Here is a 1153433-nt window from a genome sequence, read left to right as displayed (position 1 = left end):
AATGCAAAACTATTTTCTTTTCTCTCTTCTTGTATTTTTAATAACGAAAAATGCTAATTAAAAAATTGATTGCAAAAAATATCCTCTCTGGCACTAAGAACTGCCTTTAGCTTCATTGTATTTGTAATGTGTCAGAATTTACATTTGCAATGTTCTAGAAGCCAGACTATTATATATAAAAAAATTGAATTAAATATACTCTTTTATCAAAGGTGGTATTAAGATGCACAAAAATGCTAGTCTTCTGTATATCATAAGGTGCTCCACCAAAATTTTTTGTCCCAAATTTGCAGTTTCCAACAAATATCTAAGATTTTGTTTCTTGTCATTCCAGATATGAAACCAGCATATGGAAGCAATTTCATATCAGCTATCTAGTTCAAATCTTAAGATCATATGAAATAATTGAAAGATGATATTATCTGTCTTTTATAAACAGGGAACTGAGGAACCATATGACTAAGTGCTGTGCCTCAAATCCTGCTGTTAATGAGTAAAATCCTTTCAAGGATATTAATTTCCTGTCTTCCAACGCTAAGCTCTTCTCTCTCCACCATGCTGCCAACTCAATCCTGATTTAAATACTGATCTTTCCAGTTAATTTTTCCTCCTTCATCAGCCTTCACATCATACCCCGAGAGTTTTAGTCGACAGTACATGCTTACTTAAAAAGTTAGCTTATTTTATCTTTGGAAATATTTTGTTGTCATTGTTCCATCAAAATGATCATAACCTGTGCAGAATATTGTCTACATGAACTTACTAATAAAATCCCAAAATTGAACTCACTGTTATCTCTCCAAACCCCAGCCCTAACAAACCAGTTTATTTCACTGATTATCACACTCAAGTACACTTAGTAGTAACCAAATGTGAAAGAATCATCCTAGATTCTTCTTTTTCCCCCCACCTTCTATTCCAATCACAACCACTGTTTCAATATTCTTGCTAGGTAGTTCTGGAACCAATATGCCACAGACCACATGACAGGTCTGATTTTAGTGACTCAGGCTGTTTTCTATTTTCACCTAGACCCTTGCAATGACTTCTTATGTGGTCTCCCTACTGGGTATCTCTTCTTGCTCCAATCCCATTATTGCTGGACATCTTTCTGTCCCACCATCTCAGACACCTACTCTAAAGATTTGAATGCCTCCATCAGGATCAAGTTAAACTCCACAGTCCAGTATATACAGTGATGAATCTCCTGACCTTTTCAGTCTCATCTTCTCCCATCCTTCTACAGATACCCTTCTGAATGCAGTCCAGTTGTACGATCTGGGCCCAGAATGGACTCTCCCATCTGTTGATTTATATGCATGTTCTCTCTCTTGAGAATACTGTCCTCACCCTCACATTATAGAAAGAGATGCAAAGTTGAGCCAGTAATTCCAAATAGCACAGCAGGATAATAGTTTTGAACATTAAACCTGCCACTCATCAGATTTCTTCACTACTACCCGAGAGAACCCCACTTCTGTTCACCTCCCTCTCAAACGAGTCCTGCCTGCTTTTCCTCTGTTAAGGAACAAGTTTCAGGAATGTTAACAATTGTCTGACTTAGAGGGAAGAGGTGGTGGTGCAACGAATAAGTCACTGCAGAAAAAGTAATTCATCCGAATATTGGCTTAAATTCTAACAAGAAACATCTAAACACAACCAACTCTGTGATTTAATGTTCATTAACTAATGCTTGAATTAATCTTTTCATTTAAGAGTGAGTAAATATATACTAATAATAATTATAGGGGACCCCAGGGACTCTACACAAGACAAAATGGAAAAGATACACTTGAGGCGCAGAAAACTTGCAGTTCTAAGGAAGCATGTTATCAGAACTTCTTATTATCAGAACTCTCCTGAAGGCAGACACTCTATTGAGTTTGAGAAGCAAATGCAGCATTATGTCATCAAATAAAACTGACTGTGACTCAAATGCAGACAGAGGAGATTACAGGCATAGACTTGGGTTGTATGAGTAAGCAAGTGATGTGAGGAAATTCGTACTTTAATAAAGGAATTAAAGTTAGTACAGAGTATGATGACGACTACAGAAAAATAAAAAGCAAAATGAGATACATAAACTTGAAAACATAATACAGAATCCAGCCAATCCAAATGAAAATTCCTAGAGAAAAATGAAACATTAAAATACAAGAAAAAAATCAAAGATATAATTGTAGAAAACCTTCCAAAATGAGGTGCAAGAACACAGAGTATTTGGCACTGCTGTCGCTCTCCATGCTGCAGGAAATTTTAGTGAAAAGATGCCAATTATCTCTTGATTTTAAATGACAAAGATGAAGAACAGGTATATAGGCATAAAAAATATGTTCAAAAATTCAAAAGTCTCAGATGTATGCTCAAGAACACAAAATGTCAAAACTAATGGAGAAATTAATAATTGTATATGTACTAAAACACACATTTGGAATGTATATAACATTCCTCTCCTTGGACTATACCCAAAGGACATAAAAACAGCATACTACAGGGACACAGCCACATCGATGTTTATAGCAGCACAATTCACAATAGCTAAACTGTGGAGCCAACCTAGATGCCCTTCAATGGATTAAAAAAATGTGACATATATACACAATGGAATTTTACTCAGCATTAAAAAAGAACAAAACCATGGCATTTGCAGGTAAATGGATGGCAATTGGAGAATATAATGCTGAGTGAAGTTAGCCAATCCTAAAAAAACAAATACCGAATGTTTTCTCTGATATAAGGAGGTTGACTCATAGTGGGACTGGGAGGGAGAGCATGGGAAGAATAGATGAACTCTAGATAGGGCAGAGGGGTGGGAGGGAAAGGGAGAGCAAGGATGGTGGAATGTGATGGACATCATTATGCAAAGTACATGTATGAAGACTTGAATCGGGTGTCAACATACTTTATATACAAACAGAGATACAAAAATTGTGGTATATATGTGTAATAAGAATTATAATGCAAAAAAAAAATAGTGTTCGTTACCTTAGATTAGGTAGAAGGAAGTGAAAGGAGGGGAAGACAGGGGATGTGGGGATAAGAAAGATAGTAGAATGAAACAGACATTATTTCTTTATGTATGTATGTGGATGTATGACCAATGTGATTCTACAATATGTATACTCAGAAAAATAGAAATTATATCCCATCTATGTATGATATATCAAAGTATATAAAGGCATTCTACTGTCATATATAGCTAATTAAAACAAATAAAAATTTTTTAAAAGGATGATAATCTAAGATATACAATAGGTCAATAAGATATACTGAAACACACTCCTTCAGGAAAATAAATGATACATTACAGCCATTGGAATAGTGGGCCAAGATTAAGAATTAGGTGAAAAATGACAAGTACAGATAATTTTTTAAGAAAAACAAATTTGTATCTTCCCAAAGCCTATACCCAGCTAAGATATGAACTTGTATACTATCAAAAGAATTATATATATATATATATATATATATATATATATATATATATATATGTGTGTGTGTATGTGTGTGTGTGTGTGTGTGTGTGTGTGTGTGTTTATGCTCACTCATATCTGTGTAGGAGCTAGTAGAGGACATTACTGATGGATTAAAAAAATAGAATAAAATATTTTTCCAAGTCTTATTTGAGTTCATGAAGAAAGGAATGTAAGACCTTTATAATATACATTATTATATCTGTTGGACCAAGATAATGCCCTGAAACCAGTTAAACAGAGTTATAACTAGATAACTATTGCTAATATGAATATGAATATCATTGTCATGATTAATTATTTAAAATAGGAATTCAGTGCTAGTTTAAACAACTTTATAGTGATATCCTAGGAATAAAACTCTAGATTAAATAGTTTTGACAAATTGAGACATTTTAGAAAATAATATTATTAAAAATCAATATATTCTCTCTAACCAAATATCAAAGCCAAATTAAAAACCGAATACAATATATTAAATGTTTTAAAAATCTGTAGTAATCAAAACAGTATAGAGGCATAGTATTAACCCATCTACCAACAGGCCAAATACTAGCATATATAAAAGTTCAGTCTGAGATGTAACTGTGCTTCAAATCAGTGGGAAAAGAACAAATTATCTCATAAATAGAATCATGAGAGTCCACTTATATCTGAAGGAGGGAAATTGAATTGCTATCCTCAAGCCATACCCCAGACTACATTAAAAATTAGGATATGATTTACATGAAACTAATAAATTAAAATTTTTATAAAAATTAAAAAGTAATATTTACACAGATTTAGCATAGAATATAAGCTTTGTAGGCATGCCATCAACTCTTCCAGGCAAAAAGATATTAAGGAAAATATTGATATATTTATTGTGCATATGTTCAAAATATTTTTCCTATGACCACATTAAAAATGAATGAAATATTCTAAACATAAACAACAAGTAAATGCTTTAGTTTCTTAATATATAAAAAGTTATTAGAAATAAATAAGAAGGCAAAATCACAAAAACTTTAACTTTTCAAATGACAAAAATTATTATAAGAAACAAAAATATGCAGTTCCACTACTAAATAATGAAGTACACATTTTTAAAAAAGAGAAAACAACATTTCATCTCACAAATTGGCAAAGATTACATTTATTTGTCATACCTAAGTTTAGTATAGGTGTAAAGATATAGGCTCTTTGTACACAATTAGCGGAGTTATATTTTAACTCATATTTTCTTGAGAACAAGTTTGCTCTAGTCTCACAAATATTTACCCATTTAGACCCAGAAACTTTACTCAATAGAAGTTATCATGAAGTAATCTTGGACATGTCAGGTATGTATCTATAAGTATAGCACAAAGTGATCCAGCAGTGGCCCAAAGATGTTCCTCAAACTTGAAATACCTGTGCCCTGCAGTGATACATTCTGTTAGTTGGTGCTATGACAGAATATTTGTGTACATCCAAAAATTCATTAAGTTGACGCTTAATCATCAATGTAAGGATATTTGTAGGCTGGCTTTTAGAAGGTGATTAGTTCATGAGAGGAACTCTAATAAATGGAATTAATACCCTTATAAGAAGATACATGATCTCTCTCTCTCTCTCTCTCTCTCTCTCTCTCTCTCTCTCTCTCTCTCTCTCTCCATTGCCCCCATATAAGGATACATGAGAAAATGGCTGTCTACAAACCAGAAAGTATGGGTAGAATTCCTGCCACATACTGGATCGTTGGGCTCTTTCTCTTAGACACTACAGCCTCTAGAACTGAGAGAAGTAAATATTTGTTGCTTAATCCACTCAGTCTTTGACGTTCTGTTATATCCCAAACTAAGACAATTGGAATTAAAACTGTTTTAAATAGGATATACCCTGAATGTTATCTATTAACCATTCAAAACTCTGCTTGCATAATTACCCTTGGAACATCTTCAGCCAGGGAAAATGTATATGAAGGACAATAGACACTAAAGTTCCAAATGACTATGCTAGGTAAACAAGAAAGAGGGTAGAGGATTTGTTGACTAAACAGGAAAATATAGTAGAGAGTGGTGAATGAAGGATAAACAGTCTGACAAATCTGGTACCATCTCCTCACATTTGCACAAGCAAGAAATTAACTATGTGGAACTGCTTCCCTTTCTGTCCTTAATGAAGAATCAAGAGCATGATTGTTTTGGTGTAGGGGGTATCTATCACCCACCTTGGGTTAAACTATTTATCCAAATATTCCCCAGGACAAACGACTGTGGGAGTTCAGTGTTTTTCAGAAAGTTTGAAGATTCTGTGAAGAGAACATTCATATTCTTCCACATCTGAACAACACAGACTGTAAGCTTTGAAGCATGCTTTCTCTGCAAGGTCAAGGTCTTTTCTTGAGAAGAAGTTTGCTCCAGTCTCACAAAGGTCAAGATATGGCCACAGTGACAAGGAGGAGCAGGAGGGTTTGTATTTGAATGATGTATTTAATGAGTGCCCTCCATTTTAAGAGCCTGGGAGTCAAGTACACTTGTATTGCTCAACTTCATTCAAATCAGTAAGTGCTTTGACTGTAAGTGCTTTGATTCTCCCTATCCTAGGTTCAGACCTAACAGGAGTCATTCATAATTGTAGTGGATGTGTCACTTTCCTGAGAATTCCTGTACTGGGGAAATTCCACATCTCATAAGACTTGATAAGAGACAGGATGGGTTTCTTTTAGACAAATGAACTGTCTTCCCATCCTACAGACATTATTCTGGTTCATTCTATTGATATAGGCTGTGAAGAAGAGGAAATAGTAAGCACTCTGGGCAAAATGTACCTGATTAAAATTTACTTGTGCCAGAAGATCAGAGATAAAACCACAAAAATATGGTTTCACTAACTTCTGTGAAAGATATTTCTAGGGGGACTTGGTCCTTCCACACAAAGTGAATGATAAGTTTCAATAATTTGTATCCACGGTAAAAGGGCACAACCCTTGGGCCATTTTAACTTTAGGAAAGAAAATACAACCATTCTTTTGTTGTTCTAATTAGTTATGATGATAGTAGAATGCATTTTGACACATTATACATAAATTGAGTAAAACTTCTCATTCTTCTGGTTGTACATGTTGTAAAGTTACATTGATAATGTAATCCATGCACATAGGGTAATCTTATTCAATTTGTTCTACTATCATTCCTACCCCCATACCCCCTCACCTTCGTTCACTCCCCTTTGTTTATTGCAAAGTACTTCTATCCCCTCCCTCTATTGTGAATTAGCATCCACATATCAGAGAAAGCATTCGGCCTTTGGTTCTTTGGGATTGGCTTATTATGCCCAGCATGATAGCCTAGCCTTCGGTTCCACCGTTTTACTGGCAAATGCCATAATTTAATTCTTCTTTAAGGTTGAGTAATATTCTGTTGTGTATATATACCATAATTTCTTTATCCATTCATCTTTTGAAGGGCACCTAGATTGGTTCCATAGTTTGGCTATTGTAAATTCAGCTGCTATAAACATTAATGTGGCTGCATCACTGTAGTAGGCTGATCTTAAGTCCTTTGTGTATAAGCTAAGGAGTGGGATAGCTGGGTCAAATGGTGGTTCCATTGCAAGTTTTCTGAGGAACCTCCATACTGCTTTCCAGAATGGTTGCACCAATTTGCAGTCCTACCAGCAATGTATTAGTGTACCTTTTCCCCCACATCCTAACCAACGTTTATTATTGCTTGTATTCTTGATAATTGCCGTTCTGACTGGAATGAGATGGAATCTCAGTGTAGTTTTGATTTACATTTCTCTAATTACTAGAAATGTTGAACATTTTTCATATATTTATTGATTGATTACATTTCTTATTCTGTGAAACGTCTGTTTAGTTCTTTAGCCCATTTATTGACTGTGTTATTTGTTGTTGTTTTTTCTTTTTGGTGTTAAGTTGTTTTTTTTTTGTTGTTGTTGTTGTTGTTGTTGTTTTAGTTCTGTTTATATCCTGGAGATTAATGCTCTATCCGACGTGTGTATAGTAAATATTTTCTCCCATTCTGTAGGCTCTCTCTTCATGCTATTGAATATAACCACTTTTGAGGATCTGTGTGAGTACTTACTGGATCTACTGGAGGGTGTCAGTGTCAAGTAATGGCTCAGAGGAAAAGGCTCTTCAGGTGACCATACCATGTGGGAAGCAGCTCCATTGCTTAGTCCTGAAACGCACAAATCCAACCATATTCCCATAACTAAGTTAGCAGTCAGCTCCAGCAAGAGAATCATGGCACAAACCCTTACTATTTGTGAACAAAGCTATTACTATTTTCTGAATGTTCATGCTCATTTTAAATGAACAGATCTTGGCTTGTCCCTGATACCTGTTTACAGCTAAAAATGTAACCAAGAAAACTTTATATCCTACATTTGATATACTAATCCACCTGCCTGTGAAGTCAGATGTACCCCCAAAGTGCGCCATTATCAAATGGAGATGGACATACAGAACTCGATGTGATTGGGTTCTAAAGACATCCCACATCACTATCCCTTCCTCTATTCGTGCCTGGAGACCCATGAATAAGCTGCTTGATGATCAAAGGACAAAGGGGGAGGTAGAAATCTAGGATTTCAGAAATTCTTGTGCAAAACAAAGGTACTCACAAAATTTAGCCTTCCAACCATGAAACCATGTGTTTTGGTTGTCCAGAACAGGAATGGTAAAATGGAACCATTAATTGGTAAGCTGATAATGACACGTGGCCAATTCAGTCTCTTCCTATCACTAAGAAAACAAGGGATAAAAGGGATTATGGCGTTGATTTTTCAGATTGATTCTGATTGTCAAAAGGAATTATAATTACAGCTAAACAATTAGGAACATTAAAAAAAAGTATTGATGGAACTCAAAGAATGTCCTGGGGTGTTTCCTGGTACTGACTTACTCATTGATAAAATTCATTGAGAGACTACACTATTGATGTAGAAAAGTCAGCCACAGGCTCAGATTCCTCAGGAAGGGAGCAGTGGGCCACTCCATCAAGTAAATCACCTTAAACAGATGAAATGGTGGCTAAATTAAAATAAAGATAAATGGAATGTGTAAAAGGAAAAGGCATACACTTACCAACTTCAGCCTCATAACCAGTTACAGAAAAGAGGACAAAACCAATGTTTCCTATCCTTTTCTGTGTATCTATCTTATTTCACTTCTCCTTTCCCTTTTCTCCTACAGACATGTATAGGGCACGTGGCTGCCCAGCAACTCTTCAGTTTGGCCCACAGGAAGGATCAAAATGCATTGTAAATGAACCAGAAGAAAAACAGGGTTATTAGGATGCAGTAATGAATGAGACTTTGTGTTGCTTGCTCCTTTACAGAGAGGAGGTGAAGGCATACTGGATACATGCAGGTTAGTTGCATTCAGCTGGGGGCAGGGTTAATTACTGGAAGAAGGGTTTGAGTTACTGTATGTAGCCTGTGTCATGTGGAAGTCACTAAGCATTTAGCACTCTTTTTCACTTGTCAATATCTAAACCCCTTTCTCTCAGTGAGAGATGATCTATAACCTAATAAATAAATGGAAGCTGTCAAATTCTGTTTTTTTCTTCCCCCTTGGAAGGCATGGACCTGTGACAAAGACTCTACCAGAAATACTCACCAATCTCAGATTTAGGAGACAATGTAAGAAACAGAGACTAACTCCATCACAGTGGCTGAAACAAGAAGGGTTCTGGGATAATTATGGCAAACTGTCAGCTAAACCCCTGAGGGATGGTGATGTGGGATCCATGTTTAAGAGTTTAAAGTGGGTTCATATGCCTAATCAGACAGATTCTATGGCACCATTCTGATAGTGCCACAGTTGTTGAAATTTGACAGTGCTCTGCAGTATATCATTTTTCCATTTCTCAATATCTATTTTTTTGTACTAGGAACTGAACCCAGGTGCACATAACCACAGAGTCACATCCCCAGCCCCATTTTGTATTTTATTTAAGACAGTCTCACTGGGTTTCTTAGGGCCTCAATAAATTGCTGAGGCTGGCTTTGAACTCATGATCCTCCTGCCTCAGCCTCCTGGGCTGCTGGGATTACATGTGTGCACTACAGCCTCTGGCTCAGTATGTTTGGTTTTTTTTTTTCAGGATTTATAAACTTTTTTGAGATAGTGTTAAACCTCGTATCCTTTCAACAAATCTCTTTCTTGTTTAAATAAGAAAAAGTTCCGTGACTTGTAACCAAGAATCTTGACAGTGAAGTTATTGGTGTTTATCACAGGATTATACATTATGAAGAATAATTAAAAATTGATTAAGTGTCCAAAGGATGATATTGGGGTCCACTGAATTTCACAAACTGCTAGTAATCAGGTTTAAGTGATGACATGGGATATTATATAATTAAATGTAGCATTCATGATATACTGAGAGGCAAAGCATGTCACTTGAAATAATGTTGAGTGGTGGGCCACAGGTTTGAAATTTATTCCATCTTTAGATCTTACATATCTACTATCTATCTATCCTGTATTGGTTACCTATTACTATATAATAAATTGCCACAGAATTAACAGCTCCAAATGACAAATATTTTTTCTCTCCCACTTCCTTTGAGTCAGGCGGGGATCTGGGATTAGTCTTTGGAGCTGTTTCTGGTTCACAGTCTCTTTTTTTTTTTTTTTTTTTTTATTGGTCGTTCATAACATTACATAGTTCTTAATACATCATATTACACGGTTTGATTCAAGTGGATTATGAACTCCCGCTTTTACCCCGTATACAAATTGCTGTATCACATCAGTTACCCTTCCATTGATTGACATATTGCCTTTCTAGTGTCTGATGTATTCTGCTGTCTGTCCTATTGTCTACTATCTCCCCTCCCCTTTTCTCTCTCTACCCCTTCTACTGTAAATCATGTCTTCCATTTGTATTCTCTTGACTTACCCCTCCTTACCTCTTATATGACATTTTGTATAACCCTGAGGATCGCCTTCCATTTCCATGCAATTTCCCTTCTCACTCCCTTTCCCTCCCACCTCTCATCCCTGTTTACTGTAAATATTCTTCTCAAGCTCTTCGTCCCTACCCTGTCCTTGTTTACACCCCTTATATCAAAGGAGTCATTTGGTATCTTAAGAAGTTCCAGTCAAGCCGGTGGCCAGGGATGCAGTCTCCGAAGGATCCTTTTCCAAGCTCAGGAGGATTGCATAAGGCTTCATTTCTTCACCATGTGGGCCTCTCCACAGGCCTATTCACAGCCTCAATCTCCCCAGAGGGAGGAGAGAGAACACTTAGATGGAAATGGCACCTTTTATGATCTAACATTAGAAGCAGCATCTCACCCCTAGAACCAAATCACTAAGCCCAGCCCACCTAGGAGAGGATAATTAAGCATCACCTCTGGAGTGGAGGGGTATCCAAGGATCTGTGAGCACCTCTTAAAACCCATCATCTGCACATACACATTACATATAAAATATATAAATCCATGAAATATTTCATAATGAAAACATCCAGAAAGACAAATGGCACAAAACGAGCCCATGATTATAAATGTGTGTGTGTGTATGTGTGTGTGTGTGTGGTGTGGATGCCACCTATGTCAACTCCCCTCTGACAACTTATGACAACAGAGCTGAGGCACCCAAGGTGCCCACCTCCTGGGAAGGTGAATGTCTGCGACGAGATGCTGCACAATACATTAAAACTTAAACTCTGAGAGATGGAGGGATGAGAAGGCAAAATTTGGGTTTCAGGAAGGAACAGGGGGATTGTTCAATGCACTCTAAGGTCAGAAGGAGCTTGGTAAACTAACTGGCTTGTGCCTCCCAGTTGGGAGGCCCGAAGTGGTTCTGGGTTCTCCAGGATGACGAGGGACACAGCCTGTCAGGTAGTCTCATTTCAAGACAATGCTCCAGACAGCTGCTACCAAGAGGTGAGTGGGTGGCCACAGTGAAAACAATTACTATTCCAATGTGGGGAATGTCCATAAATAGCTGGAGAGGGCAAGAATAGGAGAGAGCTGAACAGAAGGCTGGAGGCCCACAGCCAGTGAGATTTGCGAATTGATATTACTGTGACCTCATTTCTTTCTTTTTTGGTTTTTTTAAAGAGACAGGTCTTACTATGTTGCCTAGGCTGGCCCTGCATTCCTGGGCTCAGGCAATTCTCCTGACGCAGTTTCCAGAGTCACTGGGACTATAGGCACACGCCACCACACCTACCCCTAGTGTGACCTCATTGCTACCCCAAGGCTGTCTAAGAGATTCAGATAGATACCAAAAAGTTAATTTGGGTTTTGCTAATCTGTCTCATAAATTTTCTGTAATTGCTATGTAGTGTTTTATACTAATGAAAAGGCTTTTAAAACATTTGTTCAAATATGGAGATTATGAATATGGTATATGGTGATGTGAAGTATATATAAAGTTAAACATGTTTTTACTTTTTTTGTGGTGCTGGGGATTGAACTCATGGGTGTTCTAACATTAATCTGCATCCCAATACTTTTTTAAAAATTTGTTCTTATTAGTTATACATGACAGTAGAATGCATTTTGACATATTATATATCCAAGGAGTATAATTTTCCATTCTTCTGGTGGTACATTACATTGGTTTTGTATTTCTATATGCACGTAGGAAATTAATGTCTGATTCATTCTATTATCTTTCCTATTCCCATTCTTGGTCCCTTCCCTTCATTTTCCTTTGTCTAATCAAAAGTACTTCTAGTCTTCCCTACCCTACCCAAAACTGTGACTTAGCATCTGTGTATCAGAAAAAAAAAAATTTGACCTGTAGTTCTTTGGGATTGGCTTATTTCACTTCTCATGATATTCTCCAGCTCCGTTCATTTACCAGCAAATGCCATAATTTCATTTCTCTTTATGGCTGAAGAGTATTCCTTTGTGTACCACATTTTCTTTATCCATTCATCTGTTGAAGGGCATCTAGGTTGGTTCCATAGCTTAGTTATTGTGAATTGAGCTGCTGTAAACTTTGATGTAGTACCCTGATTTTTAGTGCTTTGGGTCTAGACCAAGGAGTTGGATAACTGGGTAAAACTCTGTTTTCATTCCAAGTTTTCTGAGGAATCTCCATACTGCCTTCCAGAATGGTTGCACCAATTTGCAGTCCCACCAGCAATGTATGAGTGTATCTTTTTCCCCCTCATCCTTGCCAACATTATTATTTGTATTTTTGATAATTGCCAGTCAGACTGGAATAAAATGGAATCTCAGTGTAGTTTCAATTTGCACTTCTCTAGCAGCTAGAGATGTTGAACTGTCTTATATATTAAAAAGATAGTGCACCAGGATCAAGTGGGGTTTGTTCCAGGGATGCAAGGTTGGTTCAACATATATGGAAATCAATAAATGTAACTCATCACTTCAATGGATGTAAAGACAAGAATCCTATGATTATATCAAGAGATGCATAAAAATATTTGACAAAATACAGCATTTATTCATGTTCAAAACACTAGAACAACTAGGGATAGTAAGTATGGACATACATCAACATTGTAAAAGCTATATATGCTAAGCCCAAGGCCAACATCATTCTAAATGGTGAAAAATTGGGAGCATTCCCACTGAACGCTGGAGAAGGCAGGGATGCCCTCTTTCACCACTTCTATTCAACATAGTCCTTGAAACTCTAGCCAGAGCAATTAGACAGAAAAAAGAAATTAAAGGGATACAAATAGGAAAAGAAGAAGTCAAGAATTCCTATTTGCCAGTGACATGATTCTATATACAGAAGACCCAAAAAACTCCACCAGAAAACTCTGGAGCTCATAAATGAATTCAGAAAAGTAGCAGGATATAAAATGAACACACATCAATCAATTGTGATCCTATACATAAATGACGAATCAACTGAAAGAGTAATTAGGGAAACTACCCCATTCACAATAGACTCAAAAAAATATATTTGGGAATCAGTGTAACAAAAGAGGTGAAAGAACTGTACAATGAAAACTATAGAACACTAAGGAAAGAAATTGAAGGAAATCTTGGAAGATGGAAGGATCTCCCATGTTCTTGGATAGGCAGAATTAACATTGTCAAAAGGCCATACTTCCAAGAGTGCTATACAGATTTAATGCAATTCCTATTAAAGTCCCAATGACATTTTCATAGAAATAGAAAAAGCAGTCATGAAATTCATTTGGAAAACTAAAAGACCCATCCCCTTTTTATTTCTTATTTTGAGACAAGTTCTTCCTAAGTTACCCAAGACAGCCTTGATCTTGCAATCATTCTGCCACAGCCTCCCAACTCACTAGGATTGCAGGCATGAGCCAACCACTACACTGAGCTAAATATGTTTTTATGTGCATATATGTACTTACATAGACACATAGATAGATAGAAATAACTCTCTACATATCTGTATCTATTTCTGTATTCAGGATTGGAAAACCTAGAAGAAAACATGACAAGAAATACAGGTGGTTCCTTTTCATGGAATTGCAAACAATTGTCATTGTCATCTTTGTATTTATTTCCTCTATTTTCTAAATTTCTAAAACAAGAATGTACTAGTTTTACAATTAAATAGAAAAAAATAATAATATTCTAAATAAGGGTTTTAATCAGCTTTCCATCACTGTGAAAAACATACCTGAGGACAGATTTACTTTGGCTCATGATTTTAGAGGTTTCGATCCATGGTAACTTGGTCCCATTACTTGGGGGCTGTGGTGAGGGAGAGCATCATGGTGGGGATTGCATGGCAGAGGATGATGCTCACTTCATGGCAGCATGAAGGAGGAGGGAGAGAAAGGGGACAAGGTCACAACATCCCCTTTTAGGGCAGGCCTAGGGACTCAACTTCCTCCCACTAGGTCCTGCCTCCTGAAGTTTCACCTCCTCCTTATAGCATCATCAGCTGGGACAAGGCCTTTCCCACATGAACTTGTGGGGGACATTTAAGATCCAAACCATAACAAGTTAAAGGGGAAATAAATTATGACAATTTTATATGAAATGTATTAAGCATTAATATGACATTTTCTAAACAATATAATTAAATGATTAAATGTATATGACATAACTATGATTAAAAAAGGATCAAAAAAGTTCATAATAAATGTGAAATACACACACACACACACATATATATACACACACACACACATATATATATATATATCTGAAACAGGAACTGAGTAGGAGTCTTCCTGTTGTCTTTGATTTTGGCTGAAGCCCCAAAAATTATGAACAATGGGTTATAAATAACTGTGCATTTCAAAACGTGATATTAGACCTACCTATGTGAAGAAAACAGAACTGGTCCAATAACGATCCACATCCCCACCACCCACCTCTGACCTACTCCAGTGAAGTCTAAAGTTTGAAAGTTGATTACAGAATACATTTAAGAGAAAAGAATAGTTAACCTTGAAAAGAGTCCAAACCATTTTCCCTCCCCTTCCACCTTTCCCCCAAATATTCCAAAAAGAAACATCCACAGAGGCACAAAAGACAGAGATACCAATATCACTCATGAGCCCAGCCCTGTGGAAGGGTAGGTCTGGAGCGGCCATGGAACTGAAACACACTGAACATTCTAAACAGAGCTTGATTGTGTCTCTCTTGGAACTCGGGGAGACTAGAGCCTGCTTCTCAATCAGAAACTAAAGCAGACAACAGGCTATAGGTTCATTGAATTAGCAAGGTTATCTCCAAAAGATGGAATGAAAATTTTGTTTTCATCTATCCTGAACATCTTTATCGCTTTCTGTATTTTGTAATAGTAACATTATGTATTATTTTATACATAGTATAAAAAGTTAGCTAAAATGTTCTGATGAGGAGGATTATACTGCTATACTAAATTCCACTACACTGAAAATTTCATAATGATAGGGACTATTATTATTTTATCCACCACTATGTTCCCCAAAGAGTATCTAGTGTAGAACAGGCACTCAATAAATGCATACTGAACTCTTTAGTGGGTTAACAAAATAAGAACGTTCACAATAAAGTGCAATGCAGCAAACAATCAAGAGCATGAAGAGAGATCCTACAGATGGGAGAAAATATTTGCCACCTGAACATCAGATAGAGCATTAATCTCCAAGATATTTAAAGAAATCAAAACACTTAACATGCACACACACAAACAAATAACACAATAAATAGGCAAAGGAACTGAACAGACACTTCTCAAAAGAAAAAATATGAATGGTCAACAAATATATGAAAAAATGTTTAACCTCTCTAGCAATTAGGGAAATGCAAATCAAAACTATACTGAGATTCCATCTCACTCCAGTCAGAATGGCAATTATCAAGAATACAAGCAACAATAAATGTTGGCAAGGATATGGGTGAAATGCACATTGATACATTGTCAGTGGAACTGCAAATTGTCACAACTACTCTGGAAAGCAGTATGGAGGTTCCTCAGAAAACTCGGAATGGAACCACCATATGACCCAGTTATTCCACTCCTCAGTATATATATTCAAAGTACTTAAAATCAGCATACTACATACTACAGTGTAAATTGTTTGTAGCAGCTCAATTCACAATAGCTAAGCTATGGAATCAGCCTAGGTGCCCTTGAACATATGACTAGATAAAGAAAATATGGTATATATTCACAATGGAATATCACTAAGCCATAAAAAAGAATGACTTTATGACTTTTGGCAGTAAATGGATGGAAATGGAGACTATTATGCTAAGTGAAATAAGCCAATCCCCAAAACCAAAGGCTGATATTCAGATACTAACACACAACAAGGGAGTGGAAAAGAAAAATAGAAGTTCTCTGGATTAGACAAAGGGGAATGAAGCATAGGGAGGGGGAATTGTAATAGGAAAGACAGCAGAAAGAATCAGAAATAACTTCCCTACGTTCATACATGAACACACCACCAGTGAGACTTCACATCATGTACATCCACAAGAATGGGATACTAATTAGAATAAGTCATACTCCATGTACGTATGATACATCAAAGTTCATTCCACTCTCATGTATATCTCAAAAGAATGAATTTTAAAAATGTAATGTGCAACAGGGTTTTTTTTTTCCATACTACTCAATAACCACCTGTCTGTGCCCATTAATGAGAAGCAAGGATTGTCCAAAAGAGACATCAAACACCATCCGAACCCAAAAGTACATTTGATGTAGGCCAGGGAAGTTTTCAATGCTTCCTGACAATCCTGACTACCTATAGAAGCACGGATGATTATTGAAATAGCCATTGTCCTCCATAGGAAGAACTATTCTTGCAAAGCATTAAATCTGTGTCACAAATATTTGCATCTCAATTTATTTAATTCTCTGGTTTCGTCCTGATGTTGGCTTTTAAAATTGTACTTTGCCCAGTTCCAGTGAAGTAGCTTTCTTAATCACGTTTAATCCCCACGTACGCTGACGCTGCTCTTGCACTGATCAAATGATTGCTTCACTACCCTCCCTTGTCATTCACCCACTCAGAGTGTTTCCACGCACAAGGGGATTCCAGCAGGATTCCCTTGACCGTCTCAGCACTGCTCCTGAAAGGTGCCCTGCTTATGTTAATGGTAGGACCCAGTGTCCTGGAATAGACCTCCTAGGAGGGCCCAGAGGTTGCCTTTGGAAGTTCTGACAATAAAAAAAAAAACAAGAGTTAAGGTGTTTGGCCTGCCTTGACCTTGGTTTCCTCGTGCCTTTATTCCTTTCACACTGTCAGATTTGAGGGCTTTGGGGGGTCCTCATGGACCAGCTTCCCCAGGGACAACTCCACCCACCTCCCTGCCTCTATTGGTGCTAAAGATGGGGCTCAGTCTATGCTGGTGGCGTGGAGTAGGCTCATGGTAGGGGCCTGATGCAGTCAGTCGACTACATACGCTCTATTCCCCTGAAATCCCACCTTGAACAAAATCACCCAGACATGCATTGGGCTTGCAAATTTTTTGACTTCCTTTATTTTGTTGAGTGACGCCCTTCCTTGGGGGCCTCCTACTACCTTAGAATTGTACAGTAAAAATCAAGGCTGCCTCTGCTGCTGAAGTGTGGGAAGATACTCAAATTCCAACAAGAGATTGGAAATTCAGGACTTCCTGGGCCAACAGGGTCTTCCTTACGGTCCTGTCTAACACTCCACATACTGATCTATCTCCCACAGTATTGTCAGGTCCACTGCACCCTGACAAGGCTTTTCATTGAGTCACAAAAGGGGATTTTGGTACAGTTTCATCAAGGGAGTCAACAGGAAGTCGAATCCATCAGCAGTAACTGGGGAAAACTGGGATTGTGTAAAACTGCACTTGTTTCTTCCGTTTGTTTTCTCCAACCATGAAAAAGAAATGTTTTGCCTTCCTCTAATATCAAGTGACCTAGAACAGTTTCCTTCAGGGGCTATCACAGTTCCTTTTTAAAAGTCCCTTTACCTCTCTTTGAATGTAAATTGAAAACTTCCAACAGCTTCTCTAGGTATTTTTATCTTCCTCACCTAAGTTTGTATTTTCTCTTCAGTGAAAGTCTTCACTTTCTGGGACATTAATTAATGGTGTCAAAAAAAAAAAAAAAAAAAGAAAAGAAACCCAAGAGCCATCATTCCAAACATCTGCTTCCACCAAGTGGTAAAAACAGCATGGGAATTCCAACGGCAACAAGCTAAGCTGCAGGATTCCTTGAGCAGGATCTATTGAAGCCTCTTAAACCAAACCCAATGAAAGCAAGACATCGAATAGGCAAAGAGCGAGCGAATGAATGTTCCTTAAGAAGGAGTTTTGGAGCTACTACAGTAGGAAGCATTCTAGAAATAGTTCTCTACTGATGTTTGAACTTGTTTTTTCTTCTCTAATTTCTCTACTAATTTCTTGAACCTTTTCTTCTTCTCCAATGTGCAAGTTATTTAAGATTCTCTGAAAAGAAATCAAAATACTCTGAGACCCTACCATCAGAAAAAATTGTATTTGCACTGAAACACATAGCATTGTTAGAACCTACCATGAGTTTTGAAAATACTGTCTTCCTATTAGACAAACATTTATTTTAATAAAAAGAGCTCATGATTTATACAGTTTTTATTCCTGCAAAACTATTTAACATAGGTACTTAATGCTCAATCACGCTTTCCTGAAAATGGCTACAGGGTGCTGTATTACACATGAACAAATAGAACACTTTGTGAAGGAATATCCACAAATTAGAAAGTCCATCTTGGATCTTCATAATTGTTTTTAAAATTGCATAAGGTATAATTGCTTTTATTTAAATAATACAAAAATATACAGGTCACAAAGTTAATACCACCTTTCATCTTTACCCCTTCCCTCTTCTCACTCTCTTTCACACATCTTTCTCAAAAAGGAATAAACGTAAACTTTGTCCATGCTTTAGCATATTCATGTATACACAAAAATATGAATGTTTGTAAATAAATAGATTTTTCATAAAGAAAATTGTACCATACATATTGTTCTGAAACTCTATTTTCCCTCACTTAATAATGACTTATGTATTTTCTAATTTTTTTTAACTGTGGCAGAATATCAATTACATAAAACTCACATTTAATTGTTTCATTATTAATTTAATATTTAGGTTAATCTCAGTTATTATTGATTATAAATTTTGCTTCAATAAATATCCTAGTACCTAACTCTACATTCATGTGAACAGAAGTGGAAAGAAAATTTCCTCCAAAGAGTCTTAATTAATTTATATTTCCATGAACAATACATTTAGAGTTATTATTTCCCCAGAAATTCATCAAACTTGCATATGATCAACTTTTTCTACTCTTTCCTAATTGTGGGAAGAAAAAAGTTTTCATTAGTTTTATTTCCTCCATCTTCATAGTGCAGTTAGTATCATTTCAAGAATTTTTGCATTTATTTGCATCTTGACCTTTCTCTTCATTGGTTTAATTTTCATATGACTTATTGATGGTTTTTGTATATTAAAAAATCCCTTGCTATACATACATTTATATATATATATATATATATATATATATATATATATATATGTTTTTATTCTAGTCTACTGTTTAGCTTTGGTCTTTAATCATACCCAAGTTTTATTTTTCTATTTAATTGTTTTTAATTGTTTTCTATTTAATTGTTTTCTATTTAATTGTTTTTAATTTCTAGAATGGCAATATGTAAATCAATGGAAATGTAATTGATGTAACTGATGTGAATCAGCAATCTGTATACGGGGTAAAAATGGGAGCTCATAACCCTTTTGAATCAAACTGTGAAATATATCAAAATAGATGTAATGTTTTGAACTACCAACAATTAAAAAAAAAAAAGAATCAAATCTTTTGGTTTTCCTTTTAGATTCTAGCTTCTATGCCTTATTTATGAGGGCATTCCTCAAATAAACTGAAATGTTGCATCTTTCATATGTTACATTCATATATATATATATATATATATATATATATATATATATAAACATGAATCTGTTTTTGGATTCCATTAGAGTTCAATTGCTCTATTCAATTTTTTTACGTCAGTATTATTATATATATATTTATTTATATCCATGCTACTTGCATAAATATGACTAACTATAAAAGTAATATAAATATAATATGTATATTTTATTATGTAAATACATAAATAAATTTTATATTTATATTGCCTATATTTATATGCATAAGGTAAATATTAAAATTATAATACAAATATGAAAATATGATATATTGCATAATATCAATAATAAAATATATAATTTTACCAATTATGTGTCATTTATATAATTTAAGAAATAAATTCACTTGAGCAGGATTTCTCATGCCATTTAGGGTACTTCCAGTTGTAGGGAATGTTTTTGTTTAGTGTCTGGTTATAATGTAAATATTAAAATACTTTTTCATTAATTATGATCCAAACCAGGCCTAGTGGTGCACACCTCTAATCCCAGTGACTCAGGAGGATGAGGCAGATGACTCATAAGTTCCAGGTCAGCATCAGCAATTTAGTGAGACCTCAGCAACTTAGTGAGATCCTTCTCAAAATAAAAGACAGAAGAGCCTGGAGATGTAGCCAGGGGGAATGCACTCCTGGGTTCAATTCCCAGTATCAAAAAGAAAAGAAAGAAAAAGAAAAAGAAATGATCCAGGCTTAAGGTCTTTATAAATACGCTATATATAGTTAAGAGATTCTTCCTTTATATCTATCTTTCTAAGAGATATTATCGGAAATTGGAATTTTAAGTGTCCATTGAGTTATTATTCCCTGCCCTTTAATTTATTTTAAATATGTATTGCACTAGTAACTTTCCTGATGTGCAACCCTACTTGCAGACCTAGAAAAAAAAAGAGACTTAGTTATATTGTGTGGTGATTTATACACTGCTGTTTCAATTTGTTGTTATTTAGGACTTTTGCATGTATGTCTATATATGAAAATTGACTTTAGTTACTAATTTTGGGTTATCTTTTTTGGAATAAGTAGCAGGATTTTGCCATTCTGTAGAATGAGTTGGAAAGCTCACCAGTTCCAAACCCTGGAATAGCTACATAACCTGCTAAGTACCCATTAATGGAAGATTTGGTAAAAACTTTACATTTCCCTTCTTACTTTCATAAAATTAATCAAAGTTATGAAAATAGGAATCTGATTAATACTTTAATGATGTATCAAAATATCAACATCATAGAAAGAGTTCTGATCAGTTTGCTTTGCTTTCAATGGGAAATTTATGTATGTGGATATAATTCACAAATACCTAGCCATGTTATGCTTATACAATGTCACATGGTTCCACAGCCACCTATTGCATATGTCATGAAGCACAACCAAGAATGACAACACTCCAAGTAATTATTAATAATGGTGCGAGGAAGGTATTTAACTTGGACACATTAAAATGGTAACAAAAGAAATTATAAAGTAATGGCACTGAATATTATAAGGTTTACTCTTCATTTAATTTAGGCATATAAAAACACATTATACAGTTAATTATCCCATTTCCCATCCAATCCCACCTCTCTAGAGATTGACAAAAATCCTTAATCAGGTGTGACTAAGTGTTATGTTGTTGATAAATGTCTAGGATCAATGCCATAATTAGACCTGATTAGGCATTTGTATGCAGACTCCTTGGCTGTGTGATTTCTGGAATTTATTGTTTACTCACTAGATTAGTAAAGATGACGTTCATATACAAATAACAGAAATCCAAAATAACAGTGCCTTCAACAAGCTAGAAGTTTGTTTTTCAGGCAAATATTTGGAGATACAGTAGACCAGCCCTGTTTCTCAAAGCCTTCAGGGGCAGCCATCATATATATTCTATCCAGAAAGTTAGAGGAGAAGGACAAGAAAGACCAGTGGATACATGCTAGTTGTCACATGCCAGTTGTCACATTGTAGAACCCCGCAGGTTGTCACACGCTATTTCCATTTATATCCTTTTGACCAGAATACAGTTTCATGTCACACTTCACCACCAAGGAGACTGACCAGTATATTTTTATTATTCGAGGAAATTGTGTCTTCAGCTAAAATCCCTGTCGTAATGGAAGGAAAGCAGATCAGACATTAGGAGAAAGCTAGCCATTTCGGCCATCACCATTTCACAGGGACTCCCAAGCAGCCTGCATATGCATTTCCTAACCTCTGTCTCCTTAATTCAAGCCCCTGGTGACAAATGCCATCCAGGAATAGAGACTGACCAACAAGGATGGAGAAAACTACTTAAAGAGAGAGGGTTACAGCCAGTGGGCTGGTGTGGATGAATTGATAGATAAAAAGCAGAATATTCCTTGAATGAACAGATTGTACCTTCTACATTCAATCAGCCAACGTATTCTGGACAACAATAACGTGAACTTAACTGTACGGGTTCCATGCAAGTCATAGCAAAGCTGTTTTTGGCACCTTCCAATACGGTTGGGATGAGGGCACAGACAAATAAAATGTTATGCAACTCATTCATCAAATAAGAGATGTGACGAGTCTCCATAGGATCAAGTGACACACTGCTAGTATAGAAAAAAGCAGGGATTTCTGTTTCAGATATTATGGTGGCTAGGAATTTGGAGTGTCTGATTATACTTCTGGAAACAACTAAAAATACTGGATTAAATATAAAACTGTCATGTTAAAAGTATTTATGACATGACAAAATAGTATTGTCAATCAAAAATTAAGTGGAGAAGAAACTATAAATAGCAAGCCAAAGACTAAAGCTGCTTTTATCATAGACACATTTTTTTTGAACTAATAAACTTGTATTTCATTTTCACAGCCTCCTGCAATCATATGGATTGAAAATAAAGCACAGGGTTAATTCAAGTTAGGATATCTATGAGACTCTTCCAAACCAATAATCTGGAACTCCAAGTGGCTACACACTTAGTGGAAATGAATCAGAAGTTATTTCATCCCCACCGCATGTTCTTCAGGGGCTACAAGGAAACATGCCTTAATATTAAGCAGAACTAAAGGGATACAACTTCCCAGAAGTGGTAATCAAAAACAGATTCATAGCTCAAATTCATATCACTTTGTGTAGTCAAAAAGACCTTGGACTATAAATTTAATTTCAAATGGTCCAAAATCTCAGATATCCACAAAACACAAAGAAAAATCATCTCTAGATTTTCGTAAAAATTATTCTTTGTCTTCATTTTTTTGTAGGACTTAAAATATTCCCACAAATAATTTCCCAAGGATAATGAGCAAGTCAGAATTAAAACTATGCACACACCAAATCAAGACATGATGCGAAAAGAAACATTAATAACAAATACCTAAAATAGATTGAGATTTCTGATATTAACGTTACTAGTTATATAAAATGCTTATTAAGAAGGAAAATAAAAATATCTGTGAGGAGCTAAAAATTTGCCAAGCAATTCTGAAAAGAATAAAATAAATCCTCTGAAGGAAAAATCAGGAAGTGAAAGAGGATCAGAAGAAATATGAAAAAATTTAAAAAATGGAGAGGGAGTAAAAGGAAAGTTAATAGAAATTGAGGACAGAGTTAGCAGGTATGACACATTTTTCATTAGAGCCCCAGAAGGAAAGGAAAGGGAGAATGAGACAGAGAACTATTAAGGAAAATAATAGATAAAAATATTCAAATACAAGAGACATTAGTCCTCAGCTATAAAAAGCCTGACATATTCCCATGAAGAGAAATGTGCATTATTGTTTAAGGAAAAAGAAGCATATCACCAAAGATAGAAGATATTAAAGAAATCCAGAGTAAAAGATGACCTTCAAAGTAGTAAAAGTAGCAACAGTTAGACTGACAGCTAATTTCTCAAGCCCATTCATGAAACTAAATGATAATGGAATGATAGTTTTCAGTAGCCTGAAAAATGTAACTCTCAATCTAGAATTTCATATGCACAGAAAATATATTTTGAAAGAGGGAATTAATGGCATTTTTCTTATCAATAAAAACTAAGAAATTTGCTGCTAGGAGATCTTTCCTAATAAAATTCTAGAGCATATTCTTCATGTGTAAGGAAGGTGATCTCCAAGGAATATCTGAAATGTAAGAAAGGATAAAATCAAAGAAATTAGTAAATGTGGAAATCTCAATGAATTTGTACTATGTAAAACTAGTAATGATCTTAATATATTGTGGAGTATACGATAGTATTAAGTTTTAATAATACAAGTCAAGAGAAGAGTAACTGGAACCACACAATTTATGGGTTGTGTTATTTAAGAGATGGGCTTCTTTTCTATTAGATTTCAAGGGTTAATTACATAATTTATAAGAAAATAAAACACTGAAAGAAAGGAAATATAATGTGTCTTTGGAGATACTAAAAGGGAATAATAGTAAAACCAAAAAATAATCCTAAGAAGGCAGGAGAGGAAAGACTGGCCTATTTGAAATGTCAGAAATTTCATTAACTCCAACTGCAGTAAGTGTTGCAAAAGATTGAAAAACTTAAGTTTTAAATTTCCACCTACACATTTGTTTGTAAGAGTTATAACTTAAGAGAAAAATCAGCTGAAAATAAAAGCATACAAATTTTCATAAAACACCAACCAAAACAAAGTAGGTTTATTTAATCACCTTCCCGAATATTTCCTCTGTCTCATACTCCTTCTCCTTTTCTCTTCTGGCTTTGATATAAATAAATGTATATATGATGAATAAATGAATGTATGTATATTTATGTTTATTCACATATGTATATGGAAAAACAAAACAGTAGAAACATATAAAAGATTTGACCAACAAAATGTATTTTAAATTTTGGAATTTCTTCTTTTTACCCATTTATTTCTATATTGTCTCAAAATTTTAAAGCAAGCATATTTTATTCTTAGAACTTGATCTTTTTTTTTAATTTAAAGAGTAATCACCTCTATTCTAGTACTTCTTTGTTCAAGCCAATTTTCAGCTCCTTCTCTAACTAAGCACAGAAATTTTGAACCTATTCACTCTTTACGGGTACAGGAGGAGAACCCAAGGCTCCCTATGTCAATTACAAAGGACGTTGTATTTCATATACCCCAAAGTCTCATGTTTTAAAGGTTTGGCCAAAATACAGCTGTTTTCAGAGGTGAACATTTTTGGGAAGTGATTAGATCATCAGGTCTCTGCTTTCATCACTGGATTCATTCATTCACAGCTAAAGGAGTCCTGGGAGGTAACAGAAACTATAGGTTGGTAGGGCTTGAAGGGAGGAATGAAGTCACTGTGGGAATACCCTTGGGACTGTATCTTGTTCATCTCTCCCTCCCTCCCACCTCCCTGCTGCCGTTGGCTAAGAAGTTCTCCTCTGCCACACCCTTCCACCATGATGCTCTGTCTCATATGGGGAACAAAGCAAAGGAAACAACCAATCATGAACCCTCAGAAACTGTGATTCAAAATAAACCTTTTCTCTTCCAAGTTGTTTGTGTGGAGTATTTTGGTCACAGTGACAGAAAGCTGAGCAACACAGATGCCTGACCTTATCGAAGCCAAAGGGGTGCAAGAATTGGAGAACAACTCTGAGGTTTGTGGAGTTTAGAATGAACTTGATGAAGTAAGACTTACACAGGGCAAATTTCACAAATATGTGCAACATCACTGGGGATTTCTGGAAGTCTCTGGGCAAAGGAATTCAGAATGATTAAACTTCCTGGTTTAAGCAAATATAAACTAGGATTTGTCAAGATTTGGCTAACTATGTTAATGAAGGAGCATCTGTGTTCACCAGCTGGTAGTGCCTTCACCAACTTCCCTAGAATGTATTTGGAGAAATCCCAAATGACAAAACTTAAAACTATGGAATGAGCATGTAGCTCAGACTGCTTAAGCAATTAAGGTGAAACATGTTTGATTTCACTTTATAGGGATAAAAGGTTTGCCATAGTAAATTAAAACATTTTACATTTTCTTTTTCCTTAAAATATATTACCCTTATATTCCTTCAGCTCTAAACTACAGCAATGAGTTTTATCTATGGAAAGCAAAAGCACAGATTAGGACTATTCAGATGAATAAAGTATAGCATGGACCCTCATTGGGGGGCAAGGAATGACATAGGACATTTAGAACAACACAAGTTTTCAAGTGGTTAAAGTATGTAAAAGGAAGCAGTGCTTTTTAAAGTATGTTTTAAATTTTAAAACCATGTATGAAGAATAAAGGAGCCTAATAATTGTTTAATTTCTGCACTAGATGTGGAAGATAAGCCAACTGTCTTGAACACTTAGAATAATTTCTTTTTATTGCCTAAAATGTAATGTCCTGTGCCATGACCTTAGGAAAATGCTGGGTCTCTTACTCTGGGCTTTCAGTCCTTGCAAGTGCTTTCCATGCACACTTGCAACAAGAGGAGAAGCCTTTACATTCTTTATATTCACCTTATAGATAATGAAATTCAGTCTTAGCATGTTTTCCAAATAATCCAAGGTCAAAATAGTAATGTGAGAACAGCAGTAGAGTCCAGCTCCTCTGCCTTGGAAGTCTGTGCTCCTGCTTAACAAAGTCACAACTCATAAAAGTAATTAGTAGTTAGTTTCCTACATCTGAAGCATCTGGGCTATGTAAAAATTCTACTATCTATCCTGTCATTTATGCCAGATAAGGAGCATAAATCTCACTGAAAGAACAGCAATGTTGTGAGGCAAAATAAAAACAAAAACTTTTAAAGTTAAAAAAAAAGTCTTTATCAAAGTTCTAGATTCCTTATTAGGGTTTTTTTGTTTTTGTTTTTGTTTCTGTTTATTTGCTTGTTTGAAGATCACTAGGTCATGCTGGGCACAGTGGCACAGGCCTGTAATCCCAGCAGCTCAGGAGGCTGAGGCAGGAGGATTGTGAGTTCAAAGCTAGACTCGGCAAAAGTGAGGTGCTAAGCAACTCGGTGAGATACTAAATAAAATACAAAATAGGCTGAGGATGTGGCTCAGGGTCAAGTGCCACTGAGTTCAATCCCAGATATCTCAAAAAGAGAGAGAGAGAGAGAGAGAGAGAGAGAGAGAGAGAGAGAGATTACTAGGTCATATATGTATAGCTATTTTTCTATTTTTTCTTTACACTGTCAAACACTCAAAAAAACTAACAACCTGAAAAAAATGGTCAAAAGAATGGAAAAGAAAACTAAAGAGAACTGCAAATGAAAACCCAGCAGAAAAACTGAACATTGTGTCTTATTGTCTTGAGGGGGAAGGGAAGGATTTCCAAAATGCTAATATTGGTACAGCTTTCTGACTCATCCCTTTATCCCCCACAGCACCTGGCATATTGCTTTGCATATGTACGTAATCAATATTTAAATGAATGGATGGATGCATGTGAAGCTTAGAGTTCCAAAATGCTATATTTCAATTCTCCTCCTAAAATCTAACACCATATACTCATTATATTTTTTGAGACATGATCACTTTGAAATATAAACAGGATTCAGGACTATTAAGGAAACAAAATTGCTTGATATTTTGAGGTTTAAAATTTTTTTAAAAAAGTATCTCCATGAATATGATTAAGGTGCCACATAATTTTTTATAATGCTATTCTACTAAATATTCAAAACTATCTCACAGTCTTGAAACTTCAAAAAATGATTTATTATTATTTCCTATCAAAAAATAATTTATTATCATTTCCTATCATTTTGTAGGGTGACTCAGAATGTGGGTTTTCTTATGTGATTTCAGTCCAGTAACCACTGAGTCTAGAGTCATATGAAGCCTTTGACTGGGCTGGTCATCCAAGATGGCTTATTTTCATGGCTGGTGGTTGATTGTGGCTATCAGTTAGGACTCAGCTGGGGGTGTCAAAAACATGATTTCTCCATGTGTCTTGGATTTCTCCCAGAGTGGTAGATAGATTCTTAGAGGAATCATCTCAAATACCAACAAAGAAACTATGAAACTTTTTATAACCTAGCACGGAATCTTCAGAACATCCCTTCTGACCCATTTATAAGTCATACTAATTGTTAAGGTCAACCCAGACTCAAGGATATAAAAATGACAGTCCATTTCTTGGTGCAAGGAATAGTATGTATGTGTGTGTATATAGAGAAGGAAACAATTGATGGTCACCATCACTGGAGACCACATGTGAACTGGCTACATCTGAAAAATGTGTAGTATTAAAATTCATAATGAAGCCTTTCTGGCATAATTGTGAACTAATATTTTCATGATATAAAGAATATTTGGGTGGTACACAATCATTAAACAACAACAAACTCCAACTCCATTCATTGTAATGATTTGTCAAACTCTAGGGTGGTTCAATGGTTAATAAAATTCCAAATGAGAATACTTAGCTTAATTCTGAGAAAACCTAGGAAACAATATTATCATTATCTCCTAGGACTAAATACTACTTCTTTTGATTGACAATCTTATACATTATGAAAATTCAGATATGAAAATGAAAATTCAAAGATCCATTTCTCCTTCATCTTCCTGGAAAAAAAAGTAAAGAAAGGTTTGCATTATCCTGCTAAAGTATCCAACAATTGACAATGAGGACAAAGGGCCTGATACTTTTGTATCGCCCCCAATTTGTCAAGATGTTTGTTTTACACACTAACTTAATCTTCATAAAACCCCCAAATGGTAGACATTTATTGGCTCCACTTTGCAAATGAAACCAAAGTTCTTGAAGGTTTAGAAACTTACCCAAGTTAATGGAGGAATAGTAATAGCAGGATTCTGATATTTTTTTCCTTATACTGTCTTGTCTCATGAAGCAAAATAAGTGTATGTGTGCGTGTGAGTTTATAAACACACACACATATACATATATACATTTTTATTTTTCAATAACATATAATAATATATATGAAATATATATGTAATATACATAACATATATAAGTATATTTTATATATAACCATATTATATATAGTATATATTAATATATTATATAATACTCTTTAAATCATATATATTAGTAGTATTAATATATTTTATATATGTATAAAGCATATTATATATAGTACACATACTATATATAATACGCTTTATATAATCATATATATTATACCTACAATAAAATTGCAAGTATGTGTGTGTGTCTGTATGTACAATCTTCCAAAAGGAGATAGTGCAGCAAGAATACACACCAAAATATAGGAGGAAACATTTTTTGAAAAGAAAAATGTATTCTAGTCACAGTTCACTGGTTTATCTGATATATGAAAAGTGAAAAAGCAATGTTAATATTCATATAGAAACTCTGGAAGAATTGCCTTTCCTTCAGTGATTTGGGGAATGGGAGTGATTCAATAGGTGAGAAAAGACATGAAACAGATTTCTTTATAGGCACATATTTGATGCCATGGTCAGTCATTCTGTCTTCCATCAGATACACTGAAAGAACATTACTGGTAGCACTGCATTACATTATTTGCCTTTATGAATAAGATTTGATCTAAACTGGTCATTTAATTATTTAAACAACTGAGCAGAAGAATCTGAAGTAAAATTCACATAAGTTTTTTAGCTGAGCAAATTTATAGGAATATTTTCCCTTTTCTGTTTTTTTTTTTAAAAAAAAGGTAAATTAAATTTAGAGCTCTCAACAAAAGCCTAAAAACAAAGACGACCAAAACTCCAAGTCAGAATCTGAAAGATAGATGTATTATTTAAACATTAGCACAGATGCGCTCTTGAATGTGAAGCATTAAAATTTAAGTTGTTTATCTCCCAGACAGATTTAATTTAATATCATGCAAGGCAAATAGACCTTTACTTATTCTGGTAAAGTAGTGTTGAATCAATTGTAGTTTTTTCCTATTAAAAGAGAAAAGAAAAATATAGTAACAATCATTGTATGTGTTCAGAGAACAAAGACAATTTTAAATGCTCATGAAATAGTTTTTCAAATTTTTTTGTGATTAATAACCTAAATACATGCAGGTCTCTTAGGTCTTTGCTTTGACAGACCAATATTCCGTATCATCTAGAATAGATGATGAAGGCTGACATGGCCAACAAGGTCAAATAACCCTGTTATGTTTTATGCAATCTATCTCAATAGCATTGCTGTATTTAGTAAATATTTTTAAATTCTTTTTGTAGTACCATTATTTTGGCCAATAGCTAATCGTAGTCACATTTGCAAAGCCTGACATAAATGAGAACTCATTGGATATCTTGGGAGTGAATTGAATGTCCTATCCTGTTCTACATTAGAGTCCCATGTTAAACTATATACAGAGTCTCCTACTAGTTTCTGGATGTTTTACAAATTGTATATGCCCATGTAGTTCCTACACTATATCAATACAGGAAATTTACACAAACAATTTCACTATTATGACTCACTGAATCAATCAAATCCTTAAAATCCCTCAAACTGGTTCATTTATGAACAGCACAATCTTAAAGATGATTTTAATGTTGCTATTTCCCTTAACAACTTGCATAGATGTGACATTTTACTGCAACTGCTGATAAGGTTTTTCCTGGAAAGTTGGGCATATAGATAAAAATCTCAAAGTGTGTGGAAGAATATCCTCCGCCCTCTTCCTATGTTTAAAATGCATAAGCACTATCTGATGGGCATGTTTTATGAGTACCCGTGGTTTAAGAAACTAGACTTGTCTTTCAAATAAATCTCTTATCTCAGTCCCTGTTCATGGCTCAGGTCTACTGCAAAAGCTGATGTCATAGTGTCACAATCTCTAAAACTGTAGTCATTTAAAGGTTTGTCCACACCCTCTGTGAGATAAGAGGTAGGCAGTGTTAATTTTGCGGGTAACAATCCCCAAACACTATGTTTCCAGGCAACCTCTATTAAAGTGTGATGACATTTGGTATACTCAAGCAGTCCCCCTAATCACATGTCCTGCCCCTTGTAGGGATCAACCCAAAGGCTTTTCAGAGGATGGAATCTTAACTTTCTTTCCTCTTCTTCCTAAAAAAAAAAAAAAACACATGTAGCTTAGAGAAAAAAATTGTCAATCCTAATTCCCATGGGCAATAAATACACATTCAGAAGCATTAAATAACCTTTGTTCCATATCTCCATTGACCACACTAGTAGTCAGTGGCGATCATAACATATGACAACCCAGTTACAGTAATTGTCTCATTAAATCTCACTGAGACAGATAAGACACCTTGCTCTCCAAGAACATTTCTTTCTCTCGTTTAGTCTACTTTTGCTTTCTAAAAGACATTCTGGGCTACAAGATATGGCTTATTAGACTACTAAGGTGTCAATTTATTCTTCAGTGTGGCCCACCTTCTTCACATATAAAGCAAATTATTAATGACCCTTTCTCAAAGGGTATTCATTGAGACCATATACTATTGTTCAGCGTCTGTTAAGTGGATGCCAGTGACATTGAAAACTTGAAATTTGAAGATGCTATTTGGTTTTGGCCTTGGGACTCCACTAAAGAGTTCTAGGGCACTAGAGACTGAGGAGATCTCAAATTGGAGGAAAACGTGGTTGACCTGATTGACTGTTTGGCCATTTCAAATACTCAAGGGGTGTTTCGACTGAAAACACTGTCCTTTTACAATCATAATAATGTGTCTCATCATATTATATAGGAAATTTCATGATGATGCTTTCATACACCCTAATACAGTTTTGTAAGATTAGCTACTGAGTAAGTTCTTTTCAATGAGTTGAATTACGTGGGCTACTTTAAAACGTCCCAAAGAGAGCCCCAACAAGAAGGCACCAAGCAATCTTTCTGATGTTAAACCAAAGCAATGTTTAGACATTTTGTTTTTCAAAACCAGAATAATCTCCAAAATTATATCATTAAACTTGACCAATTATGGACTTTTCCAAACATATTTGTTAGACTAAGAGAAAAAGTATTTGTGCTATTGTTGGTATGAAATTTGAACATCTATGCATTTATATCCTATTCTTCATTGGCTATAGATACACAAAATGTGCTTAAATGGAAAAGAATATAGTGATATTAGGCAACATCAAAATCCCACCTTCTCCACCGACAGTCATATTTCCTAGTATTTATTGAGACAAGACTACTTTGCAACCGAATTATGAGAAAATAAATGAAAAATCCCTAGTTAAATGCTTAACATAAATGTTTATTGATCAGTATGTAACCACATTCAAATGTGAAAGAAATATTAGCAAGAGATTCTTCATCTGACCCTGTTGATGAGGTCAAACCCTTAGAAAGCTTGTCTTAGTTTTATAAACCAAAATATTTGCATTGTGTTGTCTTTTCAAAAGGAATTTCCACCACAGAATAAGATATAGGGGGCATAAACCCTACACATTCATCCCAAAGAAATGTCTTTTGGTTTATATCAGTCTTGGAAAACATATTAAAATTTCATATTTCTTTTCTGAAACCATATTCCTACTGAATTAGTGAACTTACCATGTGTATATAAAGAAGAATTGCTTTTAAGGAGAATGAAAAATGGTTCTCTTCTATAATCAGGGACTCACCTCTGTTTCTCCCTGGCAACATCGGCCATCATGATTGCCGCTCCCTAGCAACCATGGCTATCAGATAGCTTTATTTGAAAAAAGCTTCAGAAGAGAACAGATAGTTAAAAAAAAAAGAGCTCATATAAAAATAAAAATGAAATATCCATAAGAATAGGTACAATCAATGCTTCCTTGGGATTCTAAGCAATTTTTCCTGGTATAATTTTAATAAAAATTAAAATTAAAAGCACAGATTTGTCAGAGAGCAGAACTGATATGTATTTCATCCGGTGAGTACTGCCTTCCAAATGCTATAATAAAAGAAAATAATTGATAGAATATAATGGAGCAGAAAATAGAAGAAGGAACAACTCTGTTCCATCTAGAAAGTTCTAAAAAGCAACATGCCAAATATTTCATGAGAGATTTGTGTTACTAAACACAATTTAGATACAACAATCTGTACTTTGAGTGTTTCTGCCCTGCAGCTTCTGGGCGAACTAATTTCTATATTGAGTTGGTTCTTAGCACCAAAGGTCTGACAGAACACAGGAAAGTTTAAGCAAACAGTTCACTTTATTTGAAACAGATTTATTACTGTCATCAGGAACACTGTGTCCCTCCTGGCCACATTTTATGGCCCATGCACCTGATGGGCTAGTTCCTGACAAACTCATTCCTCACTACCTGCTCAGTACCTGCTGAAGTCTTCCCCACCGGCTGCCAGACAGCCTACATCCAACACCTCTCTTCAAACCCAGGATTTTCTCAGCCCAAACACTATCAGAAATTGCCAGACTTCATTTTCAGTTTGCCAATGGAGTAACTTAAATTCACATCCAAATGAAGATAGAAAAGAAAATTACATTTTGCAAAAATGATTGATTCTAAACCAGGAAACATTTGCTATGGAAACTAAGCAGATAATATGAACTAAAGTAATAATATACTGTACCCTTAAAATCATAGCCTACACATAGAAACATGGTATCCTAGGTTAAAAAAAATTTAAAGTAAAGACTTTTTTAGTTCATTTTTAACTGATTTATTAAAAACTTATATATATTTATAGAGTATTTTATTTGCTTTTTAAATTTATTTTTAACAGATATAGAAAAATGCACATTTTATAGTTTATTTTTTTCATTTAAATTTATTTTTAACTGATACATTATTGGGCAAAATGTTTAAAATTTTATGGAGTAAAATATGTATAATTCATATATCAATTAAAAATATATTTAAATGAAAAAAATTAGTAAAAGTAAAATCTCTATAAACAATGTGTTCACAAATATGCAGCCTCCTAACCTTCTAAAATTATTTTAATGTGTCTTATGTGGGATTATCTTGAAAACCTGTGTATGCTGAGAAAGGCAAACAATTATCCTTATGTCATTGACAATGAAATTAAGACTGTGATCTGTTCAATATCGTATCCTCAATTACTGACAGACACTGAACTAGAACAAAAGTCTCCTAACATGAGCTCGACACAGAGGGAAATTCTGGGCCCTTTAAATCAGAGTGGAATAAGGCAGAAAGCTCTCTTAGTCATGCCTCAGTCTTTCCAGGTCCCTATCAGTTTCCTCTAAGGTTATGCTCGCTCCTTTCAGAGCAATGCCATTTTTTGTTTTGTTTTGTTTTGATTTTGTTTGTTTTCTTCCACCACAGAAGGAGACAAGAGAGGCTATGCTCACTTAAATATCTGACTTTGCAGTCCTACTTGCAAGGAATTGGAGAATGACATATCTGTGTTGGTCAGCTTCCCTTCACTGTAACAAATACCTGAGATAAACACTTTATAAAGACAAAAGGTTTATTTCAACGACAGCTTCAGAGGTTTTGGTCTATGATTGATTGGCCCCCTGGCTTTTGGGTCTGTAGCAAGGTAGCATATCATGACAGGAACATGTGGAGAAGCAAAGTTGCTCACCTCAAAACAGGAAGTAATTGAGAGCAAGATGGGGCTGGGGCCCCACAGTCTCCTTCAAGTGCATGTTCCCTACATCCCTACAATCTGAAGACCTCTCAGTAGACATCACCTCAGTTTTCATCACCTCCTAATAGTACCAACCTGGGGACTGCACCTTTACTACATGGGCTTTGGGGGACACTTAAAATCCAAACTAGAACAATAGCCATCAGAGATACTTGCCATGAAACGAGATACTTAACAAGGGATCAACGATTTGAGCAACACTCGTTCATCTCTACATCCTAACCTCACCCGCTGCTCTAAGCACCAGGGAAACCAAAACTAAGTGAGGAGACAACCCCTTTACACTCATGGGGCTCTTGTTCTGGGAGGAACACAGAGGTGAGTTATGTAGAATAGTAGATCATAATAAATGCCAAGAGGATGAAAACAGGGTGTGGTCAGGAGTTCAGGAAGGCTGGCGTGTGGGTGGGGTGGGGGTAAGTGGAGGGATCAGGTAGGCAGAACAACCCACAGGGCACGGTCCCTCCTCTATCTACAGAATCTCATGAGGGAAAGGGGAACAGTACAGGAGAGACAACAGAGAGGTTAGGAGCAGACAACATGCCAGAATGCACTCATCTGAGACTAACTGGACACACTCTGCATAGGCACTGAAAAGTGCAAGAAGACCTGTTCCATCTTAAAGTATGTTTGCTTCTCTGTTCAAGCACAACAACTCCTCATGTTTTCTCATACCCTTTATCACATCCTGCTTCCACCTCAAGACTCATTCTGGATGTGAGAAACTCCTTAAGATGTGTCCATGTAGGTAGCACCTGCCATGTCTCTCCTCCCCATTATACAGGGCTTGTCAACCCAGGGCTCCTGGGTTGTTGGGCTTTGGTTCCACTTGCTCTCCACCTGAGGCTCTTTATACCCCTAGTAACACTCCCTTTGAAAAAGAGCAGGAATGTTAGTAGCTTAGTGAATTTGTTCTCTCTTCTGTACTCTCCAGGATATATCAGACTCTGCCCTATGGTCTTAACATAGACTGTTGCTTCTTCCTCCTTTGGTCTCTCTCTCTCTCTCTCTCTCTCTCTCTCTCTCTCTCTCTCTCTCTCTCTCTCAAAAAAAAAAAAAAACCTTTTGTCTTTATAAATTGATTCTCTCTCTCTCTCTCTCTCTCTCTCTCTCTCTCTCTCTCTCTCTCCTCTCTAACCAATCTGCAGATTCTACTTCCCATAATAATTTACAAATCTCTGTCTTCTCTTCCAAATTTATCCAGATTGATCAGCATTGCTAAATGCTTCTACTAATGGTATTTGAAACATGATAGCTCTTGGATGCAGATTGCTTCCTTGTAGGAATTATTTCCCCATAATCAAGAATACTTTCCTCAGCCAAGCAAAAGCAGAAGGTCAGGTTCAAGGTAGCTGGCTCCTGTAGCTCAAAATTCAGCTTCTAGGAAGTTAAAATGAATACAGCCAGAGCACCTAAATATAGTTTAAGCCTCTACTATCCTTCAATTCTGCAGTCAAGCATAACACTAGATAAAAAGAGAAATTTAACTGGGGGGAAGAAAATCCCACAAGTGAGAAAAAAATACAATAAACCGCTATAGGTCTCTAATTCTTGAAAGGTTTGATTTTCAATACATGAAGAGCAAGAAAATATGTCTAAATAAGGATTCCATTTACAAACCGAATTAGAAAAAGAAAAGAAATATTCACAAAACTTATTTTAGCTGTGTTTTTCCCCCTAAATATCAAAAGTAACAAATGGCAGTTTAAACATAACAGAATTTGTAGTCTAATGATAATATAGTACTAATAAGAAAATGAAATTGAAATTAAGAAGGAAAGAAATATATAAGGCAAATCACATAATATATTGGGGAAAATTCTGCCTTCCTGGTCATCACAGCTAGGTTCTAACTCAACCATTAACTGGCTGTGTGGTGGGCAATGCTGGGCACAGCACTTCATGTCTCCTAAAGTTCTGTCAAATATAAAATCAGATTCTTGGAATAGAAGATCTCTAGTTCCATCCCGTTCTGTTGTATGCGTGGCCAGATGGTTTACATCAAATTATAGAAATGCGGCTTACAAATTGTTTTTGTACTCGTGCCCCTTTGGTCCTAAAATTCAAAGCATTTCCATTATTTGATTCTGAAGCAGATCATCATGTAAATTGAAACGCTGGTCCTGCAATGTGCAGCACGAAACGATGAATCAATAATATGTAAAATTATGATTCCGATTCAGATTATTTGAATCAAGCACATTAAATAAAATTCCAGTGTCCTAGAAAAAAATTAGTATTGTTTTCACTATAAAAAATACAACTTTTACATGTCCCAAATTATTTAAAGTTTATCTTACAAACTAGAGAGTTTCATCTTAATTTCCTGAAGAGAAAATGAAATATCTTATAACTTTTCCTATTATTATTTTTCCCCATATTCTAATAAAATCTCTAAAGGAAACAAATTCAATTTATTTTATGGCATGGTAGCAGATATAAATACAAAACTATTTAATGCTAATTTCTAATGTAAGGTTGAGTAAGTTTCAGTAGAGAGTTAAGTCATCCAAATTTATTGAGGTCACTATCAGGATCAGAGATGAACTCTTTGTATAAGGTAGAACCGCTGAATTAAAATTAGAAAAAATTAAAAATGTCAACTAGATTTTTCTCAGCCACAGTAAAATTGCCCTACGTGCACCAGTTCTTAAACTGTTTTATATAAATGATCCAAGATAAACTAGATATCTTAAAGATTGGCAAGCATTCTTTTAGTTCTTATAACTTAGTTTGCTTGCAGGCTATCTCCAGAAACCAAAGGAACTGAGCTCTTTCTTATTTTGAAAGCCAAATCATAGCAAATCTGGGACTATTCTAAATTGAGTGGTGGGCAAGGGGTGTTTTGATTTTGAACTCTTCTACCTCCTTCTAGGCAATAAAAATGGTGAGCCCAAGAATCTCTTATGGAATATTTTTGTAGCTTACTTCATCATTTATTCACAAATATTCACCATGGAGAAATTATTTTAGGCCTTTGGGTCAAAGATCCTTGCCCTTGTGCTTTTGAGAATCGTGTATTCTAATTCTGAATATAGACAGAAGACAATATGTATTACAATGAGTAAATCATGTAGTGTGTTAAAAAGTGATAAGTGCTATGTGAGAAGAAGTAGAGCAGGATAAGATGGTTAGGGAAGACCAGAATGGGAGGACCCAAGTGATGTGGGGTTTGCTCTACAGTTTTTATAGAATACCTGAAATGATGGTGGTGTCATCGACTGATCTTGGAAAGGTGAAGCAAAGAGCAGGTTGCCGGAGAGAAAGTTGGTGGGGCACATGGCCAGGGGCCTGAAGATCAGGAACTCAACCTCAGATGCACTGGGACTGATATGTTTTGTAGAAATGAGCGTTTGATGATACATTTCATTCTACATTATATTGAGATGAAAGAGAAGAATGATTTTTGTCACACACATTCAGGGGTTAGGCGAAATTTGGAAATCCCTAAAGAAAAACAAAGAAACAGATGTCCGAATGAACTTTAGCCTTCTAATGAGAAACATTCATAAATATCTTGGGTTTTGATGTGAACTAAGTTGAAATCTTTCCATCTTACATAGACATGTCCACATAAGGATAGTTGCACCACGTTTTACTCTCAGATATGTAATAACCTCCATGGGAAAGATACTTAAATCCTACAAGAGAGAAAAGTAAAATAAAATAAAATAAAATAAAATAAAATAAAATAAAATAAAATAAAATAAAATAAAATATAAACCACAAAGAGATCTCACTAAGACATCTTCTTCCCTGGGGGTGTGACTTCCCTGGGGGTGTGGACATCTAATGCAAGCTACTTTTCCCTCTCTGGTTGAACAAATTTCCATTGTCCAGAGATTCAGATTTTAAGAGAAAGAATGCTATAACCAAGAAAATGTCAGTGGTGGGTAATACCTCCAGCTGAAGGGCAAATGTTACCAAACTTAAAGTTGTGGTCAAAATAACTCATAGGGAAAGGAAAGGGGATGAAAGGGAGGACAAGAAAGGCAGGCAGGGGCTGGGGATGTGGCTCAAGCGGTAGCGTGCTTGCCTGGCATGCCTGCGGCCTGGGTTCGATCCTCAGCACCACATACAAATAAAGATGTTGTGTCCACTGAAAGCTAAAAAATAATATTAAAAAATTCTCTCTCTCTCTCTCTCTCTCTCTCTCTCTCTCTCTCTCTTTAAAAAAAAAGGGCAGGCAGGATGGGTACCATCAAAGTACAATACATGCATATATGGAAATGTCAGCCAACACATTGATTCTTACAGTTAATATGAATTAATAATAATAATAGTTTAAAAAAAGAACAAAAAAGAGAATAATAACAGCATTTACCTCCTAGGCTTACAGAGAGGATTAGCTGAGTCAATACATGGAAAGTACTTTAAAATGTTATAAAATATTATAATTCTCAATAAATGTTATTGAAAGAAGAAAAAACTCATAAGTATATCTGATTTTATAAAGTACAGATAATATCTATAGTTAAAATGGCCACATAATTTTTTAAAAAATAAATATTTTAAGTTCCATAATAAAAAAGCATGCTACATTGACATTTGGCTGGGGGAAGATCTCCCAGTTAACTGAATTGAAAACTTTTAAGAAGTCAAGAAGTGAGAGATTACTGCTCCCATCAAATACATGATGCCCTCCCTCTCAGAGTTAAAACATCTCTCCCTCTGTATTGCTTTCAGAAGTTTTAAACTCAGAGCTCTTATCTCTGTCCCAGTCTGAGTGACATACACACAAAAATCTCTATCATCCCTGAATTTCATGCTTCTGAAATATTAGAAACATATTAAACTGATTATAAAGTCACAGTGGGTTGGAAAACATATGGAAAATGTATACATACATGTATGCATTTAATTCATACATACTCTATGTATGTGTACACTCCATACATGTATACCTACATGTATAGGTACAAAATGTATTTATACACACATATATTTCTGCTCTTTAATGTCTGTTCAGTTCCTTAGCATCCTGACCTGACAAATTAGTAGAGGCTCAGCAAATGTTGCTAATCTAATGATCGATCCTAAGTGTCTCTGAAATTCAATTTAACTACCAAGACTATATTTGGGATAACTATTTCACTTTTCTTCATAGAAAAATTACCAAAATGCTTGAAGTGATGAAAGAGATTAATTTTAAAGCATTTTTCAAAAGATATTTCTAAGTCTGTTATTCAATAACCATAAATGGATTTTTAAAAGATAAAAAAAAGTAATTATAAAAGAAAATTCCTTTTGCTTCATAGCTAGAGCAGGACTGCATCAGATTATTTGGATTTGGTCAAGATGTCTCCTTGATTAACATTTTATGATTCATTTAAAATGTCATATAAATTCTAGAACATCACTGAGTAAAGCCACATTTGATGTTAGTATCTTATTATATCTGAGAAATCATAACTTGGTGTGTTTCATTTCTGTAGTGTTTAACTAATTTATATAAAAAAATTACATGCTAACTATGAGTAAAAACTTGTTATCAAAAGACTTACCATTATATTGCCTTAAACCTGTTTATTGGAATATAATGCCATTTTCTAGTTTTTAAGGGATAGACACAACTATCTTAGTTAATTACAGTTTCATTGCTAGTACCCCAGAGCAAGCACAGTTAAGTGTTCAATGTTCCAAAGTAATTGGCAAGGACTTAGAAGAACCAGGACATATAAATTTGCACTAACAACTTAAGCTAATTGGCAAAATGGAAATAAATACAAGAATTTAATGATTACCCCACAATGAAATTAAAAGAAAGGCTGACAGTAAGCAAAATACAAGAACACAGATTCAACTAAACCTGTGCAAATTATGACACTTTAATTGAGATTTCCAATTAAATAAAATGCTCAGATAGCTTCTGTTTTATCCATGTGTATGTAAGAGAGAGATATCTGTGTCAACACAGGACCTCAATAACCAACAAATTTTTCATATCTTCACTGTTTAAAAAATATATACACTCCTGAAATAGAGGAATCTATTTGTGACTGCATAAAAATGCCTCAAAACATTATATGTCCTACAAATTGGAAAAATTGTCACTGTTGCATTTATTTGAAAAGGTTCAAAGGGCTGATAGTGTAGATCAGTGGGAGAATGTTTGCCTAACTAGCACACATAGGCCCTGGGTTCAATTCCAGCATGGCAAAAACAAAAATAAATAGAAAGTTCCAATACACAGCGTATTATTTAAGTGATAATGCAATATGGATAGATATATTTTCAACTTACTTGATAATCAAACATTCACATGTCAACAAAGTTGAAAATACCATAGATCACTGGCACTATTATAAATATTATCACAAATATTATTATTATTACTATTATTATTGTTATTATGTTTTTAGCATGATTGTCTAAAACCATTAAACAGAGCATAGAACATGTGCATTCAGAACATGGGTTTTGGGGGGTTTCTTTTTTCTTGGGAAGTTCAACCACAGCAAATCATTTTTTAAAAGTTGCTGGTTAGAACTTTTAAGGTGGAGTTGAGCAATAAACCGAAACAGGTGTTTTGCAGTGAGGTGAGGACAGTGCAGTAAGGCAATTCATGTTTGCAGGATAAACACCACATCAGGATGGTAAACACAGACTGCACATTTGACAATAGATCAACGAATAGTACATGAAAAATGTGGTGAGGCCAACAGTTGCAAGTAATTCATGTACAAGGTTAATATTTTAATTGTACACTTTCCTTATTTAAATATATGTCAATTGTTTGCCCCCAGCCTCAATCCCATTTCCAACTCCTTTATTTCTCTTCATTCCCAGTGATATGCTGTTGCTAGTCAGTATAAGAGAAAATGGGATGTAACGACTTGAGCACCTGGTGGCCATTCAACCTTGTCAGCCTCATCCTCCATTCTTTCCCACCTGCTTTCCCTTTCTCTGTGTCCCTACCCAGTCATCTCACTTCCACATGCTTGTGTGACATCTCTTCCAGTATGATCATCCTTGACCAGCCCAGTCACCATCTTCTCTATGATATCCCCATTTCTCCCCCTAAAGAATGGTTCAGAGCAAAAGATATGCATGAAAAACCCCATTCTGTCACATAGTAGGGGTACAATGTTAGACAGATAAACCCTGTTTTCTCAGCACAGTGCCTGGCACAAAGTAAATATCCATAAACTACTATTACAGTTATTATCACCTGTTCTCCTAGAACACTTTGCCATAATTCTAGGATAATGCTTATCAGATTGTTTAATAATTATCCATTTTGTTCTCCTCATCTGGGTAAGTTCTGCTTGGTTTTGTTCAGTGTCTAGAATGTGATCATACATATGTGCATCATTAATGTATAGAATAGTACAGAAATAAATCGTCCAATGGACATATGCAATGCTCTTTATATTGGTGTTTTGAAATATTCTCAGTTGAAGTTTTCAAATATGGCTCTCTCCTATCCACAACCATCTGGACAAAATGGAAATAGAAGAGCGCAGCTCCATAGTAGAGTGGTTCAGAAACTAGTGGTACCAAGCACTCTGGAAATAGAGAGCAAAATGGGTATGAAAATAGGAAGGTCCAGAAGATCTGTCTTAAGAAAACTGGGTCCCACTGCATGTTGAGCCCCTCAGCCGGGGCATGTGGTAGAGTTCACATGTTAGATGGGGTCACAAACCAGAAGGACAAACAGAAAGGAACAAACCACCACAGAAAAGAATCAACTGATGCAACCAACAGCATCATTCACAGCCTAAGAGTTAAAATGCAACCAAGATTATTTTAAGTGTTGGATGAAATAAAAGAAATTATGTAAATTGTAAAGCAATAACACGACAAGCAGATATAAAAAGGAACTAAACAGAAATATGCAAGTGAAAACTAAAATGAGTGAAATAAAACATCTTAGTGAATGGATTAAAGAACAGTCTGAGCACAGGTAAGGGAAGTATTCATGAACTGTAGGAGAGATATAAAAAAGAAAATGTCCTTAAGTGTATCCGTAATCCCTGGGTATAAAGATCACTGCACAACTTCAGTACTTAGGAAGGTACTCGGCTACACAGAGATGCTGAAAATAAATTAAATATGTAATAAATTCTTTAGGCAAATTAACTTTCTTCGGCTATCATGTAATATTATAGGTCTAACACCTAAGAAGTTATTTATTACATCTTGGGTAGAATTACATGAATTGTTTCTAGTGACTAGTATTTCTATAAAACCACAATCTTAACTTTGCCTGATATTAAAAAGACAAACTTTCGAAATAGTAAATAAAACTATTTCAGAATCTAGGAAGGATATATGATTGACTTAAATTCCCCAAAAAAGTTAGACACACATGCACACACACAAGTACTGAATGTAACTGAGAAACTTTAGGCAGCCATACCAGTAATCTCTGACTTGGTGATTCACAGTTTAAATTATGAATAAAGCATGATTAAACATAAAACCAATTATTCATGCTGGATAACTTTTAAAATATATATCATACAAGAAAGATTTTAGACATAGTCATGGTTTGGACATTTAATGCCCAACAAAGGGGCTTGATCTCCAGTATAGCTCCATTGAGAGGTGGAGGGACCTTTAAAAGGTGGGACCTGGTGGGAGGTCTTTGGGTCATTAGAGAAATACCTCCAAAGGCCAGTTCCCTCTCTTTTTATTTTCTGGCTAATGATATAAGCAGTTTGCTCTTCCACATGTTCCTACCATCATGGACTGGGCTCACCAGAGGGCCAAGACAATGCAGCTGTTCCATCTTCAATTGGACCCTCCAGAACCAAGAGCCAAAATAAACATTTTAACCTTATAAGTTCATTGCCTTGGCCATTTCACATGCACAACTGACCAACACAATATACAGCTAATAAAATTTTATCAACATAAGGTGATATCCATAATTCTCTTCATTAGAAAGAGAGAGAAAGATGACCTATTGGAGGTTATTGGTCTTTAGATTTAAGAGGTGAGGGTTCCCAAATGATTTTCTGCTGAAAAACCAGGGTTGCATATACCACCTGTACCACCTGTGGGATTGTGCTGTCGGATATAATGAAGCCTATTGGAGCAACTTCAGGAAGAATGTAAACTTCAAGAGCAACTTGTTGAGAATACAGGGTGAACCAAAATGCTAAAACTGCAAAGATAGGAGCAGAAAGATCCCATCTCTACAGGGTAATAAAAGAGGATCTGGTCCTAGTTCTTTTCCCACTGGATATCCAAAATGCCTTTCATATGAATGAGAAGTCGGAAAGATCATAGATATGTTATATATCTAATTTCAGTTGTAAAAGAAGCTACTAAGGAATGCTCTCCAAGACTAAATACAATGAAATAGTGATAAGAATAACTTCTTTTAATTTTTATTTTGAATTTAGGTAACATGATGAGAATCGAGACTAATTTTATCATCTCTGCTTCCCTGGAGTAGATGGACCTTGTTTAATGTTGCCATTTTACGGGCAAAGAATCTGAGAAACCTAGTGGTTAAGGGACTTGCCTCATGTTTCCCAATGAATAGACCCAAGAGCTTCTTTAAAACTGACCATTAATGGAGTTATTTTGAAATAGCCCTTGCTCTTAGGGAGATTTGGAGTCAGAGTAGGAAAAGTTACCTTTATAAGTAGAAGGGCTTTCAATTAGAATCAGGATAGTCTCATTTTCTCTGTGTCCAGAACCAAATTCACCATCTTTCTGCCAGAGTTCTAGCTAGCTAGTTAGCTGCTCAACTCTGACCTCTCCTTCTCTCTCACTTTCAATCTAGCACAAAAGTTTGGCAACTGCCTCCACGATACCTCCTGATACTTCACCCTTGTGCCAACATCATAGCAAGGCATCCATGATCTCTTGACTGAGTTGTAGGCATCCTGGCTGTCAGACTTGCCCTCTTCCATACATTCCCTGCAGCTCATGACCAAAGTTTTTCGGTGACCTGAGCATAATGTAACTTCTGAAGTGGCTTATGAAGAAGCCTCAGTTCCTCTGTCCATTCTCATCTCCTATCTCTGGCCCCTTACTCACCTTGTGTCCAACATGGCGGATCATTGCAGTTCCTGTGTTCCACCATGCTCTTCCATTCTCCCAGGCCAGGGTCTGTTCTGTTCCTGCTGACATGAGTACTCTCCCTTTCTCCATCCTTTATACTAGCCAGCTCCTGCTCACACATCAAAGCTCATCTGAGCTGTCATTTGCTCCAGGAAATCTCGTAATATTCTGTTTGTTCTACCTAGTCAGTCTTCCCTACCTTGTAAGGGGAGGGAAATGCCTGACTTATTTACCACTAAATCCCTAGCATCCTGTAGCACCCAATAAATTTTCCTCTTTGTATATATATTTTAAAAACTTTAATGGAAACATAAAATAGTTAGAAAACATACACAAATCATAAGTAAACAGGTCAATCATTTTCACAAATTTAATATACTCAATACCCACAACTCAGATTAAGAAACAGAACTTTGCTTATGCCCAAGAAATCCCCCATTTTTATATAGTAAACTTGTATTTCTGTTTGCGTTCATTTCTAACATCATGTTAGAAAGATTCATTTGTATATTTTTGTATATGGTTATAGACCACTCATCTCATTGTATTAGTGCCCAATAAATATTTATCAAGTGAAGATAATGAATGAAACAATGACCACTAAACTCCAAAAGAGGAAATAAGTATCTATATGTCATGGAATGGAGGAGATGGACCAATTCTGATCTTCAACCCGAATCCCCTCAAGCTACAGTAGATGTAAGAAATGGCTTACCAATATGTATCCCATGACCCTCATCCATGTCAGAATAGTAAATTGAAACATCAGTGAAAATAGGGTCACACCTTTTATGTTGTTTTACTTTTAAGGTGTGTCCTCTCCATAATCAGAATCACAGAGCCAGGTGCAAAGGGCATCATTTGAATTACAGGACCATGACTGCAACACAAGCAAGCAATCCAGACGTTAAATGCTGAGCTACTTCCTGCTTTTTGTGCTTTACAGTATCCCTTTTCATATGCCAAACAATCTATGAATCCCATCTGTCAGGAATTAGGTACCTATAAGGCCAGTAAAGGAAGTAGCAAATTAGGAAGTGATTTAAAAAAAAAAAAAAAAAAGGTACAGAATATAGGAACAGAGGGAGGATGCATTGGGAGCATCAGGTGGTGATCCCAGCATTGCAGTGGTGCTCAACTCTGGCTTCAAGGGAAAAATCATTTGGAGAGCATACTGGGGGTCTGGGCTCTATCCCAAACCAATTATTTCAGAATGGTTAGGGGTTACATCAACATATTTTTAAAGCTCTCCATATTATTCTTATATGCAACCAGGTATAAGAGCCACTGGTTTAAAACAAAGACCAGGGAAAGACAATAAACAGACACACCTGAAGTTGTTCCCAAACTTTATTATGGGGAAAAGTCACCTGGAGAACTTGTTTAAATTGTGGATTCTCTGAAAACCCACCCATGCCACCCCCAGGAGAGCAGATTCAGTTGGTCTGCTTGAGCCTTGGGACTCTACATTTATCACAATCTTCCCAGTGATCCTGAGGGAAGAGAAAGCCTAGGGAAAGGATGGCTAATAAGTATGAAGAAAGAAAAGAGGTGGGACTTTCACCATGAGGATAACTCTAGCCCCGACCCAGAGCAGCACACTAAAAAATCAGTGCTAAAAGAGGTAACAGGTTTTATTTTATTTTTTTCTTAAAATGAAATTTCATATAGAATAACAGAGATAATGAGTGTTTATTAAAATTTAATTTGTCCTTAAATTTAAATCTTTCTGAAAACCATGCGATTATTACTGAATGGGCACCAATGATCTCTTCACCTTCCTTTACATGTAGCAAACCCACCATGCCAGTCTGCATCTGTTCTAAAATGCATAATATTCTAAAATGACCAGCTCTGTAGCCATGAGTATGCATCGATAGGGTGATTATCTAATACTTAATAAGCATTTTTTAAATTAACACAGAATATCTTTTAGGAAAATTAGTGGAAAGTTTTATTTGAATGGCCAAATGGGAGGATGTAGTAAATGGCTTCTGAAGTTCTTTTCACTATAAGAGATGAAGAATTCAATTTGACACTTTCAGTTCTTTTTCCCCTTAACACCTGCTAGTTCATTCAGTTATTTGCTTCCACATTCCAAGTTCCGATATAAAAAGGAATACTACAGAAAGCAACTATTGCACGAGATATTATTCAATCATATTTAAGTGAAAGGTGCAAACTGAAGAACAGTCAGGGAGTCCCAGCCATCTTAACAAGGCCTGTGTGGTGTGTGTGTGTGTATGTGTGTGTGTGTGTGTGTGTGTGTGTGTGTGTGAGAGAGAGAGAGAGAGAGAGAGAGGTGGGGTATCAGCTTGCTGTCTGAACTTCAATATTTTGCTCAACCTTTCTGGACCAAAGTTTCCTTGCCTAAAAAAAATGAAGCCACTAATGACAGCTACTATTTACTGAGCTGTGTCCCTGAACTTTTTTGTACATGCCTTTTTACAATAGCTCTGTTAGATATTACTATCCCAACTTAGAGATGAGGAAATGGAGACTCTGAGAGGAGGAACTGACACAGGTGAAGCTCTTAAGTAGCAGAACATGAAGACAGTTCCACTACCCTTGAAGCACATGTCTTGCTCACCATGGCAGTACCTGGGTCTAGCACACAACAGCTCAGTACATTACGTCACTGAATCAACCCAGCTCCAAAATCATGTTCTTCATCTATCCAATTCTTCTGTTATATATACATCAAGAAATGGACACTCAATCTACTGTCATGTATATCTAAATAAAATAAAATTAAAAAAAATGGACATTGGTGTTAGTATCCCAAAATAAATTCATAAAGCCAAGATTAGAAATTTTTGAAAAGTTCAGTATTTCATTTCTGGAGAGTGTAGGGGGAGGTGCAATGAGTTGTTAGGTGGCAGCCTGCTATGGATACAGCAAGAGTCTAGAGGAACTCCCATCTCCTTAGTTTGGGGACTTGCCTGCCAGTTACCTAATGTTGATATCCTCACGTGAGAAGTGATGTGAATCCAATGATCCCAAGAGTCATTCAAACACTAAATTTCTATTCTACGCATTTCTATTATATTTTAATAAAAAGGCAATCCACATCTCCATTTTAAATATCTCCAAACATTCCTTCACCTAGAGAAAATCTGTCTAATTTGCAGGAGAATGACTGTAAGCAGAGTTGACTGTTCAGACTTTTTACATATTATGTTTATCCAAGGATCTGCAGGCCTTCTCCACTTTATTTATCTTTAGTCTGTAGGTAATCTCTTTTTCAGATGACAGGGAGGGGCAAATCAAATATTATATTCAGAGTAAGCAAAATACTTCCATTTCACTCAATAGTCCTTGAGTTCTCTCTTTACCAAAAGCAGCCCATAGAGCATTTTGAAAACTATGCAAATAAAAGCTTTGTCAGATAACATGTTCAGGAAATGGGAAGGGCCAATGAGTCAAAATTATTACAGATTTTGACGGTTAGACTTAACAAGTATGATCATGGAGTAGCTACAAAATAATTGTTAGAAGAGTCAAACAAATAGAAATTGGAATCTGGAGATGTCCACTGACCATCTGGGAGAGGAAATAGAAACGAAGCTTAGGTCAGAGGTAACTCCTTTGCAGTCTGACTTGACATAGCAATTGATTCTCTAGCATCCATCCAGTGACCTGTTCTTTCTTGTTCTCTTTCTCCTCTTACTCTTTCAATTTACCTGCATCACACAGCTAATAAATGCACAAGGTAGTCAAAATTAATTTTAAAAAATCGGAAAAGTTCTTAGGGCAAAGTAAAGGAAAGATATACAGCCAAATGTCAAAATAAGATAACATTAAAAACTTTGGAAAAAAAATACACCAGGGTTTTTATGCCAGCTCTATTTGCCTTGTAAACTTGGGCAAGGCATTGAACCGGAGTTTAGCTTCCTCATCTGCAGTAAGTAAATGTGGATGATATGACTTCATAAACCTGCTATAATGATTTAATAGTTAATATGTGCACCAAAGGTTATGGTATCAGTTTTCTATCTGATCATCCCGACAGCAGTAGTCATGCAAGTGAACAGAGATGACGTAATCCATTCTAACCTGTGCTGGGGTAGAGTGTTTAGATTTTTACTAGTCTCCACTGCCTTGCCACCAAAGAGCACTCCTTTCTTTTTAAAAGTCACTTGATTTTGCTGCTTTTGCAGTGACCTGCTTCCGTGTTTGTCTCCTGAACTTGTTGCACAGCTCTCTGGCTCTTTGCTGACTCCTTTCTCCTTTGTCTCTTTAAGACACTTCCCAAGTTCTAGTCTTTGAGTATTGAATTTCTGTCTTAGCCGCATTCCTTCTCGTGGGTCAGCTGCCACATCTGTGCTCCTGACTCCTTCATTTCTACCTCCAGAGCTGAGTGGACCTCTGAGTGGCAAAGTAGAGCACCCAAAAACCCAGCACAGCAAAGGTTGTTACACAGTCCAGATTAGGAGGGCTGCGGATCAAAGGAGAGAGCCTTGGAGTCCATCTCAAGCACAGGCTGTCTGTGCTAAGTGACCTCTCATGTCAACTTCCCTGCCTGAGGAACTCAGCCATGGCCATCTTCTGAAAGCATTGCCTTTATTAGTTTTCTTTCCCACTTCTGGGTCTCTCCATTACCTACTGTCTCAAACATAAGCTTGTCTGCAGGGACTCATTCTGTTTTCAGTCCTGTTATTAACTACCTGTGCCCAAACCTACTCCCAGGGAGCCATTGCCTTGCCAGAAAATTGGGTGTCCTGTACATGCAAAAGTGCCTAGTACTTTGCCAGGGAAATAAAAGTGTTCAATAAAAGCCTTGTATCAATTCCACCTTAATTTTTAGAGACCAAGGGAATGGTTTTGCCAGTGTGTGATCATGTACAGGCATGTGGGTGGACGTCTGCTTTTGCCATTTCCAAGTGGCGATTCCACATATTCCCCGCTTCCCTCCCACAGAACCTCCCAGAGCTGGAGCTTACTCTTCTTTCCCTTAGAAAAGGAATACTTTTCACTTGCCTCTATACAGTCCTGAAAAATCTCTAGAATCCTTAGAGCCAAATAGGAAAACAACTATTGCTCAACTTGAGGTCAGGATGCAGGATGTTTATAGCATGTTATGTACAAATTTATGGGAAACTAGTGAGAAGAACAAGCAATATTCTAAACAGTGGCTTGCTTCTTTCTGTAGAACAGAGGGCATATTTTGTATTGCACAGCTACACCTGGGTATTTTGGTTGGAAACATGGTGAGATTTATGCTTCCCAAGGAATTACATCTCCTCAACTGCAAATCTCAAGACCTAGCACACAGAGGGTTAGCTCATTCTTTCACTCGTTCGACAAATATTTATTGAGATCATGTTATGACAGCTCTGTGCCTGATCCTTTCTGGGGTAAAGTCTTCAAAACTTCTAATCTGTTAAGGAAGAGTAACAAGTGTGTGGGGTATGCACATAATCACGTTCTGGTAAAACAGAAAATTATATGGCTTTATAGGTCTCAGGAAAGCAGGCTATGGTATGTGTTCAGAAAGATCCCCATATCTTCAAAGATATGCTGTTATTTGAACTGAAAGGGTAGGGAAGATTTTTGTTAGGTAGCAATCAGGAGAAAGTTTTATAGTCGGAGGGTTGCAGGAGCAGAGAAGGAAGGTACATTTCTACATAGAGGGCAGCAACTGACTGGTAAAATTAGGATAGGCAATATGTTTGCAGGAATAAAATAAGACAAACTTAAGAAAGAGTTGAGGGTCAAGACATGAATGGCTTTAATTTCTAAGCTAAGGCAATTAGTTTTAATTGAGTAGAAGGGCAAATCCCCTGAAGGAGTTTGAATAGCCAAGAACTGTACTGTGCTTATGAAATGAATCTCCAGATGATCTTCAAAACTTACCTATAAGTTAGTTAAGGTCTTAATTCATCTGGGCTGGAATTTTTGGCATGCTAACAAGTCTCCCATCCAAAACTATTTACCAGGGAGGCATTGAATAAGTATATAACATATAGTTTATTATGAGATACTCTGTTGTTTAACCAACCACACTGTGCTATGATTATGTCTTCACCATTTTTTTTCCTATTGTATCATAAATACCTTGATAGCAGGAGCCATATTTCACTGGCCTGTTTGCCCCTGCCTTTTAGCACAATGTTGACATGTAATATGGTCTTCATGTCATTTTATTCAGAAGATGAATGAATGAAATGATTCAGGCAGGAAGCCTGGACAGTAGGCTGGTGGAGCAAACTCATGAGCTACTACGGCAGCATTGGGAATGCACAGGAAAGATGTTGCACAAACATTAAGTCCTGGAACACTTTCCAAAATGATAGTAGAAAAGACACAATCTTGTTTCTCTATCATGAGTCACAGACCACCATACTAAATAATAACTTGTAGAAAATAGAGGCAGCATGCTGTATTCAACTACCTGTATGTGCATGCTTAGGTTCACACTGTACAAGTTTATGTGCACGTACACACACACACACACACACACACACACACACACAAACTATCCTTGATTTTTAGTTTCACAAACAATTAAGAAGCAAAATAATAACAAGGACAAGAAAAAATAGGAACCAAAAGAAGCAAAGGAAGAACAAGTTTTGTCAAAATAGATAAGACCTTAAGAAATAGTAATGAATAGCAAAGCATCATTCACATAGTCATGATGTAGCCACTGGTCTTCTCTTTCCACCACTGGAAAAGAAAAAGGTTGAATTATCATTGGCAGAAGAAAAAAAAATGTCCTTAAAGCTGCTAAAATCTAAAAATGAGCAAGAAATGCTGGTCAGGATACAGAACAACAGAAACTCTCATTCATGACTGGGGAGAATAAAAAATGGTGTAGCCATTTTGGAACTTTCTGGAAGTTTCTTACAAAATTATAAATATTCTTGCTATATGATCCAGTAATTGTATTGTTGGTATTTATTCAAATAAGTAAGAATGTATGTCCAGGCAAAAACTTGCACATAAATGTTTATAGCAGCTTTGTTCAAATTGCCAAAATTGGAAGCAACCTAGTTATCCTCCGATAGATGAATATGCTAGAGCAATATGGCAGAACATTATTGAGCAATAAAAAGAAATGAGCTATCAAACCACAAAAGGATATAAAGGAAACTTTAATGCATATTTCCATGTAGAAGAAGCCAATCTGAAAAGGCTACCTATTGTATGATTATATCCATGTGACATTTGAAAGGCAAAATTACAGGGATGGTGAACAGATCAGAAGTGGCCAGGAGTTCAGAGAGGAGAGAAGGAAAGAGGGAAAGAGAAAATAGGTAGGGACAGGGGACAGATGTTGGGGTAGTGAAACGATTCCCTCTGATACTTCAACAGTGGACACATGTCATTATACAATTGTTAACTCACATAGAATTTACACCACAAAGATGAACCCTAATGTAAACTATGGACTTTAGCTAAGGATAATGATCAATATTAGCGCTTCAACTTCATCAAATGATCTAATGCTAATTGTTACTAGTAGGAGAAATTGTATGTGTGTCTGGGCATAGGGAGGAAAGTGGTACATAGGAATTCCCCGTACTTTTTACTTGAGTTTTCTGTAAATCTAAAATTAATGTAAATTCCATTAATTTTTTTTAAATATAAGAAACAGGTAATAACTGACACTATACTATCATGTCATCCTTTGTGGAAGTATTGTCTTGAACTAATAGCAATCTCTCACTCTGAACCAACCTTGATCCAAGGAGCACTGAGGTTGCTGGAGCTCTCACTTTGCAGCTGTGATTGAGTGGGGTCAGTTCCTCCCTCGGGTGGTAATTGCTGACTTGCAGTTGCTTTCTAGTCTGGTGAAGACTTAATCAGAACACCTGGGCTATGTGGAGAAGCCGGCTCAGGATTTAAGCCAGGAGGATCATGGAGCATGCTTCCTTCGGTGTGATGCTGTTGGCTTGTTTCTTTGGATGTGGTGCTTCTGTTGGCTGATATATAGGGCGACCATGAAGATCTGTGCCCTGGTCACAGCCACCCCACCCAAGCCCTGCCCTTTGTTTCTAACTATCCCCAGATGGTCTGTCTTGTAGATACTCCCAATATTTCTTATGGGGAAACAGGAGTGAGCCTCCTGAAAAGGGTCCGCTAAAGGTGGGGATGTTAAAGGCCTATCTTCAACCTCTCCACCTCTCTTTTGTTTTTTTTAACTGTGGAACCCACAGGTTTGGGAAAATGGTCTAAAAATGGCTCTATACTGGTTTGAGATAGTGTGGTCAGAGAGAATCATTCATCATATCATTCAATCATGGTTTTTTATTCATTCTGTGGTCCAAGTAGGTGTCCCAGCCTCATTCATGAGTTCTGGGCTCTTGAGGCTGGAGGATAGCTGATACTTGAATTTCTGCATGGGGCAGTGGTGGGGGTGGGGTGGGGAGTAAAGCCAGAGAGCGTCTACTCTGCAATCTTGCTCTGTACCTGAGTTTTTCGAATGTCTTTTACAACTGACTTGGAAAATGGTGGTGTTTGTGAGACAGCTGGTAACCTTAACTTTTACCTCATTATGTTTCTGGGAGCTTTGTTTTGATTGCAGCCAATGTCCAAACTTCATTATTCTAAACCCAGCACAAATGTATGCCATGAGCACTCTGATCATTTCTTTGGGTGTAATCAGTGTCAAATGATAATAAAAGTTCAATGATAATAAACAGTCTGTTATCGAAGGAATTATAAGGAAAGGCTTCAGCCTGGGACTTTTCAAACTGTAATTTTGAAGTAGTACTTAATATAGCTGACTATCTTAGGGATGATGTTAGAAAAAGCAAACTAACTAACTTGGATAAAGGAGGTGCATCACAAAATCTCTCGTTGAAAGCTAGGAAGTCTGATTTTTTTTCTATTTTCCCTTCTTCTTGTCATTATAGATGAATGTCTTTAGCTAGTCTCTCTAGCTGCTAGTTCCCAGAAGAGAGTCCCTGATTAGCTCAGGTGTCATGCCATCAATTAACCCTTCCTAGGGCTGCGGGTTTGTGGGAATTAGGTAGCATAAGAAATGATGTGAGAACTGGAAGGAAGTGAATGGTATTTTTAGCAAATGAGTACTACTTATTTTTTTTTTATTTTTGGTATGTAGTTCTTTATATCTATTCTGTCTTTGTTCTTGAGTTTTCCTAAACCACTTTCCAGGTTAAAGCACCTATAAAATAAGATTAGCTCATCTCACTAGTAAGTGTCTTACTATCACTGTGATTATTATTTATATGTGTGTGATGGTATGCTTGTCTTGGGCGAGACTGCCCTAGACCCTGCCCTGATCTCTTGCTCTGATCTGTAGCTTGGGGGAAGTTGACCTCTGCTGAGGCATTGCCATCCCAGGGAAGCTTAGTTGGCTAATAAAGGATGCCCACAAGAGGCAGAGGGTGGGTAGCTGGGAAAAGCAGGGGGCTTCCTTTCTTGCTCACTCTGTCAGATATCATCCAAGTTGGGGCCAGCACTTGTCTGTTGTGTTATCTCCCACCACCAGGCATTATGGTTTTCTTCCCTTTGTCTTTTCAGCTTAGAGATAGTAGCTGCTTCCTGCTATTCCAGGTCACTGAATTGATCCCACTCTCTGCACCCCTTTTTATTTCTTATCTCCCACCTCAGTTATGTAACCAATTCTTGCTGTGAAATTCCCTCTGGTTTCAATGGCTACCTAACACCAGAGCCAAGCCCATTTCCATAGATATCTATGGAACACAGGTCTCCTCTGGCTCTGCCTGCTCCCTGTGGCTGAGCAGCAAGGCCAGAGATCCCACGCAGTCTCAGAGACTATCACATGGCCCTGCTCTTCCACGGATTCCAAAGGATACCTTCCACCAGGTAAGAAAACCTGCAAGGGAGACTTATCAAAAAAAATGTTACAGAGCTCAGTCAGAAGCCATACCTGACAACAGAATCCAGTCAGTAGTCTCACCAGACTGCACAGCCATAATACCACTCAATCTTAGAACACAAAGTGGCCCAGCCCAACTAGAGAACCTGACACCACAGTACACCTATCTGGTGTTGTATTAGTCAGCTCATCCATATTCCCAGGTTAGATTAAATAGTAATTTTCTATAACTACCAAAGGATATCTACAAAATCATGAAGAGGTGGCTGTCCCCTCCAAAGTGCCCTTATTCAAGCAAGGACACAGGTATCATGAAAACTCAGGGAAATACGTCATTACCAAAGAAGCTAATAAAGTTCCAGCCATGGACATAGCCTAGAAGAAATGAAGAGCTATGTAATGACCCACAAAGAATGTCAAACAAATAGAAAATTAAATGAAATTTGGAAAACAATTCATGAACAGAAGGAGAAGTTTGATCCAAACAATAGAAGAAACAATGAAAAAAAATCTACAGAGAAAGAATTCAGTAACTGAACTGAAAGAATTCAATAGACAGTTTCAACAGCAGACTTGACCAAGTGGAAGAATCAGTGAGCTCCAAGATAGCACAGTTTCAATTATCAAATCAGGGGAACAAAAAGGAAAAGAATGAAGAGGACCCCCAGGAATTACCGCACCCCATCCAGGGAACAAAGCTTCCTTTGCATAGAAGCTTGTAAAGGAAGAGAGAACCAAAGACCTAGAAAGCATATTTAAGGAAATAATGGCTGAAAGTTTCCAAGTCTGGGGAAAAACGAGAATATCCAGGTACAGGAAGCTCAAAGGTGGCCATTCTTATTGAACCCAAAAAAGAGTTCACCAAGGTACACATTCAAGGGAATTTCAATGCAACTTTCAGTGAATCTCTCAGCAAGAATGCACACTGCAGGCTGTGAGAAAGCAGGGTGTTATATCCAAAGCACTGAGGAGAAAGAGCTGCCAACCCAGAATACCTGGCAAAACTGCCTCAGAATGAGGGGGAAATAAAAACTCCAAACAGGAACTAAGGTCACAGAGGACAAAGGAAACAAACCACAAATAACAGAGTGTGAATAAAACATCCACAGAATGGGAGAAAATATCCGTAATCCCTATAAATAATAAGGAGTTAATATCCAAAATATATAAAAAAATGATTCACTATCCAGAAAAAATATAATTCAATTTTAAAATGAGCAAAATACCTGAAAAGAAAATATCAGAAGACATACATGGGGTTAATAAGCACAGGAAAAAATGCCCAGCATAACTAATTACCAGGAAAATATGAATCAAAACCACATTGCCATATCATCTTATACCTGTTAGAATGGCTACTAACAAAAAGGCATGCATTGACAAGATGCAGAAAAAAGTAACTCTTACACATTGTCCATGGGAATGTAAACTAGTACAGTCATTACGGAAAAGCATATAAAACTAAATAAAGACCCAGGAATCCCACTTCTGGGTCTATCTTCAGAGGAACTGAAATCAATATGTCTAAGTGACATCTGAACTACCATATTTATTGCATCATTATTCAGGATAGTCAGGACAGGGAAGCAATATAAGGTCTATCAATAGAAGAACAGATAAAGAGAATGAGGTAATTTACATAGTGGAACACTATGCAGCCTCAAAAAAGTGGAAATCTATCATTGTAACAAAATAGATGACTCTAGATGACACTATGTAGGTGAAATAAGCCAGGCACTGAAAGACAAATATTGCATGATCTGACTTACAAAAGGAATTTAATAAATTTTAGCTCATAGAAGCTAGAATATTAGTTACCAGAGGCCAAGAGAGTGGGGAAGAAGGGTTGATTGAAGAGTTCAAAGTTTCAGGTAGACAGAAGGAATCGGTTCTGATTGCAAAAGATGGTGATGATAGCCAGTAAATATGATTTACATATTTCAAAATAACTAAGAATAAATTTGAAATGTGTAGTTCTAAAAATTTATAGGTGACTGAGATAATGGATATGTTAATTAAATTGACTTAATCATATCACAACATATACACCACACTGTACACCACACTGTACCCCATAAAGATTTACAATTATGATCTGTCAATCTGAAATAACATTAAGAAAATTTTAAAATAAAATAAATTATTTTTAAACATATAAGTACAAGAAAAATGTTCAGCCTTATAGAAGGAAATGTATAAGACACATAAATGCAGTTTTTAAAAATTATTCATTGAAATTCCTATCTCAATCTTTTTCCAATGTGCCAGTGCTAATAAAGGCTATTGATTTATAATACAATAAGTTATTTCATGGCAGCCTATTATTCTCCACATTCCTTTATTCCATTTCCCATAAATTGTTTCCCCTTCATCAGTTCTAGAACTGAGGTGGAATACCTGAGCCCCACATTTCCTGTCATCTGGCATCAATAGAAGGCTGTATGAAATGCAGGTTTGCAATGTAGAAATCCCTGGAGACTCAAGAACTTTAGACATAAAGGATAAGATAAATGTCTTAAAGGAATTTTATTTCATTCTCTCTTGGGAAGAAATATGACCTTACTAATTGATGTACTTCTATTTTAACATCAAATATCCCCAAAGCATTTATTTGGTTAAAAATGTTCATAACCCACTTGAATCAAACTGTGAAATATGATATATCAAGAACTATGTAATGTTTTGAACGACCAACAATTAAAAAAAAGAAAAAAAATGTTCAATCAAGAGGAAACAATCCTTGGAAAGAGAAACTTGTCAAGATATTTGACCAAAGTTCAGATTTCTGTAGAATCCAAGTGATACATTGTATATATTGCATCAAGGTGTTGTATTTCATTTTTGAACAGCTACATAGGAAGCATCATTACAAATATTGAAGACAAATGCATGTGACTTTGACAAACCACACACACACATAGACCCAGTGGATATCACATATGTAGAGGAAAATTCATTATTCAAAGCTATGTTTGGGAGTCATAGACAAATTAGAATTAATTAAATCACATCAGGAAATTTTTATTTTTTCAACAAGTGTTTGTTTTGTGCAATGGTTTCCAAACCAAGCTAATCGTGGCAATTCAGTTTTTTTGGTAAGTCTGCAATGAGCATGGTTTGGGATGTATTTCTCAGTATATATCTTCCAGTTATCAGCTAATCAAGAGTAGCTTTGTTGAATCAGGAAATCCTACAGAATCATCAGAAAATATTGATGCTACAAAACTAAAACCTAAAGAGACTGTGACTCAGACAATAGCTCCATCTTTTTCCTGACTACATGGATGTTTTGAAGTGATATAACTCCTCTGTAGAGCTGTTTACAAAACACAAGTTTGTGCTTAGGTGAGATACATGGAAATCGCCTGGCTTCATTTTATAAGCTAAGGAAATAAAGTTACAGAGAATCGTGAAATGTGCAAGTGTGTCAAGTATCAAACTGAACACAACCTACTCCAGAAGTGAACTTCTTCAAATCTGCATAAGTCTGTCTCTCATCCAAAAGAAGGAATTTTCTTTATATCCAATGGAAATTACCACCTTTTGTCACACTGAAGATCTGTCATTAATGAATATACATTTAATAACGAAAATTGCCCTTTTATTTCCATGATGTATAAAATTCATAAAAGAACAATTGTTAATTTAATTACTACATTTAAGAATTACATTACTTTAAACAATTAGATTGTGTGCTTCTCTCTTTCCTCTTGTGAACAGAAGAAATGTACCCAAATTTGAGTTGTATTTTCTAGAAGACCTTAACATGCAAGTTTTGGAATTAAAGGCATCTTTTACACTATCTAAGCTGCATTTTTAACAGGAAGCTATTTTTAGAATACTGCAGCATTCTGTAGCCTGTTAGGTATTTAGATCATCCACTAGCAGATGCCATTTTAACAGTCATAATTTTATACACATTATTTCATCTGATCCTTACAATAAAACTGCTGAAGTAGGGTAATATTTTAACCTTCACGTTTTCAGATGAGCACAATGGATTTTGGAAAGCTACAGTAGCTTCTACTGAGAGACCTTTGGAAATGATTAAGATATTAAGGCCTACATCAGAATTAGGTGGTGGAGGAGGGAATGTTCAAAATTCAGATTCCTAGGCACTGCCCAACACTTCAGGATGAGATCTCTGGGAGTAAAACCCAGGAACCCAAACCATTTTCTCAGTTGCCCGACTCTGCACTTCAAGGACTGCTGTAAGGAGAGAAGAGAAAGCTTAATGACTATCCAACTCAGTTTTAAATCTCCTACCAATTAGGTTTCTTTTTATGATTTCATTTGAAGGAAAAGTAATAGTGTCTGTTGCACCTTTTTAAAAAAAAGGCACCTGCATTTTTTAGATGATCAAGTTAGTATCATAAAGGCCCAAATTCAAAGAGTTCAGTGGGACACATCCAGAGTTTGATGCCCTGGTGCCTGTAGCAGAGTTTTTTTGCAATGACATCACAGTCAGTCTTCCGGCTTTAGAAATGTGCCCAGATCAGAGCTCCTGATATGGTGGAAGATTCACAAATACTAGACTGTCGTGTTCTTCTGAATACAAAACTATAGGGTTTCCTTGGAGCTCTTTCTAACTGTGATATTAAGGTTTAACAGGCAGATTGCAGAAGAAGTAGGACCTGGTGGGTTGGGTCCCTGGTGTCCTCTGCTCCATCACTAGCTCCCCTGTCTCCCATTCCTCTAGTGTCTCCCTTACTTTCTCTGCCTTCAAGGCACAGAATTTTAGGAACAAGACTCTCCCCACTTACCTTCATCCATTTCCTACAGACTGTTTTGGACCACAGGGTCCATGAGTTCCAGCGAGAGCCAGAACTGCACCGAGGATAAACTCAGTGCTCAGGTGACCACTGCCCAGGGATCCGGGGATTCAAATCTAGTCACCTGAAAATGGTCAGGAGGAAAAAAGTCCGAAGACAAACTTTCTGAAAGTAGATAGTCAATGGAGGGACCCCTGACTTCAAAGATCATCTATCTCTAACACTCACCAGATCTATCTACCTTTCTTTACATGCATTGATCAAATAAAACAAGCATTTGACAACTGCAATTCCTTGTTTCACCTTTTTGTTTTTTAAAGGTTTTTACCTTGAATTTGTAGCTTGAATTCTCCCTGGCACATAAAAACTGTAAATGTAAACTTCGTAGATTTGGAAAAGTGCAGCAATTGTGTATGTTGAGATCTCTGCAATTAATCTGAATTACATAAACTATTATAATAACCCCAGCTAAGAAATTCATAATAAATACCTTCAGAAGTATTTATTATAATATATAAGTATTTTAAATATATAAGTATGCTGGTACATATCTGTGCTAGGGACATAGGAGTCCTGCATTCCCTCCATGAGCCCTTGAAACCTGTGCCTCCATAGCTTGTACCACATGACCTCACTGGCACCTACCTACACCTAGGTGCATCAAGGTAGGCATCCTTGCAACCTGTGGGTGGGTGTTTTCTGTTATATAGGATGAGCTGCAGATGAATACTTCTGGCATATGGAGAGGTCAGAGGAACTATAATGACTTTGTACACACTGAAGTCAGGAGGGAGAAGAATTTTTAATTAACACAATGACCTTCTACAAGGAATAACAGCCAAAACAGAGTCCTGGAGAAAAACTAAGACTCTCTGTGTGACATCAGGAAAAGAGTGATTCAAAATTCTTCTTCCCACTGGGCTTCTTCTTCCAGTCCCTGATTACCTGTATTCAGCAATTAACATGTTATTTTTTAAAATACTTCTTTTTTTAGGTGTAGATGGACACAACACAATGCCTTTATTTTTATGTGGTGCTGAGGATTGAACCCGGGTCCCACCTGTGCTAGGCAAGTGCTCTACCGCTGAACTGAACCACAATCCCAACACTAACTAACATGTTATTAATTGTACATATTAATAGGGTTCAGTGTGATATTTCCGTACATGCATATAGTATGTTCTCATCAAATCCGCCTTCCCTTTCCTCCACAAATACACCCTTCCCAATTTCAGGCCAACACCTTTTAGCTTTCACATCTGAGAAAGTATAGGAGGTTCTTGTCTTTCAGTGTCTGACTTATTTCACTTAACATAATGGCTTCCAGTTCCATCCATTTTGCTGCCAATAATAGAATTTCTTTCTTCTTTTTGGCTGAAGAATACTTCAGTGTGTATGTATGCCACATTTTTTTTAATCCTTCAATTTGTTGACAGACACCTAGGCTGATTCTGTATCTTAGCAGTTGTGACTCGTGCTACAAAATACACAGGCATGAAAGTATCTCTTTACCATTTTATTTCATTTCCTGTGGATATACACTCAGAAATGGGATAGCTGGATCATATGGCGTCTCTATTTTAGTTGTTTAGGGACCTCCACACTGTTCTCTGTAACACATGAACTAATAATATACATTCCCACCAACAATGTGTTTCTTTTTCTCCACATCTTCTCCAGCATTCATTTTTTGTTTTTGTTTCTGGTTTTGATTTTTTTTTTGGGGGGGGGGAGGGTGCTGTTATTTCTGCTATTTGTTAATAGCCCTGCTAAATGGGGTGAGAAGGTACCTCATGGTTTAGGTTTATATTTCCCTGAAGAGTGATAATAATGGATATTTTTCACATATTTGTTAATCATTTGTATTTTTTTTTCTTTTGAGAAGTGTCTATTCAGCGAATTTCCTTTTTTTTTTTTGTCATCTTTTTGTCATTGTTTGGAGCTATTTCTATTTTCTGAATGTTAACCCTTGTCAGTTGAAGAGTTGGAAAATACTAACTGCTTGTTCTGTTGTGCAGAATGCTTTAGGTGGATATGTTTTCATTTGTTAATTTGTTTATTTTCCTGTACTATAAGAAAATCATTGCCTGCACCAAGTTCTCCTAGCAGTTTCATATTTAGGTCTTTCATTAAACTTCAGCTTATTTTTTACAGAATTAGAGATAGAGAGTCAAGTTTCAGAGATGGGGGTCTAATTCAGGGATACTGAATTAGATCAAATGCTTTTTCTGCATGTTTTGAGATGATCAAGTTTTGAAGAGGTTGTTCCTTCTCCAATACATGTTTGGTGCTTTGGCAAGAATCAGTTGGTGGTAAATGCATGGACCTATTTATGGTATCTTTGTTCTGTTCCACTGGGGTGTGTGTGTGTGTGTGTGTGTGTATCTATTTTTGTGCCAATATTGTGATGTTTGGGCTACTAAATCTCTACAGTATGGTACAAAATCAGGTATTGTGATGCCTACAACTTTGTTGTTTTTCATGATTGCTTTGGCTATCTGGAATCTTTTGGGCTTCCAAATTTTATAATTATATTTCTTGTTTGTGAAAAATGTCATTAGCATTTGATGGAGACAACATTGAAACCGTAGATCACTTAGAGTAATAAGGACATTTTAACAATATTAATTCTTTAAATCCACAAATATGGGAAGTCTTTCCATCTTTTTGTGTCTTAGTCGACTTCTTTCATCAGTGTTTCACAATTTTCACTGTAGAGAAACAGTCTTTTACTTCCTGAGTTAATTTTCTTCCTTGGTATTATTTTTTGTAGCTTTTGCTTTTATGATTTCTTTCTCAGAAAACTCATTACTGGCATATAGAAAAGCTACCGATTTTTGTATATAGATTTTTGTATCCTACTACTTTACTGAAATTTTTATCGGTTCTAATAGTCTTTTTTTAGTGAAATCTTTGGATTTTTCTAAGAATAAAATCATATTTTTATGCAAACAATTAGAGTTTTAATATTTACCTTTATATTTATGCATATTTTATTACTTTCTCTTTCACATTGCTCAAGATAAAACTTCTCATATTTTGTTGAATAAGAACAGTGAGAGTGGACACCCTTGTCTTGTTCTTGATCATGCTAGAAATACCTTCAGTTTTTTCCATTCAGTATGATGTTGGCATACACAGCCTCTATGATGTTGACATATGATTCTTTCATAAACAGGCTGTTCCAGGATTTTATCATGAAGGGACACCAGATTAGATCAAATGCCTCTTCTTCATGTATTGAGATGATCATATAAATTCTATACTTCATTCTCTTGATGTAATATATTACATTTATTAATTTGTGTACATTGAAACACCCTTGTATCACTGGGATAAAATCAACTTCTTATGGTGAAAGTTCTTTTTGAAGTGTTTTGAATTCTACTTGCTAGTGTCTGTTGAGAATTTTTTGCATGATGTTATCAGGGTTGTTGGTTTATATTTCCTTTTTTTGTTATGTCCATTCTAGTTTGATGCTGAAGTTGATCTAATGGAATGAGTTGGGAAGGGTTCTCTCTCTTTCAACACTTCAGAATAGTTTGAGGAAAAAACTTGGCTTTAATCCATACATAAAAGTTTTATAAAATTCAGAAGTAAAGTCCTGCAGGGCTGGGTGCTTCTTTGTTTATAGACTTTGTATTATTGATTCAATCTTACTGTATTTTATTGGTTTTCAAGTTTTCTGTATTTTTGTGGTTCAATTTCAGTAGGTTGTATGATTCCAGAAATGTAACCATTTTTTCTTGGTTTTCCAATTTGATAGTATATAATTTTTATAATAATCCCTGAAGATCCTTTGTATTTCTGTGATGTCAGTTGTAATGTCTCTTTTTCATTCCTAATTTTATTTATTTGGATTATCTTTTTGTTTTTTCTTGATTTGTCTAGTTAAAAGATTGTCAACTTTGTTTATCTCTTTCATTAATTTTTTCTATTTTTCAAATCTCTTTTTCACTTATATCTTCTCTGATATTGTTAATTTCCTTCCTTCTGCTCATTTTGGATTCTATTTTATTCTTACTTTTCTAAGTCCTTGAGATGACCAAGAGGTTGTTTATTTCAATTCTTTCTACTTCTTTACATGTAGGCATTTATGCTATAAACTTTTCTTAGAGCTACTTTGGTATATCCCATAAATTTTGATATATTTGATATATATTATATTTCTATTTTCATGTGTTTCAATATTTTAATTCCCCTTTTGATTTCTTCAATGATTGCTCACTCAAAAATGAATCATTCAGGGCTAGGGATATAGCTCAGTTGGTAGAATGCTTGCCTTGCATGCACAAGGTCCTGGGTTCAGTCCCCAGAAACACACACACACACACACACACACACACACACACACAAATGTAATCTTTAGTCTTCATGTATTTGTATCATTTCTAGAATGTCTTTTGTTTTTGACTTCTGGTCTCATTCCATGGTTATCAGATAAGATATAGGATATGATTCAATTTTTTGAATTTGTTAAGACTTATTTTGTTACCTAAATTGTGGCTTATTCTAAAGAGAGTCATGGGGAACAGTGGGAAAAAAATGGATATTCTGCAGCTTTTGGGCATGTAATATTCTGTAAATATCTCTCAAGACCATTTGATCCAACTCTGATGTTTCTTCTTTGACTTTTTGTCTAGATGATCTGTCCCTTGTTGAAAGTGGGGTGTTTAAATCTCTCACTGTTATTATATTGGAGTATAACCTCTCCCTTTAGGTCTAAGTGTTTATTGTATAAAATTGCATGCCCAGGCCTTAGGTGCATATAGACTTACAATTGTTATACGGTTTTGTTGAATTTATTCCTTTAACATTATATAGTGACCTTTTTGTCACTTCTCACTATTTTTGTACAAGAATCTATTTCATCAGACCTACATAGAGCTATGCCTGCTTGCTTTAGATTTCCTTTGCTAGTAATATCATTTTCCATCCTTTCGCTTTCAGGCTTTGTATGTCTTTATTGCTGCAGTAAGTTTCTTGTAGGCAGTATATTGTTGGGCCTGTATTTGTTGTTGTTGTTGTTTTTGCTTGTTTTTTTAAGACCTTCAGCTGGTCTGTATCTTTTAACTATAGAATATAGTCTGTTTATATCCATTGTTATCATTTATAGGTAAGATAAGACAACTTTTGACTTTTATTCCCTTTTGCTCTGAAATTCTTTGCTCGTTTATTCCTCTCTTGTTCACCTTTGTGGTTTAATAGTTACTATATTGATAATGCTAGATCCTTTTCTGTATCTCTTTTCTGTGCCCTGTCCTCTAGTGGGATTTACAATTCCACATGCTTTTGTGATGGTGGTTATCTTTCTTTCACTTCTGGATGTAGGACTCCCTTAAGCACCTTTTATAAAGCTGGTCTGGTAGTCATCAATTCCCTCAATCTTTATATGTCTTGGAAGGACTTATTTCTACATCATGTCTGAAAGATAGTCTTGATGGTATAGTACTCTAATTTGGCAATTGCGGTGTTTCGTGATTGGAATGCATCATTTTGTTTCTTCTTGGCCTGTAGTGTTTCTGCTGAAAAATCTTCTGTTAATCTAATGGACATATTCTTAAATGTGACTTGGCACTTTCCTCTTTCAGCTTTTAGAATTTTTTTCCTTGTATCTTTTCTGGTCATGTGTATTTAAATATATGTCCATGAATGTCCATATCTTTTCCAAAATTACAAAAGTTTTCTATTATTTTATTGAATAGGTTTTTTATGCCATTACCTCTTCTCTCTTTGGCTTTCGAGTATTTGGAAAATGCAAATGTTGGTTTGTTTAGTGCTGTCCCAGTGGTCTTGAATGCTCTCTTTATTCTTCTGTTTCTTTGCTTTTGGTTTTTGTCTGACTGGGATATTTCATGAGACTTATATTTAAGTTCAGATTTTTTTTCTTTGACTTGATCTAGTCTGTTGTTGAAACTTTGATAATTTTGGTATTTGATTTATTGAGCTCTTTTTTTTCCCAAGATTTCTGTTTGGCATTTTTTTCAAAATCTCTACTTCCTTGCTGAATTTCTCATTCATATTTTTCCTTGTTTTCCTAATTTCATTCAATTGTTTATTTATATTCTCTTTGATCTCATTGAGCTTTTTTAATAATCACTCTATTAAATTCTTTATCATGTATTTCACCCATATTGATATCTTTGGGATCTGTTACACAGTTATTATGTTCTTTGGGAGATGTCATATTACCTTGTTATTTCATATTTTTCATGCTCCAGTGTTGAGATTTTCTCATCTGGTAGACCAGGTATCTCTACCACTTTTGTGCAGTAACCTTCTTAATACATGATTTTACCCTGAAGATAAATCTTGGGGTATGGGTTTGTTATGCAATCTTGAGTTCATTTCTCGCTGGTCACCATAACATTGTTTCCCCTAGAGTTTCTTTGATACTGATCAATGGTTTTGAGCACAGCACCTATCATAGTGCATTCAGAGAGACCCACCATCTCTGTGAGTCGTACCAGAGTGGAAACACCAATAGCTCAGCCAGGTGTGCTACCGACATCAGTGAGTGGGGACTGCTCACTCAGTAGCTGTTCCTACAGTGGTGGCCCTTATCAGATGATTGGCGTTTCCTCAGGCTCTGTTGAAGCCAATTCTGCTATTAGCAAGGGCCTGTGGCCCTGGCAACCCCAGCAGTGGTGAAGGGCCTGAAGCATTTGACCTCTGGCCAGTCAATGGGGCAAGTGGTAATGGGAACCATAATACCCCCCATGAACTCACTGACAGCCATGTGTGGTGAGACAAGCTGTCAGGGTAGGACTGTGGAGGGAATCTCAAAGATGAGGTGGCTTCAGAAACTATGGTGGTCCTCTCAAAGGGTGGCAGTACATGCCCAGGAGTGGGATTGTGGCACAGTTCTAGTCCCCCTTTGGTCATGTGTATCTAGGGACAGGGTGATGTCTGGAGCACAGGACTTCCTCCTCCCAACTCCTTCAACAAGAGCTGGCTCATATGAGCAGGGCAGCAGCCAGAGCCATGGGATTGTCAAGGCCCCATCAGCAGGGCCCTGTGGGTGGAACCACAGTGGAAACTGCCAGAGTCCTCTTCTTACTCTGTCAGTAACAGAGACAGAGTCAGCAAAACTGCACAGACATCCGCCTTCAGTCCTGGCACAAGCGAGTCCACAGGCAGTTGGTCACATCCTCAGTCTCAATGGTCAAATCTGATCTCCCAGTTCTTGAGGGAAATTACCCTCCACTACCCTCTGTTTCTGAATACACCCATCCCCTAAGAGCAGAACAGGCAGGAGATTTAGGTCACGGTTAAGGCAACATCCCCTAATCCAGTGCAGTAGAATGCCTGTGGGGTCCTAGAGACAGGAATAGTTTCTAACCCCTAGAGCAGTGCAAATTCAGACAATAGCTCAGTCCTCAAGGTGGCTCCTGGCTCTAGCACCCTGGGTGTTCACTGGGAGATGATATATGTTTCTATTCCAAATCAAGGATACACTGCAGATTTCAGGTTGCTTATCTCAGTGGATTGAAAGCCTGTGAGGATTGTGAAACTCTCCTGTAACTAGTATTTCCATCATCCCCACGTGTAGAGTTTGCTGGGACTCTCTCATGTCACACTTCCCCTCCAAAGGGAAGACCTCTCTCCACCCCCAGGCTGTGGAGCCAGTGTGGTGGATGCTGCGATATTTTCTCTTTTTATACTGTTGTTCTGAATCTTACCAGGCTCCTGTATCTCTCTTCCTGGTTTCTACTGTTCTCCCACAGTCCCTTACCTCCAAATGTAGGCATGCACTTTCCTCCTTTTGTAGAAGAGGATAGGATTGCCCGGCACCTTTATTCAGCCATCTTGGATCCACTCCCAAAAGTTTTTAAATTATTCACCAATTTTATGACTTTTTTTTTTACAATAAAACAATGAACTTAATTTAAACAAAATTAAGAGGCCAATTAAGCAAGTTGGGTTAAATGAAATTTTAAAGAATCAGTGTTTTCCACTAATTCTTCTGTTCTTTAACTTTTCACTAATCTGATATATTTGAAAAGAGTCTACACAAATTTTCTCAAGCTAAAATTACCTTTGGGCTTCAACCATGCATTTTTAAGCATGGATAATTTAAATATAAAAGAGATTACTTAATAAGACTTTGAACAACTGCAAGAAAAAGCTTATAATGAAAATTACTTTTTCATTCTAACATGGCATTGTATTATAATATGGAACTCTCACATACTTCAATATAACTATTTTTTCATCTGTTCCCACACAAAACAGAATCTGACTAGGAGCTATTATGAAACCCAAGTTAGCATCTAGAATGCAGCCCAGCCACTGCTTCTAATACTCTGCATGACCTGAACTAATGTTACATCCAGTCCTAAGTTTATTTCTCATAAAAACACTGAATTAGACCAAATATGTTCTTTTATATACTTTGAAATGATATTTACATTTTCTCTAAACTTTTCTGGACACTCACTTGGGAGATAGGGGTAATATAAAGCATAATGTATAAAACAACTAACCTTTGCAATGAACTCTATTCCTTTCCCATATCTTGGGAATGGAGAAAGAAGCTGTCTGGTGAACCATAGATTATTTACTGAATAAGGATTACCATGTTAAATAATCCCCTGAGGTCATTTCCTGAATAAAAATTTCATGATTATAATTCTAAATATATAAAATATGACATCATTGTCACTATCAGCTGACCCATGGTGTAGAAATTGTTGCTTCAATGCACAAATATGAGAACAAAGATTTTCTGTACCTGAAAATGGCAACCAGCATGGTTGGTGTCTCTCAAGCTTGAACTTAAACCTAAAGCAATAGCAACATGTAACTTGGAGAAGGGGATATATATATATATATATATATATATATATATATATATATATATCATAGAAGGGTAGTGATGATAAACCAGAAGTCATGGAAGGTGTAAAAAATTAATCTTTTACTTCAGGAATAAGATAGGATACAGAAACCTAAACATGAATATGGAAAAGATAATTTAAGTATGAGTCCTAATAGGTTTGGTACAACCTCCAGAAGAGTAAAAAATAAAAGTGTAAGTTTAAAGTAAGAATTAAACATAATAAATAGAAAGGTAAGAAAGAAAGCAAAAGAAAAGCAAACATAAAAATATTATAAGAGGACTGGGGTTGTGGCTCTGTGGTAGAGCGCTCACCTAGTGAAGCCCTGGGTTCAATCCTCAGCACCACATAAAAATAAATAGATAAGATAAAGGTATTGTGTCAAGCTCCAACTAAAAAATAAATATTAAAAAAATATATCATAAGAGGGCTGAGCTTGTGGCTCAGTGGCAGAGTGCTAGCCTTGCACATGTGAGGCACTGAGTTTGATCCTCAGCATCACATAAAAATAAATAAACAAAATAAAGATATTGTATCCAGTATACCTAAAAAGCTTTTTTTTAAATTATAAGATAAAACAACATATTTTATTGGTAACTACAATAAATATGAAGTATTTAGATCCACAAATCAAAAATAAGACTCTTAGATTAGACTTAAAAGGACAAGATCTGGTAATACATTGAATATTAGAGACACATTAAGAGAAAACAGATATAGAAAGGCAGACAACAATAGAATTGGGGGAAAGATATATCAAAAGATATAAAGGAAAAGCTGAAATCTAGGTTTCAGCTCCAACACGTAAAGAGCTTGAAAATAAATCAGTCCTGTTCCTGCAACAAGAAAAAGCTGAACAAATGGAAAATCAATGACTTTTAAACCCATCCGAGAACTGAGCTGAGCCAAACTGCCATTCCAAAATCTAGAAAGATAGACAAATCTGAGCCTTGCAGCCAAGATCTACACACCTGGAGCCAAAGCCACTGGTGCCACAAATTGGCAGGAACACTTGCATGCAAATTTTTGGTGAAATATTGAATTCTGAGGCTGGACTAGTTTGAGAGTGAGAAACTCCTGGGCTCACAGAGCTTTACCTCCAGGCACCTTGAGACATGTCATAGATTTTGGAATTGAATTGAGTAGTAGAAATGGAATTTAAATCATCTATAATTGATATGTTAAGAAATTTAATGAAAAAGGTAGACAGAATGCAATAACAGATGGGTAGTATTAACAGAAAGTGGTATAAATGCCAGAAATCAAATGTACTATAACAGAAATGAAGAAGGCCTTTGGTGGACCCACCAAGAGACTAGGTAAAGTCAAGGAAAGAGTCAAAGAATCAGTGAGCCTGAAGACACGTCCATAGAAACTTCACAACCTGGGCTGGGGCTGTAGCTCAGTGGTAGAATGCTCACCTTGCATGTGGAAGGCACTGGGTTCGATCCTCAGCACCACATAAAAATAAAATAAAGGTACTGTGTTCATCTACAACCAAAAAAAAAAAATTTAAAAAAAAAAGAAAATTCACAAACTGAAATGCAAAAACATTACAAGCAAAACAGAAAACATCCAATGACAACGGAACACTTTCCAAAGGAAGTCAGGTGAATTCCTAAAATTGAACATTGCCTGAGCATCCATTTTGAATATAAATTGAGTTTGCTCATACCAGAAGTAGCCACCACATTGCATTTCTCCACCTCCTCCCACTTCCTCCATGTGGTCAATCCAGACAAATGCCTGATACAGCTGCCTCTGGTGTCCTACGGTAAAGCTGTACAAAACCTATCTGGCTCACCCCATCAACACCCAACGCCCTGTGTGCACAGTGCAGATATATCACAGTGATTACATCTAGTCACAGTGTGACCTCCTAGAATCCATGTGTACTTGCTTTAAGGCCATGAATTAGACTCCCCTATGGAAATCTTGCTTTAGGTAATTCCCTTGAGCCCAGTAAAGACTTTAAGTAAAGATTTTGGCCACAGGTCCCTATCTTGTTGCCCACCAGCTGGTTGGACATGTGTATCCAGGATGCCCACCTTCACGTTGGCTCTGCAAAGCATGTTACCCTCTTGAGGATCCATGAGTAATAAACTCCTTTCTGTTTCCAAGTGTTTCCCAGTGTTTTTTCTCTGTGTGGGACTTGACCCATGCACCTACACCTAACTTCCTTCCTGGCCAGGGCTCTCCTGAAGAGTGGTGCTCTTGGTAGGAAAGACTAGACTCAGGTCAAACGGGAGCCACAAGGGCATCTGTCACTATAAACAAGTTTCCTGTGACAAGGATTCCTGGTCATGGATCAGACTTTTAGGCATTGGGTCATCAGCCAGGATATGGAAGTATACATTGAAAGGTTCATTGTGAACATCCAAGACCAAATGCCCTGGTTTCCCTTCAGGGCAGGGCTAGAGTTTATAGGTACACTCCAGAGAGGAGACCTCAAGACAAAACAAGAGAAATATACAACAACTGAATTAGATTACAGAAAGAGTTGAAGAGAAAACAGTAGAATTATTAAAAATAGTAATGACTGAGAACTCTCCAAAATAAACAGCAGACACCAAGCTCACAGTGCTAAAATTCTCAAACAACACGAAGAATAAATATATAAGTGTGAAAAGATTTTTTTCAACTAGAAGAAAACTCAGATCTAAATAAATACTTATATAAAGAGTATCAGAGAACAAATGAATCTAAAATATCTTTATGTTTCTTATATAATCTGAGAATAGTTGCTTAAAATAATAATGATAACAATGTGCTAAATTATTACAGTGTACAGATAAACAAAGTAATTGATAGCCATGTCAAAGAAATAAATAGGAATGGAAATACTTTGTTATAAAATACTTGCATGGCATGAGAAGCAAGATAATATTACTTCAAGATAGGTTTAGATTGATTTAAAATATGTATTGTAAAATTTAGGGCAATCACTACAAATTATTTTTAAAGAGTTATACTTTATACACTAAGAGAGTTGACAAATGGAATCACATGAAATGCTCAAATAAAACCAGAGAGAAAGCATAAAACATTATAATAACATAGAGCAGTTATTAATAGGGTTGATACTAACCTGAATATATTTATAACCATTTTAAATGTATATGGTCTAAACACATTAATTAAAAAACACAGACCATCAATACAGATTTTTAAAAAATAATACCTAGTTCTGGGGATATAGCTCAGTTGGTAGAGTGCTTGCCTCACAGGCACAAGGCCCTGGGTCCAATCCCCAGCATCCCCAAAATAAGATAATAATAATACCTAAGTATACATTGCTGAAAAGAAACCCACTTGAAATATAAAGACATTCATGGGCTAAAAGATGGAAAAGAAAATTATTCAAAAGAAATCTGGAGAAGATGTATTAATTTCAGAAAAAGCAGACTTCAAAACAAATTTCAAGATGAAGAACAGCGCTGAATAATGTAAAATGCCTTTCCAAAGACCTAATCCTAAATGTGTACTACCTAGAAAACATATGTAAAAATTCATAAGACAAAAACAGAAGAACTAAAAGGAGAAGTAGACCAACACAAATGTGGTAAAAGAGTTCAACACCCTCCTCTCAGTAACTGATAGATCAAGCAGGCAGAAAAATCAATGATGATAAAGTTGACCTGAACAGCACTATCAGTAGATTTAACTGACATTTGCAGATCATTCCATTGAACCCCGTCCAAGTATACATGCTTCTCAATCTCACACAGAACCCTTACCAAGATTAACCACACTCTGAACCTTAAAACATGCTTCACCAAAACTGAAACGCTAGAAATCATACAAGGTATGTTCTCAGACAGCAATGGACTAGATCAAATAAGGAAACTATTTGGAAATTAAGTGAAACAGCCCTTTAAAAAAGCACATGAGTGAAGACAATGAAATTTTATTATTTTTATTAAATTATAAGTAAAATACAACTCAGCCAAATTTGTGGGATACAGTGAAAGGAGTGCTTAGAGAGAAATTTGAGCATTAGACACAGATGCTATTAAAAATGAAGAAAGATCTAAAATCTATAAGCTAAGTTTTCACAACAGACAACTATAAAAAGAATATACAAGCAGAAGAAAAATGATTATTGAAATTGAAGCAGAAGTCTTTGAAATTCAAAGTAAGGAAATGGTGAAGAAAAATAATGAAACCAAAAGCTGGTCCTTTGAAAAAATCAATGAAATGAATAAATCCCAGACAGGACAATTAAGAAAAAGAGAGAAGACACAAATTGCCAACATCAGAAGTGGAAGAGGGGTCATTGTTACTGATACCATGGATGTTACGATGATAATAAATGAATATTATGAATAACTATGCAAAAAATGATGACTTAGATGAAATGGACCAATTCCTGCAAAGACACAAATGACCAAAACATACCCAATCCAAATAGCTCTTTATACAACAAATACACTTAGTAAGTAATTAATAATTAATACCTTCTCAAAAGAAAAAAAATGCTTGGATTAGATGATTTCATTGAATTTTACCAAGCATTTATAGACTAAATCTTAACACCAAAAAGACAAATAACCCAATCAATAAATGAGCCGAGGAACTGAACAGACACTCCTCAGAAGATTATATACAATCTATCAACAAATATATTAAAATGTTTAACATATCTAGCAATTACAGAAATGCAAATCAGAACTACTCTAAGATTTCATCTCACTCCAGTCAGAATGGCAGTTATCAAGAATATAAACAACAATAAGTGTTGGCAAGGTTGTTGGGGAAAAAGCACACTCATACATTGCTGGTGGGACTGCAGATTGGTGCAGCCAATATGGAAAGCAACATGGAGAATCCTTGGAAAACTGGGAACGATACCACTATTTGACCCAGCTACCCCATTCCTCAGTCTATACCAAAAAAATTTAAAAACAGCATACTAAAGGGACATAGCCACATCAATGTTTATAGCAGCACAATTCACAATAGCTAACTGTGAAACAGACCTAGATGGCCTTCAGTAGATGAATGAATAAAGAATATGTGGTATATATACGTAATGGAATATTATTCAGCAATAAAAGAGAATAAAATCATGGCATTTGCAGGTAAATGGATGGAGTTAGAGAATATAATGCTAAGTGAAGTTAGCCAATCCCCCAAAAAAAAACAAATTCCGAATGTTTTCTCTGATTTAAGGATGCTGATTCATATTGGGCGTGGGGGTGGGGAGTATGAAAGGATTAGATGAACTCTAGATAGGGAAAATCATATCAATACTTAACAATCACTTCCAGAAAAATAGAATCATAAGGAGTGCTCTCTAACTCACTGTGGAAAGTCAGTATCACCTACTAAACTACTAAATCTAGATATAGCCATTATAAGAAAGCAAACAACAGACCAGAATCTTTCATAAACACAAATACCTTTTAAAATATTACCAAAATTTGTACAAAAATTGTACCTCAGCCAAGTGATAATTATTCCAATTATGCAAGGCTGGTTCAATGTGTTATAAATCAATCTCTGTAATCCACTACATCAACATGTTAAAGAAAATTCATAAGATCATCTCAAATGATGCAAAAAATCATTTAATGAAATCCCTATCTATTCATAAAACACTCAGCAAACTTAAGTATAAAATAAGACTATCAATTTGAGAAAGAACATCTATAAAGACCTGCAGCTAACACTCCTCTCACTGATGAGAAACTGGATGTTTTTCACCTAAGATCAGAACCATGACAAAGATGTCCTCTCTCATCACTCTTATTCAACATTGTACAGGAAGTCCTAGCTAGTGCTATAAGACAAGAAAAGGATAACAAATGTTATACATATTGTAAAGAAAAAATAAAATTCTCACAAACAACATGATTATCTATATCAATAATCTCAAAAATTGATGCAAAAAATCCCTCCTGAAGTAATAAACTGTCTAACAACATCATAGCACACAAGTTAATACAAATGTCAATCTTCCATAAAAGCAATGAACAATTATAACTTGAAATTGAATACATCCCTCTCTCTCTCCACTTCCCTCCACCCATACTATATATATGGAGTTACAATAGTACCCAACAAATTGAAATACTTAGATCTGAATCCAACTAAATATGTACAAAAACTATATTATATGTTGAAAACTACAAAGCACTAATTTTAAAAATCAAAGATCTAAATAAATTATTTAATGCAATTTAGTGTACATAATGCAAATAAAAAGAGATTTAATGCAATCCCAATTAAAATCTCAGCAAGCTGTTTTTCAGATAATAAATAAACTGACTCTAAAGTTTATAAGGCAATACTTTCTAGCATCTAGAACTTGATTTCTAACACCATTCTCCAATTAAAGGAGCCAGAGCTACTTAGAGAAAGAATTCATTTTAGGAATAAACAAGGTAAGCCTGAAATATCTTGTAACACTAGAAAATTAGAACATGCTCAAAAAAAAAAAGAAAAAAGAAAAAAGAAAAAAGAAAAAAACTTACAATAATGGGATATGCCAAAAGGATACAAAAGCCAATCAAAAAGATTTCCAATGGCCAAATTGAAACAATTTTAGTAACAAAATTAGATTATAATTCAAAATGTAAATAACTCTTCATCCATAGTGACATAAGCATAATTTAATATATAAATGAGGTTAATAAACAAGTCTCCCATGCAGAATTTCACATCATTTATGTTGATTCTTCACCATTAAAGGAGTACAACATATCTTTCCACTCCTTAAGAGTGGATTTGCACATAAGGACTTTTTTCCAAAGAATGCAGTGTGGAAAGAGAGAGGAAAAAGTACAACCTAACAGTAAGGAATTTGACAAACAAGCCAAGGATTCTAGGTTAATATCGAGTTAACAATGATACCGACAGCAGGGTATATACACAGGGCACTTATACAAAAAAAGAAGGAGGAGAAGGAGGAGGAGGAGGAGAAATCAGTGGAGTAGAGGGAGGGGAGAGGGAGGCAAGAAGAAGTGCTGGGGATTGACTGAATTGGAGCATGTTGAGTTCCATACCTTTGTGATAATATCAGGGCAAATTTGTATGTTGTATATAACTAAAAACAATAAATAAAAAATGATAAGTCATATTGAGAGTAAGTAAAAGATGCTCAACATCACTCATCATAAGTGAAATTTAAGTCAAAATTGCAATGAGATACCAACTCACATCCATTAGGATAGCTACTATTTAAAAAAAAAAATACAGAAAACAAGTACTGGGGAGGATGCGGAAAAATGGGAAACCTTATGCCCTGTAGGTGGGAATTTAAAGTAATGCAGCGACAGTGGAAAAGAGTATGGCTGTCCTCAAAAAATTAAAATAGATTTACCTGATGTTCCAGCAATTCTACTTCTGGGTATATACTCCCAAAATTGAAAACAGAATCTGAACAGAAATTGTACACCCATATTCAATCAGTACAGTATGAAAGCAACACAAGTGTCCAGTGTCTATCTACCAATGATTAAAGAAAGAAAATGTGGAGATATATATATATATATATATATATATATATATATATATATATATATATATTTCACATATATATGAATATTATTTAGCCTTGAAAAGAAATTCTAACATAAGCTACAATGTGGATGAAACTTGAGGGCACTATACCAAGTGAACTGAATCAACTTTACAAAAAGTGCACAAAAAGACGAATACTGTATGTTTCCATTTATATGTGGAACCCAGAGTATTGAAAGTGGAATGGTGATCACCTTGGATCTGGGGAAAGAGAAAATGGCATGCTATTATTTACTAGGTACAGAGTTTCGGTTTTGCAAGATGAAAAGAATTCTGGAAATGGATGATGGTTATGGCTACACAACAAAATAAATCTACTTACTACCCCTGAATTGTGTGATTAAAATGTGGCTAAGATGATAAATTATATGTGGTTGCATGTGTTTTGCCACTATGAAAATATTTGAAATCACATAACCTAATAAATAATTCAGCACAGTTACAAGATAAACTTATAAACATGAAAATGGTTCCTCTGTCTCAAAACAAACTAGAAAATGAAACATGAAATAAGGCATTTATAATATCAATAAAAATAGTAAAATACCTAATATTTTAGGAGGAAAAAATCGAAACTCTTTTAAGTATAACTATTATGTTAAAATAAATATATCATAAAATGTAATTATAAACATACTATAAATGTATAAAATCTCTGCATAATTTACTTGAATTCAGTGTAAGGTTAATAAAATTTTAGAAGGATTTTTTGGTAACTTGCCAAACTTCATATAATATTTCTATGGAAGAATAAAGGTTCACAAATAGTTGTCAATTTTTGTTTTATATTTGTTTGATTTTTTTAATCAGTAATGATTTTAAAATATTTATTTTCATTTAAGTATTTGTTTCCATATCTTTATTAATCTAGTGAGCATGAAGCTGTAACTATGATTGATTATTACTATAACCTGAATTTTTCTGTCTTTTGAATTTGTTCATCTCTTCACATTTGTTGTATATTTAATTGTTTTCTTATCTGTTCATATTCTAGTCACTTCAACTTGTTTTTTTTAATCTTGGAATAATACAGAATTTAATGCTTTGTCATCTAAGTTACAAATGTATTTTCTTGTTCCATCATGCCTATTGATTTTTTTGATGGAATGTTATTTCATATCAGTTTTTACTCTCTATATAGCCAGTTATTTCTGTATCCAATTAAAACATCTGGATTTCTAGTTTCATGAGGAAGATCTCAAAAATAAATGCAGTGTGTTTATTCTCATAGATTTTTAGCAAAGTTTTATTTTTTATTAGTTCTAAGACATTATCTATCTGGAATTTATTTATGTATAATAGGATATAGTTAAAGTTTGCTAGTAGGTCAATTTTTGAAAAAAATTAAAAAATAAAGAGCCAGGGACTTACTCTCTCAGATAGTAAGTTATGCCACAAAGCTGTAGCAACTTAAAGCAGTGTGGCATTGGCACAAAGACAAACACATCAATGGAACAGATCAGAGAGCTCAGAATAGGCCAGCATTTACATATGACTTCCTATAGTTTAAAGATGACACCAACAATAGCTAAAAAAGGGGGAAAGGTGTCTTCTGTAGAACATCGTCTTGAAGAGATTAGTTTGCATGGAGAAGTAAAGTGGAAAACAAAGGTGCTCTGGTTTACAAGGATCCCCCAATCATCTGTGAGTTCAAGGTTTGGCTGCCAGCCTGTGATGCTGCTAGAAAGAGCTGGAAGATTTAAGAGGTGTAACCTAGCAGAAGGTCAAGTCATTAGGGATGTGCCTTTGAAGGCAATGTTGGGACCATGGCCCCTTTCTTTCTCCCTTTGTTTCCTGAAGTGAACAGTTTCATAAGCAACATGATTTATTGCTTCATCCCAAGTCCAAAGGCAATTTGACCAACCAACTATAGCCTAATCCTCTAAAGCCATCAGCCAAAATAAACTTTTTCTCCTATAAGTTGATTAACTAATGTAGTGTGTCTCAGTGACAAACCCAGTGAATGTTGACTAGCACAAAAGGTTTATTTCAAGTAAGTAAAAGGCTAGAGTATTGCAAAAGACCCAACAAGAACAATTTTAGAGAAGGGAAAGTTTATTTGTCTTTCATGGTTTCAGAGATTTTAGTCCATAGACCGACAACTCCATTGCTCTGTGCCCAAGATGAGGCAGAACAGCATGACAGAAGGCTATGGAGGAAGAAAGTAGCTCAAGGCATAGCAAACAGGAAGCAGAGAAGGAGCTCTGCTCATCAGGGACAAAATACATATCTCAAAGACACACCCCAGTGGTCTGTCTCCTCCAGCCACACCCTACCTGCCAGTTAGTGCCCACTTAATCCATGTAAGTGCATTAATGCATGGATTAGGCTAAGACTCTCATAACCCAAACACTTCAAGTCTAAACTTTCTTGCATTGTCTCACATATGAGCTTTGGGGTGTCACCTCATATCTAAACCATAACAAATAAGAAAATTAAAACTGTAAAGGAAATGGAAGAAAATGCAGGGGAATATCTTGATGATCATAAGCCTAAAAACCATATACATATAAACATGTATTTTATATATGTATATATCATATGTATTTCTATATATATCTTTATATATATATTTCCATATATGTATATGGATATAGCCATATCTACATAAAACTCTGTATCTCTGTGTGTGTGTGTCTGTGTGTAAAAAGTTGGATGATACCAAGTTTTAAAGAGAACATTGACAAGAGCTTTCAATGTAGAAGTGATGGGAATGGAAAACGGTAAGTTGTTTCTGGAAAGCAACTGAGTCTAGTTTTTGAAATTATTCATTTTTAAATCTTAATCCTACTATGGGAATATATCCCAGAAAAACTCTTAAAATTACTTCAAGAAACATGTATAAGCAGGCAATTGACTAGTGGTAGTGGGATTGGAGCTCCTTTGTGTACTTATCACTAAGGGAATAGATAAATGCAACAAGAGTGGTGCCTATTGTGGAGTGCCACAAAGCATTTAGAAACATTATACGTACATGGGTCAATATGGATAGCCCTTAAAAATATATTTTATTAAAATAATTTCTTTTACAAAAAGGTAATATGATCAGATATGTTTGCAAACTGTTTCTTTTTGCTTATAGGTACACATTTATGTATGTGTATATATGTATATACACACACGTAAGATCACATATGTTGAGATATATAAATAAGAACATGTACTGAAAATAGTAATGGGTCGCCTATGACATGAACTGAATCAGAAGAGAGATTAGAGATAATGAGTAGACATAAAGTAGAAAATAAAATAAAACAAAGGAGTGACTTTGCTTGAAATAGTGTCATGGTGTACTCTACACTGATAGGTATTAATTCATTTTCTGTGACTCAGATAAAAAAAAACCAAAACAATATAAAATAGGAAATACAGATCTAAATAAAAACAATTTTTAAGAAGAAATGAAGATCTGTAAATACCATCAGCTTTCAACTCTGAAAACTGAGACTCTGAGAGATTAGCTCCCTGCCAAGGTCATAGAGCTAATTAGTGACGACACCAAGACATAACCCAAAAATACAGACCACCCTTTACCTTTACTACCATTGCCTCCTTTACACTAACTTTCAGAAACCATAGTCAAGTTGTCAAGGAGTCTAGTATGTTATAAAATATACCTATGACATATCTTAAACCAATTTAAGATTTGCAGCATAGATTTAGGGTGGTAGATGTCTTGGGTTCTCTCTGCCCAACCTCTTTGCTTTTGGATACTTGTCCCTCCGAGTTCCTTATGTTCCTGGGGTAGGAGGGTGTTGCTAGTCCCAGGAAACACCTAACCATCATCACCATCAAGATTGATACCTGACCCAAGCTAATCCATTTTGCCCTCTCCAAGGAATTGAATCTTGAGCAAAAACTGATATGGATGATGGCCCCAGCCCACAGAGACAGCCCTGAGATCCTGCTTTGGGATGCCAGAGCAGAAGTTCCTGTATTTCTGTAAGTCTGCCAGGTCAGTTCTTTGGCCCAGCCTCCTCTCACTCAAATATTTGTGTTGATTAATCTACATTGTCTTATCTGAAATAATATGCTAATAACAGTAAAGGTTAAACATTTAATGAATAGCCCCTTGTAACGCTGCTTTGGAATGTAACCGGGCCATGAGTGAAGTCAATGTGGTTGGCCCATGTTTCTTAAAATAGATTTTTGTGAAACTATGATTTAAAAAAAAAACAAAAAGACTTTTTATACTGTAATTAACAGAAATTCAAATCCATTCCATGACCAGTCATTGCAAAAGGGACACTTCAGTATCTTAATGCTTGGAAGCATATCCATCATTAAGGAGCATGAGGAGATCTGGAATTGCCTGAACATGAAAATCTCTAACATCTTTCTTTCTCTTCTTTCTTCCTTCACAACCACCTCTCCCACCTCCCTCCCCACTGGAAGAAAATATAAATCACAGCAGACAGTGTAGAGGTGGTATGTAGACAGTGGTGCAGAATTTATTGAATGACTGTATTTTCTCAGGAAGACTTTTTAAATGCTTTCTCTTTTTTCCACTACTGAGTCACTACCCATGTGGGTTCACTATTGAAGTTAATGAAGAAGTGGGAAATATGTCTGTATACATACATATGAGATATAATAAACATAATAAATAGGAACATATATTATATATAATCTAATATACATACATGTATATGTTATAAGTATATGTGTATATATTTACATATATATAAAATGCTGCTACAGCCACAAAAAAATGTAAATTATACTAGCACAAATGCATATTCTGTTTGTTTCATAAAATGCAAAATATTTCATGTATTATCTTGCTTAGTTTATAACATTCCCCCGAGATTGATAGCTAAAGCTTCAGTACTCAGCATCTGCCCCCTGGATGTCTAGAGCATTTAGTGCCCACCTTCTTCTCCTCCAATTCTTAAGAGGCAAAAAGAAGATAAGGACTAAACTTTTTGCTTTTCACCAATGGAAGTGGACTCAAGAGGGGTCAGGATGTGTCTGCTGTCCAACTGCAATTAGGCCACACAAGTAGCTATTGTGATAGCCATAGTATCTCTCATAAAGTCACTTAAGGAAATGAGACAAGGCATTTATACCAAAAGGAATGAAAAAGAGGAAAAATGATGGTCACTCAACCTGATGTTCAACGGCCCATCCTATCATTGCTTCAGAAGACAGGGTGGCTACTGTCATGTCTATCACCATTTTCACTCCACTATCAAAGTCAAATATTGAAATATGGTTGTCCAGTTGTGGGGTGGGGTGGAGATTGTCTATATCCACTTCCGTTAACTTCATTCATCTCATATCTGGTAGCACTTGCACTTCTTTGCAATGATCCCCATTCTTCCCTATCCAAATATCTTATTTTTCACCTATGTCTTTTAGGGATAAAAGGGTATAAATGAGGTCATTTTTAAAAAGTCAACAGTTATAGATTTTTTTAAGTGTACATTTATAGCCTCCAGTTATCAAACTGCCTTCACAAACAAACTAGAAAACTCTTCTGGTAGCTAAAAGAAGATCATGTTCCTAAAGAAGTGGGTCCATTTTACTCCTTCTCTTCTCTTGTGATGGATAAGCACAGGAAGGAATGCGGGTGGCAACAGAGAAGAATGTCAGATGCAAAATGCAATTGTCCAATTGCCTTGAAAGCTAAATCAGCACTAATTTTAGGTTTGCTTTGTGCAATTAAAAGCAGGAGAAGTTGACCATGCTTTTGTCTGGTGGAAATGATGTTCAGTGTTCAGTGAGCATTAACCACAGCTTGGCAGTGACCAAGCTTTGACCAAAGCTTGGAAATACACTAAGAACTGTCACCTTATCCAAAATTTCACTTTCCATGGTTTTAGTTATCTGCATTCAACCACAACCAGAAATATGACATAGTAAATTTGAAAAATACATAAATCACAAATTTTAACTTACATATCATTGAGAGAAGCATGATGAATCTCTGGCCGTCTCACTCTGCCCTGCCTGGGACAGTATTCATACATTTGTTGCACACTGTATACACTACCTGCCCATTAGCCTTTTAGTAATTGTCTTGGTTATCAGATCAATTATGAAGGCATCACAGTGCTTGTGTTAAAATGCCTACATCACTCACTTCATCTCATCACTTAGGCATTGTATCATTTTGCATCATTACCAGCAGAAGGGTGACTATAAGACAATAAGACAGGTTGAGAGAGACTGAAAGATGACATTCACGTAACATTTATTGCAGTGCCTCAAAGTTGTTCTATTTTTTATTAGCTACTGCCCTTCACCTCTTGTTGCATGTCATTTATAAATTTAACTTTCTTAGGCATGTACATGGAAGAAAAAAAAAGTGAACATATTATTGGTACTATCTGTGATTTGGGGCATCCACTGGGAGTCTTGGAACATCCCCCACAAAAAAAAGGGGGAACAACTTTTTAAAATGTTTGAAATTACAAATTTGACCTGGCATGATATTTTCTTCCATTAAAATTTGAATTTTGCCAGGCACAGTGGCACACACCTGTAATCCCAGCAGCTTGGGGGTCTGAGGCAGGAGGATCAAGAGTTCAAAGCCAGTCTCAGTAACAGTGAGATGATCAGTAACTCAATGAGACCCTGTCTCTAAATAAAATACAAAAAAAGGGCTGGGGATGTGGCTCAGTGGTTGAGTGTCTCTGAGTTCAACCCCAAGATGCCTCCCAAAAAATTGAACTTTTTCACAAGGAGACCAGAGATCCAGATATCTATCACTCCTTCCATAAAAGTAATGCTAACACATTTTAACTATTTCTCTTAATCTTCTTTAGCAAATGACAAAGGAGCTTTTGTACCAGTTCACTTTTCACACTCTTATTAAAGAGAAATTAATGATTTAGGTGTTCCAGTGACGCAATTCTGAGCTAAAATATCACCATATGCACTTATATTGCTTCTTTGTCTTTGTACCAACAAATATCTCAGCAAGGCAAAGATAGGAAAAAATGGCTTCCCACAAAAAACAAACAAGCTGGATCTGTAAAAACCATTTTGAATGAGAAAAAATGGTCACTTGCCAAGTGCTATATGGAAGCTATCTCAGTGAATCACATGCCTATTTCTACTACAAAAACTCGTCACATGGAATAGTTTGTGCTAGGACAGGAAAGGAACCTTTCTAAATACGGATGGAGCAATGAAGAACATTTCCTTCTGGACAATGTGTCTCCAAATATATTTCTACCTGGTTTTGTCTATAGAGAAAGGAGGATGTTTTTTAACTCCACAACTAAGCAACAAATCTGCTGTGATGAGTTACATACAGCCTCATTTTTGTGGATTTGTGGATCATAAACTGAACTGAAATTAAAGAAATTTAGAACTTGCAATATTTTCATAGAAATTTGATGTCAACTACAGAAGCGTATTATTATTGCTTCACTCTAATCATTTTGGATCCCTTTGACATCCATCATCCTACCCATTTTGCTTCCAATGACCTCAGGCTGTCCACAGGGGCCTGGCCGCAGGCTACAGAAAGCACTGCTTTGTCCACATAAGAAGTTCCTGAGAAGACAGTCCCCAGCCTGTCCCCCTCCCCTTAACTCAACACAGTTCTTAGCAAATGCCTACTCAATGCTGGGCTATTACAGCCAGGTATCTAGACCAAGACCTGCAGATGTGACTAATACTCCAGACCCTGAAATAGTACCTGAAATCCCACCTTGGCTCTGGCCGCCCCCTTCCCTGCCCAGCTCCCCCACATCCCTTGCCCTCTTCTGAAAACAGTTTCTTAATAAATCACTTCAGAAATGCTCCCCTCAGCCTGGGAAAATGAACCTAAGAAAACACACTCAAAACCACTAACAAAACAAGGCAATTTGTATTGCCTATTAATCCATAATTATTAGTATATGAATATATGTACTGTTCAAAAACAGAATTTTCTCTGAATTAGCTTATATTAACCAACTATAATTCTGCCCAGTGCAGCAAGTACCTTCCTCTTATTAATTACCTCTGCTTCCAAGAGAATATAAAACCAACCATCATTATCAGTGAATATCAAATAGAAAATTAGATGATAAAATTAGTGGAGATTGAAAAACCGTATTTAGTTTTATAGAAGTTTTGGAGATTCTTTAAAGAAACAATTTCGAATTCCTTTCAAGTGACATTTTTTTTAAATGATCCATAAATTATTTCTTTTCGCCCCTTGAAAGAGATTTGGCTACTTTCAAATTAACATAGCAGTTGTTCAGCTAATGGGATTTAATTTTGAGAGAGAATGTGCTATGAAAACATTAGAGACAACTTCATAATATATCAAGAGCATTTTTTTTAAAAGAGTAGTAAATGGTTTTTGACCCACTTCCAATTCACCAAAGTTTTTCTGAATCCAGCCTAAATCCTTGCCTCAGAGATTTAATAGCTTTTACAGGGAAAATTGAATTAACTTTTGAATTTTAACTTGTAAAGGTCAAAAGAAACGTACTTCTGATGACATGGGAAATTAAGTATGTGCTATTTCATCTTGCATTGTTTAATGCATAATATATCATTTATTTGAAAATGATGACAGAAAAGAAACCTTTTCATACAGAAAAAAATGCTCATTTTTAATTGGAAAAATGCAAACATGTTCCTTCTAGATTAATCTTGTTTCTGTTCTTTGAAAACCAGAGAAATAGCCATATCTAATGTGGGTTACACTTTGAATAATAAATAAACTTAGATGCAAGCAAGAGGAAAGGGTAGACTGGAAACCCATCCATTTATTCTGCAGTCATGGAGTTTCTAATATGGACCAAACAATTACATGGTCCCTTCCCTCAGGAACTAAGTCTGGAAGTCTTTTTAGTTTTTATATCTTCTTTGACTCCCTGGCAGTATTTAACACTGATGACCCATCCATTCCTTTCAAAATTAACTTGTCTCAAGAGAATAAAGAGAATCTGAACCCCTGAAATATGGATACCACCTGGTTTCCTCTGGTTTTTCTCAGTTTCCTTTTGCTACTGTCTTTTCCTCATCTTCAAATCTTGATTTTCCCACAAGAGTCAATTCATATCTGCCCATTTGGAGGACTTTGTCTATCACCTACAAGCTCCTGATATCAGATAAGCATTTCAATCTAGACTAATCTTTTATGTGTTAGATGCATATTTTCAACTGTCAACTTGGCTGCTCCATCCACCTGGATAACTCACATAACCCAAACTCAAGGTGGCTTCCTTCCCTTCACCAAAACACAAGCCCCATAAAATACAATACCCACTAATGACAAAACTTAACTTCCTTAGATCAGTAACCTATTATCTGGACCATTTTAACAGTCTACTGGTCTCTGATCTCCCTTCCCACCTATCTGCCAAATCACAATCATGTAATACCACCACATATGAACCACATTAATCCTCACTTAAGTCCTTATAGTATTTGTTAATTGTAGTATAAAATCCAAAGTTCTAAATAAGCTATGCAATGTTCTTCCAATCTAATCTGCCTATCTTTTAAGATTTAACCTCTGTCCATCCCTATGATGCCCAATAGTTCTGTGTTATGATTGTTCTTAAAATCATGAGGCATCTTCTATGGGGTTTTTTGGTTTTGTTTTGTTTTGTTTTGGTATGGTTTTCTCTGCCTGAAATGCATTTCTACACTCCCTTGCAGCTGACTCATCCACAGGAGCAACTTGAAAATAGGTGGGTCACTTTTACTCAGTTTTGTACCTTCAGAATGTAACCCTGTGCTTGGATTCTTGTGTATATTCAATTAATATTGAACTTAAGTCCTTTATAATGTGACTCTCACTTTCCTTTTCTGTCTCATCCATAGCCTTTCACTCAATTCAACCCATTTTTTTCTTATTCAAATTATTCATCATGACGGGACACATCATGCTCCTTCATGCTTTGTCCCCTTTGTTGAATTTGATTCATCCTTTCAGAGTCAACTCCATCTAGACTAATCTACGCTCTACCTGCATATTCCCATTCACTCCATGAAGGTCGTCCATCCCTTCTCCCCGGAAACCCAGGTGGAATTTATCATCCCTCCTTCTCAGTACCTAATCATCCAGAATATAAAACCAGATTGGATCATATATGTGCATGCCTTGGCCTCTTTACTGAATCATGAGATACTGATTTTATCAGATTTCCAACAACCAACCTAATGTCAGGGATCCAGTAAGTGCCTAGATATTTTTTAATTGATTTGAATTGCAAAATAAAACAGATCCATTAAGGTATACAATTTTCGTAGCACATGGTTCATAACCATGGCTGACATCAAAATATTATGGGGAATTTTTAAACAATATGAATAACCCTGCCACATTTAATTGATCCAGGGACAGTCCAGCACCAGCATTGTCTACAAAGTTCCTTGGGTGATGAGGTGGGCCATGAATAGTGGTGGGTGGCACTGGAGGAATAAATAAGGGTCGGACTTTAGAGCTTGAATGTCAGCCCTAGGCAGTTAAGGCACTAACTTGATCTGGGGCCACGTTCCTTACCATGGATTCTCCAGTTGACCCAAGGTCTTGGAATACTTCTAATGAGTGGAAATTTTCCATAATGAAATGATAGAGTAACCTAAGGACTATTTACTCTTTAGAAGTCTCAGCTGCTTCACACTAAAACAGGTCTCCCCTATCTGCCTCCTGTGGAACTGGCTTTGGTCTCAGTGGAACATCACAAGCACCAAGATGGCTTCCCCTTTCTGCATCTTGACCCCTCTGCTGCCATACCAGTGACAGATAAGCCTCCCTTACGACTCAGTCCCTCTTCAGCTTTGGGATAATTAAAAATAATAATACTCTTTTTGTTGTTATTGTTGTAACATAATACTTTTATTTTATTTATTTTTTAATTTTCCTATGGTGCTGAGGATCGAACCCAGTGTCTCACATGTGGTAGGCGAGCGCTCTACCACTGAGCCACATCTCTAGTCCCTGGGGTAATTTTGACAAGGTCAACAAAAATTGCAACCGCTTCGGCCCAACATTAAGTAGGCTGGGTATTCACATGAGCCCAAGGCTGGTCTGAATTCCAGCACTGTTCACAGCTCCTGCTTCCATGGGAAGATAGTGATCCTGCTATTCTACCTGGCAGTGCCCTCATGGGCCTAGGAAAGTCAGACCAATCTCACGGAGCCCTGATTCTGCCCCATTCCTCCACCCCGTCCACTGCCATAGGGGCCCTGTCTGTGGTCTGTCAACATTAACCCCGTCCTTCTAGTCTAGGCTTGGCAATGTTAAGATCAGGACTCTGGAGACCACATTTTGGTTCTTCTGGCTGGTTCTGTTAGATATGTTTAATAAAAACATAAGACGGGGAATGCACAGCTGGAGGACAAAGAAAGCCTGCTCCTTCCTGCGGCCTTTCCACTCCTGATAGCATCACCCGCTGCTTCTTCACTCGGATCATGCCGGTTAATCCCACTGTTCAGCGTAATATTTTTTTTTCAATTCATTATTCTACCTGAGAAATACCACCAGCAACCAGAGTCCATTCTTTGTGAATCTGGATCACAGGCCCACAGGTCCCCTCCTCTAATAAGTGAAGACCATCACCAGCCAACCCCACTAGGTCTCATAGATCTGAGGCTCAGTCCTGTTGGTTCCTCCTGCGACCATTGAAGTTCTAATAACTCCAACTTTTCCTCAGCTCTCCCAGCCCTGAGGGGTGATAACTACTTCCAATAGTCATTCACTTGAAGACACCTGTGTTTTCTCTTTTTTGTCTTGTCAACTCTTGACTTAATAATTTAATAAATCTTAACATTAAATTCTCACTGTTAAAACAACTGATATTATTCCTCTTTTCCATGTTACCCTGATATTCTAGGCCTCACCCTCACAGCAATGTTTAACTGAATTATGTTGCACCTGCTCTGACCCTTGAAACTCTTCACTGTCCTCACTGGAAGCAGTCCCTGCAACCACAACGGGAAATGTCTGAGCTGTAATATTTCATCCACCACTGATATTGTATAGCCACAGGTTATGGATTATCTAACTTGAATTTTATTATTTAAATAATAAGGATGATGTTAGCAGTCTATTCATTTAAGAGTAATAAATATAACCAGGAGATGATTAGTGCTTATAGGATGTGAGCACAACATTTTGGATTTACCAAGTCTGTCACCCACATAAACACCTGACTTCCTTTCCCTAACTATCAATTGCACATGTGCAGTATTTCAATTAATAATTCTGTAAAATAGAGCCATAGTAACAAAAACAGCATGGTATTGGCACCAAAACAGACATGTAGACCAATGGTACAGAATAGAAGACACCTGTGAAACCATGCTATGAAAATGACTTGTTTTAACTAGTCCATCCTAGTATTAACCGCTTACTTTTTATTCTTTTACATTTTGTGTCATGTGCAATTCATTGCAGAAAAGATAGCTTATTTTAAAATGGTTCAGAGAAAACTGGAAATTCATTTGTAACAAAATGAAATTAAACCCCTATCTCTCACCTTGCACAAAAACTCAAAGTGGATCAAAGACTAGAACAGAGAACCTGCGCCTAATAGGAGCTAAAGGAGACCCAAATCTTCACCATGTCAGCTTAGGAACTGACTTCCTTAACAAAACACCTAAAACACAAGAATTAAAATCAAGAATCAATAAATAGGATGGGTTCAAACTAAAAAGCTTCTTCTAAGCAAAGGAAACAATCAATAATGTGAAGAGAGAGCCTACAGAATGGGAAAAAAATCTTTGTCACCCACATGCACCTTAGATAGAGCATTAATCTCCAGAATACATAAAGAACTCAAAAAACTTAATACCAAAAAATCAAATAATCCAATCAATAAATGGGCTAAGGAACTGAACAGACACTTCATGGAAGAAGAAATACAATTGATCAACAAATATATGAAAAAAATGTTCAATATCTCTAGCAATTAGAGAAATGCAAATCAAAACTATTTGATTTGGACTCTGGTTGCTGGTGGTATTTTTAGTCTAAAATTTCATCTAACTCCAGTCAGAATGACAATTATCAAGAATACAAGCAACAATAAATGTTGGCAAGGATGTAGGGGAAAAGGTACACTCATACATTGCTGGTGGAAATGCAGCCATTATGGAAAGCAGTATGAAGATTCCTCAGAAAACTTGGAAATGATCCACCATTTGACTCAGCTATCCCACTCCTTTGTTTATACCCACAGGAATTAAAATCAGCATATTACACTGATGCAGCTACATCAATGTTTATAGCAGCTCAGTTCACAAATAGCCAAACTATGGAACAAATAGCCAAACTAGGTGCCCTTGAAGAGATGAATGGATAAAGAAAATGCGGTACATATACGCAATGGAATATTACTCAGCCTTAAAGAAGAATGAAATGTGGCATGTGCAGGTAAATGGATGGAGCTGGAGAATATCATGTTAAGTGAAATAAATCAATCCCCCAAAACCAAAAGCCAAATGTTTCCTCTGATTTGCAGATGCTAATTCTCAATAAGTGATGAGGGTGGCTAGGAAAGAATACAATTACTTTGGATTAGGCAGAAGGGAATGAAATGGAGGGGATATGGAAGGATAGTAGAATGAATGGGACATTATTACCTTATGTATGTATATGATTACACAACCAGAGTGATTCTACAACATATACAACCATAAGAATGATAAACTATGTATGATATGTCAAAACGTATTCTACTGTCATGTATAACTAAAAAAATAAGATTTTAAAAAGATAATGGACTCTCCTTAAGTCAACTTTAGTATTTAAATTTTTCTGATAAAATTGCATTTCATCTGGGTACTAGATTTTTAAATGTGTATGTGTCAATTTATATATACATATGTCATTATTTTCATTAAATTTTTATACTTATTTGTAAAAAATATAATAATAATGCTGTAAAACAGGTACATTGCTGTGTCTTTGGTGGCAAATGAAAAAAAATGAGAGAACCAGGAAGTAATCTGTTAATATCATACAAGTTGGAATTGTTAGAATCAGGATTCTGCCTACAAAGGCCACATCTGTTTGCCAATTGACTGTGTTGGTTGCACATCTACACTTGGCTGTGAATGTGCCTCTTTATCTTAAACCTCCATACAATGTTTTTTTTTATCAACAGTTGGATGAATAATTGGTTGGTCTTATAATAACTTAATAAATTATTCTCTTTTGCCCTAATTTTTTCAAAGTAACACAATTTAAACATAATTTTAAATTTCTACCTATTGCAATTAAATTGGAATTTTTGAAGTTACAAAAGTTCATTAGCAATCATGTTTTCTGCATATATTTCCCTTTAGGAATTAAGTTGGACATGTTGGTGAGGATTCTAGACCAGTCCACAAAAATTTTGGGGTTGTTTATCATATACCCAGAAAACTGTAAGTTAGTGGTAAAGTTAGGCCCTAGCACTTTTTACTTTTTAAAAGAAAACAGGGTCTCTGTAAGTTGCTCAGGGCCTTCCTAAGCTTCCAAGGCTGGCTTTGAACTTGCGATCCTCCTGCCTCAGCCTCCAGAGTTTACAGGTATATGCCACCAAGCTCAACTTCCTTTTAATATTATAATATAAATTTGTAAAACATTCAGTATTTTTTTTAAACTATTGAACTCAAGGGGAGTGTGGGATGCCCAGGTTTGTTGTTGTTGTTATTTTGGTTTTTTTGTTTGTTTGTTTGTTTGTTTTATTTTTGTAAGGGGTCTTTTTTAAGATATAGAAAGAACATAGAGACCCCAAAGATTCCCCCAATAGGAAAATACACTCCATCATTTTCTGTCTGCTTGTCTACACACAGAGCACGTTATCCCACAGGAAAAAGGGAGCGAGGTTGGGAGTCAGGATCCTACCAGGCAAATTGAGCAAACAGCCTTCCCAGCAACAAACAAGGTAGAGAGAAGGGTCCTCAGAGTCAGGGTTAAGAGGGAAAATAGGCTCTCCTTTCAAGAGCCAGGAAGGTGACAGATGGGAGGTAGAAAGGAAATCTTTGTTACCAGAAGTCAATATGATGGGTCCAAATCAAGGAATGAGAAAAAGGACATTTTAAGGAAAAAAAAGCACCTTGGCAGTGATTCCACGGAAAATAAAAGCCATCAACAAATAAACCATAGGTCAATGTACTATTGGGGCTGCTTCTACCCGGTGCTTTCAAGAATCCCAGTTATCCTCAGCTCCTATTATTTCATTGTTTAGGTAAGATTTTAAATAGATCCTGTTTCCAGGGAGAATTGTTTCTCTCAGAGACACTTTTAGCAAAAGGCTAACCAAAAGGGAATGAATTGCAACTGTTTAATTTTGAAGAGACTTTACATTTTTAGGCTCATTCATTTATTCATTCAGTCAACAGATATTTATCATATACTGCATGTGCGGCACTGTCCTAGGTGCTGGCGGACAGAGCATTGAACAAGACAGAGACATCTTCCTTCAAAGAACTCACATTCTAGTTTTACAGTAGTTGGAGATTCATCTGCAAATAAATTAATATCAAAATGTTTCTTTTATAAAGTGACAATCTTGAGTATTTATAAATAAATAGGATTAAGTATGCAATACAGATAACTACAATATTATGTAACTTTAATAACAAAATGTAAATTAATAGATTTACCAATAAATTATCCTCTTAAAGGGATATCACACAAATGTGACTTATAGTACTTTCATTTAGCATTATGGTTGTTGACTTACACATTTGAACTACTTAAAGCTGTTGCTTGGAAGACAAAGAGAAAAGACTCAAATAGATACCAAAAATGTAAAGTATATACCATAAAAAACAGTGTTTGTTCTTCCTGCTACAGTATAAATCCACACCTGTTGGAAACAAAAGCTGAAATTAGTTTTTTTAATATCTTTTGCAATATGTAAGGAATTTCCACCCTTCAAAGAGATTCCAAATATTAAAATATTGAACATATCAAAATATTTCTTCAAGTCTGTTGGGGGTTCTTAATTCAAGCAATAAAAGCATGATGCATAGATTTCTACTAAGGGTTATAGGAATTATCCAACAATTAATTAGGTAAAAATAATACAAACCTTCAGAGTAAGGGAAATGCCATGATGTGAAAACCTGCCTCCTAAGGAATCCTGTGGATCAAACCCAGCCTTGATAAACACATGAAAAGAGGATTTGTGTATGACTTCAACTTTTAATAGATGTTTACCTCTAAAATGGTAACTCAGACCTTTATAAGCAACATTAGATCATAAAAATGTAAGAAAAACTCAAATAATGAAATACACAGTTAAAATGAAATTTAACAAACGCTGATTCTTTGTGACTTCACCAATTCAAAATCTGAGGGACACTTATGAGCACAAACCAAAGTTCACCTTTGTGGAATCTGAATTGAGAAATCTTCTACAGCGATGTTTCTCAGACTTTGCTGTACATAGGGCTCATCTGGGCATCCTGCTAAAATATGGATTCTGGTTTCATGGCCCTATGATGGATCCCAAGATCCCACATATCTACCCAGGTCCCAGGTGATACTTATGCCACTGGTCCACAAACATACTTTGACTAACAAGAGTATGAATAAATCAGCATAAGCTATATCATAAGAGGAAAGATAAACCAATCAAAACATACTTTCCCAATATCCTTGGCAGGGGGTAGGGGATATGACTACTTAAAAATGACTCTATGTTGTGATGGGAGTTCCATTTGGCAACATGTTGTAAACAGCTAATTGAACCTAATTCACATGGTTAAAATACGGGAAAAAAAGATTTCTATTTAGAAATAGTCTACCTTGCCAATTTTTCATTTTGGTTCATTCAGTCATATCACCTTCATTTTAGTTAATGAACATATATGATATAGACGACTGAAAGCAAGAGAATGATGTCGTTATCCATATTTGATTAATTCAAATATTGATTAATTCAAATATGGATAACGACATCCATATTTGAATTAATCAAAAATGGAGTTTTTTTTCCTGGGGTTCACTTTCTCAACAGGTTTGAGATCTCCTCTCTTACTCAGTCACTTATTCAGAAAGTAGAAATGCTGCTGAGAGCCTTAAGTCTTAAGGAGACTAATTCAGAACAAATTATAAAATGTCCCTCCACAACTCACCTTATCTCCGGTAAAATGAACATATAAGGTTTTTTAAGGTAAACATTATGATAATATTCACCATAAATAATAATGCATTAAAAGCTATAAAGTGGTATTTTTATGGGTCACTACCAAGGATAGCATTAGCTGAAGTTATCCAGAAGTTCTTGATGTTGATGTCACTTGGTCCCTGCATATTGCTGAGGCAAAGAATACTAAGAAATAATGGAGACAGCACTTTCTTATATCCAGGAAATGCCAAAAAAAAAAAAAAAAAGATTCTGAAGGATATGTCTTTATTCATCAGTGATGACCTGGTTTCCTATGGCTAACCAATAATATCCTCACCACAGGAAAACAGAAGTAGAGGACAGGAGGACAGAGTTGGAGATGCAGTGCCAGCAGCATAAAACAAAACAAATAAAATGTAGCAAGAGAGAGTTTCAGGGTAAAAGTGAGAGCTCAGAAAGAGGAGATGAATGCAGAAATGCATCACCAAAGCAACAGAAAAAGAAAGAACAACAAGGATACTTAGGAAAGTTGGAAGAATTTTTGAAACCAATTTTTAGCCATAAAACTGCCTGCCTGGTAATGGAGTATCTCCAAGATCCACTGAACACGGATAATACCAGTCCCATCCAAGATGGCAGAAGGATACTCAAACACAAACACATGATCCAGGTGAAAAGCGCTGTCCTCTTTCAGAGATGCAGGCTTATTTGCCATAGTCTCCTGTCATCAGACAAATAACGATTGTCTGTCCTATATCTAATTTCACATTTGCTAAACAAATTTTTCTTTACCTACAAGGGAAAGAATTTAACCAATCTAGTAAAATAAGTACTGTGACAAAGTCAATACTTATATTTCTAAATATAGATTAATAAATTGACACAGATGGAAGGAAAAAGGCCCAAGGAGAGATAGGAGAAGAAGATCAAGAACTGAGTTCTTTACCACAGTTAGAGCTATCTATTCTTCTTGGGAATTACTAGGGAATAGAAACAGAGTGTATTTCATAGACCCAACTTCACAAAGTGGGAGTTCAGTGGAATACCAGACAAACAGAGTCAGATTAGAAATGAAAAAAAAAAATTTACTGGGCACAGGTTAGAAGAATTTGAATAGGGAAAAAACAAACAAAGAAAAAATATAAAGAAATCAAAACTGAAAAAGCAAAGAGAACTGAGTCTCGAGAAAAGAAATTGTGATGTATAAAGCAAACTGTCTATATGGATTTACTTCAGAGTGTTCCTTTCATGGGATTCCACTATGATCCCCAAAACTCAGAATGGACCTAAAAGGAAATTTCCAAGTCTAAGTCATTCCCTTTGAGATCTTTTATTCCCAACCTAGGGTCTACCAAATGTCACAGGGTATGGAAACTCACTTTCTGCTGGTTGGTGATATGGGCATTTTCTTCCCTGGGTGGAGAAATAAGCAGTGAGTCTTCAGCTTCCCATCACTCACCATACCATTCAATCCTTCTGCCATCTTGAATGGTACTGGTTTTCTCTGTGTGCTGTGGAGCTGAATCCAAGCCCCAGGTCTGCGGGAAAGAACAAGAGGCCATGTAAATGTACAACAGACAGAAGAGACAATAACTCACTTAAGTTGACTTAACAATTTACAATGAGCATGGGACCCTGGTTACATTTTAATGGGGGCCAGTCCCATTAACAGAGAAAGAGAATATTCAGGGCTATTGACTTTGTTTAAGTGAGGTTCTTGTATGAAAGAGGAATAAGAAAGACTGTGCTGCCCTCAACCTCTGCTTCAATTAAATAAATCACAATTCATGACTACTCCTAATCTTTAGTAAGGGATGTTCTAGACTAATATTCCTTAAAGAAAGAGGAAAAAAAATAAAGAATTAATTCATCCCTGATCAAGTCAAAGCTGATAGATGTTCCTGAAATTTAGTAGGATTTTTTTAGTTTTAGCATTTCTTAGAGGTCAACAGGAATTCACACCTAGAGTCAATAGTTTCTACTCAGCTTCTACTCTCTCATTAAGGATGCAGTCCTCTGCTTTGACTGATCTTTGTACTTTTTGTGAGTGACTAATGTCCTGTTGGTGGTTTGAAAATATGAGCCCTGTCTTACCCTGCAAAAGACATTCTCTGGAAATGCTCTGAAATAAAATACTCATGTGTGCACAATGTTCTTACACATCTCAGTATTTATGTCTTTAATACTTACCAAGATACCTTGTGCTAAAAGCAACATTTGATCTTCCATGGCAGGCACCAATGGCAAAGTCAACAATAGGAACCACACAGAGGAGGAAAGTTGCAAAAAGAAATGAGAGCCCAGTTCCCTGGGCTTGTCCTGAGCAAAGGTGTGGAGACTGGGATGTTTTTCTTTGGGCTTTGCCCATCTTGCTTTTCCTGGGTCCTTCCTCAGCCCTCTCCCAGGACTCCCAAGTCCTCTCAAACTTCGCCCTTCTACCTGCCTCCTGGTGGCCCAGAGCACATCCACACAGTTGGAACCATTCGGTTGAGAGCTTCCTCAAGCAATGTCCTCCCTACAGGCAGAATAGGACCAGAGCAAAGCTGCAATCAACATGACTCTCCAGAAACGAATTTCCAATTAATCCTGGCCTCAACATAACCACGTGTCAGAATCAGATCAACATTCACCTGTTAGTGGCTGATGGGTGGTGATTGGAAGGGAGCTTGGCGAATGGAGTGTTAGTAATTTTGGGTTTCTTCATCCACTGTGGTTTCCATGAGGATGTTTAGTTTGTGAAAACTCCCTCGGTGCTTACAATAACGCACACTTTAGTTATCTATACTACTTCAATAAAATGCTGAAATATAGTGGCCTGAGCAAGGGCATAAAGAGATTTGAAAAGTTTCAAAATAAGGCAAAACATAATCAACATTATGTGGATATCTTTAAAAAATTAGAATACCATTTGACAGTACTATCAAACAAATGCGTTGAAAATAATTTAACTCAGTCCATTCATTCTACAAAGAATCATTTTTTTAAGAGGTGTTCATCAGCCCCAAGTGAGTTTTCAGTGTTTGGTTTCTACAAAGTGTCTGTAGAAAGAGTTAGAAACTACCTCTAGCACAGGGTTTGAAAAGAGGGCAAGCATTATCAAATCCAGATACCAAAGTTGGAGGCCTCTGGTTGTTTGGGTTATTCTCCTGCACAGTGTCTCAAACTCAGCAAGTCATCCATAGAGAGGTAAAGAAATTAAGTTTATCGGTCTAAATTAATAATGCTTTAATTTTGTATAAGTCTCTGTGGAGTTTCAGCTCTTTTTTTTTTAAGAAGGACCCTATCTAATCTAAAAAGGAAGGTTGGTCTAACTAATGCATGACAGTAACTGGGGGGTTTTATCTAGCAGAACATTGACCGTGAGCTAGAGGTTTGTATCAGTCTGACGCCCATGGCATGCAACATCAAAAACTGTGATGTCAATTTTTGTAATACATGTTGGCTTTGCCATTTGTGCCACAATAAGAACCATTCAGAGGTCTCAAGAGGAAACTGGCAACATGAAATGAGAAATCTGTTTCCAGGACTTAGCCTAAGCAAAGGTGTGAAGACAGGGATGTTATTATGGTTTGGAGGTAAGGTGTCCCCCAAAAGCTCATGTGTGAGACAATGAAAGAAAGTTCAAAGGAGAAATGATTGGGTTATGAGAGCCTTAAGCCAATCAGTGAATTGATTCCCTGATATGATTAACTGGGTGGTGACTAAATGTGGATAGGTTGTGGCTGGAGGAGGTGGGTCATTGGAGGCTGGTCGTTGGGGTATATATTTTGTATCTGGCTAGTGGAGTCTCTCTCTGCTTTCTGATCATCATGTGAGGGGCTTCCCTTTGCCACACTCTTCCACCATGATATCCTCCTCACCTCAAGCCTTGAGGAGTGGAGACCTCTGAAGCCATGAGCCCTCAAATGAACTCTTCCTCCTCTACATAGATGGTTCTGGTTGGGTCTTTTAGTTGCAGCAGTCAGAAAAGCTGACTAAAGCAGGTTTGGGGTTTTTTTTTTTTTTTTTTTTTTTTGGCTTTGCCCATCTCACTCACAAAGAATCACAATTTAACAGAGTATAGAAGTACCTACCAACAACTGTAAAGGTACAAATATTGAATGATAATTTTAAGTATTTTATTTATATATATTTTTTCAAAATTCACCATTATTCAGTTCATGCATTTTATAAAATTAAGATCTGCTATTTTCTACCACATAAAAATATTTTTATATTATTTAACTCATTTTCCTTTCCTTAATCTGCTCCAAGATGGAAATATTGTAACTTTTATATTTCATGCATGCAGACATCTCAAATATGAATTTTTCATTCAGAGAAAATACTGGTCCTTCCCCTTTGAGAGAATATCTAGGCTTCTAGTTCATGCCATTATTTGAAATGTGCCTCAAGTATTCTGTGTTGTCATCATCAGTTCCTTAGCAATCATGAAGAAAACATCTGTGGAAACTTAGTGTTCGATATTTAGATACCTATGTTTCTATTTTCTCATACTTCATTCTATGCCTGACAAGAAGAAAAACATCAACTACTCTCCCAGGGCAATCTTAGAAAAGCGCGTGAGATATCAACATCATGTGTTAGATCAATTGCTAAAATCATGCCTAGACCTAAGTCAAAGTCATTCACATCTGGAGACTAGAAAAGCAAGAAATAAAAGTATGCAATTTCAACTTCTTGAGGTTTTTTTTTTCTTTTTTTTTGGGGGGGGCGCATCTTTTTACTTTAGTTACTAAATCAGTCAGAAATTACCTCCACTCAAATATTACTTTCTTAGTCCCCATGATACACCAAAGCCAAGGCAGAGAAGCAGAGGAAAATACACAATCTGCAACATCATATCCATAAGCAAAAGAAAGAGAGAGAAAGAGAAGAAAAAGAAGACTAGCAAACTTATGAAACACATGGGGAAAAAAATATGGAGCACACTATTCACATGCAAAGTTATTTAAAGTTTAGTACCCTCCAGCTCTATCCCCGGAGTCTTTTGCCCTAACTCCTTTAGCAATCATTCTTCTGGCACCATACTGTAATTGCAAATGACGCTATAAAACATCAAAAGACATTCTGCTAAATGATATCCATTGATTTAAATTTTGAGAGAAGCCAGAAATTCTTCTAAAATGTTATAGAGTGCACAGAACAGCTGCAACCTCCTGCCTAAACCTACCTTCCAAACGAATTACTGGGTCATCATTGTTCATGTTTATACATCTTCATAGAGAAAGCATGGGGCACTTACTGCATGCCCTGAGACCCAGATTGACATGCCGTGGACAGAGATATGATGGCCAGACCCCTCTTTCAAAGGACACACTGCTTCCCCAGTTGCTCAAAATATCAGCAAATGACCTCTAGTTGCCAACTCCTTCAAGGTTTGGTTGTTTGTTTGTTTGTTTGTTTTAATTGGTTCTTTTTAGTTATTCATGAAAGTGGAATGCATTTTGATATAATTGTACAATCGTGGAATAGATCTTATTCTAATTAGGACTCCAGTACCTGTCCTTTCTCTTCCCTTCCCCCAGCCACTGCCTCCTTCCCTCTATTGATCTTTTTACCATTTATCCATCGTTATTTTTATTTTTAATTAATTTCCTGTGTATGTACACAATGGTGAGATTCACTGAGGTGTATTCATATATGTACATAAGAAATATATGTCTGATTCATTCCTCTTTTATTTTCCTGTATTCCCTTCCCTTCACTCCCCTTTTCTAATCCACTGAACTTCTATTCTTCCCCTCTCCTCTCCCTTCATTGTGGGTTAGCATCCACACATTAGAGAGAACTTTTAACTTTGGGAGGTTTGGGAGTTTGGGCTTATTTCACTTAGCATAATGGTCTCCAGGTGCATCCATGCACAGGCAAATGCCATAATTTCATTCTTTATGACTGAGTAGTATTCTATTGTGTAAATGTACTACATTTTCTTTATCCATTCATCTGTTGAAGGGCATTTAGTTTGGTTCCATAGTTTGACTATTGTTAACTGAGCTGCTATAAATGATGATGTGGCTGTGTCACTGTAATATGCTGATTTTAAGTCCTGTGAGTATAAACCAAGGAGTGGGATAGCTGTGTCAAATGGTGATTCCTTTCCAAATTTTCTGAGGAATCTCCATACTGTTTTTCAGAGTGGTTGCACCAATTTGCAATCCCACTAGTGATGTATGAGAATACCGTTGTCCCCACATCCTCACCAACATTTATTGTTACTTGTATTCTTGATAATTACCATTCTGATTGGAGTCAGATGAAATCTCAACATAATTTTAATTTGCATTTCTCTAATTACTAGAGATATTGAACTTCTTTAAAAAATTAGCTGTAGTTGAATACAATACCTTTATTTTACTTATTTGTTTTTATTTGGTGCTGCGGGTCTAACCCAATGCCTCTCATGTGCTAGGCAAGCACTCTACTGCTGAGCCACAACCCCAGCCTGATATTGAACATTTTTTTTATATATTTGTTGATCTTTAGTATTTCTTCTTTAAGAAGTGTCTGTTTAGTTTCATTTTGCTGCATATGGTTTTCCAGTTCTCCCAGCACCATTTTCTCCAATGTATGTTTTTGGTGTTAAGCTTTTTGAGTTCTTTGTATATCCTGGAAATAAATGTCCTTTCTGAGGTGCAGGTGGCAAAGATTTTCTCCCATTCTGTAAGTTCTCTCTTCACACTCTTGATTTTTTTCTTTACTGTGAAGAAGCTTTTTAGTTTGATACCATCCCATTGATTAATTTTTATTTTAAATTTTACTTTTTGTGCTTTAGGAGTCTTGTTAAGGAAGTCTGGTCCTCAGCCAATGTTTTGGAATGTTGGGCCTACATTTTCTTCTAGCAGGTGCAGGGTTTCTGGTTTAATTCCTAGGTCTTTAATCCACTTTGAGTTGAGTTTTATGCAGAGTGAGAGATAAGAGTTAAATTTCATTCTGCTACATGTGGATTTCCAGTTTCCCCAGCAACACTACATCATGTACAACCAGAGAATGAAAATCTGTGCAACTGTGTATATGTTGTGGAAAAGTTACATTTGTGGAAAAGGCTATTTTTTTTTTCCAATGTATGCTTATGGCACCTTTGTGTAGTATCAGATAACTGTATTTTCTGTGGGTTTGTCTCTGTGCCTTCTATTTCATTGGTCTTCATGCCTGTTTTGGAGCCAATACCACGCCCTTTTTGTTACTATAGTATATAGTATAGTATAGTATAGTATAGTATAGTATAGTATAGTATAGTATACTGTAGTATAACTTAAGGTCTGATATTGTGATACCTCTGAAAACTCTTTTCAGCTTAAGACACTCTTCTGAGCCAAGGCCACCTGCTTCCAGGTGTGGACCACAGCTGATGACTGATTGCAAGGACATAAGGGTCTGGCCATTTCATCCCACCATGGAACAACTCTGATTGAATATGCATACCTCATAGCTCCCGTAGGCTGTCTGGCCTGCATTGCAGTTCTCCCTCTGCCCCATCCTGCTTCCTTAAGTGCCAACTCAGAATCTAGATCCTTCTCACCAATCTCTGACTCGACATCTGCTTTTGAAGATCTCCACATAAGAAATAACCACAAAGGTTTTGTGGAGCCCCCAAGAACCACTTAGGAAAGACATAGTTTCCTTCTCAAATCCTGAGGAACTGTGCTATAGTAGCAAGTTAAAAATGCCCCTGAGATATGGAAAACAGCTTATTGAAATTAAAGATTGTGCAATTTTAAAAACTCAAAGAACTTTCTGAATATAGGTAAAAGATTTCCTTTCCTGTAAATTGTAAGACAGAAAAACGAAACACAAAAAAAGTGCAATATTGTGATAATGAGAAAGGACAGACAGCCCCACCTGTTTCCTTATGTCCCATTAACTAGACTGAGTCATTTCTGACCACATAGATGTATGTATGCATCTTCTAAGAGGATAGTATACCGTGAGTTCCTGCTTTCATTGGTTATAGGCTTAGAAACTCTGGCAGTGACTCAAGTCACCTAGAATGACAAGCTGGGAACACACCTTGGGCACCTTACCAGAGGGTAAGCCCATATATGAGCAGGCCATGAACTACAGCTATTTTTAGCACTGAGTCATCCCAATATGACAGAACCATAAAACTTTGAATTTCATAAGTGATTTTCATCTGGCAGAAATTTTTTTAAAAACAGAACAAATTTATTGTCAGGATAGAGTGGGCCACAGGATCTATTCAAAAGTTATCTGAAACTGAATCAAGAATTTGCATAGGATGGCTTGCAAAGAGCTGTGTTTTGTGGGTCATTGTAACTTGTGTTCTTATGGAAATTTGTTTTTCAGACACTGTATTTTTCTATATCTTTGGTTTAGCAGATAGGCATTTATTTTTGACAGATGATTCCAGCTTTTATAATGCAAAACATTTCTGCAAATTGTATCTTAAATGAATCTTCATAAAAACGAAGCATAAGCTTTTGCATTTGTTGGTTAGAAAATATTTAATGTCAGTGAGAAATTTCAGTAAATGAGCAGGTAAAGATGAGAAGAAATACACGTGAATGTTTATTAAGTGGTGTCAAAAAGCAAAGCAAGAAAAATAAAAACCCTTCAAAGTGTTGTTCCTTGTACTCAGCTCAAAAAAAAAAATCTAGCAAATAAGTATCAATCTAGAATCCAAATGTCCTAAGTAATTTAAACCAACCACATCCTAGTTATGACCATAAACCTAGCATCCTGGGGTTCAAGGTCCGATTCAGAAAAACTGGCATGTTTCACGTTTTACAATTCACAAGTACTCAAAGGAAGCCTGGTAAAGACCTGTGCTTCTTCAGCCTGAGGCAGTGAATATGAAACCCTTGTTAGAAAGAAGAGATTCCTGAAGGAGATGGACTATCTGGTCCTAGTCCCTAGAGCCCAGGAGAAACAGGAAGAACAAGGACAAAAAAGGAACAAAAAATCCTTTGCTGGGGCCAGAGGGGAACCAGCCAGCTTCCTAGAAAGACTCCTATAGCTAATAAAAAGGAAGATCTCACTCAAGACTGAGGGCACCAAATATAGATATGACAGTCTCCGGAAAGAGTCAATCAGAAACTTCTTATCAGGAAGTCAGAAGTTCATGGTCATAGCACACTAAGTCAGATCTCTATATAGATCTGTTATCTCTCCCTCCCTCTGTATGCATGTGCATATATGATTGTATGTATGTATATGTACATGCACATATGACTGTATATATGTATACATACATACATACATACAGTCATATACACCTACATCTATACGTACACACATGCATGCACATACACATATGCCCATAGATTCATACATAAACACATACAGATACTCCTTGACTTATAATGGGGTTATTACATCCGGATAAACCCGTCATAGTTAAAAATATCATGTTAAAATGCATCTGATACACTTAAACCTCCTGAGCGTCCCAGCTTAGCAACGGAGTGCACTGCACAGGATCAGCACGAGGGGCTGACTCAGAGCTGCAGCTCCCTGTTGCTGCCCAGCCTCGCGAGACAGTTCTGCACTGCAAGTCGCTAGCCCGGGAAAAGATCAAAATTCAAAACTTGAAGTTCAGTTTCTACTGAATGTGGATCGTTTCTGCACCACTGGAAAGTCAAAAATTGCAAGTTTAACCAGTATCATTCAGAGACCATCTGTATGTTGAACCACTTAGAACTCAAGTTCGCAGGGGAGCTCTTTGAGAATGAAGCCTTGAGGTCAAGGTCTTACCAACAATGTCTCTAATCAGAGTCTCAGCAAAGAACAATCTGGTAAAGAGTTAAGGACTCTCTGCCTTGCTTTATATTTGCTACCTGAAATCTTGCAAAGTTTTCCAAGGTTTCTAAGCACGCTTGGTATTCTTTGGGCAAGTGACAAAACAAGCAGAGACTGGCCTATCATTATGTATTTTTACTTTCTATATTTTGTTCTTGGTGGTAAAAGTAGAAAAGGATTTAGGAGATGCCATGTTAACATTTGCATTAATTCACACTTTCTTTGGAAGTTTAATCCTACCAGTCAGGAAATGCAAAATTTAAGGTTCTTCCATTTATGTAAATTTGCATGCCTTTAATTGGAAGCATTTTTAATTACCCAAGAGCAACTATTATTTTATTGTCCCATTTTTACAAAATAGCAAGTTAAGTTTCCTTTGTAGCATCTAATTGTCATGCCATTCATCAACTTTAAGCTCCAACTGGCTACATTGCCATGGTTCAATGCAGAATGTTGTTTAAAAGACTATGCATTCTGCACATCCAAAATGACACTCATGCACAATGATTTTACAAACTTACAATGCGAAATGAAGTCATAGAGCAATTGGAGAAAGCAGATCGGTAAGCCAAAAACTAAAGCTTTTATAAATGCATGAATATAGCCTCCAATTTATCCACATCCTTGGCTACTCCAGCTCTCACAGTCTCCCTTTTCCTCTGGGAAGCTCAATGATCATTATCACCTCAACCAAAGAACAGGCAAGTGAAAAAAGAAAAGGCATGAAATTTAAATCAGCTTGTTGCTCTTTAGTAGACCCTTCAAAAGATTTGTTGGAAAAAAAGTAAAAATTAATGGCTAACATGAGGTTTGGAGAATATGTTAGATTTTATTTATTCGTGTTCTTCCATGCTTGCCCACCCCATTAGCACTGATAATTGAAAGTTTACTTCATCTGTCATAGCACACTAAGCAAATGCTTGCATGTTAAGTCAAGACCACAAAAAGAAAGCAGGATTTTGAATTGCTGTAGCAGGAAAAAGTACAGAACTAAACTAAATGACTTCAAGGAGGACAAAAGCACTGGTTACCAAAAGCAGTTGCAGAATCTTTCCCTCTGAAAATGTTTCAGAAGCAAGTGAACACCTCTTTCAGCGAGAACCCGCTTAGACACAAGAGAAATTAAACTATAATTTCTTAAGGTCCTATGCTCTATAGTTTTATATTAGTTCATCATTTAAGTGTGAAAACTATGGATTATTTGAAAAATAAGGGGAATTATGGTATGGTTTCATTAACAATATACAATCCAGAAGTCCCCAGTTCTCTACAAACTGTGATAGCATGATTTGGTTGCATTTCTGTTAAAATCCAATGTACAATGCCCCTAATCTCCACATTCCTAGAATAGCAATGCTGCCCCTTCTCCATACACAAGCACAAATTATGAAAGAAACCCAGGTTTGTTTGCTCTGGTTTGTGAATCAGACACATCCGATGCAGAACACCACAACTGGTCCCTTCCAGAAAAGCTGACACATTGAACTTGGCTCCACTGGGTTCTTTTAACAGAAACTACTAGAACCTGAATATCCTGTAGAAATGACCTAATCCCCAAGGCTGTGATCACTGTTTGCATAGCCACTAAAAGTATTCTGTGAATTAACCTAGAGTTGAGAGTGGTTTCTTGAACTATAAAGAGAGGTATATCCACTCCCAACCACAAACTAAATCAACAAAAGCACTGCTGGGGCTGGGGTTGTGGCTCAGCAGTAGAGCACTCACCTAGCATGTGCAAGGCCCTGGGTTCCATCTTCAGCACCTCATAAAAATAAATAAAATAAAATAAAGGTATTGTGTTTAACTACAACTCAAAAAAAAAGTGCACTGCTTGGGTCCTAAGTATTAATTAGTTATATAGCTCGTAAGGATTTGCCTCTTGGAATGCATACTTATAGTTATAGACAGAGAACTGTGTTTCTCACCCCAGGAAAACTATGCTTCAAATCAAATTGCGTAAGAAATTAGGGCTATGCATATTGGGGTAGGAATATTGAAATTCAGTACTTACCTACTTCTCTCCAGGTCCCACATGCTATATGACCACGGGTAAACTGTTACTATGAATAGCCAGCTTTACATTTCCTGAGGGAAATTATAATGCCCCAGCTCAATATGTCTAACTAAACAAACATATATTGAATGCTGTTGCTGGTACCCATCACATGAGAACATAGGAAGTTACCTGCTGTGTCTTGCTAGAGGAAATGCAAGACACTGGGGAAACAGAAAGAAGACACCAGATTCAATCTTAGGGAATGGGGAAGGTTTGCTACAGAAATTAACATAAAAATTGAAACCTGAAAGAATATCAGGAGGTTAGCAGGTAGAATAGTGAAATGGGTATATTTTTCTAGAAAAGAAAATAGCCTTTGCAAAGAATTGCTCCTATGGAAGAACATGTCATGCTCCAGGAATTTCACATAATTTGGGATGACTGGGAAAGAAGGGTAGCAAGATACCACTAGGGAAGTAAACGGGACCCAACTCTTGAAAGACTTTGAATGCCTTGCCAAAGAATTGACACTTTGCCTGAAGGGCTATCGAAAGTCACTGACTGCTTTTAAACAGAGGAATGTTAAGATCACTTTTGTGCTTTAGAAAGATAAATCTGAAAATTGGTTGTAGAAGACTGATCCTGAAGCCTCATGTAGAGTTAAAACAAGAGATGCAGAAACAAAGTAGGTTTGGAATGGCTCAATTGCTGATATGCAACCCAGAAGTCCCCGATCAAACTGTGACCACAAAATTTGGTTGCATTTCTACCAAAATACAAGGTACAATGACCCACATCTCCACATTCCTAGAATAGTAATGGTGTCCCTTAGCCCATACATTCATACACACACATACACAGAGTTATAAAAGAATTATAAAAAAAAATAGTGAGTCCCTGAAGAAAGTAGCATTTGAGCTGAACCCTGGAATTAAAGCAAGTCTACTCAGGACTGCTGAACAACACGAATAAGGCTGAGACAGAAAATGTCGAGGACCAAATGTGGGCCTTGACAAGGAATTTGGGACACAGTGAGGCTATAAGAACAATTGAGGAAAAATCAGAGATTTCACATTGCATACTTTTATTCTGATAGCAATGAAGATTCCTTGAAGGGTCTTGATATAATCAAGATTTAGAAAGAGTGAAATAAATGTTATTTTGCATGTCTAGACTCAGCCATGAGCTTTTCCATGGCAGAGATCATCTCTCATATTTAAATTTTCAGGACTTTACACTGTATATGTTTGGTAGGTACCTAATAAACATTTACTGTGTAGACAGAAGATGGTTGGATGGACAGGTAGATGGAAGGACGACTGGATAAAACAATGAATAAACAGATGTATCAATGCCCATGAAGACATAAGAGCTTTGGTGAAATTATTTGTCTGAACAAGGAATACTTATGAAATCTATAAAACAGGCAGGAGTTAACAGAAAAGGGGAGAAAAAAATCCCTTATTCTCTCAGGAGCTCTGTATCTTGGCGCTCCATAACTGTTTTATGTGTGTCTCCCAAAAATCTGCCATATGAACTCTCCATTGAGACATTGTTTGTTTCAAGAAAATCTTGAATTTTTACAGTTGTGGATTCCCATTTACCCTGAGGAAAAACACAAGGGACTCCCCTTCCTTGGAATCAAATATGAAACCTTGGAGACAGACGTGAAAGTACAGAATATTAACCATGTACTTTTCCCCAGAAATCAACACCCCTTCTCACACCTAAAATAAAACTCTTAGAAGCAGCTCTTTAATTAGAAAGAATAAGTTGCTTCCTTGATTAATTGCACTCTGCAGGAAAAAAGACTATGTAGGAGGTACTAATTTATGGTAGCAATTTGAGGTGATTTTGTCATAAACTTTCCATGGTTTCATATTGTAGATTTTGGCAAACATAATACTTTGTCAAAAAGGGAGGGGGCTGGAGGAAGTAAAATAAATATTTAAGCCCAGAGAGATCATTCCAACAAATGTTCATTCTTAGATCATCTGTTCTTCATTTCGTGATATACGTTATAAACAAACGGCCTCACTCCAGCTCTCACATTGCGGCATACTTTAAAATTCAACAAATATGTTACGGCATATATATATATATAATGTATTGTAGTTTGCATGCACAGAGAGCACTACTAATGGTGTTGTTCACCATATATATCGGTAAGGTTAAAACTCTCACAAGGAGACTAACAGTCTTTTCACATGGGCAGATGCATAAAGAAGACTACCCTATTTTTGTAGCTCTAGAAACTATTTTAGAACAAGTCATTTCTTATGACTGTTTCTTTGCTCAATGGGTTACTGATGTCTTTGCTCTAAAAGAGCTACATGGATTTAGTCACTGCCAAGTGGGTCTTTTGGCTGCTGCTAGACCCAGAATATCTTAACAATATAGCAAGACTTTAAATTGTACTTCAGGATGTCAAATTAACATTTCTTCTTCTGGAACCTGCAGTCATCTGTTTCAGCTTTCCACACAGTGGCTGACGTTTTCCTATCTCTTGGTAGAGAGGAAACACAGTTACAGGCAAGGTTGGGAAATACTGGTCCATGGTTAAGTTTAACCATTTACAGAAAAGCAAGCAAATAAATAAAAAATGCACACACTCAGTATTTTAAGTTTTCCAAAAAGCTACTAACTACTTTTGATTGTGATAAGATCATGAGATTCACCCTCTCAAAAAATTTAAAAGTGTATGATACAGTATTGTTAACCATAGACACAACATTGTACAGCAGATCTTTAGAACTGTTTTCCATAACTGGAAATTTATACATGTTGAGTAGCAATGTTTCTCCCTACCTCCAGCCTCTGGCCCATTCTACTCTCTCATTCTATGAGTTAAACCACTTTAGATATTTTATGTAAGTAGAATTATGCAGAATTTGTCTTTTATGGCCATCTTATCTCACCAAGCATCATATCTGCAAAGTTCACACACATTAGTATGTCCTTTTTTTAAGTTCGTATAATATTCCATTGTACCACATTTATTTACTCATCCATGATCGTAAGCATCTACAGATAGGTTGTTTCCATGGCTGCCCTATTGTGAAAAATATTGCAATGAACATGGGAGCTGTTATTATCTCCTCAAGATCTCGATTTCACTTCTTTTGGATAAATATCCAGAAATTGGATTGCTGAAACATATGGTATTTCTAGTTTTAATTTTTGAAGATTCTCCATGCCTTGCAGTTGCAACACTTTATATTCCTTCCAACAATGTACAAGAGTTCCAACTGCTCTACATCCTTGCCAACACTTGTTATCTTTGACTTTTTGAAATAGCCATTCTGCAATGGAAGAGGTGGTATCTCGGGTGGATTTAATTTGAATTTCCCTGGTAATTAATGATGTTGAACATCTTTTCATAAATGGGATAACCACTTGTATGTCTTTTTGGAGAAATGTCTATTCAATTCTTTTGCCCGTTTTTAGCTAGGTTGTTTGTTCTTTTGCTATTAAGTGTGGGATTTCTAGTTTATTATAGATATTAATCTCTTATCAGACATAGGGTTTACATATTTTTCTCCAATTCTGTGGGTTGCCTTTTCACTTTCTTGATATTTCCCTTTGTTATGCAGGAAATCTTTAGTTTGATGTAGTCTCCTTGCCTATTTTTTTTTTTTTTTTTTGTTGCCTGGGCTTTGGGATCATATCTAAGAAACCATTTCCAAGACCATTATCGTGATGTTTTCCAATTTTCTTTCAACGGTTTTAGAGTTTCAGGCCTTGCATTTAAGTCTTCAATTCATTTTTAGTTGGTTTTTGTACATGGTATAAGATAAGGGCCCCCCTTGATTCTTGTACAGGTGAATATCCAGTTTTCCTAATGCTGAAGAGACTTAGGAAATTGTATATTCTTGGCATCTTTGTCAAAGATCAATAGACTCTATATGTGAGGATTTATTTCTGGATTCTTTGTTCTGTTCCATTAGTCAATGGTTTGCTAATGTTATATGGTATTTTTTTGCTAATGTTATATGGTATTAATGTTATGTGGTATTAACTATTGCTTCATAATTTATTTTGCAATTAGGAGATGTGATGCCTCCAGCTTTGTTCTTTTTTCTCAAGATTGTTTTACTTATTTGGAGTCTTTGTGGCTTCCTATGAGTTTGGATTACTTTTCTGTTTCTTAAGGGGAATCTTGCTATGCCACTGGGATTCAGGTAAGGGCTTCATTGAATTTATAGATTGCTTTGGATAGTATAGACATTTTAACACTAAATCTTCCGATTCATAGACATGGAATGTCTTTCCAGTTATCTGTATCTTCTTTAATTTCTTTCATCCATGTCATTCTTAGTGTTCACATTTTTCTTTCACCTCTTTTCGTTTGCTAGTAATATTTTATTCATTTTGATGATATTATAAATGGGAGATGTTCTTAATTTCCTTTTCAGGTCATTCTGTTGTTAATGGATAGAAATGCAATCGATTTTTGGGTGCTAGTTTTGTATCCTGCAACTTTATTGAATTTTCTAGTTAGTTCTATCATTGTTTGTCTTTGTCTTTTTATCAGTCGGTTGGTTTTTGTGGAGTCGTTAAATTTTCTGCATATAAGAGCATGAAATGTGAAAACAAAAACAATTTTACTTGTTCCTGTCCTATTTGGGTTTCTATTATGTTTACTTGCCTAATTACTATGGCCAGGACTTCCAATAGTATATTGCACAAAAGTGGTGACAAGGGACATCTTGTCTTGCTCCTGATTTGAGGAAAAGCCTTGTGTTTTTTTACATACTGGGTTTTATATAAATTGTGTGTTTTTCATATAAGGTATAAATAATGTTGAGATATTTGACTGTGGTAAGATCATGAGATCCATTTTAATGTTCATTTTTATTCCTGGTTGAATTTTTATCATAAAATGTTGAATTCTTGGCCAATGTTTTTTCTGCATGTATGAAGGTGATCATAATTTTTATCCTTTTTGATTTTTGTGTATTGAGCTATTCTTACATCCCAGAGGTATATCCCACTTAATCATGGCTTATGATACTTCAATTTTCTGTTTAATTCATTTTTGGTTGTACTTTACTGAGAATTTTTGTATCTATGCTCATAAGGCATATTGGTCCATAGTTTCTTTTCTTACTGAGTCTTTGACTTGGATATAAGGGTAATGCTGAATTCATTTCATCAGTTTGTAATTATTTACTCCTGTTCAACGTTTTGGAAGAGCTTGAGAAAGACTGGTATATATTCTTCTTTAGATGTTTGTTATAATTCACAAGAGAAGCCATCAGGTCCTGACCTTATTTTCTGGTTGGGAGGTTTTTGATTACTGATACAAACTCCTTACTAGTTACATATTTGTTCAAATGTTTATTCCTCCCTGATTGAGTCTAAGTAAGTTGTATGTTCCCAGGGTTGGTTTTTTATTTATTTATTTATTTATTTATTTATTTATTTATTTATTTATTTTGGTAGCAGGGATTGAACCCAGGGGCACTTAACCACTGAGCCACATGCCACACCCCCTTTTTTTTTTAAATTTTTACTTTTGAGACAGGGTTTTGCTGAGTTGCTTAGGGCCTCACCAAGTGGCTGAGACTGGCTTTGAACTTGCAATTCTCCTGCCTCAGCCTCCAGAGCCACTGGGATTAGAGGCGTGGGTGTGCCACAGCACCTCCCTAGGAATTTATTTATTTATAAATTATATATATTTGGCATGTAACTTTTTGTGGTAGTCTGTTATTCTTTTTAATTTTGTGCTATCTCATAAGATCTCCTCTTTCATTTCTGATTGTATTATTTGAATCTTCTTTCACTTTTTGTTAGTCTAGCTAAATGTTTGTCGATTTTTTTTATCTTTTCAGAAACAAACTCTGAATTTCACTGATTTTTTCTACTGTTTTTCTATTCTTTGTTCACTTACTCTCTGCTATAGTATTTATTATTCCTTTCTTTATTCTCCCTTTGGCCTTGGTTTGCACTTCTAGTTCTTGAGGAATAAAGTTAGGTTGTTGATTCGAGATCTCTCTTCATTTTTAATGTTTACCACTACAAACTTCCCTTTTAGTAATTGCCTTTGCTATACCCAAAAGGTTTTTGTATGCTATGTTCTCACTTTTATTTGTCTCAAGATATTTTCTCATTTTTCTTTTGATTTCTTCCTTGATGCATTGGTTGCTCAGGAGTGTGCTTTTCCATTTCCACATATTTATGAATGTTCCCATTTTTCTTCTGTCATTAATTTCTAGTTTAATTTTATCATGGTCACAAAAGATAGCTGGCTACCTCAATCTTATTGAATTTGCTGAAACTCGTTTCGTGACCTAACATTCCATATGTCCTGGAAGCATTCCACCTGTACTTGAGAAGAGTGTACACTCTGCTGCTGCTGTTGGGTGCACGTTCTGTGTATAGTTCTTGGTCCATTTTTAAAAATGTGTTCAAATTAGTTATACATGACAGTAGAATGCATTTCAACACATCATATGTAAATGGACTATAACTTCTCATTCTTCTGTTTGTACATGACGCAGAATCACACGGGTTGTGTAATCATATGTGCACATAGGGGAATAATGTCCAATTCATTCTACTCTCCTTCCTACCCCCCACACTCTCTTCCCTCCCTTTACTCCCTTCCGCCTTATCCAAAGTACCTCTATTTTCTCCTAGCCACCCCTATTATTGTGAATTAGCATCTGCATATTAGAGAAAACACTCAACCTTTGTTTTGGGGTGAAGGGCTCATTTCGCTTAGCATGATATTCTCCAGCTCCAACCATGGTCCATTTTTTACCTAGTGTTGTCTGCTGTTCCCTTGATGATTTTGTGTTTGGATATTCTAGCCACTATTGAAAGTAACATTTTGAAGTCTTTTACTATTATTGTCTTTCTATCAATTTTTCCCTCCTATTTTGTCATTGTTTGCTCTATATATTAGGTACCATGATCTGTGAGCATATTTATTTATAATTGTTAGATCTTCCTAAAGAATTGGCACTATTAACTTTATATGATATCTTTCTATCTCTTACTATATTTTTTACTTAAAGAAAATTTTTCTGGTATAAATGTAATCACTAATACCCTCCTTTTTTTGGTTATCATTTGCACATAATATCTTTTTACATCTTTTCAGTTTCCGCTAATGTATGTCTTCAAAGCTAAAATGAATGTCTTCTAGATAGTATATACTTGGAACTTGTTTTTGATATTGATGTTGTTTGGCTTTATCCATTCAGCCACTCAATGTTGTGGATTTTAATCCGTTTTTACTTAAAGTAATTATTGATAGAAAACGACCTGTTATTGTCATTTGGTTCATCTTTTTGCCTATCTAGTAACTTTTATTACTTTTCCCCTCTGGTTTTCTTCTTTTGTATTTTGCTGTTTTATTATTTGGTATAGTTTGATTCTTCTCTCTTTTTCTTTTGGCATGATCTATATGTCTTTTCTTTATGGTTACCATAGGATTTATATGGAACACCTTAAAGTAATAAAAGTCCATTTTAAACTGATAACAATTTCACTTCATGGTAAACTTTATTTTCGAGATTATATATATTGTCTTTGTTGCCCAAAATGCTATCTTCCAAGTGGTATAATGCACTGGTGATATTTCTATTAAATTTTTAATTTGGTCTAGTGATTCTTCATTTTGATGATTTCTATTGATTTTTTTTTCAGAATCTCTCTTTATTCAAGCCATCTTTCACTTTTTGCATTTTCTTTCTGATTTCACTCCTTACATCATCTTTTACCTCACTGATCAGTTAAACTATAAACTTTCTAAATTCCTTCTCTGACATTTCTTCCACCATGGAGTCGGTGGTTTCTGTGACTGGGGTATTTTGGGTTGTTTGGGATGGTTTGTTCCCTTGCCTTTTCATGTTGTTTTCATGTTGTAGGTGTCTACCCATCTAACAGTGTGGATTTGAGGCAGCAGAGTTTCTATCCTGTGGACTCTTAATGTTCTTGAAGGTTTCAGTGCCTCACAGTTTAAGTGGAGACAAACAATAACAACCAACGCAAATAGTATACAGCATTAAACAAAATGGTTCCTACTATGACATTTATGATATTAATGGTCACAATAAACAGAAATGATGTGACCCCCTACTGCCCATAGTAAAAACAGTAAGTGTGCAAAAAAGTTTGCAATTTCAAAAGGTGAACAGGGAAAGAACTGAAGAGATATAGGACGTGATGTTTATGAGAGAGGAAGAGAATAAGAGATGTAAAAACTTGAAGGAAGAGTGAAAGAAAGACCAATAGGATTTGGATGTTAGCAGAAGAAAAAAGAGAAAGAGAATCAAGGAGAGAACCAAGTGAGAGAGAGAAAAAAAGAAAAAATACAAAACACAACCAAGATAGACTCATCAAACATCCTAGCCCTAAAAAGACTGAGCCTTGAAAAATAATTGCCTTCAAAAAAATGCTAGAAATAGGCTGAGTATGGTGGCCTACATCTGTAATCCCAGCATCTGGAGAGGCTGAGGTAGGAGATGGTAAGTTCAAAGCCAGCCTTAGCAACTCAGCAAGGCCCTAAGCAAATCAGCAAGGCCTTGCCTCTAAATAAAATACAAGAACGGGCTGGGGATACAGCTCAGTGGTTGAGTGCCCCTGAGTTCAATCCCCTAGTACCCCCTCACAGGAAAAAAAATGCTAGAAATCAGAAGAAAAAAAAAAGACAAATATGTATAAGTGTCCATAAACCATTCAGCTCACAATTAAACAACAACAACAAAAAAAAACAGTTCTGAATGAAAAGTCAAATTTTTTTTTCCTTTGCAGTGGTCAAAAATTGTCAGTGAGAATATATGTTGTTGACAATCCTCCAATGTCTGTCTTTCTGTTTCTTCTTGAGGTATATAGTGTGTATAAGAACAGTGGCCGCAGACTGTCAAATCCTTCTTCTCCTTGAGTTACTCTCAAGTTGCCAGTTAGCATTCAGAAATTCTCAGCTTCCCTCTGGGCCATGTTAGGCAGAGTGCACTGAAGTGTGATTTCAGGGTGGGGTCTCTGAAATGTGAGAGATCCCAAAGGTGGAGCTCCTGGAGGTGGGTTTAGGCCCAGGTAGACTCCAGGTTCTTCCCTGAATGGCGACTGGTCTGAAGATTTTCCATCGGCCCACCTCCGTGGCCCAGCATCCCCAGTCCATGCTGGAAGTCTGCACCCCAGGAATCATCCCTGGGTTCTGCTTGTGTGGTGGAAGAGCCAGTCCTTCACACCCTCCATTACCCTTCTGCCCACCTTTCCTGGACTCTTAGGTTCAGTCCCCAAACTCAGTGTTTCCCACTCCTGCCCTTTTGAATTCCCAGCCTGGAGCCATTCACCCAGCCTGTCCTGCCGGCTGCCACTCAAGGGAGGCCAAGTGGATTTCCTTGACTCCTATTCCCATGTGTAAAACCCACTCCACATCTGATCTTCTCTTGGCCTCTTAGCCACACACTATGACGTCGTGGTGAGTTTGTCAGGATTTAGCACCCACAGGTCAATAGCATATTCAAAAACCATCCACTTTTACTTCACACTCATACAGAGGGACTTCGTGGTACTGATGTCAAAATTTATATCAGTTAAAAGTACATCAATTCACATGTTTATAGTTATGATTATTTTAATACTTTTGTCTCCTTTTATACTACAATATGACTTATTTACCATTAGCAGTACTAGATAATTTTTATTTCTGTGTTTTAACTTTACCCAATAAATTGTATGCTTTCACGAGCTTTTATATCACCATCTAGAATCTTTTTATTTCAACTTGAAGAACTCCCGTTAGCCTGTCTGGTAGAGATGACCATTGCTTTTGTTGTCTAAAAAAGTCTTTACATCTCCTTCATTTTTGAAGTTTTGCATCAGCATTTTTTTCTTTCGATAGTTGAATATACAGTCATCCTTTCTTTTATCTTCAGTTATTATATTCTTCACATCCAAGATTTCTATTTGGTCCTTTTTTGTATTTCCTCTTTATTGAAATTCTCACTTTGTTCATGCGTTGGTCTCCTGACCTTGTTGAGTGTCTTTATAACTACTGTTTGGAGTTCTTTAACAGGTAAATCATCTACCTCCATTGATTCAGAGTCAGTTTCTGGAGCCACTTCTATCAGTCCTTGTGGATTGATCTTGCAGAGGAAAACCCTCACCAATCAACCTGACCAAAGATTCTGGAAGTCTTTCAAAAATCCATGCTTGTCCAAACCCACCTTCTGTGTTCTCGGTAGCACCTAGAACGTGCCAAGTCCTGTCAGAACTCTTAGGCAAGAAAGAGGCCAGTCCATCTCTCTCAAAACTGGACACAATCCCACTTTTTCCCTTCGTAAAGAAGGGCTGGTATTGGAGGGAGGGGTCCCCTGAGCGAGGTAGAAAAGTTTTGGTGTTTCTGAGCAATGGTTAGTGGTCTCCAAGCATCTGGAGCATGCCAGGTCCCGTCAGCACTTCAGAGGAGATGAAACAGAAGCCAATGTATTGGGAAGCCCCCAGAATAGTTGGACACACAATCCAACCCTTTCCCTTCCCAAGAAAAATCTAAGAGCTTTTGGGTGTCCTTTTGTCAATATGACATCATGAGAGGACTAGGGTTACAATAAAAGCATCTCTCAAATTTTCCTACTAACTTCAATGTATCTGGTTTTGAGCTCATCTAGAGTCTACTTCTCAAATAGTTTCCAAATTTTCCATAAGAGGGATTTACCCACATATTATAGTTGAATCAATGTGTTTGTAGTGGGAAGGAGAGTCCAGGGCTCCTGACTCTGTCAAGTTACTAACATCATCCTAAAAAACTGAACTTTATACTGAAGTTATAGTCCTTCTATTTTTTACTGAAGATTCGATTTTGATAAATAATAATGGAAAATGGGAGGTATTTCATTCATGAAATTGTCTGAACATTATTCAGGAAAACCTTTGTTAGAGTTAACATAATGCCTGGTTAATAGCAAATGATTAATAAATGTTAGGTATCATTTATTTTTGCTGTTATTGCTACTTTTGTTTGTCTTGCGTTATTTTTTCTTATTGTGGTTATTATTTCTCATGTAAAAACATTGCTTCTTAATAATCTTGCTTAGAATTTTTTTAAAAAAAAAAAGTTTGCCACGTTATATTAGATTTTTATTCTTTGTTTCATTTCCACCAATCCATAAAATCTAAGTATCTGGAAATTATTATTGGAAAGAAAATAAACCTGGAGGATGCTCAGGAAATCTGTGACCAAGCATTGCCCCGCTGCTACACTGGCTATGTGGCTGTAATCATTCAAATTCTATGTGACTGAATTTATTCATTGAACTAAATCTACATAAGTCTCTTGGGTTGCCAGCATGTAGTAATTATAACATCTCATAGAGTTGTTGTGAAAAATTAAATCAATTTAAAGATAAAGTATGAAGAGCAATGGTCAGTGTATACCAAATATACACAATATAAGTATTAGCTCTTACTATTGTTTTTGATATTGATTATATATTTGAGCTACTTACATCCCTTGATTATAAAATCAACATGCTCTAGGACCTATCTTCTGATGATGGTTTTTCGTTCATGATTTTTCTCCAGGGCAGATAGATAGCCATAGTAGATTAAAAAAACTGAAAGCCATTAAAATATGGAGAGCAAAAAGTAGTTAATGGTACATACCATCTTATAAAATGGTAGATTACTTAATTTATATAACTTTTCCATAGAATCACAGTCAATTGTGACAGATCTTTTTACAAAATACTCCTAATTTCTTGCTGGCTACACATTGGAGTATATTAGTATAGAAGGTTAAAATTTCTTCATTGAAGAATAATACATTATTATCTGTGTACATGGATGTTTGCTTGAGATCCCTCCCAAATTTTTAGTTTTCTTAGGTGATAATTGAACAAGAGTATTCATTGCTTCTAAGAGTTGTCATCATGATTCTTATTACATTAGTTATCAACAAGACTAAATAAGATAGTTACTTCTTGCTTGAGGTTAATTGCTTTAGGTGTTAATTATTGACTGCCTACTAAGTGCTAATCACTCAATGGTGTTAGTCTTTACAGCACTTATGTACAATGAGGAGAAAAATAAGTAACCAAACCATTGTGAAACAGAATGTTAAAGGATAAAGACAATCCTTTTTGTCCCCCTTCCCCCAGGGCTGGGGATTGAACGCAGGGCCTGTGCATGCTAAGCAAGTGCTCTACCTCTGAACTACGTCCCTAGCTACTGGGAGAACATTCCTGAGAGCTAGGTAAACTGGGAGTTTAAGTGTGAAAGTCATCAGAATGGCCTTCTTATGGAAATAACATCTAAACTGAGACCTAAAGGATGCATTAACACAAGATAACTATTGAACTCCACTTCTCTTGCAGGTTTTCCTTCTTCATTTGGCTGCCCTGTGTCCTCATTATGTCTGTAAGCGTGAGTGTCCAGGAAGGACCTCATCTACACAAATATACGACCCTTTATTTCTCAAAAAATTCCCACACACCCTCAAAACATTAAATATCTAAAATACATTTTAAATATCAGTTTATTATAAAAACAATGCTAAAGCAAAATGGAAAATGAAGTTAAGGGCATCAACAGAAAAGGAATGAAAATATTACCTCAATATTGGGGCGGTGGGAACCAATCTCTATTTCTAAAGCAACAAAGGAAGTCTTCCCCATAAGTTGAATTAACAAAATAAAAAGGTAGAATTTGATAAATCAGGAATACCTATTTCTAATATTAATAGGTATTATTTCCTTCTTTGAGGATTGAATCCGGCCATACGTTCTAGCAGTCTTAAAAATAGTTAAAACCTTTGACCCAATAACTGCATTCTCAGGAATTTAAACTAATGAAATGACTTAAAAAAAAAAAAGAAAAAAAGAATGTTATCTGGGCAAACAGTTATGGCAAGAATGTTAATATAATTCTGACTTTAAAACACAGATGATTCAGCATTCAGAAAATCAGTAAATCATGGTATTATCTAGAGTGAAATAGAAAGTCATTTAAATGGAGATACAATAAAGTGCCTACAGATAAAAAATAGAAAAAATATGGAATTATTTAAAAAATAACAAGAATGGATTTACTAAATAAATAAAAATATTTTTGATATGTCAGGTGAAATAATTTACATGTTGAATTTTTTGGCAATTTTTGCAAACAAATGCCAGTTTTAAACATCATGGATAATTTCATATGAATGCCTAAACTTAGAACTATCAGGCACTCTGGAAATTTTTTTATAGTCTTATTTCTCCTGTTTTACTTAGTATTCCCCCTTACCACTCACAGTGTTGTTCATATTTAAAACTATAGTATGTTGTTTCTTATTTTCCTCCATATTCTTATACATACAGAGAGACATGTATAATTACACACACACACACACACACACACACACACACACTTATACAAACTCATGTATTTAGAATGTTTTATTCTTTCACCAAAATAAAATTTTAAAATCTCTGTATCTCTATATCCTTCCATTTTTCACTAAAATTGTTCCAACTAATCTATATAACTCCAATTCACCCTCATGGTTATTTACTATGGCATGATGAAGATGCATCAAAATGTTTATATCCACAACTCTATTTGTGCATTAACATTGTTGTAGATTTTAGCCTTTATAACTAATGCTGCTATAAACAACTTCTAGGTAAATATCATTAAGTATCAGAGCTTTTTATTTAATTCTTTGATATCTTTGGTCAAAACTATATGTGTTCTTACCTTTAAAAGATCTTGATATGTTGCATTACAAGCTGTTCTAATAATTCATATTCCTACAGTATGTTGCTTGTTTTTAAAATTTTTTGGCAGTTTCATATATATAAAGTGATTTCATTCTTAACATGTACTTATTTAAATGCAAATTGGAACATATTTTCCTTTGTTTATTTCCTTTGTTATTGGTCCTTTGTTTATTGCCTTTTCTGTAAATTTCCTTGTTTCCTTTTTATATACACACATATAATACACACACACATATATCATAAATTTTTGCATACAATTGGATGGATTTTTGCATAAGGATACATTTCCAAAATCAAAATTTAGAATAACCAAAACATCCCCAAATGCTCCTTTGTGCCCCTTTGCAAACAAGACACACTGCCTCTCCACCACACTCAAAGAGGGATCCACTACTCTGTCTTCTATCACCTCAAATTAACTTGGATTGTTTTCTTACTTCATGTGTATATTTTACATAGTAAGATCTTTATTGTCTACTTTTTCCCTTCAGTGGTACAGGTTGAGTCAATTTCTCCTGTATAGAGGGAACTAATACAATCTTTTCATTGCTTGCATATAAGAACATTCTACAATTTATTGTAATATTTCATTATTTTATTTGTACCTAATATAAACAAAACTAAAATTATGATTTTATGTCTTTTGATAAATAGGTACAGTAATTGCTCTTGTGGATATACCTATTTTAAAAGTGCTGAGTCATAGAATAGGCATAGAATGAGTTTGGAATGGTTCTCTACCTTTCAAATTTTTGGAGTACTTTGAGAGAATTGGCATTAGTTTTTATTTTAAAAATAAGATAGAATTCAGTCATACAGCCATTCTGTCCTGGCCTTTTCTTTGTTGAGAGAATTTTTACTATTATTTCAATCTTATTACTTGTTATTTCTATACCTTCAAGTCTCAATTTCAGTAGTTTATATATGCCCAGAAATTTAACCATTTCTTCTAGGTTATTCATGAGAGTTTCTAGTGATTCTTTATAATTCTGTGGTATCAGTTGAATACCTCCTTTTCACATCTAATTTTATTGATTAGGGTCTCCTCTTTCTTCCTAGGTAATTTAGCTAATGGATTGTCAATATCGTTGAACTTTTCAAAAAAGAAACTATTTGGGCTGGGGATGTGGCTCAAGCAGTACCGTGCTCGCCTGGCATGCATGCTGCCCGGGTTCGATCCTCAGCACCACATACAAACAAAGATATTGTGTCTGCCGAAAACTAAAAATAAATATTAAAATTCCCTTCCCCCCCCCTCTTTAAAAAAAAAAACGAACTATTTTTTCATTGATCTATATAATTTTTAGTCTCTCTTTTTTTATTTCTGATCTGATCTTTTTCTTTAATTTTACTAATTTTTGGTTTGTTTGCTCTTGCTTTTCTAGCTCTTAAAAATAGTTAAAACCTTTGGCCCAATAACTCTTCAAGTTGTATCATTAAGTTTTTCATTTAAAAACTAATTTTTTATCTGAAACGTATATATGTATTTTTTATATTATCTTGAATACTAAAAATACATTGAGAATACCTTAAAGTTAAGTACAAAACCATCTACTAAGGAAAATCACTATGAACTTCCACTCCCTTTGATTGAACCTGGGTAACAAAAGTGGGAAAAGACATGGTTTGTGATGAATCTTATAATTCAAATGTTAAATGTTTTCAAGCTTTAATAAGTATACAATAATTTCAAGTGCCAAATATCAGATAAAATTTTATATTCATGAGTTTACCTTTAGTAACCATCAAAAGGAAATTTTGTTCACTGAATCCTATCTTACGTGTGAATTGTAAAATGCATTCAGAGATTAGTTAGGAAAGAAGTGTCTATTGAATATATCATGTGAAAAAAAAATCTATTAACATCTCAAAACCACAGTTAAAAGGGAATATACCTAAAAAGTTCACTCTATTAATAAAATGTTTTGAAATAATATCATCCTAAAGATATAAATATATTTCTTGTATATACATGAAGATTTCTACATGAAAGAGAGCATTCAGCCCCAAATATGAAATGGCTAGCACTTGATAAAAACATTTTCGAATGCCAAATCAAGATGATTATGACTGTATGGAGAACTTTCCCAATAAAAAGGTAAAGTAAGGGGAAAAGTTCAGTCACCTCCTTCCATGTTGTTGGGAGTCTTCCCTGCTCCAAAGACTAACTTCCCCATTCCCCAAGAAGAGCCAGCCAATGGTGAGCCCTGCTGGCTCACATGATCCTTACCCACCAATCAGACTAGCCCTGCTGACTCACATGATCCTTACCCACCAGTCAGAAAACACCCTGTGCCAACTGTCAAACCATTAAACTGTTAAACTGTCATAACTGTCAAATCACCCCTAGCTCTATAAATATGCAGAGCTGTTCCTCAATAAAGGGGCATTTTCTCTGATAAGGAGCCTTGTTCGTTCTTTCACACGTAATGGAAGATTTGGTGAGAGTTCATGTATAAAAGCAAAAATAGTTCAAAGAAAGCCTCAATTCACTAGAATTACTGGAATCAAGTTAATTTAAAGACAGATATGATATAGTTGCAATGAAAGTTGATAGTTACAGAAGTTCAAATCATCTTAAGGTGGAGTTAAATAAAGAATTTATTTATGAAATCTTTCTATTTATTTTTTATGTAGGCATTTTTGTTACAAATTTCCTAGTACTGCTCTTATTGCATCCTATAAGTTTTGTATGTGGTATTTCTTCTTACATTTCTTTATTTCTTTTTTTCTTTTTTAGGGCTGGGGATAGAACTCAGGGTCCTGTGCATGCTAGGCAAGCACTCTACCACTGAGCTATACCTCCAGGCCCTCCTACTACATTACATTTCTTTCAAGAAATTTTTTAATTTCATTTTGGATTTCTTCAGTCACTCAGTGTTCATACAGTAACATGGCATTAAATCTTCATGAATGTGTATAGTTTCCAGAGCTTCTTTAGTTGTTAATTTCTAGTTTTATTTCACTGTAGTCAGAGAAGATAAACGGTATGATTTCAATTATTTGGAATGTGTTAGGACTTGTTTTGTAGCCTAACAAGAGTTCCATTCTATAAAATGTTCCATGTGGGGCTGGGGATGTGGCTCAAGCGGTAGCGCTCTTGCCTGGCATGCATGTGGCCCGGGTTCGATCCTCAGCACCACATACAAACAAAGATGTTGTGTCCGCCAAAAACTAAAGAAAATAAATATTTTTAAAAAATATCTCTCTCTCTCTCTCTCTCTCTCTCTCTCTCTCTCTCTCTCTCAAAAAATGTTCCATGTGATAAAGAAAATATTATATAAAATTATACATTCTGTAAGATAAATGTTCTGTAAATGTCTGTTAAGTTCATTGTTACATCTTCTTATAGAACTGATCATTTCATCATTATACTATGACCTTCTTTATCTCTTTTTACAGTTTTGGCTTTAAGAATATTTTGTCTTAAAACAATAACTACCCCTAGTCACTTTCATTTTCCATTTGCATGGAATAGTTTTTCCACCTTTCCACTTTTAGCCTGTGTTTGTCTTTACTAATAATATGCCTGCAGCATATCATTGAGTTTTTGTTTTTATACCTATTCAAATAGTCTGAATCTTTTAATTTGGGGATTTAGTTCATTCATACTCAAGATAATTTATATACATCAGGAATTTTGTCATTTTGTTCAACTTCTTTTATCTTGTTTTATATCATTTTTTAATTCTTCCTTTCTTGTTCCCTTTTGTGGTTTGGTAGTGTGTCATTTGTAAAGAAGGGGGGCAATAAAACACCCTGTCCCTGATTGTCCCTTTTGGCTCATGAAACCTAATCAAGTTAAGAGGACAGTGAGAATAAGTGTGGGACAGAGGGCTCAAATAAATACTATCTTGAAGAACAGTGGTTTTCCCTCATGTATTCTGAGAACTATGACAAGTTAGTATTATCTGTAGAAAACTGATTTTTTGCATGCATAGTAGGATAGCTGCTCTTTGGGATGCATCTCATACAGTGCAGATGACAGTACTATCTATGGAGAGGTATGTGCTCATCCAACCACCAGACCAGGGCAAAGCTTCATGAGGAAGAGGAGGTGCTACTTTCTGACAAGGCACTGGAGTCACTACATGTAGCAAAGGTGCACCTCTGCAGCCTTTCACATCTAGACCTCCCTGACAAGTATTTGTTAATAAACTTTGTATCTCATGTCCCATCTCCAGGTGTCCTCCTTTCTCTTGACAACCCATCCCACTGCCCTAGCATAACTGGACTGTAACCATTATAGCTGGCTTATTATATCAAAAAGTTTAAATTCTTTTCTATTTCTTTTTATGTATCTAATTTGCCAGTGAATTTTGGATTTTGATGTGTTATCATGATGGTACTTAACTTTCCTTTGCTTCTGGATGAAGAATTTCCTTAAGAATTTTTTGTAAAGTTCATTTAATGGTAATGAATTCCTCAATGTTTTCCTGTCTTGAAAATTATTTCTCCTTTTTGAGGGGCATATTTGCTGGAGATAGTATTGTCAGTTGATAGCAATTTTCTTTCCAAACTTGGAATATGTCATTTTTTCCCTCTACTCTTCTAAGGTTTCTTCTCAGAAATCTACTGTTTGTCTAAAGGGATTACCTTAAATATGATTATTCTTAGAGTTTTTAGGATTCTCTCTTCATTTTCTAATTTTGATAGTTTGTCTATAAGATGTTGGGGTTAGGATATTTTCTGGCAATACCTGTCTGGAGTCCAAAAGGCCTCTTATACTGGGGTGTCCATATCTTTCCCAAGATTATGGAGATTTGCAACTATAATGTCATTGAATTTTTTAATGACTTTTGTTTTAATTTCTCCTTCAAATACTTCCAAATCTGTGTTCAAAAAGTCTCAAAGTTGTTCTTTATTCATTCTTTCTTTTATTTTCTTTTTCTTATCCTCTTTGATATTTTAAATTTTTGTTTGGAATATTGCAAAAGACCTGACTCAAGTTCAGATATTCCTTCTTCCAGTTGATCTAGTTTTTGGGGGGGTGTTTCAGTGTTATTTCTTATTTGACTTATTATGCTCTTTATTTCATTTCCAAGATTTCCTTGCTGGACTTTTAATTCATATTGTGCATCGTCTTCCTAATTTTATTCAACTCTTTGCATTCTCTTGAATAACATTAAGCTTCATTAAAAATTATTCTTTTAAACTCTTTACCAAGCATTTTATCAATACCATTTCCTTTAGGATTTGTGGCTAGAGAATTATTGTGTTCATTTGGAGGTGTTATTTTTCTTGTGATCTTTCATTGGTATTTGTGCATTGGGTGAGACGGTTATCTTGACCACTTACTTTGTAGAAAGTTTTCCCTTTACGCTGTGTCTTGGGTATTTGGCATGCAGTATTCACTCTGGCTTCAGCTGGTCACCATAATGTAGTTTTAAAGCTGTCATTAGTGACCAGGGACACAGTGTGCATTATGGTGGAGTCAGAGAGACCCACTGTCTCTAGGGGTGACACAGGAATGGGGACTCTCTTACAGTTCCAGCAGGTATGGTGCACACAGCAGTGAAGTATGACTATGGTATGGCTGCTCTGAAAATGGGGTAAGTAGCATCAGTTGGAAATTTGCTCAGACACTGCTGAAGTGAGCTCTGTTGCTGGCAAGGCCTCTATCACTACTGTGATTTGAATATCAAAAATCCTCCACAAGCTCAGGTACTGAATTTTTGGTCCCCAGTGCAGCAACATTCAGAGGTGGAATTTTTAGAAATGATTGGATCGTGATTGATTAATCAATTAATCCAATGGATTACTCCATGGATGGATTCACAATTTGATGACATTATTGGGAGGTGGTAGAAACTATAGGAGGTAGGGTGTGATTGGAGGAATTAGGCCAAGAGGGCATATCCTGGAAGGGTATATCTTGTCCCCAACATCCTCAGGTTCTCCAGTGCCCCTTGCATGTTGTCTCCCCTCCCAGGTTATGAGGTGAGCAGCTTTGCTCTCTGCCATGCCTTTCTGCCATGAGGTACTGCCTCACTACAAGTCAGAAACAATGGAGCTGGAGCTCATGGACTAAAACCTCCTAGACCATGAGCCAAGATAAATATTTCCTCCTTTAATTTGTTTATCTTAGGTATCTTATTTTTATAATGATAAAAAAGTTAACTAACACAACCACTGTCAGCCCCAACAGCGGTGGAATACCTGGAGTTCCTGCCATCAGAATAGGCAGGAGCACAGGTGCCACACACAGAATAGTGCAGGCACCAGGGGGAACTTTTCCTTCTTTTATATTCTTTTCAGGTTTTGATGTTAAGATTTAGTTGGCTTCATAAAACAAGAGGTGTTCCCCTTTTCTCTGATCTCAGAAATAATTTGTGTGATATTGTTTTATTTTCTTCTTAGAAGTCTGGGAGAAATTATCAGTGAGGCCATCTCCTTCTGGAGTTTTCTCTATGGGATATGTTTGAGGACTCAATTTCTTTAACAGGTAAAATATATTCCGATTTTTTTTATTAATAATTATGTCCCCCGTCAGTTTTGGTAAGTGTGCTTTTCAAGATTTTCTTTTTCATTTTGTCTTAGGTATAAAATGTATTTTTTATTATTTTAGGACATATGGTGGTAACAGAAATGTTTTATCCGAATGGTAATTTTTTTTCTTTCTCTTATTTTTTGATCAGTCTTTCTTGGTATTGATAAAGTTTCATTAAGATGTTTAAAGATGTCACTTGTATTTTCCAAAGAAACAGAACTTTTATAAGATATATATAAAGAGTTATTATGAGGGATTGGATCGCACAATTATGAATGAGGAGAAGTACTAGGATCTGCATTTGGCAAGCTGGGGACCCAGGAGAATTTATGGTATAGTTCCTGTTGGAGTCTGAAGGCCTGAGAAACAGTAAAGATAGTGGTGTAAGTTTTGTTTCAAATTTGAATTCTAAGGCAGAAAGCTGATGTCAAGTTGAAAGATAATTATGAAAAGAAAAAAAAATGAATGCTCCTTTAGATAACATTTTTGTTCCGGCTTTCCATTGTGTGAGGCCCACCTACACTGGACAAGGAAATCTGGTTTACTCAGGCTACCAACTCAAATATTAATCCCCTACACACATATTACAGACACACCCAGAAAGATGTCTAATCATCTCAGGTCACCCCAGGGCACAATCAAGTTGACAAACACACCTCAGATAGAGCACTATCTCCAGGACATATATAGAACTTAAAAACATTAACACCAGAAAAACAAATAACCCAATCAATAAATGGGCTAAGGAACTGAACAGATACTTCACAGAAGAAGAAATACAATCGACCAACAAATATATGAAAAAATGTTCGACATCTCTAGTAGTTAGAGAAATGCAATTCAAAACTGCTCTAACATTTAATCTCACTCCAATCAGAATGGTAATGATCAAGAACACAAGTAACAATAAGTATTTGTGAGGATGTGGGGAAAAGATACACTCATACATTGCTGGTGGGACTGCAAATTGATACAACCACTCTGCAAAGCAATATGGAGATTCCTCACAAAATTTGGAATGGCACCACCATCTAACTCAACTATCCCACTCCTCAGTTTATATCCACAGAACTTAAAATCAGCCTATTACAGTGAGAGAGCCACATCAATATTTTACAGCTCAGTTCACAATAGCCAAATTATAGAACAAACCTAGATGCCTTTCAACGGGTGAATGGATAAAGAAAACGTGGTCTACATACACAATGGGATGTTATTAGTCAGCCTTAAATAAGGATGAAATTATAGTATTTGCAGGTAAATGGATGGAGCTGGAAAATATCATGCTGAGCAAAATAACCAATCCCAAAAAAATCAAAGGCTGAATGTTTTTTTCTGATAAGTGTATGCTGATTTATAGTGCAGGGCAGGGAGGGTGGCTATGGAAGAATAGAGGAATTTTGGGTTGGGCAGAGGGGAATGAGAGGAGGGAAGGGGGTATGGGAGTGGGAAGGTTGGTGGAAAGAGAGGGACATTATTACCCTATATACATGTATGATTGCACGCACGACCTCTGTGACTCTGAATCGTGTACAGCCAGAGGATTGAGACGATGTGCTCCGTTTGTGTACAATGTGTCAAAATGCTTTCTGCTGTCATGTATAACTAATTAGAACAATTTTTTTTAAAAAATAGCTTTTGACTTTGCCAATGTTCTTAACTGCAAACTTACTTTCTACTTTATGTTTGTCTTTATATTTATATATTCTTCCTTCTACTTCCTTTGTTTTTAATTTGCAGTTCTTTCTATCATCTCAAGATAAAAGCTTTGATGATAGATTCTCAAACTTTCTTATTTTCTAATGTATGCTTTTAAAGCTAAAATTTCCCCTTCGAACACTACTTTACCTGTGTTTTCTGTTTAGAAATATGTTTTCATGATTAGGCTATTTAAAATATTTTAAAAATCCAATTAGGCTTTTCTATTTGACTCAATGAGTTAATGTTTTGAAATTTGAGATTTCCAAATATCTTGAGGGTTTTTTTAGGTATATTGATCTCTTGCTTACTTCCAACCTGGTAGGAGAATATACTCTATATGCTTTCAAGTATTGACATTTTTTAAGATGTTTTCATGGTTCAAAATGTGGTCTCTGGTTCAATTTTGCAGAGCTACTTGAAAAGTACATGTATTCTTTCTTGTATCAATAAAGTAGACTTGGTGAATCATGTTGTCTAATTTTATATATCACCACAAGTTTTTTCTGCTTGTTTTATCTCCAGTCTCATTGTAGGTTGGTGAATTTTCTTCTTCATATTCTATCAGGTTTTTTTTTAATTAGAAAGTGCTATTTCTGCATACAAGTTTAATATTATACCTTCTCTTTAGTATGAAATTTAATATTATGCTTTTCATATTTTACAAACAGCATTTCATGTTATTTATTTCTTGGTTCTTTAAATTTTCACTGCACTACATTCTAATATTTAAAATTTGTGTCTTATAAATAAAGTGTTATTTCTCTTAAATGTAGTCCAATAGCCTTTGTTATTTAATTATATTTGTAGACCGCTTACATTTCATGCAACTTTTGGTTTAGTTTAATAAATCTATCATTTTGCTGTTTGTTTTTATTTTCCCCATTTGTTTTTCCTTTACTTCTCTTTTCCTGCCTCATTTTAAATAATTGATTCCTTTTTAAATATTGTATTATCTTCTTTACTAGCAATTTAGTTATAACATTTTTGTATTTTTTTCCACTGGATACCTTAGAGTTAAACTTATACATCAGCTTTTCCCAAATAATACAAGAATGTTGAAGAAATCTGACAATTTATCCTCTCCCATCTTTTGTTCTTTGGTTGTGATATATTTTATTTCTAGATATTCCATAAACCTCACAGGATACAAATTTTTTATTTTAAGATTTTTTTAATATTATATTTCATTTTCTTTTTTACCTTTACCTTTCTAAATCTCTTCATTCTGCCATATGCTTCTTTGCTTCCCTTGGGATTACTTTTATTTGACATGAATGATTCCATTTACTATTTTAAAATCTGCTTTGTAAAAAAAAAAATCTCAGTTCTTTGTAAGATAATGTTTTCATTTTTCTTAATTTAAGAAGGTTATTTTTATTAAATGTAGAATTCTCAGTGGACAGATTTTTTTTTTCTTTTACCACTTTAAAAGAATGTTATTTTATTGCTTTGTGCCTTGTACAGTTTCTGTTCAAAACCCAAATATAAGTTATGTTTTCTTCTAAGAAAATTTTCAGGGTTGGGGGTATAACTCAGTGGCAGACCTAACATGCACAAGACCCTACCTAAGTGTAATCCTAGCAACACACACAAGCAAATTTTCCCTCTCTAGCTGATTGTAAGACTATTTTAACCCATTATCTTTGGAGTCTAGCAGTGTAAACAAATATAATATGCTTTGTTATTTATTTCTTGGTTCTTGGTTCCATACCCTTATTTTGATTTCTTTTGTATTTATTCTGCTTAAGGTTGATTTAGCTCCTCTAATCTGTGAGTTGATGTCTTTCATCAAGTTTGAAAAATTCTAAATTTTTCAGTCCCAAATGTTGGTTCTGAATCATTCTTTTATTTCTCTCTTTCTCTCTTTCTTTCTTTCTATGACAATATTTACATGAATATTAGACCATTTGAATAAATCCCACGTTTCTTATTCTCTGTTCTGTTTCTTTTCATCTATTTTTTCATATTTCATTTTGACCATTCTGTTTCCAACCTGTGGTTAACCCAATAAAATGACTCCTTAATTTTAGATATCACATTTTTCAGTTCTTGAATGTTCTTCACTTCATTCTTTTCATCATCTCCATTTTACTGGTAAAATTTCTACCTTCTCATTCTTTTCTAAATTTCTATTTTTTGCTTTTCTTTTTTTTAATTTTATTTTTTAACTTTTTTTTATTTTTCACAAAATGACAATAGTGGAATGCATTACAATTATAATTATCCATTCACAATACCATTTTTTGTAATACTGTATATAAAGTATGTTCACTCCAAATTATGCCATTATACGTGAGCTCTCTTCTTCTTATTATTATTATTATTATTATTGCATTATAATTATTTTTTTAAGAGAGAGAGGAGAGAGAGAGAATTTTTTAATATTTATTTTTCATTTTTTGGTGAACACAACATCTTTTATTTATTTTTTATGTGGTGCTGAGGATCAAACCCAGCACCCCACACATGCCAGGCGAGCGCGTTACCACTTGAGCCATCCCCATCCCGCATTATAATTCTTTATACATCTTTATACCACAATTTATCATATCTCTGATTGTATATAAGGTATGTTGACACCAGATTCACATCTTCATACATGTATTTTGTATAATGATGAGGGTCTCCTTCTCAAATAGCATTTTTTCCCTTGACTGATGAGTACAGTGTCTGAATCATCATTTTCCCACCAGTTTCAACTAATATTTTTGTTATATATTAAATATTCACATATAACTTAACATATCTGGATTCCATTCTTCTATTCATATACCAGTGTATATTGCTTTGATTAAAATGACTTTATAGTATGTTCTTGTCATCTCATGAAGCCAATCCTGTATCAGTACTCTCCTTATTTGTATGATTCCTGAAAAATACTATTTATTTTTCCATAAAATTATAATATTTTAAATTTAATTCTCCAACTTTCTGGAGAATTAATGTTTATAATGTTTCTTGAAAATAGCATGTAATGATTGAACTCAATTTATACCCAGTATAATATTATTATATATTTTAATAATTTTACATTTATTTTGTTTTATTATTTTTCATTTTTATCTACTTTCTCTTCTTTTCATTTCCCCCTTGCTAATCTCAAATATTTTCATACTCTTGTATCCTATTAATAATGAACTTTCTTTTCCTTGTCCTCATTATCAGATTTATATTCTCTAATATTATGAGAAAGTAAGATACTGTTTCTTATTAAATTAATTCCTCCTCTACTACTTCTTGTGCTGTTAAGCTGAGACTCCCTCCTCAATTTCCCAGTTTGCAAAGAATTCGCATATTTTTATTTAAATTTATTTAAATAAATTTATTTAAATATAATTTAAATATTTTTAATTTAATATATAATATGTAATTTAAATATAATTTAAATATTTTAAATTTATTTAAATATAATTTAAAAATTATTTGTATTATTATTTAAATTTCCTTTCAGAATGCCAACTAATGAATCATTATCTATTTAGATATACATAGGTATTTGTCAGCTTTCTTTCATTATAACAAAATGCCTGAGAAAATAGGAGGAGGGGAAGTTATTTTGGCTCACAGTTTCAGAGATTTCAGCCCATGGTCACTTGGCTCTGTTGTTTCTGGGCCTGTGGCAAAGAAGAACATCATGGAGGAAAGCACATGGTACAGTAAACATGTTCACCGCCTGGTGGCCAGGCAGCAAGCAGGGGGTGGAAAGAGGAAAGGAACAGGGACAAGATAGACATTCCAGGACTTGCCCCTGAAGTCTTACTTCTTCCAAATAGGTCCTAACTCCTGACATTGCCACCACCTCCCAGTAGTCCATTAAGTTATAAGTTCATGAATGAAATAATCCATTTGTAAGGTTAGAGCCCTCATGATACGATCACCTCCCAATGACCGCATCTCTGAAAATTGCTGCACTGGGGACAAAACTTTCAATATATGATCTTTGGGGAAATATTTAAGAGCCAAACCGGAACATTATATATATTTATATAACAGGATTCAATGCTCACTACTATTTTCTTTCGTCATCATTATTCCATATTTGAGTCTTTTTAAAGAATTTCTTATGTCCTTAAGAGTCCTCATATACGGTATTTATGTGGAAAACTTTTTATTTGTTTGGTCATCTTCAAATATTTTTCTCTTCTCTAACAGGTGAATGATACCTAAGTTGGATACAGGACTTTGGTGTTACAACTTTTTTTAAACCATAGATTTTTATTCCACTCTCTCTTCTGCCTTCTAGTGTTACAGATAGATGACTAACAATATTCCAATTTATTTTCTCTTGTAGAAAACGTATGATTTTGTTTGAGAATTTGTAACATTTTATTAGTTAGCCTTGCATTACTGTAATGAAGTACCTAAGGCAGTTAACTTATAAAAGAGAAGTGATTTACTTAGTTCATGGTTTTGGAGGTTCCAGTCCAAAATCAGGTTCTCCCATTGATTTTTTTCCTCTCCTAAGGGAACCAGATGATAATGACAGGGGTGCATGGTTGGAAAGACCACTCACATTATGAACCAGAAGCAGACAGAGAAATATGACAGGTTGAGGTCCCAAAGGCCCTTCTGGGGCACACACCAAGACCTAAGGATGACTCTCTAGTCTATCTTTTAAAGACTCAGAGCAGTTTGCAATACTTGCCACTCAAGGGACACACCCTCTAATACATAGACTTTTGGGGAATGGTATACATATTCAAACCATCACTATTATGATTTAGATATGAAGTTTCCTCCAAAAGTTCATGTGTGAGAATGCACGGAGGTTTAGAGGTAAAAAGATTGGGTTGTGAGAGCCTTAACCCCACCCATGCGTTACTCCTCTGATAGGGATTAACTGGTTGGTAATTGTAGGCAGGTAAGGTGTAACTGGAGGAGGTGGGTCACTATAGGAGTGCCTTTGGGGTTTGTGTTTTGTCCATGGTGAAGGAGCTCTCTCTCTCTTCCTGCTTCCTGGTGCCATTTCCTGAGCTGCTTTTCTCTTCCACACCCTTCTTCCATGATATTCTGCCTCACCTTCAGCCCAGAACAATGGAGTTGATCATCTATGGACTGACACCTCTGAAACTGTAAGCCCCCAAATAAACTTTTTTTTCCTCTAACTGTTCTCAAGTCTTTTGGTGGCAGCAGGAAAAAAGAAAGTTTATTAAAATAATACCACATCTTTAAAATTAGGTTTCAGGAAGTTTATTAAAAAAATATGACTATATGTGTGTATTTTTTCTTTACAATGGCATTAATACCTCATTAAAATTTTTCTCCAAAATAGGAAAAAATTGTATTATTTATTTAATTATTGTGTGTTTATATATGTTCCATAACACTCTGAAATTCCTGTTTTCAATTAAGTCTTTTCAGGTTATGCTACAATTCTTTTGTCCTTTCTCATAAATTTCAATTCTTTGTATTTTTAAAATATTTCATACAATTAGTCTTCCAAACCATTAACTTGTATCTGACCAATGACCATCATTCATAGAGGCTCTTTATCCAGTTGAGCAAGTTATCTTCTCCTTTTTTCTTTTCATGAAAGGGTGTCAAACTTTTGTCATTTTTTTTTATCTGTTGATATTATCATATGACCTTTCCTTTTATACTCTTCTAATATTAGAAAACACATTGATTTTCAAATGTTAGATGCACTTTACCTTTCTGAGAATAAACATTTAATAATGACATATTATTCATTTTCTATACTACTGGCTGCATTTCTTAATATTTTTAAGAATTTTTGCATCTATTTTCAAGAGGGATATTTGTCTAAACTTTTCTCTCTTTATAATATCATTTCTACTTTTGGTATCAGGATAATAAGGTTCTCCTCTTAAAACAAATTGGAAATTATTCCATAGTCTCTAATTTATGAAAGAGGGTTTTTTTTGGCATTGTTATTTTTTCTTCCTGAAGTGTTTCATCAAATTAAACGGTGAAACCACCTATTTGTAAATTGAAGAAGTGGAGTGGTAATTAAATAAATTATCAAGTGAATTCAGTTGTTAAAGAGACATAAAGATGCTCAGATTTTCCATTTTGTTGACTAAAATTAGCCTAAATTTTATTATAATAATCCCACATTATCCTTTTAATGTCTACAGAATCTGTGATGGTTTCTCCTCTTGCATTCCAAATATTAGTTGTTGTATCTTCTGCCTCTTTTACTTGATCTGTTTGGCTAGTTTTTCAATTTTGTGGATTATGGATACCTAGAGTTGATGTCATTCTTTTCTTTATGATTTGTCCATTTTTTTTTCATTGTTTCCCAATCCCTTTTCCTTCTCCTGTCTGAATTATTTCTATTGCCACACATTCCAGTTCTCTGAACTTTTCTTCTATAGAGTTTACTCTGCTGTTAATTCCTTGAAGTCAGTTTTTCATTTCAGATATTGTATATTTTACTTTTCAAAGTACTACTTGTCATTTTTATACCTTCTAATTCTCTCCTCTGTGTATTCATGGTTTCCTTTAAATTTTATAGATGTTTTAATGTCTGCAACTGATATGTCTGTCCTCATTTTCAAGTTATTTTTGTATTGATTTTTCTGTTTGTTATAAGTGCATATTTTACCTTCTCATAATTAATAACTTTATTTGGTGCTAACTATTATGAAGTTTACATAGTCAAAGACTGAATTGTATTTTCTTCCTTTAAAGAGTGGTGGACTTTGTTCTGACATATACTTAAATTACTACGTCACTGACACATGTGATCCTTTGAAAGATTTTTTTTAATTACACATAACAGTACAGTGATCTTGACATTTCATACATTTGAATCAAATGGGGTATAATTTCTCATTTTTCTGATTGTACAGGTTGCAGAATCAGCTTGGTCTTACAGTCACCTATATACATACAGCCATAAGATTGTTTTAAAACTCTCTTAGGATGGATTTAGAGCAGTCTGTGTATTGGAGCTGGGTTATATGAATACTAAGACATGACTACTCTGAGACTACCACCAGGTGCCCTGAGTTTTCAGCAAGGGCACTCTGGTCTAGTTAGTCAGAACTCAAATATCTTCCCAATCTATATCAGCTCCCAAAATTACCATGGAGTCGAGTCTCATTGTAGTAATGCAACAGTTTCACGGAGACTCCTTGTGAATATCTGGAGCTCTTTTCCGCATAGGTCTCTCTTCCCTGGTATTCTGGCAAAACTTTTAGCAGCCTTGATTACTTCACATTGTGATTCCTGTTTTCTCTATACAGCGAAACGACTGAGTGATGCTTGGAAGTTCCATCCTGCACTGTGCTCTGGAATGTCTGCCAGCAACGAACCAATAGGATCACATGGCTCATCTCATTTGTTTGCCTTCCCTCTCCTGGGGTCATTGTCCTCCACTTTCCGTGGTCCACTGTCAAAATTACTAAATTATTCCTGGCTGCAAACTTTCTATTTACTGACTTATTGAGTTGGAAATTTAATGTTTGGGGCTTATGTTCTATGTTTAGATCACTTTGGGGGTATGCAGCTCAATTCTAATTTCTTCCGGTATGATGATGATTTTCTGTGCACATTCTCATCTGTTTATTTCAATAGTACACTAGGCATGCAGTCTATTTTTTTTTTTTACATAATTTTCCACAGGTTTTCAGGCCCACTAAGATGGTGGTGATAGTGGTGGTGATTTTGTGTGCTTTGGGATTTGGTTTTGTTTATGACTCTCTGAGGCTCATAGCTGTTGGATTACACTAAGAGAAAGCATTTCCCAAAAAGGAGGCAAGTGAAGCAGCATCCCTGGAGGTGGCCTCCAGACCTCTGCTGAGAAACCCACAAGAAGCCTCCTTTATGTCAGACTCACCCAAGCTCAGGGCTGGGATGACTCAACACTTCTCCTCTGGAGACCAAGGAGACCAGTCATATTCATGATATACAGGCCATAAATGTTACCTTCATCCCATAACCCTCACAGCACAACTCGGGTAGATTTTACAATCACAATCCTTACCCGAGTGCTCCCATACAGATCCTCAAATGCTCAATGAGCTCACTGGAGAAAAAAATCCCACCCTAGTGTTCTCTGCCAGTGCTCCAACAAAACCAAAGGCCTCATGAACTAGAAACCTGTAGGACTCCATGGAGACTTAACTGAGAAGATAGAGCTAAATCAAACTTGGATAAGGAAGAAAAGATAGTATTTCTTTTGCCATTATGCAACATAAATTTTAAGACATTTCCTTTGGTGCTTCCTATGTATCTCCCACTGAATATCCTTGTCAAAGAGAGAAAAGCTAAGTTCATAAAAGTAACCCCTGTCCTAGGTTAATCATTTATTCCTCATTGAAAGATATTTGCATTTCAACCACAACCTTTATAAACAGGGACTTAATCTAAATTTATTTGTATATGAGTAGAACTTTTAAATACCATGACAAGCTAGACAAGGCCACATTTTCTTTGTGAATCCAATTCACAAGGGGAATGGCTGCATCAAAAAATATGAACACCCTCAGCAGATATTACCAGTAATTTCACCAATAGCAGTGTATAAAACAGGTATTACTTCTCACCAAACCCTTGGCTGCATAAGATATTCAAAATTATGAAATTCTGGTAAGTACAAAGTATTAATTCATTTTGACTCTATTTTATTATTATTATTTTTAGTGCATGGTAGTTGCACATAGCAGTGGGGTTCACTTTGACAAATTTGTAAATGCATATGACATAGTTTTCTCCATTTCCATCCCCAGTACTACTTCTCTTCCCTTCCTTGCCCCCTCCCCAAATTCTTTTTCTCTACTCTATTGGTCTCCCTTCTATTTGTTTATTTATTTTAAATTCATGTATTAGAGTCATACATAAAATTGGAATGCTTGGTTATATATTCAGACATGCTCAAGGCATAATCTGGTCAATTTTATTTCCCAGAACTTCCCTTTGGTCTCCCCTCTTCCCTCACCCTTTGTCCACTGCTTCTACTCTACTGCTCACCCTTCTATTTTCATAATAATAGATATTCATTATATTTGCCCTTTGGGTAACAACTTCTGTAAGATGATTACTTATATTTTTTTATATCATACTAGATTTTTTCCTTACCTACTGATAAATATCCTTTGAATAGTCTGGGATGGAACTTCTTATAAAATAATGGTAATACCTTCTTCCAAATCTTTAACTTGACTTTTAGATTACAGTTTTTAAAGTCAGAATTGTCAAGTTTGTCACTCTTTCCCTTAAAGTTGGTGCCTTTTATTCTTTTCCCCCTGTTTCAAAAGGCTTTTCTTTGTCTGAAATCATGATGTAATTGTCCTGTGTTTTCTTGCAAAATGGTTTTAGTTTTGTTCTTCACATTTAAGATCTTTCCATCTGGAATTTGTTTTTGTGAGATAGAAATATAACCTAGGGGAATAATTATTATTTTCCCTAAAGCAAGCCAATTTTTACAGTTCTGTTTATTAAATATTTTCCTCCCTAATTCTCTGCTAACCAGTAATGTTGCCACTGTTTTATACCAAATCCCCCAATATGGCTCTCTTTCCCGGTTCTTTTGTCTGTTTGTTTATCCAGGAGATCAATGTTTTGTTGTAAGGGGAGTTTTGAGAAGCTCATTTATGACTGTCCTCTACCGTGGAACTATGCTCCATGTTTTATTCAGCTTCTTTGTAACTGTGACCAAAAGACCTGACAAGAACAATTGTAGAAGGAAAAGTTTATTTGAGCTCATGGTTTCAGAGGCCCTGTCCATAGATGGCCAATTCTATTGCTTTGGGCCCAAGGTGGGGCAGAACATCATGGTGGAAGGTTGTGGAGGAAGAAAGCAGCTCAGGACATTAGCAACAGGGAAGTAGAAAGAGCTCCACTCCCCAAGGACAAACTATAAGCCCCAAATCACACTACCAGTGACCTACCTCCTCCAACCAACCCTGCCTACACTTACCACCCAGTTAATCCCTATCGGTGGATTAATGCACTGACTAGGTTAGGTCTCTCATAACCCAATCATTTTACCTCTAAACTCTCTAACATTTCTCACACATGAGCTTTAGAGGGATACCACATGTCTAATGGCAAAATCATGTTGGAAACACTTAACCATCAGAGTCAAGGGGGATGTAACTGACATCATGCAACAAGACCCAAGGATTTAGTGTGCATGACACAGGGATCGCCAGTGATGGCCAATAGAACATGATGTCTGTAAAGATATAAGAACAGCAGACTAAAGTGTTGGTGATGAAAGAAGAAAGGAAGGAAGGAGGAAGGAAGGAGAGAGGAAGTGGGGGAGGAAGGAAGGAGGGAGGGAGGGAGGGAGGGAAAGAAGGAAGGAAGGGTGAGCAGAAAATTGTCACTTTCATCCAGCTCCCAAATCTACCTCTATCAACATTGTTGATTAGATCCCCTTGGAGAATGATCCTGAACAGGCCTCTATAGAAATATATATTAAATATTCTTTCTTGCTCAAAGACACCTGAAGTCATTTGCCAGGGTAAAGGCCTTTAGGGAGCAAGTAATACCCCAACGTTCCAAAGTGACACAAAATAACTCCTATCTCATACCTCCAGTCTGAATGGAGGGTTTAGGGAAACCAGGTAATCAATAGAGTCATGGTACAGGATCATCTGATTACAAAAAAGGTGGGGGTTATTTTCTAGTTCTTGGAACACAATATGATTATTTCCTCAGATTCTAAATGTAAGTGATGCACATATATGTATTAGTTTGCATTAGGGGGACTGAACCACAAAATACATTTAATAAGGATTTTCCATTCCATTCCTCAGAGTCCATTTTTCTAGACATGAATTGTATCTAGAGCTTTGTAATAAATTGTTCCGATGTTTTCTTTTTTCCTTTCATTTTGCAGATGTTAAGCACATGGAGCTCAGATGTGAATTTTCCTTCCTTTGACATACAATAATATTGAAACATTTTGATCAGAACAAAAATGTTTGTATGTTTTCGTTTCTTAACATGAGGGCATTATAAACTCTTCAGCTCTTTGAGGATCTTCTGCACAATGAAATGCTGTAGGTTTAGAGATTGCTAGTTGATTTCGACATGCAATTGAAGCTATCATGACTACTTTATTCAGACTTTGATATTTCTGCTACTGCATTTCACAATCTTTTCAAATCTCAGTGCTGAAAGATAATGAAAACCTTTTAGCAAAATATTCTTAAACTTCTCTGTGCCTAATTTCATCACAATAACCTGCTTGTTCAGTTCTATAGAACTCAGGCTTCCTGTACATCCCCGAATGCACCATTTTCATTTTCAGCAGCAATTTTATTAACCTGTCAGGCGTAGTGAAACAGACACCAGGGAACATTTGAGTATTCATAATGCTCTTTTGCAAGTATTCTCCTCTCCAGCCCACAAGCAGATGTGGCCCTACAACATCCTAGGGACTGGTCTGAAAAATTTCTCCTTAGTGAATTGGTTACCAATACTAACACTAGCATAGAAAAAATATGTTTATGTTTTCCACAATGTGTTTATCTAGTTATTTCCCATTTTCACGTTTATAAGGACAATTTATCTTCTTATCTAGGTGACACCTTTGGATTTGAGAAAATTAGAGTGGTGCATAATGAAAATGCATTCTCATAGGCCAACCACTATTAGCTAGTTATGTACAGGTTATTTGAGATGATGGCTAAGATGAAACCAAGAGTAGATTCTACTACTTCACAATTTTTCTTAGATTCATCATATTTATTAATAGCTATTAGTGTAGCAAAAAAAAAGTGTCCCAAAAAATAGAAACATCATCCCTGGGAAATCAGAGTAATATGCTGAAATAAGCACACACTTTTTTATTATCTTTGACTTCAGACTTCAACTGCTCACTTGCTAGTTTTGACCAAGAGCAAATCATTGAGTCCCAGGGTCATCATATGTAAACTGTGAATAGTTTATACATGAATCAGAAGATTGTTCTGAAAATAAAGTCATGAAATACATCTAGCACAATATCTAGTACATCATAAGAGTTTGCTGTATGTTAGTTTTTAGAAAAAAGTTCTCTTTTTGTTTATTTGTCTGTTTGCTTTGGGCCCTGGTGATTGAACCCAGGGGCACTCTACCACTAAGCTGCATCCCCAACCTTTTTATATTTTTATTTTAAGACAGAGCCTCGCCAAGTTTCTGAGGCTAGCCTCAGACTTGGGATCCTCCTGCTTCAGCCCCCCAAGGCTGAAGGCATGCACCACTGCACTTGGCAAGACAGTTTTCATAGGGGAAAACAATTGCCCAGATTCAAACGTTAGACAAGATGATTTCTCAAATTCCCTCCAGTTTTGTTTCTGATTGTCTAATTCTAAATGAGGGCAGAAGAGTCAAGGAAGCAATTCCCATGTGGCTCTCCTGCAGAAGTTCCAATAACACCAAACATCCTATCCGCACCACGCTGCCTTCACATATTGTCAGCTTCAGCTGTGAAAGTCATTTTCCCACAGAGTCCTCACTATGTCACTGGGACAAGAATAAGTTCTTAGTTAAGAAGACAAATTTTTCTGGTTGGAATTACAGTGTCTAAATTCAAATTTCACTCTTAGGATACATGCCTTTTCAAGCATAGCTAAGGAAACAAACACAGTCTGATCAAACCCGTGTAACTCCTACCCTAAGGGAGACTATTAACTTCATAAATCCCACTTTTTATATCTTCAAAGTCAAGATTAACAATAAAATTCAGCCAGACCCAGTGGTCAGTACTGGTAATCCTTGCTACTCAAGAGGCTGAGGCATGAAGATCACATGTGTGATTCAGCCTGGGAAACATAGTGAGAGCTGTCTCAAAATAGAAAATAATTAACTAAATTAAAAAAATGCACACTCATGGGAGGTACTGATGGTAAAAAATGATAAGACAATAATCTGTAGGCCTTCTCCTGATGGAAAGATTTAATTTCAGTTTCTCTTTGAAATTATAATTATTTTGTTAAATCCTATTCTGTTTTCCTTATATCATGTGTGTGGTGTGTGTTTGAAGATACAGCATTAAAAAATAAGGTTAGTATAGCCATTATATACTTTGTGAGATTTCTTGATGTTTTATTGTGTAGCTTCTTAGTGATATTAGGATATATAAGATCATTGCTTTTAGTGCTTTATTAAGTTGGTTTGATTAATCCCACCAGTACCAGCTTTGTGACCTTCACAAGTACTTACCATAGCTGGGCACCATGGTGCAGTCATCCCAGCAACTTGGGAGGCTGAGGCAGGAGGATGGCAAGTTTGAAGCCAGCCTCAGCAACTTAGCAAGCCCCTGTCTCAAAATAAAAAAGGATGGGGACATTTTTCATTGGTAAAGTACCCCTGGGTCCAATCCCCAGTACCAAAATAAAAAAAAAAAGAAAATATTTAACTTGTCCAACCCTCAATGTCCCATTGTGTACAAATCACATGAAATTCATTCCAAAAAAAAAAAAATGAAATGAGGCTTCAAAATGTGAAGTAAGTTATTTCTTGCTTCCCACTGATATTTTCCCTCTAGGTTGCTTCATCAGGAGACTCCAACAATATTTAGTAAATAATATTCTCTCATCCCCTTCATTTATAATTTTATAATTTTCTCCTCATTGCTTCCATCCCTGATACAAGCAAAAAGCAGTATCAGTGAAAGGTTAATGAAGACTATGAACTGTTGTTGCAGAGACTGAAGAGACATGAAAATTCTGAATTGCATCCTGAAATTTAATAACCATTAGTGAAATAGTTGGTGAAATGTAAATAAAAGCTGTAGCTGCAATAATGGTATCAAGGTTAATTTCTTGGTTGTGGTTGTAATGTGCTTATGTAAGATAACGTATTTGTTTTTAACAAATGCACATTAAAATATTTAGAACTAAAGCATTTTCATATGCACAGTTTACTCTCCAGTGGCTCCAAGAACGCATGTGTGTGGGTGCTTACACCTATATACGCATGTACCTGAGTATGTATGCATATTCACAGAAAGAAAGCCCAACTTACAAAGGGTCGACTTCAAATTTTTCTATAATGATGATGCAAAAACTAAACTCATGCAGTAAAAAAAAAAAAATGCGCTTCAAATTTCTAATTTTGATCTTTCCTCAGTCTAGCAATATGTGGTCATATCCCAGCCCATCAGGCCACCACCAGGGGAGACAACCAAACTCGGCAGTGCACCATGATGCTGGCAGCTTTTGGATACAGGTATTCTATAAATTAGATGAGATATTCAACACTTCATTGTGAAATGGGCTTTATGTTAGGTGATTTTGTCCAACTATAGCCTAATGTATGCATTCTGACCATATTTAAGGTAGGCTAGACTAAGGTAGGAGGTTTGATAGGTAAAGTATATTAAATGCATTTTTGATTGAAGATATTTTCTACTTATTATAGATATACTAGGACGTAAGTCCATCATTAAATTGAAGAACATCTTATAAATACACGCATACATATATTCAGAGAGACCATATTTGCAAATTCACTTTCTCACTAAAATTAATTTGTAACACAAAATCATTTCTTGTGAAACTTCTGCAGTCATCTGTAGACATGCACAGATTGCTGAAAGTGTTCCAAATATGCACAATCCCCACTGAGGTTGTACAAGCCACCCCTCTGTTTCAGTTCTCTTGATGCAAATAATGTCCTTGTCATATTATTTGGTGCCACATTTTCACATTTTTGTGCTTTTTATTGATAATTTTACTATTTAAAAGGTTCCCCAAACACAGTGCTGATGTGCTGCCCTCAGGTTACTAAGTACAGGGCTGTAATGTGACTTATGGAGAAAATAAATGTATTAGAGAGTCTTTGTCCAGGCATGAGCTACAGTGCTATTAGCCATGAGATTCAAGTTAATGCATCAAGAATCCATTTTAGCCCAGTGTGGTGGTACACACCTGTGGTCCCAGTGGCTCTGGAGGCTGAGGCAGGAGGATCTAAGTTCAAAGATAGCTTCAGCAACTTAGCAAGGAACTAAGCCACTCAGTGAAACCCTATGTCTAAATAAAATATAAAATAAAATAAAATATAAAATAATATAATAAAAATAATAAAATAAAAAGGGCTGGGGATGTGGCTCAGTAGTTGAGTGCCCCTGGGTTAAATCCCCAGTACCAGAAATAAAATTTAAACCAAAAAGAAATCTATTTTGAATAGGTGTCTTTGAACTGAGAAACACAATAAACAAAATTATGTATGGATCAATTGAGGGAAGGGTCATAACCAGAGGCTCATAGAAACCTAACTCAGTATTTCTTTTTTTTTTTAATATTTATTTTTTAGTTGTGGTTGGACACAATACCTTTACTTTATTTGTTCTTCTGATTGAGCCCAGGGCCTTGCATGTGCTAGGTGAGTGCTCTACCACTGAGCCCCAGCCCTAGCCTCCTAACCTAGTATTTCTGTTGGGCACAATGACTCTGTATATATTCTCAGCATTCAAAGTGGCATGATGGATCAAAAACCACCACAAATAATAATGCAGAATGACAAAAGATAGAGACCAAAAGGAAAGGCGAAGGAAATGTGGCAAAATGTAAATTTGGAGAACTGGAATAAAGCATGCAAGTGTTCTTTATACTATCATGGAGGATTTTCTCCAAATCTGTATTTTAAAATGAAATTTAAAGATTAAAACAAAACAAAAGATAGCTTCCTTGGTTCAGAACCTTCTTTCATGGCTGAGAACAATCTAGAGGCACTAGATTAGGGCAGGAGACGGAAAGTGTGGCATACCGAAGGCAGTCACCTGTTTACTCTGGGCAGCCTTGGGCAGCGTGAGTACAAGGGTACAGTCATGGTCCAGAAGAGAAGGGCCAGGTACCAGAAATGTGAAGAGCCCCAAACGGAGAAGAAGCACGGTCAAAAGCCTTACAGAAGTAAGTTGTGATACGAGTCTGAACAAGCTCTAAGGTATAAAACTTCAAACAACAGGAGACGACTGCAAACTCTCCTATGACATTGGGTCTCCTGAGAACTTTTAAAGAAGCAGGCAGAACAGATACTTCCTCCTCTGCATTAGTGTTCACCTTTTCTCTATGTTGGTATTCTTCCAGAGCCATTTGAAAACTTTTTTTTTTCATTATACAAAAAATGAGGTTAAAAAAAAAAACAAGTAACAACAAAAATCTTATGTTTCATCTAGGGGAAAAAATGTTTGTCTACTGAAATTGGTATATGTGTTCCTTGGATTGTGGGGTTCAGGAGTCTATTCCAGCTTGCTTGCTTGTTTAGGAAATAAGTACATTTAACAACATATCCCAGACACATTTTTAGGTGACTTTATTACTAGATTGTTACATGCATATAAGGAAGTACATGAATCACAAATATACAGTTGGCTATATTTTCACAAGGTTATCAAAAAAGAAAACATCATCAATCCTGCAGAAGTCTTTTGACTTCCTCCCAGTCACTGTTCCTCCATTACCAACATCCTCACTTTCAGATTAATTTTGTCTATTTTTGATAAACAATATTGTACAGTTTATACTCTTTCTTATCTGATTTCTTTTATTTGATATTAGCTTTATGGGAGTAATCTATGTTTTTCCACACAATAATAGTTTGTTCTTTGTCATTTCAGTATAGTGTTCTCTTATCTGAATATGCTAAAATTTATTTATTCACTTGACTGTCGAGGGTATTTGGGTCGCTTCCCATTTTGAACTACTACTAATAGTACTACTATGAACACTCATGTTTTGGTACATATCTGTACACAAGGTTTGTTCCGAGTTGTGAGATCATTGGTTGTATCAGTCAGCTTTCTGTTGCTGCAACAAAACATCTGACATAAACAAGTTATAAGGAGGAAAGGTTTATTTTACCTCATAGTTTTAGAGGTTTCAGTCCACGGTCAGTTGCCTCTATTCCTTCTGGGCCTGTGGTGAGTCACCACATCCAAGTTGGAGTGAATGACAAAGGAGATTGCTCACCTGAAGGCAACCAAGAGGCAAAGAGAAAAGGGAAGTGACTGGAGATCCCCCCTGACTTAACTTCCTCCTGTTACTTTTACCTCTTAAGGGTTCCCCCACCTCACAGTGGCTCCAGGGAATGGTAATCAAGACTTTAACACGTGGGCCTTTGGGGAACACTTATCCAAACCATAGCTTTGGGTTATTAAGTATCTATGTGTATATTAAGCGCTCAGTTTTAATCTGTCAAAGAGTTATTAAAGATGTTAAGCCAACTTAATCCTTCATCAACAGTATATGAAAATTACCCTAGGTTACTCTTATTATTGTTTTCTATTTTTATTTCATTGTACTCAGAGAACATACTCTGCAAAATCTCTTACTTTTTTGAAGGTAGATTTTTAATTGTGGCTAAGTGTATGAACAACTTTTATAAATATTTCATGGAAAGAAGAGGAAACATCTATTTGTTCATAAATATATAAAATTACCAAATTGAGATTTGAATAACTTTTGAGTGGTAGCCTATTCCTGGAAGTAAAGACAGTGTCATACAAATGTCAGTCTTCCTCAAACTAAAATACAAATATAATGCATTTCCAACTAAATTGCAATATTTTTGTAAGGTTAAAATTATGTTATAACATTTAGATACAAAATTTAAACGCCACCTGGGTGTGGCGACAGCACACCTGTTATCCCATCAGCTCGGGAGGCCGAGGCAGGAGGATCGTGAGTTCAAAGCTAACCTCAGTAAAAGCAAGGTGCAAAGCAATTCAGTGAGACCCCATCTCTAAATAAAATACAAAATAGGCCTGGCAATATTGCTCCGTGGTTGAGTGCCCCTAAGTTAAATCCCTGGTTCCCTCCCCAAAAAAATTTAGAAACAAAGACAATTTCAAAAAATGTGACAGTAACTGAAATTGAAAATAAAATAGTAAATGAATGCTTATCTTACATCTAATGAATTACCATCAAGTTCCTATAAATATTATGGGATATGTTGTCACAGGAATACTCAAATAGAAGAATATAGACTTTAGAAACCAATCTAAGTATATAAGAATCTTACATGTAAGTATGCTTTGATAGTATATTGAGTAAAATGAATTTTATTCAATGGCTATCCAGAAAAAAAAAATAATACCCTATTTGATACCATACAAATAAGTAACACATTAATTTAATAACTGTCTCAAAAAGTTAATTGATAGAGTATATAAAAGAATATTCATGTAACTTTGGGGAATGGAGAATGATTAAGAAAACATTTTGGAACTCAGAAGCCATAGAGAAAATTATCACCATATTTGACTGCATAAAAAATAAAATTTCATTTCAAAAGTCTAAGACAAACTGGGAGAAAATATTTGCAAGATCTTTGAGAAAACTGAGCACAGCTAGTGTAAAAGGGACAAAGGAAAGAGAGGACCACCCCAAAACCAGGCAAAATGAATAAAGCCTGGAATCATAGAAGGCCATATGCCATGTTTTAAGCACAAGGAAGGAAGGAAGGAAAGGAGGGAGGAAGGAAAAGAAAAAAAAAATGCAACAGAAAAAGAAAAGGGAAATTTGTTAAGACAGGAAGCTATCTAAACCAAGCTCCTTATAATAATTTAAAACAAAACTAACATTCAAATCAGCAATACCAAAGTATGGAGATCAAATCCCATACCAATTGCTACAGGAAAAGAATAAGAACAAGAATGGGGCTTCTATAGACAATAAAAACATACAAGAAAGATATATACAAAATACAGATGAAATGTGTAAAGTACTATTTCAAAATAAGCTAAAAGTCATTAAGAAAATATACAAAAGTTGAATACAATGTAATTAAAAATTATAAAAATCTAAAACTGAGGTGACAGAACTCAGAAAATAGAAATTAGAAATAAAATAATTTTAGAAATCAAGATTAACAGAAGAAACACAGGAGGAAAAAAATTGCAACAAATGAAAGACAATTAATGAAAAGGTAGAAAATTTATTTAACTAAATACAAAAAAATGAATATAATCAAATTATTTGAGTGACATAATCAAAGATAATGAAGGAAGATCTAATATATGGGTAATAGGAGTGCAAAAAAGGATATAACATAACAAAACTAAATTTTTATGAAAACTTTCCCCCAAAATAATTTTTAAAACTTTTGGAACTATCTATTGAAATAATATGATTACTTGAGAATATTCCCAAAAAATAATTTTTAAAAACTTTTGGAACTATATATTGAAATAATATGTTTAATTGAGAATAGAGCTTCAGAATAATCATCACCAAGACAGTCTTATAAAATTGATAGGTATTTAAAAATTTGTTGTTTAAGGAAGATAACACATGGATTATAAAGCAGTATGAAAGTACATTATCATCAGTCTTTCATATCAGAAGAAAATAAAACAATATATTTAATATACTCAAGGAAAGAAAGTGTGACTCAAGTATTTTTTACTCAGTATAACAGATCTTTAAGAATAAAGAACATTAGCAGTTATCAACATGCAAGAATTCAGGAAACATTGTTCACAAGAGTCCATGAATATATATGTATATAAAAGTAGCTTAAAACAACCAAAATGACCAAAGAGACATTTACTTAAGGACAAGTGGTAAAAGTAAATACATATAATACATATAAAATGAATTGTAAATAAGGATTAAAGCATATTGTAGAATCTCACATGTAGATGTACTATAACTATAGAAGAAGGGAGCATGATAGCATATAAGGCATTTTAAAATGTTTTCAGTAATTATAATTAATGGTTGCAATATCAGTATCATTATAAAACAGTTACATGTGCAAAGTGGAGAAAAATAAATAATTATGGGATGTTTTAATTATAACAATCCTATGACAGGGCAGGATTTTTGGACTGTTAAGAAGGGATATATCAGCCTAACAGGCTAGCTAAGCCAAACCTCTGTAGTCCTGAATCTGAATTAGAAATATCATTAAGAACACATAAGATATTTTTAAAAGTATATATACATACTAACTCTATACTGAAAAAGCATAAAAACAATGACCAACCCAATAGCAACAAGAATTCATACAGTCCCAGCTGTGATCTTGACATACTATTTCCCAGAAAAAATTAGGGTAAGGGCAGGTGATTACTGAAGACACAATGGATTCTGGTCTAGGAAAAGAAATGAAAAAAAAACAAATATGTAATACCTTGATATAGTAGGTGGCATAGAACCTATTAAAAATGGTTAGGGCCATAAACAAACTCAGGAACCAACTTGAAGAATAGTTCAAAACCCAAAGATGGAAATTCTGAACTTCATAGTTCCTCTTGTCTTACTACATTAGCTAGAACTTAAAGTATGATGTTGGAAAGCCGTGGTAACAAGGTTCATCCTGGCCCTACTCCTGATCTGGTATTTTCATGTCACTAATTATGTTAACGATATATTTTGTAGATGCTCTTATCAAATTGTGGAAGTTCCACTCTATTTCTTGTTTGCTGAGAGTTTTTATCATGACTGGGTTTTAGATTTTGTCAAATGCCTTTTTACCGCTACTGATAGAGGATCACATGTCTTTTCACCTTTAACTTGTTGATGTGATGGGTTATATTAATTGATTTTTTAAAAAATCTGAAGCAGATGTGTACACATGAGATAAATTCTGTTTAGTCACAACATGTTATTCTTTGTACACATAGTTGTATCCAGTTTGCTAACATTACATTGAGAATTTTTTGCATCTATGTTCATGAGAGATATTGGTCTGTAGTTTTCTGGTAATATTTTTGTATCATCTTGATATCAGACTAAGTATGGCTCATGGAATGACTTAGGAAATATCCCTTCTGCTTTTGTCTTCTGGAAGAATTTTGGCAAATATATAGTATAATTTATTCACCAAATATTGGGAAGAATTTACCAGTGAACCCATCTAATCCTAGTGCTTTCTGATGGGGTAGTGCTAGATTTGGATTTGGTCTAAGTATGTTCCTGAAGAGTTCACGTGTTGGGAGTTTGTTCAGCATAGTGACGTTAAGAGGTGGTGGGTCCATAAAGAAACTGGGCTTAGTGAGAAGTTCTGGGGTCTCATTAATGGTGCTGCCTAGGAAGGAACCGATGTAGTTCTCATGGTACACAAGTTAGCTCCTGTGACATCGAGTCAATACAAAAGAGCAAGACTTGTCCCTGCTCGCAGCCCTACCAGTCTCTGACTTCTTCACTATGTGATCTCTCCTTTTAAGTGTCCCTGCCATTTTGTCATCCACCAGAGTCGGAACACACAGGACCACCAGTCTTGGACTTTCACTCCAAAACCATGAGCTACATAAACCTCTTTTCTTCATACACTTTAAGAGTCATGTATTTTGTTGTAGCAATGGAAAATAAAGTAACATTGGAAGGCTGTCAATTATTGGTCAGAATTACAACTTTTAAAAAACTATTTGGTCACCTTCTGAGGATGTCTAGAAACCAATTGATTACATTGAAAAATTAGGCAAATATAAATAATGAAACATTATCTTGCCTTTCCAATAACTATCCCTCTGGGAAATTACATAGTAAATATGGGAGCTTTCCTCTTCTGAAATAATATAAAATGAAATTATTAATTATTAATTTTTAATTTAAAAATTAAAACTTAGAATATCCTTAATCTGAAGCCAAGTACTTTAGGCTGTGACAAACATCTCAACAGACCAGAAAACCAACGTAAACTCTGGATAAAAATAACAAGTAGCTAGTCAGGCACATGGCACATACCTATAATCAGCACTTGGGAGGCTGAGACAGGAGGATCACTTGAATCCAGGAATTGAAGACCAGCCTAGTGAACATAGGAACACCTTGTCTCTCCTAAACAGTGAGGGGAGAGAGAGAAAGAAAAAGAAATAGCTACTTAAAAAACTACTGAGTGAATGAAAGCTGGAAGTGTCTGATGAGGAATCCATAGTAAGAGAAGCAGTACAGTTAGATAAACTAGGTTCCTATTTTCATAAATTGACCTGAGAACCAGACATATCCAGCATAGCCTTATTCAGAATGGCAAAAACCTGGAAACAACCCAAATATGCATCAAGGAATTAACAAATTGTGTTAAATCCATACAACAAATACTACTTAGTAATAAAAAAAAGGAACAAACTACTTATTCTCCAAAAGTAGAGGTGAGTCTCAAAAGCATTGTACAATGAGAAAAAGTCTAGACACAAAAGACACACTACATGGGCTGGGATTGTGGCTCAGCGGTAGAGCGCTCGCTTAGCATGGGCAGGACCTGAGTTTGATCCTCAGCACCACATACAAAAAAAAGGCATTGTGTTGTGTCCATCTAGACCTAAAAAAATAAATGTGTTTTTTTTAAAAAAAGATACACTACAAGATATCATTTATTGGAAGTTCTAGAAAAGGCAAGACTAATGATAAAAAGGAAATTGGTGATTTTCATGAGTAGATACACAGAGGAATCTGAATGCAAAGAAGCCTGTGAGAACTTTTTGGGATAATGGAAAAGCTCTACATCAATGTGGCAATTTCTTCACTGAATGTATTTATCAAAATTCATACAATGCCACATTTAAATGGGTGAATTTTGTTGTGCATAAATTATACTTTAATAAGACTAATTTTAAAACAGCAAAACCCAGATTGGAAGCCTCCTGCTGAAGAAATGAAAAATCACCTGTGCTTTTGCCAAGGTTATTGGATATGAGTCTAGTCAAGTTTTTGGATCCAATTGCCAATTTGGAGGAAAAATGACTATTAAATTGTACTAGGAATATGAATTGACAAAATCCAGATTATGGAAACTCTGGAAGTTAAATGGCCAGAATTTTTCAACTTAAACTTGAAAAATGAGAAAATAAAAATAGGAAAGCTTCCTCCATGGTGTCTATAGACTTCAACTTGAGTCATAAAAAACACAAAACAATGCAAGAGGTGATTAAAAGATGCTCTTTAAATAAAAAGACAATGGAGAAACTATATTTTATATACATAATATATATGTAATATGTAGTTCTTATATATTATGTAATATTTATGACATGTTATATAGTAAGTATATTATATGTTATGTATTAAATATATCATATATGGTAAGAAACATGAACAGAACATTGAAGAATATGGTATAGCATAAAAAGACCAAATTTAAGAGTTATTGAGATAGAGGAGGGAATAGAGTTCCAAACCAAAGAAATGAACAGTCTATTCAATGAAATAATATAAGAAAATTTTCCAAGCATGAAGAATGAATTGGAAAACCAAATTCAAGGGACTTAACAGGATTCCAAAAAGCAAAATCACAACAGATCAACACCAAGGCACATTATAATGAAAATGCCTAACATACAGAATAAGGAGAGAATATTAAAAGCCTTGAGAGAAAGAAATCAGATTACATATAGGGGGAAACCAATTAGGTTATGTGCAGATTTCTCAAACCAGACCCTGAAAGCTAGAAGACCTTGGAACAACATATATCAAGCTCTGAAAGAAAACGAATGCCAACCAAGAATCTTGTATCCAGCAAAATTAAGCCTTAGATTTGATGATGAAATAGAAACCTTCCATATAAACAAAAGTCAAAAGAATTTACAGCAAGAAAACCTGCACTTCAGAACATCCTTGGCAAATATTCCCATGAAGAGGAAATGAAAAACAACAATGAAAATCAGCAAAAGGAGGTATTACAAAGGAAAAACTAATCAAAGGAGAAACCAAGTCAAGTTAAGTAACAAAAATGGGCTGGGAATACAAATCATGTCTCAATAATAACCGTAAATATTAATGGCCTAAATTCACCAATCAAAAGACATAGACTAGCAGATTTGATCAAAAAAATAGACCCAACAATATGCTGCCTCCAGGAGACTCATCTCATAGGAAAAGACATCCAAGACCAATGGTAAAAGGTTAGGAAAAATCATATCACTCACATGGACTGCAGAAGCAAGCAGGGGTTTCCATCCTCATATTAAATAAAGTAGATTTCAAGCTAAAATTAATCAAAAAGAATAAATAAGGACATTCATATTGTTCAAGGGAACCAACACCAACAAGACGTAACAATTGTAAATATATATGCCCCAAACGATGGAGCATCTATGTTCATCAAACAAATTCTTCTCAAGCTCAAGAGTCACATTGACCACAACACAATAATCTTGGGTGACTTTAACACACCTCTTTCACCACTGGATAGATCTTCCCAAACAAAAGCTGAGTAAAAAACTATAGAACTCAATAACACAATAAATAACTTAGACTTAACTGACATATATAGAATATTTCGTCTGTCAACGAGCAAAAACACTTTCTTCTCAGCTGCACATGGATCCTTATGCCACAAAGCAACTCTTATCAAATACAAAAAAGGAGAGATACTACCCTGCATTTTATCACATCATAATGGAATGAAATTAGAAATCAATGACAAAATTAAAAAAATGAGAACTACTCCAACACCTGAAGACTAAATAATATGCTACTGAATGAACAATGGGTTGCAAAAGACATCAAGGAGGAGATTAAAAGATTCTTAGAGGTAAATGAGAACACTGATAGAACATATCGAAATCTCTGGGACACTGTGAAGACAGTACTAAAAGAAAATGGAGTCCATTCCTTAAAAGAAGAAAAAGTCCACAAATAAATGACCTAACATTACATCTCCAAGCCCTAGAAAAAGAAGGCAAATCAACACCAAAAGCAGTAGAACACAGGAAATAATTAAAATCAGAGCTGAAATCAATGAAATCAAAAGAAAAGAAACAATTGAAAAAAAAATTGACAAAACAAAAAGTTGGTTCTTTGTAAAAACAAATAAAATTGACAAACCCTTAGCCATGCTAACAAAGAGAAGAAGAGAGAAAACTCAAATTACTAACATACATGATGAAAAAGGTAATATCACAACAGACACTGCAGAAATAAAGAATATAATTAGAAATTATTTTGAAAACTTGTACTCCAATAAAATAGAAAATATCGAAGGCATCGACAAATTTCTAGATTTATATGATTTGCCCAAATTGAATCAGAATGATATACACAATTTAAACAGATCAGTTTCAAGCAATGAAATAGAAGACACCATCAGAAGCCTACTAACCAAGAAAGGTCCAGGACTGGATGGATACACAGCCAAATTCTACAAGGCCTTTAAAAAACTAATACCAATACTCTTCAATTTTATTTTAGGAAATAGAAAAAGAGGGAGCACTTCCAAACTCATTCTATGAGGCCAATATCACCCTGATTCCAAAACCAGACAAAGACATATCAAAGAAAGAAAACTTCAGACCAATATTTCTAATGAATATAGATGAAAAAAATTATCAATGAAAATCTGGCATATCGAATACACAAACCTATCAAAAAGATAGTGTACCATGATCAAGTGGGATTCATCCCAGGGATTTAAAGTTGGTTCAACATATGCAAATCAATAAATGTAATTCATCACATCAATGGACTTAAAGATAAGAATCATATTATCATCTCAATAGATGAAGAAAAAGCATTTGAGAAAATACAGCACCTTTACATGTTTAAAACACTAAAAAACTAGGGATACAGGAACATATCTCAACATCACGAAAGCTATCTATGCTAAGCTCCAGGCCAACATCATTCTAAATGGAGAAGAATTGAAAGCATTCCCTCTAAAAACAGGAACAAGACAGGGATGCCCTCTTTCACCACTATCTATTTAACATAGTTCTTGAAACACTGGCCAGAGAAATTAGATGCAAGAAATTAAAGGGATATGAATAGGAAAAGGAGAACTCACTATTTGCTGATGATATGATTCTATACCTAGAAGGCCCCCAAAAAAATCCAACAGAAAACTTTTAGAACTAGTAAACGAATTCAGCAAAGTAGCAGGATATAAAATCAACACCCATAAATCAAAGGCATTTCTGTGTATCAGTGACAAATCCTCAGAAAGGGAAACAAGGAAAACTACCCCTTTTACAATAGCCTCAAAAAATAAATAGATAGATAGATAGATAGATAAAATACTTGGGAATCAACCTAACAAAAGAGGTGAAAGACCTCTGCAACAAAAACTACAGAACACTAAAGAAAGAAATCAAAGAAGAACTTGGATGGAAAGATCTATCTTGCTCTTGGATAGACAGAATTAATATTGTCAAAATGATCATACTCTCAAAAGCACTATACAGATTTCCAATCAAAATCTCAATGACATTCCTCATAGAATTAAGATGAAATTCATCTGAAAAAATAAGAGTCCCAGAATAGCTAAAGTAATCCTTAGCATGAAAAGTGAAGCAGGTGGCATCATTAAACCAGGTCTTAAACTACACTGCAGAGCAATAGAAACAAAAAAAAGCACGATATTGGCAACAACATAGACTTGTAGATCAATGGTACAGAATAGAGGACACAGAGACTAACCCACATAATTACAGTTATCTTATACTAGAAAAAAGGCACCAAAACATACATTGGATAAAAGATAGCCTCTTCAACAAATTATTCTGGGAGAACTGGAAATCCATATGCAACAAAATGAAATTAAACCCCTATCTCTCACCATACACAAAACTCAACTCAAAGTGGATCGATCCACTTTGAGTTGAGTTTTGTGTATGGCGAGAGATACACAGAGACCCGGTATCTAATAGAAGAAAAAGTGGGCCCTAATCTCCATCATGTCGGATTAGGCCCCAACTTCCTTAATAAGACTCCTATAGCACAAGAATTAAAATCAAGACTCAATAAATGGAATGGATTCAAACCAAAAAGCTTCTTCTCGGCAAAAGAAACAATCAGTGAGGTGAATAGAGAGCCTATACCTTGGGTGCAAATTTTTACCACTTGCACATCAGATACAGCACTAATCTTTAGGGTATATAAAGAACGCAAAAAGCTAAACACCAAATAAACAAATCAATAAATGTGCCAAGGAAATGAACAAACACTTCTCAGAAGATGCTATACAATCAACCAACAAATATATCGAAAAGTGTTCATCATCACTAGCAATTAGAGAAATGCAAATCAAAACTAAGATATCATCACATTCCAGTCAGAATGGCAGCTATTAAGAATACAAACAACAATAAGTGTTGGTGAGGATGTGGGGAAAAAGGCACACTCATACATGGCTGGTGGGACTGCAAAATGGTGCAGCCAATATGGAAAGCAATATGAAGATTCCTTGAAAAATTGGGAATGGAATCACCACTTGACTCAGCTATCTCTGTCCTTGGTCTATGCCCAAAAAGCTTAAAAAGAGCATACTACAGGGACACAGCCACATCAATGTTTATAGCAGAACAACTCACAATAGCTAAACTGGAACAAACCTAATCTAGATGCCCTTCAGTAGATGAATAGATAAAGAAAATGTGGTAGACATACACAATGGAAATTGTGTAATAAAAGAGATTAAAATCATGGCACTTGCAGGTAAATGGATGGAGTTAGGGAATATAATGCTAAGTGAAGTTAGCCAATCCCCCAAAAAACAAATGCCAAATGTTTTCTCTGATATAAGGAGGCTGATTCACAGTGGGGTAGGGAGGGGGAGCATAGGAGGATTAGACTAACTTTAGATAGGGCAAAGTGTGGGAGGGGAAGGGAGGAGGATAGGGGTAGAAAAGATAGTGGAATGAGATGGACATCATTACCCTAAGTACATGTATGAAGACACAAATGGTGTAAATATACCTTGTATACAACCAGAGATACGAAAACCTGTGTTCTATATGTGTAATTATGAAATATAATGCATTCTTCTGTCATACATGACAAATTACAATTAATTAATTTAAAAACTAAAGAATGCCCCATCAGCCTTACATCTTACATATGTGTTTTGACATCTGAATCCTGAGGAGAGCATAGCTAAGCTTCAAGGAAGGAACCAAACTATATTATGATTTAAAAGTTAATAGAACAGAAACTTTCTAAATAAATAATCCTTATGAAAAAGAAGTTACTGGGTGTATGGGTGTGTGTGTGTGTTTGTGTGCGTGTGTGTGTGTGTGTGTAAGAGAGAGGAGGGGGGTTTGGTGTTTACTCCAGGGTAGAGTACTTTCCTAGCATGCATGAAGCCCTGGGTTCAATTCCCAGCATCTTAACTAATTAATCAATTAATTAAATGGAGTTTATGTATAAAGAACTTAAAATCCCTATCCTCTAAAAATTGGCAGGAATAAAATGCTTTCCTCTTTAGTAAAGTACTTGTTAATAGGATTACATTTATTTTAAAGTATATTTTTCTGCTACTTTTTCCAAAAATTGAAATTCTATTCCAGAGCCCACAATAAAATAGCTTACCTCTCAACTCATGGTCAACTCATCTTAACTCAAAGCCGAGTCTGATTCTTCACATAAAGAATGATATCCACAGAAGCTACTACTTTTTCTGTGTATGATACAAGATAATATTGTTGTTAGAGAGCCCTACTGCAAAGAGTAAAACAATCAAAAATTGGTTGTATTTCCCTTTCCATCAAGAAAAACAGAATACAATAATGACATGGAAATATTTAAACTTTCTGTCAGAGAAATCTATGCTCAAAACTGTCATTTACACACAGGAATGAAGATTTCTATGAACTCTGATAATTTATATTTTTATTTCTATTTTTAAACTGGGGTTTGTGGCTATTGCCATTCGATGAAGATAACTTTTAAATCTCAGCTTTGAAAACAAGTGACATATATACTTGTTTATATGATAAAAGTGTGAAATGACATATATCAAAACTTTAGCATTTATTAACTAAGAAAGTTGGGATCAAAAGGGAGAATTTAACTTCTTTAAATTTCTTTGTATTGCCAATAATACTTTTGGTTGACTCTCACTCCTATAACTTAAAACAATCACAAAGTTTAAAAAAATGAAGAATGCTTTGAGATAAGCATTTTCTAAATTGTGTTTCCTGGAACACTAGTATCCCACAAGATGTTAATAGGTATTCCAGCTGAAATGTTCAGTAGTCAAGTAAACGAATAAAGAACATTTTAGATTTTCAAAATGCAAATTAGTATTTTAAAGGTTATAAGAATTCCCACATGTTTAACTTCACTGGGCTTTTTTTTTTTCCACCCAACTTTTTTTAAACTATGAATGCTTTCTTCACAAAATTCCTAGTAACATCTAGCAGCTATAGGGTGTTGGAGCCAGTTTGTACAGCTTGCGAGATCCAACTGTGCATGTTTCTTCCCAACTCTGCATTCAACCACATCGGGTTGGTAGCTTAAAATCAACCATGGTGCTAATAGTGCACCATGGAAATCTGCAATCACTACAAATCAGGACTCCACCTACCACGAAAGCCCGTGGTTAAATGTTTTCCAGCACACCACAGCTTAACATACTCAACATTTACCTAGGACACTGGGAAATTTTGCTTTATATTATTATTTAACAGGAATCCGAAAGTCCTGACTAATTTTAAATTTGTTATCTTCCAAACTTGAAATGCAGAAGCAAAAGAAATTTTATTACTCCCACCATATTAAAATGTATCACACTTAAATGAAGGTTAGGGAAGAGTAGAAATTGAGAGAGTAAAAGAAGTTCAAGGTACCCCTTGTTAGTATTGCTATGCACACACAGAAATCTGAGGGCTGAGAACCTTCCGGGTACTTTCAAAGCAGAAAATATATGGAACGCAGTATTATTTTTAATAATAGTGTTTTTCTGAGATACTATAAAGTTCTAATTTATTTTTTTCTCTAGCCCCAGCTTCCCCGGATCCCATATGTCAAAGTAGCTCCAATTCCCCACAGGATAGTTTATGAAAATAGTTCTAGTTTCATGTATTTTTGGCTGTGATGACCAGTGTCCTAAAGAATGTTGCCACATCCACATTGACCAGCAAGTAACTTCCTCTGTCAGGCTAGTTGGAAATGTGCTCCCAGCAGACGGCATCCTAGCTGGCACCTACAGCATCCCTTTAACCCTCTCTCAGCTACTTTTATACAGATGCCTCCGAGATGAAAACTTGGTACAGCAGCAGAATAGTGGGACAGGGGCCAGTGGTTAGAGATTTTTGAGCAGCTGGCAGACAGCAAGAGGGCAACAATAGCATTAGTAAAACTCATCCTTAAAATGGAAAATTTGTATTGGCCCTTAACCTTATAAGAGATGAGACAGGTGTTCTACAACCCAAGTCCCATCTTGCCAGGCAGGCCTGGGTTGCTGGCTGCAGCCTACCTCAAACAGAATTAGAACACACCACACAGATCAACTATGTAACCTGCATCCGTGGGAGCAAAGCGGGAAAATCTCAGCAACAGGAACACAAGCCCTGTTGCTCAGTAACACCGTGGCCATGTGCCGTCCAGTCACACCGAGCCCAGCCCATCCTGCAAGACTCCAATTCCTCGTTCATGGAGTCATGCATACCAGAGTCGCAGGCCAGCATGCCATAGGCTTGCGGTGAAAGAGGAAACTCGGATACGGAATTGGGCTGTGGGCTTTCCCTCACACACAGTGGCAGAAGCGACAGGCGCTCAAGCAGAATTGTCACCGCAGTGCGACTGCTCCATGACTGGCCAGGGTCACCTGCCACTTACTAATACATGGTCAACCACAGGGAGAAGAGACCAACACCTTGATGGCACCGCATTCACAGAGTCATACTTATCACAGTTGTAACTTATTAGACACGATACCATAGCACAGTCACATTTAATTCTGGGGAAATTCTCATAAGCTGTCGAGTTGTAATTCAATCTCCCAGCGCCCACGGGAGGAGGATGAGGGAGGACCCGGCTGCCCAGGCGATTCTCCTCCTGTCAAAGCACCTCGGACTTGTAAATGCATCCTTTGTTTCTGGAAATGATTCTGGATGTCTCCATGCTGACAGGTGAGCTTCAGACATCTTTTTAGACCTGTATGAGAAGCATGCATCAGTCTTATCCCCTAATGAGACCTTTGGGACTTGAAGATTCTCCAAGGACTTATTCTAGGGCCACTACCAAAGTAGAACTATTTTTTTTTTGAAGGTGAAGCTATTTTCTTCATATAGAAAACACTGTATACTTTCTAGAAAATGATTATATAGACCCTCTCGAAGAAAAATGTACCCCGTTATATGGTTCTGGGAGGTTATTGGAAAAAGCACATTTGGACTGATTACTATAATCAGTACTTGAAACACAAAGCTATTCACACCCAATTCCAAATAAAAAGGAATATTCTAATCTCCGTGAGATATATACATATATGTATATATATATATAATATATATATATAATATATACACACACATATATATATTTTTACACATATAAATATATTCAAATATATAATATAACATATTATATAATTATATATTTTTATTAATATATAAATATATGTTATACAATATTATATAAATATTATATGTGTGTGTGTACATATTCAAGCTTTGTGTCCCACAAAGGCCCAGGTGTAAAAGGCTTGGTCACTAACTTCTGGCTCTGTTGGAAAATAGTGGAACTATTAGGAGAAGAGAGGCTAGCAGAAGGAGGTTGAATCATTGGGGGTATGCCTTGCAGTGTGTACTAGGAGGACACCTATTCCCCTCCTCTCTTTTTGCTCCTGGACTTCACAGGTGAGCAGCTTTGCTCCACAAGGTTCTCCTGCCGTGACACCCTATCTTGCCGAAGCCCAAAGGCAGGAGGATCAACTGACCATTATCTAAAACCTCCAAAATCAGGAGCCAAAATAAACCTTTCTTCCTTTGTTGATCTCAAGTATTTCCTTAAAGTGACAGAAAGCTGATCGATGCACTTGATTTACTTGATTTTATATATTTTTACAAAATCCCAATGGGATAGTTTAGAGATAAGGATATTAAAACAGAAAAATTAAAGGACTTGCCTAGAGATGCTTCGCAAGGCATAGAGCTAAGAATGTGACACCAAATATTCACCGTTCTTATTTCTTGCTTCTTTGATTTCTTGAACTAGCACAACATAAACACTATATTCCAAACATTCTGTTGGAAATAAAGAGCAGGAAAATAAGTACCCTAGTTTGTTTCCTATAGGGTATTCTTGTTGAAAGGAAGCCCAATGAAAAACCCCTAAACTGCCTCTCAGATTCCCTTCCCTGACTATAGCTGAGAGGAAGAAGGCGGCTGCCGAGTTGTAATTGAGATGAGCTGACTTTTGTGCTGTCTCTGTGAGATCTGCCCCTGGCACTCACATTTCCTGGCCCTTAGCTTGATGAATGTTGGCACAGCACAGTGGCTATTGCCTGCAGGAGTCTTAATGAATGATTGCATTCTGATTGACTTCTAGCCCAGACAAAGTGCTGAATAGACTCAGTCTCAATACCCAGTGGTTCTTCCATTAATGACCAGATGAGTTTTATAATAGATCAAAGTTGCTAATAAATGTAAAGTTAGATTCAGTCACAAAGGTAGAGACCATTCAGTGTGACTTGTGACATGTGGATAGAAATCGAGGTAATAGGTACTAATTTGTAAGATTATATGGGTCTTAAAACAGGTAGCCCAATAAAAACAAAATGATAATGAATTTTTCTTGGTAACAATAATTTGTGTGTTACTGCTAGGAGTAAAATGTTTCCCCATATATATCTTAGGTTGGGTTGACAGAAAGCAATAGCACGTGACAATAGGATCCTAATAAAAACTCAAAGGGAGAAGAGCAGCAGGTTGTACTTTTAGAAAAATTTATGTATAATGATATTGTACAAATATTATTATGCATAAATAGTGCAGATAGAGTCTGGAAAGTGCTGGGGATTTTTTTTAAGAGAGATTTTTTTTCTGAGCATACTTAGGCAAGAAACTATTGACTTTCTGAGTCTCAATTTCTTCATATGTAGATTGGAGTTGGCTCATGCCTGTAATCACAGCAGCTCAGGAAGTCTGAGGCAGGAGGATCCCAAGTTCAAAGTCAGCCTCAGCAACTTAGAGAGGCCCCATGCAACTCAGTGAGATCCCATCTCAAAATAAAATATTAAAAAGGGCTGGGAACTGGGCATGGTGTACATGCCTGTAATCACAGTAGCTCAGGAGGCTAAGGCAGGAGGATAGACAGTTCAAAGCCAGCCTCAGCAAAAACAAGACACTAAGCAACTCAGTGAGACCCTGTCTCTAAATAAAATACAAAATAGTTCTGGGAATATTGCTTAGTGGTTGGGGCCCATAGGTTCAATTCCCAGTACCAAAAAAACAAAAACAGAAGAAGATTGGACATAATCTTTTTCAGAGCATTTTTGTGAAAGTTAAATAAGGTAAGATTGTGAAAATATTTTCTAATGTATAAAGTTCTATAAAAATACTAATATTTCTCAAAATGATACAGGAACTTGAAATTATTTGACTAGTGTTTCAATTTTTCAGTCATACTCAGTTTTGAAGGGAGGAAGAAAATACAATAATGTCTTCATTTATATATGTTAATTCTTTCATAGCAAAAAACAAAAGCATATACTTTTTATAGCATCCTATTCTAAACATTTGTTTGAAGTTCCCTCCTGGCTCTTTTCTAAATATTTTTTTTTCCTTTATGGAATAATACATCACTAATAAAAAATTAGAAAATATAAAAAAAAAATCATGAAAATTTGTAAGACCACCCAGACATACACTGTTACATTAACCACATTTGTTTTTATTCATTCTATTTAGTTATATATGAAAATAAAATCCATTTTGATATAAGTATGAATTTTATTTTTTACCACAAATTGGACTGTGCTATTTATTGAATCATGTTTAATCATTTTTATTTGCAAAAATAGACATTATTTTTCTTTTTTGTGTCTTTTTAAGTATTCTTCAAAAAATTATATATTCTCAAATATGCTATTTTAATATGTGACAAAATAATTTATCTAACCATTATTCTGCTAATGAATATTTTATTTACTTTTTAAAAATTCAAATAATTCTGCAACCAGTGAGCATAAATCCTTTTTTTCCCCCAATCTCTCTGCAAGAAGTGAAAATACTAAAGCTAATACTAAGGCTCTTAAAAATCTGACCAACCTAATTTTATCATAAATTGTATCTATTTCCACATCTAACAGCCATGAGAGGGTCCATTCCAACACATACTTGTTAATATTGGTTATTATGTTTTCAAAAGTCTTTTTGTTTACTTGACAGAAAAAGGTATCTCATTTTAATTTTATTTTCTTTTATTTCTAATTATGTTGAAAGTAAGTAATCATATTCTTAATAATTCACATATAATCGGTCTGTCATAGTAGTTAAAGTCTCTCACATTAAATTTTTCTAAAATGTCTGAATTTCAAACACTTTCACCTTCTCTAACAGTGATACTATATTATTCTGTATAAGAGGGATTCAACGTATTTTTATCTTTACTGCTGATTAGAATGACCCACTTTAGAGCATTTAATGTTGTTGTCTTAAATTCTGCTTTATCTAACATTAAAATTACTCTCTTGACTTTTTGTTTGCCTTGCATTTATTTGCCAATATTTCCAAATATTTTTATTTTAGGTGGAGAAATTACAAGTAGCACAGCACAAATGTCCATTCATTGGAGAATTTAACTCATATTCATTTTTTGATCCAGCTAATATTTGGTCATGTTTCTATATGCATTTTCTTTCTTTCTCTCTCTTTTTTTTTAATATTTGCTCACTGGATTCTCTCTTTTCCTGATGGAGGCTTGTTTTTTGTTTGCTCATTTGTTTGACTGTTTTGTTTTGGGGTTCTGGGAGGTTTTTTGATTTATTAACTCTAGTTGGAAAGAAAAAATTCTGCATTTATTCCTCAAGTAGCTAAAGTTTTCCAAAGATGATCTTCAAACTCTTCTAAACAAACCAGATGAGTTAAAGGCAAATTAGTAATTTGTTAACTGCCCTTGATGAAAAATAAAATGTTTGTGCCTTTGCTTTCAAACTCATTAATTGCTGGGTTTTAATTTAGTTTGAGATATAAACCTTTTGTTTTTCTTCCTTAATATTTTATACAATAAAATTAAAGGAAATCAAATTGTATAATCCATGTGGTACTAATAATTCAGGTTAGTGGCCTTTTGCAGCCACTATTTCCTTTGTCAATAATTCTGGTCTTTGAAGCAACTTCTGTTGTTGAAACTCAAGTTTCCACATTTTTTAATTTAAGTTGCCTAGACAGCACATTTGGAGTCCATACCTATCAAAGCCTACCTACCCTTCTGTTGCCTTTACCTGTTGATACCTTAGCTGGATAGAGAATTCTTTGAAAGTTCTGTAGTAAAAATAACAACAATGGTAAGAAGAAGCAGAGGAAGAGGAGGAAAAAAGCATAAGAAAGAGGAGTAAGAAAACAAAGAGAAGAAAGAGAGCAAGCAGAGGGAAAATAACTCACGTTTTGCTTATTGGGCTTTAGGTACTCATCTAGGTACATTAAATATATTCATTTATTTAATCTTAAGGATAACTATAGGAAGGTGCATTTATTACCTGCATTAAACTTTTGATGAGAATGAAACACAAAGGTGAGACGGAGTTTGGCCATGCTTAAATAACCGATATTCAGTGGAGCTAAGGTTTGAAATTAGGCAGTCGTTATAACTCTAGCCTCTCCATGACCTTGACTCTTAACTGCTTCCTTTGGGTTGTAGCATTTAATAGTGAAGAAATTTAAACAATCAATATCCTTTATCAGAAACTCGGAGAACCTGTGTTCAATTTTGGGAGGCTCTTTGTGTGTTTCTTGATGTTTGTGTGATGATAGATTTTTATGAATGCTGGAAGAACACATCCTGATGTAGTTCAGTTTTCATGAAGCTACAGTGTTACTCAATGTACATTCTTGCTTTGAGGCTGAGATCATCCATTTCCTAAAAGGTGTTTTCTTTTTCGCTTCAACCATCACTTTGGATTCATTCTTTCTGTTTTCTATGTATATCAGTAATATTTTAAATAGCTTGATCTCTTGATAGGTCATCCATGTCTTTCGTATTTTTCTCCTCTTCAATTCTAAATTCTGGGTGAATCAATTTACTTTACATTTTATTTCGTCAATTCAGTTTTCATCTTATTTTCTTCTAATATTCTCTCTCTCTCTCTCTCTCACACACACACACACACAAATACACATGTACACACTCCACACCAGATATATTAATAAATATGATAAATTCAATGTAGAATATATATTAACTTTACATAGGCAAATATAAAATATTACATGCATCTATATAGATATAGATATCAGTGTCGGTTTGAAATTTGACAGTGTACTGCCCGGAACATGTATTTAAGCATTTGCATTAGAAATCCATTCATCATGGAAGCCATTATCCTTCCATGACAATTAGGCAAACAGCAGAAAACAAATCAGAAAGGAAGACAGAGGATGAAAACTCAAAAGCTTGATAAATCACTGCAACAAGAGATTCTTTTCTCAATTTGCTGATGGTCTGTTCTCCAGATTAATCGTAATCCGATACCATATGTTTAGCTCAACCCCTACAGCTTTTAGTGCAGTGAGTCTCTTTCAGACTCAGGCTGCTAGGTCAGCGGCTTCAGCTGCTTTTGGCAGTGTTTGGACTTTTCACAAGAATTGTTACAGTAATTCCAAATCTAACTGAGATTCTTAGATAAACTTTTAAGCTAAGAGCCTTTATATCTTCACGGCCATATCAGCCTGCCAAAGAAGCCAATAATGTTCTTGCATATTTATTAAGATGTGTGATTAGCATCTGTAAATACTCTGATAGAGACATGTGAACAATTGTCAGTCTAGGATATTTATAATTATGTGTCCAAGTTAAATTTTTAAATATTTTTTAACCAATAATATTATTTGGATGTTTTGGATAATAGTTCAATAAAAGGGAGAAATTAAATGCTTAGAAAACTAGTATGCTCTGTACATTTTATCACAAATTGAAGTCTTTTTATAGCAATGTTATTGTTTACTTTTGGGGAAAATGGACATATTATACAGAAGAATATGAACGACAAAGTGAAAATACTGAAGGCCCTAATCTATAACAAATGTGGCCAGTTCCTTCTTAATAAACAAAAGAGTCTATAAACCTGAATAAACAAGTGAACTTCTCGAAAGGCCATCATTTAGAGTTCCCGGGAAGTCCTTGAATGTTCTCAATTTAGAAGGAAAAATGATTTCCAAATCTATTTTGATTTTTCTGTTCATTTATTTCCACGTGAGGAAACATCACTCCTTATCATTCTCTGAAATGCTTTGAACTTTGTAATTGAAATCTTTGGAAACAACAGGTGTATGCAATGACTTCAATGGTTTCAGGGACTATTTCCCTCAACCTTAGGTGAGTGGACTAACTCGGAGAGACAGATATTCTCTGGGACAGTTGTTGCCAACTCCTGGGGCTTAAAAATACTGCCTGGAGAAGTTTATTCCTTATATTATCTCTAATAATTCATTTAGGGAAAATGACCTTGTTGTGCAACTCTGTTTGGAACGGTTAATTAAAATTAATGAGGATCTTGCTGTTTCGCACTGGCTTGTTTCTTAGATCAAGCTAGTTTAATCTGGACTGGTCTGACGTCCTGCCTGGACAGGTTTGACATTCTGCCAAGAAGCCAGCAATAGGCCGTGGAAGGTTAAAATCTGAGCTGGCAAGTAGCCGAGTTCTGAAAGTTGAATTTGGGACATGAACAACAGAAAGAGGACCAAAGACCACAGGTAAAGATAGAAAACTTCTACGTTCCTAATGAAGAAAGCCATCTCCTCTGCATCAGAAAGATTTTTTTTTTTGCTTTTTTCAGTTATCAATTAAGAACTATGCATAGACATTCAGAAAATTTTCAGCAATTAGCTAGACTTGGCATTAAAATACATGCAGATGCAAGAAATACTGAAATTCTCAAAGTCAGAGACCTATATTAAATCTGCTCTCTGTTTGCCTATTCTACATCCTTAAAAATAAAAATAATAATAAACTAGACTTGTTTCCTATAAAAAGCCCCAATGTGGTGGTTTAGGAACAGGGAATATTTCATTTTTAAAACATATTTTAAGAAGTGATGATTGTTTAACGACTCACTCTGATTCCCTAAAGACCCATAAATGAAATGTAAATTATACTTGGCAGACATACATATTTCAGTCACACAGGAGGGGAAACTAGTGAAGTGAGAGGGGCTATAACAAATCAACACACATGATTCCCTTCTCCTAACCAACTGCACAAAGTAGCATTGTTCTGTTAATATTTATATAATCTGAAAATGTGAGAAATAGCAGTAATCACAATTTACAAACTATTTACCGGTCACATTTCAATAAACACATCTTGCTGCCATTATGTTGCTTTTGTTTAGTCTCTCTGACACTAGATAGTGATAAAATAAAAGGAATAATGTTAATATATCAGTTTTCCCAAAAATGGTATATAGTTTAAACAAAATTCCAATCTAAATCCACCAGCATTGTATTTTGGAATCATCAAGCAGACTCAAACACATACGAAAAGGCAAAAAGCATTAAAATAGGAAAAAATAATCTTGAAAAAAACAAGAACGAAGTTGGAGGACTACCTGATTTCCAGATTTTTCTACAAAGCTGCAATAGCCAAGACAGTGTGGTATTGCAGAAACAGGAGACATATAGATCAACAAAACAGAATGGAGTCCGTAAACAGACCCATATATATGTGATCAACTGATTTTCAATAAAAGTGTGAAGGCAATTCAATGGCAAAAGTATAGACTTTTCAAAAGATAGTGCTGCAACAATTTACCTATCCATATGATAATAAAAAGAGAATCTTGATCTTTACTTTGTACTCCACACAAAAATAACTCAAAATGGATCATATGCCTACCATAAAACATTTAAGAGAAAATTTTTGTGACCTTGAATTAGCCAAAGATTTCTTGAGAATGGCACCAAAATCACAAACCATAAAAAAAAAAACTACAGTGGCTGGGTATAGTGGCAGAGACCTGTGGTCCCTGTAACCAGGAGGCTGAGGCAGGAGGACTGCAGGTTCAGGACCAGCCTGGGCAACTTTGAGATTCTCTGTCTCAACAAAATACACACAATTTTTTTTTTTTTAAAAAAGGCTTAGATGTAGTTCAGTGGTAAAGTGCCCTGGGTTTAATCCTCAATACTGCAAAAATAAACAAATAAATGCCAGGCACAGTGGCTGACACCTATAATCCCTATATAATCCCAAGAGACTGAGACAGGAGGATCGCAAGTTCAAAGCCAGCCTCAGCAATTTAGCAAGGCCCTAAGCAACTCAGAAAGACCCTGTTTCAACATAAAATATAAAAAAAATGATTGAGGATATATAAATTAAGAACTGCTTTTAAAAGACATTATTAAGAGAATGAAAAGACTAGCCACATGTTAGGAGAAAATATTTGCAGTACACATGTAGGATTTTATGAAATCTATACATAGTATTAAAATCTCTCTCAAAAATTTATTAATAAGAAATGAAACAATCCAGTGAAACAAATGGGCAGACACTTCACCATGGATGATATACACTTGCAAGCAAGTACACAAAGAGATGTTCAAAATAGTTTATCATTCGGGAAACACATTTAAGCTACATTGAGTTACCACTAACGGCCTATTAGAATGACTAAAAAGTTTTTTTAAAAAGTGCTGGTAAGACTATGCAGCAACTGAACTCTTCTACATTAATGATGAGGATGCAAAATAGTAGATTTCACCAACATTGGGCAATTTCTTAGAAAGGTAAACCTACACTCATACCACATCAGTAATCTGACTCCCAGGCATTTATCCAGGTAACATGACAACTTATATTTAGATAAAACCTTTGTGCAAATGCTTACAGCAGCTTCCCTTGTAATAGCCAAGAGTTGGAAACAACCCAAATGTCCCTCAACTAGGGCATAGCCAATGTATGGAGCAGCCACATGATGAAATATCACTCAGTAAACGAAAGGAATGAACAATTGACACACATAACAAGTTAAGTGATTCTCAAATACATTCTGTGACAAAAAGAAGCTGGACTTGAATGGCTATGTATGGTATGATTTCATCTATATGGAATTCTTGCAAATGCAAAACAATAGAGAAACAAAACAAATCTAGTATTGGTGAGAGGCAGGGAATGGGGAAAGGGGTTGACTGCAAAGGATCTTGCGGTGTTTGGGGCCTACTAGAACTGTCCTATAGATTAGAACAGTGGTGGCAGTAATTATGTGGCTCTGTATGTTTGCCAAAACCAGTAGAATACTACATTCCAAAAAGTAAATGGGAAAGATAAATAAATAAAATGTTAGGGGCCATGTTATAAAAAGAAAGAAGACAAAAGACAAAGATTAGAGCCACTGAGGAAGAAAGAGCAAAGTGGCGTTGAGCTAGGGATGTGGGTAGCCCAGGCTAAGGTGAGAATCCTATGTTGGCCACTTAGGATCCTTGGCATTTGATATATTTGGGTTCTTGATCAAGTTGTTTAGCCTCTCAGAGCTTCCATGTTCTCTATGAAATGTGGATGTGTGACACCTACTTCCCAGGTAGCTGTGCAGCTAAATGAGAAAAAGCATGTGCTTTATCTCAGCTTAGGGTCTGACACATCATGAGTGTCCTCAGTAACTGCAACTGTAGCAGATGCCTCCAGTACCCTGTGTCAGATCCCCTTGGCTCACCTCTGATTTCAGTCACAGATGGGATGTACCAGATTTGTGTGCCTCCGACTCAGGATGCTATGACAGCCTGCCATCTCAAGCATGGGCCTCATTTTCTGCGTTCCGTCCCAGGTCCTCAGAACACTGCTGGACCAGCTGGAAGTGCAGCTGAAATGTTGGGGGGGGTAAAAGATGGAGATGGTTCTCAACGAATGGTGGCTAGCAACCAGCTTCCTGTGCTTCAGACGAAGATCCATGGAGGTTCTAACCAAACAGAGGCCCATTGGTCACGGCAGCAACTGTGAGATTGCACCTCATATTTCCCTTCTCTTCCCCCCAGTATCACACTCCCTACTCCTTGTTGGCTTCCTGAGATCATCCCTCAAAAAACTATCCTGATGTCTCATTTCAGGTTCTGCCTTCAAGAGAACCAAAACTGAGAAAATAGCAATTACTCAAAAGTTGCATTTTAAAATTTGATGCAATGATCATGAAATGCCCATTCCTTATACCCCATAACCAGGCATCGCCTCACTTAAATATTGTTGACATTGCAATTGGTCATGTGCTAAGTACCCACTGTACTTACTTTGCAGAGTAACTTACTGTGCAATCTCAAGCAGCTATGGGGCTCAGAACTTACAAATACTGATTCCATTTTGCTGCTTATGGCTCTGGGTTACAACCACGTTCCACTCTGGGCTCCTCCCCATCTATGCTACCCAACAGAAAAATCTTTGCTTTAAAATGGCCAACACTCCAATTCTTACCTCTCCAGTCACTACTCCTTCTGTTACATGCCTCGTGCCTCCCAGTTCACAATACCATCACACCCCAGAGCCACGTTGTAAGATGTGCTGGGTGAGCAATATGGACTCCCAGGCAGAGAATCACCTTCAGTGCTCAGGGGGAACTTAGTTCCATGCAGGTAGGAAAGGCTGTAAGGCTGCCTCATCCCAAGAGATTAATGCTTCGAAGTCCTCCAAATATCTCCTTTTGCTGTTTCCTTTTGCCCTGATACCCATTCATAATTGTTTGGAAAATAGCTCACAACTATTTGCAAAACTACTTATACTATCAAAGAAAACTTAACCCTAGACTGTGTAGCAAATAAGCCCCATTGTAACAAGATTTAACAAACACAAAGGCAGTCTTGAAATATTGTTGTATCCTTTAAAATGAGATTATTATCTATATATGGCACTCCACATCTGGTTATGATACCAAACTGTGCTTCTGATGGTTTTATAGCTTATACCTGTGCTGCCTAATAGGACTTTGTGAGGTGATGGAAAGGTTCTATATCTGTGATGGCTGCTGAACACTGGAAATACGGCCAGTTCAACTGAGGAAATGAACTTTTAACTTCCTTTCATTTTAATTCATTTAAATAACCACACTTGGCTGCTCTCTATAACTGTATTGAACAGGCTTAGAGTCTCATCACCAATTATCACAGAAATTAAACCTGCATCTCCTGAGAACACTCTTTTTTATGGCTTTCTGTTTTGTTATTTTGTTGGGACTGACAGAGTAGAATTTTCCTAGGAAACACTAGGAATCATACTATTATAATCCCTTTGAGTATAATTATTAGTATATAAAAATAGTTCTATGCTTTAAAGTTTATCAATACCCCAAGAGTAATAAACAAGACATATTTCCTTTTAAAATGTTGTGAGAGCTTAAAAGCTAAGACTTCTTGAACAGGAAGTTTTCCTTAAAAATGGGATATGTAATTCCACATCAGCCTCCAGACGCTCTCTGGATCCTCTTGGAAGAACAGTTTTGAGCAGGTTATTGAAGAAACCTAGGCCTCTGACACTATTTCTCTTCTCTCATTTGGGACCATAAAGAGTCCCCAAGTTGCTCCATGGTCTACTGCTTTATCTACTGCTCATGTCATCATTGAAAGCCTGAAGCCATAAATTATTTTTCCCTAGAGAATACTAAGGTCCTTCGGCCAAAATTAAGATCATCTCTATGGGTTTTGCCCATCAACAACTGGGCCATTTCTTGCTTGGACCCCACAAGGAGCCATAGTGAGGGAATTTCAAACACCAGCTAAACAAGGTCCAAGCTCTGCTTGATAAGCACAGAGAGCTTGGGTGGTGACCAAGACTCACAGATAGTGAGCTACATCATTTGGCAGTTTGGTGATTTTGTCTTTTGATTCGGATTTGGATTTGGAGTTTCCTTCTTTTGATATATTTATTTACTTATCGATTAGTCTTTAATTTTGTTTGTTTTGTTACTGTTGTTTTCTTTTCCTTTTTCATTTTTTTTGTTTTATTATTATTATTTTTATCATATATTATTATTGTATTTTGTTTTTTTGTTTCCTCAGCTAGCATCCTTAGTTGGTAATAAGGATTATCAGAATATTGGAGTTATGATAGTGCAGTAGGACTTCCCAGCCAGCTTCTCCATGAAGAGACCCTCAAAACCCATTATAGGGTCCTGAGGGACAACAGACAGGATGGATTTGCCCAGGTCAAACTAGCCAGCCATCTCTCACCAGCACAGAGGTCACTGTGAAGGTCCTGCCAAAAGCAGAACAGAATTTCGCTTGCCCTAAATTACATGTAATTACACCCAAACTAGAAATAATGGAGACCATGGGACACCCAGTGAGATTGAGCTATTTCAAATTATTGAAATCATTGAAAATATCTACCTGGTGATGGAGCATGTAAGTAGGGGACAGCTATGACACCACATCCTGCAGGTCAGGGGCATGCAGGAGGAGGGAGAGGGTTGAGGCAGGTCTCCTCTGCTGTGCCCGACTGCCGTAGAAGGGCATCATGCACAGAGATCTGAAGCTGGTGAACAATCTGGTGGATGCCAGAGGAAGCAATGAGTTCCATGACTTTGGCCTTTGGTAGATTCATGGCTGAGCAGAGAGTGGACACAACTGCAGCACTCTCCCATCCTGTGCCCAGAAATCTTCTGGTGGGAAGAACATGATGGCCCTGCAGTGGATGTCTGGAACCTGGCTGTTATTTTGTACTTCATGGTCACCAGGTGCCTCCCACTGGAAGGGAGCATCATTTTGCAGCTGAAGAAGCAGGTCCTGCAGGCAAGGGACAACATTCCCATTCACGTTTTCACCAAAGCACAAAGCCTCCTCAGATACTGACTGGGGACCCCATGCAGAAGCCCATGGTAGACCAAATCAGGGGCACCCATGACTGAGCCAGGGTGAAGAAAATTCACTGAGTCATTCTAGTGAGCTCCTCCCCAACCACCCAGCCCCCAGGATAATGACAATCAAGTTCAACATAGGTTACAACTCATACAAGACTTGGGAATCTTTGGCAACCAGAAAATTTGATGAGGCGATGGCAACCAATCTGATACCCCAGCACCAGACAACTCATGGGATGGGCTGTGTGCAGTCCAAGTGAAGCCTGTGTATCCAGAAGTTGGGACTAGCCATGCCATACAGATGTTCCCACTGTCCTTCCCCATCCACAGAGGATTACCAGTGAGCCTTCCCTTTGCACCTTCTCCTTCTTAGCCTCAGAGCATCAGTGGAGAGGTCAAGCAGTCAAGGAAGAGAGGAACCAGAAGACCCAGCTTGCCTGCCATTCCTCTCTGCAGCCTGCATGAGAAGAACCCCACTCCCAGAGCAGCCCCCCAGCATATCTCTGTGTCCCCATATCTACACTCCTAGTCCTTGGACAATCATACAGAGAGCAGCAAATCCTCCCAGGGCACATCAGAAGAAGGAAACTCCCTCTCTCCTGAGCAACCCCATGGCGGGGCTACAGCCTGAATGTCTGACAACAGCAAGGGCTACGAGGTGGGGCTAGAAGATTAACTACCTGTGTTCTGTGGATATGGTGCTGCCTGCTAGCCCCAAAGACAAACCCTTTTGTTCAGGAACACAGTGGCCATGATGAGAGGAGGGCAGAGTGCCCTGGATTCAGAAACCAAGTGGCTCCAATGAAAGGAGATACCTGAGACACACTCAGTCCATGGGCAGTCAGACCCTAACTTGTGGCATGGGCATCAGCCAGGTGTGGACCTCGTTGGGACTCTCCCCATTGATTGCCGTCAGGAGGGCATCTGGAGCCACCTGGAGACCCTCAACCCTCACCTGCGAGACACATCAGCAACTATTTTTCCTGGGACAGTTTCTTCTTCCCTGTTCTTCCCTGCCATTTCCCAATGCTTCTGGAATAGGAGTGATGGTTCTTAATAAATTTCTCTTTCTTACAAGTTTCATAATAAAATCGATGCTCCAAAGATAGATGAGAGAGAGAGAGAGAGAGAGAGAGAGAGAGAGAGAGAGAGAGAGAGACCCCTCAGGGTGAGGGTAGGAGCCCAGAAGCCACTAGCTACAGGACTCCCTCTCCTGCTCAGTGTAGATAAGAATTGGTTGCCTTGAGCCAGTGTAGACAGGGACACACATAGAGTCGGTGTAGATGGATACTTGCTCACCTTGACCTGGTGTAGACAAGACTCACTTGAAGACAGTAGCTTTAGCCAGAAGGAATCCTTCTCCCAGTCTTCAGGCTCCTTCCTGACCTCCTTCAATTTTTATGTTGATCAAAGGACACAGAATTTCAGTCAGACGGGAAGAAAAGACTCCAGGTATCTATTGTACAACAAGGTGACCATAGTTCATAACAATGGATTCTATTCTTGAAAAATTCTTAGCTGTAGATTTTAAATCTTCTCACCAACATGATAAGCATGTGCAGTAAATGCATGTTAATTAGCTCAAATTAGCCATTCCACAATGTATACATGCTTCAAAACATGTTGTACACAATAAATATATAAAATGTTTATGTCAATTAGAACAATTTTTTAAATAAAATTAGACAAATAAAGCTTAAAACAATGTTACTAATCCCCATGATCCACTAAAACTGTAATCTCAGATGTCAAGAGTCTTTGTAGCTACAATTCAGCCACCTTTATTCAGCTCCTTTTCTCTACAGTTTTGGACACCTGCCTTCTTGAACCTCTCTCCCTCCTGCAGTCCTGGGGTTTTCATTATCTTTGTTTCCCTTCCTGACCCTTCCACTTTGGTTCTTCCTGTGCCTCTTCTATTACTCTGGTTTTCTCCTTAGCCTTCCCTCTTAAAAAGAAAATCTGTCCACTTCTGTCTGCATTTTAACCTTCAGCTAAAGGGTGGTGATTCCTAAAACCTAGCCCCTCCCATACATTTCCTATCTTGTTCTAAAAGGAACATTCTACTTCCATCTCCACACAACATCTCTGGGTCCTAACTCACCATCAGCCTCCCATAAAAAGGTCCTATCCTGCGATCCTCTGGACAAAGAAAATCAGAGTCATCTTTGATTCCTCCTCCAATGGTGAATGGAGTAACCAAATCTTTATAGGAAATGAAGAAATCATCTTTCTCTTCCTACCATCACCACTTTGTTTAAATTTCCAGACAAATGCAAAGTCTCCTGGTTAGTCTCTATAGCTCTACTTTCCCTCCCTGTACTTGCTGAGTTGCCCAGGCAAGCCTCAAACTTGAAATTCTCCTGCCTCAGACTCCCAAGTTGCTGGATTGTAGTCATGCAACACTGCACCCAGCCAAAATTATTACTTTTTAATAACTCCCCTTTTCCAAAATCTTCAGTGGATCTCCTTGACTTACATAGTATTATATCCAAACTCCGCAGCTTTTCTCTCACGGGCCTTATTCTAACATTCAGCTCACCTTCTCTCCAATGACTTCCTTCCAAATGCAGACTCTATTCCTCCACCCAGAATGCACTTTTCTGCTTTTAAGTGTTGCCTACAGAGCTTCTTCCCAACTTCAGGCTAAAGAATGTCCTCCCCTCCCCATGCTGTGTGTCTATCTCTTGCCTATTTCTGGTCCTCTCTGATCAACCTTTACCGTGTGGCCCTTCAGGTGCTAATCCTATTCTGATCATTAAGCACAAACATTTTTGCCCACATCACACACTTGTCAATCATAGATAGATGACTCTTGTAATGTGAAAGCATGAGTGAGAAAGGGTCCAAATACATATAAAATACTTGAAGGGTGCCTCACCCATGCTGAAAGATCAGTCACAATCAGCTATTATTAGTATAACCATTCTTATTATTGTTACTATTAGTACTATACTAATATCCTAGCATCATTCTTGAAATTAATATATTCTCAATAAACACAAACTCTATAAAATAATTTTCATGCATGGATGCTTTGCAAAGCAATTCATAAAGGCATAGAATGAAATGAGTTATTGTGGGCTTAATGATTATGTTTGAGAATAGATTTTGCATTGAAAGTTCTTTTATGAAAATCTTTATCCAGTTTGTGTATACATCCAAATTACAGTATATTTAGTCTCTTCTCAGGGATAACAGCCCTCCTCCTACCCATCTGTCATGTCAGGTTGCACTGAGCAAATGCTAATTTACCTTTTTGATATACCATTTGACAATTTCTAGTTTCAGATATCATACGCAAGGTTGCACATCAATGAACTAAATTTGAATCCATATTGTCAAGTGCATGTTTAGAATAAAATTATGTTGCATCTTCCATAGAAAAAAACTTAAAAGTGAAGTTGTATATCAAATGAGCATATGCATGTAACTTGAATGCAGAAGATAAAAGCAAGGCATAAGAAGTCATTATTATCTTATTGGCTATGAAATTACTGAATCAACTCTGCTGATTTATGGAAGAAGATCTAAGCAGCTTCGGTTGAACTTTTGTCGTGAGGCTTCTGCATGCCCATTCCATTAATTCATTAAACAAAAAAGAGCATTCTTTTCATTCTCATCATCTCAGCTACCCATGTTAAATATGCTAAAAGCTAAACACAAGCAATAATATTCCTGTCATCTTTTTTTATCTGCCAACTCCTCAGAAATAATTAACCTATATTGAGAGAAGTAATTCTTCACTCAAAATGATTTTTTACCAATGCAAAGCAGCATGCAATAAAAATTCCTATAACCTGGCATTCGGTATAAAAATAGAAATGAACAAGCTCTAACAGCATTTTAGCTCAATACAAAAGAGAAAACGGCTTGTGTTTCATTTCATAGAATAAACACATTTTTTAGGTTTTTTTTTAAGATTTTTTTAATTTTAGAGACTAATTTCTGTTATCTGGAATACTTGGGTATTTTCAAATTGTGGAGGGGGGTACTGGGGATTGAACCCAGGGCCTTCTGCATGCTAAGTAAAGTGTTCTACCACTGAGCTACATGCCAACCCTTTTTGCTGATTGATACAGGGTCTTGCTAAGTTACTCAGGTTGCCCTCAAGCTGGCAATCCTGCCTCAGCCTCCTGAGTAACAGGGATTACGGATGCATACTACAGTGCCTGGCCAATTTTTAATATTTTGAAATCCAAAAAATATGTTTCTATCTCTGCCATCTAAAGTGAAAAATTGAGGTAAGGAGTCACAGATATGAGGAACAACTTCAACTGGTAAAAAACCCAAATGAGAATTTTTAAAAGTGCTATGTGAGAAGAGGGATTCAATTTTCTGGGCACTGAGAGGCAAAACCAAGAACATCCTCAGTCTTTCATTTATGGATTGATTGACAGGAAGACTGATGGACATAAATGGAAATAAAAACAAATATGATTAATATGAGTCCATAGGGACTGGGGTTGCAGCTCTGTGGTAAAGCACCTGCCGAGCACGTGTGAGGCATTGGGTTAGGTCCTCTGCAACACATAAAAATAAATAAATAAAATAAAGTTATTGTGCCCATCTATAACTAAAAATATTTTTTAAAAATATGAGTCTTGGGCTGGCGTTGTGGTTCAGTAGCAGCATGCTTGTCTTGCATGTGTGGGGCACTGGGTTCAATAAATAAATAAATAAATAAAGGTATTGTGTCCATCTACAACTAAAAAAAAAATGAGACCCTACAGTGTGGCAGCTCACATATAAGTCACCTTGGTTCATACATTTTCCCAGCCCCTTTAGCATTTCATGCATCAAATAGAAGCAGTTGAACATGACAATAACACAGCTCACGGCTCAGTTCCCCCAAGCAGACTATAAGGTGCTTAGTTGCAGGTTTTCCCACTTTGGTACATCTGTACAAAGCTTAGATCTGTTCTTCTGCCTACTATTGACTGCTCTTCCCTTTCTTCCTAACTCTGAAGCTTCAACCCTCTCTTACACTCACTCCTATGTAGCTTCTCTGTTTCCCCACAGGTGGAATCTGAAATTTAGTGTAGCTTTGTTTTTCTAAGACGATCACATTCATATCTGAATTAGGATTAATAATTGACTGTTATTTTCTCTTGTGCACTGGTTATAAAGTTGTATAAGTTCAAATGACCTTCCTCAGCTCTGTTTTTCCATTAAGTCATATTTTAGATACAAATTATAGCAGAAAAAAAATGTTCGTATTATACTTTAGAGTTTCTCAATAAAGTACTTCATCCTCACCCTAAAAAACAAATTGCTTATGTTGAAGCTTTAATGCATCATGGATTCTTCACCATGCATTTTCAAATCTTCCCTCTTCCCCACAGACTGATGTAGCCCTAGACTATGAAAAAAAAATCTTCAATATATATAACTAGGTTCTTCATAAATCTACTCAGGTGCCAGAGAGTGCTCATCAACCAGGTACTCATCAAAAGTTACTAATATCAAACATTATTTGATTTTAATTGGTGAAGTCACTGAAGCTTTTTATTCTACCAATAATCTGTGATTGACAGCATTCTACCTATCTAATTACAGCACTGTGACTCATCTCTTCTATTTCATTGCACAAGACTTCTTGGAAAAGAGAAAAGGTTTTGTTCACCTGTCGTCTCTCCTTTCAGTGCCTGCTCTTCATTTCCCATGTTGGTCTCCATCATGTGGACTTTAGGATGCTCGTCACCTGCCTGCTACTTGGTGACATATTTTTGCAAGTATTTCTGGCATATAACTGCACACCAAGCTTGCTCTTCTTTTCATGGAGGTTGTATACTTTAGCACTTTCCCTCCTCGATTGACCTCGTCCATCTGTCTAATATGCAATTAATTTTCTTCACTCACACACACAAAATAGGCATTAGTGGTAGTTTATAATGCATCAAGATAGTGCCTGGGACCAACTCAAGAGGTACTCCTTTAGCTGTTTTATTCTTTTTATTAAATTTGTTTCATTTTGTTCAGATTTTATATTCAAGTAGAGGATGTAAACTTGAACTCTAAAGCCAAGTTTTGGAGTTCACAGCTTCTTCCACCATTGACTATGTGGTCAGATTATTTAACCTCCTTGGACCTATTTCCTCATAGAATATGGGTATATTTAAGTAAGTAAGCCTATATATGAAATACTCATCATATCATTTAGCACATAAGAATATATAATTGTGCGATGCTATCACAGTTCCTATTATCATCTCATATTTCTGTTTTTTATGACTCTCCATTCCTTGACATGATTACACTGTATATCCGTGGGTGTTGAGACATAAATACAGTGTGCTTTCGAGTTTCACACCCCAGGACATAGCAAATCAAAGAAGACATCTTCAAACACACACATACACACACACACACACACACACACACACACACGTGCACATGCACACACAAGTGCACATGAATCAGGTAAAACTGTTTTAAAATCCTGCCAGCCACTCTACCACTGAAATATTAACCCATAGCAGTAGATGTAGTACCCTGGGATCTCGCACGGTCGGCTTACTCTTCCAGAACAACTATATAATCGTCTGTATTATGAGGAAATGTGAATTTGAACTATACTCTGTGACTGGTATGTGAAAATAAGACATGCATTAAATCATTAATACACTAAGAAAATAAATAAATGCTTCTTTTCCATCCACAGTGCAAGGAGCCAAGTGCACAAAGATAACAAAAAAGGTCACCATTCTGACTGTCCCTGAGTTTGTAAATAGAGGAAATATCTGAAGAAAACAATGTAGCTTAAGAGCTAAAAAATAAATAATGCTAAACCTGTATGGGTGTGGTGCTCACCTGAAATCCCAGCAACCCAGGAGGCTGAGGCAGGAGGATTGCAAGTTTGAAAACAGTCCTTTCAGTTTAATGAGCCCCTCAGAAACTTAGCAAGACCCCGTCTTAGAATGAAGAGGATAAAAAGGGCTAGGGATGTGGCTCAGTGGTAAAGCACTCCTGGGTTCAATCTCTGGTGCCAAATAAATGAATAATGCAATTTTTTGAAAAAATTTTTAGTTGTTCTTTTTAGATATATATGACAGTAGAGTGTATTTTGACATATTACACATACATGGAGTATAACTTATTCTAGTTAGATCTAATTAGAACATGATGTTGAGTTTCACTAGTCATGATTCATATATGAACATAGAAAAGTTATGTCCCTTTCATTCTCCAAAGATGTCTATTTTGAACTGCAGAGTCAAAGAAGGCCCTCAGAGGAAGAACAGCTGTCTCAACCAGGGAGCTAAGGGGTTGATAGGAATTAGTGAATGCCAGGTAAGACGGTTTCTAAGAAATTAACTACTGAGCCACATCCCACATCCACAGGTCCAGGCCTTCACTAAATTGCTGAGGCTGGCTTTGAACTTGTGATCCTCTTGCCACAGCTTCCTGAGCTGCTGGGATTACAGGCATGCACCACCATGCCCAGTGACCACAGGAATTTTACTGTTTTCATCTATCCCTCAGAGCAGAAGACTTGTCTGGCCAGTGCACTGTGTCTCTCCATGCCCTAGTAATGTGAATATCCAGTGAGTGGTATATAGTAGGAATCCTATAAATATTTGAATAACGAATCAATAAATTTCAGCAGCTCTGTTATTTTCCACATACAGCTTCCAACGAGGATCTCTGGTTGGATTAATCTAGCAATTAAACTTGAAGATTTGCAGCAGTGTCATTTATGCATGTCAAGGATCTACTGCAGAAATAATAGTACATGTCATCCTCGTGTTCATCTCAAAAGTTATGGCTTGCTCTGCAGTGTCATTAAGGGGCAAAGAGACAATGAACATTATCTATGTTAAGGAAAAAAAAAAAGGATACTTGTATCTCTTGTCTTTCCGTGAGCTTTATGAACCTCACAGATTAAGCTCTAAGAGTAGATGTGGTGTGGAAATAGGCGTGTTTAAATGCTTGGACACTAGTGTTCAGGGGCTCTTCTCAACTGTTATTCCATTCTATTCATAGAAAAAGTAAACAAAGGGCCCCCTACACTCCTAAATACTGGTCAGAAAAAAATGGAGTTGAGTATTGGCTTCAATAATGCAACAATTTCAGCTTTATTTCTTGTATTGAGTGCTGTGATAAGCAGTTCAAGGTTTGTACCATTGTGAGATGCCTCAGCAACTTTACCTGTGAAAATAGATGGTACAGTAGGAGTGACAATGTGATGGGCCTTGTGAAGACACAGCATATGATGGGACTAAGCATCTGGAATTAATTATACTGTTTGGGAAATGTGTGAAATTGTGGTGGAAAGCTGGAGTTTTGATGTTATATATTGTTTTTTTATGTAATATATTCTGATCTGGTCTGCAATGACCATATTTGTCCAGAGTGACAAATCAAAAATACAAAACCAACACAGAGTTAAGTAATAAGAATATCTAGGTCTTCATAGATACTGAAATGTCATGTAGAAAACAAATTGTTAGAGAAGATGAGCACACAGAAGTCAGTACCACTCATGGTGCTGTCCAAGGACATTACTCTGTGGTAAGCCATGCGGCTGTGCTTATATTAACCCCCAATAATGGACTACTTGTGGAATTTAGTATAAATGTACTACACCTTTATTTTCAATGCACAAATTTTTCTTCCTTTTTTTTTACTAAATAATTTCTCCAAAATAACTTGGGTAGAATGAATAGTGCAGATATTACTTAAAGGGACCACAGTACTTCAGGCAATTTGCATAAATATTTTGAGCACAGGAGAGTGGCTTTCAAATTTGGTGTTTTTTTTCTTTTTTTATGACCTAGGGAATATGTAATTATTTCAGAGAGTGTGAGTTAATTTTGAAATAAGATGAATTTATATTCACTTTAATATTAAAAGTTATATGTCTTCATGATCATTTAAAAATACCAAACCATGGAACAACCACCTCTAAAGAATATCAACTTTCACTGAAGCTTGACTGTTTCCTTACATTCACTCAAGACAGAACTTCTTCCAGGTTCCTGAATCCTGAAGCCTCTCTGAAGAAGCACAGTTTCAACTCAATATTTTACTAACCTAACCAACGGGAAAGTCAGACGAACTGGGTTCTAAGAATCAGAATGATACAAGCCCAGGGGGAAATTGTGAACCAACAAATTTATTTCTGTCATCTTTTTAAACTTCCCCTTTCAGAAACCTTCTCTCTCTGCCCAGACTACCACCACCCTCCATAAGAACCCCACTTATGTTCTATCCCTTCAGGCAATACGCTGGACCCTCACCTTGTCTTCTTATCCTCTTATCTTCCAAAAGCTTCACTAAATTGGAGACTTCATTTCTATGTATTCTATGTATGCCTGATAGGCTCTCTGACCCAGTAAAGGTCACAGAGTTAAAAACCCAGTTCAACCAGTTATGCACTGGGCAGTCCTGGCCAGGTTACATAAGCTCTCTGATCCTCCTCTGTGGTAACTGTGCTTTTTTAGGAAAGAAAAACAAAAGGGAAGGGAAGGGAAAAGCAGAGCACTCAGTTGTTGTTGCATTAGGAAATGTAATCAACAAATCTAAATTGCAGAGTTAATGATTAAAATACCCAAAGAATCCTTCCAGAAATATCTACGCTTTCAAAGGACCCAAGTGCAAAGGAAAAAACACAGGAGATTTTCTGCCATTGATAGAAGAATACCAAGGCTAATGACTTTTCCTGAGAACTTTTTCAACCCACATTTTAAGGACAGTGACCTACTTTGCTTGGTATATGTGGTGCATACAGAAGGTGATTAACAAATAGAAACTGCTAGGTCATCAAATAGTTTCAAATCAATTGCCGAACCGGGATTTAGTTCAGATCTAAGAATGTACTAGGTGCTTTAATATTTGACTAAATGAAATTGACCACTGACTTACATATTTTAGTGTGCAATAGCCTTCTGAGTACATTTGGGATACTTCCAATCCTGCAGTACTTTTCATTTATGCTAAAATGCACACTTTCCTTACTTTCACGTCTCTGAAATCAGGATGCCTCCTACAGTACACTGCAATTAGTTAGCCTCTTTTCCTTTCTTCATGGTAACATAATCGAAGCAATCTTAGATTCACTAAAATATAACATAAGGAATTCCAAACCATGAATATTCAGTCATTCCTGACAAAAAGTCAAACAGTAAGTACACAATTTAATGTCTCAGAGTGATCTACTTTGCTTCTTAGATGTTTAGGTCTTTTTAAAAGACACATGAACAAGGTACATATGTAAAAGAGAGTTTGCTTCAGGCTACTCAAAGCACAATATTCAAATCTACTCCAGTAGATGAAGGTAACATTAAAGCTTCAGTGAGAGTTGATATTCTTTAGAGGTGGTTGCTCCATGGTTTGGTATTTTTAAATGATCATGAAGACATATAACTTTTAATATTAAAGTGAATATAAATTCATCTTATTTCAAAATTAACTCACACTCTCTGAAATAATTACATATTCCCTAGGTCATAAAAAAAGAAAAAAAACACCAAATTTGAAAGCCACTCTCCTGTGCTCAAAATATTTATGCAAATTGCCTGAAGTACTGTGGTCCCTTTAAGTAATATCTGCACTATTCATTCTACCCAAGTTATTTTGGAGAAATTATTTAGTAAAAAAAAAGGAAGAAAAATTTGTGCATTGAAAATAAAGGTGTAGTACATTTATACTAAATTCCACAAGTAGTCCATTATTGGGGGTTAATATAAGCACAGCCGCATGGCTTACCACAGAGTAATGTCCTTGGACAGCACCATGAGTGGTACTGACTTCTGTGTGCTCATCTTCTCTAACAGACAATTTGTTTTCTACATGACATTTCAGTATCTATGAAGACCTAGATATTCTTATTACTTAACTCTGTGTTGGTTTTGTATTTTTGATTTGTCACTCTGGACAAATATGGTCATTGCAGACCAGATCAGAATATATTACATAAAAAAACAATATATAACATCAAAACTCCAGCTTTCCACCACAATTTCACACATTTCCCAAACAGTATAATTAATTCCAGATGCTCAATCCCATCATATGCTGTGTCTTCACAAGGCCCATCACATTGTCACTCCTACTGTACCATCTATTTTCACATATAAAGTTGCTGATGCATCTCACAATGGTACAGCCAGATCAAACCTTCAACTGCTTATCACAGCACTCAATACAAATGTCAAATGCAAAATAAAATCCTACACCTATTAAAACAAGGAGAAGCTGTTTGTAGTAGCACATGCCTGCAGTTCCAGCTATTCAATTTTGAGGCAAGAGAATTGCTTGGGCCCAGTATGGTACCAACCAGGGCACCACACCAAGACCCAACTCCACCCCCACCCAAAAAAAACAAACAAAAAAAGAGTATTTTCCCTCCATTTTTTTCTCCTAGAGAAGACCATAGGCAATACTTATAAAATTGATAAAAATCAATTTTAGAATGTTCATATTGTAAAAAAGCAATGAAAACAACCCAAATATCCTAGGCCTGTGATTATTTATTAGAGATACATGGTGCTTATTCACAAAGAGTTTAGAGCAGTTAAAACAAGTCCACGGCAGTTCTAGATGGGAATGGGAGGAACTGGTACAAGCCCTAAATCACCCCTTCAGTGGTTCATTGCTTTCTGGGTTCAGCATTGTGTCCGGCACTGGGGACTCTACAGGAGGGAAGGTGGACTCCCAGCTAGAGTCTGGAAAAGACAGACAAGTGAAACCATAATAGCAAAGGAGTGTGAAAAATGATGGAGAATGAGAAGATAGTGATGGACAAGGAAAAGTCCAAGGATCCCAGGAGAGGGGTGAGATGGACAAAGTCTCAGGGACAATCAAGAACATGGCAAGTTCAAAGGAACAACGAAGTTTCATATATATACACACACACACACACACACACACACACACACACACACAATATAGCAAGCGAAGAATGAAGAAGTATTTTTAAAGAAGAATAGATAAGCCAGAAAAGTTTTAAGTTTGTTTTTTAATAGACATCACATTTCAGAGCATTTGTAGATTTGTAGCAAAATTGAACAGAAATGCAGTTTCCACAGATTCCCTGCATGCACAACCCCCCCCCACTATCAACATCCCATACCAGAGGGGCCTGTTTGCTACAATTCATGAACCTACTACATTTATACATCATAAGCACCAAAATCCACCAGGGCATATTAGGTTTCCTGCTTGGTATTGTACATTCTGTGGGTTTGGACAAATGTCATGCATCCATTATTAGAGTATTTTATAGAGTATATTCACTGCCCCAAAATCCTCCATGCTCCATCTACTCTTTTCTGCCTCCACAAAACTCTGGCAACCACTGATCTTCTTACTGTTTCCAAAGTTTTGCTTTTCCTGAAGTGATCCTATAACTGGAGTCATATACTATGACGCTTTTTTAGGTTGGTGCTTTCACATAGTAATATGCTAAAACTTTGAGGATCTTTCATGCCCTTTCATGCTTGATGTCTCTTTACATTCTAAGGATGAATAATATCCTATTGTCTGAATATAGTCATGGAGAGCTTTTCCTTGATTTTATAAGAAAATCAAGCAGTTGTCTGGTCAACCTGTTGGATAATCTTAATCTGCTGACAGAATGGTTAGCACTATTGAGTTCAAAAAGACAATTAAATAAAAATTTAACATGGGTTCTCAATTTAGAGACAAAGATAATTATAAATTTGACAAGTTTAAGTGGAGAGATGGATCAGAATGCAGACTAAATAGGAAATGGGTCAGGGGCGAAGGAGTGGAAACAGTGAATATGCAAAACCCATTTGAGAAATTTGGCTCCAGAACAAAGGACAGAGGCTGGACTGTAATATGAACTTAAAAGAGATTTTTCACTTTTGTCTTTTTTGTTTTATAGATTTCTGAGGTATAATTGACAGAAAAAGTTGCATATATTTAAGGTATACAACATGATATTTTTATATACTTTATGAAATGATTGCCACCATCTAATGAACATATCACCTCATGTAGATTTTTTTAATTATGAGAACATTTCAGATCCAGTGTCTTAGCAAATTTCAAGAACATAAAACAGTATTATTAACTACAGTCACCATTCTGTGCACTAGATCTCCATAACTTATTCATCCTGTATGACTGATACCTTGTACCCTCTGTACCCCATTCCCAGATGCTGGCAGCCATCACTCTACTCTTTGCTTCTGTGAGTTCAACTTTTTTAGATCAGTTATAAGTGAGATCATGTGGTATGTGTCTTTCTGGGCCTGGCATACTTCATTTAGCCTGATGTCCTCCATGGTTTCCTATGCTATCAAAACTCACAGGATTTCCTTCTTTTTAAGGCTGAATAGTAACCCATTGTGTGTGTGTGTGTGTGTGTGTGTGTGTGTGTGTACCACATTTTCTTCACCCATTCATCTGTTGATAGATGTTCAGGTAGATTCTTATCTTGATTATTGTGAATAATGCTGCCTTGAAGAAGGGAATACAGATATCGCTCCAAGATATCAGTTTCATTTTCTTTGGATATATACCCAGAAGTGGGATTACTGGATCATATGGTACTTCTATTTTTAATATTTTGAGAAGCATCCATACTATTTTCCATAATGCCATGCTAATTTGCATTTCCACCACCAGTGTTCAAGGGTTCTCTCCCACCCCACCCCCCACACCAAATTTTTTTTTCTTTTTGATAACACTCATTCTAATAGGTATGAGGTAGGGTATGTCACTATAGTTTTGATTTATGTTTTCCCAATGAAGAGTAATGTTGAGCATCTTTTTCATATAACTATTGGCCATGTGTATTGTATGTCTTCTTTTGAGCAGTATCTATTCAGGCCTTTTCTCCATTTTTTAATCAGGTTCATTGGGTTTTCCTGCTATTGATGTATTTTAATTCTTAAGACAGTTTTCTTTAATGGAAGAGTTTAATGTGTCTAAATGATGATGGGGAGGTCTGTAGAAAGTCAGAGATGGTCCAGAGAAAGGCAGCCCTGAGGGACGTTGGCCTCCTCTTACTTTACAAGATGAGGAAGGAAGACAGGAAGGGGTGTGATTTCCCACAAGATTGTCAATTCCATGGCAAAGAGTTGTAAGTGGTATAATCACCTTGAAGAATAATTGTCTGAGCATAAAAAAGGAACATGGAGCAAGCAGAAGTTCAAGGTAAACGGTGAAAAATGGGCTTCAGGAAAGAATAGAAACGCTGACTGTGGCTGGAAAAAGAAGACAATAGGATATCACTATCTGTTCACTGAGTAGGTGTTCTTAAAGTTTTACGAGACCACTTTTACACTCATAGATATAGATACACCAATGACAGAAATATCTCAACGCCATGTTTGATGTATTATAAAGTTGCAAACATAAAGACCTCCACCTATAAAAGAATAATAACTCCTTCAAAACAGAATCCTCCTGAATAGGAAAATCAATTGGTACCACCCAACCGCTTATAAATACAGGGAATCAAGTTCAATTTACTAATCCTCTATAATCCCATTGTTTATGGTGAGATACTAGAAGCATTAGTCTGAATAATCTAAAATAGCAGATATTCTAAAATGATTTATATTGGGATTTAAAAACAGAATTAGTTACATTAAATTTAGATTCCTAATTTGCCTCACTTGGGCAGATATTAAAACTATTTTTTTTCCTGAAAAAAATACTCAAATGCATCAGAGATTAAAAGATCATTAGACTTTAGAGCAAATCCAGAGATTATCAATTAGCAACAAATGATAAAGAAAATGAAGCCTCTCCAAATTGTATTGAGGCAAACTTCTAACCAACCTTTTTTTTTTCAATTGTGAAATAATTGATAAATGATCCCTAAATTTTCAGAACCAGAGCTTTCCCATTCTCAGCCTGATCCCACTCTTGACCTGAGCCAAGTCTTGACTTAAACTCCAAGTGAATTCCTTCCAGCACTAAAGCTTACCTAAAATGCTTCTCAGTGATAAATAGTTCCAACATGTGTGAATTGGATGGAGATGCAGCCAAGACCTGTGTCCAGCTACATTGCAATTACACTCCTTTCCCATCCATCATCCACTCACTCGTTCATTTAATCAATTCATTCAATCTTGGTAATCGTTCAAGTACTGAGAGCTGAGTTAACTCCTAACATCGCACAGATCAATGACAGAGATGAACTATATAGATCACCAAGGAAAAACTGTGAAGTGTGATTCCTGATAGTCCTGTCCTATCTGGGAAAGCATTGGACTACACACCCAAGTCTAGTGTTAACTTACGAATAATTCCCAAGATGCCCCTTGAGTTAATTCCTTAAGAATAAGCAAGAGTCAGGGCTGGGGATGTGGCTCAAGTGGTAGCGCGCTTGCCTGGCATGCATGGGGCATTGGGTTCGATCCTCAGCACCACACAAAAGTAAAATAAAGATACTGTGTCCACCTAAAACTAAAAAAGAAATATGTTAAGAATAAGCAAGAGTCTACCAGATAAAGAGGGAGGGGGAATCAGGAAGGGAATAAGGACAGGGGATCAATTTGGACAAAGAGGGAGGATATGTCAAGAAAGTAGTTTCCTCTGGCTAGAGGACAAGGGTCAGCTCTTGGAGAGATGTGTAGCCAAGATAAAGATGTGGGTAGGATCCTTCATGTTTGGGGATATACTGATGGTAACTCTGGAATGACATGATGAGACTCGTGTTTTAGAAAAACTCTTCTGGATAGAGAGACGGGGTTTGAGAAAATCTTGAAACAACTAAGAAGTTTGACTGAGGCAGATGTGGTAGGAAAAGAAGAGTCCAAATCCAAAAATATTAAGGAAGCAAAAACCATAGCCTTGAGAACAAGCAATGATGACAGAAAAGAAAGAAAGAGCCCAAGCTGATTCTATAGTATTTAGTTTAGACATGGAATGAATGTGGGCATAATCTCTCACTAAATTAAAGATTATAGCAAGGAAAACAGGCTTGACTAAAAGGCAGAGAATTCAGATTTGCACAGGTTGGGTTAGGAATGTCTATGGGGAATACCTTTCTCTGGACAATCAAGAAAATGAATTAATTAAATAGGTCTCTCACTCAGAAGATGGATCAAAGCTGGAAATATACATTGAGAATCAACATAAGACAGGTAGGTATGGATGAAGGCATAGCCTCCTCCCCCCTGGGAATGGGGGCGGGTGGGTGGATGTTTGTTTGTTTGTTTATAACTTGGTTTGTTCAAAGAGCCCATTAGCCACCTGACAGGCTGCCTGAACAGGGCTTGTCCTCTGGGGCTTGCCCTCTCTTGCTTCCAGGAAACATTCCATCACCATTTGTAGAAGCCCAGGTTAGCCCATTGGAGAACCAGAGACCATGTGAGACAAAATCAAGGCATCCAGCTGAAAGGCACGAGCCTGAACCAAACTTCCCATCTGACAGAGTCAGCAGACCCTCCCACCTCACTCGAGCTGCCAGCTGACTGACTGGAGAGATGGATAAAACTGACTCAGAACTGAAGACCCTCAAAATTGGGATCGCATTAAACATTTAGTGTTTGTCACAAAGTTGTGGGATGATTTGGTACACAGCAAGGAATAGCTAGCATTACCACCTCCTAGAGCTGAATAGGAAATCACTTGATTTGTTTGAAATCGTTTCCAAATTATAACCTCTGATATTTGAAGAAAACCTCAAAACAGGCAAACTTTACGTCCCCTGTGACTTTAACCAGAAAATAAATACTTCATGTAAGCATGTGTTAGAGTACATACACATACCTAAAATCATGACAATTAAGTACCTTGAATTTTAATCATAGTTAATAGCCCGGATTAAATCTGAGTTGAGAGAAAAGCAGTTCTAACAAGTTTTCACCCTGTAGCTACACATTTTTAAACTTCATAACTATAATGAAGGCACATAGCAGGGTTGTTTTTTTTTTTAATCCAAATAGCACACCAATACTTTTTACTGAACTTTTATTTTATATTTGTTTAAAATTCAAAAGATGTTCTAAAAATGATTTAGAGAAGGATACTCCAGAATTTTCTCAAAAAAAAAAAAAAAAAACTAGGATGAAAATCTCTCATAAGAGATATTACAATTGGCACAAAAATCCAATGGGTTTCTTTTGGAATACAACCTCAAAGATAAATTCAGTTTTCTTAGGATGATTGTAGACAAAGGTTATGAATCATTCATTTTTGCATTGCCCACAATCCCTCTGGTTTAGGAGGCACTTGATATTTGTCGAATGGGTGAATGAATGAGCATCTGAGTAAGTGAATGATTAATAGGCCAATGCAATCGTTCCACGTTTTCCTGTATGTGGTGGTTGTACTTCGGGGGATGTGATTTGACCCCTGATATAACTGACTTGATATAATTAATGAGTCATTCCACAACAAGGTTCTCCTGGTAGAGAAACCATGCTAATGACTCAGGATCATCTCAGCTAGGACATCCATCTATGCAAGTATGACTTTCCAGTTTCTACCCCAATTTATAATCACCCAAAAGAATAAAATCAGTCAATCTCATTTGCACCTAACTTAAAAATTGTGTGTATACTTATAGATGAAGCTATATTTTTTTTAAAAAACTATCTTTATATTTAGAGATAATACTGGTGGCGATTGTTATCTGGGTGAACAGGTGTGGCTGAGAAAACCTTTGCCTGGCCAACTGTTCTTTCCACATTGTACACACAGAAAGACTATTCTATGGTTGGCAGCTGTAGCCCTATTTGCAGAGCCCGTAGCTATTTGTGACTGCACCATTTAAGCTCATGCTCTGTCCGTTACCATTATTCACAGACAGCTATACTTCTTCTAACCCATGCAAGTTAAACTGTTCTGCCTATTATCACTTGGAAATCCACAATTACACTGAATCATAGCAAGTTTTCCTTCGTGGGATCTTTATAGTTCTTCTGCTCACTCTGTTTTCGCCTGCCCTCTTTCAGCTCAGCAAACAGCATCTCGGTGAATATTCGACTGTCACACATTCTTCACACCTGCCCAGTCTCAAAGCCTCATGCTTCAGTACGAGTATGCACACACCAGCTAATTTAGCCTCTTGCTGCCTGTCCTGTCTGTTTAAATATCACTCAGGAAGGGGTATTAGCTTCTTAAAAAATCATTTATTCATTTACTTCCTGTATACTTATTGAAGCAGCAGGCACCATTCTAGGTGTTGGAATATAGCAATCAGCAGTCACTGCCACAATGGAGCTTCAGTGGTAGTGACGCACATTTCTCCTTTCCACTTCAGAGCACAGACTGCATCTCTGCTTTCACATCACTTAGGCCACTGTTTGCATCAAATAAGTACTTAATAAATGCTGATATTCAGGTCAGAATTCTGAAAAACCTCATTTTATGCTGGACTTCTGGCTGATTCCATTTCTACTCCAGTTTACCAGGTCTCCCGGACATCTATATTGCCCCATAGAACAAAAATCATCACAGCTCTGAAGTCAAAATAATTACCTGGTTACCTCACTTTCTTTCTGCAAGCTGGGATAGGATTTTGTTCTTCCTAGTCTGCTAACAGACCTGTGGTCCTGTTTTTACTCTGCCTAGATCTTCATTTGGTTTATTCACATTTTTCCTGAATACCCCCCCACCCCATGTTCTGAGAGCACAGTTATGGGATCATGGCATGGATTTCCGGAGGCTTCTCTGTGGGTTGATTCACTGCCTCATCCTCTCCGCACATATTTTTTCAAACACCAGTATTCATCAGCACACCCACATCAGCTGGAGGCAAGACACAGAAAAGGTAAATGGTCAACCTAGACACAGGATGTCCATTCATTTCCTACTTTCTGTGCTCTATGGGCTCAAGCATCTTAGAGGTTTCTTGGTCAGTTGGTTATTCCCAAGACTATATTTTAGGAATCCCCAAAAGAGCTATTGGTACATCCTTACTAAAAAAGTTCTTTGACAGATCCTACCTACCCAACTTCATGTTTCTTATTCAGTATAAATTCTCCCGGATAAGGACTTATTAGTTAAATTTCCTAAAGTCAGATTCAAAAAGGTTAAATATTTTATTACCCAAGTTTCATTTCCCCTTGGATTTCACAAATACCATGTAATTTCCAGCCATTACCTTCTGTATAATCTAAGGAAAAGTTGGATGGGAAAAAGAAGAAAACTCTAAGACTCATTAGTGCATAATAAATGAACTCCTGGAGAACTAAGAACCGGGGCTGTGTAAATTGCTTTGTGGCATGGTCTGGACAGCAGATTGCATGTGCAAATATTTGTTAAAAATTATTTGAGTGTGCTCTCTATTGCTCAAGGCTAAAACCATGGAACGATCAAAAGGAAGTGTATACTGTGTACCTCTCATGTTCATAGCAATCCGCTAGTGCCTATGAAAAGAAAAAGATTACCATTCCTTCCCCCAAGGATCCTTAAATTTTTAATGAAGAAAAGAGACCAATAATTAATTAAAAATATGAAATGGCCAAGAACAAAATGGAATTTCATCGTTTCAGAAAAATCACAAATATCATTTTAAAAGCCAAAACCAATGGCTTATGGAATGGCACCGCTAATTAGCACTCAAGGAACTCACAGACAAGAGTGTTCTGACTAGCCTGGGTGCTTTGCTCCAAGGTGAGCCCTTTGGGAAAAGGAACCAAATTTACATGGTCAGATCCAGGCTTAAAGCCCTATGGCTGGGTGCAAAAATATGAGTTACCAAGACAAGAGCTAATGTGAAAATGACAACTTGTAGGGGCTGAGTAGTGCTACGTGTTAGGTATAGTTTATCCCACCAAAAATTCACATGCTGGCAGCTTGGTCCTCAGTATGGAGTGTCAAGATGGCATAAGCTTTAAGATGGTCAAGATGGCGGAAGCTTTAAGAGATAGGGCCTAAGGAAGATGAGTAGGTCATAGAGTGTCCGCCAGAATGTGTGTGTGTGTGTGTGTGTGTGTGTGTGTGTTCTTAGGTTGAGTTCATGGAAACATAAATGTTTCCTATATCATTTTTTTATGTTATAGTCCATAACAATTTTTTACTTTCTCAAGGATATCTTTTAGTGAATAAATGTCTTAATTTTAATTTTAATTATTGATCTTTTGTGATGACAGTTTTTAATGTCCTATTTAAGAAATCTTCGCCTGTGTAAGAATATCTTAGTTTTAAAAATATTCTCCATGTTATTTTTCTTTTTTTTACAGTTTTTCTTTTGGTATTAACTTTTTTTATTGGTGCAGATTATTTATGCAGAATGGTTTCATTGTAGCACATTCATATATACCTAAAAATAAATTATCTCAAAGTTGTATTAAGCTTAGGATTTTGGCCCTCATATTCAAGAGTGAGGTTCTATTGAGCCTTTTTTATAACTGATTGTTAGTAATATTTCTTTCTTAAGCATCTGGAGTATTCATGAAGCCTGGATTTTTTTTCCCAAGGGTGTTTTAACTGAGGGGCTCTGTTTCTTAAATAAAACTATACAGACTTTGTTTTCTTGCATCACTTTTTATAAGTCATGGTTTTAAAGATACTTACTTATTATATCTGAATTTTCAAATTTATTGTTATAAAATCTTATCTGTTAGCATTCATATAGTTAGGAGAGAATCTTCTTCTCTTCTAAAATGAACACTTGACATCTCCAGGCTAGATAACCTTGCTATCTGCTGTGGTGTGAATATGGCTCCTGTCCCTCAAGCATCCATTCTGATCAGACTTGGGCACAATGTGGCATCATTAGGAGGTGGTGGAACTTCTGGGAGTTGGGACCTAGTAGGGGAATCCTTAGGGTCATTGAGAGCATAAGGTATCTTGCATTCAATCTCCTGGTAGTTGTTTTGCAACCATTGAGTTCTTAAGAGAGAGCTATTATAAAAGGAGCAAGCCTGGCCCCTTCCTTCCTCTCTGCTTCCTCACTTAAGATGTGACTGCCCTATTCAACACAAGTGCCTACCATTGGATTCTGCCTTTCCTCATTCACAAGGAGGTCCTCACTAAAACTACACTGATGCAAGCACCATATCCTTGAACCTTCACAGCTAAATAAACCTTCTCCTTTTATAAAGCTAGCTGCCTCAGGTATTTCATTACAGTGATGAAAATCTAACTAATACACTATCATTCAGAACCACCTGAGATTAGATATCAGTCTTCTATTTGTATAACCTAAGAAAGCAATTCCAAAGGGGATGTCTACTTCCACAGCTAGAAGCGACTAATCCCTTTTCAATGAACTTGACTCATTGGAAACACAACTTCCACTTAACTTAGTACTAATTATACAAGTTATTAACACAGGAAAAGTAACTAGAAACTCAAGAGTGAAACTCTAATATTCTTCTTAGCCTGAGTCTTGGAATCATAAATATTTTCATATAAAATATCAAATCAAAGTGAGAGAGACTAGAAATAGTAGATGAAATTAACAGAAAGAGCTTACACTCCAGAAAAAGGTGGAGATAAGAAAGTATCGAGTTTAAAGAAACATGCAGCAAAGATAAAATAGGGGTATAGGAGTTGTAGCTGAGTGGCTGAGGGCTTGCCAGCATATACAAGGCCCTGGATTCAATCCCCAGCACTGCAAAAACATATGTAAAATAATTAAAGTAAATTAGGAAAGGGGGAAGGACAATGGAAATGGTGTCAAGCATGTGAAAACAAGAAAATTTTAGAGGAGAAAGTTGGCCAGTCAAGTACAATTTGAACACTGCATACAATACAATTTATATTCAATACAATTTGAATACTTAGAAAATAAGAACTAACTAAAGCTTTGCACTTTAGGGTAACATTTAAGAGAGTAGTTCTAGGAAAACAGTAGATTCTAGAAAGGCAATGAATGGCTGTAAATGTGGGTGGTGGATTTGTCCACTCATGTCAAAGAAAGCCCATGGTGAATGGCTTTGGTACCAAGTAGTTAAGAGATTTTGAAATATTTGTGTAAAAAGAGAATATTTTATACTGCAGCCTCACCAACCAAGAAATGAAAAAAAGATAAACAATTTAAGCAGTCACTGGTGAGCCAGGTCTAACACCTAAAGATCTAGGACATCCAATTTTATATCTAAACCACAATCTCCTCCATTGTAAGGCTGATATTTAAAGTTCCACCAAATTTTATATTAAAATACTGCTTTACTTCTGGCCCCTTGCATCACTTAAAGTGTTTCACCAATCTCTATCAGGAAAGAAAAAAAAAAGACAACAGTTCCAATATTTCAGCTGTATTTACATGAAACCAAGAAGTAATGTGTACCCTGGGAAGCCAAGCGGAGTGAAGTCCTGGTACCCTCACTCTGTCTTTAAGGACAACACAAGCTTCAGGTGCTTCTGATCATGTTAAAGATGTAAAACCATCCTAATTAATCTCAGGTAGCACTTGGGTAAGTCTAAAGCACTTTGGGCAGTGAAATCATTGCCCCATCCTGCTTCAAAAAGGAAAAAAATTTCCAAAGAAGATTCCTTACTTTCTAGGAAAAGTCCTATGTCATAACAAATAAATAAGTAAATACAAGTGTGCAGTATCTTCAAAACAAAGTCCCCTTTTGTTTTGGTATAAAGAGCTTGGCACATGGAAAGCAGAGCAAGCGAGCTATCTCTACCACAAAGGTTTTCCTCAGATTATGGCAGAGGAACCTCAGTGCTTCAGAAGACTGACGGAGCCACTTGAATGCTTTCTCTTCTACACCAGAAATGGGCGACTCTTCTTCCCAGGATCGGGGCTGTCGGGGATGAGGTGGCAGAAGGAATAGACACGGGGAGTCCGCAGGACCCCTTTCCTGGGCACATGTGCTGATTCCGGGTGACCTTTCCCCATCTTCGCTGAAATAGTAGAAAATATAGTAGGACCTCTTCTCTACTCCCCTCAGTCTTGCTGAAAACAGATTCCTACAACTGAATATATGCATTAAAATGAAATAATACATACATACGGGACTTTTCCCTGTTTTCTTAACAACACAGACCAACAGCCTTGGGCCCCATGAGTGACATCATCAATGCTGTGGCACTGGCGAGCTGGAAGGGACTTTTCAAAGGTTTCAATCCAAACCCCACATTTTACTGATGAAGAAAGGGAGGCCCAGAGATGTGTAATGAATTGCCCAAGATCACACTGTTATTGGAAGATTAAACACTAAAACTCTAGTTATATTCCACAACATTAAACTTTTTTTGCCATAAAAAAAATTCTTTTTTCTTCTTTCTTCCATTACCTTTCTTTCCTACTTTTTTTTTTAAAAAAAGTTCTCTCTCCTTTCCTTCTTTCTGTCTGTCTTCCTTCCTTTTCTTCTCCTTCCTTCTTTCCTTTCGTCCAGATATTTCTGTGTGAGGATTTCTGGAAAAGTTTAGCATTTCAGTCAGTAGACTAACTCAAGAACCACCTTCACCCTGTGGGCAGACATTCTCTTATCTTTCCAGGGTCCACACAGAACGGCAAGGTAGAGAAAGTGCAAATTCGTTATTTCTTCTGGAGCAGGGCATCTGTCTTTCCTGCTCCCAAATGTCAGAACTCCTAGTTTCGTGGCATTTAGGTAACAGGCTGAACACTGTTGGTTCCCCTGGTTCTCAGACCTTCAGACTCAGACAGAAAATTAACCCACCAGTGACCCTGCTTCTCCAGTTTACTAAGAGCAGATCATGGGAGTTCTGGCTTCCATAATCACGTGTCACTTTCTATAACAAACCCTCCTGTGTGTGTGTGTAGGTGTGTGTGTGTGTGTGTCTATTGCTCCCTGGTTTTGATTCTCTGGAGAGAACCCTAATACTCTTCCTTTCTTCTCTCCTTCCTCCCTCCCTTCCTATCTTTTCTTTCTTTCCTTCCCTGAATAGCAATTGAAACCAAAGATTGGAATTACTGCACGCTCACCCACCACACCACCCGTCCCTCCAGGCACCATTCAGATCCTTTACCATTTCTTGGAGCTGAGGCTTGTCACACAGGTTCTCAGCTTATAGACATAACTTCATTATTTGTGGGTCTTTTTTCTTTTCTTTGTAATTTAAAAATAATTACTTATGTATTTTACATTTTTTTCATAACTTGGTTTATCTCTGTACTATTTTAACATAGGCTTCCTGCATTTAAAATGCACCCACTGAAACAGTGAGTGAAATTTCATGAGGCAGGTTACCAAAATTTTGCATGGGTTTCATGCATCCAGATTTCAATTAGCCTGTTCAATATAATTTTAACGAGGCCTTGACACTCACAGAATTTAAAGTTGGAAAACATACACTTGAACACTAGTGTTCCAAGCAGCTGTGGCAGAGGAGTCAAGCGGCGTGCATGCTGAGGTCATGTGGTTAATTGACATTAAAACCCTAGTCCAGGGGATGGAATACCCACCCAAGTGTTTCCCGCCATTCATGTTCACGCCCCCAGAAGCAAAGTTTGCAGATGAGCATAGCATTTGCAACCTTCAGCCCTAAGCTCCCTCAACTTTTATCTGTGAGTTTGGCTTCAGCAATTATTCTTCTTGTTTGGGAACGAGAAGAGCAGAGGATGTTTAGCTTCTGTCTTCCTTTCTTGGGTTCCATCTTTTTTTATCTTTGACCTCTTGCCTCCATCACCCCACTGAACTGGAAGACAGACCCCCAGGTTGCTGTCTGATATCATCAGAGGAGGAGGGGAGAAAAAGCAATTCCTGGGACTTGTAAAATAGGTTTCCTTCCTGACTGGCATCAGCATTGATTTTTGTAAAAGTAGCTACATCAAGAAGTCGGCTGTGCCAGTTCCTTAAGGATTTGGGCACCGTAGTGGGGAGCAGAATCTAACTTTGCCTCTTTATTTACAACACATCCTCTCCACACTGAATCCCACCCAAGTATCTTCCTTCTCCTATAATCTCATTTCAATCTTCCCCAAATGTCTTCATCTTACTTGATGAAGTACTTACAGAATAAACTCTTTAATCACTGTTAATCACTCCCTTCTTGACAGTCTCAGTCTGTTTAATTACTAAACCAACTCTTGTCTCCTGGGTTCCCCCAGTCCTTTGACTAGTCTTTCATCTGCTTTTGTAAGATTCTTTTCCTCTGACAATCGCTTATATAGGGGACACGCCTCTCTTCTTTAGGCACAAGTTCTGCTGGCCAGCACTCCAGGAAACCAGCACCTAAGTGATGCCTCACAGAACCAGATGACCAGTCCACATCTCTCACATGCGACACTGTGCCGCACTGGCCTATACAAAGCCACCGTAACATGTGGCTACTCAGATTTAAAACTTAAGTTAACACAATTTTGACATCATTGAAAACTCAATTTTAAGTTCTTATTGCCACAGGAGGCTACTGGTCACCATATCGGGCATCAGAAATAGAACATTTTCATCAGTGTTCTGTAGGACATTCTGTACAGGAAGTTCTGTTGGACAGTGCTGCTCTAGAGCCTTCCACAGATGGTATCAAAATAACTCACCAAGTCCTTAAAAATGTCTACCACTGCTCTTATGGGAGTGTCTAAATTTGCCCATACATGTTTTGTCTCCTGTCTCTACCCCTCTTGCTATTGCCCTGGGTTCCATAAACTTTGCCAACAGTACCCTAACTGATCCTCCTGGCCATAGCCCTGTCCCCTCCATTGTTCCACAATGCCGCCAAAAATCTCCTTCTACAATGCCAGTCTGGTTGGTTGAGTTCCTGCTAGAAACCTGCCCATGGTTTTCCAGTGATTAAAGAAGATGACCACATAATTTATCATCTGAACCTAGGTAATTTTGATAATTTGGTGTTATTAATAATTATACTACTTATAATAGGACTAAATTGGGACTCTCACGGGTAAACCATTCATCTTGTATGCATCCTAAATTCCTGAGGATACTTGATGAGCTCTCATCTGATCCATCCCTTACTCTGTCTGCAATGCTATAAATTTAGTTGCCACTCATCAAAGGGATGTGTTTTGCTCCTGTGTGAATTTGTTTGTTCCAATCCCTCTGCTAGGAACACCCAAATGCTCCTTGTCTTGCCTGCTAAAAATACAGAATTCTAAGAGACCTATATAAGCACCACTTGCAATTTTATTTAACACATACAGAGAGACAGATAATAATTATCAGAGAAATTTGCAAACTGTAGGAAAGTTCTAAAGAGAATAAAATTATCCATATCCTCACCATTCAGAGAAAACCAGTGAATATTTCATTGTGCATTGCTCTCTATTCATCTGTACATATATAGTTTTCTTTCCATTTTTTTTTCCTATTTTGCAACAAGCTTTTATTAATGTAATGTATAATTTGCATTTTCTCCGTCACAAAAGTGTTTCATAATGTAAGTTTTATTAACTAGATATTAATTCATTGTATGAAGACACAATTGTTAATTAACTACCCTTGTATTGGATATTTAGATTGCTTGAAATTCATAAAATAGTATAAAATATTTTATAAATTGTATTATAAATATTATAAAATTTATAAAAGGGTTAAATATGTTTTCTTGTCACAAAAGCCATTCATATTCACTTTCCGGCTTTTGAAAGAGAAATGCACAAAGAATGAAAGAGATTTACCATATCCTGATTTTTATGTTTGAAAGACAATTATCTGTTACTAAGCTTATCAAAAAATATTGCACTTCTAGAAACACAGACAAGCAAAATACTAAGAATGCAGTATTGGATAAAGGTAGATTGTTTTTCATAGCCATGAATATTTTTCCTATTAATGTTTAAAACTGCCATTAAGCTAAATTCCTCTAAATGTATACCTGTTAAGTATGTTTGTAAGAAATACTCAGATATTTAGCAGCATTCCAGAAATGCTACTTATGAGCATTAAGGTGGAATGTAACCTTTCTGAAAATTTCCCCTGCATTTTATTCAGCAATGAAATAGAGATTCGTTTTTCAAATGTTATAAAAAATTCTGACCTGGAAATTTTTGAAAATATAAATTATTTATGCCAATGGTGTAAGACTTAGGCAAGTATAATTGGACCTGAATGTGTGTGTGGTTCTAGGAAAAACAAACATGATTAATAGATCACAGGTAGAATCACTATTTGTCTTTTCAGAGAGTGAAAGGTAGACTTGTGAATAAATGAATACCAGAATATGTGCCAAAAACACCTCCATAATTTTATTACTTGCTGCTGTTCTGCTAATTTTAAAATGACTTCATTCAATCTCGTTTGGACTTTTAATATGCCATATCTTGGCAGGAGAATGTCACAAATTTATTCCACTGGTCTCTACCTACTTACCTATAGCAGAAACATTTTAATTACCTCCTTGGAAAAAAAAAGATATCAAAATATCTAGAAGAAAGAATTCCACAAGCTAGGACACACAGTGTCTAAGTTATATTAATATGCAATTGGAATTTGGAGAAGGTGGTTCAGGACTATAAAAATACCAATAATCCTACTCTGCTTCAACCCGAAACACACATGTGGTTTGTGACCCAAGAATCGTGGTTGAGGAAACACGCCTTCCAGAGGTTGGGCAGAATTTCAGCAAACTCACCCCAGTATGGAAACATAGCATCCACAAGCTGTCACAGAGAAACAAAGGGGCAGAGGAACTGAACTGGGCCCTGAGGAAGCATGCATTTCTAGCCTTTGTGGGTGGCATTTTGGTGTACCTGGGAAACATCAGGTGTAAGAGTGTACCCCACAGGCTGTGCACAGCAAAGACACCTAGGCTCTTTGGGGAAGAAGGCAAGTTGAGGTGAATGACTCCAGAACAAAGCTGAGTCCCCTTAGTGTGCTGATTATTTCAGGAGATGTCGCCTTAGGCTTTTCCAAGTGCATCAAATGAGGCCTGCATGAACATAGGTGTGAACATGGCATTGATCCTGATGTCTAAGAGATAAGCCCAAATCAGTTCTGATAAGTGACTCTGCCTCAGCATTGGATTTCAGCTGGGTCATTTCAAATGGCCAATGTTTTGGTAGCAGAGCCAAACTACAGTTTGCTATGGTAAACAGGCTGAGGTTTTCCATGGCTCACACCAAGGGAGGAGAAGTGACTACTGATAGCAGATATGAAGGCAGTTAGCAGGGCAATGAAGATCAGTCCCAGCTGCCCTGCACCAGTGAATAGGGATCTCCTGCAACACACTTTCCACCGTGAAAGTAGGGCGGCATACTGCTAACATTTTTTTTTTTAACTCCACTTATAAACATTTTTTTCTGTGCATCGTTATACACCCAAATGTATTTTTTTGTCCTTACCACCAAAAATGTTATAGATAAAACAAATATGCCTGTGTCTCAAACCACATTTTCCTTTGGCTTTCAATACGATTTTTCGAGAAGAGATCCTGTGAAGGCTATCAGCTATGTTGGTGACCATTGCAGGCAAGTAAAAGAAGGCATCATATTTAATAACAATACTTGCTGCAGGTTTTAAAACATCTTTATATATTTATTCCATGATCACCATAGCCTAGTAAGCAGGACAGGAATTATTATCATTATTGTAGCAATTAGTAAACTGTTCTGGGTTTAGAGATGTTTCCTGTGTTGTTCAAGAACCCACGACTACTGGCATGGTGGTGCACGGCTGTAATCCAGGGACTCATGGGGCTGAGGCAGGAGGATCATAAGTTCAAGGCCAGCCTTAACAGCTTAGTGAGACCCTGTCTCAAAAAAATAAAAATAAAAGGGGATGGAGATGTAACTCAGTGGTTAAGCACACCTAGGTTCAATCCCCAATACCAAAACAAAACAAAACAAAAAGATCAGTGTTCAGGTTATCTAACCTGAGTTCTGTGTTCTTTCCTCTATAGTGAAAATTGGAATACCCACTTTTTAAAAATTTCAATAGAAATATCAATAGATAGATATGCAGATGGATAGGCAGATGTCTCTCAATATATTTCTTATGTCAGTTTCTAAATACAGGAATCTAGATAAGATTTATGTAGAAATCTAGATATATATAAGATATATATATGTATATATTGTGTATCTAATCATATAATCTAAGATACATATGTATATGATTGTTTATTTGTTTGGTCAGTATTTATACACACATTTCTGGAAAGGAGAGAACTTTTCTGCATTACCTCCCTAACTCCACCCCTGTCCTGACCATGGGAGGAAACAGGAATATATCATTTCCTCTGAAATCAGGGAGGAGCTGAATGAGGACCCCTCAGCCCTGCCTTTGTGGGAAGAAACTCAGGAGGAAGTAATTCCCTCTTCAGGAAACACACCAAGCCTGAGTCATCCAACGTAAGGCAATGGCAGTGGTCTCTGCCATCTGAAGTCTCGGTACTTGGAGAAAGCGGCAGAGCAACCTACCAGTCAGGAAGTTGGGCTATTCAATGTTTTATTTAAATGACCTTTCACTTCAGGAAAGTCTGAATGTGAGACTTCCCTCCAGGCCTGCAGACCTCAGGCTGTAAGTAAACTAGAGTAAAAGAGGAGCAAAATGTCAGTAGGAGCTGAGTGAACTATGGGAAAGCTGACAATACCACAGCTGATGATTTCCCAGACAGTTAACATATCAACCATGAACACACCAAGTGAAATGGAGCAAGATGGGTGAACTGAATTTCCAAATCCTTTCGCAATAATTTTTATAAGCTGCTAAATCTTAACAAAATTTTGAATCGTGTTTATCAGTGCAACATCAACGGGGGCTTCCATTTTGTTTTACTTGGTTCTTCAATAGGTCACTTTTGCACAGTTCTGTCAACACAGAGTCAACCTTTGTCAAGAAGGGGAAGCAGTCATTTCATTTGAGAAAAGGATCTGAGAGTCCAGAACAACAAGGCTTCATTAGTACCTTTATTCTGATGGCTTCCTTTTGACACACTTTCGGGCACGTTTGGACAAGTCTAGTTAAACCAAGCCCAGTTGAAAAGACACTGAAAATTGCAAAGTGATGTTCCCTACTTGCCTGAAAAATTTTTTACCCTCTTGAAAGAATGGAAATCAAATACTATTATCTTTCACTTTGAGATTCATTTAGATTCATTTATAATAAGAACAGGAGCATCAAAGCCAGGTTGGGGTTAATAATGAATGAGAAGAAATTATGAATACTGGGTTCAAGATGTGACTGAATTTAACATGAGTAAAGCAGAGCGGTTGACAAGGAGATGAGATCAAGAATAGATTAAATACCACAAATGTCATTAGTTGGTAGCAAGGATAATAAATAGTGAAGTCTGTTGAATCACATTGTAAATGAAAAAAAAAAGAGCATATATTTGGGAGGGACCACAGATTTTAATTGTTAATTAGATTCATAAATATTACCCTTAATCAGTTCACATTTCCCAAAGTAAATAAACACTCAGAGATAATGTGTAAATCTCTGTTGACTAATAACTATGTTAGAAATATTAATCATAAAAAGTCAATTCCTGGAAATAGCATACCTGTGCCTCTCATGCTATCAATATTTTACACATCTTCATTGCAAAGATGGAAATACTCTTAATTATTTTTCACTCTAATTAGTTCCTTTATGTAATCAGAAATCCTAACTCTCGTGGAAGGGCATTAGGAATCAACCTATTGGGAATCATCATAAGGGACCTTCATTAAATTAGTCTACCTAGGGAGGAATAACCTTACTTCATTGTTTCAAGAAAATGTAGTATATCAGTCAATGTGGTGTCACTGTAACAAAATACCTGAGATAATTAACTTATAAAAGAAAAGATTTACTTAGCTCAAGGCTTGAGAAATTCCAGTCCATAATCAAGTGACCCCATAGTTTTGGGCTTGTGGTAGGGATGTCAGATGACATTGGCACTGAATATATGGGGGAGCAAAGAGAAGAAAAAGAAGCCACGATTCTATAATCCCCTTAAGGATATACTCCCAATGACATGAGGACCTCTCCTCAGCCCCCACTTCCTAAAGATGTCACCACCTCCCAGCAGGACCACCCTGGAGACCAAGCCTTTAACACATAGGCCTTTGGGAAACACTGACTATGCAAACTGTAGCAAGTTAAAAAACATCTCCATAAGAAATATCTCTGAGACCCCGAGAGACCAAATACAAGAATGAAAATGTCTGTGTTCTCTTCTTATTTTTCTTTTTCTTAAAAAAAGCATCCGGGGACTTAGCACATAACAGCAACAGGCATTTATTTTTCTCCTTCCTACAGTAGTTAACTACCAAATTCCCCCACTAGATAGTAAGACACCAAAGACAGCAAAAGTCCTTTTGAGTTTTGTTCATCAACATAGATTCAGCTTTTACAACAAGACCTGGAACATAATGAACATAATGAAATCTCAGCAAATATTTGTGGAATCAATGAGTAAATTGTGCCATGTACTTAAACTTACTTTATCTAAATGACATCTCTATACTCCTTCAGAATATCTGTGGTGAAAGAAGACTCCCAGACCAGGTGCAGCCAGGGCTGAGTTCTAATCTAGGCTAACCACAGTGAACTGAGCCTCAGATCCTTCATATATAAGATGAGACATAACCCTCACTTTGTCTGGACAAAGTGTGTGCACCTGTGTAGACAAATATACACAAAGTCCAAGAGAATATGTGCTATATATTGTATGTCCAATAGATTAAGATCATTTTTTAATTTTTTTAAAAATATTTTTTAGTTGTAGTTGGACACAATACCTTTATTTCACTTATTTATTTTTATGTGGTGCAGAGGATGGAACCCAGGGTCTTGCATGTGTGAGGTGAGCACTCTACTGCTGAGCCACAACCGCAGCCCCAGATTAGGATTATTTTTTTACCATTTATTATCTATATCATTCTACCAAAGTAAGTTTAATAGAAAATGCTAAGCCAATGATTATGGCAGGCTCTCATAAATGGGAAAAAATAGCCTATAAACAATAAGTTATTTGTTGAAGGATCAAAAAGTAGTGCTCTCCAGAACAGTGAGGTCTGTATCAAATCCTGCTGCAAGATTTGAGGGAAGGTTTCATTGGGTCAATCCTCGGTCTTCATGCACATCAATTATAGTACAATCCAACATAGCTTTCTTAGGCCCCACAAAGCTAACAGAATCTCTTGTTAATATTAATCATAGCCTGTTATTCTTTTTTTAGCTCCTCTGTTTTCAAAACAAGATAAAGAAACTTGGAAACCACATGGTAAATCTATTCTCCAAATGATTGTAGCATATTTTAATTTAGATTGTCCTGAACATCGGATGAACTGGATCATTTCTTATTTTCTTTTTAATGTATCCCTTCAACATTTTAGACTTTAATTAAGAGCTAAACAATACTGATACACTACTGCCTCACCTTATCAAAACACAAGAAAAACTCAGCCTGTGCCTGAGGCAAGGTGTGATACTGTGAGGTGGCATCCTGCCACTCTGTAGAGGCCTCGGATCACACTGTTCTTTTTTAGCAAATTAAAATTATCCCGAGTGGGTTGCAAACATCTGGAAAAGCCTTCTCCGCTCCCAGCACTGTGGTGTCTTCCTGAGTCTGCTCCCACCACACCTCTTCACTACCTTCTCCACCATCATTTCATGCCTCACTCCGGCCTCCCCGGTCACTCACATCCTGAGCCAATCTGTGTGGCTCGAGTGTCCGAACCAGCAGCATATTCACCTACCATCAGCTGGAGCACCCAGCAGTGAGACATGCAGAGCTCTGAAAAACAAAGGGATCAGGGACAGCAGAGTTCTAAGTCATGTTACACACAGGCAATGGTCTCTTCCTGACAATTAGAAGTTCCTTCATTCACATTAGGGGGTGATGAAAACACTGGTTCCTGAAATTCCTCTATATTATGGTCCAATGCTGCGAAAGTGCCCTAAAACTATAAGGGTTCTAGATCTATCAGTTGCTTTCAGCGGCATTCCAGAAGCATCTCCTTTCTTCCTTGTGATGATAGAGTTGCAAGAGAGTTGATAACTACTCCAAAATTGAGGTACATTAGTGGATTGAAGTAATTAGAATTAAGGGGTCCAAATATTTTCAATTATCAGAGAGACCCCAATAGATGAATAATGCACTGAACTGAGAATTACATGTAGATTGTTTTTAGGTCCTACATGTTGCCCTATAAACAGAAAGAGTTAACAAATTAGCAATTAATTATGTGCCATGTATTATTCTACATATGCAATTCATGCACACTATTTTTCATCTTAAAATATTATAGCAAAGTAACTATAATTATCCTTGTTTTGCTGAGGAGGACATGGATACTCTGAATGACTTAGAAGCAGGCCAAAGTTACAGACATGTTTAATTAACAGTAGCCCCAAGATTTGGAACCAGCTCTTTTCCCAAAGGCCTATCTATCCCTGATTTATCATGCTACTGCTTTCCCTTTCATGATCTCATCTGTGAATTGAATGGTCGTCACCCAATAGTTTATCTTAGCTCTAAGATGTACCAATTAACTAAAGACGATGAGTACTTAGGTCAATAATCAGCTCAGATGATTGATTAAAGTGGCTTGATATAAGTCAACCCAGATGTTTGTGAATAGATCATAAGAAACCTAAACGTCAATGCTTCTAGCCCTCGGGATAATGGGGAAGAGATGAGGCAGCTGGGGCTTCAGGCCCTGTCATGTGAATACCCTTCTATTACTCCAGCTGGCAATGCAAGTAAGACAATTTTCAGAGTGTCATGACCCAAAGTGTTTGGGAAACTATAATAAATGAACCACATGGTTAAATGTAAAGGGAAAAAAAAATGTGCTTTGTATCTTCTAACGATGAAATCTATATCATTGAGCTATGTTCTAAATCTAGAAATGACTTGGTTTCCCCAGCAGAAAAAAAATAGCATAATTTATACATCTTGCAGCTTGTACAATTGGAACAGCAAATAAATTCTAGAAGCAGACAGACTGATTGAGCCAAGAAAACTAAACACCAATTTTGGAGCATTCTTGGTATCTGTATCCATGTGAAAGTTTATTTCAGTTCATCGTCTTGCTACATGTGAAGTCTTTATTAGGTAAACCAGGACATATGTGCAAGTTTGACCTTCTATGGCTGCCCACAATGAATTGTAAATTTGGGGGTATACTATAAATTCTACCTAAAAGACACTGAGCTTTTCTGTCCCTCGATTCAGAAAATTTTAAAGTACATTACACTGTAGAAACTTGCAAGGTAGTTACCACAAGACACATATCTCTGACCTAGTTGATATTCAAAAGGTTATCAAGTCTGCACATCTGTGAAATATTAAGTTGCCTGGAAAAACTAAAAATCTGGCACTCCCTTTGGTTTTGAGATCAATTTCTACATTTTATAGCTACAAACTGCCCTTGAAGCAGGACTGTGGAAGTACGGGCTGCTTTGGTCTCTATAACACCCTTCTTTCCAAGTCGTCTTCCAGGAACGAGAAGGATGATAAGGGGCAATGATACACAAACACAGCATCCTCCGGGCAAAACCCTTCCAGTGAAATTAAATGAACCTACAGCTCCTACACGTGTCCTAAAGAAGCTCTATACTGTACTGTGTCTGCACCCCTTAGCTTCCGTGTAGGACAGGTAGAGAGGCTCCCACTGCATGCATAAGAAACAAGCCTCCGATGCTTCCCTCTTCAGCCTTTTGCCAGTCTGTCTTTGCCCTGACAGTATGACTTCATCTAAAAATTCAGGTTCACATTTGTTCACATAGGAAGGTGGACTTTTCTCCAACAGAGAATAATAAAATCATTGGTTTCAACTATGATCCCTAGAACATATTCTTCCTTAGATGCACATCATTATTTTTGCTGTCCCAGTATGACTAAAGGGGTTACAGCTGGATGCTACTATCTCTATTGTGTTTAGAAAAGGAAACCAGTAATTCATAGATAAACAAGATTTCCTTTCTTCTTAAGTCAAGCTATCATCTAATTTTGCAAGCTGTCTTAAAAAGGAAGAAGGTTGATTGGAGACCAAAGTTTACTCTCCCTTACAGCCTGTGCAGATTATAGAATGGAAATAAATTAGTTGTGTACAAATATAAAAGATATCTCTCATTCAGTTTATTTTTAAGAATCAATATTGACTTTTTCCCCAGTGCCAGGACCCAGCTCAGGATCTTGAGCATTCTAAGCAACTGCTTTAGCACTGAGCTACACTCCCCAGCACCCCCTGATTTTTTAAATGTAAAATATAATTAGCTTTAAAATAAGACCACCAAATTTACATACACACACACAAAAAAAAAAAAACCTTAACTGGGATTTTCCAGAACAGTTCAGAAAAACTATTTCCCCAACCAGTCCTAAAACTAGAATTCCTAATGAGGGCTCTTACAAAAATAACAATAATTCAAATGACAAATATTTCAATACAACAAACCTTAGCAGGGTGATGCTAGCTCAAAGAATGAGTTTTGAAGGATTCCCTCCTCTCCAATTTTTTTGAAGAATTTGAAAAGAACTGGTATGACTTTTGTAAATGTTTGATAGATTTCTGCACTGAAGCCATAAGATCTTAGGCTTTTCTTTGATGGAAGAATTTTTATTACTGGTTAATATCACTGTTCATTCTTGGCCTATTCATGTTTTCTATTTCTTTTTAATAACACGTATTTATTGTATGTATTAATATAATGCAATGTGAAATTTCCATACATGTAAACAATAGCCATTGCTAAAATCCAATTCTGCATATCCTAAGGTTCTGCACACCTTTCCTAATCCCTGGTAATCAACATTCTACTTGCAGTAGGTCAATTTCCTATAGCTTTAACATGAGAAATAACAGGGGTCTGGGTTATTTCACTTAATCCAATGTCCTCCAGTTCTATCCATTTTTCTGTAAGAAAATGAATGAAGAATGAAGATCTCATTCTTTACGATTGAATAATTTTCCAGTGTGTGTGTGTGTGTGTGTGTGTGTGTGTGTGTACACACACCACATTTTCATCATCTAGCCTTCTATTGATGGCGACCTAGTCTGATTCTATATCTCAGCTATTATGTGTAGTACTGAAATATGCATGGGAATACAGGTTTTTATTTGGTGTTCTAATTTCATTTCCTTTGTATATATCCAGAGGCGGGACTGTTGGGTCATATGGTAGATCTATTTTTAGTTTGTTGAGGAATCTCCATCATGTTTTCCATGGTAACTGTACTGCTTTACATTCCTATCAACAGTGTATAACAGCTCTCCAATACGTGTTATTTTTTATTGTGTTTTGTTTTGGTTTTAGCATTATCCATTCTAACTGGGGTGAAGTGGTATTTCATCATAATTTTGATTTATATTTTCCTGGTGGCTAATTATATTATTTTTCATCTGTTTATTGGCCATTCCTTTTTTTTTAAAGATAGAGAGAGGAGAGAGAGAGAGAGAGAGAGAGAGAGAGAGAGAGAGAGAGAGAGTATTTTTAATATTTATTTTTTACTTTTCAGTGGACACAACATCTTTGTTGGTATGTGGTGCTGAGGATGGAACCTGGGCCGCACGCATGCCAGGCGAGCGCGCTACCGCTTGAGCCACATCCCCAGCCCCATATTGGCCATTTCTATTTATTCTTTCAACAAGTGTCTATTCAGATCATTTCCCCATTTTTAATTAGATGAATTTTTTTAAAGTTTTGAGTTCTTTAGATATTCTGGATATTAACCTTCTGTTTGATGAGTGGTTGGCAAACATTTTCTCCCATTCTGTGGGCAGTCTCTTCACTCTGGTGGTTGTTTCTTTAGTGCACAGCATTTTTATTTGATGCAACCCCATTTGTCAATTTTTGCTTTTGTTTCCTGTGCATTTAGGGCCCTATCTTGAAAAACTATTGCCTGCACCAATGTCTTGAAATGTTTCCCCTACATTTATCTCTGGTGGTTCTGTAGTTTCAGGGCCTACACGTAGGAACTTACATTTTATCCACCATGAATTGATTTGTGTGCAGTCAGTCTTCTCTGTGGATATCCAGTTTTCTCCAGCACCATTTGTCCAACAAAGCTGTTTTGGCCAACTTTGTTGAGCAATAGTTGGCTGTCATGCATGGGTTTACTTCTGGGACCTCATTCTGATCCATGATCTATCTGTTTTTAGGCCAATATCATGCTGTTTTAGTTACTATGGCTCTGGAGTGTCTTGAAATCAGGTATTGGATACCTCCAGCTTTTTCTTTCTGCTTAAGATTGCATTGGCTATTCAGGGTCTTTGTATTTCTCTATGAATTTCAGGACTTTTTTTTCCTAGTTCTGTGAAGATAGTCAGTGGTTTTCTGATGATGATTGCATTGAACCTGTGGGTTGCTTTGGATAGTATGGACATTTTTACAATATTTTTTCCAATCCATGAAAATAGGGGATATTTGCATCACTTACTATCTTCTTCAATTTCTTCCACCAGTGTTTTGTAATTTTCATTGTAGAGGTCTTCAGTTTCCTTAGGCACATTTATTCCTAGCCTTTCTCTCTGTGTATGTGTATTCTTTTTCTTTTTTTGGTGGCGGGGGAGATATCTTTTGTGAATGGAATTGCTTTCATTATTTCTTTCTCAGCAAATGTGTTTCCTAGTACATAGAAAATCTACTGATTTTTACATGTTGATTTGGTATCCTGTACTTTATTAAATTCTTTTAGCAGTTCTAATAGTCCTTTGTTGGAGTCATTACGTTTTGTATGTACAGAATCATATAATACCTGAATGGAGATAATTTGACTTCCTCATCTCCTATTTTTAAGCCTTTCATTTTTGTCTCTTGCCTAACTGCTCTGCTGAAACTTCTAGTACTATAAGGAATACCAGTGCTGAGGGTGGACACCTATATCTTGTTCATGATCTTAGATGAAATGTTTTCAATTTTCCCCTGTTCACTATGATGGCTGTGGATTTTCTATATATAGCTTCTTTAATGTCTGGGTATAATCCTTCTATACCTAACTTGTTCAGGACTTTTATACTTTAGGGAGTTGAACATTATTAAATATTTTTCTACACTCATTGGCAGAATCATATAATTTTTGCTTTCTTCAAAAAAATTCATGTATTTTTTATTAATTTGCATATGTTGAAACATCCCTTGCATTGAAGGGCGAAAACAATCATGGCATTTGAACTTTTTGATATGCTTTGAGTTTGATTTGCTAGTATTTTTTTTTTTTTGAGAACTTTTGCATCTGTGTTTATCAGGGATATTGGTTTATACTTTCATTTTTTGTTGTGTTCTCATCAAGTTTCAGTTACAGGGCAATGCTGGCCTCATAGGATGAGTTTAGAAGGGTTCCTTCCTTCTCAATTCTATGAAATAGTCTGAAAGAATTGGCATTTCTTCTTTAAAAGATTAGTAAAATTCTGCAGTGAAGTCATCTGGTCCTGAGCTTTTCTTTGGTAGGAGACTTATTGATTCAATTTCATTGTTTGCAATTCATGTTTTTTATATCTACTTCGTTTAGTTTTATCAGGTTATATATGTCCAGAAATTGTTCCATTTCTTTTAGAATTTCTAACTTGTTAGAGTATAATTTTTCAGAATAATCTGCAATTATTTTGCAAATCTTTGCATTTCTGTGGTATCAATATAATGTCTCCCTTTTCCTCTCTAATTTTATTTATTTGGGTCTTCACTCTATGTTCCTTGATTAGTCTAGATATGGTTTGTTAATTTTCTTTACCTTTTCAAAGGCCCAACTCTCAGTTTCATTGACCTTTTGTTTGTTTGTTTGTTGTATGGTATGGTATGTGAGGTATCCCCCAAAAGCTCATGTGTGAGATAATGCAAGATGGTTCAGAGAAGAAATGATTGAGTGGATGTATCCTGATAGGGATTAACTGAATGGTAACTGAAAGCTGGTAGGGTGTGGGGCTGGACGAGGTGGGCACTGGAGCATGGCTTTGGGGTATATATTTTGTACCTAGAAAGAGGAGTTTCTCTCTCTGCTTCCTGATCACCATATAAGCTGCTTCGCTCTAGCACACTATTCAACCATGATGTTCTGCCTCACCTTGAGCCCAGAGGAATGGAGCCAGCCTTCTAAATCCTCTGAAACTGTAAGCCTCTAAATAAATGTTTCCTCCTCTGTGATTGTTCTGGTCAGATCTTTCAGTCACAGCAGTGAAAAAGGTGACTAAAACATTGTACTAGAGATTGAATCCAGGGCTGTTTTACCACTGAGCATTTTTTGTTTTTTATTTTAAGACAGGGTCTTGCTAAGTTGCTGAAGATCTTTCTAAGTTGCTGAGGCTGACCTCAAATCTGCAATCTTACTGCCTCAGCTTCCTAAATCATTGGGATTATAGGCATATGCCACGGTCCCTGACCTAGTCTATATTTATTTTATTTTTTCTCTGATTTTTATTATTTATTTCCTTCAACTATTTGTGGGTTTGGCTTGGTTTTGGTTCCCTCAATCCTTGAGATGCATTGTTAGATGGTTTAAATCTTTCTGAATATAAATTAACAAATATTTTAAAATATATTTTATGCTTTTTGTGAAAACATACATTGCTGTAAAATTCCTTCTTCGTACCACTTTTGAGGTTTTGGTATGTTGTATTTCTTTTTTCATTTGTTTTGAAACTTTTTAATTTTCTTTGACTTCCTTAAGGATCAACTCACTGTTCATTCAAAAGTATGTTGTTCATTTTCTGTGTATTTTTATGATTTCCGAAGTTTCCTTTTAAATTTTTTCAGTTGTAGATGGACAAAATACCTTTATTTTATTTGTTTATTTTTATGTGATGCTGGGGATCGAACCCAGTGCCTCAAGCATGCTAGGCAAGTGCTCAGCCACTAAGCCACAACCCCATTCCCTCCAAAGTTTCTTTTCTTAATTGTGGTAACTGCTACATCCCTTAGCATTTTACCTTCAGATCACAGTCTATACCACAAAATCTTTAAATTATCACAAAACATATTTAAAGACTGCCTAACACACGGTGGGCCCTTAATTGATATTGATTGGACAAATGCATAATATAAGCAAGCATATTCTTGCTGAGAGCCATAGCTAAGTAGGAATGACACATGGCAATTTCCTTGTCAGCCTACCCCATGTTGCTTAGAGGAAGGACTCTCCATTGTGGAAATGGGCTTGCCTTAGAGCCAGGTCATTTGCAGTGACATTGCATGAGAAAGGTGACCCTGCTCAAGGACCAGGGTGGATCCGGGTTTAGGGAGGATCCTGCTGGATTAGGGTGGGTCCAGGTTTAGGGAGTATCCCGCTCCTTGGGTTTAGGGGGTTCCAGGTTTAAGGTGGACCCTGCTGGGAATAGGGCGTATCCTGCTCCCTCAGGTGCCCGCCCACTCATTGAGTTCTCAGGGATTCAGAGAGTATTTTGGGATGCAGAGCCCAGTGGAGGTGTGGATTTTTCCCCAGAACTTGCGTGTAGAGTGCCGGTGACAGTTCGGGAATAAAGAATTGCTGTTTGAATCTACAAGGCTGTGAGTGGCTTGTGATTTTGTGCCCAGCCAGACTGCGGCATATTCTACTAATTTAATTTGTTGTTCCAGAGACATTTTTGTGAAACAATATTATTTTCAATCTCATAGTCTACTTGTTTCCAAATTCTACCCTTAAATTGATTTATTTAAAGGACCATCTAAGTTATTGATGTCACTCTCAGTTTCTGGGTACTTAGAAATTTTGATCTGAGATATTAAAATACTAACCTAATTTTAGAAATAATAATAACATTTCTTTTCTTAACAAATTCTAATTTTATTCTATTGTGATTAAAAAATAGAGGATAAGATCTTGATTTTTTGAATTTGTTAAACTTTGGATTGTGGCCTAATATCTAGTGTATACAAGAGAATGTCCCGTACACTGATGAAAAGAATGCATATCCTGCAACTTTTGGATGAAATATTCTGTAAATGTTTGTTAAATCCACTTGATCTATAGTATTGTTCACCTCTGAAGTTTATTTGTTTATTATTTCTTGGATGAACTGTATTTGAAATCCCCCATTGTTACTGAATTGGAACCTATCTCTCCCTGTTAGTCTAACAGTGTTTGCTTTGTAAAACTGGGTGCTCCATCATTAGATACTAATAGACATGTAATCATTATAGCTTCTTGTTGAATTAATCCCTTGGTAAGCATATTGTTATTTCGAGATTGCAATAAATCACTCAGTCAATCTTAGAGCAGAAGATGGAACCTTTATTCACCAGTTGGCAGTCGGGATCCTTCAACTGGTAGGCCAAGGGTTAGGCTGCAAGTCTACACCCTTCAACTCCATCCTAGGCTTTGAGTACACTTTTTATAGTTCAAAACCATAGTAATCATAAGTGGCTGTTGCTATGATTCACTACTTTCATAAACAAATATCATGAGATCTAAAATCATAAGCAGAAGGGGGAGTGGGTCAAAACGTCCCTAGTTGAGTACAAGTTAAAGAATAGTTACTAACATCTAGACAATCAATCTCTAACAGGATACATGGTCCAAGAAATATAGGAACCAAAGAGAGAACAATTTTACATTGTATAAGATTGCCATTTTGTGTTGCCAAACATGCTATGCTAAGCAACTATTGATGGGTACAGATGTGGGGTTTTCCCATGGGAGAAGCATTTTTTACATGACATGGAGTCTCCAGGTAAAATGGAGTCTATTTGGTCATTGCCCATCTAGCCTGGCCCATAACAATATAGTGACCTTCCTGTGTCTTCTTAAAGTTCTTGTATTAAAGTTTAGATATAAGAATAGCTACTCCTGCTTGCTTTAGATTTCCATTTACTTCTAGTATAATTTTCACCCTTTACCTTTCAGTCTGTTTGAGCATGTGTATCATTAATAGTCAAGTAAGTTTATTGTACTCAGCCTATTGTTGGATTATCTTCTCTTTTTCTTTCTTTTTTTTTTTTTTCATCCAACCAACAAGTCTGTATCTTTTAATTGGAGAATGTAGTCTGTTTACATTCAAGGTTAATGGTTGATAGGTGAGGGCATTTTGCTGATTTTTTCCCTAATTGTTTCAAATATTCTTTATTATTTTCTTTTTCTCTTGTTCATTTTGTGATTTAATATTGATAATGTTTCATTCTTTTCTATTTCTCTTTTGTATGCCCATTCTTCTAGTGGCATTTATACTTCCACAGGTTTTCACAATGGCACTTATCTTTCTTTCACTTCTGGATGTGGGATTCCTTTTAAGGCTGGTCTGGTGATTATATATCCCCTTGGTTTTTGCTTAGCTTGGAAATATTTTATTTCTGCTTCATTTCTGTAGGATATCTTTGCTGGTATAGTATTATTTATAAAAATTTTTTATTAGTGTTCTGTATTTATACGTACTATTGGGGTTTATTTTTACATAATTAGACAAGCGTGAAATATAATTTGCTCCAATTAGGTCCCCAGAACTTCCCCTTCCCTTCTCCTCTTCTCTCCCCCTGTTCCCTTTCCTCTATCTATTGGCCTTTCTTCTATTTAAATATATTTTTTTAAATCAGTGCATTATAGATATACCTAAATGTGAAATTCACTGTAGTATAATTATATACTACAGAGAATAGTAGATTTATTCCACACTTTCTTTCTTTTTCTCCTCCCCTTCAATACCCTTCCTCTACTTCATTGATCTCTTTTCTATTTTCATGGAATTTCTCCCTCCCCATTAGAATGCTTATTTGGCAATTATTTCATTTCAGGACTTATAGTACCTCATTTCCATTCCTTTTGGCCAGTAGGTTTTCTGTTATTAGTCAACAGGTACTGCTCCTAAACAAACCTTGGCAAGTTTCTTTTGCATATTTTTAAATTCTTGTTCTGTCTTTTACTCTTAACAGTTTAACTATAATATGTTGCGGTAAACATCTTTTCTAGTCACGTCTACTTGGCATTCCATATGACTCCTGTACATAGATACATCCATGTTTTCACAAGATTAGGGAAATGTGTGGGGTATAGTCTATATGGATACTCATACGATGGAACTAGTGGTCCTTATTGGTCAATGGGAGTTTCCTCGGATACTTTTGATGTTGGCTCTATTACACATAAGTCTCTGGCACAGGATGCACCAGTGGTGGTTCAGGGCTTGAAACACTTTTTCTCTGATGAAACAGAGATACTGACCCAATGCTTCAGAGGGAGAGTGGTGGCAGGAACTACAGAAGCCCTTCTGTGGCATTCACCTAACAGCAATGACTGGTCAGACAAGCTACTGGGTTGGTTGGCTGTGGGAGACAGGCAGGTCTGGTATCCATACGAATTGTGACTTTTCTCTCAACTACTATTGAGGGTGTGCCCGCTCAGGAGCAGGACCTTGGCTCCCCTACCCTTTTGTGGCAATGAGTGGGTCAATAACCAGGACTTTTCTTCTATAAATTCCTTCAGCTAAAGGTGCTGGCCTGGGAGTGACTGGGAGTGGAACAGGGTCAGAGCTGGGCAAAGTTCCTCTCCAGGACTCTTTTGCCCTTTCATCCAGGGGTAGAGAGACACCGGTGCTGAGATGTTGCTGGAGGCTCCCTCATGACACTCCCACAGACAGGTCAGCATCAGAACTACAGTGTTCTTTCCACACCTGTCAGTAGCAGGCCCCATGCATGGCACAGGAAGAAGGGGTGGTGGGAACCACATGGACAATTGCCTCCAATTCTGGCCCTGATGCAAATCTGCACATGTCCTTGGTTCAAGAGGGACGCTTCCCAATCTCCTGATTCTTAAGGTAGACTTCTCCACTTTGGTCTATGTCACAACACCCATCCCCTATAGTGCAGAACACCTAGCAGGCTTAGGTAACAGTCACCTTGTTGGCCAAGTTGGATTACAAAAGAAGCTACTCCCTTTTAAACCAGTGAAATGAAATGTCTGTTGTTTCCGAGATGGGAATATGCAGTAGTTTTTGATCCCTACAGCAGTCTAAACTCAGATAATAGCTCAATTGTCAGGATGGTTCCTCCCTATAGCACACTGAGGGTTGGCTGGAGATTATGAGCTCCTTTTCCAAAGTAGGCTACTACGAAGATTTCAGGTTACTTTTCTTTCTTTCTTTCTTTTTTTTTTTAATGTGGAGGGCTTGAACCCAGAGGCATTTAACCATTGAACCACATCCCCAGCCCTTTTTATTTTTTTATTTTGAGACAGGGTCTCACTAAGTTGTTTAGGGTCTTGCTAAGTTGCTGAGGCTGGCCTAGAACCTGCGATCCTCCAGCCTCAGCCTCCTGAGCCACTGGGATAACCATCATGCTCAGCAGGTTTCAGGTTACCTGTTAAGTGGGTTACAAGCCCATGAGGATTTTGAGACTTTCCACTGGAAAGTTTATCAGCTAGGATTGCTGATAGTTTGCTGGGACTCTCTCTTTCACCCTTATTCCTCCAAAGGAGAGACTTGCCCTACTACCACTGGGGAGCCAGGGTAGCAGATGCTGGGATATTTCTATGCTATCGTCTCAAGTGTCTGAATCTTATAAGATTCCAGTCTTTCTCTGGCTGATTTCCAGTGCTTTTCATAGTCACTCACTGCAAGATGCAGTTATGCACCTATTCCTCTGGTCCTCTGTAGAGGAGGTAAGCACGGCAGCTCCATTTAGCCATCTTAAACTTCCCCTTCTATTTCCCTTGTATTTGATAACTGTATACGCCCAGTAATTTTATTTTATTTATTTATTTATTTTATGATGTTGGGGATGGAACACAGGGCTCTGCCTATTTGAGGAAGTGCTCTACCACTGAGCTATGACATAGCTCCCTATGCCCTGTAATTTAATTAACTTCTTCTGGCTTTCCTAATTCGTTGGCATATATTTGTTCATAATAATTTCTTATGATCCTTTGTATTTCTTTGCTATCAATTAAAATGTCCTCTATTTTCATCTCTGATTTTATTTCCTTGAAAATTCTCTTTTTCCTAAGGACTCAACAATAAAAAGAAAACTACAGGCCAATATTCCTGATAAACACAGATGCAAAATCCTGAAAAGAAATATGTGTAAATCAAATTCAACAGCACATTAAAAAGGTCATTCATGGGGCTGGGGCTGGGGCTCAGCGGTAGAGTGCTCACCTAGCATGTGGGAGGCACTGAGTTTGATCCTCAGCACCTCATAAAAATAAATAAATAAAATAAAGATATTTTTTAAAAAGTCATTCACTTTGATCAATTGGAATTCACCCCCCAGTTGCAAGATTGGTTCAATGTACACATTTCAATAAGTGTGTTACATCACATTAATAAAATCAAGCACAGAAACCATATTATCATTTCAATAGACGGAAAAATCATTTGATAAAATTCAGCACCCCTTTATAATAAAAATGTTCAACATACTAGGAATATAAATATCATACCTTAACACAATAAAGGCTATATGTTACAAATCCATAGCTAATACATACTGAAGATGGAAAATTTGAAAGTTTTCCCTCCAAGATCTGGAAGGAGACAAGGATGCTGACATTCATCACTTTTATTTAACATGGTACCAGAAGTCTGGGCCATAGTAATCAGACAAGAGAAATAAATAAAGCTCATCCAACTGGAAAGGAGCAAGGCAAACAGTCCTTGTTTGCAGATGACATGACCTGGTATATAGAAAATCTTAAGACTCCACAAAAAAACCACTGGAATCAATATTTTAAAAATGATAAAGTTTCAGGATATAAGATCAACACACAAAAACTGCTATTATTTCTATATACTAATAAAAAAATCAAGAGAATAATCCCATTTATAATGCCTACAAAAATAAAATCCCTAGGAATAAATTTAACCAAAGTGGTAAAGTAAAATAATATAAATACCACAAAGCAAATAATAAAAACCACCAAAACTTGATGAAAAAAAAAGAAAAGGATATATGTTTGTGAATTGAAAAAATTGGTATTGTTAAAATGCCCACATTATCCAAAACAATCCACAGATTCAATGTAAGCCCTATCAAAAATGTCAGTGCAATTCTTCACAGAATCAGATAAAAATAATTTTTAAATTTGTATTGAACCACAAAAGAATACAAGCAGCCAAATGATCCTGGACAAAGAGAACAACCTGGAGACATCATATCACCAGACCTCAAAATATACTACAAAGCTGTGATAAAAGGCATGGCATGAGTTTAAAAATGGACAGGCAGAAAAGTGGGACAGAAGAGAGACATACATTACAGCCAAGAATACGCAATGGGGAAATGACAGTCTCTTCAATAAATGGTGCTGGGGAAGTTAGATAGCCACACGCAGAAGGTGAAACAAGATGCTCATCTCTCACCAGCTATAAATATCAAGTCAAAACGGATTAAAGATTTAAATGTAAGGCCCAAAGCTATGGAAATACTAGAAGAAAATATAGGAAAAACACTTCAGATCCTTGGTCTGGGCAATGTTTTCGTTTTGTTTGTTTGTTTATTTTTGGATATGATCCAATATGCACAGGTAACAAAAATTGACAACTGGGACTTCATCAAACTTCAAAGCTTCTGTGTAGGAAAGGAAACAACCAACAAAAGGAAAGGGAAAACCAATCCAATGGAAGGGGAAAACTGCAAATTATGTATCTGGCATGGGGTTAAAATCCAGAAGATACAAGAAACTCAACTACATAGCAGAAAACCAAATAATCCAATTTAAAAGTGGGCTAAGGATCTGAAAAATGCAAATGGCCAGCCAACATATGGAATAATGTTCAATGTCATTAGTCAGTAGGGAAATTCAAATCAAAACCAAAATGAGATACCATCTCACTCCCATGAGAGTAGCTATTATCAAAAAGATAAGAAACGAGAAATACTGACCAGAGTGTGGAGAAAGAAGAATACTTGTGCACTATTGATAGAAATGTAGTTTAGCACAGCCTTTATAGAGAATAGTGTAGAAGTTCCTTAAGATACTAAAAATGTAACAATCATCTGACCCAGCAATCCTACTTGTGTGTATACCCCTGGGAAAAATAACATCAGTGTGTCAAAGAGACATCTGCACTCCTATGTTTATTGCAGCAATACAAAAACCAGGATATGGAATCCACCTTAATGTCCACAAATTACAAATAGATAAAGAAAATGAGTTTATACATATAATACACACACACACACACACAGAGAGAGAGAGAGAGACACACACACACACAGAATACTATTCAGCCATAAAAAAAGCATGAAGTCCTGCCTTTGGTGTATAGAAAATCTGCAAACCATCTGCAAACAATGTAAATGGACATTATTGTAAATGAAATAAGCCAAGCACAAACAGAAAAGTACTTCATGATCTCATCCATAAGTGGGATCTAAAAAGTTGATCCCTCATAAGTTGAGAGCAGAATAATAGGAGAAATTAGAGAGAACAGGAGAGGAGCAGAAGGGGAGAGGGCAATCAATGAGTAAAATGAGTACAATCATATTATTTGTTAGAGGAGCAAGTTCTGGTGTTCTATGGCACAGCATGAATAGAGTTAACAACAATGCATCACATACCTCAAAATAGAAGAGATGAATTTGAGCACACTCACCATAAAATAATGACAAAAGTTTAAGGCAATGGGCATACTAATGACCCTTCATTGCCACAAACTGCTGGCGCACACCTGTAATCACAGCTACTCAGCTACTCAGGAGACTGAGGCAGCAGGATCACAAGTTTGAGGCCAGCATTGGCAAATTAGTGAGACCCTGTCTCAAAATAAAAATGCAAAGGACTAGAAATGGAGCTCAATAGTAGACTGCCCCTGCGTTCAATCCCCTGTACCAGAAGAAAAAGAAAAATTACCCTGGGTTGAACACTATCAAATGTAAACATGAACCAAAACATCAAAATGTACCTCATAAATTTTACAAATATTATGTGTCAATCAAAAATAAATTAATTAATTAATATAAAAGCCCTTTTATCCATTGGGTATTTGGGGGTTTTTTTGTTTGTTTTCTTTTTTGCAGAGAGAAAGAGAGATGTTCTGGAGCTACGGTGAACTCTGAGGCTCATTTCAATTTTTCCCTGCATGTGTCATGCTGTCACATGCCTCCCTTCTTTTCCAAGCCTGTCCCCTCTGTCCTGAGTGCCCAGCACTTCCTCCTAATGAGAAGGACAAGGTCTGATGTGACCACCTTAAGGAAACCATCTTAAGTACTGTTTAAATTCACCCATGATATTGGCAGTGATCCAAGTCCATAAGAACTGGCTAAAATGGTCCATGACATTAGGTACTAGTTAAGTTGATCCATGACATTGACCCCTACACAGGTCTAGTCTAGCTCTTCTCTAGTTGTTTGATTAGGGAAGTCCCTGTGGTTAGGCTTTTTCCTTCTGAGCAGAAGGCATGTGACACTTAGCCTGAGTTTTTGTTAGGATTAAACACAATGAATCCAACCACCTAGCACAAGATCACATTTTGTCCATGAGAAACAAATGCTTTCAGACATTTCGACGATGTGATTAAGTCACACAGCCCACGGGGAGCATGGCTAAAACTGAGCCTGCACAGTCACACTGGGCTTATGGGGAGCATTGGCCAGGCACTCCTGTGGGTGGTCACCCAAGTCCTTCACTCCCGACCTGTGGTAGGTGTCAGAGAACTGAGGCTGCAGATCAGTGAAGGGAACTTTTCCCCATGCCCTCAGTCACGCCAAGCACAACATATTTTTATCTAATTCTCACAGACATCTGGTAGAATCCCATGTTTACCTGGAATATGGAATGGATGTTTCCTTTTTTTAACTACTCATAGATCATAAATTATAAATCAATTGATATGTTACCAGGTTGATATATTTAGGAAACCCAGACACTGTTAATCATTGCTATTATTTGTTCTGAGACAAGGACAAAATTTTGGGTATCAAAAATTTCCATTGATTTGGGAAGATGAAGCAGAAGGAGCACACGTCTAAGGCCCCCCTCAGCAATTCCGTGAGATCGAGTCTTAAAATAAAGTTAGAAAAGGGCTGGGGATATAACTCAGAGGATGAATGCTTCTGGGTCAATCCCAAGCAACAAACAAAAAGAATAGCAGTAATCTCAATAATAGAAACTCCTTAAGCTTTATTTTTTTTAATTTTTTATTTTTTAGCTTTCGGCTGCTACCGCTTGAGCCACATCCCCAGCCCCACTCCTTAAGCTTTATTCATTGGTTTAAAATTTTTGATAACGTGAATGTATAGTTTAACAAAGAAAGGTCTCACAAACCCACACAGATACAGTTATCTTATCCTTGACCAAGGTACTAAAAGCATACACTGGAGAAAAGACAGCCTTTTTAAAAAATGGTGCTGGAAAAAACTGGTTATCCATATGTAGAAGAATGAGACTAAATCCTTATTCTGCATAAAAGTCAACTCAATAGGGATCAAAGACTTGGAAATTAGACCAGAAACTATGCAACTCTTGGAAGAAAATATAGGGTCAACACCTTCCTCTAGCCTTCCTATTTTGTTGTTGTTGTTATTTGGTGCTGGAGGTGGAACCCTGGGCCTCCTGCATGCTGGGTAAGTGATCTGAGCCACATCCCCAGCCCCTACAGACTTCTACACTTCTATTTCCCCTGCATTAACAACTGCAGGAAATCTCCCCTCGGTGGGCTTTAGAAATGCTGCCCTCTCAGTGATGCAACCCAGTGGCAGAGTGCTTACATAGCAGGCCAAAAGCCATGGGTTCAATCCCCAGCACCAAAAAATAAAATGAAATTAACAAAATGTGGCCCTCTTCTAATATCAGTTTTCCTTTTTGTTGCTTTTACAAAAAAATAAAAATAATAAGAGGCCTGCCCTGAGCTGTCTTGTAGGCTGACTTACTCGTACAGATGACAGCTGAGGTCTACACAGTCTGTGAAAATGAAAAGTTTCACATCTGTCTCGTCATAGCAACCAGGAGGAGAGCATGAATCCCCCCTAAGAAACAATGAGAGACATCATGAATAAAAGGATGAAGAAATTGGGTGAGGTTCATTACAAGCTCTTTAAATGTCTTTCAAGATGTCTGTGTTTGACTTTTCTCATCTGCCCCACATTCCAGGCTCCTTACAAGTGTCAAAATGAACCCCAAGCTCTTTCCTGGCAGGAGGAAGACTGACATCAAGAGAGAGTTGGTGGGAAAAAAAAAATGTGACTTTTGTCACCAGCATGATCTTCCTCATTTGTGACTCAGTGGTCCTAATTTTATCCAAAGTTGGGCAAAACTACTCTAGGGAATTTCAAAAATTTGGTGACCATTCTAGAGTCAAGTAAACATGCAAACATGTATTAGGAAATTGGTTTGTCTTAAGCTGATGGTGTAGCTCAGTGGTGAGCACTTTCCTACCATGCACAAGGCCCTGGGTTTGGTCCCCAGCACCACCAAAATAAAAATAAATAAATAAATTAATTAATTAATTAATTAATAAAAATTTAAAAACCCACACAACTGAATTGTCAGAATATAAATTAGGTAAGCAGAGTTGAAAATGTTTTCTAGCTAAGAAAGCTGATCAACATTCATACTAGCTGTATATTTTACTTACTGCTTTGAACAAGATGGATGAGATTACTTTCTGTCTTCTCTGGTACTATCAGGATTTCTACATTCAGGATTTTACTATTAAACAGATACTTTGCATAACTGCTTTTTTGTAAAATTAAATAAAATATAAATCAAATGTCATCATTTTTAAAAAATTGTCATGTTAAAACGGTTATCACAAAATTTCCCCCACATTAATCTTTTGTAGAAGACTACTGTCATATTTTTTAAAAGAAGTAAAGGGTGAAATAACACAATTTGGGGGGATTTGCTTCAAGATCATCCAGGACTCATTTAGGGAAGGGATGCTGTGGGAAATGAACCAAGAGTGACCATGGTATGTTAACTGTAAAAGCTTCACCTTTATGAGGGCTCATTATATTATCCTCTCTATGTTTGTATATGACTCAGTTATTCTTCCATGAAAAAAAGCTGAAAATAATAAGTAAAACTTCAAAATTGTACTTAAGATTCCTTACAGGAAAAAAAACCCTAGAGACCAACAATAAATATGATAGAAAGGTAGACTTATCACTTTACTAAAGAACACTGGACAAGTGTCAGGGTGATCTGGAAATTTCCAGCTATTTCTCCAGCTAAAGTGTTCTGAACCCCCAGGGAATCAGGCTCTTTTGTCCTCTCCTGTCATGATTGTGAAGGCTGATGGGTGTGTCAGTCACCCCTGAGAGTGGCACTTTGGGGAATAACATCACTGTGTCAGCTAGTGCCAACTGGTGCTCATGCTGTTTTCGTATTCTCCAAGGTCTTGTCAATCAGCAGCTGCACTTCTGAGAAGAATTTAAAACCAAACCCCAGTGGCAACTCTCCTTGCCCTGATAATCTAATAATGGGGCAGAGAAATAGCAAGAAGCAAAGAGGCAGGCTGTTCCCTTCTATTGACCTTGATGTTCTGGGTCTGAGGCTGGCCACTTGCCTCTTTTAATTTTAATCTTTTAGGATTGCTGAATGAATATAATTCATTCTAGAATTATCTATCAAATGGTGTGGAGAACTATGCCAGGTGTTCCCAGGGCTACCCAGAAGCATCAGCATTCCCTCTTCCTCTAAAGAGCCACAACCAAGTTAGAGTTAGTAGACACAAAAGTGAAATAAGTTTAAAAAGCAACGCAGTGTGGGATATACACCCACTGATTAATACAGATACCGAATACTGTAGAAGTTCAGAGTAGGGAGGAGCCCATAGTTGAGGAAGTCATTTGAAAAGTTGTACGGAGAAGATGGCAGGTTTAACCTTCTCTGAATTCAAGGACTGAGCCCCAGGCACATACTGCAGTAGAAAGAGCCAGAGTATCAAGTTAGACACATCTGCTTTCCATGTCCAGCTGTTATCTCTGAGCCCCCATTCCCCAATGTGTAAAATATGCAAGGCTGTTATAAGGATTTAAAATACATGTTAACCCTGGGGGGAGATGCCTGCAACTAAATAGGACCCAGGATAAAAAACAGTAAACAAAAATTATAGCCAGAGTATAGAGACTTTGAGTATCAGACTAAGGGATGTAGACTTAATTCTATGGATTTCCAATGGCCTTCAACAGAGACAGTCATAGCAAAAGCAATATTTGAGGAAATTATTACTGCAATTATGCAACCTGGTTGAGAGGATAGATTGATAAAGAGAAATTCATTAGGAGGCTAATGTAATAGTCTGAGCATATGGAATTAAAGGCTAAATCCAGAGTTGTGGCCAAAAATTCACCATGAGCTAATGAAAGTTTAATGGATTCTTTCAAAGTCTCATAAAGACTCCCCCCAAACCCTAACATAGTCATGTGGTTTCATCAAATTTGCAAATAATAATAATATATCAATGGGTTAAGAGCTCTGGATCTTCCCATCTCTACTTTCCTTCCATATCGCTTTCTTGTGCTCTGTAATGACAGTAAGCACTTTGTGAACCAGAAGAGGGGAATTTGAGTTGGAGAAAGATCTAGTTTGTAGTTAGTGAGGTATGCTTATGTGGTTTCCAGTCACTTTCCTGGATGGTTAAGCTATTGCTATCTTTATATATGCAGAAATGGTTTTAGAACTACTCCTTTGCCCCCGTGCCAGCTCACATGTAAATGCAAACCCACAAGTTGTACTGCAACATAACATGCCCAAGGCCCCTGGGCCCCAAAGGTAGGAGGCAATAGAAGACAAATGCTGAAATGAATGCAGCCAAAATAGATATTCTTGATAGTTTACCAAAATAGATATTCACTTCTGACAAAAATATATTTCACAATGCATCAGATACAATAAAACTGTATAGCTGCATTGTAATAGTATACATACACACTTTGTTTCTTTTTATGTTAGAATTGTAAGAAATAAAATTTTTCAGAATTCCTACATTTATAGAACACAAACCTTTTGTCCCATTGTCTAAAGGAACTTATTTGTAAAAAGATTTTACAAATAAATTTTTTTTACAGATTTAAGAACAATTTACATGACATTACCAATAATGAAATGTAACATTGAAAGAAACTTTTCTAAACTATTAATATTTTTTAAATGTCAATTCACTGAGTTAGTTAGAGAAAAGTTGAGTTGTCTTTCTATTATCATTTAAGAAAAATATTATACAAGTTTAAAGAGATAATCAACAATGATATCGTCAAAAAAGTCAGGAAAAATTGAGTTGGAGTTATATTGGATAGTGAGTTAATGAAAATGTCGTGGTACTTTTATGGATTTTTCGGTGTTCGTTTCGGTGTTTGTTAGCTAGGATTCCTTTTCCTCAGTCTAAATTAAAATTAATTTCTATACCTGATTTTGTATTTACATTTAATTTTTTTTTCTTAAAGGGGGCCCCCAAACATGGATCTACTCCCTCCCATCACGACATTGAGAATAAAACAAAAAGGACAGACACAAGAGGTTTTAAAATATCTTGGGAAATCAGAGTTGTTATATAGGAACTGTGAAGAAGGAAGAGGCCCAACATGGGAAGTGGAGGAACAAAACATTTTTCAGATATGTCTGTTGACGTGATGGAGTGCGATACCAACATCCAGTATAGTGCTAGAGCTGGAGACGGAGTTCAAGCTAAAGACAGCATCCTCCCTGGGATGCTATTGAATCATGGTTGGAAAAAGTAAAGTAGCCTCAACAGTCTTGTCTTTTCCCTCCAGGTCTCTATGTGTGCTAGAGTTTGAATATGGGCAGTGTCCTCCAGACGTCCACATGTGCAGGGCTTAGTCCTTCAAGTAGCACTAGCAGGACATACTGTGGACTTTTTAGAAGGTGGGGCCTTATGTGATATACTTAGTCCATCGGTAGAGGGTACCCCCAGAGGGATTATGGATCCCTAGCTCATCTCTCTCTCTCTCCCCCTCTTTCTCTCTCTCCTCCCCCAGTTCAAATTATGAGCATTTTACTTGGGTAAATGGCTCCCTGCCATTGCCTTCTGTACCATGAGGTGATACAGTCAACAGGTCTCTTGCCAAGCTTGTGCTACACTCTTTGAATCTGAACCTCCAAAACTGAGCTAAATGGAACTTTTCTCTTCGTAAAGTTAATTGCCTCAGGTATTTCATTGTGATAACATGAAGTTCTCTAATACAGTGTGGTATTTTCAAACTGCAAAGCCATAATTCTGGGAGCTGTTCAGAAGTATTATCTGAAAATCTTCCCTACCAAGTATATGTGAGAAATTCAGGGTCAAAGAAAATTGGACTTGTTTTCTTAACAAAATTTCTCAGATGCTTTGATATGCTAATTTGCATTATTAATCTCCCAGAGAAAGACAACTTTGTTGACCACAAATGCACTTTTCACTCCTCTTTGGGTATCAGTCTTTTGGAAAATTGTTCTAGTAACAGATTTACAGCACTAAATTCTAGTGGATAAAACAGAAATGAATAACCCGTGCCCTCAATATCCTACGACTGTCACCAGCACTTTCTTTCTTACCTGCAGTAAGGTTCCAATTTAGCTTCTTCTCTCTGACCTATTGCTTCCTCCCTTTACCTCAAGCCATTCCCCAAACTCTGGACAAAGTCATCTCTCTAATAAGCAAATCGGACTCCATTACCATCTTATTAAGACTTTATCACTTGTAGGAAAAAGTACCCGTCCTTAACATAGAGAAATGGACATTAAATTGTCCCTTCTCAAGCAGTTGCTCCCACCCATCTATATGGCTTCCATGGAAGCTGCATTATTCCTCCAGTCAGAGCTGTTTACTCTTTCCCTGGATTTTAAAATTTGGGACTGAGGGAGCCAGTGGTTATGTAACTCTTAGAAGCAGAGGTGTCTAAAGAATGAAAGATGCTCAAGTTTGAACCCTGACAAGAGCATGCGGATGGTATGACAGTTCAGATGCCTCTGTGATCCCACCCCACCCCATCCTTGAACTCTGTAGATGGTGCCACAAATTATAAAAAGCACTTTCTCCCTTGAGTTGGTTGAGATGGGCCATTGCAACTAAGAGTCCCCACAAATGCAATGAGTTTGCAACTCCTTTAATGATTCATGTCCTCTTTAACAGTCCAGACTCATCTTTGGCTACTTTCCACCTCATCTTTTACGTTCATTCAATACCACAAACAGGGTAGGCCCCCTCTCATCCTCAAACCCTTCTTTGTGCATGTACTTCTCTATTTATCTCCTGGGTCTCTGTTAAGGTGTTTTCCTCACAGAGATCCTCCTAACTTCCAAATCTGGGCCTTGTCCTGCTCTGAGGGGTTTTATCTCACTGGGTATCATGCCTTGTCTGTCTCCTCCACTGTGCATTTCTTTACCACATCCCCTTCTGCAAAGAAGGATCAATGACTCGAGACCATCATGATAAACCAAATAAGCCAAACTCAGAAGATCAGGGGTCAAATGTTTTCTCTCATATGCAGAAGCTAGAGGGTAAAAAGGAAAAGAAAATTGGGGGTGGGCTTTCTAAATATCAAAGGGAGGTCAGTAGAGGAAAGTGACCAAGGGGTGAAAGGCAGGGAAGGAGGGTGGAAGTGCTGGGGAGTAATATTGGCTAAATTACATTGTTATATTGTGTGCATGCATGAATATGTAAAAGCAAATTCCATTATTAGGGACAACTGTCATGCACCAATAAAAAAAAAATGTGTGTGTGGTAGGGGAGAAGGATCAATTACCATCTTATTGATTTTTCAGTGCTCCCTGCCTAACATATGTCAGGCACTATCTAGACTTTTGATACAGATTTGTTGAACAAATAAGTGAAATAATCTCTAGGTCAACATGTACAAGATAGCAGTAAATGAATAGTGATGTGGAACACTCAGGACTCAGGCCCATCTTACTAGTGAGCACTGTTGGAGCCTAGAAATTCCATGTGTGTTCTGCTCTGTTCCTTCAACTAGCCACCCATAACCCCCAAAGGTAACCACTATTCCATGGTTTTCTTTCTCATTGGTTTGCTTTTGTTTTAAGTCATAGCACACATGCAAGTATCCCTAAACAATAAAAATGTGTTGCTTATTTTGAAATTTATAAAGATGAAAGCATGCCGTAAGTATACTGTGAATTCAACTCTCAATAACATAGCATTTTGAAGCTTCATCCATATTGACGTGTGTAGTGGTGGTTCACTCATTTCACTGCTCTATGGTATGGCATGAAGAATCTTACCACAATTGACTTGTCAACTTCATCCCCATTTTTGCAGTCACCCAGCTCTTAGATTCTTTTCATGATCTCTATGAAAAATGTTATTTTTCGAAAATGGCACAGTTTTCCTCATACCACAGGCTCTTCCTCTATTTGACTATGACACTATCTCACCAGGAAGTGGAATTTAATTATCCTCTCCTTGAATCTGGATGAGCTTTTGACTCTTTCAACCATACAGCACAGCCGACCTGACACTGTATATCTTCTGAGCTGGGCTGAAAGTGTGCCAATGATGAAATTTCCATGCTGTTCACTGGTACACTCATGGTCAGAGCTCTGAGCCCACCATGTTAAAAGAGGAAGTACCCCAAGGCCACCATATTTTAGGGAAGCCAAAGCTACATGAGTACTCCAGTTGGCAATCCTTGTCTTCAAAATCAATGTAGCTTAGATGTCAGGAATATGAGTGAGGTACCCTGCCAATGATTGCAGACCCTATTCAGTGAGTCACTCCCAGCTTTTGACTCTCCCCAACTGAGGTCCCAGACATTTTAGAGTAAAGACTAGCTAGCCTCCATATGGATAGTCCAAGTCCCTAATCCATGGCACAATAAAATTGGTATTGTTTTAAACAATGAAGTTTGGGGGTAGTTTGCTGTACCGCTATAGTAACCAGAACAATCTTTAGCAGTTACCCTTCCTCTGGGCCCCATATCTACCTGGGAAGGCCCTTGTTTTCAAAGTGCTTCTAACTCAATCAAATAATGTCCTTTTTTTTCTGATACCCACTGTAGCTCCTTCTAACTAAATCAACTCAAAATTCTTTATTGAAATGTTTTTAAAACTCTTCATTAAAATCCTTTCTCTGTCCCCACCAATATCACAGAATTTCAGGCTTCTGCTCAAGCAGAACCACCTGTTAACCATTTGTCCTCATTACAGCATTCAGCTCCTCCAAAGACTTTTTTACCTTTGAGTACATCTGTGTAAAAAGTGTTTCTCACAGTGTGGTCCACAGACCACTTGCCTCAGAAGCATCTGTATTTAAAATACAGATTCTGGGCATCACCCAGACATACTGAATTAGATCTCTACAATGGGAGCAAGCACCCTAGGTGTACGTTAAACATTCTAGAGTTCAACAATTATGAGTCTCCTGGGAATGATGAGGAAGCTTGGGTGGCAGGGGAAGGTTGATGGAGCACTTGGTGTAAACTTGAGAAAAGAGACCTGGGAGAATTTAGACAGAAATCCTTTTCTTTTTGCCAACTAAAACAATTAAAGCCCCGGTGTTCTATGTGTTTAGGCCTGCTTCTTTTCCCAGGCACTATAAAACCATGACCCCAAAGTTATATAGCAGATGCTCACAAAGCATAGCAAATTTTTAAGTTAAAATGCTAAACAAATGAATACATGAAAGAATTTGAACTTACCGTTCCAGAGATCATTACAAAAGAGATCTGGTATCTCTAGGCTGGGAAATATTTTATAACTTTTAATGATACCTGAACTATAATGGCTACACATACAAATGGACATGACTGAATATTCTGGAACTTGCCTCCAGGAATAAGTATTTCATTAGTGCTAAAAAAAAAAAGTTATTTAAAGTTATTTAACTCCTGTGTGATAGTGCTGTCTTTGTGAACCTTCATGAATAGTCTTTCAATTCTGTTTTTCTATTTCCCAAGTTTGTTGTTTATGTGTTTGTACAGACCCTGCCTCACTTCACAAAGGATTATGAATATTTATTTGTTCCATGTATGAATAGAAACAAAACAAAGTAAGTGTTTCTGTACTTAGGACAACTAACTGTTCCCCAATATTAAGGGGACAGATGCAAAGAGCCATGTTCTCCCCACCATTTATCTGAGAAAAGTATAAAATCTAACTACAGCTTGAGTTGTCAACAAAGCTATATACTAGTGTTTGAATTTCACTTTAAGGAATGTGTGTTAGGCTGGGTGCGTGGTACACGCCTGTAATCGCAGCAGCTCCAGAGGGTGAGGCAGGAGGGTTGTGAGTTCAAAGTCAGCCTCAGCAATTTATCAAGGCCTTCAGCAATTCAGTGAGACCCTGCCTCTAAATTTTAAAAGGCCTGGGGTGGGGTGGGGGGGGGCAGGGATGTGGCTCAATGGTTAAGTGCCCTGAGTTCAATAGCATTTTTTTTTAAAGTGCTTAGCTATGTTCTTGTGAATGTTAAAGTTCCTCTTTCTCAACCACTATTTATGGTTTGGATTCTTATAAGCCATCACAAAATTTGCATGCAAAAGACAAAAAAAAAAAAAAAAAAGAAAGAGAGGGAAGGAGGGGAAGGAGAAGGGAAGAGAAAGTGAGGCGAGAGGGAGAGGGAAAATCAATGTAAAGAGAACTATTTCCTAAGTAGAGAAAAAGCTGTCTAATGTCACAAGAGGCACTAAATTCTGGATTCTCAAATCTCAGAGGTGATGCACTAGTCTGATGTGTCACACCTCAATTTGTGCCCAGTGTTGTTTTTCTCTTGTACACTCCCTCTTTATCCAGACAACTTGCAGCAATGTAAAAATTCATCGAAGGTGCAAATAAAGTAGGTTTTCACCAGGGAACCTCAAGATTATGATTCCTCCAAGTCAAGTTCTCTGTCAGAGAATTCCTCTCTTTTAATGAGACATGAAATAGTTCACTTTGCAACAGTGAGCTATAAAAACAGTAACTACAAAAGTAGCAAAAATGAATTCAATACATAACAATAAATCATCCTATATTACTTAATTCGATCCTCATAGCAACCCTACAATGTAGGAAAAAATGAAATAATCATAGTTTCTCTAGGTTTCTCACATGGACCCTTCCATTTTCCTGCAACATACTTTCCTCTGCTATCTCTTAGCTTTCTCTTACTTCTTTCAAATGTTGACTTCTGTATCATGGGATCAGAATCCTTCCTTAACTACCAGTAAAATAGGACCACACCCTCAACCCCCTCAGCTTTAATGTTCTCCAAAGTATTGTCAACTGAAAAAAGTATACTTTTTCTTTGCTTTCTCTACTTGAATGTAAGATCCACACAGGTGGGATTTTGTTTGCTACCATTTCCCCAATCCAAAGAGTACTTAGCATACAGTAGGTACTCAATAAATATTTCATAAATTTGATAAATAACAAGCCAGGAACAACAAGTTTAATGGATTTGACCAATGTGGTACATTTAATGAATCGCATATTAGGGTCTGGATCACAGGTGTTCGTTCCAAGTTCCCCTGTATTTTCAGGACCATCACAAAGAAATTGTGCTAATTTGATGTACACTATTGACTTCACTGGAATTAATTTCTGGAGCAATGCAAGATCTGGGACCCTCTTTTACCATTTCATGAGTGTTACCTGAAGCAAAACAGGAAAAAATTCAAGCAATTACATTTACTGATACTGGATGGGACAGTAGGAAATATCTATAATATGGCACAGGCTGAGAAATCTATTAATCTACATCACATTGAGAACCGATATGGATTTCCTTGGGTGTCGCTCTGATTTCCATAGCCCCTGAACATGCTCTTTGCAAACCACTCCCATGTACTTTTTGCCAATGAGCAAATGGTTATTTCTGCTACAATAATTGCATCTTGAGAGATGATGCTATTAAGATAGCAAAACCCATTGGCTACTCTCAGTGGTGGACCATTTAGCAACATGACAGGTATGTGATATCACGTGGGCACTGGAGAGGGCAACAGCCTTTACAAATGGGCCCATAATTGTTCTGCTTCAGTCTGATTATAAGTACAGCCATAAAGAAGATCTCACATAAGTTTGTATAGGCCTTTCCTTTGACTTTAAAGGATGACTAACATACATCTGATACTAAACACAATTTAATTTAATGCACTCAGATATAGTACACTGTCCATTGAGTGCTATTAGCCTATTAAGCAAATCTTACCCCTTTTAACCAACACTTTCAAACAGATCCTAGAAGTGAATGCTAAAATTATAAGAAGACTAACAGATCATTCATTGAAAGCCTGTCATTTTAAAGGTGAATTTTTTCAATGAAAATGTCTTGTCCATTATACCCAGCCAGAAAATAGGGCAGTCAGGCCTGGCGCCCCAAATGCTCTTTCTACTACACACCATAGGGTTGAATTTTTCACAGAATCTGCATTTTCCCAACAAACCATTAACTGGATGGATTTTGAAATTAAAGGCCTTAAGGTCTGACCATATTATGAAGAAATGTTGAATGCTTTGAGAAATCATTGTGAGGAATATACATTAAATGATGCTTATTAGCATTCTTTGGATAGTGGTTGATTTCTGAAAATATGAACCATTATTAATGAAAATATTTTGTTAAGCAGTATAATCAATTTCCTGACCATGTCTATAGGTATAAGTTCATTTTTCTGAAATTACAATGTTGGAAGCCAATAAAGAATCTGAAAGGCTGGAGCCTAAATATACAACTATGCCAGTTAGTGCCCATTCTGTAGTGAGTCATTCATTCCCTTTATAAGAGACTAACCATTCCCCCTGTGTGGATGTGGGAGACTTTCACTAGACATTCCCCAACCATTTCCCTTTTTCTCATGGGCACAGCTAGACTATTGTTTTCAGCCTCTATTGCCACTAGCTGCAGCTGTGTGACTGAATTCTCACCAGCATATCACCAGCAGCAGTGATATGTGCCAGAAAGCCCTATCCTATGTGATCCCCTTTTTACCTCCTTCACCTTCTAACCAAATACAGAAGATCTAAGGACATGCTCTGAGGTCCAGGATATGGCAGAGCCACAAGACAGAAAGAGCCTGGGTCCCTGAGTCACATCTGGAGGGGAGAGAGAAGCACTATGGAAATCCACCTAAAACACTGAGGAAAGATTTTTCACAAGTTGTGGTATCAGAGACAGACACTGAATTAAGGTTTAAATTGGAAGAAAAGAAAGTAAAGTGGCTTTAAACAGAAGAGGAAGCATACACAGAGCTTCAGATGTGTCATGTTTAGATGAAGTTCCAGAACGAGATGTCAAATGTAACTGGTGTACACAGAAAACAGAGGCAATGGTTTGAGTCTTAAGACAACAATTGAGATGCAGCGCAATTATGCATCATGTCCCAAGCTAAAGACTTTAGACTTTACCCTCTAAGAGTAAAGTCCAGGAAAGTTTCCATAGCTGGAGAGTGACATGAACAATACTATCCATCAGAAGGTGAACTCTGGTATCATGCAGATAATAACTTGAAAGGGAAAGCAAATATGAGAGGAGATCAGAAACTATACCATTGAGAAAATTAGGCAAGAGACAGTGCAAGTTGATCTAGGCTGTATCAGAAAAAAAAACTGATGCAAAAACAGATATAAGAAACCATTTAGAGGGGCTGGGGTTGTAGCTCAGTGGTAGAGTGCTTGCCTGGCATGTGTGCGGTACTGGGTTTGATCCTGGGCACCTCATAAAAATAAATAAATAAAATAGGGGTATTGTGTTCATCTATGACTAAAAATATATTTTTTTAAAAGAGAACACTCAGAGACCATAAAAATGTTCCAGTAGCTATCAGGTGTAAGAAATTATAGGTAACATTAATAGGGATAGGAACACAAGTAAAGATACAAGTTAAAAGTAAAGGATGATAAATTTGATTTTAAATATGTTAAATGTGAGGTCCAAACTAGAGAAGCTATCCAGTGGGCAGTTTGCATTACGTATGTAGAAATGAGGGAAAAAAACTCAAAATTGGAGTTATAAATTTGGGAGTTGGCAACACAGAGTTGATGTTTAAGCCAATGGAGTGGATAAGATCTGCCAAGAAAAGGGTATAGAGTGAAAAGAGGAGAAAGAGGAGATTTCACAAGATATTTAAGAGAATAGTCAGAACTGTATTAAAAAGCATCGGGAAAGGAAAGTATTATGAGAACCAAGAGAGGGGGAACTTTAAGACTCCTACCTACACGGAGGAGGTCAGATCAGACCCATCTGAGAAACCAAATATGCTAACTAGCCACAAAGTAGGGTTACAGAGCCTGGAACTACGTCAGACACTGTGGGCATGTTCCAAGGATTTGCCAGAGAATGCAAATCTGTCACCAGATGGGGTAAGTTCTGGCTGGCACTCAGGGAGGGAGCAAGAAGTCAAACATCAAGTAAATGCAGAACCAAGAAGTCAGAGGATTAAGACAAAAAAAAAAAAAAAAAGTCCAGGATTTTTGGCAGAGCTCCTACTTACCAAATTCTGGCCAGATGGTAGATTGAGTCAGAATAAACACAAGAGGTCGCCAATTGTTTCCAGTAAGAGGAAGCCGAAAGGGTTACTGGGGATGGGCAATTAGGTATTCAAGCAATTTTGTTCATTTTAGAAGAGGATGTCACCTTGCAATGGCTGAAAAAGAGGTTTGTTCATGAAGGCAGTAAATAATATCTTCTCCAAGATTTCTGAATATTAATGAAATGTCGTGTGAAAGTAAAGTAAAAGAAAACGTTTTTTAGGATGTTTGTAGGCTAAGGGTAATAATCTATTGAAGAAGGAGAAATAAAAGACTGAAAGAACATATTATTTAAGCAATCAAGGTAGAAGTCAGATGATATGGGACCTTAAGAAGCTAGTTGTGGAAACAATTCCTTAACTTGCTTTATTATCTTAGTTGGTGCTGCTGACACAAAATACCTGACATGGAGTAATTTATAAAAAATAGAAATTCATTTCTCACAGTTTTCGTAGCTAAGACATTCAAAATTAAAGCACCAGCAGATTCAGTGTCTGGTGAGGGCTATTCTCTGTTTCCAACATGGAATTTTCACATGGTAGAAGGCAGAAGGGAAAAAGTCCTTTAGCCCAATTCTGACATCACTAATCCCATTCAAGAGGGCTTTGCCCTAATGGTTTAATCACCTAATAAAGGTCCCACCTTTTAATGCTCTCATATTGGTTATTAAGTTTCAACATATGAAGAATTCTGGGGAATGCATTCAGACCATAGCACTTGTCTTGCCTCGTTTATTTTTGAAATAGGAGAAAAACTGAAAAATCTCAGAAGAGGTGACTTATTTTCTTAGTGAAGCCAGATTGGGTCATCCATTGGAAGAGTAGAATGTGGAAAACACAGGATTAACACAGATAGTGAAGTGTTGGAATGGTGGTTGCAGAGGAGAACTGTCCTGGGTATATGAATAAATAGATAAACACTGAAGGCCTAGCTCAGGTGGGGTGTCACAAGGAGACAGGGTGTTTTCTATAGGTGATTAGAGCCACAAAGTTAAGAACAAGGAAACAAATAACCAAAGTAAATATTTCACCTGTTGGGAACAAAGGAAAGAAAATGGTTGAATCCAAAAGTGTCAACCAGAGGGTGTTGAAAGGATGAACTGACTATTCTACCCTGAGCTGCGTCGGGCCTAAGGTCATGGTCTAGTATAGTTCCAGCCACAGTGCCTGACGCATGAAAGGTGCTCAGTAAATGTGGAATGAATGAACAAACAGATGCTTGACTTTGGGGCTGGTTATGGGGGAAATGAAGTGGGAGGTTATTAACAGGCTTGAAGTTTAGGAAGGATCAGAGATGCAGGAGTGTGTGATGAGGCAGAAGAATGAGTTTTGTGGAAATGAAAGAGTTTAAAGAAGAGAAGGAATGCAAGATGGTAAGCGGAGAGTCATTTGAAAATTCAGATTTTCAGAGGGGCAGTTTCAAGTGATTCAAAGGTCCAAAATGTGCTCCTGCAAATGGGATTAGTTAAGCGGAATGGAGGCCAATGTCAGTGTGAGGACAGGCCATTTGGTGGCTCATCAGCATATAGCATGACCTCACTTAAGATGCCAGCAGATGCTGGAGGAAAGACAGAAATCATGGGCCAAGGTCCAATGTCCTTAAAGATTAAGAAGAAATGCCCAGAGGTAACAATAACAAGAACCTGAGGGTGTCAGTGGGAGACTAGTGCTGCCCCACCTCGAATTCTCATGAGGACCAAGGGAAATGTTCATTTTTTGTTTGTTTGTTTGTTTGTCTGGAAAAAGGGGGTGCAAGTGTCCTTCAAATGAAGAGAGATTGTTAAGTGAAAACTACTTAAAATTGTCAGGGAAGTTGTGGGGAACCAGATAATGCAGAGTCCTCTTTAAGAAGCCAAAATATAGGAACAACACCCAGGGTATTGTGGGGAAGATAGTACTCCCTGGAGAAAAGCTGGGTTTCCGCTAAAGGAAAGAGCCAAGAAAAGTCATTTTAGCTACTCCTGTTATGCTAAAGCCAGAGAAGGCTATCCGTATCATCTTGAATTTCCACGGCAACCTTTCAAGGTAAGATATTATTACCTTCAGATTCCAAATGAGGAAACAGGGTCTCTGGGTAAGTAACTTCCTTTAAGTTGCAGTTATTAAACAGAGTAGTGGGGACTTGAACCCAGCTCAGGCAGTTCAAGTTGATGCCCTTGTGCTACAGGATGATACATTCAACCTTGATGCGCTCAGTGCTTTATAGGGGAAATGAAGACATAATGATTAGGGTGATATGCAAACAACGAGCCAAGTATGCAGACAAAAGGTGAAGAAAAGTAAGCTGGAAGAGGATCCCCTATTATGAGGGATGGGATTGGAAGTGGATGAGAAGAGAGCAAGTGAAACTAACCAACTTTGAGCCTAAACCAGAGCTTTAGTGTTCACTATTGTAGAGGTTAGGTCACTGGGTTTTTTTTTTATGTTTTTTTTCTTTTTAATTTACATGAACAGTCAAGCAGGCGTCTTCCATTTTAACAAACACCCTTGAGGAAATCAATTAAAAATTCCCATCTCAGAGGACTTACATATGTACAGTAACAGCTTGGGTTAATTTACTAATTCATCTAATCAGCCTGCCATATTATTAGTCAATTTCCCTAACTCTTGTTATAATTCACACATTAAAAAGGAAGTGTCTTGGAATTATCTTTCTGCAATATTTAGAGAAAACATATAGACACATTCCTTTAGATGACTGGTCAAGACTTGGAATGTATTTTATGAAGGATGATTGATTAAATTATGATGCTAAAGTATCCAGGGTGTTTGAAAACTGTTCTTCCAAGCGTTTTGAGTGTTGTTTTTATGACTTTAATTGTGCCCTTTTTTGACAAATCTTTTCTTTATATATAGCACTGATATGTATCAGTCAGGTTCCAAATGACTCATTAAAAATTCTGAGTTTGAGAATTTAGAATAAAGCAAGTTATTATTTACGATAAATGTTGTGAAGTAGGGGCAGCTTTCACAGCCAGAGATTTTGAGACATGGAAGGACTTTTATGCAACCTGCATATGACTGGGAGTTTGGGGGCACTTTCACTTCTCACTAATGGTAGTTGATGGGAAAATGTGCAGCCTACCAAAGAAAAATCCTCTAATTCTTCCCACTACCTTTCTTTTGTTATAACACCTTCTCATGCATGCGCCCTCTCTATTTCTCTCTTCTCCCTCTCCCTCTCTCTTTTCCTCACTTAGACTTTGAGAAACCCTATTTTTCTCTGTAATTCAGCACTTCTGACCATCCTTTAGAATGCAGGGAGGAATTAATTTTTTAGAATTTCCCTCTAACACAAAGAAGTCACTTATCCCAAACTCTCATTTTACTGACCAAAAAGGCAAAGCTAGAGATAGAACAGAGTTCCATATATACTACTGCTTTTTCACTACCACATCCCTGTCATCCTGTTTTCCAAATTGTCACTTCCAAAGTTCCTTCCAACTCATGATGAATTTGGGCATTTATATAGGATAGCCTAAATAAAATTATAATAATGAGAAAGATTTGGGGTGGGGTACATTACATCTCTACTTTTGTTTTTCTTTAGCTTGAATTAACATATTATTTATTTATGATATTCAACATGATGCTTTGACATATGTGTATGTTATGGAATGGCTAAATGGAGCTAATTAACATATTTGTTACCTCATATACATATCACTTTTGTGTGTGGTGAGATCATTTAAAATCTACTCTTTTAGCAGTTTTTTTTAGCAGTTTTCAAACATACCATACATTGTTATTGATTATAGTCGGCATATTGTACAATAGAGCTTGTGAATTATTCCTCTCATTTTGCAGAAACTTTTAATCCTTTGACCAACACTTTCCAAATCTTTCCTCTGACAACCAGCCCTTCACAATGACTTTCTATTCTGCTTCTTTGAGCTCACCTTTTCTAGATTTCATATGTGAGATCCCATGGTATTTGTCTCTCTGTGCCTGGCTTATTTCACTTAGCATCATGTTCCCCAGGTTCATGATTGCTGTCAAAAATGACAGGACTTCCTTTGTTTTAGAGGCTGAATGATATTCTATTGAGTATATGAATACCACATTTACTTAATTCATCACTCTGTTGATGGACATTTAGGTGGCTTCCATATCTTGGATTTTGTGACTAACCTAATGCTGCATTAAACACGGGCATGCAGATATCTCTTTGAAATACTGACTATCTTTCCTTTGGATATATACTCAGAAGTAGAGTTTCTGGATCATACAGTAATTCTATTTCTAACCTTTGAGGCTATACCAATATCTATTTCTACCAACAGTGCAGAAAATTTTCTTTTCTCTATGCCCTTACCAATGCCTATTACCTTTGATGTTTTTTTCTTTTTCTTTTCTTTTCTTTTAGGTACCAGGGATTGAACTCAGGGGCACTCCACCACTGAGCTACATCCCCAGCCCTATTTTGTATTTTATTTAGAGACAGGGTCTTGCTAAGTTGACTTTTTGTTTCATTTTTTGTTCTGATTAGTTATACCTGGCCCTGGAATGCATTTTGACACACTGTACACAAATGAAGCATAACTTCTTTTACACATCATACATGTGTATAGGGGAAGAATGTCTGTTTCATTCTACTGCCCTTTCTATCCCCACTGCCCCACCCTACCCCTCACTCCCCTTTACAATAAAGCAACAATCCAAAGTTCCTCCATTCTTCCCAACCTCCCCACTCCCCATATGGATCAGCATCTACTTATCAGAGAAAGTTTTTTGGGGATTGGTTTATTTCACTTAGCATGATATTCTGAGTTGACTTTTTGATAATAACCATTTTTATAGGTGTAAAATGGATTTAATTTGCATTTACCTAATGATTAGTGATGTTGAGTATTTTTCCAGGTATTGGTACTCCACTTGTATGTCTTCTTTTGAGAAATGTCTGTTCTGGTCTTTTGCTTATTTTTTTTAATTGGGTTATTTGTTTTCATGATATTGAGTTGTTTTAATTCCATATATATTTTGAATTTTAACCCTTTTTTATTTTTTTTATTTTTATTTATTTTTTTAAGATAGAGTGAGAGAGGAGAGAGAGAGAGAGAGAGAGAGAGAGAGAGAGAGAGAGAGAATTTTTAAATATTTTTTGTCAGTTATCGGCGGACACAACATCTTTGTTTGTATGTGGTGCTGAGGATCGAACCCGGGCCACACGCATAGCCACATCCTCAGCCCCTGAATTTTAACCCTTTTGAATATTTGTGAACCAAATATTCAAATACTTTCTATCCCTCTTCAGCTTTTCTCTGTTGATATCCTTGCTGTGCAGAAGCTTTGTATTTTGCTGTAATGCCATTTTGGGGATTTTTGTTTTGTTTTGTTTTGATTTTGATTTTGATGACCATGCTTTTGGGATCATACCCCCCAAAAAATATTTTCCCAGAACAATGTCATGAATATTTCCCCCTGTGTTTTCTTCTAGAAGGTTTACAGTTTCATTTCTTACATTAGAGTCTTTAGTACATAGTGAGTTGATTTTTCATATGGTGTGAGATAAGAGTCTAATTTCATTCTATAAATGGATAACCAGTCTCCCCAACACCATTTATTCAATAGGTTGTCTTTTCCTTGTTGGGTAATTGCCAAAATTGTTTGACAAGTGCATGGATTTGTTTCTGTTCCATTTGATACATGTCTGTTCTATGCCAGGTCCTTGCTGTTTTACTGTAGTTTTGTAATATGTTTTGAAATCAGGTAGTGTGATGCCTCCAGCTTCGTTCCTTTTGTTCAAGATTGCTTTGGCTCTTCAGGGACTTTTATGGTTCCCTACAGATGTAAGAATTGCTTTTTCTATTTCTGTGAAAATTTTCATTAGGATTTGATTGAGATTGCATTGAATCTGTTTATTGCTTTGGGTGGAATGAGTATGTTAATAAAATTAATTCTTCCAATCCATGAACACAATTTATCTTTCTATTTAATTGTGGTTCTCCAATTCATCAGTGTTTTATAGTTTGCAGCATGCTTATGTTTTACCCCCAAAGTTAAATTTATTTCTAAGTATTTTTGTAGCTATTATGAATAAGATTATTTTCTTGATTTTTTTAATAGTTTGTTATCAGTATATAGAAAAGTTACTGATTTTTTCTATGTCAATTTTATATCTGGCAACTTTACTAAATTTGTATATTCTAACAGCTTTTGGGTGGAGTCTTTATATATATGATTATGTAGTCTATAAACAGATTACATTTGAACTTCTTCCATTCAGATTTAATGCTTTAATTTCTTTCTCTTTCCTAATGATTTGCTTAAGTATAGGATTTCCAATACTATTTCAAGTGGAAGTGGTGATTGAGTATCATTCCCTCGTTGATGATCTTAGAAAAGCTTTCAGCTTCTCACCTTTGAGTATAATGATAGCTTGGGCTTATCTTATATGGCCTTTCTTGAGTACAGGTACGTTCCTTCTACATGTAACTTGTTGAGAGTCTTTATCATAAAATGGCATTGAATTTTATCATATGATTTTCTGCATCTCTCCAGATGATCATATGTGTTATGTACATTCTGCAAATGTAGTACACCATGTTTATTGATTCATGGATGTTGAATCACCTTTGCAACCCAGGAATAACCTCACCCTTTGGTGTTAGACTTTGGTTTTGGAGTGATGCTAATTTCATAAAATAAGTTTGAAAGTATTCCTTCCTCTTCGATTTTTCTGAAGAGTTTGAAAAGGATTGGTATTAGTTCTTTAAATGTTTGCCAGAATTCAGCAGTGAAGCCATCAGGTACTGGGTTTTTCTTTAATGAGAGTTTTTTATCACTGATTAAATCTCATTAATCCTTATTGGTCATTTCTCTGTCTTGATGGAGTGATCCTTGACTGATCTGAAATGCCTAGATATCAGAAAGAATTGATGACTATTTATAGCATCATGGATACATACATGGCCAATTGTGTAAACACCTGCTTAATTGTTTGGCTTTAGTGAGTATGTAGAACTGGTGAAGTTCATCTGTTTTTGGTTTTCAACTTTTGTCTACTATATGAAACATGACAATCAATCATAAACCCATTTTTATATAGTTCTACACTGAAATGTGAGTGTTTTTATACTATAAATAATTCTGAAGAGTTATGAAATGTAGTGTCTATCAATTTGATTTATATACCATCTTGTAAAGTGTTCAACATGTAGTTTAAAAATGATAGTCCTTGGGGCTGGGGATGTGGCTCAAGCGGTAGTGCGCTCGCCTGGCATGCGTGCGGCCCGGGTTCGATCCTCAGCAGCACATACCAACAAAGATGTTGTGTCCACCGAAAACTAAAAAATAAATATCAAAAAATTCTCTCTCTCTCTCTCTAAAAGAAAAAAAAAAGTGATAGTCCACAAAGAGGTGTGGTGTAATGAGTTTATGTCTTCAAGTCCTGAATTTCTTGACTTACATATCGGGTGTCAAAGAGCTAATTGAGGATAATGGAGTATTATCAAATTACTACATATTTGTATCCATTAGTTACTAATTTAGCTCATTGCAATGTCCTCTAAGTTCAGCTGGACATTTTTTCACATCTCAGCTGGGCTTCTTAGTGCATCTGTGGTCAGATGCAAATCAGTTCCCTTGATCCTGGCTGGGCTCACATACATGTAAGAGGCCTCAGTTAGAATAACTAGGCTAATCTGGCTCTGGTCATTGTGGTCTTATCCTGGAGCTATATAGCCAGGGCTTACTTAGGTGACTGAGGAAGGGGTCCCAGAGAGAAAAGCCTGCAGAGTTTCTAAAGTCCCAGGCTGGGTAGCACACATCACTTGGGACACATTCTATTGGTGTAAATGTATCTCAAAATGAGCTCCAATTAAAGGGGTAAGTAGCTAGGCCCTGTCCACCTCTCCATAAGCAGATCTGTAAGATCACATGGCTAAGAGCACCAATACAGGAAGATGTGAGGTATGGCTATCATATTTGTCTAGTCAGTGATGGCTTCAATAAGGAATTCAGTAAATGCAAATGACCCTTCCACCCCAGTATTATCTAATTAATCAGAGAGAGCAAATTAAGTAAATTCTTCACTCCTATTAAATTCTATTTCACAAAAAAAGAACACGGAATTGAAATCTTAGAAAAAAATGTACCCAGTCCTTCCAATTCCTGTATCTTAAACTCTGGACAGGTGGGCATTTCACAGTAGGCTGTGGGTTTCCTTACGCTTTCCTGAAGGCAATGTGGAGAAGTTATCAGCAGTGCTGGATTACATGCAAAGCTGGCTCTGGAAATCTCTAAGGGGTCAATCTCAATGCAACTTATTCACCTTCCTGGAAGGAGGTCTGTGCACTTTTTTTTTTTTTTTTTTTAAAGAGAGAGTGAGAGAGGGGAGAGAGAGAGAGAGAGAGAGAGAGAGAATTTTTAATATTTTATTTTTTAGTTCTCGGTGGACACAACATCTTTGTTGGTATGTGGTGCTGAGGATCGAACCCGGGCCGCACGCATGCCAGGCGAGCGCGCTACCGCTTGAGCCACATCCCCAGCCCCGAGGTCTATGCATTTTTATCAAACAGAGGTTGAAAGAAAAAAATACACCCTAAAACACTTCCTTGTAACAGGTAATGGGATCCCTGGTTCTTCAGTCTATAATTTATCCTAAATAGTGTTCAAAACCAGCGTTTCATTAAGTGCCCCACGATAAGTGATTTGTTCATATTGAGTTTTGAAATTATTTTCATTCTCATTCCTATGATGAGCAAGATAAAACTTGAAATCAATTTTTAAGAAGCCATTTCTATACCACACAGTTTTATTCATCCTATTTGTTCCTGACAGCAGTGTTGAACTGGTAATGCAACACCACAAATGTCTATTTACCTACTATTTGAAGAGTGCATTGCTATCACTTTTCGCACACACACACACACACAAATGTGAAACGTACTTTTCTAAGTAGCTTGTCTTATATGCTTCTCATTTTTTGAAATCTCACTCTATGGAGTTCTTTTGTTTCTTTGTTTCGTTGTTTTATATGCTTATTCTGTTTTTGTTTTAACATTCAGATTTAGCTCAAATGATGCTGAATTCAACAGATTTCTTTCCTAAATGTTCATATATAAGGAGATACAGTGGTATTTGTTGGACTTTTTGATGGACACTGAATTATACAGGAATGGAGAGTAGCTATTCACTAGGGCTTTAATTAGAATCTCACTCATTTATCTAGTTGTCTTAATAATTAAATGCCATTTAATTTAATATAATAAGTTTGCCAAACTGGCTGCTGATTTGTGAATTTATGAATGTATTAAACTCTTTCACCTTTAACAAAGACAGAAATAAACTGTATTTATTACATAGATAGATATTGATTACCCTTACTTGAAAATAATTTTTATGCTATAAATAGATATATCACATAAGAAAGAAACAACTAAAAAAATCAAGCATAAAACAAAACCTGGACTCATGATTTGAATATTTATATATGTAGATACCTAACAATTCAGCTTTACAAAGACAGTTTAATTTTCTGTATCTGCTTATATACAGTATATCTTAAGTGAAAAGAAATTTATTTCAAAGAAGTATTTTTCAATTAAATATAACACTTAAAATTAGTTTTTTAATAAAAGAAACTATTTTTCATCATTACAAATTATTGTGGGATGAAGCATCTCAATCAAAATGAGAACATTCTAAGTTGCTATCTCAAAATAAAATGATATAGAAAACTTTTGAGGTTAGCATAAACCACTTTCTTTTTTTTCAGACTAGACAATTGGGTCTACACAGGGAAGGGGTTTTAGAAATAATTAACAGAGGAAGAAGAAGGTCTTAGAAATGGTAATTAATGTAAACAGATATTCCAACAAAGAAAGTAATTACTTCAATTTACAAATAACAGGGTTTGCATTTTGAACTCTGGAGAGGTTATTTGGGGGGTGGGTGGGAAGGGTACTGGGGATTAAACCCAGGAGCACTCTACCACTGAGCCACATCCCCAGCCTTTTTTTTTTTTTTTTTTGTATTTTATTTAGGACAGGGCCTCACTAATTTTCTGAGGCCAGCTTTGAACTCTCTATCTTCCTGCCTCAGCCTCCCAAGCTGCTGGGATTAGAGGTGTGTACCACTACACCAGGCCTCTGGAGAGTTTTTTATACTGATTTCAGGGGAATAAGTGTGATTAAGTGTACTGATAAAATAATGCCCCACTCCAAATCTCTGCATCCATTCCTCATCATTTAATTAAAATTTCTCCTCTTATTGTCAGGATATCATCCTTTGATATGTAATTTAAAAATAATTAATACATTAATGATGGCACTATGAATGGTATTATGTAATAATAACTTCTTATTTTTATGACATGACAGTCTCTTAAAAAAACACAACTTTAAGTCTACATAAAATATGCAGATTTCTATATGCAAGAGGTAAGCCAACTAAACAATCACAATGACTTTGAACTCTTCATCCCAAAGATGCATGGGGTGCATTCTTTATAAGTTGAAATAATAAATAATAGATTGGGTCTAAAAGTAATTTGTGTTTTTGCTGAGCCATCTACTCCCAAAATATCTGGATTCTGAGTCTCTAATACATTACGCTATGAATCGTATTCCTAACTCTAACTCCTGCGTGTGGGCAAAGGCACACCTCCATAGTTTGTGTTTCCCTTAAAGTGTTTGTCTTTTCTTCCTGTCAACTAAAATAGTTATCTTTCCATTCAGAACACAGAAAAAGAAGAGGACGTTAGAGATTATGCAACATTCTGCTCCTTCCATCTCTGGTTGCCAACCACTTTCTGATTTATTAAAATATGGAGTTTCATTCAAAACAACTAATTCCTTAACTCTTATCTAAATTCTGTAAGGAAAAAAAATTATAAAGACAGGCAACTGTCTGCCCTGCCTCCTCATTCTGAGTGGGGCATTTTCTCAGCCAGCAAGCTGAGCTATAATTTGCTACAATGATAAGGCAGGCAAGCAGGCTTGCGGTTTTCTTTCTTTCTTTCTTTCTTTTTTTTCTTTTTAGTTTGCTTGATTGGAAAACTGGCAAATTTCCTTGTTTTCTGATGCCATGATGGAAATATACAGAGACACTAATCACCCTAATTATTTGTACTTAAGATTTAAGTTCTTATCTATAACACTTCAAGTAAGAATTTCAAAATAATATCAAAAAGTATTTGGAGACTCAGTGAAACCTTGATTCTGGGAGCCAATACACAGAATACAGTCACACAGCTTAAGCCTAAACCCACTGTGTGATGGTAGACAACCTCAACCACCCATTTAGCGGTGATTATGAACTAACTTTAATTGGTTTACATTTCATTTACAATTGCTTTGCAAACATATTGCCAGCCTTAGGACCCCACATCCAATACATATAGTGTTTCCTATTCTTTTTATTTTGCATGGGTATTGATTGTTTTTAAAGCCAATAAAGTACATTTTTTTTCAAGTCAATTCTATTGAAATTGTGTGCTTATAGAAAGGCTCTTAGTTCTTAAACCCATTGTAAATAAGCCCCAGTTCCATTCTCTTCACTCCCAAGCAGACCTGCTGGATGTGTATAATTGCAATGGAAAGAGGAAAATGGCTCAGGGCATAGTTTCCAAAAAGGTGTTCCTTTGTCAGATGTTAATGAATGTTATTTTTAGGGTTCCATAGTGCAGCGAGTTTGTGAAATGGAAGATTAACATTAATTAAAACAGGGTTTTTTATGGAAAGTCTTCCTAGGAAATTTAATATGCTAATGAGCAATTATAAATCTCCAAGAGAGTGATAATATATGTGGTTTCCTACCTCGCTGACCATAAAAACCATGATTTCAGAGAATGACTCACATGACTAGTGTTCTGTAGAACAATCCATGTGAAATCCTGATCTTGACCAAGACAGGAAGGAATATTAAGTCCATACATTGGGCAACATATAGAAGATGAAAGATGGTAAAAGTGATGTTTGGAATTAAAACATGGTATCCATCAAAATACCTATATTATCCTGCAGTGACAAATAACTCCAACATATTAGTAATTTGCAACTGAAAATATTCCCTTTTTGTTCATGCTTCATGGTGATCACAGGATGTCTGACTACACCGGTCCACGTTATTTTCATTCAAAGATGCAGCAGGAAGAGCTGCCACCCATCATCTGGAATGTCACAGATCACCATGGGAGTTTGGATTATTAAAAACTTTGGCCTAGAAGTGACCCCTGCTACTTGTGCTCAGATTGCATTGGCCAAAGAAAAGTAGGTGTCCATATAGTATAATGCTATCATATTTCCAGGAGGGGAACAGCAGAATATTGGCCTGAATATTCCTCATGGATACATGAGGGCTGAGGAGAGCTGCCTCCCCAAGGTCAGGCACCTTTCCACTACCCTTCAGTCATCATTGCAGGGGTAGAAAGACCAGGACTCTCAGCCCAACTCAGGACAATTCCAATGGGCAATTCCAGTATTAGAGGCTTTCAGAGGGACTGACTGAGGCTTTTGTTGACTGTGCCATGCACCAAAGTCTCTGCCCCGCATTCCTCGTACCTTTACTTCCCTTCCAGGACAGGTCCCCAAAACCAATCACTATGGAACCTCCAACTAGGTAATCTTTGTCTCAGAACCTGCTTTGAGGTACCCCAGTCTGCTATACTATATGGCATATGTCTTTGAATAATATAAAAGTATTGTTAAATATAAATATATATATATATATATATATATATATATATATATATATATATATATACAGTTTGCTTTTTTTCCTTCAGATGATGTTTGAGATTTATTTATATTAATTCACATAGCTCTAATTAGTTTATGTTAGCCAATTTTGGGGAAATGCCACAAGTTACTTAGTTACTTATCTATTCTCCTGCTAATGAGAATTTGGATTTCTCTCATTTTTTTACAATTATAATTTTGTTGAGACTCTTTCTATATATTACTTGTTTATTATGCAGGATATATATATATATATATATATATATATATATATACACACACATACATACATATATATACACACACATATATATATATGCAGTAAAATTTATATATATATATACAAATGTATATGTATTCAATAAAATAGAGTATTGCATGTTCAAGTTTATTATATGTTATAATTCCCTGAATAGTTGTAGAGTCAAGCATAAATGACTATTTATTTTTACACATTTTCTTTTCCTGTTCCTGCAAATTGCCTATTCATATCTTTGCCCACTTTTCCTATTGAATTCTTGGTCATTTTCTTATTGGGTTTAAACTGTATGCTTCAGATAGCATTCTTTGTAAGATACATATATCTGAGATATTTGAAATATCTTCTCCCAGTCTTTGACTTATCTTTTAATTTTCTTTATGATTTCTTTTTATAAAAGGGTTTTAAATTTTAATGCAAATCCATCCATCTTTTTCCCTTATGGTTTATGCATTTTCTATGTTATTTAGAAAAATCCCCTACTTCAAGCTTTGAAAATGTTCTGTATTTTTCTTCAAGGAATTACAGTTTTTTCTTTTTACATTTGAGCTGCTAGTCCACCTGGAATTTACTTCATTTTTATATATGACATAGTGGATATACTTTTTTATCATATGGCAGTCAATTGATGCAGCACCATTTTTTTCCAACCTGATATCTCCCCTAATTTATAATGTCACATTCATAGATATATACATTTATATCAGACACTATTAGTCTATTCATCTATTCCTGCACTACCATCACTCTAAATTAATTAATATGATTCTATAATAATTCTTGACGTCTGGAAAACCAAGTCTCTTTCTTTTATTCTTCTTTAAAATTACTTTGGCTATTCTCAATCTTTGGTTCCAATAAGTATTAGAGTCAACCTGTGAGCTTCCACCAAATAAAATACTCTCTTAGAATTTTGATTGGAATATCATCCCATTTTTAGAGATTAACTTGAAGGTAGTTGATATCTTTATGATATTGAACATTTCCACTTATGAAAATGGCACCTCTCTAGAGAGATTCTTTTTGACCATACCCATGCCCATGTCTCACTTTGCAGTGTCATGATATACCCAAGGGAGCATGGAAGTAAAGGAGCAGGCTATGCATATGTATTACTCCCCTGTTTTCTCTTTTCGTATAAATAGATTAAATGTGGCACAAATGTGATTTGAAATAAGTGCAGTGCTTTAAGAATGACTGATCCCACACCAAAGGAGCAAAACAGTAGCATTTGAACTGAACAGAAAGGCTGAAAAATTGAACAAAGGAGGCTCAGTTATTAGATTCAAGAGAGTTATGAAAAGGTCTTACACATTATGCAGTTGAAAACAAAGGAAAAACAAAAGATTGTCCTTCACTATTAGGAGTAATGAAGGTTGTCACACTGATATTTATTCATTCATTCAATAAATATTCATTTAGTCCCCATTATTTTCCTGGCAATGTTCTGTCATTGGGGGAAGAGTAGGAAACAAAATAAAGCCCCTGACCTTTGTGAATCCAGTTAAGGAAGGAACTTATTAAAAAATAAGTACTGAACACCCACTATATGAAAACTACCAATCAGTACTTTGGTCTCAAGCTGCTTCTGAGATGGTTACCCATCATGAAATCAACGAGAGAACAATAATCAATGTCATGTGGCATAGTACAAACTATAAATGCAACTAAAGTTCTGAGCAAAAAATAATTGATGATGAATTGAGAGTCAGAATAGTTTCCTGGAGGGAATCTGGAGTTTAAGGACACAAGCCAGATTCGTAGGTAGAGAAGAGTAGTGTGTTTGGGGTGAGAACAACACTGTCAAAGTAGACGCTGAGATGAGACTCTGTCTACTCACATAGACAGAGAGGGACTCACCGTTCCTGGAAGACAGTCATGTTGGGTAGAAGGAAACGAGGTTGGAGAAATCAAATGAAGCCCTCTGATGCAGGAGTCGGATCACCAGAAGAATTTAAATGGCTGCAGAGAACCATTCTAGTGCTCTCTTCTTCCCCTCTGCTCTTTATCCTTCTTCCACAAAGCTGGGAACTGGCCTGATTAAAGCAAAAAATGGAAGAGTTACTACCCTCCACCGACCAGGAAGGTAGTGAAATAAAGATTCTGAGAAGTGAAGATTCAAGGGATAGGAACATGCACTTTGCCCGACACAATTTGAAAGCACCCAGACATAGACAATGTGGTCGTGTTTCACGGACCATACAACCAGTGTGGAAAGGCAAATCTAATGTGTTTAAGACTGAACCAATACACACTGTGACCCCAGTGTTCACTGAGACCTCCTGCTCCTTGGCTTGAACTCCCAAATGCAGACCTGGTTAAATCTCAGAATCCTTCTCATGCTTTCTGCAAATCTCCAGTCTTTCATGGTAGCTCTGTGTATGGCACCTGCACTCCTGTGTGATGCCTCAGTCTTCCCCCTTGACAATCTCCACCCAAAACTCAATCTCTTCATCAGTTTCCATAAAATATGCATGGCCTCCAAGCATTTTATGAGTTTTGTTTTAATTTCCTGTGGAATTGGGAACATGGAAAATGATCGCAACCTTCCCCTTTCTCACTCCTTTCCTCTCCTCCCTTCCTCCAAAACTCCCTTCTAATTTCTGAGTTGCTGGTGAGAGTTTCACAGTCTGCTTTATTTTGTATATGGATCCCTTCACTTCTCCCCGACTCCTTGCCCCAAACCATCATACCCACATTAAGGTGTTATTAAATAAAAGGAAAGCTTCAGTTTCTTAATGGCAATTAAGTTTGTAGAGGAACAAACAAAAAAAGAATTCTTTCACATGGAAAATGTACAAGAGGAACAAACCAAGGCAGAAAGAATATATTTCAGGCAGTGTGGTAAAAGCTGGGGATATAAGTATATAATAGTTGAGAGAAAGAAAATATCAATCAAGAAGGATTTTAATGGAAGAGAGAGATTTTAAACTAGACCCTGAAGAGAGGCTGGAATTAGTATTACAGGGAGTGAAAGCAAAAGGTCATTCAAGGTAAGGAAATAACTTTAATAAAACCACAGAGGAAAAAAATGAATCTGGCAACTGAGAGAAGGCAACTGAGAATTTAGAAAGCAAGATAAGGCTGACTGGGTGCTGGAAATGCCAGACTGTCAGACTCAAGAGTTTGGACTTAATCCAATAAGAACCCAAAGCGGGGAACAGGGGCAGCTTTGGTGGGGGGGGGTAGGGGGCATGGGGTCTCAGAAACAAGAACCAGAGGCCAAATACCATCAGAATGTTCACTCTTTTTCTGATCTCTGCTTCTTTGTGTAGGTTGGCTTCAGTCTCTTCTCCTGAAAAATCTGCTTTGTCCACAGAGGAGCTGGGGTGATTTAGCAGATTCCTGGCTCATGATCCATGGAGAAAAGCTCTTACCTCTTGTTTCAATTCCAAAATTCTAAGAGATGCTATGGCTTGGCTTGAATCAAGTGCCCATGTCTAGAATTGTCACTGTGGTAAGGAAGGTAAGGTCATGAAAGAAGATGGCAGCTCCTAATGGACCACATAATAAATCGTGGCCATATTTGGGTAAGGAAGAAAACATGGAATTAAGAAGGCGGGTGCAGCAGTGAGGCATAGACGGGACCACTGGGGAAGAATTGTGAAAAAGCAATCAAAGTCAATGTCTAAGATCAGACCCACTAGTCTGTCTGTATTTCTTTCTTTTTTTTTTTTTTTTTTTTGGTGGTACTGGTGATTGAACCTGTGGATGCTCTACCACCAAGCAAAATTCCCAGCCTTTTTTATTTTTAATTTGAGACAGGGTCTTGCTACGTTGCTGAGGTAGGCCTCAAACCTTCACTCCTCCTGCCTCAGCCTCCCAAGCAGCTGGGATTACAGGTGTGCACCATTATACCCCACCCCACTAGTAATTCTCTTGTGAGAAAAATGCATTTCATTTTTCAGCAAGCATTGGTTGATAACCTATTCTTCAGTTTCTATTTATCTATTATATCTTCTTCCTTTTCTGACTTTTTTTAAAAGATTTTTTTTTGTTGTTGTAGTTGGACAAAATACCTTCATTTTACTTATTTATTTTTACATGGAGCTGAGGATTGGACCCAGGTCCGCATACATGTGAGGTGAGTACTCTACCATTGAGCCACAACCCCAGCCCCCACTTTTCTGCTTTTTAAAAATTTAAGTCATTAACCATTTTTTTGTGTGTGTCCTTTTAAGTGGTGACTTAAATTCTTTTTAGGAAAAATTAATATCAACTACTTACTAGCTATTATGAGTCATTTATTTTAAGAAATGGTTCCCATTTTCAAGATACTCTGAGTCTAGGAGTAAAGATATTATGTATGTAAACATCTGTTAAAACAGGGAGAAAAATGGTAAATGCTATTAAAAAGATAGAGATAAGATCCTCTGAGTTCAAAGTTTTACTATGAGAAATAGTATTATTGAACTGATATTTGAAAGTGGAGGAGAATAGGTTAACTTTAGACAGAAAGGCATGACAATGAAATACTTTCTAAAAGGAGAAGCAGGTTGACACAATAAGAGAAGCAACAAAGAGTAGAATGTGTTCAGGAAATGGTTGACATCTGACATTGTGAATCTGGGACTAAACGTGAAGTGGGCCAAGAGGAATGGAACTCTTTCCAATCTGTGCCCAGGAATTGAGCTGGCCTTAAAAAAAATACCTCTCAATGATTATAGGAAAATTTATAGGATATTGTGAGAGGATGAAGGAAGAGCAGCAGAGATGGAGAAGTAGAAGAAACTGCAATATTTAAAGGTTGAGGGAAAGGGGGAATTCGCGGGATTCTGCGGCAGATGTGCACCACATAGCAGGCACCGTCTTCACATTGAGGATTGTCCTTTTCTATTCCCAATCCTAACCCCCACAATCTACTCACTGTGGAAATATAAAGATTTTCCTGATTGCTGCTGGTTCCAAGATGGCATTTCCTCAGAATTAAGCAGACTGTCCTCCAGGGCCCCTGTTGAACATAGTGTCTGCCCAGATAGGCAACTCATTTCCTCTCTTGATGGCCCCAGGTCAATTGTTCATCCATGGTATTGGTGTTTATGGCAGAGCTATGAAGGCTTAGGGAACAGAAAGGGGCTTCCATAACAGAAAACAGCTTAAGTTGGATTTGAGATATAATGGTTTTTCAAGAATTCCATAATCCCATGACTAAGGATTTTTCAGAGACTATTTTATCTGAAATGGTGCCCAGCCTGGCTACAATCCCCTCTATATATTTCCTCTTTTTTTTCCATTAAGCATGGTCCCCCCTAATTTCCCCCCAAATCATCATACTTTATTATAAAGAGTAGTGTTTCTCAATAAAGGCTGGCAGGGTGGGAGGTCATTTGGCAATGTCTGGGGACATTTTTGGTTTTCATCCCCTTGGGGATGATTACTACCGGCATCTAGGGAGTTGAATCCAGAGATGAAGTTAGACTCCCTACAATACATACACAGGACAACTCCCACGACAAATCGATTCAAAATGTAGAGAGAGCAAAAATTGAGAAGCCATGATATAGAGAAACGAGAGCTTCATGTGTCTCCATCTGTGTATGTTCTCAACTTGTGAGGTGTTCACTCCATTAATCAAAGAGGATCCTTGTGGCAAACAAGAGTGACTACGACCCCTACATTTCCTTTAACAAGAGGTGCCCTTCTTAGGGAAAGTTGTAGTTTTAAATAGCATATTTCCTCAACACATGCAGAATAAAGTTCTCATCCATACTCAATTATACTTACTCTGCCAGGAAGATAAAGAAAGAGAAGAATGTAAATAATGTGGGTGATTCTGTCCCACGTTCCACTAGAGCATATGCCCCAGAGGAGCGTGAGAAGCGAGATGTGAATCCAATGTTCCTTCAGTTGGTCTCAGTTCCTGAATTGCTCTCATAGTATGAGCATCTCACCATGCTGAGTGTGATTCAAGTGTTTTAAGATACATTTTTTTTTTTTTTGTACAACATGGCCCCTAAACGCAAGCCAACTACTTCATCAGGTGTTTAGCTGGGAAAACAGCAATCTGTTCCAAAGCTGGAGAAAAAACTGGCTGAGTTGGAGGGTTTCACAGCCTTAAACATGATGCATAAAAATGGCCATGCATATTGTATGTTAAGGGTGAATAAAGGGATATTTTTCTAATGTACTTCTGACTTCATATGAATTTTCGCATTGCTCAATAATTTTAGAGCCAAACTCTATGTAAAAATGCAATTCCACATGACAGTGGTTAGAGGGTGGGGGAGAGGAAGAAGTCTTGGAATAGAATCTTGAGGGTATTACAGGTTAGGGTTATGAAAAGGAAGGCAAAATGAAGTAGTGGGCGAAGAAAAGCAAAGAGGACCCATTGAGCACATTGCTTGTCTCTCAATTTTCAGAAATATCTATTTGATCACTGAAAGGAAACATTTACTAATTTTTTAAGGGGAAGCTGTGTCACAGAGAGCTTAGTAGGTTGCAATATGGCCTTTTCAAACATACTACTGACTGATAGAGGATCAGGGATGGGAAACTTACTATGTAATAATACCTGTTGACTCGTTAAATTTCTTTTCTTATGTGCCTCCTGTAGAATTTTTGCAGTTAATCCTATTTGATTGCTACCGGCAAGTAATAGGCTAGCTTTTTCTTTTTCTTTTTCTTTTTTTCTCGTTTAAAAAGTCAGCAAGTATATGCCATAAATTCTAAACGATTTGTTTAAATATTAAACAGCAAGTGACAATGGCAGCTCTTGCAGGTGTGCCTTTGAAGTCTGTGTTTATATTGTATGTGCAAGTGCTCTGCGTGCATGTAAGCAGAGAGTGGTTGCTGGGTATCTCTAATATTGCTGGTGCACATTCTGCCAGTGGCCCACCTTCAATAATTTGAAATTGAGACTGTCCTTCTGATTGCTAAGATGAGATGGGAAAAGGAAAATTAACTCATAAATATTGCATGGGTCAAAAGTTTTATGTGAGATTTAGAAAGATAAATGCTATAGCAATCATTTCAGAAATTCCCATTTTAATTAAATACAATATTTTCAAAATTGTGCTATGGTGCATAGCATAGGTTTTCTAACTTGGGAACTTTCTGAATAATGCACTAAATAAAGAGGAAATTGTTCTCTACTCAATACCACTTCCAACACATAAAATTTTACAATTTTTTTTTCACTTGGGTACATATTAAGGAGATGAATACTTTCTCTGGGCTAAATTGCTACCTTTTGTTGTCACAGTTTAGTCCAATGCTTTTATAAAGTCAAATTTTTGAAAAGCAGTTAAGAATATAGAAATTTAATACTGAATTAGAAGTATTGGGATGTTAGATAGGACATAGGAATGGAAGACTCTTGCCTAATAGGTTTTAGTTGGCATACTCTATGACACTATTAAAAATAAAGTTTTATTTGGAAATTAGCAACATGCCATATTAAAGTCAGAGCTTATAAACATTTAGGATAGAATTTGAATCTGGTGCTGTGGGATTCTACAGTCCAAATCTTTTTTCTGTACAATATGCTGCTCAGCTACTTAAAACTCCACAATGAGTTTTATAATCTTGTTTCCTCATCAAAATACATTCAAACTTCATACTATTGGCTACATATATTCCTATTCTATGCTATCCAAATTAATCAGGGCAGTGCAGTAACATAAATCCCCAAACCTCATGAGTTGCACGCAGTAAAGTTTTCTTAACTCTATCATGGTCCAGTGCAATTCAAGCCCTATCCTTGGTAGCTTTCTTCTAGAAGTGACTCAGGAATCCAGTCTCCTTCCCTATTGTGATGCTACCACCCTAAACTCTAGGACTCCCAGACATATGCAACAAGGGAAAAGAGAGTTTGGATAATCCCTTAGGGGGTTTTGTGACCAGTCCTGGAAGTGGAGTGTATCACTTCCACTGATGCACCAGGATCTCGTCTAATTAGAACATAAATGCAAGGGGGACTGAGATATGTAGCCACTCTTTATGCCCGTAGAGAGGAAACTGAGATCAAATACGGTAAGCTCATGGCATTTTCTGTTCCACACCATGTGAAAGAATTTACTTGTTCAAATAGCAAAGGATCCTATAGATATGATCTTCAGGTTGACGTCAAGTGGAACACTGTGCTACAAGGGAAACACATTTTGCAACTGCCGGCTTGAGACATCAGAATAGAATATGTCTGAATGTTTGTGGGTGGAATCCAGGTAGACACCCTAAAAATCAAATAGCCCATTGTGGAAAAATATAGAAAGAGGAGAAATTATCAACCAGGTCAGATACCAAGCACATGGAGAGCAGGAAGGAATATGGGTAAGGGTATAGGTAGGCACAGATAGTTTATGTTTAAGGGTATGAAAATATCATAGCTAACATTTATTGCTTATTAGAAGCCAGCTATTATATAGATTGTTGATCTCCAAACAACCCTATGACGTGAGTCATATTGCCTCATTTTACAAATGATGAAACTGAGGCAGAGGGTTTAATAATTTATCCACAGTCACCCAGATACTCAGTGTGGCTGGGCTGGGACCCAAAAACTGGGCTAAGTCTAGCTCTAGATTCCATACTTTTAATCTTTACACCCTACTTCCTCTCAAAAAGTCAAATGTTCTGGATTTCCTCTCTCATATGGTTCCTGGTATATGGCAAAGAGGCAGCTTTCCAAAAATAAATGTGAATTGCCAGATGTCAAAGTTCCAATATACTTCCCACTTACTGATTTAACAGGTTATATGGGGACTTTGTTTCCCCCACCCCAGATTCCATCTCCTCTGTGTAAATAAATTATTTAATAGAATGAACTAAATTGATAGATACCTTCCTCTATTACCCCACTTACAAAGCCTGCCTCTGTCTCCCCAAGTCAGAAGAAAGCCAGCTTCTAATTTCCTCCAGAATAGGAAGTTCATAACTTCCTTTGTACTCTATCTCAATGTTTAGCAATCAGTAAGTCAAGTAGGTATCTGCATCTGGAATATATGGGACATCTGGAATTCTTTTTTGGAATTCCAGGAAAGCTAAGTCCTGGAGAACATGTGAACCAAAAGTGGCAGAATGTATTCCTTCTGCATACTCTCCACACTTATCTCAAAGACATATGAACCTGGATGTGGCGCTTTCTCCTATTTATCCCATAGGCAGAGTGTTTGCAGACTAGAGAAGCAACTACTAGCTTTTCTTACAAAACCTTTTTCCTTAGTCTGTTTGCCATTTGAAACTCTCTCTCAAAAACATTCAGAATAGCCTCAAAGTAAAGGTAGCATTGATAATGTTTAATGACCTGTGTAGTAGCATTGACCAGTCAGGTATGGGTATTAGCCAATCAGGATGCGCAGTGGCTGGAAGCAAGGAGTCCAGTTATTCTTCTGTGACTAACTGACCAGCAGTCCATACACCCTAACCTTGTGTTTTAGAAAAAGTGACAGGCATGTAAGGGTGACTTATGATTTCCTGCACATTCTCCCGGGTTCAAACATACAAGCAGAGGTTGTTGATACACTAGCTCTCCATGACAGGCAAACATTAAGATCTGTACTTCTTGGATTTCTATGGAATAATATTACTTGCATTTCAAGTAATGAGAATGTTGATTTATCTGGCATAGCTGAAATTCTTTTTATATTTCAATGATTATTTTTTGAGATTGGTTTGTATCTGGTATATTTCTTCTCACTTAAAAAAAATCATTAATTGAATCTAACCCATTCTGAAAATTTACCATGTGACTAGTGAAAGATCAGCTCATTCTCAGTAGAATATTTAGCTATCTGATTCCACTATCTATATTTATTACAAAAGATGGTCTCCTTGATGTAGAGAATGTAAATTCAGATCCTGGCTTCTGCATTCTAGTCCCTGAACACGACCTGCCTTTCACTGGTCATTCCTTATACCTCTTCTTAACTGTAACCTAGAACTTTGTGTCATAGTTCAAACCTTTCTGCTCAGTGGAGCTGGCCAAAGACCACTCATTGTCCTGTATTAGTTCTCTTCTTCCTTTCAGTAGTAGAATTCCAGTTTTATCAGGGCTCACGGCCATTCAAATTTACTAAAAGTTTGCTCTGGATAATGTGACGTGTGCAAATTTCCTGGTTAAGGTTTTTGTTTGTTACTGGGAACGCATCCCATGGTTCTGGTCCCTGAGCCCATGAGGACACTATTCTATGAATGGCAGAACGGCGGGAGCCTGGGTTCTTGAAGATCTCACACAACACGACCTCGTAGCCATCCTGGACCACTCATTTTTCTCACCTGTGTGTGAAATAGAATTAAATTCCTTTCCTATTTGAGCCTATGTATTGGGGGTGTGGATTCTATTTATCTGGCAATGACATTCTATACCTATTATAGATCTGAAATATCCACCAAAGGCAATGTGCTAAAGGCTAGGTCACCAACCTCTAGCCCTACTGGGAGGTGGCACAACCTTTAGGAGGTAAGGCCTGCTTTAAGGAATTGAGGTCACTGGGCTATGTCCTTGAAGGCAGAATTGGGATCCCAGCCCTCCCTCTCTGTGTTTGCTTCCTTACCACCACGAGGCAAGTAACTTTGTTCTATTATGCACTCGCCACCATGATTTTTGCTTCACCACAAATCCAAAGCAATGGGGCCAAGCAATCATGGACTGAAACCTCTGAAACCATGAGCCTAAATAAACCTTTCCTCCTTTTAAGTTTATTTTCTCAGGCATTTGTCATAGCAACAGAAATCTGACAAATTTAATATCTGACAAATCCATTGGTATATATGAAATACTTGAAAATTTTGTTTAAAGTCAACATATTGCCAAATAAAGTGAGTGGTTAAACTTGTTTAAAAAAAAAAAACTCTGTCTGATTTGGACTGAACACTTTTTTTCTAGGATGAGAATCAAAATAGTTAGCAATTCTTACAACTTATGCTGACCAATCACAATAGTTCTTGTAATGACTTAAAATTAGCATATGATATCATCTCTGCTTTTTGAACAAAAGATGACTTAAATTAATTAGGCTAAGAAGAAATAAGTTTAGAAAATGACCCAATAAGAAGTACCATTGGAAGAACTGAATTTGAATGGTTCTGTCCCAAGAATCTGTACTCCCCTAGTGGGCAGTTCTCTGTAGTTATCTTCATCCCTGAGAATCTCACAGAGTACAGGTGATTTTTAAATCCTTTTCCTAAACTGAAACCATCAACTGGATTACCTACCAGCTCTAGTCATAGTTTTGTTTTTGAAGCTGCAGGCCTGGAGCCCATCCCAAGTTTTAGATATGGAGCTGTGCATCTGTACCCATGGGTTCTGCATCTACAGATTCTATTAACTGTAGCTCAAAAGTATTTGGGGCCAAAATCTTCCATCTGTATTGAACATGTGCAGGCTTTTTTTTTTCCTTGTTATTATTCCTTAAATGATACAGTATAGCATTATTTATAAAACATTTATGTTGTATTAGATATTGTAAGTATTTTAGAGGTTATGTAAAGTAAGTAAGAGGCTGTGTGTAGATTATATTTAAATACAATGTCATTTTATCTAAGGCACTTGAGCAGTCAAGAATTTGGTATCAGAGGGGTTCCCGGAACCAGTGCCCCACCTGGATAACAAGGGACAACTGTCTTAGAACTGATTCACTTTATTCAAATGTCTGAGCAGAGAGTGATGGTAATATCCAGGACTTCTAAAACTGATCAAACTCCATAAATAAGCTCTACCCTCTATAGTTTCTGGCTCCCTTGCTCTCCAACAGTAACCTCTGCCATGACATAGGAATGTATCCCTCCCATGCAAATATGCTTCTATAGCAAATATGACAAAATGTTCACACCTGGTAACATGAGGGTGGTGACTACCTCAGAGCCTGTGGGATTCTTTTTTTTTGTATGCTTGAAATATTTTGTAAAACATTTTTGTAATGTACAAAATATTTTATGCTTAATAGTATTTATAATTAAATATAAATATAACAATATTTTAAAAGATGCAGTCAAAAATCCTAAATGATTTTTAAAAAATGCAAAAGATAAAAATAAACTCATTGACCTCTTATGATTAGTTTTTTTGTGTATGCGTGTGATGTCACCATCTACTAGGTTAGAGAAACTTAATTTCTTCATGTAAGACTCCTTTCAAAGACTGTCAATGATGTTTGTTTTTCTTTCTGAATGGGTTCCACAGACTTTTGAGGACAAATGCTCCAAAGTCTGTTAAGAAATCACATCTAGTCTTCTCATACTCCCCTTTGTAATTTGCTCACTCCAGGTCAAAATGGATTTCTAAGTAATACTGGGAATGTAGCAGTATATTTAATTTCTATTAAATTCACTTGATTAGTCATCAGATCTGTTTCTAAAATTATAAGAATTCTATTTTGATTGAATTTCATTATTCAACTTCTTATAGAAGTAGAATCCTACAATGCCAATATCATTTCTTAATGAGGGGTTAAATTCATGGTCTAAAGAGGAAGTCTGGGCCCATGAGAAAAATAAAGAAATCCTCTTCTAAATAATTGGTTAAAAATCAGGAAAGTTCAACTTCAGCACACTTTAAAAAGATTCACATTGTAAATAATTTTGTGCTGCATGTATTTTACCACAATAAAAATGTTATTAAATTTAAAAAAAATACTAGGTATAGCCACTAGGGTTTTGTCAACAGCTTATCACATTTAATTGACCTAATATTCCCTTTCGATTGGATGACAACTGAAAAAGAAGCATCAATTAAAGCCTACCTCAAAAGCCATGAGCCCATCTTTATGACATAGTCAGGACAGAGGGAGAGTAATAATCTGAACTTGATGTTAAGCAGCATATTTTTGTTTTGTTTTGTTTTGTTTTGTTTAATAATCAATCAGGTTTAAAGGAAATACATCTACTTGTTTTTAAAAAAAATAGTAAGATCCAGCTATAATTAGCACTAAGTACTTCAAAATAGATTGTGACTTAATATCAATAATTAACATAGCATGTGTATGTGTGTGTGTATATGCTTTTCACATAGAATATGTTCAGACATATTTCATTTTAAAACATAGATACTTAATATCAGAGATGTTCACATTAATAAAGTCATATAATACTGTCTGAAAACTATCAACACCTAGAGATTTGCACCTGGCAGGAGGTTTGTGTTGGAAAAATGGAAATGATATCTAACTTTAATTCTTACTAAAACTGCATGCTTATGAAAAAGAAAGTTCTACCATGCAATTAAAAATGCTCCATATTGAAAGAGCTAATGGGCTGGCAACCCCCAAAGGATTAGCAACCACAAATGCAATATAATAAAAATATCATTTGATAAGAATGCATAAATTCTCTACTGTGCCAGCTAGATGAAGTTGGAAATACTCAGCTGCCTTCTTTGGGACAGACTCAAAACTTGGATTAGGTCCTTGAAATGAGCAGATGACCTCTGAATAAGATGACTCAGTAAGCTTCTTTAATAATATACCATTACCTCTACTTGTCTTGGAACAAAAAAAAAAAATCACTCAATTTGGGTAGACTACAGGTGTAAGAGAAATTTGACACTTGCAGAGATTTAGTTTCAGTTTGCTTTGTAACACATTACCCATAGCAAATTTACCTCTATCTTTAGGAATAATGAGACATCTGTCATGAAGCTTCTTACATTTTTCTGTCTGCTGCTTCCAGTGTCATATATCTGACATGTGATAACCTCCCTTTATAAACTCTAATGTTAGGGGAAAGATTTTGTTCACTTTGGCTGCCCACATGACTATTTTTGACCTATTTGCAAATATATGACAAGGAACACGGTGCACCCTTTTATTCTGACTTTTCTGTGTCTGATACTGACCACATCTTTTAAGAATAAAATCATCTTTATTATGTGTACAAAGGCATCAGAAAATTAAAATTTAAAAATCCATTGGGCTTCATTTTACCTGGTTATTACCTGTCTCTAATGCATTAGTAACATTTTGTATCAAAATATTTTTTTCTTTTTTTTTTTAATGGCTAAACATTTAAATCCTGAAGCATTTGGGTTTTTTTGCAATCATCTTTGCTAGAATAAAAAAAATAGTGTTGATCAAAATGTTGTCTTAGTTGTTACTGACAGCTGTTAAAATGCTGCTAAAAATATAGCAGCAACTACTGAAAAACTAACTGCTCCTGTGAAGTCCTAATGAGAAATTCTAAATGAGTTTTTCATCAAGTTCAACAAAAACTTACGCTTGTTTCCCACACTTGACCCAAGGGATTGTTTCACTTTTGTGTGTGTGTGTGTGTGTGTGTGTGTGTGTGTGTGTGTGTGGTTGTTACTGCACATAATACCAGAGAAACAGCCGTGGCATATAATTCTAATGAACACACAATCATGCAGTTATTTAAGATTAGAATGGTTATTTAAAGGTGATGAATTTCCTCCACTAAACCAAGAATACATGAAAAAGGAGGGGAAATTGAAAATGTCTTTATTTTTGTTAAAATATACTGCTGTAAGATCCTCCCCCCTTTTCAACTACTGTACATTATTTCTAAATTTAGAACATCAGTGTAGGCACACTGAAATCTGATTTGCTTCTAATAATATGGCATACTAATTGTGATGCATGTGCTGTTTGGTGCTCTGCCATCTCAAAATCTGGCCACAGAAATGTATTAAGTTTGTGTATTTTCTATTTAAACTGACTATAAATGGAAGTAAGGTAGACAGATGAATAAATAGGCAAACAAATACAGAAATTAATAAATAATGGAAGTTAATAAAAATATACCTAATAGTCTAGAAAATTGAGTTCGGGCCATTTTGGATATTAAAAAAAAAAAAAAAAAACCCTGATGTTTTGTGTTTATCTTCTGGTCCACAATTTCTTATTTGCTTGTAGTGTTTATAAACTGTAACATGTGTGTTTTGCAATAAACAAAGAAGAAGTTCTATATTACATTATTCTCCTATTCATCTTCTCTGACACACCCCCCCCCTCCCTGTTTCTTTCTCTGATTCTCCCTGTCTTTCTCAACTCTTTCCAACAGCTGGTAAGAGACTGAAAAAAATCTAAGCTTTTTAGAAAGAAAAAGAAAATGCCAGTATGGTTAGGCTTATTAATGAAGTTAACTATGACTAAATGCTTTAGCCTTTAACTTTTAAAAATTATTTAATACAGTTATGTGATACCTAATGGTCTTTATTTTCTTGTCAGCAAAGATATGAAGAAGAGGTACATCATACGTTTCAGAATATGTTTAACAATTTTTTTGGTTTATGATTTTTATAACTTAAAATCTGTGTCTCTCCCCTCCCCCAATGTCAGCTGTTGAAGAAATGGGTTGAGGAACTGGGAATTAAGGGGTGGCTCTGCTAAAGCTGAAAACAAAGATTTAGGGAGGATTTTTTCCAACACAAACTTAGATATTAGGCTTTGTATCTGAAGTTACATAATAGAGGATGTGATGTCACACATGTAAATTGCAAACGCTGAGTCGTGCACTTTGCTGTGGCAAACCTCAGGGAGTTTGACACTAATGGGATGGGGGAGGGAGGTGTCCCCAGGTTCAGTGACTGTGAAAAGGAGGGTGAACGATTGTCAAAGGAGATGTCTGATGCTTCTCTAAGCTGGAAGCTGTTTGGCAGCTACATGGGAAATGGAGTTAAGGTCCTTTTCTGTGCTTGTTCTTTCTTAATTTCTAATATTTTTCAAAAGAAATTTCATTCCTTTTGCAAAGAACAAATATGCTTATCTAAAAGGTTAAAAGAACAAACACTGTTAATAAGAGAGGTTTAAAACATGCAAGTAATGACATCGCTAGGAACTCACTTTTTAAATTGATGGGACTCTTCATTAATGGGCATCGGAATGAATAGTATTCCTAACAACTTACACGCCCTGAGTTCTCTTCTTTGTTGGGGTCTCTCAGACTCAGAGGCATTACTTGTGGGATGATTCTAAGCAAAACCAGCAACACTTTCTCTTTAAAAGAAAGTACCTGGGATCTTCTTCTCAAGCTGTGCTCAGAGGGTCAACAAAGAAAATACAGAGGAATGTGGTATACCTGAGGGAAACTTAATCATTCAAATATATTGGCATATGTTTACATCTAAATACTCAGATATTTTAAAAAATAAACTTTCACCCATTAATAATTGCAAGATCCCTTCATATCTCTCCCATAGGATAAGAGAAGCTGACATACATGGCATATGACCCCCCCCCCCCCCCACACACACACACAATTAATCAATCTTAGCCTATTAAGACCAAACTATTTTTAAGGCAGGGAAAATTTAAAAAATGTGTGTGATGACCAAGGAAAAACAAAGCAATATATCTTCTAAGTTTCTAAAATTTTGCTGTTCTATCAACCCCATTTTGTACCATAGTTTGGTCAAGTTGTCAGTAACTGAGACAACTGTATTTGAGATTATTGATTAAAATAGTAGATGGGATTCCTAGGTAAAGAAATTTTATGGTAAATTATTTTGTAAAGGGGGAAGGAATTGTCAAGGCCTTATTGATCAATTTTGTAAATTGGAATATACAATTTATAGGTTACCATGAATGACAGGTTCATCTAATATTTTTATTATAAAAAATTTCAAGTTAACAAAGAAGTTGAAATGACCACCTGTATGCCCCGTACCTAGATTCTTCCATTAATACTGTACTACATACATGCTTTATTACATATCTTTCCATCCTTCTGTTATCAATCCATCAATGTCAATCCATCTTATTTTTGATGCATTTCCAAACTCAGCTCACAGATAAGAGTACTTTTAAATGATTCTTTTAAAAGATCACTTACCATATATCATGTTAATTTTGAAATACGTATTATTTAAATATTTTCTCCATTTCACCTAGGTATATCTTCACAAATATTAATGTGGAAGCCTTTCTTACAAATAAGAAGCAGGTAAAAGGTTGTTTTGCTGAAAGCCAAAATGCCACCTCTAGCCATATAAGAACCAAATAGTGTAACATTATGTGGGTGACAGAAGGAATGGGAAACTCCATACTGGGAGAGTGGGACTGTGGTTGAATGAGGCGAATGACTGTTTTGTCAGGGCAGCTCCGCTTTTAACGTGGTACTATTTGGGAAGGGATTAGCAAGTTTCACAGCTATTTAGGAACAAAACGCTAAAGAACCTAGAGAAGAGGGGCCAATGGAGGCTGCATAAAATTGTAGGAAACGGAGTGTTTAAGCTAGAAAAGGGGCGTGTGTGAGGTCACTTGCAGATACAGGACAAGCAGGTGAACCTAGTTTTAAACGACGCTCACTAGTCTTCCCCGCGCCCTGCAATCTCCCACCCGAAGGTGTGGGCAACGGCGCGGTAGACGAATCGGGCAGAAGTGCTATCTCGCATACCCGCGAGTGCCCGTGAACACGCGCGTACACACACACACGCACACATCGCTCCAGTTGAGGGGGATTAGTGTGTCTGGGGTTGGGGATGTGGGACTTTGGAGAGGCTCCGGAGTGAGGACGCTGTAGACAGACCCGCAGCGCGGCGGGCGCGGGAGAATTCCGGGATCGCAGCTCCCGGGTCCCTCCTCCGCCCCCCGCCGCGTGCCCGCGCGCAGTCCGCCGCCACCCCGCCAGGCTCCACCGCCCCCCTTTCACTTTCGCATCTGCGTAGGTGTCTGCCTGGGCGAGCGCGAGGGCGCGGGGGCGCGCGGGGCGACGCGGGGGCGCGCGGAACGCGGCGAGGGAGGGGTCCTGGCGCTCGGCCCCTTCCTGGGCTCGCTCAGCCCGGCTGCCGCCACCGGCGTCTGTTTCGCCGTCAGAGCCAGGGGACCGGCGGCGGCCGCCGCTCCTCTCTACTCTCCTACACGCCCCCGCGCGCAGACACCCGGTCGTTCCTCGGCGCCCCCCCCACGGTGGGGGTGGGGCAGAGGCACGGCGAGCCCGGGAGAGGCGGGGAGAGGAGCAGCCTCTTGGGGTGGGCAGCGGGGGAGCAGGAAAAGAAACTTTTCCCTCCTGCCCCCGGCCCGTGGTCCTCGGCCCTTGATTACCACCTTGGGTGGGAACTGCACCTGAGACCCGGCTAGAGGTTAGGGCCGGACTTTGGGGGGACGCAGAAAGGGGAGGAAGGGGTACGTGCATTTGGGTTCCCTTTTCCCTCGGCCTCCTTGCTGTCAGTGGCTGGGGTTGGGAGGGCGGCCACCGGTGCCCTCAGCCCTGTTTCCCACCAGCTGGTGGTCCGACACCGGGCTACCTCCTCCTGCTAGTGAGGGTGTGACCCAGGCAGTGGGCTGTGGCGCCGCGGGCTCCCCCTGCGGCCGCCCCCCCCCCCGTTTCTCTCTCTCACTGTCTCTCTCAATCTCTCTCTCTCTCACACACACACGCACATACACACACTCGCTCACGCTCGGCCGCCGAGCTGTCACCGGCCACCCCAGGCCCTGGGAGGGGGCGCGGAAAGCCGCGCTGCTGGGCAGCGTGCGCGGGATCATCCCGCCGGACTGGCTGACTCCCAGGGCCAACACCGTCAACGCCGGCGGACAAGCAGCCCCGGGAGAGGGGACCGCCTGAGGCCCGGCTGCCGCTGCTGGGGGCGAGCGTGTGCCCGCGGCCCCCTCTAACGCGATTTGGCGCCGCTGACTCGCCACCTCCTGCAGGGTAACCACACTATCGCTCCATTGCTCTACCCACCGTCAGTAGGGTGACTGCCGGGATTATCATCCTCTCCATCCTCACAGCCGGCCAGCTAATATTGGACTTGCTAGTGGCGGCAGCAGTGGCGGCGGCGGGAGTCTCGCTGCCCCTCTCCCTCCGCCCCAGCCTCCCCACCATGTCCTAGAAAAGGTGAGTGCAGCGACAGTCACTTTGCGCTGACGGCGGCAGAAAGGGGCCCGAAGAGTGCGGGAGCGGCCCCAGGGAAGGCAGGGTCCGTGCAGAGGGCAGAGGGCGCGGGTTGGCGCACGGAGGTGGGCTGCGGGTTGGAGGCGAGATGCCTGCTGGGCCGCCTCGGGGCAAGGGTGCTGGGCGGCCGGCGAGCGTGAGCCGCGGCTGCCCCTGCACGGTTCTAACCTAGATTTTGCAAGAAGCTGAGATCCAGGGCAAGATCAGCCCTCCCCAAAGGAGGTGAAAACTTAGTAAAAGAGACACGTCCTTTCCTTTAATAATGAATAATTCGGCAACGCTGGCTGAGCCGCCACCGCTGCTTCGCACGCCCTGGCCCTAGGTCTGGGACTCCCTTTGCTCCTGCCCGCCGCTCGCGCGCGGCCAGGACACGATCGATGCCCGACTGCCCGCCGGGCGGGGAGAGCGCGCGTGACGGCGGGCCCCGCGGGAAAGTTGGAACGCTCGGCCGGGACTCCTGGTTGCAGGAGCGCGGGGGGCAGTACTGGAGTAGGGGGTCAGGACCAGCTTGCCGGTGCCGCTGCTGTCTCCCGGAGTTCCCGACTGGCGCGGCTGAGAGTTCGAGTCTCCCCGGGTTCGGGTCCGGAATCCCGAAGCTTAACTAACTGTAAGAAGAGGAGGGGCCTTTGGGCACAGGGTGCCCTCCTTCCCTCACTGCTTTGGCCAGCGCGGAGCAAGGGTGAGGCGGGAGCTGCACAGCTGCCGCCGCCGGCCTGCGGGTCGCCAAGGGCCGGGGGACCAGATTTAGGTGTGTACGTCACTGATGCTGACTCTGGGCCAACCGGGAGCCTAAAACGGAGCCTCATACGAGGAGCCCAAAAGTCCTTAGAAATTAAAGTTAAGGAGCCCATCCTTCTGCTTAGTAACGGCAGCGTTTGGGTGGGCGGGAGGAGAATCCAGGTGGGGGCGGTTGGAGGGAAACCGAAAATTCTTGGTGCAGACTCTCGATCCTTAGAAAACAGTTTGGTTCCTTTCCTCCCTCCTGCATGTTTGTCCCGATTATATGCACCCCTTCCACCCAATATAAAGTGAATATACTCATAGTAAGCCCTATTTCATATTGAACTAGTGGAAAAATCCAATACTAAAGTGTTAAGTACAGCAACAAAATTATAAGGAAGGAGAGCGGCAGCTCTTGACCCTGGCACTTTTTTTTTTTTGGTGGGGGTGGGGTAGGGTGGGAGGAAGGCTGTGTTTAAAGGGCTTTGGCTGCACTGCAATCACCCGCTTTTCTGCACGGTTAAAACAAGGAAATTCAAATCGAGTGGGAACGTGATCCTCTTGCTCGCTGGCAGTGGAGACTGCGGCTGCTCTGCTGAGAGGTAACTCAGGAGACCGAGGAAGGGGGCGGGGAGAGGAACCTTGGGGTCTACTGAAGCCCACGCGGAGTCTTCCCCTGTGCGCAGACGCTGTGGGCGGCACTGGGGTCACGGCTGCCGCTCACCTGGCGCTGCAGGTGGAGAGCCAGAGGGGATAACACTTTGACTGCTCGCGGAAAAACCCGACTTCTTCCGCGTCACTACACTTTTCACATCTCTCCAGGTATCCTGGGGTCGGCCAGGAGGAGAGCTGGTTAGTCAAGAGCAGGTTTGGGGCGGTCAAGCGAGGGGGGTCGGGGGGCAGAGCCGGGATAGGTCTCTGGTGTCAAAATCACCGTCCGGACCCCCAAGCGCCCGCCGCCGCTGCGGCTTTAAGGAAGCTGCCGAGTCCAGGCTGTGTCGCAGCAACTTTGTATCAGTCATGTCGCCCGCCCCGTGACTGACAGCTAAGATTGTCCAATGAGAAGCCCGCCTGACCCGTGCAGCGTGGAGCCTTGCTTCCCTTCGGGCCAATGGGAAGGGCTCAGGGGGGCGGGATAGCAACCTGAACTTTATCTGGACATGTGACCCGTTTTTAAAAGGACCGGCTCTCCAGTTGGCCAACTCCCCCTCCGGGCTTATGCCCGCCCTCTCTCCCCCTTTTGCCCGCTTTGGCCCTGCCCCCTCCTCTCAGCTTCTCCGCCCGGGGTGTCATTGGGCCCGGAGACGCGAGCCAACTTCAGGCTGCTCAGAGGAAACCCGTGCAGTCACCTGGGTGCAAGAGCATTACTGCCTCGAGCTCTCCCGCTGCAGGGAGGGCGGCACTCGCTGGCCTGGATGTGGTTGGATTTAGGGGGGCTCCGCAGCAGGGGTGTCCTGGAGGTGGCAAGCGCTGCAACAGGTAGACGGCGAGAGACGGACCCTGGCCGAGGCAGGTGTGTAGGGGTGCGCAGCGGGCCGCCTCTTGCCTTGCTAGGCGTGCGGCCGCGGCGCGGGTGCGTGCACTTCGCAGGGAGAAGTGGCTGCGTAATCCGGAGGCACAGTCAGTATGGTGCTGTGTGCTTGTTGTTTTGTTTTGGTTTTCCACTTTTTCCCCCCTTTGGCCGCCAGAGGACTATTTTGGGAAAGTTTGGCCACTTTGGATAAATGCCCTCTAACGAGCAGCTTTTAACCGCCTTTGGCTGTGGGAGGTCTACCACCCTTCTGTTTCCCCAAAGATGAATTTCAGATCGTTTTCCTTGTACAAATTTTAAAGGACGTTGAAATAATATTTCTTTCCTCTATCAATTGCGGAAGCTTCCAAATCTCGGCCGGAGGTGTAGCGGAAAAAAGGGCAGTTGAAGGAGATAATAGATCCCGTATGAAAGGGGCTCTGGAAATTCGTGCATTTCCCGTTCCCTAATATTCCCCCAAACTCTTGAGGTCGGCTATGTTTTCTGTGATCCTTTGGAATTCTAAGGGCAGGGGAGAAGGTATGAATCTTCTTTTGGTGGCATCCTTGACGCGCCGAATTTTAGGTGCGTGGCTTTTCTATTGATTTTTGAAAGATCAAGTTTAAATCATAATGATTATGGCACCATCAGTTTTAATTATTTATTAGTGCACAGGAGTTAGGAAAACTTTTGCTAGCAGAGGAGTTTTTGGCACCTCCGACTTTTAAAGGCAACAAATTGCTTCCTAACATTTTGTAATGCCATTTCTCTAGGTGCTGTTATTGAGGATATTTACATAGGAACGATAACAGCATTCTCCATCTGTGAAGTTTTAATTTCATGTTTGACATGGCATTATCGCGGAAAGGCTTGAAGTTTTGAAAATAAAATCTAAAATCTAAAAGTGGAGCTTTTTACTTAAAGGGAGGCATAGTTTTGTTGGGGGATTTTGGAAAGATCAGGTGGCCCAGAGAATTAGGTGAGTGAATAGAAATCAGTTGTGCCTAATTCTAACTGGTTCTCCAGCTCTCTTAGGTGACCTTGGGCAGATGTCTTTCATTTACCTTATCTTTAAAAGAGAGGAAAGTAATAGTTCTCTAAGAGTGAATGACAAAAGATGGTTAATATATACTGAACTTCTACAGCTGTGTAACTTAATGGTGATTATGAATTTCTGAAGGCTTAGTCATTAAGTGGTATCTGATAGTGAAATAACTATAGAAAATGATGCTGTTAAAATGGGACTATGTGGGGGGATAAGAAAAGTGAAACTGTTTTGAGATAAAATACAAATTCCTAAGGATCTTTAATTATATTCCTGGGGGGGGGAACCTACTTCCTTATGGAAAAGGGTAATTTCACATGGACTATAAGACATGAAAATTTGAAGTCAGGTTTTCCTGTATAAAAATAGTGTTTAAGAGCTTTTATATGCCTTAAAATAGAACCTCCATCAGGCTTTTCCTTACAATGTAAATGTTCTTTTGTCCTGGGGGAGGCCATTTACATCAAAATTGAAGGTGTATGAGGATTTTTGCCCCCACATAATATGCATTATAAGGCATGCAAGACTTATTTTTATGCAAATTTATATCTGTGTGTTTATGTATGTATATGAATGTGTGTATGTATATTCCTCTCTGCTTCATTTTATGCTTTAGTATCAAAAACTTTCTCTTTACTTTCTGGATATTAAGTTTTGTTAGGATCATAGTCATCAGCTAGTTTTTTCAGTATTCACTAGTATGTTCAGGTTGACTGAAATTATGCCCAAGCCATGGTCATTATGTTAATTATTTTTTTTTTAAATTTCTTTAGCAGTAGATGAATACAATACCTTTTTTTTTTTTTTTTTTTTTTTTTTTTTGTGGTGCTGGGCATTGAACCCAGGGCCTTGTGCATACGAGACACTCTACCAACTGATCTATCTCTCCAGCCCCAATACCTTTGTTTTATTCATTTATTTTTATGTGGTGCTGAGGATCGAACCCAGTGCCTCACACATGCTAGGCAAGTGCTCTACCACTGAGCCATAACCCTAGCCCCTCATTATGCTAATTCTAAAAAGACAACTTAGGTTTCCAGGACAACATAGGCAATGAATTTCTAACATGATCCATTTTTATAGACAAGACCAATTAAAATAATAGGAAGAATTCAGCATGAAATATTTCAATAATTTTTTTAAAAAATGACCTCAACTGCAGTGGAAGCCACCCAGATGCTTGATCTCCTCTGTTATTTGTGTTTATTGTCAACCTTTACTCTGTTTCCTTTTTGAGAGTTATGTGAGGTTGGCAAATGAGAATACCTTAAACAAATCTAATTTAGATTTCAGCAAAGCCTTTGGCAAATTCTTAAATGATAGTCCTTTCAATAACATAGTGAAGTATAGGCTGCTTTATGATATTGCTCAGAGTGTTCAGGGCTAGTGAAACAGGACTTGGAAAGTTGTGATCAGCTGTCTGATGTTAGCTGATAAGCTGCTTCCTTATAGAGTCTGCTTTAAGATAGTCCTTGGCTCAGGGTCTCATAGAGATTCTCTTTGAATCTTCATAATAGCCTTATAGAGCTGGCATATGGCTTGTGCTTTAGAGCAGAGTGATGAAAAGCGCCCTTCAGAGTATTAGTAGGTGTTTTGTGAAGAAAGGGTGTCAGTAGCCAAATTATTTAGGGAATGCTGGATTAAAAAGTAAAGTGACTTCTGCATTGTAGAATGTCCCCAAGGTTCTAGAAATGCACATTTTACTGTACGAGAGCTCAAGAGAGCAATGAGTGACCAATCTTCCCAAAAGACAGTTGGGAGAACGAATTTTTTGGAATATCATCTGGGTGGGATCCTCCTTCAGACTCAGGGTAGGCCCCAGAGAGAGAATAAGGCTGTGGCCCTGGTAGTAGAGTGTGCCAGTGGAGGCCCTTTGGTAAGGATAACTTCTAGGCCTTTGGGTAGATGGTGATGCAGTGTACTAGGAAGTCAGTGTGAATTGGGGTGTGAAGGGAGTGAGATACACACAAAGTGTTCTGTTTTAGACGCAAATAGGCATGCAATGAATTTGAACCTAAAATATCTGTACCTTCATTCACCTTTGGTGTGGGGAAAACAATATTTTTAGATACAGGAAGCATATCATATTTAATATTTTCAACCTGTGGCTATAGCTAAATAGTTTTTCCAGTGAGTAGAAAAGTCCAGTATTACCCATTTGGGTTCCCATACACTATTTTTTATGTTCAACTTTAGTTGGTTTTTATCTACACCAGATTTTTTAGCTGAAATTACCTGATAATATCTCAACTTTTGTGATTTATTTTCTCACTGTTTGTAATTGATTTTTGATTAGGAATTCATAGAATAATGTTCTTTAAGTGAACGCATGCTACATAGTTGGTAGATTTTAATGTTCTCAAATTAAGTATTGATTATCGTATAATAGTTTAACATTTTTTATTTGTGCTTTAATATTCATCGGGGACATAGTATTGAAATTGATAGTTTGTCATCTCAGAACTTAACATCTAGTAGTAAATACAGAAAAGTCAGAGGTAATTATAATACTCGGGACAATTTGGGCATTAAATTTCATTATAGAGCCTTGTGATATCTAATGTTAACTTATTTGGTAGGGTCATTTTTCAATGGAATCTAATATGAGTTCTGTAGAAGGACTTCCTGGTCTCTATTTTTTTTTAGTAGGGAGGATGGAAGGTAAAAGAGGTGGAGCCTAAAGGAAGCTCATGTACAAAACTGCAGAAATGGCAGGATCCTTCAGTCGGAGATGATTTAGACTTAAAAGGACTGGAAAAACGCATCCAGAAAAAAATTTTGGCACATGAGTTAATTTTCTGTAAAATGTTTCTTTAAAGTGGTGATTTCAACCAGGGGTGATTTTTGTCCCCTGGGGATATTTGGTATTGTCCGGAGAAATTTTGGGTTATCAGGAATGGAAAGGGTTCATGTTCATGGCATCTAGTGGGTAGGGATTGGGGATACTGCTAAAGATGTCATAATTCATAGGACAGACGGCCACAAGAATCATCTGGTCCAAAATCTGTCAAGGCTGAGAAACCAGCTTTGCCACTTAACTGTGTGGCCAGTGCCTCAGTTTTCCCACTTGTATTATTTAGATAGTATTTTCACCCATCGTATAGGGTTGTTTGTAAGGATAAAAGAGTTAGTAAATGTAAAAGACTTTTATAATATCACATTGAATTATATAGTACACAAGAATTTTATAAACCCAGCCCATTATCTACCCAGGAACTGATACCCAGTAGAACTAATGATATGATGATATCTACAACAATCCTTGGTCTCCTTGGGCACCCAGACTATGCCTGTTCATTTACAACTACCATTTCAGTGCCTGGTCTTGGGCACAGGATATAGCAAGCACTTGGTAAATGCTGTTGAGTGAATGAATGGCTTAAAATTTTTAGGATCCCTTTAGATTTCCCTCCTTTCACTGTGGAGAATAAAAGCATCTGGCCTTAGGGAGTCTTTTTAGCAGAGAGACCACTAGGGGAAGGTTCATGCCAGAGTCCTGGCCAGTACTGAAATATAGTGAAGAACCCTGGCATTCCTGAGCTGTCATACAGCCTCTCTGATCTGAGGACAAACTCAATTGAGGTATATAAGCCTTTGCTTTTCAGAATTGACACCAAATCATCCTCATCACTAATTATCTTAAGAAAGTCTTAAAATTAAAAAAATAAATTATTTTCCTATGATAATTAAGTTGGGTAAGTTTATACTTGTTAAAGTTTATTTGTTTACAGAAAAGACTGACTAAAATAATAGAATTCAGGATAAAATATTTCAGTAATCCTATGTTTAAAAAAAATCCACCCCTGTTTGCAGTGTAAGCCCGTACTGCTAGACATCCTTCATTTTTGTATGTTTATTGCCACCTTTACTCTATTTCCTTTGTTGAGTGAATTTATTTGCATTTCCATGTTGTTTTTAACAAGGCCATGTATTAGATATGGCAGGCAACTTCCATATGATCAAAAGATTCCCAATAGCACTGGAGTCAGAAGACTGAGTTGCAAGCCCAACTTTATTCACCGTCTCTGAGTTCAGGCAGATCACCCCACCTTGATAAATTCTGTTTCTCTTTTGACTGCCTCATCACTTTCCAGGGTTATTTTAATGTTGTTTAATATTCAAGTAAGTTAAATATTCATCACAAAATCTAAAGGCAAATATTAGAGCAAATATTAAATTTAGATGCAAAGTAGTTTTATATGATCAGTTTCTTATTTTGGCTTCTGAGGAAGTTAGTCAGTATTCTGTTATGTCAGCACCCAAGAAGGTAAGTTTTAATATAATGAGAACTATTGCTTATAATAAGTAGACCGAGCATGTGTAGCATATGTAATGCAATTTTAGAATGATTGTTAGCATAATCACTTTCTAACTAATTCTGACATTTTAATATAAATTTATTTGTTAGCTATGGAGACCAAAGGCTACCACAGTCTCCCTGAAGGTCTAGATATGGAAAGGCGGTGGAGTCAAGTTTCTCAGGCTGTGGAGCGTTCTTCCCTGGGACCCACAGAGAGGACCGATGAGAGTAACTACATGGAGATTGTCAACGTAAGCTGTGTTTCCGGTGCTATTCCAAACAGCAGTACTCAAGGAAGCAGCAAAGAAAAACACGAACTACTCCCCTGCCTTCAGCAAGACAATAATCGGTCTGGGACTTTAACATCTGACATTAAAACCGAGCTGGAATCGAAGGAGCTTTCAGCCACAGTAGCCGAGTCCATGGGTTTGTACATGGATTCTGTACGAGATGCTGACTACGCCTTTGATCAGCAGAACCAACAAGGAAGCGTGAGCCCAGCCAAGATTTACCAAAATGTGGAACAGCTGGTGAAGTTTTACAAAGAGAATGGCCATCGTCCTTCCACTCTAAGTAGTGTGAGCAGGCCCTTGAGATCATTTATGTCTGACTCTGGGAGCTCCATGAACGGTGGGGTCATGCGTGCCATTGTTAAAAGCCCTATCATGTGTCATGACAAGAGCCCCTCTGTTTGCAGCCCTCTGAACATGACATCTTCAGTTTGCAGCCCTGCTGGAATCAACTCCGTGTCCTCCACCACCACCAGCTTTGGCAGTTTCTCAGTGCACAGCCCCATCACCCAAGGAACTCCTCTGACGTGCTCCCCTAACGTTGAAAACAGAAGCTCCCGGTCGCACAGCCCCGCACATGCTAGCAACGTGGGCTCTCCTCTCTCAAGTCCGTTGAGTAGCATGAAATCCCCAATTTCCAGCCCTCCCAGTCACTGCAGCGTAAAATCTCCAGTCTCCAGTCCTAATAACGCCACTCTGCGCTCCTCGGTGTCCAGCCCTGCAAATCTCAATAACTCAAGGTGCTCTGTTTCCAGCCCTTCCAACACGAATAACAGATCCACGCTTTCGAGCCCGACAGCCAGTACTGTGGGATCCATCTGCAGCCCTATAAACAATGCCTTCAGCTACCCTGCTTCTGGCACCTCTGCTGGAGCCGGTGCAACCCGGGATGTGGTTCCCAGTCCAGACACACACGAGAAAGGTGCTCACGAGGTCCCTTTTCCGAAGACCGAGGAAGTCGAGAATGCCATCTCAAATGGTGTGACTGGCCAGCTCAACATTGTCCAGTACATAAAGCCAGAACCAGATGGAGCTTTTAGCAGCTCCTGTCTAGGAGGAAATAGCAAAATCAATTCTGAGTCTCCGTTCTCAGTACCAATAAAGCAAGAATCAACCAAGCACTCATGTTCAGGCACCTCTTTCAAAGGAAACCCAACAGTAAACCCATTTCCATTTATGGATGGCTCATATTTTTCCTTTATGGATGATAAAGACTATTACTCCCTATCAGGAATTTTAGGACCACCTGTGCCCGGCTTTGATGGTAACTGTGAAGGCAGTGGATTCCCAATGGGGATTAAGCAAGAACCAGATGATGGGAGTTATTACCCAGAGGCCAGCATCCCTTCATCTGCCATTGTTGGTGTGAATTCCAGCGGACAGTCCTTTCACTACAGGATTGGTGCTCAAGGTACAATATCTTTATCACGATCTGCTAGAGACCAATCTTTCCAACACCTGAGTTCCTTTCCTCCTGTCAGTACTTTAGTGGAGTCATGGAAATCACACGGTGATCTGTCATCTAGAAGAAGTGATGGATATCCGGTCCTAGAATACATTCCAGAAAACGTGTCAAGGTAAGTGTGTTTTTTTTTCCCCCTCTCTATTTTTTTTTAAATCATGTCTCTATCAAATGTTGAAGGTTAGCTTTAGCTTTATTACATTTGAATTTATTACTGTTTTATTTTTGTTTTTACAATGGTTTTTCTAGTCCTCCCCTTTGCTTGTTGATATAATGGTATAACGTTTCTGATGTAGAGGTACCGAACATTCTTAAAATCTTCTAGAAAATATCCCTGTTGACTTTGTAGGAGCATGTATAGGTGTCCCGCCATTGTCTGTTTTAGATTTTTGGAAAACGTTCATTTTCCACACCAGTTACTATATTTACTTTAGTAGACAAATGCTAGATATATATTTTTCCCTTTAGCTGTTTTCTGGTTCACTGAAACTGCATCAAATTATTTTCTTTATGGTCTTAGTCTTTCTAAAAAATTTTTGTATCACTTTCTTGGTTGTGAAAAATGAAAACCCCAATTTGTTAGGTACAAACGTCCCTCCTTCCCACCCTTTTCTAGGTAGATTCTTCATATGAAAGTTGTGGTTTTCAATGCAAATAAATCATTTCCTTAACTGTTGAGGGTTTTTTAAAGATTCAGCACATCTAAAATTACTAGGTGGACAATCTTGCTTTCTTGGAAGTGAAATATGTCACCATAGTTTTGAATTGATATATTTATAACTCTTCAGAGCTGTAAGGAGACATACTTTATTTACTGTAAAATATCTCTTGGCTCTCTTTGTTGCAGATAGCATGTTGTATATATTTAGAAAAAACAAGGAAGAAGTTTTAGATGACTGTAAAGGGTGGTTCTGAGTTATGCAATGAATACTCACATTGGACTTTGCTTCAGTACCGTTTTTATTACATGGCTGTCATAAATGATCCCTTTGTGGAATATATAAAGAATTGGTTTTCTAGATATAGTTCATTCCTTTGGCAGCATGGACTATGTGAATATTTTTCTTTAAAAATCTATTTTGTGAAAAGTATGTCCATTCCATTAATAAGATAGAATTTAACCTGTATTCTTCCATCTTTCTCCTTTACTGGATTTCTTTCAAACCTAAATCTTTCGTTTGTGCATTCTTTTCTCATCATTGACTCAAACCTTGCTCCTCTCATTTTTATAGATGCAAGCATTCCATAAAGGGTACATTCTTATAGTTCTCCAAAGCATGAGCTCTTTAATCATGGTCTAATTCTGTCTCTTATATTCCAAACTTTAGCACGAGACCTAAGATAATGTGGCTGATATCGGAACCAAATTCAGCATGTATTTTGCTGCTTACGTTTTGTTTTATCTTCAGAGAAGGATATTTTTGCACATAGTGTGGGTATTTTTGTTTAAGTGATGGTTTCATTGAGTTAGTGGGGTAGGATATCTTGGTGGCTAAAGGCATCATTGCCCTGGTTGAAATTCCAGTTCTGCCACTCAATTGTTTGTGTCCTTGTGTATATCTCTTTACTTCTCTGTGATTTAGTTTTCTTATTTGGGATTAAACAGACCTATCTTCCAGTGAGTAAGACAATTTAAAGGAGTTAATTTATGGGAAGTTCTTTGACATCTGTTATGTTAGTATGCACTATATACATTTCAGCTGTTATTTTAAATAGTTTCATAATCTTTCCGTTTCTTTTCATTTTCATAAAATGAAGAAAAGGGAAATTTCACAAAATCTTTTAAGAAATATTTAAAGTATTCAAGTTCTGGTTAAAAGAAAATATTTTGTAAATTAGCTCTGGTATTTTTCTTTAATGGTTAGGAACCACACATGTATTAATGAAGTTCTGCTTATGCTTTTTTAGTTTCAAAGAGTATGGATTTGCTGAAAAGTTTTTCTCTAATAAGTATTAGCAGAGAAATGCAGTAGCTAAAATCATTACTTCTTACCTTTGTTGTTTATTCATTTTCTCCTATTTTAATTCTTATTTTCAAACTCGACTCATGAACCCCCTTCCGATGATTCAGTAAACCATAGCTGTAGACAGGTAGATAACAATCAGTGACCAGAAGTGTGGTCTGTCTCCTCTAGATATTCCAGAATTCTTTGAATTTGCTAATATGGTTGAAGGGCTTTGTGCTGCTTGCATGCATACTGGGTTTTATGCCAGTTAAGGTGAGTTTTTCAAAATCTTTAATGACCAAACTTTGCCTGTTATTTGAAATCTCTTGTAAATTCTTTGCAACCCTTCCAGGTAGATCATATCCAAACATATTTGTTTTGATCATTTCCAGAACAAAAAAAAATGATCAGAGGATCAGAGGATATATAGATCTTTTTCTAGATTTCAGTCCCCGTGATAGAATCATCAATTTAACCTCATTCAAGCTTTTATTCTATATCTTTTAAATCAAAATCTAACCTTTTGCCTCTTTCTTAATTTATGATGATGCCACTCCATTTCAGGTAATGTTAAATACATTAGTGTTAAAGGTCATAAAGGCTCAAGGTAGGGTGTAAATGTGTCTAGGTTTAATGGTCTTCTCGACTTTAGGTTGAACTCTAGACTGTTTTTTAATAGATCTCAAGGTGTGTTTTGGTGGCTTTCAGAAATCTTTTCAAGGAAGTTCATGAGGTCAGGAATCAGGCACTGGTAAAGACCCACTCCAAATGGAAGTAAACCAGTGGATTTGTGATAACACATGTTGATTTTCAGATTCCACATTGCAACTAACCTTTAACTCACCATCAGTTTTCACTGTAGTATCAAAGACTCCTATCTACCGTGATTGGAAAAGACCTTTAAAATATGTCTCTCCTTTTTCAGCAACATACATGCATGAGGCCAGATTTTCTCCATGTACTTGAAGCAGAGCATATCACCATAGAGTGAATGCAGAAATAGATTAAGATTCAGCTATGATCTCTTAAGTGGCTTGCAAAAAAGTATAAAACACAAAAGGAGGACTTTGTCACTAAAGTTTGTCATTTGGGGAAATAGTGCAGTTTTTCATAAACATCTGTTTATGTTGCATGACTTATTTTTAAATGTGTTAACATCCTAGTTTTAATTTCTCATTTAATTGGAACTAATTAGAAGTTAGTTTTAATTTCTAATGTGTGTAAGTATCAGTAGCTGTAACTGGCAGCCGATTCTTTGGGATCCTCAGTACTGAAGAAAGGCTTTTGAGCCCCAGAAGTTGACAGCTACTTGTCTGTTCAATGCCACAGGCCTTTTGGAGGTTAATGGAGAAAGAGGTGATTATGATATTTGTATTAGTCTTACTGGATATTCTTCTGAGGAAGGAGTGTCCTCTTCCAAGTAAGAAATGACTGTCACCTAGATTAACTTTTCAGGCTGACAGTAATGAGTAATGGCTGTGAAGGGTGTGTTGTCTTTATTTCAGTCTTGGGGCATTCTCTGAGAGCATTGACGAAAGTCATCTGTCTATTAATAATTCCCAGTGAGTGCCAAATTGTAAATTATGACAGAAATGAATGTAAAGCCCGGAGGGTGGACACTGGCCTGGGTTCTGTCATGTAGATGGGAGTTCCTTTGCCAGCTCAGGCACAAAGGAAACTGACTCCATGACCTCCTGGGTGAGTCACAGTTTCTCCCAACAGCCTCAGTTTCTTCATTTTCAACTAAGTTGAACTTGATAAAAGTACGGGTTGGCCATGGAGTTTCCTTTGAAGAATCAAAATAGAGTATCCCTTAACATATTGGCCAGTCTGGTTTCAAGTGAGACTCATAAGCTTCACTCAGTTGTTTTCAGGGTACTCTGGATAGAAAGATGTTATTGTCATGTGCCATTTTAAAGGAAAAGTGAGGAAGAGTTGTTATTTTCCTTGATATACCGAACAGTTGTTCTCTTTTTTTTTAAGAAAAATATCAGATCTTTCCTTTTATAAAACCTGACACTTACTATGAATTCTCATTCTCTTTATTTACACAATCCTTCATGGAAACAGGCTATTTCTGTTGACATAATGCTGGCTGTTTATGGTGATAACCATAGTCACTTTGATAGCATCATTACAGTGCTAACATTGACTTAGACTTCTGAATATAAAGTTCACTATTTCAAAGGGCATCATCTGATAGGCTTCAAGAGAACTAGGTTTTTATCTTAATTTGTGCTGAATTTTTTTCATAGTTTTTATTAAACAACATGCAGTTCAGTAAATAAAATAGTTTTTTTTCAGTTGTCCCTGACTTTTTTTTTGTTTTAAAGTTCACTTTTTATGATAAACCCAAAGTTTCAGAACTCAAGGAGTTTGTGGCAAACTTTGCCCTTTTAGTAAACTTTCTGAATAAACCACGGAGATACACATCTCTCCATGTAATGCAAACTGTGGAAGAATAGTTGGTTTTGTGGGAGTGTGCATGTGTGTTTGACTATTGGTGCTTACGATGATAAATAAAACCATTACAGCATTACTTAGATCATTTGGGAAGGAGGACACATAACTTTCTTATTGTTTGTCTCAGAATATTTTGATTTTGGAAATTGCTAATGTGCCTAAAATTTCTCCAGGATAGTATTTGAAACGGTCTTTAAGTGAGACTTGCTTCTCCTGATAATTCACTTACTTTCATTCACTGATGGTTTTTCTGGGAAGAATGGTGATAATTTTATTGAAATAGAAGAACATTAGAGTTTTATATTAGACAAGTCATTATGTTTATGGTTTTGTATAAGTTTTTCTTATAATATCACAAATATCTTAGATTTAAATGTCAGTATGCCCAATTTTTATCTTTAAAAATCTTAGTTTATTTAGAGCTGTTTACTTCATTCATAAGGAGTGAGAAGAGTTGAGATTAAAAACTGTAGTTTCATTTAGGATAAATTCAAATTTTTCCCCTGGAGGCAGTTTTTGTATGAGGGACGTGTTGAAACCAGGACCTGGAGATTTATCATTTATAGATTTGACGTCTTTTGCAATATTGAAATTGTGGGTGTGTCGACCTTTTCTGTCCTAAGTGTCACAGTGATAGCAGATGCTGTGTGGATCACTGTAATTTCACAGCAACACTCAGTGTTCAATGCCATTTCCCTCACCCCCAAACTACTTTTTTTCCTGGCTGTTGACTGCTGCTTTAGTTTCATGCTGCTCATTTGCTGATAAAATTTCAGGCTGTTTTTAAGTAAATTATCATTTTTCTTTCATTTGCTAAATTCAAAGAGAAAAATATTGGCTTCTTGATAATAGTTAAATATAGCTGTTAACTTGGATATCTCTGGATGGCATTCCACGATTTATTAGTGAAAGCTGAGAAAAAAGCATGTTAAGTGGATAACTGTCTTTGTATTAAGCTTTAGGGTTTCTGGTTTTAAACTTGTAAGGTATAGGCTTTGTTTTCAGTTTTAAGCAGCTTATTTTGTTCTTTATGTAGTCGAGTAATGGTGACATTAAAATATAATTACATGTGTACTTATTACTTAACTGATGCTCTAGAAACCTTGGAATTTATGATTTTGAGTGTTACAGGCAACATCAGATTTCTCTGTTGAAAGGAGGTAAACATTGTTTATATTTTATACTAGAAATAGAAAACTTTAGCTTAAGGAAGAAAAAGTAACTTGAATTCTTAAAAAGCTCCCTAGGGAGAGAATGTGAGATAATGACTGGTCATCTAGATTCATAACTTTAGCTATGACTTAATTTTTAAAAATATTTATGTTTTAGTTGTAGTTGGACACAATCTTTATTTTATTTATTTTTTATGTGGTGCTGAGGACCGAACCTAGGGCCTCACACATGCGAGGTGAGCGCTCTACTGCTGAGCCACAACCCCAGCCCATGACTTAATTTTTATTTGTCCATGGTATGCTAACTTCACCATCTGTATTAGGGGTCGTTGAGACAAATAGACAAAAATTACGGTTTCGGACAGAATGAAATGTGGTTTGTAAGGGGTGAGGTGAACTTTGGGTATACTGACAAGGAGAGATTAGATGGGCAAGTGTTGGAAAATGGAGGGAGGTGTGGTCAGAGTTGGTGTTTATACTTCATCTTGGAAAAATGTGCAAGGGAGTGGGCACTCCCTGGTGGAGGGAGCTAGGTGAGCAAAATCCTGGAGATGTGCAGAAAGCGTGCATTTCGGTCCAGTTGTGTGGCTGCTGTGAGAGGGCCGTGAGGAGAAGGAGGTTGGGAACTAGAAAGGAGTTGAACTTGAAAGTTACACTAAGATATTCATACTTAGTTGATTGTTGGGGCTGACAGGTGGTGTGAGCTGCAGGGCACTGGAGCCCTTATCTGGACACTGTTTGTCAGTTTGAAGAACGCAGAGCCTTGCTAAGAAATGATCCCAACTGTGCAGGAGGGTGGGAACTAGGCTCTTGGGAACAAGGATGTCAGGGGTAATGGAAAGAATGGGACAGATTTGAGAAATTACAGAACAGACTTTTGTAGAAGTTATTTTCTTGTATAAAAATTTTATGAAATGCCCACATGTTCTCACACAAAGCAATTGGAAGTCCATCACAAAGAACTCCTGAAATAAGGTCACTCTTATGTAACCACAAAACACCATCAAAACCAAGGAATTGACTTTCCGTTACTGGTGTCTATCCTTTACATCTCATCGTGGTTTTGCCAGGTGTCCTAATGTTTTTTACAAAGTGAGAATCCAGTTCCAAACTGTGTGTTGTGCCTAGTTTTCCTGTCTCTTTAGTCTGTTTCACTCTGGGACAGTTTCTCAGTGTTTTCTAGGTTTTGTGGCTACTTTTTTTCCCCCCCAAATTCTGCATATTAATGACATGCCATGTAATATTATGATACACATATACATTAATTAATAAGTTCAAACATATTTGTCTCCTCTAACATGAATCACTTATTTATAGCAAAAAACATTCCAAATCCTTTCAGTTAGCTTTTGAGATATGTAGTCATCTATAGTCATCTGACTATGCAATTACACACTAGAACTTCTTGCTCAGAGAATCTGCAGTGTAGTGCCTATCCTAGACTCTGCTATCTCCACTCTCAGCTTCTATGAGATTTTTTTTTTAAAGATTGCACATGTGAGATCATGTGATACTTGTCTTTCTATGCTTGGTTTATTTCACTTAACACAGTGGTTCCCTCCAGGTTGTCTCAAATGAAAGAATTTCATGCTTTTTGTAGCTGAACAGTATTCCCTCATGTCTGATTCCATTGTGTACATTTTCTTTATCCATTCCACAGTTTAGAGACACTTAGGCTGTCTCCATTTCTTGGCTTTTGTGAACAGTGCTGTAGTGAACATGGGGTGCAGTTTCTTCTTAGGCATCCTGATTTCATTTCCTTTGGATATATACCCAGGAGTGGAATTGCTGGGTCATATGGAAGTTCTGTTTTTAATATGTTGAGAAAGTTCTGTACTATTTTCTGTAATGGGGGTACTAGTTTACGTTCCCACCAGTGGTATGCAAGAGTTCCCTCTTCTCCATATCCTCACCAGGACTTGTTAATGTTCGTCTTTTCGATAATAGTATTCTTACTGGAGGCGATAACTCATTGTGGTTTTGATTTGCACTTCTCTGATGATTGGTGATGTTGAAAATTCTTTCATATACTTCTTGGTCATTTGTATTTCTTGTTTCAACAAGTGTCTAGATCTATTGCCTGCTTTTTTAATTAAGTTTTTTTTTTTTTTTTTTTTCCTGTTGAGCTTTTGGAGTTTCTTCTGTGTTCTGGATATTAACCCCTTATTAGATGTGTAGTTCTTAGTATTTTCTCCCATGGTCTCTCCACCCTGAGGATTGTTTCCTTTGCTGTACATAAGCTTTTTAGTTTGATGTAATCCCATTTATTTGTTTTCTTTTGTTTCCTGTGCTTTTGGAAAAAAAAAATCCTTTCCCATTCCAATGTCTTGAATGAAGCATTTCTCTTTATGTTGTCTTTTATTAGTTTTATTATGTCTGTTTCCTTTGGATATATGCCCAGGAGTGGAATTGCTGGGTCATATGGAAGTGACCCAGGTCTTATGTCTTTGGTCCATTTTGACTTGATTTTTGTGATGGGAAGGAGATTGGGTCTAGTTATGCTCTCCTACCCTATAGCTTCTCTTGAAGATTTAAAAGCCAGTTATTTTGTGGAAGGTCCCTCCATTGGGTTTATGGTGTGCTAACCCGTGGTTTGGTTCTGTGGTGCAGTGCACCTGAGGACCATCACAGGTGCAATGCTTCATTTTTATTGCGTCCTCCCAGGTACATGTGATTTCCATTTGTGCCATTTCTGTCCACTCAGACTCCCTCTGCTCCGTTGAGGTGCTGTGTGTCACGGTTCTCCAGGGTAAAGTAACTCTTTTTCCTTTCCCAGTCAGAAGACACTTTGTGGAGGAGTACTTTGAAACTGTACAAACATCCCATTCTTCCTCAAACTTTGTTCTTTTACTTATTTCTATCTGCGTGGCATCATTGTTGCTTGTTCTGTGCACTGGGCTGGAGCCTGTTTGTCCTCATTTTCCATGTCCAGGCTGTTCCTGATTAAACCAGGGGGAGCACATTCAAGCTGGTTTCTGTGTCCTTTTGCCTTGATTTCATTGTTCTTTGGACACTTCCTTGTTTTCCTGCTTTAGGCTCATCTTGCACTTTTCCTGACCTAGTTCTGGAATCCAGCATTTCTTCAAGGGGTGCCTCTCCTCTGCAGATGCTCTCCTCTGGTTGCAGTCCTAGGCCACATTCTGGTTCATGGATCCACATAGATCAGATGTCCAACTCACCCCACCTATTTTTTTCCTCTCCCCATGCCAGACTGTCCTTGCCCTGCTTGGGTTAAGATACCCTGCGTGAGACCACAAGAACACCTGTGTGTCTCTCCTCATTGGACGTCAGAGCCACTCTAGGGCTTGATACTTCATTGTAGGCCACCAGAGCTGCCCACTCTCTACTGCCCACGAAGGATCACTCCTTCATCTTATGTAATGACTTTAGGACCAACTTGTTAAGGAAGGGGAAGGAGAAAGCATGTGGAAAATCAGCATAAACGGCATGTCATGGATAATGGTGAGCAGTTAGGAGAAATGAAGAAGTCAAGAAGAGGTTTGCAGAGGAAGTGATGGTATCTTGGTTGCATGAGTTTTAAGTACCAGAACTACTTCTGATTGGAACCATTCTCTGTATGGGAGGCAGTGTTGGTCCGGAGGTATGGGATGCCTCCTCTTAGCAGTGGCAATTCAGGGGATTGATGTGGATGCACTTAACTAAGAATTTGGAGGAATGGAACCCCATTAAGAAGATGAGCCACACATCCCAGTAAAGGAGATGGAGAATTGTTTAGAGAATCAAGATAGCACTGAGTCATGGATGCCTCAGTGAAGCATCATGTAATCTTAGGATTTCCAAATTAGAAGGGCTCTAAGGATATCTACAGATCCAACCGACTGTGGGCACTGATCCTGGAACGAAAGCCCAGAGAAATTACACGCTTTCCTCAGTATCATACGAAGTAGTAACGACAGGGTAGAATCTTTCCACTTTTTCTTTCCGAATATGTTATCCTTCCAGTAGGATGTTGTGGTCCAAAACCTGATGATAGGGTTGGGATGACCAGGAATAAGACCTAATAGACAGGAGGGGTCTGGTGATTTTCAAGGAGGAATTCAGTAGAGCCATGGACATGGCCATCAGAGTGTGATTGGCCAAGAGGCAAGTGAGCACGGGAAAGGAAAAACTTGAGGCGTGGGGGTGCAGGGATAGACTCTGAACTGCTGTTTTGGTCATAAAGAGAAAAGAGGTGGAGGGAGGAAATGCTGGCACACAGACACGGCAGGATCAGGTAAAACATGTAGAGGGCAGTGGACTTGGGCAGACATTGAGATGGTAAATGGGGGAAGGAGAGAGAATTGATGGGGACCGTGTCCTGGGAAGGTAAGAACAGGAAGGAGCTGCAGTTAGCCTCGGTCGGATGTGCAGTTCCTCAGTTGAACCTGTGGATTTGGGCAATTTCTGGCAGCGGGGATCACCCTCTCCAAACGTGGAAACTGACCAGGAGATCCTATTGGTGATTAACCTGAGGCCACACAACTAAGGTGAATTAAGAACAGGTAGGGAAGAAAGCTGAAGGTTCTGAGAGAAATAGTCAGATCTTTTAAAAACATACATCAGATTATGTGGCTGATACAAAGCTCTCTGGTGGATCCTCATTGTGAGCAGCATAAAGTAATTTAGGGTCTGTAAGGCACTAAATCATCAGGCCCCTGACGACCGTATTTACTATGTGTCCTCCTTGCTCATTCTCCTCACTGACCTTCCTGAGGCTCAGAGGAACCAAGGCCCCCGGTTTCTGTGGGCCCCTGTATTGCCTGGTCCCTCTGCCGAGGAATCTCTTCCTCCAGGTTTTTGTTTCTGCTCCTTTCCTCCTTGCAGGATTGGCTCAGCTGTCACCCACTCGCAAGGCCTTCCCTGACCATCTTAGGTGATGTGCTGACCCTCTCCTTCCATTCTAACACACCACCTTCTGTTTTTTGTTTTTTTTTTCTTATTTCAGTTGTAGATGGTCACAATACCATTTATTTCTTTATTTTTATGTGGTGCTGATTCTCTAGAACATTTGCTGGATCGGAACGCATGTCTGGTGTGTTGTGGATGTTCATATGCACCCATGAATGAAGGAAGGCATGAGTGCGACGGCAGAGGGACTCGGGCTGGGTTTGTGTTTAGCAAGAGCAGATGAATACTGGTGATTTTGTAATGTTACTAAAACTATCATTAAATAACAGCAGGTTCTGCTGAGCTTAGCAAAAAATTGCTCTGACCTCCAACAGCACAGTTTTGGGATTTTTCATAAAATAATCAAAAATGCTGTTCTTGCTTTTTTGCATCTCAACATGATAAAGTAAATTGGTGATGGTGTACTCTAAGCTAATTAGTAACCTCTAAGTCTTCATTTTGAGGTTATTTGATTTTAATTCATGAGCAGTAAAATTCACACTTTGTTATGTGGTTCTGCATGCTTTGCCAAATGTGTGGGCATGTTGGCGCCACCCAACCAAGATGCAGAGTGGTTTCCTCACTTGCCAATGTCCCCTGTGTGGCCACCTCTTATCCAGCCCTCCCCTCACCCTAAACCTTAGTGACTATTATGTGTGTCCTATCACCTCTATTGTTTTACATTTTCTAGGTTGTTATATAAGTGGAATAATTTTTTTCATGTAGCTTTTTTGATTTCAGCCTCTTTCGTTTTGCATAATGCACTTGAGATCCATCCACGTTGCTCTATAAGGGGTTAGTTAACTTTCTTTTTATCTCTGAGTAGCATTCCATTTGTGCCTCTGCCACCTCGTGTTCTTCAGTTTACCTATAGTTGATGGACATTTAGGTTGTTTCAGTTTTGGCAATCACAAATACACTGTACAGGTTTGCTCTGCATGAACATATGCTTTAATTTTTTCTGCAGAAGATACAGGAAGTCGAATTGGCTGGATCATTTGGTAGGTGTAGGTTTTAGTTTTTAGAAACTATCAAATTGTTTCCCAAAGTAATTGTGATATTTTACATTTCTACTGGGCATATGTGAGAGTTCCAGTCTGTTCTATCCTCTCCAACACTTGGTAGAATCAGTCTTTTTAAATCAGACATTATTGTAGTTATATAGTAAATTTCATTTTGGGTTCAGCTGGCATTTCTCTGATGCCTAAATGACACCGAACATCTTTTTCACAGGCTTGTTTGCCGTCCTATATGCCTTCTTAAGTTTGCTCTTTTAGACCTTTTTATTAGGTTGCTTTCTCCTTTTCAAGTTCTTTTATTGTTTTTTTTTTTTTCTTTTTGGTAGCAGTGATTGAACCCAGGGATGCTTAACCACTGAGCCACACCCCCAGCCCTTTTTTATATTTTATTTAGAGACAAGATCTCCTTGGGTTGCTAAGTGTCTCATAAAGTTCCTGAGGCTGGCTTTGAACTGTTGATCCACCTGTCTCAGCCTCCTGAGTTGCTGGGATTGCAGGTGTGCTCCACTGCACCTGGCTTATTGGTATATTTTAATGTAAACTTTTAGGTAGAAATATCAGAACTAAGAGAGAAAGAGCTATTTAAAATTCTGTATTGACAGGGAAAAATCGTTTTCACATTCTTCAGTAGCCACGGTGTGCTTCTGTGGGTGAACAAACCCAGGGGACTCCTGTGAGCTTGTCCAGCGCTCCTCAGGGTGTGGTAGGTACGACCTGCCCACTGGAGGCGTTCTCTGTGGGCTGGGAGAGTGCAGGAAGCCACGGGGAATTCAGCTGACATCTGAGGACTGGTGCATTTGGTGGGCAGTGGGGACTGGGTTCAGGGGCCCATGACAGGACCTGGCAAGGTGTAGTTGGGTCACAGGAGGCCTGGTTGGAGGGGTTTCGTGGTAGCTGGGGAAAGTTAGATTATTGAAACCTGCATGCTGAAATCAGGTGTTGGGCACTTCAGACATGGCAGTATGTGGCGCTCTTGAAAACCTAAGAATGGCATAAAGGTTTACCTGGGCAGGGGGATGGGAGATAGTCACAGAGGGAAACAGTGGAGAGGCTGTTAGTATTGGTCATTCAGGTAGAGTAAGGGCTCCCGTGGTGGCACGGTGGTCCCGGATGGATAGTGGAGACAGTGTGGAGGAAGGACTCGCTGAGTGCCAGGTTATCTGACTGCAAACCCACTCCTTTCCCACTGTACCACCTCGCCATCTGTGTTCACAGCACCACAAAGAGCAGACGGCCAAGGAATGCAGCAAAGACAAAACGCAGAGTGTGCCAGAGACGGGGACAAACTTCAGGCAGAATTATGACACCACTGTAGAGTGAGCTCAGTGCATTTGTTGTTTCAGACGAAGGGAAAATCTCATCATTTAATACCATATTTTTTAAGACTTTTTATTAGACTACAGAAAAAAAAATAATACCCCCAGGAAATGGGAACAGGAAGAGACGGCTACTGGTTTGGCCAAGCTGGAAAACAAACTCGTGGAAGTTGATGTAAATGAATCAGGAATAGTGGCATATGGAATCCTGATATGCACCCCAGGATACCAAGGAACAGAGTCTTGGCCTGTCTGGAAGTCTGCTGTGTCCTCTCAGAACTGGGTTTGGACCAATTCACAGTGCTCTGTTCCAAAGTGGAGATGTGGTTATTTTCCTCTGTCAGGTGGTGGGCTTTGTATTCACTTAAAAAAATAAAATCTTTTCTGATCCTTTGGAGGAAAGATGCCAGGGAAAGCATCTGGGAGGGTGGAGATGGAACGGGGGCAGGTATTCTGGATCCTCACTGGGTCCGAATGGAAGTTTCTATCTAGAGAGGAAACCGAAGAATTTATGCTCATGTGACACAGAATAGTTTTCTCCTCAGTTTCTATCCTTTTCATACCTGGTGGAGATAAGTGTACATGAAAAATTTTTTTTTTCTTTTGAGACTTAAGGAAATATTTTGGGTTTTCCATATATGGTAAAAATAATTTTGTTGACACACAGATCCTACATTTTGGTATTCAGGTGAAGGAGCTTCCCCCCCCTCCTAAATATTGTTTCTCAGGTCAGTGAAGAAATTGACAGATGCCAGGGGAGGGAATGGGGGAGTTACAAACACCGCCACCTTTCCTTTATTGTGAAAACCTAAAGCTGATAGCTCCTACATTATATGACTTCTGAAGTGTTTAGACCCATGGGTACCCTCCCTGCCCCCCACCCCCGCTTTTGAGCTAATGTTCGTTTAAATAGCAAAATGATATTTATAAGAGTTTTCGAAGGATGGGATGGTTGCACATTCCTGAGAGTAGAAATAAATTAAGAGAACTCTATGAACACAGCCTAGCGTCTATGATTTCGTAACACTGCAATATGCTTTCTTAAAAATTTAATTCTTGCCAAATTTATTCGAGCAAGAATAAGCAAATTCTAGTTTTCTGAGGGTTTTTAGGGAAAGTTTTTTTTTAAAACAAGTTTAAAAAAATTAATAGGGAAAAATGAGTAGATTTCCATGACTGTCAGAGTCACTACACAATCAATCTTCCAGAGATAAAACTGATCCTGAGCATGCCAACCCAGAGTTATTTCAAGACTGCGAATTAATGAAGAATGATAAAAGTTTTCTTGTCATTCTATTCTTAGACAGCATGTTGTGATGCTTTTAATATTTCAGTTGCTTGACTTTAAAGGTGGGGGGTTGCCCCTTCCTGGGCTTTGCCCAAGAGAAGACAGACTATTTTAAGACAGAGAACTTGGATTTTTAAAAAGAGGAATGCATAGCTACATGTAACTATATGAACTACCTTTTTTTTTTTTTTTTGGTATTGGTATTGAACCCAGGAGCGCTTAACCACTGAGCCATATCCCCAGACCTTTTTATTTTTTGTTTGGAGACAGGGTTTCGCTGAGCTACTTAGGGCCTCAATAAATGGCTGAGGCTAGATTCGAATTTGTAGTCCTCCTGCCTCAGCCTCCTAAGCTGCTGAGATTACAGGTGTGTGCCACCAAACCTGGCTGAAATACCAGTTGCATTTACTAAATTTTCAAAATCTATGATAGAGAACAATAAAGGACATTTAAAGGCACTTACATCAAATAGAACTCTGGAGATGGATAGGGCCAATGGTCATATAGCAACATGAATGTACTTGCTGCTATCTAAGAAGAGTTAAAATGGTAATTTAAAAAAGTTTGGTAGTAGTAGATGGACATCATGCCTTTATTTTTTTGTATGTGGTGCTAAGGATTGAACTGAGTGCTTCACATGTGTTAGGCAAGCACTCTGCCACTGAGCTACAGCCCTAGCCTCTAAAATGGTAATTTTTATTAATTTTTATAATAATGAAAATAGCACTTGGTTTTAAAAATTGGGGTGACATTTGCACAGTAAAAGACACCAACGTATCCTGCAAGTCAGTGTGTGAGCCCATCTACATAGAGACTAAGCTTGGACTTAATCTCTAAGTGCACTGTTATACATACGCTCTCTTCAATATTGATTTCGTTCAAATGCTTGTTAAACACTGGGTTCTGTTTAAGCTTAGTCCTGGGTGGGTGGTTCGAGCAAAGAATGAGTTTCCTCATCCTTTAGGAACACCCACCCTAGATACATTCAGTATTCCACAACACAGTAGGTCGTGGTATTTACTATTCAGGAGGTAGCAAAGAACGTCTTGAGAACATGGGGCCGGAACACTTGGAAATGAAATATCAATTTCATTAGTAAAATGATAAGGTCATAAGCAAAATTAATGTGATTAGTCAGGACTCTTGGTTTGCAAACAGCACGGGAGCCATCTCTTACTAGCTTAAGCAGAACTGCCTGTTGGCTCACAGTATGGGAGGAGTTCAAGGGGTAAACCTCAGGCTTGGCTGGATCCCAGTTTCAGAAGGGGTTCTTGTAGATTTCTTCATCTATCTGTTGGATCTTTTCCCTTTTCATTCAGCTTTAGTATCAGGGACTATGGCTAATAGTACTCTTTGCTTACATTTTCATTCATTTCTGGTCCTGGTAAAAGGAACACTCTCTCCTGATAGAGTCCAATTCATTGGACTCGCTCGTGTGTCTGCCTTTGAGCAGATATGATGCGTCTGTGCATGTGCCTGTGTGCACATACATGCATGTGGGTCGTGGGTGCTTGGCCTCACCCAGCCCTGTGGAGTGAGAGCACAGTCTGATGATTCCCCAAAGAGTCCGGGGAAACGCACGGTGCCCTCTGCGTTCGTAATTTACCACCTGAACGTGCAGCCAGCTGTTCATCATTCCTGCTGTTCATCTCTTTCCTGTTGCTAATACCACAGACAAAATTAAAAGAGGTTTATTTTGGCCCATGCTTCTGGAGTTGCAAGGTCAGATTGCCACACCTGGTGGTGACCTTCTTGCTGGCAGAGTCCTAAGGAAGTCCAACAACACCTGGCAAGAGATGGGGTGCACTTGTGTACATGTCTCTCCTGATTTTTCTGCCTCCTCTCATAAAGCCACCAGGTTTCAATCCTGGTGCTCCACCCTGATGACCTTATCTAGGCCTAGTTACCTCCGAAGTCTCCGCCTCTATACACCCTAGTCGCACTGCCGCCTGCCCCCCATAAAAGCTCAAAGGGTCATTAAATTCCAATACATGAACCCTTGGAGGACACGCTCTGTAACAACTTAAACAGAAACCCTAACGGCTTATTTAAATAGAAAAGTTAGCCACATGGCTTGGTTCTCTGTGCATTACCATGAAGAACACTTTCCTATGATTGAAGTGAAATATTTAGTAATATTGCAATCTTATGGATAACAACCAAAAAAAAAAAAAGTGATTAGAAAGGGCCAACGTGACCTTTCTTAAGAGGGAGAGATCCTTTGACAATGTTTCATGGAATACATGTACAGATGCTTTAATGATAAAATTTGGTACCGACCAGAATGTGTTCCAGGAATAGTACACTGTAGATTTATCCTCATTCTCCTGATACATAGAAAATGTTGGCATTAATGTAACTCTATAAGGCTCACTGAACTGGTCCTGGGAACACGCCAGCCATCTAGAGCTCATTGTCCTGTGCCCGGGAACGCCTAGGTGTATTTTGCCTCATGTTCTCTTTGGCCTGTTCATGGAGCACCTGTGTCATTCTTGCTACAGATGATCTTTTCTGAGTACGGGTGCATTATTAACCCAGTGAGCCAATAGCTGCCCCACCAGCACAGTACGTGTTCTTAAATTTCTAATTTGGCAGCTGGCTTCAGAAGATGCATGGGCTTCTTCCTCTACCAAATACCTCATTACTCCACGGACTCCAGGCTAGGATCTCTTCCCAGTTGTTGTTAAAATGTAACTTCACAGCAGGAAGAGGACCATAGTGATCAGCTACCAATAGAGCGTTTATAGCTGAGAATGCACTTTGAATTGTTTGTCCAACAGAAGTGCCAGGTTACACATTTGTTCCCATCATCGTATACGTGGTAAATATTGATGCAGGGTGACTCTCTGGGCAAAAGAATCTCATGATGAATTGGGGAAAGCCAAGAGATCCATATGAACAGACTGTTTGAAAAAGATGTGTTCCCAGAAGCTTGTAGATGTTGGCAGGTAATGGGGTGGGCTCTCTAGGGAGGATGTGTGTGATCAGGAGGAAGGGTCCTGGCACCGTGGAAATGTGTAAGAAGTGAACGCACAGGGAACTGGAGGGAGGTGGGAAGGCTGCTGTTGCCGTCATACTTGACCGGCTTGCCGCATGACCTTGGGCATATCACTTGACCTAAAAACCAGTTTCCATGTCTGCAAACTAGTGACATCAGTAATCCTTATGTACTGTGGGTATAGGAAGTTCTTCTGAGGTAATTGGTGGAAAGAGCTGGAGAATGCTCAATGAAAGTCATACTCCTTATTGGTGATGGTCATTAATTCCAATTGGAATTGAAATACAGGAATGAGAACAGATAAGAAGCATAGTGGAGCCAGCCGCTCTGGAGGCAGAGGCAGGAGGATCGCCAGTTCAAAGCCAACCTCCGCTACTTAGCGAGGCCCTAAGCAACTTAGTGAGTCTCTGCCTCAAAAAAACGGGGTGGGGGGAGGGTTGGGGATGTGATTCAGTGGTAAAGCTCCCCTGGGTTCAATCAGGTACCCTCAGAAAAAAAACAAAACAACAACAAAACACAAGCTACAGTGGGTGAATAATTACTCATATGAGAATCTGACCTAAAAGATTCCTGGTGAAAAGCATTAGCAATGTAGTTGTAATAAATTTAACCACAAAACTAACAGGATTTTGGAGAGGGGGGGAATCTCCCAGTTCCTTGTGCCCTCATGAGGTAATTGAGAATTCTTTGAATTCCAAAAATAGAGATTTTGATGAAGATGGTTTAGATGAGTGATTTCTCAACTCGTTTTCAGAGCAACACAGAGGAAGGTTAACATTCACGGATGGCGCTTCCTCGGCAGGTAGCAGGTCTGCTTTTGCAGCGTGGTGTGGGCATGCCTGTGTAGGCAGGAGAGCAGAGAAAACCATAAGCTTTCTGTTTTTGTGATATTCGCAAAAATCAATACTTGGCATAAAAACACGACTCAGTAAGAATTGCTCGTTACGAGCTGTTGCATAGATCAGGCAGGCAGCACCCTAACGTCCTGCGGTGGTTTTAACATCCACCTCTCCTCCCACTGGGGAAAAGATTCAGAACGCAAACGAGAGTGGCTTCGTCCTAAGGAGGGAGCATCAGCCTGTTCCGTGTCCCTGTATTAAAACTCAATCATCCACAAACATCAGTCTTTTTTTAAAAAAAAAATTTTTTTTAAATGTTGATGGACCTTCATTTTCTTCATTTATTTATATGCATGCTGAGAATGGAACCCAGTGCCTCACACATGTTAGGCAAGCGCTCTACCACTGAGCCAGGACCCAGCCCCAACATCAGTCTTACTGTTAACAAATTCTGTGGCGCACAGCTCACAACTGCTCATGCCTTCTTGCATGGAACTCTGTAAGGACCTCTGGCTTAGAGGAAAGTCTGAGAAGTCAATAAAAATCAGCTTCCCTCTCTCTCCTCCTTAAAATCACTGAAGGTGTAACACTTTCCCAGCATAAGAAGTGGTGAGCAGATGAGAGCAAAATGCATAGCTGCTTTTTTCTTTGGACAACAGAAAAAGTGAAAAGAAATAGGGTTTCGGATCAGGTATGAAAAACCTGCTGACCTAGTAATTATTGTACATCCCTGGGCTGGAATTCCTGTTGGGAAGGCCCTTGAGAGGTTTTTCCCTGTGGGTTTTTAAAGGTAAGAATAATTTTCACGTTGGAGTTGTTCTCGATGTGGCTGTAACCAGAATAGAAGTATCTTAGATTATGACTTTTTCTGAAATTGAGTAATTTTGTTGTAATAAGTCAGCATATGTTGGCGTCTTGTCTAAAAGCGACACCAAGATAAAAACACATTATGTAAAACCATCTATATAGTATCAAGCCTTAACAATTCTACTATGCTTAGCATGGGATGCCAGCTTGGTACCCCGTATCATTTCCAGATGGTTTAAAGAGAACCTCCGTGGAGAGAGACTCTGGGTTGAACACATACCTGTCTGCTGCCTGGGGAAATATTTGCAAGAGCGGAGCAGTGGGAGAAAGCCCAGAGTCACTCCAAATGTACTGATTATAGAGAGGTCCGGGGTGCCTACATGCCAGACACAATTAAGACAGGGTGGGAAATGGTGAAGAGGTTAATGTCTTTGTACTAAGAGCTGATACAAGTCGGTAAGAAGACTCGCAACAGCGGGGGGAAGCAAGCAAAGGACAGTTGATGGAAGAGTAATTATGAATTAGAATTATGAAATTCTAAGCTGTTTAGTCATGCTAGTAAATAGAGAAATAGAAATAACGAAATTGACAATTAGATAACCCTTTTTAATCCTTCCGGTTTTCAGAAAGAGCAAATGGTGGGTAAGGCGTATTAAAATCATTATTCTTGGACATCAGGGGGAAGAACAGAGACACAATTTGGCAGCTGGCTTGTTTGAAAATCATCTTCAGTGCTTATAAGCTGTGTGACCTTGGGCAAGTTATTTAACCTTCCTGTGCCTAGATTTTTCTCATCTGTAAAAAGGGAATGATACACTGTTACAAACAGAATTGTGATGAGTTCATTGAGTTAATGACTATAAAGTGTTTAGAAAAGTGCTTATCTATACCCTACATAGATATGTTTACTTATTATAATTACCATTCTTTATGTACCTTGGAAGGTCCAGTTTCTAGAACTGTATTATTAGGGTTTATTTTACATGTGGACGAGGATTCATGTATAATGGTATTCATTTATGGCTTATTAAAATTTAAGTAACTTCCCTCCCCCCCATGAATTGGAGATTAGCCAAATCTTAGTGAATTTTATTTTTATTATCATATAAATGCAGCCATTTCTATGAAAAAAAATATGGGTATTCATTAAAACCTGTTTTTTTCTATTTAATGTATGATGTACAACTCTGTATTTGGATTTGTGCACATTTATGCACGTGCATGTTTCATCCTTAATGGAAAGTGTGTACATTTCCATTCTTAAGAAGGAAATATCTCCTGTTTACCTCTGAGGAATAGGATTGCTGTTTCGTTAATGTTTTTTCTTACATTTATCAAGTTTTCTGTAATGAGTATGCATTATTTCTACAGCAAAAAAAAAAAAATTGTTAAAAGAGGATCAGTATGATTTCATTGGCGGGCATTTGATAAGCCTTTCCCTTAGGGCATGGCCATTATCACAGAGGAGTCAGGGATCCTGAGCTGAGGAAATCTGTGTCCAGTTATGGACTTGACTTGATGGACATGTTTTTCTGGCTCTCCAGACCACCTCAAAGACCTGAGCATGCCCGCCTCACAACACAGCTCTGTTTCTTGTAGGTTTTTTTCCCTGTTTCTGGGTTCCTTAAGGTTGTTGCACCAATTTTTGAAGCAACTATTAAATCTGCTCAAGAGTAGATTAAATTGTTTTGTTTATAATTATCTGAATAAGCAAGCCTGATGATTAAGCAGGTTTTTTTTAGTAGTAGTACAGTTTATTTCCTAAGCCAGTAAAGTAACCTTAAGGTATTAGGAAGAATAAAAAAAAAAATTGCATTAACAATAACAACAACCCCCCCCCCCAAAAAAAAACCTGTGTCCTCATATTTACTCCTCCTTCACTTCATGATCTTTCCTCCTTCCTGCTTCTCCATTTTATCAGCCCTGACATTTAACCTCTTCAATTCCAGTGATCCCATAAGAATAGTTCTTTCAGGTACTTACATTAGATGGACAATGTGCTTTCCCTTTTTTTTTTTTTTTTAAAGTTACATTCTCTCACATGCTCATCCGTTAGCTTAATGATATGAAGAAAAGTTAATTGAGTAAATAGGAAGGGTTTTATTTATTAATTGGTATTAAGTGAATCATTGGGAATTCTGTGAAACTAAGATATTTTCCCCCCATGGGCTAATCAGTTGCACAGTATTTTAATGATATGCTTTTATGCATATGATGAAGTACTTGTTTTTAAACCAATTTTGTTAATAACCCCAATGTTGTTAATAACTTCATGGTTTGCAGTTATTCTGCTGGCTGAGTATTCTATTCACTGAGGCTCTGATGACAAAGGAAATAGTAACTTACCTGGATTTATAAATTGTCCAGGTGTTAGGGGCTAAGTAGCATTTCTAATTGTAAAAACTAAAGTTCTCATAAGGAAAACTGAGTGGAAAATAATTTACACGTAAATTTCCTTTCACAAGGTCTCATGTTTAGTCTCAGTATATGTGACAAATTACTTTGTAGAAGATCTTAATGAATTTAAGTTTGGCCAGTTGGTAACATTTTTTTTTAGTATATTTCCGAAAGTAGCATGAAATCAGAATTGTTTAAAATAAAGATGAAGGTAGATTTCAGTGATCTACTGGATGCTGCAGTCAATCAAACTATAGGAACACCAAGTCGTACAGACGTGGGTTAAGAGCCTTATTTGTCTAAATATTTTACAATTAAATTATCAGTGCAAATAATAATAGCCATATTTTGCCACCCAGGGTTGATGAAATATTTTCATTTAGTTCAGCTCTTTTTCAAAATCAGAGACAGAATATTACAGATGACGTTTCCGTCTCTTGGGATCTTGTCCACTCTCAGTTCCTGTCTTTACTGAGGCAGTCCACGTCAAGAAAGTCGTGTGTATTCTTTGTCCACATTTTTATCCTATAGACATAGATATACGTGTATATTTAACAATTTTATAGAAATGGAATACTAGCCTTGCAAAAACACCTTAACAGTTTTTGAGCTCTGTACGCAGTGATCCATTTAGATCTAGTTCATCCTAATTTAATGGCTTGATGGTATTGTATTGCTTGTCTACCTCCCTGTTAATGGACATGTAGGTTGTTTCCAGTTTTATTGCTAATAAACATAGTGCTATGAAGAGCAATTTTGTAAGTGTTGTCTTGTACACATGAGCCAAGAGTCCTCTGGGATATGTAAGTAGAAGTAGAATTTGAGGATAATGAAGGAATGTTCACATCTGGAATTTAGAAGGTTTTGCTTAATGTCCCCAGTATGTGAGTACCAGTTTACATTCTCAGGAGCACGTATGATTTCTCACAGCCTTGCTGACATGGTGCATCATGGGAAGGAAGTAATACATCATTTGTAGTTCAGATATGAATCTCCTTGTTATTAGTAAGTTTGGGTGTATTTTCATAGGCCTATCAGACTGAGTTTCCTCTTCTGAAAATTGCTATTCATACCTGTCTATCCACATTTCTTGTGTTCTGTTGATCTGTAGATTATTACAGGTTGAGTCTCCCTTATCTGAAATGCTTAGGAGCAGAAGTGGTTCAGATTTCTGATTTTGCCAGATTTTGGAATATTTGCATATTCTTAATGAGATATTTTGAGGCTGGGACCCAAGTCTAAACACCAAATTTACTAATGTTTCAAATACACTTCATAACATAGTCTGGAAGTAATTTTATACAATATTTTAAATAATTTTATGCATGAAATTAAATTTCACAGTGTGGAATTTTCCTTTCCTGGTGTCGCGTCAGCACTCAAAAAGTTCTGGATTTTGGAGCATTTTGGGGTTTTGAATTTTTGGATTAGGAATGCTCAGCCTGTAATCTGTGCTCTTCACCTTTGGTTATGTGAGCTAAAACAGGATCTCCCAGGTGATGGCCTGTTCTTGAATCTTACATCCTCTTTTTCATACAGATAAGAAAAATTTTACTTTTTTCTTCGTTTGTGCTTTATGTGCCTTGTCCAAGAAATCTGCCCCTACCAAGTTCATAAAGCTATTTTTTAATATGCTTCCAGTGGTATTCCTGTCTTTCTGTAAGTCTCAAAGCTTGTCATGGAAGAGTTGATAAAATAATTTATTTCTCAGAAATGTGGTTACTTTAGGAAATGATGCATGACTACCACCGGTCTCTAAAATAATCTCTGCAGCAATGGGTATAATTTCCTGTGATATTTAAGGGTTGGAGAACAGAAAACAGTCACACACTGTGTCTGAGAGCGAGCTGCTACCCGGCATTAGAAGCATTAAATAAACACTAGCTAGAATGCAGAAGTTGAGGTTGTGTTTATTTCTTGTTCGGTTTTGAGGTTCAAATATTTGTGAAGATATTTTGCTGGTTGTGGGAAGCTGAAATAGAGGGAACTTCTAGTTTTGATGATTACAGTTATTCAGTGTAGATTATTATCTCTCTCTTTGGCAAATAAATGGAAGTCCACACAGGCTAGGGAAGCGCAAACGGGATGCATCTGGGCTCTTGACTCTCAACACACTTTGTCCCTGAAGTGTGATCGGGACGCTTGGTAGTTCTTTTGGGCTGATCCAAAATAAGATACATAGAGTCACAGTGGTGAGGTCTGGGTCAGAGAAGGGGGGGTTTAGTGACAGATTGAAAGACAATAGAAAATAGAAGGGAAAAGTTTAGAAAATAGAAGGGAAAGAAGTTTAGTAATTCTAGAAGGTTCTGGAGGTTGAGTTTTTCAGGACACAATTGATATTGCCATTATACCGTGCTCAGATGAACCCATATTTTTTGTTACTAAACAAGGATAGAACATTTTTGGGCATCTTTCCCCATGTGTCTTGCTGCCCTGTCTTTTCAGTTTGAATTACTGGTAGACACTGCCTGCTTTTCTCACTGAAGTGCTAAATCTGAGTCCTCAAACTGTGAAACACCTAATTAAAAAACTGGTTAACAATTGTAGCTTTTTAAAAAAATATATATCCCAACACAATTCAGTCTTCTGAAATTTAACCAGTTTGAACTATACCTTTAGGAATAAGTCAGTCCCAAGGAAATGTGGCAGAGAAGGGATTCCTTACTCCCCTGACCTTGAAAGGCACCTCTCTACCCACGGCTCCCTGCCTGGAGGAAGAAAGATGGCCCATTGGGGTCTACAGGGGATGTGGACACAGCCACCAGATCAGCCTGCCCTTGAGTGCTTGCCTTGCTGCAGCCCCTCTTGGGATACCCTTTCCACGCAATAGTTGTGTTTGGTGACTCTAGTAAAGCAGAGCCGTCACACCTATCTCCTAAAGAGAAACTGATGCTTTTGAGAGGCTGAGCAGCTTGTCCCAGATCACACAGCTAGTAAACACCATGACTGGGATTTCAGTCCAGTGTTGACAGACTCTGAGACCTCTTTTCTTCTTGATATGGTCTTCCTAATTAAAATGCGCAGCAGCGAGTTTTGTAGTGTTGTGACATTGGGCTTTGGTGGAAGTGGGTTTTCTTCTTCTTCTTTTTTTTTTTAAGATTTTTTTTTCATAATACCTTTATTTATTTTTATGTAGTGCTAGAATCGAACCCAGTAGTCCCAGCCCGATTTTCTTATTCTTTAATTGCGAAGAGGCAGAGCAAGAGGAAGAAGAGTCCTGGGGTCCCTTCCTCTTAGTAGGTACCTGCAACAAAAGCAAAGGGGAATGGTTTTTCCAAGCATCCCTGAAGACTAAAGTTCACATGCTCAGTAGTTAATCTGAGAACTCTTCCTGGATGTGTATGCACGTGGTGGTCTACATAAGAGTCTTGTGATAGAGCGGTGAGGAGGACCACATTGTCCAGAAGGCTTGAGGCTGGATCTCAGTAGCATCATGTTGAGTTGATAGCAAGGAAGGAGAGAAGGACAGAAGAGTTTATAGAGCAATATGTACCACGTGCTGTCATTTATATAAAAATCTTAAAAACACCTAAAATATGTCCCTTTATTTATATCTTTGGATATAATGGAAGCAGGCAACTCTGAAACAAAGATATCAAGCAGAATTTAATTAGTGATGGCCCTGGGGAAGAAGCAGCAGGAGGGACAAAGGAGACATCAGCTTGTCTGTCTTATTTTAATCTTATATTTGAAGAAGATCTGAAATGGATTTGGGTTTTATAAAACATTAACAGCTTCTAAATCCAGGTAGAAAGTATAAGGGTATTTTGTTACATGTCATGTGCTTGCTTCTTCTTTTCTGTGTTCAAATATTTCCCCCAAATAACAGCCACATCAAAAAGTGGTTCTCGTTAGGAGGATTTGCTACTATTTGCTGGGCCCCCAGACACAAATATTTTGGAATCTAGAACCAAATAGTTTTTTTGATTCTTTGGGCCATGGAAAACAGAGGCAGCTCAGTGCAATCAGCCAAAGAAGAGAGGCATTGAGCTCTTCTTGCCACCACTGAAAATATGTGGATGAGACTTGGCAAAAAAACGGATTTAGGTCTCCTAAGCTGTGTAGGGTGACACTGTGTTGAGAGTTGGCGTCCTGAATAGTATCTGAGGCTTCCTCACGCGAGTTGGCTTGGTTTATGTCTCTAGTGGCTTTATGTGTTCTGAGTATCTGTGAATTCTGGCAGTGAGCTATAAAGCACACCTTTGTCACTTCTCTGGGCCAAATGGTGTGTGACACTATTGCGCTCTAGGGGCACATGAATTATAGCAGTACAACTGCAATTATTTTAGGTAAGAAAGAAATCTGGATGGCCAAGTACAAGTACTCATTGCTTGGAGCGATCTTCCTCTGACCTCACTGTCCAGGCTGTGATGTCCAAGTTAACTCACACATGGGTAAGAGAAATAAATTCTTTGAGATACCCGGTGCTTTGAGTTATAGTAAAAGGCCCCAGCTGGGTAGGTAGGTCACAAGACACTAGCTTGTATTTTAACTTTATTTCTGTATCTTAAACTTTGATTTAAGCTTCTGCAATTAAACCAGGATGTAGTGTTAACCGATTCCTAAATTAAGTCTCTATAAATTTGAAGCCTATAAACTATGGTTATTGCTCAATTAAAAGAGAATATGCTGTGGACTGAAGATTTGAGAGAATCTGGTTTTGTTATTTTTTAGAAGATGGTGTGGTTTCTTAGAGCCTTTTCTGCCCGTTGACTCACTGTAAGAATACATTTATACTCAAAACTTGCTCAGATGACTTAGCACTATTTCATTATTGGAAACACAGGTGACCTGATTGGGGTGGTGTAGGGTGGATGCAGCCAGCTAGTGTGAGAAAAGACAGGTTTAGAGAGTGTTTTATTACAACTTGTGTTTCATAATGGCAGGACATTCACATCTGACAGATCAGTGTTTTCTAAAACTTTTGGCATGGTTTTCGAATTTGACAATTCAAAAATTAAAAGGTACACATTGATCTTTAAAGGATTTTATGTTAGAAAATGAAGTAGTCCATAGGTATGTATGCCTGATGTCTTTATGTGATGTGTACTTAATGGTTTTTATAAAAAAAAATCATGTTTGTTGGTAGTTATTGGAATTGGTGTAGTTTTAAAAAAATAAAGTAGCTTAAAGAACTTTATAGACATTATTTACATTCATAATATCTCTCTCATATGATGGGGGAAATTCTCAAACTCTGGTAGTATAGTGGAATTTTTAATAAAGAGAAGTAAAGTATATTTTACTTAAAGTCCTAAGGAAAACTACAGATTCAAAATAATTTAGGCTGAAGTCAATAAATTACCTTTCTTGGGACATTGTACCATGAACTTATTTAAGATATGGTAGTTAAAAGGAACCCAAAGGAAAAAAAATATTTCACATGAAATTTATATATATATATGAATTTTAATAACCAATTAAAAATTTTTAGCATCCTATAATCAGTTTTCAAAATTCTAATCTAGAAATGGACTTTTTAATAATTGGGACAATTCTTTAGGTGACTAATTCTTTGGAAAATAAAAGTACATTTATAAGTTATATTTATTGTAACCTATGAAAAGCTCCATCAGAAATGATAACGGCTAGGTTTAAAAGTTTCACAAAGACAAAGTTGTGGTAAGACCATTAAGGCCTAAATCTAGTGGACGAAGACTTGGGCCTGTGTGCCTTTCAGATGGCAACGCATGGGCCATTGAAATAAGGTTCTTGATAGTTAAGGGCTCCATTTAATTTTTGCACAGAGAATACAAATGACTGATAAACATGATAAAGTGTTTTATCTAATTTAATATAAAAAATAAGACAATGAAATCTATTGCTTGCTTTCTGCATTGACAAGATTTTAGAAATAGGTTATGTCTTTTTAAAAGAGAACTGCACATACGCTTCTAATGACAGTGTAAACTGGGATATCCTTTCTGGAAAGCAGTTTGGCAATATGTTCAGAGCCTTGTTTTTTTTACCCTTTGACCTAGTATCCCCACTTCTAGGAAACTATCCTAAGGGAAAAATGAGAAATGTGGACAAACATTTACAAAAATTCATTACAGTATTAGAAAGACAGTGTAAACAACTGATAGCGAAATTATTCAACAAAACTTGGTACATTGCTATTCTTTTGAACTCTACAGATATTTTTAGTTATTTTTCCAATCAATTTCAAGATGAGAGAAAAGGCTGCTGCTTACAATATGGAGTAGAAAAGTTGGCTGTAAAACAATACACACAGCACTACCTACACACTTTCCACAGCCACATATACAAAAATAACATTCTTAGTTGTTTGCATAGGTGAATTAAATGAAATAGATTTATAGATGAAATGCAGTAATGATATTATGATATTATGGAAGACTTCATTTTTCTTAATTCTTTAATTATTTTTTATGTTCTAATATCTGTTGTTTTTATAATTAAATAGTTAAAGCAGTTGCCTATGGATAACAAAGATCGCCTGTTATTTACTTTAAAAAATGCTCTCTGGCATCTTCTTTTTTTAAATAGAAGAAAATAATCTTTGAATTATAAAGATTTTATGGATGACTTGATTTTTTTTCAGTGAGTTTAAATCATAGAGTTTGATATAAAGATGTATAGCATGACCTCTGCCTTCCAGGACTATAAAACTCACTGGGAGAGGCAAGATAAAACTACTGAAAACCCAACAAATAAGGTTTCTTGAGTTTCAGAACTACCTTTGTAGGTACATTAAAATAGAGGATGGAGCTGGGCACCGGTGGCACATGCCTGTAATCCCAGCTGCTCAGGAGGCTGAGGCAGGAGGATCAGGAGTCAGAGCCAACCTGGCAATTCAGGAAACCTTGTCTCAAAAAACAAAAAGGACAAGGGACGTGACTCAGTGGTTAAGCGCCCCCTGGTAACCCCCCCCCCCAAAAAAAAAGATGGAAATAAATACTAGTTTATATTCTTATATTATTATGCATTTGTATTGTTTATTAGCTAGCTGATAATTGGCAACTGGCAGTTATTAATAGAATTAATAATTTTGATCACTTATTCAAATTCACTGTGGTTCGGCCACATTTGTGCTCCCTTCCTCTACTTTCTGTGAATGACTTAAAACTTGAAGCATATTTACTTTGAGGTGTTGAGTCCCTGCAAGTTCAGATATGATAGCTGATAACCTTTTCACTTTTTAGCCAGGGATATTAATTTGGGCACATGTGGGTTGCCTCAAGCCTTGGCACAGGTACAGGAGGAGGTAGGTGCAGAGGGCTCCTATGGGGATGCCAGCCATGCTCCCTTTTTTTGGTGCGCCTTGTAAATTTAACCTAAAAATTGCTGCCTTTTCACTCCCAGAAAGGTTTTACTGAGGACCTGTTAGCCCGTCATTGGGACTCTCTTTACATTAACTTGCTATTATACATCGTTAGAAGAGAGCACTCCAGCATTCAGGTTAAAATTCAAGATGGGACACCATTCCAGTAGTAAATAATGAGACAAGGATATTGATCTTTTCTAGAAATGTGTGACATGTCATAGTACTACAGTAAGACTAAAATAGTTAGGAGTTTCTAACTGATATAAAAATGGAATGGTGAACTAATTTCTTTTAGGAGGATGTATTCCTAATGAAGTGGGACCTCTGATAGATTTGAGTGATTTACATTCATTTAGATTCATTATGTGCATATGCTTGCAAATCATATTCTAGAACTATGAGGAAAGCTATTTGGCATACTTGGAAGTCTAGTAAAATCCTGTCTGTCAGTGGTAATTTATGCAGACTTTAATACTGTTTTATTTGAAGAATAAGTTGTTTAATGAACGGATCAATAAAATCTTGCAAAAGTAAACCATTCAATCAAAACTAATTATATGTTTGGGAGGCATGATAAAATCGTTTTAATGTGGGAAATTATGTGAAAAGGGATACATTTTTATGACCTGGTAAGCCGCTTATGGCCACAGAACTCTGATTTAGTTGAATGAAATATAATCAAGTGAACTCTGTATGTAACAGGGCTTTTTGTTGCTATTACTGGACCACATTTCTCCTATGTTATGAATGACATCTTCTGAACAGGCCTCTGGCTCTGAGTCCTGTGCAGTAACTGGACTTGAAATTGTACCACTTGCATTTGAATTCTGGCTCTTGACAACTGTTAGTATTGTGACCTGGAGAATGTTATTTATCACTCTGTGCCTCAGTTTCTCCATTCATAACAACCTACTTAATTTATTGGGTAGTTGTCAAGATTAAATGAATAACACCCATAGAGCCTTTAGCATAACAGTTGCTACTTAGGTACATATTAATTTGATGGAAATAGTTGATATTGTTTAATTTGGACATACTTTTAATTTTTATGATGTATTCTTAGACTAAAACATGTCGCCTAATAAACTTACAACTTGATTTCATATCTCCCTGAATCTGAATCTGTTAGCTGTCTGATTTGAAAACTGTCATCTATGCCTGTTTTATGTTTTCTAGACTACACATTCTGATGGTGAAGAAATGGGGGAGGGCTTCCTTATATTTTGTATAATAAAGAATTATTTTAATCTTACTAGAATTGAATATTTGAAAAATCCCAATGTAAAAAAAATTTAGGATCCTGTCAGTCAGGATCCTTAGTTAAACCTGTTGATAGCCTCCCATGCCCTTAGAATATAAACTCCCAATTCTTTAATATGGCCCTGGTCTGGTCCTAATGAGCTCTGTCTGACCTCTTACCTTCTCACGATTTGACTTAGCCCTTTCTCTTTGCTGAATTTTTTCTAGGTTTTCCAGCAATACATGCACCCTCATCAGTGGGCAATTCTCTTTCCATGCTTCCAAGCCCCAAGTCTGTGTCTTCCCTGTTGGCCTTGTAACTCCTGCGTTCAGCCTAAACATTTCTCCTTCAAGAAGTCATTCTAAATTCTGTAACTTCACGATTTCCCTTCTCTTTATTCTTACTACCTTCCATAATTCTTACCAAAGTTTGTATCCTATTAAATTGTTAATGCTATTTTGGTATTTTGGATTAATTGTTGAACTCTTCCTCCCCAGTAGGGTGCATGCCCCATCAGGAAGGTGCTGTGGCTGATTCACTCTTCCCTTCTTACCGAGTTAGCATTCAAGACTTGGGAAGTCTCCAGGTTGGAGAGTAGGGACAAACCAGCAGGAGCTGCTCTGAGGGGCACAGAGCCTGTCTGACACACAGGTGCCACACCGCCTGCCCTTAGTGTCCAAAGCAGAGACTTCCCCTACTTCCCCTAGAGACCTTGCCTTTGTAAAGTACTTTGAAATTCTAAGGGTCTCTCAAATTTTTATTAGTACAAAGCATTCACACTTGGCTGCCAGTAGGCCAGCTCCTTAGTAGAGGTAAAAGTCAGGTAGAACTAGGTCAAGAGCTAGTCAGTGTTTTGTTGCAGTGGAATTTTTGTGAACTTGGTAACTTCCCAAAGGGAAATTCATCCCCCAGGGGAAAGTGAAGTCTTCGGGCCTTTCCCAGCGGCGTGATGTAACAAGAAGTGAGGTGGCCCTGGCAATGGACAGGTATACTCTGATCACTAACTATACTCTCCCTTTCCTAGTCTACTGGGCCATATGTAAGGCATGTGTGTTTGTGCACGTGTGTGTGTGCACATATGCTGCACATACATAGAATTGGTGAAAGTTCTGTAAGATATGCTCATCCAGGAGAGTTGGAGAGAGAAGGATGATGGTGTTACCAATACTCTTTGTAAGTCTCAGAAGAAGAGTATATCTTTCTGTAAAGAGGCATGTCAAATTGTCATGTTATCAAATTGATATGATCTTTTGTTTCCATCTACTGGATTTCCTTTAAGCAAAATAAATCTATTTTGGAGTTTGGGGTGTTATATAAACAGAAGACAACTTTAAAAGCACAACTATCTTATTAGAAATTCATCTTCAAGAATATAAAATATTTGAAACTTAACAGTTCAGTGACTTTATACACTGATGTAATTTGCAAAAAAAAAAAAAAATCCAGTTCATGAGTTTGAAACCAACAAATTACCTTCATGAGTTTAAGTTCATAAACTTAGAAGAGTCAGCTAAATATATGCTTTTATTTCTGGTTATTTTAAGTCAGTTAAATTTGATTATAATTTTTTCCTTCAGGTAACATTTCCAGAAGCAAATATTACAAATAAATTGTGAATGTAAATGAAAAACATTACATAGACTTTCATCATTGCTGGAAGTATGCCCTTAAGTGCATTTCTTCCTTTTTTATTGTTTTCTTATGCTTTGATATTATGTCTTAAAATCATTTTATCATTTTCATTCTAAAAAAATTCATCAAGATTCATGTATATTAGTATGAATTTGAATTTCTAGATGAGATGCTAGATTGTAAGTGTTAGAAAATGAGGGTTTGAAATTAACAGAGCATTATACCAGCATTAGATTTATGGGCAAGAGACCTGAAATGTTCTGTTTGTATTTTTTTGCATAGATGCTCATCCCCTTTCTGTGTGCCCTGCAACATGGCACAATAATAAAGGCTCCTGGAGTCGTGGAATGGTCTTAGGCCAGTAACAAAAATTTTGCCTCTTAAATTAGCCTCAATTAATAAATGTATTTTTTTCCTCCTTCATCAACTTAAGTCCATATGTCATAATTAAAGCTAATACAGAAGAACCTCTCTTTTAAGTTAATGCTGTTCTAAAGAAAAACATTATCTAATATGATCATCAGTGGATAATTTGTTTTGAAATACTAATATTTACAAGCTGATGTTTTCAGTTATCATAAAACAAAATCATTATCAGAGTAAGCATCAAAAACTTCTCATAATTTTTAAGTCTTGAACTTTTACATGTATGCTTATTTTCCTCTCCACATTATTTAGAACATTGAAATTTGCAAATTACTGTGATCACATCAAGTACAGCAAAAACTTTGTCTTTATAATTTTATGGCCTCATTTTCAATCAGTATCTGGCTCTGTTTAAAAATGTATCTCTGAAGCATGAGAGTAATTTGTAAAGAATGCTCAGAAATAAAGTTGAAGTAATATTATGTAGAGAGGGCAGGCTTTGAAATCTGCTGGAAGTAGATAGTTTTCTCCCTGTCATTAGAAAATAGAACATCCCCTTAAACTTCTATTTTTTCTATGGGCTTGATCACCTGCCTTTCAACACTTGACTACTTTTTAATGGAAGATTTTCTTTTGAAGCCAGCAGGGATTTAGTCTGTAATAAACATATTATTACTTAGTAAATGGAAAGTAGACCATAACAAAGTATAAAAAATTAGGGTTGGTGGAATAGAGAAAAAACTTTCTTTTCTCTTTTTAGCTTCCAATATGTGATTTGAATCTCAAATAGTAATTTATTGAAACATGCAATTGAAGCTTTGCAGGAACGAGAGAGGAAATGTAAGGATTTTATACCACAGACTTTTTCTGATTTCAGTTTTTTTTAACTAAACTTCAAGTGGGTATTCTTTTATCAGGTGATTAAAAAATAATTGTAAGTTCATTATTACAGAGTGTATTTAAAATATGTATGTTGATAGACACATTGAGGTTTACATCATGTATGTACATAGGCACACATATATGAATTTTGTAATGTACTATATGTGAAATAATATAGAATTATATGTTGAGTCAAAAGTTGTCTTTTGTTCTCCATAATCCCCACCCCTGAAAGAAAAAAAAAAAGACTAAAACAATGTGAAAAAGACACCTTCAAAACCAAGGGAGCTACTATATAGTGTATATCTTTTTGAAGATTTTTCTGTGTTATTTACCCATTGTTTGTAACTTGTCATTTTTAAATTAATAATACATTTTGGGCTTATTTCCATGTCAGGAATGTCTTTTAAATCTGTTTTGTTTTTCATTGTATGCATATATTTCACTCTTAAAATGTTTAAAGAAACAAATCTGTGGCATTTCTTCCCCCATATAGTAAATATTTATTGAATACTTATCATCTGCTGCATAGTAGAGACAATGACATGAAAATATAGCTGGCTGACCTTTAGGACTTATACTGTGCTTTTGTGCCTAATAGGCATGTTGAAAACATGTTGTTAGACAGAAATTCTTACTGGAGAGGAGCCCATAACTATCTATAGGGTCTCTATAGTAGGGTCTCTCTATCCCTCTCTAAGGTACCACATCCAGATTCTTTGTATGAATTTGTGTCTTAGAACAAAACCTGAAGCTTCATAAATACCAGTTTATTGACGTGAACATAACAAGAAATATTCTGGCACGATACTTGGCATTCATGTGTCCTTTGCTATACTGTAGATAATGTCACAGATGTTTCCTTTCTTAACTATTGGGTATACATATTATCGTTTCACCTTGATTAGTTCCTCCTCCTTCCCCTACCTCCAATCCAATAGATTGTTCTATTTCAGAACAGTCCCGCAAACTCATTTGAGTATAGAAGTTCATTGTTAAGAATTGAAAGTCCAATGGTGGAATGAGACAGACATCATTACCCTAGACATACATGATTGAACGAATGGTGCGACTCTACATCGTGTAGAACCAGAGAATTGAAAATGTGCTCTATTTGTGTAGAACGAATTGAAATGCATTCTGCTGTCATGTAAAACTAAGTAGAGCAAATTTTTAAAAATTGTTAAAAAAAAAAAAAAGAATTGAAGTCCAGAGGTTTTTGTTAGGGCTGTCAACTATCCATGTACATGTACATGATGAGCAAAAGGCTCATCATGTACATGTAACCGACCACTCCACTGGTCTAAGGTTAAAACTGGAACAGAGGCTAACACTCATGCCTTGTTTTGGAACCTACAGTCTGGGTAATTCCATACTTAGGATCATGCACTACATTTATTCAGCTGAATTTAGTTCTTTGGAGTGTTTGCCATTGCCCAGTACCATTTAGTTGCTGGCATTAGTTTAGAAACTCAGTATTATCAGGGCTGTGTCTTTGTGGTCTTCCTAGTCCTAAGAGTTAGAACGGAGAAAGAAGTATGGAGAAGAAATAGAACTTACCAGAAAGTATTAGTAGGCTTCTGCTGGCATCCTTTGACCTAAACTATGTCACATGACCACCGCTGGCACCAAGGGAAGCTGGGAAGTGTAGTTTTTTAGCATAGTGGTGGCTGAACAGACTTGAACTTCTGTTAGGAAGATGGGAGAATGGATATTCCAACAGTTTTTGCTATATACTTTGCCATCAGATAGTGAGCTCAATGTGGGAGTGAGTTCAGTAGATGCAATGAAGGAAAAATATATATTTTTCTATCTTGTTGGCTCACCTAGTGGGTATGCTGTTAGTCCCACCAGCAAATGACCACCATTTCAGTTAGAGTGCCTACTTTGTAAGGTTATTGTGAGAATTAAAGCGATATATAAAACATCTGGCCAGCATCTGGCACATAGTAAGCCCTCTGGTGTTTGATGTCGTTAGTAGTTCCGTGCTGTGGTTTGGATATATATAGTAGGAGTGTGCCCCCAAAGTCACGTATTAGAAGCTTGGTCCTCAGAGTGGTGATGTTGAGAAGCAGTGGAACGTTCAAAAGGGGGGCCCATGGCATAAGTAACTAGGTCATGGGGGCACTGCCTTCAGAAGGGACAGTGCTGGTCTCCAGGGATGACTTAGTTCTCATGAAAACAAGGTGTTATAGAAAGAATAAGCCTGGCCCCAAAATTTCTCTGGCATCCTGTCTCATCATGTAACTTCTTTCATACTGCTTCCCTACCCATTTCTTCTTCACATTGTGATGCAGCGGAGGGGTCCCTCATCAGAGACTAGATGGGCCCACCCAAGCTTAGAATTTCATTCTCTCAAATGTGAGCTAAATAAACCTCTTTTCATTGAAGGTACCCAGCTTCAGTTATTTTGTTATAACAACAGAGAATATGCTAAAAAACTCAGTAAATAATACTTAGTAAACAATAAAATATGATTTTAGAGACTCACATTAAATATATAAAATACAATTATGTATGTTCTAGTCATAAAAAATGTTACAAAATATTTACAGACTATTCAAATAACAGAGTAAAGGAACCAGAAATTATTCTCTACAGTTGCAGAAGTAGTGTTATCTTGTATCTCTATACCCAAACTGTCTATAAAATGAAAATAATTATGGTAATATGTATTAAAATTATATTATAAATATAAGATTGAATCTCCTTTATTCTCTCATGGATTAGGAATAGTATCAGAAAACAAAAAATTAGGATTAACCTTAATTTTTTTAATATTTATTTTTTAATTATAGGTAGACACAATATCTTTATTTCATTTTTATAAGGTTCTGAGGTTTGAACCCAATACCTTGTGTGTGCTAGGCCAGCAATCTGCCACTGAGCCACCACCCCAGCCCAAGCCTTAATTTTTATTGGTTAAGTTTCAGATGGAACAAATGTCTACTTCCCAGGCTGCAGGTCGTAGCATATATTACCAAAAGCTGAAGACTGTCTAGAAAATGGTCGAATTGCATTTCTGACTCAACTCCACACTTTGCTTACATACAAGATAGCCCAACCCTTGAAGGCAATTGGGTTTTGGATATTTGCCTTGAGAATGTGAAAAAAGTAGACCTGATCTTTTAGTCAAATCCCAGACTATTAGGGTGCAAGTAATTCCTTGACACTTAAAAGGATCAATTCCTGACAAATGCCAGTGTGATTATCTTTTTCATAGAACTTTTTAAGTACTATGGCTTCAAATACAAATAATTCAGATAAATTGAAAGTAGCTACATCCTCCATCACTGTTAAATCTCTAATGGATGTTTTTAAAAGACATGAGAATAGAAGAATTTATGGTTTATATTTTTTTGCTACACTGAGCTGTACCACGTTTAGTTCCTACCTGCTCTGTGCTGGCTCTCACACCTGGGTTGATTGTCTGTTGATTTGAATAAAGTAAACCAAGCAGGATTAGCAGTCAGGATAAAATGTATAGAGGAATGTTTGAAAAATATTAATATATCTGATATGATGACCTGTGATTGGTGAGTTTGTGTACACATGTATTTTGAAACTGTTGGTCAGAGATGGGAATAGTGTTTCTAAAAGACAGAAACCTTGATTATGATTTTCAAAACTCACATTAAATTCATTTCTCAGAATTTCATCTTGAAAATTTGACATGGGTAGCGCTTCCAAGAATTAAAAGCTTGCCATAATGCAGAGGTTTGTTTCATTATTATATCTAGTTTTGGAAAATTATGTTGTTACTAATTATATATAATACACAATATATTGTATAGAATCATAAAATGTGTCATTATATTACATAAACTAACATAATTTTTAGAAAACAATGTTGTATTAAAGAGTAAATGAGTGTTAATATGGTAAACCATGTCATAGTGTTCAGTGGATTACGGTGGTGTTGAGATGTATGACATGAAGCTCATACAAGTAAAGAGTACATGCAAGATTATATTATATATTATTGGGTTTTGGATATTGGCCTTGAGAACATTCTAGTTTGAACTTATATTTCCCCGTATATGGGAAATGTTTAAGATATAATATAAAGATAATCTTGCATGTACTCTGAGTACAAGCAGGTATATTGAGACAGTTACACAGGCAAGAGGGACCTGAGTTCCAAGACACTAGATGTGGTGTTGAACTGATGGGTGGGGCATATAATGGAGTCCCAGTTGGGCAGAGGGGCAAGAAATGACCCTGGAGGAATAACCAGGAAATGGTTCATACAGAGTCTTTCCTTATTGGTGCCATCCTAACTATGTGCTTACTGTCTAGAACATTTTCTAGAATGTTCTTGTTTCTTGTGGTTGCATTACCTCTTTCTCAGGCTATGACTCAACAGGTACCCCTTCCCCAGGCATACTCCCTGTCTGAGTTTCTCTCTCTTCCCCCAACCCCTCCCCCCTCCCCCTCTCCCCTCCCCACTGCTTCTCTCTCCCTCTCCTCTTTTTCCTCCCTGTTCCACTGCCTTGTGTATTTCTTTCTTGGCATATCATGATCAGTAGTTGTAAATGTCTTAACTCTTTATATTCCCACTAGGATATAAGCTCCATGAGGTATGGTATATTTGTAGAGTTATATCTCTCTTGTGCGAAGCATTCAGCAAACATTATTAAATGGATGAATCATGAATTTGAACTCTCTTCCCAGCATCTTTCCTTGTTAATTGTGTGGCCTTGGGCAAATTATTTAACTTTTTAAGTTTCTTTTTATCATCTATGAATTTGAAGTACTTATACCTTAAAATATTGTCTTGGCTTATTATAATGTGAATTAGGGTGATATTGTATGCATTTGGGATCATCACATACAAGTAAACACTACAAATGAAATGATACCTCAGTGGTTTTTACAGAAGTGGTATTTATATATACCTACTTGTTAAAGGTACAGTGATGGAAAGAATGTCCTTCTCTCAGTTCTCAACACTTATTTGATTTGCAAAAGTTAATCTAGAGTAAAAACATTCTAGTTTGAACTTATATTTCTTACAGAATTAATTGTGCAGCTTTTGTGGTCAACACCTATAAGATTCCCTAGAAAGATGACCAAGTCCTGATCCCTGGATTCTGTGACTGAGCATATTTGAAAATAGGGTCTTTTCCACCCTCTTATACCTTTATTTTATTTGTTTTATGTGGTGCTGAGGATCAGAACCAGGTCCCTCACATACGCAAGGCAAATTGCTCTACCAACTGAGCTACAACCCCAGCCCCCCAAATAGGGTCTTTACCCATGAAATTAAGAGATTTAGGATGAGATCATCCTGGATTTGGGATGGGCTGATTCCAGTGGCTTGTGTCCTTATAAAAGAAAGGAGAGGGAAATTTGAGAGACCCCCAGGGGAAGCTATGTGACAGAGGCAGAGGTCACAGCTATCTGCTCCAAGTCCAGGGAAGCCAGGAGCCAGCAGGTCCTGGAAGAGTCAAGGAGGGATCCTCCCCCAGGGCCTTGGAAGGAGTACAGCTCTTGCTGATACCTTATTGAACTTCTGGCCTCCAGAACTGTGGGAGCAAAAAAAATGTCTGTTGCATTAAGCCACTAAGTTTGTGCTAATTTAGTTAAGTCAGCTCTAGGAAAATGATGCAGAACCCCAGATATATTAGATTTAGTGAAAACCAGAGAAAAGTTTAGGTGATTATGTCCATTTTTTGCAAGTTCCAGCTGTCCCTATCATGACCCATTTACTCTCAATCTAGAGAAGAAGGTCGCACTCACATTTCTAAGAAACTTAAGGTGCTTAGGGGACTAGAAAGGAGAAAAAGGTTTTGTACGAAAATTCCCAGTGAAGTATGACAATGCTGTAAAGTAAAATGAAAAATGACATTGAGAAGGAAAGAGATTCTTTTCCTTTGCTGTTAGAGGAGTGGTAATGCATTTTGGTAAGATCCCTGGCTGAGATAGGAGGCCCTGAGCATTCTATTTACTGCAGACAGGTTATTTGGCTGGCCCAGGGCCCCAGAAGAGTCTTAGAAAGTGGAGCCAGATTTAGAACTCAGGACTTTTTGGCTCCAAAGCTTTCCTACTATTCTTGTGCCAGGCTGCCTGAAATAGGACTGTGATGGAGGACTGAGGCTCACGGAGGTCTGTGGGACACTGAGATTGATGTCCAGAGGGAGGCCAACCCGCCCTTAGGAGATGTTCAGACAGAGGTCACACACAGAGGGGCGGTCCGAGGGCTCATGCTCACTGGCCCCAGTCCCCAGTGGACCTGAGGAGGGGTGATGAGTGGAAGTACCTGTTTTGTGACATGATCGATATATATCCATGTGGCATAATGCCAAGGAAGCTGTCCAAACTTGTAAATCTCAATCGGGTTCATGCGGCAGATTTTGATGTTGGAATTTCCAGAGAACATTGGCAAAAGTTCCTTTATGCTTAGTACTTAAAGTCTTGCCTCTCTCAAAAAGAAGGGTTCCTTGATTGTTTTCAAAGGGAAGAAACAAGGAAAATGTCAACTTTGTCCTTCAGATACAGAAGGAGGGATTGGAGGGGGCCATGTTCCTTTTGTCATGTACTTACCTTGTAAAGGAAAGTTTAGAAAGTTAATGAAAAGATTCAAAATTGCTTTAGAATTATTCAACGTTTATTAGAGTATATTAAGTTTTCAGCTAATTGAGAATAAATTTTACTTTATGGAATACATTAAAATAGGCTGTTGTGTGATTTCTTTATGAATTTAAAATATCTTTTAGTGCGTACTGTATTTTCTAAGGAGGTAGTTTTATGGGAAGTTGTTTCCAGGGACTCGTACTTTTTTGTCTCTATATTATCATTTTGGCTGAAAAATATCAAATCATGCTGTAAAAGTTGTGCATGTTTTTCATGGTTTAATGAAATTGTTTTCCTCAACTCCTGTAGTTGACTATGGAAGGAAGATAAATTTTTTTTTTTTTTTGCAATTAAAAAAATTCAAGTTAGACTTCAATTACTTTTAAGTCTTTGCTAGTGAGCAGTGCTCGGTTAAGCTCGGTTATACAACGTTGAGGGTAATTTAGATGTACACAGAATGGTTGGGTATAAATTTTTCTCAAATTGTCTTGAACTTTTAATGGGTAAAATGTAGAAACTTTGCTCCAGGGGAAACATAACCATTTCAAGTTTTATTACTTGTAAGTACTAACACATGAATTTTTAGTCTCTGTTTATATATGTAATTTATTTTATGTGCTGCTTTATATTTATGTGATGTATCGTGAAATATTGCATATGATATGTTCAGTACAACTTTGGCATTGGGATTGAGAAGTTGCTTAAAATTCAAGGCTGATTTGTTTGGGACATTTGGAATAGAAAGAAATCCGTCTAAAATAAATTGCCCATACTCTTTTTTATTTTTTTTTAATAGATGATACCGACTAAAACCTTCCCTTGATGAATGAGTGGACTATGGTCTATTTTAAGCTCTCTGGGATCTTAGTTATTTTCTTAGAGAATGGCTTGTCCAAGTATCACTATCACTTCTCTCTGCTTGTAAGTGTGCTAAAGGAAGGATTAACATTTTTAATTCCTGGCGCACCTACCATGACACATGATCAATCAGTTTACTGGAATGGATGAAGCTATTAGGCTACCACAGGACGCCCTTAGGATCAACCGATATGTTTAGTGAACGTCGCCATCATAATGAACAAACCTCAGGCTGCTGCTGCTGCTTTCCATTCGGGGATTTTACTTTTGCCTTGTGCATGTTGCTCAACCTAAATACCTTCTTCCTCTGTCATGCGTTTGGAATGTTTAACTGAGTATGGTTCAGTATTATGTGCAGTGAGTGCAAACATGCTTTGATAGAGCCCGGTGATCCGTGCGTGAGCGTGTTTCCCACATCAATTCCGTATCATCTCTTGTATCCCAGGGATCTAATTTCACTTCATTTTTCTGCCATTTGCTGCATTTGCCTTTTCTTTTGAAAAACAGACCCATGAAGATTGGGATCAGCTTTGTGGCACCCTAATAGTGGTAGAGAATAAATGCCTATCTCAGAGGATTCAGGAGTAGAGCTCAAACCACCAGACTTGAGAATAAAATTTTTTGAAGTCTTCTGTTTTCTCTTAAAATTTAGGATTTATACATGGTAAGTTCATATTTATTTTAATATCTAGTTTAAACAACCATTAGAAAAACATTGTGTCTCTTTACACACACACACACACACACACACACACTGTGTTACCCAGAATTATCCTTACCCCTAAACACACATTTATTGGTTACCTATCACTTCCGAAACTCTGAGGATGAAGAAAAAGACAGGCTTATTTCTTTTTCTTTTTTTATTTTAACTTTTATCTTTAATTATACATGACAGCAGAATATAATTTTATATATCATACATACATGGAGTATAACTTCCCATTCTTATAGTTGCACATGATGTGGAGTTACGCTGGTTGTGCATTCATTTATAAACATAGGAAAGTTATCTCCAATTTATTCTTTCCTATTTCCATCCCCCCATTTCCCTTGTCTAATCTGGTGAACCTCCACCCCCACCCCTATTGTGAGTCAGTATCTGCATTTCAGAGAGAACATTTGGTTTTTGGTCTTTGGGGATTGGCTTATTTCACTTAGCATGATAGTCTCCAGTTCCACCCATTTACCAGAAAATGCCATAATTTCGTTTCTCTTTGGCTGAGTTGTATTTAATTGTGTTTATATACCTCATTTTTAAATCCATTCATCTGTTGAAGGGCACCTAGGTTGGCTCCATAGCTTAGCTATTGTGAATTGAGCTTCTATAAATATTGATGTAGCCATGAAAGACAGGCTTATTTCTAAACCACCAGATCTTGGGCTCTATTTTTGCCCCTACATTTTGCTTGCAACCTGAATAATTTCTAAGTTCACTCCTCCACATCCTTTATCATAGACAGAAACCAAATTTTATTTTCATCATTCTACCTAGGAATCTTGTTTTGTTTTTGATACAGGGGATTGAACCCAGGGGTACTTAACCTTTGAGCTGTACCCCCAGCCCTTTTTTGTATTCTTCCTTAGAGCCTTGCTGAATTGCTGAGGCTGGCTTTGAACTTACCATCCTCCTACCTTAGCCTATCGAGATGCTGGGGTTACAGGCATGGGCCAGTGCACCTGGCTTTACCTAGAAATCTTATTAGCTAGATTTCTGAGTTCTTTACATATATTTTCTGCCTTTCAGGTCATCCCAGGCAAAAAAAAAAAAAAAAAAAAAAAAAAAAAAAGTCAATTATTTCAACAAACCACTGTTGCTCCAGTCCTTAATTATCCCTTTATCAGTTTTCCCGCTTCTGTCCACCAACCACCATATTGAAACCAGGGGTTTTGAGTTTTAATTATGGCAGGGTTCTACCTTCTGTTACCAATTTCTGTATTTTTTTCTATTTCTTCTTAGTAAACCTCTCCAAGCTCAATGGCTCAGGTAACAGTTATAATTGCTGAGAATTCTGCAGCTTTGGTTGGCCTGGACTGGTCAGTTTTCTGGTCTTAGCAGGACCATGGCTTCACTGGGGTTGGAGGGTTTAAGATTGCCTCACTCGGGTGCAGGGTGAGGGGCTTGGTGCTGGGTACTTGCTGGGTGGGTCCTTCCCTCTAGGTGGTCTTTAGTTATTTAGTACCCAGGGCAGTGCAGTTTCAGTATTTTATTTTGGTAAAATACTTTACAGTGATCACAGTTACATACTTTAGGTACGGTCAGCTCCCATTGGAGATCTGTTCCACCGATCCATGTTTGAAGGCCAGTCTTTGTTTTCCCTGATCTGCCGCCTTAAGTTGGGTGGCCCAGTCACCTCTCTCTGTGTCCTGTATGTTCCTAGAGCAGTAAGCACTTTCTGGGCTTGATCCTGGGGACACCAGGAGAACATGCCCACCCCAAGCAGGGGCCACTGTGCCCACCAGTGCAGTGTGAGAATGTTGCACCGAGAAAAGTTATGGCACACCTGTTATGGTCGGGTACGCGTCCCCCGACGTCCTGTGATATGGGGTTGGCCCCCAAGGTGGGGTTGTTGGGAGTTGGTGGAACTGTCCAGAGGTGGGGCATAGTGGGATGTGTTTAGGCCATTGGGGACATGCCCTAGAAGGGGTTGCAGGACCCTGGTCTCTACCTCTTTCTCCTTTTCTCCATTTCCCAGCCTGGAGGTGAGCAGTGCTCTCTGCCACTTGCTCCAGCCATGACGTGCCGCCTCACCACGGGGCCAGCTGGCTGTGGCTGGATCCTCCAAAGCAGTTGCCCAGATGGACCTTTTCTCTTCATCAGTTGATTGTCTCCAGTATTCGTTACCGTGATGGGAAGCTGGCTGAGTGCAGCTTTGAAAATTCCCTAAGAGAGAATTCTCATTAGCTGCTCCCGAATTCAGTGGGAAAAGTGTGATTTAAGTCTTGCTTATAGCAAGCATTTCAGAAACACATTAGTTCCCTGTAGTGAATTCAGTGAAGTCTAAACCTTAAAAAGGTGTGCAGGGGGGCGGAGTAGGCATGTTATCATCTTTCCTGGTTCATAGTGTAAGGTTTTCTTAGAGAATCTGGGTTGATCATATAACCCGAAAAGAGTCATGAGATGGTTTCAGTGAAATTTCTCCTCAAGGCCTACCTCATCAGAATCCAGTTTCTGACAGTGTTTGGGAAATGTATCTCATTTGTCCTGTCAGATCTTCCGTCTATTTTGGAAGTACATTTAATATACTTGGCTGAGCAGATTCTTTCCATACCTTTGGAATAATTACCCCCACATTTCTGGTCTGGCGCTCCTTTTTAATCCATGGTGCCCCAGATGTTAGTAACCAGTTTTGTAGTTAGGAAGTTAATTATCAATTTGACAAATGCAAATTCTTTTCCCAAATAATTTTTTACTATTAATTATCATATAAAAATATCATATAAAAGTTATATAAAAATTCCCAAGGTTGCTGGGTGTGGTGGTGCACGCCTATAATCCCAGCAGCTTGGGAGGCTGAGGCAGGGGTTCAAAGCCAGCCTTAGCAAAAGTGAGGCACCAAGCAACTCAGTGAGACCCTGTCTCTAAATAAAATCCAAAATAGGGCTGGGGATGTGGCTCAGTGGTCCAGTGCCTCTGAGTTCAATCCCTGGCACAAAAAAAAAAAAAAGTCTCTCAAGGTCTCCAGTGACATTTGACCTTTTATTTAAGTACTTTGATATTACTTTTTAATATGTGCTTTGTCAACATCCTGCTAAATTTGGACCAGGGCCATAGACTTTTCTCATCTCTGGCAAGCAGAATTCTCTTGCTTGACTTGCATTGACTGTTCTTCAATGGATGGACAAGGTTAAACAAAATATTATGGCGAAACACAATACTTGTAGAAATTATACAATATGCTATTAAAAGATTTTTCTAAAATTAAGAAAACCTTGATTTTTTTTCTCTTACACATTAGAATTGCTTCCTTTATATACCTCTCAGTTGTGAATCAAATAAGAAATAGAATAGAAAACTATTTGTGTTAGTTATTTCATGCATTGTTACATGTCATCGTTTTCTGAAATAGATTTTATAATCCTTGGGATCTAATAAGAGGCTGAGACCCTGTGTGGTTTATAAATATGTGTGGGATATTATTTAGGTCTTCAGAAATAAAAGAGGAGAATCATTTCCTTATGTTATCAATTCCTCTATGGGAAAGCATATTAAAATGTAGAAAATGTAATAGTATATAATTTAGCAACATAATATACAATGTGGGTTGAGAGACAATTACAGTGTTTTATTTCCCTATATTTTCCATTTTAACTGAATGCATTTTAGCAACAATTGGTTTCTGGCTGTAACATTACTTTAGCTGTTTCATAAAGCTTTATAGCAAATTACTGTGGTGTACCAGATAAAATAAATTCCTGACTTTGCTCTTAAAAATCATATTATGAGCAGCATAATTTTTTACTCTTATTGGTAAGCATGTATTTTATAATGTTTTCTTTTGTGTGTGTGTGTGTGTGTGTATGTGTGTGTGCGCGCGTGCGCGCACGCACTGTTAAAATCTTAGTTCAGTATTGTTCATAACATTTAGTGGTTTTCTCTGTATTTAAGATGAAGAGTTTGTCTTATGCAGCCAATCAACTATGTTAGCCTGTTCAGTTCATAGTAAGCTGATATATAAAGTACTGAATTCTGGGTTCACACATCACCCAGTAAACAGCAGCTGTTTGAATAGGACCTTGTTGTGTTTTCCATCCACGCAGTGTGGGTAGTGTCCTGACTCCCTGGCCAGTCCTCCCTTGTCCTCCTTTCAGGTGATCCTAGCTCTACCCATTGGCCCTTGTGAATCCTCACCTGCCTGCATGCTCCTGAAACTTTTTGCCTAACCTTAAATCCCACTTGAGCATGGTTTTGCCTGAGAATGTTATAATTCCACCCCAATATTTCTTTATTTTCTGTATGGAAAATGCTAGAAAAGCATAAAACAAACATCCATGCCTTATTTTTACCTCTGAGGTGTCACTGTCAACATCTCGCATATCACTGCAGATTTTTGAAAGGAATATATACTTAAGGGGTCACTGCTTTTCTGATGTCTCCTTTCTAGCCCATGTTTTTTCCCCTCTAGCGAATTCCTGTATACCCACAAAAATATTAACTCCTGTGTTATAGTGATGTTCTTAAATTTGTGTATGTAAAAGGTAATTATTTTAAAAATGGAGGCAGAGTGTTATAGGTGACGTTTTGTCAATAATCTGATGTTCTTTAGATTAAATTTCATAATTCATATCATTAAATTTCAGTAATTCATTCTTGTTACTTTAGTGTTTTTGTACTTCATGCCCTGTTCTAGTCACCAGAAGAATGCCTTGTGTAAATTTGCATGAAGTAATGTACACGTAAGACTTGATGATCTCAGTTTAATCACCTCTGAAGGATAGAATATGCGAGACGTGTTTCTGTTAGTGCCAATAAAGTACTTTTGGGGGTACCATTTCAGTTTTAATTCTCTCTTGTGTGCATTCTGTTATTAAAAATTGAACTGGGATCTCTAAGAACTTTTTTCTATAATTATAAAAAGATAAAAGCCCCATTATCACTTGGCAAAAGTAATCCTAGGATATAAATGGGGAAAGGCAGGAGCAAAGGTCAGAAGACTTCTAAAACTACAGAATTCAGTGTATCTTTAAAGTAGATTTAAAAAGAGTAGTGGTGGATAAATTACCAAATTCCTAATCCTAAAAATAGTGTGTTTACATTGGAAACTTGTACCTGATAAACAGCTTCTATCTGCGCCCTATAGAATCAGGGCAAGGCACCTGCCATCTTTCTGTTCACACACAGGTAACCAAGTTCTGTCTGCCCCTTTATTTCAACCTGGAGCTCTGCTTTTTTCGAACTCTGGCCTGGCTCCTTGTTGCTGTTAGTTACAAGTTGGATTGCTTCAGAAACCAGAAGGACTAGGAGTTTGCTCTCTTTTCCTCTGAGGAAGAGCCATATGAATTGCTTTGGTTAGATGAAAGTGGAGACCTGAAATAGAAGATGGTCCTCTAAATTGAACATTGTGTCAACTGAGGCATAACATATGCCTTAAAAAATAGACCTGTCCACACACGTCTATGTGCCCAAGTTGCAAAGCTTCCTGCCTGGCTAAAAAGCCGGCATGCTGGGGTGTGTGCCTGAGTGCTGTGTCCCTTCCCAGCCTGCTCACTGTGGAGATATGTCCCCTAGTTCCAGGAGGTGAGGTTGGCTGATCTGCTGAAGAGGCAGGGGGACTGTGCTTTCTCTTCTGGGACTTCTGCAAGTCCTGTGACTGAGTCCTTGTAGTTGTGGGCCATCCCCTTCTGGTTCTTCTCAAATGTTATTACCCCTTTATGAGCATTGGGGTAACACAGTGGATAAATGATAACCACTTTTAAGAAATGAGTTGCTTTAGATCCCAACAAATGACTGACTGTTCTCCCTGACTTCTATCTAAGCGGTTTTTTCATTTTCTGTCTGGTTTTATATGTTGGAATTGGTGGTGATGGTTGATACTTTATATGATGTAGTGATACGATGTAAGTATAGTTTCTGAAGAGGGAAATTTGTGCAATTTAAAACTCGGGAGAGTGGCTATCAAAAGCCAATCCATTCTTTCAATACTTTATTTTCTTAACATGGTGAATTTTGTTTCTTGGCCTAATACTCAGAGAAAAAGTAAGGAAAACTACCGTAGCGCATGAGTCGTTTTCCAAAGGCATTTTTTTTTATTATTTTAACTCATTAGAATTTCCAAGTAAGACAAGAATATAAAAGGGAATGTGTCAAGCAGTGGAAATAAATCAGAATTCTGGGCAGCCTCGGGCATGACGCTGGACATAGAAAATGACGTCTGGGAGGTGCATTGTTGATGGCCAGGTCTTCAGTGAGGTGGTCATATTCTGACTGTGCTTCTGGCCACAAAATGTTTGATAGTAAATGGGTCTCAGTTTGCACAGCTGTGCCATCAGTGAAGTACTGCTTGCTCTAAATTTCAGAATCAGCTGTTTGGAATAAAAACACATCCTTCTGAGAAAATAACATGCCCAGTACCTATGGGGAGTGTTGCTATCACTCTTAGGGGATGGTTACTGACAAAATTCACTTCATCTTTTTCTCGGCACACAACCATTTTTTAGTGCTCTGCACATTGATATGACTATTTTTATAGTGGGACATGTCGTTACCATCACCTAGGGTCATTTCCCAGCCCACTTCCAGCAATATATCATGTAACTTCAGATCAACATTCAATCAGCAGTTGGTCTTAAAAAGCTGTCATAAAAAAATTTGAGGTTTATAATTGTGATTTTCTTTTTTCTTGTTTGTGACCATACCCATGGGCACCTGTTCTGTCACTGAGGAACAATTTCAGGTGTGTATAACAGAAAACCTCAAGTCCATGTGGCTTCCTCAAATAGGGCTCTTTTTTCTCTAGCCCAGTTGAAAGCAGCCCAGGACAAGCAGGTCGCCTTACAAGCATCATTGGGTCTGAGATATTTCTAAGTTTCTGTACAGCCTTTTGGTTGTTCAGCTACTATCCATTCTCATGCTTACTGCCTCCCCAGCAGGATTCCTGAAGAAGGCACAAGTCCTTTCAATGAAGAGCAGAAGACACAAGCCATTCAAATCTGCTTTAATCACTCTATAAAAAAGAAAAGTCAAGTCTCCTGGAAGCACTGTTTTGAAAGTTCCAACTGGTAACTTCTGTTTGTATCTCATTAACCAGAATTTAGCTCCCTTCCCCCAATCCATCCTTGCAACACAGGTTGGGATGTGCAGTTTCTTAGCAGGGAACTGCGGCTGTGCATACAACAGGAGCTGTGCCACCAAGGGAAAAAGGCAGTCTAGACGAGGTAGGCAGAAGGATCCACCACCACTCAGTGCTTGTGTGCCAGAGGTTGCCATGGTGAGGAGGTTGACAGGCGGCCCGTGAAAAGGGCATATATGGGAGAACTACATATTTTATGGCTGATTTAGGAGCAAAACAAAACTGTACTATTAGGAACAATAGGGTTCAAAGGAAGTTAACGTTCTACAGTCCTTTCTATTTAACTTGACCACAGGGAGTTCGTGAATTGCAGCAATTTGTAGCATCATAGAAATTCCACCACTGGCCCTAGCCCTGGATCTGCTGGTGTCTGACTTTCTTGTGCTCAACCAGTCTCTTCCCCTTTCTTGGGTCCTCCCTTAATCTCCAAAATGAGGGAATTGAACTAATCGCTGTGATCCCCCCAAGTAGAGGCTTTTTGATTATCTGAGTTTCTTGCCAAATGATGGACACGGTTGGACTCCAAGTCCAGCTCTCTTCCAATAGCGCCACATGCGAAGCTGGCTAAGTGTAGCATTCGTGGTCATTTTCATGAAAAATCACCGTCAGGTTACTTATTTGCCTTAGCTGTTTGTGTGGAGAGCTAAGGCAGACACTTTTTCAGGAATGTCACCTCTGTGGGACTCACCTGTGGCCACACAAAGGTGTAGGTCTTTAATTTTGGTGTCCAACTCTGATTTTCTATTTTTTTGGACTCTGATATGCTGAGCTGTGGGGAGGCAGGAGGGAAACCTTGAAGTTGATTGGAACGAAAGAGACGGGGCAGCAGAGAGAAGTAGAGTGAATGGAGGCTTATGAACACCTCTAGCATTGCTCTGTGCACATTGGCATCCACTACAGAGCTGCCCCAGCCCACCCCCCTGTGTGAGTCTCCCACAGAGTGCACTCTGCACACCCCTGTATCGGCAATAGGCAGTGACTCTTGTCTTAGTGGAAACCTGCAGCAGAGAGCGACTCAGCCGTGGTGAAGTCTCTCAGATCCTAAGTGAGCCTTTGAGGTGGGGAGAGTCCTGGACAGCGCAGGGTGTTTGTACTGCAGGTGGTGGGAGGGGTGCACCCAGCCAGGTGCAGAAGGACTCCTGTGGCATGTCTCATCAGGGATTTACTGGATTGAGGATGATGAAATAATGTGTCTGTCTCCTGCTTCCCTCTTTCCTCTCCAAATCTTTCTTTCTGGTTTTAACATATTACTCTAAGAAAATCTTTGTGTTCAGTAGAAAATGGTGGGTAGAAAATTTGGTCTCTTAAGGCATTTGCCCTTGAATAAGAAAAAGGGGAAAAAAAAAAGATTTCAGATAGAAATCTGAGCAACCTGAGGTTTCTGTATGGAATATAAGAAGAGTTGCAATGAATAATTAAACAAGTTATAGCTAATAAAATATACAGCACATTGCTTCAAACTGAAGCATTCTAATTCTGCCTTAGGGATGAGTGCTTTTCATTATTTTTTAATTGTTGCCAGGGTTGACCTTGAAGGTCTTTTCTGCCAGATAGTTTGTTATGGTAAGAATGAGATCACCATGCACTTTAGCACAAGGTACACGAGGCGAAGAGTTTCTTCCTGTTCTGTAATGGCAGTGCCATGAGTCTGTTTTCCTGGGAATTTGTTCTTTCATTTGGGTGGTGGCTTCTCTCTCTCAAATCCTGTCTCTGGCCGTCTCATGGTGGTTGTCCTGCAGGAATATCTCATCTCTGTGGTTGCGATGCCAATTTCTGAGCCTGCATCATGCTCGCATTTAAGAGACTGATGCTCTTCCTGGTCCACCGACCCTAGAGGAATGATGGGCTATTTGGGTAAAACGGACATGGGAGGATCTAGGACCTTCTTTCTCCTCTCAGGAAAGTGGCATTGTGGAAGAGGATCCTTCTGTGAGTACAGTTGTCCAGATTTTGCACCGAGGGCCTAGTTATAGAGCGTTTATTACTGTTTATTCTTCTTTTGGAGTTATGACAGAAGCTGTCATTGCAGAATGGTTACCTGATGCATGCGTATTGGTACATTTGCAGTTGATGTTGAAGAGAAGCAGGGAAATGTTTTATTAATTCACATTTCTCCACTTATATTGCCTCTTGTGAAGGACAGGTAATAGAACATTGTGGTTACAGAAGCCTAAAAAAGCAGGCAGAGGGGAAAAAAAATCTAGTTTTCACCAAAAGAACAAGAAAAACCTGTTGTATTCAATCGGGGAATTCAATTTAGCAAATATAGTTTCTTGTTTGCTTAGAATGTGTACTGAATCTTGACTTGAGTATTAAGTTCAAGACCAGGTGGTGTTGAAATACATAATGATAGTGGGTTTTATGTATACAATTTGAAAAAAAAAATCTTATTTTGTTGATTATGCCATATGGTATGTCTTTATTTCTCTCAGCGACATCAAGAAAAAAACATAGTAATACAATTCTCATGATGTTTTCTTCCTTGCAAAGAAAATCCAGTGTGCTTTGAAATAAATATGAATATTAATATTGTATGTGAGGCATATATAAGAATAAGAAGTAAAATTGCTACCAAGTATTCTCATATGCATCTTCAAAAAATTAAGATATTATTTGTACATTTTAAATATTTTTGCTGGTAGAAAATATGAATTATCATAAATGATAATTCTGTTTTGACTATGTAGAAAAATTGATGCCAGGTAGAGTTTACATAAAATGTATTGTCTTTCCGTCTGAGAAATTGCCAGTGAATCTTGGTTCTTAAGAACCATCAGCCCTCCCCTCTACTGGATTATTTTCCTAAATGTGTAGTTCCTTATTGCTGTCATTCAGTTTTAAAAGGTGTTTATTTATAGACTCTATGAAGTCATGCTGTGTCCTTGGGTTATAGTGTTAAAGTTGTAAACTTAGACCCTTTGCACTGGTAATGTTAGTTTATACTGTGGCATGGTAAATCCCATGTCAAACAGCTGTTGTTTAACATTTATGAAACTTCATAAAATTGCAGCAAAGGTGTCATGTTCGATTTCAGATACATTCAAAATAGAGAAAGCCCATAATTGTTAACCAAGGGCAACAAGGGTGAACTCATTCCAAAAGAAGCAAAGATCTGCTGGATTTCTAGGATGCTACAGACTGGAAAGTAAGGAAAAAATACTAATACAAGTTGCCTTGCTTTACATGAAGGCAAAATAGCTCTTAATACAAGAGGTTTATCTCCTCCTTAATCCCCAATGCATGATTGGTTTTCTTAGCTCAGAAAGAGAATGCTGGAAAATTATTCAAAATTGCTGCTTTAATTCCTACTCTAGCCATTTTTTTGTACAGTGAAACATGTTGTGTGATGTTTCATGCTACCCTACATTTTATCAGACATTAAAATATCAAGTTGTGAACAATTTATCTTTTGTCAGGTTAAATTTGAGATTATTCTGAGTGTTTTTACTTATTGTGTATCAGCCATTTTCATTATACTTTAGATAAATTATATTTATTTGTGGTTGCAAATTGGATTTGAAAATATTTTTCTCAGATTAAAATGAGACTTCAGCCATTTATATTTCTTAAGGATGTTGGTGAGGCAGTATACCTATTTTATTTATGTATAATCCCATTTTATTTCTAAGATCCTGATTATTTCCTCCTTTGAATATTACTTGGTGACTTTTACATGGAATAGACAATAGGAAGTTGGTAATTTACAAATGGGCTGTGTTATAAAAACTCACTCTTAATTTGATTACTGGTTTTTATATAGCATTTGTAGAAAATGTTATGAATTGGAAATACACATATGTGATGTCATGGAAATTAGACTTTGGTGCTACATGTATATAATTATTGCATCTGTGTAATCTGTGTAGTGTATAGCTTTCATGCACTCCTCACTGATTGTGCTATTTGAGGTACTGCGGATGGATGACTTTAGAGTTGGACAGACTGACGTTTTGATTTAGGCTTGCCTAGGGGTTCATTTTGTGAGCTTGGACAAGCCACTTAACTTCTGAGAGTGGATTCTTTATGCAACGAGTGCAGTGGGGTCTTACCGTGAAGATTAAAAGTGGTAATGTGAATGTGGAACAGCTGTTCCACAGTAAGTGCTTGATTAATATTAGATATTTATTAAGTGCTTGGATCATCTCCTTATTTTTATCCTTAGCACCTAGTTCAGGGCCTGGCACTTAGGAGACATAATAAATGTTGAATGATGTATGAATGAATAAATAATAACGAACTCATTTAGAGATCCTAGAATGGACTGCAACTACTTTTGTGCCTCCTGATTTGGAGACTGTGCTCTGTGACTTGACTGGTGCCTTTCTGAAGGCTTCTGTGCCAGGGGTGTAGCCTTCTGTACAACCAAATGAGAAACTTGGGTGTCATCCTTGAGTCTTCATAATCAAGCTGCTTTTACCAACCTGTGAATTTAATTGCCTGTACTGATACATGGGATTCAGTGGATGGAATGGTCAGGAACAGGTTTATGTAAAAAAAACTGTATTGAATTGAAATTAGATGGCAGTAGCGAGGGTAGGCTGAAGAAAAGAAAGTTCTAGACAGGGCCTTCTATGTACCAGTGTATAGAGAGAGGCTTGAAGTACGCTGTGTGTTTTGGAAGGTTAGTCTTTGCAACCTAGTATCTAAAATGCTCATGCAGATGTTAGTAGAGCTCACTAAATGGGTTTGTTACTTTCAGTGGAAAAGTTACAGTTTCACTTACTAAACGATAAAATGGAGCATACCCTGAACAAATTAGTGTGGTGGACTGAATGTGTTAGCTGTTGCTCCAAACAGTACTTTAGATTTTCTTTTTAAATTTTTTTAGTTGTCAATGGACCTTTATTTTATTTATTTATTTATTTATTTATTTATTTTTCCTTCCAACAAACGAGTTTTATTTATTTTTTTTTCTTTTTTTTTTTTTATTGTTGGTCGTTCAAAACATTACATAGTTCCTCATACATCATATTTCACAGTTTGATTCAAATGAGTTATGAACTCCCAATTTTATCCCGTATACAGATTGCTGTATCACATCAGTTACCCTTCCATTGATTGACATATTGCCTTTCTAGTGTCTGATGTATTCTGCTGTCTGTCCTATTCTCTACTATCCCCCCTCCCCTCCCCTCCCCTCCCCTTTTCTCTCTCTACCCCTTCTACTGTAAATCACTTCTTCCATTTGAATTATCTTGTCTTACCCCTCCTTTCCTCGTTGAACCCAGTGCCTCGAACATTGTAGGCAGGCACTCTACCACTGAGCCCCCACCTCAGCCCTAGATTTTTGATTTATTCTTTTGTTTTTTAAAAAACAGGAACATTTTGGTTGCGTTTTTCGTATTTTAAATAGTACTCTTTACACTATCTTTCGTTGTCCAAAGGCCTTCTGTGTTGTGACTGCAGTGTACACGTTGGTCATACGGGAAAGTGTACATTCTAATACTTCAATTAATAATGAAGTGTTCCTGAATATAATTTAGTTAATGTTTTATTCTAGTTTGGAAAATAGAAACATCAGAGGAGTTGGTTAAAAGTCATGAACTTTACTAAATAATGAAACATAGTGATTATTTTTTAGAATCAGTAATTTTTCTAAAAAAAATTAATAAATGGCACTTGAATAACTGGGCCAGCTCACTTTTACCTCCATTTGCAATTTGTTATAAGATATTGAACTGCTTTTTTCAATTTTTAATTCTTATCCTAATTTTTCATCAACTGATTATTTTTGGCAAAACAGGTATGCATATATATACTCACACGAATGTTTAGTGTGTTCATGTATACAACTTTATATCTGTATGTAATTTTTTAAAATTTATTTTTGATTATCCTCTGATAGTTTTCTTAATTCAAATAAGTCTGCATGTAAAACTTTTGTGAGGTATAAATATGTAAGAAAAGTTACACGAGATTTTTAAAAAGTTATTATTATGCCACTTATAAGGTGAACCAAATGGTATGAAAAGCTATTATTCTAAAAGTTCGTGCTCTGAGAAGATGCACAGCATCATTAGTCACTAGGGAAACGTACATCAAGAGCACGGTGAGGTACCACTTTGTGCCTGCAATGATACCTGTGATCGAAACTAATAATTGTGGTGTGGATATGGTGCAGTCGGACTTCTCGGGCATTGCTGGTGGGAATGTAAAATGGGCAACTGCTTTGGATAACAGGCTGACAGTTCCTTGAACTGTTAAACATAACCTTACTGTATGACTCAGCGATTCCAAGAGAACTAAAAATATATGTTCACACAAAAGCTTGTATATGAATGTTCACAGCAATTTTATACATAATAGACTAAAAAATGGCAACAACCCAGAGTCTCTCGGTTGGTAAGTGGATACACAAGAGGTGGTGTATCCACACCATAGAGTATTACTGGACCATAAAAACAAAAGAACTGATACATACTGCAACAGCAGCCTCAGCCCTGAAAACAGGATGCCAAGTGCAAGAAGCCACACACAGAAAGCCACAGATGGTCTGATTTCATTTATCAGAAAGTTTCCCACCACTTCATATAAAATGCCTACCCTACCCGACTTTGTGAATATACCACAAACCTCTGATGTGCATGCTCTAAAAGCATGCATTGCATGATACCTAAAGTATCTCTCAATGAAAAGGTCTATGTATACACATAGTACCATTGCCACCATATTTACACTAAATTACTAAATTTTAAGAAGATGCCTAACTTTTTCCTTTATGCCTTCATGAATAATATAAGAATTAGGTAAATCTCTTTTTCATGAACTTTTCAAATCATAATTTTAGTTTTCCAGATTAGGTGATAATAGAGGATTGGTCAGTGTTAGAGTGATGAGATGCAGCGTGGGCTTGGCTCACCTTGGCCTGGGTGAGGAGGAGCGAGGACAGTGGCCAGACCTACTGTCATCCTGCTGCTGTTTCTCCTTAAGGCTTGAAAAGACATTTTCTAATTATGACTTAAACCCTTGGTATCTCATCATTGTCTTTACCTCTGACATCATTAGAAAATGGAAGTTGCTTATTTAGTAGATAACATGGGAGAATATCGCACAATTTTTCCTTTTCTTTCAAAATAGGGCTGTTATCTCTTGCCAATTCTTGTTTCTGAATAGAAGTTGTAATTGTTAACAAAATGATGGTTTTTAAACTTCTTTGAAAAATTCAGCTTAGCAGACCTTCCGGACTCTTGGTGGGGGTACCCCAGGCCTCTGGCTCATCAAGGTGGGACTCTCGGGAGGGAGGCTGGGCTTGCTGGTCACATTGAGCTTACGCGGTGCAGTTACGCTCTGCCTGCTTGCACACCGGGGTTTGAATCCTTTCCTCTCTTCCTGGATTCACTGATGAATTCCTAACCATCTCAATCTGAAGATTGCTGGTATAGAAACAAATTTTTCATTTATATCCCTAAATGGAATCATTAAAGAACAATTATCTTATAATAACATTATGCATACCTAGATTTCCTGAAGAGGTAAGTTTAGGTACCCAGTTAAATGAGAAAAAAATTTAATTCTCAACGCTTTTTCAATTAGATACTTAATCTCTAGTAAGTACCGAAGTAAATATGTAATCTAGTACCCAAGTAAATATGTAATCTTCTAGCTTTAGTATTCATAGGTCATATTGTGTACTCTATTGTAACTTGTTTTGTTTGCTCATCTTTTCTGTTTTTGAGATTTTTTGCAAGTTTTCTTTCTTTTTTCTAATTAGTTATACATTGTCAATAGAATGCATTTTGACACATTGTGCACAAATTGGCCATAACTCCTCATTCCTCTGGCTGTACATGGTGCTGAGTCATCGGGTAGTGTAATCATACATGTATATAGGGTAATAATGTCTGTTTCATTCTATCATCTTTCCCATCCCCACCACCCCAGCCCTCACTCCCCTCTGCACAATCCAAAGTTTCTTTATCCCCCCAGTCCCCCATGGATCACCATTCACTTATCAGAGAAAATATTCTGCATTTAGTTTTTGGGGATTGTCTTATTTTGCTTAGCATGATGTTCTTTAGTTCCATCCATTTACTGGAAAATGCCATAATTTCATTCTACTTTAAGGCTGAGTAATATTCTGTTATGTACATATACTACAGTTTGTTTATCCATTCATCTGTGGAAGGGCATCTAGGTTAGTTCTATAGTTTAGCTATTCATGAATTGAGCTGCTATAAACATTGATGTGGCTGCATCACTGTAGTCTGCTTATTTTAAGTTTTTGGGTATAAACCGAGGAGTGGAATAGCTGGGTCAAATGGTGGTTCCATTCCAAGTTTTCCGAGGAATCTACACACTGCTTTCCATTGTTGTTGCACCAGTTTGCAGTCCCACCAGCAATGTACGATATGAGTGTACCTTTTACCCCACATCCTTGCCAACACTTCTTATTGCTTATATTCTTGATAATTGCCATTCTGACTGGAATGTTTTCTTATTGCTATCTTTCATTTTTTTTTCTTAAAAGCCCCATGGCAAACAGAATGTAGGGAAATTGAACCTTCATGGTTCATATTCACATTCCTTTAACCACCTTGCAGCCCATGTGAAGGATCTGGCATTATACAGAGTGGAAAGTTTGAGGATGTCCCTCTGGCAGGGACTTGGGTGCAAGTCCCTAAAACAGTGCTGACTTCTGTGCAGTGCTAGAGTGGTGGTCTTCATTGGACCCATTCCTTTCTCAGGTCCCGCTGCCTGTATTCCATTTGCCACCCAAAAGTGAGAAACAAAACACATCAATGAAACAGAACAAAAAGTCAATAAACCACTGTGCTGTGGAGGTGTCTGGCATCATTAGTGACTTCCTTTCCTTAGCTCCGCAAACTCTTCTGAGATGCCTTCTCATAAGCTCTCCACGTGTCTTCTACCTGGCGATGATAAACATGATTACTGTGCTGCAGGCACCCCCCCCAAACCTCCTGTTTCCCTCCTTTGCCTGCCCTTTGCTTACTTTTTCTCTCTGACAGTTTCATCAGCTGCCGGTGCCCCTTCTACCAAGGTCTGGTTCCTGTTTGTGCAGAGCACATCTGGGTTTAAATAAAACCCTTTGCCCTTTGCTGACACTCACCTTTGGAAAGAACTGCACAGCCATTGAGCATACTTGCTTATTCCCTAGGAAACCCCATCATTTGCTGCTTGGAACAGCTAATGTTCTCTTTGCCTTGTCCCCTGTCCCAGGCTAGTCAGTTCCCTTCCAGCTTGCAGGTGTGAACCCAGAATTCACCTTCCAAAAAGACCTTTCCTGAATTCTATCCAAAATCTTATTCTCCTCTTCCTGCTCCAAGATGCAGCCTCTCATTCATTCATTTTTTTTTCTCCTTAGCAGTGATTATTATCTAATGGTCTATCTCTTAATTACCCTTCTTTTGTCTTCCTGCCCCACTAGAATGAAAAGTCAATGAGAACATGGAAGGTTAAACCTGGAATATGCTGTTGTCTTTCCTATTTGTAGTTTAAATTAAAAAAAAAATCAACCCAAGTAAATATGTAATCCTGAATATACACATATAAAGAAGTAGAAGCAGCATCAGTATACTTAATGTTAATTTTTATTTGTGCAGAGTTTCAAAAGAATTATACTTTTGAGGGGAAAAGTCTTGTTGATTTTAATATGCTGGTCATAAAACTATAACATTGCCTTTTGATTTAGTTCTGGAAAAATAAACGAGGAATGTACTACATTAAAGTAGCAGTTGAATCTCTAACTTAATTTTCCTGATGTTATTCAGTCTATGTATTTGTTAAAATTCCTAATAATGTAATGGAAGGGTACGTTTCAAACCTCACCCCCAAAAAATTGTAGTTAAGGCTCTCGTTTCAGGGTTAGCATTTCCCGGAAGGCAGAATTACCTAGGTTGCTAACCATCGCATCGAACGCTTCTGAAGTTCCAAAGTTAGAACTAAACCAATGGTCAGGTTGCATTTTTTTTAATAAGTGAAATAAATGGTTATTTAAAGTGCAAGCTTCAACTCAGAGCAATAAGCTCTCTGGCCCTTTCACAGACTCCTTTGCCCATATTTTGAGAGCCATTGAGGAGACAGAGCTGTAAGAGGGAAAGGGTCCATTGCATGTGGGGCCACATTCCTTCCTTGTACAATATTTGAAACACACAAAACCAGCAGCACTACACTGAGCCCTTTGTTCTTCCTGTTGGGCAAAACACTAGATAGCTTACTGTAAATATGGCCGCCTGCCAAGCTGTGGCGCAGATTCTTTTTTTTAAATACTGTAAACTGGCACAGGCTCAAGAATTACAGTTCTTCCCTTTATTTACTTTTTCCTTCTACACTAAAGAGTTTCTTCTATCCCAAGAGAGAAAAAAAAACAGTTGTTGTGGCCTAGGGGCAAATGCCCAAAGTGTCCTTTCTTTGGGGCCCATACTCCTAACCTTGGGTCCCTTTCCATGAAATAAGCATAAAAACTCCATTCCTCTTCAGATCTGAAAGTCTTAATTCCTCTCCTGACAAATGAAGAGGACTTAAGTAGAAACACAATACTTGCTAATTCCATGCTACTTTAAAAGCAGATTTTTTTTTTTTCAGGCATTTTCCTGCTTATTTCAGAGATACTATCATGCTTCTACTTCTGGTTGTCCTGGAATACTTTTGCTTTTAGATCCCACTTTTAATGTGCCTGCTTTATTTTTGATGTTTACCGAGTTGCCTCCCTTCTGTCTGAATGTGTGTGGCTGCAACTGAATTTAAAAAGGGGCAGAGGGAAGGGTGTGGGGTTCTGCCTTTCAACTACAGGGTGTGTCTCTTTTGAATAATTTTTTTTTTAAATTTAAGAAAAAGCCTGGAAATTTGGTACTTTTAAAAGGATTACTTGCTGTGTTATTAAAATAGAGATGCCAGAAAGCCACAGCTACTTTCTTGATATTTAAGATTAAATTCTATGATTATTTTGCCTTTAAACTGTTGTCAGAATTTAAAAGATTTGCCATTTGATTAATTTTGTAGAGAAACAGATTCCTAGGCCTAAGTAGGAATTAAATGTATATTGTAATTGTTTTTTTTTAAAAAAAAATCAAGCTAAGATTATGTGTATTGTCTTTTCCTGCTTCACTGACATTAGAATTATTTTATACTCGATAGACACATGTCAACATATTTACTTTTTCATTTCACTCATTAATTTGTTTTCTTACAAAAAGGAAATGTCACTAGGCTGTAAATAAAGGATATTTGTCTTATTTTGCAGATGCAATTAAAAGTGGAAAGTCCTATTTTTATCATCAGATTTAATGTCAGTCTTTTAGGATATGTGGGGAGATTTAAGAAAGCATAGATAATTAACAAAAAATAAGATGCCTTCTTATCCCAAACTTCTCCACCACTTGCTTTATAAAAGCCTAATATATTTTCAATTTGAGGGGGATGTTCATTGTTTATTGAAAATAATTTTAAAATTTGGGTAAAATGCATTGGCTATTTATACTTTGGTTTTTGTCTTATAAAAATTAAGGTTAAATAAGACTGCAGTATCCCCTTGTATTCCAGCAATATGTACAATTATTATGTGTCATAAACAAAGAATGTGGGTGTAGAATTTTGTAGTGTTGTATAACTTAAAGGAACAGGTTGTTCTTGTGCAGGTTGAGTATTTCTAACCCCAAATCCTTGGGACCAGAAGTGTTTCTGAGGTTCTAGATTCTGGAATATTTGCACAAACGTCACCAGTGAAATATTGCTAATCTAAAACCCAAAACACTACAAAATCTGAAATTTTGGAGCATTTCTGATTTGGGGTTTTTCAGTTCGGGAAGTTCAACCTGTATCTTTTGTTCCCACAGATTGTATAGAATTCTTTTCCATTTAGGAATGACATCATTTGATGTCCTTCATAGAATGTACTTATAGATTACGTGCCAGTGGTTTACAGATTGGATTATTTGGTCATTTTTAAGTTGTTGTGGTGTAGATAAAACCTGGGTGGGGAATATCATTTCATGTATGAGAGGCAGCTGGAGAGCTTTGGGCTGTTAAGGTTGGTGCCCAGATCTTCCATTTGAATCCTTGTTCTTTTTCCTCCCAAATTTTGGTCCTAGAATAACTAGTGCAAATGTTTTAATTCTGAATTATCTAAAATGAAGAGAATTTCTGTATCATAGGTGTACTGTAAGCATTAAATTTAGATTGTGTGACTACATGTAACTTCAGCTTTTTCTAAATGGCATCTTTCAGTTTGAGTTGGCAAACCTTTGTTGAGTATGTAAGGAGCCATGCTCAGAAGAACACTTCTGTTGTTTGGACAACAAGAATTTAAGGCATGCTGGGCCACAGTTAGCTGTAAATCAAGGGAATGAGAGTGTCATGCACGTGTAACAAAGGAATTGCACCTGGTGAGATTGTGCAAGACTGACTCAAGAAGGTGGATTTGAGCTGGGCTTGTAAAATGGGTAGGATTTTACCAGTGTCAGAAGGAGCCAGAGAGAGCCAAGAGAGGCTTCCAAGCAGGAGGAAGGTGCCACCAGCCCTGAATGGTTTAATATGCTGATGGAACTTGGCTTCCCTTGGAAAGAAAGACAAATAGAATTCTTTTCAAGGAGATCAGAGTAGAACATTGCTTCACACCATAAGGAATAATGTTTAATCCCATTAGATATTGGTTCTACTTGCATAAAGTGCTGGTTGATGCTAAAGTCTAATCCAAGATGTCTACTTCCTTGGGATACTTTTCCAGATCGTAAGACAAGCATCTATATAATTATATATTAATGAAAAAAAATGTCTTTCAATTTCAAGGAGTAAGTAAATTCCTCTAGAGTGTGGGACCACTGATTTTTTTTTTTAAGTAAAGATGAAAAAGTTCTTTCAAGGACTGAACTAATGAAAGAATAGACATAAATGAGTAGAAGATTGGCATACTTAATTAGCCCCTTAAACTCACACCGTAACTTAATAACTTTTCTTTGGAATTGATCCAGTGAATGTCTGAGTTTGTTAATGACTTTGAAGAATAAAGAAGTAATCAGCATTTTCCTTTCAGATGTTTATATTTGGTAAGAAGCCATTTTTTGAGAGTATTTCATAATGTGTTATTTAAAATAAGTTGCTATGAATTAGTTTGTTTACAGGCACATTGTATTTCTGACTACCAGTAAGAAATATTTCTCATGACTCAAGTCATGTTTTGAAATGACTTGCCATTTTTTTAGTATTATTTATACATTTTGAAAGCTTTTTTAGTGTTTGGCGTCATCTGTTCATTTTAAGGGAATGCTGAAATTGTGGGTCACGTCACATTCAAGGATTTGAACAGAATCGCTGATAACAGTAGTCCGTACCAGGCCTTTTGTTTGAAGAAAGGCTGAACAAGACATGTAAATAAGAGGCGGTATAAAATATTTTTAAAACAGGAGGAGACCAGAGTTCAGAACACCATTTCTGCCATTGTCATTAAGTCGTGAGGACATTTCAGAAACTAAAACATCTTTCTTATCCGGTTCATTTATGGATGGAACTTTTTTTTTTTTAAATAAGAAAAGACAAGATGATGTTTAACATTTTATCTGATCAGAGAATAGATCTCAGTTCAGACACATGATGGTTGAAAGATCATATTTGCTAAAACATTATGCTGGTGTATTTTACTTCTGCTTTTAGGTATATTCTAAAATTGGGACCATGCGCTTTTGATGTATGAACAATGTTAATCATTATTTCTTTTATATCAAGGTGGACAACCGTAGTTGGTATAAGGTAGCTATAGATGTTTGCGGAATAAATCAATGAAAAAAAAAAAATCCAGGGCATAGGGATGATCGTTCTTGTGATTTTCATCTGTAATATCCCCCCAGGGTTCTTAAGTTGAAGGCTCAGCCTACCATACAGAAATAGTCAGAGGTGGGCCTTTTGGATTATGGGAACTCTGACCTCATCAATGGATCAGCCCACTGACAAATTCATAGCAGAATGCAGTATTGGAAGGTGATAAACTGTAGGAGGTGGATCTTGGCGTGTGCCCTTGGAGACTTTAGCTAGTCCCTAGCCCCCTGCCCATAATCTCTTCTTGGCCACCCTGAGATGAGCAGCTTTGTTCTCCACGCCCTCCGCACCAAGGTGCTGTACCTCACCATAGGCCCATGGTAAAGAGCCAGCCAGCCTTGATGGAGGCGTCTGAAACCAGGAAGCAAAATAAATCTTTTCTCCTCTAAGTTGGTTTTTCTCCAGTGGTCAGCAGTAGAAAGCTAATACAATCATTTTCATGGGAAAATGGTGAAAAGTTGTGTTTCTTCCCCTCCTTTTAATTTTGTGCTGTTATGCATTAATTTATAACCTTAAACAATGTCCCCTTTATTGTATCTAATTTTTAGTTTCTCCAACAGTAAAGTCTCTATCATCATACATATGTTTCAAGTTAATATGGATTAAGTTAGATGATTTTTTTACTCAGCTTTTCGGTGCTTTGACTAAAGATCTGACCAGCACAACTATAGGGGAGGAAAAGTTTATTTGAGGGCTCATGTTTTTATTTATTTTTTCTTTTTTTTAATTTTTTTAAAAAAAAATAAATGTCAGCAGAATGCATTACAATTCTTATTACACATATAGAGAACAATTTTTCATATCTCTGGTTGTCTATAAAGTATGTTGACACCAACTCATGTCTTCATAGATGTACTTTGGATAACGATGTCCATCACATTCCACCATCCTTGCTAACCCTCTGCCCCCTCCCTTCCCTCCCACCCCTCTGCCCTATCTAGAGTTCCTGTATTCTCCCATGCTCCCTCTCCCTATCCCACTATGAGTCAGCCTCCTTGTATCAGAGAAAACATTCAGCATTTTTTTGGGGGGGGAGATTGGCTAACTTCACTTAGCATTATCTTCTCCAGTTTTACTCAGCAATAAAAGATGATAAAATCATGGCATTTGCAGGTAAAAGGAGGGCAAATTAGTCCATCTAAGGCTGGCTCCATTCCTCAGGGCTCAAGGTGAGGCTAAACATTACAGTGAGAGAGTGTGGCGGTAGGAGGTAGCTCACATCAGGAAGCAGAGAGAGAGAATCCAGCTCCAGATACAAAATATATACCCCATAGCCACACCCCCAATTAACTACTTCCTCTAGCCACACCCACCTGCCTCTAGTTAACCATTCAGTTAATCCCATCAGGGATTAATTCACTGATTGGGTTAAGATTCTCAATTCATTTTTCTTTGAAACTTCTTGTATTATCTCACATGTGAGCTTTTGGGGAACACCTCATATCCAAACCATAACAATGATGTTTTCATTTTAACAGTTTATAGGAAAACATGGCATTTAAATTTATTTGATAGCTTCAGAATTCATGGTGCTTTTGAATATTATGTTACCTTTCAGTTACTGTAACAAAATGCCTGGGTAATCAACTTAAAAAGAAGAAAAGTTTGTTTGGGTTAGCCATTTAGAAGATTTCAGACCACGATTGATTGGGTCTGTTGCTTTTGGGCCTGTAGCAAAGTAGTATATCATGGTAGGAGCACATGTTAGAGAAAGTTCATGTTAGAACTGGGAACCAAAAAAAAAAAGAGGAAGAAGCAGGGTTTCATAGTCCCTTTCTAGGGCACATCCCTAGTGACTTAAAACCACCTACTAGGTCCCACCTCTTAAAGTTTTCAACAGCTCCCCATAGTGCCACACTGGAGACCAAGCCTTTCACACATAGGCCTTTGGGAGACCTTCTAGACATAAAGGAAAGGAAACATCTTGTCCTCCAGGTGTGTGTGTGTGTGTGTGTGTGTGTGTGTGTGTGTGTGTTTTCTCTGATGAATTTGGCATGAATTTTAAATGGACCACTTAGGTATTACATTTTTCTCTTTTATAAGACAGGATATGCTTTTAAAATTCTGAGGCTAAACAGTATTTCTGGGAGCCTCCTCGATTTGTATATTTACAGAATGGTGGTGTTATAAACTCACCAAACCAAAGGGACCTGGGCCATTTATCTAGTCCTCTCTGCAGTTAGGCCTAGAAAAATTTTTATCTAATATTACTGAAAGGAACTCTATATTCATAATTCCCCAAGTCAATGCTTACTGGCAAGATTGATTCTTCCTTGTCTTCAAGTTAACCAGACTATGGGAACATCCTCTGTTTTTTTCCTGATAATCTAAATTTGAGCTCTCCTGGTATTCATTTATTTTGATTTCTGTACTTCATATTTGGGCAAACTCCTGCTAGAACCCCTTGATTTTGAGAACATTCCATGTAATAACTTTACCCCAAACAATGTACATCTGTTTGTTTCACGTGTAGACACATTCTCTCTCTCTCTCTCTCTCTCTCTCTCTCTCTCTCTCTCTCTCTCTCTCTCTCACACACACACACACACACACACACACACACACACACAGTATTTGAAAAAATAGTTATGTGGAAAGCTAATTATATGTTTCTTTTAACCATACCATTTTCATGATTACATTCACAGGAAAAACTTTAGCAAAAAAAAAAAAAAAAAAAAAAAGAATAGCAACCTTTTCATTGCTTTAAAGTGTACATATATTTTAACCATTGAATTATGGTAGGGAAGAAGGGTGGGAGGGGAAAGGAGGGGGCAGGGGATTAGCAAGGATGGTGGAATGTGATGGACATCATTATTGGAAGTACATGTATGAAGACACAAATTGGGTGTCAACATACTTTATATACAAACAGAGATATGAAAATTTGTGGTATATATAGGTAATAGAATTGTAATGTATTCCGCTGTCATTTTTTTTTAATTAAAAAAAAAAGAAAAAGAAAAGGATTACTGTCGTTGGTTTGCAGTGAGGTTGTTCAAATGCCGATCCATAGGAAAATCAGTATTCAGTGGACAGAGAGGCTGCTTTCTGAACTCTTGGTTGGTTTCTATGCCTTTCTTGGCCTGTCTGACCTGGTCAGTCACCGGCTCTTGGGGCCTGAGGAGCAAGGGCTCTGCTTTGTTCTGTGGTCAGATTGCACGGCTGACTCTGGCCAGTTGTCTTGCACCTGTCACTGGCCATCTATCCCCGTGGGACAAATCTTACCATCCATCACCACCACTAGAAAAACACATCAAAGTGTGGGCGTGCCCGTGGATGGGCCGGCTGCAGCATCTCGGGGTGTAAGAATGTGTGTGGTTACTGGTTTAGAAAGTCACTGCTTCTAAAATGGAAGTGCCCCCCAATTCTCTGTGGTCTGTGGGGGACACAGTGACAGGAGGCATGGCTGCCAGCGAGCTCAGTGGCCCGTCCTGTTGCTGCTCTGTGGTCATCTCTGCTCTTTTCTTCTGCAAAGCTGCTGTGCTTGTTTTGTCTTGCTGTCATTAAGATCCTGCCAAGGGGACAGATAAGTGTCTCTAAATACAGATTTATTTAGTGATACCAGGTGGGCACAATCCATTTGCTGTAGAGAAAGAGGAGATGATGCTTTAAAGTGAAGAGAAACAGAGGAGGATTTAAGAGACACGGTGAGAGAAAGGAGACTTGCAGGGTTGAAGACGTGTTTAAATGCCAGTTTCCAGATCTCTCATCGGGTCACTTTCGCCAGTATTTAAAGTCCGGCTCTGATTTTTCATGCTTCAAAGTGAAGTCTAGCCTGGCAGGCAGGTGCATGCCTGTAACCCCGGGGACTCAGAGTGCTGAGGAAGGAGGGTTGAAAGTTCCAGTCCAGCCTCAGCAACTTTGGGAAGCCCTAAGCAACTTGGTGAGACTGTCTCAAAAAGAACTGGGGTCCTATCTTATGGTTAAGGGCCCTGGATTCAATCTTTGGTACACCCCCCTCCCCCCCCCCAAAAAAAAAAGGTAAAGTCTATATTTCTGATGATGCTGCAATTTGGGCTACAATCATTTTTTTACAGGCAAATGTCACAAAACGTGGGGGTGAGGGAGTGCAAATGAAACAGATTGGAAGGTGGCCTATATACATCAGTGTGAAATTGTATTCTAATTTCTTTCTAATTCGTGTTCTGGCTACTTTAAGAAACAGATTTTCTAAGGCACTCTTCACTTCATCCATTTATAGCAAACATTCTAAATCTACATAAAATCACGAATGCAGTGCCAGGTGGAACCACAGTTTAGATCCTTGCCCTTACAGTCCATTCTGGGTTATTTTTGCATGAACTGTATTAAGGGAAATAATTTTTTTTTTCTGTGCTGACAGGTGATTGCCAGATGTGACCAGCCCCACTTCTTTCTAAGAATTCTAAAGTGCAGACTGTGTTTTTGCAGGAAGTAGTTCATGGCATAAGAGCAGGTAGAGGATGGGGAGTTCTGAAGGAGCTGATTCTAACATGTGCTGCCCAGGTCAGGAAGGGACATCAGTGGGGCCAGAGAGGTACCCCATGAGGGTGTAAGGAAGTCACAGCTCCACCTGGCTGTCTTTCAGAAACTCAAACTGGACAAAGCCGGCAGGAGATTTATGAGTCGAGTTCACTCCTGTGTGGGTCTCATTCATTTCTGCCTCTTATTCGTCCTGTCTTCTCTTGTACTCACTCTCTGCTTTCCAGTGCCAGTTCACATGCCAGGCCAATCTTCATGTATTTTCCTATTGCTCTCACCTACATTTAGAATTCAGTAAGCCATTCCTGCACTGATAGACTATGTACTCAAGTAGCCAAGGTCAGGGAATGAATACAAAAATGATTGCCTTTGTGAAAGTACTGTGCGATTTTTGTTGATAATAAAACATACTGTTATATAAATGGATAAGGAGATTGTGGTATATATACACAATGGAATATTATTCGGCCATAAAGAAGAATGCCTATATCACAATGGCCAGCAAATTAATGGATCTGGAGACTATCATGCAAAGTGAAGTCAGCAATTCCCCAAAAATCACAGGTCGAATGTTTCCTCTGATAGGTGGAAGCTCACCCACAATAAAGGGGGTGGTAAGGGGAAGAATAGAAATGCAGTAGATTACACATGGGGAATGGAGGGAAGGGACAGTGGAGATAAGCAAAGAAAAGACAGTGGAATGAATCTGACATAATTTCCCATGTACATTTATATATATATAAGAACCACAGAGTGAATGGATCCCACCACCATGTATGTCCATAAGAATGGGATTCTAACTAGAATAAGATATATACCATGCTTTTATAATTATTTCAAAATGGATTCTGCTGTCATATATAACTGAAAAGAACCAATTAAAAAACTATATACACACACACAAACTATATGTTGCTAATGATAATAACAAGGATGCGGTGTTAACAACAGCAGAGATGGGGGAGCTGGACAGCATACCCACAGCTTCCTGTTCGGTTCCCTTGGCGCCCTCCTTAGAAGAGCTGTTAATTCAGTTGCACACACTTTCTTTACGGAAGCATCTCCCACCCTGAGAGCTGAGTGTTACTGGGAGGTGTCCTACCACTGTAAGCAGCTGTCAGCTGAGGCTGAAGGTATTCAAAGGCTCAGAGGTCAGAGACTAGTGAAAAGTTCAGTAAGGGAAGCCGGGCTGTGTGGGGCTGAGGTGTCTGAAAGCGAGGAGCAGAGGGGAGGGGAAGGGGACTCACCTCCCCAGAAATGGACATCCAGAGAAGCAGTGGCTCTGCGAGATGCTTGGGTAGAATCCAGAAGACTTGGTGACTGATGGGCAGTGGGGAGAGTTGTAGATAGTACAGGTCCAGGCATGTGGGTAGGTAGTGGAAGAAGACAAGGATGTGGGTGATTTTTAGAATTTCTTTTTCTTTTTTTGCAAAGGGAGACATTTTGTTTTTTAAGGTGTTTACAAGGAACCTAAGACACACAGGTTTTCAAAGAAGTGAAGTTTCAGAAGTTAACTTTTCCCTGAAATTCTGCTCTAGCTCTCTCTTCATCCTCACTAAAGTAATGCTGAACATAAATCCTTCATGATGTGAATAATGAAAGATTTGTGTAGTTCTCTACACTTAGGAGGTATATTACATTTGCCTTTGTGACTTTATGGATATTAGGTTGGGATTGTGGTTAAGCTAATGAACTGAGAACCCAAGCTGATGGTCTCATCATTCAATTCAGCAGCGTGTCTCAAATTTCAGGCTAATATCTGTTTATACATGATTGCTTAGCTAGGATTCTTTTGGTACGTTAACATTTTTCATATGAAACCCAAGCTGAATTTTAATACTTATTTTTAAGTTTGAGAATACCTTGAAAGGTTTTCAATATTTTATAATCTTCACAGACTTGGTGGCAGTGTTCCTTTAACATTGGATCTGTGCGATATGACAGAGACCAATAGAACAATTATAATATAGTAAAAGTATATCAACTCAATTATGGTAATTGAAACCACCTCTTAATTTTTATGCAGCTTTGGAAATGCATCAAGACACAATCTGTGACAGATTCATTTTATTATTACTGTTTTTTGACAGTGACTCCAATGTAAAGGTACAGGAATATTTTTGCATTTTTCAGGTGACATGAGCACTTGTTTAAATGACTAACCGAAGAAATGACAAAACATCATTTTGGGTTCATGGAGTATAACATGCATCACTGATTTTATAGAAGATTTTTTTTACTTATTAAAATATTCAAAGTATTTGCATACCCCATTGGGGGGAAAAAGTAACTATGTAAATTATCAGAGTGAAGTAGTTCATTTTTATAGATGGGGTGTTGTTGAGGTCACATTGCCAGTATAATTTAGGTATCGTTTTACTAACAAAATCCAAATATAACTAATAGAAGGTCATGTCACTGTTGGATGAAATGATATTCTAGAAAATTCATTTCTATTATGGTTGTGCGGAGACTTTTTATTCTGGATTTAAGAGAAAGAGGAAATAAAGCAGAATTTTTTGGTTTGCTAGGTCTTTACTTCTTGAGGAGGCTTGTGAACTGATGAGAAAGAATAAAGACCTTAGTTTTATACAAAACTCACAATTTTGAGTTCTTTGAGTTAGTTATTTTGAAATTTGTAGATAAATTCTAGAGCAGTGACTTTTTTTTCTTCTGGTAGATCTTCTGGAAATATTCCCCGAAGAAAAGTATATGAGGAATTAAGGAGCAGAAATTGCCTCAGAAATTCCCAGTCATCTCCATCACATAGCTGGCAGTGAATTCCTCAGCTTGCCTTCAGTGCCCAGTGTGTAGATGAGGCATGTGCGTGTTCCAGTTGTGGCAAAGCCTGCTTGGTGATAAAGACAAAGAACTCACCCACATGTGCGTTAAGGTCCCCCATGGGTGTTCCGGGAGCCTTTGGCTGTCACGCATTTTGTCTGTGTATCATCACAAGTGTTCCAATATTTATCCACCTGTAACCAAACACAGTGGGTTCCTCCCTTTGTGAGTGCAAAGCCAATGAGCACAACCAGGAAATGTTACTTGCAGCAGGCCAGGAGAGCACAGAGGCTCTTTCCCAAAGCAGTGTGTGCTGGGACCCAGGAGGGAAAGGGATTTCATCAGGAGCACTCATGCCTATGCCGATTGGAAGGACTTGCCATGGCATGTAGACATGGGCATATTCCTAAGCCAGCGCAGCTGGAGATCATGCCTCTTCATACATGGCATTGTTCAGGGACGCCCCAGGAATACCTCTGGAGCGGAGGATTTGGCATTACAAGGAGATTAAAATGAATCAAGTTTACGCAGAAGAGTGACTCAGAGATGTTGGATGGTTCAGAGCGATTCCTTGTGGTTTTCTCTGGAGGGCCTCATCAGAAACAGAAAACAGCTGGGAGGGGTATTAGTCATGTAAAGAGGCGGCAGCTTCTTGCCTGGCAAGCACAGGTGCTTGCCGTGAACAGAACCACGTCCCTGTAATTTGGGTTCAGAAACCGCTCTGTGTGTCGAGGAATGACTGGAGGTTGTGTTGAGGTCTCCCTCCCGGAGCATCGTGTTGTGCTCTGTGGAGTTGAGTAGGATCAGACTGAAGCTGGGGAACCAACAGCGCATGGAATTGTTGCAGGGAAGAGCGTGGGGTGGGGGAATCTGGGGAAAGCCACCAGCAGGCACGTCCTTCTTCATGGTTTGATGCTGTCCCTGTGAGTGGTGCACCTATGTGTTGTCGTCATCTTGGATTTGGAAACCAAAGTCAATTTATCCAATGATATATATTTTTAATGGATTAAGTTTTTAAAATTCCATATTTCCTCTAACCTTTTTAGTCATTTTAAATAAAGACTGGGAATATTTTTTATTTTAAGATTGGAGATTGGGGAATAAAAGCTTTGAATTTATTTAAACAGTTATTTCTGTGGTTTCTTTTTCTTTTTTCTTTTTTGGTTCGATTTTTTAAATTTATTACTGATATTAAGGACAACTCTTGTCATATGTTGAAATACTTAAAACTTCCTGTGGCCGCCTTATAATTGGTGGACTTTGTTGGGAGAGTTGGCAGGGCTCCCAGTGCGGTCAGTGCCTAGAATTTCCAGGAGTTCAAGAACTTAGATGGGGAAAACAATTACACTTTTATTGTCACCAGCATCTTACTGAAATTTATCATTTCCCCCAATTATGAATGTGGGCAGTAAACCGTAGTAGCGCAGAGAGAACCTGTAACTGTGCCATTGAAGGAAATCACATTTTCCTATCACATTAAAGGAGTTGTAGAAATCGCAAAATATAAAAGTTTATCACTACTTTAAAAACTATGACATTTATTAATTACAGTTGTTCTTTAACACACTCAGAAAACAGTACGTTCCTGGGTCACATTTAAAAATGATTAGATAACCATCCATGTTAGTGACTTCTCTATGATTTCTAGTTATGATGTATTTTTAAAAACAGTCTGAAAATGGGACCATGGACTCCAACAGGCTGTCAAAAAACACATGGCACAAATAAAAAGGTTAAAAAATCCTGGGTTCAGGAGTCGAGGACATGGATATTCCAGAGCTGGTTCTGCCAGAACCTCCCTCTAAGAACTTGGGCAGTTAGACCATATGGCACAGCGTGACAGATGATGATGACACCCATCAATTTATGAGATGATTATAAAGATAAAATGAGGGAATTAGCTTTGAAAATTTTTAGTAGCTACATACAGAAGATGTTATTAAATGGAATATATATATATATATATTTTTTTGGCCTTTGTAAGGACTCGGCTCATACTATTAAGGACCATGAAGACTACAAATGAGGCATCTAATATAAATTCTGCTTTCGCTCTCCAGTTTCGGAGTGTGGCTCAGTATCATTACTCTTTACAGTGAACTGCTGCGGAACATGCCAATTCCAATATAGCTCCAGAAACATTACCATTCATGGAAGCAAAGAGGATTACTTTTCCCTAAATATTTCTTGTAAAATTGATTTCTGTTATTTGCCAATCCTCTAATTCAAACTGATGGGCTTCAGTGCTTCCCAAAGCCGCGTGTCAGTCATACAGAGTGAGGGAGAAAAGCGCATGTTTTTCATTTTCAACAGACCTAGTATAGTAATGTGGTGAATCGTTTCCATTGATTGAATATTTTTAATAGGAAAGCGGACAGGAAGAACACACTGAGCATTGTATTTGGTGTTTTTCAAAAGTTTAGTGTTAATGACAGTCTCATGGAGTTCATCCCTATGGTGTCATTGGAGGGACATTAAACTGAAATCGATAGGCGATTGGCTAAATGGTCACATTTCTCAGCAGTTAACAAAACTTAGATTCAAATTCAAGATGAATTATAAGGCCATGTGATTGAATTAAAATATAATGACGGTAAACTCCATTTTGAAATGTGAGAAATCTTGTTCAGAATTTTCTTTCTCTTCCCACCACATCTGACCCTTTCTTTCATTTTCTCACTGGTGTTTGAGACTGGATGCAGTTTGGGCAGAAGAGTATTGTTATCCCATTTGAAATATAGGTGAGACTTGATGTAGGGGTCTGTGAAAAGCCTAGACTTTGGTTATTATGAGTAGTGCCATATTTTCATTTTAAAAATCTTCTCACTTCATGCCAGTGACTTTGATACCTATTCCTATTTTGAGTCTGTTAAGTGAACCGAGGGGCTGACATAGGAAGGAAGGTGTGTGGTGAGGGGTCCAATTCCTGACTCTGCAAAGCAAGACTTTGACTTGGGATAAACGTCTCTTCTTTTCAGAGCACACACAGTGGCAGCAAAGAGACCACTACCTGCAGAAAAAGACAAAGAAAAATGTCATAGGGAAAATAAGTTTGCACTTTCAGAGGGCCCCTTGTGGTTACCAGGAGCCTTGGTGTCATTTCAGGATTGTCCTCGTTGACAGGTGCTCTGGGGCCCTTGGTTAGGGCAGTGTCTTCCCTGTTTGATGCATTGAGCACCGGAAGGTGAAGCAGCGTGGTCACCTTTACAGGTGAGACTCAGTTCTGATTTAAGATGTAGCCCCCTTTCAACCATGTCTCACTGTTGGCATGTGGAGAGAGAGAAAGAGACAGGCAGACAGACAGACAGAAAGGTGTAGGGAGAATTAGAAAGATATCATGAACAGAAGTGCGGTGGTGGCTCTGGAGCAGGGCCCCGGATGCTCTTCCTTCACTCCTCAGAGACTCTTGCCCATCTTCCCTCACTCCTCTGCCTGCTTGAGCTCCTGAGATATGATACTTCCTGACAATTTATGATTATTATTTATTTAATCCCGACTTATTAATGATTATTTGGGTTAATTTTGTTAAATGGCACTTGGACCCTCCATCCTAGATGGTCCGATCCCCTACAGAGGGACCTGTGCCCGTTTTCCTGACTGCTGTGGTCTCCAGTGCACAATGCCTGCTTGAAATTTATGCAGATGAAAACAGGAATGAATATCTACAGTTCTCTAAATGAGGGAAATCATGAAAGAACCATGTGGAGGTAAAGCCTCAGAATTTCTATAAAAGGAAATTAGTACAGATAGCCTGCAGTCTTTTTTTTTTTTTAATTTTACCAGTGCATCGTAATTACACATCATTAGTTGGATTCGTTGTTACATATTCATATTTGTACAACACATAATTTGGTCAATTTCATTCCCTAGAACCTCCTCTGGCTCTTCCTGTACTCACTCTTGGGATGTGCCACCTGTCCTGAGTTTTCTAGGGAATCCGTATATTGATTTTTAAGCTAATTGTCTATTTTTATCCTTCAATTTTTGGTTCAGAAAATATAGGTACCTATACTTCACTAACCATCAAAGGTAAAGTACACCTTGTGAGAATAGGAGAAGGCAGGCCCTGAAGGTGGTAAGTGTGCCCTCTACCCTAGTCCTGAAATAGGTGGTGTGAGGAGACAATAGACCAGGGAGGTTTAACTTGTCCAAGATTCAGATGCTAAGGTATGAGAGCTGAGACTAAAATCAGAGCCCATGATTTTCCACTCATTACATTGTGTCTGAGGAAAATGGAGAAGGACAATGGAGAGGCCTCTAAGGGCATCAGCTGGTGGAGCCACTGCTGGGCAGAGGTCAACCTGGGTTCACATTCTCTGGCTTGTACCATCGATAGTTATAGCTACCCCCAGAGTCCTGTACAGTAATGATGTTCACACGATTACTGGGTCATTGACAGACCGTGGAATTATATTACACTTAGAAAAAGAAAAGAATATCACAGGAAAGAGACTGTTTTTTTGAAAGATTAAAGGTTTAACACTTCAATTCGGTTATGGAGGATTCTCCTATCTAAGCTGATCCTGGGTAACTGATGTGGCTCATCAATTTAGATACCTTTATATTCTTTTAAAGTTTTTTTTTTCTTAATTTATGTTATCTTTGAATTTTTGAAAATCTCCAAATTCTGTTGGAAGGTCATTTGTAAATAAACACTTCATTATTTTTGTTCATCAGATTTATTATTAGGTGTCGGAATACACCATGATTCATACAGTGAACGCACCAAACAACAACATTTGGTCAACAAGACCAGTCCCATGAGACTCCATTTCCTCATGTCGTTGTGGTAGTCATCTTAGACTGTGTCAGTGGACTCAGAGGCTCATGTGATGTGGAAATCACCGAGTGATGCATCTCTCAGAGCAGATCCCCATCCTAAACTATTAAACATGACTGCGTGACAATATACTAGACTGAAAGTTATGTGAAGGTAGGCTCCCCGCCTCTCATGACGATGTGAGATTGAAGATAGTAGCCCTCAGAAAATATAAGTAATTTGATTATTTCATGAAGAAAATGAGGGTTTTTTTGTATGCACTAGCCACTAATCCATTGAAACTGCAAGGAAATGATGTGCATCGCTTAACCACAAGGGTGCGCCCTGAGAACTGCGTCATTAGGTGGCTTCGTCACAGTGCATCACAGAGCGTATGGACACAAGCTAAGATGGCTGCGACATCCCTAGGTGATGCAGACCTGTGGGGCCACTGTCACATACGTGATCGGTCTCATTAACCAGAACTTGGTGGTAGGTGATTGTGTCTTGGAGGAGCTTGTAGTCTAGTGAGGGAGAAAGACATAGAGATCATTACAATTCAGGGTGTTCAGGCTGCAGGGGGCTCTTGTGGCTTTCTGAGGACACTTGTCTATGAGGGTGACAGCTGGGGCCAGAGTTATATATTCCATTGATTTCAAGCCCTAGACTTCAGGAGTCTAAACTAAAATTCACCATTGCTATTTCTTGTCTGTCTCTATTTAATATGTTATAGATGATACTAATTATATAATTATTGAAGGAGAAAACTTTCGTGATAGCTCCTATTAAAATACCTAGCACATAGCACTCAAGAGTTTTTTTTTTTTAATTCTTTTATAAACCCTGTTAAGTACTCCGTGAAATGGCAAGTTCCAGAATTTAAGAAATTGTTTCAAACAAAGATTTCGAAGTATGATTTGGTATGATTTGGTTGATAACTCAAGATATACCCTAAATGCAGACAGGAATGATTGACCCCTGAGCCACATCCCCAGCCCCATTTTGTATTTTATTTAGAGACAGGGTCTCACTGAGTTGCTTAACCACCTCCGTTTTACTAAGGCTGACTTTGAACTAGTGATCCTGCCTCAGCCTCCTGAGCCACTGGGATTACAGGTGTGTGCCACCATGCCCGGCAATTAACCTTTGTTTTGTAAGTCTGACACACACAATTTTTAAAAAGATTCTTTAGCAGGGAAGTGGGTTTATTACTGAATAATGTATAATTCTACTTATAATAGTCACTGTGATGCTATTGACCGAGTTGTTTGCTTTCCCTGTGAGTACCTTAGCTTTACAGTAAGAGCCTTTAATGCACACAACAGAGTAGGAAATTAACAAGCATACTGTCTGCAGTTACAGTGCATGAACCTTGGACCACATCACTGTGATCCAGTTTCAGTTGAAAGTTATTTTTGGTTTTGTTTAAAGAAGAAAGAACAGACTGTTATATAGGATAAAGAGTATATATACAATATTCTTATGTGTATGTATGTGTGTTTAAGTAAATTAATAGTGTCAATTAGATAATTAATTTTGTTTTTCCAAAGTTCTTTTTTTATAATGATTGATGCTAAATGAACAAAATAAGATTGAAGTGCAAGGTGGGGGAGATGAAAAATGCCTTTGCATTGACAAGACTTTACTAAGTGGCTCAGGGTATCATTTGTGTGTCTTTGCACTTGAACAGACTGCCTGAGAAAAATCCACTTTCTTCCCAGCCACTATTACTAAGAAATTCCATTCACTTTATTCTGCTGTTGTTTCTTCCCGGTTTTAAGTGAACAAAGCGAACACCAGGAACCTCCTATACCCCTGTGCCCCAGTTCACATTCACACCTGCCTGCCTCATTTTCTCATCGGGAATGCTCACCTGCCTCCAGTTTCTGTTGTTAACACAGGGTGGTCTGATTCATTGTGTGTGTCTCACAAAACTCCCCTATGCACAACACTGCCAGTTGTAAAGTTTATGTGTTCTTAACCTGGGGGTTTCTGTGAGCTTCTTAAGATCATATGTGACATTCTGGATGGATGTGTGAATGGAAGGCGATGGTACACATCTTTTCATCTGTTTCTCAAAATGGTACAGGATGCCAAAAATAAGGAAAAAGTTGTAGACAACTTTTAGATTTCCACCAGTACTTCCATATCTTCTAATTCAAAAACAACCCCTTAACTGTGATCCATGAACAGCAATGGAAGATAGAGTGATGCCTAATTTATTTGGGCACATAGAAAATTTATTGGTGTGTGTTGTTTGGCCTGTGGTTTTACTAGATATATCTGCCAGTTTTGAATGGGAAAACCAAAGGTCACTAAAGTCCTTTTGGAGGCGTACTGATCCTGTGTGTCACCCAAGTGGATATTTATCACCTATAGGTGATAAATCTTAACTTCTGTGAAGAACATGTAAGAGATATGTGGTCCGATGCATTCTAAAAGTTTTATTCCAGTTTTGAAGTAACCAAATTACTTCTTTCTTAAAATACCTCAACAAAGTGGACAAAACTAAACACATTAGATTAAATGTTGTGTGTCGTTGCTCTAAGAAAACTAGCATATGATCTTTATAGAGGATATCCAAGTTGAATGGTCCAGAAAACAAAATTGCAAAATTCCTTATGCAACTTCTGCATAAAGAAGTTGGAACGAAATTATAGATTACAGAAGCAATTCATTTATCAGTGCATTCTAGCATGAGTTCTTCTTTTTTCCAGCTCTCCTGTAGTAATAAAATGGTCCAAGGGAGTGATGTTTGAAAAATGCCTATCTCCTGTGACATAGCAAGTGACATATACATGTAGCACTTTAGAAATACTGTTTTCAGTCTTTCTCATTTTTGTGTGTGTGTGAATTGTGCTTTATAGTCTATTTTTATACAATATACTTTCTGCAAGACTATAGTTGGCTTATGGAAGAACTATTAGCAAGCTAATGTGGGGTGCTTTAAGGAAACTGCAAATTAAATATTAACTTACTAGCCAGGTACTCTTGTTGATTAGTCATAAGCATGGTGATAAGTGTCTTACAGATGGAAGCATTATTTTATTTTTTTCTTGTGATTCTAGGACCTATTGCTTTTAGAGAACCTCAGTGATTAAACAGTTTCACATAATTTAAATTTAGCAAACAAAGAACTGAGGCATGGCGTTTTAATAAGGGGTTTGTCTTGTATTGGGAACACATAGTTGGATAAATATGGTCCTTTGAAAGAGGACACTTTCACTCCTTTTTTATAATTTAAAGATATTTGTTTTTTTTTGTTGTTGTTGTTTTTTGGGGGCTGGGGAGGTGGCTCAAGCAGTAGCGTGCTTGCCTGGCATGCATATGGCCTGGGTTCGATCCTCAGCACCACATACAAAGAAAGATGTGTCTGCCGAAAAAACTAAAAAATAAATATTAAAAAATTCTCTCTCTCTCTCTCTCTCTCTCTCTCTCTCTCTCTCTCTCTAAAAAGATATTTGTTTTTTTGTTTTCTTTTAGGACTGTACTCTGTAAGTTGAGAAGTAAAATGTCTGTTCTCAACATATTTATCTCATTTTTTACTCTCCTCTGTGTAGCTTTTGTCTTTTTTCGTTTTAACATGCCAGGAGCTGAAGTAGCTTATGCCTTTTTAGCATTTCCCTTACAAATAATAATCAAAAGGGAAAAGTTATAATGGGGATTGGTGAACAGGGAAAAAGCAACATAATAAAGATGCTATCATTTAGCAGGAATAATAAATAAATGTTAATATATTTAACATAAAAAAAACTGTCTTTTGGTTTTCTTCCTAGGTTCTTTTTTGCTATCACAAAATATTCTGTATTTGGAGGAAATATGTGTTACTTAATATTAGTTACTTACCTATGACTTAGAGGAGACTTGGATTTTGTATCTGCCAGATGAAATGATACATAGAGTCTAGTCATTTAATAGGATACTAAATGTATGTTGGGAAATACAGTTATGTAAAGGAATTTGATCCTTTACAAAGGAGGAGGATGATTATGACATTAAAAAAGCATGGGTGGTTTTTCAATAGACTAAATGGGCTTGTCTTGGAGTATACTGACATTTTCAATGCAGAAATGAGTGGAGCCAAATTTTAAAGTTTGCAGTTGAAGGTTTAGCAATCATTTATGTAAGCTCATTTTAAAATAAGTGTTTTTTGATTAAAAAGTGTTTGCTAAGGATTTACTTCCACATGTGCCAGATCAGCCTTGGAACACACACACACACACACACACACACACACATACACACACACAGTGTGCACACATACACACCCTCCATTATCTACCATAGGATTATAGATTTTTAGAGTATTTTTGAATGCATAATATTTTGACTCAGTGTTAAAACTGCATTAAATTGTCATTTAAGTGTTTCAGTTTTTTTCCCCTGGAATAAGTGTTCATCTGAGGAACCTGTACTAATGTACCTTCTGGATCACAAACAAAAAGCCACCCCCCCCCAAGCCTTGTTTACTGTGTGCTTTTGTTCCTTGAGAATATACGCCTATTTGAGAAAGACTCCTTAATCATAGACTGAGTTATTTTCTCTCTGGACTTGCTAATATCCAAAGGTTTTTTTGCATTAGAGAGTTGTCAGAAATTGAAGTTTTTATTCTGGTGACAAGACTGTTTTTACATACCGACACATAAACTATGGGGACAGTGTTTTTATAAATCAGACTGTCCTTGGGATATGTGCCCATATACATAAGGCAACTTGAAGAAACCATTTCCCTGACCATTAAATATGCCATGGTTCTCCATGGGTCTCTTTGGCAAGTTTAAACTTGTACTGTATAGTTTTATTATTAACTAAGTTCCCAGTGTATTTACACATAGCTTAATGAGCTACAGCACAGGTATACACCTTTATGAACGAAACTACTGAAATATATTCCTTTTCCCTCCCTCTGCATGTCTGTTTCACAAATGTCTAGCTTCAAATGAGAAGCTGCTGTTTTTGTACCAAATTATATAATATGCATATTATGTAGAGAGAGGCATGCACATAATCGAATTAGCAAAATCATTTGTACATTGACAACAGATTTTACTTCTCATCAGTAGTTGAAGTATAATTTTACATTACCTTAAGTGAAATTTTGGCAAATATATGGAGTTCGTACTTGATTAGTACAGAGATGATGGTTTCCTTCGTTTCAGATGTGTAATGCAGAAAATGGTCTCTGATTTGTCTCTCTTCATGCTCTCAACCTGCCTAATGAGTTTTATTTTATGTGTCTGAAGTTCACCTGTGAAAATTGTGTGAGTTTCACATTCTAGATCTTGATTGATAGTGGTGCTCAGCAAACGGCAGAGAACTTGATGCGCACGGCTCATTTAATGCTCACTAGCCCAAGGTGGTGGGTCCTAGCCCTGTTCCCATTTTAAAAACAAGGAAATAACAGGCTCAGAAAGGTTAAATGATTCAGCGGAGGTCAGCTCCCAAGCCCGGATTGTGATCTCCAAAACAGAAACTTTACTTTTCCTCTTTAGATTCTGAAAAAGAAACCTCTCTATTAGAAGTGTGATTCTCGACGTTGTTTTTGAGCTTTGCTCCTGGATAACCTGCCAGTATCCGCCAGTGATCAGGGTGGACCTTCCCCGTGGAGGGAGACCAGTTTGGAGGACATTTGTCCTTGGCCAATGATGATGTGCTAATGAGGAGACGTCTGACCAGGAACTCTGCCCTCTCCCTCCCTGGGGTTGGGAGGCGTCTGGGATACAGTCTGTGCAGTGTGGCTGGCGTTTGGGCATCCTCCTCAGGTACCCCTGAGAGCAGAGGTACCCCGGTTTAGGAAGTGCAGGACCTCTTTCTTCTTGATCTTACACTTGGATTAAAATGAAACAGTCATGGATCTGGAAAAGGATCAGACTGGGAGCAGGCTAGGGTCTCCTGGGGGAAAAGAGAATATGCAAAGATCCAAAAATGTGATCAGTAAAGACACATTTTAGGATACATGCAGGGCATACAGGTGTGTTGATGCTCTTTCTTTGAAACATCCTCTAAGGTAAACCAAGATGGTGCCACATGTAGCCTGGAGGTCTACTCCCTGGCCTATGGCTTTCACTCCAGAAGCTGGTAGCCTTCACCTTGAGAATCCTGGTAGAGAGAGCCTGCCCGTGGGTGGGGAAGGGACGAGAGCAGGGAGGAGAATCCTTACTAGAGACCACTTCCCATCAAACAGAACAGCTCCTTTGAAACTCTGGAATGTTGTAGAAGCAAGTGGTCATTTAAGTTTGCTCAATTCCATTTAAAGCTATTATGTTGTGCCCTGTCCCCATTGAAACAATTCCGTGATCCTAGTTATGTGGTAGAAGTATTTATTTTTAAAAGAATAAAATAAACTTGGCATAAAATCATCAAATTACTTCATCATTTCCATTGCTAAATCAGAAGATAATGTTTTTGTTCTCATTTCATGTCTCTCCTAGTTGCAAGATGTTTAATCTTATACCTCTAAAATGAAAAAAAATATATATAGAAGAGTTTTGATCATTTACAACTGGAAGTTTCATGATATTGTTCATAAAAATCATTTACATGAAATTTGTTGTTTTTGGAGATTTATAAGCATCAGTGGCTTTGGAAACAGTCTGTTTTTATTGTAATTATTAGCTATTATTTTCTTGTGTCAGGATCTTGTTTTTTATTTTTGATTTTAGAACTGGGGATTGAATCCAGAAGTACTTAGCTACTTAGCCACATTCCTACCCCCCCTCCCTTTTTTTCTGAGACAGGGTCTTACTAAGTTGCTTGAGGCCTTGCTAAATTGCTGAGGCTGGCTTTGAACTTGTGATCCTCCTGCCTCATCCACTAGGATTACAGGCATATGCCACCATACCTGACTTGTTTTTTAGAATACCTAGCACAGGTCTGAAAAACATATGCCTTGAAAATCTGTGTGTCCTACAGAATTATGTACTTCATTTTGTAATATCATCCTTTAGAAAACGTATTTCTCTCCCCCCATTATATCTCCTTATTGGATGAGTGTCTATGTACAAGTTTTTGTAAGTTTCAAATATATTTCTGATTTGCATAGTAATTTTTCAAGCTTTGAAAATACTATTTTTAAGGGATGGTGAAAGATTTATTCATTACCCTGAATGAAATATGCTATTAAAGTAAAATCCATTGATATGCAAGGAAACATCACTAGGATGTGTTTCCTTATTTACAGTACATGGGTTGGCCTAGGGTGAAACACTGTCCTATAAAACAATAAAATCTTGGTAAACATGTGAGGTCAGTAAGAAGAATGATATTAAATTCTCTGACTCATCTATAGGGAGTTTATTCTTTTAAGTAGCAATGGTGGTCTTTTCATACAGGGATATAATTATGGGAACATTACCCATGTGTCTCAAAAGTAGTTTTCAACTTTGTGAAAGTACGCAGAGTTGTTGTAGAAAACTTGAAATTCCAAATTTTCTTTCCACTTTTCTATGTATGTCTATAGGTATTTTTAAAAGAAAAAATGGATAAATTTTGTACGGTCTTTCTGTAACAATTTGTAGTTATTGTATTTCTTGAAAATTTTCCATTATTACATATTTTAGAAAATACATGTATATATACATATATGAAACATGTATATATGATTATTTTAGTTTGCATAGATTATTGGATTTCTAAAATTAAAAATTAAAATGAATTTGCATTAATGAAAGTATAGTAGTGTTTCATTAATATATATTTGTTTAACCATAACTTTAGGTTACTTGGAGATTGTGTCTACTCATTTAGGCAGAAAACACAAGATTCTTCTACTTTTTTAAGACTGGATATATTGCCCCAAAGTAGCAGTGTACCTTTTTGTTACCTGTAATCTATGCAAATAGTATTAGAAGAGTTTATTAAAATATTAAGATCTGCTTTGTCACCTCTGAATGTTCTTATTAATTTTTATTCATTCATTGTTTGACTTTATATTTTATGTTATTTTAGAAAATGTGTTAGCTACTTTACATTTTGTAATTACATTATACAAGAATCTATTTTGGGGGGATTTTCTTGGTGAGTTTAGTGTTGAGATTATTTACATCTCCATACTTAAAAAAAAAAAAACAAGTCAGATGAATATAGTTGTTCAGCATTTCTAAAACATGTGTTAAAATATGATTTTATGAAAAATCTGTAGTTCTGTCTCTGATGGGTATCTTTGTGGAGAAAACTTGTTGCTGTTTAATCTTGAACATGATAGATTTTTTTGGAATAAAATACATAGCGATAAGTGAAACTGTATACACTTATACAGTTTCTCATCATTCTTCAACAGCGAGCTACTGCCAGTTGGAGAAAATACAGTGTGACCTTGGGGTGTGGCCCTGCTGTTCTCTCTGAGCATCAGCCCACAGTGACTCACCATGTCCTTCCCATCCCCTGGCGAACAGAACCTCTGAGACGCCAAGCACCAACCTGGCTAAACGGACAAGGGTATAGATTGCCTTGTTCCGTGTAAAGATTTATTATTTTAATTCATACAGAAAAAAAAGAAACAAATATTCTGACCTTTAAAAAAATGAGTGTAAAATAAAACAACACCCCTAAATTTCACCCTACAAATCATTTTTCTCAAGATGATTTCCAAAAACTGAGGGAGAAATACAGAAAAAATATTTGCAAATGTTTCACAGCTGGAAAGCGGGTAAGACTGTACTCTTGCAGGACGAATGTTGGGAAAATACATCCTCATTGTTTAGGAAAGGATTCCTGGTTAAAGGATGCCTGGTTCTTCAATCAGCCCTACTCCCTCTAGCAAATAAGGAAACCTGTATTTCCATTGGTTATTTTAAATCAAAGACTTCTGAAATTGTTGTTTTAAAGACTTTAGAATTCCTTGTTTTTTAACTAACTTTCATTCAGTCCTCCCTCCCTCCCTCCCTCCCTCCCTCCCTCCCTCCCTCCCTCCCTTCCTTCCTTCCTTCCTTTTTCCTTCCCCTTCCCTTGTACTTAACCATTAACCACTGAGCCACATCCTCAAGCACTTTTTATATTTTATTTAGAGAGACAGGGTCTCACTGAGTTGCTTAGGACCTTGCTAAGTTGCTGAGGCTGGCTTTGAACTTGAGATCCTCCTGCCTCAGCCTCCCAAGCCACTGGGATTATGGGTGGGCACCACAACACCTGGCCATTCATTCACTCTAAGTATCTTGAGTTTAGGGCACTGAGGAAACATATCTTATGGTGCTTGATTAGCCAAGACTGGAGAACAGAATGGAGACTGAATGTTCAGTCTTGTGAGGTTGTACTATCAACTTCAATATCTAATGTCACTTTTTAGGTAGGTTTTTCTCACCTTTTTATAACTGAGGAAACCTAGACTGAGAGTCTGTCACTGTTGGTCACTTTGCTCTTTTTCACTCATTTGCTCAGTCAGCATTTGCCAATCACCTGCCAATTATCCTGGGAAGGTGTTTGGGGGTACAAAGGGAACAAGAGGCCACCTTTGCCCTGCTCTCAATTGGCTCACAGCCTTGTTAAGGGTGATGATAAGCAGGGGGGTCAGGGTCCCAGGTAGAGGACTATGCTGCTAGAAGTAGCTGGAAGGTCATCCTCAGTAAAAGATAAAGATGTACCTCCCCAGAGAAGAGGAGGCAGAGTTGGATACAGGAAAAGACAACTCAACCTGGAGTGCAAGATTGATATTAGAACAAAAGATTGGATTGCATATGCAATACCTTTTAAGAATTAACTGAAAAACAAAAACATAAATACAGAAGACTGATTTTACTTTGGAATCAGTCATATTATTGAATACCACCTATAGCACATTAGATACTTTGACATTCATTTCTTTTTACCAAGGTGAGGGGGATGAATAAAACACAAGGCAAAACAATAGAAGACTAGGATATTTTGTGCCAACCTTAAGGCTATTGATTTAATTAATCTTAATAAACATTTATTGAACTAATAAAACTAGTTTCTTGCCCTTGAGCTCACAAGCCATTAAGGGCACCTGTGACAGGCGGCTGCTACTCAGGTTGTCTCTCCCACACTGATGAGGCTGGAGTACATTCTGGAGGTGCAATTGGAGGCTTCTAAAGGTAGAGGAGGAGCACATTTACCTGTGTGTTTTTGGTATTTTACTTAGTGAAATTGTTTAAAAATAAAAAAGAATTCTAGGGGACTGGTTAGGAGACCAATGCAGTAGTCTGAGAAAATAACATGATCTGAACCAGAGTATAATTTGGAAATTGAGTTAAGAAATTAAATCCACAACAACCTTTTGGAGATGTCTTTAGATCTTTGAGCTTTTGCCATCAGTGTATTAGTACCAGTTGTTTGAAAAATTAGAATATGTAGATACTCTTCTATCCTAATACATACTAATGAAAACTCTTATGTACTAGTTCCAATTCCAACACCTGAAGTTTCTTAGAAATTACTATTTTCAGCAATAGAAGGTCAAATATACAGATAATTTCAAAAGGGTCAGTATACAAGGAAACTAGTTATGGTGTCAGGCACACCTTTTTCTATACTTTGTGATTTCATAGCTTGGCTGGCAATCTTTTTCAACCTCAATATTCTCTCCTATAAAATGGAGATAATGTTTGATTTCCTGGCTGCAGAGTGAGTGAAGATAAGTGAGATCATATAAAGCTTCTAGCATGATACTATTTCACATTCTAAGCAATAAGTAAATATTTTGTGGTGTTATTTAGAATAAGGCGCATGTTTCAAGTAGTACAACTATTGAAATTTGGGACTGCTTGGTTTATTTTGCCATTTGGAGAATAGGACCCTTGTTTGCATATTTCCTTAATTTTATATTTATATGTCTTCTTCCTCTAAGCGTTTTCCCTCAGCTTCATAACATTACCTTGGGAGCAGTATACTGTAGTCTTATTTGATGCCAACAATACAGACCATAAACCTTTCTTTTACACTTTTCTAGGGACTCAAAGAAATTTAGCAAATAATGAAAAATTGCCTAATGGGAAATGGAAGTCATGAAATTAACTGGGATATTGCTTATCATATATTAACATCACCAAGAACAAAAAAAAAATCAATGTGTTATAAACACTGAAGAAAGTGGTCATTATGAATATTTTTGTTTTTCCAAAAGCAACCACAGAGCCTTTATAGAAGGGAGATGTTGCTCCTTTAAAAAGTTTCCTTGGCTGTCAGATGAGGAATCTTCACAGCAACTCCGATATAGCCCCCCCAAAGATGATTGACATCCCTCGTATGTCCTTCCTTTTCTGAGTACAACTTCTATCCTTCAAACAGTTTTCTAGCTAACCTTGACTACAAGGTAGAATCCCAAGCTGTCCATGGATAGGCGCATGATCCCAGACACAGGTTCTAGTACAGGAGAGATATAATGAAATCCAGAAAAGATAGAGACAGCCAAACAAAAAGATCATTGACCAAGAGGGACCCTTGTGAGATAGATGCTTTTAATATTGGATTATTTGACAAAGTATGTAGTGGAGTTTTCAACACTATGAGATGACTCAGTCTGAAACTGCTGTTTTATTCATGTCAGGTTGTGGGTTAATGGCGAAGACAGATCCCCTCCAGGACTTTTGAAGTTGTTGCCACTTCTATGAACAAATGGGTGAATTAATTTAGTACATGTTTATAGCTCTTCTGCCATCTTTCTGGGGTTATTTTCCCTGTGCTTAGTATGAATATTTGCGGCAAAAATAGAGTAACATTTAAGTTAACCTTAAGGCTTGTAAATGGTTGAAAAATCAGAAGAAAGGAGGGAAGACTTTCAAGTAGTTAAAATAGATGGAACAATGTCTGCAAACCATGCCCTTTTGATAAGGCCAATAAACAAGTATTGGATTCCTTGGATTATTGTATATTAGATGTGGCATATTAGGGGATGAGAACAGACATATTGAAAGTGGCAGGAAGGGGCATTAAAACCTTTACAAGTAAGCACAAACATGAGCACAGCAATTAGGGAGCTATCCGTTATCCAGACAAAGGACCCTATAAGCCAAACCTCATTAGCTCCTGATGGCATCTTACATTTACATCCCAGCACAAAACTTAGAGTTCATAATGCTGACCCTGGGAAGATCTAATTACATCTGTTCCATGCTACACAAGATGCTGTTCAGAGAAGAATAAAGAGATTTGTATTTGAATAGTAAAAAATAAAAGTTTGGGCCTGTACATGTATAAATTTCCTGAATTTGGAAGGTGTACTGTCATGCATTTAACTCATTTTCTGAGCACCTCCCGTGCCTCAGAAAATTTTTTCTAGGGCTGGAAATACAAAACCAGATAGAATCCCTGCCTCCGTGGGGGTGTGCAGGTGGGTCAGACATAAGTCAGTGTAAATTCCCTCCATGGTAGTCGCTTTTCTGGGAAGAACAGAATACGTAACACCAGGTTTATTGTGGATAAATCAGTGGATAAATCAGAGTGGGTACTGAGATGAGCTGTGCAGGCCCCCATTCTCTCTGAAATGTGCCAGAGGGAAGAGGAGAGAGATGCCAATCCAGAGTCTTTCATTCTTCTCATTAGAAACACCAAGAATGGGAAATAATGTAAAGGAGAGAAGTCAGGTGTGGAGGGAATTTAGAATGCTGATCAGGCACTTGGAAACTTTGTGGCCTCTTGAGAGACATTACTTTTTCCTTCTGCCTTTTTTTTTTAATCAGTCTGTAAAAAGGTTTAATGCATGATCTAACTCATCAGTACGTTGTACACATCAAATGGAGTAATCAGTGTAAAGGACTTAACGGTACGGGATTGGCACTGGTGAGCCCTATAGACCACTGCTGCTGGGCAGTATCACTATGAAACCATGGTATTTGTTCTGTGCCATAGATTTTCAGATCATTGAGGGTGGAACTTCAGTTCATTCACCACTGTATTCCAATGGGAGCACACAGTGGGCTCTCTGGAAGCATTTGTTGAGTAAATACTTCAGCAAAGTTAGGAAAACAATGTGCAGATGTTTGGCTCATAGTGGGTGCATTATGGCAGCCACCACATCTTGGAAAAACACTGATTTTATTGAATGGAGAATTGTAGGAAAATTAATAATGATATGCATAAGTTTAAAAATTTGAAGAATTTTAGAGATTATCAGAATCAGCCATTGTATAATGGCAAGTGAGCAGGACCCAGTTGAGGCAGTATGTGAAGTAGGGATGAAAAGAGATGACATCTGAAAACAACATTTTCTCTTCCTGCTCTCTGGCTTGTCTTCAGTCACTCACGACCTCTCGGGGATCTCCAGTGATTCTGGAGGAGCACTCCAGGGGTGGTGGTCAGAAGTGTGCATTAGGAGAAGGTGGAAGAACTGGATTTAAAAGGGAAGGCAGTGCAATAACAACTTGTAAATTTGTAGTAAGATACACGTAAAATGCAGGAAAATTAAATTGCAGTGGTATGATGATGGCATTACTATTTTGTAAGTCATTCATTCTCGTACCTGTGGTCTAGCTTAAACATGCTTTGCTCTCCTTTTCTTAACTTGATCTCCCAGCAGACTCTGGCCCCACTGTGCCTTTCCTGGCTCTTGGAGCCTGTGTTTCTCTTGTCTTCCGTTGGGCTGCATCGTCTGGCTTGGGCAGCTGATTCCATGTTTCAGCTCCTCCTCTTCACACCCACTGCAGACGTGTGCTGAACCCTTCAGCTCCGTCAGAGACCAGACTCTCATTACTGCTCTTTATTCTTCATGCTTCTGTTAGTCTATATCACCCTGGCCTGTTAAAAAAAAAAAAAAATTAAAATAAAAAAAAAAAAACAATGTGATCCTTATCTATAATCTTAAATTTTCTGGTAGCCGTGTTACAAAAGCAAATGAATTTTTGTTATATACTGTGTTTAACCTGATCTATCAAAAATATTACCATGTATTATCGATATAAAATAATTGATCCTACATTCCTTTTTCATATCATCTTTGAAATCTAGCATTTTTGTATAAAACTCATCTCAGTTTTCACAACCATATCTCAGTTTGCTGCATATCCACATGTGGCTAATGGATGCCATATTGGATCCTGGAAATGTGTGAACTCACAAAGACCCAACCTGTGTCTTTAGCCTATAACTTTCCCAGGGCTCTAGAGTCAGGATCCACTTGCCTGTGAGGCATTTCCCACACTGCCTGTCCAAAACTAAGTCTATCATCTTCTCTTCCCTTCTCCAGCCTGCTCTGCCTTCTGTGTCACATTCCACAAAAATACGGTCATCCCCCAAGTTTTCTACTCCAGCATCCTGTGCATTTTCTGTGACACTGATCTTTCCCTCTACTACACACTGTGTGTAACAGCCAAATGTCTTTAGATCTTTGTTCACTGTCCCCCATCATTTGCCAGTTCCTTGGGCCATGTCAAGATCATTGCCTAGCTGGACTATGATCACCTCTTGCCTGGTTTCTCTGCCTTTATTCTTGGCATGGTGCTAGTTGCCTATATTCCCACAGGGTTCTACTAGTCCCCCCACAATAGTGCCCATCTTTCAGTAGTTGCCCTTAGGAGAAACTCCATCCTTGCCTTATTGTGTCCATTAAGGTCATTTCTCTGCCTTCCTTTCCTAGGTAACACTCTTCTCTCTAAATTTCAGCCATCCCAGCATTCCTTTACCTATCATCCACACTTTCCTTGACTAGAACATTCAACTCTCTTCTCTTGTGTAACTAAATTCATTTTTTTCCCTCAGATGGATTTGGTAGAAAGTCTCTCAGGGCCCTTGACCTGGGTCTTTCTCTTCACACACAACCCTACCCATAGTTCCCACCAAGTTCATAAATCTAGGAAGACAGAACCTGGGTCTGTCCTTTGCCACGTGTATAAAGTACCTGGCCATTAGTCAATGTTTTATGTACACGTGGAAGCAAGAAAGAATGAACAAATCCAGGAAGAACATAGCGTTGAGGTTCCCAGGTTTAATTAACCTTTACTTAGTATGTGAATTACCCTTGGAACATCCCAGACTCTGCTTGAGTAATAGTGATAGAAAGCTCACTACCGGGTGTTTCTTCTTTTGAACAAATCATTATTTAAAATCCATTCATTGTATATAGAAATTATGTTTTATGTGAAGAAGTAATTTCTATACTTTAAAGCATTACCCCTCCTCCCACCCCCAAATCCCATGAGATAAAGGTTATATTATTCCTACTACTGTTTTAATTTGTCATTGTTGAATTTGGCAATTTGTTGTTTCAGTTGCATCATGAATTTTATTTTCTATTAAAAACCAATTACATATATGTATATGTCTGTATGCGTTGCTCTTTCAAATTATTGTCTAGAATACAAATAGAGCAATAAACATGTGCCAATTTATTTTTATTTTCTTACTTACAGGGGTCTGTATGTATATGTTCATAAGCATATGCATGTGTGTATATATTGTCCATTTCTCCCTGAAAAAAGAAAAGTGATCTAACTATAAAACACCCAGTGTTCTCCATTAGGTCTCATTTCTTACACATTTCTACTTTTAAATTATTTCTGAACCACAGAATCTGGCAGGTCTCATTGGAAGGCATTTGAGGATAACTATTCTATCTGGAAAGCAGTCATTTACAGTATTTGAAAGCAAAGAACAAAGAGAAGCAAATAGAGATTATTTTATTGGATGTTTAAAAGTTAGGGAAAGAACAGTTAACATGAAAAAAGGAATCCTTCATTGGAGCATACTTTGAAAATACCAAGCTTTCTCAGCCTTTAATTTTGTGCATCTGAAAACCACCTTCAATTTGTTTGTCTTTAATCCTCTGCTAGTCAGTGGAAAGTAAACAGGCAGAATTGCTAATCCTATATGGCCTTGGAATAATGTTAAAATGAACAGGTTGGTTCCATGGGTTAATCACTCTTCTTTACCTTCTGAGGGTAAGACTCAAATCCTTCAGAGAAGCCAGCGTTGATCATGTGTGCTCTTCTAGTTCTTTCTCGAGAGAATTCATATTTAATCATCTGGATTTTAGAACTTGTAAAACCTCTTAATAATGTTAAGCATGTTGAGCAGCAATAGTAATGTTGGCTTCATGCTCTTAACAGAGAAGCAGTGGGAAAATCACAGGCTTTGGAGGTGGGCAGATGTGGCCACCAATCCCAGTTGGCCACGGGCAGTGCACCAGCAACTCCTAATAGCAGCTAACATGTACTGAGTGCTGACGAGGTGCCAAGCCTTGCACTAGGTGATTTAGGTGTGTTATCTCATTTAGCTCTGAGGGCAATGGTGGTATCTCCACTTTATATATTACAGAGCTCGTGTGACTTGCCAAGTTTATGTAGCTCCCAGTGGAGTTTGAGCCGCAATCCTGGTGTCTGGATACATTCTTCCTGCCATCTGCACACATTCTTCCTGCCATCCTGACTCTCTGTTGTTTAAATTTCTTGAGTTAGTAGTGTTGTTGTTACTTATAATTCCAGGATTTTACTATATTAGGTGCAATGCTAATAATGTTTTAACTAAGTTAAATATAAAGAATGATTTGAATACTTTCAGGAAGTTAAAAAACTCTAGCCATTAATATTTCTGAATATATGAATCTGCAAATAGCCAATTTGTTAATTTTCTTTTGTTTTTTTTTCTTGCATTGCTAGGGATAGAACCCAGGGACTATGCTTGCTAAGCGTGAACACCTAAACCCCCAACCCCCATTATATTACTTCAAGATTTTCCTGGTTGGAGTAAAAATCAATCCTTAAAAAAAAATTAAAAAATAAGGAGTCTAGAACTATTCTTTGAATAAACCATGGGTCCCTTGTCCTTTCCCTAGATATAGCTGATGCCTTAGTTGGCATTTTGTAAATCATTTGCATCAGGAATTGTCAACAATTTTAGTACCGCTTATAATCCTTGAGACTCAGCAAGCAGTAATGCAACTAAATTCAGATTTTTTTTTTAGCTGAACCAGGTGCCCCTCTGCCACCTATCTTTCTATAGAACAGTCATAATTTAACCTCCCTATTATAAATATCTAGAACTCAAGAAAAAAAAATAGTACTTGCTACATTTTCTTTTTCCTTCACATTTTGTGTGGGGGTGTGTTTTGTTTTTAGTGTGTGTATGTCACAGAGTAGCTTTTGCTCCCTAATCTGACTTTAATGTTTCTCATATATCTTTTAAGTGATTTGCTGGGGGATTTTATTTCTCATTTATAGGAACATTTAGTTCTGGTTTCTAAAAGGTTAGTTTGAAATTATCTTCAATGCAGCAAGAAATCCAGGCTTCATATCAACCAATCCCACCATAGATGTTGAGGATTTAAAAACAACAAACCTAATAAAATCCTGGGGACCAAAATCACACCAGTGAAGGTGGAAGTCCTGGGGAGCAGAGTGACCAGCATCCTCTTCAAGCCCAGGAAAGTTAGAAAATGGCAAACCTCCATTCCCTGCTCCCTTGATACTTGAACCAATGACCAGCAGAGAGCTGAGTTTAGGTGGAAAAAAGGTCAAGCCTTTTCTTTTTCACAGTTCTCTTTCTCTTTTTCTTTTCTAATTTTTAATTGATTTTTAAAAAAATAAATGACCGTGGAATGCATTATAATTCTTATTATACATATACAGCACAATTTTTCATATCTCTGATTGTATATAAGTATGTTGACACCAATTCATGTCTTCATACATGTACTTTGGATAATGTTGTCCATCACATTCCACCTTCCCTGCTAATCCCCTGCTCCCTCCTTTTACCTCCCACCCCTCTTCCCTATCTAGATTTCATCTGTTCCTCCAATGCTCCCCCTCCCTATCACACTATGAATCAGTCACCTTATATCAGAGAAAATATTTGGCATTTGTTTCTTTGGGATTGGTTAAATTCACTTAGCATTATCTTCTCCAGTGCCCTCCATTTACCTGAAAACGACATGATATTATTCTCTTTTATTGCCGAGTAATATTCCACTGTGTATATATGCCATATTTTTACAGTACTCTTTCAATGGCACAAACTCTGAGGGAGGACAAGGATTAGAATAACAAGGACTAAGGGGGTTAGAGGGAGTTGTTGGGGGAAAGAAGGTACATAGGACAGCAGGGCCATCTGTTTTTGCCTGCAGCAGCCACAGTAATGAGCATGTACCTTTGTAGTTTTCAGACGAAGTTATCTTTGCTAAACTCAGGGAAAAGATGCCAAGATATTTGATATGATAATTACAAGTCAGGTGAATCCCATTCTGTATCCAGCTACCATATTTACCTCCAGAATGGGTTTTATTTTTCTTTCAAGGAATGAGCTGAAAATCTACCCTCGCCTGTGATGAACTAAAGAAAGATTACTTTATATCTGAAGTAGCTGCATTAGGAATAGATCCATTCCAGGAACTTTGAAGTTTCTCACACCCTGTAAGAGATGCCAGTCAACCTTATAGCTGAGGGAATTTACAGCAATAAAGCAGACAAAATGACGAAATAGTATTTCCGAGAAAATTTTACTGTTATTGTAGAAAGTTGGTGATATTTAGAAATAAGGTCAAGTTTTTTTCCACAGTGCTTTAATGTACAGCATGATAATTGTATGTGTTAATAATAAAGGCATAGCAGGGGATTAGAAGTTTTAGTCACTGCTAATAGCAGTTTAAAAAAAATCCCCACAGCAGGTTCAGATATGTGGGGAGGGATTACTCTGAAAGCTCAGCTTAGCTCCTAAGGGGCTTATTATGGATCAGCAAACCTGGGCCGCATCAGATACAGAATACAGGTGTATTCTCAGAGTTGTTTTACTCTGGGCCCCTTGATCCCTATCACAATACGTGAAGAGCCCTAAGAGAGAAGTTTCTACTCTGCTTTCGAGAATGTTCATTCTCCTGCTAGACAATGCTTTTAAGTAGCTGTGACACTAAAGAAACGATGTGATACGCATTGATAGGCGTGTCCTCCTTGCCCCCGCACCCACTCACTTTCTCATCTGGTTTCTTGGGTTCCTACGAATTGTCTGGATCCCTCATGGGAACTCTTGATGGTCCTCCTGTGGGTCACAGCACCAACTCTTAAGGAGAAGTTTTATTTGGTATGTGCTGTGATCTTCGCTCTTGGGCTTCTTCGAGGTGAACTTGGAGTTGTTTCAAAATGACAAAGGAAACTCCGGTTTTCCTCACCTTAATATTTTATCTGTTTGGAATTTCAATCTTTGGAGTTAAAAAAAATAAGAGTTTTAAGATGCAACAGAATTCATATGATATTAAGTAAGTGAATACATAGAAATAAGGTACTTAAAAAGTTACATAATGAAATGTTTAACTTGAAATTTTTAATAGTTCATTGCGTCTACTCTTGGAAATGGCTGTGTAGTAAAGGCTTAGAAAATAACTCATTTACAAAATTATGTATGGAAAGGTTTATTGGAAATGAGCTATCTTACACAGACAAGTAAATATCGTCTCATAGCAGATAAAATGTATAGCATCATTATTTTCTTCGTACAGTACGAGGGATCAAACCCAGGGCCTCGCGCATGCTGGGCAAAGCTCCACCACTGAGCCACACTGTAGCAGCAGCACCGGTTTGGTTCATGGCAACTCACTACAAGTCCTCTGGCTGGACGCTGAGCATGGGTGCTGCTGCAGTCCTTTCTATGCACGGAGCTGAAAGTCAACTGCTACTTCTCACTTTCTGGATGCATCCAGGAATGGAATAGCTCCTGCTCCTGTTATCTGAATGTGCCATCAGGGATGGCAGAATCAGTATTAAGATCTAGTCTATCCACCAGAAATATTCTGATCATAATTGCTGGGCAAACTGAGTGACTGATTATTGGAGTAAAATGGTTTTGATCAGTTCATTCAGACTTAAAATCCTTAACCAAAAGCATCTGTGTCTTTGTTTTCTGTATTTGCAATTCTGAACAAACTCTTCCTATCCCTACTTATAAGACCTCTTTTAGGTGTTTATGTTCCATTTTATGATTGGCTGGAGTGTTTAACCCCTTAGGAGAAAAGCACCGGCTGATTTCAGTGTCGTAAGGCACTTCAGAGATGTAGTCTCACCTACAAGAAAGCAGCTCTGGAAAGTCCTTCTTACCAAGTTTTTGCAATGGCCTAGACCCTTGCACATAATAGGTTCCCTATCAACATTTGTCGGATGAAACAAATATCTTTCGGAAACGGAAGAACGACCTTTCATGCGCCTTTCTCCCGGGCACCTACAGCCGTGATTCTTTGGTGTGTATCGTGTTTCTTATGGTATGTATTTCACTATTGAGCTGGACAGGAAAGCCACCAGAGCCCTTAAGTACCTCTCAACACACTGAGCTCTGTGGGTCGTGACCCTTCACCAAAGATCTCAGGCTCTGACATCTGACTTCTTGTACCTGTCACTCAGCCTTCCTTTTATCTTCTCCTGTAGCACTAAGTCTGTTGTCACAGGGACTGTCTTCAGACCCACTCTTCCCCCAGGCTGATTGCAAAACGTGTAAAACCAGAGTAAGGCAAGTTAGAAGGGCCAGCAGAGGCGGCCCTGCCAATCCAGTGCGTGACTGTGTGACCACAGCGTTTTCCACGCAGATGCTGTCTTGCTCGTCGGTTGGCTTCAACCATGTTGCAGATAGCCAGGGTTGGAGAATATCTCAGTTACAAACATGAGTTACGATTTTAGTTTCCAAGTACTCCTTCCTAACTTGAAAAACAAGTGGCTATGGTAAAACATATGTGAACATACATGTATGTTTTTTAATTAAAAACTTTTTTTAACAATTTTATACACTCTAAAAGGAATGTTACTGAAGGTTTTAGGTGACTGGGAACATTTATGTCGTAGCTTACAAACTGGCACCCGTGTCACAGTTGGCTCTGAATGTTTTCTTTGGCTCCTGTGTTTTTGTTTTTTATTTAATTAGTTCCTGACACTTAAAATAGAGTTATTTCTGGTTCTTTGGGGAGATGGACGTCTAGCATTACTGGATTTCAATTCCTGCTTGTCTACAGAGACGTCTCTTTCAGTGTGCACCTCTCTCCAGACCACCACATTGCCACTGTACCCTGGTGCTGCTTCCCAAGGAGACCAGGGTCTGTTCTTTTGGACAGCTGGCTTTCCCTGTCCCTTCCCTGACACTCTGCTCTTGAGTCTGAGCTACTTACTCCTTGTAAGCATTTGAATTTGACTCCTCACCAGATGCTTTAATTTACAGAGCACTGGAGAAGCTGAATTTGTCATCTAATCTTTCTTCATTAGTTGTATATTAAATACTGTAGTCCCATAAAGAGGAATAAGTTCACAGTGAACTGTATTTTATTCTAAGGTAGTTATTCAACTACAAGGACAATATCTGAAGGACGTGGCTTGTGTAGGTTACCATAGAGTTTTGCCATTCCCCATAATGAAGGGAAGCCTTCCATTTGGAGAACAAATCCTGTTCCTGGTAATAACAGTAATATAAGTGTATTTTACTCACTCTGTGCCTGTGTACTTTACATAGTAAATCCATAGTAATCCTCATAGTCCCTTAGTGAGTCAGTTTCATATAATCCCAGTGCTACTGACGGGGGGAAAGGAGGCATGTAAATTTTAGAAACCTTATATTGAATGTCAAAGCTGAAGAGAAATCCAAGATGCAGAGTTAGGTTTTCTGTCTTTGCAAAGCACTTAACCACCAAGGAATGCCACTTTTCCAAAATTACAAGGAGAACCACCACCCCACAGCCCCCCACCGCCAAAAAATAAAAATAAAAATAAAACAGAAAGCAAGTTCTCATTTTATGTATTAGGATCATTGCATTGTAAGTGTTAGCAAGAATACTATTTTTTTTTGCTGAAATGTTAGCTTAATTATGTAAATATATATATATATATATATATATATATATATATATATATATATCTGCTTGTCCAAAGGAGCATTTTAAACATGGATTTCCTTTTAGTTGCTAAAAGAAAAAATACTCAACATAAATATTTAACCAATACTGAAACCAAAGCTTTTCAGACTGAATTAAAGCCTTTAACAAAATAGATAAATTATACTTAGGATTTGCTGCTAGTGAACTTAACTTAAATAAGACCATAATAGAAAGATCTTAATATGTTTCTACTTCGTGCACGTGCTTAAAATCTGGTAACCAGTCACTAAGTTATAACTTCTGTTATCAGATAAATTCCAGGAAAATCATCAAAAAATTTGGAGAAGGTCACGTGTCCATTGGAATTGTTTTTCCATTTTAAAAATAATATAACCATAGTGTAGAGAAAAGAAAGGACCAATGTTCCCTCTTCCCAGGCTATGGAAAAAGGAGAAGCAGCAGCTATTGGCATTCTGATGCTATTTGCTCAAGGACTTTTTTTCCTGTGTGCTTTAAAACAACAATAAACATGTCATCCTACGTGCATACATTTTTGTATTTCTGCCATGGGTATTTTCCCTATGATGTTATATTTTAAAACTTCTTAGCATAATTATATTTTCATACCATTGTAATGATTAGATAATAACATAATTCTTAATTGACATACTAGAGTATATGAGATATTTGTACCTTTTTCTTCTAAATCTAAGAGGCCCTGCTCTATCAGGTTAGGGAGAAGGGCATTGCATTTCTCCACTGCAGCTTCCTCCTCCCAGGGCCTTGCAGAGATCCCAGAGTGTGTGCGTAGGTGGACAGAGGGCGCATGGAATGTCTGTCAGTGACGGGTCTTCATATGCTCAAAACTAGGATGCCATTATCCAAGCCACCATGGTCCTTCAGAGTGGGATGGCTGTGTATCTTTTAGTCCCCCACTGGGCATGAGAATCCCATCAGGACCTCCACAGTGAAGGCCCTGCTTGTGTGGACCTATCACATGGTAGTTCCTCTGGGCATGCCACAGGTGTTCACAGGCCTGCCCTGTACTTGGCTTGGAGGACGTCTTTAATGCAGCCGTCATCCTGCAGCTCTCAAATGCATGCTTTTCTTCCCCTCCCACCCTCAGGAGCCCTTGGTCTAATCTCCTTCAGGAGCACAGGCTTCCGGAAGGTGGCAGCAAGTCAGGCTGTCTGTAAGTGACATTTCCCTCTGGGTCTCTGGGACAGCATCACCTGAAGAAGAGCTGGACATACACACACACACACACACACACACACACACACACATCAATAACCCCATATGTTGTAGGATATTGCCTTGAGCATACTGGAGCAGGCCAGCCATTCCCCTCCCTCAGACCACAGATAGCCACTACATTTCCACTGTTACGAATAACACCTCAGTGAACACTTTCCTGCAGAAACCTTTGTCTTTATTTGCAGTTTCCTTGGGGTACGTTTTCAGAAGCAGCATCACAGGTTATGAAATCATTTAGTGACATTTTAGACCCATCCAAAATGTTTTTTCTAATACAGAATTTGAAAAATGGACTAGAGTATTCTATGGAGTACAGCTGTGCTGGGAGTAAAGAAGGCTTTCAAAGTTATTCCTGTTTTCAAGTGTTTTTTTTTTTTTTAACAATGAGTATTCAAGCAATTCTGATGCCTCCTTTTAAAAATCTTCCCTCTTTTCCCACCACCCTTGCTGTGTACTCCTAGCTACTCGAGAGGAGACAGTGCTCCCCTGAGAGGACGAAGCAGCTGCTCTGAGGCTCACACTGAATAGTGGCACTTCTGTGGATGGCTGCTCCTGTGGGCTTTGCCTGTTTGGGACGTAGCCCCTTCTGTTCACATGTCCACACATTTTTCTCTAGTCATTGCCACTGAAAGCTTTTATTCATTTAAACATCATTTCAGTTATTTGTGATCAAATACTTTGCAAGTGGGCATGTCTCTTAAACGTGCGTGAAATGCTGCAGTTGTTAGAATCCGCTTGCTTTCATCCAGCCACATTGAATCAGAATCACTTGGTCTGTTATCAGTTGTCACAGGTTGAGCATCTCACATCCCATTCATGTGTGGTGCCTTAACCCCTTGTACCTCAGAATGTGACCTTATTTAGAAATGGGGTTCACTGCAGATGCTAAGATGCTACTGAAGTAGACTGGTCCCCAAATCCAGTATAACTGATGCCCTTATAAAAAGGGAAAGTGAGAGATGCCCACACAGGGCAGATGACAGGTACTCAAGGAAAGATCAAGGGATGCAGCAGGAACACCACAGATGGCTGGCCCACCAGCAGAAGATCGGAGAGGGACATGGGACAGATCTGCCCTCTCAGCGTCAGTAGGAACCAACTCTGCAGTATCTTGATCTCAAGCTTCCAGCCTTTGGGACTGGTGGGACAGTCTAGCTTAAGTCACTTCAATTATGAGACTTTGAAAATGAGTACACCATTTCAAGCATCAGAGCTTCTCTCATTTTATCAATAAAGAAGTTTCTAGTGTTCTTCAGAATTTTCCTGAAGGCCTGTGTGATTTTTGCATTCATACCAATTATGATATTTCACAGCTTCTGGCTGTTACAAATCCATCTTTTATCTTTGCATATTTTCTGTTGTTTGAACTTCACAATTTCTGTTTTCTGGTTAACAAGCCATATTCTCAGTTGAAAATACTTTAAAAAGCAAAATAATTTTAAATGTATTAAAGTTGAAAGAAAGCCTGATTTTTATCCAGTTTTACCAAGCTTGTTTCAGCTAGGACCAGCCTGGGAATGACTCATTTCAGCTCCTTGGTTCCTGAGCACAAGGGCTGGTCCTGTGGGTAGGGTCCTGGGCACAGTCCCTTATAGCAGAAATGTATCTGGTTCACTCTGAAACCACTCTGACATGAATATGCTTTCCCTGGTTGAATGTCAGCTTGGATTAGGTTTAGCTATACATCGAGAAAAAATAGTGTTTAAAATCTCTCTCATGTAAAAGAGAACATAGAAAATAGCTACCTGGGGCTGCCATGTGGTTTACGGAGTCACCTGAAGCTCATGTTCCTTCCAACTTTTCATTTTCCAGCCAAATGGGAGTTTTTAAGGAGACCTTCTGGAAGTTTCATAACAGTTCTCTTTATATCTCATTGGTTGGAACTTAGTCACATGGTCATATCTAGTTGCAAAGAAGACTGGGAAATGTGGCGCTTTGGTAGGCAGCGGTGTACCCAGTTTAAAAATCAGTTCTTTTACTGAGAATGAAAACTACCCCCCAAAAAAAAAAAAATCAACCTTTTCTGGTCCCTTATGAGTGAATCAGTGATACTGGATTCATTTGATTGATTTAATAAAAACTACACCAGCTTAAAACATATGGTAAAGTAACTACATACCCCTTTGGAAAAAAATGAAAACTTTCTCTAAAACTGAATACATTGGCTATCCTCTAAGGACAATACCACCTGTATCCTGTGGCTGTCACTAACATCCCATCTCAATTATGTCTTCAGGACTCCAGTGTCCCAGTGAGCAGCAAATCTCTGATTTCAGAAGCCGACATCTCCCTAGTCTTGCTCAGATGTGTGATGCTTTGACAAAGATGTTGTGCTGTAGGCATGAACATTCTAAGGACTGTTGATAGCCATTTTGATACATGACGATTTGGCACCAATCAAAAACCCAACCATCCAACCTCTTGGAGAAAAGTATTTCTAACAAATGTTCTGTATATTCTTCTAAACTTGATATGTGGGAGGGTATGTGTATTCATATGGATACCCCCTAAATTTTAAAATCCAAAGGCATTCCCAATGGAATTCTCCCTCAAAAGTTATAATGGTTTAAATTTTAAAATATTTTAAAATTGTGCCCTCCTGAAGGATTGAATCTATTTGCCAGTGGTAGTGATCCTTATAAATATTATAATCTTGAGCACAAAAGTGAGATTCTTATCTTTATTTGCAGTTTTTTTAAAATTTTCATAATTATCTACTTGCATTGATTTTATTGAATATATCTCTTTCCTTTTCTGAGTTATATTTGGATACCGTTCCCTGTCATACAATTAAAGTGTACAATTCAGTGATTTTTAGGATCTTCATCATCTTAACATTTATTTCTTTTTATATTTTTGAGTAGATAGATTGCATTTGTACTATTTTCAAGGTCGTACCTTTTCCTAATGTTTTTACGTTGCTTTTATACCAAAGCAATGAACTTTGTCTTTATGATTGCTTGTTTCATTGACAGATGTAATAAATTGCTCCCAACCTGAAGTCTATATGTAAAGCAGTTCTAAATTTTATTCTGAAAGACTTATAAACCATCAAACTTTGTGGATTTTTGAAAAGTCAAGAATAGGTAATCTCTCCAGTCTCCTGAGGTGGAGTTATGAGGAAGAATGAATGAGTCCCAAGGTGGGAGTTGACAGTCGCTCTTATTATTCAGCAATTAAAAATGCTCTCTTGTGTGTGACAAGGTCAGATGTCCTGTAAGAGGGAGTGTTTCATCTTCCCCCACCCTGAGTTCACCTCAGACTGGATGTCACAATACGTATAAACCAGTATCCTCTGCCGCAGTGTGGCTAGCTCCACTCTTCCTGGGAAGCTACTTATCCTCTTTCCATTTCTGAAATAAAAATCTATGCATATGTATTTATGGAAAGGACAGTTTTTCCTGGGATTTCTAGAACTTTTGCCTAAGAATGGAAGAAAAACTCGCTGGTACTTTGAAGTCTTATGGCTGTCATTTATGTAACTTTCATTCCTGGAAATATCTCTGATGCATAAGTGTTATAATTACCATGTCTGTTTGGGGACGGGGAGAATTACCTTGGTCCTTAAAGGTGGCATTTACCTTTGAAAGGCACTGCCACCTCTTTCTCCTGGCCCACATGTGAATGGGCGGAGTCCTGTGAGGGTTTTCCTAAACCCTTGTTCTGCTGGTCCTTTTCATGTTGGGGACAATGTATTTTCACATTCATTTTAAATTTGTTTTTATGCCATCTGCTCCTTTTTTCTTGTCAGAAGATTTCTACATCTAACTTGTTGCTAAGAGTAAAATTATTATTATTATTATTGTCTAGAAACCATATAAATGCCAAAGGTTAAGATTAGGACTGTGTCTAATCCTGTTGGCTAATTTGAGAGAATATCTGTGTCTCATTTCTGTATTAGTTAACTTTGGAATATAAAGTCAAATACAAGAAAATAGTGGGTATTTCATGTGAGTATATGATATGACCTAAATGCTAAAGTGGTTAAAAAAAGGTGACCGATTCTTCAAACTTCATTTGTTAATACATTTTTTTTTTCCTTTATGGGACATTAACAAATATAAAAAGGATACTTTTATGTATAAGTTGGATGATCCCTGCTGGTTACACAAAGGACCTCGTTTTGGAGAATGGCACAAAATTGGAGGGCAACTTTTGTAGCCTGGTGGGACCTTTGTGAAACACTAGGTTATAAATTGATAAAAATAGAGCTTGTGACTTCATTAGGATTTTACAAGGGCCATTTGCACATCTAAGGCTATAATTCATAAAGCATGTGAGCCATAGTCCTCATATAAATTATGAGACCACATCTTGTCTAGTTTATAAATGCTTATTGAGAATGAATCTGACCTTACATGTATTGTGAGACTTTCATTAGGATTGATTAGCTAATATTTGCTGAGTTTTATGAAGACAAAAAGCGTGTAAAAGTGCTAAGAGGCGTATTGATTTTTTTTCACTCACAGGAACACCAAAATATTTTCTAGATGATGGGAGATTAACCTTAGAAACTCACAAATTTGCAACTCAATCCTCCATTTTTAAACTCACTCTCAAATTGGTATTGCAGTTGCGTTTACATTGTAGGGAACACAGCCTCCCTGGTTAGTTAGAAATGGGCAAGAAGTGATCATTAGCCATTGGTAAAGGTGGCAAGTGATCAGAGTGAAGAGCTGTAAAGCATCTGTGACAAGGGTTTCAATCTAAACTAATGTGTTAAGTAAAAATTTTCTAAGAAACATTAAAATTCATGAGAGAATCACTCACTTTTTAAAAAAAGATTTTTAAAAAAAATATTTATTTTTCAGTTGTGGTTGGACACAATACCTTTATTTTATTTATTTATTTTTATGTGGTGCTGAGGATGGAACCCAGGGCCTCACACCTGCTAGCGCTGTGCTGCTGAGCCATAGCCCCAGCCCCCACTCCCTATTTTTAATTGGACAGGTAATGCCTTCAGAATTGGTCAGAATTTAATTTCTAGCTTCCATCACCGTGGGCAACTTGCTTATAACTTTCTCAACCTCAGTTTTCCATCCAGATTTCCCTAAATGTAGAAGTCCCCCAAAATATATGCAGTTATTCTTTAGGAATAAGACTCCTCCTCCCCCTCCCCCTTAAAAGAATGTGGAGAACTCTCTTGTAATGAAAAAAAAAACAAAACTGGCAGAGGGAGGAAAGTGTTGTAAAGTTTTAGAAGAAGAACCAAAAAGTGTTGTCTCTGTAAGCAGTGTCAATGACAGAAAACCCAATTGTTCTTTGAATGACTGGTAAATGAAGATGCACCATTTCAGAACGAAGATGTTCCATTTCATGCATATAGAGTTATGAGTAGTAGGGCTGGGGTTGTGGCTCAGTGGCAGAGCACTTGCAGGTTTGATCCTCAGCACCACATATAAATAAAGAAATAAAAAAAAAGTTCCATCAACAACCAAAAAATAAACAAAATAAGCCCCAATTTGTAATTTTATTTTAAGTGCATTGAAAAGATAAAAGTCCTGATGCAAAACACACATGTATAGATATAGAGACATGCATATGTGAGTGTTCATGTATATTTTCATTTTCTGTAGTAAAGTGCTAAGATTGAATCACATTACATCAATGGGGAGGTGTAACAGAAAAGAGAGAGAGAGAGAAGGATAAATATATATGCTTTCGTGTTCCTAAAGCAGAAAGACTGTGCAGACTGCATGCCCTTGGATGCTGAGGAAAGAGCGCTGGAGCTCCTCAGTTCCCCAAGGCCCCACACCCCTGAATTCTCCCACCCAGGCCCACTTCTTTCTCATTTAAGCGACCAGTTACTAAGCCTCTGAAATTGCTTGCAATTTTGACTTCTGATGAACATTTTTCACACCAAAGATTATTTTCTAATCTTTCATAAATTTAGCTGTTTTAGATTTCTACACATGTAGTTGATACAAAGGGAGAAAATAAAAACAAATTTTGTCATCTGGAAATCTAGCAGAAGTATTTCTCAGAAAACTTGGCCTGGAACCATCATTTGACCCACTTATCCCACTCCTCAGCTTATGCCCAGAGGACTTAAAAGTCAGCATCCTACAGTGATACAGACACATCAGTGTTTATGGAAGCTCAATTCACAAGAGCAAAGCTATGGAACCAACCTAGGTGTCCTTCAGTAGATGAATAGATAATGAAAATGCAGTATATATACACAATAGAATATTACTTAGCCATAAGTAATATTGAAATTTATGGCATTTGTAGGTAAATGGATGGATGTTAGGGTCTGTAAACAAGTCAGGATGGAGCCTGGCATTTTGCCAGAGGGAGTGGTTTGTGAAGTAATGCCAGGGAGCCATTAAGTGTGGAGATTCCTTATTGGTTGACTGCTGTATCTAGTTTATGTTAATTAGATAAGCTGTGTGGAATGTATATATACCCCTCCTGTCCTACAATAAACGGCTCCCACTCCTGCTGTATCAATGTACACAAGTTGCTTGTCACCCCCACCCCCCCCCGGTTATTTTGCTGCAGCCGGACTTCGGCAGATGGAACTGGACACTATCATGCTAAGTGAAAGAGCCAGTCCCCAAAAAACCAAAGGCTGAATGTTTTCTCTGATATGCAGATGCTAACATTCAATAAGTGTGTGTTTGTGTGTGTGTGAAGGGTTCATTGGATTAGACCAAGGAGAATGAAGGGAAAGGATGGGAGATGGAATTAGGAAAGACAGTAGGATGAATTGGACATAAAATTTCCTATGTTCATACATGAATACGTGACCAATAAAATGCCACATCATGTACAACCACATGAATGGGAAGATATAATCCATGTATGTATAATATGTCAAAATATACTCTGTTGTCGTGTACATCTAAAAAGAACAAATGAAAAAAATTAAACTCTAGCACCAGTGTGGAGACTGGGTGAACCTGCATGCTTTAGGAAGGTTTGGAAATATTCATGTATTGATTAAGGATTTAGTACACTCTGAGTAACACATTGTGAGGTGATTCCATTGTGTGAACATTATAGAATACACTTACGCAACCTGAGATGGCTGTGATGCCAAGTGACAATTTATTCTTTTGGAATCACTTTCATATATTTGGTCCGTTGACTGAGGTGTCACAATGTAATCTGAGTATAATTGAGAATGCATTTGAAATCAGAAAATCTGGAGTTAGAGCCTGTACCTCACCATTTATTGGCTCTATGGCTGGGGGTCAACCTGTTGTTGGCTTCTTCCCTTTGTTAATTGAGAACTGAAGATCTGCATTCATATGCTTCTCACCACCCAGACTAAAGGATACCAGTTTAAGAATCTGAGCTGGCCCACTGGCTAACGCTTGACCAGAGAGGACAAGTAACTCGGTGACAAAGAAAAGTCTTTATTCATTTATTTGTTTATTTAATTTTATTTTTAGAGTCTCCTCATTCCCTATACACTATCTACCAATTCTGTTTCTTTGGAAGAAGGCAAAGAAAGATGCTGGGACCTGCTTCAAAGTCAGGGCTTTGGCTTCATATCCCTTCTCCCCTTAGAACATGGTACATGTCCACTTTGCAAGGAAGAGGTTATGAAGTGTTCAGGGGGGACGCAGGACTGTTTGTGCCTTGGACATGCTCCTCCTTCCCTCAACACACCTTCTCGTCCCTGCTGGTTCCTCTTCTCCACCTTCTTCTCCCTTCCTACAATGGGAAGGGAATCTCCCCTCTGCATCCTAATGCCTCTGCCCCAGGTGAGTTTTGTTGCTAGAGGAAAAGAGGGAAGCAGAGGATCCATCTCTCCTGCAGCTGCTTCACCCTTTTCCTCCGCAGTCCAGTCATTTCTACAGCAAATGCAAGCCTTGGCTCCAAGTTGCAGAGCCCTGGCAGGAAGCCAGTGTTGAAATAAATATCCTGTGTTGCTGGGCCCCACTGTTGCCTCTGGAAATGGACAAGCTGGGGCATGATATGAAGGCAAGAACGGACAACTGCAAAGACCAAAATGCCCCCACAAGAAGAGATTTTGGAAACTAGGGACAGGAAAACACTTTGCCTTAAATACGCGTGTTCCCATGCTGCTGTCTGGCTGAGCCGTGTGGCTGTGCGTGCAGGTGAGAATGTGTGTGCGTGAGAGAACAGATGCCAAGGGACAGAATACAGAGGATGGTCTCAACCCAGTTTTTTTTTAATGCTAAGATGCCCAGTGTCATCGAGGACCACCATTTGAATCTGACCTCTGTGAGGCAGCACACCTGTCAGCTACCCTCATTCCTCCACCACCTTTGGTGGACTCCTCTGGAGGCTACTGCAGAAGGGACTTTGAGGGCCCCAGCACCCTGATCTCATCAGCTTGCTGTGGACTGTGGGGAAGGAGGAGGTGTCCAGAACACTCACCATAGTGCCTTCCCAGGTGCTGCAGGCTGTGGACACATTGCTGCCATAATAATTGTCCCAAGATCCCATAGTTCTCTAAGGGACCCTTGTGGTGAATATGAGGAGTGTGGAGGTGTATCCACCATCAGGGCAGGTTTCATTTTGAGGTTGGGGCCGCACAAGGTTGAACTCCTATTTCAACCTCCCCATGTCTCAACTAAGTCACCTCCGTAGCCTTAATTTTAAAATTACCTTTTCTCCCCTTCATTGGTAGAAATTTCCAAAATTGGAAGTCTGTAACAGCACATGATATAGGTTTCTTTTTCCAGATAAATAAATGCTTTATCATACCATTAATCACGACTTAGAATTGAGTACATAAGATCTTTTTCTTTATAGTCCCATTCAACTGATTGTTGAAGATGAATGTTCAAAACCCCATCTCATCTTTTTCCAATTTAATTTCAATTTCTAACCATTATATAACTTCTACATGTGTAGAACTAAAAAAATCTAGGACAAAATTATCAAAAATAATTCTTTTTCGGTGTTGAACTTAGATGGTATGTGAAGAAGTATTTAAAGTGTTAGTTTAGATCCATTTAAGCTATATTTCTTAAGTGTATTTTAGTGGTATTCATAATATGAGCTTTTCTTCCCATTATGCTTTTCGAGTCATTTACAAAGCATTTTTAAAAGAAAAAGTCAAAACATTTATATTAATTGTAAGCATTAGAGAGTGGAATTCCTCAACACTGAGACAAGCTTAGTAGATCCCCTTAGCAGGGGAGCTGCAGTATCACAAGGTTGACTTAGTCTGATCCTGTCCTTACTGTGTACTTTAAATCTGTTTATTGCTTAAACAGTTGGTGTCAAGATCTAAAAAGAAAACAAAACAAAACAAAAACAAAAAACCTTGAGTGGTGCAGGTCTTTGAAAGATTGGTAACTTGCATTCTAAAACAGTAAAAATGATAGATAATAATAAAGCACTTCCCTGGACTGTCTCTAGCCACGTGCAAACTCCTTTTCTCTAGAGAACTCTCATCTTGGAATTCAGGGGCATCTTGAATTCAGGGGGCATCTTGAAGCGTCACATAAAGATGCTTTGAAAAAATCTACACTTTAAAAAATGAAACCTCTGTAGTGTTTATTCCATTCTGGATCCAATGATCTTTCTCGTTGAAGTTCATATTGAAGTTGAATTGTAAGTTCGAGATTAAGTATATTTTTGAAGATCAAACTTATATTTGTCCACAAAGTTGGTAACAATGGTATAACTTAATGAGCAAAATAAAAATATAAAATAAAACAAGATCTTAGATAACTTCTAGTGTAAGGATTTTCCTCTGAACATATTAAAGGTAATCATAATCATTAATAGGTATTTTATTAATTTAGTAATAGGTATTTTATTAATACCTAAGTAATATTAGTATTGATAATACCTATTTAATATCAGGTATTAATATAATGACTAATATTAATGGTAATATAAAATTGACTTATTAATACCTGTATAATAATTATAATTATATAGGTATTAATGTAATTAGTTATTAAAATATATATAATTTAATATATAATTAATGTTGATTATATGTATGTATGTAGTTTTGTTAAGTCATTGGGGAAAACCTTTACCATTTTTATACTTAACAACAGTAATAAAAAGTTTATTTTCTCCCTAGTGAGTAGATACATATTGCTTAGCTTTGTTTTGATTTTCCCTTTAATGAAGTCATGCACATGATGCATCCCGTGTGAAGCACCCCCTCTGCTGTCAGAGAATCCCCAGGGTTCCTGCAGAGCTCCTGCTTGCTGGGTGGCGTGATCTCATGTTTGCCCCACACCCACCATCTCCTCACTGATCTACACTTTCCCATGGGTTGGGGCAAACCACAGGGCAAAGTACTGGAGATACAGAGGAGAAGTTAAAGCTCCCTCTCACACAGCAGCTCCACCTTGGTAGTTACTCTGTCTACTGTATTCTTCCGCCCCTTGAACTTCTGGTGAATGACAGTGCAAGTCACAGGAAGGATATCACTGATTGGGTGAGGATACCAGAATGTCTTGTTGAGGTTACAAAGCTATTTGGTAGCAGAGCTGAGAGATCTTTGTGTGCTTGCTGCAAATCTGAATTCATTACTGTACCCCTGACCCCTGCAACACACACACACACACACACACACACACACACACACACACACAACTACATCATGATCCCAATTACATGTGGAATATAAGCAAGTAGATTATTCTTTTATTCAATTAAAGATGGCTAATCTCAGAAACATGCTCTTTTTCTCTGGTTAGTAATGGAGCATACAGAAGATAACGTGAGCGTGGCAGATGATGGTCTATGCCAGCTGGCTGTCATTCACACTGGGATTTAGATTTGTTCCTGGTAGAACCCTGTAGAGAACAATGGTGAGAAGTATGTGAAATGGAAACATGTGCAGGCATTTTTAGATTATGTAATATTTGGAAGAAACTTGAGATTGAAGAATTTTTTAAAAATGAAGTTAGGTATAATTTCGTTCTTTTTAAAGAAATTTTCTTACAGACCTATCAGGTTTTTTTCATTTTTTACTATAATACATCTTCATTTGTACATATATTTAAAATAATGCTGAAATGATTTATGATGCATTCTTCAAGGAAAATTAAAACTAAATACCTTTCTCTTTGAGATAATTTTTTTGGCGTGTTTCAGTGTTTATTGCTTTAAAGACTCGGGTTCCCTCTATACATCTTCATTATAACCACACCAGTTCTATTTTCTCTTATAGCTTGTAACCTTTTCATGAGTTGTTCAAAATAGGAACAAAGTGTACTGGTTTAGGTATGAATTTAGTTGAGATGCTGTGGTCATGAAGAAAGCTAATCAGATGACATTACTTAAAAGACATTTTGGACAACAGTGGACATTCAAGTTTGTGGTGGAATGAGCTATGATTGGGATTACTGGAATGCAATATGTATTTTTTATTTTTTTTTTATTAGAGAGAGAGGGAGAGGGAGGGGGGGGAGAGAGAGAGAGAGAGAGAATTGTAATATTTATTTTTTAGTTTTCGGTGGACACAACATCTTTGTATGTGGTGCTGAGGATGGAACCCGGGTGGCACGCATGCCAGGTGAGCGCGCTACTGCTTGAGCCACATCCCCAGCCCCATGTATTTTTTATTTGAGAAGGACTTTTATTTGGGTTGGGGGGTGCAGGGACAGAATGCTATGGTTAGAATGTGTCTCCCAAAAAGAATGTGTTAAAAACTTAATCCCCAACACAAGTGATGAGAAATGGGGTCATTGTCTTAGTTTTTATAACTGTCAAGTGTAAGAACAGTGTTTTGTTTCATTCAACTTTCTTTTATGACGCTTTTCCTAAAATGGATTGAATTTCCTGTATTATAGTAAAGAATTTATTGACCTATCAATTGGACTGTGATTTTCTTTTAAAAAATTTTAACAAAGGGCATTTGATTTTTAAATGGCATGTCAGAATCCAAAATTTGTGTTTTCACTCTAACATAATAAAGTATAATTATAAAGTATCAAATTAGAACCACATCCATAACAGATAAAAAATATATATAACTATAAGCATATCCTGGGCTAATTATAAAAAAAATTCCTAAAAAGACTGAAAAGTGAATTTCAGAAATACTTGCTGATTCTTAGTTCTCAAAGTTCTAAAAGTATCACATAATATCCTATGTCAATTTCTCTATTCTTTTCCTTTCATAGAAATGCGTAAATAAGACTATTTTTCCCAAAGTCTATAATAAATGACACTTGTATTTAATCAGTGCCTTATAGAAATTTATGTACAGTAAGTGAAAACTACTTTATATGGATTGTATTTAACTTATCCCTTGAGTAATGTATAAAGAATAAATCTATTTTTAGTATACATAATAAATATATATGCATATAAAGCATAAGCAAGCCACAATTTTTCAATCACACTACAGGCGACCATCATTACCATCATTAATATTCCAAATAATTCTTTCCAATTGTGTGTATGTGTGCATGTGTTTGTGCTGACACATTTATATTAAATATAAGTGAGATCACATTTTGTATCAGAGCTGTATTCTGCTTTTTTCATTGAGCATATCGTATTTTCAATAAGAAAAATAGTTTTAGTGCTTTACAAGACTTATAGCCTCTATCATGTTTTGTAAATGTGTTTTAGTTTTCTCTATTTGACCTTCAAGTGGATTTTTTTCTCATATAATTTCTATAATATTAATTCATCAATATTTGTCTGAATTCTTCTCTTTAAGATGAACTCCAAAATGGAGGATTGCAAGGCAAAGAGTAAGAATTTTTAAAAGTATGTATCACAAAACTGATTCCATAAATACGTGCAGTTGACATTACTGTTAGCATTGTAGAAACTGCATTTTCCCATTATTTTTACACTTCAGGCATTTTTGTCATAGAATATAGATGGAAGTATACTTGATATGCACTGTGCAACTGTAAGGTTTCTTGTAGTAATTGAATCATAAGGCTCCTTAAGGTAGGCTCTGGAATTCTTTGGTTAGAGGCTTTCTTGTAAGCTATTTTTCTAACAGAATACTGAAGTCCTTAGAAAAGGAGATGTAATTCCCATTAAGCAAAACCACAATTTATTCTGTTGTTCACAAATATTTCAGTCTTTTTAGACTATTTCTCCAATGAAGTGTTTTAGTTAATCAAAAAATCTAAATATATATATATATATATATGTATATATATATATATAATTATATAAATGCAAAATATCCTTATAACATACATCAAAAAAACTATTCAGAAGGTGGAATAGGGTCTTGTTCTCTGAGGGCATTGTTTGAAGAAATTACTTATTGGTCAGCTAGAGACTTATAGGAGACTCAGTTTTCCAGAAGAATTTTCTTCCTCAAGTTTTATTTAGAAGCTGGTAGTTGGGATGCTAAGACTCAGTGTGGTAGCTTGGAGTTGACACCACAGTTCATTTTGCATGGCAGGTGGGCAGGGGTACAGTGACAGCTTCAAACCACCAAGAGGGTTGTGGTTTGCCATGGAATGAATGTCTGAGTAACCAAGGGCTGGGTACAGTCAGCCCTGGGAAGACCCTGTTGGACTTGGTGAATAACTGGCAAATCCAACCGACTGAATAGTGAGCCCTCCATGTAGGAGGAGATGGATAGCTGGCCCAAACTATTCTGGTCCATGACATACTGCAAAAGCTGTTTTTTAAAAACAAATTCTCATAGCAACTTTGATACTGTCAAAACACTGGTTATTTAAAACTTCTATTTGCCTGGATTACAGATAATCAAGAATGTACATTAAAAGCACACAGTTGTTACTTCTTGTGTAATGTTTGCAGAATGAGTTTCCCGCATTAGGATTTTACATGATAGTGATGTTTACATCATTTCATTTTATAGAATGAAACTCTCCAAGTGTTTACCATGTTAAAGATACTTGTAATTATTGAAAGCATTTTTCTTAATTATGAGACTATTATGGTAATTTACTTTGGTATCAGAAATATGCATAAAGTTTGCAGTTATTGTGATACATGAGTTTAAATGGAAGGCTTTGGATTTTAATTCTAATTTTAATATCTTCCGAATTATTAGGAAGTCAGATATATTGACTCACTTCACGGTCAATATAGGCATTATATACTTCCAAATGGAGTTATACTTTCTAACAAATTACCAAACTTTGCGATGTATTATTGTTAATATTAGTATCATGATTGAAATTAAACATACATGTAGTTTCATGGTATTTGATTAAAATTCTGTATTAAATGCAGGCTCTAGGTACTCAGTTTTCATTACTGAGTGAATTATAAAGTATAAGTGTAAAACAAAATTTTATTCCACATAGACCATTTATTGGTAAAACACCTATAAAACGATGTGCACAGTAAGTGCACAAAACCTTTCTTATGACTTATACTGAACAGAGCTCTTAAATGCAAAGGGTTCTCGTATTTTAAGCATGGTGATGTATCTGAAAGAATGATCATGCTTTTCACAGAACTGAAAAATGGCCAGGTTTAATGCTGTGCTGAAAATAGTATCCTTGCCTTGCGGAAGCCGTTGATTTCTGCTGAAGTGTGGAAAGGTGGACACTTCATCTCTCTCATGTCACACTCGCTCTTCTCTTTCATTTCCACCTCAGACTGCAGGATCCTATTACTCTTGAAGTTTGCTCTCATCATAAAACACACCTCTTTCAAATAGAACTCGGGACACTTGCAGTTCCTGCAAAAGGGGACCCCTCCTTCACCTGCTTTCCTCCTAGGAAAGATGGCTAGATCACCTGTGTGTGTTCCATCCTCAGGAAGCGCTCAAGTTTGTGCTAGCCAGGGGGGCTCACCATAGGATTGAGGGGTCCTTAGTTTTCACTCTCAAGTTAGGAGAATTGCTTCCCCTGGGGTTGCGTTTGCCATCTATGTAAGGCTAAATCCACGAAGGCAGGAGCAGAGCCAGCTGTAGTAGGTAAGGTCAAAGCAGATTCTAAAGATAAAGTTTAAAATACAGTATTTAAAGAATACTTGGAAGCTTGTCATAGTGTAGTGAAAGAATAGACAACTCGGAGTCAAAATCTGGGACCCATTTTCCCTGCTGACCTGCATAGTCTTGGGTGTCACTCAAGCTCTATTTTTTTTTCTTTTTAAAAATAGGGCCAATAATATCTACCTGGTGGGTTTGCCCTACAGACTTTAACATTGTGCTAATTTTATTGCTAAATTTATAGTGTTTTGTTAGTTGCTTTAGTTTACATAATATTAATCAAGATTTTTTTTTCCATCAGTACACGATTTGAGGGATCATGCCCAAATGTGTCACTGTCCTCTATAAGGTAAATTTCTCACAAGTAGAACCCTTTGGGTGGCTTGAAAATAGTTTTCTATGTTAGAATTTGCACTGAGTGTAATGGACTTAAAAGAATACTCACAGGGGTCATATTTTACGTGTGTATGTTTTAGAAGACTGAAATAAATCTGCTTAATATTCGCAAGGTAAATATTTTTGGATTTTAGCCCAAGGGCATTGTAAATACCGAAATGTTTCTTTTCTCCAGTAAATTATCCATTGTGCTTTATCTCATTTTGGTATGTATGGCTTATTTCCTGAAGTTGGTAATAAAAACTTCCTGGGTCATCTAAACAAGTAATTAAAAAGACCACTTACCTCTTGCCTTTGAAAAGTGTTGATTTTATTTGTTGTGGGTTAATGATGCACTTATTGTCTATGCTCACAGCAACAGTACAAAGGTGAATTATTCTCAAAGTAAAAAAAAAAGTGTTTTTTTTTCCTCCAATAATATTTAATTATGCTACTGAGCTTTAACTAAAGACGTACATTTTTCAAAGGAAAGGCTTTTTATAAATTCACTGACATGTAAAACTAAACAGAACTCTGAAGCAGGAATGTATCAACTTAGTCTGATTATTTGTTTGGATAAATGCCAGTTCTAGCTAAGTTGAATCATCATATTATGAGACATTTATTTGAATTGATGTGGTGTTACTTAATGTGGGGAGTGTTGTATAAAATGTACATATTTTTTTTTCAAATGAGAATTCATTATACGTTTGCAGTTTCTTCTCATACGTTTGCAACTGTTTTTTTCAGAGAAATTTATCCTTTCATTCTTTTAATATTTTAGAATCTATAAACTTTATGCCAGGCACTGGACTAGGTACTGGAATATAAACAGTCCGTGCTGGTAGTGACAACTTTAGCAGCTGCCTCTGGGTAGGGAAGAAAAGCCCTGATTTTTAGTGTTTGGTGATTTCCATGGTGTAAATATTCCTACAACAATTAATTTCAAACTACTAAGGTGGGGTAACTGAATTCAAACTTGAGATGATATAACATTTCCCCCATGCTGATAAAGTAAATATAAACAATGTAAAAACAAAATAAAATAATTAGGAAATAATGAGCTTTGAGCATTTATTACATTTTCAATATAATTAACTGTAAGTTTGTAGCCTACAGTTTTTTAATGATAACTTTGGTTTAATGACCAGTATGTAAAACTTCCTACAATTTAAGAATTGGCTTCCACATGCTATTTCCAGGGCACAACTACGAGACAAACAAAATTTGAAAATAAAAGATATGTTAAATACTAATGAGTGTTACCAAAAAATAAATCAGTAATAGGAAATAAGCAATGGGGTGTGTGTATAATACATGCATGCATGTATGTGTGGATACATGTGTGCACATATGCACACGTATGTGCACATATACATGTATATACATACATGTATATGTGTATATGTGTGTGCATATACATACATGTGTGCATGTATGTGTGCATATGTGTGAACATGTGTGCCTGTGTGCATGTATGTGTGCGTAGGTGTGCCTGTGTGCATGTATGTGTGCGTAGGTGTGCGTGCGTGCATGTGTGTGTGTGTGTGCGTGTGTGTGCATGCATGTATATGTGTGTATATATGTGTGTAGTATGTATATATATATGTATATATATATGTGTGTGTGTGTGTGTGTGTATATATGCAAACACACACACACACACACACCCAATGCTTATTTCCTATTTCTGATTTAGTTTTTGGTAACACTTATTACCATTTAATGTATCTTTTACTTTTGAATTTTGTTTGCCCATAGTTGTGCACTGGAAATAGCATGTATTGGCTTATGGAAGCCAATTCTTAAATTTTGGGGAATTTTTACACAATGATAATTAATCCAAAGTGTATATGTGTGTGTTGGTTCAGCCTTGGGTGAGGGCCCACAGTGGATGGCATCATGGCAGGGGGAGGAGAGATCATATGCCCAGACAGGAAGACAGACGGCAATCTAGGAGTCAGATTTGCTCTTGATGTCAATCCTTTCTCAAGAACTAACCAGGGTCATGGGAGAACTACTTAATCCTTTCTGAGGAAGCATCACCAAAGACCTTGCAGTAGACTCAACCTCTCAAAAGTTTTACCACCTCTTATACTGCTGCTGATATGCAAAATTAGGGAATCAGACCACTTGCAAACTGTAGCAGGTGTTATCATCTAATTGTTCATTTAATACACTCAAGGAATTTTTATGGTTACTGTGTTAAGAGATAAATAAGGAAGCAAAAGATTCAGGTTCACATACCACATAGCAACTTTTAGCCATGTAGACTTGGATAACTTCTATTTCTGTTCCTATTCCAAGGTCTGTAAAACAAGGATGCTTTCCAAAGTCTATTCCTGTTCATAGAAACATTACATCTTATCAACGAGTATATCTGTACCTCTTCTTACAAGGTCCTGGATCCCTTGAGGAGGAAGCTGTGTTTTGCTTATAACTACAGAATGAACTCAGTCGGTGAATGTTTAGTAATGTGAAGCACAGAGCTTCATGAGGCAACATCACGTCTACTCTCTATTTTAGGTATTGCTTTCCCAGCACGATGCAATTACATATGGTGCTGACCGTCCCCTTTTCTGATGGCAAGTATGGATACTTTGGGGCTCATCCTGTGGTTGTTTGGAGTGGACATATTAACTTTATATGCTGGTGGACTTCAGGTAGTGCTGAGGATGTTTGGGGATGCCTACCTTCAACAATCTTTCCTACCACATTTCTAGCATCGACATGTTTGGGTTTATTATTGTTTAGAAATTTCACCTCGGTGTATAAATGCACAGATTTAATATGAGTGTTGCTAATGTGTTTGTATTTGCGGCATTCTGGAAAAACAGACTGGGCTCTTGTTTCCATACATCAACAGGTACCAGCCTCAAGCCTCAGAAACACCTGGATATGGAATGGTGTGTCTTTGGGTTCTGCTAAAGAACCCATTCTATATAAATTTCTCACTGTCTCCAGAGTTGGACAAATTGCCTTCACGCTCTCCTCTGTGACCTTGCACCTTGGCAGTGCTACCCTCTCTGGGTCCTTGGTGTCTGAATCCTAATTGATTTTCTTAGAGAGGATCTGCAGACACCCCATCCTCTATGAGGCAGAGCTCAGATTTGCACTGGTTCTTCTCCAATGCACAGGCTTATTTAAAACTGTTTCCTTCACTGATTTATGTTGCCCAGCTACCTCTGACCTTAGAACGCCCATTTATTATCTCCTTTTTTGACTTTGCTCTTGGCTGCGGGGGGGGGGGGGGAGCTTGTTCCAGTGTTTCCCAATTGCATTGCCCGCCCCCTTCCCCAATCCCTGCAAAGTAGTGCTGGCACCGTCTCTGGCATTTTGTAGGATAGACAGATGGATGTGAGACCCTGTCTTGTTCGCCTGTGTGCCAGACCTGCAGGTGGATGCGCATTAAGTACAGCTTCTTGTGATTTACATCTAAAAGGTGTTTAGTAGTTGCTTTGGGTCCTGCTTGTATCTCTCACATTCTCCAAGTCTTCTTCTGAAATTGTTGCTCACTGAAACCTCATTCGGTCCTCATGTGAGACTGTAAATTAATTTTGTTGAAAATTATAAAGTATAATACAAACACAATATAGAACAACTGATCAGCTCCTGAGCTCACCGTCTCGTTTTTACCTTATCGTATACAACACGTTTTAAATTGTAGTAAGTTTCTGAAATAACTGATTCGAGAGAGAATTCAACAGAAAACAATGTTAACTTGGAAAAATTCCTTCAAAGATAATTGTCATTTCTCTTTGCCAAATTTTATCTTTCTGCATTTTTCCTAATGTGATGTAGTATAATTGTTAACTCTCCTAGTGCTTAAATATAACTTAGTATCTTGAGATAGAAATAGAAAAAGATTAATTTAAAATCACTAAGCTGTCACTAATAAATTCATGATAGTATTCCTATTATACTATGTTAAAATATTAAGGTGTAAATTAAGAAAATAGACCCAAGTGTTATTTATGCAGCTGTCATTTGGTCTATTAACCTATTAAGGGAAATACAGTCATAAACAACTCTAATCTCTTAATGAGGAATTTATCTACTATGAAATTTCTGTCATCATTTCATTTGCCCCATAAGGTGTATGTGCTATGATCTATTTTTAAAGTTTTGTCGAGTATTTATAGGGTGAAATTATGCATTTAATTCTATAGGATGCATTTGGAAACCATCTGTTAGAACTTAGTGGAAAATAGAAACTTTCCTCATTAATGTGTTTCCCTAATTTAAACATTTAATATTATCTTTCCTAGTCTGCAACTGAGAAAATGAAAAACATTGTTGAAAACAAATCCTCTCGTGTTCCCAAAGGAAGATTCAACCCTGACCTGTTTGTGATTTGTCATATTTTAGAATTATTGTAGTAAAGAAACCAACATTTATGATTTACTAAGACAGAAAATAACTGTCCAGTTTATATTATAGTGTTTTAAACTTCAGGATAGGTTAAAAGGATAGACATGGAAAATCTATCCTCAGGTATAGGAGTGATAAATTGATTTATATATTTGAGAAACTGGAAAGATAGAGGGTAGGTTCAAAACTGAATACAACAGGGGCCCTAATTTTAGGGCAGCTTAATAAAAATGCAGATTTGCATAATAATTGATAACTGAATAATTTGATAAGGCAAAGGTGTACATCTGTGCCCTTATTCTGCTTCTTTAGATAGAACTTGATTCATTTTCATTGCTTCTTTTTGGAGGGACAAGGGAAGGTGCCAGGGATTGAACCCAGGAGCACTCAACCACTGAGCCACATGCCCAGCCTCCCCCCTTTTTTTTTTGTATTTTATTGAGAGACAGATTCTCACTTAGTTGTTTAGGGCCTTGCTAAATTGCCGAGGCTGGCTTTGAACTCATGGTCTTCTTGCCTCAGCCTCCTCAACCACTGGGATTACAGGTGTGCACGGCCACACTCAGCCTCCACTGCTTTTTGAGCACGTAGGTAAGAGAGCATAGAACAGTGACTGACATGCATCAGAGAAATAATTCAGCTTGCAAAGGCAAGTCTCGAGCTATAAAGGGCGGTGCAGACAAATACAGGGCAGAGGCAGGGTGCACAGAGTTGGCCAGATGGCTGTCATTCACTGTTTCATTTTAAAATAGAATCAACTTTTGTTCTTCTCAAAGTCCTCAGAATCCTTTCCATGGCACTCTTGCTCCTCCAAGCCTCTTTTCTAAGAACTCCTAGAGCAGCTGCTTATTTGGCCTATACAATAAAAGCAGCTGGAGCAGCCAGGACACATATTGAATCTATAACTTCCATGAGGTTTTATAAAACATCCTTGTTCCTGAGAGGATGTTCACCCGTTTCTATCTCAGTAATCCATCTTTTGGATTTCATATCCCCACACCGAGTTGATGTCTGCGAGTCCCACCTCGTCTTTGGGTCTCATCTGTTTCCGTGCATGCATCATGTGCTGTTTTGCCCAGCCAGAAATGGGATCTCACTACATTGCCCAGGCTGACCTCAAAGACCTGGGCTCAAGCAGTCTTCCTGTCTCAGCCTTCCAAGTAGCTGTAGGTGTACACTGCACCTGGCAAGAGAGGAACACGGGGACAACTGAAGACCACCCCAAAATACACCCTTTCCTGAATGTGAGGGATCTTGCAGAGAAGTTTCTCAAGGTAGGATAAATAATGGGATGCTTGAGAACTGAGCCAGTGGTCTGTCAGCTCGGTGCTGTGCTTCTGCCCTACCTGTGTGTTCAGCCCTAGAAGGTAGGAGCCCAGGAGGTGGGACTCCCAGGTCCCTTCTGGCAGGACTCTGCAGCGAAAAGCACTCACTCCACCTCTGAGAGGCTCTTTGGATGGTGGCTGCTGCCTTCTTGAAAAGAGGACTGTGTTTTATACTGAGAAGAGAGGAGGAGGAAGGTGGTTGTCTTTGTTGGTGTTCTTAAGTGTCTTCTTGGATCCAAAAGAAGTGTGGCCTGAAACAAAAGTGAGGAAGTAGTATCTGAAATAATTAGATAGAAAATGAATGATTTCGTTCTTCCCTTTTCAAAGGATATGTAGCCAAATTTTTTCGTTGTTGTTATTTTGTTTGTGCCAAAAATGCATTGCAGGGTTTTTTCCCCCATTATTTCGCACATAAGGATATTTTTAGTTTATCATTTTCATTGGCCATGCAAGAACTGCAAGAGATGGTAAATTATGTAGAACGCTCCACGTAGATTGTTTATACATTAAGGGTAAACTTTCAATGTGATAGCCTCATAATAAGAGATATTTGGAATAGCATTTGTAATTACTCTGCAACAGGATAACTAGACTTTTTGTGCCTTGTTGAACTCTGACCATCCTGATGCTGATTACCAGTGGAGGAGGAAGAGACCCTAACAGGGAGGAGTTGCCTGCGGAAAGCACTCTTTGATGATTATTCTGCTGTCTGTTCTAAGACAACCACATAGATCATTTGATCATTTTGTCATATTTCACTGCAATTTTCCACTATTGATTTTTATGTTACCCATGCCTTTGCTGGTTAAATAAAAAAAAAAAAGGAAACTTAACTCTCAGTTAATTCATTCCTGTTTAATGCCATTTCCTCATTTTTGGCTAAAAACCTAAACCTATAAGTTCTAAAAATGGGAACCAAGGTGCAACTACCTTGCCATCACCCCAGTCATCCTTCTCCCCAGCCCTCTTCCATAGGCCAACACAGTCCTGGGCTGATTTGATTTGTTTTTACCATAGGTTAGTTTTGTGAGTTCTGTAACTTCACATAGTGGGATCATAGAGTGTGTGCTCCCAGCTAAAAGGATATGTTTGGGGTTTATTCATGTTGTGCATAATTCCTTTTTCCTGCTGCGTAAGAATCCATTGCCTAGGCCACAGCTCCTCCTTTCTTGATACTCTGCTCCATTGAATGTCCTACTCCAGGTCTTCCTGTGCACAGGGCTTCCTTTCCCAAGAAGTATCTACCAGGTAGTTGTTGGGCCATGGGACTCTTACAAGGAAGTGCTGAGGCTTAGCATTTTATACTGACCACCCCCTCTCCATATTCTCCCCCACATTTTGTGTTGTACGTTTTTAGCCATTCTGGTAGGTATGTAGAGTGACTTTTAACATCTCGGTGTATTTTTAAAGAGCTCTATCATTAGTCTATGAATTATTCTGTTATTCCTGTGTGTTTTTGGTATTTCTTAAAGTTAGAACACATGGGCTTTTCCCAACTTGCACATTTTTTTAAATGAAGCTATTTTAATGATTAAAGACCAGGATGATTGAGGATAAAAAGTAATGTTGAACGTCTGAGCGATTTTGAGCCTTCCTCATATTTAATTTGGAAATTTATATTTTAACAGGTTTGTTTGTTCATTAGCTAAGTTATTTATCCATTGATTCATTCGTAAACAATTTTTATTGTTATTATCTCACAGTACTGTCCAATAGAACTCTCTGTGTTGATGAACATGTTTATTCTGAGTTATTCAACATGGTCGATACTAGCAGCATGTAGCTTTTGAACAACTGAAATGTGGCCAGTAGAACTGAGCAGCTGATTTTTAAATTTTGTTTTGTAATTAGGACTAGTAGCTATTTAATCGGATAATGTATGTCTAAATATATCCAGGTACTTTCAATTCTTCATATTGTAAAACAAAACAAAGCAAATATCTTTCTTATTTATGTGCTAGATCTCAAGCCTAACAATAATCACTCTTTAATGTTAAATATTCAATATTTAGAATTTTAAACACAGAATTTCCAGTACTTGGAAGTTATGTTTTGTGGATGCTTGGTCTGAGGCTTAGGTTGTTTGTACGGGTGGCTGTTATTTCAAACATTTATTCTATTATTCAGTTGTTGCCATTCATAAAATGAAATGGCCACCTGATTCGGCCCCCCTCTTATTTGTGGCAATAGAAAATCTTCTCATATGTTTTGCTTATGTTATGGGCACATGTGTTGTTTTAATTGGTCAGATCGTTACAGAGCAGATTGAAATCATAAAGACAGTGAATCATTAAAAACAATCCACTTTTCTTAAGAATGAAGTCATTTGGTTTCAATGATTATGTGATTATGAAAAGTATAATGTCACAAAGTGAAGGAAGAAAACAAATAAAAGATTCTAATTAGACAGTGTTCTCTTTTATTGCTGAATATAATGGGATAAAATAAGATATTACTTGTTTCTGCCTTTTCCAATTTAGAATTTTTTATAGATTTTAAGGAATAACTGTGAATATTGCTATTTTGGGGGAGGGTTGTCAATTCCCAGAAATATGGTAGCATCTTAAATGAGGATGGAATGCAGATAAGTAAGTTGACAGTAAAAAAAACAATACTCCTTTCATCCTTCAAAAAAATTTTTTAAAAATAAAGGTGTTGCTAAATGAATACAAGTTTTGATCATTGGTTTAAGGAGAATAAAAATCCAGTAAGACCTTTTGTGACCCACCTAAGTTCATCCTAGATCGATCTCCCTGGTCCTGTATTGGGACTATGTTAGACATTGCTATGACAAAATACTGGAAATAAATCAACTTAAAGAAGGAAAGTTCTATTTTGACTGACAGTTTTAGTCTGTGGTTGCTAGTTGTTGGAGTCTGTCGCAAGACAGAAGAACATCATGGTAGAGGATGTGGCAGCAGGGTACTGTTTACCTCATGGTGTCCTGGAAACAAAGAAACAAAAAAGACAGGGATAGGGTCCCACTATCCACCTCACTGTCACTCTCCCAGTGACCTAACTTCCTCCCACCGTGCCTCACCCCCTAAAGACTCTAGCATCTCCAAGTCATGCCACAGGCTGGTGCCCAAGCCTTTAGTGTATGGCCTTTGAGGAACATTTAAGATCCAGGCTACAACAGCGGCTCAGATTTCTTTTTAATTTAATTTAATTTTTGCCTCAACTTCTTTTAGGGATGTCTTTGTTTCAAACAAAGTATTAACTTGGGTAAAAATTGTTCTGTGCTTCCTTTGTTTCTGGATAAAATAGGTTTATTCTATAATAAAAAAGAACAAATTTTGTCTGGCCTATCGCGCTGCAGCCTGTGAGCACTCCCAGTACTATGGAGGTGAGGGGCTGCCGTGCGAAGGTAGGATCCTATCATCCTATCAGTGAAAATCCTTTCAGGATGCATCTATTGCAGTGGTTTTGTGCAACAGCCTCTGCTGAGCTTATGAAGGGAAGGTGAATGGTCAGTAGAGACTAGTTCTTACCTGGTTGAGCTTTAGGTTCTAATAGAGGAGAGTCCACATGTGATGGACAGATGTGCAGTGACCCAGTGGTGAGGGTGTGGGAGAGGAGAAGCTCATCCATCTTGGAGGAGCAGGGCAGGTGTGCATTGGAGCCAGCCTTGGGGCATGGTCTTTCAGGCTGAGTGGGAGTTGAGGCAGGCCGAGCTGGCAGAAGAAGACATTCAATAGGGAAGGGATGACATAGATACTGCCCAGAAACCGTAAATATAAAAAATGTCTCTGCATTTACTCTGTGGAGTTCAGGCTGCATATCGTGAATTAGGATGGATAAGGAGGGCAGTGGGTACTGCCACTGAAGCCTGATGCTGCGGCTTCTCAACCTGGGCTGTTTGTGGATTTTGGACTGTATTCAGGACAACGCTTATTTTTCATTCTTAGAAGTATTTCTCACTTAATTCTATTATTTTTTCACAATTTTATTTTGCTTTATCAATATATTCCGAGTTTCAGGAAAGATGATCTTATAATCTATCTTAAAGGAAAACTTCCATTGTGTGGAATGTCTAAACCCAGGCAAGATTTAATAATCTTCTCTTTTATAGTTTTCACTTTTTTGTGAATAATTTTAAATGTTTGGTTTTTGAATGTTTCATATCTTTGTCAACACTTAAATAATCAGAGAATGATGCTTATTTTATTATCATTTGATTAATGGTGTTAGAAAGAGACAGTCTAATATCAGTGAGGAACTATAAAAGGAATTTTTGAGCTAGAATGAAGGTACAGGCACTCTACTATTAGGTTGGGATTTAGGTTGTTCATATTTGAGGTACTTGTTGAATTACAATAGAAAATAGGATAAAGAATTGTTTTCTGAGCAAGTAGATACTCATGTGATTAAAATATTCCCTGTTGATGTACTATACCACCAAAAATAGCAATACACAGGTTGTCTATATACAGGAAAAACATATAACAATGCAAAATGTAAATGTAGAACTTATTGGTAATATAGATGGAATCACCTGAGCTTTATTTAAAATTAAGGATAGGACTTCCATATAGTACTTGTCCAAATTTGTGACATGTAACTTGGGAACTGGAATAGACTGCTGACCATACTCCTTGAACTGTGCCAAGCACTTGTCTCAGCTGATGCCCAAGATGACAGTGAAGCAAGAAGTAGTTCCATTTTACAGATGAGGAATCTGTGGCTCGGAGGTAGTAGATGTTTAACCCAGGATCACAGGGGGCTAGGTGAGACACCGTGATTTGAACCTAGCTTTGTTTGCAGAGTTGGTGCTTGTCACCACCAGTAATTTCACAGGATTGGTTTTTGAAACAGTGAACAGATACGCTAAAGGACACTCAGTAGGGCCGACTCCCTCATCGAGGGTCTGGGTGCATTGAAAGAAGGGTCTTTGAAGACCAAAGACAACCTTTAGGACTTCGAAGGCAAGGGGTACCTGTTTCCATAAAAAGGAGAGCAGGTCAGGCGCTCCCAGCAAGCCGGGGTCATGTGTGAGGAGGTCTCTGGTGGTTGGCAACTTTCATTTCTGGCAGGACTTTTGTAACCATTATCTCTAGAAGATCCAGAGTGATGACATCTAACATGTAGATCAGCAAACTGATCTCTTACTCCGTTAGAAGCCGTGAGCAAGTCTGGGTCAAGCCCTTGGCTTGTCCCCTTCTCCTGTGTTTAAAACATAGTCAACATTTAGAGCAGACCCTAAACACAGAAAGCTGTCACTAGAAGGCAAACGTCTCATAGTGAAGAGCAAGACCTGGGGGATTGTAGGATGTGATCTAAAATGACAGAATTTTAGCTGCACCTGTTGTTGTTAAGGCACCTCCAGTCAGTGATGGATTAGAGAAAGGAATAACTCTCTGGTCATGCTGGACCAATCTTGGCATCCATAGGCCTTGTCTGGGGGACAGCAATCGCTGCCTGGGTGTTCTGAACAGCTATCTCTAGAAGAATGATCCAGTAGATGAGACACCCCTTTATCCAGTGGATTCTGATGCTCAGTGTGGTCTGAAAACTACTATAACAGAATCATCTCCTTTCTCACCCCCAAGTGAGGAGTTTCCCGTTCTGAATGAATGATTGTAACTGGGTTGGCTTTTTTGGAGAACTGTTTATATCTAATTTGTTCTTCCCTGCGGACAACATTCTGATGGTTGTCTGATGTCTGTATTATATATGGATGTCCATGGCCTTGTGGTTGTTGGAAAGAAGAATAAAACTTCCCTCATTATAATTCTAAGTTTAAATTTAAAAACTCAGAAGAATGCTTGCTGTGAATTCAGATGTAGTTATTTTGAGATCTTTCAAGGTCTTCTAACCATGAAGTTAATTGTTAACTTGGTTTCATATCACGCATTCTATCAGAAGCTCTAAATCAGTATACGTTTTGGAGTTCTGTCCAGCTCTTACTTGATATCACCTCTGCAGTTCCCTTTGCCTGTTGTAGCCCTGGTAACTTGAAGGCAGTGAGCGTGCTTTGCCTTGTTTAACAGAATATACAAAATAGGTGCATTCTAAGAGCTTATCCATCAAATTCAATTTTTCTGTAGACTTTAACCTATCATATCAGAATTAATGTCTAGTTCGGTTGCCCAGTTCCTGATAATAGCCCTGAGTAGTCCAGAGACCTTTGACAGCTGTAGTAGAGAGAAAGTTAAGAACTCAGATATTTGAACTTCTTAAAAGACTTTATTAAAATTTCCTGTATCCTCATCCCTCATTCTCCCTCAAACCACAATCTTAGAGAAAACTCACACCTTGGCCACCAACCTGGGAAGGGATTGCTATGGACTGTAACCTTGGTCACACGGGGATGAGGGAACTAGCACATTTTTATAGCTAGATTGTCACATTCTGACTGTATAAATCATTGCAGCAAAATGTTATATAGAATATTAGAATTCTGTCATTTAGATCCCTTTCTGTGATGTGTGGTGTTTATCGTAATAAGGATTTTAGCAATAATTACACGAAATTTTACATTTTTCTTTTTAATATATGGTTATATAAAGCAATATATATTTAGTAGGCGTTAATACATGCCAGACGGCATTTCAGCTAAGAAAACCTGAGATAAATCTAGAACCAGAACGACAATTTCTTACAGAGAATATCAGTATGACAGGGTGATTCTGTGTGTATAAAGTGGTTGATCTTCTGCATGCTATAAATTATATCCAGAGATAGTGGTAATAAAGTATAATAAAAGTCAAAAGAGAAAAAATTGGAAAAAAAAATATAAAAGTATATTGATGATTATTAAAAGACAACTCAAAAAAAAAGAATTATATTACTTTGAGTAAATGAAAGTAGAAATGATGATGCTTTGGTAGCATTTGCTCCTTGGGAAGACAATATCTTAAAAATATTAAGGGATTTAAGTAGCTGGAGATTATTCATAGTATAGTGAGAATAAAAGATGGAAAGTAAGTAGTGCTGAGAACTGAACAAATGGTGGTGCTTGCAGACACAGACTGGACTTGAGGGACTAATGTCCCATATGATGACAATTACAGAATTAGGATCAACCAAACTAGTACATTTGAAAAATAGTGTACAAAGCAGTCCTCTGAGATAAATTTCATCTCCTAAAAAATAGGCACAGAGTCATATTTGGAAAATAGTGTATCAAAGGGGTGAATTTGAGGTATTGTCCATAATTTTTTTCCCTTCTGTAACTATAAATCCTGGACATAAAGACTTAAGTGGGAGAGTTTCCTGGAATTGCTAGAAAAAAATAACTTTAATGTCATAATCTAGTTATAGGTTGATAATTAACAAGGAGGCACTGGTAACGAAATGGAAAGAGAGAGCATGTTTACTGACTTTTGAGTGATGTGAATCATTCATTTTAAGTAATGATTGGAATAAAAATTAGATGTTAGTCCAGAAAACTGATATGTGTATCATCTTTTAATAAAAATGTTAATTTATTGATATGATTTGTAAGTGGTCAAGTGCTGAGGGCAGGATTGTGTACAAAGGTAAATGGGGAAACAGATAATATAGAGATGAAAAAATCAATGGATTGCTTATTCAGATGGGTGATTATAAATGTTAAAATGAAAGTATTTTGCATATATAGAATATAGACAATGACCATACTCTCTTCAAACTGATAAATCTCGAAATCTTCAACATAATATTTCAGTGATGTAAGTGTAAGAATAGTACCGGAAGTAATGGTAAACTGGAATCTGGTAGACAAGTATTTCAGATCTGGAATAGGTGTTTATAAGATATGTTGGTGAGTAATAATTTGCATTCAAAGACATTGGCCATTTCATGTATAAGAAATACCTCCAAAACCAGAAAGATATGTGTATGAAAATTTAGGTAATGTTTAAATTCATGTGAAAAGTTTTTATAAAGTAGTTTTTTCACTGGGCCAAATGAGAATGGTGAAAATTATTTTGCCTGATATATTAGTTACATGTTGCCACATAATGAATCAACCCGAATCATAATGTTTTGAAACAAGGTTTATTTTCTCCAGGTCAGGAAACCAAAAGCAACTCTTAGTTAGGGCCTTCGCTTTAGTGTCTGTCGAGAGCTGAATGGTGTGTCCCACCTCCCTGCCCCAAATCCATGTATTGAAGTTCTAATTCACTGTACCTCGGATTGTAGCTCTTTGTGGAGATAAGGTCCTCAAAGAAGAAATTAAGTTAAAATAAAGCATTTAGGGCCCTAATCCTATGGCAATGTTCCTGTGAGAGGAAACTTAGATAGACATGTGTGTACCCTGGGAGTGCAAAAAAGACCATGTAAAGGCACAAAAATGAGATGGTCATCTGCAAGAGAGGGAAGGAGGCCTCAAAAGAAACCAAACCTGCCAATAGCTTGACCTGGGAGTTCCAGCCTCCAACAATGTGAGAAAGAAGTCTGAGTTGCTCGTGGCCTCTGGGACTTGGTTTTGGCAACCTTAGCAGATTCACACCAGGTCTCACAGGCTGCAGACCCCTCAAAGCTCCCCGTGGATCTGCTTCCAGGTGGGCTCACCTTTTTGTGGCAGGATTCACGTCTTTGCAGGTTGTTGAGCTTTGGGCCTCAGTTCCTGGATACTGCTGGTCTTTGCCACTTGAACCACTCCTCAGGGCAGTGTGCATGAGACTCACTTCATCAGAGAAGCAAGCCAGAAAAGAAAGGAAAGGGGAGAAGAGATGGAGTCAGGAAGTCGCATTCTTTTGTGTCATCCAGTATCATTTTTGCTGTTCTGTTTGTTAGGATGGCCTTAGAGACTCACTTCTGTCACTCAAGGGAGGCCATCAATGTCTGTTGTTTGTGAGTTACCCCGTTAAGATGTTTTGTTATGGCAGCCTGAATGCACTAAGACAACATTCGTTTTCTTTATGGTTTTCAGTGAGTCATTTTAATATATTTTTTTACATGTTGTAATTGGATTATGTAATTTTTAAGTAGCATGCGGTATTTTAAAAGACCATTTATTATGAAAAAACATCAAATGTATAGAACAGTGAGAGAGGTATATAGTGCATACTCCTGGCCAGGGTTTAGTAATTATTTACTATTTGTCACGTATATATCATCTTGGATTTGGAGAGGCCTGGAAATACTAGAGACATCATGGCCATGGCTTTTTTACTTCCAAAAACTACAGTATACATTTTTAAAAATGTCTATTTTGCCAAACGACAGACTAAAAGTGATACCTGATAAAATCAGCAGTTTCATACCTGTTTCATATTTAAATTTCCTTTGGTTGTCCCAAGCATGCCTTTTTGAGACAGACTTGCTCAAACCAGGATTCAGTTAAGAATCAGTCCCTGCCCCCTTTTTTAAAATATGGTACTAGGAATTAAATCTAAGGGTGCTTTATCACTGAGTGGCACCCCCAGCATGTTCCCTCCATGTGTCTGTCTGTCTGTCTGTCTCTCTCTCTTAAACACACATACACACACACACACACACACACACACACACACACACACACACACACACGGTCTCCCTGAGTTGCCCAGGCTGACCTCAAACTTGGGGTCCTTCTGCCTCATGTCTCTTTAATTTCCTCCTACCTGACCCTCCTTTCTTTTTCCTATACCAGACCTGTTAAAGAATGGACTGTCGTCTTTTATTTGTTTTTGTTTGTTTGTTGGTGCTAGGGATTGAACCCAGGGCCTTGTACATGCTAAGCACGTGCTCTGCCACTGAGCCATACCCCAGCCAGGGATCTATTTTAAATTGGCACACTTTTCTACTCCAAACATTCCTTCAGAGCTGAAGTTATTTATTCACACCAGAATCTTGCACTGGAGGCCCAATGTATTATGTAAAAGACATGAAACAGATAAAGTAGAGACAGCTGCTCTGACTCAGGTGAGGCTAATTGACTATTTTTCCAAACTACCCCTGTCCCTACTCCCAGTCACCTTCCTGGCTGAAACTCCTGTGTTGGGCACAATTTGAAGCACCTGTTTTGTATCAACTGGGTAGAGACAGGAAGACAGGGTAGATTCAGAAAGAAAGGAGCAGACAGGGTATCTGAGAGAAGAAGTAAAGCCGCTGGACAGGATTCAAATCTTAAAACCTTTCATGTGCTCCAGAGAATTGGCTGGGGCCCAGTAACCATGTGCTCAATACTAGGGCGAGGACAGGTTGACCGAGGGGCCACTTGTTGGCATTTCTGCCATGAGACAAACTTTTCCTGACCGTTCCACCAGAAAAACAGCTCCGAGTGAGCATGGACAGTCTGATTTGTCCTCCCAGGTGCCCAGAACAATGCCCGGCACTTAGGCATGCTGAATTAATATTGACTGTTTGATTAAAAATGAATGAGATATGAGCACCTGTTTTATACCAGCTGTTTTGTGCTATTCGCATAACTAATTAGAAGATATTTATGTATTACTAGATCCTTATGAGGGTGGGTATTATTGGCATCTTATACAGAAAGAAACTAAGCTACGGAGTAGTTTGAATTTCTCTTAAATTATTCAAAACAAGATTTGGCAAACTTTAAAATTCATATTACTTGTACAGCGGTGTAACCAGGAGTAATGAGAGCCGGGTTTTAATTTCAGCTTTTCTCTGTTCTATTTATGGACTGTTTTTTATGGAAATGATTATATGGAAATCATGTTGATGTTCTGTTCTTCAGGCTCTGTATGAAAAATATAATCAATATGTTTCCATCGATTTTTATAAAGGTAAATTTGATAAAATGCAAGCAAAAATATTTTAGGAAAAAAAAACTTGAAGCTCCTCCTTAAGGTGTTATCTATGTACTGTAATGTTTAGCATGTAATTGGCACTTTCTAATTTTTTTGTCTTAGGTTAAGAACTTCTGAATGATACAGTTTCTGTGGGTTATTTTGTTCATGTGATGTTTTTGTAGAGGTGTGTAACCAAACACCAGTAAACAACTTTTCTCAGAGTTACTGTAAATAGATAATATTTACAGTATACACCTGTGTGAAATAGTTCATACTAAGACTTGGTTAAATCTAATAGTAAACTAAAATGCAAATAATATGGTACCTGATTATTTTATCACATAGTTTTCTTTTCATGCTATTCACCTTAATAGAATTTGAATTTTTTAAGTATAGTAATTTTATAGGAAACTTTGACAGTTTAAGTTGGCAATTCCAAATCAGCCCACTCATTGTGTTCACGAAAGTGTTCTTCCAAAAATAAATGAGTGGGCTGGCATTGTGTTTTAAACATCTAGCTAATTTTGGTTAATTACATAAATCTAAAAGCCATGGGCAAGGCAGCAATTCCCTCTTACTAGACGATGATCAGTGGAATTGTAAGACAGCCTGCTGAATGATGCGCATCAAGCTAATAACCTGCATGCATTGTGTCCAAAAGGACAGTGCCTGGCAGAGCATCAGATAGGAAGGCTTCCCAGGACTTTAATGAGGGGCTTGTGAAAGCTTGCAAAAGAGGGTACAAAGTTAGAAACAGTAGTAACAGCCCTGATCGGAATTCAAAAACGTTAGAAGAAGGAGGGGGGAAAAATGGTTACCATGCCGGGCTGATAATTCTGTGTTAAATAATGGAAAGCTGGATTGAGCAGCCTCATGGGCAATCCCTTCCTCACCCCTTGTCTCTAGTTTTTGTTTAAATAACATGAAAGTGCTACATTATCGGGGCGGGGGGGGGGGCTTTCGCTGAAAAATAGTTGAAATTAGTATTCTGCCACTAGCGAACAGGAAATACAGATGCAGAATAAGAATGTGGTGCAGCAGGAACGTCTGGAGCGCTTGACTGTGTCGACTCTCCCATTCAGAAGACAGTTGTGCCTCCTTTTGTCCAGGATTGAGAAGTCATCGCGGGCAGAACTATGTTAGGAGCTTTCTGCTATCATTGATTTTAATTGGTGTATTTATGTTGATGTCTGGAAAATAGGAGGTTGAATTCATTCTAATGGACTTGATTTCGATTTTGACTGGATTCAGATTTCTTTAACCCCATATTCCATCTCACATCTAAAACTGGCGAGGTATGACTGTTTAGAAAGTGTCTGTACTTGCCGGTCACATGACTGACTTCCTTATCCTGGTTGATCTGATCTGTGGTCGTCTTCTGGATTTATTCAGGATAGAGGTACCTATTTTCTTCACTGGATTCCGTGAGATGAGCTAAGAATGACTGTTCTGGCCATTTTACTTAATGAAATAACAGATTTGACTGAATTTTCCTTGTTTTTTTTCCCCCAGGGACCATATGGTCATTATGAAGATTCATGCAGTTATTTGTAGAAGTGAATCACAAGTAATTTTTATGGCTGTAGAATCTGAACAGTTGATTCATATGATCAGATTATTTGTCCTTAGGTCTGTACAACCTGATTTTTATTGACCTAGATATTCATGAACAGCTAAATAAAAGTACTACAGAAGACAGCAGATACGGACTTAAAAGCCAGTAACCCAGACAGTTTGGAGATGCTGTGCTAATGTTATCAACCGGCTTAATAATCTCGCAATATTTTAGCAGTTTAGTATGAATCAAGGAAACTCCGTTCCTTTTCCTTGTAATCTTATATGAGAGTTTGAGCTACTGGAGAAATTTAAATAGCAGATTTATTTGTGCCACATACCCAGGCTTATCCTGCAGTGTCACTGTAGATAAAGCAAACATTTTCCAGTTATTTCTATTTAATACATTGTTTCCTGACTCCTAGTCATACATTAATTACAAAACATTTGATCCATAAAATTTTACTTGATTATCTTTTAAAAACATATTGTAAAAGCATTGTTTGGGTAAAACTAACATGTACTTTTCCTTTAGAATTCATTCTCTGAAAGAATCAGGTATTTTATAGCATACCACAAGCATTAAATAGAACGTTGGCAGAAATTATACAAGAAAGCATCAAATGTCTTGAAGTAACACAGATTTGAGTGTGACTAAGTTGTTTTGTCACATCGCCACACTGAAGCGGCTGCAGTGTGTGCCTAAGGAGGGGGCTTGTTAATTTCAGAAGCTGCAGTACGCTCCCTGGCCCTATCTGTAAACCAGGTGTTTTGCTGCCACTAGAACCTAAGCAACTCCAGCCAGCTTTGTGGTTTGGGCAAGAGCCAGTTTTTCTTCCTTTTCCACAATGCCAGTTACTGATTAGAAAGCCTTGAGCATTTTTCTTAAGGTTATCCATGTCTGCAGTAAAGCTCGCAACAAGGAGAAAATAACTTCTTCCATGTGTCAGAAGACATTCTGGACCCTGGTCTCTTCTGAGACCCTTGGTTCACTCGTTCAGTATGATGCAATCCATGGCAGTTCCAGAATAGCACTCTCAAGGCTGCTGCACTCACAGTAGCAGATGCAGCCTCCAGAAGTGAACCCTGTGCTGCTGGAGTCCAGGGAGATGGAGAGAACTGCCTTCCGAGTCCTCCAAACCTGAGTCCGAGCCCACCCCTGCCAGTCCCTGCTCTGTAACCAGAAGGCAACATATTTTACTTTGCTCTTGACTTCCTCATCTACCAAATGGGGACTGCGATCTTTACTGGGAAGACTTGCTCAAGGATTAAATAACACCATACATGTGAAAACCCCAGCACTGCCATGCTTTAAGGTCAGCACATGCTAATGCCCTTCCTCTCCCCCTTGAAGGTCAGAAGGTTTGACTGTGGCCTGAAGTTACAGTGCCTTGGGCCACTGTGCCATCTGATGGCAGAAACCTTGGCTGGAGCTCTACTTGTCAGTCTGAAATAAAGCATGGCTCACAGGAAAGAAAGCTACCAGTCTTTCCCCCTTCCTTGCTGGTAAGAGGGCTATTAATAACCATGAGATTCTTGACAGTGAGGTGGACTACCAGGAATCCTCGTAATAAACAACCCGAATGTATTTTATTCACTTAGTGATTTGTTTTAAGGAAGGAAGGAAGGAAGAAATCCACTGTTCCTCTAGGTAAAAGTGAAGATTGTTGGTGTTATTGAAAGTGGACTTAGACTTGACTCTGCCTGAGCTATAAATGAACACCTAGGCATATTTCCTTCTCTGGTTTATTCATTCATGTATTCCTCTCAGCAAACTGTGTTTCGTGTAGTAATAACATGCCACATCTTTTTACTGAAGACCCAAAGAATAGGCTGGGGGATATATCCCCCAGAGCCTTTATATATATATATGGAAAGTAACCAAGAGCAACAAATCCCAGGGAGGTATAGCTATAGTGTCCTCCCCATTGCTTCACTAGGGCCCCGCCCTGCGCTGCTGCACTGTTGGTCTTTTTTACAGTCTTATTTCTCATGTGGGACAAGGTGTGAGGTGAGGGGCCAGGAAAGTATTTTCTGAAGTGAATGTAGTTGGGATGGGAAGGGTAGTCTAGGCATCACTCACACTGGTGAAGAGGAGCTGGGAAATCACCCCCAGCCTCGGTTGTCTCCTTTTTGATATGAAGGAGTTCCTGTCCTTTTATATTTCTGTCATAACTATTAAACATTGAATAATGATTTGCCAGAAGCCAATGGAATCAAATATAAATTAATGAACTAAGTTATTTATTGTCTAAGCTATGCTTATGAATTAACCAAGAATTGGATTGAATTATCATGTGCTGGATTTTATTAGATTGCATAAGTTTTAGCACTTTCCCTTCTATATCCTGAAAGTGGAGAGAGCAATTAGAAGAGCCTTCTGCCAATTGAATTACAAAATAATAATAATAATAATAATAATAATAATAGTCACACACTCGGAACCTTATGTATTAAGTGCAGTTCAACTGAAAAGCATCCATCATGTGAACCTGAGGTGGTTAACACCTTTTCAATTTGACAGTCTTTCAGGATCCTTGAAGCACTTGTCAGCAGCAGTCCCAATAGGAACATCACTGAGAGCTCTTGGGGTATCAGGGGGTTCTCTGTGGACATAGCCCTTGGCAGAGGGCAACAGGGTACATCCTACGGATTATAACCTCCTCTCATTGATCTGAAATATATTCCTTTGAGAGGCCGCCTCGGTCTCCCAGTATGGCAGCTTGTTGAATTTGTAATCTGCACGATGCTCATGTGTGTCTTGTCCTTTCAGTTCCACGTAGTGGATGAACGGTCTTACCGGACCATCCTCCTAAGCAAGGTCATTAGAATTTCCGTTGACTTTTCCTGAAGTTCCCTGCTTGACAGGCTGTTGTAAACCAGGTCCCTGGTGGTTTTCCGTGTGTGATTTTCCTTCTCTGAAAGGAAAACAACATCCTGTTGTACTTGTGACCTTCTCTGATCACTTCCTGGATACCCTTGGTATCTGCTGCTGGATTTTCCTTTCCTTTCCCTATCACCCTTCTTGTCATTTTCTGGATATCTCTTGTAAAACGAGTCCTAGGCAATATTGTGGTATTTCTGTCCCTCTGGATGGCTGTCACCACCCCCTGCCCACCCACATATACCCTGTGTTTAATTTGGGACTTTCCTCTTTGTTTCCGCGCTTCTTCTCAGCGGGGACTTTGTCACTGTCCTCTCTGTATTCTGCTGACACAACTTGCTCAATGAATGTTTGCCGAAGGAATAACGTGTTTGACCTTTCTACTTTTATCCCGATTGCATATACTCACACACTGTAAGATGTGTTTGGCTTTGCCTGTGTATTTATCTTGGACAAATTTTCTTTAGAATTTTTCTCTTCCATAAAATGTTTTTATTTTTAATTGTTGTTTAAGTCTATCATGTAGTGAACAAGCAACCTAAAAAATTCAGAATCATTATTAAAAACATTTAGGTGTTAAAATCTGACCCATACTTCAAGGTCTGCCTAAAGTGTCAGTGCCTCTAAAATAAGTGTATCTTTTCCTATTTTATTTTCAGGACATAGTTTCTGTATATTTGATAGCACTCACGAATATTAGATATGATTATCTTCATATGTGTTTGTTTCCATATTCCTTGAAATGATAGGACTCATCTTTTCATTTCCCATAATATTTAGGATCATGCCCTAAATAGTATAGATACTTGTTGACTGACTGATAGACTGAATGGAAAAGTCTAGAGAATATAGAAAACAAAAAATTCAGAGAATGTGAATATTGAGCCAGATCTCATAATACAAAAAGAAGTAGTCGAACCCCAGGGTGAACATTGGCCCTTAAATTGAGAAAGCACCTAGTACACATCTCAGAAAACACTGATTTTTTAAAAAATTTAAATACCCAATGAAAATTTGAATGTTTTACAATTTAATTTTCTTAATTCATGGAGAAAATGTAAATAAAAACATTTGTTAATGACTGAAAGTATGTGACCATATAAAGTGCTCATTTCATTATTCATACAAAACACATTATTAGACGTAGAGTGTTCTGGATGTTTAAGTGAATTGAAACCTTCCTTTCAGTTACGGTCAGCTACAGTTTCATGGTTATCTCTGCATTTGTCTGTTACTACAAGTTCTAGTTTTGAGGCAGGAATAAAAAAAATAGTTTCATCTTTCATGATTTCCCCCCACTAGGGCTAATTGGCTAGGCCCCTCTGTTATAACTGGAACAAAGGGATGTAAGAGAAAGCAAAGAGGAGGTCAAATCCATGAGATCTTGAAGTTCGAGACCTGGGCACAAGAAAAAAGTAAATGGAGGGACAGAGGCTGAGCAGATCCAGTGCTCCAGAAGGTGCCTGCCCCCATCCCAGAGCAGAGAAATAGCATGAGTCTCAGTTTCTCCTTCTGTTCTTTGTTTTCCCCAACTATCCTCCACCCCTCCTCTCAAACAAATTTTAACAATCAACAATTGGCATCAAAGGGGAATCAGTACACATATTAGTCTCCTTCTCTTTGTATGAGTTTAACAGAATACCTTGTGCAGGGGCGGGGCGGGCGTATATGGTACATGTCCACGTGTCTTAAAACAGCATCGGTTCTGTTGCTTGATGTGCTAAGCAAGGTGAAAACCCTGTGCCATTCTTGTTATTTCTGAGAACCCTGGATTATTCTTTGCCATAAATGACATTCTTTTTGGTATTGCTCATAACTTTCTTTCCAGGTTAATTTCTCTAGGTGAGCAGGTAACTATATTTATAAACTGAAAAACTGCAGAGCAAGACATTCTTACTTCTCCAGGGAAACAGGATCACATTAACACTGACGGTAGTTAGCAAAAGAACAGGTCAGAAAAAAAAAAATACGAGAATATGTTCTGCCTTAAAAAAATCTCTGAACCCTTGTTGAAAACTAGATTTATTCTCCCATAGGAGCTCAGTGGAATTCTGTTAAAGGATAAGTTTATCTACTGTTATGAAGTTTACATTTTCCTGGGGTAATTAGGTTATTTTAGGGTAAAAAGATATTTTTGTCAGATTGAATCCAGCCCAAATTACTATGCATGCAATGCTTGATTAGTTCTCATTGAATTCTTATATCTGCATCCTGCATCAGAGATACTAGGTGTATTTCGTTTTATATACATATTTGTCAACATAGGCATTACTTTTTTGTAAAGTCTCTGATTCTAGTTGATCCTGTGAACTAACTGGAAGACCTAGGGCTTGGCTCTGTTCATTTGGAATTTTTCAGTTGCTAGTTATTAATTTTTACAAGGTCTTTCCTCTTCCTATAAGCCTGGCAGAAAGAACATAATTCTTGATAGTTATAGCTCTTCCAGCAGCAGGAAAGAAAGAAATTAAAGATTGTTCTCATTTCATATCCCACTCTTCCCAAGATTCGGTCTAATTTAATGACTTCTTATTTTGCCTTGGAATAACAATTTCTGAAAATTTCCCACCAACCTGTTATTTTATAAGCCAAGGAACCAGTCTTAACTTTTAGTTTTTCTTTGAACGGTATTTGAGTTCAGAATTCAAGATTTATTTCAATACCAGAACATTAAAAAATAAAAATAAAAAGGGGATGAACCACTTAAAAAAGAATGCATTCCTGTCTCTTTTTAAGATTAGAGCTGTACAGTTATACATAGTAGTTGGGTTCCTCCCAATGAACATACATGCATTCAAATGGACTTCAGTTCATTATCCTCTCTTTCCCCTCCCTTTCTCCCTCCCCTCTCTTATTTTCCTTCCTTTTGCTCCTCTCAATTTATATTTGATTAGTTCTTTGTTATCCTAGCCTTCCCTCCCCCATTCCTTTATTTTACTCCAGCTTCTGCATATGAAAGAAAACATTTGGTTTTCCAGTTTGGCTAATTTCACTTAGCCTAATAGTCTCCATTTGCATCCATTTGCCAGTAAATGTCATAATTTCATTCTTGTTTTTATGACTGAGTACAACTCTATTGTGTGTGAGTGTGTGTGTGTGTGTACACATATATATCACAACTTTTTTTTTTTATCATTCGTCTATGGATGGACTCATTCCATAATTTGACTGCTGTGAACTGTGCTGGTATAAACATTGAAGTGGCTGTATCACTGTAGTATGCTGATTTTAGTTCTTTTGGGGAAAATTTTAAGGAAGGGGATAGCTGGGTCATATAATAGTCACACCAACAGTGTACACGTGTTCCTTTCTCATCATGCCAATACCATGCTGTTTTTGTTACTACAGCTCTGTCGTATCATTTCAGATCAGATATTGTGATGCCTCCTGCTTTGCTTTCCTTGCTTAGTATTGTTCTAACTATTCTGGGTCTCTCATTCTTCCAAATGAATTTAAGAATTATTTTTTCTAGTTCTGTGAAGAATGTCATTGGTGTTGTGATGGCAATTGCATTGAATCTGTGTATTGTCTTTGGTAGTATGGCCATTTTGACAATATTGATTCTACCTATCCAAGAACATGGGAGGTCAATCCGTCTTCTAAGGTCTTCTTCAGTTTTTTTTTCTTCAGTGTTCTATAATTTTCATTGTAGCACTCTTTTACCTCCTTGGTTAGATTAATTCCCAAATATTTGATTTTTTGAGATTATTGTGAATAGGATGGTCTTCTTGATTTTTTTTTTCCCTTGACTGAATCACTGTTGGAGTATAGAAAAGCTATTGATTTATGGGTGTTGATCTTGTGTCCTGCTACTTTGCTAAACTCATTTATAAGCACTCAAAGTCTTCTGGTGGAGTTTTTTTTTGGGGGGGGAGGGGGGAGGGTCTTCTAGATATGGAATCATTGTCAGCAAACAAGGATAGTTTGACTTCTCTTCCTGTTTGTATCCCTTTGTTTTCCTTCTCTTGCCTGATTGTTTTGAGTAATGTTTTTAGGACTATCTTGAAAAGGAGTGGTGAGAGTGGATAGTCTTGTCTTGTTCCTGATTGTAGAAGAAATGCTTTTAGTTTGTCTCCATTTAATATTATGTTGGCTTTGGGTTTGTCATAAATGGACTTTATGATGTTGAGGTAAGTTCCTTCAATTGCTAGTTTCTCCATTGTTTCTAACATGAATGGGTGTTGGATTTATCAAAGGCCTTTTCTGCCACTATTGAAGTTGATCATGTGATTTCTTTTTTTTTTGTCCTTAATTCTGTTTAAGTGGTGAATTACATTTATTGATTTGTGTGCATGGTGAACCAACCTTGCATCCCTGGAATGAAACCCACTTGAACATGGTTTATTAACTTGGTCTCTTAATGTTAGAATGACAGTAGTCTGCATAAGTTGTGTGTGTGTGTGTGTGTGTGTGTGTGTGTTGTGTGTTTAAATCAAAAGATTAGTGTGTTTCTCACCAAAATTTTTTAGAGGAGCATTTCCTAATACAGTTGTTACAGAAATGGAACTTTCTTGAGGGGTAAGGATTAGCATGTGGTAGATGAGAAAAACAGGCATTATATAAATCTTTAAAACATATAGTGCTATGTTTAAAATCATACACTTATATTTAATTTTCCCAAGTTATCATTTGGAATCAGACCAGGGTCCTGTGAACGTTTTATACATTATTTAGCAAAACTGAATGGAAGAGGTTATATTTCAAAACTTGATTCTGTAAGTCCTATGAAATAATGCTTTAAAAATGTTTTCCTAGTGGCATAATGCTATCAGTAGCATACAGGTCCATCTTGGAATGCTGGGAATATACTCTCCTTTCTTCTTGGAGATACACATTGGCTTCCTGGAGCCTCGTTCATCCTGTGTCTGAAGTTGTGGGCATTCCCTTCACCAGGTCCTCTTGCAGGAGAAGAGTCATCTCCTCTCTTGCTAGATTTTGACTTTCAGGGTTTGCTCTTGACCAGTTCTGATGACCAGTACAGCCTGGCCTTAAAGCAAGCACGGTTTCTGGCATGAGTGCTGGGGTTCAGGAGGGGAAAAAGAGCAGCCTTCCTGAGATGTGAATTATTTTAAATTTGGGCACCATTTGTAAAATTTCATTTCCTGTTATTCCTCTAAACTTTACAGTGCAAATGAAAAACAGACATAAATTTGATGTAGGCTACTTTGTTGGATATTTGGTAGTTTCATGTACTATTTAAAATTACATAATACTTTATATGCCTAGGAGGATGACTCATGATCATGAGCACCCGAGGATGCATTATTTTTTATTCAGTGATAATTCATATTGTTTTAGGTCTTAAATGTCTTCTCTGGGACTGGGGTTGTGGCTTAGAGGTAGAGCGCTTGCCTAGCATGTGGGAAGCACTGGGTTTGGTCCTCAGCACCACATAAAAATAAATAAAATAAAGGTATTGTGTCCATCTACAACTAAAAATATATATTTTAAAATGACTTCTCTGGGTCTTTGTCATCAAGCAACAACTTGAGCTTTTTTAAATTTGAAATTTAAGGTATTGATTAGGAGAATATTCTAGTCTGTAGGGATTTTTTTGGTAGCATTTACAAAAAAAAATAAGTTGATATTCATTTTCAAGTTGCTATTATATGGTTCCCTAAAATATTTTACTTCTTCACATTAATACAGAAGATATTACTTATGAATATCATTCCTTTTGTGGGTTAAAAGTTTCCTCCTAAGGATGCTGTTAAGCCATCAAACACATGGTAAATTGTTTTCATTCTTTTTGCCCACAATACTATGCAAACAAATGTAATCAGATATTTTTAAGCAGAGTAAAAGGTAGTTATGCATATTTTTGAAATTGTCCCCAAAAGAAATTTATCATGATTTTTGGTATTATAGTTTAAGATTATAAAATAACAGTGAATGATTTCATAGTATAAGGGAAAAATAGTAACACTGTTGTCTTCCCTTATACCTCTGAGAAGTGTTAACCCCACTTTTCTGTTGAACAAATGGGAAATTATGGAACATTAGTGTTCTCTGGGTCGACTGACAAGTTCTATAAAATGCAAATCCTAAAATTTACATTATTGGAGTTGTGGATATTTAAACAACAGTAAAAAATAAAAATAAAAACAGTTATGATCCAATTCATCAGAACCTGCAGTTACTAATTTGTTTGCAGCATTGCATTATTTATTAGGAAATTACTGATAAAACACACCTCACTTCCATAGTGCCCCCCACCTGCTTCCCCTTACCCATCCTAGGAAGCTTTCCGGGGTCTATCATATTAAGACTATCATGAATAGTCACAAGTCATGTAAGATTGTAAGTGAGGTTAAAAAAAAAAATCATACATTGGCTTCCCTATACTCTATATATTTGGGAATTATTTTAATGCTAGTTTTAAGAAAATGGGGCTTACGAATACTACTCAAATATGTAATTTCTTGAGCCAGATCATCCCATCTTTATTACAGCAGCATTTTCTATTAGTCATGCAAAATGTGCTAATTTAAATAAGCCTGTCTTGAAATATTATTCCATATTTGAGGGATTATAACCTGCATTAGGAGTTTATTTAGAATTACTTGATGTCTTTTGACTCTTGGAAACTCTGGAATTTTTTCTCTTGATAGTTGTATGAATAATATGTGTTGATTATATTTATTGATTTTCTTTTTTTTATTCTTTTTAGATATACATGACAGTAGAGTATATTTTGATGTATTAAACATACGTGGACCATAACTTATCCTAATTTGAATCCCATTCTTGTGGTTTTTACATGATGTGGAATTTCACAGGTTGTGTTTTCATATATGAAAATAGAAAAGTTATTATAAATATTTAATATTTTCATATATTTTTAATATATAGCTGCCATTATCTACTTCAGTGTGAATTGAATTCTAAAACTTAGCTTCTGTAATTTATATTTTGGAAATAAAAGCAGACAAAATTCTTTTAGCTTAATTTTTAGATCTTACCAGATTATTTTCTTACACTACAAGAGTATGGTGGAGATTTTTGTCACCCATAACAAATCCTTTTTCCTAACTTTAATTTCTTACAGAAATACTTGTTAGAAAAATTAATCATCCTTAATAGGATGCCCATAGCCCAAGAGTTAATAACAAGAATAAACAAATGGGACTTACTTAAACTAAAAAGTTTTTTCTCAGCAAGAGAAACAATAAGAGAGGTAAATAGAGAGCCTACATCCTGGGAACAAATTTTTACCCCTCACACTTCAGATAGAGCCCTCATATCCAGAATATATAAAGAACTCAAAAAATTAAACAATAAGATAACAAATAACCCAATCAACAAATGGGCCAAGGACCTGAACTTCTCAGAGGAGGACATACAATCAATCAACAAGTACATGAAAAAATGCTCACCATCTCTAGCAGTCAGAGAAATGCAAATCAAAACCACCCTAAGATACCATCTCACTTCAGTAAGATTGGCAGCCATTATGAAGTCAAACAACAACAAGTGCTGGCGAGGATGTGGGGAAAAGGGTACACTTGTACATTGCTGATGGGACTGCAAATTGGTGCGGCCAATTTGGAAAGCAGTATGGAGATTCCTTGGAAAGCTGGGAATGGAACCACCATTTGACCCAGCTATCGCCCTTCTCGGACTATTCCCGGAGGATCTTAAAAGAGCGTACTATAGGGATACTGCTACATCGATGTTCATAGCAGCACAATTCACAATAGCTAGACTGTGGAACCAACCTAGATGCCCTTCAATAGATGAGTGGATAAAAAAAAAAGTGGCATTTATACACAATGGAGTATTATGCAGCACTAAAAAATGACAAAATCATGGAATTTGCAGGGAAATGGATGGCATTAGAGCAGATTATGCTAAGCGAAGCTAGCCAATCCTTAAAAAACAAATGCCAAATGTCTTCTTTGATATAATGAGAGCAATTAAGAACAGAGCAGGGAGGAAGAGCATGAGGAAAAGATTAACATTAAACAGAGATGAGTGGGGGGAGAGAAAGGGAGAGAGAAGAGAAATCGTATGGAAATGGTAGGAGACCCTCAATGTTACACAAAATTACATATAAGAGGTTGTGAGGGGAAAGGGGGGGGACAAGGGAGAGAATTGAACAACAGCAGATGAGGTAGAGAGGGAAGATGGGAGGGGAGGGGAGGGGAGGGAGATAGTAGGGGATAGGAAAGGCAGCAGAATACAACAGTCACTAATATGCCATTATGTAAAAATGTGGATGTGTAACCGATGTGATTCTGCAATTTGTATTTGGGGTAAAAATGGGAGTTCATAACCCACTTGAGTCAAATGTATGAAAGATGATATGTCATGAGCTTTGTAATGTTTTGAACAACCAATAAAAAAAAAACAGATGCAGAACTGTTTAGGGCTGTACTTTCTTATGTGATAGTCACTAGCTATATGTGGCTTTTGAGCACTTGAAAGTGGTTAGTTTGAATTGAGATGTATATTGATTGTGAAATAAACAGGTGATTTAAATAACATACCACAAAAAAAAAGAAAAAGAAAAATAGTGCCAATATGCTTATTTCATGCAGAGTTGCCACGAGCCATTAATTTGTTTTAAAAACCCCATGAAAAATGAAATAAAATGAGTTATGCTGTACACTAAAAAAAATTAATCATATCTTCTAGGCAAACAAAACAATTAATTGTAGCTATACTAAATGGAAAGAAATTTGCTTATTATAGGTTATAAGTAGGACTTAGAAGATATACAGTGGACTTAGATGTATACTTCAGAATTATTTGCCCCTATCTCAAATCTGTCTGCCATTATTTTCCTCTTTCTTCCTTGGAAATGCGTGCCATTTTAAAGTTCATTTTTTGACTAAACTTGTCTACATCCACCTTACTAAAATGCCAGTAAATTATTTGCCATTTGTATCTGTTCTTAGAAGCAGTACACATAAAACATGTAACTGTATTCAGAAAGGTGATGCTACTTCGGGCTACCAGTTTTTCTAAAAGATTTATTTTTCTCCCCGTTTCTTTCTTAACTGTATGAAATGTCTTCTTTCTCCATGATCCACTTTTCTTTTCCCATTGAGCACCTTGTCTTCTCTTTGTCTGGGTGGGAGGAGGCCTGAACTCCAGGATTCTCAGTGTGAAGCCAACTTTAATGGGCCTCAAAGTTTATCTGCCCTTGACACTGTCATCTGTACCTGCCCCCAGCTTCATCCCAGCCCTTACCAGCTGCCTCATCTCTGCTCTGGGCTTGACCCTTGCCCACTGCCCAGAAGGCCTTTCATGCTACACACCTTTCCTTGATCATGACCTTGAGTATCTCCCTGCTGGCTGGCTCCAGGGGGTGACCTCGCCTTCACCTGGTGAGCCATCTCCACCTAGCATTCTTTTGGTCTGCTTCCTGCCCACATTGGTGTCCTGGCCCTGTGCTCCTTCTCAAGTGTCTGTGTTGGGTCTTCAAAGTTGTTGCCTGTCCCTGTGTCTCACGGTGCTGGGAACATAACCCAGCTCCCCTGGGCTGACTCCCTCTCCTTCTGTGGCTCTTTGAAAATTATATCATCAATTTGAGTAAACTTTACTAAAGTAAGAAAAAAAGGCCAGATGCCATCTGATCTGAATGTTATTTTACTGTATTAAAAAAAGTAAATTGGTGACCAGATACTTTAAAATCTGGTACATTTTTTTTTCCTAGGTATATTCCTTTATGGACACATTTGTATTCTCTGTAATTCAAAACATTTCCTACCATCTCTCTGTACCAAAGAGTAAACATACAACATGCATTGTTTCAAACACTAGGAATAGAATATTGCTCTAGCTTTCAAAATTGTCATTGCAAACAGGTGTTGATGACACAGTTTTACTAGAGGTGATACGGTGTCCTTGAAATGAAGCCAGAACATCTAGCAGTCCTAATTTTATGGCATTGAAATTAAACAGGGAAAGGTTCATAATTCTTTTTGAGGTAGACTTCCATTTCATAAAATGGAAGGAGAAAGTCCAGATCGACTTATATCTTTGGTGATGGGATGTCCATATGGCATCAGATGACTGTCCTGGTCTCCCTGGGCAGCAGCACATGGCAGCAAGACATTTTGAAGCAAGATAGATCTAAGGCTCCACTGCTTCTCGCCTTGTTGCCATTAAAGCCAAAGAAGTGGCCTGCCTTCTTGACTATCTTTCATCACTGTTTATGGGTACACAGAAATCTTTTCCTCTTTCCACGGACCCGGTGGAACTGCTTACTTCTGACCACTAAACAAGGTCATGTTGGCTTTGATTTCTCTGCCATTTGCCTTGTTTTCAAAAACCTTTTTCATCTTTTCTTAGATCAGTTCCAAAGACAAAGGCCTAACTTTAATTTTAAAAACTTGTGACAAAACCATCTGTAATTGCTTTTAAGAATGTTAGGGGAAAAGATAAAAGTTATTTTGGTGTAAGTGAACAATTGTCTTTTTTTAAGTATGAATTTTCTGAACCTTGGAAAATAATTGAGAATTAAAAATGTCAGCAAAATATGAATGTCTTTTATTTGAAGGACTACTGAATTTCACTAAAATCAAGACTATTTACTTAAATTAACTCCAAGGGTATTTACTTACACACACACACACACACACACACACACACACACAGGCCTAAACAATAAGTGTATATAGGTATTCAAATACTGACTCCATGTTCTTGTGAGCATGTTCTTTATTCTCCATGATTCTTATAAGAAATAAAAATTGCATTGAATTCATAACTTTCAGAATTGATTTTAGAACTTTTATTTTGATATTTCTTGCTTTGAGGAAAAGCTATTTTAAGCAGGCTTGATAAATTTTGTAAGACTGAGGAAAGTAATATAAAATTGTGATAGAAGTTAATGTCTATAACAGATTGAGCATCCTTAATAAAAAAAACTCTAAATCAGAAATGCTCCAAAATCTGAAACATTGAGTGTCACCATGATGCCCGTGGTATGCAAAACTCCATACCATGAAACTTTGTGTCATGCACAAAATTGTTTATCATTTGTGTAATGTTGCCATCAAGCTGTATTCATAAGGTATGTATGAAACATAAATTAATTTCATGTTTAGACTTAAGTTTTATCTCCAAGATACTGTGATAGTCCCAACTCTGAAACAAACCCCCAATTGAAAACTTTACTGGTCCCAAGCATTTAAGATAAAGGATACTCAACATGTGTTAATTTTTTTTTATTTTCCAGAAGGGATTTGTCTCCATTCCTTGCTTCCCTGCTATTCCCTGGTACTAGATAAAGAGTTCTAAATATCAGAATTTTAGTGTGTTTTGCTCACTGGTTTGTATCATACACCTAGAACAAAGCCTAGCATATGCTCAGTGCTTAGAAATTATCTTTTTTAAATGAAAAGAGGGAGGAGACCATTGCTTCAGCACCTGTTTATTGTCACGACACACAATTATAGGCTTAAGGGGATGTTTGAGGTAATTGTCCCTATTTCTCAATGCTAGGATAGCAACTGGATAAGGTAAGAGGTTTTAGCGAAGTAGGTAGAAAAGACATAGGCCCTGATTCGTTCTTCTTCCGTACAGGCCAATTACTGGAATATATCTTTTAATTCAAATTAAATGATTAAATGTATTTAATATTTGCTCTAATAATAACCAGATTTACCCAGATCTCTGATCATGGTGATAGATTCCCCCCCCCAATGCCAAAATATGTATGAAGATGGATAGTGTGCATGGAGGGGTTGAGAAGAGGCAGAGGAATTTGGAATATTTTTTTCCCTTTTATTTTCCCTAAAAGTAGGGTAGAGTGGAAGGTGTCTAGGGAAGAGGTAGCTAAGGCCATAAGCAGGATGGTTTATGCAGCAGCCTGTTGGTCCCCACGGAGCAGCACCCACTCAGTGGCGATAGGCTGGGTGCATGTGTGCACACAATCCTAGCAGGCAAAGATGGTCCTTCTGAAACCTTAGGCTTTAAATGTTTTTGGAAGAACAAAAATCAAACTTCAAACGCTAAGAAAAACAAAGACCCAAAGAAAGTACTTGGAATTCCTTTATTGTTCTCTTCATGCCAAGTCAGGAAATGACCAGTTTGGTTTATTAAAATCATTTTTGAAAAACTAACATTTTTCATTTGAAAACAGTGAAATTAATCAGAAAAAAAAACCCCGACACATGTAAAAATAATAACACCATAAAAATTTTAAAAATAAGAACCAAAATGGACGGAGAATGTGATTCCAAAAGAAACTCGGGCCTCTGGGAGTGGGAGAAGCAATACTTGGTTCAGCATGAGACCCTGGGAGCCGTGGACCCCCATACCCCTTGGCTACGCCACAGTAGATAATCCTTTCATTGAATTGGAAATGCTGTCCTGGCAGACCCGGATTTTAAAAACCAGAGATCAGAAGTGTGTTGAATGGAACCCTAATATCTTTCTGATCTTGCAGGTTGAACACAGTAGGAAAACGGCCATTTCATATAATTTCACAACTGGTGCTTGAGGGGGGAAGAATTTTCAAGGACAGTTCTGTAGGAAACTTATGGTAACATAGGAAACTGCTGTTGGCATGGCACAGCACCCATCTCACCAGTCCTGGTGGTGGGGACAGTGTTGGAAAGGCACCCCTGAATTCCTTTGCAGACTCAGTCATCTAAATCCTGCCACCCAGTCCCCTGTGGTTGCTCTTACTTAAAAACCTCTGCCGTTTTCTTTTGGGGGGATTCTTAAAGAAAAATCCCCAAAGGCGGCAAAAGTTGCTTTCATGTTTGACATCTGTGTGTTTCATGTTGTGTGTGTTTTCAGAGATTCCCAGGGAGCCAGTCTGTCCCCTAAGCTGCATTGTGTAGCACTCACCAAGCCATTCTTCCAGGACACCTACCAGAAGGAGCCAGGGTGAAGCCATCCTGCCTTTCAGCACAATGGGAGCAGCAGTGGTGTCAGTGTGGGCTCCCTCCCCTCAAAAACACAACAGACAGCACCCTCGGGCCTGGAGAAATTCATGACAGTGTTTTGAAAATGACTTTTTTTTTTTTAAACCTGTTATGAGCTGATCAGTGAGAGAGAGAGATTTTTTTTTGATAGATTCCTCATACTTTTCCTGAAAGATCACTTCAGAACATTAAATGAACCTGAAAGCAGTTCTGTTATTTCTCAATTATAGAATTAGCCTTTTAAAAACGTGTCCTGCCTGAGAAATTGTTTTTCAATTTTCTTCCTCTTAAGTGCTACCTATCATGATTACTCAGAAACTGTAATTTGAAGGAATGATCCAGTGAATACAGGCATTCCATAGGACTTCCAGTGTCATAGTACAATTCTAATTTAAGGAGTGGCAGTTCCGCTCAGACTCAGATATGAAGTCCATAGAACATGGTATCCTATTGGAAGAAGTATTAGGACATGTCATTAATTATCTCATAGATGTTGGAGTGATCTTCTCCAAACCTTTCACACCTAAATTCCTAAAAATAAAAAAGAAAGGATAAAGCAACTCATCATTTTTTTTTTCTTTCTATCTGATAAAAACTCAGTATAAGGGAAGTAGAGGAGAGGATGAAAGTCTCCGAGACCTCTCCGTTCAGGTCATGCACAGCAGTGATACCAGCAGCACTGAGCTGGGAGATTGCAGGGCAATACCAGTGGCAATGGAAATGATTATTTAGAATGCAGGAAGAGCCACTCAGGGAGAAAGCTGTTTGAAGTTTTGATTCATTAATTAAACTTATAAAAAGAAGCCTTATTCTCTTGCTCAAAACAACCACGATGAATCATGTTTCACATCAACTTTATAAGAATGTGGCAAATAAAAAAACGTGGAAATCGGTATCTTGATAACTGAGGTTCAACATTCATAGGGAGGCCCAAACCCCATCGCACTTCAGTGACACACTCCATCTGTATGATTGTCTAAGACTGCATCTCAGCATAAAGATAATTAGTAGGCTGGAGAAAGAGTTATGTTTTACATATACACAGACACACACAAATGTTTTCAAAAGCAAAGTCATTGAAAAACACTCAGGAAGGGATTCAGTTGTAATCTCCATAAAGCATAGTTTATAAAATACTAACCTGTAGATGAAATGACGAATTCATGATTTCTTCCAGGGATTCTGAAAAACATACAGTGTGTGTGTGTGTGTGTGTGTGTGTGTGTGTGTGTGTGTATCTGCAGTCACACATGTCAATGATTAAAATGTGGTAACAACTTTTTAGTAAATATATTTGGTGGTTGTATTAACAGCCAATGATTGGCATATACGTGCTCAACATGTGTTTCTGGAAAAGACTTGGTGTTAGAATATCGTAGAAACTCTGTGTATGCTCATGTGAAAAATTATTCTCAGTGTGGTTTTATGTCGAAGATAACACCCCTGAACATGGAAACTCTTTCATAAATAGGTGTGGAATGCTTTTCCCATCAACTGGGCTTGTGTATGCATGTCTGTCCCTCAGATTTCCTTCCCTACCTAATCCTAAGTGTTGATTTTCTGTGGGTTTCCAGCAAAGATTCTCCTTCTTCTTGACTTCAGCTTTTTCACGGGTAGGCTCATTCACTGTTCCACGAAGAAATCCCGAGGCTCTTGTCATCTCTCTGGGGATAACCTTTATGTTCCGTTCCAACCATTCTCTTACTGAATGTGTTCTGCATGCTTGCCTGATGCAGTGGTCCTGAGAGATTCATCTAGTTCAGGAGACCTTTTTGTTCTCATTGTCTACATTCGACATACCAAAAATCGGGATCAGTCAATTTGTGTCCTTTCACATGGTAGATTTGTTGTACCTGTTACTCTTCATTTTCTGTACCATGTTCTGGGTCTCCTGCCAGATGCCTCTCAGAACCCGAACTGCCTACTCTGGTGTCAGAGACCCTCCGTGATTTGGGCCATTTCCCATGCTGCTCTTGGAGCAAAGTTCATGGAGTTCTGGACCCCAGTGTGTTTTGCCGCTCTCTGGACTTGTTATTTTTCCTTGGCAAAGTTCCATTTTTACCTCTCTACCCTCTCCAAAAAAATTTAAAAAGATAAAAATCAAAGTCGACTGAACCATCACAATACTTGAATCTTTGTCTTCCAAGGTGTTAATATTCTTATGTGACTTGATTCACATGTCAGGTCATAAGCTGTGCATTCATTCTCTGATTCTTGTCTTCAGTGCATTATGAACTGTGGCTTAGAAAGATGAACCTTACTTAGCAATGAATTATCCCCCTAAACATTAATGACTCATTTATCACCAAAGAACATCTCAAAAGAAAATGCACCATAAAACCACTCCCAAATATTCCCCCCAAATAATAGGAAAATTAGAATGAGCTTCTTCAGGTTAAATATTGTGACTCAAAATATAGGCTTTTCAAAACAAAAGGAAATAAAGAGGCTTCCTTTCTTTTTTTTTAAGCATGTTTTATGTGTGGGCAAAATCAAGGATTTCAGTACCAGTAGTTAAAGGTGGATTATGTTTTTGAAATGTATTTTTAAGAATTGATTGTTCTCCAAAATCTTACGTTTCTTAGGTTTTATGTCTATTACTTCACATAAAGGTGTATGCATTTGAATTTCAGTAATGATTTATTCTACTGATCAAATTTGGCTACTCTCAGTCTAGCCCACTGCAGATACCAGAGAGGGCTGGGAATTTTTGTGTTTTTTTGCGGGGGAGGGGGTGTTATGGTGGCAGATACCAAGGATTGAACTCGGGGACACTCAATCACTGTGCCATATCCTCAGCCCTTTTTTGTATATTATTTAGAGATAGGGTCTGAGTTGCTTATTAGTGCCTTGCTGTTGCTGAGGCTGGCTTTGAACTTGCAATCCTCCTGCCTCAGCCTCTAGAGCCACAAGGATTACAGGCATGTGCTGCTGTGCCTAGTGGGGCCAGGATTCCTAGAAGAAATACTCAAATCTATATAGACCCAAATACTGCCTGTGCAGTGAATAAACAATTTGACTATTGTAGTAGTACTCTTTAAAAATATATTTCTGCCGGGCATGGTAGTACACACCTGTAATCCCAGTGGCTCAGGAGGCTGAGGCAGGAGGATTTCGAGCTCAAAGCCAGCCTCAGCGAAAGCACAGCACTAGCAACTCAGTGAGACCCTGACTCTAAATAAATATAGGGCTGGTGATGTGCTCAGTGGTCAAGTGCCCCTGAATTCAATCCCCAGTACCCCTCCCCCAAAATAAAAATATATTCCATAAAATCTGCGCTGTTGCTTACCAATGTTGTACATGCTTATACAAATTAAAAGCAGTACAGAAAAAATATTTAGAAAGGTTAAAATGACCTGTAACTCTTATCAACAGTAATACTGATTAATAGCTAGAATTTCAGTAACACCAAGTACATGTTGGGCACTGTTCTAAGCATTCTTAAACATACTGTGTCAATTGACCTGCATCAACCATGATGGAAGACAGATGAGGGAACTGTGGCACAAATGGTTAAGTGAACCTCATAGAAATTCCTCCCTTTTTTCCTGCAGGTGGACTGTCATTTAACATGATCGCCGTGACATTACTTACAAATAGTAACATACCATCCTAGGTGTAGGTTCAACAGTTATCAGGTGCAAAATAAGCCCCCGGTTCCCAGTCTGGTCATTTCCAGCTGCACCTATCAGCAGTACCACCATCCATTTTTTCTTGAATTCCTGCTACTATTACCTGCTTTTAAAAAAAAAAAAAAAATCCCTGCAGCAGCTTCTTCTCACTGTCTTTACCAGTCTCAGCCACATCCTCTCCTGCTTGGGTAACTGCAGAAGTCTCTTTAACATGTCTCTCCATTCCCAAGGTCACTCACTCTGTGAATCCCATTCTCCCTGCAGCAGCCAGGGTAAGAGTTTTAAAGGTTAAGTGGTTCGCGCTGCCCTTCCCTGGGCACACTCCCAGTTCACATCACTCCTGGTGGTCCTCATAATAGACGCTACTTTTTCTCCATGGCCTTCAGACCCTGCAGCCCTGCCTTGTTCTTGGACCTCATGTCCTGTTGCTTCTCATCTCCCTTCCTCCTGCTCTGACTGCGTTGCCATCACATGGCCCTTACTTCTCTCTCTGGGAAGTGTCCTGTTCATTCCCGTCCCAGCGCCTGTGCCTTAGCCCTTCCCTTTGGTTTGCTGTCTGCACGTGGCTGGTTGCTGGGTCATTTCAGTCTCCCCCACCTACCTGAGGGATCCTGTTCTTCAACCCCCCACCTTCTCTCAGTCCCTGTCAGTTCCTTCCTTGCACTCATGGCTGTGTGAAATTGTTTTCTTCCCACCTCCCACAGGATACTCATCTTCCATGAGGAAACAGACTTTCTCTTTCTCATTTACCTAAGTGCCTAGAACCAGGGGGCCCAGGCAGACCTTCCATAAATAGCTCAGTTCATGACTTACGGACACACCCCCGTAAGCAAGGATGGTTACTGATACGTTCTTCACAGAGTTCTCCAGATTCTCGCTCTGCTCTCGATAGCTGCATGATGGCATGGATTTCTGACACATGAAAAAATAGAGAATGTCAGCAGGGGGTGGGCAGCCATGGTAGAGCTTATATCTGATTGCATAATAGTTCAGAAGATAGATTTGTTGGATTCATAATGAGTAATTTTAAGAAATGCGATGGCCAGGCGCGGTGGCGCACACCTATAATCCTAGTGGCTCCGGAGGCTGAGGCAGGAGGATCTTGGGTTCAAATCCAGCCTCAGCAATGGTGAGGCACTTTCGTTTGCCACTCAGTGAGACCCTGTCTCTAAATAAAATACTGAATAGGGGTAGGGAAATGGCTAAGTAGCCAAGAGTCCCTGAGTTCAATTCCTGGTATCCATCCCCAACCACTGAAAAAAAAAAAAAAAAGAAATGAGGCAGTGTGACATGAGGGATTTGGGATCATTGACATCGGACCGGTCACTGCTGCTTCCTCGTGTACTTATAGCAAAATGGGAAAGATAGTTTCACGTTTCGTGATGGCCAGGACGACATAATGCATTACGGATTCTCAGCCAGTTTCTTGTTATTTTTTGATCAGTAAATTTTGGTTCCCCTGCACAATTTCTTAGTGCTGAGTACCCAACCCTTTCAGGGGAGCAGCCTTGTGTTTTTGATGGATGGCTCGTGCCACCCTCCCAGACGTCACCTGAGTCAGTATGAACCTTTGATTAATCTTTTCAGCCTCTTTACTGGGTGATGAGAACTATTATATTTGGCACCGAAAATGGTGGCGGCTTACTTGTGCTTTCCTAAGAGACACTCTCTTCATAAATGGAAAGATAATGTTCACTCATTTCTGCTTTATAATATTTTAACATTTGCATGCAATACTAAGAACTACCTTTGTCCGCTAATGATAAACTTCTTTCTGTGAACAATGTTTCTTTGATTACCAAGACCCAAAATGACCAGTTTGAGTAGTTTTTCCAGCTCATCAATATTAAAATATTTTTAGGGGGTAGAATAACATTTAATGCATACTTCTATACAGAAATTGCAGTCAACACTGGCATAACTGTGATCCTATAAGATGCGAGAAAAGATTCTAAATGCTATATAAGTAGCCAATCTAAAGAGAATAATGTTTTTACATTTTTATGCTTGGTCCAGATCAAACAGTGGTTCCTGACTATATCTTCTGTTTTATTATCTTTTTTAAAAATTATTTTTTAGTTGTTGATGGATCTTTATTTTCTTTATTCATTTATATGCAGTGCTAAAAATCGAACCCAGTGCCTCATACATTCGAGGCAAGTGCTCTACCACTGAGCCACAACCCCAGCCCCTGTTTTATTATCTTTAATTTGAGCTTTAAACTCAGTTTGGATTAAACTTTGTCACAAGAAACCATCCCATTTGTCTTTTATACCTTTTGCACCTTAAAAGGATCCTTTGCAAAGGATCTCAAGAGATCATCAATTCAACCTCTTTATTTTACAGTGAGAATTCTGACTCAAAGAAGGGAGATGATTTTGTTAAGGTCTTACCAATAATTGCTGACCTGAAACAAGAACCCAGGCCCCTTTACTGAGACTCTTCTCCATCTTTGACCCCTGCATGTCTGACCCTATGGTGTGAGCCTCACATCCTGTATGAAACTTAGTAAGTAGATTGCACTCCAAAGGTGAATTTTGACATTCAAAGCTCTCGATACCCTCTGTGTTTTGAACTGTGTCTAAGAATTGTGTTCAAGATCTGCCCCTCTATTCCTCCCTGCTTTCCTCTCTCCTGTAAAATGTATAGATGCCTTTGTCACAACTGGATGCATATGACCTCCAACCATGGGCCATCTTTCAGTTTCAGAGGTAGATGATGAGATATCAGTAGAGATTAGAATTTCCAAAACCCATCCACACTTTGTGGCCTGTCTCTTGTGTTAGGAAGGTATGTGTTGGTGAGGCAGCTGGCAAAGCTTTTGAGAATAGTCTGTGTCTCTGGTTTTCCCTCCTCTGTGCAAAGCTAGATGATCCATGTGGGAATTGAACCTATAACTTTGGCCTTATCAATATACCTTCTGTAAAATTGCCCTTGGTAAATGTATGTTCGACTGTAATGAGATGATGAGTGTGATTTCATTCATTCAATAAATAGTACCAACCTAGGGCTAGTGACCGTGGTAGCACAGAGATCCTTATGATAAGTATTTGGCCTTCAAGGGATTAGGGTAAGCACCCAGGTCACGAATGCAAGGGCAAGAGTGAGGTCTGTTCAAGGAGAGCTGAAGACTTGGGAGGAGGGGGAGTGGCCTGCTGTGGGGACATCAGGCTTTCAAGGATGGGTAGCACTTCTGCTTGCAGGAAGAGGGGAAATGCTCAGTTGTGTAAATGGTGGTTGACCAAGATCTCTGAGAAAGAATGTTGGCATGTGCTGAGCATAAGGCTAGACATGATGGAGAGACCCTGCAGGAGAAGGTCCATTAGAGGAGGAGCAACTTAGACATCCTGCTGAGGCTTTCCCTCACCCTGGCATTGAGTCAGGGCAGTTGAAGGCCTCTGAGCATGGGCACAATACAGTCAGAACTCTGCCGCATCAATTCCTTGGTCAGAATGAATTGGAGACCCAGGAGGTTAGAGACAGGGAAACACCCTTAGGGTGTAACAAAGGCCAGGACCCCTATTACCAACAGTGGAGTGCAGAGAAGGGATGGGAGTTTGCAATGAGCAGGACTTGGTAGCTGGTTATGCTGAGTAGTTGTGGAGAAGATTAGAAATCCCACTTCTCTGTGGCTTTGCATTCCATAGTTTCAGTTACTTTGGGTGTGAAAATATTGAATGAAAAACATTCTCAAAATAAACAATTCATAAGTGTTAACATGCAGTATGATGGCTTCTCAGGAAATCTGAAATGTCGTATAATGGCCTCTCAGGCAGTCTTGTTCCACCATGCCCAGGAATTGAATCATTCCTTAGTACAGTGTGTCCACAAGGTATATGATACCCATCTGTTAATCACTTAGTGAACTCACTTACCAGACTGGTTATCACAGAATCACTGTACTTATGTTCAACCCCCCCCCCTATTTTACTTAATAACAAACCTAAAGTTCTAAAATAATGATGCAAAGGAGACACCAGGGAAAAATATTTGAAAGGACAGTTGTGTGGCATGATTGTAGGGTATATGGGAGAGAACATTGTACATAGAGAATGTGAGGGTTCAGTACATGATTCATGGTTTCAGACATCCATTGGGCATCCTGGAACATATCCTTCATGGATAAGGAGGGGGCAATTATATAGGGTTTGAGACTGGGTAATTAATAGGTGGCAATACCTTTCAGAATATCAAGATCTGGGAAAAAAGAAGATAAATATGGTTTTGAATACAGTATGTTTAAGAAGCTTATAGAACATAGAGGAGAAAACATGAGATTGTAGGGAGAGGGAAAGAGTGGAATGTTTATGGTGATTTGGAACATCTTTCACCAAGAGAGCCGTTTGAATCTGAGATAGTGCGTGAGCTCATTAGGGGATAGTGTCGAAATGGGAAAAATGATGGCCAAAGTAGACCTGTGAATTTAGTGATGGACAAGATGAGGAAGAGCCTGAAAAATAGAGATGTTGGAGATGGGATAAGAAAGGATCTCGTAATATCATTGAAGAGACAAACCAAAAGGCACATCCAGGGTTGAGGTTGTGTGGCTCAGTGCTAGAGCACTTGCCTGGCATGTGTGAGGCACTGGGTTCGAATCCTCAGCACTGCATAAAAATAAATAAATAAAATAAAAAGATGCATCGACAATTAAAAAAATGCACATATAGGTGAAGTTGCCATCTTGTCATTGAAAGCTATTAGTGAATATAAGGGAAACAGAATTAATATTTGATTTGGTTTTGTAAATGTAGTTTTCCTTTGTATTTCATAATTCATCTGTTTTTTTATAAACTTCCTTCAATTTAGTTCAGCTACGTATTTGTAACTCTCCAACTGGTTACAAACAAATTGCATTTCTTTGCATGAGGACTGCAGGACTGCAGTAGACATTAGAATTCATGGCATGGGGGGTCTTGCAGAGACTGTGGTGAGGATGCCAGTTATCTGATCACTAACTCAAGTATTGATTGAGTGTACTGTTAGTCAGTGTTACTATGGCAAAATACCTGAGATAATCAACATAAAAGGAAGAAACGGTTAGTTTTGGCTCACAGTTTCAGAATTCTCTATCCAAGTGACCAGCAGGGTCAAATGGTAGAGCAGGACATCATGGCAGGCTGCATGGTGGAGAAAGCCTGTTTTCCTCATGGAAGTTGGCAAACAAAGTGAGCAAAGTGAAGAAGAGCCAGGGCCCCAATATTCCCTTAATGGACACCCCTGCAGTGACCTAACTTCTTCCTATGAGACCCCACTTCTTAAAGGTCCCACCAGCTCCCAAAATGCTGGGGACCAAGCCTTTAACACCTGGGCTTTGGGGGACTTAAGATCCAAACCATAGCAGACACCTGCCCAGTACCCAGTACTGTTTCATGCATGGGGAACAGATAAGTGCATAATGCATGGAGATTCCAGCCCATGCTGAATTTGCTTTCTTGTGTAGATAAGACAAATAATAAACTTTAGCAAATAGATATCATGTGCAATAGAGAAGAGGCGTTTCTGAACAGGTAGTCAGCAAAGGCCTGAGAACCATGTGAATGAAGGTCTGAAGGAGATGAGGGTGGGGGCCTGTGGCTGTCTGATGAAGAGGGTCAGATGTGCAAGGACCCTGACATGGGATCCTACCTGGTGTGTTCAAGGACCAACAAGGAGCTCAGTGTCACTCAATTGGAGAAGGCCAGAGAGAGGCGAGGGAAGGTGCAGAGGCCTGACTGTGCCCCTGTGGTCTGCAAGTATGAGGAAAACTCTTGAACGGACGTGAGCAAAGGAATAAAGGGATCCTTCTGTCTGCAGTGGCGGGTGAGGGAGCAAAGAGAAACAGGAAGACCAGCTAGGCAGCCTTGGCACAGTTCCAGGTCAGAGGCGTGGGCAGCTGGGACTAGCGTGGTACCAGAGGAGGTTGAGCAGAGCCGAGTGCACCACTCTGAAGTGAGGTGGACAGAATTTAGCAGACGGGTGTGTTGTGTGAGAGGAGGGGAGGATTCAGGGAGGAGTCTAGATATTTTTATTCTGATCAACTAGAAAGAAAGAAGGGTGGTATGAGCTTGCTGGGGCTGCTGTAACAAAGGGTTACACGCTGGATGGTTCAAACTACAGTGAATTTATTGTCTTGTAGTTTTGGAAGTGCTAAGTCCGAGAGGAAGGTGTTGGCAGCATTGGTTGCTTCTGAGGGCTGTGACAGAGAATCTGTTCCGTACCTCTCTCCTCCCTTCTGCTGGTTTGCCAGCAACTTTTGGCCTTACTTGGCTTCTGGATGCTTCTCCAGATCTCTGCCTTCATCTAAACTTGGCACTGTGCTGGGATCTGTGTCCCAATTGCTTCCTTTAGTAGGGTTCATCCTACTCCAACATGACCTCATCTCAACTAATGACACCTTCAGCAACCCTATTTGTAAGTAACTAGGTCACATTCTGATACAATAAGGTCACATTCTGATGCAATAAGGTCACATTCTGAGGCACTAGGGGCTGACTTTGACCTATAAATTTGGAGGGGACACAATTCCACCCACAATAGTTGCCACTAACAGAGATGATGAGGTCTGTTAGAGGGACAGGTTTGGATGCAGGGAGAAGATCAGCAAAGTTTTGGACATGTTGAGTTTGGGGTATATACCCCCAAGGGCAGAGGCCAGGTGGGTTATTGGATGAACAGGTCTGAAGTTCTGGGCAGGATTCTGAGCTGGAGATAAACATTTTCAAGTCCCCAACATATTAAAACCAAGAGACTAGATGAACTCACCAAGAAAGTTAAGTTTGAATAGCAGAAGAGAAGCGTTCCAGAGATTGACACTAAGAGGCGAATAAGTATTGGGACCAAGACCAAAGCCCACAAAAAATGTTAAATAAAAACCCCACATACGCTTGCCATTGTGAGAAAGCAATTACATTTTAATGATGATTTTACGTTACATTCTAAACATTTACAAAGTCTCGGCGCTGCTCTGTGAAGTGCGCTATGACAGCCGGAGCGTGGATTGAATTTTACCGGCTAATATGTTGAAGAAGTTACTGGTGCTGAAATGGAATGTTTTGAATGCCATAAAAAAGTCAAAGGACACTAATAAAAATAATAAAGTGCACTTTTCTCAGAAGGAGAAACAACTTTGGAGAACATTGTTTTGGTCCTTGATTTAAGAAGTCATTTGCTAGAAAGGCCGTCACGGTACAGTGCTCTGAGCGGCTGCCTAGTTTGTTCCTTCAGCTATTTCTGGGGAGAGGGTAGTTCGAACATTAAAATTGTTTTTAAATGTTGACATTAACATGATTTTACTGTTTTAGCTAATTTGGGGAGCAGAAGTCAGTGCCATTACATAGCCAGTAGGCCCCTTGGTGGTTTTCTTTTTTCCATGTGCCTGCTGTCATCCACAGAGGCACAGAGGCAGAGGCACTGACAGCCAGGTGACCAAAGTTTTCTGAACGTGTTCAGCTCGTATTTTTTGCCCATCCATTGCCCCCCACCCCCACCCCTGCTTCCTCTGCCTTCTTTCTCTGTCTGGCGACCCCCTAGGCAGACTTGAAGGCTCAGCTCAGCTGTCGCATTTGGGCAAGTATTTTCTGACTTCTGTATTCCCACCCTTCCCAATATGGAGAGCTGAACTGACACCCTGCCACCAAATGACCCTGCAGCCCAGCACTTACCATGGGAGTTTGTGCCCCCACCACCTTGGTATGTTGCACTGGTCCTATCGGTAAATATTCAATAAATGCACGCGAACTATTTAATAAATGCATGTGAACCATGAATACGAACTTTGCCGGCTCAGTGCACGTCCAAAGCGTCACCGAACTTTGATTTCTTCTTACAATACGAAATGTTTCGTCTGGAGTGTACCATTAACGAACATAGTAACGTGTCAGATATCTTGAGAAGACCCCCTTCAAGAGAATTCAAGCAGATGGCTGCTTATAGGGTTACTTTTGTCCCTAAAAAGCTGTTCCCTGGCGCCCTCTACTTTCTTCCATGGAAAGATACCTGGGATGCATGGGTTTTTAGTTTTGTAATGATTGTGCCCCTACAAATTAGTAAACAAAATGAGGTAAATGGAACATATCCAGGAGCTTGGAGGGTGAGATTGCTGGCAGTCGTGGCAAAGGAAAACAATTAACGGATTGTTTTTGGAAGGGGGTGGGTTTTTAAAAATCAGATATGATAAAGATCAATAATGAGAAATCTTCAGTGAATAGTGTGGAAAAGTATTGTAATAACTCTTTGGTGTCCAAACAGAAGGATGGCAAATACTGTCATGATGATTTGGCGCAGGAGTCTTCTCACTGACCTTGGAGTGCCAGGAAGCATGGTTTCTTTGTGTACGAGTGAGATGGGTGGAGATTTGTATATATTCCCAATAATAGGAGAGGGCAGGAAAGTGTTCACATCTGAGTATTGCTCCTGTCTCAGTGCTGGGATAAGGCTTTTCCAGGCGCCATTTTGGATGTCTCCCTCTGATGGACTTGGCCTTCATTCTGCTGAGTCACATAGCATGTGGCCCCAGCATCCTGAATCCAGGGTTGGAGCTTGGATGATTGACACATGTGGAGCTAAGCTGAGCAGCATATGAAATGTGCCGTTATGGTTTAGTTATTAAATCTTGATTTCTTTCCCCAGCTCTACTTTACGAAGTGTTTCTACTGGATCCTCAAGACCTTCCAAAATATGTTTGGTGTGTGGGGATGAGGCTTCAGGATGTCACTATGGGGTAGTGACCTGTGGCAGCTGCAAAGTCTTCTTCAAAAGAGCAGTGGAAGGTAAATGTTCATGTGGGTGTTCCTTTTTCGCATTCTTTCTCGTGTGTCATTGACCCGCACAGTTAATGTTACAGTGTTCTTGGGAAATTCTTCAAAAAATATTTTTGATGTAATCTAACCCATAATGAATAGTAATAATGTCTTATCTAAAAACTACCTGGAGATTTTCCACTGAGCAATATTTAATGGGCCCGATTCAAAATTGCAAGCAGAGATCTACCAGACAAAAAGGCTGTGTTGTTTTTGTTGTTTGTCAGAGTTTGTTTTTCAGTGAGACTTAGAAAAATAATTCTGTGTTACTGTAAACTTAATTTGCATGATCCAGAATAGCATTTTTACTAGACACACATAGAATACAGCATCTCTGCCTTTTCCAAGTTTTCCTTATACATATGTGTGTTTCTGGCCATTGAAAACGTTCAATATTGGGATCCAGTTTGTGATTTTTACAGACCAACTATTCAGACTCCCGGCCCCCAACCGAGTCCTACCATTATTCCCACTGAAGATTTCCAAACGAGTAGATTAAGTGAAAAAGTTGATTTGAGGTTTACCCAGTATATTCAGGCTGGCCTTTGCTTCTATTCCAAATAATTGTACTTCTTAAGTAGGGATAGATGTTTTTCCCTTCCCCTACCCTCACTTAGGAGTAATTAATTAATATCACTTAGGCTACAAGGCTTTATTGATGTCAAAAGCTATGAATATGTAGCAGAGGAAATATTACTGTGTCATTAATACTTAAGTTCACTTAAGAGCTCTACATGAAGACCCCATAAGGTTTATTTCTCAAGGAATTTTTCTGAAAAGTAAAGTTTTCAGAGACTCGGTCAAAAGCAACCTGAGTGTTTCACCTTTGTTTTTTCCAGAGACCACAAGGTATTGTCCTTGATTCTGGGATACAAAAGCCAACCAAATAATACTTTCTTTCTTCTTGGGATTGATTTTTCATTATTCAATTGATATTACTTTTTTTCATTGTTTACACTACTGATTATTTGATAACCCTGATACACAGCATTGAATTTGTAGTTACGACTCTAATCATTCTTTCCCAGATATGGGCTCTTGGTTACAGGTGGCAATAAATTCAACATAAACTGGCTTAAGTGCCAGTGGAAATTTGTTGGCTCAGGTACTGGAAAGGCCTAGTGCAGGCCTGGCTTCGGCAAGGCCGTAGTCTTCAGCCAGGTCATTAGAACTCAGTCCCCTTCTCTCCATTGCTTCCCTTTGTTCAGGCTCTGTCCTGGTGAGGTTCACTCATGATGCCCAGACAGCTACCGGGTCTCCATAAGTAAGAGGTTTTCTGCTTCCAGCAGTTTCTTTATAAGTCCCCCAATGGAACCACCACCTCAGGTTGAACTTGGCCCACATGTCTAATCCCTGTGGTGGGGGACACAGCGAGGGGATGGGCTAGATCTGGCTGGAGTCAGACGCCCTGAATCATCTAGACCCGAGCGGAAGGGTGTTTCCCCTAGGAAAACAATGAGTTCTGTTATCAGAAGGCTGGTTTTCCAACACCAGGAAAAGTCAGTTTCTAAAAGTACTGTTTTCTAAGGCAGGTCCCTCTTTCTCTCTTGCCTTAATTACACGATTGACTCAGTAGAAGATACATAGGTGAAATGTATTTCTGGCACCCTCCTAATCCCATCTTGTACCTTCCGATACAAGATCTCCCCTTCCTAGGGTCACTCATTAGTGAACAAATTAAGTGATATGTAAAAATAGGGAATGAATTAAAAACAAATTTTTTTTCTGTGTTTGTATAATGATGCCATAATGAACCCCAATATTATGTATAACTAAAATCAACTAATAAAAATAAATAAATTCAGCACCGTGGGGCAGGACATTCTGGAGTGGGCAGTGGGAGCCTCCACGTGGGCCAGCTGCCCCCACCTGTGGATCAGCCTCATGTCAGGGCCCACCCTGTGACTCTTGGTGGAATCTGCCCTTCTCTGCCAAAGCAAAAGGTTTTCTAGACATTTTTGCTTAGTTTTTTTTTTTTTGTTTGTTTGTTTTTTGGGGTTGTATTTTTTAGTGTTTTTTCTTTAAGTACGTGAAACAGGAATTGCTTTTGTAACTCAGAATTAAATGTGGAAAAGCCCATAGGTAGAGGCATCATTTTCCTTCTTTGGAAAGCTGTTCAATCTCTGGGAGATTTTTAAAGATTTTTGCTAATATAGTTTATTCCCTATTTATTTGGGAATTTGAGCTTCAGCATTTGTCTACGTGAAACAAGGCTACAGATTTAAAATACGAACATCATGTGAGTAAAAGTCTGCTTTGTTTTTATGTTGGTATATTTTGTGTTTGTTTACTGTTCTATCCCATGTGTGTGAGAAAGAGCATATAAATAGGGGAACAAAAAGGTTCCCTGTGTATCTTAGGTTTTGGAATTAGCATTGTGAGACTTTTAATAATACATTATGTGGCTTGAAACACTCATTTTACAAGACTACATCAGGGTGATTTTTATTCCCATTTTCCGGATGAAGACATGTAGGCTCAAGCCCAGCCAAGTAATCAATTCAGAATCATACGGCCAAATGTGGACCTATGCTGAGTCTTGTGACTCCAATCATAGACACAATCTTAGAGCCTGAGAATTCTAGGTCCTGCAGTATGGTTTTACCATCTCATTCTCGGGTCCCTGAAACTTCCATGCTGTGTTCATCTACTCATGTCTGCTGGGTCATGATAAAGGAAGCAATTTAAGCATTGTCGTTTGGTACCCTCAGTATGTGTGCACATGGGTGACTGTGTGTATAATGCCGGGTTTCTGTTCTTGAGACTAAAAGGCTCAGGGGTCACTCTAGTTAAACTGGGCTAACTGGGCTGCACGAAATAACCACACAAGAGACACGAATACCTTTTTCTTTGGGGTTGCTGTGACGGCTCCTCTGACCTTAAGGGTCCGCAGAGAGCAAGAGCACTCGCTGACCCCTTTTATTGAGGAGAAGCTATTCAAATGAGGCAAGGGGTCAGGTTTCAGGGGGCTGAGTCTATCTTCATGATGTCCACTGTCAGCAGGTTGACTGACACCTGGGTAGGCCACACCCAAGGGCACAGTAAGAGGAGGGGACACACACAAGGCACTTCCATGGGAGATTCTATCCTAAACAGGGCAAGGGGTTCTATTACAAAGGAACAGGTGAGCACAGCTTCACCCATGGGGCTGTAGCAAGACACACCCATTTCTGTGACTGAGCGCCTCAGCACCCAGCTGGGGAGTGTAACTCAGTCACCCGTAAGGTTGGCCTCCCACAGTATAACCTGACATACATGTGTATGCATGTTGGAATATTTGACTATTTGGCTTTCTGATTTCCCTGCCTTCTTAGATTATAATAGGGCATTCCCAACAGAAGTGGGTAGCGGTTGCTGAGATGAGGGAACTCGGGGTTAGAGCTAAAAGGAACTAAGAGCACTAAGGAACGATGTGGAGATGATCACCACAGAGCAGACCAGGAGGACAAAAGCAACAGCCTAATCTCTGAGTTACTGGCTTGAGACTTTATGCTCCTGAGGAAGTCACACTAAAGCTTGCTGTAATTGCATAGTGGTGACTATAAATTATTTTTAAAGTGTAAGCTATGTTCTTTGTGTTCTGTTTACTGAGATGTACGTGTGTGCTTTATTTCTTCTTACACGTTTAATATAAAGACACTTAGAACGTTCCTCCAGAGTACCTTATTGGCCAGTAATATCAGCTAATAGCCATATTACCATACTTTGTGAATGGAAGTTTATAATTTTATCTTTTTAACTTTGAATCATTCAAAGATTTTTAGGACCTTTCTGACTTGAAAAACAAAATGAGTAAGTTTTTAAATATATTTTAAAACTTTATTTCCCCCTCATGTTGGAAACTGGACTGGCTTTAGAGTCAAAAGACCTGGTTTAAATGTATTACAACACTCACTAGATGTGAGATTAAGGCAAGCTTAATCTGGGTCTCAGTTTTTTTTTATATAAATGGGAAAATTAATATTGCCCTGTCTTAACATTGTTATGAAAATATAGTGTAAGTACAGATTTTATAAATTGCAGAGTGGAATCAAAATATTAGATCATTATTACTCTCTAAGAACAAATGTAAAGTTCTCTGATAATGTCTGTGCAGAGAGACAGGGTGAATGATAGATTGCACCGCTAGGTCCTAGATTTTCATTTTTCTTTATTAGATCATCATTTTTTCCCTTGAATATGATATTTTGTCTCTAGAGCTGCCCTTTGAGATGGAAATATCCTTCTAGATTAGCAGTTCTCAATGGCGTAAGAGGGGTGATTGAGAGTTTATGGAAATTTCCTGGACTGGATTTTCCAAACTTGACTGGACTGTCAAGATTTCCTCCCATAATGGGCCTCCTTGCTGAGTGGGAGCATTCCCACCTTTGGGAGTCGCACAGTTGAGATAATACGGAGAGCTACCAACTAGACTTTTAGCTCTTGTTATAAAAGTCTTTAGGGTAAGTCAGGGTCTACTCTTTACAACCTAGGAAAATTATAGATATTAAGATCCCCACCAAATAAATATCCGAATGTATACATGAATGTACCTTTGTGGCATATGAGCAATCAAGGTTAAATGACTTGCTCCAAAAATTTACATATTACCAATGGAACTTGTCCAAGAAGTCATGTGCCTTTTGACTTCTAATCTGTAATTTCTAATTCTAGTCAAGAGTTTTTAACTGGGTCTCTTTCTAACTGTAAAATGTTGTTATTTCATCTTATCTGTGTATTTTAATGGTGATCCCTCAATGAACAGAACTGCCTAGATTCAGCATGCAATTTTACAACCTAATTTCCTTCTCAGATATACAGTATATGTCTGGAAGACATATAAGGTATCACAAATCATTGAATAGCTTTAAGGCTGTAAAAGAGGAAGAGAGTTCATTATTACGTAAAAATCAACTGGATTTTTACTTTTGTAAGCAGACCTATAAGGCTGAAGAGTCGCCATCTTGGTGAGGTCAGCCAAATCGTTTGATGCCTGTTTCTGCACTCAGACCTTTCCCTTGCAGGGGGAGACTCGTAAGTCTATTTCTTGAAATGAAATTGCTTTGAAGATATAATTGCAGATTAAACTTAGGGCTTTTAACATATGCAATATATTAAGACAACCAGACCTGTGAACAGATAGCTTATTCCTTTCGCATGTCATTCACAGCTTACAGGTCAAGAAACTTTAAATTTATCGATTGACTATTCTATAGGAAAAACATTTTTAAGGAAATGTTATGGCTGATGAATAGTTAATTTTTTTTTGCTTCTTTAAAATTAATTGAGTGAACTGAACAGGCCCAGAGTAAAGTGTATCTCACCATGTCTTAAAACCAAGTTATCTCTACCAGCACCACAAGTAAGTGTGCTCATGGGCAAGAGGGAGGAGAAGCAAAAGTGTGCGCAAGCAGGAGGAGTGTGTTGGGTGGCACAATGGACAGTTGTGTCACAACCTAGAGAAACTCCAATTAAGTGGACGCAAGCTTAATCAAGGTATAATATAACTCCTATATCTGTCCCCTTAGAACTGACAGTATAAAATTAAGCCCATGGTAAAGCAAGGAAATAATGTAACATCTACTGGTCAGATGTCTTCAGTTAATAATGTAAGATGCAAACCCTCATGTTCCCGGGAACCATGTAAAGGAAGCTAATGGTCATCCAAGTACACTGTGGAACCTGCTACTTCAGGGGCAGGAAGCTGGGGTCTGGCTTACAGTTTTCTTACATTCTACAGATGGAGTTGAAGGTTTTATTTTGATTTTTTTTCCTTTACCAGAAATTAGGAATCAGTCACCTAATTCTAATTATTTGCTGTAAGAAATTAAATAAACACCTGCCCCATATGTTTTATCTCTGATTTTTAGGAACACTCTTTTCTTCCTTATGCAAGCATGTGTTAATGGAAAATGTTTGCTAGCCATTCCGTTGGTTGCTATGGAAACACACAGAGCCATGACATTTAGGCCACCCTGGAAGGCTTCTCAAAGAATTGACCCCCACCCTGAATCTAGAAAGATGAAGACTGGCAGTGCTGAGAGGAGATAAGGATAGGTGGTCTGCACAGGGCATCAGAAACAGTTTCTTGTTGACACTGTGTAAAATTTGAGGTGTGAGCAATAAAAAGTGAAAGTAAATACACAGTTTGGGACCAGGTCCTAGACTCCAAGCAGGAGCCTGAATTCATCCTTGGGCAAAACGGAACCTCTCAGAGTTTTCACCCAGCAGAGAGGTAAGCTTTAAAGTTTGCTTTAAAGATCTGGCTGTGGTGAAGCGCGATTATGTAAGTGGAAACAGTGCTGGTAGCTGTTCTCATCCCTGAGGCAAGAGATCAGCTAGGACAGGCCTGGGCCAAGGTGTTAGGGATTGAGAATGGGAACGGGGAAGACTTCTCTGAACTCTGGCACCTCTATATTGGAGGGAAAAAACAAAATTCGAGGGTTATTCCCCAGACTGGCCCCTGACACCGTTTGCTGAGATTGGGGATGTGAGGGGGGGGCAGCTTTCGGGGCACGGGAGGAAAGGCTGTTTTTTGGGTTTGTTTTTTTAATTGAAAACTTTTTAAAATTATTCTTTTTATTTATATACCACACCAGGATATACCCTGACGTAATCACTAATGCATCAAAGAACACAACCTGCTCCACTTTAAGTCCCCAGCCCTTCTCCTTCATCTGCAATCCAGATCTTCCCTCTATTTTGATGAAATTTCCTGACCCCTTCTTCTTTCTCACTTTCTCTCCCATCCCCACAATTTTCGATTAGCTTCCTCACATCAGAGAAAACATTTGACTTTGGACTTTTTGAGACAGGCTTATTTCGTTTAGCATGGTAGTCTCCAGTTCCATCCATTTACCAGATGTCATATAGTCATTCTTCTTTATGGCTGAGTAATATTCTGTGTGTGTGTGTGTGTACACACTACATTTCATTTTATCTATTCATCTGTTTAAGTGCACCTGGTTTGTTTCCATAGCTTGGCTGCTGTGAATTGGGCTGCTATAAACATCAATGTGGCTATGTCACTGTAGTATACTGATTTTAAATCTTTTGGATGTATACCAAGGAGTGGGATAGTTGGGTCATATAGTGGTTCCATTCCTAGAGTTTTGAGGAGTCTCCTTACTGCTTTCCAGAGAGATTGCATTAATTTGCAGTCCCACCAACAAGGTACATTTATCCCCACGTCTTCAGCAACATTTATTATTTGAATTCTTGATCATTGTCATTCTGTTTTGAATGAGATGAAATCTCAATGTAGTTTTGAAATTGCATTTGCCTAATTGCAAGAGATGTTGAACATCTATTTCATATATTTGCTGAGAATTCGTATTTCTTCTTTTGAGGAGTGTCTGCCCGTTTGTTGATTGGGTTATTTGTGAGGGTTTTTTTTTTGAGTTTTTTGTATATTCTAGATATTAATGCCCTGAGGAGCAGGTGGCAAAGACTTTTTCCCATTCCATAGGCTCTCCCTTCAAGTTCTTGTTTCCTTTGCTCTGAAAAAAGCTTTATTTGATGCCATCCCACTTATAGATTTATTTTATTATTATTATTATTTTTTTTTTGGCTTTGGGAGTCTTTTTGAGAAAGTTGCTTCCTGTGCTGACGTATTGGAGAGCTGGGCCTGTGTTTTCTCCTAGTAACTGTGTAGTTTCTGATCTAATTCCTAGGTCTGTAATCCACTTTGAGTTGACTTTTTCTCAGGGTCAGATACAGGGGTCCAGCTTCATTCTTCTACATATGGATAACTAGTTTTCTCAGCACCATTTGTTAAAAAGACTGCCCTTTCTCCAACTTATGTTTTGGCATCTTTGTCTAGTATCAGATAACTATATTCACGTGGATTTTTCTCAGTGCCTTCAGTCCTGCTCCCTTGATCTCCATGCCTGTTTTGGTATTGATACCATGCTGTTTTTGTTACTGTGGGTCTGTAGTATAATTTGAGGTCCAGCATTGAGATACCTCCTGCTTCACTTTTCTCATTAAGGATTGCTTTGGCTGTTCTAGGTCTCTTATTTTTCCAACTAAATTTCAGAACTGCCTTTTCTAGTTCTGTGTAGAATGTCATTGGAATTTTTAAGGGGATTGTGTTGAGTATACCTAGCACTTTTGGTAGTATGGACATTTTGACAATATTAATTCTGCCTAGGAAAGGTCCTTTCATTCAGCAAACATTTCTCCATTTTCTGCTGTGTACCACACATCATAGTAGGCACATCTAAGGATATTTTGGACAAAGATCAAGTGAACAAAATAGACAGTGATCTCAGTCTTGATGCAGCTTACAGTTTAGTGGGGAGTGGTTAAGAGGTAATACATAATACATCAGTTGTTTTTATAATATTGGAAAAGCTGATGGGTGCTGTACAACACAAAAAGTATCAATAGGATAAAGCAGATAAGGGGTGAAGTTGGTTTAGAATGAGTTTGAGATGCCTGTGAAACCTTCAGTGGTGTTTAACAGGAAGTTGGTTGTGTGATACTGCAGCTTGGGGAGCAAGACAAGATAGAAAGTGAGTATTTTGGAGTCATCATCCATGAAAGTAGATGCAATTGCCCAAGAAATAGGCTTTTAGAGAGACAGAGGGAGCTGAGATTAGAACCTTAGAGAACATAAATCTAGGACAGTGACTATACACGTAGCATATGTGTGGAGAATTTGTCTCTCCCCCTTCCTTCTCCAGGTTGTATACAAAAGAAACTTAGTTACTTCGTGTCTGATTACTCCAGGATTTAGGGAACTTTAGACATTATTGAATCTGCAATTTTTAATTCCAGTTTTGTTTCTTTATTCATCAGTATCCTTTGATTACTATGGAGACGTAGCCAATCCAGAGGCTCCCCCCAAAACAAGGAGGGAATGTGATTCGGTAACCAGTGCAGAAGCAATGCCCAACATATTGGCAGTGCTAACGAAACCCTTGCTCGTTGTTTGATAACTGACAGATATATGGGATTCACCCCTGTTTCTGTCTCCATTGCCGTTTATTTGTTCTCTGAAGGAGAAAATGGGTGGAAGTGATGTGTTAGAAAACGACTTGACATAGGAAGGTGTGAGCCAAATGTAAGTTAGCATTATCCACAGAGAGCTGCTTGTCGCTCACCTTTTTACATCAAGGTGCACTTCTTACGGCAAATCTGAAAAATAGCAGTGGCTATTACAGGAAGTAATTTTTGAAGTTATTCCCTGTGTTTATGTGTTTGTTTACAGTGCAACTTAACCAGGGGGTGGAGGGGGGGGACAGAAAGAAAATGCCAGCCACTCACAGCTTGCCATGAGTTAATGTGAAATTTCAAACAACGTGAAGTGGGAAGGAGAGAAGATAAGAGCAAGGAAGAGAAAAATGGAGCCAGGCATGGAAATTATACTGAGAATGTATGTCCCGAGGCCTTGGTAGAGGCTGGCTGTGTATTTGGCTCAGTTTTCTAGCAGCCAGTCCAAAGCCGTGAGTCATCTGGCCCCTGGTTCTTTAAGAGCGAGTTAAGGGCATCGCTCATTTATAAGAACATCTTCTTGAGTATCTTTAACTTTGAGGTACCCACTCTTTTCTATTTGAATCGTAACCTGAGATTAAAAAGTAACTCTCCCAGGACGGTCACGTCCGTCAGCCTTTCAACACTGACCAGAATACAGGAGAAGAGGGGGACGCAAGGTTCATTTTTGCTCCTATTTCAAGGGATCCTGTCCTTGGCAGGTAGGCCCAAGGCAAAAACCTCACGGCCAGAGGGTATGGCAAGGAAAACTCCTCGGCTCATCATAGCCAGGAAGCAGAGAATGAGAAAGGGGGCTGGAGAGAAGATGGGCCCTTCCAGAGCCTGCCCCCAGGACCTGGCTCTCAAGTCCCACCTCTGGGGGCCATCCTGCCACCAGTGGATTAATCCACTTGATGAGGTCAGAGTCCTCATGACCCAAACATGGCCTATAATCCCCACCTCTGAACCTTGCCACATGGGGGACTGGACTTTCCACACATGAGTTTTGGAGGGAAATTCCAGATCCAAACCATAACAGCAGCTAAAAGAATATTTTAGTTTATATTCAAGGAGCTGTACCGGAAAAAAAAAAAAAAAAGGCTTTATTCTGTGAACCAGTTGCTCCTCTAATAGCTACTATTTATTGAGCACTTAGTAACTGCCAGACACTATGCAAGTACTTCATGTTTTCTCACTTATTTCTTACCACAGCTTGTTTTAGTTAACTTTTTGTTGTTGTGACCCAAATACCTACCAAGAATGATTACAGGAGGAAACACTTATTTGAGGCTCATGGTTGACACCATTGATCTGGGCCCATGGTGAGGCTCAGTGGAAGGGCCCGCAGAGAAAAGATGCTCAGCTGATGGCAGTCAGGAGGCAGGGGTGGGGTGGGGCTCCAGGGAAGATGCACACCCAGTGACCCACCTTCTCCAGCCATGCCCCAACTGCCTTCAGTCACCACCCAGTCGTTCACAGTAGGATGGACTGACTAGGTTACAGCTCTCATAATCCAATCATCTGGCCTCTAAATATTTCAGGAAATGTGGGGAACACCTCATATCCAAACCATAACAAGCAGTCTTTTTGGTTTTTTTTGGGGGGGTTGCTTATTTGGGGAGGCATGCTAGGGTTCTAACACAGGGCTTTGCTCATGCTAGGCAAGTGCTCTGTCATTGAGCTACATCCCCAGCCTCCACAACAGCCTTCTTAAATCAATGTTTTGTGATTTTGGAAGGGCAATACCTTTGAACTCTCTAAGCAATTGTTATGACAGGGAAAACACTGATTTTTAAATAAGGTCTGATCCTTCAGCTCTTAAATACAGTAAATATTTATTAAGCACTTGCTTTATGCTCATTATGCCAAGAACTTTGTATTCTCATTTTAATCCTTGTAATCATCCTGGGATGTAGGCAGGACCATTGAATGTCCTCCTGTCAGAGATCAGTCCACTGACGCACCTAAGAGGTAAGTAACTTGTCTGAGGTCGCCCACTTGGAAGAAAGTGGCAGAGCTGGGACTTGAACCTGGGCAGCCCATACTCTCCCACTCTGTGTACTTGACACATAGGCCATCCTGTCTCTCAAGAGTTCCATCAGATCCCAACTATTTTTACCCATCAAAAAGTAGAGGAATGGTTCTGGCTTTAGAATACTTAGGAAGAGCACATTATAATTTAATAGTTATCTTGCTATACTCTAAATAATTAACTCCTAGCCATTCCAAGTTGAAACTCTAATTTGAATTTCTGTTGCCCTAATGGGAAAGAAATTGGGTAGTCTCTATTTTTTTCTTAAGGAATGAACTTCATATTTTTTAAAAATTACCATTACCATCCTGAAGTACCTCTTTAACATCTTGATATTAATCTAAAGCTGTATTTAAAACTTTTATCTTCCTGTGTTTCATTTCCTGTGTGTGATAAAAATTACATGCAGCCTTATCAGGCCCGGAGAACCGTGGGGAGAATGGTCTTCCTTGTATGAAGCTGAGCGCTACCAACGCTTCAGCTCTTTGATATCTGCTTCATGCCTCATGGCTCAGAAACATCCCCAGGAGGTGAGGGCACAAAGCTGCTCTCAGAACTTGCTCTCGTGATGAAATTAGGATCATGTAACTTACATGATTTGATATTCTTGGGAATTATTGGACACCAAAATTAAAATTGCTAAATTGACTGTGATCAAGAACAGAGCCCTGGACAGACGGGTAGATGTTGATGTCGACGTGGAGAGGAGGCAGTGGCAGAGTGGAAACCTGGAGATGGGAGACCAGAGACATCCATTTGCGCAGAGCCAGACACCCAGACACCTGGCCTGATAGAGTAGGTCTACACCCAGGAGAGGGAAGAGGAGATGGAGCAAAGACCCTGGGATCCAGCCCCTAATTCTGGAACGAGAAATCTCAGCCCTTCTCTTCAATTCAGAAAGTCTTTTTGTAGAGTTCTTCCCAGTAGAACCATCAACCCAGTGGCTTTGCAGTTTCGTCCCTGGGTACCCTGTGGGGTCCCTTACAGTGTACTGCCTAGAAGAGGAGACAACAGGGATGACATTGTGAAGGAAGGAGAGTAAAAAGGGCATGACCGCCAACGGAATGGTTCAGTGGAGTGGGAGACCAGTTCAAGAGGTCATGAGGGAGGAATTGGCAGAACTGCATGGGAGATCGGCCCAGGAGGTCACTGGCAATCACTGAGAGATTTGGGAGAGAAACACTGAAGTCCAGGGCAGAGGAGTGGAGTTTAGTATCATCGCGGCTGTGGAGACAGTGCTCACAAGGGATGACACTGCTCAGGCGAATAGGAAATCAGAGAGAAACATATTTGAAAAAGTTTGTTCTTTCCCTGGAGATGTTCTCTTGAGAGTTTTAAAATAAAGAAATGGCAATGTGGCAGTAGATCAGCTAACGTCAGCGTCTGCCATGGCTACTTGGTGCAATGTATGGGAAGTGAGGAAATTGAAAGCCTGGCAGAGGTGTTGGGCCCTCAGCAACTGATGGGACAGGCCTGCTGAGGATGGTGACGACTGTGGGGATTGTGTCCTGCTGTTATTCCTGATATTAGAGGTACTAAGTCACCAAAGGGGGCCACAATATGAAGATACTCATGATTGAGAAGGCAAAAAAATTCTCTAGGAAATAAGAAAAGATAGCAGTTTTTACAGGCTCCCCCAATTTTTCACATAATATTTTGCTCTTAAAGAGAGTACCTAGTGCAAGAAGGTCCGTTGTTATTGTTTTAATGTCACTCCTTGGCGACTCCACTCACTGCCCATCCTGACACCTTAGACAGACCAGAGAGGCCTGATAAGGATTACTCTAGAGACACGCAGAAACAGGTAAAACACACACATGCTTTGTCCGGAGCTCTGCCCCACCGCACTCAAAGGCTCAGGGATTGCTTTCTGGGGCCAAAGAGGAGACAGAAAGCTGTGTCTTTCGGCAAGATCTCAGAAGCACCTGCAGTGATCATAAAAATATTTGGTTTGCGTTTACCTTCATTCTCTCTCTCTCACACTCGCATCTTTGCAACACCATGGACAAAAGCATGTGGAGAGAAGAACTGATTGACACCAAGGAATGAAGCCCGCAGTGTGTGGCAGAGCGATGTGGATTGTTTCCATTTTTCCCTCAAGGTGACCTTATTTGAAGCGCTTTAATAAATGCAAACTCTGGGAATTTGTGGGCTCTCTATATTGACAAAAGCATCCGCTTCCTGTGTGTGGTGTGTTGCTCATGAACGGCAGACTCTTACGTCTCGCATCTTAAGGAACCATCCCTGAGAAAGAAGGAGGAAGGTATTTCCTTCATTCAGGTAGGAGGCCCGTAGTGGCCTGCTTCTAAGATGTCTGTCCTGGTTTTGAGCTTCTAGCGCCATGAGATCACTCTCATTTGATCGTACAATACATCTTTATAAAAAATGTTTTATTTATTCTTCTAACAGTAGAAACTGGAAATAATGCAAAAGATGGACAAATACAAAGCTAGAAGGACATCACCTAGGAACAAAAATTGAAAAGTCACTCACAGTAAAGTAGCTGAGGAATTGATGTGTGACGCTTTTAGGCAGTTTGATAGAAATCCATGCTTCTGTACCCCACTGTAGATAAAGTGTACGCCCAATAAATCATTTTTATGAATTTCACTGGAATGAAAATTGTAGAATTTGGGGGAAAGAGGGGGAATAAATACTTCCTCCTTCCTTTGGATCCCTTTGTATAGATTATTTTCTTCAATTCAGAATGAAGAACCAGGACTAGAGTTTGGAGATTCATACTCCATTGTAGAAGCCTTTCAGTGGTATTTTTAGTGACAGGCCACTTGTATATTACCCAACAATTTGAATCCTTAATGTGAGTTTCTCTAGTAGGAAGCCATAAAATAAAGGTGTCAATGTAGATTCCAGTGTCACTTTTATGGAAGAATGGCACTGCCTCCTCTATTTCCTCTTCTCTAAACAACAGAAAACCTTCAAAGTGTCTGCCCTGTCCATGTCAGAGTTAGGAAGATAAAAATTAGAACAGGTCTGTTTAAAACCCTTAGGAAACAACAAAGGATTGCCTTATAGACATTCCATTTAAAAACATTTTTCCTTCTTCAGAATTGAGTCAGCATACCGTGGTTCTCAATAAAATGCAGGATATTTAAACTACTTTTGGTGCATGATATGTATTCGAAAGAGGAAAAAGTTTTTAAAAAAATGGTAGAAAAACAGAGCCAGTTTCCATGCTCTTTGTAGATCTTGAACAATTGGAAAGATCATAACTCTGTCTTCCTTTTTTTTAATCTTTACTTCACTGTCCCAAGATTTCTGAAACACTTTGTATTCTCCTACACTCCCACTCCCGTTGAACAACTTAATTGGAAAACTAGTGCAGAATTAGTCTAGGTTGATTGCTTTTTTAATCTGGCTTGTACCATAGAATTATCCCAGTAACGAGGCTGTACGATTTGATTTTGCTAGGATTACATAAGTACTAATTGTTTTTGTTTTATTTATTTATTTTTGATACCCAGGATGAACTAAAATCATATTCAAAAACAAAGAGGAATGAAAAGACTATTAATAGCCATTACATAGAAATCTTAAATAAAAATCACCCTTGTTAAAAGAGAATACTTTAAATTTTTTTTAGAAATGCCCTTGCTAAATGATATTAGATCCCCCCCCCACACACAAAAAAAAATCCTTCAACCAACCTTCCCTTTTTCTTTTTTAAATTAAATGTACTTCTGACACATCTAATTAGGATTTATTTGAAGAACTTCAGTTGCTGTAATTGGTGATACTTAAAATTCAGCATGTTTATGTTGCATCTCAGAAATAATCAAAATAGGTGACCTTTTCCTAATTTAACCAGCGTCTCAGCCATCAGAGCTGTAATAGCCACTAAGGTCAAATCTCACTGAAACATAAAAAGCCAGGTTCAGAGCATTGAGAATCAAGCCAGGAGCAGTGGCTGAGAAGACGTATGAAGAGGCAGGTACCAACAGGGCTGCAGCCAGTTTGAGATAGAGCAGCCATTGGAAATGGAAAGGGAAGCCCTCTGACCACCCACAGCACAGAGCTCCTCTCCCCTTAGTCACATCTGCTGAGTGCTCACTGTGTACCAGGCACTGAATGTGTGCTGTACTTCATTCCTATTAACAAAAAGCCAGGTGGGTCTCAGGTACCATATTTGACTTTATTTTGAGCAGTGTGCATAATTTTCTGTACTGTATTTTGAGAATTACCTGTAAAACAGAATAATCACACTGAGCTCTATGAATTAACTTTGTCTCTTTTCAATGAAGCAGTATAAATCGTTCAAAAAAATCAAATGAAACCAGGAAGGATTTGCTTTTTTTTTGCAAAATTTCTCAGTGTGGAACTCAGTTCGCCAGGCAGAAAACTGAAGTATTCAGGTATTGGTACCTATTTGCTTTATCAGAACAAGTTGTAATTTATAGTAATAATACACCAGGAAAAAATGTGAGGAAAAAAAGAACGAATTATTTTAGTAGGAAAAATTAACCGGTTGAGCCATTAATACATTTTCAATCTCTCTTTCTCCCTTCCCCCTTCTTAAAAAATACATTCTCTGTAAAACAAACCAGGACATTCTTGCATTTTAAAAATTATGTGAAAATTCAGTAAATTAATTATATTTCCTATAGTGAGAAATCTCATAAAAGTATGTTTCTTCATTTATGTAGAAAAACAGTAGGCTTTCTGTTTTGTCTTTACCGTAAATATAAGTACTAATTGTGCTTTTTTTATATAACTATCCAGTAGGACCTGAAATTACACCTCAAGGACTAGTAATAATAAAAAAGTTAATTGGTATTAATAAAAATATTGTTCTTCAAGGAGCGTACATGAAGAAACACTCATAGAAATACCATTATAAATGGTTTTAGGTAATTGAGAAATTTCCCTTTAAATTTTGAAATATTAAATTTAAATTAAATATTATTAATATATCTGATTAGGATGTCACTGAAGACCCCCAGTTGCTAACTGGACCACAAGAGGATAATGATATCAGATATTTGTCAGTATGGTACCTTTGCTAAACTTATTTTTTAGATCCTTAACTCTATCTTAAATATTTTTCAGTTACTGAAATATATTGAAGGTGAAGCATTGGTAAACTTTTCTTCGTTTTCAACTTGTAAATAGGTTTTCCTTTAAAAATTGCCTTGTGACATTCTTCAAACACACATTTAGGTGATTTGAATATTAGAGCACAAAGTCACTAAACAGAGAGGTGTAGTTAAAAAGGGACACATCCCCTCCTGTTATAGACCAGTCTTGGGTATTTTTAGCTTTTTAAAATTTTAATTAATTTATTTTAATTAGGTATATATGACAACAGAATGCGTTTTGATTCATTGTACATAATTGCAGCACAACTTTTCATTTCTCTGTACATGATTTAACGTTGCACCATGTGTGCAGTCCTACATATACCTAGGGTAATGATGTCCATCTCATGTCACCATCTATACCCATACCCCTCTCTTCCCCAGCATCTCCTTTGCTCAATCAAAATTCCTCCATTTTCCCCCATGCCCCTCCCCCATTATGGATCAGCATCCACTTATCAGAACATTTGGCCTTTGGAGTTTGGGGATTGACTTACTTCATTTAACATGATATTCTCCAGCTCCATCCATTTACCTGCAAGTGCCATAATTTTATTATCTTCTAATGCTGAGTAATATTCCATTGTGTATATATACCACAGTTTCTGTATCCATTCATCTATTGAGGGACATCTAGGTTGGTTCCACAGTTTAGTTATTGTGAATTGTGCTGCTATAAACATTGGTGTGGCTGTGTCCCTGTAATATGCTGTTTTTAAGTCCTTTGGGTAAAGGACTTATAGCGTACTATTTAGTTTATATTACACAGGTAAATCATAGGATAAATATTCTGTGCTCTACTTAAAGGTAAAGTGGGATAGCTGGGTCAAATGGTGGTTCCATTCCCAGTTTTTTAAGGAATCTCCAAACTGCTTTCCAGAGTGGTTACACCAATTTGCAGTCCCACCAGCAATGTATGAGTGTGCCCCATATCCTTCCCCCACATCCTTGCCAACACTTACTGTTGTTTTTTTTTTATTCTTGATAACTGCCTTTCTGACTGGCGTGAGATGCAATCTTAGTTTTGATTTGCTTTTCTCTCATTACTAGAGATGTTGAACAGTCTTTTATATATTTGTTGATCCAATGTATATCTTCTGAGAAGTGTCTGTTCAGCTCCTTAGCCCATTTATTGATTGGGTTGGTTGGTTGCTTTTGGTGTTAAGTTTTTTGAGTTCTTTATATATCCTGGAGATTAGTGCTCTGACATGTGCAGCAAAAAGTTGCTCCCAAAATGTAGGCTTTCTCTTCATCTCATTGATTGTTTCTTTTGCTGAGAAGAAGCTTTTTAGTTTGATTCCATCCCATTTATTGATTCTTTATTTCTTGTGCTTTAGGAGTCTTGTTAAGGAAGTCGGTGCCTAATCCAATGGGATGAAGACTTGGGCCTACTTTTTCCTCTGTTAGGCTCAGGGTCTCTGGTCTAATTCCTAGGTCCTTGATCCGCTTTGAGTTGAGTTTAGTGCATGGTGACAGATAGGGGTTTAGTTTCATTTTGCTGCATATGGATTTCCAGTTCTCCCAGCACCATTTGTTTGGAGAGGCTGTCTTTTCTCAGATACATGTTTTTGGCTCCTTTGTCTAGTATGAGATAACTGTATTTATGTGGCTTTGTCTCTGTGTCTTCTATTCTGTACCATTGATCTACATGTCTATTTTGGCGCCAATCTTATTTTTAAAATAGAAATCACCTCATATAGGCCCAAGGAAAGTGCCTTCCATTTTCTTTCATAACATTTGACCCGGAGACGTTGACCATTTTCCTATACTTAGGTTTCTAGAACATACCACATGAACCTACTCATTTACACTGAAGGAGCTACTTAAGAAGTCAAGGGGAAATTAGTTCCAGGAAATAATTTAGTTTATATTACACAGGTAAATCATAGGACAAATATTCTGTGCTCTACTTAAGGGTTCTTTTAATATCATGTAATAAAATAATTACATTGTATGTAAAGTAGGTGGTAATTCAGTTTTCTCTTGGAACATTCATAGAAGACATTGTTTCCAGACTTGGTCTAACACAGCTGAATCTTTAAAGGTGTTATTTGAGATATGCTTTTTCTTGATTTTAATATGTGAAACTAGATGTTAGCATCCCATTTTCCTCATTCAGTTTAGACGTACCCTGTTATGTAGGGAGAATCATAATCTTAGGAGACCATGTTCAAATTCTAATGTCACTATTTATAATATCCATCAGATTTAACTTTTATTAAATGCTACTGTAAGCCAAGTGCTAAAATTGGAAATTATGAGGAATTAAGTAGTATCCCAATTTCTGATGAGGAAAATAAATAAATAAACAGTTTGTACCTAGGCATATAGAGAAGACCAGAGCTAGGAATTACATGCAGGTCTTTCTGATTCCAAATTTTCTTGCTTACTTTATTTCACTGTGTGACATACTGCTGGCCAGGATATCCAGCCTCTCCCTGATTCCTACCTATAAAATTAAGCTCAGGTAATACCTGGCTTATCGTGGTGTTTCCTGATTGGAGATGATGCATGCCAAGAACCTGGCACATTATAGACATTAAATAAATGATAGCTATTCACAGTGCTCTTATTACTTGTCAAACTGGACATATACCACATAATATGCAAAGCTCCCTAAGTGGTTATTAGATGGAATAGTATATAAAATGTCAGGGGAACAATAATTTTGTATGTCAGATTCCAATAACACCCCACCCCACCCCCCTCACACTAAATATAAAATGTGTATTTGAAACCAATAGAGGCAGCTTTGATCCCTGTTGAGGGGAAAAAAAACCCCTAAAATTTGATGTAGACCTAGGGCAAGCAGCTTTCCCAATTGTTCAAATTGCTCTGTTTTATTATCAAATAGGGTGATGGATGACATTAAAAGCTATAATACTATTTTGTAGATGAGATTCACTGCATGATATTAGGTGTGGGCACAGTTCAAAAGTCTTAAACTGTAATTTCTCTAAAAGGAGCAATTTAAATTCTTACTTGAAACAAAATTTTACCAAAATTCTGCCCACACAGGCCTGAGATGGCAGTTTCGGGAGGGGGGTGGGGGGAGAGAAAAAGAAATGAAAAACTTTTAGAAGAAAAACAAGGAAACGCAATACTCATGAACATTTGGCTGTTCCTTTCCCTTCATGACCAGTTCTCAGGACGCAGATCCCATGGGCAGCCAGGAGGCCCTCTGGGCTGGCTCCTGGGAGGAACATAGGGTGTCTCACTTTCATTTCTTTAGGTACAGTCATGATAATAACTTATATTTGTGTCCTACCAGGAAACACTGCAGTTAAGCGACTTAGGCAGGATCGTACAGCTAGTAAATGACAAAACTTAGACTCAAACCTGCATCTGACTTCAAGCATTTCCGTAACCTGAAAAAGTAGCCAAAACTTTATAGCATGTTGGAACAAAGTGAAGGGAGACAGCGCCCCTTGATTACAGAGCTTACGTGGCCATTGATTGACATTGTCCAAACACTTTTTTTTTTTTTTAAACTTCAGGTGGTTTTTCCTGCAAGTACCTGGGATGCATATCCCTCTCATCCCCAAACCTGTAGCTGACTCTTTTAGAAGCCAGTATGCAAACTATGATCAAGAGGGTACTGTTGGCTCATGGCTTTTGTGCCACTGACTCTTTATACCAAGAGAGTCCATAAATGTCCCAGCTTAGGACGGTAGACACCATCTGTCAAAGTGAGTTTTGTCAGGAGGTAACTGCCCAGCTCCACCCATACCGGACTGACTCTCTCGGTACATATTAGCCAGAATTTACTGTGATATAAACTTATTCTCTTTTGTAAATGATGCTCTGTCCCTCAAACCAACCTGTCATGGTAACTTTGTACAGAGTGCACTTGTAAATGATCTAACCACAGGAAACTTTTCAGAGGCAGAAAAATCATCGCTGTAATCATACAGCACGTTTCTTCAATAAAGTGGTGCCAGCGTTGTATTTGGCCTGATGTTGAAATCAACAGATGATTTGCTTTCCATGGTTCCAAAGTGCTGTTGACTGTTTGAAAATATGAAGCTGCTCCAATGTATTCCATCTACGAATGTGTCATGGCATATTTTCTTTGATAGCAGGTAGTAGGGAGATAGTCATGAGCGTTGTTCTGAGATGTTCAAGTGTATCTCATTTAAAGAAAGTCTGTTATGCGAACATCCATATTTGTTAAAAATGAAAATTACATAAATGAGACTTCAAGTGGTATATATCACTTCTTAGTGGATATGGAAGTGCAGAGGAGCCCTCTGAAATCCAGGAAGGAAAGTGTGACCTCAAATGGGACTCGGCATATTAAGTGGACACTGGGATTCCTCTTAAAAACTGATCATTGAGGTGGTTAAATAAAGTAAAATTAACTTTGCTTTTAGTTACTTTTTGTAATAATAATTAGCATGTTATTGGTGCTTAGGAGATCCTCTTTGTCCTGGGACTGTCTTTCCCTAACCTAAAGAAGACCTTTATAGCCAGCTATTTTACTAAAATGGAAAACAAAATCTAGACATCTGTAGAAACCTGCCATCTGAAATGGTGAACTTCTCACAACCAATTAGTGTTCCTACTTTTATTAGAATTATTTATGTCTTTAGGTTACGCTTATTGAGTATGCGTAAAATTTTCGACCTGACAGAATGTTTTAGAAAATTAAATAGTCGAAGGTTAATAGTTGAAATTAAATAGTTGAAGGTGATAGCCACTCACTCCCTCCACCTCTCCTCACTCCCTCCACCTCTCCTCACTCCCTCCACCTCTCCTCACTCCCTCCATCCTCTGGTCACTCACTCCATCCTCTGGTCTGTGGAACCATTTCTCTTCACTTTGTAACAAGCTTATAAACTTCTCATCCTACAGGAGAGTTGAATGGACTGGAAACCTGCAGTGGTTACAACAGTTTTATTTAATAAACAGTCTTCTCCCCTGCTTGTGTAGGAAAGCATTTTTGTAAAACTTTTAGGAAAAAAGAAAGAGAAATGCCTATCTTTTAGTCACAGCAGAGATGATGTGATAGTTCATGTTGTGGTATTTGCTTTCCTCATCTTGGAAAGTCAGAGCCCACAGAAATGACATGAAATACATGCTGTCGACCCTTCCCATGTGCAACTCATAGTTGAGTGGATAGCAGTGCTTTTCACTAGATATATATGGTACATGTATGTCATATTAGTATTATGTATTAGAACATAATATATAACATATTAGTATTATATATGTTAGTATTATATATATTATTTCTTAGTATTATAGTTAGTATATGTTAATATTATATATTAGAATTATATATAATTATTAGTGTATATAATTATATTAGTATTATATATATGTGTATACATAATACATATGTGTGTATTATACATATATACACATACATATACATATGTGTGTTTATATATGTTTGCATGTGTATGTATGAATTCTTATATTTCATAACATTTGATGAATTTCTAGACTAAAATTTCTGAATCAACTGAGGACTCTGATATTAACAAATGTTGCAAGCTTAATTTGCAAAGATGGAAAATCACATTTCCATGAGAAGTATATTTTGAGCACCTTATTTCCTCCCCACCAGCTAGCTGCTGGGGCAGTTGTACTTTTTATTCTATATGCTAGTTGGATAAGCACATATCATTGTTACCCTTTTTTCAATTTTAACAGTGATAAGGTATGCATAACTTAATTTTACCATCAATCATTTTTAAGCTCAGTGGCTCTAAGTTCGTTCATGTTCTTATGCAACCATCACCACTGTTCATCTCCAAAACTTTTTGCATCTTGCAGAACTGAAGCTCGGTGCTAACCTAACACTTATCTCCTCATCTCTCTCCCCACCAGCCCCTGGCAACCACCATTCTCTTTGCTTCTCTGAATTTGCATCCTCTAGATACATCAAGTAGGCAGAATCAGAGTGTTTGTCCTTCTGTGACTAGCTTATTTCATGTAGCATAATGTGCCAAACAGAACTATTTTTGTGATGAATAACTCCTCAAGTCATGACTTGCCCTCGCTGTTGATAAAAAACCATCTACACTGGAGGTGTGGGTCAGCGGAAGAAATGTGACTGGGGTGCAGGGAATGGAAATGCTACACAGTATGGTCTGGAAAGATCTCACTGGTAAAATTACTTGAGATTTGGAGAATGAGAGAAAAAAAAAAAAGTTCAAAATGTGCTGTGAGCACAGTTAAAGGGCCCAGGCCAGAAAGAGGCAGTAAGACAGATGAATCACCATCGCGCCAGTGGATGGAGTGGCTGGAGAGAGGGTGCTAAAATGTGGGTGGCATTAGATTAGTGCAGGTAGGTGCATGGCATCAGATCCCATAGAACCTCAAAGACCATGGGACGATTTGTTTTCTGACTAAAGCTGGAATGATACTCATTCACCCTTTATAGCTCCAGAGAAGTAGAGCACTTCATCCTAATAGTAAATAAGAACAGTGTCCAAGGGCCCGCCCTGCTGGGCGCAGCATTTAGCAGTGTTGCCTGTCCTCCGTTTCATAGGTGAGGTGGCTAAGCCTCAAGACCTGCTTCTCCCTGTCTGGCTTCAGCAAAGATGGCAGATACGTTCCTTTGTTCCCAGACATTTAGACCAAAATAATAGGAGTGGATGGAAAAAAGTGTTGGAAAGCAGAGCCACAGGTACCATAGCAGGAATGGCTGTGTCCTGTAAAACAGCTTCAGGCTATAAGTCCGTCACCCCTGCCACTTCTGCACACCCCAACCCAGCCTTGGTCACTGTATGCTTCTCCCAGATGAAGCTGGAATCGCCCTGCAGTGGGAGTCACCCCCAGCCCCAGGTGAGGACAGCATCTATGCATTCTGATGGCCCTCTGGTGCCAGGCAGACCCAGTGCTGAGCTGTGGGTGTCGTGCCTTGCATGAGGCCTGTAGATGCCCATGTTATAAGCCGCATGGACCAAACTCAGCTTGCTATTCTGAGACCCCAGGCTGAACTGAAAGACCCATTCCACTTAATAGCATTGTGGACACGGTGACTTGGAACCCCTTGCAGTGAGGGTCGCAGTAGGGTGCAGGTGCCAGGAGAACCCGGAACCCCCCAGCAGCCTCATGTCCATGTGACTTTGCCTTTCGGGGATCCTTGGCTTCTTTCTTCACCATCATATTTGACCTCTGGAAACTACCTAACTCTCTAGCTCTCCTCTCATGCAGACCCTCTCCTTCAGCTATACTTGGCTTAAGAAAGCGCCAGTCCTCTCATCTGGCCATTTGGCTGCCTGCCCCACCCTTTGGCGTTGGCACTCAGCGTCCCTTCTATTTCATTACACTCTGATCCTCCTTCACTCCAGCTAATCCATCGTGACATTCAGTAGTGGGTGTGGAGGTGGCTGCCTCTGGGAAGCGGGTAATACCAGGAACCTGAAGTTGTCCCCAGTGCAGACTTAAGACATTCTATTAAAATTGCCTAGGTATTTCTTGGTACTGGACTGCCCAAAGCAGGGATTCTGTCTTGTTGAGTCTTTTATTCTGCGAATAACACAGCACCTAGTGCACTCAAATAACACAGTACCTAGTGCACTCCAGGCAAAAATGAATGAACGAGCCCTAAATCAAGATATCGGATCTCCTCAAAGCCATGTGTAGATGGTGGACACTTGTTAAATGTCTATCTTGTATCAGATTTTAGAGAAGATAATACTTAAAAAATTTAACAATGGGAGAAAATGGAAGCTTCTTATCTTCTGAATTGAGTCCCTGTAGTGCACTATAACTCAACATTAAATGATAAGTCTTTTGATGCAATTTATATCATCACTATTTTTAAATCATTCTCACATTTCTGCTAGCTTGCTTCAGTTCCCTTTCTGTGTTGATTTCTCTGACCTCTCTTTTGTCGGGAATAAAAATGAATTTTTTGGTTGTTGTTGCTGGTATTGGGTAGTCATAGCGATTCACTCGAATTTCTCACATTCTTAGGGATGACATTAAGAAACTAAAGTCATTTCTTTCCTTACTGGACCCAACCAATGGTAGAATTTCGATAAGGGGAAGCACGATTTGGGCTTTGGGAAACCAACAGCGAAGTTGAATTTGAGTGTCATTTCCATCGCGGGTTGCATAGAAGTTCCTCCTGAGGGCTTCTTTAGTGAGGGTGCCAGAAAATGGATACTTTTACTAATAGTTTCTAATTTTAAATAGAAATATAAAATAATAATAATAGATGTTATGAGTTAAGAAAAAGGGAATGCATTTTGCTCTGAATGCTAGTAGTTTCTCATTTGGAATCCTCTGAATGTTTCTAAATTTCTCCTCATGATATTTTACATAATAGAATAAATTGTCAGAACCAGTATTTAAGCTGGTTCCATCTTAATATTGGAGTATTTAAATGAATGTTGCTAATCATTTTGGAAGTTCATTCAGAAATAATTTGAGCATGTCTATTGCTTGTTTCTTGAGAAAGAAATTTACTGTATTACTGCTCACCTATTACAAATCATTTCAGCTTCATGACATGCTTTAATCTGCAATTTAATTTTTAAATGTAAATCATTTGGGCTTCTGTATAAAAAGCAACTAAAAAATTCCCATTTCATTTTTGGGCAGGGCTCCAACTTATAAAAGTATTGAAGTGCTGCAGAACGTAAATCCACTTAGTTGGACTAATAAGTTCATAAAATTGTGCCATACTTCATTATAATCTCTTTGCCAGAGTAGAAAATCCTTCTGGCTTATAAATTCCAGCTGTTTTTAATTTTTTAGTTTGATTTGGATTTTAAAGTTCATGGACCTAAGTGCTGCTGAGAATTTTAATTATGACATTTTTAGCAGGAAGAGACCTTAAAGGAAATTGAAACATTATTTCAACTGTTAAGAGTATCTAAGTGGTATAAATAGGTTGAGAGGTACCCCCATGTTGACTTTTTTCTTATTCAGAAGTGTAGGCTCTATTTTGTTGATGTTTTACAGTGATGATGAATTGGGACAGTGATTCTTAAATTTTCTCATTGGAAATATATCATCCTTAGAGTGGAATTTTCTCCCCCAGATTTGTGATTGGTTGTCATTATTGTCATAATTATGGTCATACTCTCATTTGATATGTTAGTGCCTATTTTATTATATTCAGTATTTCTCCATAAAGTTTGTAGTTGAAGGATACTTACTATGGATGTAAAGATGAGGATACTAATGGTACACAGGTAAAAAAATTATCACATCTCCAGGGGTGGGATTGTAAAGGAGATTACTCTCAGCTTTTCTCTTACTGGTGGCTAAAGCTTTGCAAAAGTAGGAATTTGAGAATAACTATTGAGGAATTAATTCTGGTTCCTGAGGAGTTGAAATTTATAGCAACATCCCATTAATTATAAATGGTTTTGCATTGATTTGCTTGTAACTACAGGCACTTGTGTTGAACTTTGCCTGGGGTAGTTTTAGTTTACACCTGATGTGCTGGTACAGTTTTGGTCAAGTTTGTTTGTTGGTTTGTTTTTTGCTGTGCTGGGTATCAAACTCAGAACCTAACACATGCTGGGCAAGCACACTACCACCAAGCTACACCCCCAGCTCTTTGGTGCATTTGTTTTTTTAATAGCACCTCCTGTCACACTCAAAAAATAGCTTCTGTAGTTTCTCTATGACAAATTATCAAACATGACCACAAGTGTCCATCTCTGTACACTTTCCTAAAATCTTTTAGTTCCCTCAATGCTCAAAACAGTGAAATACAAGCATCACTCCTGATTTTAAAGTCATATATATTATGGTATTCCTAAATCTTCAAACCATCATTTCCTGAGCCTTTTTTTTTTTTAAATAAAGGGAGATCAACTGCTAAGTTGTATTGAAATGGTGTGTGTCTAGATGAAGTATTCCGATGTTATCTCTTCACTCATATGGAAAAAATATAAGATTTCATTAGAAAAATGAACTGTTGAGAAAGAAAGTTCAAATTTAGAAACTTGAAAATGAATGTGCAAATGCCTACTCCTTGCGCAGACGCTGAAGTAACAGAACAATGTCTGTGGGCACAAATACCAGAAGTCATTGCAAAGTGGACGCTCACTTTATGCCAACTCTGCAAAGCTTCCTTAGAACATCTGTTGGGGCTACAACATAATCCCTTTACCTACAGGTAATTGTTTTCAGGCCTATTTTACTGTATTCATTTTTTTCTATCCCTTTAGAAATGGGAAAAATACATTATAATTCTGCTAACTCCTAGGGGAGCTGGGTTGGGGATCAGGGTCCTCCTTGGGGCTGCCCTGGTTTAGCCCTAGAAACACAGAGGGGTTGAGTCACAACTTCCTCCCATTTGCCCACTGCTGCTGCTGGTGGCCATCTGCTAGCTGAGAAGTTACGTGGAAAAGAGAAAAGCTGTATAGTACTCCTCATAGCTTGGCATGGAAGGAAAATGTCAGTAAAGATGGACGGGCGGAGAAGGGGGGCAGCTTAGTCACAAAATCTGGTTGCTGACTGGTGTTTTAGGATTTCTGCTCTTCCAGGAGAGGAAAAATAGGCATGGTTTTTAGGCATGGCAAAACTGTCATGCTGACCATTGTTTAAATGTTTGTTTCACAACACCAAAAATTTAAAATATTGCCACCCCAACAAAAGCAAAAACATCCTCTAAGTTTAAAATTAAATCGTTGTAATTAATGGTTGTAAGACTGTATAAATCTACTAAAAATTTAGTCTATGAACTGTACACAGATAGTGGATGCATTATATAGATGCAAATTATACTGCAATAAAGTAGTTATGAGTTAAAAAAAAATGCCAGATTTCAGAACAGTTGTATTATGTTATTAGGACTTTCTAAAATTCCACTGAGCCATTCTGTTAATTCTTACATTTAGCAAAATGTATTTTAATTTTATCATGGAAAATTTTTAAAACAGTATGATGAAGTCTCAAGTCGCCATCTTTCAGCATCTCCAGTTACCAGCATATTTTCTTTGGTGCTCCATTGGATTATTTGAAAACATGTCGCAGATATCCATAAATCTTCAATATGTACCTTTAAGAGAGAGGGCTGTTAGAAAAGTATAATTGTCACTTTAAAAATACAAGTTATCACTTAAAGAATAATCCTTGAAATCATTGAAAATTCCCTTAATATCATCTTGTAATTGGCTTTATATGACTATTCAAATCAGGAACGAGGCAAACTTCACAAATCTTAGCGTCTAAATGGCATATAACTAAGAAGTTAGTGGGTAATTATAAATGTGATTTATCAGCCATATCAAAGCTCTTATAAATATTTTCATAATATAATAGCATAAAATATTGGATATAGTTTAGTGCATGTACCCTGGGAAAATATTCATATTTAGCAGATCTTCCTTGTTTAAGTTTTAAAATCCCCTGATCACATGTCACCTTCCTACTGTTTAGCATAGAAAAAACTGAGTATATTGGTACAACATATTCAGTAGTCAGAAAGCTTCATGCTGGAACTCTTAACTGTATAGGACAGAAACCAAACTTGCACATGGAAATTGTTTTAGGGAGATTGCTTGTGAGTGACAGTCAACCCCATCACTATTCAGGAATATGGGCCATTTATTTCAAATTAAGGATGTATTTCAAAATAGGGATGTTATTTTATCCTTACGCCGAACACACCAGAATTTGTCAGTAGTTGTGGGAAATTTGTTTTCCAGGACAAAAGACCTAAGTTTAGCAAGTTTTAATTACTCGTGCAAAATCATTGTTAGGTTTGTTTTTTATTGGACCTAGAATCTGGGTCCTTATTTGCATTTGACAATTATGTCTCTCTTAGAAAATGGTTCTTCCACTCATCAATTTAGAGCACTGCACTTCTAACGGAATACTATTTGAGATGATTAATTTTTTGTAGAATTGGAATACTCACCACTGGGTGAAAATTACCTTAGTAAAAAGGACTAAAACACTCTTTCAATGGTACTAAGAATAAAAATCAGCTTTGTCTGCTCTTGGGCCCTTGTGACCATCGTGCACATCTGAGACTTCATTTTGAGTTCATGTTACAAGAGCTTATTTTCATGATCAATATTCGCTGAGCATTTCTTTTTCATTCTTTAGCTGATGCTACACTGTAATGCAATACTAGGAAACCACATGGTCTGTTGGATTGAGAACTAAGACTTAAAGTATAATTATATTCTCCCATTTTTCATGTGGAACTTGAGCTTGCTCTCATTTCATCTCACTGCATGATTATAACTGAGTATGCAAGCTTAAGCCCAGGAAGAATTCATTTAGAGCCAAGGCAGGGACATTGAATTAAGCAGGATATTCTATAATTTAGGATGCTTTGGTTGTACAGTTAATTAATTTTTTAAAAATACAACACAAACTGACTTCAATGACACAAAATATGACTGGCTCACATCATAGCAAATCCAGAGAGAGACAAGGGTCTAGGTTGTCTAATACAGGAGAAAAGCCATGTGAAGATTCAAGTTCTTTTCACCTCTGTTCTCCCCTCTAACGGGCTGTTTTATCCTGAGGCCGGCCTCCAGGATTAGACCCATGTGCTTTCTTATTATATACTGGAAGAGAGAAACAATTCTGTCACTAAAAAAATAAATAATAATAATAATAGAGGTTTGTTTTCCCAGAGTTCCTAACAAACCCTTAGACTTACATGGCCACTTATGAACAGTAATTGACAAATGGATTTATTGCCCTAGAGAATGAAGCATTTCCCTAAAGCACATAAGCTGAACAGGATGGGGTGGAAGGAGATAAATGTGAGTTCTCTGGGGAAGGAAGGAAGGCGGAAACAGTTGGCAGGTCAGCTACAATAATGTCCACGACAATGTCTCTTTAATTACAAAGCAGCGTATGCAAAAGTATATTTTTTTTCCAACTTTTTGAGTTGGCATCTTTGACTGAAGAACACCCTGGAGATTTCATGTTGGTGTCTTTGGGCTTTGCTGTAGCAGGTATTAGAACTGGGTGATCTGGATGTCCTAGGAGCATGTGTGGCCTGTGGTAACATGTATCTATGGACTGAGGATGGCAATAGCCTAACCATGTTTCAGCCTTTATGCTAGGAAAACCACAGACCAGATACAATTTGTTTCTTTAGAATCTGCATCTGGGAATTTCCGGTCTTAGAACTGACCACATGTGGTGGACTATGATCTCACTTGCTTTGATTGACTTTCAACAGAAAACTACAAGATGGCTTCTCTGTCTACACCTAGCTTCTTTGTCAGTAACCTTCATGGAGCCTGGGCAAGATGTCTCTCTTGATCCTCGGCTCTTTACCATCATTGTTAACCTCCTTTATGCCTCACAACTCTTTCATTGGCATCATGCAGATTTGGATGATGCCCTGGTCTTTGTCTCCTGCCAACAGTCTGACTGCAGCAAAAATATACTTTCTGATTCTTTGAACACTGCGATTGTATAGGCAGGAGTATAAGGTTACCTGAATGGTCTTCTCTTGCTTTACATATTCAAGACACTTTGAAAAGTAGATATTTGAATTTTAGTAGTTCTGAATTTTTAAAAATTACTTTCTACTTTACTGTCTTTTCAAAATTTGGATGCATGAATAATTGGGCTTTCTAAAACTTTTAAACTCTTTTTCATCAAGAAGTCATTAAGAAAACACAAAGGAAAGTCACAGACTAAAGAAAATAATTTACAGTATACATCTGACAATCTCATCACTAAGGCCTGTGGAATTTAATAGTAGTTGATCATAACTGGGTGATTATATTGTGGTCATATAAGATATTAACATTTGGAGAAGCTGAGTGAAGGATATACAGGAACTCTTCATGGACTTTTTTTTTGCAAATTTAAAAAGTTTCACTTAATCTTGATATACCTTTAAGAACTTTTTTGTTAGTCTGAAATTATTTCAAAATTTAAAGTTAAAAATATTAGCAAAAGAAAGAAACACTTAACTGAAGATACTGGTTGATATGCCCATGCAAACACAGTGTCATCATCAGTAGTGGGAGAGATACAAGCTACAAATGAAAACCTCAATAAGATACTGCTTAACACCCACAAAATTAATGATAAAGGTAGACGGCATCAAATATCAGAAAAGATAAGGGGTTGTTAGTCAGAACTCTCATGCTTTCCTGGTGGGAATGTAAGATGACACAGCCACTTGGCAGACGGTTTGTCATCTTCCCCTGAAATTCATACCCACACACACACTCCTAGGCCTACCTAGGAGTATACCTAGTACATGCCCCGTGACCCAGGAATTCTACTCCCAGGTATTTATCAAAGATGAAAACACATGTTCACACAAATCTAAGCTGTGAATGTTCATAGCAACCTTTATTGATAGTACAGGTCATCTGAATACTAATATACAGACAATTCCTGACTTACTGTTTTGTTTTTAACTTTATGGTGGTGCAAACACAATGTGCATCCAGCAAAAGTGCTACTTTGAATTTTGAGTATCGCTCTTTTCCTGGGCTGGGTGGCATGGGCACCGATGCCTCCCTCTCTTAGGATGCTGGGCGGCAGTGGTGAGCCACAGCTCCTAGTTATCCACTCAGTCACAGGGAAGCCACTAGTACTGTTCAGCGTGCTGTGTTGCCATTTAACAAATGACGCAAGATATTCAGCGCTTGATTATAAAATACTTGATGTGAGATGGTTTTGCCCAGCTGAGGCTGGCATAAGTGACCTGAGCGTGTGTTAGTTTGGCTAGGCTAAGCTAGGAGATTTGGTAGGTTAGGTATGTCAGTGTAGTTTCAACTGGTGATATTTTCAGTGTATGGTGGGTTTGCTGGGACATATGTTATTGTAAGTCATAGAGTACCTACAATGCAGTACTCCTCAGTAATGAAAAAATGAAGATAGATACAACAACATGGATAAATTTTAAGAACTTTATGTTGAGTGAAGAAAGTCAGACATAGAAAAGTGTATCTGCACAGTTCCATGTATAGAAAGTTCAAGAAAAGGCCAGACCCAGACTATGGTAATTGAGACTAGAGTAGCACTTGTCACTGGGCATGGTGGGTGGCGCATGCCTGTAATCCCAGCACCCCAAGAGGCAGGAGAATCACAAGTTCAAAGCCAGGCTCAGCAATTTAGTGAGCCCCTAAGCAACCAAATGAGACCCTGTCTCAAAATAGAAAAATTAAGAAAGAACTGGGGGTGTGACTCCATGGTTAAGTGTCCCTGGGTTCAATTCCTGGTACCCAAAAAAAAAAAAAAAAAGAGTAGTGGTTGTCCTGGGGAGTATACTCTGGTGATGGAGACTTTTTGTATTCTTCCTCACTCAAGGGACATAGATATTTATCCAAATGGAATTACACAGTAAGGTTTATTTTAGTTAAATCAAAGGCCCAGAATAGAGCAGAATGACTGGTATTGAATAAGTTCTTACTAACATTTTTAAGTGTTAATGTTCATATATGCAGAGCTATTCTGGTATAGAATATCTAAAGAAATGTTACTATGTATTATTTTCTACATATTATTACTATTTTATATTATGGATTATAGAGATTTAAAAATATCTGCTCTTAAGATAATTTCTGTATTAAGCTAGGATATTTATTAGAAGGTACTTATCAAAAGAGGAAAAATTACCCAATTAGGAATACAGCTGAATGCCAGGTGTTTGAGTTCAGTTTAAGTAAGTGTATAGGATTATAATCTTTGAGGTGTATCTGCTGTTAAGGACCTTGCCGTTCATTTCATTTTCTTTCTTTCATTTTTTTTTTCTTGTTGTTTTGGGGAGAGTGCTTTTGCTCATAAAAAAAATATATATATATATATATTTTTCCTGTGCTGTTTTAGTGACATTTTTCTGGAACTCAGTAAATTTGTTACCAGTATACAAATGATATTGAAATTTTCTTTTCAAAAGAGCTCTAATCATTTCAAAATTAGTCAAGTTTTAATATTCGCAAATTGTATGTAATTCATTAGGAGACGAGGGGAATGAATATTTTCTAAATGAGTATTTGTGTCAGTTTCAGTAGAGAAATTAAACTCCTACAGAATTCATAACATTGTGATGTATATACTTTTATAAACAAAACTCTGGAGATGAGGGAATTGACATTTTTCTGTCTCTTGAGGCGTGTTTTCTGTTGTTTCATAACGAGTTCTGTTGGCAAACACTGACTCCTACCTCCTGACGTGTAGGTGGATCGGCTTGTCTGTAGGCTCACACGGCATTTTACAGACTATTGTTTTATCCATCACTCAGCATAGAGTCCCTGTCAGATTGCCCAACCTCGAGATGCTTGCTGCCGTCCACCCAGAACCATGTAGATCTGAGAACACTCTAGAGTATTCTTTCTGCTTGGCTGAGGCCTAGAGGGTCTGGACTCCAGAGAGGACAGGAGGCCTGGAGCAGAAAGAGGGGAACAGTGCAGAGCTCCTCAGCCATGTCTCCATGGCTCCATCCAGAGACCCAAGGCTCCAGTTGGACTCCTGACCTCCTTGTCCAAGCTGTAACTCCTCGATCCTCAGTTCCTAGTGGTGAGTTTTTCTTGGTCCTCCATATTGCCTGGCTTTGGCAGAAAGAGCAAGTACTTGAACACAGTGGAGATGAGATGCCGGCGTCCCTAGGAGTTTTATCTGAATGGAACTTTCCTGAAATAAAGATTAATATTCACTAATTTCCATTTTTTTTTTATTCAGACCCTATCACATCTCTCTTGCTCCTGGAAGTTGGACACTGTTTCATTTTTTAAAATGAGGACATTCCAGTGACGGCCAGACAGTTTTCAAAGAAATGTCAGAGCGGGGGATTTTCATGGTCATTCTGTCTTACTGCCCAAACGTTTTTCCTCTGTTGAAGGCCATAAAAAGTGGAAAAATTTCAAATGATCTCCAGGCCTGACACATTACATGTTGGATTCACGAAGAGCTGAGGGAGAGGCTCCTTCCTCGCCATGCCCCCTCACTCTTTCTCATGCGACTCTTTCTCTGACACATTTATAGGACCAGCATGTATTCAGTGCTTGCTTGGAGCTCTGCTTTGTGTTAGGGCTGAGGAGACAATATAGACAAAATCATGTGCTCTGAATGTCATTAAATAGCACTCTACATTTTATTTTGACTAATATGTGTGTCTGTGTATATAGATACTCTTTCGAAAAAATCCTTAAGATTCCATTTTCCCCTTAATTATAAAATGCGTGTCTGTCTAGTTCATTTAATGTACTGTAGAACAGCCCGCTTCCTCTCAAGGTTAGGAACCTCCATGTGTCTATACCCGTGCACTTCTCTTTTTTTCCTGCACATTCTTTCTCTGGTCCATATCCTTCCCACCTAATGTTAGGCTCCTGACTCTGCTCTTCTCCCTTTTCCAGTTAGTCTCTTGCAGTCAGCACACCTTTGTGACCATCTCCCGGATCACCGTCTCCCACTCTGGCTTCATTCTTAGGTTCTGTGTGCTCACGTGCCTAGTGTCTCTTCCTGTGCCTATCTGTTGCCAAAGCCTAAAATGTAATAAGAAGAAAATGTCACTTCCGAGCCTGCCTGCACACTCGGCAGCTCTTTCCAGCTTCCAGATTACTATTAATGATAACACCCTATTTCAGGCACCAAGGTTTATGACCTTCAAGTCACTTGTGATTCCTCTCTCGCCTTTGTTCTTTAGGTGAAAGTCTCCGAGTCTTATTAACTCTTCCTACAAAATATCTGCTCTGTATTATGTTAAGTGAAATAAGCCAGACTCAAAGTCAAGCTAGAGAGAAAAAAAGGAAAAAAAAAAAAGAAAGAAAGAAAGAAAAGGGGAAAGAAATGAGTAGGGTCTTATGGAAATAGAAGGGAGAAGAGTACAGGACAGGGAGAGAGCCAGTGGGAGGTGGAAGGCAAGGAAAGGGTATTAGGGAGTGAAACTGACCACATTATGCTACCAGCATCTATGAACATGTAACAGTAAATCCCACTATTATGTATAGCCATCGTGCACCACCACCACCACCAACAACAACAAAAAGATTAAGAAGAGAATTTGGTGTCAGCAGATTGGTTCAGGAAAACTAAATAAGGATGATGACATAATTTAACCTCTGTTAAAATAAATTTCTGCTCTGCCTCCTCTTCATTTCCAATTTCCCTCCAGGTGTGGATGGCTGGCAGTCTTCCCTGTCTATCCTTCAGTGTTTCACCAGTGAGGAATTCTTTGTGCCTTCCTTTAATAAGAGCTTTTCAGAGCTCCATAAAGTCTGATTTTTGTCTGCCCTTAAATAGGCTTCCACCTTAATCAACTACCAAATACTCGCTGACAGCCTGCCAGGCACAGTGGAGGCATATCGAGGTTTGTAGGATCCCCATCCACATGCTCAGCCTTCATAGTCTTTGAACTTCTCTACAAACACCACTGTGTGTGTGTGTGGGGGGGGGGGTAGCAGTTCATGGTAGTGCCTGATGCAGCCAGGCACACCACACCTGTGGGTCTTAGGCTGCATCTTGGGTGATAAGAGTAAGGAGTTGTGTGGGCACAAAAAAGAGATGCACTAAAGACTAGAGAGAGAGAGAATCTGGATGCATAGTGTCTGTGCTGAAGGGAGGGACTATCAAGGTAGGGCAGAGTCAGCGGTAAGGTAGGAAAGCGGGGCTCAGACTAGAATACTTTTTCTCCAACTATTGAATTTCTATCCCTGTTTTATATTCGCCATAAAGTGTTCCAAAAAGGAAAAAAAAAATAGTTCACATTGTTTCATTATTTGATTGCCCATAGCATCTTTTCCTGGTAGCTTTCTCTTATACCCTCTCCCATACATTTATGCATGCAGGTCGTATTCAATCTATTCCTTCGGGTCCCGAGGGCATAAAATGTTATCTGAGATGTTTTTGTAATCCTGTAGCATCTAAGAAGCTGCTAGGCACATAGTACATGATCAATAAACAGTTGTTGAATTGAATTGCAGTGAAATAAATAGCAAATTTCTACCTTCTCTGCTCCTTCCCTGTAAACATTTCAAGTGGCAACCTATAAAGTCTTGTGAATTAAATAGGAATCTCAATAAAACAGAAGGTATAATCTGCATTTTGAATTGTGTCATTTTTATGTTTTGTTAATTTCCTAAATGCTTATCATTTATAATGAAAAAACAAAGTATCCTGGGAGTTTCCAATCACTCAGTTGTTAATAAATCAGTGTATACATTTCTAGGTACATTACTTCTTTAACTATCATCTTTTGGCAATTTCAAAAGAGAGCAGAGTTGCTATTGAAGAAAATAAGAATTTTTTCCATCTTTTTAGTAGCTGTGTATAACCAAAGTGAATTAAGTTCAGATAGTCACTCTAGGCTAATGGAAACTTTGAGCTCATTTATGAAATCAATAGAATTTGGAGTATATATCACACCATCACCTTCTTTTTCTTTTTCTTTTTTTTTTTTTGAGGGTGGGATTACCAGGGATTAAACTCAGGGGCACTTAACCACTGAGCCACATCCCCAGCCCTATTTTGTATTTTATTTAGAGACAGGGTCTCACTATGTTGCTTAGCACCTCACTTTTGCTGAGGCTGGCTTTGAACTCGCAATCTTCCTGCCTCAGCCTCCTGAGCTGCTGGGATTATAGGTGTATGCCACCATAACTGGCTCATACCATCTCCTAAGTAAGTAATCTTCTAGGGATTTTAATTGTCCATACTCTCCCTATTCCCAATAGTTGAAAATAATAGAAAAATTTTATTTTAAATGGTACTTTATGCCTCTTCATGAAATGCATTCTAATTCTAATAAGGTCTCATAATCAAGGCAATATAATGATGGTGTTCTATACAATAAATCAGCCAAAGCTGTTCTTATCAGTGGCTTTTTTTCCTTCTGTATCAATAGTAGTAGTAATAGTAATAATAATAATTATTATTATAATTATAATTATAATTATAATAATACACACTATTTACTGTTTTTCAGACATAGTGCTTTTCACATTCTTTTCACTAGTTTAATACACACACACACATACACACACACAGCCATAAGTCAGGTTGCTGTAATTATTCCACATTAGAATACTAGGACCATAGCCTTTCTTCTAAAAATTACTTCATGGTGTAATATATATATATATATATATATATATATATATATATATATATATCTTACCTTCTAATTAAATCACAATTATTAAAGGTTTTATTCATTTCTAGTGCCATTAAATTAAAAAGATATAAACTTTTATGGTTCATCTGGAACAAGCTCTTCTAATTTGCTCTGTCATTTCCTCTTTGACTTTGTATCAACAGTTTCCTTTTTCATTTATGGTATTTCATGACCTATTATGACCAGTAATTAACTGGACCTTCCTTGTCTTAGAATCAGTATGGGGACAAGGAAGGATTTTATCCTGTGAGTAGCGTGTGCACTTCTTGTGACATGGTGGTGCCACAGCTCTGGAGGTCTCATTGGAGCTGAGCTGGTGTGGTCAGCAGTCATTTTTGTAGGTTCATATAAACGAAGGCATACAGTTCACCTCTCCAACCCTCCAGTCTTCACCTGCTGACAGCAGCATTCAGGAGACAGAGGAGCAGGCCCAGGTTGCACCAGGAACATCCCAGAAGCTGTTTGATTCAAACCCACAGGAGTTTAACGTATTTCCAACATAATCCCACCAGAAATTTGGTTTCACCTTCAGATATTCTTTGTACTTACTTTCTTAGTTCCTGGCTTCTTTATTTTACTCCTCAGTACGTGATAACAAGGGCCTCAGAGCCTTTAAAACTGTTGAACTTGAAGTAAAAAAAAAAAAAAAAAAAAAAAAAATCTGAAAACCTAGGATAAAGAGGGGTCTGCTCCTGCAGTTCTCCTACATCAACACGGTTTCTCTGCCCAGGCACGCCCAGCCCCTCCTCGCAGCAGCTGTGCGACATTTTCCTATTTTTTACACCTCTAGTTGGAGTCCAGGAGGAAGTTGTCCTTTGGTTATAGGTATCCTGAATCTGCCATATGGAGCTGCTTCCTGTGGCCTCGGGAATCACAGGTCTCTCCAGTATTTCCTTAGCATCTGTTTCTTCTACCTCTGTGGTTTCTAAGCCTTTCAGTTGTACAATTCGTTCACACTCTTAAACAAAAGCTCTTCAGTTTTTTTGTTTATGTAAATTACAGCTATTGATATTTTCTTGCATTAAAAAATTAAAACAGATGTACAAAAACAGTTAATGCCTCTAAAAATACCAATAAGAAGCAATTTTGTCAACATGAATCACATTTAATAAAGAGAACTATAGAATAATAATTCCTTTCCTTTAATAAAACAACAAAAACCCATTACCTGGTAGCATAAAATAAATGTTTTATGAAAAATAACTTTTCTGAAAAAAAATTACTGAGAAGAATGGCATTGTTTCATATTTTTGCAACAAAACTAGAAGACAGCTGGATTCTTGGTGATGTTGTGGTGAAGGTATATGAAGAAAATCAGCTTCACACAGATATCGCCTAAAAGATGAGGACTGTTTTCACAGCCTTTTCGGATTATTATGGATACTTCATGTAGCCCCTGGGAAACTCCATTGTGTATGAGAATGAAAAGGGCCAATAATGTTTTCATTTTTGAAACTACTTTTGACTTCTTGGACCCTCTAAAGATGTGGAAACCTTGGACAATGTGAGCACCCTGTTCCAGCTCATCAAATGAAAATTTTCATTTAAATTTTAGGGTTTCACATAAAGTCAAAACCACTAATTTAGGAACTTGTATCCAGAATTTATAAAGAATAAGTTACTGGGCCCGGCTCGGTGGTGCATGCCTGTAATACCAGCCACTTGGGAGACAGAGGCAGGAGGATTTTGCAAGTTCAAAGCCAACTTCAGCTGTTTAGCAAGGCGCTAAGCAACTCAGACCCTGTCTCTAATAAAATACAAAACAGGGCTGAGGATGTGGCTCAGTGTTGGAGTGCCCCTGAGTTCAACCCCTGGTACCAAAAAAAAAAAAAAAAAAGAATAAGTTACTAATAGGAAAGCAAACAGTCTTTTAAAAAAAATGGATAAAAGTTTTGAATATTAATATCCCTAAGAAGATACATGAATGACTAATAATCATATGAAAAGCTGTTCAGCATTATCAGTCATTAAGGAATTGCAAATTAAAACCATAGTGAGATATAACTACACTAGGATCACTGTATTATTAACTTATAAAAACTGGCCAATATTAAGTGTTCATGAGGATGTGGAAAAATATACAATACTGGTGGAAATGTAAAATGGTGTAGCAAACTTGCAAAACAGTTTGTCAGTTTCTTAAGAAATTAAAATTGGGCTAGGGTTGTGGCTCAGTGGTAGAGCATTCGCCTAGGACATTCGAGGCCCTGGGTTTGATCCTCAGCACCACATAAAAATAAGGTATTGTGCCAACTACAACTAAAAAAATAAATATTAAAAAAAGTTAAATATAAAATAACCCAAGGACCCAGCAACTTCACTCTTGGGTATCAAGAACAATGAATAATAAAATGTAGCCCCTGGGAAACAACATTGTGTATCAGAATGAAAAACATTATTATATTTTCATATAATTTTGTTCAAATGTACCAAGCTAAAATCTTTGCCCATACAAAGATTTTTATGTGGATGTTTATTTGAGCATTATCCAGTCTAAGAAAAACATGGAAACAATCCAATGTCAATTTGTTAATGAAAACACAATATGCTATTATCCACATAATGGAATATTATGCAGCAATAAAAAGAGCCAACTCCTAGTACATGGTGAACCGTGGAGGAATCTCAAAAACATTGTGCTAAGGGGAAGAAACTAAAAGCAAAATACCACATAGTATGTGGTTCTATTTAGATGAAATTTCCAGAAAAAAAATCTAAAGAGATTGAAAGCAGATTAGTGGTTGACTGAGGGGATGGGAATGGGAATTGATATAAATGGGCATACAGAATCTTTTTGAAATAATGAAAATATTTAAAAGCTGAATTGTGATATTTCACAACTTTATAAACTGACTATAATCATTAAATAGCATGTTTAAAATGGGTAGAGAAAATCATAACCTTTGTATCTTTAGAAAATGCATACTTGATGGACTGGGGATATGACTCAGTAGGTACGGTGCTTGCCTGGCATGCATGAGGCCCAGGGTTCCAGCCCCAGCACTGCAAAAAAAAAACAAACAAAATATACGAAAAATAAGACAGAGGAAATACACCAAATGAAAACAAAAAAGAATAAAAGCCACCGTGCAAATATTGGATTCCCGTTGCCGATAACAGAATTTGTGGTTGTGTCCTACAGCCATTTAGGTCTGCTAGAACAGGAGCCCTTCTGGCTCTGCAGGGTTGGGATCATTTCTGATGAACTCTTCAGCTGTTAACTTGTTGACTCAAGGATTCTCTTTGGACCACAGTCTGAAATGAGGATTGTTTTGGTTTTTGCCATTTTTCCCCCTGATAATATAATGATGTGTTCTGGTCACTAAAATCTCATTTCCGTCTTTTTCTCATGGAGGCACCAAAAATATGAATTGTAACTGTGATGTTTTCACTTGTTTTTCTTCTTAATCTGAAGGACTGGACTCCTGGTGTTTTAAGAAGTTAAGATCCAGTATTGGTCTCTTTTTCTTTTCTATCACTCTATCGGAATTACACAGTACCCCTTAGAAAATTAAAACAAGGCAACACCACCGTTTATCTGATTGAGTAAACCTCCTTTCAAATGAAGACACGTAGCCGTAATAGGTTTGCTTGGCTTTGAGGGGTAGCCATTGTCCTTATGTTCACATGTACCGAGCTAAAAATTCTTGCTGGTGGCTACAGATGTTCATTACAAGGGCTGCAGTGCGTTATGCATAGGTTCTGTCTGCCTTTAGATATACACTTCTTCTCTGTGCCTTACTTTTCTGCTTATAGCTCTAGGCTTCTTGAGGACTTGATTTGCAGCAAGCATTCAAATCCAGTCCTAGAGTAGAAAGCACTAGACTGTCCAAGGTCATGGGTCCCAGAACCATTGATATCAGAAACAGCAGTGGGGAAAAAAGGAGGGAAAGATCCACTAGTGTCAACAGAGTCAGGGGCAAGCAGATCCGCAGGAGGAGTATGGGAATGAAAACATGGAAGGAGGCAGAAACTCCATTGATAGGAGACTTAAATAGGGACAGTTGCATCGTTTAAGTGAATTCCGATAATCTGTTGCACAAATGGCCTCTTCTTTGGGAGAAATTCAGGAAGATGTGGCTGGTCCTGTGCCCAGGTTGGAAATCTCTCAGCTGTAAACTACCAGGTGGGGACATGTGGGGCATGAGATGTTTTTCCCTTGCGTGTCCTAAGAGCTGTCTGTATTTGTGTTCTGAGATAGAAGCAGGTTCTTGGGGCAGATTGCCTTCCCCTGTGGTGTCCACTGGGTGAGATCCAGTAAGGAAAATCACCAGAGCTTCATATGGTGACTTTTCCCCCCAAAGACTTCACTCCTCCCAGAGCTGTAGGGAATCCTGACCCCAGGGAACCCACTGTAATCATGCAAGGGAAGGCCAAGTCACAAATCAAGTTGGCTTGTCTCTGCTCGACAGGTTTAAATGTGTTATTCAGAGTTTTCACATGATTTTGTTGCTGTTTCTAGCTGTCCTGTCCCTTTCTGCTCTTGCCATAGTCTAGGCATCCAGTTTCAGTTCCGTTCTTCCCCAGCCCCCTCACAGTGGTTTCCAGCAAATAATGACTTGGGTGAAACAGCTCTGGCCGCCCTCGGGGGCTTCGCTTCTTAGGGGCCTGATCTGTAATTTGGTGTCTTTAAAAAACAGAGTAGCAGGTCACAATGGCAGGGTGATCTGCATTCAAGATGAGTAGTTCTTTCTTAGTGGGACCACGTCTAATAATATCTCAGCCCACAAATTCATCAGGTCCATCAGAGGTATCAGTTGTTCCTCAGAAACACTTGTGGGAGCTGTAGTGGTAGCTCAGTGATAGAGTGCTTACCTGGAATGTATGGGGCACTGGGTTCGATCCTCAGCACCCCATAAAAATAAAGGTATGAAAAAATTTAAAAATAAAACAAAGAAACACTTGTATAAAACTTTTCTTTTAACATAAAAAAAGTGTTATGGGTTCCCCATGTTCAGCAGTTGTGATTTTGTAAATTTGGAGGCCCCAGGTATTTTGAGAAGTCTCCAGTAAGGTCCTGATACCCAGCCAGGATCGGAAGCTACTGTGTGCTTACGTGGCTGTCAGAATGTAGCGTGGCACCTAGAACCATCGGCATGGTTGAGTCCTGGTTCCTTCCCACACCGTCTGCCTTCACTTATGCAAGTTACTTGACCGCTCCAGGCAGGCCTTGGAGTTCTCGTAGGTAAAATAGAAATAAGAATATTCAGAGTCACGCCATGGTGAAACGGAACGATCGGTGGAGTGCTTAACATAGCCTTGATTTATGGTTGTTGATCAGGAAAGACTCTTTCCTTGGTTTTGGCCATTACTGTAGCTCAGGGGCCAGATCTAGCCTACTGCCAATTTACACATGGTCTCAGAACTAAGTGATTGGGGGGGGGTAAATCAAAAGGAAAGTAGTACTTTGTGATACATTAAATATACCCAAAATTCCCATTTCGGTGTCCCTATCTAAAGCTTTGTAGGACTAGAGCCATGCTCATTTATTGACGTGTCATCTGTCTGTCTTTCACATCGCAGTGGCATGGTTGAAGAGTTGTACAGAATCTCCGTGTCCTGAAAGGTGACCCCTTTCTAGAAACTTCTCAACTGTGGCTCTAGATCCTGTGTTTAATCGTGTCCTTCTCAAGAGGACCAAAGAATGAGGAAGCCTTTGGCCTTGACGTTCTCACATTTTTGATGCCCAGGGTTGTTTTCCACGTTGTATTAAAGGAAGCACAGGTTCAATGGCTGCTTCAGTCCTGACACTACCAATGTCGATCTTTGGTCACGAGTAGCATTGCCATGATGCAGGTCAATATATCCCCTCCTCCTTCTCCATGATGCTTGCCCACATCATTTGCTTCCTCATAGGGAAGGTCTGGATAGCTTCTGTGAACCTGCCCTGCACAGTCACTACCGCCTTTTAGTGGTTTGTGGGTAAACACCTCATGGGCATTTAATGCAGCTCTGTGGATTTTCCAGAGAACGGAGGTTGATTTGAATGTTTTACCCAATATTCTATGAAACACCAGAGGCACAGGACAGTGACTCCCAAGGACATAGCAGTCAAGGACATGCCCGTGTTCTGGATGCCTCCTGTTCCCTGTGCATGCTTTTGTCTCTCTGAATGCCAGTTTCTGGGTTTGTTTTTTTTTTTTTTTTTGAGTTGTTAGGCATAAAACTAAGAATTCACATACGTAAGTAAATAGAAGGCCAGATTTCTGCCCTGTAGGACTTCGTGGCTAATGTGCTCCTCGCCCCCAACCCCCATCTGCCCCATATTCGGGTACTCTTATCCTTATCAAGGTCATGAATCTGATTTCTCCAGGTTGAAATCCAGCTGGCTCAGGTGCTTTGTTTGGCCAGCACAGTTTTCTTTTTATAATTTTTAAATTAGTTGACAATATTTAAAAACCAGACTTCATATAAAATCTGGACATCCAGCCTCCTGAAGCAGTGGAAGATCTGGCAACAGGAGCCCGTGTTCAGCGTGCCAGGGACGGGCAAGTCCTGAGCGGCAACTGTAGCAGCTGCTCTTGCCTTGAGCCTGGGTGCGCAGCGCCCTCCCCCCTTCACATCTGTCCTTCCTTCGTGGCCCCGGCCTGCCTGCAATAGGGTGGGTCCCACGGTTCCCACACGCTGCTCAGAGAGCTGACAACTAGAACCCTGTCTTTTCTAACAGGTTTCTTAGTTATGGATAATTCTCACTTGTCTGTCAGAAAGGCTATATTGTCACTGAGCCAGATGCAGTCATTGTGATCTGGAAATCTTCTGATTTTGTTTACAGGATTGAAAAAACACCACACGGAGCTAGGGGTGTAGCTGGGGGGCAGAGGGCTTGCCTAGCATGCTTAATTCCCCAGCATCACAGAAAACAAAAATGAAAAACAAAATTGTGGGAGTGGGTATGGGGTAGTTATATAGTACTTTACTTTTCTGTATTTTTTTTAACTTCTTGAAAAGGAAGCAGAATAGCAACCACTTAGATAGTATGGTGGACTGAAAACTTCAGTAGTTCAAACTTCAAGGGGAGACATTTGCACCATTTCCCTTTGTCTTTTTAGAATTCAAGAACAAGGAGGCGGTGCACGTTGGAAAGGGTTCTGTAGACAGCCACAGTGGCTGCAGTAGCGTGGTATATTCATGATGTGGCTTCACTGGATGAAACAGAATCAGATTACAAAGATCTCATTTGCAAAATTTCGTAGAACCTTGCATGCCCTATTGAAGAAAATTTTATTTTAACTTTCATCAAAATTCAATTTAAACAATTTACAGTATTTTTAGGCAGAATGGCTGTCTCAAGCGTAGTGTCTTCTTAAACTATTAGATGGCATTGACTCAAAGGTTGAGTACATGTGAAAGACTTTATCCTTTGGAACTGCCGCATAATAAAGCTAAGCTTTAGTTTCATAGGGAATAAATATATTCAGTTCCGAATACTATGAATATTAAAGTGGAAAGCCCATTCTTGACTAAGTTATCATGTTACTCCAAATGTACATCAGAAATCCATCATTACTAGGCATTGGTTTCTCACCATTTGTTTGACATTCCTTAGGCTTTAGTATCATCTCTAATGATTTCTACTTTTCCTGGGGTTGGGAAATTGGATTGCCTTCACATAGATATTTTTCATATTTTTATTAATTCTCTATTCATTTATTTATGTGCCGTACTAGGGATTGAACTCGGGGGCCTTCTACCACTGAGATACAGCCCTTTTTATCTATCTATTTTGAGACAGATCACTAAATTGCCTGACTAGCCTCCTATTTGTGATCCTCCTCCCTTCCCCACCCCTGTAGGTAGAATTACAGGTATGCCTCATGGCACCCAACTATTTGTTGTTGCTGTTGTTGTTAAAATTATTTTAAAATTTCATGAGTTGGTTGAATTTTGTGTGTACGTATGTGTATGATTTGTTCAGAGCCCTAGGAGGGAGGCTGTGTGTGCTGTGGAATTGTATGGTGGCAGCCATCACCAGCCCCAGTGGCTCTGGTCTTATCAAAGGGGGAGCACTCTTGTCCTTCCTCTACCTTCTCACCTTGCGGAAATTGCATTTCTCCTTTAAGGTCCAGATGAAAGATAACCTCCTCTTAAACCTCACTGATCTCCACTTTGTCCTTTCCCATTTCTTCTTTCTCTGTGGCCTCTTAACACTTTCTAGACCTCAAAATGCACTGAACACATTTTGTCACGGGTAGTTACATGTAGTTCTGTGAACTCCTTGCAAACAAAAATTTTTTTTTCTACCAACCTTTATATGCTCAGTAAATATGAAGTGTGCCACACAGTAGGTACTCGAAGGGACAGAAGCCAATACCGTGCAGCTAGGATATACTTTGGTTCTTATCACTAATATTATCGTGAAGTTACTTTGATTAAATGAGAATCTGTTTTCTTCTTTCTGCAAACTGTGAATCAAAATGTGTTTTAATTTTCTTTCCATTCAGGTGAATCTCTCAACACTTTTAGATATTTTTCTTGTTTCTCCCCTCCCTTGACATAGGGTGACACAGTGACTGACAATTTGGGAGGGGGACAAGGTTTTAAACAGGAACATATGGCACTCTGCCCGACTGGGCTTCAGGAGGTTCAGGAGAGTCCAGGATCACAGCACAGGGTTGACATCTCTACGGAGAAGGGACAGGCACTTCTCCCCCAGACACTGGCCAATTGCTACACAAGAGGACTGTGCTCTTGGGGCAAGGGCCGCCCTGAGTTTTGAGAATAAGAATAAAACTGACTGAGCCATATCCCAGGCACAAGGAGGCTCTGTTGATGCCTAAGACGTGACTCCTACTTTGAAGATGTGCTGATAGAGGTGAGAAATGACGCACAAACACTGAACCCTCACATAGGGAAGAAAGCTCTAATTGCCAATAGGAACGTGTGCGTGCAGAACCCCCACCAGGCAGTGAGAATGATGATAGCTTATGGTCTCTGGCAAAGCTTAATTAAGGTAGTGCTGTGCCCAGCTTGTAATAGTGTTCAGCCATTGTTAGCTGGGTCCCTGAAGTTTTTATGAAGGGTGGGGATGTTTCCCAAGAGAGGAGGAAGACCAGGAGGAAGATCAGGGAAGGTTTTTTTTTTTTTTTTTTTTTTTTTTTTTAAAGAGAGAGTGAGAGAGGAGAGAGAGAGAGAATGAGAGAGAGAGAATTTTTTAATATTTATTTTTTAGTTCTCGGCGGACACAACATCTTTGTTGGTATGTGGTGCTTGGCTCAGCGGTAGCGCGCTCGCCTGGCATGCGTGTGGCCCGGGTTCGATCCTCAGGGAAGGTTTTAAGAAGAGTTAAGTCAAGCTCTTAGAGTGGTGGAGAGAGGATGTGAACGTTTCTGACCTCAGTTTCCAGAAGGGAAGGAAGAATGGGCTGGTGATAATGGCCAGAGGCTCCTTTATGTACATATTCATGCAAATTTCCATTAACTGATGGTTGATTATTATTGTGGATGATAAAACTAAGTCCATCAGAAAATGATTGGATCAGTCCGACTATATAGCAGTGCTGGTATCTGATGAATGCCATCTACCTTGTTTTGACAGATGGAATGCAGAGCTGGGAAAAACTAGGCTATTTTTGGCCTACAAGCTGTATTTTGTTTATCTCTATCCTGCTTCATAAGGCACATTATTTCATGTAACTTGATCTGAGGTGTTAACCGAGTACTTCTTTCTTTAATATGCTTCCAGAGAAGGCACAGCTGATCAAGTGTAATGATCTCCTCTCATTTTTTTTTTACTGAAAAATATTACTAATAGACTTTTTCCCAATACTTTTTTTCACGTTCATAATTGTAATAAAAATTCATACATCAGTAGCCTCCTTAAAAAAAAAAAGCTGATAGGACTGGATTGAGCAGAGGGAAAGAGTAGAGTGAACCCCTCATTTCTGCATTTTATCATCTTAACTTGGAATACATAATGAAAAATTCTACATCTTTTTTAAGATTCTAGTGCGATTACTGTTTAGCTCTCAACAGGGTTGGAGCTATTTAAAAGATGCGTGTGAATATACACAATCTTATGTTTCTCTGTTTTTATCTCCAGGATATTTCCCTGGAACTGTTTTTTTTTTAAAAGGCAATTCCCCTTATCTTTGACTGCCTTTCTCATCAAAGGCCACAGTGACTGCTTCTGAATTCCTTTAATCAATATGGAATTCTAAGACTCTGACATGGCAGAGGGACAGTGATCACAGCTTCCTCTCCCTGGCCATTAGCAGTTTGCTCTTGGTTGGGCTTGACCAGCTACAGGGTATATTTACACAGACCACAGGGCAGGACTGTATCACCTGATGATGGCCTTGTCATCCTAAGGATGACTTTTCTTCACCGTTTCCTCTTCTCAGGACCACAGAAGCAAAGGGAAGGGACCACAGAGATAATCTCATCTCTACATTTTACAGATGATCCAGCCAGTTAATAATCTACAGATTATAGAGAAATATGTGAAAATGCCCAGAGTACCAGGAACAATAATGTATTGATACATGGGGATAGGAAAGACTTCAAAAACACATTCTAATTGTATTATAATTGTTTCATCTCAGAATTTCTTCATTCACCATTCTGTGGCATGGTATTGTTCTTAGAACTAATTTTAGGACAAACGGGAATGAGTCAAAGGGGCATGGCGATTTCCAGCCACAGTGTCCAGGAGTGGTTGGCCTGGGCCCTCCAAGATGATGTAGCAAATGAAGATCCAGGTGGACAGTTGGCTTGTTGGAGTTATACTCATGGTTTGAGAAGCTTAAATAATTATTGTGAGTTGCAGGGATAAGGGGGCGGGGGGCTAGTAAGGTCAAACCAGGAGTATAAGAGGGGTACCCAGGAAAGAAGCTTGAGATGGGGGAAAGAAGCCCATCCTTACCTCAGACCACCACTTTTTTCTCCCCTTAGAAGTAGGCACAAGGAACACCGACTGACAAGTGGCAAAATTAATTACCTGGTCAAAATCCGCTAGGTTGCATCTAGTTCCAACTGGAGAGGGTATGGGAAATCCAGAGTTAATGAAGTGTCAACACCACGGCAGGCCTTTCTCTGCCCACCTCATTCTCCATTAGCAGAAAGGATCTGATCTGTAGAATCTGACCCACCAGACGCTCCTCCAGGAGGGGAGAGTGCAGAATGGAAGGACCTCCTTGGCACATACCCTCGGACTCAACAGGGACCTTGGTCCTGAGAGACTCCTGCATGGCCAGACAGCACTGCTCTCTAACAAGGGCAGATAGAGTTGGGAGAAATACTAAGCAAACTCTTCAGGCCAGCATCATGGGATGGGGGGAAAGGGATAATTGGGGCTGAAACATTCTAGAAATTTCTAACCCTAGGCAAGACCAACCCAAGACCTAAGTCTAGATAGGACCTGTCGATTGGAGACCTGGAAGAACAGAGGAATGCACAGGCTAGAAGATAAGGGCTAGAAGCAACCATCCCAGGATGATTTATCGTCTCCTAGTGAACTAAACCTCAGTGATAAACTTCTGTTTATGTGGGCCACTGAAATGCAGGGGTCTTCCTCTTTACAAACCATTGCAATGATAGTAAGGCAATCAGTTGTGGATCTATATACTTTATTAATGGTCAAAGAAAGTAACTTTTCCATGTCCTTCATGACAAACTGACATAAGGAAAAAAAATATAATTGCAAATAAACTAGCTATGATTTTTCTCTTGAATTTTCTTTCATTTAAGATAACTGTGATAATAATTGAAAGAAAGGAAATATTTCTGTGGACATGCTTTAATGGTAGTGCAAACTGGAAAAGCCTGAGATGTGAATCAGACTCAGTCATGAAGTGGTACAGTAAATGGGTGTGGACACAGTTGTTATGAGAAAATATAGCTCAGGAGGTAGGACCCCAAACCCCTGGGCTCTGCAGGATATGGAGTCTTTGAGTGCAGGAGGAGGACCACATTTAGAAGTCTCCAGAGGCAGGTGGGCTTTTAAGAAAGACCGATGTCAGAACCCCAGGTGTGGGGCTGAGGTTTGGGGGGAGTCAGAGTATTAAGAATGTTTCCAGCAAGAGTTGGTGTGCTCTGCAGACAACAAGGCAGGGGATGGGTGTGGGAGGAGGAGGCATGAGCCTTGTTAACAGAAACTGAGCCTAACATACAAGCCTCACTAGTAGAAAAAGAACTTGATGCTGAGATCCCATGTCTGGCATGGAGGGAGTAGATCCTCTTGTCCACAGTTGGGATTGGCCAGGACAGGGCTAAATGCAGCTGTACAGGAAAGGTGCCATTCCTGTGCCTGTTTTGCAGATGGAGATACTAAAGCTTGGTGAGATGGACCAGCCCCAGCTCTGGCAGTCAGTCAGAGGGGGAGCCAAGGTCCAAACAGTCTTCTCCAGAAACAGGGTTCTGCTTGTGCACTAAGGTGCTTCCCCATCTCCTGGGCCATGACCCAAGGGAAGGGGAAGTGGTTTGTTGAGCACCTGGTGCATTCCAGAAGTGGAGTTCTGCATTTTAAATATATGGTTGTATTTAATCTTTATAATCCCCTAAAACCCATGAGATATATATGGTTGTATTTAATCTTTATAATCCCCCCAAACCCATGAGACATATATGGTTGCATTTAATCTTTATAAGCTCCCCAACCCATGAGATAAGTTTTGTGACTCTCTAGATGAGAAAACCTAAGGCTAATGGTTTACTCTGCTACATAACCAATGGTGACAGTCTGAATGTCACCCACAGTGAGCCAATCACTGCATGACAAACTGCATCAGAAGCCTTTCTTGTCCTGAGTTTCAGCTATAAATAAGAAATAAGTTATTTTGTAGATGGAATTTTTTTTTTGTTTTAAGCAATATAGTCAAATGATCAAATGTGGATGGTTAAAATGAATATGTGCACAGTCTTTTTGGAAAGCAAGCACTAGATGTTTCCTGCCGTGTTAAGATTTCATTGTGACTTGCCAGGTGCCTTTTGTGAGCCTGGTCTTTTGTCAGACTGGGTTCAAATCCTACCCTCACTACTGGCCAGGTGCAGCAACACGGAAAGCTACTTATTTCTTTGGTTAGGACAAAGGATGACATTGCCTTTTGAAAGGGCTATCATAAGTATTAACTACAGTAGGAATGTCACTCCCCAGCCTCACGGCCTAGAGGATAGTTCACGCTCCACATAGATGCACCCTCTCTACAGCCATCTCCTGTGGTCTATCATATTTGTATGGCAACCCCATGCATATGATCTGGTTCCTCTCCTACTGCTTCCTTTCTGATTCTCAGCAGACTACCTGCCTTGTTTCTCAGAGGAGAGACAAGTGTACCCAGTTTCCCACATTCTTCTTCCTTCCACCCTATCTCCCGTAGTTTGGACCTGGACTGTCCCTGTTGAAGGCTCGATCCCTAGCCTGTGGTGCTATGGAGAGGTGGTAGGATTTTAAGAGGTGGCACCTGTGAGAGAGGGAATTAGGTCAGTAGGGGCATGCTCTTGAAGGAGACAGTGGAACCTTGGCCCTTTGTGACTCTCTCTTTGCTTCCTGGCTGCCATGAGGTGACAGTGGCTCTCCCATGTGCTCCCTACCAGGTACTGTGCCGCCACAGGCCCCAAGCAACAGAGGCAAGCAACCATGGAGCAGCACCCCTGAAACCGACCCAAAACAAACCTTTCCTCCTCGTAGGTTAATGATCTCAGGTATTTTGTGAAGAATGAATGTTAGTTTTTCCATTACCTTATCAGTTTCTAATCATCAACTTCAAGTGGTAAAGTAACTTTGTTCAAAGTTCTAGCATATGCTGGTTTGCCTTTTGTATCATTCCCCCCCCCCCATAAGCACAGGAACTTTGGTTTACACAAACTGAAATTATGATTCAGTTCTATTGAGAATCATCAGATAAAAAGGGAAAATTGTTGGATGTGAAAGCCAGTTAGGAGATAGCTCTGAGGCTGCCATTCTTTTCTCCAGCGTCCACATTATCTGCTCGTTTGAGAGAGTAAAGAGACCAGTGAGGCCCAGGTCAATAACTTGGAGCTATAAAATTGGAGAAGCATGGGCCATTTCCATGGAACACCAGAAATAAGTGGTTTAGGATGGGTTCAGCCTTTCTTGCTTGGATAATGAATGGATGTCAAGGCATTTAAGACACGGGAAGACGAGTTTGGAGCTAAAGAATAACCAAGAGGACGATGATTAGTTGGAAGTTACCTGCTACCTACCTTCTTTGGAAAGAATGGTTTGGCTTCTGAACTTCACCAGTCCCTTTGCCATTGTTCCATGAAATCTGCCATCAAGCTGCCAGAGTGAACTTCCTGCAACACAAATTAGACCTGAACTGACCTCAGCAGACCACGCAGCAGAGCACAGCAAGTCCTGAGTCTCAGATGCTGCTCCCTCCCCACCTCCACCCGCTGTGTTCCAGTCACACCAAACTCACCCATCCCAGAACACAGGAAGTCTCCTGAGGACGCTCATTTGTTAAATAGGCTGTTTCTTTGGTGAGAAAACTCCTCCAACACCCTTTCCACCCAACATTCTCTAAAACACACATCTGATGTTCTTTCTCCTCCTCCGTAGCCTTTTCTGACTCCTGTGGCAAAGAGAGTCCCTTCCTCTTCCGTGTTCTCGGGGCACACATACCAGGCTGTTCTTTCTTGCCCCAGGGTTTAATTTGTCGAGGAGCCTCTTTTCTCACGCTGGAGCAGGAGTCCCTCGAGGACAGGGGTCTCATCCTGTTCACCTCTCCGCCCAGTGCCGGTCACCGTCACTGGCATGTAATAGCCACCCAATAATTATCTGCTGAATTAATAAAAGGACAAGCCAACGTTTTGAATTAATAATGCTCACTCCACAAACAGAACATATTTACGGTGGCTGAAAAATGTACCCTAGAAAAGCCTTTGCAAGGATGCAGAGAAATTGATAGCAGTGGTTGCCTTGCAGAAAGGGAGCTAGGTAGTTAAGGGAGAGGAAGCTTTTTGACCACGTGGCCCACAGTGCCTCTTGAATTTCATACCGTAGGCATACATTATATTCCATACCCCACACTAGCCTAATTCAGTATGTATGTGCAAACAATCTCCTATCAACTGGTTTCATAATTTCTTTCCTAGCAAAAAATTGAGTTTGTTGGTAGAAGTTTATGATAGTTGTCCCTTGTTACCAATATCAGCTCTCATCTGGGGTTCATTTAAGTCTGGAGCTATACTGGTATTCAGAAACCAGGCTGTGTGTTAGAGGGCAAATAAGGACCCACCAAACTCTGTTAATACCTTCAAAATGTCACAAGTAGCTTGAGTCCAGAGAGGCTGAACAAGAGTCCCTTCTCTCTATCCTGGCCTCATTTCTACTTTTGAGATCTTGGGGGATTTGCTGGTTGGGCAAAATGAATGAAATTTGATTCCTCGGAACCCAGCACACAGGATTTTTCCACTCCTGCAGTACTGAGCACATGTCTGCTTCGAAATCCAGAGTTTAGAAGGTACCTTCTGATGAAGTAGGAATTCAGCAGGATGCAAGTTTGGCATCCCATGTATGATGACTTTGGAATCAGAGGGACAACCTCAATTCATGACTTTCTTTTCCCTCATCAAAGCAGGTGATCCTTTGTAAGTTAGCCTAAATATGCCTTTCACAGATTGCTTCTGCACCATTTATTCCCTCTAGGTTTAAGTGAATGTATGGACTGATGTGGACCAATAGATTAACTGCTGGGATAGAGCTCTGAGCATGAATCCCAGCTAAGCTGGTCACATGATTTAGCCTCTGAGTGGGTCTTAATTGGTCATTTTATCCCCATTTTGCCAATCTCATTAGGTTCCCCCCTTAGGATTTTTCAAATAAGGATTCAGTTGTATGATTGGTAAAGCACCTGTCACATAATAGGAATTCAACAAATGTTAGTTCCCTGCCCACTGCCCTGAATAACTTATTAGTTTATCTAGATAACAGATGTTTTTGCATCGTGAAGTACAACTATGTTAAATTCCTAGTACTAAACGTGTGTAACACGTAAGTCACACTCCCCCAAAAAAGGGTTCCTTGTTCCACGCTGCTAATTTACTTGTCTTATTGTATACCATAAGAAATGTTTCTCCCCGTTCAAATCTTATAGCACTGGGATTGTTATATGTATTTCCTTTGATTATCTTTTACTAAAATATGCTTAAAATTTAAGTCATGACTATATCAGCAGATACAGACATGTACGTATGGGTATGGATATATAATGTACAGATATGTATAGATACATAATTTTTTTTTAGTAATGACCAACAAATACCTTTCACTCCAAGAAAAATGTTTATCTAGGAATTTCGTGCTTACCTCTCCTGGAAAAAACGTCTGAAGCACCACAGGGGGTGGATAAATAAGTCCAATTGGATTTCTAAATTAAAATCTTAGTATCCTAAAAACATCACTTGAAAAGTTGGATGTTTGAAGGTGGCAAAGGCAAGCTATACTCCAGTTGATTCTTTTCGCCTGCTGGCATTTGAGAGCATGTTAATCCAGGCTCACTCATAAACCTCAGCAGCAGGAGATCATTGTTCATTGGTTTATTATGGCCAGACTGGACTGGTTTTAACTGAGCAGAGGAAGTTAATTATCAAATGTTTTAGTTGGCTCTAACAATGAATAACCAGTTCTCCTTGGACACCCTGGTACTCACTGTGCAGCACTCTAAGATAGGGGTGGGGGATGGGAACTCACCCATCAGAATCTGCAATGCGGGAATTTGCCATGGACTGCCCTGATCTGTTTCCCAGGTTGTTTGAACCAGTTCAAGAGCAGTTAAACAAGGTTATGTAAGTGACATGTGATGTAGCCCAAAATAGTGACTGCAAACACAGGCTGCTGTTGCTGGGCAGTTGTCAACTGCTTAAAAAAAAAAAAAGAAAGAAAGAAAGAATGAAAGAAAAGAAAAAAAGAAAGAAAATCCTCCAGCTGGCCGACAAATGGACCTTTAAACATGAAAATGAGATTTAAGCAAAAAGTTAATCTTAAGAGGGATTTGGGAGTTGGTGAAGTTGCCTTTAAGATGTTGAAAATGACTTAAAAAGGAAATTTACATTGCACATGAGGTCTGGTTATTGCAGAGTATCTAGCAGTAGTGAAGTGAAGAGGTATTCTGAACAAGTTTGGTTATCTTGCGACAGCACTTAGTTCTCATGTTTTAATGAACAGCACCATCAACCAAACCCTCAGACTTGCTGACTTCGGGCACATAACAAATTAGTAAGCAATATATCATTCATCTAGTCATAAATATTAAACTATTTTATAAATTACTGTCCCTTTTAATTAAACTTTCTTATAGCTTCAAGGTGTGAAAAAGAAAATTCTATTTCATATAACAAGGTTAGCATAAAATAACGTTGCACAAAAAGAAAATTCAGTGGCGGAATTTCGGATAAGATTGATTTTTGAAAGGAAAACCAAGCAGCAACAAATGGGCTTTAAAATATGTCTCGGTTGCCAGGTTTGTACCCCACCATTTGGATTTCCAGTGGCCATTTTCTTTGGGGTCCCTGCCTTTTAATGTGGACATTGGGGGAATTAAGAATCAAGATAAGTATGAAGCGGGCTGAGGAGGAACCTTAGGATCCTTGCTGCAGGATTCCTGCTCAGGAACTCAGTGTTGTGTGTGCCCCTGCTGTTGAGATCTGCATCTTAGAGACTCCGTATTGGTCTGTCTCCTAATCCTTAAGGGACCTGTTAACTGGTGCTGTATTTCTCCACCCAGATTCTGAACAGATTGAAAAAACAAAGGAGTGGCTGGAGGAAGATAAAATATCAGCCTTTTTTGGGTAAATAAGTCAAAGGCTGGGACTTGGTGGTAAGAGCGAGGAAAGACCTGCAGCCTGAGTCCCAGATAGGCCCTGGCACAGCTGGATCAGGTTGGGCCAGCTGAGGCTGAGGGTTCCCCAGAGGTTGAGCATCTCCCTGCTCCCTGGGGGAGTTCCCCCCCAAGGAGAAGACAGTGCTGGAGTGAGCAAACCAGATTTCCTCTTCTCAAACCTAGGAATCCAAGCAAAGCAAGCAGAGAGGGGAGAGAGAGGCCTGAGGTGTGGCACCTTAAAGCTTCCTTCCCTGGAAGGAAACATCAAGACTAGGGCACAAATTTTCCCATCTTTGGACTCTCCCAGCCCTGTTTCCTCGGGGAACTCAGCAAGAATCAGGCAGTGGAGCAGGGACCAGTGATGGTTCAGTGTATTCTTACTTTCTGCAATGAGGCTCCCATATGTAAAGAGCAATGTGTTTAAAAAATAAATAAACAAACAAAAAAACATAGAATTTGGAGCATTCAGTTCCGCCTGTAATCCCTTTAATCCCTGGCCTGGTTAAATGGCTGTTGATAAGATCGAGTTCAAATACCTCCTCTGTGAACTCTTCCTTAAAGGTTCTTGAGAGTGTTGGTAGGTGTTCACCAAGGTTTTAAGGCCCCTAGAACCTGATGCTTTTCATATTTAATTTTCCCGAGGACTTCAGTGACTTCCTTGATAGAAGCACACTACACTCATTGTCAGCCATGCTTATGAAGAGGAGAGAGTTTTTCCAGATGCAGGGAGAGGAGCACTGATGGAGTTGAGAGAGGTGTTTGTATTCAATCAGGACCAACCTGTGTCTGCACATGTCAGTAGAGGTACAGACACCCCAAGGACCAGGGATCTGAGTTTCTTCAAACTAAGGCCAGAAATATAGTAACAACAAAACACCAAACTAAAAGCACCAATAAAAGTAATCCAAAGGTATTGGATCATATGCCTCTGATCCAAACTGCAGTTACTTCTTCTGAAATGGTGATAAGTTTGGGTAAGCATGACTTTGAGCCATGCCCTATCTTTCTCCCCACCACATGCATCAGTGGCTCATTGCAATGTTGAACACGATGCTAAGGTCCTAGAAGGCCTTTAGACAGAAAGATGACACAGTCAGATTAGTGGTTCAGAAGATCTCTGCTTAGACTGTGGGATTGATGGATAAACCTCTGTGGAGGCCAGGTCTCCAGTAGAGTACCTCCTGAGCCACAGCCAGGTACCCACAGAAGTCAGCACCAGGAAAATTCCTTGAGTTCATTTCAACCAGAGGAGCTTTTGTTTGTTTGTTTGTTTGTTTTTGGTTTTTGTTTGTCTTTTAATGAAGACTCTGTAAGAGTTAATTTTAAAAAAAGTTTAAGACTTAGAAGGAATAGCATAGTAAAGGCCCATAGATTGTTTACATTGTAATAATAATGATAATATGGTAATATACAGGAATGCTTGATGGTAATATTGAATCCTTACTGTATGCCACCAGCTCTTTCAATTGCTTTGTGTGATTAGTCCTTTCAATAATTCATAAGGGTAGGTACATTTATAATCCCCATATAACAAAATCAGGAAACTGAGGCACAGCAATGGTAAGTAACTAGTCTGAAGTCATGCAAATAAAGCAAGGCTTCAACCTCCACAGTTCAGATTTTTACCTAAAAGAACCTGAAATGAAGAGAGAAAGTGCCAGATGACATAATAGGATTCAAGAAAAACTCAGGAGAGAGAATCATTGGGATGTTGTGACCAAATGAACATAGAGGATTGGAGGGATGGGGGTGTAAATCAAAGGTGATCCTGAGGTTTCCCAAACAACTGTCAGCAGATTTAAAATTGGGAATATAGCGGGGCTGAAAGGGGGTAAGGTTATTGAATTTGGATTGTGAACATAGGGAACTGGAGAGTTTCAAGATATTCAGTTCAAGACATTTCATGAATAGATGAACATGTAGGTCTGAAACCCTTAGGAGTGTATTAGTCAGCTTTCCATTCCTGTGACAAAATCAAATTAAAGAGGGAAATGTTTATTTTGTCTCATGGTGACAGAGGTTTCAGTTCATGGCCACTTGACCCTGTTGCTTTGGGCCTGTGGAAGTACAGTGCATCATGGTGGGAGTCCACGTCAAAGTTCTGTTCAGTGGTGATGTCCAGGAAGCAGAGAGAGAGAGAGGGAGGTTCCAGGGTCCCAGTATCCCCTTCAAGGACCTCCCCCTAGGCCCCACCTCTCAAAGGTTCCACTTCCTCCCAGTAGCACCACAGACTGGGGACCAAGCCTTTACTACACGGGCCTTTGGGGGACACTCCAGATCAGAAAACCGAGGAAAGGGCTTCATATTTGAAGCTTTAGAAGCCTCTGGACACCCTCCAGGTACCACATTATGTAGGTAACTGCTCACTCCTCGGTACTCCTGCATATTTAACTGGGGTTGCACCTCTCCCTGGGCCAGTCCTTTGGGATGGATGCTCTACACCTGTCCTCTCTGTTATTCAAATTTAAAACACTCTTTAAGGCCTACCTCAGATGTTTCCTTTCTGTGTAAAGGCTTCTTCACTCCCAACTCAGATGAATCACTTCCTTCTTTAAAGTCACACCACATCAGTACCACATGGTTTATTTTAATTGTCTCAATTTCTCCAATCTCACCCCACTCCTTAGAATATAGGGTCTTGGAGGCAATGGATTACATTTTACCTCCTATGCCCTGCTTGAAAATCTTTGTGTGGACTGGGGATATAGCTCAGTGGTTGAGCACCAACCTAGCATGCATCAGGCCCTGCTGGGTACAATCCCCAAAATTGCAAAATAAATAAATTAATAAATAACTTTGTTGAATGGAGTTAAATCATTGTCTGGAAACATACTTTAAATCCCATAACCTCTTTTTCTTCTTCCCCACATCCTTGGTCCTCAACCTGCTTGTCTGTGAATATCTGTTACTGTACCTTCTCATGTGCTGGGATTCCCTCAAAGAAATCAGTCTCCTGAACATGTTTACCTTCTAACTTTTCAGGTTTAATTTTAATAATACTGGAAAATGGGATCTCAAGATCAACAATACAAGGAACATATCACTTTTCAGAATCTTATACCACACTTCTAGTCTTGGACCTTAGTCTGGATTTCTTAGCTGAGCCACAGACAGATTGTAGAGTGTCAGCTTTTTGTCCTGTGTTTACTCTAGGGATCTATCTCAACACTCTCACTTTGTTGCCAGCTTTCAGAGAAAGTTAAGTCTTAAAGATGGGATCCAAAGTGAATAGTATTTGCCTTGTCTCAATGGGCCTTTTTGGTCTCGAGGTCTTCCTCACTCAGTGACAGGTTCTGCTCCTTCAGGAAGTTCTGGCTCACTTATATTCAATTAAGAGTTGACCATAATTTTTTCTTTGAATTTTCTTACCCGACTTATTTTAATAGAAGATGGGTGAGGACGTCACTACCACCATTTTGTATTTTTGAGTTCTTACGTCAAGCCAGACTTTGTGATTCTTGTTTTATGTTTGAATTCATTTGATTCCATGTGACATCTGACAAAGTAGACATGAGTTTTATAGACTCAGAAACATTAGCACCCTGGCTGAGAGCGAGAGCTCCCAGGGACAGGGCTGGGGATCAGAGCCCACGTGGTTCTGGTTACAAAGCTGAGGCCACCTTCCCACTGCCTTCTGCCCCTGCCTCTGATTTCCACTTCTGTGTTCCTGTGTTAACTGTGCTGGAAGGCCTACATGTCACCCCATCTGCATTTTTTCATTTGGGGCCTGCTCATGTCGCACGGAAAGTTGGTTCTTGATTTCAAAGTAATCAAAAACAATTTAAAGATGAGTTTTGTTGCCTTCCGGAACTTTTTAAAATAACGTAGTTCACTTTCAAACACTTAATAATTGTTCTGTAATTAAGAGCAGTATCAGAGTTTATAGCAATAGAACAAAAAAATCAGTATCTTAGATTTATTTTTTAGTTATGCACTCAACACTGTTTTGGTCTTTGAGTCTCTAGGGTGTTTTCCTTAAGTACCTACAAGTGCTTGGGTTTCCTATAAGTCTGTGACTTGGTATGGCCCGTGTACTATTGACCTAAGTGTCTTGGTACTCCATTCGTATTTATTCGGGCTCTGGGAGCTTCCTGTCTTCTAGAATGACTTCTCTCCAAAACCCCGCCACAGCCTCAGATGGAAATACAAGAAGCTGTGCACACAGGTGGATGAGTGCTTCAAGTTCCCTGAACCTTAGCAGACCATTCGCATTCTTAAAACAAGATGTTTTTAAATCCGGGTGACTCAGTAACAGCTACAGTGTCAGCACCTCACCATCTTCAGTAGGGAACGATGTGGACTGTAGTGGGGGGAGGATTTAGGACCCAGGACACCCAAAAAGCGCAGAATCTCAGATTGAGAAGGGTTAAGCTATTCCTGCCTTTCACAGAACCGCCGCCTGCTTCCTTGCAGATCCTCAGAGCTCTTTTTATTAATGTGATACCTGTAAAGAGGGATTCCAGAGGTTAGAATGTTGGAGATGGGGCGATTTGAACATGCAGATCTTTAGTAAGCTAGTTACTTAGGAGCCCGTAGGCCTCCGGTGAACGTGCATTACTGGAAGTTCGTGCGGCTTATGACCTACTGTATATACATGTAAATTATGCATGTTGTAGTGTATCTTAGTTGATGGGTGCAGGACTCATGCATTCATTCATTCTCTGAGCATTCATTCAGGATCAACTGTGTACTGGGCAGTATGCTCTTTGTGCCATCTCTACTTTGTAGAGTAATCCTCAGTAGTGCTTATCTTCTCTGAATACCACAGTGCCTTGGATAGGTTCTCGGCAGATTGTGTAGGAAAGTTTATTTTAAGGGGATATTTTGAAAAGGTCAAATCACATCCCATTAATTCCAGGCTATTTTTTTCTCTAAATATTGTAGAAAGGTATATATATATTTTTTCCTTTGGAGTATCTAATACAGTGCCTGCTACCAGTGAGCTAGAACTTTCTTTGTATTAGTATGAGGAGAAATAATTACAATCTGTTTGAAAATTGTGGGCCATTTGCATTTCCCCTGTAAGCTTTTAATTCATTTTCCAATTTTTATAGAGATTCTTGAGTGTGTATGTGTATTAGTGTATCAGTATGTATATAACCGATTGTAGGTTTTTAAGTGTGGGGGGTGGTCCCTGGATTACAGTTATCGTTAAATATTCCACTGTTGGTGGTGGTTGTTTTTTCCAAAAGCATTTTAGATACTGGTAGCTTCTTCACATTTCAAAAATGTCAGCTATTTATGCAAATAGCCCTCAACTTCATCTATTAAAATTAATATGTCAGAATACATAATGTAAGAGGTTTCTGCTTTTGAGCGGAACTCTTAATAGGGAGACTGAATTTCATGCTCCTCATTCCACATCGCTCTGGTAGGATTCAGTGAGGTTCCCAAGTATTTCCTGGTCTTTGCTGCTCCTTCCTGAGGTTAGATTCCCATTCCTGGCCCCCTTGTGGTTGGGAGGGATCATTGCACTGGATCTCTGTGATGATTGAAATGTGTTCAGCTGGAGCATTAGATTTCCTAAGTCATATTCAACAGACACTCTACCAGGACGCTGACGGTGTTCACTATGGTGGCTGCTCCATCATCTTGGGGCCTGGAATGAGAGGCTATGGAGCAGAATTCCCAGCTTGTCTGCAGTTGCCTGATTTGTTCATCTTTACAAAGAGAACCAACTATTCTGATTTCCATCCATTGCTTATCTTTTACTTTATCATTTATTTCTACTCTTTATTATTTCATGAATTGCTTACTTTGGGTTTATTTTCTTTCTCTCCTTCACTCACCCTACTCCTCAATGTAGAATCTTAGATCATTAATTTTGAATTTTCTAATATAAACATGTAAGGTTAAAAATTATTCTCTAAGTACTATTTGAACTGTATCTCACAGATTTAATGTGTTGAATTGTCAACATCATTTCATTTGAAATAGTCATTTCCCTTGTGATTTTTTTATTTGACCCATGGATTATTTAGAGATGTATTGCTTAATTTTCCAATATGAGAAGCTCATTTAGGTACCTTTTGTTACAGATTTCTAACTGAATTCCCTTATGATCAAAAAAACATTATGTTTGTTTCAGTCCCTTTAAAACTTGAGATTGCTTCACAGTTCAACGTATGTCCTGTCTCAAAGATCCATATGCACTTGGGAAAAAAAATGTATATTATGCAGTTATGTGACCTAAATGCTGAAAAGGTCCAATTGTTTGATAATATTTTTCAAATCTACTGTTTCTTTTCTGATTTTTTTTAATATTGCTATTATTCTTTTATTGCTGAGAGAGAGGTTTTAAATTTTCCAGTTTGATTTTGGGTTTATCTTTCTGCTGTCATTTTTGTCAATTTTTCGCCTGGTGTCTTTGGATGTCTACGTGTTTGGGATTTTTATATCTCAGTCTGATCAGTATAAAATGATATTCTTTTCTTTGGCATTATTTTTAAAGTCTTCCGTCTCTGATTTTAAATATAATCACATCAGCTCTCATGTTTGCATTGTGTGTAGATTTTCATCCTTTAACTTGTAACCCATCTGTGCTTTTTTACTTATAATGTATCTTAACATATCCTTGGGTCTTGCTTTTTAAATCTATTCTAGCATCTTTGATTTTTAAGGATTTAGACCATTTATATTTAATGGAATTATTGCTATCCTTGGGCTTTTATCTTTTACTTGGCTATTTGTTTTCATTTTGTTCTTTTATTTGTTCTTCTAGTTTTTCTTTTATGTCTTTTTGAGGTTGGATATTTTTCAGTATTTCATTTTATACATCTGTTTTCTCTTGAGCTACATTTTCTCTTACCATCTTTCTAGGGGTTGCTTCATGGCAGTGTTTTCCAAACATTAATATGCATTAGATTTATGGTTATATATAACAGAATGTTCTGAGTTAATAGGTTTGGAGAGGGGACTGTGAATTTACATTTCTCATAAGTTCTTAGGAGATTCTGATACAACTGGTTCCAGAAGCATAGTTTGAGAAATTGCTCTGGAGATCACAGAATTATACTCTTCACTTTTCATATTCTACCCTCAGTTAGTTCAGACCATTTCAGATTTAATGTAACAAACTTGCATCAGTAGAATTTCAATTACATATATAAAATATGCCCCATAATGAGAATTTGTTGTTTTTGTATGGAATAGTTATTTGAGTTTTTAAGGAATTTAGAAAAGAAGATTTCTAAAAAATCTTCCCCTATAGTTACCATTTTAAATTCTCACTTTTCTTTTCAGTATCATTTTACTTAAGCATGAAGAACTTCTGTCATTTCTTGTAACGTAGTCTTCTAATAACAAATTATCTTAACTCTAATTTATCAAAAAATTGATAAATAAGAAAGATAAAACAAATAAAATAAGAAGGTAAAATAAAAACTTTACTTTCATTTTGAGAAATATTTTGAGTAGTTGTAGAATTCTGGGTTGTCAGTATATAAAGATATTTGCATTTATTCCTTCTGGCCTCATTGTTTTGATAAAAAATTGCTTATTACTATTACCTTTGTTTCTCTTTGTACAAGGTTATTCTCCTTCTACCTCAGGCTGTTTTTAAGACTTTCTCTTTATACTTATATTTAAGAAATTTAGCTATTTTTTTTACCTCTCTCATTTATTTATATTTGTCTTTTGACAATTTTAAAAATTGAAGTAGTAATCCTGACCTATTCTCTCTCTCTTCTCCTCCTGGAATTCTAATGGCACATATATTAAATTGCTAATGTTGTCACAGAGACCACTGATACCTCAGTCATTTATTTTTTATATTTTTCCTCTTTGTGTTTCAGTTTGGCTGATTTCCATTCACATTTATTTAACTTCATTGATCCATTCATGTTCAGTGTTCGGTGTGTTAATTCTAACCAATGCATATTTTATTTTGGTACTATGCTTTTCCATTTGTCCATGTATGTTTATATTATTTTCTACAGTTCATAAATCACTACCTCACTCGTTTCTTTACCCCCTTTAGTCATCGTTTTTTATATATTCTAACACTAATTTTTAAATCCTTATCTGATAATTTCAATCTAGGTTACATGTGAATCTGTTTCTGTTACTGTTTTTTTGATTAATTTTACTCTTGACCTGGGTTCATATTTTTCTGTTTGTGTGTGTGTGTGTGTGTGTGTGTGTATTTTTTTTAATTTTCATTTATTTATTTATTTTTGGTACCAGCAGTTGAACCCAGAGACACTTAACTACAGAGACACATTCAAGCCTCCCCACTTTTTTTCATTTTTAGACAAGAGTCTCACTAAGTTAGGTAGGCCTTGGGAAGTCTGGCTTTGAACTTGAACTTGTGATCCTCCTGCCTCAGCTTCCTGAGCCACTAGGATCACAGGCTTGTGCCTCTGCACCCCACTGTTTTTGTATATTTCTGAGAATTATTGAAGTTTGGACATTCTAGAGACTCTGAATTATGTTATATTTCTCTGAGGGATATTGAGTTTTGATCTAGTAGTCAGTTAAATCCTGAACTCAATTAAATCCCAAGCTTTATGTTTGGCTTTTTTTTTTTTTTTTTTTTTTTAAATAAGTCTGTTTTGCCTTACTCATGGGATACAGCATTTCCTCCAAGGGCATGAACCTTCTAGAATTTCAGTGGAAAACCTGAAGTATTTATTGAATCTTCTTAATCTACTGGTATTTAAACTGCCCATCCTTGGGGCACAACCCCTGAAGTATCTGCTTATCTTTCTTAACCTTAAATTGTTATTTTCCCCCTGAACCCTTTGGAGTCTTGTGATCATTTCTGAAGTCTTCCAGCAGTTTCAGGGCAGTTAATGTGTACATTTTATTTCCCCCATTTCTCTCTGTTGTGGCAGTCCCAAAGTCTGTTCTCTGCCTTCTTAGGCCAATTAGAGACACTGACCCCAGGAAGAACCAGACACTCAGGGAGCCGCTGTTCCAAGGAGGCACCCTGTCCAGAGTGATCATCTTTTCAGGATTCGGTTTTCCTCCAGCTTCTGTCTGCTCTTGGTCCCTCCGGGAAGCCCTCCATCCTTTCACCCGCCTCCTTTGCTAGACGGTTTATGACGATCTGTGGGAGATTCCGCTCACACTGGACGTCACTTCAATGTGAAATCAATCTTTCTGCCTGACCACGGAGATTTCTGTTTAAGCTGGGATTATTCCCGAGTCTGCGTACGCTGACAAACCTCCCCTAGCTTGCATGGAGCCCATCTCTGAGAACTGTGGTATGGACGTTTCGTAATATCGCTGCCTTCCATCCTGCCTGCCTGCTACATAACCTGAAGCTGAACATTTCTAAAACACGGCCCTGGAATCCCCAGTGACACCCCAATGCCTGCTGACGGAAATCTCAGTTCCTTCACTTGTCACTCAAGGCCACCACTGTCTAGTGCCCTGCATTCTGGTTGTCTGTCCCAGTTAGGATTTTAGTAGAAAACCATTGATGCCACAGAGCCTTAGATGGAACTTACTCTGGATTAGCCGTCGTAACACCAGGAGAGTGCAGTGTTTAAAGAGGACTTGATAGAAATTCGTCTAGATGCCATCTCACTTTTGTTACCGGTCGTTATTTTAATGTGCATTAAGGAGCAGGACACAACACTATACCTTTGTGTCAATACTACTTAGATAATGAATATTTATGCAACTAAAAATATAAATGACAGAATTGTCTGAAGTTTATTTTGACATATCTGCGATGGTTTCTTACCATCCTCCTACGCTGTATGAAGATGAAATATTTGGAAGGAGGTTGACCTGCAGTTGTTACAGTGACGTGGAGTTTTAAGAGGTATTCATAAAAACAATGCTTACAGAACAAGCCCAGTTTCTAGAAGTCTCTGTTTTTGAATACCTGGAGAAGAACCTTCTAGAGTGTGCCTTCTTCCAGTGTGTCTACTCCTCACACATTCTTGCACACCTACACTGTGAAGGACTTCTATTTATTGCCAGTTCACGGCATTAGGAAGGCTATTTCCTTGCATCAGACCAACCCACTCTGCGGTGGTTTTGTGGCCTTCGACACACAAGAGGCTCCCCATAGATACTTGGTGAATTAAAATAAATTAAAATTACATTTGGCTGTTTCTTTGGCCTTTAAAGTTTATTCAGTTCATTGTGAGTTATGGATGAAGTCTGGGGCTTGGCATTCAGTCTTATCCTATGCAAAAAGGATGTGAAATGCTGGGTGCCGGTGGAAATTCCATGTGCTGGGCCCAGAGAACGTTCCTTTGGTTATTTTTCCCAAAGAGCACCCTCAGCCTCCTATCAGACTGCCAGTCAATTATGTTGCAATCTATTCTTTAGAAAACCCACTGGCATTAAGGTAGAGCAATATTATCAGACTTTGAATTCTGCTTCAGCTCTACCGTTTGGGGAAGTCACTATCAATTCCAGTGTGGGTTTCTCCTTGTGAAGGATAGCCGGAATCACAGAGGCCCCATCTGTGTTATAGATTCCTTGTAGCCTAATAAGTAAGATAACACTCTAGTAAGACCAGATTTTTATTTTAAAAGTACAAGCCTCTGCTCTAAGATATCATGCATCATGAAATGTCATGTTAATCGGTTACTGTCTTCATATGGATATGGATTGCCTTTGTGAAATTCTCTACACCTACTTAGATTCATTAAGAATCGTCCATTTAAAAAAAAATACATTAGGTTATTTTAAGGGTGGGGTTTAGTTTCTTCACTTGGATAGATTTTCCATCCTATTACTGTTGTTTTATGGTCATTATTATTATGAAGATTCACACTAACGTTATGTGCTCTAGATGAAATTCATCTTAATTACATTGGGCAATACACATTATTTTTAGTGGATATTTACTAGAACTAGAAATTCTCAACCCACGGTACCGGGATGAAAAGAAGGCTCTACCTTGTTGGCTGTTACAGGAACCAGCGAGATTCTGTCTCTGGTTTGCCCATTTTCGGTGACCTGTGACCTGGTCCTCTGGCTTCTTGGCTGCGTCCTCTGCACTTCACTCACTGTCCAGTCTCGCCCCTTCTCAAGACTTGAGAATAGCCGTAGGCTGATTGCCTCTCCAGCCCAGACCTCTTCCTGACTCCAGATCTGTGTTCCTCGCAGCTGAGGCCTCCAGGTGCATGCCCAGCAGGCCTCCCAGACTGGTCCCGTCCCACCAGGGGTCTTTCCCCATGAACCACAACCCCCCACCGTTTTCCCCATTTTCATATATGGAAGTTTCATTTTTCTAGTTGTTCAGCCCCAAGATCTCACGACAGTTTTCCTCTGGTCCGTCAGCAAGTCCCCAGGGCTCTGTCTTCAGAATGCATCTAGGACCTGACCACATCTCACCACAGTTACACTGACCCCCCCCCCATTTTCTTCTCTCCCCTGGATCATTATGATCACCCCTATCTCTGGTTTCCCTGCTCTGTCCTTAATCCAGGGCAGTGGGTCTTCACGGAGGCAGCCACAGTGATCTTATTCAGTGTAAACCAGGCGACTTCTCTGCTCTAAGCCTCTCATCTAGTGGCTTCCCCTTTCACCGGGAGTAACAGCCAGAGTCTCCCCGGCCCCATGATTTGGCTCATGTTGGCTCTGTGACCTCTCATCCCTGTCCTCTCCCCCCATTCTTCTCCGCTCCTTTCCTCTGGTGTCCTGGCTCTTCCTAAAACACACCGAGTACCCCTCCCCCTTGCCCTGCCCTATTTGCTTTCTCCTCTCCTGGTATATTTCTCACCCCAGTTGTCCACACAGATAGATTTCGGGAATCTTTAGACCTTCCTTTCACATAGCCATGCTGTGGAATCAACCCAAGTGCCCTTCCACAAGTGAATGGATAAAGAAAATGTGGTATGCCTGTGTGTGTGTGTGTGTGTGTGTGCTCAGGCAAAATGGAGTATTACTTAGCCATAAAGAACTATGAAATCGTGGCAGTGGCTGATAAGTGGAGGGAACTGGAGACTATAATGATAAGTGAAATAAAACAGAGCCAGAAAGTCAAAGGTCAGATATTTTCTCTGATATGCAAAAGCTAGTCCAAAAAAAAAAGGAAGGAAAAAAGAGAAGAGGTGGGGGTGGGACGGGAGGAATTCCACCAAAATGGAAGAAAGATCAGTGAAGCAGAGAAAGGGGATTGAGGGGGGAGGGAGCAGGGACAGGATGAGTGAAGAACAGTGGAGTGAATCTGACCTAACTCTCCTTTTCCTATGTGCATACACGAGTACACCACAGTGAATCACACCATTGTGTATATCCACAAGGCAATAATTTAAAAAAAGCTATAAGTGAACAGCAGAAAGATCAGTAAAAGGAAAGGAACAGGGGGAGGGAGGGAGGGAGAGGGGAAGTGTTAGGGACTGAATTAGAGAAAATTATATTCCATGCCTTTATAATTATATGGAAATGAATCCTAATGTTATGTATAATTACAACTTTTTTTTTTTTTTTTGGTACCAGGGATTGAACCCAGGGGCACTTAACCACTGAGCCATATGCCCAGCCCTTTTTTCATGTTTTATAAGAAACAGGATCTCATTGAGTTGCTTAGGGCCTCGATAAGTTGCTGAGGCTGACTTTGAACTTGAGATACTCCTGCCTCCGCCTCTCGAGCTGCTGGGATTACAGGAGTGCACCGCCACACCTGGCTACTGTCTACCCTTTTGTCGACATTTTCTCTTATTAATTTGTCTATGATCTGTCTCCCCCAAGTTGATGGAAGTTAACCACAGCAGAGGCCTTTGTCTGTCTTGTACATTGTTGAATCTCCAGGGCTTCCAGGAAAGTAAATATTTTGAAAAAAAATTAATGAATCATAGAGCTAGCTACAGTTTCATATTTGGCCAATAGATGCCACTCTTCAAGCCTATGCCGCACCTATATCTGATTCATATTCAGTTTTCAGCTGGTTTGCAGAATGAAAGAGTTAAATATTTCCATGGTGTAATTTAAACGTCTTCCCAGTGAGATTGCGTGTGTCCGTGGTGGGCAAGCATCTTAGCTGAAAGAGCTGCCGTAGGGCCAAGGCTTTCGGATCAGTGTGGGTGTGATATCTGAGGGAAATTGAGCATTGCCTGACTCCATCAGTAAAATTCAGCCAGTGGGGGAAGGTTTCTCTTGCACAAAGCCTGCCTGGAAGTACATGTAGTATTATCACGCGTGTGCCAAAATCTCAGTGGCATTAAGCTGATCATGGTATCCATAAATCGTATTTGCCTTCTACTCTTTTGATGAAGAGATTTCAAGGTAGGAAAAGTGAAATTCCACATTCTGATGCCACTCATCAGTATTTTATACTAGTCATTGTTTTTATTCTAACCATTGTTTTCTATTATTAAATCAGGGCAACACAACTATCTATGTGCTGGAAGGAATGACTGCATCATTGATAAGATTCGACGAAAGAACTGTCCTGCCTGCAGGCTTCAGAAATGTCTTCAAGCTGGGATGAACCTAGGAGGTAAGTCTTGTGGTTTTAGTTTTATAAAAGTTGTTAACGTGTAATATAACACCACTAGGATCTGTCTACTCCCAAAGTTGAAGATGGAGCTAACATGGAGCGAAGGTTTTCTAAAAATCTAATTAAAGTTCCATTTTCATGCCAAAACATTTTAGGATGGAATGAAAAGGAGACACACGGTGAAGCATAATCCTACCAAATTTTTCGAGCCTGAAATTGTTTCAAGAAGTAGGTGTTTAGCAAACACAAAAACATAAAAAGGAATAACTTCTTTAGTAAAACACCACAACCAGTGGTTTTTATTGCCATGTCTATTTAGAAATAAGACCTACACATGATAACATTAAATGGATAGTAACACCTTTCTAACTCCAAGGGTAACCTATAAGAAGGAAACACTTTAAAATGTTACAGAACCTCACCAAATCAGGGGGAGAGGGTAAAAGACTAAAAGCAAAAGCAAAAGAGTACAATGTTCATAGACAGGAAGAATCAACATTGTAAAGATATGTTTGCCCTAAACTAATTTAATAATCAATTTTTTAAGCAAAACACCAATTGCGGATTTTAAATTCCTAAAGAACAACCAGGAAAATCCTGGAAAAGATAAACAATGCAGGGAACTAGCCTTACCAGACAGGGAAATATATTAGACAGTTATAGTAATTAAAATGGTCTTTGATATAAGTTTTAAGATTAACAGAAAGAAATAGATCCAGGTAATATGGGAATTTTGTATGTGAGAAAGCCAGCATTTCAAATCAGTGAGGCAAGAATAGATTAATCAAAGTATTATGACAACTATATAATCATCCAAAATGAGAATGTTTAATCCAAACTCTTATTGTACACAAAAATAAATTCTTGCACTTTAAGATAAACTTTGAAAAAGCAACCATAGAAGTATTAAAAAAATGTATTTTTTAATGCTAAATATAAAAAACCTTTGCAAGGATAAAATAAAACCAGAAGATATAAGAGCAAAAACCTGAAAAACAGTACTATTTACAAATCTAATATTGCTGCAGTGATAAACAATAAGAAACTGGAGAAAAATACTTACAACTTATAGGCAAAGATTTAATGTCTCCTGGGGCTGGGGTTGTGGCTCAGTAGTAGAGTGCTTAAAGCACTGGGTTTGATCTCAGCATCACATAAAAATAAATAAAATAAAGATATTTATCCATCTACAACTAAAAATTATTTTTTAAAAGAGTTAATATAGAATTCCTATGGTTCCATAAAAACCCAACTCATTAGAAAAATGGGTAAATGTTATGAAGGGAACATTCACAGATGAAAGATGTTCATCTGGTCCTTGAAACACATGAAAAGATCCTAAATCTAATCATACTAAGAGAAATTTAAAATGTCATGAGATTTTTTTTTTGTTTTTACCAACTGGCAAAGGTAAAACACTTTTATGACATTATTTTATTAGAATATAGAAATAAAGTCAAGCCCAGTGGTGATCTCATGCATTTTTAGGTAGGAGTATAAAATGGTATAATCCCAATGGAGAGCAATTTAGCTATTTCAATAAAATATTAAAAGGCACATACCCTTTGACTCAACAGTTCCACTTTGGGGAATTCATCCAAGTATATTCTTGCAATGTAAGAAACATTATGTGTGTACACTATTACATTGTAGCATTGTTGATGATAAGAAATACATTAAAAATTCATCTATGCAGGACTGATTAAGTAAATTTCATGATACTCCTAACATTAATAAAAATAAAGGGAAATCTAAATATACTTACATGGACTAAGCCAAACTATTGTTTAGCAATTAAAAATCAGGTTGCAAAATAGTCATTTCATATGCTACAAGCCCCACGTCTATTTTAGAAAAAAAACATTGTATAGAACATTTCTAGAATCCTATGCAAGAAACGAGTAATGGTACTTGTCTGGTAACTAATAATTTCCACTTGTCTCCATGGAAAGGACTTGGGTAGCTGGAAGGCAAAGATGGGAAGGAGAACTGATTATCACTGTATAGCCTTCTGTGTCTCCAAATGTTGTGTTGGATTCCTGTGTTGCATACACATATTAACTTGGAAAGAAATAAAGTAACTCAAAAAAATGAATAAAGTGAGACTTTATTCTTCTTTTCTTTGAGAAGTGAATCAGCTGGGTGGATGGCTATGGGTAGAGACTGAATGTGACTGCCCATGGAACAGGGCAACTCTGTGAGGTCAAGAGGAAGTGACCTTGGCCAGGGAAGACAGCTGGTGTGAGAGCATGTCTCCAGTGTCTTTCCATCTCAGAGAAAGACCCACACTGGTTAAGAGGGCATGTTCTGGAACCAGACTGTGTAGACGTGGACCCTCGTTCTGCCATTCACTTACCTGTAACCTCAGGCAGGTTACGCCTTGCCAGTGCCTTGGTTCCCTGATCATCAACCTACAGGGATCAGCATACCTACCTCTTGGTCTGTGGAAAGGAGTAAATGAATAAATGTGCCATGAAAAGAAAGTGATCATTCAGTGCATATTACCTGGCGATGGTTTTATAGTCATCTTCCCGTTACTGTTGCAAATACCTGAGATAATCAACTTATAAAGAGGAAAGGTTTATCTACTAAATGTCAGGCTCACAGTTTTAAACATTGTCAGTTCACCATTAGTTGACTGTTGGTTTTGGGCCTGTGGCAAGGCAGTACTTTATGGTGGTTTCATATGGAGAAACTCTTCATCTCAAGGTCAAGACACCAGAGAGGCATAGGAAGGGGTTGGGCTCCCAATGTCCCCTCAAGAGCACAGCCTCTGTGACTGAAACCTTCCATTAGGCCCTTCTCTTAAAGGTTCCACCAATTCCCAGCAGTGCCAAGGGCTGGGACCAAGCCTTTAGTACATGGACCTTTGGGGACACTTACCCAAACTATAGCAGGTGTGGTGGCAGTGAAGGTGCTGGTGCTATATTTTGAATGCTGTGTGTTTAGGCTGAGGCAAGTGTTCTTTGCAGCTTCCATCTGCTCTCACACACTGTCTCATTTTACCCAGCGGCCCCCGTTTTGGTGAAGGTAAGCCTCTGGTGCACGGAGAAGTTAAGTGACTGGCCAGAGACGGCACAGGCAGGAAGATCATGAAACTTGTTCCTGAATCTGGCAGGCTCTTGGTCTGGTGTTTCAGGTGTACCACAGAGCTCTCTAGTTCTGCTATCAGAATCATCACAGGTGTGATGCAAAAGATCACCTTCCATAGCATGGGTGTGAGGATCAAGAAAGATTAGCAACACCTGAAAATCTGGATGGTACAAGGGTACTGCCGTTGGTTGTAAAGTGGACCCAATCTATTTCATGAAATCCATCCCCTGATTTTTTTTTTTTTTGTGGGGGGTCGGGCACGGGGGAAAGGTGTAGAGACTGAATCCAGGGGCACTCAACTACTGAGTCACATCCCCAGCCCAATTTTTTAATTAATTAATTAATTTTGTGACAGGGTCTTGCTAAGTTGCTCAGGGCTTTGCTAAAGTTGCTGAGACTGGCTTTGAACTTGAGATCTTCCTGCCTCAGGCTCCTGAGCTGTTGAGATTATAGGTGTGCACCACAGTGCTTGGCCTGATTTTTTTTTTTTAAGTACATACTAGGAAGACAGGTTTTAAAGAATCTGTATACTTTTTATTACCATCAATATTAATATATGCATAGTATTTTATACTTTGTAACATTTAGTTACCTACTGTAAATAGTAAGAACTCTATTTATAACTCTTCCCTCATGGGGTTGTTTAATTGAGTCATTAACCTTTAGAACAGGGTTTCTCAGCCTCTTCAACTCCCCTCTGCATGGTAGCCAATCTGTCCCATTAGTGTCCCTTGATGTCTGTCTACTTGATGCCAGTGGCAATCCATTCTCTGCTAGTAGTGACAACTAAAAACATCTTTAAAATTGCCAAATGTCCTGAGGAGGCATTGCAACCCATTGGTTAAGCTGTAATGAATGACAAGTGTTAGATATTATTTTTCTGCTGGGATATATTCCGTCAATGGAAAAATTTTGTGTCTTTTTTTCATTGCTGTCCCCAGTGACTGGAACAGTGCCTGACCCATTGGCATTCAATAGCTATTTGTTGCATCAGTGAACAAATGGCTGCTATTTTTTAGGGCTTGCTATGTTCTAAGCACTGAAAGGGTGAAGGGAACTTTCAATCCCCTGATCATTTGAGTCTATAAAACAAAATGACCACAGACAGAATAGTAGAAAAGAGCATAGAAGTTCATCAACAGGCAGATGCACAGGAGTCCCACAAAGGATGAAGCTCTGCGATGTTCACAGGGAAAGGGAAGAGGGAGGTGGAGGTAATTCCATAGGAAGTGGAATGATTCTAGGGGAGATGAAAGGGCTGAAGGACAGACAGTGGCGGAGGGTGAAGTTTATCTGGATTCTGGGTGGGTTGTGACTGTCAGTCTCCTCTATGATGTGAGTTGACTCTTCCTTGGTTGATGAAGTGCCACAGAGAAGTAGAAGGCATTTGCTCCCCTTTGGTGGATCTGGTCTTCCGGTAGATGGGGGAATTTCCAGAAAAGCCCCTTCCTGCACTTTGGGGGAGAAGGAGGAATGAGAAACAGGCAGGTAAGAGAGGGTCACAGATACCTGGCTTGTCCAGTCAAAGTACTCAGCATGTTAAACTGCTGCACTTTGGGGTATATTTTCTGAGCCCCAGCAGCACTTTGTTAAGCCTTTTATATGTGTCCTCTCATTTAAGCCTCATGCAATCACTGTTAATATGTCCATTTTATAAGTGAGATAATGGAGGTACAGAGAGGCTAAAGATCTGGCCCCTAGACCACACAGCCAGTGGGTAGCAGTTCCACTCGGATCTCTGTTCCTGGCACCACCATCTGGGGATGGAGCTGGGTGGCACGCAGGTGCTTTCCTTGTGTCTACAATTACCTGTGGGTGAGGTTTGGCACAGTCCGTGATAGAAAACTCATGTAATTTGTTGTTGGCTCCTATATACACAGGGTGGGTTTTGTGGTTTTCGGCAAAAGATTTTACTAGAGAGAGTTCACTTTGAATCTTGAGGTCATTGAAAGTAGTGAGTGAGTCAATATTGGGCAGAGTGGAAACTGATATTTGCAAAAGTTATATTTTCCTTAGGTTCAAGTTATAGCTTAAGCACTTGTGGTTCAGGGATTCAATAATTAACTTTAATTGTGCAGTTGTGGCAACGTGCTGTAATTTCTTTTTCTTTTATAATTTCTTTGAAAGGCTTGAAAGAGATTTTAAGTTTAAGTTTTCAATTTCAGGAAAAGAAACACAAGTAATTTTATTATATTTTTTTTTAAAAAAAGATAATGTGATGCTTAACCTTTAATGTAAAGTGATTTCCAAAGTTAAAAATGTGAATTAGATTTAAAACCTTTTTAGATGTGTTCTGATCTCACCCGGTTTCCCAGCAAAGCAGGGCTTGTCCAGTCTTTTTAACCAACATCTTCTTCACTCTTGGGAGATAAGACTGATGGCGACCTAGCATACCACTACCTGGAAGATCCTTCTCTAGTGAGGGGTCATGACCCTGGGAACAAAATCCAAAACACTTTAGAGTCATTTTTTTTTTCCCTGTCCCTTCTGTTGATTTGCAGGCAATTCTAACCATGTCCCCAAATTCTCCTCCGCCTCAGAAAATGGAAGGGAGGAAGAAACGAAGGCAGGCGGGCAAATGTGGAGAGTTGTATTTCTCAAAAATTAAGGCTGTGAAATGTGCCTCTCCCCCTTCCCTCCAGACCCACTCCCTCCCACCTGCCTGCAAGTACTTTTCTTTTTCTTTAAAATCCTGCTGGGCTTTAGGCTTCATGCAAAGGGAAGTACAGCAGAAGATGTGGGAATGTCAACAGAGAAATTGAAAGGAAAATAACAGCTCTTTTGGCCCCAAGCTGAGCCTGCCATTCTAGCTCTTAGCCCCTGTGAGTAGATTTGAGAGAGTCACGATGCTATCTACAGGAAAATTTGCTGCTTTCTATAGCCTGCCCCAAAGGAATGAATCACTTCACTTTTACAGGCCAGGATTCTGAAAAGAGTGATCTGTGCATGTCTTTTAGTTTCTCCTAAGATGGATGGAGCCCAGTACCACAGCTCACTGGCCCTTGGACCAAGAATGAGCCCTTCAAGGTGTTTGTAGCTTTGATTGCACTCTAGCCACAGAGCAGGAGGGTACCTTGGAGGCCTTTCTCTTCCATCCCTCCGATTTCACAGATGAGGAACTTGGAATCCATGATGATATCACTAGAGACCTGAAAAACGCAACAGAAGGATCCCAACTCTATCTTCATTCCTCTTTTCTTAACTACTCCTCAGGTTATTGTATCTTCCAGTAAATATGCTGAGAAGCCTACTTGCACATTCCTTTAATGAAGACTCTAAAATATTAAGATCTTGTTTCCTGTAGCTTTAAAACTGTAGACTTGAGAGAAAACCAACCTTGGAGAGCTAAACATAAAATTTTTTTAAATAAATAAATCTTAAAAATAGACTTCAAAGCCGCAGTGTATCTCTAAAACCAGCTCCTAATTCTGGTTCCAAATTACTTCCAACACATAATCTGCAGCTTTCCTTAGTCTCAGAAATCACTTTTGCTCAATTTGGCAGGACCTGTTCCAGGTGGCCATATCCAGTCTACCTTTCCCTGTGGTGGGAATGGTACATGTCATGTGAGGAGAGGGATCTCGGACACAAGAAGCATTAGAACCGCTGGCATCATGGTTGCCTTTGGAGGGGTGGAAAGGAAGCACCTAGATGAAAAAGGAGGGGAAACATGATGCTAAGGCCAGGAAAGTTCAGAGAAAGATACTACGTGTATGCATCACTGAAAGGGTGGAACCGAAGCCAGGGAAAATATTTAAATTAAAATCCATCTGCATAATGCAGTATTAATCGGCCAATAAAATTGGGGCTGTGAAATTTACAACCACATGGAACACTTTCCCAAAAAATAATCATGAGAAATTATTATGCAGAATTATCTGCGTTACTTATTCTGTGCTTACAACTATTTGTGAAAAAGATTTGCATAAGTCAAGAGACTGGGAGGAAATGGAATACCAAAAGGGTCTGTTAGTGTGGTAGGATTACGAATGTGCTTTTCTCCTCTCTTTCCTCGTCTATTAGTAATGTCAACATGTTTTCTAATAAAACTTAAATGGAGTTCACAGTTTTGAACCAAGAAGAAAGGAATCAAAAGACCAACTCGTGGTACTACTGAACACAAGAGGGAAAGAATTCGACATGCAGATTCCCAAGGGATTTCCTCCTGAACGGGAAGGAGGATGGGAAGAAGAGACTGGTGAATCGACTATTGTGAAATCCTTTAAAAACTAAAATGGAGAAGTGAGCTGGTAAACAAAAGACCCAGAGACAAAAGAACGACAGAATTATGACTGACCACTAAACCCAGAGAGAGAGAGAGAGAGAGAGAGCAGGAGGGAGAGGAGAGAGCTTTTCATTTGAGAAAAATTGGCTTTCCCTGGCAGCATCTTGCTGTAACTGGTTGACTTGGTCACCTACGAAAGTCACACAGTGTCAGTCTGATGAGAGAAATCACAGGATCCATGCCAGTGAGAGAGTAGCTTTAATATTTGAAATTCAATAAGGAAAACACAGTTTCTATCTTTAAGGGTCTCCTGAGGCAGTATATGCAGTAGTTGCAGAAGTTTAGAAAGCCCAAGGATGCTGAGTTTTGTAAAGAGATGCCATTCCTCAGATATTTTTTTTTTATTTCTTTTCATTCCTCTTGCTTTTAGACGATAAAAATTTCAATGGGACTTCTGAACAGTAAACTCAAGGAGGAAATAACACATTTTTTATAAATCATTGTGGAAAGTAAGTCTTGGTAATCCTTAGGTAGAAGTGAAGCCATAGAAGCTGTCGTCGTAATATAACTGATGAATTAACTGATATTTTTACCCTGCAGAAGTTGCTAGAGGAAAGTTTGGGATCGTCCTCAAAATGTAAAAGATTTTCTATCTCTCTTCAATTTTAAGACTTTTTTCTTTCAAATTTTAACTTCCATGATGATAATTTGCAAACGCTGTAGATAGTTTTATTTATTTTCTTCAGAGCTTTATTACTTTGTCGTCGTCGTCATCATCGTCATCATCATCGTCATCTTGAGTGGAGACATCTTAGAACAGCAGCAGTACAGGCATTGAATAGAGAGGTCATCCCTCTCCAGAAATACCTACATTTGTATGCACGCACTCCTTGGAGAGATGATCCAAGTAGGCTGCTTTTCTGTGAGTCTTTTAAAATATGAAACGCAGGGATGTGAGAAGTCTCTGCTTGGGCATATAGATGCCCTCTGTTAGGACTTCCATTATTCCTTTAACTCTTTCACTTGCAGTCTTTCTTGGTGGTTGCCATCCCAATCTGCTATAAGAACCCAGGGAATCTTGTCTAGGAACCCTTGTTGTCTGTCCCTGGTGGTCCCAAGAGAAGTACAACCACAGCTGTCCTCTTTCTGAGTGGCATCCTCAGATGCACAGTTCTCTGTGGTCCCGTCCCCCAGCGCCCCTCCCACCCACTAGCTGATAGCCTCGGGGACCTACGCCTGTTTTCTAACTATTTCCACAGTGGTGGGGGCAGTTTTGGCTTTGCTGTTGTTCAGGGTACCTCACATTATTGTCACCCCCTATCCTGCTACCTCAGATGATGGGTTCCATTCTGAGAATACTAAGAATTGGATAGTTAGTCCTCATAAAGTACTGGGATGTCATTCAGGATGTAAGAGGCTTTTAATTTCTAGGGCTTTTCTTTTTAATTTATCTGTTTTTTTTTTTTTTAACCCACTTCTTTCTATTGTTTCATCCCCACCCACCTCTCTCCACCTACCCTGTGGCTTCTGCTGACACATGGTTTTCACTGTGCATTTCTGCAAAATGCTTCTCTCTGCCCGTCTCGGCCAGATTGTCACCTGAGATCCTACATTCCAAATTGCCAAGAGAGGGTCCCACTTAATCAGTCGGTCACTGTGGGGACAGATTTTCTGATTGGGTTGAATCCTCCAGAGTATCCATAGAAATGGCTGCTTTGCCTCCTTGGCCTTTCCTTAAGTGGGCTGGTGGCAGCACGTGACCTTAAAGAAACCTGTGATCCAGTTCTTAGAAAGGAACTAGGAGTGTAGCAGTCAGAGGGTAATAGACAAAACAAACTGCAGTCGAATGTTAATTGTGGAAATTCCACGTAAACATAAATCGTAGCAGGTTTTCTGACACCCTCGTTTTTTTTTATTACTCATTTTAAGCTATCCATCCTTTTTTAAGAATGAAAACAACTATTGGTGTTTAATAGCAGATTGACAAATAGTAGCTTTTCATGTTTCTCAGAACAGAATCAAAGCCTTATTTTGAAATTGAAAACTTTTCAATATGGTTACTTTGAAAATACAGGAGCCAACACACACACACACACACACACACACACACACACACACACACTAAATAAATTAATAAATAATTTAGTTAAATAAAATCTTAAACTTCTTAAAAGAAATCAATTAATGTGTAAGGTGGAAGTTCTCTTATGAATCATCTGTCTTTACCTAAAGAGAAGAGAACCAGCCACTGAAAACGAATCATCCTGGGTTTGCTGTACACAGCCATCTTAGAAAGTAGCCATCAGTCACTCTAGGTGGAATGCCTGCCTGCCTGCTCTCTGAAGGAGGTGCATGTGTCATGGATCAGACTGAGTCCTCAAAGTTGTAACCATTGAATTTATTTAATATAAATTCATAGTTATGTCCACGAAGGAACATAACTTGATGTTCTTTTCATTTGAAAATCTAGTGCCTAATGATCTGCTGCGTGCAGTCTTTCCCCTTCTTCACAATGAAACGTGACTGTGGAGGGGAGGGAAAGCAGTTCATGTTACTGGGCCCCTAGTTTATGTTACTAACCCTCTTGTCTCACCTCCAGAAGGTACAGAAAACCATTCCAATAAATGTGTCCTCTGTGTCACTCTGAAGTAGTGAGTGACACTCACTACTTATTTAACATTTAATATCATTAGTTTAGGGTGATGGTTTTTCTGGACCAATGACAGGCCTTTAAAGGTTAACCCAATTTTAACAATTTAAAAATATTTTTATTGATTTGTCAAATTGTAAGATACAATAGTGGCAGGGAAACGAAATCAACAAACACCAGTAGCTTGTTTTCTGTATCCAGTGCAAACTCAGTAACAAATTTGCTGAGAAAGACATCAAGAAAGTTCCATTTACATTAGCTACCGCATGCATGTGCTCACACATACACACACACACACACACACACACACACACAGGCAAAAACTCTAGGAATAAACTTCACCAAGGAGATGAAAGTTCTCTACCATGAAAATTACAAAACACTGATGAAAGAAATTGAAGAAGACACAAAAAGGTGGAAAGATGCACCCCAGTTCACAGACTGAAAGAATCACCTGTATGAAAATGTCTGTACTGCCCAAGGTGAACTACAGACTGATGCAGTCCCTGTCAAAAGGCCGGTGACTTTCTTCACTGAACTAGAAAAAAAAAAATAATCCTAAAATTTACAAACACAGAAGTCCCTGAAGAGCAAAAGCAATCCTGAGCAAAAGGAGCCAAGTGGGAGGCGTCACAGTCCCTGACTTGCAGACATACCTCAGAGCCACAGTAAGGAAACAGCATGGTGTTGTCCTGAAAACAGACACACAGACCACGCGACAGACCACGCGACAGACATGAACCCACCCACACGCAGCCAACTGATTCTCAGCAAAGACACCAGAAACCAACCTTGGAGCAAGGAAAGTCTCCTTGATAAATGGTGCTGAGCAAAACTACATATTCATGTGCAGAAGGTTGAAACTCCACCTGTCTCTCAGGGTATCCAAAAATTAACTCAGAATGGATCCAGGACTTTAAAGACAGACCTGAAACTCCCAGAAGAAAACACAAGGGAAATACTTTAAGACGTGGATACAAGCAGTGATTCTCTGGATAGGAACCCAAAAGCATAGTCAACAAAAGCAAAAAATGACAGACGGGGTGACATCAAACAGAAAAGCTTCTGCACAGCAAAGGAAACAATCCAAAGTGTGAAGACACAACCTGGAGAGCAGGAGAAAATATTTGCCAACTCTTCACCCATCAAAGGTGTATAAAGAATTCAAAAAACCAAGTAAGGCCTGGGGATATAGCATATAGCTCAGCTGGTAGTGTGCTTGCCTCGCATGCACAAAGCCCTGGGTTCGATCCGCAGTTACACACACACACACACACACAAAAAAAAAACAAACAAACAAGAGGCACTTAAAAAGATGAGCGAATGATCGGAGTTGACCTTCTCAAAAGAGGAAATACTAATGGCATCATTAGCCAAACCTAAACTACAAGGAGATACCATCTCACTCCAGATAGAATACCTGTCGTCAAAAAAAAAAAAATAAGGCTGAGAATGTAACTCAGCGATAGAGCACTTGTCCATCATGTGCAAGGCCCTGGATTCAGTCTCCCAGCACAGCACGCATGCGCAAACACACACACACACGCAAGCATATCCTGTAAACATTCATAGAAAAGGGAACTCATGCTGTTGTTGGGAATGTAAATTAGTACAGCTATAGGGAGAACAGTATGGAGGCTCCTCAAAGAACTAAAACCAGATCTACCTGGCATGGTGTAAATCAGTGGTAAAGTGCACAGCTGGCTTGCATGAGGCTCTGGGTTTGATCACCAACACCAAAATAATTAATTAGCTAAAAAATTAAATTTTTAAAAAAAGATCTATCATGTGATTCAGCAAACCCACTTCAGGGCATATACTTTTAAAAGTGAAATTAGTGTAGCAAAGAGATACCTGCATGCCCAAGTTTATTGCAACAGTGGTCACAATAGTGGAGATAGGGAATCAGCCTAAGTGCCCATCAGCAGATGAGTGGGTAAGGAAAATGTGGTCAGTATACATAGTGGAGTATTATTCAGTCATAAAGAAGAATGAAATCCAGGCATTTTTAGCAAAATGAATGAAACCTGGAGGGCATCATGATAAGTGCAATAAACTAGACACAGAGAGATAAGATCTACTTATTGTAAAGGTCAACCTGCAAGTAGAAAAGTGGTAGCAAGAGATTGGGAATAAGTGATTGGATGTGACAGTGTTGTGCATGCTGTTTGCTTTTATGGAAATACCACACTGAATCCGTTAACTTGTACAATTAATATATTTAGATAATAATAAAAATTATAATATTACAATGATTAATAAAGGAGAGTAAAAGTTTTCTGTAATACATGTGGGACTAAAGATCAAATAATAGGATGTTTGCTGAGCACTTTAGATACTAATTAAAAAATAATGATTTACTGTTTCATAGAGAGTTTCTTAAAAGCTGAACTAACCGAGCTAATAGAAATGATTTCATTAGAATGTGCTGCTTCATTATTTTGAAAAGAAGATCTGTCAACAACAGTATAAAGGCAATTACTGATGTAGGTCATTGAAATAAGAAACTCCAAAATGCAGTTGGCCTATGTTCCTCCTTCAGTGTTTTGTACAGTGTTTATTATTTTGAGAGCATCATGATACAAAACACTTTGAAATAGTGATACAAATAAGCATTTATTCTGTTCCACCCATTCCTTTGGCAAGTATCCAGGAGCACATGCCCCCCAGGGGCCCCGCAGTCCTAGGGACGATTTCAGCATAGCTATGAGAAGGTAGTCGCTGGCCTGGATTCCCCTTGGCTCATCTGTAGAAATAAAGAGTTATCATGGGTCAGATACGCAGAGGAACTTCAGCAAAAACGCACTTAAAGAGCACCTGTAGTACAGTGGCGGAGAGCTCTGCAGTTGGTGCTTTAGAAACAGAATCAGCAACTTGACTTGTGCCTGTTGAAATAGGGGGGCAGGATCTCAGGGTGGCTTCATGTGCCTGTACCCCTCAGTACCTGGGTAGCCTCATCTCACGCATGCTTTGTGCACAGATCCCATCCAAAGGCCTGCCAGTGCCTGCAGATGCTCACAGATGCGCTGTCTAGAAAGGGGAGCTGGGCACCGTGAAGCTGGATCCTCTTCTCCATCCTCACTCTAGAAGATTCAGGTCGCATCATTAAACTTTTCCAGATAATGTTACTGGTGACACTACGGTTGGTTTCCCCATTGATTTATGGGTAAAGAAAAACCCTTCTCTAGCTAAAACATTTGATTAGAATACTCTGGAGTTGAAAAACAGATCGGAAACAAAGGGGAAATCTTCAATGAGTGGTGACTTTTTGATTCATTTACTCTGTAACTCCTCTGTCTTATTCCCTAGCAGATTTTCATATCCTATGGGGTCAGTTTTTCTCAAAATTATTTGATGTATTTTTTTTTCTTTAATAAAATCTGGCCAAACGAGGTGGCATACACCTGTAATTCCAGTGGCAGAGGAGGCTGAGGAAGGAGGATCTCAAGTTTAAGATCAGCCTTAGCAACTTAGCAAAGCTAAGGAACTTAGCAAGATCCTGTCTCTAAATAAAATACAAAAAAGACTTGGGGATGTGGCTTAGTGGTTAAGTGTCCCTGGGTTCAATCCCCAGTACCATACAGGAAAAAATAATTTAAAAATAAACAAAATCTGAAGCCTCCCCTGGAGTTATTTGAAATTCAAACTAAGAGGAATCCTATGACTGAACATAAAGCAGTGAGCACATTCCTGGTTTGTTTCAACCTACAAACACACACTCCTTTCAGTCTCTTCCCTGTCCCCTTTACAAGGTTCTGAGCCACTCCCAGGAATCGTCCTGAGTGACTAGTCCTGCCACCTGCTCCCCAGGCCCTCCCCACAGGCAGTACCTTCTCCCAGCTTCAGTGCTAGGGCAGGTTCTGCTAAGTCTGATTTGAGTGACAAGTTATCCTCGTCAGCCTTAATGGGGGCCTTTCATTTACACCAGACACATAGGAAGGCCAATAGGGAGCCAACAGGATTCCTGTGTGTATTAGTTTCCTACAGCTGCTACAACAAATGATCACTTGTTTATTGGTTTAAAAGAACACAGATGTAGTATCCCATAGCTCTACAGGTTAGAAGTCCCAAGTGGATATTGCTGGACTAAAATCAGTGTGTCAGCAAGCTGGGTTTCTTTGAGGAGGCTCTAGAAGAGAATTCGCCTGCTTGCCTATTTCAGGTTCTAGGGGCTTGACTATTTACTTCAGCCCCTGGACAGATTAAATGCATTCTTCTCCCTGTGCTGCCATGGTCACATCTCCTCCTCCCCCAGGCCCACCTCCCCATTTCTCTTATAAAGACTTTTGTGATTATGTTGGACAGGCCTAGAAAATCCAGGATCATTTCCCGATCATAAAATCCTTAATGAAATCTTCAGAGTCTCTTTGCCATCAAGATGACATTTCTCAGCTTCCAGAGATGAGGAGGTGAACATCTTTGTAATGTTGGGGACCATTATTCTGCCTGACACAATATGTAGTGACTCATCTCTAAGAGGTACATGCTGCCACACTGGGATTACTTGGCTATGTTCCTGATCCTGGGCCACTGCATCCTTGCCTTCTTCATTCCCCTCTCTGTCTTCCTCTCCAACACCAGCTCTGCTCTCCACCAAGGCACCCTAAATTCTTCCTCACAGCCTCCCCGTTGTGCCTGTGCCCACGCAGTTCTTAAACAGCCTACACCTTCTTCCCTGGTCTGGTTCACTCGGACCCCTCAAAAATCTCATGGAGTCAGAGGTCAGTCTTCACAACGGAGTGGGCCTTCTTTCCCCTCTCCGAGAGTTTTGAAGTATTGCGTATAAGTAGAGTTAATTGACACTTGTCTTATGCCTTCCTTTGATGGAGTCAGTACCTCCCCTGTCCTTCTGAAGTTTCTATCAGAGCCAGTTTATCCAACTGTGAAAATTATTTGTTTTTAAATATTTATTACCAAACACTCTCAACTTCTCCAGGACAGGATTGTTCTTTTGTCTTTACATCCAGAGCCCTTAGTACAGTCAGCACTTAATAACTACCCCTGAATAAATGAATGAAAGAATGAGAGAATGTGGGGTCAAACCTTGCCAATGTACCACAGAGCTGAGTTTTCTTTAAAAATCAAAAACAGAAAAACCTAAGTTTGTTTATGCAGTTATTAAAGGAAAAAATGGGCCTTATTTTAAAACTAGTTCCATAACAAAGATTCCAAAGATGATGTTTTTAAAAAGTTCTGGTCTGATATTACTTTTCCCATCCCTGCACCAGGGAAGTGTAGGTCTTGACCTGCCCTTGACTTCTATAGTGTAATCTGGCAACTTCTTCAATAATTCTGTGTTGCAGAAAAGGCTTAGCATCTCTATTTACCATTCCTGCTGAAGAATTTTAAAGTGATGTTTGAATTTCCTGACGTAGCTATTGAAGCATAGTTTCTGTCATCGGCCTGGAGGAATGAGACGTTAGGACAGTTGTGGATGCTGTGAAGGTGGGAATTCTAGCCTTGGCCTGATGGTTTGTGATGAAGCATTTAGTTCAAGGTGAAAGGAAGTTAGGATGAATTGACCTAGAATAAAAGAGTGTAAAGTAGCAAGGAAAAGGGGTAGCAGACACTCAAAGAAAGCCCAAGGAGTGAATGAGCCCAAGATGATTAGGTTAAGGTCAAGATCACGTTGAGAGGCTTAGTGGAGTAAACCCCAGGATTATCCACCAAATCATAGAATCCCTGGTCTCCGGAACAGTTGTCATCCAAGCCAGGGAAATATACTAATTTCAGGTGAGAGGAAAACCTGTCTTCCAGGAACTTCAAGACTGACAGATGCTCAGCCCATATCTGGGCACCAGGTGAACAGAACCAAAATCAGCAACACTGTATTCAAGATCAAGGACGCAATCCCAGTCTTCCAGCTCCACCTCTGGGATGCAGAGGAGTGCACCAGCTGAAAAGGGGGACCTTGTGATGGAGGACCTCTCTGGCATTTATCCTGGGGGGCTGGGTGGGGGACACCTGTGTGTCTAGATAACTGAAGAATGTGAAACTGCACTGGGGATGGAATGAACTCCGTACAGGTGTTACCTGGGCATTCCTTTACCTTGTAGTCATTGTTTAATTGTACATTGAAATCGGCCAGGTGCAGGGCTGTGGGAGAGGGAAAGGGATGCCACTTTCCAAGATGAGAAGTTGGCTGTAAACCCAGGGACGGGGACCCTGTTACCTCCAGGTGGGTCAGCAGGAAGTTGACCCTGGGGAGCAGGCCAGCCCCACAGCTGGGAGGAAGCTTGCATGGCAGGGAGGCTGGATTCCATCACAGGAACACATGCTCTTTTTAAGGGGTGGCTAGTAAGGAGGCCTGTTGTGTAGAGCTCAGCTTGGATTTTAGTGTGAGCAGGGATGTTGAAATCATTCAGTCATTTCTCATTTTTTATGAGTGTGGTAGCCTACAGGATATGCTCTTGTCAGTCAACACATACACCCTTGGGTGGGGCCAGGGCACTTGTCCTCACCTTGAGAATTACAAGCCCAATGCTGTGATTGCTCTAAGACTTTGAAAATCTCTCTAGGGGCTCGGTGAGTCTATCTGTGTTCTATCTGTGCTGCTTGCAAATTATGTGTGTTGTTTAAGAGTGGCACTGGTAATAAGCCTGGGACATCCAGGAAGCTGAATGTAAGTTTTACTGTATGAGTAAGGAGAGTCCGATATCTTACAACACTATGACCTCTTTAAGGAATTTGGTATAGAATTCACCTAACTATAGGCACGGGGTGGGGGCTGTGGGAATCAAGGCTCCGTCGTGGGAGGGGCTACTTCTCAGCTCCAGTTTGCCAGGGGGCAAGCAGACAGGTATTTGTCAGATTTTACGAACTTTTTTTTTTTTTGAGAAATGTCAGAGATGCAAATTTTTGTGTGAAATATGTCAAAGAGTTTGAAGATGAAAATGAATTTTTTATTATCCGTAGCTCGCTTTCCAGTTTATGACACCTGCTATTAAGGAAACTACAGGAGCATAATGAATTAGCACGCTTCTTTTCTCAATTCACATCTGATTGTTTTTGTTATCTTTCTAGCTCATTCTTCTGGTTTTCAACAACTTCCTTAGTGTAGACTGGTGGTTTGCAGCCAGGGGTGGTGTCACCTCTAGGAGGGACATTCTGCAGTCTGGAAGCATTTTGGTGGTCACAGCTAGAGCCTAGGGGGCTGCTCCTGGCATCTAGTGGGACAAGGATATCGCTCATCATTCTGCAACGCACAGGACAGTCCGTTCAACAGAGAACCACCCAGCCCAACGCGTCAATAGAGATAAAATGAGAAACTCTGGTATAGAACCGTGTTTTAATTCTCCTTCCTTTCTGCCTCCATCCCTCCCTCTGATTCTCCCTCTGTTTCTGATCTCATTCAGAATCTTTAGGGTTAGTAGTTCTTAATTTTAAAGAGCAGGAAAAATCTTGTGGGGAATTGGTTAAAATGAAGACTCCAGCCTCCACTTGTATCCTGATTGTGGACCTTGGGCAGCCTAAATTCCGCCTCTCGGGTAAGCCCCAGGGGGAGACTCTGAAGACCAGGGACCACCATTGGAGAAACAGTATGATAACCTTTCTTTTCAAGGCCTGTGGTCTTAGCATCTTCATTTTATTGGAGGCTTTATCATTTGAACTGCTCAGTTATATGCTGTTACTTTTATTAAGCCTTTAAAATACACTTAGCTAGCCAGGTGTGGTGGTGCATACCAGAAACTTGGGAGGCTGAGACAGGAAAACCACAAGTTTGAGGCCAGCCTCAGCAACTTAGCGAGGCTATAAGCAACTTATCAAGACCCTGACTCAGAATAAAAACAAAAAAGGGACAGGGGAAGTGTCAGTTGTTAAGTGCCTGTGGGTTCAATCCCTGGTACCAATAAAAAAAAAAAATGTGTATATATATATATATATATATATATATATATATATATATATACACACACACACACACACACACACACACACACACATGTATATATATATATAGATTCATATAGATCTATATAGATATGTGTATATCTGTATAGATATACATGTGTATATATGTATAAATATATGTATATATGTGTGTCATGTGATATATGTATATATGTGTGTCATGTGATATATGTATAAATATATGTATATATGTGTGTGAGTGTGTGTATATATATATATATATATATATATATATATATATATATATGTATATGCATAGCTCTTAATATTTATGCTTTGGTAAATAAAGAAATTATGTAATTGTGAACAAAGACTTAAAATTCTTTATAATAACTTTTGGTTCTTATAAATTATCCAGATAGCTGGATAGTATATCTTAGAGTTTCTTCCCAAAATTTTTAATTTATTTCTTCCATCTTTTTTTTTTAATGTGTCAGTATATTTGCCCTCCAAAAAGCTGGTTGATGATGGCTCCCAGAAAATACAATGTTAAGATTTTGTCTGTTTTTTAAGCATGTGAAAATTGGGAAATGTGAACCATATAACAACTTTTAATATAGAGAATAATTCAAGTAAATGATTTCTTGACCAAACCTATGTAATTTAAATGTAACAAAACATTGACTCCCATAGAGATCAGCTTATGCCCTGTAACATGAAGATCATATGGCAAGGCTAGTTGGGAGTACATTAGATCCGTTATCCAAATGCTGCTCTGTACTTAGGAAAACTGCATGTTTATGCCAAGGTAGTCTTAGTTGCCCTCAAGGGGTTCAACTCATGCTTACATTCCATTTGTCATTCATGGATTGATTTCAACTCTCGGGACTTTGATAGGTCTGCAGCAGTTATTCAAGATCATCTTGGTATTTACAGTTGGGACAATACATGCCAATTAGCAGGTGATTTGCCAAGCCTTGTCCTCTGGTGTATCATCACCAAAACACAGGTGTCCTTCCAAGACAGCTGACAATCATTCAAACACGGGGGGTCTGATAACCACCAAGAATCATGAGGAGCTTTGTCATCTCCACCTGCAACAACTTCTTATGGTAATTCTGGAGAAGCATTTTTTTTTTAAATTTTACAGTCTAGAATTCTGTTTGGTTTTACAGCCACATCGAATTGTGGCTGTAGTCAACACATTGAGAAAGTTAACTGGTTCTAGAGGATAAGCAAAATATCCATTCAATTCATTTGCTCTGACCTTTGCTTTGTTCAAATTGAGTAGATAGTACAGTGGTTGTCCATAGGCTTGGGAGAGGTCTTTAGCCTCCCCCTCATAACTTTCATCAATGCCTTCCAACCTACCATAAAGAAATATAAAGGGTAAATGTCTCATGAGCAAACATGTTTTCACAGTTCCTTCACCTAAATCAGATTCTGTGGCTGACCCTGCTAACAGGCCGCTGGACTTGAAAGGATGCGACCCGTTGTATACACCCCCTCTACCAGCTGGAATCTCGGGCCAGCCATTTATCTTCCTGGCGCCTTCTTCCCTTTGAGTTAAAATGAGATTAAACTGGCTGTTTTGTGAGGTCCCTTCTGGTCTTAGAAAGCTGTAATTCTGTTCAGGTGCCCACAAATTGGGTCCTGGAACCTCAAATCATCGATGGTCTTTCAGGGTAGGAAATGATCATAGCTTTTCTTTGCATTTTTTCATCCCTTCCACAAGTATAGAAAGGGCCAAGGGCAAGGACACCCCGTGCGTCCACCCGCAGAGAGTCTGCTGTGTCTCCCTGATGCTCACGGGGCCCTCTGATTAGGAAGACGGGCTGCCTTTTCTGTATTCTGTCTCTGGAGAGGGTTTCCATGAAGCTAAAGAGTAAAAGCCTCTCTTTTGAGGAGCTTTTTTTTCTTTTTTTTTTTTTTGTTTGTTTGTTTGTTTGGCTTCTCCCTTTTTCCATCTCCTTCATACTCTCCCAGAGTCGGAAGTGACAAAACTGTCTGCTTGGGTGCTGCCCAGCAAGAGAAGCCAGCAGCAGGCCCCGTGGGCATGGGTTGCTAACCCTGTCTGCTTCTGCACCCAGCACATTTCTTCTTGGGCCACAGTTAGTTGGCTCCTTTTTGTTAGCAAGGCTGGGTTGCACCTTGACTAGAGTTGTTTTTTAGGTAGACCATACCCTGATGTTTGGAGTGAAACGCAACAGTCTCTCTTTCTGTCTCTTAAAAGCCTCCACAGCGAATTGTGGCTGTAGTCAACACATTGAGAAAGTTAACTGGTTCTAGAGGATAAGCAAAATATCCATTCAGTTCATTTGCTCTGTCCTTTGCTTTGTTCAGTAAGCAGTTCTTTAATGCACACTGTGGGCCATGCAATCAAATACTTAGGCAAGTTCTAAGCATAATAATCCAGAAATCAAATAAAGGAATCTAGAGTGTCATTCTGTTGGGGATGGTCTCATGACTTGTTTTTCATGGCCAAATCTGTGAAGGAAGACTATCTAAATTTAAAAGAGACTTTCTAACCTTAATTGTGGATTCCCCCCCCCCCGCAAAAAAAAAAAAATACATTTTCTAAAGGGAAAGTTATAGCCTTATGTCATTCTTCTTCTTACGTAAGGGGATTAAAAATTATGCTGGGGATTAAAATTTGTGTTTTACATGATATGTGACTCAAAACAGCATTACTCATTTGAAAATTGTAGCATAAAATTGACTTTAATCCAAATCAGCAGTGAAAAACTGACTTTCCAGAGCCACCTGTCATACTGGAGGGGCTTGCTCTCACACCAACAAAGCCACCTGTGGAATCTGCCCACCCAAGATCCCACTGGTTCCTCTGAGCTCCATATAGAAGTGTTAAACTCATCAGGTGCCAGAAGTCTTGCTTCAGATACAGGGGAGCCATCTTTGGAACACAAGAATACTTGAAGGATGTGGCAAACAGTAGGAGAGAAGAAACAAAAACTGTTTTTAACTTTTTTATTATAAACATGGTGTTACTTTAAGAATTACCGGCAATGATTTAAAAGTGAATTGCACCCCTCCAAAAAAACCACTTGCCCAAAAGGCCCACTTATCCTTCCTGAAGTACTTACGTATACCTCCCAGAAGTCTTCCTCAGGGCAGTGCACCTCCTCAGCTTTGATGGAGAAGGACTGGCTGGTTTCCATCGAAGTTCGTGGTTTATTCTCAATGTGAAAGAAAAAGTGCACAATATAAGGAATTGCCAAAAATAGTACGCCCTTTACTGTTACATTCTCCTCAAAGTTTGTTTTCAATGAGTTCCCTTCTTGTTTATTAGTGTTTTTCTCTAGTGAATTTTTCTTTCCTTCTTTTCTTTCCTTCTTTTCTTTTTTTTCTTCTTCTTCTTTTTTTTTTTTTTTTTTTTTTTTTGGTGTTGCTAAATGATGTAAATGTGAAGAATACTTTGGAAACCCAAACGGAAAGCATATTCTTTTAAAGAAGCTTTTGTTCACCCTGCTGTGCTGAATTAGGTTTGGAGAGAGTCATCAAAGCTCTGGAATTTACACTGTGGCAGAATACCAAATGAAAAAATAGAAGTGAGCCTTGTAAACAGAGCTGGGCAGGGCAGGCCTGCATCTCCCCCTCCCTGGCACGGATGCCCAAAACCTGCCAGCACAAGACATCATCAAAGCGCCTCAGGATGCTGCAGGACCAGCCCCGGGGGCAATGGAAACCTGAGGAACAACTGCAAGAGGGTCACTTATTCAAACAAGGCCATTTGGGTTTGGCTCTGCTGGATCTGGGAGTTTCCAGACCAGTTCAGCCCGTATCCTGAAGAGAACCCGGCCTAGAAAAATAACTATTTTTTCAAGTACATGCATCATTGGCTACTATTAATTCTTAATTTAGACTCACTCTGATAATGTCAGTGGAATAAAATGTGGAATAATATTTATTTAAAGCACATAAAAGCTGTAAACATTAACATTGGTTTTTCTCTTTCCTTGGTCTGTTTAATCTGTCCCCCAACTTGAGTGGCATCCTGTTAACTGGTTAATTTGCACTTAGGCTCATCCTGTTTTATGTTGGTATTAGCCTATAACGGGAAGACTTTAAAAATTCTGTATGGCCGTAAAATGTCATTAATATTAGGGTGATAGAACTCAGAAGGAGGAACTATCTTCTGTGTGAACCACTTGTAAAACACATGACTTCTCTATCCATGCAGAGGACTGTTATTTTCTGTTTGATTACCTGACTTTGTGGCTCCTTTTCTTAGCAAACAACTTTGATGATTTTTTTTTGATTATTCAGTTATAGTCTCCACATTGGTAGTCTTGAGTAAAACTTGCCCAGTTTATTCTTCATATAAGTAATATTGAAGATTATTTTGATCTCTTTTAAATTTAGGTGATTTTTATGCTGTTAAGGTATAATCCTTGGAAAAATAATTAAAATTATAATGTTATAGCTTTGAGTAATCATTTTACAGAAAGAATATTGAACTAAGGAATATTTTTGATGAGGAGAAACATTTTTGAAGAAAACAAGTAGAAATATTTTTCAAGAAAATTAGTATTGGAGATGAAACTAGACTAGTGTCCTCAACTGTATATTTTTTCACTTCTCATAAATAGTTTTTATTTCTTACATATATAAATGATGCTGATCCTTTAAAAAAAATCAAAAATTGAATTCAGGCAACATCTTTAGTCGCCTCATATCTTTCAGGGCAAGTCCAAGTTGCAAGGGGCCTGGGTACCAAAGGCACCAAGATGTGGAATCCATTGCAGTAAAGTAGCAACAGATGCTGAGAGGGAAAGCAGGATCATCCAAACAGACTGGAAAAGCCACATCCAAGGAAGTCTGTGTGTTATATTTTGAATATTCTTTGAGCACCTATTTAAGGCATCTTCTGTTGAATTTTTTGTAAAGAAAAATACCATTATCTAGCCTAATATCCTCCTCAGACATCTGTTTAGTAAACTCTTTTTCTTCTTTTTTTGTAGTGCTATGGATTTAACCCAGGTCTCACGCATACCAAGCCCACACTCCACCACTGAGCTGTGCGCCCTCAGCCCCCAGCTCTTATATTTCTGTATGATATTTGCTTAAGGTGAATCCCTCTCCAGGTGACTTCCAGTTTGAGGAGGTCTGCACCCAGCCCGTTCTCTGGGTTTTCTACTCAGGATGGGTTCTTGCATCTGACTTGTCCTGCTCAGCCTGAACCTAGTGAGGATTATGCTAGAACTTGGGAGGGTGCAGTCAATTAAGCAGGGTGCCACAGTCTATTTCCAGGTCACTGCCTTCTGCCTCGTACCTGTACCTCATTCACCTCCGTGACCTTGTTAAAACAGTAATGTTTCTTCATAAACCATTTCTAATGAGGCTGTCTTCCTTGCATACCCAATGAGATCATGCTTCATGTAGTAAATCCTCTGCTCAGACACATGCCAACAGGGCAGCCCTTGCAGCTGTAAAATAATTCACTTTTTAACTGAGGGAGGGACCCTTGGCTGGGTGGCATGGCTATCACAGAGACAGTTTTTTGAATTTTATTCTAAGTATGTTACTTAGAGGCTTAGCATACACATATGTATCAATCCAACAGTTATTCCTAGAGAATAATTTACAAAGAAGATAATATGTATTTTCTAAAGAATGCCAATTGATTTAAAAGATATTTATATCCCAAAATCTCAATTATCAGTTGCAATGGAACTTGTAAACTTTGTTTTCAGGAAGAGATAAAGTTCTTCCTCCAGTTTATTCTAGATCTCATAAAACAGGTTGGTTTGACTTTTATCTTTTAGCTTGTTCCTCTGGTTAGAATTAAGAGCAATTGTCCTAACCAAGAGCAAAAGCAAAAAGCCTAGGTTGTCCCCAGAGCAGTAACACCCATGTCTGCAGAGGTTGACTGCACTGCCCAGGGAATTCGACAAGAAAGCCACCATACTGGTTCAGGGTGGTATATGCCACGTCTTTGAAAGACAAGCTTCTGTCAACAGAGGTGACCTAGCGTTAATCTTGCAGATAACTGAGAAAAGTTATTGTGCCTCTAGATCCCCTTCTGGCCCCCTTTAAGCTCCTGCTTAGAGGTATGCTACTGGTGTGAAGGGGCTTCTCACCCTAACTACCATAGCCACGCACTGTGCTTGTCCCTCTGCAGGTCACTACCTCATATGGTGCATATGAAGATTGAATGGGATGTATTTTAAAAGATGCTTTCTTAGTGTCTGGCATGTGGATCCTCAATTAATGATAGCTCTTTACTCTTTCCCCCACTAGGCAAATTGTACAGTCTTAGAATATGAAGAAACCCCAAAGTATACTTTAGATATGGGACTGAGCAAACACTCCTGTGCATTAATTACAGTGGTGAAACCCCTTTCTAAAAGGGTGGTGTGAAAGAGGGAGCATAGAGAACTTTAGGTGGGTTTTGTTTGTTTGTTTGTTTCTACAATGCTGGATATTCCTTCAAGAGTGTATTCTGAGATCACAGTATTTGCTCTCTGTGCATCTCTTGGAGAAATATTTCTAACTTGCCTCTTACCTGACTTATAAGTGAAAAGGATTTATTCTTGTTTTTCAGACATATAGGAATCAGACTTTCCTTTCAGATGAATGTAGGGCTTGATTGTACCTTGGTGGGTCTTACTTGCCTCCATGGTGGGGCCCCCTGGGTCTCCAGAGCTCATTCACCTTCCCACCTGAGGGCAGAACTGTACTTGGGAACAGGTGCCTGTCTGCCTAAGACTCGGAGTTTATAGAGTGTTGTGTGTTCTTGCGAGTAATACATTCCAGGCTCTCCCCATAACACATTCCAGAATGCTTGAAGGGAATTTTGCTGAGGTCGAATCTAAACCCTTTCTTCTGCCTTTTAAACCCTCTGTGTCTTATCTTGGCCTCAGTGGACACAGAAAAATGCATTGTAGCTACTCAACATGATTCAGCAAATGTCACTTCAAGTTTTCAAAACTGCTATTGGGTTTCTCACTTCCTTCAGCCTCTACTGTGGAGTCTGTCAGCTCCAGATTTTTTTTCCCCTCCTTATATTGTTTTCCTGTTTTATCCAGGGACTTGCAAGGGGGAACATTTATTGCTTTGTTGCTCCCTCTGATACCTCAGAACAGCAATGGCCGGGACCAAGTAGGAATCTTCACTCAGAATAATTGATGGTCCTCCAGACCCTGGTGCTCTATGTCCTTCCTAAGAGGTGCCACAGAGAGCGTTAGGGCTACAGGGTAGGCTCGGCCCTGCCAGTTATCCCAGTGGTGCTCGGTCTTGTCCTAATCCAAAACCAGCCACTGTTTCAGCCGAAGAAAGTTCTGGAAGCCTTCTCCGATGCCCTGAGCTGATCACAAAGAAACTACTTCCCTGACTGTTTCCTCTTCCTGTGAGGCTCTTGTTGGACTTCACCCAGTCCCCAGCCTGGCCATGCCTTGAAGACGAGCGGTCTCATCTTTAAAACCCTGGGCCAAGATGGAGCTTTCCCACATCTGTCCTCTTGGGTACATTCCCCTGAATCTGACTCCTTTAAAAGAAAAAAAGGAATGAAGGGTGGGGGGTGGGGGGAGGAAGAATAGGATTACAGAAAATACAAACGCCGTACCAATAATCGTGTTCATCATCTGTTTCACTTGGAGGTACCCACTGGAAAGCCCTGGCTTTGCCCCTTTTCTGTCCCCCTGTGTCCAGTAGGGAAGGTGGACTTCTGTCACAGAACCCTGTTCCCACTCCCGTGTATTCCCACCAGCCTCTGCTCACTTCTGGTTTCTGGCTGAGGGAGGCCCTTTTGGGTGGGTCAGTGGCTCTTGACTGTGGGTGGATCCCCCTACAGGAAGGTGGCCTGGTTCACTTCCAACTCCTGCTCTGGGCATGGTGAGAATTACACAGAGAGGGTAGGAAAGTGTGAGCCCCAAGAAGAGATGAGATCATTTCTCCCTGCCATTTCTCTCCAAATATATTGTCGGGATCCTCACCTTAAAAATTAGCAGCAGCAGCTTTATAAATTTAATGACTGTATTGATTCAGCTTCTCTGAGATTTTAATCTTGTCAGGGCTCAGATTTTTGTGAGTCAACATTGCATTGCTGGCAAAGCAGGAAACTCCCTACACTATGGATATTAGGTTTTTTGCTAAGTAATTGGTAAACGTATCCTACAACAACAGCAACAAAATTGTATTTATTATGGATATAGATAAAGATGCATATGGATAGATTTACACGTTAAAATTTAATAATATGGAGGAGATCCATTCATTTGGAAAGTCTTTTAAAGTGGCCCAAGGTTGGGTTTGTGTTTATCTTTGTAGGCTTTCAAAGCTAACAAAATTAACAATGCATGTTAATTTGTTAAGCTGAAAATACTTGGAAATACTTTTGGAAACACTCCATTTTCAACTTTATGAACCACTCTAGGAGTATTTATCAACAATTGAAATGCCACTTTGCTCTACTCAATTGAGTAGCTATTTATTTATTCATGAGTGCATCTTGCCCCTGGACCCTCACCACATTCTATTAGAGAGTCTGCCTTGAGGACCGTTTAGATGCTCCTTTTCTTATTAGTACAAATTAGGATGGTTTTTCTGTGCGACCAATTAAACCTGTAGAAAAATGACATAGAAATCTTTAGTTGCCCCCTGTGTCTCCTCTGGCAGTGGGAAGACAAAGTGAAGTCATGCAGAAACATGGTCAGGGTCATTTCGATGAAATCTAGGCCCCAGGTATGAGGTGGCAAGAAAAATCACCTGCTAAAGTGCATGGAGGAGGTGCTGTCAGTGTCCTATGGGCTGTAATTACATGTGGCCCGTGAACAGAAAAATACATGTTGTAACATAATTTTCTGATGTTTATTGCCAGGACCTTAAATTTCGAGAGATGGAAGAAAGCATTTGTAAAATGTCAGAATTCTCACTTTATTTTTTCCTAGTGAAATGGTGTGATTGGGGGAAAAAAAATCTTTATTCTTCTAGATCTCCACCTTGTATTCTACTAGTGGAGGTATTGGGGGTGGTTATCCTTCTGACCATTTCTTAGACAAATGAGTCTGTAAGTGACGGAAGCGTTAGAAAAACTCGGTGGATCTCATCATCATCTTGGGGCTGCTGTGGGCAGCCATCTTTCTGTACCATGGGTGGTTGGACTTGAGGGTCACCTCAGCCTCTGGAGGTAGTGCTAACCGAGCAAGAAATCTTGCCAAGCGTGTTTCCAGGCCTTAGTGAATCTTGAGATGCCACTGGAAATTTTTCTCAATTATTCTACAGCCCCACTGAGAGGCTCCCTGCTTGCCTTGCACGTGTTAGTAGATATAGGAAGCCGGGCCTCACCTCTGCCAGTTCCTGGGGCAGGAAATCCATGAGGAATCTATGGAAATCTGTCTCTTGGCAGTTCCAGGGAGACCTGGCTGCCAAGACACTACCATTAGTCATTAATGACTTGGCACCTGAGGGCAGTCACTAAGCACACACTAGTTATGGTGACATCCAGGTGGGACGGTGAGTTGAAGTGAAATTGGGAGACATTTATAGTCACATTTGTGTACCGTACGCACAAATACACACACACACACATAATGTAGGGCTGCTGGTGCTGTCAATTGAGAAAGAGCATAGCTCTTGGCCTCCTTGGATCATGAGGTCCCCAAGCCAAATGGCCACTAATTCTGCCTTAATGTAGTAAGGTGCTAAACAGTGATAAGACCTAAAATTATGTTCACTGATGCTTTGGATAATAGAAACAATGTTCATTAAGTATCTTCAGCTGAAAATGTAATTAGCAAACATCTTAATTATATACTTGGATTTGAAGCTTGTGCTAATCTTAAAAGTATAAAAATAATACAAATTAGAGGAAAGGATTAGAAGAAAAACTATAGAGTATAGAAGTTATAAGTGTCTGCTCTGAGCCAAGACTGGATCCAAATCCTTGCGCTGGTATTAGCCAGCTCTGCAGCCACAGAAGATTACCTCATCTCTGTGTTTCACTTGAAAAAAAAAATGGAAATAGATAATAGTGCCTGGTCTTAGGGCCATGGTAAGCGTCAGAATGCTCAAAACATATACACAGCACATGAAACTGTGCTCAGAACCTAAGTGTTCACTACATTTTAGCTTGTATTTTAGAGATGATACTTTAAGAGTATAACTCCACAAATGGATCATTAGTAGAAACTTTGAAAAGGAATAACAACTTGGAGGTTTTATCTTACAATCTCAGAAGTTGGCCTTCATGTGCCACAGGGAAGTAAATTAATTCTTCATATATGTAATAGTTTGTTAAATTAACATTTGGAGATGAAACAAACGTATTCAATAACCATTTGTTTAGTACCCATAAGCATCACAGGGAGTGATATGATGTTATTAGGAGTATGTAGACCTAATTTCCAACTTTCAAAAGTTTAAATATAATGAGACTGCCATTTCTAAAAAAGTTACTTTGACTAATATAATTATTTATATAAACTATACTCCCTGGGCTTTTAGAAAAGTCACTGGGTAAATATGGTTGGCTATAGAAGCTGCACACTAAAGGCATCGATTACCTTGAACTGTTTAAGTAAATATAGATCATTACTGGATTCCAGGTATCCCAAAAAGATATTCACAAAATTAAAGCATAAAGTTGAGTAAAACCAAAATGCTCAATGTGATATTGACAATCTGCTCAATAAGTTATGCCACAGATAGGTTATGCCTGTATAAGTGCTAGAGAAAATATTACATATTCTTCATGGAATTTCATAGCATTGACCTTAAGTCAGCCGTGAGAATAAACACAGCATTATAGACCTACGGCCTAAAACAAATAGGAATCTTATAATTAATTTGCAAGCAAATATCACTTTTAATAAATTTGAAAATATCACCCATGGCTGTTTCTAGTCAATCAAATTATGACTATCATCAAATCTTACCACGTCTTATATAAAGGATAAGACCATTTTGATGAACTAGAATATTTTTAATATTTACAAGATTGTGAGCAAGAATGAAAAGTGACAGTGAAATAGTATTTCTATATCAGTGGTTATTTCTAACACATTATTATTTGTCACAGCCAGCCATTTTCCAGACAAATGAACCAAGTCTTAGAGAAGTTCATGTGACCTAGGAACAGTATCTAATTGCCCCAAGGACCAACCCATGCTCTTGAGAATTTTTCGGAACTCTCACAGAATCTCCACTTGACTGGCATTTTGGATGATGTTGGTGCTTGATTCTTTTCTTCTCTATTTTTGGTTTTGGAGGCACTTTGCTGATTTTGTTGTTGTTTACGTTCAGCCTTTGATTCATCAGAGGCATCCTGGTTGCGCTTACTGTTTTGTTCAGGGCTGCTGGCCCACACTTTCCCTGCAGCTTCCTATTAGCATATATGAATGGGATACATCTGTTTTTCATTGAAACAGTTCTAAAAACCAGATCTGTCTGTCAAGTCTTTTATTGACAGATACAGTGGACAAAAAAAACGAGTGAAACTTTAAAATTGCTTTGTTAATTTTAAATGCCTTAGAATTCAGATATCTAATGACTGTGTAGCAAATATATCTGCTGTGAGGTGATGGCTTGTCTTCCATCTGCATTGCAGGTTTTTCTGTGACGAGTGTGATAAATATTAATGCCTGTAATCGTAAACACAAATGGTTATTTTTTAAGATTTGATTGATTGATTGATTGATTGCAGTACTGAAATCGAACTCAGGGCCTCACACATGCTACGCATGTGCTCTACCACTGATCTACATCCCCAGCCCATGAAGGGTTATTTAAAAAAAAAAAAAAATCAAGTTAATTGGTGTAGCCTAGCCCTGGTCTGTGTTTGCTTTGGATCCTATAAGTTTGTACTATCTGTTTGTATTAAGTAGCCTGGTGTTGCTAAGCATTCATTAAATTTTAGCTGTATTTATTTTTATCTTGGGACCCATTTCTATCCGCATTGCAATATGATTTTGTGACACGCACCTTGGCTCCTCCCTCACTGGGTTGAACACCTGTTGAGGACCAGGATGAGGTCTGATCATGCTGCAGTGATTAGCTGGGTTCCTATGCAGAGTGTGCAGCATCTTGCTCTAGGAGGCAAGCGGGGCAGATCTCTAGAATGAATGAAAGAAGGCAGGCATTCATTATCCTAACTTCCAAAGTGATCATAGCTGGGCTTTGTACATTTTCTATTAGAAACATATTTAAAAGGCTGTGTTCCTATTAGTGTAGCAAGAACTCTTCAGAAGAAAAGACAGGATGCCAGCAAGCTTTGACTGACATCAAGTCAGTGTTCATTGTAATTTGCCTTGGGCAGTTGTAATTTGCCCGTATCATTTATGATTTTCTTTTGCAGCCCGAAAGTCAAAGAAGTTGGGAAAGTTAAAAGGAATTCATGAGGATCAGCCTCCGCAGCAGCAGCAGCCACCGCCCCCACCCCCCCAGAGCCCCGAGGAGGGGACAACCTACATAGCTCCTGCAAAAGAGCCCTCAGTCAACACGGCACTGGTTCCCCAGCTCTCCACCATTTCCCGAGCGCTCACACCTTCCCCTGCCATGGTCCTGGAAAACATCGAGCCCGAAATCGTGTATGCGGGATACGACAGCTCAAAGCCAGACACAGCCGAGAACCTGCTCTCCACGCTCAACCGCCTGGCCGGCAAACAGATGATTCAAGTCGTGAAGTGGGCAAAGGTACTTCCAGGTAGGATTGCGTCTTCCCCGCGCAGTCCACATCCTGAGCCAACCTCCCTCTGCCGGGCCACTGGCTGACAGTGCCCTTGGAGTTAGCATCCCTTACATCCTGATTCCAGGGTTTGGCGTGGATAGCCAGTAGATGGAGTGTGGAGGAAAAATCTAGTTAAGGAGTTCATTTCTTTTTTGAAAGAAGGATCTGGATTCTGTTGTTAATAGAACAGCTACATTTCTGATGTGGACGATTAAAATGGGAAATTTCATCCAAAAAAGTATTATTAAGGTGAAAATACATTATGTTGGTGAAGTCACAATGAACCCCTGTATTACCAGCTCATAACCAGGGCTCATCTAAGCATAGGCCAGGTAAGCCAGGGCCTAGTAAGTCAATCATAAGAGTCCGTGAGCAGCCCTGCGGTCCAAAACTACCACCTTACTCCCAGCACCCTTAACGTTGTGCTTGAGAAATTTCTACTTCTTGGTCATTTTCTGTGCTGTAGAGTTTTATTAATAAGGCCCCTAGTAATGTACTGAAGCATGACTTGGACTTGTCATTGCATTATCCTGGTTCATGAATCCAGAGTAGTTTCTTAGATTACCTGTGGTTGATTAGCAGCCAGAACACCTGACATTGGGGAAGGCTCTGATGACCGGTACTTTCAGGTGGAGCTTGCCTGGGTGAAACTCTACAATGAAGAACAAGATGCAGGGCACAGAAAGGGCACCAGGGAACAAAGGAAAGCTCCTAAGGGACCGGGTGCTGAGGACAGCTGCTCCTCCGCTGAGCATTGTCTGCATCGGGTCTTACCCCAGACTATGGGAATCAAGGACTCCTGTGTGTGAAGTGCTACAGAGTTGTGAAAACTAAAATCCTTTGCCATTATTGCAGATTTGCAGGTGTCAACGGTTATTAAATCACCCTTTAGTTTGGTGTCATTAATTGTGGGTGGGATGAAGCAAGATTTACAGGTTATACAGTATCTTTTGGTCTAAGGAAGAGTTTCCACTGTCATCTACACTGAACCTCACCCAATTCTTCCGTTTTAGTTGGCCCCGGCAGTTTGCCCTTATTGAGCATCTAGGGTGAATTTACAGCAGAGCATTGAACAGGGCCAGGCCTACGGTGGGTGCTCCGTAAATGCCTGTGGAATTGATTCAAGTCTATTAGAGTAAAGGTAGCTGTTAGAGGCTGACTTAAGGAGCTTCTTCCTGGAATGTACTTAAATGCTAAGTGTATTTCTGTGATTAATTGTTCTGTTCTTCAGGATTTAAAAACTTGCCTCTTGAGGACCAAATTACCCTAATCCAGTATTCTTGGATGTGTCTATCATCATTTGCCTTGAGCTGGAGATCGTACAAACATACGAACAGCCAATTTCTCTATTTTGCGCCAGACCTAGTCTTTAATGAGTAAGTACCGATTAATTAGCCTTCATAAAACAAACTGCAGAGTTATTTGTTATGCTTTTTTTTCCCCCCATAATTTCTAAACAGATGTACATGTGTGAAAGAATCTCCTGAAATGGGCATTTTTAAAGCATTAAAAATAGATGATTTTTAAGAACCTAAAAATCACTTTCTACAGCATCACAGAGTACATACTTCAGAGTACGTATAAATCAGTATATGCAAATCCCATATAATAGTATGTGGGAATTGTCCCAAAAGAAAAATGATCCAATTGGCTCTGAAAACCCCACTGGTACAAAGCCACAATTAATAGAAAACAGTCTCTTTTGGTATCTCCTCCAGTTGGGAAGACTGTCTAATTTCTAGGAAACGTGAACGTGTGGAGTGCCAGTTTCCTCGCGCATCGTGTAATGGATCTTTTGTTAACCGTATACAGCTGCTCAATGTGTTTTCCTGACCATCGTAATTACCCTTCTTTTCGACCATAAAAGAAGCCAAACTGTTATTCTGCAGCATTTTTCATTTTATGATGTATTTTAAAAGATTGAAAGAATTTTAATAGACTTTGTTCTTTGGCTATGGATTCCTTCCTATTTTAAGTTTACATGTTCATACTGTTTGCATTCCACGTTAGCACATTTCATTTATGTTTATATTCAGCCACGCTTCTTTGTCACTGTTGGGTCAAGAAGTATTTAAAAGGGAACGTCGGAGGAGTTGGGGTTGCAACCACAGCCGTATTCTAACAGATGGCTCTCTCTAGAGACAGGAAAACAGGGCTTTCAGGAAGGAAGGGAGCAGAGAAGAAAGACGTAGAAAGGGGACATGTAGTGCCAATATACCTCAGTAATGACGTAAGACCACCACTTCACTCCTATTTGATTTCAAAGAAAAATTAGGAATTTTAGGCTCTCGAATTGGCCCTTCCTGGCAAAGAGTCGGAAGATTCATAGTTCTGCCTAACTTTTCACCCAAAGCATGAAATAAAGCCTGGCACCCTCTGGTCAGTGAACCTGCCTGTATGGCCAGTGTCTCACATGAGGGAACTCGGATGACGTGCGTCCTCTTCTGTCTGGGTTATGTCACTTGGCATGATGTTTTCAGTGGTCGCCCTTAGGTGGCAGCATGTATCCAGACGTCTTTCCTTTTGGCGGCTGAATGATATCCCATTCTCTGTATTTAGAGTGGATCCCCTCATGGTTCATGTTTTTCATTCATGTGATTTGCCTGTGGGCTACCTTTATTTGCAACTTCCAAGTCAGTGTTCATGCTGGGGAGTGATGGTGCACGCCTATAATCCCAGTGGTCCTGGAGGCTGAGGCAGGAGGCTCTCGAGTTCAGAGCCAGCCTTGCAACGGTGAGGTGCTAAGCAACTCAGTGAGACCCTGTCTCTCAATAAAATACAAAATAGGGCTGGGGATGGCTCAGTGGGCAAGTGCCCCTGAATTCAAGCCCCAGTACCCCCACCAAAAAAAAAGTCAATACTCGCACTGTGTTTTAGCCACCATTCACAGATACGTGCAGAGGGGCTAAGAGTTTGAGTCATCAGGAGTCACCTTCCAGCAGAGCTCAGACAAGGCAGCTCTTATTTGAGCTCTCACTATATACACCTCCTCCCCCTCCCCCCTCCCCGCCTCCTTTGCCTTCTATTTAGTGCCATGACTTTGGACTATTGTGCTTTTTCTTGGTGATTTCCCAGGTTTTCTTTGATTTTTTTTTTTTTTCTTTTCAGTACTGGGTGCTGTACCCAGAGCTTCATCCCCTTTCATTTTCTTATTTTAAGACTAGCATCTCACTAGATTGCCAAGGTTGACCTTGAATTTACCATCCTCCTGCCTCAGCCTCCCTAGGAGTTGGGATGAGAGGTATAAGACAACCTGTCTGGCTGATTTCCCTGTTTAAAATGACGCTGAGCACGGTGCTGAAGTGCTGTTCTGGAGCTCAAGAGGGCTGTAAAGCGTGCCTTACGGAGGAATTATGTGTGTTAGAGGAGCTTCATTCTGGCGTGAGTTGTGCCGCTGCCGGCCGGGAGTTCAGTGTTAACGAGTCGCAGCACATATTAAGCTGTCTTTGGACAGACACAGACATCCGACAAGGTTATGAACTGATCAGTCGACAAACATGTTGTGGTCAGAGGCTCAGTGGGCCCTCATCCCTCCTCCTCCCTGGGAGGAGTGATTCATTATTCACTGATTCAGCCTTTGCTTTGACTTTCTAGAACATACTAGCAAAACTGGAGGCGACTGACCAGATTTTGTTTCTCCATTCATCTGCTGGTAGACGCAAAGGTCGTGTTTACCTTTGGGTATTGTGAATGCTGCAAACATGGGTGTTCAGATAGCCCTCCGAATATCCATTCCTCCTTTGGGTTCTTCTGGATACACACCTAGGACTAGAATCGCTGCACCATGGTCATTCTGTGCCTAACTGAGGACCCGCCAAACTGTTTTCCGTGGCATTTTACATTCCAGTAGCAAAAGCACAGAGTTCCAATTTCTCCACGTCCTCTCAGCCCTTCTTTTTAATAATCATTACGTAGTTATGAAGTGGTCTCTTGTTTGGGATTTGATGTGCATTTCTCTGATGACCAATGAGGTTGGGCATCTTTCTATATTTTCTGTGAGAGGCGTCCCGTCAAGGCCCTTGCCCATTTTCAGTGGTGTTGCTTGTCTTTCTGTTGATGGTTTGCAGGAGCTCTTTATATATTCTAGAATTAAATCCTTACCAGATGTAGGATTTATGGGTAGCTTCTCTCCTCTGTGGCTTGCCTTTTCACTCTCTTGAAAGTGTCTTTTGGTGCGCAAAAGTTCTTAATTTTAATGAAGTCCAACTTTTCGATTTTTCCTTTCGTTTGTCCTATCTTTGGGTGTCATCTGCCAGTTTTTAATTGTGTACACATGGCTGAGTGGAAGAGGTCCAAAGTACATAATTGTAAGAATTATTATTATTATTTTTAACAAATGAAGCTTAAGGAAAATACTTTCAAGTTGAAGGTTTCACTGGTACTTTCTTGGGAAAGTCACAGACTCTTTCTTGGTTGCTTTTAAATTCCTAGCACCTCATATTATGCCCAAGGCATGGTCGGTCCTCCATAAATGTTTCTATTGAATAAGGAAGTTATTGAACCCATGAACCAGGTCAAAATGAAAAGGGGCTTTCTTGTTTGCATTTCTAATGGTGAGGATGAAGTTCATGATGAAGAAAGGTGGTGTGGGATGTAATGTTTTCATGAGCCGCCGCATTGCTATTTTTAAGACAGAGGCACAGAACTTCCTTGTGGATGATCTGCGTTGGCCTCAGCTTAGAAAAGTATCTGAAAATTCCAGATGATCTTATCCTTCAGCTGTGTATTAGCAATACTGGAGCCGGAGGAAAGGCAGGAAATAGGGAATAATAAAGGAAACATTTCTTCCAACTTTTTAAATTAAACAGTGGGTGAAAATATGAGTTAATACTTGAACATAGAACTTTTCTTATTATGAACTCAAAACTTTTCAAATATGTATTAAATGATTAATCATTCAATTTTACCTTGAAACAACTTATCATATATTGCTACAGATGACTGCAATTATTCAAATTTTCTATCAACTCAGTACAAATATTAAAACTCCCACTTAAGCCTGTAATGAAAGTTTAAAAAAAAATTTTTTTTTTCCTGGAGCCAAGGAAGTTTCACTGTTAGACTCTTTTAAGCCTTGGCCAACTTTTTTAAAAATTAAAAGTCTATTAAAGGCATGGGTATGCCATCTCAAGTAGTGGCCCCACTAAAAATGGGTTTGGGGTGATCTTCTACTGTCTTCAGAGTCTGAACCTTGAGTCCCAAGATTGTTGGTAGGAGCCAGAGGCCAGTGACGTCCTGGTGGCCCTTCCCCAGCCTCTTGTGTGAGTTCTGGTCGTCTCCAGGGGGGAGGTGTTCCACTCGGCTGATCAGGGAGAGAGGGGGAGTCGGCCCAGCAGTCCTGTCTTTACCCCTGTTGGTGTTCCAGCAGCACCATTAGAACCCTAGACAGCCCAGCCGTCCATTCTCTCATGCCCTCCCAGTTGCTGGACCAGAGTGCTGCTATGATCCATGTCCTCCAGGCTCTCCCTAGTCCTCTCTACCCACAGCTCAGTGCCCCTGAGGTCCCTCACACCCAGTGTTCTGAAGTTCCAGCTGTCGGCTCCAACGTGACCCCCATTTCCACCCCGTTGTTCAGCTGGGGTCCCGTGTCTTCCCAGAGCCCAGGGCAGCCTGAGTTATAAAGTAGCAAGCCCACCTCCCGTCCTTGGGGGAGGTGGCTGATGCCCCCCAAAGGCTGGATGTGCTTCTATGGTTGGGCCTTTGCTCTGGCAGGGCCAGGCAGTGGGGAAGAGCAGCAGGAGCTCCGAGGAGAGGAGCAGGGGAGAGGGAGGTGCCTGGGTCAGCCTCCACTTCAAGGCTCCTTTTCCCAGCCCACTGCCCTTTCTCCTTCTTCCAAATAAAGATTAAGTAAAAAGACTTCCGCTTGGCTGGGAACTGTTTAGTCAAGTTTCTGTCGTTTGCAGTATCTGACCCTTTTTCCTTCCCCTGCCTCTTGTCTCCTCTCCTCATCTCCCCACACCTCTTTTTGCTCCTTTGCTTACACACACACACACACACACACACACACACACACACACACACCCCTCTTTCCTTCCCATTACTAAAAAGCCTGCCACTTTGACATTTCCATTGCTTGTCTTTTAACTTCTTAGGGTTAGGGGTAGGGGTAGGGGTAGGGGTAGGGTTAGGGTTAGAATGAGGGTATAAACTTTAAATTAAAAAAAAAATTCTTTTCTGTGCCTTTTTATTGGGCCCTAGGAAAACCCAGCCAATACCAGCAGCTGGGTGTCCAGAGTCCACAGTGGCTGGTCTGATCATTTGGTTGGTTGGAAGTGGTGGCATGGTCATTCCCTGCAGGTAGCACACTGTCCTGCAGCCTCTGCTCTCCACCCTGAGCCCTCTTTGCTCTTACCTGACCTTGGAGACTGTTGAGACTCCTGAATAGAGAAAAATAATGTTCTAAGCAGAAGAAGGCACACCTTTGTCTGCAGAGTGCAGAAGCCCCATAGAATAGAACCATGTTTCTTTTGCACAAAGGTCGGGTGCAGAGACCATTTCACCACCTGATAGAGGAGGCTGAGGGAAGTACAGAAGGTCTGGGGAGGTTTTATAATCTGCAAACAAGAAATAATCATCCCAGCATATGTAGAGACAGAAGAGAGGCAGGGACTGTCCCCTAAGTGAGGCATTTCCTTCTCTCCTTCCCCTAGGATTGCTTTCCCTTTATCTTAATGATAAGAATTAGTCAGTATAAAAAGTCACTTCTGGGCATTTCAGCAGAGGAAGGAACAGAGGAGGAATTTTAAAGAAATGGATAACTTGGCTGCAATGCTACCTCTGTGTTACTGCTCCCATGAAGGAAAGTTCCTAAAATGAGTGTGCTAATGGGCCTCCCCTAAGGGCCTGGAAACGCTGAAGGAGTGTTACTTTAAGACTAGCACCGTGGGTCAGCGTCCCACCTCACTTCTTGGCCTGTCTTTACCAGCCCCATGCCCTGCCTCACTGGGCCCACCATGGGGAGAAGGGGCCCAGTGGCTGATTCAGTCCCTTCCTTCGGTGTATACTGATTGAGCGATGTCAACATACCAAGCAAGTCCTGGGCCCTGGGAGTAGGACGGTGAGAGAAAGGAAGTCCCTTCCTGGCTGGGGTCCATGCTCTAGTGGGCAGGGGGCAGGTGGGTAGGAGGGCTAGGAAAAGGAGGCAGCAACGTCAAGAGACCTGCCTGCAGTGTTGCCAGAGATAGTAGTGCAGGGACATCCCGTGTCCACCAAAAAGTGGGGTTTATACAGGAGAGATGGGTTGGCATTCCCACTGAGGGATTACTGGGGCACTTGGCAGCCACAGTGTCCTCCTTTGGGAGCTTTGACCAGGTCCTTTGTCCTTGCTGCTCTCTGGTGCAGGAGGAGGGCTCTTTCCCACCTCTGTGTCAACTCGACATCCCTTATTCCGACAGACTGCGCCTGACCACCGATCCAGGGTAGACCTGTTTTCCCAGGCCCTCCCCTTTCACCCCAAGTGAGTTCTCTTCCTAGTGCCTGCACTGGGGGGCAGCACCGTGGCCCTCTGGCCTACCTTGGAATCCCCAGCACCTAGAATACCATCTGGCTTTAGTGCACAGTGAACTCAGTAATTTTAAAATGTTCTTTTTATACCACTTCCTGCTGCCTTTCTGCATAAGCTCTGCTCCTGCCAAATTACCTTCTCCTCCAAAGGACACTTCCTGTCCGGTGACTTTCCTTACTGTTGAAGCATGATATCAAAAGTGGCTTTTTTTTCTTTTCTGTGGGTTCTGGAGATTAAACCCAGGCTTGAACATGCTGGGTAAATGCTCTACCAGTGAGATATACCCCCAGGCACAGTATTTTTTTTTATCCATCTTTTGATGGTTTTTGTGTTCTATATATGTTTATCACTCTAGATACAGTATAAATTCTAAAGAACATAAAGCATATTTTTAAAAATTATTTCCAGAGTCTCAGGGGACACTTTTTGTATAGTTGTACCTCAGCAACTATTTTTGGTTTGTTAATGAGTACTTCCTCCAGCACAAAAGTCAGAAGTTAGATTCCTGAGATGGAGTTTCCTTATCACGCTTCTGGGGCTTAACACATGGACTTAAAGAAAAGGATTTATTTTCAAGTTTTCCTTCCAGAATACTGTTATCTCTTAATATTTCTCCTGTGGTGTTTCTTGTAGTGTACTTGAGAAAATCTGTCAGGAGTTAATGAAGCTGGCTAATTGCCAGTATTGCATGAAATCAAGGCAAAACAAGTATGAGACTGCAAATGGAATGAAACATCTATACTCTCTACAACTATATTGGGATCCCACGGAATAGTGAGGATGCACTAAATACAGCCAGGCTGAACTCTGGCTAACTAGAGGGAGCTATTTTTTTCATTTTGAATAAAAGTCAAAACCAGGCTAAGGTCGTATGTGATTTGTACAGGGTATGGACCATCTAATATATTAGCATATTGCTTTTTACTTCAGCTAATGGACTCAAGGACTTTGGTCTCCTCAGGCAAAGGAATTCTCCAATGTAAAAAAAAAATCACTAGAGTAAATTTCTTTGTTGAAAATCTGATCAAGATTGGTTTTTCTACAGTGATTCTGTTGCAAGATTGGGGCAAGTGACAAGGAATGTGTCAGTAAAAACTTTGGTTCAAAGTTTAAATTATGTCTCCAAATCTGTTTTATTTCTTTTCTGATATCACAACAGTATTTAAGAGCTCAGTTACAGAAAACCTGAATGAAGCCTAATCCTTGCCTTTGTTATGAATGTGCTTGGTGATGTCACGTGACTGAGTTTATTGCTAAGCCTTCATTTCCCTTCTACAAAATGAGGATATTGGGCCACATCAGTTTGCAAACATGTTGTTCCCTTGGTACTCTTAAAATCCTTGACAATTCCAAAGAGTTTGTGTGTTTGTACATTATGTCTATTGATATTTACTCATATTAGGAATTAAAACAAACATTTTGAAAGATAAGTTGATTTATAATTCATTTTAAAATAATAACAAACCCATTGCCTATTTTATAAGTAACATTAAATAACATAAATGTTTTTAGGAAAAACCAATTTTTTTCAAAACCAAAATATTAGAAGAGTGACATTGTTTTGCCTTTTAGAAAAATCTCTTTAATCTGGCTTAAATTAAGACAGTTGCAGACTCTTATTTGCTTCTTACATTCAGTCTGTTTTAAGAAGTTGTTTTGGGCAAAACAAATGAAGAAAATCCAACCTCCCACAGATAAAGAAGGAAGGGTTGAGGGGTAGCCTGGAGTCCTCAGAACACACTCTGAGAACTGTTCAACAGATGATCTTTAAAACCCAACCCAGACTCTAATTCTGCTTCCCCTTGGGGAACCCTCACTCAAGGTCTGGGTCCCTGTTTTCTCAATCAGAAAAGATTCAATAATCCACATTTCAAGCACCAGAGATTCAACACCAAATAGAACCTGGTCCCTACTATGTGACATTGATTATGCTTGACACTTTTGTGTGGCTCATCACATTTACAATCATATTTCAAGACAGATGTTATTATCACTATTTTATAAATCATGTGGCTGCCTTCATCGAAGAGAGCTCCAGTAACTTACCCAGGATCACGTGGTCACTGAGATGGGGCTCTCCCAGGATTTCTTTCAAAGCCTATTCTGTTTTTGTTATATCATAGGAACTCCCTTTATCTGTAAAATAATGGAGATGGAAGAATATCAAAGGTCCCTTCCAACCCCCTGTGGTTCATGCTTATAGAGTTTTTCTTTACCAACATGAGGTTTAAAAAGGGTGAATTGCTTTATAAATTGATCATTCTAATCATTTCCTCTAATATGAGATTAAATCTCTTTATGATTATCACTTAGCTAAAAAAAAAAAAAGTATATGAGCAGTGACTAGCATTTTCCCTGTCAATAGTAAATGTGGAGAATATCTACAGTATGCAAAATACCGCGGTGGCGGTAGTAAGGAATCCACAGTGAAAGATGCCCTTTCCGTCTGCGAGAATCTCAACGTGGGGGGTGGTGAATTGTTGGACATATAAGACGTGTGGATGTGTGGCTAGCAGAATAACAAGACGGAGAGACAAGGCGGTTGTTCTGGACTACCTCGGTGAAGGAGCAGCACTGTCTAGCCTGAAAGGCTGAGATGCATGAGCAGCTGCCCAGGCAGGAAACGAGATGAGTGTGAAATCCAGAGTGGAGCCTGTCGAACCACAGCCCTGGGAAGCTGTGGCTCTGCCTTCCAGAACCGAGAGGGCTCTTCTCCTGCTTTCCTTTCTCCCCTGTTCTGTCCTCCCTGCCCCCTCCTTCCCTCCCTTCCTCCACTACTGACCTTTCTCCCTCTCCCCCTTCTCATCTTTCCCCGTTCTCTTTCTCCCTCTATTGCTCTGCGGCCGTTCCCTGTTACTGTCATAGATGCGGATGATACTGCCACATCTTACGTTTGTAAATCGGAATGCTACATCCCATTGTCTTAACTTTCAAATTTAGTGTGCTTTATAGAATTTTCCAGAGGGAAGAGGATTCCAGTATGATTTTTTTTTTAAAACTCCAACGTGAACTTTTCTGCTCTCTCACCCCAACTGGAAAACTTTTCCCTCAAACTCCACTATTCTTGGTCTTGGTCATGGTCTTAAAAATCATTGAAATTTATGTTCCCCAAATTACTTGATAGAATGACATTACTCCATTTTCTCTCCTTGATGGATTGTCTTAGTGCATGTGTTCTTTTATAGCAAAATCCCCAAGACGGAGGAAGTCATCAACAATACAACTGTATTATTTTGACTGAAAAATCCAACTTTAGGGTGCCAGCAGGTTGCTCTCTGCTTCCAAGATGTAGCCTGTGGCGGCCTCCTCCAGGAGGGAAAACACTGTCCTCACAGACGTGGAAAGGCCAAACTTGACCCCTCAAGCCCAATCCCATGACTCAATCACCTCGTGGAAGCCCCCCCTGTTAATACTATCCCATTGGCAATTCGGTTTCAATATATGAATTTGCAGAGGATGCCTTCCCTCTCCCCATCCCTCTCCTCTCTTGTGAGGTTGCCTAGAGAGCAGGTGCTTTGCTGGGGAAGGGAGTTCTGCCAGCTCAGGAATCACAGGGAATTCATGCTTCTAAGATCTTGACCATAACACTCAATGCTCCTAGGCAATGAACACAGGAACCCAACAAACTCCACGGCCACTGAGTGCTGATTAGCAGAGGGTCACAGAATTTCATAGTCAAGGTCAGGATCAGAACACGTCAGCTCTGTATTTCTCAACTGTCTTGATTGGTGATTTTATACAAGTAAATAAAGAAAACAAATATTCAGGCTATATGTTGAATATACGTTGTGTTCTTGCCATTCCATGGGCACGTTTGACGGAAATGGCTGTTACCACGGGGGCCGTGGCCTGATGGTGTTAGACTTGCTTCACCCAATAATGAATGATGCAGTTGTTCATCGTGTCCTGAACAAAATCTGCTTTGTGACAGATGTTTGGAATCAGTAATAAGAAAGGACACGTGGCTAATCGCTAATGAATTAATTGCGTTGAACATCATCATTTTTCCTCCTTATTCAGAGAGACAAGCTTTGAGAATGATTCAAACCAAGGAAACTCCCTTTCATCCAGATTTTGATACCCCCAAAATGTTTTTTTTAAGTCCAGTTTGATTAATGACTTTATATACTGGAACTTTGTTTTCTTTTTGCAAAAGAAGTCTTTCAGGGTGGAAGAAATCTGTGATCCTGTGGAGTGGGCACATTTGCTTTCTCCCTTCCATACCCCACCCCCAGCACAACCCTACACTCACGTCACCTCTGCAAGTGTGAGCCGCTCTTTGCCAACACCTTGGAGAGACAACTGCGCACAGCCAGGCCTTATCAGAGTAAATAGCCTTCCTTATTCTCTGCCAGGTTTGGGTTCTGGAATAATGGGATGTCTCCTCCAGAAAGAACTTGACTCCACGAGTTTCTGACAGATTTTAATTTTGCAGTGGGAGAGAGTGATTTGCCTTCACCCTTTGCCCAAACATCAGTCTAGCAGTGTTTCTAAATCGGCAGTTAACTTTGTTTGCATTCTTAATATTCAATAGTTATCATCAAGTAGGAATCCGACCTTTTTTAGGGCCTCTTTTTACAAGTAAAGAAACTATGGTCATTTATTGAATTTAGACGGTGTTTTAAGTTTATGCCCAAATGGATGAGGCAGTAATGGCTCACTGAAAATTGTCTTCTCTTTACCCTTCTGAGGTCTACAAATCATGACATTCCCAGACATTTAGTGTTGAAGACTGCAGTCTAAAAATAAGAGACTTAATAATGAAAAAGAAATCTCTCACTGGAGTGTATTGTTCTTCTGGCTCCTTTCTGTGTGTGCAGTCATCTCTTGTTATCCAGAGGGGATTGGTCCTGGGACCCCCACGGACACCCAAATCTGCAGACGTTTTTAAGTCTTTTGTATAAAATGCTGCAGAATCTGCACGTATGTCTGCGTGTCCTACCTTGTACCTTAAATCATCCCTAGATTACGTATAGTACCTAAAGCAATGTAAATGTCACGCAAGTAGCTGTTTTACTGTATTGTTTCGGGAATAATGACAAGAAAAAAAGTCACTTCAGATGTAATTTTTGTTTTCTGAAAATTTCTGATCCGTGGTTGGTTGAGTCTGTGAGTGTGTAACCCACAGAGATGGAGGGCCAATCTCATAGCCATTTCAGTAATAAGAATTAATATGGTTGGTATTCAGTACCCATAGGTTCCAAGCATGCTGCTTGGGATTTTAACTTTAATATAGCAGTTAAGAGCTCAGACTCCAGGACCAAATGGCCTCAGTTCAAATCCTAGAATATAGTTTTCAGTGAGGTTTGACCTGCTTTCCAAACAATTTCTTGGAGTAAGTAAATCACTGTAGTCTAGTTGGGAACAAGAGCCAGCTTCTCTGTCAAGGACATGTCTAAACTTCCTTACCAAAGCCTAGAATAAAAAAAAAAAAAATAATAGTTGGTTTACTAAATCTTAAACTGTCCAGTTAATTCCCACTTAGAATCCAAGAGGAATAGAGAGTCAATAGTATTTATGTATTTGCCTATACCAAAGGCCTCCCCTGCCGTTACGGAAAATAGAGAGTGAGCTCCTTTGGAATCTTCTGCAGTTTGCTGTGTTCCTTACCTTACTATAGTGTGGGTTCTCTGGTCCCCTATTTCAGGGACAGGTGCCTCATGTGATAAAATAAATTGTGTCCTGAAACGTTGCTTAGAAGTCACCTTTTCAAATGTATTTGTATTATTACTAGCCTGGGAAAATTCAGAATTCAAAGACTACCAATTAATCTCTAGTCAATTAGAAATATGTTTGCAATGCTATTTCTCACAGATAACCCCCATTTAACTTTCTCTAAAATCTGAATTTTCACAGCGTTCTCTGGCTACCTGCTTTTCTTTTTTCTACCCAAAACACACATCCTCTACCCCAAAAGGTATTGCTGACTCCACTGGGTATTTAAAATTCTGTATTACAAAGAAATGTTTTAGAAAATACTCTACGTAATATTTATGATAAATTTTTTTTCCCCCTGGACTTCTAGGATGGTTAGTAGTACATTGTGGCTTCTGCATCACCACACTCCCTCTCCAGATTGCCCCAAGTTATTTTCATCTACGCGAGATCCATTGAAGTTGGTGTAAATTGTGATGCTGGCGTCCGAGGGCAGTTCTGTGAGGACGTCTTCCTTTTGGACCATCAGTTGAGGCGACAGACAAAACATTGAATTGGCTTTTACCTGTTCCTAGAATCAGACCACGTGAAGTTAATAGAGGAGAACTGAATGCCATGGAGACTTGGGGACACTAGTCTGTCCCAGACACGAGTCCAGGAGCACAATCCACAAAGCATCTTCCCAGGGGATTCCTGGACCTGCTGGCTGAGCTCTACCCTGGCTGTAAATACATGATATAAATACTACAGAAATAAGCTAACACCTCAACCACAACCCAAAATGGCCCTCGGATAGCTCTGTCTTTTTTTTTTTTTTTTTTTTTTTATCAGTTAAAGACAAGTCTAGTAAGAACATTAAAAAAAAAGAAAATTTGAAAACAGTAAACTGGAATGATTTGAATGCCCAAATTGAGGTCATTTTTATTCTAATTAAGGTTTGAAAGAGGGGAAAAAAACCTGTTTCTGCATGCTGTTCTTTTAGGAAAATAACAAGCCTGAGACAGGGACCATCTGTTCCGCTGACCATGTAACAAGATGTTAGATTTATTCAGACATAATGATGTGGTGTGCCGTATCAGATGGAAGGTCTGGTCTTTCAGATACACTCTGATCTCAGGTTATTAACTCTCTTGTAAGACTGACAGGATGGCTGCTTACATTATGAAAATGTAACGCACACATTCCTAGAGGCAATTTATTGAAGTAAATAGCATGTTAGCAAACATGCTATTGACAGGCCTCCTCTCCAAGGGTCCAGAGACTTGAGGAAGTTCAACCCTCATTAAGAATTACTTCATTTCATTTATATCTGCAAAGGAAAAAATAACAGCTTAAAATCTGTGAAATCCATTGAATTAACCAATTTCCTGTTCCTACTAGACATCTGTTTACCACTCAGGTAATTGTGGGCCTATGTGCCTCATAAAAATGTTCATAGAAGGAGGGACACAGCACCAGGCATCATGGTGCACACCTGTCATCCCAGCAAATTAGGAGACTGAATCAGGAGGATCACAAGTTCAAGGCCAGCCTCCGCAACTTAGATCCTATCTCAAAAAATAAAAAGGACTGAGGATGTATTCAGTGGAAGAACACCCCAACTTCAATCCCCAGTACCATAAAAAAAAAAAAAAGACATAGAACACAGTGATGAGAGTTGCTTAGTGTTTAGTCCAAGGGCTAGTGTGAAAGATTTCAAAGTCGTCTTTTTGTAGTTCCCTCCTGATGAAGTGATATCTTTCACACCAAAAGCCGTTCAGTTGGTGAGTGACAGTTTAGTGCAGTATTGCTAAAGGATCTTCAGAACAAAACACCAGTGGACTTTCTGTAGACTCCATGGGTGGAAGAGATGGGAACCTCTTGTGCTTTGGCATTTATAAAATTAGCCAATATTAGAGGATCATGTTTATTAAATGTGAATTTGGGGAAGGAGAAAGGAGTAGTGAAGGTAATTCTGTTTTCTTGTCCCCTGGAGGACACTAGTCCTGCAACAGATGGGTCTTTGAGGAACTCTTTCTCAGTGACCTTTTGAAATCATGGTTTTTGAAAGAATTTCTCCCCTTCCTGCTTTCAAACAGCATTGAGTGCAGCTTAGAAATAAAATCACAGATACAATAAGACTAAGCATCTGTCAAGGCACAAAAGGACAAAAGGGAAGTTATAAAACTAGGAGAGAAGGCATATTTCAAATATTATAAGAGAAAGAAGAATGAAGTGCCCGAACCCTAAGTTACATAATTAAACACAAATTTGAGCTTCCTGGTCTCTATCAAAGTGTAGCAAGTAAGATCATGGGCTGCAAAGATTTTTTTTTTTAATTTTTAAAAGTTTTTTAGTAGTGATAAAATACATAATAAAATTGACCTTCATAACCCTTTTGAAGTACACAGTTCAGTAGTATCAAGTATGATCACATGGTCTTGCAGCCCATTTCCAGAACTTATTCAAACGAGGGGGGGGGTTGGAGATGGGAAGGACAGTAAAAGACTAGATGCCATGTGCAATTGGCACATGCACTAATTCTCTTTTGGTGATGGACATTATTACATAAATGTATGATTACACTACCAGTGTGATTAACCAGGTTCAGCCAGAGGAAGTAGAAGTTGTGCTCCATTTGTGTACAATGTGGTCAAATACATTCTACTATCATATATAACTGATTAGAACAAATTAAAAACCAATTTTTTTAATACAAAAAGAAAAAATGTAGTAAAACTGCAGTTCTGTGCACAATAACCAACAATTCCCCATTCCCACCTCTTGCCTCCCCAGTTCAGACTAACACAGAGCTCTTGAGTTCCATACCTGGCAATGTTTTGTAGTCTGGGCTTATCAGTTATCTACCTGCTTGTATCAGAATAGAACATGAACATGATTCTGGGGTTGCATTTATGAGGCAATGATTTCCCCATCAGCTGTTTGCAGATGGACCTCCAGATAGCAGAATGACTAAGCTTTTTGATTGGTTTTTATTTTAGTAATGTAAGCCAGCACCTGAATTCCAAAACAAGAGTGTTCCATTGGTCAGTAAGTTCAGTGATTGCTCTCATAATGTAAAATAGGGCAACGCTGTTGACATCTAATGAAGGCTATCTCGCATGAGTCGTGCAAATACAAAAGGTATTCAGATGGTTTAGATACCAAGTTAAAAGCAGGCAACTAGGATACAAATCATTTAATCAGGAATGTTCTGCCCACTCTGAATGTAAATGGGCCTTTTTCCAATTCCTGCTATTCTTCTGTGAACAAGCTCCATTTCTAACATTGTCTAACTTCTGAGCCTCTCAGAAGCAAGGGGGTAGAATGTTTTTGTTAACGCTGAGTATATACTTTTAGTCCAAGAGGAATCAAATTTGGAGAAGTTAGTTTATTTTAATTTAATAGTTTTAAACTATTTCCAAATGACCATATGATTTTATTTAGTGAAGTGGACGTTCTGAGATAGGACCAGATGAAGTTGTAGCTACAAATGTATTTGGTTTCCTAATTTGAGAAAATTTCAATTTTACCAAACGGTTGAAATATTTCTTTTAAAATATGTTAAAGCTGTTGTTTTTCATGGATTTTAACCTAAGCTCTTTAAAATTGGAGCTGGGTCCGTGTGCCCACTCTGATGTTTGTATTTATTTACAAATTAGAGTTTATTCTGTTCCCACAGATGGGGAGATGTTTAGAAATAGATGATACATGCAAGAATATTAGCACACATGGTCCAGAAGGAAAGAGGAAGAACTATCCGTTACTCAGCTTTGAAGTCCACCTTCACACTCTCTTGCCACCTTTATTTATTAAGTCCACTGTTCAAGGGTAACTTTTGGTCATGCATTTACTTTTGTTTTTCAGAAGCCTTGTATGAATTTGTTTCTCATTTCCAAAGTAGCCAAGTATATTTTCACAGTATTCTGTTCCAAATGAGGTAAAATTATGAAACGAATAAAAGCACACAGCAGAGTATTTCTGCAAAGTAATATTGCAACATTAATACAAGTACCAGGCCGAAAAGATCATGCTTGCTTCAGCTTCTTTGAGTGTACATTTCTGTACATTTAATTTAATTGTGCAAAAATGATGTGATGTAAAATTTGTTTTCAAGATGGCCTGTTTTCTTGAAATTTCAAGCTGTATTACATACTCAGTACTCCTCATTTAAAGAACTCAATTTCATACAATTGGTAACAGCAATGGAATTTGAAAATATGAGATCTTACCATATAATAGAGAGTTCGATTAAACAAATGAGTGAATATAATAGCAAAACCTTTGTGGGACTGAACATCTCTTTATAGTTGGATGACTGGAGCAAAGAGCAGAAAACTGGCCAGACACTGTGGTGCATGCCTACAATCCTAGCAGCTCAGGAGGCTGAAGCAGGAGGATCACAAGTTCAAATTCAGCCTCAGCAAAAGCAATGCACTAAGCAACTCAGTAAGACACTGTCTCTAAACAAAATACAAAATAGGGCTTGGGGTGTGGCTCAATCCCCAGTACCAAAAAAAAAAAAAAAAGAAAGAAAAATGCAGAAAACTATTACTTGGGCCAGCAGCATGGAGAGGTCTTGAAGTAAAATACCTGGATTTGGATACTGGCTTCCTCGGGTGCAAAATTCCCCACCATGAACATGAGGACCCCTCCTCATAGACGTTGTGAGAATCAGCAGGGGGAAATTCAGCTCCTGTGTATGTAGGCAAGCCATAAATGACAGCTTCAAAGATTGGGAGGTGACTTGGACTCAGGCTATAAGTCAACAAAGAGTTAAAAGAGATGCTGTTCTTAGTAAAGTAGCACAAAGTGCTTTCTTTAGGTGTTTTTTCACACTTGAAGGGTCTAATCTGTTTTCAGGTAGAATCTGAGTCTATCTCTTACCTTTAATCTGGTTGAATGTTTTGTGCACACACTTCGGTGGCACACACTTGAATAAGGAGGTGTTTAGTTCTCCTATTTGGCATTAGGCAAGGCACTTCCACCTCTCAACATTTGCCTTATCTCTGGCTTTTGCCTGGCTTCATCTTCCTATATATAGAAATAATAATAATAATAAAATATTATTTTCATGAAAGTCATTTTAAGAATTTGATGCTTTCTTGGCTTGTTTCTGCCAAACTATCATTGGTCCCTCAAGATGTATTTAATTCTCTCCAGTATGCTTTTTCTAAAAAGAAAACGGTAACATTCATGCAATACTTTGTAAGAACTTCCAGATAGTGGGTTCCTATATCCCTGCAAGATTAGAATTATTAGTAGTATTCCCATTTTACATAGGATAAAATCTTGGGAGTTACACCATCACAGGGCCAGCAAGCCAATGTGTGGAGAGCTGATGGTCAGTATACCAGTAGGCCCTGCTGTGGTAAAGCCAAGGATACCTTTCTGCCTCTGACCTGAGGCAGGTTAAGAAATCAAATGCATATGAGTGCAGTGTCAGATGCATGATGTGCTATGCCCCAGGGGCATCCTAATTCTGCTTTATCTCCATTGAACAGTCTATTTCTCTCTCTCAGAAACTTTTTGGGAACTTTACAAATGCTGTATCTAATTTCGGGGCCAGTTGGTAATCTTATCCTCTGTAAATACCAGTATTATCTTGCTTAATTTTTGCCATCATATGCAAATTTTCATGTTTTCAGTTCATTGTCTTCTTATCTTTGCTTTTTCCTCTTTTGCATTCATTCATGAAATACTTTTAAAGCAAAAATTGACACTTAGTGCTTGTCTGTCCTATACTTTTGGACATTTAACATAGTTGGACATAGATCCTGCCTTTAGGAAGCTTGTCGCTAGCAGTCAGAATGATGGAACTAAACTGAGCCATTTTTTTTTCCCGGTCTCAAAACACATAGAAGTTTTGCTCTGAGAATAAAAGTCTTAGGTACCTATAGACCAGCTTTAAAAAAAAAAAATATGCAAGAACAGGGAGTTCATAGCCAGCATGATTTAACACACAACTGAGGCTGTAGTTGGCCTGCACACTGTAATATGCAGATATGTGCTTTCCTGTTGGACATTACAACACAAACAGGAAATCAGAGCAAGGGCTTACATTCTGCAAGTATTGGACTTCAAACTGGGCCTCTTGCATGAACTCGGGGCTCTGCAGAGATTTCAGTGTCTACTAACAAGGACAGTAAAACTCAACCCACCAGCCAGCCCAGGGACATGGCAGGAAGCTGAAAGAAATAAGAATCAAGCCTGTACCACATCAAGTGTGAAGTCTAAATTTAAACTACAGGAGTCTTACAAAAGCCTTTCAGCTGATAAATTAGCATCAAGATTGGACCAGAACAAGTGAAATGCTCGTCTCCTCCACAAGCCCCATTACCCATGGGGTTCACCCAGGAGACAGTATATGCCCAAAGAATGCACCTTAGACATGCATATTTGCATTCCCAAAACATGAATTAAAAAATCTGAAAGGCACTATAAAATAAAACATGTTTAAAATATCTAGAGATGTGAAGGACATATAATAACCATAAGAAAGAAGACTCCTGTGGAAAATAACAAAAAAGAAAAAGAAAAAAAAAACTCGAGAAAGAACTAATAGAGCATTACTAAGCTCGTTGACATGAACAACATTGCCATTCATTAAAACAGACGTTAAACTGTGGATTAGACAAAAGAAAAAAGGTTTGATTGGAAAATCACCTAGAAAGCAGAACAGAGATCTAAGTGGACAGGAAAGATGAAAGGGAGGTCCATGTGGCAGACAGAGCGAGAAGGTCCAGCACAACAGTAGTAAGAGGATGTCAGAAAGGAAGGGTGACAAGAATGCGATGAGGGTGGCATTTGAAGAAGCAATGTCGAGGATATTTCAGAACAGAAAAGAAGAAAACAATCTAATAAAAAATTAGTCTGCATCTAAGTAAATCATAACATAACTGTAGGCATCAGATAAATAAAGGGGTTGGGGCTACCAAGGAGAAAATTCAGGTAACCTATGGGAGATGGAGTAACTGGAAATTCCCAAAACCACAGTTAAGGCCCAGGTGTAGCAGAATACTCTCTTCAAAGTAAAATTGTGGATGTGTAACCGACGTGATTCTGCAATCTGCATTTGGGGTAAAATTGGGAGTTCATAACCCACTTCAATCTAATGTATGAAATATGATATGTCAAGAGCTTTGTAATGTTGTGAACAACCAATAAAAAAAATTAAAAAAAAGAAAGAAGAAAAAAAAAGAAAATAAAAATAATACTGTGGATTAGGGGGGGAAAAAAGTACTGAGGAAGATTACCTGCCGAGCTTTTAAAAGTATTTAAATTTTTTTTGTCTGATCTTAATGTCTTCCTCCCTCTCCCCATTTCTTTCTCTAAAACTTGCCTAATATCTCCTGCATCATCTTGTAATCCCTAAATTTCAAACTTCCCATGTGTGTCTTCTAAATAGTAAAAAGATGAATTTAAAAATATTTTTAGTTTTTGAGTCTCTCACTTTTAATAGCCCAGTTTGATCTGTTTTCATTGATCATGATTATTGTTATGATGTTTCCTGCCATTTTAACATTCTCCCCATTCCTCTTTCTTTGCTTTTCTTTTTGTACTTTTATTGGGATTGACCCAGCTTTTGAACCCACCCTCCTTACCCTTCTACTAGATTTGGAAGGTATATATTCTAATTTCACACCCCAAAATAATTATTCCTAAATTGAGAATTTGCTTAAAATTGAGCTCTATATATGTACTAAGAATTGTAATGCATATATAAACAAAAAAAAAAAAGATTAAAAAGAAAGAAACACTTTGATAAGTGTCAGTAAACAAGGCATGTCCAGGTGGAAGAGGGACAAGCCAGCTTCAGTGGTGGTTTGAAAACCAGTTGAACTGTAAGTGCTTGGAGAAGAGTCCTGTGGAAGAAGGGAAGCAGTTGAGCAGGAATGAAGCATTCTTAATGGTTTCTGATGGGAAAGCTAATGACTAGCTTTAGATTTTTAACTTTAGATTTTAAAAAAGCAAAAGACTCAGATTTTTTTAGTAGTTGATAGACCTTTATTTTATTTATTTACATGTGGTTCTGAGAATCGAAGCCAGTGCCTCACTCACACCAGGCTAGTATACTACGGTTGAGCCACAACCACAGCCCCCAGACAAGATTTTTAAGGAAAAAAAGACTAAAACCAGGAGCTAGGAATGGTAGCCCACACCTGAGGTCCCGGCTCTTTGGGAGGTTGGGGCAGGAGTGTGGATTGAGCCCAGAGATTCTGGACCAGCCTGGGCTACTTAGGGAGACTCTTAAAAAAAATTAAAAATTAAAAAACAAAGATGGTGTTACCTAGATAGAAGGGGGAGTAAAACTTAAAATTAAATGAGTACAGATATGAAGAAACATCACCAAAGAAGAAACCTAAATGGTCAGTAAACATTAGAAAAAAAAATGTTGAACCTACTAGTGATAATGGAAATGAAATCAAAGCAACCATGGATTACCTTTCAACCCCTTCCCCCATCAGACGCATTGGTGGGAAGGGGAATAAAGGACCCCCCCCCCCGCCCTTCCTAGTGGGAAGGGGAGCAGCAGATGTGCACAGAACACAACCCACCTTTGTTTTCTGGCTCTGTCCTATATACGCACATGAGGATTTTCCTTGGATGTCACTTGTAACAGCCACAAGGAGGAAGGGGCTCTCGAGTGTCCCTCTATAGTGGAATGAATATGTAAGCTGTGATACATTCAAACAAAGCTTAAGGCAGCTAAAATGAATTAAGGGTTACCTGGCTCAAGTAGATAGACCTCAAAATTACACATTCAATAAAAATAAGTCACAGAAGGATGTGTGTGTCTAACTTCACATTTCCATAAAACACTGTATTGTAAGCTGCTTTTATGGACATATGCATGTGTAGTAAAATGTGCATATGTGAGAAAAGAAGATAATTTCCCCCAAATGGTTGGTTCCCTTCTTCAATGAGGAAAGGATGGGCAAGATCAGGGAGGAAGACCAAGTGGGCTGAGCTCAACTCGGCCATGTTGAATTTTTTTAAACTCTGAAGCAAACATGGCAACAATGTTAGCATTTGTTCACAGGGTCAATTCTGGGTGGTAGATCTATGGGCTTCTGCAGGTGTGTGGGGGTGGGGATATAGTCTTAATTTAAAAACAGTTTCTAAGCCAGGCATGGTGGCTGCGCCTATAATCCCAGCATTTTGGGAGACTGAGATAGAGCATTGTAAGTCCAAAGCCAGCCTCAGAAACAGCGAGGCACTAAGCAACTCAGTGAGACCCTGTTTCTAAATAAAATACAAAATAGGGCTGGGGGTGTGGCTCAGTGGTCCAGTGCCCCTGAACTTAGCCCCTGATACTGGGGAGGGGGACAGTTTCTTCTGGCTTGAGAGGAAAGAAATATGCTAATAATCCAAAGCAAAACGTGTTGTGCTCCATTATGGGTTTCTTCTAAGTGGCCTTCAGAGTTGAGCTGCAAGAGATTCCCGCCACTCTAGGGGAGCCCAGGACCAAGCGGAAAGAGCTACCGCAGTGCTGCTTCCCTGCAGACAGCGCTCGGCATCCTGCTCAGGCATCCTGCTCAGGCACCAGCTGCCCTGGCCTTGACTTTTTCCACTTCTTTGACCTGCCAAGTCCTTTCCTATGATTCCCGAAGAGTCTCCTCTTCAATTTCACAATCTTTTCCTTGTGAACCAGTAGTTAGCCCAGGGCCTTCCAGTAGGTTTTTATTCTGAAGGAAAACATCTAAAAGACAAAGTGATGCTTTACTTACTTCTCAAGGAAAGAGAAGGATGGTTTCTGTGGTCCTGTGGTGGGTGTTTCATGAAAACATTCCGATGGTGGGGGGAGGGGACCAGTGGACTGCATGTGGGACAGCATTTGTATGCCTGGTGCCAAACTCCACAGTGACTCTTCCTGGGGCTCTCACCTTTTTATATTCTGTTTGATTTCTCTTGTCAAACATGCTACTACAAATAGTTAATGAACGTATTCCATGACCCCAGTAAGGAAGTCGTCCCCATCCTCCGTTCGTAGTCTCTAGCCACATCCCCAGCCCCTCTAGCCCGGTTCTGTACACGAGTGCTGTGGACTCACAGTGAGTGCTTTGTACCTGGGGCCAAAAAGGAACAGGAGTCTAAGGTCCTCGCTCCCCATCACAGCAGCTTCTCTGCTTTCTGGATGATCTATGTCACTATAACACAAACCATCATCAGTTAGCGTTATTCTGAACATAAAGTGAAATCCTGGCACACTCTGGATCCTGTTGTCTTCCGTGCTTTTCACATCCTCACCAGGTGCTAGGAAGTGGAACAGCAGCATCGGTCTAGACGCCGTTGCCCAGTTCCTCTGAAAAGCATCTATGTGTCTTTAAAGTACACATCAGCGCCATGCTGAAGCCAAAAGGAAATTCTGACTCGGGTCTCTTAGTAAGCCGCTTCAGGCCACCAGTCTGGGTCTCCTAATGCACCTTGTGTCCTCAGACATTTGCTGCTTTTTCTTTGCAGAGAGAAGATGCATCAGTCTGCCATGTATGAACTGTGCCAGGGGATGCACCAGATCAGCCTTCAGTTCGTGCGCCTGCAGCTTACCTTTGAAGAATACACCATAATGAAAGTTTTGCTGCTACTAAGCACAGGTATAGCGATGTCCACCCTGGCACTTTTTCTGCATTGTCAGATCATCTTCCCTGTAGCAGAGTAGTCCACCTATAGTATTCACATAGTTGGTACCAATACTGATGATGATGTTGAAGAGATGTGTGGAGGGCTTTGGCCTTTGATGAACTAAGTTACTGTTGGGTGTGAACCTGTGTACATAGGAAAGAACATACCACTATTTCATTCATTCAGCCACTAAATATTTATTAAGTGTCCATTGTATGTGTGGTAGGATTGGGCGATTCGGGAAACACAGGAATGAATAACACAGCTGTCTGTCTCTACCCTCAGGGAGCTTACCTGTAAGATGCATCTAAAGGTAACTCTAACACACTGTGGCAAATGGTGATGTCCTGTGGTAGAGAAAATGGGCAGGGAAGCTCTGGGTTGCAGGGAGACAGGGCACTAAGAAAAGGAAAGAGCCTATTAAACTTTGGTGAAAGTTATGGATCTTGGAGGACTTTGTAAGGTTTCTAAATTGGGTATGAACCACATGATATTGCTGTCGGGACAGTGGGAGTGTGGACATGTGGGGACAGGAACTATATGAGCAATAGCACTAGTTTCAGGAGAGGAAGGTTTCCTTGCCTCTTAATTTTTAAATTTTTATTTTGCATACATATGTGTTCGTTTAATTTTTCAAGTTACATCAGATTATGTTGGGGTGGGGGGGGGGGTACTAGGAATAAGGTTGGGAAGGGGATTGGACCAGATCATCTGGTGCCTGTTTAGGAAATCCAAACTGCATCAGGCAAAAGTAATGCAATACCGAAGGCTCTTGAGCACCAGGGCAGCAGGACCAAAAGCTGTATTCAGGGCTTCATGACGATGTAGCTAGTGATAGAATGGATTAAAGGGGAAGGGGAGAGGCAAAGACAGCAGAGAACTTAGCCTGACTGGAAGTCAGGGGACCTGCTGGGAGGCTGTGGCCACCTAGGCCTGGCTTGATTGGTCATATGATGGACAAGAACAAGTGCATTCAGGAAACAGGGCAGAGTTGGCCTTGGAGGCTGACGAGAAGGGGGAGTGAAAGTGGTGTTGGTCAGAAGTAATACACAGGTTTAGTCACAGGAAAATGACCACTGTGACAGTAAAGCCACTCGTAGAAATACATGTTAGGACTTGGAGAAGATTTTGTAGAATGTAAAACAAGTTCTATTTTTTGATGGGTTAATTTATTGATGCCAATTCTGTATCCTAATAGAGATGGCCAGAAGATGGGGAAAATTGGGGACTGGAACTTAGAAGACAAATTTGAAATATAAATTATGCTCCTAAAAAATCATAGTTTGAAACCCAGAAGTTTCATGGGGCTGGCCATGGCATAAAGAAAAGGAAAGAGCCTATTAAGCTTTGGTAGAAGTTATGGCAGCATCTAAAGGGACAGAGACAGACTGTCACAGAGGTCGGCTACTGGGACGATACAGAACTGGACGCCATGAGCCAGCCGAGCATTCCCAGAAGGGGTATGACTAACGGTGTGGCTTGCACAGAGAAAACTGAGAACGTCTAGAGAGGCTACGGGAGTTGACCATCAGGCCTCAGACAGGTGCCAGGTGGCCAGCGACTTGCAGATTGACAGGAAGCTTTTTTAGGCTTCTGGAACCAAGTAGGAGAAGAGAAAGTCGATAGCATGAGGTGGCAGGGCAGACGGGGGACAGGATTAGCCTTGGCGAGGACATTGGGCACTTATTCCTCAGACAATGACACAAGGCCTTTTCAAACAGAGGGGAAAGAATTTGAGGAAGTTCACATGAGACCAGGCGAGGCCCCGGGGACAGTATGGACAGGACCGCTCTGAGCCAAGTGCTGTTGCCTCTGAGGTAACAGAAATGTCCTGGGTGTCAAGGGCGCTGCTGTGAGTGTCATGGCCTTCAGAGGAGACGGCATCGAGTGTGAAGCAGAAGAGACCATCCAGTTCATGCCTAGCCCTCGCTGGGGCCTGGGCACCAGGGACTTGGAGAGGGACAGTCTTTTGCAGAGTCCTCTGGAAGAAATAGGCCCAGGCAGGCTGATGGAATGGGTCAGAGGGTGCGTTATTTCCAGCAGAGAAAGACGAGGTCCCTGGGAGAGGGAGCCAGGCCAGGGCGTGGTGAGGGGTACAGGGGCCACTGGGTCACGAGCAGGCCTCTCTGCGTCCAGCACCTGACTCTGTCCAGGGGGTTTCCCCGTGGTCTCAATGCCGTGCTTGGAGTAGCTCTGGGACATTGACGGCCCTGAACTAAGATAGACAGGGGCGGAAATGTAGAAGGGAGACACCAAGGAAGAACAAGGAAATACAAATTGAATCCAGGAGTTCTAGAGACTTTCCCAGGCCAGTCTCTCTCCCAGGCCCCTCACTCCAACATTTCTTGGGAAATCTGTAAATCCACCTGTTCACTGTCCGTCAGCCCACCAATAAAGAGATAAAGCCAAGAGAGATGGTGACGTTTGGAGAAACCTATCATTTAGGGGGCCTTGGAACTCATCTACTGATCAGATCATGGAGACCACATCGGCCTGATCACCGTGAACCATTTCATGATCATCAGACTGATGGCATCCCCACATATCTTCCCATGCCCACCCCTTCCCAAGCTTCTTTTCAAAGGGACCCCCAAAACACATCTCTCTCAAGATGGCCCACATTCTCCCTTGAATGTGCCTTTCTTGCTTTCCTAAATAAATCTCTGTGCCTTTATGACAGGTGCTGACATTTTCCCATCACATATGTCATGGACCCCAGCTTCTCCCGAGTTGAGCTTCCCTTCTCTTCCTGGGAACTCCTTGGGACCCTCTTGCAGAGATACCTCTTCTCCCATGACAGCCCCATTCTAAAACTAGAGGCAGCTGAGTGTCCTGTGTGGGTCAGGAGTCAGACCCTGGGTTTGGGGCTTCATATCTGGTGGTGTTGTCCCTGCCCTCCCAGGAGCCAGGAGCTCAGGCTGATTGATGGACGGCTGAGGTGCAGGACGGCGGTGGCGAGGGAAGAGCCTGGATCAGAAGGAATCAGAATGCCACAGCAGAGGGGCAAACCCATGGCCATGGCAGGGAGGGAGCCAGCAGTTCACAGCTGTGTTTTGTTTGGCCAACACAGGTTTTTGGGGTTGCTTTTGGCCTTTTGTTTTGTTTTTGTTGAATGTGATGGCCCTGGGCAGGGCATGTTTTCTCCAGTTAGCCGCAGGCCCCACCATTCCTCATTAATTGCACCCAGCCCCGTCTCCTGCAGCCTTGGCCTGTGCAACCCCCTGTCTGCAGGGTCAACGAAGCAGAATCAGGCTCTCTGTCACCATGCCACTCTCCATCAGGATTTCCCCATTCCTAATTGATCCTTTCTGGAGCACACTTGGGAAAAATAATCTTTAAATTCAGTGAAAATGATTTCACTCCAATTGCCAAGCTATCTTTATTCGTCATTCCTGATAAAGGGGAATATATATATATTTATATGTATGTATAGATACATAACACATACCTATACAAACCCACACATATATACATACACACATATGTGTATGATAGAATTTAAGTGAAGTAGTATTTTCTGAAAATGCCTGTGCTACTAATTCTTTGTAAAATTTGACTACTCAGTCTTAATTGGTTTCTTATCCTTTTAAGTCCATTTAGTTTTGTAGCCTCTAATAGATTCTGATATCATTTTGAGGCTACCTGAATTAATTTCAGAGCTCCCAAGTAGCTCAGTACTTTCAAATCTGACTTTGTTTTAGATGCAGTAAAAGCAAAATGAAAAGGCAGGAAACATAAGAAGTTCATGAATCACACAGAACTGCTGGCTTTAGTAAGCTCATTTTGCCAGTCTGTGACAGAAGGCACCAACATCATTCTAACTGAGGAATGTTAAGTTGCACACCTCAAGTCCAGCATATCAAGGAAGGGTTTTCTATTATTATTATTTTTTGGAAATGACATCAGAAGAATCTCAAACTCTTTATGCTTGCAAAGGAAAGCCGACCAACTTGTCCCTCAGTTGTCTCTGCTCTTCTCCAGCCCGTAGGTTCTGGAGATTTTCCAGCAGCCCCGCTGCATTTAATAAGCAAATTCAGAAACTCTGGGCAGACCTCCAAAATATGAGGTTTTGCTTAAGTTCCCTTTATTTGTTGGTTTGTTTCAACTTCTAAAAAATCTGGCTGGGAAATTGGTACAATATATTTCAGTTACAGCAGTGAAATGTAAGTAATAATATTTGAAGAGATATAATTTTGAGACTTTCTGATAACACAGCTATCAGAAATATAGTTAATCTTAGCTGACGTATTAAAGAATGTTAAAATAGAGTAGGGAAATTTATTTATTTTAATGGTAGATAATTTTTAATGTATAGGGTTTCATCCATATAAAGATCCATATTCAAAAAATCAAAGGCTTTCTTTATATGATTTTATAACTTAAAAATGTTAATCTGCATGGACAGCAAAGGCTGTTATTTGCAAAGTTTCCATTACTTTTAGAAAGTTTTTAGTTAAAATTTTGGCAGAAAGTGGATCTATAGCTTTACCATTAACTTCCTGGTTGTTACCCTACTGCTTCATGGTTGTTTTATTATACTTCTAAAATAAGATTTTAATTTCAAGAAAGGAAAACCTATGTGTTACATAACGGGTGGCATTAACTCTTTATGTGAAAGTCTGATTTTTAAAACCACAGCTAATACTTCAGCAGCCTCAGGAATTTGTATCATTGCTGTTAGGGGGTGATTTTCTCCCCCTACAAAAATAGATTTAATAAACTTCAAATCAAAAGCCTCAACAATTAAACTCAGGGAGATTATTAACATAATAGCAGAAGTTAATTTGCAAGATAATTCATATCTTTATTTAGGAGAGCAGGGTTTATTTGGAAACAGTATGCCTGGCTTCCAGGGTCGCATGTAATATTCAGAAACTGTCCTTTGCCATTCTAAAGTGCTGATGACCAGAGGAAATTATTTATTCCAGTTATGGAAAATTAGCAAATAAGTAATTAGGAAGTGAAAGTAAAAGCAGTTCCAAAACTCAGGATATTAATATCACAAGATGAATTTTCAGTAGGTCTTCATCTCCTAAAAATCCTCTAGGTGATCTTATTTTTCAGAGTTAAAGCATAAACATGACCATCTGTTGGCCATCGTGAAAAGCAAACATGTAAGCAGGTTGTCAGAGGAGACACCTTTAACTAAAACTCTGCCTGACATCTCTTCCTCTTCCCTTATACCCTTTCTCCATAAAGGGAGAATCTGGGCCCTGGAAAGAATAGGACATGGGGCACTTGACATGCGTGAAGTCCTGTATCCCTAAGTCTTGTTTGGGGAAAGGGGAAAGAGAGTGCTGGAAATTGAACCCAGGGCCTTGCGAGAACCAGGTACTACCACTGAGCCCCATTCCTGGCCCCCATATAATCCTTCTAAGTGAACTTCATTTTGTTTCAATATAAAACCTAGCCGCTATGTAAAAGGAAAGAAGAAATCATAATCCTTAATTTTCTACCTCACCAAAGACAAAAGTGATCATGGTGTTAGTCTCTAAAAGTTTCAAATCTTGTCTTGAGTGTAGAGCCCTTATTGATGTTGCCTCACAAACCAGGACACAGACCCAGTGCAAGGTCACATGACAGGGCTTCCGTGGTCAGGTGGTCCTGGAGCAAAGAACGCAGAAAGTGCCTGTTGTAGGCAGCATCCTTCCCTTAGTAGAAGGCCAGTTTCTGAGAATATCTGATATTTGAACTTGAATATAAAGATGTTGCTTTCTAATGCCAGCCAGATTATGTGGGCTTTGGTTCTTCCAGTTGTGAAAAATAAAAATATGTTTTCTAGCCTCTGAGGTATTGGCAAGTTAACATTCATAGAGCACTTGATGACCAGCCATGGAGTGTTATGGTTAAGAAACAGGCATTGAAAACAGACAGACCTCAGTCTACAGTCTCCCTACTCCACCATTTATTTATTATGCATTTGAGCACATGGATCAACCCCTGGTCCAGTTTTCTCATCCACAGAACGAAAATAATATAATGGTTGTATCCTAATGTCAGTGTCAGAATTAAGTGAGCAAAGTAATAATGCATACCTGGTACATAAAAATTTTTCTTCTTTTGTGTAGGTATATGTGGAAGTGTTTACTGGTAGGTGACTACCATATTTATTCATTAATTTCAAATAATTGGGATTTCGTATCCAACCTTGTAATCAGTGTGTGAGCTTAAAATATTCAAGGCCATTTATCAGCTAAGATGCTCAAGCTGTTTTCATCCTGGCAATTTATATGTCTGTATTCCTTAACACAGTTCCAAAGGACGGCCTCAAAAGCCAGGCTGCATTTGAAGAAATGAGGGCGAATTACATCAAAGAACTGAGGAAGATGGTAACTAAGTGTCCCAACAACTCTGGGCAGAGCTGGCAGAGGTTCTACCAACTGACCAAACTTCTAGACTCCATGCATGACGTAAGTACAGCCCTCGGTTTCTCTTCAGTGAAGGAGCAACACACACACACACACACACACACACACACACACACACGGTACAAATCTGGACAGCTCAGTGTTCAGGGCTTTGAGATGAATGAGGGTAAAGTGTTCAGAGAGAGGCAGCAAGAGTTAAAATCTGGTTAAGGAAATTTTTCTTTGCATAATCTTTGGAAGAAGCCCCATTTATAACAAAGGGTATGGCTCTGTGCCCTGGACCAGGGAAGGTCCTCAGATCTGCTACAGGTGTCAGATTGAGTTTCACATTTTTTGCTTGCAATTTAGGAAATGTTTGGTTAACAAAAATGTTTGCCTTAACGTTGCATAAATAGTGTCCATCTTCTTCTATAACTGTTAATCTAATAACCCAATCTTCCAAAAACATTATTAGTGGTACGGGGCCAGTGTGGATCCTCTCAATCTTTGCCAAATTTTGAATCCTATATTCATTATTCTTCCTTGCCCTATATAAATACAGAAAATAGATGATGAGGTCGTTTCGGATTTAATCAATAAAAGATGTCGTTGGGGTGTGTGTTAGCACTTTCTATAGAATGTTGGTTTGGGTAACTTGCTTTGTGTGGCGTTGAAAAATTTGCTTTTGTTTCACTTTACAAGCAGCTTTTCTAACTCTCGCTTAAAGAACGTTGGTGTGCAGTCATGCTAAAATAGTTTTGCATATTTGTAAAATTTCCGTACTTTCTTTTAGAAAAATTATTGTCCACATTCGGCCTATATGATTTGAAAAGAAATTTTTTCAAATATTTTCTATGAAGGAAAACTTGGTGACCAAAACTCTTCTAGCGCTTCTATAGAAACAGTGAGTTTGTGTCAGTAGAATGTCACCTCTCTGTGATGCTAAAGGCATAGAGTTAATTGGAAAGGAATGTCACTTCCGGGTGTTTTACCCTGAGACTCTTGCATATCATGTACGTTGTTTGCCTGCTCTGAATTTCTCATAGGGCGAGTTGTCTCAAGGATGAATTCAGTGATCAGTACCTTTTACTACTAAAAAGGGCTTTAGAGAGTGTAGTTTAGTACAGAAAATCTTGGAAATCAGAGATGATGGTAGGTGAGGCTTTGGGGAGTGCAGCCAAGGACATTCTCCATGACTCACACCCAAGGCACAGGAAACCGTGGCCACGTCTTCTCACACATTCGGCGTTGAACAGAGCTACACATCACAGCCGATGCATTGCCTTTCATTGTGATTTTTCAAGGTGTTCCTTAGGAGAGATTCAAATGGGGCTCTGTGGGTCTTTCTTTACGCATTCTCTTATTTGGCTGGCACAAGTGCAATATCCACACTAGCATATAACCATCCTCACCACACACGATGATAAAACAATTTGCAAGTATGAGGCCTACAACAGAAGTTAAAACTTGTTTCTTCCACCCCTTTCTGAATCAGTGTGCCTTGAGCAGGACGGCACAGTGCCGGCAGTGAGAGGCCACCCACTGTGGTCCAGGCAAGACCTCTTCTGCTACTTGGTTTTCAGCACCAGCGCAATGCTTGATGCAAGTTAGGAACCCAGTGAAGAGTTGTCAAATGGCTGTGTCAAAATGTTGATTTACTGTAAAACTTTCCAAGGCAAATTAGTATCTTTTGGGTTTATAAAAATAGAAGTATAGTTGATATACAAGAACCTGAACAAATTTAAAGCACACCACTTGGTAAGATTGGACATATGTGTAGAACCATGAAATGGTCACCACTATCCAGATAGTGAGCATATCCATCACCCCAAAAGTTTCCTCCTTCCTTGGTTAGGCCCTCCTCATGCCTCCTGCTCCCAATTCCTTCCTACATTGCTTTCTAATATAGATTAGTTTCCTAGCGTTTCATATAAATGGTATCATGGAAGGGCCTTTTATCTTTTCCTGCTCGTCTTTCGCTGGGCATAATTCATCCATGCAACTGTAAACCTCAGTAGTCCGGGGGAGTTTCTGGTTTGGGATTTTTGTTGGTGGTGTTTTTGCTAAGTGTCATCCTGTTGTGTGTTTATCCTACAATTCTTTTTTTAACTACATGGACATAATACCTTTATTTCATTTATTTTTATGTGGTGCGGCAGATGGAACCCAGGGCCTCACACGTGCTGGGCAAGCGCTCCACCACTGAGCCACGACCCCAGCCTCAATTCATTTGTTCAGTCACCTGTGAGTGGACATCTTAGTTGTTTCTAGCTTGAGGCCTTCACAGATAAATCTGTGATGAACATTTATGTACAAGTCTTTGCCTAGATACAGACTCTCCTTTTTCTTAGGGGAACATCAAATCGTGGAATGCCTGGTTAGTATCGTGGGTATATACCCATTTTTAAAGAAAAGGCCGGGATGTTTTCCAAAGAGTGGATGACAGCTCACACCCTGGCTACACTTAGTGTGGCGAGTCCTTTAGGTGTGACCACTCCAGCAGAGTGCGGGGCTGCCTCCCGTGGTTTTTACATTGCATTTCCCTAGTGATTGATGATGCTGTCTTTTCATATTCTCATTTACCATCTTTATGTCTTCTTTGGTGAGGTGTCTGTTCCACTCTTTGGCTCATTTAAAAAAAAAAAAAATGACCTGAATCGACCTGAAGACCTCCCCATCTCTCAGAATTTCCACTACCTCCTGTCTGTGCCACAGGCTAGGGACCAAGCCTTTACCACAGGGTCCTGTGACAGTTGGTGTGAAAAATCAAGAAGATCCAACTATAGCAACAAAGTGCATTTGATCGTTGCTCACTTTTATGGGTTGTGTTTCAGTGCTGTATCTCATGAGTCCTGATGTAAGCCATTGTCACAGAGCTTTCCTCCCGTGTGTTCCTCTAGCATCTTTGTCACTGATACTCAGTGTCTTAGAAACCCTTCTGTCATGTTCCTCTCTGTTTTACCTGAGCATTCCACTTTGATTGGGAAGAGATCAGACATTTTGAAATTATTTGAATTCTTCACTTTTATTTTAACTAGTAAAAAAAAAAAATGTTTGATCTTAATGTAGCCTAACAGAATCCTCTTGCATACTCTCTATTTCTATTCCAGAGAGAACCCTGAAAAATGCATGGTGAGCCCAGAGGGGCCTTTCTAGTGTTCACACTTACTCAGTCTGGAGACTGCCTGCAGCTTTCTCATTAGGGTCAATTGGTGCATCAACATTTGCGCCATCTTCGTCAGAGAAGCCAAGGGCCACACCACTCACTGGCCATGATCTTAGAGCCTAGTTCTGGCCACCTAATGGGAAAGAGAGCATTTGTTTCTAAGGGTCACATAAATAAGAGCCATCCGGGGGCTGGGGATGTGGCTCAAGCGGTATCGCGCTTGCCTGGCATGCGTGCGGCCCGGGTTCGATCCTCAGCACCACATACCAACAAAGATGTTGTGTTCATCGAGAACTAAAAAATAAATATTAAAAAAAAAATTCTCTAAAAAAAAATAAATAAATAAGAGCCATCCGAATGCAGATCACAGTTCTGCTTAAAGAGCGTGTACGCCATGGGCATGGTGGTGCACACCTGCAGTTCCTTCAGCTCAGGAGGCTGAGGCAGGAAGGTCGTGAGTTCAAAGCCAGCTTCAGCAACTTAGCAAGGCCCTAAGAAACTTAGTGAGACCCTGTCCTAAAATAAAAACTAAAATGGGCTGGGGAAAAACAAACAAATAACCAAAAAAAGCAAACAAATAACAACAACAACAAAAAAAGAAAAAGAAAAAAAAAAGAGCTCATGGTATCTGGCCCCCAGAACACAGGTGTGCAGCTGTCAGGCCCCCGCAGATTTCTTCCACATGGTGCACATGTGTGTTGGCAGAACAGTGCCAAGGTGGGTGAAAGGAACATTCTCTGAAAGAACAGTTTGACAGTTCAGTGTTTCAATTGGCCAACAGCTTTAATGATCCATGAGCCCTGGGAACATCAGTCTTCCCCAAGGAAAGCAGCTGAGTTCGACCCTCCTGGGAGTGGATGGAATTCTGCTTTGTCAGTGTTTGGGTGTCAGGTGCAAAACGTACAGACTCCTTATCTACTAGACAGGATTGATAATAGTCACTTTTAGCTATTACTAGGAGTGGCAATTAATTTCCTTTGGGTGTAAGAAGCACATGTCTAATGAATTTATTACTAACTTCTGTTCATTCTTAGAGATCAAGAACTGTTTATGTCACGGTCAGTGTATAGAAGAGTAACTGCTAAAGATGATATTAATGACATCTCTTGAGGCAAACATTGTCCTTTTTCTATTAAACGGCATATGAATGCAGTTTTATTTTGGGATATACACTTGGCAAAAAAGTGCCTTATGCCTAGCAATATAGACAGCGAGACAGAGGACACAAAATAAGCCGATGACGCTGTTCCCCCCCCCCGCCCCCTTTAGTCTGGATTCCAGAGAGGCATCCGGGGCACAGGGCAGAGCAGAAGGTTCAGGAGCCCAGATCGGTCACCTGGGTGGTTGGGCCCTGAGAGCACATGGCTGGGCGCTGGTGCATTCATTCCTCCATGGATGGGCCCTGACCCTGTTCTGAAGGTGCAGCTGTGAATGGAATCCTGTCCTTAGGGACCTCACTTGTCGGGTAGAGAAGGAGGTCCTCCATGCTGTTGACAGACACATGTGTGTCTGAACTGTGAGGCCAAGTGGGCGGGGGAGACCTAAGGCAGGGCAGGCAGACAGCGGCCAGAAGCCACAGGGCAGCACACTCAGAGCTCAATAGCACACCACGAGCAGCGAGCTCTTGGACGTTCGTTCTAGGTCCACCAAACCTTGCATTGAGGGTGTGGCAGCCAGCTGCACTGGGCAGGGGCTTGGAAGACTTCCTGGGGTGTCAGAGAACTCATTTGTAGGAGAAGACACAGAACTGGGAGAATGGGTTCTCGGGGTTCCCGGGTGCTGGTGGCAGCTGGAACCTCCTAGACTCTCGGGTGTAGTGCTCCCAAGACCGCCTAGTGATGGGGGGTTGGGGGGTGTGCAGTGGTGGTTCATTTGTAGGCTGGGTCTCAAGGATCAGAAAACCAGCATCCAGGAAACACTGGAAACAGTGCACTGCCCCGAGGCCCCCAGACTCTCCACCCCAGCATCGTCTGGCACGCATCCTTTTTGTGAGCTGCAGCATTGCATCTTGAAGTCCGTCCACCTGGCTTCGCATTAAAATGAACTCGTGTTTAGCAGTTCCCCAGACAAACTCTTAGGCCCTCCTCAGCTGAAGCCGAGCCGGCTTTGGGTTGAAGGCTTTTGTGTGTACTTACGATCATGAACCTTGGGCTGGGCAGGCAGCAGTGTCACTCAGTGCTGCTCTCCGCATGACAGGAGGGAACACTGAGTATTTTCAGACCACATCACTCTGTCTGTGGCTCCATGGGGGACCCTGGACAGCTGGGTGGTGCTGCTTTAGCCAGGCCCTGGGAGCCAGGGTTTCCCTCCTCCGTGGCAGGTGGTGTGAGGAGCAGAGATCAGAAGTCTAGGGATGTAGTCAGCCCCACCGGTGCCTGCTGGGGGGACTTCATTCTTTAGGTGGAAAGGGTGTGAAGTTTCAGTGACATGATCACCAACAAAAGAGATCCCGCGGCGAGCAGTGAGACTATTAGCACATGATATTTTAAGACTCTCGTTACTCATTTAATTAGCAGGTGCTTTTGCATCCAGGCTGCGGGTACTGGCGATTTCCTCCATGATTCCACCCTAGGTGGTTTTGCGAGAAACACACAAACCTATTTTAAGCATTTCTTACCCCATTCCGAGGAATGCGAACCACAAGTTTGGCTCGTTCCACCATTTATGTGGGCAGCCACTCGCATCCACGTTGGGTCTGTCTGAGTCCTGCTCATCAGTTTCTCTTCGGGAAAACCTTCTGAGGCCAAAAGAGGAACCCACCTCAGAAGTGTGACCACCACAGACGGACAGAGAGCAGCCTGCGGTGCCGTTGTCACCATTTCTCTCAGTAAACATGGGCACGTGACCTCTGTTTTTTTTTTTTTTTTTGAGACTACAGTTTCTTCAGCTGCAAAATGGGAATAATGCCCATCTGATAGGTCATTTTGAGAAGTGAATGAAATATCTGAGACGTCTGGCAGGCAGCAGGCACTGAGCAAACGTTCACCCTCTCTTCCTGCTCCTCAGGTGACACTGAAATGAGATTGATTCTGTGTTGGTGACAAAGTGCCCATGCTGTCGGGACCACACATTCAGGCCTGTGTGTGAGACAGATCGAGATTCCATGCCACATTCTCTCTCCCTGAGCTCAGCAACTCTTTAATACAATCCTTAGCAGCATTCTACCGCCTTCTCCCTGACGAGACCATGACTAAGAGAGATTCTAAATAAAGGAAGAGTTGTTTATTCCAGAGTCAGCTAAGTGAGCCCAGCCTTATCATCTCCCAGGGCACCGGGGGAGAGGGGAGGACACAAACTTCTCCAAGCAGCCACTCTTCTTGAAATCTCTGCAGGTAAAGATTTCTAATTCAATGCATCATTGACAGGCAAGCTCCAACTCTTTGTGTATTTGGTGAAACCCGTGGAATAATTATTAGCAATGTATACTATCTCTTTTTTGGTTTCCCTAGCAAAGTAAGAGCTGTCATTTTCACATCTAAATTTCTGATTTTAAGGCGACGGTGTAAGTCCACATGCATTGCTCTGGGCCAGTTGTACCAACAAATGATGATTTTCATTTAAAACACATTTATGTTTGTAGAGCTCTTTTTAAAAATGCCTCAGATATATTTAAAATTAAAAATTGGAGAAAATGGGAAACCATAGGTCAGAACTTCCTGTTGTTGCAGTGTGATAGATAAACGTGGAGGGGATGCCCCTTGGTGCAGCGAGGATCTTCTGGGCAACCCAAGGACTGATGTATGTTGTTTGCTGGGAGCTGGATCTGGAGGCCTAACTGGAAGGTGTCACTCCCCAGAGAGTTTCCTCACAAGTTAATGAGCTATGGGAACCGTCAGTCGGTGGACTTGGTGGGTCTAAGTTCTCCTAGGGTTTGCAGTTGGTTCATTTTTTGGTAGACAACAGAACAGCTGGATGACTGTTCTTCTTTAACTGTGAAATCTTCTAATACCTAGGAAACTACATAAGAAACTATATATATATATATATTTTTAGTACCAGTTGGTTTATGCTCCTTTGTCACTGACCTGTTCTAAACAGCCTCTAAGGGAAGAGCTGCCACAGAGGCCGATGCCTCTGGGACCATGAGTCACTGGCAAGGAAGAGTCATGTACAGTAGCAACAGTCATGCCAGCACTGTACTGGTGGCCAGGATGCAATGTGCTTGGTCTGTGCCTCACAGAGCATGTAGCCTGAGGGGCAGTATTGACAGGAAGCTGGAATTTATTAAAGCCTGGTGTGAAAGGTGCTGACCTGGGCTATCAGGACCACAGTGGAGTATCTGGAAAGGGGAGTAGCTGGGTAGAGAAGGTACATGGCACCTAGTGGGGAAATGACAGCTGGCTCAGACCCAAAGGTCAAGTCAGAGTTTGCCAGACAGAGGGAAGCTACTCCAGACCAAGGGAGTTTACGTCCTAAGGCAGAGGGACGCACAGTGATTTGGAGAAATGGAGAATTTCATTGTATCTCAGAGCCTCGTGGTAGAAATGGAGATGAAGAGGAGAAAAAGGAAGACAGGGTCAGGAACCAAGTCAGGGAAGCTCCTGAAGGACTCTAAGCAGATCTATGGAGAATCTAGAGCTATCCTGTCCAGTGGGATCGCCACTGTTTACTTTCAAATTCATTAAAAATAAGTAAAACTTAAAATGGAGTCACCCAGTCTCACGAACCACATTTCAAATGCTCAGAAGCCACATGTAGCTAGTGGCCACCCTATTAGACACACATAGGGTTGTGCCAGACCCTGCTGGGCTAAAGAATCTGTCAGCAGAGGACAAGAGAAAACAAAATAACCCATTTGGAAGCTGGTAAGCAGGTCAGAGAGGGTAGGCTGAGCAAGGTGGGTGGACAGAGAGATTGAGGTGGTGGAATGGATGGTTCCTAGATGAATAAAATGTGGAGGTAGAGAGAAGAGGGAGAAGGTACCAAGATGGCCTCCAGGATTCAGAAGAAGACATCTAATGTTATGGTTTTGATACGAAGTGTCCCCAAAAGACTCCTATGTTGAAGGCTGGGTCCCCGTGTGGCAACATTCAGTGGGGGGACTTTTGGGAGGTGACTGGATCCTGAGGGCTCTGATATCCTCCGTGGGTCAATCCATTAATGGATTCATAGCTGAGTGGACTTTTGGGAGGTGGTAGAAGCCATAGGAGGTGGGGCCTAGTTGAAGGGATGGGTCCTTGGGACCATGCCTTTGTGGACTGTATCTTGTGCCCAGCTCCCTCCCTTCCTCCCCCCCCTCCCTCCCCCTCCCCCTCCCTCTCCCTCCCTCCCTCCCTCCCTCCCTCCCTCCCTCCCTCTCTCTCTTTCTCTCCCTGCCATGAGCTGAGCAGCTTCACTCTGTCACACCTTCCCACCATGACATTCTGCCTCAGCTCAGGCCTAAGGCAACAAAGCCAGCTGAACATTCACAGAAACCCTACGACCATGAGCCCAGACCCATGTTTCCTCCTCTGGGTTGTTTTCCCAGGTGTTTGTCACAGTGATGAACAGCTGACCAGTCCTCCTGGGCAGGGCGGAACCTGCACTCGGGAGGGAACACGGGGTGAATAAATTTGTGAGGGGAGGTGATGAGCTTGTTTTGGATAGATGGATTTGAGATGCCTTTAGGACGTCTCAGGGAGAACAGGTGAACACAGAGCTCTGCGCATGAAGATAGGGACGACAACCTGCTGAGGGTGGCACCACAAGGGTGTCTCTCAAACCTGGGGGTGGGCGGGACTACCTGGGCACTAGTGCAGAGCAAGAAGACGGTCTGTAGTGGAACCCACAGAAAATACAGTCAGAAGGCCCCCAAACAAGAGGTGCCTACAGAGAGTCCAAGAGCTGTGGCTAAAGTGAGGAGGCACAAAGAGGGACCTGGGAGACAAACCAGAAAGAGTGTCCACACTGCACCAGAGAGGGCCTAGAGGGGCGGGGCTGCGGGAAGTTCCATTATCACAGTCTGAAAAGCTGTTCAGTAGCCATAGCCACGAGGAGAGGGTTGAGGGCCATGAAGAACAGCAGATTGGGTTGAGTTGTGTTCAAGCTCATGAGGTTTCCGGTACCTGTATCAGAAGCCACAAAACAAATAGGACAGTAGTTACTTTAAAAAGAATGTTAAAATCATTATCCTACAAAGCTTCTTAGTAGAACTGCATGAAAAAAGAGAAAAGAAAAAGAACAATGAGTCTTTCTGATATATGATGGGACATAGGTAAATGAGCATTTTGAACATGTTGAGAGAACATGGAAAGATTTTGACTTTGTATGTTGAAGTAAGAAAAGAAATTACAACAGCTTAACAGAACTTACCTGCGGATTACCCTCCCACCATATATCCACAGGCCCCATGAGAGTAAATTTGAACCAGTGGAAGCTCTGTCGTGTACCGTGGGTTTATCTGTGTGTATCTATGAGCGTGTAAGTGCATCAGGCTCAGCGTGGCATCAAAAGCAGCTGTGAGACTGCAGAGCTGACACTGGATTCCAAGTCATAACTTCATTTAGTGAGCCCAGGCCTGTGCCCTTCCTCCTCTGTGACATTCACAGCGCACCCCGGTGACAATGACAGCTGATTTCCACTTAGTCATAGACTTCATCTCTTTTGGTCTTTCCTGCTTGGTGATAGTTTTCTATAATTGAATTAATATGAAATATGGGTCCTTTCCTTACCTCTCTGGTTAAAGGTTGATTTAAAACATATAAATATTTTCAGGGGCTAATTTTTGGAATGACATTGCTTGCCAAGGTCCACAGTCAAGTAACATTCCAAGATGCAGTTGTACTAGATTTTAGAGAAACCAGGGGGTTCAATCCTTCAATACAGGACATATATCCTTCTTTATTATTGTATTTTTAAAATATCCATCTTGAGTAACCTATCTCGACAATTCTTCATCAGCCAAAACTAAAGCACTATGTCCATTAAACACAAACTATTCTGTACCCACCCACCCCACCTCTGGCACCTACTCTTCTGTCTTCCACTTCTGCTGCTCTAGGTGCCTCATATAAATGGAATCTTTTTTGTATATCTGGCTTATTTTATCTAGTATCATACAGATTCACCCATGTTGCAGCATGTGTAAAAACGGAACACTACTCCTTTGCACATGTATGCTTCCTCTTGGCTCTTGTGAATAATGCTGCATGAACACGGGATACAAAATTCGTCCTTGAGACATTGCTTTCAGTTCTTGTGGGTATATTCTCAGAAAAGGGATTGCTAGATCATATGATAGTTGGATGCTTAATTTTTTTGAGGAATGACCAAACTGTTTACCACAGTACCTACCTGCACTGTTTCATGTTGCTGCCATGTGTGTGGACTCCAATTCTTGACACCCTCGCAGATATTTATTATTTTCTGTTTTTTACTTATTTTGTTTTCTGATGGTAACCATCTATGGTAAGGTGAAATTGCATAGTTTTCAATTTAATTTCCCTAATGATTAGTGATATTGACCATCTTTTTGTGTGTTTATTGATTATTTTTCTATCTTCAGAGAAATGTCTATCACATTCACATCTGTGGCCCACTTTTCATTTTCTTTTTCTTTTCTGGTACTGGAGATTGAACCCAGGGTCACTTAATCATTGAGCCATATCCCCAGCTTTAAAAAAAAAATTCTTACTATGAGATGGGGCCTCACTAAATTGCTGAGGGTGTCTTTGAACTTCCAATCCTCCTGCCTCAGTGTCCCAAGCCTCTGCGACTACAGGCATGGGCCACTGCACCTGGCTGTGACTCACTTTTTAATCGGTTTTTGTTTGTTTTACTTTTGACTTGTTGGAGCTCTTTATCCATCATCAGATATACAATTTTCAACTATTTTCTTGCATTCCTTATTTTTTGAATCTTTCTTCTCTTACACACTTATAATGACAACGTTCAGTGATCTGCTTCTTTTAATCCTTAACTTGCAAAATTCAAAGTTGTTTCTGATGCAATATATTTAAAGAGAGGGGGTAAAAATTTTTTTTTTTTTTTTTTTTTGTCTGGAAGTTAACTGCTCCTTTTGCTTCATTATTGATTGACATCACATGTGCCACTGTCACGGGAATGTGTTACGAAAAGAGTAACTATCTGTAGGAAGGCTGGGGGGAAACCAGAGCCCTGGTTCTGGGGGGGAATCACGCATCCCATTCCCACAGGACTGTATGAGATTTGTGCTGTCACGGGGCGATCTTTCTGGAAAAAAAAAAACAAAATTTCAGGTAGAAAAAAACCACAGAGGGCCGTGCTTCTAGAGGATCACATCTAAATCAAACCAGGAATCTCTTGCTAATCTCAAATCTACCTAGGGGAGATTTTGGGAAACTGTCTCATTCTTTAACACCTGTGTCAATAAATCCCCCCTTCTTATGCAGCCTAAATCCTCCTCCTCACAGCCTAATAATCACTGTGTAATACCTGGGCTTTCCTTAGTGCCTTCTTTCTTAAGTCTTGTCATTAAATCCTTCTAATGTCTCCAAGAGGTGAGGATGAGTAAATATTACTATTTAAATTTAATCATCCCCTGTCTTAATTCCTCTCTCTATAAGAGAATAATAGTAATATTTACTTAGGTTTTTTGTGTTTTTTTACCCATTTATAGAGAAAAGAATTAAGATAAGTGGTAAAGTGTGTTTTCCCAAGTTCATGCAGGAGGCAGCCGCAGAAGGCAGGGTTCAGGAGGGGGCAGCACTGGGGGGGATGCCACCTGTGAGTGGCAGGACCAGCCTGCACCTGACTAGCTCTGTTTCCCCAGAAGGTCAGCTGTCACTCTGGCTCTCTCCATAAAGTGGGCGTCCTCAGGGCTAGTATTGTGGGGCCCTGTGCTGCCCCAGGGGGTGCCCCAACACAGAGAGGCCCCACTGTTTGGCTGTTGCCATCTGAAATTCTCAATATACATTGAACAAGGGGGCCCCATGTTTTCATTCTGTACCAGGCTCACAAATGACACAGCCTGCCCTGAGCATGATATGAAATCTCCAAAGATCATGTTAATCAGAGGCTAGTTGGCAGGTGAAGAGCAACTCGCACTGTGTGAGGAGTGTACCGGTGTGCCCAGGGAGGAAGGCACAGGGCTATGAAAGGCACAGGGTCGAGAGGAATGTGATTATCACTGCCATCTCCGACTACACGAGTTGACTTTAAATGACTCAGATTTAAAAGGACAGGAAGATGCCAGCTGGCAAATGAAGTCGTGGTGAAAGGGGCTAGAAAGTGTGTAGCTAAATTATACCCATCAGTCCTCATTATTCTCACAGTCCAGGTTTACCAATTCTCCTACAGGATAAAATTTGTGACCCTAAAATCAGTGCTAAGGGCCCTTTGCCAGTTACTCTCAGACCTGAATAGAGCAGCAAGACATGTCCCCCTGCTCCGTGCACCTGCTCCTGGCCCAGGTTGACAAGGCGCCTCCACCATCTTGTTTCAGCTCTCTTGCTATGAATAAGAGTCTTTTTTGAGATAGTCCTTTTCTATTTTTTATCATACTATTGTGCAGCTGGGGGTTTTGTTGGGGATTTTTCTTGTTAATTTAGCCTCCATTCCCTGTCTGGAGTTCCTGAGCATAAGAAAGCTATGACATGGCTTATGAAGAAGATGTATATGAGAGCAGCTTTGTTCGGGCAGGAGTTGCAGTGCAGTAGGCCAGGAGTTCAGCCTTTGAGTCAGCAGTGCATGTTTAGTGAGGTGTCTTTAAAGAGAGGCAGGCACAGAATATGACCATGTGTTGATTATATGAAGAAAATACTCTGAACAGACATTTGTGAGAATCTAGCCTCATCTCCCTCTGAGTAGTAGTCACTCAGTATTCACTCACTCAGTGTTGGAAGTGACTTTATGGGACATAACTTCAGTGAATATTGAGACTCAACAGTGTCTACACGTAACCTACAGAAGATGTAGGCTCAAAGGGAAAGGATTCCTGAAGGACAACCAAGTGGAACACCGAAGGGAGCCGCTCTATTCCAATGTAGCCTCTGGAACCTTTAATCTGGATAATGTCTTCCTGTCTTGCTCAGTGTCCTTGGGGGGAATTTTTTAAAAACATTTCCTAAAGACTAGAAGCATACAGAATAATTGGAATGCTATGTCCAGCGACACCTTATTCCTTAATTCAGAGACCCACCCCCAACATTTTAGTGTTTCTGAAAACAGGAGACATCTTAAACTTGCCTTAAAGGTTTTCAAATAAATAAAATCTCCAAGGTGACTTCCAGTCCAGGGGTCAGCAGACTTTCTCTGTAATGGGCCAGAGAGTGAATATTTTAGGTTTTCTGGGCCAGGTGCTTTTTCTTACTGCTATCTGGCTATCCCATTGGAACATAAAAGGAGTAATGTAAATGAAGTGTGGCCAAACTTCAACATGTCACAGAGTATTGTTCTCTTTTCCCCCCAAACTTTTACAAGTACAAAAATGCAAAAACATTAGGCCAGATTTGGCCTGCCTGGCATAGGTAACCAACCTCTGATTGGTATCAGGGAGTCCAGGGAATAAAATACGCCACCTTGGTCTCAGGGGTTCCTACTTCGGGATGACCCTGGCCCATGGAGCCTGCTCCTTATTGCTTCATGTTCCCTGCTCCTTTTTTTTCAGTATGAAATAAGGATTTGACTACTTAATCCCAGACTTAACCTAATATTCAAATTGTAGCATATAAACATGAGTTGGTTTAGACTTTTAGTTTGTCGGTGTAGTGTACATTTGCAGGAAAGATCTAGGAAATATTGAAAACAAAATTAGGAAAAGTTCATACTTCTATATACAGTAACATGCCAATGCATTTCAAACACAACCCTTTCATTAGGTCTCCTTTGTTCGGCAATGTTCTAATTACCCCTTTATCTTTAAGCTCTACTTTCTTCTTTTCCATTGTGTCATTTTTCTTTGTGTTTCTCACATGTACAATAGACCTTATTCACAGGAAGGCGGAGCTGTGGTCTAGAACGAGGCTTATAAAGCAAGGAAACTTAAACAGGGTGGAAATTAAATAAATTTAAGCACACACACAAAAAAATAGAAGGCAGATGAGCCCATCTTGCTTAGCACAGTGTTCAGACAACATATTTTTGAGGATATGAATGTTCCTCACTGACCAGAGGTCAGTGGTTGCTGTTGTATTTATTACACAAGTGGTGATGAAGAACAAATTAAAACATAACTTAGATAATAGGCAGGTGCTAATGGCTAGGGACCAGGGTGGAGTGTGGGAAATGCCCCTTGGTTTTTCATGAGCCACTGGGCAGCCCCCACTTCCCATCCCAGCAGCCAGCTCATTCCTGGGCAGGCACTGGTCTGACCAGACTTCCTGTCCTGTTCCAGCCTGGACCCCGGGTTAGAGGTGCTTGCATCCTGGCCTGGGGCTCTGGCTTTGGCCACCCTCACAAGGGTCCCCTTACCTGGAATGAGTGAATAAAACTCATGTCATCAGATGGCTGACCCTGGCCTGTCTGTTGCCACAGGGACAGACTTGAATACAGGCGCCCTCTGTCCACTGTGTGCTGGCCCTGGGCAAAGGAAAGCCCTCTCCAAATATGGAATCAACAAGCAACTCCCTTTCCAGGACAGCTTTGCTGTGAATGAAACATCAGAGCCCCCAGAGTTCTCCCCCCAGGTCCCAGATGCCTCTCATGCCCAGCAGTTGGCACACTGAGCATGCTCACTGACAAACTTTGACCAGGAAATGGCTGTTGGTGCCTCCCAGTCCAAACAAGACTCTCCTAGTCTCAGCCTCTAAGAGGAACCCACCAGGAACCCTCAGCCTAGTGGCACCGCGGGGCATGGGTTTCTAGAAGGAAATCCACAAGTAACTGGTGGTATAAAACTTTGTTACAGGTTAATTGAGTATAAAAACAAATCAAATGCTATAAAGCTGGTAAGGGAGGAGCGTTTGTTGCTATGTCCCATTCTGCTGAGATGTAACTACCAGAGAAGATCAGTGCCACCCGGCCACACACACACAAGCCTACTGTACCTATGCAGGAGTCTTCCCTGCTCGCCTGCACTGGGAGGAGGCTGGCAGTTTGGGTTTTTTTTTTTTTTGTAGTTGAACACAATATCTTTATTTATTTTTATGTGGTGCTGAAGATCGAACCTAGTGCCTTACATGTGCTAGGCAAGCACTGAGCCCCAGCCCCATGCTTTTTTTTTTTAAAGTAGATTTTTAGTACGGTAGAACACGTATAGCTTGTGATTTACTGTCTTAGTTATTTTTAAAATATTTTTTTAGTTGTCAGTGTAACTTTATTTTATATACATGTGGTGCTGAGAATCGAACCCAGTGCCTCACATATGCTAGGCAAGCACTGAGCCATGGCCCCAGCCCCATCTTAATCATTTCTAAGTATACAATTCAGTGGCATTACGTACATTCACACTATCGCACAATCATCACACCTACTGATCACTTGGAAAGTCTGTACCCCATAAACTCTCCACTCCCCCTTTACTCTGTCCTGGCAAATGCTCTTCTATTTTCTGTCTTTATTAATTGATTACTGTGCATGTCTCTTAGAAATGGAATCATACAATATTTGTCCTTTTATATCTGACTCATATCACTTTAGTGTTTTTGAGGCTCATCCATATTGTAAAATGTATCAGATTTCATTTCTTTTTAAGGCTGAATAATATTCCTTTGTGTTTTTTTTTTTTTTTCATTCACTTTCAATTGGCATTTGGTTGTTTGCAAGTTTGGGCTAGTGTGCTTAACACCGCTGTGGACGCAGGCACACAAACATCTGTATGAAATATCTTTTCAAATCTTTCAATTCTTTTGGACATAGACCTGGCAGTAGAATGCTGACTTATATGATAATTCTAATTTTTTGAGACATTCTCACACTGTCTTCCACAGAACTGCATCCAAATTCCCAAAACGCACAGAGGCTCTAGTTTCTCTATATCCCTACAAAAAGTTATTTTCCTTTTTTATTTTCCTAATAGTCTCCATCCTACCAGGTGCAAAGTGCTCATTGTGCTTTGGGTGATCATTTGCATTTCTCTAATGCCAGGTGATGTTAAGCGTCTTTTCTCTCTGGCCCTTTTTATATTTTACTTGGAGAAAGGGCTGTGGAAGTCCTGGGCCCCTTTGTTGTTGTAGTTGCTTTAAAACCTCAAAGGTCCCCCCACCCCCCGTGCTCATTTCAGGCAAAATTCAGTCTGAAGTAGTGACCATTCTGGAGTCAGCGGGAATGAGGATGCTCTTGAAATCCCCTGGGGCCTGTTCAGAGACGTTGTCACCACTGAAGCCATTGTGTGACCCAAGAGCAGCACAGGCTCCATGTGTGGCAGGACGGAGACCCTCCCACAGGGCATTCTGGGAAGCTGTCACTTGTGGTGGGAGCAAGGAGGGAAGAGTGGCTCCTGGCCTGCCACAGGCGACGACTCAGTGCACAGAGTAAGGGAAAGGCAGAGGGGGGCCAGGGGCCTCGCTGTGGAGCAGGCCAAGTACCACGGCCCTCCGGTGGCTTCGCTGGACTCCCCTGCACCCTGACAGCTGCGGCCCATTGACCTGCAAGAGTCGTGCTGGGCCTCTGCTAGACTCCTGCGATCCCAACAGATGTGTTTTGTACCAAACGAGGAGCACAGGGTGTTGATTTCTAACGATGTGGGGCACTTGTTGATTATCATTGGGGTTCTTGCCGCTCCATCTAGCCTGGTACTTAGGCAACGCAGGCAGGGGTCAATACTGAGGCCGAAGACCCGCCGGGCCACTTGTTCTGCAATGAAGTCATTGGTGCTGAAGACAAATGGGGTAGAGCTTTTATCTCCTCACTGTGATCCCACTGTCTACCCTTCTTTGTGCCTCTGGTCACACTGAGCAGCCTCGGGGACTCCTAGCCCCTTGGCATGGCATGCATGCAAAGCTGTCTTAAAACCCAGCCTAAACAAGTTCAGGAAATCAGAATCCCAGAGAAAGATGGACAGAGGTTAGCTTCAGGGAGGAGCTTTGCATTATTTGTTTAGTGCCACCCACCCCAAATGAAGATGCTTATTTAAATGACTCAGGTTTTAAGCCAACCGAGGCAGGCCTCTCTCTAACCCCAGCGACTCAAGAGGCTTAGGCAGGAGGTTTACAAGTTTGAGGCCAGCCTCTAAAATTTACCAAGACCCTCAGCAACTTAGCAAAATCCTATCCCAACATCAAACATATAAACGATGGGATGTAACTCAGTGGTGGAGCAGCTCTCGGTTCTGTCCCCAGTACTTCAAGAAAGAAAAAAAGAAGAATGTTTTGTTTTGTTGTACATTGACTAAAACTAGCAACATGCTGCCCTAAAAAAGTACCTGTTAAAATAATTTATTCCCCAGCCCTAGGGCTTTGGAATAAGTCAGAGAAACCCAGGAGCAAGAACTCTGACAACGTGGAATCCATTAGCCCTGGCCAGACCCGCACAGCAGTGGCTGACCATGCACCTCTCCTTGTGAAGAACAGAGCAGTGGCCCCCACCTCCCAGGGGCTTGCAGGCCACATAAGCAGCTGCCCCATAGATATGAAATACAAAACCATAAGAAAAGTGGACAGCAGGAGCAGGCAGGGTCCCCAGGCTCTGTTGCTAATTGTCAAAGAAACCGGAAGGACAAAAGGTGTCATCTGGGAGTTCCTAGGGGAGGAAGGGCTCTGGGGGAGAAGAAGCGACTGGCAGGAAAGGACCAGCGACAGGAACGGGCTCTGAAGTCACAGCCTGGATGTGATGCTGGGCATCACGTGGGAAACCTGCAGACGCAGCTATGGCTCCCATCATTTGAAGAGTGATATTAAAAATAATAATGATAATTCCATGCCAAGTGTCCAAGGAACTCACTAGATAATCTGGAGAATGACCACTGACCATCCTGAGTAGTTTACTTGGGTGGGGGGTACCGGGGATTGAACTCAGGGCAGTCAACTACTGAGCCACATCCCCAGCCCTATTTTGTATTTTATTTAGAGCCGGGGTCTCACCGAGTTACTTAGCGCCTCACTGTTGCTGAGGCTGGATTTGAACTCACAATCCTCCTGCCTCAGGCTCCTGAGCTGCTGGGATTACAGGTGTGTGCCATCACACCTGGCCTGGGTGATTTACTTTCTTTTTTTTTAAACTACACATGACATTACAATGATCTTGGCAATTCATACATTTGAATCAATTGGGGTATAATTTCTCATTTTTCTGATTGTACAGATTGCAGAATCACATTGGTCATAGAGTCACCTATATACATACAGCAATCATAATGTCTATTCTATTCTGCTGCCCTTCCTATCCCCTCTTCCCCTCCCCTCCCTTCTCTCTACCCAATATAATGTGCCACACTTTTTCCCCCCTCACAACATCATACGTGTATTCTGTATAACAATGAGGGTCTCCTTCCATCTTCCGTGCAATTCCCCTTCTCCCTCCCACCTCTCTTCCCTGTTTAGTGGTAATCTTCTTCTCATGCTCTTCCTCCCTATCCCATTTTGAGTCATCCCCCCTTATATCAGAGAAGACATTCGGCATTTGTTTTTTAGGGATTGGCTAACTTCACTTAGCCTAATCTGCTCTAATGCCATCCATTTGCCTGCAAATGAGTGATTTACTTTTATTGGTGCCTTTGTGAGGGTCAGCTTTCCCCAAGCCTGAACTGTCCTGGTGAACTGGACTCTGGCAGTTTCAGCTTCACAGTGGGGATGGTGGCTGGGGTCCAACGAGACACTGTGCTCCTGTAGTGACAAACCAGCTCCTGGGCTGCCCAGCATCACATCCAGGCTGTGACTTCAGGCTGCCCCATCCCTGCTGACTGTCCTGGGGCAGTAGCCAATCCTGCACCCAGGGGAGAAGGGATGCCTTCTGGTAGGACATGTGCCTTGTGCTGGCCTGCATCCTTGGGTCCCACCCCCAGAGGCTGTGGCAAGGGCACATTGCTGTGTTCCTCAGTGAGTGCACGTGCGCTTGTGCAAGGCTGGCACTCAGGAGACACCATGCAAACATTTAAGGTGACCACTAGCTACTCTACTGGAACACAGCACAGAGCTTCCGAGCCGGTGTCCACTCTGACTGGTCAGTGTCTGTGCTGATCCTCTCCTTTGATATGTGATCTCTCATGCCTCGACCCCACCTTCTTGAAGTCTGACCACTACAGCTCCTCACTTCGTGCATCTGGCTTTTTCCAGTGGGAATGGCAGTCCTGCAGTGCTGCCTCACCCTGACCATCTGCCATGGGCCAGGTATCTGGGTCTTGCCCTTGAGGACCCCTGACCCACTGGCTGTGGCAGGCCAGGGTTGGAGTAGGGCCCTGGGAGGCTCTGGGGCTCAGTGAGCACTTGGTGGCGGAACCTGCAGCCTAGACTAGATTGACTCATGCTCTCCTCCCCCAGCGGCTGGGGGCCCTTGGCTTCCATTCCCACAGATAACCTCTGACCCCACCAAGCTCCGTCTTGACTCAGAGGTAAGTCCTCCTTGTGGAGGTTTTCATCCTTGACCCAGGGCAGGGTGAGCCAGGCTGCTGTGGTCCACTGAACAACCAGCCTGTGGATACCTGGGCTGCCCCAGCAATTAGGGTTAGCCTGTTCCTGAGCGAGTGGTGGTGACACCACCCACACCCACACTCACACCCACACTCACACTCACACTCTATGCTTGCAGAGTCAAATGCTCAGCCCCTGGCTGCCAGGGAGAACCTCCATGCTGGCTCTGATGCAGGGCCCACATTCCCCAACATGGCCCTTCATTCTGCAGCTGACCAAGGCATCAACAGAGGCCCTGAGTATCAGCTCATGACTGGGAATGAGCTGCCTCCTGTGTCTGTGGAACAAGGGAGAGGACAGCCAGGGTTAATATGCATGTGAGTGAGCAGTGTCTGGGACACCTGTCCCCAGGCAACCTGTCAGGAAAACAGCCCAGCCCTTACCTCTCCGTGCAGGTCTGTTTTCTCCACGTCTCCAGGCGATGCGCAGCACTGAGGACACACTTCCGCTGGTGTTACAGGTAGAGACCGAGGCACCAGAAAGGCTGAGGATCTGTCCCCATTAGTTCTGCCCCGAATTCAAGACCTGACTTACCCTGTCTCCCATCACATGGTGAATCAGCAATTGCTGTCACCCGTGTGCAAATATGAGCCCTCGCATGGCCCTGGTCCAGCCAGGCTTCTTGCTTGGATGCCACCGGGTCAGTGACAGGCCTTCCCACCACTCCTGCACCGAGTGACCTCTCTTCTCGGCACTGGCAACATCTGGCTTTCTGTGTGGATTATTTCCACTCTATAACTAAAGAGGTGCCCTGAGACCAGGCCTGTGCTGCACTCCCCAAGGTTCCCCCGCGCCGGGCACAGAGCAGGTCCTCAGTAGTGATGATGCATGAGGAGGAGTTGTGGATTAAGACCTTGGCCCTCCCCAAAGTCCCTATGACCTGAGGACACGAGGTCTTGATTTATGGATATCAACAAGGCCCAATTTAAGAAATGTGAAAGTCTAGGCCACTAGACAGAGTCATTCTTGTGGTGGTTGATGTTCCCTAGTGTTGGAAACTTTGCATTAAATTTTTAAATAAAATTTTTATTTTTAATAGACACATTGTAATATACATATTTATGGAGCACAGAGTGATGTTTCAATACCTGTATACAGTATGTTAACGATCAGATCAAGGTAATTGGCATATTTATCATCTCAGACATATATCCGAGTTGTGTTGGGAACATTCAAAAGCCTTTCACTAGCTATTTGAAAATATTCAATTAACTGTTCTCCACCGTAGTTATCCTATACTATAGAACATTAGCACAACTTCACCCCTGTACCCATGAACTGTCCTCTATCTATCCCTCTATCCCACATCTTCCGCAGACTCTGGTACCCACTATTCTATTCTCTACTTCTTTGAGATCAAACTTTTAGCTTCCGCATGTAAGTGGTAAATGCAATATTTGTCTGTGCCTGACTTATTTCACCTGTCTTCTAGTTCCATCCATATTGCTGCAAATGACAGAAATTCATTCTTTTAATGGCTGGATAATATTTCATTGTGGATATGTACATCATTTTCCTTATCCATTCATCTGTCAGTGGACACCTAGGTTGATTCCACATCTTGGCTATTGTGAACAGTGCTGCAATAAATGTGTGAGTATAGATGTCTCTGACATTCTCATTTCCATCCATTTGGATACATTCCTAGTGGTGGGATAGAAGGATCATAAGGCAAATCTATTTCTAGTTTTGAGGCCCCTGCATTCTGTTTTCCAGAATGTCTATAGTAATTCACATTCCCAGCAACAATGTATGGGTTCCCTTTTCTCCACATCCTTGTTAGCATTTTGTTTTTTGGGTTTTTCTTTTCTTTTTGCAGGGAGGGGTGGTGGTTTATAATAGCCGTTCTAACTGATGTAAGATGGCTTTTTCTGTAGTTTTTATTTGTATTTCCCTGGTCGCTAATGACTGAGCATTTTTTCATATATTTTTTAGCCATTTTCATTTTTCCTTTTCAGTAATATCTATTCAGATCATTTGCCCATTTTTAAACAGGACTACTTGTTTTTCTGTGGTTACATTTTTTAAAAATTCCTTATGTATTCTGGATATTAACCCCCAAGTGAATAGTTGGAAAATATATGTATATATTTTTTTTTTTTTTACCATTCAGTAGTTTGTCTCTTCACTCTATTTTCTCTGCTGAGCACAAAGCGGCTTCTTGTTTCCTGTGCTCTTGACAGTCCTATCCAGAAAATCATTGCCTCGTCCCATGTTGTGAAGTGCCTCTGTATTCTTCTAGTATATTAGGAGTTTTAGGTCCTATATTCATGACCCATTGACTTGTACAGGGTGAGAGGGGACAAGTTTCAGTCTTCTACATGTAGATAGTTTTCCCAGGACTGTGCATTGAAGAGTCTGTCCTTTCTCTTAAGTGTATTTTTGATGCCTTTGTTGATTAGTTATATGTGGGATTCATTTCTGGGATCTCTGTGCATCTGTTTTCATGCCTATAGCATGGTGCTTGGGGTTCTATCACTCTTTAGTATATCTTGAAATCAGATTATCATGAGGCCTCCAGCTCAGTTCTCTTTTAAGCAAAGAGTGCCTTGGCCATTTGGACTATTTTGTGCTTATATATGAATTTCAGGATTTTTTTTCTAGTTCAGAATGCCATGGTGATTTAATGGGGTTGGCATTGAATCTGGAGATTGCTTTGGGTAATATGAGCCTTTTGTCTAACCCATGAACATGACTGGTTATTCCATTTTTGTATATGTCTTCTTCAGATTCTTTCCTCAATGTTTTGTAATTTTCATTACAGAGCTCTTCCACTTCTTTGGTTAAATGTATCCCTAGGTGTTTTTTTTTTTTTTTGTTTTGTTTCTACTATGAATGGGAATGTTTTCATAATTTCTTAGCAAAATTGTTGTTGGTATATAGAAAAGCTACTCATTTTTGTATGTTGATTTTGTATCCTATTTATCAGTTCCAATAGTCTTTGGTAGGGTTTTAGGATTTTCTATATAAGGAACCACACCATCTGCAAGCAGTGACAATTTGACTTCCTCTTTCCCTCTACACTATAATGAGTGGTAAGATTGGACATGCTTTTCTTGTTCCTGATCTTAGAGGAAATTCTGCCAGCCTTTCCCCATTCAATATGTTGTTGGCTGTGGGTTTGTCACATAGTCTTTATTGTGTTGAGGTACCTAGATTGCTGGAGGGTTTTTATCATGAAGCAGTGCTAAATTTTATCAAATGCATTTTCTGCATCTGTTGAGATCATATTCTACCGATATGTGTTATGTTTGTTGATTTCCATATGTTGAACCATCCTTGCATTCCTGGGATGAAATCAAATAGATTGTGGTGAATGATCTTTCTTGTGTGCTGTTCAGTTTGATTTGCTAGTATTGGGTTGAGAAGTTTTGCATCTGTGCTCATCAGGGTTTGGGTGTACAATTTTGTTTGTATCCTTGTCTAGTTTTGGTATCGGGGTACTGCTGACCTCAGAGAATGAGTTTGCAAGTTTCAATTCTATGGAATAGGTTGAGAATAACTGGCATTAGTTCTTTAAAAGTTTGGTCAAATTCAGCAGTGAAGCCATGTGGTCCTGAGCTCTTCTGTCTTGTACTACTAATTCAGTCTCCTTACTTGATATTCTATTTTTATGTCTTCATGGTTCAATTTTGATAAGTCATATTTGTCTAGAAGTCAATTCATTTTTTTCTAGGTTTTCCAATTTGTTAATCTACAGTTTTTCCATAATAAAAATGTGATTTCAATTTTTTAAAATTTGTTTAGTTTTGTGGACTACTCTCTGGTGCATTCTACAGAAAATTCCATGCACTGATGAAAAGAATATGATTCTGTAGCTAATAGGATTTTCTATAAATATTTATTTAAATTCATTTAATCTACAATATAGTTTAACTCCGATTCTGTTGTTTTTTGTTGGGGGGGGGGTGGTCGGTATGATAAGAATGCCATGCTGAAATCTCCCACTAATACTATACTGGGGTCTACTAATGTTTATAAAATTGTATGCTCAGACATTAGGCACATTTGGACAATGCACATATTTGATGGTATCCCAGGAGTCTTGAATTTTTTTTCCCTGAATGGGATATTTCAAAAGACCTTCCTTCAAGTTCAGATATTCTTCCTTTTCACTTAACAGTCTGTTGTTGACGCTTTCAACTATGTTTTTTATTTCACAAGATTTCGATTGATTCCTTTATTTTTGTTTTTTGCTGTATGTTTTCTTTTTAATTATACATGACAGTAGCACACATGGAGGGTATCTTTATTCTAAATTAGGATCCCAGTCTTGTAGTTGTACATGACGTGGAGATTCACTGTGGCATGTTTATATATGTACATAATGGAGTGAATCTAACTTTCCTCTCCCCTCCCTGCCCTTTAATCCCCTTTGTCTAATCCACAGAACTTCTGCTCTTCCCCCCTCCCGCCTTGTTTTGTGTTAGCATCTGCATATCAGAGAACATTTCACCTTTGGTTTGGGGGGGATTGACTTATTTCACTTGATAGCCATACAAAATAGTGACTTTATGACATCTGCCAGTAAATGGATGGATCTGGAGACTGAGAATAGTTCATTGTGTATACACCACGTTATCTTTATCTATTCATCTGTTGAAGGGCACCTAAGTTGGTTCCATAGTTTTAGCTATTATGAATTGAGCTGCTATAAACATTGATGTGGCTGCATCTCTGTAGTATGCTAATTTTAAGCCCTTCTGGTATAGACGGAGTAGTGGAATAACTGGGTTAAATGGTGGTTCCACTCCAAGTTTTCTGAGGAATCTCCATACTGCTTTCCATTAAGGTTGTACCAATTTGCAGTCCCACCAGCAATGTCTGAGTGTACTCCTTTTCCCCACATCCTCAGTTAACATTGTTACTTGTATTCTTGATTGTTGCCATTGTGACTGACGTGAGATGAAATCTCAGTGTAATTTTAATTTGCATTTCTCTAATTGCTAGAAATGTTGAACATTTCTGTGAAGTGTTTGGTCAGTTCCTTTGCCCATTTATGGGTTGTGTGTGTGATTTTTGAGTTCTTTATATATCCTGGAGATGAAAGCTCTATATGAGGTGTAGGTGGCAAAGATTTTTTTTTCCCTAAAGAATTGTTTAGTTTGATACCATCCTAGTTTTGGGGGTGGAGGGGTACCAGGGATTGAGTTCAGGAGCACTTGACCACTGAGCCACATCCCTGTTTTGTATTTTATTTAGAGACAGGGTCTCACTGAGTTGCTTAGCACCTCGGTACTGCTGAGGCTGGCTTTGAACCAGCGATCTTCCTGAGTACTGGGATTACAGGCCATGTGCCACTGATCCCAGCTATCATCCCATTTGTTCTTGATTTTTCTTCTTGCGCTTTAGGAGTCTTATTGAGGAAGTCGGTTCCTAAGCCAACATGATGGCGTATTGGGCCTACATCTTCTTCTAGTACGTGCAGGGCTCTTGTGTCTTTGATCACTTCATGTTGTTCTGTGCAGGGTGAGAGAAAGGTGTTCAGTTTCATTCTGCTACAGATGGATTTCCAGTTTTCCCAGCACCATTTTTTGAAGAGACTATCTTTTTCTCCAGTGTGTGCTTCTGGCACCTTTGTCAAGTATGAGAGAACTGTATTTGTCTCTGTGTCTTCTGTTTTGTTCCACTGGTCTTCATGTCTGTTTTGATGCTAATTATCATGCTCTTTTTGTTACTATGGCTCCATAGTAAAATTGAAGGCCTGGTATTGTGATGCCTCCTGCCCCACTTGGTATTTGCTTTGGTTCTTCTGGGCCTCTTATTTTTCCAAATAAATTTCATGATTGCTTTTTCTATTTATATGTTGAATGTCATTTAAATTTTAATAGGAATTGAATTAAATCTATATGTGCTTTTGGCAGTATGGCTATTTTGACTGTATTAATTCTGCCTATCCCAAGAACATGGGATATCTTTCCATATTCTAAGGTCTTTTTTAATTTCTTTCTTTAGTGTTCTATAGTTTTCATTGTAGAGATCTTTCACCTCTTTTGTTAGATTGATTCCCAGGTATTATTTTTTTGAGGCTATTATGAATGGGATAGTTATTCCTAATTTCTCTTATAGCTGATTCATCGTTGGGGTATAGGAACAATTGATTTATGGGTATTAATTGTACATCCTGCTACTTTGCTGAATTTGTTTGAGTTGTAGAAGTTTTCTGGTATTTTTTTTTTGGGGGGGGGTCTTCTAAATATAGAATCATGTCATCAGCAAATAGGGGTAGTTTGAGTTCTTTTCCTGTTTCCTTTAATTTCTTTCGTCCGATTGCTCTGGCTAGAGTTTCAAGGACTATGTTGAATAAACAGTCAAAGAGGGCATCCCTGTTTTGTTTGTTTTACATGATGTTGGCCTTAGGTTTGACACACGCAGCTTTTACAATATTGAGGTATATTCCTACTATCCCTAGTTTTTCAAACATGAATGGATATTGTGTTTGGTTCCTTTTCAATATCTTTACTGAATTTCTTATTCATATCCTGCTATGCTGCTAATTTATCTTATTCTCTTGTATTTCACTGAGCTTTTTAATAATCACTCTTTTAAATCCATTGTCAGGTATTTCATCTGTAGTTAGGGGTGTTATGTTCTTTTGAAAGTGTCATTACTCCTATTTCTTGTGTTGTTTGCACATCCAGCAGACTAGATAGCTCTGTCACTTTGGCATCCTCCTGAAACCATGTCCTTGGGTGTCAGCTTGTTGTGGAATGTTGGCTTTGATTCCTGCTGTGCACCATAATGTAGTCACTCGGTTTTTTTGGTTGTGATTAATGATACAGTACATTCCTGGCACCTTTCGATACCCACTGTCTCTGGGGGTGACAAAACAGTGGGGACACTAGCACTTCAAGCAGGTGTGGTATAGTCAGCAGTGGGTGTCGGGGGCTATGCGGCTACCTGTACAATGGCAGTGATGGGGGGTCTCCTCAGGGGCCTCTGGTGGCCCCAGCTGTGTGCAGGGTCCTGGAGACTTGTCTTCACCAGTCAGGGGTGAGGCCCAGGGAGCAGGAGTGGCGGGAATCCACAGGACACTGTTTCACCCAGACCTGACAGCAGTGTGTAGTCACACACGGCCTCTGTGACGGCGCCCAGCCACCACCTCTCCCCCTCTGACATTTTTGGCGGTAGAGCTTCCCCTGGAGCAGAACCTTGGCCAGGGCTGGGCAGGGTGACAGCTCGAGTTGAGGAATAGCTCCAGGGCACCCCAGTTCTCCCTTGTCAGCAGGGCAACAGCAGGACCCACAGGAGCACCTACCTTTAGTCCCGGCTCTGGCCTGAGCCCACAGGTGCCTGGGCATACTGGGCCAGGCGTCCAGTCTTCTGGTTCTTGAGGGCAGCAGCCTCTGTGTCACAACACTGCCCCCTGCAGTGCAGGGCACCTGGCAGGCTGGGGTCATGCTGCTGGACCAGGTTCTCAAAGCAGTACCCTCTGAGCCAGCGCAGTGGAAGGTCTGTGGGGCTCTCACCCCAGACCAGTCCAAATTCCTATGATGGCTGTGAGATGCTTTCCCAAACCAGGGTTACAATGCTGATTTCCGGTTGCTTGTCTTGCTTTGTTGTGGTGGCACACACACCAGCCACCTTGCCAATGGGGGGGAAAAGTCCTTTACAGCCATGGAGGGACTCTGTGAATTTGATCCTAAATGCTGCAGTAAGTTTGCTGGATTCTGCGGCTGACTGAGGGGGTATCACACCCCATAGCAGGATATCCGACAGTGGAGGCACCACAGTGGGAGAGCCATACCCAGGGAAGTTCAGCTTTGATAGCCACTGGCCTTCCACATACAAAACGTAAGAAACACTTCCCCATTCTACTGAAGGGAGACCTGAGGACCAAGTCCTGGGAAGACAACCCAGAGCAGGCTTTGCAAACTGTGTCCCAGAGAAATGTCATTTGATGGTTAAGGGTGGAGAGGTTTTGTTCCAGCAGTACACTTCTTAGCAGCTTGACTAAGTGTTTCCATTTAGTTCCATGCTGGGGGAGGTTCAGAGCCATTCATTTGGGCCTTTCAGTCCTCTGAACAACTCTGAGGCTTAGGTACTGTCAGTATCCCCACCTTACAGAAAGGGAAACTGAGGCATGAATGGGGTGTGTCCAGAGGACAGTGGCTGTGCTGTTTCTGAGCCAGCATTCGATGGGGGCAGGACACTTACTGAATCTAAGGGAAACCACTTTGCAGGAAGAACACAGCCACAAACAGACGGACCATTTTTTTTTTTTTCCTGGATGAGATTTTTCTTGACTTGTATTGAAGGTCTTTACTGTCTTATTCCATCCTGGTAGTTAAAAGTTGAGGGGAAATACAGATGCAGCTTCACCAGAATCACTGCTTCAAGACTGGAGTCATTTTATGACAGGCGATGTTAATGTCATCTGCTGTGATACAGCAGGAAAGGACCAAAAGCCATTTGTCTCACAATGGTGCATGTTAGCTTCCCATTACTGTGACAAATACATGAAGATAACGGTAAAGAAAAAGGGTTGTTTTGGAGGTTTCAGTCCATGATCAATCAGCTGGTCCCTGGGCTTTAGGGCTGTGGTGAGGCAGCACATCATGGTAGGGGTGCTAGGCATAGGATGGGTCTGGTCCCGCTTTCAACCTCTGGAAATCAGCCTGAACTTACAGAGGGGCTAAGGAGCCTCAGCCCTGCCCTGAAGCTGGGGGAAGTACTGGCTTCTCCGTGGGCCACCTGGTGCTGGGGACACCACCCCAATGAAGCATTGTCCTGCTTCTCACCCTCTTGCCATTTATGGGCCCTGAGCATCCAGAGACTCAGAAATGAGGCTCTGATGAGAGCTGTTCAGTGACCCAGGCACTCCTGCCCCCATTGCCTCTGATAGTCAATGCACGACCATCACATACCTCGTCTGAGCTCACTCCACATGACAGGCACATTATGTGACAGGCGCACCCCGATCACACGACTTGGCTGAGCTGTGGCCTGGTTTCCCAGCTGGCTGCTCTCTGTTCACAGAGCGGTCACCCACGGGAGGTCCAGGGGAGGTGGGATGAGGCGCTCCCTCACGCTCCTTGTCTGTTGCAGCTGGTGAGCGATCTGCTGGAGTTTTGCTTCTACACCTTCCGCGAGTCCCAGGCCTTGAAAGTGGAGTTCCCCGCCATGCTGGTGGAGATCATCAGCGACCAGCTGCCAAAGGTGGAGTCCGGCAACGCCAAGCCCCTTTACTTTCACAGGAAGTGACAGAGACGTCTTACCAGAAGAACTTTGCCTTAAGTTTCCCCGTGTTATTCCATACCCGCGAAGGACCCACGAGATCATATTTTTAACATGTGATGGTTGATCCACTCGTTCGGCAGTTTCTCAAGCTTAAACTCATGTCCAGGGGTTGGAGCCGGGAAAGCCATTGGACCTGGGTTTGGCCAGACCTGAGCAGGCTAAGGATTCTTCCCTCTCCGCTCCCCGATGCTTAGAAACACGTTCCTGTTCCTCTGGATGAAAAGCCATATCTAGTCAATAACTCTGATTTTGATATTTTAACAGATGGAAGTTTTAACTATGCCATGTAGTTTCTGGTATCGTTCGCTTGTTTTAAAAGGGTTCAAGGACTAACGAACTTTTTAAAGCTTACCCTTGGTTTGCACATAAAACGTATAGTCAATATGGGGCATTAATATTCTTTTTGTTATTTAAAAAAAACACGCAAAAAGAAAAAACATATACAGATTCCTGTTGTGTAATAACAAAACACACTGCGTGGAACAGGCCTGCTCTGGGCGCGTTCTTCTCCATCACCGGATACACACTCTTAGCGTCCATTTATTATTTAATTAGGATGGATAAGATGTTAAAACAAATGCCTTGGTTTCGATTTCTAGTATCTATTGTGTTGGCTTTACAGATAATTTTTTGCAGTCTTTTGCTGTGCTGTACATTACTGTATGTATAAATTGTGAAGGACCTGAAAATAAGGTGTAAGGAACTTTTGTAAATGAGACACATAGAAAAAAAAACAAAAAAAAAAAAACTTTAATGGTGAATAGGATGAATGGGAAAGTATTTTTGAAAGAATTCTATTTTGCTGGAGACTATTTAAGTACTATCTTTGTCTAAACAAGGTAAAAATTTTTTTTTGTAAAGTGAAATGTTATGCATGCATAATGAACCGTTTACAGTGTATTTAAGAAAGGGAAAGCTGTGCCTTTTTAGCTTCATATCTAATTTACCATTTTACAGTCTCTGTTGTAAATAACCTCACTTAAACCTCTTGGGTTGTCTCTAAGCCTTTCTACTTTTTCTGTACTTTTTGTTCTGTTCTTGGTCTCCCGCTTGTGGTGTTGAGGAGACTTGAGCACGTTTTTCCGGTTTCTGCTTCATCCTCCTTCCATCGGGGGACAACACACTGCGGTGTCTGCAGCTCCTTGCAGGTGTCATTTGACAGCACCCCTGGGACAGAAGGTCCTGGGAGTGCTTCAGCTTTGCAAAAGCTGCCTCTTTCCCCCTTTTCCACAAGCAGCAGAATCAGCTCTCGGAGGGGGAGACTGGAAACTTGGCTCAGAGAGCACCATCCTCCCATTTCAGAAAATCCAATTTTCTCCTTTAGGGGGGAAAAAAAAGTCCATGCACTCTACGTCTGTCAAAGATCAGATAGTCACCTCTGATCCTGGAAAGGGTTCTGCACTCCTGCAACTGGTCATGGGAACACGTAGGTCATGGCAGGATGTACTGGGATGAGCTGTCTTGGCAAGGGTCATTTCAGAATGGCGTGGAGACCGGGAGATCATTAGAGGGTTTTTAGATTTTTTTAAAGGTAGGTTTTAAAAATAAATTTTATACATAAACAAACAGTTTTGGAGAAAAACACTACAGATCATATAAGCAAGACAGTGGCACTAAAATTTTTAATTCATTAATCTGTTTGGCACTGATGCAATTTATGGCTTTTCTCTTGCCCCAGATCGCAAACGTAGATCTTTGGGGAAATGATATGATTGCACTAAATACTTTGAATAGAGGCCAAATTAATCTTTTAAAAGTGGTGATGATCATCATCAGGTACTCAGTGAAATCATTATTTTCCAAAACCTAAAAGCTGTAGCTCAAGTCCAAGGCCAGGAGAAGGCAGCGTCGGATCAACACTTCTCCAGGGTTCACCATGCAGGCAACATTACCTTGTGTCTTTCCAAAGACACCTGCCTTATGCAAGGGGAAACCTGTGAAAGCTGCACTCAGAGGGAGGAGTTTTTCTTACATAATTTGCAATTTCAAGAATTTAATTTATAGGCAGATCTTTAAATAAAGCCAACTTACATGCACAGCAATATGAAAGCCACACTCTGAAGGTGATAAATACATAGCATGCAGACTGGGCGATCCGGGAAAAGAAATGGCTTACAAAAGCAGCTTCAAGTTCAGACTTCAGGAATTTGAGCTTAACCAGGTTTGGGATGAAGACGGTCTGCATCAGCTTTTTGTATTAACAAAGTTACTGGCTCTTTGTGTGTCTCCGGGTAACTTTGCTTGATGAAACAGCAAAGCCATATTCTAAATTCACTGTTGAATGCCTGTCCCAGTCCAAATTGTCTGTCTGCTCTTATTTTTGTACCATATTGCTCTTAAAAATCTTGGTTTGGTACAGTTCATAATTCACCAAAACTTCTTCATATAATTATAAAAAAACACTAAATTAGTTTAAAATGAAGCAATTTATATCTTTATGCAAAAACATATGTCTGTCTTTGCAAAGGACTGTAAGCAGATTACAATAAATCCTTTACTTTAATCACCTGTTGTTTTGGAAACAGTTCATTTGAATGTCTGTAGGTACACCTGGACGCCGGGCCTTTCCAGATCTTGATTAGATGCACTTCCACCTAGAGCCAAGTTGGAATAACAGGGGTTTTGTCCAACATTAGAAAGAGCTCGATGTTGGCCCGTACGTTAATTCTCTTCTGAGATTGGATATCTTCTTACGTCAATATGTGGTTCAGCTAAAATACCCTGTAACTGTTTAATATCTGCTACCTTGAAGCTGTGCAAACACTATATATTGCATTATCTCATTTATCTTGACAACCACAGAAAAACCTGTTCAAGATGCAGATTATGAGACTCACGTGAGTGGATGCCCCCGTCTGTGTTGGAGTGGTCTCATCCTTACCCGGTACCCTGGGCTGAAAAGAGGTCTGCTCCCCCCCGCCACCATACTTCCAGCACTCCTTATGGGCTCCTCAACCTTGATTCCACTCCTTAAAAAAGATCACCAAAAGAGCAGCACTAATTACCAGCTCATTTAAAATGGAAAAAGCTATTTACCACAAGGTAAACTCAAGTACATTTTTAATGTGTCCTTTCACTGGAGATTGTCGAAATAACTTGCTTTCAGAGAGAGAACACCACTTGGTAAACAAATTCAACTCTGCTTTAATGCAGTGGACATAATTCTGGCACATACAGTACAGCCACTGACCACAGCATAGGAAAAGAGGCACAGAAACATTGCTCATAAAACATCTATAAGTGAAGGCAATTTTATATTTGAAATCTTAAGAAATTGGATCTACTCAGAGCAGTGCCTTTCCCAAGGCCATGTTGGCTGTGGGCCTGTTGAGTGACCCCCTCCCAGGTACACCCTTGGTTAGGGTGGATGGGCTTTCTGAATTACCTTGCCTTATTCTTGGATCAAGGGTGCCTTGATTTCATACTAGGCATTTCTAAAAGCATTCTCAGGCCCAAAGAATTTAGCTCCACGTTTAGGAATCATCAGCTAAGAACTGCCTCTGCCCCAGAGGCAGCCAACTACTCTATGTCAGAGCAGAAAAACCACAGGTGTTCATACATGAGGAGTTTGCTTCTGTATGTTGAATGCCCCCCCCCCAAATAGAAAACATTGTCCCTTTATATAAAAGTCTGTGCTGACATACTTTTTGATAAACTGTACATATGTATACATATTGAAATGACTTGTAAAAGTCTCTCTGGCACTTTAATTTTAAGGCATTCAACTGGGAGTGCAGCACTTCTCTTGGAAATAAAACTGGCTTCTCAAACAGTGTTGGGTGAGAGAAGATGAAGAGCTGAACTCAACATTCAGCACGGGGCATTCACCACCATGAAGCAAAGAAGTTTGGGGCAGAACAGCAGGCAGTTAGCTACTGCTGCTTAACAAACCCCTCCACTAGATAGTTGCCTAAATCACCCACCACTGATTTCTCTCGAGTCTCTGAGTCCGCCTGGGGGAGGGGCGGGTTTTCAGATCTGTGTTGGGCTTGTCCATAGATTTAAGGTCAGCCTGCTGCTGTCTGGCCTCTGATGGTTTTGCTCCGTGTAGCCTCTTACCCTCCGGCAGGGTTCTAAGACAGATGGTGGCTTTTTGAAGGTTCTGACTGCATCAACTTTACTCTGGATCCTCTGGTCAAAAGAGCAAGTTACAAGGTAAAGCCCATAGTCAGCATGGAGAGCCCCAGGATCCGGGGAGGGATAAAGATGGGGATGGTTAAATCAACCTACCACGAGCAGTCACTCAGCTATTTTTTTGCGGGACGTGTGTTGCTAAGACTGGTTTCCAAGTGTCCCCTGGTTTAGATCTGGAGATCTTCCATGCCCCAGGCCAGCCTGACCCAGCTGGGTCAGATCATGGTCCTCTCATTCCACTGTTGCCAACCCTCCACAAAAGAAATCCAGATACCCACACAAGGCACCACGCTGTCTAGATGCGTCCCGTGTGTATTCACTGCCCCGAGTTCAAAGCTCAGGTCTCTTTTTGAGGAGTCATCAAATAATCAGGGGGAACTTCTAACAGAAAGCTTTCCCCAACATGCTCCTCTAACCAGTAGACTAAGACACTTTTAACCAGACATTACAGCATGGGGAGAATGTGCTGGCTGCCCAAATGGGGCAGCAATCAATGATCGCCCAGGCCAGTGGAGGAGAAGGTGATGACATCTGACAAGACATCTGCAGGACAAGGAGCAGGAACGCTGAGGACACTCTCCTGGAATAATGTCTTCAGAGAGGGGAGGGAGAAGGAAGCTGGGTAACTAAAGACGACTTGAGATACCAGTGAAACCATCTGGTCAAAGAAGGAATAGCCAGACTGGCTTTGAGAGACTTGGAAACAAAGCTGAGGAAATGCCCAATGCTGAAATGAATGGGGAAAAGGACAAGCCCAAGATTGTAGAGACAGAGTACCCTTAGGAAGGAGAGAGAAGTTAAACAATGTGGGGCAAAGAACAAGAGTTATTGGAGAAGCCACACTAAAAGGAAGCAGAGGTAGCTGTGTTAACTCTCCATTGCTATGACAAAATACCTGAGACATCAACAGTTGAAGACGAAAGGTGGTTTTGGCTCATGGTTTCAGTCCACAGTCAGTTGGCCCCATTGCAAGGCAGAACATGATGGCAGGAACATGTTGGAGCAAAACTGCTCACCTCACAGTGGCCAGGAAACAGAGACATGCAAAATTGGCCAGGATCCCAATAACCTAACCTCCTTTCATTAGGCTCTACCTCTTGAACATTCCACTACCAAATACCAGTAGCATGTCAGACTGGGACCCAGCCTTTAGCCTATGGGCCTTTAGGAAACATCCCAGGTCCATACTATAGCAGTGGCTAAGATGAGAAAGGAACAGACTAATCCACCACCACAGGGCCCTTCCAGCCCCACCTCTGCCATCCCTCCTGCCATGCACTCTTCAAGCTCATCATGTTCTCTAATTGTCACAGCACCCCAAGACACTGGTTGGACATCTCCATTTCACAGAAGGAAACTGAAGCATAAAGAGGCCGAGTAGCTTGGCCAAGGCCACCAGGTACACAAGAGTGGAAGCAGGATGTCAGAGTAGACTGTTTAACTCAAGTCGTATACCTGTACCCCTGTGTTAGCTTCCTGGGGCTGTTGGCCCAAAGTGCTACAAACTGGGGCTTAAGCTACAGAAATGCACCTTTTCGCAGCTCTGGAGGCCAGAAGTCTTGAGATTAAGGTGTCAGCAAGGTTGCTTCCTTCCGAGTCTCTAAAGAAAGGAACTGTTCCAGTTCTCCTCTGACACAGAGATGGCCATCTGTTCTCTTTCTTCACCTTATCTTTCTTCTATGTCTGTCTGTCCTAGTGTCCAAATTTCTCCTTGTTATAAAAATGCCAGTCCTCCCAGATTCAGGCCCAACCCTGCTGTGCTCTGTTTCACTGCTTCCCTCTGGATGTCCTATTTCCAAATGAAGCCACATTCACATGTCGGGGGGCTAGGGCTTCAACATACGAACAGGGTGGGCGCACTGCATAATGGTCATTGTCCTCTACTGTCCTAAGACAATATGGTGCAGCAGGATGGGCATTTAATTAGCTGACTGACCCCAAGCAAGCACTTCACTCCATTTTCTCATCTATAAAAAGGGTGACCTTCTGGCTCTCAGTCACTGTAAGGAGAGAAGGAGCGAGAATCCATGACTGCAAGACCGCCCCCCCGCCCCCACCATGGGCGTCCCTACTGACTCTGAAAACTCTGCTGCTGCTACAAAGGAATGAAGGGGGCTGCAGCTCCCACGGGCTCTTGGACTGTTTTCACCTGGCATCCCCTTCACGTGCAGGGACCCCCAGGAAGGCCCTCTGGGTGGTATCAGCAGTGGCAGGCCCTGCAGCCCCCTGCAAACAGGAAACAAAATCTGAGTGCTTACTTTTGCCCAAACCACCCTCTTGCCCCTCTGCACACAGGCTGGTCCAAGCAGTGACAACTGGTGCTGCTGGAGCTGAGGGCATAGGACCCAGGGCCAGAGCCCTGAGCAGGGTGGGGCTCTCACAACAGGCGGGGGGGGCCCCCTCCTGCAGAGGTTCAGGGAATCAGCCACACCCATCTAGCAAAACACACTCCGCTCCTCTTCTGGAGAAATGAAGGTGATCCACCAGTGTCAGTCAACACCCTGGTCCCTTACTAAGTATATTTTGGGTCATGCCCAGGGGAAAACTCTCTGCCCAGTGGCCTTGGCAAGTGCGGCCACACTGTGCTCATGGGTCACATTCTCACAGGGGAACACCCTTGGTTCCTCTCTGGCACTACCTTGTTCTCCCCAGTCAGCACAGGACAGGTCTGCAGCTCCTAGGGCTGTGGGGACCTTTACAGCCACACTGCCCTGAAGTCCTGTCACACTGGCATCCTGTGCAACAGAGGGTCCTCACAAAAGGATGCAAGTCACAGACATACAGTCATGAAAAGGGGACCAGAGGTCCCCCTCAGCCAAGCTCCTACTACATACTGGACACACTACTTCTGTTTGGGCATTTCACCTCCAAACTTTTGATTTTTTTATGTCTTTTTAAGACATAAGAAAATCATCAGGATGAGGTTTTTTTGGTTTTTTGGTTCAAGGTCACAGGAAGACCAAACTCAGTGGTAGCTGGTGGCTTCCTTACCCAGTGGTGGTACTTCAGCGGTGTCCCCGGCTGTGAACAATGGAAATCTTTCCAGAACAAGCAAATAAATCAACTCCTCTGCAGCACCATGTGCATCCCCTAAGGGCTGCACCGACCAGAGATGATGCCAGGAGTCCCTCCCAGAGCTGAGCTCACCTGCAGGTGTGCCCCTCCTACAGCGGCTTTGGCAAAGCAGTACACACCAGGAACCTCCTCATGGGAGTCTAGTTTCCCTTCTATACCCCTAAGCCATAGCAGGGGCAGGAAACGGCAGCCCTAAGGTTCTCCACCTCACCTCCAGGCACAGCTGGCCCAGGCACAGGCCTCAGGGCGGCTGCTGGAGGAAGGTCCTGGGGTCCTCAGCAGTCTCAGTACTTTCCAGAAGGCCTGTGATTTTGTATTTTAAATTCCAGTGCACTGAAATTGTCCTTACTTTTACTTACAACATAGGTGCTTTTCAACAAGCACATTTTGCCCCATGGACATATGATTTCTATGTTAATTGACTTGCTGTTACTGTAACAGAATACTTGAGATAATCAATTATAAGAAGAAAGGACTTAGTTAGACTCACAGTTTGAGAGGTTTCAATCCATGACCAACTGACCCTGTTGCTTTGGGCGTGTAGTAAGGCAGCACAGATGGCAGGGATGTGGGGCAGAGCAAGCGCTTCACCTCATGGCCAGGACACAAAATAGAAGAGACTGGGGTCCCACAATCCCCCTCAAGGGCACTCCGTCAATGACCTAAAACCTCCCCCTAGCCACCCACCACAGGTTCTGCCATGTTCCAATAGAACCCACAGGCTGGGGACCAAACCTCTGACACAGGCCTTTGAAGAACATTCCAGGTCCAATCTACAGCAACTCCAAACTCGATGCCCTTTACATGGTCCAAGTGAGGCGACTTTGAAGCTGTTAACCAGGGAAACAGCAAGCTCTTGAGTCACTTTATCTGAGGAAGAGGCAACAGATACATCCTTCTTTTGATAAATTCTTCCGAAATCTTAACAGGCCCAGAATCTCCCATGAGGAAGAGACAAGTCTCCCCTACCCCCACCCCCCAACCACCAGCAGCCTCTGGCCCAGGACTGGCTTCAGAATCCTGAGACCATGAAAACTGAGCTCCATCCTCCCTGAGAGACTGAGGCTGAGCCTGTGCCCAGAACTGGAAGCTGAGGGGAATGAAGCAGCATGGCAAGGTCAGGGCCAAGGCTACTCTGGAAACGGTCTGGTCTTCCTTGAAGCCCAGCTTAATCCTGATGGAGAGAACAATGCTGAGGCCCGGAGGACCGGGAGCAGGTCGGGTGGCATGGGAGAGACTTACCCAGCACGGTTGCAGCTGATGAGCCAACTTCCCCTCCTCCTGCCAGCCTCTGGGGAAAAGTCCTGTGCAGATGCTGGAGGGGGCCCCTCAGATTTCACACATCAGAGCAGACCCCTTCCCCACCCGTGGCCCCCAGGAATGTGCCCTGCTACGAACAGTCAAGGATCCCATCAAACTGACCGACTTGATTCTACAAGTCAGTTTGCGCTGGCATCAGAGGGAGGCGATTTTTTCGTCCAATATCATGAATCCTTACAGAGGAATGAACTGCATGATCTCTTCCCCACATCAGGCCAGACCAGTCAAATAGTAAATTACATTTTATTTCATTTACAGAGAGAAGTTGGGGCCAAAAGGTGACATTGTACAAATAGCACACAGGTGAGGAGCACCAGGAAAAGCCGGTTATAAATATGCCCATGTGCCCGGTGGAGGTGGAGTGAGCGCAGAGGCCCAGCGTGGTGGTCCAGGAAGGAGCTGGCTCCCAGAGAGCGTCTCCCTGCTCAATTCTCTTGCACCGCAGCAGCCTCCTCCCCACCATGGCCACCAGGGCCCAGCACAGGCCCCACAGGCCCAGCACAGTGAGGAAGGAGAGTTCCCTTTAAGATTTCAGCAGCAGGAGTGCAGGAGGAGAGATCCTTCCCGGGTCTGGTGGCGTGTTCCTAGAGGGGGCGGCCGGGGGCAGACAGCAGCCCTCCCTCTAGTTCCGTGGGCTGGATAATTAAAAACCCCAGTCAGGATGCTGGCCAAATGAATTGTCCTCTTCATCCTGATTTCTTCTGATCCACAAATCTACAGTGCCGTGCAGTGAGTTCTGGAACCTTCCCTGGCCCTGGAGTGCCGACGGTGATCTGCAATTCGCAGTGAGGATGTGGCTCCCAGCAGGTGCTCAGGTGCTGGGCACTGGGGCCCTCCAGGGCCAGGAGCTACAGCAGCTTGACGTAGTTCTGAGGAATCAGCCCCCTCTTGCCATCCAGAGTCCCTTCCAGCCAGCCAGGCTCCCTTGAAGCTTGTACTAAAAAGGAAAAGAAAGCACTTACCAACGTGCTGTGTTTGCTTGTCTCACAGACTCGACCAGGGAGGGGTCCATGGAGAATGGGGCCCCCTTCCAGAATATCTAGTCACAAATCTCCACAAGGGTTCCAGATGGGCTCTGCCATCCTGGAAGCCACCACAATCTAACCCACCTACCATCGCGGATAATAGGTCTAACTGGTCCCCCAGCCCCTTCCAACCACCGTGTGAAAGCTTCTTGGGGAACTTCCTACCTTACAGGGTGCAGCACAGCGTTCCCCTGCTTCATGTTAAAGCCAGGCTTCTTACTGGTCTGCTGCACAGGGTCTCGGCCCCCTTCTCCAGCAGCCCCTCACATTCTACCAGCCCCTCATGGATGTCAACCGATGGTCCAGAGAAATCCCAACTCGGACTCCAGGCCTTTGCCTGCACAGCGTCTTCTTCCCAGAATGCCCTTCCCCCACTTCTTCACCAGGTGATCCTCTCTTTAGAGACCTGGGCGGCTCCTCCGCGGTGGAGTCCACCTCCAACCTTCTCAGCATTTACATGCCTTACACGCATCGTCCAGGCACTGGTCTAACTTCCGTGCTGGATGGGGAGGTCCAGAGAGCAGGCCTGGGCCTTACACATCTGGGCACAGTGTCCATAAATACCCATGATGGACACATAAGGGAATGACCACGGCTGGACAGCAAAGGGCACAGGGTCAAGGCCCTCATCAGCAGAGTTTGGAAATCAAATACTGAGACATTTCTAGCCCCCAGCTCTGGCCCCCAACCATGGCCAGGAGCAGGAGAGGCATCACGGGCCTACCGAGGGGATTGGCTCACCCCAAAGACCAACTCAGGAGCCAGCTCTGAAATGAGCTTCTGATCCCAACACGAGAACCATTTTATATCAAAAACCAAGTGCCACACACACAAGCACAGCACACAACTGTAGACAACCTCCTCTTTCCTTGTTATTTATTTGAATGCTGATTGCAATTCAGCAAACTGAATTTACGGTTCACTAATATGTAGCAACTTCCAACCTGGAAGACCTAATAAAATTCTAGGGTCCTTTGCAGTGAAGTAGCCATTCAATCCTCCTCCCTTGGAAGAGACGTGTGATTCCAGCTGTCTGCATTAGACTGGCCTTGTTTTTCCTTACATTCACCATACCTATGGCTTCGAGGCCTATATGATACATACAGGCCTCCTGAATGCTCTTCTCCCCCTGCCCAAGCCTGGACAGCACCTCGAGGGTCCGCTTCAGCATTCCCTCCTGCTGGGATATCGCCAGGGCTCCAGACCAGATCAGAGACCCCAGCCATTCACCCTCCACATTCAGTGCATGAAAGAGCCGTGAACCCCTCCTACTTCAGGCCACAACACAAGAGCATACAATGTATACATAACATATCATGAGAATTCACGAGCACAGCACCTAGCACAGTGTCAGACACATAATCGTTGGTATAAAAAAAAATGAATCAACACATGACAGAGATGTGCTCTCAAGGTGATGTGGAACCTTCCTCTTGCCCTGGATGACCTCCACCCTAACACTGTTTCTCAAAGGCTTCTCACCAAACGCTCAAGCTGGCCAAGCCACCAGGGTGCAGTCACCATCAAGGAAAAGGACTTGGATCCTATGCAGAAGCATTGTCAGAGATGTGACCATGTGGCCCCAGAGTGGAAAGGGGCTCAGGGCTTCAGTGAGAGGCCTGGAGGAAACTGCAGACTAGCATGTGATGGCGAGTACCACTGGGGAATGGCTTAACCCCCAGGAGTTGATACATAACCAACCTGCGGTGCTTGTTTCTCCTCCTGAGTACGCATGTCACACGCACGCACGGAAACTAGGCTCTAATAAAGGACAAGCTGGGCGGAAGGGAAAGGTGCTCTCCCACAACGTGGGGAAAGAGGTGCTTGAGTAGGAAACCAGAGGCAGCTGGGAACTCTGCCCCAGGACAGGCCAGATACCAGTGCACACCCTCATTCACTTCTTCCCAGCCTTCACCTCCCTAGAAGGTAAAAGCCAGTAGCAAAACAAATGTCACCTAGGGAGGGGACCAAGAGCCTAAACGTGGCCAAGCCCAGATCATAGGTGGGATGGAATGGGATGGAAAAGGCTGAACCCCTGACACAAGGTGGCTCAGAGGCTGCAGGTGAAGACTGAGAATGTCTTCCTCCCTCTCTGGAAGCACTGAACCCCAAATACCCACCCCAGGCTCTTCTCTATACTTAGTTTACCAAACGGCTTCTGCCAGCAGCAATACAGTGGTTGATTTTGTCAACTTGGCTAGGCAGCAGCATCCAGATAGTCGGTCAAACATCATTCTAGATATTTCTGACTCCTGAATGGTTGCAGGACCCTGGATAATTTACCCATTCTCTTAGAGCCTCCGCGTTCATCCCTCCATGTTCAGGTAAATGATAGCTCATTAGAAAAAACTCGGGTTCTCTCATTTAGCATAATAACCTATGCATGTGACAAATGTTTAAATCATTGAAATTTCATCATAGTGTGATAAACACCAAATTAGAAACTGCACCATGCCCACAGGGAGGCTTGTGGTAGCTAAGCCCACAGTTAAAATAGTTCTATCACGTGCCCTATTCCAAATAATATACTATTTATTTTTCTTATTTGTTTAAACAGAATCACATTATACACCATATTTTACTGAATGATCACATTAACATATATTTACAAGCATTCCTAATCTTGTAAGAAAACTAGTTTAGTAATAAATGATTAAGTAATATCAGCACAATTTTTCCAATAAAAGTTTCACCTCACTTTTTTGTTAAAAAACAATTAGCATAAATTGAACATTACTACCCTAGGTGCACATATAACTACCTGACCGTTGTGATTCTCCATCATATACAATCAGAATGAGAAGTTATGCTCCATTTCTGTATGTGTCAAAGTGCATTCTACTGTCATGTATGACTAATTATAAAAAATTTAAAAAGACAATTAGTATAAAATCTGTAATGTTTATGTGATGGAATACGGTATTATCATCTGGTATTTAAGATCTTTCAAGATTCCCCGTTAGGAAGATATCTAGAAATAAAATTGCTGGGTTGTGGGGTCTATACATGATCCACTTTCCAAGATAATGCCAAACAGCTTCTTAAGGATTATTCTATTTGAGACCTTTAAAGTGTAATCACCAGCAGCTTTTAATGATTACTCTAGCCTACACCTGCTGCTCCCCAAGCAATGAAGACATCTTGTCTACATGTGAAAGCCAGCAAAGCCTGGGATCCACAGGAAACCAGCTTGCTGCTGAGCGTGGACCAGCTCCTGGTGATCCTGTGCTCAGCTAGGATTCTGGTCCTGCTGGGAAGCCCTGGGGAAGCAACCACTTCCCATCAGATTAGAGAGTCTGACAGCCCCAGGTCCAGAGAAAAGGGAAAGGCCCCTGGGGCAGTGACAGGAACAGCAGCTGCCCTGAGACCTTACAAACAGAGCCCTCCTGGTGGGTTATGGAAGTGCAGATACAAATCTTCAGCGAAGAATTTGAACTTAGCACTGGCCCAAGCGGAAGAGCAAGGCATGGTTATACAGCTACATAATTACTAAAAGACCCCTTTCCACACTCTGGGTTAGGATTCCTCACTGTTGTAAATATTCCAAACCATGTAAGTACAGACACTCTGACCTGGGTTTTGTTTTCACCAAAGGCCACTAAATGTCATAAGCTGGATTTCTTTGTTGCCTGAAGGAGTACAAAAGGGAATGCACTGCAGGAGCATGTATCCTATGACTACTGGTGGCTCCTACTGGGTAAGTGACAAAGGAAAAGGGTCTTGGATATTTGGGGAACACTGAAGTGTTGTTGGTCTGAAGAAAGGGGCTGTTCCTGGTGACATTCCAGTGGTCCAAGTTGTAAACGGTGGCCACTTTGAGCACTGGAATCTCCACAGAAGTTGTGGTCATAAGATGCACCCCTCACTCTTGCTGTGCTGGTCAGAAGGGAAGACCCCCGCGGCCACTGGAGGAAGGACTCCACCAGATGTGTTCTGAGCAAGCACATGCTTTTAGCTGGCTGCGAGGTCAACTGTACACAGAATAGGAAGGTATAAACACACAACTTCCTGTGCCCTTTAAGAACCATCCCCAGGGAAAAGCAAGTTTCACTGTGCCACTGTGAATGCCTCCCATTAAGATTCTCTGCACCACTATGAAAGAATCAAAGAGGAACCCGCAAGATGCACTGCTCACAGAAAACGAGATGCTCACATATTTGGGCGTGGAGAAGGCATCAACAAGGCATTTGGGGAGTAGAGAACCTTGGGGGAGGGACTGAAGAACTACTGACACACCCCAGGTACCCCAGCCGGCAAATCTAGCCAGAGCTGGACACCACCACTCCAGGCACCAAATCTGAGGGAGACATGACTTGGCTGAGAACGTGGCCATATCCACAGCACTTCACTGTGTGCTCAGTGGGGCATCCTGGTCACAACATGTCCCTCAAACGACTGTATCACCCAATGCCCCACCTTCTAGGAACCCAAAGGCTCTCCTGATAGAACAGCCATCAGGAAGACATCCGTGGAGACCAGATGAAGAATTTAATGCACAGAACACTTAAGGGTCACAGAGAATGAGCAAAAGCTGAAGGCTGATCTTAGACAAAACAGCTGCAGTTTATAATGTACTTTTTCCTTCAAAAACATGCTGAGGGGCTTGGGGTTGTGGCTCAGTGGTAGAGTGCCTGCCTCACATGTGTGAGGCTCTGGGTTTGATCCTCAGCACCACATAAAAATAAACAAAATTATATTAAAAAGACATGCTGAGAATGTGGTATGTATGTGTGCATTTATGTTTGCATAGACACAGACTCTTCTTTTAGGAAGTTTTGCAAGTCACTGAGGACCTTTAGAGCTAGAGATTCCAAATCTCCTAAACTGTCAGCCTTTCCACTTCCCTGTGTGCTAGCAGACCCGAATCTGGTTTAGTCATGAGATCCTCATTTACATGGCTTTGGCCCCAGAGGGTATGTCTTATGCCCAGGGAGATTCTCACTGGTCTAAGTCACTCCTAGTGATAGGTTTAAAGTGAGCATTTGACACAGTTCTGACTACTGAGATGTGAGGGAAGGTAAAGTAGGAAGAAAATTCTGGAAAAGTTTTCTCATTCTTTTTTTTTTTTAAAAAAAAGAACATAAGAATGAAACACTCTTGTCAGCTAGAATTGAGAGGGCCACAACGCCTAGAACTGTGGCAGCCACCTTGCTTCTACAAGGAAAACCAGTCCAAGGCCCACATCCACAAGTTAATAACATTTTAGAGGAGAGTTGGAAATACTTTGGTCTTTGATGACTTCTTCCAGAATATGAATTAATCAACCCTGAAACACTCTGCATGCTGACTTTCGATCCTAAAAGCTAATCCATTTGTATGACTGATTAGTCAGTTGCATCGATTATTTTTACTTGCAGCCTAAGGCATCGTTGTAAGACACACCTTCAACCAAGGAAACTATATCACAAACATTACTGTGCAAGGGATTTCAGAGAACCCTAACTGGATCCAAACACGTAAAGCAAAAATACTTCACCGTTTCTTGAATGGGTGAATTTCAATACTATCATCTCAGCTTTCCCATCTGCCATCTACTATGCCACTGTGTGACACGCCTAGAACAGGGCATCTGTGTGGCCACACTCTCCTGGCAAAACTTTATCCATGCATGGTAGGGTGATGAGAAATGATCTTGCTTCTAACCCAAGAACAAATTTTTCCACAAAGTATAACCCTGTTGTACAACAGGTGTTGATGTTCTGATGCTATCAGAGTCTCTGGCTCTCAGGAGCATGTACAAACACACATAGAAATCTATTCTAAATGAGGCAACATCCTTTCTAAAAAAATAATTGCCAGCAAATGCTGCATTACTGACGACACACCACCATAGGCACTGCGTGGATATATTGCAGAGACTCCAAACATGCTGGCTAATCAGCCCTTCCATTCCAAACATCCAAGGTTCGCCCAGCTTTCCCTGAATTCTTCTGGGGAGCTCCACCCACACACAACATCACTGTTTCCACAGCAACCAATGAATTTCATAATGAGCGGGACTAGAGAGGGTAGACATCAGGAGCCAGGGGAAAAAAATACACTGAACCATAAGAGAAATTTCTAAAATATTAAACCAAGTATAGCTGCAAAATGCTTGTGTGAAAAATATTAAACCCTCAAAAAGCTACACCCTTGTTCCGACATGCAAAGCCAATACCCATATCTAGAGATTCACATACTGTTCAAGTTGGCAAAAACGTGAAGCTTGAGGTGGTGAGGGGATTATAAATCAAAATGCTCTGCACATGAGACTCCTTTCTGAGAGCACAGATTTGGTAAACCTGAAGCATTTGGGAGGCTTGGTTAGGGAGACCGGGAAAACAAAGGAAGCAAATCAGAAGTATTAACTCCAGGTTGCACTAGCTTCTTTCCATGAGGACCAAGGACCTCAAGGAAGATCCCCACAAGGTAAAAGGACTGTGGAATAATCAAGACGAGAGCAGAAATGGGATCCAAGACCGGGAACAGGGTGCTCAGGGCCTGGGAGCCAAAGGGGTCAGCTCTCTCCTGTCCAGATCATCAAAAGATCACCACAATATACACAGAATGTACACAACTGTGAGCTCCATGTGGAGGTATCCTGGGGTGACAGAACACATCTCACCATGAACATCCTGCTAATACTTACCATCCTCAAAAATTGCTCCTATTTCAAAAGACAGTTCCGAGCTGTGTTCTGCTTCGCATGGGTACACTGCACGGGCCTTCCGACTGACAACGCTGTAGGAGGGACAGAAAAAGACTCAATGAAAATGTGGAAAACCCGTGGGGAGAGGGGCCTCGCCGTTCCTGGACCCCATTTCCTAAATCTTACTTATTCGTCACCAGTGGGGTGGCTCCTTCTGAAAAAGAAGGGTTTGGGGCTCTGAACATGAGGCAAAGCCACTGCACTTGATTTTCAAGTAAATGACAGGTTTCCAATGCAAACCTTTCCTGCAGATGCTCTCTGGGAAGCTGTCACTGAAGCACCTCACCTGACTCTCCCCCTGCCTGGTGGGATGCTGTTTCCTATTGCTGAGCAATGCCGAGACCACACAGCATGGTGGTTCCTGAGCATTAGGAAATGCACCAGCACGTGGAGCCAGAGGCCAGCAGCAAAGGGAAATAGAATGCACGTGCGTGTGCACACACACACATACACACAAAGTGGGGTCACAGTGAGCCACTGACCCCGTGTGTGTGTGTGTGGGGGGGGGGCCGCGCTACACTGGAAGGAGCTAGTCCTTCCGACTTGGGTCATCTTTATTTCGACCCCTTTCTCCAGACAGGCACACCAGGCTAGTTTTTCACCCCTCATCTGAACATCCTCTGTGCCCTTATGGGAAAGGAGGAACCAGACAGCCAGTTCCAAACTCATGCAGAAGAAAATGCCCCACCTCGCTGGAGCAGGGGAAGCCACTAATGCTAAGATACCCAGGCAGGCAGATATGCTGAAGGCCAGCTCTACTAAACGGCGTGTAAATTAATTTTTCTAGAGTCCAGTTTGCTCTCCTTTAAAACAAATAATGTGTTTTATATTCATGTACAAGAAGTTCTTCCTAAATAAATGATTTCATAAATGCACAACCAGCACCAAAAAGTCAGTAAGTTCGAGCAGGTTGCATAGAAGGCAAATTCCTCTGAAGAAAGTACCTCTGGCCCTGTGTATCCAAGAGTTTCCAACTGCATTTTCAACCAACCATGGATCAAATATCTTACTTAAACAAACTGCATCTGAACTGAATACGTACACACAATTTTCTTGTCACAATGGGTTAACAACTATTTACATAACATTTTTACTGTATTAGCTATGGCATGAGTATACAGGAGGACATGTGTAGTTTATATGCCAAGACTACATCATTGCATATAAGGAACTTGAGCCACTGGTTCAGTTTGGTATGTTCGGAGCATCCTGGAACCAGGACTCCCCAGAGGATACTGAGAGGACTGCACTTGGTATTGAACTGAGGCACAGCCTGATACAGAGTCATAAGCATTGTTCTCAAAGTTCAGGATGCTGGGGCGGGGGGGCCTGGACAAGCTGCTTTATAATTGGAGCACACAGGTCCATCAAGCACCATCTGTGTGCCACCATCATATTTTATATCACACTCCACATACCTTTCCGGCGGCTTGTCCACTATGGTAGCAGCAGGAGAGAGGGGGAAGGTTGACGTTCTGGGTGAAGGAGGTGTGATAGCCGGGTTGGAGCTTGGTGTGGTTGGAGACTGTGGGTTAAGCCACTGGACCATAGATGGCCGGGTCTGGCTCGGACTAAGGACAGATGTTTGAAGGAGAGGATTACTGGACAGAAGACGTGGAACATCAAATGCACAACAGCCCAGTCCTGGATGGCTAGGGTGCCAGCTCCAGACTAGTGGGGAACAGAGTCCACTCTGCACCCTTCTGAGACTACAGTCCAAATGATACCAACCACCCCCAAACGAGCCACAACCCCAAACTAGAGATATGGTTATTGTGTTTCTCTAGGTCTGTGGTCAACCCAATCTTGTCTAATCCAGCACCATATCAGGTCACTACTTAGAAAACCAAAGTCAAATTGCTCCAGTGATCTGGTCTTAGAGGCACAGATGTTCCAGATGTTCCTTCTCTTCCAGTGAAAAGTAGATCTTTGAAGACTTGGAACTGCACATCCCTTAACAGTTCCAAATTTCAAAAAGCTAAAGACTCCTGGCGAGAGTTTAAACAACGAACACATATTGATGGGAATTATTTCTCAAGTATCTTAGACCTGTAGCTTTGGGACTATGGTAACACAGAGAGACTTGAATGCATAGCTTCAAAAGCTGCCTATTTCCATCTGTTATTACTTTTTTTTTTTTTTTTTTTTTTTTTTGGCAGTGCTGGGAATTGAACCCATGACCTTGTACGTGGTAGGAAAGCTCCACCCAGCCCCTCATTCAGTCACTTGCAACACACAGGTGTTCACCATTCGCCAACCCTAGATGCTCTTTACCACAAACATAGCCTCTTCAGCTCAAAGCAATTTCTTGAAGCAGCTTCCTTGTCCTTCCCCATATTCTGGGCACAGTTTTGACTGCTTCTTTTATAACAGAACTGACCCCATATTCTTTCCATTTTTACTGCACCGTAGTCCCACACTGCACCTTCCTCTCCAGGAGAACGACCCTCTCACTGCCTTCATGCCATCAGAGAACAATCCATCTCAACCTTCCCAGATGCTTCTCCTGCCTTTGTGTGGAAATCAGGTCCATGACTCGTTTTGTATCCCTCACAGAGCCAGGATGAGCACCAGGCACAGGCAGCCTTCACCCGACATCTGTGCAACCAAGTGAAAAGTTCTAAAGCCCAAACTGGATTTTATAAATCAGGTGCATGAAGTACTGCACTACTGACTTGGTGGATATTTAACACACAGGTTTCCTATCCTGTGGTGGGGGGCGGTGTGGGGGGGGCGAGTGGGAGGCATTCAAAACACATTATTCTTTGAAGAACTTATTTACAATTCTTCTACCTGGTCATTGATTTGGGAGTCGTAAAACCCATTTTATCCCAAGCCAAGAAACTATAAATCTTCAAATGATATGAATCACCAGCTACAAAAGTCACTCCATTCTTAGGTGGAAATTAAACCTTTAATGTTGTCTTACTCATCAGGAAGGGAAAGAACAGAGAGGGATGAGTGATGCTCTGACAGGGAATTTAAGGCCACAGTTAGCCAAACAATCACCATTTAATCTCCCAGCAATTATTCCAGGTGCTTGGAGGGTGGTGGTGGTGAAAGATGAGATGTTGTACCACACCCCCAGCAGCTCTGCCTTGTCATAAATAGTCAAGTGATTAAATGATCGCCATCCATCTGCTTGGAGGGAGGACAGCTAAAGGGTGGAGATAAACAATGTGCCTATATTTATAAGGCTCTTCCAAAATAAAGATCATAAATTGTATAGCTATCATCTACTTAATTCTCATATCTTACTTGATAAAGAAAATCTGTTTTTCCCCCCTTTTTTTTTGGGGGGGGGCGGAGTGGGGCATTCCCCTTAATCTTTGTAAAGAATAGTAGAAAGAACAGTTGCAGAAAGTAAAAGACCTGTCCCTTAGCTTGGTTTTCTCCATTTTGTCCCAAATTAGGAACTCAGAATCAACAAAATTCACCTGTTATATCTTCGTGACATGTGCTCTGTCATGGAGAAATGACCAGTTCATCAAGATAACCTTTCAGACTTTTCACTTTGGCCTAAATTTGCCCTTGTGAGTTTTCCCATACTATCTCAGAAGCCTCAGCCAGATGCTTCTCTGGAATTCAGAATCCCACATGGGCACAAATTTGGGGAGCTGTAATATTCATATGAGGCAGCAGGACACAAGGCTGATCTATGGAGATGAGGCCAAAGCCTCAGGGAGAAGTGGAAGCCCTGTGAAAGAGGAGACCACGAAGCCAACCAAGGGCTGGGAAACAAAAACTGCTTGAGCAGACAAGACTCGTTTCACAGAAAGAGTGGGGAAGAGTGAGAAATGAGAAAAAAACTCATACCACCACGAGTCCACATCTCCGACAGCAGAGGGCAGGGGCGGCCTGGCCCAGGGGTGTCCCCCAAAGGCACACTCTAACTTTCCAAAAGCAGAAATGTGTGGATATGAGCTTTGTCATATAGCCATCTCCTCCTCCTCTGGGTAATATTTTTATAATAAGGGATCAAAACATTTTTCATAGTGAATACTGTAAAACATCGTATCTATTTTCTCAAAGAGTACTACAGAATGATATTAGTCTTAAAAGAGGTTTCTGATCTGATCTTTCCCTTCTTTGATTTACGACAATCTGAAGGAACACCAGGCACTGGGGGACAGCAGGCAGTTGTTTCCAACCTGGGTTCCCGGAAAGAACAGAGCCCTAAGGCATCAGCCACCCTCCCACCGTTACAATGGCTCTACCCACACACTGGAGGGAGACAGTCCTCCAGGGTCTCCTAGTTTTTGCACGTGTATTGAACAGGAAGCGCAACCACCATGGGTCCAGATTCTATTTTTCAGGATATCTGTGGGGCAAACAGCCTTGGAAGACAGAGGTAGTGTGTGTGTGTGAAAAAAAGAATGTTTTACCTCTCAGAAAAGATTTGGGTTTTCCAAGGGCTGGGTTCCTGACTAGAATATTCCACAGGAATGCTTGAGGACCCAGGTTGCAACCCCCTGTGGGAACTGATACAAGAGCATTTGAAGAAGTGTTTTGAGAACTGTTAATATCTCTGATCAAGAGAGTCCTTGGCTCTGGCTGGGAACCTTGTATCTTCTGCCGACATCCATGAAACCCTACCAAGTTACATGCAAACAGAGTAACATTTCATCCTCCACTGTTCTTGAAAGTATCCATTCTTGAGAGAACCGGAAAAAAAAAATGATCATTTTGAGTATTCTCTGATTCAGAGGAGAACCCGGCTGACCAAAGCTTTGTGTGAAAAATCAAAAACGAGAACAATTTATAAATCTAGTATAGACTAGAACGTGGTGAAAATAGTTGGAGTGTCCTCCACGTGGTGAAAATAGTTGAAGTGTTCTCCACCACTTTTCAAATATAAATGTTTAAAAACTTCTATGTATTTCCTTCTTTCCACTGCCCCTTTAAGGATGTCTAATGGCAAGACTGGCATGGGCACAAACCACCAGTTCTATTTAACGATGAGCTGCTGACCGATCACAAAAAGTACCTAAGTGCCACAAGTCTCTCCAAAGCCAAGTTGTGGTTTACAAAGATGGAGAAAGAAGTCAACTCTTCCTAAAAAGCTCAGAAACCACAGTCACCAAAACAGAAATGGATTAAAGAGAACTACTAAAATCCGCTTGCCATTCTTCCAATTTATACTGAAAGAATCTCCTGCAGTGGTACGACTCCATTTAAATGCCCATATTGCCACCTGCCTTTAAGGAGACCATTTCCATCTCATCAGGAAAAGGAAGCATTTCACTAGGAAAATAGAAAGATTTCAAAGTTGCTAACTTAGAAACATATTCCTGAAAACACGCATAGTGATATCCGCATGGCTTTTCCAAAGGCAGGAGGGCTGGGGCAGTGGAGGACTTGGGGAGGGCTGGGGCAGTGGAGGACTTGGGGAGGGATGGGCAGGGGACACAAGATGCATTTGCCTAAGTAAAGAGGGAATTTGGCTAGAAAAAGCAGCAATACTCGAGCTTGGGAAAGCACGGTCACATTTCAGGGAAAGACCCTATAGGTTTCGTGGTGCTGAGGAAAAACAAACATGGCATTAGGACAGTGGCTGTCTACATGTGCACTTTACAGAGTTTATTTGTATAAAATGTACAAATCAGCAGTCCAGGCTGCTGCTGATTCAAACTATGATCCAAGCTCCTCCAATAACAGACTCTGTGCTCCATGCATACTAAAACCTTTCTGGCTTCAGAAAAGCACAGACATTTCAGAAAGGTGGGAGGGGGCAAGGACCTTCACTGTTCCAACTCAGTCACCAGCTGCACTAGTCCCCAGAGAACTCCTGTGCCTAACAAACATGTCCTGCACAGCAAAGATGGGTCAGGCCTTGAGCAGTGCCAGTGACACACATCCTCATCCCAGGATCTCAGAGCACTGAGTACAATTTAAAATTCCAAGGGGGAGAGCCAAGAAAACAGTATCAAGAAACGACTGCTTATCTGAAATGACTAAATTTTCCAAATACCACGATATCAGACTAGAGCTTTATGATATCAGAATCAAAGCAGAAGTTCGCACTGGAATGAAAGATTTTTAAAACCTCATTTGCAAGGTCTCTGAGCAGGAGCGAACACATTAGTGAAATGATCTTTCATGGCAGTCTGGGAAATGTACAGCATAAGTCTAGAACAGCTGTCCTGGGCAAAAGTGTTTGAAAATGTTAATAAAGACAGAAGGAAATATTGTAGATCTGTATATTATAGAGAAATCTCTGTTCAAATAAATGCCATAGTTATTCCTTAAGCGCCAGAGAAGGAGGATTCCACAGCAAGCACAGTGTTCAGTTCCAAATGAGCACATCGCGTGGGGGCAGAGACGCAGAGAAGCCAATGCCTGTGGCAGTCACCATGATCCACAGGGTTGGACAAGAAGGCCCTCACTGCCCACTGGGAGAGTCTGACATGCGCTCATTCCATCATCACTCAGGGTTTGGGCTGGGGACACCCAGGGACTATGACAGTAGCTGCTCTCCAGGACACCCAGCCAAGTAAGTGGGGAAAGAACAATTAACAAGCACAACACAGTGTGATGATCGCCACAGGGAAACCTGGATGGGGGCCCTCAGGGAACCAGAGGAGGGAGCATCCTCCCATCACCTGGCTTTCCGGAGGTGGCAGAGTCTGCCAGAGGCTGATGTGATCCTTGCAGATATCATCCTCACCTCCCCCATCCAGGTTTGTGTGGGCCACCACTGTACGCTGTCCGGCACTGTACAGGACACAACACACGTGCACTGATCCACCAGGGATTCCATCATATCATGACACATGAGATGAATGAATCTCAGAAACGTGGGAGTGATTTGATCCAGGTCACATCAACAGCAAACCTTGTTGTGACAAACGGCACTCAAGTCCTCAGTGGCTGGAACAGAACATGAGGAGAACAGGAAGAGATATGAGTGCAGACACTCAGGAGGCAGAGCCAGGGCTAAAGGCAGGGAGGCCTACAGAGGGACAGTAACCATATGAATGACGAGCACAGGACACTTCATAGCTCTATGGAGAAACTCAGGTTCCAAAGCTGGTATTGCCACTTGCTGGCTATCTGCCCATTTGCATCTCATCATCACCATCTCCCTAGGCCTTTTTCCTTTTTTGGGGGGGTGGGGGGTGGGGTGGATTAAATAAAAGAAAGGATTTAACTTTCTTTCTAGAGGCTGTGCTAAAAAGAAAGAGAATGAGCGCCCCCCAGAGGCTGCTACACAGTGGGTGCAACTAGCCCGTGCCGGGGTCATCTGCAACTGAAACTGAAGTTTTGCCAAGTAACTTAAACTCTCCTCAAATAAAACAGAGAAGGTCATTATCCATCACCTGGGCCACTGTGAGATTTAAGTAAGATACCAGGTATAAAGCACATGACCATGATAGGAGTATAGTAAGCAGCCTATAAATGAAGTCCTCATTGCTGGCTGAATTTCTGAGTCAGACCCACCTCTGGTTCTAGCGTTACATCATCACTAAGGAACCATTTTCTTACCCAAAGATAGTCATCAACTTAGGTCAAAAAGGAGAATTTACAAAGAAACAAAGTGGATCTCACCCTTTTAAAAAGGAAAGAAAAAAAGGTTATTAAATTCAATGTGGTTCCCTGGTTTGAATTCCAGAATAGAAAAGGAGCATTAGAGGAAAAACTGGTGAAATCTATATGAAATCTGTAGTGTCACTATCAGTACTGTACCAACACTTTTTTTTTTTAATAAAAAGTACAATGATCCTAAGATATTTACAGGAGGGAAAGATAGATGGAGGGTCCATGGGAATTTGTACTATCTTCATAACTTTAAATCTAAAACTATCCCCCCCCAAAATTTTCTTAAACAATAGATAAGAAAAAAACCCAAATAAACTTTTTCATCACTGAAAAACTAAAGATCTTTTCAAATTATGATCTCACACCTGAAAGCATCCAAAACCCATAAGGTTGGTTTGATGCCAAGAAAATATGTGTGAATGTTCCATTAAAAAAAAAAATTACATGCCTGTAATCCTAGCTACTCAGTAGGCTGAGGCAGGAGGGTTGCAAGTTTGAGGGCAGCTTTGGCACCTTCATGAGACCTTGTATTAAAATAAAAATAATAGAAAGGGAGGGGGTTGTAGCTCAGTGGTAGAACACCCGAGTTCAATCCCCAGTACCAGGGGGAAGAAAATTCACCTGCAGCATCCATTGAGTCACAGGTGGTGGTTCACTGCTACTCTTGAAACCAGGTTTTAAGCTATGTGGCCTTTTCCAAACAGACTGTGGGGTTTAGATCAGAGTGAGCTGACGTCTTTTATAAAGGGCCATACAGGAAGCACTTCAGGCTTTGCTGGCCGTGGGACCGCTCTCACAACCACCCAAGTCTGTCATCATGGTAGGGTAACAACAGCCACAGACAAAACACAAATGTCTTGAGTGTGGCTGTGCTCCAATAAAACTTTATTTATAAAGACAGGTGTCATGGGCCACAGCACTGACCCATGAATTAAAAGGACTGGATGAGAATCTGTTTGGTGGGGGTGGAAGAGGTGAAGAAAACACTCCCCAAAACCCTCCTGGGTCCTCAGGGGCTCAGTGGCAGGGCCCCCTGGTGTGTACTGACAGCCCACCTGCAAGTACCCAGTGCTTTACTGGGACAAAAACATTCTTTGCTCCCCATCTCTTCTCAGGCAGGAGGGAGCTGGCCAATCCAGCCAGCCAGCTTATAAAAGTAATTATTTGTTAACCCTTGAGGAAAAACCAAAGCCACAAACAAAAACAAAAAACAGGAGGTAGGTGGTCAGGCAGGGGAGGAGGAGTGTGGAAGAAATCCCTAGTGACTTGTGCAGGGCATGGCTACAGATGAGTCCTCCACCTGTGGCATGCTGAGGCTCCCAGGTGGCTTTCCTCCATTTCATTATCTGAGGTCTTACAAAGATCACTCCCAGGGTGAGCGTTTCCAGTTTTGCCAAAGACAACTGTCTTAGAATTGTATCTCTGACCCATCTCCCCCTCAGCTAGTACTCCTTGAATCCTGTTTTCCTTCCTTCCAGGTGGACTGTTGTGGAATCAGGTAAGAGGGTTGAACTTGAAGCTAAACAGAAAAGGAACTATAGCTTCCTTTCATAAAAATTATGGGGCTTTAAAGATCCGAGGGCTGCAGTCCTGCAGGGTCACTAATTGGAGTGTTTCTACCTACACGATTCTCGTGTGGAAAAGAGGAGCAGCTAATGTGAGGGCTGAAGATACAAATGGGGCTACAGAAGGAGCCCCAAACGGCTCAGGTCAGAGACTCCTGTGGTTACTTAATGAGCTGATGGGTGGGTTACCTATTGGGACAGGGCAGTCACCCATCCTGCTCAAAATGATTCACAGACTTGGCTGGATCCCAGGGGGATCCCTGTGCCTTGGCCATATGGCACCCAAGGGTCCTTTCTCAGGGACTCACAGAGAGGCTAGGAGAGGAGGCCATGCTGAGCCCTCCAATCACAGCTAACAACATCAACGAGTAGGGCTTTTCCCAGACTTCAGAGGCAATGTCCCTGAGCCACTGTGATCATGCAGCTGATGAACCAGGAAGTTGAGGTCAAGATAAACTAAGAAGATCAAATGAGGCTCTTGGGGAAAGGAAAATCCCAACAGGTAAGCGTGCAGGGGAGCAGGGATTGGGTTTTATTACATGCAATATGTTGAAACCTCACAACAATAAGGGGGTGGGTAATATTTTTCTCTTTACGGATAATCTTGCTAAGTCTTGGTTTGCTTAAATAACCTACATAAGACCTTCAAGGATTTAAGAAGCTGGAGGAGGATGCAAAGCCTGGCCTGTTTGACTCTAAATCAACACTTTACCTGTCTCAATTGCCTCCCAACTTACACAGAAAGCTCATGAGTCCCCTGCTTTGTTTAGATATAGAGACATAGCCAAATGATTCTTGAACAGGAAATATATTTAAAAAATGGCATCAAGTTTAAAAAAATAAAAACTTTACTGGAAGAAAAACAAAAACAAAACTATAAGACTAAAGCAAAGCTAATTCTTTTTGAAGTATTAAACAATAGGTAAGCTACTATTAAATTCAAACCTGTGCATTTATTGTAGAAGGTTGATTTTTCACCATGAAACATAACAGAAAATTATATAGATAATTACTATTCTAGCTTAAAAATAAAACCTCCAAATTCCAGAATCTGTAGTTACAACCTGACAAAGGAAGACATGTTTTAGGCTATACTGAAGTGCCAAACAAGCAATACAAATACCAAAATCACCCTAGCCAGCCACAACACTTGTGTACTACAGGAGGTAAGGGCTGGGCAGTTGGAATGCCGAGGTTTCTACACAAAGCTGGAGAGAAGAATGTCAGGATGGCGCCTGGCATTTTGCAGAGGGAGTGGTTTGTGAAGTAATGCCAGCGAGCCATTAGTGTGGAGATTCCTTATTGGTTGACTGCTGTATCTAGTTTATGTTAATTAGATAAGCTGTGTGGAATGTATATAGACCCCTCCTGTCCTACAATAAACGGCTCCCACTCCTGCTGTATCAATCTACACAAGTTGCTCGTCCCCCCCCCCCTTATTTTATTGCTGCCGGACTGCGGCAGAAGAATTCAAAGAAAAGTGCAGGACCAGAAGTTGTACTCCCAAAATGGCTGCGAGCAGACATTTATGGTCAATGGCCAAGTACACAAGCCCCTGTGATTAGCATCAAGAACTTTACTGAAGCCAAAGGGAGACAATGAACATTGTATTCCTCATTAAAAGACCATGGACACAGCTCTATTGCAAATACCAAATTTCCAAGTGCCTCCGCTCTGCCAAGAGGCAAGATAACCCTCCTCCCCAATTCCCAGTCAAGGTATTAGCTGATGAAAAACCAGCTTCAAGTGCTTACTCCCCACAGATAATTATAAACCACAGACACATGGCCAATGTAGGGTCAGTCCCCCTTCAAAACAAGGGCAGCAACCAGCTGAAAGTCACGCTAGTCACACTGGGTTTCAGAATCAAAGAGGTCAGGGTTGGGAGAACACCTACAATTTGAACAACTACCCAAATCCATCTAGATAATTTCAATCTCTATGGTAAACAATTAAGAAAACCATAAGTCACTGGGGCAGAAAGGGCAGGGGTCAAACTCCACCTACACCCCGAGTAGCCTGGGTGAGTCCCCCTGTGTCCTTTGTGCCCTGGTTTCCCTATCATTAAAAATGAAGACATTTCTACCCCACAGGTTCATGAGAGCACAGCTAACACAAAGTCCAGTGGCCCACAGTACCTAATGCTCCATGGTCTTTGATTCTAAGAAATGTAAGAGGGTAACTAATCAAACCTGTCTCTAGTCTCAAACCACCAACCTCTGCTAATGCAAAAATTCTCTCTCTCATCGTCAGTCCCACAAGAGGCACAGAAAGGAGCTAATGTCTGAAAAGAATTTAAAAGGCTGCTATGGGCTCACAGCAAGGTGATATGCAACCCCTGACCACTTGTTCCCTGTTACTCCTTAGACTTCACTTTGAACTCTGAGTCCACCCTGAGGCTGTTGCTCTCTTCATTATGGAAGCAGGTGCTGGTCCTAATGCCTTCTTTACAGTACCGAGTAGCAGACAGCACATCCTTATTATCTACGGTCCTGCTACAGAGCTCAATCCACAGAACCTACCACATTCTGTAACCAAGGCCAACTTAGGGGTAAACAGAGAAAATTTGCTAGCCTTATTAGGTAACCATCTCCCCAAGAGCCAGTAAAGATGCTGGAAATTCCATGATGGGCCGTTCATTCCTTTGGTTTAAGTGTGACCCTCCCCTGATCTCTTTCTAAATTTACATACTTTCTTCCCTCTATTACAAAAGCAATATGTGTTGGTTTTAGTTGTGAGCAAGAAAACTGAGATGCAAAGAAATAAATTCCTTTTTATTCTTTAAATATGTATTTTTAGCTGTAGGTGGACATAATACTTTTATTTATCTATTTATTTATTTTTATGTGGTCCTCAGGACTGAACCCAGTGCCTCATTTATGCTAGGCAAGCACTCTACCACTGAGCCACAACGCAGCCCTCCTTTTTTTCCTTTGTGAAATAATTATCATGGGATTATGGCCAAAATATTGAGATGCTAATTTCTAGAGTGAACTGATTGCCCTGGTTCAACAGAGACCAGGAGCCCTGAAATCACAGAATGCACAGATGGGGCTGGGAAAGTGCGGCTCAGTGGTGCAGTGCCTCCAAGAGAGGGGCCCTGCTTTGGACCCCCAACGCAAACAGCAGAACATGGGAACAAAAGCACACACAGCTGGGAGGGCCTCTTGGAAGGGGAAGGGAGACAGAAATGAAGGGTGAAGAGGAAGGAAGAAAGTGAAGACTACATGACCACTGACCCATAATTTCTAAAAACGTCGCCAAAATCCTCAGAAATCTGTTCAAAAACTGTTTAAAATGATTAACTTTCTGAATTTCAGACACATCATTTATGATTTATTGTCACATTCTAAGCCACAAATCATATTTAAGGGTTACTTTGGCATCTCACTGCAAAATTCATCACCATGCTAAGAAGAAGTCTTGGAGCAATAACCAAGTAATTTGAAATGCCAAGCAGGTGCCTCTGGGAAACCTCAAAACTTTGTTTAAACACGCCCAATTTAAAGAAGCAAGTGATTTCATTGACAAGAGTAAAAATGGTAACCAGTGAGGGCACCCAAGGTATGTAGATAACATGCATGAGGCTCTCTATGGGAAGAAGAGTAAATTATCGGGCACTTTCAAATAACACAGGGTTGGGGGCACAGCTCAGTGGTAAACAATGTGCTTAGCATGCATAAGGTCCAGCAGCAAATAAATAACCACCTAAGTCAACTCTGGGTAGACATGGTCTCTGGAGCACACACTGGCTGGGGGCAATAGCTCAGAATAGATGCTCTTCAATACCTTAATATTCAGGATAAACAAAGCCAAGCCTCTCAGTGGATAGAAAGAAAAGCACTCCCTCCTGACCTGCTAGACGCAGAGTAAGATGCACCTCAGGGTACCACCTCTGCAGCTAGAAAGAGCTGTTCTAGCATGCTACCATTTTGAACATGGCAGGAAGGGAAGTATGCTTTTTCATTTGAAATCTGCAGAGGAAGCAGAGAGCAATGCCCCGTATTTCTTAAAAGAGATTTTCTTTTGTGGCAGGGAACCTAAAAGGATTACTTGTCAAGGACCTGGCTCCATCAATTACAACTGAGGAAAACCTGTTTAGAGAAAACTACTTTATTGGGAGGTGGGGGATCCTTTGGAACATTAGAAATATCTTGACCTATGATGTAATGTCCTCCAAGGAAACTGAGCTAGCAATTCTTCACTGGCAATGAAGTCACCCATCACCTTACTGAGTGTACAGGTAAGTAATAGCTCTAGATTGATTGACTGCAATGAATAATAACCCACAAGTCATAAACATCAGCAGAAACCCAAGAAATCCAATTCTGCCTATTGTTTTCCACCTGCCAGAGGCCACAGCTGTATTTACACACTACTTCTATCAGATCACAGCTACTGTAGGTTTTCCTCTGCAAATGTGCTTTCCAGTGGCGGAGGCTGTGGTATTTCTATATAACAGGGAAACAGGGGTCCTCTGTGATCCACATGTATGTGGACTCCATTCCTTAGGACCTAAGATAAGGTAAGTGTTGGTTTTCGAACATTCGGTCAACCACACTAGTTGAAAATCAAGTGGCACAGATAGTCTCCTTTTCAAAGCCCTGGACAAAGTTTTAATGGCTCCATAGCAACTTTAGAACAATCAGCATTTACTAAGAACCCATTATAGCCAAAACTGTGTATCTGGTACACCAAGATGAAAAGTGAGCAAAAGAAGAGAACCACACACAACAAAAACTAAATTTACAAGTGCTAAGGAAACAAAGAAAAATGCTGTAAAGTGAAAACAGCAAGACAAAGTCTGCAGAATTCCTGGAAAAAAAAAAATTGATCTTTCTAAGGGAAGAAAGAAGATGAGCTAGAAACCAAACATAGTGGCCGAAGAGACATGCAATGATATTCAGAAAGACATGTGCTTCCCAAAAGGGAAGCATTTTTATAAGCACATAATTAAGAAATTAGTTACCAATAACTATGTCAATATCACAAACGAAAGTTCAAAGCATATAAGTTCCAAAAATCAAATTCATACCACTGGGAATTCTATGACCAAGCTTGGGGTAAGGGAAAAATTAAATGTAAAGATACATACATGCATACCACATAAATGTCAAATACTACTAAAAGGCAAATATTAACTAATGCTCAAAGGCAGTATTTTCTTAATGCCAAATAATAAGTGTTTTAAAAAATGCATGTTCTCATGTGGAAGATAAAACCACTGATCTCAAAGAAGTAGAGGAGAAGAAGGATTAGAGACTGGATGAATTTGACATTGTGGTGCACGCCTGTTATTCCAGTGGCTTGGGAGGCCAAGGCATGAGGATTCCAAGTTCAAAGTCAGCCTCAGCAAGTTAGTGAGGCAAAAAGCAACTCAGTGAAATATATATTATATATTAAAAAGGCTGGGGATGTGGTTCAGTGGCTAAGTACCCCTGGGTTTAATCCCCGGTACCAAAAAAAGAAAAAAAACTGGGGGGAGGTGAGAGGGGTGGAGAGAGGTATTTAATGAGTGCTGGGTTACAGGTGGGCCAGAATAATAACTTCTAATGCGCTATGGCACAGGGGGGTAACTGGTCAACAACTGGTTTTATGTTTCAAAATAGCTAATACAGATGATCTGGACATATTCCCAAAACAAAGAAATGATAAATGTTTGAGATAACAGAGTACTCACTACTCTGACCTGATTGTTGTACATTATATAAATGTATTGAAATGTCACACCATATCCCACAAATATATAATTGTATCAATAAAAAATAAAAACATGAGAAAAAACAGGGAAAAGAAATCACTTATCCTAATTACAGTCATTAGAAAAGATGTCCATAATTAATACATGAACCACACAAGGAGGGAGAGACAACAGACCCCAGGCCAGGGCTCACCCATCATAACCTTAACCTGGGAAGTTGCTAGAAATACAGGCTTTAAGACCACTTCTCAGACCTACTGAATCATCAGCTCTGAGATAGAGCCCAGAGAGTTATTTTTATTTTTTTTGTGTTCTTAAAAGCAGACCCAGGGCCTCATGCACACTAAACACATGCTCTACCAGCGCGTGGATACAGATTTTAATAAGCCCTACAGATGATTCTGAGATGTGTTCAAATTTCAGGAATAGTCACACCAAAGATAAATCTGGGCTGATATTCTCCCAAGTAAATCCTTTAAAACACATGCCCGCAGCAATCTAATGCTTAAGAGAAACAGAAATGCATTTCATCCACTGCATGAGGAAAGTCAAGTTCTTGAAATAGGAGCAATTCTACATTATAACAAACCTCCCTCCCGGACCCGCTTCCACTACTTCCCGCCCCCACCCCTTTTGGCCTCTGGAAACTAGAGTGCTTTTCATGACATTTTCAAATGTGTATGAATAGGAAGCTGGGGATTTCACTCCTCATTTGATTTATGACCAAAAATATCAGGCTCTTCTTGTTTCAGGCCCGGATGTGTTGTGAATTCAACGCCATCCCATGGCTCATAATGTCTCTTTTCTGCAGAGCCACTATGGAAGAAAAATAACTGACTAAACTGTTCTCCTCTGAGATATACATTTACTGAAAGAAATAATTAGGGATCTGGTTCTCACTAAAACACACACAGGCTAAATTCTACCTCCAGTTCAGCCAGGGCTAGAGTTTCTGAGTTCCTGTGCAACTGATGTTATGGTTACTAGTAGTATTAAAGAGAAAGACTTTTTTTTTTTAATTATTTTATATGTATTTTTAGTTGTTAATGGACCTTTATTTTATTCGTTTATTTATATGTGGTGCTGAGAATCAAACCCAGTGCCTCACACATGCTAAGCAAGCACTCTACCACTGAGCCACCAAAGAGACTTTTTATAGTGGATAAAGAGTAGTAAAGGTGACAAGCAAAATTTGAGAAACACATATTTAAATCCACCATAAACAATTTATGTAAATAAACATATATGACTATCTTGGGGTGAGGAGGGACATGGTGTGCCTCTGGAGAATTTGTTTCCATACTTAGCGTTTCACTGAGATTTTAGGTAAGCTTTTCAGAGTCTTCAGGTCACCCCAAAATTTCAATATGCCAGATTTCTCCTGGTCTATCTTAATACTTAATAAGTTCATAATGATTTCATGTGAATCCAGCTGTAACTATAAAAAGCCAAGTAATGTGAGGAACAATTTCCAATCCATTTAAAGTCCCAAGAATGCCCAACTGGGGTCAGATGACATCATTATCTACGATTTATTTTAAGCAACTTTGGTTTAAAAATTTTTTAATACTCTCTGGGTGAATTATAAATATATTTTTGGTTGTGACTTGATTGACTAATCAAGTAATGTCTTGTAATTGTTAGTGAAGTTGTTTTTGTCTTCTCCGAGCATTTGTTTAAAACTGCATGCCCTTTAGAGATCCCGCCCACTCTGAATTTGTACTCACTCTGTTGTCTGAGTCAACACAGCAAGAGAAAACCTCATGTAATCAAGCAAGTCCAAGGTATTTTGTATTAGTATGATTTGTACTAATATGCCTAAGCTGATCTGCACATGTCTGGCACTAAATCAAAGAGAACAGACAGTCAGATGTCATTCATCAAGTCTCCATTATGCAAGAAGCTAAGGAGTAAAATTGGCCAGAATGCTAACACAAAGCTGTCAAAAAATCATATGCCTGAAATATTCCCTAGACAATTGTGAAAGACTATCCGTCACCATGCATATATCCTCATCTCTCTCAAAGTTTGCATAACTAGGGAGAAAACATCCCAAGAATGACAGTAACAAATTTCCTTTGTATGTCCCCAAACTGCCACAAACTGAACCTACATCAGATGTGAGGTAGCACCCATTACCCCTTCTAGACAGGGAACATGGAGAAAATATGCAGAAAAGGTTTTGATTTATGGCCCTTCTCCCTCAGGAGCACCACTGTAGAGACAAAGGGTCCTTGGATCTAGTGTCCTGGGTGCCCACTGGCCATGTAAACATCAGAAGATGGTCACGGTGTTCCTCCACTTGGCACCAAACCCAAGCACAGCAACTTACGTGGTGGATGTCCACTCCCCACAGCTCCCTCCATCTGACAGAAGGTGGTTTCTCTCTGGTCCAGGAGGCCCATGAACAGTTGCACTCGTGGGCGATGGGGAGGACAGCGAGTCCTGACTGCTGGTGGGGGTGTCCTCCTTCGGAAGATTGGGATTGTCACCTAGGGGGAAAAGAACAAGTTTCAAACAACCTCAGAAGAAAAAATAACCACTAATAATTACATGGCATTACTTGATTAGTCAATCAAATTATATTCCAAATTACATTTACAATTCAGCCTGAGAGTATTTGGGTGTCCTGTCTTTGAAGGTGTGTGGGAGGGTATGCGCACGCATGTGCATGTGTTTAACCAAAAATGCTTAAAATAAACCACAGGTTCCTGTCGTTTAGATCTGAAGTGTCCCTTAAAGTCCTGTGTGTTAAAGGCTTCGCCCCAGCCTGTGGTCCCAGGGGGAGGCAGCAGAACTTTTAGAAGGTAGGAGTTTGTGGGAGGTCTTCTGGTTTGGGGGGTGTGCCCTTGGAGGAGACAGACCCCGGCCCCCACCTCTTCCTCTCATTCCTTCCCAGCCAACAGCTTTTCTCTGCCACATGCTCCCTGTCCTCATGACCTGCCTCACCACAGGCCAAAAGCAAAGGGGTCAATGAGTCATGGAATTCTACCTCTAAAACTGTGAAGCATAAACAATCTTCTCTCTGTCAAAGCAGATTCACCTCAGGTGTTGTGACAGAAAGAATGACCAGTAAGAGAGGAAGAAGATACAATCATCAAAATGAGACCACACAGAAGACGAAAGCATTAACCACCACCAGCACGGTGACTTCCTAACCTATAAGGAGCCCAGGTGAGGTGACATCATCAAGGCAACCCAGGCAGCCAACCAGGCCACACTGTCTGACCTCTCACTGGCTAGTCCCCTGTTGGTTTTTTAAGCAGTCTCAGTCACTACTTAGCACATAATAAATTAAACAACTCTAAAAGGACCTCACCTTCTGAGCTGGTATCTTGGATTACAATCTGTAATACCCAATTTATTAAAACCCCAGACACAGGGAAACTCCCATTTCCCTGTGAGCATCAGGGAAGATGGCATATCAAGAATCAGTAAAGCAACACTTCCTAAATGAGTGGTGTGGCTTATGCTTTCACAGAGGAACGACACTTAGTGTCATGTGTAGACCTATGGCCCTGGTTAGAAAACGCAAGAGACAGAAAGCTGGGGAGCCCAATAACATCTGGTTCCCTCAAAAGATCAGCTACCATGAAATGCACCAGCACTGCACCTAGTAGAGCTTGGCTCTTCAGTCCAAGCCATAGCCCCTATTAAATTTAACTCCTCCAGGGTGCCTTACAGAGGTAGCAGTTTTGAGAACACTAACTTAGCCTCCACTGTAGAGGTTATGGGTCATAACAGTTGGTCAACAAACTGCTGTGGAAGCACACGATACATGAGGTTCCTAACTCAGCCAGCAAGAGGCTCTAGCTAAGACTTCAGACCTTCTCAGTCCAGGGTCCTTGATACTAAGTATACATGAATGCTAGGAACAGTAAAGAACTTGCTTAGATGGATTTCATTTCTAAAAATGAAGCACAAGAGAAATTCCAGGCTCTAAAGCTAGTCCCAAGATGGCTAGTCTTGAAAACTAAGTGTAGACAATGAATCTTAATGACCTCTGATCCAGCTTACAACTGAAGTGAAGAGAGAATCCTAGAAACAGAAACCTAGAAGTTTGGATGCAGGGAAGCAGGAGTCAAGAGAGACAGTGGTGATGTCTGCTGGTGGGGGTGGGTAGGTAGTCAGGAGGATAAATGTGGGTGACCTTATGCAGCAGATTCTCGTAGGGAGTTTTTGAGCTCTTTCTATTGCAAGCATGTTACAGAAGGGTGGGGGATAAAGTGATGCAAGAAACGAATGAACGATCTCTGTGGGCAGATCTTTCCCCAGGTCCAAGCCCCCCTAAAGTCTTGCTCTATCTCTGTTCACAAACATACAATCTAGAGTACTGTTTGTCTGCTCTTTGTGCAAAGTAACTTTTTCCACAGCCCTTTACCACAAACAGGTTTAGTAATTGGAGAAACTCAACCCCAATAGAAAGGCCAATTCTGAGGTAAATGAACCAAAAACCACTGATAGACCACTGCTATAATTCCTTTTGATTTATTTTCTTTGGGGGATAGAGTTCACTTCAGAACAAAGACTGCCTCTTCCCTGTGCTTGGAGAGCTCAACTCCAGCCAGTTCTTTTCTGCAAATGAGCCCCAGGCAGCAAGGACTAGAGGCTCCAGCCCTCCTGGCCTTCCCAGCATCCCTCAGACATCATGACCAACTGCGCCCTACAAAACCAAGAGGGTCTCTAATGCAACCCTCAATATGGGGCCTGCAGGATAGCTGCCAACTCAGAGCTTGCCTAGAAGCAGCAAAATATCATGGGTCCTGAAACAGAGCAGGATCCCCGCAAGAGTAAGTGGGACACACGTGTTTGCCTGGCTTCCAGAGGCAGCTTCCTGGCCCCCAGTTCCTCTGGGCAGCGTTCCCTGACTGTAAGGCAGGGCATGATGTGGCAAAAGCAGCCACGGAGAGTCTGGGATCAGTTTATTCCTTGACTCATTCCTACCAGGAGAAAGCTCTCAACAAAGAACAAGTTCAGGGAACTGGAGACCAAGGGTCTAACGTTACTTTAAAAAGATGCCAAGCTGATTCCTATAGCCTCTAATCCATTTCCCAAGCAGACTGACACAGCACAAATTGTCATTCAACATACTGAATCACATTCTACTAAAGAGTGGCAAACGGAACCTCCAAGTGAAAATAACAGGTAGAAGGGAACAGCTGTATGCACACTGATCCAAGGAAGCATACCTCACTTCCCAAGTGCACAAAAACTCCTTCCTTCACGGTTCACGAATGAGCTTATCTACTGGAGACGCTGAATTCTGGGGAGAAGCATGATATTCACAAACTTTAAAAACCTATAGCCTTTTCTGAAGATTTAGTGACCAAGAATCAGATTACCACTTTCTAATTAATGTAACAAAAAAAATTTTTTTTAAAAGCTTCTGTGTTCCACTGTCTCAGGAATGCATTTTAAATCCTATGAAACTAACTCCTAATTGAGAATTAAAATCAGATACTTTTATTTTCCACCTATCATTTCTTTTTTAAAAAATATTTTTTTAGTTGTAGATGGACACAACACCTTTATTTTTTTTTTAATTTAGTATTGATGGACCTATATTTTATTTATTTGTATGTGGTGCTGAGAACCAAACCCAGTGCCTCGCATGTGCCAGGCAAGCGCTCTGCCACTGAGCCACAACCCAGCCCCCACCTGTCACTTCTTTAGGGTGGCCACAGAACGGCTCCCCTCAGGTGTTACCCTTCCCAGGGCATCTGCAGACGGCATCTGCAGACAGCATCTGCGAGTATGAACATAGTTGCAGCATTTGAACAAAAATGGTACCAAAGGACTTCCATTATGAACAAACTAGAAGAAACAGAACTCATTTGAAAATGAGCTACCATCACAGTGAAGGACAAAATGACTTCCTCTGGGCATCTAGCTTCCTTCTCACCTTCTCCACAAACCACCTGCCAAACCACCTTGCCTGTCTCTTTTCTTCTCTGGCACAACTTAAGCTGCCGTCAATTTTCCATTTCACTCTGGCATAACAGTGTTGCAACTCCACTTAGTCCCCATTTCCGTCACACATTTTTGAGGAAGCCATGTCTGTCCTGGTAATCCCTTAAGAATACTCTGCAGTGCCAGGCACATCAGGAGACTTCAGGAAATACTGTGGACTCTGCCACAAGAAATATCATGAATATGGAAAGCCACTGCCTCTAGGAACTGAGAAGGGAAGAAAACTGAAGAACCTCAAAATATTCTCACAGAATCTGCACGCAGCTTCCAGCCCTCATCCTCCCTCTTCCAAGCCACAAGCATTTCTCGCCCTCTTTAGTCACTCAACCAGCGTTTCCTGAGCTTCTGCTTTTGTTCCAAACACACTAGAGATGCAGAGATGGAAAGGTAAACCCTCAGTTTCTACCCTAAAAGTGCTCTCAGAATATAGCACAGAGGACAGGTAGAAAGAAACAGGCCAAAAGCTGGTGTTTGCCGTCATGTGATTATCTTAAGGAGCTTGGAGACTCAGAAAAAGGAGTTCCAAATCTGACAGTGGGAGGGGTGGAAGACATGTGGGAGTCAAGCAACAGAAACAGGGAGAAATCACTGCCAGACTTTCAAGACTGAGCCTCAGTAGAGAAAAATTCAAGGTTGAAAGAAGAGAAACAGGAGAGACCATGGCAGATTTCAGAGCCACAAGCAGTTGAATTTGGCAGGGGGACAGGGTCTGAGGCAGAGAGTCAATGTATTGAGAGTGTATGAAAGTGGGGAAAGAGCTTTAGTATATAACAGCAAAGCACATGAATTTATTCTTGCAGGTGCTGAAGAGATACTGGAGGGATGAAGCAGAGAGCGATACGATCCAGAGAATGGAAACTTAAGATGACTCTCAGGTGCTCATGAAAATCATATAAAAAAAAAAAGCACAAGAAAGGTGAAGAAAAAATGACTTCACTTTCGTAACAGCTACTTGATTTCCCTGTTGATTCAAACTTCCTTTTCTCCCTGAGGTGCTGGGGATGGAACTCAGGGCCTCCCAGATGCTGGACAAGCACCCTACCACTGAGCTGCACCCTGTCCCCTGATTTGTTTATGAGCCTAAGCCCATGACCAAGTGCTTTCTTTCCAGGATAGACGAAACAATTTTCAGAGACTGGCAGAAAATTAGATCAAAAGGAGTGAATGATAACTTCTATCATTGAAGGATGCTTATGTTCTTGATTTTAATATGTGGATAAGCTCTTGAAACTTTTCTTCTTCTCCCTTGCCAGTAAATGGATGGATCTGGAGACTATCATGCTAAGTGAAATAAGTCAATCCCAGAAAACTAAAGGTGGAATGATCTCTCTGATATGTGGATGCTAACACAAAGGGGTCGGGGGGATAGAAGTTCAGTGGATTAGACAAAGGAGAATGAAGGGAAGAGAGGGGAGATGAGAACAGAAAAGACAGTAGAATGAATTAGACATCACTTTCCTATGTTCATATATGAATATACCACCAGTGAAACTCCACATCATATACAACCTCAAGAAGGGGATCCTATTAGAATAAGTTATACTTCATGTGTGAATAAAATGACAAAATATATTCTACTGTATGTATAGCTAAACAACAATTTTTAAAAAATAAATGCATATGAGAAATGAAAAAACTTCTAATGACAAACTATTCTACTCTTCTAGTTATTTCACTTCAGAATTGCTTTTGCATTGCTAGAAAGAACAGAACTTTATATTTCCCTTCCATTTCATTCATTTCTTCTTTGTCTTCTCAAATATATGATCTAATAGTTTAAAAGAAGCCGTCCCCTTTGCTCTTCCTCCACTGAGCCCAAGATGTGGGCATGGTATGAATCCACAGGTGTCCCCCATTCCTCCACAATCGCGGGAATGGACTGTCTCCATAGCAGCAGGCTACTCTATGTTCCTCATCCTTAAACACCTGGCTCATGCATTAGCAGAAGTAAGAAAGCAACAGAAAAAAGGAAAAAAAAAAAAGCATGAAGAGGAGATCGCACACAACTGCTGGATATCATTTACACAAAGCTCACAGGGATCGAACTGGCTGGAAGAAAGCTGCAGGCTGACACTGCAGGTTCCTTATCAGGCCAGAATAATCTCAGATGCTTCTAATTATCAAACAGTTAATCACTAGGATCAAAGAAAGATTACCAAGAACAAAATAGCTGCACTTATAACAACACAGTAACAGTGTTATGAGAAAGCCCCATCAAGTACTTTCCAGCTAACACAGCAATGAAAGTAGATGCCCACTCCTCCTCCTCCCATATATGCCCAGCAACCCCAAAGGATAAAATGGCATTTTAGGGGTTGGGGTTGTAGTTTAGTGGTTGAGCATTTGCCTAGCACATGTAAGGTACTGGGTTTGATCAGCAAAACCACAAAAAATAAATAAATAAATAAATAAATAAATTACTGTGTCCATCTATAACTAAAAATATATATATTTCTAAAAATGTTATTTAAAAATACAAAGATACAAGTGCCTTAAAAATTTGTTCTATATCTCTACAGTAGAAAAAAAAAGAAATAGAGAAATATTCAGTGGAAGCATACATCAAAGGCTAATGGTTCCAAGCCCCATCAAAACCAGCCAGACATTGAAATCTTGTGGGGTTCTCAATTCCTGAGATACAACAGGCCTGGGGCAGGAAGGTTAGAATCTGGCTCTTGCTAAGGAAATGCAGGCCTGGAGAAGCTCTCCACACTAAATGGAGGCCAAAAATCTGTGAGCAGGTTTCCCCTTTGCCTGGGAAATAGGATTTGGCAATTCTTCGCCTCCAAACCGTGGGATGAGAGTTACGTGACAGGCAATAAGACAACCTGGTTCCGAATCAAGCACCTGGTAAACTGTGGAAGCAACAGCTGGAGAGGGAGGAGGAGGAGCCAAACCATGCACACACAGCCCTCCTTCACCAAGGATGCACAAACCCAAACTTCTAAGAACAAAGGAAAACAAGACAGCCAGCAAACTCAACAAATAAGAAAACTTGGATATTTAGAGATGTGCAATATAGAGAATGAAACTTGTTTCTCCCAGAACAAACAAACTGAGTGTAAGAAGTATTTTAAAAATCATGACCTAGTTCACCAAAGCAATTTCGAAAAAAACTCAACCTAAAGGACTCAAGAGTGCCAAAAAGGAGAATAAAAAAAATTCTGCACATAAGACGTTACTGTGAAATTTAAGAATGTCAAATACAAAGGAAAAAAACAAAATGCATACAAATATAAAGAGCAGATCATAAAAAAGGAAAGAAAAAGAACCAGACTGACATCAGACTACTGAACAGCAACACCAAGTGCAGAACAAAATTGAAGTAATTTTTAAAGTATTAAAAAAATTTTTGAGCAGAGAACTATATATTCAAACTGTCAAACTGCCATTTAAATGTGAAGGCATAATAAAAATATTATCAGACATAAAAATCCCCAAAGGTCTGACATCCAAAGAACTATATTGGTAACACTCTTAAAGAAATTCCTCTAGATTTAAATAAAAGAAGCAACATAGGATATTCAACTAACTTGATAATGCCTATTGTGGTCTTCAAAAAGAAAATAAAGGACAAGAAAAAAAGCAAAGAAAATAACTAAAATAATTCAGAACCAAAATTCTACAAAAATACCAGGTTGGGGAGGAAGGCAGGTCAGAGGGAACTGACAGTCCATTCAACAGAGTGTCTATTTAGAGGTAGAGGGAGACATACAACAAAGTTCCAAAACTCAACAGAGAAATGAGACTGCAAGACTCAAAACAAGGACAATCACTTTAGAAAAAAAAAAAAAAAGAAAGAAAATAGAATGTATATCAGCAGAAAGAACATTTGCTTTTATAAAAAGGAAAGAAGGAGAAACAAATCAAAATGCATTAAGTGAAAAATACAAAATGCCAGAAATCCCAACATAATGATAATTACAATATATAAAAATGGATTAAACTCGCCATTTAAAGATAGTGACTCTCCCAAATGTATTTCTTTTTTTAAAAAAACGTTTAATTAGTTATCGATGGACCTTTATTTATATGTGGTGCTGAGAATCAAACCCAGTGCCTCCACACATGGTAGGCAAGCACTCCACCACTGAACCACAACCCCAGACCAACCCCAAAATGTATTTCTTCAATACAATAATATGCTGACGATAAGAAACATGCTTGACAAAGAATGTTGAACAATAGAAAATGGATATACTATGGAATCTCAACCAAAAGCAAAGTTTATAACCCTAATAAATGACATGAGGGTCATTTATGCAGGTTAAGGAATAAGATGATCAAGCAAGAAGCAGCTAATGATATAGCCTCAAGGAGTAAATTACAGACCTGCAAGGAAAAATAGAAAAATCAACCAGTGTAGTTGGCTGTTTTAACACATTGCTCTCAGAAACTAATATCAAGAAATAAAATAAAATTGTCTGTAACGAACAACACAAAGCTGATCCATTTTGTGTATACACACACACACACACCCCTCCCAATAAACATACACACACTTTTCAACAATGCACGGAATATTTTTGAAGGAAGGCTAGACAGTCTCAAATTTGAAAAGAAGACTATTTCAATTCTCTTCTCAGGCCAGACTTGCAGCCAGACTTGCAGAATAATCAGTAGCTAATAAAAAAAATATATATTTTACAATTTCTTTTTTTTTTCTATAAAGTTCTTTGTTTTACCTTTACTTATTTTTTTTAATGTGGTATTGAGGATTGAACCCAGTGCCTCACACGTGCCAGGCAAGCACTCTACCACTAAGCCACAACCCCAGCCCTATTTTACAATTTCTTACATTGAGAACCTAACTATGGATAGAAAGGAAATCATAATAAAAATTAAGAAATCTTAAAATACAAACATTTCTTAAGATTTGTATGACAGGGGAAAAAATGCCAAAGAGAACTTTACAGTTTTAAAACAAGAAAGTTTCAGAACATTTTTATGCCGTATTTAAATAGACATTCTTCCTAAATATTGATAGTCAAAGAACAGTCATCATGACTGTTTAAATATTCAAATTAAATTCAGTCAATTTGAACTCTCAATGAAATGAGAATTCACTGAAATATGGTGTCTATATTTTAGTGTACTTATTCAACAGGGATTACTTGTACACTCTAATTAATACACACAAGCTACTCCATAAAATGAAAAGCTAATATTCTTAACTATTTCTTTTATTATTTAGTAGTGCATAAAACTTTGAGAAGAATATCTCCAAGATCACTGTGGAAATTGAAGAAAAAACATGATCTGACATATGAAAACTCAATATAGAGAAGGGAATCTCAAAGAAACATCTATTTTATCTTTGACAGTGGCTTCAACCAAAATTGGGTAGACCTTCCCTGGCAGGGGATGAGCAAAGCAGCTCTGGTTAACACCCACCTCTGCCCCTGTTCCCTTGTGCCTAGATTCACCTGCCTGTCATCCTGCATTTCTTACCTTTCTCATGGGGCCACTCAGTAATCACCTATAATCCCTTGCTTAGAATGTCTCAGCCCTGCCCAGATGGCACGTTTGTTGTAATGATGCTGCACCCGAAGACTTGAAAATCTAGGCTTGAGTTCCACCTCTGGAGAGGGATCAGAAGGTGAGGAGGAAAGCTGGGTATACTGTGCACCAAGTTGTGCTGCTTGCTAAAATGTGACTAAACCTCAATGACAAACAAGGGCCAAAGCCTTGGTGGTCAACGGTCAATAGCTCAGGCAATGAAGTCCCCAGGAGAGGCTGAAACTGGGAGGGGCATATGAAATCTGCAGAAGGCAGAGGATAGTTAGATTTCTTTTGCAAACTTACATAAGCCTGCTTGAAACATAACCTTCGAACTGGGCAGGGGACGGCTGAATTGACAATGTGGCCAATATTATGACATCAACAAAAATCTCCTAATGTTTCAAGACATACAAGGTATTGAAAAAGGATAGCAGCACCTAGTGTCCGGAACAGAACTACCAACTCATTTCGTATGCATTCTGACACGATTTCTACTTTGCTAACATAAAGCCTGGGAAGCTGTATTTTATCATGTCTAAAACTATGCCTAATGCTACCCTGACCAGTATAAACCTGAACATGCCAAGTTAGGCTTTTCCCTCCCCAAACTCAAATGCTTTGGATTTGACATTGTAAATGAAATCTAACATTGAACAGCCAATGTGGAGGTGATCTGTATAAAGTTGAATCTGTCATGGAGCTATCAAGAAGCGTCAGCCAACATAATTGATGGCGTGGGGATCAATAACTGAATTTTAAAATTGATAGAGATCAAGGGACATCCCTACCATTTGTTCTTTAAAGATCCAGTGCATGAAAGAGAAGGGTTACCAAGCAGTGCTGCTTCCTAAAATGTGGCTAAACTAGGTAATGGCATCCACTCAACTCATAGGAAATAAGACATCTTAGAACTGTCAAACTGGACCAAAACAGTGACACATCTAGCATGGTATTCTGTTTTTTAACAAGGACATCCAAGGTTGTTCTATTTGTCCACAGCCTTGTTCTTCCTACCCAAGTCTGAGAAGCATATCATGACATCTTCGGATATTCCAATGGTTGCTTGCAAGTGTGAACAGTGAAACATACAAGATATCCAATTCTGAGTAAGCAACATGACCTTCAGAACAGCTTACCTTGACTTGCTATTGATCTAAAGGCAAGACTGCAGTGTCGCTCAATGTTTTCTTTTTGCATCTGGTCCAGAGCCCTAGCACCACCCTAATTATTGACTTGCAGAAACCAAGGCACCCAGATACCCACAGTTACTGGGAGAATGAAGGACACAAGCAAAGGCCACACCCACACAGCATAGAAGAACAATCTCTCTGTCCTCGCTGGGCCATCTAAGATTGACTTCCTTTAAGTAGCCCATTCCATGGCTGTTGAAAACAAGTCAGGCTTGTTTCTTCACATTTCAACCATGCTTGGCTGGACCAGAAGGCCATGGAGTCCTATGACCTTTGAAGTTGCAGTCTACAAATGGAATGACAGGTGCCCAGCAGAGCAGTGTGTGAGCAGCATGACTGAGAAGGGCCATGTCAGATCCAAAAGCCAATTAGCACCTCGCCAGCCAAAGAAAACCTAGTAGTCCTCTTCCATGTGCTAGTCGACTTAAAGTAAAATGACCTGGGAACCAAGTAAGAAAACTCTCTTTATGAAGCACTATCAATAGCGACATCAAACAGGTAAGATCTATCCAAAAAAAAAAAAAAAAAAAAAGAGTCCAAAGTCAGATGAAAAATGAAATTCAGAGATTTTTCAGGCCAGACTAGTTATTCTCATCCTCCTCAAAATCTGGGCTGGAGAATTATCTCATGTTATCTCATACATTATCTCATACATTAAATTTTCCTCAAAATGTATCTACTCACACATAAACATGCAGTTTCTTAAGTAAACAAGTTTTTAAATAAAGAGAGTTTAAGGGCGGGGTGGGGATCTAAGTTTGACTTAAAGACTGAACTTCTAAATTCGAAAGATGTTGGGTATCTTTCTTTAGAAAGTGAATCCAACCCTGAACCCAATTCATTCAAATAAGTTCTGCTTTACTGTCCATGGAGTAGCAGGTGATAAATTATGACTGAAAACAGTCTAGAAAACCCTCCTTACCTCTTACATTATGGAAAAAGGGAAGGGGATGAAGAAATTAACCCTGCCAACCGCCCATTAAGGAAGGAAGCTGACAGTCTCTCAGCAGGAGGAGGTACTCTGCAACACGGGTTATAGCTGCCAAGTGGAAGGGAGGTTCCCAAAGTCCCATTTACCCCAGTTCCCACTCTCGGTAGGGAACAAATGTCCCCATTCTCCTCTCTTCATTTTGCTCTCATGATATAAGACAAGCCAAAATGGAACCGCAGTGAAGTTAAATAACATACAGACTAGAGAGGCAGTCAGTAGATGAGAATAATTCACGTGGGTCATAGGATTTTTTTATTTGTTTTAATTAGTTACACCTGACAGTACAATGACCTTGACATATCATACATTTGAATCAGATGGGATATAATATCTCATTTTTCTGATAGGATTTCTTTATCTGAAATTGTGTGTAGGAAAAGGAAATGTGACTCTCTGGGCAACAAGCTTCTCCCACCCCCCAATGCCAAAAGCACCAAACCAAAACTACACATGGATCTGGACCCTCCCCAAAACACTGACCAAGAGAAAAGGCAACTTCTGAGCTCTAAATTAAAACATCATATGAAGTTCGGAAATGATGCAATGAAACTGTCATAAACTAATAACAATGAAGCATAAAGCCTGCCTTAAAAAAGCCACTGGACACGGCTGGGTTGTGGCTCAGTGATAGAGCACTCGCCTAGCATGTGCGAGGTCCTGGGTTCGATCCTCAGCACCACATAAAAATTAAGTAAATAAATTAAGGTATTGTGTCCAACTACAACTAAAAAATATTTAAAAGAAAAAAAAAAGCCAGTGGACAACTAAGACATGTCCAAAGTGTATGCTAGGAAAAGCTCATGAGGGAACTGGCTGTGTTATAATCAATTACATGACAAGAAACGGCAGACCCCATTATAAAGTCACACCACCCGCTGATGGGCACTGGGTTACAACTCAAGGAGGCACCTCCACTTCTTGCAGAAGTCGATGGAAAGCAGGAACAACTCAATTACAAAGCAAGAAATACCAGTTCAGTTGCAATATTAACAGAAGTCAAGGCAAATTGCCTTATTTGGTAAAGCAGAGAGCAATTTTATATCATAATCACAGTCCTGAGGCATTATTTAGAGATTGAGATGTCTGCCTACATCAACAAGCAAAACAATCTAACAACAACATACTATTTTCCTTAGGAAGATGATTCTCAATCAACCTGTCTTCCATAAACTTCTGTGGACACTTGCCACTTTGACAGCTCAGGAAATTGAGAGTACTATGCTCAGAACAAACTCTGGACAAATTCAACAATGAGGGTGGTTGGAGTCCTAGCTATTTACCTACCCTGTGCTCCTAGCTGTTCTTCTCATCTAAAGAAAGTTAAATTATTATCAACTGTCAGACTGAGATGCTAGGAAACAATAAACATGGTGTTAGGCAGGACAACAACCCAAAAGATCAAATTACATTTTCTTTGAAAGAATACCAATCTGAAAGTATAATTGAAGCTCTCCTACTTGATGTCAGGCCCTTGAGAAAATGTAAAAGCTCAAATTCTTGAGTATTTACTACATATCTGGGGGTTTGCATCCATGAACTCAGTTGTTCCTGGCAAAACACATGTCAAAGTTTTATTGCCCAAACTCCTGAGGCTTACAGGGGGATTTGCTGAGATCATAAAAGTCATCAAGAGGAGACCAGGGATTTCAATCCAGGTTAGTTTAAATCCAAACTCAACCACAAACAAGTCTACCATTCAGTAAAACTCTTTGCTGCCTAAGTATTTCCTATAACAGGGATCCTGGAATGTTAGGACAATGCTACTCTAAGAAAGAAGCCTGGGTAAAAGGTAACAGGTACATTAAGTCTAACAGGAAAGCACTAAGGGCTGGTCATTCTCAATGTGGTGCCCATACTCTCTCCAGGTCAACTCATGCCAGAAAAACACCATACCCTTTCTTTCTATGGCTCTGCTTTTTATTCCTTCTACCTCAAAATCTTAAACTCATATCCAATACACCAAGCATGAAGCACAGAGCTGAAATGAAACCTGTAACTTACATGCACATGAATGTTTGTATGTTGTCAGTCCATATTTACATGTGAGTATATGTGCAACAGTATTCACTATAGAAAATAGGAAATACAGACATATATTTTTATTTTTTTTTTTTAGAGAGAGAGAGAAAAAGAATTTTTTTAATATTTATATTTTTTAGCTTTCGGCGGACACAACATTTTTGTTTGTATGTGGTACTGAGGATCGAACCCGGGCCACAAGCATGCTAGGTGAGTGCGATACCACTTGAGCCACATCCCCAGCCCAGACATTTATTTTTAAATCAGCAGATTCTTATCCCCTAAGGAAAGCTATTGTTATAACTGGTCATTTATCCAGAGCTTTATGCTTATACATGGATTTACATAGTGTTTTCTTTAAAGATTATTTTGACAATTCTGTTCTGTACCTTTCTGTTTTCATTCAAAAGCATGCTATGTACATTACTTCTATGGGAACATTTTTATCACTATTGGGAGACTAAAAGCCTGTGTTTGGTTAGTTAGGAAACTGTTTGGCTAGGCTATTGAACTCAAGGTCCTCTTATAAGTACATATGTATAACAGAATGCACAAAATACTATACAGCTCAGAAAAAAGAAGAGGAAAGCTCTATAACCACAGGAAAAGCAACAAAAAATACATCAGATGATTCTTTTTTAAAGTAGAGATCTAGATCGTGGGTATAGAAGATGATAAGTAAGGACTTAGAGCTATATTTTCTTTCACATATACATACACATACCAAGAATTCCAGGAGGTTACATAAGAAAGTACAAGTTGAACCATGTGCAACTGCTGATACTCAATCATTTCTCATTTACACAGACAGCAGTTTCACTTGGTACAGCCTTATTAATGATGGTAGTTTTAAAATTCTGTTTGGATCTCAACAGATTTCAGAATCCATAGGCTGAACTGCATGACATTCTCAATGTTTTACTATTTTTGACCTAAAAACTGGAAAGAAAAAAACTTGACGTCATTGACATTAGATAATTTTGGACCTAAAAGATGGAGATTTTCTATGGCTTAACCTATTATTTTCAGCGGTTTTAGATCTGGTTTGCAGATGCAAGAACTGAGTCCATAAGATGGTATGGAATCTTTCCATTTTATGTCTTTCTATACTTCTTGATTTGTCAAACCCAGGAGAGTTTTATCTACTTAAAAACAAATGTGCAAAGAAAAGAGAGGTGTTGGAATGGTGGCAAGCGCCTGTGATCCCTACTCGGGCAGCTGAGGCAGATGGATCACCGGGTTCAAGGCCAGCCTCAGCAACTTAGTGAGATCTCAAGCCACTTAGTGAGACCTGTCTTAAAATAAGAAGGTTTAGGGATACAGCTCAGTGGCAGATCACCCCTGGGTTAAAAACAGACAAAAAAAAAAGTGTGTGGGTGAGTTAACAGAAAAATGCAGGATATTCAGGCCTCACATTTCTGATTGTGTTCAATTCTCAAAATGTATTAACAAGCAGCTACCTGAACCACCCTCACTACAACTAGCCCAAGACCAGATGTTGTTGACTTAGGCAGGTGTGGCATAAATCACAGTAAAAATACTTGTGTAATACTGAATATCACTGAATTAAAATGTTCATTTCCTTCCCCTCTCCATAGAAACAAGCACCTGCTTTTCTCCTGGTGGGCCCACCTCTGTAACAGTGCATTGGCCCCACCTTAAAAACCATGCTCACTGCCCACAATTCCTTCTTTCTCTCCTGCATCAAGACCTCAGTTCTGAATTCCTTACAGCAAAGCTAGTCATTTCTTTTTTTCTTTTTCTCTTTTTTTTTAGTTGTAGATGGACACAATATCTTTATCACATTCACTTATTTTTATGTGGTGCTGAAGATTGAACCAAGTGAAGTGCTTCATGCATGCAAGGCAAGGCTTTACTCCTGAGCTACAACTCAAGCTCCCCCCTTTTTAAAAAAAATCAAATTATTCCTACAATTAAATAATAAATCAACACGAGAATAAAAAAAGTGAAACTACATGGTTCAACCTGTAGTTGTTTATTTTAAAAGATGCATAGAATCTCTCTCAAAAGTTTCTAGAGACAACTAAGAATATTTGCTAACCTCACGAAGAAAAGACTCTTGACCACCCGACTTGCATTTAGCACATTAGCAGGCATGTTAAGAACCCAGATGGCCTAGGTTCCATCTTGGTTTTGCCACTGACCAGCTGTGAGATATGGAGAAGTCACTGACCTCTCTGTGCCTTGGTTTCCTCAACTATTCAACAGGGATAATAATATAGCCTACAGGAGTTTTCTGAGGATTACCTGAGCTTCATAAACATTGCTAAGAAATAATATTTGGTGATTAATAGAGTAATATACAACTGTACACTGTTCTAACTTTCTGAATTTTATATTATGTTATTGCATTAAGAGAACCAAGATAATAAATGGAGATTCAATCAGTTTCTATTGAGACCCGAAGAGACAAATAAAATCATGACCATAAATACATTTCAGACTTGAAAATGATGCTTCAAACAGGCACACAGACTACCACAGAAAGCAGAACGAGCCTTCAGAAGGAGCCTGGCTTCAAAGATGCTGCTGAAGCTGATGAAAGCCAACTAGAGACAATTCGTGATAAACACGAGGAGGAGCAGCCTCTGTGGCTGACTTCATCTTGCACGACTGCTTTTTCCCCATAGCTGGTAAGGATGCACGAAGCCAAAAGGAATCAGCCATGGGTCTGCTTTGTTGTATTAACTGTCGACAACACTCTGACATCATGGTCATTTTTATCATGGTCCATAAAAGTTTTTCACTCAGAATTGGCCACTCTGAATCAATACCTTCCCCTTCAAGATTTCTGCTCATCTTCCTGGCTACCAAGAAAATCCTTCAAATCAGTCCCTCTTGACAGCCTTAAAAAATTCTTCTTCATTCAGGATAAACAATACTTTGGTTGGTTTGAAAAGATGTTTCTTAGACAGCCCAGCTACCTCCTACGCTGCAAGAGTTTCAAAGAGGGCTATAAAGAGAGTGACAGCTGCTTGGATTCAGAAGTCGAAATTAAAATAAAAGCTATTAGAAGTGGGGAAAAAAAAAAACCCACTCCACAGGGAGACAGGCTTTAAAGAATTTTTCTCTCTTCTATAAATTCTAGTTACCTGCCATGAACTTATTTTCACCACAGACGCAGCTATGTATTTTTTAAGGCGTTAAATAAGTTTTTCTCCTCCTGAGAGAGGGGGGAATGTTCATCCCACACAGAAGCATAGTTAAGATTATACAGGAAGTCGCAAAAGAAGTTGCCTTTGCTTTGTCACTAGCATGGGGGTGCTGAGATCCAGGGGAGGCTCTGGGAGACGCCCGTGCGGGGAGGCGCGGTACATGATTTATAGACACGCCACAACTCAATTACAGCCCTGAATTTCTGGCTGCCTTTTCTAACCCATTGATCTCGTCACTGTAAAAGTGAGTTAAGAAATAATCTGTCTACATATACTGTCACGGATTCAAGTGTGGTCTTGAATTTAACTTCATAACACAATAATTCCATGTCAAGGAATCCGAACATGCTCCCCGGAGATGTCAAGAGGCCTTCACACGCAGGAAGCTATTATCCACAGCCCACCCATGAAATGTCATGCAAAAAAAAGAACGGGGAGAAGAAAGATTTCCAAGCTTAAGAAAAAGATGGGGTGATGACAATTCTGTGTCAAGCTGATCAGAAGTGTCTATGAAGAAGCGTTGATAGCTGCAGGGTAGCACGGCAAATCCAAGGCACTATGAGGTCTTCCTCACGCTTCTCCCCCTGCTTGTGTGTCCTAACATGTGGGTGAGGACAGGTGAGCCTGTGTTCAAGGAGGGACTTTCTAAAGGTATTTCCTTGGGAACTGATGTTAGAGAGCATATAGCTGCTCTGAATGTTAGCTGCCCTTCCCTGACTTCATAGAAGGAAGAGTCTCCAGGGTAGAGGCGGCCTCTGCTTTACGATGAGCCTATGGATGAATGTGGATGGAGCTGTGAAAATAAGAAAACTTAGCTCTTCCTTGTTTATGGTTATGAGGCTAACCTTTCTCTAAGATGACATTTTAATAACATTAAAATATTTATTCAATATTTCTCTTTCTACCAACTTTCCATTTACATTCTATATACCAATTCTTTTTATACTGTTTTCACTAAACCCGTTTTCCAGTAAGAAGTCCAGTAAGAACATGTATTGAATATACTAACAAAATGCACACTTTCTTCTTTTCGATGGAAAGATGGTTTCCAACTTGAAGAAAAACAAAAACTCATGGCCAAAATGAAGGCCTAAGCACAAGGAGAAAGTTCCATGTGAGCTAAACATTAGCTGATGACATCCATCCTGATTCTGCCTTCACTTCCCCGTCTAGTCAGTTAAGAAGTCCCAACAATTGGCTTGGCATCTCTCCCAGCCATCCATTTTGTTTTACCTTCCTAGGACTAATTCCACCCACACCCACCTAAGCCTAAATTAACTTGACCAGCCTTTTACCATAGCCTTCCTGATTCCTACAGGCAGGTTAAGTCAGTTTAAGTCTTCTTAAATATCAACATCAAAAAATGGTAATTTGGGGCTGGGGTTGTGGCTCAGTGGTAGAGTGCTCATCTAGTATGCATGAGGCACTGGGTTCAATCCTCAGCACTACATAAAAATAAAGAAAATAAAGTCCATCAACAACTAAAAAAATATTTTTAAAAAACAGTGGTAATTCTTCTCCCCTGCTGACAAACACTCGGTGCTTATAGCAAGGCCCCTCCTCCTTGCTATAAGGCGCTCTGGCTCTGAGAGTAATATTGAAGAGCAGTATGTGAGTGCTTACTGTGGTGCTAAACATTATCCACCATCACCTTCTCAACCCTCCTCAGTAGCAGATACTGTCATTACCTGACTGCATTAACAGACTATATTTAAAGAGCAGGACCAATGTGCCTGAGAGGAGTAAGAGTACACATTCATCAGCCCAGGCTCTCCCCGCCCATTCACTCCCTGTCACCTGCCACTAGGGAAGGTGTCAGCCCTGGCCCTTCTTGTCAGGCTACCTCCTCTCGCCCTCACCTTGCTCTTGTTCTCTACTGCCTCAGGTCTTCTTTTGGGTTAGCCCCCCCACACACACCTGGAGCCCTTTCCCAAACACCTAAATGACTCAGTTCAAGGAAACTATAAACCTGACCCTATGTACCACAGCTCTGAGCTCCCTCCTCAGAGGTCTCCTCTCTTCCGCAGCCTGCCACCAGGCACCTGCTGCCAAACTGCTTCATATTCTACTGTCTAGTGACAAACAGGATAAAAAAAAAAATTTTTTAATAAACTTTTTAAAGGCGACGTGGTGTGGCATGATGGGGATCTTATAAAAGTTCCTTAGTAGATATTCCATTTTAGTTTCCAGTACCCCAAAAAACCACTAACAAATAATAGAGGCAGAAAAACTCCAATTCTACATTCATAACGCCTTACAGTAGCATGCTTTCTATTCTCTTGTTCCTGAGTCAAAATTAAACCAGATTCTTTCAGCCTACCTAAGGTAGTAAATTTATATCATCAGCATTACTCTTGACATGTGATACTTCAATATTCAGTGATTATTCAAAGTACCAAATCAATATTATCGAGGCTAAAAGGACATCTATATGCTACTTTATTTTTTTTTTCTGCTCACCTCCTGCCCCCTGCTTTTGTACTGGGGATTGAACCCAGGGACACTTTACGGCTGAGCTACATCCCCTGGCCTATTTATTCACGTACTGGGGAGTGAACCCAGAGGTGCTTAACCACTGAGCCGTAACCCCAGCCCCCCCCCCCTTTTTTTTTTTGGAAACAGGGCCTTGCTAAGTTGCTAAGGCTGGCCTAGAACTTGTGATTCTCCTGCGGCGCTGGGACTACAGGTGTGGGCCATTGTGCCTGGCTCCTGCTCTGATTTTGGAGACTGATCCAGATCAGGATATAATCTTACTTAGAACAGAAGGAAAGGATCACACTTGGTCGTTCATCCATCTCTCTCTCAATCCTAGTGAGCATTTTCCTTTTTGCTTATGTCTCTGTACCCTCCTCATGGTATCTGCCACGCTGTAGGACTACAATAACACATGTTCAACAAAATGTGCCGCAGTTAGCACATTCCTGATCCAAATGTTAAAAGTGCCAACCCAACGGTACCCAAGAGAGACCAACACTAGAATAATATTAAATCATGCCAATTGGCTTGCAAGATAATTTTGTTTTCAGCCCATGTGAAATCAGAGTTTTTAAAGTTGCCTAAATAAGTAAACTGTTATATCATGTACAAAAGAAGATAGGCACAGAATGTCTAATTATATACAAGAAGATACATATAAAAACTAGTCCTATAAATGCCTAGTTTGGTTTAAAATTAGACCTAGTATAAAGGAAGAGAGAGAACTTAATCAAAAATTCAGATGGTAATCCTCTTCTCCACCCCTCCCCAAACCATCACTTAAAATTTTTTTCTGCTACTTAAGAAAAATAGCAAAGATCACTTTCTTCTCATATGACCTGATGGACTTCCTTGTATTTGAGGAAAATACAACAAACACAATAGTATCTTTTCATAAGAGGTAGTAAAGATGCAAATTTGGGGTAGGCCAAGGAAATAAAAATGCAGAAGGGTAAACCGAGAATGAAAAGCAAACCTTGATTTTTGAGTCATCTTCTTATCACTGAGCAACCTACCATATATTTGGCTATTTCACACCTGACTTAGACAAATCTACTCAGCTTTGACGTTCATGAAGTTATCAAATGCTCCATGAACAGAACAATATGGAGTCCACATATTAATAAAAGAAGCTCAGTATAGATTTAATAGCTGCATTCATTAAAGAAGCTAGCTAGATGCTATATCCTTTGTGGTTCATGTTAATCATCAATAAAGATCTTAAATAACTAGAATTTTAAGTTATTTTTTAAGAAGTTTAAATCATTCACAACATAAATAATGAGCATGCACAGTACGGATTAACACACCCAGACCAGTTAAAGGCCTTATCATGCTAAGCTTCTCCAGTTAAACTGGTCATCTCTCAACTCGGGGTGGGACTCAATGAAGCAGAATCAAAAATCATGTCTCACAGCAAAGGTTTTGTCTGTTCCAGGACAACACACATTCTCAGGTTCCAGGCCTGTCTTCCTGCAGCTCATGTTAACAGGCTTGCCAACTCTTCACGAATAACTTTTTGATCTACTTGACTGTTAAACTAATTCTGCATGTTTTCCAAGACTGGCTGTTTGGTACATCACTAGTTTCATACTCAATGTAGAAGAAATAACATACCACTTCACTTGACTGTCACATGTGTAACCAAATCACAGGGATGAGGATAATCTCCAGTCATGCAATTTAGTTCCTGGAAACCTGGCAGATAATCTGCCAAACTTTTAAGCAAAATCCATTTGTCATGGGTTGTACTGAATCATATGGGGGATGAGGACATAGTTGCATTTAAATTGCCTACCAAACTTACATCAAGTAGAAAAATTATCAAAATTGGCCATGTGCATACTTTCACCCAAACTAGGTATACATGGGAAGAGACTTTACTATTATCAAAAGAAAACATACCAACAATGATTACATTTTTGAAATGTTTAACTAGTGTTAAAAATTAGATTAGGGCTACTAAAAAAAATTCAGTCTCAGTAACAAGAATATGTCTTTTTTTTAAGGAGGCAGAGTTTTTAATATGCTAAATGACAGTTAATAATATGAATCATTTTTCAGTATCTTTTCCCTTTATGCTTCTTTTCAGAGAGTATATTCTCCATCTTTCTCCGTTGATCTCCCAGTATTTTTAGAGTAGGCAAAACAGTGGCAAAACACAGACCCTTACTTATTTTATCTCTGAAATACCTCTTTTTACACAACTTGAATTTCACTAAAGCTTAACCTCACGGTGGAGTGATAATTGTTTTTAGCTGCTTTAAATTATCTTATGATTTCCAAGATAAAATAAAATCACTCCATGACCAAACTCATGGATTTTCCTGATTCTGACAACTTAAAAAAAAATCAAGACTGAATTCAAGGATTAATATAAAGTTATAAAATTTTTCATAAAATACAAAACACATGATCAAACATCAAATAATTAACATAAAAACAGATTAAAGGGGCTGGGGTTGTAGCTCAGTGGTAGAGCACTTGCCTCAAAAGTGTGAGGCACTGGGTTCAATCCTCAGCACCACATAAAAATAAATAAATAAAAATAAAGATACTGTGTCCATCTATAACTTAAAAAAAACAGATTAAAGGAATTCAGTATATGATCATTTTTTCCCTTTAAAACAAATAATTTTTAAAGATTGTTACATCCAATATGGAAGCTGAGCCAAAACAGAGGGAAAAATAAACGTAAAAGAGGGGTGGGGTGGGGGTAGTTCCATGAAAACAGAAGAGAGATCAGTGGAACCCAGGAAGGGGAGAGGAAGGAGGTGGGAGGAGGGATGGGAAAAAGGTAGAATTGTGGAATGAATCTGACTGAACTTTTTCTATGTACATACATGGATATACCACAGTCAATCTCACCTTCATGTATATCCACAAGGCACTGTTTAAAAAAAAAAAAAATTTAAATAGAAGAACTATAAATTTTTAAAAAACTAAATACAGGAAAAGGAATAAGGAGAGGGAGGAAGAGGAAAGAAGTACTGCAGACTGAATTAGAGGAAATTATATTCCATGCTTGTTTAATTACGTCAAAATGAACCCTAATATTATGTATAACTAAAATGAATTTTTTAAAAATTAAAATATGGGGGGGGAATGATTGTTACAGCAGGTCTGGGAGTATAGCTCAGTGGAACAGCATTTGCTTAATACACAAGGCCCTGGCTGGATCTCTAGCACCACAAAAAAGGAAATAAAATTATCACCTAAAAACATAAAAGCTATGACTATATACCATCTTGATTTTTCCAGAAAATGTGCACTGAATACAGATTTATTTTAGCCATCAATAATTATTTAAAAAGCCAGCAACCAAAATACTAGTACCTCCCTAAATATGATTAAATATTATGATCTCATTCCTTAGAATACCCCAAAAATGTAGACATGATTTTAAGATAAATGTCTTTGGGTACCTCCTTTCATCTCCTTTATGAAATAGTCAATTCTGGCTTGCTCAAGGGTCGATGAGTCAACTTGGGTCTGATTCCATTTCTTCTGGATTTCTTTTTCCCCTCCCACCCTTTGACATTTTTGCTTATTTCTCTATTTATTAACACTTCTACCAGAGAACAGGTGAGATGCAAAAGAAGGTGCAATTCAAACCAGTCAGTTTTACTCCTTATTAGCAACTCTGTTGAGGAAGAGTGAAAAGTGAAAAAAAAAAAAAAAAAAAAGACCAAAAAAAAAAAAAAATCTGAGATCAGAAGCAAAAACTAATGTCTGAAGGGAAGTTCTGAAATTAAAAGTTGATTTTAATGATTCATATCCCTTCCTCAGAAAAATAACTATCTGGGTGTAAAACTAATATTTGTCTCATACGCACAGGCTGTAGGCCATTTAAAAGAACACCAGAAGGTCTCAGTCCCCCAGTGCTACTGTAGGGGACATTCTGGGTCTCCCTACAGATTCTTCTGAGTCATTTCCTTGCATGGATGTTTGGATATTAACTCTTTGGCTATTTGAATTTGTAGCTGCTTATGATTCACATTCTCATCATCCCCTTCTTCCCTATGAAAATCATCCCATACATCCAAACCAATATGACCTCAGTAGTTCAAAAGGCGAATAAATCAAAGATAGTTTTTAAATGTGTGGGGGAGTGGCTACTTTCAGATTCAGGAAATGGCCTCAAAGTGGTTACAGTCCCTTGACAAGAGTCAGTTTCAGGCCTACAGGTTAAAAACTCAGGCTTGGGGACCAGGATTTTCTTGTTCTCCACAGAGAGAATCACATGATTACAAAGCACCAACTGGTGGCCGCTACATGGCTCGGTCTTGTTTGGCATGGAACATGGAAAATTCGTATTTCCAGGCTCTCTTTAAAAACGGAGTGATCTGGCATGACTGAGACCATGTGGCGACATAGTAAGGATTAGCTGGGATAGGGAAGCTGGGATGGGTCCTGAGAATCACTATTTGCAAAGTCCCATTGCAGCCTAGTCCAGTTGGATCGATCTGCCACCTGCCATATGACAATTAAGAATTCTGCCTTAAGAGACAGCCAGGCAATTGGGGTACGTAAGGTACAAGAGCCATGAAACCCCAGTGCCGTGGTGGCCTGTGCCTTTAATCGAGACGCATTTAACATTAGACTCTTACCAGCTCCTCACATAAAAGATCTGCTTTAATTTTAGTTCCCCTCCCATTTGTCTCAGGGTTATGTAACCTCACAGGAGGTCACACAAGTCTCCCAAAAAAGAAATTTAAGCTGTCTTTTAAAAATAAAAAAAGAAAGAACCGTGCATAACAAAGACAAACACAGAACTGAAACTTGCATTTTTCTCCCTGACAAAACAGCTTCACCCTCCCTGTTAATCTCAAAAATTATAATCTTAAGGGAAAAATAAATGAAAACACAGAGGACAGAAAGCTGTGGCCTGCCCCGAGGACATCCGATATGCTACACTCTCAACGTGCCGCCCAGCAGAAAAATATCATGAACGTCTTACCATCTTCCAGCTCGAGGCATAGATTATAAACAGCCACGGGTCTCTTGGTCCTCTGGCCTTGCCTCTTGGACTGCCTTGGTGGAGCGTTTGGGGGTGAAGCCGACAGGCAGATGGGCTCAGGAAATGTGGTGTCAGGCGAGGTCCGAAAAATCTGCCATCAAAGCATAAAAGACATCGGTTGTTGTCCATGAACAGAAACCTGTGTATTGCTATAGCAAACCAGCATCCAACAACATTTGATTTGGAATTCAGTCACAATAGAGCAAAGCCAAAATCCATTCCTTCAAAATTTGGGGAATAGGTCAGAAACCTTTTACTTTTTTAAATAGAAGGTTTCAAAAGAAAAATTCTCATTAAATACAAACAGCAAACCATATTTCCAAATTTTCCAAATATTTCCAAATTTTCCCCTAACACTAAGCAAAACAAATTATTTTTACCAGGAATAGACAACACCATAGCTCTCCATTCCTAAAGGAAGTAGCCAGTTTACAACACTAAAAAAAATCCCATTAAATTTTCAGAGGGTTATATTTATGCCAAAATGCTGGTCTCGATTTTTTTCAAACTACACAAACAGAAACATCCGACTGCAAATATTTTTTACACGTTTAAAAATAGCCTGTGCTTATGAAATTACCTTTCTGGATTCCTATTTACATTTTTCATAAAATGTTTTGTAGATTTTATTAATTCATTTAATCCCCTCCAATTTCTCTTAATAATTTCCCCTTCCATTGATGAAACCTAGAACATAAGCACCTTGATTTATGTACAGTGTGGTTCATAGATCAGCAACAATAACATTAATTAAAATGTGCTGCTTCTTTACTTAGCAATTTTTTTTCCCTTTGGAGCAAAGTAATAAGTGCCATAAAGGAAAATCTATCACACTGAGATGATTTATGATAGACCTTGCTTGGCTTCCAACAACACTGGACACCCTTCAGCCTTCAGAAAGAAATAAAATATACCAGAGACATCCACCCAATAGACACTGCATCTGAGAACAGCTTACATTCCTCAGGTGGAATGGCAGAAAGCCATTCAGCCAGCTTATAACAAAACATAAACATAAAACTCATGATAAAAGGCACCTCACAAATAGCCCAGTGTTGTAAGGAAATAATCACTTATTCATTTAATGAAAACAGGCACATGACCTGTGATAAGAATGAAGGTATCACTTACACAGGGGCAGGATGTTTAAAAATTAATAATGATGGAGTTTTAATTGCACGATCTGAAAGTTCTCACCTAAAAACTATTATGTACCAATAAAAATAAGCAATTTTAACAGAGCATTTGCTTTATAGTACCACACTGCCCCCTCATGTGTAAATGGAATAAAAAAATGCTATAAATTACTGTGGACAAATATTTGCTAGTGAAAATCTAATTTATTGCTCCAACTGATAACCTGCTAACACCATATTTCCATGGCAGCCATGTTCCAATAGGGCACTCTGGCAAATAGCAAACGACTTATCTGCCTTAAACATCCTCTGCTGCCTACACAACTGTCCATGGCTGGATTTACAGCCATCTGCCATTGTTCGAGTTAAAGAAAGCTGAGTGGTGGGAAAGTGAGGGCAATTCAATGAGAAGAAAGTGTGAACAGTAAAGGAGAGAGATGGCTACATAATTCCTCTGAAAGAAAATGGCACCTGTGACCAAAGTCCTGGACTTATCTATGCTTGGCTTTTTACAAACATGTCAGATGCCTCTGGGAGATAATCAGAATAGGAAACCAGATAATACACAGATCCAGGACATCCAAAGCATCAATAAGCCCTAAAAAAATTAGCAGGACTTTCTGGAAGATCATGCTGAGATGGCACATGCTAACCTCTTCCTCCTCCTGCACTTTGGGATGGAAGTATCTGAGGAAAAGGTGCAGGGAGTGAGGTGTGGAGGTAGCTCCAGTCTGCAGAGCCAGTATGTGCAGGACTGTGACTAACATTCCCAGGAGACGGATCCGAGTCCTTCCTGGTTCCTCAGTCCAGAACCCAGGACAGGATCCAAACTCAGCTGGTCTCCAGAAGACTCCAGGAGCTGTTTAGTTTATACCAGGATATCTGGGAATGGGGACTAGACTTTGGGTTGTTGTGTTCTGTTTTCTTTGGTTTACATTTTAAAGCTCCCAGGTCATTCTTTTGTGTAGCCAAGGCAAAGGAACACTGATTTGAACAGTCATTTCACAGCTGTCTTGGATTGATGAAAGTCAAAATCAGAATACCAGAAAAATTATTTCAAAAAAACTGTCACTGAGCATAATCAATTTGTTGGATCATCCCACGTTGGTTAGGCATACCATAGTTTGAAGATTCTAACCACCAACCACCACCTCAATATGGTCCATATGCTATCAGCATCACAGAGAGCTACACTGTCCCCCAGATTAGTACAGGTAACTAAGTCACAGATGCTCCCTGGAGACAGTGCTGTCCTGGCTTTGAAGTGTCATCAGCTTACTCACAATTCTTAACACAGTATGTAAGTTCTCATGTGTATGAGGAAGACATCACACCTACATCTTGAGCTATGATAGGGATTAAATAAGGTAATGCTTACAAAATATTCAGTGTAGCAACCAGAATACATGGTACCTATCTATATTAGTGATATCATCACTTACAGTAAATAATAAAAAAATTCTGATCCTCATTATTCTGCTCACTACTTATATTTTTAAGGTCTTGAATATTCTCCAAATTCAATGATCTGAGCCAAAATTATTCTAAAGTGTTCTGGAAAAGAACATGAAGCAGTGAGCTAAAGGAAAGTAACAAATAGGTCACATTTCATGATCCCTAAGTCAGCTAGGACAAAAGGGGTGTTTTGTCTCTAAATTTTTAAGTTTATATATTTTTTGCACTTAATACATTTAACATTTAATAAATACCTATTGAGTGCAGACTTACTTAAAAGCACTTGGAACACTCTTAACACACTCTGAGGTTAAGTTCCATTCCCCACACTCCACATAAGAAAAGTTCAAAACTTAACCAATCAGTCCAAGGCTCTCAACTGATTCCCAAGCCCTTGATGCCAAACTATAAAAAAATTATAGTTATGACACAAAATTTAATTGTTGGTGGGGGGGGGGAATCACCAGCCGGTACTGTTTCACATCTGTTCAGAAAAAGTGACACTGGGGAATATGGTCACAAGCCCACCAGGCTGCACCAGGCTTTTCCAGATGCTCTAGGAACACACAAGCTTTCAGCATACTGTCGTCAATTCTAAAGTCTGTTTGTTTGGGTTTTTCTAAGCTATAAAGCTCCATATTCTCTTAGGAGTTTTCTCCAGCAATGATTTTAAAGGACACTCTTTTTACCTCTAGAACAAGGAGGAAACATTAAAACTATTAACTTTAAAATGTGCACCCATTTTCTGGCAATCAGATTCTAGAAGTCAGCCTTTAGCTTGCTTTATTCTACACTGTCTAGATGTATACCATCCCTAAAGTCAATAGAGTTCCCAGTTCTAGACTGCCCAGATGCAAATTCCTCTTATCACTCAGACCTCTGAGCTGCTTTCCTCTCCCCCGACTTCCTAGCATCCTGCCTCTCCCATTCCCTTTATTTGAGGGCAGATGAAAACAACTTAAGCAATACCAAGAATAAAGACATCAAATCTATGCTAAACTTTTTTTTCTTTTCAGGGTAAAATCTTCACACATCTACCTATTCACAACAGAAGAAAAACTCAAGCCAAACAACCTAATGACAAAAAACAGAACTCCACGCGTAGGTGTGTCAGGTAAGGAAGCGCCTGCTTCTTCAGGTCTCCAAAGAGTGCCAGCACAAACAGAAGTCTGGCACCGCTGCTCACAGTCTCAGAATCCTCAGATGCAACACAATGGATGTACAAGCCCATGGGACTCGGCCATATGTACACATCCCTTTGCAAACCCTTCATGCCCTGTCACCAGGGGCCCCATGTGGATACGACTACATCACTTTTGCCAGAAACACGTTGCAGATAACAGGAAATAAGGATGGTCTCCAAAAATTCTGCACTGGTACCCAACTCAAACCTGCAGAACTTGATTCAACTGAATTGCTAGTGTGGATGAGGGAAATTAAGGGCAGATAAGGACATTGCTTTTTGCAAAAATATTTCTACAAAAGAGTTCACTGGTCTTTGCTGTGATAAGAAGATTGTCAAGATGTTTGTGTACTCCTGGCATCTCTAAAAATGGTAAGTGCAAAAACTTTGGATACTTGCAATATGTCCCCTCCCCTATACCAAGTCCCTGACTTCCAAAGATTTCAACCAGATTCCCTGACTCCACCACACATGTCTCAGTCACTGGGGTACACTGCCTATAATACCACCATATTAAGCCCCATTCATCTTATGTCCTCATTGGTGATGTCCTATCTCACAGAACTATGACACCATAAGCAGACAGGGGTGGATCCAGAAGATAGCTGGTTATCAATTCAAACTCACTAAAGCAAACTTTTAACAAAAGAAAGAATGATGGAAAATCAAACATTCAATCTTATTTCTAAAAGGCATAATTACAAAGTGGTTAAATATTACTTTCAGTTTCAGAGTCTACAGTGTGTTTAGACAAATATGCATCACTTTGGGGTTGTGCAACAAAGTTGGCTCCAAGGTAACCTGAACTTGTATTGACGACCTCACTTCAGAGTTTGGGTACTACGTCAACATTACAGAGACCACTGAAAATCTGTTTCTAACTGTCCTTGAGTCAGCACTACCCCTTGACTAAATATGGGTCTATTCTGGAACATGTCACTAAAACTGATAATAGAGACTGACAGCGAAATACCAGTTGGGTTGAGGCTTGAGGCTGGAAAGATTTGCGTTGGTTCCGTTTCATTACAACTCAAAATTTCATAGCTGGAAAGTCTCATGGATATCACTTCGGCCAACCCCTTTATTTCACAGTTAAGCAAGCTGAGGCTAAAGATTTGCTCATACTCATACCACTAGACAGTGCCCGACTCGGGTCCTACCAGACCAGGGCTTCAACGTCAACCTCTTCTTGTCTTACTAGCTCAGACCCTTTCTCTCCAACAAAGCATGCTTCACGCATGTACAGCCGACCCTCTGAACCCATGGGTACCATATCCATGGATCCAATCTACTGTAGAGGGAAAATATTCAGGGAAAAAAATTGCTACTGTACTAAACATGTACATTTTTTACATTATTCCTTAAACTGTACAACTATATATTGTTTACATTATAATAGGTCTCATAAGTAAAATAGATTGTTAAAACTGTACAGGAGAATGTGTGCATATTATATGTAAATATGACACCATTTTATAAAAGGGACTTGAACATACATGGATTTGGGTACCTTGGGGGATCCTGGAACCAATCCCCCATGGATGCCAAGGGAGAATGTGCTTCGTCTTCTGAGGAGACCTTGTTCAACTGGTACAATTCCTCAAAGAGCTTTTATATGTACTTTAGGTCCCTGGGACAGGAAGTGGAGTATGTTAAGAATCCCGTTTGGATTCCTGTTGACACCTGTCAGTAGGGGCCCTTTCTGCTGTCACAGGAGATTGGAGAGGGACAGCCAGGAAGTTAGAGAAGGAAGAACAAGGGACATTCCTCTTTCTATAGTCATTCATCTCACAGACCCACGACTTGGAAAAATAACGTCAGGTTTGAAATTTACAACTTAAAAAAAATAAAAATAGGATAGAACAAAGAGCAGCGCACACTTTTTGGAATGTAAAAAGTTGGTAGAGTTCTTGTTTTCCTTTCCAATTTTTTAGGTTTAACAGACATTTTCAAACCCATGCCCAAGTCCCAGGGGAAACTTATTTCTGTAGCATTCACATAATAGTGACACTGACTTTAGTTTTTACCTTAGAGGTTTGTAAACAACTTTTATCAATCAGACTTTTTTAAATGGTACAAACTCCAGAACTACCTACTCAAAACATAGGCATTTTCAGTGACATTAGCTAGGATGCCCTGACAGTGTTTAGTAAAGACCAGAGAAGGGAATTTTAATAAATAGCCGATACTACGCTGAAAACCAAACAGCAATTTTCACAAGATAAAATTTTTCTCCCAATCTATACAAGGAAACCTCTCCAGATTAAGCCAAAGCCACATCACTCTTATACACATGGTAAGAACATACATTCCCAATTACAAAATGTTCTTTTCTGATTTGCAAATCTTTTAAGAACATTCCAGGTGCGATTTTAGCCATTTGCACCTGCAAACATTTGGGAAGCGCAGCAGACACTTTCCAAAGTCAGAAGAAGCCACTTTCCTAAACACAGCTGCATCTTTGGCTTTCATAATTCAGAAGTGTCTACAAATATCCTTCCCAGAGCAAAAAGTGAATGCCTAGCTAGAGTGCTTCCTCAGTGCGTCCTTTGCTCACTTGCAAACTAGAACTTCACATTTCAGCAGTGAAGGTCTAGGATAACATTAACAAAATATGCTCTACATCAACCATCAGGCACGCTGATGGTTGTCCTTCCTCCTTCAGTTCTGGTCACAACCTCTCTTGAGGTTCATTCTTCTTTTTCATTCTCTTTCTAGGCCTTAAGGCTCTCTTGGAAGCGACCAGGTCCTGACAGCAGCACAGATGATGAAACACAGGCAGCCTACCATTTGCAGCCCCCAAAGACCTGGGGGACCCCAAGGAGAGAAAACCCCCAATCTCCAGTCTCGTGTGAGCTCTGATAAAAAGAATCGTCTTCAAGTGTCACTTGAGAAACTTTCAACTGAATAGAAGGAAACACATTGAGAACAGACCCATCACCTCACACAACTGTCAAGGTGACCCATATTTTCCTTTAGGTATACAAGTCACGAGATTTTGGTCATTTAGATCCAGGGTGGAATAATTAGTTCCCTAGAAAGAAAAACTAAGTCATGCAACTATTAATTCTCCAAAAGGAAATGTCTGAATTTTAATCACAGTAAGGAAAACATCTGCTGAGGGCACATATAGGTATCTGTCAGAAACCTTCTCTAAATACATATGCCTGCTGCTATGGCCCACATATTTAAGATATAATACAACACTCATTTCTGCCACCAATAAAATGCCTTAAAGCAAGACCTCGTTCTGAACGTGGTCAACAGTGGTATTTTACAGGAGGTTGCACTGGTGTGGGAGTGGAATGGAATATCATAGGTCTTTTAAATTAATCTCCATGTCTACAATTTATGGGAATAATTAGACTTTTCTTTTTTAAAGTAAAACCCTATTTATATCACAAAGGTGATAACTAATATACATTACATGCCTTGTAGAAATGTTCAAAAATGCAAAAGAAGTCTTAAAAGAAGATTAAAAACCACCCACTATCCCACACAGAAATATTTTAAAATTTTGTTGGCTATTCCTCAGGGTATTTTTTTCCTTTGTGATATTTTGTCTCAAAGAATAACATGGCTAATCAATTCTGTATAACTATGTAAGGAACTCAGGCTCCTAGAGTTACCAGTGACCAATCCCTAATTATACCTGAGATGTGATTCTGCTATATACATCTATGAAGACTAAGTTTTGGGGCAAGATTTGATTTCCAAATATTTTAGGACTCAGCTAGACTTTATCATCCACTTAGGGGTTTTAAAAATATTCATGAATATATTTTAAAACTATTCCAAACAGCTCACCATTCCAATCCTTGCTCCTGCCAACCTACCTGTTTGGGAAACTCACACATCCAGGAACCAGATACCAGCCTCCCCTTTCATGTAAATGCACAACTCATTTTAAAAAGTCTCAAATATGATGCAAAGTATAAACTTTACCTAGTTCCTGAACCTCAAAAGAAATTACAGCTACTGCTTAGATTCTTGGCCTGTTCAGCACTTTGGAGCTTGCTGCTGCTCTATCATGGTAGCTGTGTTTGAAGAGCAAAAGGAAATATTTTGCTCAACGGACCTAACCTCACCCATGTCTAGGACCAGCTTTGACACAAAGATTTCAAACCTGATGAGGGGTGAACTGGAGCATTGTTAAGGTACATTCCTTTAGCTGGAAGGAAAGAGAACAGTCGGAATAAAACAGCCACAGAACCACAGAGGAGAACAAAAGTTCTTCATCTGAACTGCTGTTAACATCCTAATAATCCAGCGTCTGGCACTCACATCAATGGGTCATACATGCTTACCTTTGTCTTGGGAAGCAGTTCAACACTGTTATCATTATCAGTAGATAAGCACATTAAGATGTTCACATAATTTAAATCCCAGCTAATAATTGTAGAAGAGGCAACAATGTTCAAACTCAAGTGAGTTTGCTGAGGAGTAGAATTTTCAAGGGAAATCTGCTAATGGATCACTAATTACAAAGAGAAAATAGGTATATTTACAATCAAGAAATCTAGCACCATCTGTGGCAGTTTTGAAACATGACCACAAATTCTTTGATACTTTTTTTTTAATCTGGGGTGGCATCAAAACTTCCCCCCACACACCCCTGAATCTAAGGAGACTCATGACTGCTTCAATATCATCCCATAAGAAAGTGAAATATAGGACTTCTGGTCATAAGCCTGTAATCTCCCCTTTGTTTTCTGGGACTCACTTGAAATCCCACAGCAGCCATTTTTGTGAGGAAGCCCATACTACATGAAGATGACGTGTAAGTACCATGCTTAACCATCCCAGGGGAACCTAGTGTCTGAGTCAGCCTAGCACCAGAGGTGAGTACAGAAGTCTTCAGAGGACTCCAGTCCATAGTCATTCAAGACTTCTCAGCTTAGGCCCCAAACACACAGAGCAGGGACAAGCTCCCCTCACTTGCACTGTCTGAATCTGTCTGTACAATCATAATAACGAAGCTGGTCCTTTTACAACAGTAAATTTGGAGTCTTTAGCTACACTATGATAAATAAGCAGAAAACCACCTTCACCAAACTACCTTCACCGATAATTAAACAAGCTAGTATCAAGTGCCTCCTGCATGATGCCCAGAGAATCAACGTCATTTATATACCTCCCTAAAATACATAGTCAATCTAATCATGAATACCCAAATGAAAGATCACTTTATAAAACAATTTCCCTTTCCACTTCAAAAGTGCCAATGTCATGAAAGACAAAGACTCAGAAACTACTTGAAAGGGAAGGACACTACAGAGACATTACAATTATTAAACCCAATGCATCATCCTAGACTGGGGAGATTTTTCTATAGGATATCACTGGAGGACAGGTGAAACATGAACATGGACTCCCACAGTGAAGCTGTGTTACTCAGACATTTATGCACCTACCAACCACCTAGAGGACTTACTAAAAAGCAGATTCTGAGCTCAGGAAATAAAATCAGAATTAATAAATGTAATGGCATCAAATTAAAAAGCTTCTGCCCACAAAAAGAAACAATTAAGAGTGTGAATAAAAAGCCTATGGAGTGGGAGAAAATCTTTGGTAGCTATTCTTTCAACAGAGAAATAATACCTTAAATTATAAAGAACTAAAAATGCTTAGCACCAAAAGAATAAGTCCAATTAATAAATGGGTAAACGAACTATACAGTCATTTCTCAAAAGAAGAAATATAAAAGGAGAACAAATATATGAAAAAATATCCAACATCTTTAGCAATTAAGGAAATGCAAATCAAAACAACACAGAGATTTCACTCCATCTAGAATGGCAGGCATCAAGAATACAAATAATAATAAATGCTGGTGAGGATATGGAGAAAAATAAATACTTACACATTGAGGGTGGGATTGTAAGTTAGTACAACCACTATGGAGACCCACATGAAAGTTCCTTGAAAGACTAGGCATGGAAACATGACCCAGCCACACCACTCCTTTATTCCAACCCTAAAGAACTAAACCCAGCATACTATGATGATACGTGCAACCATGTGTTCACAGCAGCACAATTCACATAAACAAGTTATGGAATCAGCCTAGGTCTCTTTCAACAAATGAATGTACAGAACAGCAGGGGACAGGGATTGTGGGAGGAAAGGTGGGAAAGGGGAAGTATGGGATTATTAGTAAGACCAAATTATGCTAAGTGCAGATTCAAATATGCCACAATGAAGATTATATATAATAAATTCATCGACTAAAGAATGCATATTCACATTTAACACATCTGTAGCAGGGCCTAATAATCTTCTTTACTTCTAAAAAACTTCCCAGTTAATTAAATGTCAATGTGTTGGATTACAAGCCACATCTGGAGTCATGATTGATAACAATATTGCATTCACATCAAATTTCCAGAATTTGTCCTTGATTTTAGGAGACACATGCTCAAGTATTACGGCATGAAGGGTCATGATGCAAGGGAACTTAGTCTCAAGTATCTCAACAGCAAGAGCAATAAGGATTGTTCTATGTAGGGAATATAAATGTTTACTGAAGTTTTCTGTTAGCCTGAAAATTTTCCTAAGAAAAACTTGAAAAAGAAAAGGTAGAAAATTTTACTTCAATGACACAAATGAGGAAACAGATGGGTAAAGAGATTAAATAACCAGTACACGATCATATATATTACTAGTAAAGGGTTCCAAGGTCATAAAGTTAAGCAGAATGTTTGTTGCTATTAAAAATACACTGTGGCCTTGGGAGAATAACTTAACTTCTCTAAGACCTCAGTTTGCTGAGAGTTACACCAGACCAGATGGGTTGTGGCACCTCAGACATCATGCTTTTAACCCAGGTGCCACCTTCAATTGCCATACTCCTCCTCACAGGCCTTATTAGGACTTCATGCTCCCTCTACTTCCATGGCAGAATAAAAGGAGAATGGCAAACATTTATCAAAACTGTACGGTATAACTAAGACCAAACCACAGAGATCTATGAAGTTTTGAATTAGTTAACTATAGAAAATGTAATATCAAAAAATTTTGATATTACAGCTTAGGGGTAGAGTGCTTACCTACCTAGCATGTGCAAGACCCTGGGTTCAAGCTCCAGAACCACCAAAAGAAAAAAATTAAAGTTGGCAAATTAAGCACATATTCATTCTAAGAAATAGTATGCCCCCGTTTCACATACCAGAAACTTAGGGTTTACAAGAGCAGACTTGAACATTTATTATGAAAGGAATGGTGACCCCTAGAAAGGACAACCCCAAACCAGCACAGGTTCACCAGGAACATGCAAGTTAACTTCTTTTGGTACAGGGTTTCCAAGTAGGGAAACAAATCAAAATTCTGTGAATGGAGATTCCAACAAGGCTTTTAAAAGTGTCATTCATGATTATCCTTATAAATAAAAATGAAGAAATACAGCAAGGATCAGGTCATCTTAACATTTTTCATCACGGGACCTTTTTACATTGTTAAAACTTGTTGAGGACCCCAAATAATTTTTGTATATGAATTACATTTATTAACTTTAACTCTGAAACTGAAAACAAATTTTTTAAAATATTTTCATTAATTAAAAATAAAGCTATCATTAGCCAAGTGCAGTGGCACATGCCTATAATCCCAGCAGCTCAGGAGGCTGAGGCAGGAAGATTGCAAGTTCAAAGCCAGCGTCAACAATTTAGCAAGGCGCTAAGCAACTAACTCAGTGAGACCCTGTCTCTAATAAAATACAAAATAGGGTTGGGGATGTGGCTCAGTGGTCGATTGCCCCCGAGTTCAATCCTTGGACCACCCCCCCCAACAAAAAATTAAATAAATAAATAAATAAAGCTATCATTTTATTTTTTTTTTCATATTCCAGGGCTCAGATCTTACTGTCTTTCAAAATAATGTGCTATTATTGAAAAGACAGACATGAAGATGAGTGACACATAAGACTAGAAAACTATATCCACAGGTATTTGATTTTTTTATTCTAATTTGTTATGTAAAGCAGCAGAATGCATTACAATTCATATTACATATATAGAGCACAATTTTTTCATATCTCTGTATACAAAGTATATTCACACCATTTGTGTCTTCTTCATACACGTACTTAGGATATTGATGTCCACACCTCATTCTACCTTTTTTTTTTTTTTTTACCTCCTTACCCCCTCTCCTCTACCTAAGAGCCTGCCTAATCTTCCCATGCTCCCCCTCCCAATGTTAAAAACATTAACAATATTTTTTTATGAAAGATAACTATTTTCTAAAACAAGAATAATTTAGTGGGAAGAATGGCATTGTTTTTATACTTTGTGGATCTCTTTCCTGTTTGACCTACTGGAAGACAGCTGCATTCTCCCGTGTGCTTCTGCATTCAACATACCACACCATGTCCAGAAAATGCCACTCTACAACTGTAGAGCAAAACAGGCAGTTATCATAAAAATAGCATTCACCTCACAGACTCCTGCAAGGATCTCAGGGAATATCCAGTTCACACCTGTTGGATCCTGAACTTAGATGCAGATAGTATTAGCTGATTATCAAGATTAAAGATATCATCCCCAAAGGACCCTCTTCAGTAGAGAAACATCCAGATGAAGGCTTCACAATCTTGGCACTACTGACATTTAGGCCTGATATTCCATTGTAGAGTAACTGCATTGTGGGTGTTCAGCACTGTCCCTGGCCTCCAGATACCAACAGCAACCCCAGAACCAGTCCTAACAACCAAAACACGTCTCCACATCATGTTTGGTCCCCTTAGGGGCCAAACTGCTCATGGTTGAGATCCACCACCCTAAACCTTGAGAAATGTTTCTAGAAGTTCGCCTCAGGGCTCTAGTTCAGTATTTATTAGCATTGGCCTGGTTTTCATTCAGATGACATGAAGCAGGGGACACACTGAATAATTTCCTAAGCAAGAAATGTGTCCAAAAAGCTTTCAACAGACCAGAAAAAGATCCAATGGGGGAAAAATGTTTTTTAACAAGCAGCTATACAAGAACAGTATGGGAGATGTGTGCCTCAGGGGTAAAAGGAGAAAGTCAACATGGACAGGAAGCCCGGACAGGAAGCCTGGAACCAGGCCCCTGTAAGTCGTGATTGGCAGCTTGATATGGTTTTAGACAGAAATGAAACAGAGCTTAGAGGAAGAGGCTAACCATTGCTGCTCCTTCTCCACTGGACCACACTCAGGGTTACACGCAATTTTGCAACGAGGGGGACGCTGAGAAACAGAAGTGGCTTCAAAAAGTGTGCCCAGGAAGGTGGGAAGTTCAAAACTAAGTTATAAACCTCAAGGATCTAGAAAGAAATCCAGCAAGCCACAGTACTGATGGTTTCTAATTTATAAAAATGGCATCACATAGAAGAGGCATAACCTTTTATTCGAGCCCAGAGGTTAAAGCCAGAGATAATGGACTGAGAATATAAGTTATATGTCCACTGAACACAAGAGAAGGGTTGAAAAACAACAAACCAAAAATTGTTGAAATGACTTAGCCCTTGGGCAAGTTAGTTTGGGAGAGAGTAGCTTCGGGATCACCAAAGTTTTACAACTAAGGCTGGGAGCTTTCAAAGAGGTTCATATATGTGTGCAACACTTGAAAACATTGACCCATGAAATCTGAGAGCCAGAAAATACATACCTGTCCCCAAAAGATAATCTCACCAAGCTATTTAAACAAAGTGACTCACTCTTCTCACTAGGGAGCAATCCCATCAAGTGGATCAGTCACCCTTTTCAGCAATGGAGGGTAACCCTCCCCTGACCTTTGATAAATACCCTATGAATCACTGGAACCTGAGCTCCTCCTCTTCTGATTATATCCACAGATGACAGTGTCAACATGCTGCAGGGGTGACCCTGATTGTTTTAGGAAGGAATTAATTCCATCTTCATTGTCTTTTTTTTTTTTTTTCTTTTCTAATTTTCTCTTTCAAAAAAAAAAAAAAAAAAAGACCCTGTCAGATGGTCAGATGCCAACAAGTACACAAAAAGGTTTTGCGAACTGTGACCACTTCATTATGCATATTCATTATAAAATAAAGGTGGGCAGACACCCACTGCAGTAAGCTTGGCCCAGACCTGCCTCGCTGACCTGCACAGGAGCTTGGGCCCAAGGTAGGCCTAGGTCCACCCCGTCACCAGCAGATACCAGTTGTTTGGCGTAGGATTGCCTCCCGCCAGAGCTCAGGCTGGCCAGACCCGCCTCGATAACCTGCTCAGATGCCAGCACCCAGGGTAGGCCCGGGTCCATCCCACCACCAGCAGATACCCACCAGAGCTCAGGCTCGACCCAGACGCGCATGCTGACCTGTGCGGGAGCCAGGGCCAAGGGTAAGGTTTGGTTAGCCCCTACACCATCACCACCCGGGAGCCCAGGTCTAACCCACTTCCATCTTGAGACACTGTAGTCATTCCCATAGCCTTCCCCATGCAGTAGCCTCTACCTTGAGACAAAAGACAGGGCTTAGAAGCAGCTACATCTTGGAGCAGGCATCTCAAAGCCAGTGGAAGCCCCGCCCTTTAAGCCCCATCACTGAAAGATATTGGATCCACTTTGGGGCACCTCCAGTGCTATCTCAAGTTATATCCTGCTATTGCTGCCACCTCCTATAGTTGCAGTAGCATCCATCCCGGGACACAGGAAAGGGTCTGAAAGCCCAACACCAAGGTGAGGTACAGATAATCTGCACAGAAACTATAAGATTACAGGGTAGAAACTGTAATACCTCAGATCCACACTGCAAAAAAGGAAATCACATAGACAACGAATAAACAAGGGAGAAGAGTACCCTAAACAAACCAGAACATCACAATAACGGAACCCATGGGCAGCAAAGTTGATGCAATGTCAGAGAAGGAGTTCAGAATGTTCATAATTAAAATGATCTGTGAATTAAAGAATGACCTAAATGAACAAATACAGGAAAAAATTGATCACTCAAACAAAGAGATAAGAGAGCAACTACAGGCAACGATTGATGACACCAATAAACAGATAAGGGAGCAAATCCAGGCATCCATAGATCACAATAACAAAGAGATAAGGGAGCAAACACAGGTAGCAAAAGATTACTTCAAGAAAGAGATGGAGATTCTGAGAAAAAAAAACAAACAAACAATAAACCAAATACAAAACTCAATAGAAAGTATCACTAACAGACTAAATCACTTGGAAGACAGAACGCCCAATAATGAAGACAAAGTATATAATCTGGAAAAAAAAGTTGACCGCACAGTGAAGATGGTAAGGAACCATGAGCATCAAAAGACCAAATCTAAGAGTTATTGGGACAGAGAAAGGCACAGAGTTTCAAACCAAAGGAATGTACAATCTCTTCAATGAGATAATATCAGAAAAACTCCAAGCATGAAGAATGATTTGGAAAATCAAATACAAGAAGCTTATAGAACACCAAATGTACAAAATTACAACAGATCTACACCAAGGCACGTTATAATGCAAATTTGTAGCATACAGAATAAGGAGAGAATCTTAAAGGATGCAAGAGAGAGGAATCAGATCACATATAGGGGGAGATCAATTCGAATCTCGGCAGATTTTTCAACCCAGATTTTCAAAGCTAGGAGATCCTGGAACAGCATATACCAAGCTCTAAAAGAAAATGAATGCCAACCAAGAGTCTCATATCCAGCAAAATTAAGCTTTGAATTTGATGATGAAATAAAAACCTTCTATGATAAATAAAAGTTAAGAGTATTTATAGAGAGCCTGCACTATAGAAGATCCTCAGTAAAATATTTCATGAAGAGGATTTGAAAAACAACAAAGAAAATCAGCAAAAGGAGGTATTACACTTAAGGAAAAACTAATCAAAGGAGAAACCAAGTCAAGTCAAATACCAAAATAAACAAAAATAGCTGGCAATAAAAATCATGTTTCAATAATAACCCTGAATGTTAATGGCCTAAACTCACCAATCAAAAGATATAGACTGGCAGATTGGATGAAAAAAAAAAAGAAAAAGAAAAGACCCAAGAATATGCTGCATCCAAAAGACTCATCTCACAGGAAAAGACATCCACAGACTGAAGGTGAAAGGTTGGGAAAAAATCATACCACTCACATGGACTATGAAAGCAAGCAGGGGTTTCCATCCTCATATCAACTAAAGTAGACTTCAATCCAAAGTTAACCAAAAGGGATAAAGAAGGATATTTTATACTGCTTAAGGGAACAATTTATCAACAAGACATAACAATGATAAATATATATGCCCCAAACAATGGAGTGTCTACGTTCATCAATTATCATCAACAATCTCTTCTCAAATTGAAGAGTCAAATAGACCACAACACAATAATTCTGGGTGACTTTAACACACCTCTTTCACCACTGGATAGATCTTCCAAACAAACACTGAACAAAGAAACCATATAACTCAATATAAGCTAGACTTAACTGACATATATAGATATATCCTTCAATGAGCAAATTCACTGTCTTCTCAGCAGCACATGGATCCTTCTCTACAAAAGATCATATTTTATGCCACAAAACAACTCTAAACAAATATAAAAAGGTAGAGATACTACCCTGCATTCTATGAGATCATAATGGAATGAAATTAGAAATCAATGATAAAATAAAAAGTAAAAGCTATTCCAACACCCGGAGACTAAATAATATGCTACTGAATGAACAATGGGTTGCAAAACATATCAAGGAAGAGACCAAAAAATTCTTAGAGGTGAATGAAAAAAATGATATAACACATCAAAAAAATCTCTGGGGCACTATAAAGGCAGTACTAAAGCAAAAGTTCATTACATGCAGTTCATTCTTTAAAAGAAGAAAAAGGTCAACAAATGACTTAACATTACATCTCAAAGCCCTAGAAAAAGAACAAATCAACACCAAAAGCAGTGAAAAACAGGAAATAATTAAAATCAGAGTTGAAATCAATGATATTGAAACAAAAGAAAAAAAAAGGATCTTTGAAAAAAATAAATAAAATTGACAAACCTTTAGCCATACTAACGAAGAGAAGGAGAGAGAAAAAGAACATACATGATGAAAAAGGAAATATCGCTACAGAAATACAAAAGATAATTAGAAATTAGTTTGAAAACTTGTACTCCAATAAAGTAGAAAACATCAAAGGCATCAACAAATTTCTAGAGTCATTTGATTTACCCAAATTGAATAAGATAATATGCACAATTTAAACAGATCAATTTCAAGAGATGAAATAGAAGATATCATCAGAGGCCTACCAACCAAGAAAAGCCCAGGACCTAATGGATACACAGCTGGGTTCTACAAGACCTTTAAAGAAGAACTATTATCAATACTCTTCAATTTATTTCAGGAAATAGAAAAATAGGGAGCACTTCCAAACTCATTCTATGAGGCCAATATCACTCCGATTCCAAAACCAGGCAAAGACACATCAAAAAAAGAAAACTTCAGACCAATCTCTAATGATACAAAAATTCTCAATAAAATTCTGGCAAATCGAATATAAAAACATATCAAAAAGATAGTACACCACAATCAAGTGGGGTTCATCCCAGGGATGCAAGGTTGGTTCAACATATGCAAATCAATAAATATAATTCATCACATCAATAAACTTAAAAATAAGAACCATATAATCATCTCAATAGATGCAGAAAAAGCATTCAACAAAGTACAGCACCCCTTCATGTTCAAAATACTAGAAAAACTAGGGATAACAGGAAGATATCTCAAAATCGATAAAGCTATCTATGCTAAGCCCTAAGCCAACATCATTCTAAATGGAGAAAAATTGAAATCATTCCCTCTAAAAACTGGAACAAGACATGGATGCCCTCTTTCACCATTTCTATTTAACACAGTTCTTGAAACATTGGTCAGAGCAATTAGACGAAAGAAATCAAAGGGATATGGATAAAGAACTCAAATTAGCACCATTTGCCAACAATATGATTCCATACCTAGAAGACCCCCAAAATTCCAGAAAACTTCTAGAACTAGTAAGTGAATTCATTAAAGTGGCAGGATACAAAATCAACACCCATAAATTAAAAGCATTTCTATAAATCAGTGACAAATCCTCTGAAAGGGAAATGAGGAAAACTACCCTATTTACAATAGCCTCAAAAAAAAAAAAAAAAACACACACACACACACACACACACTTGGGAATCAACCTAATGAAAGAGGTAAAAAACCTCTATAGTGAAAACTAAAGAACACTAAAGAAAGAAATTAAAGAAGACCTTAGAAGATGGAAATATCTACCTTCTTCTTGGATAGGCAGAATAATATTGTTAAAATGACTATACTACCAAAAGCACTATACAGATTTCATGCAATTCCAATCAAAATCCCAATGACATTCCTCATTGAAATAGAAAAAGCAGTCATGAAATTCATCTGGAAAAATAAGAGACCCAGAATAGCTAAAGCAATCCTTAGCAAGAAAAGTGAAGTAGGTGGCATCTATACCAGACCTTAAACTATCCTACAGAGCAATAGTAACAAAAACAGCATGGTATTGGCACCAAAATTGACCTGTAAACCAATGATACAGAGTAGAGGACACAGAAACTAACCCACACAATTACAATTATATTAGAAAAGGGCATTGAAACATACATTGGAGAAAAGATAGCCTCTTCAACAAATGATGCTGGGAAAACTGGAAATTCATATACAACAAAATGAAATTAAACCCCTATCTCTCATCATGCACAAAACTCAACTCAAAGTGGATCAAGGACCTAGGAACTAAACCAGAGACCCTGCATCTAATAGAAGAAAAAGTAGGTCACAATCTCCATATTGGATTAGGCCCTACTTCCTTAATAAGACTCCTGTACCACAAGAATCAAAATCAAGAATCAATAAATGGGATGGATTCAAACTAAAAAGCTTCTTCTCAGCAAAAGAAACAATCAGTAAGGTGAATAGAGAGCCTACAGCTTGGGAGCAAATTTTTACCACACAGACATCAGATAGAGCACTAATCTCTAGGGTATATAAAGAACTCAAAAAGCTAAACATCAAAGTAACCCAGTCAATAAATGGGCCAAAGAACTGAACAGACACTTCTCAGAAGAGGATATACAATCAATCAACAAATATATGAAAAAATGTTCAACATCTCTAACAATTAGAGAAATGCAAATCAAAACTAAGATTTCATCTCACTCCAGTCAGAATGGCAGCTATTAAGAATACAAACAATAATAAGCGTTAGCAAGGATATGGGGGGGGAAGTACACTCATACATTGCTGGTGGGATTGCAAATTGGTGCAGCCAATATGGAAAGCAGTATGGAGAATCCTTGGAAAACTGGGAAATGGAACCACCATTTGACCCAGCTATCCTACTTTTTGGTCTATACCGAAAGGACTTAAAAAACAGCATACTATAGGGACACAACCACATCAATATTTAGTGCAGCACAATTCACAATAGCTAAGCTGTAGAACCAACCTAGATGCCCTTCAGTAGATAAATGGATAAAGAAAATGTGGTGCACATCCACAGTGGCATATTACTCAGCATTAAAAGAGAATAAAAGCATGACATTTGCAGGTAAATGGATGGAATTGAAGAATATAATGCCAGGTGAAGTTAGCCAATCCCCAAAAACAAAACACCGAATATTTTCTCTGATTTAAGGCTGCTGATTCATAATGAAGAGGGGAGGGGGAATGGAATGGGAGGATTAGATGAAGTCCAGATAGGGCAAAGGGGAAAACAGGAGAAAGGGGGCATGGGGGTAGGAAAGATGGTGGAATGAGATGGACTTCATTACCCTAAGTACATGTATGAAGACACAAATGGTGTGACTCTACTTTGTGTACAGCCAGAGATATGAAAAATTGTGCTCTATATGTGTAATATGAATTGTAATGCATTCTGCTGTCACATATAATAAAAAAATGAAAAAAATCAACAAAATTTAAAATAAAGGTACACTTTATCGGCCTCCTGAACACTAACCTCTGACATTTTCTACACACGTGGAAAGTTTTGTCCAAGAGTACAATCATTAGGCTTGAAGTCCACTTAGTCCCAGAGCACCTACACTCATTTTAATCTTATTTTCCTACTTCCTATTATGCGAAAATACATGAACCAAGAAAAACTACCCAGGTATAACAATTCTACTGAGTATAGGCCAGAAAGCTCTGCTGAGAAGCATGTGCACTGGGAAAGCTACAGAAGAATGGGAGGGCAGGTAGAAATCTTAGCCCAGTGGCTCAAGCTCTAAAACTGCTGCCTCTATGGTGAGAACAATGTAAGGGGATAATTAATGACCTGTCAGATCCTGGGCTGTGCTTTCAGGTCCAGAATTTTTATTGTATAAAAAGATGCAGATAACGAGGCTGTTCTCTATATACATAACCTTTAAAACTATTCTTGTGTCCCCCCAGAAGAACACTCCTCTGAAGTAAATAGGGAAATGATTCACAAAACCAAAATGCTTTTTGAAATACTGAGATGTATCTTCTTTCAATTGCTGCATGACAGATCTCTTGAATACTCAGTAGTGTCAAACTGCCAATTATGCTCATAATTTTCTGGCTTATGAATTTGGACATGGCATAGCAGGAAGGATCGGCCTTAGAGATGGTTAAGACACAGTGACAGGTGAGTTAGTTTCCTGGGCTCTCTGAGGTTTGGGATGACCAACATGGTCTTTCTTATGTCCAAAGTGTTTTCTGTGTCTGATGCACTGGATGGAAAGGTTAGAATGGGGATGGGGGGTGACAAGGCCTCTCTTCCCCCTCTTCCTCAGGGCTGGGCAGCCTCGGGGGAGCTGGACATCTGACATGGCAGTTAGTTTTCCACACAAACAATGTTTCAAAAGGAATGGAGCAGAAGCTTCCAGTCTCTTTGTGCAATAGCTAAGATCTGCCACAGTTCAGTGGTCCGAGCAGTTTCAGGGTTCACCCATGTCAACGGAAGGAGATGTAGACCCCTGCAGCTCTACGTGAGGAACGCCAGAGAACCCATGGCCATCCTAAATCTACCACAGTGAGACACGTGTATTTCTTTTTTCACTTAAGTTTATATTAATTATATGCAATATATAAATTTTGTATATAAACACACACACACACACACACACACACACCCCACTCCAGAAAATAATTTGGATATAAGCAAAGTAACCATTTTGAAAATAACTTCAAGATATAAATGCTTCTCAATAAACATAACGTTCTAAACATAAACAGACCACATACACAATACTTCTCTCATGGTTGCTTCAAGTTTTTGTCACCTAAAGACAAGACAGCCACACAAGGTCATTGTTATTTCTGAGAGGACACAGAAGAATGGAAGGAGCTCAGACTCAGGGAACGGACTGTCACCAGTTCCTGCAACTGAAACCTGGTCTCTTCAGCAATTTCCAGTTCTAGTCAACAGACTAATCAAACTGACTATTTTTATACTGAAATACAGAACTAGAATATTTGTTTATTCTGTGACATAAGCTTAAATATTTGGTGGTCACCTCTGTTTTTATAGCCAACGAAAACAACTACAAATAGGTCAACCTGATAAGCCTGCTAATGATTTTTTTTTTAATATACCTAAAGTGTCACAAAGTCCATTTACTGAAGCCTCTCCCCACAAACACGGAGAACACTATTTCTACCAGCAAACCACTGGAAATGGTTTAACTACTTTTAAGAAAATTTTTCAAAAATTGTCTGTGCATATGCCAACATGTGTGTATAATTCTATTTAGGTATTTTAACACTCAAAGGGTCATAACACAGATACAGTTGCACCCATGAATTCTTCACTGCCCATTCAAATATTAATTGAATGCCTGCTAGGGGACATATTGAGTTTAAACACTAGGAATAAATGAAGTACAAAGACCCTGGGGCAGAAATAAGTCTGGCATGTTCCAGGAATACCTAAGAGGCCAGTGTGACTGGAGTGTAATAAATGAGGGCATGAATGGAAAGTTGGAACAGTAAGTGGCCAGAGATTTTTTAATTTAATTCAGAGTGAGACCTGATGCCAGTACCTTGGAGACTGTTCAACTTCAGTGTGTTAGTTTTCTATTGCTGCATAACAAATCACCACAAACTCAGTGGCTAAAAATGACGCACTTATCGAGATGGTATTGTGGGTTTCAAGCTGTATCTAAAGCAGCTATCAATTGCCTCCCATTTCCAAAGGCCAGGAGTCCAGGCATGGCTCAGTTGGGTGCCCTGCTCATGGAGACCTCAGCTCATAAGGCATCTACCAGGCCGCCTGCTGGAGGTTGCTCTAGGGACCAATCTGCTTGCCCAAGTTCACTCAGGTTGTCAGCAGAAGGCACTTCTTTGTGCTGTGGGACTAGGGGCTGGAGGCTCCTGCAGTCCTCTGCCCCCTTGGCCTTTCACAGCATGGTACTGTCCAGGCCAGTGGGCAAACTTCACTCCAGTCTGATAAGATCAAATCTTACAGAACAAAACACAATCTCACTTGCCATGCTGTGCTGATTAGAATCAAGTAACACTCCCCATCCCTAGACAATGGCCTGGATCACTGGGGGTCACCTTGAGCATATTTGCTATATTTACCAGTCTCATTTTTTAAAATTTTTTATTGGTTTATAATAATTATATCTAACTTTAGGATTTGTTTTGAAATAATTATAAATGCATAGAGTATAATTTGCTCCAAATCCCCAGTACTTACCCTTACCTCCTACCTTCCCTGTTCCTTTTGCTTTACTCTACCACTTTTTCCATTTACATTTTTTAAATTAGTGTCTTGTGGATACATCTAATGCTGAGATTAGTTGGATAGTTAGTTCAGATTAATTCCATTTTTCTCCCCTTATCTTGTCCCTCCTCTCCCCCTTCCAAACCCCTTTCTCTACCTGATCTTTTGATGGAATCCCCTCTCCATTTCTTTCTCCCCCCCCCAATACTAAACTAGCTTCCACATATTGGATATAACATTTGACCTTTGACCTTGAGTCTCTTATCTCACTTAGCATTATAGTTTCCAGTTCCATCCATTTACCAGAATATGACATCATTTCATGGCTGAGTTAATACTCCACTGTGTACATATACCACATTTCCTTTATCTACTCATCTGTTTAAGAGCTCCAAGCTGGTTATTGTTAATTATGCTGCTATAAACACTGATGTGGCTACAACCCTATAGTATGCCGTTTTTAGATCTTTCAGATATATACCCAGGAGTGGGATAACTGGGTTATGTGGTGGTTCCATTACTAGTTTTTTGTTTCGTTGGTTTTTTTTTTTTTTTTTTTTTGAAGACTCTCCATACAGCCTTCCAGAGTGGATGCACTAACTTGCAGTCTCACCAACAATGTATGAGTGTACCTTTTTCCTCATATCCTTGCCAATACCTATTATTATTTGTTCTCTTGATAAGAGCCATTCTGACGGGGATGAGATGAAATCTCAATATGGTTTTGATTTGCATTTCCCCAATTGCTAGAGATGCTGGAAATAATTTCATGTACTTGTTGGCCATTGTGTCTATTGACTTCTTTTGCCCATTTATTAACTTTCCACTTCCGAGTTCTTCATATATTCTGGATATTAATGCTCTGAGGACCAGGTGGTGAAGATCTCCCGTTCCAATGCCCTTATCACCTTTGCTCTGGAGAAGCTCTTGAGTTTGATGGTGTCCCACCTATTGATTTTTAGTTTTACTTCTTGCACATGAGAGGTCTTATTAAGGCAGTTGGTTGCTGTGCCAATATGATGGAGTGCTGGACCTACATTTTCTTCTAGTAGCTGCAGAGTTTCTGGTCTAATTCCTAGGTCTTTAATCCAGCTCTGGTTGACTTTTGCTCAGGGTAATGGGGGTCCAGCTTCATTCTTCTACTGTGGATATCCAGTTTTCTTGGCATCATTTGTTAAAAAGACTGTCTTCTCTCCAACATTTGTTTTTGGCACATTCGTCTAGTAGCAAATAACTATTTGTGTGGGCTTCTCCGTCTTCTATCCCAGTGGTCTTCATGTCTGTTTCTATGCCAGTACCACACCTGTGTTCAACTACAGCTCTGTAGTATACGTTGAAGTCAGGTATTGGGATGCCTCTGGCCTCATTCTTTTTGCTCAGGATTACTTTGGCCATTCTAGGTCTCGTATTTATCCAAATTAATTTTAGTACTGCTTCTTCTAGTTCCGTGAAGAATGGCATTGGTATTTTAATGGGGATTGCGCTGAATCTGTATAATTGCTTTTGGCAGTATGAACATTTTGACAATATTAATTTTGCCTATCCAAGAACATGGGAGATCTTTCCATCTTCTGAGATCTTCAATTTTTTTTATTTTCTTATAGTTATTATAGAGGTCCTTCACACCTTTTTTTAATTAATCTGAATCCTAGATATTTTTTCAGGTTATTATTAATGGGGTAGTTTTCCTAATTTCTTTTTCAGCAGATTCATTATTGGGGTATAGGAAAGTGATTAATGTATGTATGTGGATCTTGTATCCCACTACTTTACTAAATTTGTTTATGAGCTCTAGAAGTCTTCTGGTAGAGTTTTTTGGGTTCTTCTAAATGTAGGATCATGTCATCAGCAAACAGGGATAATGTTATTTGGTCTTTTTAGATATTCGTAACAATGGAGTATATTTTGACGTATTACACATACATGGAGTATAACTTGTTCTAGTTAGGATCCCATTCTTAGGATTGCACATGATGTGGAGTTTCACTGGTGGTGCATTCATGGGTGAACATACGGAAGTTATGTCCGATTCATTCCACTCTTTTCTATTCCTATCTCCGCTCCCTTCCCTTCATTCCCCTTCATCTAATCCTATGAACTTCTAATCTTCTCCCCTCCCTTGCTAACAGAGGTGATTTGAGCTCTTCTTGTCCTATTTATATTCCTTTCATTTCTTTCTGTTGGCCTGATTGCTCTGGTTATATTTTCAAGGACCATGTTGAATAAGAGTGGCAAGAATGGGGATCCTTGTCTTGTTCCCATTTTTAGAGGAAATACTTTTTCTCTGTTCAGTGTGATACTGGCTTTTAGTCTGTCATATGTAGCTTTTACAATGCCGAGGTAAGTTCCTCCTATCTTTAGTGCTTCTCTGTCTCTGGTATTTTAAAGATAAATGGGTGCTATACTTAGTCAAATGCTTTTTCTCCAACTATTGAGATAATCATGATTCTTCGAGTCTATTTCTCTAGTGGATTACATTTATTGATTTCTGTATGTTGAACCAAACTTGCATCCCTGGATAAAGCCCACTTGATCATGATGTATTTTCTTATATATGTTTTTTTAATAGGTGGACACAATACCTTTATTTTATTTTTATGTGGTACTGAGGATTGAACCCAGTATCTCACACATGCTAGGCAAGTGCTCTACATCTGACCACAAGCCCAGTCCCGTGATGCATTACCTTTTTAATGTGTTTTTGTATGCAATTTGCCAATATTTTATGACGAATTTTTGCATCTATATTCATCAAGGATGTTGGCCTTGAGTTTTCCTTCCTTGATGTGTTTCTGTCTGGTTTTAGTATCAGGGTGCTACTAGTTTCATAGAATGAGTTTGGAAGGGCTCCCTCCTTTCCTATTCCATGGAATAATGTGAGGAGGATAGATTTTAGTTCTTTTTGAAGGTCTGGTAGAAGAACTTGGCTCAAACTGGTGTTGGGCTTTTTTTTTGTTTGTGTGTGTGTTTAAGGCTTTTGATAGCTTCTTCAATTTCCTCATTTGATCTTTGAGTTTTCTCTATCTTGTGGTTCAATTTGGGTAAGTCAAATGTCTCTAGGAATTAGTATCATCTAGACTTTTTCATTTATCAGTGTGTAGAAACTATTTTTAAAATAGTTTCTGATGATTCTCTGGATTTCTGAGATGTCTGTGGTGATATTTCCTTTTCCATTTTTAATTTTCTTGAGATTTCTCTTTCTTTTGGTTAGTATGGCTAAGGGTTTGTCAATTTTGTTTATTCTTTCCAAAAAAACTGTTTCATTAATTCTTTGTGGTTTTTCTTAAATTCTCAATTGATTTTGGCACTAATTTTGATAATTTTCTGTCTTCTGCTGATGTGGGTGTTAATTTGTTCTTTTTCTCTGGGACCTCGAGGTGTAATGTTAGACTACTTATTTGGTCTTTCTGTTTTTTAATGTGTGAACTCAGTGCTATAAACTTTCCTTTGAGAACTGCCTTCATACAGTCCCAGAGGTTTTGGTATACTGTATCAGAAGAGACAAAGGACAACACTTCATACTGGTTAAGGAAATAGTTCAACAAAAAGAAATGATAATTGTAAATATTTATGCCCCAAACAATGGAGCATCTATGTTAAACACAAACCCTTCTCAACATAAAGAATCAAATATAGCACAATACTTCCCATTTCAAGCCACCCCTGCCACCACTAGATAGATCATCCAGACACAAACTCGCATTCTTCTGAACTAAAAATTATTAATTAAATGGAACTAACAGACATCTATAGAGTATGTCATTCATCAATGACTGAATTCGATTTTTTTTCACAGACAAGACACAGAACATTTCCTAAAATAGACCACAGAGCAAATCTTAGAAAATCCAAAAAAAGTAGAGACAATTCCTTGCATCCTTTCAGATCATAATGGAATGAAATTAAAATATCAATGACAAGTTAAAAAAAAACAGAAACCACTCTAACACCTGGAGATTAAATAATGTACTTTTGAATGATGAACGGACAGAAGAAGAAATCAAGAGAAAAAAATTCTTATCTTTTGAATGAACTACAGAGTGTTCTTCTCAGGGTCACAATTTATTTAACTCTTATCCACACCCCACTGAAGGATATTTGTTTCTGACTTTTGCATTAAGAGACAATGTGGCAATGAAGATACTCCACATTTCCGCAAAAACATGACATTATCTGTACTGTGGAGCAGGGAGACTGTCTTCAAAGCCCAAGTTCATTTTAAAGTTTTCTTTAGCTTTTAAGTGACACATAATTGTGCATTATTTATGGGGTACAGTGTGATGTTCCAATTCATGTACACACCTTGTAATGGCCAAACAAAGATATTGAGCACATCTATCCCCTAACACTTGTACCATCCTGTGTGGTGAGAACATTCAAAATCCTCTCCAGTTATTTGGAAGTTATGATACATTAGGCACCCAACTGTGCAAAAGAATGGCGGAACTTACATCTCTGGTCTGATGGTAATTTTGTTCACATGACCAGTCCCCTCCCACCCCTCTATGGCTATCCAATTCTCCTAGTCTAATACCAGGTTTTTAAATTCCACAAATAAGCCAGAGCATGTGGTATCCAAGCATAAGAACATCAAACTTTGCTGGACGCTGCCAAACTGTCTTAGAAAAGATGCTCAATCCACTCCCCTCAGCCATAATAAAATCACTTGTTTCCACCTCTCATGTATCTCAGTGGAACTTCACCAATTTCCTCATACAGGTGTTCCGCATCTGTCGCTTTAGGCTCACACTCAGGTAATTCATCTTTTTGGAAACATTTTTAATAGAATCCACCTTCCCAGTGTATTTTCCTCTTGAATATAAGGAAGCTATCAATTTTGGTAATTACTTTTAATCTTCTATCCTAATGAATCATTTTCATGTAATAATTCTTCAATCTGTTCTCTAAGGCTGTCTATGTATATATCTTTTTATCTTCCTTTTTTATATATTTTCATTTGTTTAATGTGTAGTACTTCCAGGACAACAGTGAGTCATGTTTCCAAATTTTTAAGGGTTTCTACAGGTAAACATAATACAAAATTGAGAGTTAGATACATATTTTAAAATATCTTTAGGAATAAGCCTCAATTTCTGCCTCATGAAAGTATTATTTTAGGGAGCAATGCAAATTTTATTGAATGCTTTTAAGGATCTGCTGAAAGGCTTTCTCCTTTTACATAATATATAATATTAATATATATCCTAAAATTGAGTTGGAAAGTACCCAACTTAAATTGAATCTGTACTGTTAAGGTGCTATTTGCTGATTATTAAATATCTCTGCATAACATTCATAAACAAAAGTGATCCATGACCTGTCTTTCACAGGCTTTGGCCTCAGTGCCCTGCTGACATCATTAAAGGAATGTGAAGTTGCCCTTCACTGGACCGTGGGCCAGTTTAAACACTGAGAATTAACTGCTTAGTCCACGTTTGAAGGAATTCACCTGTGAAAATACTCGAGCCTGGGGCCTTTGGGGGAATGGATGATTGCTCATAGAGTCTTTCTTTCATAATTATTTCACTGGCTTCATTCAGATTTTCAAAGTTCTGTCCCCTCTGCTCCCACGGTTCCTCTGTTCTCCAAGTGAGTCTTCCTTTCTAGACTTCATGGTCTTGATTAGCCTGGCCCCAGCCTTATCTGTTTTTGTTTATGTAAATGGTTTTTTCTCTTTTCTAACTAATTTCTGCTTTTATATTTGTCATTGTCTTTGAATTTGGGGAGTGGATAGATGGGTGCTCATTTCATTCACTCTGGCTTAGTGACGCAGATACTTAGGGTTGTAAATTTCTCTCAGAACATCAGTTTTGCCCAGCCCTTTAAGTTTTGATATACTTGTTTCACAATAGTTTTTCTTAATTTTCTATAATTTTAAACTTTCTATTTTTTATCCCAGGTATCATTAAAGGTTTAGATTTCCAGGTGAGTGGGGATATTTTTGCTTTTACTAATGTTGTTAATTGCTAGATTCTGAGTAAGAACAAGTGATATTTTTGCTTTTTGTTATTAGGGATTTTTCTTTGTGGCCCCAAATACTCAAGACCTACAGACATAGCTCCACTGTCTTCTAAATCACTACAGAGAAATATGTGGCAACCTGATGTATCCCAGTAGATTTTTTTTTTTTTTTTGGTCAAAATTCAATAGCTGAACAACATTAACCCTTCTGTAGTAGACAGTTCTGAATGACTTAGAATGCAAAATCCAAGTTTCCTGACATTCAGTGGACTCTGAAAAGATTAAGATGTCCCTCTGATTCAGGGGGAAAAAAATAACTTTTTTTCTGTTGTACATATTTGGTTTTGTTACCTCCACAACACAACTACTGTTTTTCTTCATCTGTATCTCTTTCCCTGAATGTGACTGTTCCATCAATGACAGTAACTTGATTTTTAACTTTTGACTGCATTCATTTCCATTTTTAATTTGTTCATGTGTTTGAAATGTTGTTTTGGGCATCAGTCTGTTTCTCTAGCTCAACAAGTGCCTTGAAAAAAAAAATCCTGTTTAATCACTTTATTTTTGAATTCCCATTTAATATTTAGTTTTTCTACAGAGAAATTTTAGTAAGTTCATATCTTTTCTTCTTTGGAGCAGTATTCCTTCCAAAATAGAGTCTTGATCCACAGTTTACATTTCCCCTCCTGCTGCTATAGATTCACACGAACTGCACAATGGTATTTTTGGTTGGTTGGTTTCAATTATACTCATGTTATAAACGGGCAGCTCCGTCAACAGTTGCTGTTCGCACCACTCCACAGTGAGTGACATCTCCTTGAATCTCTTCCCATGTTTCAGAGGTCTCTTTTGTTCTATGCACTATAATCTCGCCTGCCCAGTGTCCTGCAGCCTCAGAGAATGGTCCAGCTAGGGCCTCTATAACAGAATACCACAGAAAATGGGGGCTTAAATGACAGGTCTCTGTTCTCACAGTTCTGCAGGCTGGAGATCCAAGATCAAAGTGGTGGCAAGATTGGCTTCTCCTAAGGCTTCTGATTTGCAGATGATGGCCTTCTGACGCATGTGACCTTTTCTCTGTGCGTATGGGACCCTGTTATCTCTTGTTCTTCATATAAGCATCATCCCTAGTGGATTAAGGACCCATCCTTATGACCTCATTGAACTTTAATTACCTCCTTAAAACCCAATCTTCTAATGCACATAGGGATTAGAGCCTCAATGTGTGGATCAGCCTGGACACATATCAACCCACACAGGTAGGTGCAGGACAAGGGTTTCACCCAGGTCCCCTTGCAGCCCATTCACTGCCCAGATCTCAACGGTTTTGCAAACAGGCCCATGTGTGTGATCTCTCTCTCTGGCTGGGCTACACGCAATTCCAGCAGAGGTCCTTTCCCTGACCCTTCACCAGGGAGTCTCAGTCTTGGATAACTTACCAACCTCTTCCTATCATTCTGAGGCAAAAGATGATCATTTCTGAAAACTCACATCGGAAATTACCCAGACGGGAAATGAAACCCCCACCTTTACACTGGGCTTCACTTCTATGCCCTACCTCTTGTTTGATTTAGATTTGCTTTTGATGTTTTCTCTTTGACTGCTTTTCTGTTTATTGCTGGAGATCATCAACTCTGAGGTATTTATGATAAGGTGTCCCCAAGCATGTAACACTGGCTCTGTTCTTTCTACAATGGAAAAGGAGGATGATCAGAGGATTTTGTATAGATTATGAGGCTTTATCCAAAGCTGCCCGGACCATCTCCTTCCCCCTCTCTCCAAAGGAATGATTTTTGAGGAGCTCACACATGCATCTGTCCCATGTCCCTTCTGTGAAAGGCCAAGTTGGGAGTAATTCAGAGACGGGCCATGCAAACTTTTGTTAACTTCATTCTCTGATCAGCAGCCTTTTCTTCCATTTGATCCTAGAGTGGTTTTTTTGAACCTATTTTTTATTATAAAATTTTGAGAACTTGTCTTCATCACATTAAAACATGTATTTGTGAAAATTGTTTTAGATAATGACAATAACACTTGTAAATACATAGGTAAAAATAATGTGAAAACTTGTAACTTGAAAAGCTTCACTTTACCCCCCATCCAACTGTGTAAATGGATTACATATTTTTATCAAATCATATTACGATCGCCCTAGTTTATTACACCTACGACAAGGATTCCCAGCTTTTGGAGTTACTATGTGCCCTTCAATCATATGTAAATGGTGAACATGCGCTAGTATATTTTCAGAAAGCAGACTTTTACTTTTCATCAAATTCTCAAAGAAGTGCAAAGCATAACTAGTCAAGAAACACTGACCTCAAGTAATGAGAGGCACGGCTGCCAAGAATGGGAAACAGGGAGAAGCAGAAACAACTGACAACAGTTTGAATTTGTCTGAATAATAATGCAAAAGAGTTTTCTTTAAGGTACATGGAATTCGGAGAAATACACAGCAGACTTCAAAAAAAAAATTAGACTGTGGCTGTGTCTGGGTCCTAGAAACTCAAGTCTAGTAGGAACCACAAAATAAAATGATTACACATAAGAAAATTCCCATTTGAGGACCTTTCCACATCAATCCATCAAAAGTCCGGCTGACTTGTACTTATTAGCACATTAAGCACGTATGACCTAATTCCTTCATTAAATTTTGAAAATGATGACTAATCCTCTTAGTGGTCATTTGCCCCACTTCCACCTAAATAGAAGTGACATTCCTGAGAAATTCAGTGATGGAGCCTCCCTTAGGAGGAAAATTTCAACTTTTACTTATTGCTAAGGTAGGGAAAGACAATTGCCTAAAAACAGAACAGTCTATATATAAATTCTATTTTCAACATATAAACAAAGCAGAACCGATTCAGCCACAAATTAGAACAGGAGGTGGAGACTGAGAATAATATGCTTGAGATTACAATCCAGATTTTGTATGAGTTTCTGATGTGCACTGTTTCTTTGTATGAACATATACAGAATCACTCATTCACAAAGGATTATAAATCTTCCTCATACCCTATTAATTCAACCACTTTGGAGATTTGGTCTGGCGCAGTCTGCAATCTGCAGCCTGCATACGCTTTCAGTAAATAAGAATAGCAATAATGACAATGAGCAACACTCCAGCTGCACAGTGATTAATAAGACATTTTTGTGCTCACCGCCAGGTACTGGCATGTGTGGCTCAAGCGACTATATAAAGCTCATGACTTTATGAAATCAAACACAGGGATTTCCTTTCTGACTCCCACACATTCCTATGGAGGCATACATAAGCACTTTTGTGCAATTTAAACTTGGAGCCATCCATCCAGTAATATTGACTGAAACACTATGCATCATTTAAGCTTAAAGAGAAAAAAATACAGTCATGTTTTTCTTGGGACAGTAGAAAGACCACAAAGAACTTTCTAACTGTGTGGCTCAACTGCCTAAAATCCCTTTTGCAACAAGCCAGGCTATAAATGAATAAAGCAAGCTGTGAGACCTTGGGTGAGTTAATTTCATTCAACTCTCTGAGCTTTGCTTCTTGATTCACCTATGAACTGCAGAAAAACCAATACCCCTGCAGAGTTGACTGTGTTGATTCATGGTTTGTATGAACTAGAACTTGCCAGGTATGGAACACCAGGTGCTCCATCAGTCTTCACAGCTGTGCACAACTTCTTCCCTAAATACCCTAGAATGCTTAGGGAGGGGAGTCTTGCATTTTATAATTGTATCCATTCCACCCCTCGCAGCCCTCTTTCACCACCATGGACAGAATAATTAAGTATCTTCAGAGGAAAAAACAAAGTTAACTCACAAAGGAATGTCTAGTACAAAAAACCTTCCAAGTGTACAGGATCTTAACCTGGCTCTAGATAAAGACAGCAAGTGTCTTATAGGTTCAAATTCTAATGCACAATCTTGGGGCCATGTTCCTGGGCCACCACCATTGGTTAGACCTTTCACTGAACACTGGACTCCAAAAAGATATGCTTTTTGTTTTCATTCTTTTCTACCCATATAGTAAAAGGCATATAAAAGTTTAAGAGTTGGTGTTGGGGCTCAGTGGTAGAGAGCTTGCCCAGCACGAGTAAGGCACTGAGTTCAATCCCCAGCACCACGTTTAAAAAAAAAAAAAAAAAAACTAAAGCAAAAATAAAGATATGTGTCCATCTACAACTAGAAATATTTTTAAAAAGCTTAAAGTTTGCTGAGTGGCTCAACTGCCTAAAATCCCTTTTAATAATTGTACAAAAGAAAGAAAGGATACCAACCATAAACATCAGATCATTTAACTATTACCATGAATAATTTCAGATATATCTACCAGTAAAAAGGATATAATGAGTTCCTGTGAAGACACTGTGTAATGGTTTGGATCGGAGATGCCCCCCAAAAGTTTCTGGGCTAATGCAGGAATATTTAGAGGTAAAATTATTAGCTTTGTGCGAGCTGGAACCTAATCAGTCCGCCCTAGTTTGGTAGGATTACTGGGCAGTAACTATAGGTAGGTGGGGAGTGGCTGGAGGAAGTAGGTCACCTGGGGCATGCCCTAAAAGGGTGCATCTACCCTGGTGTCCCCCACCTGCCCACTCTGCTTCCTGGTGACCATGAGTTGAGCAGCTTCCCTCTAACACACTCTTCCACCATGATGTTCTACCTCATCTCGGGCTCAGAGCAATGGAGTCAGCCAACCATGGACAAAACCTCTGAAATCGTTGGCCAAAATAAACTTTTCCTCCTCTAAGTCGTTTGTGTCAGGTATTTTGGTGACAATCATGAAAAGCTGATTAACACACAAGTGGTAACATCTACATCAATTACTAATCTATGACCAGTATCAGTTCATCTATACTTCTACACTATGAAGCAAACTCCAGGCTATGTGAAGATGTTAAGAAAGTTTTAAGTGACTTGGTACGACTCTGCTCTGGAATTCAAGATGACTGTATCTCTACAGTAACAAGTAGTACTTATTAGTGGGTGTTCTCAACTAGAGGTTTCAACGCAAAATGATTAATAGAATTGACTGCTGTCTCAGGCTCAAAAATTGTAAGGTAAATTCTTCCCCCAAACCAGTATGCATTAGGGGAAACTTTTAGTATGACTAGTTAAAATTGTAAAAATAGATTATTACACAAAAAGATCTGTAAAAGAATAACCCCAAAAAGAGCTTGTGAGAGGAAGATGGCACTCACACAGGATGCCAAGTCCACCTGCTGAATACTGGCAGAAGGCAGATCATTTTAAAAAATGTTTTTACAAAAAGACATTTTTAGAAAAATATCTGAAACAAATAGAGGAGGGAGCAAATCTGGGGTGGGGGGGGCAGTGTCAGTGTGTCACAGACACTACCAAGGAGGGGAGCTAGGTTGAGAGGCAGAGGAGATGGGGCAGAGCAGACATGGAGGCACCCTCTGGAGAAAATTTGAGTCCTAAAAAGACAGCATTCAATGGAGTTTAGGGTTAAAAAAAGAAATAAAGCTAACAAAACTGATTCCTGCCCTCAAGGTCACTCTCAAAAAGAAATCAACCAACTGGAAACTTAAAACAAGGGTACTTCTGAAGGACTTTCATCCTGTGCCAAGTTAACCCAGTGACATAAGACTGTGTGGCATGTAATTGACTTACCCTGCACTGACCACATTCTTCTAGATTCCCAGGCTCCTCTGAAGTCAATCATGTACTTTTTAATATAGATTATTATTAATATATAATATATACATACGGAACACAGTGTGATAACTGAATACATATGTACAAAGTGTAACCATCAAAGCTGGGTAATTAGCATTTCTTCTCCCTAAACATTTCTCATGTCTTTGTATTGGGAACTGATAACATGCACTTCATCTATTGAAGGAACAGATAATTCCAAAGCAAAAAAGGAAAGGCTGTGAATCCCAGTGAAGAATATTCTTGCGAAAGAATCAGGATCCCGTCCACACTGCTGCCCCACAAGTTCCTTGCCGTGGCAATTAAAAGACACCCAGTGTGAAGAGAAGAGTGAACACAGCAGGCCTCACCCTGTTGTCCTTAGGCTGACCCTTAGTTGGCATCTGGGAAACTAGATGGTCAACTCTGCCTTAAACTATTATAAAACATTCCCTAAACAGTCAAGTCTGTTTGTACCAAAAAAAAAAAAAAAAAAAATGTAGGTGTTATACCTGCTAGTCTTCTGGGAATCTTAAATTATTGGACACACTAGGCAAAAGATTCCCACATAACTACTTCCACACAAAAATACAAGGAAGGGAGTCTCTAGCAAAATCCGTTTACAGAAGCACCCACCACAAGCTTGCTGCACTTTGTACTTTCACTGCTGGGGGAAGAATATGCTCTCTGTGACCCCTCTGCAGGGAGGAAGGGCATAAGGAAGCTACACGTGGATTCTACCAGGCTCCCCCAGGGTCTTCTTGCACAATCTAGCTGGGTACCCTGTGTATTAAATCCATCTGTGAGGACAACGGTAAGCTAAGTTTACTGCATCATCCCAGCAAGTCTCTGAACACGGGTACAGTCTTAAGGACCCCCTGACACATTCAGAGATGGGTCTAGAATTATTGGGGCTTCCTCTGTAAGGCTTCCTGCACCAAGTAGCCTCTTCCCCCCCACTCTTTCAGCGACGGTGGCAACTAGAGGGTGAATGGAAGTGTAGCACAACTAAAACTGCTGACCCCCAGTGTGTGGGGGCTGACGCGGTCAACCCTTAGGCTAGCCACTGTCTGGCTAACGTTTATTTACCAAAATGTTTAGTGAGGCAGGACATTAGTGTCTGTCACTAATGCAGAAATAGATACACTAACATGGCCAGCTATCAGGTACCTCTGACTAAATGTGGCTGGGATTCAGACTGCTTTTGATCTGGGGGAAGTTCAGAAGAATTCAAATAAGATGAGCTTTGCACAGTGCAGAGCTGATCTAGACAGAGGTACACTCTTCAGTCTTCTCTCCCCCTTCCCACAGAAAGCTGCACACCAGCACATCTCAAAATGATGGGAATTGGTCCTCTCATTATTTAAGCTGCTATTCTTTAAATTCTTATTAAATTGTTTATTTCAGCACAGACTCATATCTTCCATGGTCAAAGTGAGGGATTTTGAAAGGTTTCCCTGGTAGCTGGCCTGGGGCAGGAAGGGGAAGAGTGGGGGAGAGGACAAAAGCCACATAGCCTTCTCAGGGAATAGCATGAATAGAGACAAATGGTGTCTTTCTCTCCTCCTCTCCTAGTTTCCTGGGCAGAAGCATAGGAAATAAGTCAGCAGCAACATCAACAAAGGATGAGTCTGACAATATGCTCCTAGTCCCAACTTCTCCTGGACTATACCAAAACTCTTGGTTTCCTGTGGGTCTAGGTTCTTAACCTGGATGTCCCCAGAATTCCTGAAACCGTATATACATTCCTTTTGTGCCTAAATAGACAACTTTCTGGGAACAAAACCCAAGGATTTCATTAAATTTTCAAAGTGGCTACTGATGTAATAAAGCTTCAAAACTGACAGAGAGAGGCTGTCTAGTGTAGGGATGGCCTTTCAAGGACCAGCCAGCAAGGAGATGTGGAAGAATGCAGGATGCATCAGAACACAGACTGAAGTCTTGAAAAACAATTCCCTAGTAAAAGAAATTTTACAGAAGTCAAGAGAACAGCTACTTCTAGCTTAAACTGTAGACTGAGAACATTAAAAACTGAAGCACATTAAAGAAGTTCAAGTCATAAAATTATGGGATCAGAGCCACAGGTTCTTGCTTGAGTGCCTTTAAAGGACCAATTTCTACCTCAAGCTATGTTGATCTGATACACACTCCTGATCTGTTTTCCTAAGGATCAGGTCTACAAGTTGCCTCAAGGTCATGGAGGAGATACCTGAAGTAGGAAAAGTATAAACAAAACTGAGTTAAATCAAAGTCACTGAATAATCTGTGGACCTGAGAATGCAGGTGCTTCATGCTCTGTTATCTTCTCAAATTGTGTAAAGTATGAGCTGCTTGTGACAAAAACCTTATCAAGATAATACAAGTAAAAGGATTCACTAAAAGGTATCAGCAGGAAGTAGAAATCGCTGGATCTCAAGGCTGCTTTGATCAGTAACTAAAGGTCATCAAGAGTCAAAGTAGCAGTTCTCCATCTCCTGCCTGTGCATTCCCATCTTTGGGCTGCAAGATCTTCTCTGGCCACTATCTTCCTGTTCTGTTGCACCTGACTCATGGACAGAGGTTTTTCACCACCCCCTCCCCAGGACATGGACAATCTCACAATAGCTAGCTCAGTTTCTCCACATCCTGATTCCAAACTTGTAGGAGAGAGAATCTGACTCAGCCTGATTTCTAGTTTGACTGATACTGTTTAACCCTGGTGCCACCTGCAGATCTAGTGAAGATGAGAGTAAGTCATCCAAACAGGCTAGAGAAGCCCATCTCTGCAGTGAGCAGATCTCAGACGGGCTGGGCTGTCGCCCAAAGTAAATATTTGTACCACACTATTATGAAGAACTGCAGATTGAGGAGGAACCCAGACACATAAAAATGGGAAGCAGCCGAGTTCAGAGTCTACAAAAATATCCCTCTCCCAGCTCTGCCTATGTAGAAGGAGCAGGAGATCTTTAGTGGGGAGAGCACTTTACAAGTATTCTAGTCTGGTGCAAATGGCAACATTATTACTGTAGTCTCAACAGTACACATCCTACAGATGGAGTGCAGCATCCCTAATCTGAAATCTCAACTCCAAATGCTCTTAAATGCACGAACACAACACTCAGAAAGTTTCACAACTTGAAGCATTTTGGATATGGAGATTAGGGATGTTCAACTGATGGAGTCTATGAAAATATGCCAAAATTATTTTTTTAAAAAACCCGAAATCCCAAATACTTCTGGTCCCAAGCATTTTACTCAATCAACATAGTAATATAAACTTTCATCTTTAATTCCAAAATTTTTGCTCAAAGTATGGAACTTATTCAAGATGTGCTTATAGTTCAGAGGGAAAAAAATCAGTTCTTTACATATGACTGAAGTGATATTTTGTGTTTATATTTCCCACTTATAGTGTTTGGTGTAATTTTCAAGTTATGAAAATATTTTTTGCAACATCAAAATATTCTATTTTCAGTGCTTTGGTACAATCCACAACTATTCCATATCTGCTATTTCTGAGGATTAGCTTACAGTAGTCCAGCCTATTAGTGGCAACAAAGACTAAAGGCCTTCTTCCTAAAGCCATTTAAGATGGAAGGAGGCTTAGGAACACCATCTCCAAAGCCAGACAGTTCTGGGTTTGAATCCCAGCAATGCCACCTACCAAGGGTGACACCAGGCAAATTCTCACGCTAAGCCCCAGTTTCCTCATTTGCAAAATGAGGACAATAATATCTACCCAAAGAGTTGTCAAGCAGGACATCAAATGACACCATGTACATAACAAAGAGTGAGCATTTGTAACGGTCAGCCATACTGCTACTGTATATGAGTCATAGTGATGGTGGTAAAGATGAGGAGGATGGTAACTAGAGCTTAGCAAAAGTTTTAAGAGAGGTGAAGCCAACAGGCCTGACACTGCCCAATGCCCCAGAAGAGGTAGTAGCATCTATGATGTGTGGTTCCTGTTGCATTTGAGACAGTAAACTAAAAGCCACATGAGACACGCCTTCCTTTTCTATCATATCACAGGGATGAAAATCAGTTCCAGCCCTTAGTTTTCTCAAAATGCAAATAAGTTATTACAATTGTTTAATATAAAATGTGCTTATCCACACATTTATCAGACAGCAGCAGTGCAGGGGTTAAGAAACAGGCTTTAGAACTGGAAAGACAACTTCAAATCCCAGCTGGGTCACTTTCTATGATCTGAAGTAAGTCAATCAACTTCCGTCATGTGCAAAGCATCAGTAAGGTGTGTAACTTGCCCAACTCGTCCCTGCAACCACCCTATCAGGTGGGACTTTAGTTATTATTTTATAGAAAAGGAAAGTGGAAATGAGAATAAGTAGAGCACACAAGTCATACAACCTGGTAGAGCCAAGATTCCAAGCCTAGGAATTTTCCTTCAGAGCCCACCGTGATACATTATGCCACCCTACCTGCAGCCCCCTTCAGTGAAACACCACATAAGGAGTTGACCCTAGGCCTGGCCTCTATCAATGATCATCTATCAATGTTGGCTATTGTCATTATTTCCAATTTTATCTGGAGAGAGATAAGAGAGATGGCTCTGAAAGATTTCACAAAGAAAAAAACAATGATCAGTAGGGCCATGCAAGAAACCAAGCCAATACACACCCACTTGACCTCCCCTCTAGAGGACAGTCAGCCGAGGGGCTCTCTCTCCTGTCCACATGCACACACACCACCATGCCCACCCCTCAAACTCTGGTTCTAATTTTCCCTTGCAAGTACTCTTCATGGTGCTGAAATAAAAACAACTTAAAATGAAATGAAGGTAAGGATCATAATCTTTGTGACCATTGTGGGGAGGAGGCAGGGGATTGAACTCAGCTGGTTTTGAACTTGAGATCCTCCTGTCTCAGCCTCCCAAGCTGCTGAGATTAGAGGTGTGCACCCCCACGCCTAGCTTACTGACCACTTTTGCTTCTGCAAATGCTGTTTGAAGGTCAAGTTGTAAGCACTTGATGAGGCTCTGAGGACCCATCTCTGTAACCCTGCATCTCCAGACACTTTGGCAGAGAATTTCAGATGGGCAGAACCGCAGAGGTCAGCCAGCCTCACCCCAACTCCTTGACTCATCTCTACCAAGAACACATTCCCACGATTGAAAGTATCGTGCCGTTCTTGCTTCTGAATCAAAAACTCACCTCTTGGCAAGTTCCATTCCCTTCTACTGAGTATGCTCAGTATGACAACAAACAATAAATTTGTTCAATCAAGAATGCAGTGCTCCCATTTTCTGGAGACCACCCCAGTGCTTTTTCTTCACTGGACACTCAGATGCTACAGAATGACTCTCATCTCCCCAATGTTCTTCTATCAAACCACTCTAGCCCCTTGGAAAAAAATCAATATCTACCATCTCCAGAGCTGCATAACAGTTCAAAGCTTCCTATGCCCTGGCTCACAGAAACAGAACGGGCAAGACAATGTCCTCATTATTTTCCCTTCTCTCCTTAAAGGAGGGAGAAAGGAAGTTAGAAAGTTTTGTGTTTTTAAAGCATTTTTAAAAACATTCCCAAAAATGCAAGGCCATGTTAAGAAAAAAAAAAAATACAGAGGTCATGTTTTGACACCAAGAGGCCAACATTCGTGAAAACTTGAGGCAGGGGGAGCTCTGAAAATCTGTCAAATATTGCTGTAAGATTTTAACTCTGAACAGTTGATACTTGGGCCTACATCTCTTAGAGACTTGGAAGTTTTATGATTGTTGTTAAGACACGTATTTTCTCTCATATGAAAACTTGCTGCCTAGCAACTTGGGGCCAGCAAAGCTAAATCAAGAAGCATTTCAGCATGGAGGTTTGTTTCTGTTTGTTTTTTCTTTTAAGAGATTTCTTTTTCCCATTAAATGACAAGCACACTCTATGACCGGAAGATCCCCTGGACTCGATCGAAAACAGTTTGAATACTACTCAGTCAACCTCTTTGCATTCACGAATGACGGAGTCACCTGGAGAGTTCTAGGATGTATGCTGCTTTTGTGGCAACAGGAAGGGAGCCATGGGCTGTCCTCTGTCAAAAACATTCCACATGTGGCTGCTGCTGGGACCCCAAGTTGAGACTAAAAGGGGATTCCATTCCACACTGCACTAGGAACAGGGATGCGTCCTCCTAACTTTGTTTGCAACCTTCTAAGTTTTGCCAAAGATAGGCAGACACAAATTGGAAAGTTGGTTGCAAACAAGAATAATTCAATACAGTTTAATATGCCTAACTTAATATTTTGGAGATCACCTTAGATACCTGATGAGAAACACAATCATCCCCCAGTTGTAGAAGATTGGTTCCAAGAACCCCACAGGTACCCAAATTCACAGATGCTGAAGCCCCTTATATATAAAATGTCATAGTATTTTTACAGAGTTTATGCACATCCTTCTGCAGACTTATATCCTCTCTAGACTACTTATAATACCTGATACAAAGTACATGCTACATAAATAGCTGTTATTCTATATTGTTCAGGGAATAATAAGAATGGCTGCACATGTTCAGTACAGATGCAGTTTCTTTCCCCTGGTAGTCACTTGGCTCCATAGATGTGGAACCTGTGCTTCCCCTTGTCACCTTTACTCTTCTGCTATTCTGTGACTGGAGGACATAGACTAATGGAGGACTTTGCAATACATACTGGCAACAGGGGTCATTCAAACTATTCTGAAGAAACCTCTGGAAAGGACACAGACATCAGCCTTCTCCACAAAGCATGATCATCTCAAATGACCCTCCATCTTCAAGCCACGAAAAATGTGACCCTGGGAGGATCCCCATGTCAAAAGCCAAAAGGCTTATTTTGACAAAATTAGAAGAATCCTCATCAAGAGAAAGTTTCATGTGAATAAAATGTAATTGTCTCTTGGCACCCTGTGGTCCAGAGAAACTGTAACACTCAAAGGCTAGTACTGAACAAATATCATGACCTCCTGACCGTCAGAAAAATCACAGAAAAAAATCAGGGTGAACAGAAATGCCACAGAAGGCTAAGGCTGATCCAAAGTATGCTGCTCTGCAAGTCATGCTGAAAAGCCAACTGAAACTCAATGGGATCAACACAATGTAGACTAAAATTGCATTAGCGTATAAAGTGATTTGGTTGAGAGTAACATTATATACCTTACTTTATATGAGTTGCCCATTTTTTATATTAACATAAAATAACATTAAAAGAAAACCACCCTGATATATTTTGATAGTTCTCAAAAGCTCTTCAGAATCTTCAAAGGCCCTTGGGGAGTAGGATCGAGGAGAAAGAAGAGGAAGAATCACATTATAAATCTAATATGTAACATTAAAGTATAAAACATGAGAATGAACCCACATATTTTTATGTGTGTATATGTACATATATGTGTGTGTGTGTGTGTGTGTACACGCGCACGCATGCACACACACACACAATTATATAGACTCTATGACTCCTGAGAGGGTTTGTTACCTTTTTAACTAAGTTCCTTTAAAGAGCTCCCCGTCCCCAGATGTGAGCTGCTGTATTTCACCACATAATTGATATAGATTTTATGGTAAATTGGTCTGCCAAAAAGTGGGTGCAACCATCATGTGAAGCTTTTTAATTTTAATGTGCCAGTATTACTTTAAAAATCATTTCCTACAAAACTGTCTTTGGTGCAATATTGGGGTGCACACAGTATTCACAAATATGCATTTAAGCAGCACAAAGGATTATGCAAGTGAATGAAGGTAGCCAATTCACTACAGGGTTAGCTGGAGGTGAAGCTCAGAGGCACAGCACTTGCCCAACATGCACAAGGCCCTGGATTCAGTTCTCAGCACCACGAAGAGTTTTTAAAAGCTTCTCTAGACCATGAGAGTGCCGAGTGAGCTGCACACAACTCAGGTGCAAGCACCAGGGGTCCTGCCCAGTCCTTCCTGTTCCCATCAGTTCTGACTTCTCCACCCACAGTGTTCTTGGGGTGGGGTGGGGGTTCTGGGGCATTCTTCTGTCTCTGTCATATGAGAATCATGTACTGCCGGCCATTCCTCAGCACTATAGCTGTAGGAGCTGACATCACTCTTGCTCTCAACAGATATTCCACTCCAGAGGAGCTCACACCTCCAGCTGGTCCTTACCCTCCCCTCTGGTGGGCAGAGACAAGCGTCCTTGACAACACCCCTAGCAACCCTGACACTGATGGGGTCTTCCAGCTCTTCTTTCATCACTAATACAACTTCCTGGTTTTCAAGGATATTGTTCTTATCCTAGTGTTAAAGAGCAAACTCTGAGTTAGGCCATTTCAGTTCCAACCCAAATATTCCCACTTTCTAGCTGTGTGCTCACAGGTGAACTTATCTCTCACCTGTACAAAGGAACAGCGTAAGCATTTTGCACTTATATAGGGATGCTGTCACATATTGATACAAGGGGGGGGGTTATGTCTTTAATATGCATTTTAAGTTTATTTGTACATCAACAAAAAACATCCAGCCCCTGTATGGTTGTACAAGATGGACACTCTATAGTAATCCAAAAGCATGTCATGTCGTAAGAATCCAGTACATGCTTTCTCAGGCCAACCTCATGTCCTGGGCTACATCCTATATATTACATCTTTTATCCCTAAAATTCTCTTAATAAATTTGCATCCCATATCTCCCACTGTATATTTGGCTTATGTTGCTGGTCATACAGATAAGTAAAATTTATTGTTACAATTTAAAATTCATTCCTACCACAGAACTTCTTTTTCTTCCTTTTATTAAAGGTGCACCAATATTCTTCCAGGATTAATTATTTTTTAAAATTTGTTATGTCACAGCTCTACATATTGCTGGGATCATTGCTGCACATTCCTACAGGCACACAACTTAACAATACCATTTGACCAATATCAAGCCTTAGTCCTGAATTCTTACAATACTTTCCTCAGAGAACACCCACAAATCAGTCCCTGGATACCCCTATCCTCCTGACCAGGGCGGGCCCTGACTGACTTTCCTTCTGGTGTTTCATTCTACTTCTTGCTATTGCAAACCCTGTTCTCAGATTAAGCTTCCTGAAGCAGTTTACTTGAAAACCGTGAATGGTCCTAGTACCTGTGAAATTAAAAGCAAAAGTCCTAAGTGGCATTCTCAACCTCCTCCACCGCCCGGAATCTCTCTTCAACCTCATACTGTGCCATCGCCAAGTTCCAACAAGAGCTGTGTTCCCAGAACATACGCCTCCTTGCTGGGCTTCTGACTACATGATCTCCCATACCTGAAATGTCCTCTTAACACATCTCCACCTGTTCAAACTCCACTCTAAAACCTATTCAAACCACCTACTCAGGGAAACTTTCCAGATTCCCCTTAGTTGGACATAAACTCTCCCATAAAATCCCCATCTCTCTGAGAACACCAAGTTTCTACCACAGTGTGGCTCCTTTTGGACATTTCTTCTTTCCCTTACTAGAACTCATGGTATCATTTCTCCCAAATCTCACATCACATCTGACTCACAGCAGGCATGCAGAAAGAAAGGTTCTGAATTAATGCATAACAAGTTCATTTTGCAAAACTTGTGCAAAACTCACCAACTTCAAGGCACAACACCAAATTGAGGAGCCTCGGAAAGTTTACCCTTTCCACCTGGGATACACAATTTTCTGATTTGCAAGGTTAGAAAGACCTTGATGATTTTTTTTGGCTCATAAACACTTCTTTTAAAACAACATCTTAATGTATCACATGTCCACGAAGCCAAAACATATGGTGTAAGTTTCCTATCAAGTACATATGGATTTTATTAAAAAAAAAAAAAAAAGTGGCAAAGAGACTGAGAAATGGTGATCTCCAAAGTAGATTAACTAGGGGTCTGACTAACTCTCAAATTCAGCTAGAGCTCTCCTGCTTTAATTATATTAAGTTTCCTCTTTGCTTTTGTGACTTTCCTAGAATGGATGTTTTTCACATTCCCGGGGAGGGCGAGTAAATAATGGAGGAAAAGAAAACAGCTCTCTCTCATCCTTTCTCCTGTCCAGTATCCCGTGGGTTTCTGCTCCTCTTCCATTATTACCTCTTCCTTCCTCACAAGACTATTCTTTTAGACTTGCCTATCCCCACTCTATTTACCCCCCTTGCTTCCAAACATTTACTCAGAGGAGCTCTATCCCTCCTCACTGCTTTGGAGTCAAAAGTAAGATCCTGGGGAGGTATCTGTGTGTCAGCTGTTGGGGAGACCTGTGGCTCATGTGCACATACATGTCCACAGAGTTTATAAGAACTCCTCTTCTCAGCAGAAATGTTCTTCCTCAGAGCAGAGCCTGGACTCTAATAAAGTCCAGCTGAGCAAGAACAGAGCTAGGAGTGGAACTGTACGAGGGAAAATGGGAGAGAAAAGGAGAGGGGATGGCGGAGTTCAGTTCTTAGAATTCACTAACCCACGCTGACACTCCACTCTGCCCTCCACCTCCAGTCCCTACTGTTTCCAGGCCTCAATCCACACATACCATGGAGAACCAGAAACCCAATCCTCACTGCCTCCCTTCTCAACTGGAAGCCGGTGCTGAGGTTGGTGGTGGTGTGGTCACAGCATCGGTCCAGTCTCAAAAAGCAGAAAGAAAACAAAGCCCTCTACTCAGTTCTAGAAAGTTCCATCTCAGAGCTGGGACACTTCCATCTGCTGTGACTATGCTACTTGGCTCACTGGTTCTACCCGGAAGTTCCTGTAAGATTTGCTTAAAAAAAAAAAATGGCAAAGAAGAGAGAAATGGTGATCTCCAAAGCAGATTAATTAGGGGTCTGTACCACTTACCTCCCAGCAGAAAAATCATGCATTTTTCCCTCAGCTTCAGATAAGGGAAGATAACAGGAAGCTGTAGCATGACATGGCATCCCTCTTCCCTTTTCACAGCTACGTTCCATCAAAGTTCCCTTAATTAGGATTTAACCAAATGATAGTTGAAGCTGAACATGGTTTCAAAGCTTGTAGTCGATTTTTTTTGAAAAATGAACCATAGCCATCTCCCCATGAGCTGTCTGGAGGGTGCAGTGCACACTAATGAGGTTTAATGACAGTGTGACAGGACCATAAATGGAGGCATCAATTCCCCACCACTGGTTACCAAAAATAAAGAACAAGAAAAAAAAACTACCTACACACATTAAAAAAACAAGCTACTTTGACTATACTGGTAAAGAGACTCACCAAACTGGGTTTCCACCTTAATTTTCCAGTGGAAAGCAATGTTCACACAAGCTAGAAATGCTCCAGCAAAAGCAACAAAGACCCCAGAGATGCTCCCATGCTTTGCTCAAAGGAACTACATCTGCATTTGCCTGTCTCTCCCAATCCTCCAACTCTCTCAAAATGTACTGAATGCATTATTAGCTCATGCAATAAATATTCACTGAGCCCCTGACACACACCAGGTGCTATTGTTAAGTATACAAAAAGATCTCTGCCCTCAATAATACAGCAGGGAGAAACACAATACAACTAAGAAAGCAAGTTCTATAGTTTTTGCTGTCAGTACTGGGAATTGAACTCAGGGGCACTCAACCACTGAGCCACACCCCCAGCCCTATTTTGTATTTTATTTAGAGACAGGGTCTCACTGAGTAGCTTAGTGCCTTTCCGTTGCTGAGGCTGGCTTTGAACTGCAAGTTATATAGTTTATTGGCTAGAATAAGAGTTATGGGATACCAATCCCAAAACACAGTCATCACTCCAGCTGTGACAGGCTTCCCAACAGGGGCTGTGACTTCATCTCTCCACGCTGGCACCTGTTCCGTATTTGGCATACAATACAAATCCAATTTTTTAAAATCCTCTCAATACACAAATGATTGAACAAGTTTCTTCAGAATAATTCCCTATGAGAAAAGTTACTGGAATGGTGCTGAACAGAATGAGAGAAAAAAAAATCAGAAGTTCCTAAAAGACTCTAAGCTGTTTTTAAAAATTATGTACTGCCTGTACAGAAATGACAAGCAAGACAGCTCAGGTAAGAGTATTCATTTTCAACCACAGTCTCAACCGAGAGCCAACCAATTCAACAATGCAGGTGAACCCCCCGAAATTACTAATGCAACTGACAGAATGGGGAAATGTGATGTGCTTTTATCTGGAAAGAGGGCTAGTAACTTTCATTAGCTTCTCAGAGGTCTGCCATCCCATGAAGATTAAGAAGTGCTGCCCTAAAGAATAAATGTATTTTGAAAACTACATGCATGCCCTTGGCCATAGAAAAACACACGACTCCTAATCCACAGTTAGCCTCTTCATTTCTCTTATGAGGTGGAGGCTTTAGAGAAAGGCAAATGGCAGTCCCTTTGAGCAAAGCAACAGGGGAGCATTAGGTAGTCCCTCCTCTGCATGTCCCTCACAGACTGTCTTGACTGCACTTACTGACCCTGACAAGGCCAGGCAGAGTCAGGACAGCAAGCCGCTCCTTCAGATTCTGAGTCCAAACCAAGCTCCCATGGGTCAAAACACCAGCAGATGTCACAGATGTCCCACTCAGGTCTTGCTTTAACTACTGTGAACAAAAGCCTGATGACCATGAGTGGAACCTTCCCCCATGTTCCATGTTCCCTCCTACGTTCTTATCAGATAGAGAAGACGCTTCCTCCCCAGGGCAGCCATTCCCCTTGCTCTGCTTCCCATACTTGTAAGGAAGGTGAAAATCCAACAGCACAACACGCATGGCTGATGCAGCTGTTGGAAAGTGTCCTCCAGGTGATTCCAGTGCTACTCCAGGGTTGAAAACTATGGGTCTAGAGAAGGTACCAGCAAGCGTGTTCTGTAAAGGGCCTGATAGTACATCTTTTTGCCTGCTCTGTTGTAACTATTCAATCCTGCTGATATGTCAGAGTAGCCACAGGTAATATGTAATAGAGGAGAAAATAACAGTAATCTGGGAAAGGGATCACAGGGCAACAATAACAAATAGTACTTTAAGTATTTCAAATGTCACACTATTCACAAGAGCTAAAATATGGAATCAACCCAGATGCTCTTCAATGGATCAATGCAAAAAGAAAATGTGGTATGTGTACATACATACATGTGTGTGCACACGTGCACAAAGGAATACTATTCAGTCATAAAAAGAATGAAATTCTGTCATTTGCAGCAACACGGTGGAACTGGAAGTCATTATGTGACATGGAATAAGTCACACAGAGAAAGACAAACACCACATGTGCTCACTCAGTTGTGGAACCCAATAGATCAATCCTGCAGAAGACAGAATGGATTAGTGGTCACCAGAAGCAGGGTGGGAAGGGGAAAGGAGAAAGGCAGGTGGGGGGAAATGGGGCGCCAAAACTGAAGGAGAAAAGAGGAGTTACCTCTGGTTCTTCTCTAGTACAACAAGCCGACTGCTGATTAAAACCTCCTATGATATATTTCAAAATGGCTATAGAGTTTGAAACTCCCAACACATAAAAACAACTAATGCTTGAAGAGAAGGAAATGCTAATTACCCCGATTTGATTATTATATGTTACATACATATACTGAATTACCATAATGCACCCCATAAAATGTACAAATATTGTGTCACAATTTTTTTTTAAAATCACACAGGGATATAGTGGGAGGAAGAGTGTATTCCAGAAGTTTCTGCTCACCCTGACATGAATCTCCTCATCCAAACCAAGTTCAACCCCATCCCAGAACCACAGGAATGCATGCCCAACCCCCTTCCCGCCCCTGCAGATGTACTGCCTGAGCCTAAGTGAGGGTCCACCCTTCCCTGACTCCTCTTCCTTCACTGGAGATTCACAACATCTGGTCCAACCAGGAAGGGTTTTTGCAAGGCAAGGGGACTTTTAGGAGTACAAACGGATGCTAGCCATGGCCAGTGGGTGTCAGGGGAGCCTGCTCCTCCACACTAGCTCTCAAGGATGCTCACGATCCATGTCATAGTTTAGATCTTGAATGTTGCTCAAACGCCCAAGTGTTAAAGGTTTGGCCTCAGAGTGGTGCTACTGGGAGGTGCAGAACCTTTGAGAGGCAGAGCATGCTGGGAAGAAGCAGGGTAGGGGCATGTCTTGACAGGGGACAATAGATTCCCCAGACCCTCTTTCTGTTTTCCTGGCTACCAGGAGGTGAGCAGCTCCCCCGCCACAGCCTCCCACCATGAGATCTGTGCTGCAACCATCCAGCAGCCACAGGGCCAGGCAACCAAGGACCAAAACCCCTGAAACTGTGAGCCAAAGGAAAACTTTCCTCCTTATAAGTCGATCGCCCCCAGTATTTCTCACAGTGGCGGAGGCTAACACAATCTTCCTGCTGTCTCTCCTCCTTTCAACTTTTGGTCTTTTTCGAAGCCTCAAAGGCCCTAACTTTTTTTTTTTTTTAATATTTATTTTTTAGTTTCAGGTGGATAGAATATTTTACATTTATGTGGTGCTGAGGTTCAAACCCAGGGCCTCGTGCATGCTAGGCGAGCACTCTACCACTGAGCCACAATCCCAGCCCCCAAAGGCCCTAACTTGATCAAGAATTTAGGAGTACTACGACACAAAACTTCAGTGAGAAATTCAAGAACAGGAATGAAAGCAACAGAAGATCCTCAACAGCTCACAAACACGTTGCAGATATTCAACTCCATCTGGATTGCATGTTTCTCCACTAAACAAGGAAGGCGAGAGAAGACAAGCCCAGATTTATGGAATTCCATCAGAAGATGGACACCCAGTGAGAATTTTGTAGTATTAACAAAATTAAAGAAGACAGAGACAGAGAGGGGAACTTGAAGGGGCCAGTTGTACGTGACATGGTAATAATCTCCGAACAGGAATTCTCTTAAACAATTTTACCTTTTCATGATTTTCGATCAAGATTTCCACCACAATATTCTGAAACTTCAAATCCATGATGGCAGCAACAGTCTCTTCCTGCGGCCTCATCAGAGTTGGTCCAAACACCACTCCTAAATTTGCCACGGTCATTAGATTCTGCTTGGAGTGATTTGAAACACTAATATTGAATAAAGGGAAAAAAAAGATCTGTATTTAATTACACAGCAATAACTGTAGAACATACAGCATTCTGTCACTCTATGTCTTCCTTAGAACAAGGTCTCCTGGGGCTCAAATCACCCTCAGGATCAGCTCTGAACAATGGGATCCAGGATCTGACCACACCCTACAGGCTGAGGCTCCTGCCTGCTCTTCTGCTTCTCTCTGGCTCTCCTGTAGTCACAATGGCTTTCTAAATAATTGTGTATATGCTAAGCTCATTTCCTCCAAAAATGTGGGAATCCCACTTTTGCCTACATTGGTACCTCCTTGTTTCTAGGGACTACTGGCTGCACGGCACCTTGGTGAAAATCAGCTTCATGAGCAGGCGAAGCGGGACCAGACATCCCTGCTCACTCTGGCAGCCTGGCATCATAGTGCAGTGAACAATATGGACAACTGTCCTCAGCAGTCCTCCTACTTTATTCAGGCCTCAAATCAAGGACTTCATTCTCAAATGAATGAATTCTTCTACAATAACCCTCTGTATAGTCTCACAATCAACATGTGTTCTCTCTTCCCTTAATTATGTTTATTGCTACTGATATCTGAAATAATTTTTTATTTTTATTGTTATGTTTGTCTATCCCCCTTAGAAAATTTTGTGAAGGTAGGGACTTCATCTATCTTGCTCAACTGTGTATCTATTGGCACCTAAAAAAGCCATTCAATAAATATACATTAACCAAATAAATGAGTGGCTATACATCAAGACCTCAAGTGAGCCATAATATCCTCTGGCCTTCAGTTTTATTTATGTAAAATAAAAATTCTGAAACAGTGTTCCTCGCCTTCCTCTGTAAAATTTTACAGTTATAGTGATCTGAGAGTCATCTATATTTGGGGAAAAAAGGGCTAATCCTCCACTGATTTAGTGGATTTTGCTAGCTATTTAAAGAGTGTGAAAGAAAGAATGGACCCTATGAAATGACTTCCCATTACTGGATTAAACAAACTTAAGGACATGTTCAAACTCAGCTCGGGAGGCGTGAAACCAAACTAACATTGCTAACGGATTTATAATCCCATTTCCAGAATCTGTATATGGGCAATATATAGCATTCTCCTCTTTCACTTCAAATCAAACCCCGAGTTGCTGGCAATGCTGCTAAGCAAATAATTATACAACTCCACGAAGGCATTGGATTTCACCATGCTAGTCCAAAACACACAGAGGGAGTCCAGCGCCCAGCCTGCCCTTTCCAGGTGTGGTCCCTGGTATTGTGTATACAGCCCCGGCTCCACCCGGGCCAAATCCTAGCACAGGGCCGAGCACCCACAGCCGAGCACCCACAGCCGAGCACCCACAGCCGAGCACCCACAGCCGAGCACCCACAGCCGAGCACCCACAGCCGAGCAGAGAAAACTACAAGGAGGGCAAAGAGACTTACTTTGTTAAATGCTTCACCAAAATATCCAACATCTCTTTATTTTTCTCTGGTAGTTTGTGCACCAAGAAATGGATAGCATTAACTCGAGATTCCGGGCTGCCACTTTCTTTACAAAGAAAGAAAAGAACAGTTAATGGAGTACGTGGAATCAAATACATTCCCCAAACCAATAATTCTAACAGCTCATCTGCTCACAGCCTAAAAACAGATTTTCACTCTATTTTGCCACCTTGAAGAGGAAAAAGATCTATTTCCCGCTATCGTTAATCTGCAGATGCCCTCCTCTGGATCTATTTCCCGCTATCGTTAATCTGCAGATGCCCTCCTCTGACACACACCCCGGGCCCGTCAGGCGATTTCCCTGTAGCAGCAACCAGTGCCTTTTCTGGGTTTAAGAAGAACAGGGAGCCTCTCCCACAGGCAGGCCGCACTTCCAGTCCTGGGGTGCAAGTCGAATACCAGCAACAAAGTGGTTCCGCCTTATGGGTTGAACTGCATCCCCCCCAAAGATGCTGAAGCTCTGACCCTTAACACTTCAAGCGAGCCTCTCTGAAACTGAACTTGGGACTTATTTTAATCGGGTGTTTACACAGGCATGGAAACACGTGTATGCATACAGAAGGTAAAAGTGTGGACTCACAGTGCCCTAGAGACGAGTGGCATGGTGAGCCACACACATGTCCACCCAGGGAAGCACCAGGGTGCGTGAGGAGGTGCAGGGAGAGGGGAGGTGCAGGAAAAAGCCGTGATGGAGGTTCCTGCAGGAAGGAACTCAGCCAGGCGGTGCGAGCAGGCTCAGGGCCGGCTAGTTGAGATGACTTCACTGGGCTCTGGGGCAAAGGAGCTATCCCTACTTGTCTGGCACCTGGCCCTGGGGTGATGGGGGGTGTTTATTGTTACATTTTTTTTTTCAAACCCCGATACCTTTGTGTTCTTAATTTTTCTGATAAAAATTAAATATCTTCTCTGCAAAATTTTAGACAACAGAATACTGGCTTGCACAGAGAGAACTCACTGAAGGAGGGATGGAAGGTGGAGGTTCTCATGCAAAAAGAGCGCTGGGGTTACCATCTCTAGGAAGGAGCTAGCTCTGGGACAGGTTATCTCCCAGGGCAATCTCCCATTGGGACTCCCAGGGTCACGATGCCCAGATTCCAAAATATCACAGATATAAGCCACACTTAAAATAGTGGTCTTATCTGAAAATAGTCCTTAGAGATATCAGTTAAGATGACATCATAATGGGGCAGGGCAGGGTCCCTTAACTCCATAAAACCAGAGTCCTTATAATAAAACAAAGAGGTGGGGTGGGGATGTGCCTCAGTGGTAGCCCGCTTTGCCTAGCATGTGTGAGGCACTGGGTTCAATTCTCAGCACCACGTATAAATAATTTTAAAAAGGTCCACTGACAACTAAAAATATTAAAAGAAAACACAGAAGGAAGATGGACAAGTGAGGAAGATGGTGGGGGGAGGGGAACATGACTAACAGCAGAGCCAGTGATCAGAGTCGGCCTCTTCAAGCAGAGGCACACTGAGGGTGGCCAGGAAGGATCCTCCCCTCCAAGCCCGAAAGGAGCAAATCTTGATTCAGATTTTTAGTCCCCAGTATTGCAACAGAATAAATTGCTGTTTAAGCCACTTAGCTTGTGGTACTTCAGCGACAGCAGCCCTGGGAAACCAACATATTCCCTTTACCCCTTGAACTGGAGAATTACCTGTGGCTCTGGTTAACACTGTACCCAATTAACTTTATTATGTAGCTGCTTGGGAAATTATCAAACAAATCAAGTCAAGGCTCGTTACTGAAGAATACGCTAGAGTTTTCAGGAGTGGCAAAGAGGAGATAGAAAGGAATTAGGGAATCTGTTTATTGTTACTTTTTTTTTTTTTCCAAACCCTGATACCTTTGTGCTTTTAATTTTTCTGATAAAAATTAAATATATTCTCTGTAAAATTTTAGACAACAGAAAATAAAGACAACTAAAAATCACTGAAACTCCAATATACAAGAAATAATGCAAGATCAGACTATAAAAAAAAAAAAAAAAAAAAAAACTTGTACAAATCAACCAGAAGGGAGAGGGGAAAATCCCAAAATAAAAACAAGCGAAGGACCAGAGCAGGGATTTTCAAAGATTTATATTATGATTACATATGAAAATAGACTCAACCTCTATGAGACACACAGAAATTAAATCCTCAACAAGAGACTGACACTCGCCCACCAGAAGAGCTTTGAGTACCAAGTGGGACCTGGGGCGACCCAAACTTTCATATACTTAACTAGCTGTGTCTTTGGCCCCTGGTGCTGGGGCTGGAACCCAGGGCTTGCACAGGCTAAGCCAGCTCTCCTACACTGAGCGACACACACCAGCTGTAGAGGGGAATAATTTACAACCACTCCGGAGACGTGGTTGGCAGATCTGCTAAAGCTGAACAAACATATACCCTAAGATCCAAGAATTCCACTCATAGATACAACCCGGAGACATGCACACAAGTGTTCAATAAAAGGCACACGCTAGAATATTCGTAGCCGCACTCTTTGTGATAGCCCCAAAGTGGAAATGACCCAGATGTCCATTAAAAGTAGAACTGATCGATATATTGTGCTATGTCCATACCAGGGAACGGACCAAAAATGCTCCGCTTCTTACAATGTGGATGAAGCCCACGAGATGAGTCCAAAAAGTCAGACGTATCAGAATGTGTTTCCATCAGATTTCAGCAACCCAAGGTGTCTGTAGTCAAAGGACAGCCACACCTCATAAGGTGGATAGTGACCACATGGGTAGGAGAAGGGCTTCTGAGATCCTGATCATGTTTGATTTCTTGACCTGTAAGCTGCTCACAGGGGCACCTTCCCTTGGTGAAAATTCATTAGCGGTGTGTTTCTTTGTGCATACTGATGTTATGTTTCAACAAGTCAAGTTCACTTGAATTCAAGTTCCCCATAATAGATCTCATTGTAAAATGAGCTGGTGGGTTTTAGGTCTAATCCTTTCAGAGTTTTCCTCCCTTTACTTGGAATGAAATGTTTGAACAGCCTTTTTCATTTAACAGAGCATGGATGACTTTCCATGTCATTAAACCGAGAGCCACACCGTCAATCTTATGAAATGCACATTGCTTCCAACGTTGGTAAAGTTAACTCTGCCCGGTTTACACTCCCAGTAACACAGTAACACTGCTGGAGAGTGAAGAATGGGATTTACAAGAAGACACTGAGACAGTCGTCTCTAAAAGCAAAGGAACAAAAAGGCTAAAGCTAAAAAGCATGGTTGTGATGAGGCAGAACAGGAATCATTAACTCTTATTACCTAACAACAAAAAAAAAGCTTTTACAGAGACTAAAATTATCACTGAAAACAAAAGCACAACTGTCTCTAGAGTTAGGTGATAAATTACAACCCAGTTCTAAATCTGGAGTTAAAACCAAGAAACCAACTTAAAACCTCATCAGTGTTGGAAAAAACAAAAACACAACAATTTCAATTCACAGTTTTGATCTTCAAAAAATAAAATCCAAGTATAAACTCCACAAAACAGCCAAGAATTCCAAGGGAATAAAGGAAAATCAACAAGGATAAGAATTTTGTATTTTAAAACTTAAAAATTTTTGAAAAGTTTGTATACTAAAAAGCTACTTTTAACTCAGAAGATTAAAAAACAATAAGTCTGTTTCTTGACATTAAAATCATTTTTTCCCAGTGAAAATCTAGTTTTAATATGTTAGCATTACTTACTCAAACACAAGCTGGAGAAATAGTTTTCCACCCTCTAGGGATAAGGTTCTTCATTTCTAAAAATAGAATTCCTTCTGAAAAACAGTCAAAACTTCCACTTTCTTCCTTGAGTCCCTCTCCCACTAGCCCATCCCATCTCTTCTGCAATCACACTTGAATTTTTTTCCCAAGTTTGTTTTTTCCTCTTTTTTCTTTAAAAAAAAAATTCAATAAAGCTTTTAAAATAAAACTATTTGTTCTCTATATTGTTTTATTTTGGTATTAATCAGAGCTTTGTATTAACATACATTTCTATAAGGTTTCCAAAAAATTTTCTTCTTCTTCTAATATTAGTTGTCATCAGTTGCTTATACTACATATATATTCAATTGGTACTAGTTGACAAAGAATAAAAGGCATAACTTCTTTTTTAAAAAAAATTGGTATTCCTGGTTAATCACACACCAGATTCTTGAAATATGTCAGGGAATTAGGAGTTTACTATAATAGGAAAGAAAGGCGTTTTAATTGTGAAACCACACATCAGCATCCATCACATTTTAGTGTCTATTTGCTTATGGTGCTGTGGCAATGAGACCAAAAAGAACAATCAACTTACCAGAGCTTATCAAAGACACAAGGTAGGTAAATGTTATTTTAATATTTAAACACCATACATCAATAATACTATAATTTAAGAAAAGCATTAGCAAAACCAACCCCAGCACTTTCCAAGGGACTAGTGGGCTTTAGACAACAGACATCCAGTGCTCTAATTCTTCTATGGGTTCCCCTTCTACTGTGACATAAATACACCAGACTGAGGGATGTCAACACCCCCCAAAAGTCAATTACTTTAATTTCCAGGCTTCCGAATCCTTCCCTACCTAGAGCCCACATGACCCTGTCTTACTGGTAAACCTGCATGGGGAGCAAGGATAGAAATTCTGGTTGAGCAAAAGCCTATGTACTGGATCCTACAATAGTCATGTTTCTCGTCAGAAATGGCCCTAAGAACTTTGTGATTATGATTATGCTTCCCAGCTAACTTGACTACAGTAAGAAAACGTACTGAACACAGCAACACAAGCACTCTGGTTTGAGAGACAGTTCAGAAATTATTCCTATAATCCAACATCAGGTACCCAGGCTTCAGCTGTCATTCTTTTGCTAATTAAATGTTAGGTCCAACCCAGAAGCATGGGTCCATCCATGCTTATCAAAATGACTTGTGAAGGACTCTATGCCTTCAGACCAAGAGTTACAACATTCTCAAAGGTAATAAGCATCATGCAGTAAGACATCCAGGCAGATGTCTGCTGCCTTCCAAGGGTGGACACAAGTTTTTGATTTTCTGCACTTTTGTCTTGTGAATTTCTATACCAAAACCTCAGGACAGTATCTCGCAAGATGGATGGATGTCTTTACTTCCTTTAAGCAATCTTAATGAACTCAAATACTCGTTCAACTCTTTGAATCTTTTTAAAGGAAAAAAAGTTGACTTCCAATGCATTTAATATTGAATCATGGGTTGACTTTTCTTAGAACAAGATACAAAATACTTGGCCTTTTGTGATGACGACACAGATCATAGTTTTCTATGATGACCTTGTAGATTTAACTCAGAGGTTCTCAATAGAAAACCATAAGAAAGAAAGAGATGTGAGAAAAGGAAGGGACCCAGGAGAAACCTTCAGAACTCACAGCAGGCAGGGAGAAGAGAGATCTCAACACCACAGAACAGATGGAAACCAGCTCACATGACTGAAAAGAATCAAAAATTAGTTTCCATGCTGGTGTGAGAGGCGGTAACAAAGACTGGTAATGTCGGTAATTTTAGCAATCAGCTCAGTTAACAGACATTTTAGCATAACAAGGTAAGCTATGCCATCCTTAATGGAAAATGATAGCATAACCACAATTCCAATTCTCCAACAATATTCAAAGGGGGAGACTAATTTTGGCCATCTGATTTCTGTAACTGTTTTATTCAATACTTGGAAGTACACATGCAAAAGATTAGAGATCTGCTCCTTCACTCCTAAGAGACACTGAATACAGAGGAGGGTTCTCGGAGATGAAAATAAAGCAGTGCCCTGGAAACATTGAACCCTAAAAGAAACCCATTTAGTACATGTGCTTTTTCTCACTAAATAAAGTTACTACAGGTCCTGTTCCAACCACGACTGCACTTAGGTGCAAATCCATGCCAATAACCACAGTAGCTCCAGTATGCCTTTGTGACAGTCCTGTGATTCAAATCATCATGAAGGCTCTTACAGCCTTGCCACAAATGGGAAACCAAGCAGATGGACATCTAGCAGATGATGAGGCCTTCTGCATCCACACAATTCTTCGAACCACGTAGTTCAAATATGCCTTCATCATCTTCTACCACCATGGTCCTCAATACCTTGTTAAAAAAAAAAGTTCCTCAGAGGTAGGAACTTTCTCATCTGGCAAAATCTGACATCAGAATTTCCAACACACTGCGTCAGGCTATGGGCAGGATAATACTCCTGACACTCACTTGTGGCAATTTAGACCTTTATTCCATAATCACTTTATCTTTCCCCAAATCTCAAAGGATTTGAGATGAAAGCTGGCACTCTTGTGCTTTTTCCAGTCTCTAAGGCGAACAACATGAAATGATTGTCCTCTAACTAAGTTTAATTTCTCTTTTCCTAGTTTGCCAAAAATGCCACAGGGAAGAAATCAAAATAACTAAGCATTTGCTTGAGTTTTTGCCAAGAAAATTTCCCCCTCTTCCTTGATCACACAAATTTTGGGGCGGGGGGGATCTCCTTCCATGTGAAAACAAAGCTGAATCGAACCACATTTTTGCCTTTTCCAAAAGCCTATTGCACATGTGTAGTCTAATGAAGCCTACACATTGCTTCTTTCTGCAACGTACTAGGAACCTTTGCATTGGCTGGAGCTGAGACCTCACAAGAAGATAACATTTAAAGCCATGTTCGGGCAGTGGTAACATGGGACCCAAAGGGATTGCTCTAAGTTTTTCAACAGATTAAACTATGGACAACATCCAAGGGGGAAAAAAAAATAAAAGGAAATGAAAATACAATTTCAGCTACTGTCAGTGCACCTGTGAAAACCAATACTGCAAAGTTTAGCCAGTGGAACTGGGAGTTTGAATTTTAAATAGTTTCCTATAATCTGGCAAAGTCACTTCACATGCCTCCATCTTCATTTCCTTAACTATTAAATACCTACCACCAGCACACTTCAGAAGAGGAGGATAATGAAACAGTGCCAAATATAAAAAGTGGGCTGTGTGATAACAGAAAACCAGAGAGCCCCGGGTGTCTGACTCACAAAATAAATTTGATCACAAATTAAAATTCCACCAGCTACAGACCTTTCTCATTTAACATTTTATCACATATAATTCACTCCCAAACACTGCTTGGGCTTCTGGCATTTTCTCATAATATTCTTTCTGTCTGTAATTTCCATCTAAATTTCTAAGTGATGCCATCTCCCACCCACTAATCCCTCTGACCTCCCACAGGTTAAATACTTTAATGTTTCCACAGAATTTCATGCCATTATTCTGTAATTCATGGTAGAATTACAGAATAATGGCATGTAATGGTAGAGAGAGGTAGAGGCCCTAGGACTTGCTACAGAAGTGGCTGCTGGGGTTAAGAATTCTGTCATGGCTCTATATACCCAGACTCTGCCAATATCTACCAGTGACTAACACACAATGAGCAATAATCAATGTCCATGAATGAATGAATGAATGAGTAAGATCATAGTCCTCTTTTTTACTTTCTTGCCAAAGGGGGGAGGGACAATCATTATTTAAAATGATTTTTTAGCACAGGCCTCAATAACATTAATTTTTCACGATTAGCTTCAATTTAATCAAGTTCAATTTTTTAGTCTGTAGAAACTATCAACCCCAAAACTATGTCTCTGTACCCTACAAATTACTTACTGGCTGGAACAATGAAATCTCCATGTAACTCATAGGTCATGAGCGGTTCGGGAAGACTCCTGTATGAAAAAGAGTTCATAATTACCAAACAAATCCCAACAAGTCACCTGCCAGTTTATTTTTTTATAAAAAAAGTGTTAAATCTGTTGCGCATTTCTTAGCTATCATACAAAACTTCCTTAGGGAATACCTTTACATATCAAAAAGATATATAAATCAAATGAAGCACTTTATTAACTCCTATTTGAACTATGCTATCAAAGCTTAAGCAACCGCAAATCGCTAAAAGGCCTAAGCACACAGCACTTCATCTCTAACCTTGGAAAGTATCTTTAGGAACAGCTGGTTTTATATTTGACTTCTTTTCACACACTAACATATTAAAAGTCAAACACTTTCTAACCAAATGTAAGCATATAATTTGAAAAATCATCTTTAAGACAGTAGCCAATGATACCACACACACACACACACACACATACACACACAAATACATAGAAAAGAACTGGGATGCAGGTCTGTGGTAGAGCACTTGCCTAGCATTCATGAGTCCCTGGGTTCAAAGCCCAGCACAACAACAAAAAAAAATTATTTTAAAATTACACAGAAAATATCAAACCAAATCCTCTTCTCTCTCAAGTATCTCCATTTTTTAAAAAATCAGGATTTTTGAAAAAATCACTATGCCTATGTAATAATGAAAGAGAATTATGAAATAAGGTTAGTGACTTTGTAGTTTATGCCTATAAAATTAAACTGATGACAACTTTAAAAACATACACATTTTAATTTTAAAAAAAAATTAAATGGTAGTATATTCTATCCCGTGATCAATAGAATGCTACAGTTCATTCGACCTGCTAATGTCTTAAATTTTATAATATCAACTTTATGAAAAGTCAAGGAATACTTCAACAAGTATCAATCTGCATCGTTTTTCTGCAGGGCAATCTGGCAAGACATTAAGAACTTCAGAAAGATTGAAATCCTATAACCCAAAAATTCCTATTCAAATATTTTAAAAGAAAATCAAAGATGCACAGATGCACACACACAAAAAAATTTAAACATAGGCAAAAGCCAAGAATATTGCCAGGGATAAAGTTCATTTCATATTGATAAAAGGTCAACTCATCAAGATGCTCCAACAAAGCTAAATGTTCATGGATCAAACAGCTTCAACATACATCAAGCAAAAACTGACAGAACTGCAATACAGATGACTCCACCACCACAGTCAGGGGCTCCAAAACCCCTCTGTCTCAATAAGTGCTAGAACAAGCAGACAGAAAATCAGTCAGCATACACAGCCATCACCAACCTGAAGCATCAGCACGCCCTTCACCTAAATGACACTGCACCCAAAAGAGGGACACACACACCCAGTGCACATGGATTATTCATTCGCCAAGATAAACCAAATTCTGGTCCATGAATCAATAAGTTTAAAGTGTTCAATTCAGGCAGAGCATGTTCTTTCGTGGAAATAAAAACTGAATTTACAAAATCAGTAACAAGAAGAGCTGAAAAACATCAAAGAAAGGGAGATTTGAAAGTATTTTGAACTAAATTAAAATACAGTCTATCAGAATCTTAGGGATGTCGATTAAGCTGTACTTTGGAGCACATGTATACTGTTAAACATCTACATTAGAAAAGACAACCTTAAACCAACAACTATACTTTCTACCTGAAAGCAAGGGAGGAAAAAATGAATTAAAACCAAAGTAAGAAGAATAAAAATAATATTGACCAAAAAGAAAATGAGTGAAAACCAAAAATAGAGATGTTAATCCAAAACCAGTTACTTAAGATGATCAATAAAATCGATAAATCTAACCCAAGTGACTAGGAAATAGAGAAAATATGAATAGCCAATGTCAAAAAGGAGAATGGTTAGCCTCTTCAACAAATGGTGCTGGGAAAACTGGAAATTCATAGGCAAAAAAACCGAAATGAAATTCCTATCTCTCACCATGCACAAAACTCAACTCTCAGTGGATCAAAGACCTAGGAATTAAACCACACACCCTGCATCTAACAGAAGAAAAAGTAGGCCCCAATGTCCATCATATCAGATTAGGCCCCTACTTCCTTAATAAGACTCCTATAGTGCAAGAATTCAGATCAAGAATTAATAAATGGGAGGGATTCAAACTAAAAAGCTTATTCTCAGCAAAAGAAACAATCAATGAGGTGAATAGAGGGCGTACAGGTTGGGAGTAAATTTTTACCACTTGCACATCCGCTAGATTATTCATCTCCAGGGTATATAAAGAAAGAGCTCAAAAAATCGAAACACCAAAAAAACAAATAACCCAACTAATAAATGAGCCAAGGAACTGAACAGACACTTCTCAGAAAAGGATATACAATCAATCGAAATATATGAAAAAATGTTCAACATCTTAGCAATTAGAGAAATGCAAATTAAAACTACTCAGATTTCATCTCACGCCAGTCAGAATGGCAGCTATTAAGAATACAAACCAATAAGTGTTGGCGAGGATGTGGAGGAAAAGGCACACTCACACATTGCTAGTGGGAGTGCAAAATGCTGCAGCCAATATAGAAAGCAGAATGGAGATTCCTTGGAAAACTGGGAATGGAACCACCTTTTGAACCAGCAATCCCACTCCTCAGTCTATGCCTAAAGACTTAAATATAAACAGCATTCGACAGGGACACAGCCACGTCAATGTTTATCGCAGCACAATTCACAATAGGTAAACTGTGGAACCAACATAGATGCCCTTCAGCAGATGAATGGATAAAGAAAATGTGATCTATATACACAATGGAATATTACTCAGCAATAAAAGATAATAAAATCATGGCATCTGCAGGTAAATGGATGGAGTTAGGGAATATAATGCTAAGTGAAGTTAGCCAATCCCAAAAAAAAAAAAAAATGACGAATGTTTTCTCTGATATAAGGAGGGTGATTCATAGTGGGGTTGGAAGGGGGAGCAAGGGAGGAATAGACGAACTCTAGATAGGGCAAAGGGGTGGGAGGGGAAGGGAGCAGGCATGAGGGTAGAAATGAGAGTGGAATGAGATGGGCATCGTTACCCTAAGTACATGTATAAAGACATGAGTGGTGTGAATATACTTTGTATACAACCAGAGGTATGAAAAATTGTGCTCTACATGTGTAATATGAATTGTAATGCATTCGGCTGTCATATATAACAAATTAGAATAAAAAAAGAATTCAGTGGACATTAGGGATACAAGGGGGATGACCATAAACCTGCAGTTCTATCACATTATATGACACATCAGACTACTGGTTACTATTTTAAAGGAGCTTTGAATTTAATAAAATATCCAATTTACATATGCTGTCATAGGTCTGCATTTACAAATATGCTGTTCCGCATTCATTTTCAGATTGAGAAACTGCAAACCTAATGGACTCAGATTCTTGACATTCCACATCCTTTTTCTGGGTGAAAGGGTTACTTTAACAATCAACAGCTTAAAAAAAAAATGGCTCTGTCATTTTTAAAGCAAAAAAAAAAAGAATGGTTACTGCACAATCACCAAAGGTTGTAACAATATTAAAGAGAAAACAGGGAATATTACAAATGGTTTCATGTCCATACATGCAGCAATTTACACAAAATAGACAAATGTCTGAAAAGCTGGAAACTACCAAAGCTTACTTAAGATAAAAGATAACCTTAGTAATCCTATACTTGTTAATCCTAGATCTATCAGAAAAATTGAATTTGTAGTTAAAAATCTAGTGTAAGAAAACTCGGACCCAGATGACTTTGTTGGTGAATTCGGTGAATTCTATCAAACAATTATGGAAGAAACAATTTCAGTTTTATTTATATTTTTTTCAGAAAGTATCAGTAGGTATGTATGTATGTGTGTGTATATGTATTTCCTTCCAGAAAATAGAATACTTACTCTTATTCTGTGAGGGAACATATCAAAACTGAAAACATTTGAGAAAAAATCAAAGTGATAGAGTGCCAGGGATCCCAACAGCCTGCAGCAGGACCAGGGAGATCCAGGCCAACTGATTCGCGCGGCCTGCCCTGCGGCTACAGAAGGCGTGGCGCCTCAGTGAAGCCATTAATTAGCAAGCAGGGAGGTTAGGGAAGGCCATTAGGTGGAATCCCACCAGCCAAGCCCACACGGACCCTTGGGCCGAGCTGGGATCTCAGAAGGGGAAGGAAGCGGTACAGTCCCATCCCCCACAGCGGACACTCCACCGAGGCAGTCAGCGGCCACCATCCGGGAAAGCTGAAGGATACACCGCCACTCTCCTTCAGAGTGCAACATCAAAACAGGTCGGTGTCATTCAGCTCACCCCCCAGACAGCGGGAATTCGCATAAAATCTCTCCTAGGCTTGCCGGGAGAGGGAGTATCAAGCTGAGCCTCCATAAAGACTAGGGGGAAACCAGAGACACCTGACCTCCAACCCCTCCTCCCAGTAGCAGCCAAAACGAAACCTGGCTAGCCAGCACTGGGGGAGGGGCAAGCAGAAAAAAATCAAAGTGATAGAGTGCCAGGGATCCCAGCAGCCTGCAGCAGGGCCCCGGAGATCCAGGCCAACTGATTCGCGCGGCCTGACCTGCGGCTACAGAAGGCGTGGCGCCTCAGTGAAGCCATTAATTAACAAGCAGGGAGGTTAGGGAAGGCCATTAGGTGGAATCCCGCCAGCCAAGCCCACCGCCCACGCCCGGAACAGGCCCAGCGACCTGCCAGCATGGTAGTCACGACACCCCAATTGGAATAGGGACAGAGCAGAGCCGCCTTCCACTCCCGGAACAGGCCCAGAGAGACGCCAGCGTGGTAGACACATCACCCCAATTGGAGTAGGGGCACAGCCGCCGCCCGCACCTGCAAGGGAGACTTTTCAACTATACAAGAGCAACATAAATAAATAGGGGGTAAATTTCAAAAACACAACAGTTGCACCAAGCAGAAAGAAACGCGAGCAGTATGAAAAGACAAGGAAAGAAAGGACCACAAGCAATGCAGGTCAACTCAACTTTAGAAGAGGTAATAGCTGCAACAGATGGAATATCAGATAAAGAGTTCAGGATATATATGCTTCAGATGATCTGGAGTCTCAAGAAGACATGAGACAGCAAAATCAGACAATGAAAGATCACATTGACAAACAAATCCAGGAAGTAAAAGATCAATTTCACAGGGAGATAGAGGTAATAAAAAACAAACAAATAGAAATTCTAGAAATGCAGGAAACAATAAACCAACTTAAAAACTCAATTGAGAATACTACCAGCAGAGTAGATCACTTAGAAGAGAGAACATCAGACAATGAAGACAAAGTATTTCAACTGGAAAAGAACATAGACAGCTCAGCAAGTCTGCTAAGAAACCATGAGCAGAACATCCAAGAATTATGGAACAATATCAAAAGACCAAATTTAAGAGTCATTGGGATACAGGAAGGCACAGAGCTCCATTGCAAAGGAATAAACAGTCTATTCAGTGAAACAATACGAGAAAACTTCCCAGAATTGAAGAATGAGACAGAATCCCAAATCCTAGAAGCCTACAGGACGCCGAATGTGCAAAATCATAAGAGATCCACACCTAGACACATTATAATGAAGATGTCCAACATACAGAATAAGGAGAGAATTTTAAAAGCTGCAAGAGAAAGAAAGCAGATTACATTTAGGGGTAAACCAATCAGGATAACAGCTGATCTCTCAACACAGACTCTGAAAGCTAGAAGATCCTGGAATAACATATTTCAAACACTGAAAGACAATGGGCTCCAACCAAGAATCTTGTATCCGGCGAAATTAAGCTTCAGGTTAGAAGATGAAATTAAAACCTTCCACGATAAACAAAAGTTAAAAGAATTCGCAGCTAGAAAACCATCTCTTCAAAAAATCCTTGGCAAAATATTACAGGAAGAGGAAATGGAAAATAACATTCAAAACCAACAATGGGAGGTAGGACAGTAAAGGGGGGAAAGTAGTCAAAGAGGATAACAAATCAGGTTTAGTAACATCAATAAACAAATATGGATAGAAGAACAAACCATATCTCAATAATAACCCTAAATGTTAATGGCTTAAACTCACCAATTAAGAGACACAGGCTAGTAGAATGGATCAAAAAACAAGACCCAACAATATGCTGTCTACAGGAGACGCATTTGATAGGAAAAGATATACATAGACTGAAGGTGAAAGGTTGGGAAAAATCATATCACTCATATGGACCGCGGAAACAAGCAGGAGTGTCCATACTCATATCTAATAAAATAGATTTCAAGCCAAAGCTAATCAAAAGGGATATAGAAGGTCACTTCATACTGCTCAAGGGAACCATACACCAACAAGACATAACAATCATAAATATATATGCCCCAAATAATGGTGCAGCTATGTTCATCAAGCAAACTCTTCTCAAGTTCAAGAGTCTAATAGACCACCATACAATAATCATGGGAGACTTCAACACACCTCTCTCACCACTGGACAGATCTTCCAAACAAAAGTTAAATAAGGAAACTATAGAACTCAATAACACAATTAACAACCTAGACTTAATTGACATATATAGACTATACCACCCAACATCAAGTAGCTATACTTTTTTCTCAGCAGCACATGGAACCTTCTCAAAAATAGACCATATATTATGTCACAGGGCAACTCTTAGACAATACAAAGGGGTAGAGATAATACCATGCATCTTACCTGATCATAATGGAATGAAACTGAAAATCAATGATAAAAGAAGAAAGGAAAAAGCAAGCATCACCTGGAGAATGAACAATAGGTTGCTGAGTGATCAATGGGTTTTAGAAGACATCAAGGAGGAAATTAAAAAATTCCTAGAGTTAAATGAAAACACAGACACAACATATCGGAATCTATGGGACACATTGAAAGCAGTTGTAAGAGGAAAATTCATTGCTTGGAGTTCATTCCTCAAAAAAAGAAAAAACCAACAAATAAATGATCTCATACTTCATCTCAAAATCCTAGAAAAAGAGCAAAACAACAGCAAAAGAAGTAGAAGGCAAGAAATAATTAAAATCAGAGCTGAAATTAATGAAATTGAAACAAAAGAAACAATTGAAAAAATTGACAAAACTAAAAGCTGGTTCTTTGAAAAAATAAATAAAATTGACAGACCCTTAGCCATGCTAACGAAGAGAAGAAGAGAGAGAACCCAAATTACTAGCATACGGGATGAAAAAGGCAATATCACAACAGACACTTCAGAAATACAGAAGATAATCAGAAATTACTTTGAATCCTTATACTCCAATAAAATAGAAGATAGTGAAGGCATAGATAAATTCCTTGAGTCCTATGATCTGCCCAGATTGAGCCAGGAGGATATAGACAACCTAAACAGACCAATAACAATAGAGGAAATAGAAGAAACCATCAAAAGACTACCAACTAAGAAAAGCCCAGGACCGGATGGGTATACAGCAGAGTTTTACAAAACCTTTAAAGAGGAACTAACACCAATACTTTTCAAGCTATTTCAGGAAATAGAAAAAGAGGGAGAACTTCCAAATTCATTCTACGAGGCCAACATCACCCTGATTCCGAAACCAGACAAAGACACTTCAAAGAAGGAAAACTACAGACCAATATCTCTAATGAACCTTGACGCAAAAATCCTCAATAAAATTCTGGCGAATCGGATTCAAATACATATCAAAAAAATTATACATCATGATCAAGTAGGATTCATCCCTGGGATGCAAGGCTGGTTTAATATACGGAAATCAATAAATGTTATTCACCACATCAATAGACTTAAAAATAAGAACCATATGATCATCTCAATAGATGCAGAAAAAGCATTCGACAAAGTACAGCATCCCTTTATGTTCAAAACGCTAGAAAAATTAGGGATAACAGGATCATACCTCAACAGTGTAAAAGCAATCTATGATAAGCCACAGGCCAGCATCATTCTGAATGGAGAAAAATTGAAGGCATTCCCTCTAAGATCTGGTACAAGACAGGGATGCCCTCTCTCACCACTTCTGTTCAACATAGTCCTCGAAACACTGGCCAGAGCAATTAGACAGACAAAAGAAATTAAAGGCATAAAAATAGGAAAAGAAGAACTTAAATTATCACTATTTGCAGATGATATGATTCTATACCTAGCAGACCCAAAAGGGTCTACAAAGAAGCTATTAGAACTAATAAATGAATTCAGCAAAGTGGCAGGATATAAGATCAACACGCATAAATCAAAAGCATTCCTGTATATCAGCGACAAATCCTCTGAAATGGAAACAAGGACAACTACTCCATTCACAATATCCCCCCAAAAAATAAAATACTTGGGAATCAACCTAACAAAAGAGGTGAAAGATTTATACAATGAAAATTACAGAACCCTAAAGAAAGATATAGAAGAAGACCTTAGAAGATGGAAAAATATACCCTGCTCATGGATAGGCAGAACCAACATCATCAAGATGGCGATATTACCAAAAGTTCTCTATAAGTTTAATGCAATGCCAATCAAAATCCCAATGGCATTTCTTGTAGAAATAGATAAGAGAATCATGAAATTCATATGGAATAATAAAAGACCCAGAATAGCAAAAACAATGCTAAGCAGGAAGTGTGAATCAGGCTGTATAGCGATACCAGACTTCAAACTATACTACAGAGCAATAGTAACTAAAACAGCATGGTACTGGTACCAAAACAGGCGGGTGGACCAATGGTACAGAATAGAGGACACAGTAACCAACCCACAAAACTACAACTATCTTATATTTGATAAAGGGTCTAAAAGCATGCAATGGAGGAAGGATAGCATCTTCAACAAATGGTGCTGGGAAAACTGGAAATCCATTTGCATCAAAATGAAGCTGAATCCCTATCTCTCGCCATGCACAAAAGTTAACTCAAAATGGATCAAGGAGCTTGATATTAAACCAGAGACACGGCATCTGATAGAAGAAAAAGTAGGGTATGATCTACATACTGTGGGATCGGGCTCCAAATTCCTCAATAGGACACCCATAGTGCAAAAGTTAACAACTATAATCAACAAATGGGACTTACTCAAACTAAAAAGTTTTTTCTCAGCAAAAGAAACAATAAGAGAGATAAACAGGGAGCCTACATCCTGGGAACAAATCTTTACTCCACACACTTCAGATAGAGCCCTAATAACCAGAATATACAAAGAACTCAAAAAATTAGACAATAAGATAACAAATAACCCAATCAATAAATGGGCCAAGGACCTGAACAGACACTTCTCAGAGGAGGACATACAATCAATCAATAAGTACATGAAAAAATGCTCACCATCTCTAGCAGTCAGAGAAATGCAAATCAAAACTACCCTAAGATACCATCTCACCCCAGTAAGATTGGCAGCCATTAGAAAGTCAAACAACAATAAGTGCTGGAGAGGATGCTGGGAAAAGGGCACTCTTGTTCATTGCTGGTGGGACTGCAAATTGGTGCAGCCAATTTGGAAAGCAGTATGGAGATTTCTTGGAAAGCTGGGAATGGAACCACCATTTGACCCAGCTATTCCCCTTCTCGGTCTATTCCCCAAAGACCTAATAAGAGCATGCTACAGGGACACTGCTACATCGATGTTCATAGCAGCACAATTCACGATAGCAAGATTGTGGAATCAGCCTAGATGCCCTTCAATAGATGAATGGATAAAAAAAATGTGGCATTTATACACAATGGAGTATTACTCTGCAGAAAGAAATGACAAAATCATAGAATTTGGAGGGAAATGGATGGCATTAGAGCAGATTATGCTAAGTGAAGCTAGTCAATCTTTAAAAAATAAATACCAAATGACCCCTTTGATATAAGGGGAATAAACAAGGACAGGGTAGGGACGGAAGTTTGAGAAGAAGATTTACATTAAACAGGGATGAGAGGTGGGAGGGAAAGGGAGTGAGAAGGGAAACCGCATGGAAATGGAAGGCGATCCTCAGGGTTATACAAAATGACATATAAGAGGAAAGGAGGGGTAAGACAAGATAATACAAATGGAAGAAATGATTTACAGTAGAAGGGGTAGAGAGAGAAAAGGGGAGGGGAGGGGAGGGGAGGGGGGATAGTAGAGAATAGGACAGACAGCAGAATGCATCAGACACTAGAAAGGCAATATGTCAATCAATGGAAGGGTAACTGATGTGATTCAGCAATCTGTATACGGGGTAAAATTGGGAGTTCATAACCCACTTGAATCAAACTGTGAAATATGATGTATTTAGAACTATGTAATGTTTTGAACGACCAACAATAAAAAAAAAAAAAACTTAAAAAAAAAAACTGAAAACATTTCAAGAAAATGACAGAAAAGTACCACTAACAAACAGAAGTAACTTTAAATGTTAGTAAATTAAATTCAACAAGATACATAAAAGGATAAAAGATCACAACCCAGCTGGCTTTCTCACCCTGACCTACCACTTTGAAAAAAAAAAATCAATGCAATTCACCATACCAGCAAACTAAAAAAAGAGGGGGAAAAGCCGGTATTATGATCATCACAGTAGACAACACAGTGGGGGAAAAAGCACCGTCTTTCCCACAAATCATAATGCAAACACTGAATATCCATATGCAAAAGTGAATTTGACTCCATTCCTCATATCTTTCACAAAACTTAAAATATATCATAAATCTCAGTGGAAAACCTAAAAACAATAACATTTCTTTAATATAAAAGATAGCCTTTATGACTATGTTAAGCCAAGATTTCTTGATATCACCAACAGCATAGTCCAAAAAAAGAAACAAATTGACAAACTGGACTTTATCAAAGTTAATAACTTCTCATTGAATGACACTGTTAAAAAAAAATGAAAAGACAACCTACGTAACAAAAATGTTTAACATTAATAGTCACTGGGGAAGTTCACATTAAAAGCACAATGAGCTATCACGTACCTATTAAATCAGCTAAAACTTAAAAAAAATAAAATAAAAACAACAACAACAAAAATGACCATAGCAAGATTTGACAAGGATATAGAAGCAGCAGGACTCCTGTACACTACTGTAGGTGGGAGTATAAATGAATCAAATTTGAACAAAAGTTTGTCAATTTCCCAAAAAGTTAATCATGATCTAGATATTCCACTCTGGGATTTATCCATAAGAAATGAAAGTGCAGACGGGCACAGTGGATCACACTTGTCATCCCAGTAACTTAGGAGGCTGAGGCAAGAGGATCACGAGTTCAAAGACAGCCTCGGCAATTTAGCAAGGCCCTAAACAACTTAGTGAGACCTTGTCTTTAAATAATAAAAATAGAAAGGGCTGGTGATGTGGCTCAGTGGTCAAGCACCCCTGGCTTCAATCCTTAGTACCCGCCCCCCTCCCCAAAAAAGTGCATGTCCCTCTCAAGATTTACCCATAAATGTTTTTAGCAGCTCTAGGTACAATAGTCAAACTACAAACAACTCATATATCTATCAACAGATCAAAGGATTAAAAAGAAAAAAAAATGTGGTATATCCATCCAATAGATCAGTAGTTAGCAGTCAAAAGGCATAAACTACTAGAATATACTACAACATAGGTGAATCTCTACTTCTAAGTGAAAGAATCTAGATTGTTTTCCTAAAACATATGCTATATAGCTTATTTATACATAATTATAAGAACTCCAACTTAATATATAATGAAATAAAGCAGAAAAACAGTTACCTAAAGGTCAGACCTGAGAAGGGAGGGGTACATAGAAAGGAGGCATTTCCAAAGACTGTTTATCTTGATTATGGTGACGGTTTCACAGGCGTATAAATACATCAGACTTATCGAAATGTATATTATAAATATGGAGAGCTCATTATATTTCAATTACACAATAAAGCTGTTTAGCTGATTATGTCAATTGCACTATAATAAAGGTAAAAAAAAAATGAATGCAAAAAAACTGTTACAAGTATGTTCCTTACCCACAGCTTAGGATACTTCGGTACACATACGTATACAAAATGACAACCATAAACAAATTAAAACTTCCCTTATTTCTGCTCTCCTTCCTCTTCTTCCCCTACACTCCCATTTAAAAAAGAAAAAAGAAATCAAACACATCACAGCCTAAATCCGGAGAAAGAAACACTAACTAGAAGTCAACCTTTGGGGTTTTAGTTTCTTTAAGGACAAGCAGAAAGAGCAAAGGAGGAAAATGGTTATCCAGCAGGGAAGGAAAACAGAGGGTGCATAATTGAAGAGAGGGAAGAATAAAAACACCGAGAAAAACCAGAGAGCATTTCTTCTCCAATAAATGAGTTTGTGCCTAAGCATCCTCTATAAGCTACTTATATCATTGCCATATGTCTATAGCTAGGCAATGCGGCATAAAAAATAAATACCGTTAATGTTAGGGAAGCAGTAATAAAAATGACAAGCTCCCCATACAGAATTTATTACACTGAGTCACTGCATCTCTCAGCCTCCCACCCAACATGTTTTCAAGCCACCTCTCTTTACCACCCATTGCGATCTGCCGGGAGATACAAATCATAGTATTTACCTAAGCTGGCATTTCCTTCCCCAAAAATCCCATTCCAATTTCCAGACTTAAAAGAAGTTTCTTCCAGGTAAAATCATTTTACTAGAAACATCACAAAAGAGATCATTTGTCACCCCACAATGGGAAACGGTTGTGATGAACATGCTGCAGGAACTCAAAATTATGGTCTGCATAGGTAAGAAATCATTCCAAGGGCTCGAATTCAGTTCTCCAAAGCATGGGAGTAAAATTGTTGCCTCAAGTCAGGAGAAGAAGGAAGATGCCATGTGTAAGGCCACCACCGCCATCTTTCTTTCTCCAAGACCCTGAGGGCTTTGCTTCCTATCGTAGTTTGCTTCCTCCACTTCCAGCCTCCCATCCAGTAATGGCTCAGTTATTCGCCAGGAAAAGAATTTGAGGCAAGGCAAGACTTTGGTCTTTTTGTTGTTCTTGTTTCTTGGTGAGAAAAAGCTGTATTTCAGCTCTTACTGTGAAAGACAGAGCTGAGATTCCAACCTGGCAACTGGGTGGCTCCAGACCTCATGCCCTTGACCATTGCATTACACTTCTCTGTCATGATGAGGGAAATACATTTGCTTTGGACATAACCATGTAGCCAACGTGGAATTAGGTAACAACTCAGTTTTCTTCCATTTGGTCCATCACCAGAAAAAGTGTCAATTAAATCCTAATTACTGCATTTTCAGTTGCTAAAAATAACATAGGGGAAAAGAACAGCAACCTAACTTTCGAATCTCCCAAGGCATCTGCCATCTTATGATAATCACTTCATCACATTCAGGCAGAATGTGTATATTGTTAGGAGTGAAATTATATAATAATAGCATCTCATAATTTCGTTCCGTAGGCAATGTTTGCTTCAAAGTGGAATGCAATATGATGGAGCAACATAATGAGAGAAAAAATGCAGAAAAAGCAACACAAGACCAAGGGCAATTAGGAACTAGCTTTAGAGAACATCAAGATCCAAAAGAGGGACTAGGGATGTGGTTTAGTGGTAGAGCACTCACCTAGCATGCACAAAGTTCTGGGTTCAATTCCCAGCTCAAAAAAAAAAAAAAAAAAAAATTGCACATAAAGAATAAGATCCTCTGGTTTTGAGGCTAATTTTCCACAAAGGAAAAGAACAATGTATATCAGAGGCAAAAAGCACACAATTTACTAAGAAAGAATTAAGTTTTACCCTTAGTTTTCCACCAATAACTTAGTCATCTTAATCCATTCCCTTACCATCTGTTAGAGTGGTAGAATCCTCTGCTAGTCAAGTTAACATATGCAATTTGTAATATTTTTATACCCTCATCCATTCTTTCTTTCAACCACCTAATACGGGTTTTCTCAACTCCATTATTTTGGATCAAGTAATTCTGCAGGGAAGGCTCAGCTGCCCTGTGCACTATCGGGTATTTAGCAGCCCAGCCCAGCCCTCCATTCATTAGATTACAGCAGCACCCTCTCCAGCGGTCACGAAACCAAAAATGTCTGCAGATATTTCCAAACATCACCAGGGGGGCAAAATCACCCTCGGTTCAGCGCCATTTCTCTAAATACTCAATGACAGGCATACCTCCAGTTGTTAGAAATATTGCAATGCATGGGACATATAAGACGCCAGTCTGCAGAGCGCTTACATGCTAATCCTAGAGAAGGACTGATGAGATTCATTTTAATCCTCCTCTAAACCACAGTCACTACCAGTGGCAATCTAGATGATCACTACATGGATTCAGCCTTCCTTTTGCTCCTCTATTGACTCACTGAAGAAAAAAATGTTAAGGGTAGCTAAAAACATCTGCAAAAGAAGTATCTGAAAACAGGTAATGCACACGTGAGCCCACTGAAAAATGTTAATGATGTAAAGAGAAGAACAACCAGACAACATAGGTTGCCTGATGCGATCCAACAGGAAGAATACAGCTGCACTCTGATACTCTTGAAATATATAAATAAAAACCCAATCTGAACCCAAAAAAGACTATAGATTTAACTATTTGCAGAAAATACAGCGGCTAGAGAATCATGTTAAATGACCTCATGCCATATCTAAAATGCAGAAAATTATACTTTAAAAACCGAGCCAGTTTCTTCAACAAATAAATGCCAATGGTCGAGAGGGAAAGAACTGTACAGATTAAGAGAGACTTAAAACTTATCAAGCACATAGACTGTCGATACTGTTTAAAACCTGTGGGATTTAAACCAAATACAAAAAGACTTAAAAATTTTTTTTGGTTGGGGGAGAGACTTTTCTCACTTTAGTGAAAACTGAATAAGGACTGAATACTGGAAGATATTAATTTTGTTGGATATCATAATTAGCTTCTGATTGTAAAGTCTGTCTTTTTTGAAATATATACTCAAGTATTTACAGACATAGCAATATAGTTTTTGGAAAATCTTTATAAAGAATCATCCCCAAAAAGTAGCAGGCAGGGAGATAAATGAATCATCGAGAAGAACGAGATACTAAGCTGAAGAACTGTAATAGGGCCATGAGGATTCATTACACTGATCTCTCTGGCCTTTCATATTTGAAGTTTTTCATAATTTGTTAAATGCACAATGTGTAACTTAAGTAGATTCTAATGTGCTGGTTGGAACCCAAGTAATTAAAAAAGCACCTTATAGGGCTGGGGTTGTGGCTCAGTGGTAGAGCACTTGCCTAGCACATGTGAGGCCCTGGGTTCAATCCTCAGCACGACATAAAAATAAATAAAAGTATTGTGTCCATCTACAACAAAAAAATATTTTTTTAAAAAAGCACCCTATACATGGTTCATAACAGCTGACCCTGGGAAAGCTCTGCCCTTTTGGTGGGGCGGGTCAGGAGGAGGGAGTTGTGTGCGTATAAAAATCCAAGTCCCTAACAGAACCATAACACAGGAATTAACAGTTGTGATGTTTTTCCCATTCTTCAATTTTGTACTTCCTATTTTTATTCTTCATCAAACCAAACTTTTATGCCTGAATTCCTTCCTTTTTAGAAAAAGTTTGCTACTCGTTAAAATGCTGAACTCTTTTCTTAACTCCAGTCCCATTCCATATTTCCTATAATAAATGAAAATTCTAAATTTACATTAAAATCCCAAGTAAAGTTTTCAAACAGCTTTGTAATTAACTGTTATAAAATTCTGTTGAAATATTTGAATTTTCAGAATTTTCAAGATTAGCTTAAAACAATTAAGAGAGTCAGTGAATTCAATAAGTAGTCTTCCTTACTGAATCCTCGTTGTTTCATAGTGTTTATTCCTAAAACTCACATCAACAATAGATTTCTATTTTAAGACCAAAGGCTATTCTGTTATAGCTGACTGGGCAACTGATGTCCACCTACTATCTATCTTACCTTCTGGAACATTATTAGCTCAATGCTTTCCTTTTTAATAACTATTGGTATCTATGTGCAGAGTAGGCACCTGCTTTATGTTATAGTACTCCTTGTTCACTCTTTCCTCCTATTACTGAGAGGACCTTACCTCAGATACTGTTTCAGGGCACTTGTTATTGTCTTCACTTCCCAGTCTATGGAATTCTCCAGGTCCAGCTCACTGCATGTTTTTACATCTAGGGAACAAGCAAGAAAGAAAAGTTCATTAAAACCTGGAACATGCAGAAGCCATCCTGACAGACTCACAGAAGCTTCCATTTTTAAAATGCTGAATCCATTTAATTAACAAATAATTAATCCTGTGGTTTCCCTACCAAAACAACATTACATGCAATTTCTTTATAATACTATCAGTCATGTTCTATTACTAGTCTTATATAGCACTTCAGAAAATCTGTAGTAGAGATCAAAGCAAAGGGGTAAGTTTGAGGCCAAAGTATGGAAGAATGAAGACATGGTATGGTGTTTCAACATCTCTAACTGGTATCGTTCATGTACAGCTCACAGCATCATCAACACCTCCTTCATGTTAAAGCAGCCATGGCTTAAAGCATGTGGCTTTTCCAGTTCAATGAGTGGGTTAACTCACCGCAGGTAGCACAGCTGCTATGAGATGTTATTACAGGAGGAAGAGGTGGCACCTCTTACTAACAGCAAACTTTTAGAATGGCAACAAGCTGGGGCAAAGAATAAACTTGAGCCCATGTTTCAAGATTTGTATTCATTACATTATTACTCTAAAGATTAACACAGGATCGACCAAAACAGAAATATGACGACATGCAGACTTAAAAAGTCATTGATGTTTTACCCGATTTAAACAATGCACAACGTGTACATGTATCAAAATACACTATCCTATTAATATGTCTAATTTTTATGTATCTGTCAAAAAATAAATTTGATTTGTAAAAGAAAAGCTATCTAAGAAGGGAGAGTCATTTAGGGGTCCTCTTCCACACTGACATTACAATGACACACTTATCTTGGAAAAATTGGATGATTCTGTAATACCTCTAACATTCACTCCAAATGAAATTAGTTTTCTTTGTTCTAAAAGTGTTATTGATGTGTTGCTTCCCAGTGCCCTTTTAAATAGCTACTAAGTTCTAAGGCAAAAGTGTGTGGTACCAAAAAAGAAAAAGAGTAGAAAAAGTTGATTCTGGTTGAAGTAAACAAGGCAGGAACATAGGCCAATTTTCATAAATTATTACATGTGGCAGATCACCATCACGGCAAAGTGGCTAAAAAGCCTAAGGGTTCAGTGGTGGCACCCACCCAAAGGAAGGAATGGATAAGAATGGTAGCAAGTCATCAACGGAAACTTGCCTGGCTTTCTACATTCCTATCATGTGAAGAAAAATAAATAAAAGATTCATGGAAGAGACCCTTTCTCCCTCACTCCAGAATGACGTCCCAACCAAGATTAAAACAAAACAAAACAAAACAAAAAAACACCCACTGGTTGCTTCAGGGTAATTTTTTTTTTCTTTTTCTTCCTTACATTGTATTTGTTTTATTTGTCTACATAGAGAAGAAAACATCTTGTTAATATTTTCTTTCGTAAAGCACAAAAATAGAACAGGCTGTCAAAATGTGACCAGCATGCAAAGTCACGCATGTTGCCCAAAAACTCTTAAGCTCAGACATGACAAAGAATGGATGACAACTCAATGTTGGACTCAAACTTTTTGAAAATAAAGTCAAACAGGAAGTGATGGTTGTTTCACAGCCATAACATCATACATACGAAGTCAATTACTCAAAGGTCTGGAGACTTTTTAAAGCACATTCAACATTTCTTGATTACAGCGAGTGACAGCCCTATGCAATAAACTACAACAATGGCAATTGACACTGATTACATTTTGATCAGTTCCTACAATTCAGAACTCATTTGTTACCGAGCTTGTCAGACAAGCCACAGATACATTCAAGAAATCAAATTAAGAACCCTGATTAAAGATGCAATCCTTTATAACAAGGACTAAATAATTCTGTTCTAAAGGCTTTGCCAACCAATTACTTCTGTAACTGAATATTCTGTCTCTCATTAAATCAATTATTTAAATCTCATTTTAACATACAAGTCAGATAACATTTTCAATCAACTTGCTACCAGCAAATCACCATTTTAAAATCCAAGAGGGTTCTAAAGGAAATCTTTTATTTCCAACTTTCTACCAAATTATCATTCTATATTTTGAGAATCATATTCTCTCCATGGAAAAATAAGCCACCCTTCTAAATTCATGGGATAAAAAGCAGCTGTCACATCAGAAGCTAATGACTACATAGTGTCTATGTTATTAATCTCTATTAAATTTTTCACTGTTTTCAAATAACTCAATCATCCCTAGCAGTCCTTTACAATCAGTGGGTGCACTGGGATTAGGTAGAATTTGTTATAACCTTATTTAGGATTCAAATATAAGAATATGTTTGGAGTGTTCATTCAAAATACATATTCTACCTTAAATAAGGAGGAAAATTTTGCTTCCTTTAGAACCAAAAAATAACATCTCACGAATAGTTAAAACTCCAAAATAATGAGTGTAAACGGTAGACTTTTTATTGGGGTGAATGTTTCCTACTTGCATAACCACTGGCTATTTCTTTGAAATTGGAAATGTATGGCCCAACCAAACTGCAAAGCACCATTTTATGCAAAGCTAATACTGCACTTAACAATGGCTTGGGTCCAATTTCAAAGTACTTGAAGAAGCATGATGATGGGATGAGTTCTGAAAATACACTTTATTGTAATAAACTGAAATGTTTTTCAGCTACATTAGTTCACTTTTCCTCCCAAACTATGTGACAAAGTTGTCCTGCAGACAAAGTAAATGAGGTAATATTTTTAAATCAACACTCTTCCAAATTATTTTTATTTCTTGTTTTCTATGTTTCTATGTCTAAAAATATATAAACCATCCAGGCTTTTTTTTTTTTTTTTTGCAAATTACATTTAGAAATAGTTACTGGATCCATGAGATCCCATACGTCACACTACCTCATTTCTCAGTTTCCCGTTCTTCGGCTCTGCTTTCCTTCCAAAGTGGGGGAAGAGCAGGAATACAGGACAGCTAACACACTTCAGTTCTAATCTATAACTACTGTGATTCAGCTTTTAAATTCTCATCTTCTTGACTAAAAAACCATAACTCACCCCAAACACGCCCCATGTGTTATTTCTCTCTACTTTCCTCAACTACTCTGTATCTAAACAAACTTTTACCAGATTATGTGCCCTGACTCAGAGACAGCAAAAGAAAATGGCCTGTAAACAAAAGGAAGTCCGTCCCTCAGGTGGGTATTTCCTTTTGGAAATTTAAGAAGCTTAGTCTAGGGAAAGGCTCAGAGGCTGCTGGAAATTCAGCAGAATGTTGCTTTCTATTCCAGGATGGAAGACAAAGTCTCAACACCAGGAAGGACGACAGTTACCTTCTCCTTCACCTGGCCTGGAAGAGCATAAATGATTTCTCCATTTACAGAGCTTTCTATGATCAGCTGCCATCACTCTTCATGTTGAATGGAGAAAGGAGATGAAGAGGGTGAGAAGAGGAGACAGGGGCGAGGAGGAGAGGGGAGAAGAGAAGGGGATGAACGAGGAAGGGATGATGGAGGGAGAGGAAGAGATGAGGGAGGGAGAGGAAGGGATGAGAGAGGGAGAGGAAGGGATGAGGGAGGAAGAGGGAGGGATGAGGGAAGAGGAGGGAGGGATGAGGGAAGGAGAGGAAGGGATGGAATAGGTAAAGATAATGGGGAGAAACATTTTTCTGTATTTTAGTCTTAAAGGGGGAAGAAAACACTCCACAGAAAGGAGGTAAGGAAAACGTGCAAGAGATTAAGCATAGATTATTTAGGAATCACCACAAACTTCTACATGTGAGTATTTAAAGAATACTTTAAACAGAAAATGCAAAACATTTTATATGAAAATGGCAATAAAAAATCTAAAGTAAATAGCTCTCAAGACCTAAAATGAATCAAGTAAAAGCAGCTCTCAAAAAATGAAATAGCTTGGAACTTTTTCTCAAGACACTTAGATTTTAGATTATATTTCAAAGAAAAAAAATGCATTACCAACAAAATGCTCTTTGAAAATATCCAAATTTTAAATAAAATATTGCTCTCAGGAATAATAATAAAAGATAATGACTTGCTTTAAAAAGCAAACTTAAAACTTTGGCGGGCCCACTCAATTTTTCTTCTCTTTAGGACATACAACCTTAAAACAATAGAGAAGTGGGAAAAGCTGGAGAGAAAGAACATCTATGGGAACTCATACATGACTACCAAAACTCAAATTTTGTTTTTGGCAGCAGTAGCAAATTATTTCAATTTGAAGATTTAATCAGGATGGGAAGGACACATCTTAAGGAAATCCTCAATTCAGTAGGAAATAGTGAATAAACCTATTTTGCCGAGAGCTAAAGTTTGTATTGGTAACAAACAAGAAAATGGTGCTAATGCAAATCCAAAATTTTTGACTGACAATCTTAAATTCATACTACGGATACTTTATAGATAACAAAAACAAACATATTATTCAGTCCTCAAATTAATTATTAAATGAGGAGATAACAAGTCAGTGTCTTTCTCTCATGCCAATTCTCTAATTTCCTCTTTTTACAGACTATTACTGAGAACACAGCAGCACTTCTCTTGCCAGCAATTCAAAGGAGGTTATAACATGCCCGTGTTCTGGACTTCTCTACTCTGATGCTCATGGAAAGTATGGACAGTTTTCCAGGTCATCAATGTTTGAGGTTTTAGACAGACAGTGAAAAAACACCTTGTAAGTTAAGGACCGTCTTGGAACATTTCCCACGAGCAGAGGAGACCATCACCTGGGTCCAGCTATGTTGAGTGTATAGGATTTTATGAGATTAAGAACAAATTTTGAGAGAGCTTAACACTTCATGGTGACCACAGAAACACCCTTACTCAAGCTTTCCTGGAACGTGAACAATAGGATAAAAATAATGCCAGGATCTTTATGGCCAGTTTAGCACCAAAATGTGCCTTTCGGCCCACATCTCCCATTCTGATACCAAGAGCCTTCTAGGTCTAATCATTAAAACACCGTGTTGGAAATGGGAGAAGTGTTTCTAATTTTAAAATTAAGTAAAAGCAGATGCTGCAGTGCCATTAAACTCTTCCAGCTGCTACTGAACCACTGGCAACCTGGGTCTATTTAATTTGGAGCCTGCTAATGGTAAAAAGGAAAAATCTGTCTGCCAGAATTGCACACCCAAGTCAAGCCAGAGAGGCAGAAAATGAAAACAGCTCATGAAAGCGAATGTATCCTAACAAGGCTCTCCAGCTGATGACGGGCAATTTTTCCTGTGGTTAATAGCTAAAAAAAAAGGTTGTTGCTTATGAAATCCTTAATTCAAATACAGCCAAACAAGCAGTGCTATCCATAATGTGTCAGTTGATTTTGTTCATCTTAGTTTATGCTTTCTAAAAATGAGTCTTTACTACAACACTTTAGGATGCAGACAGGTTTAAATGCATTCACAGCCTACCTGGAGGCATTGTTAATATTGATTAATTAAAGTGAGACAGCAAATAAATTAATATGTAGCAAGGTCAGAATGACAGATTGGTTTGATATCCAAGGGCCTGCAGCCAGATGAGTTGTTGCTTCTCAAGAGGCAGCCTGCTCTGAGGTGGGGAGAAGTGGAGTGCCTTACAGGTGGCACGGAACTGACAGCAGTGTGTAATGCAAAAGCGCTTTGTCATTCACATAATGTCTGGGGTAATGAAATGAATTCACTTTCTGGCTTCCTCTAGTCTGCGATGCCAAAGAACACTGTGTTATCAGCACAGATGGAGCATGCGTGGTTCTGGAGAAGAGCCTGGTGTGAACTACAAACAAGCCACTGTGAATACCAATGAATCCCTAAGAGTCAGACCCTCGCTGTCAAATGACAGTTTGGGAAGCTCCATAGAAATGTGCGAGTCCCAGTGGTCTTGTCCAACCAAATGTACTGTCAAGATTATGGACAGGCAATTTGGAAATCATGCAAATCATAGAAGCCTGACTGCTACTTCACTGAGTAGAGCAAGGGGTGAAAGATATTCATCCATGGGGCTGGGGTTGTGGCTTAGTGGTGGCGCTCTCGCCTAGTATGCATGGGGCACTGGTTCGATCCTCAATACCACATAAAAACAAAATAATATGCCCACATAAAACTAAAGATACATAAATAAATGTTTTTAAAAAAAGATTCGTCCATGAGATGCATCATCTTCTTAATAAGTAGAGGTGAAGTAGATAATCTAAGCTGATCCAAATACTAATCTACTTCTGAGTCAACCATCTCTGCTCAGGAGACCACTCATCAGTAGAAGAAAAAATGGATTCCCAAATATGCTTTATGTTACTATGAAATATTAAGTTGTGAAGTCAATGAACATTAACAAATAATGCATGGAAAAATGATTAGAAAAGAGGCATACCCATCAACATACTCAGAAGTCTCTGGACCTTTGAACTCACCCCCACAACTCTGTACAATCCTTGGTCATTTATACCTATTGGAAGAAACGAAATGTTAGCAAAATACAACAGTATCAGATTTAAAAAGCTGTCACCAAACAATTGCAGTCAGAATCTTTGCTAACTCACATTAGCAACATTCCTGTTGACTGTAAAAATAATGTTCGACAAAAATCAAGTGTTTATACCAACTTTTTTTTTAACCGGCTTTGTATTTGTGTGCTATGGTTGGAAAATAACTTAAATCAATTTTCCATGTGGACAAAAATGTAACGAGTCAATGTTAATGAAAAGTTGAGCATCATGGATACACTAAAAGGTATCCCAATGCAACTTGTAAAGATACATTAAACCTTATGTTTCTTCGGTTCACTTGTTCACATTTCTCTTAAAGTGTTAGTCTTTTAAAAATAATATAGTGATTAGGATATAAAAAGAAACAATTGTTTGGATGATTGTTGGATACCAGTCAAGACTAAAGCAGTATTTTTAAAGAAAGAGTTGTTATATGCTCTGCCCAAGTGTGTATCAACCACAAACTCGACTGCAAAATAAACCAAATCATTGCAAACTCTTCTGCAGAAACCTGAAAATCAGGGGTCCTGGAGCACAATAGATAATAAAGGCAAGAAAAGTTACATCAGACACAATTTCATATGCTGAATAAATGTCCCTTTTGGATTCTCATCTGCACAAACCAATTGTAAATGACACTTGAGAAACAATCAGGAAACTCTGAGAGGCATTCAGGTGATACAAAGAAATTTCCTTCCACTGAAAGGAATGGAAGTCATCTGTCTTAGATTTGCTGAAAGAGGAAGACGAGATGGTTGAAGCAACTGGGCAGCCTGTACATATTGCTGAATCTGGGTGATAAGAGTATGGGCGGTCATTGCACGGAATTCTCTAATTCAATGGACTTGAAAAATTATATAATAAAGCAATGACTCCCCCCAAATAGGACTACTTGTCTATACTTCCAAAGAGTTACAGCTTCAGGGCTATGTGTCTATTTTCTACGCTACAAATGTTAAAGCCAACAAGAACACGACTGGCTGACAAGGAAATGACATCTCTAATTCCCAAAGTTTCCAAAACAAAATAACTCAACAACAAAAGGCCATGAGATCTGCACAAAGGGGTCTATTTTCTTCTTACCTCCTGCACTGATGAAAAGAATACTAGACAGAGTCTAAAGCACTGGATTCAAGTCTAGGTTAGACAAGCATGAGCAAATTAGGAAACCTCTGAGACCCAAGGCCACATAGGAGATCAAGGGCAACACCCTAGGCCCTAGTATGCTGGGAGGAAAAAGATGCTAGAAACATTCTGTACATTATAATGCACTCTGACACATCCACATACACTTTTTTTTCTTGCCAGAAATCAGTTTTTTTCTCTTCCTCCATTTTGCTTTTTATTTGTCTTTACTCACTTTTAAACTTCTCAAATGTTCTATTTTGCCTTTGATTATGGGCCAAATTTGTGACTTTCACAGATTTACATGTTGAAGTCCTAACTCCCAGTATCTTAAAATGTGACTGTATACAGAAAAAAAAAAAAAAAAAAAAAAAAAAGGTCTTTAAAAGCAGTAATTCATTTAAAATGAGGTCATCTGGGTGGGCCCTAGTCCAATATGACTGGTGTCCTTGAAAGGAGAGAACATTTGGACACAGTAAAAGCTGGCGGCCTGCAAGCCAAGGACAGAAGCTTCAGAAGAAACTGACCCTGGCGATAGCTTTATAATACACCTCTAGCCCCACCAAAATTATGAAAAAGTAAATTTCTATTTTTTAAGTCACCCAGTATATGACTTTGTGTTACAGCAGCCTTGCCCTACTGATACATGCTCTCTCTCCATTCTCTCATTAGAGCTCAGAGAACCAGGAGGGCCAAGGCTAGCCCCCAGTCTACCCAGAATGCAAGAGTCCCAGCAGCAAAGAGGCTCCTTCCTAATGTGGGACAGCCACTAACTAAAACAGGAGATGGGGCAGCATGGCCCTGCCTCAAGTTGCAAAAGAGAAGAGGAAAATGCCAAGAAATAAAAATCAGAGAATTCTGAGCCTGCTCCAAGGAGAAAGACTGAGCTACTCATTCCTTCCTTCTCCTAGAAGCCAGGGGACCTGTCCAGAGTGTTTAAAATGCCAGAGGATTTTGTTCAGCACTACTCTATTAAATAAACCTACAACAACAGCTTGACCCCAGTGCCAGAAGTAAAAAGGGCAAGTCATATTCTGCAAACAAATATGCACCTCTGTGAAAAGTGCCTGAAATACATGGAAAGATGAAATAAGAATGTTATTTCAGCAATAATCATCACTCTGCTGGTAATTACTATCAGATAATTGATCAAGTTCAAATTCATCACCCTGAGAAGAGTAGAGTTAATTGCTAATGCATAATGAAAGGTGCGAAGGGGAATGAAACTTCCTCAACACAGTTTTTCCTTTTCTTAATGAAATTTAAATAAATCTCATACAAAAGCAGTTCAGAAATGGCACATGAAATACTCAAGTCTTGTGGGATTATCTCTCTTGTAACACTCCTTTGAAAGGCCCTGGACTAACAAAACGAGAAGAACTTTAATCTACAAACACATACGTGTTCATATAAAAATGTCAACTGTGTTAAGAGAATATAGACCAACATGCCAGTTCATACTAGTGGGCCTAATCACCTCCCTTCCAGCTTCTTCCCCAATTTCCCTCTTGCTCAAAGGGATCACTCTTTCTAGTCACCAAATATTAGAATTTTCAAGTTTAACATGTCACGTTCCAAATTCGACAGGTCAATGTCCACTCAGTCTTCTAACTGAAGACGAATCTCTGCCGCTTTAACACAGTCTTGAGTTCTTTGCACAGGAACACCCACATTCCAACCACCACCGTCTTTCCCCTCTATGTTCCCAGCATTCACATCACTATTACCGAAGGCCCTCACCATCCCCATTTTAAGAGTAAGCCAGCAGATGAAGCCCCTTTCCCAGCCTTGACAAGTACATGAGTATCCATAAGGGGCCCCACTCATCTACCTACGTCTATCGCACAGCAGGCTGCTGTCCCCCACAGAAAACCAAGTTCACACTATCCTTCGTGACTATATTCAGGCTGAGGTCTCTCCCCTGACAGGAACGGTATGCCCCTTGTCTACCCAAGACGACTCACCTGTCACCTATTTATTCAAATATGTGCCAGGTGCAAGAAGCTACTCAAGATTCAGCAATGAGTAAAATAAATTTCCATCCGAACCTTCAAAACCAGACCAAATCCCACCTTTTCTGACTCTAGCCCAAACTAATAGTCCCTTTCCCTAAACATAATCATAATCAATTCCTTTTATTTCAACACTTGGTCACGTTCTAAACCAAGCCCATAATCTCTTAGTCACAACTCCAAAAACCAGAATTCTCAATGCTTGACCTTGAACACATCATGTTAAGTCTTTATTTTCCCCACTTAGAGTGAATGCTCATATTCAACCATGTAAAAAATAATTTCCAGGGCTGGGGTTGTAGCTCAGTGGTAGAGCACTTGTCTAGCATACATGATGTTCAGTCCTCGGCACTGCATATAAAAATAAAGGTATAAAAAATACAATAACATAATAAAAACAGTAATTTCCACAAACTTATCTAGAGATGCACATACAGTAATTTCCACAAACTTATCTAGAGATGCACATACTATATAGACCTGTATTACCATTTTACTTAAAGAAAAAAATTACATTCTGAAACACATCCAGAATTAGAATTTTAAAACAAACAACTGTAGAACTCTATTCTATCTTCTCTCCCAATATGCATATATTACCTTGAGAAATATTAGGTCAACTTTGTGTATTTATTTATTTTGGTAAATGGCACCTTGCATTAAGTAGTTGGGCACAAAATAGGTAGGTAGTACTATGTTGATGTGACTTGAAATTAACTTAGAACTATAAATACAGACTGGACCAAAATGTATTCTAAACTAAGAAAGCTCAATATCCAAATTATTGTAACTCTGAGTGTATAAAGGCTTACCAATAGATAAATAAAATATTTTCTGGGTTTTAGCAAAAAAAATTGTAATTTGGCCCAAAAGTGTTTATAAGCCCAAAGATTTTTCTTTTAATAGATGAGACTGGTTTCAATGGGTAGTAATATACAAATTCCAATACAAAGAAGATCATCTGATGACAGATGTCCCAGGTAAAGTGGATAAGGTAAAATCCAGCATGTCTTACTTCCTATCACCAGTCTCTTCTAATCTGCCACTCTGCTACCACAGAGTGTGACCCACATCTTCTGTGAGGAGATATCAAAAAGTGGGAATGAATCAAGTTTCATCACAATATCTGCCCAGTTGTTTCCCTCTCAGAACCCAGAAGATATCACCAGAGCCATAATATATTTGGCACCCACAGGCCCTTTCAAGTGATCTGGAGAAGCAAGAGAGAAAGGAAGATGCTCTGGGACAATAAGAGTTAAGGTACAAAAAGGAGAATATGATTTGAAAGGATCAATAAACTCAAACAACAGAAGTGGAGGTAAGACTGGACAGGCTGTGTCTTAGTCTATGTTCTGCTGCTATAACAGGATGTCTTGGACTGGGTAAGAGATGACAAAAAAAAATTTCTTTAGTTTATGGTTCTAGAGTCTGGAAAGATCAAGGGGTCACATCTGGTGAGAGTCTTCTTGCTGTCATCACATGCAGGGAGAAAGGAGGATAAGTCAGCAAGTGGGGGGGACATATTCTTTAATCAGGAGCCCACTCCTATAATCATAACCCCATTCCCCAGACGACAGTGTTAATTTACTCATGAGGGCAGAGCCCTCCGTACCTAATCACCTCTCAATCCGGCTGCAGTATGGGTTAAGTTTTCTACACGGGAACTTTGGGGACACATTTAAACCACAGTAGGATACAAGTAAATGTGGTGAATAAGAAAAAAAAAACAGTTTCTAAAATAAAGGAAGCAGAGAGGTAAAGGTGATTACAAAGTGTATTTGCATGTGCACGTACACACACACACACACACACACACACAGTGAGCAGGGCAAAGAATGCAAAGCAAAAGGGGAAAACAGAAAGGAATGAAGTTAGCAGGTGAGGTAGTCCATAATATTGAATTTCCCCAGAATTATCAAGTACTAACTATATTTCAGGCACCCAGAATTAAGTGAAGACCTAGAAATTAAAATTAAGAGATCAACTTGATACCAACTAGGGCAGGAAATCTTTTTGTTCCCCCCTTCTTTTTGGTTTCAGGAGACACTTTGATAATTCTGTATTCTCTATTACCTCACACAGTGCTCAGTACGTCCTATGCATTTAACAAATAAATGGACTATATTAATGATTGAAGTGAATAATGAATTAATATGCTGATGATTAAGAAGTAAATGGAATATGGAAAGACAAGACAGGAAAGGTCTCCCATGTGTTCCTGTGTGTGTAGATAAAACTAGATGAAAGAGAAGGGCTCAACGTGGAATGTAAACACTTTTGATGGTAAAAGGCGCAAAATTATTTTAAAAGATTTTGCAGCTGCATGATTCTACAGAAATAAATGATCAAATTCCATGGGTCTATAAACATTCATTCAGCTCACATCTAGCAACCCGCAGAGCGCCTGGCATGGAATGAGGTACTTAATATTTGCAGAGTGACTGAATCGTTTATTTGCACTTGCGTGTGGTGACAACAGGGTAAAAGGTCATTAATGTTCATGTTCACATTCACAGGATTTACATCAAAAGTCTGCAACATTTCATTTTTAATGAGGCATATGTGCAAATATGTAAGCATGTGAATGTAGGAATACAAATATAGGTTTACACGACTCTCCAGCACTGCAAAGACAAATTCCCTGATGGGTTATGTAATGAGAAAATGTGCAATTTTATGCATATGTAAATTCTAATCATTATTTTAAAATGTCCTAATTTAAAATATTTACATATTTTACATAATTATAAACATTAACCAATGTTGAAAGACACTTGACAATAAAAGGAAAAGACGTGTAACACAGGAAATGATTAGAAAAACTCGTAAGAAAATCATGAAGGTGACTCAAGGAAAAGCAATGGAGAAACTCATGGGTGTCGTTTCAGGTCAGGGGTGAGTTACAGAAAAAAGGCGATGTGTTCCCATCTATATTTACAACCAATCTTCAATAACACTGTTTATGTGCCTGTGTAAGTGTAGTGAACACTTTCCAGGCTATATCCTGTCCTAGGTTACACAGAAATAAACAGATCCATACATACCCTTAAGATAGTCAGCAATCTGTAACACTTTAGATTTCTGTCGAAGATGTGTTCATATTAATTTTAAATAAACACAGACAGAAGCAAGAATCCTTTGCTCTGTTCCATCAATGGGGCATATTCACTGCCATGAATGTAAGACACTGTTATCTACTGAACTCTAAAACTCAAGAAGAATAAATTATTTTTTTAACACTTACAATGCATTAAATACCTCAAAGAGAAGGTAAGAGCAATTCCTAAACAATGAGACAGAAGATTAACTGTAGCTATGTAAAGATGAAAAGATCAAAAGGGCACTCAATAACCTTTTCACCTTTCTGGACCTTGGTCCAAACAAAAAAAATTTTTTGTAATTTTTAAAAAGCATATCCTGGATATACAAATTTGTTCACAAGTTAGGATTACTGACATTCTGAAAATTTCCAACACTACCATCCTCTAGGTGTGATTTGGCAAGTTGCTCCCTCTATGTTTCACCTTCTTCATCTGAAAAACAGGTTAAGATGGAAGGGAGGCTGTGTACAGCACTTGCCTAGCATGCGAGGCCCTGGGTTCAACCCCAGCACCATAAAAAAAAAAAAAAAGTGGAATGGGGTCATTGTGAAAATTAAAGGAGCCTATGTTTATAAAGCATGGGAACAAACCTCAGATTCAACTAATTCCTTATTAATTCAAGCACTCACTAAAAACTAACTACAGCATAACATTCAAACCTCATCTCAAAATAGCTAGGCATAATACATCTAAAACCCCCACAAGGAAGGCATGTTGTCCACACTCCACTTTCAGAAAACCAAGCATATGCCAAGAAGAGAGTCAACATTTACTTAATAAGAATGACTCATGGAAAATACAAAATTCCTGTTCACCAATAACATTTGCATTTCTTCCCATGGATGATAACCATTTGGATAGCAGATAGAAAAATATCACAGATAATCACCCAGTGTCTCATCTTCCTTGCCCCTTCCTATGGAGTTGTACTTTCCCAGCATGCTAGCTTCAGGTACACTTCTTGTGCAAACCTGTTTCTGTATCATGACGGGCAGCCTCCTGGACAGCAAGCACTTTCAGGGAAAATCAGGGTTTCATTTGTATGGTCCTTCCCCATCCAAACAAACCAGAGTCTCAAGATAGGAAAGACAGCTTGGCACAGGAGGGGCCCTCCCACGTCTGTCCATCATATCTGCTCCAGCACCCGTCCCAACTAGGTGAGAAAGATGGAAGAAGTACTAGGCAGCTATCCAGTTCCAGGTCGGAGCCGGTGCTTTTGGAAGTACTGTTAATTTCAGGACTCTAAACACACATCTAGGCTTGGCTAAGTCTCTTCCTCTCTCATCCAAGGCTCAAATACAACAGGTGGCTGCTTTATTAGTGGCTACCTTCATTTTAGGGTCAAAATGAACTGTAGGCTACCTGTGACTGACTGACCTTGCTTCCAGTCTATAGCCAACACAAGAGAAACCATTTTAGTTCCAGGCCAGACAGCTCTTAGAATGTTGCTCCTCCTACACAACCATACAAGCCATTGGCCAAGTACCTAACCAAGGACTTAAAGAAAGCTGCAGAATCACAAGGAGCTTCCTCTTGCATCAGTTAACACGTGGGGACCCAAATTCTTCCAGAGGTCTCATGTCCACCTGTCCCATGGCCTCACAGAGGTACCAGCTGTGACTCACTCCATGTCCCCTGCAGTGTTTGTTCACAGTGTGAGCCTTGGCTAAAGGACTATTTCACAAAGAATGGGAACCCAGCAACCCCATCACCACTAGGTTCATTGCTGACCAATTCTTCTCCCCCTATTTCTACTACCACAAGGTGTTTCTGACTTAGGAGATCAGGATCCCGGTCCCAGCTGTGCCAGGTCCAGCTAAGTGACCTGTCTCAGTTTACTCCAATTTGTTCCAAGCCTCAGACGCCGCTTATGACAACAAGCCCAATGAATCATGCATATTTTCTCAACTGCCTGAGTTTTCTGGAGATTGAAAGACAGTATTCCAAACACTCTGAAAACATAAGATGTTATATATTAAGGTTTTAAAGACAGAGAGATGCAGATTCCTGACATCGTTTCTGCTCCCAACAGACCTCCCAAGGTACTGCAGAGTTTCCCTGTCAAGGGAAAAATCCTTTCTGGGTTGCTGGTGCATCTTAAGAGGCCTTGGGAGAACTGGTCTGGTAAGAACTGAGGTGGAACTCTGGGATGGCTTAATTTAAATCTAGATGGGCAAATCCAGGGAATGGCACTTCCATCTTCTCTACTTCCCTTTTTTATTGTCTACAGTTTCCAACTACCTCTCTTTAAAAACCTATCCCCCCCTTTTATTCTTTTCTTCATCTCCACTTCTTCAAAAGAGAGGATATAGGAATCTCTACCTCCTCGTGGTCATTATGCTTGAGATGCATAGGCCTAAAAAACTCAGTCTAGAGTTTCAGTTGGAATCTGCAAAGTTCTAGCTCTGGGATTTGAACAAGTCGATTCACGTCCCTTAGCTTCACTGGTTGATAACGTCAGCCATCTTTCAGAGCTCTTGTGAGAAGAATATCCCAAGAGAAAACAAGTACAACCCAGCTACTACTTCACTTCTAGACTTCCCAACCACTTCTTGACTTCAAGTAGGAAAAGGTTGCTTCTCAGTCCTCCTCCTACGTGAACTTTCTGGAGTATCTGACATGCTGACATCCCTCCTTGGAGTCCTCCCTCACATGGATGTCTCCACACCCCACTCTCCAGTCTCTGCTACCACTTTGACTGTCTGGTGCCTCCATTATTCTCCCTTCTCTTGTCCCCTGAAAGCAAGGATTCACAAAGGTTCTGACCTTTGCTTCCTTATCTTCTTGCCTCACCGTCCACCTGAATGACTTTTCTGATACTTAGACATCATCACTACGCCAACAATGGCCACCATCTCTCCTCTTTCCTAAATATTTCCTGTAGATGTATCACAGGTACCTTGAATTCAGAGTATCTAAAGGCAATCTCTCTTCCTCCCCACCCGCCTGCTCTTCTTATACTCTCCCCGTTGGCTGTGGAGCCAGTTTTCAGACTTCCCTTTCCCTTACTGAGACCAACAGGTCGTCAACTCTGTTCTGCCATCTCTCTCTTCCTCGCCATCCCTTCTTCCCAATGCCAGTACTCTGTTTTAAATTTATTTTTAGCCGATACATAAAAATTTTTTTTAAAATTGTACATAAGTACATGGTACCATATGATATTCCAATACAATACACATTGTATAATGTTTAAGTCAGATTAAACATACCTGTCTCCTCAAACATTTATCATTTCTTTATGGTGAGAACATTTCAAATCTTTTCTCCTAGATTTCTGAAACACACAGCACATTACTTTTGCCTATAGTGACCCAATTCTCCAACAGCACATCAGAACTTCTTACTCCTATCTAACGGTAACTTAGTACCCAGTGACCAACCTTTGCCCATCCTTCCTTCTCTGGTAACCACCCTTCTACTCTCAACTTCTGTAAGATCAATGTTTTTAGATTCTACATGAGTGAGATCATGCTGTGCGTGTCATTTATGTGCTTGGCTTATTTTACTTAATCCTGTGATCCACAGTTCCTTTCCTGTTGCCACAAGGGACAAGTTTTCATTTGTGGTCATAGTTCAACAGTATTCCCTGTGTGAATACATACTACATTTTCTTTATCTACTCATCAGCTGGACACTTGGGGTGTTTCCATGTCTTGGCTATTGTGAATAGTGCTGCCATGAACACTGGGGTGCAAAAGCCTCTTCAACATACTAATTTCCATTGGATACACACCCTGTATCACATGGCTGGATCATATGGCAGTTCTATTTTTAATTTTTTGATGAACCTCCATACTGTCTGTACACTAGTATAAACCTCCATTATCTCTTATCTAAATTATTTCCAAAATCTTGACATCATCCTGCCTTTCTTCCTCTTCCATCCATCCCATTCTTACCAACTCTACTCCCAGTCAAGAAATCTCAACTCACTGTTGCTCAGATTGTCAATAGTTCACCCCAGTCTGCAAAACCAAGGCAAACAGTACAGCATAGCACCAGGGATCTGCCACACTCTGAATTCAACTGCTCACAGATCCTCAGATATACCACCCACTCACTTCCACCAATACCTTCAGTATGGTGTGAACACCTCCTGTTCCAATACCTCCCTCTGGAGCAAAGAACAGGTTTACTGACATCCTTGGAAAACAGTATTTCCCTCCAGAGCAGAGGGACTCCTGGCTATTATAAAAGATTATAGTTTCCTGTAACTGCCTGTCATCTGCAGGTAACATCCAACACTCTTTGCAATGGCCTTGGGAACTGAGGCTCAGGGAACCGCCACAAAATGCAGTACTCTGACTACTCAGCATGATACCCTGACTTTTGTCTCTGGATCTGGTAGTCTTGTGTCTTCTACCAGTCTCCACGACACTGTGCAGAATAACTTATAAACAAGAAAGAAGCACAAGATCTCAGACAAGAAAGTTGCGCAAAATCAGAGCATTCACAGAATGAAGCTAATTTTTAAGAATAGCAATCATATCTCCACCACCGTTCCTACAGGACACACACAAAAAATGTTGCCATAGGTCCATCTAACACACATCTAGCTGGGAATGGGTAAGGAAGAGCTAAATAACAAATGCACTGATGTAGCTCCATTTTTAGTGGCAAAATCTTACTAAACTAGAAGACTCTTGAACTCAAGGAAAAAGTTCATTTTTTTTTTTTTTTTTAAAACAAGACTCTTTCATCTTTTCACTAAAGAGATGAAAACATCAAAGGTCTAATGATGCCTCACTGCTGCCATCTGCCTCTCTGCCTCAGATCAGCTACAGCTTCAGGTACCAAATCAATTCCAGGCAAAGGGAACAATCTCCTTTTCCTTTTCTGGTTTTGTTATTGCTGTTTTGCTTTGTTTTGTTTTACTTCTGCAGAAAAGCTGGAGATAATGGGAGAGGCATGGCCTTCTTCCTGAATCCCTTCCCTTTCTTTGCTTTCTCTCGATATTTTAGTGCTCAAACATCCACAAGACACTGAGGAATAGGAGGTTAAAGGCCAAAACAGTTCATTTTGCTCTGGTTACAGAAGCCACCTAAAATTGCTAGAGAAAATGAAGTCAGATGATTTATTTCCCTATGTAAATTGCTATTAAAGAAAACCATTAAAAGTTCCTTAGTCCTCCCAGAACCTTCGATCAACAATAGGACTAATTATGACTGGCTTCAATGATTAGATTTCACTCCAAATAAGCAACTCAGTACTGAGGACTCAATATGTACCAAGTCCCAAGCAGCCCCTTTTCATTCCCATGATAACCCTGTAAAGGAGACACTGTCATCAGCCTATTCTGTAGATAATAAAATGGAGACACAAAGAGTAGAAGAAAGTAACTTTCCAGAACTTCAGGGTCAGTAAGTGGGGAAACTCAGATTGCGATCAACTTTTTTTTTTTTAATTTTTATTTTTAGTTGTAGATGGACACCTTCATTTTATTTATTTTTATATGGTGCTGAGGATTGAACCCAGTGCTTCATAAGTGCGAGGCAAGCACTCTACCACTGAGCCACAACCCTATCCCCACAATCTTTTGAGATCACGCTCTTCAACAGTATACTCAAAGTGCAGAGTATTACAATAAAATATCATGGACAGTATCAGAACTTAGACATGCAAAACCTAGTCCATCCTAGTCTGCAACAAGAAAGCTTTCCCATGTTCCCTAACACCACCTCCAGCACTCTGACAATATACCATTGCCATTCTCTTGACCCCGCCTGACCTCAGACCCCAAATATGCCCAAAAACAAGATGATTTATGTAATAACTGTATAAAGTTCTACTAATTTTCTGCACTCCTGTTCTGGGGATGTGTTAAAGATGGAAAAAAAATGTATAAAACCATAGGTAACAAAAAAAGCCAAATTGGAAATGGAACAAGGACAAGACGAAAGTTGAAAGTCATAAAGCAAACCCTGAGTCACCTGGAGGTGGGGGACCAAGCTGGGCATACCATCTCATAGGGAGTATGTACCCCTATTAATTCAACTCAGCCATTAATTAGGAAGCTAATAGCTTTTCAGAGTTTTCCTAAAGTGAGTAAGATTACTAATTGAGAAAATGAATATTCAGTCCCGATTTGCCTGGACTTAGTATTTCAATTTTGTATTTGCATTTCTGCAGACACCACAAGACTTTTCAGTTTCCTCCCACATAAGACTGTCCTGTGTTTCCACCCACACTCACCTCACACCCATTCTGATTAAAAAAAGAGACAGTGAGTGAGAAACTCTAGTTTGCTTGCTGGAACTTTTCTGAGGACAGCTGTTCTCTATTTTCTTCATTTTGCATGGAATTTGCCCTTGGCAATTCAAGATTAACGTGCAATCATGGAAAAATATGTTGCAACTTCACTTTGGGGGTCTTCTGTCCCACATGCCCCAAAGATTAATACTGAAATCCACGTTATCTTCTCCTGCCAGGACCCATCTTGAGACCCCACACCACTCCAAAGTGCTCTGGAAGCTCCTTAAGCCAACTTCATTAAGATTTTTCCAAAATCCAAAACTTTGCTTTTCAAAGGAAGAGAAATTCGCTTTTACATGTGACAAATAAGGACTGTCACATCTTATATGTGGCTTCCTACTTCTATCCCATGAATTCACAGCTTGTTAACAATGCTGAATTTGATAACTGACAGCTTGCCTAGACCGACATTTTAATGCCATATTCTAGAAAATTGAAGTGAATATTCAAATTATGCACATATGGAACATTTTTAAAGAGAAACTTTATAAACAAAGTGGCATACAAATTTAGTTTTAAGTCATAATGACTCTTTAAAAAATAGCAACTAAAAAGATGTTTTTAAGCAAAAGAATCTTACTTTATTTTTGCTTATTTTTACAGCACACACACCTCAAAATTAGGTGCCATGCATGTCCAGAAAGGGACATTATACTAGGCATGGCTCCATTTTAGGAAGGGGATTTGAGGAAATTGTACAATTATACCACAAGTTCTGAAACCATGAGTCCCTTTCATTAAGTAATGTGCTATACCTACATCTAATATATTAGCCATAATTCGGAATGATGCTCACAAATTCATGAGTTCATAAATTCATGAAGGTTTAAAAGCAAACCCTACAGGTGTTATGTAAAACTACTAATTCCAACCACACAGAGAAGAATAAGTTTTCCCAGTAATTTTACAAATTATAAATTGGTCAAATTGCCAATATAGCTTTCTAGTCAACTCTCTGAACACTTTAAGAAAAAGGAAGAAGTTACTGAGTTGCTTACTATGTGTGTGAAGCACTATGTCTACAAAGGAGTAGAGGCGTCCAAGGGTAAATAAGGCATTTTCTCCATTCTAAGCAAACAATAAAGTCCCCAAACCAAAATAAATGAAGGAAATATAATAATCAATACCAGGCAGTACAACTGCTAGATGAGAAAGAATTTGTACATTTTGAGACAAAACAACACAAAGGAAGGATGGTTGGGGAAATGAAGACACAAAGACCATCCACCATGTACAAAAACCATCTCTTTCCATTTTTACCAATCAGAGTGGAGGGCAAAGAGTGTGAAAAAATATACTAATTATTTTCTTTTTTAGAAACTAAGGGTCTGAAAGGTTAAGAATCCTTCAAAATGCATCTTATTTCACCACTTCAGAGATTAAACCTGAGAACTTTTTTATTTTTATTTTGGTAGGGGCGAGGTATGGGGTTGCTCTACCACTAGGCTACCTTCCCAGATGTGTTTTATTTTGAGATGGGCGTCTCACTAAATTGCTGATCATCTCCCTACTTTGCTGAGGCAGTTCTTGAACTTGCAATCCTCCTGCCTTAACCTCCCAAGTCACTGGGATTACAGGCATGTGCACTGCATCATGATCAAAACTTGACAACATTTTATCACCCAAAAGTGAGGTAGACCCTGCATCAGAATGATTGGAGAGCCTCCCTTCTTCCCACACTCCTTCCCTCTCTTTCTGTCTTACATAACAACTCTTAGATCCAGATACATCACATTCTTTGAAACACCTCTATTTTCTCTTCCCAAGATCCTTCCTTCTAATACTCCACATACTTGTTAACCAGGACAATTCCCCTTGTCCACAGAACTCAAGTTCAAGAGTGGGTCCTCCAAGAAGCCATGAGTCAAGATGTATCAGAGTTCCAGGAGGAGCAGAGGAGAGTGCCACATCTGTCATCATTCTCCAGAGACAAGGGCAGAGCAGTAATTTCCTCAACAGAGAGCCAAAAACCACGGTTGGGTGCCTGTTAACATTCATGTTCAGCAAAGCCAAGGCAATGGAAGAAACCATGTACAAACTTAGTATAATGGGGAATTTTCCCACAAAGGGACAAACCACCAGAGGGCAGCATATCCCCAGTACCATGCAGAGATAGGAGGATAGATTGGAGGTGACTCAGCTAGCACGAACCAGAGCTGCCATGAACCCCTCTGAATTTGCCTGGGATTTATCTACTAAGTATTTGACATTTGAATTGCTCTTGGCTTTCAACACACTAAAACAGTCTCTTTTAGCCATGTTATTTCTTCTTTTAACCTTCATTGAGGATAGAGGTTCTACTCTACGTCCATATGCACTCTCCCGTAATTCCCAAAACTACATAGATTCATTAGGTAGGCCTTCATAAACCTGATCTCCTGGGAAATTTCCCATGGCTACTTCTATTCCCCAAAAGCAGAAAATTAGAAAATTTTGCTGTCCATTTGACTTCCCTATTCTTTTTTTCGCCCCAGAAATTTCTTTTATTTATTTATTTATTTTTTTAAATTGGTTGACTTCCCTATTCTTATTTAATCCCTTTGGAAACCAGTACTATCAATTTTCATTCAACAAATCCGAATTGAGTCCAGAAATGTTCATTTTTAAAAAACATCCCATGGTGATCTTGTATGCACCATAAAATTGCCATGTACTCTATTTTCTTGATAACTTGTTTCCCAAAAACTTGAATATAAGATTCCCTACAGACCTCGGATCTTCCATGTCCAACCAATTGCTAGATATGACTAGCAGAACTTCAGCAAAACCACTCAGACACTGTCTGCTATCTACACTACTGCCAAATCCGTCATCTGGCTCACTCATAGAGCACTCTGCCCTTAGCAGTATTCTAGGCATCCCACATATGGCTACCAATCCTAGTTTCCCAGCACCCTTACCACAATTAAATACAAATACCTGCTTTTACTGTTCTTTTATGCTTCCTTTCTTATCAGATTTGGCTTGGCTTGTCTTAGGACATACTCTGCACCCACATCCTTGCGGTGGGTGGTGGGGTGTGTCTACATGCCAAAATATGTGCCTGACCTTTAAATCTAAGGAAGCCCATTCCTAAACACATTGCTCAAATAACAAAGTCTTTTTCAACCCATTAACGTGCACTCAAGATTCTCTTTATCCTGCAAACTTGTAAGTTTTATCTTATCACTTGGTATACTTCAATTGTTTCTAAATCTCTATTCTGTCTACTATTACTGGATCAAGGATTATATGTAACCAACCTTTAATATGTATCCCAAAGGCACTGAGCAAGACTGTGATTGCTCAATAAATACTGGTTAACTAACTGGAGTCAGATTAGAACTAGGACTAAACTATGATAGGTCATCTGTTACTGAGGGAAAGAAAAGAACATTGTGCTATTCTCTTCAGAATGTTTCTATTTTGTCTAGAGTTTAGGTTGGGTTATTTTTTAAAAGAAGTCAAGAGAAAAGCTTTCCATGTAATTGGACACACTCAACAGGATGATAATTGTATGTTCTATTTCCCCAATCCACAAGCCACATTTTCAGGACAGTGGTTCCCAAACTTTGCTACTATATATTAGAATTACCTTTGCTTTTCAAAGGAAGAAATTACCTAGGGAGCTTTGTAAAACTTCACTTCCCAATTCACATTCATTAGCAATTAAGTCTGATTAGAGATGAGAGCCTGACACCAGTATTTTTAACAGTACCAACTGATAAATGTGCAGCAAAGTTTGGAACTAATTGTTTTTGGAAGTCCTTCAATTCAGTATACCTATGGCACAGTTCCCTTCTGGTGGGGACAGTACATGTTATTAACAAATATTAGGTAAATGGATGAAAGTTCAATGGAAGTGACTCCCACATGCCATAACTTCATAGCAAACATCGCTATATAAATGAAGTATGAGCTATTCATTGATTCTGATATGTAACAATGAAATTTGTTGCCATCTCAAATTAGAATAACTGCTACACAGACCCAAACAGGACAAGATATGTATGTGTATATGTGTATGCTATATTAATTATATATCATATATATGTTATATATGTTGTCCAAGATATGTTAGTATGTTACAATACTGAAAACGTTCTTTTCTTAGGGGACTAAATTTTAGACATTTGCCGATGCTTTGCAACTGTTTCAGTAATACCACAAGAAAGAACAACACAATATCAAATGTCATTTTTTCAAAAGTACATTAAGTAACAGGTTAATTGCTTCAACCTAACCATATGAAATGCAAGTTTTCAGCCAATGATAGTAATCTTTAAAAACTAAAAGCAGTGATTAGAAAAAACTTGTCAAACATTTCATTAAATGCTTCTAATCATTAGGTATGTAGACACAAGAAGTACATGGCAGACATTAATGTTTTATATTAATGGGATACATATTAAAGGTTGGTTCCATATAATCCTTGATCCAATAATAGTAGACAGAGATTTAGAAACAATTGAAGTATACTTCAGTTCTCAATCTGTTTTCCAGGCTGATGGGAGGGTTGTGCTTCCCAGACCCTTTGACCCTTTAGTTGTAAGCAACTGTAACTCACTTCCAGGCCACAGTATCCACTTGCTGGTGCAAAATCCTCCAGAACTACCTCTCTCTGTCAATAAGCAGGGTCCTTGAACTTGGATGGCTGCTCCATAAGCCCAGCGATCTGAGTGATGAGCAAAGCCCTCAACTAATGCCCCATGAGTGAAAAATAAGTCTTGTGGTTTAAAGCCATGGTGACTGGGAGGTTTCTTGTTAAGGAACACAAACTAGCCTCATCCTTATAGACGAAAGCAAGACAATAATACCCATAGCATAAAAAGAATAAATAAAAACCAGGAGAGCTGATTTGGGGAAAATCACTAAGACCAACATTTCCTGAAGAATTTCAAAATTTATGATAAAAGGCTGAGAGATTCTATGATGTTCCTCAACTTTTTAAATAATATAAGACTGTGGATTCTTTTAGACTATTTTTATCACTCCACTGAAAGCAAAAGGTTTCAGTATAGGAAGACCTTTGCAAACAAAAGATTTGGGAAGAAAAACATTTTTTTTTTAATTTTTAAATGGGAAAATCTCACATAAAATGTGTAAGCCCACTCTTCGTTAAAAACAAGAGCATATTCATGACACATTTACACACAGATTCTTATATATTTGTTCCATTCACTGTACATAACACTCCACAAATCCACATCTCCCAATCAGAAAGAAAGCCTTCTAGATAGATCTTTATTTGTTCAGGCAGAAGCAAGTATCTATAAAACATACCCTTTGGGAAAAGAATTTATCAAAATTAATAAGCATGCAAATGATACAATTAAGGATCTAACATAAGGACCTCAGGAAAGAAACACGAATGCTGAGAAATATTAAAATTATAGTAATTTTTAAAGCACTAGGAAAATGACCAAATTTGTCAGTTCAACTTTAGTACAGTTTGAAATAAATGAAAATCTGATCCATCAGTCTGAATCACCACTGTAAGTGTATGGGCAAGGCGCTTTCTGTGCCTTGAGTTGTTATCACTGATGGGCAAATTTCCAAAACATAAAACGGCTCGTCTTCATTTATTATCTGACACTCTAATTTTACAGGTAGCAGTCTGGACTCATAACAAAGACCTGTTTTGACAGAAAAATGTGAAGACACTGCTTCATCCCACTAGGTCATCCAAAACAGGACTGGAATAAACAACATGTAAGAATGAATTAAATATGTCATATAAATAACTGATATCTGGCATGAGCATTCTGTATGAAGACATTTCATGCAATAACACTCAACCATGCAATGCATATTTTAAATGGACTTTTAGATTTTTACATACCTATAGCCTTTCATGAGTAAAATGATTCACATTACCTCGTGTTTCAACAGCACTGATGCACTTTCTGAGAATTGTGAAACCCATCTTATCCAACTGTGCATCTGAAAGAAAGTGATAAAATATTGAAGGCACAAGCTATTAAGAATACAAACAACAGTAAGTATTGGCAAGGATGTGGGGGAAAAGGCACATTCATACATTGCTAGTGGGACTGCAAAATGGTGCAGCCAATATGGAAAGCAGTATGGAGACTCCTTGGAAAACTGAGAATGGAACCACCATTTGACCCAGCTATCCCTCTTCTCGGTCTATACACAAAGACTTAAAAATAGCATACTACAAGGGCACAGCCACATCAATGTTTATAGCCGCAGTAGATGAATGGATAAAGAAAATGTGGTATATTTACACAATGGAATATTGTTCAGCAATAAAAGAGAATAAAATCATAGCATTTGCAGGTAAATGGATGGAGTTGGAAAATAAAATGCTAAGAGAAGTTAGAAAATCCCCCCAAACCAAATGCCAAATGTTTTCTCTGATATAAGGAGGCTGATTCATAGTAGGGTTGGGAGGGAGAGCTTGGGAAGAATAAGACAAACTCTATATAGGGCAAAGGGGTGGGAGGGAAAGGAAGGGGGTATGGGGGTAGAAATGAGGATGGACTGACATGGACATCATTACCCTAAGTACATGTAGGAAGACACAAATGATGTGAATATACTTTGCATACAACCAGAGATATGAAAAATTGTGCTCTATGTGTGTAATATGAATTGTAATGCATTCTGCTGTCATATATAACAAATTCGAAACTTGTTTTTTAAATATTGAGGGCACAAGTATTTATCATATTTCTGTTCCTTATAAAAATAGAAAAATATTTAATTGAATTCAATTTTCATTCCATTGTTTTAAAAAACCTAAAGGCCATTTATTTCCTGTGTAAATATATAAATGAAAATCTTAACTATTTTGAAGATCACTTGCTGGAACAATAGGACATCTATCACCAATTTATTTTTTTAAAAAGCTCATAATATAATGTAACTTCTTTTAAACAGTTGAAAATAAAATGAGGAAAGCTATCTAGAAAAGATGAATTTTGCCAAAAATTCTAACAGTAGCTTAGTTGAAAAAACCTATACAAATGAGGTATCTTAAGTTATTTGAGACTTAGGGGACGCAAACTACTTTTTTTTGTAAACACAGGAGGCAAAATTTTAAGAGAAGCTTTTTTAAAATACTATTTGGAAAATGAGCTTGATTTAAAAATTTGATATTTTATACCAATCTCCAAGCCTTTAAAATAATATTTTATTATTTTCATAATGGACTAAAAACAGATGGTTCATGTGGCAGAACAGATTATTTTGAAAATACAATTTTTTATCTTTTCTAATATAGATGCTTGCCTATGATTAAGCTGGTATATTTGTATAGCTTAATGAAAGCCAATTCTTGTTTCAAAAATGAAATCAAGAAAAGTGGCACCCTGAGCCTCTGCATTTAGAACCCAGGAAAGTGTAACACTAATCCCCCGCTCTCAGCAGGAATTCAAGAACAATCTATGGATGTAAACTTAAATCCATGGGGCTAAGCTTGAGGAGAATGTTAATGATGAAAACTGAGCAATGGTTTACTGTTCAGGAACCTTCTATTCACAGAGTTTCACAAAAACGCAAATATTTCTCTCCCACCACCACAAGATGTGTTTCAGCTTCTCTATAATAAGTTTAAGTTAAAAAAGGACACACAAGAAAAGAAAAAGAGGAAAAGGGAGAATAAGAAGGGAAAAGGGAAGAGGGGACGGAAGGAGGGAAAGCAGACAAAGGAAGGGATGTGGGGAGAGGGGTTGAAGGGCTTCAGTGGGTGGGCTACTTCCTAGGGTCCCCTGTCAAAGCCCTGTGCCAGGCCAGAGCAGGTATCTTCTTCAAGCATTGGCACAACTGATAACGATTATTTTGAATAAGAATCTCCAAACTGTAGACGTCTGATCAGTGTAACCTTAATTTCTCCAAATATATCAAAAGTAAACTCATAAAAAGCCCAGGACATCTGATATTCTTGTCTTATCTCAATATTTAACAGAGTTAGGCAGTACTTCATTTTCCTCTAACACATACCATGCACATGAAGACCCCTGTCCTAAAGTACGTAAGTGTGTTGAGTGTCCATTTGTTGCTGCTATTTTCTGAGGTATAATGGTAGACTATTTTTGTAGCCCACACTCAGAGGCTGTAAGGATAAATAATATTAAAGTGTGAGAGAAATGCAAAATTGCCAAAATCAAAATTGAATCATTTGTCCACTCTAACCAAAAAAAGTTAGTAATTCTTAGGCATGACTGCCTGACAGCAACTGTCACAGAAGACTGTGCCAGAACCACAGGCTTGCAGAGAGGCCACGGCAACTTAATTCAAAAAGTACTTCTACAAGCATACCTGTCTGTTCAACGTCAGGCTGGTGCCACAAGGACCACACTCCTCGTGATCAAGGACTATTGCTTCAAAATATCTGACCTAATCCTTCCTGTTTTGGCATTTAAAAATTTCTCCTTGCCTCCACTTCCTCAAAATCAGCCACAAGTTACTGTGGTGTGCACATTCTCATGTGGTACGCTGCTGTTCCCAAGTAAATATCATTACTCTTTGGAGACTAAAAATCATTACTCTGTTTTTACATTGATAGAAGGTAAGGTGAAGAGGACTGGAAACATGGACCTCAGAAACAGCTCCTAATCACATGATCTTGCAATTCAGAGAGCAGATTAGAGGATGCACACCTAAAATGCTTATGCAATTGTTTATGACTATAAGAATAAATGCCCAAGAGAACCGTAGAGAAAAACTCTCAGATGAAAAAAGATGAAAGAAGGCTCCAGCAGTCCAGAACACTTTCAGTTGGCCTCAGTGGATAAGACAGAGGGTATAGGCTAGACAGAGGGTATAGGCTAGACAGAGGATGAGCTAAAAAAGGGTCCAGAAAGAGAGCCACCCCCCACCCCAGCAACAGTAATGGCATCACTAATGAACACCGACTCATGTGAGAAAAAGGGAAAAGAACAGTCACTTTTATAAATTAGCACTTACTTCCTTCGGGTCTCGGGAGGATGGCTCTATTGAAACTGTGGAAGAGCTAGTAAAAGAGAAAGGGAAAACAATACTTTTAACAAATCAGTAAAACGTGACTCAAGCTGGCATGCTTAGGACCATGGGAAAAATACATACTCATAAATTTGATATTGGCTAATGAGATATAACATGAAATGGATTTGGTCTTCAACCACGCTTTGTGGCACAAAGATCCTGAACCCTTGGGATTTCTTAATAGGAGTGTCCCGTTACTCAGAAGGAGTCTTTTCTGATGGGACCCGAGTTTATACAAATAAGGTGACATAGGAGATGGCACCTGGATATAGCCTCAGGATGGGACTGGACAGGACATCCCAAGTGATTAAAGAGCTGGGACTTTGGTCCCCATTCATTGGTGGGGATGAGGTGGAGATTATGTAAATACTCTGTAAATACTCTGAAAAAAAAGATCTGGTAAACTTCCAGTTTAGTGAACACATCAAGGTGTTGGGAGGGTGGTGTTCCCACAGAGTCAAGGAAGCTCTGCAGATCCACCATACCCCAACCCCTTCCACCAGGCTGTTCTGGGGTTGCACCTTTTATAATACACAGTAAATATGCTGTTGTACCCTGAATATCGTTTAGCCACTCCAGTCAATCACTGAACCCAAGGAAGGGGGTCATGGGAATTCTCGATTTACAACCAGTTGGTCAGAAGTCCAAGTGGCCCAGACTCATACCTGTTATTTCAAGTCAAGAAAGATGTGTGAGACTGAGCCCTTAATTTGTGGGATCTACCAGTAACTCCAGGTTGGTAGTGTCAAAATTGAATTCATTTCTAAGACACCCATCTGGTGTCAGAGAATTGGTCCATGTAGGGAGAACACCACATATCTGGTATTCCTTGTGAGAATGTAGAAAAAGTGAGGTGCTTTATCAGTTAATGATAAAGCATTATTATTGAAGCTATTATTATGAGCTCAGATGCGATGATAAACAGAAAGGAACATCTCTCACACAGGTGTGCCAAAAGAGCAAAAATAAGAAAGGGGCTGCTGTTCTTAATGAAGTTACTGAAGTTGTATGTAAATTTGTAATTCTCAGTCTTAGAGTGACAAGTGGACAAAAAAATCTTCTGCATCCTAACCAATAAGTTGAAGTTCATTTTTTCACTATTTCTAAAATCTGGTGTTTACTTAAATTACATCCAAAATAGTAAGATGGTAATTTGGAGCAGCCTCCTAGAGTGCTGCTGGTCCATTATTTGCGAGGCATATTGCAGCTGCAAAAATAAACATATAGTACCTTATGTGTTACCCATACAAATACAGAGATGAATGTTGTCTTTCTGCAGATTTGCCTTTGTTAACTGCTCAACACAGTATATAAGTTCAAGGTTTTACTGCATTTGAAAGACTGACTTCTCACCAACTTAGCCACACAATCTTTCTGTCATTCAAGCTCACTTTTCCAAAGTGCTTCTTGAATCTGCGGACATACAGCCTCTCTCCGGTATACTGCCTTGACTAAAGATGATTAGCATAACCTGCTTTGGATCTCAGTAATCATCAACATGGTGAATAGTTAACATCCATATCAAGATTGCCATGTTCATTATTGCTCCCATTGCCTAGACTCTCTGTTAGCATGAAATAAGACATCTTCATCCTTGTACTGTATAGACCCACTTCCACTTTTCAAATCATGCTCTTTCCTTTTTTCCTAAACCCTTTGGAAATAGAAAATGCTTTCCAATACATTCACCTGGTACCTGCTTTGGCAGTTTACACAGAGCCATAATGCTTTCTGCAGAGCTTATTGGAATTGATCTATGGTGTTTCCACAGAACAACTGTCCTCAACAATTTCCCAATGCAATTCATGATCTGCCAAATTATCAACTCCAAAAGGCCAGCAATCTGCCAAAATAGCAGTAGTGCTTGAACGAAAGTGGCAACAGACTGAACCTGGGTGACTGTAGATCTGTATCACTACCTTTATTCCTCAAAGCATCATGAATAAGGCTACATAATGCTGAATCCTGTATAAATCAATAGGATAAAGCATAAATTATTAAATCAAGCAAAATGATGACAGCAGTTAATGTTGCCTCATATTATTTCAGTGGATAACAAAATGCATTGCAACCGTGCATCATGCTCACTCAGAAGACTATCTGATCCAAAAAGAAGAAATGGAGCATTTTGATGACTTCTCAAAGCCAATCAGAGTGGCAAAGTCAAGAAAAGTCAAATAAAACTGAATGACTTGTGCTTGCTGCTGCCACCCTATGCCAGACTACTAGAGGGCTGAATGTTCCCAAAGTGAATTCAAATACCAGTGTCAGCAAGGAACTTGCCACAAACACTGTAAAACAAAAAATAACATAAAAATGAACACCAGTCAAACTACAGGTTTTGAAATGAAGCTAAACCATTGTTTATTCTTACAGCTTCTTTTCCACCCAGAGCTTCCAACCACTGCTTCCTTTCCTCTTCTGAAAACGCCTGCATGGTCAAGGAAACACCAGGCCTGAAAGACACCAAGAACAATCAGGTTATCCGAGGGCACAAGACAAAACTTCCTAAAGACAGTAGAATGAATCAACATAACTCTCCTATGTTCATATATGAGTACACAACCAATATAATTCCCTATCATGAAAAACCACAAGAACGGGATTCTGATTAGAATAAGTTGTACTCTATGTACAATACGTCAAAATACACTCTACTGTCAGGAATATCTAAAAAGAATTTTTAAATAAATTTTAAAAAAAGCTGGGCACAATGGCACATGCCTATAATTTCAATGACTGGGAAGACTGAGGCAGGAGGACTGCAAGTTCAAAGCCAGCCTCAGCAACGTAAAAAGGCTCTAAGAAACTCAGTAAGACTGACTCTAAATAAAATTCCAAAAAGGGCTGGAAATGTCGCTCAGTGATTAAGTGTACCTGGGTTCAATATCCACTACCCCAAAAAAACAAAACAAAAACAAAAAACCTCTTCCTAATTTCCTAAGAGTTTACTATGAAGTTTAAATTTCTGGTGTATTTATATTAAAAAATGTCAGAAGCACTAAATACATTCATATTACTGTGAAACCATCCAACTCTAAAAATGTTTTTTATCTTGCATTTATCAATTTCTCTTGAAAATTTAAAAAGTTTTATTTTTGCATATAAAATTTTCTGTCTTAACCATTTTTACACATACAGACAAGTAGCATCAAGTACATTCACGCTGTTGTGCAACCGTGGCCACCATCCATCTCCAGAATGTTCCATCCTGTAGAACTGAAGCTCTGTACAGCCACTAAACACCAAGTCCCATTCCCCATCTTCTTGGCCCCTAGAGGCCACCATTCTACTTTCAATCTTCATGATTTAGACTACTCCAGATACCACACATAAGTAGAATCATAAAGTGTCTTTTCATAACTGGCTTCTGTCACTTAGCATCTTTAAGACTCATTGCATTGGAACATGCATCAGAATTTTTGCCCCTTTTTAAGGCTAATATTCCATTGTGTGTATATGCCACATTTTATTTCTCCAGTGTCATATCCAGGAACACTTTGGCTACTTCTACATTTTGGTTTTGTGAATAATGTTACTGTAAAAAATGGGTGCAGTTTCTTTTTGTTTGTTTTTGGTACTGGAGATTGAATCCAGGGGTATCTAACTACTGAACCACATCCCCAGCCCTTTTTTCTATTTTTACTTAGAGACAGGGTCTTGCTAAAGTTGCTGAGGCTGGCTCTGAACTTAAAATTTTCTGCTTCAGTCTCCTGAGCTGCTGGAATAACAGGTGTGTATCCCCCCTCCCTGCCCCGCCATGGCTGGCCAAACTGGAATTCAAATCTCTTTTCAAGTCGCTTCTCTAAATTCTTTTAAGTATATTCCCAGAAATGGAGTTATTGGGTGATACAATATATATATATATACATGTGTATATACAGTGATAAATAAGCATAAGAAAAATGCTTCCCATCATCATGTCATCAAGGAAATGAAAATTAAAATAAGATAACCACTACATACCAATTAGAAAGTCCAAAATTTTAAAAAGTGAAAACGTTAAATGCTGAGGAAAAGGCAGAACAACAGGAACTTTTATTTGTGGCTGGTAGGAATGCAAAATGATACTTATGCTTTGAAAGAGTCTGGTAGTTTCTTATAACAATAAACCTACTCCTATCATAGGACCCAGAAATCACATTCTTTGGTAGAGTATTTACCAAAGTCATTGAGAAAACCTGCACAAGGATGCTTCTCACAGTTTTATATATAATTGCTAAAACTTGAAAGCAACCAAGATGTCCTTCAGTAGGTCAATAAACTATAGTAGATCCAGACAATAGAACATTAATCGATGCTAAAGAAATTCACTATCACACCATGAAAAGCCATGAAGTGACCTCATGTGAAAGAGGGTAGTCTGAAATGGCTGTATGAGTCCAATAGTACGACAATTCTGGAAAACACAGAAACAGATAGTAAAAAGGTCAGTGGTTGCCAGAGGCTGGGTGGGAGAGGAGAACAGAGAAAACACTCCATGTGACATTACAGCAATAGATACATGTCATCACACATTTTTTCAAACCCATAGAATGTACAACCCTAAGAGTGACCCCTCATGTAAATTATGGACTTTGTGTGATCATGATGTGTCAAAGCAGGTCATCAACTGTAACGAATGAACTGATGTGGAGGGGGTGCCGATTATAGGGGAGGCTATGTAGCATGGAAGCAGGGGGTAAACAGGAAATCTCTACAGCCAGCCTCCTCACTAGAACTATAAAACAGGTGGAGAATGGAAACGTCAAGAGGCTACTAGGTCCGGCCACACAGAGCCTCCTTAGCTATAGCTAAGGATTTGTTTGTCCTAAGGGCCACTAAAGGTTTTTAGTAGGGAAGCATGACCATATTAAAACTGCACACAAACACTCTGGCTACTGCGTAGAGAATACATGGAACATAGTCAAGAGTAACTGCATAGATATATTAGAAAACTAGAAAGAAATAAAATAACAGAAATTAAAAAAAGATGAGCTTGAAAAATACTCCAGAAATGATTCTACATGCTGTAGGCATCAATAAGAAAGATGTCACTCCAATAAAGCTTAGTGCCAGGCGTGGTGGCACTGGACTGTAATCTCACTGACTCGGAAGGCTGAGGCAGGAGGGTCACAAATTTGAGGCCAACCTCAGCAACTTAGCAAGACCACTCAGCCTTAGTGAGACCCTGTCTCAAAAATATAAAAAGGACTGGGGATGTGATTCAGTGGTTAAGAGCCTCTGGGTTCAATCACAGTACCAATCAATCAATAAATAAAGTATAAATGCTAGATCAACTACTACATAGCATCAACTGGTAAAATAGTAAAGGTGTTCACTGAAAGACAAAAACAGTAGCAAAAAAGGACTTAAAAATTTTATACTCATAGTATCAGACAATGGGCCTAAAGAAATTCCTTGTACTCTCAAACCTGTGTTCTCCTAAAACTTTCCCTATGTGTGAGGGGATGTATCAGCTCCAGATAGGCAGTTTGATATTCTTAACCCAGTTACACACAGAGCAGCAAACAGAGATGTTGGGCAGATGGAAAAGTGACTGGTTCTAGTAACTCGGAACATAAGAAAGAAGTTTTGAATGTCAGAGTTTAAAGAGTTATGAACTAGAATTATAGATAGCACAACGGGTAGGGATTAATTGTTAAATTTCAGGCCAAAGAGCCATACTCTGTCTGCATAAATCCAAAGTGGCATACAAAGGTGAATATCAGTATAAGCCTTGCCTCCAAGCCCAGTGACTCAAACATGAGCTGCCGCGTGCTTCGTGAACTACAGCAGCAAACATAGAAACAGATTGTTCACAAGGGAAGAAAATCCTATTTGCTTACATTTTGACAAACAGTATCATAACACTTCCACTTCTGTGAACTAATTTATCATGCTACACATTCTTCAGAACGCCAGCACTTGCGACACATGGCTTGCATTAAAGAGGTCAGCTACTAGTATTACATAAGGCTGGGTTTCCATCCGACCACAACACTTGTTCACATTCCATCCTGTTTACTGAACCCTATCTCTAAAACATTAGCGTGGGAAAAGTAACACGTCATGCATTCAAACATGGCTTAGTCATTTCAAATTTCTCAAGTTTCTTTTTTCTTTTTTTAAAATCATCAATTGCTAGGATATCATGAAGCAAAATGAGACATTAGGAAGCATTGAATCCTCTCGAAACTGAAGTATTACAGGTTGGAACCCTGCCTGTTTCTAAAACTGTAGTCTTTTTGGAATATTCAGAATACTTTCATGGACTTTACCAGGTCAACATCCTTAATCTGAAAATCTGAAATTAGAAAAAGGGCTGGGGGTAGAGCACACACTTAACATGCAGGAGACCCTGGGTTTCATCCCCAGAACCACCAAAAAAAAAAAAAAAAAAAAAAAAAAAAACAGAAATTTTGAAACTATGAACATCAACAAGAGGCTGGAGTATTTCAGATCAAAGATGCTCAACCTGAAACAGGATCTCTGTTAAACTGTACTATAAAAATGCTGTAGCTCTTAAGACATGTTTTATTAATAAAATTTAATGAATAATATAAGACAATAAGGCAAATATAAGGATAAAAAAAGAACAGAAAATTTTACAACACGCGTTGGATTATTGCATATAAATAAGAAAAAGCCATTACATCTTGATTTCATGGAGAAGCCAGGATGACAAAATCAGTGACTGCAGAGTTAGATTAGAATTGGAAAAGTCTAACTTGGGGTTACTGGAGCCAGTCCTGCTGCTGTGTTGCACTGCCTAGGCCAAGCACATAGCCCTGTCTGATTCATCTGACACCTCATTTCAAACAAACTACTACCATGCACCAGGCACTAGCTCTGACTAAGTCACCATGCACAGCAAGTCAAAACTGATTCTTGGTGAATACAGAGGCAACGGTCTAATAGCATAAGTCTCAGGAAGGAAAAAAATGAACCAAGTAAAAACAAACTGCCAAGCAAGTTTGTTATCTGCGGAGTTTAGGGTTGGGATTGAAATCTGCAGAAAGAAACAGTTATGATAAACATTTTCTTTTGTTTCATTCGTTTGGGTTTTGTTTTATTTGGTATTAGGGATTGAACCCAGGGTGCTTAACCACTGAGCTACCTTCCCAGCACCCCACCCTCTTTCATATTTTATTTAGAGAGAGGGTCTCCCTGAGTTGCTTAGGGCCTCACTAAGTTGCTGAGGCTGGCTTTGAACCCATGATCCTCCTTGCCTCAGCCTCCCAAGCAGCTGAGATTACAGGCATGTGCCATCACACCTGGCTCATTTTCTTGTGGGAGATATATATAAATATATAAGTAGTTGTAGATGAACCTACGGTATCTTTATTTTTATGTGGGGCTGAGGATCAAACCCAGTGTCTCACACATGAGAGACGAGTACTCTACCACTGAGCTACAGCCCCAGCCCCCATTTTGTTGTTCTTAAATCAGCATCTCAACCTCTTTTCAGTCATTCATCAAATAGTAACAACAACAACATACAGTATATATACCAGGCACTATCTTAGGCCCTGGTATGAGAAGGAGTCTCAGCAGCTATTGTCTAGATTCTACATTTTACCCCATATCCATTATTCGTTCCAACTGCATTTTTACGATTTTGTCAACACCCATGCATGGTATGTTTCCCTTGTATTTCACTTAATAGGTCACTGAGTTTAAAATACAGAAAAAAACAGATACAAGTAGAGAGAACCATCCACAAGTATGAGGAGACATTATCATAAATAGAGAAGATGTAACAAGAGAAACAAACTAAAATGTAGCTACCAAAACTTATGACAGTAACAATCAGGAAAACTCTGATGTTTTTCTAAGAGGAATGCTGAAAAGGAAAAGACCAAACCAACATGTTACAAGTCCTGTACTAAAGGTTATCATGAAGCCAAACAGAGGACTTTGAAAGGTTAAAGAAATGTGGTAGTGGAAAGGAAATCAGTTTCTCATAAGGGCTTGGGAGGGGGCGGGGGTGGTGGTGCTAGAATCCAGGAATCATTTTCCAGAGGTGATCAAGATATCTGCCCAATTTTACTCAGAGTGAAAGTCTTTAACTTTTTTTATGTCCACCAAAAAGATGTTACAAATTGGGCAAGTGGGCCGTAAGACAGTCAGAAGCAGCATTACATGTTCCAATCAGAGTGAACTCAATTAATCATTGGAGAACTTCTGTTTCTGCTCAGAATGTAGAAAACTGCTCTCCTCGTAACTATAAGAACAAGATGGAGAAATCTATAAAAATCAGTATTCTTTAAATACAAGGAGTTGAAAATGCAAAACAACAAAAAAAAGCCCTAGTGAACCAAAATCCAGGAAGCTACAAGCCACATCTTGTAGAGAATGTGTAAACACACACACACACACACACACACACACACACACACACACACACTCATAGCTGCTTTCGTCTTAGAGCTGTAACAAAGACAAAGAGAACAGGAATTTTAATAAAAATTTTAAAGTGTAGGGCATCTCACTCCAGCAAAAATGGCAATTATCAAGAATACAAGCCTTTAGTACAGGAGTCCCCTATGTTTCTCCTTTGCTAGCAAAGCAATAAATCTTTTTCCTTTTTCTTAAAAAAAAAAAAAAAAAAAAAAAACAGCATCAATAAGTGTTGATGAGGATGTGGGGGAAAAGGTACAGTCATACATTGCTGTGGCACTGCAAGTTGGTACATCCACTCTGGAAAGAAGTATGGAGATACCTCAGAAAACTTGGAATGAAACCATCATCTGACCCAGCTATCCACTCTCTGGTCTATACCCAAAAGACTTAAAATCAGCATACTACAGTGATGTAGCCACATCAATGTTCATAACAGTTTAATTCACAATAGCTAAACTACGGAACCAACCTAGATGCCCTTCAACAGATGAATAGATAAAGAAAATGTGGTACATATACACAATGGAATATTATTCAGCCTTAAAGAAGAATGAAATTATGGCATCTGCAGGCAAACGGGTGGAACTAGAGAATATCAGGCTAAGTGAAATAAACTAATCCCCAAAAGCCAAAGGTCCAATGTTGTCTCTGATAAGCTTATGCCCATTCATACAGGGGTGGGGCCCATAGGGAAGAATGAAGAAACCTTAGATTATGTAGAGGGGAGGGGAGGGGAGGGGAGGGGAGTGAGGGGAGGGGAGTGAAGGGAGAGGGGGAGGGAAGAGGGGGGAGTGGGGGAGGGGAGAGGGGAGGGGCTGTGGGGACAGGAAGGACAGTAAAATAAGAGACATTATTACCCTTTATATGTGTATGATTACACTTCCCGTGTGACTCTGCACCACATACAGAGGAATGAGAAGTTGGGTTTCATTTGTGTACAATGTGTCAAAATGCATTCCAGTGCTAGGTATAACTAATTAGAACAAATTAAAAAAAAAAGGGAAACCAGTAGAATAGAAGAAGGGGATTAAGAGGAGGACAGGAAGGGGAAGGGGAGGTACTGAGAAATGAAAATGATCAGATTATACCATTTGTGTGCACATATGAATACATTATAACAAAGACCACAGTTATGTGTAATTATAATGTGCCAATGGAAAAAAAATACTTCACTAATTGACAAATTAAAGAAAAATAGATGATCATTTCTACAGCCATTGAAAAATATTCCATTAAAATTCAAACCTACTCACAATTTAAATTGGGAATTAACAAATTTCCATGATATTAAAAAGGCATCTACAAACCATTTTGAACTAATGTCATGTTCAACTGTGCAATAATGAGTGCTTCTCCCCTAAGATCAAGAATAAGGCAAAATATGTCATATCAACACTTCTACTCAATATTTCATGAGAGGAATTAGCCAGTGTAAGAAAGAAATAAAGCTGTCTATTCACATATGATATCACTGTGCATGTTTAAAAATCCTAAAGAAACTGCTGGAGTTAATAAGTGAACTTAGCAACATTAAGCCAACTACATTCTATATGTTAACAGTGATCAGCTGGAAAATGAAATGTTCAACAAGCGTCTTTTAAAATTGATATCTGGAAACATAAAAAAAATAGGAAAATTTACAAACAAGGCCCATAACATCTATGCTGAAAATTCTAAGACAGTTCTGAGAAAAACTAAAGCTCTGACCCAATGGAACACCATGCTCATGAATCCTACAGCTTTATACTTATTATACTGAATTGTCAGTTTAGGGCTTTTTGGTTTCTGTTTTCTGTGTTGTTTTTTTACAGGAATGAAATAATTCTAAATTTTACATGGGAACATACATAAAAGATCTACAATAACAATTTTAAAAACAACAGAGAACTTATACCAAAAGCCACAATAATCATGATAGTGTGGAATTTGCAAAAAAGATAGGCAAAGAAAACTAGATTATTTAGAAATAAACATACACTTATATAGCAAAATTATTTTTGACAATTAAAGTCTATCAATAAGTGGGACTGGAAATACTGGGTATCTATACAGAAAAACAAATCTTAATCCTCATACAGAACAACTCCCTCAAAAAAGTCTTTGTAAGTCATTAGTTCTTTTGTTAGACAACATGGGAAATATTCTTCAGAACCTTGGAGTATACATTTTTTAGAGCAAAAAACCTCTAGCAAATTGTTTTGAATTAATAAATTCCATCAAAATTAAGACCTCTTTCTCATCAAAAGACATTGTTAAGAAACAGGTAATTTAAAAAGAAAATAGGCAACCCTTAGATCAAATATTTGCAATTTAATATACCTGATGAAGGATTTATATACCAAATAATTAAAGAATTCCTAGAATTAGCAAAAAGACAATCAACACAATTTTTTTTAAATGGTACAAGATTTGACTAGCTACTTCACGAAAGAAACCATAAATGTCCAATTGCACATGCAAAAGTGTTCAACATCATTAGTTATGATTGGCTTAAATGAAAAAAAATATTAACATAATCAAACAGTAGTATTTGAAGGCAAAGTACAACTACTTTGGAAAATTGATTTCCTAAAATGTCAAATATACATATACTATCAACCCAGCAAATCCTACTTCAGGTATTTACCCAAGACACATGAGAATGTGTGTCCACAAAACACTTGCACTAAATGATTTATTCCAGTTTTATTCACAAAAATACAAACAATCCACAATGAAGTGGTCTTCAGCACACTTTTGAAAAATAAATTCATATCAATGTCAATTCAGATTTCCATTTAAATCAGAACCAATTCAAAATGAGGCTTTCAACACAACACTATGAAAAACACAAAAGCATATATACAGGAAATGATTCTAACTCTACCTACTCCATGTTTTACCAATTTTAAGTCTTTAAAAATAATTCCCTTACCTATTCTCTCAAAGCTGGAATCAGAATTTTATTTTATTTATCTATTTACTTATTTGGCAGTACAGGATAGAACCCAAGCCCTCGCATATGACTCACCATTTCTGAGAGGATAGAGCTACCAAGAGCCCTTCACGTTTGCTTTGCTTCACTGCCTACACCATACCCAAGTCAAGCTACTGGTACACTTTTTAAATTGAAATATACACCTCATACATATATTTACATGAAACATTTGTAAATTCAATTCCACAAACATTTTGGGTAATCTTTGTCTCATCCAATGCTTCAACATAGGACTCCTCAGCAGTGGCACTACTCGATGCTGGACCAGAGGGCACTTTGTCATGGGAGGCTGTCCAGTGCGTTGTAGGCTACTTAACAGCATGGTGGGCCTCTGGCCATTGGGTGTCAGGAGCAGCTGCCTACCCTCCTCCAAACCCTACACTATTATCAGAGTTAAGTGTCTCTAGATACTGCCAAATGTCCACCCCCATCACTACTGTGAGAAAGTCACCCACAGTTGAGAACTTTTGATTCGACAAATTCTCTCAACTGGTTTTCCCAAGATTTTCTGTTATTCTTATGTCCTGGGCCTGCCATCCTCCAAGTTCCTAATCTGTTACCTAATCTTCAGGAATCAGTTTAGGGACCTGGGATACAGCAAGTGGTACAGATCATGCCTGAGGCCCAGGGTCTAATTCCTAGCACTGCACAAAAAAACAAAATGAAGAAAGTTGATTTTTTTCTTCCCTCCTCTTTTTATCCTTCTTTTCATGGTGCTACTACAAATACAGAAAATAGAATTCGTTGTGACATATCCATACATTATGCACTTGACATAATTTGGTCAGTTTCCCCAGGATCTCCTCTTTTGCCCCTCCAGTACCCTTCCTCTACTCTACTGGTCCTGTTTCTATTTTCATGAGGTTCCCCTACCTTTCTTTTCCCCCTCACTAGATACCATAAATAAGAGACAACATATGACCCTTGCTTTCTGAGGCTGGCTTATTTTGCTTAACATAAATAATGCTCCCAGTTCCATCCATTTTCCTGAATATGACATAATATCGTTCTTGAAAAGAGAATTTAAAAATCACTTTCTCTAGCACTTTGCCACCCGCTCCCTAATGCTTCTCTGCTCCCATGGCACCTTGGACTTCTGAACCAACTCGCTTATCAACCTTCCTACTCTGCAGTTCCCCTAAGGTCACACCTTTTAATTATTGGTTTATTCTTGCATGCTCAGGGCCAAACACAATCAATTGTTTAGTTGCCTCAATGAGATGCACTATAAAATACATATTTTTTCTAGTTAATGTCTTACATAAACACTTGCATGATTACTCAGTCTAACTGCATGGGCTTCTGAAGCACTAGGCTCTCAACTTACTATTTTACTTCGAGAAACAGGACAGCATCACACAGATGCCAAGCACATGATTGGCACAAAAGCACTCTACAACACCTAGTACTTCAGATACAGGAGTATCTCCCCCTCCCCCTCATCATCATGAAACTCTAAATGGGTAAATTACCAAAGCAAGCATCTTGCCAGCCTTTCAAGAGAGACACCCTAGAACTAGGCAAAATCACACCACATGTAATATTTAAAATGTCAGATTAATGAGAGCAAATGGGAAGCATTTTCTTTAAGCAGAACCTAAATGTGATGTGTGGGAGAACTTCACAGAATGTTAATTATTTATCAAGCAAATGTGTGGGGGTCACAGCTCAATGTGGCATGTGGCAAGCATGCCAAAGAAGCTAAGGGCACATTACATAACAACACTGTTGGGGTGTGAAATATCACCCTCCAGGAAAGGTATCTCTCTTTACAGACTACAGTTCACCATGCCAGAACGACTATATGTTTCTATACACAAAGATACTATGTATACAAGATACTACAAAATATTTCCCCAACCTAAAATGAGGGACATGATCACTTTGCTGCCCATGGTATTTGAAATGTGGCTGGCATTAAGTGGTGGATATTTATAGTCACTTAAGACCCTTATTTTAGTGATCGCAAGAATTTATTTGTAGCAGTATTCCTTTTTTTAAGAAACTTAGTAAGTTATAATTCATACCACAAAACTGACTCACTTAAAGTGTGTGATTCAACAGCTTTTCATATATTAACAGACTTGTGTAATCATCACCAAAATCAACTACAGAATACTTGTTTCACCCCAAGAAGACACCCATATTCATTAGCCATTGCTCCCCATCCCTCTCCAAACCCCCAATGCAAGAAGCCATCAATTTACTGTCTTATTATAACAGATATGCCTGTTCTAAACATTTCATATAAATGGAATCAATATGTTTATGTTCTCAAGGATGATCACGTTATAGCACATACTACTTCTTTTTAATTGCTAAATCATTTTCATCATATGGATATTTCATAGTGATCCATTAATTAGCATACAGACATTGGGTTGTTTCCACCTTTTGGTTGTTAAGAATAATGCATCTATGACCATTTATGTACATGTGTTTTGGTATGCTTTTGTTTTTGTTTTGTTCGTAGCACTGGGGATTGAACCCAGGGCCACACATGGTAGTCAAGCACTCAAACATTGAGCTACACCCCCAGGGTCACATGTACACATTTTTGCATAGACACACATTGTCACTTCTCTCATATAGCTATCTAGTGGTCGAATTTCTGAGTCAAATAATGAAGTTATGTTTAACTTTCTGAAGAACTGCCAACCCGTTTTCCAAAGCAGGTATGCCATTTTAAATTTCCGCCTTCAGTGTATGGGGGTTATAATTTTTCCAGATCCTTGCCAACACTTGTTACCAGCTGGCTTTTTACTTTTTTGATATTAAACATCTTCCAAGTGCTTATCTGCCACTGTATATTTTCTTTGGAGAAAGGTCCACTTCACATCTTTTGCCCATTTAAAATTTTAATGTGTCTTTTTATTATTCAGTTGAGTTCTTTATATATTTGAAAATAAGTCCCTTAACAAACACGATTTTCAAGTACTTTCTCCCATTCTGTAAATTTGTGATCTACATTTTTTTTTTTACTGTGTCCTTAGCATGTGTTCTTAAATGCTGCCTTTTAGCTAAGCAAATATTCGGTTACCTTTTAGTGAAACGAGGGGAAAGCGTGAAGCACATATCCATCTAAGAATTGATAAAAAGCAATGATGGCCAGTTAGTCTCCACCCTGTTCCCTATGAGTCATGATCCCCTTTGGTCTCAGTCATAAGGATTACAACAGCACATAGATGCTAGAAATAAGGCAGATTCTCTAACCTAAGAATTAAAAGCCTCCTATGTAACTAGGTAAAACTCTATTCAAGCCAGTAGTATGAACAAAAGTCGCATCTGCAATCTCTGGAAAGTGTCCCTACAGCAAAAGATGACACTCCACAATAAATGGGAGCAGGCATCTTGAACCTGAGGTACCCGGGAAGGTGAACCATGTGCAACAGGAAGCCAAGATGTGACACTGAAAAGCTTACATCAACCCTGACCTGGCCAACTCCAGCTTCCCACACAAGTGAAAAAATAAATTCTGACATTCGTTAAACAATATTGACTTTTTCTGTTATGCGCAGCCAAACCTGATCTGAACGATGCCACAATTAAGTAAATGCTCTTAACATCTATACAGATCAGATGGAGTCCAGGCTCCACTCTGCAGCTTGTTTGTATCACCTACCATCACAATGCTACCTGACTATTCTTCTTATAATAAAAAGTAAAAACTACACTTGGCAAGAGGACACTATTTATACTAAATCTATGTCAGCAACTTTGAAACTGCTACACAATAGGATCCCAATAGGAACTCCATATAAACACATTTACAATATCCACACACACCCCCAGGCAGAATGCAAACACTGGAACTCACTGTACCAGTGTAATAGAAAAAGTACAGCTGACTGACAGTTGCTTGATTGAATCTAATCCCAGTTCTATGACTTCTAAGCAACACTTCAATTACATTTAATCCAGTACAAATTTGGTGAATGCCCACCATATATAAAGCACTATATTTGGTACTATAGTACCCAGCAATGCAACATGAGATAGGCTTTCTATTCCCATGGAATTCATATCTAATACACAAAGAATAACTTGCTTATAATTCCTAGTAGTCTACAATGGCCAGGAACCAGGAAAACAGGTAAGAGACCATCTCATTTATACTTCTAATTAATGCCTTCAAGCTCCAGAATTCAAGACCTCAATGTACATTCACCCCCTCATCCTAATCCCACTAGTTTTTGTTCCACAAGTGAGTAACACAGATAGGTGGGGGGGGCTACTGCCCACCAACAAAGGGAACCTCTTCCCCTGGCAAATACTATCCACTGGTAAGAGCTAACACAAATAGATATATTCCCGTTTAGAAATGAAAATTTAAAATAACCTGCAATTATTTTTAAAAGCTTAATTCTTAAGACTCATATGATATACTATGAACATTACAAATAATTTTCCAAGCTAAAGCTTTAGAAAAGACTAGACAAAAAAGCTTGTTTTTGTTTTGTTTTAGGTACCAGGGAATTGAACTCGGGGGCACTCAACCACTGAGCCACATCCCAGCCCTATTTTGTATTTTATTTAAAGATAGGGTCTCAGTTGCATGTTACCTTGCTTTTGTTGATGCTGGCTTTGAACTTGTGGTCCTCCTGCCTTAGTCTCCCAAGCCACTGAGATTACAGGCATGCACCACTGCACCCGGCAAAAAACATGTATTTTCATACATTGCTGATAGGACTGCAAATTGGTGCAATCACTATGGAGATTTCTTAGAAAACTTGGAATGGAACCACCATTTAACCCAACAATCCCACTCCTCAATCTATACCCGAAGGACTTAAAAACAGCATACTACAGGGACATAGCCACATCAATGTTTATAGTAGCTCAATTCACAAGAGCTAAACTGTGGAAGCAACCTAGGTGCCCTTCAACAGATGAATGGATAAAGAAACTGTGGAATGTACACACAATGGAATATTACTCAGCATTGAGAATAAAATTATCGCATTTGCAGGTAAATGGATGGAGTTGGAGATTATCATGCTAAGTGAAGTAAGCTAATCCCAAAAAACGAAAGGCCAAATGTACTGTAAGTGGATACTGATCCATAATATGGGGGTAGGGGAGATAGACTGGGCAAAGGGAAGGGAGAAGAGGAGAAGGGGTATGGGGGCAGGAGAGGTGGTGGAATGTGATGGACATTATTACCCTTGGTACTTGTACGACTGCACATATGGTGTGATGCTACATCATGTACAATCAGAAAAATGAAAAGTTGTGCTGCAATTGTATACAATGAGTCAAAATGCATGCTGCTGTCATATATACCCAATTAAAATAAATTTATAACAAAGCATACATTTTGCTTTGGACCCAAAGCTATGAAGTTAGCCAATATGTATATGTATACATATATGTATATGTATATACACATACATATTTTGATGATACACATATGTAATACTAAATTTGTATACCCCCCAAAATTCTGGGGACTAGGGGTTTAGCTCAGTGGTAGAGCACTTGCCTAATATGCATGAGGCCCTGGTTCCTTCTCCAGCACCACAAAAAAATAAAACCCCTTGGAAAATTTAGAAAAAACAAAGTCCCCCAATTCATTGACTGTTTGAAATGCCTATTAAACATCCCAGGGGAAGACTGAGTAAGCAGCTGGATATAAGAACCTGGAGTTCGGGGAATAGATAATGAATTTTGGAGTTATCACTGTGTGAATGAGGCTAAGGCACAGAAAGATAGTATCAAATGTTTTCTTTCACAGGTAGGATCTAGAATTTTTTAAAAAAAGACCTTAAAGTAGTGAAGAGACTAGTAGGAAAGTGGAAGGGGACCAGGAAGATGGGCAAGAGAGGGATAAATCAGAGTGGGTGATAGGATAAAGGATATGATCAAAACATGATATATGCATGCACAGAAATGCCACAGTCAGCCCCATTGATTTGTATAACTAATATGCATTCATTGTTAAGGTTTAGGAATGAGGCATCCTTCAAAAGCTAATGTTTGAGGCAAGAAAAACATTTTCAGATGTGAAATTATTAGATTATGAGACATATAACCTATTCAGTGGATTGGTCCATTGGGTATGGATTAACTGGGCAGTAAATGAAGGGTATGTCTAAAGGAAGTAGGTTATTGGGGTATGCCTTTGGGAGTTATATTTTGCCTTGGTGAGTGGAGTTCTCTCTGCTTCATAGCGGCCACATCCTGGACTGTTTTCCTCCGACATGCCCTTTCATCATGATGGTTTTCTGCCTTGTTTTGGACCCAGAACTATGAAGTTAGCCAAGTGGGGACTGAAACTCTGAAACAGGGAGCCAAGATAAACTGTCCTTCCTCCAAATTTCTCCACTCTGATATTTTGGTCACAGTGACCCAAAAACTAAAATATTTTTTAAAAAGTAAAAAAGAAAAAGTTAAAAAAATAAACCCATAAAAATATAATAACAACTTGAGGGACCCTTGGGGTAAGTGAAAATGTTCTGTGTCTTCACTGTAAGAATATTAATACCCTGAATATGATGTTATACTCCAGTTTTTCAAGAGGTTACCATTGGGGGAAACTGGGTAAAGGGTACCCAGGATTCATCAATTGCATGCAGATCTACAAAATTAAATAAACATGAAATAGCCTTAAAAAAATACGAGAGGCAAGATCATAAGGAAACATAAGGAGAGAAGAGTCCCAAGGACAGAGCCTAGAGAACTCCAACATCAAGAGGTCTAGGAAATGAGGACCTGGTGAAGTAATACAAAAAATGCAAAAGACATTAAGTGGGAGAAAAAACAGTGCAATATCCTTGAACTAAGTAACATGATGTATCCTGGAGGAGAATGCAATGGGCGTGCCAGATTGCTGTCAGGAAGAGCACGAGCGCAGAGAATTCACTGTTTGAAACAACAACATGGAGCCCACTGATGACCTCAGGAGAGGTGGAGGCCTGACTTGAGAGAGCTCAAAAGATAACAGGAGAAAAGCTGAGCTGCAGATACGATTGGTTTTTCAATACTTCCTGCTCCATACAGAACAAAAGAAATGGGTCCCATGAAAGGCAGGGGTAGTTCATTAATGATGGTGGTAGTAGGTTTTGCTTTTCTAAAGATGGATGAAATAGGGCTGGGGTTGTGGCTCAGTGGTAGAGGGCTTGCCTTGCACATGCAAGGCCCTGGGTTTGATCCTTAGCACCACATAAATATACGTAAAATAAAGGTATTGTGACCAACTATATAAAAATAAATCTAAAAAAAAAAAGATGAATGAAATAACAGAATTTTGTATGTTATGGGAGGCCAAACCAATGTTAACGAAAGGTGCTTGAGAAATACTGTGGGGCAACAGGAAGAGGACAGGAAGAGGGAGTGGGAAGAACAGAACAGAACAGAAGCTTGGCCTCAGGAGCACAGGCAGTTCACACAGTAAGGGACAGTAGGCAGGATGTCTGCACTGATGGTGGAGGTGGGTTACACGGCAGCAAGGGGCGCCTTAGCACTTCTCTCTTCATAAAGAAGATAGGACATAGTCTTCAGGAAAGGCAGGCAGTGCCAGACGCTCAGAGAAAGAAAAACGAAACATTGGTTCACTAGGAGAATGAAGGAACTAAGAAAACACGCACAGGGTAGCACTGAGGGCCTTCAGGCCAGTGGGCATGAATCGGAAGGGACCCAGTGAACACGGTAGAACGTGTCTTTAGAAGGAGAACAGACGAAACTGAACCTACTCAAGTTGGGGCTGTGCAACAAGTATAGCCTAGAAGGAAAGGACAGTGGAGTCGAGGGCCCCGAAAAGGGAGCAACTGGGGACTGGCTTTAAGCGTTAAACTAGTTAGGAGTCTGGAGACATGAGGGCTAAGTCATGGCAAGATCAGTTCACTTGAGGCCTTTATTGGGGAATTTAAGGGTACTTACTAGAAAAAAAGAAATCAGGGAGGGATAGAAGGTGGTGTCAGAAAAAGAAAGGCTTGTGATCAAGACTGGCAAGAGAATGTAGTCACTATAATAACAAGATTTAAGAACAAAGGATTCGTTATGGCAAGAGTGGTTGAGGTCACTGAAGGAGAGGAGTCTGGGCATCATGAAGAGGATCCTCTAAAATGATACTGAAATTATCAAGAATTTTTAGAAGGGAAGAACTGGAGATGACCATACAAGGAACTAGAGATTCCACAAGCAGTTCAAAACACAGAAAAAAAATTACAGATAGAGAGATTTGAGGAGGTAAAACCATGAGAAGGGATGAATCAATGGATGGATGGATGGATAGATAGATAAGATAGGTAAGATAGGTAAAATAGGGAAAGAAAAGACAACCATAGAAAAATAATGTTTAAGAAGCAATAATTGAAGCAGAAGACCAAGAAATGTAAAGAGAACCCCAGTATCACTGTTCTAGAAGTCAAAAAATAGATGAGTTTCAGGAGATTGAAGGTGAAGGCTAGGTCAAACACTAGGGTAGCAGTAAGAACTGCACTCCGTTCCCTACCGGGTTTCTTTTCAGTGACCCACAGCAAGCTAACTCAACATCACCAAATCCGAGTTCATTATCTTCCTTCTCCTCAATCCAGGCTTTATTCCATGTCAGTAAGTGAGCCCATCAAGTTGCTCAAGGCAGGACGCTTCCCCTCCACTCCTGCACCCAGTCACCTCTAAACCTTGCACCGACCCTGCAGCTTCTGTTCCCACGGCCACACCAACCACGACCCTCTCATCTTACCCACTTACCCAACGTTCTCCATTCTTGGCATCTCCAAACCTTTCTCTGCTTTGCCAGAGCTAGCTTTGAGAAATCCAAACATGCCACTTGCTGTCTGCTTAAAACTGCACCGATTAAGCTGGAAAGCTTCAACCTCAGGTCCTTGCCCCTTGTCAAGCCTCACCTTCTCTCCCACTCTCCGTGGCTCTGCTCCAGTGAGGCTGGGTGCCTCTGGGGACCTCACGCAGGTCTCATCCTTCTCTGTTTCAAGACTCCACATATAACTACTCCCTTGGCCTGAACTGAGTCTCATTCCTTGACTCCAAATAATCCCAAATGATCAACCGAGACACCAGATCTTCAGCATGCCTCTCTTCAAACACAGACTGGACTAGGTCCCCTGGCCAGGAGTTCCCAGAAAGGTGGTCTGGGTCTCAGTAGAAATAAATTACAAATCCACAAGACAAAGAAAACCCAGAGGGTGGGGCCCAGGGCCTCTCCCTCCATAAGGGAACTTTTTTGTTTAATATAGTCACAGCTTTTAAATATATAGTTTAATATATTTACTTTTTGTTGAGTATTTTACAATATTTATATTGTAAAATTTCATTTGAAATGACAATCTCCCTATATAGCAGTTCAAAAACTGCTAGAACAGATGACCTGTAAGTTCCTTCCTCCCCAGTTCTAAGAATCTTCTTGCAGTATTATCCTTTATTTTCGAAAATAACCACAAAGTAACCCCAACCTTCCCGAGGTACAATCAAAATAAGGATCGGGGTTGCTACAAAGCATCTGACATAATCCTGGTCTCCCAGAAGATACAGGGCTGGGCAAAAAAACCACAAGTCACATTGAGACAATGTATGAAGAACTAGGAGTACCTGCTTTCAAAACAAACCAGGTTCACCTCCTGCAGCATGCTGCCTGCTCACCTTGGCCAAGGATTCAGAAGCATCCTCATCACTGATCTGCTGAGGTCCATGTCATAGTGGCTAAGAGCTCAGCCTCTGAGGCAGTACAGAGGCTCAAAACTCGGCTCTTTCCAGGCACAGTGTCACATGCCTGTAACCCCAGCAGCTTGGGAGGCTGAGGCAGGAGGATTGTGAGTTGAAAGCCAACCTCAGCAAAAGCAAGGCACTAAGCAACTCAGTGAGATCCTGTCTCTAAATAAAATACAAAATAGGCTGAGCTCAATCCCCCATACTCTGCCCCAAAACAATTGGAGGCACAAATAGATTTTTTTAAAATGGTTAAAAAAAAAAAAAAAAAGTCAGCTCTCCCACTCAATAGCTTGACCATTCTGCCACAGTTTCTCACCAAAAAAAAAAAAAAGAAAAAAAAATGGAAACAATAATAGCCACCTGACAGAGAGATGCTCAAGATTAAATAAGACACAAGATTCATAGCACTGGCACCTAAAAGTCAGCTATAGGTATAATATGGAGTGAATCTCCCTCTGAGGTTTTTGGTTTTTGTTGGGTACTGGGGATTGAATCCAGGGGCACTTAACCATATAGCCACATCCGCAGCCCTTCGCGTTTTTTATTGTTTTGAGATAGTGTTTCATTTAAATCGCAGAGGCTAGCCTCAAATGTGCAATCCTCCTGCCTCAGCCTCCCAAGTCACTGGGATTACAGGTGTACACCACCACACCTGGCTCATTGAAGTTATTAACAAGTTCCTATTGACTTAAAACTTAAACCTCTTTTCTACAACATTCTTTTTCTTTCACAGTCTTGGCAAAAGGCTTATTTGCCTACTTGTTCTTTTTGTGGTTGTGACAAATATATCATGGTGCTTAAGGTCACATTTTTATGTGCCTGGCATTTGATTCATTTACCAGAAAGTAAAGCACAGATCTCCCTTCCCTGTACTAGACTTTTTTTTTTTTAATTCTTCTTTGGGTTTTGACTGTTGAGGTTTTTTTAATTAATCTCATTTTATAAACTTTCATTATACAAACAAGAAACATCCTTATCTAAAAACCACTCCTGCCAAAACTGGGGCTGGCAAGGAATCCCTGTCTAGTCAGAGAGTCAAACAGAAATGTTCTCTGAAGACCATGATTTTCCTTGGCCATATAGGCAGACACAGAAATCAATGCCAGAATAGCAGTGATATTGACAGGCGCACTATTTTCTTGTTTTACTTCCTCTGACAGTTTTAACCATAGCTGAAATTAATACAATAAGAAAAGCAACCAGTCTGTGAATAGATAAGGCAGGGTTTGCATGAGATCCTCCATCACACGGTATAGACACAAACTCACACAACCCAAAATGAATTTGGTTCTGCATCACCAGCTCCCTCCGCCACACTCTCCTCTCTCTCATTCTCTTTTCCTGCTATGAATTAGACTCGGATCAACAGTGAAATGCTATGACATTATTAAGTGACAAGAGAAGTTAGGATAAGTTGAAACTTCATCCAAGTCACTCCACAGCCGTACATAGTGACCGAGACTAATGGACTTACCATGAATACACAGCCCAGAAATATAACAACAGAGCACTCTTCAGGACATGAAAATCAGTTGCAATTAACCTCTGTTTTTTTAATCATACTTTTAAATTTTTTCATCACATCCACTCATTCCCCAAACTTACCGGTCAGCAGCTTCTATGTCAAAACAAAACCTTCTGTCAATGGAGTCCGTATGCCTTTTGGTGCAGTCTTTCAAAAAGAACACCTCTCCATCGCCCTGCAAATAAGCATTACATTCTCAAAACTACAGAGCAAGCATCTGCACTCCAAGCCGCCAATCCTGGGGGAGCCAAGGTTCAAAATTTTAAGTCCCTTCTCTTTACCCTGATCTCTTTCAAACAAACACAATTTAGAATCTAAACTGTTAATCATTTTTGTCATTGTCCTGTTCTTAAGGTTTTCTAGCTCTTGCCGACTACAGTAACATTTAACCAGACTGGACCGATGCCAAGTTTAAAAGGTAAATTAACATCAATTTCCAGATGCTAGGACTCTATTCTCCTCTTTTCTAAAGTGTGCAACTTTGTTTTACTTCATATCATATCATGTCATACCATATGTCTGAGTCAATATGTGACTGCCATAGTTTAGATGTGAGGTGTCCTCCAAAAGCTCATGTGAGAGACAATACAAGAAAGTTCATAGGTGAAATGATTGGGTTAAGAGCGCCTTAACCTAATCAGCACATTGATCCTGATAGGGATTAACTGGGCAGTAATTATAGGCAGGCAGGGATGGCTGGACAAGGTGGGTCAATGGAGGCATGCCTTGGCGTATATACTTCGTCTTTATTGAGAGGAGTGCGCGCTCTGCTTCCAGCTCCCATGCCCCGAGTTGCTGAAATCCACCACACTCTTCCAGCGTCATGTCCTGCTTCACCGCAGGCCCCATAGAATGGAGCTATCCTTCCTTGGACTGAGACTTCTGAAACCATGAGCCCCAAAGACACTTTTACTCCTCTAATTGTTCTTGTCAGGTCTTTCGGTCACAGCAGTGAAAAAGCTGACTATAACAGTGATCCTTTTTGACTTATAAACATTGCAACCGCACATGGAGCAACCCAAAAGTACATCAAGGGCCCTACGTCAAATATAATGACCATGGAAAGCTGAACCACTCAATCTACGCAGTTGTTTCCTGAGGCAGTCACTGAGCTTATCTTTACTTATTTTTTCTTTCTTTACTATAATGCACTATATTTCACTAACCACTGTTTAATTCAGCTTTTTTGCTACTGTGACTCAAGGACTCGATCAGCACAACTGTAGAGGAAGAAGAGTTTATTTGAGGGCTCACGATTTCAGAGGTCTTAGTCCATAAAAAGCTGGTTCTGTTTCTTGAGGCTCAAGATGAGGCTGAACATCACGGTGGAGTGTGTGGCAGAGGGAAGCTGTTGGCATGGTGACCAGGAAGCAGAAAGAGAGCATTTCTACTTTCTAGATGCAAAATGTATACTCCAAACAAGTCCCACCCCCTCCAGCCACCCCCTATCACTTCAGTTACCACTCAGTTAACCCGTATCAGGGCATTAATTCACTGATTGGGTTAAGATTCTTATAACCCAATCATTTCTCCTCTGAACCTTCTTGCATTGTCTCACACATGAGCTTTCACCTCACATCCAACCCATGACAACCACCTCTTCTAAGAACATGAGATAAAAGAAAATGGGAGACAAAAGCAATGCAGGTACTAAGTAAACAAAAACCATAAGAAGTCTGAGTACACACTTCTAGAACACTTTATAGAATGAGGATCTAGAATATTTTAAAACATTCAAACATACAATTTTAAATCAAATTCTAAAATATACTTATTATTCTTATTATGAGGGTAAAACAGAAAGATGCCACAAAGCACAAGTGCCTTAAGACTTGAATTCACTTCAACAGAAAACTCAGTCAAAGCCAACGCTCAGTCGTAACCCCATCTGCCTCCCAGAGTGACATCCTTGTGTCGTCTCCACTGCAGGACCCAGCACTGCCGTGTCTAATTCATTACTATGTCATATGTTTTTATTACAATCTTTCTTACACTTTTTTCAGACAGAAGCCAAGTATATTTAAACAGAAGTTAGCTTGGGTTCATTCTGTGTTCACCTAACCACACCCATCCACCCAGCAAGCCGTGAATTATCCTGATTGCTTAAAATGTGCGGCCAATCATGTTCACTATGAGGGAGAAGAGCTTTGTCTCCAGAGCATAGGTTAATGTTTTAAGCTGTACCTTCTGTTTACAACACAGAGATCGCCTTTCCCACATAGCAATGCCTGAGGTCTGCTTACTCTGTTCTTACTGTTGTGCTTTTCTTTACTGTTTACTTCTTTGGGAGGAGTAGTTAGCTGAATGAGAAATACCTAAATGAGAACTCTGTATGAATTCACTTCAACAGAAAACTCAGTCAAAGCCAACGCTCAGTCGTAACCCTTTATAGAAAATGAGTAAAATTCCTTATAGAAACCTCTACAGTGGTTCAGGCTCTGAACATACCATAAGTGTGCAAATCAGACCTCCTGTGAAAACACTAGGGGACCATTCAGTCACAGCAGCTTACTGTGTTTACTTTACAAAACCAGTGACATAAAAGGAATCAACAGGGTCTGTTTGTTTGTTAATTCTGACTGCAAAGACCCATGAATGCAATTGCAAAAACACAACTGTTCTCTTTGGGGGCCTATTTGGAAACAATAGAAAACAGATTTTAATCCTAAAAAAAAATAAAATTCATTTACCTGTAGTGAATAAAAACCATCAAAATGACACCCTCCCCCACAAAGAATCTCTTCCACATAGAACAAAGTAAATCCAAATACGTACAAGCTTCCCCCCAGATCTGTGCTCGAATGGGATCATGTTGAACTTCTTGGCTGCTTTCCGATACATGCAGTAGTGTTTGACCCAGCTGGAACCAAACGGAGCAGGCCCTTCAACAAAAACATAACTTCCATGTTTTTCTTCATAAATAAGCAGATATGCATAACTCTAAGCCCATTACTAAGAAGATAATCACAATAAATAGCATCCAGTACAGTTCAATAAAACGAATCAACAACACTGATTTCTAATAAAAGGAGAAAACTAGGGAAAATAAAAGGGCCCAAAGAGGTCCTTGGAGACAAGATTATAAGACATTTTCTGCAAAAACACAAGTGATTTAAAAGCATACTTTTCAAACAGTGTGGTAGAAAAAAATAAGCTATCTCACAACTGAAAAATCTCTTCATTTGAGGCTCTATTTTGAGTGTTGTAGGTATTAGGAGCTCACAAGAGTTCCATGTGATGTCTGGAATGGTTTAGGATTCGATTCTTGCTCCTCAAAATGACAGAACTGTAGAATTACAGTGCTGAGGAGAAAACACCCAGTCTAGAAATCCATCTAGTGCTCTAAACCCACTAACAGCAAGCACCCTGGCAACTGCTGCCCTTGGATAATGGCACAATCGAGGCTTTGGAAGTGAAATATGCATGGCTGGGGTGGAGCTCAGAGGTACAGAGCTTGCTTAGTATGTTTTAGGACCTGGAACTGATCCCCAGCTTTGAGGAGGGCGGGTGGGGAGTGAAATATAGAAATGAAGAGTAAGGAATTTAAGGGATTCCCAGCTCTAGTGCTCCTTCTCTTTGGAGAAGTCTGTATTGCTTTTACAATAAACCTGCTGCTAGCTTTCTTAAAAAAAAAGAAAGAAAGAAAATTAAGACTCGACAGGGGTAAGCAGACCATACATGCACCAGAACATTCTCAAAATCCCCTTAACTCTTTTAAGTCAGTATTCCCACCATTAGAGCTCCTCCTCACTGTGTCTTTGTCAGGGGTACTCAGCATCTGAAATAGCACATGCCAATAAAAGTCTAGTCATCAGGGCTGGAGGGTGCAGCCCGGGGTAGAGTATGTGCTTAGTATGCACAAGGCTCTGGGTTAAATTCCCAGCTGCAGCAACAACAAAAAGTCCAGTTATCATAAATCAAAGCTTAGGACAAAGCTGACAATTTACCAAGAACTCTAAAAAAAGAAAAAAACATTCAAACACCATAATTTCCTACACAAATGAACCTATACCTGAAAATTAAAAAAAAAAAAAAAACTGAGGAGGCTTAAAAGAAAAAGGTTCATTTAAAAGGAATGTGTTCAGGCTGGGGTCGTGGTTCAGTGACAGCTCTCGCCTAGGAGTGAGGCACTGGGTTCGATCCTTAGCACCCCATAAAATAAAGGTATCGTGTCCACTCACAACTAAGAAAAATATATTAAAAAAATAAAAGGAATACATTCAACTCTAGAGAAACCTATTTATGGTATCTTGGTGGGATGAGGCAGTTGAAAGGGTTTACCAGACCACAATAAAAATTTCATGTCAGATGATTATTGATCCAAAGATCTCAATTTGAGAACTACTGGGGTTTGTGTAATAACCAGTGTTTGTATTTTTGGAGATATTGCATGGAGAGTTCAATTAATTTAAAAAAAAAAATCTCAAAGAAGAAATGATTATGTTCTTGTCTCTTTAATATACAGACACTTAAGCTTCAAGCAAATGCCTAAGAAACAACAAGGCCAAATCTCAGATCAGAGTCTCTGCACCCAATCTCAAGGTCTTCCCTCTAATTAAGCCACCATGCCCTCCTTACCCCACCAGATCCTACTCAGCAAGCTCTGAGCATGGTGGCCAATGAGGCTCTCGCCCACCCAAGTGGCAACTTGGACGTCAGTCTCAGACTCTCAATCCAGCACTTATTAGCCCTGTGATCTGGGGAACACTGTGACCTCTGCCTCCATTACTCATTGATAAAGAGGATAGTAACACCTCATAGCATTGTTTTATGAATTAAATGAACACAGCATATACAGAGTTAAACACAGTGCCTGGGCTACAGTAAATTAGAATTTAGCCACTATCATTTGTGTTGGTTTTCTTCCAGTCTAATTTGAGCTCAATTTCTCTCAAAGTAAGTTTAGTAAGTTATGAATGTCTCAAGTTCCCTGTGATTTTCACTCGGGCATATCGTACATATAAGAATTCTAACATTCTTGTGACTCTATCCTAGATTTTAATTTAGTTATTTCAAATTCAATTTTAAAAACTGGAATTGAGATGAGAAGTGAAGACTGTGGCATTTCAGATTAAACAAGGGCAAATGGAAAAAGCATCATGATCTCCTGATGACCTAGACCATTAGCTTCAATTCCAAGCATGGAGGGCACATAACCTGTTCCCCAAGTACTGCCCACTACTAAACTGGTCAAAGTCCTGTGAATCAGGCACACTTAACAAATGAAAATTATAAATCCCTGTAAGTACAGGTAAGGATGAGAAGGGAAGACAACAGTAAATGTAGACACATTTCATATTCTCTTCCTTTCTACTAACTAGCAACAGGGTTCCATCACAGAAGAATCTAATTTGAAGAGGTTAACTGTTTAAAGAGACACCAAATTTTTAAAGCTTGAAAGAGATTTGACTTATTTAATTTTCCAAACATCACCACCAAAGGTGCTGCATATTCACAACAGCAGCAATTGCTATGGTTTGGATATGGTTTGTCCCCCAAAGATTTCTGTGCAGGAAACTTGGTCCCCAAAGCAACCATAATGAGATGATAGGCCTCTAAGGATGATTAGGTCATAAGGCTCCGTCCATGGGAGGGATTGATGTAGGACCAGGTTAGTTCTCACAGGAGTAGGTTATAAAGTGAGGTCAGTCTGGGCTCTTGGCAATCTTCTGCATGTGGCCATTTGCCTTTCTGTTTCTTTACCATCTTATGATGCAGCTTTTCAGCCACCAGAATCTTAAATCAAATAAACCTTTATAAACTATCCAGCCTCTTGTGTTTTGTTAGAGCAACATAAAATGAACTAGAAAAAGCACCAAGACTAAAAACCCTGTAAAATAAATGAGGGTGCCACATGGGAATATTTTTTATAATAACCATCTGCAGTCTTTATAACTTTAGTAAGAATAAAGTATCTGAGATGGTGTGGGTAGAAATGGTTTGAAGAAAGAGAAAGATACCCATCTGGATCTTAACATGGGGAGAGGCAAGGTTGAGGGGAAGGGGAGGGTATGTATGTATGTATGTATGTACGTATGTATGAAGTATTTTTCCCAAACAAAATATGCCCCTCAGGACAGGAGAGGGGCAAAGAAAGAAATAATTTCCCCCAAACGCCACAGTAATTATAATAAATAGTTTTAAATACAGTCTGTGGGGTCTTGGTTCTAGAATCTCCAATGTCCCCCCAATCCATACCAAAACCCTGGGATGCTCAAGTCAGTCCCTTGTATCAAATCGCATGTTATCTGCATAGAACCTATGCATATCCTCCGATATACAGCAAGTCCTCCCTAGAATACGTATGACACACTTACAACATAAATGCTAAATAAATGGTTGTTATACTGTGTAATTCAGGAAAGAATGATATAAAAAAGTATGTACATGTTCAGTACAAATGCAAGGGTCTGTTTTTGTTTTTTCAAGTACATTCAATTTGCAGTTGGAAATCCACAGAGGACCAACTGCAATTGGATTTTTAATCAACCCCCACCATTTAGTCAGGGTCTGAGGGCCTCTTACTTTTTTCCTGTACATACAGGTAGCCTTCTTCTGTAAATTGACTTGCTCGTTTGTGGTCCTTGGGATTTTGTCTGATTTTGTTCATAAGTTCTTCAACTTCGGACCTTGTTCCTTCAAACCGGTTCCGTGTCTGAAATGGACAAAAGATAAATTTCTCATGAGGTTTTTCTGCATGAATTTTAAAGTCTCTGAATAACCATAATCAAATTTGTAGAATTCCTTTTTTGCATTTGTCAAAATATCCCAATTCTTTGTTCAAAGTGGGGAAAAAACGGTGGTCAAACAGCCAACAGAGAAGCACAAGCCACAATAACCAAACAACATGCACTTCTGAAACTTTCTAACACCATAAATAATTTCACTGTCCAACATAAAATTTCCTGCTTTTAGTTCTCATGTTATTATTAAATCTTAGATTTTAAAAAACAATAGATCATAGAATTTCTACTTGGGAAGTAAGATTTTTGCAACAACCAACATGACTCAGATCGTTACGATTATCCTAGCAATCTGAGCACTAGGAAACTGGACATCTTAATTCCTTTTTGCAAATTTATAAACACAAGAGTATATTTTTCCAGGTTGTGGTAATTGCACTTGAAAATGACGTTTCTTCCCTGAAGTGAGGGAAATCTCACCTACAAATAATGTCTCTGATATCTGAAGGGACAAATCACATTTCCGAAACCCAGGAGACTCAGCATGCCAATGTCTGTCAGGCAACTATGCGGAGAACGAATATGGAAGGTGAAGTGACAAAATTACCCAGGAAATTGTGATGCGTCAGCACCACCGGGTTTCTGGACATTTCTTTCATCCAGACTCGAAAATAATTGTATTAATACTGAAAAACTGCTGATGTGAAACTGTGGAGGAGCTGAGATAGAAAATTATTATTGAAATTTCTCCCCTCCCTGCAATGAAAAGAGTTACCAAAGGTCTTAAGAGTGGAAAAATGGTAGAATAGTCCCTTTTTTCCTAGAGGGGTGGGGAGTCTGATTAATAGATTTAAAAAAAAAATAAACCTAACTTCAGAGGTTGATTTTAAACACAAAGCCTCAAAAATAAATCTTTTGTGTACTTCATGAAAGTACTCATGTGTTGCATCCGCTCCCTCTCCTTCCCATGGCTCATCTCCAGGGATCCCTGTCCCACCTTTATTCTGATCGCTCTTTCCTCCCGCCTTGTTTTGCTGAGATTCCTTCCAACCTTCATTTCTTCTCATGTGTATATTAAATAGTCATATGCACAATTAGGCAAATTATAAATTGGGGTGAAAACCACATGTGTATATTAAATACACATATGCACAAATACACACACATTCATTCTCGTTCTCTGACCCACTCATGTCAATGTTCAAATTGTCCTAAATTTGTCCAGTAGAAACTCCTTCAATCTGGCTACCATCTTCTGACACGAATTTATGTTTTTCTGACAGAAGTTTATATTTTCCTTCTCCTAGAATCAGTCATTTCTCCAGAAGTCTTGTTCGTTTCAGTGAGAGGCAGTATTCAGAAAACAAGATCTGGACACAGTGGGCCCACAGCTATGGGGCTAACGTTGCTAAATCTTCCCAGGAGACAGACCTGGGCGATACCCCTACACATATATACACTTACACAAACACAGATCAGTACTTCCACATCTATGTGAGCCAAACCCATGACTTCCTCCCAATAAATGTAATTTTACTCTAATGATTTAGGATTTTTTCTAGTCCATCCCTTTACATATTTATAAATTTCTTCTCAAACACTGAGAGACCTGACTGTCAGTATCCTAAATCTTTCTGCTCAGTTTGTTCAATTAACCTATCAGCAGAAGGAAAGCAAGCTCCCAAACACTCCGGCCACCTTCTACACGCTACGTCTACATCCTCTGGCACAATCCCCTGCTGCAAATGCCACCATGCCAGGCCTCCACCTTGCTGCCCTAATTCCTCAGGGCCTGTGTCTCACAAAAAGAAGAAAACTTCATTTTAGCTCTTTACTTAATAGACCATGTTTATTTAGGTAAATTATAAATTGGGGTGAAAAATCACATTTTTCTTTTTTTTGGTTTGGACAAAATCAATAGAATAGCTAGAACTTAACAATTCCCGATTTCTAATTCTAGGTACTTATGAAAATGCCTATATTAGGCTATGAATGTCACAACAGTTCACATTTGAGTTCTTCACACTGTGACTGGCACTACCAGAAACACTTTATGGTGCTTTAACCCGAATGACCTGGGAGGCAGGTTGCAGCCTAGCTCCATCCAATGTCACAACCATACCACTGCCAACGTCCTTTCCTTCCATGTTTCAGCAAACATTTTAAAACAAACCAGCCTTGAATGAAGCCTTATAAATTAAGCCTTTTATTATAGCGCCCATCTGGCCATAGCGGGGTTGCATCTGGGGGCCAAGGTGGAATCGAGACACATTTCACCACACCTGGAAAACTGATGGGTCAAATGAGAAGGAAGAGCTGTACACACCAAGTTGTACACAGAAATAAGACTTTAGGGTACAGGCAATGGTTCCATGTACAGATTGCCATTTTTCATGAAGCCTTCCCTTCCTGGCCCCATGACTTCATTCATGGGGCAAAAGATGGCACAGTGTAATTCAAAACATGAAGAGGATTTCATGAAACCAGTTCCACACCAGGAGCAGCCCGACAAAGCCCTACTCAAGTAACCTTCCCAAACACACACACATACTCAAGTTCTACATCATCCCTGCAAGTGCTTTATGCATAGGGAGGAGACAGGGGACAGCAGTGGAGTGGCAAATCCTGGGCAAACAGCCCATCGGGTCTAAAGACCCTAAGACACTTTACACAGAAAACCAGACAGGCTCTGATTAGGATCAGTGAGAAGTGGAAGTGAGTGTACTAGTAGTGCCTAAATCTGAGTTCTGATAAATGCGAGTCCTGTGTTACACATAGGCTGTTAAGCTCCAGCGGAACCAGAAAGTTGTTTCTCAAATCCCGTCTTTACTGATCCCGGATACACCAGGCCCGACCCATCTTCTTCCACAATGCTGAGCCTGAAACTGTGGATCCAGCACAAGTGTGCTCAAGTCCAGTGCTCGCCCTGTCCAGTGGGCAGGATAGTTTGAGAAGGGATTTCTCCTTGGGCTCCTTTTCTTTATCCTTCAAATTAGAATAAAAGAAAAATCTACAACATCTGCTTTTTATGAAGACTAAACGTGCATAGTTCAAATTAAGTCACTTAGGGCAATCACCAGCACACAGTAACAAAATTAATTTAGGCAGTACTATTTTACTATTGTTTTGTTATAATTAAGCCATGGAGGGGATCAATATTGATTTTCTAACAAAGGAAAATATTTTCTCATACTGTTAGACACTACTTAGCCATTCTTAGTATCTGTTAGACTTTTAGAGATTTTCAATGAATCCTAAAATTTCTGTTATTCCTTTCAAAGAAGAATTCTAGTCTTCCTTACCCCATAGTCTTCTGGGAATAAGAATCACAAAAGTTCAGTTACTTTTATAAAATACCCTTTAATTTGGTTGCAATTTCCATTCTTCTGAAATCTATTTTCTAAAAGCCATCTTGCTATTTTCTTGCTTTCCATTTATTACTCAAGATTACAGAAAATGGATGAAGACAGAGTCCCTCAAAAAAGTCTAACCATCTTTGAATAGAAAAAAGTGTAACCAGATAAGGGGAAAATACATTGTTCTTACTTTTAAAAAAATAAAGTTCAGCCTTTTTCTGATCATACAGTAGGTTTTGCTACTTAATTTACTAGAATAACAAAACACTGACTAAAAGTACCCAAGTTAAAACAGAGTTAATTGTAATATTTAGTTTTAAAATTTCAGGATATTTCATTGTCACAATAAACACACACACACACCACACACACACACACACACACACACACACACAAGGATTTTCTTCCAGTAACATGTAGTTTTATATAACCAGCATTTTCTCTTTATTACACAAAAAGCTGATATCATCAAGGAAAAAGATGAAGAGCCAAGAAATAAGTAAATGATAGCACCATTGAGGTGGAAGAGATAGCACAGAATGAATGACAAGTTTCAAAGATGAGGGATTTCTGAAGGGAAGAGAATTAGCTAAGAGCAAAACTCAAGAGCCAGGGGCAGCGGTGGTGTGTACCTACTGCCCCAACCACTCAGGAGGCTGAGGCAGGAGGATCACTTGAGCCCAGGAGTTCCCAGTCAGCCTGGGAGATTTGGCAAAACTCTGTCTCTTAAAGAGAAGAAAAAAAATTAAAGCCTACCTCCCAGGACTGGGTGTAGCTCAGTGGTAGAGCCAGTGCTTAGCAGGCACAAGACCTGGATTCAACCCCAGCAAGACAGAGAGAGGGAGGGAAGGGGAAAGACCCCTAGATCAGACATTCCCAATACTGAAGGCAAGTTCGAGAGAAAGAATAGCTTCTACATGAGAGAACTACACGAGTCACCTCAGAAACATCCAGAATAAAACCGAGTGAGGAGTATTTAGACAACCGAGTAAGGATTTAGGAAGTTCACTGATGACAATTCATACATTTAAACTTTTTTTAAAAAAGGTTTGTGTGTTTTAGTTTTTGTACTTTATTTTTCAGAAAATTGTTGTCTGCCCATTTCTCTACAGAAAATGAACGTAATTGCCAAAGGTGTAAGGTCTTATATACAAAGGATATTAACCAGGTCATTTTCTGAAATATTTCAAACGATAGCAGGACTTCAAGTTTTGCTTATACGTTCTCATGACCGAGTATGGTTCAATCCTATAGACATATCTAATCTCTCTCAAATTATTCTGGTGCATTTGTTGATTCTTGTTATTAACTCTTGTGCTATGGGTGTCCTATTAAGGAATTTGGAGCCTGACCCCACAATATGTAGATCGGAGCCAACTTTTTCTTCTATCAGATGCAGAGTCTCTGATTTGATATCAAGCTCCTTGATCCATTTTGAGTTAACTTTTATGCATGGCAAGAGAAAGGGATTCAGTTTCATTTTGTTGCATATGGATTTCCAGTTTTCCCAGCACCATTTGTTGATGATGTTATCCTTCCTCCATTGCATGCTTTTAGCCCCTTTATCAAATATAAGATAGTTGTAACTTTGTGGATTAGTCTCTGTGTACTCTATTCTATACCATTGGTCCATCCACCTGTTTTGGTACCAGTACCATGCTGTTTTTGTTACTATTGCTCTGTAATATAGTTTGAAATCTGGTATCGCTATACCGCCTGATTCACACTTCCTGCTTAGAATTGCTTTTGCTATTCTAGGTCTTTTATTTTTCCATATGAATTTCATGATTGCTTTATCTATTTCTACAAGAAATGCCATTGGGATTTTGATTGGCATTGCATTAAACCTATAGAGAACTTTTGGTAATATCGCCATTTTGATAATGTTAGTTCTGCCTATCCATGAACAGGGTATATTTTTCCATCTTCTAAGATCTTCTTCTACTTCTCTCTTTAGGGTTCTGTAGTTTTCATTGTATAAATCTTTCACCTCTTTTGTTAGGTTGATTCCCAAGTATTTTATTTTTTTGGAGGATACTGTGAATGGAGTGTTTTTCCTCATTTGTCGCTGATATACAGAAATGCCTTTGATTTATGTGTGTTGATTTTATATCCTGCCACTTTGCTGAATTCATTTATTAGTTCTAGTAGTTTCTTTGTAGACCCTTTTGGGTCTTCTAGGTATAGAATCATGTCATCTACAAATAGTGATAATTTAAGTTCTTCTTTTCCTATTTTTATGCCTTTAATTTCTTTCGTCTGTCTAATTGCTCTGGCCAGTGTTTCGAGAACTATATTGAATAGAAGTGGTGATAGAGGGCATCCCTGTCTTGTTCCAGATTTTAGAGGGAATGCCTTCAACTTTTGTCCACTCAGAATGATGCTGGCCTGAGGCTTAGCATAGATAGCTTTTACAATGTCAAGGTAAGTTCCTGTTATCCCTAGTTTTTCTAATGTTTTGAACATAAAGGGATGCTGTACTTTGTTGAATGCTTTTTCTGCGTCTATTGAGATGATCATATGGTTCTTATCTTTGAGTCTATTGATGTGGTGAATAACATTTATTGATTTCTGTACATTGAACCAGCCTTGCATCCCAGGGATGAATCCTACTTGATCATGGTGCACAATTTTTTTGATGTGTTTTTGAATTCGATTCGCCAGAATTTTATTGAGGATTTTTGCATCTAGGTTCATTAGAGATATTGGTCTGTAGTTTTCTTTCTTTGAGGTGTCTTTGTCTGGTTTCGGAAACAGGGTGATGTTGGCCTCATAGAATGAATTTGGAAGAGCTCCCTCTTTTTCTATTTCCTGAAATAACTTGAAAAGTATTGGTATTAATTCTTCTTTAAAGGTTCTGTAAAACTCCGCTGTATACCCACCTGGTCCTGGGATTTTCTTGGTTGGTAGTCTTTTGATGGCTTCTTCAATTTCATCCATTGATATTGGTCTGTTCAAATTTTGTGTATCCTCCTGACTCAGTCTGGGCAAATCATATGACTTAAGAAATTTATCGATGTCTTCACTATCTTCTATTTTATTGGAATATAAGTTTTCAAAATAATTTCTAATTATCTTCTGTATTTCTGTAGCATCTGTTGTGATATTGTCTTTTTCATCCCGTATGTTAGTAATTTGAGTTCTCTCTCTTCTTCTCTTCGTTAGCATGGCTAAAGGTCTATCGATCATATTTACTTTTTCAAAGAACCAATTTTTAGTTTTGTTAATTTTTTCAATAGTTTCTTTTGTTTCAATTTCATTGATTTCCGCTCTGATTTTAATTATTTCTTGCTTTCTGCTACATTTGCTGTTGTTTTGCTCTTCCTTTTCTAGGGTTTTGAGATGAAGTGTGAGCTCATTTATTTGTTGGTTTTTTCTTTTTTTGAGGAATGACCACCAGGCGATGAATTTTCCTCTTAAAACTGCTTTCATTGTGTCCCATAGATTCCGATATGTTGTGTCTGTATTTTCATTTATCTCTAAGAATTTTTTGATTTCCTCCTTTATGTCTTCTGTAACCCATTGATCATTCAGTAACATGTTGTTCATTTTCCATGTGATGTAGGATTTTTCCTTCCTTCTTTTATCATTGATTTCCAGTTTCATTCCATTATGATCAGATAAAATGCATGGTATTATCTCCACCCCTTTATATTTACGAGGGTTGCCCTATGGCATAATATATGGTCTATTTTTGAGAAGGATCCATGTGCTGCTGAGAAAAAAGTATATCCTTTTGATGTTGGTTGATATATTCTATATATTCTCAGCAAGAGAAACAATAAGAGAGGTAAATAGGGAGCCTACATCCTGGGAACAAATTTTTACTCCTCACACTTCAGATAGAGCCCTAATATCCAGAGTATACAAAGAACTCAAAAAAAATCAGACAATAAGATAACAAATAACCCAATCAACAAATGGGCCAAGGACCTGAACAGACACTTCTCAGAGGAGGACATACAATCAATCAACAAGTACATGAAAAAATGCTCACCATCTCTAGCAGTCAGAGAAATGCAAATCAAAACCACCCTAAGATACCATCTCACTCCAGTAAGATTGGCAGCCACTATGAAGTCAAACAACAACAAGTGCTGAGGAGGATGTGGAGAAAAGGGTACTCTTGTACATTGCTGGTGGGACTGCAAATTGGTGTGGCCAATTTGGAAAGCAGTTTGGAGATTCCTGGGAAAGCTGGGAATGGATCCACCATTTGACCCTGCTATTGCCCTTCTTGGACTATTCCCTGAAGACCTCAAAAGAGCATGCTACAGGGATGCTGCCACATGGATGTTCATAGCAGCACAATTCACAATAGCTAGACTGTGGAACCAACCCAGATGCCCTTCAATAGATGAATGGATAAAAAAAATGTGGCATCTATACACAATGGAGTACTATGCAGCAATAAAAAATGACAAAATCATAGAATTTGCAGGGAAATGGATGGCACTAGAGCAGGTTATGCTTAGTGAAGCTAGTCAATCCCTAAAAAACAAATACCAAATGTCTTCTTTGATATAATGAGAGCAACTATGAACAGAGCAGGGAGGAAGAGCAGGAAGAAAAGATTAACATTAAACAGAGACATGAGATGGGAGGGAAAGGGAGAGAAAAGGGAAATTGCATGGAAATGAAGGGAGACCCTCACTGCTATACAAAATTACATATAAGAGGTTGTGAGGGGAATGGGAAAATAAACAGGGAGAGAAATGAATTACAGTAGATGGGGTAGAGAGAGAAGATGGGAGGGGAGGGGAGGGGGTATAGCAGGGGATAGGAAAGGTAGCAGAATACAACAGTTACTAATAGGGCATTATGTAAAATTGTGGATGTGTAACCGACGTGATTCTGCAATCTGCATTTGGGGTAAAATTGGGAGTTCATAACCCACTTCAATCTAATGTATGAAATATGATATGTCAAGAGCTTTGTAATGTTGTGAACAACCAATAAAAAAAAATGCAAAGTGTTGACAACGGGGAACTGGAAAAAAAAAGTAATTATTCTGGTGCATGTAAAGTAACTAGATCCCCTATTCCCTATAGATACATTACGAACATACTTTCATGCATAAACAAGATAGTTTCACTGAAGGCCCCCGGTGGCTGATATGTCCCTAACATGTCACCTCAGAGCTTGGAGCAGAGCTGGCTTCCCAGGGAGGTAGGCTGTACAGCCACACAGGGCTGTGCTCAGAAAGTCTCAGGCCAGGCTTAATGTTTTGCTGTCTCTGTCTTGAAACTTCTTCATCCTTTTTTAATAAGGAGCTCAATTTTTTTCACTTTACATGTGCCCCACAAATCCTATCTACGGTCCTGTCTGAAAGTTCTCCTCCAGGTCAACCCTGAACTTGACAGATGAGGCCCAGATGGAAAAGCCAATTTCAACAAGTTACATCCCCAGTTGGTGGAAGGTGGAGCAGGGAGGGGGTATGATATCAGAATCATAATCTAATCTTCTAATGGGAAGTTGTACTCCATGTATGTATATTATGTCAAAGTACACTCTGTCGTGTATGTCTAAAGAGAATAAATTAAAAAATGTAAAAACAAGATGCATTTATATTCCGACTTTAAAAATAATGGTAATCATCTAATCTTTTAAACTAACATCTTTATAAAACTGTGTTCTGCAGTTTACTATTCTTTAGACTAAACATGTTACGGAATGATTTTGAGGTGAGTATAACTAGTCTATATAGATTTGGAATTATATTTTTAAATTGTTACATTATGGTAATATCCATATTTTATAATTCTTTTCACTGATCTTGGGACCACGGCAGCAGGAAAATATCTACAAGGATTCTAATAATTTTGACCCAGCTAAATGGCCAAACAATCTATGAATGGAAACTAAAACCAAACTTAATTTGGGGGTCCTCCACTGAAATAAAGAGCAAGTTGCTCCTGCAGAGACCAGCAGCTGAGGAGCTGCCCCTGCCACTCTGCAGTGGCCCCACAGGCCCTAAGAAAGCTACAAAGGGAGACAGCCTCCTCCACAGGCCTAAGACAGGCTAACTAAATCTACACATTGTGAGTTCTCTCTGTTGTCTCTTGTTTAAAAAGCTTATTTCACCTGCAGAGATTTCCAAGAAGAAACCTTTGAAATAGATCTTCCTTCAAAGCTGGCTTTAAATAAAACCTATCGTTCTACCAAATGGACTCCGAATATTTCTGGAGCAGCAAAGATTATAACCTACCCCACTCCCTGGGCTGGTATTGGTGCTGCTCAGTAACAAAACTGACATATCAATTATAAAAATAAGATTTTATCATCTATATTGCCAAATATGGAGAACTGTATAAAAAATGGGGGGAGGCTTTATTCTCAATTTCTAATCGTGCAATAAATAAAAGCACAAGCAGTTAATGCCTCAAAACTGACTGTCCATCTATTTTATATCTTTCAGTGTATGCTATGAGTTTGGCCCAAAGCTGTATAACACTAAATCTCTAACAAGGCTTCAATATTTGTTAAACATACCCTGACTAGCTTTTCCATGAGGACACATCTAGGATCAACCAAAATGTTGAGAGAAAAAAAACTTCTGCCACTTAAAATCATATACACTGTACTGTTTAGTAAATACATTCTCTAAAATCGCCTTATTCAAGATCTGCCAAAAAGCATCTGATTTCCAAAGAAAAACAATGCAGACTGATAGCAATTGTGTACAAGTGCACACTAGTGAACATACCTAAAATGTAGGGAAGAACTTCCACTGGAAACCTAAACCTGTCTAAGAATAAAGTCATGAAGTTTGGTTAACAGAGAAGAAATTCAATTATCATTTTAAAGCCTTTAACTAAAGTGCAGGGTCCGTTAGCAGATTCATGCACAGTGACTCAGTTAACATAACAAAACTCATTTTTAAAACTGTTCCAGAAAGTTCAGGAAGAACCACCAGGTGGCAGAATTTCCTGAGGCTCAATTAACTGAAGAGCAGTTAGTTACTTGAAAAGCTGACCACTAGGTGGCATTAGACCCCCACTTTCTCAGTCCCCACCGAGCAGCCTGATCTTAGTTTAATAAGACTTTTCCCATACGAAACACATGAAAAAATTCTTTCTCACACCAGAAAGTTTTGTTTCCTTACATTTTGAATGTTGATCTGTAATTCCATTTTGTAGTGATTGAAGTCTTTGGCAAGTTCATGGCCCTGATGATAGAAAGTAAACATTCCCTGAAAAAATGACAGCATCTAAGACAAAGGAGAAAAAGGGACATTAGCAGGGGGGAAAATCCGTCACATACACTGAAAAATCACATACACTGTCAAGTGCTTCCCTCTCCTCTCACTGCACCCCACTGATGTTATTCTAAGGAAGTCAGGAGAAGTCAAAGACATCGAAGTGCACATTATTAATTGGTCTTTATTTCTATAAAGAGGAAACATTTTCTTAAATCTCAGTGCCCCAAGACTATTTTTTTACAGCAAGCCTCATAGAACTCTAAGTCATCCACTTATCCTCATCCGTCAAGAGAATCCCAATATTCACTTGTAATTGAAACCTTAACACTGTAGTTCAACTCATCCATAAGAGTAAAATCATGGAATCAGAGAGCAGAGCTCCAGTCTCTACTGGCATCCATCCCAGGCACTGCAACCCCAGTTTTGTTGACAGGGATGTTCAGTGACTTGCCCAGGGCTGAAGAAGGGCAGTAGCAGGGTGGTAATTAAGCCCTAACGTTTTCTACCAACTCCTAACCTGCCCCTCTTAATTAGAGGGCAGCTGCTTCTGCCCCACGTCAAAATGCATCGAAAGGGAGAAGAGGAGATTTGGGGGGAGAGTGAAAGAAATTCTGAGATTAATTTTCTTCCGAACAGATTAGAAGAGAAATTTGGGGCTTTAACATCAAATGGCCATCCACAGTCGATCCCTAAGCAATCCCTTGTTATAATGACCATGGGCAAATTACTGAAACTTTCTCTGTTTCAATTTCCTTATTTGTTAAGTGGGATAACAAAAATATCTTGGAGTTACTGCATGGAATGAAGTGAACACAGTACAGTACTTAGAACAATGACTTGAACTAAGAGTGAGCACTGTAAGTGCCCAATAAATGTAGGCCATTATTATTTCATATAAAAGGAAAGCTTTAATGAGGTTTAATTTTTCTCTAGTTGTTTAATTTAGGTTATTTTTATTATTCCAACAAGTTTTTAATCAATCAGTACTTAACAGTTCTTTTGTTTCTCAAAACCATGAATGTATTAGGTAAACTGTAATAGTATTAAACTGGAACTCAAAGTTGTATAATACAAAAAGACCATTACAATTAAAATAAATATTGAGAATGGCTTCCAATGTTTCTCAGTTTTTGCTAAAACTCTCAGTATGAAATATCCTTGACATTTAATTAAGACACATACATTTACATACATGTATTTGAACATAAAAATAACTAAAGCTATTAGAAAAACATTTTTGTGATAACAAAAAATCAAGTGTTTCTTGAAACAAAATGCTAGATTCACTCCCTGGGTGCAATGACTCAACCTGTAAATCCAGCAGCTCCAGAGGCTGAGGCAGGAGGATTGTGAGTTCAAAGCTCCAGCCTCACCAACAGTGAAGCCCTAAGCAACTCAGTGAGGCCTCGTCTCTAAAGAAAATATAAAATAGGGCCGGGGATGTGGCTCAGTAGTGGATTGCCCCCAAGTTCAATCTCTGGTACTCCCCACAAAAAGAAATGCTAGATTCACTCACAAAATTTCAAATGTTCCTCAACACAGGTTGCTTTAACCATGGTGAGGAGTGTTAGAAATCGTGATAAAAAAAATAACTGTTCAATTGTTAAATGGACAGAGTTTGGATGGGTAAAGTTACTTTAAAAATGATCTTGAGTAAAGATGATCCTACAAAATCCCACTTTCACACACATTTTGATATTAATTCTTGCAGAGGGATTTTTTAAAGAGTGAAGCTCTAAGGAAAATGGCCAAAATTGCCCATGACTAAACTTCTTGAGATCATGTGCCAACAGAAATATTCATTGTGTGTTGCTGTACAAAAGAGGCTGAGGACCACTGATTTAGAGGCGATTCCCTGACTTTGTGACTGTGTCCATCCTTCTATGTATAATGTCTGCCTTCATGTTTACACACTGTAGCCTCTAGGAACCATGTTAGATCTAAGGGAAAATATGACTATTATATTACCAAAATGTATCACCAAAATAGCAAACAACTTGCTCTAATACTCACAGGCTCCACAAACTCAAACTTCTTTCTTTCTTGGATTTCCTGAAGCTTACACACATATTCAAGAGACAGTTCATAAAAGTGCTGCCGGTTTTGCTCCACTTGGAGATCTGCCTGTGTTAAAGTAATTGAGGTTAGTCAAACTGGAGAGAGAGAAGGAAACTCTATACCAGAAGTTGGCAAACGTCAGTCCACAGGCCAGATATGGCATGCTGCCTGTTTTTGTAAATAAAGTTGTATCTGAACACAGTCAGGACTGTTTAACGTGAAGTCTGAAGCTACTCTCCTGCCACAACCAGAGTATTGAGCAGCTACAGCAGAGACCTCAAGGTCCTCAAGAGTCTAAAATAGTAACCCTCAGACTCTTCAGAAAAAGTGCCCCCACCCCCACCCCCACCCTCTAGGCCATAGCTAGCTGACCCCCAAGGACTAGAGGCCCAACAGTTAGGCTTTCTTCAAACGCTCGTTCCCAACCAGAACTGCCGCCAACTCAAAAAATCACATCAACATTATTTCCATGAACAAATCTTCCAAGAATGAGGTTGGCCTGAGAGAGGAGGCTGGGGAAATTCCAGTCACTTCAGTACTAGGTGATTGAGAGCAGCAGGTGAGGAACTGGCAGCCGTGACACATCTGAGAAACTGGCTCTGGAAGGCAGGTCGGGGTCGGAAGCCCATCTAGGGGTGCTCATGCTCCTCAGCCCCCACCATGTCGGATCACCCTGTGAGTCCAGCTGGCCAGGAGACTATTCTAGCTTATCTCGCATTACTGAACTGAGACAAGAGTACAGTTCCACAGAGACCAACAGGAAAGGAATTCTCATCCCAGAAACCACTCTCACAAGGCACTGTGCAGTATTTCTCCTAACTTGCTAACTTGATTTTCAAAAGTATTGATCTAGACATTTCTCCAGAAAAAAATATTTTAAAAATGGCTAATAAGCATAGGAAAAGAGGCTCAAATAATCATCAGGGAAGTATAATGAAAGACCTCCTCACATCCATCAGGACGGCTATTATGAAATGGAGAAAAGTGAGGTGAGGTAGGGAAGATATGGAGTAAAACTCTTGCTCATCACTGGTAGGAATAAAAAACGATGCAGCCACTGTAGAAAACATCCCAAAAGCACCTCAAAAAATTAAAAATAGAATTACCATGGGATGCAGCAATTCCACTTTAAGGTATACACCTAAAAGAACTGAAAGCAGGAACTCAGACACTTGTACACCATTCATAGCAGCATTCTTTACCCTTAACAAAAGGTAGAAGCTGTCCATGGACAGATGAATGAATAGATATTCAACAGCCTGAAATTCTGACACATGATACAACATGGATAAGCCTTAAAGATACTATGCAAGCAAAATAATTCACACATAAAAAAACAAAGATTTCAAATATATGAGATACCCAAGAAAGTGCAATTCACAAAGACAAAACAGAATGGTTTGCTAAGCATAGTGGTGCACGCCTGTAATTCCAGCAGCTCCAGAGGCTAAGGCAGGAGGATCGCCAGCTGAAGGCCAGCTTGGGTGATTTAGAGACCATGACTCAAAAGAAGAAGGGCTAGGTATATAGCTCAGCAATAGAGCATCCCTGGGTTCAATTCCCAGTGGCACAAAAATAAATAATAAAGATGATTTGTTGTCAAGGCAGGAGAAGCAGGCTGTGTTTAATGGGTACCAAGTTTCATCTGTGGAAGATTGAAAGAAAAAAAGCTGGGGAGATATAGGTGGTAATTATGTAACATGAAGGAATGTAATGCCACTGATCTGCACACTTGAAAATGGTGAAAATCATGAATTTTGTTATATTTTGCAATGACAGTTGGATAAGCTTTTGAAAATAAAAGTATTTGTCGAATACTTAAATTTTTCATCAAATGCTTTATTAAAATGGTGTTTCAATGCAATAACTGTTACTAAACTAAAACAAGAGTTTCTATCTCAAAGTCCTATTTGTATGCCCCTGATCATCAGATTTTAATTTGTGAGCCATCAGCAATAAATAGCTATAACTCCCAGCAAAAACACTAATTCTTGAGACTTTAACAAAATGAAGACATGGGGAGATAAGAGTGGTTGCTTCATTATTACACCAGAGCCAAAATGACTGGTTCAGTCTGAGCTGATTCTTTCTTGTAGCTGTAGTTGCTATTATAATTACCCTCACATTTCTGGTCAACTTTTATTACCACCTGTTTAATATTCTGAATATCCAAAACTATTGTGCCATGTGCTTCACAATTATATCACCAGAATCCCTGGGATCACAGACAGCCCGTGACTTACAATACTGCCAGAGATGTCCAAGTCCTACTAGGGGCACAGAATGATTTCCTTTACCCTGACCAAGTCTACTTACTACATGGTATGATTTGAATGTGTCCCCCAAAGGTTTGCTGGAAGGTGGCCTCTAGGGTGTCCATACTGAGGTGATAAAGTCTTTAAGAGGTGAGGCCCAGTGAATGGAAATCAGGTCACGGAAGCACTATGCTTGGAGGGAATTAATGCAGGTCTCCTGGGACTGAATTCGTTCCTGGGAGACTAAGTTATAAGGGAGCCTGGCATCTCCTCTGAATCTGTCTTCCACACACACCCCCACTCTGTGATGCCATCGAACTTGAGGCCCTGTGAAGAGCCAAGCAGATGTCCACACCATGCTCTTGAACTTCCAGAACTATAAGCAAATAAAGAAGCCAGCTCAAGCAATATTTATAGCAACAAAAAAGTAATATTCTACACTTAGCAAAAGTCACTAGTTGTTAATTAATAAACAATTTCTATGTGATTATCTGAATTGTGGACATTTATACTATCAGAATGTATAAGATAGATCAGTCACATATGAAGTTATTCAAAGGAGCTACTTCTCTAGTGATATTTATATTGAAATGTTATTTTGTTGATAGGTAAAGAGAAACTTCAAAATCAAAAGAAATATTTTGTCACATAACTAACACTTGTTACAGTGTAGAAATTAGAAGTTAGGGATATTGATGGAGGTAGAAGCTCTGTTGCCTAAGAAGGTAAACAAAAGCCAAAGCAGCAGATTCAAGAGAATTACCAAAATAGCCAGCTTTCTGTATACTACAATTTTTGGTTGTTACTCTCATTTGAAACAAGAGGAGACAGTAAATTAGCCATGTTTCTATGCCTTTGTTCAATTCAATTCTCAGCAGTTAATCTCTTAAGCACCTGGAGTCACTGAGGATCAGCAACACCTTGGCTGCAGGCAAAAGTAATGAAAATTCAAACCGAACTTTGTTCCCTTTAAAAAACCTCTAATATGGCATTATGTAAAAATGTGGATGTGTAACCGATGTGATTCTACAATCTGTATTTGGGGTAAAAATGGGAGTTCCTAAGCCATTTGAATCTAATGTATGAAATATGATATGTCAAGAGCTTTGTAATGTTTTGAACAACCAATAAAAAAAAATAGGAAAAACGAAACCTGTAAATAAATAAATAAATAAAAATAAAAAAACCTCCTGACTTTCAAGAGAAGGATGTTTCAAGTGGAAGTTAGTAAATAACAGAACAAGATAGGAAAGTACACGTAACTGACATGAAACTAAAATTCTTCACCTTCAGAGTCTCTTCAAATATCTGATCTGGAACTTAGTGACTGATGAAATTGGGATTGATGAAAATCGCCAAAGCCCTAGCTCAGCGGACACACATCTTCACACTTTTCTTGCCATAAATACATAGAAATCCCTACTCCCTGACAGACACTTTTCTAGGCACAGAGGTTTTGTGCTGCATAAAACTATTTTGTTGACATCAAGGAACTTACACTCCTTGGAAGAAGCCATGTGACAAGCACATAATAGGTAAAACAGCTCTAAGCATATGGAGGGGTGTGCGCCTGTAATCCCAGTGGCTCAGGAGGCTGAGGCAGGAAGATCATGAGTTCAAAGCCAGCCTCAGCAATTTAGTGAAGCCCTAAACTTAGCAAGACCCTGTCTTAAAATTTAAAAATTACAAAGGACTGAAGATGAGGCTTGATGGTTAAGCTCCCATCTGTTCAATCCTGAGCACCAAAAAGGAAAAAAGAAGAATATGGAGGGGAAAAGGCAGAGTAAGGGAAACATTCTGAGTAGGATAGGCAGGAACAGGATTTCCTAATAAGGTAACCTGTGAATACAGCATTTGGAAGAGTAGTTGAAGAATTGAAGCACGTGGATCTGGTTTGAAAATATCCTGGGCAGGGGTCCAGGGTGGAGTTCAGTGTGCCCCTTGTGAGGGTGGAATGCATGAGGCCCTGGATTCAATTTCCAGCAAAAAAATTAAAATCATGAGGCAAAAGGAAGACCAAATGTAAAGTTCCTGAGCAAGGAATTTGCTTGGCCCCAGGGAATGGCACAAGCTGACAAACTGGATGTAGGCAGTGAGACAAAGGGTCCAGAATGACTCTCATGATTCTTCATGGGCAACATTTGGAACTGGATACCTAATCAGAAAGTGGAGATGGAAATTTACCTGGGGCATAAAAATTCTCTTCCAGATACTTGGAAATAGAGATAATGAAGAATAAAGGTTAAAACTGTTAACAGCATGTCTATAAATGCAACAGCTGTCATTGCAAAATCGACCAAGGGCTAGAGATGGGAGCATGTGTAACTCTGTGTGGTTTTCTACAAAGTGGAACAAGTAGAGAATGGAGCCATACCTGAGGTATTGTAGGGAGGATTAAGTGGTATAAAAGCTCCTTTCTGTTTCATAAACTGATCTGCGCCATCCAAATGTCAAAGGTATTAGAGATACAAAAGAAAATGTCACATGGGGATAATATCCAATCAACCACATGTGTGCCCACATACATATTGTTTGCAACCAACTATCTGAAATTCAAATACACCCTAGAATCAATGCTATTAGTGTTATTTGGATAAAATTTCACTAGGTACATGTTACAATGGCACATTCTACCCAGATTCCTTACATGTGTAAACCCAAACAAGAAAAGGAGAAGTCGTACTATGTGAAACAAGTAGGGATGTAAAACTGCAAACATTTTCCTAAAAAAGTGTACATTCTGCATTATGAACAACACGTTATGTTCTATTCAAGCCTTGAGTGAGGAAAACAAACAGCAAAGAATTTAGAAAAAAATGAGAGGTGAATTCCTTTCTCCTTGCATAAAGCTACTTCCCCCAAAAAAAGGTATATTAACACAAGTAAAAAGGATGATTTCTTTCAACCAAGCCGAACCTTCTGTATCCCAGGCATTAAATAAGATTAATACTACCTTCATGTAAAAGCAAAATTATATATGAGCCTATTAAATTCAATCCATTTATTCAAGAAATCTTGAAAGCCAATTAATAGATCCATCCCTGCACATAATATATCTGTTCTACAGTAAGGCTGGTTAAAATTATTGCTCCTATGAAAAAACAGAACCCCAAATTTTTACTACTATGAATTCACGGTTACTCAATCATGATAAGATATATTCATCATTTTGTGTCTTGTTTCACAAGTACCATTTCTTCTTAATTTGTTGCAAAACCCATTCCCCCCCCCCAAATACTTAATTCCAGATGAAGTTTTCAAAAGTAAAGCTCATTTAAAAATATATGCACTTTTTTGGGCTGGGGATGTGGCTCAAGCGGTAGCGCGCTCGCCTGGCATGCGTGCGGCCCGGGTTCGATCCTCAGCACCACATACCAACAAAGATGTTGTGTCTGCCGAGAACTAAAAAAAACAAATATTAAAAATTCTCTCTCTCTCTCTCCCCTCTCTCACTCTCTCTTTAAAAAAAAATATATATATATGCACTTTTTTAATTCTGCAAAGTAACAGGAAAAAAAAAGAATACCTCTTGTAAATGTGAGTCTTTCTTTTTGGCTGACAGATTCAAATGTTTATCAATTAGGCTATAATTCTTTTCTGTTTCTTTGTCGAACTTCTTTTTTTCTTCCTACAAATCAGAAAAAAAAGACAATTATGATTAAACAGAAAAAAAATTCATACACATCATGAATCCACTAGGATGCTCAAAATATGAAAATAAAACAAAGTCCCAGGGAACATGGAGCAATTCAAAAAACATCTGCAGCACCCAAGCCACAGCTTACAAATCAAGTCAGCAGTAGGATCAGAGATGCACTTGATTTCTTTGAAGCCTATGCTATTTTTCAACTCTTCACTTACCACTATATTAAGAATTAATGCGGTCACTCATCCCTCACAAAAAGAATACATAAGAAGAACATATAGTCTTAAAAAAAAAAAAAAGAACTTGGTCAATTTTGGCTTAGAAAAGGAATTCATTTCAAATGTAATAGTTTGGCTCTAGAATTTTTTAAAAAAATCACAATGATCACTGTTGGGAAAAAAAACATCCAAGGAAAGATCATCTTTCCTCAATGGCTGATATAACAATAAAATCCTCTGGTCAGAAATGTTGTTCCTATTCCCATACCTTACCAGTGATTTCTTAACACTGCCTAGAATATATATCAATAGATCAAAAGAGCCTAATATTGACATACTAGTGCTGAGCTAATTTGGTTAATATTACAAACATTTCTCAGGAATCTATATTTGCTTTTCTTTTGCTATAGAAGCTTTTTGAGAAAACAAGCAAAATTTTAAGTGCAGAAAAGACAAACTATGCCCCCTCTTAAGCTGCTGGCCAACTTGGGAGGTGTTTAATCAACACTTTGAGCATCAATGAGTACATATCACAGCCTCATGATAACAAAGTGTGTCTATCAAGTTGGGCACTAAAGCACAGGCCTATAATCCCAGTAGCTCAGTGGGCTGAGGCAGAAAGATCACAAGTTCAAGGCCAGCCTCAGCAACTTAATGAGACCTCAGCAATTTAGCAAGACCCCATCTCAAAATACAAAATCAAAAGGACTGGGAGTATAGGCTAGTGACAGAATGCCTCTGGGTTCAACCAGAGTTTCCATGCTTCCCCCCAAAAAAATAAATAAATGTGTTCATCAACTTCAAACTCTCCACGACTTCCTGGGAAGATACATTCCTGTCTGTTTTCCCACTTCTCTTTTCTTGAGTAAACAGTGAACTAGTCTGTCTATATCTGGTATGAGATTTCCCTCATAAATACTGTGAATTCTACTTCTTTGCATTTATCTCGCCCCACTACATGGGACCACAAAGTTGTTTTTCAAACATCCCACAGTATATCCTCACCAAGTCTTCTAAAGGCCCTAAATTAATGCCAGCATTAATGGAAAAAGAGTCTCAGGAATGGGAGTTTCTTCCCATTTCTAATCCAAGTCCAATTATCAACTTGCACCCAAAACAAAAACAAAAAAAAAAAAAAAACAACCACTCATCTGACAGCACAGAACCTAAGTTTTCTTCTCAAAAGATCAAGGAGTATTTTCTACTGACTCATTCCTGGTGATCCCATGGTCCATCTATGTGAGAGAGGAACCCAAGAAATAGGCAGTTGTAACCTCTCATGTGTGTCACACTTGTTCAAACACAGACCTGCATTCTCCTTTATGCCCTAGTTGTTGTTGTTTTTTTTTAATTTACAACTTTTTATTTCACGTCTCAAGTATCAATATGTTACAGTCAGTCTCTTCTCTGCTTGTCATTATGCTCTTCATCAACAGAAAATAAACTCTTACAAATGCGTGCTACCTCAAAATCTCCACTAGCTTAAAAGCCTAGAGTGTGAAGAGTAGATCAAGTCTCGGTGCCAAGATCTGGCCACTTTTTGCTGTGACCCTGCACTAGGATCACAGCATTCTTCAAGCATCAGCTTCTTGGGTTTAAGAAAAGAGAAATGAGAGTCACACTTCTGCTTTTTTTTTTTTTTTTTTTAAATCACAAAAGCACTACAAAACATCCATCATAGCAAGAAAGATTCAAATCCTTTACACATTCGTATTTACCAGGAATAGAGAAAACATTTTCACTCTCTTATCTGATTCAATCTGCATCACAGCAAGGGACAAAGGAAGGAGGTAAAATTGGAATTAGCAGACAAAACACCCAGCTCATGCAGCAATAGCTGGTCATGTAAATTAAGTCCTGGGTAAAGTTGGGAATGAAAAGAAAATAGTGATAACAAGCTTCCTAAATAAAGAATTTAGCCAAGAAACATTACACCCATCAATTATAATAGAAATACATGTGTTCATACGTGCTACAGTCTTATACAAATGCTGTGTTTTGCTTTAAAATCTCAAGAGGTTGAGAATTATTTCTTCCTGCATGTGTTCTGAATATGATTACAAAGAATTATTTTCATTATGATCGTCTGATTTCTTGTGCTACAATCATAAATTTAAAGGAAGCTGTAGTTTGCTGCCGCAGTCCGGCTGCAGCAGAATAAAGGGGGGCGACGAATAACTTCTGTAGATTGATGCAGCAGGAATGGGAGCCATTTATTGTAGGGCAACAGAGCTATTTATACATTTTGCACAGCTTATCTTAATTAGCATAAACTAGATACATCAATCAACCAATAAGGAATCTCCACACTTAATGGCTCACTTTTGTTACTTCTCAAACCACTCCCTCTGACATTTTGCCAGGCACCATCCAGACTTGTTTACGAACTCTAACATTTGTCTGGCAAAATACCAGGTGTTATTTTTGACTTATTTACAGACCTTAACAATTCCCCCTTTTGTTTAATTTAAATAAAGACCATAGTGGTTTTTACAGAAACACCATAAATAACCTGCTACAAACAGAAAGTGAGGATACAAAATGTAACAATACCAAGCCAACTTATGGCTCCATGCAAGAAGCCCTTGGAAAAATTATACCAGCAATGACACCGTTAGCAAAGATACCGAGTTACAATTTGTTGTACATTACAGTTTGTTGTCTCAGTCCAGGTAAAGCAGTGTCTTAATAGGTTAACTCACAGCCCCGGTAAATCACAGTCCAGATCTGCAGGCAGCTAGCTTAAATCACAGTCCAGGTAAGTTCTGCAGGCAGCTAGCTTAAATCACAGTCCAGGTAAGTTCTGCAGGCAGCTAGCTTGATCCGAAGTCTTGTCTGGTTCTCAGCTGAAGTTTCCTCCGGTTCTCTGCAACACTGGAAATTCTTCCACCCTCGTTTTCATCGGCACTGGGATGAAGGCAGGAACTCCGGATGGCTAAAGAAAATCTTGTAACATTCTACTAAGAAAACAACCTTCTGAACAATTTAGTACATTATCTCAAGGGTTTTTTACATTTGAAATAAGCCTTAATAGTGCTCATTACTCATTAGCTTCCAGGTGTGGGAGAACCATTGTAGCTTAGTTATTGGCATTGAAAATGACCAAAAATCAGGGACGCTGGTAGCATCTTCTGCCGGCTGTAGTGTCCCAGGCATCCCCGGATGGCCCTGGGGAGTGTCCCGGACTCAAACTGCTACTGGGCACAGGGAGCAAGAGCCCGGGAGACTGTGCCTCCAGGTCAGGTCTAGATTTGGGCTCCCGGCAGTGAAAGAGCCGGCTGCCGCCGATGCTTGGAAGGTACTTGCTGCACCATGACCTGCTTGCGCACATGGCAGCCGCTGCACAGATTCCGATTCACGCACCCTCCGGTAACGAAAAGTATTTAGTAATAGCCTTTTGCTGCAACTTTTTTCCTGATAATCCTTTTTTTCCTGAACTTTATTTTTCTTTTTCTTCTTGACTAGAGTTCCCGGGCTTTTATCAACACATGCCCTAATTATTCTTGGTTCTACTGGGGTGCCTTCTTCCCTTAGTAATTTACTTTTCACCCCTTCCATATTCTCATCATAAAGACAATACAATACACTTAGACAAAACAAGACACAAACATACTGTATCAATCTTCTCCATTTTCTCGAAATGGCCATTTTTCCTCTCTCTTTCCTTTCTCGCCCTATCTGCCTAGGGACGAGCGGATTGCTCCCGTCCTATCTATGGGCGGGCAGCTTTTTTTCGTCACTTACCCCCGAGTGTCCCGGGGCTCCCCGTAACGGGCCATCATCTGCCGCAGTCCGGCTGCAGCAAAATAGCTGGGGGGTGACGAATAACTTGTGTACGTTGATACAGCAGGAATGGGAGCCATTTATTGTAGGGCAACAGAGCTATTTATACATTTTGCACAGCTTATCTTAATTAGCATAAACTAGATACATCAATCAACCAATAAGGAATCTCCACACTTAATGGCTCACTTTTGTTACTTCTCAAACCACTCCCTCTGACATTTTGCCAGGCACCATCCAGACTTGTTTACGAACTCTAACATTTGTCTGGCAAAATACCAGGTGTTATTTTTGACTTATTTACAGACCTTAACAGTTTGCAGCATTCAATAAAGAATGGAGTATTTTCTTTTCAATACTGAATTATAGACATAAATATATCTATTGATTCTTAAAAAGAAATAGGTAAGTTGATAAGCCTAATTCAATAAGTTGATAAGCCTAATTCGATAAATTCCAAAGAGGATAAAATTAATCACAATGTGAAAATATTTCTTATAAAACAGACATCACAAACTCAAGTGAGTCTGGGCCAGGCAATCATATAAGACATGAAATCGACTAGAAAAGAAACACTAGGAAAAAGTAGGGCAATGGAAGCCAAGATCTGCTCCAGAGGGAAGGCTCCCATAACAGCCACCACGTGAGAATACAAGCCCACCGCACAGGCCACCTCCAAATTTTCCAGAAACAAAGCTGAAAAAGATAATGGTTTATAAGGGTGGCAACAAAGTTTTGCAAAAATTTAATGAGTAAGGTTTTGTTTACAGACTAAATATGACTCATAGGAAATTAGTGAATAATCAATTGTAATATTTTGCATGTGTTAAAAAAATGAAATACTACCAGAGTAACTGGTAGAATAAGACCTATTATGTGTGAATGGCAGAGGGAGTTTATGAATCCAAGAAGCACAATTCAAATAATCAGATCTTTCGAACACCATTGGAAATAAAATATATAAAGATGCCATCAGCAATCACTGGGTTTAAAATAAAGATTAATGAACGGTGCTCAAATAATTGCTTAACTACTGGGAAATAGAGAACCCCACCTCATATCAAAATTAATTCCAGATGGATTTAGAGAGAGTCACAAGTAAAAAATGAAGCCATAATACAGACAAAAGTTTTCATTAGATCAGCAAGTAATACCAGGACCCTCTGGGCAAAAAAGAAATAAAAGAAGCTGTAAGAACTTGTAGATATCACAGCCAGGTGCAGTGGCGCATGCCTGTAATCCCAGTGGCTCGGAAGGCTGAGGCAGGAGAATCACAGATTCAAAGCCAGCCTCAGCAACAGGAAGGCACTAAGCAACTCAGTGAGACCCTGTCTCTAAATGAAATACAAAATATGTCTGGGAATGTGGCTCAGTGGTTGAGTGCCCCTGAGTTCAATCCCTAGTACCACCCCCCCCATCCAAGAAAAAGAACTTCTAGATATCACAAAATCATCATCATCAAACTGAAGCCAGAATTGACACAGGCAGTCAGTAAAGGTAGATAAATCAGGTCAGATCAAGGAGGAAAATTTGGCTAGGAAGTGAAAGAGGAATTAAAACACTAATGCCTTCAGAGCCCTTCCTCTACTCTTAACAAGAAAACCCACCCCTGCCCCAACGTGTTGCTAAAGTAACCTGTTCCAGGGATTGTCCCTCCCTACAGGGAGTTGTTAATTATGCCCGCTTCCTGCCAGGATCACTCCACCTTGGCCCCTCCAGCCCACCTGTTTCCCACCTTTTGGCCAGCCCACCAAGAGGGCCTAGTCATATAAGCAGGAAAGAGCTCTCTTATAAGGGCAAGAAAGCAGGAGAACAAAGGAAGCCTAAGACATACAAAAAAGGTAGAATGTGCTCACCTCTTGGGATATCAGGATACCAGCTATGGCCCCCTTCCTCCCAGGAGAAGCCTACATTACCCTTTTGTAAATAAACCCTGCTTTATATGCTTGCCTCCTGCACTTCCCTAATGTCAAACTTCAACATGTGAGGAAGCAGGCCGGAGCCAGTGGTATCAAAGCTACCAAACAAGGTGGGGGGAAACTGCAACCAAAATGCCTGCAAAGAAATAAACATTCTTAACTAAACAAAGCATCCAATGGTTAGCAAAAAGCACGTGGTACTACCTCTGTGGAAAAATGGATCAAGAACACAAATCATTCATGAAAGTCTGAAGAGAACCATGAATTGCCCAGTAATTTAATGTGGTACTGGAATTTTTTGGCTTTGTTTTGAGAGGAACTACATGATTTTTGAGTTTCCTTCATTTTTAAGAAGCTAGAAATGTTAAATAATGTTTATTGTTGGACTAGTCTGGAGAAGAACCCAAGTGCTTTTTTAGATTCCAATTCCTTCTCCCTTTTTATTTAAATGAAGAACTCAGAATGCAGAGAGTAGACAAAAATCTAATCTGTTTGGCATGCTGATAAAGACCAAGCTATAAAGTAGAGAACAATTGCAGTGATGTACATCAGACCTATACTAGACATGGGAAGTATATTACCAAATTCATTGCATTATCAAAATAACCTTCCGAGATAGATGTCACTGGTCTAATTTTATATATCATGAAACTGAGGTTTGGCGGTCTTAAGTAATTTGCCCCAAATCAGCCCCAAATCCCACAGCTCACTAAGGCATGGAAAAGAGGATTCAAACCAGGAAAATAGCAACTTCCTGCAAGCCTTTTTGGTGTATTCAACCCTGAGTGGAGGGTGCATTTCAGAGGGCCTCCGCTTAGCCCTCCAATGCCACTTTCCAGGGCACATTTTATTCCCCCCCCCCATTTTTTTTTTTAATTTCACAGATTCCCATACAGCTACTACCTACTTGAAGGCCAGTCAGTATTTTTAATTCATTGTTTTGTCTGAGGGCCTCTCACACTGTGCCAACAATAGACAACAGTATGTTTCATTACTAAAATAAAAGAAATGCAATTACATCAGCATTTTTGCTTTATCAAACAACTTTATATGACAAATTATTCAGGTAGGTTTGTTATTTACCCATATTTTGCGGTCATTTATAGAACATTGGTAAATCAGTTATTAGACATTTATTTCACTAGACTTAAGTCTTGGGAAAAATACAAGAGAAATTTGGGCTAGAGTCTGGTAAAGGACTGAGGTGGTAAGTCAAACTATATGAAAACATTTTTTTCCAGTCCTGTTTAAACTTTTAGATAAAATTATATTTGCCCCTTTCCAAGAACTTTTTCACAGACTATTGTCAATGCAGTTTAATTGGGTACACTTGTATTTGCATGCTGTTGCTGCTTCTCTAAATCCACATTTGTGTTATTTGATTGGATGGATATGCTAGTTTTTTTTTAATTAATTTATTTACATGGTGCTGAGGATGGAACCCAGTACCTTACACTTGCTAGGCAAGCACTGTACCACTGAGCCTCAACCCCAGCCCTGATACGCTAGTGTTTAATTCTCTCACTTTTTTGGCTAATCAACTAATGTTTACTGAAGACTTAATATTTCCATGTTTTAATCTCATGTAGTTTTTATAATAACCTTGAGGTGTTATATTCCCATTTTGTAGAGAAGCAAACTGAGGCATGGAGAGGTTACATTAATTTCTCAAAACACGCAGCTAGTAAGCATCAAAACTGAGATATGAACCTGTATAGTGACTTTGTAGACAGTTCTTCCAAGTAGGATGCAATACCACCTCCCTGCAGAGGGCAGAGCCAAGTCCAAAGTCCAATGCAAAGTGTCTGTTAAGGTTGGAGGGATTCACCATGCCGCAGATGGGTGAGGAATAGTGACCTGGTATGTACACTGAAGGGAGAAAAATCCCCAGAGTCTCTCATGTTTCTCCATTTCTCCATGCAAAGGTATTGACAGCCTTTGATTAAGGACTATTTTTTCAAGGACGCCTGCATATTCTACAACCTTAGAAGATATAGTTAAAATCTCCCTCTCAAACAAAAAAAAGGGGGGGGGGTTACTGCAGAGTATTATAAGATAATGCCTTCAGTTATGACAAAGTTTGGCAAGTTTGCCTGCAGTCCACTGGGGATCTTCAACTGAAGATGAAACCCCTGTTTGTGTAGTATCTACCAGGACCACTCTGTATTACCACCTGGGACTCGAGGGTCAAGAGTAATGGATGTTAACAAGAATCTCAGGTGGCTTACTTTGTGCTAAGGGTAATAAAGCTCCTTGTCTTTGGGCCAGGGGTCTCGTGTCTTTTGCTTCCCACTGTAACTCTGAAGTTGTGCCCTGGTATTTCTCAGAGGTTTTACTCAATGTTTGGTTCTTTTGTTGTTTGGTATCTATACCAGTTTCCTGTGGATAAAATCAGCATCTTATGAGCAATGGCTACCAAAGCACTGGAATGCTGGTGCATAAGCGCGCCATCCTCCAGGGAGGGAAAGAGCCAGAAGAGGAGGTAAGGCAGACGTGAATCAGATAGAAAGGCTTCTGTCCTATGATGGCACAGGGACTTCTGCCCAGGGGTGAGAATCAAAAAGAACTTAAGAAAATGCAGCAGAGCCTACAAAACAGAGAGGAGCCGAAACCAGACAGACATGACTCAAGGAGGGCATATCTACACAGACACAAAGGTGGAGAATCCTCATTGGGGCTTTTGGCAAATCCCATTTACAAAAACCTCCAACATCTTGGACTGTGTTTGAACCACAGTTAAACATGTAATTGGGCTTCTGGAAATTGGACAAAGTAAGAGTCCATGGAACCAAAAGAGCTTCGATAGAAAGGCAAAGGGTATGACGTTATCAGACAGGAAAAAGAGGAGGAGGAAAGAGATAAAAATGTTCACACTGACATTTAAAAATTCGGTGTGGTCAAGTTAAGGGACTTTTTTTTTTTTTTTAATCTCCACATGAAAACTGCTATTTTAAAAAAACTCTTTAAAATGTCCCACATAAGATTAATAAAGAAATAAAAGTGAGTGCTTATCAGAATAGAATTGAATGATTAGGAAATGGATGCAGAAAATCAAACATCCAAAATTCAAGCCTCATCCTGGTAATTCTAGAGGTCAAAGAACAACCTTAGGCTAGGCTACTAATTAGATATCTACTACAGTAAGGCAGGGCAGAGGCTAGGATGAAGAAAGTTAGCAGTCTTTTAAAGATTTAACCATCTATTGAACAGACAAGGTATTTATATATTGATGTAGAGCCTAATCCACCTCTCTAATGTTTTTATGATATATGAAAAACTGCCAGTTAAAAAGGGCTTCTTGTCGGGTATGGTGGTGCACTCCTGTAATCCCAGTGGCTCGGGAGGCTGAGGCAAGAGGATCATAAGTTCAAAGCCAGCCTCAGAAATTTAGCAAGGAGATCGTATCTCAAAACATAAAAAGGGCTGGGGATGTGGCTTGGTGGTTGATTGAGTGCCTCTGGTTTCAATCTCTGGTATTCCCCTCCCCACCCAAAAAAGGCTTCTCCCTAGGACCCAAAAGGACTGGCTCCTTGCAGCCAACACACATACTATCCTGAATAAGAATGAAGAATAAATTCATCATAAACCTGAATCCAGGAGTACAATGGAAGGGGAAAGAAAAGAGACTGAGAATGTGGTAACTACAGAGTTCAAGGCATAGACTAAACTACTAAAATAATACTTCTTTAAAAAGGGAAAATTATTTTGCAAGTTGTTTTGCTAGACAATCGTATCATCAGAAGCTTGGAAAGTGCTGGGTGGGGCAAAGAATCAACAGAAGATTCTATTGAAGGTCAATAGAAGGCCAGAAATATATAAAACCCAGGAGGGTAGATAGCTAAACATATATATTATATATGTATGTGTATATATAATACATATATTCATTGGTAAGATTACACTCATTTTTCATTTGCAAGATAAGATTTTTGCCTAATCCACAAGAAATGAACATTGCATACATGCTGTACCAATCAACCAGTTAAAATAACTGATATGTTCAAGTCCAAAATAGCTTAGACGCTATTGGGGGGAAAAAAAAAAAGACATGAAATTACAAAGCAGATCCCTAGAGTCCTTCCATTTACAGATAAAGCCAATTATTTTCAGAGAGATGAAATGAGGCCCCCAATATCCTGCTGCAAAACCAGGGGCACAACCCAGATGCATACAGTTCAGCAAACATCAGAAAGATCTGGAGGTGCCCACACACACTATCCCCTACCTACACAGTATTGATTTATAGTCCTCCATTAAAAACTATAAAATAGTTTATCACTTAAAGGAAAATGGATTCTGTAAATAGCAACTAAAATGCTGGAATGCTTCGGGCCCATCTGTGTAGTTACAGCTATTGAGGCATCTGTTTATTTGTACCAAGGGATTTTAACAGTTTCTTTTAGGAAGATAAAGGAGGGGGAAAAAAAAAAAAAAAAAAAAAGAACTCACATCTCCAGACATGTGGGAAAAAAAATTTAAAAACCACCTTCCCTACCTAAAACTGATATTGTTTTTCTCTCTTCAGGCCAAGCCAAAAATGGTCCACAATACACTAATGTCACTTTTTTTCTCCTCAAGTACATACAAAACGTTCAAGAAAGACTGGTGAAAATTATTTCTCTGGGATAGCTGAAAAGCTCAGATCACAAACTTTAGAAGTTGCTAAATATATCCCAGGCTCCCTGTGGCAAGTCACTGTATTAGTCCCAGAAATCCTGGCTAAATCCCAGATCCTTGAGCAGAGAGATTACAGTTCACTCGTGTATGAATCCCCAGTACACCACTACCCAGCATGCCCTACTACAGCAACCTGGTATGTAACAGAAGCTCAACAAATTTATTCAATTTCAGGAAAGTATGTTAAATTATAAAAATAACAACAATGTCATGTTATAAAATAATTTAATATTCTTCCTAGCTTCAATGGCACCTTGGTGTAGCAGAACCTCTATACCCTTAAGCCCTATTACAAAGCTACAACCTCCCTATAATAGAGGTGTACATGGAAATAACCATACTCCCTATAGTGATAAGATCCCTCTATTCAGAGTAATGTGTTGTTTGGTTAAAGATATTTTTAAAACTCCATATGCGAAGGTGTAGCCAAAGAGGATTACTAGAGGTTTATTACCCTATCCAGGTGTTTTTGTTTTGTTTTCAATTTCATCTCCCCAAAGGGGAAAAAGCATACTTAAAACATAAAACAGATGGTTGGCTCCAGCATCTCCCAGGAAGCTGCCAAATGTGAACAAAGTATACAATGAAGTAGCAGAGCCATCTACATTTTCTGTTTACAAGTGTACTCAAGTTAGACACAAACCTTTACTGCTCCAAGTTGCTCTTTTCTGAATTTCTCCAAGGGTTTAATCAGGGTTTCAGTTACGCTTAATGCCTAGAGAACAAGAAGGATAACAAAAGAGCATAGCATTAGGTTTCCAAAAAGGAAAACATTAGTATTGCATTTCCCTCCTCCACTCCACCCAGAAATCAAATGAGCAACACATTTAACTGCTTTATCTCACCCTGCCAATCCAAGAATTAAATCACTATCCATCTTACTAAACCGCTAGAACTCATAAATATTGTCAGGGGAGAAGAACCAGGGCAGCTGGCCAGGGCCACATGCAACGCAGCCCCACGCTCCTCCATGAAGTGGCCAGAGGACCATCTTTATACAAAGGGTCTAACACATCCATTAACAGAACACTTCTGTTCGAGATATTTTTTTCTTCCTCCTCCTCAGAAATTTAAAATTCAATTACATTCCTTCATTGGTAATCAGACTACATTAAGGAAAGGGATAGAATTGTGGCTACTCTTTAAAATAAAACCAGTCTGAAGAATTCCTTCATTACTGAAGAATTCCTTGTAAGGATTTAAGGCATATTAGCACAGTGGAATTGCTGGAGGCCCAGGAAAGTCAAGGAAAACATTTGGGTGTGTTGGCAAATGTACATCAGGGAAGGCCCACAGGACAGGGGCCACCGGCCAACTCCAGCCACAACCACATTCATTCCTTATATTGGCTGATGTGGGCTTTTTGTTCTATGCCACAACACACTGAAAATACAAACCAAAGAGAATATTCACCTAAAGAGAAAAAAATAGGCTGAGCAGTGGCTCCATCAGCCTTTATTTCCAGGGAACCAGGAATATCCAGAATGTGGTTGGGAAGGAATCATCTTAAAAATACTACACAAGAATATGTCATCCCTCTTTTCTCAAGAGCCCCCCAAAAACCCAAGATTAAAAATACAGAAAAACAGGCTGGGGTTGTAGCTTAGCGGTAGAGCACTCGCCTAGCACAAGCAAGCACCTGGGTTCGATCCTCAGTACAACATAAAAACAAACAGAATAAAGGTATTGTGTCCAACTAAAAAAATATTTTTCAAAAATACAGAAAAACAAATATAAGTGACTTAGAATAGGAATGCAATTTAAAAAAAAAAAAAAAAAAGAAAGCACAGAATTGGGGATAGAACCCAGGGCCTCATGCATGCCAAGCAAGCTCTATCACCGAGCTTTACATCTCCAGCCCTTAAGGAGGATTTTTAATTTAACCAAAGGTTCCTCTGCAGTGTCTCATGCATGAGATACTGGTCTCCTGGGGGGGGGGGGGGGGGGAGGGGGCACGTAACACTGTAAGATAGGGAACACTCAGTGACTACAACCACAGTAAGAGGCCCATGGTCTGAGCTTTCTGCCCCAGGCTGGCTTACTGGGTTCCACTCAAAAGAGATAGGATGCGGGGTGCATTGGTGCACATCTGTAATCCCGGTGGCTCCGGGAAACTGAGGCAAGAGGATTGCAAGTTCAAAGGCAGCCTCTGCAAAAGTGAGGCGCTAAGTAACTCAGTGAGACCCTGACTCTAAATAAAATAGAAAATAGGGCTAGGGATGTGGCCCAGTGGTTGAGTGCCCCCAAGTTCAATTCCTGATACCAAAAAAAGTTTAAATTAAATTAACTATTTCAGGAAACGGATGTCTGCTGAGCCATCTAGTGCTAGGTGATCATGCTACAAGAATACTGATGCCTCCCCTCTTGGAACTTTTAGTAGAGGAGACCTAATGGACACATGAACACTTCAGTAGCTATATAACTGCAAATTCTACTAATGCCTCCTGGTGGGAAAGAACAGGGTACTACTGTGAGGACTTCATTAGAGGTGACATAGGAGAAACGGGCTCAGTGTGAGCTTCATCAAAGTGTGACATTTAAGTTAACAGCCCAAAGATGAGAAGGAATTAATGGTTCAAAGAACAAGGGAAACTGTCTCCAGCCAGAAAGCAGCAGAGGCAAAGGATTAAGGTGAGAAGTTGTTCAGGAATTTCAGCAAATGTCAAATGCCAGTATGCCGCAGAGTAAGGAACAATGAAGAGAAAAGCACAGAGCAGGCAACAGTGGGCAGCCAGACACAGCATGCTGGGCTCTGGGTAAAAGGCTTTTTTTTTGGGGGGGGGGGGGCAGGGGGGTTAGCGGTCACCAGGAATTGAATGAAGGCATGCTTAACCACTGAGCCACATCCCCAGCCCTATTTTAAGTTTGTTTTGGGGGGATAATGGGAATTGAACTCGGACATCGAATACTGAGCCACAACCCCAGCCCTATTTTGTGTTTTATTTAGTGACAGGGTCTCACCGAGTTGCTTAGCACCTTGTTTTTGCTGAGGCTGGCTTTTGAACTCAATCCTCCTGCCTCAACCTCCCAAGCGGCTGGGATTACTGGCATGCACCACAGCGCCCCCCAAGGGGTAAAGTTCCGAGTTAGATGGAAAGTCAATTAAGCATAGAATTGACACAATGATAATTAGATCTTTTAAAGATTACTCAAACTGTTCTTAAAAAAAAAAAAAAAAAAAAAGGATTAGAGGTGCAAGAAACCAGAAGGAAAATTCTCATTAGGAGGCCTCCAGAATGATACAGGAAAGAGATTACAATGGCTCAAATGTAGGGACAATAGAAATTTTTTTTTAAAAAGTAGATTGAGAGATATTTGCAGGTAGAATCCAAGTGATGAGTAATGAATTGGATGTGGAAAAGGCAAAGATCTCCAGAATCACTCCGATTTACATATGAGCAACTGATAACATAATACTGTTATAATTTAGATTTACACTAACCCCCAATGTAAAAGGCTTGGCTGCCAACCCAGGGCACTCCCAGAAGGTGAAGGAACCTTTCAGAGGTGGGGACTAGGAGGAGAAAGTTAGAGCACTGAAGATGGGTCCTTGAAGAGGATCCTGCAACTCCAGCCCCCTCCTGTTTTCTGTTCCTGGCCACATGAAGTATGTCTGACACATGCTCCCACCATGATGTACTACCTACGCCACTGCAGATCCAAAAGCAAGGGAGCCAACCATGAACCAAAACCTTTGACACTCAAATAAACCTTTCTTTCTCCTCCTACCCCCGCCCCCCCACACACACCAGCAGTACTGGGGATTGACTGGGGACTCTCTACCACTGAGCTGCATCTCCAGCCCTTTCTACTTTTTATATTAAGAAAGGACCTCACTAAATTACTGAGACTGGCTTCAAGCTTGTTCCCCTTCTGCCTCAGACACCCATGTAGCTGGCACTAGAAGCACATGCTACCATACCCAACCATTTCCTCCATTTGAGTAGTTTATCTCGGGTATTCTGTCACAGCAACAGAAAACAAATACTACTAGAAACAGAAATATTATGAGGAAAAGCAGCTTGGGAGAATGTACTAAGAGCTCACATTGAATGTGAGATGCCAAGAATCATCCAAAAGATGATCATCATGGTGTCAGAGGCATGGCCCACAGCCTGGAAGAGACAAGTCCAGATCAGAGGCAGAAATCTAGTAGTCACCAACAGGTGCATGGCATTTGAAATCATGGAAGTAGATGGGCAAGATGTGAGAGAAGAAAGGAAAGGTCCCAGGACCAAGCACTTACATCAGGAAAGGAAGATTAGGAAAATGACTATGGAGACTGAGAAGCAGCTACCAGGGCACAGGATGAATGAAGAAAGCTGTGGGAGCTGCAGAGAAATCAAAGGAGGAATGAGACCTCCACAAAAAGGTGAGGAACGGGCAGAGCTGCAGGGATTCATGACTAAAAGGCAAGAGCATTTGGTGGAACAGTTCTCTTTCAGAATGATGACCACGAATGACAGAACAGACGACGATTGCTGAAAAGGAAGTTGAGGTAACTACCATGGGAAGGCAGGTAATGCTAAACTTCATGCAGAGTTGCCCAGTCACAGGAATAAAGTATTTCCCTCCCTTCTAACAGGTGCCAATCCCAATGGGCTTGTAGACTTCATGAGGAAAAGCTGAGGGAGTTGCTACCACATGTTTATTTTTTCCAGAAAGTACAAGGCTGAAGGTCACTTCCAGAGAGTTTGATCATGTGAACAAACTTGGAGGGCAAGTAGAATGAAAGAAAAAAAAAATCACTATAAACAGAGAAACAGGAACATTCCTAGGCAAGGCTGAAGGCCCTGTGAGGGGTGATCAGGAATTTCCATCTGCCTCGTTCCAGGATTTTCTCTAGCAATGAAGGCAGAAGTTGGGTGGCTGGGTTCACCCTGGGTGAGAGGATTTCCAAGTGCCACATGGGTTGGTATGTGAAGTCCTGGTGAATCTCACAGATCTACAGGGAGAAGAGGCTGCTGCCCCTGGGTAAGAGAAGACATGCTGATAGGGCCTACACAGGGCCAAGTCTGACAGTTTGGAGAAGGCCAAAGGGTAGGTGACAAAACACCTGAAACAAGCAATTTAAGAGGGAGGATTTATTTTGGCTCGTGGTATCAGAGGCTTCAGTCCACACTTGCTTAGCCTGTTATCGTGGCAGGCAGCATGTGCTAGAGAAACTGTTCACCTCAGAGCAGTCAGGAAGCAAGAGAAAGATAGGAGCCAGGGTCCCATATCTCCTTTCAGAGCACACCCCCAATGACCTAAAGTCCTCTACTAGCCCCCAGCTCCTAAAGGTTCCACCACCTCCCAAGAGCACTGCAGGCTGGAGATCAAGGCTTGAACTTATGAGCCTTAAAGGACACTTGAGATCCAAATCAGAATGTGGCTAAGAGGAAAAAAAAAAAAAAAAAAAAAAGTTTCTCCATGCATACATGCAGAACAGTGATTTGAGTGTGGAATTACAGGTGGTTCCATGTTAATAAAGCCAGTGAAGAAGGGCAGGGGTTGTGGCTCAACGGTAGAGTGCTCGCCTAGTACGTGCGAGGCCCTGGGTTCGATCCTCAGCACCACATAAAAACAAATAAAGATAGTGTGTCCAATTACAACTAAAAATATTTTTAAAATAAAATAAAATAAAACCAGTGAAGAAGTCTGAGGATAAGGGGTGGCTAGAGACATCAGCAGATGCTGCTATTAGCCAGCAGAATGGAACCTAGGAAATGCTCCAAAAATGCTAGGTGTAGGCATCCATACTATGAATACATGAAATCCTTTAAAATGAGAACCTCAAAATGCCAAACTGTGGAGCAAACACTTTTCTTTGCAGAAAAGGACCAGGCCACAAAGATTTCTCAAGAACAATTTTAGATACCAAGGTTTGTCCTTCATTTGGAGAATTAATTTGATGCAATATTCACCCAGACTCCAAGAGTTAATGCTAGCACTGGAAAAGAACACAAAAGATTTGTGTCTGACCATTTGCAGGTCAATAAGCAAATTTCCAAAACAAGGATGGCACTAGTGTGACAGATAACAGTACATCCAACCTTCTAATTAAGAGAATTTTAATTAAAAATTCTTCTAAAACTCCTTATGATGCCAGGTGTGGTGGTGTACACCCAAAATCCCAGTGACTCGGGAGGCTGAGACAAGTTCAAGGCCAGCCTCGGCAACTTAGTGAGGTCCTAAGCAACTTAGACCTTGTGTCAAAACAAAAAATAAAAACGGCTTAGGATATAGCTCAGTGGTAAAACACCTCTGGGTAAAATCCCCAGCACAAAACAAAAACCAAAAAAAAAAAAAAAAGAAAAATTCATTATTATTTTTCTTCTTCAGAACAATCTGACTTGGTAACTTTGGAATGGAGCCTAAAAATTTCTACTTAAGAACAAAATAATAAGGCAGCCACTAAACATTTTAGCAAGGCACTGTTGGGCAACAAGGATTGTTTTCTTCTTTTTCTCAAAACAGGAGAATCCATGGAATTTCTCAGGGCCTTTTATAATTTCACAGAAATACTGGATAATATTTGTTAATACTAAGTGTTACTGGTATTTTCTAACGTCAAAACAACTGTATGTCCCCAGAGACCAATGAATACCAAATCTAGAACTACCCCTACTAAGCTAAAAGCAATTTATAGTGATGACAGTTTATCAAATTTCACAGAGACAGTTCAAGTAATAATGAGAAAGCTTTCAAATGCTAACTTGTAAGGAGTCAGATAAAAGAGGCAATATAGAAAAAAGTGACTTTACAACCACACTTAAGGTTATACAGCCATATTTTTTCCTATAAAATTCTCAGACTAAGAAGTCGCAAAAATCCTTTGTTGCTAATGAGCCTTGAAAAGGGTTTTGGATAATCATACTTGGAAACCAAAGGGAGCTCTGTGAACATAAAACAAGTTAATGTGTCAGTTGCTCTCTCCCTAGAGCAAGGGACAGCCAACTTTTTCTATAAAAGGCCAGGTAATGAATAATTTAGGCTTTGAAGCCATGAGGCCTCGCCACTGTAGCACAAAAGTAGCCATCGACAGTATGCAAGTGAAGGGATGCAGCTTGTTCCAATGAAACTATGTCCGAAATGGAGGCAAAGTGGATTTGTGGGCCATGGGCTGCAAAACACGGCCTGAAATCACCTTGAGTTCCTATGACAATAAATATTATCTTTTATATTCAACAGACATTTGCTCTATTGGCAGCCTACTAGGAATTTGGGGTGGGGTGGGGGGAGTAGAATGTTGAATGAGAATCCATTCAAAGATCTCTCCCACTGAAAAGAGGGCCTCCAGAATGGTGCCAGGGAACAGGCCCGCGATGAGGTCAGCGCTGAAGGGCAACTACTCAAGTGTATGTCTTAGCATTTTATGTGAATAGTGGGCTTAAAGCCCCTAAGATTTTTATTTAACAAGTTCAGCAAGAGCCAAAGGAAACCACCAGCTGCCCCAGAAGATAATGATCATGCGCACCACTTACACATATTGCTCAAATCCAAAAAGAAACCCTTCAGATCAGAACCCATCTCCAGAGTATGGTAACCATGTTCTCAGACTTTTTTTTTTTTTTTTTTGTACGAGGGATTGAACCCAGGGGCAGTTAACCACTGAGCCACATCCCCTGCCCCCTGCCTTTTTGTATTTATTTAGAGACAGAATCTCACTTAGGGCCTAAGTTGCTGAGGCTGGCTTTGAATTCAGGATCCTCCTGCCTCAGCCTCCTGAGCCACTGGGATTACAGGTATGCACCTCGGCACCTGGGTCAGAAAGGCATTTCTAATGGGAGTCAAGCAGGAACATGACCAGAATGCTAAAGAGGTTCAGGCAGAGGAACTAAGTGAACCAGGTTTTGAATGGGTGTTGGGAGGAAGAGAACATTTAGAAGCAACAGGAAACTGTCTTTAAAGTATCTAAATGGGTACCAAGTAAGAGAAGAAAAAAAAAATGAATTTGATTTGCTCCAAGTGGGCAAAACCAGGTGTAACGGGCAGAAGCTACAGAGCAGCAGATCTGGTTTCATTCTAAGGACTCAATAAGAACTGTAACGGGCCAGGCTGCATGAGGAGGTAGTGCCCTCCAGCACCTTCCACGTGAACATGCAGATGCTTGAGGACTAATGGCCAGGTATACTCTGTCGCAGATTCCCAGCCTGGCAGAAGGATGGCCTAGGAGACCTCCGACGCCCTGCCCATCTCACACCCTAGGGTTCCGAGTGGGCCTGGAGGAGCAGAAGCACAGAGACTATTCCCATGTTGCCTTAAATCACTGCAATGGCAGACTCGAGACACCATCAGAACTTCGTGACTTAGAGTAAAAGAACAAAGGGATCGTCAATGTTGTGGGGGATGAAAACATTTCCAGCAACTGCCCAGGACTGAATCCCTTTGCATTGGCCATGTAAGAACCTTAACTGGGTAAGAAGGGAATGAACGGTCATCTTTAGTGACCCTACAGATCAGGCCAGGGCTAAGGAATTTGTTGCCAGCAAGGGCTGACCAGCAGAGGATGGGACTCCACTGTGGGGGGAAGTGCTGCCGAGGCCCCAGCAGAGATCAGAGGTAACATTCCGATGCTGTCAATCCTAAAAAGGGCTTTAAGCCCCAAACCCATGCTCAGCAACAAGACAATAAAACATAACTACAGCCGGTGACATCTTTAGTTGCAATTTTTTTTAAAGTGTCAGCCGAGGCAAAACAATGAACACGTCGGTATAAATACTCAATCGTGCCTTTCTAATTACTCAGTACTAACAAACACAGAGCGAGTACAACAGAAGGACTTAACGGCTGTTCCCCACGGACCTCATTTTTTTTAAGCCTGGATTCCAAGTGTTTCTGACCCCCAGAGGAATGCATAATCTGAGGGCAAAGAAGAATTTCCACTATTTTCTCCCATGACCTTCCAGACTCTTCCCATTTCATTATGCTAAAGGGAAAACTCGACTTTCCAATTCCAAGGTCAAGAATAGCAGCGAAGGAACCACTCGGCAAAGATGGTCTTTATTTTTCCTTGAAACAGAGCTTGAGAACAGGCACCAAGGAACTATCACATGTATCTGAACATCATTTTTTTTCTCCCAAAATGATCCCTCAGGGGGGGAAAAGGGATTTGCTTTATATGTAGATTCTTCCAGAATCTTCAAGGAAGATTCTTCCCATTAGTTTGATCTCAAAAAAAAAAGAAAAATTGAGGAATCCTAGCCCGAAATGGCCCCTAACACATCTAGTTTCAGATACTTAGAGTTACAAAAACAAGAGGAAGCTAAAATATTTAAGAGATTTAGTTATTCTGGAGATGACCTAAAATTTCTAAGTTCAGTGTTTAGGGAATATAGATCCCTTTAAAAGGAGCAAGGATAGTGGATACATTAAGACAACCATGAACACACATCTCGGGGATGTTTTTAAAAAGAAAATGTTCAATTGTGCTGCAAATAGGTACTTGTGGCTTAAGATAACATTCCCTGCAAACGCAATAGAAAGATTTTAAAAGGTGCTCCATCTCAAAAGCCTCAGACAGATGTGGCCATCTGCTCTGGAAAGCTGTGCTGAAAAAACGCAGACCGTCTCTGGGATGAATAAAATAACGTCAAAGGTGTCTAGAGTTCAGAAAACTTAACAAGAGGGTAAAATATTTCTACAGTACAAGCTGAACTTGTATATTAATTTAAAAATATGGACACATTTATCAAGTGAAGAATAAAAAGCAGACACCTGCCGGACATGGTGGTGCATGCCTATAATCCCAGCAGTTTAGGAGGCTGAGGCAGGAGAATTATGAGTTCAAAGCCAGCCTCAGCAAAAAATGAGGCAATAAATAACTCTGTGAGACCCTGTCACTAAATAAAATACAAAATAGGGCTGGGGTTGTGGCTCAGTGTTCAAGTGCCCCCGAGCTCAATCCCCAGTACCAAATTTTAAAAAGCAGACACCTGCTTATCTAGTAAGACATACAAATGCATATCTAAAAATGTGCATATCCAGACTATTCAAAAAATATTTCGTTTCCTATGGGAAAATGGTTCTGTCTTACATCAGGTATATTGGTAGTAGATACCTGTCATTTCATATTAAGCTGCACTTAAAACAAACCCCTTCCCAAGTATGAAGAATTTTACTAATGAGATAGAGCTCATCTCCCATCATAAAGGCTGAAAATGACAACCACAGGCTTTCCCAAACATCTTGTAAAAAGATAATGTCACTAAATTGATCATATATTCACACCTAAGACTACTAGCTAGTGCTTCAAAAAAATAAAATCAGTGATCTGAGGCTGGGGCTATACCTCAGTGGCAGAGTGCTTGCCTAGCATGTGTGAGGCACTGGGTTTGATCCTCAGCATCACATAAAAACAAATATTAAAAAAAAAAAAAGTCAGTGACCAGAAATTCCAGTAAGATGGTAGCTACTACTCCAGTTTCCAGAGGCAGCAAGTCTACCAAGAGCCCCAGGCACAGGGCAAACAGTATCTACACTCTCCTGCAGTAGCAGTGTCCTCTCCAAGCCCCCACCCCAAAATAAAAAAATTAAGTCTACATATCACCAAAGCTCCATGATGCAACTTTGAGTGTCATTCCTGGTTCCCAAACCTTTTAAAATCCTGCAGTCTTTGATAAATCCCCTTTCAATGCAGAACAGCTAGCACTTGTCACCGAGAAACCAGACCAACATAGGCTCAATATTTTTTAAACTTTAAAACTGTACAAATGACACTGTCAAAATGCTTTCAGCACTATTTTTGTTAACATTCCAAAATAAAATTTTCCCAACTGAACCACTCGTTAGTACTCACATTACTCTCCATGGATGCTCATATTTTGTTACCCTTCTCCATCTAGCCAGTGGCTACCCTGAACTGTATCTTCCCCCGTCAATCTATGCTCAAGTCCTACTAAGATTAAAATGGCCAATGAAGTCCTTATTTTCTTTAAAACAAGGGGAATAGTAGAGTCAAAGATTCTGACATTGACAAAAAATGAAGTGTCACAATTTTGTTAACAGCCACACCACAGTGAAAACTAGGAATCCACTGTTTTCTCACTTGGGATTAGCCCTAACCAGTTCTATCTTTTAAATAATCTCCGTGTGTTATTGATTATTCTCAACCATACAGGATTGATACTTTCTCCCTACCCACGTTAAATCAGGAAAGAAAATTCAAGGATGTCAAACCTGAAGCCATTTTAATGTCTAAATGAATCCTTGTATGGCATTTTATTTTAAGCACAGCTCAAGATAATATAATCCACCTCCATACGAGAAAATAATGTAAAAAGCAAATTAAATTTTATAGTAATGGTTCAAAATAAGAACTAGTGAGAATTTTAATGAACCCATATACAAAGCACTAACTGGGGCGAAGGTGCTATAAATTAACTCTACCAAGTTTGAACTTGAAAATTAGGAGTCAATTAATACAAAACTGTTCCTTGAATGCCTGGTCTTTCCGCCCACAGCAGCTTCACTTAACAGTGCAGGGCTCATATTTGCATAATATGTTTCAAATTTACTAGTTCATTTACCACACTTCTGCTTTCACTGAGATAATCCAAGGATAAAATGTTCCCAGTAATAGGTTTTTAAATCAACTTTCAATCCTGTATCCTAAAACAAAACAAAAGGATGGGAGCAAAAGTTCTGGCCAAATTAAAAAAAAAAAAAATTAAGTCTATATATCACCAAAGCTTAAAGTGTTCTTCACATCTCTTCTACAAAAGAGTATCTTAGGACTTGTTTACACCTACTCCTTCCCCACTCCCCCACAAAATGAAAGTTAGTATCAATTTTCAAAGAATAATTAAGAAAATTTTATTTAGATTTTTTTTAAATGAAATAACCTCTACTCTAAAGTGTTTTTTTAAATTATGCTTAGGAAAAAATGAGAGTCATAATAAAACAAAAGCTACTAAGTATTTTAGGAATGAGTTAGCCTAATAAGGATGCGTAGATATTTAATCTCAATCTTCTTTGCTTGTGTGCTTTAAGGACAATAGGGACCTTGCTTCTATTTTTTTAAATAGTTGGCCAGAACATTATGAGAGTGAAGTTAAAAAACCATAGAAGTGAAGAAAAGTCTGTCAGAACACTATAAAAGTATCATGAAACAAAATTTGAGATTTAGGGGCTGGAGGTGTGGCTCAGCGGTAGCGCGCTCGCCTGGCATGCGTGCGGCCCGGGTTCGATCCTCAGCACCACATACCAACAAAGATGTTGTGTCCGCCGAGAACTAAAAAAAATAAATATTAAAAATTCTCTCTCTCTCTCTCTCTCTCTCTCTCCTCTCTCACTCTCTTTAAAGAAAAAAATTCAGATTTAGGTTTTTTTACTTTTAAATAAATAAGATAAAAGACATTATTGTTGCTGTATGTATGTACGTGACTGTATGACCAATGTGATTCTGCAACCTGTACAATCAGAAAGATGAGAAATTATACCCCATTTGATTCAAATGTATGCAATGTCAAGATCATTGTACTGTCATGTGTAATAAAATAAATAAATAAATAAAATGTCTATGGGGGGAAAAAAGTTTCTTAAATGAATAGTATTAGTGTCATAGCTAGAAATGGAACCTCAAGCATAATAAGGCAATAAACTCTTGAGAAAAATATTAAGAGCATCTTTGACCAATGACAAACGACTGGTCTTCAGCCCTTCTGAAATACAAAGCTACTGCAGTGGACAAAAGAAAGGGGGTGTGTGGAGCCAAAAAGCTCCATCAGTAGCCACCATCTTGGAAGATAGCCTAATTCATCACTGCATCCCTACAGTGCTACGCAGCCTGCAGGCGGTATTTAAGACTATTTGTCTAATGAATCAAGACAGATTCTCCCATATACTTAGGTAACAGAGCAGTGAGTCCACTGGGCATGGTGGCACACATCTGTAATCCCAGCGGCTTGGGAGACTGAGGCAGGAGGATTGCCAAGTTCAAAGCCAGCCTCAGCAACTTAGCGAGGTCCTAAGCAACTCAGTGAGACCCTGTCTCAAAGAAAAATATAAAAAGGGCTGTGGCTCGGTGGTAAAGCATCCCCGAGTTCAATCCTGGTACAAAAAAAAAGAAAAAAGAAAAAAGAACAGTGAGTCTATATAAATGATGGAACATTTCCTGCTGGTAATAACCAATAAACATTATATGTTAAGTGACCCAACACATTATTTCCGATTTAAAACTGTCCGTTTTCGTGTCAGTTGGGGTCTTCTAAGCAGACACCAAGAAAAACTTACAAATATAAGAAATGTTTTAGGGGAAACATTTATGAGAGAAAATCGGGGGTGGTGAGGCTAGAAGAGAGCCACGAGATAACAAAGGAGGTCTGACCCCAGGGAAAGGGGAAGATAAGGAAAGCAGGCAGGCTGGATGGTGTGTTCACCCAGAGTGGTTCTAGAGAAAGTGTGGTAGGGCCACCTGTCAGAAGACTGTCTCCCTGAGTGTCCTTGAGTGTCCCTGTCACACTTAGTCACTGGCTGTGGTCAAAGATGGGAGGCATGGCACTCACACAATGATGCGAGTTCGGAGCAGCTGGGCCTGACAGTCAATGGTCATTCTCCCTGCATCGGAGTGGTGACCAGTGACTGGCACAGCTCCCACAGTCCAGTTTTTCACACTATCATGGCCACGGGCATTCCCTTGGACCTCTAACCCCACCATGAATTTAATGCTATCTTTCATTGATTAAAACATTCCACCATAAAGCAGAAAACATTCCATTATGTTGTATACTACCAAGAAAAGTGCTAATTAAATCTTTATACTGTAGCTTCTCAACAGTTTGCACTTTTATCATTACTAAGTTTCAGAGTTTGGAGTATCTTAACCGTAAAAAAAGTAAGCTAACTACATATGTTAAGATACTTCTAAAACTTCTTCACAATCCAATTCTTCTGGTTCACTTTTCATCTTAGTCACCAAAATCTGTTTTCCCCCTTTTTTTTTCCCGCGCCACAGAAAACATTGGAGACGCATTGTTTCCTTAAGGGGGGGCTTCACTGTGGCATCCAAGATTTTCTTCCATAATAGTCTTAAGTCACCGATCCTCCGACTTTCCTTGACCTAATCAGAATGTCTCAGTAGAAGGTTTTCAACCACTAGAAGACTCTTATTTCTTCTTTAAGTGGTTTTCAAAAGGTGTGCGAACTAGAAGACTAAGAAGCCTGGTTGTCCAAACAGGCCAGGAGAGGTACCAACCAAATTCCTGGCTCTTCATAAAGCTGCTTTGTGGACAGCAGCTACACAGGAAAGGGTTAAGGGTGTACCTCACTAGTAAACCATGGGCTTATTAGCACACACAAGGCCCTGGGTCAATCCCCAGCACAGGCACACACAAAGTGTAGGAATAGTATTAAATCTTACAGAGACCTGAAAATAAGGTATAATGTCTTTAGGATACCAGAAGATTATTTTTATTCTCTGTCCCCAACTTAGCCACAGCATGTCACTCCACCTCAGTGAGCTCCAATTTCCTCATTTTTATTTAATAATGTGGTTAAATATGTTTCCCTAAGTTCTCTCTCAACTGTTTTCAGAGGCCTTACCACTGAGTACTTGTATGACAGAATCTAAAGAATGATCCTAGGTGTCCTGGTCCACCCAGAATATTTTCCCCATGAAACACATGCAGCTAAACTAATTTCCATTGACAGAATCACTCTTCTGAATGAGACCATTAAATGAATGGGCTGGTTCCAATCTGGTGTCCTTTGAGGTATGTGTGTGTCTGGGTGGGGAAGGAAGATGAGTCCAGAGGCAGCTGATTCCTAAGAAGCAAAGAGGAGGCCCCAAGGAAATCAAATACAGGAAACATAGGTTTCAATGGGGAAGTAGAATCTGGCGATGACAGGCTTGGAGGCCACAGATGATGATGAGTCACCAAAGAGGACACTGAGTCACAGGGCAAGGCCTCACCCAGAGAGAGCTCCAGGAGTCCAGGCCTCCTGCCCAAGACAATCCTCACTCATTCTAGAATTTTTATTTGAGTAAGTCTGTCATTGCTGTAGGATTCTAGGTAAGTAAACATTAAACGCTCAACAGGTATATCCCTGACAAGCAGGTTTCACAACAGCATCTGAATGAATTATAATGGGTTTATGAGAAAATAGGACACAAAAATAAAAAAGCAACATTGTCAAATGGTAAAGGTCAGTTCCAAGGAGAAAAGTCTTCCTAAAGCTAGGTCATGGATAACTTTTAAAGCAAATATAATAAAGCAAATATTTTTCATTAACAGGCATAAGATGGATTTTCCCATTTTGAATATGCCTGCCAATAGAAACTCACGTAAAAATGTGTAACTTTATCTGTAGAAGTGATTAAAACAAGTTTGATATAGCTGTTTATTATCATTATAATTACTGTAAGGTCAAACTAAAAGCATCTTTCCAATGGCATCTAGCGTCAAACACTTATGACCATAAAGGAACTCCAAGCAATATTAAACACAAATTAAACAATATGGAAATGCCTAATAGCAGAAACCTGCTCCATAAGTCTCAAATCCTTTGGAAATGCCAGGTAAAAGCTTTGAAAGATTACTTTAACCTCCTAGGAGACATGAGATCATCAGAAAGCAATCTCTAGTACATTCAACTTCCAGACAGATCTAGCTCTGAGGCAATGATTGCCAACCAAGATTTCAGAGCAACCAAGGCCAGGGGCCTTGGTTTTTAGAAGCCTCAGAATCACCTGGAGGGCCTATTAAAGCACCAGCTGGCCAAACCCACCCCAGAATTTGATTCCGTAGGCTTGGGGCAGGGCCAGAGAATAAGCAATTCTGGCACGTTCCCCTTTGATGCTGTTGGATCAGGAGTCAAGCATGGAGAACAAATGTCTAGAGCATACTAAAGAAAAACTATCATGAAATTTTTGCCAAAAGTCAAAATAGTATTGTTTAAAGTGGGTTAAATCTATTTTAGTAATATTATTAAAACACTTGGGATTTTTTGTTTCTGCAGTGCTGGGATTGAACCCAGGGGCACAATGCAGGAGTGCCACTTTCCCAGCCCTTATTTTTTGAGACAGGGTCTCACTAAGTGGCTGAAGCTGGCTTCAAACTCGCAATCCTCCTGCCTCGGCCTCTTGAGTTGCTGGGATTACAGGTGTATGCCACTGCTCCTGGCTATAATATGCTCTTTAAATAGGGAAGGGGGCAATTTGGAACATAGCAAAAAATCATTGTTGAAAAAAAAAGAAAATGTTATGGAAGAGATTGAAGACAGTGAATGAGTGACAAGAAAGGAATGAACTGGGGCTAGGAAGGCAAGTATGGGCCTTTCCTGAGACCATCTTCACCACAGGGAAAGCCTCAACCCTCAGCAGCTCAGGACCTTCTCAGGACATGTTAGCCAGCAGGTGTTCTCTGCCTGGTGTTTTCACAAGGGTGAAGTATGAGGTGGAGAAAAACAAGATGGAGTAAAGAAGGTCTCAATGGACTGAAGGTCTGTCTTCCAAGCAGGGAAGGGACACAGCAGGTGGTCAAGGTGTCTTTGGGCCCCATCTGGCATGCCTGGCCTTCCCTCTCCAGGCACACTCTTCCCTGAGCTTCCCTCGCCTCTGGCCCTCACACCAGAGCTTGCTTTGCACCAGAATCCTTAGAAACTGAGCCATGATTTGCAGAACAATGAGAAAAATCACAACAATCTGTTAAAAGGACACACGTAGACAGAGCCATACAGTCTGGAGGGCTTTCTGAAGTGCATATAAATACTGCTACATGACTTTAAGTGTCCTTAGACTCCTGGACAGCGGCCCACCTCAGGTAAGTACAACACGTCCTGCCACGCCAGAGAACCTGGCCAGGAGCTGGCAGCAGAAGAGCACACAGCACTTCCTCAGAGAACAGGCGCAGGAGAGAGCACAGTTAATTCTGGCCACCAGCTGGACCCTGCTGGCTCCACAGAGTTACTTCCACAGTCAAAGCTGGCAGCAGCATCAGTAAAGACTACTCTTTAGAGCACTGTTTTGAAGGCAATATTGACATTTTAAAGAGCTAGGCATATCCATTCATGGAAACTGGACTTCTGGGTGTGGATGGAAACCGTGACTTCTTTTTTTAGACTGGTGCTCTTTGAACTTCTCTCTCCAATAATTCATTTTTTGGTTGGCTTTGTTTTCTTGTTTTTTTTTTTTTCTTGTGTTATTGTTTTGTGTGTGTGCTAGGAATTAAACTCAGGTTCTGAAGCAAACTAAGCACGTGCTTTAGACCACAGTCCCCAAATCCATTTTAATATCACAGAACTGGACACTGGGGGCGGGGTGCAGGGATACAAATAGATTCTTTCAGTCCAACCAGTTTTCCCCTCAAGGAGGAAATCTGCACTACCATTTATCTTTCCTTACCTGGCTAACTCTGATTCACCCTCAGGATTCGCCTCTCCAGGAGGCCTGCCTCAAATTTCCAATCCCTTCATTACTACAAAAATTGCCATCTCCCCCAGGGGAAGCCAACTACTCAAGGGAAGGAAACAGGTCTTTATCTTTACAGACTGTGCTTGGCACATGGTGATACTGGAACTAAATACAGCCTGCTTGGGTATACACATGAGGCACGTAGATATATATAGTTTTTGGCTCAAAACCAAGAAGTGAAAGGAAGATAAGTACAGCAGGGATGAGGGGAGAAAAAGGGGGGAGGGTGGGGATTAAAATCGAATTCCTCAAATGTATGACTTTGTCAAAATGAACTCAAATATTACATATAATCAGAATACTCAAAAAAAGAAGCTACAATTAAGAAAAAGGACTATTCAGTTTTCTGAGTGAACTCTATGAAAAAAATCCATGTACACATGATATTTAATTTGTTGTCACAGAAATGTTTTAGGAGCTCAAAAACTAGGATGGTAACATAACGAGTCACCAATGTACCCAATTCTCATTTTTAAAAGTTATGAACATTTTGAAAATCTATTTGTTCATCCTTATCTCCACATTTAAAATATATCTTAAAGCAAAAACAAAAATAAACAGGAACTTGTTCCAGATTGAGCTTCCAGATAGATGACTTTATCCCCTTAAAATATAAAGTCCTACTTAATATTTATTTAGAATATAGAAAACTAAGTTATTTGACATCAATCTTTGCCTTCTAAAGCATATTGGATTTTTTTTTAAATTTTAATGACTCGGCCTTAATTGATAAATACCCAATTATGCTCCACCATTATTTAATTAGAATTCTGTTTCATTTCTTGGAAGCCACCTTAGACTGCTTCTACTTCCATCTGACCATTGTCATTTTGTATTCCTTTTTTCATCTGTGGCTTTTAACATGCTGGACTTGCACATATTTTAAGTAAAACAAGTTTTTAGAAATTTCTCAGAATGCACTGACATCCATTTTAGCTATTTCAAGTCCTTCCTTGTCGCCGTGTTCAGGAGACACTAGCTTGAAGAACAGTCCAAAGGCGCTCCCCTATGTTTCCACCCCACAAACTCCCAGCTCCAATGATACACCTTCCCATCTTCCTCACAGTCACAGGCTTAGCTGCTGCCCTCTCTGTGGCAGCCACACTCCATACCTTTGTGATTACCATTTTCACTAACTCTTTCCCATTACTCCCTAGGACGATGCTAGAAATTGCTTTAGATAGTGTATGTTGAGGTTGAAGGCTGGTGTCTCATGACTACCAAAACAAAGTGATTGCTGACTATATCAAGATGAGACACCAACAACATCATATGGGTTAAATGTCACTTCAGCTGTTATTAATTATTTTAAATCATTTAGGAAAGTACTAAAAGTTTTGTTTTTTTTTTAAGAAAAACAGAATAGTAATAGAAATTCTTGTCAAGGGGAAAAATAAGAACAACCTACAGATATAAAGTGACTTAGAAAGTTAAGCATCAAATGTAATTCATTTGGGTCTAGACCAACTGTTAGTTGTGGGGGAGAGGGGAGGAGACAGATTTTCAATGAATGTGAGGAAAATGTGAACATGACTCAATTACTAGTGAAATTAAGAATTATTGTTTGCTGGTGATAAGGATGCTGTTGTTTAACACTTGTCACCTTTGGGAGAAATCTGCTGAGCTATTTGTGGATGAAAGGAACCTGGACTTTCTGTCAAAACAATGGAGGAAGCAATGAGGAATTCTGGAGAAATAGGATTGGCTGAGAAGCAGGTTGCTGAGTATATGTAGTTTCAATGTATTTTCCCCTCTATTTTCATAAAAGCTTACAATTTTCAAACTAAAAAGGAAGAGAGCATTACGGGTGTTCTGTTAATCCTCTTCTTGGCAGTAGCTGCTCTCCACTGAGCTCCTACTACCCAGCAGAATGTCTGTTCCCAGAAATAGGTTGCAACACACTGTGCCATTCCTCTCGGGTCCACGGCCATCGGTAGACACCATCCTATTCTCACTTGTACCCTGTACCACGAGCCCAACCTTATTGTCCTGGTCCCACCTAAAACAGACCCTACTAACCACCATCACAGAGAAGATTAAATCAAGTAGTCATCTAACACAGCTCCAAGAACCATGCCATCTATATCATACAGTCTAAGACCATGTGACACTCTGACCTTATCAATTCATTCCAGGGAACATAATCAACTATCAACTTAGACAGTGGTCATATGGTATTTCCATAGAGCTAAATCCAGCCCACTCTGCCCAGAACTCTTCTCCAGAGACCAGGTGGATGCCTTGTACTGTCCTGTGAAAAGGCCTTTGGCACTTTACCATTCAGGAGTTAACGTAGTGGGTCTTTTGGGAGATTTTTTTTTTTTTGGGGGGGGGGGGGGTACCAAGGTTTAAACCCAGAGGAACTTAACAACTTAGCCACATCCTCAGCCCTTTTGATTTTTTATTTTGAGGTCTCAACAAGTTGCTTAGGGGCTTGCTAAATTGCTGAGGTTGGCTTTGAACTCACAATCCTCCTGCCTCAACCTCCCGAGCAGCTGGGATTACAGGCATGTGCACCCTTACACCCTTACACTTGATCTACTTCTGATTCTCACCCTGCTTTATTTCATTTTGTAGCACTAATGTCTGCCCCAGAATGTTTCTGTTTTGTTTATAACTGCCCAGGACCTTATTATATTTATTCATTATCACCTCCTCTCCCTAGAAGGTAATGTCCATGAAGGCAAGGACTCTGACCTGTTTGCCTCTGTGTCCTCAGATTCTAAACAGTAACTGGAACGCAGAAGGAGCTCAATAAATATTTGCTGGATGCTTGGGGTCCCAGAAAAGAAGCAAATATCCAAGAGTGCCGAGGGGAAAAAAGCTGACACTATTAACAAAGAATCCTCATCACCCATGCGCACCAGTTCATGCAATAGAAAGATGTCATAATGCCATTTTCTCCACTATCATGTTTAGTCTTCCTTAAATAGTTGAAAATCCAGTGACTACAGAGTAACAATAGCTGTCAATGTATGCCTAATGAGAAAAACCTAATGGGACCACAATATTTTCATATGTCCTCTATGAAATTTCCAACATTCACCAATTATCTCAGAGCTTAGGGAACAGTGCAAATTATATCAGAACTTTCAGAGCACATTTGTCTGTCACTTTTTAAATCAAAATCAGTATCCTCTTAGCCTAGCACTGGGGTAAGCAGCTGTAATTCCAGCTATTCTGGAGGTTGAGGCAGGGGGATCACATGTTCAACCCAGCACGAGAAGCTTGGCAAGACCCTGTGTTAAAATAAAATTTAAGAAGGGATAGGAAGTAGCTCAGTGATAAAGCACTTGTTTAACACCTATAAGGTTCTGGGTTCAATCCTAAGTGTGCCACCCATACCCCTGCTCCCCAAAATAAAAGTTACCCTCCTCTTTTACGTCTGCCTCTACTATTATTCTACCCAAAAGAAAGAAATCCCTACCAGCCACCTCCTGAGAAATTAAAACACCTTAATGAGTCCCTGGGATCCCCTGCACACACACATACACGTGTACACACACACACACACACACACACACACACACACACACACAGCTCTCTGAAGCTGGCTGCAAGTTGGGGGTTGGAGGGGTCAAATTTCTGATGTTTTTTTCATGTCCCAGCTCTCTCTCTCTCATTTTGCCATGTGATTGTTAAGTTCTAAATGAAGAAGCAGAGGCACAATAACTTAAGGTACTTTAACACTATCTACCTTAAAAAAGCTGATGTGAAAATTAAATGATTTAATAATTAGAGAATCAGTCAAGGTTAATTATCTTAACTTTCATGGTCAACATCAGTATTACTACTGCATCTGAAACCATCACACACTTACACTTCAACAATTACAATTCTAGGTAGTGCTCCTTCTCAAGAACCAAGTAAAAAGAGTTTGTTTTTGGTTTTGCTTTTGTTTTAAAAGCCTGAAAAAACCACTATGAACAGACAGTGTGTCATATTCCAGTAAATCTTGATTGACTTAACAAATGTCAACAGGAAGAAAACGCAACCTTTTAAGACAGGCAGGCAAATATTATTTAATATCCTCCAACTTCATTGCCAAGCGCATGTTAAATAAGATCATCTGCTGAAGCCAGTCACAGAGCACCAGGCACCTGGGGGCACCTGATAGAGGGGGACATTCTTGTTAGTGCTATGATCACAGCTTCCATACCAAGTGGGACTGCAGGGACTTCCAGATTTGAATTCTGTCCTTCCCCACATGGCCTAGCAACCCGCAGAGCTATGAGTCAGGCTCTCACATCACCCCACTGTTCCTCTGCCCCTACAGAAGCTTTTCTGCTTTCAGGTTTGTAAAATGTGAAGGCTCTACATGTGCTTCTATGAAATGGGATTAAATAAAGTGTTCAGCAACTAACAGAGCAAGAAGCACCCAAGCCTACATTTCACAGATGAAGATACGGGGCTTTGGTCAAAAGGTCCAGACACCTGTCCCAGAGCCAACAGGTCAGCGTCAGAGCAGCACTAAAATGGGGGACGCCGAAACCTCATCCATAGTTCTTCCCACTAAATGCCCTACTACCCCCCCACCCTAAACTGCATCAGAACTTCTACCAGAACCAGTTTCTAAGCCCAGACTTCCCTCCGCCCTTTGAAATCTGACTTGTTAATTTAAATCTCTCTCCACTTACCATAATTTCTCTCTGTTCTTCCAGATTCTTCAAAAAATTTGAAAATTCACGTAAGGAGGCATCTGCAAAGAAAAAGGAGTAAGTATCTGGTAGCCACAGCAGAGGGAAGCAAACCAAAGGTCTGTGCTCATACCTATGCAGCGCTCGTCATCAGTCTCAGCGTCACCAATGAACTCGAACTTGAAGTCTCTGAGTGAATGAGCAAACTTTCGCTGGGCAGCTGAAAGATCTAGAAAAGAAAGAGACAATGATTACTTGGGGGCTGATTTTAAGCCAAGGCTTAGAAGATGAGCAGAGTTGCAGAGCACCTCTCCACCCAGTCCGCGAAGGCCAAGCCTACTCCCGCCGCCCTCAGCCCAGAATTCTCTCTGGACACCTCTGTTGTCTAGCCCATGCGCTGGCACAGAACAAGTCACTGAGAATCGTTTACTCCCTCCTCACCTTCACCTTCCCAGGTCTGATTATTTCACACCATTCCCCTAAAGCACTGTCCCTGATGGCTCAGGTCAGAACTCGCTCCATTTAAGCTCAGGATCCACTTAGGGCAGACACACATGCTAGAACACGGGCCCTTAAGGAAATATGGCTTCCAGACACCGCATGGAATCTGAGGGTCTCACAATCCAGGGTCAGCCACCCAGGTGCTCTGAAACAGCTGCCAAATGACCCTTACAGCCAGAAAAACCCAGAAGACTCAGAACATTAAAAACAACAACAACAACAACAAAACAACCCACCAACACACAGCATGGGGGGGGGGCGCGGGGTAACTGGAAGACAAGACAAAGTAGAAGAAAAAATTATGTAAAACAACTATAGATGTCAATTCTTTTCATTAACAGTGGAAAACTATTCTTAACAGCTGGGGGAGGGGGGCACTCAGTGGCAAAGCACTTGCCTATCAGGTAAAGGCCTCCATTCCACCTCCAATACCACACACACACACACACACACACACACACACACACACAAAACACACCACACCCCCTATGCTCACTCAGGTTTAGTGACTTGCCCAGCGAGACAATTACCGAGCTGAGGATATAGCTCAGAAGTAGAGCACTTGCCTGGCATGAACAGTGCCCTGAGTTTGATCCTCAGCACTATGAAAATAATAAAATAGGTGAACGTTTATTTCAATGGCCATTCCCCATGCCGGGTTGTTTGCACGGTGTATCTTCATTCAACATTCTCAAGAGAGATATAAAATGGATTATCTCCACTTTTCAACCACTTCAAGCTAAGAGATGTTAAGTGATCTGCACAAGGTTACACAGCTACCACAACAGTCAAGGACTGATTTTATTCAAGAGCCATCTGTCCAAAGCCCACGCCCTGACCAGTACATTAGCATTCCTCTCATCTAAAGCACTTTATAAGAATCTGCTCAATGACTCCCATGTTTCCCCCAGCTCCTGTCTCAGCACAATGAGGACATTATGTTAAATTTCATATCAAGAAAATTGATATGAAATTAACATTTGTTTTGCTGGTTCCACATTTGTTTTCTCTTTAAAATTAAAAAACCACTGAAGGACCTAAATGGGAAAGGCAAAACTGTGAAGCCATTAGAAGATGGCACAGGATTATAATTTCTTGTCCTTGGAGGATGGAAGAAAAGGACAACCAGGGGGACTGCAAGCCTGGCAGGCACATCTGCACCATGTGACTTTGCAGCTCCTCCCCAGGATAACTAGCGTTTCCCAGCCCTTGAATCTGGGGTGGTCCCATGACCAACAGAATATGGGGAAAGTGGCACTGAGCCAATTCTGAGCCTTCACCTCAAGAAACCTGACACACCTCTGCTCGACTCAAAACTGTCCTCCATGTGAACATGCGCAGGCCTGCCTGCCTGCTGGCTGATAAAAGTTGTGTGGCTTGGTCACCCCTTGCTGGCCCAGCAGTTGGCTGCAAACTGCAAAAGCAGTCTCTCTGCACATGCATGAAGGCTGTCCAGAGGTAAGAGCTACCCAGGCTGCAACCCACGTTGACATACGTACATGGCTGCTGTTCTAAGCCACTAGGTAAGAGGCGATTACTTACAAAGAAAATAGAAAGCTAGCATAGAAAAACTAGTCAAATTTGGGTTCAATAAAAAAAACATTAAGCTGGGGCTATAGCTTCAGTGGTAGAGCACTTGACTTGCAGGTGTGAGGCCCTGGGTTCAATCCTCAGCACCACATAAAAATATTTTTAAAAAAGCATTAAGCAGAACTTGAATAGGCCCTTCCTAAAAGGATCTGAAAGAATCAAGTAGCCCAGAGATGCAGGAAAAGGTACTCCAGACACCAGTGACTACTAAAGTGAACATTAACACCTCAAGACACCTCAATACACTCATCCAATCAGCAAGAGTTAATTCTGGTAATTCCAAGTGCTGGTGTGACCATGTGGAGGAACCAATGCTCCTACACCTCAGAGTAAGAATTAGTGTAACTCCTCACATTTTAAGGTGTGCTGCATTTTCTAGGAGATTGGATGATACCCTACAACAACAATTTTCCTCCTAGATAAATTCATTTGAAAAAGAAAAAAAACAACTCATGCCATGGGTACTTGTTAACACAGTACTAAGAGATCCACAGCAGACCCTATCACTGTAATCTCCAGATACCAGGAGAAACAAAATATCTGCCAGCAGCACAAATGAAGTATAGTATGTATAGTCATATGCTGTAAAATAAAAAATACAGTAAACTCGAGTATCACCACAGATGAAACAATTTGGAGTGGGGGAACAGACAATAGCGTCGACATAGTATAGTTCTCTTACATAAAGTTCAAAACAAGCTAGAGTACTTTAGTAGGTTGTTTACATGGGTCACAAAATCCTCGGACAGTCTCCAAAGCCATGCAATGCTTACCTCTGGGTACAAAGGACAACAATTCGGTCAGAGCTACAAAGGTATTAATATCGCAAAACCCCACAGACAGCTAAGGATAGCTGCATTATTCTTCAAACTGTATGTTGGTTTCGATATAGGGGGTTTTTTTTATTTTTTTACCATAACTGCACAGTTAGCCAGGGGTCGGGGCTGAGGAAATACTAGGGATTGAACCCAGGGCCTTGTGCATGCTAAACATGTGCTTTACCACTAAGCTACATCCCCACCCCAAAATTAAATTTTAAAGACATAACAAGCCTAATGCATAGCTCATTAGGCCGTTCTAAAGTAACTCAGTTTCCACTGTAATCCAGTCAGCATGCAAGCACTTTCTAAGATCCAGCCACACTGGCCAGCTCTTGGCTGACATGTGTCAACCCATTCCAGGTAGGAATGCTTCACCTTGCCGCTCCCTCAACTCTGAAGCTCAGGTCAGGAAATGCTCCTCCTCAGACCAGCCTTTCTGAAACAGTGCTACCCCATGCCCTGAAGCTCTCTACGTGCCACCTGCATCTTCACAGCACTGGTTACCAGGAATTGTCTCAGGCAACACATCCTCAAGGTCATCCTCATCCCATTCTCAAACATCACTTCCCTGAAGCAGTAACGGACAGCACTGAGCCTATCTATCCCTGAAACTCCTCAGTCACCATTTAGAGTGGAAACATTTAAAATTCTCTAGTGTAGCTCTTTGAAATATATAGTACATTATGGTCACTATGGCCACCTTCTTACTCCTAATTGCAACCTGCACAACCCATTCCAATGGGAAATGAGTTTCTCTAAATGTTTTCTTCCAGTAGGTTCAGGTCTGTTGTAAGGAAAATAAAGGAAACGCAGACACAAGATGCAGAAGCAAGAAAACAATAGCCGTCCCTCCAAGCAGCCACGTTTATCTATATCAAAGAGCTATGCTAGGTCATTAGTGCCATGACTACATTAACATTATTACTTTAATCCTAGGTGCTGAATATCTGAGATCAAAGTCCAGGCTGATAAGACACAAATCCTCATCTCGAAGGACATTACCATAGCAACTAGATACTGCACCTGTATCAGTTATCTTAGCTTCAAGGAGAACCTGCTGAACCAAGTGTGGGAAACAGAATGCCAGTTACCCCCAGGAGTTTGCTCACCAGAGGAATGATTCCCTGGTCAGAATACCTACAGCCTTATATTTAAGTCTTTAACCCATTTGGAGTTGATTTTTGTAGCTGTTACATATAAGGGTCTAGTTTCATTCTTTTGTGTGTTAGATGTCTTTTCAATAAACGGTGCTGGGGAAAATGATTATCCTTTCTCTGATCCATGTTCTTGGCAAAAAAAAAAAAAAAAGTTGTAAATGGGTGTGTTTACTTTAGGTGCTCTATTCCATTTCATTGGTCTTTGTGTCTGTTTTATGCCAATGCTGTGTTAGTCTGATTATTATAGCTTTATAGTATACTTTGTTGTCAGTACAATGCCTCCCACCTCGTTCTTTTTAGTCAATATTGCTTTGACTGCTTGGGATTTTTGTGGTTCCATATGAATTTTAAGATTTTTTTTTTCTAGTTCTGTGAAGAATGTCATTTTACAGGGATTATACTGAATCTCAAGGGTCCTATTGGGTACTATGGACATCTTAATATTGATTCATGTAATGTATGAACATGAAATGTCTTTCCATTTTTTATCCTTTATTTCTTTCACTGATGCTTTATAAGTTTTCCAGAGATCTTTCAATTTTTTGGTGAAATTTATACCTACATACATTTTTTTGTAGCTATTGGAAATGGGATTACTTTTTCTTTTTACTTTTTCATATAATTTGCTTTTGATGTATAGCAATGCTACCATTTATTTTTTTTCCTCTTGCGTCCTGTAACTTTGCTGAATTTGTTTTATTGGTTCTAGTAGGCCTTTTTGGCAGAGTCTCCAGGGTTTTCTATATATAAAATCATGTCATGTGAAAACAGTGACAATTTTACTTCCTCTTTTCCAATTTGTATCTTTCTTCTTGCCCAATTACTCTGGCTACGAATTCTAGTAGTACACTGAATAAGAATTTTGAAAGTAGGTCTATGTTATTGTAGATCCTAGCAAGAAAAGCTTTCAGCTTTTTCCAGTTGAGCATAATGTTGGTCATTGTGTTATGTTCCTTCTATACCTAATCTTTAGTGTTTGTCAAGAATGAATTTATTAAATGCTTTTTCTGTATCTATTGAGATGATCATATAGTTTTTCTTTATTCTGTTAATGTGGTGTATCGCATTTCTTAATTTCACATCCATGAGATAAATTCCACTTGATCTTGGTAAATAATCATTTTAACATGCTACTGGATTCATTTTGTAGCATTTTGTCCAAAGTTTTGCATCTATGTTCATCAAGGATATTGGCCTATAGTTGTGTCCTTATCTGGTTTTTGCATCAGTGTATTGTTGGTCATACTAAAAAATATATTTTATATATATATATATATATTTTTTTTTTCCTTCAAATGTATTCTGTAACTAAAAAATAGAATTCATTCTTATTTAAATATTTGATAGGACTCAGAAGCTGTTTGGTCCTGGGCTTTCCTTTGATGAGACTTTTATTACTGAGACAATCAAACTTGGTATTGGTCTCTACAGTTTTCTGTTTCTTGATGATTCATCCTTGACAAGGTCCATGTACCCAAGAATCTACCTACTGGGTCTCTTCAGGCTTTCTATTTCTATAGGATTTAACCTTGGTAGGGTTTCGTGTCCAGGAATTTGTTCATTTCTTCTACGTTATCAAATTTGTTGGCACACAGCTGTTCGTAATAATTTCTAACGATCCTTTGTACCAACTAGTTTGAATTCAGCTTGAGAGCCTCCAGATCCTGGTTTAAAGTGTCACTGCTTGCCCTCGATTCTGTAAATGAGAAAAATTATGTCTAATAGGAGAGTCATCTATATATTAATAGCCTTTAGTTAAGTATGGAATAGGAAACAAATGTAGGTGCTTGGCCAGAGTGGCTGGGAAGCCCCCTTAGGCTGCTCCATCTTGAGTGAACTTCCAGGAGCACTCTGGGTGTGTTATTTGGGTGTGCTATAACATCTGAAGTTACAAGTCCTTGACCCTATGGTTAACTATCTTCTACAACTTCTGACCAACAACAAAAGCACCAATGAGGACACCTGGGAAAATGTGGCATGTTCTATAATGGTGGACTTGAAATGGAAACAGTGAATGACTATACTGTTTGCACTACTCTTAAAGTACAGAATTCTTTACAAACCATTGGATTCCAAAGCCTTTTTTAAATAGAGAAACTGCACCTAGGAGTTCACATTCCTTTTCATGTAGAGACCGAAACAACTGGATTATCAATGATGCAAAGGTCTGCCAAGGAAACTGCCCTCCACTCTGCACATCCAAACATGTCCCGAAATTCGTCAATGTTTTATTTAAAGAGGAACAGGGTAGAGATGCTAAGAATTTAATCTCATGCCAGATTCTTGCCAAAGAAATAATGCTGATGTTAATCCAAGTAACTTGGACATTAAACAAAATTCCTCTAGGGTTGTGGATTGGCTTCATAATTTCATGTTTTATGAAACCAGCAGTAGCACTATATGCAAGGATAACATTGTAGATTCTCTGGATCAGTCTAAAGAGAAATTAACTCATTTTGTAGGTTTTTAAAAAATCATACAAACACCTTGTGGGTACAAGGCTAGTGAGCACTGGGCTAATATAGGCCCAAAAGCCAAATCACAGGCTTTCTATTAATAGCTCTCAGACCAACAGTCCTGAAACTCCTGGTGCCCTTCAGGTAAAGTATTCCTGGCCCTAACTAAATCCAGCCCACCTGGTTTTCTGTGTAGTGTGTTCAACACATAACATCTAAAGTCACTAGAATGACTTGAAGTGACAAATTTATGAAATAAAAGAACAATCCAAGCCCACAAAGGTGAACATACCCCAAAATAGTTCCATAAAGCTGGAGTGCAGGGCTTAAAACCCAATATGGCATATAACAGACAATCGGATACCGATTACCAAAATTACCAATCATTAAGAACCCTTCAGAAAGGAGTGGAGTCCAACAGGCAAGTCCTCACTGGATAATGTCATCCAGCCTTCCCTAAACCACACTACACACTTCTACAGTACTGCATACATCTTGCAGAATCGGAATCGAATGAGCCTAGGTACTGCAGAGAGGGAGACAGAATATGCACAAAGGTCACTACATCAGAAGATGATGCTGGGGGCTGGGGATGTGGCTCAAGCGGTAGCGTGCTCGCCTGGCATGCGTGCGGCCCAGGTTCGATCCTCAGCACCACACACAAAGATGTTGTGTCCCTTGAAAACTAAAAAATAAATGTCAATCTTTCAAAAACAAAAAAAACTTCTATAAAAAAAAAAAAAAGAAGATGCTGCTGGCAATCACCTAGCCACAGATTCCTTTTTTCAGACAATATGTACAGTAAGAACAGAAAAAAAAAAAAAAAAAAGATAAACAGTTAACACTTAGGCATTTGTTCCCAACAGCTGCTATAATAAATTACCAAAAATACAGTGGCTTAGAACAACAAATTTATTATTATAGTTCACGGAGGTCTGAAGGCTAAAATGGGCATCATGGAGTTACATCCAAGATGTCATCAGGGCTGCATTTATCCTTAAGGATTTGGGGTTCCACCAATCCACACCCCATTTCTTGACTATCCATGAGCTAAGCAGCCTTCTTCTGCCAGGCCCTCTGCCATGATGTTCAGCCCCACCGCAGGCCCAGATCAATGCAACCTGTCGACCATGGACTAAAACCATGAAGTCAAATCTTCTTTACTTCAAGTTGTTTATGTCAGTTATTTTGTTCATAGCAATGAAAATCTGATGAACACACCTCTGTGAGAAATACACAGCCCAGCTGTTGAACAGCACATCCAATAAAGGCAGCATAGGACATGTATTCATGCATATGCATGTCCATGTGTGTCTGGCAATAAGGAGAAGTGATTAGATATGAAAAAGAATCCTCAGGCCAAGTCACTCTCAACCCCAACTTCTCTAATTCCACTTCATAGAAAACAAGAATGGGGGCTGGGGCTGTAGCTCAGTGGCAGAGAGCTTGCCTAGCACATGTGAGGCACTGGGCTCAATCTTCAGCATCATATAAAATGAAATAAAGGTATAAAAAATGTTAATGCATAAAATGGCATCTTAAGGGAAAAAAATAAGAATGGCTGGACCCACACACATTATAATGGCAAGATGACATGCTGAAAATTAGAATGGCCTGGCCTTTCCAGGACTGTGCCTAATGTGGGTGCCCAAAAACTGGTGGACCTATTCCCTTATTTGGCCACTCTTTTACTTAGGGTCTTAATTTGAATATCTCAAACTCCCTGGTTACCAATGGCCCGATTACTCCTAGTTTCTTTACCCAATGACCTCACATGTTTAAGGTATCTTCCAGGCCTGTGGATCCACTCAGATTTCAGGTTCTGGCTTAAATTAAAGGATTTTGGCAGATAACTTGATCTCAGAAACAATTTAGTCCAGTGGCCCTCTTTACAGAAGAGGAATCAAAGGCAACGTAAATTAACAGATGATGTAGTTTACTCAAAGGAAAAAGGCTCTGTACCCTCACAAACCCAGGTTCAAATGCTGGTTCCATAGCAGGTAAGCAGCTTTGGACCAAACATGTAAGCATCATTTATAAATGGAAAACAACCAGAATGTCACAAACAACATGTCACCTCCCACTTCTGCAGCTCAAGCAAACTCCTTGACCCAGAGCCACCACATCTTACAGCTGACAGGTAGTGGCACATCTGACCATGCGCTAAATTCATTAGGGGTGGAATCAGGATGGGCAGCTGACCCAAGAAAGCCTGGTGCACACATGCTGTGAGAATGAGTTGGGTGTTCCTGATCTCCTGTACTAGAGGTTAAACTGTATTCTCCCCCAAAACTCCTATGTTGAGGTCCTAAACTCCACTACACCATGGACACAAGGCCTTCACAGAGGTCCTCAGTTAAAGTGAGGTCATAGGGTAGTACTAATTCAATAAGACTGGTGTCTTTATGCAAAGGGTAAACATGGACAAGAGAGACACAGAGGGAAGACAGTGGGAGGAGATACAGGAGAAAGATGGCCTGTTTTACAAGCCAAGGAGAGGGCCTGGAACAGTTTCTTTCCTCACGGCTCTGGGGATGGTGGGGTGGGAGGGGACAACCCCACTGATACCTTGGTTTTAGACTTACAGAATTGGGAAGCAATAAAAATAAATTTCTGGTGCTTATGTCCCATGGTTGATGATTTTTTTAATATTTATTTGTTGATTTTTTTTAATATTTATTTTTATGTGGTGCTGAGGATTGAACCCAGGGCCTCGCATGTGCTAGGCGCGCACTCTACCGCTGGACCACAACCCCAGCCCCTGATGGTACTTTCTTTCAACAACCATAGCAAACTAACACCATGATTCTGTTAGTAGAAATGTAGGAATTAGGGTAAGGTTTTTAAAGCAATATAAGAACATTATTTGCAAGTATTGTTTTTAAAGATTGGGGTTGTTAAGCTCAATGACAAAACTATATTACTCAGACTTTTTAGAACTAAATATAGTAACTTGGCAATTGGTTTCCAAAACGTCCTAATAAAGGGGAAACAGAAAAATCCACAGAAAGGAGTAATGTTATCTTTTTAACCATAGTATATTTGTAAAGCCCAAAGTAAATATTAACAGGGATCTGGAGATCAGGTGTTCATTTGACCTAATAAAACGTGAGCTTTGTCACCATTGTGCCACTGGAGTATCACCAATGGCACAAATGAGAAACCCCAGCTGCCAAACAAGGCCAAGAGTACAACTCCTCCATATCTGTCCAACTCTTTAAAAATGTAGAGAAAACCTTGAAGGGGGCGGGAGGGACAGACTTCCCTTAACAAAGGGCAAAAAAAAAAATCCTTCTGGGGCCCAAGTTGAGGCAGGATTACCAGAATTTAAAGTTCTACTTGCTTAGTCCAGCCCAAAAAGTCATAAATGCAAGTAGAACAGGGCTGATGTCCTAAAGTAGCTCATGACCTAGATCAAAGGGAAATTGCCATCACATTGCATGTGGACCAAGAGGTCCAAATTACCAATTCCACAGGGTTTCCTCAGAAGAGAAACTCAAGAAACATTGAGACTGCATGGAATGTGGAGGAGGGGGTCCAATCTTGAACAGTCCTAAAAAAACAAGTGAACATCAGAGGAGGCACTGAAGGCATCAGGAACAACAGGAGAGAAACCCATCGGATGGGAATCTGGACTATACATATTATATGACCGAACAAGAAGGACTAGACACATCTTCAGGCTGATGTAAATTAGAACCGTATGAATGCAAGGACTGAAGACTCAAAGAATAGAAACACAACTGGAAAGCTCATAAAAAGGTGAAAAACTTGCAGTGATAAAGAACTTGCTATACAGCTACATCCTGGAATCTCTCTGGGCCTCCACCCTAACACAACTTGGCTTCTGAGTGTTTACTTCTGTCCCCTTGTCCCCTACCATTGTCACATCTCTTCTACTCCATATGAATCCTCGCTGTTGGAACAGATGCTGACTCAGGGTCTGTAGCCATGTCACTACCTCGTAGGACACCATGTGGCATTCTTTCCACAGCTTCTCCAGTTTTTCCCCCCCAAATTAAATTTCTCCAGAGAATCCAATTAGCCTGGTTTCTTTCCCACCAAAGGCCACAAAAGGAGCCGCCTGGGGTCTCACACAATCCAGGGAAGTCCCACAAGCCTCAACAGTCCTTCCTCCTTGGCAGGGACTGTGAGCAACACAGGTTCCTGACAGGAGCTGTCACCAGTGCTACCAGTGGCCACTCAGGTATAAAAGGTCAGGGAGCTGGGAAAGCACCCTTTAAAACCAAAGTTATTTCTGATGACTTTACTACATTAACTCATTACACCATACCACCACCATCACCCCCAAAAAAGCAAGCCCTGGGAAGAATCATGTCCATCTAAAACCCTGCCACAGGCAGGCCCCGAGTAGAGCCAGTTTACCAAGAGGAACTATGCTCAATGTGAAGAAACTAACACATCATGAACCACAAGATCGTTTCAAAGGCTGTGCTTCCAAATGGTTTTGGTGTGTGCAGTAACCACCTAGTATTTACTTATCACTCCTAAAGAGCTGATCACTGCTCCAAGAACAGAGTATTAGTTGATTTAACCTTCACCATACCTAACTAGAGAAGCATTTTCACACTCGATTTTTTCCAGGTAAGCACAAGGTGACAGAGAGAAGGCACGCCATGTTAAATGGTGGAGCCAAGGACAGAACCTGGGATCAGCTCCAGTCTAAACCATCGCGATGTTCTGCCTCAGTCCAGGGAACCAAAAAGATTAAAAAGGGGGTGGGGGTGGGAGGGGATGGAGGATGGAGGCAAGAAGCAGAAAGCAGAGAAAGGCATTAGACTTGAAAAAGTCTAGGATGGAGTGCCCCCAGGGTGGCTGAAGTTGCTGCTGGTGGTACACTCGGAAGGTCAGGAATCTATCAATTTGGCTTACTGCTGAAATCACAGGGTCTAGAACAAAACCAGACACAGAGGAGATGCTTTAACCCTTGTTCCACTAATGAAGGGATGGAGCCTGTCAACATGGACTCAGGAAGCTGCCCTACATCTCTTGAGAACCCTATACTCTGGGATCTGCTCTCAAAGATCAGGTGACCAGGAGCTTTCTGTCTGGGATGCCACCCTCACACCATCTGGCAAACACTGCAGAGAGCCCTGAGGCTTGATGGCAAAATGCTGTACTTGCATTTAAGTTTTGCACAACTAGACTCAGAGCTGCATCGCTACCTCAGGCCCTGCACGTTCTCTGGCTGAGCCTCAATCTCCCACAAATCAGTGGCTCTTCCCTACCACTTGCCAGATTTTGTATAGAGATGTAAAAAAAAAAAAAAAAAAAAAAAAAACATAAAATTCTTTAAAAACTTAGAAATTGTACATAAAGACATCTTCAGCCCAATTACTGAAAACAAACTTAACAAAATCCTTTAAAAACTTAAAAGTTATACATAAATCTAAGACATATTCAGCCCAATTTCTGATGCAGAAGTTAGAATATTATACCTTTTAGTTCATGGTTACCAAGTTCCATATCCTAAAAGTCAAGGCAGATTGACAAGTTTCTGTTACATCTATTTAAAAAAAAAAATGTATGCATACAGTACTTAAAGAGAAACACTCATGATAACTTTACAACATGATTAATTGTATCAATCCCAACCTTTGAAACTTTGATATTTTAAAAACAAAGTAATATTAGGCATCTTTTGAAAGACTATCTCAAAGGAGCTCAGCCAAGACCACAGCACAATGATTGACTGGTGTCTTCTAAAGTCAGCCTCTGCCTCACATGCCAGTGTCACCAGCAGCCAGCTGTGTGACCCTGCACAGGCAACAACCCTTCCAAGCTGGAGTTTCTTCATGGACAACTTGGGAATGACACTGAATTTTGCATAACAATTCATAGGAAAGGAAAATAATGAATCAAAGATTACTAAGTTATCCTGTCTGGGGGACAGTGAAGGCCGACCCGTTAAAAAGAAAAAGGGAAGTCAAGAGAGAAAGCCAGTTGAAGGTAAGAGAAAAAAAATAATTGCACTTTAGATATTTCAAAGAATAGCAGGTTAAACAAAAAGTTCATAAGTAGTGCAGATAAAAGGTCAAGGCCAGAGACTGTCAATTATCTGTAAAAATGAAACCAAAGTAAAATAAAGAATGATTTTTAGAAGGATAAAGTACAGAATATCTAGAGCTGAAAATAGAGAACCATAAAGGAAACTCACAGATGCAGAAAGGAGGAGGCAGAAAAAAAATGAGGCACAAAAAGAGTTCAGAATCATGAGAAGGCACAATGCTGAGAACACTCGAAATACAAAAGAAAATAATTTTTTTAAGTCAGTCAGATTTGGCAAGAAATAGTTCTCTGACATATCATGTTTGATTCTTCCCATTCCCTTGACTCCCTCTATCTAATCGACATTCAAAATACCCTCTGGGTCTGTTCACTTCTCATCTTGGCTGTAAGTACATCATCCAACTTACCATCATCTAACTGCTCACTCTGCCTCCACTCTCCCTGATCCAATCCAATTCCACATAGCAGCAAAAGTTAACTTAAATTGCATTTTCTTACTCCATTTGCTTAAAACTTTCAATATTATTCTGTTGTATGTAGGACAAAGTCCATTCTTCCCGCCAGAATCTAAAAGAACCTGTAATGATGTGGTCCCTGCTCAACTATACAGAATTATTACCTCCTAAGTTCACCCAGCTCGGGCTTCCCCAGTCTCACTTCTCTTCCTAAGAGGAAAAAATAAATAAAAGGCATATATATGCCATGTTCTTTCCTTCCTTGGGGCCTTTATATATGCTTGCAATGCTCTTCCGCCACTTTCCCCAAACTCAAAGACAACTCAATGAGAAAACCCCAGTATCCAAGCTCTCAGTGGGCTCACCTTGGCCTGCTTAATAACTGGGACTCCATGATTATTAGATGTATATACAGCAGACACGTCACCATAACGTGGTACATGCAATGTACAGCTCCCAACTTCAACTAGCTTTTGTTATGATTGGTGCGTAACTGAAAAAGTCACACAAGGACGTATTGTAAGAAATAATTTTGTATACAATTGACCAAAGATCCACATGCTGGACTGGGGATATAGCTCAGTATTACGGCACCTGCCTAACATGACCAAGAACCTAGATTTGGTCCCCTAGAACCACAAAAGGAAGGAAGGTCATATGCCTTTTGAAGTATATTTTCCAATTGTTAGCTTGTATCGCTGTTATGCTAGATGGAATTTTATCATCAATTCCCCATTTCCCTAGACATATATACAACTAAAGAAAGGAGGCAGACCTTCATGAACTTTTTCTGAATCTTTAGTAACTTCCAGGCTCCTGCTCAAAGGAGACTGAATCCGAGGCAATGTTGAGTGTTTCCAAATGCAAATACCAGCTTTCCTTTTCTTTTCACACAGACTGACAGAGCAAAGCTACTTGTGTCTTCCCAATTACATGTAAAATATGGCATCTGCCAATCATTCAGCATGCATACTCTGTAGTTTCTGGGAGGCAAATATAAGGGCTCAGAGGATAGAAACCTCAATATAATTTTTAAAATACCTAAGTTCTGTTATATGAAAGGACTCATTGAGTAGAAAATACTGTATATGTGCAACCTTAAGGTGCTTTTTCCCCCGCAGTGTACAGAGTTGGAGAGTAGACAACACTGGGTTTGAAACAGCTCTAGCACTTTGTATCAGCATAAAGTTTCCCAGGCTCATTATGCTCCCTATAAGCAGTATTAGGGGAGTGAAATTCATTAATTTTAGCTTCTAGATTATTCTTAGATTTTTCTCTAAGAACTAGCTTTTTTAAAAAATGAAGAGGGTCTAATTCGTGGAATTTACAGATACCTATGGAGAGTGATGATCTAAACCATGGCCTGAATCACATGGCTGCATTTGCGCTGGGAGCTGCCCATGCAAATGTGCAGATCAAGATGCCCCAGTTACTATGGCAACACAGCCAGGGGTGGCTATGTGCAAAGACCCAAGGTTCTATCAGTCAAGGCCTGAGGTCAGCACCTTCTTCCAGGGATAATGAATTCTGAGCAAAACAAGATGACCCTAATAGTCCTGCATCCTTCAGATTTCCTGCTTTGCTGAAACTTTCCCACAAATAACCTTTTTATGAAAACTATATAATAAACTTGCTGAGCTAGCTCTAGAGTCAATCAAGCCTCATCAGGGCTTAGTTACCCACATGAACCCAGCTTTCTCTCCCTATGTCTTTTCTTTATCCCCCATTGCTCCTGCATGTCCAGTATCTCCTAAATTAACAGTCTTGGCCAAGAAAAGTGAGAGGATAACAACAGATACCCAACTTTTACACTCAGTTTCATACCTCCACTCTGCGAAAAAAAAGGGGCCCCAAGACAGAGAGCAGGTGCCTGGAGCCAGCTATATAAAGAAGCATGTTCAGTGATAAGCCAGAAGTGCCAACAGGGTACAGTAACTTAAAATCTCCTTCTCAGGAGTTAGATCAGCCAAACCCCAGTTTTGCCATCTATAGCTTGTGGCCTTGAATAGGTTCCTTAGCTTTCCTACAGCTCAGAATTCGTGTCCATAACTTAAAAGAAAATTAAGCATTTATCTCAGAGGTTGTTATGAGAATAAACTGATCATTTACCCACATGTAGAATGATACCCACCATATTCTGAAAACCATAAATATTCATTAAAGATGATAAATGGCAATTAATAGTTATGTCTAGAATTAAGTTATGATACAAATGAACATATAGCACAGTGCCTGATGCCTAAGTAGGAACATTAGTAAAGTCAGAGGAAAAATGTATCCAGAGTAGAAAACTATCACAAATCCTTAGAGCCAGCTGGCTATAGATTCACTTTCCAGGCTGCAGCAGGCATCGAGTTCAGATCTGACTTGCATGACCTCAGCATGGCTTCTAGCAGCTCCACATGGCTGCTCATGTTCCCATTGCACAAATGAGGGAGCAGACACAGGAGGGGATAAAGATTCAAGTTCAGAAATGGTCCTCCTCTCTAGCATGATGGCATAGAGCACAGAACGCTTATTATCTCAAGCTTGTTTTTATTATCTTTTTGGGTTTGCTTTTATCTTTTGAATAAATACTATCCCCTGCATAATGAAAAATGCTTTAAGGTACTATGTTTACTGTGGAGGATCAACTGTGAAGGGATAGCGTAAAACAGAACATCCAGGAAAAAGAAGTTGGGATGATGGCACTGGGGCTCAGTAGTAAAGCACTTGTCAAGCATGTGTGAGGCACTGGGTTCGATTATCAGCACCACATATAAATAAATGAATAAAATAAAGGTCCATCAATGTCTGAACAAATATTTTTTAAAAAAAGGGAAGTAGTAGTCAGGATGACAAGAAATCCAAACACCACATCCATTGGGAAGCTACTTTGGGAATCAACCATCCGTTTCTGAATTTTGAGGGACATTAATTAGAACAATTATTAAATTCACCCTAGACACCCACCCAAAACCCATGGAGAAGTTAAAGGGAGGCAGAAGAGCTTTACTATAAAGGTGACTGCCAGATGTAATATGGGGGCTGCCTTGAGGCAAGCCATCATAATATAAATACCACTACAGGTACCCAAGAGACGCCTGCTCAGAGTGGGAGGTCAGCAGTGTGGCCCAAAGGGGCCCTGTCCAAAGCAACATTCTCCAACTCCAAGCCAATAATCCCTTGGTGAATTGTTAGCACTAATGTGAACATCTTGCCTCTCATATTAGAGCTCAACTACATTATAGATTAGAGAGGACAGGCCTGCCTAATTCCCTCACACTACCAGGTTTTTTAGCAAACTTTAAATTCTAAACAAGTGAATTTAGCAAATAGACACTCTATACTGGAGCTTTATCCTGAGCAATAGCAATTTTCCAAAGCCCAGTATGTTTAATTTCCATTTTTGCACAAGTTGGAGATTGTATTTTTCATTAAGAATATGTAAGTAGAGAACAGGAATTTTTAAAACTCAAAAATAAAGGTGCACAAGGGGAGACAGGAGCAGAACCACCTCTCACTCCACAGGCCCTACTCCTCAGACCCTCTCAGTCACCACCACCCAAATCCCTGGATTTAAAAAAAAAAAGTCAGAGTCTGGTTCTTGCTATGCCTGGGGAAAGGACAAATGCCTCCCATTGCAGATCTTCAAAGGGTTTTAGGATGACATCATCTCTGACCCAATTTCCTGTAAAACTGAAGAACTTAAAAAAAAAAAAATAGTACAGCCAGTTGCGGTGGTATAACACCTGTGATTCCAGCTACTTGGGAGGCTAAGGCAGACCAGCCTAGGCAATTTAGCAAGACCCTTTCTTCTCTGTCAGTGGAAGAGCACCCCTAGGTGTAATCTCTAGTACATCCCCCCGCCAAAAAAAAGAAAGAAAACAGTATGAAAAACTGTCCAGTTAGCTTCTGGATTTCTCCATTTCTCCATCTGTGTGACAATGGAATAAATAAGTTTTATGGGGAAACACTTTGAGAAGGACCGGGTGAGCAGGATATGGTAGCCTATAAGCCTAGTGACTAGAGAAGCTGAGTGAGGAGGATCACAATTTTGAGGCCAGCCTCAGCAACTTAGCAAGGCTCTAAGCAACTTAGCAATAACCTGTCTCAAAATAAAAAATTAAAAGGGCTGATGCTCAATGGTTAAGTACCCCTGGGTTTAATCCCTGGTACCAAAAAAAAAAAAAAAAAAAAAAAAAAAAGTCATTACATGGAGTAGCAGCTGGTGTCCGAGTACACAAAATATACCTGATGAGAAGCCCCACTTAATGCCAAGTTATGAGATTCATTTGTATGGGTGGTGCCACCAATCCTAATTATAGTGTTTACTTTCTTTGAAGTAGAATAGGAATGGTGATGATAACCAGTGATAGGGCTTTCTTTTGCAAGAAGAAATATTTTAAAGGTCAAATATTTTATAGTAAAAACAAAGGTATGTTATAGCATGTCATTCAATCTCAATCTAAAACTGGTTTTTTATTTGGACAGAAACATTCTCTTTAAGCATAAATTCTTTGGTGTGTTAATAAAATTCAGAGCACTATAGCATTAGTTCTTTCTTTTTATTACAAGGTAACAAATACTGGATTCCTTACCCAGTGCCCAGCTCTAATCTGAATTCTGCAATTAAACAGCAATAGAATCAGGCATTAAACTGATTCTCAAGTTTCCTTACCTACAGCTAAAATGGTAAGATTTGCTGATAGAAAAGTAAATGCTAAAATTTACTGACATTTTAAATTGCTTTTAAAATTCCACATTTAAGAATGACTAAGGTAGCTTATTTCTCCCTGCCTTTCCCCCCACACTAAGAGACACCCAAAGGGGGAATTCTGAAAGGTGCTAAGAAAGCAAACCAATTTGTGTCCCCAGGACTACAGTAACAGCTTTGTGAAAGGGTGTCTTGCATCTCCTCTATCCAAAGAGGGTAACCACCCAATGCTGCCATTGCCCAACCCCCATCCTTACAGCAAATGGCAACCTAAGTTGTAAGCTCATTCCCACCTTGGGTCAACCAAGAGTTCCGACAGGATCAACCAAGTCCTGCACCATCCAAAACGGGGAATCTGTCCAAAGCCCCAGCAATAAACAATCAACAAGGGGAGTCAAGTAATACACAATAGAGTACTCAGACCCAACAAGAGGACTCAGTCACAAGTGGCCTAACCCAGGAAGCCTCTTTGGCCCCATGAGCCTAAGTTTCCCTCCCCTTTCCCACAGTCACAGGGGGAAAACACAGGGTATGACTAGGGAGATTCCACTTTGACAAGCACTGGCTCAAGAACAAACCGTTACCCCTGGCCTCCCCAGGCAGAGGGATCCTGCCACATTTGGGGAAGTCTAAGACTCTTCCCCTACTGGATGACATTCTGTAGCCTAGTCTAGGGAATTCTATGCACACAGCCAGTATCAGCAGGGAACAAAGAAGTATCAGCCCCAAAGACACCTGATCAACCAAGTAGACTCAAGTATTAACATAAGCACTCTGAAAATTGAACTGTCATAAAAACCAGAGCCCACAAATGTAAGCCAGGACCTGTGTGATAAAACTAGGTGACTACACACTGAAAAAGTCTATTTGAATGGGACCCAGCATATAATAACAAAATAGGCTACATGCTAAAAGTCCATCAACTCAAGTTAATCCAGCAATATTTCAGCTGTTTGAATTATCCGATCAAGATTGTAAAGCAGATGCCATAAAAGTGCTTCATTAATTATAAGTTATGCTACAACAATGGAGAAATAGAAAATCTCACTGAATAAAGGTTATGTTTTTAAAGACTTCACAGAAATTAGATGGTCATCATTATACAAAATACATGTATGAAGACTTGAATTTGGTGCTAACATACCTTATATACAGAGATAAAAAGTTGTGGTATGTATATTAAGAATTGTAATTTTTTTTAAAAAAGTACATGTATAATGGCATAAATTGGTGTGAACATACTTTATATACAGAGAAACGAAAAACTGTGCTCTATATGTGTAATAAGAATTGTAATGTGGGGCTGAGGATGTGGCTCAAGCGGTAGCGCGCTCGCCTGGCATGCGTGTGGCCTGGGTTCGATCCTCAGCACCACGTACAAACAGAGATGTTGTGTCCGCTGAAAAAAACTAAAAATAAATTCTCTTAAAAAAAAAAAGAATTGTAATGCAATTCCACTGTTGTCATGTATTGTAAAAATAAAGACTTCACAGAAATTAGACAACTAAAACATACTCTAAGAAATAATAAATTATGAATAGAATAAAAGAATCAAAATAATAAATACTCTACTGAGTTTAATATTAGGGTGGAGATGTCAAAACAGAATCTGGTGAAAAAAAAAGAACAGAACTCATTCAATCGTAACAGTGGGAAAATAGGCTGAGGAAATAAGCAGGGCACTGGAAATCTTCAGCTGAAGATGCAACATGTGCATCAGCAAAACAATCTCAGCAAAAGAGGGCAAAGATGCAGTCTAAAAGATAATTCAAAGAAATCAGATGAAAACTTTTTAAATCTGGTGAAAAATATACAGATTTAGGAAGCAAACTTCTAAATCAGAAAATACAAACCCCTGCCAAAGCCTGGATCAATGGTAGCATGCGATATACTTATTACTAAACTTCTGAAAAGAAAAAAAAAAAGTCTAGAGAAAAATAGCACCTTCTCTGCAAGAAAGCACCAAGTTGAATGATAATTCATTTACCATGTGAAATATGGAGACTAAAAGAAGTAGCACATTTTTCAAGTGCAAGAAGAACTGTCAACTGTAAATTCTATACCCAACAAAACTATCCAAGAGCAAAGAGACTCTGAGAAAGGAAAACTAAAAGAATCTTTCACTAACAGACCCTACAAATGACTATTAAAACAGGCAATTCAATTCTTCCATACAGAAGATTCAAAATTGTCTACAAAATGACCTCTAAACTTAGAGTTCATACCCTAAGGAGAGATGACATCTATGAAACAAAAATAGAATAATAGCATGTCTGAAATAAGTACCACGGCCAAGGAATAACAAACAAAGGCACTCTAGAGGTAGGTACTAATCTTTTAGGCTGCCATAATCAAAAAATTTCAAAGACAGGGTATGACTCCAACAGGCTTTTGAATACTGTACTACATTTAAATAGAGCTATGAAAGGGTGTGACCCTCTTGAAAAACCATACAAGCAAAACAGAGATATGAAAGCAGAAAGTATGTTTATGGAAGAGTACAAGGAGGAACAATTCCTCTGGCATTTATAAAGCACTCAACCAGGGCACAAAGAATGAGTCTCAACTCCTGGCTCTCAGATTCGAGAAATGCAGAGGAAACGAGGACTGGATGTGAACAGAAGAGTTGGAGCCTGGTGTGGTGGCATATACCTGCAGTCCCAGCTACTAGGGAGGCTGAAGCAGGGGGATGGCTTGAGCCCCAGAGTTCAAGATCAGCCTGGGCAACACAGACCCGATCTCAAAAAAACAGAACAGAGAAGAAAGATGGAGGGCGACAAAGGAGGATTGTGTACACAGCCTCCAAGGGAACACAGTGGACAGTCTTTCTACAAAAGGTAGAGGAAGTTTCACAGGGCTGAGGAAGCAAAGTTGGACCTCAAAACGTAACACAGGGGGCTGGGGCTGTGGCTCAGTGGTAGAGCACCTGCCTAGCATGTGTGAGGCCCTGGGTTCCATCCTCAGCACTGCATATAATTAATGGAAGTATTATGTCAAACTACAACTAAAAATGTTTTTTAAAAAAGATAACACGTAAGTGGCAAATTAGAAACTATAGTCTAGAGAACACATCAGAGCATGAGAATACCAAAGAATTCCAGAGGTGTTCTGGCTCTCAGTCTAATGAGGGCAGAGGGAGGAGGAGGAACACTTAAGGCAGCCTGGGGTCGTGAGTGGCAAAGACCCAGGCCAAGAAGCTGCATTTGAATCTTTAGGACAATAAAATGTCATGGAAGAATTTTAAAGTGAGGATTAATACACACAAGTTTTAATCACTTTGTGAACACAGAATAGAATCAAAAGAAAAGGGGACAAGAAGAAGGAAGATCAGATAGAGACCACCGAGTTCATTTTGGATCAAAAGTTTGAACTCTGCAAAGTGCCAGCCACCAGGGCACAAGCTTAAAACACAAAGACAACTTCCATCACTATTCTTTCAAACTCAGGAGAGAGCAGTGTAAGGAAAGAAGGGAAGAGACAGGAAACTACATTCTGAAGGTGTTTCAGAGCTGGAGGCTAGATCCCGTGAAGAAGCAGCTAATGTAAATGAAGGAAAATACAAAAAGGTGGCTTTCACATCAGAAACAATGTTGTAACTACAAGCGGTCCTCCTTTGGTAGAAATAAGAGGTGGAACAGCATTTGGGTACAAGACAGTAGAAATTCACGCGGTTACTCCAAGATCCAGGATTGCTGCAAGAACCCCTTGCAGGAGGAAACTGACAGCTGCCTTGCCCACCAGCTTCAAGTGTTCTCTTCTGCTGTGCTAGAAGAAAAACAAACCCACAGCTATCTAGATATATCTTACCCTAACATTACCTGTCCATATGTATTTGGCTTTTCCAATAAGCTAGAAGATTTTATTTTAGTAAATTTTTTAGTTGTAGATACCTTTATTTTTATGTGGTGCTGAGGATAGAACTCAATGCCTCACATGTGCTAGGCAAGTGCCACTGAGTCACAACCCCAGCCCTCAAAGATAGAAATTATTACATCTATGTTTCTAATGCTTGAAGCTCATTCAAGTGTTCAATAGAAAAAAAAATAACCCCTCATATTCAAAATCACTATAAATTTATTTTCTATCATTCCTAGATCATTCTTCTTCTACTACCAAATTAAGTAAAAGTATAAACAACTCTGAGCATTCTACTTCTATTCAAAGAGAATAAGAAAATCATGTTCCCATAAGCATAATGCTAACATTATAAAAGCCAATCAGAAAAACAAATCTGAAGCTCTAGCAGGTCCTCAGCACCCTCACATTTGCTGGGCACCTACTATGTGCCAGGCACCATGGTGAATAATGCACAGTTCCTACTGTGAATTGCTGCACTAGAGACTGCTTCATTGAGGCTGATCTGATCTCCCCTGAAAGACTCATGGAGAATCCCCCACAGGACTGAGAAGGTCAAAAGCGGACCTACTCTGGGGCAAAGGAATGTCATTGTGGACTACAGTAGAACTGAGATTTTCTTATAGGAAGGTTTCTAGTAAAACAGCAGAGTAGGTAAATGAGGACCCAGGTCGGATGAAAGGGAAAAAAGCAAGAATACAGCACACTTTATACAAGGCACTTTCAAAAGGCAAGTAAATGACATAAAAAATAGAGATGCTAGCCTTGATTAATAGCTACTACCTTACAAAGAAAACCATAGGAGAAATTAACATTGTACTAGCTGTTGTACTTAAATAGAACTGATTAGAGTCAATGGCACAAGTGGCTGGAAACATGAAAACATGCTTTAGATACCAAGTGACACCCCCCTTTACGGAAACATATAAGTGATGTATTGGAAACAACCCAGCCATCCATCAGAAGGGGACTGTTTAAATTGTGCTATACTCACAACACAAAAACATTAGAAATCATGTTTCCAAAGAAACAGTGGCATTGGGATATGTTCATTACTACATTGTGATATGTTCATTACAAGACTGTGGGCTACTCTGACATCTCAACCTCAGTTTCCTTATCTATAAAATAGGGATAATTGACTACTAAACAATGGGAATGAATAATACACAACTACATGCAATAACATAGAACATGACAAAAGAATGCATATAATTCCATTTCAAGAAAACACAAAAGCAAGCAAAAAGCAAAAACACCCTTGCTGCTAGGAGTCAGGACTGTGGTAACTCCTGGGCATTGGAAGAACTGAAAGGAGACATGAGAGACTTCTGTAGTGCCTTGTCATTGGTTTTGGTCCAGATGCCAGTTATCCAAGTACATGCAAGTCATGGAAATCCATACAGGTATACGCTTTGAAGTGCACTCTCTATGTATGTGCTAAATTTCAATAGAAGTTTTTAAAAATTGGGTAATTATTGGATCCTCCTCATGGGGATATTATAAGAATTAAAATCATGTTACAGAGATTAACTGTCCATAAAATGTATTCTGCCTCATAAATGGGCAAGTGCACATTGTTAGGCCCGGACAGTCTGCCCTAGGCTGACCACATAAGAAGCTCCATTAAATGCTCACAGAATCAACAAATTTCTCAGGTGAAATGAATCACTCACAATTTTGCAACCCCAAAACCACCGTGCCAATTTATGACAGCACTTATTTTGCACTTTGCCCAATTGTATTCAAACCTGATTCACCTCCCCCTAAAGTTACAGCTCCCTAAAGGCACATGACAGTCTTTGTATCTTTCCCAATGAAGAACAGCAGGATGCTCAATAAATGTATGCCAGTTCTGTCTGCAGAACATTCTCAAATGAATTACTTGAAAATTGCATAACATTTTACTTGGGCACTGCCGCAGTCTGGCTGGGCACAAATCACGAGCCACTGAAGCAGGAACAAATTTTATTTTTTCTACTGCAAGAAAAAACCTCACACACACTCCTGGGGAATCCTCCCGAAAGCCACGAGGCTCCTCCAGGAACCCCCCGCCGGAAATATCTCTCCGGGAAAACCCCGTGAGAACTAAAAATAGCGCGAGAACTCAAAAATAGCGCTAGAACTCAAAAGTAGCGGCAGAGGCGGATATTAACGCCTTGCCTGTCAATCAATACTGTTGGCAAAATGCCAGTGGCCATACAGACTCGGCTGTGGCTCTCAGCAGGGCACCATAATTTCACTTCTCAGCTTTATTGTTTAAGGTGCTGAAAACTTATTTTGTAGGAGAATTTTATGTTCTATTAAAAATGTCCACATGGGCTGTAGTTCAGTGGTAGAGTGCTTGCCTAGCATGTGTGAGGAACTGGGTTAGATTCTCAGCACCGCATATAAATTAGCAAAAAAAGGTCCACTGGCAACTAAAAATAGATTTTTTTTTATTTTTAATGTTGGGCTAGGGTTGTAGCTCAGTGGTAGAGCGCTTGCCTCCTACTTGTGAAGCACTGGGTTCAATCTTCAGCACCGCATAAAAAATAAATACTAAAAAAAAAAAAAAGAGAGACTGTCCATTTACAACTAAATATTTTTTAGCTGTCCATGTCTTGTTCATTCACTCATTTCATAAACATACAGATGCTTGGGACCAGATTCCCACATTCCCTGGAGCATACTGCTGAGGGAAAGGCGCAGGAACAACAGATGCACCTCAGGAGAAGGCTGTCATTGGCTCTGGGTTTTCATGCCGATTCCTTAACTTGGCAATTTCTGGACACCTTGAGTAGTGAACATATGAGCCTTACTTAAGAGGTGAGGGAAGACCAGGCTTTCTAATTTGTGGAAAGGATGAGAGTACTTTGAGCCCCTACTCAAAGCCCAGGCTGAGATGGGCAAACCACTGTGAACTACTGGCTAATCAGCTATGGGAAGAGATTGGAGGTTCAAGTCTTTGCTTGAAGCCTCATTCTTCCTTTAGATATGGGTCCTAAGACTCCAGACATCCTGTTTCTCATCCCAATATAAATTCATTCAACTCCTAAAATATTGCTCTGTAATTATGTCTATTCTTCACTGTCAAAGGATCTTCCAGTCTTTATAATCATAGCTATGCATTTAAAAGAATGGTAGAGGGGGGCTGGGGTTGTGGCTCAGCAGTAGAGCGCTCACCTAGCATGTGTAAGGCTCTGGGTTTGATCCTCAGTGCCACGTGAAAATAAGAGAATAAAGATACTGTGTCCAACTACAACTAAAAAATAAATATTTTTTAAAAAATAAATTAAATAAAAGAATATTAGAGTTTACCAATTTTTGTTGAGTATTATGTAAACTGAAATGACTTCCTTTTTAACACACCTTCAACCCAGGTATCTCCAGGACTCCCACAGTTTCATAAAGCTCAATTATCTAATAATCTGAAACTAAAAACCACACAAAGAAAAATCCCACCATGAATAAAACAAAGCAGATACAACTAAGAGACTAGGCCCACTATAACCTTCAATTAGAGACCTGTGAGGAAGATTATTTAGACAATAAGCATAAAAGATAACACATGAAAGCCAGAATCAAATATAAGTGCAATAGGACATGGTGGCTCCTGGGTGTAATCCTAGTAACTTAGGAGGCTGAGGCAAGAAGATCACATGTTTAAGGTCAGTCTCAACAATTTAGCAAGACTCTGAGCAACTTAGATTCTGTCTCAAGATAAAACTGAGGAGTGTAGCTCAGTGGCAAAGTGGGTTCAATCCTCAGTACCAAGGCGGGGAAAATACACAGAACTTAAGACTATATTATAGAATATATAATGGAATGCATCAGAAAAAAAAACAGCTATGTATCAAAATGAAAAAAATCTCCAAAATGATGTGGCTTTTGTTCAAGAAACAGAAAAATATATAGTTTGCTATTATTTTCGTAATGATTCACAGTTGTTCCGTTTTTGCAGTACTAGGGATTGGGTCTAGGACCTCATAAATGCTAGGAAAGTGCTCTACCTCTTTCATAGAGTTTTTAAATGATAGATTAATACTGCTCATAAAATATAAGTGCAAAAACACACAGAGCAATGATATACCTCAAATCCAAAACAGTGGTTACTTCTAGAAAGGGAAGGAGGTGGTTATACAGAGATCCTCAATTACCACTGTTTTAGTTCTCATGTTAAAGGATATTTTTAATCCCAATGGCTCAGGAGACTGAGGCAGAAGGATCATGAGTTCAAAGCCAGCCTCAGCAATTTAGCAAAGTCCAAAGCAACTAGGTGAGACTATCTCCAAATAAAATACAAAAAGGGCTGGGAATGTGGCTCAGTGGTTAAGTGCCCTTGGGTTCAATATCTGTTACCAAAAAAAAAAAAAGAAAAAAGATTGTTATATATTTCCTTTAAATATTCAGATGTGATAAAGTCAGGTGTGAGTGCTTAGGTAGGTATTCATTATATTGTTCTCTTGATACTATGTTTATAACATTTCATTCAAAAGAAAAACTGAATGCCACTGGATAAAATTTGAAAGACTGGAAGAAAATTAATTATTAGTGTATGATTCTACCAAATGGCCTGACTCATAAGGTGTGCTCAAACAAATATCTGCTTAATCAACTGAGCAAGCCAGCAGGAAAAAGTTTAGTTTTTAACCCTGTCATCTCTAAGTATTTTCAAATGTTTGATCTCACCTATGAATATTTGTATGAATGATTACAACTGGTATGTTAGATCTTCAATTAAGATCCTTTCTCCCAGACAGTCCATTTTATAATGGATGGTACTTGGAGGTGGGGCCTGCGGGAGGTAATTAGGTTTAGATGAGGCCAGGAGGGTGGAGCCCCCAAGATGGAATTAGTGTCCTTGTAAGTGAGGATGCAGTGCAAGCCAAGAATGGGTCCTGCCTTCCAATCGGCACTTTGATCTTGAACTTCCCAGCATCAGTTTCCAGAATGGTGAGAAATAAATGTCTGTGTTCTTAAGCTGCCCAGCCTGTGGCATTTTGTTATAGCATCCAGAGCTGACACTAGGATTAAGAAAAAAAAAAATCTTTTTGCTCATTAGGAACAGACCTTTCATAATCACTAACAGAAAGCTCCTCCCGTGAGCAGTCGTCTATCCCTGACAGCAAGAGCCGAGACTCCGAGTTTCATCTGGACCCTGCCTCCTGGACCAACAGGAAAGCTCCGATTTTAAAAAGGCTTCCATCCCCTTTCCTACAGATCAAACCTCTCGTGTATTTGGCAAAGTCCCAAGTGGGAAATGAAAATACAAAAGGTCTAAGTTCTGACAGCGCCTAGCCGCGTGGCCCTGTGCAGACCAGTTACTCTACTAACCTGAAAAACGTAAGCCTGGTCCAGGTATCCAAGGCCTCTTCAGTTTCAAAATAAAGATACCGAGTTAATTAGGAAATTCTAAACCTCTCACTTAAAACATGTGGAGAACAAAGCCGGGCACAGTGGTGCATGCCAGTGATCTCAGGTCCTCCAGAGGCAGAGGGAGGAGGACTGTAAGCTCAAGGACAGCCTAAGGAATTTACTGACTTCCTATCTCAAAATAAAATAAAAATTTAAGAGGGGCTGGGGATGGGTACTGTAATTGCATACACGTATCTGGCCCTGGTTCAATTCCCAAAACTAGGAAAGAAAAAAAATCACACACACACACACACACACACACACACACACACACACACAGAGAGAGAGAGAGAGAGAGACCATACAAGCAAATGGCACTTTGGCCATCTTAGATAAAAATACACTTTGGCAATATATTGGCATAATAAAATTATTATACACACTGAAGATTATAGCTATATTGAGTTCTTACGAGACTGAAAACAGATAATGCTTAGAGGAAAAAAATCTTCTTTATTCAGAATTCACTCCCAAAAGGTTGGAACTGCTAAGAGGAAAGGTCACCCTCCAAAAATTGGTCACCACCCTGAACTTCTCACTGGCATCCTCAGTTCGGTGAAAATGTCATTAGCTGAGAAGAACCATCAAAAAGCTAGACGGGTTCATCAGCAACATGTCTGTTATTCTTTAATCTTAACTGATGTGCTAACCAAGACCTGGTTTTACTCTATTTGAGGGCCTTTCCAGTTGTCGATTTATGGTTATACAGAATGAACAATGAAACTTTTTTTTTTCCTTCAAGCATACAAAAGTGTCTGCTAGTTTCTGTGACACCAGGAAAGCAAAAGTATTGATAACTATAGCTCACAAAAAATATCTCAATGTTTTCCCATTTTTACCAACAAGAGAAATCAAGCGTGGACATTGCTTCCTGAAACAATGCAGAGTGTGGAGTAGCCACTGGTCAAACTGTCCACACAGAACATTCCCAAACATGGATAAAGGGTCCAAGTGGGCAGCAGAAGTGAGGCAGAGGCATCTGCCCTTCCCAGCCCAGCATGGCCATCCCCACACTGTGTCCTTGCCATTGGTCTCAACCTCTGAGCAGAGAGAAGTGCTTTCAGAATGTTCTTCCACGCTTTCCCTTGACCTCAGACACTTGACCTTGACCTGCTCTAAACAAAATTAAACAAAAAGAGCTATAATGGTGTTAGTATGGGATGGGAGATAGCCGTGGGTGGAGGGTTGGTTTCTGAGTTTGGGAAAGGAGGTGTGGACTTTTTTCCAAATTCTCAAAGTTTTTTTCAACCAGGGAACTATTTGGGTTTTAAACTCTTTGCCCCAATTTTGCCTAAGCCCCCTGTTCCTAATCCCCTCAAAGGCAGCCTCCTCCTTCACTTTCCATAGACCCTCTGGCCCTTGTAGCTCTGGGCTGACGTGAACTCCGACTCACTGCAGCACTGCCCGCCACGCTCCCTGCTCCTCCCAAGGTCACTGTATAAAAGCTCCTATTATCAGAAGAGCAGAGTTAAGGTGCTCATTGCTCCAAGACTGCGCACAAGCAAACAGGAACTCAATGGTCACTGGTCATGGGGACACCAGGTGGCTCAGGTGACGTAGATAGGACAACAGGGACTTGGTCATGAGGGTTGGGCCAGAGAAGCTTGAAAGAAGTAGGCTAGGACTTGACCCCTGTCCAAGGACAAAGGGCTTGAGGGGAGACCAAAATGAGGTTTTTCCTCATTCTAATCCCAACCAACTTCTGCCAGATGAACCTTCCAATTGCAACAGTCTCTGCACTCAGAATGTCCCAGGTCCTGCCCACCCGCTGCCTAGCAAGCATAACCCCAAATTCCTCAGCTGATGTTCACAGCCTGCCAGAGTTGGCAAGAACACACACTTGCTGGGCTCCTCCCTTCCACCCAGACCATGACCCATGTTTACCTTCCCATGCTCCACTCCTCCCTCTACTCAAGTTTTGCCCAGCCCGTTTCCGATACTATGCACACTCTTGGCCATTTCCAATACTGAAAATACTCTTTTCCAATTCCATCTGCTCGTTTACACCCCGCCTTTACTCATTCAAATACTGTGCCAAGGTACCTCAGATGCCGCTGAATGGCAGAAAAAAAAACTCCCACAGTCTTTCTAGCAAGGCAGCACCCCTGATCCTCCAGGGAAAACCTCCCTTCTAAGGCCTCCGGAACCTTATGGGTTACGACCCCGACTGTCAGCTTCCACCCTGGCTATGTGTTGGGGAGACAAGACTGGTGAACTCGAGAGTAACTCCAGCATAAAGAGCTCTTCATTGCAGTACCCAGAATAAAGTGATTCATGAACAAAGGAGCAGCCCCAATACATCAAATGCTGCCAAGAAGTGAAAACTAGAGGGTACACATAGCACCACCTCAAGGTTAGGGGGAGTGACTTTTGTGAGTACACTCATTGCCAAGAGTAAGGACAGCAGGAAACAGACTATAGGGGGGTTAAACTGAGAAGGAGCAAGAGGCAAAAAGATGGAGACTAGATATGTTTTTGTACCCACCTTTCCTTCACCCACACCCCCAAATAACTTAAACAGGTCTTACTTGTTCAAGAGATATTGAAGGGCTGGGGCTCAGTGGTGGAGTGCTTACCTAGAATGTGTGAGGCACTGGGTTCAATTCCTGGTACATTAAAATAAATAAATAATATAAAAAGAAAGTAATACTGAATACATTCAAACACAAAAACCCAGTGGACATGACCCGCATAATCTCCACACATGGTTTAAAGTGACCATTTTAACCCGAGTTAGCCTATGAAACATGACAACTTTTTTATTTACTTTGTTGCAATGCTGGAGTGAAAACCAGGACCTTGCGCAAACTAAGCAAGCACTCTGCTACTTCTACTCCCAGCCCAAAACAAACCTTTCCTTTTTCTTTGGACACAGGGTCTCACTATGTTGCCCAGGCTGGCCTCAAACCCCTGGGTCCAAGCCATCCACCTGCCTAGGCCTCCCAAGCACCTGGGACTACAACTTCAACATTTTTCCTACTCAATTGAAATAAAATTGTAAGTGCCTCCCCCCCCCCTTTATGCTCTTACAGATGGGAAGTATTTGGGATGAGGTGAAGAGGAAGAAGGAAATCCCTCCTGCCAATTTGAAGACACTCCCACTCGCCTTGGCCAGAACTAAACTGCTTTCCATGAGTCACACTGCAGGTCCATTTTGAGCTTCCCCATCCTCACAGCACAGTCACATAACTTGAATCATGGTATTCCCTGATTGACAAACTAAAAATATCGCTGGAAGCTGGGTGCCATGTCACACACCTATAATCCCAGCTATTAGGGAGGCCAAGGCAGGAGGATAACAAGCTTGAGGCCAGCCTCAGCAATTTAGCGAGACCCTGTCTCAAAATTAAAAAGCAAAAAGGTTGGAAATGTAGCTCAGTAGTAGAGCACCCCCGAGTTCCAACTCCAGTACCAGAATAAAAAAATAAAAACAAAATTACTTGGTCTATTTTCACAGTGCAAGTCAGCTATTTGACATGGTGCAGCTGCATGAGCAAGACCTGCTGGCTCTCCAGCTGCCTGCTGATAAGCTCTCGTCCCCTGGACAACCAGCTTCCCAATCCCATTTAGAATTTCCACAGCTTCTTAGTACAGGGTCTCCCTTTGCCTTACTTTTACACAAAAACCTTACACATGAAAACCCAGGAAACCCACTTTTAAGTGATCCACCTTAGAAAAATTCTGGTTAATCAGCCCAAATACACCAATCTCAATTTTCCAAAAATCAGAAGTTAGTCCAATAAAAGAAGCTCATACAGATTTTCACTACTATCCAGAATTAATATATTCAGTGTTAAGTTATAGAAATATGGAATGGCTTGTACATGCAAAGGATTAAGAAAGTGTCACTCAACAGTGAGGCAAACCTTCAGTTATATTTAAACTTTTTACAGTATTAAAATCTCCCGGCACTGTCATCCTTACATGAAATAATTGTGGAAAATCCACAATGTCCAAAGTCACAGCTAAAAGTGATAGAGGGAAAATCAAATTCATATACTCCTAGTAGTAAATTTCTTCAAAAACATTATTAGTATTTTCATTTTAAGAGAAAAGCCTTCAGATATGACAATCCTTGGGACCTGAGAAGGTTGCCAGGATGAGTTCTGTTTGAAGTACATGCCACTTACATCCCTGGATATTATCACATACCTACACCATTTCAGGGGATGTCCACCAAGCTCAAGATATTTGAACCATAATCACTAACTTCACAGTATTCCTGTTCTAAAAGTCACACCTACTCACCTGAAGGGCATAACGCAGCTTCCACATATGCATAGTAAACTCAAATCACTTTCCAAAAGCAACTATCACCAGGCACAATGGTGGATGCCTGTAATCCCAGCAGCTCAGTAGGCTGAGGCAGGAGGATGGCGAGTTCAAAGCCAACCTCAGCAAAAGCAGGTGCTAAGCAACTCGGTGAGACCCCGTCTCTCAACAAAATACAAAATGGGGCTGGAGATGTGGCTCAGTGGTCAAAAGCCTCCGAGTTCAATCCCTGGTACAAAAAAAAAAAAGGATGTGGAAAAAATAAAAACTATCAATAAGTGTTTGATCTGGGACCAAAGGACAAAAAAAAAGGCAAAATGGATCCCAGCAAGACATGAAACACCACAAACCATTACTGAAAAACTGGGAAGCCTAAAAGCAGAACTCCAGCTTTTCAACTTTTAGATTCAGAGATGCTTCAATCAAATCTGAGCCCTACAGGTTCTAACAGAGATGAACAAGTCAATTTTACCGTTTCTCTTTCCCTTTACCTTAGATCTTGTTATCTGGGTGTATTCCGTTTTCCAGACTGTTAGAAAAGAATCATTCATACATTTCATTTTGGAATCAACTACATAAGAAAATCTATATAAGAAAATCCTCCCAAGGTCTTTTGAGTCTTTAAAGACTAGCTGAGCTGTGAATAATTCAGGAATGCTCTCGAGCCAACCAGAAGTCTCTACCCACGAATACTCCAGAAATCTCTTCCTTCTTGTTTGCAAACTGGTCTGACTCCCCCTGAACAAGTCCTAACAAAGTCAGTATTGGACATCTCAGACAGAGGGCTGGCATGTTGCAATTAGATATTAGCAATGACTGAGCCAATTAGCACACACGACTTTACAAAGCACCTTCCAGTCATCTGACCCAGTGATCTGTACACAGTTCTCGCAAAGCAGATTTCTCAGCTTTCCTTCTTGCTGAGCTAAGGAAGACTCTTTTTGCTGACAATCATGGCCACAAAGTAGTACTTCTAACTAGCTGACGAGTCTGCTACAAAGCTGACACCGGAAGAACCCACTCCTGAAGAAATGCTACTTTTACCTGGATGATAACACACATATACCATGTGGAAAATGCCAGCAGTACCCTATGATACTGCCCAACTGTCAAAAACAAAGAATCTGGTTTCTCATGACAACTACACACAGGTAAATATGCCCAACACTTGATCTTTTGACCAGATTGTGCAGTGCAAACTAGCAGTAAAAAAAAAAAAAAAAAAAAAAAAGGCAGGATTTTCCGAGTCAAGTATCTCTATGCCCATACCCCACATAACCTACCCCCCATCAAATTCAGTCTAATCCAATCACTAGGGACATTCACTGGAAGACACTGTCAAATAAAAGTAGTCTCTACATTCAAGTTACTGCTTCACTGTATCAGCCCTTTGTAGTTCAAGGTCATAAGAACTCTAAAGGATTAAAAATAATCCAGTGATGTTTAAAAACATTTATTTCATAGTGCTTCATACACAACACAGCTCAAGTATCAGTTTTTATATTTAAAAATTCAAATTTAAAACCAATGCCTAGAAACCTGGCATATATGTATCAAGGATTATACAAATCTGGCCCAGTTATTCAATTTCCAAGAACTTGACTTCAATGGAAATACCGAGGCACACACAATGATTTGTTTATTCTACTATGGTTTATGGTAGCGAGTATCTGGGGGGAAAAAAAAATCTAGGTTGGCAATTTAATGCCAATTAATAAAGAAAACTGCAGTACACTCAGGAGATGAGACACAATGAGCTATTAACAATATTGTTAGTAAAATACCCAGTATGGCAACAATGGTCCCGAAATAAGGTCTATTATGTGGTTTAAGAAAAGAACAAAGCAAAAAGGTCAGTATGCACACAGATAAGTACGCTGGGAAGGAAATTCTTGAGATATAAGAGCAGCTCCCCAATTTTTTCTAATGTGTGTACTTCTCCCCGATACATAGAGTGATCCTATGCCCTGCCTAGTCAGGTCCCATTTTGCTGTAAATTTGAAGAGTGTCCCATTTCTACCAAACATGAAACTCTAAGCTGGCACTGAGCATGCCTAATTCCAGCTACTCAGGAGGCCGAGGCAGGAAGGTGGAGTTTGAGTCTACTCTGAGCAACTCAGTGAAATATTTCAAAAGCAAATAAATAGAAATTGACACCAAATAGTTAAAGTGTGTCACTTGGTGATAGAGCAGGTACTTAGCATACACAAGGCCCTGGAATCAATCCACAGCATCAACAATAAAAATAAACAAACTTAAAAATGGTTACCATGCCTATCCCTGGGTAGTTGTCAGGTCCTAAGTAAGGTCACCAACTGTTATTCCCTGAATCTGAAGGATGATGGCTCTGACCATGAAATCTAAGAACTAAGCCTCTCCTTTTTCTTTTCCATCGTTCTCTGGAGTTCCAAAAATGGGAGCACCAAGTGCTGAACCCACACAGAATTCATGCCATTCTTTGCCCAGACCTCTCCAGCGAAGGCTAGCCCTTCCTCCTCAGCCCAGCCCAGCCCAGCCGCCACCACTGGATGTGTTCACAGAGCACACAGCTCTGGCAAAGCTCCCCGGGCATCTGCCTGCCCCACTGGGCCTCAAGTTCAGTCCCTTCTCACCTTCCCTGAGCTGTTTGACGGGCGGCAGGTGCTGTGCAGGAGCCACCCACAAGATAAGGCTTGACCTCACTCGACCTGGAGTGCTTCCTCCTCCCTGAGGGACAAGCAAGTGACTTCCTCTTCTCAAGTCCCTCTCCATGGAGAGGAGGGCGAATCCCAGGCAGGGCTTCCTGGTCCCAGCAGTGATACAGTTTATTGAGTCTGGATTTTTTCTACCCTCTTCCTTCCCAAGGCCATAAGGCCTTGGAAGGATGGACCTAAAAGAGATGGAGATGAGCACCACATGTCAAACATGCCCTCTTTGGCCTTAGGCCCTGCTTGCCAGACTCGTCCTTCAATTATTGTCTGCATTTCTTTCATTCCCAGACCTTGTCACTCCCAATGATCTGGCCCATGCAAAATAGGAGGTACAGCCAGATCCTTGGGTAGGAAAGAATTTGTCACTCAACTTCACACAATGGCACACTGAGCCGCTGCTCTGACCCACAGAGGACCCACTCCACTTCCAAACACAGGAAGCCCTAAGAAAGACGAAGGGAAATTAAAGCAAATGTTAAAGTCATCACTGGTAAGTAGTTCACAACTGTTTTTTTGGTTTTGGTTCATTTGGGGGTTTTGGTCCTGAGGATCAAACCAAGGGCCCTACACCTACTAAGCACATGTTCTACCATTGAGCTACACCCCCAGCCCAATTCATCTTTTATTTCATAACTACATTGCAAATTTTCTATAATGAGCACGTATTACTTTGAAAATGCCAAAGAAACTGAAGTAAAAACATATGTTAGTGTTCATAAAAATTGAATGACTAGAAATAACTGGCAAAAAAAAGATACTGCAGCCTCAAAATCAGGGATACAGTGCAAAAGCCCAGATAACACAAAAAAATATTGTCTCACTCATACTTAAGCAAGACCATAAGGAGGCAAGAGCCTAGAGAAAATTGGAGAGAAAAACTAAGTGTCTTTTTAAAACAATATTCTCCCACTTAAACCTCCGCATAAGAAGAAATTAATTTGGGAGAGGAGAGATTACGTTGTTTAGGATCATGAAAAGCTTAGACATTAAAGACAAACAATTAAGGGTCATGGAAAATTACATAGATCCTTTAAAAAGAACAGGATACACAATAATCTCTTTGGAAAGAAGACATTTTATCTCAGTTCAGAACACAATATGAGCCAGGCAGTGGCACACACCTGTAATTCCAGAAGAGACTTGGGAGACTGAGGCAGGAGGTTGGCAAATTCAAGGCCAGCCTTAGCAATTTAGGGAGACCCTAAACAACTTAGCAAGGCCCTGTTTCAATTTTTTTGTTTTTTAAAGAGACTAGGGATGTACCTTAGTGGTAAAGTACCCCTTAATTCATTCCCTTGTACCAAAAATAAATACATAAAAGACAATATGGCCAAGCACAATGGTGCACACCCATAATCCCTGCAACTCAGGAGGTTGAGGCAGGAGGATCCCAAGTTCAAGGCCAGCCTCAGCAATTTTATGAGGCCCTAAGCAACTTAGTGAGATCATGTCTTAATAAAGGTTTTAAGCATCTGTGGGTTCAATCCCTAGTACAAAAAATAAAAAGGAAAATTTTCTTTAATAAAAAAAAAAGACAATGTGAACTCAGTTTTTTAAAAATATAACAATTTTCTCCAAAGCAGCTTCTACCCTGGTTGTCCCTTCATGTCTGTGTGACCATCATTCTCCAGGCTGCCAAGCTGAAGGAAACACTGGGTCACCTCTGCATGCTTCCTCTTTCTCCTCTTCCTCTCTGAACAAAGCAGCCCTCCAATTCTTCCTCCAGAAAGCTCTCCTGAGATCACCACCAGCAGCAGAACCCTAGCCCACAGCTCCTCTGGCCACTTCTCACCCCCCCACACACCCCTGTGAAATTCACAGAAAGGATGCCCATCATTTCTCCTATTCAAAACGCATCCCCGGCTTTCCCTACCATAACAGGGTGCCAGCTCCTTTAGCAGGTTTAAGGCCTCTCAAGGGCTGCTGCTGTGACAAGGACAGAGTACAGCACACACACGTGTGGTGGCCTGGGACTCGGGGGGACTCCTCTCCCCTGCCCCAGCAGGGCTCCTCAGGCCTTGGCTTTCATGCCGAGGGAATGAACTAAGGGGTACTTCAGCAGAAGTTCTTCAGTGAGCTCTCAGAACAGCAGCATCCACAGCCTGGGAACTTGCTAGAAAGGCAATTCCAGGGCCCCCAGAAGACTGACACACTATAGGTGAGACCAAATGTCCCCATTCACGGTTTTACTTTCTCTTCCTCTTTGTACCATCCTTGGTGCCCTTAGTTCATAGGGTAACTCCCTCCCTGCCTTCTAATAAGTCCTGTCTGCCCTTCAAAGCACAGACCAAGTCCTCCTTCCACTATAAAATCTTCACTGGTCACTCTAAATGTTGTCATCTTTTGAACTCCATCGGAACTTGTTCCCTGTACCACTCACTCAACAATCCCTAAATTGATAGCAAGACGACAACCCTGCCAACCTCCAGGGCAGGGATGACTAACGGACTTCATGAAACGTGCCTCGCTGGAGCAAAAAGTAGTGACATCCAGGAACCATGTGTTAAGAAAGATTCTGAGGCTGAACCCACCAATGAGTAATGGCCCATCTGAGCCATTTGTTGGGGAGGAAAAGGGAGACACCAACTACATACCTACTACAGACTTCTCATTCCTGTTCTAGGTTTTAACTCAACCCGAGAGAAAAAGAGCACCCACGACCCCAAGACAAAAGAGCATAACTTTTGCCCAGCATTTTAACGACATGTGCACTTGGCAGGCAGGTCCGTCTCCAACACTTCTCGGAGCACAGCCCATGTCATAGAAGATCTCAGTCTACTGCAGACTGGATCATGAACCTTACTCCTGTCTTCTTTCCAAAATCCCAACTACCCTATCCCAGGTGGTGTAAAGGACCAGAAGACCGTTTCCTGACAAAAACAGTAAGAGTTGTCATTTGGGAGGCAACACTCAGCCCTGTTTTTCTCCCATTCTCCCTCTCAAACTCACCCAAAAAAACAGAACTGAAAATGTCTGCGTCAGGGTCAAAAGATATGAATCCATGTTTTTCAAACATTTCTAACAGACATTTCTAACAGGATCTTCCCCATTCCAAACCTACATAGGCTTTCTATACTTCCATCCAAGCTGTAAGCAACTCAAGGCAGCAAGTTGGACGTGTTGTGACCCCCACATCATCTAGTTTTGATTATGATAAACAGTAACCCCTCACTGGCTGCAACCAGGCCTGCAGAGTCCTTAGAACTAAAAGTTCTAAGATTCCGAATTCTCCCAAGGGGGCTGGGGGTTGTGGCTCAGCGGTAGAGTGCTCGCCTCGAACGTGAGAGGCCCTGGGTTCGATCCTCAGCACCACATAAAACAAATAAAGATTGTGTTCAACTACAACTAAAAATTAAAAAATAAAAAGACAACTTCCAAAGGAAACAGCCTTGAGTTTAGAAACAGGTTATTAAAAACAAAAAAATAGGGACCATGATGTCTAACCTCACGCATGTTAAAGTAATTTGAGGCATAGTACCCTCCCAACTCCTTCCAATTCTTGTTACTATTTAGGGAAGCAGACTGGCACTGCCAGAGGTACATGACAGATGCCCCTGGGAACAGACACACATGAATCACCCTTGAAGCCCAGTCAGTGTGATTCACATTTAGAGATCTGCCTGTGGGATGAGGTTGCATTTCCAAGCCTTAGGTTCAACATGAGGCCAAGTTGGAAAAACATCCCCTCACCAGGCAATTCCACCCAGCCACACACCCTGACCAGCCAAACAAGGAAATCAAATTTCCTATGGTAAAAGGACACACAGATATATAGCTGAAACTCAAATCTGGCATACCTGGCTTAAAGGAGCTTAACATTCCTGTCATATACTTAGTCCAAAAGAAGCAAGCTGACAATGACAGCTACCAGAGCATCACAAGTACTTTCCACTACCAGGTCAAGCCTAGTCAGGTTTTCTGGACTAGTCTGTGATGAACATAGCCAAACCCATACCTCCAGAGCCTCAGCATAACTCCAGCCGCAGGAAGAAAGGACGCACTCTCCCACCAGGGAGAACTCACCCCAAAACTTTCACCACACCATCACCCTCCTTGAGGATAAGAACCCCATTACACATCTTGTCCTCACAAAGGTAAGGATAAGTCTAAGGTCCAATGCAATACAAGTCCCTATGCCCTGAATTCCCAATGCCTCCAGCATGACCAGGGGTGACTGCTTCCTATCAAATCCTAACAGACACAGCACAGCTCCAAGTCAGTCTGGGTTAAACAAACATGCAAAGAAGTGAGGATCTGGAGATTCTCTTCCATCTACCAAAAGTCCTACAGTGATTCCTAGACTGTCTGTGGGAGCACCACAGGGATTGTTTGGGAAGAGGAACAGGCCTCAGACTTAACCAGAACATCCATTTATCACATTTGCAAAAGGACAATTTTCTCACGCACGGGTGGCATCTGCTGTAAACTGGTAGGTCCACCAACAAAAAGTAAACTGTTATGCAGAAAGCATACCAGATTAGGAGAAACTCTATTTGACATGATCAAAAGTCAATTGTTTGACTTTCAATAAAAGAAATTATTGAAACCTTCCACATCTAGAAAACCACAGAAGCCAATTTTGAGTACCTGGATTCAAATCTGGTTTTGGAGTCAGTGCCATTATGTTCAACCTTTTCATGTTATTCAAGAGGGATGCAGTTGTGGTGTGGCTCCAATGTGTGTTACATCTCAGGACAATATCCACACACAGGAAGCACTATCAGTGTTAAATACCACCACTGTCACTGGAGGTGACATCCAGGTGTGCTGCACTTTACATGCTATTACATTACATCCCTGTGTGGAAGGAACTAGAAGCACCATGCTTCAGAGCAGGAAATAAAGGCTTAGTGTTTTATTTACCTGTCATAATATGGTGAGTGACAGAGCTAGAATTCAAATCCTGACTGGCGTGACCACAGTGTCTGTGATGGTTCCACCTTCCTACTGAGCCATGTGGGTAAACCAAAAAGGGGTACTGACAATACTCTCCCTTCTCCTACTAAACTGTCACAACACACCGATTCAACACACACGGGAACAAGTCTTAGTCCAGGCTCTTGCAGCTCTCAGGAAGGACACAATTGTCAATGACCACAAGAGGCCAGCCCGTAAGACAACAGGTACTGCTATCTTCCAGCATCCTCTCCCCATGCAGAGGGGGCATCTCCTTCATTTGGTTTTTTGGGGCTGGAACCTCTAGGAGTGGTAGTGCAAGCTTTAGACTGGGCCTCCAGGGATGAGGCTGCTGAAGGCAGTTAGAGACCATGGAGGAAGAAAGTGGCAGAGGACCAGCAGGCTGACATGGAGTCCCACAGGGGTGCTATAAATGACAATGCCCATCTGATCTGCCTCCTCCATGCAAGGAAAAAAGCAAAACACATTCAAGTGGCTGGATGAAAGCACTTATTTGAAGGATGCACAATCTTCAACAAGTTTTGCGACTCCCCTGGGTGGCCACCATCCCACAAAATAAATAAGTCAGGGAGTGAAAGAGGCTGAGCCTTGAAGGGTAAAATTACACAAATGTGCCATGCACGGTGCCACACACACCTGTAATCCCAGCGGCTCAAGAGGCTAAGGTAGGAGGATCTTGAATTGAAAGCTAGCCTCAGCAACTCAGCAAGGCACTGACATAAAACAAAACATAAAAAGGGCTGGGGATGTGGCTCAGTGGTTAAGGGCCCCCCCCCCCCGAGGGGCGGGGGGGGGTGCTCAATTCCTGGTACCAAAAAATAAAGAAACATGTATGCATTAAAGAAAATTAGATGATGGGCAAGGGGGAGGGGGAAAAAAGGGAGAGAATTGAACAACAGCAGAGGAGGCAGAGAGGGAAGGTGGGAGGGGAGGGGAGGGGGGATAGTAGGGGTTAGGAAAGGTAGCAGATTAAAACAGTCACTAATATGCCATTAGGTAAAAAATGTGAGTATGTAACAGATGTGATTCTGCTATCTGTATTTGGGGTAGAAATGGGAGTTCAAAATCCAATGGAGTCAAATGTATGAAAGATGATTTATCAAGAGCTCTGTAATGTATGGAACAATCAATAAAAAAAAAAAAGAAAGAAAATTAGAGACAGAGAAAGAAAACTTGGATCACAAATCACCCTCACATAACACTTGTCCTAAAGACATAATTAAAATCCTACAAAGTTAACTACATGCCAAGATCCATCCTTAGTACCTTACATATAATAGTTCATCGCGTTCTTGCAACACGATTTTAGCTCCATTTTAAGGCTGAAGAAACTCAGAAAGGCAGATAACTTGCCCATGATCACAGAGCTGGAGTATCAGAACCAGGCATGAACCACCCAGTTGGATTCTCAAGCCTCTACACAAAACATTTCAGGCTATGCTCCGTGACTGACCAAGGACAAAGTGATGGAGAAAAGAAATAGTCCCATAAAAGGGACTTTAAAAAGTGCCCATATTAGAGCAATCCAGAGTGTCAAGTCACGTTCTGAAGACCCAAGGTAGGGAACCAAGAACTCTCCTCTGCCCTATACCCCATGGAGTGCCCCACCATTGCACTTCAAGGCTTTTATGACTCAGAGAACAAACTGTTTTAAACTCTGTCCATGAAAAACAGATCACTGTTTTTCAATCCTTACTGTAACATCACAGCAACCCTGGAAACCACATACTAGAAAATATCTTGTCCGTTTGTTACTTCATAACTCAGAATGCAATATTGAAGCCCACAGATCTCAGTTGACTGCTAATACAAACTTTAAAACAACACTGCTTCCCAGGCTATTCCTGGGCAGCTGGAATCCTAACACCCCAAGCCTTCCACTGCTCCTCTTTACTACAGCGGTGACATTCCAAGGAATGTTTACATTAGCTCGCCTGAAAACTGTTCCCATGAAATAAATATAACTTCTCCCAAGTGGTGCATGAGATGGAGCAAAATTTAAACTCGGGATGAACTAGGTAGAGTTACTGTGAAGCTCTGTAGTGTAAGAGAAATGATAATGTGACATCTATGAATGTTCACAAAAGCAAAGTTATACTCACTATAAATAAGCATACTTTCGGAAGGAAACTTTTTGTTGTTGTTGTTGCAGGGGATAGAACCCAGGACCTCACATAGGCAAAGCACACTCTAACTGAACTATATCCCTAGCTGTTACTTAAAACATTTTTCAAAGAACTCCATCTTGACAGCCCTTTTAATGCTTTTCTTGGAGGATGATAGTTATACACAATACCGGGAGTTCATCTTGACATGATCGTACATGCATGATATATCCTTTGCTCCCTTTCAGTCCCCAGTGCTGCTTTCCTGCTCCTCATCCCTCCCCACTCTTTCCTTTGCTCTATGTCTTCCTTCTGTTTATTGTTTGTTTTTAATTGGTGCTTTACAGATATAAACGTACAGGTGACTATTACCTTTATATGCACATAGCATCATTGTCAATTCCCTCCCTTTTCTTGTCCTTCCTCCCGGCTCTATGTCTTCCTGTTACTCTGATCTCCCTTCAATTTGCATGGGATCCCCTGCCCCAACCTTTTTTTGTTTTGTTCTAGCTTTCACACGAGATAAAAATATAGGACCTTTACCGTGTCTGACAGCATGTTTTAGCAGCTTATTTCTATAAATAAAAGGGTCCCTTCTGCTAGCAGAAAATTAAAGCAAACTGCAAAGGCATTTACCCTGATACTTTGTACATAAATGGTCAAAATGAAACAAAATTCCAGAATGCAGGACTTCTGTCAAAATCTTTCCTGGTAAATTCTGCAGAGTTGCTCCTAGCTACCTACATGTACTGCTTTTGGAATCCTAATCAGTTCCGTCCACCCAATGACTCAAACTGAAATATTGAGAGATATGAACAGCTGCACTCAGCTCCACACCAAGAATAGCCTGCAGGAAACCAAGCTCCAGTTGGAAAAACTACATTTAGTAAGCATACTCAACTCCAGGGAATGCTATGGACACTGCTCTTTGTTAATAACGAAAATGGCTACAACACTTTATGATAATATTTATAAAATACACATCTTCCCCTACCAGGGAGCAAGTTAAATGGTTTTGTGACCATTTAAACCCTAAGAATTTAAGCTCATTTTTATTTGGAATTCACTGGCTGATAAACGATTGCAAATGCCATGTCAAACATTTGAGACACACATACGCTGGGACAAACTACAGCTCCCTTCAGGCCACGTGATACAAGTCTGAGCTAAAACAGCACATCAATAAAGCCTCTGCTCATTTCTTTCATATTGCTTTCTCACTTTACTTCTACCTTGCTGTGTGTATAGAAATACAGTTTAAAAATACACATATACACACACACACACACAAAAATGGGGCTGTTGCTCAGTTGTAGGACATGAGCTTAGTAATTATAAGACCCTGGGTTCAATCCCCAGCACCACCAAAAAGAAATAAAAATTGCTTTATAAGAGGAGAAAAAACAGTAGGTCTAAAACCACAAACCAAAAGGACTGGGGGCATAAATCAGTGGCAAAGTGCTCACCTATCACGTACAATCACGAGATTCAATCCTTTGTACCACAAAATGAGAAAAGAAATAAACCACAAAATTTGCAAAGCATCCACAGCAAAAACAAAGAACCCAAGGAGAGAGGGAGCCAAAGTCCACTGATATTCCTTTGAGAAGTCTCCTACATTCCTGCCAACTGGAAGGAAACAAGAGCCCAGCTTAGTCTCCAAGCAGAGATGGCATGTCCTGGTGGGCTGAGAGCAGAAGCAGAGAGAACTTTCCAAGATGGTCCTCCTTGAATTACCCTTCAAGCAAATTACTCATTGGGGTGGATGAATGCAGGTAAAGAAGATGAAAATCATTAGGAGGCACCTGCGATATCAAAACACAAATTCATCTGCTTGTTTATACCTGAATGGAATATAAAGAAAACCTTCTCCTTGCTAGACCTGGTTGGGATCTCCTTAACAGTAAATGTGCGCCAAGTTCACCTGCCAGGACTTTGTATATATTCATTAACTCAACATTACAATAATACTTAAGCATGCATTATTTTCATTGCTATTATGAGAAGCCGAGTTGTGAACCTCAGAAATTCACGAATTCCTAATTCTCAAATATGACTATGTGTACACCAGGGTTTTAAATTGGTAATTAAGATTAAATGAGTTCTTTACAGTGGGCCCTAATCCATAAGACTGGTGTCCTCAACAGAAGAGATGAGTACCCAGACACAAGTGCAGAGGTTGGACTTGGTCTAAATCCTTTTGTGCTGCTCTAATAGAGTCCCTAACTGTAACTGATAAAGAACAGGCCTTTGTTTTTACCATCCTGGAGTCTGGAAAGTCCAAAGTCAAGGAACCTACATGGTGGTGAGGGGCAGAGGGACACCAACCAAATTCAGCCTTTCCCCAGGAACCCGCTCCTCTATTAATCCATTCCTGAGGGCTCTGCACTCATGACCCAATCACCTCTTAAAGCTTTCCCCCTCGATAATCTTGTATTCCAGATTAAACTTCTGACACATGAATTTGGGGGAACATATTCCAACCATAACACACTGTTGGAGTTTGGATCGATAATGTCTCCAAGTGTTCATGTAAAGTCTTGGTGTGATTGGAAGGTGGTGGAACCTTTAACAGGTCCGGCCTAGTTTGAAGCTTTAGATGACTGAGGACATGCCCCTGAAGGGATTACAGGACACGGGTCCCTTCTTTTTTTTTTTTTTTTTTTTGGAACTTTTTGGAATTTTTATTGTTTGTTTTGTTTTGAATCAGAGCCAAGAATTCAATGCCTTAAACATTCCTCATATCCAACAGACTTTTCTAGAACTCTTCTTGAAACCGCTCTGAATCTCATTCCGAAAGCCATCGATTTTAGTTATTTCATTTTATGTTACATGTGGTTTGTAAATTACATTGTTTTATAAAAAGCTTTTATCTACAATTTACATACTCATTTAGTCTTCAGAACAGTCTATAATAATAATGACTGTCTGGTTGCCCTTCACTTCATAGAGGAGAAACTTCAGTTTGTGCTTTGTCCCTTTGCTTCCTGGTTGCCATGAAGTGAGCAGTTTCCTCCACCACACACCACGATGCACTGTGCCACCTCAGGCTCAAAACAAGGCCAATCAATAGAATACTCAGAAATTCGAAATTGCGAGTCAAAATAAACCTTTCTTCTTCATATGTTAATTACCTCAGGTATTACAAGACAGTAATGGAAACCTGATCCAGAAACCAATGAAGACTACTATCTACAATCAAAGGAGAGGCTTCAAAAGAAGCTAACCCTGCTGATGCCTTGGTTTTCAGCCTTCAAAATTGTGAGAAAATAACACACTGCTGTTTAAACCACCCCAGTCTAATTTGACTACTCTGCAGAAAAAAAGACACTGAAGCTCAAAGAAACCAAGTAACATGATCAAAGTCAGAGCTACTGTGTGGCACTGTTGAAATTTGAATGCAGATCAAAATACAAACTACACTTTCCAAATTAAACACTAAACTTTACACAAAGTATATGCTCAATACATGCTGGCTACATTTTTTTTTTAATTATACCACCTGACTTTAAGTTAAATGCAGAGATATAGTCACAAAACAATGTAATAAGGGCTCCAATTCCTAAATACTGTGATAGACAAAGACTACTGTACCAGGGACTCTACAGGTCGGAAGTGTGCTCAGAACAGAGGTGGATTCCCCCATTAGATCATTCATGCTATAGACCAGGTGGTATGTGGCCTTAGGCCTCGGGGCAAGGAAGGAGAGGAGTGGCTAGTAAACACAGGCCACACTTGTGTATGATCAAAGACAACAGCTCCAAAGGCAGCATGGTGGGGGATGCAGGCAGTCCCAGCTACCCAGGAGGATCAAGGCCAGCCTGGGCAACAGAACAAGACCTCGCCTCAAGAACAGTAAAAAGATGACAACTCCAGAATACACAGTTTTCCTGTGCCTCTCTCGGGTCCTTATATTGTTAGCTGGAACATGCATGAAAATGGTTTCTCACTACTCCATATCCATCACCCTGAGCCCAAAATACACTCCTTATTCCAAGGTTAGAGACAGGGGGCAGTCACATGAAGCTCTCTTCTCCCCAACAGGTTTTGTTCTTTCTTTTGGGGTGGTGGGAATTGAACCCATGACCTTGTGAATGCGTGGCAAGCACTCTACCAACTGAGCTATGTCCCCAATCCCCCCAACAGATTTCTTAATTCCAGCCACTAGGTTCCCAGTGTGCATAAGAGGAAAAATGAGTTCTGTGATAGCTTCCTGCACTTTTTTATCTGAAATCAGAGAATGAGGCATTTTAACAACAACAAAAAAAAATACAAACATATGTCCAATTTTTTTAAGATAATTTTTTTTTAGCTGTTGATGGGCTTTATTTAAATGTGGTACTGAGAATCAAACCCAGGGCCTCACACATTCTAGGCAAGCATTTTATCAACGATCTACAACCCCAGATGTCCAATTTTCAAACAATTAAAAGACAATAAATACATGGCATGAAAGCTATGCTCAATATAATTTGGTCTTTGATGATTCAAGATTTTGTGGATCCTCAGGGTAATTGTTAGAAGTATTAATCATCACTGCAGAAAGAACCTGTTAACATGGAAAATCCAGAGAAACAGCAGCAGCTAACGTGGAACTATTTAGAAAAGAAAAGCACTGCAGCACATATTTGGAAGAAAGTCCTTGATGTGTGCTTTATTTAATATATGTATATGATTATAACCATACAGAACAGGGAAACTGAAGAACCTTGAGAGTGCAGTTAGAAGCTGCAGTAGATACTTTCATTTTCTTCTTTTTCCTCAAGAAGATTTTCTGAGTAATTTCCTTTTCCTATAGTGGGTTCCAGAACCACGATATAATGATGAGCAAATGCTTCACGCCGGAAACATACTAATGCTACCCTAAGGTATCACCTAGTTTCTAAGAACAATGATGACATCACACTGCATAGCTTATTTTACCCCATTTATAAGTACTTAAACAAATGTTTGATATGATGTAAATCAATCAAGTGTTTGAAAGTCATTCAAATAGTCAATAAATATATTTCTCATGCCTTAAGACCTATACCATTAGTGTGGTGTAGGTCTTAAGAGGGATTATTCCCTAGTATATTCATAGTAATGTTTCACAAATTTTATAATCTTGTATCTTTGCTCCCTTCCTACATAGTGTTCTGCATTAGACCATTTTTCATTACTGTAATGAAACACTTAAGACATGTGACTTTATATATTTTCTAAAAGAGGCTTATTCAGTTCAAGGTTTTAGAGGCTAAAAGCCCAATATAGGCTTTTACCAGAGAGTGAACCAGTGGTGTTGCCCTTACAGCAAACAGCATCATACCACAAGCATAAGCAAAACAGATCATATGACCAAGGGCAGGGGTTTCCACAGTCCCCTCCAAGGACAGCATCTCAATGACCTAAGCACCTCCCACAAGGTTCTACCTTTAAAGGTAGATCACCCCAACACCACTACATTGAGAACAGAAACTCCAACACATGACCTTAGGTGAAAACCACAGCGTGCTCTGGATCATCACTCCTAGGAAGAGCATTCCCTTGAACATTTTAAAATTTCATCTCCTGGTCCTTCATCCCCATCATGATTATTTTCAAATGGCCATTTTTTTTTCCTGGAGAAAGGACTCCAGTTGAGCAAAAGTCACGGGTTACAAGAAAGTTCCAAAGTTATCATATTTTTAACATGATTCTTGACAATCTCTTGCTATATTCAATTTATTTAATAGGAGCAAATACAACTATTTTTTAAAGGCATTTTATTAGATTTCAGTCCAAGATATTTTTCAAAAGCCTGACACTAGATTTGCAGGGGACTAAGTTCTGACCCAGAGTGGCTACATAATTTTTTCCGTGTGGGTTTTAAAAAGAAAAAATGTCAGTTCTGTAGCCACACATACTAAGACTTCACTTATATTTCACCCAGCCAACTTTAGTAAATATTAATTTCTTGTACGCAATCTTAGTCCTTTGAGAGTTTTAGGAAAGAGGGCCTGGTTAAAATAAATGTAGGAATTGGTAGGTTTAAACAAAGCTGAACAGATTTCTCTACTGCTGGACTTGCTTTAGTGTGGACACTGCATAGTGTCTAAGACAGGTCAGAGAATGTTTTGAGTTACAGGACTCTGACCTCCAACACTGTTTTCACAGAATTTCTTATTAACACTAGCATTTCCCAGAAATCACAAAGAATCCCTGGATCAAACCCTATCTTGTTTTACTTCAAAGGACCTTACATTAGGGACACACCCAGCACCCTGCATTCTGTCAGGAATGAAAATGGGTGTGGCACATTGAGATACACCCACATCACTGTTCCAAAGCCTACTTCATAGTACTTACAGTGCGAATTATGCAAATGTCATTCAAAAACATTTGCTAAATAAACATCATATTACTCCTACATCATGATGAATTATGATTATTAAAGAATTGAAAATGTGCCGGACATGGTAGCAGTGCATGTCTATAATCACAGTGACTTGGGAGGCTGAGACAGGAGGATTGTGAATTCAAAGCCAACCTCGGCAAAAGCGAGGTGCTAAGCAAGTCAGTGAGACCCAGTCTCTAAATAAAATACGAAATAGGGCTGTGGATGTGGCTGGAAATATCTGAAAACGTCAGACTCCTGTATTTCTCCACTCACCTAAAAATGCAATGTGACATCAGTCCAACGCAGTCCATTCTAAAGATTTACCAGGAGTCCGAACACCTACAGGAGTTATTAATCGACAGTATCCAAAAACCCTCAAGTTGTAGGACAAGTATCTGTACATTTTTGCAGAAAAGCAGCTCCTAATTTTATTATATACTCAAAGGATTCCATGTCCCAAAATATTTTAACCTGCTCCCAGGGAACAAGCATGCTATAAAAAAAATAACCTGTATGACTGGGGTTGAAGTTCAAGAACCACGGCCTACATTAGGGCTTCATTCATGGTCCACACCAATTACTCTCTACGGTAACACATGAATCACTGGAAGATCGCTCAAAAGTATCAATGCCCAGCCTTCATCCCAAAGCAAGTACAGTAAAATTAGCTACTTTTTTTTTTTTTTTAAAGCCTCAGTAATTTAAGTTTCCAAAGTGATTCAAATGCAGTGTTTCAAGAACCACTGTTCCATAATATCTACTTTGAAATAAATCATACATTTTTATTATAGGTCTTCCATTGTCATATCATTAGTTAACTCATTCTGACTTTACTTTCCATGTATTTGCCTCCTATCAAAATTCATTCTATCTTCATTGTAAAAATCTGTTTTCCATCATAACTTCTGGTAAATGGGATAGAATCAATGAGTAGAAGATGCCTGTCCTCTGAAGAGTAACAATCCACCCCATTGCCTACTCAAATCCATAAAAATAATTTGCTGTTGTTATTTACCCTATCAGCTCATTTTCCCTGTCCCACATCCCTACCAGGCTACCATTCTACATTTGTCCCAACTGGTCCTCATAATAACCACCAATGCTAAAGAGTGTAACCAGCTACAAAAAAAGTATTAGTACGGGGCTGGGGATGTGGCTCAAGCGGTAGCGCGCTCGCCTGGCATGCATGCGGCCCGGGTTCTATCCTCAGCACCACGTACAAACAAAGATCTGTGTCCATCGAAAAACTAAAGAAATAAATTCTCTCTCCCCCTCTCCTCTCTTAAAAAAAAAAAAAAAAAAAAAAAAAAAAAAAAAGACAAATCCTGCTATTATGTATAATTTTTTAAAAAAAAGAAAATACTAGTACAAATGTGTAACAAATGTCACCATTCTGCACAACTATAATGCACCACTAAAAAAATATGAGTGGATAAAAGAGAACATAAATTGGTAGCATATTTAGATTTCAAAAGGAATGAACTTCTAATGGTGGAGGAGCTGACAGTTCCTAATCTGGGCATGCGCATGAGAAACAGTCCAAAGAATGAACAAGAATACACACTGCTCCTGCAGCTCAACCACTAGAGAGGCCCAAGCATGGGGCTAGTGCAGTAATTCCACCATTTAACTTTTCTTCCTCTGTTCTAGTAAAGCCTTCTTAAAATAATAATAATAATTTTTAAAAAAAATCACCTTGAGACTTTGCACCAATCAGCACAACTCTTCTTTTTCGGGGTAGAGGGAGATATCATGGATTGAATCCAGGGGCACTTAGCCACTAAGCCACATCACCAGCCCCTTTTTTATTTTTTTGAGATAGGATTTTGCCAAGTTTCTGCGCTGGCCTCGAATTTGCAATCCTACTTACTGCCTTACACTCATTCAAGTCGCTGGGTTTACAGGCAAATGCCACCATACCTGGCTAGCACAACCCATAAGAGTCCAGCACTATGAAAGATACAGTGGCCCACAAATTCTGAATGGACATATCTCCCAAATCCTACAGTTGTCTTAGGATCCCAGATAACAGCACTTATAAGGAGAAACTTGAAAGATCAGACCCAATTGCTAACTTCCCAAAAGCATTCCCTCCAATCACGAAAGACTGCTGCTTCCCCTATGGAGAGGAGAAAAGAATAAATTCAAAAATCAAGTTTTGAATCCAAGAAGAACCCACTAAAATAAGAATGTGGTCTAAATTGAACGTTGTTGTCACACCCACCCAAAAAGTACCAAAGAGGCCAAATACAAACACCAAACACCCAGAGATAAACACTTGTGGTCAGTGAGGAAATTACTACTAAAAGGGGAAAACCCTCAAGAACATTTAGCCATTTTTTTTATCTTTTTTTTTTTTAATGCAGTGCTGAGAATCAAACTCAGTGCCTCCCATGTGTGAGGCAAGCACTCTGCCACTGAGCCACAATCCCAGCCCACATTTAGCCATTTTAAACAAATTGAACTCCAAAATCTGATCATCAGATTAATGCTCACAAAACAGCCTCTCAGAAATGTTACCTATGCTCTCTTCTAGCTGTCACTGGAGGGTTCTCTTCACACCCAGCCTTTTTGTTCCAATGCACATGGCTTCCAAGGCCTGGCAGGCCAGCAGCCAGGATCCCCCAGTCCCCAGCCACTGAAAGCCCCAGCTGCCACCCACAGGGCAGCAGGCCTTCCCCACCACTTCCAGACCAGCACAGCCACTTCCACTGTGACAGAGAAACCAGCCACAACTGAGAAGAATCTTTCCCTCATTATGTCCTACCACCCAATTCCTAATTAACTGGCCCTCAGACAATCAAATCAGCAAGTCAATTTTTTTAAAAGCTATTTATCATGAAAGAAATGGGGAACTTCCAAGGGAGACTTTGGAGATAATAAGGATTTGTAAAGAACTCAGTCTGAAAGGAAAAATAAGGAATTAGAGACAGTGTTCAAAACAAGAGGGGAAAATAAGAGGGGTCAAATCAACAACAAAGAATCTCAGGTGTCTCTAACAGAGTGACCTCCCAAGAAGGCCACGTATGGACCTGGGACAGAAACAAACCCTTTATGTGGTAAGGCTGCCCCAGGCCTTGGAAGAAAGAACTGCCCCTTCCCCATCCTGCTGCTCCTGAATTTGCTGCTCTGTCCAGAAGAGCACAAAGGGCCAGGGACTCCCATAAACCAGATCTGAGTCCTGATCTGTAGAGTAGGAACCCTGCCAATTTGGGCAAGTTACTCAAGCTCTCTAAGATCTTGACGTCATCATTCTAAAAATCTCTCTGCTAACTGGACTATGTAATCTGACATACCTCCTCCAGTAACTGAAAAGCAAGTGAGCTAAGCCCTTTGTAAATGATCAGCCTCTACAAATGCCAGGAGCAGATAGTGCTCATTGTGCTCCCAAACTGGAAGGGCGACATCTCAAACACAGGGAAGCAGCAAGGTACATGTCCATCTACAATTAAAAAAGAAATTTTTTTTTAAGTACTAAAGGTTTGTTCATACTTAAGTGCACCAGATTCTGTATATGAAATGAGGCAGAAAATGGTTCCTTTCCATAGACATCCACAGAACCAACAGGTCACACAAAGTGAGCTAGGGCACATGTATAGGCTCATATCCACCCTATGCCTCCCCCTCAATCAGACCAGTCCTCGACTCCCCAGTCCCGAGATGCAGTCTTAGGCAAACCTGTTCTATATCACAGGTCACAGTTGACTGGACAGGCCAGGCCACAGATCCGAGGGCAGCTAACGGATAGGCTGGCCAAGCAACCAGCATGAGCCAGGCCTGACAACCTCTTCCTAAACAAGGACAACGGCAATTGGCTGGGCCAAGGAGATTCTCTAAGAAATCTCACTGAAGAGCAACAAGACATTCAGACACATAGTAGCAGAAGGTGACGTCAAGATAACCCTCAGAGAGCCCCAAGAACCCTGCAGTATAGGGGCAGCAGAAGCGGTGAAGAATCAGAAGGTCCTGCTGTCATGCCAGACAGAAAGCAGGTCAAGATGATGGACACCGCATGAGAGATCTTCGGCTCAAAACTAGACAGCCCCGAGTTCCCAGCCACTTTCTGGTTCTGACCTCCAATTGTCTCAGCTGCCAAGCCAAAAACGTCATCGTCTTTGCTTCAGATTTTTCAGCAAATTTGAAGCCACTCTGTCCTACTAACCTTCCCTCTGATATCACTCATTTCTCTTTCTCCATTTCTGTCTGCAATGACACTTCCAAGCCAGACCACAGCCCTCTTCCAGGTGAGTCTTCATTACCTGAAGTAGTCATGGAGTCCCTCTTGCACTCAGAAAACATAGCCCTTGACTACACAGAATCTTCACGTGTTCTACATTCCCATAACTAGAGTAGAAATTCCAATCTGTTGCACCTCTCCAAGACCAAGAGCAACACAGCTGTCACCAACAGAGCTTAACCTGTCTATGAACTGATATTAAGTAGAGAAACACCAAGACGCCCTCCTCTAGAATTTTTAACGATGTTTGGAAGGTCTAGAAATTGGCTCCTTCCATGGCCATTCGAATTCCCCCCCGAGGGGGGCTTTCCTCTACAACAAAGGCCAAACCACAGATCTCTCTTCCCCGAACCACTTGTGGCTAGGGGAAGTCATGTAAAAACCACGGGCAAGACATGGATTCCCAGGAAAGCCTCTGAGACAAGACTTTTCCTCCCTTCTTCCTTATTTTCCCCTCCTAAAAGTAGGTGTGATGATTAAGCCATCTTCCAGGCATGAGAAAAAAGCCAACAAATGTTTGAAATCCTGAACCTTGACAATTAGCCACCAACCACCTACTGCTGACTTATGAGACACAAAAATCACCCCTGGATCCAAGTCTAGCAAGTGGCTCTTTGCTATAATGCAGCCGGTTGTTACTGATGTTCTGCCTCAACACACAGTGGGAAAAACAACACAATACCAACCAGAGACAAAACGCCTAGCAAAGAAATAGGCTGGCTCTGGGTGTCCTGCACACCTGCCCACGCACCTCTGCCTTCTTTAGTGATTGGGTCAGGTCCTAAAACCGAACTAGAGAGTCACTATAAGGACAAGAGGGTAGCCATCTATTTACTCTGTTCAGAAAAGCAAAAGTAAAGCAAGTCTCAAATACTTTCAGCCGTTTGCCAAAGAAAAGGCCAATGATGTCAGAGTTTTCAAAAAGAGCCCTCTTTCTTCTTGATAACATGGTACTGATATTTCTTTGGCCAGGGTCCCTTCCTGTTTACAAACAGTGAGACAGAATGAAATGCCTTGCAATTTGCAAGGAGAAATTAAATGGGAAGCAATGCCATGAATGTCCAGACCAAGTTTATCGCAGAACTGGTTATGTAAGAAAAAGTAAAAATAAACTTAATAAGTAAAAAATTTTAATAAGAACAAAATGACATGTCTTAAGAACAAAATGTTATTTTGTTCTTAAAAATAACAAGTACTTCCAATGTTACAGCTTTGGTTTTTGCCTAACTAATAAGTTTGCTTTCATTATATCATTGTTTGGGAATTTTTTAAAGCTGACATTTTGAAAGGATTTTTATATTTCTTCAGGGACTTTGTTCTCTTATAAATCTAACAAAAAAGAATGCACAACTGTGTAGCAAAATCATTACTTTTAATTACTTTTGTCACTTTGTGTATTCATATATATTCACTTGTATTCATATATAACAATGAAAACTCACCCACACTATCTCTAGATGGTGACAGACTACAGAAAAATCTGTATACATATTTCAGCATATTAAATATAAATCACTGAGAAATAACAATAGAAATTCAACCAAAAGAAAATTATTAAATCAAGCTCCACTGAGCTTTTCTTTCCATTCCAAAGTGGGGTCTTGAAAAGTATCTGAACACTATCCCAACTGACCCGGTACCTCCCAAGTCTGTCTTCATGTTCTGAAGATTCATCAACTGATGCCAAAAAAACCTTCTCCCGACTCTAGCACTTTTCACCACCCACACTTTATGATTGTTAGTTTCAGATATAAAGTCCTTACCAGAAATTTGCAAGAGGAGCTGGGACAGCAACAGTTACACAAGTAACTCTATAGAAACAGAACAGGAATTAAAAGCCCTAGATTCTCATTCCTTATCCGATTCTTGACTGGACCTAATGTCTCCAGAATTTAGGGACTTACTACTAACATTTCAGGAGCCAGATTCTTACTCAGCAAGTATTTATCAAATACCCATGAGTCAGGAACTGTTAAATACTGATGGGAGACCAAAAACAAACAATGACCCCAAGGGGTCAAGTTCACTGGAAGGTGAACAAGGTGAGGGAAGTCAAGGTCTTAGGAATGCTGGGTCTTTCTTAGAACCTGAAGTAGCAGAAGAATGGATTCCCCAAATTATGAAATAACACTTGGCTTTAACTTCAAATTAAGCATCAAGAGGAAAGACTCATGTCTACTACTAGGTAACTGTCAATATTTTCCTCACATTAATGTAAATTTTCAATGTACATGAATCTGAGTATTATGAAAACAGTTTCAAAAGGAAAAATAATCCTTGAAGACATTTCCTTATTTACTCACTAATATTGCAAACAAACATCAAGAAAATTGGCTTCAATGTAAACACAACACTATAAATGAGCTTCACGAACCAACAGAAGGGACATGGCAGATGTTTAAGTGGCCAATGGTGGCATGTTGTCTCCCATATATACAGGGAAGGTCAGTTCTAGAGTAGGAGTCAGGTGACCAGGACTTCAATTCCAGCTTTCCATTTGCAAACAGATTTCTAAATTCAGTATTTATTAAGTAAACTACAAAATACTTTTGAAGTGACTACAACATACTCGTTATATTGTCTATGACTTCACCATATGACTCTGAATAAAATTCTGAACCCAGTAGCAGGTTCCTCATAAGTGAGCTAGGTGAAAATGTATTTCAGAATAAATACATTCAGAATTTTATCACCTAAGAGAATACAAATACATTAAACAGAAAAGGAGTAGCTGTTGTTTTCAACGAAAATAAGATATCCAATTTGGGGATATGAAGTAAGAAGCAAATTTAATCGAGGGTCCAAATCAATATCTATAGTACAGCAGCCATTCTGCAAAAACAAGAGCAGAGCATTTTCCTTTCAGAAGAAAAATCTTGGGGCTGGAGTTGTGGCTCAGTGATAGAGTGCTCACCTGGCACACATGAGGCACTGGATTCGATCCTCAGCACCACATAAAAATAAAGATATTGCATCCACCTACAATTGAAAAATAAATATATTTTTTAAAAAAGTAGTTGAGGGGCTTGTGTTTAGCTCAGTGGCAGAGGACTTGCCTAGTATGTGTGAGGGCACAAGGTTTGACCCTTGGCACCAAATTAAAAAACAAAGATCTGGGGGGAAAAAATAGTTGAGAAAAAATTTTTTAAGAAATCTTATAAGCCTTTGGCCATCAGTGACAAGCCACGTAAGCACATGATGATAATATTGGCAATAGGTACAGATCCACCTTCATGCCCCTTAGATATAAATAACTTTCCTTTTAAATTTGGATTTGGTTAAAAAGCAAACAAAGGCAGTCTATTTTGTGCATTGTACCAACTCAGATCATCTAAAAGTGACTTCCTTTCCTGTGACTCTTAGTGGAAACTTATCACTTTGTGGAAATTTTTTAAATTCCCTATAATAATCTTTATAGACATTATAACCTCATGACTTCCCACAGGTAATAACTCAAATTAGTTTTATGAAACATTGTAGCATCCTGGCGTGGAGGTACATGCCAGTTAATAATCCAGCTATTTGGGAGACAGGCAGGAGGATCACAAGTTCAAGGCCAGCCTCAGCAACTTAGCAACTTGGTGAGACCCTGACTCAAAATAAAATTTTTTAAATGGGCAGGGGATGTAGCTCAGTGGAAGAGGACTGACCCAAGGGTTCAATCCCCAGGACCTTAAAAAAAAAAAAAAAAAAAAAAAAAAAAAAAAAAAAAAAAAACACCACACAGGATCAATGGCCATAATGCATGCTATCCTAGAAAACTAAGAACTTCAGAGAGCATGAAAATGGCAGGGGTCTCAGCCTTCCAGGTGAACAGTGAAGTGTGCCTTACAGTATTTCACCAATGAAACATGGATCATAGTGGAGAAAGATTAAAATAGTTAATGTTTACACCATTTTAACTTATAGTTGAAGAAAATATTTTTTTAAATGGTGATTATTTTTGTTTGTTTTTTGTTTTCTGGCTTAAGTTTCACAACCTTCCTAAACCCAGATTCCTAAATTGCAAAATGGAGAGTAACTATCACACAGAATTGTGAGAAATAAATACTAGATCACATGAAACACTTAACACAGGCCCTGAAACAGTGTTGCGGGTGGGGTGGAGGTACTATTTGCTACTACAACTACTATTAATATTAATTCCGGTAACTTGGAAATTATTTTTAGTACAACTCAGAATCTCACATAATATTTAATATAGTTGAACCTTTAGGTACAAACTACTTGAAACCTAACATTTCTAATTGAACAGTATTCTACTGACTTTTAAATTGGGGATGTTTTAAAAATACCTTCATTTAGATAATTCCAACATTTCAAAATGGATATATATGCAAATACAAAAAAGTGGAAAGATGACCATTTCCTTTAAAGTAATCTTCATCACTGATCCCTTTTATATAAATACAATTTAGTTACATCTATGTATATCCATAAAGATGAATATGTATTAATTCCATTCTATTCTACCTTTTCTTCCTAATATAACCTGAATTTCAGTATACATTCATTAAACTGACCACAATCCAGAAAAGAATCAACCCTTTTGTTCTAAGGTGGTCTCCAACACCTCTCAAAGGTCAACTGCTCTCAGATGGGCCAGCTTCCACTGGGGTATCAAGGACCTCTCCACTCCTTTCCATTCTGCCCTCAGTATATACAATAAGCAGATGTGTAGACTCAAACCACCACTTTTGGCTCGAGCAGTTTTAGAATTAAACTTCAAAGTCACAAAATTAAAATATCTTTACAATTTTTTTTGGACAAAGAAGCACTCTAAAATATTTTGTTATGTGATTATCAGAACAACCCTACTCAAGTAGACCCTGCCAGGAGGCACTCAACCATGGTATAGCAAACAAAAAAAAACTGTTAACTGTGGTTAAGTGATACATCCTGTTTCTGGATGTAGCACTGCTCATCAACAGGCTAATTTGCATAGCCATACAAGGCTTTTAGATGTATCAATTAAAACAGCAGTTCCAAAAGATTCCAGACTACATAACTACTTAACCATCTCTATTCTCCTAGATTATCAATGGACAGAAAACTGCAAGTGGATAACCTACCTGCTTTCAAATTCTTTCTTTAGATACTATCTAACACACAATAAAATGGGAAGAAGAAAATTATCAGAAACCATCTTACAAGTTCAAGAGAAAATAAAGAAGCTATTTAAAAGATACCTTTTCGAAATGCTTGTAGGATTGATCAATTGATCTCAAATTTAAAATTCAAGCTAAGAGTGAAGCTCAACAATAGTGTGTGTCTGGCATGTGCAAAGTCCTAGATCCAATCCCTGGCACAAAAGAAAAAAATTAAGTTAAACCAGAAATATGTAAAGATTAAGAAAAAATCTGCTCTAATTTCCCCAAAGAAGGTCTTCATTGTTTCAAAGGGAAAAGAATGCAGTTACTCAATCCCTTCTGCTGGATTACATTCACAAAGACTGAAGTTTTTCTTAACTATATTTTGTCTTTTCGAAAATAAACAGGAAAGCTACCAGTGTCAGAAACTTAAATTAAGCTGTGTTTAATTTAAACACACATGTTTAAAATATTTTCTTTCACAGTAAGTTAAAATGCTGTAAACATTAACTATTTTAATCTTTCTCCACTGTGATCCATGTTTCATTGGTGAAATACTGTAAGGCACACTTCACTGTATCGACAATCTTGACATTGGACCCCCACTCCTTGCCCCCATCCCAGGGGTCTTCGTTTCTACCATCTCTCCTCTTTCCCAACCCCTTTATTCTGATCAAAATTAATAAGCCAGCCAATGGGGGAAATAGAAAGCATATTTATTCTGACTTGTTATCTTCACAAAGTCCTCACTCATTTGCCACATGCAGTGTCTAGGCCCAGATCGAAACAGGTGTAATACAGTGACTTTGAAAAGTGAAAGTTCTTGTGCATTGGACATCAGTGTTTATATCCCATACACGCACTTTTTGTGCTTAATGTCTACAACTTGATGTGTCTAGAGATAAACACCTGCGAGACCATCAAACCACCATCGCTATCAACGCCATCACCTCTGAAAGTTTCCTCCCACTCACTTTGTGTTTTCTGTCCTGTTTTCCTTTTGTGGTAAGAGCATTTAATATGAATTCTTATGATCTCTACCCTTTAAAAATTAAAATTAAAAAACCTGCGTGTGTTGCTGGGGATGGAACCAGGGCCTTGCGTATGCTGGACAAGTGCTCCACACAGAGCCACTGCCCGAACCTTTTATACAGCATTTAAGTACAATAATCATAGTTCCTATATTGTACAGGAGAGCCCAACAGCTTTCCTGATTCTGCATCACTGAAACTGAACCGACAATCGGCTTCCCTGCCCGACTCCAGTCTCTACACATCTCTGTGGCGAGCCCTGGCTCTCTCCAAGCACACAATCCCTGGCTGCCTGCTTCTTCACCCCAGTGGGAGGCACAACTCAGGCTGGCCAAGCACACCACCCACCACGTCTCAATGATGGTCCATTCTGGGCAAGTGACCTGGAACTGCAACAATCCCCGTTTATTCTTGTTGTCCTGGCATATTACTCTCAAAAGTATTCCGGCTGAGACTCTACAGTGTACTCTAGTTTGGATCTGGGGTATCCCCCAAAGTGTTCTGAAAGCTTGCTTTAGATATGGTGGCCCTACTGGGAGATGGTGACACCTGAGAGGAAGTTAGATCATTGGGGGGCAGGCCTTGAAGGGGATACTAAGCCCAAGCCCCTCCCTCTGTGTCCTAGCCACCATGACATGAACATGTCCTCAACCTTGTGTCCCCACCATGATGTACCATGCTGCCACAAGTCCCAAGCAACAGGGACAAGCAACCATGGACTGAAACCATGAACCAAAACAAACTGTTCCTTCTTTATTTTTCTGAAGTATTTGTCACAGCAACAGAAAGCTGACCAATACAGTCTAAGCTCCAAGACGCTGTTTCTCTATCTTGGAGCTACAGACATTTAGGGCTGGGTGATTGTTTTGGGGTGCTGCTCTGTGTTGGAGTCCAACAATCACTGACCTCTACCCACTAGATGCCACTAGCATCATCCTGTTATAACACTAAAAACCTCAAGTCCCTTTGTTCATATTAACTCGTTCCCTCCTATCCCAAGTCCTTTTGCTCCACCCCTGATAGGCTGGTGGTCTTCAGGATTTGCCCTGACCCACCTTGCCATCCCACTCTACACTCTACACCCCCTCTTTGTTCAGGTTCAGTATTCATTTGCCTGGTCATTTCCCATCTCTAAGCTCCGTCTCCAGAATCCTTATCTATTCCCTGCCCTTAAGTACACATCCAAAGAACCTAACTACTAAATATGTCCACTGGATAGCTCAGAAGGTACCTCCGCTTCACCATCCAAAACCAAAACCCGTCCTCTCCCCCACAAAACCCGTTCCTCTGGCTGGACTACCCAGTGAACAGCAATCACCTGCCACAGCCAGAAATTGAGGCCCCACCTCAGCCCCCACAACCACTCGCCCCCACACCCTGCGGCCTCTAAGCCTGCCTGCTGCCCTGCCATCCAAGTCTCTAGCCCAAGTGACTTCCCAACCTCCAGTGCTGCTTTCCTCCACCCCATGTGCACAGCCACACTGCCCGAGAAATCTTTCTAAAAGGCAATTCTGATCATGCCAATCCCCTGCTCAAAACTTCTCCATCACATCCCACTGTGCACAGAATGAAGTCTTTAACCCGCTGTCCACGGCCCTTGACTCTGGGGCCTCCTGTGCAGCCTCACTGTTCCCACCCCAGCAAAGGTCCCCGCACACTGCAGCTCCCTTTTCCCAGCCACGGGATAGCTTGTGCCCAGCTTCCAGACCTCTTGGATGTACTTCCCCGTGAGCTCTTCCCCACCCTCAGCACAGGAAGCTCCTAACCTTCCTTTTGGCACCACAGATTACTTCGGGTTGAACATCATTTAAAAATGCTAGGACCAGAAATGTGGGGGATTTTTTTTCCCATATTTTGGAATATCTGCATAGGCATAATCGGGTATCTTGGGGATGGGACCCAAGTCTAAACATAAAATTCATTTAGGCTTCATTTACATCTTACATAGCCTGAAGGTGATTTTCCATAATGTTAAATAATTTTGTGCATGAAACGTGCCATTTTCCCCCTAGTGTGGAACTTTCCCACATATGGTATCAGGTCATCATTCAGTATTCCAGGTTTTGGAGAATTTCAGCTTTTGGGTTGGAGATGCTCGCACGTGCTTTCTTGAAGTCTTATGTGAACCCCCAAAATACTCCTATTAACTACAGTCACAGAATTCCACAATTAGTAGACATAAATAAAATTGCTTTTTACATGTCTCGCTCACTAGAGCCCTACCTTCTGCAGAGATGTATGCAATCTCTTCACTGTTAAGCCTCTAATGACTAGCTCACAATAGCTGGAGTCTGGTGACATGGCACCACACCTCTCCCCTATTGTAATAAATAATGTTACTTCAATGATGATTATGAACAGTTTTTACCTCTTTTCTACACCTACCACAGACTTCACTGTACTTCCAATACAATTTTCTAAGTGCTTTAAAAGTACTTTAATCCTAGAAACATTTTAAACATTTGACTACTATCCATGTTTTAAAGAAAAAAATAAAGATGGAGGTAACCAATTTGCCCAAGGTCACACATTAAGTAAACTCAACATTAAAAAACATGATCTTTAATATCTTTCTTATGCTGCTTTTGACTTACATTTCACAAAAGCAAAACTGTCAGAATGACAAAAGTACTATCTGCTAGATTCTTTATTGACATGTCAGCAACATTCCAGCTGCTTTACCCCCCACCAAGTCTCAAGTGAAGGTCTTCAGTAATATGCTGGATTTCAACACAACTACGGGTGGTTTCTCCTATTTAATAAATTAGGCCTATAGAGCTCTGTGCTTCAAAATATTGTTAGCTCAAAAGAAAAAACATTCACAGATTATTTCTGTTGTCCTATTGATAAAGTACAACTGTGTTCAAGTTGAACTAAAGAAAGTCAGGACAGAGTCCTTTAAAAAAAAAAAATAAGCTAGGCACGGTGGCACATGCCTGTAATGCCAGCTACTTGGGAGACTGATGCAGGAGAATTGCAAGTTCAAGGCAAGCTCAGGGATGACAAGGATGTAGCTCAGGTATAGCGCATCCCTAGATTCAATACCCAGTACCACAAAAACTAGTAACTACATGCCCCTAGGCAGAGGTCTAAGATTGTTAACACCCAGTGTGAGAGTTAAATACTATCACCCAGTCCAGCACAGTAGCGAGCACCTGTAGTCCCAGCCTCTCAGATGGCCGAGGCAGGAGGACTGCTAGAGTCCAGGAGTTGGAGGTCTGCCTGGACAACACAAGGAAACCCTGACTCAAAACAAAAAAGATCACCCAGCAAGAAAGTTCTGTGTCCATTTTACTATAAAGAAAAATTTAGGCACTGAAGACTTCAGTAACTTGCCCAAGGTCACACAGTTAATAAATGATGAGGACCTATGGGGGCCGGGAATGGCAAACACCAAATTGTTTAGAAACCATTAAACAGCCTATATTCAAACCGAGGTCATAATGCTATGGCACAGCCACACACCCCACCCTGACTTGCTATAAGGGACTAAGGCCTTAGCACCCAAAGGCAGAAGATGCCTGTGGGTGAACAAGTCAACAGGCAGGGAGAAATTACACTCAATGAAATAATAAGTGGCACCGGATTAACATCTTCCTCAGGCCGTGGAAGAAATTCTAGTTGGACCAGGGAGTCCGGCCTGACCATGGTCGCTATCACAGGGTGTGTAACCTGCTCATCTCAGGCCTCAAAGAGATGCCTGCCCTCAGAGAGTCAAGTGTCAGAGTTTTTCAGTATGCGTTTGTTTAAAGAGGATGTCAACGCTTTCTCAATACGAAAGCATCCCCTTGGCAAGTGTATGAATTGCATTCCTACACGGGGATGATTCCTGTTTGCTTTGAGGCTTACCTCAAGATGCCAACCAGTCCTGCCTAAAATTCACATTCATCTGACCTGACTGGATCAGCAGTTACCAGGAACCATCATGTGCACTGTTTATCTATATGAATATTAATATACTAACAAATGAATATTTCTCTTTACATTCTAACATGGGAAGACTAACTCCAATGAAGCAAAAAGATTTTGAAGGATTGTTTTTGACCCAGACAAGTTATCTTTTACAGTGCTGAGGTATACACTGGTTTACTCTGATTATCCACACTGAATTGATAACAAACTATCAAAAGAAAATCTAGGGCTGGGAGTATAGTTCAGGGGTAAAGCATCTGTCCTGTATGTGGGAATCCCTGTGACCAATCCCCAACATCAAGAAAAATGTTTTAAATGTCTAAAAGATTTGTGCATTAATTACAGATTATTTTCAAAGTTGGTATTTTAAAGACTATAAAATTAACTTAAATAAAGGCTTTCATAAAGAATAGTCTCTATACTAATTGTTTCAACATCAAAATTAAAGCATGGGCCCAAAGTGTAGCTGAGTGGCCAAGTGCTTGCCTAGGATGCAAGAGGGCCTGAATTTAAAACCTATGAAAGGGAAAAGCGGGGAGGGGTAAAAATAACAATTGAAGTCTTCACATGTCACCTGAGCAAAAAGAGTGAATTAAATGAAATAAAGGTAATTTCATTACAGAAGAATCTCACAAATATTAAAAAAGCAGTTTATCCTGAAATCATCATATAAAATCTAAAAACATGCAAAACACATTATGTATTATTAAGGAATATAGATAGTTATATTAAAATGCCTAGAAATAAACAATTTGAGAGTTTCTGCTTTTGGGGGAAGAAGACAGGGAAAGTATACAAGCTTTTATTTCTTAAACTAGAGATCAAATACATGGATGTGTGCCATGAAATTCTTCATATCTTTTTATATTTCTAAAGTATTTCAAACTTTTTAAAGAAAAAGAAAGCCTAATGCTAAAAAAAGTTAAGATTTACTCTACTAGGGGACTAAGGCTATAGCTTAGTGGTTGAGCATTTGCCTTGTATGCATGAGGCACTAGGTTCAGCACCACTTAATAAATGAAACAGAAATTAAAAAAAAATTTGCAGAGGTGCACACTGGTAATCCCAGCTGTTCAAGAGGCTGAGGCGGGAAGATGCCAAGTTCAAGTTCAGCCTACACAACTTAGAAGACAGTCTCAAAATAAAAAATAAAGTCTGGGGATGTAGCTCAGTGGTACAGCACCCATGCCACAGGTTTAATCCCCCAGTACTGCAAATAAAGGGTAAGGATGAGAAATGGAGAGGAAAGGAGGAAGAGAGAGAGATTAAGATGGGAGACAAAATATTCTAGTGAGTGAAGTCCTGTGTCTTGTAATGGATCCTCAATCAACATGATCTCTGAAATGTCTATGCTTATAACAAATTAGAAATCAATTTTAATAATGATCCCAAGGGGACTTAAAATTTTAAATCATGGTTACTGTACTAAGCCAATAAGAATATTCTCCTAACCAAATCAAATGTCAGATCCAGATAACTAAAATTTAATCACTCTAACATGCCTAGAAAACCACAGTTACACCCTTTTACAGCTTATTATTGTGGTTAAGATTTTTGGACTCAAACCTGGCTTCATATTTCAGTTCCACCTGTGACAAACTGATTCCAGCAAGATATTCATCTCTTTAAAAATCAGTTTCTATAGATTAAGAAATGGAGTTTTTTCATATAATGTGGTAAACACAACAATTCATTAACTTCTGCCCCATCTCACCTCTGCCATACTAGGGATTGAACCCAGAGATGCTTTACTACTGAGCTGTACCTCCAATCCTTTTGCTGTTGTTATTGTTATTTTTGAGACAGGGTCTTGCCGATTTGCCCAGTCTGGCCTTGGACCCAAGATCCTCCTGCCTCAGCCGCTCAAGTCACTGGGATCAGAGGTGTGCATCACCATGCCCAGCTAATTCTTAGCATAAAATGGCTATTCTGAATTTAGCACAAAGTAAATCAAGTGGTAAATACTTAAAAGTCAGCTACTATTAAAATTATTTAAATTATGTACTTTAAATGAGAAAAACCTTTCAAATGTAGTTTGTGATTGCCTATTTGACTCTGAAATGTAATTCTTAAAGGAACCTAGTAAAACATCAAGATACTCTTACTCAGAATTATAATCTACAAATTTCTAAACACTTTCCTACAAATCCTGAAATGAAGCCAACATGACAAGTTGTGACGAATACAATATCTTTATGTCGTTTATTTTTATGTGGTGCTGAGGATCGAACCCATGTCTCACACATGCCTGGCAAGAGCTCTACCACTGAGCCACAACCCCAGCCCCTTGACAAGTCTTTAAACAAAACGTAAAAAGCCAAAAGAAACACTTGACACTGAATCTCATGACAAGGTCTTAATTTATATTTCTAAAATTGAACTTTATAGAAGTGACAAAAGACACCACAATTTTTATCAACTGTGGCCAAATGTAAACTGTTTATCTGTACACTGCCACGGTGCACTCAAAGCACGATTTATGGTCATCTAGCACACTATGGTGTTTTGTAATCATTGCCTCTTTCAATACTCTCTATATACACACAGAAGAGAAATAGCTGCATGTGGCAGGTGATAAACGGCTATTGGAGTCAATTCAAAACAGCTTCTCTGGGAATTTGTCCAGGGGACATTGAGGATTCCTTTGTACACAACAGGATTACCTAACAGCTCTTAGGAAAATCCCTCTTACAGAGGTGTCCGATTGTCTTCTTATTCTCATTTTGAATTTACCATAGCAAATACAAGCACCATTCAAAGTTGTAGGATTTTCAGCATGTGAAATGCTGGACTCAAATGTCCTCAAAAAGTATCATTGACTAAGTGTCTGAAGGCTCCCGTCATTGATGTTACCATTATCTCAGTACCTTGTACAGAGCAGCAGCAGCGCTCCCTCAACTCTTATCAGTTCCCTGAATGAGAAGCCGCTCCCCCACTGCCTGAATCTCAGCTGGCTCACTACATTCACAGCAGTCTAAGTGACACCTTCCACTTCACCTTAAAGTCCTGTGAATCAGGAATGAGTTCTAGAAAATATTTTCTAAGGTACTACCAACATTTAATTTGCAACTTATTTTCAAGATCCTCCATATCCTGAACTACGTTAAAAATTTGGAAGTCTTTCTGTCTTCTGTGTCACTGGTAATGATAACTTGAAACAGATACACCATTAAGAGATGTAAGTACAAAAAGGTTAGATAACTGGCCTAGGGGCCAAAACAGCCATTTTCAGGTAAGAAAAGGACCTTGATATTATAACAATTGAAATTTAGATGATATGTCATAATTGCTAACTTTTGACATGTTTTATACATCTCAACTCATTTAGACCAACTAGTAACCCAAAACAATACTGTTATAATCTCCAATTTACAGACAAGCCCAGATACAGAAAGGCCAGGTTCCACAGCTTGTAGTCAGCTGAGTTAGGACAAGGTCCAACAAGCTTAGCTCTTAATATTTTATAATATATTCTCTCATCAGCTCTTTTAAAGCTAAATAGAAAACTCCCCTCCTCTCTTATTCCTCCTCTAGACATCTATGATGCCAAAAAAGAAGGTGACCAAAGGAACCTCAGGAGACAGGAGGACAGAGAAAGCCAATGTGTCAGAAAGACACTATGGACACTGACCAATGAAACATTCTATGTAAACATAGCCAGGCTGGTGTTGGAGGCAAGGCTGTAAGTAAGAGCCATCCTAACCAGAGTCAAGGACCACCTACAGTGAGTAAGTCTCTTTGGCTTTAAAGGCTTTCTGGTCCCCTCACTAGCTCAAGCCTGATGACAATTATATTCACAGCCAGTCTGCTGCAGTGAGTTGAAAACTCATCTCAAGTAATGCCCGAGATGAGAAGACTCCAAGTGAATTGAAGATTCATCTCGGGTAATGCCCCAACCACAGAGGGTTCACAGTGATTTTTTTTAATATTTATTTTTTAGTTATAGGTGGACACAATGTCTTATTTTGCTTTATGTGGTGCTAAGGATCGAACCCAGTTGCCTCACGCATGTTAGGCGAGCACTCTACCTCTGAGCCACAACCTCAGCCCTCACGGTGATTTCTTTGGGGCAAAGAATACAAGAGTATTCTTTCCCATTTAGGGAAAAAATTTTATTTGCAAGGATCTGCTTTTAAAATATCTGATTTTCTACAGCTAATTTCCTATTGGTGCCTTCAGCACAAAAATTTACAATTATACATACCACTCCATCATAATTAGGACGTTAAGCAGCAGAAAACCAACTCAAACTAGCTTTTGTTATAACAACCATCCAGATGTGGACTGAAGACATAAAACAACCCAAGCCTCCAACAATGCATCAAAAACGCAGATCAAATTAGCTAATCCACTTACCCTCAGGATGGCTCTACTCAAGAGCCAAAGATGGTAGGTAGCAGTTCCAGAAATCACAACCTGACAGCCTAGTAAGAGTGGAGAACCATCTTCATTAGAGTCTCATCTGAGAAAAGGAAACCTTTTGCTGAACTTTCCAGCAGACTTCCAATCATGTCCAGAATGACCCCTTCTTTCCTCTCCCCAAATGACTTGGAAAAGGGTGTAGACACTTGAAAAAAATCCGGGTTAATAGAAGAAGGAAAAGAATGCCATCTGGACCAGCAAGAGCATCTATACAACACTTCACAATTTTTTTTAAAACTTTTTTTAGTTGTAGGTGGACACAATACCTTTATTTTATTTGTTCCTTTTTTTTATGTGGTACCTAAGGCATGCTCTACCACTGAGCCACAACCCCAGCCCCACAACTGTGTTTTCGATACACTTCCAAATCACCTTATTCCGTACTCAAGACATTCTGCATCAGTTCCATTTTTTAAATGGGGAGGTGAGATGGGACAGGCTCAAGTTTACAAAGAAAAGTCTTCTCAGTCTTCCAATTTTCAATATGTCAAATGTAAGGGCAAATCAAGAAGTTTCCCGAAAAAACATTTCTCCAAAACAGTAAACATAAAGATAGCACATGTTGTGGGGTTTGTGTGTTTTCTTCAGGGAAACAAAGCAAAAGTCATTAACATACAAAGATCTTTAAAAATATATCAAAACTTGGGCTGGGGATGTGGCTCAAGCGGTAGCGCGCTCGCCTGGGATGCGTGCGGCCCGGGTTCGATCCTCTCTCCTCTCTCACTCTCTTTAAAAAAAAATTAAAATTAAAAAAAAATATATATATATATATATATAATCAAAACCAAGTCTAGGAACACCCAAATTCTAGTGCTAATTCTGCTGCTTAACAAGATCCTTTACATTCTTTTCCATATTTGTAGGAGTGAGTTCACTTAATGAGGGTCCCTCCAGCTTCATACACACAAAACTAGGCAACCTAAGTTTACTAAAGAACAATTCTATATAACCCTGTGAGGGCTTAATACAGGACTATTTGTTAAAACAATTTTCTTCAGTATATTTTCTCTAGAATGCCTAAAGTAAAACTTATGAGAAAAGCATATATTACCGTTTCTGGCAAACATGTTTGTATAAAATTGTAAGCACCTGAAACTATATAGATGTCACACGAAAAGCTTAACAGAAGTTTAAGTTGCACTGAAAGAGGACACTGGCCATTTTGGAGAAGGAGTGACAAAAGCAAGAACTAAAAAGTCATTTGAACAAAGGGTCCATTGAATTGAGTGAATGCTCTCCAACTCTACAAGTCAGTCAATGGCTCCCCTCTCTGAAGCTCCTCCCACCCGGATGCCAGGTGGGAACTCATCCCACAGGCAATGTCCAATACTGACTCTAAACCATCCCTTTCCCATTATGTCAGGCTTCTGCTAAAAAAACCTTCCATAGCTCTCCTAGGGATAAAGTCCACATTCCCAACCTTGCTTTAATGGCCCTCCATAATCTGAAACTGACCTTTCCATTCATCCCATCCTACTCCCTGAAATGCAATCCCCATTCCAAACTCCTCATTCTCCAACACTACAGGTGTTCCAGTTTCTTCTCAGCTGTTTCCAATCTGACAAGGTTCTATTCCTTACTTAAAACACCAAGAAGTTCCAAGCCCTTCTCCCCACTAACCTACAACAAACTTGTTCCTGGCAAAGTTAGAATACTTTTCTTGTCACTTGATGGCTAAACATGTATGTCTTCGAAATCTTTGTTTCTTCAAGAATTTAGCATAGTGCAGACAGGAGCTCAAAAAATGTTCCTTGGATTGATGTGAATTCAAGGACAGAAACTCAAGAGCAAAGCCTTCTCAGTAGTATTTTGTTATCTAAATTACATTTAACAAATCACAGGTGTTAAGTATTTGCTGACTGCTAAATAATTGAATTTGGCAGTAAGCCTTCAGGTCCTTCAGGTCTTCAGCTTCTTTAAATATTTATGGAAGATTTCAAAGACATTCAAATTACATAAATCCAACTAGCATTGAGCGCACACAGGAGACAATTAAAAGCAAACCACTAGGTGGGTGTGTGGTGCACCCCTGGAATCTAAGGGGCTCAGGAGTATAAGACAAAAGGATAAGACAAGTTCAGAGCCAGCCTCAGCAACTTAGGAAGACCTTATCTCAAAATAAAAAGGACTGGAGATGTAGCTGAGTGGTTAGGCCCCTCTGGGCTCAATTCCTGGTTTAAAACAAAACCAAACCAAATCACTAAAACACATTCTGAAAATGCACAAAAATGCCATTTTTTGAAAAAAAGTGTAAAATGTGTGAAAATATAAACAATCTGACCTAATTGATTACTATCCTTTATACAGATCCTCTGCCTCATGTCCTTCCAGGATTCTGGAATCCAATGTTTTAGAAACTAATATCTTCAAATGGGGATATTACTCCATAGTAGAGTATCTGCCCAGAGTTCAATCCCCAGTGTGTGTGTGTGTGTGTGTGTGTGTGTGTGTGTGTGTATGCGCACGCGCAAATGCCCTCAACTGGTTAACAACTGACCTAGACTAAAATTTCAAAACAAACCATTTTGAAATGCTGTAGAACCTCACCAATACCTCCAAGAAAGAGATCCAAATGAAACTGAACATAATTATGTGATTATGTGACCTACCCAACTGCCACATACCAAGGCCTCAACAGTGAAGAATTAAATTCAGGTCTCCTGACTTAAATCCAATGCTTTTAAGTCTGTTGGGAACTAGAAATCTGATTGAAACTAGAAGTAAAGCTATATGGAGCAAGTGGGCAGGAAAGTTGAGTCCTATCCAACTAACTAAAGCTAGGTTTTTGTCTCGTCTGTCATGGAAAAGAATTTAAATTAATGAAGAAAACGGGAAAAAAAGATACTTTCCATTACATTTCTTAAACAAGATTACCAAGCATGCTGCTATGGCAAAAGAATCAAAGATACCAATTCACAAATTCAAGAAACCTACATTCTGGGGAGAAGGGTAACAGCTGGCCCCCCAGATGCACTAGCTGCTGCTGGAACAGTAGGCATGCTTCCTGCTGGCAGGATAGCTAACATGCAGTCACAGAAATAGCTTTTTACCAGTGGCCAAACTGGCTTTGCCATCTGCCTCTCTCCACATCTCCAACTCCAGAGGGAGCTGCTATAGCCAGTAAAAGGTACCTCCTCACCAACCCCCAGCTAGTGACACTGATTAACACTGGAGTTTGCTCCATAACCCTCCCTGCTCTTCCTTTTTCTCACCTCCTCCTTTCTATGCCCACCCCTCTATATTTAAAGCCCATCCCACTTCCCACCCATCACACATATGGATGCCAAGGACTGGAGAGCATCCACCAAATGAGCCCACTCATTGCCTGTCCCAAAGTGATTCCCAATCCCAATTTTGCAACACCAAAAATGTCACAGAAGTTGAATGACTTGCTTTCGAAGTTACAGGGATGGCTCATTAAATTCTTCCCTCAACTCATTCATTAAAATGAATATTAACTGGGCTAGGCCTGTGTTGGGTACAGAAGACAGAACGTTTTAATTTTTTTTAAATACTTTTAGTTATAGGTGGACACAATATCTTTCTTTATTTTTAAGTGATGCTGAGGATCTATCTAACCCAGGGTGTCTCACACGTACCAGGCAAGCGCTCTATCGCTGAGCCACAATCCCAACCAATTTTCTTTGGTGGAAATGGTGGTGGCGAGGGATAGCACGTTACTTTTCCCAGAAGTGGTGTCACAAACAAGTGTACAATGGACAAATTCCCAAGATTAGGAATTACTGAACTGAGAAACTAGTTAAGTGATAGGCCCTAACACAGACCTTGGAGGCTGGATACTGCCCAGCTCCCTGTCTGCAGTATGGCTTTCCCACTCCACCCCCCATCCTCTCTCCCCCCCACCACCCCCGTCACCCCCTCGAGCTTTATAAAAAAGAAAGAAAAAGTAAAAGAAAGAAAAGGTGCACTCAAGCCATCCTCAGAAGGGGCTATGGGCCCCAGGAGTAATCAGACTGCTCTGCTCCTAACTCTTCCCCTTTTTTAGTCGCATCAGCAACCGTTTCCGCACAAATTTCAGCCCAATTCTCTCCAAGAATTTTATCAGATACACAAATTACAGCTTTCTATCTTCTTCTGAGTCTTTCCCAAGGGAGGAGATCAGAGGAGGAAGGCTTCAAGTCTTGACCAGAGTGGAATTCTCTTTACAGGCAGCACTCCCCACCACCCGGGTCAGGGGGCAGGCTGTCCCTCACTTCCCAGCCCCAATCTTTGAACCCTCCTCAGCACAAGCAGAGAGAAGGAAGGAATGTGCAGAAAGCAGCACAAAGCCAGGTGGACTTTCTGGTTTGCCACAATGAGGGAGCTGGGAGGAGACTGTGGGGGAAGATAAAAAAATGACACAAAAGGTACTGCTTAGGGGACTTCTAACGAATTCAACACCCACGAGGTTTCAAAGAATCCCCTCAAAAAAGTTTTTGAAGCGGTCACTAAATAAAAGTAGGACTGTCTCTAGGAGACAGACCAGCTTTAGAGTGCAATAAACCTGACCCACGGCGCTGAGAGCCTGGGGTCGGTCCCAAAGGGAGCGCAGCGCTAAAGGGTGATCAACTTGGGGCCAGGCGGGGCCCGCAGGCAACGCGCTCCTACGCAGGGCTTCTGGCCCCCGCCTCCGCCAAGGGTCAGGAGCGGGAATGGGGACTTGCCGCCGGCTGCCTGGGGAAGAATGGCCTGAATGAATCTCCAATTCCTCCGTCCGCTAGCCCGGGGCACAGGACCGTCCTTCTCCGACCAGGAGAAGCTCCCTCCGGCCTCGCCACGACGCAGCCCGTCCGCGCCCGGGTCCCCGCTTACTCTTGGTGGCAGCGATGAGGTTCTTCCCGTCCTTGATCAGCTCTTTGATGAACTTGTTGGTCCTCTCAAGTTCTGCTTCGTGGGCACGGATCCTCTCCCGGAACCACGGGCTGTCGAGGTAGCAGTCGCTGAATTCCAAGGGCTGCAGCCCCATGACTGCAAAGATCCGCGCCCCGGGCGCACAGCCTCCGGCTCGCTCGCCGCGCGCTGGCCCGGCTCCGAGGCGGCGGCCAGGTGCGGGGCCGCGCGGGTAAGAAATTCGAGAGGATCTAGCAGTGCCGGGCGCACAGGGAGCACCGTGTGGACATGTCCCGAGGAACCGAGCCTGGCGGCACCGGGGAGCCGCCGGCTAGGCGAGCGAAAACTGCGGCGCCCCAATCCCGGCAGCCCCGCGAGCCTCAGCGCCCGCCGCCCCGCCCCAGGCCCGCCCCGCGCTCGCCCGCGCCCCCTTTTCCTCCCTCCGCCTCTCTTCTCCCTCCTTTCTCCTTCCTTCCCTTCCCCAGACTCCTCTTCCTTCTCTTCCCCACCCGTAGTTGCCCCTCCTCTTCCTTCCGAGGCGTCCCGGGTCTAGAATTTCGGCCCCGCGGTTCTCCTCCACCCCTGGAGCCTGCCCCTCCCCTTTTCTTGGGCTCCCGAGTTCGGGGTGACTCACAGTCGGCTCCCCGAAGTAGGGAACCCGACCGGACGTGGAAGGAGCGGGCGTCTTAACAGCAGTGCTTAATCCGCGCAGCCGGACGTGACTCCGAGGCGAGCCGGCCGAGGAAATGATTGACTGCCTTAAATCATTTATCCAGAGAACGACCCTCGGCCGCGCGCGGGCTTGCACGTGGGGCTCTAATTTTCTTTAACCACGTTCACCCACTTATAGTAAGAAGCTTGTTATAGCTCCACCGGAGAGTTTTCTCCGTAGCCCTGCAGCTCCTAGGACGCTTTTCTGCGTACCCTTACTAAATGGCTTAGGTGGCTTAGGGGAAGCAAGCATGTGGCTAGACCGCAGAAAAGTTGTTTGTTGTGTTCAGCAGATTAAATTTACTTGGCTATGGAGAGACAATCTTCATTATTTTAAAAATAACCTCTAGAAAACAAATGCCACGATCTGTGTGCTTTTCACGGGTGGCGGGGTGTGTGTGAATTAATGTCAATGCACCCCCGAAAATCCTGTTCCAGCTGTTTAAAATTGAACTGATCTGTGCCCCCCGAAAGTTAAGATAGTTTAGATATTTATACCTGGAAGAAAAAACACTAATGGTTAATTAGTGACTTTCATAATAGCAACTAACAATTTATTAAACGAGTATTACGTGCCAGGCACACACACAGGCACTCTGCATACATTTTTCACAAACTCACAACACATGTTTGGTATATAGGTTTACATTATAATGATGGTAATATTACCAAGAAACTTCAAAGTGATTCTTCAAAACATTCGGATTCTGAGCTGGGTAATTAAGAATCTAAACAGTAAGCATAGGAGTGTAACCCCTCGGGATCAAATTCAATAGGACTCCTACGCAATAAATTCTTTTGTTACAAAATAACACCGTCAAGTGCCCCAACCCGCAGGTAAACTTTGTTATTATGTCCTTCCTCCAGAGAGTCCCAAATGTTTTACAAATAACTTTTAGGCTTTGAAAGCTTCAGTTCCTACTAAAATCAGCAGGGGGTGGAGGGAGGTGTTTATGTCTAAAGAGAAGAGAATTAAAGAGGCTTAGGAAAGGAAAGATACTCAAGAACAGAAGCAGGTAAACACAGTCAGGGCCTCCCAGAAGAGCCAGACTCAGTCCTCTGGACAAAACCTAAACCTTCCCTCCCAAAGCAGGACTGCTGACATCATCAAAATGTTAAACACAGTAGTGAAAGACTACCAATTGCACTCTTAGGTATATACCAAGAGAAATGAAAGCACGCATCCACACAGCTTTCATATGTCAATGTTCAGAGGACCATTATTCTTAGTAGCCAAGAAGTAGAGTCAACACAAATATCCATGAACTGTTGAATAAACAAAATGTGTGTATCCATTCAATAGAAAATTAATCCACAAACGAAAGGATTTCAATGTTGATGCTGCTAAAATACAATTTACTGTGAACACACTGAGCTAAGAAGAAGCCGCCACAAACCGCTAAGTTCCAGATTAGCCATTTATATGAAAAGTCCAAAACTGGGTACTCTAGGGACACAATTAATTGCCCCGAGGCTAGGGATAGAAAGAAGCAAGGGGTTTCTTTTTAAGGGTGATGGAAATATTTTAGAGTTTGGTAATGGTTGCACAGCTGTATAAACATACTGAGAACCATTGAATTGTACACTTTATTTTTAAATATTTTTTAAATTGTAGTTGGACAGAATATCTTTATTTATTTATTTTTATATGGTGCTGAGGATCGGACCCAGTGCCTCACACGTGTGAGGCAGGCGCTACCACTGAGTTATAGCCCCAGCCCCAAATCTTACACTTTAAAAGAGTGGATTTTGGGGACTATATGAAATATATCTCAATAAAAAGTTTTTGTTTTAAATTTTTAAAAGATCAGCTACTCCAGACAACTGCCTCTCCTTTCTTGTCATTTTCCACTTTCAGCCATAAAAACTCTAATTTATTTAATGTGGCCAGTTCTTTAGAGATTTGAAGTAAAACAAGTTTCACCATACAACAAGAAAAGCATTCCTTGTCACTTTCCCCACAAACACATAGCATGTGTACATATGAATCTTAATTCAGTAATAAGCAATCTACTGTAAGCACTGAGGGGGAGGGGGGGCTATGGAATTTTATTTTATTCCACTATATACCTTACACATTGCCTGATATAGATGATCAGTAAATATAGAATGAATGAGAACTTTGACCCGGTAAAGAGAAAACACTGTAAAATAGCTATTTGGGAATGCCAGGTCTCACTTCACTGCTTAATAGTTGTGTGACTGTGACAAAGGTATATTTTTTGGGGGGTGGGATGTAGTTCAGTGATAGAGCACTTGCCTAGTATGTGCAAGGCCCTGGGTTCAATACCTAGCACTGCAAAATAAATAAACAATTGGGGGGAAAATAAAAACTTCAGACTTACCGCCCATGAAATGGAGATGATGGCCTCACAGCTGTGAACTGATGAAACTGAGTTTGTAAAGTGCCTTGATGATGATCAAGAGGAAAGTACAGAGGATGGACTGAAGAGAAGGACAAAGGGGAGGAGGAGGAGACAATCATCCCATCCTTACAGGAAAGATTTGGGGGCAGGGAAGCCCTTGAAGCATAGCACTAAATGTTTTAAGATAGAATTCAAGGAAAGTAGTCACAAGTCAGATGATACTGGGGTCTTAGGTTTATCGTTAGTTCATAAGAAATTTGTTCCACTGGGAGGCACAGGGCACACCCCTGAAATTCCAGCAACTTAGGAGCCTGAGGCAGGAGGATAGGAAGTTCAAAAGCAGCCTAGGAGAAACTTGGTCAGACCCTGTCTCAAAATAAAAATTAAAAGAGTTAGGGATGTAGCTCAGTGTAAAGTACCCTTGGATCCAACCCCAGAAGGAGAAGGACCAGGACAAGAAGATGAAGGAGAAGAAGAGAAACTTGTTTCTCCCACAAATATGTGAATCATCTATATGTGTGAGCTCCCCTGCTAAGTACTAGGGATGCAGCACACACCAAAGAGTGGGTCTTCTCTGTGCTTTTGGTCTCGGGATGGAGACTAATTGAAAAAAAAAAAAATCACACAAACTTATCCAATTTAAAATTAAAATTGGGTTTATGGGCTGGGGATGTGGCTCAAGCGGTAGCGCGCTCGCCTGGCATGCGTGAGGCCCGGGTTCGATCCTCAGCACCACATACAAACAAAGATGTTGTGTCCGCCGAAAACTGAAAAATAAATATCAAAAATTCTCTCTCTCTCTCTCTCTCTCTCTCTCTCTCTCTCTCTCTCTCTCTCTCTCTCTCTCTCTCCCCCCTCTCTCTTAAAAAAAATTGGGTTTAAATTTAAAATTTAATTGCCAGGACTGGGGGTATAGTTCAGTAGTAGAACACGTGCCTGGAATGCTTGAGGGCCTGTGTTCAATCCTCATCATGAAAAGAAAGGAGGGAGGAAGGGAGAAAGAAAGAAAGAAGAAAGAAAGGAGGGAGGGAGGGAGGAAGGGAGAAAGAAAGAATTGACTTAAAGTGCCGTACCATTAAAGTGAAGTCCTTGAGAGGTTTTAAATGTAGGAGCTGATAGAGTTTGGGGATGGGGTCAAGGAAGGCCACATGGAAAAAAGTGTCATTTAATCAATGACCAGGAGAATCAGAAGGAGTTAACCATTAAATAGGTAGTGGGAGCCAAGTAATCCAGACAAGGAACTAGCCTGTGCAAACCCCTAGGATGGTGCATTCTAGAACTAAAAGAGAAGGTCAAGTGGCTGAAGCACAGTGAGTAAAGAAGCTGGTTCATGACATTGCTGGGTACAGGAGGGCAGATAGGGGCCAGATCTTGCAGAGCCTCGTGGGACATATTTAGGACTTTGGACGGTGTCCTCATGCCGCTGGAAGCCTTTACAGAGTTTTAAGCATGAAGGTAATGAATTGAGTTTATGTTTTCTCTCTAGCAGCTGTTTGGAGAATGGGAATTCACTCAGAAAAGTATTAGAATTCTCTAGGCAAGAAATAGTATAGCATAACCCTCTATAGTGATGTTGGAGACACAAATAGACAGAAATATGTTTTAGAGGCAGTTTCTGGGCCTTGACAATCACCTGGATATTGCACTTTAGGAAGAAAGTAATTGTCCCTACGTTCCTGGAATGGTAGGAAGGGTAGATTGGATATGTCATTTACTGAAAGGAAAACATTGGCTAAGAAGCTGATGTGGAAGGGGTTATGGTAACTGAGATGGGCAGTTTCAGAGTCAAATTTGTGAAATTAGAGATGTCTGGGAGACATTCAAGTATTCAGAACAGGCACTGACATCCAAAATGGCATTTTTTATGCTTTGGTTGGGGCCTGGATTTGGTGAAGGTGTGAATACACGCAGATGATCAAGTTTCAGTTTAGATGTAATGAGGGTTAACTCAGAGGAAAGCTTCTCTTTGTGTAGGTTCCACTATATGCAGTAGTATCCTTCCCAGATGAGTCACCCAAGTTGCTACCTGTAAAATCAAATAGGAGTTCCACTGAATATTTGGTATGTTTCAGTGAGTCAGAGTTAGCTTCACACATAACAGAAAATCCAAAATGACAGTGGCTTATGCCATAAGGTCTTTACTTCTACTCTCGTTCTCTCCCTCTCTCCCTCCCCCCATCCTCTCTTGATCACTCTCACTCTCTCTCTTTTTCTCAAAAGAAGTTCAGAAGTCTAGAGTGTAACATGATGCACTGCAGGGCCTAGGGCTTCGTGCTTAATGTCACCTCACAGTACAAGATCATTCCTGGAGCTCCTCCTGGGAAGGAGAAAGGGAAAAAGGGTCCTGGGCCAGTCGAGTCAGTTTGTTTTCTCAGCTTTCCCAAGCATCTTACACATTTTTGCTTTTTATCTCTTTAACCCAGAATTTAGCCACGGGGCCATACCTTGTTGCAAAGAAAGATGGAAAATGTGGTCTTTTATCAGGTACATATCAGCCATCCTAAATAAAAATCTGAATTTCCCCTCAAAGAGAAAGGGACAGATTTTAAGCAGGAATCTAGCAATCTCTGGTGCAGACTGGGACCTTTCTGAGTGAAGTAAATTAATTACAGCCCTGGCAAAACATAAATGATAAAATGGGAAGAAAAAAAAAGATCCATCTTTGAGTGTCTTCCAGATTGTGAGGCTGTTCTCTCTCACAAGTATTAAAAAAACAAAACAAAACTAAGAAAGAAACAAAACTGCCAACATAGCTTCATCAAGAAACTATTGGACCACATCAATGAACCTCTCTATGGAGAGGCAGGCCAGGCTTCTGAAGCAGTTATCAGTACTACAGCTTCATCCCTGTGAGATCCTGAGCTTGGCCCACCCCACCCTTCATTTTAACTCCATTCTGCCCTGTCCCAGCTATTTTAATCTGGAATCAAACTGGGTTAGGAGACTTCCATGTCCTAACTCACTTAGACCTGGGGGGCCTTTGGTTCAACAAATTACTATGGTCAATAAGTGGAGAATGCCAAATAACCCAGGTCACTCAGAGGTCACCATCTGAGCTGAGGGGTTAATCCAACAACACAGGAGGAAGCTACACAATGAGTTTGTGAACTAGTAATGAATATAATAATAATAATTTAAAAAGTAACTCAGGCCTGTTACTCAGGTACTTTGGAGGCTGAGGCAAGAGGATAACAAATTTGAGGCCAGCCCAGGCAATTTAGGGAGATGCTGTCCCAAATTAAAAATAAAAAGAGCTGGGGATGTAGCACAGTGGTGGAGCACTTCCATAGCATGAGCAAGGCCAAGTAAACTGTGCAGATGCTTGCACAACAATGTGGATACACTAACTGAACTTTATGCCTAACATTGGTCAAATTGGTAAATTTAATGCTATGTGTATTTTATCATCATAAAGAAAAATATAATGAAGGAAGAGTAAGAATCCTTCACCTCCCCCCTCAATCTCTCTCCCCTCCCCCCACATAATGAGGACAGCAGTTGCTAATGTGCCTTTTTTTAAGACAAATTATCACAGAAAAAATAATAACTGCCCAAATGTGTTTGATACATTCATTACAACTCTATTTTTAAAGAGCTTTATTCTTCACAGAACACCTAATGAGAGTTCATATGCTGAGAGCATTTTGCTGGGTAAGTGCTACTTTGACTCAACCCAGAATCCTTGCAACTTCCTTGGATTGCAGTGGTTGCACCAGTGTGGTACCCAGAAACTGTTCCTCCTGCCTCCACTACTAACTACCTATTACATGCCAGGTACTATGCTAGAACTGGGATGACCACAGTGAAAGAAACAAGCATGGTTCCTGCCTCCATGGAGTAACATCCTACCATGGAGACAATTATTTGACAATATAAATGTGCTAGGAAGCTGAACACAGCATTATTAGAGGGGACTAACAGAACTATTCTGTTACTGAGGATTGAGCTAACCTGTGTGGTGAGGAGTTCCTGGGCAGAGGTAGAGTGGATATGAGGTGGAAAGGAAGAAGCATTTCCAAAATAGGCTTTGTGAAAGGACCACAGTAAGAAGCTGGAAAAGGCCATGTGTCTGGAGCGTCAGGGACTGAGATGAGGCTGGAGAAGGAGTGATAGCCCATCCCATCTGCTCGGCACCTGGCTTGCCTTTTTCCATGAGAACACCAAGCATGGGCTTCAGGCTTCCCTAGTTATTTCCAGGGAGAGATCACCTTTTCTAACACTCCTAGACATCTTCATTTGGAAGAGTTTGGGTCCCCAGGGAAGTTCTAGAACCACTGCACTTACCAAGGGATATTCAGACAGCAAATATTGATTGACTACCTGAGGCGGGCAAGACACTATGATAGGTGCTACAAAAAGTCCCTAATCTGAAGGTGTTTAAAATCTGGTACACTCTAGCCAGGTGTGGTAAACTGTCACATGGATAATTATAAAACAAAGCACACTGCTGCTGCTTCCAGCCAGTCTTGCAGCCTGGCTGAGAAGTGGGTGTCACTGGTGACACTGGGGTGGAGAGGTGGGGAAATGGATGTGGAATGGGGGGAGGACATTTTTCCAAGTCTCCCACATTTGAATTCATATCCTCTGAAGAAATATGGAACTCATCTTTTCAAAGTTAGAGGTAGAAGAACCTGGAGATGTGGGTCAGGGCACACACAAGTAGAGTCCCCTGTTATTAGTACAATCACTGCTTCCCTGCCCCCAGCATTTAAAGCAACTTGGGATGTTGACCAGCGTAGATCATATAATATGTGGTTATGAGCTCTGTACATCAGCAGGCATTCCCCACTGCCCACAGAGCCCTCAAGCAAATGCTGCCCTCTTTCCTATGACATGTGCATCAACTGACCTAAGCAATAATCTTCCAGCTTGTTTTATCCAGATATCAATTGAGATTTTAAAAGATACTAGTCAAAAGAAAGGGAAGAGCTCAGAAGTGCATGCTTTTCCTAGTACCCCAAATGATCCAGACAAATACTCAGCCACTGGAAAGCCATCCTCCATGACTAGAAGTGTGTTCTCTGAGTACAATAAAAAACATAAAAATACATGCCATTATCCTTTGACCCATAATTTCAGACCTGGCAATTTGTTCTGAGAAAAATGTTTTCAATGTATATGCTCAGAGAAAGGAAGAAGAGGAAGAGGAGAAGCAGCCACTGTCTAATAATTGAGCCACAGGTTAGCTCAATCTAATAGTAAATCAGCACTATCGACACAACAGACTTGGGTTCACCAGCTTAGATGTCATTAAAATGTTCATTTTTGCTGTAAGTGGTGGGCACTACTACTTTGTATATGTTCAGCATTCATTTCCACTCCCCTTCAGCAACCTGATTTCCATCTGGGTAATCATTTTCCCACATATCATGTCCTTTGGGTAAGATTCCTATTCCTGCCCCATACTAGGGACACTTAAAGGATCTGGAGACTCCTCTATAGGCCTTCTTCTTAGGCCTGTCACTCCAAGGGCTGGCATATGACCTAACTTCAGCCAACCAGACACTCCTTCTTAGGGCTTTGACTTCTGAACACAGTGAAGCACTGACAGAAGAAACAAAGTTCATCTGCTCCAGCCAAGAGTGTTGAAAGAGAACTGCTGCCTGGCAGGCTGTCCGGCTGCTTCTTCAGGTTTCCTTTGATAATCCACATACTTCAAATAAAATGCCTTTTTGCTTTAGTTGCCAGAATCCATGGTTTTTCCTTGCATCCAAAGATTAGCTACCTATGACCTTCAGGAAAATCATGAGAATATTTGGAATTGATCACCTAGCTGATATACAGCAAGAAACAGCTACCCTACCATTTATATTCTGAAAGGGGAACCTGGAAGCCTATGGCATACTCTGCAGAAACATGTTAAATTATCATCTTTGATCACTAAGCTCTAAATAGTACGACCTTAAGTCTTCTTTTCCCTGGATTTTCCCACTTCTTCCTATTATTCTGGCATCTTTTCCCATGAATTTTTTTCAGTTTTAAATGGGGATTTTACTATAGAAATTACACAAAAAAAATTTTAAAAATAAACTGAGGGGTTTTTTGGACCTCTGCTCTGAATTCCCAACTCCTGCCATGGTCTCCTCTAGTAGTATTTGAGACACATATTATCATGGTTTGGATCCAGAATGTCCCCCAACAGCTCATGTATTGAAAGTATGGCCCCTGTTTTAATCAGCTCTTTTGCTGATGTGACCAAAAGACCTGAAAAGAACAATTTTAGGAGGAAAAGTCTATTTTGAGGCTCACAGTTTCAGAGGTCTCAGTCCATAGATAGCCAACTCCATTCCTCAGGGCTCAAGTGAGGAGCCCTGAGGCTCATGATGATTGAAGGGTACAGTGGAGGAAAGCAGGTCAGGACAAGGCCACCCAAGAAGCAAAGAGTCTAAACTCAATTCACAAATATATACCCCAAAGGCAAAGATCCCAATGACCTACGTCCTCCATCCACACCCTACCTGCCTATGGTTACCATCCATTTAATCCCTACCAGAGTATTAATGCACTGACTGGGTTAAGGCTTTTAAAACCCAATTATTTCACCTCTAAACCTTCTTGCATTGTCCCCCACATGAGCTTTTGGGGGACACCTAACATCTCAACCATAACAATCCGTAGCACAGCAAGGGTCAGTGGTGGGGCTCTTAGGCAATAATTGGATCCTGAGGGTTCTGATCTCTTCAAGATTAATACATTTGATGGATCACAGCTGAATGGTCTACCTGGAAGTAGGACCTACCTAGTTAGAGGAAGGAGGTCACTGGGGGCTTACCATGAAAAGGTTTATCTTCTCCCCAGCCTTACCCCCGTCTCCATTCTGTTTCCTGGTATGACTGTGAGCTGAGCTCTCCATGCCCTTCTGCCATGTTTCTGCCTTGGAGACACCTGGCCATGGACTGAATCCTCTGAAGCTATGAGCCAAAACAAGTTTTTCCTCCTCTAAAATTTCATGTCAAGTATTTTAGTCACAGCAACAAAAAGCTGACTAACACACATATGCAGTAAACAGAGTTTTTACTTTCATATGTGGATAAAGTGAAAGATAACTAATGATAATCCATTTCTACTTTATCAGTTTTTCCAAAAGCAATAACAACTTCTTCCATCCTTCCTTCCTTCCTTCCTTGCTTCCTTCCTTCCTTCCTTCCTTCCTTCCTTCCTCCCTCTTATTGTGTATGTGTGTGTGTGTGTGTGTGTGTGTGTGTTTCTGGGGATTGAACCCAGGTCTCCAATGCACAGAAGGCAAGCACTCTAGCAGTGACTCACATCCCCCAGACCCCCTTTTAAAAAAATTGTAGTTGTAAATGGACAGAATGCCTTTATTTTATTTGTTTATTTTTATGTGGTGCTAAGGATCAAACTCAGTGCCTCACACATGCTAGGCAAGCTCTCTGACACTGAGCTACAGCCCCAGGCCCCCAAGACTTTTTATTTTTTATTGTGAGACAGTCTCACAAGTTGCTCAGGTTGGCCTAGAACTTTGTATCTTCCTGCTTCAGCCTTCCTAGTTTCTGGAATTATAGGTAACCAACACCTATGTTCAAGAACAGCAGAAAGGGTACTTGCTGGCAAAATAAAGGTCTCTAGAACTTGATTAGGAAGAGACAGGAACGCCTTCCAATAATAAGTGGCTATAGGAGAAACAGTTAATATTGCTACTTCTCTGATTATTCGGTGTATCAACCAGTTTCCCAGTGGCCATGCAATAACCTGCAACATGAATGAAATGGCCAGGTCAGCAGTCAGCAGTGTTGAGAAGCACAGAAAAGTATAGGTGAGTGTAAGAGGTACCAGAAAATAGAGGCTGAACACAGCTGCTATAGAGCATCTAGAGAGTAGTCAGAACTACAGTTGTCTGTCCTTTATTGTATCACACCAATATATAATTATTTAAATATCTTACCATTTAGTACGACTTTTTCTTTTGGAAAAAAAAAATTGGCAAACGGAGCTTAAAATACAGACTTGTATACTCCAATATGGTTAAACAGATAGATGGCATGTTACATATATTTTACTATAATAAAATAACTCAAAAAATTAAAACATTTCTGCCAAAGTATCCCAGTATTGATAAGAGTTAGAAAAAAATAGGCACCCATATATATATATATTTTTTCTTTTTCTTTTTTTTGTACTAGGGAATGAACCCAGGGGCACTCAACCACTGAGCCACATCCCCAGCCCTTTTTTGTATTTTATTCAGAGATAGGGTCTCACAGAGTTGCTTAGGGCCTCCTTAAGTTGCTTAGGCTGGCTTTGAACTTGCAATCCTCCTGTCTCAGCCTCTGGAGCCACCGGGATTACAGATGGGCACCACCATGCCTGGCTAACCCATGTGTTCTTGGTAAGAATGTAGATACTTCTTTCTGGAGACAATTTTCATGATATGTAAAAGATTTTTGAAGTGTTGTGCCCTTTGTTACATGTATTCCTCTTACAACAGTTTGACATAAGGTTTGTTTTAATTTGCAAAATTTTATGTAAAATGATCATAATCCCAGCATAATTTTATTTATTTATTTTTACTCATTGATTTATTTAGACAGGAGTGTCACTATGCTGCTGAGACTGCAAACTCCTGGACTCAAAGACTCCTCCCACCTCAGTCTTCCAAGTACTGGAAATACCAGCAAAAACACCTCTCAGTCAAGAATTTTAAACAGACTAAAATTGACCACAGTGGATTGGTTAAGTAATTTAGAATGAAGTCATGTAATTGAGCACTATGTAGGCACATAAGATTATAGTGTGGGAGAATATTTAATGACATAGGAGAAATGCTCCAATATAAGGTTAAGTGAAAAAAATATGAAACCAGGGTCTTAAGTACTGAGCTCCTAGGTATTGAGTTTGGTAAGTTTTATAACTTACACTTATGTAATAGGTTGACAGCATTGATTCTCCATGAATCTGTGCTGACTTTCTGTTCATAAAATTACTTTCTAAGATTGTTAACATTAGTTGCGTGATTACAACCCTAGTTCTCTAAATGTCTTATCATATAATTTGTCTGGTCCTAAAACCAAACTCATTAAACTAACAAAAATTGTTAAAAATCTCCTATTACTGGGGCTGGGGTTGTGGCTCAGTGGTAAAGCACTTGCCTAGCATGTGTGAGGCCCTGGGTTCCATCCTCAAAACCACATATAAATAAATAAAATAAAGGTATTGTGTCCAAGTACAATTAAAAAATAAATTTAAAAAAAAATCTCTTATTCCTTATCCTGCTTGGATTTAGCTTTCCTCTTGACCAGTCCTCTTTTGCCCTTCCCATTTGAACTTAGTTACTGAGAGAAGAATGGAGAGAAGGTTAATTTTGCATTTTGCATTCTCTGTTATTGTTTTAGCATTAGGTCATCTTTCCCAAAATAGTATTTTTGTTTTTTGTTCTTCCTATGAATATAACCTTTAAAGGATCCTTTTTGGTTGCTGTTATTTTACTGGTTTTCACACCTTTGAATTAATCCTGAAATTCTCTTTTTTGGTATTGTTATTCAAGGGTCATGCTGCTCTGTAGTATTTAAGTAAATGTACACATCTGTCCATTGTTTCTATGTTGTGTCCTATAGAAAAATACCTCTGCAGTCAATTCTGGCTTATTTGGGTACCTCTCTGTTCTTCCTTCCCCAGTGGGATTATTTAATTATTATTGCATTATTCAATTGTTATTTAAGACAATAGTACTTAACCTGAATAAAAGGAATCCCCAAAGGTAGGAGAAAACTTTCTAAGGAACACTGCTGACAAGCACAATTTTATTTCTAAATCCTCAATATCCATTTCTCTTTTCTCCAAAAATTGATCTGCCTGAATTTTTTTTTAACAAATTCTCCTTTCCCATCTCCCCTTTCGTATTAGCCCTTTTCCCAAGGAAGAGGAGAAAGTTGAAGATCAAAGTGCAAATTCACTCATCTTGCAATTTGTTCAGTGATATAAAATCTCCATGCTACCAATGAGGCAATTAGAAATATTTTTTTTTTTTGTGGAAGCCTCCTGAAATAATTAACCTATTATAGTATTTTTTTTTCTTTCCCTGCCTGATGCACATGTCTGTTAGGGTAAGGTATAGCCTTGAAAACTATCCCATTGAGAATTTCTGAATATGTTACAGAATGGGGTAGGAGGAGTGTGACAATTCCCCTTCATTGAATTGCCTCTCCCACCCCTAAATATATTTAAAGAATGAATAGTTCTTGAGAAAGACATGTAAAGCAAATGAAGACAATGCCTTTAAGAACTACTGAACACAAGGGCTTTGGAGCATAGCTTCATGGCAGAGCACACACTTAGCATGCCCCAGGCCCAGGTTCAATCCCCAGCACTATAGGCAAAAAGAAAAAAAAAAAAAAAAGATACAACAAACACCAAAAAAGTCTCTCATTTTAACATAACACATTTTTTTCACTCTTCTCAACATTCTTCCCTATAACGTACTGTCAGCTAGAAAGAAAAATATCTTTGAACAGATTAGTCATGCTGATTGTTTAAAATATAACTGGAACGTTCCCCAGTACTTTGAAGATTTTTGAGACATGTGGGATAAAACTTGTGCCCCCATTCTGCACCCCAGAAAAACATTTTGGATTACTTCGGAGTAAGATTGCATTATTCAATAAGGGAGATAAGACTTATTTTTATCAAGTGAGCTCATAAAATAGATACTCTATTTACAGACCATCTTTCTGTGCCTTTGATTCCTCCACTGTAAAATATGGATAATAATTGAACTCTTTGTTGAGATGCTTTGGAGGTTAAATGGGTAAACCCATAATCAATACAAAACACAAACACTATGCCTGATGCATAGTAAGTGTTCTTTATATCAGAAACTCCTCCTCCCTCGCCTTTAGTTCTCTTCCATCTGTACCAACTCCCTTTGTAACTTCACCCAGGCTCTTGGCTTTATATGCCTTCTATGTACTAATGATGCCCAAATTTATATTTCAAACACCTGTCTGCTTACTCCAGCACTCTAGACTTATATATTAGGCAGCTCCTGAACAGCTCCACGTGGAAACTCGACACTTCAAACTCACTCTCTTTAAACTGAGTTCCTGTTCTCTCCACACCTGTCCCACCTTCAGCCTTTCCCTTGTTATTTGATGTCAATATCATCTTTCCAACTGGTAAGGTCTAAAACACTTGGAGTTGGGGCTGGAGTTGGGGTTCAGTGGTAGAGCGCTTGTCTCTTACGTGTGAGGGTTAATCTGGGTTAGATTCTCAACACCACATAAAAATAAAATAAAGGCATTGTGTCCATCTATAACAAAAAGAAAATATAAAAACAAACAAACAAACTTAGAGTTAATCTTCACTCCTTTCTTTCTCTTTACCCCATATCCAATCCATCTTCTACAAAGAGATCCAGAATCTGGTCGCCACTGCACATTCCCCCCTTCACTGCTGCCCCCTGCTGCAAGCCACTGTTCTCTCTCTCCTGGACTGTTGAAATAGACTGCTTCTGCCTTTGCTCCCCACAGTCCATTTGCAGCCAAAGAGCCTGAGTGACCTTCTAAAATAATAATCAGATCATGTTATCCCTCTGATTAAAATTTTTCAATAATAATTTCCCCATACATAACACAACTTCTTTTTAAAAAATATTTTTTAGTTGTCAATGGACTTTTACTTCGTTTATTTTTATGTGGTGCTGAGGATCGAACTCAGTTCCTCACACATGCTAGGCAAGCACTCTACCACTGAGCCACAACCCCAACCCCACAACTTCTTTTTTAAAAAAGTTATATAACCTAAGTTTCCATAATAGAAAACTAAGAAATTATGTTATAGTTTGATGACAGGTAATCTTTCAAGCGTATATATGTTAATTTTTCAAAAAGATTGTTGAAAACATACAAGTTGTTTCCATTTACTATCTGAGGGTAGTAATATTGCAGATCATCACTTAACAATATTTGCCTTCTAAGCCAGTAACATTATTTTTTTTGGGGGGGGGGGCGGATTGGGAATTAAACCCAGGGACACTGAGCTATATCCCCATTCCTTTTTACTTTTTATTTTAAGACAGGGTCTTGCTTAGTTGCTGAGTCTGGCCTTAAACTTGCAATACTCCTGCTGAAGATATATCTGGGTCACTGGGTTTACATTCATGTGCCACCATGCACAGCCCGAGTAATGCTACATCTAAGAATTTACCTATAGGAAATAATCAGAATGTTCCCTTCCACAAATTTTAAGTTCAAGGATGTTAATCACAGCAATATTTGTAATAGGCAAAAATTGGAAATACCCTAAGTGTCCAGAAATTGAAAACTAAGAAACTATGTCATAGGTAATCTTACAACATTGAACATGGTTTTCAAAAAAATTAATCATACATTGTTAGTGAAAAAAAAGGTTTATAAAATATCAAGTACATTACAAAATCAACTTTATAATTAATAATTATAATCTTATATAACTTTATAATTTATTTTATAATTAAAAAATGTATATGAAGAGAGGAAAAGACTATTAGGACATGCACCAGAACATTAACAGCAGTTGTCATTTAGGCCATGATTCAGAGCCAAACAGGGAAGAGCCCTACTTCCCATTAGTAAACCTGCCTGGAATTCACTAACTCAGAGCAAACGTGCCAATTCTATCCAACACTTGCTGCAACATTCTACAGTGTCAGTTTAAACAACCATCTTTTTTGCAGGCTGCAAATGCACTCAGTGTTTTATATGAATGTCATTTTAATTCTGAATTTATTGTAACAAAAATCAACCTTATGCAGCATACTTAGCAAATAGGAAAAAAATGCTCCTAATGCTTTTAGGAATTTAGACCCTTTAAGTCTTTGCCAGATTAGAATGAGTTGAGCTATTTTTGAAAGGACTGATAAGAGTTTCTCAATAGTTTCTTATCAGTTCTGACTTGTTTGAAAGAGTAGCTGCAAGTGCAAGATATAAGTTGCTTGTGCTCCTCAGAGCCATCTTTTTAACGCACACTTTTCTTAGACTTTAAATTTGAACTTGAAAGTTCTTCAAATTTCATATTTCTTGTTAGTTAACAAAAGAGATGATCGAAAGAAGAAAGAAATTTCAAATTCACAGTTCTTTCAACTCTCTTTAGACGTTACCCAGAGAACACATTAATATGATTAAGAAGTCTAAGAAATAGCTGGTTATGATAGTGTATACTTAAAGTCCCACCTAGTAGGGAGGTCGAGGCAGGAGGTTCACTTGAGACCAGGAGTTCAAGGATAGCCTGGACAACAAAGCAAGATTCTGTCCCAAAAAGAAAAGAAGAAAATAGAAAAAGAAAAAAAAAAGGAAAAAAAAAGAAAATTTTCAAGAAGTCTAAGAAGTTTTCTCTGTTTATTATATAATTAAAGCATATATACCCTCTGAAATACCAATTCATTCTCACTGAAAAGTAAACTAAACAAGCAAATAAACAATGGCACCAACCCCAGTCTATCAGAAATGACCTGAAAGTCTAGCTTGTGGACATTTTTTTTTTCATGAATAAAGTCATAAAATTCAACCATAAAAGTTTCAGGTACACAATTACATGGGATGACTTCAGCACATTCCTTTGTTTTATCACTTGGTTTTGACATGAGGCAAGGAAGTTGAATAACCCATATATTTAATAATAAGAACATGAAATTTCACAGGACTTTGATTGCAAAACTAGATGAGTTATGTTAGAACATAGGCACTTTGCTCTTTGGTAACATGAAACAGAATTTACTGAAAACAGACCCGCCTGTGATTGTACCACTGAAGTCACCCCACAACTATCAGGACTGAAGACTGCCATTCTCAACAGATGAGATTCTTCATGCTGTAATCAGCCAATTTTTTATTTTTTAAACATTTATTTTTTAGTTGTAGTTGGACACAATACCTTTATTTTATTTATTTTTACATGGTACTGAGGATCAAACCCAGGGCCTCACACATACTAGGCAAGCGTTCTACCACTGATCCATAACCCCAGCCCAGCCCATTTTTTAAATCAATGAAATATTTGCTATTTTATGCAAAATATTCCTAAACTGAATAATATAATGTACTTGTTGTTCTTGTTTTTCCAGACTATTTTGCTGTTGTTGAGAACAAGGTAAAATTCTATTGTTTTTGAGAGAGAGAAAATAAGAAATTACTAACATTAAAAATGAGCTGCTCACAATGTCAAACATGGATAAACTCCAGTCTTACTTGGAGTGAGTAAAATAAAAGGAATGCCCATTTGGATTATTTCCAAAGACACGTGCATAGTGTATGTTCACCCAGTTTAAAATTTGAATGTTAACAATATCTAGATTAAAACAAAAACAAAAATAACCTCTATGAATACGGGTAAAGAGAAAAACCTATTTATTTAGTTCCTAAATAAATTTAATTCCTAAATAAATTCTTCCTGTTTATTTAGTGAGATCTAAGGTGGTATGTCTCTCTCTGAATTTAAACTATGTTTCTCAGTTTAGGAATTGTGGTGCTTTGGAGGAGATTTTAAGAATACTAAGGTCTAAACTTTTATTATTTTTCTCATGACAGTTAATTTTAAAGCTATACTTAGCACAAAATAGGAAATATTTCACTGATTTAAAAATGGATAGATTACAACTTAAAATATCTCATCTGTTGATAATGGCAGTCTTCAACCCTATACAGTTAGGTGGTAGTTAGTGGTATTACAATCACAGAAAAGTAAAAAGGGCACTTGTTTGTCAATTTATAATCATCAAAACTACATAAGGAATTAGCTCAAACAAGGTAAATATCTGATATATGGCTACTAGGTATTTCCTACAAATTTAAAATATTTATCTAAAGGTGAAATAAAGCTTTTAATCACTATAACAAAATACCTGAGTAAATAAATAACTTATAGGGAGAAAAGGTTTATTTTAGCTTATAGATTTAGAGGTTCCAGTCCATGATCAGGCAGACTCATTGCTTTTAGCTCTCTGGTGATGGTATCAGATTACAGTGGTTGGAAGCATGTGGCAGAGCAAGCTCTTCACCTCAAGTTCAAGAAGCAAGAGTAAGAGGGGGGCTGGGATTGTAGCTCAATGGTAGAGCACTAGCATGTGGGAGGCACTGGGTTCGATTCTCAGCAACACATATAAATAAATAAAATAAAGGTCCATCAACAACTAAAAAAGTATATGTATGAAAAAAAAAAAAAAAAGAGGAAGGGGCAAGGTCCCATAGTCCCCATTGGGGGAACATTCCCAATGACATGACGACCTCCCATAAGGCCCCCTTTCCTTTTCCTTTTCCTTTTTTTCCACAGTACCTCCCAATAATGCCACCCTGGGGCTTAACCTTCAATAACGGACCTCTGGGGGACATTCACCTTCCAAACTCTAGCAAGGGATAAATATTTACCTCAGCATTGAGGATTAATTCTCTGGGCCTTTTGCACAGCACTTAGTTGCCAAGGCTCCTTTCTATTTGAGAACTAAAACTTGACCTCCTGCGTGAACCTCGCAATTGGCAGATTTATGCTCAGTACATCCTGGATTTTTGCCCCTGCTTCCTTTCCTTCATGTCTTTCCCCTCCCTCCTTCCTCTCTGTCCCCTCTTCTTCTTCCTGCTCCTTCTTCTTTTTTCTTCTTCCTGCTCCTTCTTCTTTTTTCCCCTTATCATTTATGTGTTGTACTGACTTTGCGGAACTCCGCCCAATGTATGCTGAGATGGGCAGTTCCTTCTAGTCTTCGGCAATCCTCCCCTTTCCCTGCCACTCATGTCTGCTAGCCCCTCCCAGACCACAAGCTCCTTCCATTTGGCCATCCTGCTTTTGGACTCTTTTGTATTGTTTTGGGGGTTCGGGAAACTGATGGGTGCTGAGTATCCTGGAGGGTGGGGAATCACTTGCCTCAGCTGTGCAGTGAGCAGGACGCTCGTCAGTGAGCCCTGCTGGCAGCAAGGCGAAGGCTGTGCTCTAAGGTCTTCCTGCACCCCAGGGAATAGCCAGTCCTCTATGATGACTCAGGAGAGCCCAGGTGGGAGGGTGCCACCCTTTATTGGAGACCTAAATTCCAGTCACATGCTTTCAGATGCTCTTCCTCCTTCCAGCATGTTGAACTTTCATTTCCTTTTGGTAGATAACTGCATACCTTCTAACTGCATACCTTCTAACTGCATACCTTCTAATTGCATACCTCCTAACTACATACCTCCTAACTGCATTCCTTCTAACTGCATACCTTAGGTTTATGGTGTAATCTTTCTGCCCTGAGTCTTCCAAGCTCTTGCTCATTTTGAGCTTAAAAAAAAATGTCTTTCCCTCCACGTCATGTACAACCACAAGAATGGGATCCTAATTAGAATAAGTTATTCTCCATGTATGTATGTCAAAATATACTCTACTGTCATGTATTTCTTTTTTTTTTAAGAGAGAGAGAGAGAGAGAGAGAGAGAGAGAGAGAGAGAGAATTTTTTAATATTTATTTTTCAGTTTCGGTTGGACACAACATCTTTATTTTATTTTTATGTGGTGCTGAGGATCGAACCCAGAGCCCTGAGCATGCCAGGTGAGCGCGTTACCGCTTGAGCCACATCCCCGGCCCGTACTATCATGTATTCCTAAAAAAAAAATTTAAAAATGTGTTTCCTTGCTCAAAAAACCTTACCCTCATTACAAAAATTCATCTTAGATTTTAAAATTCCATTCAGAAATGTAGCTGTCTTCTTTCTTGTTCTTGGATATTACCCTCATCCTGATGCAATGAATGCTATAGAATTAATGGATGATGAGGGAGGCCTGGTTGGGAGGGGAACAAAAGATCTGAGAAGAGAAACATCAATTATGATCTCTGAATTGTGTCCTACTACATTTAGCAAATGTGTGTGTGATAAATGATAATCAGAGTGACACAGGCCCCCTGGTGGGCATTTGGAAATGTGCAGGACATCTTTGTCAGTGACTGTGACAGGAATTTGTGGCATTTGGTGGGTAGAGGGGTAGGTAAATACCCTGAAATGTGCATAACAACTCCATAGAAAATGCTGACAGCTTCTGATGAAAAGTATCAAAAACATTCTCCTGTTGGGGCTTTTCCAGACTCTGGCCTTGTCCATGTTACTCTATGGTATAGCCCCAAGACCCTCTTTGTTTTCAGGCCTTACTTGCTTCCCTCTTAAGGCCCTGACTCATTTTTTCTCCACAATTCCATGGGACTAGCCCTGAATTTCCCTGCCATGTCTGCATCTGCCTGCTGGAGTAAGTTTGGGAGAGGAGCGAGGTGCTCTAACGGGAGAATATTAGATGTTCTAGCCTTTAAGTTCAGGTTCTTCTGTCCTGATTCCATGGAGTAACTTAAGGACTTGCTTGGTCAGTCATCTATAGAGAGTTACACAAAAATCATTCTCTTGGTTCCCACCATCATTCCTATCATTGCTATGTGTAAGAGAAAATGTGATGGATCCTATATTTTGGTCTTGTCACTAACTCCAAGATTTTCAGCCATTTAGCTCCCCAAGCTGCTTAGTTTTCTCATTTGTAAAAATGATTGAATTGGCCTAGAGATGTGGCAATTGCCTAGCATGCATGAGGTTCTGGGTTCAATCTCTAGCAGTGCAAGAAAAAGAAGGAGGGGGGAGAAGGAGAAAGGGGAGAGAAAAGGAAGGGAGAAGTAGTAGTGCTAAATGATTTATAAAAGCATTTAAATCTGTCCTTCCTTCTAAGCAATATATATATTATATATACATCAAGATATATTATATATATCAATATATGTTATATATTGTATATATGTATTATATATCATTATATCATTTTTTCTTCAATTTTTTGGGGGGGAGGGCACTAGGAATTGAACCCAGGGGTGCCACTGAGCTAGATCTATAACCCTTTTTATTTTGTAATTTGAGAAAGGATCTTGCTAAATTGCCCAAACTGACCTCAAACTTGTGATTCTCCTGCCTCAGATTCCTCAGAAGCTGGAATTACAGGCATGTGCCACCATGCTCGACTTGTTCATTGATTTTGCAAATTTCACATCTTTTCCTTGACATAGGTATTTTAATGTCTTTGCTCATAGAAGTCAGTAAAGTCTTCAGAAAAGAAAATGACATCATGAAACTAGATTTTCTTTTTTTTTTTTAAAGAGAGAGTGAGAGAGGAGAGAGAGAGAGAGAATTTTTAATATTCATTTTTTAGTTCTCGGCGGACACAACATCTTTGTTGGTATGTGGTGCTGAGGATCGAACCCTGGCCGCACGCATGCCAGGCGAGCACGCTACCACCTGAGCCACATTCCCAGCCCGAAACTAGATTTTCATATCATTTTGTGGTATGTTGGTTAATTATTGAGCTAGATACAGTAAAAAACACACATTTTAGGTTACTATTCTATATTCTACAAAGGATTAATTTCCCATCTGTCCTTGTTTTTTAAATATATTTTAGAAATATTTACTGATTATCCACAGTGTTCCAGGCTCTGTTATACCTACAATGGTGTTGAAGATATAACAGTGAAAAAAATAAGAGGTTCACTGCTTTCATAGATGTATCAGCTTATACTCTACGTTATCAGAATGTGGTCCCTGGATCTCTGAAGTTACGTAAAAAATATCTCAGGAAGTCTGAGATCAGAAGCATTTTTGTAATAATTTTAAGTCATAATTTGACTTTTCCAATGTATTCCCATTTACAGTGATGGTACAAAAACAATGGTGAGTGAAACTGCTGGTGCCTTAGCATGAATCAAGGGTGGGGTGACAACTGAGTACTGTATACTTCACCATGACCCTGTGTCATTCAAGATGCATTCAGTGCTAAAGATTACTCACTGTATATTAAATTTCACACCTTGATAACACAACTTTTTAATATTCTATGTGACATAACAGGAAATACACACAAAGCACTTCTGCTGCTTACATAAGAACCACATCGAATTTGAGGAAAACTGCATGTGATGGTCTGGATGTTGCTTACTCAGGACACCTTATCCTATCTTTATGTGAAAGGGCAAGTAGAGGACAGATCATGGTTATTTAGACTTGGAATTTTGCAGATATTTTTCTGAAAACGAACCAAATAAATCTGTGAATTCTAGGAAAATAACTTGACAGTAGATATTAAAGAGATTTGAAAATGTAAATAACAATAACAATAACTTGTTAATGATAAATTTAAGCTTTTGAGCAAAATCCCCAGCCCTTTTAAAGAAAATTTTATTTTGACACAGGTCTTGCTAAGTTGCTGAGGCTGGCCTTGAGCTTGCAATCCTCCTGCCTCAGCCTCCCTTGTAGCTGGAAGTGCAAGTGTGTGGCACCATGCCCAGCCATAGGGACTTTTTAAAGATTTCTGTGGTAATATTAGTAAATACATATATTTTTTGATATTATGTAATGAATAAAACATCATACCAACATGTAAAAAATCTGCACAACTTAGTAAAGTAATATTTTCTAAATGACCAATAAATATGTGATGTTACAAAATCATGTGTGGATTAAAAATCCATTAAAAGAGTGAGACAGACCTCTACATTTTAATGTGATAGTATAAGAAAGAAGTTCATTGATATATTTTCAGATTGTATATTGCAATTAATTTTTAAGAAACTATTACTTGTTGAGTATCATATTAAAGAAAAATATCCTTAACTATCATAAATGATATTAAAATATTCCTTTTACAACACTACATATCTATGTCAGGCCAACTAAAAAAAACATTGCAAAAGTTAGAAGGAGAAGCAGATATGATGATTTGTTTATATTTTATAAATTTAGATATCAAAGAGATTTGAAAATATAAAGAAATGCCAGTCTCCTCAGTATTTTTTTTGAAAATGTAATTGTTTTTCAGAAAATGTTACATATGGTTATATATCACAAATTTATCATTGTTATTTTCTTTTTTTTCACATTTTCTTTTTTTTTCTTTTTTAAATTTTTATTGGTTGTTCACAAATCATTGTTATTTTCAATAAATTAATAAATAAATCATTTTTATGTCTAATAAGATAAAAGACAGATAGCTATGGACCATATAAACAAAAGTTCCTTGGTGTCTTCAATAATTTTTTTTTATTATTTTTTTTATTGGTTGTTCAAAACATTACAAAGCTCATGATATATCATCTTTCATACATTTGACTCAATTGGGTTATGAACTCCCATTTTTACCCCAAATACAAATTGCAGAATCACATGGGTTACACACTCACAGTCTTCAATAATTTTTAAGAGTGTAAAGGAATGTGGAGACCAAGTAATTTTAGAACCACTGGTCTAGAATAAACTTAATGTGCTTTTATAGGATCATAAATATCATACCTCTGATAAAAGTCACTATTAACATAGATTTTCAAAAATCTAAGAGAGGATTTTAATGTTTTTACCATAATGAAATAATACATGTTTGAAAAGATATTTTTAATCTGATTTGAACATTAAACAATATATACATTTATCAAAATACCACATGATAATCCATTAATATGTAAAATTTTTATATTTATAATCTATGAGTTAAAAATAAATGTAATTTTCTTTTTGTAATAATGAGGATTGTATCTAGGGACACTTTATCAGAAGCCATATCCCCATTACTTTTCAATTTTTGAGACAGGGTCTTACTAAATTTCCTTAGCTGACCTCAAACTTGTGATTCTCCTTCTTTAGCTTCCTGAGTCCTTGGGATTACAGACAGGAACCACCATGCCCAGGAAAAATAATTGTAATTTAATTAAAAAAACTAGTAGTAATCAGTGAAGTATTTTGTGGCTTGTACAAATAAATTGACTGAATGCTTTATATAATAATTCCTTAAAGAGGAACTTATTATAATAATATAAGAATAGCAAATAATAATACTGTATTTATGAAATAGCAATACTTAACATGGCTCTTGAGGACATTTTCTGTTGACAGTATTAAAGCTGTTAGCTTTTAATATTTTCAAAGTAGTCCAAATACATATAATTTGCTCTCCTTGGATTTAGCCTCTTTTATTAAAGAAGTTATAGAATACATTACTTTTTATACTTGATAATATTTATTATTTTTAGGAGGACAATGGGCATAATGTGTTATCAAACGGCTTTAACTTGTCTTTTTGGTTATCTTTATTAGAGGGACATTTAAATTTTCATGTTTATTTTACTTCAGTATTTTAGTCCTGAGTACCCATACTTACATTTGAAGATAATTTGACTACACATATGAATACCTACTAAAAATTTTAAATATCATATGTATATAAATTTTTTTTATAAATCATTCTTTTTATATAAGTTTATTTTGTTTTGTTTTGTTTCAATGTGGCACTAAGGACTAATCCCAGTGCCTTACACATGCTAGGCAAGCATGCTCTACCACAGAACTACAACTCCAGTCCTCATATATATATATAATTTATTACATACTACAGAGAAAGATAAATATTTGCTATCAACTCTCCAAATTGCATTTCCATTTGCTACAAAGAACCATCTGGAATTTCTATTCCTCTCTTCTACCAATGTCATCAAACATATGGCTTGATTCTGAACATCTTGGACTAAGAAAGAAACTTCTGAAACTATAATTAAACATAATTTATTCCTCTGTCTTTTCTGTCTCTTTTCTTCTTTAGCAGTGAGTATGATAAGGTATCCTCTGAAGCTATATCCCAATTCTATTTTTTTTTAATTTTTGGTACTGGGTATTGAACCCAGGGTTTTTTTTTTTTTTAACCTACATTCCCCAGCTACATTCCCAGCCTTTTAAATTTTATTTTGAGACAGAGTTTTACAAAGTTGCTGAAGTTCTATCTAAGTTGCTGAGACTATCCTTGAACTTGAGATATTTCTGCTTCAGTCTCCTTGGTAGCTTCGATTACAGGCCCAATTCCCTATTGAGTGGTTTCCATATCATTTCCTGAGATAAAAACCACTCTAGAATAATCTGTCATAAATTTCTAAAGTATCCAACTAAGGAAACCCAATAGGAAACAAAAACACTAAAAGAATAGTCACTTAATACGTGCCAGGTGCTTTATATATGGTACTTCTAGTCTCACAATCGGATTTATTATATACACTTTTCTGATGAAGAAACTAAGCTTCAAAATTCTGTCTAAGGTCTGGTTGCTAATAAGTGGTAGATGTGGGATTCAAACCAAGCATTCTTTTTCTTGCTATTATTCATCAAATGGTCAGAGCTAAAAAATGTAGAACAGGGACTTGAAACCAACTCTTCTGACGCTATGTTTATTCCAGTACACCAGGAAGCGTCATGGATGCTTTATGTTATTGCAAGTGACAATTGTAAGCAATAGATACTTAGCTCTGAATACATCAGACACTGTTCCAAGTGTCTACATGTAGTAGCTCATGAAATCCTCCCAACCATCCTATAAGGCAGGTCCTTTTATCAACCCTGCTTTTACCAAAATGGAAAGTGAAGCTCAGGGCAATTCATAAGTTTCCCGAAGTTCCCTATATGTTCCTTCTTTCTTTATTTAGGACATTGGAGAATATATACAGGTTATTAAAAATTATTTGACAGAATTATTAATTCATTTTGAGGGAAAAAGTCATTTATTTCTTCACTTATCAACTCTGTACTAAAGATTGCCAATTCTATATCTTTGGTCCTAATATTTAACTGAGATTTGATTTCCTATGATTATCTCAGTATTTTCACTTCTCTGAAAGTTGTCATCTTTCCACAGTCTCTATTTTTATTCTCTCAATTTTCCTAACTACTTAATGTTTTGTTTTCATTTAGTTCTTTACTTTATCACCTTTCTATCTTTTAAAAAAATATTTTAGTTTTAGGTGGACACAATGTCTTTACTTTTATGTGGTGCTGAAAATCGAACCCAGTGCCTCACACACACTAGGCTAGCGCGCCTAGCCACAACCCCAGCCCCCTTCTTTCTATCTTTGAAAATGAAAGCCCTGTTAGATCTCACTTACTTCTACTTCAGGGCTGTTTTCTTACTTGAACTTTGAGTTACCTTGTGCTTACATTCTTCTACAATTTATCTTGCAACTGATGTCAAACTAGTTTTACAGCTTTCCATAAGTGTGGATTCTTTTTCTTCAAAGAAACAAAAAACAAATGGGAACTGAAGAGGATAGCTTAGTAGTAGGAGTTTGCCCAGCACATACGAGGCCCTTGGTTCCATCCTCAACACTGCAAGAATAAAATACAATGCATATATATGTACATATATACATATAATATCTTGTTATTGTCTTCAGAGTCAAGAGAGTCTGCCCTTCATTATTCTCCAGTTTGCTATGATGTGGTCCAATTTAGACTCTCAATTCTATTTGCTACTGCTTAATTAAATAGCTTACCTTGGAGGCAGGGTCCTCTACTCTTTTCAGAATCCATTCTCACCTGTTTGCTTCTGCTTGTGTTGGTCCCTTCTGGAATAAACTGTTTTCTCTTCATGTTGGCCTAATCCAAATATAGCCATCCTTCTAGACCCAACTCAAGTTCTACCATCTTCGTGAATATCTATCTACTTGATCTTCCATTTAAATGAATATCTAGTACAATTTTTAGAGGAAGACAAAATGAATAACTGAATTGAATAAAGTGTTAAATTTTCTCAAGTTTATCATATGTTAATTATAACTTCTTTCAGGTCATTTTCCTCCTGTATAACACTTTCTAAAATTGAGATATATAAAATTTCCTCCTTTATAACACTTTCTAAAATCACCATTTAAAGCATACTTTAATTAGGTTTAGTATATTCACTGTGTAGTGCAAGCATCACTATGATCTTTTCCAGACATTTTTGTTGTTCCCAAAAGAAACTATATACTTTAGCAGGTAAATAACACATGGTCTGTGGTGCTTCATTGTGTGACCCTTCCTGGAATGACATGCCTCTCATTTCTTGATCAGTTGACCTCATCACACCCGAATTAAAAAAAAAAACTTATTTATAAAACAATGATGAGTCCATGTAGGTTCATTGGTTGTAACAGATGTGCCATTCTGATGTGGAATGTTGATATGGGGGCAGGTTGTATATGGCAGGAAGTCAGGAGGCATATGGGAATTCTCTGTGTCTTCTGCTCAATTTTTCTCTGAACCTGAAACTACTTTAAAAAATAAAATCTATGTTAAAAATTGCAAAATCCAAGGTCATGATGGTTGACTCCTGTGTTTCCTTCTGCAAGCTTTAATGTTTTAGTTATTGTATTTAGTTTCCTGACCCATTTTTAATTAATTTTTGCATATGGTATGAGGCAATATTTTAACTACATTCAGCTTAATGTTGACTAGAACTAGTGAGAGTGGACATCCTTGTCTTTGTTCTTCATCTTAGTAGGAAAGCTTCCAATCTTTCATCATTAAATATGTTATCTCTGATTTTTTTCATGCCTCCCAGTAAGTCACTGGCATGCTCTTTATCTTATTGAGAAGGTTCTTTTCTATTCTAGTTTTTTTTTTTGTATGCTTTTATCATGAAAGAACTTAGATTTGGAAAGTTTGGTCATATATATTGCCATTCCTTTCCCCAACTTTGTGTTGCAATTGCCACAAATTACATCTGTCGCTTCTCATGACTAAACTAGTCAGGGTCAGTCCAAGTGAATTTGGACAATAAATAAGACAGACACAGGAAGTACCTTTTCTTTGGTTTCAGTGACGGCTCCTCAGCTGCACTCCTACAAGGGGGGCAAGGCAGGCAAGAAAGAGAGCAAGGAGCATACTGAACCCTTTTATTGGGAAGAAGCCATTCAAATGAGGCAAGGGGTAGGATTACAAAGGAATAGGTGAGTGTAAATCAACCCCAATGGGTGATGCCTGTACCTGGAGCCACGCCTCATTACCTGAGCGTGGTAACACCAAGTTACTGCTACCTGGCACTACCGTGCCAGACTGAAGCCAATAATTGGTCACAATCCGGTGTTTCAGGTCTTTAGGGCATTTGCATCCAAGGCAGCTCTCAACATACATCTTTATATATCGTGTGTCCATCAACTTAGATTTACAATTAGTGCTATATTCAGTTGTCATTTATGTATTTATTTACTATGTATTTTGAGAGTCTGGAGATTGACTCTAGGACCTGGCACATGGAAGGCAATGATTTTATCACTAAGCTACATCATCAGCCCTTGATTGTCTTATCTTTTTTCACATTTTCTTATCAGTGCATTATAGTTGTACATAATGATGGAATTTGTTGTTTCATATTCATACATGCACAATATGACAACATAATTTGGCCAATATCATTCCCCAGCATTTCCCGGTTCCCATCCCACCTCCCAGCCCTTGGTCCCTTTCCTCTACTGACCTCTCTTTACTTTTTGTGAGATCTGCCCACAACTCTCTTTTCCTTTTTCCTCTCTAGCCTCCACATGAGAGAAAAGATATGACCCTTGACCTTCTAAGTTAGAGACTTATTTTGCTTAACATAATGGTCTCTAGTTCCATTCATTTTCCTGAAAATGACATTTTGTTTTTCTTTATGGCTGAGTAAAACTCTATTGTAAATATACACCACATTTTCTCTATCCATTCATCCATTGGTGGACATCTAGGCTGGTTCCATAGTTTGGATATTGGGAATTGTGCTGCTATAAGCATGGGTATGCATGTATCACTGTAGTTTGATGACTTTAATACCTTAGGATAAATACCAAGGGGTGGCATAGCAGGTCATACAGTGGTTCCAGGCCTAGTTTTTTGAGGAATCAACATAATGATTTTCATAGTGGTTGTGCTAATTTATAATCCCTCCAACAGTGTAAAAATGTTCCTTTTTCTCCACACCCTCTCCAGCATTTACTATATTTCTATTCTTGGTGACTACCATTCTGACTGGTGTGAGATGAAATCTCAATGTAGTTTTGATTTACATTTACTTAATTGCTAATGAACATTTTTTCATATATTTGTTGGCCATTTTTATTTCTTATTTTGAATAGTGTCTGTTTAATTCATTTGCCTATTTATTTATTGGGTCATTTGATTTTTTGGTGTAAGGATCTTGAGTCCTTTATACATTCTAATTATTAATACTCTGCCAGAAGGGTAGCTAATATATTTCTCCCATTCTGGAAGTTCTCCCTACACATTCCTAATTGTTTCCATTAATGTGCAAAAGCTTTCTAATTTGATGCCATTCCATTCATTAACTCTTGGAATTATTTCCTGAGCTTTATGAGTCCTATTGAAAAACTTATTTGATTTATAGGTCTTTGATTTACTTTGAGTTGATTTTTGTGTAGGAGAAGAAATATGGGACTAGTTTCATTATTCCACATATGAATAACCAGTTTTCCCAGCACCAGTTGTTAAAAAGCTTGTCTTTTCTTCAACATACGTTTTTAGTACCTTTATCAAGGTTCAGAAGGCTGTAGATGTGTGGATTTGTCTCTGTGTATTTATTCTGTACCATTGGCTTATGTGTCTGTTTTTATGCCAGTACCATGCATTTTTGTTACTATAGCTTAATAGTATAATTTAAAGTCAAGTATTGTGATGTCTCAGCATTACTTTTGTTTTTTTGGTAGTTCTTTTTTGGTATCAGGGATTGAACTCAGGGGCACTCAACCACTGAGCCAGATCTCCAGCCTTATTTTGTATTTTTCTTAGAGATAGGGTATCACTGAGTTGCTTAGCATCTCACCTTTGCTGAGGTTGGCTTTGAACTTTCAATTTTCCCGCCTCAGCCTGCAGAGCCATTTGGATTACAGGTGTGTGCCACTGCACCCAGTTCCAGCATTACTTTTTTGCTTAGAATTGCTTTGGCTTGCTGGGTGTGGTGGTGCACGCCTGTAATCCCAGCAGTCTTTTGGTAGAATTTCTTAGATATATGTATAGGACTCTATCATCTACAAATAGTGACAGTTTGACTTTATTGTTTCCTATTTTTACCCCTTTTACTTCCTTCTCTTGCCATATTGCTCTGGCTAAAATTTCTAGCACTACAATTAAGCAGGAGTTATGAGAGTGGACATCCTTGTCTTTTTCTAGCTTTTAAAGGAAATGCTTTCAGTTTTTCCTCATTTACTATAAGGTTAGCTTTGGGTTTTTCATATATAGCCTTATGATGTTCAGGTAGGTTCCTTCTATCCTTAATTTATTTAGTGTTTTTATCGTGAATGGGTGGTGGTTTTTGTTGAAGGTCTTCTCTGAATCTACTGAAATGACTAAGTGATTTTTGTCCTTAATTCTATTTATGTAATGAATTTATTGATTTGCATATGTTAAACCATCCTGCCATCTCTAGACTAAAACAAACTTGGTCCTGGTGTACAATCATCTTAATATGTTGTAGGACATGATTTACTAATATTTTATTAAGTATTTTTGTATCTAACTTCATCAGGGATATTGGTCTGTAGTTTTCTTTTCTTGTTGTGTCCTTATCTGGTTTTGGTATGAGTGTAATGCTGTCTTCATAGAATGAATTTGTAAGGGTTCCATCCCTTTCTACTTCATGGTTTGGTAGAATTCAGCTGAGAATCCATCTGGTCCTGGGTTTTCTTTTATCGGAAGGCTTTTTTTTCAATGGTATTTTTTAGTTGTTGAGGACCTTTATTTTATTTGTTTATTTATATTTGGTGCTGAGAATTGAACCCAGTGCCTCACATATGCTAGGCAAGTGCTCTAACACTGAGCCAAAACCCCAGCCCTACTGGAAGGCTTTTTATTATCAGTTTTATCTCAATGAGTTATGAGTCTTTTAAGATCTTCCATGTCCTCTTGATTCAGTTTCAGCAGACAATAGTCTAAAAATGTATCCATTTCTTCTAGATTTTCCAACTTATTGGAATATAAATTTTCCAAATAGTCTCTAATAATCTGCTGGATTTCTGTGATGTCTGTGCTGATTTCTCCTGTTTCATCTCTTAATTTTATTAATTTGGGTTTTCTCTTTTTCTTTTTGTTAGTTTGGCTAAGGACTTATCAATCTTATTTATCTATCCAAAGAACCAACTCTTTGTTTCATTGATCCTTTGTACTATTCTCAAGTTTGATTTTTGTTTCTGATCTTAATTAATTCCTTCCTTCAACTGGTTTTGGCATTGGTTTGTTATTTTTCAAGGGCCTTGAGATGTATCATTAGCTTGTTTATTTGGGATCTTTCTTATGTGGGAACCCATAGCTATAAAATTTCCTTTTAGAACTGTATTCATAATGCCCCAAAGGTTCTGGTATGTTGTATCACTGTTCTCACTTGAGTCTAAGAATTTTTTAATTTCTCCCTTGAATTATTTTTAAAAATTTTTTTGTAGTTGTAGATGGACAGAATGCCTTTATTTTTATTTGTTCATTTATACGTGGTGCTAAGGATTGAACCCAGTGCCTCACACATGGCAGGCAAGTGCTCTGTCACTAAGCTACAGCCCCAGCCCCTCCCTTGAATTCTATCACCCACTCATTATTCAAAAGTGTACTTTTCAATATCCATATGTTTATATGATTTCTGTAGTGTCTTCTTGTGTTGATTTCTGATTTCATTACATTATGATCTGATGCTAGAAATTATATCAATTTTTTTGTATTTGCTAAGAGTTGTTTTCTGGCCTAAAATAAGATCTCTTTTGAAAAAATTCCATGAAATGCTGAGAAAAAAGTCTTTTCAGCTCTCATTAGATGAAATATTCTATAGCTGTCTTTTAAGTCCATTTCATTTATAATATTTTTCAGGTCCAAAGAGTCTTTAAGGAGTTTATGTCTGGATGACCTACCTACCTAAGGGTGAGAGAGGTACATTGAAATCAACCAGTATTGTTGTACTGGGGTCTGAGGCTTCAATTTAAATAATGTCTCTTTTATATAATTAGTCACATCCACATTTTGGCATATTTATTATTGTTATATTTTCTTGTTGGATTGTTCCTTTTATCAGCATGAAACGACTTTCTTAGTTTTTTTCTGATTAATTTTGGTTTGATGTCTGCTTTGGCAGGTATGAGAGTGGCTACTCCTGCTTGTTTTCATGCTCCAATCACATGGTATATCAATTTCCATCCTTTCACTTTCAGCCTGTGACTGTCTTTGCCAGTAAGGCATGACTCTCACAAACAATATATAATTGGGTCTTGTTTTTTAATCCATTATGCCTGCCTATACTTTTTCATTGGAGAGTTGAGACCATTTACATTCAATATTATTAGCCAGGAGTGGTGGCACATGCCTGCAATCCCAGCGGCTCAGGAGGTTGAGACAGGAGGATAGTGAGTTCAAAGCAAGCCTCAGCAATGGAGAGGTACTAAGCCTTGAGGTCAGCTCTTCCGATGACGGGTAAGAACCATATGTAGATTTGGACAACCTAAGACAGGCATGGTCCCTAAGCCACATGCTCATTGTTTAATTTAACAGAAGGGGGGAGATGTTGAGAGCCACAGCCCTTTAGAGTTCCCGTGCAGTTCTCGTGGGGGTTCGGGGAGAGTGGGTGTGCGGAGCCGGTGGAAGTTGTGTGTTCCTGAGTAGTGTGCGTGCAGTGCCAGTGAGAGTTGGGGAATAAAGAGTTGCTGTTTGAACCTACAAGGCTTTGTGGCAGCTCGGTTATTTGTGCCCAGCAAGACTGTGTCATGTAACAAATCTGTCCATAGTGTCTCTCCCCTTTGTGGTGAACCAGGACTACTACCACTGCCACTGCCACTACCAGCTCGGCTCCAAAATACCTTCTTCTTTGTTTAATGTACTCAAATTTCTAAGTCTCTAAGACACTCTGACTATCCAGTATTGAGTTTTAGTCAAATTCTTCTTTCTTCTTTCACCCACCTTTCAGAGAAGTTGTACTCCTGTTGCTTGAATCCTGAGCCATGGAGCAACTAGGAATACAGACTTCCTATGATCTGCTGTCTTGAATCGGCCCCCTAAATTGGCTTTTAAATCAGGTAAAGAAAAAGAAGACTCACAAACCAAAAGTATAATAATATTGGCTCTTATATTTACATTTGTTTTTGTACTTATGAGTGTTTTTGTTTCTTCATGTGGAGTTCATTTATTGTCTAGCATGAAGAATTCCCTTTAGCAAATGTTGTAGGCCAGATCTGCCAGAGACAAACTCTTAGTTTTTGCTTTTCTGTGAATGAATGTTTACATTTTAACAAATACTTTGCCAGATATAGAATTTTCAAAATTTATTTATTCATGAATTTATTCATTTTTTTGTGGTTCTGAGGATTCTTTGTTAACAGTGTTGTTCTTTCAGCATTTTATATGTTATCCCCTACCCTCAGGCTTCTGTGGTCTCTAGTGAGCAATCATTTGTTAATCTTTTTAAGTATTCTTTGTAACTGATGATTTTCTATTCCCTTGCTGCTTTCCAGAATCTTTCTTCTTCTTTAGTTTTGCATAGTTTGATGATGATGTGTGTTGGTGTCAGACTCTTTGGTTTCTTTAAAAAAATATTTTTAATATTAGATGAACACAATAGATTTATATTATTTATTTATTTTTATGTGGTACTGAGGATTGAATCCAGTGCCTCACACATGTTGGGTAAGCACTCTACCACTAAGTCAGCGTGTTGGTCTCTTTGAATCATATTATTTGGAGTTTGTTGAATTTGGATGTGCTAATTAATTCTTTTAAAAATCTAATTTGAGTGGGGTGCAGATGCACACACTGGTAGTTCTAATGACTTGGGAGCTGAGGCAGGAGAGTAGCAAGTTGAAGGCCAGCCTCAACAACTTAGGGAGAACTTTCTCAAAGTGAAATATAAAAATGATTGGGAATGTAGCTTAATGGTAGAGTGCTTCTGGGTTCAATCCTTCAATCCTCAGTACTGTTAAAAAAATCAAATTTAGAAAGTTTTCAGGCATTATAAATTCCAATATTTATTTTCCTCTTCTGGAATTTCCATTATTGGTATTGATATGCTTGAGGGTCCCTCAGATCTCTGAGGCCCTGTTTATGTTGGTTAGTTTCTTTGTTCTTTCTCTTTATCAGACTGAGTAATCTTAATTAACCGATCTTTGAATTTTCTAATTTATTCTTTTGTCTGCTCAATTTAATTGAGTCCAGAAAATTTTTCATTTATTATACTTTTCAATTCCAAAATGTAAATTTGGTTATTTTTCATATTTTAATCCCTTTAGTATTCTCAATGGTAAGACATTGTTCTTATATCTACCTTTGGTTCTTTAGACATTATTTCCTTTAGCTCATTGATCATATTTAAAAGAGCTGATTTAAAATCTTTTTGTAGAAAGCCCAATGTCTTTAATTTCTCAGGCACAGTTTATATTAATTTATTTTTTTCTGTTTATGGGCTATAAAAATGCCTTACCTTTTTTTTTTTTGGTTGAAAACTGGTCATTTAGAATATTATATTGTGTTAACTCTGGAAACCAGCTTCTTCCTCTTCCCTAAGATGTGTTACTGCTGCTATTGTACATATCATTTATTTAGTGACTTTTTAAAACTAATTCTATCATCTATTCTTCATTGTGGGGTGGTCCCTGAAGTCCTTGTACCTTACCTTGGTCATCAGCTAATAATTGGGCATAGGCTTCCTTAAATATATGGAACCAAAAAACTTCCAGTTTTTTAGTATATCAAATGCAGTCAATATATGATTTCTAATGTCTTATACTATATTGTTACATTTTATGGTATATAATTAAAAATTATATACTAGCAAATATAGTGCTTATATAATAGCACCATATATTAATACGAGAGCACTGACTGCCCTGGAGAAACACCAAAAAATTCTAACTTTGCAACTCCCACTTTCATTAAGTCACAAAATAATTCTGACAATATATTGAGAAAAACATAATTCATTCACATTTTTTATATTTACTTATTTTATATGGTGTTGTTCTGACTGGATATCAGAGACCCTGGTCTTTACTGGCAACTCATTTGTAAACCATTTCTTAGAACTTCTCACTTCTATACACAGAGCCATCTTACCTAGTATCTTACCTTCCTCCACTACCAGTTAAAGAGGAGGCTTTGTGGCTCTTTCCTCATTTTGCATTTTGGTTTGTGTGCTTCCTCCCTCTGTACTCTTTCCTACATCTTAAAACCTCCCAATATCTGTTTTTAGACCCAATCTTGCCCACAAGCTGTACATATATTGTCACCTTCCCACTGGAAGTCTTCACTTAAAATCTACTGACGTCTCAGTTACTTAACCAAACACCTCTATCATCAAATCATCCCTCCTACTCCAACCCCTGTACTTGGTATTCTGTTTACACACCTGGCTGCTCATGCCAGAAGTTTTGGCACTACCTTCAATTTCTCCCTTTTCCTTATGTCCCTGTTACTCCTATCAAGTAATTGTAAATACTGGGTTTTTTTTTTTTTTGTATATTTCAAATTTTGCTCTTTCAGCCTCTTTCATCTCAGTTTGTCATTGGATATATAATAACTTCCTTCATTCTAGTTGCTACTTTGATAAAAGATGAACAAGATAAACTTGCTTTACCCACTTCAATCTAATGTATGAAATATGATATGTCAAGAGCTTTGTAATGTTGTGAACAACCAATAAAAAAATTTTTTTAAAAAAAGATAAACTTGCTTTTTAGGAAGACAGAAAAAATGGATCATTTCAATGTAATAGCCAAACATTAGGATGCCATTTGTGTTAGCTTTTCTTCACTGTGACAAAATACCTAACAGAAACAACTTTGGAAGAAAAAGAGTTTAATTGGGGCTTATGGTTTCAGAGGTTCAGTCCATAGTCAGCCTTCCCCGTTGCTCTGGGCCTGGGATGAGGCAGAACGTTATGGTGGAAAGACATGGCAAAGAAAAGCTGTTCAGCTCATGGCTACCATGAAGCAGAAAGAGGATGAGGTGCCGGGAACAGGATATAAACCCCCAAAGCATATCCCCAGTGATACTTTCTCCAGCCTACTTTACCTATCCATAGTTATCACACAGTGTGGTAGTCCTTTCAAATTATTTATCCATGAAATGGATTAATCTACTAATTAGGATATAGCTCTCATAATCTAGCCATGAGCTATATATATATATATATATATATATATATATATATATATATATATATATATTTAGTTGTAGTTAGACACAATATCTTTATTTTTTTATTTTCATGTGGTGCTGAGGATCAAACCCAGCACCTCTTGTGTGCTAGGCGAGGGCTCAACTGCTAAGCCACAACTCCAGCCCCTAGCCATGAGCTTTCAGGGAACATTTCATATCCAAAATATAACAGCAGCTATGCCCAGAGGACTATGTCAAACTGGACAAGAAATGCTTTGCCTACATTAGGAATTCAGAGAAGCTTTTCTGTGGGTAGAGAGTGTTAAACTGAGTAAGGATGTGACAGAATGAGTAGAGCAAACTGAGAGCTCTGCCTTAGTATAGTGTGGATGGAAGCAGTGAATTAGAAAATGTTTTTAAGGCATGAGCCAAACCATGCAGCCTGAATTTAATTAAGTAACTTAGGCTTAATATTCTAGAATGGGCCTAATAAATAGTGATCCTTCAGAGGGTGGGGGAAGAGAGAGGTCAATGAGCATTATGGTTTCTGACACCTACTTCAACTGAAGGAGCTCAGTTTACCTTCATCACACCATCAGAATAATAATCTCCTTACCTAAAGGTGTTTGATGCTTATGAAAGTCATGCAAATGAAAAGGTTATCTTTGCCTTTGATAGCATGAGGAATAGCTGGCACGGTGGTACACACCTGAAATCCCAGCAGCTTGGGAGCCTGAGGCAGGGGGCAAGTTCAAGGCCAGATTCAGCAACTTAGCAAGACCCCTCTCAAAAAATAAAAAAAGACTGGGTAAAGTTTCCTGGGATTAAGCCCCAGTACCAAAGACAAAACAAAACAAAAAGAATGAGGTGAGGCCTGAACAATTAAGTGTATCCTGCTCAAAAGACAAAACACAAGATGAGTTAGTATTTTTGCAGGCCTCTATCTGTGTGGTTCATATCCAATCTGCATTGTGCACAAAAATTAGTCTTCTGCAGGTCACAAGGGCTTGTCACACAGTCCAAGATCAATCCTTTAAGGTCCATTTTACCATGAAAACCACTATATCTATTCCCTTTCCTTAAGCCAACTGTGGGAGAAAACCAAATTAAGCACTCATTCTTAATCCAGTAACAAGGAAGTACTTGTGTTCTTTTCGACCAGTTGTGGGTCTCAAGAGCCAAGCATTGTCTATAAATTTTGTGACTGGCAGCTGATATTGGCTTCTCTTTGGTGGAAGTCTAGCTCCTTAAAGAACCATGATATAGGAATGACAATTACAACAATGACAGCAACTTGTTTTAATGCATATACAAAAATGTAACAAAGAATTACACTATTATGTATAATTATAATGAACCAATACAAAAACTGAAAAAGAAAACAACTAACACTCATTGAAAGCCTAGTGTGTTTAAGTATGGATGTATAGTAACTCATTTAATCCCTAATAAGGCCAAGAGATGTACTGTGTGATTCTCATTTTATGGATGAGGAAATTTAGCTACAAAGGTCAAATAACTTCGCTTTTCAAAATTCCTGTCTCTTGGCCTTACATAGTAAACAGCAGGGCTAGGATTCAAATTCAGACAGTCTTGATACAGTATTTGATTCTCTCCTCCTCCTCTTCCTCTTTATTCTTCTTTTGGTGCAGGAGATTAAACCCAGGGCCTCACGTATGTTAAGCAAGTGCTCTACCACTGAGCTACATCCCCAGCCTCAGTATTTGATCTTCTAATTGATGAGCTATAGTATCTTCTAAAATAGATTTCAGGAGATTCCTTTAATGCAAAATTTGAAAAAGGCCAATCAATCCCAGTAATCCTAGGCTGTGACTAGGACACAGACTATTAAAAATCAATGTGTTTTTTAAAAAAATCAGTGTTGGGGCTGGGGATGTGGCTCAAGTGGTAGTGCGCTTTCCTGGCATGTACGGGGCGCTGGGTTCGATCCTCAGCACCACATAAAAATAAAATAAGGATGTTGTGTCCACCGAAAACTAAAAAATAAATATTAAAAAAATTCTCTCTCTCTCTCTCTCTAAAAAAAAAAAAAAAAGAGGCCTTTTCACTGTGCTTCATATTTCCCCTCTGTTAAAAAAAAATCAGTGTGTCTTATCTCTGCTATTAGATGAGAAAGCGTGCACCCTGATGGTGTCATTCCTCCAAGACTGCTACAAAAATTGAGGCTGTGTCCTCATCCTCATCAGTTCCTTTCCTTCTGAGGGTCAATTATTTGGCTCAACTATTTTATTTCATAGAGGAAGGACACTAGACCTAAGAATTCTTGTATGTTTTGGTCATTAAGGAACCTCATATGAACTTTATTTACTAAAATAATACATTCTAGTCTAAACGACTTCTGTGTCTAACCTAAAAATTGAACATGACTCTTCCTTCCCCTTTTCTAAAAAGCAACAATTGTATATTTAATTAATCTTTAATTTGGATTTAGGAAATTCTCCACACAAATAACTAAGAATAAAAAGGTTATAATACACAGTTACAGGTGGTGGAGAGCCACTGAATATAAGACTTGCATTTTAGGCCATTCTACCTGCAGCATGGAAAATGTATTTAAAGGGTAAAAGACTAAAGATTGATTATGAAAAGGTCACTATAACAGATGAGGTGAAAGATGAACAGAATCTGAATAAAAGCAACAGTAAGAAGGATTGATAGGAATGGGCATATTTAAAAGATTTAATAAGTAAGAAAGGTAAAACTTGGTAGTTATGTGGGTTGTTTTTTATTTGCCCCATATAAGCATTTTCCACTCTTCTTTGCCCTGCTCTATGTCCTGAAGGGAAGTGGACCTCTACAGATTATCTCTGACAAGTTCCCTTATGACTGGCTTTGGATAAGATTGTTCTAAGAAGTGTTAGGCAGTAGTTAGGAATGAACAGTGGAATGCAAACTAATAACAGAGAAGGGTCATGTTTTTTTTTTTAATTGTTTTTAAGGCTAATGAATAAACAAGTAACTTGCAGAAAAACAACAGGTGTACTAACTCTGAGAACAAATAGGTGGAAACAAAGGGAGCTAATTATGAAATATGTCAAGAAGGAAAGATCAATGGGGCTAACTTCTGACAAGGTCTACTGGGGCATTGTAAAGTTAGAATTTATGGTTACAGGTTTCTCAATGTATTTCAGAAGGGAAATTTCCTTAATAGTGCAGGTGCTTTAAGATAGTTTGCCTGGTCATTAACCCTGGCATTGATCTGTATTAATATATGACTGACTTGTAGATAAAATCCCCTGAATGAGATGGTGCTATGACAGTTCCAAAAAGCCCTACCAGGGTCAAAACTCTCCCACCTGAGATAAAGGAGGAGTTAAACATCTAATTGGTGAAGACTGCAGAAGGTAGACCCCAGTTCTCCTGGAAATCAAGAAACAGAAATAAATTTGGAAGATATCTATCTATTTATATCTATATCTATATAGACATTCTTTGCCATTCACTGATGGAAGAAGCATCCCCCTCCTCCTTCTCTCGCCAGTGTTCTTCACTTAAGCCTTACTTTACTTTCACTTATAATAAAAACCCCTTGTGTGTTTTTGTGTCTGACTCTAAATTTTCCTTTGTCAGGACACAAACACTGAGGTTTGGAGCTCTGGCTGCCTATTCTTCTTTGCCTTGCTCTGTGCCCTCAAGGGAGGTTGACTTTTATAGACTATTTCAGACAAGTTCCTTATTGACTGACTTCAGATTGGGTTCTGCTAATGAAGGAATAAAAAAGAGATTATAGAGCAGAGGGAGGAAAAGATCAGTGAATTCTACATGGTACTGGCCATACTTCAGGTGGCCCTTCTTCCATGGCTATTTTTCTTTCTGTGTTCTGGTAATATATCTCCCCCCATCTTTTCTTGCTCTGTTGAGGATCAAACTAGGCCTTGTGTAAGCTAGAGAAGTGCTTTACTACTAGCTATACCAACAGTCAGGTGCCCTCTTTTTGCTTCTATGGGACTAGGAATGCTAATAGCTTTTAATTATTAGCTTAGTTTGTTCTACGCATGTATGTGTAATAATTCTTTTAATCCCTAATAAGGCCAACAGACATGTACTGTTTTTTTGGTACCTCACAAACTTTGATAAATCCCTTCCTTACCTTTCTTACCTCTGTAAATACTTTCTTTGTTAAAATTCTCTTGAATTAAGCTCTTCAGGTGACGCCATAGAGCAATTAGAAAAGGGCTATTATAAAGCCACAAAAATCCTAATTGTAGTTCAATTAAACATATTTAATAAGCTAGGAATACTTAGCACTAAAAATGCAACAGTATGCTTTTTTTTTTGGTCCTGGGGAATGAACCCAGGGCACTCCATCACTGAGCCACATCCCCAGCCCTTTTTTTGTATTTTATTTATAAACAGGGTCTCACTGAGTTGCTTAGGGCCTCACTAAATTATTGAGACTGGCTTTGAACTTGCGATCCTCCTGTTTCAGCTTCCTGAGCTGCTGGGATCACAGGCCTGCACCACCACACTGGAAGCATCAGTGCACTTTCAGTGCTCACTTGGTCAGGGTTTGTTGTTCTAATTATAAAATTTTCTCTGCAACAAGTAATTTGATATGGTGAACATTCTATTTCTCATCACATAGCAATTGCTTCAATTCAAAAGAATTCGGGAGAAAGAATCTTCATAATTCTTTTTAAGCCATAAACAAACTATACTTCTACCCCCTACATTGATCTATGTCATATATCACATCCCTACATATCTCCACTATCCTAACAAGCTCTAATCCAAACCTGCTTGCATCCTCCCCAACCACAGCATGGACATTAAAATTACCCAGGAAGAGTTTCTGAAAATACTCATGCCCAGACCTCAGTGCAGCATCTCTAGGGATGATGACACTGATACTGTTTAAAATCTCTTTAAATATCCTAAAATGAAGAGTTGAGAACAAGGCTACAAAATAAAAATAAAACAAACCAGATCACACAAAAGGATATGACTACTCTCAGGGTGGGGCTGTAGCTCAGCAGCAGAGCACTTGCCTAGCATGCTCGAGGCACTGGGTTCAATCCTCAGCACCACATAAAAATAAACAAATAAAATAAAGGCATTCTTTCCATCTAAAACTACAAAAAATTTTAAAAAACCACATGAGTCTCTATATTCATACAGAATATTTTGTGTCTAAGAAAGCTGATTCTTTCTCAATAAATTTTCTATGAGCTTTTTAAAAAACTCCACTAACTTTCAACTTTTGCACATTGGAACATTGACTGAGAAACCTTCAGCTGGTTTGCCTTCCTTGTTTGGCATGCATGGCTTGTTGACAAACCGTCCAGAATAAGGCGAAAGAAGGTCACAATTAAACAAGCCCCCATGTCAGCAGAGGTTTTCTACACCAGTGAGGTTTTTCTTAGAATCTTAAGAAAGGGTAAAAATGCATATATAAATGTTCAGGCAAATAGAGAGTTTGCTTACTGGTGTGGGGGTGGAGAAAAAGCTATTGTAAACAAAGAAGTGATGCCTTCAATATTTTTAAAGAACTCTTTAAGGATCAAAAAGAAGGTACACTGTATATTTGTTTTGCATCATATTTTTGAGTTCTTTGTTATGGAACAGAGGGCTCTTCTAAAAAGACTAAAAGGCAATGACAATAAACACAATTAATTTGAAATAAAGATGGAACAATCAAATAATTCTCAGTCTAAATTAGGACTATAGTAATATGAAAAAAAAAGAGTAGTCAAATATATTTTCTATCCCAGTTTGTTAAGGTGACCCAATGTTCTGCGTTTTTTCAGTTCCATTTTTACAAAGGGCCTACTCTATGTAGAGAGTGTCTTTAAGCACTATTTTACAAAGAAATGCAAATAATTGTGCTTTCTCTATTTAGCTTAATAATATCTTTTCTTGGACCCCAGTAGCTGTAGCTGAGTGGTAGAATGCTTGCCTCACATGTGTGAAGCACTGGGTTCGATCCTCAGCACCATATAAAAATAAGAAAAAAATAAAGATATTGTGTTCATCTACAACTAAAAATAATATTTAAAAATAATCTTTGTGAGACTTGGCAGCTCACAAAGTTATGTGAAGTATTTCATAAGGTGCAGGAAGCTTTCTCATACCTCTTTGGCAGTAATCACTGCCCACAGGTTGCTACTATAAGTGATTGTACAAACAATGAAACAACTGAAGTTGGCTTCTTTCATTTCTGATCTGCCCTCACTCCACTTCCTTCCAAGTCCCTCCTTCATCTCTTAACCTACATTGACTTAGTAAAAATTTGTTTCCCTTTAAGCTTCAAGTTGTCTAAGTATTTTAGGTACTTGGGTTATCTCAATGAACCAAACAGACCCCCAAACTAAACCAAACAAAGAAACCCTGCCCTCCTGGAAGAAGTTGTCCTTGAGTAGAAGAAAATTTGTAAATTAAAGTAATTCAGTTGAAGTAGGGACTCATGGTGAGTAGAATGATAAAGTATAAATGATTACTCCTCCCCCCCCTTCTCTGGAAAAAAGACTTGGAAAGTCTTCCTTTGCTTTCTAGAAAGCAGTATCAGTCAATTACATTTGGCTTTTAAAAAGACATGGATTGCATACACTTCTGTTCAGATGCTTACCTACAGGTGTCAGTAACATAATATTTTAACAATCCAGATAATTAAAAATGATTCTAGATAATATTAACATGAAAAACATTAATTGTACTTTTGTATCATCTATCTCTCTTTCTCTCTCTCTTTCTATATATATATATGTGAAAGACCCTAGCCCAGTTAGGCCAGTTACCTAAGGCCAAGATATGAAACCAAGATATCAGGCAGGCCATAAACAGGTTCAGGCGCCAGGCATGCTTTCCGGACAACCGGTTGAAGAACAGAGCACCCTCATCCTGAGGCATGAATGAATAAACCGGAACAGATAAGCAGGAACAGAAAGAATAGAATGCAGACCTGTGGTTTTTGGAATGCAGACCTGTACCCCCTAGGTGGCCTATATGCTAGATTTAAACAAACCAATAAGAAACCTGTTGCTTCCCGCACTCGGGAAACCTGTCCCAAACCCTATAAAAATCTCTGTATCCCCAAGCCCGGTGTGCCAGTTCACCAAAGCTCCGGCTGAGGTTCTGCTGGACACCCGCAGGCGCCTGTGTCCCAATAAACCACCTCGTGCTTTTGCAGCCAGTGTTTCGTGTGATTCTCCTTGGACAGGGAAACGGGGGTCTTTCATTAACGGGGTGTCTTTCATATGTAATCTTTTTTTTTTTTTTTTTGGTAGTGCTGGGGATTGAACCCAGGGTATCATGCTTGCTAGGCAAAAGCACCACATCCCCAGCACCCCTAAGCTACTTTTATATATTTATCTCATTTGGTGGTCCTAACAATCTTATGACTAAAGAAAGAAAAGTAGCTTTATTAGGCCTTTCTGCACATAATAAGTCTTAAAGAATTTGTGTTACTGGATGAACTTGAAAGGACCAAGATATAATTTAAAAAATTATATCTATTTACCTTTTCATGTTCTATTGAATCCTACTTGGTATAAAAAGGCCTTAGCCTTAGGTGTTTCAGTCTTGTTAGGGAAATACCATAGGGTTAAGTCCTAAATTGTTTAGGGCAGAAAGCAGTAATTAAGAATGGAAAAGAAATAACTTGAGTAGCTGGGAACGTTTACATGTAAAACGGGGCGTGGGGACGGTCGTGGGGGGCGGCTTTTGTACTTCCCATTACATTTAAGAAACTTCAAAGTCCTTACTTTGTGTCATACTTTGCTGGGTGAGAAGTTTACAGAAGCAGTTAGGACTAGTTTCTGCCTTGAAGGATCTTTGTGTATAGGGAGTAGGTCACCGTGTCCTGAACTGGATTCTGAAGAACTGATTAGGATTCACATGGGCCGGCGCTCAGAAGGAAGAGTGGGTTAGAAAAGCAGATCAGAAGACAGGATACAAGGCATTCAAAGGATAGATCTTTGAGAATTAAAGGAACCCCCAAAGTTTGTTTGATATGCAAAAATGCTCTGTTTTTCGTTTCTTGTTAAGATATTCACCATGAACATATTTGGAAGCGGGGACAAAAATGACTTTTTCAGTTGTAAATCCTATGCCTCCCCTCTTTAAGCTTAGAATTCATCCCTTAGCGGCCACACTCAAAGTAAACTCTATTAATATAACAACAGGTGGTCAGAAATCTTGGATTTAAGCCATACCTATGCCACTTAGTTTGCGTCACCTTTTCCTTCTCTAAGACGAGGGTAATCCAAAAGGCCGCCTCTCAGGGTTTTGTGAGAGTGATTTAAAACAATGTCTGTGAAGGTACTTTCTCTGCCACACGCAAGGCGCTTTTATCTCCGGGTTCTTCCCAGTCTTGGCGACTGTGAGATTTGGGGCAAGAAAAAAAGGAGGCAACAGACAACTTTCCTTACGGCTGGGGTGGGGGGAAGAAAAAGCCTAGCGCGCGGAAAACTGCAAATATCCACGCAAGCACAAGCGCACAAGCCACGCCGCGCTTTTCCCCTAGAGGGCAGGGCAGATGATGACGTACCCACGTCGTGCGCGCTGACGTCCTCATTGCGCGCGCCGCCGGTCTGCGTCTGTTGTTGCCCGGTGCGCGTCGCACGCGCTTCCGGCCCGGCCGTTAGAGGGCGGAGCTTCCGCCTGGACGGGGGTGGGCGAGTTCACCTGCTGCGCCGGAGTAACTTTTCTGTAGTTGTTGTCCAGCTGTAGTCACGTGAAAGCTTGGCGTCGAGAGAGTTTTCTGTTTCTCTTTGCCAAGTCATCTTCTCTGCGGTCGTACAAGCGGTGACTCCGTCATGCCGAACTCGAGGTCCAGGCCTCGCCGGGGCGCCGGGAATGGCTCCGGGGCTGCCGGCCGGGACGAGTTGGTGTCGCGGTCCTTGCAGAGCGCTGAGCATTGTCTGAGTGCCCAGGACTTCGGCACTGCTTATGCCCACTACCTCCTGGTGCTCAGCCTGGCGCCGGAGCTGAAAGACGACGTGAAGGTGAGGTCTCTTCTCCGTTCTTCTAAAAAAGTTAAAAACAAAAAACGGCAGGCAGGTGAAGGGTCCTGGGTACCTGGTAGTTGCTATTAGTATTTATTATTCATCCTTGCAGCCTTAATTTTATTTACATTCATGATCTGCCAGCAGAAAATCCTGTCGGCTCCACCTTCAAAATTATGTCCAGAATCCTATCGGCTTTTACTGTTTTGTCCTTTATACCCTGGTTCAAGAATCCACCTGCAGATTGTTGCAGTGGACTCTCTACTGGGTTCCTTCCTGTAGTCGGTCTCAACACGGCCAGCTTTTTGTTACAAAAGTAAAAAACGATGTCACTTCTTTGTTTCAAAACGTTCATTTCACTTGAAGTTCCCACAGCCCTCAGATCCCAAATGAGGCCTTAGGTGATGTGCTCCCTCATGCCCCTGTCGTGGAGCCTTTGCATTTTTGTGGGTCTCTGTAGTCGAATAAAGTGTACAATTAACCTGGAATAATCATTGTTTGATGATGCATCTTTTAGTTTCAATTATTATTTGCAACAGTTACTCTGTTGAAATACTGTTGTTTTTTTTCCCAAATGGTTTTAGAATCCACATTTTGAAAAATGATTCAACTTAAATTTCATAGTCAGTGTTCAGTTGCAAGCTAGTTGGCTTAATTTAATTTAACTTAGGGTTTCTCATCCTCAACCTTGTTGATATTTTGAATGGAAAAACTTCTTTGAGGGGCTATCCAGTGCATGGGTAGAATATTTTAGCAGGTTCCTTGTTCTCTGCCCACTAGATGTCAGTAGCATCTAGACTTTCATAGTTGACACAAATTATCTTAGTGTAAATTTCAGGAGCAACTGGCTTCTTCAGAAGGAGATGATAGTTTACCCCTTTGTGTAGGTGTCTTTAGGGTAATAAATCAACCCAAGTGCTCTTTCCTCAGTTCTTTGTTTTTTACTTTCTTCTGTAAACAGGGACAATATCTGTCTTTAAAGGGTATATGGACCAGTGCTGTGGCACATGTCTATAATCCCAGTAGTTTAGGAGGCTGAGTTAGGAGGATCTTACTTTTGCTGAGGCTGATCACCCCAGCCTCAGCAAAAGTAAGGTGCTATGCAACACAGTGAGACCTCTAAATAAAATACAAAACTGGAGGTGTGCCTCAGTGGTTGAGTGCCCATGAATTCAATCTCTGGTACAAAAAAAAAAAAAAAAAAGAAAGAAAGAAAGTATATGTGAAATTTGTATTGCAATACCTGTAATTCATTGAGGTTCAGTAACTGGTTCTGTTTCCTTCAGAACGAAGTTTGTGTTTGTGTATAAATTTTTTTTAAACATTTATTTTTTAATTGTAGGCGGACACGAAACCTTTATTTTATTTTTATGTGGTGCCGAGGATCGAACCCAGTGCCTCACATCCTAGGCAAGTGCTCTGCCATTGAGCCACAATCCCAGCCCTGTATAAAATTTCTTAAAAAATTTATATATATATAGTTCTAGGGATTGAGCCCAGAGGGACTTAACCACCCAACCCTTTTTATTTTTTATTTTGAAACAGGGACTTGCTAAGTTGCTTAGTGTGTTGTCTCAGCTTCCCAAAGTACTGATATTACATACCTGGCTATCAAGTTCATATTTCTTAGCAAAAGTTTCATTTGCAGAAATTTCATTTCCTGCCACTCTCTCCGTTTCCCATACCCACACTCAGGCTGCACCAAGCTACTTATCTGTAGAGCCTCTGATCATTTCATATAATTTCTGTGTTTCCCTCACAACTGAGTCTCCTTTCTTATCATTGTCTGTGTAGTAATTTCCACTCATGTTCAACTTCAAATATCAGCTCTTCTGTATAAAGTATGTGAAATTTTTGTTTTAAAATATCATGGAATGTCAGAAGTGTACTCTCTTTGCAGAGTTGCCTTTTTTTGTGTGTGTTTGGGATTGAACCCAGGGGTACTTTACCACCAAACTATCCCCAGCCCTTTTTATTTGTTTATTGGTTTTATTAAGTTGTTCAGGGCCATCCTAAGTTGCTGAGGCTGGCCTTGAATTTGTGATCTTCCTGCTGAGTTGTTGGAGTTACAGGTGTCTGCCACCACATCCAGCATCTTCACAGTGTTACCATGTGGAAATTGGTTTGAGAGAGATGAGAATGGAGCTAGGGTGACAGTGAGGAGGCGATTGCTGTAGTCTCACAGGTGATTATAAGAAACAAATTAGGTTATAACAGTGGTATTTTAGAAGAGGGGACAGATTTAAAGATATTGAGTGAGGATTGGCTGAATATGAAACATCACATGTGGAGTTGAAATAACATTAAAAGGTGGCGACTTTGTGTGTTGATGCTGATTGGTACCCAAACCTTAAATCCTCTGAAGATCCTCTGAAGAATGTGGTGGATCCAGTTTAGAACTTTTTTGAAATTTTTCAAAATTATTTGTGAATTTCTCTATAGGGCCTCAGCATAGGGACAAGATTTATGTTGTTTTCATTGTGGTTTGGCCCCAGTTCTTTGCACACTGATTGCTGTGGAATATTTGAATTAAATTAAATTTGAGAAGTATGGGAATTAAGTGCCTGTCTAGTTGAGATGATTAGCAGGAAGCTATATTTATGAGTCTGATGACTAGAGGAGAGAGGTTTTTTTTTTTTTTTTTTTTTTTTTTTAAAGAGAGAGTGAGAGAGGAGAGAGAGAGAGAGAATTTTTAACATTTATTTTTTAGTTCTCGGCGGACACATCTTTGTTTGTATGTGGTGCTGAGGATCGAACTCGGGTCGGTCGCATGCATGCCAGGCGAGCGCGCTACCGCTGAGCCACATCTCCAGCCCCGAGGAGAGAGTTTTAATTGGAGATGGAAGTGTAGCACCATTAACACATAGGTGATAATTAATGCATTGGGGATGGATAAGACAAGAGGGCTAAGGACAAAGTCAAACTCAAGTGCCCACAAAAAAGGAGGAAGAAGAGAAATAGTAGAGTGATATGGCAGCTAAGAATGGAAGGAATATACAGAGTGGCCAAATTGTCTAGTTCTGTATATAATTGCCATGTAGGTGGTAAAATTCCTTCATTTGTGTATGTGTTTGTAAGCAGTACTTACTACAGTTAAATGAAACTTAAAATGATTGTTTAATAGTAAGTTCCAGTCTCTGGAATCTTCAGTATTCTGTATTCTTTCATCTCTATTGACTACCTTTTTTTCTTTGTTTCTAAAGGAAACTTTTCAGTATACGCTCTTGAAATGGGCTGAAGAGCTTGATGCACTCAGTCGAACACAAGACTTACTTGGTTGCTATGAGCAGGCCTTGGAACTCTTTCCTGATGATGAAGTAATTTGCAATAGTATGGGGGAACATCTCTTCAGGTTTGTAATGATTTCTGTATTTCTAGTTAAGAATTATTCTGTATCTGTCTGAATCAGAGATCAATTATATAGTAATTTGAATAGGGGAAGCTTAATGTAAAGAATTAACCATTATAGGGGATTGAAGTAATGAGGGATTAGCTAATAACAAGAGAACTTAAAAGAATATGAGAATAGCAGGTATAGAATGGAATATCAGTTTTAATACTATATAATCATCCCTGCACCTGTGGCTAGGATAGAGTATTCAAGGAAGAGTCCACCTAATGGACTGAGAGGGCATAGCTGTGATTCACAGGGTGCCAGATAACTTGTCGTTTGGTTCTCTGGAACTTGCTAGAATTTTGCTGGTTGGGGTGCTAGAGAGTCTCATGAAGAAGTATCAAATTTGAGACATTCTGTTACAAAAGCACCCAGGAGGGGGATTCTTGGGGGATGCAACCAATCACTGAGTACTGTTGCCTCCCTCAGGAGCCTGATGCTGGAGAAGCCCTGAGCTTCTGGGACTTAGAACCTGGAAGCAAAACCCTTTCCTCCTGTAGTGTCCCCAGCATTTTTTAAATGATGGTTGGAAAAATATTAAAGAGCGAGATACATTTTTATGCACCGCAGGCAAAAGGGGAGAATTTAGTAATAAGTCAATAACTGGCTATCTTAGGAGTCTTTCAGACCATTCCCAAGTTTGCTGATTTGTTAGGATGGCTCACAGGACTCAGTATATAGTCGTCATGGCTGTGATTTGTTATCGTGAAAGGACATAAAGCAAAATTAGTAAAGGGGAAAGGTTCATGGGGCAGTCTGAAGGAAACCAAGTGCAACTCTCCCAAGGTACTCTCTCAGTGAAGTCACCTTGGGTATACTTCCTTCACCTTGCAACGAACACAAGTGGAATGTTGCCAATCAGGGAAGCTCATTAGAAACTCCGTATCCAATGTTTTTGTCAGTGTTTAGGACATTTGGGTATCTATCTTCTGTGTAACATACACCAAAGTTCTAGACTCCCAGAAGAAAAGCAGATATTCAGCATGAATCACACTATTTGTACAAATTGTGAGCTGCTCTTATTAGTTAGGGCAGGGGAAATGTCCCAAAATTCCAGAAACCAGCCAAAAGCCAACCTCGTAAGCAGACCTTTCAAAGGGTTATCAGTTCCACTTGCCATGTTAACTCTTTTTGCATTCCAGCACACACGAATAAAAAGGTTTGAGAAAATATAGGAAATACAATGAAAGGTTAACATCGCTTCTGCTTCTGAATTAGAAAATTTCAAAGTAATATGGTGAGATCATGGTTCTGCCAAGTTGGGAAATGGCTCTTGTATAAATTTGTAACAATTTATGAATTAATGAGTCTCATTTTACATTTTCCTTTTAGTTATTTTTATGCATTTCTCTGTTAATTGCCTCTTCCTCCATTCAAGTCATATTCACCTAAAATTTGGTTTCATTCATAAAGGACTACAGAGCTCTTAAGGGACAACAATTTCTCTTAAGTACATCTTGATTCTATTAACTGTCAGTAATCAATTTGATACACTTGTCTCAATGCCTGTGAGCCTCTAATTTGACTCAGTGAACAGTAGTAGTACAAGGTCAGGGCTCTGGGGAAAGGTACATATATAATTTGTGCAGTTCTCAGAGTTAATTGTTCAGATAGCTCATTATTACACATACATTTTTATTTCAGTATAGAGACATATGTTTTATAAATAACTTTTATATTTCATTTTGAGACAGGATCCTGCTAAGTTGGCCAGGCTGTCTTTGAACTTGTGGTCCTCCTGCCTCAGCTTTCTGAGAAACTGCTGGGATTACGAGCATGTGTCACTGCACCCAGCTTTGATGTGTAGAATTTTTTGTTAACAATCCATTCAAGTCATATCCACTTTAGCTGCCGAATAGAATGCCTTTCTGTTGAGGTTGCTTAAAATGTTGATGAAAAAGTGAGTGAAGATTGATTTTATATTATGTATTAATGTGAGTGTACATAAGTGTTTTTATAAGTGAAATATGACTACTTTCTATAGAACACATTTTTTTTTCCACATTGGAATTCTTGTGTACTCTCCATGGGAACTTTATTATTAGGAAAGCTGTAAGAAATAAAAATCTATTCTTTGGGATTTGCCTTAATAACTGGGCTCACTGCTTTGTGTAAATTAATAGAATTCTTATTTAGGAAAATAATAGAATTCTTATTTAGGAAACACCATTAATGCTTTATTTTCTAAAGAAATATCATTTTAACATATTCTAGTAATTGTTTTCTAGTATTTTTCTTTCCTTTTTGGGTTGTATTAATTTTATTCAATTAAGAGTTTTGTATAAAAAATACTCTTATCAAATGTTGTTAGTCCCAGTGATACAGCAGTGTTAATTAACATGGTCTGTGGAATCAATGACTACTCCTTTAAGAGACAAATATTTGATAATTTCTAATATGATTAGAATCAGAAAAAATATAATTAGGAAAATAAGGCAGATTGTTTTGTTTTCACATTATCAACTAATCTGATGAGGCACCTTTTCTACAAATTAGCAACCTTCCATTTAAATGAAATTTATTTAAAAATATCTTTCAATAATTCCTCAATTAGTAAAAGCCTACAAAATTTTAATTTAGAGTTTTCTTTTGTTCTTAAGTTTAGATAAGGGGCTGGGGTTTTGGCTCAGTGGTAAAGTGCTTGCTTAGCATGTGTGAGGCACTGGGTTCGATCCTCAGCACTACATAAAAATAAATAAAATAAGGTATTGTGTTCATCTACAACTAAAAAATATTAAAAAAAATTTAGATAAGGAGAATTATTCTTGAATTCCATTATATTTCTAGATTATACACAGTGTTCATAACATTACAAGACAGTGTTGCAGAATAAACTCAATATAACAGAAAATTATTGTAGGTCTATACAGTTTTGGCAGATTAAACAGTACAGATTAAACAGTACAACTGCCATAAACTGGTCTGGCAGCAAATACAGCTGACTCTTAAATGACCATTTGACTCAGGTACTGGGAGAAAAGGTCTGCAGGCACACTAAAGAGGACCCACTAGTCCTAGGCATTAGTATGTTTTACAGAGGGAATGGTTTTAGAACAAATTGGTATTTGAGCAGGTGGATTAAGTGGAGGATACCTGTAACAGTTGCTTCTGTAACTTAGTTCAATATTTATTCATACTCAAGTACTTATTAAGGTTCTGGGATACATAAAGACAGTAGATATTTAGAAAAGAAAGAAGTCTTGAGAATTGCAGTTCCACAGAAAGCTTGCCAGAGGAATTAGTTTCCTATCTTCAGGATTTGGAGTGTTGGTATAGGCCAGGTGAGTGGCATGAACAAAGGCAGTAATTGCTAGCACAGAGTTGAATGTATTTTGTCTTTTTCACTGTTTTACTCTAGAATGGGCTTTAGAGATGAAGCAGCTGGATATTTTCATAAAGCAGTGAAGCTAAACCCTGATTTCAGTGATGCAAAGGAGAATTTTTATCGTGTTGCAAACTGGCTGGTGGAACGCTGGCACTTTATCATGCTTAATGACACCAAAAGGAATATGATTTATAATGCAGCGATCCAAAAGGCGGTATGCTCAGGGTTCAAAAGTGTTTTGGACATTGGAGCGGGAACTGGAATTCTGAGGTTTGTTATAGTTGTTTAAATTATATATACATATATATTAATGCACATCAAATATTTGCCAGATATAGAAAATTTGACATTGGAATTTTAAAATAGCAGTCACTTCTCTTAATCTTGCTAGGGTTATTCATACAATCATTATTACTGTATTTTTCTTTATAGCTTTTACTTTATCAAAGGCTGGAGAAACTATGAAATTTGGGGTTATTATTATTATTATTATTTTTTGTATATCTTTATTTTATTTTTATGTGGTGCTGAGGATCGAACCCAGTGCCTCACAGTTGCTAGGCGAGCACTCTACTGCTTGAGCCACAACCCCAGCCCTGGGATTATTATTGAAATTGTATTTTTTGTATTTATAGTCTATTGAAATTTATGAAGCCTGTTTTGAGTTTTTCATGTCAGTTGTGCTTCTTAATAGAACAGATGTCATGATTTATGTCTAGACAAGAATGTTCATTTTTAAAGTGCAGAATGAGTAATAGTTGTGTTAAAAAAGAAAAGAAAAAGCCTACGTTTAAAGCATTATAATTCCATTGAAATTTGAAAAAATACAGTGGATTTTTGTGTGTGTGTGTATATGATGGAACACTTTTTTTTTTTTTAATAGCATGTTTGCTAAAAAGGCTGGAGCACAGTCTGTGTATGCCTGTGAATTATCTAAAACCATGTATGAACTTGCCTGTGATGTAGTGGCTGCAAACAAGATGGAAGCAGGAATAAAACTTCTACACATGAAGTCACTTGACTTAGAAATTCCAAAACACATTCCTGAAAGGTACTGTTTTATAAACTGATTTTAGTATTTATACACTGCTTTTTAAAAAGGTTTATTTATTTATTTTAGTTGTAGTTGGACACAATACCTGTATTTTATTTATTTATTTTTATGTGGTACTGAGTGTCGAACCCAGGTCTTACACATGCTAGGCGAGCATTCTACCACTGACCCACAACTCCAGCCCCTGTAATTCACTGCTTTTTAAAAAAATTAAGATACCTTTCTAGCTTCTAGACCTGACAAAAATTCTGTCTTTGTAAAGATATGGTTATATGATAAAGTCTTGAGAAAAATTTGTGGAAGGAATAAAATATATAAATGACCTTTACTTTTGTTAATTTCAGTGTTCTAATTTGTAAAAATGGATAATAATCCTGTATAATCAATAACTATTTGAAAATTGTACTTAAAACCTGAACAGATTAGAGTCAATGGACTTATCACATTTTCTGTTACTATCTTTGTTTATAGTGAGAGCTTTGGAAGTATCAGTTGTCAGTGTAGTTTGGCCTGTGCCCTTTAAATGCTTTGAAAATAATCCTATAAATTTTGGCTTTTTAGTATATATTAGTATGAACTGTATTATGAGGGTGATGAAATTTTAGAATTAGAAGATATTTAAGAATCATCTTGTCTAACACTGTTATTTTAATGATAGTTTTGATTTATTTTTCAGTCTTCTTCCATATATAATGATGTTTGCATAGTACTTGTGTACTTTTCAATGGTTTTATATTTGTTTTTCATGAAAGAAGTCTATTAGGTTATTAAGACAGGTATGCATCCCTTTTATAGGGAAAAAAGACACTGTCCTGAATTATCTTAGTCTGCATAACAAAATACCACTGACTGGGTTGCTTAAACCACAGATCTTTTCTCAGGTGAGATTCTCTTCCTGGCTTGCAAATAGTTATCTTCTAACAACATCTTCACATGGCTATTTGTATGTGAATGAGAGAATGATCTCCAGTGTTCCTTCTTTGATAATGATGCCAGACCTATTGGATTAGGGCACCTGTTTATCTCATTTAGTCTTAATTAATTCCTAAAGGTTCTGTCTTCAAATACAGGTGTATTAGGGGTTAGACCTTCAACATAAGAATTCTGGGGGGATATAGTTAATTCCATAGTATGAATCAAACTTAACTTTAATTCAATTTGTATTTTTTTTTTTAACAGATAAAGGTATAGAAAAGTGTACTGACCTTTTATCAGGAAATAAGAAGTTCTATACTCTTTTCTTAATTCATTTTGACCTTAAGTAGACTGCTAGATTTTGAGATGTTGGATAGGTGTTTTGAGATACCTTAAATATTCTAAGTGTATGCAACTCTAAATACTGAATGTTTCTGTATATATGTATAATATTGGGTTTAAGCACTGTTGGGGATACCACAGGCATTCCTGCAGATAGGAAGATAAGAGCTGTTCATTTATTTTCAGACTACAAAAATGCATGGTACTGGAGATAAGAGCTAAAGGAGTTTAGAGAAGGGAGGAATTATTTAGAAGTATCTTTTGAGTAGAATTTTCCAAGAATGGACAGAAATCATGGAAGAACATTTTGTGAAGACAAAAGAAATGATGAGTAATGAGAGGCACAGTCAAACTTGCAAGAGGCAAAGTTGGGCTGTGCAGTATCACAGAAGATAGAGGTTGGCTTTTTGAAAGGAAAGGCTCTTAATGGCATTAAATAATATTTGTAGCTCAAGAAAAATTATAACTAAGAAAGATGATTTGTTTTGATAAGGAAGGAGTCATTGTTAATAGAGAATACTTTTATACAGTGTTAGAGTTAGCACTCCAGTTGTTTGATATTGGGAAGGGGACTAGGAAAGGCGGTGGGCATAAACAGCTCTTGAGGATTTAGGCAAAGAACAGCTTGAGCAGGCAGCAGTGAGTGCCAGGTGTTGTCAGCCCTCTTGCCCTCATACTAATGGGGAGGAGCCAGTGGAGCACAAAGGGACCTGAAGAACATTAGAGTCAAGTTACTCAACAATTTAGGCTAGATACTAAAATAAAATATATTAGAAAGATTTACATGTGGACTGCTTCTATAATATACTCTTCATTTTTCTCTTCTCTCAGCTTGAACATTTTTATATAAATAGCATGCTATTTTACTTACATGTATCTTTAAAAAATCATTCTATAGAGTGTCCCTAGTTGTAACCGAAACTGTCGATGCAGGTTTATTTGGAGAAGGAATTGTGGAGAGTTTGATTCATGCTTGGGAGCATTTACTTTTGCAGCCAAAGGTAAGCAACATGAAAAAAAATTTGAATTTCATTAAGAATTCATTATTCATTATTTCAGCAGAGATTTATTGAGCCCCTAGAGCATTTGCAAAGCAATATGAAGTTTATTTCCTACTGTCAAGGTACATAATGTGTAATTGGAAAGAAATCCATGCCAAAACCTTTGAATAGCAACATAACACAATATATATTTTTGTGCCCAGATGAGCATTATAAAGGTAAAAAATACTCCAGGAAGAAATTCATAGGAATTGGTGTTACCTTGTGGAAGAACTTCCTATAGAATGCTTAAATATGGTTGTGAAAAGGAGGTACTTTCAGTCCTTCTGCCCTCACTGCTGGGAATTTTGGCAGCTCACCAGAAGGGCATATAGTGATGCGGGGTTAGTAGAGTTTTAAGGTGATTGTTGAACTCAGGCTGCTGACTGGGCAGCACTAACTCTTACATTTTGTATTGAAATCCTCTGTGGTAGGTCACAAATCATAGATAACATTTATTATGAAGGAAAGGATATTAACATGGAATAAAACTTTGCTATTTACAGAAAATAATTTGGATTTAAAATAGCTAAAGGCTGAAAAGAAGAATAATTTATTTTTCAAGCAGATAATGATAATTTTGATTTTTAAATTAAAGTTGTACCCCAAAGTCCTATGTTATTTAGACTTACAGTTCTTTCCCTCCCTCCCTTCTCTGTAATTATATTAAGAAAATGTACATACATACATAGTAAATTTTTTTTGAAAAATTTCTTAAAGTGTTTATTTTAAATTTTAAATTTTTTCTTTTTCTTTTTTTGTGGTGTTGGATTTTGAACCCTTTTTTTAAAATTTTCATTGCTTCTCATTCATGTATATTGCATACATGTGATAGTCATTTTTATTATTACATTTTCAGACCAAAGGTGAAAATGGTAATTGTAATAAGTATGGGAAAGTTATACCAGCAAGTGCTGTCATATATGGGATGGCAGTAGAATGTGCAGAGATAAGAAGACATCATAGGTAAGTAACTTAATACTAAATACTAAAAAATAATAATTTTAAGCAGAATACTGTAGTTCAAATGTTACTTAGTGCATATTTATTTGGGTGGGGATCTGAAGGTTTTTTTTAATCCTTATTTGTATATGACAGCAGAATGCATTACAATTCACATTACACATATAGAACACATTTTTTCATATCTCTGGTTGTATACAAAATGTATTCACATCATTCATGTCTTCATACGTGTACTTAGGGAAATGATGTCCATCTCATTCTACCATCTTTTGACACCTCTTGCCCCCTTTCTTCCCCTTCCTCCCCTTTGCCCTATCTGGAGTTCCTCTAATCTTCACATGCTTCCCCTTCCAACCCCATTATGAATCAGCCTCCTTAAATCAGAGAAAACATTTGGCATTTGGTTTTTTGGGATTGGCTGACTTCACTTAGTCTTATATTCTCCAACTCCATCTATTTACCTGCAAAAGTTATGATTTTATTCTCTTTTAATGCTGAGTAATATTAAATTGTGTATAAATACCACATTTTCTTTATCCATTCATCTACTGAAGGGCATCTAGGTTGCCATTGATGTGGTTGTGTCCCTGTTGCATGCTGTTTTTTAGACTGAGGAGTGGGATAGCTGAGTCCAAAGGTGATTCCATTCCCAGTTTTCCAAGAATCTCCATACTGCTTTCCATATTGGGTGCACCATTTTGCAGTCCCACCAGCAATGTATAAGTGTGCCTTCCCCCCCACATTCTTGCCAACATTTATTGTTGTTTGAATTTTTTTAAAAAAATCTTTATTTATATGTGGTGCTGAGGATCGAACTCAGGGCTTCACATATGGTAGGGGAGTGCTCTACCTCTGAGTCAAACTCCAGCCCTGTTTGTATTCTTAATAACTGCCATTCTGACTGGAATGAGATGAAATTTTAGAGTAGTTTTGATGTGCATTTCTCTAATAGCTAGAGATGTTGAACATTTTTTCATATATTTGTTGATTGATTGTGTATCATCTTCTGAGAAGTGCCTGATCGGTTCCTTGGCCCATTTATTGATTGGGTTACTTATTTTTTTGGTGTTTAGCTTTTTGAGTTCTTTGTATACCCTAGAGATTAGTGTTCTATCTGATGTACAAGTGGAAAAAATTTGCTCCCAATCTGTAGGCTCTCTATTCACCTCACTGATTGTTTCTTTTGCTGAGAAGAAGCTTTTTAGTTTGAATCCATCCCATTTATTCTTTTTTATTTATTTATTTTTTTCAAACTTCTTTTTTTTTATTGGTTGTTCAAACATTACAAAGCTCTTGACATATCATATTTCATACATTAGATTCAAGTGGGTTATGAACTCCCATTTTTACCCCAAATACAGATTGCAGAATCACATCGATTACACATCTGCATTTTTTACATAATGCCATATTAGTAACTGTTGTATTCTGCTACCTTTCCTATCCTCTACTATCCCCCCTCCCCTCCCCTCCCATCTTCTCTCTCTACCCCATCTACTGTAATTCATTTCTCTCCTTGTTTTTTTTTCCCATTCCCCTCACAACCTCTTATATGTAATTTTGTATAACAATGAGGGTCTCCTTCCATTTCCATGCAATTTCCCTTTTCTCTCTCTTTCCCTCCCACCTCATGTCTCTGCTTAATGTTAATCTTTTCCTCCTGCTCTTCCTCCCTGCTCTGTTCTTAGTTGCTCTCATTATATCAAAGAAGACATTTGGCATTTGTTTTTTAGGGATTGGCTAGCTTCACTTAGCATAATCTGCTCTAATGCCATCCATTTCCCTGCAAATTCCATGATTTTGTCATTTTTTAGTGCAGAGTAATACTCCATTGTGTATAAATGCCACATTTTTTTTTATCCATTCATCTATTGAAGGGCATCTGGGTTGGTTCCACAGTCTAGCTATTGTGAATTATGCTGCTATGAACATCCATGTGGCAGTATCCCTGTAGTACGCTCTTTTAAGGTCTTCAGGGGATAGTCCGAGAAGGGCAATAGCTGGGTCAAATGGTGGTTCCATTCCCAGCTTTCCCAGGAATCTCCATACTGCTTTCCAAATTGGCCGCACCAATTTGCAGTCCCACCAGCAATGTAGAAGAGTACCCTTTTCCCCACATCCTCGCCAGCACTTGTTGTTTGACTTCAGAATGGCTGCCAATCTTACTGGAGTGAAATGGTATCTTAGGGTGGTTTTGATTTGCATTTCTCTGACTGCAAGAGATGGTGAGCATTTTTTCATGTACTTGTTGATTGATTGTATGTCCTCCTCTGAGAAGTGTTTGTTCAGGTCCTTGGCCCATTTGTTGATTGGGTTATTTGTTATCTTATTGTCTGATTTTTTGAGTTCTTTGTATACTCTGGATATTAGGGCTCTATCTGAAGTGTGAGGAGTAAAAATTTGTTCCCATGATGTAGGCTCCCTATTTACCTCTCTTATTGTTTCTCTTACTGAGAAAAAACTTTTTAGTTTAAGTAAGTCCCATTTGTTGATTCTTGTTATTAACTCTGTGCTATGGGTGTCCTATTAAGGAATTTGGAGCCCGACCCCACAATATGTAGATCAGAGCCAACTTTTTCTTCTATCTGATTTGATATCAAGCTCCTTGATCCATTTTGAGTTAACTTTTGTGCATGGTGAGAGGAGGGGATTCAGTTTCATTTTGTTGCATATGGATTTCCAGTTTTCCCAGCACCATTTGTTGAAGATGCTATCCTTCCTCCATTGCATGCTTTTAGCCCCTTTATCGAATATAAGATAGTTGTAACTTTGTGGATTAGTCTCTGTGTCCTCTATTCTGTACCATTGGTCCACCCGCCTGTTTTGGTACCAGTACCATGCTGTTTTTGTTACTATTGCTCTGTAATATAGTTTGAAATCTGGTATCGCTATACCGCCTGATTCACACTTCCTGCTTAGAGTTGCTTTTGCTATTCTGGGTCTTTTATTTTTCCATATGAATTTCATGATTGTTTTATCTATTTCTACAAGAAATGCTGTTGGGATTTTGATTGGCATTGCATTAAACCTATAGAGAACTTTTGGTAATATCGCCATTTTGATGATGTTAGTTCTGCCTATCCATGAATAGGGTATATTTTTCCATCTTCTAAGATCTTCTTCTACTTCTCTCTTTAGGGTTCTGTAGTTTTCATTGTATAAATCTTTCACCTCTTTTGTTAGGTTGATTCCCAAGTATTTTATTTTTTTTTTGAGGATATTGTGAATGGGGTGTTTTCCCTCATTTCCGTTTCAGAAGTTTTGTCGCTTATATATAGAAATGCCTTTGATTTATGCGTGTTGATTTTATATCCTGCCACTTTGCTGAATTCATTTATTAGTTCTAGTAGTTTTTTTGTAGACCCTTTTGGGTCTTCTAGGTATAGAATCATGTTGTCCGCAAATAGTGATAATTTAAGTTCTTCTTTTCCTATTTTTATGCCTTTAATTTCTTTCGTCTAATTGCTCTGGCCAGTGTTTCGAGAACTATATTGAATAGAAGTGGTGATAGAGGGCATCCCTGTCTTGTTCCAGATTTTAGAGGGAATGCCTTCAGTTTTTCTCCATTCAGAATGATGCTAGCCTGAGGCTTAGCATAGATAGCTTTTACAATGTTGAGGTAAGTTCCTGTTATCCCTAGTTTTTCTAATGTTTTGAACATAAAGGGATGCTGTACTTTGTTGAATGCTTTTTCTGCGTCTATTGAGATGATCATATGGTTCTTATCTTTGAGTCTATTGATGTGGTGAATAACATTTATTGATTTCCATATATTGAACCATCCTTGCATCCCAGGGATGAATCCTACTTGATCACGGTGCACAATTTTTTTATGTGTTTTTGTATTCGATTCGCCAGAATTTTATTGAGGATTTTTGCATCTAGGTTCATTAGAGATATTGGTCTGTAGTTTTCTTTCTTTGAGGTGTCTTTGTCTGGTTTCGGAATCATGATGATGTTGGCCTCATAGAATGAATTTGGAAGAGCTCCCTCTTTTTCTATTTCCGAAATAATTGAAAAGTATTGGTATTAATTCTTCTTTAAAGGTTTTGTAAAACTCTGCTGTATACCCAACCAGTCCTGGGCTTTTCTTGGTTGGTAGTCTTTTGATTGCTTCTTCTATTTCATCCATTGATATTGGTCTGTTCAAATTGTGTGTATCCTCCTGACTCAGTCTGGGCAAATCATATGATTTAAGAAATTTATCGATGTCTTCACTATTTTCTATTTTATTGGAATATAGGTTTTCAAAATAATTTCTAATTGTCTTCTGTATTTCTGTAGCATCTGTTGTGATATTGCCTTTTTCATCCTGTATGTTAGTAATTTGAGTTCTCTCTCTTCTTCTCTTCGTTAGCATGGCTAAGGGTCTGTCGATCTTATTTATTTTTTGGAAGAACCAACTTTTAGTTTTGTCAATTTTTTCAATAGTTTCTTTTGTTTCAATTTCGTTGATTTCCGCTCTGATTTTAATTATTTCTTGCCTTCTACTACCTTTGCTGTTGTTTTGCTCTTCCTTTTCTAGGGCTTTGAGATGAAATGTGAGCTCATTTATTTTTTGTAATGTTGAAAATGCAGTCCATTTTGATTGAGTAGCTCTGTGTGAGTCAGGTCCAGAATTTGTGTTTTTGAAATTGAGCAGTGTGGGTTGAGGATGGTGAAGAAAGATGTTGAAAAAGATATATTTGAGTGCAATTGTTTTACCTGGTAGAAATGTTTGTAAATCATAATTATAAAATTACCTCAGGGAACCTAATCAGCTGAGTCTGTTGCTTACCTGAGCAAACAAATATTTAAAAATAACAGAGAAAGCTGAAACTCACCTTTTGATTATAAAAACCTAGGAATAAAATCAATAATGTATTGATGCAGAGGAAAGTGCATGAGTGATAGTAGAAAATTTCAAAGGCCTGTGATGCACAGGCCTTTGTAGATTTCAGATATAGTATTTCAAATAGTAGGGAAAGAGCAAACTGATCAGTAAATGTGGTGTTAGCTTCATTTGGGGAAAACAGATCCTTACTTCTAATTCAGTAAGATCTTGCAAAACAGGGTGGTATCCAGAAGCCATAAAATATTGACAGATTGGACTACATTAAAAAGAAAAAAAAATCAATCTGTAAAATATACAGTACTTTTAAAGACAGGTGACAGGCTGAGATAAAAATTTTGTAACTTAAAACAAAGAAGGAATATAATTGTCAGAATGGAAATTGGATGGGATAATATTTTTAACTGCTTTTTTGAAGATGTGGGGAAAATTTACACACTTTGGGCGCAACATATTAGTAGCTCAATTTGGTATTTTCTAACAATAAATTAGAGATGTTTATAAGTCCTTGGCACTGCATTTCTGCATTTTGGAATCTCTCCTGACAAACACTCATTTATGTGTATGATGATTAATGTACAGGGGTATCCACTGTATTACTATAACTGAAAAAAAAAAAAACCAAAACAAAAACCTATCTGAATGTTTATCAACAAGAAAATATTTAATAGATTAGAACAGTCACTTATTATAATATTATACAGGTGTCCAAAAGAATTAGCCAAGGTACATGAACAGCAAGGGAACAAGTTTATGGTATTCCATATATGAGTCTGATAAGACATAATCTTAGGAGCAAGATTCAGGACCTTATATCTCCTTGGAGAAATGGCTGATTCTAGGATTAGGGCATGTTAGATTCAAGATGATTCTAAAACATCTTGTGTCAAAAAGCAAGAAAATGCTAAAAGCATCATCATCATCATCATCATCATCATCATCCTGGGAATTTTAAAAGAACACAGGAGCATGCTTGAAGGGTTAATCACTGGTCAAATCTGGGACAGTTTAAGTACCAAAATAAGTAAGAACTGTTATTTAAGATTGAAGCTATTGAATGAGAGTTCATGAATCTCTGCTTATAATATGCAGATTATAAATACATATATGGGGTAAAAGATACCTTTTCCTTACAGTGGAATGCTGACTAATAATACAGAAAAAAATGATGCTGAATGACTCTTACGCAATCCTCATGCACAGATGATAGAGGCAAGAATCAAGAATTGACTCTAAGTCAAGGGAAGGAATTTAATGAGAAGCAGGGTATTCAGTGGTTTTAAAGTATCTTTCAAATATACTTATTACAGAAGGAAAATTGTAAATGTGTAGTGATGAAACCATACAGCATTTTAACCAAGTGATCAAGCTAAGATTCTTGGTGAGGAAACCCCCTTTATATAGATAGTATTGCCTCCCAGAAGAATGCACCTAATTATGAGGAAACCATAGACAAAGTCAAGATGGAGCCAAAAAATGTACTACCTTCTTAAAAAATTTCATTGTCATGAGAGAGAAAAAAGCAAAGATATGGAACATTAAATCTCCACATTAAAGGAGATTAAAGAGATAGTTGAGAGATATTGAATGTGGATTATAGATTGGAAAATACTGATTTGGTAACTATGGTGATTAATATCTTTACTTGTAATAAATATACACTGAAAGTGTATCTGTTGAGGGATGAATAGGCATGATGAATGCAACCTGCTTTCAGATAATTTAGAAGAAAATAAAGAGTGTAATAAAGCAAATGTGGCAAAATATCAAAAAATACGGTATGAGAAATTCTGGTTAAAGGGTATGAGAGTTCTTTATATTGTCTGGGAAACTTGTCTATAGATTTAAAATAATTTATGAAATTAAAAAGTTAAGAGCAAAGCAAAATATGTGTAATGTATCTTTATATATATTTGAGCAATATATGTACATATTACACTCAAATGTAAAGAAGAAGGTATGGAAAGATATGCATCAAACACCAGTGAAGAAATAAGGATAGGAGTACTGTGAAGGTTGACATTCTCTTTCTATATGAAGTTGTAGCATTAAGTCTATATTCATGTATTTTGTAATAAACTAAAAGGAACTTATTTGTCACATCTTTTTTGTTTTTATAACTTGTGACTTAAGTTATTAAAATTTTTAATTTTATTTGATGACTCATTTTTTTGAGAGTATAATAAAAAAATTTCTAGAAGGGAACTAAACTTCTATAACTTTATGAAGGCAAATAGACTAAAAAATAAATGCTTCTGGGGGCTGGGGATATAGTTCAGTTAGAAGAGTGCTTGTCTTGAATGTATAAGCCCCTGGGTTCAATCCCCAGCATTCCCACCAAAAAAAAAAAAAAAAAAAAAAAAAAAAGCTTGTGAGGTGAGGTGAGATGAGGTTGGATTGTTTTCTTTTTACAAAATGGTGTTGCCAAAATGGTCATGGAATGTTATTTTCAATGTAAATTTTTATTGACACAGACATCTTTATACTAAATGCATAACCTATACAATTGTGAATTTTCATGAAATTGATATATACCTGTGTAACCAGTATTCAGATCAGGGACCAGAACATTACTACCATCCTGGAAAGTCTCCAGGAAGAATCCCTTTCCTTTGCCATTGTCTGCTCCCTCAAAAGTAGCCATTATCCTGACCTCCAGTACTACACATTAGTGTTGCTTCTTTTGAATTTTACACAGATTAAATTATATAGTGTGATTGTGTGTGTGTTTGTATGCCTTGTTTCTTTTGTCTAACATATCCATGTTGTTAGGCTCAGTTTGTTGAATATAAAATTCCATTGTATGAATATATTACAGTATATTTATTTGTCTTTTTCACTATTTATGGACATTTAAATTGTATCAGTGGACTCTTGGTAAAATATTATTGCTACAAACATTCCTGAATGTTCTTTTAATGTATGAATTTCTTTGGCTATAGTCCCAGAAGTGGAAAAGCCAAATAGCACGTTAAGGATGATTCTCTAATAGATATGTTTCACTTGAGTGGGTACTGCAAAACCATCTTCCAAAGTGGACTTACTAATTTATATTCCTACAAGTAGTGTGGGACTGTATCCTCATCAACACATGAACAAACAAAACTTGACTTTTATTTTCCCCCTTCTAGGGGTTGTGTACTATACATTATGGTTTTTACTTCATTACCCTGGCGATTATTGAAGCCAAGCAACTGTTAATGTACTTACTGTATTTGTTCTTTTTCCACCCCCCCCACTCCCACCCCCCCACTGGGGATTTAACCTAGGGGAATTTGCCATTGAGCTACATATCTTGCTCTTTTTATTTTTTATTTTGAGACAGTCCTAGTAAGTTGCTTAGTGCCTTGCTAATTTGCTTTGATCTTGCCATCCTTCTGTCTCAGCCTCCAGCTTCTTTGGGTAGAATTACAAGTGTATGCCACCTGATTAGATGTGTTCTTCTGTGAAGTGTCTAAAATTTGATTGAATATGTGTATTACAAATATTTTCATTCAGTGATTTTCATTTTTACTTATTCGGATGTCCTTTTCTGAGCAGAAGTTCTTTATTTGTCATTTGTTTTCTTTTATAGCTAGTGATTATGTACATAATTTAAGAAACCTATGCCCATGATATCTTATTTCATTTTTTATATGTATTTTTTATGACTCAATATTAGATGATATTACTTGATGTAAAAAAAAAAAATCTTTCTTCCCTTATTTTGTCTCTCAACAGAGTGGGCCTTAAGGATATTGTTGGTATCCATTTGCCAAAAAATGTGAAATTTCAGAGTCCAGCTTATTCTTATATAGATAATGAAGAAACAGTTGAACCGTATACAACTGAAAAGATGAGTCGAGTTCCTGGAGGATATTTGGCTTTGACAGAGTGTTTTGAAATTATGAAAGTAGATTTTAACAATCTTCAGGTAAAAAACAAAAAATTTCAATTATGATTTTTAAGCATTAAATTTTATGCATTGTTTAATGGATAGGACAATCTTATTTTTATGAATTTGCATAAGATTTGGCTTCTGATATATAAAGAATTGATAAGACAGTAATTAGAATTCCCTCCTGAAATTATTCACTCACTTCAAGCAAAAATAAAAATTTCCTGAGATTGATTAGGATGTATAGTGTGCCAAATACTTTCACATTTGTCTTAGAGAGCTCTAATACCATGTTTCAGAAGAATTAGAATTATCCTTGTGCTATACAGATGAGAAAACTTGTTTTTAGTTGTAGATGGACACAATACCTTTATTTATTTTATTTATTTTTCTCTGGTGCTGAAGATCGAACCCAGTGCCTCACATGTGCAAGGCAGGCACTTCACCACTGAGCTAGAACCCCATTTCCAGATGAGGAAACTATTTATCACATTAAACAGTTTCTGCCAGAATATTCAGCATGGAAATACAAGGGCAAGACTTCTAGACCAAGTTTTTCTTTTTTTTTTTCTCTCTGTGTCATGATGCCTTTTTAAATTAATAGTATTCCTTGAAATGATTTCAAGATTAAATTTGCATTCTGGTGACTAGCCATTCCATTGCCCAGGACTGAGGAGTTCCTGAGACAGAGGATGTTCAGTTTTAAAACTAGGGTGGTCTTAAGAAAAGCAGGGCAGATTGATCACCCTAGTATTTGTGTATGTGGTAGAAATTGAGAAAGGCCACATAGAACGCTTTTATGAGGTCTTTTTTTTTTTTTTTTTAGTTGTAAATAGATCTTTTATTTTATTTATTTATTTATATGCGGTGCTGAGGATCAAACCCCAGGGTCTTACACATGCCAGGCAAGTGCTCTACCCTGAGCTACAACCCCAGCTCCATGAAGCTCTTTAATTAAGGTTAAATGTTCAAGTATACAAGTATTTTAGATGAAGCCACCTGGGGACTGAAGATTTTGTGAAGGTCATTTTAGCCTAAGATTTAAAAAATTTAATAGAAGCTTTATCCTCTAATAACTGTTGCTTGGTTATTATTGAGGTATTCTCCAACTAATTTTAATATTTTGGTTTTGCTTCCTGAGGCAGAGCAGTCTTCTTCCTAAGTATAATTCTCAGGAAGACTGAAAATATAAGTATATAATCTAAGCAACATTCCAATAGAGAATAACACCATTGTAGCTGCTGATTACCTCAAAGCTATCCTTTTATTATTTTAATTTTTCTTTGCCATATACATTACTAAGGTTTTAATTTTGAAAGCATCACCTGCCTGTTTAACAATACTTTCAAGCCATACAGAATTGAAAATGAAAAAGCTCTAGTATTTTTCTTCCCTTTTTAAATCTTGGCCCCTTTTCCCCAGGTCAGAAGTTTGGAGTGCATCTTTCAGACTAGAATTTTCTGTTTATACACCTTTTTTAAAAAAAATGTTTATTTTTTTTAGTTGTAGTTGGACACAATACCTTTATTTATTTATTTTTATGGTGCTGAGGATCGAACCCAGGCCCTCGAACGTGTCAGTCCAGTGCTCTATGACTGAGCCACAACTCTAGGCCACCATCATCCCTTTTTAAACAAAATAATCCTTGCGACTTTGCTACTTGCTTTGTCATCCAATATATCATGAAATTTCTTGCAGTGGTGATGTCTATCTGCCTATTCTTTGAGTAGCTGAGTGATACTCTAATATAACAGATCAAAACTCCTGATCCAGTAGTCTTGAGGTGGTTTTAGATATCCACGTTACTGGTTGCTTCAGAGTGCTGCGAAGGCTATTTCAGGGATGTTCAGTGTATGAAATCCTCTCATTCCTTTTACATTTTTTTCCCTAAGGAATTAAAAAGTCTTGCAACTAAAAAACCTGACTCAATTACTATTCCTGTTGTTAAAGAAGGCACATTAGATGCTGTTGTGGTTTGGTTTGTGCTTCAGCTCGATGATGAACACAGTTTATCCACAAGTCCTAGTGAGGAAACGTGTTGGGAACAGGCTGTTTACCCTGTGCAGGACCTTCCAGGTAGGTCTTGTCTAGTTTTTGTTTTGTTTTTTTAAAAAAACGTGTTGCTTGAATGCTCTGAGTAAAAAGGGAAAAAACAAAACTCATAAAACTTTGGATATGAAGTTTTCAGTCAAGGGAAGTTGGTTACATCTTTGAGAAGTTTTTTTTTTTTTTCAAAAGTAGATATACATAATTAATATAAGTAGTTAAAGGAGAGATTAAAACCAACTCTGTTACATACCACTAAAAAATATTTATCACTGGTTTTTTAGTTATTAGTAAGTGAAAGAAATGCTGTTTTTGCTGTTGTTTGTGTTTTTAATGGAAAGTATTGGAAAATGCTTTTAGTGCAGGAGTTTTAACCCCTTGATGTATCTGATAACATCTGTGGAGACTCAGTCATAAATATGCACATACTAATATAAACAAAAGCTGGCACTTCAGGGAATTCATGGATGAGTGAACTTACTAAGTAAGTTCTGTATTAAAGATAATATTTGCGTGGAAATTTTTTTTTTACAGCAATTTGATGAGTTTTAGTGAGTTTACAGCAGTTGAATTATATAGAAAAGCTCTACCCTTTTTAAGTAGAAAGGCAGTACATTCTATATAATTCAGCATCTACTTAAAAAGGGTAGAGCTTTTCTATATAATTCAGCATCTAATGTGCCTTCTTGTTTATGTGATCTTCAGGCTAACAAGCATTCCATATTAATCAGTTATACTATTTCTCTCTTATTAATGAAGACTACTGGATGAAGCCTGGAGATCATGTGACAAGGTCATTAAGTTATGGATCTGTATAGTGTGTGGCTAGTGTGATGTTTTTAATCGGTAGATTTGGATTCATATCTCAAATCTGCTACTTACTGACTCCCTGTAGACTGGCCTTGCTAGTCATTTCTCCATTTTTGTTGTGAGATATATATATATATATATATATATATATATATATATATATATATATATATCTGAGATGGCACTGTCTACGTTTTAACAGTATTATTGTAGGAATTATTAGAGATAAAGGGTATGAAATGTCTACCACAGTGATTGCACTCAATAAATTGTACACACACAAACATATATTTTATATCTATATATTTATTTTCTCTCAGAGTTAACTTAAATGTCATTTTAAAAAAATATTTTTATCAATTGTTTTTTATAATTTTATTTATTTATCTATCTATCTATCTACTTATTTATTTATTTTTATGTGATGCTTAGGATTGAACCCAGGGCCTCGAACATGCTAGGCTCTACTGCTGAGTCACAAACCCAGCTCGAATTGTCATTTTTTTAAAAAAAGTATTTTTGGAGAAGAGTCATTTAAAATGTTTAAATGTAAGAATAACAACTTGTACTTTTAACTGGTTCTAGAGCTGATGAGAAGGTATTATGATTATACATTTTCATTGTAAAGTTTTACCACATGTGAAACTCATAGAAAAGAGTACTTGTAGAACATAGTTCTTTCTTAAACTTTGAAATTCCTAAGCATGCAAGAATATCTAAAAATTAACTGATTAGAAATATTTCAAACAGGATTCTGATGAATGCTGACTTGTTTTTTGGAAATTTTTCTTAGAGAAAAGAATGTCATGTTAAGTTAAAGTGAAATTTGATTTTGATTCCTGAATTTTTTCTATGACCATACCACCCTGAATGCGCCCAATCTCATCTGATTCCTTAATTTTGTCTCTCTTTAGTTTTGTTAGCTTTATTACTAAAGATGATTGAGAATTCCCTGCAGCCATCTGCCCCGCTTCCCTGACCCATCTTCCCTATGATGGTACCTATTGATAGCAGTAAACAAAACAAAACAAACCTATAATACTGATAGTGTTACGGTCCAGTAATAGAGCTCTTAAAACTTTCTGTTATGGTACAAATTAGTTGGATTTCCAAATTTTAGTTTTTCCCTAGTAAAGCTGGTGAGATTTTCCTAGTTTTTTAAAATAGTAAATTAATAGGTGTAATCCTTTCTGTAGTTATTAAAAGAATTGCGGATTAAATGGGGGCATTGGAGATGTTTATGTGATCTTCAGGCTAACAATCATTCCATATTAATCAGTTATACTATTTCTCTCTTATTAATGAAGACTACTGGATGAAGCCCGGAGATCATGTGACAATGGAAGTATCTTGTCAAGACTGTTACCTAAGAATCCAAAGTATCAGTGTTTTGAGTTTGGAACAAGAAATGGAAGTTACAAAAAGTTTCACTAAGGATACAGACTTACTATCTTTGGGAAATGAGGCTGAACTCTGTAGTGCCCTGGCTAACCTTCAGACCAGCAAGCCAGATGCTGGAGAGCAAATATGTGTACTGGAATCCACAGAAATTGCTTTGCTTAATAACATGCCATATCACGAAGGCTTTAAAATGGCAATGAAGAAGGTATTCTCTTCATTGACTCCAGAAAAACTATGTCAGGTGATGGATCCTCACTGTGAGGATAATGAAATGAGCTCAGGAACTGGAAGGCAAAACACTGTGCAGAGCACCTCCGAACCTTTATATGTGTTAGATGTGTCTGAGGGCTTCTCTATTCTGCCTATAATTGCTGGTACACTCGGGCGGGTTAAGCCTTACAGTTCTGTGGAAAAAGACCAGCATCGTATTGCTCTGGACCTCATATCTGAAGCCAATCACTTTCCTAAAGAAACACTTGAGTTTTGGCTGAGACATGTGGAGGATGAATCTGCTGTGTTGCAAAGGCCCAAATCAGACAAGTTGTGGAGCATAATCATACTGGATGTCATCGAGCCATCTGGGCTCATTCAGCAAGAAATAATGGAAAAAGCTGCAATATCGAGGTAAACCACAAAATAGAAATTTTTAGTTTTTTCAGTCTCAAACATCACATAAATTCTTTTAGTTCTTTAAGGGTACAACCATAAAAATGAAAGACCATTGTGTGTTTGTCAAGCATTGTATTTGTTATTTCATGTTTATCTCTGTGTGCATATTATTACTGATTTTTTTTTTTTCCCTGAAGAAATCTCTGTACTGTAGGAGTGAAGAAGAAAGTCTACTTTGTGTGTTAGGATAGCCTATGTTAATATAAGGACTTAGGTCAAAATCTATTAAAATAGGTAAGATGTTCAGGGTGAAAACGATTAAAAAAACAAATTTATCTTTTATGATGTAAGAAACGTGTTCATGTTTGATGATATATTGGGAGAACTCATTCTTGAGAATGAGTACCAGTACTCCTGGGTCTTAATGTCTTTATTTTATAATATAGTTCTCTCTCTAAAGCTAAAGGTATTTCTCCTTTAACTTACGTTCCTCAATGTAAACTTGGCCTTATTATTTAATATAGAAAGTAAATTTGGCTATGTTTCAAAGTCCTTTAGTTATGATGCTGAGATCTGCAAAGAAGGCAATATATAACAGTTGGAAGTCCAAACTTATGAAAAATAAATTTTTACAGATTAAAATTTTACATTATAGGGAGAGGGTTGTTTTGTATTAAAAGAAAGAACGGTGGGAATGCAGACCCAAGATTGAAATAGTATAAAGTTAAATTATCTATTCAAGAAAGATACTTGACAAACCTGGGAAAAAAGTATTTTGCTTACATACTTAATTATAGTCAGATTTTATATGCAGTTTCTTTTGTTACTCACTTTTATTGCTTGTGTGTGTGAACCAATAAAAACAACCACTGTGATTTTCTTTTTAAACAATCTTGTATGTATATATTATTATACTGGCTCTGATCTTAAATAAATTATGGAGCTATGGAGGCTTAAGTATATATACATATAATTGTGTGTGTAATTTGAAACAGATGGACCTGAAACAAGATCTAAAAGAGTTCATATCCAGTATCAGATTTGTTCCTGAATTTACTAAGTTGTATAATTTCTTTGTCAGATGAGAATACTGGGTTAAATGTCTTTGAAGATAGTTCAACTCTGAATTTCTTATATAGTGAAGTTTAACTTATTTGGTATAGTCACCTTGGAAAGTCTTATATTTTCCAAATGATTTATTTTTAGTTTTGATTTAATTTAAACTTACAGGAAAATTGCAAGAATAGTACAGAGTACTTTTTACACATATTTACAGATTGTTTACATTTCTTTTATTTCTTTTATAATTTTCTTTGATTCTTTATTCTACTTTTCTGAGAGTAGGTTAGAGGCATAGTACTCCTTTACTACTACATAACTTATGTATGTGTTTTTTTTATTAGAGCATTATAGTTGCAAACAGTAGTTGTGTACATTTTGAAAAAATCATACATGTAAGGAATTTGATTTTAAACTCTTTTTTTTAAATATATATGTATTTGTCATTATTAAACTCTCTCTTCCTTTGCTTCTTCTCTTACTTCCCATTATTCTCTTCCTCTGTGTTACTGGTATTCCTTTCACTCATTTAATTAGTTTTGACTTGTTCTTTCTACATGTACATAAAGGTGAAATTTACTGTGTATATTCATATATGTGTATAATGTGATTTTTGTTAAATTCATTTCATATTTCTTCTTTTCCTGTCTTTTCTTTCTCCCTCTTGTTCTCCTCCTATTCCATTGATGTTACCTATCTTTATGATATTAAACCCTCCTCCCCCTTACTGCTTTCTTTCTGTTATTTTGCTCTAGCTTCTACATATCATAAAAATATTTGGCTCTTTATTTTCTGAGTCTGGCTTATTTCACTTAGCAGGACTGGTATTACTTCTGAGATAACTCAGCAGAAAGTACATTTGGTCCTGGGCTTGCCTTTTTTACCCCTAAGACTTTTCATCTGTTTAGGGTTTCTGTATCTTCCTGGTTCGATTTAGGCAGGTCATATATCTAGAAATTTGCCAATATCTTCTAGATTTTCCTGTTTATTAGAGTACAATTTTTCAAAAGAGTTGTTTTTTCAGTCTTTATTTCATTAATTTGGCTCTGATATTATTTATTTCCTATCTTCCACTGACTTTGGAATTAGTTTGTTCTTCCTCTACTAAGGCTTTGAATTAGAGCATAAGCTTATTTATTTGGGAATCTATTTTTTTATTTAGGTACTCAATGTTATAAATTTTCTTCTTAGAACTACTTTATACCATCTGAGAGATTTTGATATATTGTATGTCCTCACTTGTTTCAAAAATTTTTCTTGAATTCTCTTTTCTTTTTTGATCCATTCTTTATTTAAAAGAGTATTCTTCAATGTTTATGTGTTTATGTGGTTTCCATGGTTTTTCTTGCTGTTGATTTTTAGATTCATTCCATTATGATGTGATAGGATATATGGATTATATCAGGGTTTTTTTTTTTTTTTGTGTGTGTGTGTGTGTGTTTGCTAAGACTTAAACACTGTGACCTAGAAGATGATCTGTTTGGAAAAGTTTGCATAAGTTGCTGAGAATAGGGAAATTCAGTTGTTTGGGGTGAAATATTCTGCACATGTCTATTAGGTCCATTTGATTTGTAGTATTATTTAGGTTGGACATACCTTTATTAATTTTATGCCTTGAGAACCTGTCTGCATGATAAGGGTTGTTGAAATCACAATATTACAAGTATTATTTTATTGGGGTTTATCAGATGTAGTGTTCAGCATTTTTAAAAAAAATATAATTGGATGTGCTGACATTTGTGGCAAATATACTTACTATCATTGTATCTTCTTGTTGGATTGATCCCTTTGCCAGGATGTAGTGTCCTTTTTTTTTGTCCCATGATTAATTTTTGCTTGCAATCTGCTTTGTCAGATATGACAAAGTTTTCTGACTCCATTTGCATGGTGTATTTGTTTCCGTCCTTTTTCTTTCAGCTTGTGTCTTTGCTAATGACATGAGTCTCTTGCAAATAGCATCTAATTTCATCTTTTTTTTTTAATATTTATTTTTTAGGTGTAGGTGGACACAATACAATGCCTTTATTTTTATGTGGTGCTGAGAATCTGGGTCCACCCGTGCTAGGCAAGTGCTCTACTGCTGAGCCACAATCCTAGCCCTGCATTTTTTTTTTTTAACCCATTCTGCTAGTCTGTGTCTTTTAATTGAGGAGTTGAGACCGTTTATATTCAGGGTTTTCATAGGTATGAATTTGTGGTTTCCTGCCATTTTGATTTCTTGTTATTGATTGCTCCTCTATTGATATTCATTTATTTAGACACTTTGGGATTTGTTTTTGGATTCCTCTGTGTGCAGTTTATCTTTGTAGTACTGGATTAATGGTCATGGATTCTCTTAGCTTACCGTTGTCATGAAAAGTTTTTATTTCTCCATTTGAAAGAGATCTTTCCTGGGTATAGCAGTCTTGGCTGGCAATAGTTTTCTAATAGAGCTTGTAATATTCTTATTTGAGGACCTCCTTGATTTTAGTGCCTGAGGCGAGAAGTCAAAGGTGAACTCTAAATATGACTTGATGTTTCTCTCTTGCAGCTTTCAATATTCTTTATTATTTTCTTTTTTTTTTCTTTTTTTTTTTATTTATTGTTGGTCGTTCAAAACATTACATAGTTCTTAATACATCATATTTCGCAGTTTGATTCAGGTGGGTTATGAACTCCCAATTTTACCCCGTATACAGATTGCTGTATCACATCAGTTACCCTTCCATTGATTGACATATTGCCTTTCTCGTGTCTGATGTATTCTGCTGTCTGTCCTATTCTCTACTATCCCCCCTCCCCTCCCCTCCCCTCCCCTCCCCTTTTCTCTCTCTACCCCTTCTACTGTAAATCATTCCTTCCCTTTGTATTATCTTGTCTTACCCCTCCTTTCCTCTTATATGTCATTTTGTATAACCCTGAGGATCACCTTCTATTTCCATGCGATTTCCCTTCTCACTCCCTTTCCCACCCACCTCTCATCCCTGTTTAATGTACATCTTCTTCTCAAGCTCTTTGTCCCTACCCTGTCCTTGTTTACTCCCCTCATATCAAAGGAGTCATTTGGTATTTGTTTTTTAAAGATTGACTGGCTTCACTTAGCATAATCTGCTCTAATGCCATCCATTTCCCTCCAAATTCTATGATTTTGTCTTTTTTAATGCAGAATAATACTCCATTGTGTATAAATGCCACATTTTTTTTATCCACTCATCTATTGAAGGGCATCTAGGCTGATTCCACAATCTTGCTATGGTGAATTGTGCTGCTATGAACATCGATGTAGCAGTGTTCCTGTAGCATGCTCTTTTTAGGTCTTTTGGGAATAGACCGAGAAGGGGAATAGCTGGGTCAAATGGTGGTTGCATTCCCAGCTTTCCAAGAAATCTCCATACTGCTTTCCAAATTGGCTGCACCAATTTGCAGTCCCACCAGCAATGAACAAGAGTGCCCTTTTCCCCGCATCCTCTCCAGCACTTATTGTTGTCTGACTTCCTAATGGCTGCCAATCTTACTGGAGTGAGATGGTATCTTAGGGTAGTTTTGATTTGCATTTCTCTGACTGCTAGTGATGGTGAGCATTTTTTCATGTACTTATTGATTGATTGTATGTCCTCCTCTGAGAAGTGTCTGTTCAGGTCCTTGGCCCATTTATTGATTGGGTTATTTGTTATCTTATTGTCTAATTTTTTGAGTTCTTTGTATATTCTGGTTATTAGGGCTCTATCTGAAGTGTGCGGAGTAAAGATTTGTTCCCAGGATGTAGGCTCCCTGTTTATCTCTCTTATTGTTTCTTTTGCTGAGAAAAAACTTTTTAGTTTGAGTAAGTCCCATTTGTTGATTCTAGTTGTTAACTCTTGCGCTATGGGTGTCCTATTGAGGAATTTGGAGCCTGATCCCACAGTATGTAGATCATAACCAACTTTTTCTTCTATCAGATGCCGTGTCTCTGATTTAATATCAAGCTCCTTGATCCATTTTGAGTTAACTTTTGTGGATGGCGAGAGATAGGGATTCAGATTCATTTTGATGCAAATGGATGTCCAGTTTTCCCAGCACCATTTGTTGAAGATGCTATCCTTCCTCCATTGCATGCTTTTAGCCCCTTTATCAAATATAAGATAGTTGTAGTTTTGTGGATTGGTTACTGTATCCTCTATTCTGTACCATTGGTCCACCCACCTGTTTTGGTACCAGTACCATGCTGTTTTTGTTACTATTGCTCTGTAGTATAGTTTGAAGTCTGGTATCGCTATACCGCCTGATTCACACTTCCTGCTTAGCATTGTTTTTGCTATTCTGGGTCTTTTATTATTCCATATGAATTTCATGATTCTCTTTTCTATTTCTGCAAGAAATGCTGATGGGATTTTGATTGGCATTGCATTGAACTTATAGAGAACTTTTGGTAATATTGCCATTTTGATGATGTTAGTTCTGCCTATCCATGAGCAGGGTATATTTTTCCATCTTCTAAGGTCTTCTTCTATATCTTTCTTTAGGGTTCTGTAATTTTCATTGTATAAATCTTTCACCTCTTTTGTTAGGTTGATTCCCAAGTATTTTATTTTTTGGGGGGATATTGTGAATGGAGTAGTTGTCCTCATTTCCCTTTCAGAGGATTTGTCGCTGATATACAGGAATGCGATGTTAGGAGCCACAGCAAAAATATTGATACAGGCACCTTTGGGTTTAGTGACTGCCAGCCAGCAATTCACATTCATATGGTAATTGGACTCATGCTGTTCACCTGGGCCCGTTTCAGGACTCAGGTTACTCATGTCACTCTTGTAATGGGAGAGTTCCCATTGGTTGGGAAAGGATGGTAGGAGGGTGTTCCGGGGGAAGTGGAGGCCCCCCGGCTCAGGTAGAACACACGTGGTGGACCCACTTGTTAGGGGACGCACACGGCCTCTCACAAAATAAAACTTTGTCTCAGTTTGACTGGCTTGTGTTTTTGTGCCCAACCGGGTTGCAAGATTGCAAGCCCACGTGCACTGACAGCCCAGCAGGGAAGCGCTCAGCAGGGGTGCGGCAGGCAGTGCTCGGCGATAGCAGCGGCAGGAACGGGGCTCTTGATTTATGCGTGTTGATCTTATATCCTGCCACTTTGCTGAATTCATTTATTAGCTCTAATAGCTTCTTTGTAGACCCTTTTGGGTCTGCTAGGTATAGAATCATATCATCTGCAAACAGTGATAATTTAAGTTCTTCTTTTCCTATTTTTATGCCTTTAATTTCTTTCGTCTGTCTAATTGCTCTGGCCAGTGTTTCGAGGACTATGTTGAACAGAAGTGGTGAGAGAGGGCATCCCTGTCTTGTACCCGATCTTAGTGGGAATGCCTTCAATTTTTCTCCATTCAGAGTGATGCTGGCCTGTGGCTTATCATAAATGGCTTTTACAATGTTGAGGTATGATCCAGTTATCCCTAATTTTTCTAGAGTTTTGAACATAAAGGGATGCTGTACTTTGTCGAATGCTTTTTCTGCATCTATTGAGATGATCATATGGTTCTTATTTTTAAGTCTATTGATGTGGTGAATAACATTTATTGATTTCCGTATATTGAACCAGCCTTGCCTCCCAGGGATGAATCCTACTTGATCATGGTGTATAATTTTTTTGATATCTATTTGAATCCGATTCGCCAGAATTTTGTTGAGGATTTTTGCGTCAAGGTTCATTAGAGATATTGGTCTGTAGTTTTCTTTCTTTGAAGTGTCTTTGTCTGGTTTCGGAATCAGGGTGATGTTGGCCTCGTAGAACGAATTTGGAAGTTCTCCCTCTTTTTCTATTTCCTGAAATAGCTTGAAAAGTATTGGTGTTAGTTCCTCTTTAAAGGTTTTGTAAAACTCTGCTGTATACCCATCCGGTCCTGGGCTTTTCTTAGTTGGTAATCTTTTGATGGTTTCTTCTATTTCCTCTATTGTTATTGGTCTGTTTAGGTTGTCTATGTCCTCCTGACTCAATCTGGGCAGATCATAAGACTTAAGGAATTTATCTATGCCTTCACTATCTTCTATTTTATTGGAGTATAAGGATTCAAAATAATTTCTGATTATCATCTGTATTTCTGAAGTGTCTGTTGTGATATTGCCTTTTTCATCCCGTATGCTAGTAATTTGGGTTCTCTCTCTTCTTCTCTTCGTTAGCATGGCTAAGGGTCTGTCAATTTTATTTATTTTTTCAAAAAGCCAACTTTTAGTTTTGTCGATTTTTTCAATTGTTTCTTTTGTTTCAATTTCATTAATTTCAGCTCTGATTTTAATTATTTCTTGCCTTCTACTTCTTTTGCTGTTGTTTTGCTCTTCTTTTTCTAGGATTTTGAGATGAAGTATGAGATCATTTATTTGTTGGTTTTTTCTTTTTTTGAGGAATGAACTCCAAGCAATGAATTTTCCTCTTAGAACTGCTTTCAGTGTGTCCCATAGATTCCGATATGTTGTGTCTGTGTTTTCATTTGACTCTAGGAAGTTTTTAATTTCCTTCTTAATGTCTTCTAGAACCCATTGATCATTAAGCAACCTATTGTTCATTCTCCAGGTGATGCTTGATTTTTCCTTCCTTCTTTTATCATTGATTTTCAGTTTCATTCCATTATGATCAGATAAGATGCATGGTATTATCTCTACCCCTTTATATTGTCTAAGAGTTGCCCTGTGACATAATATATGGTCTATTTTTGAGAAGGTTCCATGTGCTGCTGAGAAAAAAGTGTAATTACTTGATGTTGGGTGGTATAGTCTATATATGTCAATTAAGTCTAGGTTATTAATTATGTTATTGAGTTCTATAGTTTCCTTATTTAACTTTTGTTTGGAAGATCTGTCCAGTGGTGAGAGAGGTGTATTAAAGTCTCCCATGATTATTGTATGGTGGTCTATTAGACTCTTGAACTTGAGGAGCGTTTGCTTGATGAACATAGCAGCACCGTTGTTTGGGGCATATATATTTATGATTGTTATGTCTTGTTGGTGTATGGTTCCCTTGAGCAGTATGAAGTGTCCTTCTTTATCCCTTTTGATTAACTTTGGCTTGAAATCTATTTTATTAGATATGAGTATGGACACTCCTGCTTGTTTCCGCAGTCCATATGAGTGGTATGATTTTTCCCACCCTTTCACCTTCAGTCTATGAATATCTTTTCCTATCAGATGCGTCTCCTGTAGGCAGCATATTGTTGGGTCTTGGTTTGTGATCCATTCTACTAGCCTGTGTCTCTTAATTGGTGAGTTTAAGCCATTAACATTTAAGGTTATTATTGAGATATGATTTGTTCTTCCAGCCATATTTGTTTATTGATGTTACTAAACCTGATTTGTTATCCTCTTTGACTACTTTCCCCCCTTTACTGTCCTACCTCCCATTGTTGGTTTTCAATGTTATTTTCCATTTCCTCTTCCTGTAATGTTTTGCCAAGGATTTTTTGAAGAGATGGTTTTCTAGCTGCGAATTCTTTTAACTTTTGTTTATCATGGAAGGTTTTAATTTCTTCTTCTATCCTGAAGCTTAATTTCGCCGGATACACGATTCTTGGTTGGAACCCATTTTCTTTCAGTGTTTGAAATATGTTATTCCAGGATCTTGTAGCTTTCAGAGTCTGTGTTGAGAGATCAGCTGTTATCCTGATTGGTTTACTCCTAAATGTAATCTGCTTTCTTTCTCTTGCAGCTTTTAAAATTCTCTCCTTATTCTGTATGTTGGACATCTTCATTATAATGTGTCTAGGTGTGGATCTCTTATGATTTTGCACAATCGGCGTCCTGTAGGCTTCTAGGATTTGGGATTCTGTCACATTCTTCATGTCTGGGAAGTTTTCTTGTATTATTTCACTGAATAGATTGCTTAATCCTTTGGTTTGGAGCTCTGTGCCTTCCTGTATCCCAATGACTCTTAAGTTTGGTCTTTTGATATTATCCCATAGCTCTTGAATGTTCTGCTCATGGTTTCTTAGTAGACTTGCTGAGCTATCTATGTTCTTTTCAAGTTGAAATACTCTGTCTTCATTGTCTGATGTTCTATCTTCTAAGTGATCCACTCTGCTGGTAGTATTCTCAATTGAGTTTTTAAGTTGGTTTATTGTTTCCTGCATTTCTAGTATTTCTATTTGTTTGTTTTTTATTACCTCTATCTCCCTGTGAAATTGATCTTTTACTTCCTGGATTTGTTTGTCAATGTGATCTTTCATTGTCTGATTTTGCTGTCTCATGTCTTCCTTGAGACTCCAGATCATCTGAAGCATATATATCCTGAACTCTTTATCTGATATTCCATCTGTTGCAGCTATTACCTCTTCTAAAGTTGAGTTGACCTGCATTGCTTGTGATCCTTTCTTTCCTTGTCTTTTCATACTGCACGCGCTTCTTTCTGCTTGGTGCAACTGTTGTGTTTTTGAAATTTACCAGCCTGAAATCACCTGTTCCGTAGCTGGATGAGCTGTGATCAGTAGAACATCGTGATGATTACATCATCTCTCTGAAATGGCGGCTGCTGTCCTCCTCTGTGGTCCGACCAGTGTCTGGAACCAAACTGGACCGCTTCTCTCCTCTGTCTCAAAGCTGAAACTCAGCCCTAAGCACTGCCAAAGTCCTAGCGCCAAACCGCTAGAGGCAGTTCACAGACTCAGGCCTGCGGGGCCCAGTCCAGCCGCCTCCGTGGCTGGCCGGATTGTGTCCCTGCTCCGCGTTGTTCCGAACCGGCTGGAGGGGGTTGGGGTGGTAGGAGTGTGGATCCTAGCGCTGAACCGCCAGAGGCCGTTCACAGACTCAGCCCTGCAGGGCCCAGATCAGCCGCCGCCCGTGACCGGCGCGATTGTGTCCCTGCACCGCGTTGCTCCGAACCGGCTGGAGGGGGGTGGGGTGGTAGGAGTGTGGATCCTAGCGCTGAACCGCCAGAGGCCGATCACAGACTCAGCCCTGCAGGGCCCAGATCAGCCGCCGCCGTGACCGGCGGGATTGTGTCCCTGCTCCGCGTTGCTCCGAACCGGCTGGAGGGGGGTGGGGTGGTAGGAGTGTGGATCCCAGCGCTGAACCGCCTGAGGCCGCCGCCGTGACCGGCGGGATTGTGTCCCTGATCCACGTTGCCGAGATTCAGTCGCCTGGGACAAACTGACCCCTCACACAGACTTACTAGTTATCGGCAGGTCTCCTTTCAGTGGAATATTGTTAGAAGATCCTCAGCAGGTCCCATGCAAGTGTATTTATGTGGCTCTCTGATCCCGTTACTGCGGAGGTATAGAAAATGCTGCTTGCTCGCCGGCCGCCATGTTGGATCCCCTCTTTATTATTTTCTATGTTAGCCATTTTGATTATGATGTGTCTTGGGAGAACTTCTTTTTTGATCTGCTTTATTTGGCGACTTGTATGATTCCTGTGTGTGAATAGCTATCTAATTTCTGATATGGGGAAAGTTTTCTGTTAATATCTCTTTGACAGTTTTCTTTATGCTTTTATACTGTATCTTTTATGATCTCTTCTATACTGGTGACACTCATGTTTGATCTGTTGATGTTGTCCCAGAGTTCATCTTTTTTTTCTCCTTTATTGAATACTATTATAGTCCAGTTCATGTGCCTTATATTCAATCCCTGGTGTTTTATCTGTAAGGGCTGAAGTACTATTTTATTTTTACTTTTTTAATAATTATTTTTTAGTTTTTTTAGGTGGACACAATATCTTTATTTTTATTTTTATGTGGTGTTGAGGATTGAACCCAGTGCGCATGTCAGGAGAGTGCACTACTGCTTGAGCCACATCCTCAGCCCTAAGTTCTATTTTCTACACACTCTAATCTGTTGTTGATACTTCCAAGTGAATTTTAAATTTGATTCATCGGTTTTGAAATTAAATGATTCATTTGATTCATTCATGGTTTTGATTCCATGAATTCTGATTTGCTTCTTTTCCATATTTGTGTTTCTTTATTGAAGTGGTCTGTCATCTCCTGTATTAGCTTTTAATGCATTCCTTAGATCTTCTTTTAGTTCATTGAACATTTTAATGAGACAGAAAGAAGCAAATTTTTAAAATTTTTTTTAATATTTATTTTTTAGTTGTAGTTGGATACAATACCTTTACTTTAGTTATTCATATGTGGTGCTGAGGATTGAACCCAGGGCCTTGCACGTGCTAGACGAGGCCTCCACAGTTGAGCCATAACCCCTTGAAAACAACATTTTTAAGTGCCCAAAGGAAAAACATGTAAAACTGAAATTTTATATTTAGAAAAACATTCTTTAGGAAGGAAGGCAAAATAAATATATTTTCATATAATGAAAAGCTAAGAGCCAGCAGATTTGTTTAAAAAATAATTATTGGTCTTCAGACAGAAAGAAAATGATACTGAAAGGAAAACTGGGCATCAGTGATAAAGAGAAAGCAACACAATAACAAATATGTGGGTAAATGTAAGAGCTTATCATCTTTTTGTCTTCTTTAAGATATGTTTTTGACTTTTGAAAGGAAAATTAAGAAAATATCTAAAACTGAACAGAAGGGAAAATACTGCATATAAAAATTTGTGGGTGCAATGAAAACAGTGCTTATATTAACTAAGAAGAAAGTTCTCAATAATTTTAAACTTCCTAAGTTTAAAATGATGATCAAAATAAACCCAACACTAGCCCAAAAGTACATACTGTACAAACTATACACCTTATAGATTTATTAGATCAATTTCTGGAAGAGCTTAAACTACCACAAGAACATGAACATTTAGATGGTCCAGTGACCATTAAAGAAAATAAGGTCCTAATAGGAAAATCTCTAAAAAGATCTTCAGGTATAGATATCATTAGAAAATTTTACCACACATTTGAAGAATTAATACCAATTCTTTACAAACATTCCCAAGAAGTAGAAGAACAGGGAACAATTGACAGTATACTTTATGAAGCCGGTATTACAAGATGGTTGAACCAGAAAAGACAGTGTCAAAATAAAACAATGAAAGAAACCCCAGATTGATAGACCAAAGTCCGGCCTGAATAGACACACAAATATTGACAAACAATAAAGACCTATGAATGTATAGATTGATGTAGAATAATTATGATAAAATTCAGTATCCATTGATAAAAACTTTCAGAAAAATAGGAATAGAGAGTATTATGGAGTGTTAAATTATATCTCTCAGAAGATATATTTAGGTTCCAACTCCACACATAGGAATAAGGCACCCCCTCGTTTTCCCCCAGAAATGGTATTAGTATGATTTAATTACCTCAGGGACTGGAGTTAACATCATTCATGGTTCAGTGGGGCTTGCATCCTTATAAAGAGATCAGGGCAAGTTTTGATTCAGTGTGATTAGGAGTTCTTATTTGATTATCTTCATAATAATCAAAGATTATTATCTTTGATTTACATTTGTAGTGAAATATTTTAATTCCCTTACCTGTCATTTTGGGTACATTCTATAGGTATTTCTTTGTGGTTTCCATGGGTGTTTCATTTCCATACAGAGGGATACCACTATAGCAGTGTCACTCTATAGCAGTGTGACTTCAGTAGTGTACAGAATGCTGCTGCACCTCTGCAACTCTACCCCCTCAGCTACTTATGTTACATGTGTGTACACTGTGTTTTCCATCTTGTGGAAAACAAAAAATAGCACTAGCTTTTACAATTGTCTTGAATTTGCTTCCTAGAGATATCTAAAAAACTGAAAACCGAGTAATTTTATAAGTGTCCCACTAATTCCTATAGGGTTTTCGTGAGTGTTCTAAATAGAGTAGTGGTACATAACGGTTCAATCCGGAGCAGTTCCTTAACCTTTGATTGTGTACTGTGACATTGATATTTTTGAAGGATTTAGGCTAGTTTTTTGAAATAGTATGGCCTTTCATTTAAATTTGCTTCTTCATGATCAGATTTATGCTATGTATTTTTTTTAAATTTTTTTATTAGTTGCTCAAAACAGAACAATGATCTTGACATATCATACATTTGATTGCAGTATCACATTGGTTTTACAGCCACGTTTATACATATAGCCATATTAGTGTCTATTGTATTCTGCTACCCTTCCTATTCCCCCCTCCCCTCCCTTCCCCTCCCTTCCCCTCTCTCTACCCACTCTCTACCCACTCTACCCACTTTTCTCTCTCTCTTTTTTCTTCCTCACACCATCTTATGTAATTTTGCATAACAATGAGGTCTCCTTCCATCTTCTGTGCGATTCCCCTTCTCTCTCCCATTCCCATGCATCTCTCATCCCTATTTAATGGTAGTCTTCTTCTCATGCTCTTCCTCCCTGCTCTGTTTTGAGTCCCCCCACTTATATCAAAGAAGACATTCGGCATTTGTTCCTTAGGGATTGGCTAGCTTCACTTAGCATAATCTGCTGTAATGCCATCCATTTCCCTGCAAATGCCATGATTTTGTTATTTTTTAGTGCTGAGTAATATTCCATTGTGTATAAATTCCACATTTTTTGTATCCATTTATCTATTAAAGGGCATCTGGGTTGGTTCCACAGTCTAGCTATTGTGAATTTTGCTGCTATGAACATTGATGCTATGTATTTTTGGTGGGATATTATAGATATGGTGTTTGAGATCCCAGTGCATCGTATCAGAAGGCACAAATCTATTTTTCCTGTTATTAATGATGTAAACTTTGATTACTTGGTTAAGGTTTTTCCACTGAAACTTTGAAATTTTTCCCTTTATAGTTAATGCTTCAATAGTGGGTGTTAGTATTTTAAGACCATATAAATGTATAATTCCTCATCAGACCTTTATTTGCTGATTTTAATCTCCATTGATTTTTTTAAACCCTTCTGACCAATATGTTAATATATTTTTACTTGGGCTCCTGGATTCTATTCTGTTGAGTTATAAGCCATTACTCTCATTTATTTGTACACAAATATTTGTGATAGCTTTATTTATAATACTTGAAAACCAGAAATAATACTAGTATGCTTGCATCTATGGTTACTATCGTACACCCATATTGTGACATACCACTAAGGACTATTTATACTTGCAGAAACTTAAGTTAGAGCCCAAAGAATTATGTTGAGTGAAAATAGTCCCCAGAGAACATATAATCAAATTTATGATTGTGTTGAAATTACAGAGATGGAGGACAGATTGCTTGGAATTAAGAAGAAGGTGGGTGCATTTATAAAAGTATATGAGGCAAATGAGTGTAAGGGTATATACTTACAGGCTCCTTAAAAGGGTAACAAGAGTGATCTTGTTGTTAGTGATAGAAATGTTCTGGATCTTCATTTTCTAATTTTCTACATCTTGATTATGGTATTGTACTCTATTTTGCAAGATTTTACCACTGGGAGAAACTGGGTAAAAGGACATGGGATCTCCTTGTTTTATTTCTTAGAATTGCATAGAAGTATATGACTATGTCAAAACATAAGGTTGATTTAATGAAAACAGCCACATGTATCTATCAGCTTGTTAGTCTGAAGTAAGTTAATGAAGTGGTAGACTTTGAAATGTTTTGACACACCACTGGGTTCATTTTCTAGATGACTTCTTCCTATGAAGTGAGTGACAGTTCCAGTCCCCAAGTGTTAGATCCTTCCTTGGTCTAATCAAGGTATTCTCTTAATGGGCTTAGATGTCTGACATCTTCCTAGCTAATTTAAAGCTGTATCTATAGGTATGTATTTTGATGCTCAAAGTAGCCCAGATTTGGCCCGTTGGAGTTCCTTCAAACTGGCTTCGGTATCTTTTTGTTGTGTTCTCAAGATGCTTAAGCATATACTAACTTTTGGTGCAATCAGATGTTTTATATTAATTTTGTGGGGGTTTTTTTGCTCAGCCTTACAGTCAGTCTTTTTCCAAGGAACCCTGGTTCCTTTTAGTGGAGATATTTGAGATCAAGATTTTGATGACAGGTATGATCATTGCTAATGATGAGTCATTGCTTGTAGGCTCTCTTAAATGTTTAAAGCTAGGAAATGTATGTTAAACACATCCACAAGTCCATAGTCATACATGTGTACACATACACATACGTATTTTTTACTTCTGTATCTATTTTATTTGTTAAAAAAAAACCCCAAAAAACCTTGTGTGTCCATCCTGATACATTTACTTTCAATCCACTACCATAGTGTTTATTGTGGTCCCCTTTTCATATTTGTAATTCTCTTTCTCATCAGTGAAGAGTCATCAGTATACTCACTCTCCTGCTCATATCTTGAGTATGTATAAAATCATTTCAGATTTGCTGAACTTATACCACTGTAGAAAGCAAGCCTACTAACTAGAGGGTAATTGTTAGTCTAGTGTTTTTGTTTTTTGTTTTGTTGGTACTGGGGATTGAACCCAGGGACACTCTGTACCACTGAACTGCATTCCCAACCCTTATTATTTTTTAATTTGAGACAGGGTCTCCCTGAATTGCTTAGGCTGACCTTGAACTTGTGATCCTCCTGCCTCAGCCTTCCAAGATTCAGTGTCCTCAAGCTTTTTCCCAAAATTTTGTTTTAGGAATTTTATAGTTTTAGGTCTTCTATTTAGGTGTTTAATCCACTGTGAGCTAATTAAAAAAATTTTTTTTTTAGTTGTAGATGGACACAATACTTTTATTTATTTACTTATTCTTTAATGTGGTGCTGAGGTTCAAACCCAGGGTCTTACATGTGAGGCAGGCTCTTCATCACTGAGCTACGACTCCAGCACAAGTTAATTTTTATATACAGTTGTCATGTAACGTTCCATCTTTATTTTTTTTTTGTGTTTCCAGTTTCCCCACCATCATTTTTGGGTTAATTTATATGCTCTCTCTTCTACTCCATTGGTCTATATATCTGTCTTTATACCAGTACCACTGTGTTTTGGTTACCATTGCTTTGTATTGTAATGTGTTTTGAAATCAGGAAAAGTGATGCCTTTGATATTCTTTTTCAAGATGGCTTTGTCTATTCAGGGTCATTAAGAGTCCATATGAATTAATGGTGAATTTTTCTGTTTCTGCAGAAAACATTGTTGGTATTTTGATAGGGCCTGCATTGAATGTGCACATTACTTTGGGTAGTGGGGACATTTTAACAATATTGTATTTGCATCTATGAACATGAAATGTCTACATTTCTGTATGCCTTTAATTTTTTTCAGCAAAGCTTTATGGTTTTCAATGAACAAATCTTTTTTTTTTTTTTGTTCTGGGTATTGAACCCACTTACCACTTACCCCAGCACTTTTTATTTTGAGAAAGGGTCCCACTAAATTTCTGAGGGCCTCTCAGAAGTTGCTAAAGCTGGCCTTGAACTTTAGATTTTCCTGACTCAGACTTCTCAGTTTTGGGGATTACAGTTTTGTGCCACCATGCCCGGCTTCAATGTATAAATCTTTTATTTTCTTTGTATTTTTCCTGAGTATTTAGATGCTATTGTGAATAGATTTTTTTTTTTAAATTTTCTTTTCAGGCTGTTCATTGATAGTTTATCGAAACATAAATGATTTGTATATTTTTTCTGTCCTGTGATTTTGCTAAACTAGTTTATTCTGTTTTTTGTGAGGGGTTGTGGTAGAATCTTTAGTGTTTTCCACATGTAAGCCTACAATCAGAGACACTTTTACTATTTGAATGTCTTTTTAAAAATTTTTTTTTATTTTTTATCCTTGGCTAAGACTCCAGTACTTTGTTGAGTAGCAGTTACCAAAATGTGCACTCTTTTCTTTTACCTAATCCTAGTGAAAAAGCTTTCAGGCAGTGGTGTTTTATTTTAATGGAACCTGTAAATGATTTTTTAAAAAGCAGTTTTGGTGATAAAGCAATTTGTCAGGGGGTCTGCTTTGTCTGAATGATAGCTTATCCTAGTAACAAACAACTTACATGAAGGCTATCTGCAACTCCCCTTATTAATAATGGCATTTTGGTTGAGACAGTTCTCATGTGGGTGTGTCTTCAGCTTTGGCATCTCTGGGCCTTAAATGCTGGTAGCAGCCTTAATCCTTGTTTAAACCAAGATTCTCCCCAATCCCCTTTCTCAAATACATTCTGATAATGCTTCAGCCTAAGTAGCAGCCCAGTCTCCTTTATAGGGACTTCTGAATGTGTAGAATTATTTTGAGCATGGGGCCGGAAGCATGCAGATACTCTTACCCAGGCCTTGCTATTGCTGTCTTGAGCCTCTGTGTATGTGTTGGGGTAAGGGGGACTCATGACACATCAAGGATGAAATTAGAATGATATGGGCTGAATGATAAAGGGCATCTCTCTCAGTGGACTACAATAATAGGATAAGGAGAAATGAGTCACTTAGAAGCTTATGCGTTTAAGACTATATTTGCCGGTAGTTTAAAATGTTCATTCTTAGACTCTTGTTCACTCATATAGATTAAAATACAGAAGAAAGCTTGGTAAGCTTTTATCTAACATTTCAAATTTTGGAGGGTTGGAGTACAAAGACACATTGAAACTTCAGTATTTTCACCGTTTATGGTTAGACTTTTAAAGTGGAACATATTTTTTATCGTTGAAGACATAGATGGTTCTGAAGTATCACTTAATTAAAGGGTTGGATTAAGGAGTAGAGATGTGACAAAATACTCATGTTGGTAAAGATAAGCAGTTTCAAGTCCAGTGGTATTTTGTCTGAACATAACATAACATTCCTGTTCATGATAGTAACATTGAGGTTAAAAAATAGTTTTAGAATGTTTTAAAGTAATTTGAATGTCACCTTTTAAAGTAATTTTTATGCACTGCTTTTTCTATCTTTGGCATGGTTCCTAGTTTATGGTTCAAACTTTTCTCACTTTTAGGATTTGGTAAATGAATGTTGACATTTTCTTCAGCCTATTATTTCTTGTTACTGCCTAGGATATTGTGATGTTATAATAAGAAATATACATTGGTGTTCTCTAGTTCCTATAGAAGAACTTCTAAAACCTTAGAATTTTCTGGGTGATAGGGTAAAATGAGTGCCTTTTTAAAATCCAACCATATGTGAGTTCATTCTAATGAGATATCTCTAGGTGAGCCTCTAAACAGCTTTGGGAGGTGGGGAAGGGGTTGGGGGGAGCTGGTTGCCAGAGGAACCATGTGATTAGAAGGTTGGAAATTTCAGTCCTGGAGAAGGGAGTAGGGCTGGGAATTGAATCATGTATCACCAGGGACCAGTGAATTAATTATGCCTGTGTAATGGTATTTCCATTACAAACAAACAAACAACACCCCCCCCCCCCTCCTGCTTTAGAACAGATAGGTTCAGACTTTCCAAGTTGGTGAACACATTGAGGTGCTGGAGGATAGCTTGTATGCAAAGCTCTATACTCTCCCATACCTCCATATAATCAGACAAACAAACAAAACAAAAAAAACACCCTATTTCCCTTTTACTCACTAACCACTCAGTATAATAATTCTGACACAAGATGTGCAGGGATTTCTCATTGCATACCAAGAAGTTCTTAAGTGTACACCAGCAGGGTGTCCTCAGATTTATTTCTACCTACCTGGAGATGGCATCAGATCCCCCAGGTTGAGGACTCAGTTCTACAGGACTGCCTCCAACTTCAGGTACCAGTTGCATACAGTAGGTTGTTACCTATCCTACCAACTGGCTATAAATTTATCAATTTGTAAATCTTCTCTTTAGGTTTGATTAATTTGCTAGAAGAGCTCACAAAATTTAGGAAATTTTACTTACATTAACATATTAAATTTTAAATTTTTATTTTAAGGAAGCAGGGAATTAGTTCGAGAAGTGATGGTGAACTGTATGTAATTCTAGACTACAGTATTACCTTTGCCCTATGTATGCCTTCTGTTTGGCTGTTTCTGAATTGTCTTCTTTGTAATAAAACAGTATATGCAAGTAAGATGTTTTTTCTCAATTCTGTGAACCATTTTAGCAAATTATTGAAACCAAAGAGTGAGTGCCCTGGCTAGGTTCAATCCTAGTACCAAAAAAAAAAAAAAAAAGAACAGTGGGTGGGTGGTGTGGACAAAGAACATAACCTGTACTTTACACCCAGATTCACAAGTCTGGATTCACAGGTATGATTAATGCTTTGTCACATCTGCTTTATGATTCTCTTCATGAACCATTTACAGTAAGTTCTGAATATCAGGGAACCCCTACTTCTTTGGAGTATGTGTCTTAAGAACAAGTTATTCATCTATGCAGTATATAGTGAACAAAATAAGAAAATTTACATGGGCTTTATATTATTATCAAGCCTACATTTTTTTTTTTTCTCGTACTGGGGATTGAATTCATTGGTACTTTACCACTGAGCTACATCCCCAGCCTTTTTTATTTTGAGACAGGGCCTCACTAAGTTGCTGAGGGTCTCAGTAAATTGTCGGAGAGTCCTTGAATTGCCTCATCCTTCTAAGTTGCTGGGATTACAGGTATGTACCACTGTACCCAGCTCACTTACAAATCTTACTCCAGTTTACTATTTGTCACAGTGTTCTTCATAACTTTTTAAATTCCTGGTCTCAGAATTCAATCCAGGATCACATTTTATGTTTAGTGTTCATGTTTCCTTAATCTTCTTTATTCGGATAGTTTTTAATGTTTCCTTAGTCTCTTTTTTTTTTCTGAAAATTCCTCAGTCTTCATGACATTAACAGTTTTGAAGAATTTAAGCCATTTATTTTATAGACTGTTCTTCATATTTTCCTATGATTAGATCCAGATTACCCATTTTTAGAGAGGAATGATTACCACAGAAGTTTTGTCACACTTGGAAGCACATAGTGCTGCTTTATCCCATGATTGTTAAGGTTAACTCAGATCATTTGGCTTAAGATGCATCACCATTTTGCTCACAGTTTCCCTCTTTGTAATGAACAGGTCATTTGTGGGGGTATTATTATGAGTACCTCTTACATGAAATGCTTAGGACCAGAAATGTTTGATTTTTTTTTGAATTTTTGAATATTCATATAAACCTAATGAGATAGCTTAGGGATGGAGCCCAGGTCTACACATGAAATTCATTTGTTTTATGCATACCTTATACACAGGTGTAGAATTTTATACCTATAAGTAGCATTCTAAAAGTTTTTGATTTTCGAGTGTTTAAAATTTTGGATTTTAGGATAGGAATGTTTAACCTCTAATTTTCATATCCATGGATGACCCTTGCCTGCATCTGAGGACTTGTGTCCATCATCCAGCCAACTGGTTATTTTTGTTTCATAGGTCAGTGGTCTCCTTAAGTTTGACTTGTTGGGGAAATTATTTCCAGTGCTTTACCATTCTGAACCACCAGCTGATAATAACACAAAGTTCATTAGACTATACATAATGTGTGGCTCAGTAACTCATGATTCTTAAGTTATTTGATATTCATAAAATGTAGGAAATCAAAAAACTTTAAAAAACACGTGTTATCTTTTAGGTGTTTACTACAGTCTGGAGGCAAGATCTTTCCTCAGTATGTGCTAATGTTTGGGCTGCTGGTTGAATCACAAACACTGGTAGAAGAGAATGCTGTTCAAGGACTAGAACGCACCCTTGGGTTAAATATAGCACCTTTTATTAACCAGTTTCAGGTAAGTATCTAGAAAAGAAGATTTACTCATGTCACTATAATCTACCTTATTTCTCATTGAGGTTTTATTGAGTCATTGTGTTTAGCTACATTAGAATGTAATCAGTTTCTTAGAGCACAGGGATTTATTATGTGTAAAAATCAACCTAGGGGTTAGAAAAAAAACAAGGTATATTGCCATGAATACAGTTTGTGCTAGGTTTTGGTCTTGTAAAATATGGTGCTCCTTGTCAAGAAAGAAGTCTCCAGAAGATCTATATTCTAAACTTGAATCTTACATTGAGACCTCAAGTTGGCAGCAGATAGGTGTGAGCAGCTAATGTCCAGGGTCAAGTTCAGCCACAGGGAACAGGAATTTAGGAGTCTAGGAAGTTGGAGCAAGGCAAGCCAGGAGATGAGGAACCAAGAATTGGAAATGAGGATTAAACTGACATAGGCACTATCAGAAAAGCACAGATTTGTGAGTTAAAAATAATGGGTATGGATGGAACATCTCTGGAACAGGTTTCTGGTTAGAGACGGGAATAGTTGGGATGAGATAGGCCAAAGCAGAATGTTGGAAGGTAGGATGATGAGTACAGAGTTAAAAGAAGATATCTAAAACTTGTATCTAAAGGCCAAGAATAGTAAGTTTTTAAGTGTTTACAGTTAGATTGTTCAAGAGCAGTATCTCTTGGTACATTTAAATTAATGAAGGAACTGCTTTATTCAAGGCTGGATAATTAAAATTTTATAGTTAGTTCAATCTCAGTATTTTGGAGGTTTTAATAAAGAGAATACACTTATCAGAAGATACAGATTATTTCTTGGATGATCCAAAATGCCATCTTCTTTCTATCTTATTTCCCCTTAATCCTGACATAAACAATTCTTTGATTCTACCAGAATTTACGTATATTGATTCTGGGGTGTGTGTGTGTGTGTGTGTGTGTGTGTGTGTGTGTGTGTGTGTGTGTCCCACCACCAAGGGTGTTCTACCATTGAGCCATATCCCCAGCTCTTTTTTTTTTTTAAATTTTTCTTGTAATTGTAGATGGACAGAATACCTTTATTTATTTTTTTATTTTAATGTGGTGCTGAGGATCAAACCAGTGCCTCACACATGCTAGGTAAGCGCTCTGCTACTGAGCTACAGCCCCAGCCCTCCCCAGCTCTTTTAAAAAACCTTTTAAATTTTGAGACATGGTCTCACTAAATAGCAGAGGCTGGCCTTGAACTTGTGATTTTCTTGCCTCACTTTCCTGGATTTCTGGGATTATACATGTTCATCTGCCATCTTTTTTACTATATTTCCTATCTTGTATCCTTTCTTTCTTAAGAGCTTATATCCCATGGTCTGTTTTTCATATACCTTTTTGTGGAAACATAAATTTCTTATTTCTGCTGGCCTTGGAAGACCCTACATTGGTTGAATCTAACACTGTGTTTTTTAAAAATAAATTTTATTCTAATTTGTTATGAATGACACGAGAATGCATTACAATTCATATTATACACATATAGCACAACTTTTCATATCTCTGGTTGTATACAAAGTATATTCACACCATTTGTGTCTTTGTACACGTACTCAGGGAATGATGTCCATCTCATTCTACCATCTTTTTTACATCCCTTGCCCTCTCCCTTCCCCTTCTTCCCCTTTGCCTTGTCTAGAGTTAAGTCTAATCTTCACTTGCTTCCCCTCCCAACCCAACTATGAATCAGCCTCCTTATATCAGAGAAAACATTTGGCATTGGGTTTTTTGGGATTTGCTGACTTCACTTAGCATTATATTCTCCAACTCCATCCATTTACCTGCAGATGCCATGATTTTATTCTCTTTTATTGCTGAGTAATATTCCATTATGTATAAATACCACATTTTTCTTTATCCATTCATCTACTGACAGGCATCTAGGTTAGTTCCTCAGTTCAGCTATTATGAATTGTGCTGCAATAAACATTGATGTGGCTGTGTCCCTGCAGTATGCTGTTTTTAAGTTCTTGTTTTTAAGACCAAGGAGTGGGATAGCTGGGTCCAAAGGTGGTTCCATTCCCAGTTTTCCAAGGAATCTCCATACTGCTTTCCATATTGGCTGCACCATTTTGCAGTCCCACCAGCAATGTATGAGTGTGCGTTTTCCCCTACATTCTTGCCAACACTTATTGTTGTTTGTTTTCTTAATAGCTGCCATTCTGACTGGAGAAACAACACTGTGTTCTTTATACCAGTATGCCTGTGGCTGGCCTATAATACTGTGGTCTCACTTCTTCAGTAGATGACCACTCATCTGAAGAGGCTCCATAATCTTTCCTGGTAGTTTTACATGCTATAGCTTATGTCTTATTTGCTTAGGTATTAATATTGCCTCTCTTCTAATATGATTATCTCTTAGGCAATTGAGTGAATCAGTGAAACAAAATGAGAGGTTGTTAAAAAAAATACAATAAAGAACTCTGTTCATTCAGCAACTATTTAATGAAATGTCTACCACATGCACTATTTTAGAATTTGAGAATATGGCTATGAAACTTAAGTTGCTACACTCATGGAGCTAGCACTGAAATTGGAAGAGATAAGATAATAAATAAATAAAAGTGTGTGATAGATGGTGAGACATGCTAGTAGGTTAAGGGAAATAAATGGGGATGTTGGAAATATACTATTTTACCTAGGTTACATCTAAGGAAAGACTCATGGGTAAGTGGTATTCAAACAGTTTGGAGTCAGAGAATCAACAAATTAAATGGCCTGGGGCATGATTGAAATATTCAGAGAGTTGAGAGAAAACCCAGAGAAATATGAGGCCAGATCCTGTAGAGCCTCTTGGCCATTGTAAGGACTTTGGCCTTTACTCTGAAAGGGGTAGGGAACAACTGGGGGCCATTGAGCAGAGGCAGAACCTGATGTTAGGAGTAGAACACTTGGGAGGTTTGGCAGAGGCCTCAGATTTTTGTAGAAATTTAGGAGAGGTGGTAGGGCTTAGCTTGAAGTGGTAGTAATAGAGTGTTGTAGTGTCTTTTTAGGTCAAAGCACTTGGAATGGTAGGTAGCATTTACTGGGGAAAGTAGGAGGATGGTTCCAATTTTTGGAAGGGGCCTTTTGAGCAGTTTGATAAGAGTTCAAAGAAAGCTCTAGACTGAAGATGTAAATTTGGCAGTCAGTAGTACAGATGATATGGAATCAGTGTATAGGTGATATAGACAGATGAAATCTCCTTGGGTGGGGGGTAGAAAAAGAGGATTGAGAACTAAGCTTTTGATTGGGTTTCTAGCTCTTGATTGGTATTCGTTGGATATTTCTAGAAGGAATTGACAAAGATGACAGGCAGGAGTGGCCAGTAGGTTAAATTGAGAAACAAAAGTGGATCATACTGTTTGGTATGGGTACAGCCATGAGGGGTTAGTGTCTAGGCAATGCGAGGTTATGTGGAAAACTAGGGCTTTTTCATTGATGGATGGAAACATGAATGAAAAGCATTATGAAGAATCCTGGAAATGAGATGGGAGGTCACTGTGAATTTTTATGGAGAAGAAAGGTTGGATGGTTTCAAGGATGCCCAGGGAGAGGTTGATGTATCTGTGGTCTGTTTCACCGTGAAGGACTTTTATAGAAAGGAAAGCAGGAGTTTCCTTTGTTTCAAATGAGGAAGAGATTAAAAATTATTAATAGGAGGATTCCATTGCAATCACATTGATTAAAATAATAGCAGTGATTTTCACTATGTACATTTGGAACATCAGAGTACTTTCAGAACTGAAACCTGGGTGTCTACTTTTGATTGGTGTTGGTGTGGATTGTGGCCTGAGCAATCAAACCTATGTAAAAGGTCCCCAGGTGACTTCAATTTGCTGCCAAAGTTGAGAACCACTGCCCTTTAGGAGTAAACATACTTTTCCAAATGAAATCTATTTGGTTGAATTTGGCATATTTTTGTCAAACATCCTTTTTTTTTTTTTTTTTGGTCAAACAACTTAATACTCAGTGTTGTACTATTTTGCTTCTTTAGTTTGTAAACAAACTTGAGGTTTACAATTTGTTGGAGCTGTTTGACTCAAGTAAGTTGAATTTGCATTCATGAAAGTGAGAAATGTACAGGTAACTGAAGCCTTAGCCAAATATTTAACCTGATTAAACTTTGGTTCATTTTTCCTGAAAAACTGGGATAGTGAAAGTCCTTGTGACTTAGGATGCTAAAAGAAATGAGGTAATAGATGTAAAAAGCATCATCTGTCACACTGAGCCAGTACAGATCAAATACTTGGTGAGCTCAGACCATAAAAAGAATGAGTAAAAGTGAAAACTTTACATTTTCTATAGGTGCCTATCCGTGTATTTTTGGACCTGTCTTCATTGCCCTGTACACCTTTAAGCAAGCCAGTGGAACTCTTAAGACTAGATTTAATGACTCCGTATTTGAACACCTCCAACAGAGAAGTGAAGGTAAGGACAACACACAAAATGATAACTCTTGTTATGGTCCGAATAATTAGCTTAGATAATACTGTATATACATATCTTTAGCCACTTTGAAGATTTAAATCTTGCTTCTTTTCTAAACAATATACAGAAATGGATTTGAGTATTAGTGAATAAAACATGTTAATATTAATTTGAATTGGGTGGTTAAATATATTTTAGAAATGTATTTTTAAATTTTTATATTCAAAATTGACTATAAAGAGAAAGAAGATTTACTAATTAAAGTCTATTTCATTTATCCTAATGAAGTTTTCTTGATTTCTTAATTCCCAAAGGTACACATTTGTAAATCTGGACAAGTGACTGCTATTCCGTTTTGGTACCATATGTACCTTGATGAAGAGATTCGGTTGGATACTTCAAGTGAAGCCTCCCACTGGAAACAGGCCGCAGTTGTGTTAGATACTCCCATCCAGGTTGAAATGGGAGAGGAACTTGTTCTTAGTGTTGAGCACCACAAAAGCAACGTCAGCATCACAGTGAAACAATGAGGAGCGGTTTTCTAATGAAAACTGTTAGAGCATCAGCTGCAAAGTTCTTGTCTGAATTAGTGGGATTGTAATCATAAAATGGGTACATAAAATTTAATGCCTTGTAATTTAAAAATATAACATTAATAAAGTACATTTAAAAGATCATAAAATAGCATTATTTTAGAAATATTATTGCAGACTTGCTTTCAGGAAAAGAACAAATCATTAGTTTTTAAATTTTTAGGTACTTTAGTTTTACTTGACTCTGTATGGATTTCTTTTTGTGTGTGTGGTACTGGGGTTGAACCCAAAGGCACTTTGATTTGGATGCTCAAAAGAAACATAATTCTTCCCATTCTTAGACTTTTGAAATGGGGAGATTATTATCATGCCTTTTACGTGCTATGTTCTTTATAAGAAAGGCACAAAGATGATTCTTTGTTAAGAAAAAAAAACCTATCATTGTTATACCACCCATCTTTTTTTTTAAGTTAAATTTAAAAAAAAGTTAAATTTTATTTTGTGTATATAAGATACACAACAGATTTTAGGACACAGAAATAAAGAGTTACAGTGAAGTAAATTAACATACATTGTTTTCAGTTACCTAGTTTTTGTTTTATTTTTGTAGGAAGAGCAGCTAAGACCTCATACTGCGGGATTTATTACCTGCTGTCCTCATATTGTACATTAGATCACTAGACTTATTCATTCTATATATCTGTTCCGTGCCTTCCATCGTTTGATTCTGTATCTCTGTATAATTGAATTTTCTTTTTTTTCCTCTTTAATTTTTTTTTTCAGTTGTCAGTGGACCTTTATTTTATTTATTTATATGTGGTGCTGAGAATTGAACCCAGAGCCTCACACATGGGAGGCAAGTGCTCTACCACTGAGCCACAACCCCAGTCCCTGTATATTTGAATTTTCAAATGGCAAGATCTTATTCTTCTCAAGGGCTGAATAGAACTCATCTATAATTCTACTAGTTTCTTTATCTATTCATGGTTCACAGGCAATTAGGTTGTTTCCATCACTTGGCTCTTGTGAATACTGCTGTGATTGTTGAACATGGAATTGCAGGTAACTTTAAGATGGTGATTTTATTTTCTTTGGGTGTATGCCTAGAAGAGGGATTGCTGGGTCACATAGTGGTTTTATTTTAAATTTCTTTAGCAACTTCCATACTGTTTTCTGTAATGGCTATATGGCTATATTGATTCCCACCAACAGTGTACAACTCCCTGTTCTCCATAACCTTGTCAGCATGGTATCTTTTGACCTTTTGAGAACAGCCATCCTAATAAGTAACAGGTAAGTGTTGGTATCTCAGTGGTTTTAAATTGCATTTCCTTAATTATATGGAGAACCTTCTCACATACATGCTGCCTATTTTCATGTCGTCTTTGTAGACATGTCTGTTCAGATCTTTTGCCCATTTTTGATAAAGTTTTTCTACCATTGAGTTGACATTTTAGATGTTAACCCCTATTGGATGTATTCTTTGCAAATATTTTTTCCCAGTCTGTAGGTTGCCACATTTTATTTCCTTTGCTATGCATTTTTTTAGCTTGATGTACAGTTGTTGTCCCTCGGTAGGGGAAGGTTCCAGGACCACCCCCGCAAACAGGAATATGCGAATACTCAAGTCCCTTATGTCAAATGGTATAGTATTTGTATATTACCTGCATATATCCTTCCTTAAATTTTAAATCATCTCTAGTTATAATACCTAATACAGTGAAGTATTATTTAGTCCTTACACATAAATACTGTATATACTGAAAATACTAGTTGTTACACCATTTTGTTCAGGGAATAATGGCAAATAAATGTTCAATATAGATCTGTAGATGTGGAATATGTGAATTGAAGGGTCTGTTGTTCTATGTACTTATTTTTGCTTTTGGCACCTAATCGTTCCGTATGATATCCAAAGTCATTGAGCTATCATCTTTGTTCTTTTTTATACAAATTTTATACTAATTTTACGTTTAGATTTCCTATACATTTTGATTTTTGTGTGTGGTATAGGAAAGGTTCCTATTTCATCCTTTTTTGTATATGGAAATTCAGTTTTCTCAGCACAATTTATTGACTGTCCTTTTTCCATTGTGTCAACTTGATGCCCTTGTCAAAAATTATTTATGGTCTCTCTATTCTGTTTCACTCATCTGTGAGTCCATTTTTATGCCAATCCCATACTGTTTTATTATAGCTTTGTAATAAACACGTTTATTGTAACAAATATATATATAGCTATATATATATATAAATATATATATAGCTTTGTAATATACATATAAATTTTCAGATTGGTTTTCATGTTGCTGCCTAGGCTGGTCTTGAACTCCTGGGCTCAGGTGATCCTCCTGCCTTAGCATCCTGAGTTCAGCTGAGACTATAGTCATGAGCCTCTGCACCTGGCTTGTAGCAATTTTAAGTCAGGAAATGTAATGCCTCCAACCTTTTCTTACTTGGAATTGTTTTGGCTCTTTGGGGTCTTTTTGTGTTTCAATGTTAAAGTCTTTTTTTCTTTAAAGAAGGCTATTGGGATTTTAATAGGAATGGCATTATACAGGGTATCTTTCCATTGGTTTGCATCTTCAGTTTGTTTCATCAGTGTAAGACAGTTTTTTAGATCCCTGGTTAATTTACCTCTAAGTATTTTACTTATTTATTTATTTTCAATGTTTTTTATTTTTTTTTAACATATTCTTTTCTTTTTAAATTTATTTATTTTTTATGTGGTGCTGAGGATCGAACCCAGTGCCTTGTGCATGCCAGGCAAGTGCGCTACCAGTTGAGCCACATCCCCAGCCCCTAAGTATTTTATTTTTGATGCTATCATAAATGGGATTATTTTTCTTGATTTTTCAGTTAGGTCATTATTTGTGTATAAAAATGTTACTGATTTTTGTGTCTTACTTCATTTATTAGTTCAAATACTATTTTGTGGAATCTTTGAGGTTTTTAATATATAACTTTCTTTCATTAGAAATGTTTAATTCATAATATTGAACAAAATGAAGTCTTTGTATCTGAATTACTATTGTGAAACATACATATATATGAATGTATGTGTATAAGTATATAAATCAAAGGTTTTGAGAAACAACTCATTTTTGATATTTGCAACATACTACCGTGTCACTTTTCTCGTATAGTATAGTGTTAAACATGATCCAATTTTAGTTTTGACTAGCAATTAGAGAAACTGCCTGTTATGTAAAAAATTTCTCCCAAATGACACCTACAAGTCTTTTAACTATGGTTTAATGAATAATCAAGACCACTTAGCCAAATTTACATTTGTTGCCACTTTTAATAGCACTGAGGAAAAATTTGTTTCATTTTTCTGCTCTGTGCCTCTAATCAAAACATTTTTGTTAAAGCATTAGGTTTAAAGAACGAGAGACATAAAAAGTTGCAGAAAATAAATGATAAACTCTTCTTTATTGAAAGACATTCAGTTGGGAAGTAGAGAAATAATTGTTAGGTAAGCTTATATGGCACATGATTATGATTAAGTTCCACTAATTCATATTTCTGAATTTATGCTTTCTGTCCAGAGCATTATATTCATGCAGCAGTAGTAGGAAGCACTGATTTTTAAATTTTCCTCATTTAGGTCCATCCTCTTGATAATGCAGTGTAACATCAGGAGCATTTTAGCTGTAGTCATTTTCTACCATTTGAGTATGTGATGTTCTAATGCTCAGAAATCAAGTCTAAGTCTAGGAAATTTAGACTGATTATTTTGTGATATACAAAACTCAACATGTATAAATCCAGTAGTTGTACCTGGTTTTCCCCTGTGTTTATGTTGAAATTTTCCATCATTTATGGCTTGTCCCAAGCACAAAATCCTGAGCCAAGGGATACCAGGTAATAGAATAACATGGTTGTAGCAGTTTGCTTTTGCACACTGTTCAGGAGTGCACGGATTTATCTAAAGCCTCTTTTTTCTCTTCTGTAGCATCTTTAAGTATTTCCTCATTTATCTTAGCTGTAGTAGGTGTAGTCTGTGGAGTCACAGTGTGTCCAAACCCTTGGTAGTGACCCATGGGTGAAGGTGGCATAGAAGAGGCAACAGAAATTGCATCTTGTGATGATGATGATAACAAGCTTGTGTGTTCATTTTGATCTTGATCCTCAGGAAAAAATTTTTTCCTAGGATGTCCCCTGACTGTCCGTCCTTTAAAGTAATACAAAAGATTTCACATTAGCCAAAAAGTATTTTAACCATTATAAACTTACCATCATAAAAAAAGCTCCACTACCCCCTTTTTTTCCTCTCCCCCCAATTTGAAGGGCCTGTACCTTGTTACTGTGTTAAATGGCTTTCTTTTTTTTCATTTCTTAAATAACTAGTAAATGGCCTAAGTAGGAAAAATACAATAATCTACTTCTTCAGGAGAATTAAATGGCTGGTACTTACCAACATGTCTCACTTGTTCAGAAATGTCATCTCTGATATCTGAAACATCCCACATGGCCAGAAAGGAATCAAAGCATGAGCCCTCTTCTGCTTCTTGGACATATGGTTTATATGAGAATGTGTAGTGATGAGCAATAGCAGCAAGGAACATCTCAATACAGATAATAAAGTCCTATAACAGCAGCAGCAACAAAATTAGCCATCTTTTTACTTAATTTAGTTTTATAAACTGCTATTTTGCTCCAAGTACTTTTGAAAAGTATGTTAAGTATCAAAAAATTTTCCCCCCAGATTATATACATTTGTCCATTTTTCAAAAAATACTACCTCAGACAAATATTTCTCAAAAGTACATTGTATTCTCAATCCACCACCCAAGGACTAAGAGGGAAACTGCAGAAAGAAATGGACTAGAAGGATCAAAAACCAGGTTTATTCCTGGTTCTGTTACAAATCAGTAATTACAGCTATTTTCTCCAGGGTTTCCCTGTTTCCTCACTTGTCGAGTGAAGATAATAGTCATGGCCCCATAGCCTGTGTGTGGTAGTGTTATGTGAGATTATATATAAAAATGCTTAACAAATAAATAGTGAAGTTCTATTGGGTTCAGAGATGAAGCACTACTTACCTGGAGTCCTGTGGCCACGGCTTCTACAGTTTGCCATTCCCATGTATGTTTTTCAGAAATAACGCCAACTTTTACCAACAAAGCAATAACTACTGCTTGCCTATATGTTAGGAAAAGGTAAACGCCAAATCTACATCAAGCATAAAACGAGCAGTTGTTTTAAAAATATGCCATTTAAAAGTTAAAATCCCAGTGCAACCTGTGGACCACCACCCCTTATCTGCACATATAATATATTCCTCAATAAACTATTTTAAATATATACTTGTTTCCTTTACAGAATTACTCTTCAATTAGTTTCATCTGATGAATTTGTGTTACGTATTCTCAGAACTTTAGTACTTGGTTTACATATTTTTTTTTTGTTTTGAAAGTACATATGAATAATTAGATTTTAAGTCCTTTCTATACATAGACAGTGCCTAACACCTTGTAAAATAGGCACTTAAGATGAAATAAAGGACAAGCAGACACTCAAATGTTTGCACATGTATGAATTATTTAAGTTATTCATAAAAATAGTAATTGTTTTTTCTTTCTTGGTACTGGGGATTGAACCCAGGAGAGCTTAACCACTGAGCTACATCTCCAGGTCTTTTTATATTTTATTTTGACACAGGGTCTTACTACATTGCTTAGAGTCTATAGCTAAATTGTTAAGCCCCACTTCAAATTTGTGATCCTCCTGCCAGCCTCCCAAGTTGCTGGGATTACAGGTGTGTAATATAGCATGCCTGGCTAAAGCAATAATTTTGAAGCTAGTCTTGTATGAAGGATTAGAGCCAGAAACAAACTCAGAAGGGGTCTGACTTTAAATTAGGGAGTCATGCTGAGCACTTCAAGGACATCTAGAGATAACGCCCCAGGTAATTTCAGCAGCAAAATGAGACAAGCTTTCAGGGATTTACACACAAGAATATTCAGTACTGCTTATAATGGTGAAAAAAGTTAGGGACAATCTAAATAAAAGGCTAACAAGTTTTACCTACACGATAGAATACTAAGCAAAAATAAATAACCCAAGCAACAATGATAATTATATTTTTCTTTACTGACAAAAGAAAAAACAATGACCATACTATTGAGTTCCACAAGGTTTTACAGTATCAAACTATTTCTGTGGAGTTTTATATACTACATATGCATCAAAAGGCTTATTATTTTTAGCAGTGGAATTTTATGGATTTTTTTTCCTTTTTGTATTGTTTCTATTTAGTGTATTTGTTTTTAGGACCCTATTTCCCACCATTTTACTAAACAAATCATGTATAGTTTTGCCTGGTATTTTATTTCTGTATGAAACTCCTAGAAGGGTTAAGGGATGAACTTCTGTAAGGTGAATAAAGACATTTTCTAATTTATTTGCATGAACACTATTTTAAAAATCCTCCCTAATTGACAGTTTTATTGCCCTTTAAAAAAATGAGAACATTTAAGAGAAAGCAACACTTACCAAAAAGAAACAAAAACCACCAGCTTTACACAAAGAAATTTGCCAACAGGTTGGATAGGACTCAGTTCTTCCTTTAGTACTTTATAAAACAGCAGGAGACAATACATGGCAAACTAGAAATAAGATCAGCATTTAAGCTTCCTCAGTAAGAAAAACTATAGTAAGGAAACATTCACAGTATAAACCAGAGACCTAGAAAAGAGTAATGTTTTAGGCAAAGTTTTCTAGACTTATTCTAGTTTTAGATTCACAATAGGCTTTGAACAATTGATGTTGAGGAACCTACACTACATGAAATTTCTCAAAAGAGATCTATAATGTCTCTCTGAGGATGTTTTTAAGTATTCACTTACTGGGTGTCTGTTACAAAGAACAATAAACAAATGCCTATTGTGAATGGAAGAAAAGGTTCTTGGTCAGCCAAAATAAAAAACAATCTGTAATTTCTTTGTTTTGTTTTTGTAATGCTGGGGATTTAACCCAGGGCCTTACATATTAGGCAAGAGCTCTACCACTAAGCTATATCCCCATCCCCTTGTAATGACTTATGTAACATAGTACGTACTTTATAAAATAAGGCACACATTAAATAAATGCAGTTTCAATAAAATTGTGACTACAAAATCTGAAAATAAATAATCAGAAACAATTTTTCTTGCAGGCAGTATGCTAGTCCAGTCAAATTTACTTTTTAAAATAATAAATGTTCAAGATTTATTTTAGAACTCAGTTATAATAACTTAGTATAGTATTGGAGTAGCAATGAACTTTTCTTAAACATTTTACTTTTATGGAGGTAGGAATGATAGTAGAATGAATCAGATATTTGTGTAACTCTAAGTCATATACAACCAGTTGAATGAGAAGTTATACTCCATTTATGTATGATGTGTCAAAGTGCACTCTGCTGTCATGTATAACTAATTAGAACAAATAAAAAATACATTAATTACAATTTTACTTTTTCCTGTTGAATTAAAAAATGCGGATTTTAAATATTTTAGAACATGAAAGTAGTAAAGGAAGGATAAAAGTTACTCAGACTCCTATCATCCAACCATTTCTTTGTACATCTAATTTTTATTTTTTTAATATCCAATGTTGGGGATCAAACTCAGGGCAAGGTCTAGCAAATACTAGGTAAGTTCTCTATCACTGAGCTATACCCCTAGCTATAGGCTGGTTATTAAATACTTGTCATAAACTAAATATAAAATTGTGTTGCCTAGCATTATCTTTTCACTTTACTATGTAACTTCTCCTGTTTTATAAGGATTATTTTTCATTACTGCATACTAGTTTGTACAATGGAAAGACCATAATATATTTAATCTGTTCTTACACCAGGCTTTGGATTGTTTGTAGCCATGCTCTAATAGGCTTTCATACTAAAAGCCAAAATACTTCTGACCATTTCTTTATAATAGATTCCCAGAAAAAGATTTCCAATTAGTGGTTACAAAGAAGAACATGTCAGGAAGCTCTGGACACACAGACATTTAATTTTTATTCTATAGATCTAATATCATATGTGCATCCACTGCATCTAAATTTCTTTGCTGACAGCATTAACAAAAGATTTTAAATAAAATGCACATTTTAAGCTCACAGGACAAGACAGATATGTCTGTACAGTATTTCTGGAACATCATCCATTTTTAAAACTTAGCAGTCTTTATTTCCTTTAATTCCAAATACACGATGTCAGAGAATTTTATATCCTGTTTTAAATTAAACCTTCTACTGTCATATAACATCAGACATTTTCTCTCACTGAAATAAGCCTGGTATACGTGTTTGTGCACTTTGTTTTACTTACTAAGGGAGTCTCATACTTTTGTTTATGACATACCCACATAGCTATGCAATGAGAATCAGAGATAAATGAATAATCATGATCAAGAGGCTATGGTACAAGTCTCCAAATAATTAACAAAGATATCTTTACATTGAATTTCAAGTATTTTTTTGGTATAAATTAATTTTAATGATTAAAAGGAAGCAATTAAGCTTTTTTCCAAAAAGAAATTGTGCCAAAATTTAATTATATATAGACTAATTTAGTAGAATTAAGAAAATGAGTATTTACTTACCAATTGTGACATGTTATTTATTATAACCAAATAAGTCCATGCATTTGAAAAGCTGAAGTTTCCTTCATCATATATACCAAGCAGCTCACAGATTCTAATAAAATGATAAAAATGTGACAACTTCATGATTACATCAACATGTATTTTAAGGTACAATGATAGAAATACTTAAATACAGAAGTCAGTTTATTTGAATTATCCTCTAAATCATTACTTGACTTTGGTCACAGAATTGGTTGAAAAATGAAAAGAAAAATGTTTTTCTAGAAATGTTACCATATGATTAATTCCACCAAATTGTAGGAAATACAAAATAAGACCCATACATTGAACTAGGAAGAATAATCATTAAATAAACTAGTGTTAGTTGGCTAAATAATTCCTAGCTCAAAGGCAGAATAAAGAATTGACTTTTTCTTTCACCAGTCTGTCTTTCCATCTTTTCTTTGTGATTATGTAGAATATGAGGACTAGGAGATAAAACATACCTGCTTTACATTATTAGATATATATGGGATAGTTTTGCTAGGTAGCAAATAGTACTTCATTTTTACCTCAAGTTCTAAAGAAAAATATGATTTATTTTTGGAAGATGGTGATCCCAATATACTGTAAATTAACTACGTAGGAAGCAAATTCGTGTAATTGCCTAAAGTAGCATACTTTAACTTTTTCTTAAAAATATTTTTTAGTTATAGGTGGGCACAGTATCTTTATTTTAGTATTATTTTATTTTTATGTGGTGCTGAGGATCGAACCCAGTGCCTTTCGTATGCTAGGCAAGCGCTCTACCACTCAGCCCCAGCCCCAGCCCCAGCCCCAGCCCCAGCCCCAGCCCCGAAGCATGCTTTAACTTGATGCATCAGTTTCTGTAAAGCTGTGTGAACATTAATATTGAAAAGGAAGTACGTTTTTCAAAGAGGTTTATAGTATGCTCTAGAAGATGTAAATCCTATGGTGAGTGCCTATAAATGGTCACATTATTTAACAGAGTAGGGTTTTTCTAATTTGTGATTTTTAAAGCAGACTAGATTTGTATCACTAAAATGTAAAGGGCTGGGGTTGTAACTTGGTGGTAGAGCGCTTGTAGCATAGGTGAGGCACTGAGTTTGATCATTGGCACCATGTAAGAACAAATAAATAAAAGAAACAAACAAAGGTCAAATTCTTTTAAAAATAGGGTAAATTAATATTCTGTTTTTCTATTTAGTTTTTTCCACATAAAAGTACAGGATTAAAAAAAAAAGCATGTTTGTAAATGTAAAATCTGTGTACTTACAAAGCAACGATGGTGGTGAATGGTCTGACAACTGTGTACTGCAGTACACCCAGTTTGCACCTAAATAGCAATACTCTGAAAAAGAAAATGACCTTAGTATTTCAACTACTCATTTAAATACTATCAGAACATCCTCAAAGCCTACAAATTAAAATGGATTTGATAAATGACAACATATTTATTTTTAATTCCTCCAATTTCGTCATCCTAGATGGCAGCAAATTATCTCTGAATTATTATAATTTCTGAAATTATTAGACAAAACATTGTCTTCTGAAAAATCCCCTTTTCTGTACAGTCTCAAATTCCAGAATAGTGCAAAATAACAAAGGAATAGAAGTGGGTCCCTGCTATAGTTTGGATCTGAAAGTCCCCCAAAGGCCCATGTGTTGAAGGTTGGTCTCCAGCTGGTGGCAGCCTGGGAGATGGTGGAAACTTTAGGATGCGGGGCCTGATGGAAGGAAATTAGGTCATTTGTGAGATATCCTTAAAGAAGATGTTAGAACCCCAGTCTCTTCCTTTTTCTATTTTCCGGTTGCCACTAGGTAAATAGGCCTCCTCTACCTTGTGCTCCTATGATGATATACTGTGCTGCTGTCCCAGGACCACAGGAACATGGCCAAGTAACCCTGAACTGAAACCTCTGAAACCACGAGCCAAAATAAACCCTTTCCTTATTAAACTGATTATTTCATGGGGCTGGGGATATAGCTCAGTCGGTAGAGTGCTTGACTTGCATGCACAAGGCCCTGGGTTCAATCCCCAGCACAAGAAAAAAAAATTGATTATCTCAGGTATTTTGACAGTGACAGCTAGCTAACACAGTCCCTTTTTGTCTAGGAAAAAAACTAACGGATTATGGATGTGTGTTCAAGCACATCAGCGTATGTGAATGCATGTTTAGAAAATTATTTATCCTTAAGGGATACTTAGGATTTGGTTTCTTTCCAACAAGTTTGGTTTAAAATATTATTACAGGAAGTATCACTGTTTAAAACAAAGTCCACACTGCACACTACGAGGACTTTAAAAAGTTATCCCCAAAATGATGCCTAATTTAAAGTTAGATTTTAAGTAGCCATGGTAAAATTGAGACTTTTAATCAGTAGTAGAAAGACTAGAAATAGAAAATGTAATTTCTAAATCAGCCCTGAAGGAAAACCAAACAAAACCAGAATGAGAAAAATAACAACAAAAGACTATCAGTGGGATGTAGTAGCACCAGGAATGAAACAAATAGCTACAACTGCCACAAAAATGAACATTTCATGATGGGTACAATCATAAGACTAAAATTATAAATAGTCAAAGATTATAAATAGAGCTTTGCCACTTAATGAGTTATGAAAAAGCTTTTGGTTTTCAAGATTATTTTATAACTGCAAATAACAATTGTGAACTTATAATAACATTTGTTAAATAACATTTGTTAAATGCAGATGGTGTAATACAGATATTTGTTATACTATCTCAAAATAGTAAATGAAAAAAATACTTTGAAAAAGAGGCTAAAGTCAATTGGATTCCTGAATTGGAAACTAGGAAAGAAAAGGACATTAGTGGAAAAACTTGGGAAATCTGAACAGATCCTGTACTTAAAGAGTACTGTACCAGTGTTTCTCTCTCCCTTAAAGCTGGGATAACTTTTTATTTTGTCCATGGACATTGAACTCTAGGATCCCTGGCCTTTGGACGCCAGGACCTAACCAGTGACTTCCCGTATATATGCAAATATTATGCCATTTTATATAAGAGACTTGAGCACCACAGATTTTGGTATGGGTTCTGGGACCAATCCTTCAAAGATACAAGGGACTACAGCACTATATATTCTATTAGACCTGTCTCTTGAAGAACATATAATAAATGAACCATGATTATGTAATATTGGGGAAGATAGATGAGGATATATGGGAAATCTCTGCCCTGTCTTTGCAACTTTTCTGTAAGTCTAAAATTATTACAAAACAAAGTTTATTTAAAAAAATATAATCAATGGAAAAGGGAAAGAAATAAAAGTAAAAAAAATGGAAAACAAAAAGATAGCAAGATATAAATGAACCTATAATAAATGAACCTATAAGTAATCACAAAGGCCTAAATTCCCTAACTTGATTAAGTGATGTTTGAAGATTAGAATTAAAAGCCCCTGTGGAACTTTTTTTTTTTTTTTTAAAAGAAACTAGAATTCTAAATCATTAGTACATGGAAGGGGTGTAACTAATATGTCCAGCTAATATTAAACAAAGGAAAGTTGGGAAGCCTAGTAATAGACAAAAATGACTTTAAGACAAAACAAAAAACAACAATAACAAAACAACCAAAAAGCCCCAGAAAGACTATTAAAATGTAAAAAGTTAAGGCATAAATGTTAGAAGTTAAATTCATGGGTTAAAGTAATGTCAAACATGCATGGACCTACTAAAACATCACCAAGGGCTGGGATTATGACTCAGTGGTAGAGCGCTTGCCTAGCATGTGTGAAGCACTGGGTTCGATTCTCAGCACCACATTTAAAAAATATATATTATTTAAAAATAAAGATATTTTTTTAAAAAAAACCACCAAAATATAGAAAGTAAAAATTGAGAAGTACAAGAAGATATTGAAAAATTCATTATCAGCAAAAGAATTTAAGCATCACTTTTGGTACTTGATAGAAAAAGAAACAAAAATCAGCAGAGACAGAAACACTGAAAAACAAAATTGACTTCATGAACATCTAGGTATAACACAGCATCCACTAATAGCATATACATCATGTTCAAACACAGAGGGTAACCTTTATGAATACTGATTATGAACTAGAAACCATGAAACAAATCTTAATGAGTTCCAAAGACTGTCTCATAGTATATTTTCTGACTGCAGTGAAAATAAATAAAAGAGTAAGCCAAAGCAAAAAGCTCATGTTTGGAAAGTTAAAAACTCCAAAATATCAAGAAAAGAAGAAATCTCAATGAAAATTTGAAAACCTTAAACTGAAACATAATGAATATATTAAATAACAAAACCATGGGATTCAGTAAATATACTACTTGGGGGAAAATTGAAGTCATTTGCAGTATTAAAGGCTGTGAATTAATGAGCTAACAATCTAACATGTTAGGAAATAAACATAATAAATGAAAGGAAATGGCAGAAAGCAAATAAAAACAAAACAGATATCAATGAAATTGAAAACAAGCATACTACAGTGAGAATGAACAAAGCCAAAAGTCAGTTTTGAAAATAGTAAGACATAGGCAAACTTCTGGCAAGACTGAGCAAGAAAATGTATGAATATAGTTCCTATTAGAAATGGAAGGAGGGTCATAATGACAAATCCAAGCAATTAAGAGGAGACAAATCCAACGATTAAGAAGATATAAACTAACAGACATTCCTATATTTTAAAACTTTCTGTTCTGCCTAATTCCCTAAAACTACAATTTTCTAAAAAATGATTCCAGAAACAACAGGCAGCCTAAAGTTCTATAATTGTCTTCTCACAAAGAAAAATTCAGGTCCAATTTTTGTAGACACAGTATACAGTCTCTTCTTATGATATACAAACAGAGTCAATAATTTCTATTCATCCAGTATAGACTGCATATGAAAAGTAACACAAGATCAGCAAAAGAATCTTATTCATCAACATAAATATAAAATTTCTAAACAAAATATTAGTAAACCTAATCTAGTATAAAAGATGTATAAAAGACAATACATCATAACCAATTTGCAAACGAGTTTTTAAAAATCTTTATTTTGTTTGTTTATTTTTATGTGGTGCTGAGGATGGAACTTAGTGCCTCACATGTGCGAGGCAAGTGCTCTGCCACTGAGCCACAATCCCAGTCCCTGCAAAGGAGTTTTTCTTTTTTTTTTTTAATTTATATATATATGTATTTAGTTGTAGGTGGACATAATGTCTTTATTTTACTTGATGTGGGGCTGAGGATTGAACCCAGGGCCTCGCCCATGCTAGGCTAGAGCTCTACTGCTGAGCCCCAGCCCCACAAAGGAGTTTTAACAGAAGAAAAACCATTATTCCAATCCACTATATTAACAGACTAAAGAAAAAACCTGATTATCTCTGTAAGTATAAAAAAGCATTAGATAATATTTAACACCCTTAGAAACATTAAATTCAATTTTGAAGTTTCATAAGAATTCACTTTAAAATCAAGAATGAGATAAGAATGTCTAGAGATATCAAGACAGTAAGAAGAAAAAGAATATATGACTTATAGAACTGAAAGGAGACAGATATCCAATAAGCAGATGACTGTCTTCCAGAGAACTTAAAAAAGATCTACAAAGAAAATTTAAAAAGATTTTTGGTCATAATATCAATATGCAAATATCAATTGCTTTTCTACACTACACACAGGTAGCAGTTAAATAACATTTTAAAAAGATGTCCTTTATAATAGTAATAAAATGTATTTATAAAGTCAACAAGAGATGTGCAAGACTGTTGAGAAAATTAGACTTTACTGAGAGATTAAAAGCACTGAATAAGGCTGTGGCTGTGGCTCAGTGGTAGAGCACGTGCCTAGCATGTGTGAGGCACTGGGTTCGATTATCAGCACTGCATATAAATAAAAGAATAAAATAAAAGTTCATCAACATCTAAAAAAATAAAAAAAATAAAAGCACTGAATAAATAGAAAGCTACACTATGTTCATGAATAAGAAGACTCTAAAATCATAAAGGTGTCAATGTACTAAGAAGTGACTTTAATTTTTTTTAAGAGAGAGAGAAAGAATTTTTTAATATTTATTTTTCAGTTTTTCGGTGGACACAACATCTTTATTCTATTTTTATGTGGTGCTGAGGATCGAACCCAGCACTCCGAACATGCTAGGCGAGCGCCTTACCGCTTGAGCCACATCCCCAGCCCAGAAGTGACTTTAATTTTAATAAAGACAACCAAACACAGGCACTTTCAAAGAACTTGACAAACTGATTGTAAAATAAATATCTAAGATGCAAGAATAAACCAAAGCAATAGGGTTTGGGTTTTAAGATTTTACTGACAATAACAACTAATGTATGAAACTGGCTCAGGGGGATAGAAAAGTTAACTACTAAATGAGGAAAAAAAGACCTGTACTTATGAAACTTGATATATGACAGAATGAGGAAGAAGGAAGATAATGGTGCCAGGGCAGTTATCCAATAGAACAAATGAAACAGCATTCCTACTTCCTACCTCCCAACATATATACAAAAAAAAAAAAAAAAAAACTTAAGATAGATTTAACTGTTAAGTCTTAACAGCAAAAATTGAAGTGTTTAAAAAAGAACACTTTTTTAATCCTGAGATGTGGATGGATTTTTAGAATAAGACCCTGACAAAACTAACTATAAAATAACTCTGATAAATTCAAGCACATTAAAATTAAAAAGACACAATATTATCAAAAGATACAATGAAAGTGACAAAGTATATAAAAAACTGAAGATACTTTTAACACATCAAAGAAGGCATGGTAAAAATGTTTAAAGATCCCCTATAACCCTGGGCTGGGGTTGTAGCTCTGCTGAAGCTCTTGCCCAGCACACATGAGGCACTGGGTTCAATCCTCAGTACCACATAAAAATAAAAAATAAAGGTATTACAAAACAAAACAAAACTGTTACTCTACAATACAGACAGACACCCATTTAAAAAATGACAATAGAAGCATTCTTCAGAATTGGAAATACAAGTGAATAACAAAGCTATGAAAAGATATTCAACCAGCTTACTAATCAAGAAAATCCAGAGTAAGACAATAGTGGTATAGCATTGTGCATCCTTACGATAGGCAAACATAATGAAGTCTGGGTAATTCCCAAAGCAGGTACAGATGTGATTCATCAAAACTGTTCTATAATGTTGGAAGGACAGTAATTAAGCACACTTCATGTGTTAGTCAGCTTTTTACTGCTGTGACCAAAATACCTGACTACTTAGAGGACAATAAGTTTATTTTGGGCTCATGGTTTCAGAGGTTCAGCCCATGGTCAACTGACCCCATTGCCATTGCTCTGGGCCTGAGGTGAGGCAGAACATCATGGTGGAAGGGCATGATGAAGGAAAGCTAGGAAGCAGAGAGAGGGAGCGGGAGAGAGAAAGTGGGGAGGGGGGAGATTGATGTGCCAGGGATAAAATATAAAGTCCAAGGCATGCCCTCAGTGACCTACTCCTCTAGCTATCCCCTACCTGCCTATAATTACCTCCAGTACAGTAGTCCCTTCAAAATATTAATCCACCAAATGGATTAATCGGCTGATTCAGATCACAGCTCTCATAATCTAATCATTCACCTCTGAACACTCCTGCATTGTCTTACCCATCAGCTTTTGGGGGGACACCTCATATCCCAGTCATAACACTTCAGAAAATAATTTGCCACTAACTATCAAAGCTGAATAAAACCTAAAAGACCTAATATATACATGCCAAGGTACAAACTTAGAGCAATATTTTTCAAACTGTGTCAAATTCAACTTAGTGGGCTATAACCCAATTTTATAAATAAGAGAGAGAACAAAGAATAATAAGATGGGTTAGTATGATTTTGCGAAAATATCTGTCCGAGTTACAGAAGTATAAATGTATTGAGTCCCTATTTCTCCACTCTCCATGAACTACCTGTATAAAATTGAACATACATTAAGAGAAAACTAACTGCATTCATTATTTATGTTGCAGAAATCAGAGTATGAAAAGCAGACTGTTGTTATCATCTACTGACTGCAAACTTTCCATGGCATTTGAATCTGAAAACTAAAACATTATATTGAATGTTTAATACTAAAAAACAATTGCCTGGTTATCAAATATATTAATACCATTTATCTATTAGCGAGAGACGAGTAATCTAAACTGTATTCATATCTATCAGAATGAAAAGTTTTATTACTACTAAAACCACATCCAACCACACATGGTATGATTCTGATAAACATTTTAAAGTCTTTCAAAGGCAATAAAATTTGAATTATATTGTGAATGAGCAGCTGACCATTAGTTATATTATTCAACCAGCAAGTGTCAAAATCAAAAGTCTCAGATAGAAATGAAGTCAACACAAAGAGATTTAATGAGAACAAATGAAGTGCACAGGCATGGAGTATAAGAATTTTGACTAGTAGTATCATTTATAAAAGCTTTGGAGTGAGTTTGAACATCTGCCAATTATGAGCCAGTTTGAAGAGGCAACTAGAGCTCCATCTCAGGTTCTTTATATTTTTATTTGTTTTTAGGTATTTTATTAATAGAAGAGTCCTGGTCAAAGCTAAGCTGCTATATGATGTCTTCAAATACATTTTGGGATTACTATAATCTCTTATCTCTCTCAGTTTATACCTTTGCCTGATTTTAATTCAGTCTCTACAAACCAGTTAATTTTTGAAAATGAAATATTCACAACAGTTCTTTGAATACCATCCTATAATGGCTTCTCATTTGATGAACTTATACTGAACACAGTAGAGACAAATTCCTTTGAACATTCTAGGGTCTCATCCTTGGCACTGTCCTTGGCTTGCTTTAAGTCAGTCCAGGTAAAGAATCCCATTAAGTCATTTTTCCCCACCCTTGACATTTGATCACCCTGATATCTGAATCAAGTTTCTCATCCTCTACTCTTGATATCTAAAAGCCCTTGGCCTGCTTTCAACAAGAATACTATGAGTTCATTTTAGCAAGAATCTCCATATCTTTCAAGACTCCTGCCTTAGTCTCCCAAACCTCTGGGATTACAGGCGTATGCCACCATGCCTGGTTAATATATACAATCTTAATCTCACCTTTTCAAAATGCAAACTGTAAATGATATATGCTTTATTCTTCCTTTACATCCTACAGGAATAAGGTGAACTACCATGTCGCTAGAATAAACATTGTTATTTGTTTCCCCTATTTCATATCATACACTGTTTTCCAATCTGGACTACCTTGTCACCAAGTCTTTTAATTAGTTGTGTGATCCTATACAAGATCTGCAGAGCTTGGTTCCCAATTGTGAAAGAATGGTGGGTGATTCAATGATTTCTAAGGTTTCCTCCTGCAATACACTGTTGAGCTTTTCAGGGCACAGACTCTATCTTATTTATTTATTTTGCCTTGTTCTTAACACAATGCCTTCCAGAGAATTGACTGGTACTTAAAAACTGCTTAAAACAACCAAAACAGTAAAGAATTAAAAGCTGAACATACTTACTCTCCCATAGGCCATGGTGGACAGCAACATAAAGGTGGAAAATGTTTCTGCTGATCTTTGGCTTCAAGGATTAATACCAGATTTGGATATCGGTTAGTTAAATAATTAGTAAGGAATCCCATAAAGTTGTAAATGACATAAGCTTCATAGCATTCTCTGCAGGTATCCACATATATTGCAATGCTGGGATATTTTAAAGCTATCCACTATGAAAAAACACAGAATTAAAAACACAGCTGCAGCTTAGAAAAACATGAATTACCGCTTCAATAAGCTAGTTTTGAAACTTCAGATTTCACATACTTAAATTACACTCTCTAAAACTTATCATTATGATGGCTACCAGACAAACTGAAATGAATTATTATTTTTGTGTGATAGGAATTGAATGCAGGGCATTGTGCATGTTCTACAACTGAGCTACATCCCCAGTCCTGTGAAACACATTTTACAAGTAATAGGCAACTTAGATATAAATAAAAAGTGTTTGCAGTAAATAATAAACATGAGGAGAGAAACTAAATTACTTGAGTTCTCAGATGTAATCTGAAATGTTTCTTAACATGATCACAGGAAATGCTGCTAAAGACTTTTTTTTAACCATCTAATAATATTAGAGCAGGAATCCTATCTACCCCTGGGGAAAGTCTATTTATTTTTTTGGTCCAAATAAAAGATGTAAGTAAAAAAGCCTAATAGTGAACCATATCTACAGAATCAGCACCTGCAGGTTCAACCGATCATGGCTCAAAAATATCTGAAAAAGCTGGGCACAGTGACACATGCCTCTAATCTCAATGACTTGGGAGTCTGAGGTAGGAGGATTGAAAGTTGGTAGCCAGCCTCAGCAACTTAAAACCACCTTATTTAGTGGATAAAATATTGATCAAATATTTACCTAGAAAAGAAATTAATTATTTTGGGATTCTGATCCAAAATTAAAAAAAAAAAAAAAAAGGATGGGATGTTGCTCAGTGGTAAAGTGCCCCAGGTTCAATCTCCAGTATGACCCTCACCCCACAAAATACTGACACAAACAAAAAACACTAGCTATTTTATAGAAGAGACTTGAGCATCAGCAGATTTGGAATCTGTGTGTGTGGGCTCCCAGAACCAATGGTTTGTGGAAACTGAGGTATGACTAAAATTTAAAGTATCATATTCTTTAAAAGAGTAAGGGCTACTAATCTGATATTTTAAAAGATTAAGAAAATAGATTTTGAAAAATTTAAAAGATTCATATTTTCATATTTTATTTTTTTTGTCATTAAAAACAAGTAAACCTTTTCACTTATTAATTTAACTCTTCCTTGTCAATAATGTATTTTCATTTCCTGAAGCACTCTGTAATAAGTATAGTTAACATCATCAAAAGAGTTCTTAATGAAATAAAATGAAATATACTTACACTATCTAAACTGTATATGGGTACCATCCAAAGAATCCTATTTGGAAAGCAAAACATAAATTAAAAACATTTATGTCATATTATGAAATAAATAAACACAACACAAGTAGAATCAAAATATATTAGGATTGACCTTATTATTGGTTTTTGTAGTTCAGGTTGTGTATAATGCACTAGGTGTTGCAGTATCACCCACAGCGATATAGGTATGGTCAACAGCAAAAAGATTCCAGCAATAAACCAAGCCTTGGTGTGTATTCCAACCTTAAGGAACAAAAGAAAACGTTAGTATGGATTCTAATATGAAAACTAAAGTGCTCAATAAAATACTTTTATTTCTTAAATTTTCAATTGATTATCAACAGCATATCATTCCCCACCTCCTGCTTATTATTTGCCTTTTATATCGGATTATTATTGTGTTTGGAGTTATGCAGAAGTTTAATTTTTCTGCAAGTCAAATCTAAAAATTTTTTTTTACTTATTTCTTTCCTTTTGTACATACAAAGGTAAAAATCTACCAACACTTCACCAACAACATATAGTAAACTCATATGTATGAAAACAGCAGTGCACATTTGTTGAGTGCTGTCAGATATTTTGCTGAATTCTTTACATATATTATCCGTATTAATCTTCTTAAATTGATTACTGCCAAAAAATTGTGTTAATATGTATCACTTCTCTTATATACAACACTGTCTATTCAGGATATTATCATTCTTTAAAACTTTAATATCTTTTTTAGGAAAACATTTGATCAATATATTATCTCCAAAAAGTTCAATTTCTAACATTATACTTGGGATTGAAATAAAATCTACCTGCTGGCAAAAACACCCTTATTTGTACCCCTGTTCTATTTGGGCAGCACTAGGCATGAATATTACACTAACTTGTAATCTGGCCTCAAAGAGAGTGAATCCTTTTTTGTTTTATTTTAATCTTAAGGAAAAAGATATTCAGCTATTTTTGATAGTTCAGGGGTTTCTGTAGTTAACAATTAAAATAGAATTGAAGCCCACAACTTTCAGTTTCATTGTTTTAAACGAGATTCTTTTCCCCCTTTAGGAGACAAAGATTAAAGTGGTAGAAAACAAAAATATGGAGTACAAGTATATTTTTACAACAATGAGTTTCTAAATTAAAATGTGTAGAAAACTTGAAATGCAGATATATAGAGTAAAATTAAATATTCATTTTTTAAAAAATTGAGTATTCATTTTAATGATGATCTAAGAAAATAATATCAAACATCTCCTAGAGTTTCTCTATTACAAGGTAATATTTAAGAACAATATCACCAAATAGTTTTTATGTCCATGTTTATTTTTGTGATTGTCTTAGTGCCAAAAAGTAGACTTAAAGGAGAACGAAGTGCTTGTGGCTAATGAAGGCCAACCATCCTCACAGTATGCTGGAAGGAAGAAAGTTCTTTTTTCAAACAATCATAAAACAAATGACTAGAGAACTGACTGATTATAGTACAGTCATGCAAATTTTAAAAATTCTGCATCAGAGTATCATTTTGACTGTGCAAGTGATAATTTAGCTTTAGAAAAACATTTGTCCACATTAATGTCATTAATTTGAATTATTGGTTTATAGTTGGTTTGATTTTTATGTCATGCATAAATAATTTAACCTATTTTATGTGTGTGCATATTTAAGCAACATTAACCATAGAATAAGTCAATATTAGTATCTGTAGAAATCAATATAATCACTACATTTATTTTAAATTTATATTTATCTAAATAATCTGTTCAAATTTGAGACACACTGATATGAAAATACCATTAACAATATCCTTTAACTTTGCAGTCATGAGTTGTTGTTTTGCTGTTTTGACTCACAAAATAAGGAGAAGTAGATTTTTAAAAAAAATATTTGTTAATTTTTTAGTTACAGATGGACACAATATCTTTGTTTGTTTATTTTTATGTGGTGCTGAGGATCAAACTTAGTACCTCACTTGTGCAAGGCAAGTGCTCTGCCACTGAACCACAACCCCAGCCCCTAGAGTAGATTTTTTCCTAAGGTCATTTGAGGAAAGAAGAAAGAAAGAAAGAAAAAAAACATTAAAAGTAAGCCTCCAGGAGTAAGTTAATTTTCCCTTGGCCAAATGCTTCAAAACAGAGTAAAGACAAATAGAGGCGAGTGCTTTCTGGGCCTAATCCTTCTGAAAGGAATAGAACAGAACAGAACTGAAAAAGAGTAGCTCTCAGGAGCATAAGGATGAGCAGGACAAGGAAAAAAGTCTACAGAGCATGTGTCATCATGTATGCATCTAATTTATTTGACTACCATTACACATACTTGGCCAAAGAGTGCAGGAAATAGTGTAAATGGTGCAGATGGTTCTCCTGCCATTCCAATAAATGAGTGTGTGCCTCAATATGGGCATGGGATGAGCTACATGAACCTCCTGGTTTTTAGAGTCTCAGCTCCCACTGGCTTTTCACAGTGTGAGCTTTTTGATTCTGGAGTTTAAAGACATGTATTTTTCACACAAAATGTCCTTAAACATAAGTCAAAGTATATCTAGTGCTCAAACAGATACCTGTAATGTTGCTTTAGTTGTTCAATTTGAGAGTTTACTTCCATAAGCTGCTACTGCACAAGAAAAAGAATTGTTGTTTCAATGCAATAATGACACCAATATGTTAAAAAAATCATAGTTGTAACTAGAGCAACTAGAGCTTATTGAGCACCTACTATTTTCTGGGCATAGTATTAAGAATTTCAGATACATAAACTTATTTAGTGAGAAAAGATGAAAAGGATAGGATATCATATATAAAACCCTGAGTACAATGTCAATTCAGCTACTTATTTGTTTCAGTTTTCACAGCTATAAAATGAGGATACCTTCTTTCGGGGTTTTTAAGAGAACTGAATAAAATTACAGCTAGCATTAAATCATGGGGACATGGTTCAGTGAGCATCTCTAACCTCAAAGAAATATAAACCTTTTCTAAATCACACACTCCTTCTCCAGGTATTGTGCCATTCGTTTCTCAGGTCCCCTCAGAGTCAAAATTCTCAAAAACAAACAAGCAAAAACAAAGTTTATTTTCTTTTCCTGATTCCACTTTTTCACCTCATATTCTTTTCTCAAATAACTCTTTTCTGGTTTGGGCCCTTAAAACTCCACTGAAGGGCTGGGCTGTAGCTCAGTGGTAGAGCACTTGCCTAGCATGTGTGAGGCAATGGGTTTGATCCTCAGCACCACATAAAAATAGAATAAAGGCCTGCTGTCCATGCACAACTACAAAAAATAAAATAAAAATAAAAATAAAATAATAAAAAACTCCACTGAGACCATTACTAAGATCACCAACAAGCTTCCCATTTGTGAAGAGCAATGGGCACTGCCGCAGCTTGGACATTGTTCACTGTCTTTCTTGAAGCAGTCTCCTGGCATTCACTTTCCCAATGGCTGCTGCTTTATCTCCTTTGTAAGTTCCTATTCTTTTCATATATCTTCTAAAATTGGTGCTAAGTCCTTTTTCTTTTTTGGTACTGGGGATTGAACCCAGAGTTTCTTTACCACAACCCTTTTAATTTTGAGACAGGGCCTCACTAAGCTGCTAAGGACTTTGCTAAGTTGCTGATGCTCCTCAAACTTGTGATTTTCCTGCCTCAGCCTCCTGAGTCACTGGGATTACAGGTGTGTGCCACCATAGGTGATGGTGCTAGGTCCTTTGCCATTTCTTCTTTATAATCTAGTGCATAGTTTTGAATACTATCTACATTCTGACAACTCTATTGAATGAACTGTGTCCCTTCCAAAATTTGTATGTTAAAACCCTAACTCCTAATGCAAATGACAAGTTATTTGGAAATGGGACCTTTATGAGGTTAAATGAGGTGATAAGGGTGGAAATCCAATCTGATAGGGCTCGTGGCCTTATAATACGAAGAGACAACAGAGAGCTTTTTCTGTACCATGTGAGTATAGAGGAAGAAAGCAGCTATCCCCAACCCAAGTAGAGGGCCTTCACCCAGATATCAATCCTGCTGGTGTGCTGATCTTGGACTCCAAAAGTTTGAGAACTATGAGAAAATAAATTCCTGTTGTTTCAGCCACTTGATCTATGGATTCTCTTCCTTTAAAAAAAAAAATTTGCAGGGCTGTGGCTGTGGCTCAGTGGTGGAGCGCTTGCCTAGCATGTGTAAGGCACTGGGTTTGATTCTCAACACCACATATAAATAAATAAATAAATAAATAAAATAAAGGTCCACTGACAACTAAATAATATTTTAAAAAAAGTTTGCATGATTCTGGGGATTAAACTCAGGAGCTAATCCCCAGTCCTTTTTATTTTTTATTCTTTATTTTTAGACAGGTCCTTGAACTTGTGATCCTGCCTCAGCCTTCTGAGTAGCTGGGATTAAAGGTGTGTGTCACCATGTCTGGCTGGTATTTTCTTCTGAAGGACTAAGTAGATTAAGACAGATTCCCATATTAATATCTGTAGTGCAAACCTGTCTGAGCTCTAGACTTGCACATTCAACTGCATATATTACACGATCATTTGAATGTCTCTCATTAAACTAAATATTCATAAAAAAATCTCAATTTTTCCATCTCAGTAACTGGTACTACCACTTACTCAGTTGCTCAGGCCCCAAACGTCAGACTCATCTTTTTCTTTTAGATGTTGATGGATCTTTATTTTATTCATTTATTTATATGCAGTGTGAGAATCAAACCCAGTGCCTCACACATGCTAGGCAAGTGCTCTACCACTGAGCCACAACCCCAGCCCTCAGACTCATCTTTGGTTCTTCCCTTTCTCTTAGAGTCTCTTCTCCCTAATCCAATTTACTACCAGACCTGTTTGTTCACTTCCAAGGATACTTAAAATTCAGCTTTCTTCCTCCACTTTTGCTATCTTGATTTTGGCCATAAATCATCATATCCCAGGCACCCACTACCTCTCAACTACCATAACAGCTTTCCAGCTTCACTTCACTTTATTTTCCACAGCAGACAGATCAATCTTTTGAAGTGGTGCATTAACCCTGCCCTCCCTATTTATTTCTCAAAATCTTTTTTAATTTCTTCCATAGTATCTTATTGTTATTATTATTATTACTACTATTATTATTTTGGTGGCTGCATTTCTCTTCACCACTAAGTTCAAGGAAGGCAGGTTGCCATGTTTTTATATTTCTCGCCCTATAGTAGACAAAACTTGATTCATCACTGAGACTCAATCATTTACTGAGTGTCAGTCATCTGAGCAGGAGGAGGAAGATAAAACTAAGCTTAATATATATTGTAGTAGATGGGAAATCTTATAAAGAAAAATAAAGCAAGGAAGGAAATACAAAAAGTTGAGAAGAACCTTGTAGCCAGGTGACATTTGGTAAAGAACTGAAAGACATAAAGGAGTAAGAACTTCTGGGTAAATGGCATTCTATAAAGAAGGAATGCAAAGGATCTAATGAGGGAGCATGCCCAGCAAGTTGAGTGAAGCTAGTGTGGTGGAAACCCAGAACATGAGGAGAGAAAGTCGAAGGTAGGGAGTAGTGTCAGACCATGGGTCTTGATGGCCTTAGGAATACTGGCTTTTGCTCTGGAGCTACAAGTGACTGAAAGGACACACTTATGGTGATACATTTTAGCTGATATTCTGGATGGTGTATTCAGAAGAGTCTAGGTAAGATGTTGAGAACTTGGCTCAGGGTGTTCTCTGGGATCAGAATTTTTCTTAACTGTTAGTGGTACTTAAAAACCCACAACTAAAGAAATCTTAAACTGGGAAGATGTTATACCTTTCATTAACCTTAAAAATAGTTCCTATACCATACACTAAGGAAATATTTCAAAGTAAGAAAACTATTTGTATTAAGACTTTTGTATATGCATTTTGGCAGGCAAATTCAAATAACCTAAACATCTAACAAGTGAGAAATACTTAATATAGCAAAATATTATATCATTCAGTATGGGAAAGTCAACACAATATAATAGTGAACATACAGAACACAAATGTATAAAATACATTAACTATTTTTAAAGTTTCCAAAATAAAAAAGGGCCTAAAATAGTCATGGTCTTGTCATAGCTCCTGTAAAATAAGTGTTTCTTAGTAAAGGTACTATCTGATTTTTATTAACACAGAATTTAAAGTTCACTATACATTTGAAAATAAAGCACATTTCTTAGGTAAGTATTTACCTGGGGGGTTTCCAGTTTGTAGTACTTTATTGATGTCACAATAAGAATATGACATCAAAAAATATACAAGAGACTTTTTGCAAAACTTTTGCTTTGGTTAGGAGCTAATTTCAAAAGTAAAGACAAAACACAAAGTCAAACCAACCAGAATCCTTTAATTCAGGAAGCTAATTAAAAGCTAATAAAATCTGATACATGGTTTTCAAGGTAGTTTATTTGATGGTTAAGTCCAATACCTGAACTACAGATCAGACTTTACGAATAAAATTACCTTGCTTTCAGGGAAATGATGAATTCTTGCAAAACGATGTTCTTCTAAGAAGCTACATTAACATATCCTGTAGCATGATTGAAAGAACAGTGAACAAATCGGGCAGGTTTATATCCAAAGACTGCTCTCATTTACATGGGATGGTTTTCAGATACCAAACCTGGGTGTTTAAGGTAGAAAAGGGGGGAAAGTGTCTTTTCTCCAACCTTAGGTAGACGAAAGGATTGAGGCCGATAGTGCAGGACCCTCTTACCTCCAGTTTCTGTAATTCCCACACGCATAGGGGAACCGCAACGACTATGGACACCAGGTAGATGACCACAGCTAAAGGTCGAATCCACTGTCTCCAGTTCCTCCAGGTACACGTGCAAGGCATGTTTTCGCATAAACCAGATCCGCGTAGCGAGGAAAAAAAGCTCAAAGGAGATCTTAATACGGAGCCCTGTTCTGTGGTTGTTTTGTTAACTCGCATACTACAGAGAACGAGCTGTTAGGCGACTTTACCAACAGCTCGAGCCGCCTCCTCGGCCGGCGTTGTGCTTTCTGCTGCTCCTGATGCAACTTCGGCCGCTGAGGGTGCTACCACGGAGCAGTGCGGGCAGCATCCTTTCTTCCCCACCCCTCATCTACCCGGTTCTGCCGCGGTGGAAAGCCCGGGCGGAGCCGCTGCCCTCACCTGGGGATCGCCCAGAGCTCCGCCTGCACCATGGCCCGGAGCAAAGCGGCGCCGACCGGACCGGTCTCTAGGGTCCCCGCACACTCGGGTTCTGCCTGCTCGTTCTTTTCTTTGGGGATCGAGCTTCCTCCCTCCCGCGCTCGCAGGCGTCTCTTCGCCCCACTCTGTTGGTAGACAGGGCCCCAGGATTTTCTCACTCACTTGCACGGGACATGCCCCTCCCCCGGCGGAACCCAAGGCCAAAGCAGGGCTTTGGACTCTCTTCCGCTTCCGCCCCTGCTGTCTGAGGCAGGTGATTCGTCGTCAGCGCCAAGCTGGAACCGCCCCATCCGGGCCGCTTTACCCTTCCTGATTGGTTACCTACAGGGGGCGGGGCTGCGGCATTTGCGTTCGAGGTTAGTAGAAAGAAAGACCTAGGAGGTGGGAGGCAGGTTGTGATTTTCTGTGGTTCCTGAGAGGGATTGTGGAAGCTGCAGCAATTGTTGGACAACATTACATTCTTCTACCGGCCTTACTCCCTCTAAAAGAAAGCCTGGGTAAGGGACGGTTACTTTAAGGTCGAACTGGAAGACAGAAGGCTTTTTTCCACAGAAAAATCTCCGCCTCTCTTAAGAGTGAATTAGAAAGCCTGCTGGAATAAGAGGAGAACGAGGAAACCTCTGCCTAGTTTTCAATAAGATTTTAGAATCTAGGGGTTTGAAGAAGGCTCCATTTAGTTGTTAATGCACCGTGCAGAACAATCATTCTAAAAATAGCTTAATTTTAGAACAACCGCAAATACCAGATGTATTTAGAACTTCTGTTAAAAAATAACATTCGTTTAAGGCTTAAGAGGTCAATGTTCTTGCTGAGAAAGGTATATTATGCACTCAAAGCTTTTAGCTGTAGATTTGGCAAATGGAATATTAAAGCTTTTATCAATCAATAGAGCAAACAAGTGTCTACTTCTCATTTAGATGTAAGAATATCCCCTTATTATAATTGTTGTTTTCTGGTGTTGTGCTATGTTCTTTTAAGTACTACATTTTATATCAGCCTATCTGCACAAAAATACAGAGAGGTAGGCAGTTTTTCATTTTACATATGAAAAAAGTTTAAAGTGGTTGGACAATTTGTCCAAGTTCATTGAGCTAGTAAGTGGTAGAGCTGGGATTCTAGCCTTGGTCCATTGACTCTGACCTTTAAGCATTTGATCTGTCAGCTCTTGTCCCCCGCTGGGAATTTCTGCCTAATGACCATATGGACGAAAGGCCTGCAATATTGAGTACACTCAGTCCTGGATTCTCACATAGACAAGGAGGGAATATTATGATTATTTTCCCCAGTGTCATCTGTTTTAGCCAAAGAAAGGCACCTGCCACCCTCTTCCCAATCTTTAGCATCTCCATTTTATACCCTGGCCTCTTTAAGTTCAAACTGCTTTCTTAAAGGGAAAAATAGGCCTTTTGTTGGGTCTTCCTAAGCTAACTTTCAGAATTGAAATGATTGTGGTCACAGCTACTGGGGAGGCTGAGGTGCGTGACTGAGGTAGGAAAATGGCTTGAGCCCAGATGTTTGGGATCTGTCTGGGCAACATGATGTTTTCTATTAAAAAAAAATAGGTAAAAAAACTTTCCTAAACTTTATAGAAATGCATGCTGTATTGTTAAAATTTGGAAAATAGAAAAATAAGGAAGAGGAAATTAATCCTTATTCTACAACCAAATATAACTACTAATTTTCACTTCCTTGGATAGTCTGTATATGTAGATTGTCTCTACTTTCAGCCACGGTGTTATTGCTGCCTGAAATATTCTTTGTCATGGGCAAAACCTTTTCATCTATTTTGTGAAATCTTTCTTGATTGCCCTCTCTCTTTGTATGTTTATAGTATTCTTAGCATATAATATTCCTATAATGTTTATAAGTATTATAGCATATAATCATTTATTTGTCTTTTTTAGACTATAGGCTCCTCAGAGAAAGATAAAGTTCTAGAACCATTAGAAAGAAATGCAAGGAAGTGAGGAGACCAAAATGTCAGATGCATGAATGTTTTTGCCCATTTTGTGAGCTTGGTTCACCTGTGGTGAACCTTCTACAGAGCACCAGAGAAATGAGAACATAGTGAGTTTTTGATTTAGTTAAATTTATTTACTCTAAGGATTGTTTTTTATTTCAAAATTGCCCGTCCTTTTTTTTAATGTAATGAAATAATAGTCAATATTACTTGTTTTTCAAATGTTCTTACTTTGGAGAATAAAACATTGGTAATTTTATGTGCCCAACATGTGGCTTATTTTTAAAGTTTTTCTTGGCCTATGAATTCATGAAGTTGAGGAATTATAAGAAATGACCACTGTCAGCAACCCTAATGCCTCTGTGATCCTAATCTGCTTTGTTCATTTGCTATAGATATTGTCTGTACTCTAGATATGATTTAGCCTAAGCCTGAGCTTGAATGGTGTTTGTTAAAAACAAACAAACAAACAAACAAAAGAGGTGATTATAACTGGAAGATGGCACTAAGGTCAAAAGTAAGCTGTTGATCAACTTTCATGTAAATTATGTAAAACAATTGAAGTTTCTGTTTATCTGTTACTGTATCACATGAAAATAGGTAGATGGAATTTTGCCATCCTTGAAGGATGTGTTTGGATTAGTCTGCCATAAAAATGATAGATTAATTAAATTTCTTTTGAACAATCCTGGGAACTGGGCACTATTAACACTTTGGCAAGAATCTTCATCTCTCTTTCATTTAATATGTCCATAGTGGTTTTAAAACCTGGTTTTAAATTCTTTGACAATCTTCTCATAAAAAGAGAGTCAGTGTTTCCTCTTCTTAAGTCTGTATGGGCTGGTGACTATTTTGACTGGCAGAATATGGTTAAAGTGACCATAGTCACTTTATGTGACTATGTGACTACTGAGGCTAGGTCATAAAAGGCTATATAGCTCCACCTTGACTACTGGAACACTTACTTTTTGAACTCTCAAGCATCATGTAAAAAAGTCTCACTGCTTGAGGCTAAAGTGCTGTGAGAAAGCCTAGGACACACAGAGAGGCTCCTTGAAGGTAACCTGAGAGTCAGCTCAATCTAGCCCAGGTGACACTCATGAGTGAACAAGCTGATTCCAGCTCCCAGCCATACCAGGCATTCCTCAGCCATTTGAGTACTCCTGGCTGAGGCCATAGTCAGTCATGTGGACCAGAGATATGCACACCATCCTTGTTTCTGCCTTGTCCTGTGTCCTGACCTGAAAAATTCATGCACACTTAGTTTGGAGTTGCTTGGAACACATCTTTTCCAGTAGTCTTTTATCTATGTGTTTATATTTTCCTAATCTGAAAGAAGTTTCTCCTTTATAATGATTTTCTGCCTATGGCTGACTCACCCTAGGAAGAAATGTCTTAGATTTTTCTTTTTAAGGAACATTTTGGCTCCAGAATCTGAGATGATGCTAACCAACCAATGAGTTAAGTGAGTCTTAGATATAAAGATTATAAAAAGAGGAGAGATCTAAGAGGGTCCTTACAGTATGCTTCAATTTGTATTGTTTCCTTTTTTCCCCCTTCCCCCCTCAAATGGGAGGGAAAGTGGTCTATTCTATACCAAATGAGTGGGGAAGAAAATGGAAGTGGTATAAATTATAATATCAAACTTCAAATCTGAACCTTGGAGCTGAGTATTTTTGCTTCTTCTGAGATTAAGCTTTACCTACCATATCTTTCATCCTAAATTTTACACTTCGTTCAAGTTGCCATGTTGTATTCATCTCTACTGTCCCCTGCCCTACCCATGTCTATAATAGATAAAGCTGAGATCCTCGATAAGTATCATCGTATCTCTATTTGTCTATATGACTTTATATATAGTCTACCTTATTTTGAGGCTTATCTCAGATATTTTTGGTCAATACTGTATGTTGAGAGCCACAGCCGAAGGGGCCCCAGCAAACTTCCAGCTGCCAGCAAACTTCCAGCTGCCAGCTGATGATTGGCTCACAGCGGCCCCAGCAAGTTCTAGCTGCCAACTGATTGGCTCCTCTGGGTGATGCTCATTGGGCTGTTTCCCCGCCCTTTCAGACCACGGAGCTGCTCATCAGGGGACTTTTTTTGGCTGTGCCCATGCGAACCAGCCAATCGGCCTCAAGAGCAGGAGGAGTGTGGGAGGTTGAGAGGTTTGTGGGAAGCCCGTGGTGGCAGTTGGGCTCTGATAATACCCAGCCTACATGATAAATTTTCCAGTAGTACTGTGGAAAGGGGTTCCAAGGGATTAGGCTCCACAGGTGTAGATTGGGCTATGCTTTCTTTAAATTTAGATTCTCGCCCCATGCTAAAACTAAATATTCAAGGACATGAATTTAATGGGCTAATGGATACAGGTACAGACCTTAGCATCATCTCTCGTCAAGAATGGCCAAAACATTGGCCATTACAACAAGCCATTCAAACGCTTCGAGGCCTAGGAGTGGCAACTAATCCCCGTAGAAGTGCAATGGTATTAGATTGGAAGGATCCTGAAGGATGTGAAGGAACTATACAACCATATGTATTGGATCATCTCCCTGTAAATTTATGGGGACCAGATGTCCTAGATCAATTAGGTTTGACATTAACAAATAACATCAATCAAAATGCACCCACTATTATGGCTAGACAAGGTTTTAGGAAAGGAAAAAGATTAGAAAAACAAGAACAAGGTATAGGAGCACCAATACAAATAGATCAAAGAACAGACAGACATGGGTTGGATTTTCAGAAATGGCCACTGAGACAATAAAAATTACTTGGAAATCAGAAAGACCAGTATGGGTTCCTCAGTGGCCCCTGACTAAAGAAAAGATACAAGCAGCCCATGACTTGGTCAAACAATAATTAGCAGAAGGACATATACAACCTTCTGTATCTCCCTATAATACTCCCATTTTTGTCATTAAAAAGATATCTGGTAAATGGAGATTATTACAAGATTTAAGAGGCATTAATAATGAGATAGTTATTATGGGACCTGCTCAATCGGGGATTCCTCAATTGTCTGCTTTGCTAAAAACCTGGTATGTTTTAGTTATAGATATTAAAGATTGTTTTTTTTTTCAATTCCAATTCATCCTGAGGATAGTCCACGTTTTGCATTTACTATCCCTGCACTGAATCATGAAGGTCCTGATCAGAGATATGAATGGAAAGTACTCCCTCAAGGGATGGCTAACAGCCCAACTATGTGTCAAATTTATGTTAACAAAGTAATCCAGCCACTTAGAAATCAAAATCCTGAACTACAAATATTTCACTATATGGATGATGTATTATTAGCACACATTGCTAGAATGTTATGCCACACAAACTTATTAAAAAATTATAATCTAGAGATAGCAATAGATAAAGTACAATTGAATTTTCCAATTAATTATTTAGGAGTTCTATTATTCTCAACCATGGTCCGTCCACCAAAAATTAAAATACGAGTAGATCAGCTCAAATCACTTAACGACTTTCAAAAGTTATTAGGAGACATAAATTGGATAAGGCCTTATCTAGGTATACCAACAGGAGAGTTGGGACCTTTATTTGATATCCTAAAAGGTCCATCAGATCCAAATTCACCCCGAATGTTAACGCCTGAAGCAAGAAAGGCATTAAAAATCATTGAAACATATATGGAAAATATGCTTTGGATAGAATTGATATAAGTTTGCCTTTATTATTTATTGTACTACCAACAAAAAATATTCCTACAATAGTATTTTGGCAAGAAGGTCCATTATTATGGATACATTTATCTTATTCTCCTAACACTATTCTTACTAGGTATCCTGAGGCTGTAGGACAATTAATACTCAAAGGAATAAAAGCAGCAAAGGGAGTATTTGGAATTTCTCCCAATAAAATTATTACTCCATATACTATGAATCAAATTGATGAGTTAGCTAATGAGTTAAATGCTTGGGCAATAATCATGTGCAAATCTAATGTTTCATTTGATAACCACTTACCATCTAATCCTTTATTGTCTTTTTGGTCATTGCATCCTGTAATTTTTTCCAAAAATGACAAGAAAAACACCTATCATGAATGCTCCAAATATATTCACTGATGGGTCAAATAATGGTACAGTATCAATAGTTACACCTAATCAAACTTTTACATTTTTAGTACCCAAACAATCAGCTCAAAAGGTAGAGCTTAATGAAGTATTACAAGCTTTTGTGATGTTTAAAGATTCTGTATTTAAAGATTCTGTATTTAATTTATTTTCTGATAGTCAGTATATAGTTAATGCTATAGTATCCCTTGAAGATGCTGGTAGGATTTCCCCTTCCTCTACTGTTTTCTCTTTGCTTTCCACTATACAAAGTCCAATCTGGGACAGAAAAGATCCATTCTTTATAGGACATATCAGGGCACATACAGGATTGCCTGGAGCCCTTAGTTTGGGCAATGATTTAGCAGATAAAACTACACATGACATACATATTTTTTCTACACTAGAAGAAGCTACAAAATTTCATAAAAAGATGCATATCAATGCTAATACTTTACAAAATCGTTTTAAAATAACTTAGGAACAAGCTAGACAAATAATAAAGCAATGTCAAAATTGTGTGACCTTTTTACCACTAGTTAATCTTGGAATCAATCCTAGAGGACTGATACCTAACCATATTTGGCAGATGGACATCACACACTTGCCAGAATTTGGAAAATTAAAATATTTGCATGTTATAGATGATACTTCTTCTGGATTTTTGATGGGTTCCCTTCATGCTGGAGAAAAAAACTAAAGATATTAGAGCTCATTGCTTACAAAATTTTGCCATATGTACTATTGGACAACCTCAGGCAGGCACGGTCCCTAAGCCACATGCATGTTTAAACAGAGAGGGGGAGATGTTGAGAGCCACAGCCGAAGGGGCCCCAGCAAACTTCCAGCTGCCAGCAAACTTTCAGACTGCCAGCTGATGATTGGCTCACAGCAGACCCAGCAACATCTAGCTGATTGGCTCCTCTGCGGTGATGCTCATTGGGCTGTTTCCCCGCCCTTTCAGACCATGGAGCTGCTCATTGGGGAACTTTTTTTGGCTCCGCCCACGCGACCCAGCCAATCGGCCTCAAGAGCAGGAGGAGTGGGGGAGGTTGAGAGGTTTGTGGGAAGCCGGTGGTGGCAGTTGAGCTCTGAGGGTTTTTCCTGAGGAGCTGTGTGGTTTGGCATGTGTGGTTCTAAAAATAAAGTTTGTTTCTTTTGACAAGTGGTTCCTGAATTGTGCTCAGCCAGACTGCAGCAACTGTAGTTGCATTTATAAATTTTGGTAAATTTAATAAGCATTAAATATGAAAAATTTAACATGTTTGTGTTAAAATAAAATGAATTTCAATGACTTGGAATTTTTTTAGTATTTCATAGCACTCTATTTTATTTATTGGGTTTTATACTTCAGAGCTATGGCTGACAAAATGTCCTGCAGTCATTCGTGGTCTGCAGTATGTTTCTGTATGGTCCTTGAACTAAGAATAATTTTTTACCTTCTTTTTCAACTATGGTAAAATATACAAAACATAATATTTACTATTTTAATCAATTCTAAATGTATAATTCAGTTGTATTAAATATATTCACATTGTTGTGCACCTCTCACCACTATGACCTCCAGAACTTTTTTATCATCCAAGCAGAAACTCTGCATTCATTAAGTAGCAACTTCCCACAGATCTTGGGTCTCCATTATTCTACTTTCTATCTGTATGAATTTGACTATCCAGCTAACTTGCATAAGTGGAATCATACGATATTTGTTCTTTTGTGTCTGGCTTGTTTGACCTATCATAATGTTTTCAAGGTTCATCCATATTGTAGATTTTTATTCCTTTTTAGGATTGAATAATATTCCATTGTACATGTATACCACAGTTTGTATATCCATTTCATCCATTGATTCTCTTTTGGATTGTTCCTACCTTTTGACTATTAATACTATGACTATTAGTACTATGAACATTAGTATATAAATATTTGTTCGTATCCTTGTTTCTGTTTTATATTTTTAAAGAGTCAGATAAAAAGAACATTTAATTTTTTTTTTTTTTTACTATCTGGACTTTTCTAGAAAAGTTTGTCAACCCCTAATTAAAATTTAAGATGGTTATATTGGGCTGTTTCAAAGTTGCTTAATGAATGTTTCCATAAAGTTTATTCATTTCTTCATTAGAAAAGGCATATTTAAATTGTAGGATTTCTCACATAAAACATTTGGATAAATGTAATTATTTGGTCCTAAAACCAACATTGAATAATTACAGTTTTGTTTTTATTATTAAATAATAGTAAGATTCGCTGACTTACAAGGAAAATTCACTAGTTTTAAAGAGATCCTGCAGTAAATTCTGATAAGAGGACATGATTTTTTTTAGAGCTAGGATCAAGTGAAGTTAAAAGGTTCTATCCATGCTCACCTGGTTATGTAGAAGCTGGAGACTCTGTCCTTTTCACTTTTGTTCATATTTTTACATTTGATCTGAATGGACGGTGTCCTTGAACTCTTAGCATGTTGCCAAGGCAGAAATCCTCAAACTTTCTTATTTCATGGTATCCTTAGAATCTCAGCGATTTATTTTCATAGTGTACTTCAGCCAAAGAAATAGGTAATAGTTCCATTTATTAATTAGATCCAAACATAATTGTAGACATTCATGAATTGTGTGACAAATGTTTACTTGTTTTTCTAAAAAATTTAAAGTAAAGAAATCTAAAATATCCCAAGGTGCTGCTTCGAACTCTAGTGGCCTGTGGCTCCTTAGTGTACACTTTGGGAATTATTACCCTAAGGTGTTCTGTGTTTCTGATCTGCATTTGGGTTTGTCCTTAGCCATGGTACTTGTTTTTTTTTTTCCCAGATATTTTTGCTTGCCTTTCCAGTGCATATGTAAATAATTTCTGATTGTTTTCTTTGCTTCATAGATTTAATTTTTACATTTTTGACCCAAGTTTATACCCCCAGTATATTCACTTTTATGTTTTCTCTGAATTCTCTTTATTTAAAATAATTAGATGGTTAAATGAATAGGATATTTATCCTTTTTTACAAAAGTATATTGCTAGAATTACTGGATTAATGACTATAAAGTTCTTTAATTTCCTCACAAGAAAGGTGAGTAAGGTATCTTATGCCTTCTGATCATCTTTGGTCATATATGCTATCCTTTGTCACTGAAGTGAAAGAGATTCTATGGGTGGTGTAAATAACTTATAAATAATAAATTACCTCTTCTATAAATTATTGCTTAGTAGATGAGCTTTCCAGTAGCTCTATCTGGTGGAGAAGTTTTTTTTTTTTTTTTTCCTCTCATCAGTCAGACCGATTTAAGTGACACAATCAATTGTAGGCTAAAATGAATGAGGAAAACCTTAGTAATTTTAAACTACATCACTTAGAATATTTGAAGAAAAAGGTATTTTTGGTTAGGAAAAAGATTCTGTGTATTACTAAAAATGTGAGAAAGAAAAAAATGTTTCATACTGAGACAGATTCTTTTAGGATTTAAATAAAAATTGATATACCATGTATTTGTATAGTAGATGCTAGACTGTGGTGATCTCCACAGAAAAATTTTTGACTTAGAAAAGATAAAGAAAATTCACAGGAGGGTTTTGTGGTAGTTTTATTCTTTGAATGTGAGGAAATCTGTCTGTGGAGCTTGAATTTTATTTACCTTTACTTTCCTCATGTTTTAGGCTGTTAATTTCCTTTTGGAAACTCATGAACATATATCCTATATGGCTTTATATGGGTAAGGTGTGTGTGTGTGTGTGTGTGTGTGTGTGTGTGAGAGAGAGAGAGAGAGAGAGAGAGAGAGAGAGAGAGAGAGAGAGAGAGAGAGAGAGAATCCTCCTAAAGAGTGCTGTGTGCTTGTATAGCTCTGAATGAAGCTGGCTTAGGCTGGTGTGATCAGTGCTTCTATTTATGGATCTTCATCATATAAATTCTATTGTATAAATTCTATGATTTGTTTTTTCCAATTTTGTCATCAGGAAAAGGAGAAGAAAACAGGAGAACAAGTGTCTTATATTTTCCCTTGCTGCTTGATCTTTTCCCTAGAATCATCTCTAGGTCAGGATATAAAAACCAGGCAATTATTTTGGAACTAAGCTTTTTAACTCTCCCTGTTCTCAGGAATCCTGACTTTGTAATCAGTGTTTTCAGGAAGAAAGACTCCCATTTGTAGGCAAAATCAGAACAGTTTGTATTTATGTAGCAGAGATAAGAGTCTGTCTTTATTGTATTCTACATCGCATAATTTTGTACCTTTATGTTGATTGTTACATTGTTAATTAATTGAACCTGGTGATCAGGAAGTAGAAAAATGGTACACCAGAGGATGGAAGAAAAATCTTGCAAAAGTTCAGGGCCCTACTATTTCGATGAAGTTTCAAGGGGTCTGGTCTGGGTCATACTGATAAATCCCTTCTAAATAGAGAACGAAGTAGCAGTACTTTGCACCATCCACCACAAAGAAAAAGATGCAGTGTTTGATGAGCCTCCTTGGATTTTGGTGACAATATATGCCACATTTGGGCATGTTGCACCTACTTATTTATGAGATAACCCATAACAATCCAGTTTTAAGTGAGCCGGGAACAAGAACAAGCTCTGCAGCAGACTGAGGCTGGAATGCAGGCTGACAAGCCTCTTGGGTCTTATGAGCTAGCAGATCCAATAGCATTGAGGGTGTGTGGCAATAGAGCTGCTTTATGGAGACTGCCAAGCCACCGAGCAAACTCAGTTTTGGAGGAAGTCCATGCTATAATTATTCTTTATTTGAAAAGCTATTCTTACTCACTACTAGATTCTGATAGAAACTAAACACCTAATTTGGCGACTTCAAGTGACTAGACAACCTAAACCACCCATCACAAACTAGTTGTTATGTGATCACTGGGCACATCCAGGGAACATTCCATTATAAAACAGAAGCAGCAGTTACAAGATTTGGCCTTAACAGATCCAGAAGGCACCATTAAACTCCACATGCAAATGGCTTAGACTTGTGTCTTAAAGTGAGTTGATAATGATTTATACATATGTCCACTTTTAAAACTTGAAATATTAACTACTCCACATACTTTACATATAGTATGTGGAAGTTGGCAGAGAGAAAAGAAAGGAAAAAAAACTCTATAAAGAATATAAAACATAGCTGGGCATGGCAGTGGCTCAGGACGCTGAGGCAGGAGGATTGCGAGTTCAAAGCCAGCCTCAGCAAAATCGAGGTGCTAAGCTACTCTGAGACACTGCCTCTAAATAAAATACAAAATAGGGCTGGGAATGTGGCTCAGTGTTTGAGTGCCCCTGAGTTCAATCCCTGGTACCAAATAAATAAAATAAATCAAACATAGCTGCTGTAATCTTCAAGTTGAAAATTTAAGGAACTCTGGTTTTGATGGTTGTTCAGGAGGACTGAAGGGGTAGGTCCTGTAAACAGGGGCCTGTCCATTAGGGGGTATGAATAGTTTGTGATATTTTGACTTTTCATTGCTGAGGCAACCCTAAATTCTGTGGGTGTGGTGCTCACAAATGTCTAGTTCTCTTGTTCCCTGAGATTTGCACTTTGCTATTCCTCTTGCAGGAGGGATCATGTGGTTCTGGCCAGTAGGTTTTAAGAGTGGAGTCATGTGTCATTTAATTGCTGGTATAAGATCCTCTCGCACTCTCCCCTGCTTTCTAGAGCAGCTTGAATGATCCTAAATCAACAAACCTGGACTCAGTGGGGTCCATACTAAAGAAGTCAAAGTGCTAAAATTGCCTTTGCAAAATGTAGAAGGAGGAATGTAAAGACTTTGGAAATAAGGATGCAAGAGTGGATTTTTCACACGTAGCCTACCCAGGCACCTAATCTTTACTTCATCTCATGAAGGAGCCTAGAGAAAAACACTGGTGTAAGAGCTGCCATCTTGGGATTGCTTTAATGGTAATTGTAACTGTTACTGGGAAACAGTATGGTTAATATGAGTCCCCTAGTCAATGAAAATGAGAGGGTCTAGACATGGGAAAATCCATGTAGCATATTCAATGGCCAGTAGCCAGAGGAGCAGTGATTACAGTTACAAAAGGCGATAGGCCTGATATCAAATGGCATGACTTCAGATGGTAATGAACTGGGGTGGGAATCATCAGACTTAAGAATTATGAAGGGTCTGAGATTTTTACTATTTACTAGATGCTTTAGTTTGAATGTTGAATATCCCCCAAAGGCCCATGTGTTTAAGGCTTGCTTCCCAGGGTGGTGCTGTTGGGAGGAGGTGGGGCCTAGTGGTATATCCTTAGGTCATTGTGAGTATGCCATCAAGAGGGACTGTGGGATCCCAGACCTTTCATCTTGCTCTTGTTTGCTTCTTGGCCTCAAGGTGAGCTATTTGCTCTGCCTTGCACTCCCTGCCATTCTAGGCAAGCACTCTAGCACAGAGCCACATGACCAGCCCTCCCTGCCATTCTGTCTGGCATCCCCACTAGACACCTAAAAGCAATGGGTCCACAAGTTCATGGACTGGAACCTTTAAAATTGTGAGCCCTCTCTGCTTTTTGTCTCCCATGAGGGTCTTACTAAGTTGCTTAGGTTGGCCTCAATCTTGGAATTCTCCTGTCTTGGCCTTCTGTGTTGCTAGGATTATAGACCTATATAGCCAGCTCTATTGGAAATTTTCTTTTAATATGACTTGTCTGAGGAAAAATGCTGAAAGAGGAAGCAGAGGAAAGAAAAGGAGTCAGGAATGGCTCTTATTCAACCATATAAAACCTACAAAGTATCAGTTCCTATCTTACTGAGGAGATAACAGTGTCACACTGTAGAAACTGCTCAGATCAAAAAGCTAAACATTGTAGAGTGAACAGTTGACCTCCAGATGTCTAAGAACTGGAATTGAACCTAAAGCATCAAACAAGTAGCAGAGCATGAAAAGCAAGTTGACATTAGCTCAAGTGAGGAAGGTTGAAGCAAGTTCAAGGACAAGAACACAACTTCAAGACAGGTCACTATTGTAGGGGCACATACTATATTGCAATTATTGTTAGTGTCAATTCAATATGATAGCAGACAGCAAATTTAAGGCAATAGAAAATATGATATAATTTCAATGAGTAAAAACATAAAATTATCTGATAAAAACCATGTGCATAAACATCCATGCATGCATGACAAACATCACATTTACATACCAAAATCAAGTGAAATAAGAAGACTTGTCTCTTAATGATATATTTCCCCCAGTGATCTTTTTATCACCATTTTTGGGACAATAAAAATAATTTTTAATTATGGCATTTGCAGGTAAATGGAGTTGGGAGAATATCATGCTAAGTGAAATAAGCCAATCCCAAAAAACCAAAGGCCAAATGTTCTCTCTGATAAGTGGATGCTTATCCATAATGGGGGTCAGGGGTGGGCATGGGAAAAATGGAAGAACTTTGGGCAAAGGGGAGGGAGGGGAGGGGAGAGAAAGGGCTGGGGTGGGCAGGAAAGATGGTGGAATGGGCTGGACATCATTACCCTAGGTACATGTATGACTGCACATATGATGCAACGGTACTTCGCTACTTCGTGTACAACCAGAGAAATGAAAAGTTGTGCTGCAATTGTGTACAATGAATCAAAATGCATTCTGCTGTCATATATACCTAATTAAAATAAATAAATTTAAAAATGTATTTATGTATATATAAGTAAATGGATGTGTATAATTTTTAATGAAAATGATAATTCTGTGAGCCAAAATAAACTCTTTCTCCTTATAATTGATCTCAGATATTTTGTTATAGTGACAGCTGACTAACACATAAGCTAGCTGTTTAGATTACCATAGTCTATAGATGCTAGCAGAAAACATGAAGTATATCCAGTCCAAAAGAAAGGCCTTTTGTACTCACAGCACAACAAACAACATGAACAAAAAGCATGTTTGATTGGTTCGTTTTACCTTCCAAATTCTAAGGGTTGATTTGGAGAGTTCCACATGGGTGCTGGGCATTCTGTGAGTTTGTATCACAATTAAGGAACTCCAAGCTTAGAATTCCTGTCTTTTATAATGAACTGCAAGCACACCTGTTCTTCCTTTGACCTTAAGGGAAACATTGTCTTTCTTTTAGATCTTGGTGAGGGAAAATATATACTCTCTGCCAGAGATGCGGACACTGTATCTTCCAAGCTTTTTGCAGCAGAAATGTCCATGAAAAGGTAGTCCAGAACAAAAGCTGGGTGGAAAGCATGCAAAAATGTCATGGGGAATTATGTCCCAATAAGAATTTAACTCAATAACTAGACTTACCTGATTTCTATCACCAAAAAAAAAAAAAAAATTGGTTAATAGAGGGTGGACTTGAGCTTATTTCCCCAAACCTCGTGAGACAACTCATAAACTCAAACCATTTTAATAAAAGTGAGGCCACATACCCTTGAAGGGAGGGTTCAGAGATAATAGTGAAGGTACATTCCCCTGAGGTTTATCAAGGAAACCATGCACAGAGGAAAGAAGATTGACATATCTTTTGTTACCATCAAACAATTGTTCTGGATGAACACTAATACCAAATAATTCTAAAACATGATAACTGACCATATGAGTCATTCAAGAGTCCATTTGAAAACATAAATTTAGTTATTTGAGGAGCATTTAATAGAGGGGCTATTTGCAGAGTTGTGAGGAGGATGGAAACCATTGGGATAGGGCAGTAACTGGACAAAGAGGAGAAAGTGGTCACTAGAACATGGAGACAGGCTGTGGCATGGGCCATCTAGAATGAGCCACAAAGGGGAGCAGAAAACAATGTCAATCTAATTCTCTTTCCTCCTTCTGATCTCCTATTCATACCCCTATTGGCCAAATCTATAGAAAGCCAGAAGACAAGGGAGACAGTTAACTGAGTCCAAACAGATTAGCCTCCCAAGGCATAGAACAAGGCAGAGATGAAGATAGGATGGATTCAGTGTGACAAATGGAAGAAATCCAACCCCAACATAATGAAACCAAAATATTAAAAATAATACTTAAAATATTCTGACTCACCAATGCTTCTGTTGCTGTTGTTGTTATTATTATTGTTATTATTATTAGAATGAATGAGCTGGAAATTAGGTAGTTGGGACATAAATTTGCTTACATTTATATTACACAGTATTGTTTATTTTTATTTTTCACCTGTATAAATATTGATGATTTATGTTTTGCTTGCTAGTATCCTGAAACTAGCTGATACCATACCATCATAACTCCTATTTTACCCACAAGAATATGATCCATTGTTATTTTTGAATATACCTTCATTTATGTGTGACCACTGAGCTGGCCTGCTGCAGATTTGACCCAATTTATTTCAGCCATCTTCATTTTTGATTCTCCTCACTATGAGTTGAATGAACTGTGTGTCCATAGACACTGTTATAAGGGGGCTGGCAATGATTAGATCAGCTGTGCATAGCCTGGTCATCCTGCACTGGAAACATTCTTCTCAACAATCAGTTTTTAAAAATCAGTGGAAGGGAAGATGCTGACCCCTTCAAATTCATTCCATTTGAAATTTCTGCTACACTGTCATTAGCATTGAAAAAAATGTAATAGGACAGGTATCCTGAAATAAATTCCTGTGTATTTAGAAAGAGCAAATGGGTGACAATATCCAGATCTGAAGTTTATAGCAACACTCAGCTGACCACACTGGTTATCCACAGAGAGCCCCAAAGTACGCCACATATATTTTTGAAGAGGTGAAACAAGCTAGAGTGAGAGCAAAATTTGAAATTAAAGACTAGTAAACTTTAGTGCAACAATGTTCATACCAAAATAAAGATTGGTGGCCCACTTTTCTTTCCAGTTATTATTAATCCCTAATATTTCTAATAATGAGCTATTATTTCATTGTATGTTATTGTATAGTATATTGTATTATTTATGCCATTATTTTTACTCAGGGTCCTAAAGCATCTCAAAATTAAGAGGGGATTATAGTGTGTGTGTGTGTGTGTGTGTGTGTGTGTGTGTATGTGTGTGTGTGTATGTGTGTGGTGTATTTCTCTGAATTGAATCCAGGACCTCATGCATGCTAAGCAAGTGCTTTACCACTGAGCTTTACCCCCAGTATGGGTTATAATTTCATGATCAGACTATTTTTAAGTTTTGGAGATTTTTATGAAGAGATTATGTGTATATATGCACATGTATGCATGCAATAACAAATTCTTAACATTAATAGGGTTTTTGTTTTTCCCCAAAGTTGGTTTTTAATGATAGATGCTTCCTTGTTGTGCAAGTCTATTGAATGAACTCAATTTATAATATTTGTATTGTTTCAGATATATGTGATATGTTACATAATATAGATTATCATATTTATTGTCAGGGCACATAATCCACTTTACATAATTTGTACTTTTACAGCAGTACAAATAAGATTTATTTAGCAGTTCTTTCTTTAGGAAAAGGTTGGGAATCTTACAGCTTATCTCTTAGCTGTTACTTTGGTCACTTTTTTCCCCATTTCTTTTTCTCAGTATAAACCCACCACTCATATTTCCAAGCCTTCACCCTGTAAAGACCCTAATGTGAACATGTATTTTCCAGTAATTTTGCGTATTTTCTGAAGATATTACAAGGGAGAAATTTCTCTTATGCCTCACATTTTATTTGAAGAACTTTTTGAAATTTTGCAATTTACACACATAATATATATATTTAAAAAATTAAAATATTTATATTCAAAAAATTAAAATACTTAAATTTTATATATCATTATGAGTGGAGAGATATATATCTATATATGGAGATATATATCTCTCCACTCATAATGATATATAAAATTTAAGTATCTTAATTTTTTAAAAGTTTTAATTTGCTTACCAATAAATCTGGTGAAATTGTCATTTTTTTCGTATGGCTTTGAATATTTCCCAAGACCTCACCACTTGTTTTATGTACCAATTTTTTTTTTATATTTATTTTTTAGCTTTAGGTGGATACAATATCTTTATTTTACATTTATATGGTGCTGAGGATCAAACCAGTGCCTTGTGCATGCTAGGCAAGCACTCTACCACTGAGCCACAACCCCAGCCCCTTATGTACCAATTTTGATGCGCACTAGGCATGCAAATATCTTTCAAGCCATTCAACAAATATTTCCTGTTTACAACTAATTGGCACTGTACTAGGCACCTTAGTTACTATGATGGCTATGCGAGCCCCTTGGTTAGAATGCTCAACCCTCATTTTCCCACCTATTCAAATCCTGTCTGTGAATTTCTCTCCCCATCTCACCTTACTCTAAACTCCTACATTTCTGTAGACTTACATTATTTTTCCCTGAATGAGTGTTGCTGCAGTCTGGCTGGGCACAATTCAGGAGCCACTTGTCAAAAGAAACGAACTTTATTTTTAGAACCACACAGGCCAAACAAAACAGCTCCTCAGGAAAAACCCTCAGAGCCCAACTGCCACCACCGGCTTCCCATAAGCCTCTCACACAAACACAAGCCTTATCACCTCCCACAATCCTCCTGCTCTTGAGGACGATTGGCTGGGTTGCATGGGCGGAGCCAAAGAAGTCCCCCAATGAGCATCACCGCAGAGGAGCCAATCAGCTAGATGTTGCTGGGTCTGCTGTGAGCCAATCATCAGCTGGCAGTCTGAAAGTTTGCTGGCAGCTGGAAGTTTGCTGGGGCCCCTTCGGCTGTGGCTCTCAACATCTCCCCCTCTGTTTAAACAACAAGCATGTGGCTTAGGGATCGTGCCTGCCTTAGGTTGTCCAATAGTACATATGGTCCTTACCCGTTATCGGATGAGCTGACCTCAAGGCGTTAGCCTCCTGTCTTAGGTTGGTACCACTGCAATTGGATTTTATCCGTCACTGACTACCGGTCTAGTATACAGTCACACCTGTGGAGAGGTCTTTGAACCAACAGGGGGGTGAGGTTCTTTGTCTCACCTCTCTTGGCCCCCAAATTTTAGCTTAACGATCATGACAAGCAGAAGGGAGGAAGATACACCAAGCCAATTGATGGCTCCTTTTGGAAAAATTGTACCATTGATGACATCATCAGCAAAAAACCACATCACTACCACAAGTCGCTGCACCAACAGATAGTTCACAAGGCATACAGGTGAATTCACAATGCATACAAGTGATACATAGTCCAGGCAAGTTCTGCAAGCAGTTCAGTGATGGCTATTGAAGAAGCTGTAGATTGGTTTTATCTTTGTTTTCATTGGCACTGGGATGAAGATAGGAATTTTGGCATTAATGACTAAAGAAAAAATTATGTAACATTCCAGAAGGCATTAAAAGAAAACAATTTTCTTAACAATTTACATTATCTTGAAGAGAATTATTAAATATAATGAAAAGGAAAGGTGAAAGTAAACAAACAGATCTGTTAATCTCCTTTTTTGTTCACATATTAAAACTATCCTCAACAGTTGTTTACCCAATTTAAATTAAACCATTTAAATCACATGAATAAAAAAAAATTTGGATCCATTTTTTCATGAGCGCTCATCATATATGATATATGGACATACGTACATTCAAACATATAACACAAAATACAAGTGTGCACACATAATATAATACATACAACACATATCATAATAGTAAAGGCCTTATAACTTTTTACAGGTGAAATCTCCATTGCAATGTTTAAAAACTCTATAGTCAAAAAATAGAACTGATCAGCAAAACATTAACCTAGGTCTGTATGAGCTCAAAAAACAAAATAGAACTTTATGATGTGGGAAAGGGCAATAATAAAATAGATATTGAACAAAGCATCTTGGTTCTGTCGCAGATGTAAGGATAGCCAAACTGGAGTTTTGGATATTAGCTGTTATGGATTTGAGCCAAATTATCTTCTTTTTGGTCTGTAGAAATCGCTTTAGTTAATCTCTCTGGAATCCATATTGGTTGTTGTTCTCCCTGTGGAAACACATAAATAGGCCCCCAACTCCAGACAATCATTGGGTCAGGACTTTAGTTAATCTCTCTGGAATCCAAATTGGTTGCTGTTCTTCCTGTGGAAACACATAAATAGACCCCCGACTCCAGACAATTACTGGGTTAGAATTTTTCCATTGTCCTGTTAGAATATCTTTCTAAAGTACCTTGGGCTTATGTACATTTTTTGGACATATATGCCTTTCTGTAGCATTAAGTCCTGATGAATCCAAATTTAAAAAGTTTAGAGTAAAAAGGGTTATTTTAAGTTTATCTTTGGGGAATATATACCCCTTCCCAATTCCCTCTTTTTGCTTTAATAAGTACATTTTAATAGTTTGATGAGCTCTTTCAACTATGCTTTGTCCCTGTGGATTGTATGGGATTCCTGTTATATGAGTAATGCCAAATGATGAGCAAAATTGTTTAAAAGAGGTAGAAGTATAACCAGGGGTATTATCTGTTTTTAAATGTTTCGGAATGCCCACAGTGGCAAAATTTTGTAAGCAATGAGCTATAATGTTTTTAGTTTTTTCTCCGGCATGAAGGGAGCCCATCAAAAATCCAGAAGAAGTATCAACTGTAACATGCAAATATTTTAATTTTCCAAATTCTGGCAAATTTTCCAAATTTGCCAAATATGGTTAGGTATCAATCCTCTAGGATTGATTTTAAGATTAACTTGTGGTAAAAAGGTCACACAATTTTGATATTGTTTTATTATTTGTTTAGTTTGTTCCTTAGTTATTTTAAAATGCTTTTGTAAAGTATTAGCATTGACATGGAACCTTTTATGAAAATTTATAGCTTCTTCTAGTGTAGAGAAAATATGTATGCCATGTGTAGTTTTATCTGCTAAATCATTGCCCAAACTAAGGGCTCCAGGCAATCCTGTATGTGCCCTGATATGTTCTATAAAGAATGGATCTTTTCTGTCCCAGATTAGACTTTGTATAGTGGAAAGCAAAGAGAAAACAGTAGAGGAAGGGGAAATCCTACCAGCATCTTCAAAGGATATTATAGCATTAACTATATACTGACTATCAGAAAATAAATTAAATATAGAATCTTTAAACATCACAAAAGCTTGTAATACTGCATTAAGCCCTACTTTTTGAGCTGATTGTTTGGGTACTAAAAATGTAAAAGTTTGATTAGGTGTAACTATTGGTACTGTACCATTATTTGACCCATCAGTGAATATATTTGGAGCATTCATAATAGGTGTTTTTCTTGTCATTTTTGGAAAAATTACAGGATGCAACGACCAAAAAGACAATAAAGGATAAGATGGTAAGTGGTTATCAAATGAAACATTAGATTTGCACATGATTATTGCCCAAGCATTTAACTCATTAGCTAACTCATCAATTTGATTCATAGTATATGGAGTAATAATTTTATTGGGAGAAATTCCAAACACTCCCTTTGCTGCTTTTATTCCTTTGAGTATTAATTGTCCTACAGCCTCAGGATACCTAGTAAGAATAGTGTTAGGAGAATAAGATAAATGTATCCATAATAATGGACCTTCTTGCCAAAATACTCTTGTAGGAATATTTTTTGTTGGTAGTACAATAAAAAATAAAGGCAAACTTATATCAATTCTATCCAAATGCATATTTCCCATGTATGTTTCAATGATTTTTAATGCCTTTCTTGCTTCAGGCGTTAACATTCGGGGTGAATTTGGATCTGATGGACCTTTTAGGATATCAAATAAAGGTCTTTTTGATGACAAAAATGGGAGTATTATGGGGAAGTACAGAAGGTTGTATATGTCAATCCGCCAATCGGCCTCAAGAGCAGGAGGATTGTGGGAGGTGATAAGGCTTGTGTTTGTGTGAGAGGCTTATGGGAAGTCAGTGGTGGCAGTTGGACTCTGAGGGTTTTTCCTGAGGAGCTGTTTTGTTTGGCTTGTGTGGTTCTAAAAATAAAGTTCGTTTCTTTTGACAAGTGGCTCCTGAATTGTGCCCAGCCAGACTGTAGCATTTGGTGGCCCGTATGGGGAGTGTGGTGGTGCCTCAATAAGGTAGCTGATCAGGGAGAAACATAATTTCAAGGCCTCTACCACCAGAAATTAACATGCAAATTAGTATCTGAGAGAAGGATGTTTTTTCTTGTATCACTTAGGTTGAGTCTCTCAATTCAGTCAAGTGAGCTCTGTTTTTCTCAACACTTATGAGAGGGAGCATGGGATTCATGTCCTTCTCCTGGATATACAACTATTGCGTGTCCAGCTCTGTGCTTTCCAGTAGCTGGGAGGTGAGAGTTTAGGGCCCTGCATGCATCATATTCCCACTGTACCATTTCTCTGAGTCTACAATGTGTGATATAAAGTTCTCATTCTTGACTATGACTAATTGAACACTTATTCTTATAAAAATAAGAATAAATTTTATTACTTAAAAATTTTGTGAATCTTTCGAAACAATTTCTTTTACTTCTTTTAGGAATCTAGCATAATGCCCAACAGGTAAGAGACACCCAACAGGTGACGAGGTGCTAGAGTGGAGTACACTACACATTTGAATTGTATCATTCTGGTCATTTCTCATGATCCTCATACTTCTTATCCAGGTTGGCCACGATTGCCCATTTATTCTTCTATGCATTAGCATGATGCCCAACTTAATATTGAATGCATAAGTGAATGAATGAATGAGCAAAGAAATATTAGATAGTACAGGACTTGTACCTTGCCTCCTCTACAATGCCTTTTCTGACTGTTCCAGGGCTTAGTGATAACACCCTGTTCTGAGGTCATTCATTTAATGGTTAGAATAGGCTACCATAAATGGTTATGTTCTATCTGTATTCTATTAAACCAATTTTAGGACTGTGTCTTACCCATTCACTTCTATTTATCATGCCTGGCATACTGCCTTTGTAATAGCATGTTGAATATATATTAGTTGTAATTTATAATGAAATTCTGGGAGGAAAAAACAACAAACTTTCAAACTATTGTTTCATTTTGCCTTGGATTTTCTTTCCAGCAGAAGGTAGTTTAAAGTATGTCAATAGCAATTCACAATGATTATATCAAATATAAATTTTTGCTTTCGTTATGCTAAACTAAATATACTTGAGTGAACACATATGTTTTTCTTATAAGAAATTAATCAAAGTGGCTTTTGTCATATTTACTGTAGCAAATGATTAAGGGTGCAGAGGAAGTGTGAAATAGGGAAACCATCACTGTGCCAGGAATTTGTTTTTTCTAGATGTATAAATGGGTAGTCATTTTGTGTCTCTGCTACCTGCGAAGTGAGAAAGGAGACGGTATAGTATAGCATGGGAGTTTTGTGGAAGTGAAATATTGGCACATCTGCATCCTCAGACATTTGTCATTTCATTTTTTATGAATATTAAAGATCCCCTCTACTAGCTATTTTGAAATATTCAATCAGTTGTTGTCAATCATAGTTATACCACAGTGCTATGGAACTTTTAGAAGTGATGGAAATGTCAAATATCCTAATTTGATCATTATACATTGTATATATGTTTTGAAATGTCATACTGCACTCCATAAGTATTTACAATTACCATGTGTTAATTAAAATATATTTTAAAAATATATTTAAAACATAAATGCAATTTTTGGTAATGACATTCAAGTAGAGCTACTGGAACTTCTTGGCACACTGGAAACTACTGATATTGTATAAAGAACATTCTCTGGGGCCAAAAAAATCTTGCTACTTGCTACCTCTAGGACTTTAGGTAAGATCTAGTGTCTCTGAGCCTCAATTTCCTTATCTGTAAAATGGGAACAATAATAATAACCTTAAAACACAGAGATAAGCATTCAATGAGCTCCTACATCCTATTATGAGGATGTATTGGCATACAGACTATTATATTGTGTACAGATAAATAGACCTTTACTATGAAGGGGACACCTATGAGCTACTTTGCTTAACACTTTCTACATTCCTCTGGAAACCTGTCCTGCCTTCCCTGTCCACATGGTGCACTAGGGACAACCATGTTATCATGCCATCCAGTCCTGGCCAGTGAGTCCCTTCTCAAAATGTCCTGGACTGAGCACAAGGAGAAAGAGCTGAAGAAACTGTATGAAGTAAAGCTTAGGAGTTGTTAGCAGTTAGGTTTCCTGCAATGGGATAGGACAGTGTCCAGGGAGACAGGTATAGGAGCAGTGAGTAGACAGCAGCAAGGTCACAAGATGCCTAGGGAGCCCTGATGGTGTCCAAGCTCCTTTCTTGACGGCCCCCGAGATTCAGTCTCATTCTTGTCCGCCGTTCTATGGGTAAGCCGAGGATCCTTATCATAAATTCCTCTTCCTCTTAGCTAGTGCTGAATTATGCTCTGGCAGCTTGAATGGGAATTTCATGCTGGGAATCATGTTCTATGAATGGTTCTATGCTTGAGAGAGGAACTTGATCATAGAGGAACTTGCATGAAATTTGGAAGGTGAAAGGCAAGCAAAGAGCATTAGTATCACCATGGTCTGAATGACAGACACAGAGGTGCCCGTGGATCCCCACTTATTCTTGCTCTCTTCCATATTGTTTTTAGCTTATCTTCTTGACTGCCAGCTCTGCTCACAAAAAAGTGGACCTGGCTCCCTCCTCCTGCTAACCAGATGCTTGACTACAGATCCATAGAGCTGGAACTCACCCAGTGGGAAGATCTTCCTGTAGATCTCTTCGTCAGCTTTACCTTTACAGCCCCTCTGAAGTGACTGGGTATAGCTGGCTTCTCAGACTTTCCTGGTATCTCTAACTTACCCACTTATGCCATCACTGGTAGAAGGTTAGTATGGGACTCTTTCTCAGCTATTCTGACCTTCATTTCCTCAGCTGCTCCCATATTTTCACAGAGTCTAATTTCTATAATTAATTAATCTCTATTTCTGATTCCACTGGCTTTCTTTCTCTGAGTGAACCCTGACTGCTCCAGCTCATTTGTGTTTCTTTCACAGGCTGAAATAAAGGAGAACAGCAAGACAACACTTTTTAAAAAAACATGCTTTTGGAGAAGAGAATATATATATGATTTTATTAAAATTGCCTAATATGTCCTGAACCTCTTGAGCCAAATTGAGGAAGACAGGTGTGATTTTTGTCTTTTCTAGACAGGTATGTAATAACACTTTGAGAAAGGTACATTAGGAGGATATCAAGTCCTGTGTTAAAGTGGCCGCACCTTGAACATAAAATTAGTGATGATGATCTCAAATTCATCATTTCATGGTTTCAAGCAGAGAAGAATACCTGCACATACATCTAGGCACATACCACAGATTTATTACAGAAATTTGGCCTTAGGCAACTGTGGGAACTGACTCAATAGTCTATAAAGCTGTTTTCTGTTATATTTGTGCCTGAGGCTGGAAAATTGAATTTCCGTCTCCTGAAGCCTTTGGATTCCTTTCTGTATAGTATAGTATTCTAGGAAAGCTCTTCAGTCAAAAGGAGACCAAGCTCCTTAAGCACAGTTGGAAGAACCACTTCTCTTGGCAAAGAAGACTCAACCAAATTTAGGGGCACCAGGTCCTCAACTTCATTGGAATCTGCCTGTATGTCTGTCATAAAAATGACAATTTTCTAAGGGTCTAGTAGTTTTGAGCATGTCAGGGTATTCCTTTTAAGGTGAAGGACAAGTTGCTGCATCTGGCTTATGTCAGTTTCCTGTTGCTGGGTAACCCACTACCAGAAATTCAGTAGCTTAAGACAACTCAAACTGTTTATCTCATAATTTCTGCAGGTCAAGTGTCCTGGCATGACATATATAGATTCTCTGCTTGAGTATTCTCTGTGCTGCAGTCAAGGTGCTGCCTAAGACTATGATTTGCCATCTGGACTTGACTATTTGCCATTTTCTCCTTTTTGAAAACCTTTTTTGAGATTGCCCTTTCCTAGTGGCCATGCATAGGATAGCAGGGGCAATACGGCTTTTAAAAGGTTCTTCAAGATTGTTATGGTTTGGATCCAGAATGTGCCCCAAAGTCTCATGTGCAGATGGGGCATGGTTGGAGGAAGTAGGTCACTGTGGACATCCCCTTGGGGATTATATCTAGTCCCAAGTCCCTTGCCCTCTTAGCCTCTTTTTTTCCTGGCTACCATGAATTGAGCAGCTTTCTCCCACCATGACCTTGCACCATGATGTTCTGCCTCCTCTCAGGCCCAGAGTGCTGAAACTTAAACTATGAGCCAAAATAAACTTTTTCTCTTCCAAGTTGTGTCAGGTTTTTGGTCATAGTGACAAAAAGCTGACTAACACAAAGGTAAATGCAAACAAGCTGGACAGAGAAGGCAGAGAGAGGGGAAGAGGCACATATTTAGGGTGGCCAAGGAAGAAAGAGCTTCAATAAAGTGGCTTTTCAGATTGTGTGGGCTGTAGCACTGTCGGGACACATTTTAATAAATGTATGGTAAAATTAGCAATATAAAAATTCTTTAGGTAGCAAATTAATTGAAATCTAATTTTATTTCCTTTTATTTATTTTTTTAAATTTTATTTATTTTTTTAAGAAAGAGTGAGAGAGAGTGAGAGAGAGGGAGAATTTTAATATTTATTTTTTAGTATTTGGCGGACACAACATCTTTGTATGTGGTGCTGAGGATTGAACCCGGGCCGCACGCATGCCAGGCGAGCACGCTACCGCTTGAGCCACATCCCCAGCCCCTTATTTCTTTTTAAAAAGAGAATTTTTTTATGATGTACTATAGTTGGAAAGTTTAGAAGTTCAGCTAACTTCAGATATGACTGGTTCCAGGGGTTAAAATTATTTTTCTAGCTAGATCTTTCCTTCTACTCATCATAGACTTTGATCTTCAATCATTAATTTCTAACTTTTTACTTTTATTATGGACCCTAATTATAGCAGAAAAAATATACTTCCTCTTATTTCTCAAGAATAAGTACATGGATAGTGGTTTTAGCCACATTCCTCTTTCTCATTTACTGAACTGTGCAAGTGGCATGGAGTGTTCTAATTGGCCTGGTCTGAGCTGTGTGCTCTGTATTTGTAACTGGGCTGGGGGAGGGTTCGGCATGGGTGGGATGGGCTGGGTTCATCCCCACCAGTATTGCATGGAATGAGACCTTTACAGGGACTGTGAATGCTGTTTCCACAGGATATAGAACATGTAGAAATAAGAGTTGCACCCTATAGTTAGCAGTCATGGTTCTGAGGGTCTACAAGGTCATGGAGTGGGTGGGGGTAGAAGAGAAGAGATAGTGCCTCTCCCACAGATTTGAATTACGTTTATCTAGCAAGTGGGAACATACCACATTTCAGATAATTCAGAAACTTTATAATTTTTAGAGAAACAATAATACCCTAAGAGAGTAATTTTCCTCATCTTCTTACATCTAGCTTTCCAGTTTCCTGTTCATATTGTCATCTTCCCTATTACTCTGATGTATGCAGTAAAGAAAGTTTCTTTACTCTTTCTTCTCTCTGAACCCTAAGTGACTCAGATTTAACAACTATCAGCAATATAGCCTACCTGTTCCTGTTCATCATTCTTGTTCAGATCTTTATTACCATAGGCATAGACAGTCTACTATCCACTCTGTGCTTCAAACTATCCTGCCCTCCACTGCTAGCTGAACCTGATAAATCTTATTTTGATCATGTCAGTTTTCTACTTTTAACAGCTTCTGTTTGCTCCACCTGAGTATTCAGATGAACTCCAAATTTCTTGCTGGCATCCACAGACCTCAACCATATGGCCAGCCCAACTTTTGCACTGTGCTCACCTAACCTTCTCACCCAGAAAGCTCTTTCTGCCTCAGGTTTCACAGTCAAATCTCACTCCTTCTTTTGCTTAGCCCAAGTCCAACCTCCACTGGGAAGATACCCTTCTCTCTCTCTTCTGACTTCCATAGGACTTCTCTGAGCTACCTGTTAAACAGGTATCTCTTTTCTATTACTATTTATTTATTTATTTTGGTACTGGGGACTAAAACCCCAGTCCTGTGTGTGCTGGGCAAGAGCTCTACAACTAAGCTACATCCCCAGCCTGCTAATTATCTTTTTTAAATGTATAAATGTTGTGTGTTCTCAACTCACTTTTAAGCACCTTAAGGAAATGTGTCATAAACTACTTTGTGTACCCCAACGGGCACAGGAAAGTAGTGTGTTGCAGAAGGAGTGCCTTTGCCATAATATGTGACTTTAAAAATACCCCTTAAACCAGGCATGATGGGCACATCTGTAATCCCAGTGACTTGGGAGGCTGAGACAGGAGAATTGTTAAGTTCAAGACCAGCCTCAGCAACTTAATGAGGCCCAAAGCAACTTACTGAGACCCTGTCTCAAAATAAAAAATAAAAAGCACAGGGGCTGAGGTTATAGCTCAGTGGAGGGTGCTCGCCTAGCATGTGCGAAGCACTGGGTTCGAATTTCAGTACCACATAAAAATAAAATAAAGGAATTGTGTTCACCTAGAACTAAAAACATATATATATATATATATATATATATATATATATATATATATATATATAATGTATATATATTTAAACTATATATATGTATATGTGTATATATATATATATATATATATATATATATATATATATATATATTTAAAAAACACATGGGATGTGACTTAGGAGTTAAGGACTTCTGGGTTCAATCTCTACTACCTCCCCAAACAAATAAATAAAATAAGATAAAATAAAATAAAAAAATAAAAATCCTATTCCTGAAAAATACCAGAATGGAGTCTGGAATAGTTATTTGCTCCATAGATATTTGCCAAATCAAACTGAATTATTACTATAAACAAATAATGACATTAGTTATTGCCTGATATCACAAGACTTGGCTTGGTACCTTCATGGGTCCTAGATCCATGATTATTTTTGAAAACTTACCTCATATCAGACCATTCATATTAAATATCTCACATAGTAGTCAAGATGTATATACTTTCTATATGTTGCTGTAAACATTTTTTGACAGAATTTAAGAAGTATAAAATAATTCAGTTTCTGAAAATATTTATCATTTAAATTTAGCTTTTTAATTTTAAAAATTCAGTCCATGAGCTTGGGTGGAAAATGAATCTTTGTTTTAATTAATTTAAAACTGAAGTCTGTCATTTAAAAAATTATGAATATAGGCTATATCTTATATTAATATTAATATCTCTGTCACCAGTAGAAATCAGAGATATACTCATGTTGTATTAAAGAGATTGCAGATATCTCAAAATGTCACTTATTTTCATTGTTACATTGATAGTATAGTAGTTGAATAATTAAATCTGATGCTAGACCTCTTTCTATGTGTGTGTGTATGCGCTTGCACGTGTGCTGGAGATTAAACCCAGGGCATCATACATATGAAGCACGTACTCTAAAAATGAGCTACATCCCTAGTATTTATATTGTTGTTTAATGCACTAATAAACAAGCACCTGTATTACAGATTACTTATTTTTTTAAAGTTTTACTTAAAAATAGTTGATTTCCTTTGTAATGTATTTTAAAAGATTATTTAGAAAATGTTTCCAGAAGCTTTACTAAACTTCCAGGGGGATGTATGGAACAAAAGTGGTAAAGGTCCCCTGCTATAGTACCTTGTGGATGAAACAGCCTGGGAAATGGTCAGGTGACTCTGGCCTGATATTTCTTCTTTCTCTGTTTCTAGTGGATACTTAGTAGGCTTGGAAGAAGGCAGTTGCAAGAGACAATTCAGAGTATGTCTAAACCTTCCTGGAATAAATACTGGATGTAGTCAAAAGACTTTGGATCTCTGGGCTGGGATTGTTGCTCAGTGGCAGAGCACATGTGAGGCACTGGGTTCGAGCCTCATCACCACATAAAAATAAGCAAACAAAATAAAGATATTGTGTCTGTATATAACTAAAAAAAATTTCAAAAGAAAAAGCCTTTGGATCTGTTCTAGGCTTACTTTTAATATCCTTATAATAGGTGCATTTGTTCAGTGAGTCAACAAATATTTATTTTTATTTTTTTAAAAATTTTTTTACGGGTCAGGTCCAGCAACCTGCCGAGTGAGAGAACAGCTACGCGCGCCTGCAGGGAACGCGGTCAGGACCCACAAGTAGGACAGGGCCGGCGGCTTGCTGAAGGGCAGGCCCGTCCCCTCCCCCAGTGTCTGCAAGGTAGGCGGGACCCTGACCACCAGCGGATGGCCCCAGCAGCCTGCTGAGGGGTGGAACCGGCCCCTCCCCCAGTGCCTGCAAGCTAAGCGAACCTTCGACCCATCGGGAGGTTAGACCCAGCAACCTGCGGAGTGACAGAGGTGCCCCTCGTGCCTGCTGGGTAGGCGGACCTTTGACCGACCAGCAGAGCAGACCTAGGGCCTGCCAGCGTAGTAGACGGATCACACAAATTGGAGGAGGATCACAGCCACTACCTGCCCTGCAAGGTGATCTTTCAACCATACAAGAGCAATATAAATAAATAGAGGGAAAATTTCAAAAACACAACAGTTTCACCAAGCAGAAAGAAACGCCAGCAGTATGAAAAGACAAGGAAAGAAAGGACCACAGGCAATGCAGGTCAACTCAACTTTAGAAGAGGTAATAGGTGCAACAGATGGAATGTCAGATAGAGAGGTCAGGATATACGTGCTTCAGATGATCTGGAGTCTCAAGGAAGACATGAGACAGCAAAATCAGATAATGAAAGATCACATTGACAAACAAATCCAGGAAGTAAAAGATCAATTTCACAGGGAGATGGAGGTAATAAAAAACAAACAAATAGAAATCCTAGAAATGCAGGAAACAATAAACCAACTTAAAAACTCAATTGAGAATACTACCAGCAGAGTAGACCACCTAGAAGAGAGAACATCAGACAATGAAGACAAAGTATTTCAACTGGAAAAGAACATAGACAGCTCAGCAAGTCTGCTAAGAAACCATGAGCAGAACATCCAAGAATTATGGGACAATATCAAAAGACCAAATTTAAGAGTCATTGGGATACAGGAAGGCACAGAGCTCCATACCAAAGGAATAAACAGTCTATTCAGTGAAATAATACGAGAAAACTTCCCAGACTTGAAGAATGAGACAGAATCCCAAATCCTAGAAGCCTACAGGACGCCAAATGTGCAAAATCATAAGAGATCCACACCTAGACACATTATAATGAAGATGTCCAACATACAGAATAAGGAGAGAATTTTAAAAGCTGCAAGAGAAAGAAAGCAGATTACATTTAGGGGTAAACCAATCAGGATAACAGCTGATCTCTCAACACAGACTCTGAAAGCTAGAAGATCCTGGAATAACATATTTCAAACACTGAAAGAAAATGGGTTCCAACCAAGAATCGTGTATCCGGCGAAATTAAGCTTCAGGATAGAAGATGAAATTAAAACCTTCCACGATAAACAAAAGTTAGAAGAATTCGCAGCTAGAAAACCATCTCTTCAAAAAATCCTTGGCAAAACATTACAGGAAGAGGAAATGGAAAATAACATTGAAAACCAACAATGGGAGGTGGAAAGTAGTCAAAGAGGATAACAAATCAGGTTTAGTAACATCAATAAACAAATATGGATAGAAGAACAAACCATATCTCAATAATAACCCTAAATGTTAATGGCTTAAACTCACCAATAAAGAGACACAGGCTAGTAGAATGGATCACAAAACAAGACCCAACAATATGCTGCCTACAGGAGACGCATCTGATAGGAAAAGATATTCATAGACTGAAGGTGAAAGGTTGGGAAAAATCATACCACTCATATGGACTGCGGAAACAAGCAGGAGTGTCCATACTCATATCCAATAAAATAGATTTCAAGCCAAAGTTAATCAAAAGGGATAAAGAAGGACACTTCATACTGCTCAAGGGAACCATACACCAACAAGACATAACAATCATAAATATATGTGCCCCAAATAATGGTGCAGCTGTGTTCATCAAGCAAACTCTTCTCAAGTTCAAGAGTCTAATAGACCACCATACAATAATCACGGGAGACTTCAACTCACCTCTCTCACCACTCGACAGATCTACCAAACAAAAGTTAAATAAGGAAACTATAGAACTCAACAACACAATCAACAACCTAGACTTAATTGACATATATAGACTATACCACCCAACATCAAGTAGTTACACTTTTTTCTCAGCAGCACATGGAACCTTCTCAAAAATAGACCATATATTATGTCACAGGGCAGCTCTTAGACAATATAAAGGGGTAGAGATAATACCATGCATCTTATCTGATCATAATGGAATGAAACTGAAAATCAATGATAAAAGAAGGAAGGAAAAATCAAGCATCACTTGGAGAATGAACAATAGGTTGCTGAATGATCAATGGGTTTTAGAAGACATCAAGGAGGAAATTAAAAACTTCCTAGAGTCAAATGAAAACACAGACACAACATATCGGAATCTATGGGACTCATTGAAAGCAGTTCTAAGAGGAAAATTCATTGCTTGGAGTTCATTCCTCAAAAAAAGAAAAAACCAACAAATAAATGATCTCATACTTCATCTCAAAATCCTAGAAAAAGAAGAGCAAAACAATAGCAAAAGAAGTAGAAGGCAAGAAATAATTAAAATTAGAGCTGAAATTAATGAAATTGAAACAAAAGAAACAATTGAAAAAATTGACAAAACTAAAAGTTGGTTCTTTGAAAAAATAAATAAAATTGACAGACCCTTAGCCATGCTAACGAAGAGAAGAAGAGAGAGAACCCAAATTACTAGCATACGGGATGAAAAAGGCAATATCACAACAGACACTTCAGAAATACAGAAGATAATCAGAAATTATTTTGAATCCTTATACTCCAATAAAATAGAAGATAGTGAAGGCATAGATAAATTCCTTAAGTCTTATGATCTGCCCAGATTGAGTCAGGAGGATATAGACAACCTAAACAGACCAATAACAATAGAGGAAATAGAAGAAACCATCAAAAGATTACCAACTAAGAAAAGCCCAGGACTGGATGGGTATACAGCAGAGTTTTACAAAACCTTTAAAGAGGAACTAACACCAATACTTTTCAAGCTATTTCAGGAAATAGAAAAAGAGGGAGAACTTCCAAATTCATTCTACGAAGCCAACATCACCCTGATTCCGAAACCAGACAAAGACACTTCAAAGAAAGAAAACTACAGACCAATATCTCTAATGAACCTTGACGCAAAAATCCTCAATAAAATTCTGGCGAATCGGATTCAAATACATATCAAAAAAATTATACACCATGATCAAGTAGGATTCATCCATGGGATGCAAGGCTGGTTCAATATACGGAAATCAATAAATGTTATTCACCACATCAATAGACTTAAAAATAAGAACCATATGATCATCTCGATAGATGCAGAAAAAGCATTCGACAAAGTACAGCATCCCTTTATGTTCAAAACTCTAGAAAAATTAGGGATAACTGGATCATACCTCAACATTGTAAAAGCAATCTATGATAAGCCACAGGCCAGCATCATTCTGAATGGAGAAAAATTGAAGGCATTCCCTTTAAGATCTGGTACAAGACAGGGATGCCCTCTCTCACCACTTCTGTTCAACATAGTCCTCGAAACACTGGCCAGAGCAATTAGACAGACGAAAGAAATTAAAGGCATAAAAATAGGAAAAGAAGAACTTAAATTATCACTATTTGCAGATGATATGATTCTATACCTAGCAGACCCAAAAGGGTCTACAAAGAAGCTATTAGAGCTAATAAACGAATTCAGCAAAGTGGCAGGATATAAGATCAACACGCATAAATCAAAGGCATTCCTGTATATCAGCGATAAACCCTCTGAAACGGAAATGAGGACAACTACTCCATTCACAATATCCCCCCCAAAAATAAAATACTTGGGAATCAACCTAATAAAAGAGGTGAAAGATTTATACAATGAAAATTACAGAACCCTAAAGAAAGATATAGAAAAAGACCTTAGAAGATGGAAAAATATACCCTGCTCATGGATAGGCAGAACTAACATCATCAAAATGGCTATATTACCAAAAGTTCTCTATAAGTTCAATGCAATGCCAATCAAAATCCCAACAGCATATCTTGTAGAAATAGATAAAAGAATCATGAAATTCATATGGAATAATAAAAGACCCAGAATAGCAAAAACAATACTAAGCAGGAAGTGTGAATCAGGCGGTATAGCGATACCAGACTTCAAACTATACTACAGAGCAATAGTAACAAAAACAGCATGGTACTGGTACCAAAACAGGCGGGTGGACCAATGGTACAGAATAGAGGACACAGTAACCAATCCACAAAACTACAACTATCTTATATTTGATAAAGGGGCTAAAAGCATGCAATGGAGGAAGGATAGCATCTTCAACAAATGGTGCTGGGAAAACTGGAAATCCATCTGCATCAAAATGAATCTGAATCCCTATCTCTCGCCATGCACAAAAGTTAACTCAAAATGGATCAAGGAGCTTGATATTAAATCAGAGACACGGCATCTGATAGAAGAAAAAGTTGGCTATGATCTACATACTGTGGGATCAGTCTCCAAATTCCTCAATAGGACACCCATAGCCCTAGAGTTAACAACTAGAATCAACAAATGGGACTTACTCAAACTAAAAAGTTTTTTCTCAGCAAAAGAAACAATAAGAGAGATAAACAGGGAGCCTACATCCTGGGAACAAATCTTTACTCCACACACTTCAGATAGAGCCCTAATAACCAGAATATATAAAGAACTCAAAAAATTAGACAATAAGATAACAAATAACCCAATCAATAAATGGGCAAAGGACCTGAACAGACACTTCTCAGAGGAGGACATACAATCAATCAATAAGTACATGAAAAAATGCTCACCATCGCTAGCAGTCAGAGAAATGCAAATCAAAACCACCCTAAGATACCATCTCACTCCAGTAAGACTGGCAGCCATTAGGAAGTCAAACAACAATAAGTGCTGGAGAGGATGCGGGGAAAAGGGCACTCTTGTTCATTGCTGGTGGGACTGCAAATTGGTGCAGCCAATTTGGAAAGCAGTATGGAGATTTCTTGGAAAGCTGGGAATGGAACCACCATTTGACCCAGCTATTCCCTTTCTCGGTCTATTCCCCAAAGACCTAATAAGAGCATGCTACAGGGACACTGCTACATCGATGTTCATAGCAGCACAATTCACGATAGCAAGATTGTGGAATCAGCCTAGATGCCCTTCAATAGATGAATGGATAAAAAAATGTGGCATTTATACACAATGGAGTATTACTCTGCATTAAAAAATGACAAAATCATAGAATTTGGAGGGAAATAGATGGCATTAGAGCAGATTATGCTAAGTGAAGCTAGTCAATCTTTAAAAAACAAATACCAAATGACTCCTTTGATATAAGGGGAGGAAACAAGGACAGGGTAGGGACGAAGAGCTTGAGACGAAGATTTACATTAACAGGGTTGAGAGGTGGGAGGGAAAGGAAGTGAGAAGGGAAATCGCATGGTAATGGAAGGCGATCCTCAGGGTTATACAAAATGACATATAAGAGGAAAGGAGGGGTAAGACAAGATAATACAAATGGAAGAAATGATTTACAGTAGAAGGGGTAGAGAGAGAAAAGGGGAGGGGAGGGGAGGGGAGGGGAGGGGGGATAGTAGAGAATAGGACAGACAGCAGAATACATCAGACACTAGAAAGGCAATATGTCAATCAATGGAAGGGTAACTGATGTGATTCAGCAATCTGTATACGGGGTAAAATTGGGAGTTCATAACCCACGTGAATCAAACTGTGAAATATGATGTATTAAGAACTATGTAATGTTTTGAATGACCAACAATAAAAACAAACAAACAAACAAAATAAATAAATATTTAAAAAAAAATAGAAAAGACACCATATTAAAAAAAATTTTTTTTTACATTTTCTTTTTTTATTGGTTGTTCAAAACATTACAAAGCTCTTGACATATCATATTTCATACATTAGATTCAAGTGGGTTATGAACTCCCATTTTTACCCCAAATACAGATTGCAGAATCACATCGGTTACACATCCACATTTTTACATAATGCCCTATTAGTAACTGTTGTATTCTGCTACCTTTCCTATCCCCTACTATCCCCCCTCCCCTCCCCTCCCATCTTCTCTCTCTACCCCATCTACTGTAATTCATTTCTCTCCTTGTTTTTTTTTTCCATTCCCCTCACAACCTCTTATATGTAATTTTGTATAACAATGAGGGTCTCCTTCCATTTCCATGCAATTTCCCTTTTCTCTCCCTTTCCCTCCCACCTCATGAGGGCCTATCCTCTTCCATGTTCCAAACAAGGGCTTTGGAACAAGGAGAACTGGTATCCAGTCCCTTCTCTCATTTACTACCTGAGTGACTTTGAACTTAATATCCTTAATATTCAGTTCCCTAATCTGTTACCTGGAGTAACTGATTGATTCTTGATTTGATAGGGTGGTTGAGAGAATTAGATAAGAGATTGGGTATATAGTACTATTGCTACCATACCCAGGTACAGCTGCTCACTGTGCAACAGACCAATTAAGTTGAGAGGACATGTATTGAGGCAAGGTGGAGGACAGTCATCCAATGGTGAATGGATGCATAATAATTATGGACCGTCACCCATCTTGCTCTTTGGGGCCAGAGGGAGGTTTTTAGAAGGAAGATTAAGGAAGTGGAAACAAAAGGATGCATCTAAGATCAAGAAGTTATTCTTATTTGTAGGCCACAGGCCTCATGAGGGTTGGCTGTCTCCAGTGGATGCTCTCCAGGCCTACAGAGGTTTCTGTGACTCAGACAGTTGCTTATAGTATAGATGGCTCAAAATGTTAAGCCATACGTTAGCAGTTTCCTGCTGTCTATATGCGAGACTGCAGGTTGCTTAAAGGCATTATTTGTGTCTTCTCTGTTTGTGACATTACTGGTGAACTAAGTTTTAGCAAGCCTCTGACTTGTAGGGTTAACATTATGGAATTAATGCTGCTACACTATAAACTCATAAAAGATTACAATGATTATAAATTGCCATTTTGTCCATAAAGTCTTGCATCAGTGGTGCTGCTAGTTGTGAAAGAAAGCATATAAATTATCTTTATAAAAAATATAAAATATATTTACTAAATTTGAGAATTCAGCATTACATTTCGTTGGACCCAAAGATCCAGGAGGAACCTAGAGTTGTAACCAGATCTCCAACAGACCTATTGCAGAAATTTAACCCAACCTTGACCCTGGAGTCTCTTGCAATCCCCTCTGAAGAAAATTCCTGGAAGATTCAGCAGTCTCTCACCCTATCTGCTCAGAAATGTTAGAGGAGGGGGCTTAGTAATTTGACTCTCAAGTCTGGTTCTAAATTCTCTTCCCCTCTACCAGAAGGTCCATCCAGCAGCAGAACAGAAGAGCGAAGATCTCCCAGGAAATCAGAGATGGCTTGCCCTATAGGAGGGAAGGTATAAGGACGACATTATCTCAGAGGAAAAAAATGATGGTAATACTGAGATACTTCTTAATGAAGAAATTTTTCTCAGTCTGAAAGAGAACAGCTAAGCAACATTGGACTTAAGGCAGTTCAGAGTGGGTCAAGAAAAGAGCCCTTCAAATGTGGCTTACAGTCATTGCCTCTCTCATAGATTAGATTTTGCTAAGAATTCCAGAATGGAGGATAATTATGATCCCGAGTGGATTTTGGCATAAACCTTATTCTGACACTGTTCTTTCTTGCTGGTAATTTTATGTAGCAGGTAGAGAAAACTTTTCTGTGCTAGGATGGAATATATACTAATTATTTTAATACATTTGACACGAGTTCTGTGATATCTTTTTTTCTTCTTATACCTCTTCTTTCCTGCCTAGATGCTAGTGATATAAGGAATGTTGTAGTTTGAATGCATTTGAATGACTTCAGCATGTGTTAGTTCTATTTTTTGATCTGACCCAAACCAGCACAAGTAGAGTCAAGTGTTCCTGTGTGTCTTAGAACCCTGAAGTTGGTAAGAAGAAACTCAACATCAAGAATTTGAAGTGAAGTAACTTATGGGGAAGGAATGCTAAAAAAAAAAATTAGTTAGACTGGAGCACAATAATTATGGCGGAGAATTAGACTTTCTGGTTTTCGAAAAATCTGAATAGCAATAATAGGAAATTTTAATGTCCTATTTCAATTTTCAGTAGCAGTAAATGTGAGTGTAGAGGAACTTATTTAAATAATACATCTCCTTTGTAAGAAAGGAAGTTAATTTAACTGAGGTCTTGTAGATAGGGTTTGGAGGCTGGGGAGAGCCTTATGACAGATACATCATATTCTCTTTTAAGTTTGCTTATTGTAACCTTCTCTCAGGACTGAAAGACTACTTGATTTACTTTCTTGTGTCACTGCTTTAGATTTTTTTCTTCATAAATACTTTGTAAACATTGGGGGATTGCTATGAAAATAAAGGAATATTAAAATTTTTATCAGTTGATTTAATGACTCATCAGTAATGGTACTAAAGTTTTACCTAAAGTTATACAGCATTAAAATATTTAAGTTCTATCTGTAATTATGATGTTAAAAGAGTCACACCAATGTTTTTTCATAATATTTTATTTTTTAAAAGCCTAAACATGATGCTTTCCTTTATTTTGGTTTTCTAACGGCTGACCATTCAAACCCAATAACCTGTGATAATAACAGCAATGCCCACCAGGTTGCGCTGTAGTTCCACAATGGAAACAGTCTGGGGCCTGTGAGAGGAATTCTCAAAGGCCTTAGCTGCCATATTATTTCCTTTCCTTTTTTTTTTTTTCCTTGAAGCAAAGAAGAGTGGAGACTAATATTTAAAAGGAAGAAAAAAAATATTTTACTGAAAATATATGATTGCAAATTCACTGATTTAAAATTTATATTCAGCCAAAAGAAAAAATTATCTGAGAATGCTGAATGTTACTGGAATCCTTTTTAGAAAAAATTGCCTTAACCTAATTCTGCTAGTTGAAAGTATTTTTCTGATGCAAAATAAATAAATAAATAAATAAAAAGTTAAAAATTTTTGTTGAATGTTTCCTATATTTTCTAGTTGTTGGTGAATATATTATTTTAAAATTCTGAGATAGGGTATATTTGATTTAAAAAATCAGAGTGGTATCTTAGATATAAATTAGGCTGTAGAAAATTCAAAAACATTTCAACTTAAAAACAATTTATTTTTTTTATTTTTTATTTTTGGTGAAGCTCCTGTTTCCTTTTATGCTCTTATTTTCCCCAAATGTCAATATTTATGAACCAGGGGTTATGGGAAATGTTACCTAGAGCTACTAGGGCCAGAGTTTGCCCTCTTCTGTCCCTGGGGAGTTGTGTCTGAGTGCCAGAGGGCAGTGTTTGGCTGGAAAGGCCCAATCCCCTCTCTCTCTGCACCCTGGGGTATATCCTTTGAAGTGAAAGAAAATTCTGTACTGAGCTCTGATTCATAAGCTGTCAACTCAAGACGAGCAATGTATATAAATTTCTGTATATCCTTTCAGTACAAAAACAGATGCAGACTTAGGAAAAACAAAAATATGCCAGAATCAATTCAAGCAATTTAGACGTTTGAGAACTCCTCTGATAGCATTTACAAGTCTAAGTTTCTGGATAAGAGTGTTTTGGTCATGTAACCCCTTATAGGATTTGGGTAGTGTTAGTTTTCAACAATGACAGAAGAACATGAAACTCACAAAAATAAGGTGGTATCATGAAATATGAATGCATTATTGAACTTATGTTCACTTTGAAAATGAATTGTTACCCATCAAGATGATGGAAAATGTCATCATTTAAGTGTTTTATTCTAATTTTTTTTCATTTTCAGCTGTTAGTAGGGTCTAAACAGGAAAATAAACCTCTAAATGAAGAAGCTTTATTTTACAAGGCAGAATACAAGGGAATTGAAAAGTATGCTGGTAAATTGGGGTCACTAGCAAGTTAAAAAAAAAAAAGAACAACAAAACCAAATCAGAACCACTTTTAAAAACAAAAATGTCACCAGTAAAATATGTCTCTAAGGTCAAATGAAATACCCTGACACTGAGTCTCAATTTCCTCTGGTGTATTATTTGAAAGACCTCCTCTTTATTTTTTCAAAAATTTAAATCTTTAACCTTCTACCCTCATAGATGATTATGTTTCCCAGTGTCTTTTAACTAAGGACTATGATTTTTGTGTGTTATATTCACTTTAACAGTTCCTTATTTAGCTTGCTTTATTTTTAAATATCCCACCCAGACACTTAACTGGTTCAAGCACTTAACTGGTTTCCAAAGGCTTATTGTAGAAGTAACAAGATAAGAATTTGTAGAACAATTTATTTTCCCAGATTAGGAAGTAATTGTCTTATTTCATTTTTTGAAAAGTATGGAGAAAGAATTTTTGAAATTAATGAAAAAAGCAATTGGAATGATACCATTTGGGTTTTTTTTTGGGGGGGGGGGACAAAAAACAACACCAAAAACCAACCAAACAAACAAACAAAAAAACTCTGGGAAGATGTGTTCAATTCATTTCCCAAATGTGGGTGTGGCCTTTGGCTTTTTTCTCTGCCGTTGATCAGCTAATTCTAAATGAACTTCTCCTCCTTGCTAATGGTGTGCCAGTGTTTTCTGCTGTTTAAATCTCACAGCCTTGGTTTTTTTTTTTTTTTTATCTGTAAATGGGGACAAAGATATTTAGCCTAGAGATGTTGAAAGCATTAAATTAGCAACAGGTTCAGTTCTTATAATAATGCCCAATGTGTGATAATGTCCTTTTGCCTTTTCTCCTTGATAGGACATGAAAAAGAATTCTAAGTTTATCTCCATTAAATGCCTCTATGAGAGTGTAACACAAAATTTGCTTAAACTAGGCTGAGGTTGTGGCTCAGTGGTAGAGCATTTGCCTAGCATGTGTGAGGCACCACATATAAATAAATGAATAAAATAAAGTCCATCAATGTCTAAAAAAAATTTAAAAAAAGTTGTTTAAACTAATTTCTATGGTATCTGACATTTCCTGTATATGCCATACTTTTTGTTTTACTCTGCTTTTGGTAGTGCTGGGGATTGAACCCAGGGCCTTGCATATGTTAAGCATGGGTTCTACCATGAGCTACACCCCAGTCCCATTATGCCATTCTTGCAGCTCAGTCATAGATGTGCTGACTAAAGTTAGTGTTGGAAACAAGTCACCGAGACCAAAACTGTAAATTCTGGTGGGTAGTGAGTGTTAGAATGTTAATATTTGTATGCATTTTAATTTATTATTTATTTATCATAATTTGTGAATAATGTTTATGCCATATGTATATTTATCACTTGTGCATAGAATATACATTGATTTCTAGGTTGTATATCTGCGTGAATATTTTGTGTTTGTTTTGGAAGAGGTCACTAAAACAGCTCTATGAAGGTATTTCAGGTTTTGTACTTCTGTTCATTCCAAAAATGGAATTGTCAAATAAAACTTGGTATTGTTCCAAGCTGAAAAATAGCCAACTCCCCTTAGCTAGCTTCTAATAACACAGAGTGTGAAAATCAAACAAGGCGAGGACAGCCTATTTTTCTTCTAAAAAAATCCATATATTCAAATTGATGTCATCTCTTTCAGCTGCTTTGGAAGTTTGTATACTTCTTTCAACAGTGCTGCTATTGTTCTAAACCTCTTAGGAACTTCTTTTGAGATTGCCTTTAGGATTAATTAAGGAATCATATTTTTAAAAAAGCTAGTCTCCTTACTCTGTGGTCTCCTCCTATTTAGGCTAAAGTAGTGATCTTCAGTCAATTACCATCTGCCTTGTGAATGGCTTGATCATTTCCAAAAATAAACTTATTCTCATGAGGAAAAGATATATATTTTTAAACCATTAGGACATTCAAAGCAACTCCTTTGGTGTATGAAGAAAGGCAGTTTCTGATCTGAGATCCAGAACTGTTTTGAAAATCCTTGGAATGCTGCTACCTACTTGGATGGGACTCATTCATTTGTGTGGGTAAATTCAGGTATATCTGTTCAAACCCAGTGACATTGCCTTCTAGTCATGCCTTTTTAATGTAAATATTTATGGAGTGAAATAATGATCCTTTCCAGCTGAAAGACCTCATAAAAAGACATACTATTATTTAAAAAGGAATTGTGAATTTTTAACCAGGGTCTTCTGTGTTTAGTTACAAACTCCAGAAACTTCTGAAAAGAAAAAGAGAACAATAGAAAAGCCTCTGTGCCCAGATCAGGCCTGCAATGTTCCTTTTATCCTCACATGGATTTGTTTAGTGAGTTACTGCAGTTCCTGTGCACACGATTAAATCTGAGCAAGTCATCATGGGGTAAAATTATAAAGGCTGCATGGTCCATATTTTGCAATAGAAGCAGGAAAACAACATGAGCTTGTTTGAGGATGAATCCAGATTTTGATCTTAGAAAATATATAAATTAGAACAGGATAGAAATAAAGGTTACAAACATTTATAATGGATTTGTGTTTGGTTATTAACAAAAGAGAGACTGGTAAAGGAAAAATAGATGAAAAGCTAAAAGTAAAGAAAAAAAAAAGACATGCCTCTGCTTAAGTACCTTCTTTAGGTCAAATAAGACTGAGGGAGTCTATAGCAAATAAAATCTGTGACACAGACTGAGTCCCTTGTATTGGGCCTCCAAGTGCTGCAGTGTTTAGAGCTGCTGTTGAAGACCTGTACTTTTGTGGCATGCCATTCTCAGACCCTTTAGACTGGGGGGCTGCCAAGCTGTTCCTTTCCCACAAAACTCCAGTAGACTTGTAACCTTGACAGGCCATCTACGTGGTACATCCCATAAAGTTATGAATTCTCTCAGAGTACCCACATTGTACCAAATAGTATCTGAGCAAATGTGGGACCTTTTTTAAAGCAAAAGTTGTGCTATGCAAACCACGAGTGCAGTTATCTTTGATTTACATTGGGTGGAAAATTTTTATCTAGAAATGATTTTTGGAATTGATATGGTGTCCATTTTTCTTTATTTTTAAATAACTCTTTCTCTCTTTAAAGCCTATGAATAATGTATAATGCTGCCAGAAATATGCTTGCTTTTATTTTTATAAAGTGTCAGGGGTTAAGCAGTCTCTGGTCCCTCAGGACTGCATAACCTTATGACCCAAGGTCCTGCCAGGTCACTTCCAGGGAAGGAAGTCCTCCTTGCTGGAGGAGAATGGGCCCCATGTAGTGTCCTTGTATTTTCCAGCCTGGCCCAGTGCCAGCTTGTGAATAGGCTGCCTGAAATGTCCATGGAAAGAGCTGATAACACAGAAGAGAATGTCTGGGGCAGGTGAAACAGACAGGGTCCCAAAATTTTGGTAAAACTATGAAATATAAAGTGATGAAGTTTTAAAGACAACTCTCAAATCTGTGTATCACAAAATTACTTTAGTATTTTTTTATCTTTCCTATTTAAGGAGGCTAAAATTCTTCCTTAGTTAAGTGAAAGAACTCAAACATTAAATGTCACATTATTGCATGATTCCTTTATCTGAAATATCCAGAACAGGCAAATCTATAGAGAAAAAAGCAGATTAGTGGTTGCTAGAGGATGGGGGAGGGAAACTAGGAAGTGACTACTTATTGGGTGCGGGATATCCTTTGGAGTGATGAAAAGGTTCTGAAACTAGGTGGTGGTGATATATGTACAATATTGTGAAGGTACTTAGTTCCACTGAAATATACACTTCAAAATGATTATAATTTAAACATTTTTTTTTAAGCACACAATTTTTTCCTCTCTTAGATAAAGCACAGGTGGAATGCAAATAAGGAAACTAAATGTTACATTTGCCAATATCTTAGTAATAATTTTAAGAGCACTTAAGAGGTCTCTTAGCAAAGCCCTGATTATGGGACAAAACTAGAAAAGTAGTAAATAGGCAAAGCTAGGGTTGAACATGTGAGAAAAGGAGAAGAAAGCCTGTCAAGGTAGACGGACCTGAAGTGATGGTTGACTTTATGCATCAATTTGACTGAACCTTGGGATGTTCAAATATTTGGGTAGATGCTTCTGAGAAGGTGTTTCTGGATGAAATGAACATGAGTCCACAGACTGAGTGAAGCAGATTGCCCTCTAATGTGGGTGACTCTCGTTCAGTCTGTTGAAGGCCTGAAAAGAATAAAAAATTGAGTAAGAAAGCATTGTTTCTCCCTGCCAGTCTTTTTTTTTAAATTTTTAATTTATTTTTTATGAGTTACACATGACAGTACAATGATCTTGACAATTCATACATTTGAATCAAATGGGGTATAATTTCTCATTTTTCTGATTGTACAGGTTGCAGAATCACATTGGTCATACAGTCACCTATATACATACAGAAATCATAATGTCTATTTTATTCTGCTGTCCTTCCTATCCCCCCTTCCCTTCCCCTCTCCTCCCATCACTTCTTTCTACCCAATCTAATGTGACACACTTTTTTTTTTTCCTCCTCACAACATCATACATGTATTCTGTATAACGATGAGGGTCTCCTTCCATCTTCCGTGCAATTCCCCTTAATTGGGATACAGGTCTCCTGCTTTTTGTTTCATTCTGCTCCTAAGTGTCTATTCTGATTCTCGGGACTTTGGATTTTGACTAGTACAGGAATGTTGGCTCTCCTGGTTCTAGCTTGCCAACCGCAGCTCTTGAGATTCTTAGTCTTCATGATTTCTTGAGTCAATTCCTTATACTAAATCTCTTTATATTTATATCAGTGTCATCTACATATCTACATTTAATAAAAATTGGGGTGCTACTCAAAAATAAAACCCTAAAAATGTGGAAACAGCTTTGGAGCTGAATAATGGACAGAGGCTGGAAAGAGTTTTGAGGTGCGTGCTAGAAATAAGGACATTAAGAGAGATTCTAGTGAGATTTCAGGCAGAAATGAGGAACATGGTACTGGAAACTCGAGAGAAGGCAATCCTTGTTACAAAATGACTCAGAAGTTGGTTGAACCATGTTCTTATGGTTTATAGAAGGTAAAAATTGTGAGCAATAAAATTGGATTGTTAGCAGAAAGAACAAAAATTTATAAGCAAAGTGTTGAAGGAGCATGTTGGTTTCTCCTAACTGCTTAGAGAAAAATGGGAAAAGAAAGAGATGAATAAGGAATTGTTAGGCATAATGGAACCCAAACTTTAAGGTTTGAAAAATTATTAGCCTAACCATATTGCTAAAGAGGAGAAGCATGTTCTGAAAAGAACACCAACTGTATGGATGGATTATCACTTGATGAAGAGTTTAGGGGATTATATGTGCAGAGACACTGCTAGTTTGCACTGAAGGGGCTGATGGGATGAAATGAAGGAAGGCTACTGGAATTGTCAGATTCTACAAGAGCTGTTTGGCTCAATGTGCTATTCTTCAAATAAAAGGAAATATGATTACAGTGGTAATTCAGAGATTTTCAGGGCTCCTACTCCCACCACAGACCCAGGAGGCAGACTATTGGTTCCTTGGTTTCAAAAGGTATGGCCACGTTTCTAGTTTCAGAGGCCAGAAAGACCTTCAACAATGTCTCAGGAATGGGTCCACACAGTAGAACCCAAAGCTCTGGGTACACAAGCCCTTCAGGGGTCCCAAAGATAGGACTGCCACCCCAGTGGGTCTAGAAGGCAGAGCCCTGGACCAAAGTTATTATTCTTGAGCCTTAAGATAACTTAGCATTCATCTTGCTAGGTTTTAGATTTCCTTGGGACTCTTTCTTTTTTTCCTGTTTCTCCTTTTGAAACAGATATGTATCTACTAAGTCTATCCCGCCATTGTAGTTAGGAAGTATACAATTCAGCTGGTTTCATAGGCTCACAGCTGGAGAAGAATTTTGTCTTAGGATGACTCATACCTTAAGTCTCATGCATATCTGATTCAGATGATATAGTTGAAACTTCAGGCTTTAGAGTTAAAGCTGGAATGAGTTAAGACTTTTGAGGCTGTTAGGATGGAATGAATATATTTTGCATGCAAGATAAATATGAATTTTGGATGCCAGGGGCAGAATGTTATTGACTGAATGTTTGTGTTTCCTCAAAATTCATATGTTGAAGCCCTAACCGCAGATGAGATGATATTTGGAGATGGGTACTTCAGGAAGTCTAATTAGAGCTAGGGAGTCATGGGACCTCAAGATGGGGTTAGTAGTCTTGGAAGAAGAGGAAGAGAGGTTTTCTTTTTCCCCTCCTCGTCCTCCTCGTCCTCCTCCTCTTCTTCTTCCTCCTCCTTCCTCTTCTTCTCCTTTGTTTTTTCAACTTGAGCTCAAAGAAAAGACCATATGAAGATATAGTAAGAAGGTGGTCATCTGCAACCCAAGGACAGAGAACCCTCACCTGATACTGACTCTTCTGGCACTTTAATCTTGGGATTTCTAACCTCCAGAGCTGTAAGACACAATTTCTGTTGTCTTAGCATCTAGTTTATGGTATTTTGTCATGGCAACCTGTGCTGACTAAGATATCTTGTGTGTCTCAGTGGGAAGGGACAGAACAAGAATAAAGTGCACGAGGTGGGAAAGGCTGAAGGCAAATCTGCTATCTTATATTGTGTGTGTGCCTGTGGGGAAGTGCTGGGATAGAAGCTGAGACCTGTGCATACTCAGCACACGCTAACACTGAACCCTATTCCCAGCTCTGCTGCCTTGTTTGTTCAGTGCCTTTCAGCCTTTGGAGCAAGCAATCTTAGATTTGGGCAAACGTGTGAGTTTATCAGCCTGGCAATCATCCTTGAAGGAAGGTCTTTACCAGGTATGGGGAGCAATGCACCTGCAGAGAGCCAGATACTAGCCATTAAACAAGGTGGCTAACACATCACTTTCCATAAGACCAAAGCAAATCAAAGTGAATATGAATTGGAAATTCTTTGATGGGAAATGATCATGCTCTCAAACTAAATTCCCAAGTCATGAATGAACCATAAAGGATTTGGAGTTATTGCAATTATGCACATTTACTTCTAAGAATGATTGCTCAATAACTTCTTGATACGGAGGGGTGTGAGATAGGGGAAGGAAAAATCCTTCACCACATATATTTTTTTTTTTATTGGAGAAAAGCAAATTAAAAATGTTCAAACTCACATCCATTGTTCACAATTGTACTTTTCAGCAATTAGAGTCAAATGACTTCTTAGCATTTTTCTTCTATTTATTTAAGTGGGTATCTCCAGGGAGAAACTTCAGAAGTCGCATCTCAATGTTTTGTTAAATTTCAAAGAAGCAGATTGGACAGGAGCCTCTTTTTGTGAGCTCCCTGGCAATGCAGGGGCAGTTTGGCCCTTGAAGTCTGGCTTTCACTTATCTTTACAGACTTCTTTCCTTCTGGTCCTGTCCCTTTCTCCTTACCTCCACTCTCCACAGCTGCTTCCCTACTTCTGTGTTGGACCATTTACTCTCTAATCTCAGAACACTGAGGAGCCCATGCTTTGCCCATGCATTTCCTTGGCCTGCAAGTTCCTCTTGACTTCTTTGTTTGACCCAATTTCTTTAACCTTCAAACACCCAAGGTCATTTTTAAGTTGTAAGAAACCTTAGTAATCATATTACACTGGCCAGCAATGTGGGAAGCAATTCTTGGGAGAATCTAATTTGCCTTTTTTATTGGATCTTTTCTTTGGATAGTAAAGATGTCATCCAGTGCAGATAGAAAAATATACACAAAAACATTTTGGAAGAGCAGATTCCCAAAGGGGAACTGACTTTGCAGCTTGTTGCTCTGTTGTATGAAAAGCATAAGGAAAGAATGGGGAACTCCTGAGTCCTATCACACAGGCCTGAGCAGCCATCCATTGTCTTACTTTGTTTGTGCTGCTGTAACAGAATACTCAGTCTGGGTAATTAAGAAACAATAGACATTTATTTCTCAGAGTTCTGTGGTCTGGGAAGTCCAAGATCAAGGTGCTGGCACTCAGTGTCTGCTGAGGGCTTTTTTCTGTGTCCTTACATGGAAGGAGGGTGGGTGCTGTGTCCTCACATGTTAGAAGAGCAGAAAGCAAGAAGTGGCCCAAGCTAGTATTCCTTTCCCTCATCAGCCCCTGTAAGGAACTAATCCATTGACCAGGATTGAGCCCTCAGGACTTTGCCACCTCCCCCAAAGTCCCACCTCTTAATAGCACCTTAATGGGGACTGAGTTTTAATGTGTGTTTTGGAGGGGGCACATTCAAACCATAGCATCCACTTAAACTACAGTGACCTTCAGAATGCGCATCCTCCTGACCCAGCAGGGAAAGCCTGACAGTCAGGGTAGAGGGGAAAAGAGAAAGCCCATTGCTTGTGCTATTATCCACCTCTGGTTCAGCTGAACAGTGACATCAAAGTGGGTTGTTTGTTGTACTAATTTGTTTTTTAGTGAAGCTCTTGTTTGTTTTGTTTTGAGGTAGTTTCTTTGGAGGGATTAAGGGCAAAGCTGAGTGGAAATCACTTGCTTCTTCCATGTAATCCTATAATAACTACAAGTTTGTTGTAGTCTTTTGGTTCCCACAAAGAGTTCATATTTGTGTGAGTGTGCGTGTGTGTGTGTGTGTGTGTGTGTGTGTGTGTGTGTGTTGGGAACTGGGCAGGAAGAAGATGATTAGAAGAACTAAACCCTGAGAAAGTGTGAGAAGGAAAATCAGGCGTGTTGTGATGGAAAGTGAAGAAATCAATACAGATGCTCCTCTAGTTATTAGGGTGTTAGATCCTGATAAAGCCTTGGTAAGTTGAAAATATAAGTCACAAATGCATCTAATATTCAAAGCTACTGAACATCTAGCTTAGCCTAACCTACCATAAACATGCTCAGGACACTTTCAGCAGCCCATGGCAGGGCAAAATTCTCTAACACAAAGCCTGTTTCATAATAAAAGGTTGAATAAATCATGTAACTTGTTGAATACCTATATCCTAAAATTGCTGACACCACAGTATGCTGTAGAGTAAGTAGGCTGCTTACCTTTGGGATCACATGGCTGGCTGGGACTTGTAGCTCGCTGCCTCTATCCAGGATCATGAGAAAGCCTTGTCCAGGAAAAGTTTAAAATTCAAAATGAAAGGTATGGTTCCTACCTAATGCCTATTTCTTTTGTATTATCATAAAGTCAGGAAATTACAAGTCAAACCATCATAAGCTGGGACCATCTATATTGGGGTATAGGGCAAAAGAAAAGAGAAACTCACAAGACATCATGGGGAGAAAAGAACATGAGCATATGGAACATCAGTCACAAAGGGTTGGAGCTGAGTATCAAATCCATCCTCTTCATTTCAAACAAGAGAGAAGCCCAGGAAGGCCATCTGAATTCACAAACTGGATAAGGTCAGAGCTTAAAGGAAAACCCAACTCTTGTCTCAAGAAGTACATATAGAGAGGTCAGCAAAGGAGGGCTGTGAACTGAAGACATGACTGTGGTGTGACTTTTCCTGTTCATATTGTTGAAGGCTAATATTTTAAAAAAGCAAAGTCATGCCTCTGAAATAAATATAAATCTATGCATCATAGATTTTAGTTAGCTCATTAATTTTGAAGGAACCAATAACTTGTTACTGGTTGAAAGAATTCACAGTTTAACCTGCACATATGGGTAGATAAGGAATGTTGAAATTAATTCACCAAAAAGTGTGACTTGACATAGATTTTATTTAAATTATTAACTATTGAGAGAATCAATGCTTTAAAACTGGTTTGAAGGAGAATTTGGAGTAGGGATATCCATATATAGGAACATAAAGAATGCTAAAACAAATTTGCAAACATGTCACATGGGGTCTATCCACAGTGCAATAATCAGTTGCACCCTTTCTGACACAACTAATTTGCATTTGTATAGACAAATGTCATTTGTATTATTTTCAGCTTTCTATAAATTACAGAATTTTGAAATAGTTAAAAAATACAATTAAAGGCGGAGATAATTAGGAAGGGTAAGGACAGTTAGAACAGTTCAAATCTCTCTCTTTTTTTCTTTTAACCAAAATCTTGAACAGTTTTCCCAGCAAGAGTACATAACTGGAGCTGAAGGAGGTGCTTCCTCACCAGCTTTGGCTCAGTCATCGATAATGGAAATCAGACCAAGAAATGACCCTGGGGATATTCCTTGAAGATATTCAAGGAATATCCCCAGGGTCATGCTGCAAGCACCCCCTGGTCAGGGTACTACTGCTATCACTGGCTCTGTAGGACTTTTGCTACCAGCATTGTTAGCTACCCCATATGACCAGCAGTAAAGATGACTCTTAAAATTAACCACCATATTCATTCTGTATTTCATGACCACAATTAATTATTTAGTGTTATGGTATAACTCATTAAGAACAGTGGGGGATTTAAACATTACACAATGCATACATACCTCAAAACATTATGTAGTACCTCATTAAAGATCTACAACTTTCAGTTTTCGTGATTTTATATTTCATTTAAAATTAATTAGAAAAGATAGCCTGGATAATAGCATCCTGAGTAAAAACATATGTAAGTTAGCTATCATTTTAGCTAATTAAATGTACACCTCATTTAGTGCTTGTGTGAAAAGTTCTCAATGCTGAAATTAGCATAGAGAAATTAACAATATAAGATCAAGGCTGCCTTTAGGGATTGGCACTGTAGTTCCTAATTAGAGATCTGATTTTTAATAATTATTACCTTTTTTTAAAATTTGTTTTCCTCTTCAGAAACTGAGGAGGTTAGATTATATGATTTTAAAAAATCACTTCTAGCCCTAGAATCTTAGGTTTTTGATGAATGAACAAATTGCAAGGGAAGCCCCCTATGCTGGCTGGCACAGTGACACACGGAGTCACAGATGTTTCTTGAGGTTATAGATGGGAGTACTGTTTGCTTTTGCAACTAAATGACAGAAATAATTTGGCTTGGCCTTTATTTGTTCCCAGTGCACTGGATGTAAACAGTTTATTTTGGAAAAGATTGTGTGCTCTTTATGAACTTCCTTACCCCAAGACTCTTCTTGCCCAAGTTACCTTGCCTCACGCAGAATCCAGCATGGCTTCCCTGTCTCAACTGATTGCACTTTGATTAAACCTTATTTATCCTGTGGTATTACTTTATTCAGACTTGGGGAACTTACTCATGTTATTTGTGAAGTGAAAGACTTAGACTTGGTCCAAAGAAATGCCAACATTAGTGAATTGAAGAGAACATTTGAGGTTCTGTAGTCCCCAGAAATCACATTTTGTTTAATCCAATAAATCTCAAAGACTTAAATATCAATTTTGCTTCTCAGAGAAAGAAAAATAAATATAAGGAGGAATGGGGCAAAGATTTCGTACTACTTCTCCAGGTCCACAGCGAGGATGTGGGTGGGTTACTGGTATAGAGGGATGGGGCTGTACCTGGAGGCCCCAGGAAACAGGACACACCTGGGCATGTGCACCTCCCCTCCTACCCCAAGATCCTCCTATACATTTAATGTTTTCTGACTCAATAATACCCCTTCAGTTTGAGTTTCAGGTGGTAAGTTAACTGGAGTTTTTTAAAAGATCCATAACCTCCTATGTTTTTAAGTCATCAGTGCATTGTTGGATTATTGGAACGTGTTCTTTTTCCCAGAAGACATATTTTTGCCCCAAATATTTAAAATCAGTGTTGATAAATCCACAAAAGGGACCTTGCTTGCTAAAATCAGTCAAAGTTAAATAAAAGTATTAAATTTATTGAGAAGTGGGCTGGGGATGTGGCTCAAGTGGTAGTGCGCTCGCCTGGCATGCGTGCGGCCCGGGTTCGATCCTCAGCACCACATACCAACAAAGATGTTGTGTCTGCCGAGAACTAAAAAATAAATATTAAAAATTCTCTCTCTCTCACTCTCTCTCCTCTCTCACTCTTTAAAAAAAAATAAATTTATTGAGAAGTTTAAAAAGCTAAAAGTTTATGTAGTGTATTAATAATTATTGTTGTTTGCATCTTAATTTTCTTCTGTATTTCCTTTCTCCACTCCCTCCTCCCAATAAGCAAATGCTATTTTTGAAAACAGAACCCCTTCCCTCAGCTTATTAAAACATTTTCAAAGCAAACCATTATATTTTAAGGATATCTACTTCAAAGAACACTGGCAGAATAAAACCTTTTGAGAAAAAACAAGAACCAGTTTTCATTTGAGGAGATATCTTATGTCCATATATGGAGAGCTGTTGTCCAAGAATGAAGAGAAATTTTGACCCCTTGAACAAGGTTGATAAACTACCCCTGTGTTGAAAAAGAGATTTCCTTATCACACTTAGGAAATTATATATTCTATTAGATTTTTGGGGGGTTTTGTTTTACATAACTTTCTGAGAACTGTATTATCAAGGGGAATTTAATTTGCAACTGTATCCCTTATTAGGAATGACCCAATTTCCTGAAATAAAAAAGCAATTCCCAAGAAAAAAACCCAGAATGTATTGTTCCCCACATTACTGTGACATCCTCCTGGCTTTCAGACATCTGTCATAGAATTATTTAGGTGTCCAGGATTTCTAATGATATCCGAAGTTTATTACATACCAAGTTTCTGATGATAACAATAACATCAGCGACAGTGTGTGTGTGTGTGTGTGTGTGTGTGTGTGTGTGTGTGTGTATGGTCCAAAGCATCAGGATATCTAGACAAGGAAACTGAGTGTGAATGGACAAGAGGCTGCCCAAGTCTTCATTGAGTTTTGATTGTGTTCTTTAATATTACATAGCCTGAGTATTAAAAATGAAGTCTAGTCATGCCTCAAAATGGCAATTAAACCATGTGTTCCCTCACAGACCCATTTTCTTCCTCTTTCCTACGGATATCCTGAGATAATGAATGTAAAGTGCCTAGGGTTAAGTGCCAGGCACATGGTAGATTTTCAATAAATGTTAATTTTTTTTCCTGTTATCTTTGCCAAACTGCATTTCGGGTTCACAGCATCATGTGGACCTCTTGGTTTTGGACTCTCTGGCTTCTCTGTTCTTTCTTATTTTTCATATGAAGGAGTTCCTGAGCATTTTCATGTTCTTCACCAGAATTGTGATGAAAGTTCCAGTTTGCAGCTCATGAATGCTTTGGTACCCAGTCTCAGTACCTCACACAGTGCCTAGTACAAAGTGGGTCCTCAAAAATATTTGATGTGTGAACTATTGAAATATTTTATGAATGTACATGTTCAGCACTTAAACACCTTTATCACTTTATCACTCTTTGAAGTTATGCAAGTTATTTGACCTGCAGGCTTAGCTTCTGTGTTAGTAGAAAGCGTGCATATTGCCTTATCACAAATTTGTTTTTTTAAATATATTTTAATAACTATGTTTTAAAATAATTAGTATTCTTATAATCCTATGCACTTAAAAATGCATTGAAAGATACTATTCACTAGACTTCCAAAGGGGTTCATGACCCAAAGAAAATTCAGAGCTCTTTTAAGCAGAGCCTTACGAAGAGATGGAATTGGTGGTATGGTATTCATGAACACTAGATCCTTTACTCAGGCATTTTATGAAATGTAATATTGCTCAGAAACATTGATATCAGAACAGTCCCCACTTGCACTTTGCTCCATGTCGAGCTCAGTTTGTTCCAAAATATGAGAAGTAATAGGTTTAACTACTAAACTATTTTAGACAACAAATTAAAGTTCTTTCTTAGGAGTCTGGCTAGAAAATTTAAACTGATCCGTTGACTCATTGGCCTTGGCATTTTGACAAGTATGTCCCCCCTTTGGTAAAGACTCTAAAGCTCATCAACTCATCGTGTGGCTTAGTGGCTCACTTTTTAAAATGTCCTATGTGTTGTGGGATGGGGCACTTTCTTTCTTTAAATGTCATTTTATTTATTTTCTTCTGCATATCAACATTTCTCTTTGGAGAGATCAAAAGACATAAATTATTATTGATGTATTTATATTGAATGCTTTCATTTGGCCTTGTGTACATGTTGAGTGCTCACAGAAGCTATCAGATTAATGAGTCTGGAGACTAAAGTCTTCTGTTTATCTACTTATTTGGGAAATAGCAGATCTCTGAACCATTCAGTGTAAACTGGCCTGTACTATGTAGCCAATTGCCACAAACTTGACCCAGGAAACTCCAGATTTTCATCCATGAATCCATAATAGGGACATATAAACACTAGTTATACTCTAAGTTCTTTCTTCCCTTTCCCTTTCCCCACTTTACCTTCTCCCATAGAAGCCACAGATTGACATTGCAAGAACTTTCCTCTCCATTTTGTATTCAAATACTTAAGGAGGCCATAACAAGTTTCCTTTCTAGTCTTTCTTAAGTTCACTTCATTTGATCTCTTCTCTTACTCCTATCTACTTATTTTGCTGAATGTTAGTTGCACTTAGCAATTGTTTTCTGAGCTAAACAGAAAGTAGTGTGTAGGGATTTCCAATACTATTTGAGCTTGTAACTTGGAGCTTGTAACTGGGTTGAAGTGTCCCCCTATCCCCAAACCTCAGAATGTGACCTTTAATGGAAATCAATTTAAGTGAGGCTTTGCTAAATTTGGGTGGTACCTAATCCAATAACTAATGCTTTTATAAGAAGATGGAAATTTGGACACAGAAATACAGACATGCTTAGGGAAATACATGTACAGACAGAGGCAGAAGTTGAAGTGATGTCTCTATGAGCCAAAGATCACCAAGGATTGCCTGAAACTATGAGAAGCTAGAAAAGGCTCTGTACTTTGATTCCGGCCCTCTAGCATATAAGTAAATTTCAGTAGTTTTAAGCTACTCAGCTTATAGTACTTTGTTACAACAGCCCTAAGAAAGTAATAAAAGCCTTTAAAAATTCCTTTCTGGTTCCTTGGTTCTCTTCATTACATCCTTCCCCTCTCTCCATGAATCCAATACCTGGTCTTGTCCCTCTTCTGCTCTCTATCAAAATCTCTTCTCATTTTAAGCCTTGGGCTATGCCTATCAGTTTCTGCTTTGAGGGGTCTTGGATTTGGTGACTCATTTCGACTGAGTGGAAGTTGTTTCTAACATCCCAGAGTGGAGGACAGATCTATTCTTACTCCTGGAGGCTTTATGGTGTCTTTCTGAAGTTGTCTGCTAGGTGTATACTCTCTGTTCTACCCCTTCATTAAGCTGGTTCTAGTAGTGAAGAGTCCTAAATAAAAAGATGGATTGGGACTGTAAAAGATTGTGCTTATTAGACATTTCTTAGATTCATTGGAAGTATTAGGAGTAAGAAGATATGAGTGTGCAGCCTGGAAGTGTGAGGAGTCAATTTTTATGAGACTAACCTGTATCTTATAAAAGGAAGAAAAATACTTCCACTTCCTGTTCTTTGGGGGAACTATTCTCAGACACACTCCATTTTTCTCAAAAAATTCACAGTAGGATTGAGCCTTGATTGCCCACATGCTAAAAACATATCCATTATGGACTCTTTTTCTTTTCTTTTTCTCTGTTTCATTTCTCTGATCATAGATCATTTCCCAAATGAACTACTTGAACTTGCTCTCAAGTCTTGTCTAAGACAGGGGTGCTATGGTTTAAATGTTCCCACCAAAACTCTTGGTGAAATTTAATCCCTATTGTGAGATCTTAGAGGGTGGGAACTTAATCTGACCATGGCATTTTAGGGTGGCCCCTTTGGGAGGTAATTTAGGTTAAGTGAGGCTCTAAAGATGAGGCCCTAATCCCATGTGACTATGGCTTTAGAAGGAAAGGAGGAAAGACCTGAATTATGATGTTCTGTCTTACCATGTGATGCCCTGCACTGCCTTGGGACCCTGCAGAGACTTCTCCCAGCAAGGAAGAACTTACCATGTTTAGCCTCATGATCTTGAAGTTTCCAGCCTTTAGAACTCGAGCTGAGTGAAATTTTATTCTTTATAAATCACTCAGTGCATGGTATTCAGTTAACAGAAATGAACTAAGAAAAGGACCCCAGAAGTGGCTTTAGAGAAAGTAGACAATTAGGCTGAGATTGTCCAGTGGATCTGGATTACTCAATAGTCAGGTGCAACAAGGACTCCATGACTGGTCTAGTAGCATCATAATTCATAAAAATAACTAAGAAGGTTTCAATCAGGCTAATGGAGAGCCCTAGAGCAAAAGAGGAGTCACATGATAGTCATGGATCAGCTCTAAAACCTCTGTCATGTTTAGTATTTGACTAGAAGAAGCTTTGGAATTAATTCTGTGATAGATCGCAAACTTCAGGCAGCCGGAGTCTGTCAGTTAGCAACATGCCTCAACAGTTTCTCTCCTCAAAGGAGATCTGAGTGGCCCATCCCTATGGCTGGATTCATAGGGCACTATCCTGCATGGAACTATGTTCTGTAATGTCAGTGATGACAATGGAATTCAGAATAGCAGAAGAATTAGCAGACTAGTCCGATGTTAGTGCTAAACCATCAGAGGCATGCTGAATGTGATTGTCATGCTGGGAAGATAGACCAGAGTCGCATTCAGAGCACTGAAACCTACAGATAGACCATGATTTTCTTGAGGTGGATGAGATAGTGACTAGAGCATTGCTTGATTTGCCCATTCAGAGGGGTAAAAATTAAGAAATGCTCAGAAAAAAACTGATGACAACTGTGATATTGGAGAGCTGCAATCTTATCCAGTCTTTGTATTTTAGTCAATTTTCAATGTTTAGAGACCATCAATTGAAGGAGAGGCTGTGTCCCTTTAATGCTACTACAAGCATTGTCATCTCTGAAATCGTGTTTTCTAGCTGCTGAGGGCCATTACCAAGTAGGTATGACGCATCGTAATCCTTGCCAGTGTACCCCATGTTAAATGGACTTGCCTTGGAAATTTGCTGCGACCTTGCTTGTGTGCTTTAGTAAGATGACCCTGCTCAAGGTGATCGAGGGTGGATCCAGGTTTGAGGAAGTATCCTGCAGGTTTGAGGAAGTATCCCGGTCCTTGGGTTTAAGGCGTTTCCCGGTTTAAGAATATGGGTTTTAGGGAAGTTGAGGTTGAAGATTATTGCTGCTGGGATTAGGGTGTTCCTGTGGCTTGTTGAGTTCTCGTGAGATTAAAATGGGATTTGGAAAAAGCCTCGTGGAGTAGGATTTGGGATCGGACATATTGGAATTGCCCCTGAACGTGTGTGGAGGCTGGTGTGAGATCGGGAATAAAGAATTGCTGTTTGAACCTACAAAGCTGTGTGGTGGCTCGTGATTCTGTGCCAAGCCGAGACATTGGCACTTGGCTTTTGGCATCTAGCCAAGACAGTAAGTCACAGCAATATTACATCCTGGGTGGAACTGCAGAAATCAACACTATTTTTGATTATGTAAAGAGTGCAGAAGGGATTGCCTCCATCATTTACTTACTTAATTCACCGCTATGATCCCTGAAAAAATCAGGTGCATCAAGATGGCTGAAGGTGACCTTAGCCAAATGGTAGTCCCCAAAGTAGTGTCTTACTGCAGCCTCACATTACAGATCCAGGTCCAACTTTTGGCACTTGCTGTTGATGTGGCTGTTGATCTGGCAGATATTTCTTTTCCCGTCTGGAAATAGGATCAAAGCAAAGAACATTTATATAGGAAAGATAGCAAAATATATTCCATGTTGAATGTCAAGTCTTCTGCTTTCTATCACAGTGTAATAGGAAGGGAGCTTGATATTCCACAGAAACATCACAGTCTTCATTATGTTGATGACATCATGTTAACTGGGCTGGTGCATAGGAAGTAGGTAGTAATCTGGCACAATCCATGGGTGCCATATCTTGGGAGTTAGAGCTGACAATATTTAGTGACTTGCTATATTTATAAAGTATTAAGGACTCAGTGATTTGGTATATAGAGGGATAGCCCTTTTAAGGTAATAAAAAGGTTATTATATTTGAAATTCCTTCCACAAAAAAGAGAACAGTAGCCAAAAGGCCATTTTCAATTTTGGAGGTGGTGTATATTCTATCTGAGAGTGCATCTTTGACTCCTTTATTAGGTAAGTTGGAAGACTATATTTTGCATGAAGGTCAGAGAAGAAGAGAGCTTAAAAGCAGGCCCAGACTGTCAGTAGGCTACCTTATTGCTCAGGCCACAAGTCCAGGAACATCCACTGGAATTAGAGTGATGATACTGGGTGAGGATGAGATGCAAAGTTTCTGGAAAGCCCCAGTAAGAGCTCTACAATAAAGACCTCTAGAATTAGTACAACTCTGCATCAGAGAAGTACTCACTATTTGAAAATCAGCTTCTAGACTGTCATTGCAATAGAAATTGAGTGCCTGATGATGGGATTATCAAATAGCCTTGGGTTTTGTTACGAGTTAGAGCCCCCAAGTCATATTTGGAGGGTGAAGTTATGATACTTCATAATTAAAATAGTACATTTGAGAGCTGGTCAGAGATACAATAAGATAAATAGCCTTGATGTCCATGTCACCTATCTTCTCTTGCACCCATATTTCTCCTTCAGCTTACTCCAGTATCTTCTTGAGGTGTTATGTATGACCAACTGAGAAAGGAGAAAAATATCCAGCCTGTTTCATGGGCTGGTTGTCTTAATTTGTTGGTGATATCTGAAAATGGACTGCAGCTGTACCATGGCACTGTATGGAAAGTATCCTAAAATACAGTAGGAGGTGCAGTCTTCTCCCTGGGTGGAGATTTCAGCTGTATACTGTGTTAGTTTGGTATGACAGAGGAGTTTGACTATTGACAAATGATTTGCTCAGGGACCTGAAAGGAACAACATTGAAAGACTGAAGTAAAGGAAGTCGGGGAAGAGAACAGTAAATGGACTCATGGGAGTGGGCACAAAAATCTTTGTGCTCGGGAGAGTGTCTGCTGGGGGGGCATCCATGGCAGAGGGGGCACTCGGCAGTAAAGTGGGTACAGATGGATGCACCTGGTGGATGTCAGTGAACCGCTATAGGTGCTGTGCTATAGGCTCATTATGGAATAGCTATGTGTTCCAGGTACATATGCTGTTTAAGAAACCATAACAAAATATAAGGTCTTTAAAATAATAAAGATTCTTTTTAAAAAAATTGTCACTATTCTGTGTATTAAATGGGTGATTCTTCTGCATTGTTGGACTCTAAGTGAGTCATGTTCATTGGGCTGTTTCCCTGCCCTTCAGACTGCCAGCTGATGATTGGCTCACAGCGGCCCCAGCAACATCTAGCTGATTGGCTCCTCTGCGGTCATGTTCATTGGGCTGTTTCCCTGCCCTTCAGACTACGGAACTGCTCATTGGGGGACTTCTTTGGCTCCGCCCACGCAACCTAGCCAATCGGCCTCAAGAGCAGGAGGATTGTGGGAGGTGGTTGTTGGTGTGGGGGTGAGAGGCTTGTGGAAGCCGGTGGTGGCAGTTGGGCTCTGAGGGTTTTTCCTGAGGAGCTGTTTTGCTTGGCGTTTGTAGTTCTAAAAATAAAGTTAGTTTCTTTTGACAAGTGGCTCCTGAATTGTGCCCAGCCAGACTGCGGCACAATTTGAGAGCCACAGCCAAAGGGGCCCCAATAAACTTCCAGCTGCCAGCAGCCAGGGAATCATGGAACTTCTCCACAAATCTCTACTAGCTAGCTTGGGTTTCCCCATTGTTGAGAGCCACAGCCGAAGGGGCCCCAGCAAACTTCCAGCTGCCAGCAAACTTTCAGACTGCCAGCTGATGATTAGCTCACAGCAGTCCCAGCAACATCTAGCTGATTGGCTCCTCTGCAGTGATGCTCATTGGGCTGTTTCCCTGCCCTTTCAGACCACGGAGCTGCTCATTGGGGGACTTTTTTGGCTCCACCCATGCGACCCAGCCAATCGGCCTCAAGAGCAGGAGGATTGTGGGAGGTGGAGAGGCTGGTGGTTGAGGGAGAGGCTTGTGGGAAGCCGGTGGTGGCAGTTGGGCTCTGAGGGTTTTTCCTGAGGAGCTGTTTTGTTTGGCCTGTGTGGTTCTAAAAATAAAGTTCGTTTCTTTTGACAAGTGGCTCCTGTGTGTTAAATGGGTGATTCCATGCTATGGGGTGCCGCAGCCAGACTGCGGCACCCCATAGCATGGAAGTCTCAGGGTGAACTCTTTACCTGGTGGCTGACTTCTAAGATGAAACATTCTAGGACCATGAAAAGAGAAGCTATAGGCTTTTTTGCTGCTGACAAGTCATTCTAAAACTTAGTGGCTCAAAACAAAAATGATTGGTTGGGAATGTGAACCAGGCTGAGATGCATATAATGTCAGACACTCAGTTACCTAGTGGCTTATCTGGTCTTGTAGCTTCAGGAAGCTTTCACCCACATGTCTGGCACTTCAGTGCTTCCATGGTCTTTTGTGTGATCTCTCCTTTAGTTGAGGCCAGCCTCATGATTCAGTTATGTATTTAGTCCAAGCTGTTGCACAGCAGAATGTGGGTTTACATTCCCCACCCACAGTGTTTCTACTATTACTAGTGTCTTGCAACTTACTGTAACTGACATGGATCCTCCATAACATTGCCTTGGACCAAGGGACCCATTCTGATGGGAAAAGATGTGTGACCAGAGGCTCATAATTACAAAATCCATGACTACAACAGTATATCACATTTCTTGGAAATAATCATCCAGTACAGTGTTGGAAGGGCTTATTAAAGGCTCAGTTAAGATGAGAGCTTGGACATAAAGTTCTGTGGTCTTGAGGCACTGTCTTCCAATTCTGAGATGCACAACACCAGTTCTTTAGCAGCATCAGACCCCAGTTGCCAGATATAACCAGCTCCAAATGGACCTCCTTCTGCTTTCTCTTTCTTCTTTCTCTTAATCTTCCATCTTTTTCATTCTGTTTCCCAGAGTTTTCTTTCAAATAAGTTACCTCTCTCTATTTTAGAGAGAATCCTTGCTCAGACACTTTTTAGGGTACATTGCTTTTTGCTCTTAAGACAAAAACTAACATATTTGGCATATAACTTTGTTTTTAGATTCCTTTTTGTGTAGATTCTAGAATTGGAAATGTTGGATTGTGTTTAAGGCTCTTGCCAAAACTGTCCACTGAAAACAGTGTACCAATTTGCACTATTTTTAGAAAAAATATAATATTGTTATGCTTCACTTTCTTTGTTAATGTGCATTTATGGAGGTTGGAAGAGGAAAGTTTGTGATGTCAGTGGTTTATTTTAAAAATAATAAAGTAGAATTGACATGAGATGATGTTTCTCATGCCATCACACTAGTAAAGTCTACCACTCTTTAACTTGGAGGCTAGCCAGAAACAGTTAAATGCAGATGTCTTTCAAAAAAATTCTCAAAAAATGTTAATGTACAAGAAAGTCCTAGGTCTCTGAACACTTCCAGACAAATTATCTCAAAATTGCAGTAGGTTTTAGAGAGGCACATGGAAATCTTGTCTTACTTAAGGGCTTTATAGATAAAAAAAATTGGTTAAACCTTTAGTCTTTTTGCAAGAGTGGAGTTTGTGAGATGTGCATGTAAAAGCAAAATAATAATAATAATAAATAAATAAATTAAGCTCAGAATGTTCTCTTTTTTTCTCTTCATATTTAAACTGTTCCTTTATCTCTCTGTATAGAAACCACATCCTTTGGATAAAGAAAAATGGACCTTAAAAATAGTTGGCTTTACTGGTAAAACAATGCTCCTTTTAATAATGAGAAACTCTACCAACTTAAAAACTTGACAACTTAATTGATATCAAAGAGTTATTTTAAAAATAACTAATTTCCTAATATCATATAGGAAATTATGTGAAAAAATGTAAGAGAAAGCACACAAGTACACCATCAGTTTTATTTTAATAATGTTTCTAAACTTAAGATTTAACCACTACTTGTAAGGTTAGCAAATTACTGAGGGCTGGATAGTTTAAAAGCCAGTATACCAGCCACATATTTTTGATTACATAAACATTTGTCATTATTAAAAAAAAAGGGTTTTGATTCAAATGGACATCTATTTTCTCTTTTTCCCTAATTCTCAAATTGATGGAAAATGTACTTTACAAAATAATAAAAACCATAAATTGCTGGAAAATGAAGAAAGATACCACCAGCAGAACAGAAGACCTGGAAAATTCCTGCATGAGAGAAAACAGAAGATGTTATATTGGTGGAAAAAAGCAGAATATTAGGAAAACATAAAAATGATGATGGTGAGGAGTTTAAGAGTATTTATTGGTATAGAACTTGGAGGGAAAATGAAGGTCACAACAGAGAGAAGAGACAACCTACAGAACAGGAGAACTTATCTCAAACTCTGCATCTGAAAAGGTTAATATCCAGAAGATATAAGGAATGCAAAAAAAAAAATCTCCATAGCAAAAAAGTTAGTCCAATTAAAAACTGGGCAAATAACCCAAATAGATATTTCTCAAAAAGAGACATATAAATGACCAAAAGGTATGTGAAAAAATGGTCAAATGCAAATTAAAACCATAATAAAGTATTCCCTTTCCCCAAGTTGAATGACTACTATCAAAAAGACAAGAAAACAAAACAAAACCAAATTATGGCATGGATATGGTGAAATGAGAATTTTTAAAACACTGTTAGTGGGAATGTAAATTGGTACAGCCATTATGGAAAACAGTATGCAGGTTGCTTAAAAAAAAAAAAAACTACCATATGAACCAGCAATCAATCCCACTACTGGCTATTTATCCAAAGGAATATGAATCAGTTTGTTGACAAAATATCTGCAGTCCCATGTTTATTGTAGTACTATCCACTGTAGCCGAGATACGAAATCAACCCAAATATCCATCAAAAAATGAATGGATAAGGGAAATGTGTTATGTATACACAATGGAATACTATTCCACGTGAAAAAAGCAATGAAATTCTATCATTTATAGCAAATAGATGAACCTAGAGGACTTTTATGTTAATGAAATAAGCCAGGCTTAGAAAGAAATACTCATTTGTGAAATGTAAAAAAGCTGAACTTATAGAAGTACAGAATAGAATAGTGGTTATCAGAGGCGAGGGTAGAGGGAGTGAAACAGTAGAAAAAATTTGGTCAATGGGTACAAAATACTAGTTAGCTAAGAGGAATAAGTTGTGGTGTTCTATATTATGGCAGGATGACTATATTGAACAATATTGTAGTGTATACTTCAAAATAACTAGAAGATGAACTCAGAATGTCCCCACCACAATGAAATGATAAATGTTTGAGGTGATGGATATGCTAAATACTGTGACTGGATGATCACACACTGGACACATGTATCAATACATCATTACAGTATTCCATAAATACCTACAACTTTTATGTGCTAATTAAAAGCAAAATAAAACTTACATTAAAAAATCTGGAGAATTATCTGACCAGGAGGTAGAACTATCTTTATGAACATGAACCTGTCTGGTTGTGCAGGACCCAGAGGTAAGAAGGTTTCCTTGCTTGGTTTAATGCTCTTGAAATTCTTAATAATTTTTGAAAAATGGATCCTGCATTTCCCTTTATACCAAGGCCTACAAACTATCTATCCAGTCATGTTAGTGCTACTCTTGGCTCCTGAGCCATATTAGCTGCCTATAAACACAATTCTACCCATTTTTCTGCTGTTTCAAATTAAATGGACCTACACAGCTAGAGAGAAAAGCCGTCTCAGTTCACCTGGCTCAGTTCACCTCATTGGTCAGTGCAAGTGTGAGTAGAATACAGTTGTAGGCAAAGGAGGAAAACACTAGGTGAAATAGGAGACCCAAGGGGAGACAATAGTTGACCCTGGAGGAAACAATTCAGAAACAAGATGAGAATTTAAAAAATTCTAAATTCTAAGTATTATCTTCAGAGAGACCTAAGGAAATATTGCATTCATCAAACAAAACCAGGAAGCTATGTAAAAGGAGAAAGCAGAGTTCAAAAAGGAATATGTAGACTTTTAAAAAAATATATCAAGGGTAAAAAAATTAGAGAAAAAAGTGTGGACTCGCTGAATTATAAAGTTGTTGGGGAAGAAGATCCAATTGATAACCTAAAAGAAAAAAATGAGATAATCTTTCAGAATTTAGAAATGAAAGAAAAGGAGATGGAATTTTCTTTCTTTTTTTCTGGGGATTGAACCCAGGGCCTCATGTAGGCCAGGCAAGTGTCTGCCACTGAGGCACACCCTCAGCCCCAGGAAAATTGGAAAGACCTTTACCTTTAACTCTTACACCTTGCTGCCTTCAGTAAAATAAAAATGCAAATACATAATAAATAATAACTAATGCATTTCCCTGAATTCAACCACACTCCAGACTTCAGATGGGAAGGGCTCAAGAGGTCCAAGAAGATAAAGTGACAAACAAAACAGAAGAGACCAATTTAATATTTTTTTTCACAGCTCAACCATTTGTAGTGCTGTATCACTTGTTCAGCACAAATTGGTTGAAGAATGAATGAATAAATGAACAGATGAAAATATCCCCATGAGCCAGGCATGGACACGCATACCTGTAATCTCAGAATCTCAGGAGGCTGAGCCAGGAGGATAGCAAGTTTGAGGCTAGTCTCAGCAACTTAGTGAGGCCCTAAGCAACATAGGGAGACCCTGTCTGAAAATAAAAAAAAGTAAATAAAAATGGGGTGAGGATGTAATTAAGTGGTTAAGCACCCCTGTGTTCAATCCTCGGGATCAAAAAAAAAAAAAAAAGAGAGAAAATATCCTCACAAAGCTTCAAATTCCACAGACAAGAAGCAAAGTTACAAATGTGTCAGGAGAGAATAAAAGAACAGATTATCTCAAATGAATAAGAAGTCGATATTATTTGATGTCTCTTCAACAGCTTTTGTACTCATGAAACAGGCATTACTTTCAAACTTTGCAAGAAAAGTGATTTTCTACAGAGAATTTGTCACCTAGCCAAATGATCAATTTGGGATGTGATGAGAAATAAAAATATTTCTCAATACTTTTAGAATAAAGTCATTTTCTTCCATCTGAAAAAATTACACAAGGATATTCAGTTAGGGGGGACCCCAAAACAAAGAATTTTAAGGGGAAGGTACAGAGTCCCAAAACAGTAAAAGGCAAAAGTTCAGTGAAAAGCAATTGTGGGAAGACAACGGTATAAAGGCTTAAGAAACAACAATTTCTAATAGAACAGGACAGAGGCTCTGGAAAAAAGTTGTGTGTGGAAGCACCCAGACATCACAAAAACTCTCCAGTTGTCAAGATCATAACAGAAAGACAACCAGAAGATAAAACGTTTTGTGCTGTACATAGTCCAAATATGAAATGAAGCAAAGTCCACTACTCTTTTGGTTTGCAGAGAAATTTCTAGAGAGTTCTTCCTGGTCCCATCTTGGTTGGAGGGTGAGGCTTTTCTGTTGTATTACTGTCATCCCCCCAGATACTCAAATTGCCATTGATGGATGAGCATTATTGCAAATCAGATGCTCAGTGAGGATGGACAGTGAATGCTCTGGAGTGGTAACTCAAATGACAGCTTTGGTTGACTCAGAGTTTGCTTAGTTCTTTTTATCCAGATCGAAAAGTCTTCCTCTACTCTCTACTTTCTCTGAAGTATGTTTAGTCTTTACCTTAGTTTTCTTTTTTGTTTTTCAGTACTAGAGATTGAACCTGGGGCCTTGTGCATGTTAGGCAAGTGCTCTACCACTGAGCTAAAACCCCAGTCCTCTTCCTAGCCTTTCTTTTGGTCTCTCTTTACATTCCTCCACAACCCAGTTTAATCCAGTGCCTCAGAGTCAAAAACCTAGTACTGCAACTACGCAGCTGGATCTTTTTGACTGGCATTTGTTCGGTGGCTTCAGTTTTACTCTTTGAGTCGTATGGTCTTTGTGGCTTCTTCCAAAGTGAGTAACTCATGTCTCTTCTAATAGGTTGTAGAAAGATAATTTTTCTATTGGTTCAGAGTTTTCGCTAAACTCTCCAGGCAGAGATTTCTGGTTAAGTGTCTCCACATTCTGAAGAGAGGTGTTAGAGACATCATCATCTGCTAAGGATTTGGTTCAAGGCAGCCATCCTGTTAGAGCTACCATGGCCTCCAGCAGTCTGCCTAAAAGAAAGGTATTCGTGGGAGTAAAAGTGACTGTGATGACTGCTTCCATGGGAATTTCCCCTGCCATCTTCAAGCCTGGAGTTATTCTGACTCATTCCCTCTGAGTTGGGGAATCATAGCTTTCTGGCACTGCAGTCGAGTTTGGTGAGAGAGTTTTGGGAAGAGCTTCCACGTGTTTCCTGAAGTTTGGGAGTATATGTGACTCCAGAGTCTGATGCCTTTCTCATATCTTGGTAATTTTGAAGACAAGAGGAGGCTTAAATGTTTCCCCTGGCATTTGAGGGCAACAGTGAGGGCAAACTGGGTTTCTATCATTTAGAAGAACTAAGGGCTACCATGGGCCAAATTGATGCCATGCGGGTGACCAGGCTCCTATCTCTGTTTGAGAGAATAATGAGGCCTCCTCAGAAAGGAGATACTACCAGAGAACAGAGCCAGGTAGGGGTGGCAAGATGTCAGCTGAAAGATGGATCCCGTGTATTGCTCACTCAGGAAAGGCTGCAGTGTGGAGATTCTGCAGTTTTCATGTGGCTCTTTTAAATGCCCCCAAGGGAGCACCTGCCTCAACATTTGGCATGGACAACTAGTTGTGGCCAAAGGAGAATCACTAACATGATCTAGTAAGAATTCCTTTGCTCTATTTTCCTCTAACAACTCCTTTCCCTACCTCTCCCTGCCACTGGTTGAGCCAACAGTGACAAGGGACAAGGGAAGAGAAGTGAAAGGGCAGGAGCATTCTCTCTGCCCCACTGCGTCCCCAGCTGGGCCAGGCCTGATCTGGAGGAAGTGAAAAGGTTGTCATTGAGTGATTTCTCTTTGCCATTTTTCAGGGAAGTCACTTGACCTCTTTCCTCTGTTGGAGACCCTGTTTCCCAGAATCCCATGTTTTCTCTTTTTCCATTAACCACCTCAATATCTTTTGATTCCTCAGATTCCTCTTGGACTGTTTTTTCTTTTCTTTAGAAGAAGTCATTTGTCCCACTGAGCGATCGTCTCCAGCAAAGTTCTCTCTTCCCTTTGAGATGTGGAAATAGTGGTTTTGGGGAAAGCTCTTTCTGTCCTTGCAGAAAAGGAATTTGATGCTCCGGGTTCCAGGTTTAATGGATGGTGGCAGGTCTACTTAGTAGCCATTAGCAACTGCCGTGTTAGAAACAGAGAAAATAGCACTTTCCTGTAATGGTAATAGAAGAAAGGAGTGCATTGGCTAAACAGGGAGATGCAGAGGAAGGAAGAAAAAGTGTGTGTGTGTGTGTGTGTGTGTGTGTGTGTGTGTGTGTGTGTATGTGTGAAGATGAACCCAGGGCTAGGGGAGAGGGGTAACTGCTGAAATTCCATGTCATCCCTTAACAATTCTCGTGTGCACTGGGAATTTCAGTGTTAGCCTCAAGTGTCCTGACAGTAAATCATACAGCCAGTGTAGATATGGGAACAATACCTAGTTACATTTTCTCTCCTTTATAGCAAATAGAAAATCTACTCTCTGATTTGTACCTCCCTCTGTTTCCAGGACAACTAAGTCCAAGGAATCCTAATGAGGAGCTTTGCAAGTGGCACTGAGCATGCTCGAGCATCTCAAATTGGAACATCAGAAGTGGACACTTGTTCTGTATTTACAAAGTAAGGCCAACGTCAGATTCATCCAAAGTGAATGAGACAAGTTTGGTGTCTGCATTTCTATAATTGGTCTTATCTCTTCTGGAGCTACCTAAATTCTTGATGATAGTAGATATTTACTTCTTATAGTGAATGATTAGAAGGTGAATTAACCTATCTAAGTTTAACAGTTTACTTTTAAACTGTTACCTGCACACACACACACACACACACACACACACACACACACACACTACTAAAGAAATTTAAAACCCAATCTCCCCATCAGAACAGTTTCTCTTCTGAAGAGTCTCTTTTTCCCTATGCCTAAAATGGGAGCAAAGCGGAACTTATCTTCAAAGGTCTGGGGAAAAGGCTTCTTGCCCGAGTCATAGTAATCTGTTTTTCTACTGATCACCAGTTGAGATACACACTCACCCAATTTGACTTTACTCCTTTATGTATTCATTGCTGAAATGTTCCGTTTTGTCCTCTGTTGGCCTTCTGGCCTTCTGTTTAACTTATGGGCTTCAATGTCATCTGTCTCTCCAGTGAACCGAAGTAAGCTTATTTATTGACTCTTGGCTTGGCTAGCTTTCATGACCTTCTCTACTGTGGTTTGCATGTGAGGTGTCCCCTCAAAGCTCCTATGTTAATGCAGGATGTGAAATGAAAAGATTATAAGGGCATAACCTAAATCATTGGATTAATCCATTTGAAGCAATTTGAATGGATATCTTGGTAGTAACTGTAAGCAGGTGGGCCATTGAGTGGGCATAGCTTGGGGATTATAGATTTTGTTCCTGAATCTTCCTTCTTTCCCTCTGTGCCCTGGCTATCATGAGGTGAGCAGCTTTCCTCCACCATGCCCACCATGATGTTCTGTTTCACCATAGGCACAGAGCAATGGAGTTAGCAGACCATGAACTGAGACATCTGAAACCATGAGCCAAAATAAGCTTTTCCTCCTTAAACTTGTTCTGGCCAGGTGTTTTGGTCACAATGATGAAAACCTAATTAATGCATATATCACTTCTGTAAAGATGGGAAAGTGTAGAAGCTTGAAGATAGCTCTTACCATCCTTTCCAACACTTCATTGTGTGTGTGTGTGTGTGTGTGTGTGTGTGGTGCTGGGGATCAAACCCAGGGCCTGGCAGACACTCTACCACTGAGCCACATCCCCAGCCCTCTTCATGCTTCTTTTCCCTCAGCTCATACACCCATGTTGGTTTCGGCTGGCAGGCTCTAGGTGTGGTGGGCTGCTCCTGGGTCCCCGATAAAAACTGTAGTGATAAAGGGCCTTTTTCTAAATGAGGCACAACTTGCCAACCCCGAGGCTCAGTGCTGTTTATCTTCTTTGCCTGATTCTGTCTCCATACTCAGCCCCTCACTTGGCTAAATGTTAGGGATGTAGTGGGGACACTAAACCCTGAGACCCCAGGTGATATGTGCATGTGTCCCCTCCTGAGCCCCCTTCCCCCAGGAGAAGAGCATGTACTCTTTCCAGGGTCGCCAGTCTCATCATGTGCTCCACTGAGGACTGTGTTGTTCTAGGTGGTACCTGTCATCCCCTCTTCTCTGGTGATTAAGTCCTAAAAGTAGAAGCTGTCTCAGGGATTTTAAAAAAATCTAGATCACTGAAAAGAAAAATGTTTGGGGAGTCATTTAGAATGATTTCTCACACTAATTTTTTCAAACCCACCCATAGGTCTAGTTCTGATTTTGTGTTGTTGAAATTTTGGGCCAGGTTCATACTGTTCCTGGTCACTTTTCCATAAAGCTATTTGTTCACAAGAACAGTATCATATTAACAGGAAGGCCAGTATCATAATTGAAATGCCATACTGTCACTTAATTGTCATTATATAGGTGTCACTAAAAAAATCCCCTCCCAGAGAGATCCCCTCGGATTATCCTATACAGGCTGAATATTTAATCTGAAATTGGAAAGATTAAATACTCCAAAATTTGAAACTTTTGATCACCAAAAAGTTTCAGGTTTTTGAAGCATTTAGGATTTCAGATCTTTGGATTAGAGAAACTTAACTGGTAAAGTCTAGGCAAATATCCCCAAACCTGAAAAAATGTTCAAATTCAAAACACTTATTGTCCCAAGCATTTTGGAAAAAGGATATTCAGTCTGAATTAAAGGTAGCTTTATGGAATTTCTAAACACTGTAGGTAGTATATTAAACAAACTAGACCAAGTCTTTTGTCTAGTGAAGAGATGAATAATAGACAAACCAAATATGGAGTGAGGAAGAAGAACATCCTTTAGCAATATGTGCTAGGCAGAGAGCTAAAACAGAGCAATACGATAGAAAGACAGAATGACTAATTTAGATTGTAGGGTCGGATAAGGTCCCTCTGAGAAGGAGACATTTGAGCTGAAATCCGAATGACAACGTCTTGTTTGTTGTATACTGTGTCATCAACAGAGGTTAGAGTTTGTAAAATTGCATATCATGGGGCGCAGTTCCTGGATGAGAGGACGTAAGCATAACCACAGAATATTCCCTGGAGTATGAAGACAACCTGGTGGAGTGATGAGTGATCCCAAGCTTGGTCAGAAGTTACGCCATCATTTTGCCTCAACCAGTTCATGGTTCAATAGACCAGTAAGTTCCCATGACCCTTCTGTGGCTTTGTTGAAAAAGATCATGGGATGCCACGTTGATTGCAACAGTGGGTGTCTGTGCCACCTAGCCAAGCCCAAGGGATTTTGTAATGTTCAATGCAATTGTTGGGTATCTGCAAATGATACAAAATATGAGAAATAGAGCTACAATGTAGAGAAATAGTTACTTTGAGCATCCTTTCTCCCTACTTAATATTGAGCCCAAGAATATTTGTAAATCTAGCACTTGGAGAGGGTAGTTAGAAAATGCTCTTCTGTTTTATAGATTCTCCATGGACATACATAGGAAGGTGAGATAAGCACATCAGACTGCATCAGGGCTTCCCCTCGCCCAGCCACCCTCTCTGATGGATTTGCGACATGGAGAAAGGGTCTGTAATGTGTAACTGCTGTGAGATTGGGAGATGTCTGTAAAATAAAGGCTTTAAGCATAGTCACGAAGATGGTGTGTATTTTCAGCTTATTGGAAATTTACTTTCAATACATGTTTGTGTTTTCTTTTAGAACCAACCATTTTCCCTGGTTGGTTCTATAAGAAAACGCACACATGTATTGAAACAATTTTGATTTATCTGGGATATTTTTGTATAACCAGCTGTTACATTGAGGAAAGTTGAATATCACTGTCATAAAAATCACACACACACACACACACACACACACACACACACACTATCTGATTAGTACTGCACCATATATTCCCTATAGAAGAAGGTGCACAGATATGTTCCCACTGGTACCAGAGACAACCTGTGAGTGAAGGAGATCCCTTCAGAATGCAGCTGTAGGTTGGTCTCCCCTGAGTCCCCCAGCCAGGAGCTGGCCAAGGTGAAGTGAACACACAAGTATTCTCGATCTTTCCAGGAAGCCCTTGCCAAGTGCTAGTTTTAAATGCCACTCTTCTACCTGTAGGACAAACAGGCTGTGTTCTTGTCCTTAAACCTAAAATACAAACAGAAGATATGGGATTCAGAGGATATCACTGCCTTGAAGAAACAGGCCCTGCAGATAGTGACCAAAGAAGACTCTTGCCAAGACTGCCATTCCTTTCCTCCTACTTATTTTGGGACCTTGAGCCATCCATTTTCTTTGTTTCGTGCACACGTGGTCTTTTTCTTTCACTGGCACCAATTCCCCTTTTTTTAGAAAAGATGAAGTTATTTTTCTCTTGAAGAAAATCTTTCCTTTGAGCCCTGCTCTTTCCTCAGGCTGCCAAGGAACTTCCCAGGTGCTCTGCTGTCAAACTCCCCAGGGGCGTGGCCTGGGCTTGCTGCCTGCACTCCCCCACCCTCTGCCCTCCAGCTGACCTTGTTACTTCTTTTATTGGTTTCCAGCTTCATAAATGACCCAGACCTTCCTTTGGCAGTTACTCAGGCGGGGGTATGTTCTCTTATGGGTGATTGTAGTTGATTCCTGATTGAGGAATGTTTGGATACACTAAAAAGCTCCAAAACCATATTCCAGAGTCTGAAATGAAGTTCAGGAGGGGTCAACATGATTATGGGACAGCAGCTGGGACTGAAGCTGAGGGTGAGGAAGTTTGGATTGCCAGTTAGGAGAGAGACCCCATTTTATGTTGTCCCAGATAAAGAAATTAAAAGAGTGGTTTCATATATGAACCTCAATTTAGTAAGCTAACGAATCTAACATGATCAGTGTAAGGAATTAGTCATTTATGTTCAGTAGTGAAATACAGAGTTGTGTGCTATCTATCCTTGGCCACTGTCTTCCAGAAGCTTACCTTGAGCCAAGGATTGGAGAGTGAGTGATTTGTTAAGGCACAGTTCCCAGAAGGAACCAGTAAGGGAGTAGAAGAAGCAGGCTGGGAAAAGAGAAGAAACCAAGGTGAGATCTCAGGCCATGTGCCAGACTCAGCCTGATCTCCTGGGGGCTTGGAGCTTACCCTCCTCAAGGCAAAACAGCTGGGCACCTGCACTCCCACCCCATCAAGTCATCTACTACAGGTTGCAGTGGGAGTGGAGGAGGATGCAAAATTCCCGGGCACTCCTCCAAACAGGCTAGGGGCTCCAGTGTCCAGGGGCAGGCACTGAAATCTATAGGTGCAAGTAGGTGCAGCTGCAGGTGAGAGAAGAGAGCTGGTACAAGGAGTCACTCTGTGTACCTCCAGGGAGACAGTTGCAGGGTAAGGTGAAGGGATTGCAAAGCACCCAGTGCCACTGAAATCTTTAATAATGGACCAAGCCAGGACTAGGTGGCTATTCTGGAGACAGCCTCCCAGTACCTAGCAATATTAATTATGTACAAACCCTGTGATCCAACAGCTGTCCTACTCCTCTTTAGATGTCCTAGAGAAATCACAAATGTTCCCATAGGAACTTATACAGAGAGGTACGGTATAGTCTTATTTATAGTAGCAAAGGACTAGTCAGTTAAACATAAGAGTATCTATCTATCCATCCATCAATCTGTCATCTGGTAGGCCCTCTACATCCACACGTTCCTCAGATTCAACTAACCATGGATTGAAAATATTTGGAAAAAAATTATATTTATGCTGAACATCTATAGACTTTTTTCTTATTATTCCTAAATAATACAGCACAGTGACTATGTATTTATATAGCAATTACATCATATTAGGTATTAGAAGTAATCTGGAGATGATTAAAGTATAAAGGGAGGTGTGTAGATAATGCACTATGACATTTTAGATAAGAGATTGAGCACCTGTGGATTTGGTGTTTGGGAGGATCCTGGAACCATTCCTCTTTGCATACAAACGGTTGACCATATATTTCTAAATTTAGGATTTTCCCCTCTTACATTCATGGATCATCCATTCATTATTATTCTATAAGAGCTTTAAATATATTATATATATGTTTTGTATATTCTTTTTTTAATGTGAGGAGGATTATTTTTAAAGAAAATAAAAACTGAGGAATTAGCCAAGCTAAAAATGTCAAAATGGAACAGAAATAAGGAGTAGCAGGATATATGGTCACTTTCTTCAAAGATAAATAAAGGAAGGCGTAGGAAGACCCTCACCTCTACCCTCACCAGCTCCAGAGGCTGACTGTGCTAGGCCTGAGTTGGTCAGCGGAATTCCATACTTCAACATGGACCTACCTCCACTAGTTTTCATAACAGAGAAAAAAAAATGGCCCTAGAAGATCAGTTTTTCATTAGGTACACATATCTGCCTCCAAAGCCTAAAAGAGAACACATTCCCTTCCCCTGCTCACATTTAGTAGGTTTTGCCATTTTAGAGTATTATAAAAGCCTAAGAACTTTACCAAAGTTAATCCTAATAGTCATACTTTGAGAGAAATAGTTACAGTTCATGGAGAAATGGCTGAATTCTGGAAAAAAAAATATGTGTAAATGGAATGAGTCAGGACTGTGCCCTCGAGGTGCCTGTGACGTGGCTGACAATGTGACTCCACTCAGCGAAGCTATGACTGCCATCTGGGACAAATGTCATTACTCAACACCAAATATACCATTGTAGTTCCCTCCCCAGAATCAAATTCAAATAAACAGTGATCAGTTCCGTGTAGATCAATTAGATAAGAGGACTGTGGTTTACAAGCAAAAAGGAAAAATTTGTGGAATTCTCTGTATTCCCCTAGGAAGATTCCATGACTCTTCTGTTTATATTTGGAGTTGGCATTGCTGTTCTTAATTTATTACCTCCCAGGAAGACGCAGTTGACAGATTCTACTGATTACGATTGATGCTAAAAGCTGAGGAAACCGGAGGTATTAGGAGTTCTGGCTTCACCAAATCAGAACTGAGAAAGCCAGAAAGCTTGCTGGGGAGATGAGCTTTGCAGTCATCTTCAGTTCTTCATTATTTCTTGATTCCAGGAACTGAAGCCTCTCTCTTTTCAGTTTCAGAAACACACACTCACACACACACACACACACACACAGAAAAGTCAAAGAGCACCAGTGGTGACCAAATATAGACACTGGGCTGTCTTCGTTCTACTTAGAGGAAAGTGTGACAGAAGGTTTACAAATGGAGGATTATTTTTAAAGCCACTGGGAGTTTTCAGCATGAAGACCCCACTGGAGTTTTAGAAACGACCAACTGTATGTAGTAGATTTGTGCTCCCATTTAACTTTGCTTGTTTGAAGTATGGAGCAAAATCAATAAAGACAGCACTGTGCTAGATTATTTCACAAACAAAAGGGAACAGCAGACTCAATCACAGGCCTACAGGGGTTTTGGGAAGACTGGCTGTGCATTCACTCCATATATATGTGGTTATCATGCTAGTTATACTAGTTTAAACTAGCAATACTGTAAAAATCATAGAGGCAATAGATTAGTCAAATTTACATGCTTTTCTTGCCTATTTCCTGGACTTAATCTCCAACTTATTTCATTCTACTAATAATTTTAAATTTATGGGCAAGTTTTGGTTATTTACTTATTTAGGGTGCTGGGAATTGAATCTAGGATCTCACGTGCTAGGCAAGTGCTCGGCCATAAAGCTACACCCGCAGCCACTGGGTAGGTTTATTTTTGAATGGAAAATAACATTTACTGACTTAAATAAACCTCACAATGTAGACACAATACCATGTTGTTTATTATTATGCCATTCCCCTAGCAGCGATATAATATTTATACAAAACAAGAGTTGTAGATAATAAGGCCTCACACTTTGTTCACTGATGTTCACCAGAATTCTTGCCGTTCTTTTCTCTGTGCCTTTACCATCTGCCTTGCTGACGTCTCCTGAGTCACCAGTGAGCACTTCATTGCATTTATTTGTACATCTTATTTCACATTCCTGGCAATTAACAAAATGTAATATGGTGGGTATTCACTCTGTCTGTGTTAAGTGAAAATTTCAATCAAGAGGGGAAGAGAAAGGAGAGGGAATGGTTGGATCAGGGGAACCCTCCCCAACAAAACCCTAATGGCATTATACACTGTCAAAACCCACAGAATGCAGAGCACCAAAGATGAAACAGACTGTAAACTCTGGACTTTAGTAATAGTATCACATCAATATTGATTCATCCACTGTAATAAACACACCACACTAATAGAAGATGTAAACAACAGGGGGAGAGTGCTGGGACTGTAGCTCAGTGGCAGAGCTCTGGCCTAGCACGCGTGAGGCACTGGGTTCGCTCCTGCACTGCATAAAAGGGTAAAACAAATAAAAATAACAGGGGGAATTATGAGTGGAGAGGGGAGGAAGGAGGACAATGGAAACTCTCTGCAGTTTGGATCAGTTTCTCCATCAATTTAAAACTGCTCCCTCCAAAAAACACAATAATAAAAAAGATGAATTGAGATAATTTAGGTGAGATGGTATTAGAATGTGTCTCTTGAAAGTAACAGAAAACCAAATTTAACTAGCAAAGGAAGAAAGGTCAATGTATTGGTTTACTTACTCAAGTCATGGGAATGCATCAAGGAAAACTGGACCTGGAGATTTATGTGCTCTCTTTTTTTTTTTTTTTTAAATCTAGATTATAAATGCCTCAATCAGGGGTCAGCAGCTCCTAGGTTCAAACTTCCAAAATGTCTAGCCATGCCACAGTGGGATGCTATTTAGGGTAGTTTAACCTAATCACTTAGGGGAGAGGAAGAGAAGGGAGAAAGGGAGAGATGGAAAGAGGGAGAGAGGAAGACAGAAAGGCTAATCGGAGATTGGAGTTTGGCCATTGACAAGACTGGAAGCAAGGAGGTGTGACAGGAACCTACTGCATTTATTCTGGCAAAAGAAGATGATGTGCAGATCTAGGAGACAGAAATACAGAGAAGTGGAACAGTCCTGGAAATATTCTGAAGTTGTGGACCTCAGGATTTTTTGAGATGATGGGTGTAAGGTGAGAGAGAAAGGGATGAGAAATGACTTCAGAGTTTTTGTCTTTTTTTTTTTTTGGTACCAGGGATTGAACCCAGGGGTGCTTAACCACTGAGCCACATCCCCAGCCCTTTTTTATGTTTCATTAGAGACAGGGTCTCACTGAGTTGCTTAGAGCCTCACTAAGTTGCTGAGGCTGGTTTTGAACTTGCAATCCTCCTGCCTCAGCCTCTTGAGTGGTTGGGATTACAAGCATGTGCCACTTGAAGTTTTTGTCTTGAATAATTCAAAGGATGGAACTGTATGTAACTGAACAGAGGAATATTATGTTGAAACATAACAAAAGCTCCATTTGGAAATACGGTCTATTTGCCATCTCATGAGAGATGTCAAATAAGCAGTTGGCTATGTGAGTGTTTTCCTCCAGGTATCCTCCTCATAACATTATTTATTGACTGTAATTTTTTATTGTCCAGCTCCTTCCTCTGGAATATAAGCTGCGTGAGATTAGGGACTTGGCCTGTTTGGTTCACCGTTATATCCCTAAGATTTAGAAAAATGCATGGCACATAACAGATGCTCAGTAAAGTTTACTGGAAAGATGAATAAAAGAATGAATAGGAGAGTTAAATGTTCAGTATAACAAAGTAGGTTGATTGAGAAAACAGGAAGGTATGTTTGAAAGTAAAATAGCTTGCCTGGTTATTATTAAGGAGAGGCTTGCAACAGGTATTATGTATCAAACATTCTCTATGATGAACAATGTCAAATGAAGAGACACTGAAAAACTTCTGTAAACTTTTATTTTATACTTATGGGTCACTGCCAACTTAGGGCCCTAGCTTCTGGCTCATTTCTACAAAGTTTACTTGTTGGAAAGATGTGGTAAAGGTAAAAATTGGAAATGTTCCACTAGTAAACCACAGTTATTTACCAGACAATAAACAAAATGTACATTGAAGCCTGTGTAGTTATTCAGAAATCTATAACTTTCTGAATTTATAAAATGAATTTTATATGTAACAAACAAAGCATCTAAAAAAAGGACAATTGTCTAAACAAAACAAAGCCTATGATTTATATTAAAGGCTTTTATCACTGCATATTATGCACCAGCAGGATAATGGAATTAGACCACTAACACACAATGGAGGAGTATTTCTTAGCCCTGCAATTCCAGCAATTGGAACCTGACATATTTTACTTATAATGGTGTTAAAATATGATCCAAAAATTAGCTTAGCTAATTTGTCACCAGAAATCTATCTGATGAAGTTTGATGTTTTTCAAACTCATCACCACATTGAGTTGAGAATTAGAACAATCTAAAACTTTAAAGTGTAATGACTCTTGCTTTAGCTCATGAAACAACGTCACCCCAAATACTGCTTCGACAAACCAACCAACCAAAACCCTATATTTTTAACCTATGGCTCATTCCCTCTCATGCTGCCTCCCCTATTCCATTTGCAATGGTAATATGGTCACAAGATTTGTGAACACAGGAGGTACTTCTATGTGGCAACTGATGAACTAGATTCCATCAGAGTATGTGCTTTGACACAGCCATGGGGCATGATGATTAGATTAGATTAAATCCATATGTACCACCACACTCATGCATATCTCACACTCACACACATAACACACACACACTATAGAGACAATCACAAAAATCAACTAAAAGAAACTTATAATTGTTTATATATATATGTACATATACACACATAGTAAAAGTTTTTTTTTTTCTTTTTTTCTTTTTTGCTGTACTCACAGTCTGTAAACATTTGGGGAAATGCCCAGAAAAAGTCATTGTGGGCCCTTTGAAATGGTGACCACTAGGGAGTAGGGATGAGGTGGGGATTTGGGTTCTTTCTGGTCACCCAAAGAAGAATCAAAAGTCCATGGTAGCAGTAACTATATTTCACTGACATGGTACACTTGCCTGGACACTTGGAAATTATCTTTCCTAACTGGAGAAAAGAATAACCAAAAAAAGTCTTATGGCCAGCTAACATTTTAGGAGAAATTAAGAGAATATAAGGCAATATGTGTGTCTATATACATGGATACAGATATAGATACACACCCATGTATGTTACTGTTACCAAAATCTCAGTGAAAAATTTCCAAATCTTCTAAAAATATTCAATCTTTTTCTCCTAGCTATGCTTTAGACATCTAAACATTGCACTGAAAGTCTCAGGCTTAGTTTAATGAGTCATTTAAATTTTGGAACATGATTTTAACATTTTAAAAAACTTACAGTAAAAGAACATTTGGGTTTGAGAAAAACAGAACTATTGGATCCCAGAATTATTTTTGAAATTAACATAAAAATATGTTCAAGGTCTTCTGTAATAAAACACTATTTAAAAAGAAAATACAAGCTCTTAAACATTCTTTGAATAGCAGCTGTTAAACTACTATATGTGGTTACCAGTCTGTGGTTTGTATGCCTGTATTTGTTGCAGCTTTAGAACTCATGTTTTAAACAATAAAACAGTGAGAAACATTAATGTAATTGTTCACCTGAATATTGTTCTTGTCTTTTCTTTCTTTCCTTTCCTTTTTTTTTTTTTAAAACAAAATGTATGTCAATAGGCTCGATCATTTCTAGGCTACCACATAGTTAAGAAATACTGGCACTGAATGACATTTTAAAAAAAGGTGACTTAAACCCATGCTATTTGGAAGAAAAAAAAACACTTAAAAAATAGAAAATCTAGTTATGTACTTGAAAAATCCCTAATTTCATGCAAAGTAGCAAATATCCTTCAGGTTCACTTAATAGTCTCCATTCTCCTCCAATTCCCATCACTTTTTAGTGTCGAAATAATGTATGGAATATGTACATTAGATAAATTAAAGAAGTGAGATTTATGAGCTTGGTGGATATAAATGAATCCACCTTCCACTGCTTTGGAAAACATAGGGAGAGCACTTTTATCCAGAGGAGGGCCTGAGTGAAGGATGAAGGATCAGAGAAGAGACTCCTGGAGACACAGTTACTTCGTGAAATTTTTTCTCCAATAGGGATTTCAAGGAGAATCAATGAATGTCTTGCAGATGGTTAGTTAATGCTGTCCTTGTGGCTGCTCCTCTCTGTGTTGTGGTTGTTCTGGTCATGGTTCTTCCACTGGATGCTTGTTCCGTTCATGGGGACTGAGGTCATCAGGCTTTTGGACTGGTGACAGCAGCAACAGAGGCATGACTGGGAGAAGGAACAGACTGTGAATAACACGAACCCACCCACCCGTTACCAGCCTAATACAGAGGCTTTGGGGTCCACCAACACGTGGGGTCCATGTGTGTGCATGTTGGAGGACAGGGAGCATGGACAGTGGTCGGAGTATGAGGCCTGTCATCTGGAGGCAGAAGTTCAACTATCTCCCGGGAGAGAAAGGGGTCTCTTGCTGATTGTTTCAATTCCACTCACAGGAGCAAGAGGAAGGGAAGGCAGTTTTGGCCAAAGGGAGCATCTCCAGGCAGAGGCCAGGGAGTAAGGCATGGATGGGAAGGTTAGAAATGGGCTTCAGGTGCACCCCAAGTGGCCCTCAACATCGGGTACCCCTTGTGATCTTCACTACAGCCCTAGGTGGTAGGTGTTATTTCCCCCATTTTTTATGAATAAGAATAGTGAGGCCAGAGAGGATAATAATAAGAAGAACTTGAATTATAACTCAGGACTCTATATTGAAATCTTTCCCTTAGGTATGCTGCCTTTTTAGGAAGATCCATTAAAAAAGTGTGTTGAATTTCTGAAAATTTGTATCTTGATTTTCTCTTCCCCTCTAATTAATATGTAAATTAATTAGCAAGTGATATAAACTTCAGCTTATAAAATGTATTAGTTATGACCTGTGAGTTAGTTAATCCATTTTAGGCAGAGCATTTTGTATCTTCTAAGCATTTTCAAGGGGACCTCAAAAAAAATATGGCAGCTACAACTTCCATACCAAGTTTCACCCATTTGTATGATTCTGTGGTTAATATGTCTGTCTCCTTTTAGATTACAAGTTCTATGGGGGAAGTTTCTATGCTTCCTCTCTCAACTCTAATAGTCAACTCATACTGAGCATTTTTGTTTTAAGAGGTTTACATATATTAACTCATTAAACCTTACTTATGAGATGGATACTGTGATCATCCAACTTTACAGACAGGAAAATTGAGGAAGCAGTAGGGGCACCAACTGAACTCTGATTAGATAATTAATTGTACCTTGAACTTCATGCTACTCTGCCTAATATGCACCAGTAGCTAAAATTAAAAATCCTGGTCAAAGATAAGAAAATCCCATGAGGACTAGAACTGTACTAAAATCATTTTAGAATCTGAAAGTGACACATCAATAAAACATGCTTGGAGCTTCTGGCTTAGCTAGAAGGAAGTTTTAAAAACAGAAGGAAACTGATTTTAAATGAAGTTATAGTAGTACAGGTTTCCAGAGCAATAAACATTTACTGTACTTGAAAAAGTCATGACTATATTCACTGTTAAATAGCATTTAGTGAAAGCTTTCTTAATAGCAGAGTTTATATTTTGTCAAGAGTTTGATTAAAGTCTAAAGTAAAAAAAATGAACTGATTTTGTATATTCTATGTGTTCATATTTGAGCATTTATTTCTCCTCCTCCTCCTCTTCCTCCTCATCTTTCTTTTTCTTTTTTTGGTACTGAGAATTGAACCCAGGGGTGCTTAAAAACAGGGCCACATTCCCAGCCCTTTTTATTTTTTATTTTGAGTCTCGCTAAGTTGCTTAGAGCCTCACTAATTTTCTGAGGCTGGCTTTGAACTTGCAATCCTCTTGCTTCAGCCTCCAGAGTTGCTGGGATTACAGGTGTGTGCCCTGTGCCTGGTTTGAGCATTTCTTTTTAACAGATGGTACTAAACTGACATGTAATTATGTTAGTCCTTTTAGTTTTAACTTCTGATTATGTTTTTGTCAGAATAGATAGTGCTTTTCTGTTATGCCCACAATCTGACCCTCTTTCTAGGTAATAAAAGTGATTTTTCACTTCCCTACTGAAAAGGAGTGTAGCTGATCAAAGTAGTACGAAAATTGGAATTGGCTGTGTCTGTTAGTTTCTTAATACACTCATTCGGTTGTCTTTAAGAAGTTCTTGCAAAACAGTCTTACCTGGAAACAATTTTTAAATTTCTTGCTCACAAAATATAGAGCTATTGGGTTTATACATGAGTTCATGGTTGCCAAGTTAATACCGATGTAATCCATGAGCAGCAAGAAGCTAGAGCAAAAGAAAATAGTGTAGAATAATTAGAACATATTATTTCAAAATCTGCTAAGTAGAATTTATCCTAGGATAAGCATTTTTTCTTGCCTCGAAGCATGTCCTCTGGGCAATTAGAGTTTTTTAAAAGTGCTTAGTTTAAGTGGCAGTTTCAGATCTGCAGGACATTTGCAGATAGATTATCCCCTTGGTTGGCTCAAACCCTTATGCACAGCCTCAGGAGGGGTGTGGCAAGATTACAGACATGGCTTGCACAAATTTTGGGATCAGTTATGGGCTATGTCAGCTAAAAAAATAATAATTCATTTTGCAGTTTTAGTTTTTTAGGGCTAATCAGAATGTAAAGAGGATGTAAAAATTGTATAAATGTGCAAAGCAGAGAAACTCCAATTTCTAAATGGGTATGTGGAATGGGTACATGGAATCGTACCTAAGTAATTCACATCGGTTCTTGTCCATCTCATCATACACAGTTTTCTTCAAAATACGGCTTAAATGAAGAGGGAACCAGCAAAGAGCGAAAATTACAACCAAGCAGAAAACAGTTTTCGCCACTTCTCGACGCTAAAGGAAAGTAAGAAAATAAAATACGTTACATTTGCAACTTTATTCTAGATGAAAGAACTACACAAGGAAGGAAAAGACTTCAGGGGTGGAACAGCACAGAGAAGAGCTGAGAGAACAGACCCTCGCAGGACCTTGGTCTCTTAAGATTTGGAATGCAACATCAAGGTGTTGCCAAGGATGTTTTGGGGCAGTTGCCAGGAAGGAGGGTGGCTTTGTCATTTGAGCCAGGTCAGAGGTTACAAGACAGAGGTGAGCCAACACTGTGGCTGACTCAGCAGGTGAGCACATCAGTGTGTACGCAGGTGCTTAGGTGGATGGGGGTGAGTGCATGGGGAAAGGTGAGCTATTAGCTCAATATCAGGTAACTGACGAGCATTGATGGCATGGCAGGCAAGGTGACAGAGCATGACATGGAAATGAATGGGCAAATCTACAAAGACACTTGGGAAACAAAATATGGTAGGAAAATAGCAGAAAAAGCAACAGCAACAAGTTTTCTTCTTTTCCTCATCTTGAAGAAAGCTAGCATTGATTTTTCTTAAGTTCTTTTATTAACAGCATGTAGTTTCCAAAGATACATTGCCAACAGAAGGATGAAGGCAAAGTGTTATCAGCAGTCATAATTATAAAAACTGGAACACACTGACCCTGGACTGATTTCTATTGCAGGTTTACATGCCTTTGGAGTCTGCTTAGGCTCAGAAAAAAAACATAGGTTAGGAATGATCTGCAGCCATTCATTTGGGCACATTATGCTTGAGTATTATACTGCATGCATTTAGAAGTCTAACCAGGGACATAAAATGCAGCTTGTCTGTTACTGGCTTCAATTAATGTCAAAATAAAACTGACTGAAAACAGGAGTTGGGAAATGAATACTGCTTCAACACAAAGCTTATAACATTAAGCCTGGGAAAGCGTCAGTAAACACACACCATCGGTTGAGCCATTTGAAAAGATCTGTGGCAGTTTTACAAATCGTCCTTGTAGTCCAAAGGACTGAGAACTCTTTAATCTTTCATAGTTATTTGGCTAGCTGGGATATGGCATCAGGGGGCATGATCGAGGCAACAAATAAATCATTCCAATCTCCAGAAATGGGGGTTTTTAAAGGGTCATTTTGTGTACACACAAAGATGGTGCATCTAGAAAAATGGAAAGGGAAGGTATTGGGGGAATGTCACCTTTCCTGAGTGTGCCATCAAACAGGATATTAAAAGGTAATATTGACAGTTTGATATTCCCTTAACCACCATCCATGCTCCTGTCTTCCTTCCTGTGTCACAAATCTTGATTTTGTTATGGCAGCAAGGGAGTCTTGTCTACTCAACTACTTGGCCACATAACACAATTCTGACCAATTAGCTTAAGTAGACATTGTGTGGGTTCCTGGAAAAGCTATTTAAAAGTAGGGGGAGCCTTCTCTGGTACACACATGCTCATGCATTGTGTGTCCTTCCCCTTCTTGCTGTTCCGACATCAGACATAAAAGTAGAGCTGCCACACTGTTTTCCAAGGCTGAAGGAGAGATTGGCGAAACAGCAGGCACCTGGCCTCTGAGCTCCTTCACCACTGAACCACTGGCATCTGCACTTTTTGCAGTGGGAGAAAGATAAACCTTGACTTGATCAGCTCACTCTTATTTTGGGTATTCTGTTACCAGCATCCAAACACAACCCCTAACTGATTACGTCTTTATAATGAAGAGAAAATTTGGGACAACCAAGCAAGAAACTAGAAAGAGCCTTAGACTATTAGTCAAAGAGTGGCAAGGCTTCCTACTCCAGGCTAGCTTTCCCACAGTTCACCTGAAGGACTTGTATCCAGCCTTGCTTTATTGTTATGAAAACCTGTTCCAGCTTTGAGTGAGTACCAGATCTTGGGTTCTATTCTCAGTTTGCGTGAGCAGATCTCTTAACTGTCAATTTAACAAGGTTAATATGTATCCTACCTATCTGTGCTTGGAGGAATCAAAATGCTATGTAACTGTGAACAACATATTATTATTATGTATTTCTGAAGTAAGTACAACTCAAAGCTGAAGTAGACAATAATGATGTTAATGCAAAAACTATCATTTAAAAACACTGTTTTTCATAAATCCATTCTAATTAACTGCTTCTCTCGAAGGGATGAGACTTAATAGTTGCTTAATACATTCACATCTGCAGTATTTGAAACATTTATGCTTGGACAAAGTCATACTAAATTTTCTTAATGTGATCATACTGCCAAACGTCAATAAAAGGTAATAGCTACTATTTGCTTGACACGTTAGATTTTACAAAGTACATGCATGTCCATCAAATCCTTTGATCCTCATAATAACATTGATTTATATGTCATTATGCTCAATTTATAGATGAGGAATTGAAGCTCAGGAAAATCACAGTAGTTGAAAAAGTGCTGCTGATGAGGAAAGATGTTTGTATATGATAATTATGTGGGAGAGATTTGGAGACTCCATCAATAACTCACATTGTTTTGGTGTGGTTGGATGTTCTTACATATGTGTCTATTGTGACTGAAAACTGACCTGCAGTCCTGGTTTTACTTTTTGAATTAATATAAATTAACATGTGCTGAGTACCTACTAGGAATTACGCAACTTATATGCCTTATTATTAGGCAACTTATATGTCTTAGGTTATTAGTATAATGTATTATTTTATTCATCTTATGAGAAAATAGAACCTCAGAGTGGTTAAGCAATTTTGATGAAGGTTATTAGAATCATGTTTTGCCTTCTAAAGCCCAAAGCATTATCTATCTATTTGCTACTCAGGAGGTACCAACATTAACTCCCTATTGGCATATTTGAATTTCTTCTAGAAATTTGGGACCTCCAAAATTTAGAGAATTTGTTTTGTGAATTCAATGCTGTTTCCTTTCACGAGTCTCACTTTAGATGTTGCTCTAATGAAATTTGTTTCTTTTTTCCTACTCTCCAAATGCATGGTGCCCATTCACATTCTAGAACTCTGTTTTTTTTCCATCTGAAATGCCCTCTGTCCTCTGCTTCCCTATCAAATCCCATTTATTCTCCTCTTGTTCATTCATGAACACTTGCTCTATGATTCTATGTCAATCCTCTCTTATTTCCTAGTGTTGTGGTCTGGATATGTGGTTTGGACCCAGAAACTCCTGTTAATGCAGAAATGTTTGGAAGTGAAGTGATTGGATTGTGAAAGTTGTAACCTAATCAGTCTATCTTAGTGGGAATGGACTAAGCAGGTGGTAAGTGTAGGCAGGTAGGGTGTGGCTGGAGGAAGTGGGTCCCTGGGGATGTGCCTCATGACCCCTCCCTACCCTTTCTCTGCTTTCTTCACATCATGAGTGGAACAAGACTCTTCCTCCACACCCTTCCACCATGAGGCTCTGCCTCACCTTGGTTCAGAGTCATGGACTCTGCACACCATAGACTAAACATCTGGAACCAGGAGACCAAATAAACTTTCCCTCCTCTAAGTTATTTTTTGTGGCACATTTTGGTCACCGTGATGAAAAGCTGATTACCACAGCTAGTGTACAGGCTCCGTTGACTCTGTTTTATCATCCTGTTTTCTGATTGTTTCATGTTTGTGTTTTATTTGTACAACTAGACTGTAAATCCTGCAAGGGGAGAAAGTCACACACTTCTTTCTGCCCTGGCATAGTTTGAAGCCCAATTTGGTATATAGACACGCATATACGCTTGCTCAATGCTCTTTTTTTGGCATTATCAATGAATAGTTTCTCTTTGGGCCCAGCCTCTGGAGCCATCTGTTTCCCAGGCAGGCTCCCCTGTCACAAGAGAAATCCCTCACTCTAGAACTATAAAGAAAATAGTTACAAGGCAGTATTTTTATTTTTAGGAAATCAGTCGAAATCTGCTATATACAATGTGGCTATGCATCACTTAAGGACAGTGATATACCCTGAGAAAAGGATAGTTAGGAAATTTTGTCATTGTGTACCGACACAAACCTAGATGGTACCCTTCTGAACACCTGAGCTACATGGTTCAGCCTGTTGCTCCTAGGCCACACCTGAACAGCATGTTATTGTACTGAGCACTGTAGGCGATTGTCACGCAACAGTGTTTGTGCATCTAAACATAGCTAAGCACAGACAAGGTACAGTGGAGATACTGGGCAATCAGAATTTTTCAGTTCCACTAGCATCTTACAGAACCATTGTCATAGAGTCAATGTGACATCAACTGAAATGCTGTTATGAAGTGTAGGTCTGCTGATTTGAAGGACAACACTGTCTTGCCCAGGTTTCTGAGATCTCAGTGGATTTACCTGTTTAAGATGTTCACTGAGGGCGATTCTCAAGCTGCCATTCCTTCTGTTTAACATCTCACAGGTCATGAGGGTATAGAAGATTGCAGTGCACACCAAGGGCATGCAGAAATAGAACCCGAAGAGCCACCAGTCCTTCACATCTTGGTAGAACTGGGTAGTGAAGAGAAGGGAGAGAAAAGGAGGGACACAGTGATTAGGTTAACAGGGCAGGACCTCTGTAGCCTCAGAATCTGCCCTTGGAGATGTATTTGTATATTCACGATCCCACCTGTAGTAAAGGGCTTGGGTGTGGTGTTCAAAACTCAATTAACTTTGAAACTCCAAAAATTATCCTGGCTTGACTCTAGCACACAAAGAAACTACATATTAAAAAACTGTCCTGACAGGGATCTTTTTTGTAAGTTTCAGTGACACAACGAAAGAACCCTAATCCAGAAAAAAGAATTCCCTTCCAAGGTATATAAAACATGTTTATCTTTATTTATTGATAAGCCTCAAAATTCTGCTAGTGCCTGGTTGACTTTTAATTATTGTGGTTAAAGTGCACTTAATGCATGTCTCTTGTTTGGAAGCAGGGAAGTTCTGCGTGGCTTATCTGTGGAGCTTTGGGTAATGGGAGTTAACCCTTTGCTTGGTATGCCAGCTATGTGACCCCAATGCCAGACGGTTTGAGCCATCAATAACCACCCTCTCACTCCCTCTTTTAATACTGGCCACCTGGAAACTATTGAGGCAGCATGCTTAGCCCAAGGCCTACTTAGCAAGCGCTCCCTGTGGGCAAGGATCTGTGAACCTGCAGAGTATTCAGCTTTATGTCTTTTTAAAGGAGCAAGCTTAGTACTTCATAAAAAGGAAAGTTGGAAAGTGATATCCACAGTTTTATTCTAAATTCATCACCAACTTGGAAAGAAATTCTTTTTCCTTCCTTACAATGTTGCTTCAGATTGTTTATTTACTAAGGATAAATGCAGCCTCCTGTAATATTTCAGTTCCCACAGTAAAAAATAATCATGCTGCTCTGTGAACCACTGGACGGTTTCTGAATATAGAAAGGGGCCCAGTGGGTTACATTTACAGTATGTCTATTAAAATAATCTAAAAATGGTTCCTGAAGACAAAAGTTCAGGCAGGGGTTCTTAACTATTTCTATGCCACAGACTCCTTTGGAAGTCTGGTGAGCACTGTAGTCCCTTTGGAGAACAATATTCTCTCTCTTTCTCTGGTATGGGGGGATTGAACCCAGGGGTGCTCTACCACTGAGCTACATCCACAGACTATTTAAAATATATATATATATATATATATATATATATATATATATATATATATATATATATTAATTGTCAGTAGATGTTTATTTAAAAAAATATTTATTTATATGCAATGCTGAGAATCAAACCCAGTGCTTCACATATGCGAGGCAAGCACTTTACCTCACTGAGCTATATCCCCAGCCTGTTTTATATTTTACTTTTGAGATAGAGTTTTTCTAAGTTGCCCAGGCTGATCTCAGACTTGGATTCTTCCTGCTTTGATCAACCAAGTCACCGGAATTATAGGTGTGTGCCACAGTGCTCAGCTGAGAACAATATTCATATGTTTAAAGTAAAATATATACGAATACAATATCGTATATTGCCAGTTATATGGCAAGATGTCTATAAACGTGTTAAAAATAAAGTTCTGATACAACATACATTTTTTATCAACAAATTAAATAACAAACCTACTGGTGACTCTAATAACTATCGGAATGCTGAAGCAGTATTGAGCATAAACAATATTTTAAAGGATACAGGTGTGATACTGTGTGACATTGTCTGCTATTTCCATCAGTGAAAAAGTCATGGCACTCTGAAATACCATTGCAGTTTGTTGCCCACATTCGTAATTGAAGCAAATGGTAACTTTCAGTTAGAAGTTAGTGAAAACCAGCACAATTTCTTTTCCATCCAAGCCCAGACCCCTGGTCAAGTACAAATTCCCAAAGGAGTTAATTTACCCAAATCTGCTTATATGAAGATTTTCATTATATATAAATATATATCACATTAGAGAAGGATTTAGTCCTAAACTTAAAAAAAAATTAGAAGGACTCTCTTTTTGTTTTGAAGTGCAACACTCCTTTGAGCCCCACCCCTTTGTTAGTAGCCCCTTCTTCCTGGCGCATTGCTGGCTGGGTGGGAATGACCCAAGGTCTGCAGTTGCAAAGGGTCTGGAAGCTGAGCTCTGAGAGGATTGGCTCCCCTTCCTCCCTCCATGGCACAGTCCATTTCTTTTGAAATGATGTCATAAGCAAGGGATTGGAGAGGGCCTCAGGTCAGTCTAGGATACAGCAAAACTGAGGAGGAAAGAGTGGGGAAAGGAGGGGAAATAAAATTAGGTAAAAAGAACAAGACTCAAGACTTGAAATGAACTCCAAGATCCCATCAGCTCAACTCATACCCTTTCACCGCAATCCCTCTGAGGCCACCACGCCTGCATGGTGGCTTCTCTTTGCATGATGGCTTATATAGGAGACTCCAGTCTTTATGAAGTAACACCTCATTTTGTCCAGCTCTAGGGATTAGTTAACACCTTCTTATACTGAGCCTCTTTCCTCTCTTGCTTTTGTCTGGAATATCTAGATCCCTTGTCTGCACTGCCAAATTCTGATAACCTCCTATGTCTTGATTTTCATTGTGAAAACTGACCTGAGTTTTAAAAAAAGGGTCGGCGGATAAACAAAAGACTTCAATTTTAAGATTGCCAGTTTGGCAGTTTTCCTGAGCACTTTTAATATCAAAAGAAGAATTTCCAAACAAGATAACTGATCAACTGATTTTGTGAATTTTCCAGCTTAGGAAAGCATACCTTGAAATGTCTGTAAATGATTAAATGTGGAATCTGAGCTGCGTGGAGCTTACATCAAAGCACTAAATTATGCTGATTTAAGAGAAATAGTTATCCTTTTGGTTCTCCTTAGTCCACATGTAACTAGTTTTCCAAAGGAAAAATGCATTTTAAATAGCATAGTCATGTGCTTAAGGTTTTCAGAGAAATATTACTGTGGCCAGGTGTATTGAAGAAAAACTGAGTTTGTTAAACAAAAAAAGTCTTTAAAAAAGTTCTGTAGTTTGGACTGGGGATATAGCCCAGTGGTAGAATGCTTGCCTTGCATGCATGAGACCCTGGGTTTGATCCTCAGCACCACATAAAAATAAATAAATAAAAATAAAGATATTGTGTCCATCTACAACTAAAAACAATATTAAACAATGTTCTGCAGTTTTATAATATTTGTGTATCACACAGAATTCACATTAATATGAATATATGCAAACATTACTCCCTACTTTGAGTTAGAAAGCCACTCTTCAAAAAAAAAAAGTAATCTGGTCCCTCTTTCTTGGTAAATGGGCTTTGGAATTCCCAGTTGCTTGGTATAGAATTGTGTTGGCGGTGGTACTACAATTCGAGATGAGGTGGTGGGAAAGGAGGGAGAAAGGGAGAGAAGCAAAACAGTTGTTCTGTTCAAGAAGCTACACTCTAGTTTTGCATCTCTTTTCCTGTGACAGAAAGATGTGTGACTGAACTGACAGAGTAAGGCACAACTGCATTGTGGCGATGTCCACAAGTTTTAAGAGGGTGAGGTTTAAAGCGCTCAGTCCCCAGTTACCTCCTTTTAAGCTCTGGTAAATTTTAAAACTCAGCCAACTCAATCAATTGTGAAAACCATCAGTACCTCCATGAACTTTGATGTGGCATTGAGCATACAGGTTTTGTGCTGTTCACCCCGGTATTCAAAGGGCACCATGACAAAGCCTATGGCTTCGGGGATGGCCAGGATAAAGGACAGGATCCAGATGGAGACGATTTCAATGGCAGTAATCAAGGGAATCCCAATTCCTTGAACACGACTCCAGGAGGCAACTGCTCTGTACCTGGAAAGGGGAAAAAGAGGATGAGAGAAGGAAGAAAGAAAGAAGGGGTGCTAAAATCAACTTACTAGGATATTTAAACTTTTTTTTTTCAGTTAAATATAAATCTTAAATGCTGGAAATCTCCTCCTTTTGGCCAGTGTCCAACCATTGGCTTTTTAGGAATTTTCTGAGGCTGGATGTGAAAAACCAGTAGGGCCATTAACAGTTCCACCCATTGGGAACCCAATTGCCAGCCAGGCCTGAGCCTGAGATGGACAGCTGAGTTCCAGGGAGATCCAGAGAGTTTGAGTGTGGCAGGAACAGATAGGCATGCTGTGTGTTCTAAACTAGGGAAGGACAGATGAAGCAAAGGATAATGACAGCCAATGGTACTTGTTCTAGTAATATCTTATTTCTCTTTATATATTAAGAAAGAAAACTTGAAGCGTTATCCATGGTGTGGGTTTAACTCTCCTGAGTAAATGGTGACCGTAGATGTGTGTTTTCTCTCTTCTTCTCTCAAAATATGATCACAGTTATCATAACGGTACCAGGTGGCAGACTTAGTAAACAGTATTTCTAGTAAATGTCCAAGAATGACTGAATCTCTCTCATTATAGTTCTATGCTAGAGTACATAAAAGTCAATTAAAAATATCTTTGTTCCTATTCTTTTGGGTTTACAATCAAACAGAAAAGAAAGGTTCGTATGGGCTATAAATGTAACCGAACAATTATTTCAATCAAAAAAAATTCTCTGGTACTAAGAAATTTTTAAATTTTTTTAGCTTCATAGTTTTCTGATAATAATCACATTTAAATGTTAAGTCTAAAGAAAGTTTGGTTTAGAAACTCTATGCTCCTTGACCTGCTATGATGGTCTGATGCTAACTGCTTTCAGACTTATTTATTAAGAAAAGACATGTGATGTGGCATGGTATTTTTGCGGCTTCATTCTTGAAATTTTTGTTGCTGTTGTAATGGAAAGGAAACATTTTCTTTTTGCAGTTTTCATTAGATAGTGACAGAAGGAGGCGGCAAAACAGACCAAGGCATTGGAGTCAGGTGCATGTGGATTTGCAGGACATGCAACTTAGAAGATTAAGCAATAAAACCAAGGCAATATGTGCTACCCAAATCCACCCAGAGAAGTCCCCATCACTTGTGTTTAATTCACTGTCTCAGTATGTCTTTAAAAACACATGGTAGGAATTGTGCTGCCTAGCTCTTCACCAGAACTGCTTAGAGATTAGAACCTATAGATTTGGATACAATTCAATTTGCTGGAGAAATGTAGTACACAAGGATTTTAGGGTAAATAAGATAGGTATACAATATAAATCTCCAGAAAAAGTCCAGATTAGTTCAGAATGTAATAAAATACAGCTATGCAAACAGACCAAGAAAATCCTTTGACAATATAGCCAAGATTGCACTTTAAAATTTATGGTTACTTCCAGTGAGATAATGCTTGCTGTTTGTTTTGCCTTGTAGTTGTATTTACTTTACTTTATTGCCTTATTGAACTGGCAGCCTCATGTCTAGGAAAAACTAAAGGGAGTGGAGATGGGATGTCTGTACTGCAAGGCTGTCAACTGAGTTACATCTATTTCCCCCCCTCTTCCCTAAGCTAAGTTAGGTGATTAAAATAAAACAGCTTATCTCCCCAGAGACTAAGAAAGCCAGATTTCTCAGCCATGGTTTGGGGAAGGTTGTTTAAGTAAGTAAATGTGGCCAACATGTTCTTATGATGAATATGTTCACAAACCATTGTCATTTTATAATATGTCATGAGTTCTCAGAATAGTATACACTGTTATGGCTTGAATAACAAAGGTCCCTGTGCTAAAGGCTTGGTCACCAGTCTATGGTGCTATCGAGAGGTGGTGGAACCTTTAAGAGGTGGGGCCTAGTGGGAGGAAGTTAGGTCACTGTGAGGGTGGGGTGCCATTAAAGAGAATTGTGGGATGCCAGTCCTTTTCTCTTTTTCTCTTTGCTTCCTGGCTTCCATGAGGTGAGTAGTTTCCCCCTGCCACTTTCTCTCACCATGGTTCAAAGCCTCACCAAGAGCCCCCAAAGCAAAGGGCCAATCAATAGTGGATGGAAACCTCCCAAACTGTGAGCCTAAATAAACCTTTGTTCTTTATAAGTTGATTATCTCAGGTATTTTGTAACAGTGATGGAAAGCTGACCTGCAGCTTAATCTAAGTAAGTTCAGCATTTTTATATGCGTAGAAGTAATATTTAGTGTCTACTTTGCCAAATGATATATAGTCAGTCTGGTTATTTATTAACTCATATCATGGAGAATTAGCATATTTTCAATTTGTAATCATACTAAACTTGAAAACTTGAAATAAGGAGAATACAACCATAAGAACAAGTAGAACCAATCATTTGTGATGATGGAGATGGGGAAAGGTGTGGAAAATATGAAATCTTATGTTTTCCCAAACTGATTTCTATTTGGAAGCTAATGGCTTAATATATACAAACACAAATATACTTTTCTTACCAGGTGTGATTACAAACAGCCTTTAATTTAGTTGATATGTGTATGTATATGTGTGTGTACACACACACACACACACACACACACGATATCTTCAGTTTTCACAGAAAACTGTGATCTGCAAGTGTAGATCTAAGTACCATAAAAATGACTTTTTGGAAAGAATCACTCCTCCATGAGATGCTTTCTTCAGTTGGCTCCACTTGGCTCCTACCATATTCTCTTGCTTTTCCTTCTGCTGTACTGGCCACTCTTTTTCATTTCTTTGGCTGGAGCCTGCCCTGTCCCCAAATTCTTAGCATTGGATTTCTCCCAGAGCTTAGTCCTCGGACCTTTTCTCCGTCTACACTCTGTTTCTTGGTGGTCTCATCCAGTCTCACGGCTTTAGTATCATTTAAACAATTTATATGCTGATAATTCCCAAATTTATAACTCTAGCCTGGAACCACCTCTAACTCCAGAATTGTATATCCAATCTACAACTTGAGAGTTCCACGAGGAAACCTAATGGGCATTCAGACACACACAAGCCAGACCTTACCCCAAAACCTGTCCTCTCTGCAGTGTTTACCACCTAAGGCCCAGATCCTTGGCTTTTGTCTTCACTCCTCTGTAAATACTTTTGCAAACCTTGCAAAATCTTCCTTCAAGATCTATCCAAAGGAACCCACTTCTCATCATCTCACCTTTTGTCTTTTTGCCTGGATTATTGCCATGGTTTCCTAACTAGTCTCCCTACACCTGCTTTGACTTGCCACAGCTCACCTTGGACACAGCAATGGAAGAGTCTGTTAAGTTAGATGAGAGCACACTCTGTTCAAAGCCTTCCCAGTGAGTTCCTATCTTTTGGGAATACCTTCAAGGTGTATGGGAGCTGCTTTTACTTTTCCTTTAGGTCTTCAACTCTTATCTTTCTATGGATGCCTTCTCTGGACACCCTACTTAAAACCTCCAACTCCTCTTCTAGAATTACCCTGTCCTGCTCACCCTGACTTATTTTTTCTCCATAGCACTCAATACTATGTGACAAACCAAATGGTTTATCCATTGATTTTGTTTTTTGTCTATGCTAATGTCCCCTTTAGAGTCTAAACTCCATGAGGGCAGGCGTCCTATAGCTTGGTCCCAAAGCCTAGAGCTATAGGTACCCAATAAATTTCAGCTGAATGGAGTGTCTTTTTGTTATGATGGTTTTCTTCCTTACCATTCACTTTTTTTGGCTTTTTTGTCCAAAACCAGCAGTACTGTACATTCTAAACATATTCTTATTTTCCATGTTAGACCTGAATTAGGCAATAGATAAAAAGCTAACACTTTTATAAACTCTGAATAAAATATCTTAAAAAACAAGGGGGGACCTTTGTGCTGATCTTTCTTCCCTGTGTGTTGAGATGGGATCCTGAGGACGGGGAACAGCAGGGCTGGCATGTTGCCACATCTTCTGCCTGGTCCCCACTGAGCAAGGGGAGCCCGTGCCAGGGCTCTGGTCTGCTGGCTCCCAGGGGAGTCTTTTCCCATTACATCACCTTGTTCCCTGTCACGTGCTAAGCCAAAATGAAAGGATAAATTATATGTTTTATTTATGTAAAGATGTTTGTTACTGTGCATGTCTATAAATAGATTTTTAAAAACATGTTTTCAAGGCCAGAGGCATTTGATGCTTCTTTATTAAATCTTTGAGTTATGGTCTAAGATAGTCATTACAATTTAAAAAACTTATGATTGAAAAAAAAATTTAAAACATTATAAAACTAAAACTCAAAAAATACCACTTCAACAAAATCTTTTTATTTTCCTCTTATTCCTTGCCCACTGCTATTCTCATAGATGTAGTTTGAAAATATACTATAATAATATGAGCTACAATTTTATTTTTAGCTTTATTTACATGGAAAATATCCTCCCATATTTTTAGGCATAACACTTCTCAAATTAGTGTCTACCCAGAACAGATTGTTGATAAAATTTACTTAAATCTTTCTCCTATGTTTGTATCACTTCTAGTATTTCTTTTTCTTTTTTTTGTTTTTGTTTTTGTTGTTGATGGATCTTTATTTTTTATTTATTTGTATGTGGTGCTGAGGATTGAACCGTGCCTCACACATGCTAGGCAAGCACTCTACCACTGAGCCACAATGCAGCCCCTCTAGTATTTCTTTCTTTTTTTTTTTTTTTAAATTTTTTTTTTAAGAGAGAGTGAGAGAGGAGAGAGAGAGAGAGAGAGAGAGAGAGAGAGAGAGAGAGGGAGAGAGAGAGAGAGAGAGAGAGAATTTTTAATATTTATTTTTTTTTTAGTTCTCGGCGGACACAACATCTTTGTTGGTATGTGGTGCTGAGGATCGAACCCGGGCCGCACGCATGCCAGGCGAGCGCGCTACCGCTTGAGCCACATCCCCAGCCCCCTTCTAGTATTTCTTGATTGTGAATAACATGCCTATAAACATGTGTGTACATATAATTTTTTTATCTGGGTGGTTTCCCTGTATGAATTTTTTTTTTGAGTGAAATTGCTGGATTAAGGGTGTGAAAAATGAGCTCAACTACCTTTCAAAATGTTTCTAACAAGTGCCTATGAGTGAATGCTTGCTTGCACTGGATTTTATTAGTCTGTTTTCAATTTTGCCACTTTTATAAGAAAAAGTGGCATTTCCACTTTGATCATCATACAAAGTTTAGAGCCAAAATACTAGCAGAAAGAATTATTATTATTATTTTTTACCTTGGACTATGTGATGAGTTTTTAAAAATATTGTGGTTATACATAGTAGTAGGATCCATTGTGACAATAACCCTACAATTTGTTCCACTTCAGTGCCCAGTACTTCCCCTTCCCCTCCCCTCCTCCTTCCCCCATTTCCTTTCCTCTAGTCTACTGGTTTTCCTTCTCCTTATTTATTTATTTATTTATTTTTAAATTGGTGCTTTATAAATATATATAAAGGTGAAATTCACTACAGTATATTTATATATGTACATAGCATAATTTGGTCACTTTTATTTCATCGTCCCTTCCTTTTCCTATCCCTTTTCCTTCCCCTCTACCCCTTACTCTATTCTGCTGATCCCCCTTCTGTTTTCATGGAATCCCACCCCACTTTCCCCCTGTATTTTGGTCTAACTTCTGCATATGGGAGAAAACATTTGACCCTTGACTTTTTCGGTCTGGCTTATTTCACTTAGCATCATGTTTTCCAGTTCCATCCTTTTATCAGCAAATGCCATAATTTCATTCTTCTTTATGACTGGTTAAAACACCATTGTGTATATAGACCACATTTCTTTACCCATTAGTCTATTGATATGCACATGGGCTGGTTCTGTAACTTGGCTACATAAAAAAAGACTTCCAGCTGTCCCTGCCAAGGTGCCAGGAGGTTTTTCAGAATATCACCTTTGTGCTTCTTGAATTGGGATCATCCTTTGAGAATATCCTAGAGACCACTGAACAATTATTTGGAATTGTGAATTGTGCCGTTGTAATCATTGATGTGCCTGTACCACTGTGATGTGCTGATTTTAGTTCTTTTGAATAAATACCAACGAGTGGTATACCTGGGTCATATGGTGGTTTTATTCCTGTCTTTTGAGGAATCTCATAAGCAAGAAGGATCTTAAAGAAAAACCAGGTGTGTTGTATTAAAAAAAAGCTGCAAATGCTTTAACACTTCTTCAGTTGAGGTTTTTTGTTTTTGTTTTGTTTTGTTTTTTGGTACTAGGGATTGAATCCAGGGGTGCTTTAACTACTGAACCAAATCCCCAGGGTTTTTTTTTTTATTTTTATTTTTTAATATAGAGATAGGGAGGGTCTTGCTGATTTGCTTAGGGACTCCATAAGTCGCTGAGGCTGGTTTTGAATTCTCAATCTTCCTGCATCAGCCTCCTGAGGCCCCTGGGTTTACAGGTATGCTTCGGTTAAATTCTAAAATAGGACTGGCCTGCGACTGCTTTAATGGAGCAGATAGAATGATACCTTACCAGTTCCAGGCCCAGCCTCGGAAAGGAGTGGCAGCTTTTGCACTGGAGCCCTGAGCCCGCTGGAGCCAAGTGTTGAGATGCACTGAGACTCTAGAGAGGGAGATGTATTCTGCCGACTTCAGACTTCCAGCTGTCCCTGCCAAGGTGCCAGGAGGCAAGCTCAGCGGCAGCTGAAATCCACTAGCAACCCCAGTGGAAGTGACAAGGAGCAGAAGACTTGCCCAAATTCCTGACCCATAATATGGTGAGATATGATAAAATGTTTTGAACTGCTAAGTTTGGGGATAGTTTGTCATCAAAGAGATACGCGGTAGCAAATTAACCATTTGCCTGATCCTGGCCATGGATTAAAATTAAAAAAAGGAATAACTATGGGCAAAAGAGAATGCGATCCCAAGTAACCCTGGCCAGACTTTGACTTTGTCCAGTTCCGAGTGCCCGTCTCGGGGCTCTGCCAGTTCTTTCAAGTCTTCACGTTTGTTATTATGCAGCAATAGAAAGCAGAACCACTGGGAGAATAAGAAACCTCCAGATCTAAATAGAAATGAGGCTTCTCAGAAAATCACCTTTGTGTTTCTTGAATTGGGATCATCCTTTGAGAATTATTTGAAATGATGAGCTGAAGGCCTGACACCAGCTTTGGAGCTGAAGGCATATAAAACAAAGCTGCCTTAGGAGTGATCTTTGCAGCCTTTCCAGGTATCTAATTACCCCTCACTCTGGAACAGTTGTTAAAAGAGTTTTATCTTTTTACAGCCTCCTTCCCCAGACATCTTTTAACTACAAGTTGGATCTGTACTAAGGCCTTTTTATGGTCTGACTCTGTCATCGTCTTTAAGGTGACTGTTAATTTCACAAGGAACAGTATTGAAGCCCCTCCCCGACTCCAGCTCCCTCTTCTCTCTCCTCTTGGACTCAAAGCAACCTATGAACCTTGTGACTTATGGCACTCAAAAAAATCCATTTTAGTTTTTCATTTTTAATAATGGTCAGCTATTCAGATATTTTGGGAAAAAGTTCATTCATTTTAGAGGTGTATGGCCTTAGCATTAAAACATTATTTTACGGATAAAGCTGGACAGAGGTCAAAATTTGTTCCTAAATTTCTTCATTATTTTTCTAAAATTTCTGCTTTATCATTTTCAAAAGAGACTAAGGATGTGAAATCAAAGATAAATTTAGAAAAGAAATTTGAGGAGGAATTAAGAAAAAGGTTAAACTGAGACAAGCTCATAGTTGAACAAGGAAAGCTCATCCATTCTGGTTCAAATCATTCACTTTCTCTGTCATGTTTATTTTAGTCAGATTAAAAACTGATAGTGAGAAAACTGAAACTTTTCTTTGATCTTATAGCATTCTCTGATCATTGAGTGATTAATGAAGTAATAAAGAAATTCTATAGAACTTTGATGTATAGTTTCATTATTTTCCCTCAAACAACTCAAGATGGGAAATAATTATTGTATTTTAAAAATATCATATAAGATTATGGGAACTCTTTTTCCTGGGTCATAATTTGACAGACAATGAAAGCAGGAATTTCACAAATAGCAAATTGTTTGGTAACAGGTTCCAATTTCCCTCTTTTGACTCTTTTAAGAAAAAAGAAAAGATTTTCTTTGACTATCATTGCAACCAAATGAAGACTCAAAACAAATGGTATCTTATCTTGAGGAGTTAAGTGTGAATGATTCATTCTGTAGCATGAAAGCTTTTGAAATAGAAATGTCAAGTAGATTGCCTACATACAGGTCCCAAAGCTTAGAGTCAAGGCCAAATGAAACAAAAGGGTCAAGAATGGATGTAGGGAACAAAGAATGATGGGCTTATTACCAGGGAAAAACCTCCTGGATTAAGACTGATTTTTGTGGGGCTGGAATTTTAAAGTGGTTCAACTCCTTGATCTAAAAGTCAGACCCCAAGTCTTAATGAGGTAGATTTTTGGCATTCTATTATTGTCCTTTTCCTAATGAAGAATGACTCACATTTCATTTGGTACACAAGGGATGGATGTGATGGAACACATAGCTCATTTTCCCTCCTGCCTGGCATGGGGAGAGCAGGCGGTGTGGGTGACCTAGCCTGCCCCTCCCTCACACTGATGGGATTCCACTGAGACTGGTTGAAGTTTAGCGAGAAGATCCTCTGAGATTCCCTGAAGAAGAAAGAGTGAGCAGAAGAAAAGTTTGAGGAGCTAGCCTGGGCCTGTGTGTGTCGGGGGTGGGGTGGGGTGACGAATATTTTCCCCAGCTTATTGCTGTATTCATTCTTTTAAATTTTTTTTCTGAATGTCTACCATTTGTTTAAGTTCAGGAGGTTTTTCTTTTCCAGAGGTCAAAAGATGATTCGTTTATTTTCTTCTACAGCTTTATGGTTTGAATTTTCACATGTTCGAGTAGAGTGGTCACTTGGCAGAATGCAGGCGTGGAGAACACCACCTGCCCTGGTCATGGATAAGAAGTAACCCAAAAGTAAACTGAGACCATTTGTGAAACAAATAATAAAACCACACATTCCTGGATGCTAGAAATAAAAGAGAGAGAGAAGGAAGATGGCCTGCATTTGATTACTGGCATCAAGGCTTGGGATCCATGTGGACTTGGTTAACCTCTTTTGACCCCAGCTTCCCTATCTGTAAACCATAGCACATATCACAGTTAAATCAAATAATTTCTGTGAAGTTTTTAAGGAGGGCCTCCTACTTCATATTCAATAAATGAAAATTATTATACATATTATTATTGATAGAAAGCACCATGTAAAACTTGATATGCTTTTTTTGGGTCATATAGCTAAATAGCACTACTTGTAAAAAAATCCATTCTGTCTTCATTGTATTCAAAGTGACTTCAGCCTGTATTATATTCCTGTGTACTCTAACACCTATTTCTGGCTTTCCCATTGGTTTTTCATACTATTTGTGTCCATACTACATTGTTTTAAATATTGTAGCTTTATAATATTTAATGGTATTACATAGGAAGAACATATGTGTAGACACGGTTCTTTTTGCCAAATGTCATGATAATTTTCTTATTCCTTTTCCCCACATGGCTTTTAGAGTTATTTTAAAAATTTAAGTTGGATATGGTAATGAGAATACATCTCTAAATATACACTTTGATAAATACAGAAAAATTTTACTTGTACCAGCAATGTAATGGATATAATTTAAAGTCTTGGATTTTTAGGTAATAGAATACTCTGGAAGGCATCTTTGCACACAACTCTAATACCAACACTTGATAATTATGTACTTTGAGTGAAAAAAGAAATGATATTGGGATGCTGGGATTAGGAACATCAAAGTGAGAATTTATTAGTGAATCAAATGCAGGTCATCAGTACGTTTAGGGAAATGGTCACTATACTGTGGTCACTATACTGTGGTCTCCTGTGGTATATGTGTTTTAAATGCAGTAGCCTTAACACCTGATATACATCTCAGGTTTTCCCACAGATCACAGCAATTCTTACTGATAGGTAATGAAATTCTCTCTGATCTTTAACTATTGCAGTGGGACTACTTTTCTGGATAGTACTAATGAATTTTAAAACTACCAATGGAATTTTTTGATGTGTTTTAATTACAACAAATAAATGCATTAAAAATACTAAACATTTTATTTATTTTGCTTCAACTATTATAGCCATAAATTTATGAATAGAATATCAAAGTTTGTAACTACCAACGGAATGAGTAATTTTACATTTTAACTGCATTTTTCATAAATTAATTATAAATGATGAATGTCAGAATATCTGTGTAAACACTCGAATGTTTTTTAAGAGTGGCCTTTTATTTCTATTGTGCCGGGGACTCAGGTTCTCTGATAAAGTGCTGGAAAAAATTGAAATCTCTTCTAAATTGTACCTATGGCTAGTTGTATGTATAAACCAATTATTTACAAGATATTATATACATGGCATAACATTATTTTAAGTATAAAAGAGCTCTATGGAATGTGTTATGAAGTTCCTAACTTCATTGTTTTATAAGTCCTGCTGTGAAAATTTGAAAGTGAAGTAAATACCATCTGGAAGTTCTCAGAATTCAGAAGGTGTCTTTAAAGAACTCTTTATGGCCATGTGTGAGGACTCTAAAAAGACTTAAGATGCGTGGTGGATTTTTCATTTGGATAAAGGATACTGCTATTGGTATCTTCTTTTTTAAATTATGGGATATTTTAGGCATTCAAAAAGAGCATGAAGAAGGATATAACAGTACTATATATTTACCACTTAGTTTTTAAGCCATCAATCCTTACAAATATAATTGAAGAGTATGTTTGTTTTTATAGTAATAAAATCATTAGTTTAAAATGAATTTACATGTGCTAGGGAATCACCTTTTCACAAACTTTATTCCTGAATAGATTCTTTTCTGTTGTGTTGTGGCTGCCTTAAAGATGTCAACTACAGATTGTTGGCAAATTGCTCCAAGTACATGTTGCCTGAGCCACAGCCCACTAATAACCAGCAAATGCATGAAGCAATTCTAAACAGCAGAGGAAAGGTTGTTAACGTTTTAATTTATTTGAAACTAGTAAACAACTCTTCTGGATACCAACTCTCTTGGCTTTTCTTTTCGAGAAAAATGCCTTTCTAGACCCAACTGAAGAACAAAAGGAAAGACCGAGTTACCTGTCGACACTGAGAGCGCAGAGATTGAGGACGGTGATTCCCACTGAGGACTTCTGCAGAAAGGGGAACAGCTTGCAAAGAAAGACGCCAAAGTCATTGTGGTCAAAGGGCCAGCGCCCAGCCAGCAGCTGAAAAGAGATGTGGGAGTTAGAAGTGGCAAAGCTGGCACTTCTATTTCTAATCACAAGAACCGACTTCTAAATTTTATTCTTTATTTTACTTTCCAATAGAGTATCACTAGCATTATTTTTTCTTTGGTGTTTTAAAGACTTAGTAATTTCTGGTCTGGAAAGACAGACTATAATATGTTAGCACATAATTATTAACATATATTAAATATAAATATATTAACATACTTAATAAATAATATACTCATGTACAACATATTATATAAAATATTATTATAGATAATTACCTTATAGATGATCTATAATTACCCAGAATTATCTATAATAACCTTATAAATAATAGATAATAGAATGTAATAACAGAAGAGAAAAACTTTGCTCTCAGATAAAGGAGTCATAGTGCCTATTTTTCAAGAAGTAGCAAAAAGTTTGGGGGTTTGGGGTAACAGCTTCACTGAGAAGCAGGCAGAGGTCTTTTTAGGGAACCTTATTAAGCCATGAGGAAAACAAGTAATTTCTTTTTTTTTATTTTTTAATTTTTTTTAATTGTTGGTCATTCAAAACAATACATAGTTCTTAATATATCATATTTCACAGTTTGATTCAGGTGGGTTATGAACTCCCAATTATACCCAGTATACAGATTGCTGTATCACATCAGTTACCCTTCCATTGATTTACATATTGCCATTCTAGTGTCTGATGTATTCTGCTGTTTGTCCTATTCTCTACTATCCCCCCTCCCCTCCCCTCCCCTCCCCTCCCCTCCCCTCCCCTTTTCTCTCTCTACCCCTTCTACTGTAAATCATTTCTTCCACTTGTATTGTCTTGTCTTACCCCTCCTTTCCTCTTATATGTGATTTTGTATAACCCTGAGGATCACCTTCCATTTCCAAGCGGTTTCCCTTCTCACTCCCTTTCCCTCCCACCTCTCATCCCTGTTTAATGTTAATCTTCTTCTCCAGCTCTTCGTCCCTACCCTGTCCTTGTTTCCTCCCCTTATATCAAAGGAGTCATTTGGCATTTGTTTTTTAAAGATTGGCTAGCTTCACTTAGCATAATCTGCTCTAATGCCATCCATTTCCCTCCAAATTCTATAATTTTGTCATTTTTTTAATGCAGAGTAGTACTCCATTGTGTATAAATGCCACATTTTTTTATCCATTCATCTATTGAAGGGCATCTAGGTTGGTTCCACAATCTTGCTATGGTGAATTGTGCTGCTATGAACATCGATGTAGCAGTGTCCCTGTAGCATGCTCTTATTAGGTCTTTAGGGAAAAGACCGAGAAGGGGAATAGCTGGGTCAAATGATGGTTCCATTCCCAGCTTTCCAAGAAATCTCCATACTGCTTTCCAAATTGGCTGCACCAGTTTGCAGTCCCACCAGCAATGAACAAGAGTGCCCTTTTCCCTGCATCCTCTCCAGCACTTGTTGTTGTTGGACTTCATGATGGCTGCCAATCTTACTGGAGTGAGATGGTATCTTAGGGTGGTTTTGATTTGCATTTCTCTGACTGCTAGCGATGATGAGCATTTTTTCATGTACTTGTTGATTGATTGTATATCCTCCTCTGAGAAGTGTCTGTTCAGGTCCTTGGCCCATTTGTTGATTGGGTTATTTGTTATCTTATTGTCTAATTTTTTGAGTTCTTTGTATACTCTGGATATTAGGGCTCTATCTGAAGTGTGTGGAGTAAAGATTTGTTCCCAGGATGTAGGCTCCCTATTTACCTCTCTTATTATTTCTTTTGCTGAGAAAAAACTTTTTAGTTTGAGTAAGTCCCATTTGTTGATTCTAGTTGTTAACTCTTGCGCTATGGGTGTCCTATTGAGGAATTTGGAGCCCGACCCCACAGTATGTAGATCATAGCCAACTTTTTCTTCTATCCGACGCCGTGTCTCTGATTTAATATCAAGCTCCTTGATCCATTTTGAGTTAACTTTTGTGCATGGCGAGAGAAAGGGATTCAGATTCATTTTGGTGCAAATGGATTTCCAGTTTTCCCAGCACCATTTGTTGAAGATGCTATCCTTCCTCCATTGCATGCTTTTAGCCCCTTTATCGAATATAAGATATTTGTAGTTTTGTGGGTTGGTTACTGTATCCTCTATTCTGTACCATTGGTCCACCCGCCTGTTTTGGTACCAGTACCATGCTGAAAAACAAGTAATTTCAACCAGTGACATGGGAAGATATTATCTCCCGACAAATAGCCAAAGCAAAAATGACCCAAAATGACAGTGAAAATGAAGTGTCTTTGGACGTGGAGACTTTGCCAGCTGGTTATCACCAAAACTTAACTTCCCATCAGTGGTTAAGGGGATGACTGCTTCCTAAATTTGATCCAAGTGGTTACTGTGATTGGTTTACAGGAAAATCTACTCTTTCATGTTGACCATTTAAAATCTGGGTCCCAAGGCAAGGGTGCCACTCTCTAGTGGCTGTGGTAACAGGAACATAGTAGCTAGCCAACTGTCCCCTGTGACTTGCTGATATTTATCTCATTAGGTATTATACTAGGAACATGGGCTTAAATAATTTCTGTTACCTGAAAGGAGGAGGGACATCCTGCTGAGTATAGGATGACTTTTCAAAGGTTAAAAATGGTATTGATTTTCTTTCTGATTTTTCCTCAGTGACTCAGCATTTAAATTTACTGTATTGAGAAAGAAAGAGTATCCTACTAACTTGACAAATAACCCTTTTTTTTTTTTTTTTGCCAAGTACTTTGGCCACACTAACTCTAAGGTGAGCTTGAATTTCTGTTCTACCATTTCTGAAAGATTATGTGAGGTTTAGTTTCATGGTCAGTGTGGTCATTAACACGAGCCCATGGAAAGAGGTTGGAAAACCAGTAGCCTACAGATTCAAAATCACAAGCTTAAGCATTTTGAGACTTAGTAACATAGGGCTTTCTATAATTCTGATATTATGGCTAAGAACACATAAACCTTAATTTCAGAGATGTTTCCCTTTTTGATTTTCCAAAAGGTTTCCCTTTCTTTTGAATATTTTTCTGAAAGAAACTTCTCCTTCAGTTAATTGCTTCTGGTCTCTTCCTCATCTCATTATAACTGGTCTCAATTGGTGTATTCTCAGAATTTCCACATAAGCTTTTGTCCAAGGACAACTACCAGGCTCTTTATAGAACCATTGCCCTAACTTCTGATGGTTTTCATGAAGTTAATAAACAATTATAACATTGGTGACTGCTGGTTATTAATGCCTAGTGCAATAAGAAGCAAGACACAATTTCTGGGATGAATCACTCCTTTAAAGACAAGAAAACTTGAAAAAAAATAACATTTTTAAAAAACAGAATAAGAGTTTAGTATTTTGGCCCAGAACTATAATTTTCCACTGGAATACCACAGAAATGTAATTAGAATGTGTAGGAATTGTTATGGGGTATTCTTTAGAAAAATTGAAATGGTACTGTTGGCTCACTCCCAGAGACTTAAGAGGATGGTGAAATCCACATGGATGAATTTCCCAATTTACACATCCAATAATGAGGGAGAGAAAAAAGGATGTGTCTTTCTTAATAAGGGAGACTCTGAAATCTGGGAAGGTCTAAGTGTCAAGTGCTGGGAGAAACCATAACTGAACGTGGATTGTTTCATATTCTTCCAACCGCAATTAAATTTCTTCCATTTTCATGTTTCTTTTAACTTTTAATAATAGTTAGGTTGGGGTTAGGCATAAAGAAATGTCACTAAAACACATCAGGGAACTAGAGAGCAGCCAAAAGACGGTGGGATTGCCTTTCTTTGATGAAATAGAGGCGATGGTGGTGGGAGGGTTATTTTTATTTTCCCAGGAGTGCATTGATTCTCCTTTCTTTAGACAAAGAGCATATGAAATCCATCCCTGGAGGGAATTTTTAGGTGAAATTATACTGCACTAACCTAACTTAAATCCCCTTCATTCTGTAAGGATAGTAACTGATCCAGGTCCTCCAGGAGAATATTAGGCCCCTCCATAAGCAACACTTCTTCCCCTCTCTGGTGAAGTGCAGTTTCCCCAACAAGGCCCTCTGCTGCGGTTTAGATGGTCAGTTTCCTCCAACAGCCCACGGCAGTATTGGGAGGTGGTGGGACCTGTCAAAGACTGGGGGCCTAGTGCAGGAAGTTAGATCACTGGGGGTGTGCCCTTGAAGGGAATAATGGGACCCTGGGCCTTCCTTTCCTTTCTCTTTGCTTGTCCACTGTCCCCAATTTGCTGCTGCCATGTATTCCCACCACAATGTGCTGCCTTGCTACAGGCTCCAAAGCATCAGGGCCAATGACCATGGACAACCTCCAAAACTGTGAGTCAAAATAAACCTTTCCTTGTGTGTGTGTGTGTGTGTGTGTGTGTGTAGGTTACTGAGGACTAAACCCAGGAGTGCTCTACCACTGAGCTATATCCTTAACCCTTTTCACTTTTAAATTTTGAGACAGGGTCTTTCGAAGTTGCTCAGGCTTACCTTGAATTTGTGAATCTTCCTTATAGGCATGTGTCATCACACCTGGCAATTTTTCCTTTTGTTAAGTTGGTTATCTCAGGTGTTTTGTTACAGTAATGGAAAGCTAACACACCTTCTTTAACTATTCAATCTTAAGTATACGTTAGTTAATCTCTTTCATGGAATCAGTGTTGGAGCAATCTTATATTTGAAGTCTCTTTTCAGTTTATTCTGTTTCAACAATAACACAAATATAAAAGAAGGGTGGACATCATGGAGGCAAACAGGTAAGTGTAGCTTACCTGTTTTTCTCTTAATTAGAAGAAGCATTTTGGAGCTTCTAAGACTACTGGAATGCATCCTTTCCATTATTTGCTACACTTAACACGGAAAATATTTAAAGTGGGAAAAATTAAGCTGTATACAAATTTATATCGTGAAAGTATATCTCCCTATTAAGGCCCTGAAACTTACTGCCCCATGGTAACTACTGTTAATGGCCAAGTGTTTTCTTTCAAAAAACTTCCTAGGCATATAAGATCATATGCATTTTTTAAAACAAGTGGGAATATATGGAAATAATACTTTTTAACATTAATTATGTATTTTTCTTAGAGTAATTTTACGGGAAGCACTACTACCTATTAAAAAGTTTCAATTTTAAAAAGTACACTTATAAAACAATTAAGATATGAAGTCATAAGTTACTATTTGGGGTCATGTCTAGACCATGGCAACCAACTAGTTAATTTCATTATTATCAATTTAATGAAAGAAAAAGCTTGTCTGACAAACTGTCCCGTCAAATTGGTGATTCTGGCACCTTGGAGTAGTCATGGCTTATTTTGCCATAAAAGATATAGCCTTCATACTTGTCTTTCCAAGGATGTCATGCAGTACCCTGCACATAGTAGGTGTTACATAAATTGATAATTCTAATTCACAAATGACTATTGGACCAGAGCTTATTAACCATGGTAATTTTACCCCAAGAGACACTTGAAAATGCCTGATATATTTTTGTTTCTTACAATTAGGAGGAGTACTATAACATCTGGGGGTTAGAGGCTAGGGATACTGCTAAACATCTTGCAGTACAGAGGAAGGCTCCCCAACAAATAACCATTCCACCCCAAACGTTCATTGTTTCTGAAATTTTGAAAAACCCCATTCTTCTCCAATTAAAATTAAATTTGTGTCACAAGTATTTGGAACACCAGCATCGGCAATTTCTAAAGCTGCCCAGGTGATCCCAATATGCAGCCAAGTTCTCTAGTCATGCTCTGGAGCAAAGAGGTTCTTAAGACTAAGCAGCAGCAGAGTCACGTGGAGGGCTCCCGCAAGCACAGATTGTCAGCCACGTCCCTAGAGTTTCTGATTGGGTGGGTCTGGGATGGGGCCTGAAGATGTGCGCTTCTAGTAAGTTCCCAGGTGGTGCTGATGCTTTTGGTCCACCAACCTTGCAGTGGGGATCACAATTTCAGAGGCACCAGGATCAGCAAAAATGATAGCTGAGAGCCAGGTAATACAGGACAAATAGAAAGAGTCTACAATATGATCATAAGAAAGACATAATTTTATTTTCTTTTGGTACTGGGGATTGAACCCAGAAGCATTTAACTACTGAGCCACATCCTTAGCCTTTTTGTTAAATTTAGAGACATGGTCTTGCTATGTTGCTTTAGGTCCTCACTTAGTTGCTGAGGCTGGCTTTAAACTCACAATCCTCCTGCCTCAGCCTCCTGAGTGGCTGGGATTACAGGTGTGTGCCATCAGACCTGACTAAAGAAATAATTTTAATAGTTTGGGGCCAAGTAGCTTGCATTCATTTCCCTCACACTCCAGCAGTCTCTAAAGACATCATACATAAAGTTACAGTCCAGTATGAGGCACTCTAATGTCCCAGGCCTCACCAGCTTGACACTACTTGTTCTTTCCCTATACCCAGGATAGGTTGTAAACTCCAGAGACCGAGGTGAACTACGTATCTGTGGCTCTGTGACCTTGGACAAGCCACTTATCCACTGTCAGCCTCTGTTTCTGTATGAGCTAGGAGGGGTTGGTTCTCATAGCTGTCAAGAAGAACCAAGCGAATGAAAAAGTTCTGAAAACTGTCCATATATCATGCAAGTGTTAGTTGTTTTGAACTGCTATAATTCATCATCAGAAATGCACTATTTGCGTATGACTTAATGAAAGAAAAGGTTAACATAAACAAATTTACCCCTCTTTATCTATTCCAGATGTTAATATCCTTTGCTACTTCATCTCATCACTTGGGCATTATTTTTGTTCTCGTCATGGCATCTTGGACTACTACAAATAAAATTTTCCTTCGAGCTAATTTTCTACATCCTCTGCTGAGGCTGAGGTTCTCCTCTTCTTCTTCATCTCACCCCTCCCATCCTAGATGGGCATCAGGGATTTATGAATACAGTCTATGAAAGCAGAAAACCTCAAAGTGAATAATAAAATGTTGTTTTCCTCCCAACATGAACGAGTTACTTGAATTGGACATGGCTGCCCAGGTACGGGTCTTCAAGAAGTGAACTTCTGGTGTTTTCTTTCTTTCTGGGAGAGGGGCTGGGATGTAGAAGTTGGTACATAGTTGAATCAGCAGTAAACAAAACCATGTTTCTGTGATGCCCATGGCAAATATTTACTGAGAACATGTTCTCTTGGCTATTGCAAATTTCAAATCAGATACTATAAAATGAATCACTTTGCATGACTGAGAATGTTTTTTTTTCTCTTCCATTATGCTTTAATTGCTTCAGGATTGAGACAGAAGTTTCATACAAATGTAATAAAAACTACGGCTTCTACACTATCCTTAGCTTTCTACATAGTCAGACTCTTGCATTTTGAACAGGCCAAGAATTTGGAGTGCAGGACAAATACAGCACAGCAGTAGCCCCAGAAGTGTTCCCGACTGGCCCTGGGTGCCCTCCAAAATTTAGGGGATGGAGAAGTCCTCCTTTTAATTAAAGCCAGTGACTTGGCCTAACAGGAGGGTGGGCCTGAAGCTATGTTCCTTGGATTTGATTGAATCTGAGCTCTGCCATCTGAGCTTGGTGTGCTGGTTAACTTCTCTGCTTCTCAGTGTCCTCTATAAAACCATGAGTTATGATAGTTACTTCCAAGGATAACTGTGGGCAACAGAAGAGACAATCCGTTTAAAAGCCTTAGCACAGAAAGGTTCCAGAAATGTGAGCCATAAGCATGGATGGCCTATGGTTACCAATCTCTACTTTTGGTCCCCATTTCCCTCTGACATGATGTGTTAGTTTTCCACCACTATGACAAAAGACTTGAGGAAATCAAATTATAAGGAGGAAAAGCTTATTTTGGTTCACAGGTTCAGTGCATGATCTTTTTGCCCCATTGCCTCTGGGGCTGTGGAGAAGGAGCACATCATGTGTGGGAGAGCAAGTTGCTCACATCATGGTGGCCAGGAAGCAGAGGGAGAGGAAGAGGAGGGGCCAGGATACCACAATCCCTCTCAAGGGTATGCCCCTAATTACCTAAGTTCCTCTCACTAGGCCCCTCCCCTTAAAGGTTCCACCATCTCCCAATAATGCCGAAGACTGGGGACTAAGCCTGCAGCTCGCAGGCCTTTGGGGAATGTATAAGAGCCAAACTGTAGCAAATGGTGAAAACCCCAATCTCAGGAGGTCCACTGCCTAAGAGATACACAGAAGTAGAGGCTCCTGAGGAAGCTCTAAGCAATATTTGGGGATTATTTAACAGAAGGAGAAGGTGATGTGGGCTAATGATGACAAGAGCAGGCTCAGGAACTTGGCTGTTTGTCCCTGGAATGATTTAGACATGCTAATTATTTCTCAGTGAAAATTTGCAGATAAAGAGAGTACCTATGACATATGGCTGATGTGAGTATTAAATGAATTAATGCATACAAAGTACTCAGGATGGGGCTTGGCCCATAGAAGAATCATAGATGTTAATTCTTATAAGAGATGCATTCTAAGGACCTGCTTCTTTCTCCTCTGCTGATATACTGGACAACAGAATTGTGGCTACCTCTTGCAACTCACATCTTATACTATTGAATATTTGGTGTTTCAGTTTTTGCTGAAGTCTTAGCTTTCTAGAGTCTGAAATAACAACTAGGTGGGGAAAGGGGGTGGGGGGGAGAGAGAGAGGGAGAGAGAGAGAGAGAGAGAGAGAGAGAGAGAGAGAGAGAGAGAGAGATATTTCTTAATGCCAGAATTCCAGAGTCACAAAGGATTTTTTCTTAAAGGAAATAATGTTCACCCAAGACCCAAGACCTGGGCTTCTCCTCCCTGGGAGTCTCAGTAACCTGAAGACTGAGAATCAAACAAAATATCTCTTTTTAAATAACTCCATTCACTGTAAGGATCTAAATCTAGAAGCAGAAGACTCATGACTTCTACTTATTTTGCAAGCATAAAACCAAATGATCATTGGATGGAGAGAATTAAATTTTAAAGCAAAATAATTAGGCATCCTTACTAATGAAATCACACACATTAGTGCCAAACGTATGTGACAATTCTTAAAAGTTTAGTTCATAACCGAAAGATTTATGTTGGAAAGAAGGAATTCTGGGCTTTTCCTGAATGGGGAAAAGATTTCATACATACGTTTTGAGATAAGCCTTACATTTTTTTTTTAACAATAAAGAGCAAGCAGAGCTAATTATAAAAAAAAGAATTATCTGATCAGGACATACAATAAGGCCTAAACTTAATGGAAAAAATTATATAGTTTATTTTAGTCACCAGCCTTTATGGTAGGACATATTTGTGCTTATTTAAAAGAAACCAAACAATAAACAACAAACAACAATAGGAAAAAACAAAGCAGAATAAAATAAATGAGATTCCCCACATGCAGATTTAAGTAAGTAACCCTCCAAAACATCATTGATGAAGTTGAAAAAGGAAAACCAAATGTATATTTGAGGACCTGCAGCATATTTATTGATTTAATGTATAAGTTCTTAAGAATCCAAGTTAGTTCTTTATTGTAAAGTGTGTCATGTGGTCACAATTATCCTGTGTGTGAATGGAAACAAAGAGCCCCTAAAGATACTTATGCAGCACAAAGAAAATGATACCACATGTGTGCTTTGGGGAAAAAAAATCAATTGACGCTGTATGGACACGTGAATAGTAAAGAATATGAAGGTGGTTTTGAATATTCAATAAGATAAACTCACTAGAGAATAAAACTTTATGATTTGTAACAGCAGAGGCATAAATTGAAATAAACAAACTCAAGATGTCCAAGTTACTGGTGATGTTATGAGATTGCAGGCAAAAAAGACGTGAATTTTAACAAGAACCCCATTAAAGTTTTAGAAGCCCGGCTGTCTTCTAGAAAAATGCTACATGTGGTGTAGAGACTATTAAAACCCACAAAAATTCCATTTAGTATCAACACAGGAGGATGGGACATACTGGAAGAGAAGTTAGAAAACCTGGCTTCCAGTCCTAGCCCTATCGAAAACCTCAGAGCCTTGGTTTCCTCCTTTGTCAATTAAGCAATGATGGGTTAGGACTCGATCATCTCTAAACTCTGACAGCTCTTAAACTGTATGATTGTCGGCATATCAGAACTCCAGTTTGTGACTGGTTCCTCTGAACTATCTTTAACCTCCTCTAACCATTATCTTTTCCTCCATTTTTAAGGACTAATTTAGTTTTTAAATCATTTTTGGTGCCAGGGATTAAAACCAAAGGCTCTTTGCCACTGAGCCATGTCCCTAGCCCTTTATTTTTTATTTTGAGACAGGGTCTTGCTAAGTTGCTGAGGGCTTTGCTAAATTGCTGAGGCTGGCCTCCAACTTGCAATCCTCCTGCCTCAGCCTCCAGAGCTGTTGGGATTATAGGCATATGCCACCATGTCCAGCCTTCAGTTTCTTTATTATTCTTTCTGTCATTGAGTGCTTTAGTCTTTTTTTCCCTATCTCAAAAGAATTATGCATTTCAGAAATTGTGGAGTTCCACCAATTGAAGTCGAAGAACTATTTGCTTTGAATGTACAATCAGTATTTTAATACTCTCAAAGAAAAAGCTGAAGTGTATTTTCCCAGTAAGAAAAATGCATTTCATTGTAAATGTAATAATGACCATATATATAACATAGGAAAAATATCGGTTAACTGGCTGTTTTAAGTTTCTGATCAAGGGTCTGTTATATAACATTCAATCTTAAAAAAGTTTTGAGAATTAATTAATATTATTTTATGTCATATTTTTGATCATTTGGAAATGAAATAAATCTATTTATACTAGTGAAAAATAATAGATTTTAACCTAGTTTTACTTCTAGTCTTGATACATATGTTTACATAAGACTTGTACATAAATGTTCATTGTACTATCATTCATAAAAGCCACAAAAAATCCTAGAAATTACCCAAATATTTATTGGATTGTAAAAAGATAAATAAAATGTAGTATATTCACACAGTGAAATACTATGCAGCAATAAAAAGTGAGCTATGGATAATGGATGAACCTTAAAAATATATGGTAAGCAAAATTAGATGCAGAAGAACATGCAGAAGTTGACTCTATTACTATGAAATGTACAGAAAAGTTAAATGTATAAATACATTATTGCTGAGGGCTGAACATAGGAGTGTGGAGTAACTACAATCAAAATGAGTAATCTTTCTTTTAGGTAATTAAAGTGTTTTAAAATTGAATTGTAGGTGATGAGTGTATAACTATAAATTTACTATAAATCACTGAGTTGCAGACTTACTGTGTGTATACTTATGGTATGTAGATTACACCTCACTTAAGCTGTTACAGAAAAACATGTTGTCAATCATTCTGATCTGACTCCATAAAACAAAACAAAGCATACAACACAAAAGTAATCCAGAGTGAAGCTGCTGCTGCCTTAGTGTGAATCAAGGCAGTGTCATTGACAGTGTGCTAATCTTCTTATTAGAATTTTGTTTTGAAAATAAAAAGGTTTTATTAAAATATTGATGCTGATATTTAATGGATTTTATTTTATGATTGTGTGGATTAATACATGCATATCCTATCAAATTCTTATTTTTGAGAGTACAGAGGGGTCCTGAGACAAGAAATGTTGACCTAGGTCAATATGCTTTTATGTTAAGGATGATGTGAGGGGACAGACAGATGCGAATTTGATGGGGATACAAGGTCAAGAGAATAAGTGTGTGAAATGGGCTCACTGTGCTGACATCCATATGCTTTCTTTCCCAAGAAGCCATTTACTTGCAGTCCTGCCTGGCTTAAGTGGACAGGTTATGTCACATTCCTCGGCAAACTGCCTATTATCTGCAGGAGAAATGCAGGCCTAAAATAATATCCATGAGAGGGATCCAAGTAACCCTGAAGGGGGAGACTTTGGGGACCCTTTTTATGGACCAGATCCTGAAACTCAGAGAGATAAGGATCCTTCTCGCTAACCCATAAAATCTGTAAGAATTTACGGTTAAGAATCCATTAGAACCAGTTGGCGTAGGCCAAGGTAACCTAGAGTTGCCATGACAGTAGGGACTTGAAAATTTGATGTCATCCTGCTGTCAGTCTAAAGACAAGAGGTGGACCTCAGTGGGACTCTCTGGAAACTTCTCTGGGACCCCCAATAAAACCAGAGTTCAGGACAGGCACACCGTCCTTCTCCTCTCTGACGGGATCCTCTCTCTCCCTTGAGAGTGTCCCCTTCCCTATCCCTCAATCAACTCATTCCTGTGACTTTGAGCAACATGTTTGGAATCTTTCTGACTTGATAGCCAGAATCAGGAGTTGATTCTTCACACTGCCTGTTTCTCAGAAGTCCTCAGTTCTGTAACCATGAGAAACACTAAGGGTTGGAAATATTATATGACTTGCCCAAGGTCACATGGATCGTCGGAAGCATCTTTCTAATATATTCATTATTTTATTTTGTTAGCTAGCATAGTTAAAGGTTTCAACCTGTGTTTCTCCTCTTTCAAAACTTACAGGGTACTCATCATATCTGTGAAAATGACCAAATGAACAAAAGAGAAATCTCAGAAGACTTATTTTACTCATTGGAAAGCAATTGTTTTCTTCAAAAAAACTAAGTTTATGAATTTAAGAGCAGTCCATAAAACTTAATTTTTATGTCAACTTCAAGTGGTATTCACAAATGAAATTGCACACTAAAAAGTGAAAAATAGCAGCCATACCAATTTCTTAAAATATAGTTTTCAGCTATTAGACTAAATTCATATTTTCAAGGTGATACCTGCCATTCTATCATCCCAGATATTTCTAACAATGTCAGGATGTGCTGTCATGGGACAGTGACCCTCCATTGTCACCACAAGTTGTCATTCAGGGCTTCCATCTCAGTCCTCAACTACTACCTGATTTCATAGACTGGTGGAGGGTCTGGCTGAGTTTTGACATTAGCTTCTGGGGTTTTCATTACGAATCATAAAAAAAAAAGAAAAAAGAAAGAAAGAAAGAAAACTTGATGAACTTGAAGGTGTTCACTTGCTACAGTACATAAAAATTTAGTTTTTGGAGGAAGCATAATCCTCCAGCTCTGAGGCATAGGCTCATCTTCCTTTTAACCTGTAACACCAAAAAGAACTTTTCAAGTTGGAGATGAAAATGATTTCATCCCATTTTTAGCATTTCGTGATGTATAATAATACATAGGGAGAAGTTTCCATAAATTCTTTGGAAATAATTTTTCTAATTATCAATATTCTAATGACTATGATCCATGTATTTGTCAATTTTCCAGTGAATGAATTATGAAACAACTGAGTGTATAGAATTCACTGACTTAGAATGTACATCAGTCATGGTCTCAGAATAGGAAATGACTATTTAATTTTCTATTATATTTTCTCAAATTATTATTTTCTTCATTTTGAGTAAAAATGTATACTTCTGCAAAAGTAAATGACACATTCAGCTATCATTGGGCATTTGACTCAGTGACCCAAACATTGTTCCATTGGTATGGGAAAATATAAATATAAAATATTGTGGAAAAATATTCTTTCCCTGGTATTTTATACTTAAAGATAATTCAAAAGAAAGAAAAATACCTAATCTCAAAATATGTTTAGATGGTGGGGAAGCAGGAACTTTTGTACAGTCCTGGCGGTAATACAACCAAATGTTTTGGGTGGGGGGCAATCTGGCAATATTTATCAAAGAAATATGCTTAACCTTTAATGTAGGAATCCTGTGTGTGTGGATTTCTTATATAGCTGTACTCATAAATATGACATATGATGTTTATAAATGTAGCATTGTCTGTAAAAACAGAAGATTGGGACAATTTATTATATAAGTTATGACACTCTCCCACATCAAGATGCTATGAAACTATAAAAAACAGTTAGCTTTTTATATTTTGATACTCAAACATTTCTGGAACATACTGACAAATTTAAAAAGTGAGATGCAGAACATTGTATAGGAAATGGGGACAGAATAAGAATATATATTGGGTTTTCTTATATTAACAAGAAGAAACACTGGACAAATGCAGAAAAAAATCTCATCAAGGTGATTCCCTGTGGAGGGTGGGCTGGGAAATTGGGTGGTCAAGGACTGGTGGGGGAGGAAGCCTTTTCAATGTATACTTAAAAAAAATTTTTTTTTGATTGTTGTTCCATGTAAATGTATGTATTCTCTATTCCAAAAAGAAGAAACATATGACTTTTCTGATTTGTTGAATGTCAAAGGCATCCAGTAGGAGAGTGTATCCATTGCTAGTTTAGGAACTGTCCCTGCAAAGGGATGCCTTTAGTGGTATGTAGGAAATCTGAACAGAACGTGGAGATGTACCAAGGATCACAGGACCTAAAAAGTGATAAATGACAAGTGTAGAACCCAAAGGCACTTCTCCATTCATTCATGGATCCAAAATTTCTGGCTAGGAAATAACTTTCTATGACGTCTTCAGTTCTAGTATCTCTTCTGGGCCATTTCCACAAAGAAACAAAATGTTTACCACTTCATGCGCATTCCTTAGGGTTACTGCAAACAAGTGAAGAATTTCAAAACCACAGGAGAAGAGACCTCTGATGTAGCTAGCAACTGAGAGGTTGCCTTTGCAACCCCAGCCTGCAAGCCAGGCCGATTTTGAATGAATGCCACTATAAGACCATCAACAGGTCAATGATCTGGTACTTCAGTGTCCTCTCACATGGTTGGAACTGTAGACGTCAACTCCTCAGAGCCTGAGAATCTGTGCTCCCTCCTTAAATACACAGGAGCTGTCTTCTGTGAGCTGGCTGAATGGCACAGCGAGTCCCCAGGATGGACTGTAGCTCCCACTTTCCCTCCCTTTAATACACATAGTATTAAAAAAGGAGGACACAGGATATGTATTATCCTCCACCTTTCCCTTTGTTTGTCACATGGCCTTCCTTCCATTGTGAAAGAAATAGTCCCTGGCCTTTGTAGCACAGAGGGAAGAAAATTCACTGTTTTTTTGTTACAACAGTCTCATGTAATTGGTCCAGTAATCATTTTTTTTTTTTTTAGTATGATATTTCCCTAAAAGAAATCTTCTCCCTTTTTATTTTTTCTTCCTTTTTTTCTTAACTGAAACAAGAGCAGCTACACCAAAATCTGGCCACCTGGTTTAATGCTGCTCCTAATTATTTGAAAGATGATATAATGGACACCTCTTAGCTCCTGGCTAAAGCATCCACAACTGGTTCAATTTTGATGGGGAAATGGGTGATTTTTTCCATGGGTTTCAAGGATACCTGGTTTTTATACTTCCATTGAGGCCAAAGGTCTGATGTTCACTAACATAAATGGGAAAGAAAAAGAGATCACGGGTTTTGTTTGTTGTAATTGATGTGAGTCATCACTTTAGGACTAGGCCTACTTTGTGTCAGGCCTAGCAGGACTTCATGAGATGGGCCCTTCATTATTCATCTTTTCTTAGGAAGATAATTGAGAGAGCAAATGATTTATTCAAGATAAGTGATAAACCATTTTAATAAAGAAAACATATTTTGATATCTTAGAATCATGCCTAATTATTTTTGAGGTTGGAGCATAAACCACATAAAAATATCAAAGGTTAGGAGGCCTTATTCAAACTTTTGAAGTTCAGATCTTGAGCTTTGACTCTCTATGGGACAAAACAGAGGTAGATGAGAGACAGGGACAAAAGACCGGGACAAGAAGCTGCTGAGATGTCACAGGAGTTGACAATTTTTTTCTGTATATGGTCAGTCAGAATTTGCAGCTGGTTGGTATATATGGCAACTGTTGAAACTGCTCACAAAAATTGCCATAGAAAATATGTAAGCCACGGATATGGCTGTGTTCCAATAAATCCTTATTTGAAAAAACAGGCAATGGAGCAGATTTGACTTCTGGGCCATCGTTGGCCAGCCCCTGAGTCAGAGAATCAGACAGGAGAGGGCAGAAGTGGTGACCACTCTGTGATTGCAAATTGGGACCTGGAAGAATCGCTGGTGAGTAGGTCTGCTGCTTCTGGGTTTCCTTCTCCTTCTAACTGCATGCAGTAGCTGGAGGTAAATGAAATCACTCCATAAAGCCAATGAAAATGTTACCTTATGGCTTAGGTATTTCCTCAGAATAAAAATCAGGAAAAGTTTCCATGCTCACCTAAGTTTAAACTCCTGTCATAATATTGGAAAAGCCAGTGTTCCAATAGTTCTGAATGACTTGTAAGCCAGGTGGCCAATGGTTTTGATAAATATAATTTCCTTTTTGGAATGCTGTGATGCAAATTTTTTTCTGCAAATTTGTTAAGAGGGATGTTTCTTTTAGATCTGTCTTCACATTTTACAAGATACTAAGTTTCTATCACCAACCCTCCTCAATTAATATAAGTCTTGAGTTAATATAATGTAGTAACCAGGTTACAACTAGTTTTACAACCAGCAAAAGTAGGACATGCCATTTCACAAAAATAACAGAGTGATTATCTGGAAAACCTCTTAGAACATTATCTTTGATCAGTGCTTCTTAATCTGTGTTTCATAGTAAGTCTTAAAGTTATAAAATAAGTAACCATTTATTATAACAGTAATGGAAACTGCTGAAACCTGATTTTATTTCTGTATCTTCTGAGATTGATTTGATCGATTTTTTTTATAAGCTGGGTATATTACTCTGGGAGAAGGAGAGATAAGAGTTCTTCTATTTTTAAATAAAATGTTTATAGGTATTTCACGTTAAAAATAGCATTTTTGTGGTCTCAAAAAACTCAACAAAATAATTGAGTATGAAATTCCTCTTGTATTCAGGCTAACTTTGTTGAATATGTGTTTGTATCCTCGGAGTTACTTTAAGGCATGACTACCCCTAGATTTCTTTGTGTTTTCTCTAGATGCTTAGTCAATGTGTGAGTTGATTTAGTAATTATCCACATGGAGACAGATATTGAACTTTCTTGAAAGGAAAAGGAGAATTATAATGGATAAAGTTCATACATAGGCCTCACAGGTCTTTAAACTTTCAGAATTGGAAAAGAATTCTGTCTAGAAATCTGTCTAGTTCCTAATTCTATAACATGACCTGGAATAGTTCTCCAAAATTATTAATCAAATTATAAATGGTCTGTGATAAATAATTATGCTCAGTAGATATTTAGAATATAGCATTATATGAAACAGAAATGCATATATAGGTGCATAAGAGATGCATACGAGAGTGTCCATAGATAGTTCAAAACTCAAATTATTTAAACGCTCACCTACAAGAATGGATAGTGACACATTCATATTCTGAAATGCTACACAATCATGTCAATGGATGAACTACAACCAAGGACAATAGAGATGACTCTCACAAACAGAACGTTGATTAAAAGAAGCCAGACAAAAATAATACCATTGTGTGATCTCATGTATATGAAATGCAAAAGTAGAAAACATGCTGTTAGAAGTCAGTAAAGCGGGTGTCTTGGGAGTTAGGATAGGATGGTTTGGACATGAAGTGCACCCCCAGAAACCTCCTGCGTTAATGCAGGGGATGAACTGATTAGATTATGAAAACCGAAGCCTAATCAATAGATTGATCCATTTGATGGATTAATAACTGAAGTGGGTTACTGGGTGGTAACTGCAGGCAGGTGCGGCATGGCATGGCTGGAGGAGGCGGTTCACTGAGGGTGTGCCTTAAGGTTATGTATTTTATCCCCGACTCTCTCCTTCCCAGACTCTCCTTCCCTCAGCCATCACTTGGGGTCCAGAGCAATGGGGTCTGCCAACCATTTAACTGAGAAGTTCTGGTCTATTCTAGACATTTTTTTGTGAGATTCAGCTTTAAGTTTTCCCTCAAGCTAAAAGTTTTCAGTGACCAAAAAATTCTTTTTGTTACAGATATTGCTTCATCTGATAAAAAACTCACGTGGGCTGGGGCATAATGTTCCAGTTGGTACTTGGCTGGAGATGAAGCTCAGAGGTGTAGGCTCCTGGGTTCAATTCCCAACCCTCAAAATTGGCAAAGAGACATGTATCCATTATTTTCCATATTTTAAAATTACTTTTAGTTGTAGATAGATACAATACCTTTATTTAACTTATTTATTACTATGTGTTGCTGAGGACTGAACCCAGTGCCTCACACGAGCTAGGCAAGTGTTCTACCACTGAGCTACAACCCCAGCCCTAACTTTCATATTTTGAAGGGCGATGATTTGGGCTATTTGAATAACCTTGACATTATTTTCTTTACGTGATGCTTTTAAAGTCAGGAATAAGTATTCAAATTCTTTATTAATTAGATTTAATGGGACTATTTTATAAAAGGCATATTTTATAAAATATGCAAAAAATTTGAAGATTTCATGCCTGTTATTTGTGATAGTGTGGATAGCCTGGGAGGATAGTATTTTAAGTGAAATAAGTCAGGCACAGAAATAGGAACACCAATAGTCTCTTATATGTGGAGGCTAAAAAAGTTGATCTAGAAGCAGAGGGGAGGATGTGGTTACTAGAAACTGGGTGGGGGAAGCAGGAAGAAGAGAAAATGATGTAGGGTACGATGGATAGGAAGGATAACTTCTACTGTTCAACGGCACAGTGGGGTAATTGTTGACAACATTTAATTATATATTTAAGAAGTAGTAGAGAGGATTCTGAATGTTTCCAAGACAAAGAAATGGTGATGGATATAGATAACTGGATTTGATCATTACACATTATATGAGTGTGTTGAAACATCACACCACACCCCAGAAACAAGTACAATTCGTATGTATCAATTTAAAATAAAAGATATTTTTAAATGGAGGATTTCTGGCTTATTTTTCATGATCAGTTTTGACACATCCTGAAATGTTGCCTATTATGCTTCTGAATTTTCTTTTAGATTCCTGTGCATCTGATGAGCCCCTCAGAAGGTGTTCTAGAAAGGCAGCATTTAGCTTTATCAATAAAGCCTAATGTTTCCACCCCAACTGAAACTATGGCGTGGCCACAAACATTCATTTTTTCGGTATCAAGCCCAGAGACAAACTGCCCAGCCTGAAGTGATACATGAACGAGACATCAGTTAGCAAAAAGTACTGCTCTGAGCCCATGTGTCCAGGCAACCAGTCCATCAGAGAAGCCAACCTTTCTTCTCCGTTTATTTATTTGTATTTGATTTTTGGGCTCTTCTGTCATTTGATCTCACTAATGACAACAAGTATAGGGTAAGAAAATCCTGTTTACCAGATGTTCTGAGGCAATGTGAAGACAGAGCATAGATGCTATTTTGGAGAGAAGTCTCTGCATTATACACATTGTCCATTAGAATATGTGACTTCTTTTCTAAATAAGGAACTAAAGACGCACTTGGGGGTGGGAGGTGGCTGGGGTGTCGATTTCTGGTGGAGCACTTCCCTAGCATGTGTGAAGTCCCAGGTTTGATCCCCAACATAGCACACACACACACACAGCTGTTGGATTTAGTGGAGAAGGGAAAAGGCAAGGTTTTTCATCTTTAAATAGTCTTCAAAAACATATTTTTGTGCTAGGAGACATTTGGAAAAGTTTGTCTTTTGAGGCCTCTGGAAGAGAAACAGTACAGTCACTTGAGTTAATGGCATAGCCTCTGCCATCAGACTGGATCCACATGTTCTTTCTGCACACTGTGTGACCTTGAGAAAATGACTTAAGCACTCTGTGCTTCAGTTTCTTCATTTAAAAAATGCATGCAACAGGATCACTTGGGTTCACCTGGCTTGGGTAAACACTAAGTTTCAGATAATGTTATTCTCATTTTAAATATTGCTAGACAAATCATTTTTTTAAGGTGGCACATTTTTCCTTTATTAGTTTGGGAAATGCTTCTCTGTGTAATAGCTAGAATGTTCTTATCAAATCATGTCACTCATTTTTACATAACCTCCCCTCATCAAATTTCTATCTCCTTCAGAGAAAAAAAATCAAGGTTTTAAAGATACCTAGATATAGAGATAGGGTGATCATTTTTCCTGCTTTATTCAGGATAGTCTCAGTTTATGCCTGTTTCCCAGATGTTATTATTTACAGTATCTCTTTCTGTCTCAAAAGAGTCCTGGTTTGGATAGTAAATTATATAGTGACCCTGATAGGAGGCTCCATGTGATGTGCCTCGCCCCGACTCTTGCCCTACCCTCACATCCCTGTGGCCTCATCTTGCTATTCCTTCAACTCTAAAGACACACTCCTGCCTCAGGGCCTTTGTACTTGCTGTTTTCTCTAACTAGAATGCTCTCACCTTAGATAGGTGGCATGGTTTGCTCCATTATCTTAACATTTATAACTGTGACCTTTTAAGTTTAGCTGTCACTTTGTTTTGAGACTTTCTATAATGTTATTTAACAATGAAAGGCTAATGTCTCCCTTCTCTATCATCTTTTCCACTCCACTTTTCTCCTTAGCACTTATCTCACACACTGCGTATTTAGTTACTCATTTATTTTCCATTTTATCTTTGTGTTCTAGTAGAATGTAAGCTCTGTGACGGGGAAGGGTGTTTATCTGTTATTTCCCCAGGTATTTATTGTAAGAATAAATGAAGAAAATGTAAGGAAAAATCTAATGTGACTGAGTAACCAGATGACTAATTATTTGCCATTTCCACTGCCTTCTCATATAAATTTGATTTAAAATAATAGAAATTCCAGGCTTAGGGCCAGTATCATGAGAAGTATAATTTCACTTGCTTCTAGTATTGGTATTAGTTTCCAAGTAAGTGGCTTGAAAAGTTAGAATGTCAAAGAGACATCTAAATTTGCACAAATATTTGTGCAAATAATAGTAAGGTTTTCTGAGGGCATATTTGATTTTGGGTTGGTGAGTCTAAGAACATTAGTTGCCTCAAATCTTCCAAATTGAACACTTCAGAGCATGTGGGTTCATATTATTTTTGATGTTCAAATGTAAACATAAGCCTATCAAAAATGAACACTGAATTACACATTCAGTTTTGCCATGGACTTTAACCTCCACCATTAACGTTTTAGCTTAAATCAGTTTTCCCAACAGCTAGACCTAGCTAAAAATAAAATCGAAGCTATAGAAAGTAATGATTCTAACTCCCAAGAGGATGCAGCGGACCCAGAAGGCAGTGGTAGAATTTCTGGGCAATACGTGAGACTTATTTTGATGGAATTTCTTAGAACATTCCATCTTTAACCACTCCGGTCGTAATATCAACTTCAGACACTACATTGGATTTCTTCATTCGTCTTAGTTTGCACAATCTCTTTCAACTGTTTACACTTTATATAATAATTAAGCAACTCATAAGATTATACTGTAGAAATACTTTGGAATAACATAGCCAGAACATCTGTTTTCATTGATCACAATGCTGGAATCATAACATTTACACACACACACACACGCACACACACATCTACACACATACACCTGCAAACACACACACACCACATACACACATAATGTGGATCATGTGAAAATTCTTTTCTCAAACCTTAAACTTTTCTGCATTTTTAAACCACTTTAAATTTGGACTATGGTGAACTCCTCTAGCGAGCTGAACTCTTTGATGGAGGAATCACTGGCTATCAATCTGTCCACATTGGGACGCCTTACTGATAAGAACAGGACCTGGACCCATCCCTCTCTCCTGTGCTCTGGGAACAATCTTGCAGCTACAGAGGCTTTCCATCCCCCACCCCACTAAACGGGAATAGCTGTGCTGTGAGCCAAATGCTGAGGGTAGCCGAGTGGCCTCACATGAGAATAATTACTTCACATGACCATGAGAGAAAGCAACGCGGTTCCCAGACACAGGAAACGAAAAGTCAGAAGGGGAGGTGCAGCTGGATAGGGTTCTGAAGTCTTTCCAGACAGCAGCTTTCCTCATAACAAACAGAAAATTGGCTAATAAATTTATCACTCTGTCATTTTATATGAACATTTATTCTTAAATAAGCTAGTTAGCAGAATGGATTTTTGCAATGTGCCTAGCTAGGTCTTAGCAATGCCACAGAGATCAACCTATCTTCTTTTTCTCTAAAGTGCAAATAAAATCTTTTGTGTTATGCATGTTCATTATATTTCAGGTCATTTGTAGTTTCACTATATCAATTGAAACCACAATTAGGACTAAGCCTAAAGAATTACTATTGCACAGAAATCTTGGAAGGAGACTCTTTGGTTATATTTGCATCCCCAAGGAGGGAGGAAATCAGTTGAAAGCACAAGGCCTGAACCCTAGGAAAAGAACTCCTGTTCTCCAGGGACAAAGGGAAGGAGAAAGTCATCCTGCTGCTATGTGCTGCTCTGTTTCTTATAAGTTTCTCAGATTAATAAACCCCAAGACATTCTGATTTATAATGGGAAAAAAGTAAGAATTCAATACATTTAATAAGCAAGTCTGCTTTTAGGTCTGGAACTGCAATGGGAAGAAAAATCCTTCTAAGAGAGGTGACTACAGTGTGCCTTCTGTTTTTCCTTGTCATCAACCAGTTTTTAAGCTGGGCCCAGAAGGCACAATGATAAACGGGAATGATGGCTGCCTGCCTCAAGGACCTTGCAGACAAGCAGAGCAGTTGGCAAGAGCAACAGAGCAGCGTCGATTTCTATCCTAGGGTTAAGAGAGGTGTCGTGGGAGCTTTAAGGGGGAGGCAGTAACCCAGGGTGGATCATGGATACTTGCCAAAGAGATGCTTCAACGGAGATCCAAAGGATCAAATGCAGTAAACAGGGGATACAGAGGAAAGTGGCTGAGATGGAAGGCTCATCCTGATATTCCCGGACAGGCCAGGTTAGCTGGGGGAGGGAGAAGTCGAGGAAGAGCACGGAGAGACAGGGGCTGGAGAGGAGGCAGAGTCAAAATTACCTGATGGGAAAACGTCTATCAGGAATACAGTGCACCAGCAAGGGACAGGGATCTCAACCAAGGGACACGTTTTCTCTCTTAGAATCTAGGGAATGCTGCTTTATAGCTAATTTTATGATCCTACCCCTACAACTGGAGTGCATGAGAAGGATCTGTTTTTCATTGTTGATGACTCAGTAAAATATACTTATCACATGTGCAATCTGGTGGGCAATTTGATTAACTTGGAAAATTGTATATTCTCTTAAGTGAAACCCTTTGACCCAAGTGTTGTGATCATCATCATCATCATCATCATGCTAATTTGAAGCTCTTAGAGAACACTGATTAGAAATTTTATAATAAAGGCCCTGATCAAATTAAATCACAACAACAAGCATTATTAAACGTCTATGTTTGAGACATCCAGTCTCTAAGACATGGCAATTGATTTCCGAGACACAAATTGCCTTGGGGATTTGATGTGTCAAGAAACAACTTTGTACGGATGCCCCTAAAGATGGATTCCCGTGGCATAAGATGTCAAAGGCTGTGTCATTATTGAGAAAACTGGCTCTGCGGGAAGGTCTCTTGGCTTCCACATTGCTTAGATCCTCTGCCAGAGAAACACACTGGGAGTCTTTTCATTGCAAAACATTCCTAGTAATTTCATACAGAAATTGCAATTGTTTTTTCTTTTTTTTTAATTGTTGTCCTCAATAAGAGATGGTTGCTTGGATTGGAACAGAATTAGTAATCCATAGAGAGTGTTCCTGGGTGCTGCCCTCGTGGGTCCCACAGATCTGCTCTGCAGTCCATGTTAAGTGGAGACATGGCTTACCTACACCATCATCTACAACATACGGAAGTTCCTCTGATAAGTCATCGCCCCAGCTTCATGATCCTTCCCAGGCCTGTCATATCTCATCCTTTTAACCCTGTTTATCTCCAATTTTCTCCCATTCTTGTTCTTGCTTAAGAGACAAGGTAGAGTGGTTTATGGGAATTTCTGTAGAAACATGGGAGTGAGCTGTTATCCTGAAATTGCATGGGCCAGGCTTTGGCCACACACACTTTTAGGGCTTCTACTCTCTTACAAATTATGACTCATCTCCTTAGGGACAAGAATTCTGTCTTTCTTTTTCTTTTTCTTTTTCTTTTTAGTTGTCAATGGACCTTTATTTTTATTTTTTTAATATGTGGTGCTGAGAATCAAACCCAGTGCCTCATATGTGCTAGGCAAGTGCTCCTACCACTGAGCCACAATCCCAGCCCCCACATTCTGTATTTCTAATCAATATTGCCATTTATTAATGGGGTATTATTTCTGACCTCCAAATACAGAGACAATATTTTCATTTATTTTGCCTTTCTAAAAATGCAAACATTTCATGTATAGGTTAATGTACTTGGCCACCGGTTTTGCATTTCTTGAGATTTTAGGATATCAGACCGTCTGATTTCCTGACAAATGGAAGCCATCTCCCATTTGGGCTGTAGGTGTGGGTGTATGAGAGTGGCTGGCTCCTTTCCTCCCTCCCTTCTGTTGTTGTCTTCTTTTGCAATTAGTGATATTATCTGTTCTTTTGAACAACTAACAATTAGAGTCACCCTTTGATCAACATAGTGATAGCGTTTTCATCAGCATTACCACTTTGCAAGGCCTTTGTTTGAGAATTAAGAACACAACTGGCATCATTTGCTTTCTTTGGTTCCTTCTGCTTTACAGCTTATTTTCTCAGATGTTTTCTTTTGTAACCAGGTTGTGTGTGTGAGCGGGGCGTGTGGGTGTGTGCAAGCGGGGGCCAGAGGAGTTGTCTTCATTACTGTTTATTTCTTCTTGATGCCACATAGGTAGCGGCAGACCTAACTCTTTTCTCAATGTAAGGTCTGACATGCCTTGCAGCTGTAATCTGTGAGCACATGTAACCTCTGAGAATGTTATCTAGGGAAGGAATGTTCCAAGGGGTGGTGATGGCATTCCAACAGGAGCTGAGCATGCACACTGGGAGCTGAAGTGGGGAAAGCCTGGCTGGAGCGTGGGGGGCCTTGACTTCTCAGCATAGGGGGAAGTGGGGGTGCAGAGAGAGGACCTGGGTGTTTCTGAGGAAGCAATGGCAATTGACTAAGTAGAGCAGAGTTCAGGAGAGGTTGGGGGAAGTAACTCTGAAGATATGGAAACCAATGAAGAAACTTCTGGAAATTCAAGTGTGGAGTGACCCACAGACCATCCAGAGCCACCTAGCCCTGGCTGCAGGGGCTAATCACCCATCAGAAACAGCCCAGCATCGGGTACTTGCTGAACTGCTTTTCAGTTATTAATTCCATCCCACTGATCTATGGAGCAGTTTCAGGACAATCTCTATCTAAGCCAGAGAAAGGGAAGACACTGTTAATATAAAGAACAGTTTATCCCAAAGGCTGAATGTTCTCTCTGATACGTGAATGCTAACACACCAACAAGCAGGGAGGACGGAAGAAGAAGTTCATTGGATTAGACAACAGGGAAGGAAGGGAAGGGAGGGGGGATGGGACTGGGAAAGACAGTAGAATGAATCGAACATCACTTTCCTGTCTTCATACATGAATACAGGACCAGTGAAACGCCACATCATGTACATCCTCAAAATGGGATCTAATTAGAATAAGTTCTCCTCCAGGTGTGTATAATATGTCAGGATACACTCTACTGTCCTCTATATCTAAAAACAAGAAATTAAAAAGAAAACAGGTAGGGTCTAGTGGAGGAGTTTACGCTTTTATGAGGAATGAATGTTTTCCTTGTGGGAAGCATTTGTGTTCTTGGGAAGTCCTGAGAGAGTGGATTGTTATAAAGTGGGGCCACCCCACTTGCCGGGCCCCTTCTGCATGTGTCCCTTCACATTTCCCCACATGTTGATACACAGAGGGAGTTGGGGGCCTCTACAGAGGCAGAACAGATGTGGCAGCCCAATCTTGGACTTCCAACCTCCAAAACTGTGAGCTAAATGAATCTCTTTTCTTTATTAAAAAAAAAAAAGTTTATCACCCCATGTCCTTTGTCTTGTAACATGACTAAAGCTGACTCAGCTATTCTAGCCTGCTCTGAGACACAATCTTCATGTTACTTCCAACTCTGACTCTGATATGACTCAATGCAGCGTTCTGTCTGGAGACACTTTAGTACTGAGTACAGAACTGATGTGATGTTAAACACAACCATATGTCTGTGGAAACCCATCTTTCTTATTCTTTTAACTTAATTCTTTTAATAGTGGGAAAGCTAAAGAAGACTCATGCATCTATTCTTTCAGTAGAATTTTCTCCAAGTATGTGCATTATTTTCGTAGGTACCTAACTGCGATGGTAAAGCAGGATGGACAGCTGCAACACTACTTTTCCTGCAACACAGAGGTAGTGAACTTGACAGGGTTGGAGGAATTCAAAGGCCTGATATGTGATAGATCCCAAAACACTGAATCTTAATGGCAGGGGACAGCTGTGGAGAAGAGAAATGGAGGCTTGACCTCACATTTCCTGGAAAGATGTGTCTCAACCAGCTTGGGAAGAAGTCAGTGCAATAGCAACATGTTATGGTCTCACAAACAAGGGAAGAGGATAACAGAAAGATGTAGAGATAATCAATAAATACTGGCGCTCTTTTAGCTCACTTCAATACTTTCCTTTTTTCCTCTGGAAGAAAATCAAGATGACTAAAGAGTATTTTTTTTTTAATCTACAAGGTTTACTTTCTAAAATCAGTATTGTTTAGATGATTCATATTCCTTGAGTTTTAGAAAAATAAGAATTACACAAGTGTACTCCTGTGATGTAAAAATACCAACATCAACTGTTCACATTATTTAGAACTAGAATAAGTTACATTAAGTATTGGACTCCCAAGAGGGAAGAACCTTATGTTCAAATAAAGATGTGTGAATTTTTACCCATTGCTATATGAACATTAAAGTTTTATTTGGATTTTCATCAAATTTGAAATATTCCAGAAAACCTGACTTCAAATGTTGCTAGGGAATAGAATTAAGTTTTAGCCTGGTAATTGGCAATAGCCCCCAAAAGATAAGCAGGTTTCCCCCACCCCAGCATTTGCAGATATTGATTGGCCAAGAAACTGCTGTGCACATGGTCACATCTACACAGTGTGCTTCAGAGTCAAGAGTAGCAGGGAGTTATTAATTCAGAGATGGTTAATTATTCTTTTCAAAAAAGTTAGGTTAATTGATTAGTGCATAAGTAGCAATTATAAATGTTTAAAAATTCCACACGGTGACTGAAGCATCCATTTTCAACTAATAGTCTTATTAACATTTTTAAATCTATCATTAAAGAGAGATGTCCTGAGAAAGTCCAGGGTTGAATACCCATGATATCTCATAAATGAAAAATTAAAAACTTTTAAAAAGAAAAAATAAAACTTCTGTAACATATGCTGAACATTTTAAGTCAATTATGCATTTTCAAGTTTGCATCACAGTTAAGTTCCAAAATCCTGTTTAAAGTTTAAATAGAAAGCACATGTATTCATGCTATTCTGTGGAAAAATATGGTATGCGTTTTTTTTTTTTTTTTGACTATTCATTGTCTAAATTCTCCAATTTTGCAAGCAAGTGTATGGTACAAATTTGAAAGGTGTTTATTCATAATGCTAAAAAAATTTAGTTATTTTCATCTTTATTGAGTTTTCTCATGGACTAGTATAATTTCAGCAGAATTTAAGTGCATCTATTGGAAATCAGCAGACTGCTCTTCTACTTGGAATTCAGTTGACAAAACTTCTCGTCATTTAAAGGAATATTTCATAACATTACTACCTAGAGTAATTTGTTTCTATGAATAGCCCAAAGAAGGAAAAGAAAAAAGAGAAAGAAGAGGGGAATAAAAAAAAAGCTGAGGAAAATTATTTCCCTATGTCTAGAATAAAGATATTTCATCAAATGTGGCACACATCATGCAATTTCACTTAAATTTTGTTTATTTGGATCCTTATAACAATTTTTGCCTCACAACTACTATACCAAATATGGAAAATCTAATTTCTTTTGGTATTAGTTTGCTTTGGTGCTAAATAGTCTCTAAAGTAAACTGATCCCAGCCATGTATGGATACTTATCTTCTTCTCCCACCAAAGCACTAACTTTTCTTATTTATCTTTAAATCAGGGGTGGGAACACAGTAGGCACTCAATAAATGCACACTGAAAAAAATGAGGCCTATTTCAAATGGTTTTAGTTAGTAAAACTGCTCAACAAGGTCAGTCCTGGCCTGCTATCACATGAACCACTTTATCTCCAAGTCACCCAGATAACTGAGAAAAGCCAGCGTGACCTTTTGCTTCAATCATCAATACAGTCAAAAAAAAATAGGTGCTTTTAATTTCAAGCTGTACTATAGATATCTAGATTCTGAACAGCATTGCATTAAAATAATGTAATTGAAACTGAAGATATTTTTATTTTAAGTACTTTGAGGGCTCTTAATCTCAGAAAAATCCAGTGATCTTCTCAAAAAATGTCCAACTGATAATTTAGCCCAGCACTAGCATGAGAATTCAATTCATGAAACACCATGATTTTGAAGAGTCATCCCTGAGATACTGTTTTCTAATTTAATGCTTAAATTAGAAAATAAGTATAACATCTAGCAAATAATTAAATCTTAAAATGTCACCGAGTTTTAAAATAGCGGAAATAACTTTCAATAAAAACACAGAGCAAAATTCCAAAGGCCAGACACTCTTACTGTGGAATGAGAGCATGCATTCAAACCTGCAAATACATTTGTAGTTACTTCTTACCTTAAACACATTGATAGGGAGATCAATGACCACATAGATAAGGTCTCCAAGGGCAAGGCTAGCTATCAGTGCGTTGGGGCCATTCCTCATACACTTGTTCTGGTAAATGATCCTGAGCAGAGTTGCATTCCCCACCATTCCCACGATGAAAATAGTACAAGATATCACAGTGTTAATGTATTTGAAAGCGGAAGTAATTTTAGTCTGCTGTGGGCAATAGTTGTGCATTGAACCGTTGCTGGGGAGGGCCAAATTTGTGGGTCGATGGGTAGTCACCAGGGAGTTGACCTCTGTCCCCCGAAAAGTGGTAAAGTCATCCACATGATTGCTTAGATTTGTGCTGTATCTCTCAGGATTGTCACTGATTACACATCCAGCCAGTGCCAGCCAAAAGGATGCTCTGAGGCAAAACATTTCCATCTTGATGCGAATTTGAAGAAAAGTCTTAGTGTATCGCTTTTACAACTCTATTTTTTCTTCACCTGAAAAAAGAAAGGAGAAAAATTATTCTTATGACAAAATCCAGCTGTCAAAATGATGGTAATTAATGATTATTTACTGCTTTAATTAAAATGCAGAATATTTGGCAATTAGATAAGATAAATCTGTGTCAGGCTGCCCCAGAGCAGAACAAAACTAGAAAAGACCAAAAACCTCATAGGACAAGATTTCTCCCTCTCCCACCCCCAACTGCATCTCATTTCTTCACATAGCTAAGCTATACTTATAACTAACTCATGATATGGATGAGGATATGACTATTTCCCTTCAAGTGGTAATTATATTTTTCTCCCCACCCAGATTGATGAAAATCTGACTTAGAAAAACCTTCCAGAATCGAGATACACAATTTTGTGTAAAACTGAAAGTGAAAACGCCTTCTATACATTATAGATGTAGCATAAAATAAAAACTATCAAATGCTGTAATTAAAAGTCCAGTATTCCAAAATGTGTCCTGTTTTGCACAGGGTAAATAATGAACACGGAACAGAATGTGGTTCAGGAAGCCTTCTAAGATATTAAAAAATGTTGGATTTAAAACCAGAACCCTGGTTACCACCACCGATACGTTTAACAATCTCAGTTTCAATTAAAAAAATTATGTAATTGAGAATGACAAAATATTTATTTTGGAAACCTTGACTGATGTGTAAAATCTTCATCTCCTAACAGGAGGTTTTTGTTATTTCATACATTAGAAATTATCATCACGATGTTTGTCAATGAGTGCAATAGGAGTAATGGACCTTTGCAGGCTGGTCAGGCTGTTGGATTTTCTAAGAGATATCTGTCCCTATGCTCTTTAAGACCTCCTATGTGTATTATGTGTCAGTCACTGTGCCGAATACATCGTATGTGCAATGCCACTGAATCCGTACTATGGTCCTGTGAAGCAGATGTACACTCCATCAGGGAGACAGGGAAATGGAGGCTTGGAAGACATGCCTCTGGTCACAGGTAGTGGCTCCAAGGCTACATTCCTAAGGTAGGTCAGTCTAACTCTGAGTCTGAGTTCTTAACTACTAGACCCTCCTGTCTCTCATTCTCATGCTTTATTTGTAGCTAGAGTGTTTAAAGGAAGTCTCCAGTGTGTAGATGAAGCAACAGACTAGGGGTGCTTAGACATTTCAAAAGACCTCTTGCCCCCTTGCAAAGAGCAACTGATTCCTCTTTACCCAGCTAGTTACACTTTCTCTGTTAATTCTTGGGAAAACAACGGAAGTTGGTGGTGCCAGAATTATCAATCAAAAGTAATAAAAATGGCCACTCTCTTTTCGATATTTTGTAAATTTCCTGTTCCGTGGGCTTTTATTAATCTTTAAATGAAAGCCATAACCTCGTTTATCTCATGGTGTGTGTGTGCATCTATGACATACACACTCAGGTTCTAATGTAATTTTTAAAACTTGCTCCTTTTCGAGAGATTGTTCAAGATTGCTCATGGCCACTTTTAGGAATTTCGACAGTTATCACAGGAAATCACAAAGCTTATGTTTAGTCACCGTAGCTATAAGATAGAGTCAAGTTGTAGAGAAGGGTCAACACCAAATTGCAAGCATTGAATACTTTGCTTTTCCCCAGGAACCTAAAATAATACATGTATTAACTATATGTGTATCTATTATCTGACTTTTAGCTTTACAACTGTGATAGGTAGAAGCATTGTCTCATTTTACTTGAGAGACACTTTTTTTTTTTTTATATTTATTTTTTAGTTCTCGGCGGACACAAGATCTTTGTTGGTATGTGGTGCTGAGGCTCGAACCCGGGCCGCACGCATGCCAGGCGAGCGCGCTACCGCTTGAGCCACATCCCCAGCCCTTGAGAGACACTCTTAAAGAAGTGAAGTGACTATGTCAACCAAGAAGTGGCAAATGGCTATAATATCTCCCAATTTGTTTATAGACTTAACTTACTTTGAGTAGATGATAAAAAATACCATTTTTTTTTTCAAAACTAGGGATATCCTGTGTACCTGCCAGTTTTTTTACCAGGGTGTAGTGTGTTTAATTAGTTTGCAGTTTTTTTCCTGCTTCTTATAGTTTGGAGTATCTGACCAAATATCAGTAACCTACAAATGCCGTCATTTCCATCCTGAAGTAGAAAGCAGGATCCTAAGAACAAAGCTTATAGCCCTCCTCCTCTTTGGATCATGGAGAGTAGTGGAAAGAAATTCTTTAACATCTCATGCTGCCTAGTGACTAGTCTCTCAGTTTTCCAATTGGAATGGAATATTCAGTAATAGTTTTCATAGAAATGAAAGACAAAGGCCTTTTCCAGAAATGGAATGGCTCCTCTCCAGTAGAGTCAGCAAGGAAGATGTTTCATGAGCTGACCTGGCTATCACAGTCATCTTGCCACTCATCAAAGTCCCTCTAGTGCTTTGAACATCAACCCACCAGTTTGATTGGTCAGCTGATTATGGCACGAGTTAACAAGGTCAAGGCTGGGGATTCTTATCATTAAAACCATCTTCTTTCCTTGCAACAATGACACTACCCTAGAAATAATTTCTGATGACATTTCTGTCAGCTCTCCACACACATTAAGCTGCAGAGTTAAGGAACATTTGTCAAAGGCATGTGGATACCATATTATCATTGAGTAAAAAAATGCCAAACCAAATGAAAGAATTTTTTCAAATGCATGCTATTCCAAGGATGGGTCTGGAGCTTACTTTCATGTATCTGAGAGAAGCTGGGCTTTGAATCATCAGCCATAACCATCAGTCACAGCTCTATTAAGTATCTTAGTTTCAAACCTAAAGGACATGGTCAATAGATTCAGCATTCTTCCTATTTGGGGTTGAAGAGTTTTCTGGAGTGCACAGGATATTATTAAGGAAGAAGACTGAATTCTCATGATTACACTTTAACCATTTAACCTATCCGACTCTCAGGATCAAAGTTCACCTGTGTAAGTAGTAATTTGGAAATTCCAACCTTACCAAAATGGCACAAGTTTAGAGCAGGCAATTTACATGACAGGATTGCCAAGGTGTTTCTCAATTCGCTGACACTTAAAACAGAAGAGGTGGTGGTGGTGAGGAATCATGAACAAGGACAAGTAGGGACAAAAATTAACTAGGAACTTTTGAGAAATTTTCTGTGGTTTTGCTCTCTGGGTAAGAAATTAGCCACATTGCCTGGCTTTAATGTCTCCACCCCAGCTCTATCAGGGGAAAGTCATTAGGATGGTGTAAACAGAGGCTGATTATCTAAAAACAGTCCTTGTTTGCCGCATGTGAAAGGCAACAAGTGGCCTTTAAAGGACAACACAGAACAAAACTCTCAGACCTGGGACAGGCAGGTTTCCAAAGCTGCACTGGGGGTTTTCTCAAAAGACAACAGTTTCTTGCACGGGTGCCCTTGGCTACTCTCAGGCTGTGTGGGGAGAACCAGAAGTGAGTGAGGTAACAAGTATGCTTTGGAGCAAGCGACCAGGGCATGTGTGCAAAGTTGCGGCACGCCGGCGGAAAGGGGGGCACCCAGGGAGAACCATTTGGCTTCCTTTTACCAAGAATCCAAATCTCTTCTGGAGAGGCAAAGTGCTTTAGATCAGTTCTCCAAACTCCAAACGTTCACTCAGCGCACCCCTCCCAGGAGGGCGCCCGTTTCACCAGGCGTCTCAGGCAGGTGGGTGCCAGCCTCAAGCTGCCAGGTGGACAGGCCAGTACGCTCCCCCGCTCCTCCCCACTGAGCGACCCAACCGTCTCCACGTCCCCGCCCCAGCCTCGATCCCCAGAAGGAAAGCCTAGCACCGACCGTGGAGCTCGGCGGGCGCCCCTGCAGGGTTCGCGCAGCGCCTGGGCCAGAGGAAGCCGGAGCCCGCGAGGGTGGATGGCGCGGAGGGTGGGTGGCCGGTGTCCCGGGCTGCGGCGCGCCGGCCGCCCCAGCTGCAGGGCTGTCTTGGCGGCGGAAAACTTATCCGGTGGGGCAGGGCTTCTCTGGGGGAGGTCTCGCTGAGCCTCCAGCCTCTGGCGATGAGCGGGTGGGAAGGATGAAGCCTCCCTGCCTCCTCTCCACGATCGCCAGAACAGACCCGAGGGATGACTGTACGCGCGCGCAAGGACTCGCAGGAAAAAGAAAACTCCGAAGGAAGGAACACGCCTCCAGCCTGTCCTCCCCTTCTCCCAAAGCTCCCAGCCCTTCTCCACTGCGGGACCGCAAGAGCGTCCTCCAGCCCTCACCAAACTGCACTGAGCTGCCGCCCCCTTCCAGGCCCCGAAGGGCAGGAGACTTTTAACTATTTCCTTCCTGAAGTGAAGTTGGGGGTGGGTGGAGGAGCCCGGGGAGGGCTTAACAGACAAGCCCGGAATAATGAAAGGCCTGGCCAGAAACTCGGCCCCTTGGTCAGGGAGTGCAGGCGCTTTGATCTGGGATGCAGCAACTCCACTTTGCTTGTGGGCTCCTTCTTTAGTGCAGAGGAAGTTAAGAAGCTCAACTGCAAGGCAGGTTACTAGATCCAGTAAAGACTGCTTGCATTTGTCCCTTGAACACAGCACCCTAAGACTGCAGACCTCTAGCCCAGGAGAGTCAGGGACTGGGTGAAACTCTCACTCCAAAGGATGAGGATGCAGATCCTAGAGAGGGTGGGGCTCAGTGTCTTTACCCCAGATTGGGGGTGGAAGGGGGTGGAAGAGAAGACGAGGGGCAAAGGCCATTGTGGGCTCTTCAGGGAAGCCTGACTTGGGGTCCCTCGGTGGACAGCTGGTTTCCGCAGAGTGTGAAACTATGAGGCTGGGGCACTCTGGACGCACCTCACAGACTGCTCTGGTTATTGCAGATGAACAAGTCACCAGTCACCCACCGTTAAACACACAGTGGCTTAAAACAAAGTCAGTCACTTACTTTGCTCTCATCTGCTCTCTGCAGGGCTGGTCTGGAACTCATCAGTTTTGCTCCATGTCACTAGCACTGGGGGATGCACTTCACTTGCTCTGTGTTGAGGGTTAGTTTTTCTCCATGTGTGGTG

General features: G+C 38.8%; 5 protein-coding genes and 1 long non-coding RNA gene across 9 annotated transcripts; 2 read left to right on the top strand and 4 right to left on the bottom strand.

The window, feature by feature from the left end:
• The first annotated feature begins 265149 nt into the window (after positions 1-265149).
• Nr3c2 (nuclear receptor subfamily 3 group C member 2) lies at positions 265150-589593 on the top strand. Of its 2 annotated transcripts, none has more exons than XM_026392708.2 (9): positions 265150-265410; positions 270861-272619; positions 430156-430295; positions 497499-497615; positions 527745-528092; positions 529348-529492; positions 551719-551849; positions 558130-558287; positions 586899-589593. In XM_026392708.2, the coding sequence occupies exons 2-9, from the start codon at positions 270863-270865 to the stop codon at positions 587052-587054; spliced, it is 2952 nt and encodes a 983-aa protein (XP_026248493.2). In that variant the 5' UTR covers positions 265150-265410; positions 270861-270862; the 3' UTR covers positions 587055-589593. The 2 variants fall into 2 exon arrangements, with proteins under 2 accessions (XP_026248493.2, XP_026248492.2); XM_026392707.2 differs by having other exon boundaries at positions 265368-265376.
• LOC113185528 (uncharacterized) lies at positions 457299-483126 on the bottom strand. The gene is made up of 4 exons (XR_003301140.2): positions 483079-483126; positions 481009-481167; positions 480588-480680; positions 457299-457383 (listed from the first exon to the last, which is right to left on the bottom strand). It is a non-coding gene; the product is annotated as an uncharacterized LOC113185528 (long non-coding RNA).
• Positions 589594-595884: 6291 nt separating the features above from the next.
• Positions 595885-898136, bottom strand: Arhgap10 (Rho GTPase activating protein 10). Its single transcript, XM_026392727.2, has 23 exons — positions 897734-898136; positions 827063-827158; positions 826930-826991; positions 805544-805615; positions 794184-794285; positions 788358-788468; positions 786249-786353; positions 775630-775759; positions 771880-771986; positions 769185-769279; positions 748926-749007; positions 746495-746540; positions 743438-743503; positions 724977-725051; positions 718594-718681; positions 702598-702656; positions 694907-695012; positions 693315-693474; positions 644421-644571; positions 620470-620629; positions 604751-604903; positions 603273-603364; positions 595885-596556 (listed from the first exon to the last, which is right to left on the bottom strand). Exons 1-23 carry the CDS (start codon positions 897885-897887, stop codon positions 596468-596470), a joined length of 2361 nt encoding a protein of 786 aa, XP_026248512.1. The 5' UTR covers positions 897888-898136; the 3' UTR covers positions 595885-596467.
• Positions 898137-942313: 44177 nt separating this feature from the next.
• Positions 942314-993093, top strand: Prmt9 (protein arginine methyltransferase 9). 2 transcript variants are annotated; one of them, XM_026392711.2, is made up of 12 exons: positions 942314-942664; positions 945868-946016; positions 949417-949653; positions 950267-950434; positions 952593-952695; positions 953594-953700; positions 962252-962444; positions 964301-964484; positions 966572-967289; positions 987650-987803; positions 992107-992229; positions 992544-993093. In XM_026392711.2, exons 1-12 carry the CDS (start codon positions 942476-942478, stop codon positions 992757-992759), a joined length of 2541 nt encoding a protein of 846 aa, XP_026248496.1. In that variant the 5' UTR covers positions 942314-942475; the 3' UTR covers positions 992760-993093. The 2 variants fall into 2 exon arrangements, with proteins under 2 accessions (XP_026248496.1, XP_026248498.1); XM_026392713.2 differs by lacking the exons at positions 942314-942664; positions 945868-946016; positions 949417-949653; positions 950267-950434 and adding an exon at positions 951283-951318 and having other exon boundaries at positions 952628-952695.
• A 3085-nt stretch (positions 993094-996178) lies between these two features.
• Positions 996179-1019628, bottom strand: Tmem184c (transmembrane protein 184C). 2 transcript variants are annotated; one of them, XM_077803228.1, is made up of 10 exons: positions 1018963-1019628; positions 1012379-1012509; positions 1012246-1012282; positions 1010838-1011043; positions 1002636-1002710; positions 1001357-1001450; positions 999264-999376; positions 997811-997910; positions 997183-997354; positions 996179-996939 (listed from the first exon to the last, which is right to left on the bottom strand). In XM_077803228.1, exons 1-10 carry the CDS (start codon positions 1019179-1019181, stop codon positions 996674-996676), a joined length of 1413 nt encoding a protein of 470 aa, XP_077659354.1. In that variant the 5' UTR covers positions 1019182-1019628; the 3' UTR covers positions 996179-996673. The 2 variants fall into 2 exon arrangements, with proteins under 2 accessions (XP_077659354.1, XP_077659355.1); XM_077803229.1 differs by lacking the exons at positions 1010838-1011043; positions 1012246-1012282.
• Positions 1019629-1095136: 75508 nt separating this feature from the next.
• Positions 1095137-1152635, bottom strand: Ednra (endothelin receptor type A). The gene is made up of 8 exons (XM_026392710.2): positions 1152224-1152635; positions 1147957-1148438; positions 1119306-1119433; positions 1107998-1108196; positions 1104271-1104423; positions 1099848-1099981; positions 1099306-1099414; positions 1095137-1097377 (listed from the first exon to the last, which is right to left on the bottom strand). The coding sequence occupies exons 2-8, from the start codon at positions 1148374-1148376 to the stop codon at positions 1097237-1097239; spliced, it is 1284 nt and encodes a 427-aa protein (XP_026248495.1). The 5' UTR covers positions 1148377-1148438; positions 1152224-1152635; the 3' UTR covers positions 1095137-1097236.
• Positions 1152636-1153433: the final 798 nt, after the last annotated feature.

This window comes from Urocitellus parryii, chromosome 10 (genome assembly GCF_045843805.1).
Source record: "Urocitellus parryii isolate mUroPar1 chromosome 10, mUroPar1.hap1, whole genome shotgun sequence".
Lineage (NCBI taxonomy): Eukaryota > Metazoa > Chordata > Mammalia > Rodentia > Sciuridae > Urocitellus > Urocitellus parryii.
This window is presented reverse-complemented; position numbering and strand designations above follow the sequence as displayed.

Bases quoted from the DNA above. Each gene is read 5' to 3' on its own strand.
- Nr3c2 (XM_026392708.2), top strand. From the start codon at position 270,863: ATGGAGACCAAAGGCTACCACAGTCTCCCTGAAGGTCTAGATATGGAA. The intron at 497,616-527,744 runs GTAAGTCTTGTG...TTTCTTTTGCAG, and splicing joins AGCTGGGATGAACCTAGGAG to CCCGAAAGTCAAAGAAGTTG. The intron at 558,288-586,898 runs GTAAGTACAGCC...TGTCTGTTGCAG, and splicing joins TTCTAGACTCCATGCATGAC to CTGGTGAGCGATCTGCTGGA.
- Arhgap10 (XM_026392727.2), bottom strand. From the start codon at position 897,887: ATGGGGCTGCAGCCCTTGGAATTCAGCGACTGCTACCTCGACAGCCCG. The intron at 769,280-771,879 runs GTACGTATTTGG...GCTTATTTGCAG, and splicing joins ACAGATCTGGGGGGAAGCTT to GGCGATGGAGAGGTGTTCTT. The intron at 603,365-604,750 runs GTATGTGGAGTG...TCCCTCCTACAG, and splicing joins GTGGACAAGCCGCCGGAAAG to CGTTGTCAGTCGGAAGGCCC.
- Prmt9 (XM_026392711.2), top strand. From the start codon at position 942,476: ATGCCGAACTCGAGGTCCAGGCCTCGCCGGGGCGCCGGGAATGGCTCC. The intron at 946,017-949,416 runs GTTTGTAATGAT...GTTTTACTCTAG, and splicing joins ATGGGGGAACATCTCTTCAG to AATGGGCTTTAGAGATGAAG. The intron at 950,435-952,592 runs GTACTGTTTTAT...ATCATTCTATAG, and splicing joins CCAAAACACATTCCTGAAAG to AGTGTCCCTAGTTGTAACCG.
- Tmem184c (XM_077803228.1), bottom strand. From the start codon at position 1,019,181: ATGCGAGTTAACAAAACAACCACAGAACAGGGCTCCGTATTAAGATCT. The intron at 1,001,451-1,002,635 runs GTAAGTACACAG...TCATTTTATTAG, and splicing joins TTCACCACCATCGTTGCTTT to AATCTGTGAGCTGCTTGGTA. The intron at 996,940-997,182 runs GTAAGTACCAGC...ATTACTTTAAAG, and splicing joins TGAACAAGTGAGACATGTTG to GACGGACAGTCAGGGGACAT.
- Ednra (XM_026392710.2), bottom strand. From the start codon at position 1,148,376: ATGGAAATGTTTTGCCTCAGAGCATCCTTTTGGCTGGCACTGGCTGGA. The intron at 1,104,424-1,107,997 runs GTACTGATGGTT...TTCACTACCCAG, and splicing joins CCACATCAAAGTTCATGGAG to TTCTACCAAGATGTGAAGGA. The intron at 1,099,982-1,104,270 runs GTAAATCCACTG...ACTTTCCTTTAG, and splicing joins TCAGTGAACATCTTAAACAG to CGTCGAGAAGTGGCGAAAAC.